Source organism: Bombina bombina, chromosome 2 (genome assembly GCF_027579735.1).
Source record: "Bombina bombina isolate aBomBom1 chromosome 2, aBomBom1.pri, whole genome shotgun sequence".
Taxonomy (NCBI): domain Eukaryota; kingdom Metazoa; phylum Chordata; class Amphibia; order Anura; family Bombinatoridae; genus Bombina; species Bombina bombina.
In genome coordinates this window covers 111966078-112980061 of record NC_069500.1, presented here as the reverse complement: position 1 = coordinate 112980061, position 1013984 = coordinate 111966078, and the positions used below count along the sequence as shown (strand labels likewise).

Below are 1013984 nucleotides of genomic sequence, written 5' to 3'. Positions count from 1 at the left end.
CCATTGTTTGTTGCAAGAGAAAGGATAGTCTGAATGGTTTCCTTCTTGAATGAAGGAGCCTTGAGAAACTTGTTTAAAGTTTTTAAATCCAGAACAGGTCTGTAAGTTCCTTCCTTCTTGGGAACAATAAAGAGGTTTGATAGAAACCTCGACCCTGTTCTAATTCCAGAACTGGAACTATAACACCCACAGACTCCAGATCTGAAATCAACTGAAAAAAGGCTCTTGCCTTTACAGAATTTCTTTGAACATGAGACAGAAGAAACCTTCCACTTTGAGACTTTGATTTGAAACTTTTTCTGTATTCTTGGGTAATAATGCTCGGAACCCAAGGATCTTGAATAGAAAGAAACCAAGCCCCCTGAAAAAAGGCATAATATGCCCCCTACCAGAAGATCTGGATTGGGGGCTGCACCTTCATGCAGACTTGGCAGTGGAAACAGTCCTTTTTTGGACTGTGTGGATCTGTTACAATTAGGGGTCGGCTTCAAGGGGAAACCAGAAGAACCCTGCTTCTATGAGGAGATGGATGGCTTCTGGTTCTTAGATTGATGAAATGAACAAAAACAGTAAGAATCCCTGGATTTACTCTTAGACTTCTTATCCTGAGTGAGAAAGGCAACTTCCCCTAGTCACCGTAGAAACAGTCATCCAAACCAGACCCAAACAATACCTTTCCCTTAAAAGGTAGAGACAGAAGTCTAGATTTAGAAACCATGTCAGCAGACTATGATTTCAACCATATGGCACAAACTATTCAAAACTGCCAGTGCCATATTCTTAGCACTGATCTTAATAACAACAACCGTATCACAAATGAAAACATTACTTAAATTGATTAGAAAACTCTTCACAATCAGAATCCTCAGAAGGTTGCTCAGATAATCATCTCTGTCCAAACAGTAGCTCTCTGAGGTGAAAACTGGGCTTCAAAACAGTCTGAGCACCCTTCTCACAAACACCCGTAGCACCCTCTTTCTTGACCCTCCTCCTGTGAAGGCAAACACATGACTTTGCCAGTAAGGTTATAGGGGTTTTAAGGGGTCTGTGAATTTTTGGATGTTTACCTCCTCCTAGTGGCCAGGAGTATAATTCCCAGGTGTAATGGTTCATGGACTCTCACCAGCTTTATAAAAGAGAAGAACTGCACTACTTATTTTTTTTTTTCATGATTCAGATAGAGCATGCAATTTAAAGCAACTTTCTGATTTACTCCTATTATCAATTTCTCCAACATAGGTGTGTCCGGTCCACGGCGTCATCCTTACTTGTGGGATATTCTCTTCCCCAACAGGAAATGGCAAAGAGCCCAGCAAAGCTGGTCACATGATCCCTCCTAGGCTCCGCCTACCCCCGTCATTCTCTTTGCCGTTGTACAGGCAACATCTCCACGGAGATGGCTTAGAGTTTTTTAGTGTTTAACTGTAGTTTTTATTATTCAATCAAGAGTTTGTTATTTTAAAATAGTGCTGGTATGTACTATTTACTCAGAAACAGAAAAGAGATGAAGATTTCTGTTTGTATGAGGAAAATGATTTTAGCAACCGTTACTAAAATCCATGGCTGTTCCACACAGGACTGTTGAGAGGAATTAACTTCAGTTGGGGGAACAGTGAGCAGTCTCTTGCTGCTTGAGGCATGACACATTCTAACAAGACGATGTAATGCTGGAAGCTGTCATTTTCCCTATGGGATCCGGTAAGCCATGTTTATTAAGATAGTAAATAAGGGCTTCACAAGGGCTTATTAAGACTGTAGACTTTTTCTGGGCTAAATCGATTCATTATTAACACATATTTAGCCTTGAGGAATCATTTAATCTGGGTATTTTGATAAGATTATATCGGCAGGCACTTTTTTAGACACCTTATTCTTTAGGGGCTTTCCCAAATCATAGGCAGAGCCTCATTTTCGCGCCGGTGTTGCGCACTTGTTTTTGAGAGGCATGGCATGCAGTCGCATGTGTGAGGAGCTCTGATACATAGAAAAGACTTTCTGAAGGCGTCATTTGGTATCGTATTCCCCTTTGGGCTTGGTTGGGTCTCAGCAAAGCAGATACCAGGGACTGTAAAGGGGTTAAAGTTAAAAACGGCTCCGGTTCCGTTATTTTAAGGGTTAAAGCTTCCAAATTTGGTGTGCAATACTTTTAAGGCTTTAAGAATACTGAAGAGCATGACGACGCTGATAATAATGGTTCTGAAGGGCCCCTAATACAGTCTGATGGGGCCAGGGAGGTTTTGTCTGAGGGAGAAATTACAGATTCAGGGAACATTTCTCAACAAGCTGAACCTGATGTGATTACGTTTAAATTTAAGTTGGAACATCTCCGCGCTCTGCTTAAGGAGGTATTATCCACTCTGGATGATTGTGACAATTTGGTCATCCCAGAGAAGCTATGTAAAATGGACAAGTTCCTAGAGGTCCCGGGGCTCCCAGAAGCTTTTCCTATACCCAAGCGGGTGGCGGACATTGTAAATAAAGAATGGGAAAGGCCCGGTATTCCTTTCGTCCCTCCCCCCATATTTAAAAAATTGTTTCCTATGGTCGACCCCAGAAAGGACTTATGGCAGACAGTCCCCAAGGTCGAGGGAGCGGTTTCCACTTTAAACAAACGCACCACTATACCCATAGAAGATAGTTGTGCTTTCAAAGATCCTATGGATAAAAAATTAGAAGGTTTACTTAAAAAAATGTTTGTTCAGCAGGGTTACCTTCTACAACCAATTTCATGCATTGTCCCTGTCGCTACAGCCGCATGTTTCTGGTTCGATGAGCTGGTAAAGGCGGTCGATAGTGTTTCTCCTCCTTATGAGGAGATTATGGACAGAATCAATGCTCTCAAATTGGCTAATTCTTTCACCCTAGACGCCACTTTGCAATTGGCTAGGTTAGCGGCTAAGAATTCTGGGTTTGCTATTGTGGCGCGCAGAGCGCTTTGGTTGAAATCTTGGTCAGCTGATGCGTCTTCCAAGAACAAGCTACTTAACATTCCTTTCAAGGGGAAAACGCTGTTTGGCCCTGACTTGAAAGAGATTATCTCTGATATCACTGGGGGTAAGGGCCATGCCCTTCCTCAGGATCGGCCTTTCAAGGCCAAAAATAAACCTAATTTTCGTCCCTTTCGTAGAAACGGACCAGCCCAAAGTGCTACGTCCTCTAAGCAAGAGGGTAATACTTCTCAAGCCAAGCAAGCTTGGAGACCAATGCAAGGCTGGAACAAGGGAAAGCAGGCCAAGAAACCTGCCACTGCTACCAAGACAGCATGAAATGTTGGCCCCCGATCCGGGACCGGATCTGGTGGGGGGCAGACTCTCTCTCTTCGCTCAGGCTTGGGCAAGAGATGTTCTGGATCCTTGGACACTAGAAATAGTCTCCCAAGGTTATCTTCTGGAATTCAAGGGGCTTCCCCCAAGGGGGAGGTTCCACAGGTCTCAGTTGTCTTCAGACCACATAAAAAGACAGGCATTCTTACATTGTATAGAAGACCTGTTAACAATGGGAGTGATTCATCCTGTTCCATTAGGAGAACAAGGGAAGGGGTTCTACTCCAATCTGTTCATAGTTCCCAAAAAAGAGGGAACGTTCAGACCAATCTTAGATCTCAAGATCTTAAACAAGTTTCTCAAGGTTCCATCGTTCAAGATGGAAACCATTCGAACAATTCTTCCTTCCATCCAGGAAGGTCAATTCATGACCACGGTGGATTTAAAGGATGCGTATCTACATATTCCTATCCACAAGGAACATCATCGGTTCCTAAGGTTCGCATTCCTGGACAAGCATTACCAGTTCGTGGCGCTTCCTTTCGGATTAGCCACTGCTCCAAGGATTTTCACAAAGGTACTAGGGTCCCTTCTAGCTGTGCTAAGACCAAGGGGCATTGCTGTAGTACCTTACTTGGACGACATTCTGATTCAAGCGTCGTCCCTTCCTCAAGCAAAGGCTCACACGGACATCGTCCTGGCCTTTCTCAGATCTCACGGATGGAAAGTGAACGTGGAAAAGAGTTCTCTATCTCCGTCGACAAGGGTTCCCTTCTTGGGAACAATAATAGACTCCTTAGAAATGAGGATATTTCTGACAGAGGCCAGAAAAACAAGACTTCTAGACTCTTGTCGGATACTTCATTCCGTTCCTCTTCCTGCCATAGCGCAGTGCATGGAAGTGATAGGTTTGATGGTAGCGGCAATGGACATAGTTCCTTTTGCGCGCATTCATCTAAGACCATTACAACTGTGCATGCTCAGTCAGTGGAATGGGGACTATACAGACTTGTCTCCGAGGATACAAGTAAATCAGAGGACCAGAGACTCACTCCGTTGGTGGCTGTCCCTGGACAACCTGTCACAAGGGATGACCTTCCGCAGACCAGAGTGGGTCATTGTCACGACCGACGCCAGTCTGATGGGCTGGGGCGCGGTCTGGGGATCCCTGAAAGCTCAGGGTCTTTGGTCTCGGGAAGAATCTCTTCTACCGATAAATATTCTGGAACTGAGAGCGATATTCAATGCTCTCGAGGCTTGGCCTCAGCTAGCGAGGGCCAAGTTCATACGGTTTCAATCAGACAACATGACAACTGTTGCGTACATCAACCATCAGGGGGGAACAAGGAGTTCCCTGGCGATGGAAGAAGTGACCAAAATCATTCAATGGGCGGAGTCTCACTCCTGCCACCTGTCTGCAATCCACATCCCAGGAGTGGAAAATTGGGAAGCGGATTTTCTGAGTCGTCAGACATTGCATCCGGGGGAGTGGGAACTCCATCCGGAAATCTTTGTCCAAATCACTCAACTGTGGGGCATTCCAGACATGGATCTGATGGCCTCTCGTCAGAACTTCAAAGTTCCTTGCTACGGGTCCAGATCCAGGAATCCCAAGGCGGCTCTAGTGGATGCACTAGTAGCACCTTGGACCTTCAAACTAGCTTATGTATTCCCGCCGTTTCCTCTCATCCCCAGGCTGGTAGCCAGGATCAATCAGGAGAGGGCGTCGGTGATCTTGATAGCTCCTGCGTGGCCACGCAGGACTTGGTATGCAGATCTGGTGAATATGTCATCGGCTCCACCATGGAAGCTACCTTTGAGACGAGACCTTCTTGTTCAAGGTCCGTTCGAACATCCGAATCTGGTCTCACTCCAGCTGACTGCTTGGAGATTGAACGCTTGATCTTATCGAAGCGAGGGTTCTCAGATTCTGTTATCGATACTCTTGTTCAGGCCAGAAAGCCTGTAACTAGAAAGATTTACCACAAAATTTGGAAAAAATATATCTGTTGGTGTGAATCTAAAGGATTCCCTTGGGACAAGGTTAAGATTCCTAAGATTCTATCCTTCCTTCAAGAAGGATTGGAAAAAGGATTATCTGCAAGTTCCCTGAAGGGACAGATTTCTGCCTTGTCTGTGTTACTTCACAAAAAGCTGGCAGCTGTGCCAGATGTTCAAGCCTTTGTTCAGGCTCTGGTTAGAATCAAGCCTGTTTACAAACCTTTGACTCCTCCTTGGAGTCTCAACTTAGTTCTTTCAGTTCTTCAGGGGGTTCCGTTTGAACCCTTACATTCCGTTGATATTAAGTTATTATCTTGGAAAGTTTTGTTTTTGGTTGCAATTTCTTCTGCTAGAAGAGTTTCAGAATTATCTGCTCTGCAGTGTTCTCCTCCTTATCTGGTGTTCCATGCAGATAAGGTGGTTTTACGTACTAAACCTGGTTTTCTTCCAAAAGTTGTTTCTAACAAAAACATTAACCAGGAGATTATCGTACCTTCTCTGTGCCCGAAACCAGTTTCAAAGAAGGAACGTTTGTTGCACAATTTGGATGTTGTTCGCGCTCTAAAATTCTATTTAGACGCTACAAAGGATTTTAGACAAACATCTTCCTTGTTTGTTGTTTATCGGTAAAAGGAGAGGTCAAAAAGCAACTTCTACCTCTCTCTCTTTTTGGATTAAAAGCATCATCAGATTGGCTTACGAGACTGCCGGACGGCAGCCTCCCGAAAGAATCACAGCTCATTCCACTAGGGCTGTGGCTTCCACATGGGCCTTCAAGAACGAGGCTTCTGTTGATCAGATATGTAGGGCAGCGACTTGGTCTTCACTGCACACTTTTACCAAATTTTACAAGTTTGATACTTTTGCTTCTTCTGAGGCTATTTTTGGGAGAAAGGTTTTGCAAGCCGTGGTGCCTTCCATCTAGGTGACCCGATTTGCTCCCTCCCATCATCCGTGTCCTAAAGCTTTGGTATTGGTTCCCACAAGTAAGGATGACGCCGTGGACCGGACACACCTATGTTGGAGAAAACAGAATTTATGTTTACCTGATAAATTACTTTCTCCAACGGTGTGTCCGGTCCACGGCCCGCCCTGGTTTTTTAATCAGGTCTGATAATTTATTTTCTTTAACTACAGTCACCACGGTATCATATGGTTTCTCCTATGCAAATATTCCTCCTTAACGTCGGTCGAATGACTGGGGTAGGCGGAGCCTAGGAGGGATCATGTGACCAGCTTTGCTGGGCTCTTTGCCATTTCCTGTTGGGGAAGAGAATATCCCACAAGTAAGGATGACGCCGTGGACCGGACACACCGTTGGAGAAAGTAATTTATCAGGTAAACATAAATTTTGTTTTTTCTTTGTTCTCATGTTATCTTGATTTGAAAAAGCAGTAATGAAAGGTTAGGAGCCGGCCCATTTTTAGTTCAGCACCTGGGTAGCACTTGCTGATTGGTTTGCTACATTTAGCCACAAATCAGCAAGTCCTACCCAGGTGCTAAACAAAAAATGGTCCGGCTCTAAAGCTTACAGTACTGCTTTTTCAAATCAAGATAGCATGAGAACAAAGAAAAATTGATAATAGGAGTAAATTAGAAAGGTGCTTAAAATCTCATGCTCCATCTGAATCATGAAAGAAAAAAATTGTGTTTAGTGTCCCTTTAAAGACATAATCTTGTGATATTTGAAACATACTGCTGTGAATAACAAATACTTCTTGAAGTAATTTTTTACTTTTACAGTGCCGTACCCACTTTAGGCTTTTTTTTTTTTTTTTACTACTAATATATCAGTCTTTTTATTCCTGATATATTTTACTTTGTTATTCATGTGTGACATGGCATCTGCTTTGCTTTTTACAAACCTAAGAGGAGATCAAGGCTGACGTTTTCTGTCTTGTGTTTGCAAAAATCTAGAATTCCATTAAATATAGAATTGATTTTATTTTCAGAACCAGAGAGGAGTTTATCTGGAACACTTAAATTAAATTCTGCTATATGGAGGAGGAAATATTTAGGCCATTTGGTTAAATGAATGTTAGGAGCCTTGTCTGTGCTTCGGAACAATTCCAACAATTTATAAATTCTGCATTTTATTCATGCTTGTAGAAAGGGTAATGCAGATGCTTAGCCACAAGATTTTTAAACTTTTTGTTATGGTGAATAAATGTGTTGCTTCTCTAGAAGAAGAAAAAATCAGTTTAATTAAACATCTAGTAAAATGATAGCACACAAATGATGCTAATATGAGGCACAACTGTATTTCTCTTGTTAAGTGTGTTCAGTCCACGGGTCATCCATTACTTATGGGATATATTCTCCTTCCCAACAGGAAGTTGCAAGAGGATCACCCAAGCAGAGCTGCTATATAGCTCCTCCCCTCACATGTCATACCCAGTCATTCTCTTGCAACCCTCAACAAAGGAGGAGGTCGCGAGAGGAGCTGGAGTTTTTACTTAATTATTCTTCAATCAAAAGTTTGTTATTTTAAATGGCACCGGAGTGTGCTGTTTTTCTATCTCAGGCAGTATTTGGAAGAAGAAACTGCCTGCGTTTTCTATGATCTTAGCAGCCGTAACTAAGATCCACTGGCTGTTCTCGACATTCTGAGGAGTGGGGTAACTTCAGAAAATGGGAATAGCATGCGGGGTCTCCCGCAAATGAGGTATGTGCAGTACAATATTTTCTGGGAATGGAATTGACTAAGAAAACACTGCTGTTACCCGGATGATGTAAGTACAGCCTTAAATGCAGTAGTAGTGACTGGTATCGGGCTGATAAATGTATGCACAGTAGAGTTATTTTCTAGGGACTAGAATTTGACTGAAAAAAATACTGTTAATACTGATATAATGTGTGAGCCTTAACTGCAGTAGAAGCGACTGGTAGCAGGCTTAGTAATAACTTTACACAGCATCTGAAATGTTGTTTTTTAAAACGTTTACTGGCATGTTAATCGTTTTGTGAGGTACTTTGGTGATAAATCTTTTTGGGCATGATTTTTTTCCACACGGCTAACGTATATTTCTGCATAGAAACCGTTATATCAGGTCTCCCACTGTTGTAATAGGAGTGGGAGGGACCTTTTTTAGCGCCTTGTTGCGCAGTTAAAATTCTAGCACAGTCTTCCTGCTTCTTCCTCTTTGATCCAGGACGTCTCCAGGGAGCTCAGGGATCTTCAAAATTCGTTTTTGAGGGAGGTAATCAGTCACAGCAGACCTGTGACAGTGTGTTTGACTGTGATAAAAGCGTTAAATCTTAATTTGATATCTGTTTTTTGGGTACTGAGGGGTTAATCATCCTTTTGCTAATGGGTGCAATCCTCTGCTAATTAATACATTTAAAGAATTGTTGACTATAACTGAACTAGTTTTTTGTTATTCAATTGTGTTTTAAAAAAAAAAAAAAAAAAAGCGCTGCAGCGTTTTTTATATTGCTTGTAAACTTATTGAAGTAATTTCCAAGCTTGCTAGCTTCATTGCTAGTCTGTTTAAACATGTCTGATACAGAGGAATCTGCTTGTTCATTATGTTTAAAAGCCGATGTGGAGCCCAATAGAAATATGTGTACTAATTGTATTGATATTACTTTGAATAAAAGTCAACCTGTACCGATAAAGAAATTATCACCAGACAACGAGGGGGAAGTTATGCCGTCTAACTCTCCTCACGTGTCAGTACCTTTGTCTCCCGCTCGGGAGGTGCGTAAGATTGAGGCGCCAAGTACATCAAGGCCCTTACAAATCACTTTACATGATATGGCTAATGTTATGAAAGAAGTATTATACAATATGCCCGAGTTAAGAGGCAAGCGCGACAGCTCTGGGTTAAGGACAGAGCGCGCCGATGACACGAGAGCCATGTCTGATACTGCGTCACAATTTGCAGAACATGAGGACGGAGAGCTTCATTCTGTGGGTGACGGTTCTGATTCGGGGAGACCGGATTCAGAAATTTCAAATTTCAAATTTAAGCTTGAGAACCTCCGCGTGTTGCTAGGGGAGGTGTTAGCGGCTCTGAATGATTGTGACACGGTGGCAATCCCAGAGAAATTATGTAGGCTGGATAAATACTATGCGGTACCGGTGTGTACTGACGTTTTTCCTATACCAAAGAGGCTTACAGAGATTATTAACAAGGAGTGGGATAGACCCGGTGTGCCTTTTTCCCCTCCTCCGATATTTAGAAAAATGTTCCCTATAGACGCCACCACACGAGACTTATGGCAGACGGTCCCTAAGGTGGAGGGAGCAGTTTCTACTTTAGCCAAGCGTACCACTATCCCGGTGGAGGATAGCTGTGCTTTCTCAGATCCAATGGATAAAAAATTAGAGGGTTACCTTAAGAAAATGTTTGTTCAACAAGGTTTTATATTACAGCCCCTTGCATGCATTGCGCCTGTCACTGCTGCTGCGGCATTCTGGTTTGAGTCTCTGGAAGAGGCGATTCGCACAGCACCATTGGATGAATCTTTGAGCAAGATTAGAACCCTTAAGCTGGCTAATGCATTTGTTTCGGATGCCGTAGTGCATTTAACCAAACTTACGGCTAAGAATTCCGGATTCGCCATACAGGCGCGCAGAGCGCTATGGCTTAAATCCTGGTCAGCAGATGTAACTTCTAAGTGTAAACTACTAAACATTCCTTTCAAAGGGCAGACCTTATTCGGGCCCGGCTTGAAGGAAATTATTGCTGACATTACTGGAGGTAAGGGCCACACCCTTCCTCAGGACAGGGCCAAATCAAAGGCCAAACAGTCTAATTTTCGTGCCTTTCGTAATTTCAAGGCAGGAGCAGCATCAACTTCCTCCGCTCCAAAACAGGAAGGAACTACTGCTAGTTACAGACAGGGTTGGAAAGGCAACCAGTCATGGAATAAGGGCAAGCAGGCCAGAAAGCCTACTTCCGCCCCTAAGACAGCATGAAGACAGGGCCCCCTTTCCGGAGACGGATCTAGTGGGGGGCAGACTTTCTCTCTTCGCCCAGGCTTGGGCAAGAGATGTACAGGATCCCTGGACGTTGGAGATTATATCTCAGGGATACCTTCTGGATTTCAAAACTTCTCCTCCACAAGGGAGTTTTCATCTGTCAAGGTTATCAACAAACCTAGTAAAGAAAGAGGCATTTCTACAATGTGTACAAGACCTCTTAGTGATGGGAGTGATCCACCCAGTTCCGCGAACGGAACAGGGACAAGGGTTTTATTCAAATCTGTTTGTGGTTCCCAAGAAAGAGGGAACTTTCAGACCAATCTTAGACTTAAAAATCTTAATCAAATTCCTAAGGGTTCGGTCGTTCAAGATGGAAACCATTCGGACCATCCTACCCATGATCCAAGAGGGTCAATATATGACCACAGTGGACTTAAAGGATGCCTACCTTCACATACCGATTCACAAAGATCATTATCGGTACCTAAGGTTTGCCTTTCTAGACAGGCATTACCAGTTTGTAGCTCTTCCCTTCGGGTTAGCTATGGCCCCGAGAATTTTTACAAAGGTTCTGGGCTCACTTCTGGCGGTACTAAGACCACGAGGCATATCGGTGGCTCCGTACCTAGACGACATTCTGATACAAGCGTCAAGTTTTCAAAATGCAAAGTCTCATACAGAGATAGTTCTAGCATTTCTGAGGTCGCATGGGTGGAAAGTGAACGTGGAAAAGAGTTCTCTGTTACCACTCACAAGGGTCCCTTTTCTAGGGACTCTTATAGATTCTGTAAAGATGAAGATTTACCTGACGGAGTCCAGGTTATCAAAGATTCTCAATGCTTGCCGTGTCCTTCACTCCATTCCAAGCCCATCAGTAGCTCAGTGCATGGAAGTAATCGGCTTAATGGTCGCGGCAATGGACATAGTGCCATTTGCGCGCCTACATCTCAGACCGTTGCAACTATGCATGCTAAGTCAATGGAACGGGGATTACTCAGATCTGTCCCCTTTGCTAAATCTGGACCAGGAGACCAGAGATTCTCTTCTCTGGTGGTTGTCACGGGTTCATCGGTCCAAAGGAATGACTTTTCGCAGACCAGATTGGACGATTGTAACAACAGATGCCAGCCTACTAGGCTGGGGAGCAGTCTGGAACTCCCTGAAGGCTCAGGGATCGTGGACTCAGGAGGAGAGACTCCTCCCGATAAACATTCTAGAATTAAGAGCAATATTCAATGCTCTTCTAGCTTGGCCTCAGTTAGCAACACTGAGGTTCATCAGATTTCAGTCGGACAACATCACGACTGTGGCTTACATCAATCATCAAGGGGGAACCAGGAGTTCCCTAGCGATGTTGGAAGTCTCGAAGATAATTCGCTGGGCAGAGTCTCACTCTTGCCACCTGTCAGCGATCTACATCCCAGGCGTGGAGAACTGGGAGGCGGATTTTCTAAGTCGCCAGACCTTTCATCCGGGGGAGTGGGAACTCCACCCGGAGGTATTTGCTCAACTGATTCGTCGTTGGGGCAAACCGGATCTGGATCTCATGGCATCTCGCCAGAACGCCAAGCTTCCTTGTTACGGATCCAGGTCCAGGGACCCGGGTGCGGTGCTGGTAGATGCACTAGCAGCCCCTTGGGTTTTCAACATAGCTTATGTGTTTCCACCTTTTCCGTTGCTACCTCGACTGATTGCCAGGATCAAACAGGAGAGAGCATCGGTGATTCTGATAGCGCCTGCGTGGCCACGCAGGACCTGGTATGCAGACCTAGTGGACATGTCGTCCTTTCCACCATGGTCTCTACCCCTGAGGCAGGACCTTCTAATTCAGGGTCCTTTCAACCATCCAAACCGAATTTCTCTGAGGCTGACTGCTTGGAAATTGAACGCTTGATTCTATCAAAGCGTGGGTTTTCGGATTCGGTTATTGATACATTAATACAGGCTAGGAAACCTGTTACCAGAAAAATTTACCACAAGATATGGCGTAAATATTTATATTGGTGTGAATCCAAGAGTTACTCATGGAGTAAGGTTAGGATTCCTAGGATATTGTCTTTTCTACAAGAGGGTTTAGAAAAGGGCTTATCCGCTAGTTCCCTAAAGGGACAGATTTCTGCTCTGTCTATTCTTTTACACAAGCGTCTGGCAGAGAATCCAGACGTCCAGGCTTTTTGTCAAGCTTTGGCTAGGATTAAGCCTGTGTTTAAAACTGTTGCTCCTCCGTGGAGCTTAAACTTGGTTCTTAAAGTTCTTCAGGGTGTTCTGTTTGAACCCCTTCATTCCATTGATATTAAGCTTTTATCTTGGAAAGTTCTGTTTTTGATGGCTATTTCCTCGGCTCGAAGAGTCTCTGAGTTATCTGCCTTACATTGTGATTCTCCTTATCTGATCTTTCATTCAGACAAGGTAGTCCTGCGTACTAAACCTGGGTTTTTACCTAAGGTTGTTTCTAACAGGAATATCAATCAAGAGATTGTTGTTCCGTCGTTATGTCCTAATCCTTCTTCAAAGAAGGAACGTCTTTTGCATAATCTAGACGTGGTCCGTGCCCTGAAGTTCTACTTACAGGCAACTAAAGATTTTCGACAAACTTCTCTGTTTGTCGTTTACTCTGGACAGAGGAGAGGTCAAAAGGCTTCGGCTTCCTCTCTCTCTTTTTGGCTTCGTAGCATAATACGCTTAGCCTATGAGACTGCTGGACAGCAGCCTCCTGAAAAAATTACAGCTCATTCCACTAGAGCTGTGGCTTCCACCTGGGCCTTTAAGAATGAGGCCTCTGTTGAACAGATTTGCAAGGCTGCAACTTGGTCTTCACTTCATACTTTTTCCAAATTTTACAAATTTGACACTTTTGCTTCTTCGGAGGCTGTTTTTGGGAGAAAGGTTCTACAGGCAGTGGTTCCTTCTGTTTAATGTTCCTGTCTTGTCCCTCCCATCATCCGTGTACTTTAGCTTTGGTATTGGTATCCCATAAGTAATGGATGACCCGTGGACTGAACACACTTAACAAGAGAAAACATAATTTATGCTTACCTGATAAATTTATTTCTCTTGTAGTGTGTTCAGTCCACGGCCCGCCCTGTCTTTTTGAGGCAGGTTCTAAATTGTAAATTATATCTCCAGTCACCACTGCACCCTATAGTTTCTCCTTTCTCGTCTTGTTTCGGTCGAATGACTGGATATGACATGTGAGGGGAGGAGCTATATAGCAGCTCTGCTTGGGTGATCCTCTTGCAACTTCCTGTTGGGAAGGAGAATATATCCCATAAGTAATGGATGACCCGTGGACTGAACACACTACAAGAGAAATACATTTATCAGGTAAGCATAAATTATGTTTTCTTTTGCAAGATGTACCGAGTCCACGGATTCATCCTAACTTGTGGGATATTGTCCTTCCTGACTGGAAGTAGCAAAGAGAGCACCACAGCAGAGCTTTCTATATAGCTCCCCCCTTAACTCCACCCCCAGTCATTCTCTTTGCTGGCTCTAAGCAGGAAGGGTAAAGAGAATAGGTGTTAAACTGTTAGTTTTATTTTATCTAGACGACATCTTAATTCAAGCGTCGACTTTCCAACTTGCCAAGTCTCACACGGACTTAGTTTTGGCCTTTCTAAGATCTCATGGGTGGAAGGTGAACGTGAAAAAGAGTTCTCTTATTCCTCTCACAAGAGTTACATTCCTGGGAACTCTGATAGATTCGGTGGACATGAAAATATTTCTGACGGAGGTCAGGAAATCAAAGATTTTAACCACCTGCCGAGCTCTTCATTCCATTCCTCGGCCGTCAGTGGCTCAGTGTATGGAGGTAATCGGACTTATGTTAGCGGCAATGGACATAGTTCCGTTTGCTCGCTTGCATCTCAGACCACTGCAACTATGCATGCTCAAACAGTGGAAGGGGGATTATGCAGATTTATCTCCTCAGATAAATCTGGATCAAGAGACCAGAGACTCTCTTCTTTGGTGGTTGTCACAGGATCACCTGTCCAGTGGAATGTGTTTCCGCAGGCCAGCATGGGTTATTGTGACGACAGACGCCAGCCTACTGGGCTGGGGTGCAGTCTGGAATTCCCTGAAAGCACAGGGTTTGTGGACTCAGGAGGAGGCTCTCCTCCCGATAAATATTCTGGAATTAAGAGCGATAATCAATGCTCTTCTGGCGTTGCCTCAGCTGGCTTCGGCCGGATTCATCAGGTTTCAGTCGGACAACATCACGACTGTAGCTTATATCAATCATCAGGGGGGAACAAGGAGTTTCCAGGATAATCCGATGGGCAGAGGCTCACTCTTGCCATCTATCAGCGATCTATATCCCAGGAGGTGGAGAACTGGGAGGCAGATTTTCTAAGTCGGCAGACTTTTCATCTGGGGGAGTGGGAGCTCCATCCGGAGGTGTTTGCTCAACTAGTTCAGCTATGGGGCACACCAGAATTGAATCTGATGGCGTCTCGTCAGAACGCCAATATTCCTCGTTACGGATCCAGGTCAAGGGATCCTCAGGCAGTACTGATAGATGCTCTAGCAGTACCCTGGTCGTTCAACATGGCTTATGTGTTTCCAGCATTCCCTCTCCTTCCGCGTCTGATTGCCAGAATCAAACAGGAGAGAGCTTCGGTGATTTTGATAGCGCCTGCGTGGCCACACAGGACTTGGTATGCAGACCTGGTGGATATGTAATCTCTGCCATCATGGACTCTGCCACTGAGACGGGACCTTTTGGTTCAAGATCCATTCAAGCATCCAAATCTAATCCGTTTGAACCCATGCATTCCATAGATATTAAGCTTCTATCTTGGAAAGTTCTGTTTCTATTTGCTATCTCTTCAGCTCGAAGAGTTTCTGAACTATCTGCATTACAATGTTATTCGCCTTATCTTGCTTTCCATGCTGATAAGGTGGTTTTGCGTACCAAACCTGGGTTCCTCCCTAAGATTGTTTCTAACAGGAACATCAATCAGGAAATCAGCCAGATTTGTAAGGCTGCGACTTGGTCTTCGCTTCATGCCTTTTCCAAATTTTACAAATGTGATACTTTTGCTTCTTCGGAGGCTATTTTTGGGAGAAAGGTTTTGCAAGCATTGGTGCCTTCCGTTTAGGTTCCTGTCTTGTCCCTCCCTTCATCCGTGTCCTCAAGCTTTGGTATTGGTATCCCACAAGTTAGGATGAATCCGTGGACTTGGTACATCTTGCAAAAGAAAACAAAATTTATGCTTACCTGATAAATATCTTTCTTTTGCGATGTACCGAGTCCACGGCCCGCCCTGTCTATTCAAGACAGATAGTATTTTTTATTGAAAACTTCAGTCACCTCTGCACCTTATAGTTTCTCCTTTTCTTCCTTGGCCTTCGGTCGAATGACTGGGGGGTGGAGTTAAGGGGGGAGCTATATAGACAGCTCTGCTGTGGTGCTCTCTTTGCTACTTCCTGTCAGGAAGGACAATATCCCACAAGTTAGGATGAATCCGTGGACTCGGTACATCGCAACAGAAAGAAATTTATCAGGCGCCTTATCTAGACGACATCTTAATTCAGGTGTCTACTTTCCAGCTAGCCAAGTCTCACACGGACATCGTTTTGGCTTTTCTGAGATCTCACGGGTGGAAGGTGAACATAGAAAAGAGTTCTCTCTCCCCTCTCACAAGAGTTTCCTTCCTAGGGACTCTGATAGACTCGGTAGAAATGAAAATATTTCTGACAGAGGTCAGAAAATCAAAGCTCTTGACCACTTGCCGAGCTCTTCATTCCATTCCTCGGCCATCAGCGGCTCAGTGTATGGAGGTATTCGGACTCATGGTAGCGGCAATGGACATAGTTCCTTTTGCCCGCCTACACCTCAGACCACTGCAACTATGCATGCTCAAACAGTGGAATGGGGATTATGCAGATTTATCTCCTCAACTGCATCTGGACCAGGAGACCAGAGATTCTCTTCTCTGGTGGTTGTCTCAGGACCACCTGTCTCAGGGAATGTGTTTCTGCAGGCCAGAGTGGCTCATAGTAACGACAGATGCCAGCCTGCTAGGCTGGGGTGCAGTCTGGAACTCCCTGAAACACAGGGCTTATGGTCTCGGGAGGAATCTCTCCTCCCAATAAACATTCTAGAACTGAGAGCGATATTCAATGTGCTTCAGGCGTGGCCTCAGCTTGCTGCGGCCAAATTCATCAGATTTCAGTCGGATTTTAGTCGGACTGTAGCTTATATCAATCATCAAGGAGGAACGCTGAGTTCTCTAGCGATGATGGAGGTAATCAAAATAATCCGATGGGCGGAGGATCACTCTGGCCATCTCTCAGGAATCCATATCCCAGGGGTAGAGAACGGGGAGGCGGATTTCCTAAGTCATCAGACTTTTCATCCGGGGGAGTGGGAACTCCATCCGGAGGTATTTGCCCAGGTCACTCTGCTATGGGGCACACCAAAATTGGATCTGATGGCGTCCCGTCAGAACACCAAACTTCCTTGTTACGGGTCCAGGTCCCGGGATCCCCAGGCTGTACTGATAGATGCTTTAGCAGTGCCCTGGTCCTTCAATCTGGCCTATGTATTTCCAACGTTTCCTCTCCTCCCACGTCTGGTGGCCAGAATCAGGCAGGAGAGAACTTCGTTGATTCTGATAGCACCTGTGTGGCCACGCAGGACTTGGTGGACATGTCATCTGTTCCACTGTGGACTCTGCCAATGAGGGCAGGACCTTCTAATCCAAGGTCCATTCAAGCATCCAAATCTAATTTCTCTGCGTTTGACTGCTTGGAGATTGAACGCCTGATTAGATCAAAGCGTGGTTTCTCTGAGTCGGTCATTGATACCCTGATTCAGGCTAGAAAGCCTGTCACCAGGAAAATCTATCATAAGATTTGGCGCAAATATCTTTATTGGTGTGATTCCAAGGGTTACTCATGGAGTAAGATTAGGATTCCTAGAATATTGTCTTTTCTCCAAGAAGGATTGGAGAAGGGATTATCAGCTAGTTCCTTAAAAGAACAGATATCTGCTTTGTCTATTCTTTTACACAAACGTCTGGCAGATGTACCTGACGTTCAAGCGTTTAGTCAGGCCTTAGTCAGGATCAAGCCTGTATTTAAACCTGTTGCTCCGCCATGGAGCCTAAACTTAGTTCTTAAAGTTCTTCAAGGGGTTCCGTTTGAACCTATGCATTCCATAGATATTAAGCTTCTATCTTGGAAAGTTTTGTTTTTAGTAGCTATCTCTTCAGCTCGAAGAGTTTCTGAGTTATCTGCTTTACAGTGTGACTTACCTTACCTTGTTTTCAATGCAGATAAGGTGGTTTTGCGTACCAAACCTGGATTCCTTCCTAAAGTTGTTTCTAATAGGAATATCAATCAGAAAATTGTTGTTCCTTCACTGTGTTCTAATCCTTCATCAAAGAAGGAACGTCTGTTGCACAATCTTGATGTGGTTCGTGCTTTAAAGTTCTACTTACAAGCAACTAAAGATTTCCGTCAAACATCTTCATTGTTTGTTGTTTACTCTGGTAAGTGGAGAGGTCAAAAGGCTACGGCTACCTCTCTTTCTTTTTGGCTGAAAAGCATCATTCGTTTGGCTTATGAGACTGCTGGTCAGCAGCCTCCTGAAAGAATTACTGCTCATTCTACTAGAGCAGTGGCTTCCACATGGGCTTTTAAAAATGAAGCGTCTGTTGAACAGATTTGTAAGGCGGCGACTTGGTCTTCGCTTCATACTTTTTCCAAATTTTCCAAATTCGATACTTTTGCTTCTTCGGAGGCTATTTTTGGGAGAAAGGTTCTACAAGCAGTGGTGCCTTCTGTTTAGGGTACCTGTCTTGTCCCTCCCTTCATCCGTGTCCTAAAGCTTTGGTATTGGTATCCCACAAGTATGGATGAATCCGTGGACTCGATACATCTTACAAGAGAAAACGGAGTTTATGCTTACCTGATAAATTTCTTTCTCTTGTGAGGTATCTAGTCCACGGCCCGCCCTGTCTAAGACAGGTAGTATATTTTTATTTTAAAAACTTCAGTCACCTCTGCACCCTATAGTTTCTCCTTTTTTTTCCTAGCCTTCGGTCGAATGACTGGGGGGGTGGAGCTAAGGGAGGAGCTATATAGACAGCTCTGCTGTGGGTGCTCTCTTTGCCACTTCCTGTTAGGAAGGAGAATATCCCACAAGTATGGATGAATCCATGGACTCGATACATCACAAGAGAGAGAAATTTATCAGGTAAGCATAAATTCTGTTTTTTTTGTGAGCTAACGGTTTGAAATGTTGATCCAATTAGTGCTCTCCCCATGTGGCACTTTTGTTGTAGCTATAACGCTGATTAGAAAACTGTTCAAACCGTTTGCTCACAGAAAAATTTACGTTGAAGTAGGCCGCGGAGCGCAGGGTATTTGATTATTTTATCTGTATTAAAAAGTAAGTTGTAGCGCATATTTGTTACAACTGATGAATTAAACTCCATCTAAAATATCACTAACATTCCAGATCTGATTTAAAAAGGGGATAGTTTAACATCACCTAAATATGTATTGTTTAGCTGTACCAGGATATACCACTTGATAAGCTTCTTGAATGATTTGTTCATCCTTTTATTGTGGCAATGTAGGGATAGATATAAACAGACTCCTGAACATATCAACCAATCACTATGCAGCATTTAGGGGGTGTCAGGTTTCTGCACTCCAGCCTCTTTGGTGGAGTGAAAGGAAACCGTATAATTTAAGAGTTTCAAATTACAAGAAAAGCAGGGGGAAAAAATAATGAAAGTGCAGTTTTCTTTCATGTAAGTGGCAAGAGTCCATGAGCTAGTGACGTATGGGATATACATTCCTACCAGGAGGGAGCAAACTTTCCCAAACCTCAAAATGCCTATAAATACACCTCCCACCACACGCACACCTCCGTTTTACAAACTTTGCCTCCTATGGAGGTGGTGAAGTAAGTTGTGCTTGATTTCTTCTGTGATAGGCCCTTCTACGCATTCTGAAGCCCGATTTCTCTCAGAGTACAGTGTTTGTCAGAGGGATGTGAAGGGAGTATTGCCTGTTGATTTAGTGGTTTCACCCATGGGAAATCCTTTCAAAGGCTCTCTGTAATCGGTCGCAGGGATTCATCATCTGCCTCTTTTTTCCGATCGATGTTATATTCCTATACCATTACCACTGCTGATATTTTTCAGTACTGGTTTAACTGTCTGCTGTATGTTGATGGGTGTCTTCCGGTAAGTATGTATTATTTTTTTAGACACTCTCAGCTATGTTCGGCGCTTTGTTAATTTTTTTTTTTTAAATATATGTGTTTGCTTTTATTTGCCAAGAGTCAGGTCTATGTATAATTCCCTTTTTTGCAGACTATCAGTTTCAGTATTAGATTTATGTGTAGGAAGATTTTAAATTTTTTCTCACCTGGGGTTCCAGTTCTTTAAATTTTGAATTTGTTTTCAAAGATGTTTGCGGGCAAACTAGGCTCTCGAGGACGCAAAATAACGTGTTTTTTATGGCGTCATTTTTGAAGCGGAAGATTTTTTGGCATGGAATTGTGTCTAGGGTGACGCAAGTTTCGTAATTTCCTGCGTCTTTGCTGGCGTGAGTTGTTATGACGCGTGTTGCGTCATTTCCTGATAGCTTTGGTGCCAAAAAATATTTTACTTCCTTTTGCCTCATGCGTCATACTTGGCGCCAAAAAGTATTTGTATATTACCCCTCTTCCTTTAATGCTTCTGGTTCTCTTCATATGTTAAGAGCTATGATGCCTATTTTTTTGCATCTTACTTTAGCATAAGCATTTTTTCCCATTCCTTTAACTGCTATATGAGGAAATTGGATATTTTGTTTAAATGTTGTTTTCTTTTTACATTTTTGCAAGATGTCTGTCTGATCCTGCCTCTGATGTTGTGGTAGAAACCATGCTGCCTGAACACAGTTCTACCAAAGCTAAGTGTGTCTGTTGTAAATTAACTGATGTTATGATTACTAAAGAATTGTCTAAGCCTGGTTCTTCTTTTAATCCTTCTTCTAGGTTTAAAAATTCGTATCCTTTACCTGTGGCCAATTTTAGTGTTTTGGGAAAAAGTCCCTAAGGTTGATGGAGCTATTTCCTCTCTTGCCAAACATACTACTATTAATAGAGCTGGAGGTTGGCCTAAGCGCCAGAAGAAAACCTCAGTGCCTGGGGGCGGGTGACTCCTAGCTGTTACCCACAAAAAGTAAGTATAAGGAAAAAGAGGGGGGCCCAGGCTCCTACCCTAAGGAGGCTAAGGTTTAAGGAAACAGAGAAAAACTAATCAAAAAAACTAATTTAATCAGAAGAGAATCCTCAAAAAAGATAGTAAAAACAATACATATAATATCAGAATAAATTAAAATAACTTCATGGATGAGTGATAAAGTACACAAATTGTACAAATGAATGGTAAAAAACAGAGGGTGATAATGATCAGTTAAAAATTGTACAAATAAATAGGTAATATAAAAACAATTAGATAATAAAAACAATGGTGGCAATGCGTATAACACCAAATACTCAGTGAATGGACATAAAAAATATATAAAATATAAATGTGCCAAAAGTGATTAAAAATCAGCAATCTTCAAATCACAGTGTCATCATACTTATAAAAGTGGTTCAAAGTAAAAATAAAAATAAAACATACGATCCACCTAAGGAAAGAAATAAAACAAATATAGTGTAGAATGTCCTATAAATTTGGCAATAATGGAATAAGGCTTACCAGTGCTGGTCTACGCGTTTCAGCCCGTGCTAGGCCTTTATCAAGTCTGGTTTGTGAGTGCTAAATGGTGGCCTTATATAGGGCAGTTTGCCGTATATTCCAAAATTGTTTACTTCCGTTTTTCTCAGTTTTTTTATTTCGTGTTTACTCATTGGTTATAGTCTAACTCTTTGAGAAAAATAATTACTGTAAATTAGATTTGAGAAGGAAAGACAAGAGAAATTCATAAACTTAATAAACTCTAAACTTCATAAATTTCGTAATAAATTTCCTTATCTCCGTTAAAATCGTGACATCAATTCCGGTCCAAGTTTAACTAGTGCGATCAAAAGTAGTGATCGTGGATGAAGGGAACTATAAACAACCTTTGAGGAAATCGAATTGTGATAATAGTAATACTGGTTATTAAACATTTGGTATTAAACATTTACCGTTGAGCATAAAAAAGATTTTAAACTGGCACTAACTGAGTCCGTGAACGGACCAATCTGATTGGTCGTGACGTCACGAAAGAGGGTATGCGCCTTTGATTGGGTCGAGGGAGAGGTGTGTCTGATATCTCTTCAATCTTATTGGCAGGTGTTGAGGGCTACGTTAATTGGCCCTTTTGGAGGTGTGTGACTTCTTCTCTTTCCAATTGGGGGGTTAAAGTGTAATGCACATTGTAGCGGAGGAAAAACAAACCTAATGTCGCTATTTGTGCAGCGGTATTTGATATGATCTGAACAAAGTTGAAACTACCCAGAGTTTGATGTGAAATAGTGAAAAAGATGATACAGTTTCAAAGTTTGGTGATAAATTGTAAAAAATAGACTAAAGTTGTGATAGGCTGAACTAACTAGGTTGAGAATGTACTATGCAAAATGGCAACTAATCAAATTTATGGGATATGTTGATTAGCTGAGTGAATTTGGACGAACATAGTATAATGTATATCATAGTGGATAATCTATAGTCACTGCTACACACTTATGCCGCAGTGATTAATGTTGATTGCGCATAGAGATATCAACTCCATTGTGAATCACTCAACTTTATTTCAGGATTAGAGGGTACAGTCTAAAAGTAGGGCAAATGGAAAATATTCAAAGAGTAATTAATATATGTAATGACAACTTCACTAAAAGAAAAATATATTAAAATATATGTCTAGACATGATAATTTAATACTGAGGTTCCATGCTTTTTTACTCCTTTTTACAAATCACTACTTGGCTATACGTTAAAACTGAGGGGTGTGTGTGGTGGGATGTGTATTTATAGGCATTTTGAGGTTTGGGAAACTTTTCCCCCTCCTGGTAGGAATGTTTATCCCATACATCACTAGCTCATGGACTCTTGCCACTATGAAAGAAATGAATTTATCAGGTAAGTTCTTACATAAATTATGTTTTTTTCCATTATACAGATATAAAGTATAAAGTTGGTAGAGAACCATGAGGAGCATACATTTGTGTTAAATTCTACTGTAATTTAAAATATCTTGTATACTTCAAAAGCTTTTATTGTTTTGCTGAATAATGAATGTGCAGTTTAACACATTTTATATTGTTGTTTCCTGTTTTTGATCTCTGGTTTACACTTTTATACCACAAGTCACAAAGAGAGTACATTTTCAGTTTTAAACTAATTAATTCAAAATATTTTTAAACCTAGTTTACAAGAAAGGCAGTCATTTCTTCAAAGTTGTTATAAAAAAGGAGTCACGCCTGCTGGCTAAATTATTTCTTTATACATCGATGACAAAACACATTAATGCCAGAGCTTAAGTTCTCAATCAAACTTTAAAATGTATTGAAACTCTAAAGTTAAAGAGAAATAAGTCTTTCATTGTAATAAATACAATAAGCAAAAGGTTATACTTTATATAAATCTTTTCAATATGCATTATTCACCATTTTACCTTTTTCTTTTTTACTTTGTGTAGTGCCAATTACTTCCTGTAACAAACCCACAAGGGGCAATTTAGGATCTTTCCCTTTGAAGCGGTTGCTAGGGGACACCTGCACTAACTCAAAGTCTTTGTAAAGTTTAATGAATTAAAGTGCCCCTGTTTTAAGATTATTGTCTTCCTAAGATAGGGAGAGTCCACAGCTTCATTCCTTATTGTTGGTAAATACAACACCTGGCCACCAGGAGGAGGCAAAGACACCCCAGCCAAAGACTTAAATATCCCTCCCACTTCCTCTCTACCCTAGTCATTCTTTGCCTTTCGTCAAGTTAGGAGGTAGTAGAGAAGTGTCAAGATTCGGAGAGTCCTGGAAAAAGGGTATCTGCCCTTCGAGATAGGACTGGAGTTTTAAGTAGTCATGTTAACCTCTCAGTGAGCGTATTGATGAAAGTTAGAGTCTGGAAATGCAGGGGAAGTTTTTCTGCAAAACTATCCAGACTACTGCTAAATGCTCCTAAGCAATCAGTTTTGACGAGTTTCAATGCTTGCTTTCTCTCACTCAAGTCCATGTTAGGAGCACTGCTATAAGACTGTCACACTTGAGAAGGCTGTGTTCTGTTCCACAGCATGGATACTGGAGGTAAGATCGTTTCAATTTTTACACATAAAAAAACTATAACAGGGTCACAGTGTGGCTCCTTTATACCTTGATAGGATCCAAGATTAATATCCTCTGAAGGGGGTTTATTGAACTGTTGGGGTTAATTAATCAGTGTATTAATTATTTACATGCTGCATTGTGTGATTTTTTTTTCTGGGCCGATAGACTGTGTGTTTTTGGCTGGAACAAACAGGTTTCACTTAAGTTTCACTTTCGTTTTTGAAAGTGTTGCACAACTCCTATTACTTGCTGTACTTGTAATAACAGGTTAAGTACTGTCTTGCACTCCATGTGACCGGGTGTGGTTTATGTTAATTTCCTCTATTCCAGCTGAGACTTGAACCTGAGGAGAGCGTTTCCTATGTTTACTGTCTGGGTCTAGGAGGTGGTGAGTGCCCCAGCCATTGGGAGTATAAAGGTGCAGTTTTCTATAATAAAAAACGTTTTTATTTGTGTTTTTCTGTGGGTATAACCTGAACTATGGAGGACTGATATGTTAGAAGGTATTGCTTCTGTACTAAATCATACGTTAGAAGGAACTGCTTCTGTACTAAATCATACCTGTTTATATTGTGAGGAGGCTGTGGTTTTCCAGCCGACTCAATTATGTTCCACATGCCTTAACACCATTATAAAGTCTAAGAAGGGAGACAAGCCTGCTAAGGCTCTTAGTCCCTCTGAGCCGTCTACCTCTCAGGACTCGGCATCCCCTGAGATTACTACCCTTGCTACATTATACACTCAACATTCAGTTCCCCATAGCACATCTAATCCTCCATTCGGAAGGGGGCCTTCTTCCTGTGGACTTTGCTGCGCAGTTACAAACGGCGGTGTCTGCGGCCCTCAGTGCATTACCTCGCTCTAACAAACGCAAGAGAAAGGTTAGACATAGCTCTCCTGACCCGGAGTCATCTAAATATTAAATCGGATTTAGCCATTATGTCCCAGTTATCCGATGATGAGTTCACCTCTGTAGTTTCAGAGGGTGAACTTTCTGGGTCGAAGTCCTTGGCGTCTAAGCCGCCTGCTGCAGAGGAACCGTCCTTTAGATTTAAAATTGAGCACTTGCGTTTTTTATTAAAGGAGGTTCTGTTTAAGTTAGAGGTACTTGAGGCCGCGCTGCTTGAAGAACCTATAATACCTAAATTAGTCAGATTACGAAGACAGGAAAGTTCCTTTGACTTTTCCTGTGCCGGTTAAGATAGCGAACATTATTAAGAACGAATGGGAAAGAATTGGTTCTTCCTTTTCCCCCTCGTCTACTTTTAAAAATTTGTTCCCGGTCCCGGACTCTCAACTGGATTTGTGGGGCTCCATTCCTTAGGTGGATGGTGCTATCTCTACGCTTGCTAAACGTACTACTATACCTCTTGAGGATAGTTCTTCGTTCAGGGCCGATGGATAAGAAAATTGAAACCTTTCTGAGAAAGATGTTTTTACATATGGGTTTTTAGTTTCAACGGGCGGCTGCAGTTGCCGGAGTGGCTACCTACTAGTACGACTCTGTCGGAATTCATTGAGGTGGAGTCTCCCTTCGAGGATATTCAAGACAGAATGAAAGCTCTGAGAATTGCTAATTCTTTTATTTGTGATGCGAACATGCAAATTATTAATCTAAATGCAAAGGCCTCTGGCTTTGCGGTCCTAGCCCACCGGGTGCTCTGGTTGAAGTCTTGGTCTGCGGATATGACTTCTAAGTCCAGACTCCTTTCATTTCCCTTAGAGGGAAATATTTTATTTGGTCCAGGCAAGGGTGCCTTCCTACTGCAAGTCTATAAGTCTAAGGGTCGACAATCTTCTAATTTCTTTCATGTAATTAACAAGAGTCCATGAGCTAGTGACGTATGGGATATACATTCCTACCAGGAGGGGCAAAGTTTCCCAAACCTTAAAATGCCTATAAATACACCCCTCACCACACCCACAAATCAGTTTTACAAACTTTGCCTCCAAGGGAGGTGGTGAAGTAAGTTTGTGCTAGATTCTACGTTGATATGCGCTCCGCAGCAAGTTGGAGCCCGGTTTTCCTCTCAGCGTGCAGTGAATGTCAGAGGGATGTGAGGAGAGTATTGCCTATTGAATGCAGTGATCTCCTTCTACGGGGTCTATTTCATAAGGTTCTCTGTTATCGGTCGTAGAGATTCATCTCTTACCTCCCTTTTTCAGATCGACGATATACTCTTATATTTACCATTTCCTCTACTGATTCTCGTTTCAGTACTGGTTTGGCTTTCTACAAACATGTAGATGAGTGTCCTGGGGTAAGTAAGTCTTATTTTCTGTGACACTCTAAGCTATGGTTGGGCACTTTATTTATAAAGTTCTAAATATATGTATTCAAACATTTATTTGCCTTGACTCAGAATGTTCAACTTTCCTTATTTCCAGACAGTCAGTTTCATATTTGGGATTATGCTTTAATTATCATATTTTTCTTACCTCAAAAATTTGACTTTTTTCCCTGTGGGCTGTTAGGCTCGCGGGGGCTGAAAATGCTTCATTTTATTGCGTCATTCTTGGCGCGGACTTTTTTGGCGCAAAAATTCATATCCGTTTCCGGCGTCATACGTGTCGCCGGAAGTTGCGTCATTTTTTGACGTTATTTTGCGCCAAAAATGTCGGCGTTCCGGATGTGGCGTCATTTTTGGCGCCAAAAGCATTTAGGCGCCAAATAATGTGGGCGTCTTATTTGGCGCCAAAAAATATGGGCGTCGCTTTTGTCTCCACATTATTTCAGTCTCATTTTTCATTTGCTTCTGGTTGCTAGAAGCTTGATGTTTGGCATTTTTTTCCCATTCCTGAAACTGTCTTATAAGGAATTTGATCTATTTTGCTTTATATGTTGTTTTTTCTCTTACATATTGCAAGATGTCTCACGTTGCGTCTGAGCCAGAAGATACTACAGGAAAACCTCTGCCTGCTGGATCTACCAAAGCTAAGTGTATCTGCTGTAAACTTTTGGTAGCTATTCCTCCAGCTGTTGTTTGTATTAAATGTCATGACAAACTTGTTAATGCAGATAATATTTCCTTTAGTGATGTACCATTGCCTGTTGCAGTTCCCTCAACATCTAAGGTGCAGAATGTTCCTGATAACATAAGAGATTTTGTTTCTGAATCCATAAAGAAGGCTTTGTCTGTTATTTCTCCTTCTAGTAAACGTAAAAAGTCTTTTAAATCTTCTCTCTCTACAGATGAATTTTTAAATGAACACCATCATTCTGATTCTTTGGACTCTTCTGGTTCAGAGGATTCTGTCTCAGAGATTGATGCTGATAAATCTTCATATTTATTTAAGATGGAATTTATTCGCTCTTTACTTAAAGAAGTACTAATTGCTTTAGAAATAGAGGATTCTAGTCCTCTTGATACTAATTCTATACGTTTGGATAAGGTTTTTAAAGCTCCTGCGGTTATTCCAGAAGTCTTTCCTGTTCCTAATGCTATTTCTGCAGTAATTGCTAAGGAATGGGATAGATTGGGTAATTCATTTACTCCTTCTAAACGTTTTAAGCAATTATATCCTGTTCCGCCTGACAGATTAGAATTTTGGGACAAAATCCCTAAAGTTGATGGGGCTATTTCTACCCTTGCTAAACGTACTACCATTCCTACATCAGATGGTACCTCGTTTAAGGATCCTTTAGATAGAAAAATTGAATCTTTTCTAAGAAAAGCTTATCTATGTTCAGGTAATCTTCTTAGACCTGCTATATCATTGGCTGATGTTGCTGCAGCTTCAACTTTTTGGTTGGAAACTCTAGCGCAACAAGTAACAAATAGTGATTCTCATGATATTATTATTCTTCTCCAGCATGCTAATAATTTCATCTGTGATGCCATTTTTGATATTATTAGAGTTGATGTTAGATTTATGTCTCTGGCTATCTTAGCCAGAAGAGCTTTATGGCTTAAGACTTGGAATGCTGATATGGCTTCTAAATCAACTCTACTTTCCATTTCTTTCCAGGGAAACAAATTATTTGGTTCTCAGTTGGATTCTATTATTTCAACTGTTACTGGTGGGAAAGGAACTTTTTTACCACAGGATAAAAAGTCTAAAGGTAAAAACAGGGCTAACAATCGTTTTCGTTCCTTTCGTTTCAACAAAGAACAAAAGCCTGATCCTTCGTCCTCAGGAGCAGTTTCAGTTTGGAAACCATCTCCAGTCTGGAATAAATCCAAGCCTGCTAGAAAGGCAAAGCCTGCTTCTAAGTTCACATGAAGGTACGGCCCTCATTCCAGTTCAGCTGGTAGGGGGCAGGTTACGTTTTTTCAAAGAAATTTGGATCAATTCTGTTCACAATCTTTGGATTCAGAACATTGTTTCAGAAGGGTACAGAATTGGTTTCAAGATGAGACCTCCTGCAAAGAGATTTTTTCTTTCCCATGTCCCAGTAAATCCAGTGAAAGCTCAAGCATTTCTGAATTGTGTTTCAGATCTAGAGTTGGCTGGAGTAATTATGCCAGTTCCAGTTCCGGAACAGGGGATGGGGTTTTATTCAAATCTCTTCATTGTACCAAAGAAGGAGAATTCCTTCAGACCAGTTCTGGATCTAAAATTATTGAATCGTTATGTAAGGATACCAACGTTCAAGATGGTAACTGTAAGGACTATATTGCCTTTTGTTCAGCAAGGGAATTATATGTCCACAATAGATTTACAGGATGCATATCTGCATATTCCGATTCATCCAGATCATTATCAGTTCCTGAGATTCTCTTTTCTAGACAAGCATTACCAATTTGTGGCTCTACCGTTTGGCCTTGCTACAGCTCCAAGAATTTTCACAAAGATTCTCGGTGCCCTTCTGTCTGTAATCAGAGAACAGGGTATTGTGGTATTTCCTTATTTGGACGATATCTTGGTACTTGCTCCGTCTTTACATTTAGCAGAGTCTCATACGAATCGACTTGTGTTTCTTCAAGATCATGGTTGGAGGATCAATTTACCAAAAAGTTCTTTGATTCCTCAAACAAGGGTAACCTTTCTGGGTTTCCAGATAGATTCAGTGTCCATGACTTTATCTTTAACAGACAAGAGACGTCTAAAATTGATTACAGCCTGTCGAAACCTTCAGTCTCAATCATTCCCTTCGGTAGCCTTATGCATGGAAATTCTAGGTCTTATGACTGCTGCATCGGACGCGATCCCCTTTGCTCGTTTTCACATGCGACCTCTTCAGCTCTGTATGCTGAACCAATGGTGCAGGGATTACACGAAGATATATCAATTAATATCTTTAAAACCGATTGTTCGGCACTCTCTAACGTGGTGGACAGATCACCATCGTTTAATTCAGGGGGCTTCTTTTGTTCTTCCGACCTGGACTGTAATTTCAACAGATGCAAGTCTCACAGGTTGGGGAGCTGTGTGGGGATCTCTGACGGCACAAGGAGTTTGGGAATCTCAGGAGGTGAGATTACCGATCAATATCTTGGAACTCCGTGCAGTTTTCAGAGCTCTTCAGTTTTGGCCTCTTCTGAAGAGAGAATCGTTCATTTGTTTTCAGACAGACAATGTCACAACTGTGGCATACATCAATCATCAAGGAGGGACTCACAGTTCTCTGGCTATGAAAGAAGTATCTCGAATTTTGGTTTGGGCGGAATCCAGCTCCTGTCTAATCTCTGCGGTTCATATCCCAGGTGTAGACAATTGGGAAGCGGATTATCTCAGTCGCCAAACGTTGCATCCGGGCGAATGGTCTCTTCACCCAGAGGTATTTCTTCAGATTGTTCAAATGTGGGGGCTCCCAGAGATAGATCTGATGGCCTCTCATCTAAACAAGAAACTTCCCAGGTATCTGTCCAGATCCCGGGATCCTCAGGCGGAGGCAGTGGATGCATTATCACTTCCTTGGAAGTATCATCCTGCCTATATCTTTCCGCCTCTAGTTCTTCTTCCAAGAGTAATCTCCAAGATTCTGAGGGAATGCTCGTTTGTTCTGCTAATAGCTCCGGCATGGCCTCACAGGTTTTGGTATGCGGATCTTGTCCGGATGGCATCTTGCCAACCATGGACTCTTCCGTTAAGACCAGACCTTCTGTCTCAAGGTCCTTTTTTCCATCCGGATCTGAAATCCTTAAATTTAAAGGTATGGAGATTGAACGCTTGATTCTTGGTCATAGAGGTTTCTCTGACTCCGTGATTAATACTATGTTACAGGCTCGTAAATCTGTATCTCGAGAGATATATTATAGAGTCTGGAAGACTTATATTTCTTGGTGTCTTTCTCATCATTTTTCTTGGCATTCTTTTAGAATACCGAGAATTTTACAGTTTCTTCAGGATGGTTTAGATAAGGGTTTGTCCGCGAGTTCTTTGAAAGGACAAATCTCCGCTCTTTCTGTTCTTTTTCACAGAAAGATTGCTATTCTTCCTGATATTCATTGTTTTGTACAAGCTTTGGTTCGTATAAAACCTGTCATTAAGTCAATTTCTCCTCCATGGAGTTTGAATTTGGTTTTGGGAGCTCTTCAAGCTCCTCCGTTTGAACCTATGCATTCATTGGACATTAAATTACTTTCTTGGAAAGTTTTGTTCCTTTTGGCCATCTCTTCTGCTAGAAGAGTTTCTGAATTATCTGCTCTTTCGTGTGAGTCTCCTTTTCTGATTTTTCATCAGGATAAGGCGGTGTTGCGAACTTCTTTTGAATTTTTACCTAAAGTTGTGAATTCCAACAACATTAGTAGAGAAATTGTGGTTCCTTCATTATGTCCTAATCCTAAGAATTCTAAGGAGAAATCATTGCATTCTTTGGATGTTGTTAGAGCTTTGAAATATTATGTTGAAGCTACGAAATCTTTCCGTAAGACTTCTAGTCTATTTGTTATCTTTTCCGGTTCTAGGAAAGGCCAGAAAGCTTCTGCCATTTCTTTGGCATCTTGGTTGAAATCTTTAATTCATCTTGCCTATGTTGAGTCGGGTAAAATTCCGCCTCAAAGAATTACAGCTCATTCTACTAGGTCAGTTTCTACTTCCTGGGCGTTTAGGAATGAAGCTTCGGTTGACCAGATCTGCAAAGCAGCAACTTGGTCCTCTTTGCATACTTTTACTAAATTCTACCATTTTGATGTATTTTCTTCTTCTGAAGCAGTTTTTGGTAGAAAAGTTCTTCAGGCAGCGGTTTCAGTTTGAATCTTCTGCTTATGTTTTTTGTTAAACTTTATTTTGGGTGTGGATTATTTTCAGCAGGAATTGGCTGTCTTTATTTTATCCCTCCCTCTCTAGTGACTCTTGTGTGGAAAGATCCACATCTTGGGTAGTCATTATCCCATACGTCACTAGCTCATGGACTCTTGTTAATTACATGAAAGAAAACATAATTTATGTAAGAACTTACCTGATAAATTCATTTCTTTCATATTAACAAGAGTCCATGAGGCCCACCCTTTTTTGTGGTGGTTATGATTTTTTTGTATAAAGCACAATTATTCCAATTCCTTATTTTATATGCTTCGCACTTTTTTTCTTATCACCCCACTTCTTGGCTATTCGTTAAACTGATTTGTGGGTGTGGTGAGGGGTGTATTTATAGGCATTTTAAGGTTTGGGAAACTTTGCCCCTCCTGGTAGGAATGTATATCCCATACGTCACTAGCTCATGGACTCTTGTTAATATGAAAGAAATGAATTTATCAGGTAAGTTCTTACATAAATTATGTTTTTCGTTGCTTTCTTTCTAACAAATCCCAACGACAACAATCCTCCTCCAAGCCCGAGCAACCCAAGAGTACTTGGAAGCTGGCTCAGTCCTGTAATAAATCAAAGCAGAATTAGAAGCCCGTTGAAAACAAACCGGCATGAAGGGGCATCCCCCGATCCGGGATCGGATTGTGTAGGGGGCAGAGACTTTTTTTTCAGATGCCTGATTCAAGGACGTACAAGATCCGTGGGTCGTGGAGGTGGTATCTCAGGGATACAAGATAGGCTTCAAATCTTATCCGCCAAGGGACAGATTCCTTCTCTCATATCTGTCTACCAGACCAGAAAAGAGGGATGCCTTTCTATGGTGCGTTCGGGATCTCTCCTCTTTAGGAGTTATTGTCCCGGTGCCTAATGAAGAAAGAGGGTTGGGGTTTTATTCAAACCTTTTTGTGGTCCCAAAGAATGAGGGAACTTTCCGCCCAATTCTTGCTTAAACAAATTTCTCAGTGTCCTTTCCTTCAAGATGGAGACGATAAGGTCCATCCTTCCTTTAATTCAGGAAGGCCAGTTTATGACCACTATAGATCTGATGGACGCTTACCTTCATGTGCCAATCCACAGGGAACACTTTCAGTTCCTGAGGTTTGCATTCCTAGACCAGCACTTCCAGTTCCTTGCCCTTTCGTTTGGCCTAGCTACTGCTCCTAGAATCTTTACGAAGGTTCTGGGGGCTCTTCTAGCTGTTGCCAGAACTCAGGGTATTGCAATAGCCGCATACTTGGACGATATTCTAGTGCAAGCACCATCCTTTTGTCTTGAGGAAGAATTCTCTGAGTCTCTTTTCAGTCTTCTTCGATCACATGGATGGAAGATCAACTTAGAAAAGAGTTCTCTTATCCCAAGTACCATGGTAGAATTCCTGGGTACTATAATAGACTCCATATCCATGAGGATATTTCTAACAAACCAGAGATGTTGCAAGCTAACTTTGGGATGTCTTGCCCTCCGAACCTCCTTGAGTCCCTCTGTGGCACAGTGTATGCAGGCAATTGATCTCAGGGTGTCCTGCATGGATAACATTCCTTTTGGCAGGTTCCATCTCAGACCTTTACAACTGTGCATGCTGAGGAAGTGGATCGTCGATCATTCAGATCTGTCTCAACCGAATTGCATTAGACAGCCAGACGAGAGAATCACTCTCTTGGTGGTTCTGTCCAGATCATCCTGGGAGATTGTGACTACGGATGCAAGCCTATACGGATGGAGAGCTGTTTGGGGTGCCAGGAAGGCACAGGGGTTGTGGACTCACGAGGAGTCCTCCCTCCCGATCAATATTTTGGAACTACGGGCAATCTTCAAGGCTTTGAAGACTTGGCCACTTCTGGGTTCGTCCCAGTTTATCAGATTCCAATCAGACAATATACCCTCGGTGGCTTACATCAACCATCAGGGGAGAAGTTCCTTGGCGATGACATAAGATTCTGGAGTGGGCAGAGGCCCACAGCTGTTTGCTTTCAGTGATCCACATTCCGGGTGTGGACAACTGGGAGGCGTATTTTCTCATCAGGCAATCCTTCCATCCAGGGAAATGGTCTCTCTATCCCGAGGTGTTTGCAGAGATATGCAGCAAGTGGGGGACGCTGGAGATAGATCTCATGGCGTCTCGTCTCAATACCAAGCTACCCAGGTACGGGTCGAGGTTGAGGGATCCCCAAGCGGATCTAATAGATGCACTAGCAGTGTCCTGGAGGATCAAACTCATATCTTTTTCCTCCATTATTGCTTCTTCCTCGAGTGGTAGCTCGCATCAAGCAGGAGTGGGTATCGGTAATCCTGATTGCTCCATCATGGCCGCGAAGGACGTGGTTTGCGTATCTAGTGGGGATGTCCTCATCTCCTCCGTGGAAGTTACCTTGTCGCAGAGACCTGCTGATACACAAGGTCCTTTTGTTCATCAAAACCTAGATTCTCTGAGCTGACTGCGTGGAGATTGAACGCTTAGTCTTAGCCAAGAGAGATTTCTCTGAGAATGTCATTGTTACTCTTATTCAAGCTTGTAAACCAATTAATCGGCGTATCTACCACATGGTGTGGAGGACCTACTTATTCTAGGTTGAAGAGCGTGGTTTTTCCTGGCACAGAGTTGAGGTTTGCCAGGATCTTATCTTTTCTCCAGGATGGGCTGGAAAAAGGGCCTTTCTGCTAGTTCCCCGAGGGGACAGATATCGGCCCTGTCTGTTTTATTGCACAAGAGACTGGCTGAGCTTCCAGACGTGCAGTCCTTTGTTAAGGCTTTGATTAGGATCAGACCTGTGTTTAGATCTGGGGCTCCTCCTTGGAGCCTAAATCTTGTTCTTCAGGTTTTGCTACAGATTCCGTTTGAGCCTCTGCATTGCGTTGACATTAAATTGTTATCTTGGAAGGTACTCCTTTTTTTTTTCTATTGGCTTCTGAGATATCTACTTTGCAATGTGTGAGCACCCTTATCTGTTTTTTCATGCAGATAAGGCAGTTTTACGTACTAAATTAAGTTTTCTTCCTAAGGTTTTGTCAGATCGCAACATCAATCAGGAGATTGCGGTTCCTTCCTTGTGTCCTAATCCTCCTCCATCGAAGGAACGCTTACTTCACAATTTGGATGTGGTTCGCGCCTTGAAGTTCTATCTTCAGGCTACTAAGGAGTTTAGACAATCTTTCTCTTTGCTTGTTGCCTATTCGGGGAAGCGTAAGGGGCAGAAGGCTACTTCGACTTCCCTATCTTTTTTGTTAAGGAGTCATCCGGCTTTTTTACGAGACAGCGGGACATTGTCTTCCTTAGAGGATAACGGCTCATTCCACTAGAGCAGTGGCTTCCTCTTGGGCCTTTAAGAACGAGACCTCTATGGATTAGATTTGTAAGGCGACTACCTGGTCCTCACATACTTTTTAACATTTTTACAAGTTTGATGTTTTTGCTTCGGCTGAAGCAGCTTTCGGGGGAAAAGTTTTGCGGACTGTTGTGCCCTCAGAATAGGGTCCACATCTTCCTTTTTGTTCCCTCCCGTTATTCATTCAGTGTCGTCTGGAGCTTGGGTATAGTTTTGCCAACGGTAAGGAACGAAGCCGTGGACTCTCCCTATCTTAGGAAGGAAAAACATAATTTATGCTTACCTGATAAATTTATTTCTCTTGTAGTGTAGTCAGTCCACGGGTCATCCATTACTTATGGAATATATCTCTTCCCCAACAGGAAGTTGCAAGAGGATCACCCAAGCAGAGCTGCTATATAGCTCCTCCCCTCACATGTCATATTCAGTCATTCGACCAAAACCAGACAAGAAAGGAGAAACCATAGGGTGCAGTGGTGACTGGAGTTTAATTAAAATTTAGATCTGCCTTAAAGACAGGGCGGGCCGTGGACTGACTACACTACAAGAGAAATAAATTTATCAGGTAAGCATAAATTATGTTTTCTCTTGTTAAGTGTAGTCAGTCCACGGGTCATCCATTACTTATGGAATACCAAAGCTAAAGTACACGGATGAAGGGAGGGACAAGGCAGGAACTTTAAACGGAAGGAACCACTGCCTGAAGCACCTTTCTCCCAAAAATAGCCTCCAAAGAAGCAAAAGTGTCAAATTTGTAAAATTTTGAAAAAGTGTGAAGTGAAGACCAAGTTGCAGCCTTGCAAATCTGTTCAACAGAGGCCTCATTTTTAAAGGCCCAGGTGGAAGCCACAGCTCTAGTAGAATGAGCTGTAATCCTTTCAGGAGGCTGCTGTCCAGCAGTCTCATAGGCTAAACGTATTATGCTATGAAGCCAAAAAGAGAGAGAGGTAGCCAAAGCCTTTTGACCTCTCCTCTCTCCAGAGTAAACGACAAACAGGGAAGAAGTTTGACGAAAATCTTTAGTTGCCTGCAAATAGAACTTCAGGGCACGGACTACGTCCAGATTATGCAAAAGTCGTTCCTTCTTTGAAGAAGGGTTAGGACACAATGATGGAACAACAATCTCTTGATTGATATTCCTGTTGGTAACTACCTTAGGTAAGAACCCAGGTTTAGTACGCAGAACTACCTTGTCTGAATGAAAAATCAGATAAGGAGGATCACAATGTAAGGCAGATAACTCAGAGACTCTTCGAGCCAAGGAAATAGCCATCAAAAACAGAACTTTCCAGGATAACAGCTTGATATCAATGGAATGAAGGGGTTCAAATGGAACGCCTTGAAGAACGTTAAGAACTAAGTTTAAGCTCCACGGCGGAGCAACAGTCTTAAACACAGGCTTAATCCTAGCTAAAGCCTGACAAAAAGCCTGAACGTCTGGAACTTCTGCCAGACGTTTGTGTAGAAGAATAGACAGAGCAGAAATCTGTCCCTTTTACAATCATTCAGAGCCGCTAATACCTCCCCAAGCAATATGCGGAGGTTCTCAAGCTTAAATTTAAAATTAGAAATCTCTGAATCCAGTCTCCCTGGATCAGATCCGTCACCCACAGAATGAGGCTCTCCGTCTTCATGTTCTGCAAACTGTGACGCAGTATCTGACATGGCTCTCACATCATCCGCGCACTCTGTCCTTAACCCAGAGCTATCGCGCTTGCCTCTTAATTCTGGCAATTTAGATAATGCTTCTGTCATAACAGTAGCCATGTCTTGCAAAGTGATTTGTAAGGGCCTCCCTGATGTACTTGGCGCCACAAAATCACGCACCTCCTGAGCGGGAGGCGAAGGTACTGACACGTGAGGAGAGTTAGTCGGCATAACTTCCCCCTCGTTGTCTGGTGATAATTTCTTTACATGTAAAGATTGACTTTTATTTAAAGTAACATCAATGCAATTAGTACACAAATTTCTATTGGGCTACACATTGGCCTTTAAACATAGTGAACAAAGAGATTCATCTGTGTCAGACATGTTTAATCAGACTAGCAATGAGACTAGCAAGCTTGGAAATACTTTTCTGAATAAATTTACAAGCAATATAAAAAACGCTACTGTGCCTTTAAGAAGCACAAAAAGCTGTCACAGTTGAAATAACAATGAACCAAATTAGTTATAGCAACCAATTTTTCATAGTAAATGTATTAAGTTAGCAAAGGATTGCACCCACTAGCAAATGGATGATTAACCCCTTAATACCCAAAAACGGATAACAATTTAATAATTAACGTTTTTATCACAGTCAAAACACACTGTCACAGGTCTGCTGTGACTGATTACCTCCCTCAAAATGAATTTTGGAGACCCCTGAGCCTTCTAGAGACGTCCTGGATCATGGAGGATGAAGTAGGCAGATTGTGACTGAATTTTTACTTCGCAAAAAAGCGCTAAAAATAGGCCCCTCCCACTCATATTACAACAGTGGGGAAGCTCAGTTAACTGTTTCTATGCAGAAAACAAAGATAGCCATGTGGTAAAAATCATGCCCCAATAAGTTTTATCACCAAGTACCTCATAAAAAACGATTAACATGCCAGTAAACGTTTTGAACATACATTTTAAAAGTAATGAAGTGTTATTAATAAGCCTGCTACCAGTCGCTTTTACTGCAGTTAAGGCTCATACATTACTTCAGTATTAACAGTATTTTCAGAGTCAATTCCATTCCTTAGAAAAATACATTTAGTGTACACACACTTATCAGCCTAATACCAGTCGCTATCACTGCATTTAAGGCTGAACTTACGTTACATTGGTATCAGCAGTATTTTCTCAGTCAATTCCATTCCTCAGAAAAATAATTTACTGCACATACCTCGTTTGCAGGGGGGCCCTGCATGCTATTCCCCTTTTCTGAAGTTACCTCACTCCTCAGATGAGAACAGCCAGTGGATCTTAGTTACGTCTGCTAAGATCATAGAAAACGCAGGCAGATTCTTCTTCTAATGCTGCCTGAGAACAAACAGCACACTCCGGTGCCATTTAAAATAACAAACTTTTGATTGAAGAAATAAACTAAGTTAAAAAACACCACAGACCTCTCACAACGACCTATCTTTAGTTAGGTTGCAAGAGAATGACTGAATATGACATGTGAGGGGAGGAGCTATATAGCAGCTCTGCTTGGGTGATCCTCTTGCAACTTCCTGTTGGGGAAGAGATATATTCCATAAGTAATGGATGACCCGTGGACTGACTACACTTAACAAGAGAAACATTATTTATGCACACCAGATAAATTCCTTTCCTTCCGGATAGGGAGAGTCCACGGCCCCCGCACGTTTTTCTTTTTTTTCCTCTGGGCAGTCCCCTATTTATTTTATTCTTCTGGCACCATTTATACCCTAATGTTTCTCCTACTTTTCCTTGTTCCCTTGGCAGAATGACTGGGGTAATGAGGAAGTGGAATGGATTTTTAAGCCTTTGGCTGTGCTGTCTTTGCCTCCTCCTGGTGACCAGGTGTTGTATTTCCCAACAGTAAGGATTGAAGCTGTGGATTCTCCCTATCCGAAAGGAATTTATCTGGTAAGCATAAATTGTTTTTTAGATACTGGGCACTAATTCCTTAAACTTTACAATTAAATAATATATATCAGTAAGTACCATAGAAAAACATTCATATAGCCTGTTTTCAAAAATAAAATTTGTGTTTACAATCTACCACTAACACACAAGCAGTTTCCCAATTCACAATTTCATGCTTTTAGCTATTTATGCAAGATTGTCCTTTTTAGCAATCTTAAAGGGATAGGAAATTCAAAATTAAAGTTGCATGATTCAGATAGAGCATGTAATTTTAAGACCATTTTAAATTCAGTTCTATTTTAAAATGTGCTTTGTTCTCTTAGTATCCCTTGTTGAAAATGTAATATGCACATATCCTACACTAGTGGTAGCTAACAGCTGATTGGTGCCTGCACACATTTGTCTCTTGGGATTGGCTAGCTAGATGTGTTCTTTCAGCAAAGTATAACAAGAGAATGAAGCAGATTTGATAATAGGAGTAAACTGGAAAATTGATTAAAATTGTATGTTCTATCCGAATCACAAAATAAAATGTTGGCGTTTCCTGTCACTTTAAGCATCAAAGTGCAAACACTTTATCATTTGGAGCTGCCATTAGAGAAGCATTTACCCGTTATAGATAGAAATTTGTGTGATTTATTCACTTTGATAAAAAGTTTGATTGCAGTAGTTTTTTTGTTTGCTTTTTAATTTGGAATTGCTAAAAAAAAAAAAGTGTGTTTTCATCTTCTATAAACATACTATAGCATAAACAGTATTATCCTTCTATATTACATATTCATTCTTCTCTCTTACAGCTTCTATAAACGTCATACTATAGCATAAACCGTATTATCCTTCTATATTACATATTCATTCTTCTCTCTTACAGCTTCTATAAACGTCATACTATAGCATAAACCGTATTATCCTTCTATATTACATATTCATTCTTCTCTCTTACAGCTTCTATAAACGTCATACTATAGCATAAACAGTATTATCCTTCTATATTACATATTCATTCTTCTCTCTTACAGCTTCTATAAACGTCATACTATAGCATAAACCGTATTATCCTTCTATATTACATATTCATTCTTCTCTCTTACAGCTTCTATAAACGTCATACTATAGCATAAACAGTATTATCCTTCTATATTACATATTCATTCTTCTCTTACAGCTTTTATAAACGTCATACTATAGCATAAACCGTATTATCCTTCTATATTACATATTCATTCTTCTCTTACAGCTTCTATAAACGTCATACTATAGCATAAACCGTATTATCCTTCTATATTACATATTCATTCTTCTCTCTTACAGCTTCTATAAATGTCATACTATAGCATAAACCGTATTATCCTTCTATATTACATATTCATTCTTCTCTCTTACAGCTTCTATAAACGTCATACTATAGCATAAACCGTATTATCCTTCTATATTACATATTCATTCTTCTCTATTACAGCTTCTATAAATGTCATACTATAGCATAAACCGTATTATCCTTCTATATTACATATTCATTCTTCTCTCTTACAGCTTCTATAAACGTCATACTATAGCATAAACCGTATTATCCTTCTATATTACATATTCATTCTTCTCTTACAGCTTCTATAAACGTCATACTATAGCATAAACCGTATTATCCTTCTATATTACATATTCATTCTTCTCTCTTACAGCTTCTATAAATGTCATACTATAGCATAAACCGTATTATCCTTCTATATTACATATTCATTCTTCTCTCTTACAGCTTCTATAAATGTCATACTATAGCATAAACCGTATTATCCTTCTATATTACATATTCATTCTTCTCTCTTACAGCTTCTATAAATGTCATACTATAGCATAAACCGTATTATCCTTCTATATTACATATTCATTCTTCTCTCTTACAGCTTCTATGCAATGTTGGCTACAATGAAGAAAGATTAGGTTTTATGTATGAAGACATAATCATATGGTAAGAGCTAAAGCCAAATAACATAACCTATATTAGCTTTGGAAACAGCAGAGTGCATTTAAGAGTGCATAAAAACCGTATGTCATAATGTCCGGAACATCAATTTTGAATTATCTAAGTAAACTAACCATTTTCATAAGTTCCTCTGTGTATTCTAAATTCTGTATTTCCCCCATTATATTTATTTACAAATCTCAGTAACATAAGTGAAGAACTCAGCAGTCCATGATTGGTCTACACTGAAGCACTGCTTGTGATTATGCATATTGAAGTCTTTTGAAAATTGTGTATATTAGGTGCTATGTATTATCTCTAACACACAGCAGCAGTGCTGTCTACTTCACATTATTATTAAAAAAGGGACATTAAACACTAAATACATGCTAGATAGAATGATGCATTCAAAGAAAAGATGATTCGAAGACTAACATGTAGATGCATTTTTTAAAGTTTCATTAGTTGTTTAAAAAGTGACAAAATAAGTGTAAAGTTTTATTGTCTATAAAACACTGGGAGCTGCCATGTTGTAACTTCTTACCTTCTCTGCTGTGGCCAATTAGGGTCAGTTATACATAGGTCACTAGAGTGTGCAGCCAATGGTTGTGCTGGATTTAACAGTGTTCTGCACTTCCGTTTCTAACAGGAACTGAAAAGCTCACAACTTCAGAATGGAATTACAGGCAAAGAGGACAAAATAAATAATGAAAGTATATTGCAGAGTTGTTTTATATATACTATTTATCATTTTATATTACCATCTCAAAGTGTTTAATGTCCCTTTAAAGCCTGCAAGATATAGTTAAACAGTTGTACATTTTAGACTCCTAACATATTTTATGTAGCTAATACAATAACATACTTGGTGTCTTTTTTTTAATTTCCTTTAGTTTACGCTTAGCTTTATTAAATGAAGCAAAAGAAGTAAGAGCAGCAGGCCTGAGGGCGCTTCGCTACCTTATCAGAGATTCCAGTGTTTTACAAAAGGTGCTAAAACTGAAAGTAGACTACTTAATTGCAAGGTAGGTGTATTTTTTATCTTTTTTTTTTAATTATTGTTTCTTTAAGGCCAATGCATGCAGGAGGACATAAGTAAATGTCATATAGTCATTAAAGGGACATAATACTCAAACGCTAATGACGTGAAACTGATGCAGTAAAACTGTAAAAAGCTGACTGGAAAATATCACCTGAGCATCTCTATGTAAAAAAGGAAGATATTTTACCTCACAATCTCCTCAGCTCACCAGAGTAAGTCCTGTGTAAAAAGTTATACTTCAGCTGCTGTCCAGCTGCAGGTAAAAAAAAAAAAAATCACCATCAGCAGTGCCGAGGTCGTGAACTCTTTTACTATAATCTCATGAGATTTGACTCAAAGGGACATTATACACTCGTTTTTATTCTTTGCATAAATGTTTTGTAGATGATCTATAGAGCATATCAAGTTTTTTTTTTTTTTTTTTTTAAATGGATAGTTTTGCTTATTTCTTTCATGTAATTGGCAAGAGTCCATGAGCTAGTGACGTATGGGATATACATTCCTACCAGGAGGGGGCAAAGTTTCCCAAATCTCAAAATGCCTATAAATACACCCCTCACCACACCCACAATTCAGTTTTACAAACTTTGGTGAAGTAAGTTTGTGCTTGAAAATTATGATGTCTTCTATGATAAGCGCTTCTAAGTATTCTGAAGCCTAATTCCTCTGAGTACAGTGTTTGTCAGAGGGATGTGAAGAGAGTATCGCCTATTGATTTTATGGTTTCTCTCACGGGAAATCTTTTCAAGGGTTCTCTGTTATCGGTCATAGGGATTCATCTCATACCTCTTTTCTGATTGACGATATACTCTTATATACCATTACCTCTGCTGTTAGTTTTCAGTACTGGTTTGGCTATCTGCTATATGTGGATGGGTGTCTTTCGGTAAGTATGTATCATTGTTTAAGACACTCTCAGCTATGGTTTGGCGCTGTATGTATTAATATAAAGTTTTAAATATATGTATTTTGCTTATATTTGCCATGAGTCAGGTCTATGTATATTTCCCTTTGCAGTCTTTCAGTATAGGAATCATGTTTGGGAAGTTTATTTAAACTTTTTTTCTTACCTGGGGTTCAGTCTTTAGTCATAGAGGTTTCTTTGACTCAGTTTTTATCACTATGTTGCAGGCTTATAAGTCTGTTTCAAGGAACATGTATTATCAGGTTTGGAAATCCTATATTTTATGGTGTTCTCATAAATTCTCTAGGATTTTTCAGCTTCTTCATGATGGTTTGGATAAGTATGTCTGAAACTTTTTTGAAGGGACAAAAATCTTTTCTTTGTTTTATTTCCTAGAAATATTATTTACACTTCCTGATATTCACTTTTTTGTTCAGGCTTTGGTTTGTATTAAGCCTTTTCATTTATTAATTCTCCTTTTTGGAGTCTTAATTTGGTTTAAGGATTTTGCAGGCTCGCTCTTTTGAGCCTATATTTTCTTTGAAGATTATCTACTTTCTTGGAATGTGTTGTTTCTTTTGGCTATCTCTTCTGCTAGAAGAGTTTCTGATTTATCAGCTCTTTCTTGGGTATCTTCTTATCTGATTTTTTTTCATCTAGATAAGTTGTTTTATGGACTTCTTTTTTTCCTAAGGTTATGAATTTGAACATTAGTAGAGAAATTGTTGTTCCTTCTTTGTGTCCTAATCCTAAAGAATTCTTTGAGAGTTCTTTACATTCTTTGGATGTAAACCTCTGCAATTTCTTTGACATCCTGGTTAAAGCTTTTGTTTCTCAAGGCTTTTTTGGAGGCAGGGCAGGCTCTGCCTCAGAGATTTACAGCTCATTCTACTAAATTCAGTTGCCATTTCTTGGACGTTTTCAGAATGAAGCTTCGGATGATCAAATTTGCGAAGCAGTAATTTGTTCTTTGCATACTTTTCTTGTTTTTACCATTTTTTAAATGTATTTGCTTCTTCTAAAGCAGTCTTTGGTAGTAGTTTGATTCTACTGCTTTTGATTTGTTTATTTAGAAAAACGTTTATTATTTTGTGGATTTAAATTCTCAGTGGAAATACCTGTTGTATTTTATCCCTCCCTCTCTAGTGACTCTTCTGTGGACTTCCACATCTTGGGTATTTCTATCCCGTACCTCACTAGCTCATGCACCCTTGCCAATTACATGAAAGAAAACGTAATTTATGTAAGAACTTACCTCATAAATTAATTTTTCATATTGGCAAGAGTCCATGAGGCCCACCCTTTTTATGGTGGTTATGTTTTTTTTGTATAAAAGCACAATTATATTTCCGGTTCCTCTTTTTGTATGGTTTTCTACTCCTTTCGTTATCGCGTCACTACTTGGTTATTCGTTAAACTGAATTGTGGGTGTGGTGGGAGGTGTATTTATAGGTATTTTGAGGTTTGGGAAACTTTGCCCCCTCCTGGTAGGAATGTATGTCCCATACGTCACTAGCTCATGGACTCTTGCCAATATGAAAGAAATTAATTTATCAGGCAAGTTCTTAAATACATTTTGTTTTTTAAATAACATTGCTCGGATTTTGTGGTTACTAACCAAGCCCCAAAGTTTTAGGAGAATACCGACATATACCTTCTCCAGCTTGCTTCTGTTTGTGTAAAGGGTCTTTTCATATGCAAAGTAAGGGGGGGGGGTTGATATTTCCCATTTGCAATGGGTGTTCCTATAACCTTTTTAAACATAGCTAAACTGGAAGCTTCTAAGTTACTTTTTAAATGGTTTTATACTGTATTTTTATCTCAGTATCTGTGCATATTATTCTTTATAGTAGTGTCTGTTACATGCAGTTATATGAAAATTGGTGTATACTGTCCTTTTAACTCATGAGATTTCATAGTAAACTTCCTTAAACTGAATAGGGAAAATAACATGTGTGCATGAGGCTCACTCCCTTGCCTTTTCTAGGACAGGCATAGTGATTTGCTGCTTAAAGTCCTTTGCAATGGGGTATGAATACTTAAGACATTGTGAGGTAAAATATCTTTCTTTTTTACATAGAAATGTTCAGGTGATACTTTCTAGCCAGCTTTTTACAGCTATGCTGCATCACTTTCAAGTGTTTCAACATTTGGGTATAATGGCCCTTTATAACTCAGGGCTTGACTCATTTGCTAAAAATCTGGTAGATAGCCCATACATTTAGGAGGCAGAAACTTGTGTGTGTGTGTGTGTGTATATATATATATATATATATATATATGTATATATATATATATATATATATATATATATACACATACACACAAACACACCCTGTTATAAAACTGGTGGCAGCTAGCGAGGGGTAAGTGGTACCTTGGTTTGTCGAGCCCTGCCTTAAAGGGACAGTATACTATTAAAATTGTTTTTCCCTTAATGTGTTTCCAATTACTTTTTTTACCAGCTGCAGAGTATAAAATATATGAGATTTGCTTTTTTAAGGCTTATTTGTGTATATTAATTAGCTGATTTTATGTTTTGAAGCCACAACCTAATAAAATGGGTTGAGCTTGTAGGTATAATCAGATCTCATTACTTTACCACATTGTGTACATATACATGCCTCTTTATCTTATATCTGTCCATAAACCAATCACCAATACTTGGAGAGAACAATGGAAAATTAACATTTTATTACCTTAGCTCTTCTATAACCCAGTGGGAGTGTAATTTCTTCTACTGGCTGTGTTAATACAGCTTGGCCTCGTGGCCAAAAACTTTCAGGATGGGTGGGGATACCGCAGGCTAAATAAAGTAATTTAAATGCCAATATAAGGTTAATGGAAATACTTGTAACAATTTAATACACTCCAGCAGGTAAAGTGGATCATTGGGAACAAATTAAAGGGGAGAACATTTTTGAGTAAACTGTCCCTTTAACTAGTTTTGTATGTAATAATGTGTGGATTGTAATATATTGCCAATACATGTTAATCAATAACAAATTAATTCATAGGGAAAAAACGAATTAATTCAAAGTCTAAAAACTGCTTTAGTTCAGGGGAAAAATCCTGACTAGGCACTAAAAATGTTAAGCATAAACTGCAAATATTTAATGCTCAGATTGGTACAGGGGATACAGTGTATGTTGTATATGAAAATTAATAAATAGATTGTACATCAGTAGTGTGTTATCTAATAAGATTACATTTTCTTCCTACAGATGCATAGATATACAGCAGAGTAATGAAGTAGAAAGGACACAAGCACTTCGACTAGTCAGAAAGGTACAGTCAAATGTACAGTATATTTTACTTAGTTATGGTGGAGATATAAAGGCATGAGATTTAAATACTAAGTTTCATAAAAGTAGGAGTAATAGAATTATTGTATAGAAATTTAGAAAACCTATGCGCTTTTCCCCAGATGTACTCTGTATACATTGTTGCCAATGCACCAGAGCACTCTGGGTAAGATATGCAAATTAGATATATAATATCTCATGCTTTTGTTTCAGCACTGTGTTCAATCACAGCAATTTCCCTTTATTGGGTAGATGCAGCATAAAACAAACTACTTCTGGGCAGCTGTTTCACGTCTTTCTCTCTTTCTCTCCTTTTTTCTTCTTCATGATCTTATGTTGACCTATACCTTGTTATAGTGGTTATTTCAGTGGTGTCTGCATGCCTGTATACATCTATCAACATTGACCTGTACAAAATATCAGTGCATACTTTATCCACTTACTGCTTTGTTCCCCACCACTGTATGGGTATTGATAAATGGTCAAAGCAGAGAAATATTAATGTCTTGGTGGTTTCAATAATTTTAATGTTGATAAATCTAATACTAAATTTATGTGTTTAGTTGCATTTGGATGTTCATTTTATATAAGCAGTTGAAATTTTAGGGTTATCTATATATGGGTACACACACCAAACCTCCATCTTCCGCCTTGTAAGAATTTTGAAACTTTTTTTTCTTTTAATTTTCAATATATTTTACTACCCCTATGTGTGTGTGTTGTATGTATTTTAGCTAATCCGTAAACATGAATTTCTAAATATAAATGGTAGTGTGTTTTGCGGTATAGTTGTACTCACTAAAAATGATTTTATTCCCCTGTATCTATGCATTAAATCAGAAGTGGTCATGGTTGCACCACTGAATTTAGATGTTGTCGGTGTTGTCGGTGTAAACAACCCTGCTCATTCTGTTCTTCATCAGAGAGATCAAACAAATTAATTAATGTGAGCAATAATGCACACAGGGTTGCACACCCTGTCCGCCAAGGGGTTAACTGTCTCCAAGTATAGTAATATATATATATATATATATATATATATATATATATATGTGTTTTTATTATAATCACCTTCCAACCTCAGGGGTTGGAAAGTAAGGGCTCACCTATTACCAAACTGGGATCCTATTGACTTCTGTTAAATGGGAATAGGGTAGTATGGACCCTGAAAGAGGCAATAGGACATAATATGACTCCTATGGAGGTGGTGAAGAAAGTTTGTGCTTGAGTTTTATGATTTCTTCTATGATAAACGCTTCTAAGCATTCTGAAACCCAATTCCTCTGAGTATAGTGTTAATTTTAGGGTTTCCCTCATGTGGGAATCTTTTCAAGGCTTCTCTGTTATCGGTCGTAGGGATTCATCTCCTACCTCCCTTTTCAGATCAGCGACATACTCTTATATACCATTACCTCTGCTGATAGTTTTCAGTACTGGTTTGGCTATCTGCTATATGTGGATGGGTGTCTTTCGGTGAGTATGTATCATTATTTCTCCAACATTGGTGTGTCCGGTCCACGGCGTCATCCATTACTTGTGGGAAATATTCTCCCCCACAGGGAAAGGCAAGTAGAGCACACAGCAAGAGCTGTCCATATAGCTCCCCCTCTGGCTCCGCCCCCCAGTCATTCTCCTTGCCGCTCGGAACAAGTAGCATCTCCACGGGGATGGCGAGGAGTTTGTGGTGTTAGTTGTAGTTTTTTATTTCTTCTATCAAGAGTTTATTTTAAAATAGTGCTGGCTTGTACTATTTACTCTACAACAGAAAAGTGATGAAGATTTCTGTTTAAGAGGGCTATGATTTTAGCACAAGTAACTAAAATCCATTGCTGTTACCACGCAGGACTGTTGAAACTAGAGAACTTCAGTTGGGGGTAACAGCTTGCAGACTCATCTGCTTCAGGTATGACTAGTCTCCTTCTAACAACACAGGCTAATGCTAGATGACAGTCATTTTTCCCCTCAGGGAAAACGGTAAGCCATTTTTCTTTCACCTCAGCAAAAAAGATAACAGGCTTCCCCTTTTTGAATTTTATGCTGGTAGACACTGTTAGGGGCCAAATCGATTGGTTTTTATTGCAATATCATGGCATATGAAATGTTTTATGAGCTCATATACACTTGGGGACGTTTTTTATTGATCTGGCTTGTTTTAGACACCTAAATCTAGTCAGGAAGGCCCCTTCACTCTAGTGTACTGAGGGAGGAGGCCTCGTTTTGGCGCTTCAGCTGCGCAGTTGATTTTCAAGGCAGTGCATGCAGTCTCATGTGAGAGGGTCCTGTGGCTAAGAAAGTGACTCCAGAAGGCTTATTTCTGTGGATGGTTGACCCCTAAGGAAGGTAAAAGCTACAGCAATGCTGTAGCAGGGATTGTGGTGTATAAAAACGGTTAAATCCAACAATTTGCTCCGGTTTGCTTGTTTTAAGAGCTAGAGTCTCCATATTTGCTGTGCAATACTTTATAAGCATTAAGACACTGGGGTCCAAATTTCATAAAAATCGGATATTGCCTTCATAGTTTTTTGAACATTCAGAAATAAAGTGTGTCATTTTATTATTTAAAGAGACAGTAACGTTTTTGTTTAAAATCGTTTTTATTGCATTGTTTGCCTGCCTAAATCTGTTTAACATGTCTGGGCCATCAGATAACCTATGTTCTGTGTGTGTAGAGACAAATGTGGTTCCCCCTTCGAGTGTTTGTGATGATTGTGCCATAGCGTCCAAACAAAATAAGGACAGCTCTGTTACATTTCATAATGTTGCCCAAGATGATTTATCTAATGAAGGTAGTGGGGATAGTTCTACATCCTCTCCTTCTGTGTCTACACCAGCTTTGCCCGCGCAGGCGACACCTAGCGCGCCAGTGCTTATTTCTATGCAACAATTGACAGCAGTAGTGGATAATTCTATAGCAAATCTTTTATCCAAACTGCCAGCATTTCAGAGAAAGCGTGATTGTTCAGTTTTAAATACAGATAAAAAGAATGAACAATCAGACGCTGACGATGCCTTATCTATTTTACCCTCACATCAATCAGAATTGGCTGTGAGGGAAGGGCTGTCTGAGGGTGAAATTTCAGACTCAGGAAAAATTTCTCAACAGGCAGAACCTGATATAGTAGCATTTAAGTTTAAGCTAGAACATCTCCGCGCTTTGCTTAAGGAGGTATTAGCTACTCTGGATGACTGTGATTCTATAGTAGTACCAGAGAAGTTGTGCAAATTGGACACATTTTTAGAGGTCCCAGTGCACGACGATGCTTTTCCTATACCCAAGAGGGTAGCGAGCATAGTGGATAAGGAGTGGGAGAAGCCAGGTGTACCCTTTGCCCCACCTCCTATATTTAAGAAAATGTTTCCCATAATAGACCCTTGAAGGGACGCATGGCAGACGGTCCCGAAGGTTGAGGGAGCTGTTTCAACACTAGCAAAGCGCACAACTATTCCTATAGAGGACAGCTGCACTTTCAAAGATCCTATGGATAAAAAATTGGAAGGATTGCTTAAAAAGATTTTTGTTCAGCAAGGGTTCATCCTTCAACCAGCTACGTGTGTTATTACTGTCACTTCAGCGGCGTCCTTTTGGTTCGAGGAACTAGAAAGGTCGCTCCAGAAAGAGACTTCCTGTGAAGAAGTCATGGACAGAATTCACGCATTAAAGTTAGTTAATTCCTTTATATTGGATGCCGCCTTTCAAATAACGAAATTGGCGGCGAAAAACTCAGGTTTTGCTATAGTAGCGCGGAGGGCGCTTTGGCTAAAATCCTGGTCGGCAGATGTGTCGTCCAAGACTAAGTTACTTAATATTCCTTTCAAGGGTAAGACCCTTTTTGGGCCGGAATTGAAGTAAATTATTTCAGACATCACTGGGGGTAAGGGCCATGCCCTCCCACAGGATAGGCCTTTTAAGGCTAAGAACAAGTCTAATTTTCGTTCCTTTCGCAATTTCAGGAACGGACCGGCTAATAACTCCACTGCCACTAGACAAGAAGGTAACGCGGCCCAGCCCAAACCCGCTTGGAAGCCCATGCTAGGCTGGAATAAGGGTAAACAGACCAAGAAACCTGCTGCTGCTACCAAGACAGCATGAAGGAGTAGCCCCCGATCCGGGACCGGATCTGGTAGGGGGCAGACTATCTCTCTTCGCTCAGGCTTGGGCAAGAGATGTTCCGGATCCCTGGGCACTAGAGATAGTCTCCAAGGGATACCTACTAGACTTCAAGGGACTTCCTCCAAAGGGAAGATTCCACCTGTCTCGCTTATCTTCAGACCAGATAAAGAAACAGGCATTCTTACATTGTGTAAGAGACCTATCAAAGATGGGAGTGATAAACCCAGTCCCCTCCGGGGAACAAGGTCTAGGTTTTTACTCAAACCTGTTTGTGGTTCCCAAAAAAGAGGGAACTTTCAGGCCAATTCTGGATTTAAAGATATTAAACAAGTTCCTCAGAGTTCCATCCTTCAAAATGGAAACCATTCGGACAATCTTGCCGACAATCCAGCAGGGTCAATATTTGACTACCGTGGATCTAAAGGATGCATATCTGCATATCCCAATACACAAAACTCATCATCAGTTCCTGAGGTTCGCTTTTCTGGACAAACATTACCAGTTCGTGGCTCTTCCATTCGGTTTAGCCACCGCTCCCAGAATTTTCACAAAGGTGCTAGGTTCCCTTCTAGCGGTCCTAAGGCCGAGGGGCATCGCTGTAGCACCTTATCTAGACGACATCCTAATCCAAGCGTCGTCTCTTTCCAAAGCAAGGGCCCACACGGACATTGTGTTGGCTTTTTCTCAGATCTCACGGGTGGAAGGTGAACATAGAAAAGAGTTCACTGTCACCGTCCACAAGGGTTCCTTTTCTGGGAACAATAATAGATTCTGTGGAAATGAAGATCTTCCTGACAGAAGTGAGAAAGTTAAAGCTTCTAAACGCTTGTCGAGTTCTTCATTCTATTCCTCAACCCTCCATAGCTCAGTGCATGGAAGTAATAGGACTAATGGTCGCAGCAATGGACGTGGTTCCTTTTGCTCGAATTCATCTAAGACCATTACAGCTGTGCATGCTCAATCAGTGGAATGGGGACTATACAGACTTGACCCCCTGGTTGACCCAGGATCACCTGTCTCAGGGAATGAGTTTCCGCAGACCGGAGTGGGTCATTGTCACGACCGACGCCAGCCTCTTGGGTTGGGGCGCGGTCTGGGACTCTGAAAGCTCAGGGTCTATGGTCTCAAGAAGAGTCTCTTCTCCCGATAAACATTTTGGAACTAAGAGCAATATTCAATGCGCTCCTGGCTTGGCCTCAACTAGCGGAAGCCAGGTTCATAAGGTTTCAGTCGGACAACATAACGACTGTTGCGTACATCAATCATCAGGGGGGAACAAAGAGTTCCTTGGCGATGAGCGAGGTGTCCAAGATCTTCAAATGGGCGGAGGATCACTCCTGCCATCTATCTGCAATTCACATCCCAGGTGTAGACAACTGGGAGGCGGACTATTTGAGTCGTCAGACTTTCCATCCGGGGGAGTGGGAACTCCACCCGGAGGTCTTTGCCCAGTTAACCCAATTATGGGGCATTCCAGACATGGATCTGATGGCGTCCCTTCAGAACTTCAAGATTCCTTGTTACGGGTCCAGATCCAGGGATCCCAAGGCGACCCTAGTGGATGCATTAGTGGCGCCTTGGTCGTTCAACCTAGCGTATGTGTTTCCACCGTTTCCTCTCCTTCCCAGGCTCATAGCCAGGATCAAACAGGAGAAGGCCTCGGTGATTCTGATAGCTCCTGCGTGGCCACGCAGGACTTGGTATGCAGACCTGGTGATTATGTCATCGGCTCCACCATGGAAGCTACCTTTGAGACAGGATCTTCTAGTACAAGGTCCATTCGAACATCCAAATCTAGTTTCTCTGCAGCTGACTGCTTGGAAATTGAACGCTTGATTTTATCCAAGCGTGGGTTTTCAAATTCTGTGATAGATACTCTGGTCCAAGCCAGAAAACCTGTGACTAGAAAGATTTACCATAAAATATGGAAAAAATATATCTGTTGGTGTGAATCCAAGGGATTCTCCTGGAGTAAGATTAAAATTCCAAAGATTCTCTCCTTTCTCCAAGAAGGTTTGGATAAAGGGTTGTCAGCGAGTTCTCTAAAGGGACAGATTTCTGCTTTATCTGTCTTGTTACACAAACGACTGGCAGCTGTGCCAGATGTACAAGCTTTTGTTCAGGCTTTGGTCAGAATCAAGCCTGTTTACAGACCCATGACTCCTCCTTGGAGTCTAAATTTAGTTCTTTCAGTTCTTCAAGGGGTTCCGTTTGAACCTTTACATTCCATAGATATTAAGTTACTATCTTGGAAAGTTCTGTTTTTGGTTGCTATTTCTTCTGCTAGAAGAGTTTCTGAATTATCTGCTTTGCAGTGTAATCCACCCTATCTGGTTTTCCATTCAGATAAGGTTGTTTTGCGTACTAAGCCTGGTTTTCTTCCAAAAGTTGTTTCCAACAAGAATATTATCCAGGAAATAGTTGTTCCTTCTCTGTGTCCGAATCCAGTTTCAAAGAAGGAACGTTTGTTACACAATTTAGATGTAGTTCGTGCTTTAAAGTTCTATTTAGAAGCAACAAAAGATTTTAGACAAACCTCATCTTTGTTTGTCGTTTACTCTGGTAAGAGGAGAGGTCAAAAAGCTACTGCTACCTCTCTTTCTTTCTGGCTGAAAAGCATTATCCGATTGGCTTATGAGACTGCCGGACGGCAGCCTCCTGAACGAATCACAGCTCACTCTACTAGGGCTGTGGCTTCCACATGGGCCTACAAGAACGAGGCTTCTGTTGATCAGATATGTAAGGCAGCGACTTGGTCTTCTCTGCACACTTTTGCCAAATTCTACAAATTTGATACTTATGCTTCTTCAGAGGCTATTTTTGGCAGAAAGGTTTTGCAATCCGTGGTGCCTTCCATTTAGGTAACCTGATTTGCTCCCTCCCTTCATCCGTGTCCTAAAGCTTTGGTATTGGTTCCCACAAGTAATGGATGACGCCGTGGACCGGACACACCAATGTTGGAGAAAACAGAATTTATGCTTACCTGATAAATTACTTTCTCCAACGGTGTGTCCGGTCCACGGCCCGCCCTGGTTTTCCTAATAAGGTTGAAATTTTTTTTCTTTATACACTACAGTCACCACGGCACCCTATAGTTTCTCCTTTTTCTCCTAACCGTCGGTCGAATGACTGGGGGGCGGAGCCAGAGGGGGAGCTATATGGACAGCTCTTGCTGTGTGCTCTCCTTGCCTTTCCCTGTGGGGGAGAATATTTCCCACAAGTTATGGATGACGCCGTGGACCGGACACACCGTTGGAGAAAGTAATTTATCAGGTAAGCATAAATTCTGTTTTTAAGACACTCAGCTATGGTTTGGCGCTTTTTGTATTAATATAAAGTTTTAAATATATGTATTTTACTTATATTTGCCATGAGTCAGGTCTATGTATATTTCCCTTTGCAGTCTGGCAGTTTCGTTATGGGAATCATGTTTTAGGAAGTTTGTCTAACCTGAGTTATAGTCTTTTTCTCTTGTTAAGTGTAGTCAGTCCACGGGTCAACCATTACTTATGGGATTATATCTCTTCCCCAACAGGAAGTTGCAAGAGGATCACCCAAGCAGAGCTGCTATATAGCTCCTCCCCTCACATGTCATATCCAGTCATTCTTTTGCAACCTAACTAAAGATAGGTCGTTGTGAGAGGTCTGTGGTGTTTTTAAACTTTTGCTTCTTCGGAGGCTATTTTTGGGAGAAAGGTACTTCAGGCAGTGGTTCCCTCCGTTTAAAGTTCCTGCCTTGTCCCTCCCTTCATCCGTGTACTTTAGCTTTGGTATTGGTATCCCATAAGTAATGGATGACCCGTGGACTGACTACACTTAACAAGAGAAAACATAATTTATGCTTACCTGATAAATTTATTTCTCTTGTAGTGTAGTCAGTCCACGGCCCGCCCTGTCTTTTAAGGCAGATCTAAATTTTAATTAAACTCCAGTCACCACTGCACCCTATAGTTTCTCCTTTCTCGTCTTGTTTCGGTCGAATGACTGGATATGACATGTGAGGGGAGGAGCTATATAGCAGCTCTGCTTGGGTGATCCTCTTGCAACTTCCTGTTGGGGAAGAGATATAATCCCATAAGTAATGGATGACCCGTGGACTGACTACACTACAAGAGAAATAAATTTATCAGGTAAGCATAAATTATGTTTTTTCATCTTGACTTGTTTTTTCTTTTGATAAACGTGCGGAAAAATTAGGCTTCCAAGGGGGCAAAATGCTGTTTTCTCCTGTTAAGTGTAGTCAGTCCACGGGTCATCCATTACTTATGGGATATTAACTCCTCCCCAACAGGAAGTGCAAGAGGATCACCCAAGCAGAGCTGCTATATAGCTCCTCCCCTCTACGTCATACCCAGTCATTCTCTTGCACCCAACTAATAGATAGGATGTGTGAGAGGACTGTGGTTATTAAACTTAGTTTTTATTTCTTCAATCAAAAGTTTGTTATTTTAAACGGCACCGGAGTGTGTTGTTTTTTCTCAGGCAGCATTTGAAGAAGAATCTACCTGAGTTTTGTGTATGATCTTAGCGGACGTAACTAAGATCCGTTTGCTGTTCTCGGCCATTCTGAGGAGTGAGGTAACTTCAGAACAGGGGACAGCGGGCAGGTTCACCTGCAAAGAGGTATGTTGCAGTATATTATTTTCTAAGGAATGGAATTGACTGAGAAAATACTGCTAATACCGATATAATGTAAGTACAGCCTTAAATGCAGTAGTAGCAACTGGTATCAGGCTGATATGTATGTATGTTTACACTTAAGTATTTCTGGGGAATGGCACTTCACTGGGAAAATACTGTATGCATATAACTTTTAGCCTAACTTGCAGTGTGAGCGACTAGCAGCAGGCTTTTTAATGACATTTCATAAATTAGATTTTAAACGTTTGCTGGCATGTTAAATCGTTTAATTATCTGAGGTACTTGGTGAAAAATTATTTTGGGCGTTATTTTCCACATGGCTGTCGTTTGTTTTGAATTAAAACAGTTTACTGAGCTTCCCTCACTGTTGTATTGTGAGTGGGAGGGGCCTATTTTGGCGCTTTTACTACGCATTAGAAATTCAGTCACAGTCTGCCTTCTTCTCCCTGCATGATCCAGGACGTCTCTACAGAGCTCAGGGGTCTTCAAAACTAGTTTTGAGGGAGGTAATCACTCACAGCAGACCTGTGAGACTGTGCTTTGACTGTGATAAAAACGCTTATATTTTCAATTGTTATCCGTTTTTCTGATATTAAGGGTTAATCATCCATTGCTAATGAGTGCAATCCTTTGCTAAATTTATGCATTTACTGTGAAAATTTGGTTTCTATAACTAATCCGGTTCATTGTTATTCAACTGTGACAGTTTTTGTGTGCTTCTTAAAGGCACAGTAACGTTTTTTATAGTGCTTGCAAATTTATTTGAAAGTATTTTCCAAGCTTGCTAGTCTAATTGCTAGTTTGTTTTAACATGTCTGACATAGAGGAATCTCTTTGTGCAATATGTTCAAAAGCCAATGTGGAGCCCAATAGAAATTTGTGTACTAATTGCATTGATGCTACTTTAAATAAAAGTCAATCTGTACATTTTAAGAAAATTTCACCAGACAACGAGGGGAAAGTTATGCCGACTAACTCTCCTCACGTGTCAGTACCTGCATCTCCCGCTCAGGAGGTGCGTGATATTGCGACGCCAAGTACATCAGGGCGGCCATTACAAATCACTTTACAAGACATGGCTAATGTTATGACTGAAGTTTTATCTAAATTACCAGAACTTAGAGGTAAACGCGACCACTCTGGGGTGAGAACAGAGTACGCTGATAATGTTAGAGCCATGTCTGATACTGCGTCACAAATGGCAGAACATGAAGACGGAGAGCTTCATTCTGTGGGTGACGGATCTGATCCAAATAGACTGGACTCACATTTCAAATTTTAAATTTAAGCTTGAGAACCTCCGTGTATTATTGGGGGAGGTATTAGCGGCTCTGAATGATTGTAACACGGTTGCAATCCCAGAGAAATTATGTAGGCTGGATAGATACTATGCGGTACCGGCGTGTACTGACGTCTTTCCTATACCTAAGAGACTTGCAGAAATTATTACTAAGGAGTGGGATAGGCCAGGTGTGCCCTTTTCCCCCCCTCCTATATTTAGAAAAATGTTTCCAATAGACGCCACCACACGGGACTTATGGCAGACGGTCCCTAAGGTGGAAGGAGCAGTTTCTACTCTGGCTAAACGTACCACTATCCCGGTGGAGGATAGCTGTGCCTTTTCAGACCCAATGGACAAAAAATTAGAGGGTTACCTTAAGAAAATGTTTACTCAACAAGGTTTTATATTACAACCTCTCGCATGCATTGCGCCTGTCACGGCTGCGGCGGCATTTTGGTTTGAGTCTCTAGAGGAGACCATTAGCTCAGTTCCATTGGTTGAAATCATAGACAAGCTTAGAGTCCTTAAGCTAGCTAATTCATTTATTTCTGATGCCGTAGTACATTTAACTAAGCTTACGGCTAAGAATTCCGGATTCGCCATCCAGGCGCGCAGAGCGCTGTGGTTAAAATCCTGGTCAGCCGATGTGACTTCTAAATCTAAATTGCTTAACATACCTTTCAAAGGGCAGACATTATTTGGGCCCGGTTTGAAAGAAATTATCGCTGACATTACTGGAGGTAAGGGACATGCCCTGCCTCAAGACAGAGCCAAACCAAGGGCTAGACAGTCTAATTTTCGTGCCTTTCGTAACTTCAAGGCAGGAGCAACATAAACTTCCTCCGCTACAAAACAGGAAGGAACTGTTGCTCGTTACAGACAGGGCTGGAAACCTAACCAGACCTGGAACAAGGGCAAGCAGGCCATAAAACCTGCTGCCGCCCCTAAGACAGCATGAATTGAGGGCCCCCGATCCGGCAACGGATCTAGTAGGGGGCAGACTTTCTCTCTTCGCCCAGGCTTGGGCAAGAGATGTCCAGGATCCCTGGGCGTTAGAGATCATATCCCAGGGATATCTTCTGGACTTCAAAGCTTCTCCTCCAAAAGGGAGATTTCATCTTTCAAGGTTGTCAACAAACCAGACAAAGAAAGAGGCGTTTCTACGCTGTGTTCAAGATCTTTTATTAATGGGAGTGATCCACCCGGTTCCGCGGTCGGAACACGGACAAGGGTTTTACTCAAATCTGTTTGTAGTTCCCAAGAAAGAGGGAACCTTCAGACCAATCTTGGATTTAAAGATCCTAAACAAATTCCTAAGAGTTCCATCGTTCAAAATGGAAACTATTCGGACAATCTTACCCATGATCCAAAAGGGTCAGTACATGACCACAGTGGATCTAAAGGATGCGTACCTTCACATACCGATTCACAGGGATCATTACCGGTACCTAAGGTTTGCCTTCCTAGACAGGCATTATCAGTTTGTAGCTCTTCCCTTCGGGTTAGCTACGGCTCCAAGAATCTTTACAAAGGTCCTGGGCTCTCTTCTGGCGGTACTAAGACCGCGAGGAATAGCGGTAGCTCCGTACCTAGACGACATTCTGATACAAGCGTCAAATTTCCAAACTGCCAAGTCTCATACAGAGTTAGTTCTGGCATTTCTAAGGTTGCATGGGTGGAAGGTGAACATAGAAAAGAGTTCTCTATTGCCACTCACAAGAGTTCCCTTCTTGGGGACTCTTATAGATTCTGTAGAAATTAAAATTTACCTGACAGAGGACAGGTTAACAAAACTTCTAAATGCTTGCCGTGTCCTTAATTCCATTCAACACCCGTCAGTGGCTCAATGCATGGAGGTAATTGGCTTAATGGTAGCGGCAATGGACATAGTACCTTTTGCACGCCTGCATCTCAGACCGCTGCAATTGTGCATGCTAAGTCAGTGGAATGGGGATTACTCAGATTTGTCCCCTATGCTGAATCTGGATCAAGAGACCAGAGATTCTCTTCTATGGTGGCTTTCTCGGCCACATCTGTCCAGGGGGATGCCCTTCAGCAGGCCAGACTGGACAATTGTAACAACAGACGCCAGCCTACTAGGTTGGGGCGCTGTCTGGAATTCCCTGAAGGCTCAGGGATCATGGACTCAGGAGGAGAGTCTCCTTCCAATAAACATTCTGGAATTGAGAGCAGTTCTCAATGCCCTTCTGGCTTGGCCTCAGTTAGCAACTCTGAGGTTCATCAGGTTTCAGTCGGACAACATCACGACTGTGGCTTACATCAACCATCAGGGAGGGACAAGGAGTTCCCTAGCGATGATGGAAGTATCAAAGATAATTCGCTGGGCAGAGTCTCACTCTTGCCACCTATCAGCGATCCACATCCCAGGTGTGGAGAACTGGGAGGCGGATTTCCTAAGTCGCCAGACTTTTCATCCGGGGGAGTGGGAACTTCATCCGGAGGTCTTTGCCCAAATACTTCGGCGTTGGGGCAAACCAGATATGGATCTCATGGCGTCTCGCCAGAACGCCAAGCTTCCTTGTTACGGGTCCAGGTCCAGGGACCCGGGAGCGGTCCTGATAGATGCTCTGACAGCACCTTGGACCTTCAAGATGGCTTATGTGTTTCCACCCTTCCCGATGCTTCCTCGATTGATTGCCAGGATCAAACAGGAGAAAGCATCGGTGATTCTAATAGCGCCTGCGTGGCCACGCAGGACCTGGTATGCAGATCTAGTGGACATGTCATCCTGTCCACCTTGGTCTCTGCCTCTGAGACAGGACCTTCTAATTCAGGGTCCTTTCAAACATCAAAATCTAGTTTCTCTGAAGCTGACTGCATGGAGATTGAACGCTTGATTTTATCAAAGCGTGGATTTTCGGAGTCAGTAATTGATACCTTAATACAGGCTAGGAAACCTGTTACCAGGAAAATTTACCATAAAATATGGCGTAAATATTTACACTGGTGCGAATCCAAGAGTTACTCATGGAGTAAGGTTAGGATTCCTAGGATATTGTCTTTTCTACAAGAAGGTTTAGAAAAGGGTTTATCTGCAAGTTCTTTAAAGGGACAGATCTCAGCTCTGTCCATCCTTTTACACAAACGTCTGTCAGAAGTTCCAGACGTTCAGGCTTTTTGTCAGGCTTTGGCCAGGATTAAGCCTGTGTTTAAGACTGTTGCTCCACCATGGAGCTTAAACTTAGTTCTTAACGTTTTACAGGGTGTTCCGTTTGAACCCCTTCATTCCATTGATATCAAGCTGTTATCTTGGAAAGTTCTGTTTCTAATGGCTATTTCCTCGGCTCGTAGAGTCTCTGAGTTATCGGCTTTACATTGTGATTCTCCTTATCTGATTTTTCATTCAGACAAGGTAGTTCTACGTACTAAACCTGGGTTCTTACCTAAGGTAGTCACTAACAAGAATATCAATCAAGAGATTGTTGTTCCATCATTGTGCCCTAACCCTTCTTCAAAGAAGGAACGACTTCTGCACAATCTAGACGTAGTCCGTGCCTTGAAATTTTATTTACAGGCAACTAAAGATTTTCGCCAAACATCTTCCCTGTTTGTAGTTTATTCTGGTCAGAGGAGAGGTCAAAAAGCATCTGCTACCTCTCTCTCTTTTTGGCTTCGTAGCATAATACGTTTAGCCTATGAGACTGCTGGACAGCAGCCTCCTGAAAGAATTACAGCTCATTCTACGAGAGCTGTGGCTTCCACGTGGGCCTTTAAGAATGAGGCCTCTGTTGAACAGATTTGCAAGGCTGCAACTTGGTCTTCTCTTCATACTTTTTCCAAATTTTACAAATTTGACACTTTTGCTTCTTCTGAGGCTGTTTTTGGGAGAAAGGTTCTTCAGGCAGTGGTTCCTCCTGCCTTTCCCTCCCGTCATCCGTGTACTTCTAGCTTTGGTATTGGTATCCCATAAGTAATGGATGACCCGTGGACTGACTACACTTAACAGGAGAAAACATAATTTATGCTTACCTGATAAATTCCTTTCTCCTGTAGTGTAGTCAGTCCACGGCCCGCCCTGTTTTTTATGGCAGGTCTAAAATTTAAATTAAATTCCAGTCACCACTGCACCCTATAGTTTCTCCTTTCTCGTTTGGTTTCGGTCGAATGACTGGGTATGACGTAGAGGGGAGGAGCTATATAGCAGCTCTGCTTGGGTGATCCTCTTGCACTTCCTGTTGGGGAGGAGTTAATATCCCATAAGTAATGGATGACCCGTGGACTGACTACACTACAGGAGAAAGGAATTTATCAGGTAAGCATAAATTATGTTATTTATTGCGTCATTCTTGGTGCGAGAATTTTTTGCCGTAAATGTGCGTCTGTAATAATGCAAGTTAGTCATTTCCTGCGTCTTAGTTGACACAAGGTTGTTTGGCACAAAATTGTGTTTGTTATGATGCGAGTTGAGTCATTTTGCGGATATTTGTTGGCGCCAATTTTTTTTTCAACTTCCTTTTCGGTCATGTGTCATTCTTGGCGCCAAGAAATGTAATTTAATTTTACCCCACTTCCTATTTGCTCCTTGCCTTCTTTATGCTCAGAGGGCTATGCTATTTGCCTTTTTGTCAATTTTAGCATTTGCATTTTTTCCCATTCCTGAAACTGCTATATGCAGAAATAAGATATTTCTGTTTAAATGTTATTTTTTTCTTTTTCATTTTACAAGATGTCTCAATCTGATCCTGTCTCAGAAGCTGCTGTAGGAACCATGCTGCCTGAACACAGTTCTACCAAAGCTAAGTGTATCGGTTGTAAGCTAGTGGAGATTATATTTCTAGCTGTAGTATGTAACAGTTGGCATGATAAGTTTTTGCATGCAGAAAAGGTTTCTATTAGTGATAGTACAGTATCTGTTCCTTCGACATCTAAAGTACATGATATCCCTGTTGATATGAAAAATTATAATGCTGAAGCGATACAGAAGTCTATGGCTGCTATTACGCCTTCAAATAAACGTAAAAGGTCTTTTAAAACTTCTCATAATACTAATGAAATTTGTAATGACCGACAACATACTGATATATCCACCTCTGATGAGGATTTCTCTGATTCGGAAGATCTTACCTCAGACATTGAAACTGATAAATCAACTTATCTTTTTAAGATTGAGTATATTCGTTCTTTGTTAAAAGAAGTGTTTATTACATTGGATATTGAGGAGTCTGGACCTCTTGATAATAAATCCAGTAAACATTTAAATTCTGTTTATAAACCTCCTGTGATTACTCCCGAGGTTTTTCCTGTTCCTGATGCTATTTCTAATGTGATTGCTAAGGAATGGTCTTAAGCCTGGTGATACTTTTGTTCCTTCTTCAAGGTTTAAAAAGTTGTATCCTTTGCCAGTAGCTAAGTTAGAGTTTTGGGAAAAAGACCCTAAGGTTGATGGGGCTATTTCTACTCTTGCTAACCGTACTACTATTCCTATGGAAGATAGTACCTCTTTTAAGGATCCTCTAGATAGGAATTTTGAATCTTATCTAAGGAAAGCTTATTTACATTCTGGCTATATTCTTAGACCTGCCATTTCTTTGGCTGATGTTGTGGCTGCATCAACTTTTCTTTCATGTAATTAGCAAGAGTCCATGAGCTAGTGACGTATGGGATATACATTCCTACCAGGAGGGGCAAAGTTTCCCAAACCTTAAAATGCCTATAAATACACCCCTCACCACACCCACAATTCAGTTTTACAAACTTTGCCTCCGATGGAGGTGGTGAAGTAAGTTTGTGCTAGATTCTACGTTGATATGCGCTCCGCAGCAAGTTGGAGCCCGGTTTCCTCTCAGCGTGCAGTGAATGTCAGAGGGATGTGAGGAGAGTATTGCCTATTTGAATGCAGTGATCTCCTTCTACGGGGTCTATTTCATAGGTTCTCTGTTATCGGTCGTAGAGATTCATCTCTTACCTCCCTTTTCAGATCGACGATATACTCTTATATATACCATTACCTCTGCTGATTCTCGTTTCAGTACTGGTTTGGCTTTCTACAAACATGTAGATGAGTGTCCTGGGGTAAGTAAATCTTATTTTCTGTGACACTCTAAGCTATGGTTGGGCACTTTTATATAAAGTTCTAAATATATGTATTCAAACATTTATTTGCCTTGACTCAGGATGTTCAACATTCCTTATTTTCAGACAGTTAGTTTCATATTTGGGATAAATGCATTTGTTTCAATCATTTTTTCTTACCTTTAAAAATTTGACTTTTTCCCTGTGGGCTGTTAGGCTCGCGGGGGCAGAAAATGCTTCATTTTATTGCGTCATTCTTGGCGCGGACTTTTTTGGCGCAAAATTTTTTTTCTGTTTCCGGCGTCATACGTGTCGCCGGAAGTTGCGTCATTTTTTGACGTTTTTTTGCGTCAAAAATGTCGGCGTTCCGGATGTGGCGTCATTTTTGGCGCCATTTTTGGCGCCAAAAGCATTTAGGCGCCAAATAATGTGGGCGTCTTTTTTGGCGCTAAAAAATATGGGCGTCATTTTTGTCTCCACATTATTTAAGTCTCATTATTTATTGCTTCTGGTTGCTAGAAGCTTGTTCACTGGCATTTTTTTCCCATTCCTGAAACTGTCATTTAAGGAATTTGATCAATTTTGCTTTATATGTTGTTTTTTTCTTTTACATATTGCAAGATGTTCCACGTTGCAACTGAGTCAGAAGATACTACAGGAAAATCACTGCACAGTGCTGGAGCTACCAAGCTAAGTGTATCTGCTATAAACTTTTGGTATCTGTTTCTCCAGCTGTTATTTGTATTGCATGTCATGTCAAACTTATTAATGCAGATAAAATTTCCTTTAGTACTGTTACATTACCTGTTGCTGTTCCGTCAACATCTAATTTCTCCAACATAGGTGTGTCCGTTCCACGGCGTCATCCTTACTTGTGGGATATTCTCTTCCCCAACAGGAAATGGCAAAGAGCCCAGCAAAGCTGGTCACATAATCCCTCCTAGGCTCCGCCTACCCCAGTCATTCTCTTTGCCGTTGTACAGGCAACATCTCCACGGAGATGGCTTAGAGTTTTTTAGTGTTTAACTGTAGTTTTTATTATTCAATCAAGAGTTTGTTATTTTGAAATAGTGCTGGTATGTACTATTTACTCAGAAACAGAAAAGAGATGAAGATTTCTGTTTGTATGAGGAAAATGATTTTAGCAACCGTCACTAAAATCCATGGCTGTTCCACACAGGACTGTTGAGAGCAATTAACTTCAGTTGGGGGAACAGTGTGCAGTCTCTTGCTGCTTGAGGTATGACACATTCTAACAAGACGATGTAATGCTGGAAGCTGTCATTTTCCCTATGGGATCCGGTAAGCCATGTTTATTTCGATCGTAAATAAGGGCTTCACAAGGGCTTATTAAAACTGTAGACTTTTTCTGGGCTAAATCGATTCATTATTAACACATATTTAGCCTTGAGGAATCATTTTATCTGGGTATTTTGATATAATAATATCGGCAGGCACTGTTTTAGACACCTTATTCTTAGGGGCTTTCCCAAAGCATAAGCAGAGCCTCATTTTCGCGCCGGTGTGGCGCACTTGTTTTTGAGAGGCATGGCATGCAGTCGCATGTGAGAGGAGCTCTGATACTTAGAAAAGACTTTCTGAAGGCGTCATTTGGTATCGTATTCCCCTTTGGGCTTGGTTGGGTCTCAGCAAAGCAGATACCAGGGACTGTAAAGGGGTTAATGTTCAAAACGGCTCCGGTTCCGTTATTTTAAGGGTTAAAGCTTCCAAATTTGGTGTGCAATACTTTTAAGGCTTTAAGACACTGTGGTGAAAATTTGGTGAATTTTGAACAATTCCTTCATGTTTTTTCGCAATTGCAGTAATAAAGTGTGTTCAGTTTAAAATTTAAAGTGACAGTAACGGTTTTATTTTAAAACGTTTTTTGTACTTTGTTATCAAGTTTATGCCTGTTTAACATGTCTGAACTACCAGATAGACTGTGTTCTGAATGTGGGGAAGCCAGAATTCCTATTCATTTAAATGAATGTGATTTATGTGATAATGATAATGATGCCCAAGATGATTCCTCAAGTGAGGGGAGTAAGCATGGTACTGCATCATTCCCTCCTTCGTCTACACGAGTCTTGCCCACTCAGGAGGCCCCTAGTACATCTAGCGCGCCAATACTCCTTACTATGCAACAATTAACGGCTGTAATGGATAATTCTGTCAAAAACATTTTAGCCAAAATGAACACTTATCAGCGTAAGCGCGGCTGCTCTGTTTTAGATACTGAAGAGCATGACGACGCTGATAATAATATTTCTGAAGGGCCCCTAACCCAGTCTGATGGGGCCAGGGAGGTTTTGTCTGAGGGAGAAATTACTGATTCAGGGAACATTTCTCAACAGGCTGAACCTGATGTGATTGCATTTAAATTTAAGTTGGAACATCTCCGCATTCTGCTTAAAGAGGTATTATCCACTCTGGATGATTGTGACAAGTTGGTCATCCCAGAGAAACTTTGTAAAATGGACAAGTTCCTAGAGGTGCCGGGGCTCCCAGAAGCTTTTCCTATACCCAAGCGGGTGGCGGACATTGTTAATAAGGAATGGGAAAGGCCCGGTATTCCTTTCGTCCCTCCCCCCATATTTTAAAAAATTGTTTCCTATGGTCGACCCCAGAAAGGACTTATGGCAGACAGTCCCCAAGGTCGAGGGAGCGGTTTCCACTTTAAACAAACGCACCACTATACCCATAGAGCATAGTTGTGCTTTCAAAGATCCTATGGATAAAAAATTAGAAGGTTTGCTTAAAAAGATGTTTGTTCAGCAAGGTTACCTTCTACAACCAATTTCATGCATTGTCCCTGTCGCTACAGCCGCATGTTTCTGGTTCGATGATCTGATAAGAGCTGTCGATAGTGATTCTCCTCCTTTGGAGGAGATTATGGACAGAATCAATGCTCTCAAATTGGCTAATTCTTTCACCCTAGACGCCACTTTGCAATTGGCTAGGTTAGCGGCTAAGAATTCTGGGTTTGCTATCGTGGCGCGCAGAGCGCTTTGGTTGAAATCTTGGTCGGCTGATGCGTCTTCCAAGAACAAGCTACTTAACATTCCTTTCAAGGGGAAAACGCTGTTTGGCCCTGACTTGAAAGAGATTATCTCTGATATCACTGGGGGTAAGGGCCACGCCCTTCCTCAGGATCGGCCTTTCAAGGCAAAAAATAAACCTAATTTTCGTCCCTTTCGTAGAAACGGACCAGCCCAAGGTGCTACGTCCTCTAAGCAAGAGGGTAATACTTCTCAAGCCAAGCCAGCTTGGAGACCAATGCAAGGCTGGAACAAGGGAAAGCAGGCCAAGAAACCTGCCACTGCTACCAAGACAGCATGAAATGTTGGCCCCCGATCCGGGACCGGATCTGGTGGGGGGCAGACTCTCTCTCTTCGCTCAGGCCTGGGCAAGAGATGTTCTGGATCCTTGGGCGCTAGAAATAGTCTCCCAAGGTTATCTTCTGGAATTCAAGGGACCTCCCCCAAGGGGGAGGTTCCACAGGTCTCAGTTGTCTTCAGACCACATAAAAAGACAGGCATTCTTACATTGTGTAGAAGACCTGTTAAAAATGGGAGTGATTCATCCTGTTCCATTAAGAGAACAAGGGATGGGGTTCTACTCCAATCTGTTCATAGTTCCCAAAAAAGAGGGAACGTTCAGACCAATCTTAGATCTCAAGATCTTAAACAAGTTTCTCAAGGTTCCATCGTTCAAGATGGAAACCATTCGAACTATTCTTCCTTCCATCCAGGAAGGTCAATTCATGACCACGGTGGATTTAAAGGATGCGTATCTACATATTCCTATCCACAAGGAACATCATCGGTTCCTAAGGTTCGCATTCCTGGACAAACATTACCAGTTCGTGGCGCTTCCTTTCGGATTAGCCACTGCTCCAAGGATTTTCACAAAGGTACTAGGGTCCCTTCTAGCTGTGCTAAGACCAAGGGGCATTGCTGTAGTACCTTACTTGGACGACATTCTGATTCAAGCGTCGTCCCTTCCTCAAGCAAAGGCTCACACGGACATTGTCCTGGCCTTTCTCAGATCTCACGGGTGGAAAGTGAACGTGGAAAAGAGTTCTCTATCCCCGTCAACAAGGGTTCCCTTCTTGGGAACAATAATAGACTCCTTAGAAATGAGGATTTTTCTGACAGAGGCCAGAAAAACAAAGCTTCTCTTGTCGGATACTTCATTCCGTTCCTCTTCCTTCCATAGCTCAGTGCATGGAAGTGATCGGGTTGATGGTAGCGGCAATGGACTTAGTTCCTTTTGCGCGCATTCATCTAAGACCATTACAACTGTGCATGCTCAGTCAGTGGAATGGGGACTATACAGACTTGTCTCCGAAGATACAAGTAAATCAGAGGACCAGAGACTCACTCCGTTGGTGGCTGTCCCTGGACAACCTGTCACAAGGGATGACATTCCGCAGACCAGAGTGGGTCATTGTCACGACCGACGCCAGTCTGATGGGCTGGGGCGCGGTCTGGGGATCCCTGAAAGCTCAGGGTCTTTGGTCTCGGGAAGAATCTCTTCTACCGATAAATATTCTGGAACTGAGAGCGATATTCAATGCTCTCAAGGCTTGGCCTCAGCTAGCGAGGGCCAAGTTCATACGGTTTCAATCAGACAACATGACAACTGTTGCGTACATCAACCATCAGGGGGGAACAAGGAGTTCCCTAGCGATGGAAGAAGTGACCAAAATCATTCTATGGGCGGAGTCTCACTCCTGCCACCTGTCTGCTATCCACATCCCAGGAGTGGAAAATTGGGAAGCGGATTTTCTGAGTCGTCAGACATTGCATCCGGGGGAGTGGGAACTCCATCCGGAAATCTTGGCCCAAGTCACTCAGCTGTGGGGCATTCCAGACATGGATCTGATGGCCTCTCGTCAGAACTTCAAAGTTCCTTGCTACGGGTCCAGATCCAGGGATCCCAAGGCGGCTCTAGTGGATGCACTAGTAGCACCTTGGACCTTCAAACTAGCTTATGTGTTCCCGCCGTTTCCTCTCATCCCCAGGCTGGTAGCCAGGATCAATCAGGAGAGGGCGTCGGTGATCTTGATAGCTCCTGCGTGGCCACGCAGGACTTGGTATGCAGATCTGGTGAATATGTCATCGGCTCCACCTTGGAAGCTACCTTTGAGACGAGACCTTCTTGTTCAGGGTCCGTTCGAACATCCGAATCTGGTTTCACTCCAGCTGACTGCTTGGAGATTGAACGCTTGATTTTATCGAAGCGAGGGTTCTCAGATTCTGTTATTGATACTCTTGTTCAGGCCAGAAAGCCTGTAACTAGAAAGATTTACCACAAAGTTTGGAAAAAATATATCTGTTGGTGTGAATCTAAAGGATTCTCTTGGGACAAGGTTAAGATTCCTAGGATTCTATCCTTCCTTCAAGAAGGATTGGAAAAAGGATTATCTGCAAGTTCCCTGAAGGGACAGATTTCTGCCTTGTCGGTGTTACTTCACAAAAGACTGGCTGCTGTGCCAGATGTTCAAGTCTTTGTTCAGGCTCTGGTTAGAATTAAGCCTGTTTACAAACCTTTGACTCCTCCTTGGAGTCTCAATTTAGTTCTTTCAGTTCTTCAGGGGGTTCCGTTTGAACCCTTGCATTCCGTTGATATTAAGTTATTATCTTGGAAAGTTTTGTTTTTAGTTGCAATTTCTTCTGCTAGAAGAGTTTCAGAATTATCTGCTCTGCAGTGTTCTCCTCCTTATCTGGTGTTTCATGCAGATAAGGTGGTTTTACGTACTAAACCTGGTTTTCTTCCAAAAGTTGTTTCTAACAAAAACATTAACCAGGAGATTATCGTACCTTCTCTGTGTCCGAAACCAGTTTCAAAGAAGGAACGTTTGTTGCACAATTTGGATGTTGTTCGCGCTCTAAAATTCTATTTAGATGCTACAAAGGATTTTAGACAAACATCTTCCTTGTTTGTTGTTTATTCTGGTAAAAGGAGAGGTCAAAAAGCAACTTCTACCTCTCTCTCTTTTTGGATTAAAAGCATCATCAGATTGGCTTACGAGACTGCCGGACGGCAGCCTCCCGAAAGAATCACAGCTCATTCCACTAGGGCTGTGGCTTCCACATGGGCCTTCAAGAACGAGGCTTCTGTTGATCAGATATGTAGGGCAGCGACTTGGTCTTCACTGCACACTTTTACCAAATTTTACAAGTTTGATACTTTTGCTTCTTCTGAGGCTATTTTTGGGAGAAAGGTTTTGCAAGCCGTGGTGCCTTCCATTTAGGTGACCTGATTTGCTCCCTCCCTTCATCCGTGTCCTAAAGCTTTGGTATTGGTTCCCACAAGTAAGGATGACGCCGTGGACCGGACACACCTATGTTGGAGAAAACAGAATTTATGTTTACCTGATAAATTACTTTCTCCAACGGTGTGTCCGGTCCACGGCCCGCCCTGGTTTTCTTAATCAGGTCTGATAATTTATTTTCTTTAACTACAGTCACCACGGTACCATATGGTTTCTCCTATGCAAATATTCCTCCTTAACGTCGGTCGAATGACTGGGGTAGGCGGAGCCTAGGAGGGATCATGTGACCAGCTTTGCTGGGCTCTTTGCCATTTCCTGTTGGGGAAGAGAATATCCCACAAGTAAGGATGACGCCGTGGACCGGACACACCGTTGGAGAAAGTAATTTATCAGGTAAACATAAATTCTGTTTTTCAGAGTGTTCCTGATAACATAAGAGATTTTATTTTTTTAAATCCATTAAGAAGGCTATGTCTGTTATTTCTCCTTCTAGTATACATAAAAGTCTTTTAAAACTTCTCTTTTTTTCAGATGAATTTTTAAATGAACATCATCATTCTGATACTGATAATGGTTCTTCTGGTTCAGAGGTTTCTGTCTCAGAGGTTGATGCTGATAAATCTTTGTATTTGTTCAAGATGGAATTTATTCGTTCTTTACTTAAAGAAGTGTTATTTGCATTAGAAATAGAGGATTCTGGTCCTCTTGATACTAAATGTAAACGTTTAAATAAGGTTTTTAAATCTCCTGTAGTTATTCCAGAAGTGTTTTATCTCCCTGATGCTATTTCTGAAGTAATTTCCAGGGAATGGAATAATTTGGGTAATTTATTTACTCCTTCTAGATGTTTAAGCAAATTATATCCTGTGCCATCTGACAGATTAGAGTTTTTTGGGACAAAAATCCCTAAGGTTATGGGGCTGTCTCTACTCCTGCTAATGTACTACTATTCCTATAGCAGATAGTACTTCATTTAAGGATCCTTTAGATAGGAAAATTGAATCCTTTCTAAGAAAAGCTTACTTATGTTCAGGTAATCTTCTTAGACCTGCTATATTTTTAGCGGATGTTGCTGCAGCTTCAACTTTTTGGTTAGAAGCTTTAGCGCAACAAGTAACAGATCATAATTTTATAGCATTATTATTATTCTATAACATGCTAATAATTTTATTGGTGATACCATCTTTTGATATCATTAGAGTTGATGTCAGGTATATGTCTCTAGCTATTTTAGCTAGAAAAGCTTTATGGATTAAACTTGGAATGCTGACATGTCTTCTAAGTCAACTTTGCTTTCCCTTTCTTTCCAGGGTAAATAATCATTTTCGTTCCTTTCCTCACAACAAGGAACAAAAGCCTGATCCTTCATCCTCAGGAGCGGTATCAGTTTGGAAACTATTTCCAGTTTGGAATATATCCAAGCCTTATAGAAACCTATAGCCAGCTCCTAAGTACCTATGAAGGTGCGGCCCTTATTCCAGCTCAGCTGGTATGGGGCAGATTACGTTTTCTTCAAAGAAATTTGGATCAATTCCGTTCTTAATCTCTGGTTTCAGAAACATTGTTTCAGAAAGGTACAGAATTGGCTTCAAGTTAAGGCCTCCTGCTAAGAGATTCTTTTCTTTCCCGTGTCCCAGTTAACACAGCAAAGGCTCAGCATTTCTGAAATGTGTTTCAGATCTAGAGTTGGCTGGAGTATTTATGCCAGTTCCAGTTCTGGAACAGGGGCTGGGGTTTTATTTTATCTCTTCATTGTACCAAAGAAGGTCAATTCCTTCAGACCAGTTCTGGATCTATCATTATTGAATCGTTATGTTTGGATACCAACATTCAAGATGGTTACTGTAGGACTATCCTGCCTTTTGTTTAGCAAGGGCATTATATGTCTACAATAGATTTACAGGATGTGTATCTGCATATTCCGATTCATCCAGATCACTTTTAGTGTCTGAGATTCTCTTTTTAGACAAGCATTACCAGTTTTGTGGCTCTACCGTTTGGCCTAGCCTCAGTTCCAAGAATTTTTTTCAAAGGTTCTCGGTGCCCTTCTTTCTGTAATCAGAGAATAGGGTTTTGGTATTTCCTTATTTGGACGATATCTTGGTACTTGCTCAGTCTTCTCATTTTCGAAGAATCTCATACAAATCGACTTGTGTTGTTTTCTTCAAGTTCATGGTTGGAGGATCAATTTACCAATCAGTTCATTGATTCCTCAGACAAGGGTAACCTTTTTAGGTTTCTAGATAAATTCAGTGTCTATGACTCTGTCCTTGTCAGACAAGAGAAGTTTAACATTGATATCAGCTTGTCAAAACCTTCAGTCACAATCATTCCCTTTGGTAGCCTTATGCATGGAAATGTTGGGTCTTAGGACTGCCGCATCAGATGCGATCTCCTTTGCTCGTTTTCACATGCGACCTCTTCAGCTCTGTATGCTGAACCAATGGTGCAGGGATTACTCAAAGATATCTCAATTATCTTTAAACCGATTTTACGACACTCTCTGACATGGTGGACAGATCACCATCGTTTAGTTCAGGGGGCTTCTTTGTTCTTCCGACCTGGACTATAATCTCAACAGATGCAAGTCTTACAGGTTGGGGAGCTGTGTGGGGGTATCTGACGGCACAAGGGGTTTGGGAATCTCAGGAGGTGAGATTTCCGATCAATATTTTGGAACTCCGTGCAATTTTCAGAGCTCTTCAGTCTTGGCCTCTTCTGAAGAGAGAGTTGTTCATTTGTTTTCAGATAGACAATGTCACAACTGTGGCATACATCAATCATCAAGGAGGGACTCACAGTCCTCTGGCTATGAAAGAAGTATCTCGAATTTTGGTTTGGGCGGAATCCAGCTCCTGTCTAATCTCTGCGGTTCATATCCCAGGTATGGACAATTGGAAAGCGGATTATCTCAGTCGCCAAACGTTGCATCCGGGCGAATGGTCTCTTCACCCAGAGGTATTTCTTCAGATTATTCAAATGTGGGAACTTCCAGAAATAGATCTGATGGCTTCTCATCTAAACAAGAAACTTCCCAGGTATCTGTCCAGATCCCGGGATCCTCAGGCGGAGGCAGTGGATGCATTATCACTTCCTTGGAAGTATCATCCTGCCTATATCTTTCCGCCTCTAGTTCTTCTTCCAAGAGTAATCTCCAAGATTCTGAAGGAATGCTCGTTTGTTCTGCTGGTAGCTCCGGCATGGCCTCACAGGTTTTGGTATGCGGATCTTGTCCGGATGGCCTCTTGCCAACCGTGGACTCTTCCGTTAAGACCAGACCTTTTGTCTCAAGGTCCTTTTTTCCATCAGGATCTGAAATCCTTAAATTGATTGAGATTGAACGCTTGATTCTTGGTCAAAGAGGTTTCTCTGACTCTGTGATTAATACTATGTTACAGGCTCGTAAATCTGTATCCAGAGAGATATATTATAGAGTCTGGAAGACTTATATTTCTTGGTGTCTTTCTCATCATTTTTCTTGGCATTCTTTTAGAATACCGAGAATATTACAGTTTCTTCAGGATGGTTTAGATAAGGGTTTGTCCGCAAGTTCCTTGAAAGGTCAAATCTCTGCTCTTTCTGTTCTTTTTCACAGAAAGATTGCTATTCTTCCTGATATTCATTGTTTTGTACAAGCTTTGGTTCGTATAAAGCCTGTCATTAAGTCAATTTCTCCTCCTTGGAGTTTGAATTTAGTTCTGGGGGCTCTTCAAGCTCCTCCATTTGAACCTATGCATTCATTGGATATTAAATTACTTTCTTGGAAAGTTTTGTTCCTTTTGGCCATCTCTTCTGCCAGAAGAGTTTCTGAATTTTCTGCTCTTTCTTGTGAGTCTCCTTTTCTGATTTTTCATCAGGATAAGGCGGTGTTGCGAACTTCTTTTGAATTTTTACCTAAGTTGTGAATTCCAACAACATTAGTAGAGACATTGTGGTTCCTTCATTATGTCCTAATCCTAAGAATTCTAAGGAGAAATCGTTGCATTCTTTGGATGTTATTAGAGCTTTGAAATATTATGTTGAAGCTACTAAGTCTTTCCGAAAGACTTCTAGTTTATTTGTTATCTTTTCCGGTTTTAGAAAGGCCAGAAAACTTCTGCCATTTCTTTGGCATCTTGGTTGAAATCTTTATTTCATCTTGCCTATGTTGAGTCGGGTAAGACTCCGCCTCATAGGATTACAGCTCATTCTACTAGGTCAGTTTCTACTTCCTGGGCGTTTAGGAATGAAGCTTCGGTTGATCAGATTTGCAAAGCGGTAACTTGGTCCTCTTTGCATACTTTTACCAAATTCTACCATTTTGTTGTATTTTCTTCTTCTGAAGCAGTTTTTGGTAGAAAAGTACTTCAGGCAGCGGTTTCAGTTTGAATCTTCTGCTTATGTTTTTCATTAAACTTTATTTTGGGTGTGGATTATTTTCAGCAGGAATTGGCTGTCTTTATTTTATCCCTCCCTCTCTAGTGACTCTTGTGTGGAAAGATCCACATCTTGGGTAGTCATTATCCCATACGTCACTAGCTCATGGACTCTTGCTAATTACATGAAAGAAAACATAATTTATGTAAGAACTTACCTGATAAATTCATTTCTTTCATATTAGCAAGAGTCCATGAGGCCCGCCCTTTTTTGTGGTGGTTATGATTTTTTTGTATAAAGCACAATTATTCCAATTCCTTATTTTATATGCTTTCGCACTTTTTTCTTATCACCCCACTTCTTGGCTATTCGTTAAACTGAATTGTGGGTGTGGTGAGGGGTGTATTTATAGGCATTTTAAGGTTTGGGAAACTTTGCCCCTCCTGGTAGGAATGTATATCCCATACGTCACTAGCTCATGGACTCTTGCTAATATGAAAGAAATGAATTTATCAGGTAAGTTCTTACATAAATTATGTTTTTTGTTGGATAGCTTAGCACATCAGGAATAAGATTCTGATTTACATAGCATTGTTCATTTGCTTCAACATGCTTATTTTATCTGTGATGCTATTTTTGATATCATCAAGATTGATGTTAAATCTATAGCTTTGGCTATTTTAGCTTTATGGCTCAAATCATGGAATGCTGACAAAATATCTTAATCTAGGTTACTATCTCTATCATTCCAGGGTAATAATTTGTTTGGTTCCCAGTTGGATTCTATTATTTCCACTATTACTGGGGGGAAGGGAGTTTTTTTGCCCCAAGATAAAGTCTAAGGGTAAATCTAAAGCTTCTAATTGGTTTTGTTCCTTTTGTCAGAATAGAGAACAGAAAACCACTCCTTCCCCTAAGGACTCTGGCTCCAATTGGAAGCCATCTTCGAGTTGGAATAAATCCAAGCCTTATAAGAAACCAAAGCCAGCCCCCAAGACTGCATGAAGGTGCGGCACTCAATCCAGTTCTGCTGGTGGGGGGCAGATTTAATTTTTTTCAAGAAGTTTGGGCAGGTTCAGTTCAGAATATTGTCTCTCAGGGGTATTGAATAGGTTTCAGAATAAGACGACCTGTGAAAAGATTTTTTTCTCTCTCACGTTCCAACAAATCCTGTGAAAGCTCAGGCCTTTCATGATTGTTTCAGATCTAGAGCTTTCAGGGTTAATTGTACCAGTTCCACTTCTGGAACAGGGTCTGGGTTTTTATTCAAATCTATTCATTGCCCCAAAGAAGGAAAATTCTTTCAGACCAGTTCTGGATCTGAAGTTTTTGAATCAATTTGTAAGGGTCCCAACTTTCAAGATGGGGACTATAAGGACTATTCTGCCTTTTGTTCAGCAAGGTCATTATATGTCCTCAATAGACTTACAGGATGTGTATCTTCACATTCCGATTCATCCAGACTACTATCGGTTTCTGAGATTCTCTTTTCCAGACGAGCATTACAAATTTATTGCTCTTCCATTTGGCCTAGCAGCAGCTCCAAGAACCTTTTGAAGGTTCTCGGTACCCTTCTATCTGTAATCAGAGAGCAGGGTATTGCAGTGTTTCCTTATTTGGACGATATCTTGTTACTGGCTCAATCTTTTCATTTAGCAGAATCTCATACGAATCAACTTGTGGTGTTTCTTCAAAAACATGGTTGGAGGATCAATTTACCAAAGAGTTTCTTGATTCCTCAGACAAGGATCACTTTTTTAGGTTTCCAGATTCAGTGTCCATGACGTTGTCTTTAACAGACAATAGACGAAAGAAATTGGTTTCAGCTGGTTGAAACCTTCAGTCTTGATCATTCCCTTCAGTGGCTATGTGCATGGAAGTTTTAGGTCTCATGACTGCAGCATCGGACACGATCCCCTTTACTCGTTTTCATAGGAGACCTCTGCAGCATTGCATGCTGAATCAATGGTGCAGGGATTATACTTGGATATCATAATTGATATACTTAAATCCCAACATTCAACTCTCTCTGGTCCTGGTGGTTGGACCATCATCGGATTATTCAAGGGGCTTCTTTTGTTCATCCTTCCTGGACTGTGATTTCAACAGATGCAAGTCTCACAGGTTGGGGAGCTGTTTGGGGGTCTCTTACAGCACAAAGAGTTTAAAATATTTAAGAGGCGAGGTTATCAATCAATATTTTAGAACTCCATACTATTTTCAGGGCTCTTCAGCCTTGGCCTCTATTAAAGAGAGAATCATTTATTCGTTTTCAGGCAGACAATATCACAACTGTGGCATATATCAATCATCAGTGTGGGACTCGCAGTTCTTTAGCGATTTAAGAAGTATTTCGGAAACTTTCTTGGGCGGAATCCAACTCCTGTCTAATTTCTGCGATACATATCCCAGGTGTAGACAATTGGGAAGCGGATTATCTCAGTCATCAGTCTTTACATCCAGATGTATTTTGTCAGATTGTACAGATGTTGGGTCTTCAGAAAATAGATCTGATGGCTTCCCATCTAAAGAAGAAGCTTCCCAGGTACCTTTCCAGGTCCAGGGATCCTAAGGCGGAGATGGTGGATACGTTAGCAGTTCCTTGGTTTTACCAACTTGCTTACATTTTTCCGCCTCTAGTTCTTCTTCCAAGGGTGATCTCCAAGATCATAATGGAGCAATCACATGTGTTTCTGATAGCTCCAGCATGGCCTCACAGGTTTGGTATGCGGATCTTGTCCGGATGTCCAGTTGCCATCCTTGGCCACTTCTTTTAAGGCTAGACCTTCTGTTTCAATGGCCGTTTTTCCATCAGGATCTCAAATCGCTAAATTTGAAGGTATGGAATTTGAACGCTTAGTGCTTAGTCATAGAGGTTTCTCTGATTTAGTGATTAATACTATGCTACAGGTTCGTAAGTCTGTTTCAAGGAAGATTTATTATCGGGTTTGGAAAACCTATATTTCATGTTTTTTTTTTTTTTTTTTTTTTTTTATAAATTCTCTTGGCATTCTTTCTCTTGTAAAGGTGTATCCAGTCCACGGGTTCATCCATTACTTGTGGGATATTCTCCTTCCCAACAGGAAGCTGCAAGAGGACACCCACAGCAGAGCTGTCTATATAGCTCCTCCCCTAACTGCCACCCCCAGTCATTCTCTTGCAGCTCTCAACAAGAAAGGAAGTATCAAGAGAGATGTGGTGACTTAGTGTAGTTTTTACCTTCAATCAAAAGTTTGTTATTTTTAAACGGTACAGGCGTTGTACTGTTTTACTCTCAGGCAGAAATTGGAAGAAGAATTCTGCCTGGAGGTTTGATGATCTTAGCGGTTTGTAACTAAGGTCTATTGCTGTTCTCACACATAACTGAAGAGTATGGAAAGAAAACTTCAGTTGGGGGGACGGTCTGCAGATTGCCTGCTTTGAGGTATGTTCAGTATATTTTTTTCTAGAGAGATAAGGTCTAGAAAATGCTGACAGTGCCTGGTATATTTGAGGTAAGCCTGATACAGTAATTTAACAGCAACTGGGATCATGCTTGCAAAAAAGGGTAATATTCATGTTAATACTCATATTACTTAGTGTAAAAACGTTTACATGTTTTATAGTAAAGGCGTTTTTTCTCTGACGGTGATGAATCTTTATTTGGGGCCTAGTTTTCCACATGGCTTGTTAGATCACTCCTAGGAGTACTTTTTTTAAGGCCCTCTGACATTCAATGCATGGTGGGAGGGGCCCATTTTCTCGCACTTTATGCGCAGTTGATATTCAGACTGAGACATCCAGCTTCCCTAAAGGAGTCCTCTGGCATCTAGGACCACTATAGAGGGTGTTTTTCCTGCAAAAATCGTGTTTAAGGGCAGGTAGGGCCACAGCAGAGCTGTGGCAGTGTGTTTGACTGTTTTTTAACGTTTTTTCCGTTTTTCTAATCCGTTTTGGGGCCTAAGGGGTTAATCATCCATTTGCAAGTGGGTGCAATGCTGCTTTAGTCTCTTATACACACTGTAAAAATTTCGAAGAGTTTACTACTTTTTATCACTGTTTTGCAGTTTATGGGGTAGTTTTTTTTTCTCTTAAAGGCACAGTACCGTTTTTGTTTAATTGCTTTTTCACATTTATTAAAGTGTTTTCCAAGCTTGCTGGTCTCATTACTAGTCTGTTAAACATGTCTGACATAGAGGAAACTCCTTGTTCATTATGTTTAGAAGCCATTGTGGAACCCCCTCTTAGAATGTGTGCCAAATGCACTGACCTTTCTATAAGTTATAAAGACCATATTATGGGTTTTAAGGATTTATCACCAGAGGTTTCTCAGACTGACAAAAGGGAGGTTAAACCACCTAGCTCTCCCAATGTGTCAGAACCTATATCTCCCGCGCAAGTGACGCCAAGTACATCTGGCGCGTCCAATGCGTTACCTTACAAGACATGGTGGCAGTTATGAATCATACCCTCACAGAGGTATTGTCCAAACTGCAAGGATTACAAGGAAAGCGAGACAGCTCTGGGGCTAGAACAAATACAGAGGTTTCTGACGCTTTAGTAGCTATGTCTGATATACCCTCACAATGTACAGAAGCCGAAGCAGGAGAGCTTCTATCTGTGGGTGACATTTCTGAGTCAGGGAAGGCGTTACTTCAGTCTGACTCTGAAATGACAGCATTTAAATTTAAGCTGGAACACCTCCGCTTGTTGCTCAGGGAGGTTTTAGCAACTCTGGATGACTGTGACACCATTGTAGTCTCAGAGAAATTGTGTAAAATGGACAAATACTTTGCAGTGCCTGTTTACACTGATGTTTTTCCAATCCCTAAGAGGTTTTCAGAAATTATTGCGAAGGAATGGGATAGACCAGGTGTGTACCGTTCTCTCCCCCTCCTGCGTTTAAAAAGAGGTTTCCCATAGATGCTGCTACACGGGACTCGTGGCAGACAGACCCTAAGGTGGAGGGAGCAGTATCTACCCATGCTAAGCGTACAACTATCCCCGTCGAGGACAGTTGTGCTTTCCTAGATCCAAAGGATAAAAAATTAGAGGGTTTCCTTAAGAAAATCTTTATACAACTAGGTTTTATTCTCCAGCCTCTTGCATGCATTGCCCCAGTCACTGCTGCAGCGGCTTTCTGGTTCGAGTCTCTTGAAGAGGCTCTACAGGTGGAGACCCCATTGGATGATATCCTAGACAGGCTTAAAGCTCTTAAGTTAGCCAATTCATTTATTTCTGACACCGTTTTTCATTTAACTAAGCTAACGGGTAAGAATTCAGGTTTTGCCATTCAGGCGCGTAGGGCGCTATGGCTTAAATCCTGGTCAGCTGACGTTACTTCAAAGTCTAAGCTTCTCAACATCCCCTTCAAAGGGCAGACCCTATTCGGGCCTGGACTGAAGGAGATCATTTCTGATATTACTGGAGGGAAAGGCCACGCCCTTCCCCAGGATAGGTCCAACAAATTAAGGACCAAACAGACAAATTTTCGTTCCTTTCAGAACTTCAAGAGTGGCGCAGCTTCAAGTTCCTCTACTGCAAAACAAGAAGGAAATTTTGCCCAGTCCAAGCCAGTCTAGAGACCTAACCAGGCTTGGAGCAAGGGAAAGCAGGCCAAAAAACCTGCTGCTGCCTCTAGCACAGCATGAAGGAGTAGCCCCCGATCCGGGACAGGATTTAGTTGGGGGCAGACTTTCTCTCTTCGCCCAGGCTTGTGCAAGAGACGTCCAGGATCCCTGGGCTCTGGAGATTGTTTCCCAGGGATATCTTCTGGATTTCAAAGCCTCATCCCCAAAAGGGAGATTTCATCTCTCACAATTATCTGCAAACCAGATAAAGAGAGAGGCATTCTTACGTTGTGTTAAAGACCTTCTGGTCATGGGAGTGATCCACCCAGTTCCAAGGGAGGAACAGGGGCAAGGATTCTATTCAAATCTGTTTATAGTTCCCAAAAAAGAGGGAAATTTCAGACCAATCTTGGATCTCGAGATCCTAAACAAATTTCTCAGGGTCCCATCCTTCAAGATGGACACTATTCGAACCATCCTACCTTTGATCCAGGAGGGTCAATATATGACTACCGTGGACTTAAAGGATGCTTATCTCCACATTCCGATACACAGAGATCATCATCGGTTTCTCAGGTTTGCCTTCCTAGACAGGCATTACCAGTTTGTGGCTCTTCCCTTTCGGGTTAGCCACGGCACCAAGAATCTTTACGAAGGTTCTAGGGTCCCTACTGGCGGTTCTAAGGCCATGGGGCATAGCGGTGGCCCCTTACCTAGACGACATTCTGATACAGGCGTCGACTTTTCAAATCGCCAAGTCCCATACGGACATTGTTCTGGCCTTTCTGAGGTCTCACGGGTGGAAGGTGAACGAAGAAAAGAGTTCTCTCTCCCCTCTCACAAGAGTTTCCTTCCTAGGAACTCTGATAGATTCAGTAGAAATGAATATTTTTCTGACAGAGGTCAGGTTGTCAAAGCTTCTAACTTCCTGCCGTGCTCTTTATTCCACTTCTCAGCCTTCAGTGGCTCAGTGTATGGAAGTAATAGGCTTAATGGTAGCGGCAATGGACATAGTTCCGTTTGCCCGCCTACATCTCAGACCACTGCAACTTTGCATGCTCAATCAGTGGAATGGGGATTACACAGATTTGTCCCCTCTGCTAAATCTGGATCAAGAGACCAGAGATTCTCTTCTCTGGTGGCTATCTCAGGTCCATCTGTCCAGGGGAATGAGCTTCCGCAGGCCAGAATGGACTATAGTGACGACAGATGCCAGCCTTCTGGGCTGGGGCGCAGTCTGGAACTCCCTGAAGGCTCAGGGTTCGTGGATTCAGGAGGAAGCCCTCCTTCCGATAAACATTCTGGAACTAAGAGCGATATTCAATGCTCTTCAGGCTTGGCCTCAGCTAGCTGCGGTCAGGTTCATCAGATTTCAGTCAGACAACATCACGACTGTAGCCTATATCAACCATCAGGGGGGTACAAAGAGCCCCCTGGCGATGTTGGAGGTTTCAAAGATAATTCTATGGGCAGAGGTTCACTCTTGCCATCTCTCAGCTATCCATATCCCAGAAGTAGAGAACTGGGAGGCGGATTTTTTAAGTCGGCAGACTTTTCATCCGGGGGAGTGGGAACTCCATCCGGAGGTATTTGCCCAGTTGATTCAACTATGGGGCAAACCAGAACTAGATCTCATGGCGTCTCGTCAGAACACCAAGATTCCTTGTTACGGGTCCAGGTCCAGGGATCCCAAGGCAGCGCTGATAGATGCTCTAGATGCTGGTCCTTCAGCCTGGTTTATGTGTTTCCACCGTTTCCGCTGCTTCCTCGTCTGATTGCCAAGATCAAGCAGGAGAGAGCTTTGGTGATTTTGATAGCTCCTGCGTGGCCACGCAGGACTTGGTATGCAGATCTGGTGGACATGTCATCCTTTCCACCATGGACTCTGCCGCTGAGACAGGACCTTCTACTTCAAGGTCCTTTCAAACATCCAAATCTAATTTCTCTGCGTCTGACTGCTTGGAGATTGAACGCTTGATTTTATCAAAGCGTGGTTTTTCCGAGTCGGTCATTGGTACCTTAATTCAGGCTCGAAACAGGACCTTCTACTTCAAGGTCCTTTCAAACATCCAAATCTAATTTCTCTGCGTCTGACTGCTTGGAGATTGAACGCTTGATTTTATCAAAGCGTGGTTTTTCCGAGTCGGTCATTGGTACCTTAATTCAGGCTCGAAAGCCTGTCGCCAGGAAAATCTATCATAAGATATGGTGTAAATATCTTCATTGGTGTGAATCCAAAGGTTACTCATGGAGTAAAGTCAGGATTCCTAGAATCTTATCCTTTCTCCAGGAGGGATTGGAGAAAGGATTGTCTGCTAGTTCCTTAAAGGGACAGATTTCTGCTCTGTCTATTCTTTTGCACAAACGTTAGGCTGAGGTTCCAGACGTTCAGGCGTTTTGTCAGGCTTTAGTTAGAATTAAGCCTGTGTTTAAACCTGTTGCTCCGCCATGGAGTTTAAATTTAGTTCTTAAGGTTCTTCAAGGGGTTCCGTTTGAACCTCTGCATTCCATAGATATTAAACTTTTATCTTGGAAAGTTCTGTTTCTAGTAGCTATCTCCTCGGCTCGAAGAGTTTCGGAGTTATCTGCTTTACAGTGTGATTCCCCTTATCTGATTTTCCATGCAGATAAGGTAGTTTTGCGTACCAAACCTGGGTTTCTTCCTAAGGTAGTATCTAATAAGAACATCAATCAGGAAATTGTTGTTCCTTCATTATGTCCTAATCCTTCCTCAAAGAAGGAACGTCTTTTACACAATCTTGATGTGGTTTGTGCTTTAAAGTTTTATTTACAAGCTACGAAGGATTTTCGTCAAACATCTGCTTTATTTGTTGTCTACTCTGGACAGAGGAGAGGCCAAAAGGCTTCGGCAACTTATCTTTCTTGTTGGCTAAGAAGTATAATACGCTTAGCTTATGAGACTGCTGGCCAGCAGCCTCCTGAAAGAATTACAGCTCATTCCACTAGAGCGGTAGCTTCCACATGGTCTTCGCTTCATACTTTTTCTAAATTCTACAAATTTGATACTTTTGCTTCTTCGGAGGCTATTTTTGGGAGAAAGGTCTTACAGACAGCGGTGAATTCCGTTTAAGGGCCTGCCTTGTCCCTCCCTTCATCCGTGTCCTAAAGCTTTGGTATTGGTATCCCACAAGTAATGGATGAACCCGTGGACTGGATACACCTTTACAAGAGAAAACAAAATTTATGCTTACCTGATAAATTTATTTCTCTTGTGGTGTATCCAGTCCACGGCCCGCCCTGTCATTTTAAGGCAGGTGTTTTTTTTATTTTTAAACTACAGTCACCACTGCACCCTACAGTTTCTCCTTTTTTCTTGCTTGTCTTTGGTCAAATGACTGGGGGTGGCAGTTAGGGGAGGAGCTATATAGACAGCTCTGCTGTGGGTGTCCTCTTGCAGCTTCCTGTTGGGAAGGAGAATATCCCACAAGTAATGGATGAACCCGTGGACTGGATACACCACAAGAGAAATAAATTTATCAGGTAAGCATAAATTTTGTTTTTAGAATTTCTAGAACTTTATAGTTTCCTTAGGATGGTTTGGATAAAGGTTTGTCTGCAAGTACTCTGAAGGGACAGATCTCTACTCTTTCTGTTTTATTTCATAGAAAGATGGCTAAACTTCCTGATATTTACTGTTTTGTTCAGACTTTGGTTCGTATTAAATCTGTTGTTAAATCAATCTCTCCTCCTTGGATCTTAATTTGGTTTTGAAGGCTTTGCAGGCTCCTCCTTTTGAGCCTATACATTCTTTGGATATTAAAGTGATGGTAAATTGAGGGCAATGTGAAGGTAAAATCGTATTACTTAAGTCTCTATCACCAAAATCGCTAGTTTTTTTTAATTTAAAATTCAATTGTTTTTTTTTTAAATAATATTTTACTTACTGAGCGTTATCGCTCCTTGCTCCGCCCCCAGTATTACTTCCTGATCTGTGTATGAGTTGTAGTAGAGAGCGGAACAACCCGCTCTCTACGTCATTATATAAGGAATATTGTTCAACTATTCACTTTGCGCATGCGTTAATTGCTTAATACATGTTTTCAGACGATCAGTCTGAGATCTAACATGTAGCGCATGCGCATAGCTAACGAGGGGCATGTTAGTGTGTTTTACAGTCCCCGACTGGCCAGGATTCTGATTGCAAGTTGAAAACACGTGATTTTTAAAATCTATGGCGGCGATTGTACAGGTGGAGGAACGGAGCTGAAATGGAAGCATCTAAAAAGTAAATATTTACAAATACTGACAGTTTTCAGCGTTTTGGTGAATGAAAGTGCATTTTTTTTTTTGTTATCTATACTATCGCATGTTGAAGTTTGCAATACTTTACCATCACTTTAAACTACTTTCTTGGAAAGTGTTTTTTCTTTTGGCTATCTATTCAGCTAGAAGAGTTTCTGAATTGTCTGTTTTCTCTTGTGAGTCTACTTTTCTGATTTTCCATCAGTATAAGGCTGTTTTGCGGACTTCGTTTAAATTTCTTCCTAAGGTTGTGAATTTTAACAACATTAGTAGGGAAATTGTTGTTCCTTCCTTGTGTCCTAATCCTAAGAATACTCTTGAAAGATCTTTACATTCTTTGGATATTGTAAGAGCTTTGAAATATTATGTTGAAGCTACTTAAGATTTCAGGAAGACTTCTAGTCTATTTGTTGTTTTTTCTGGTCCTATGAAATGTCAGAAAGCCTTTGCCATTTCTTTGGCATCTTGGTTAAAACTTTTGATTCACAAGGCTTATTTTGAGGCGGGACAGCCTCAGAGAATTACAGCTCATTCTATTAGATCAGTCGCCAATTCTTGGGCTTTTAAGAATGAAGCTTCGGTTGATCAGATTTGCAAAGCAGCAACTTGGTCTTCTTTGCATACATTTACAAAATTTTACCATTTTGATGTATTTGCTTCTTCTGAAGCAGTCTTTGGTAGAAAAGTTCTTCAGGCAGCTGTCTGTTTGATTCTTCTCCTTATGATTTAAGGTTTTTTTCTTGAAATTTATGAGAGACTTTGTTTTTGTGGATTTAATTTTTTCAGCGGAAATAGCTGTTTTTTTTTATCCCTCCCTTTCTAGTGACTCTTCTGTGGTCTTCCACATCTTGGCTATTTCTATCCCATACGTCACTAGCTCATGGACTCTTGCCAATTACATCAAAGAAAACATAATTTATGTAAGAACTTACCTGATAAATTAATTTCTTTCATATCAAGTTCTTACATAAATTATGTTTTTGCAGCATTATTCTATGCTTTATATATTAGCTACATTTTCAGTTACTAAAGTCAATAAAGATTGGATAAGTGCATCTGAAAGTAGTGTATCTATCATGCAAGATGCGCAACATATTATGCTATTTTAATGGCCAGCAGAAGGGAGGGTATAATAGTGTGATCCTGGGGGTTTAGATAGATTAAGTTTCCATGAGACTTTCTTTGACAGATCAAATAAGGTTAAAACTAGTGTCTGCTTGTCTAAACCTGCATTATCTCTCTTTTCCATCAGTGGTTTTCTGTATGGATGTGCGAGGTCTTAGGATTGCAGCTTCAAATGCCATTCCTTTTGCTAGTTTCCACATAAGGCCTCTTATGCTTCGGCAATGGTTCAGGGATCATAAACAGCTATCTAAAAAGATTCATCTAGATTTCAGAATGTCAGTGTCGTCTTGGTGGCTGGATCATCAGCTTATTATGCAGGGGGCTTCTTTTGTGCATCCTACTTGGTCTCTGATCACTACAGATGCATGTCTTTCAGGTTGTGGGGCTGTTTGTGGGTTTCAGAGTGCACAAGGGGTTTGGTCTCCTCAGGAGGCGAGGTTACCAATGAATGCGATTTTAGAGTTGGCCTATGTTGGAAAGGGAGTCTCTTCTACATTTTCAGACAGGCAATGTTACCGCAGTGGCCTATGTCAAATATTAGGGGCAAACTCAAAGTTGCCTAGCCTTGAAGGAAACATTTCAATTTGTTTTCCTGGGCAGAAGTCAATTTCTGGCTCATTTCTGCTGTTCATATTCTGGGACTGGACAATTGGGAAGTAGATTTTCTCAATTGTTAGTCTATACATCCAGATGTTTTCAATCAGATAGTGGATCTTTGGGGCCTCCCAGAGATGGATGTAAAGGCTTCTCAGTTGAACCACAAACTTCCTAGGTGTTGTGCAAGGTCCAGGTCAAGCAGTGTTTGTGGATGCTCTATTGGCTCCATGGTCGTTTGAACTAGCCTATGTTTTTTTTTTTTTTCTCCTCTGGTTCTGTTTCCCAGAGTGATTTCCAGGATCAGGCAAGAAAAGTCATCAGTAATTTGATTGCTCCGGCTTGGTCTTACAGAGTTGTGGTGTGCAGACCTAGTTCAGATGTTCAATTGTCTCAAGGTCTGTTTCTAATGACACAATGATTCCACGGATCATCATTAATTACTGTTGGAAATATCACTCCTGCCCAGCAGGAGGCAGCAAAAAGCACCACACCAAAGCTGTTAAATATCACCTCCCTTCCCTCCCACCCCAGTCATTCTCTTTGCCTACGTTAGAGCAAGGAAGTGGTAAAGTTAGGTGTTAGTAAAAGATTCTTCAATCGAGATTTTATTATTTTTTAAGTAGCGCAAGATTGTAATGCTTTGTTCTGGGGTGTAGCCGTAGTCAATATCAGTCTCTTCAGTAGAGCATCGGTGGCTCTAGAGCAATGTTGTGGGACATAATTCTCTGCGCCTCCCATATAGTTAATGCTGCCCTAATTCTGACAGTCTGAGTAAGATTACTCAGTCTTTATCTCCTTTTTCCACAGGTCCATGTGAGGGAGAGGACCTCTCATACCTAGTGAGCTGCCATGCTGCCTGGCAGGTTTATGAGGTAAGTGCTGACTTTATTTTTCTGGGATAACGATCAGGAAAAAGTGGGCACTTTATTGATTAAGGGACACACAGTTTTCCCCTCATATATTAAGGGGAACATATTTGGCAGTATGTTATAGCAGGCACTGGGGCTGAAGAAATAAGGCTCTTTTTATTTGGTTTCACTTCTCTCGGCGGCTATCTGAGGCGGCGGTTTGCTTCATAGTGCGCACCATTTCCCCTGCTGTGTCTGGGTAGTAATTCTCTAGAGAGCGCATAATAAGTTTAAACAGACTGTGCTCTGGGGACCAGACAGCTGCTCTCTAGGCTGTAGATGCTATGTGGTTAAGGCAGCATGAGGGTTATTGCGAGTTCCGGATAGTCTCTTAGAAAGATTTTATCCGTTGTCAGCAGAGCAGTTAAACACATCTGCAAATCTAAGCTGAATTGTACAAGTGTTTTATAGTAGTTGCAAACTATTCAGTTGCTTACGGCAGAGAATTCAAATAAAAAAGAAAAACGTTTTCAAATTTAAAGTTACAGTAATGTTTTTTTGCGTTTACATTTTTTTTATTAAAATGTATGTATTTTTTTGTGATAATTGTTCCATTGTGAGCCAGAATGGACCAAGATGCCTTGCAAAATGTTTTTTTTAATGTTAAATGTGGAACAATCTATCCCTTCTGTTCCTTATGTTTGAATGCAGAACTTCATATACAGGGATAGATTTTTTTCTGAGCCAACATTGTCTAAGGCGAATACTGTTTAGGTGCCTAACGACTATATTCAATATATTCCGCAGCTTTGTCCTCAAGTGTCCATAAATTTATTTGTCCACTGCAGTACCCTGCGTTTCCTCTGTAACTCCACCTGGAGTCACGTTGCAAGACATCGCCTCCCTCATGTCCTTGACAGTCTCTGTTGCATTGTCTGCTTTTTCCGTGCTGCAGGGAAAGCACAAGAGGTAAAGTAAACATTCAGTAAGTGAGGTTACTGACGCTGTTGTTGTTGTTTTTAATGCCCCCTCCTAGATGAGGAGGAGGATACTTCGATAGCATCAGAAGACAAAATTGATAGTGTAATTCCTCCTACTGATTCTGAAGTTATATCCTTCAAGTTTCAGCTAGAACACCTCCGTCTTTTACTGAAGGAGGTTTTAGCTACACTGGATGACAGCGTCACCATGGTTGCTGTCAATCCTAAGAGTTCCAGTAGGCTACATAAGTACCTTGATGTACCTTCCATAGGGGATAGTTACTTCTTTAAGGATCCTATGGATAAGAAGTTACAGGATATGTACACCAGGGTTTATAATGACAACCCGCGGTTTGTATGGCTACTGTCTCTAGTACGGTAGCATACTGTTGATGCCTTTGCTGAATCTATTTCAAACAGACTCTTCCCTTGAAGAAGTCCAGGTTAGGATAAAGGCCTTTAAGTTGGCCAACTCCTTTACCACGGATGCTTCCCTTCAAGTTCTTAAGCTGGAAGCTAAAATTTCTTTTTTTGCACTGGCCCGCAGATCTTGGTCTGCGAATGTATAATCCAAGTCTAAACTTTTGGCAATTCCTTACAAAGGTAGAATATTTTTGGGCCAGGATTGACGGAAATAATTGCTGACATCACGGGAGGAAAGGGACTTTTCCTCCTTCAGGATAAGATTAATAATCAATAGGGATTTCAATGGAAATACTTTCACTTCCTTCTCCAAGCAGGAGCAGTCTAAGCCTTCCTGGAGTCCCAATCGGTCTTGGAACATGGGAAAACAATCCAAAAAGCCTGCTATTGGCATCAAAAGCAGCATAAGGGGTTTGTCCCTGATCCGGGACCGGATCTTGTGGGGGGCCTATATTCATTTTTCGTTCAGGATTGGGTACGAGATGTTCAGGTGGGCTTTGTGTCCCAGGGATACAGTAGACCCTTCCTCCCAGGGGCAGTTTTCTGCTTTCAAGATTATCTGTAGACCAGACACAGAGAGAGGCGTTCTTACACTGTGTTCGAGACCTCTCCTATCTGGAAGTGATGGTTCCTGTTACACTGCAGGAATGAGGTCTGGGGTTCTATTCCCTTCAGTCTGATTTTAGATTTCAAGAGTCTAAGCAATTTTCTCAGAGTGCCGTCCTTCAAGATGGAAACTATTCGTTCCATTCTTCCTTTGGTCCAGGGAGTCAATTTATGACAATGGTGGATTTAAAGGATGCATACCTGCCTGTTCCCCTATACAGGGACCATCACAATTTTCTAAGGTTTGCTTTTCTAGTCTAACAATTTCAGTCTATGGTTCTTCCATTTGGTCTTACCACAGTTATCAGAATTTCCTCAAAGGTCCTGGGATCCCTGCTAGCAGTGCTCCGATTGCGGGGCATTGCAGTGGCACCTTATCTGAACTACATTCTAGTTCTGGCATCTTTCTTTCAACATACAGGATCTCACACGAAAATGTTGTTATCCTTCCTGCTGTCTCACAGATGGAGGGTGATTTTGGAATAATGTTCTTTAGTTCCAAATACAAAGGGGGTTTCTTTGGAACATATTAGATTCCGTATCAATAAAGATTTTTCTGACAGTGTCAGGAAATCAAAGATTTCAATTCTTGCCTAGCACTTCAGTCCTCTCCTCGGCCATCAGTGGCTCAGTGTATGGAGGTAATTGGGCTGATGGTAGCGGCACTGGACATCATCCCCGTCGTCCGTTTCCATCTCAGACCTCTGGAGTTAAGGCGCAGGCTTTGGAACGGAGATCATACGGATCTGTCTCCGCGATTTTTGCTGGAGCAGGAGGCAAGGGATTCTCTATTTTGGGTGGTTGTCTCTGGATCATTTTCCCCAGGGAACCTGCTTTCGCAGGATCTCTTGGGTGATTGTGACAACAGATGCCAGCCTTTTGGGAGGCTCCCTAAAGGCTCAGAGATCAGAGACTCGGTTGGAGTGTGTTCTTCCCGTAATCATTCTGGAACCGAGAGCAATCTTCAATGTTCTCCTGGCCTGGTCTGTTATCTTTGGCCCGGTTCTTCAGATTCCAGTCGGACAATTTAGCCTCTTTGGTTTTCATCAACCATCAGGGAGGAGCTAGGAGTTCCTTGGCCAAGATAGAGGTTACCAAGATCATTCAGTGGGTATAGATCCACAATTGCTATGGCGGTCTTCCTGTGCAGGCAGCCCCTTCATTTGGGGGAGTGGGAGCTCCATCCGGAACAATTTCCAGCCTGATTCTCAAATGGGGTCAGCCGGAATTGGCTCTCATGGCATCTCGGTAGAATGCCAAGCTCCCGAGGTACAGTACTGAGCGTCGCTCTAGCGCTACCTTGGATTTTCAGTCTTGCATACCTTTTGTCTGTTTGCCCTTTTCTCTTGTAAGATGTATTGAGTCCACGGATTCATCCATACTTATGGGATATTCTCCTTCCCTACAGGAAGTGGCAGAGAGTGCACCCACAGCAGAGCTGTCCATATAGCTCCTACCTTAGCTCCACCCCCCAGTCATTCTCTCTGCCTGCTTAACTGCTAGGAAGGGCAAAGTGAGTGTGGTGACAAAAATGTTAGTTTTTATTTTCTCAAGCAAAAGTTTATTTTAAATGGTACCGGTGTGTACTATTTACTCTCAGGCAGAAAAGGAATGAAGATTTCTGCAAGGAGGATGATGATCTTAGCACTTTGTAACTAAGATCCACTGCTGTTCTCACAAGGACTGCAGAGTACAGGAAGACTTCAGTTGGGGGTACAGTTTGCAGGCTAAACTGCATTAAGGTATGTTCAGTCTATTTTTTTCTAGACAGACTGTGTTATTTCTAGAAAAGGCTGGCAATATCCCCATGAGGGAAAGGTAAGCTGTATTCAGTAAAAGAGGAATCTAAGCTTGAATAAAGGGCTCATAGTTACTGGTGACACTAATAGGAAAAAACGTTTTGGTTTAATTACAAATAAAACGTTTTTTTGAGGGACTTTAAGGGGTCTTTGTTTAAGGGTTATTAACCCACATGGCTAGTTTAAGAAACACTCTGTGGTGTTTTTTAGGCCCCATAACATCGAGTGAGGTGGGAGGGGCCTATTTTCAGTTGCACAGTTTATTTACCTCAGAAGCATCCAGCTACTTCTCCTGAGATTCCTGCTGTATTTGAGGGCTGTAAAGAGGTTTTTTTTCCTCACAAATCGTTCCTAAAGGGCAGGTAGGCGCCACAGCAGAGCTGAGGCAAGGTGCTGAACGTTATTTTACCGGTTTTGAAGTTTTTTCAATCCGGTTTTTACATTAAGGGGTTAATTGTTTATTTGCATAGTGGTGCAAAGTTACTAAGGCTTTATGATGCTACTGTAAAAATGTAGTTTTGTTTACTGCTTTTTTACACTGTTTTGCAGAGTTTGTGCAGCTTTTTTTCTCTTAAAGGCACAGTACCGCTTTTGTTTAAAGTGTCATTTTCTTTGATTAAAGTGTTTTCCAAGCTTGTTTGTTTCATTACTAGCCTGTTTAACATGTCTTTGTGTTTAGAAGCCATTGTGGAACCCCCTCTTAGAATGTGTCCCACTTGCACTGATATGTCTATAAATTATAAAGAGCATATTTTAGCACTTAAAAATATTGCAATAGATGATTCTCAGTTAGAAGGAAATGAGGGTTTAGCATCTAGCTCTCCCCAAGTGTCACAACCAGTAACGCCCGCACAAGTGACGCCAAGTACCTCTAGTGCGTCTAATTCATTTACTTTACAAGACATGGCCACAGTTATGAATAAAACCCTCACAGAGGTTTACTCTAAACTGCCTGGTTTACAAGGAAAGCGTGACAGCTCTGGGTTAAGAACAAATGCTGAGCCCTCTGATGCTTTAGTAGCCGTGTCCGATATACCCTCACAAGGGATTTGTTATCTGAGGGAGAGATTTCTGATTCAGGAAAGACGCTTCCTCAGACAGATTCTGATATGACAGCCTTTAAATTTAAGCTTGAATACCTCCGCTTATTGCTCAAGGAGGTATTAGCTACTCTAGACGATTGTGACCCTATAGTGGTCCCAGAGAAATTGTGTAAAATGGACAGATACTTAGAGGTTCCTGTTTACACTGATCTTTTTCCAGTCCCTAAGAGGATTGGTGCTATTGTTACCAAGGAGTGGGATAGACCAGGTACTCGTTCGCTCCCCCTCCTGTTTTTAAGAAAATGTTTCCCATATCTGACACCATACAGGACTCGTGGCAGACTTTTCCTAAGGTGGAGGGAGCTATTTCTACTCTTGCTAAGCGTACAACTATACCTATCGAAGACAGTTGTGCTTTCAAAGATCCTTTGGATAAAAAATTAGAGGGTCTCCTAAAAGAAAATTTATGTTCATCAAGGTTTTCTTCTCCAACCTATTGCATGCATTGTTCCTGTAACTACTGCAGCTGCTTTCTGGTTTGAGGCTGTAGAAGAGGCTCTCCAGGTGGAGACTCCATTAGGAGATATTATGGATAGAATTAAGACCCTTAATTGGCTAATTCTTTCATTACAGATGCCGCTTTCCAAATCTAAATTAGCGGCAAAGAATTCAGGTTTTGCCATTTTAGCACGCAGGGCGTTATGGCTTAAGTCCTGGTCTGCTGATGTGTCATCAAAATCTAAATTGTTGAACATCCCTTTCAAAGGAAAGACCCTATTCGGGCCTGCACTGAAAGAAATTATTTCAGACATCACTGGAGGGAAAGGCTATGCCCTCCCTCAGGATAAAACAAATAAGATGAGGACCAAACAAAATAATTTTCGTTCCTTTCGGAACTTCAAGGGTGGTCTCGCTTCAGCTTCCCCTGCAGCAAAGCAAGAGAGGAATTCTGTCCAATCCAAGTCAGTCTGGAGACCTAACCAGGCTTGGAACAAAGGTAAACAGGCCAAGAAGCCTGCTGCTGCCTCTAAGACAGCATGAAGGGGTAGCCCCTGATCCGGGACAGGATCTAGTAGGGGGCAGACTCTCTCTCTTTGCTCAGGCTTGGGCAAGAGATGTTCACGATTTAGGCTTTAGAAATTGTGTCCCAAGGATATCTTCTGGACTTCAAAGACTCCCACCCCCCAAGGGGGAGATTTCACATTTCTCAATTGTCTGCAAACCAGACAAAGAGAGAGGCGTTCTTACGCTGTGTAGAAGACCTACATACCATGGGAGTGATCTGCCCAGTTCCAAGAGCGGATCAAGGGCTAGATTTTTACTCCAACCTGTTAGTGGTTCCCAAAAAAAGAGGGAACTTTCAGACCAATCTTGGATCTCAAAATTCTAAACTAATTCCTCAGAGTACCATCTTTCAAGATGGAGACTATTTGGACTTAAAGGATGAGTATCTACACATTCCTATTCACAGAGATCATCATCAATTCCTCAAATTCGCCTTTCTGGACAGGCATTACTAGTTTTTGGCCCTTCCTTTCGGGTTGGCCACGGCTCCCAGAATTTTCACAAATGTGCTAGGGTCCCTTTTGGCGGTTCTAAGACCGCGGGGTATAGCAGTGGCGCCTTATCTAGACGACATCTTAATTCAGGCGTCAACTTTCCAGCTAGCCAAGTCTCACACGGACATCGTGTTGGCTTTTCTGCGATCTCACGGGTGGAAGGTGAACATAAAAAAGAGTTCTCTCGTCCCTCTCACAATAATTTTCTTCCTAGGGACTCTGATAGACTCGGTAGAAATGAAAATTTCTTTCATGTAATTAGCAAGAGTCCATGAGCTAGTGACGTATGGGATATACATTCCTACCAGGAGGGGCAAAGTTTCCCAAACCTCAAAATGCCTATAAATACACCCCTCACCACACCCACAATTCAGTTTAACAAACTTTGCCTCCTATGGGGGTGGTGAAGTAAGTTTGTGCTAGATTCTACGTTGATATGCGCTCCGCAGCAAGTTGGAGCCCGGTTTTCCTCTCAGCGTGCAGTGAATGTCAGAGGGATGTGAGGAGAGTATTGCCTATTTGAATGCAGTGATCTCCTTCTACGGGGTCTATTTCATAGGTTCTCTGTTATCGGTCGTAGAGATTCATCTCTTACCTCCCTTTTCAGATCGACGATATACTCTTATTTATATACCATTACCTCTGCTGATTTTCGTTTCAGTACTGGTTTGGCTTTCTACAAACGTGTAGATGAGTGTCCTGGGGTAAGTAAATCTTATTTTCTGTGACACTCTAAGCTATGGTTGGGCACTTTATTTATAAAGTTCTAAATATATGTATTCAAACATTTATTTGCCTTGACTCAGAATGTTCAACATTCCTTATTTTCAGACAGTCAGTTTCATATTTGGGATAATGCGTTTGAATCAATCATTTTTTCTTACCTTAAAAATTTGACTTTTTTTCCCTGTGGGCTGTTAGGCTCGCGGGGGCTGAAAATGCTTCATTTTATTGCGTCATTCTTGGCGCGGACTTTTTTTGGCACAAAAAATCTTTTTTCCATCAGGATCTCAAATCCTTAAATTTAAAGGTATGGAGATTGAACGCTTGATTCTTAGTCAAAGAGGTTTCTCTGACTCTGTGATTAATACTATGTTACAGGCTCGTAAATCTGTATCCAGAGAGATATATTATAGAGTCTGGAAGACTTATATTTCTCCAACATAGGTGTGTCCGGTCCACGGCGTCATCCTTACTTGTGGGATATTCTCTTGGGATGGATGAAGATATATATAAAACAGCGCTTGGACTTAAAATACTTTTGCCTCTCTCTATGAACCCCCTTCCTGGTCACGAAATTAAAATGAATTGTAGTTGAGAGTGGCGCTACTAAAAGCTAAAAAGTATTAAAAACTGGGATATGAAATAAATGTTACCTACTGATTTTTTGTATATATTTTACCCAAATTAATAAAAAATCAAATTTCCTTAAAGAAATACGTATACCTCTGATAGATTATGAATTTAGAAAAAACACAAATGTTCTTTTCATATAAATTTCAAATACATTTTAGTATAATCAAAAGTCTTTATTAAATTACAATCATATGCTAAGAATAAACTAAAATTTATCAGATAAAATACACAGCTGTATATCTATATATATAAAATATTTCACTAATGACTCACAAAGTAAAAACAGATATTAATGTGATAAAATATGGATGAGAGAGCCCAGATAATTTTGAGTCTTTCCTAGTAAAGTAACGATGTCCACAAATATTACTTAGAGATGTGGTCTGTATATTGAAACAAAAGGATTTGTTGAATTTGTTGAAAAGATCCTTTTAGTACTATAATTGTTTCAAACAGTTCATATAGTGTCCAAGTTCAATTGATAAAGTATCAAAGCACAGATGATTAGGGTGGCAGAATTCCCGAATAAATGTTAAAAATCCAGTGTTTAGCAGGGCAACAGTCTTGCTTGTGTGTTATTTACAGTAGACTTAAATGACACTTTATGAGGTATATAACTTTAAGAGGTGTATCTTAGCCGCTATATGAGTGGTCTTACCTCCTCCTTCACGAGTTAACCCCGCTTCATGGGTGGTCTTACCTCTTTATGAATGGATTTAAAGTCTCTAGGCTTACCGGTCTTTTTAGTTTGGGTAAGCGTAGCGATGCAGCGATTCGGTTTTCTTCAGCTTGCGCAAGCTCTCCTATAAACCGATAGCTTCTTCACCTGCTCTTAGTACACTGGTGTACGCAGGTGTAGATCTGTGTGAGGTCCGTTAATCTTCCTGCACTTAGTACTCTTTGTACGCAGGTTCCAGACAGGTGATTGGTTTCTTTAGCTCCGACCAGTATGATAATACACCTTTTTGTAATGGGTTCCACAGTCTGGGTTGGCAAAGGGATTCCTTGTAATACAACTTTTTATCACAGTTTTCTACGCGTTTCACCCGCGTTCCGGGCTTTTTCAAGATACTGTGATTACTCGGCTTTCCAATTTAAATAATGCCGCCATCCTTCTGATTGGTCCTGCTTTAATGACGTCACTGGGCTCTCTTAGGATAACTCCTTCGGGTTTTTCTTTTACTGGAAATATAGGCTCTCTCATTTTTTAAACATTCTTTGCTAGAAACATTCCCTAAAGTAATACTTTTCTAACTCAATCTTAAATGACAAAAAATGAAAATAAAATAATAACAGGAAAATCGGGGAAAATGTATCTTTATTCTAAACCACGGTAATGGTATTTTATACTGAATATATTAGTTTTTCTTATCTTCACATATATTTTTGCGTAAGGTTTTAGCAACACCTTACTTTTAGTTTGGATTTTCTACTTATAAAATGATATCTTTTTTCTGGATATTAATATTATCTACATAGATATCTATATTTTTGATAGTGGGTGTCATTGAATTTAGTATAAATTATTTCAAAATATTAGTTTAGGTTAGATTTTAAAGGAAAATAGATGATTTCTTCTGTTATGTGTGATCAGTCCACGGGTCATCATTACTTCTGGGATATAACTCCTCCCCAACAGGAAATGCAAGAGGATTCACCCAGCAGAGCTGCATATAGCTCCTCCCCTCTACGTCAGTCCCAGTCATTCTCTTGCACCCAACGACTAGATAGGATGTGTGAGAGGACTATGGTGATTATACTTAGTTTTATGACTTCAATCAAAAGTTTGTTATTTTACAATAGCACCGGAGCGTGTTATTACTTCTCTGGCAGAGTTTGAGGAAGAATCTGCCAGAGTTTTTTACTGTGATTTTAACCGGAGTTGTTAAGATCATATTGCTGTTCTCGGCCATCTGAGGGAGGTAAAGGCTTCAGATCAGGGGACAGCGGGCAGATGAATCTGCATTGAGGTATGTAGCAGTTTTTATTTTCTGAATGGAATTGATGAGAAAATCCTGCCATACCGTTAAAATGACATGTATGTATACACTTCATGTATGTATTCTGGGGATGGTATTTCACCGGAACTACTCTGTTAAAGGTCACTAATCCTTTTAATAACTATTTATCATGTTAAACGTTTTTGCTGGAATGTAGAATCGTTTACATTGCTGAGGTACTGTGTGAATAAATATTTGGGCATTATTTTCCACTTGGCAGCCTTTTTTGCTTTTATTTGTGACAGTTTCGTTTCTCTTCACTGCTGTGTGGGAGAGGGAGGGGCCGTTTTTGGCGCTCTTTGCTACGCATCAAAAAATTCCAGTCAGTTACTTTTATATTTCCTGCATGATCCGGTTCATCTCTGACAGATCTCAGGGGTCTTCAAACTTCTTTTAAGGGAGGTAAATTCTCTCAGCAGAGCTGTGAGAATTCTTATAGTGACTGTGAATAAAAACGTTGCTTTGTATTTTTTATGTCAAATTTAATTATTGTTATTTTACTAATGGGAACAAACCTTTGCTAAAAGTTGTGTTGTTTTAAAGTTTGATGCTATAACTGTTTTTCAGTTCATTATTTCAACTGTCATTTAATCGTTTAGTACCTCTTTGAGGCACAGTACGTTTTTGCTAAAAAAGATTATAACCAAGTTGTAAGTTTTTTTGCTAGTGTGTTAAACATGTCTGACTCAGAGGAAGATATCTGTGTCATTTGTTCCAATGCCAAGGTGGAGCCCAATAGAAATTTATGTACTAACTGTATTGATGCTACTTTAAATAAAAGTCAATCTGTACAATGTGAACAAATTTCACCAAACAGCGAGGGGAGAGTTATGCCGACTAACTCGCCTCACGCGGCAGTACCTGCATCTCCCGCCCGGGAGGTGCGTGATATTATGGCGCCTAGTACATCTGGGCGGCCATTACAGATAACATTACAAGATATGGCTACTGTTATGACTGAAGTTTTGTCTAAATTACCAGAACTAAGAGGCAAGCGTGATCACTCTGGGGTGAGAACAGAGTGCGCTGACAATGCTAGGGCCATGTCTGATACTGCGTCACAGCTCGCAGAGCATGAGGACGGAGAGCTTCATTCTGTGGGTGACGGTTCTGATCCAAACAGATTGGACTCAGATATTTCAAATTTTAAATTTAAATTGGAGAACCTCCGTGTATTACTAGGGGAGGTCTTAGCAGCTCTCAACGATTGTAACACCGTTGCAATACCAGAGAAACTGTGCAGGTTGGATAAATACTTTGCGGTACCGGCGAGTACTGAAGTTTTTCCTATACCTAAGAGACTAACTGAAATTGTTACTAAGGAGTGGGATAGACCCGGTGTGCCGTTCTCACCCCCTCCAATATTTAGAAAGATGTTTCCAATAGACGCCACCACTCGGGACTTATGGCAAACGGTCCCCAAGGTGGAGGGAGCAGTTTCTACTTTAGCTAAGCGTACCACTATCCCGGTGGAGGATAGCTGTGCTTTCTCAGATCCAATGGATAAAAAATTAGAGGGTTACCTTAAGAAAATGTTTGTTCAACAAGGTTTTATATTGCAACCCCTTGCATGTATCGCGCCGATTACGGCTGCGGCAGCATTTTGGATTGAGTCGCTGGAAGAGAACCTTAGTTCATCTACGCTAGACGACATTACGGACAGGCTTAGAGTCCTTAAACTAGCTAATTCTTTCATTTCGGAGGCCGTAGTACATTTAACCAAACTTACGGCTAAGAACTCAGGATTCGCCATACAGGCACGTAGGGCGCTGTGGCTAAAATCCTGGTCAGCAGATGTTACTTCTAAGTCCAAATTACTTAATATACCTTTCAAGGGGCAGTCTTTATTTGGGCCCGGTTTGAAAGAAATTATCGCTGACATTACAGGAGGTAAGGGCCACGCCCTACCCCAAGACAAAACCAAAGCTAAGGCTAGACAGTCTAATTTTCGTCCCTTTCGGAATTTCAAAACAGGAGCAGCATCAACCTCCACTGCACCAAAACAGGAAGGAGCTGTTGCTCGTTACAGGCAAGGCTGGAAGCCTAACCAGGCCTGGAACAAGAGCAAGCAGGCCAGAAAACCTGCTGCTGCCCCAAAGACAGCATGAATCGAGAGCCCCCGATCCGGGACCGGATCTAGTGGGGGGCAGACTCTCTCTCTTCGCCCAGGCCTGGGCAAGAGATGTTCAGGATCCCTGGGCACTAGAGATCATATCTCAGGGATACCTTCTAGACTTCAAATTATCTCCCCCAAGAGGGAGATTTCATCTGTCAAGGTTGTCAACAAACCAGATAAAGAAAGAAGCGTTTCTACGCTGCGTACAAGATCTGTTATTAATGGGAGTGATCCATCCGGTTCCGCGGTCGGAACAAGGACAAGGGTTCTACTCAAACCTGTTTGTGGTTCCCAAAAAAGAGGGAACTTTCAGGCCAATCTTAGATTTAAAGATTCTAAACAAATTCCTAAGAGTTCCATCGTTCAAAATGGAAACTATTCGGACAATTTTACCCATGATCCAAGAGGGTCAGTACATGACCACTGTGGATTTAAAGGATGCTTACCTTCACATTCCGATCCACAAAGATCATCACCGGTATCTAAGGTTTGCCTTCTTAGACAGGCACTACCAGTTTGTAGCTCTTCCATTCGGATTGGCTACGGCTCCAAGAATCTTCACAAAGGTTCTGGGTGCCCTTCTGGCGGTACTAAGACCGCGAGGGATTTCGGTAGCTCCGTACCTAGACGACATTCTAATACAAGCTTCAAGCTTTCAAACTGCCAAGTCTCATACAGAGTTAGTTCTGGCATTTCTAAGGTCGCATGGATGGAAAGTGAACGAAAAGAAGAGTTCTCTCTTTCCTCTCACAAGAGTTCCATTCTTGGGGACTCTTATAGATTCTGTAGAAATGAAGATTTACCTGACAGAAGACAGGTTAACAAAGCTTCAAAATGCATGCCGTGTCCTTCATTCCATTCAACACCCGTCAGTAGCTCAATGCATGGAGGTGATCGGCTTAATGGTAGCGGCAATGGACATAGTACCTTTTGCACGCCTACATCTCAGACCGCTGCAATTATGCATGCTAAGTCAGTGGAATGGGGATTACTCAGATTTGTCCCCTACTCTGAATCTAAATCAAGAGACCAGAAATTCTCTTCTATGGTGGCTTTATCGGCCACACCTGTCCAGGGGGATGCCATTCAGCAGGCCAGACTGGACAATTGTAACAACAGACGCCAGCCTACTAGGTTGGGGCGCTGTCTGGAATTCTCTGAAGGCTCAGGGACTATGGAATCAGGAGGAGAGTCTCCTGCCAATAAACATTCTGGAATTGAGAGCGGTTCTCAATGCCCTTCTGGCTTGGCCCCAGTTAACAACTCGGGGGTTCATCAGGTTTCAGTCGGACAACATCACGACTGTAGCTTACATCAACCATCAGGGAGGGACAAGAAGCTCCCTAGCAATGATGGAAGTATCAAAGATAATTCGCTGGGCAGAGTCTCACTCTTGCCACCTGTCAGCAATCCACATCCCGGGAGTGGAGAACTGGGAGGCGGATTTCTTGAGTCGCCAGACTTTTCATCCGGGGGAGTGGGAACTTCATCCGGAGGTCTTTGCCCAAATACTTCGACGTTGGGGCAAACCAGAGATAGATCTCATGGCGTCTCGCCAGAACACCAAACTTCCTCGCTACGGGTCCAGATCCAGGGATCCGGAAGCAGTTCTGATAGATGCTTTGACAGCACCTTGGAACTTCGGGATGGCTTATGTGTTTCCACCCTTCCCGCTGCTTCCTCGATTGATTGCCAAAATCAAACAGGAGAGAGCATCAGTAATTCTAATAGCACCTGCATGGCCACGCAGGACTTGGTATGCAGATCTAGTGGACATGTCATCCTGTCCGCCTTGGTCTCTACCTCTAAGACAGGACCTTCTGATACAGGGTCCATTCAAACATCAAAATCTAACTTCTCTGAAGCTGACTGCTTGGAAATTGAACGCTTGATTTTATCAAAACGTGGTTTTTCTGAGTCGGTTATTGATACCCTGATTCAGGCTAGGAAGCCTGTTACCAGAAGGATTTACCATAAAATATGGCGGAAATACCTATACTGGTGCGAATCCAAAGGTTACTCCTGGAGTAAGGTTAGGATCGCTAGGATATTGTCTTTTCTACAAGAAGGCCTAGAAAAGGGTTTATCAGCTAGCTCATTAAAGGGACAGATTTCAGCTCTGTCCATCTTGTTACACAGGCGTCTGTCAGAAGATCCAGACGTCCAGGCCTTTTGTCAGGCTCTAGCTAGGATCAAGCCTGTGTTTAAGGCTGTTGCTCCGCCATGGAGTTTAAACTTAGTTCTTAACGTTTTACAGGGTGTTCCGTTTGAACCCCTTCATTCCATTGATATAAAATTGTTATCTTGGAAAGTTCTGTTTTTAATGGCTATTTCCTCGGCTCGAAGAGTTTCTGAGTTATCAGCCTTACATTGTGATTCCCCTTATCTGATTTTTCACTCAGACAAGGTAGTTCTGCGTACTAAACCTGGGTTCTTACCTAAGGTAGTCACTAACAGGAACATCAATCAAGAGATTGTTGTTCCATCCCTGTGTCCAAATCCTTCTTCAAAGAAGGAACGTCTTCTACACAATCTGGATGTAGTTCGTGCCCTCAAGTTCTACTTGCAGGCAACTAAAGATTTTCGCCAAACTTCTTCCCTGTTTGTCGTTTATTCTGGACAGAGGAGAGGTCAAAAAGCTTCTGCTACCTCTCTCTCTTTTTGGCTTCGTAGCATAATACGTTTAGCCTATGAGACTGCTGGACAGCAGCCTCCTGAAAGAATTACAGCCCACTCCACTAGAGCTGTGGCTTCCACTTGGGCCTTTAAGAATGAGGCCTCTGTTGAACAGATTTGCAAGGCTGCAACTTGGTCTTCGCTTCATACTTTTTCCAAATTTTACAAATTTGACACTTTTGCTTCTTCGGAGGCTATTTTTGGGAGAAAGGTTCTTCAGGCAGTGGTTCCTTCTGTATAATGAGCCTGCCTATCCCTCCCGTCATCCGTGTACTTTTGCTTTGGTATTGGTATCCCAGAAGTAATGATGACCCGTGGACTGATCACACATAACAGAAGAAAACATAATTTATGCTTACCTGATAAATTCCTTTCTTCTGTTGTGTGATCAGTCCACGGCCCGCCCTGTTTTAAGGCAGGTAAATATTTTTTAAATTATACTCCAGTCACCACTTCACCCTTGGTTACTCCTTTCTCGTTGATTCTTGGTCGAATGACTGGGACTGACGTAGAGGGGAGGAGCTATATGCAGCTCTGCTGGGTGAATCCTCTTGCATTTCCTGTTGGGGAGGAGTTATATCCCAGAAGTAATGATGACCCGTGGACTGATCACACAACAGAAGAAAGGAATTTATCAGGTAAGCATAAATTATGTTTTTTTGTGTTTTAAAGTGATATTAGAATTAATGAATTAATGAATTTATGAATTGAAACTTACTTTTTATTATAATAATAATTACGTGATAAAAGAATTATTTTCCTATTGGAGTGATTACATATTAATTTTCTCAATAAAAATGTTTTTCACTATAGTTATAAATATCTTCTTGATTTTTATTTTTTTATTTTTTATTTTTCAATTTTAAAGATAAAGTGCATAATTATTTGTTAAAGATAAAGTGCATAATTATTTGGTAAAGTGCAGAATTTTTTAATAAAGTTCAAAAAAATTTTTTTTGGAAAGTGCTTGTGAATATATAGTAATTTTTAATTTAGATGGTGTCCTAAAAATCTTATTAAATTAATCTTATTGTAAATATGAATCATCTTGTTTTAAAATGGTATATTCTATTTTATGGGTTAAGATTTGGCTAAAACTTTTTTTAAAAATTAGCTACAAAGGAATGGGGATAGGTCTAATTCTGAATTTAATCCATATGGATGTATGGTATTAAAATTGAATATGAGCTCAGCTTCTTTTTTCAAAAGACTTAATTCAAAATTGCCCCCTCTCCAATTTTGTTTTACTTTACATATTCCCCAATAGGTGAGATCAGATAACTTGTTTTTGTGGGTTTCCCTAAAATGTTTATATAATTGGGTGTCTAAATTTCCCTTTCTTATATTGCATAAATGTTCTCTTATTCTATCTCGTAACAACCTAGTAGTTTCTCCTATATAGAATAAATTACATGAACATTTTAATAGATAAACTACTCCTTTGCTATTGCATCTAATGGTATCCTTTATAATAAATTCTTCTTTTGATCCTGGGATTGGTATAGATTTTTTCTTTGAACTATATTGACAAGCCCTACAGAGATGGCAGGGAAAAAAACCTTTAAGTTGTTTACCTAGTAGATCTTTTTCTATTAATTTTTTGTGATGTCTAGGTTTAAATTCACTAGGGGAGAGTATTGTTTTGAAATTTCTTGCTCTCCTAAATATCATTCTAGGATGTGGTTGGACTTTATCTCCTATCAATGGATCATTTTTTATCAGATGCCAATGTTTTTGTAGGATTTTTCGGATCAGACTATGGTCTTGACTATATTCATTTACAAATGGTATATCATATTCGTCAAATTTTGTCCTAGTAGATTTTATTTTTGGTTTTAACAATTCATCTCTGTCTGTGTTTTTCGCTCTATTAATGGCTGCTTCTATAGTTTTTGATTTATAACCTCTTTGTTGGAATTTTGTTTCCAACAAAGAGATCTGGTTTTCAAAGTCCTCATGTTTTGAGCAATTTTTCTTTATTCTGAGGCATTGTCCTACTGGGATATTCTCCTTCCATTTGTTAAGGTGACAACTCGAGGCATGAATGAGGTTATTTGAATCAACCGGTTTAAAATGTGTACTAGTCTCGATTTTATCTGATTCTACTTTTATCTCTAAATCCAAAAAGACTATATGTTTTTGACTATAGTGATGGGTGAAGCTGATTCCTCTGTCATTGTTATTCATTGACAGAAGAAACTCTTTCAGAGATTCTTCACTCCCCTTCCATATAAACACTGTCGTCTATATATCTCTTAAAGAGCACAAGGTTCGCGCCAAGCTCCGAATTTTCAAGGAAACTTTGTTCCCAAGCGCCCATAAAAAGATTTGCATAACTTGGCGCGAACCTTGTGCCCATTGCTGTGCCTTCAATTTGTAAAAAATACCTCCCATTAAAAGAAAAATAATTATGTTCCAAAATGAATCTTATACTTTCCAAAAGAAAGTCTCTCTGTTCTTTTAAAATATCCTTATCTTTTGATACATTCAGAAAGTCATATTCTTTTTCTTTTAGAATTCCCTTCTCTTTACCATTGTCCAAAATTCTAAGAAGTTTCTTTTTAAATTTTTTAGTTGGATCTAATTCTAATTTTTTATATGTTTTTCGGTCACCAACAATGGTAAAGAGAAGGGAATTCTAAAAGAAAAAGAATATGACTTTCTGAATGTACAACACCCACGAATACCCGTCCTTTACCATTTACCCAAAATCCATAAGGATATGAATAACCCGCCGGGCAGGCCGATTATTTCCGGAATAGGATCCATGACATCAAATTTATCTTTATATGTAGATAACTTTTTACAGAAATACGTGAAAGATCTAAAAACTTATCTAAAAGATTCAAACAGTCTATTGAGATTTTTACAAGATGTAAAGTGGGAAGAACAAATGATTATGGTCACATGTGACGTTTGTTCTCTGTACACTTCAATCGATCATAATTTTGGTATTGAAGCTGTTGATCATTTTTTATCAAAAGATAAGGATATTTTAAAAGAACAGAGAGACTTTCTTTTGGAAAGTATAAGATTCATTTTGGAACATAATTATTTTTCTTTTAATGGGAGGTATTTTTTACAAATTGAAGGCACAGCAATGGGCACAAGGTTCGCGCCAAGTTATGCAAATCTTTTTATGGGCGCTTGGGAACAAAGTTTCCTTGAAAATTCGGAGCTTGGCGCGAACCTTGTGCTCTTTAAGAGATATATAGACGACATAGTGTTTATATGGAAGGGGAGTGAAGAATCTCTGAAAGAGTTTCTTCTGTCAATGAATAACAATGACAGAGGAATCAGCTTCACCCATCACTATAGTCAAAAACATATAGTCTTTTTGGATTTAGAGATAAAAGTAGAATCAGATAAAATCGAGACTAGTACACATTTTAAACCGGTTGATTCAAATAACCTCATTCATGCCTCGAGTTGTCACCTTAACAAATGGAAGGAGAATATCCCAGTAGGACAATGCCTCAGAATAAAGAAAAATTGCTCAAAACATGAGGACTTTGAAAACCAGATCTCTTTGTTGGAAACAAAATTCCAACAAAGAGGTTATAAATCAAAAACTATAGAAGCAGCCATTAATAGAGCGAAAAACACAGACAGAGATGAATTGTTAAAACCAAAAATAAAATCTACTAGGACAAAATTTGACGAATATGATATACCATTTGTAAATGAATATAGTCAAGACCATAGTCTGATCCGAAAAATCCTACAAAAACATTGGCATCTGATAAAAAATGATCCATTGATAGGAGATAAAGTCCAACCACATCCTAGAATGATATTTAGGAGAGCAAGAAATTTCAAAACAATACTCTCCCCTAGTGAATTTAAACCTAGACATCACAAAAAATTAATAGAAAAAGATCTACTAGGTAAACAACTTAAAGGTTTTTTTCCCTGCCATCTCTGTAGGGCTTGTCAATATAGTTCAAAGAAAAAATCTATACCAATCCCAGGATCAAAAGAAGAATTTATTATAAAGGATACCATTAGATGCAATAGCAAAGGAGTAGTTTATCTATTAAAATGTTCATGTAATTTATTCTATATAGGAGAAACTACTAGGTTGTTACGAGATAGAATAAGAGAACATTTATGCAATATAAGAAAGGGAAATTTAGACACCCAATTATATAAGCATTTTAGGGAAACCCACAAAAACAAGTTATCTGATCTCACCTATTGGGGAATATGTAAAGTAAAACAAAATTGGAGAGGGGGCAATTTTGAATTAAGTCTTTTGAAAAAAGAAGCTGAGCTCATATTCAATTTTAATACCATACATCCATATGGATTAAATTCAGAATTAGACCTATCCCCATTCCTTTGTAGCTAATTTTTAAAAAAAGTTTTAGCCAAATCTTAACCCATAAAATAGAATATACCATTTTAAAACAAGATGATTCATATTTACAATAAGATTAATTTAATAAGATTTTTAGGACACCATCTAAATTAAAAATTACTATATATTCACAAGCACTTTCCAAAAAAAATTTTTTTGAACTTTATTAAAAAATTCTGCACTTTACCAAATAATTATGCACTTTATCTTTAACAAATAATTATGCACTTTATCTTTAAAATTGAAAAATAAAAAATAAAAAAATAAAAATCAAGAAGATATTTATAACTATAGTGAAAAACATTTTTATTGAGAAAATTAATATGTAATCACTCCAATAGGAAAATAATTCTTTTATCACGTAATTATTATTATAATAAAAAGTAAGTTTCAATTCATAAATTCATTAATTCATTAATTCTAATATCACTTTAAAACACAAAAAATCATCTATTTTCCTTTAAAATCTAACCTAAACTAATATTTTGAAATAATTTATACTAAATTCAATGACACCCACTATCAAAAATATAGATATCTATGTAGATAATATTAATATCCAGCAAAAAGATATCATTTTATAAGTAGAAAATCCAAACTAAAAGTAAGGTGTTGCTAAAACCTTACGCAAAAATATATGTGAAGATAAGAAAAACTAATATATTCAGTATAAAATACCATTACCGTGGTTTAGAATAAAGATACATTTTCCCCGATTTTCCTTTTATTATTTTATTTTCATTTTTTGTCATTTAAGATTGAGTTAGAAAAGTATTACTTTAGGGAATGTTTCTAGCAAAGAATGTTTAAAAAATGAGAGAGCCTATATTTCCAGTAAAAGAAAAACCCGAAGGAGTTATCCTAAGAGAGCCCAGTGACGTCATTAAAGCAGGACCAATCAGAAGGATGGCGGCATTATTTAAATTGGAAAGCCGAGTAATCACAGTATCTTGAAAAAGCCCGGAACGCGGGTGAAACGCGTAGAAAACTGTGATAAAAAGTTGTATTACAAGGAATCCCTTTGCCAACCCAGACTGTGGAACCCATTACAAAAAGGTGTATTATCATACTGGTCGGAGCTAAAGAAACCAATCACCTGTCTGGAACCTGCGTACAAAGAGTACTAAGTGCAGGAAGATTAACGGACCTCACACAGATCTACACCTGCGTACACCAGTGTACTAAGAGCAGGTGAAGAAGCTATCGGTTTATAGGAGAGCTTGCGCAAGCTGAAGAAAACCGAATCGCTGCATCGCTACGCTTACCCAAACTAAAAAGACCGGTAAGCCTAGAGACTTTAAATCCATTCATAAAGAGGTAAGACCACCCATGAAGCGGGGTTAACTCGTGAAGGAGGAGGTAAGACCACTCATATAGCGGCTAAGATACACCTCTTAAAGTTATATACCTCATAAAGTGTCATTTAAGTCTACTGTAAATAACACACAAGCAAGACTGTTGCCCTGCTAAACACTGGATTTTTAACATTTATTCGGGAATTCTGCCACCCTAATCATCTGTGCTTTGATACTTTATCAATTGAACTTGGACACTATATGAACTGTTTGAAACAATTATAGTACTAAAAGGATCTTTTCAACAAATTCAACAAATCCTTTTGTTTCAATATACAGACCACATCTCTAAGTAATATTTGTGGACATCGTTACTTTACTAGGAAAGACTCAAAATTATCTGGGCTCTCTCATCCATATTTTATCACATTAATATCTGTTTTTACTTTGTGAGTCATTAGTGAAATATTTTATATATATAGATATACAGCTGTGTATTTTATCTGATAAATTTTAGTTTATTCTTAGCATATGATTGTAATTTAATAAAGACTTTTGATTATACTAAAATGTATTTGAAATTTATATGAATAGAACATTTGTGTTTTTTCTAAATTCATAATCTATCAGAGGTATACGTATTTCTTTAAGGAAATTTGATTTTTTATTAATTTGGGTAAAATATATACAAAAAATCAGTAGGTAACATTTATTTCATATCCCAGTTTTTAATACTTTTTAGCTTTTAGTAGCGCCACTCTCAACTACAATTCATATGGGATATTCTCTTCCCCAACAGGAAATGGCAAAGAGCCCAGCAAAGCTGGTCACATGATCCCTCCTAGGCTCCGCCTTCCCCAGTCATTCTCTTTGCCGTTGCACAGGCAACATCTCCACGGAGATGGTTAAGAGTTTTTTGGTGTTAAATGTACAAACCAAGCCAGCCTGGAGGCCAATGCAAGGCTGGAACAAAGGTAAGCAGGCCAAGAAACCTGCCACTGCTACCAAGACAGCATGAGATGTTGGCCCCCGATCCGGGACCGGATCTGGTGGGGGGCAGACTTTCTCTCTTCGCTCAGGCTTGGGCAAGAGATGTTCTGGATCCTTGGGCGCTAGAAATAGTCTCCCAAGGTTATCTTCTGGAATTCAAGGAGCTACCCCCAAGGGGAAGGTTCCACAGGTCTCAATTGTCTTCAGACCACATAAAAAGACAGGCATTCTTACATTGTGTAGAAGACCTGTTAAAAATGGGAGTGATTCATCCTGTTCCATTAGGAGAACAAGGGTTGGGATTCTACTCCAATCTGTTCATAGTTCCCAAAAAAGAGGGAACATTCAGACCAATCTTAGATCTCAAGATCCTAAACAAATTTCTCAAGGTTCCATCGCTCAAAATGGAAACCATTCGGACAATTCTTCCTACCATCCAGGAAGGTCAATTCATGACCACGGTGGATTTAAAGGATGCGTATCTACATTTCTTTCATGTAATTAACAAGAGTCCATGAGCTAGTGACGTATGGGATATACATTCCTACCAGGAGGGGCAAAGTTTCCCAAACCTTAAAATGCCTATAAATACACCCCTCACCACACCCACAAATCAGTTTTACAAACTTTGCCTCCAAGGGAGGTGGTGAAGTAAGTTTGTGCTAGATTCTACGTTGATATGCGCTCCGCAGCAAGTTGGAGCCCGGTTTTCCTCTCAGCGTGCAGTGAATGTCAGAGGGATGTGAAGAGAGTATTGCCTATTGAATGCAGTGATCTCCTTCTACGGGGTCTATTTCATAAGGTTCTCTGTTATCGGTCGTAGAGATTCATCTCTTACCTCCCTTTTCAGATCGACGATATACTCTTATATTTACCATTACCTCTACTGATTCTCGTTTCAGTACTGGTTTGGCTTTCTACAAACATGTAGATGAGTGTCCTGGGGTAAGTAAGTCTTATTTTCTGTGACACTCTAAGCTATGGTTGGGCACTTTATTTATAAAGTTCTAAATATATGTATTCAAACATTTATTTGCCTTGACTCAGAATGTTCAACTTTCCTTATTTTCAGACAGTCAGTTTCATATTTGGGATTATGCATTGAATTATCATATTTTTCTTACCTCAAAAATTTGACTTTTTTCCCTGTGGGCTGTTAGGCTCGCGGGGGCTGAAAATGCTTCATTTTATTGCGTCATTCTTGGCGCGGACTTTTTTGGCGCAAAAATTCTTTTCCGTTTCCGGCGTCATACGTGTCGCCGGAAGTTACGTCATTTTTTTGACGTTATTTTGCGCCAAAAATGTCGGCGTTCCGGATGTGGCGTCATTTTTGGCGCCAAAAGCATTTAGGCGCCAAATAATGTGGGCGTCTTATTTGGCGCTAAAAAATATGGGCGTCGCTTTTGTCTCCACATTATTTCAGTCTCATTTTTCATTTGCTTCTAGTTGCTAGAAGCTTGATATTTGGCATTCTTTCCCATTCCTGAAACTGTCTTATAAGGAATTTGATCTATTTTGCTTTATATGTTGTTTTTTCTCTTACATATTGCAAGATGTCTCACGTTGCATCTGAGCCAGAAGATACTACAGGAAAATCACTGCCTGCTGGATCTACCAAAGCTAAGTGTATCTGCTGTAAATTTTTGGTAGCTATTCCTCCAGCTGTTGTTTGTAATAATTGTCATGACAAACTTGTTAAAGCAGATAATATTTCCTTTAGTAATGTACCATTGCCTGTTGCAGTTCCCTCAACATCTAAGGTGCAGAATGTTCCTGATAACATAAGAGATTTTGTTTCTGAATCCATAAAGAAGGCTTTGTCTGTTATTTCTCCTTCTAGTAAACGTAAAAAGTCTTTTAAATCTTCTCTCTCTACAGATGAATTTTTAAATGAACACCATCATTCTGATTCTTTGGACTCTTCTGGTTCAGAGGATTCTATCTCAGAGATTGATGCTGATAAATCTTCATATTTATTTAAGATGGAATTTATTCGCTCTTTACTTAAAGAAGTACTAATTGCTTTAGAAATAGAGGATTCTAGTCCTCTTGATACTAATTCTATACGTTTGGATAAGGTTTTTAAAGCTCCTGCGGTTATTCCAGAAGTTTTTCCTGTTCCTAATGCTATTTCTGCAGTGATTTCCAAAGAATGGGATAAATTGGGTAATTCATTTACTCCTTCTAAACGTTTTAAGCAATTATATCCTGTTCCGCCTGACAGGTTAGAATTTTGGGACAAAATCCCTAAAGTTGATGGGGCTATTTCTACCCTTGCTTAAACGTACTACCATTCCTACGTCAGATGGTACCTCGTTTAAGGATCCTTTAGATAGAAAAATTGAATCCTTTCTAAGAAAAGCTTATCTGTGTTCAGGTAATCTTCTTAGACCTGCTATATCATTGGCTGATGTTGCTGCAGCTTCAACTTTTTGGTTGGAAACCCTAGCGCAACAAGTAGCAAATCGTGATTCTCATGATATTATTATTCTTCTTCAGCATGCTAATAATTTTATCTGTGATGCCATTTTTGATATTATTAGAGTCGATGTTAGGTTTATGTCTCTAGCTATCTTAGCCAGAAGAGCTTTATGGCTTAAGACTTGGAATGCTGATATGGCTTCTAAATCAACTCTACTTTCCATTTCTTTCCAGGGAAACAAATTATTTGGTTCTCAGTTGGATTCTATTATTTCAACTGTTACTGGTGGGAAAGGAACTTTTTTACCACAGGATAAAAAATCTAAAGGTAAAAACAGGGCTAACAATCGTTTCGTTCCTTTCGTTTCAACAAAGAACAAAAGCCTGATCCTTCGTCCTCAGGAGCAGTTTCAGTTTGGAAACCATCTCCAGTCTGGAATAAATCCAAGCCTGCTAGAAAGGCAAAGCCTGCTTCTAAGTTCACATGAAGGTACGGCCCTCATTCCAGTTCAGCTGGTAGGGGGCAGGTTACGTTTTTTCAAAGAAATTTGGATCAATTCTGTTCACAATCTTTGGATTCAGAGCATTGTTTCAGAAGGGTACAGAATTGGTTTCAAGATGAGACCTCCTGCAAAGAGATTTTTTCTTTCCCGTGTCCCAGTAAATCCAGTGAAAGCTCAAGCATTTCTGAATTGTGTTTCAGATCTAGAGTTGGCTGGAGTAATTATGCCAGTTCCAGTTCCGGAACAGGGGATGGGGTTTTATTCAAATCTCTTCATTGTACCAAAGAAGGAGAATTCCTTCAGACCAGTTCTGGATCTAAAATTTTTGAATCGTTATGTAAGGATACCAACGTTCAAGATGGTAACTGTAAGGACTATATTGCCTTTTGTTCAGCAAGGGAATTATATGTCCACAATAGATTTACAGGATGCATATCTGCATATTCCGATTCATCCAGATCATTTTCAGTTCCTGAGATTCTCTTTTCTAGACAAGCATTACCAATTTGTGGCTCTACCGTTTGGCCTTGCTACAGCTCCAAGAATTTTCACAAAGATTCTCGGTGCCCTTCTGTCTGTAATCAGAGAACAGGGTATTGTGGTATTTCCTTATTTGGACGATATCTTGGTACTTGCTCAGTCTTTACATTTAGCAGAGTCTCATACGAATCGACTTGTGTTGTTTCTTCAAGATCATGGTTGGAGGATCAATTTACCAAAAAGTTCTTTGATTCCTCAAACAAGGGTAACCTTTCTGGGTTTCCAGATAGATTCAGTGTCCATGACTCTGTCTTTAACAGACAAGAGACGTCTAAAATTGATTACAGCTTGTCGAAACCTTCAGTCACAATCATTCCCTTCGGTAGCCTTATGCATGGAAATTCTAGGTCTTATGACTGCTGCATCGGACGCGATCCCCTTTGCTCGTTTTCACATGCGACCTCTTCAGCTCTGTATGCTGATCCAATGGTGCAGGGATTACACGAAGATATCTCAATTAATATCTTTAAAACCGATTGTTCGACACTCTCTAACGTGGTGGACAGATCACCATCGTTTAATTCAGGGGGCTTCTTTTGTTCTTCCGACCTGGACTGTAATTTCAACAGATGCAAGTCTCACAGGTTGGGGAGCTGTGTGGGGATCTCTGACGGCACAGGGAGTTTGGGAATCTCAGGAGGTGAGATTACCGATCAATATTTTGGAACTCCGTGCAATTTTCAGAGCTCTTCAGTTTTGGCCTCTTCTGAAGAGAGAATCGTTCATTTGTTTTCAGACAGACAATGTCACAACTGTGGCATACATCAATCATCAAGGAGGGACTCACAGTCCTCTGGCTATGAAAGAAGTATCTCGAATTTTGGTTTGGGCGGAATCCAGCTCCTGTCTAATCTCTGCGGTTCATATCCCAGGTGTAGACAATTGGGAAGCGGATTATCTCAGTCGCCAAACGTTGCATCCGGGCGAATGGTCTCTTCACCCAGAGGTATTTCTTCAGATTGTTCAAATGTGGGGGCTTCCAGAGATAGATCTGATGGCCTCTCATCTAAACAAGAAACTTCCCAGGTATCTGTCCAGATCCCGGGATCCTCAGGCGGAGGCAGTGGATGCATTATCACTTCCTTGGAAGTATCATCCTGCTTATATCTTTCCGCCTCTAGTTCTTCTTCCAAGAGTAATCTCCAAGATTCTGAGGGAATGCTCGTTTGTTCTGCTAATAGCTCCGGCATGGCCTCACAGGTTTTGGTATGCGGATCTTGTCCGGATGGCATCTTGCCAACCATGGACTCTTCCGTTAAGACCAGACCTTCTGTCGCAAGGTCCTTTTTTCCATCCGGATCTGAAATCCTTAAACTTAAAGGTATGGAGATTGAACGCTTGATTCTTAGTCAAAGAGGTTTCTCTGACTCTGTGATTGATACTATGTTACAGGCTCGTAAATCTGTATCTAGAGAGATATATTATAGAGTCTGGAAGACTTATATTTCTTGGTGTCTTACTCATCATTTTTCTTGGTATTCTTTTAGAATTCCGAGAATATTACAATTTCTTCAGGATGGTTTAGATAAGGGTTTGTCCGCAAGTTCCTTGAAAGGACAAATCTCTGCTCTTTCTGTTCTTTTTCACAGAAAGATTGCTATTCTTCCTGATATTCATTGTTTTGTACAAGCTTTGGTTCGTATAAAACCTGTCATTAAGTCAATTTCTCCTCCATGGAGTTTGAATTTGGTTCTGGGAGCTCTTCAAGCTCCTCCGTTTGAACCTATGCATTCATTGGACATTAAATTGCTTTCTTGGAAAGTTTTGTTCCTTTTGGCCATCTCTTCTGCCAGAAGAGTTTCTGAATTATCTGCTCTTTCTTGTGAGTCTCCTTTTCTGATTTTTCATCAGGATAAGGCGGTGTTGCGAACTTCTTTTGAATTTTTACCTAAGGTTGTGAATTCCAACAACATTAGTAGAGAAATCGTGGTTCCTTCATTATGTCCTAATCCTAAGAATTCTAAGGAGAAATCGTTACATTCTTTGGATGTTGTTAGAGCTTTGAAATATTATGTTGAAGCTACTAAATCTTTCCGAAAGACTTCTAGTCTATTTGTCATCTTTTCTGGTTCTAGAAAAGGCCAGAAAGCTTCTGCCATTTCTTTGGCATCCTGGTTGAAATCTTTAATTCATCTTGCCTATGTTAATTCGGGTAAGACTCCGCCTCAGAGGATTACAGCTCATTCTACTAGGTCAGTTTCTACTTCCTGGGCGTTTAGGAATGAAGCTTCAGTTGATCAGATTTGCAAAGCAGCGACTTGGTCCTCTTTGCATACTTTTACTAAATTCTACCATTTTGATGTATTCTCTTCTTCTGAAGCAGTTTTTGGTAGAAAGGTACTTCAGGCAGTGGTTTCGGTTTGAATCTTCTGCTTATGTTTTTTATTAAACTTTATTTTGGGTGTGGATTATTTTCAGCAGGAATTGGCTGTCTTTATTTTATCCCTCCCTCTCTAGTGACTCTTGTGTGGAAAGATCCACATCTTGGGTATTCATTATCCCATACGTCATTAGCTCATGGACTCTTGTTAATTACATGAAAGAAAACATAATTTATGTAAGAACTTACCTGATAAATTCATTTCTTTCATATTAACAAGAGTCCATGAGGCCCACCCTTTTTTGTGGTGGTTATGATTTTTTTGTATAAAGCACAATTATTCCAATTCCTTATTTTATATGCTTCGCACTTTTTTCTTATCACCCCACTTCTTGGCTATTCGTTAAACTGATTTGTGGGTGTGGTGAGGGGTGTATTTATAGGCATTTTAAGGTTTGGGAAACTTTGCCCCTCCTGGTAGGAATGTATATCCCATACGTCACTAGCTCATGGACTCTTGTTAATATGAAAGAAATGAATTTATCAGGTAAGTTCTTACATAAATTATGTTATTCCTATCCACAAGGAACATCATCGGTTCCTAAGGTTCGCCTTTCTGGACAAGCATTACCAGTTTGTGGCACTTCCATTCGGATTAGCCACTGCTCCAAGAATTTTCACAAAGGTACTAGGGTCCCTTCTAGCGGTGCTAAGACCAAGGGGCATTGCAGTAGTACCTTACTTGGACGACATACTGATTCAAGCGTCGTCTCTGCCACAAGCAAAGGCTCATACGGACATTGTCCTGGCCTTTCTCAGATCTCACGGGTGGAAAGTGAACGTAGAAAAAAGTTCTCTATCCCCGTCAACAAGAGTTCCCTTCTTGGGAACAATAATAGACTCCTTAGAAATGAGGATTTTTCTGACAGAGGCCAGAAAATCAAAACTTCTAAGCTCTTGTCAAGTACTTCATTCTGTTCTTCTTCCTTCCATAGCGCAGTGCATGGAAGTAATAGGTTTGATGGTCGCGGCAATGGACATAGTTCTTTTTGCGCGAATTCATCTAAGACCATTACAACTGTGCATGCTCAGTCAGTGGAATGGGGATTATACAGACTTGTCTCCGACGATACAAGTAGATCAGAGGACCAGAGATTCACTCCGTTGGTGGCTGACCCTGGACAACCTGTCACAAGGGATGAGCTTCCGCAGACCAGAGTGAGTCATTGTCACGACCGACGCCAGTCTGGTGGGCTGGGGCGCGGTCTGGGAACCCCTGAAAGCTCAGGGTCTTTGGTCTTGGGAAGAATCTCTTCTCCCGATAAATATTCTGGAACTGAGAGCGATATTCAATGCTCTCAAGGCTTGGCCTCAGCTAGCAAAGGCCAAATTCATAAGGTTTCAATCAGACAACATGACGACTGTTGCGTATATCAACCATCAGGGGGGAACAAGGAGTTCCCTGGCGATGGAAGAAGTGACCAAAATAATTCAATGGGCGGAGACTCACTCCTGCCACTTGTCTGCAATCCACATCCCAGGAGTGGAAAATTGGGAAGCGGATTTTCTGAGTCGTCAGACATTTCATCCGGGGGAGTGGGAACTCCATCCGGAAATCTTTGCCCAAATAATTCAATTGTGGGGCATTCCAGACATGGATCTGATGGCGTCTCGTCAGAACTTCAAGGTTCCTTGCTACGGGTCCAGATCCAGGGATCCCAAGGCGACTCTAGTGGATGCACTAGTAGCACCTTGGAGCTTCAACCTAGCTTATGTGTTCCCACCGTTTCCTCTCATTCCCAGGCTGGTAGCCAGGATCAAACAGGAGAGGGTATCGGTGATCTTGATAGCTCCTGCGTGGCCACGCAGGACTTGGTATGCAGATCTGGTGAATATGTCATCGGCTCCACCATGGAAGCTACCTTTGAGACAGGACCTTCTTGTTCAAGGTCCGTTCGAACATCCGAATCTGGCCTCACTCCAACTGACTGCTTGGAGATTGAACGCTTGATTTTATCAAAGCGAGGGTTCTCAGATTCTGTCATTGATACTCTTGTTCAGGCTAGAAAGCCTGTAACTAGAAAAATCTACCATAAAATATGGAAAAAATATATCTGTTGGTGTGAATCTAAAGGATTCCCATGGAACAAGATAAAAATTCCTAAGATTCTATCCTTTCTTCAAGAAGGTTTGGAGAAAGGATTATCTGCAAGTTCTTTGAAGGGACAGATTTCTGCTTTATCTGTTTTACTTCACAAAAAGCTGGCGGCTGTGCCAGATGTTCAAGCTTTTGTTCAGGCTCTGGTTAGAATCAAGCCTGTTTACAAACCTTTGACTCCTCCTTGGAGTCTCAATTTAGTTCTTTCAGTTCTTCAGGGGGTTCCGTTTGAACCCCTACATTCCGTTGATATCAAGTTATTATCTTGGAAAGTTTTGTTTTTGGTTGCAATTTCTTCTGCTAGAAGAGTTTCAGAGTTATCTGCTCTGCAGTGTTCTCCTCCTTATCTGGTGTTCCATGCAGATAAGGTGGTTTTGCGTAATAAACCTGGTTTTCTTCTGAAAGTTGTTTCTAACAAAAATATTAACCAGGAGATAGTCGTGCCTTCTTTGTGTCCGAATCCAGTTTCAAAGAAGGAACGTTTGTTACACAATTTGGATGTAGTTCGTGCTCTAAAAATTCTATTTAGAGGCTACAAAGGATTTCAGACAAACTTCTTCCTTGTTTGTTGTTTATTCTGGTAAAAGGAGAGGTCAAAAAGCAACTTCTACCTCTCTCTCTTTTTGGCTTAAAAGCATCATCCGATTGGCTTATGAGACTGCCGGACGGCAGCCTCCTGAAAGAATCACAGCTCACTCCACTAGGGCCGTGGCTTCCACATGGGCCTTCAAGAACGAGGCTTCTGTTGAGCAGATATGTAAGGCAGCGACTTGGTCTTCACTGCACACTTTTACCAAATTTTACAAATTTGATACTTTTGCTTCTTCTGAGGCTATTTTTGGGAGAAAGGTTTTGCAAGCCGTGGTGCCTTCCATCTAGGTGACCTGATTTGCTCCCTCCCATCATCCGTGTCCTAAAGCTTTGGTATTGGTTCCCACAAGTAAGGATGACGCCGTGGACCGGACACACCTATGTTGGAGAAAACAGAATTTATGCTTACCTGATAAATTACTTTCTCCAACGGTGTGTACGGTCCACGGCCCGCCCTGGTTTTTTAATCAGGTCTGATGAATTATTTTCTCTAACTACAGTCACCACGGTATCATATGATTTCTCCTATGCATATTCCTCCTTTACGTCGGTCGAATGCCTGGGGAAGGCGGAGCCTAGGAGGGATCATGTGACCAGCTTTGCTGGGCTCTTTGCCATTTCCTGTTGGGGAAGAGAATATCCCACAAGTAAGGATGACGCCGTGGACCGGACACACCGTTGGAGAAAGTAATTTATCAGGTAAGCATAAATTCTGTTTTCTTGGTGTCTTTCTCATAATTTTTCTTGGCATTCTTTAAGAATTCCAAGAATTTTACAGTTTCTTCAGGATGGTTTAGATAAAGGTTTGTCCGCAAGTTCCTTGAAAGGACAAATCTCTGCTCTTTCTGTTCTTTTTCACAGAAAGATTGCTAATCTTCCTGATATTCATTGTTTTGTACAAGCTTTGGTTCGTATAAAACCTGTCATTAAGTCAATTTCTCCTCCTTGGAGTTTGAATTTGGTTCTAGGGGCTCTTCAAGCTCCTCCGTTTGAACCTATGCATTCATTGGACATTAAATTACTTTCTTGGAAAGTTTTGTTCCTTTTGCAATCTCTTCTGCCAGAAGAGTTTCTGAATTATCTGCTCTTTCTTGTGAGTCTCCTTTTCTGATTTTTCATCAGGATAAGGCAGTGAACTTCTTTTGAATTTTTACCTAAAGTTGTGAATTCTAACAACATTAGTAGGGAAATTGTGGTTCCTTCATTATGTCCTAATCCTAAGAATTCTAAGGAGAAATCATTGCATTCTTTGGATGTTGTTAGAGCTTTGAAATATTATGTTGAAGCTACTAAGTCTTTCCGAAAGACTTCTAGTTTATTTGTTATCTTTTCTGGTTATAGAAAAGGCCAGAAAGCTTCTGCCATTTCTTTGGCATCTTGGTTGAAATCTTTAATTCATCTTGCCTATGTTGAGTCGGGTAAATCTCCGCCTCAAAGGATTACAGCTCATTCTACTAGGTCAGTTTCTACTTCCTGGGCGTTTAGGAATGAAGCTTCGATTGATCAGATTTGCAAAGCAGCAACTTGGTCCTCTTTGCATACTTTTACTAAATTCTACCATTTTGATGTATTTTCTTCTTCTGAAGCAGTTTTTGGTAGAAAAGTACTTCAGGCAGCGGTTTCAGTTTGAATCTTCTGCTTATGTTTTTCATTAAACTTTATTTTGGGTGTGGATTATTTTCAGCAGGAATTGGCTGTCTTTATTTTATCCCTCCCTCTCTAGTGACTCTTGCGTGGAAAGATCCACATCTTGGGTAATCATTATCCCATACGTCACTAGCTCATGGACTCTTGCTAATTACATGAAAGAAAACATAATTTATGTAAGAACTTACCTGATAAATTCATTTCTTTCATATTAGCAAGAGTCCATGAGGCCCGCCCTTTTTGGGGTGGTTATGATTTTTGTATAAAGCACAATTATTCCAATTCCTTATTTTATATGCTTTCGCACTTTTTTATCACTCTACTTCTTGGCTATTCGTAAAACTGAATTGTGGGTGTGGTGAGGGGTGTATTTATAGGCATTTTGAGGTTTGGGAAACTTTGCCCCTCCTGGTAGGAATGTATATCCCATACGTCACTAGCTCATGGACTCTTGCTAATATGAAAGAAATGAATTTATCAGGTAAGTTCTTACATAAATTATGTTATTTCTGACGGAGGTCAGAAAATCAAAACTTTTAATCGTTTGCCGAGCTCTTCATTCTATTCTTTGGCCATCAGTGGCTCAGTGTATGGAGGTAATCAGACTCATGGTAGCGGCAATGGACATAGTTCCTTTTGCCCGCCTACACCTCAGACCACTGCAACTATGCATGCTCAAACAGTGGAATGGGCATTATGCAGATTTATCTCCTCAACTGCATCTGGACCAAGAGACCAGAGATTCTCTTCTCTGGTGGATGTCTCAGGACCACCTGTCTCAATGAATGTGTTTCCGCAGGCCAGAGTGGCTCATAGTAACGACAGATGCCAGCCTGCTAGGCTGGGGTGCAGTCTGGAAATCCCTGAAAGCACAGGGCTTATGGTATCGGGAGGAATCTCTCCTCCCAATAAACATTCTAGAACTGAGAGCGATATTCAAGGCGCTTCAGGCGTGGCCTCAGCTAGCTGTGGCCAAATTCATCAGATTTCAGTCGGACAACATCACAACTGTAACCTATATCAATCATCAAGGAGGAACACGGAGTTCTCTAGCAATGATGGAGGTAACCAAAATAATCCGATGGGCGGAGGATCACTCTTGCCATCTCTCAGCAATCCATATCCCAGGGGTAGAGAACTGGGAGGCGGATTTCCTAAGTTGTCAGACTTTTCATCCGGGGGAGTGGGAGCTCCATCCGGAGGTATTTGCCCAGCTGACTCGGCTATGGGGCACACCAGAATTGGATCTGATGGCGTCCCGTCAGAACGCCAAACTTCCTCGTTACGGGTCCCCAGGTGGTAGTGATAGATGCTCTAGCAGTGCCCTGGTCCTTCAATCTGGCTTATGTATTTCCACCGTTTCCTCTCCTCCTACGTCTGGTTACCAGAATCAAGCAGGAGAGAGCTTCTGTGATTCTGATAGCGCCTGCGTGGTCACGCAGGACCTGGTATGCAGACCTGGTGGACATGGTGGACATGTCATCTGTTCCACCGTGGACTCTGCCATTGAGGCAGGACCTTCTAATCCAAGGTCCGTTCAAGCATCCAAATCTAATTTCTCTGCGTCTGACTGCTTGGAGATTGAACGCCTGATTCTATCGGTCATTGATACCCTGATTCAGGCTAGCAGGAAAATCTATTATAAGATTTGGCTCAAATATCTTTGTTGGTGTGAATCCAAGGGTTACTCATGGAGTAAGATTAGGATTCCTAGAATTTTGTCCTTTCTCCAAGAAGGATTGGAGAAGGGATTATCAGCTAGTTCCTTAAAGGGACAAATATCTGCTTTATCTATTCTTTTACACAAACGTCTGGCAGATGTTCCAGTCGTTCAAGCATTTAGTCAGGCTTTGGTCAGGATCAAGCCTGTATTTAAACCTGTTGCTCCGCCATGGAGCCTAAACTTGGTTCTTAAAGTTCTTCAAGGGGTTCCGTTTAAACCTATGCATTCCATAGATATTAAGCTTCTATCTTGGAAAGTTTTGTTGTTAGTAGCTATCTCTTCGGCTCAAAGAGTTTCTGAGTTATCTGCTTTACCGTGTGACTCACCTTACCTAGTTTTCCATGCAGATAAGGTGGTTTTGCGTACCAAACCTGGGTTTCTTCCTAAGGTTGTTTCTAATAGGAATATCAATCAGGAGATTGTTGTTCCTTCTCTGTGTCCTAATCCTTCATCAAAGAAGGAACGTCTGTTGCACAATCTTGATGTGGTTCGTGCTTTAACGTTCTACTTACAAGCAACTAAAGATTTCCGTCAAACATCTTCATTGTTTGTTGTTTATTCTGGTAAAGGGAGAGGTCAGAAGGCTACGGCTACCTCTCTTTCCTTTTGGCTGAAAAGCTTTATCCGTTTGGCTTATGAGACTGCTGGCCAGCAGCCTCCGGAAAGAATTACTGCTCATTCTACTAGAGCAGTGGCTTCCACATGGGCTTTTAAAAATGAGGCTTCTGTTGAACAGATTTGTAAGGCGGCGACTTGGTCTTCGCTTCATACTTTTTCCAAATTTGATACTTTTGTTTCTTTGGAGGCTTTTTTTGGGAGACAGGTTTTACAAGCAGTGGTGCCTTCCGTTTTAGGTACCTGTCTTGTCCCTCCCTTTAGCCGTGTCCTAAAGCTTTGGTATTGGTATCCCATAAGTATGGATGAATCTGTGGACTCGATACATCTTACAAGAGAAAACAGAATTTATGCTTACCTGATAAATTTCTTTGCTCTTGTGATGTATCGAGTCCACCGCCCGCCCTGTCTATTTAAGACAGGTAGTATATTTTTATTTAAAAAACTTCAGTCACCACTGCACCCTATAGTTTCTCCTTTTTCTTCCTAGCCTTCGGTCGAATGACTGGGGTGTGGAGCTAAGGGAGGAGCTATATGGACAGCTCTGCTGTGGGTGCTCTCTCTGCCACTTCCTGTAGGGAAGGAGAATATCCCATAAGTATAGATGAATCCGTGGACTCGATACATCACAAGAGAAAGAAATTTATCAGGTAAGCATAAATTCTGTTTTTTCCTCGAGCCATTGCTCGAATCAAACAGGAGAGGGCGTCGGTGTCCCTCATTGCACCAGCGTGGCCTTGCATGATTCAGTATGCCGACCTGGTGGACATGTCATCCACCTTGAAGACTTCAGTCGGGGAAGGACCTTCTAATTCTAAGGGCCTTCTTTCATACAAATTTAGTTTTTCAGAGTCTGATTGATTGAACGCTTAAATTTATCCAAGCGTGGATTTCAGACTTGGTCATTGAAACCTTGATTCATGTAAACCTGTGACTAGAAAGATTTACCATAAGATATTTATATTGGTGTGAATCCAAAGGCTACTCGTGGAGTAGAGTTGGGATTCCTAGAATTCTGTTTTTCTTCTGTTAAGTGTGATCAGTCCACGGGTCATCATTACTTCTGGGATATTACTCCTCCCCAACAGGAAGTGCAAGAGGATTCACCCAGCAGAGCTGCATATAGCTCCTCCCCTCTACGTCACTCCCAGTCATTCTCTTGCACCCAACGACTAGATAGGATGTGTGAGAGGACTATGGTGATTATACTTAGTTTTATATCTTCAATCAAAAGTTTGTTATTTTAAAATAGCACCGGAGTGTGTTATTACCTCTCTGGCAGAGTTTGAAGAAGAATCTACCAGAGTTTTGCTATGATTTTAGCCGGAGTAGTTAAGATCATATTGCTGTTCTCGGCCATCTGAGGAGTGAGGTAAACTTCAGATCAGGGGACAGCGGGCAGATGAATCTGCATAGAGGTATGTAGCAGTTTTTATTTTCTGACAATGGAATTGATGAGAAAATCCTGCCATACCGATATAATGTCATGTATGTATACTTTACACTTCAGTATTCTGGGGAATGGTACTTCACTAGAATTACACTGTAAGAAATACATAAAGCTGTTTAATAACTAGAGATTATGTTTAACGTTTTTGCTGGAATGTAAAATCGTTTTCATTTGCTGAGGTACTGTGTGAATAAATGTTTGGGCACTATTTTTCCACTTGGCAGTTGCTTAATCTGTTTTTCTGACAGTTTCTGTTCTCCCTCACTGCTGTGTGTGAGGGGGAGGGGCCGTTTTTTGGCGCTTTTTCTATGCATCAAATATTTCAGTCAGCAACTCATTGTATTCCCTGCATGATCCGGTTCATCTCTACAGAGCTCAGGGGTCTTCAAACTTATTTTGAGGGAGGTAATTTCTCTCAGCAGAGCTGTGAGAATTATAGTTTGACTGAGATAAAAAACTTTTATTCTGTAATTTGTTTCCTGCTTTCAGAATTTGTTATCTTTGCTAATGGGATTAAACCTTTGCTAAAGTTGTGTTGTTTACAAGGATTGAGGCTATAACTGTTTCAATTTATTAATTTTCAACTGTCATAGATCTTCTGTGCTTCTTAAAGGCACAGTACATTTTAATATTATTCTAATTGAATTGTATTTCCAAGTTGAAAGTTTATTTGCTAGTGTGTTAAACATGTCTGATTCAGAGGATGATACCTGTGTCATTTGTTGCAATGCCAAAGTGGAGCCCAATAGAAATTTATGTACTAACTGTATTGATGCTACTTTAAATAAAAGTCAATCTGTACAAATTGAACAAATTTCACCAAACAACGAGGGGAGAGTTATGCCGACTAACTCGCCTCACGTGTCAGTACCTACATCTCCCGCTCAGAGGGAGGTGCGTGATATTGTAGCGCCGAGTACATCTGGGCGGCCATTACAAATCACATTACAGGATATGGCTACTGTTATGACTGAGGTTTTGGCTAAATTACCAGAACTAAGAGGTAAGCGTGATCACTCTGGGGTGAGAACAGAGTGCGCTGATAATATTAGGGCCATGTCAGACACTGCGTCACAGGTGGCAGAACATGAGGACGGAGAACTTCATTCTGTGGGTGACGGTTCTGATCCAAACAGACTGGATTCAGATATTTCAAATTTTAAATTTAAACTGGAAAACCTCCGTGTATTACTAGGGGAGGTGTTAGCGGCTCTGAATGATTGTAACACAGTTGCAATACCAGAGAAAATGTGTAGGTTGGATAAATATTTTGCGGTACCGACGAGTACTGAGGTTTTTCCTATACCTAAGAGACTTACTGAAATTGTTACTAAGGAGTGGGATAGACCCGGTGTGCCGTTCTCACCCCCTCCGATATTTAGGAAAATGTTTCCAATAGACGCCACCACAAGGGACTTATGGCAAACGGTCCCTAAGGTGGAGGGAGCAGTTTCTACCTTAGCTAAGCGTACCACTATCCCGGTGGAGGATAGCTGTGCTTTTTCAGATCCAATGGATAAAAAGTTAGAGGGTTACCTTAAGAAAATGTTTGTTCAACAAGGTTTTATATTGCAACCCCTTGCATGCATTGCGCCGATCACGGCTGCAGCGGCATTCTGGATTGAGTCTCTGGAAGAGAACATTGGTTCAGCTACTCTGGACGACATTACGGACAGGCTTAGAGTCCTTAAACTAGCTAATTCATTCATTTCGGAGGCCGTAGTACATCTTACTAAACTTACGGCGAAGAATTCAGGATTCGCCATTCAGGCACGCAGGGCGCTGTGGCTAAAATCCTGGTCAGCTGATGTTACTTCTAAGTCTAAATTGCTTAATATACCTTTCAAAGGGCAGACCTTATTCGGGCCCGGGTTGAAAGAGATTATCGCTGACATTACAGGAGGTAAAGGCCATGCCCTGCCTCAGGACAAAGCCAAAGCCAAGACTAGACAGTCTAATTTTCGTTCCTTTCGTAATTTCAAAGCAGGAGCAGCATCAACTTCCTCTGCACCAAAACAGGAAGGAGCTGTTGCTCGCTACAGACAAGGCTGGAAACCTAACCAGTCCTGGAACAAGGGCAAGCAGACTAGGAAACCTGCTGCTGCCCCTAAAACAGCATGAATTGAGGGCCCCCGATCCGGGATCGGATCTAGTGGGGGGCAGACTTTCTCTCTTCGCCCAGGCTTGGGCAAGAGATGTTCAGGATCCCTGGGCGCTAGAGATAATATCTCAGGGATACCTTCTGGACTTCAAATACTCTCCTCCAAGAGAGAGATTTCATCTGTCAAGATTGTCAACAATCCAGACAAAGAAAGAGGCGTTTCTACGCTGCGTACAAGAGCTCTTGTTAATGGGAGTAATCCATCCAGTTCCACGATCGGAACAGGGACAGGGGTTTTACTCAAATCTGTTTGTGGTTCCCAAAAAAGAGGGAACTTTCAGACCAATCCTGGACTTAAAGATCCTAAACAAATTCCTAAGAGTTCCATCGTTCAAGATGGAGACTATTCGGACAATTTTACCTATGATCCAAGAGGGTCAATACATGACCACTGTAGATTTAAAAGATGCTTACCTTCACATACCGATTCACAAAGATCATTATCGGTACCTAAGGTTTGCCTTCCTAGACAGGCATTACCAGTTTGTGGCTCTTCCATTCGGATTGGCTACAGCTCCAAGAATCTTCACAAAGGTTCTGGGTGCTCTTCTGGCGGTACTAAGACCGCGGGGAATCTCGGTAGCTCCATACCTAGACGACATTCTGATACAAGCTTCAAGCTTTCAAACTGCCAAGTCGCATACAGAGTTAGTGCTGGCATTTCTAAGGTCACATGGATGGAAGGTGAACGAAAAGAAAAGTTCACTCGTTCCACTCACAAGAGTTCCCTTCCTGGGGACTCTTATAGATTCTGTAGAAATGAAGATTTACCTGACAGAGGACAGGCTAACAAGACTTCAAAGTGCTTGCCGCACCCTTCATTCCATTCAACACCCATCAGTGGCTCAATGCATGGAGGTAATCGGCTTAATGGTAGCGGCAATGGACATAGTACCCTTTGCACGCTTACACCTCAGACCACTGCAACTGTGCATGCTAAGTCAGTGGAATGGGGATTACTCAGACTTATCCCCTTCTCTGAATCTGGATCAAGAGACCAGAAATTCTCTTCTATGGTGGCTTTCTCGGCCACATCTGTCCAGGGGGATGCCATTCAGCAGACCAGACTGGACAATTGTAACAACAGACGCCAGCCTTCTAGGTTGGGGTGCCGTCTGGAATTCTCTGAAGGCTCAGGGACAATGGAGTCAGGAGGAGAGTCTCCTGCCAATAAACATTCTGGAATTGAGAGCAGTTCTCAATGCCCTCCTGGCTTGGCCCCAGTTGACAACTCGGGGGTTCATCAGGTTTCAGTCGGACAACATCACGACTGTAGCTTACATCAACCATCAGGGATGGACAAGAAGCTCCCTAGCTATGATGGAAGTATCAAAGATAATTTGCTGGGCAGAGTCTCACTCTTGCCACCTGTCAGCAATCCACATCCCGGGAGTGGAGAACTGGGAGGCGGATTTCTTAAGTCGTCAGACTTTTCATCCGGGGGAGTGGGAACTTCATCCGGAGGTCTTTGCCCAAATACTTCGACGTTGGGGCAAACCAGAGATAGATCTCATGGCGTCTCGACAGAACGCCAAGCTTCCTCGTTACGGGTCCAGATCCAGGGATCCAGGAGCAGTCCTGATAGATGCTCTGACAGCACCTTGGGACTTCAGGATGGCTTACGTGTTTCCACCCTTCCCGTTGCTTCCTCGATTGATTGCCAGAATCAAACAAGAGAGAGCATCAGTGATTCTAATAGCACCTGCGTGGCCACGCAGGACTTGGTATGCAGACCTGGTGGACATGTCATCCTGTCCACCTTGGTCTCTACCTCTGAAACAGGACCTTCTGATACAGGGTCCCTTCAAACATCAAAATCTAACTTCTCTGAAGCTGACTGCTTGGAAATTGAACGCTTGATTTTATCAAGACGTGGATTTTCTGAGTCAGTTATTGATACCTTAATACAGGCTAGGAAACCTGTTACCAGAAAGATTTACCATAAGATATGGCGTAAATACCTATATTGGTGTGAATCCAAAGGTTACTCTTGGAGTAAGGTTAGGATTCCTAGGATATTGTCTTTTCTACAAGAAGGTTTAGAAAAGGGTTTATCTGCTAGTTCATTAAAGGGACAGATCTCAGCTCTGTCCATTCTGTTACACAAACGTCTGTCAGAAGTTCCTGACGTCCAGGCTTTTTGTCAGGCTTTGGCCAGGATTAAGCCTGTGTTTAAAACTGTTGCTCCACCATGGAATTTAAACCTTGTTCTTAATGTTTTACAGGGCGTTCCGTTTGAACCCCTTCATTCCATTGATATAAAGTTGTTATCTTGGAGAGTTCTATTTTTAATGGCTATTTCCTCGGCTCGAAGAGTCTCTGAATTATCAGCCTTACATTGTGATTCTCCTTATTTGATTTTTCATTCGGATAAGGTAGTCCTGCGTACTAAACCTGGGTTCTTACCTAAGGTAGTTACTAACAGGAATATCAATCAAGAGATTGTTGTTCCTTCTTTATGCCCAAATCCTTCTTCAAAGAAGGAACGTCTACTGCACAACCTGGATGTAGTCCGTGCTCTAAAATTTTACTTACAGGCAACTAAGGAATTTCGACAAACGTCTTCTCTGTTTGTCATTTACTCTGGGCAGAGGAGAGGTCAAAAAGCTTCCGCTACCTCTCTTTCTTTTTGGCTTCGTAGCATAATTCGTTTAGCTTATGAGACTGCTGGACAGCAGCCTCCTGAAAGAATTACAGCTCATTCTACTAGAGCTGTGGCTTCCACTTGGGCCTTCAAGAATGAGGCCTCTGTTGAACAGATTTGCAAGGCTGCAACTTGGTCTTCGCTTCATACTTTTTCCAAATTTTACAAATTTGACACTTTTGCTTCTTCGGAGGCTATTTTTGGGAGAAAGGTTCTTCAGGCAGTGGTTCCTTCTGTATAAAGAGCCTGCCTATCCCTCCCGTCATCCGTGTACTTTTGCTTTGGTATTGGTATCCCAGAAGTAATGATGACCCGTGGACTGATCACACTTAACAGAAGAAAACATAATTTATGCTTACCTGATAAATTCCTTTCTTCTGTAGTGTGATCAGTCCACGGCCCGCCCTGTTTTTAAGGCAGGTAAATATTTTTTAATTTATACTCCAGTCACCACTTCACCCTTGGCTTTTCCTTTCTCGTTGGTCCTTGGTCGAATGACTGGGAGTGACGTAGAGGGGAGGAGCTATATGCAGCTCTGCTGGGTGAATCCTCTTGCACTTCCTGTTGGGGAGGAGTAATATCCCAGAAGTAATGATGACCCGTGGACTGATCACACTACAGAAGAAAGGAATTTATCAGGTAAGCATAAATTATGTTTTTCTCCAAGAAGGTTTGGTGAATGATTTATTGGAAAGTTCCCTATAGCTTTCCTGGAATCTTACTTTATTTTTTAAAGGGACAGTCTACACCAGAATTTTTATTGTTTTTAAAGATAGATAATCCCTTTAATACCCATTTCCCAGTTTTGCATAACTAACACAGTTATAATAATATACTTTTAACCTCTGTGATTATCTTGTATCTAAGCCTCTGCAAACTGCCCCTTTCTCCTACATTGGTGTGTCCGGTCCACGGCTTCATCCTTACTTGTGGGAATATTCTCTTCCCCAACAGGAAATGGCAAAGAGAGCACAGCAAAAGCTGCCCATATAGCCCCCCTCTGGCTCCGCCCCCGTCATTCTCTTTGCCGCTCCGAACAAGTAGCATCTCCACGGGGCTGTGGCAGGGACTGTAGTGGGTTTAAACTGCTAAATTGAACAATTAGCTCCGATTTGCTCATTTAAGGGGTTAAAGACTTGAAATTTGGTGTGCAATACTTTCAAAGCATTAAGACACTATGGTGCAAATTTCATAAAATCGGATAATTCCTTCATAGTTTTTCAAACATTCAGAAATAAAGTTTACTCTGTTTATTATTTAAAGAGACAGTAACGGTTTTGTTTACAAACTTTTTTTTTGCATTAATAGCCTGACTAAGTCTGTCTAACATGTCTGTACCTTCAGATAGATTATGTTCTGTGTGTATGGAGGCCAAGGTGATTCCCCCTTTAAATGTATATGAAAATTGTGCCATGGCGTCCAAACAAAGTAAGGACAGTAATGTCACATTTAATAAGGTTGCCCAAGATGATTCTTCAAATGAAGGTAGTGGGAATAGTTCATCATCCTCGCCTTCTGTGTCAACACCAGTTATGCCCGCGCAGGCGACACCTAGTACATCTAGCCCGCCAATGCTTGTTACTATGCAACAGTTAACTGCAGTAATGGATAATTCTATAGCAAATCTTTTATCCAAACTGCCAACACTTCCCAGAAAGCGTGATTGCTCAGTTTTGAATACAGAGGATGAGCAAGTGGGCGCTGATGATAGTTTATCTGTAATACCCTCACACCAGTCTGAATTGGCAGTGAGGGAGGGGCTGTCTGAGGGAGAAATTTCTGATTCAGGAAAAGTTTCTCAGCAGGCAGAACCTGATATCGGGACGTTTAAATTTAAGTTAGAACATCTCCGCGCCCTGCTTAAGGAGGTGCTAACTACTCTTGACCATTGCGACTCTTTGGTAATTCCAGAGAAATTGTGCAAAATGGACAAATTCCTTGAGGTCCCTGTGCACGCTGATGCCTTTCCGATACCCAAGAGGGTGGCGGACATAGTGAACAAGGAGTGGGAGAAGCCAGGTATACCTTTTTGTCCCACCTCCTATATTTAAGAAAATGTTCCCCATTGTCGACCCCAGAAGGGACGCATGGCAAACAGTCCCTAAGGTTGAAGAAGCAGTTTCTACGTTGGCCAAGCGCACGACTATTCCCATTGAGGACAGTTGTGCTTTCAAAGATCCTATGGATAAAAAATTGGAAGGATTGCTTAAAAAGATATTTGTTCAGCAAGGTTTCCTTCTTCAGCCAATTTCGTGCATTATTCCTGTCACCACGGCGGCGTCTTTTTGGTTTGAGGAACTAGAAAATTCGCTCAATAAGGAGACTCCATATGAGGAAGTCATGGACAGAATTCACGCACTAAAGTTGGCTTATTCCTTTATTTTAGATGCCGCTTTGCAATTGGCGAAATTAGCGGCGAAAAATCCAGGTTTTGCAATTGTGGCGCGCAGAGCGCTTTGGCTAAAATCTTGGTCGGCGGATGTGTCATCCAAGACAAAATTGCTTAATATTCCTTTCAAAGGTAAGACCCTTTTTGGGCCAGAATTGAAGGAAATTATTTCAGACATCACTGGGGGAAAGGGCCATGCCCTCCCACAGGATAGGCCTTTCAAGGCTAAGAACAAATCTAATTTTCGTTCCTTTCGCAACTTCAGGAACAGACCGTCTCCTAACTCTGCAGCCTCTAGACAAGAGGGTAACACTTCCCAGGCTAAGCCAGCATGGAAACCAATGCAAGGCTGGAACAAGGGTAAACAGGCCAAGAAGCCTGCTGCTGCTACCAAGACAGCATGAAGGGGTAGCCCCCGATCCGGGACCGGATCTAGTAGGGGGCAGACTTTCTCTCTTTGCTCAGGCTTGGGCAAGAGATGTTCAGGATCCCTGGGCTCTAGAAATAGTCTCTCAGGGTTATCTTCTAGAATTCAAGGAACTTCCTCCAAGGGGAAGGTTCCACATGTCTCGCTTATCTTCAGACCAGATAAAGAGACAGGCATTCTTACATTGCGTAGGAGATCTATTAAAGATGGGAGTGATACACCCAGTTCCAACAGTGGAACAAGGTCAGGGGTTTTACTCAAACCTATTTGTAGTTCCCAAAAAAGAGAACTTTCAGACCAATTCTGGATTTAAAAATTCTAAACAAATTCCTCAGAGTTCCATCGTTCAAAATGGAAACCATTCGAACGATTTTACCAACAATCCAGGAGGGTCAATACATGACTACCGTGGATTTAAAGGATGCGTGCCTACATATTCCTATCCACAAAGATCATCATCAGTTCCTAAGGTTTGCCTTTCTGGACAAACATTACCAGTTCGTGGCTCTTCCGTTCGGTTTAGCCACTGCGCCCAGAATTCTCACAAAGGTGCTTGGGTCCCTTCTAGCGGTTCTAAGACCGAGGGGCATTGCAGTGGCACCTTACCTAGACGACATCCTAATCCAAGCGTCGTCCCTTTCCAGATCAAGGGCTCATACAGACATTGTATTAGCTTTTCTCAGGTCTCACGGGTGGAAGGTGAACATGGAAAAGAGTTCCCTGTCCCCGTCTACAAGAGTTCCTTTTCTTGGAACAATAATAGATTCTGTAGAAATTAAGATTTTTCTGACAGAGGTCAGAAAATTAAAGCTTCTAAAGGCTTGTCAAGCTCTTCAATCTATTCCTCAGCCTTCCATAGCTCAGTGCATGGAAGTAATAGGTTTAATGGTTGCAGCAATGGACGTGGTTCCTTTTGCTCGAATTCATCTAAGACCATTGCAACTGTGCATGCTCAGACAGTGGAATGGGGATTATGCAGACTTGTCTCCCCAGATTCAAGTAGACCAATTAACCAGAGACTCCGTTGGTGGTTGACTCAGGATCACCTGTCTCAGGGCATGAGTTTCCGCAGACCAGAGTGGGTCATTGTCACGACCGACGCCAGTCTATTAGGCTGGGGCGCGGTCTGGGACTCCCTGAAAGCTCAGGGTCTATGGTCTCGGAAAGAGTCTCTTCTCCCGATAAACATCCTGGAACTGAGAGCGATATTCAATGCGCTCCGGGCTTGGCCTCAACTAGCGAAGGCCGGATTCATAAGATTTCAGTCGGACAACATGACGACTGTAGCTTACATCAATCCTCAGGGAGGAACAAAGAGTTCCTTGGCGATGAGAGAGGTATCCAAGATCATCAAATGGGCAGAGGATCACTCCTGCCATCTATCTGCAATTTACATCCCAGGAGTAGACAACTGGGAGGCGGATTATTTGAGTCGTCAGACTTTACATCCGGGGGAGTGGGAACTCCACCCGGAGGTCTTTGCCCAGTTAACTCAATTATGGGGCATTTCAGTCATGGATCTGATGGCGTCTCGTCAGAACTTCAAGGTTCCTCGCTACGGGTCCAGTTCCAGGGATCCCAAGGCGACACTGGTGGATGCATTAGTGGCACCTTGGTCGTTCAACCTAGCTTATGTGTTTCCACCGTTTCCTCTCCTTCCCAGGCTCGTAGCCAGGATCAGACTGGAGAAGGCCTCAGTGATTCTGATAGCTCCTGCGTGGCCACGCAGGACTTGGTATGCAGACCTGGTGAATATGTCATCGGCTCCACCATGGAAGCTACCTTTGAGACAGGATCTTCTAGTACAAGGTCCATTCGAACATCCAAATCTAGTCTCTCTGCAGCTGACTGCTTGGAAATTGAACACTTGATTTTATCTAAGCGTGGGTTTTCAGATTCAGTTATAGATACTCTGGTCCAAGCCAGAAAACCTGTGACTAGGAAAATTTACCATAAAATATGGAAAAAATATATCTGTTGGTGTGAATCCAAGGGATTCTCTAGGAGTAAAATTTTAACTCCTAAGATTCTTTCCTTTCTCCAAGAGGGTTTGGATAAAGGGTTATCAGCGAGTTCTCTAAAAGGACAGATATCTGCTTTGTCTGTTTTGTTACACAAACGCCTGGCAGCTGTGCCAGATGTACAAGCTTTTGTACAGGCCTTAGTCCAAATCAAGCCTGTTTACAGACCCATGACTCCTCCATGGAGTCTAAATTTAGTTCTTTCAGTTCTTCAAGGGGTTCCGTTTGAACTTCTACATTCCATAGATATTAAGTTACTATATTGGAAAGTTCTGTTTTTGGTTGCTATTTCTTCTGCTAGAAGAGTTTCTGAATTGTCTGCTTTGCAGTGTGATCCACCCTATCTGGTATTCCATGCAGATAAGGTTGTTTTGCGTACCAAACCTGGTTTTCTTCCAAAAGTGGTTTCCAACAGGAATATTAACCAGGAAATAGTTGTTCCTTCTCTGTGTCCGAATCCAGATTCGAAGAAGAAACGTTTGTTACACAATTTAGATGTTGTCCGTGCTTTAAAATTTTATTTAGATGCAACAAAGGATTTCAGACAGACTTCATCTTTGTTTGTCGTTTATTCTGGTAAGAGGAGAGGACAGAAAGCTACTGCTACCTCTCTTTCTTTTTGGCTGAAAAGCATCATCCGATTGGCTTATGAGACTGCCGGACGGCAGCCTCCTGATCGAATTACAGCTCACTCTACTAGAGCTGTGGCTTCCACATGGGCCTTCAAGAACGAGGCTTCTGTCGATCAGATATGTAAGGCAGCGACTTGGTCTTCTCTGCACACTTTTGCCAAATTTTACAAATTCGATACGTGTGCTTCTTCGGAGGCTATTTTTGGGAGAAAGGTTTTGCAAGCCGTGGTGCCTTCCGTTTAGGTAACCTGACTTGTTCCCTCCCTTCATCCGTGTCCTAAAGCTTTGGTATTGGTTCCCACAAGTAAGGATGAAGCCGTGGACCGGACACACCAATGTAAGAGAAAACAGAATTTATGCTTACCTGATAAATTTCTTTCTCCTACGGTGTTTCTGGTCCACGGCCCGCCCTGGCTTTTAGTCAGGTTTCAAATTTTTTCTTTCTATCCACTACAGTCACCACGGCAACCTATGGTTTCTCCTTTTTCTCCTAACCGTCGGTCGAATGACTGGGGGGCAGAGCCAGAGGGGGGCTATATGGGCAGCTTTTGCTGTGCTCTCTTTGCCATTTCCTGTTGGGGAAGAGAATATTCCCACAAGTAAGGATGAAGCCGTGGACCGGACACACCGTAGGAGTAAGAAATTTATCAGGTAAGCATAAATTCTGTTTTTTTCAGTTCTTTTGACAGACTTGCTGTCTAGCCAATCCCTTTAAGGTTCTTTAAGGGGCTCCGTTGGAGCCTAGGTATTCCTTGGATATTAAGTCGTTATCTTGGAAAGTTTTGTTTCTTGTTGCTATTCTATTCTGCTTGTAGAGTGTCAGAACTCTCAGCATTACAGTATGAGTTCACTTACCTTATTTTTCATTAGATAAGGTGGCTTTATGTACTATATTAGGGTTTCTTCCTAAAGTAGTTGTAGATCGGAACATTAATCAGGTGATTGCTGTTCCTTCCTTGTGTCCTAATCCTCCTCAGGAGGAACGGCTTCTACATGGACGGAATACGTACACTACTATTCTATTTTCAGGCGACTAAGGATTTTTGTTAGTCTTCTGTTTAATATAAGGGACAGAAAGCTACAGCTGCTTCTCTTTCTTTGTGGCTGAAGAGTATCATTTGCTTTGCCTATGAATCTGCTGGACAGCAGCCTCCTGAGGGAGTAACGGCTCCTTTTTCGAGGGTTGTTTTCTCTTCCTGGGCATTCAAAGATGAAGCCTCTATGGGACAGATTTGCAAGGCTGCAACTTGGTCCTCTCTTCACACTTATTCAATCTTCTATAAATTAGATTTTTTTACCTCGGCTGAGGCCGCTTTTTGGAGAAAGGTTCTTCAAGCAGTGGTGCCTTCCGTTTAGGTTCCTGTCTTGTCCCTCCCTTATCTGTGTACTCTAGCTTGGGTATATATTCCCAACAGTAATTAATGATGATCTGTGAACTCATTGTGTCATTAGAAAGAAAACAAAATTTATGCTTACCTGATAAATGTATTTCTTTCTTGACACGATGAGTCCACAGCCCGCCCTGTTATTTAGACAGGTTGTATTTTATAAACTTCAGACACCTCTGCACCTTGTTTCTTTCTTTCTCTCCTTCGGTCGAATGACTGGAGTGGGAGGGAAGGGAGGTGATATTTAACAGCTTTGCTGTGGTGCTCTTTGCTGCCTCCTGCTGGGCAGGAGTGATATTCCCAACAGTAATTAATGATGATCCGTGGACTCATCGTGTCAAGAAATAAATACATTTATCAGGTAAGCATAAATTTATTTTTTTCCATCCGTATATTAAGTTTTTAAACTTGATGGCATTGAGATTGAACGGTTAGTTCTTAGGCAGTGAAGGTTTCTGGATTTTGGTATTGAGCCTGTGTCCAGGAAAGATTGATCATGTCTGAAGGGCCTTTATTTCTTGGTGTGTGGATTGTGTTTTCTCCTACATTGGTGTATCCGGTCCACGGCTTCATCCTTATTTGTGGGATATTCTCAATCCCTACAGGAAGTGGCAAAGAGAGCACACAGCAGAGCTGTCCATATAGCTCCCCTCAGGCTCCGCCCCCCCCCCCCCCCCCCAGTCATTCTCTTTGCCGCTCTAACTAGTAGCATCTCCACGGGGGTGGTAAAGAGTATGTGGTGTTAGTTGTAGTTTTTTATTTCTTCTATCAAGAGTTTATTTTAAAATAGTGCCGGCTTGTACTATTTACTCTGCAGCAGAAAGTGATGAAGATTTCTGCTAAGAGGAATATGATTTTAGCACCAGTAACTAAAATCCATTGCTGTTCCCATGCAGGACTGTTGAATACCAGAGAACATCAGTTGGGGGGAACAGTTTGCAGGCTTAACTGCTTCAGGTATGATCAGTCATTTTTCTAACAAGACCATGTAATGCTAGAAGACTGTCAGAAATTCCCTCTGGGATAGGTAAGCCATTTTCTCTTACATTGGTGTGTCCGGTCCATGGCTTCATCCTTACTTGTGGGATATTCTCAATCCCTACAGGAAGTGGCAAAGAGAGCACACAGCAGAGCTGTCCATATAGCTCCCCTCAGGCTCCGCCCCCCCAGTCATTCTCTTTGCCGCTCTAAACAAGTAGCATCTCCACGGGGGTGGTAAAGAGTTTGTGGTGTTAGTTTGTAGTTTTTATTTCTTCTATCAAAAGTTTGTTATTTTAAAATAGTGCCGGCTTGTACTATTTACTCTGAAGCAGAAAGTGATGAAGATTTCTGCTGAGAGGACTATAATTTTAGCATCAGTAACTAAAATCCAATGCTGTTCCCACGCAGGACTGTTGAATACAGGAGAACTTCAGTTGGGGGGAACAGTTTGCAGGCTTAACTGCTTCAGGTATGATCAGTCATTTTTCTAACAAAACCCAGTAATGCTAGAAGACTGTCAGTAATCCCCATAGGGGAAGGTAAGCCATGTTTCTTAGACTATGTATAAAATAATGGCTTAAATAAAGGGCTTAGTTGCTGGTTGACACTATTTTGGGCTTAATAGATTGCTTCTTAGCATAATTATTTATAGTTTAGGTGTTTTTGTGACTTATAAAAACGCTTATGGGGTTTTTTATTCGCCTGGCATTTGATTAGACTCCTAATCTCCTCAGAAAGGCCCCAGCACTTTGTAATGCAGAGGAGGAGGCCTCATTTTCGCGCCTCAGTTGCGCAGTTGTTTTTGACAAGACAGTTCATGCAGCCTAACGTGTGGTGTCCAGAGACTTCAGAGGGACTTCAGACAGGCTTATTTCTACTCCAAATAATCCCTAAGGACAGTAAAAGCCTCAGCAGAAGCTGTGGCATAATACTGTAGTGTGTTTAACCGGTCAAATTCATGTTTTAGCTCCGGTTTCGGCATTAAGGGGTTAATTGAGCTGAAAATGTGTGTGCAATCTTTTCAAAGCATTAGGATAATGTGGTGAAAATTTCATTAAAATCGGATGTTTCCTTGATGGTTATTTGATGTTTTGGTAATAAAGTGTGCACTTTTATTATTTAAAAAGTATTTTTTATTGCATTTTAGTGCTGTCTAAGTCTGTCAAACATGTCTGAACCTTCAGATAGCGCTTGTTCTATATGTTTAAAAGCCATGGCGGTACCCCCATTGAATTTATGTTTGAAGTGTGCTATAGCGTCCAAGCAGTTTAAGGACCATACAATGACACTTAAAAATGTAGCCCAAGATGTATCTTTAGCTGAAGGTAACGAGGAGAGTATTTTATCTTCCCCTTCTGTGTCAACACCAATTATGCCCGCGCAGGCGATATCTAGCGCATCGATCCCTGTTACTTTGCAGCAATTAGCAGCAGTCATGGATAATTCTCTCGCAGCTTTTTTATCCAAACTGCCAGCATTTCCAAGAAAGCGCGATAGCTCAGTTTTAAATACAGAAAATGAGCAATCAGACACAGCGGATAATTTATCTGTAGGGCCTGTCTGAGGTAGAAATTTCTGACTCAGGAAAAGTTGCTCAGCAGGCAGAGCCAGATACTATAGCATTTAAATTTAAGCTAGAGCACCTCCGTGCCCTGCTTAAGGAGGTTTTAGCTACGCTAGATGATTGTGACCCCTTGGTGGTCCCAGAAAAATTGTGTAAAATGGACAAATTCTTAGAGGTCCCGGTACACACTGATGCATTTCCGATACCTAAGAGGGTGGCGAATATTGTGACCAGGGAGTGGGAGAGACCAGGTGTACCTTTTGTCGTCCCCCCCCCCTATATTTAAGAAAATGTTCCCCATTGTTGACCCCAGAAGGGACGCGTGGCAGACGGTCCCTAAGGTGGAGGGGCAGTTTCAACACTAGCTAAGCGCACCACTATACCAATAGAAGACGGTTGCGCTTTCAAAGATCCTATGGATAAAAAATTTGAAGGTTTGCTTAAGAAAATATTTGTTCAACAAGGTTTTCTTCTTCAACCAATTTCTTGCATTATTCCTGTAACCACTGCAGCGGCTTTTTGGTTTGAGGAACTAGAGAACTCCCTACAGAGGGAGACCACTTATGATGAGGTTATGGACAGAATTCACGCCCTGAAGTTGGCTAATTCTTTCATTACAGATGCCGCTCTTCAGTTAGCTAAATTAGCTGCGAAAAATTCTGGTTTTGCAACCGTGGCGCGCAGGGCGCTTTGGCTAAAATCTTGGTCGGCGGATGTGTCGTCCAAAACAAAATTGCTTAATATTCCTTTCAAGGGTAAGACCCTTTTCGGGCCAGAGTTGAGATTATTTCTGATATTACTGGAGGAAAGGGCCATGCCCTTCCACAAGATAGACCTTTCAAGGCTAAAAATAAGTCTAATTTTCGTTCCTTTCGCAATTTCAGGAACGGACCCGCTTCTACTTCTACAGCCACTAAGGAAGAGGTTAACGCTTCCCAGTCCAAACCTGCATGGAAACCCATGCAAGGCTGGAACAAGGGTAAACAGGCCAAGAAGCCTGCTGCTGCTACCAAGACAGCATGAAAGGGTAGCCCCCGATCCGGGACCGGATCTAGTAGGGGGCAGACTTTCTCTCTTTGCTCAGGCCTGGGCAAAAGATGTTCTGGATCCCTGGACGTTAGAAATTGTCTCTCAGGGGTACCTTCTGGAATTCAAGGACCTTCCTCCAAGGGGAAGGTTCCACATGTCTCACTTGTCTTTAGACCAGACAAAGAGACAGGCATTCTTACTTTGCATAGAAGATCTTTTAAAGATGGGAGTAATACACCCAGTCCCAACTGCAGTACGAGGAAGGGGTTTTTACTCAAACCTTTTTGTAGTTCCCAAAAAGGAAGGAACTTTCAGGCCAATTCTGGACTTAAAAATCCTAAACAAATTTCTCAGAGTTCCATCATTCAAGATGGAAACTATCCGGACAATCTTACCGATGATCCAGGAGGGTCAATATATGACTACCGTGGATTTAAAGGATGCATACCTGCATATTCCTATCCACAAGGATCACCATCAGTTCCTAAGGTTCGCCTTCATGGACAAGCATTATCAGTTTGTGGCTCTTCCCTTCAAGGTTGGCCACCGCTCCAAGAATTTTCACGAAGGTGCTAGGGTCCCTTCTAGCGGTTCTAAGATCGCAGGGCATTGCAGTAGCACCTTACCTAGACGATATCTTAATACAAGCGTCGTGTTTTCACAGAGCAAAGGCGCATACAGGCATTGTGTTGGCCTTTCTAAGATCTCACGGGTGGAAGGTGAACGTAGAAAAAAAGTTCTCTGTCCCCGGTCAAAGCTTTGGTATTAGTTCCCACAAGTAAGGATGAAGCCGTGGACCGGATACACCAATGTAGGAGAAAACAGAATTTATGTTTACCTGATAAATTTCTTTCTCCTACGGTGTATCCGGTCCACGGCCCACCCTGGCATTTTAGTCAGGTTTAAATTTATTTTTGTAAACTACAGTCACCACTGCACCCTATGGTTCTCCTTTTTCTCCTAACCGTCGGTCGAATGACTGGGGGGGGGCGGAGCCTGAGGGAGCTATATGGACAGCCCTGCTGTGTGCTCTCTTTGCCACTTCCTGTAGGGATTGAGAATATCCAACAAGTAAGGATGAAGCCGTGGACCGGATACACCGTAGGAGAAAGAAATTTATCAGGTAAACATAAATTCTGTTTTTTCCTGGCATTCTTTTAGAATTCCTAGGATTTTGCTGTTTTTGCAGGATGGTTTGCATAAGGTTTATCTGTTAGTTTTTTGAAAGGTTAGATTTCTGCTCTTTCAGTTTTGTCCCACAAGAAGATTGTTAATCTTCCTGATATTCATGGTTTTTTTCCAGAATTAAACCTGTGATTAAACCAATTTCTCCTCCTTGGAATCTAAATTTGGTTTTGAAGATTTTGCAGGCTTCTCCATTTGAGCCTATGCATAAAGTGGATATTGAGCTTCTTTCTTTTAAAGGGACACTAAACACCTGCTGCTAATTCTGCAAACTACCTTCTGCTTTTAATTCATAAATGTACTCCAAATCTAGAAGAAAAGGGATATTTAGGCAATCTGTGCATCTTACCCCCAGTTTATTCAAGAAGAGTGTTGTCAAACAGAATGGTGATACTGAGCTCAATGCTGCTATGTATCCTGCCATGTTGTAACGCACGTTGCTCACAGGCAGTAGTCACATGATGTGAATGACAGATAATGGTATAAATAAAGTTAAGAGGATTATCAGAATGCTCCCTCACTGTGGTGCTAATCGAGTGCTGTATAAACATCATATGTGCCTCATTTATATATATATATATATATATATATATATATATATAAACATTCAGTTTGTGCATTCATTGTTTTAAAATCAAAGCACTGTGTTTTTTTTCGGTGTTACAAGAAATACGTCTCCACAGCTAGAGGAATGTTTATTTTTGCTAACAGCTAGCTACACGGGGATTAGGGAGGAGGAAGGAGGGGGAGAGGCATGCTCATAGCTGAATAACGCTGTATTTACATTCGACTACTACAAGATTTATGCACTTATTGCCATAGATTAGCAGGCTACACCGGGAGGAGAGGGGAGGAGGAAGGAGGGGCATGCTCCATGGGAAGAAGGCAGCTGTATAACACAGTACTTCAAACATTTTACGGACTAGACATTAAAAAGATACTTACACTTAGTGCATAAATCTTGTAGTAAAATGTAAATACATCGTTATTCAGCTGCCTTCTTCACACGGAGCATGCCTCTCCCCCTCCTCCCCGTGCAAAATAGTAAGGGAGTGACTGGACCCTTGTGGTAGCAAGCCCATGGAGGACTCCACATGTTAAGCAAACAGTACATGTTGGTGTGCAAGCTTCACAATGATTTTTATGTATGCAATTCTTGTAAAATCAACTTTATTTTTTTTATAATATAGATTATTTCATTAGGTCCATAAATTGTCACACCTCTATAAGATTTACTCTCCCCCTCCTTCCTCCTCCCCGTGTAGCTTGCTATTTGCAAAAATAAACATTCCTCTTTCTTCTAACACAGAAAAAAAACACAGTGCTTTGATTTTAAAACAATGAATGCACAAACTGAATGTTTATTTATATGAATGAGGCACATATGATGTTTATACAGCGCTTGATTAACACCACAATGAGGGAGCATTTTGATAATCCTCTTAACTTTATTTATACCATTATCTGCCATGCACATCACATGACTGCTGTGCCCGTGTGGCAATATGGCGGCATACATAGCATTACCAAGCGCTGGATCAGCAGTCTGATTGAAGACACTCTTCTTGAACTGTTTAGAGTAAACTGAGCATCAAGGATATGGATTAATGCTTAGTTTGTTATTATTAGTAAGTATAAGTTAGTTTAAACAATTTTTATAAGGTGTTATAGGTCCCTTTAAGGTTATGTTTCTTTTGGTCATCTCTTCTGCTTGAAGAGTCTCTGAATTGTCTGCTCTTCGTGTGAATCCTCCTTATCTCATATTTCATCAGTGTAAGTCAGTTTAAGGACCATATTTGTCTTCTTAACGAAGGTTATGTCTTAAGGCAATATAAGTCAAGAAATTGTTGTCCCTTCTTTGTGTCCTACTCCTAAGAATTCTTTAGAGAGACTTCTTCATAATTGGGCTCTTAGGGCATTGAAGTATTATGATGATGCTCCTAAGGATTTCAGAAAACCTAGTTTTTTTCACCTTCCTGGCAGAACATTTCTGCAATTTATTTGGCTTCTTGGTTGAAGCTTTTGTCCATAAGGCTTACTTGAAGGCAGGTCAGCCGCCTTCACCTTAAGATTGCTGCTCATTCTACCAGATTAGTTGCCACTTCTTGGGCTTTTAAGAATGAGGCTTTAGTTGACCAAATTTGCATTCTTTGCATACTTTCACAAAATCCTACCATTTTTGTTTTTGCTTCTTCTGGGGCAGCCTTTTAGTAGGAAAGTCCTTCAGGCAGTTGTCTCAGGTTAATTTGTTTTTGCCTTTTGGATAATTTTAAGTGCGTTTAAAAAAGAAAAAAAAAAAAGAAAAAAAAAGTTATGCCCTTTGGGTTCTTTTGGGTTTGTGAATGTAGGTTATCTGTGGAAAAATATGTTCTTTGTCTCATTACTCGTGGACTCCACAGATTGGGTATTAGTTCCCAGGAGTAATGGATCATGGACTCTCACCACCTGTATGAAAAAAAGATAATTTATGCTTGCTTGATAAAATTAATTTCTTTCATGGGGTTGAGAGTCCACAAGTCCCCGCCCTGTGTTTTTTTGGTGTTTATTTTTTAAGCACTTTTTTTTTTTCTTCCTGCTCCTATTTTTTTCTTGTTTCTTTTCTCACCTCTTTTGCTTGGCTATATGTTAAAATTAGTTGCAAGTGGGGTAGGAGGGGTTTTATATAACTCTTGGTTTGGGAATATAATCCTCCTAGTGGCAGGGAAGTGCAAGTCTTTGGAGTGATGGATCGTGGACTCTCACCGCCACAAAATAATTTAATTTATCAGGTAAGCATAAATTATGGTGTTTTGTTTTTACCCAAAGTCGTTTTGCACTTGAATAGTACAGTGTACATTGTCAAGGCATACATGCTGATAGGAATTTCAGTTCAGGAAGGGCTCAGAGATTATTTTACAAGGGTAATCTCAATATCTAGGGCAATACAAGGGACATTGCCATTTGAGCTTTGTTAGATGTTACATTGGAAGACTGCAAACACATTTCTCACTATATGTTGGTTGTTTGTCGTCATCTCATTTTGTATAAAGATAATAGATAATAATCCTCATTTGTTTTTGTTTTTTTGTGTTATCATTTCTGACACTTCCTCTTGCAGGTTCAGGGTCTCACTGATGGATATTAGGATATTAGCCATGATATAGAAAGCTCTGTATTATACAATTTAGTTGATAGATTTTAAGCCTTGAACCTTAAATATAATTAGTTCCATTCAATCTGTAAATCTTTGTACACACAATAAAAGAGCTTTAAATGGACATTATACACCAATATTCATATAAGTGCATGTAATAGACACTACTATACAGAAGAATATGCACAGATACTAGAATACAAATCCCAGTATAAAACCTTTTAATAACTTACTTAGAAACTCCCAGTTTAGCACAGTTGATGAGATAAGGTTGGGACACCCAGTGAAAGGGGCTGGGGAAACAGGGACAGCAGGCACTCCCCCCTCCCCTGCATATAAAAATACCTATTACACAACTAGGAGTAGACATCAATATACATTTAAAACGTAGGCTAGAAGTCTGAAAATCAGCACAATGTTATTTTGAAATAAGCTGATATATATTTTTTTTTTATACAAATAACACTCCCAGATGGGCAATATAAACGGATCATCTACGAAACATTTATGCAAAAAATGTCCCTTATGCAAAAAAAATGTCCCTTTAAATATGTAGCTACATAATTGTTTGTTTGTGTTTTCCAGATGATTACTGTGAATGCTTCCTTATTTCCTAGTTCTATAGCCAATTCCTTGATAGCGGTTGGAAATGACGGCCTTCAAGAAAGAGATAGGATGGTCCGTGCTTGCATTGCCATTATTTGCGAACTAGGTTAGTACAAGGTTTCGAAGGTTTGTGTGCATTAGTTTGATTGTTTGAAGGACTTTATACAAGAAATGAATCTTGGTAAGCTCTCAATCTAAAGTGCAATATTTATAAATGATTTTTAAAATCCAAATCTATTATCTCATCCCAGATTTTTTGTGATTTTATGTTTTATGGAGTGTCTAGAAGCCTAGATGACAGGAGTCAGAAGGCCTATTGAGTATGCTACTTTTCTTAAGCGTAAGTTTGATTAAAGTGATGGTAAATCCAAGCATATAACAAATGCTAGGATTTACCATCACTAAAAATAAAGATTAGTTTCTGTCATTGTTTCGTAAAAAACAATGTTAAACTCACACTATCTGTAAGGCAAGTATATTGCTAACTCAGCACCTCTGGCTGTCCACGGCACATCGCTTTCTCCAATGATGTCAGTTGACACGCACGGCTGTTGGTCTTGATGGGGAAACGTCACCTCATTGAAAAAAGCGTTGTGCCATGGGTGGACGGAGGCGCAGAGTTAGTGATCTACTTTCCTTACAGATTGGGTGATTTTAAAGAGACAGTACACTAAAATAGTTTTTAAATGAATGTATTTCTTTCATGTAATTGGCAAGAGTCCATGAGCTAGTGACGTATGGGATATACATTCCTACCAGGAGGGGCAAAGTTTCCCAAACCTCAAAATGCCTATAAATGCACCCCCCACCACACCCACAATTCAGTTTTTACAAACTTTTCCTCCTATGGAGGTGGTGAAGTAAGTTTGTGCTAGATTTCTACGTTGATATGCGCTTCGCAGCATTGTTGAAGCCCGGTTTTCCTCTCAGAGTGCAGTGAATGACAGAGGAATGTGAAGGGAGTATTGCCTATTGAATGCAATGGTCATCCTATCCGGGATCTATTTAATAGGTTCTCTGGTATCGGTCGTAGAGATTTTTCTCCTACCTCCCTTTTCAGATCGACGATATACTCTTATATACCATTACCTCTACTGATTCTCGTTTCAGTACTGGTTTGGCTATCTTCTATATGTAGATGAGTGTCTTTTGGTAAGTATGTCTTATTTTATTATGACACTCTCAGCTATAGTGTGGCACTTTATATGTAAAGTTCTAAATATATGTTTCTCCTACATTGGTGTGTCCGGTCCACGGCTTCATCCTTACTTGTGGGATATTCTCATTACCTACAGGAAATGGCAAAGAGAGCACACAGCAAAGCTGTCCATATAGCCCCCCTCTGGCTCCGCCCCCCAGTCATTCTCTTTGCCGCTCTGTACAAGTAGCATCTCCAATAGGAATATTAACCAGGAAATAGTTGTTCCTTCTCTGTGTCCGAATCCAGTTTCAAAGAAGGAACGTTTGTTACATAACTTAGATGTAGTTCGTGCTTTAAAATTCTATTTAGAAGCAACAAAGGATTTCAGACAGACATCTTCTTTGTTTGTCGTCTATTCTGGTAAGAGGAGAGGTCAGAAAGCTACTGCTACCTCTCTTTCCTTTTGGCTAAAAAGCATCATCCGTTTGGCTTATGAGACTGCCGGCCGGCAGCCTCCTGAACGAATTACAGCTCATTCTACTAGAGCTGTGGCTTCCACATGGGCCTTCAAGAACGAGGCTTCTGTTGATCAGATCTGTAAGGCAGCGACTTGGTCTTCTCTGCATACTTTTGCCAAATTTTACGAATTCGATACTTATGCTTCTTCGGAGGCTGTTTTTGGGAGAAAGGTTTTGCAAGCTGTGGTGCCTTCCGTTTAGGTTACCTGATTTGCTCCCTCCCTTCATCCGTGTCCTAAAGCTTTGGTATTGGTTCCCACAAGTAAGGATGAAGCCGTGGACCGGACACACCAATGTAGGAGAAAACAGAATTTATGTTTACCTGATAAATTTCTTTCTCCTACGGTGTGTCCGGTCCACGGCCCGCCCTGGCTTTTAGTCAGGTTTAAAATTTTTATTTCTCCAACATAGGTGTGTCCGGTCCACGGCGTCATCCTTACTTGTGGGATATTCTCTTCCCCAACAGGAAATGGCAAAGAGCCCAGCAAAGCTGGTCACATGATCCCTCCTAGGCTCCGCCTACCCCAGTCATTCTCTTTGCCGTTGTACAGGCAACATCTCCACGGAGATGGCTTAGAGTTTTTTAGTGTTTAACTGTAGTTTTTATTATTCAATCAAGAGTTTGTTATTTTGAAATAGTGCTGGTATGTACTATTTACTCAGAAACAGAAAAGAGATGAAGATTTCTGTTTGTATGAGGAAAATGATTTTAGCAACCGTCACTAAAATCCATGGCTGTTCCACACAGGACTGTTGAGAGCAATTAACTTCAGTTGGGGGAACAGTGAGCAGTCTCTTGCTGCTTGAGGTATGACACATTCTAACAAGACGATGTAATGCTGGAAGCTGTCATTTTCCCTATGGGATCCGGTAAGCCATCTTTATTAAGATCGTAAATAAGGGCTTCACAAGGGCTTATTAAGACTGTAGACTTTTTCTGGGCTAAATCGATTCATTATTAACACATATTTAGCCTTGAGGAATCATTTATTCTGGGTATTTTGATATAATAATATCGGCAGGCACTGTTTTAGACACCTTATCCTTTAGGGGCTTTCACAAATCATAGGCAGAGCCTCATTTTCGCGCCGGTGTTGCGCACTTGTTTTTGAGAGGCATGACATGCAGTCGCATGTGAGAGGAGCTCTGATACTTAGAAAAGACTTTCTGAAGGCGTCATTTGGTATCGTATTCCCCTTTGGGCTTGGTTGGGTCTCAGCAAAGCAGATACCAGGGACTGTAAAGGGGTTAAAGTTAAAAACGGCTCCGGTTCCGTTATTTTAAGGGTTAAAGCTTCCAAATTTGGTGTGCAATACTTTTAAGGCTTTAAGACACTGTGGTGAAAATTTGGTGAATTTTGAACAATTCCTTCATGTTTTTTCGCAATTGCAGTAATAAAGTGTGTTCAGTTTAAAATTTAAAGTGACAGTAACGGTTTTATTTTAAAACGTTTTTTGTACTTTGTTATCAAGTTTATGCCTGTTTAACATGTCTGAACTACCAGATAGACTGTGTTCTGAATGTGGGGAAGCCAGAATTCCCATTCATTTAAATAAATGTGATTTATGTGACAATGACAATGATGCCCAAGATGATTCCTCAAGTGAGGGGAGTAAGCATGGTACTGCATCATTCCCTCCTTCGTCTACACGAGTCTTGCCCACTCAGGAGGCCCCTAGTACATCTAGCGCGCCAATACTCCTTACTATGCAACAATTAACGGCTGTAATGGATAATTCTGTCAAAAACATTTTAGCCAAAATGAACACTTATCAGCGTAAGCGCGACTGCTCTGTTTTAGATACTGAAGAGCATGACGACGCTGATAATAATGGTTCTGAAGGGCCCCTAACCCAGTCTGATGGGGCCAGGGAGGTTTTGTCTGAGGGAGAAATTACTGATTCAGGGAACATTTCTCAACAAGCTGAACCTGATGTGATTACGTTTAAATTTAAGTTGGAACATCTCCGCATTCTGCTTAAGGAGGTATTATCCACTCTGGATGATTGTGACAAGTTGGTCATCCCAGAGAAACTATGTAAAATGGACAAGTTCCTAGAGGTCCCGGGGCTCCCAGAAGCTTTTCCTATACCCAAGCGGGTGGCGGACATTGTTAATAAAGAATGGGAAAGGCCCGGTATTCCTTTCGTCCCTCCCCCCATATTTAAAAAATTGTTTCCTATGGTCGACCCCAGAAAGGACTTATGGCAGACAGTCCCCAAGGTCGAGGGAGCGGTTTCCACTTTAAACAAACGCACCACTATACCCATAGAGGATAGTTGTGCTTTCAAAGATCCTATGGATAAAAAATTAGAAGGTTTACTTAAAAAGATGTTTGTTCAGCAGGGTTACCTTCTACAACCAATTTCATGCATTGTCCCTGTAGCTACAGCCGCATGTTTCTGGTTCGATGAGCTGATAAAGGCGGTCGATAGTGATTCTCCTCCTTATGAGGAGATTATGGACAGAATCAATGCTCTCAAATTGGCTAATTCTTTCACCCTAGACGCCACTTTGCAATTGGCTAGGTTAGCGGCTAAGAATTCTGGGTTTGCTATTGTGGCGCGCAGAGCGCTTTGGTTGAAATCTTGGTCAGCTGATGCGTCTTCCAAGAACAAGCTACTTAACATTCCTTTCAAGGGGAAAACGCTGTTTGGCCCTGACTTGAAAGAGATTATCTCTGATATCACTGGGGGTAAGGGCCACGCCCTTCCTCAGGATCGGCCTTTCAAGGCAAAAAATAAACCAAATTTTCGTCCCTTTCGTAGAAATGGACCAGCCCAAAGTGCTACGTCCTCTAAGCAAGAGGGTAATACTTCTCAAGCCAAGCCAGCTTGGAGACCAATGCAAGGCTGGAACAAGGGAAAGCAGGCCAAGAAACCTGCCACTGCTACCAAGACAGCATGAAATGTTGGCCCCCGATCCGGGACCGGATCTGGTGGGGGGCAGACTCTCTCTCTTCGCTCAGGCTTGGGCAAGAGATGTTCTGGATCCTTGGGCGCTAGAAATAGTCTCCCAAGGTTATCTTCTGGAATTCAAGGGGCTTCCCCCAAGGGGGAGGTTCCACAGGTCTCAGTTGTCTTCAGACCACATAAAAAGACAGGCATTCTTACATTGTGTAGAAGACCTGTTAAAAATGGGAGTGATTCATCCTGTTCCATTAAGAGAACAAGGGATGGGGTTCTACTCCAATCTGTTCATAGTTCCCAAAAAAGAGGGAACGTTCAGACCAATCTTGGATCTCAAGATCTTAAACAAGTTTCTCAAGGTTCCATCGTTCAAGATGGAAACCATTCGAACTATTCTTCCTTCCATCCAGGAAGGTCAATTCATGACCACAGTGGATTTAAAGGATGCGTATCTACATATTCCTATCCACAAGGAACATCATCGGTTCCTAAGGTTCGCATTCCTGGACAAGCATTACCAGTTCGTGGCGCTTCCTTTCGGATTAGCCACTGCTCCAAGGATTTTCACAAAGGTACTAGGGTCCCTTCTAGCTGTGCTAAGACCAAGGGGCATTGCTGTAGTACCTTACTTGGACGACATTCTGATTCAAGCGTCGTCCCTTCCTCAAGCAAAGGCTCACACGGACATTGTCCTGGCCTTTCTCAGATCTCACGGATGGAAAGTGAACGTGGAAAAGAGTTCTCTATCTCCGTCAACAAGGGTTCCCTTCTTGGGAACAATAATAGACTCCTTAGAAATGAGGATTTTTCTGACAGAGGCCAGAAAAACAAAACTTCTAGACTCTTGTCGGATACTTCATTCCGTTCCTCTTCCTTCCATAGCGCAGTGCATGGAAGTGATCGGTTTGATGGTAGCGGCAATGGACATAGTTCCTTTTGCGCGCATTCATCTAAGACCATTACAACTGTGCATGCTCAGTCAGTGGAATGGGGACTATACAGACTTGTCTCCGAAGATACAAGTAAATCAGAGGACCAGAGACTCACTCCGTTGGTGGCTGTCCCTGGACAACCTGTCACAAGGGATGACATTCCGCAGACCGGAGTGGGTCATCGTCACGACCGACGCCAGTCTGATGGGCTGGGGCGCGGTCTGGGGATCCCTGAAAGCTCAGGGTCTTTGGTCTCGGGAAGAATCTCTTCTACCGATAAATATTCTGGAACTGAGAGCGATATTCAATGCTCTCAAGGCTTGGCCTCAGCTAGCGAGGGCCAAGTTCATACGGTTTCAATCAGACAACATGACAACTGTTGCGTACATCAACCATCAGGGGGGAACAAGGAGTTCCCTAGCGATGGAAGAAGTGACCAAAATCATTCTATGGGCGGAGTCTCACTCCTGCCACCTGTCTGCTATCCACATCCCAGGAGTGGAAAATTGGGAAGCGGATTTTCTGAGTCGTCAGACATTGCATCCGGGGGAGTGGGAACTCCATCCGGAAATCTTTGCCCAAGTCACTCAGCTGTGGGGCATTCCAGACATGGATCTGATGGCCTCTCGTCAGAACTTCAAAGTTCCTTGCTACGGGTCCAGATCCAGGGATCCCAAGGCGGCTCTAGTGGATGCACTAGTAGCACCTTGGACCTTCAAACTAGCTTATGTGTTCCCGCCGTTTCCTCTCATCCCCAGGCTGGTAGCCAGGATCAATCAGGAGAGGGCGTCGGTGATCTTGATAGCTCCTGCGTGGCCACGCAGGACTTGGTATGCAGATCTGGTGAATATGTCATCGGCTCCACCTTGGAAGCTACCTTTGAGACGAGACCTTCTTGTTCAGGGTCCGTTCGAACATCCGAATCTGGTTTCACTCCAGCTGACTGCTTGGAGATTGAACGCTTGATCTTATCGAAGCGCGGGTTCTCAGATTCTGTTATCGATACTCTTGTTCAGGCCAGAAAGCCTGTAACTAGAAAGATTTACCACAAAATTTGGAAAAAATATATCTGTTGGTGTGAATCTAAAGGATTCCCTTGGGACAAGGTTAAGATTCCTAAGATTCTATCCTTCCTTCAAGAAGGATTGGAAAAAGGATTATCTGCTAGTTCCCTGAAGGGACAGATTTCTGCCTTGTCTGTGTTACTTCACAAAAAGCTGGCAGCTGTGCCAGATGTTCAAGCCTTTGTTCAGGCTCTGGTTAGAATTAAGCCTGTTTACAAACCTTTGACTCCTCCTTGGAGTCTCAACTTAGTTCTTTCAGTTCTTCAGGGGGTTCCGTTTGAACCCTTACATTCCGTTGATATTAAGTTATTATCTTGGAAAGTTTTGTTTTTAGTTGCAATTTCTTCTGCTAGAAGAGTTTCAGAATTATCTGCTCTGCAGTGTTCTCCTCCTTATCTGGTGTTCCATGCAGATAAGGTGGTTTTACGTACTAAACCTGGTTTTCTTCCAAAAGTTGTTTCTAACAAAAACATTAACCAGGAGATTATCGTACCTTCTCTGTGTCCGAAACCAGTTTCGAAGAAGGAACGTTTGTTGCACAATTTGGATGTTGTTCGCGCTCTAAAATTCTATTTAGATGCTACAAAGGATTTTAGACAAACATCTTCCTTGTTTGTTGTTTATTCCGGTAAAAGGAGAGGTCAAAAAGCAACTTCTGCCTCTCTCTCTTTTTGGATTAAAAGCATCATCAGATTGGCTTACGAGACTGCCGGACGGCAGCCTCCCGAAAGAATCACGGCTCATTCCACTAGGGCTGTGGCTTCCACATGGGCCTTCAAGAACGAGGCTTCTGTTGATCAGATATGTAGGGCAGCGACTTGGTCTTCACTGCACACTTTTACCAAATTTTACAAGTTTGATACTTTTGCTTCTTCTGAGGCTATTTTTGGGAGAAAGGTTTTGCAAGCCGTGGTGCCTTCCATTTAGGTGACCTGATTTGCTCCCTCCCTTCATCCGTGTCCTAAAGCTTTGGTATTGGTTCCCACAAGTAAGGATGACGCCGTGGACCGGACACACCTATGTTGGAGAAAACAGAATTTATGTTTACCTGATAAATTACTTTCTCCAACGGTGTGTCCGGTCCACGGCCCGCCCTGGTTTTTTTAATCAGGTCTGATAATTTATTTTCTTTAACTACAGTCACCACGGTACCATATGGTTTCTCCTATGCAAATATTCCTCCTTAACGTCGGTCGAATGACTGGGGTAGGCGGAGCCTAGGAGGGATCATGTGACCAGCTTTGCTGGGCTCTTTGCCATTTCCTGTTGGGGAAGAGAATATCCCACAAGTAAGGATGACGCCGTGGACCGGACACACCGTTGGAGAAAGTAATTTATCAGGTAAACATAAATTCTGTTTTTTCTGTACACTACAGTGACCACGGCACCTTATAGTTTCTCCTTTTTCTCCTAACCGTCGGTCGAATGACTGGGGGGCGGAGCCAGAGGGGGGGCTATATGGACAGCTTTGCTGTGTGCTCTCTTTGCCATTTCCTGTAGGGAATGAGAATATCCCACAAGTAAGGAGGAAGCCGTGGACCGGACACACCGTAGGAGAAAGAAATTTATCAGGTAAACATAAATTCTGTTTTTATACTTATATTTGCCATGCTTCAGGTTAATCAGTATATTTCCTTCTTACAGACTGTCAGTTTCATTTTGGGAAATGCATATGAATAAAAAAAATTCTTACCTGAAAATTTTTCAATTGACTTATCTTTCTAAATTGCAGGCTTTTAGGCTCGCGGGAGCAAAAAATGCTAGAATTTATTGCGTAATTTTTGGTGCAGGAATTAAGTTTGTTGACGTTATGATGTCATTTCTGGCGTCTTAGTTGGCGGCGAGAATTTTCATGTAGTTGCGTCATCTATGATGCTCGTGCTTGTTGCTGACGTTTTTGGCGCCAAAAAATTTGTCAATTGTGGACGTCATACTTGGCGCCAGTTTTTTAACATTATTTAAGTTTTTGTTTCTTTTTTGCTTCTGTTTTCAAGAGGCTTATTCTGTTTGCATTTTTTCCCATTCCTGAAACTGTCATATAAGGAATTTGATAACTTTTGCTTTATATGTTGTTTTTTCTATTACATATTGCAAGATGTCTCAAGCTGACCCTGTATCAGAATCTACTTCTGGAATGCTGCTTCCTGATGTCGGTTCTACCAAAGCTAAATGCATTTGTTGTAAACTTGTGGTAACTGTTCCTGTGGTTTGTGTTAGTTGTCATGATAAACTTTCAAAAGCAGACAATATTTCCATTAGTAGTAGTCCATTACCTGTTGTTGTTCCTTCAACATCTAATGTTCAGGATTTTCCTGTTAATGTGAGAGAATTTGTTTCTAATTCTATTCAGAAGGCCCTGTCTGTTATACCTCCTTCTAATAAACATAAAAGGTCTTTTAAAACCTCTCATAAATTAGATGAATTTTTAAATGACCGCCAGCATTCTGATTTATCTATCTCTGATGAGCATCTATCTGGTTCAGAAGATTCTGCCTCAGATATTGACACTGACAAATCTTCATATTTATTTAAATTGGAGTTTATTCGTTCTTTATTAAAAGAGGTGTTGATTGCATTGGATATGGAGGAGTCTAGTCCTCTTGATATTAAAACCAGTAAACGTTTAAATTCGTTTTTTAAACCTCATGTAGTTATTCCAGAGGTTTTCCCAGTTCCTGATGCTATTTCAGATGTAATTTCTAGGGAATGGAATAGTTTGGGTACTTCATTTACTCCTTCTTTATGGTTTAAGAGACTGTACCCTTTGCCGTCTGATAGATTGGAGTTTTGGGAAATAATCCCCAAAGTTGATGGGGCTATCTCTACTCTTGCTAAACGTACTACTATTCCTACGCAGATAGTACTTCTTTTAAAGATCCTTTAGATAGGAAACTTGAATCTTTTCTAAGGAAGGCTTATTTATGTTCAGGTCATCTTCTTAGGCCTGCTATTTCTTTGGCTGATGTTGCTGCGGCTTCAACTTTTTGGTTGGAGGCTTTAGCGCAACAAGTACCAGATCATAATGTGTATAGCATTGTTAAGGTACTTCAACATGCTAATAATTTCATTTGTGATGTCATCTTTGATATCATTAGAATTGATGTCAGGTATATGTCTTTAGCTATTTTAGCTAGAAGAGCTTTATGGCTTAAATCTTGGAATGCGGATATGACTTCTAAGTCAACGTTGCTATCTCTTTCTTTCCAAGGTAATAAATTGTTTGGTTCTCAGTTGGATTCTATAATTTCAACTGTCACTGGGGGGAAGGGAGCTTTTTTGCCTCAGGATAAAAAATCTAAGGGTAAATTTAGGGCTGCTAACCGTTTTCGTTCCTTTCGTCAGAATAAGGAACAGAAGCCTGACCCTTCCCCTAAAGGAATGGTTTCCAATTGGAAGCCTTCTCTAGTCTGGAATAAATCCAAGCCTTTTAGAAAATCAAAACCAGCCCCCAAGTCCGCATGAAGGTGCGGTCCTCATTCCAGCACAGCTGGTAGGGGGCAGGCTACGATTTTTCAAAGATGTTTGGATCAATTCAATTCAAAATCATTGGATTCAGAATATTGTTTCTCATGGGTACAGAATAGGTTTCAAGGTAAGACCGCCTGTGAGAAGGTTCTTTCTCTCACGCATTCCAGTGAACCCAGTAAAGGCTCAGGCTTTCCTGAAATGTGTTTCAGACCTGGAGTCATCTGGGGTAATTATGCCGGTTCCATATCTGGAACGGGGTCTGGGGTTTTATTCAAATCTGTTCATTGTACCAAAGAAAGAGAATTCTTTCAGACCAGTTCTGGATCTAAAATTTTTGAATCGTTATGTAAGAGTACCAACATTCAAAATGTTGACTATAAGGACTATTCTGCCTTTTGTTCTGCAAGGGCATTATATGTCCACAATAGACTTACAGGATGCTTATCTTCATATTCCAATTCATCCAGATCACTTTCAGTTCCTGAGATTCTCTTTTCTAGACAAGCATTGCCAATTTGTTGCTCTTCCTTTTGGCCTAGCAACAGCTCCAAGGATCTTCTCAAAGGTTCTCGGTGCCCTACTCTCTGTAATCAGAGAGCGGGGTATTGCAGTGTTTCCTTATTTGGACGATATCTTGGTACTTGCTCAGTCTTTACATTCTGCAGAATCTCACACGAATCAACTTGTGTTGTTTCTTAAAAGACATGGTTGGAGGATCAATTTACCAAAAAGTTCCTTGATTCCTCAGACAAGGGTAACCTTTTTAGGTTTCCAAATAGATTCAGTATCCATGACTTTGTCTCTAACAGACAAAAGACGTCTGAAATTGGTTTCAGCTTGTCGGAACCTTCAGTCTGTCATTCCCTTCAGTAGCTATGTGCATGGAAGTTTTAGGTCTCATGACTGCAGCATCGGACGCGATCCCCTTTGCTCGTTTTCACATGCGACCTCTTCAGCTCTGTATGCTGAACCTTTGGTGCAGGGATTATAGAAATATATCAAAATTTTCTTCGTCCAACCTGGACTGTGATTTCAACAGATGCAAGTCTTTCAGGTTGGGGAGCTGTCTGGGGATCTCTAACAGCTCAGGGGGTTTGGAAATCTCAAGAGGTGAGATTACCAATCAATATTTTGGAACTCTGTGCGATTCTCAGAGCTCTTCAGTTCTTGCCTCTTCTGAAGAGAGAACCGTTTATTTGTTTTCAGACAGACAATGTCACAACCGTGGCGTATGTCAATCATCAAGGTTGGACTCACAGTCCTCAAGCTATGAAAGAAGTATCTTGGATACTTACATGGGCGGAATCCAGCTCCTGTCTAATCTCTGCGGTCCATATCCCAGGTATAGACAATTGGGAAGCGGATTATCTCAGTCGCCAGACTTTACATCCGGGAGAATGGTCTCTTCACCCAGATGTGTTTCTTCAGATTGTTCAGATATGGGGCTTCCAGAAATAGATCTGATGGCTTCTCATCTAAACAGGAAACTTCCCAGGTATCTGTCCAGGGATCCTCAGGCGGAAGCAGTGGACGCGTTGTCACTTCCTTGGAATTATCAACCTGCTTATATCTTTCCGCCTCTAGTTCTTCTTCCAAGAGTGATTTCCAAAATCATAATGGAGCGTTCGTTTGTACTGCTGGTGGCTCCAGCATGGCCACTCAGGTTTTGGTATGCGGATCTTGTTCGGATGTCCAGTTGCCAACATTGGCCACTTCCGTTAATGCCAGACCTTCTATCTCAAGGCCTGTTTTCCCATCAGGATCTCAAATCATTAAATTTGAAGGTATGGAGATTGAACGCTTGGTGCTTAGTCATAGAGGTTTCTCTGACTCAGTGATCAATACTATGTTGCAGGCTCGTAAATCTGTGTCTAGAAAGATTTATTACCGAGTTTGGAAGACTTACATTTCATGGTGTTTTTCTCATAAGTTCTCTTGGCATTCTTTTAGAATTCCTAGAATTTTACAGTTTCTTCAGGATGGTTTGGATAAGGGTTTGTCTGAAAGTTCTTTGAAAGGACAAATCTCTGCTCTTTCTGTTCTGTTTCACAGAAAAATTGCTAATCTTCCTGATATTCATTGTTTTGTACAGGCTTTGGTTTGTTTCAAGCCTGTCATTAAGTCAATTTCGCCTCCTTGGAGTCTTAATTTGGTTTTGAGAGCTTTACAGGCTCCTCCGTTTGAGCCTATGCATTCTCTGGACATTAAATTACTTTCTTGGAAAGTATTGTTTCTTTTGGCTATCTCTTCTGCTAGAAGAGTTTCTGAGTTATCTGCTCTTTCTTGTGAGTCTCCTTTTCTGATTTTTCATCAGGATAAGGCAGTTTTGCGGACTTCATTTAAATTTTTACCTAAGGTTGTGAATTCCAACAACATTAGTAGAGAAATTGTTGTCCCTTCGTTGTGTCCTAATCCTAAGAATTCTTTGGAAAGATCTTTGCATTCTTTGGATGTGATAAGAGCTTTGAAATATTATGTTGAAGCTACTAAAGATCTCAGAAAGACTTCTAGTCTATTTGTTATCTTTTCTGGTTCTAGGAAAGGTCAGAAAGCTTCTGCCATTTCTTTGGCTTCTTGGTTAAAGCTTTTGATTCATCATGCTTATTTGGAGTCTGGTAAATCTCTGCCTTAGAGGATTACGGCTCATTCTACTAGGTCAGTTTCTTCTTCCTGGGCTTTTAAGAATGAAGCTTTTGTTGATCAGATTTGCAAAGCAGCAACTTGGTCTTTGCATACTTTTACTAAATTCTACCATTTTGATGTTTTCTCTTCTTCAGAAGCAGTTTTTGGTAGAAAAGTTCTTCAGGCAGCTGTTTCAGTTTGATTCTTCTGCTTATAATTTCAGTTTTTTTCATTATAAGATTAAAACTTTTTGATTTGGGCTGTGGATTCTTTTTCAGCGGAATTGGCTGTCTTTATTTTTTTCCCTCCCTCTCTAGTGACTCTTGCGTGGAGTTCCACATCTTGGGTATTTGCTATCCCATATGTCACTAACTCATGGACTCTTGCCAATTACATGAAAGAAAACATAATTTATGTAAAAACTTACCTGATAAATTAATTTCTTTCATATTGGCAAGAGTCCATGAGGCCCACCCTTTTTGTGGTGGTTATGATTTTTTTGTATAAAGCACAATTATTCAAATTCCTTGTTGATGCTTTCGCTCCTTTCTTATCACCCCACTTCTTGGCTATTCGTTAAATTGAATTGTGGGTGTGGTGGGGGGTGTATTTATAGGCATTTTGAGGTTTGGGAAACTTTGCCCCTCCTGGTAGGAATGTATATCCCATACGTCACTAGCTCATGGACTCTTGCCAATATGAAAGAAATGAAGTTATCAGGTAAGTTCTTACATAAATTATGTTTTTTAATGACTTGTTATACCAGCTGCAGAGTATAAAATGTATGAGAAATTGCATTTTTCGGTTTATATTTTTATAAGAAGTAGCTGGTTTTGTGCTTTTAAACCACAGCCTATTACAATGAGTTGAGCTTCAGGTAATATCAGATCTCATTATGTTATCACTTTTATGTACACAGATTTGCTTCCTTATCTTATATTTGTCTAGAAAACCAAAGCTCAATACTTAGAGAGAACAATGGAAAATTATAATTTTATTACTTAATTATCATGCCCCCCATGGAGAGTGTGATCTCTTCTACTGGCTGTGTTTACTTAGGCTATTCAATAGAACATACTCCAGTATAGAAACTTTCAGTATAGGTTGGGATACCACAGGCTAAATCAGCTATTTGATATGCCAAAATAGGGGTAAAGGAGCTAATTGTAAATAAAACAATCCAGCAGGTAAAATGAATCATTGGAGACAATTTAAAGAGGAGAACATTTTTGGGTGAACTGTCCCTTTAACTTTGTTTTTTTACGAAAAACTTTATTTCTCCAACATAGGTGTGTCCGGTCCACGGCGTCATCCTTACTTGTGGGATATTCTCTTCCCCAACAGGAAATGGCAAAGAGCCCAGCAAAGCTGGTCACATGATCCCTCCTAGGCTCCGCCTACCCCAGTCATTCTCTTTGCCGTTGTACAGGCAACATCTCCACGGAGATGGCTTAGAGTTTTTTAGTGTTTAACTGTAGTTTTTCATTATTCAATCAAGAGTTTGTTATTTTCAAATAGTGCTGGTACGTACTATTTACTCAGAAACAGAAAAGAGATGAAGAATTCTGTTTGTATGAGGAAAATGATTTTAGCAACCGTAACTAAAATCCATGGCTGTTCCACACAGGACTGTTGAGAGCAATTAACTTCAGTTGGGGGAACAGTTTGCAGTCTCTTGCTGCTTGAGGTATGACACATTCTAACAAGACGATGTAATGCTGGAAGCTGTCATTTTCCCTATGGGATCCGGTAAGCCATGTTTATTAAGATTGTAAATAAGGGCTTCACAAGGGCTTATTTAAACTGTAGACTTTTTTTGGGCTAAATCGATTGATATTAACACTTATTTAGCCTTGAGGAATCATTTATTCTGGGTATTTTGATTTAATAATATCGGCAGGCACTGTTTTAGACACCTTATTCTTTAGGGGCTTTCCCAAAGCATAGGCAGAGTCTCATTTTCGCGCCGGTGTTGCGCACTTGTTTTTGAGAGGCATGGCATGCAGTCGCATGTGAGAGGAGCTCTGATACTTATAACAGACTTCTGAAGGCGTCATTTGGTATCGTATTCCCCTTTGGGTTTGGTTGGGTCTCAGCAAAGCAGATACCAGGGACTGTAAAGGGGTTTAAAGCTTAAAACGGCTCCGGTTCCGTTATTTTAAGGGTTAAAGCTTCCAAAATTGGTGTGCAATATTTTCAAGGCTTTAAGACGCTGTGGTGAAAATTTGGTGAATTTTGAACAATTCCTTCATGTTTTTTCGCAATTGCAGTAATAAAGTGTGTTCAGTTTAAAATTTAAAGTGACAGTAACGGTTTTATTTTAAAACGTTTTTTGTACTTTCTGATCAAGTTTATGCCTGTTTAACATGTCTGAACTACCAGATAGACTGTGTTCTGAATGTGGGGAAGCCAGAATTCCTATTCATTTAAATAAATGTGATTTATGTGATAATGACAATGATGCCCAAGATGATTCCTCAAGTGAGGGGAGTAAGCATGGTACTGCATCATTCCCTCCTTCGTCTACACGAGTCTTGCCCACTCAGGAGGCCCCTAGTACATCTAGCGCGCCAATACTCCTTACTATGCAACAATTAACGGCTGTAATGGATAATTCTGTCAAAAACATTTTAGCCAAAATGAACCCTTGTCAGCGTAAGCGTGGCTGCTCTGTTTTAGTTACTGAAGAGCATGACGACGCTGATATTAATATCTCTGAAGGGCCCCTAACCCAATCTGAGGGGGCCAGGGAGGTTTTGTCTGAGGGAGAAATTACTGATTTAGGGAACATTTCTCAGCAGGCTGAATCTGATGTGATTACATTTAAATTTAAATTGGAACATCTCCGCATTTTGCTTAAGGAGGTATTATCCACTCTGGATGATTGTGAAAATTTAGTCATCCCAGAGAAACTATGTAAAATGGACAAGTTCCTAGAGGTGCCGGGGCTCCCAGAAGCTTTTCCTATACCCAAGCGGGTGGCGGACATTGTTAATAAAGAATGGGAAAGGCCCGGTATTCCTTTCGTCCCTCCCCCCATATTTAAAAAATTGTTTCCTATGGTCGACCCCAGAAAGGACTTATGGCAGTCAGTCCCCAAGGTCGAGGGAGCGGTTTCTACTTTAAACAAACGCACCACTATTCCCATAGAGGATAGTTGTGCTTTCAAAGATCCTATGGATAAAAAATTAGAAGGTTTGCTTAAAAAGATGTTTGTTCAGCAGGGTTACCTTCTACAACCCATTTCATGCATTGTCCCTGTCACTACAGCCGCATATTTCTGGTTTGATGAACTGCTTAAGGTGCTCGATAGTGACTCTCCTCCTTATGAGGAGATTATGGACAGAATCAATGCTCTCAAATTGGCTAATTCTTTCACTCTAGACGCCTCTTTGCAATTGGCTAAGTTAGCGGCTAAGAACTCTGGGTTTGCTATTGTGGCGCGCAGAGCGCTTTGGTTGAAATCTTGGTCGGCTGATGCGTCTTCCAAGAACAAGCTACTAAACATTCCTTTCAAGGGGAAAACGCTGTTTGGTCCTGACTTGAAAGAGATTATCTCTGATATCACTGGGGGTAAGGGCCACGCCCTTCCTCAGGATCGGCCCTTCAAGGCAAAAAATAGACCTAATTTTCGTCCCTTTCGTAAAAACGGACCAGCCCAAGGTGCTACGTCCTCTAAGCAAGAGGGTAATACTTCTCAGGCCAAGCCAGCTTGGAGACCAATGCAAGGCTGGAACAAGGGAAAGCAGGCCAAGAAACCTGCCACTGCTACCAAGACAGCATGAAATATTGGCCCCCGATCCGGGACCGGATCTGGTGGGGGGCAGACTCTCTCTCTTCGCTCAGGCTTGGGCAAGAGATGTTCTGGATCCTTGGGCGCTAGAAATAGTCTCCCAGGGTTATCTTCTGGAATTCAAGGGACTTCCCCCAAGGGGGAGGTTCCACAAGTCGCAGTTGTCTTCAGACCACATAAAAAGACAGGCGTTCTTACATTGTGTAGAAGACCTGTTAAAAATGGGAGTGATTCATCCTGTTCCATTAAGAGAACAAGGGATGGGGTTCTACTCCAATCTGTTCATAGTTCCCAAAAAAGAGGGAACGTTCAGACCAATCCTAGATCTCAAGATCTTAAACAAATTTCTCAAGGTTCCATCGTTCAAGATGGAAACCATTCGAACTATCCTTCCTTCCATCCAGGAAGGTCAATTTATGACCACAGTGGATTTAAAGGATGCGTATCTACATATTCCTATCCACAAGGAACATCATCGGTTCCTAAGGTTTGCATTCCTGGACAAACATTACCAGTTCGTGGCGCTTCCTTTCGGATTAGCCACTGCTCCAAGGATTTTCACAAAGGTACTAGGGTCCCTTCTAGCGGTGCTAAGACCAAAGGGCATTGCAGTAGTACCTTACCTGGACGACATTCTGATTCAAGCGTCGTCCCTTCCTCAAGCAAAGGCTCACACGGACATTGTCCTGGCCTTTCTCAGATCTCACGGCTGGAAAGTGAACGTGGAAAAGAGTTCTCTATCCCCGTCAACAAGGGTTCCCTTCTTGGGAACAATTATAGACTCCTTAGAAATGAGGATCTTTCTAACAGAGGCCAGAAAAACAAAGCTTCTGGACTCTTGTCGGATACTTCATTCCGTTCCTCTTCCTTCCATAGCTCAGTGCATGGAAGTGATCGGGTTGATGGTGGCGGCGATGGACATAGTTCCTTTTGCGCGCATTCATCTAAGACCATTACAACTGTGCATGCTCAGTCAGTGGAATGGGGACTATACAGACTTGTCTCCGAAGATACAAGTAAATCAGACTCACTCCGTTGGTGGCTGTCCCTGGACAATCTGTCTCAAGGGATGATGTTCCACAGACCAGAGTGGGTCATTGTCACGACCGACGCCAGTCTGATAGGCTGGGGCGCGGTCTGGGGATCCCTGAAAGCTCAGGGTCTTTGGTCTCGGGAAGAATCTCTTCTACCGATAAATATTCTGGAACTGAGAGCGATATTCAATGCGCTCCAGGCCTGGCCCCAGCTGGCGAGGACCAGGTTCATACGGTTTCAATCAGACAACATGACGACTGTTGCGTACATCAACCATCAGGGGGGAACAAGGAGTTCCCTAGCGATGGAAGAAGTAACCAAAATTATTCTTTGGGCGGAGTCTCACTCCTGCCACCTGTCTGCTATCCACATCCCAGGAGTGGAAAATTGGGAAGCGGATTTTCTGAGTCGTCAGACATTGCATCCGGGGGAGTGGGAACTCCATCCGGAAATCTTTGCCCAAGTCACTCACCTGTGGGGCATTCCAGACATGGATCTGATGGCCTCTCGTCAGAACTTCAAAGTTCCTTGCTACGGGGCCAGATCCAGGGATCCCAAGGCGGCTCTAGTGGATGCACTAGTAGCACCTTGGACCTTCAAACTAGCTTATGTGTTCCCGCCATTTCCTCTCATCCCCAGGCTGATAGCCAGGATCAAGCAGGAGAGGGCGTCGGTGATCTTGATAGCTCCTGCGTGGCCACGCAGGACTTGGTATGCAGATCTGGTGAATATGTCATCGGCTCCACCTTGGAAGCTACCTTTGAGACGAGACCTTCTTGTTCAGGGTCCGTTCGAACATCCGAATCTGGTTTCACTCCAGCTGACTGCTTGGAGATTGAACGCTTGATTTTATCGAAGCGAGGATTCTCAGATTCTGTGATCGATACTCTTGTTCAGGCCAGAAAGCCTGTGACTAGAAAGATTTACCACAAAATTTGGAAAAAATATATCTGTTGGTGTGAATCTAAAGGATTCCCTTGGGACAAGGTTAAGATTCCTAGGATTCTATCCTTCCTTCAAGAAGGATTGGAAAAAGGATTATCTGCAAGTTCCCTGAAGGGACAGATTTCTGCCTTGTCGGTATTACTTCACAAAAAGCTGGCAGCTGTGCCAGATGTTCAAGCCTTTGTTCAGGCTCTGGTTAGAATCAAGCCTGTTTACAAACCTTTGACTCCTCCTTGGAGTCTCAATTTAGTTCTTTCAGTTCTTCAGGGGGTTCCGTTTGAACCCTTACATTCCGTTGATATTAAGTTATTATCTTGGAAAGTTTTGTTTTTAGTTGCGATTTCTTCTGCTAGAAGAGTCTCAGAATTATCTGCTCTGCAGTGTTCTCCTCCTTATCTGGTGTTCCATGCAGATAAGGTGGTTTTACGTACTAAACCTGGTTTTCTTCCAAAAGTTGTTTCTAACAAAAACATTAACCAGGAGATTATCGTACCTTCTCTGTGTCCAAAACCAGTTTCAAAGAAGGAACGTTTGTTGCACAATTTGGATGTTGTTCGCGCTCTAAAATTCTATTTAGATGCTACAAAGGATTTTAGACAAACATCTTCCTTGTTTGTTGTTTATTCAGGTAAAAGGAGAGGTCAAAAAGCAACTTCTACCTCTCTCTCTTTTTGGATTAAAAGCATCATCAGATTGGCTTACGAGACTGCCGGACGGCAGCCTCCCGAAAGAATCACAGCTCATTCCACTAGGGCTGTGGCTTCCACATGGGCCTTCAAGAACGAGGCTTCTGTTGATCAGATATGTAGGGCAGCGACTTGGTCTTCACTGCACACTTTTACCAAATTTTACAAGTTTGAAACTTTTGCTTCTTCTGAGGCTATTTTTGGGAGAAAGGTTTTGCAAGCCGTGGTGCCTTCCATTTAGGTGACCTGATTTGCTCCCTCCCTTCATCCGTGTCCTAAAGCTTTGGTATTGGTTCCCACAAGTAAGGATGACGCCGTGGACCGGACACACCTATGTTGGAGAAAACAGAATTTATGTTTACCTTATAAATTTCTTTCTCCAACGGTGTGTCCGGTCCACGGCCCGCCCTGGTTTTTTTAATCAGGTCTGATATTTTATTTTCTTTAACTACAGTCACCACGGTACCATATGGTTTCTCCTATGCAAATATTCCTCCTTAACGTCGGTCGAATGACTGGGGTAGGCGGAGCCTAGGAGGGATCATGTGACCAGCTTTGCTGGGCTCTTTGCCATTTCCTGTTGGGGAAGAGAATATCCCACAAGTAAGGATGACGCCGTGGACCGGACACACCGTTGGAGAAAGAAATTTATCAGGTAAACATAAATTCTGTTTTTCTTCTGTTATGTGTGATCAGTCCACGGGTCATCATTACTTCTGGGATATAACTCCTCCCCAACAGGAAATGCAAGAGGATTCACCCAGCAGAGCTGCATATAGCTCCTCCCCTCTACGTCACTCCCAGTCATTCTCTTGCACCCAACGACTAGATAGGATGTGTGAGAGGACTATGGTGATTATACTTAGTTTTTATAACTTCAATCAAAAGTTTGTTATTTTACAATAGCACCGGAGCGTGTTGTTGCCTCTCTGGCAGAGTTTGAAGAAGAATCTACCAGAGTTTTTACTATGATTTTAACCGGAGTAGTTAAGATCATATTGCTGTTTCTCGGCCATCTGAGGGAGGTAAAAGCTTCAGATCAGGGGACAGCGGGCAGATGAATCTGCATTGAGGTATGTAGCAGTTTTTATTTTCTGAATGGAATTGATGAGAAAATCCTGCCATACCGTTATAATGACATGTATGTATACTCTACACTTCAGTATTCTGGGGATGGTATTTCACCGGAACTACTCTGTTAAAAGTACACTAAACCTTTTAATAGGTATTTATCATGTTAAACGTTTTTGCTGGAATGTAGAATCGTTTGCATTTTCTGAGGTACTGAGTGAATAAATATTTGGGCATTATTTTTCCACTTGGCAGTTGCTTGTTTTAATTGTGACAGTTTCGTTTCTCTCTCACTGCTGTGTGTGAGGGGGAGGGGCCGTTTTTTTGGCGCTCTTTGCTACGCATCAAAAATTTCCAGTCAGTTACTCTTGTATTTCCTGCATGATCCGGTTCATCTCTAAACAGAACTCAGGGGTCTTCAAACTTCTTTGGAGGGAGGTAGATTCTCTCAGCAGAGCTGTGAGACTTATATATTGACTGTGATTAAAAACGTTGCTCTGTAATTTTTATTTTCAAATTTAATTATTGTTACTTTACTAATGGGAACAAACCTTTACTAAAAGTTGTGTTGTTTTTAAGGATTGATACTATAACTGTTTTTCAGTTCATTATTTCAACTGTCATTTAATCGTTTAGTGCTTCTTTGAGGCACAGTACGTTTTTGTTAAATAAGATTGTAACCAAGTTGCAAGTTTATTGCTAGTGTGTTAAACATGTCTGACTCAGAGGAAGATACCTGTGTCATTTGTTCCAATGCCAAGGTGGAGCCCAATAGAAATTTATGTACTAACTGTATTGATGCTACTTTAAATAAAAGCCAATCTGTACAAATTGAACAAATTTCACCAAACAACGAGGGGAGAGTTATGCCGACTAACTCGCCTCACGTGTCAGTACCTGCATCTCCCGCCCGGGAGGTGCGTGATATTATGGCGCCTAGTACATCTGGGCGGCCATTACAGATAACATTACAAGATATGGCTACTGTTATGACTGAAGTTTTGGCTAAATTACCAGAACTAAGAGGCAAGCGTGATCACTCTGGGGTGAGAACAGAGTGCGCTGATAATACTAGGGCCATGTCTGATACTGCGTCACAGCTTGCAGAGCATGAGGACGGAGAGCTTCATTCTGTGGGTGACGGTTCTGATCCAAACAGATTGGATTCAGATATTTCAAATTTTAAATTTAAATTGGAAAACCTCCGTGTATTACTAGGGGAGGTTTTAGCGGCTCTTAATGATTGTAACACTGTTGCAATACCAGAGAAATTGTGTAGGTTGGATAAATACTTTGCGGTACCGGCGAGTACTGACGTTTTTCCTATACCTAAGAGACTAACTGAAATTGTTACTAAGGAGTGGGATAGACCCGGTGTGCCGTTCTCACCCCCTCCAATATTTAGAAAGATGTTTCCAATAGACGCCACCACACGGGACTTATGGCAAACGGTCCCTAAGGTGGAGGGAGCAGTTTCTACTTTAGCTAAGCGTACCACTATCCCGGTGGAGGATAGCTGTGCTTTTTCAGATCCAATGGATAAAAAATTAGAGGGTTACCTTAAGAAAATATTTGTTCAACAAGGTTTTATATTGCAACCCCTTGCATGCATCGCGCCGATTACGGCTGCGGCAGCATTTTGGATTGAGTCTCTGGAAGAGAACCTTAGTTCAACTACGCTGGACGACATTACGGACAGGCTTAGAGTCCTTAAACTAGCTAATTCATTCATTTCGGAGGCCGTAGTACATTTAACCAAACTTACGGCTAAGAACTCAGGATTCGCCATTCAGGCACGTAGGGCGCTGTGGCTAAAATCCTGGTCAGCTGATGTAACTTCTAAGTCCAAATTACTTAATATACCTTTCAAGGGGCAAACTTTATTTGGGCCTGGTTTGAAAGAAATTATCGCTGACATTACAGGAGGTAAGGGCCACGCCCTGCCTCAAGACAAAGCCAAAGCTAAGGCTAGACAGTCTAATTTTCGTCCCTTTCGGAATTTCAAAACAGGAGCAACATCAACTTCCACTGCACCAAAACAGGAAGGAGCTGTTGCTCGTTACAGACAAGGCTGGAAACCTAACCAGTCCTGGAACAAGGGCAAGCAGGCCAGGAAACCTGCTGCTCCCCCAAAGACAGCATGAACCGAGGGCCCCCGATCCGGGACCGGATCTAGTGGGGGGCAGACTCTCTCTCTTCGCCCAGGCTTGGGCAAGAGATGTTCAGGATCCCTGGGCGCTAGAGATCATATCTCAGGGATACCTTCTAGACTTCAAATTCTCTCCCCCAAGAGGGAGATTTCATCTGTCAAGGTTGTCAACAAACCAGATAAAGAAAGAAGCGTTTCTACGCTGTGTACAAGATCTGTTATTAATGGGAGTGATCCATCCGGTTCCGCGGTCGGAACAAGGACAAGGGTTTTACTCAAACCTGTTTGTGGTTCCCAAAAAAGAGGGAACTTTCAGGCCAATCTTGGATTTAAAGATCCTAAACAAATTCCTAAGAGTTCCATCGTTCAAAATGGAAACTATTCGGACAATCTTACCCATGATCCAAAAGGGTCAGTACATGACCACAGTGGATTTAAAGGATGCTTACCTTCACATACCGATTCACAAAGATCATTACCGGTATCTAAGGTTTGCCTTCTTAGACAGGCATTACCAGTTTGTAGCTCTTCCATTCGGATTGGCTACGGCTCCAAGAATCTTCACAAAGGTTCTGGGTGCCCTTCTGGCGGTACTAAGACCGCGAGGAATTTCGGTAGCTCCGTACCTAGACGACATTCTGATACAAGCTTCAAGCTTTCAAACTGCCAAGTCTCATACAGAGTTAGTTCTGGCATTTCTAAGGTCGCATGGATGGAAAGTGAACGAAAAGAAGAGTTCTCTTTTTCCTCTCACAAGAGTTCCATTCTTGGGGACTCTTATAGATTCTGTAGAAATGAAGATTTATCTGACAGAAGACAGATTAACAAAGCTTCTAAATGCATGCCGTGTCCTTCATTCCATTCAACTCCCGTCAGTAGCTCAATGCATGGAGGTGATCGGCTTAATGGTAGCAGCAATGGACATAGTTCCCTTTGCATGTCTACATCTCAGACCGCTGCAATTGTGCATGCTGAGTCAGTGGAATGGGGATTACTCAGACTTGTCCCCTACTCTGAATCTGGATCAAGAGACCAGAAGCTCTCTTCTATGGTGGCTTTCTCGGCCACATCTGTCCAGGGGGATGCCATTCAGCAAGCCGGACTGGACAATTGTAACAACAGACGCCAGCCTACTAGGTTGGGGCGCTGTCTGGAATTCTCTGAAGGCTCAGGGACAATGGAATCAGGAGGAAAGTCTCCTGCCAATAAACATTCTGGAATTGAGAGCAGTTCTCCATGCCCTTCTGGCTTGGCCCCAGTTAAAAACTCGGGGGTTCATCAGGTTTCAGTCGGACAACATCACGACTGTAGCTTACATCAACCATCAAGGAGGGACAAGAAGCTCCCTAGCAATGATGGAAGTATCAAAGATAATTCGCTGGGCAGAGTCTCACTCTTGCCACCTGTCAGCAATCCACATCCCGGGAGTGGAGAACTGGGAGGCGGATTTCTTGAGTCGCCAGACTTTTCATCCGGGGGAGTGGGAACTTCATCCGGAGGTCTTTGCCCAAATACTTCGACGTTGGGGCAAACCAGAGATAGATCTCATGGCGTCTCGCCAGAACGCCAAACTTCCTCACTACGGGTCCAGATCCAGGGATCCGGGAGCGCTTCTGATAGATGCTTTGACAGCACCTTGGAACTTCGGGATGGCTTATGTGTTTCCACCCTTCCCGCTGCTTCCTCGATTGATTGCCAAAATCAAACAGGAGAGAGCATCAGTGATTCTAATAGCGCCTGCATGGCCACGCAGGACTTGGTATGCAGATCTAGTGGACATGTCATCCTGTCCGCCTTGGTCTCTACCTCTAAGACAGGACCTTCTGATACAGGGTCCATTCAAACATCAAAATCTAACTTCTCTGAAGCTGACTGCTTGGAAATTGAACGCTTGATTTTATCAAAACGTGGTTTTTCTGAGTCGGTTATTGATACCCTGATACAGGCTAGGAAGCCTGTTACCAGAAGGATTTACCATAAGATATGGCGTAAATACCTATACTGGTGCGAATCCAAAGGTTACTCCTGGAGTAAGGTTAGGATTCCTAGGATATTGTCCTTTCTACAAGAAGGTTTAGAAAAGGGTTTATCGGCTAGCTCATTAAAGGGACAGATCTCAGCTCTGTCCATCTTGTTACACAGGCGTCTGTCAGAAAATCCAGACGTCCAGGCCTTTTGTCAGGCTTTAGCTAGGATCAAGCCTGTGTTTAAAGCTGTTGCTCCGCCATGGAGTTTAAACTTAGTTCTTAACGTTTTACAGGGTGTTCCGTTTGAACCCCTTCATTCCATTGATATAAAATTGTTATCTTGGAAAGTTCTGTTTTTAATGGCTATTTCCTCGGCTCGAAGAGTCTCTGAGTTATCAGCCTTACATTGTGATTCTCCTTATCTGATCTTTCACTCAGACAAGGTAGTTCTGCGTACTAAACCTGGGTTCTTACCTAAGGTAGTCACTAACAGAAATATCAATCAAGAGATTGTTGTTCCATCCTTGTGTCCAAATCCTTCTTCAAAGAAGGAACGTCTTCTACACAATCTGGATGTAGTTCGTGCCCTCAAGTTCTACTTGCAGGCAACTAAAGAATTTCGCCAAACTTCTTCCCTGTTTGTCGTTTATTCTGGACAGAGGAGAGGTCAAAAAGCTTCTGCTACCTCTCTCTCTTTTTGGCTTCGTAGCATAATACGTTTAGCCTATGAGACTGCGGGTCAGCAGCCTCCTGAAAGAATTACAGCTCATTCCACTAGAGCTGTGGCTTCCACTTGGGCCTTTAAGAATGAGGCCTCTGTTGAACAGATTTGCAAGGCTGCAACTTGGTCTTCGCTTCATACTTTTTCCAAATTTTACAAATTTGACACTTTTGCTTCTTCGGAGGCTATTTTTGGGAGAAAGGTTCTTCAGGCAGTGGTTCCTTCTGTATAATGAGCCTGCCTATCCCTCCCGTCATCCGTGTACTTTTGCTTTGGTATTGGTATCCCAGAAGTAATGATGACCCGTGGACTGATCACACATAACAGAAGAAAACATAATTTATGCTTACCTGATAAATTCCTTTCTTCTGTTGTGTGATCAGTCCACGGCCCGCCCTGTTTTAAGGCAGGTAAATATCTTTTAAATTATACTCCAGTCACCACTTCACCCTTGGTTTCTCCTTTCTCGTTGATTCTTGGTCGAATGACTGGGAGTGACGTAGAGGGGAGGAGCTATATGCAGCTCTGCTGGGTGAATCCTCTTGCATTTCCTGTTGGGGAGGAGTTATATCCCAGAAGTAATGATGACCCGTGGACTGATCACACAACAGAAGAAAGGAATTTATCAGGTAAGCATAAATTATGTTTTTAGTGATGGTAAATCTTTTGTATTTTTTTATATTCTTGGATTTACCATCACTTTAACTTTTTACATAGCTTTATGCTTATCCCAGGAAGTTTTATTTCCTGACTGTATTTGTTCCTACCACCACTATTGGAATTCATTTCCATGAATCAACCACCATTTCTGTAAAGAAGTGCTTCCACAAATTTCTTCTGAACCTACTAGCCTCCAGCTTGAGATCATATCCTCTTGTTCGGTTGTTGGTGTATGTATTGTTTGCAAAGGATGAGGAAATTTAGTATTCGGCCCTGTAGGTCTTTTTCTGAGAACTGTTCAAACAAGTTTTAATTATTATCACAATGAAAACAAGAACTTGAAAAATAAGCATAGAGAAGCCTGATATTTTTTTCCCCCTAAAGTAAGTAACCAATTCCTCAGGGCACACAAAATTAATAATAATAATAGATCACTGTATGCTGAAGTTACGTGTAGCAAACTTTGCAGTATGGACTTTACCCCTTGTTGCCTCAATACATTTTTATTTGAGTTATACCACATTTTTTATTTGATATATATGCTATATATATATATATATATATAAGTGCAAATGGAAACTTTCAGCTTTGTTTGCATGATAAAATGTTCACTTATAATAATTTATTGGGGTATAATGTAGTACTATTTGTTATCCTAGAGAGAGTGGGCAGAATGGTTGACATGTCCACTTCTAAAGACAGTTTACTAGTTTAATACTCCATTATCTGGAGGCATCTCTTTACTTTTATGCAGTGAAAACTATACCAATACTATTTAATTTATTTTGTTTGTTTCTTTTGCGTGTGTTTTTTTTTAAATGAACTTATTTTTTTTTCCAAGAAATTGTTATAGTTTAGCTCCTTTTATTCCAGCTCTTCAGAACCCAGAAGTGGTAGCGCTCAGAGGTGGACTAAGTACTATTCTAAAAAACGTGATCGACTGCCAGTTAAGTAGGATAAACGAGGCTCTCATCACCACAATATTGCACCTTCTTAATCATCCAAACACAAGACAGTACGTGCGAGCAGATGTAGAATTAGAGGTAGGAGTGGTTTCTTTTCTTAATGCAAGTATTGTTATAGCCGAAAAACTGTCATTTGTTCATATTCCTTTTATGACTGAATGTTATTAAAGCATGTCCTAAGAAAAGTCCACTTTTTGCTACCTTTAAGGTCAAAGGTAACTTAACTCCATTCCGGCAGCACGCAGTAGTAAAGGTTGTGGATTAACTCTTTTTTTGCTACAATGTATTAAGCCTTTAACATTGACACTGACCTGACATTGTCACAAGCTAAAAAAAAAAATGTCTGCAGCGGTTACATAAAAAGAGCTGGGGGATAAAATGTAAGTACATTTCTCCAACATAGGTGTGTCCAGTCCATGGCGTCATCCTTACTTGTGGGATATTCTCTTCCCCAACAGGAAATGGCAAAGAGCCCAGCAAAGCTGGTCACATGATCCCTCCTAGGCTCCGCCTTCCCCAGTCATTCTCTTTGCCGTTGTACAGGCAACATCTCCACGGAGATGGCTTAGAGTTTTTTAGTGTTTAACTGTAGTTTTTATTATTCAATCAAGAGTTTGTTATTTTAAAATAGTGCTGGTATGTACTATTTACTCTGAAACAGAAAAGAGATGAAGATTTCTGTTTGTAAGAGGAAAATGATTTTAGCAACCGTTACTAAAATCGATGGCTGTTTCCACACAGGACTGTTGAGAGGAATTAACTTCAGTTGGGGGAACAGTGAGCAGACTTTTGCTGCTTGAGGTATGACACATTCTAACAAGACGATGTAATGCTGGAAGCTGTCATTTTCCCTATGGGATCCGGTAAGCCATTTTTATTACAGAAAGAAAAAAAGGGCTTCACAAGGGCTTTTTAAGACTGTAGACATTTTCTGGGCTAAATCGATTTATATATAAATATATTTTATACTCCATAGCCTTGAGGAATTAATTTAATCTTGGGAATTATGTAAAATAACCGGCAGGCACTGTAGTGGACACCTTATTCTCTAGGGGCTTTCCCTAATCATAGGCAGAGCCTCATTTTCGCGCCTCTATTGCGCACTTGTTTTTGAGAAGCATGACATGCAGATGCATGTGTGAGGAGCTCTGATACATAGAAAAGACTTTCTGAAGGCGTCATTTGGTATCATATTCCCCTTTGGGCTTGGTTGGGTCTCAGCAAAGCAGATACCAGGGACTGTAAAGGGGTTAAATATAAAAACGGCTCCGGTTCCGTTATTTTAAGGGTTAAAGCTTCCAAATTTGGTGTGCAATACTTTTAAGGCTTTAAGACACTGTGGTGAAATTTTGGTGAATTTTGAACAATTCCTTCATACTTTTTCGCAATTGCAGTAATAAAGTGTGTTCAGTTTAAAATTTAAAGTGACAGTAACGGTTTATTTTAAAACGTTTTTTGTACTTTGTTATCAAGTTTTTGCCTGTTTAACATGTCTGAACTACCAGATAGACTGTGTTCTGAATGTGGGGAAGCCAAGGTTCCTTCTCATTTAAATAGATGTGATTTATGTGACACAAAATTTAGAGAAAATGATGCCCAAGATGATTCCTCAAGTGAGGGGAGTAAGCATGGTACTGCATCATCCCCTCCTTCGTCTACTCCAGTCTTGCCCACACAGGAGGCCCCTAGTACATCTAGCGCGCCAATACTCCTTACTATGCAACAATTAACGGCTGTAATGGATAATTCTATCAAAAACATTTTAGCCAAAATGCCCACTTATCAGCGAAAGCGCGACTGCTCTGTTTTAGAAAATACTGAAGAGCATGAGGACGCTGATGATATTGGTTCTGAAGGGCCCCTACACCAGTCTGAGGCGGCCAGGGAGGTTTTGTCTGAGGGAGAAATTTCAGATTCAGGGAAAATTTCTCAACAAGCTGAACCTGATGTGATTACATTTAAATTTAAATTGGAACATCTCCGCGCTCTGCTTAAGGAGGTGTTATCCACTCTGGATGATTGTGAGAATTTGGTCATTCCAGAGAAACTATGTAAAATGGACAAGTTCCTAGAGGTCCCGGGGCCCCCCGAAGCTTTTCCTATACCCAAGCGGGTGGCGGACATTGTAAATAAAGAATGGGAAAGGCCCGGTATACCTTTCGTCCCTCCCCCCATATTTAAAAAATTGTTTCCTATGGTCGATCCCAGAAAGGACTTATGGCAGACAGTCCCCAAGGTCGAGGGGGCGGTTTCTACTCTAAACAAACGCACCACTATACCCATAGAAGATAGTTGTGCTTTCAAAGATCCTATGGATAAAAAATTAGAAGGTTTGCTTAAAAAGATGTTTGTTCAGCAAGGTTACCTTCTACAACCAATTTCATGCATTGTTCCTGTCACTACAGCAGCGTGTTTCTGGTTCGATGAGCTAGAAAAGGCGCTCAATAATAATTCTTCTTCTTATGAGGAGATTATGGACAGAATTCATGCTCTCAAATTGGCTAATTCTTTCACCCTAGACGCCACTTTGCAATTGGCTAGGTTAGCGGCGAAAAATTCTGGTTTTGCTATTGTGGCGCGCAGAACGCTTTGGTTAAAATCTTGGTCAGCGGATGCGTCTTCCAAGAACAAATTGCTTAACATTCCTTTCAAGGGGAAAACGCTGTTTGGCCCTGACTTGAAAGAGATTATCTCTGATATCACTGGGGGCAAGGGCCACGCCCTTCCTCAGGATAGGTCTTTCAAGGCCAAAAATAAACCTAATTTTCGTCCCTTTCGCAGAAACGGACCAGCCCCAAGTGCTACGTCCTCTAAGCAAGAGGGTAATACTTCTCAAGCCAAGCCAGCCTGGAGACCAATGCAAGGCTGGAACAAAGGAAAGCAGGCCAAGAAACCTGCCACTGCTACCAAGACAGCATGAGATGTTGGCCCCCGATCCGGGACCGGATCTGGTGGGGGGCAGACTCTCTCTCTTCGCTCAGGCTTGGGCAAGAGATGTTCTGGATCCTTGGGCACTAGAAATAGTCTCCCAAGGTTATCTTCTGGAATTCAAGGGGCTTCCCCCAAGGGGGAGGTTCCACAGGTCTCAATTGTCTTCAGACCACATAAAAAGACAGGCATTCTTACATTGTGTAGAAGACCTGTTAAAAATGGGAGTGATTCATCCTGTTCCATTAGGAGAACAAGGGATGGGGTTCTACTCCAATCTGTTCGTAGTTCCCAAAAAAGAGGGAACATTCAGACCAATCTTAGATCTCAAGATCCTAAACAAGTTTCTCAAGGTTCCATCGTTCAAAATGGAAACCATTCGAACAATTCTTCCTTCCATCCAGGAAGGTCAATTCATGACCACGGTGGATTTAAAGGATGCGTATCTACATATTCCTATCCACAAGGAACATCATCGGTTCCTAAGGTTCGCATTCCTGGACAAGCATTACCAGTTTGTGGCACTTCCGTTCGGATTAGCCACTGCTCCAAGGATTTTCACAAAGGTACTAGGGTCCCTTCTAGCGGTGCTAAGACCAAGGGGCATTGCAGTAGTACCTTACTTAGACGACATTCTGATTCAAGCGTCGTCCCTTCCTCAAGCAAAGGCTCACACGGACATTGTCCTGGCCTTTCTCAGATCTCACGGGTGGAAAGTGAACGTAGAAAAAAGTTCTCTATCTCCGTCAACAAGGGTTCCCTTCTTGGGAACAATAATAGACTCCTTAGAAATGAGGATTTTTCTGACAGAGGCCAGAAAATCAAAACTTCTAAACTCTTGTCAAATACTTCATTCTGTTCCTCTTCCTTCCATAGCGCAGTGCATGGAAGTAATAGGTTTGATGGTAGCGGCAATGGACATAGTTCCTTTTGCGCGAATTCATCTAAGACCATTACAACTGTGCATGCTCAGTCAGTGGAATGGGGACTATACAGACTTGTCTCCGACGATACAAGTAGATCAGAGGACCAGAGATTCACTCCGTTGGTGGCTGTCCCTGGACAACCTGTCACAGGGGATGAGCTTCCGCAGACCAGAGTGGGTCATTGTCACGACCGACGCCAGTCTGGTGACCCCTGAAAGCTCAGGGTCTTTGGTCTCGGGAAGAATCTCTTCTCCCGATAAATATTCTGGAACTGAGAGCGATATTCAATGCTCTCAAGGCTTGGCCTCAGCTAGCAAAGGCCAAGTTCATACGGTTTCAATCAGACAACATGACGACTGTTGCATACATCAACCATCAGAGGGGAACAAGGAGTTCCCTGGCGATGGAAGAAGTGTCCAAAATCATTCAATGGGCGGAGACTCACTCCTGCCACTTGTCTGCAATCCACATCCCAGGAGTGGAAAATTGGGAAGCGGATTTTCTGAGTCGTCAGACTTTTCATCCGGGGGAGTGGGAACTCCATCCGGAAATCTTTGCCCAAATTACTCAATTGTGGGGCATTCCAGACATGGATCTGATGGCCTCTCGTCAGAACTTCAAGGTTCCTTGCTACGGGTCCAGATCCAGGGATCCCAAGGCGACTCTAGTAGATGCACTAGTAGCACCTTGGACCTTCAAACTAGCTTATGTATTCCCGCCGTTTCCTCTCATCCCCAGGCTGGTAGCCAGGATCAATCAGGAGAGGGCATTGGTGATCTTGATAGCTCCTGCGTGGCCACGCAGGACTTGGTATGCAGACCTGGTGAATATGTCATCGGCTCCACCATGGAAGCTACCTTTGAGACGAGACCTTCTTGTTCAAGGTCCGTTCGAACATCCGAATCTGGTCTCACTCCAACTGACTGCTTGGAGATTGAACGCTTGATCTTATCAAAGCGAGGGTTCTCAGATTCTGTCATTGATACTCTTGTTCAGGCCAGAAAGCCTGTAACTAGAAAAATTTACCACAAAATATGGAAAAAATATATCTGTTGGTGTGAATCTAAAGGATTCCCTTGGGACAAGGTAAAAATTCCTAAGATTCTATCCTTTCTTCAAGAAGGTTTGGAGAAAGGATTATCTGCAAGTTCCTTGAAGGGACAGATTTCTGCCTTGTCTGTGTTACTTCACAAAAAGCTGGCAGCTGTGCCAGATGTTCAAGCCTTTGTTCAGGCTCTGGTTAGAATCAAGCCTGTTTACAAACCTTTGACTCCTCCTTGGAGTCTCAATTTAGTTCTTTCAGTTCTTCAGGGGGTTCCGTTTGAACCCTTACATTCCGTTGATATCAAGTTATTATCTTGGAAAGTTTTGTTTTTGGTTGCAATTTCTTCTGCTAGAAGAGTTTCAGAATTATCTGCTCTGCAGTGTTCTCCTCCTTATCTGGTGTTCCATGCAGATAAGGTGGTTTTACGTACTAAACCTGGTTTTCTTCCGAAAGTTGTTTCTAACAAAAACATTAACCAGGAGATAGTCGTGCCTTCTTTGTGTCCGAATCCAGTTTCAAAGAAGGAACGTTTGTTGCACAATTTGGATGTAGTGCGTGCTCTAAAATTCTATTTAGATGCTACAAAGGATTTTAGACAAACATCTTCCTTGTTTGTTGTTTATTCTGGTAAAAGGAGAGGTCAAAAAGCAACTTCTACCTCTCTCTCTTTTTGGCTTAAAAGCATCATCAGATTGGCTTACGAGACTGCCGGACGGCAGCCTCCTGAAAGAATCACAGCTCATTCCACTAGGGCTGTGGCTTCCACATGGGCCTTCAAGAACGAGGCTTCTGTTGATCAGATATGTAAGGCAGCGACTTGGTCTTCACTGCACACTTTTACTAAATTTTACAAATTTGATACTTTTGCTTCTTCTGAGGCTATTTTTGGGAGAAAGGTTTTGCAAGCCGTGGTGCCTTCCATCTAGGTGACCTGATTTGCTCCCTCCCTTCATCCGTGTCCTAAAGCTTTGGTATTGGTTCCCACAAGTAAGGATGACGCCGTGGACCGGACACACCTATGTTGGAGAAAACAGAATTTATGTTTACCTGATAAATTACTTTCTCCAACGGTGTGTCCGGTCCACGGCCCGCCCTGGTTTTTTAATCAGGTCTGATAATTTATTTTCTTTAACTACAGTCACCACGGTATCATATGGTTTCTCCTATGCAAATATTCCTCCTTTACGTCGGTCGAATGACTGGGGAAGGCGGAGCCTAGGAGGGATCATGTGACCAGCTTTGCTGGGCTCTTTGCCATTTCCTGTTGGGGAAGAGAATATCCCACAAGTAAGGATGACGCCGTGGACCGGACACACCGTTGGAGAAAGTAATTTATCAGGTAAACATAAATTCTGTTTTTGTAGATATGGAATTTATTTAAAGGAAAATGAAACAATCTTATATTGGCATGCACCATGTTTAATTATATATAGTAAAACAACTTTGCAATATACTTTCATTATTTTGCCCCTTTTTCCTGTAATTTACCTCTTCAAACCCTTACTTCACTTAAAATGATTGCTAGGGTTATCTACTCGAGTAACAAATCTGGTTTGGCTCCTCCAAATTAGGCAATTGGTGAAAGTTTGGTTGCTGGACAACCCACCGGTAATTATTAGGTGTGCTATAAGACGTTAATGGACAAAATAAATTGTAAGTTGAGTTAAGCACCTCTCAAGCAAAATGTTGTACTTAGACCATTTAGACAATTTTTGAAACTATTGTCATAAATCTTAGATTAATTTCTTTATCAAGGTTTATAAATGGGTTATTACAATTGTTTTATCTAACACCATCCAAGTTGTTGTTTTTCTCCAACATAGGTGTGTCCGGTCCACGGCGTCATCCTTACTTGTGGGATATTCTCTTCCCCAACAGGAAATGGCAAAGAGCCCAGCAAAGCTGGTCACATGATCCCTCCTAGGCTCCGCCTACCCCAGTCATTCTCTTTGCCGTTGTACAGGCAACATCTCCACGGAGATGGCTTAGAGTTTTTTAGTGTTTACAAACCTTTGACTCCTCCTTGGAGTCTCAACTTAGTTCTTTCAGTTCTTCAGGGGGTTCCGTTTGAACCCTTGCATTCCGTTGATATTAAGTTATTATCTTGGAAAGTTTTGTTTTTGGTTGCAATTTCTTCTGCTAGAAGAGTTTCAGAATTATCTGCTCTGCAGTGTTCTCCTCCTTATCTGGTTTTCCATGCAGATAAGGTGGTTTTACGTACTAAACCTGGTTTTCTTCCGAAAGTTGTTTCTAACAAAAACATTAACCAGGAGATAGTCGTGCCTTCTTTGTGTCCGAATCCAGTTTCAAAGAAGGAACGTTTGTTGCACAATTTGGATGTTGTTCGCGCTCTAAAATTCTATTTAGATGCTACAAAGGATTTTAGACAAACATCTTCCTTGTTTGTTGTTTATTCTGGTAAAAGGAGAGGTCAAAAAGCAACTTCTACCTCTCTCTCTTTTTGGATTAAAAGCATCATCAGATTGGCTTATGAGACTGCCGGACGGCAGCCTCCTGAAAGAATCACAGCTCATTCCACTAGGGCTGTGGCTTCCACATGGGCCTTCAAGAACGAGGCTTCTGTTGATCAGATATGTAGGGCAGCGACTTGGTCTTCACTGCACACTTTTACCAAATTTTACAAGTTTGATACTTTTGCTTCTTCTGAGGCTATTTTTGGGAGAAAGGTTTTGCAAACCGTGGTGCCTTCCATTTAGGTGACCTGATTTGCTCCCTCCCTTCATCCGTGTCCTAAAGCTTTGGTATTGGTTCCCACAAGTAAGGATGACGCCGTGGACCGGACACACCTATGTTGGAGAAAACAGAATTTATGTTTACCTGATAAATTACTTTCTCCAACGGTGTGTCCGGTCCACGGCCCGCCCTGGTTTTTTAATCAGGTCTGATAATTTATTTTCTTTAACTACAGTCACCACGGTATCATATGGTTTCTCCTATGCAAATATTCCTCCTTTACGTCGGTCGAATGACTGGGGTAGGCGGAGCCTAGGAGGGATCATGTGACCAGCTTTGCTGGGCTCTTTGCCATTTCCTGTTGGGGAAGAGAATATCCCACAAGTAAGGATGACGCCGTGGACCGGACACACCGTTGGAGAAAGTAATTTATCAGGTAAACATAAATTCTGTTTTCTTTTTAAACGGGGAGAGTCCACAGCTGCATTCATTACTTTTGGGAAATACAGAACCTGGCCACCATGAGGAGGCAAAGACACCCCAGCCAAAAGCTTAAATACCTCCCCCACTTCCCTCATCCCCCAGTCATTCTTTGCCTTTTGTCACAGGAGGTTTGCAGAGAAGTGTCAGAAGATTCAATAGTCTCTTATGGAGGGTAGTACTCTTCGGAATGGGACTGGAGTTTTAAGTAGTCCTGTCAGCCTCTCAGTGAGAGCTTGGATGAAAGAGTCCAGAGATGCATGAAGAGTCTTTCTGCAAAACCATCCCGACTCATATTAACAGCTCCTTAGGCAATCGGCGTTGACGAGTTTCACTGCCTGCTTTACTATCTGTCACACTTGAAGGGCCGTGTTCCTGTTCCACGGCGTAGATTCCGGTAAGATCTTTTTATGTTACTTTCAATATGAAAATGTAATGTAATAGAAGAGAGGTTCTCAGTGGGACTTCTTTTATCTTTATGCAATCAAGGGTTAATATCTCCTGAGGGGGGTTATTGAACAGGGGAGACTTTAATCATTCACACACACAATCATGTTTATGTGATTCTGCCTGCTAATGTGTAGTGATGCTTTGTCTTGTGGCTATTTCGGAAAATACTGGCCTTTTTGTCAGGCCCGCACAGTCCTTGTAGACTGGCGCGCTTTTCTTTGGCCTGCACGGTACACCTTGTGACCGGACGCGGTCACGTTTTCTGTTCTCCATTTCCGTATTCCTGACCGGGTGGCGACGGAGAGAGTCTGTTTCGTCTGGGTCATAGGAGGTGGCGAGTGCCCCAGCCATTAGGGGTGTAAGGTGCCGTTTTTTTATCCATAATTTAAATAAGTTATGGAGGATTCTGATTTTGTGGAGACGGACATCTCTGATTCAGATTCTTCTTCTTGTGAAGAGTATGAAATGGCCTGGGTAATCCATGCCCATCAGTTATGTTCCGAATGTCGCTTTAGAGTGCTCTTGTCTCCAGATTTGGGGAACTTTAGAGTCCGCTGAGCCATCCGCCCCTGAGGATCCCATATCCTGAGAGGCGCACAACCTAGAACCTTCTCTTGCTACGCAACAGGTGTCTCAAATGCCGTTACCCCTTCTCCGGAAGGTGCCTTGTTTCATCCAGAGGTTACGGCACAGTTCCGCATGACCATATCAATGGTGTTGGTGCATTTGCATCTTCCAGGTGGAAGATGCGTCCGTGTTCCGTTAACCAGGGCTCGTCAGACATTGGATCGTCTGGATCATATCAGCTCTCTGGGGAAGCGTTTTCCTCTGAGGCTTCAGGGGTCCAACCCTCGGGGCCAGGGTCATCAGTTGCACCGGTGGAGGTAAGTCCTGCCTTTCGTTATAGACTGGCACGTCTTCATGTCCTGCTGGCATATTTTAGCAGGGCTGGAGGATCCCAGTCGTGATAAGTCGATGGATCCTCTGTCTTCCAGACGGCAAGCAGGGTTAGACGAAGGGGGATGAAGTCAATCTCCTTGACTCCATTTTTTCTTTTTTTGAGGTATTTTATTCCAGTTTTGAGCTTTGGAAGAATTGGGTCCCTGACCGTCTGGTCCTGTTAGTTTGTCCATTCTTCTTGGGCGTTCGCCTGCAGGGGACTGCCCTCATTTACTTTGATCCGGTTAGGATGTATTTTATTATATTTTGAAAAAGCTCATGTCTGTTATAGTTTTTCCTTTTGGAAAACATTTTTTCTAGGATTTGATACTAGCAATTTTGTGGTCGCTTTGGCACTTTCCGCGGAAGTTAAATAAATAATGTTTCAACATTATGTCTGTTTATTTTGCCTTTCCCTACTAGGGCTTTGACTTTTTTGTGGCTTTGGACAAGATCTAGGGTGCCCTATGTATCAGGCTGGTCCTGATCGGGCACTAGTTGTTCCTATTCCTTGAGTTTCGTATCTACCACGTGGTGCCGTTGTAACTGGCTGGCCCGGTTGGGGTGCTGAGTTGCTTACTCTGGAAGGAGTCCTTTCATTCTTTGGCGTCAGGCTGATCCTCGTTTATTCCTTTGGGTTGGGCATCAGAAGGGATTGTGCTCAGTCCTCAATGTCCTATTCCGGTTGGCTGGCGGGGTTACCGAGCTCGAATCCTGCTAAGGCTTACTTTGGGGGGTTCCTGACTTTGGTTCGGGAACTAGCATTTTCTCCTTCCCAACAGGGTTGGAAGTTCAGATGACTCCTTGAAAATCTGTGGTACCAGGTTTAGGTGGCGATTACTCGTCTCCTCTATTGGTATTTTTTCTTGGATTGTCCTTTTGCATCCATTGGCTACGGTACCACTTCCTTAAAGGGTCGGGGTTATTTGTGCCTCTTTTTTTCCCTTTCTTGAGGCTGGTTTTCTGGTCATCTGTTTTTGGAAGCTTGCGGCTTTTGGCCTTTCTTTCATGTAAATGGCAAGAGTCCATGAGCTAGTGACGTATGGGATATACAGTTTTACCAGGAGGGGGCAAAGTTTCCCAAACTTGCCTATAAATATGACTCCCACCACACAGATACTTCAGTTTTACAAACTTTGCCTCCTATGGAGGTGGTGAAGTAAGTTTGTGCTTGATTTTTATGATTTCTTCTATGATAAGCGCTTCCAAGCATTCTGAAGCCCAATTCCTCTGAGTTCCAATGTTTGTCCGAGGGATGTGAAGATAGTGTTGCCTGTTGATTTTTATGGTTTCACTCATGGGAAATCTTTTGAAGGGTTCTCTGTTATCGGTTGTAGGGATTCATCTCCTACCTCCCTTTTCAGATGGGTGATATACTCTTATACCATTACCTCTGCTAATATTTTTTAGTATTGGTTTGGCTGTCTGCTATATGTGGTTGGGTGTCTTTCGGTAAGTATGTATCATTGTTTAATACACTCTCAGCTATGTTTGGCGCTTTATGTATTAATATAAAGTTTTAAATATATGTATTTACCTATATTTGCCATGAGTCAGATCTACGTGTATTTCTAATAACACAGTGAGTCCACAGATCATCATAATTACTGTTGGGAATATCACACCTGACCAGCAGGAGGAGTCAAAGAGCACCACAGCAAAGCAAAAATGACTGGGGGATAATAACCCCCAGTCATTATCTTTGCTTGCATCAGTTGCAAGGAGGGTTAAAGTTAGGTGTCTGATTCTTCAATCAAGAGTTTATTTTTTTTTAGGCAGAGCAAGTTTGCTCTGGTCTTTTGGGGTTTAGCCGTGGTCCATGTCAGTCTCTTCAGTAGAGCAGTGGTGGCTTTTAATCATTTGGGAACTTGTGGGGAATAATCCCCACTGTGCCTCCCAAGTAGTTTGTGCTGCCCTTCTTTAAAAGCCTGAGTAGGTTTACTCAGTCTTTTTTGTTTCCACAGGTCCAAGTTGAGTAATGCCTTTCAAACTTTGTGAGCTGCCCTGCTGCCGGGCAGTTTGTTATGGAGGCAAGTGCTGTTTTTGTTTTCTGTTTGGGAGCAGAAAGTTGGCACTTATTGGGTTAATTTCTCTTGTTAAGTGTAGTCAGTCCACGGGTCATCCTTTACTTATGGAATATATCTCTTCCTTACAGGAAGCTGCAAGAGGATCACCCAGCAGAGCTGCTACATAGCTCCTCCCCTCACATGTCATATTCAGTCATTCTCTTGCAGCCTAACTAGATAGGTCGCTGTGAGAGGTCTGTGGTGTTTTTTATTTCTACAATCAAAAGTTTGTTATTTTAAATGGCACCGGAGTGTGCTGTTTATTCTCAGGCAGCATTAGAAGAAGAATCTGCCTGCGTTTTCTATGATCTTAGCAGATGTAACTAAGATCCACTGGCTGTTCTCATCTGAGGAGTGAGGTAACTTCAGAGAAGGGGAATAGCATGCAGGGCCCCCCTGCAAAAGAGGTATGTGCAGTAATTATTTTTCTGAGGAATGGAATTGACTGAGAAAATACTGCTGATACCAATGTAAAGTAAGTTCAGCCTTAAATGCAGTGATAGCGACTGGTATTAGGCTGATGAGTGTGTGTACACTGAATGTATTTTTCTAAGGAATGGAATTGACTCTGAAAATACTGTTAATACTGAAATAATGTATGAGCCTTAACTGCAGTAAAAGCGACTGGTAGCAGGCTTATTAATAACAATTCATAACTTTTCAAATGTATATTTAAAACGTTTACTGGCATGTTAATCGTTTTTTGTGAGGTACTTGGTGATAAAACTTATTGGGGCATGATTTTTACCACATGGCCATCTTTGTTTTCTGCATAGAAACAGTTTTCTGAGCTTCCCCACTGTTGTAATATGAGTGGGAGGGGCCTATTTTAGCGCTTTTTTTGCGCAGTAAAAATTCAGTCACAATCTGTCTACTTAATCTTCCATGATCCAGATCGTCTCTAGAGAGCTCAGGGGTCTTCAAAATTCATTTTGAGGGAGGTAATCAGTCACAGCAGACCTGTGACAGTGTGTTTTGACTGTAAAAAAAACGTTAATTATTAAATTGTTAATCCGTTTTTGGGTATTAAGGGGTTAATCATCCATTTGCTGGTGGGTGCAATCCTTTGCTAACTTAATACATTTACTGTGAAAAATTGGTTGCTATAACTATTTTGGTTCATTGTTATTTCAACTGTGACAGCTTTTTGTGCTTCTTAAAGACACAGTAGCGTTTTTTATATTGCTTGTAAATTTATTTAGAAAAGTATTTCCAAGCTTGCTAGTCTCATTGCTAGTCTGTTTAAACATGTCTGACACAGATGAATCTCTTTGTTCACTATGTTTAAAGGCCAATGTGGAGCCCAATAGAAATTTATGTACTAATTGCATTGATGCTACTTTAAATAAAAGTCAATCTTTACATGTAAAGAAATTATCACCAGACAACGAGGGGGAAGTTATGCCGACTAACTCTCCTCACGTGTCAGTACCTTCGCCTCCCGCTCAGGAGGTGCGTGATTTTGTGGCGCCAAGTACATCAGGGAGGCCCTTACAAATCACTTTGCAAGACATGGCTACTGTTATGACAGAAGTATTATCTAAATTGCCAGAATTAAGAGGCAAGCGCGATAGCTCTGGGTTAAGGACAGAGCGCGCGGATGAGGTGAGAGCCATGTCAGATACTGCGTCACAGTTTGCAGAACGTGAAGACGGAGAGCTTCATTCTGTGGGTGACGGATCTGATCCAGGGAGACTGGATTCAGAGATTTCTAATTTTAAATTTAAGCTTGAGAACCTCCGCATATTGTTAGGGGAGGTATTAGCGGCTCTGAATGATTGTAACACGGTTGCAATTCCAGAAAAATTATGTAGGTTGGATAGATACTATGCGGTACCGGTGTGTACTGACGTGTTTCCTATACCTAAAAGGCTTACAGAGATTATTAGCAAGGAGTGGGATAGACCTGGTGTGCCCTTTTCCCCTCCTCCCATATTTAGGAAAATGTTTCCTATAGACGCCACCACACGAGACTTATGGCAGACGGTCCCTAAGGTGGAGGGAGCAGTTTCTACTTTAGCTAAGCGTACCACTATCCCGGTGGAGGATAGTTGTGCCTTTTCAGATCCAATGGATAAGAAATTAGAGGGTTACCTTAAGAAAATGTTAGTTCAACAAGGTTTTATCTTACAGCCCCTTGCATGCATTGCGCCTGTCACTGCTGCGGCGGCATTCTGGTTTGAGTCTCTGGAAGAGGCCATTCGCACAGCTCCATTGGATGAAATTATGAACAAGCTTAAAGCACTTAAGCTAGCTAACGCATTTGTTTCTGATGCCGTCGTACATTTAACCAAACTTACGGCTAAGAACTCCGGATTCGCCATCCAAGCGCGCAGAGCGCTATGGCTTAAATCCTGGTCAGCTGACGTGACTTCTAAATCTAAATTGCTTAATATTCCTTTCAAAGGGCAGACCTTATTCGGGCCCGGCTTGAAAGAAATTATAGCTGCCCCCAAGACAGCATGAAGAGAGGGCCCCCTATCCGGAAACGGATCTAGTGGGGGGCAGACTTTCTCTCTTCGCCCAGGCTTGGGCAAGAGATGTCCAGGATCCCTGGGCGTTGGAGATCATATCTCAGGGATATCTCCTGGACTTCAAAACTTCTCCTCCACGAGGGAGATTTCATCTTTCAAGGTTATCCGCAAACCAAATAAAGAAAGAGGCATTTCTACGCTGTGTACAAGACCTTTTACTAATGGGGGTGATCCACCCAGTTCCGCGGACGGAACACGGGCAGGGATTCTATTCAAATCTATTTGTGGTTCCCAAGAAAGAGGGAACCTTCAGACCAATCTTGGACTTAAAAATCCTAAACAAATTTCTAAGAGTTCCATCATTCAAAATGGAAACTATTCGAACCATCCTTCCCATGATCCAAGAGGGTCAGTACATGACCACAGTGGATTTAAAGGATGCCTACCTTCACATACCGATTCACAAGGATCATTATCGGTACCTAAGATTTGCTTTCCTAGACAGGCATTACCAGTTTGTAGCTCTTCCCTTCGGATTAGCTACGGCTCCAAGAATCTTTACAAAAGTTCTGGGCTCACTTCTGGCGGTACTAAGACCGCGAGGCATAGCGGTGACTCCGTACCTAGACGACATTCTGATACAAGCGTCAAGTTTTCAAACTGCCAAGTCTCATACAGAGATAGTTCTGGCATTTCTGAGGTCGCATGGGTGGAAGGTGAACGTGGAAAAGAGTTCTCTATTACCACTTACAAGAGTTCCCTTTCTAGGGACTCTTATAGATTCTGTAGAGATGAAAATTTACCTGACGGAGGCCAGGTTATCAAACTTCTAAATGCTTGCCGTGTCCTTCATTCCATTCCACACCCGTCAGTAGCTCAGTGCATGGAAGTAATCGGCTTAATGGTAGCGGCAATGGACATAGTACCATTTGCGCGCCTGCATCTCAGACCGCTGCAATTGTGCATGCTAAGTCAGTGGAACGGGGATTACTCAGATTTGCCCCCCCTACTAAGTCTGGATCAAGAGACCAGAGATTCTCTTCTATGGTGGCTCTCTCGGCCACATCTGTCCAAGGCGATGACCTTTCGCAGGCCAGATTGGACGATTGTAACAACAGACGCCAGCCTTCTAGGCTGGGGCGCAGTCTGGAACTCCCTGAAAGCTCAGGGATTATGGACTCAGGAGGAGAAACTCCTCCCAATAAATATTCTGGAATTAAGAGCAATATTCAATGCTCTTCTAGCTTGGCCTCAGTTAGCAACTCTGAGGTTCATCAGATTTCAGTCGGACAACATCACGACTGTGGCTTACATCAACCATCAAGGGGGAACCAGAAGTTCCCTAGCGATGTTGGAAGTCTCAAAGATAATTCGCTGGGCAGAGTCTCACTCTTGCCACCTGTCAGCGATTTACATCCCAGGCGTAGAGAACTGGGAGGCGGATTTTCTAAGTCGCCAGACTTTTCATCCGGGGGAGTGGGAACTTCATCCGGAGGTCTTTGCTCAACTGATTCTTCGTTGGGGCAAACCAGATCTGGATCTCATGGCGTCTCGCCAGAACGCCAAGCTTCCTTGTTACGGATCCAGGTCCAGGGACCCGGGAGCGGTGCTGATAGATGATCTGACAGCCCCTTGGGTCTTCAACATGGCTTATGTGTTTCCACCATTCCCGATGCTTCCTCGTTTGATTGCCAAGATCAAACAGGAGAGAGCTTTGGTGATTCTGATAGCGCCTGCGTGGCCACGCAGGACCTGGTATGCAGACCTAGTGGACATGTCGTCCTGTCCACCGTGGTCTCTACCTCTGAGACAGGACCTTCTAATTCAGGGTCCTTTCAAACATCCAAATCTAATTTCTCTGAGGCTGACTGCATGGAGATTGAACGCTTGATTCTATCAAAGCTTGGCTTCTCGGAGTCGGTTATTGATACCTTAATACAGGCTAGGAAGCCTGTTACCAGAAAAATTTACCATAAGATATGGCGTAAATATTTATATTGGTGCGAATCCAAGAGTTACTCATGGAGTAAGGTTAGGATTCCTAGGATATTGTCCTTTCTACAAGAGGGTTTAGAAAAGGGCTTATCTGCTAGTTCGTTAAAGGGACAGATTTCTGCTCTGTCTATTCTTCTACACAAACGTCTGGCTGAAGTTCCAGACGTTCAGGCTTTTTGTCAGGCTTTAACTAGGATTAAGCCTGTGTTTAAGACTGTTGCTCCGCCGTGGAGCTTAAACTTAGTTCTTAATGTTCTTCAAGGCGTTCCATTTGAACCCCTTCATTCCATTGATATCAAGCTGTTATCCTGGAAGGTTTTGTTTTTGATGGCTATTTCCTCGGCTCGAAGAGTCTCTGAGTTATCTGCCTTACATTGTGATTCTCCTTATCTGATTTTTCATTCAGACAAGGTAGTTCTGCGTACTAAACCTGGGTTCTTACCTAAGGTAGTTACTAACAGGAATATCAATCAAGAGATTGTTGTTCCATCACTGTGTCCTAACCCTTCTTCAAAGAAGGAACGACTTTTGCATAATTTGGACGTAGTCCGTGCCCTGAAGTTCTATTTGCAGGCAACTAAAGATTTTCGTCAAACTTCTTCCCTGTTTGTCGTTTACTCTGGACAGAGAAGAGGTCAAAAGGCTTCGGCTACCTCTCTCTCTTTTTGGCTTCGTAGCATAATACGTTTAGCCTATGAGACTGCTGGACAGCAGCCTCCTGAAAGGATTACAGCTCATTCTACTAGAGCTGTGGCTTCCACCTGGGCCTTTAAAAATGAGGCCTCTGTTGAACAGATTTGCAAGGCTGCGACTTGGTCTTCGCTTCACACCTTTTGAAAATTTTACAAATTTGACACTTTTGCTTCTTCTGAGGCTATTTTTGGGAGAAAGGTACTTCAGGCAGTGGTTCCTTCTGTTTAATGTTCCTGCCTTGTCCCTCCCTTCATCCGTGTACTTTAGCTTTGGTATTGGTATTCCATAAGTAATGGATGACCCGTGGACTGACTACACTTAACAAGAGAAAACATAATTTATGCTTACCTGATAAATTTATTTCTCTTGTAGTGTAGTCAGTCCACGGCCCGCCCTGTCTTTAAGGCAGACCTAAATTTTAATTAAACTCCAGTCACCACTGCACCCTATGGTTTCTCCTTTCTCGTCTGCTTTGGTCGAATGACTGAATATGACATGTGAGGGGAGGAGCTATGTAGCAGCTCTGCTGGGTGATCCTCTTGCAGCTTCCTGTTAGGAAGAGATATTCCATAAGTAATGGATGACCCGTGGACTGACTACACTACAAGAGAAATAAATTTATCAGGTAAGCATAAATTATGTTTTTTGGGTTACTGTTCCTGCTTGTGTGCAGGTTTTTAACTTGTGGCAGTTTTGTGGGGCACTGTTAGAGGATTTAATTGTATGGCTCTGTCCTGTTATTTAGGAGTGTTACTTTGTACGGCTCTGTGAAGGCGTGTGTGTTACTTTTTAACGCATGTGGCTCACAGTGTCTTTTCCTCCCGGCAGCTGTTTGCTTAGGTTATTTCTGATATTACGGGAGAAAAGGGGCATTCTCTTCCTCAGGATAAGAGAAATAAACAGAAGGGTTGTCAGAGTAATTTTCGTTCCTTTCGTAACTTCTCTGGTAAGTCTTCCTCTTCCTCCTCCAAACAGGATCAGTCTAAGCCCTCTTGGAAGTCCAATGAGTCCTGGAGTAAGGGGAAGCAATCTAAGAAGCCAGTTGCTGACTCAAAGTCAGTATGAAGGGTCTGCCCCCGATCCAGGAGTGGATCTTGTGGGGGGCAGACTTTTCTTTTTCACTCAAGCTTGTGTTCCGGATGTTCCAGATCCCTGGGCGGTAGATATCGTATCCCAGGGATAGAGACTAGAGTTCATGACTTTTCCTCCCAGGGGCAGGTTTCTTCTCTCCAGGTTATCTGTAGACCAGATAAAAAAAAAGAGGAATTCTTACGTTGTGTTCAGGATCTTTCCGACATGGGAGTGATTGTTCCTGTTCCGGTTCAGGAGCAGGGTCTGGGATTCTATTCCAATCTGTTCATTGTTCCAAAAAAGGAGGGAACGTTCAGACCTATTCTGGATCTCAAGAGCGTAAACAAGTTTCTAAGAGTTCCATCTTTCAAGATGGAAACTATTCGTTCCATCGTTCCTTTGGTTCAAGAGGGTCAGTTCATGACAACAGTAGATCTGAAGGATGCGTATCTGCATATTTCCATCCACAGAGACCATCACAAGTTTCTGAGATTTGCTTTCCTAGACAAGCATTTTCAGTTTGTGGCCCTTCCATTCGGTCTTGCAACAGCTCTCAGGGTTTTCTCAAAGGTTCTGGGAGCGTTGTTGGTGGTGCTCCAACTGAAGGGGGTTGCAGTGGTGCCGTTTTCTGGACGACATTCTAGTTCAGGCGCCATTTTTTCAACTAGCAAGCTGCCACACTGAGTTGTTGTTGTCTTTTCTGCACTCACGGTTGGAAGGTGAATTTAGGAAAAAGTTCCTTGGTTCCAGCTACAAGGGTGGTATTCTTGGGAACCATTATAGATTCTCTAGAGATGAAGGTCTTTCTGACAGAAGCCAGAAGAACAAAGATCTTCAACTCTTGTCTTGTCCTGTCCTTCAGTCCTCTCCTCGGCCATCAGTGGCTCAGTGTATGGAGGTAATTGGTCTGATGGTGTCAGCTGTGGACATCATTCTGTTTGCACGGTTCCATCTCAGGCCTCTGCAGTTATGCATGCTCAGACAATGGAACGGGGATTATGCAGATCTGTCTCCGCAAATTGTTCTGGATCAGGTGACAAGAGATTCTCTTCTGTGGTAGCTGTCTCAGGATCTTCTCTTCCAGGGAACCTGCTTTCGCAGACCTTCCTGGGTGATTGTGACCACGGATGCCAGTGTGCTGGGTTGGGGAGCTGTCTGGGGCTGATTAAAGCCTCAGGGTCTAAGGACTCGGCAGGAATCGGTTCTTCCCATAAAAATCCTAGAGCTGAGGGCAATCTTCAATGCTCTTCTGGCCTGGCCTCAGCTTCATCCCAGTTTATCAGGTTTCAGTCGGACATCATAACGTCAGTGGTTTACATCAATCATCAGGGAGGAACTCAGATTTCCTTGGCCATGACAGAGGTAGTCAAGATTATTCAGTGGACAGGGATCCACAATTGCTGTCCGTCTGCGATCCACATTCCAGGGGTGGAGAATTGGGAAGCAGACATTCTGAGCAGGCAGACTTTTCATCCTGGGGTGTGGGAACTTCATCCAGAGGTGTTTTCCTCCTTGATTCTCAGATGGGGGCAGCCAGAGTTGGATCTCATGGCATCTCGTCAGAATGCCAAGCTCCCGAGGTACGGATCAAGGTCAAGGGATCCTCAGGCTGTAAAGATAGTAGGTAAAGTAGTACTAATGGTAAGTACCTATAGGTGCCAAATATTTTTGTAATCAACAAGCACTTGTTAGGGGGCAATATAGCACTAAGGAGACTCATAGATAAATTAGTTACAAAGTCTTTAATAAAAAAAGAGTACTTTACCCCTGCAATTATTTAGGAAACATTCTCACTGAATAATACAGGAACGATTTTTAACCATTCATACTTTATCTTTATTGGTTTAACTATTGAATCATACACGTTTAAAAGCACTTAAACTTTCTAGCTATCAATATATAGCATAGATGTGTGAATAATACCTCCTGAGAATCATGTATCTATATGTGAAACATTATACTTGGTTTGTATGATATCAAGCAGTCGGATACAAACATTATCTTTTGTAGCCGGCTATGAATACATTCAGAAATAATGCTGTAACAAGAGGACCTGTTAATATGTGGGATGTCAGATTATGAGATTAAAGCTATCTAGCTATTACTCTATCTGTAATTATAAAGTCTTTGCTTGCACAGTCAACTTTAGCACAGCTGTTCAGTGTAATAGATTCTGACTACTTAAAATCTCTAGCTATTAATATTTAGTATAGGTGTGTGAATAACACCTCTGAGAATAATGTATCTAGATATGAAAAATTGTACTTGGTTTGTATAATATCAAGCAGTCCGATACAAACTATCTTTTTTAGCCGGCTATTAATAAATTAAAAAATAATGCTGTAACAAGAGGTCCTGTTAATATGTGGAATGTCAGGTTATGAGATTAAAGCTATCTAGCTAATATTCTATCTGCAATTATAAAGTCATTGCTTGCACAGTTAACTTTAGCATAGCTGTTTAATGTAATAGATTCTATCTGCTTGAACTCTTGATATCAATATATAGCATATGTATGTGAATAATACCTCTGAGAGTCATGTATCTAAATATGAAACATTGTACTTGGCTTGTATAATATCAAGCAGTTAGATACAAACAATATTTTTTTGATGCTGGCTATTAATAAATTCAGAAATAATGCTGTAACAAGAGGACCTGTTAATATGTTGGATGTCAGATTGCGAGATTAAAGCTAATAAGCTAATACTCTATCTGTAATTATAAAGTCCTTGCTTGCACAGTTAGCTTTAGCATAGATATTCAGTGTAATACATTCTGTCTGCTTAAGCCCCTTCTATAAAAAATGAGTATGAACTCTCTGAAGCCAGACCCCTGACACGTGTTTCGCTCATGCTTCCTCAGAGGGGTTACCAATAGCTTGTAAATGTGCGTTATATTCTGAGATCAGATATTGTGCTATATTAGTGAAACAAGTCAATTAAACGTTAATCTAGCCCCCTGCTATAGAAGGGGCTTAAGCAGACAGAATGTATTACACTGAATAGCTATGCTAAAGTTAACTGTGCAAGCAAGGACTTAATAATTGCAGATATAGTATTAGCTATATAGCTTTAATCTCATAACTTGACATTCCACATATTAAAAGAAACAATCAGTAACACTAAGGGTGTGTTACTACTAGGGGGCGCACAGGACCTTATATGATTATTATGTAAATAGGCTAAGAGAGAAGAGAACAAGATATTACATATAATAACTATAATAAAATATACTATACGGAATAATGTAAACAAAAAAGAAACAATTCTTATAAATATGGGACTATGAGAAACATAGGATACAACACAAATAATAACAAATACAGTAATAAGAAATTCCTGAAAGGTTCTTATCTGGAAATGCTGTCGTCTTCTGCAATGTTATATAGATGGTAAATGTCCCAATTGGGGTGGGTATAGTCCCAAATGATGAATGTGATCAAATACCAGGATGATCAATGATCAGGAACACAGATGATGACTGGAGTCAGCTGCTTTGTCAGGGAAATCAGGATCTAAGAGCAAGTTTTCTCTGTGAAAAAAATCACAAAAAGACAAAGGCGCCTCCTAGTGTAATACAGTTGGTGAAAGAGATTTGATAGGTAATCAAAAAGGTACTCACAAGTGGAGCAGCACCCAATTGTGCTAAATCAAACAGACTGGGATCTCACAGTGTCCCAGCTCACTGACACTGCAAGGAAACTGGTTTCTCCAATGTCTTGCCGGACTGACAGAGCTCAGACTCTCACAAAGAGGTTTACATAAAACCAAATTTTATTAATAAAATAAAAATCTCAGTGTCTCATGACACTAGATATTAAAAGAACAAGCAACGCGTTTCTCAGACTGCTGTCTGTTTCATCAGGCTTCTATTGATACAATGAGAGTACTGGCTTAAATAAAAACATATGACCAATCCCAGTTCATTAACACCTGACACACCCAACCAGGTGTACTAAGACCTAATTGGTCTCAATATAACCACTGACATAATAAACAAAATAGAATAACAATCTCTAAACATCTAAAAACATTTTAAAAAATTAATCATGAGAATGAGTATATATACATACACACACATAAATACATATATACATATATATATATATATATATATATATACACATATACATATACATATATACACACATACACACACATATATACACATAAGGGTTAACATAATGAGTCTATCCAATCTTGTGAACAAGGTCTTATCATAGACATATATATTCCTTTAAAATAAAATTACTAAAACTTGACCCACATTACCTCTGTATTAAAACTGTAAAAACAAAAGTCAAAATAAAATGTTAAAATACAATATATTTGTCAAAACCGAACCTATGTGCATTCTATGCTTAATTACAGATATGTATATAAATAGAAAGATATTAAGCAATGTGTGCATTATAATAATCTTATTTCCATTATTGCCTCTAATTATGACTTTTGACATATGTTTTTAAAAATACCTTTTTTCATTCAGATCAGCAATGTACAATTTGCTCTAAGTTTGTCTGATCCTAAGAGTGATTTACTTCCTGACACATGGTTTACTTCCTTATACATCATAAGTCACAGGGCCACTGAGGACCTATCATCAATTGTTAAGGGATGACCACAAAGCCAATCAGGGCTAGGCTAATACAGCCCACATGCATAGCATAGTTGTTATGTTTAGAAGGGGACAGCCTAATATGGGAAGAGTCCACAACCTGAGCCTACAAAAAAAATGTTAATTAATAAAAAATTGATTATACTATGTTCTTATTTATACAAATATGCGGCTGCTAGTGAGATACTATTAGACTCTAATATACATGTTGTTCTAAAAATAAGACCAAAAAGTGAAAGAAATGTGATAATAGTACAGGGCAATAAACTATAATGTGTGCAAATAACAGAGTAGATTTGCAACTTATAGAACTGTGATTTATAATGTGTGAGATTCAGTGCTAATAAATGTAACTAGACTTACTGAAAAATAGTCTAAATGTGTAAATGTGTTTACATGTGAAAAAAAAATAAAAAAATAAAAAAAATATCCGGGTAGAGTCCACAACCTGGACCTACATTGCATTATTATTTTGAAAAACTATCCTTTTGAGTATTCTAATAGATATAAAAGTGTATTTAGAAGTATATTGACATTGAACAGTTGTGAAAATATAACTGTGAAAATATATAGTATATCATATATATGATTAAAGTGTTTAGCAGTGAAATTAATGAAACTAGTAAAATACTAGTATCTATTATAAATGTGTTATATAGGTAACAGCAGAACTAAAAAAATAAAAAAAATAATAATAAATAAAATAATAAATATGTGGTTACGTGAAAGTGGATTATTAAACAAACTAATATAAATATGATGGTTACCTAAAAGTGTGTGGTTTGTGACCCTATTTAAAAAAAAAAAAAAAAAAAATTGGCCAGTATAGCAAACCATATAATAATTTCAATTTCATAAGGGGCAAAATAAACCCTAGCAATTATATATGTACTAATGTACACACAACTTCAAAGAACCGTGCATACAGGCATTCCAACAAGCACATATAAACATATACACTGTTACTAAACATATAACCAAATACTCACATAAGAAGTATACGATACATCCATACCTAAGAGCATATACAATAACTTACATGGAACATAAACAAAACATCCATACCCAAGTATATATACACATACATACATATAAACATACACACATATATTTACACAACATGCGGATGTATATGTAGATGAAGAACCCGAATATGACATGTATATATAGTGTGAATATTATTTCTTGCAAGGTTGTGGCATGCAATAAAGAAAATAATAAGGCACATGTTCACAAGATGTACAATGTATCTCATATAGATGAATACTAAAAAGCAGACATATCTATATTCTCATTGAGACCTGCTGGAAACAGTGTGTTAAATTTATAAATCCAGTAGGTCTCTCTCTGACAGAGATTTTTGAACCTATTAATACCTTTTTTGTAATGAATCCTCTCTAGTGGTGTTATTCGAAACTGGCATTTCTTTCCTATATGGCATTTGTTGTGGTGTCTAGATACACTGTGTTTAGGGCTTTTTTTGACTATATTTCTATAGTGTTCACCCCATCTGCTTCTGATATTACGTATGGTCCTGCCTAAATATTGTGCCCCACAAATGCAGGTAAGAAGATATATTACATAGTTAGAACCACAATCTAACCTTTCTCTTAGTTGATACGTATAACCCGAGTTAGAAGAGGTGGCACTAGTGGTCCCATGGGTCACATATTTGCACATATTGCATCGTCTCTTCCCACATCTAAAGGATCCTTTACTATAGTTATTATTAACCGCAGTTCCAATTTTGGATACTCTTTTTGACATTATTATTTTGCTTGGGGCTATCTTTTGCTTAATTGTAGGGGCTCTTCTGAACGTTACACTAGGTGAGTCATCTAGTATCCCTTTAAGGATAGGATCCTTTTTAAGCAGGTACCAGTGTTTGTTGATTATCCTTTTTATAACTTTATAGTTGGAATTGTAATTGGTAATAAATGAGATGTTTTTTCTTTGGCTAGTCTTTTTACTGCAGTTAGTTTTTTGGGGGGGATTGAGAATATCTTCTCTCTCTAGTTCTCTAGCTCTCATATAGCTTTCTTCAATGAGTGATAATGGATATCCCTTTTCCAGAAATCTATTTTTCAAAACCAGTGATTGTTCATCATATGTTTCCAAAAGTGTGCAGTTGCGCTTAATGCGCCTAAACTGGCTGAAAGGTATATTCTTCTTCCAGCTGCTAAGGTGATTGCTACGGTAATCCAAAAAATTATTACTATCCACTTGTTTAAAATAAGTTTTTGATTGAACCCTATTATTGATGTCCCATGTAAGGACTATATCCAAATACTCAATTTCATCTGGATGAATTTTGTGGGTGAAGGAAAAACCAAATGAATTTGTGTTTAAATTTAAAGCAAAATTTCTCGCTGAGTCAATGGACCCTTTCCAGATGATAATAAGATCGTCTATATATCTGCCATAGAAGACCAGGTTCTGCTCCCAGTCCTCGCAATAGATATAAATATCCTCAAATCTTCCCATAACCAAATTGGCGAAGCTGGGAGCGAACCTGGTCCCCATGGCAGTACCCTTAGTTTGTATGTAATAATTGTCCAAATATTTGAAATAATTATGCTTCAAAATAAATTCTATCAAGTCCAGAAGGTATTTCTTCTGTATCCCTGGCATATATATATCATCACTGAGATAATCTGATACATAGTGTAGCCCTATTTCATGTGATATATTGGAGTACAATGCGTTGACATCGCATGTCATCCAAAGGTATTGATCCCCTTTTTTTATATTAGACAATTTGTGAAGTAAATCTGTGGTGTCCCTTATGTATGAAGGCAATTGCTTAACATATTTTTGTAGAAAATAATCTATGTAGACCGATAAGTGATCCGTAATGCTGTTCATCCCTGCTATAATTGGCCTCCCAGGAGGCGAGTGTAGGTCCTTATGGATTTTGGGAAGGTGGTAGAAATAAGGGATACTAGGATTTCTAGGAGTCATCAAATAACTCAATAGTGATACGTCAGGCAGATAAGGGAGGTGGAGTGGTTGTACAAGATTACCAAGACTATATAAAGGAAGCCGATAGGATAATAAGAGATACGGAATATTATAGACTTTTAGATCAAGACCCCACAATATCGTTTACTAGAAAGCTGAATTCACTGATCCAATTTGGATCAGAAGAGGGTATCTTATCCCTGAAAGAGAAACAATATCTGACTCCTAGAAATCCTAGTATCCCTTATTTCTACCACCTTCCCAAAATCCATAAGGACCTACACTCGCCTCCTGGGAGGCCAATTATAGCAGGGATGAACAGCATTACGGATCACTTATCGGCCTACATAGATTATTTTCTACAAAAATATGTTAAGCAATTGCCTTCATACATAAGGGACACCACAGATTTACTTCACAAATTGTCTAATATAAAAAAAGGGGATCAATACCTTTGGATGACATGCGATGTCAACGCATTGTACTCCAATATATCACATGAAATAGGGCTACACTATGTATCAGATTATCTCAGTGATGATATATATATGCCACTAGAGAGGATTCATTACAAAAAAGGTATTAATAGGTTCAAAAATCTCTGTCAGAGAGAGACCTACTGGATTTATAAATTTAACACACTGTTTCCAGCAGGTCTCAATGAGAATATAGATATGTCTGCTTTTTAGTATTCATCTATATGAGATACATTGTACATCTTGTGAACATGTGCCTTATTATTTTCTTTATTGCATGCAACAACCTTGCAAGAAATAATATTCACACTATATATACATGTCATATTCGGGTTCTTCATCTACATATACATCCGCATGTTGTGTAAATATATGTGTGTATGTTTATATGTATGTATGTGTATATATACTTGGGTATGGATGTTTTGTTTATGTTCCATGTAAGTTATTGTATATGCTCTTAGGTATGGATGTATCGTATACTTCTTATGTGAGTATTTGGTTATATGTTTAGTAACAGTGTATATGTTTATATGTGCTTGTTGGAATGCCTGTATGCACGGTTCTTTGAAGTTGTGTGTACATTAGTACATATATAATTGCTAGGGTTTATTTTGCCCCTTATGAAATTGAAATTATTATATGGTTTGCTATACTGGCCAATTTTTTTTTTATTTTTTTTTTTAAATAGGGTCACAAACCACACACTTTTAGGTAACCATCATATTTATATTAGTTTGTTTAATAATCCACTTTCACGTAACCACATATTTATTATTTTATTTATTATTATTTTTTTTATTTTTTTAGTTCTGCTGTTACCTATATAACACATTTATAATAGATACTAGTATTTTACTAGTTTCATTAATTTCACTGCTAAACACTTTAATCATATATATGATATACTATATATTTTCACAGTTATATTTTCACAACTGTTCAATGTCAATATACTTCTAAATACACTTTTATATCTATTAGAATACTCAAAAGGATAGTTTTTCAAAATAATAATGCAATGTAGGTCCAGGTTGTGGACTCTACCCGGATATTTTTTTTTTTTTTTTTTTTTTTCACATATAAACACATTTACACATTTAGACTATTTTTCAGTAAGTCTAGTTACATTTATTAGCACTGAATCTCACACATTATAAATCACAGTTCTATAAGTTGCAAATCTACTCTGTTATTTGCACACATTATAGTTTATTGCCCTGTACTATTATCACATTTCTTTCACTTTTTGGTCTTATTTTTAGAACAACATGTATATTAGAGTCTAATAGTATCTCACTAGCAGCCGCATATTTGTATAAATAAGAACATAGTATAATCAATTTTTTATTAATTAACATTTTTTTTGTAGGCTCAGGTTGTGGACTCTTCCCATATTAGGCTGTCCCCTTCTAAACATAACAACTATGCTATGCATGTGGGCTGTATTAGCCTAGCCCTGATTGGCTTTGTGGTCATCCCTTAACAATTGATGATAGGTCCTCAGTGGCCCTGTGACTTATGATGTATAAGGAAGTAAACCATGTGTCAGGAAGTAAATCACTCTTAGGATCAGACAAACTTAGAGCAAATTGTACATTGCTGATCTGAATGAAAAAAGGTATTTTTAAAAACATATGTCAAAAGTCATAATTAGAGGCAATAATGGAAATAAGATTATTATAATGCACACATTGCTTAATATCTTTCTATTTATATACATATCTGTAATTAAGCATAGAATGCACATAGGTTCGGTTTTGACAAATATATTGTATTTTAACATTTTATTTTGATTTTTGTTTTTACAGTTTTAATACAGAGGTAATGTGGGTCAAGTTTTAGTAATTTTATTTTAAAGGAATATATATGTCTATGATAAGACCTTGTTCACAAGATTGGATAGACTCATTATGTTAACCCTTATGTGTATATATGTGTATATATGTGTGTGTATGTGTGTATATATGTATATGTGTATGTGTGTATGTGTATATATATATATATATATATATGTATATATGTATTAATGTGTGTGTATGTATATATACTCATTCTCATGATTAATTTTTTAAAATGTTTTTAGATGTTTAGAGATTGTTATTCTATTTTGTTTATTATGTCAGTGGTTATATTGAGACCAATTAGGTCTTAGTACACCTGGTTGGGTGTGTCAGGTGTTAATGAACTGGGATTGGTCATATGTTTTTATTTAAGCCAGTACTCTCATTGTATCAATAGAAGCCTGATAAAACAGACAGCAGTCTGAGAAACGCGTTGCTTGTTCTTTTAATATCTAGTGTCATGAGACACTGAGATTTTTATTTTATTAATAAAATTTGGTTTTATGTAAACCTCTTTGTGAGAGTCTGAGCTCTGTCAGTCCGGCAAGACATTGGAGAAACCAGTTTCCTTGCAGTGTCAGTGAGCTGGGACACTGTGAGATCCCAGTCTGTTTGATTTAGCACAATTGGGTGCTGCTCCACTTGTGAGTACCTTTTTGATTACCTATCAAATCTCTTTCACCAACTGTATTACACTAGGAGGCGCCTTTGTCTTTTTGTGATTTTTTTTCACAGAGAAAACTTGCTCTTACATTCCACATATTAACAGGTCCTCTTGTTACAGCATTATTTTTGAATTTATTGATAGCCGGCTAAAAAAGATAGTTTGTATCTGACTGCTTGATATTATACAAACTTAGTACAATTTTTCATATCAAGATACATGATTCTCAGAGATGTTATTCACACACCTATACTAAATATTAATATCCAGAGATTTTAAGCAGTCAGAATCTATTACACTGAACAGCTGTGCTAAAGTTGACTGTGCAAGCAAGGACTTTATAATTACAGATAGAGTGAAAAGTACTATCAGCGCTAGACTAACTATCTACAGCTCCTCAGATAGGGTCCTTAGCTTAACCCTAAATGAAAATCAATGTGGAAAAATTGTTTCAAGGAGCGCCAAAATAGGCAGAGATATATAAAAGTAAATGTGACAATATTTAATTGACAATGATGAATACACAATAAAATATACAATAAAATTTACAATAAAAATTATACAATGATAAAAATCATGGATCCATGATGTACACAATAACACTGAGGTAAAAAACAGTAGTAACGATAGGAATGAAATGGAGTAAGCTGTAATCACGCTACAAGCTAAAAGGCAGTCCAAATCTTAATGGCAATGGACATACATATATTAAAATATTAATATATCAATCTATCAAATGAGCCTTTAAGGACACAAGGCGACAAATGAGAAAAATAAGTGAAAAAGTTCATGAAAAATTACTGAGTGCGAAGTGTCAAAATGGAGTGTTTAGAAAAAAGGGGGCACACAAGGTGAATCCTATGGGTGGGCAAAAAATGTGGATGGTGCACAAGACTCTCAATTAGTCTTGAGAAAGGCCCATTCCCAGGGCCGAAACGCGTTGACAAATTTATGGTGAGCTCTTTTCTAATTACTCAATTGTATCTGTTACCTGTATTGCACTATGTACTTTTTGTATCTATAGGTATACAGAATACAGTTGTCTGAGCAGCACTTTGGAAAATAACCGATTCCTCTTCACGCACTACGAACACATTTACAATTTGAAAAACATTGTTCAAATCATTTAAGGATAATTTTCAATTTATTTGACTCATAACGTTACTTGGATTTACACCAGCACCGTTGGAATTTAAATTGTTTTTTTTTTCATTTTTTCGTTTTTTTTCTCTTCATCTCTAACTTTTTATTTATCATCGGTTTGTGCACCATCCACAATTTTTGTGCACCCACAGGATTCACCGTGTGTGCCCCATTTTTTAATTTTTTCATATTTTTTCTAAACACTCCATTTTGACACTTCGCACTCAGTAATTTTTCACTTATTTCTCCAACATAGGTGTGTCCGGTCCACGGCGTCATCCTTACTTGTGGGATATTCTCCTCCCCAACAGGAAATGGCAAAGAGCCCAGCAAAGCTGGTCACATGATCCCTCCTAGGCTCCGCCTTCCCCAGTCATTCTCTTTGCCGTTGTACAGGCAACATCTCCACGGAGATGGCTTAGAGTTTTTTAGTGTTTAACTGTAGTTTTTATTATTCAATCAAGAGTTTGTTATTTTAAAATAGTGCTGGTATGTACTATTTACTCTGAAACAGAAAAGAGATGAAGATTTCTGTTTGTAAGAGGAAAATGATTTTAGCAACCGTTACTAAAATCGATGGCTGTTTCCACACAGGACTGTTGAGAGGAATTAACTTCAGTTGGGGGAAACAGGGAGCAGACTTTTGCTGCTTGAGGTATGACACATTTCTAACAAGACGATGTAATGCTGGAAGCTGTCATTTTCCCTATGGGATCCGGTAAGCCATTTTTATTACATGAAGAGAAAAAAGGGCTTCACAAGGGCTTTTAAGACTGTAGACATTTTCTGGGCTAAAACGATTTATATATAAGCATATTTTATACTCCATAGCCTTGAGGAATTATTTTAATCTTGGGAACTATGTAAAATAACCGGCAGGCACTGTATTGGACACCTTATTCTCTAGGGGCTTTCCCTAATCATAGGCAGAGTCTCATTTTCGCGCCTCTATTGCGCACTTGTTTTTGGGAAGCATGACATGCAGATGCATGTGTGAGGAGCTCTGATACATAGAAAAGACTTTCTGAAGGCGTCATTTGGTATCGTATTCCCCTTTGGGCTTGGTTGGGTCTCAGCAAAGCAGATACCAGGGACTGTAAAGGGGTTAAATATAAAAACGGCTCCGGTTCCGTTATTTTAAGGGTTAAAGCTTCCAAATTTGGTGTGCAATACTTTTAAGGCTTTAAGACACTGTGGTGAAATTTTGGTGAATTTTGAACAATTCCTTCATACTTTTTCACATATGCAGTAATAAAGTGTGTTCAGTTTAAAATTTAAAGTGACAGTAACGGTTTTATTTTAAAACGTTTTTTGTACTTTGTTATCAAGTTTATGCCTGTTTAACATGTCTGAACTACCAGATAGACTGTGTTCTGTATGTGGGGAAGCCAAGGTTCCTTCTCATTTAAATAGATGTGATTTATGTGACACAAAATTTAGAGAAAATGATGCCCAAGATGATTCCTCAAGTGAGGGGAGTAAGCATGGTACTGCATCATCCCCTCCTTCGTCTACACCAGTCTTGCCCACACAGGAGGCCCCTAGTACATCTAGTGCGCCAATACTCCTTACTATGCAACAATTAACGGCTGTAATGGATAATTCTATCAAAAACATTTTAGCCAAAATGCCCACTTATCAGCGAAAGCGCGACTGCTCTGTTTTAGAAAATACTGAAGAGCATGAGGACGCTGATGATATTGGTTCTGAAGTGCCCCTACACCAGTCTGAGGGGGCCAGGGAGGTTTTGTCTGAGGGAGAAATTTCAGATTCAGGGAAAATTTCTCAACAAGCTGAACCTGATGTGATTACATTTAAATTTAAATTGGAACATCTCCGCGCTCTGCTTAAGGAGGTGTTATCTACTCTGGATGATTGTGAGAATTTGGTCATTCCAGAGAAATTATGTAAAATGGACAAGTTCCTAGAGGTCCCGGGGCCCCCCGAAGCTTTTCCTATACCCAAGCGGGTGGCGGACATTGTAAATAAAGAATGGGAAAGGCCCGGTATACCTTTCGTCCCTCCCCCCATATTTAAGAAATTGTTTCCTATGGTCGACCCCAGAAAGGACTTATGGCAGACAGTCCCCAAGGTCGAGGGGGCGGTTTCTACTCTAAACAAACGCACCACTATACCCATAGAAGATAGTTGTGCTTTCAAAGATCCTATGGATAAAAAATTAGAAGGTTTGCTTAAAAAGATGTTTGTTCAGCAAGGTTACCTTCTACAACCAATTTCATGCATTGTTCCTGTCACTACAGCAGCGTGTTTCTGGTTCGATGAACTAGAAAAGGCGCTCAATAATAATTCTTCTTCTTATGAGGAGATTATGGAAAGAATTCATGCTCTCAGATTGGCTAATTCTTTCACCCTAGACGCCACTTTGCAATTGGCTAGGTTAGCGGCGAAAAATTCTGGTTTTGCTATTGTGGCGCGCAGAGCGCTTTGGCTAAAATCTTGGTCAGCGGATGCGTCTTCCAAGAACAAATTGCTTAACATTCCTTTCAAGGGGAAAACGCTGTTTGGCCCTGACTTGAAAGAGATTATCTCTGATATCACTGGGGGCAAGGGCCACGCCCTTCCTCAGGATAGGTCTTTCAAAGCCAAAAATAAACCTAATTTTCGTCCCTTTCGCAGAAACGGACCAGCCCCAAGTGCTACGTCCTCTAAGCAAGAGGGTAATACTTCTCAAGCCAAGCCAGCCTGGAGGCCAATGCAAGGCTGGAACAAAGGAAAGCAGGCCAAGAAACCTGCCACTGCTACCAAGACAGCATGAGATGTTGGCCCCCGATCCGGGACCGGATCTGGTGGGGGGCAGACTCTCTCTCTTCGCTCAGGCTTGGGCAAGAGATGTTCTGGATCCTTGGGCACTAGAAATAGTCTCCCAAGGTTATCTTCTGGAATTCAAGGGGCTTCCCCCAAGGGGGAGGTTCCACAGGTCTCAATTGTCTTCAGACCTCATAAAAAAACAGGCATTCTTACATTGTGTAGAAGACCTGTTAAAAATGGGAGTGATTCATCCTGTTCCATTAGGAGAACAAGGGATGGGGTTCTACTCCAATCTGTTCGTAGTTCCCAAAAAAGAGGGAACATTCAGACCAATCTTAGATCTCAAGATCCTAAACAAGTTTCTCAAGGTTCCATCGTTCAAAATGGAAACCATTCGAACAATTCTTCCTTCCATCCAGGAAGGTCAATTCATGACCACGGTGGATTTAAAGGATGCGTATCTACATATTCCTATCCACAAGGAACATCATCGGTTCCTAAGGTTCGCATTCCTGGACAAGCATTACCAGTTTGTGGCACTTCCGTTCGGATTAGCCACTGCTCCAAGAATTTTCACAAAGGTACTAGGGTCCCTTCTAGCGGTGCTAAGACCAAGGGGCATTGCAGTAGTACCTTACTTGGACGACATTCTGATTCAAGCGTCGTCCCTTCCACAAGCAAAGGCTCACACGGACATTGTCCTGGCCTTTCTCAGATCTCACGGGTGGAAAGTGAACGTAGAAAAAAGTTCGCTATCTCCGTCAACAAGGGTTCCCTTCTTGGGAACAATAATAGACTCCTTAGAAATGAGGATTTTTCTGACAGAGGCCAGAAAATCAAAACTTCTAAACTCTTGTCAAATACTTCATTCTGTTCCTCTTCCTTCCATAGCGCAGTGCATGGAAGTAATAGGTTTGATGGTAGCGGCAATGGACATAGTTCCTTTTGCGCGAATTCATCTAAGACCATTACAACTGTGCATGCTCAGTCAGTGGAATGGGGACTATACAGACTTGTCTCCGACGATACAAGTAGATCAGAGGACCAGAGATTCACTCCGTTGGTGGCTGTCCCTGGACAACCTGTCACAGGGGATGAGCTTCCGCAGACCAGAGTGGGTCATTGTCACGACCGACGCCAGTCTGGTGGGCTGGGGCGCGGTCTGGGGACCCCTGAAAGCTCAGGGTCTTTGGTCTCGGGAAGAATCTCTTCTCCCGATAAATATTCTGGAACTGAGAGCGATATTCAATGCTCTCAAGGCTTGGCCTCAGCTAGCAAAGGCCAAGTTCATACGGTTTCAATCAGACAACATGACGACTGTTGCGTACATCAACCATCAGGGGGGAACAAGGAGTTCCTTGGCGATGGAAGAAGTGACCAAAATCATTCAATGGGCGGAGACTCACTCCTGCCACTTGTCTGCAATCCACATCCCAGGAGTGGAAAATTGGGAAGCGGATTTTCTGAGTCGTCAGACATTTCATCCGGGGAGTGGGAACTCCATCCGGAAATCTTTGCCCAAATTACTCAATTGTGGGGCATTCCAGACATGGATCTGATGGCCTCTCGTCAGAACTTCAAGGTTCCTTGCTACGGGTCCAGATCCAGGGATCCCAAGGCGACTCTAGTAGATGCACTAGTAGCACCTTGGACCTTCAAACTAGCTTATGTATTCCCGCCGTTTCCTCTCATCCCCAGGCTGGTAGCCAGGATCAATCAGGAGAGGGCATCGGTGATCTTGATAGCTCCTGCGTGGCCACGCAGGACTTGGTATGCAGACCTGGTGAATATGTCATCGGCTCCACCATGGAAGCTACCTTTGAGACGAGACCTTCTTGTTCAAGGTCCGTTCGAACATCCGAATCTGGTCTCACTCCAACTGACTGCTTGGAGATTGAACGCTTGATCTTATCAAAGCGAGGGTTCTCAGATTCTGTCATTGATACTCTTGTTCAGGCCAGAAAGCCTGTAACTAGAAAAATCTACCACAAAATATGGAAAAAATATATCTGTTGGTGTGAATCTAAAGGATTCCCTTGGGACAAGGTAAAAATTCCTAAGATTCTATCCTTTCTTCAAGAAGGTTTGGAGAAAGGATTATCTGCAAGTTCTTTGAAGGGACAGATTTCTGCCTTGTCTGTGTTACTTCACAAAAAGCTGGCAGCTGTGCCAGATGTTCAAGCCTTTGTTCAGGCTCTGGTTAGAATCAAGCCTGTTTACAAACATTTGACTCCTCCTTGGAGTCTCAATTTAGTTCTTTCAGTTCTTCAGGGGGTTCCGTTTGAACCCTTACATTCCGTTGATATTAAGTTATTATCTTGGAAAGTTTTGTTTTTGGTTGCAATTTCTTCTGCTAGAAGAGTTTCAGAATTATCTGCTCTGCAGTGTTCTCCTCCTTATCTGGTGTTCCATGCAGATAAGGTGGTTTTACGTACTAAACCTGGTTTTCTTCCGAAAGTTGTTTCTAACAAAAACATTAACCAGGAGATAGTCGTGCCTTCTTTGTGTCCGAATCCAGTTTCAAAGAAGGAACGTTTGTTGCACAATTTGGATGTAGTTCGTGCTCTAAAATTCTATTTAGATGCTACAAAGGATTTTAGACAAACATCTTCTTTGTTTGTTGTTTATTCTGGTAAAAGGAGAGGTCAAAAAGCAACTTCTACCTCTCTCTCTTTTTGGATTAAAAGCATCATCAGATTGGCTTACGAGACTGCCGGACGGCAGCCTCCTGAAAGAATCACAGCTCATTCTACTAGGGCTGTGGCTTCCACATGGGCCTTCAAGAACGAGGCTTCTGTTGATCAGATATGTAAGGCAGCGACTTGGTCTTCACTGCACACTTTTACTAAATTTTACAAATTTGATACTTTTGCTTCTTCTGAGGCTATTTTTGGGAGAAAGGTTTTGCAAGCCGTGGTGCCTTCCATCTAGGTGACCTGATTTGCTCCCTCCCTTCATCCGTGTCCTAAAGCTTTGGTATTGGTTCCCACAAGTAAGGATGACGCCGTGGACCGGACACACCTATGTTGGAGAAAACAGAATTTATGTTTACCTGATAAATTACTTTCTCCAACGGTGTGTCCGGCCCACGGCCCGCCCTGGTTTTTTAATCAGGTCTGATAATTTATTTTCTTTAACTACAGTCACCACGGTATCATATGATTTCTCCTATGCAAATATTCCTCCTTTACGTCGGTCGAATGACTGGGGAAGGCGGAGCCTAGGAGGGATCATGTGACCAGCTTTGCTGGGCTCTTTGCCATTTCCTGTTGGGGAGGAGAATATCCCACAAGTAAGGATGACGCCGTGGACCGGACACACCGTTGGAGAAAGTAATTTATCAGGTAAACATAAATTCTGTTTTTTCACTTATTTTTCTCATTTGTCTCCTTGTGTCCTTAAAGGCTCATTTGATAGATTGATATATTAATATTTTAAAATATGTATGCCATTGCCATTAAGATTTGGTTTGCCTTTTAGCTTGTAGCGTGATTACAGCTTACTCCATTTCATTCCTATCGTTACTACTGTTTTTTTACCTCAGTGTTATTGTGTACATCATGGATCCATGATTTTTATCATTGTATAATTTTTATTGTAAATTTTATTGTATATTTTATTGTGTATTCATCATTGTCAATTAAATATTGTCACATTTACTTTCTCCAACATAGGTGTGTCCGGTCCACGGCGTCATCCTTACTTGTGGGATATTCTCTTCCCCAACAGGAAATGGCAAAGAGCCCAGCAAAGCTGGTCACATGATCCCTCCTAGGCTCCGCCTACCCCAGTCATTCTCTTTGCCGTTGTACAGGCAACATCTCCACGGAGATGGCTTAGAGTTTTTTAGTGTTTAACTGTAGTTTTTATTATTCAATCAAGAGTTTGTTATTTTAAAATAGTGCTGGTATGTACTATTTACTCTGAAACAGAAAAGAGATGAAGATTTCTGTTTGTAAGAGGAAAATGATTTTAGCAACCGTTACTAAAATCCATGGCTGTTCCACACAGGACTGTTGAGAGGAATTAACTTCAGTTGGGGGAAACAGGGAGCAGACTTTTGCTGCTTGAGGTATGACACATTCTAACAAGACGATGTAATGCTGGAAGCTGTCATTTTCCCTATGGGATCCGGTAAGCCATTTTTATTCAGACAGTAAATAAGGGCTTCACAAGGGCTTATTAAGACTGTAGACATTTTCTGGGCTAAATCGATTCATATATTACACATATTTAGCCTTGAGGAATCATTTAATCTGGGTATTTTTGTAAAATAATATCGGCAGGCACTGTTTTAGACACCTTATTCTCTAGGGGCTTTCCCTAATCATAGGCAGAGCCTCATTTTCGCGCCGGTATTGCGCACTTGTTTTTGAGAAGCATGACATGCAGTCGCATGTGTGAGGAGCTCTGATACATAGAAAAGACTTTCTGAAGGCGTCATTTGGTATCGTATTCCCCTTTGGGCTTGGTTGGGTCTCAGCAAAGCAGATACCAGGGACTGTAAAGGGGTTAAAGTTAAAAACGGCTCCGGTTCCGTTATTTTAAGGGTTAAAGCTTCCAAATTTGGTGTGCAATACTTTTAAGGCTTTAAGACACTGTGGTGAAATTTTGGTGAATTTTGAACAATTCCTTCATACTTTTTCGCAATTGCAGTAATAAAGTGTGTTCAGTTTAAAATTTAAAGTGACAGTAACGGTTTTATTTTAAAACGTTTTTTGTACTTTGTTATCAAGTTTATGCCTGTTTAACATGTCTGAACTACCAGATAGACTGTGTTCTGAATGTGGGGAAGCCAAGGTTCCTTCTCATTTAAATAAATATGATTTATGTGACACTGAAAATGATGCCCAAGATGATTCCTCAAGTGAGGGGAGTAAGCATGGTACTGCATCATTCCCTCCTTCGTCTACACGAGTCTTGCCCACTCAGGAGGCCCCTAGTACATCTAGCGCGCCAATACTCCTTACTATGCAACAATTAACGGCTGTAATGGATAATTCTATCAAAAACATTTTAGCCAAAATGCCCACTTATCAGCGTAAGCGCGACTGCTCTGTTTTAGATACTGAAGAGCATGAGGACGCTGATGATAATGGTTCTGAAGTGCCCCTACACCAGTCTGAGGGGGCCAGGGAGGTTTTGTCTGAGGGAGAAATTTCAGATTCAGGGAAAATTTCTCAACAAGCTGAACCCGATGTGATTACATTTAAATTTAAGTTGGAACATCTCCGCGCTCTGCTTAAGGAGGTATTATCCACTCTGGATGATTGTGAGAATTTGATCATCCCAGAGAAACTATGTAAAATGGACAAGTTCCTAGAGGTCCCGGGGCTCCCAGAAGCTTTTCCTATACCCAAGCGGGTGGCGGACATTGTAAATAAAGAATGGGAAAGGCCCGGTATACCTTTCGTCCCTCCCCCCATATTTAAAAAATTGTTTCCTATGGTCGACCCCAGAAAGGACTTATGGCAGACAGTCCCCAAGGTCGAGGGAGCGGTTTCTACTTTAAACAAACGCACCACTATACCCATAGAAGATAGTTGTGCTTTCAAAGATCCTATGGATAAAAAATTAGAAGGTTTGCTTAAAAAGATGTTTGTTCAGCAAGGTTACCTTCTACAACCAATTTCATGCATTGTCCCTGTCACTACAGCCGCGTGTTTCTGGTTCGATGAGCTAGTAAAGGCGATCGATAGTGATTCTCCTCCTTATGAGGAGATTATGGACAGAATCCGTGCTCTCAAATTGGCTAATTCTTTCACCCTAGACGCCACTTTGCAATTGGCTAGGTTAGCGGCGAAGAATTCTGGGTTTGCTATTGTGGCGCGCAGAGCGCTTTGGTTGAAATCTTGGTCAGCTGATGCGTCTTCCAAGAACAAACTCCTTAACATTCCTTTCAAGGGGAAAACGCTGTTTGGCCCTGACTTGAAAGAGATTATCTCTGATATCACTGGGGGTAAGGGCCACGCCCTTCCTCAGGATAGGTCTTTCAAGGCCAAAAATAAACCTAATTTTCGTCCCTTTCGTAGAAACGGACCAGCCCCAAGTGCTACGTCCTCTAAGCAAGAGGGTAATACTTCTCAAGCCAAGCCAGCCTGGAGACCAATGCAAGGCTGGAACAAGGGAAAGCAGGCCAAGAAACCTGCCACTGCTACCAAGACAGCATGAAATGTTGGCCCCCGATCCGGGACCGGATCTGGTGGGGGGCAGACTCTCTCTCTTCGCTCAGGCTTGGGCAAGAGATGTTCTGGATCCTTGGGCACTAGAAATAGTCTCCCAAGGTTATCTTCTGGAATTCAAGGGGCTTCCCCCAAGGGGGAGGTTCCACAGGTCTCAATTGTCTTCAGACCACATAAAAAGACAGGCATTCTTACATTGTGTAGAAGACCTGTTAAAAATGGGAGTGATTCATCCTGTTCCATTAGGAGAACAAGGGATGGGGTTCTACTCCAATCTGTTCATAGTTCCCAAAAAAGAGGGAACGTTCAGACCAATCTTAGATCTCAAGATCTTAAACAAGTTTCTCAAGGTTCCATCGTTCAAAATGGAAACCATTCGAACAATTCTTCCTTCCATCCAGGAAGGTCAATTCATGACCACGGTGGATTTAAAGGATGCGTATCTACATATTCCTATCCACAAGGAACATCATCGGTTCCTAAGGTTCGCATTCCTGGACAAGCATTACCAGTTCGTGGCGCTTCCTTTCGGATTAGCCACTGCTCCAAAGATTTTCACAAAGGTACTAGGGTCCCTTCTAGCGGTGCTAAGACCAAGGGGCATTGCAGTAGTACCTTACTTGGACGACATTCTGATTCAAGCGTCGTCCCTTCCTCAAGCAAAGGCTCACACGGACATAGTCCTGGCCTTTCTCAGATCTCACGGATGGAAAGTGAACGTGGAAAAGAGTTCTCTATCTCCGTCGACAAGGGTTCCCTTCTTGGGAACAATAATAGACTCCTTAGAAATGAGGATTTTTCTGACAGAGGCCAGAAAAACAAAACTTCTAAACTCTTGTCAAACACTTCATTCCATTCCTCTTCCTTCCATAGCGCAGTGCATGGAAGTAATAGGTTTGATGGTAGCGGCAATGGACATAGTTCCTTTTGCGCGCATTCATCTCAGACCATTACAACTGTGCATGCTCAGTCAGTGGAATGGGGACTATACAGACTTGTCTCCGAAGATACAAGTAAATCAGAGGACCAGAGACTCACTCCGTTGGTGGCTGTCCCTGGACAACCTGTCACAAGGGATGACCTTCCGCAGACCAGAGTGGGTCATTGTCACGACCGACGCCAGTCTGATGGGCTGGGGCGCGGTCTGGGGATCCCTGAAAGCTCAGGGTCTTTGGTCTCGGGAAGAATCTCTTCTACCGATAAATATTCTGGAACTGAGAGCGATATTCAATGCTCTCAAGGCTTGGCCTCAGCTAGCAAAGGCCAAGTTCATACGGTTTCAATCAGACAACATGACGACTGTTGCGTACATCAACCATCAGGGGGGAACAAGGAGTTCCCTGGCGATGGAAGAAGTGACCAAAATCATTCAATGGGCGGAGACTCACTCCTGCCACCTGTCTGCAATCCACATCCCAGGAGTGGAAAATTGGGAAGCGGATTTTCTGAGTCGTCAGACATTACATCCGGGGGAGTGGGAACTCCATCCGGAAATCTTTGCCCAAATTACTCAACTGTGGGGCATTCCAGACATGGATCTGATGGCCTCTCGTCAGAACTTCAAGGTTCCTTGCTACGGGTCCAGATCCAGGGATCCCAAGGCGACTCTAGTAGATGCACTAGTAGCACCTTGGACCTTCAAACTAGCTTATGTATTCCCGCCGTTTCCTCTCATCCCCAGGCTGGTAGCCAGGATCCATCAGGAGAGGGCGTCGGTGATCTTGATAGCTCCTGCGTGGCCACGCAGGACTTGGTATGCAGATCTGGTGAATATGTCATCGGCTCCACCATGGAAGCTGCCTTTGAGACGAGACCTTCTTGTTCAGGGTCCGTTCGAACATCCGAATCTGGTCTCACTCCAGCTGACTGCTTGGAGATTGAACGCTTGATCTTATCAAAACGAGGGTTCTCAGATTCTGTTATTGATACTCTTGTTCAGGCCAGAAAGCCTGTAACTAGAAAAATTTACCACAAAATATGGAAAAAATATATCTGTTGGTGTGAATCTAAAGGATTCCCTTGGGACAAGGTAAAGATTCCTAAGATTCTATCCTTTCTTCAAGAAGGATTGGAGAAAGGATTATCTGCAAGTTCCTTGAAGGGACAGATTTCTGCCTTGTCTGTGTTACTCCACAAAAAGCTGGCAGCTGTGCCAGATGTTCAAGCCTTTGTTCAGGCTCTGGTTAGAATCAAGCCTGTTTACAAACATTTGACTCCTCCTTGGAGTCTCAACTTAGTTCTTTCAGTTCTTCAGGGGGTTCCGTTTGAACCCTTACATTCCGTTGATATTAAGTTATTATCTTGGAAAGTTTTGTTTTTGGTTGCAATTTCTTCTGCCAGAAGAGTTTCAGAATTATCTGCTCTGCAGTGTTCTCCTCCTTATCTGGTGTTCCATGCAGATAAGGTGGTTTTACGTACTAAACCTGGTTTTCTTCCAAAAGTTGTTTCTAACAAAAACATTAACCAGGAGATAGTCGTGCCTTCTTTGTGTCCGAAACCAGTTTCGAAGAAGGAACGTTTGTTGCACAATTTGGATGTTGTTCGCGCTCTAAAATTCTATTTAGATGCTACAAAGGATTTTAGACAAACATCTTCCTTGTTTGTTGTTTATTCTGGTAAAAGGAGAGGTCAAAGAGCAACTTCTACCTCTCTCTCTTTTTGGATTAAAAGCATCATCAGATTGGCTTACGAGACTGCCGGACGGCAGCCTCCTGAAAGAATCACAGCTCATTCCACTAGGGCTGTGGCTTCCACATGGGCCTTCAAGAACGAGGCTTCTGTTGATCAGATATGTAGGGCAGCGACTTGGTCTTCACTGCACACTTTTACCAAATTTTACAAGTTTGATACTTTTGCTTCTTCTGAGGCTGTTTTTGGGAGAAAGGTTTTGCAAGCCGTGGTGCCTTCCATTTAGGTGACCTGATTTGCTCCCTCCCTTCATCCGTGTCCTAAAGCTTTGGTATTGGTTCCCACAAGTAAGGATGACGCCGTGGACCGGACACACCTATGTTGGAGAAAACAGAATTTATGTTTACCTGATAAATTACTTTCTCCAACGGTGTGTCCGGTCCACGGCCCGCCCTGGTTTTTTAATCAGGTCTGATAATTTATTTTCTTTAACTACAGTCACCACGGTATCATATGGTTTCTCCTATGCAAATATTCCTCCTTAACGTCGGTCGAATGACTGGGGTAGGCGGAGCCTAGGAGGGATCATGTGACCAGCTTTGCTGGGCTCTTTGCCATTTCCTGTTGGGGAAGAGAATATCCCACAAGTAAGGATGACGCCGTGGACCGGACACACCGTTGGAGAAAGTAATTTATCAGGTAAACATAAATTCTGTTTTTATATATCTCTGCCTATTTTGGCGCTCCTTGAAACTATTTTTCCACATTAATTACAGATAGAGTATTAGCTAGATAGCTTTCATCTCATAATCTGACATCCCACATATTAACAGGTCCTCTTATTACAGAATTATTTCTGAATGTATTAATAGCCGGCTACAAAAGATAATGTTTGTATCTGACTACTTGAGTATAATGTTTCGCATATAGATACATGATTCTCAGAGGTATTATTCACACATCTATGCTATATATTGATATCTAGAGAGTTTTAAGTGTTTTTAAACGTGTATGATTGAATAGTTAAACCAATAAAGATAAAGTATGAATGGTTAAAAATCGTTCCTGTGTTATTCAGTGAGAATTTTTCCTAAATAATTGCAGGGGTAAAGCACTTTTTTTTTTTTTTTTTTTAGACTTTGTAACTCGTTTATCTATGTAATGATAGATGCTCTAGCAGTTCCATGGAAGTTCAGTCTGGCATACGTGTTTCCTCAGTTTGCTCTTCTTCCTCGGGTCATTGCTCAGATCAGACAAGAGAGGCCGTCGGTGATTCTCATTGCACCGGCGTGGCCTCGCAGAATCTGGTATGCAGATCCGGTGGAGATGTCCTCTTCTACTTCAGGGGCCCTTCCTTCATCCAAATCTCATTTCTCTGAAGCTGACTGCTTGGAGATTGAACGCTTGAGTCGGTTATTGTGACTTTGATTCAGGCGCGTAAGCCTGTGACTAGAAAGATCTATTATAAGATATGGCGTAAATATCTGTATTGGTGTGAATCCAGGGGCTACCCTTGGAGTAGAGTTTGGATTCCTAGGATTTTGTCTTTTCTCCAGGAGGGTCTGGAGAAGGGTTTATCTGCTAGTACCCTGAAGGGTCAAATTTCTGCTTTGTCTATTTTGTTGCACTAGCATCTGGTGGATGTGCCAGATGTTCAGTCTTTTTGTCAGGCCCTGGTTAGAATTCAGCCTATGTTTTAGTTTGCGACTCCTCCTTGGAGTCTTAATTTGGTTCTTAGAGTTCTTCAACAGGCTCCTTTTGAGCCCATGCATTCTTAGGATATTAAGTTGCTATGCTGGAAGGTTTTGTTTTTGGTTGCTATCTCTTCGGCTAGAAGAGTTTCGGAGCTTTCAGCATTGTAGTGTGAATCTCCTTTCCTTATTTTTCATTCTGATAAGGTAGTACTATGTACTGCCCTAGGTTTTCTTCCCAAGGTTGTTTCAGATAAGAACATTAATCAAGAAATTGTTGTTCCTTCTTTGTGTCCTAATCCTTCTTCTCATAAGGAGCGTTTGTTGCATAACCTGGATGTGGTTCGTGCGTTGAAATATTATTTGCAGGCGACTAAGAATTTTCACCAGTCTTCTTCTTTGTTTGTTGTTTTTTTCTGGGAAGCGTAAGGGTCAGAAAGCTACGGCTACTTCTCTTTCTTGTTGGTTGAGGAGCGTTATTCGCTTGGCATATGAGACTTCTGGACAGCAGCCTCCTGAGTCAATCACGGCTCATTCTACAAGGCCGTTTCATCTTCTTGGGCCTTCAAAAATGGAGCTTCTGTAGATTAGATTTGCAAGGCTGCAACCTGGTCATCTTTGCACACTTTTTCTAAGTTTTACAAATTTGATACATTTGCTTCAGCTGAGGCTTCTTTTGCTAGAAAGGTTCTTCAAGCAGTGGTGCCTTCTGTTTAGGTTTACTGTCTTGTCCCTCCCTTATCATCTGTGTCCTCTGGCTTGGGTATTGGTTCCCAACAGTAATTATGATGATCCGTGGACTCACCGTGTTATTAGAAAGAAAACTAAATTTATGCTTATCTGATAAATTTCTTTCTTTCTTGACACGGTGAGGCCACGGCCCACCCTGTATTTTTCAGACAGTTTATTTTTCCATAAACCTCAGGCACCTCTGCACCTTTATATTACTTCCTTTCTACTTTCCCTTTAGTCGAATGACTGGGGGTTGTTGGTTAGGGAGTGGTATTTAACAGCTTTGCTGTGGTGCTCTTTGCCTCCTCCTGCTGGTCAGGAGTGATATTCCCTACAGTAATTATGATGATCCGTGGACTCGCCATGTCAAAAAATAAATAAATTTTTGAGAATCATGTTTTAGGAAGTAATTTTTTTTTATATTTTCTTACATGGGATTTAGTCTTTTTTTCCATTCTGGCTTGTTTTTCTTTAAGTTTAGTGGGCAAATCTAGGCTTGTGAGCGCGCAAAATGATGTTTATTGCGTCATTTTATTGCGACATTTTTTGGCACAAATTTGCGTCTATAGGGTCGCAAGTTTCGTTATTTCCTGCGTCTTTATTGACGTTAGGTTGTTTGGCGCGAAGTCGCGCTTGTTATGACGTGAGTTGAGTAATTTCTGGATGTTGGTTGACGCCAAATTTTTTTCACTTTGAGTCATACTTGGCGCAAAATATTTTATTGGTTATTTTACCCCACTTCCTTTATGCTCCCTGCTCTTTATATTCTAGAGAACTATGCTGTTTGCTGTTCTGCCTATTTAGCATATGCATTTTTCCCATTCTTGAAACTGCTATATAAGGAAATTGGATATTTCCATCTAAAGGGGAGGAGAGTCCACGGCTTCATTCATTACTTGTGGGAATTGAGAAGCTGGCCACCAAGAGAAGGCAAAGACACCCCAGCCAAAGGCTTAAATACCTCCCCCAGTCATTCTTGGCCTTTCGTCACAGGAGGTTGGCAGAGAAGTGTCGGAAGATTCGGAGTAGTCTCTTATGGAGGGTAGTATTCTTAAGAATGGGACTGGAGTTTTAAGTAGCCCTGTCAGCCTCTCAGTGAGAGCTTGGGTAAAAGTTAAGAGCGTAGATTCTGGTAAGATTGTTTAATTTTTTTATACACTTGATACCGCAGAAGACAGGGTCACAGTGTGATATCTTTTATCTTTATAGAATCAAGGGTTAATATGCCTGGTAGGGGGATTATTGAACAGGGTGGGTTTGTGCATAATATTGTTTGTTGTGTCATTGCTGCGATATTTGTGAGATGTGGCTCTTGCAATGGGTGGACTTTAGTTTCCTTTCTGGGAGTATTTGCGCGGCAGTTTTGGTGAGTTTTCTCCCTATTGCAGGGGTGGTCGTGCGAGGCATTCCTTCTGTCGGGTGGGCCCTATCGACTTTCTTGCTTGACCGGCGGCGCAGGAGACGTAACGGTTTCTGTGGTCCAGGTCATAGGAGGTGGTGAGTGCCCCGGCCATTAGAGGTTATAAAGGTGTCATTTTTATTACATTATAACTAGTCCGTACTAAAGCCACAAGCTATGGAGGACTCTGACGCATTAGAGGGTACTCCCTCTTTAACTAAGTCTAGTACCTGTGTTTATTGTGAGGAGGTTCTGGTAGATCCGGCTGCTCAACTATGTTCCACATGCCTTGATAAAGTCACAACATCTCGAAAGAAAAGGATGTCTAGTTACTACTGAGCCGTCTACTTCTGAGGGCTCCCCGTCCCGTGAGGTGCAGTCCCTACATACATCTCAGAGTACAGATGCAGCGCACCAGGGCATGTCTATTTCTCCTACGGGAGAGATCCGTTGGCCATCAGATTTTGCGAATAAACTGTAAACGGCGGTCTCTAAGGTGAAAAGTGCCTTACCACGTACTGCAAAGCGCAAGCCTAAGGTAAAATCTGGCGATCCGGCCCAGGGGTATTATACTCCAATGGATATCTCGGAAAGATTGTCCGCTGACGAGGAAGACTCCAAATCTTCGGAGGACGTTCCTTCTGGGTCGGAGTCCATGTCATCTAAAGCTCCCACTGCAGAGGAGCCTGACTTTAGGATGGAAAATTTGCGCTTTTTGCTGAAGCAGGTGCTTGCTACCCTCGAGTTTCCAGAACCGAAACTACCGGAGGAACCTTGGATTCCTAAGCTTAAAGTGTATGAGGACAGGGTAGTACCTCAAACCTTCCCGGTTCCTGTTAAGATCGCTAACATTATTAGGAATGAATGGGAGAGATTAGGTTCTTCCTTTTCCCCTTCTCCCTTTAAAAAGCTGTTCCCCATCCTGGACTCTCAGCTTCAGCGATGGGGGACCATCCCTAAGGTGGATGGTGCTATCTCTATGCTCACGAAGCGGACGATGGTTCCTCTTGAGGATAGTTCGTCGTTTAAGGAGCCCATGGATAAAAAGTTGGAGAACATGTTAAGAAAGATGTTCCAGCACACAGGGTTTGTTTTTCAGCCGGCAGCGGCGGTAGCTGCGGTTGCCGGAGCTGCGACATATTGGTGCGAGTCTCTGTCTGACATGGTCGAGAGGGAGACTACCCTCAACGAGATACAGGAGATAATTAAGGCCTTGAGGCTCTCTAATTCTTTTATTTGTGATGCCAATATGGAAATTATTATTAACGCAAAGGTGTCAGGTTTTTTCGTATTAGCCCGCAGGGCTCTGTGGCTAAAATCGTAGTCCAGACTTCTATCCCTTCCCTTTCAGGGAAAGATCCTGTTCAGTCCAGGATTGGACTTGATTATATCCACGGTTACAGGATGCAAGGGCGCTTTCCTACCGCATGATAAAAAGGTTAAGCCTAAGGGATCTAGTTTTCGTCCCTTTCGTGCGGACAAGGCCTAACGCCAGCAGCCCGCCCTGAAAGCGGATCAGTCTAAAGGTAAATGGAAACCAACTCAGTCTTGGAATAAGTCCAAGCAGAACAAGAAGGCAGCCGAAACAAAGTCGGCATGAAGAGGTGGCCCCTGACCGGTCTCTGGACCAAGTAGGGGGCAGATTATCTCTCTTCTCAGAGGCCTGGTTGCAGGATGTTCAGGACCCTTGGGTTCTGGAGGTTGTCGCCCAGGGTTACAGGAAAGGGTTCAGATCTCATCCACCCAGGGGCAGATTCCTCCTGTCTAATCTGTCTTCCAGACCAGAAAAGAGAGAAGCCTTTCTAGACTGTGTGAGGGATCTCTTTTCTCTCTGAGTTACCGTACCAGTACTCCTAGCAGAAAGGGCTCTAGGGTACTATTCAAACCTTTTCGTGGTCCGAAAGGAGGAGGGCACTTTCTGCCCGATTCTAGACCTAAAATCTTTAAACAAGTTTCTGGCTGTTCCATCATTCAAAATGGAAATGATCAGATCAATACTGCTCCTAGTTCAAGAGAGTCAGTTCATGACGACAATAGACTTGGATGCCTACCTTCATGTGCCGATCCACATGGATCACTTCAGTTTCCTGAGATTAGCGTTTCTGGGCCAACATTTCCAGTTTCTGGCCCTTCCCTTTGGTCTGGTGATGGCCCCAAGAGTCTTTATGAAGGTTCTGGGGGCGCTATTTGCCGTGGCCAGATACAGAGGCATTGCTGTGGTGCCCTATCTGGATGACATCCTAGTCCAGGCACCTTCGTTCAGTCTCGCAGAGGATCACTCCAGGGCCCTTCTTTCGTTACTCCAATCTCACGGTTGGAAGATAAACTCAGGAAAGAGCTCCCTGATTCCCAGCAACAGGGTGTCGTTCCTGGGAACGATAATAGATTCTATATCAATGACGATATTTCTCACAGATCAGCGATGCAGGAAGATTGCGTCCACCTGTCTTGCCCTTCAGTCCTCCTCTAGTCCCTCGGTGGCTCAGAGTATGGAGGTGATCGGGCTCATGGTGTCCAGCATCAATGTCATTCCATTTGCCAGGTTCCATCTCAGACCTCTTCAGCTGTACATGTTGAGAAAGTGGAACGGCGATCATTCAGGTCTATCTCAACAGATTTCTCTTGATGTTCGGACAAGGGATTCCCTTTCTTGGTGGATCCGTCCGCAAAGAACTGTCCCAGGGGACATGCTTCCTGACACCGTCCTTGGAGATTGTGACAAACGGACGCGAGTCTAGCTGGATGCAGTGCTGTTTGCGGCGCCAGGATGGCACAGGGAAGGTGGTCTCGAGAAGAGTCCCTTCTTCTGATCAATATTCTGGAACTTAGAGCGATCTACAATGCTCTGAAGGCATGGCCTCTTCTGGGGTCATTCAACTTCATCAGGTTCCAGACAGACATTACCTAGGTGGCTTACATCAACCATCAGGGCCGGACGGACGAGAAGCTCTCTAGCAATGAGGAAGGTTTCTCGGATATTGGAATATGCAGAGTCCCAAAGCTGCTCACTCTCAGCAATCCACATTCCGGGTGTGGACAACTGGGAAGCGGATTTTTTTAAGCAGGCAATCCTTCCATCCGGGGGACTGGTCTCTCCATCCCGAGGTGTTTGCGGAGATTATTCTCTGATGGGGGACGCCGGAGATAGATCTCATGGCGTCGAGACTCAATTACAAGCTACTCAGATACGGGTCGTGATCCGGGGATACCCAGTCAAAGCTGACAGACACCTTCGCGGTTCCATGTGGGTTCAACCTAGTTTATGTTCTTCCACCGTTACCACTTCTACCTTGAGTAGTGGCCCACATCAAGCGGGAGCAAGCCTTGGCTATTCTGATTGCTCCGTTGTGGCCACGGAGGACGTGGTTTGCGGATCTGGTGGGGATGTCGATTACCCTGTTGCAGGGATCTGTTGGTACAGGGTCCCTTTTCAACATCAAAATCTAGATTATCTGAGGCTGACTGGATATTGAACGCTTAGTCTTAGCTAAGAGAGGATTCCCTGAGAGAGTGCTTGATACTCTTGTTCAGGCCAGGAAGCCGGTAACTCGTTGCATCTATCATAAGGTGTGGAGGACCTACTTGTCCTGGTGTGAGAAGTATGGATATCCTTGGCACAAGGTTAAGGTATCCAGGATTCTGTCCTTTCTCCAGGATGGACTGGAGAAGGGGCTTGCCGCTAGTTCCTTGAAGGGACAGATTTCGTCTTTATCTGTTCTGTTGCACAAGAGGGTCGCTGAGCTTCCTGATATCCAGTCTTTTGTACAGTCTCTGTCTAGAATCAGGCCTGTTTTCAGACAGTCCGCATCTCCCTGTAGCTTGAACTTGGTTCTGAAGGTGTTGCAGAGGGTTCCGTTTGAACTCTCTTGACATTAAGTTACTGCCTTGGAAGGTTCTGTTTCTGGTGGCTATTGCATCGGAAGGCAGAGTGTCTGAGTTGGTGGCCTTGCAATATGAGCCTCCTGTTTATCTAGTTTTTCATGATAAGGCTGTTCTCACTGGTTTGGGATTTCTTCCCTAGGTTGTGTCTACCTGTAACATTAATCAGGAAATAGTTGTTCCTTCTTTGTGTCCTAACCTTTCTTCTCCTAAGGCGAGGTTACTTCATAATTTGGATGTGGTTCGTGTTTTATCTTCAGGATACAAAGGATTTCAGACAGTCTACATCTCTCTTTGTGGTGTATTCAGGGATGCGCAAGGGGCAGAAGGCCTCTTCAACTTTTGTCCTTTTGGTTGAGGAGCATGGTTCACTTGGCCTATGAGACAGCGGGACATAAGCCTCCTCAGAGGATCACGGCTCATTCAACTAGAGCTGTGGCTTCTTCTTGGGCCTTCAAGAATGAGGTTTCTATGGAGCAGATTTGTAAGGCAGCTACCTGGTCCTCCTTACATACCTTTACAAAATTTTAGAAATTTGACGTTTTTGCTTCGGTGGAAGCAGTTTTTGGGAGACAGGTTTTACAGGCCCTCAGATTAGGGTCTGCCTCTATGCCCTCCCATTTTTTTCATTCAGTGTCCTCTAGAGCTTGGGTATTTGTTCCCACAAGTAATGAATGAAGCCGTGGACTATCCTCCCCTTTAGATGGAAAATATAAATTATGCTTACCTGATAATTTCATTTCCATCGTGGGGAGGAAAGTCCAGGGCTCCCGCCCGTTGCTCCGGTGGGCAGACCTAAAATTAATATTATCCTTCTGGCACCATTTATACCCTGATATTTCTCCTACTGTTCCTTGTTCCCTCAGCAAAATGGCTGGGGGATGAGGGTAGTGGGGGAGTTATTTAAGCCTTTGGCTGGGGGTGTCTTTGCCTCCTCCTGGTGGCCAGGTTCTTATTTCCCAGAAGTAATGAATGGAAAATGAAATTATCAGGTAAGCATAATTTATATTTTTGTTTAAATGTTAATTTTTCTCTTACATTTTGCAAGATGTCTCAATCTGATCCTGTCTCAGAAGCTATTGTAGGAACCATGCTGCCTGAACACAGTTCTACCAAAGCTAAGTGTATATGTTGTAAGCAAGCTGAGATTATATCTAAGGCTATATTCTGTAACAGTTGTCATGATAACCTTTTGCATGCTGATAATGTTTCTATTAGTACTAGTACAGTGTCTGTTGTTCCCTCAACATCTAATGTACATGATATCACTGTTGATATGAAAAATTATATTGCTGATGCAATACAGAAGGCTATGTCTGCTATTCAACCTTCTAATAGACGTAAAAGGTCTTTTAAAACTTATGAAATTTGTAATGACCGACAACATACTAAAATATCCTCCTCTGAAGAGGATCGCTCTGGTTCAGAAGATCCTACTTCAGACATTGAAATTGATAAATCTTATCTTTTTAAGATTGAATATATTTGGTCTTTGTTGAAAGAAGTATTGGTTACTTTGGGTATTGAGGAGTCTGATCCTCTTGATAAGAAAACCAGTAAATGTTTAAATTCTGTTTTTAAACCTCCTGTTATTACTCCTGAGGTTTTTCCTGTTCCAGATGCGGTTTCTGATGTGATTGCTAAGAAATGGTCTAAGCCTGATGCTTCTTTTAATCCTCCTCCTAGGTTTAAGAAGTTATATCCTTTACCAGTGGCTAATTTGGAGTTTTGGGAAAAAGTCCCTAAGGTTGATGGGGCTATTTCTACTCTTGCCAAACGTACTACTATTCCTATGGAAGATGGTACTTCTTTTAAGGATCCTTTAGATAGGAAGATTGAATCTTATCTAAGGAAAGCTTATTTACATTCTGGCTATGTTCTCAGGCCTGCCATTTCTATGGCTGATGTTGCGGCTCCATCAACTTTTTGTTTGGATAGCTTAACACATCACGAAGCAGATCCTGATTTGTCTAGCATTGTTCGTTTGCTTCAACATGCTAATCATTTTATCTGTGATGCTGTTTTTGATATCAAGATTGATGTTAAATCTATGTCTTTAGATATTTTAGCTAGAAGGTTTAAATCATGGAATGCTGACATAGAGATAGTAATCTAGATTTAGATAACCATCTTTCCAGGGTAATAATTTATTTGGTTCTCAGTTGGATTCTATTATTTCCACTATCACTTGGGAGTTTTTTTGCCCCAAGATAAAAAGTCTAAGGGTAAATCTAAAGCTTCTAATCTGTTTTTTTCCTTTCGTCAGAATAGAGAACAGAAAACTAATTCCCCTAAGGACTCTGGTTCCAATTGAAAGCCATCTTCAAGTTGGAATAAATCCAAGCCTTATAAGAAGCCAAAGCCAGCCCCAAGACTGCATGAAGGTGCGTCCCTCAATCCAGTTCAACTGGTGGGGGGCAGATTGAAATTATTTCAAAACATTTGGGCAGATTCTGTTCAGAATCAGTGGATTCAGAGCATTGTCTCTCAAGGGTATCGAATAGGTTTCAGAATAAGACCTCCTGTGAGAAGATTCTCTCTCATGTTCCAACAAATCCTGCGAAAGCTCAGGCAAGTGTGTTTCAGATCTGGAGCTTTCAGGGGGTGATTATATCTGTTCCGCTTCAGGAACAGGGTCTGGGTTTTTTAATCATTTTGTAAGGGTCCCAACTTTCAAGATGGTGACTTTAAGGACTACTCGGATATCATAATTGATATTCTTAAATCCCAGCATTCTACTCTCTCTGACTTGGTGGTTAGACCATCATATTATTCAAGGGGCCTCTCTTGTTTGTCCTTCCTGGATTGTAGTCTCAACAGATGCAAGTTTCTTCTGTTATGTGTGATCAGTCCACGGGTCATCATTACTTCTGGGATATAACTCCTCCCCAACAGGAAATGCAAGAGGATTCACCCAGCAGAGCTGCATATAGCTCCTCCCCTCTACGTCACTCCCAGTCATTCTCTTGCACCCAACGACTAGATAGGATGTGTGAGAGGACTATGGTGATTATACTTAGTTTTTATAACTTCAATCAAAAGTTTGTTATTTTACAATAGCACCGGAGCGTGTTGTTGCCTCTCTGGCAGAGTTTGAAGAAGAATCTACCAGAGTTTTTACTATGATTTTAACCGGAGTAGTTAAGATCATATTGCTGTTTCTCGGCCATCTGAGGGAGGTAAAAGCTTCAGATCAGGGGACAGCGGGCAGATGAATCTGCATTGAGGTATGTAGCAGTTTTTATTTTCTGAATGGAATTGATGAGAAAATCCTGCCATACCGTTATAATGACATGTATGTATACTCTACACTTCAGTATTCTGGGGATGGTATTTCACCGGAATTACTCTGTTAAAAATACACTAAACCTTTTAATAGGTATTTATCATGTTAAACGTTTTTGCTGGAATGTAGAATCGTTTGCATTTTCTGAGGTACTGAGTGAATAATTATTTGGGCATTATTTTTCCACTTGGCAGTTGCTTGTTTTAATTGTGACAGTTTTCGTTTCTCTCTCACTGCTGTGTGTGAGGGGGAGGGGCCGTTTTTGGCGCTCTTTGCTACGCATCAAAAATTTCCAGTCAGTTACTCTTGTATTTCCTGCATGATCCGGTTCATCTCTAACAGAACTCAGGGGTCTTCAAACTTCTTTGGAGGGAGGTAGATTCTCTCAGCAGAGCTGTGAGACTTATATATTGACTGTGATTAAAAACGTTGCTCTGTAATTTTTATTTCAAATTTAATTATTGTTACTTTACTAATGGGAACAAACCTTTGCTAAAAGTTGTGTTGTTTTTAAGGATTGATGCTATAACTGTTTTTCAGTTCATTATTTCAACTGTCATTTAATCGTTTAGTGCTTCTTTGAGGCACAGTACGTTTTTGTTAAATAAGATTGTAACCAAGTTGCAAGTTTATTGCTAGTGTGTTAAACATGTCTGACTCAGAGGAAGATACCTGTGTCATTTGTTCCAATGCCAAGGTGGAGCCCAATAGAAATTTATGTACTAACTGTATTGATGCTACTTTAAATAAAAGCCAATCTGTACAAATTGAGCAAATTTCACCAAACAGCGAGGGGAGAGTTATGCCGACTAACTCGCCTCACGTGTCAGTACCTGCATCTCCCGCCCGGGAGGTGCGTGATATTATGGCGCCTAGTACATCTGGGCGGCCATTACAGATAACATTACAAGATATGGCTACTGTTATGACTGAAGTTTTGGCTAAATTACCAGAACTAAGAGGCAAGCGTGATCACTCTGGGGTGAGAACAGAGTGCGCTGATAATACTAGGGCCATGTCTGATACTGCGTCACAGCTTGCAGAGCATGAGGACGGAGAGCTTCATTCTGTGGGTGACGGTTCTGATCCAAACAGATTGGATTCAGATATTTCAAATTTTAAATTTAAATTGGAAAACCTCCGTGTATTACTAGGGGAGGTTTTAGCGGCTCTTAATGATTGTAACACTGTTGCAATACCAGAGAAATTGTGTAGGTTGGATAAATACTTTGCGGTACCGGCGAGTACTGACGTTTTTCCTATACCTAAGAGACTAACTGAAATTGTTACTAAGGAGTGGGATAGACCCGGTGTGCCGTTCTCACCCCCTCCAATATTTAGAAAGATGTTTCCAATAGATGCCACCACACGGGACTTATGGCAAACGGTCCCTAAGGTGGAGGGAGCAGTTTCTACTTTAGCTAAGCGTACCACTATCCCGGTGGAGGATAGCTGTGCTTTTTCAGATCCAATGGATAAAAAATTAGAGGGTTACCTTAAGAAAATGTTTGTTCAACAAGGTTTTATATTGCAACCCCTTGCATGCATCGCGCCGATTACGGCTGCGGCAGCATTTTGGATTGAGTCTCTGGAAGAGAACCTTAGTTCAACTACGCTGGACGACATTACGGACAGGCTTAGAGTCCTTAAACTAGCTAATTCATTCATTTCGGAGGCCGTAGTACATTTAACCAAACTTACGGCTAAGAACTCAGGATTCGCCATTCAGGCACGTAGGGCGCTGTGGCTAAAATCCTGGTCAGCTGATGTAACTTCTAAGTCCAAATTACTTAATATACCTTTCAAGGGGCAAACTTTATTTGGGCCCGGTTTGAAAGAAATTATCGCTGACATTACAGGAGGTAAGGGCCACGCCCTGCCTCAAGACAAAGCCAAAGCTAAGGCTAGACAGTCTAATTTTCGTCCCTTTCGGAATTTCAAAGCAGGAGCAGCATCAACTTCCACTGCACCAAAACAGGAAGGAGCTGTTGCTCGTTACAGACAAGGCTGGAAACCTAACCAGTCCTGGAACAAGGGCAAGCAGGCCAGGAAACCTGCGGCTGCCCCAAAGACAGCATGAACCGAGGGCCCCCGATCCGGGACCGGATCTAGTGGGGGGCAGACTCTCTCTCTTCGCCCAGGCTTGGGCAAGAGATGTTCAGGATCCCTGGGCGCTAGAGATCATATCTCAGGGATACCTTCTAGACTTCAAATTCTCTCCCCCAAGAGGGAGATTTCATCTGTCAAGGTTGTCAACAAACCAGATAAAGAAAGAAGCGTTTCTACGCTGTGTACAAGATCTGTTATTAATGGGAGTGATCCATCCGGTTCCGCGGTCGGAACAAGGACAAGGGTTTTACTCAAACCTGTTTGTGGTTCCCAAAAAAGAGGGAACTTTCAGGCCAATCTTGGATTTAAAGATCCTAAACAAATTCCTAAGAGTTCCATCGTTCAAAATGGAAACTATTCGGACAATCTTACCCATGATCCAAAAGGGTCAGTACATGACCACAGTGGATTTAAAGGATGCTTACCTTCACATACCGATCCACAAAGATCATTACCGGTATCTAAGGTTTGCCTTCTTAGACAGGCATTACCAGTTTGTAGCTCTTCCATTCGGATTGGCTACGGCTCCAAGAATCTTCACAAAGGTTCTGGGTGCCCTTCTGGCGGTACTAAGACCGCGAGGAATTTCGGTAGCTCCGTACCTAGACGACATTCTGATACAAGCTTCAAGCTTTCAAACTGCCAAGTCTCATACAGAGTTAGTTCTGGCATTTCTAAGGTCGCATGGATGGAAAGTGAACGAAAAGAAGAGTTCTCTTTTTCCTCTCACAAGAGTTCCATTCTTGGGGACTCTTATAGATTCTGTAGAAATGAAGATTTATCTGACAGAAGACAGATTAATAAAGCTTCTAAATGCATGCCGTGTCCTTCATTCCATTCAACTCCCGTCAGTAGCTCAATGCATGGAGGTGATCGGCTTAATGGTAGCAGCAATGGACATAGTTCCCTTTGCACGTCTACATCTCAGACCGCTGCAATTGTGCATGCTGAGTCAGTGGAATGGGGATTACTCAGACTTGTCCCCTACTCTGAATCTGGATCAAGAGACCAGAAACTCTCTTCTATGGTGGCTTTCTCGGCCACATCTGTCCAGGGGGATGCCATTCAGCAGGCCGGATTGGACAATTGTAACAACAGACGCCAGCCTACTAGGTTGGGGCGCTGTCTGGAATTCTCTGAAGGCTCAGGGACAATGGAATCAGGAGGAAAGTCTCCTGCCAATAAACATTCTGGAATTGAGAGCAGTTCTCCATGCCCTTCTGGCTTGGCCCCAGTTAGAAACTCGGGGGTTCATCAGGTTTCAGTCGGACAACATCACGACTGTAGCTTACATCAACCATCAAGGAGGGACAAGAAGCTCCCTAGCAATGATGGAAGTATCAAAGATAATTCGCTGGGCAGAGTCTCACTCTTGCCACCTGTCAGCAGTCCACATCCCGGGAGTGGAGAACTGGGAGGCGGATTTCTTGAGTCGCCAGACTTTTCATCCGGGGGAGTGGGAACTTCATCCGGAGGTCTTTGCCCAAATACTTCGACGTTGGGGCAAACCAGAGATAGATCTCATGGCGTCTCGCCAGAACGCCAAACTTCCTCACTACGGGTCCAGATCCAGGGATCCGGGAGCGGTTCTGATAGATGCTTTGACAGCACCTTGGAACTTCGGGATGGCTTATGTGTTTCCACCCTTCCCGCTGCTTCCTCGATTGATTGCCAAAATCAAACAGGAGAGAGCATCAGTGATTCTAATAGCGCCTGCATGGCCACGCAGGACTTGGTATGCAGATCTAGTGGACATGTCATCCTGTCCGCCTTGGTCTCTACCTCTAAGACAGGACCTTCTGATACAGGGTCCATTCAAACATCAAAATCTAACTTCTCTGAAGCTGACTGCTTGGAAATTGAACGCTTGATTTTATCAAAACGTGGTTTTTCTGAGTCGGTTATTGATACCCTGATACAGGCTAGGAAGCCTGTTACCAGAAGGATTTACCATAAGATATGGCGTAAATACCTATACTGGTGCGAATCCAAAAGTTACTCCTGGAGTAAGGTTAGGATTCCTAGGATATTGTCCTTTCTACAAGAAGGGTTAGAAAAGGGTTTATCGGCTAGCTCATTAAAGGGACAGATCTCAGCTCTGTCCATCTTGTTACACAGGCGTCTGTCAGAAAATCCAGACGTCCAGGCTTTTTGTCAGGCTTTAGCTAGGATCAAGCCTGTGTTTAAAGCTGTTGCTCCGCCATGGAGTTTAAATTTAGTTCTTAACGTTTTACAGGGTGTTCCGTTTGAACCCCTTCATTCCATTGATATAAAATTGTTATCTTGCAAAGTTCTGTTTTTAATGGCTATTTCCTCGGCTCGAAGAGTCTCTGAGTTATCAGCCTTACATTGTGATTCTCCTTATCTGATTTTTCACTCAGACAAGGTAGTTCTGCGTACTAAACCTGGGTTCTTACCTAAGGTAGTCACTAACAGGAATATCAATCAAGAGATTGTTGTTCCATCCTTGTGTCCAAATCCTTCTTCAAAGAAGGAACGTCTTCTACACAATCTGGATGTAGTTCGTGCCCTCAAGTTCTACTTGCAGGCAACTAAAGATTTTCGCCAAACTTCTTCCCTGTTTGTCGTTTATTCTGGACAGAGGAGAGGTCAAAAAGCTTCTGCTACCTCTCTCTCTTTTTGGCTTCGTAGCATAATACGTTTAGCCTATGAGACTGCTGGACAGCAGCCTCCTGAAAGAATTACAGCTCATTCCACTAGAGCTGTGGCTTCCACTTGGGCCTTTAAGAATGAGGCCTCTGTTGAACAGATTTGCAAGGCTGCAACTTGGTCTTCGCTTCATACTTTTTCCAAATTTTCCAAATTTGACACTTTTGCTTCTTCGGAGGCTATTTTTGGGAGAAAGGTCCTTCAGGCAGTGGTTCCTTCTGTATAATGAGCCTGCCTATCCCTCCCGTCATCCGTGTACTTTTGCTTTGGTATTGGTATCCCAGAAGTAATGATGACCCGTGGACTGATCACACATAACAGAAGAAAACATAATTTATGCTTACCTGATAAATTCCTTTCTTCTGTTGTGTGATCAGTCCACGGCCCGCCCTGTTTTAAGGCAGGTAAATATCTTTTAAATTATACTCCAGTCACCACTTCACCCTTGGTTTCTCCTTTCTCGTTGATTCTTGGTCGAATGACTGGGAGTGACGTAGAGGGGAGGAGCTATATGCAGCTCTGCTGGGTGAATCCTCTTGCATTTCCTGTTGGGGAGGAGTTATATCCCAGAAGTAATGATGACCCGTGGACTGATCACACAACAGAAGAAAGGAATTTATCAGGTAAGCATAAATTATGTTTTTTCAGGTTGGGGAGCTGTCTGGGGGTCTCTGACAGCACAAGGAGTTTGGAATCCTCTAGAGGCGAGGTTACCAATTTAATATTTTAGAACTCCGTGCTATTTTCAGGGCTCTTCAGGCTTGGTCTCTAATAAAGAGAGAACTTTTCATTCGCTTTCAGACAGACAATATCACAACTGTAGCATATGTCAATAATCAGGGAGGGATTCACAGTCCTTTAGCAATGAAAGAAGTATCATGGATACTTTCTTGGGCAGATTCTAACTCCTGTCTAATTTCTACGATTCATATTCCAGGTGTAGATAATTGGGAAGGGGATTATCTCAGCCGTCAGACTTTACATCCGGGGGAGTGGTCTCTCCATCCAGATGTTTTTTCAGATTGTAAAGATGTGGGGTCTTTCAGAAATAGATCTGATGGCTTCCCATCTAAACAGGAAACTTTCCATCTAAACGGGAAACTTCCAAGATACCTTTCCAGGTCCAGGGATCCTCAGACCGAGATGGTGGATGCGTTAGCAGTTCCTTGGTCTTACCAACTTGCTTATATTTTTCCGCCTCTAGTTCTTCTTCCAAGGGTGATCTCCAAAATCATAATGGATCAATTGCATGTGTTTCTGATAGCACCAGCATGGCCTCACAGGTTTTGGTATACTTTTCTTGTCTGGATGTCCAGTTGCCAACCTTGGTCACTTCCTTTAAGGCCAGACCTTCTGTCTCAAGGGCCGTTTTTCCATCAAGATCTCAAATCACTGAATTTGAAGGTATGGAAATTGAACCTTTAATGCTTATTCATAGAGGTTTCTCTGACTCAGTGATCAATACTATGCTGCAGGCTCGTAAGTCTGTTTCAAGAAAGATTTATCGGGTTTGGAAAACCTATATTTCATTGTGTTCTCATAAATTCTCTTGGCATTCTTTTAGATTTCCTAGAATTTTACAGTTTCTTCAGGACGGTTTGGATAAAGGTTTGTCTGCAAGTACTTTGAAGAGACACATCTCTGCTCTTTCTTTTTTATTTCATGGAAAGATTAAACTTCCTGATATTCACTGTTTTGTTCAGGCTTGTGTCCGTATCAAGCCTGTTAAGTCTATTTCTCCTCCATGAAGTCTTAATTTGGGTTTGAAGGTTTCACAGCCTCCTCCTTTTTAGCCTATGCATTCTTTGGATATTAAACTACTTTCTTGGAAAGTATTGTTCCTTTTGGCTATCTCTTCTACTAGAAGAGTTTCTGAATTATCTGCTCTCTTGTGAGTCTCCTTTTCTGATTTTCCATCAGGATAAAACAGTTTTCTGGACTTTGTTTAAATTTCTTCCTAAAGTTCTGAATTCTAACAACAGTAGGGAAATTGTTGTTCCTTCTTTGTGTCCGAATCCTAAAAAATTGATTGAAATTGTATTCTTTTTACTCCTTTTTTACACCTCACTACTTGACTATAAGTTAAACTAAAGTATGTGTGTGGTGGGAGGTGTATTTATAGGCATTTTGAGGTTTGGGAAACTTTGGCCCCTCCTGGTAGAAATGTATATCCCATACGCCACTAGCTCATGGACTCTTGCCATTATGAAAGAAATGAATTTATCAGGTAAGTTTTTACATAAATTATGTTTTTTCTCCCCCCCCCCCCCCTACGGTATCTCGTCTGCTACCATAATTTTCCTGCGGTTACCCCTGCTTAGGCGTTTGGTTTGATCTGTCGATCGCCAGTAGTTTGGGATGCTCGTTTATCGTACATTCCTCGAGCTGTAGGGGTTTCAGGGAGGTTGATCCCGAGGGGATCTTTGGAGACTATTTATCTTCTCAAACTAGATTTCTAGGTTTTGAACTCTGTCCTCTCGTAAGTGTACCTTAGTCTGTGGACTTAGCGGGTGTTGTCCCTTGAGCCTTTAGGGGTTAAGCTCTCCGTCTCTGGGATACTTACGTGAGCGTTCGATGTCTGAGGACCTTCGGATGTGGCTGTGATTGCATCACCTGTGGTGCAAGATCTTCTCCGGATGGGGTAACCCGTTGGTTCCTCTGGGACATTTTGGGGTTTCTGTGTCCAGATCCCTTAGGTTGGATCGGGACGTCCCAGTGTTTTCCGGTTCCAGAACGTCATTTGGTCCCTTCTGGCGGACTTTTATCTCTCTTACCGGAGAATTGGAAATTTCTACTGGGCCAACTGTATTACCCAGATTACAATCGGTATGTTTTTTTCCCCATCCGTCTACAACTTTACGCTTCATGGCTGTGGGGTGGGTGAGCTGTTATGTTTGGGTTTTCCCTCCCTTTGGGGAGTATTAGATATACCACAATATCCACCGGGTTTCCCCCGGAGGTATTTCTTTCTCTGTTCTGTGGGGGTCTTCCCTGCCTCGTGTGCAGGATATCTGCTGGATTTCTGGTATCATGCCATTTCTGCTTTCAGTATAGGATCTCGCTTTTGGAACTGTCCCTTCTCTTTGGGAAGGGAGCTGGGTCTAGGATTTGGATCCCATCCTCTTCCTTCCTGGGGGCCTGGGTGATTTATGGAATTTTTTAATTCCCTTGTCCTTTTCGGACATTGCCAGTCGCTTGGTGCTGGGTCTGTTTGCCTCGGAGTGGTTCTGATTGCTCTGTTGTGCCTTGACCGCGTATCATCAATAGGTTTTGTGGGACTCCCTTGGGTGGGAGGCTTTGCGGTGTCTCCTTGCCTCAGCAGGTAGTTTTTCTCTGTCGGCTTTTGGTTTCTGTTCTTCCCTGTTTTTTTTCCTCTGGGAAGGATTTTCTTTGCACTTCTTTAGAGTTTTTTTCTCTGTGAGAGTCCTTGTGCAGTTTACTAGCCTTTGATTAGCTAGTGTTGGCGGCTTGCGTCTGATTAGTCCTCTTGCGGGAAGCCCGTGGCTTCCTCTGCAGCATAATAAGATATTATGGTGCTGTTTTTTAGCAGCTACCGGGGGTGGTCTATCACTCCATCCTGAGTGCGGGTTTGCACTCCGTGTTAGGGAGGGGGTCTACCTTTGTCCCTCTAGCTTGCCAGGGTTGGGTGTTTTCATTGGTCCCTTGGATTCCATGCAGTTATGGATCTGGGATTTTTTTCCCTTCTCTCTGCCCGGTCGGTGGGGTGCGTTCTTTACGCAGTTTCTCCTGTTGCAACCTTGGTTTGTGCTCTTGGAGCTATTCTTTGGGTTCTTTTTTGCCCTTGTTGTTTGTCTAACCTTTCAGACTCACTTATGAGTTTACGTGTGGGCTTGGTACCTGCGGGACTTTGTTTCCTCTGAGGCCTTTGTGCTCGGTTGAGTCTAGTGATCTGAGCGGTCGTTAGCAAGGGCCTTACTGGTTTTAACTGATGGGCTGTTACCATTTTTGTTGCTTCTGGTGAATGGGCCGACCCTTGTTCCCGCCCTTTGTTTGCATTCAGTGTCCTCTATAGCTTGGGTATTGTTTTCCCAAAAGTAATGAATGTAGCTGTGGACTCTCCCCATTTAAGAAGAAAAACTTTAATTATGCTTACCTGATAATTTTCTTTTCTTATGGGGAGAGTCCACAGCTGCCCGCCCGCGTTTTTTTCTTTGGGGCGGCTGTTTATTTCGTTTTTTAATCTTCCGGCAACTTTTTCACCCTGATGTATCTCCTACTGTTCCTTGTTCCCTCGGCTGAATGACTGGGGGATGAGGGAAGTGGGGGAGGTATTTAAGCTTTTGGCTGGGGTGTCTTTGCCTCCTCCTGGTGGCCAGGTTCTGTATTTCCCAAAAAGTAATGAATGCAGCTGTCGACTCTCCCCATCAGAAGAAAAGAAAATTATCAGGTAAGCATAATTTAAGTTTTCTTTTATTGTTTCCCTGAGCATGTTAAAAATTACAAGTAAACACATAAAGGTGAGAACAGGTGATGAATTTTGGAGCAAGTGTTATGCTTTTATTTTGGACAGGGGTAGAAAAATGCATGCATAAAAATCGACACCTCTAGTCAAATTTGGTTAGGCTTAAAAATTAATATTTTTGTTCAGAATTGTATTTTTTTATGGAAGGTGATCACATGGTAAAGATGAAACCATAATATGTTTCTGAAATAATGATTCCCATGCTATTGTTTACAATGTACACTTTAAAAAATGATACACAATAAAAAAGCAAACTAAAACCGCTTTAGCAAGTGGATGTAAACTGTCTTAGAAGAGAATACAGCATTTTTTATGATTAAAAAGGTCAAATGTAACAATTTAGTAATCACCCATCATGTTGAACTATATTATCATTATTATTAACAATAATAATTAGCCATTAATAAAAATGATGACAATAGTAATACTTTGTTGTGTATATAATATACACACACCTTTTGTTCTCAGATCTGTGCCTTCAGCATTAGTCCAATGCAGATTTCTGTACCTATGGAGCAGCTAATTGCTCTGTATTGCTCTGTATGCACCATTCAAGGATCTGAGTTTCAGTTAAATGTGTACACAGTGTGTGCTCACCAGTCAGATTCTCTATGCTGTGAAGCTGGTGCCAGGGGTGAGAGAAAGTTAGAATGTGGTGCCTGGAGGTAAAATTGTTAAATGTGCTGTAATTGGGCAATGTGATTTTATTCTTCCATCTGTAAAATCATCATTCTTCTCCCCTGATATGTAATACTTCTCTATAGTTCAGATATGTGTTAAGTATTATAAGTGATTATTAAATGCATTTATTAAATTGTGTTATTTCTTATTTTTTCTTAGCAAATTCTAGCACCATACACAGATTTTCACTACAGACATAATCCAGATACTGCAGAAGGGCAGTTGAAGTAAGTGGTTGTAATTTTATATTTTTCTGTATTAGACCACTATATTTGAGTATTAGTGGCATGACATGATGCTGTGTTATAGAGGCATGTGTTATATTAGTGCCTTCCAAAATCAACTGATTAAAGTAACAATATACTGTATTGTAATTACTGTTTAGGGGCCTGATTATCAACAACTCGGTATGGAGAGAAATTATGCAAAAACGTTGGTGTTGTTTTTTTTATTTTTTTTTTTTATTATATTTTTATTGAGGTTGTGCGAGAACAATGCAACTTAAATTAAACAACACAGCAGTAAAACAAATATAAATGTTACATTTCCATTTAGCAATGTTGAGAGTTATGTTGAGAGATACAATTCTCAATATGAAGTATCCTATTAAAAAAAAAAGAAAAAAACAGAAAACTGGAACCTCATTTTCTTAATTAGCAGTGTGAGTAATCGTATTTGAACTCTAATTAGTTTAGCAATTGACATGTTAAGTATAAACACAAATGAAAATACAGCTCTACTATGTAGATAATATGGTAAGATAGATAAATATAGATAGGTAGGTTGCGGCATAGACAAGAGAAGCCGCTTGGTTAGACCTCCTGAGTTAGGAGGGTCATTATGGGGGGTGGGGGGAAGGAGGTGGGAAATTGAATGCGATGGATAGAGTATGCAATCAGGGTCTTTTCGGGCTTATTTATTAGTATAGGGGATGCTCAGGGAAGTATGATAACAAGATAAACAGCAAATATCAGTGGGTAGTTCAAGGGTTAGTGATATATCAATCAGGCACTGTGCCTAATACTGGAGAGCTTCCAGGTCCATACTCAACAAATAACATAGCTGAACGGGCTGAATCAGAATGTAGTGTAAAATAACTAAAGTTGTAGTGCAGGTCCAGCCTGCATCACAAAATGGAGCTATGCGCCACACTATATCTGTCTTTCTTAGCAGGGTATGAATTTGCACTCTTTGCCTCAGGACAGGATGATGCAGCACACAGTGAGATACCCTTTTTAAGCAGCTGCGAATATAATATGTTTAGTGTTTAGCCATTAAATGCGCTATACAAGCGCCTTAAGTAGCCCATTTAGATTAAAATATGGGAGACATCATGGGTATGCGAACTGTGGGTGTAGGCAAAGGTGGAGTGTGGGAATCAGGATGAGATCCATATAGTACAAAACGTCTCTAATTATGAAAGGCTGCTCCTAAGTTATCAGCTGAACCCCATAGCTTGAGGGACTGTGGGAACAAACAACACACTGCGGTACAAATTAGATACTAGTAACAGAGGAATAGTAGTATTATAAGAAATGGAGCAAGACAATTGAGTTTGATATGATAGCTATAATGCTGTATATAGTAAATGTTAGGGCGCCGCCTCGGCCGCTGGCTATGCCTATGCTATAGGGAAATAGGACTCAATATTCAAAGAATATAAAAGCAGAACAATATCAGCTGTATAAGATAGATAGGCAAATGTGTCATATCCTTAATGAGCTTAATCTAATTCTCACACGAGCAACACTATTTTAATACATTTCCTACAAACTAAGCTAAACTAAACTATCCCTATAATCTCATAAACTAGAATATCTCACTTTATATGGGGACAGCATACAACTCAGGGACCTCAGCATATGTTATCCTTAGGCGCAGTGAGGAAAGATGTGTAGAAGGGTTATATGGGAGCTTACATAGGTGGGTATATTAGCTTGCAGATAGATAGTCAAGCATATGTGACAATAAAGAAATACATACCTCAGTATGTCAGATACAGTGTGTAAAAGATATTATATGCAAAATGAAAAACATATGTGAACTGATAACATTTTCATCAATTTAACCTGGATTTCTCCAGTCAGGGTTTCAGGACTAACAGCAAATATAGGCAAGCTCAAACAGTCACTAGGGCTTGAAAGATTTTCAGCAAACATAAAGACATTTGAAACTATAACAACAGCACCGATAATGACCTTAGGTGTCAAAAGATATAGTGCATTAATAACATAAGGCTTATGCCACAAAGTTCGATGAAGGAAAGTCTGGAATGTTCAGAGAATTTATCTCCAGCTTACTATGGTAGACACTATTACTTTACCCAATGCCTGCTGCACAGAGACAGCTAGATGGGCGCTGCAAGTGTGGCCATGATTGTAAATCCCCTGCAGGGACACTGTCAGGATCAATTGTGCCATTCCCTTCAGATTGCTGGGTGGATGGCAGTGGAGACATCAGGGCACAATAGAGAGCATGTAAGTTCGTTGCATCTGTAGCGCGATATGCGCTGTATAACTTTAGGGTCCCGCGACTGTTGTCATACAGCCTGGGAGAAGTCGCCTGTGGCTTACCCTCCGCTTGTCTGTGTCGCCGAGTGAGATAGAGAGTGCTGTGTTCCGGATCTAAACTTTCAACTCCGGTTTCATGGGACTTGAGCTGATCGGGTGGCCAGCCTTCATAAGCAGCGGTATCTAAGGACTTAGCCATCTTCGTTACAGGTTCTGGGGTATACGGTAGATGCTGGGGCCCCAAAGCATCACCACTCTCGCTTACTCTGTCACTGTTGGTTAGACATAGGCAAACTCCTTCTAGTACTTCACCGGAATCCACCAATTCAGAGACCCCGACCGGAGCTGTGATAAAAGTATGTCTATAGGACTCCAGAAGCGTATTCAGCACGGCTAAAATCCAACGGGCGTCCACCATCTCATATGTAGAAGGTTAGGGCAATAGCAAGAAATGTCTCAGGCCGCGCTGGTAAATAAAGGCTAATCTGTATAGGGTATCTTCCTCACCATGCGGATAAGAAAATGGCCGCCACCCGATCAGTACCAAAGAAGGCCTCCGGTCTTAACTGGGATCAGCTGCAATGAAGCCATATCATGCTCTTCCACATATATTAGGCTGAGGTCTATCCTCTATTCTCCAATATTTAGAGGGTATAGGTTACCTTGGGAAGCATTTTAAATTAGTTTGAAAGGGATATAGCTGGAGCTATAGAAATGTGCGTCCTCTCACCGGTGTTGTTTCTCCAACATAGGTGTGTCCGGTCCACGGCGTCATCCTTACTTGTGGGATATTCTCTTCCCCAACAGGAAATGGCAAAGAGTCCCAGCAAAGCTGGTCACATGATCCCTCCTAGGCTCCGCCCACCCCAGTCATTCTCTTTGCCGTTGCACAGGCAACATCTCCACGGAGATGGTTAAGAGTTTTTTGGTGTTTAAATGTAGTTTTTATTCTTCAATCAAGTGTTTGTTATTTTAAAATAGTGCTGGTATGTACTATTTACTCTGAAACAGAAAAAAGATGAAGATTTCTGTTTGTAAGAGGAAGATGATTTTAGCAGAAGTTACTAAAATCGATTGCTGTTTCCACACAGGACTGTTGAGATGAAGTAACTTCAGTTGGGGGAAACAGTTGGCAGACTTTTCTGCTTAAGGTATGACTGGCCATATTTCTAACAAGACTATGTAATGCTGGAAGGCTGTCATTTCCCCTTATGGGGACCGGTAAGCCATTTTCTTAGTTAAATAAAAGAATAAAGGGCTTCATAAGGGCTTAAAAAACTGGTAGACATTTTTCTGGGCTAAAACGATTGCTTTGCTAGGCATATTTTGCAGATTCTAACTATTAATGGTTATTATAATCTTGGGGATTGTTTAGAAAAACGGCAGGCACTGTGTTGGACACCTTTTTCAGATGGGGGCCTTTTCTAGTTATAGACAGAGCCTCATTTTCGCGCCACTAATGCGCAGTTGTTTTTGGAGAGCAAGGCATGCAGATGCATGTGTGAGGAGCTAAGAATCACTGAAAAAGCTTATAGAAGGCATCATTTGGTATCGTATTCCCCTCTGGGCTTGGTTGGGTCTCAGCAAAGCATATAGCTGGGACTGTATAGGGGTTAAATGTAAAAACGGCTCCGGTTCCGTTAATTTAAGGGTTAAAGCTCTGAAATTTGGTGTGCAATACTTTTAATGCTTTAAGACACTGTGGTGAAATTTTGGTGAATTTTGAACAATTCCTTCATACTTTTTCACATATTCAGTAATAAAGTGTTTTCAGTTTGAAATTTAAAGTGACAGTAACGGTTTTATTTTAAAACGTTTTTTGTGCTTTGTTGACAAGTTTAAGCCTGTTTAACATGTCTGTACCATCAGATAAGCTATGTTCTATATGTATGAAAGCCAAGGTGTCTCCCCATTTAAATTTATGTGATAATTGTGCCATAGTGTCCAAACAAAGTAGGGACAGCAATGCCACAGATAATGATATTGCCCAAGATGATTCCTCAAATGAGGGGAGTAAACATGATACTACATCATCCCCTTCTGTGTCTACACCAGTTTTGCCCACACAAGAGGCCCCTAGTACATCTAGTGCGCCAATTCTTATTACCATGCAACAATTAACGGCTGTAATGGATAACTCTATAGCAAACATTTTATCCAAAATGCCTACTTATCAGAGAAAGCGCGATTGCTCTGTTTTAAACACTGAAGAGCAAGAGGACGCTGATAACTGTTCTGACATACCCTCACACCAATCTGAAGGGGCCATGAGGGAGGTTTTGTCTGAGGGAGAAATTTCAGATTCAGGAAAAATTTCTCAACAAGCTGAACCTGATGTTGTGACATTTAAATTTAAATTAGAACATCTCCGCGCACTGCTTAAGGAGGTATTATCTACTCTGGATGATTGTGACAATTTGGTCATTCCAGAGAAATTATGTAAGATGGACAAGTTCCTAGAGGTTCCGGTGCCCCCCGACGCTTTTCCTATACCCAAGCGGGTGGCGCACATAGTAAATAAGGAGTGGGAAAGGCCCGGCATACCTTTTGTTCCCCCCCCTATATTTAAGAAATTATTTCCTATAGTCGACCCCAGAAAGGACTTATGGCAGACAGTCCCCAAGGTCGAGGGGGCGGTTTCTACTCTAAATAAACGCACTACTATTCCTATCGAAGATAGTTGTGCTTTCAAAGATCCTATGGATAAAAAATTAGAAGGTTTGCTTAAAAAGATTTTTGTTCAGCAGGGTTACCTTCTACAACCAATTTCATGCATTGTTCCTGTCACTACGGCAGCGTGTTTCTGGTTCGAGGAACTAGAAAAGTCGCTCAATAAAGAATCTTCGTATGAGGAGGTTATGGACAGAGTTCAAGCACTTAAATTGGCTAACTCTTTTATTTTAGATGCCGCTTTGCAATTAGCTAGATTAGCGGCGAAAAATTCAGGGTTTGCTATCGTGGCGCGCAGAGCGCTTTGGCTAAAGTCTTGGTCAGCGGATGTGTCTTCCAAGACAAAATTGCTTAACATCCCTTTCAAGGGTAAAACATTATTTGGACCTGATTTGAAAGAGATTATTTCAGACATCACTGGGGGAAAGGGCCACGCCCTCCCACAGGATAGGTCTTTTAAGGCTAAAAATAGGCCTAATTTTCGTCCCTTTCGCAGAAACGGACCAGCCTCTAATTCTACATCCTCTAAGCAAGAGGGTAATACTTCACAACCCAAACCAGCCTGGAGACCAATGCAAGGCTGGAACAAGGGTAAGCAGGCCAAGAAGCCTACCACTGCTACCAAAACAGCATGAAGGGATGGCGCCCGATCCGGGACCGGATCTGGTGGGGGGCAGACTTTCTCTTTGCTCAGGCTTGGGCAAGAGATGTTCAGGATCCTTGGGCGCTAGAGATAGTTTCTCAAGGTTATCTCCTGGAATTCAAGGAACTACCCCCAAGGGGAAGGTTCCACAGGTCTCAATTATCTTCAAACCAAATAAAAAGACAGGCATTCTTACATTGTGTAGAAGACCTGTTAAAAATGGGAGTGATTCATCCAGTTCCAATAAGAGAACAAGGGATGGGTTTTTATTCCAACCTGTTCATAGTTCCCAAAAAAGAGGGAACATTCAGACCAATTTTGGATCTCAAGATCCTAAACAAATTTCTCAAGGTTCCATCGTTCAAAATGGAAACTATTCGAACGATCCTACCTACTATCCAGGAAAATCAATTTATGACTACCGTGGATTTAAAGGATGCGTACCTACATATTCCTATCCACAAGGAACATCATCAGTTCCTAAGGTTCGCTTTTCTGGACAAGCATTACCAGTTTGTGGCACTTCCATTCGGATTAGCCACTGCTCCAAGGATTTTCACAAAGGTACTAGGGTCCCTTCTAGCGGTTCTAAGACCAAGGGGCATTGCAGTAGTACCTTACTTGGACGACATCCTGATTCAAGCGTCGTCTCTGTCAAAAGCAAAGGCTCATACGGACATCGTCCTAGCCTTTCTCAGATCTCACGGATGGAAGGTGAACAAAGAAAAAAGTTCTCTGTCCCCGTCAACAAGAGTTCCCTTCTTGGGAACGATAATAGATTCCTTAGAAATGAGGATTTTTCTGACAGAGGTCAGAAAATCAAAAATTCTAAGCTCTTGTCAAGTACTTCATTCTGTTCTTCGTCCTTCCATAGCGCAGTGCATGGAAGTAATAGGATTGATGGTTGCAGCAATGGACATAGTTCCTTTTGCACAAATTCATCTAAGACCATTACAACTGTGCATGCTCAGACAGTGGAATGGGGATTATACAGACTTGTCTCCGACGATTCAAGTAGATCAAAAGACCAGAGATTCACTCCGTTGGTGGCTGACCCTGGACAATCTGTCACAGGGAATGAGCTTCCGCAGACCAGAGTGGGTCATTGTCACGACCGACGCCAGCCTGGTGGGCTGGGGCGCGGTCTGGGAACCCCTGAAAGCTCAGGGTCTATGGTCTCGGGAAGAATCTCTTCTCCCGATAAACATTCTGGAACTGAGAGCGATATTCAATGCTCTCAAAGCTTGGCCTCAACTAGCAAAGGCCAAATTCATAAGGTTTCAATCAGACAACATGACGACTGTTGCATATATCAATCATAAGGGGGGAACAAGGAGTTCCCTAGCGATGGAAGAAGTGACCAAAATAATCCAATGGGCGGAGGATCACTCCTGCCACTTGTCTGCAATCCACATCCCAGGAGTGGAAAATTGGGAAGCGGATTTTCTGAGTCGTCAGACATTCCATCCGGGGGAGTGGGAACTCCATCCGGAAATCTTTGCCCAAATAATTCAATTATGGGGCATTCCAGACATGGATCTGATGGCGTCCCGTCAGAACTTCAAGGTTCCTTGCTACGGGTCCAGATCCAGGGATCCAAGGGCGACTCTAGTAGATGCACTAGTAGCACCTTGGACCTTCAACCTAGCTTATGTATTCCCACCGTTTCCTCTCATTCCCAGGCTGGTAGCCAGGATCAATCAAGAGAGGGCCTCGGTGATCTTGATAGCTCCTGCGTGGCCACGCAGGACTTGGTATGCAGACCTGGTGAATATGTCATCGGCTCCACCATGGAAGCTACCTTTGAGACAGGACCTTCTTGTTCAGGGTCCATTCGAACATCCGAATCTGGTTTCCCTCCAACTGACGGCTTGGAGATTGAACGCTTGATTTTATCAAAGCGTGGGTTTTCAGATTCTGTAATAGATACTCTGATTCAGGCTAGAAAGCCTGTAACTAGAAAAATTTACCATAAAATATGGAAAAAAATATATCTGTTGGTGTGAATCTAAGGGATTCCCATGGAACAAGATAAAAATTCCTAAGATTCTATCCTTTCTACAAGAAGGTTTGGAGAAAGGATTATCTGCAAGTTCTCTGAAGGGACAGATCTCTGCTTTATCTGTTTTACTTCACAAAAGACTGGCAGCTGTGCCAGATGTTCAAGCATTTGTTCAGGCTCTGGTTAGAATCAAGCCTGTTTACAGACCTTTGACTCCTCCCTGGAGTCTAAATCTAGTTCTTTCAGTTCTTCAAGGGGTTCCGTTTGAACCCTTACATTCCGTAGATATTAAGTTATTATCTTGGAAAGTTTTGTTTTCGGTTGCAATTTCTTCTGCTAGAAGAGTTTCAGAGTTATCTGCTCTGCAGTGTTCTCCGCCCTATCTGGTGTTCCATGCAGATAAGGTGGTTTTGCGTACTAAGCCTGGTTTTCTTCCGAAAGTTGTTTCCAACAAAAATATTAACCAGGAGATAGTTGTACCTTCTTTGTGTCCGAATCCAGTTTCAAAGAAGGAACGTTTGTTACACAATTTGGACGTAGTCCGTGCTCTAAAATTCTATTTAGAGGCTACTAAAGATTTCAGACAAACATCTTCCTTGTTTGTTGTTTATTCTGGTAAAAGGAGAGGTCAAAAAGCGACTTCTACCTCTCTTTCCTTTTGGCTTAAAAGCATTATCCGATTGGCTTATGAGACTGCCGGACGGCAGCCTCCTGAAAGAATCACAGCTCACTCCACTAGGGCTGTGGCTTCCACATGGGCCTTCAAGAACGAGGCTTCTGTTGACCAGATATGTAAGGCAGCGACTTGGTCTTCACTGCACACTTTTGCCAAATTTTACAAATTTGATACTTTTGCTTCTTCGGAGGCTATTTTTGGGAGAAAGGTTTTGCAAGCCGTGGTGCCTTCCATTTAGGTGACCTGATTTGCTCCCTCCCTTCATCCGTGTCCTAAAGCTTTGGTATTGGTTCCCACAAGTAAGGATGACGCCGTGGACCGGACACACCTATGTTGGAGAAAACAGAATTTATGCTTACCTGATAAATTACTTTCTCCAACGGTGTGTCCGGTCCACGGCCCGCCCTGGTTTTTTAATCAGGTCTGATGAATTATTTTCTCTAACTACAGTCACCACGGTATCATATGGTTTCTCCTATATATATTTCCTCCTGTCCGTCGGTCGAATGACTGGGGTGGGCGGAGCCTAGGAGGGATCATGTGACCAGCTTTGCTGGGACTCTTTGCCATTTCCTGTTGGGGAAGAGAATATCCCACAAGTAAGGATGACGCCGTGGACCGGACACACCGTTGGAGAAAGTAATTTATCAGGTAAGCATAAATTCTGTTTTTTTTTTAACATTATATTGTAATGCAGTGATTACCAGCTTCCTTGCACTTTAGAAACCTTAAGGGCCACATTAATTTATAGTTCTTAAACAATAATTATCTAATAGATTTAGGGAAGGTTGCAGAGAAGTTTTCTGGTTGCTGTTCTTCCCTCCTTCTCTTCTGTTATATGTTCACCCCAAAGTACGAATTTTTAGTTATGCTTTTTCCTATAGTCACAAAACTATGGTACACATTGTTAGTAATGCTTTTCCTGAGGGGCAGCAATCAGGATGATTACTGTCCGCCACCTCAGAGGTGGCGGACGAGTTAATGAGCAGCGGTCTTAAGACCGCTGCTTCTTAACTTACATTTCTGGCGAGCTAGAAGGCTCGTGTGGGATAAGCAGCTTCCGCTGCTTTATTAATATACCTTTCTTTCATAAGATGGTGAGAATCCTCGAGCCATAGCATATTGGATTAAACTCCACTCTACCAGGAGACAGGCAAAAAATTCTGAAACATTAAAAGCTTTAATCCCTCCCACTTCCATTTTTCCCCATAGTCTTAATTTTTGCCTTTACAGGAAAAGATGAAAATGTGAGGTTCTTAAACTTCTTTGTGGAAAGGGGTACTCAAACTGCTGTTAGGCCCGTTATCCCCCTCAGAGAACCGGGAAGAGGGCAGAGTGGTGTAGTGGAGTACTATTATTAGTAAGAGTAATTCTCTTGAGGGAGTTTTCAACTTGCCTGCCGCAGCTGTTGCTTGGACTGCTCCTGCAGCCTCATCTTGTCTGCTCACCAGGGTACGTCCTATACCAGATCTATAGTTAGTATTACTAACTTAGATGGGCTCTTCTAATGAACGAAGGATGTATGCAGCTGGCTAAGCTTAGTTGAGTGAGTAGCAGATTGGTAAGTAGATAACCTACACTCACACAGCTAAACTATTTGTACATCAGGGCCAGGGGACAGCTTTACATGTGTTCACATTTGACATATAACAGTTTTATTGGACTTTTCAAGTGGGATAGATATTGTAGCTTTTAATTTACAGCAGCATACTTGCTGAGGTGCACAACAGCGTTAATTTAGCAGCTACATGCTAAATTTCAGCCATTCACATTCCTGGAGTCGACAATTGGGAAGCAGATTTGCACAGTCATCAGACTTTTCATTCGGGGGAATGGTCTCTCAACCAGGACATTTTTTGATCACAAACTTCCCAGTTACCTTGCCAGAGTTAGATATCCTCAGGTGGTTCTCATAGATGCTCTAGTGCTTCCTTTGTTTTTTTTTGTCTGGTGCACTTGGTTCCACCATTTTCTTTGAGTGACTGCTTGAATAAAACAAGAGAGTTCCATTAATTTTCTTTGCTCTTCTTTGTCCTGCAGGGCTTGGTATGCAGACCTAGTTAAGGTGTTCAGCTTTTAGCCCTGGACTCTTCCTTTTACGAAAGGATCTGATGTCTCAAGGTTCTCATCCAGATCTAGAGGCTCTAAAATTGGCAGCGGGAAATTAAATGTTTAGTTCTACACCAGAGAGTTTTTTCGGACTCCATTATAGACACTCTTATTCAGGAGAGGAAACAAGTCGCTAGAAAAATGTATCATAAGTTATGGATGAGCCTATATTCATTATCTGAATATTCAGATATTTTGTCTTGGAAAGTCTGGTTTCCTTTCAGCCCGAAGGATTTTAGATTTAAGTGTTGTCTTGTGAATCTGCTTATCTTGTTTTCCATCAGGACAAGGCAGTTCTAAGGAATCAGTATAACTTCTTATCAAAGTTTGTCTCTGCTCAGAATATTAATCAGGAGATTGTTGTTCCATCTTTGTGTCCTTCTCCCAAAAATATTAAGGAAAGACTACTTAATTTTAGATTGTTGTTGGAGCTTTGAAATTGTATCCAAGCCATTAAACAATTTAGCCTTCAGCTTTGTTCTATTTTTTGGTCCACTTAGAGGTCAGATGGCTATTGCGATCACTTTGATTTCTTGGCTAAATCAATGCTTGTCCTACAAGGTCTGTATATACTTCTTGGCTTTTTGTGAATGAGGTGTCAATGGAACAGATTTTCCATCCCTTTATACCTTTACCACATTTTCTTCTTAAACAGGAAGAGACTTTTGGGAATTCAGAACCTGGCCACCAGGAGGAGGCAGAGACACCCCAGCCAAAGGCTTAAATACCCCCCCCCCCACACACACACACACACTTCCCTCATCCCCTAGTCATTCTTTGCCTTTCGTCACAGGCGGTTGGCAGAGAAGTGTCAGAAGATTTTTATATAGTCTCTTATGAAGGGTCGTACTCTTCGAAATAGGACTGGAGTTTTTAGTAATTCTATCAGCCTCTCAGTGAGAGCATGGATGAATGTTAGAGTCCAGAGATGCAGGGAGATTCTTTCTGCAAAACCATCCCGACTCATGTTAACAGCTCCTTAGCAATCAGCGTTGACAAGTTTCGCTGCCTGCTTTCTTTTCTCAAGTTCATGTCAGAAGCGAGGCTACTATCTGTCGCACTTGAAGGGCCGTGTTCCTGTTCCACGGCGTTGATTCCGATAAGATCGTTTCATTTTACTTTGATGATGTGAAATAAAGTAATGTAAACATAGAAGTCAGGGTCTCAGTGGGACTCCTTCTCTTTATAAGGAATCATGGGTTAATATCTCCTGAGGGGGGTTATTGAACAGGAGGGGGATGTCTTTTGTTAATACGAGCTTATTGTTTTCTTTAGAATTCTTAGAAGGTTTGCAGTTGAATCCATCTGCAATCATTTGCACCTTGATTGCTTGAAGGTACTTTTTATTCCTATGTTTAGGGGTTGTTCCCCCTGCCTTGCGCGAAGTATGTCAGTGTGAAGGGATGCCTTTACTGTAGTTCCTGTAGAGGGTCGCCTTTTTGGAGTGTCCTTCGTCTTCAGGAAGGGGCTGTGTCTGGGTTATGGAACCCGACCTCTTTGGGCGGGGGGGGGGGGGGCGAGCTGAATTCCTCCCTTTTTACTTCCTGCAGGTCCTGATGATTCGGGGTACCTTTAATCCCTAAGTCTTTCGGACATTATCAATCACTTTAGTGCTGCGTCTGTTGTCAGAGCGAGAGTCAGGGATCTGTCTGATCTGTTGATCTTAGCCGTGTATCATAGTTATTGTGAATCTTCTTTAAGTGAGAGGCTTTGCGGTAGATCCCTCCTCGGCAGGTAGTGTCTCTACCAGGTTCTGGGTTCGGTTAATTCCTTTCCTTTCCCTTTTTGGGAAGGTCCTGTCCTGCACTGTTTCAGAGTTCTTCTGAAGAAGAAGGTCCTGTGCGGTTTCTTCGCCAGGGTGACAATGTGGTCACAAAGTTCTAATATTGTAGCAGGATGCTTATGGTTTGGAGGAGCATATCAGATATCTGATGCTGTTTTTTTCAGCGTCTCCCTGGGACGGTTTGTATTTCAGTTGCTCTATTCTGGGTGCGAGTGAGCGCTCTGTGTAGGGGAGGGATTTTTATTTCCTCCTTTTAGGGTCTCAGGACATTCTGGGTCCTTTGTTTGAGGTGGAGGGGACTTTACAAGTCCTTCCTTTGCTTTGCTGGGTCGGCAGGGTCTTTTCATAGGTGCCCTGTTTCCTCCTGGTTCTCTCTCTTGGAGTTCCTTTTCTTGGTCTTAGTCCCTTTGGGTTCTGAGGGTCCTTTCGGACTAATTTAGCCGAGTCTCTGTTCTTTCCCGCTGGGGGAATGTGGATGTTTCCCCTTTCAATTGATCAGGGGTGAGTTTAAGTTGGCGGACTGCATGCCTGCGGGACTTTGTCTCCTCAGAGGCTTTTGGCTTGGTCGAGTCTAATAATCCTGAGCGGTCTCTAGCAAGGGTCTTGCTGGTTTTAACTGTTGGGCAGTTATCTCTGCATTTTTCCTTTTTGTCCTTTGGCTTCTAGGAGTTTTGGGTTTTAGACTGTGGTGCCCTCAGAAGGGGCTGCCTTTTGTACCCACACGTTTTGCATTCAGTGTCCTCTATAGCTTGGGTATTCCCAAAAGTAATGAATGCAGCTGTGGACTCTTCCCGTTTTAAGAAAAAAAAAACTTAAATTATGCTTACCTGATAATTTTCTTTTCTGACGGGAAGAGTCCACAGCTCCCTGCGTTGTAATCATAAGGGTCGGCCGTATTTATGTTCTGGCACCTTTTTCACCCTAATATTTCTCGTACTGTTCCTTGTTACCTCGGCAGAATGAGAACTGGGGTGTCTTTGCCTCCTCTTGGTGGCCAGGTTCTGAATTCCCAAAAGTAATGAATGCAGCTGTGTACTCTTCCCATAAGCATAATTTAAGTTTTTTTTTCCAGGTAGCTGTCTGATTAATGATGTGCCTACCTCTCTTTCTCTCTATCTTTCTGTCCCACCTTTTTACACTTTTGTGGATGTCACAGCGTGGGTGTTAGCTTCCATATGTTCCCGCCTTATGAAAGAAAACAACATTTATACTTATCTGATTTTAATTTCTTTCATGGTGGTGAGACCCCTCCCTATTTTTAGAAAACTATACACTGGTGGTTCTAGCATTCGCCTCATTTACCCTGCTTATTCTTTCTGCTTTCTGTTTCTCTCTCTCTGCTTGGCATATGTTACATTGAGGGGCATCAAGAAGTGGGAGGGATTAAAGCTTTTCTCTCTCCCGCTCGATCTCTCTCCCGCTCGATCTCTCTCCCGCTCGATCTCTCTCCCGCTCGATCTCTCCCTCCCTCTCGATCTCTCCCTCCCTCTCGATCTCTCCCTCCCTCTCGATCTCTCCCTCCCTCTCGATCTCTCCCTCCCTCTCGATCTCTCCCTCCCTCTCGATCTCTCCCTCCCTCTCGATCTCTCCCTCCCTCTCGATCTCTCCCTCCCTCTCGATCTCTCCCTCCCTCTCGATCTCTCCCTCCCTCTCGATCTCTCCCTCCCTCTCGATCTCTCCCTCCCTCTCGATCTCTCCCTCCCTCTCGATCTCTCCCTCCCTCTCGATCTCTCCCTCCCTCTCGATCTCTCCCTCCCTCTCGATCTCTCCCTCCCTCTCGATCTCTCCCTCCCTCTCGATCTCTCCCTCCCTCTCGATCTCTCCCTCCCTCTCGATCTCTCCCTCCCTCTCGATCTCTCCCTCCCTCTCGATCTCTCCCTCCCTCTCGATCTCTCCCTCCCTCTCGATCTCTCCCTCCCTCTCGATCTCTCCCTCCCTCTCGATCTCTCCCTCCCTCTCGATCTCTCCCTCCCTCTCGATCTCTCCCTCCCTCTCGATCTCTCCCTCCCTCTCGATCTCTCCCTCCCTCTCGCTCTCTCCCTCCCTCTCGATCTCTCCCTCCCTCTCGATCTCTCCCTCCCTCTCGATCTCTCCCTCCCTCTCGATCTCTCCCTCCCTCTCGATCTCTCCCTCCCTCTCGTTCTCTCCCTCCCTCTCGATCTCTCCCTCCCTCTCGATCTCTCCCTCCCTCTCGATCTCTCCCTCCCTCTCGATCTCTCCCTCCCTCTCGATCTCTCCCTCCCTCTCGATCTCTCCCTCCCTCTCGATCTCTCCCTCCCTCTCGATCTCTCCCTCCCTCTCGATCTCTCCCTCCCTCTCGATCTCTCCCTCCCTCTCGATCTCTCCCTCCCTCTCGATCTCTCCCTCCCTCTCGATCTCTCCCTCCCTCTCGATCTCTCCCTCCCTCTCGATCTCTCCCTCCCTCTCGATCTCTCCCTCCCTCTCGATCTCTCCCTCCCTCTCGATCTCTCCCTCCCTCTCGATCTCTCCCTCCCTCTCGATCTCTCCCTCCCTCTCGATCTCTCCCTCCCTCTCGATCTCTCCCTCCCTCTCGATCTCTCCCTCCCTCTCGATCTCTCCCTCCCTCTCGATCTCTCCCTCCCTCTCGATCTCTCCCTCCCTCTCGATCTCTCCCTCCCTCTCGATCTCTCCCTCCCTCTCGATCTCTCCCTCCCTCTCGATCTCTCCCTCCCTCTCGATCTCTCCCTCCCTCTCGATCTCTCCCTCCCTCTCGATCTCTCCCTCCCTCTCGATCTCTCCCTCCCTCTCGATCTCTCCCTCCCTCTCGATCTCTCCCTCCCTCTCGATCTCTCCCTCCCTCTCGATCTCTCCCTCCCTCTCGATCTCTCCCTCCCTCTCGATCTCTCCCTCCCTCTCGATCTCTCCCTCCCTCTCGATCTCTCCCTCCCTCTCGATCTCTCCCTCCCTCTCGATCTCTCCCTCCCTCTCGATCTCTCCCTCCCTCTCGATCTCTCCCTCCCTCTCGATCTCTCCCTCCCTCTCGATCTCTCCCTCCCTCTCGATCTCTCCCTCCCTCTCGATCTCTCCCTCCCTCTCGATCTCTCCCTCCCTCTCGATCTCTCCCTCCCTCTCGATCTCTCCCTCCCTCTCGATCTCTCCCTCCCTCTCGATCTCTCCCTCCCTCTCGATCTCTCCCTCCCTCTCGATCTCTCCCTCCCTCTCGATCTCTCCCTCCCTCTCGATCTCTCCCTCCCTCTCGATCTCTCCCTCCCTCTCGCTCTCCCTCCCTCTCGCTCTCCCTCCCTCTCGCTCTCCCTCCCTCTCGCTCTCCCTCCCGCTCGCTCTCCCGCTCGCTCGCTCTCCCGCTCGCTCGCTCTCCCGCTCGCTCGCTCTCCCTCTCGCTCGCTCTCCCGCTCGCTCGCTCTCCCTCTCGCTCGCTCTCCCTCTCGCTCGCTCTCCCTCTCGCTCGCTCTCCCTCTCGCTCGCTCTCCCTCTCGCTCGCTCTCCCTCTCGCTCGCTCTCCCTCTCTCTCCCTCTCACTCTCTCTCCCTCTCACTCTCTCTCCCTCTCACTCTCTCTCCCTCTCACTCTCTCTCCCTCTCACTCTCTCTCCCTCTCACTCTCTCTCCCTCTCACTCTCTCTCCCTCTCACTCTCTCTCCCTCTCACTCTCTCACTCTCTCCCTCTCCCCCTCTCTCCATTTGTGTATAATGTTTTTTTGTTGTTTTTTTTTTAACAGAGAAGACAGAGAGGCTCGATTTCAAGCAAGCAAATTGGGAATAGTAGCTACATTCCGATCGTGGGCAGGTTAGTACAGTTTATCTTCAATTCCAAGTTAATGAAATAACAGAAAAAGTTTGGAAATAGCTTTAATATTATCATACCTTTTTTTTAAAATATGTTCTCAGTTTTATTTATTTGTATTCCATATTGTAGCACATACCTTGTAGTAAACCTATTGGTGATGTATACCTCCTTGTTTTTTCTAAATGATAAACAGGTTTAAGGAAACTGTTATGTTATTATTTTTTGACTATCCAAATACGGATCATTTTGAAATAATGAGGCCAGGGTTTTTGATTACTGCAGAATTTCTTGATGACACTTTTCTTTTGCCCTATTATTTTGAGGTATTTTGTTGCAAATTTTTGAAGAATGAATGGAACCTATATCCATTCTTACATGTACATACTGTATATGTAATGTGTGTTTTTGTATATGAAAGTGAAATTCAGTAGTTCAGAAAAAGAAAGCTTGCTTCTTATTACAGTAGCTTTTAAATTAAGATTTAGCCTATATGATATTTGTATCATCCATTTGTAGAAAGAGCTTGTGTTAAAGGACCAGTCAACACTGTACATTTGCATAATCAACAAATGCATGATAAGAAGACAATGCAATAGCACTTAGTCTGAACTTCAAATGAGTTGTAGATTTTTGTTAAATAAATTGCAAAGTAATGTTTATTTCCACTCCCCCCGTATCATGTGACAGCCATCAGCCAATCACAAATGCATATACGTATATGCTGTGAATTCTTGCACATGCTCAGTAGGAGTTTGTGACTCAAAAAGTGTAAATATAAAAAGACTGTGCACATTTTGTTAATGGAAGTAAATTGGAAAGTTGTTTAAAATTGCATGCTCTGTCTGAATAATGAAGTTTAATTTTGACTTGAGTGTCCCTTTAAAGGGATATTAACTGTTTCTCCAACATAGGTGTGTCCGGTCCACGGCGTCATCCTTACTTGTGGGATATTCTCTTCCCCAACAGGAAATGGCAAAGAACCCAGCAAAGCTGGTCACATGATCCCTCCTAGGCTCCGCCTTCCCCAGTCATTCTCTTTGCCGTTGTACAGGCAACATCTCCACGGAGATGGCTTAGAGTTTTTTGGTGTTTAACTGTAGTTTTTATTCTTCAATCAAGAGTTTGTTATTTTAAAATAGTGCTGGTATGTACTATTTACTCTGAAACAGAAAAGTGATGAAGATTTCTGTTTGTAAGAGGAAAATGATTTTAGCAACCGTTACTAAAATCGATGGCTGTTTCCACACAGGACTGTTGAGAGGAATTAACTTCAGTTGGGGGAAACAGTGAGCAGACTTTTGCTGCTTGAGGTATGACACATTTCTAACAAGACGATGTAATGCTGGAAGCTGTCATTTTCCCTATGGGATCCGGTAAGCCATTTTTATTACATAAGAATAAAGGGCTTCACAAGGGCTTTTAAGACTGGTAGACATTTTCTGGGCTAAAACGATTGATATATAAGCATTTTTAATACTTCATAGCTTTGAGGAATTATTTTATTCTTGGGAATTATGTAAAATAACCGGCAGGCACTGTATTGGACACCTTATTCTCTAGGGGCTTTCCCTAATCATAGGCAGAGCCTCATTTTCGCGCCTCTATTGCGCACTTGTTTTTGGGAAGCATGACATGCAGATGCATGTGTGAGGAGCTCTGATACATAGAAAAGGCTTTCTGAAGGCGTCATTTGGTATCGTATTCCCCTTTGGGCTTGGTTGGGTCTCAGCAAAGCAGATACCAGGGACTGTATAGGGGTTTAATATAAAAACGGCTCCGGTTCCGTTATTTTAAGAGTTAAAGCTTTCAAATTTGGTGTGCAATACTTTTAAGGCTTTAAGACACTGTGGTGAAATTTTGGTGAATTTTGAACAATTCCTTCATACTTTTTCACATTTGCAGTAATAAAGTGTGTTCAGTTTAAAATTTAAAGTGACAGTAACGGTTTTATTTTAAAACGTTTTTTGTACTTTGTTATCAAGTTTATGCCTGTTTAACATGTCTGAACTACCAGATAGACTGTGTTCTGTATGTGGGGAAGCCAAGGTTCCTTCTCATTTAAATAGATGTGATTTATGTGACACAAAATTTAGAGTAAATGATGCCCAAGATGATTCCTCAAGTGAGGGGAGTAAGCATGGTACTGCATCATCCCCTCCTTCGTCTACGCCAGTCTTGCCCACACAGGAGGCCCCTAGTACATCTAGTGCGCCAATACTCCTTACTATGCAACAATTAACGGCTGTAATGGATAATTCTATCAAAAACATTTTAGCCAAAATGCCCACTTATCAGCGAAAGCGCGACTGCTCTGTTTTAGAAAATACGGAAGAGCATGAGGACGCTGATGATATTGGTTCTGAAGTGCCCCTACACCAGTCTGAGGGGGCCAGGGAGGTTTTGTCTGAGGGAGAAATTTCAGATTCAGGGAAAATTTCTCAACAAGCTGAACCTGATGTGATTACATTCAAATTTAAATTGGAACATCTCCGCGCTCTGCTTAAGGAGGTGTTATCTACTCTGGATGATTGTGAGAATTTGGTCATTCCAGAGAAATTATGTAAGATGGACAAGTTCCTAGAGGTCCCGGGGCCCCCCGAAGCTTTTCCTATACCCAAGCGGGTGGCGGATATTGTAAACAAAGAATGGGAAAGGCCCGGCATACCTTTCGTCCCTCCCCCTATATTCAAGAAATTGTTTCCTATGGTCGACCCCAGAAAGGACTTATGGCAGACAGTCCCCAAGGTCGAGGGGGCGGTTTCTACTCTAAACAAACGCACCACTATACCCATAGAAGATAGTTGTGCTTTCAAAGATCCTATGGATAATAAATTAGAGGGTTTGCTTAAAAAGATGTTTGTTCAGCAAGGTTACCTTCTACAACCAATTTCATGCATTGTTCCTGTCACTACAGCAGCGTGTTTCTGGTTCGATGAACTAGAAAAGGCGCTCAATAAAGATTCTTCTTATGAGGAGATTTTGGACAGAATCCATGCTCTCAAATTGGCTAACTCTTTCACCTTAGACGCCACTTTGCAATTGGCTAGATTAGCGGCGAAAAATTCTGGGTTTGCTATTGTGGCGCGCAGAGCGCTTTGGCTAAAATCTTGGTCAGCGGATGCGTCTTCCAAGAATAAATTGCTTAACATTCCTTTCAAGGGGAAAACGCTGTTTGGCCCTGACTTGAAAGAGATTATTTCTGATATCACTGGGGGTAAGGGCCATGCCCTTCCTCAGGATAGGTCTTTCAAGGCTAAAAATAAACCAAATTTTCGTCCCTTTCGCAGAAACGGACCAGCCCCAAGTGCTACATCCTCTAAGCAAGAGGGTAATACTTCTCAAGCCAAGCCAGCCTGGAGGCCAATGCAAGGCTGGAACAAAGGTAAGCAGGCCAAGAAACCTGCCACTGCTACCAAGACAGCATGAGATGTTGGCCCCCGATCCGGGACCGGATCTGGTGGGGGGCAGACTCTCTCTCTTCGCTCAGGCTTGGGCAAGAGATGTTCTGGATCCTTGGGCGCTGGAAATAGTCTCCCAAGGTTATCTTCTGGAATTCAAGGGGCTTCCCCCAAGGGGGAGGTTCCACAGGTCTCAATTGTCTTCAGACCACATAAAAAAACAGGCATTCTTACATTGTGTAGAAGACCTGTTAAAAATGGGAGTGATTCATCCTGTTCCATTAGGAGAACAAGGGATGGGGTTCTACTCCAATCTGTTCATAGTTCCCAAAAAAGAGGGAACATTCAGACCAATCTTAGATCTCAAGATCCTAAACAAGTTTCTCAAGGTTCCATCGTTCAAAATGGAAACCATTCGAACAATTCTTCCTTCCATCCAGGTAGGTCAATTCATGACCACGGTGGATTTAAAGGATGCGTATCTACATATTCCTATCCACAAGGAACATCATCGGTTCCTAAGGTTCGCCTTTCTGGACAAGCATTACCAGTTTGTGGCACTTCCGTTCGGATTAGCCACTGCTCCAAGAATTTTCACAAAGGTACTGGGGTCCCTTCTAGCGGTGCTAAGACCAAGGGGCATTGCAGTAGTACCTTACTTGGACGACATTCTGATTCAAGCGTCGTCCCTTCCACAAGCAAAGGCTCACACGGACATCGTCCTGGCCTTTCTCAGATCTCACGGGCTGAAAGTGAACGTAGAAAAAAGTTCTCTATCTCCGTCAACAAGAGTTCCCTTCTTGGGAACAATAATAGACTCCTTAGAAATGAGGATTTTTCTGACAGAGGCCAGAAAATCAAAACTTCTAAACTCTTGTCAAGTACTTCATTCTGTTCCTCTTCCTTCCATAGCGCAGTGCATGGAAGTAATAGGTTTGATGGTCGCGGCAATGGACATAGTTCCTTTTGCGCGAATTCATCTGAGACCATTACAACTGTGCATGCTCAGTCAGTGGAATGGGGATTATACAGACTTGTCTCCGACGATACAAGTAGATCAGAGGACCAGAGATTCACTCCGTTGGTGGCTGTCCCTGGACAACCTGTCACAGGGGATGAGCTTCCGCTGACCAGAGTGGGTCATTGTCACGACCGACGCCAGTCTGGTGGGCTGGGGCGCGGTCTGGGGACTCCTGAAAGCTCAGGGTCTTTGGTCTCGGGAAGAATCTCTTCTCCCGATAAATATTCTGGAACTAAGAGCGATATTCAATGCTCTCAAGGCTTGGCCTCAGCTAGCAAAGGCCAAATTCATACGGTTTCAATCGGACAACATGACGACTTTTGCGTACATCAACCATCAGGGGGGAACAAGGAGTTCCCTGGCGATGGAAGAAGTGACCAAAATCATTCATTGGGCGGAGTCTCACTCCTGCCACTTGTCTGCAATCCACATTCCAGGAGTGGAAAATTGGGAAGCGGATTTTCTGAGTCGTCAGTCATTTCATCCGGGGGAGTGGGAACTCCATCCGGAAATCTTTGCCCAAATTACTCAGTTGTGGGGCAGTCCAGACATGGATCTGATGGCCTCTCGTCAGAACTTCAAGGTTCCTTGCTACGGGTCCAGATCCAGGGATCCCAAGGCGACTCTAGTAGATGCACTAGTAGCACCTTGGACCTTCAAACTAGCGTATGTATTCCCACCGTTTCCTCTCATCCCCAGGCTGGTAGCCAGGATCTATCAGGAGAGGGCATCAGTGATCTTGATAGCTCCTGCGTGGCCACGCAGGACTTGGTATGCAGACCTGGTGAATATGTCATCGGCTCCACCATGGAAGCTACCTTTGAGACGGGACCTTCTTGTTCAAGGTCCGTTCGAACATCCGAATCTGGTCTCACTCCAACTGACTGCTTGGAGATTGAACGCTTGATTTTATCAAAACGAGGGTTCTCAGATTCTGTCATTGATACTCTTGTTAAGGCCAGAAAGCCTGTAACTAGAAAAATTTACCATAAAATATGGAAAAAATATATCTGTTGGTGTGAATCTAAAGGATTCCCATGGAACAAGATAAAAATTCCTAAGATTCTATCCTTTCTACAAGAGGGTTTGGAGAAAGGATTATCTGCAAGTTCTTTGAAGGGACAGATTTCTGCTTTATCTGTTTTACTTCACAAAAAGCTGGCGGCTGTGCCAGATGTTCAAGCTTTTGTTCAGGCTCTGGTTAGAATCAAGCCTGTTTACAAACCTTTGACTCCTCCTTGGAGTCTCAATTTAGTTCTTTCAGTTCTTCAGGGGGTTCCGTTTGAACCCTTACATTCCGTTGATATTAAGTTATTATCTTGGAAAGTTTTGTTTTTGGTTGCAATTTCTTCTGCTAGAAGAGTTTCAGAGTTATCTGCTCTGCAGTGTTCTCCTCCTTATCTGGTGTTCCATGCAGATAAGGTGGTTTTGCGTACTAAACCTGGTTTTCTTCCGAAAGTTGTTTCTAACAAAAACATTAACCAGGAGATAGTCGTGCCTTCTTTGTGTCCGAATCCAGTTTCAAAGAAGGAACGTTTGTTGCACAATTTGGATGTAGTTCGTGCTCTAAAATTCTATTTAGATGCTACAAAGGATTTTAGACAAACATCTTCCTTGTTTGTTGTTTATTCTGGTAAAAGGAGAGGTCAAAAAGCAACTTCTACCTCTCTCTCTTTTTGGCTTAAAAGCATCATCAGATTGGCTTACGAGACTGCCGGACGGCAGCCTCCTGAAAGAATCACAGCTCATTCCACTAGGGCCGTGGCTTCCACATGGGCCTTCAAGAACGAGGCTTCTGTTGATCAGATATGTAAGGCAGCGACTTGGTCTTCACTGCACACTTTTACTAAATTTTACAAATTTGATACTTTTGCTTCTTCTGAGGCTATTTTTGGGAGAAAGGTTTTGCAAGCCGTGGTGCCTTCCATCTAGGTGACCTGATTTGCTCCCTCCCTTCATCCGTGTCCTAAAGCTTTGGTATTGGTTCCCACAAGTAAGGATGACGCCGTGGACCGGACACACCTATGTTGGAGAAAACAGAATTTATGTTTACCTGATAAATTACTTTATCCAACGGTGTGTCCGGTCCACGGCCCGCCCTGGTTTTTTTTAATCAGGTCTGATAATTTATTTTCTTTAACTACAGTCACCACGGTATCATATGATTTCTCCTATGCAAATATTCCTCCTTTACGTCGGTCGAATGACTGGGGAAGGCGGAGCCTAGGAGGGATCATGTGACCAGCTTTGCTGGGCTCTTTGCCATTTCCTGTTGGGGAAGAGAATATCCCACAAGTAAGGATGACGCCGTGGACCGGACACACCGTTGGAGAAAGTAATTTATCAGGTAAACATAAATTCTGTTATTGTTTTCTTGCATGTTTCAGATAGAGCATGCCTTTTTCCTATTTACTTCTATTAATTCTTGGTATTCTTCGTTGAAGGAGCTGCGGTTAGGTGATCTATCTGAATCATCAAAGCTTGAAAGGAAATTAAACACAATCTTTCTTCCAGAGCCTACAGCTTTAGATATCTTTATTATTTACTTCTGTTATCAGATTTGCTTTACACTCTTGGTATTCATTCTTGAAGGAGCAGCAATGCGCTACTGGAAGCTATCTGAACACATCAGTGAGACAATGACAAGAGGCATATATGTGCAGGCAACAATCAGCAGCTAGCTTCCTGTAGTGGTGCTGCTCCTGAGCCTACCTAGGTATGCTTTTTAACAAGGGTCACCAAGAGAACAAAGCCAACTAGATACTAGAAGTACATTTAAAAAGTTGTTTAAAATTGCATGTGTTATCTGAATCTCAAAACTTTAATCCTGACATGACTTTGCCTTTAATGTTAACTTTACTGTCCCTTTAAGATTACGAATTATGCTACCATGCTGCCATATTTTATTGTTAGACTAAGATAACCTTTTCCTGTTTGTGTTTGTGTGAAAATAAGAAATTGTAAATTATTTGTATGAAAAAGAAAAATTTTGTTCACCTCATGTCTAGTTCAGAGCTTGAAATCTAAGGAGTTTTGTCCTAAAATTGTAGTTCTGTCTTAAATGTGTGTATTCTTTCACACTTATTTTGTAAACTTACATTCTGTTTCCTTAGATGGGAACATCCTAAGTCTTAGATTTGTTTCACAAACCCATTTCTCCAACATTGGTGTGTCCGGTCCACGGCGCCATCCATAACTTGTGGGAATATTCTCTTCTCCAACAGGAAATGGCAAAGAGCACAGCAAAAGCTGTCCATATAGTCCCTCCCAGGCTCCGCTCCCCCAGTCATTCTCTTTGCCGCTCTGAACAAGTAGCATCTCCACGGAGATGGTGAAGAGTATGTGGTGTTTAGTTGTAGTTTTTTATTCTTCTATCAAGAGTTTGTTATTTTAAAATAGTGCTGGTATGTACTATTTACTCTGAAACAGAAAGAGATGAAGAGTTCTGTTTAAAAGAGGAGTATGATTTTAGCAGCAGTAACTAAAATCGATTGCTGTTCCCACACAGGACTGTTGAGCTGAGAGAACTTCAGTTGGGGGGAACAGTTTGCAGACTTTTCTGCTCAAGGTATGACTAGCCATTTTTCTAACAAGACTGTGTAATGCTGGAAGGCTGTCATTTTTCCCTCATGGGGATCGGTAAGCCATTTTCTTAGTCTCAAACAGATTAAAGGGCTTATTATGGGCTATAAACTGGTAGACACTTTTAGGGGCTAAATCGATTGCTTTATTTAAGGATTATATGCAGTTTGAAGTTGAATTTCACACTTTTATAACATTGGGGAACGTTTTTAGCGCCAGTCACTTGTTAAGACACCTTCCCAGTCAGGAAGGGCCTTTCTCTGTAGTAGGCTTCATTTTCGCGCCATTACTGCGCAGTTACTTTTGAGAACAGTACATGCAGCTGCATGTGTGAGGGTCTGGAATCCATTGAAAACGTTCCTAGAAGGCTTCATTTGGTATCGTATACCCCCCTGGGATTGGTGAAGTCGCAGCAAAGGCTGTGGCTGGGACTGTAAGGGGGTTAAAATTGTAAACGGCTCCAGTTTCCTCATTTTAAGGGTTAACAGCTTGAAAATTGGGGTGCAATACTTTGAATGCATTAAGACACTGTGGTGTAAAGATTGGATAATTCCTTCATAGGTTTTCACATATTCAGTAATAAAGTGTGCCCTGTTTAATATTTAAAGAGACAGTAACGGTTTTGTTTTAAAACGTTTTTTGTGCTTTATTAACCAGTTTAAGCCTGTTTAACATGTCTGTGCCTTCAGATAGATCATGTTCTGTATGTATGGAAGCCAATGTGGTTCCCCCTTCAAATATGTGTGATAATTGTGCCACAGCGTCCAAACAAAGTAAGGACAGTACTGTCACAAATAGTAAAGTTGCCCAGGATGATTCCTCAGATGAAGGAAGTAGACATAGTTCTACATCATCTCCTTCTGTGTCTATACCAGTTATGCCTGTGCAGGCGACCCCTAGTACTTCTAGCGCGCCAATGCTTGTTACTATGCAACAATTGACGGCAGTAATGGATAACTCCATAGCAAATATTTTATCCAAAATGCCAGCATTTCAGAGAAAGCGCGATTGCTCTGTTTTAAACACTGTAGAGCAGGAGGGCGCTGATGATAATTTTTCTGTCATACCCTCACACCAATCTGAAGTGGCAGTGAGGGAGGGTTTGTCAGATGGGGAAATTTCTGATACGGGAAGAATTTCTCAGCAGGCAGAACCTGATGTTGTGACATTTAAATTTAAATTAGAGCATCTCCGCGCATTACTTAAGGAGGTGCTATCTACTCTGGATGATTGTGACAATCTGGTCATCCCAGAAAAATTGTGCAAGATGGACAAGTTCCTTGAGGTCCCGGTGCACCCTGATGCTTTTCCGATACCTAAACGGGTGGCGGACATAGTGAATAAGGAGTGGGAGAAGCCAGGCATACCTTTTGTCCCTCCTCCTATATTTAAGAAATTGTTCCCTATGGTCGACCCCAGGAAGGACTTATGGCAAACAGTCCCTAAGGTCGAGGGGGCGGTTTCTACACTAGCTAAACGCACGACCATTCCTATTGAGGACAATTGTGCTTTCAAAGATCCTATGGATAAAAAATTGGAGGTTTTGCTTAAAAAGATTTTTGTACAGCAAGGTTACCTCCTTCAACCTATTTCGTGCATTATTCCTGTCACTACAGCGGCGTGGTTCTGGTTCGAGGAACTGGAAAAGTCGCTCAGTAGGGAGACTCCGTATGAGGAAGTCATGGACAGAATTCACGCACTTAAGTTAGCTAATTCCTTTATTTTAGACGCCGCTTTGCAGTTAGCGAGGTTAGCGGTGAAAAATTCAGGGATTGCAATTGTGCCGCGCAGAGGCTTGGTCGGCGGATGTATCTTCCAAGACAAAATTGCTTAATATCCCTTTCAAAGGTAAGACCCTTTTCGGGCCAGAATTGAAAGAGATTATTTCAGACATCACTGGGGGAAAGGGCCATGCCCTCCCACAAGATAAACCTTTCAAGGCTAAGAATAAGTCCAATTTTCGTTCCTTTCGCAATTTCAGGAACGGACCGGCTTCCAACTCGGCAGCCTCTAGACAAGAGTGTAACGCTTCCCAGACTAAACCAGCTTGGAAACCAATGCAAGGCTGGAACAAAGGTAAACAGGCCAAGAAGCCTGCTGCTGCTACCAAAACAGCATGAAGGGGTAGCCCCCGATCCGGGACCGGATCTAGTAGGGGGCAGACTCTCTCTCTTCGCTCAGGCTTGGGCAAGAGATGTTCAGGATCCCTGGGCACTAGAAATAGTCTCTCAGGGTTATCTTCTGGAATTCAAGGACCTACCCCCAAGGGGAAGGTTCCCCATGTCTCACTTATCTTCAAACCAAATAAGTAGACAGGCATTCTTACATTGTGTAGAAGACCTGTTAAAGATGGGAGTGATACACCCAGTTCCAACTGTGGAACAAGGTCAGGGGTTCTACTCAAATCTGTTTGTAGTTCCCAAAAAAGAGGGAACTTTCAGACCAATTCTGGATTTAAAAATTCTAAACAAATTTCTCAGAGTTCTATCGTTCAAAATGGAAACCATTCTAACAATTTTACCTACAATCCAGGAGGGTCAATTTATGACTACCGTGGATTTAAAGGATGCGTATCTACATATTCCTATCCACAAAGATCATCATCAGTTCCTACGGTTCGCCTTTCTGGACAAGCATTACCAGTTCGTGGCTCTCCCATTCGGGCTAGCCACTGCTCCAAGGATTTTCACAAAGGTGCTAGGGTCCCTTCTAGCGGTTTTAAGACCAAGGGGTATTGCAGTTGCACCTTATCTGGACGACATTCTAATCCAAGCGTCGTCTCTTTCCAAAGCAAAGGCTCATACAGACATTGTTCTAGCCTTTCTCAGATCTCACGGGTGGAAGGTGAACTTAGAAAAGAGTTCCCTGTCTCCGTCGACAAGAGTTCCCTTCTTGGGAACAATAATAGATTCTTTAGAAATGAAGATCTTCCTGACAGAAGTCAGAAAGTCAAAGCTTCTAAACGCTTGTCAAGTTCTTCACTCTATTCTGCAGCCTTCCATAGCTCAGTGCATGGAAGTAGTAGGGTTGATGGTTGCAGCAATGGACATAGTTCCTTTTGCTCGAATTCATCTAAGACCATTACAACTGTGCATGCTCAAGCAGTGGAATGGGGACTATACAGACTTGTCTCCAATGATTCAAGTAGACCAGATGACCAGAGACTCACTCCGTTGGTGGTTGACCCAGGATCACCTGTCCCAGGGAATGAGTTTCCGCAGGCCAGAGTGGCTCATTGTGACGACCGACGCCAGTCTATTAGGCTGGGGCGCGGTCTGGGATTCCCTGAAAGCTCAGGGTCTATGGTCTCGGAAAGAGTCTCTTCTCCCGATAAACGTTCTGGAACTGAGAGCGATATTCAATGCTCTCCGGGCTTGCCCTCAACTAGCGAAGGCCGGATTCATAAGATTCCAGTCAGACAACATGACGACTGTTGCTTACATCAACCATCAGGGGGGAACAAGGAGTTCCTTGGCGATGAGAGAGGTGTCCAAAATCATCAAATGGGCGGAGGATCACTCCTGCCACCTATCTGCAATCCACATCCCAGGAGTAGACAACTGGGAGGCGGATTATCTGAGTCGTCAGACTTTCCATCCGGGGGAGTGGGAACTCCATCCGGAGGTCTTTGCCCAGTTAACTCAATTATGGGGCATTCCAGACATGGATCTGATGGCGTCTCGTCAGAACTTCAAGGTTCCTTGTTATGGGTCCAGATCCAGGGATCCCAAGGCGACTCTAGTGGATGCATTAGTGGCGCCTTGGTCGTTCAACCTAGCTTATGCGTTTCCACCGTTCCCTCTCCTTCCCAGGCTTGTAGCCAGGATCAAACAGGAGAAGGCCTTGGTTTTTCTGATAGCTCCTGCGTGGCCACGCAGGACTTGGTATGCAGACCTGGTGAATATGTCATCGGCTCCACCATGGAAGCTACCTTTGAGACAGGATCTTCTAGTACAAGGTCCATTTGAACATCCAAATCTAGTTTCTCTCCAGCTGACTGCTTGGAAATTGAACGCTTGATTTTATCCAAGCGCGGGTTTTCAGATTCAGTGATAGATACTCTGGTCCAAGCCAGAAAACCTGTGACTAGAAAGATTTACCATAAAATATGGAAAAGATATATCTGTTGGTGTGAATCCAAGGGATTCTCATGGAGTAAGATTAAAATTCCCAGGATCCTCTCCTTTCTCCAAGAAGGTTTGGATAAGGGATTGTCAGCGAGTTCTCTAAAAGGACAGATTTCTGCTCTATCTGTCTTGTTACACAAACGACTGGCAGCTGTGCCAGATGTACAAGCTTTTGTACAGGCTTTGGTCAGGATCAAGCCTGTTTACAGACCCTTGACTCCTCCCTATAGTCTAAATTTAGTTCTTTCAGTTCTTCAAGGGGTTCCGTTTGAACCCTTACATTCCATAGGTATCAAGTTACTATCTTGGAAAGTTCTGTTTTTGGTTGCTATTTCTTCTGCTAGAAGAGTTTCCGAATTATCTGCTTTGCAGTGTGATCCACCCTATCTGGTGTTCCATTCAGATAAGGTTGTTTTGCGTACCAAGCCTGGTTTTCTTCCAAAAGTTGTTTCCAACAAGAATATTAACCAGGAAATAGTTGTTCCTTCTTTGTGTCCGAATCCAGTTTCAAAGAAGGAACGTTTGTTACACAATTTAGATGTAGTCCGTGCTTTAAAGTTCTATTTAGAAGCAACAAAGGATTTCAGACAAACTTCTTCTTTGTTTGTCGTTTATTCTGGTAAGAGGAGAGACAAAAAGCTACTGCTACCTCTCTTTCTTTCTGGCTGAAAAGCATCATCCGATTGGCTTATGAGACTGCCGGACGGCAGCCTCCTGAACAAATCACAGCCCACTCTACTAGGGCTGTGGCTTCCACATGGGCCTTTAAGAACGAGGCTTCTGTTGATCAGATATGTAAGGCAGCGAATTGGTTTTCTCTGCACACTTTTGCCAAATTCTACAAATTTGATACTTTTGCTTCTTCGGAGGCTATTTTTGGGAGAAAGGTTTTGCAAGCCGTGGTGCCTTCTGTTTAGGTAACCTGATTTGCTCCCTCCCTTCATCCGTGTCCTAAAGCTTTGGTATTGGTTCCCACAAGTTATGGATGACGCCGTGGACCGGACACACCAATGTTGGAGAAAACAGAATTCATGCTTACCTGATAAATTACTTTCTCCAACGGTGTGTCCGGTCCACGGCCCGCCCTGGTTTTTTAATCAGGTTTGAAAAATTTCTTTCTCTATACACTACAGTCACCACGGCACCCTATAGTTTCTCCTTTTTTTCTCCTAACCGTCGGTCGAATGACTGGGGGGGCGGAGCCTGGGAGGGACTATATGGACAGCTTTTGCTGTGCTCTTTGCCATTTCCTGTTGGGGAAGAGAATATTCCCACAAGTTATGGATGACGCCATGGACCAGACACACCGTTGGAGAAAGTAATTTATCAGGTAAGCATAAATTCTGTTTTTCTTTACAATGACATGGAGAGTCCACAAATCCATTCTAATTACTAGTGGGAATTCAACTCCTTGCCACCAGGAGGAGGCAAAGAACACCCCAGCAAAAGCTTTAAAGGGACAGTACACTGTAAAATTGTTTTTATATGAATGTATTTTCAATGACTTGTTATACCAGCTATGAGAAATTGCATTTTTCGTTTTTTTTTGTGTAAATGAAGTAGCTGGTTTTGTGCTTTTAAACCACAGCCTGTTACAATGGGTTGAGCTTCAGGTAATAACAGATCTCATTATGTTATCACTTTTATGTACACACACTTGCTTCCTTATCTTATATTTGTCTAGAAAACCAAAGCTCAATACTTAGAGAGAACAATGGAAAATGATCATTTTATTACTTAACTATCCTGCACCCCACTGAGAGTGTATTCTATTCTGCTGGCTGTGTTTGCTTAGGCTATTCAATAGAATATACTCCAGTATAGAAACTTTCAGTATAGGTTGGGATACCACAGGCTAAATCAGCTATTTCAAATGCCAAAATAGGGGTAAAGAAGCTACTTGTGAACAATTTAAAACACTCCAGCAGGTAAAATGAATCATTGGGAACAATTTAAAGGGGAGAACATTTTTGGCTGAACTGTCTCTTGAAGTATCCCTCCCACTTACTGAAGGGAGGGGTGCAAAGTTAGTGCTCTGAAGAAATAAGTCCTTAAATGGGTAGCTTCCCTTTCAAGAAAGGACTGGGGTAATGCTGTGTCCATGTAATCCTCTTTAGTAAGAGTAATGCTAGCTATTATCTGCTGGAGGTCGCAGGGTAGTCCTTGTTATCCCTCTAGCAATCAATGCTAACCCCCACCCGGTAACCAGGGTTAGTTACTCTGTTCTACCTCTGTTTCAGGTCCCTGTCAGAAGTCTGAATGAAGCCGACACACCTGGATCTGTGAGAAGAATGAAGACATCTAACCATGAGTCCCTGTATCCCTGCCCCCATGGCTTATTGTCTGTGGCATGTCTGAGGGTAAGGGACTTTTTCTTACTTTATTGCTGGGTATCCTCCAGTGGGGGTGGGCAATAAGGGAGTGATATTGTGGGCACTTACCACCGCACGCCGGTAAACCACTATATAATTTAGGTCTGCCTCACATAATCCTCTCAGGTTGTGATTTATATGCGACCTCACTACCGATACCCTATCAGGGTTATTATGCATAGATATATACCCTGTCATATAGGGTTTTTATGCTTAACAGCAGTTTGCATATGTTCTCTTATATGATTCACTGTGTGGCTAACTTTTTTTGCGGTACTTCGTTCAGTACTGGTTTTTAATTTTTTCCTCATTAAGAGGATTTCCTGGTCTCTGCTGCCATCCAGTGGCGGGTTTTGGTATTGCTCCCTGTAAACCACTTTTTAATGGAAAACTGCATATAACCAACCGTTAAGTGGCTAGATACTGCAAGGGACAAAGCTAGTCACAGGAGCTAGGCCCAGGCAAGGCAGTTAGATGACTTCCTAATTATATGATAGATATTGTTATAAGCATTATGTCTGCTCATTTTATCTTTTGTTTGCTGTACATATTAAATGTATATTTTTAGCGATTATTAACCTTTTCTTTTATTATCTCTATCTTTCTACAGTAGAAGTATATTCTGAATATTGTTATAAGCCTTACGTCTGCTTATATTATCTTTTGTCTGATGTGCATATTGAATATAGGTTTTTAGGGATTATTACAATTTTTATGATTTATCCCTATCTTTCTGCAGTAATAATATATACGAGAGATTGTTATAAGCATTATGTCTGCTTATCTTATCCTTTGTCTGCTGTGCATATAAAATGTATGTTTTTAGGAATTAACATTTACATACTTTATCCCTATTTTTGTGCAGTAATATATACTGGATATTGTTATAAGCATTATGTCTGCTTATCTTATCCTTTGTTCGCTGTGCATATAAAATGTATGTTTTTAGGAATTAACATTTACATACTTTATCCCTATTTTTGTGCAGTAATATATACTGGATATAGTTATACGCATTATGTCTGCTTATATTATCTTTTGTCTGCTGTGCATATTAAACGTATGTTTTTAGGAATTAACATTTTCTAGTTTTATCCCTAATCTTCTACTGTAGAGGTATATACATGATATTGTTATAAGCATTATGTCTGCTTATCTTATCTTTTTGCTGATATGCATAATTAATGTATGTTTTATGGATTATTAACTTTTTGTTTTGTCCCTCTCCTACATAAGAAGAAGCATTTTACTGAAATTATTATAAGCATTATGTCTGCTTATCTTAATTTGTCTTCTACGGTACTCAATGTGTGTTTTTTAGGGATTGTTAGCATTTACATGTTTTATCCCTATCTTTTATAGTAGAAATATATCTTGACTTGGTTATAAGCAGTATGTCTGCTTATCTTACCTTTCGTGTACTGTATATATTAAAAGGAAATTTAGCATTTAAATATTTTATCTATCAGTAGAGGTATATCCGTGATATCGTTATAAGTTCTATTCCTGCTTCTTATCTTTTGTTCTGTACACTTTAATATGTGTCTTTGGGGATGTTAGCATTTGCTTTCTATTCCTATCTTTTTTGCAGAAGAGGTTTATCCTGGATATTGTTATAAGCATTTATGTCCGCTTATCATGTTCTTTTTCTACTATTCATGCTAAATGTGGGTTTTCGGGATCTAAGCATTTACATGTTTTTATCCCTCCTTTTCTACCATAGAAAATGTTTATTTCAGATTCTTTATTTCCCCTGTGGGGATCTGCTGATTTCTTATTGCCGGGCAATATTACATATTTTTCTCCTATGGGGATTGTTTATATTTTAGTCAGTAGTTTACGTTTCTCTGCTGATATTCTTTACCGACAGCAACTAGTCATGGTGTTTACAGCAAAACTTCAGCCAGTTTTAGTAATTCTGATGGTTAGCTTAGCTTCCCAACAAGTGGAAGGTTTGCAGTTTGAAACCAGCTGCAGCTACTTGCACTTTGAATGGGTGCTCGCAAGCTGTTTTACTATTTTTGTTCTAGTAGCTGAGGTTTGCTTTCCTTCTTTGGGTCTACCTGGTAGCCCAGAGGTAATCTTCTGCAGCATTATCTATCAGCCCTGGGCTCAAGACCTATTCAGGCATTATCTGAGATGGATAAATCAAGAGTATGTGCTATTAAGTAACTGTAATTCTCTGTGATTTGTTGCAGGGCTATTTCCTATTTCCTTTTTCTTTTTGACTTAGGTAACAGTTTCTTGCTCAGCCCATCTATTCCAAGGCAACATGCTTCTTGAGACCTTCCTGGGAGAGTGTTACTACAGATGCCAGCCTTCTGGCTGGGGGGGCAAGTTGGTGTCCATTAGGAGCTCAGTGAATCTGGACTCAGTCGGAGTCTGTCTTTCCGATAATTATATGGAGTTGACAGGTATATTCGATGCATTGATAGCCTGGTACCACCTGAGTTTGGTCCGGTTTATCCGATTTCTATCGGACATCTCCTCTTTGGTTGCTTTTTTCCACCATTAGGGAGGAACATGGAGTTCCTTAGTGATGGAGGAGGTGACTCGCATCCTTTGGTGGGCGGAGTCTCACAACTGCCACGTTTCTGTTTTTCTCCCCCAGGTGTGGACAACTGGGAAGCAAATCCTTGAGCAGGCAATTGTTTCTCCCTAGGGTTCTGATGACTTCTTGTCTAATCTCCAAGCTTCCCAGATACAGATCTAGACCGAGACCCACAAGCAGTTCTGGTGGACGCTCTAGCGTATCCACGGGATTTTGGTCTGATTTTCCTTTTCCCTCCGTTTGTCCTTCCTCGGATGATGCCCGTATCAGTAGCTGAATTTGGTGATCCTTCACCCAAATTTAGATTCTCTGAAACTTGACTGCATGGTGATTGCCTAGTTTTGTCTATGCAGGGTTTTTCTGAAAAGGTTGACATCTTGATCCAGGCTCGCAAGCCGGTTCCATCTCAATATGAGGAGAGTCCACGGCTTCATTCATTACTTGTGGGATTACAGAACCTGGCCACCAGGAAGGAGGCAAAGACACCCCAGGCAAAGGCTTAAATACCTCCCACACTCCCCTCATCCCCCAGTCATTATCTGCCTTTAGTCACAGGAGGATGGCAGAGAAGTGTTGGAAGTTTCGGAGTAGTCTCTTATGGAGGGTAGCACTCTTCGGAATGGGACTGGGGTTTTAAGTAGTCTTGTCTGCCTCTCAGTGAGAGCATTGACGAATGTTAGGGTCTGGAGATGCAGGGAGAGTCTCTGTGAATCACTCCAGACTCATATTAACAGCTCCTTAAGCAAACAGTGTTGACGAGTTTCACTGCCTGCTTTCTACCACTCAAGTCCATGTCAGGAGCGATGCTACAACACTGTCAAACTTGAGGCCGTATTCCTGTTCCACGGCATAGCTTCTGGTAAGATCGTTTATTTTTTTATCCATGTATGATAACGCAAGAAGACAGCGTCACAGTGTGGCTCCTTTTATCTGTATAGAATCAAGGGTTAATATCTCCGGAAGGAGATTATTGAAGAGGGGGGGGGGGGATTTATACATGATTGCTTTATTGTATTTTTTTCTGCGACATGTGTGAGATGTGGCTCTGGCAATGTGTGAACAGTCAGGTTCTTATGTCATTTTGATTATCTGAGCAGCCTGTTTAGTTTGGCGCGCTTTTTCTAGGCTGCAGGGGCGGTCCTGCATGGCACTCCATGTGACCGGGTGTGGCCTCATTCTCTTTCCTGACCGGTTGCAGGAGACAAAGCGGTTTCTCTGTGGGCCTGGGTCATATGAGGTGGCGAGTGCCCCGGCCATTGGGGTATAAAGGTGCCATTTATTTTTTTTCTATAGGCGCAAGCTATGGAGGACTCTGATGCGTTAGAGGGTACACCCTCTTTGCCTAAATCTAATGCCTGTGTTTATTGTGAGGAGGCTACGGTATACCCGCCTGCTCAACTATGTTCCACATGCCTTGATAAAATAGTGATATCTAAAAAGAACAAGATGTTTAGTACCACTGAGCTGTCCACCTCCTGAGGGATCTCCGTCCTGCGAGGTGCGTTCCCTAGAATCTTCTCCGATTACACATGCAGCTCCCCAGCGCTCTATTAATCCTCCTGCAGGAGGGGCCCTGTGGCAAACGGCGGTGTCTGCGGTCTTTAGTGCTTTACCTCGCCCTATTCTTCTATTCCTAAACTTGATAAAGTTTATGAGGACAGGGTAGTGCCCCAGACTTTCCCGGTTCCCGTAAAGATGGCAAATTTTATTAAGAATGAATGTGAGAGACTTGGATCATCTTTTTCCCCTTCTTTGAAGAAATTGTTCACGGTTCCTGACTCTCAGCAAGAGTTGTGGGGATCTGTCCCTAAGGTGGATGGAGCTATCTCCACGCTCGCTAAGTGCATGACTATCCCACCCAAGGATAGTTTGTTGTTTTAGGAGCCCATGGATAAGAAATTAGAGACCCTGTTAAGAAAGAAGTTTCAGCACACAGGGTTCTTATTTCAGGCTGCGGTGGCAGGAGCCTCTACCTATTGGTGAGACTCTCTGTCAGATATGATCGAGGTGGAGACTCCCATTGATGAGATACAGGAAAGAATTAAGGCCCTGAGGGTAGCTAATTCGTTTATCTGTGATGCAAATATGCAGATTATTTGCTTGAATGTCAAGACATCAGGCTTTTCTGTTCTGGCAAGGAGGGCTCTGTGGTTGAAGTCGTGGTATGCTGACATGACGTCCAAATCTTCTATTTAAGGGAAAGGTTCTTTCTTTCATGTAATTGGCAAGAGTCCATGAGCTAGTTACATATGGGATATACAATCCTACCAGGAGGGGCAAAGTTTCCCAAACCTCAAAATGCCTATAAATACACCCCTCACCACACCCACAATTCAGTTTTACAAACTTTGCCTCCTATGGAGGTGGTGAAGTAAGTTTGTGCTAAGATTTCTACGTTGATATGCGCTTCTCAGCATTGTTGAAGCCCGATTCCTCTCAGCGTGCAGTGAATGTCAGAGGGATGTGAGGAGAGTATTGCCTATTTTGAATGCAGTGATCTCCTTCTACGGGGTCTATTTCATAGGTTCTCTGTTATCGGTCGTAGAGATTCATCTCTTACCTCCCTTTTCAGATCGACGATATACTCTTATATATATACCATTACCTCTGCTGATTTTCGTTTCAGTACTGGTTTGGCTTTTCTACAAACATGTAGATGAGTGTCCTGGGGTAAGTAAGTCTTATTTTCTGTGACACTCTAAGCTATGGTTGGGCACTTTGTTTATAAAGTTCTAAATATATGTATTCAAACATTTATTTGCCTTGACTCAGGATGTTCAACATTCCTTATTTTCAGACAGTCAGTTTCATATTTGGGATAATGCACTTGAATCAATTATTTTTCTTACCTTAAAAATTTGACTTTTTTCCCTGTGGGCTCTTAGGCTCGCGGGGGCTGAAAATGCTTCATTTTATTGCGTCATTCTTGGCGCTGACTTTTTTGGCGCAAAAAATCTTTTCTGTTTCCGGCGTCATACGTGTCGCCGGAAGTTGCGTAATTTTTTACGTTCTTTTGCGCCAAAAATGTCGGCGTTCTGGACGTGGCGTCATTTTTGGCGCCAAATAATGTGGGCGTCTTATTTGGCGCTAAAAAAAATATGGGCGTCGCTTTTGTCTCCACATTATTTGTCTCATTTTTTCTTTGCTTCTGGTTGCTAGAAGCTTGTTCATTGGCATTTTTTCCCATTCCTGAAACTGTCATTTAAGGAATTTGATCAATTTTGCTTTATATGTTGTTTTTTCTCTTACATATTGCAAGATGTCTCACGTTGCATCTGAGTCAGAAGATACTTCAGGAAAATCGCTGTCTGGTGCTGGAACTACCAAAGCTAAGTGTATCTGCTGTAAACTTTTGGTAGCTATTCCTCCAGCTGTTTGTATTAATTGTCATGACAAACTTGTTAATGCAGATAATATTTCCTTTAGTAATGTACCATTACCTGTTGCAGTTCCATCAACATCTAATGTTCAGAATGTTCCTGATAACATAAGAGATTTTGTTTCTGAATCCATCAAGAAGGCTATGTCTGTTATTCCTCCTTCTAGTAAACATAAAAAATCTTTTAAAACTTCTCTTTATACAGATGAATTTTTAAATGAACATCATCATTCTGATTCTAATGACTCTTCTGGTTCAGAGGATTCTGTCTCAGAGATTGATGCTGATAAATCTTCATATTTATTTAAAATTTAATTTATTCATTCTTTACTTAAAGAAGTACTAATTGCTTTAGAAATTGAGGATTCTGGTCCTCTTGATACTAATTCTAAACGTTTAGATAAGGTCTTTAAATCTCCTGTGGTTATTCCAGAAGTTTTTCCTGTTCCTGGTGCTATTTCTGAAGTAATTTCCAGAGAATGGGATAAATTGGGTAATTCATTTACTCCTTCTAAACGTTTTAAGCAATTATATCCTGTGCCGTCTGACAGATTAGAATTTTGGGACAAAATCCCTAAGGTTGATGGGGCTATTTCTACCCTTGCTAAACGTACTACTATTCCTAAGTCAGATGGTACTTCCTTTAAGGATCCTTTAGATAGGAAAATTGAATCCTTTCTAAGAAAAGCTTATCTGTGTTCAGGTAATCTTCTTAGACCTGCTATATCATTGGCTGATGTTGCTGCAGCTTCAACTTTTTGGTTGGAAACTTTAGCGCAACAAGTAACAGATCATGATTCTCATAATATTATTATTCTTCTTCAACATGCTAATAATTTTATCTGTGATGCCATTTTTGATATTATCAGAGTTGTCAGGTTTATGTCTCTAGCTATTTTAGCTAGAAGAGCTTTATGGCTTAAAACTTAGAATGCTGATATGTCTTCTAAATCGACTCTACTTTCCATTTCTTTCCAGGGTAACAACTTATTTGGTTCTCAGTTGGATTCTATTATCTCAACTGTTACTGGTGGGAAAGGAACTTTTTTTACCACAGGATAAAAAATCTAAGGGTAAAAACAGGGCTAATAATCGTTTTCGTTCCTTTCGTTTCAACAAAGAACAAAAGCCTGATCCTTCATCCTCAGGAGCAGTTTCAGTTTGGAAACCATCTCCAGTCTGGAATAAATCAAAGCCAGCTTCTAAGTCCACATGAAGGTGCGGCCCTCATTCCAGCTCAGCTGGTAGGGGGCAGGTTACGTTTTTTCAAAAACATTTGGATCAAATCTGTTCACAATCTTTGGATTCAGAACATTGTTTCAGAAGGGTACAGAATTGGTTTCTAGATAAGACCTCCTGCAAAGAGATTTTTTCTTTCCCGTGTCCCAGTAAATCCAGTGAAAGCTCAAGCATTTCTGAAATGTGTTTCAGATCTAGAGTTGGCTGGAGTAATTATGCCAGTTCCAGTTCTGGAACAGGGACTGGGGTTTTATTCGAATCTCTTCATTGTACCAAAGAAGGAGAATTCCTTCAGACCAGTTCTGGATCTAAAAATATTGAATCGTTATGTAAGGATACCAACGTTCAAAATGGTAACTGTAAGGACTATCTTGCCTTTTGTTCAACAAGGGCATTATATGTCCACAATAGATTTACAGGATGCATATCTGCATATTCCGATTCATCCAGATCATTATCAGTTCCTGAGATTCTCTTTTCTGGACAAGCATTACCAGTTTGTGGCTCTGCCGTTTGGCCTAGCTACAGCTCCAAGAATTTTTACAAAGGTTCTCGGTGCCCTTCTGTCTGTAATCAGAGAACAGGGTATTGTGGTATTTCCTTATTTGGACGATATCTTGGTACTTGCTCAGTCTTTACATTTAGCAGAATCTCATACGAATCGACTTGTGTTGTTTCTTCAAGATCATGGTTGGAGGATCAATTCACTAAAAAGTTCATTGACTCCTCAGACAAGGGTAACCTTTCTGGGTTTCCAGATAGATTCAGTGTCCATGACTCTGTCTTTGACAGACAAGAGACGTCTAAAATTGATTTCAGCTTGTCGAAACCTTCAGTCACAATCATTCCCTTCGGTAGCCTTATGCATGGAAATTCTAGGTCTTATGACTGCTGCATCGGACGCGATCCCCTTTGCTCGTTTTCACATGCGACCTCTTCAGCTCTGTATGCTGAATCAATAGTGCAGGGATTACACAAAGATATCTCAATTAATATCTTTAAAACCGATTGTACGACACTCTCTAACGTGGTGGACAGATCACCATCGTTTAATTCAGGGGGCTTCTTTTGTTCTTCCGACCTGGACTGTAATTTCAACAGATGCAAGTCTTACAGGTTGGGGAGCTGTGTGGGGATCTCTGACGGCACAAGGAGTTTGGGAATCTCAGGAGGTGAGATTACCGATCAATATTTTGGAACTCCGTGCAATTTTCAGAGCTCTTCAGTCTTGGCCTCTTCTGAAGAGAGAATCGTTCATTTGTTTTCAGACAGACAATGTCACAACTGTGGCATACATCAATCATCAAGGAGGGACTCACAGTCCTCTGGCTATGAAAGAAGTATCTCAAATTCTGGTTTGGGCGGAATCCAGCTCCTGTCTAATCTCTGCGGTTCATATCCCTGGTATAGACAATTGGGAAGCGGATTATCTCAGTCGCCAAACGTTGCATCCGGGCGAATGGTCTCTTCATCCGGAGGTATTTCTTCAGATTGTTCAAATGAGGGGGCTTCCAGAAATAGATCTGATGGCGTCTCATCTAAACAAGAAACTTCCCAGTTATCTGTCCAGATCCCGGGATCCTCAGGCGGAAGCAGTGGATGCATTATCACTTCCTTGGAAGTATCATCCTGCCTATATCTTTCCGCCTCTAGTTCTTCTTCCAAGAGTAATCTCCAAGATTCTGAAGGAATGCTCGTTTGTTCTGCTGGTAGCTCCGGCATGGCCTCACAGGTTTTGGTATGCGGATCTTGTCCGGATGGCCTCTTGCCATTCGTGGACTCTTCCGCTAAGACCAGACCTTCTGTTGCAAGGTCCTTTTTTCCATCAGGATCTCAAATCCTTAAATTTAAAGGTATGGAGATTGAACGCTTGATTCTTGGTCAAAGAGGTTTTTCTGACTCTGTGATTAATACTATGTTACAGGCTCGTAAATCTGTATCTAGAGAGATATATTATAGAGTCTGGAAGACTTATATTTCTTGGTGTCTTTCTCATCATTTTTCTTGGCATTCTTTTAGAATTCCGAGAATTTTACAGTTTCTTCAGGATGGTTTAGATAAAGGTTTATCCGCAAGTTCTTTGAAAGGTCAAATCTCTGCTCTTTCTGTTCTTTTTCACAGAAAGATTGCTAATCTTCCTGATATTCATTGTTTTGTACAAGCTTTGGTTCGTATAAAACCTGTCATTAAGTCAATTTCTCCTCCTTGGAGTTTGAATTTGGTTCTGGGGGCTCTTCAAGCTCCTCCTTTTGAACCCATGCATTCATTGGACATTAAATTACTTTCTTGGAAAGTTTTGTTCCTTTTGGCGATCTCTTCTGCCAGAAGAGTCTCTGAATTATCTGCTCTTTCTTGTGAGTCTCCTTTTCTGATTTTTCATCAGGATAAGGCGGTGTTGCGAACTTCTTTAGAATTTTTACCTAAGGTTGTGAATTCCAACAACATTAGTAGAGAAATTGTGGTTCCCTCTTTATGTCCTAATCCTAAGAATTCTAAGGAAAAATCGTTGCATTCTTTGGATGTTGTTAGAGCTTTGAAATATTATGTTGAAGCTACTAAGTCTTTCCGAAAGACTTATAGTCTATTTGTTATCTTTTCCGGTTCTAGAAAAGGCCAGAAAGCTTCTGCCGTTTCTTTGGCATCTTGGTTGAAATCTTTAATTCATCATGCCTATGTCGAGTCGGGTAAAACGCCGCCTCAAAGGATTACAGCTCATTCTACTAGGTCAGTTTCTACTTCCTGGGCGTTTAAGAATGAAGCTTCGGTTGATCAGATTTGCAAAGCAGCAACTTGGTCCTCTTTGCATACTTTTACTAAATTCTACCATTTTGATGTATTTTCTTCTTCTGAAGCAGTTTTTGGTAGAAAAGTACTTCAGGCAGCGTTTTCAGTTTGAATCTTCTGTTTATGTTTTTCATTAAACTTTATTTTGGGTGTGGATTATTTTCAGCAGGAATTGGCTGTTTTTATTTTATCCCTCCCTCTCTAGTGACTCTTGCGTGGAAAGATCCACATCTTGGGTAGTCATTATCCCATACGTCACTAGCTCATGGACTCTTGCTAAGTACATGAAAGAAAACATAATTTATGTAAGAACTTACCTGATAAATTCATTTCTTTCATATTAGCAAGAGTCCATGAGGCCCGCCCTTTTTTGTGGTGGTTATGATTTTTTTGTATAAAGCACAATTATTCCAATTCCTTATTTTATATGCTTTCGCACTTTTTTCTTATCACCCCACTTCTTGGCTATTCGTTAAACTGAATTGTGGGTGTGGTGAGGGGTGTATTTATAGGCATTTTAAGGTTTGGGAAACTTTTCCCCTCCTGGTAGGAATGTATATCCCATACGTCACTAGCTCATGGACTCTTGCTAATATGAAAGAAATGAATTTATCAGGTAAGTTCTTACATAAATTATGTTATTATCCAAACTGCCATCATTTCCTAGAAAGCGTGATTGCTCAGTTTTAAACACAGAGGATGAGCAAGTGGGCGCTTACGATAACTTATCTGTTGTACCCTCACATCAATCTGAATTGGCAGTGAGGGAGGGTCTGTCTGAAGGGGAAGTTTCTGATTCAGGAAAAGTTTCACAGCAGGCAGAACCTGATATCGTGGCATTTAAATTGAAGTTAGAACATCTCCGCGCCCTGCTTAAGGAGGTGCTAACTACGCTCGATGATTGTGATTCTTTGGTAATTCCAGAGAAGCTGTGCAAGATGGACAAATTCTTAGAGGTCCCAGTGCACGCTGGTGCCTTTCCGATACCCAAGAGGGTGGCAGACATAGTGACTAAGGAGTGGGAAAGGCCAGGTATACCTTTTGTTCCACCTCCTATATTCAAGAAAATGTTCCCCATTGTCGACCCCAGAAGGGACGCATGGCAAACGGTTCCTAAGGTTGAGGGGGCAGTTTCAACGCTAGCTAAGCGCACAACTATTCCTATTGAGGACAGTTGCGCTTTCAAAGATCCTATGGATAAAAAATTGGAAGGATTGCTAAAAAAGATTTGTCCAGCAAGGTTTCCTTCTTCAACCAATTTCGTGCATTATTCCTGTCACCACGGCAGCGTCTTTTTGGTTCGAGGAACTAGAAAATTCGCTCCAAAAGGAGACTCCATAGGATGAAGTCATGGACAGAATTCACGCACTGAAGTTGGCTAATTCCTTTATCTTGGATGCCGCTTTCCAATTGGCTAACTTAGCGGCGAAAAATTCAGGTTTTGCTATAGTGGCGCGCAGAGCGCTTTGGCTAAAATCTTGGTCGGCGGATCTGTCGTCCAAAACTAAATTGCTTAATATTCCTTTCAAGGGTAAGACCCTTTTTGGGCCGGAATTGAAAGAGATTATTTCTGATATTACTGGTGGTAAGGGCCACGCCCTCCCACAGGATAAGCCTTTCAAGGCTAAGAACAAATCTAATTTTCGTTCCTTTCGCAATTTCAGGAACGGACCAAATCTTAACTCTGCAGCCTCTAGACAAGAAGGCAACGCTTCCCAGCCTAAACCAGCATGGAAACCATTGCAAGGCCGGAACAAGGGTAAACAGGCCAAGAAGCCTGCTGCTGCTACCAAGACAGCATGAAAGGGTAGCCCCGATCCGGGACCGGATCTAGTAGGGGGCAGACTTTCTCTCTTTGCTCAGGCTTGGGCAAGAGATGTTCCGGATCTCTGTGCACTAGAAATAGTCTCTCAGGGGTATCTTCTAGAGTTCAAGGAACTTCCAAGGGGAAGGTTCCACATGTCTCGCTTATCTTCAGACCAGATAAAGAGACAGGCATTCTTACATTGCGTAGGAGACCTATTAAAGATGGGAGTGATACACCCAGTTCCAACAGCGGAACAAGGCCTGGGTTTTTACTCAAACCTGTTTGTAGTTCCCAAAAAAGAGGGAACCTTCAGACCAATTCTGGATTTAAAAATTCTAAACAAATTCCTCAGAGTTCCATCTTTCAAAATGGAAACCATTCGGACGATTTTACCAACAATCCAGGAGGGTCAATATAGGACTACCGTGGATTTAAAGGATGCGTACCTGCATATTCCTATCCACAAAGATCATCATCAGTTCCTAAGGTTCGCCTTTCTGGACAAACATTATCAGTTCATGGCTCTTCCATTCGGTTTAGCCACTGCTCCCAGAATTTTCACAAAGGTGCTAGGGTCCCTTCTAGCGGTGCTAAGGCCGAGGGGCATTGCTGTAGCACCTTACCTAGACGACATTCTAATCCAAGCGTCGTCTCTTTCCAAAGCAAGGGCTCATACAGAGATTGTATTAGCCTTTCTCAGGTCTCACGGGTGGAAGGTGAACATGGAAAAGAGTTCCCTGTCCCCGTCCACAAGGGTTCCTTTTCTGGGAACAATAATAGATTCTGTAAAAATGAAAAATTTTCTGACAGAGGTCAGAAAGTTAAAGCTTCTAAACGCTTGTCAAGTTCTTCATTCTATTCCTCAGCCTTCCATAGCTCAGTGCATGGAGGTAATAGGATTAATGGTTGCAGCAATGGACGTGGTTCCTTTTGCTCGAATTCATCTAAGACCATTGCAACTGTGCATGCTCAAACAGTGGAATGGGGATTATGCAGACTTGTCTCCCCAGATTCAAGTAGACCAGGTAACCAGAGACTCACTCCGCTGGTGGTTGATTCAGGATCACCTGTCTCAGGGAATGAGTTTCTGCAGACCAGAGTGGGTCATCGTCACGACCGACGCCAGTCTCTTAGGCTGGGGCGCGGTCTGGGACTCCCTGAAAGCTCAGGGTCTATGGTCTCGGGAAGAGTCTCTTCTCCCGATAAACATTTTGAAACTGAGAGCGATATTCAATGCGCTCCTGGCTTGGCCTCAACTAGCGGAGGCCGGATTCATAAGATTTCAGTCGGACAACATGACGACTGTAGCGTACATCAATCATCAGGGGGGAACAAAGAGTTCCTTGGCGATGAGAGAGGTATCCAAGATCATCAAATGGGCGGAGGATCACTCCTGCCACCTATCTGCAATTCACATCCCAGGAGTAGACAACTGGGAGGCGGATTATTTGAGTCGTCAGACTTTCCATCCGGGGGAGTGGGAACTCCACCCGGAGGTCTTTGCCCAGTTAACTCAACTATGGGGCACTCCAGATATGGATCTGATGGCGTCTCGTCAGAACTACAAGGTTCCTCGATACGGGTCCAGATCCAGGGATCCCAAGGCGATACTAGTGGATGCATTGGTGGCGCCTTGGTCGTTCAATCTAGCTTATGTGTTTCCACTGTTCCCTCTCCTTCCCAGGCTTGTAGCCAGGATCAAACAGGAGAAGACCTCGGTGATGCTGATAGCTCCTGCGTGGCCACGCAGGATTTGGTATGCAGACCTGGTGAATATGTCATCAGCTCCACCATGGAAGCTACCTTTGAGACAGGATCTTCTAGTACAAGGTACATTCGAACATCCAAATCTAGTCTCTCTGCAACTGACTGCTTGGAAATTGAACGCTTGATTCTATCTAAGCATGGGTTTTCAGATTCGGTTATAGATACTCTGATTCAGGCCAGGAAGCCTGTGACTAGGAAAATTTACCATAAGATATGGAAAAAATATATCTGTTGGTGCGACTCCAAGGGATACTCTTGGAGTAAAATTAAAATTCTGAGGATACTTTCCTTTCTCCAAGAGGGTTTGGATAAAGGTTTGTCAGCTAGTTCTCTAAAAGGACAGATATCTGCTCTGTCTGTTTTGTTGCACAAACGTCTGGCAGCAGTGCCAGATATACAGGTGTTTGTACAGGCTTTAGTCAGAATCAAGCCTTTCTACAGACCTTTGACTCCTCCATGGAGTCTAAATTTAGTTCTTTCAGTTCTTCAAGGGGTTCCGTTTGAACCTTTGCATTCCATAGATATTAAGTTACTATCTTGGAAAGTTCTGTTTTTAGTTGCTATTTCTTCTGCTAGAAGAGTTTCTGAATTATCTGCTTTACAGTGTACTCCTCCCTATCTGGTATTTCATGCAGATAAGGTAGTTTTACGTACCAAACCTGGTTTTCTTCCAAAAGTAGTTTCCAACAGGAATATTAACCAGGAAATAGTTGTTCCTTCCCTATGTCCGAATCCAGTTTCGAAGAAGGAACGTTTGTTACACAACCTAGATGTGGTCCGTGCTTTGAAATTCTATTTAGAAGCAACAAAGGATTTCAGACAAACTTCATCCTTGTTTGTCGTGTATTCTGGTAAGAGGAGAGGGCAGAAAGCTACTGCTACCTCTCTTTCTTTTTGGCTGAAAAGCATCATCCGATTGGCTTATGAGACTGCCGGACGGCAGCCTCCTGAACGAATTACAGCTCATTCTACTAGAGCTGTGGCTTCCACATGGGCCTTCAAGAACGAGGCTTCTGTTGATCAGATCTGTAAGGCAGCGACTTGGTCTTCTCTGCATACTTTTGCCAAATTTTACAAATTCGATACTTATGCTTCTTCGGAGGCTGTTTTTGGGAGAAAGGTTTTGCAAGCCGTGGTGCCTTCTGTTTAGGTAACCTGATTTGCTCCCTCCCTTCATCCGTGTCCTAAAGCTTTGGTATTGGTTCCCACAAGTAAGGATGAAGCCGTGGACCGGACACACCAATGTTGGAGAAAACAGAATTTATGTTTACCTGATAAATTTCTTTCTCCAACAGTGTGTCCGGTCCACGGCCCGCCCTGGTTTTTAATCAGGTTTGAAAAATTTCTTTCTTTATACACTACAGTCACCATGGCACCCTATAGTTTCTCCTTTTTCTCCTAACCGTCGGTCGAATGGCTGGGGGGCGAAGCCAGAGGGGGGGCTATATGGACAGGATATGTAGGGGAAGAGAATATCCCACAAGTAAGGATGAAGCCGTGGACCGGACACACCGTTGGAGAAAGAAATTTATCAGGTAAACATAAATTCTGTTTTTTATGGGTTCTCTGTTATCGGTCGTAGAGATTCATCTCCTACCTCCCTTTTCAGATCGACGATATACTCTCAAATTTACCATTACCTCTACTAAAGAACTGTTTTAGTACTGGTTTGGCTATCTGCTATATGTGGATGGGTGTCTTTTGGTAAGTATGTTTTTATTACTTAAGACACTCTCAGCTATGGTTTGGCACTTTATGCAAATTATATAAAGTTCTAAATATATGTATTGTACTTATATTTGCCATGAGTCAGGTTCATGTATTTCCTTCTGCAGACTGTCAGTTTCATATTTGGGAATATAAACACTTTAAGAAATTTGTTTCTTACCTGGGGTTTAGTCTTTTTCAATTTTGACTACTCTTGCATTTGCGGGTATTAGGCCCGCGGGTGCGTCAAATGTTAGACTTTATTGCGTCATTTTTGGCGCAAACTTTTTTTGCGCGGGAAATTACGTTTTTTGACGCAACTTCGTCATTTCCGGCGTCATACGTGACGTTGAGACCTTTCACACGGCGGCGTCATTAGTAACGCAAGTGTGTCATTTCCGGTCATTTTTGGCGCCAAAAAAGTTTACGTTACGTTTTGCGTCATACTTGACGCCAATTTTTTTTCATTATTTCAATACCCCATTCATGTTTGCCTCCTGCTTTCTTTTCTATCAAGAGGCCTATGCTTTTGCATTTTTTCCCATTCCTGAAACTGTCATTTAAGGAAATAGATAATTTTGCTTTATATGTTGTTTTTTCTTTTACATTGAGCAAGATGTCCCAATCTGATCCTGTCTCTGAAGTTTCTGCTGGAACATTGCTGCCTGACATCGGTTCTACCAAAGCTAAGTGCATTTGTTGCAAAATTGTAGAAATTATTCCACCGAATGTCATTTGTAATAGTTGTCATGATAAACTTTTACATGCAGATAGTGTTTCTATCAGTAATAGTACATTGCCAGTTGCAGTTCCTTCAACTTCTAATGTGCATGATATACCTGTAAATTTTAAAGAATTTGTTTCTGAATCTATTATGAAGGCTTTGTCTGCATTTCCACCTTCTAATAAACGTAAAAGGTCTTTTAAAACTTCTCATTTAGATGATGAAATTTCAAATGACCAACAACATAATAATTCATCCTCTTCTGCTGAGGATCTATCTGAAACAGAAGATCCTTCCTCAGATATTGACACTGACAAATCTACTTATTTATTTAAATATATGCGTTCTTTATTAAAAGAAGTGTTAATTACTTTGGATATTGAGGTAACCAGTCCTATTGACGTTTAAATGCTGTTTTTAAATGCTGTTTTTAAACCTCCTGTGGTTTCCCCAGGTGTTTTTCCCATTCCTGAGGCTATTTCTGATATGATTTCTAGGGAATGGAATAAGCCAGGTACTTCCTTTGTTCCTTCTTCAAGGTTTAAGAGATTGTATCCTTTACCAGCAAAATCTATAGAGTTTTGGGAAAAGATCCCCAAAGTTGATGGGGCTATTTCTACTCTTGCTAAACGTACCACTATTCCTATGGAAGATAGCACTTCCTTTAAGGATCCTTTAGATAGGAAGCTTGAATCTTATCCAAGGAAGGCCTATTTATATTCAGGTCATCTTCTCAGACCTGCTATTTCTTTGGGTGATGTTGCGGCTGCATCAACTTTCTGGTTGGAAAATTTAGCGCAACATGAATTGGATTCTGACATATCTAGCATTGTTCGCTTACTGCAACATGCTAATCATTTTATTTGTGATGCCATTTTTGATATTATCAAAATTGATGCTAGATCCATGTCTTTAGCTATATTAGCTAGAAGAGCTTTGTGGCTTAAAATCTTGGAATGCTGATATGACATCTAAATCTAGATTACTATCTCTTTCTTTCCAAGGTAATAATTTATTTGGTTCTCAGTTGGATTCTATTATTTCAACTATCACTGGAGGAAAAGGAGTTTTTTTGCCTCAGGATAAAAAACCTAAGGGTAAATCTAAGGCTTCTAACCGTTTTCGTTCCTTTCGTCAGAATAAGGAACAAAAACTCAATCCTCCTCCCAAGGATTCTGCTTCCAGTTGGAAGCCTTCCTCAAATTGAAATAAATCCAAGCCATTTAGGAAACCAAAGTCTGCCCCTAAGTCCGCATGAAGGTGCGGCCCTCATTCCAGCTCAGCTGGTAGGGGGCAGATTAAGGGTTTTCAAGGATTTTTGGATAAAATCTGTCCAAAATCATTGGATCCAGAGCATTGTCTCTCAAGGGTATCGAATAGGATTCAAAGTAAGACCTCCTGTGGGAAGATTTTTTCTCTCACACATTCCTGTAAATCCAGTAAAAGCTCAGGCTTTTCTGAAGTGTTTTTCAGACCTGGAGTCTTCAGGGGTAATCATGCCAGTTCCTCTTCAGGAACAAGGTTTAGGGTTTTATTCAAACCTATTCATTGTACCAAAGAAAGAAAATTTGTTCAGACCAGTTCTGGATCTGAAAATTTTGAATCGTTATGTAAGAGTACCAACTTTCAAGATGGTGACTATAAGGACTATTCTGCCTTTTGTTCAGCAAGGACATTATATGTCCACAATAGACTTGCAGGATGCATACCTTCATATTCCGATTCATCCAGAACACTATCAGTTTCTGAGATTCTCTTTTCTAGACAAGCATTACCAATTTGTTGCTCTTCCATTTGGCCTAGCAACAGCTCCAAGAATCTTTTCAAAGGTACTGGTTGCCCTACTATCTTTAATCAGAGAACAGGGTATTGCGGTGTTTCCTTATTTGGACGATATCTTGGTACTAGCTCAGTCTTTACATACTGCAGAATCTCACACGAATCAACTAGTGTTGTTTCTTCGGAAACATGGTTGGAGGATCAATTTACCAAAAAGTTTCTTGATTCCTCAGACAAGGGTCACCTTTTTAGGTTTCCAGATAGATTCAGTGTCCATGACTCTGTCTCTAACAGACAAGAGACGTTTAAAATTGGTTGCAGCCTGCCGGCGCCTTCAGTCTCAGTCATTCCCTTCAGTGGCTATGTGCATGGAAGTTTTAGGTCTCATGACTGCAGCATCGGACGCAATCCCCTTTGCTCGTTTTCACATGAGACCTCTACAGCTTTGAATGCTGAATCAATGGTGCAGGGATTATACAAAGATATCACAGTTAATATCCTTGAATCCCAATGTACGACACTCTCTGACATGGTGGATAGATCACCATCGTTTGGTTCAAGGGGCTTCTTTTTTTCGCCCAACCTGGACTGTGATCACAACAGATGCGAGTCTTTCAGGTTGGGGAGCCGTTTGGGGGTCTCTGACAGCACAAGGGGTTTGGAAATCTCAAGAGGCCAGATTACCAATAAATATTTTAGAACTCTGTGCAATTCTCAGGGCTCTTCAGTTCTGGCCTCTACTAAAGAGAGAACCGTTCATTTGTTTTCAGACAGACAATATCACAACTGTGGCTTATGTCAATCATCAGGGTGGGACTCACAGTCCCCAAGCTATGAAAGAAGTATCTCGGATACTTGCTTGGGCGGAATCCAGCTCCTCTCTAATCTCTGCGGTGCATATCCCAGGTGTAGACAATTGGGAGGCGGATTATCTCAGCCGCCAGACTTTACATCCAGGGGAGTGGTCTCTCCATCCAGATGTGTTTTCTCAGATTGTTCAGATGTGGAGACTTCCAGAGATAGATCTCATGGCCTCTCATCTAAACAAGAAACTTCCCAGATACCTGTCCAGGTCCAGGGATGTTCAGGCGGAAGCAGTGGATGCGCTGACACTTCCTTGGTGTTATCAACCTGCTTACATCTTCCCGCCTCTAGTTCTCCTTCCAAGAGTGATTTCCAAAATCATCATGGAACAGTCTTTTGTGTTGCTGGTGGCTCCAGCATGGCCACACAGGTTTTGGTATGCGGATCCGGTTCGGATGTCCAGTTGCCCGCCTTAGCCACTTCCGTTACGGCCGGACCTACTATCTCAAGGTCCATTTTTCCATCAGGATCTCAAATCATTAAATTTGAAGGTATGGAAATTGAACGCTTAGTTCTAAGTCATAGAGGTTTCTCTGATTCAGTGATTAATACTATGTTACAAGCTCGTAAATCTGTCTCTAGGAAGATTTATTATAGAGTTTGGAAGGCTTACATTTCATGGTGTTCTTCTCATAAATTCTCCTGGCATTCTTTTAGAATTCCTAGAATTTTGCAGTTTCTTCAGGATGGTCTGGATAAGGGTTTGTCTGCAAGTTCCTTGAAAGGACAAATCTCTGCTCTTTCTGTTTTATTTCACAGAAAAATTGCTATACTTCCTGATATACACTGTTTTGTACAGGCTTTAGTTCGTATTAAGCCTGTCATTAAGTCAATTTCTCCTCCTTGGAGTCTTAATTTGGTTCTGAGGGCTTTACAGGCTCCTCTATTTGAACCTATGCATTCTTTGGACATTAAACTACTTTCCTGGAAAGTGTTGTTCCTTTTGGCTATCTCTTCTGCTAGAAGAGTTTCTGAGCTATCTGCTCTTTCTTGTGAGTCTCCTTTTCTGATTTTTCATCAGGATAAGTCAGTTTTGCGGACTTCTTTTCAATTTTTACCTAAGGTTGTGAATTAGTTAGTAGAGAAATTGTTGTCCCTTCTTTATGTCCTAATCCTAAGAATTCTTTGGAGAGATCCTTACATTCTTTGGATGTGGTAAGAGCTTTGAAATATTATGTGGAAGCTACTAAAAATTTCAGGAAGACTTCTAGTCTATTTGTTTTATTTTCTGGTCCTAGGAAAGGTCAGAAAGCTTCTGCTGTTTCCTTGGCTTCTTGGTTGAAACTTTTGATTCATCAAGCTTATTTGGAGTCGGGTCAAACCCCGCCTAAGAGAATTACAGCTCATTCTACTAGATCAGTCTCTACTTCATGGGCTTTTAAGAATGAAGCTTTAGTCGATCAGATTTGCAAAGCAGCCACTTGGTCCTCTTTGCATACATTTACTAAATTCTACCATTTTTATGTATTTGCTTCTTCGGAAGCAGTTTTTGGTAGAAAAGTTCTTCAGGCAGCTGTTTCAGTTTGATTCTTCTGCTTTTTGATTTAAGTTTTTTTCTTTCAAAAGTGAAAATAAACTTATTTTTGGGTTGTGGATTATTTTCTCAGCGGAATATGGCTGTTTTTGTTTTAGTCCCTCCCTCTCTAGTGACTCTTGAGTGGAAGACTCCACATCTTGGGTATTGATATCCCATATGTCACTAGCTCATGGACTCTTGCCAATTACATGAAAGAAAACATAATTTATGTAAGAACTTACCTGATAAATTCATTTCTTTCATATTGGCAAGAGTCCATGAGGCCCACCCTTTTTTATGGTGGTTATGATTTTTTGTATAAAGCACAATTATTTCCATATTTCCTTTGTTGATGTTTTCTACTCCTTTCTTTATCACCCCACTGCTTGGCTATTCATTAAACTGAATTGTGGGTGTGGTGAGGGGTGTATTTATAGGCATTTTGAGGTTTGGGAAACTTTGCCCCTCCTGGTAGGATTGTATTTCCCATATGTCACTAGCTCATGGACTCTTGCCAATATGAAAGAAATGAATTTATCAGGTAAGTTCTTACATAAATTATGTTTTTCGGTCCAGGCCTTGACTCCATCATATCCACGGTCACAGGGGGCAAGGGTACCTTTCCGCAGGATAAGAATAAGCCTAAGGGTTCTAATTTTCGTCCCTTTCGTCTGGACAAGTCCCAACGACAGCAACCTGCCGCGAAGCCCGAGCAGTCCAAGGGATCTTGGAAACCTTCTCAGTCTTGGAATAAAACCAAGCAGAGCAAGACGCCCGCTGAGACAAAATCGGCATGAAGGGGCAGCCCCCGAGCCGTCTCTTGATCTCGTAGGGTGCAGATCTCTTTTCGGAGAGGTCATTGCCCAGGGGTACAGGATAGGTTTCAAATCTCACCCTCCCAGGGGCAGATTCTTCTTGTCAAATCTTTTGTCAAAACCAGAGAAACAAGATGGCTTTCTACAGTGCGTGAGGGATCTCTCCTGTCTAGGCGTAATTGTACCAGTAGTTCTAGCAGAAAGAGGTCTAGGGTACTATTCAAACCTTTTCGTGGTCCCAAAGAAGGAGGGCAGCTTTCGCCCGATTCTAGACTTAATGTGCTTAAACAAGTTTCTGTCGGTCCCATCGTTCAAGATGGAGACAATAAGGTCTATCCTGCCCTTAGTTCAAGAGGGACAGTTCATGACTACGATAGACTTGAAGGACGCTTACCTTCATGTGCTAATACACAAGGATCACTTCAGGTTCCTAAGATTCACTTTTCTGGACCAGCACTTCCAGTTTGTAGCTCTCCCCTTCGGTCTGGCTACTGCTCCAAGAGTCTTTACGAAGGTTCTTGGAGCTCTGCTTGCTGTGGCTAGACCCAGAGGCATTGCAGTAGCGCCTTATCTGGATGACATCCTGGTCCAGGCTCCGTCCTGCCGTCTGGCAGATGATCATTCGAGAGCTCTTCTTCTTCGATCTCATGGATGGAAGATAAACTCAGGAAAGAGTTCTCTGGTTCCCAGTACTAGAGTGGAGTTCATGGGCACGATAATAGACTGCATATACATGATATTCCTGACAAGACCAGAGACGTTGCAAAATTGACTCCAACTGTCTTGCCCTTCAGACCTCCTCAAGGCCATCTGTGACCCGGTGTATGGAGGTGATTGGGCTTATGGTATCCAGCATAGATGTCATTCTATACGCCAGGTTCCATCTCAGACCTCTTCAGTTGTGCATGCTAAGGCAATGGAACGGCGATCAGTCGGATCTATCCCAACAGATTTCTCTGGACAACCGTTCGAGGGAATCCCTCTCTTGGTGGCTCTGTCCAGATCGGCTGTCCCAGGGGACATCCTTCCTGAGACCATCCTGGGAGATTGCGAATACGGACGTGAGCCTCTCAGGATGGGGAGCTGTTTGGGGTGCCATGAAGGCACAGGGCAGGTGGAATCGTGAGGAGTCACTTCTTCCGATCAACATACTGGAACTTCGAGCGATCTTCAACGCTCTGAGGGCTTGGCCCCTCCTGGGTTTGTCCCAGTTCATCAGATTCCATTCGGACTACATTACCTCGGTGGGGGGGGGGGGGGGGTGTGAACGAGAAGCTCCCTAGCCATGAGGGAAGTATCTCGAATTCTGGAATGGACGGAGACCCACAACTGTTCGCTGTCAGTGATCCACATCCTGGGTGTGGACAACTGGGAAGCGGATTTCATCCGGGGGAATGGTCTCTTCACCCCGAAGTGTTTGCAGAGATTTTCAACAGATGGGGGACGCCGGAGATGGATCTCATGGCATCCAGACTCAACTTAAAGCTACCCAGATACGGGTCGCGGTCCAGGGATCCCCAGGCACAGCTGATGGATGGCTTAGCAGTGCCTTGGGGGTTCAACCTAGTCTACATATTTCCACCATTACCACTGCTACCTTGTGTAGTGGCCCGCATCAAGCAGGAGGAAGCATAGACTATTCTGATTGCTCCGTCGTGGCCGCGGACGATGTGGTTTGCGGATCTGGTGGGGATGTCATCGTCTCCTCTATGGAGGTTGCCCTGACGCAGAGATCTATGGGTACAGGGCCTTTTTGTTCATCAAAATCTAGATTCTCTGAGGCTGACTGCGTGGAGATTGATTGCTTAGTCTTATCCAGGAGAGGTTTTTCTGAGAGTGTGATTGATACTCTCATTCAAGCCAGGAAGCCGGTCACCCGACACATCTATCATAAGGTGTGGAGGACCTACTTACTCTGGTGTGAGGCTCATGGGTATCCAGGATCCTTTCCTTCCTCCAGGACGGTTTGGAGAAGGGACTTACCGCCAGTTCCTTAAAGGGACAGATTTCGGCTCTATCTGTGTTGTTACACAAGAAGCTCGCTGAGCTTCCTGATATACAGTCTTTTGTTCAGGGTCTATCCAGGATTAGGCCTGTATTTAGGTGTTTCAATTTGGTTCTTAAGGATGGTTTTGTAGAGGGCTCAGTTTGAGCCTATGCATTCTCTTGACATTAAATTACTGTTTTGTAAGGTTCTTTTTCTACTGGCTATTGCTTCTGCATGCAAAGTCTGAGTTGGCGGCCTTGCAATGTGAGCCTCCTTACCTGTTTTTTTATGCCGATAAGCTGTCCTACGCACTGGGTTGAGATTTCTTCCTAAGGTTGTGTCTGATCGCAACATCAATCAGGAGATTGTAGTTCCTTCCTTGTGTCCTAACCCTTCTTTGAAAGAACTTTTACTTCATAATTTGGATGTGGTTCGAGCTTTGAAATTTTATCTTCAGGCTGCGAAGGACTTCAGACAGACTTCAGCATTGTTTGTTGTCTATTCGGGGAAGCGCAAAGCACAGAAGGCTTCTTCCACTTCCCTATCTTTTTGGCTGAGGAGCATGATTCGCTTGGCTTATGAGACAGCGGGACATAAGCCTCCTTAGAGGATTGCGACTCACTCAACTAGAGCTGTGGCTTCTTCTTGGGCCTTCAAGAATAATGCCTCTATGGAGCAGATTTGTAAGGCGACTACCTGGTCCTCCTTACATACTTTTGCAAGGTTTTAGAAATTTGACGTGTGTGTTTCGGTGGAAGCAGCTTTTGGGAGAAAAGTCTTGCAGGCTGTGGTGCCCTCAGAATAGGGTCCGCCTCTCTTTTCCCTCCCGTTTTTTTCATTCAGTGACCTAGAGCTTGTGTATTTGTTTACCACAAGTAATGAATGAAGCCGTGGACTCTACTCATATTAAGATGGAAACAATAAATTATGATTACCTGATAATTTCAGTTCCATCTGTATGAGAAGAGTCCACGGCCCTGCCCGGTAATTCATTGGGCGGACCTAAACTTCTTTTGTTTTTCTTCTGGCACCATTTATGCCCATATATTTCTCCTACTGTTCCTTGTTCCCTCAGCAGAATGACTGGAGGATGAGAGGAGGTGGGGGGGGTATTTAAGCCTTTGGCTGGGGTGTCTCTGCCTCCTCCTGGTGGCCAGGTTCTGTATTCCCACAAGTAATGAATGAAGCAGTGGACTCTCCTCATACAGATAGAAATGAAATTATCAGGTAAGCATAATTTCTTTTTCGATTAGGTTTGGCGCACATTGCGAATCTCGGCGTTTACTGTGGCATAGTGAGTGTACCCCATATTTTGTCTTTTTTTTTTTTTCCCAAGACGATCTAGAGAAAGGTTTGTCTGTCAGTTTTCTCAAAGATCAGATTTCTGCCTTTTTCGGTTCTGTTGCATAAACGTTTGGTCCTTTGTTCAGATCCTGGACAGAATCAGGCCTGTGTCCCAACCTGTTGATCCTCCTTGGAGCCTTAACCTAGTTCTTCAAGTACTGCTACAGGCTCAGTTTAAGCCTATGCATTCTATTTTAATGAAATTGTTGTAGGGGATAGTTTTGTTTTTACTATCAATTTTTTTTTTCCGCTTGTAGAACCTCAGAATTTTCGGTTCTACAGTGTGATCCCCCGTTTCTTATTTTTCTTGCGGATATGGCGGTCCTTTGTACCAGATTGGGATTTCTTCCTGCAGTGGTTTTGGACTGCAATTTCATTCAAAATTGTCGTTCCTTCTCTGTGTTCTAATCAGAAAGTACGTCTGTTACTCAACCTGGACGTAGTTCTTGCTCTAAAATTCTATTTTCCAGGCTACTAAGTTTTTCCTAAATCTTCTGCCCTTTTTGTAGTCTTTGCTGGCAAACGCAAGGGTCTGACAGCCATGTCCACTACTCTTTTTTGTTTTGGTTGAGAAGTGTCATTCGGTTGGCTTATAAAACAGCCGGACAACAGCCTCCTGAGAGGATTACGGCTCTTTCTACTAGGGCTGTTTTTCTTCTTCTTCTTGGTCTTTTCACGATGAGGCTTTTGTGGAGAAAATTTGCAAGGCGGCCACTTGGTCCTCGTTACATACTTTTTCTATGTTCTACAATTTGATGTTTTTTCCTCAGCTGAGGCTTTCTTTGGGAGGAAGGGTTTTTCAAGCAGTGGTGCCCTCAGTTTAGGCTCGCCTGTCTTGTTTCTCTTTCCCTTTCTTTTGTGTCCTCCAGCTTGGGTATTGGTTCCCACTAGTAATTAGAATGGATTTGTGGACTCTCCATGCCATTGAAAAGAAATCAAAATTTATGCTTACCTGATAAATTCTTTTCTTTCCTGGCATGTAGAGTCCACGGCCGCCCTTGTTTTAATAGGACGGCTTATTGTTTTATTTTTCTAAACTTTAGGCACCTCTATACCCTTGGTATCTTCTTCTCTTTCCATATTCTTTTGGCTGAATGACTGGGGGTTATGAGAAGTGGGAGGATACTTTTGCTTGGATGTTCTTCACCTCCTTCTGGTGGCCAGGAGATAAATTTGCACTAGTAATTAGAATGGGTTTGTAGACTCTCCATGCCAGGAAAGAAAATAATTTATCAGGTAAGCATACATTTTGTTTCCCTCTGACAATGAGGCCACATAAGATAACCCTAATATCATATATATTACATTGTAATAACCATTTGTTATATTACTTGTGCTTAGCTGAAAACAACTTGTAAGTTTAGCTGGTCAGTTGTCTGATTTCAAGAGTTAAGCATTTAGCCTAAATGATGTTCTTTATATATTTTTTGTTTTTGTTTCAGTGATACAAAACATTGACATTAAATAATTTGAATTTCCTCTAAAATATTATGTGACTGAACAGTCAGAGAGAATAACACAGTCTATGTTGTTCACACACACTAAATATGAATCATTGTAATCTTAAGTAGCAAATCATGTATATTGAAAAATTTAGGGTATTTCCATCCTGTCAAAGCTTTGGTCAGAACCAACACAGGTGTCTCACAACACAGTAGATTAATATGTTTAGTGTAAAGAGGAAAACCACAGTGAAATACAAATCTGATATATGATGTAATCCATAAAATATCTCAACTACAATGTTAAAGGGATAGTAGTATACACCAATTTTCATATAACTCCATGTACTAGACACTACTATAAAGGAGAATATACACAGATACTCATATAAAAATCCAGTATAAATCCTTTTAAAAACTTCCTTAGAAGTTCCCAGTTTAGCACTGTTGATGAGGTTAGGCTGGGACACCCAGTGAAAGGGGGTGGAAAAGCAGGATGAGCAGAACCCCCCCCACCCCCCCTTCCCTGCATATGAAGAGACCCATTTGACAAACAGGAGCATGCTTGAATCTAAAACTTTGGGGCTTGCTTAGGAGTCTGAATATCAGCACAATATTATTTAAAAATAAGCAAAATTATACATATAAACACTCACAGGTGGGCTATATAAATGAATCGTCTACAAAACATTTATACAAAGAAAAATCTAGTGTACAATTTGTCCCTTTAAAAAACAAATTTTTGTAGTGTAATGAGTCAAATGCTCTAGATTTCCTCAGTATGGTAAACTCGCTAAAGTACCAGCTGCAGCCATCTCTAAAGAAAGACCCATGTTCACCTTCCACTAAACCATAAGTGATCATTCCCATATCTCTACCGTGGACAAATATCTCCTGTAAAATGTCAAATATAGGTTTCTTCTTGTATAAATACCCTAATAGATTGTGATTTCATTGTATGACTTGTCTACTATAGAGGGGGACTTTTGTGGATGGGTTCAGTGTTAAAGTTCAGCCTACCCACTATTGCTTGAGCGAATTAATGAGCAATTAGTAGCCAGCTGTCAATGAATTCGTGGCACAGTATGATATGGGCACAAAAGTAGATCCGCTACATACAAATCACTACTATAATATCATGTGTGATTATTTATAAATTGTCATTTATAATTGTATTGATATCATATTTTTGCATATTTTTAGTGTGTTTAGTTAGGAGATATACTATAAATTTCTCATGTTTATCTTTGCCGCTATCTTTGTCACAGTCTGTTTGAACAAATTGAGAAGTGTTCAAAAAGGGATAAGCACAACTTTAAAAATGTACAACCTATTTTAATGTTGCCACAAGTCCTTTCCAATTTAAATGTTTCTATGCATATTGGAATTTTGCTTATGCTTATTTGCTAAATATATTTTTCTTATGCTTTTGATTTATTTGTGTTTTTTAGGCATTATCAGCCTATGCAAACCTGGCAACTCTGGGATCCAGTCTTTAATAGGAGTACTTTGTATACGAAACATGGAAATACGGGTAGGTAAAAAAAAATTACATTTTCGTTAAAATAGACTTAGTCGCCTTTATTTTTACATGCACTTTTTATATACTGACAGAACCGTTTATTATGGGTGCACATGTAGCTAATCATAACTACTTAGAAAGGTAAAAAAAAATCCCTTAGACAACTATATAAATAATATATTTTTTATCCAAGTTTTCAAATAAGTTTATTTTTGTTTTATTAATTTGTTTTCTAAAAAAAAAAAATTGGAAGAAAAATAAAATGCCCTTAGTGTTGACCAATGCATTTTGTGGTCCATGTCCACATTCCAGCTTCTGGAATGGTGTTTATTGCAGGCTTTGGTACATTAGGAGTTATTTATGTTCCAAGTGTTTTTCAAGAACCACAGATCATGTGACAGCACATGATGATTGTCAGGGACAGTTCCATAAGCCTTGCTAGGAAGGCAGGGAAATGGGATACTTATTATGTCATAGGAAGAGTTCAGATAATCTCTGCAATACCTTTTATGGAAATAAGTTGGTTCTATTGGAAGACTGTTGACTCAACAAAGTAGTATTCCGGTTTCTAAAGGGACATGAAACACTTTAAGATTGAGAAAAAAAGTTGTAATTATGTATTGTAAAAAACAAACAAACCTTTTATTTATATATATATATATATATATATATATATATATATATATATATATATATATATTATTTATTTTGCTATCAAATGCTGTTTAGAAAATGGCGTTGCTTCACGCTTCCTTGAAAGGATAAAAAAGCAAATTCTGTAACCTAGGTTTCCTTACAAAGCATGCTGCAAATTGTCTAAGACAGCTACATACTACACTGTTATTGCTTGGAGCACTGGACAAACTAATTTAGAGCTAACAATAATTGGCCACAGTTAAAGGGACAGGAAACCCCAAATATTTTCTTCATGATTTAGATAGAGCATACAATTTTAAACAACTTTCAAATTTACTTTTATGATCAAATTTGCTTCATTATCTTGTTATCCTTTGCTGAAAGAACAGCTTTGCACTACTGGTAGCTAGCTGAACACATCTAGTTAGCCAAACACAAGACACAATTGTGTGCATGAACCAATCAGCAGCTAGCTCCCACTTGTATAGGATATGTGTGTATTCTTTTTGACAAGGTATACCAAGAAAACAAAGCACATTTGAAAATAGAAGTACATTTAAGTGTCTTAAAATTACATTCTCTATCTGAATCATGTAAGTTTAGTTTTTGACTTCCCCATCCTTTTAAGAGCAATAAAGTAAACATACTCACCTGGGCTTTCAAGTATCTTTACAGTTCATTAAAGGGACTGTATACACTAATCTTCATATAACTGCATGTAATAGACACTACTATAAAGAAGAATATGCACAGATACTGACGTAAAAATCCAGTATAAACCAGAAAAAACATCATTTTCAGGCTTACATTGCAGGAAAGGTATTTTACGATGCATAATAAACATTTTCCATTGCATTCTTTTAATGAAGTGACGTTTTTAAAATATTTATTTCTTTCCATAAGGCAGGGAGAGTCCACAACTTCATTCCTTACTGTTGGGAAATACAACACCTGGCCTCCAGGTGGAGGTAAAGACATCCTAGCCAAAGGCTTAAATAAGCAATATGAGTAAACAAGTTAAAACAATACTCCCCTAATTTAGCTGTGGATGACTCTAACAGCGTAACAGGTCCTCAACTCCAACAGTCAAGGCACAGTCCAGAAAAGGATAGTCTTTATGTTCTGAAGAGACACATCATAGGAAACAGTCATAGATTGCCAAAAGTTCAGTTCTGGGGCTGGTACTATTGTGTAATGCAAAGAATGGATCCAAAAGATAGTTCAGCAACTTTTACTGCAGTATGGTGGTTAAAACAAACTTGACAAAAGGTATTTTATCTTCTTTTTCTTTCCTTCACCTAGGCGCCAGGCATCTCTTTATTTTAAAGGTTTACTTGCATTCAATCTTTCGGAGAGTTCTCTATGGAATTTTATCTGTACAGATTTACCTAAATATGAAAAACTCAAAAATAATTTAGTTAGTGTTTTTTTTTTTTTGTTAACTTGTCTAAATATATTAGACTCATTTTCTTACTTAAAAACAATCACCCAAATCACATAAATAAAGATACTCCTCAATACTCCCCCCTTTGTTTGCGTGAAACACCCTATGTGTCATGCAAACACAATATGACAGCAAACTAAAAGAGAATCCATGGACTCCTAAAAGTAGTATCCTTAAAATCAGGCAAAATCAAATACACCTAAATATTCAATATTCCATTTATACAGCACCCTTCCACACACATTCTCTAAAAAATTAAAACATTCTCTAAGAATTCATTTAAAAACAACTATCCAATATGCAAAACAAAACATTAACAGCCCTCACAAACTTTAAACAAACACAATCAACTTGAAAGCAAGCACATATACTTACACTCACTTAAACACAGCACTTAGAAATACTACATTCTAACAAAACACTACAAATAATTAAAATCCTATAACAACCTTTAGCTATGTTTTTGTAAATTTTAACCTGCACAATACTATGAAATCATGCTAATAATGCAATCACTTTAGAAGATCAATAAACTCTAGTTGCACATTTACAAATAAAATCCCTAACCATAAATTGACAAATTGAACACACAATACTATATTATGGGAAAGATCTGAAAATAATGTCATTGCTACTGCTCTATGGTTTCTGCTTGTATGCACAGTGCAAACCCACAGTTCAAAAAATCATGTTTGTCACAAATAATTTGGGAAAAGCTTTAGAATCCAGTGTATTGGCGGCAATAACCAGCCACATAGCTGTTACATGCTATGCTATACAGGTGGCCCTCGTTTTACAACGGTTCAATTTACACAGTTTCAGAATAACAACCTTTTCTCTTGTTAAGTGTATCCAGTCCACGGATCATCCATTACTTGTGGGATATTCTCCTTCCCAACAGGAAGTTGCAAGAGGATCACCCACAGCAGAGCTGCTATATAGCTCCTCCCCTAACTGTCATATCCAGTCATTCTCTTGCAAGCCTCAACCAAGATGGAGGTCGTAAGAGGAGTGTGGAGTTTTATACTTAGTTTATTCTTCAATCAAAAGTTTATTTTTAAATGGTGCCGGAGTGTACTGTTTATCTCAGGCAGTATTTAGAAGAAGAATCTGCCTGTGTTTTCTATGATCTTAGCAGAAGTAACTAAGATCCTTTGCTGTTCTCACATATTCTGAGGAGTGAGGTAACTTCAGAGAGGGAATGGCGTGCAGGTTTTCCTGCAATAAGGTATGTGCAGTTAATATTTTTCTAGGGATGGAATTTGCTAGAAAATGCTGCTGATACCGAACTAATGTAAGTAAAGCCTTAAATGCAGTTATAGCGACTGGTATCAGGCTTAGTAATAGAGATACATACTCTTATAAAAATGTAATATAAAACGTTTGCTGGCATGTTTATTCGTTTTTATATGTATTTGGTGATAAAACTTATTGGGGCCTAGTTTTTTTCCACATGGCTGGCTTGAATTTTGCCTAGTAACAGTTTCCTTTGGCTTTCCACTGTTGTAATATGAGTGGGAGGGGCCTTTTTTAGTGCTTTTCTGTGCAGATAAAAATACTGACAGAGACATTCAGCTTCCCTCTGCATGATCCAGGACATCTCTGGAGGGCTCAAAAGGCTTCAAAGTCGTTTTTGAGGGAGGTAAAAAGCCACAGTAGAGCTGTGGCAGTTGTTGTGACTGTTTGAAAAAAGAAAAAAAAAATTGACAAGCTTAGAACACTTAAGCTAGCTAACTCATTTGTTTCTGATGCCATTGTTCATTTGACTAAACTAACGGCTAAGAATTCCGGATTCGCCATCCAAGCGCTTAGGGCGCTATGGCTTAAATCCTGGTCAGCTGACGTGACTTCGAAGTCTAAATTACTCAACATTCCTTACAAGGGGCAGACCTTATTCGGGCCTGGTTTGAAGGAAATTATTGCTGACATTACTGGAGGTAAGGGTCACACCCTTCCTCAGGACAGGGCCAAATCAAAGGCCAAACAGTCTAATTTTCGTGCCTTTCGAAATTTCAAGGCAGGTGCAGCATCAACTTCCTCCGCTTCAAAACAAGAGGGAACTTTTGCTCAATCTAAGCAGGCCTGGAAACCTAACCAGTCCTGGAACAAAGGCAAGCAGGCCAGAAAGCCTGCTGCTGCCTCTAAGACAGCATGAAGGAACGGCCCCCTATCAGGCGACGGATCTAGTAGGGGGCAGACTTTCTCTCTTCGCCCAGACGTGGGCAAGAGATGTTCAGGATCCCTGGGCGTTGGAGATCATATCTCAGGGATATCTTCTGGACTTCAAAGCTTCCCCTCCACAAGGGAGATTTCATCTTTCAAGGCTATCTGCAAATCAGATAAAGAAAGAGGCATTCCTACGCTGTGTGCAAGACCTCCTAGTTATGGGAGTGATCCATCCAGTTCCGCGGACGAAACAAGGACAGAGTTTTTATTCAAATCTGTTTGTGGTTCCCAAAAAAGAGGGAACCTTCAGACCAATTTTGGATCTAAAGATCTTAAACAAATTCCTCAGAGTTCCATCTTTCAAAATGGAAACTATTCGGACCATCCTACCCATGATCCAAGAAGGTCAGTACATGACCACAGTGGACTTAAAGGATGCCTACCTTCACATACCGATTCACAAAGATCATCATCGGTTTCTAAGGTTTGCCTTTCTAGACAGGCATTACCAATTTGTAGCTCTTCCCTTCGGGTTGGCTACAGCCCCGAGAATCTTTACAAAGGTTCTGGGCTCACTTCTGGCGGTTCTAAGACCGCGAGGCATAGCGGTGGCTCCGTATCTAGACGACATCCTGATACAGGCGTCAAGCTTTCAAGTTGCCAAGTCTCATACAGAGGTAGTTCTGGCATTTCTGAGGTCGCACGGGTGGAAAGTGAACGAGGAAAAGAGTTCTCTATCCCCACTCACAAGAGTCTCCTTCTTAGGGACTCTTATAGATTCTGTAGAAATGAAAATTTACCTGACGGAGTCTAGGTTATCAAAACTTCTAAATGCTTGCCGTGTTCTTCACTCCATTCCGCGCCCTTCGGTAGCTCAGAGTATGGAGGTAATCGGCTTAATGGTAACGGCAATGGACATAGTGCCATTTGCGCGCCTTCATCTCAGACCGCTGCAATTATGCATGCTGAGTCAGTGGAATGGGGATTACACAGATTTGTCCCCTCTGCTAAATCTGGATCAAGAGACCAGAGATTCTCTTCTCTGGTGGTTGTCTTGGGTACACCTGTCCAAGGGTATGACCTTTCGCAGGCCAGATTGGACAATTGTAACAACAGATGCCAGCCTTCTAGGTTGGGGTGCAGTCTGGAATTCCCTGAAGGCACAGGGATCGTGGACTCAGGAGGAGAAACTCCTTCCAATAAATATTCTGGAGTTAAGAGCGATATTCAATGCTCTTCTGGCTTGGCCTCAGCAACACTGAGGTTCATCAGATTTCAGTCGGACAACATCACGACTGTGGCTTACATCAACCATCAAGGGGGAACCAGGAGTTCCCTAGCGATGTTAGAAGTCTCAAAAATAATTCGCTGGGCAGAGTACCACTCTTGCCACCTGTCAGCAATCCATATCCCAGGCGTGAAGAACTGGGAGGCGGATTTTCTAAGTCATCAGACTTTCCATCCGGGGGAGTGGGAACTCCATCCGGAGGTGTTTGCTCAGTTGATTCATCGTTGGGGCAAACCAGAGTTGGATCTCATGGCGTCTCGCCAGAACGCCAAGCTTCCTTGTTACGGATCCAGGTCCAGGGACCCAGAAGCGACGCTGATAGATGCGCTAGCAGTGCCTTGGTTCTTCAACCTGGCTTATGTGTTTCCACCGTTTCTTCTGCTCCCTCGACTGATTGCCAAAATCAAACAGGAGAGAGCATTGGTGATTCTGATAGCACCTGCGTGGCCACGCAGGACTTGGTATGCAGACCTAGTGGACATGTCATCCTTTCCACCATGGACTCTGCCTCTAAGACAGGACCTTCTGATACAAGGTCCTTTCAATCATCCAAATCTAATTTCTCTGAGACTGACTGCATGGAGATTGAACGCTTGATTCTATCAAAGCGTGGCTTCTCCGAGTCAGTCATTGATACTTTAATACAGGCACGAAAGCCTGTTACCAGGAAAATCTACCACAAGATATGGAGTAAATATCTTTATTGGTGTGAATCCAAGACTTACTCATGGAGTAAAGTTAGGATTCCTAGAATATTGTCTTTTCTTCAAGAGGGCTTGGACAAAGGATTATCAGCTAGTTCCTTAAAGGGACAGATTTCTGCTCTGTCTATTCTTTTGCACAAGCGTCTGGCAGAGGTTCCAGACGTCCAGGCATTTTGCCAGGCTTTGGTTAGATTTAAGCCTGTGTTTAAACCTGTTGCTCCCCCTTGGAGCTTAAACTTGGTTCTTAAGGTTCTTCAAGGAGTTCCGTTTGAACCCCTTCATTCCATTGATATTAAACTTTTATCTTGGAAAGTTCTGTTTTTGATGGCTATTTCCTCGGCTCGGAGAGTCTCTGAGCTATCTGCCTTACATTGTGATTCTCCCTATCTGATTTTTCATGCAGATAAGGTAGTTCTGCGTACCAAACCTGGGTTTTTACCTAAGGTGGTTTCTAACAAGGATATCAATCAAGAGATTGTTGTTCCATCGTTGTGCCCTAATCCTTCTTCAAAGAAGGAACGTCTTTTACATAATCTGGACGTAGTCCGTGCCTTGAAGTTTTACTTACAAGCTACTAAGGATTTTCGTCAAACATCTTTCCTGTTTGTCGTTTACTCTGGACAGAGGAGAGGTCAAAAAGCTTCGGCAACCTCTCTTTCCTTTTGGCTTCGGAGCGTAATAAGCCTAGTCTATGAGACTGCTGGACAGCAGCCCCCTGAAAGGATTACAGCTCATTCTACTAGAGCTGTGGCTTCCACCTGGGCCTTCAAAAATGAGGCCTCTGTTGAACAGATTTGCAAGGCTGCGACTTGGTCTTTGCTTCACACTATTTCAAAATTTTACAAATTTGATACTTTTGCTTCTTCAGAGGCTGTGTTTGGGAGAAAGGTTCTTCAGGCAGTGGTTCCTTCCGCTTAATCCTGCCTTGTCGCTCCCATCATCCGTGTACTTTAGCTTTGGTATTGGTATCCCACAAGTAATGGATGATCCGTGGACTGGATACACTTAACATGAGAAAACATAATTTATGCTTACCTGATAAATTTATTTCTCTTGTAGTGTATCCAGTCCACGGCCCGCCCTGTCCTTTTAAGGCAGGTCTAAATTTTAATTAAACTACAGTCGCCACTGCACCCTATGGTTTCTCCTTTCTCTGTTTGTTTTCGGTTGAATGACTGGATATGACAGTTAGGAGTGGAGCTATATAGCAGCTCTGCTGTGGGTGATCCTCTTGCAACTTCCTGTTGGGAAGGAGAATATCCCGCAATTAATGGATGATCCGTGGACTGGATACACTACAAGAGAAATAAATTTATCAGGTAAGCATAAATTATGTTTTCTTCTAAGTCAACGTTGCTATCTCTTTGTTTCCAAGGTAATAGATTATTTGGTTCTCAGTTGGATTCTATTATTTCAACTGTCACTGGGGGAAAGGTAGCCTTTTTGCCTCAGGATAAAAAAATCTAAGGGTAAATTTAGGGCTGCTAACCGTTTTCGTTCCTTTCGTCAGAATAAGGAACAGAAACCTGACCCTTCCCCTAAAGGAACGGTTTCCAATTGGAAGCCTTCTCCAGTCTGGAATAAATCCAAGCCTTTTGAGAAAATCAAAATCAGCCCGCAAGTCCGCATGAAGGTGCGGCCCTCATTCCAGCGCAGCTGGTAGGGGGCAGACTAAGATTTTACAAAGATGTTTGGATCAATTCAATCCAAAATCATTGGATTCAGAACATTGTTTCTCAAGGGTACAGAATAGGTTTCAAGATAAGACCGCCTGTGAGAAGTTTCTTTCTCTCACGCATTCCAGTGAACCCAGTAAAGGCTCAGGCTTTCCTGAAGTGTGTTTCAGACCTGGAGTTATCTGGGGTAATTGTGCCAGTTCCCTTTCCGGAACGGGGTCTGGGGTTTTATTCAAATCTGTTCATTGTTCCAAAGAAAGAGAATTCTTTCAGACCAGTTCTGGATCTAAAAATTTTGAATCTTTATGTAAGAATACCAACATTCAAGATGGTGACTATAAGGACTATTCTGCCTTTTGTTCAGCAAGGACATTATATGTCCACAATAGACAGGATGCATATCTTCATATTCCGATTCATCCAGATCACTATCAGTTCCTGAGATTCTCTTTTCTAGACAAGCATTACCAATTTGTTGCTCTTCCTTTTGGCCTAGCAACAGCTCCAAGGATCTTTTCAAAGGTTCTCGGTGCCCTACTCTCTGTAATCAGAGAGCGGGGTATTGCGGTGTTTCCTTATTTGGACGATATCTTGGTACTGGCTCAATCTTTTCATTTAGCAGAATCTCACACAAATCAACTAGTGTTGTTTCTTCAAAGACATGGTTGGAGGATCAATTTACCAAAAAGTTCCTTGATTCCTCAGACAAGGGTAACCTTTTTAGGATTCCAAATAGATTCAGTATCCATGACTTTGTCTCTAACAGACAAAAGATGTCTGAAATTGGTTTCAGCTTGTCGGAACCTTCAGTCTTGGTCATTCCCTTCAGTAGCTATGTGCATGGAGGTTTTAGGTTTCATGACTGCAGCATCGGACGCGATCCCCTTTGCTCGTTTTCACATGAGACCTCTTCAGCTTTGTATGCTGAGCCAATGGTGCAGGGATTATACAAAGATATCACAATTAATATCCTTAAATCCCAATATTCGACTATCTCTGACCAGGTGGTTAGATCACCATCGTTTAATTCAAGGGGCCTCTTTCTCCAACATTGGTGTGTCCGGTCCACGGCGTCATCCTTACTTGTGGGATATTCTCTTCCCCAACAGGAAATGGCAAAGAGTCCCAGCAAAGCTGGTCACATGATCCCTCCTAGGCTCCGCCCACCCCAGTCATTCTCTTTGCCGTTGCACAGGCAACATCTCCACGGAGATGGTTAAGAGTTTTTTTGGTGTTTAAATGTAGTTTTTATTCTTCTATCAAGTGTTTGTTATTTTAAAATAGTGCTGGTATGTACTATTTACTCTGAAACAGAAAAAGGATGAAGATTTCTGTTTGTAAGAGGAAGATGATTTTAGCAGACAGTTACTAAAATCGATTGCTGTTTCCACACAGGACTGTTGAGATGAAGTAACTTCAGTTGGGGGAAACAGTTAGCAGACTTTTCTGCTTAAGGTATGACTAGCCATATTTCTAACAAGACCATGTAATGCTGGAAGGCTGTCATTTCCCCTCATGGGGACCGGTAAGCCATTTTCTTAGTTAAACATAAAAGAATAAAGGGCTTCAAAAAGGGCTTAAAAAACTGGTAGACATTTTTCTGGGCTAAAACGATTGCTTTACTAGGCATATTATGCAGATTCTAACTAATAATGGTTATTATAATCTTGGGGATTGTTTAGAAAAACGGCAGGCACTGTGTTGGACACCTTTTTCAGATGGGGGCCTTTTCTAGTTATAGACAGAGCCTCATTTTCGCGCCACTAATGCGCAGTTGTTTTTGGAGAGCAAGGCATGCAGATGAATGTGTGAGGAGCTAAGAATCACTGAAAAAGCTTATAGAAGGCATCATTTGGTATCGTATTCCCCTCTGGGCTTGGTTGGGTCTCAGCAAAGCATATAGCTGGGACTGTATAGGGGTTAAATGTAAAAACGGCTCCGGTTCCGTTATTTTAAGGGTTAAAGCTCTGAAATTTGGTGTGCAATACTTTTAATGCTTTAAGACACTGTGGTGAAATTTTGGTGAATTTTGAACAATTTCTTCATACTTTTTCACATATTCAGTAATAAAGTGTTTTCAGTTTGAAATTTAAAGTGACAGTAACGGTTTTATTTTAAAACGTTTTTTGTGCTTTGTTGACACGTTTAAGCCTGTTTAACATGTCTGTACCATCAAATAAGCTATGTTCTATATGTATGAAAGCCAAGGTGTCTCCCCATTTAAATTTATGTGATAATTGTGACATAGTGTCCAAACAAAGTAAGGACAGTAATGCCACAGATAATGATATTGCCCAAGATGATTCCTCAAATGAGGGGAGTAAACATGATACTACATCATCCCCTTCTGTGTCTACACCAGTTTTGCCCACACAGGAGGCCCCTAGTACATCTAGTGCGCCAATACTTATTACCATGCAACAATTAACGGCTGTAATGGATAACTATATAGCAAATCTTTTATCCAAAATGCCTACTTATCAGAGAAAGCGCGATTGCTCTGTTTTAAACACTGAAGAGCAAGAGGACGCTGATGATAATTGTTCTGTCATACCCTCACACCAATCTGAAGGGGCCATGAGGGAGGTTTTGTCTGAGGGAGAAATTTCAGATTCAGGAAAAATTTCTCATCAAGCTGAACCTGATGTTGTGACATTTAAATTTAAATTAGAACATCTCCGCGCACTGCTTAAGGAGGTATTATCTACTCTGGATGATTGTGACAATTTGGTCATTCCAGAGAAGTTATGTAAGATGGACAAGTTTCTAGAGGTTCCGGTGCCCCCCGACGCTTTTCCTATACCCAAGCGGGTGGCGGACATAGTAAATAAAGAGTGGGAAAGGCCCGGCATACCTTTTGCCCCCCCCCCTATATTTAAGAAATTATTTCCTATAGTCGACCCCAGAAAGAACTTATGGCAGACAGTCCCCAAGGTCGAGGGGGCGGTTTCTACTCTAAACAAACGCACTACTATTCCTATCGAAGATAGTTGTGCTTTCAAAGATCCTATGGATAAAAATTAGAGGGTTTGCTTAAAAAGATTTTTGTTCAGCAAGGTTACCTTCTACAACCAATTTCATGCATTGTTCCTGTCACTACGGCAGCGTGTTTCTGGTTCGAGGAACTAGAAAAGTCGCTCAATAAGGAATCTTCGTATGAGGAGGTTATGGACAGAGTTCAAGCACTTAAATTGGCTAACTCTTTTATTTTAGATGCCGCTTTGCAATTAGCTAGATTAGCGGCGAAGAATTCAGGGTTTGCTATCGTGGCGCGCAGAGCGCTTTGGCTAAAGTCTTGGTCAGCGGATGTGTCTTCCAAGACAAAATTGCTTAACATTCCTTTCAAGGGTAAAACATTATTTGGACCTGATTTGAAAGAGATTATTTCAGACATCACTGGGGGAAAGGGCCACACCCTCCCACAGGATAGGTCTTTTAAGGCTAAAAATAAGCCTAATTTTCGTCCCTTTCGCAGAAACGGACCAGCCTCTAATTCTACATCCTCTAAGCAAGAGGGTAATACTTCACAACCCAAACCAGCCTGGAGACCAATGCAAGGCTGGAACAAGGGTAAGCAGGCCAAGAAGCCTACCACTGCTACCAAAACAGCATGAAGGGATGGCCCCCGATCCGGGACCGGATCTGGTGGGGGGCAGACTTTCTCTCTTTGCTTAGGCTTGGGCAAGAGATGTTCAGGATCCTTGGGCGCTAGAAATAGTTTCTCTAGGTTATCTCCTGGAATTCAAGGAACTACCCCCAAGGGGAAGGTTCCACAGGTCTCAATTATCTTCAAACCAAATAAAAAGACAGGCATTCTTACATTGTGTAGAAGACCTGTTAAAGATGGGAGTGATTCATCCAGTTCCAATAAGAGAACAAGGGATGGGTTTTTATTCCAACCTGTTCATAGTTCCCAAAAAAGAGGGAACATTCAGACCAATTTTGGATCTCAAGATCCTAAACAAATTTCTCAAGGTTCCATCGTTCAAAATGGAAACTATTCGAACGATCCTACCTACTATCCAGGAAAATCAATTTATGACTACCGTGGATTTAAAGGATGCGTACCTACATATTCCTATCCACAAGGAACATCATCAGTTCCTAAGGTTCGCTTTTCTGGACAAGCATTACCAGTTTGTGGCACTTCCATTCGGATTAGCCACTGCTCCAAGGATTTTCACAAAGGTACTAGGGTACCTTCTAGCGGTTCTAAGACCAAGGGGCATTGCAGTAGTACCTTACTTGGACGACATCCTGATTCAAGCGTCGTCTCTGTCAAAAGCAAAGGCTCATACGGACATCGTCCTAGCCTTTCTCAGATCTCACGGATGGAAGGTGAACAAAGAAAAAAGTTCTCTGTCCCCGTCAACAAGAGTTCCCTTCTTGGGAACAATAATAGATTCCTTAGAAATGAGGATTTTTCTGACAGAGGTCAGAAAATCAAAAATTCTAAGCTCTTGTCAAGTACTTCATTCTGTTCTTCGTCCTTCCATAGCGCAGTGCATGGAAGTAATAGGATTGATGGTTGCAGCAATGGACATAGTTCCTTTTGCACGAATTCATCTAAGACCATTACAACTGTGCATGCTCAGACAGTGGAATGGGGATTATACAGACTTGTCTCCGACGATTCAAGTAGATCAAAAGACCAGAGATTCACTCCGTTTGTGGCTGACCCTGGACAATCTGTCACAGGGAATGAGCTTCCGCAGACCAGAGTGGGTCATTGTCACGACCGACGCCAGCCTGGTGGGCTGGGGCGCGGTCTGGGAACCCCTGAAAGCTCAGGGTCTATGGTCTCGGGAAGAATCTCTTCTCCCGATAAACATTCTGGAACTGAGAGCGATATTCAATGCTCTCAAAGCTTGGCCTCAACTAGCAAAGGCCAAATTCATAAGGTTTCAATCAGACAACATGACGACTGTTGCATATATCAATCATCAGGGGGGAACAAGGAGTTCCCTGGCGATGGAAGAAGTGACCAAAATAATTCAATGGGCGGAGGATCACTCCTGCCACTTGTCTGCGATCCACATCCCAGGAGTGGAAAATTGGGAAGCGGATTTTCTGAGTCGTCAGACCTTCCATCCGGGGGAGTGGGAACTCCATCCGGAAATCTTTGCCCAAATAACTCAATTATGGGGCATTCCAGACATGGATCTGATGGCGTCTCGTCAGAACTTCAAGGTTCCTTGCTACGGGTCCAGATCCAGGGATCCCAAGGCGACTCTAGTAGATGCACTAGTAGCACCTTGGACCTTCAACCTAGCTTATGTATTCCCACCGTTTCCTCTCATTCCCAGGCTGGTAGCCAGGATCAATCAGGAGAGGGCTTCGGTGATCTTGATAGCTCCTGCGTGGCCACGCAGGACTTGGTATGCAGACCTGGTGAATATGTCATCGGCTCCACCATGGAAGCTACCTTTGAGACAGGACCTTCTTGTTCAAGGTCCATTCGAACATCCGAATCTGGTTTCCCTCCAGCTGACGGCTTGGAGATTGAACGCTTGATTTTATCAAAGCGTGGGTTTTCAGATTCTGTAATAGATACTCTGATTCAGGCTAGAAAGCTTGTAACTAGAAAAATTTACCATAAAATATGGAAAAAATATATCTGTTGGTGTGAATCCAAAGGATTGCCATGGAACAAGATAAAGATTCCTAAGATTCTATCCTTTCTACAAGAAGGTTTGGAGAAAGGATTATCTGCAAGTTCTCTAAAGGGACAGATTTCTGCTTTATCTGTCTTACTACACAAACGACTGGCAGCTATGCCTTATGTTCAAGCATTTGTTCAGGCTCTGGTTAGGATCAAGCCTGTTTACAGACCTTTGACTCCTCCCTGGAGTTTAAATCTAGTTCTTTCAGTTCTTCAAGGGGTTCCGTTTGAACCCTTACATTCCGTAGATATTAAGTTACTATCTTGGAAAGTTTTGTTTTTGGTTGCAATCTCTTCTGCTAGAAGAGTTTCAGAGTTATCTACTCTGCAGTGTTCTCCTCCTTATCTGGTGTTCCATGCAGATAAGGTGGTTTTGCGTACTAAGCCTGGTTTTCTTCCTAAAGTTGTTTCTAACAAAAATATTAACCAGGAGATAGTTGTGCCTTCTTTGTGTCCGAATCCAGTTTCAAAGAAGGAGCGTTTATTACACAATTTGGACGTTGTCCGTGCTCTAAAATTCCATTTAGAGGCTACTAAAGATTTCAGACAAACATCATCCTTGTTTGTTGTTTATTCTGGTAAAAGGAGAGGTCAAAAAGCGACTTCTACCTCTCTTTCCTTTTGGCTTAAAAGCATTATCCGTTTGGCTTATGAGACTGCCGGACGGCAGCCTCCTGAACGAATCACAGCTCACTCCACTAGGGCTGTGGCTTCCACATGGACCTTCAAGAACGAGGCTTCTGTTGACCAGATATGTAAGGCAGCGACTTGGTCTTCACTGCACACTTTTGCCAAATTTTACAAATTTGATACTTTTGCTTCTTCGGAGGCTATTTTTGGGAGAAAGGTTTTGCAAGCTGTGGTGCCTTCCGTTTAGGTGACCTGATTTGCTCCCTCCCTTCATCCGTGTCCTAAAGCTTTGGTATTGGTTCCCACAAGTAAGGATGACGCCGTGGACCGGACACACCAATGTTGGAGAAAACAGAATTTATGCTTACCTGATAAATTACTTTCTCCAACGGTGTGTCCGGTCCACGGCCCGCCCTGGTTTTTTTAATCAGGTCTGATGAATTATTTTCTCTAACTACAGTCACCACGGTATCATATGATTTCTCCTATATATATTTCCTCCTGTCCGTCGGTCGAATGACTGGGGTGGGCGGAGCCTAGGAGGGATCATGTGACCAGCTTTGCTGGGACTCTTTGCCATTTCCTGTTGGGGAAGAGAATATCCCACAAGTAAGGATGACGCCGTGGACCGGACACACCGTTGGAGAAAGTAATTTATCAGGTAAGCATAAATTCTGTTTTTGTTAGTCCAACCTGGACTGTGATTTCAACAGATGCAAGTCTTTCAGGTTGGGGAGCTGCCTGGAGATCTCTAACAGTGCAGGGGGTTTGGAAATCTCAAGAGGCGAGATTACCAATCAATATTTTGGAACTCCGTGCGATTCTCAGAGCTCTTCAGTTTTGGCCTCTTCTGAAGAGAGAACCGTTTTATTTGTTTTCAGACAGACAATGTCACAACCGTGGCATATGTCAATCATCAAGGTGGGACTCACAGTCCTCAAGCTATGAAAGAAGTATCTCGTATACTTGCATGGGCGTAATCCAGCTCCTGTCTAATCTCTGCGGTCCATATCCCAGGTATAGACAATTGGGAAGCAGATTATCTCAGTCGCCAGACTTTACATCTGGGAGAATGGTCTCTTCACCCAGATATGTTTCTTCAGATTGTTCAGATGTGGGGGCTTCCAGAAATAGATCTGATGGCTTCTCATCTAAACAGGAAACTTCCCAGGTATCTGTCCAGGTACAGGGATCCTCAGTCGGAAGCAGTGGATGCGTTGTCACTTCCTTGTCTTTCCTCCTCTAGTTCTGCTTATGTCTTTCCTCCTCTAGTTCTTCTTCCAAGAGTGATTTCCAAAATCATAATGGAGCGTTCATTTGTACTGCTGGTGGCTCCAGCATGGCCACACAGGTTTTGGTATGCGGATCTTGTTCGGATGTCCAGTTGCCAACCTTGGCCACTTCCGTTAAGGCCAGACCTTCTATCTCAAGGCCCATTTTTCCATCAGGATCTCAAATCATTAAATTTGAAGTTATGGAGATTGAACGCTTAGTGCTTAGTCATAGAGGTTTCTCTGACTCAGTGATTAATACTATGTTGCAGGCTCGCAAATCTGTGTCTAGAAAGATTTATTACCGAGTTTGGAAGACTTAAATTTCATGGTGTTCTTCTCATAAATTCTCTTGGCATTCTTTTAGAATTCCTAGAATTTTACAGTTTCTTCAGGATGGTTTGGATAAGGGTTTGTCTGCAAGTTCCTTGAGAAGACAAATCTCTGCTCTTTCTGTTCTGTTTCACAGAAAAATTGCTTATCTTCCTGATATTCATTGTTTTGTACAGGCTTTGGTTTGTATCAAGCCTTTCATTAAGCCAATTTCTCCTCCTTGGAGTCTTAATTTGGTTTTGAGGGCTTTACAGGCTCCTCCGTTTTGAGCCTATGCATTCTCTGGACATTAAATTACTTTCTTGGAAAGTATTGTTCCTTTTGACCATCTCTTCTGCTAGAAGAGTTTCTGAATTATCTGCTCTTTCTTGTGAGTCTCCTTTTCTGATTTTTCGTCAGGATAAGGCGGTTTTGCGGACTTCATTTAAATTTTTACCTAAAGTTGTGAATTCCAACAACATTAGTAGAGAAATTGTTGTCCCTTTGTTGTGTCCAAATCCTAAGAATTCTTTGGAAAGATCTTTACATTCTTTGGATGTGGTAAGAGCTTTGAAATATTATGTTGAAGCTACTAAAGATTTCAGAAAGACTTCTAGTCTATTTGTTATCTTTTCTGGTTCTAGGAAAGGTCAGAAGGCTTCTGCCATTTCTTTCGCGTCTTGGTTAAAGCTTTTGATTCATCATGCTTATTTGGAGTTGGGTAAATCCCCGCCTCAGAGGATTACGGCTCATTCTACTAGGTCAGTTTCTACTTCCTGGGCTTTTAAGAATGAAGCTTCTGTTGATCAGATTTGCAAAGCAGCAACTTGGTCTTCTTTGCATACTTTTACTAAATTCTACCATTTTGATGTTTTCTCTTCTTCAGAAGCAGTTTTTGTTAGAAAAGTACTTCAGGCAGCTGTTTCAGTTTGATTCTTCTGCTTGTAATTTAATTTTTTTTCGTTATAAAGATTAAAACTTTTGATTTGGGTTGTGGATTCTTTTTTCAGTGGAATTGGCTGTCTTTATTTTTATCCCTCCCTCTCTGTGACTCTTGCGTGGAGTTCCACATCTTGGGTATTTGCTATCCCATACGTCACTAGCTCATGGACTCTTGCCAATTACATGAAAGAAAACATAATTTATGTAAGAATTTACCTGATAAATTAATTTCTTTCATATTGGCAAGAGTCCATGAGGCCCACCCTTTTTATGGTGGTTATGATTTTTTTGTATAAAGCACCATTATTCCAATTCTTTGTTGATGCTTTCGCTCCTTTCTTATCACCCCACTTCTTGGCTATTCGTTAAATTGAATTGTGGGTGTTGTGGGGGGTGTATTTATAGGCATTTTGAGGTTTGGGAAACTTTGCCCCTCCTTGTAGGAATGTATATCCCATACGTCACTAGCTCATGGACTCTTGCCAATATGAAAGAAATTAATTTATCAGGTAAATTCGTACATAAATTGTGTTTTTTGTTCATTTAACTTAGTTTAATTATATATTCTGTGTTGTGTGATTATTTTATTAGGTTTATAATGCTGTCTAGCATTTAAAGTCTTCATTTCAAAGCGTTTAAAATAATGTATTAGGTGTTACTTAGGTTCCAGGCCTCTCTCAAAATTGTCATAAGTAACACCTAATCACTTGGACATACTTAAATTAACCTATTAATCACTTGCCAGAAAAAACTTTTTTTTGTATTTACCAGACTTAAAATCACGCCCATTATCGCACTTACAAATTCCTTAGTTAGTTCACTTGCAAAAACAATATATTTATATGCCTTAGACACATGAAATCTCTCATCAATCCTTTTACTGGCACACAGAATTAAGCATTGTACAAATTTTTATTATAACATGACTTTTTAAAATCACGTTACAGCAATAACACTTCAAGCAAATCATTACAGCGTCAGATTTCGTAGCTAAGAAACACTGATAAACACACAGCTCTAGCCTGAATCATTACATAGATAAAAAAGCACCAAGGTCAGCTTCTGCAGCGATACACAAACATATCATCCTTTATAGAACCTATGGATATGAAGTTGGAAACTTTCCTAAGTAAAATGTTCCAACACGTAGGATTTTTATTTCAACTGGCGGCAGCAGTGGCCGTGGTAGCCGGGGCCGCCACATACTGGTGCGACTCCTTGTCAGTACTTATCAAGGTGGAATCTCCCTTTGAGGATATTAAGTAGAGAATTAAAGCTTTAAGAGTAGCTAATTTTTTTATCTGCAATGTGAATATGCAGATTATTAGTCTGAATGCTAAGGCTTCAGGTTTTGCAGTCCTAGCCTGCAGGGCTCTCTGTTTGAAGTCTTGGTCTGCGGGTATGACTTCTAAATCCAGACTCCTTTCTCTTCCTTTCAAGGGGAAGATTTTATTTGGACCAGGTCTGGACTGCATCAACTCTGCGGTTACTGGAGGGAAATGTGCCTTCCTACCTCAGGATAAGAAGAACAGACCTAAGCGACGGCAGTCCTTTAATTTTCGCTCCTTTCGTTAGTACAAATCCCAACAATTTCAATCTTCATCCAAATCCAAGCAGCCTAAGAGCACTTGGAAGCCTGCTCAGTCCTGGAACAAGTCCAAACGGACAAAGAAGCCTGCCGATAACAAATCGGCATGAAGTGGCGACCTCCGATTCAGGATCGGCTCGAGTAGGGAGCAGTTTTTCTCTTTTCTCAGATGTTTGGTTTCATAATGTTCAGGATCCTTGGGTTCTGGAGGTCGTATCTCGGGGATTCCGGTTAGTATTCAAATATCAGCCGCCCAGGGGCAGATTCCTACTCTCCAGACTGTCTACAAGACCAGAGAAGAGGAAAGCCTTTTTAGATTGTGTAAGGGATCTGGGGTTCTATTCAAACATCTTTGTGGTTCCCAAAAAGGAGGGAACTTTTCGTCCAATTCTGGACTTGAAGTGCCTAAACAAATTTGTTAGTGTCCCCACCTTCAAGATGGGTCTATAAGATCAGTCCTTCCCCTGGTTCAGGAAGGACAGTTTATGACTACCATCTGAACGATGCATACCTTAACGTTCCGATCCACAGGGAACATTTACAATTCCTGAGATTCGCCTTTCTGGATCAACACTTCCAGTTCATAGCACTTCCGTTTGGCTTAGCTTCTGCTCCAAGGTGATATTTAAAGGTTCTGGGGGCTCTCCTAGCGGTTGCCAGAACCCGAGTTATAGCAGTAGCTCCTTACCTGGCCGATATCTTGGTACAGGCACCATCTTTTCATCTAGCAAGGGAAGAAAGTCTGAGTGATCCAAGTCTTCTTCAGTCACATGGATGGAAGATAAACTTGTTAATTCCTGGGCACAGTTATAGACTTAGCTTGCAACGTCTCTGATCTGTAAGAAAGATCTTCATGGACACTAACAGCAGCATGGCTTGCCCTCCAGGCCTCCTTGAGACCTTTGGTGGCCCAATTTATGGAGGTAATTGGAGTCATGGTGTCTTGTATGGACATCTTTCCCTTTGCCAGATTCTATCTCAGACCTTTACAGCTATGCATGCTGAGACAATGGAACAGCGACCATTCCGATCTGTCACAACAGATATTTCTGGACAGCCTGTCGAGATACTCGCTCTCTTGGTGGCTGTGTCAAGATCACCTGTCCCAAAGCAGGTGTTTCTTGAGACTGTCCTGGGAGATTGTGACTACAGACACCATTCTATCTGGCTGGGTAGCCGTTTGGGGTGCCAGGAAGGCCACAGGGGCTGTGGACTCGAGTCCACTCTTCCGATCATTATCTTGGAACTCTGGGCAATCTTCAATTCCCTGAAGGCTTGGCCCCTCCTGAGTTCATCCTAATTTATCAGATTACAATCAGACAATATAACTTCAGTAGCCTACATTAACCATCAGGGAGGAACGAGAAGTTCCTTAGCTATGAGAGAAGTATCTCAAATCCTAGAATGGGCGGAGGGCCACAACTTTACACTGTCAGAGATCCACATTCCGGGTGTGGACAACTGGGAAGCGGACTTCCTCTGCAGGCAATCCTTTCACCCGGGGGAATGGTCTTTTCCCCCCGAAGTCTTTGTAGAAATATGCAGCAGATGGGGGGATGCTGGAGATATATACCTAATAGCCTCCCGTCTCAATGCCAAACTACCCAAGTACGGGTCGAGATTGAGGGATCCTCACACTGTTCTAATAGATGCCCTAGGGGTTCCATGGAGGTTCAGACTCTATCTCTTTCCTCCATTACCTCTTCTCCCTCGTGTGGTGGCCCGCATCAAACAGGAGCAAGCATCAGTGATTCTAATGGCTCCATCATGGTCGCGAAGGACTTGGTTCGTGGATCTGGTGGGGATGTCCTCATCTCCTCGGTGGAGATTACCTTGTCGTAGGGACCTGCTGATACAGGGTCCCTTCCTTCATCAATATCTAGATGATCTGAGGCTGACTGCGTGGAGATTGAACGCTTAGTCTTAGCCAGGAAAGGTTTCTCTGAGAGTGTCATCGACACTTTGATTCAAGCTTGTAAGCCAGTTACTCGACACATCTACCATAAGATGTGGCGGACTTACCTGCACTGGTGTGAGGAGGGTCGTTTTTCTTGGCATAAGGTTAAAGTTGCCAGAATTTTTTCTTCTCCAGGATGGACTGGAGAAGGGTTTATCTGCTAGTTCCCTGAAGGGACAGATATCGGACCTGTCGGTGTTGCTGCACAAGAGATTAGCTGAGCTTCCGAATGTGCAGTCCTTTGTTAAGGCTCTGACTAGGATCATACCTGTGCTTAGAAAGATGGCTCCGCCATGGAGTCTCAATCTTGTTCTTCGTGTGTTGCAGCATATTGAGCCTATGCATAATGTAGACATTAAACTGTTATCTTGGAAGGTTTTGTTTCTATTAGCTATTGCCTCGCAGAGTCTCTGAGATTTCTGCCTTGAAATGTGACCCCCCTTACCTTGTTTTTGAAATTGATAATGATCCCTGTGAATATGAAAATTAAAATAAGCATCCTTCAGAGGAGATGAATAATTCCTGTTAAACAAGATAAAAGATAGTCCGAATAGTTTCCATTTTGAAAGATGCAACCCTGAGAAACATATTTCAAGTTTTCAAATACAGGTCTACACATTCCTTCTTTCTTGGGGACATTAAACCCTTACCCGGTTTCAAATTCTGAAACTATTACACCCATAGTCTTCAGATCTGAAACCTTTACAGGATTTCCTGGAACATGAGACAGAAGAAGCCTTTGCCTGGGAGACCTTAATGTGAAACGTATTATGTATTTTTGGGAAATAATGTTCACCACCCAAGTATCTTAAACAGAACTAAGCCCCCTGAAAAATGCTTAATCAGACCACTACCAGAAGATCTGGATTGGGGGTAGCACCTTCATGCACACTTGGTAGTGGAAACAGGCTTTTTAGACTGTGTAGATCTGTTCCAAATAGGGTTTGGCTTCCTGGAGAAACTGGAAGAACTCCCCTTCTGTGAAAAGATGGAGGATTTCTGGTTCGTGGATTGACGAAAGGAATGAAAACTTTCATAAGCTCTAGATTTACCCCTAGGCTTATTATCCTGAGGGGGAAAGGCATTTGTCCCCTCAGTCACCGTAGAAATAATGTAATCCAGACCAGACCCAAACAACACCTTCCCTTTAAAAGGAAGAAACACAAGTCTATATTTAGGAACCATGTCAGCTGAACCACAAGGTCCTACTAGTCAAAACTGCTAGAGTCGTAGTCTTACCATTGATTTTAATAATATTAACAACCGCATCACAAATAAAAGCATTTGCAGTCTTCAAGAGTTTTCATTGCTTATATAACTCTACATTAAAAGAATCCTCCGAGAACTGCTCAGGTGAACCCTCACACCAAAGCGTAGAGGCTGCTGCAAAGAAAGAAATTCCAATTGCGGGCAGAAAAGCCTTGCTATGAACAAACTCTTAATTTCCTATCTATGGGGTCTCTAAAATCAATGTTGTCCTTTAGAGGAATAGTACTACATTTAGGCATAGTATTACATTTAGTCATTGTAGAAATAGCCCCAACTACTTTAGGAATAGTTTCCCAACACACTATACTAGAAACAGGCAAAGGAAACATCCTTTTAAATCTTTGAGCAGGCTTTGACCACTCTTTAGAAATTATCTCAGAAATAGCATTAGCAACTGGAAATACCTCAGGTGACTTAACATAGGGTTTTAAAATTAAATCCAGCTTTTTAACAGACTTATTCTCAGGTATCTTAGAATCCTGAACCTTAAAGTACATACCACTTCTCTTAAAAGGAAAACAAGTGTTCAAGTTTAAAGGGACAATGAACCCAATTTTTTTCTTTAATGATTCAGATAGGGCATACAATTTTAAGCAACTTTCTAATTTTCTCTTATTATTTTTCTTCATTCTCTTGCTATCTTTATTTGAAAAGCAAGAATGTAAGTTTAGGAGCAGGCCTACTTTTGGTTAACAACCTGGATTTTGCTTGCTGATCGGTGGCTAAATGAACCCAACAATAAACAAGTGCTGTCCAATGTACTGAACCAAAAGTGGCTGGCTGCTTAACTTAGATGCCTTCTTTTGCAAATAAAGATTGCAAGAGAACAAAGAAAAATTGATAATAGGAGTAAATTAGAAAGTTTATTAAAATGGCATGCTCTATCTGAACTACGAAAGAAGAAATTGGGTTCAGTGTGCTCTGATTCATAAAACAATTTGGGTTTAGTATCTCTTTAAACAAAAAAAAGGAAGATTCATTTTCCTGATCAAAGATTGACTCTTGGTCATCTGAATACCCTTCACTCTCAGAGGATAATTCAGAAGCACAACATTCATCTTAACAGACTTAGACTTACTAAAATTAGATAAGCTAGTAGAGGGATTATCATAAACCACCATTTTGCACTAACTTGTTGGGGGCATGCCTGCCAACATCTCAGACTAACTCCTTTAAGGTGTTCTTGTGCCCACTACCCATTACTACATGCCTCTGTCCAAACAGTAATTCTCTGAGGGGAAAACTTAGTTTGAAATCGGTCTGAGCGCCCTTCTCAGAAACACTTGGAGCACCTACTTTCACCTTCCTCTGCAAAGGCAAAGACAAGACTAGTTTCCAGTAAAGTGGGAGGGGTTTTAAGGACTCCTGAAGTTTTGGGATCTTTGCCACCTCCTTGTGGCCAGGAGTAATGGATTGTGGATTCTCACCATCTTTATGAAAAAGAGCCTTGTTTTGGTACACTAAAAGTAATGTTGCTTTGTGAGATTAGAGAAAATGCATTTGAAATTTCTAATGTGAAAGGATTTTTTTTATTTTAATTTCAATTATTAACTGATTAGTCAGTCAGGTGCACAAATTTCTAAGCCTTCCTTATTGATATTTCATCCAATTAAACAGTATAAAATCTAGGTGCTTTTTTCCTCTAACCTTCATTCTAACCAAAATCTCAACACGATTGACTTTCTCTGTACAAAGTAGATGTAGTGAGCTGTGTCATAGTATGTTATAAAACAATATTGAAAACGGTTTCCCTGTATTTTCATTTTACTAATAAATTAATGATGGTGAATATTCTTCCATCTTTATTGCTTACCAGCTTAAAATCCTGACTGTTCTAGATTATGGCCCCCATTTAACAAGGAAAACCTGCCGGCCCACTCTCGCCAACAGTGAAGCCTTTTACTTAATCCTGCCCAGTGCTCTAGCACAACTAGCTTTGCGCAAAATCCACAGTCAGTTCAGCTGATTAACTTGCAATCTCAAATGAGCAAACCTGCACCGTAAGAGCTCAAAAGCTGCATTTGCAGCTTTATAAATGGAGCTCCAATCTCATTCTTCTAGGTCATTTGCATCCCCTTTGGCAAAGAAACATGGAACAATCATCATACTGCTGTTTTACGTTTTAAAAATGTAATGTGCTAACATCAACTACTATAATTGTCCAGCTAATTTAAAATGCACTACTGGGAGCTAGCTGGTGAATAGTGGTTGCACAAATATTCCTCCTGTCATTGGCTCAACCTATGTGTTCAGCTAACCCCCAATATTGCATTGGGGGTTCAATAAAGGATACCAAGAGATTGAAGCACATTTGATTAAGTAAATTGGAAACCTTTTGGGTTTCTTGTCCCTTTTAGCATGTTTTGAGACTTAAGCGCAGACCCACATTTCATATTCATTTAGTGTAAAAAAAATACACTAAATTCTTTTTCTAACACACAAGTGAATAATTCTGTTCCTCCTCCTTCAATCTCCTAATTCCTCTAAAGAAAATAGAATAACACATGTATGGTTGCAGTGGTTTGTTATTGCATAATCATTTTTGTTTTTATAGCGAGGCCTTCTCGAGGTACTGTATGACATTTTTCGCCTCCCGCTTCCTGTTGTGACAAAGGACTTTATTGAAGCTCTTTTAAGTGTTGGTAAGTGAAAACAATCTATAAACTGCTTTGTTGCACCTAACATATAAAAAACAAAATTTATGCTTACCTGAATTTATTTCTCTTGTGGTGTATCCAGTCCACGGAGTCATCCATTACTTGTGGGATATTCTCCTTCCCAACAGGAAGCTGCAAGAGGATCACCCACAGCAGAGCTGTCTATATAGCTCCTCCCCTAACTGCCACCTCCCAGTCATTCGACCGAAGACAAGCAAGAGAAAGGAGAAACTATAGGGTGCAGTGGTGACTGTAGTTTAAACATTTTAAACACCTGCCTTAAAATGACAGGGCGGGCCGTGGACTGGTTACACCACAAGAGAAATACATTTATCAGGTAAGCATAAATTTTGTTTTCTCTTGTAAGGTGTATCCAGTCCACGGATTCATTACTTGTGGGATACCAATACCAAAGCTATAGGACACGGATGAAGGGAGGGACAAGGCAGGCGCTTAAACGGAAGGCACCACTGCCTGTAATAACTTTCTCCCAAAATTAGCCTCTGAAGAAGCAAAAGTTCAAATTTGTAGAATTTAGAAAAAGTATGAAGCGAAGACCAAGTCGCCGCCTTACAAATCTGTTCAACAGAAGCCTCATTTTTAAAAGCCCATGTGGAAGCCACCGCTCTAGTGGAATGAGCTGTAATTCTTTCAGGAGGCTGCTGGCCAGCAGTCTCATAAACTAAGCGGATTATAATTCTTAACCAAAAAGAAAGTGAAGTTGCTGAAGCCTTTTGGCTTTCCTCTGTCCAGAGTAGACAACAAACAATGCAGATGTTTGACGAAAATCTTTAGTAGCTTGTAAATAAAACTTTCTTCTGTTATGTGTGATCAGTCCACGGGTCATCATTACTTCTGGGATATAACTCCTCCCCAACAGGAAATGCAAGAGGATTCACCCAGCAGAGCTGCATATAGCTCCTCCCCTCTACGTCAGTCCCAGTCATTCTCTTGCACCCAACGACTAGATAGGATGTGTGAGAGGACTATGGTGATTATACTTAGTTTTTATGACTTCAATCAAAAGTTTGTTATTTTAAAATAGCACCGGAGCGTGTTATTACTTCTCTGGCAGAGTTTGAGGAAGAATCTGTCAGAGTTTTTTACTATGATTTTAACCGGAGTAGTTAAGATCATATTGCTGTTCTCGGCCATCTGAGGGAGGTAAAGGCTTCAGATCAGGGGACAGCGGGCAGATGAATCTGCATTGAGGTATGTAGCAGTTTTTATTTTCTGAATGGAATTGATGAGAAAATCCTGCCATACCGTTAAAATGACATGTATGTATACACTTCAGTATTCTGGGGATGGTATTTCACCGGAACTACTCTGTTAAAGGTCACTAATCCTTTTTAATAACTATTTATCATGTTAAACGTTTTTGCTGGAATGTAGAATCGTTTACATTGCTGAGGTACTGTGTGAATAAATATTTGGGCATTATTTTCCACTTGGCAGTTTTTTTTTTTTTTTTTTTTTTTTACTTTAATTGTGACAGTTTCGTTTCTCTTCACTGCTGTGTGGGAGAGGGAGGGGCCGTTTTTGGCGCTCTTTGCTACGCATCAAAAAATACCAGTCAGTTACTTTTATATTTCCTGCATGATCCGGTTCATCTCTGATAGATCTCAGGGGTCTTCAAACTTCTTTGAAGGGAGGTAAATTCTCTCAGCAGAGCTGTGAGAATTCTTATAGTGACTGTGAATAAAGACGTTGCTTTGTATTTTTTATGTCAAATTTAATTATTGTTATTTTACTAATGGGAACAAACCTTTGCTAAAAGTTTTGTTGTTTTAAAGTTTGATGCTATAACTGTTTTTCAGTTTATTATTTCAACTGTCATTTAATCGTTAGTACCTCTTTGAGGCACAGTACGTTTTTTGCTAAAAAAGATTATAACCAAGTTGTAAGTTTTTTTGCTAGTGTGTTAGACATGTCTGACTCAGAGGAAGATATCTGTGTCATTTGTTCCAATGCCAAGGTGGAGCCCAATAGAAATTTATGTACTAACTGTATTGATGCTACTTTAAATAAAAGTCAATCTGTACAATGTGAACAAGTTTCACCAAACAGCGAGGGGAGAGTTATGCCGACTAACTCGCCTCACGCGGCAGTACCTGCATCTCCCGCCCGGGAGGTGCGTGATATTTTGGCGCCTAGTACATCTGGGCGGCCATTACAGATAACATTACAAGATATGGCTACTGTTATGACTGAAGTTTTGTCTAAATTACCAGAACTAAGAGGCAAGCGTGATCACTCTGGGGCGAGAACAGAGTGCGCTGACAATGCTAGGGCCATGTCTGATACTGCGTCACAGCTCGCAGAGCATGAGGACGGAGAGCTTCATTCTGTGGGTGACGGTTCTGATCCAAACAGATTGGACTCAGATATTTCAAATTTTAAATTTAAATTGGAGAACCTCCGTGTATTACTAGGGGAGGTCTTAGCAGCTCTCAACGATTGTAACACCGTTGCAATACCAGAGAAACTGTGTAGGTTGGATAAATACTTTGCGGTACCGGCGAGTACTGACGTTTTTCCTATACCTAAGAGACTAACTGAAATTGTTACTAAGGAGTGGGATAGACCCGGTGTGCCGTTCTCACCCCCTCCAATATTTAGAAAGATGTTTCCAATAGACGCCACCACTCGGGACTTATGGCAAACGGTCCCCAAGGTGGAGGGAGCAGTTTCTACTTTAGCTAAGCGTACCACTATCCCGGTGGAGGATAGCTGTGCTTTCTCAGATCCAATGGATAAAAAATTAGAGGGTTACCTTAAGAAAATGTTTGTTCAACAAGGTTTTATATTACAACCCCTTGCATGTATCGCGCCGATTACGGCTGCGGCAGCATTTTGGATTGAGTCGCTTGAAGAGAACCTTAGTTCATCTACGCTAGACGACATTACGGACAGGCTTAGAGTCCTTAAACTAGCTAATTCCTTCATTTCGGAGGCCGTAGTACATTTAACCAAACTTACGGCTAAGAACTCAGGATTCGCCATACAGGCACGTAGGGCGCTGTGGCTAAAATCCTGGTCAGCTGATGTTACTTCTAAGTCCAAATTACTTAATATACCTTTCAAGGGGCAGTCTTTATTTGGGCCCGGTTTGAAAGAGATTATCGCTGACATTACAGGAGGTAAGGGCCACGCCCTACCTCAAGACAAAGCCAAAGCTAAGGCTAGACAGTCTAATTTTCGTCCCTTTCGGAACTTCAAAACAGGAGCAGCATCAACCTCCACTGCACCAAAACAGGAAGGAGCTGTTGCTCGTTACAGGCAAGGCTGGAAGCCTAACCAGTCCTGGAACAAGAGCAAGCAGGCCAGGAAACCTGCTGCTGCCCCAAAGACAGCATGAACCGAGAGCCCCCGATCCGGGACCGGATCTAGTGGGGGGCAGACTCTCTCTCTTCGCCCAGGCCTGGGCAAGAGATGTTCAGGATCCCTGGGCACTAGAGATCATATCTCAGGGATACCTTCTAGACTTCAAATTATCTCCCCCAAGAGGGAGATTTCATCTGTCAAGGTTGTCAACAAACCAGATAAAGAAAGAAGCGTTTCTACGCTGCGTACAAGATCTGTTAATAATGGGAGTGATCCATCCGGTTCCGCGGTCGGAACAAGGACAAGGGTTCTACTCAAACCTGTTTGTGGTTCCCAAAAAAGAGGGAACTTTCAGGCCAATCTTAGATTTAAAGATTCTAAACAAATTCCTAAGAGTTCCATCGTTCAAAATGGAAACTATTCGGACAATCTTACCCATGATCCAAGAGGGTCAGTACATGACCACAGTGGATTTAAAGGATGCTTACCTTCACATACCGATCCACAAAGATCATCACCGGTATCTAAGGTTTGCCTTCTTAGACAGGCACTACCAGTTTGTAGCTCTTCCATTCGGATTGGCTACGGCTCCAAGAATCTTCACAAAGGTTCTGGGTGCCCTTCTGGCGGTACTAAGACCGCGAGGGATTTCGGTAGCTCCATACCTAGACGACATTCTAATACAAGCTTCAAGCTTTCAAACTGCCAAGTCTCATACAGAGTTAGTTCTGGCATTTCTAAGGTCGCATGGATGGAAAGTGAACGAAAAGAAGAGTTCTCTTTTTCCTCTCACAAGAGTTCCATTCTTGGGGACTCTTATAGATTCTGTAGAAATGAAGATTTACCTGACAGAGGACAGGTTAACAAAGCTTCAAAATGCATGCCGTGTCCTTCATTCTATTCAACACCCGTCAGTAGCTCAATGCATGGAGGTGATCGGCTTAATGGTAGCGGCAATGGACATAGTACCTTTTGCACGCCTACACCTCAGACCTCTGCAATTATGCATGCTAAGTCAGTGGAATGGGGATTACTCAGATTTGTCCCCTACTCTGAATCTGAATCAAGAGACCAGAAATTCTCTTCTATGGTGGCTTCATCAGCCACACCTGTCCAGGGGGATGCCATTCAGCAGGCCAGACTGGACAATTGTAACAACAGACGCCAGCCTACTAGGTTGGGGCGCTGTCTGGAATTCTCTGAAGGCTCAGGGACTATGGAATCAGGAGGAGAGTCTCCTTCCAATAAACATTCTGGAATTGAGAGCAGTTCTCAATGCCCTTCTAGCTTGGCCCCAATTAACAACTCGGGGGTTCATCAGGTTTCAGTCGGACAACATCACGACTGTAGCTTACATCAACCATCAGGGAGGGACAAGAAGCTCCCTAGCAATGGTGGAAGTATCAAAGATAATTCGCTGGGCAGAGTCTCACTCTTGCCACCTGTCAGCAATCCACATCCCGGGAGTGGAGAACTGGGAGGCGGATTTCTTGAGTCGCCAGACTTTTCATCCGGGGGAGTGGGAACTTCATCCGGAGGTCTTTGCCCAAATACTTCGACGTTGGGGCAAACCAGAGATAGATCTCATGGCGTCTCGCCAGAACGCCAAACTTCCTCGCTACGGGTCCAGATCCAGGGATCCGGGAGCGGTTCTGATAGATGCTTTGACAGCACCTTGGAACTTCGGGATGGCTTATGTGTTTCCACCCTTTCCGCTGCTTCCTCGATTGATTGCCAAAATCAAGCAGGAGAGAGCATCAGTGATTCTAATAGCGCCTGCATGGCCACGCAGGACTTGGTATGCAGATCTAGTGGACATGTCATCCTGTCCGCCTTGGTCTCTACCTCTAAGACAGGACCTTCTGATACAGGGTCCATTCAAACATCAAAATCTAACTTCTCTGAAGCTGACTGCTTGGAAATTGAACGTTTGATTTTATCAAAACGTGGTTTTTCTGAGTCGGTTATTGATACCCTGATACAGGCTAGGAAGCCTGTTACCAGAAAGATTTACCATAAAATATGGCGTAAATACCTATACTGGTGCGAATCCAAACATTACTCCTGGAGTAAGGTTAGGATCTCTAGGATATTGTCTTTTCTACAAGAAGGTTTAGAAAAGGGTTTATCAGCTAGTTCATTAAAGGGACAGATTTCAGCTCTGTCCATCTTGTTACACAGGCGTCTGTCAGAAAATCCAGACGTCCAGGCTTTTTGTCAGGCTTTAGCTAGGATCAAGCCTGTGTTTAAAGCTGTTGCTCCGCCATGGAGTTTAAACTTAGTTCTTAACGTTTTACAGGGTGTTCCATTTGAACCCCTTCATTCCATTGATATAAAATTGTTATCTTGGAAAGTTCTGTTTTTAATGGCTATTTCCTCGGCTCGAAGAGTCTCTGAGTTATCAGCCTTACATTGTGATTCTCCTTATCTGATTTTTCACTCAGACAAGGTAGTTCTGCGTACTAAACCTGGGTTCTTACCTAAGGTGGTCACTAACAGGAATATCAATCAAGAGATTGTTGTTCCATCCTTGTGTCCAAATCCTTCTTCAAAGAAGGAACGTTTTCTACACAATCTGGATGTAGTTCGTGCCCTCAAGTTCTACTTGCAGGCAACTAAAGATTTTCGCCAAACTTCTTCCCTGTTTGTCGTTTATTCTGGACAGAGGAGAGGTCAAAAAGCTTCTGCTACCTCTCTCTCTTTTTGGCTTCGTAGCATAATACGTTTAGCCTATGAGACTGCTGGTCAGCAGCCTCCTGAAAGAATTACAGCTCACTCCACTAGAGCTGTGGCTTCCACTTGGGCCTTTAAGAATGAGGCCTCTGTTGAACAGATTTGCAAGGCTGCAACTTGGTCTTCGCTTCATACTTTTTCCAAATTTTACAAATTTGACACTTTTGCTTCTTCGGAGGCTATTTTTGGGAGAAAGGTTCTTCAGGCAGTGGTTCCTTCTATATAATGAGCCTGCCTATCCCTCCCGTCATCCGTGTACTTTTGCTTTGGTATTGGTATCCCAGAAGTAATGATGACCCGTGGACTGATCACACATAACAGAAGAAAACATAATTTATGCTTACCTGATAAATTCCTTTCTTCTGTTGTGTGATCAGTCCACGGCCCGCCCTGTTTTAAGGCAGGTAAATATCTTTTAAATTATACTCCAGTCACCACTTCACCCTTGGTTACTCCTTTCTCGTTGATTCTTGGTCGAATGACTGGGACTGACGTAGAGGGGAGGAGCTATATGCAGCTCTGCTGGGTGAATCCTCTTTCATTTCCTGTTGGGGAGGAGTTATATCCCAGAAGTAATGATGACCCGTGGACTGATCACACAACAGAAGAAAGGAATTTATCAGGTAAGCATAAATTATGTTTTAAAGCACGAATCACGTCAAGATTGTGTAATAGACGTTCCTTCTTTGAAGAAGGATTAGGACACAGTGACGGAACAACAATCTCCTGATCGATATTCTTATTAGATACCACCTTAGGAAGAAACCCAGGTTTGGTACGCAATACTACCTTATCTGCATGGAAGATCAGATAAGGGGAATCACACTGCAAGGCAGATAACTCTGAAATTCTTCGAGCCGAAGAGATAGCTACCAAAAACAGAACTTTCCAAGATAAAAGCTTGATATCTATGGAATGCAGAGGTTCAAACGGAACCCCTTGAAGAACTTTAAGAACTAAATTTAAACTCCATGGCGGAGCAACAGGTTTAAACACAGGCTTGATTCTAACTAAAGCCTGACAAAACGCCTGAACGTCTGGAACATCCGCCAGACGCTTATGCAAAAGAATAGACAGAGCAGAAATCTGTCCATTTAAGGAACTAGCTGACAATCCCTTCTCCAATCCTTCTTGGAGAAAAGATAATATCCTGGGAATCCTGACTTTACTCCATGAGTAACTCTTGGATTCACACCAATGAAGATATTTACATCATATCTTATGATAGATTTTCCTGGTGACAGGCTTTCGAGCCTGAATTAAGGTATCAATGACCGACTCAGAAAAAACGCGTTTTGATAAAATCAAGCGTTCAATCTCCAAGCAGTCAGACGCAGAGAAATTAGATTTGGATGTTTGAAGGGACCTTGAAGTAGAAGGTCCTGCCTCAGCGGCAGAAGTCCATGGTGGAAAGGATGACATGTCCACCAGATCTGCATACCAAGTCCTGCGTGGCCACGCAGGAGCTATCAAAATCACCGAAGCTCTCTCCTGCTTGATCTTGGCAATCAGACGAGGGAGCAGAGGAGGAAATGGTGGAAACACATAAGCCAGGCTGAAGGACCAGGGCACTGCTAGAGCGCTGCCTGGGGATCCCTTGACCTGGACCCGTAACAAGGAAGTTTGGCGTTCTGACGAGACGCCATGAGATCCAGTTCTGGTTTGCCCCATAGTTGAATCAGCTGGGCAAATACCTTCGGATGGAGCTCCCACTCCCCCGGATGAAAAGTCTGCCGACTTAGAAAATCCGCCTCCCAGTTCTCTACTCCTGGGATATGGATAGCTGATAGATGACAAGAGTGAACCTCTGCCCATAGAATTATCTTTGAAACCTCCAACATTGCCAGGGGGCTCCTTGTTCCCCCCTGATGGTTGATATAGGCTACAGTCGTGATGTTGTCCGACTGAAATCTGATGAACCTGACCGCAGCTAGCTGAGGCCAAGCCTGAAGAGCATTGAATATCGCTCTTAGTTCCAGAATGTTTATCGGAAGGAGTGCCTCCTCCTGAGTCCACGAGCCCTGAGCCTTCAGGGAGTTCCAGACTGCACCCCAGCCCAGAAGGCTGGCATCTGTTGTTACTATAGTCCAATATGGCCTGTGGAAGCTCATCCCCTTGGACAGATGGACCCGAGATAGCCACCAGAGAAGAGAATCCCTGGTTTCTTGATCCAGATTTAGTAGAGGGGACAAATCTGTGTAATCCCCATTCCACTGACTGAACATGCAAAGTTGCAGCGGTCTGAGATGTAGGCGGGCAAACGGTACTATGTCCATTGCTGCTACCATTAAACCGATTACTTCCATACACTGAGCCACTGAAGGACGAGAAGTGGAATAAAGAACACGGCAAGAGTCTAGAAGTTTTGATCATCTGGCCTTCGTTAGGTAAATCTTCATTTCTACTGAATCTATCAGAGTCCCTAGGAATGAAACTTTTGTTAGAGGTGATAGAGAACTCTTTTCTTTGTTCACCTTCCACCTATGGGACCTCAGAAATGCCAGAACAATGTCCGTATGGGACCTTGCGATTTGAAAAGTCGACGCCTGTATCAGAATGTCGTCTAAGTAAGGGGCTACTGCTATGCCCCGCGGCCTTAGGACCGCTAGGAGGGACCCTAGAACCTTTGTAAAGATTCTTGGTGCCGTGGCCAACCCGAAGGGAAGAGCCACAAACTGGTAGTGCCTGTCTAGAAAGGCAAACCTGAGAAAACGATGATGATCTTTGTGTATCGGGATGTGAAGATAAGCATCCTTTAAGTCTACGGTAGTCATATATTGACCCTCCTGGATCATAGGAAGGATGGTTCGAATAGTCTCCATCTTGAAGGATGGGACTCTGAGAAATTTGTTTAAGATCTTGAGATCTTAGATTGGTCTGAATGTTCCCTCATTCTTGGGAACTACAAACAGATTTGAATAGAAGCCCTGCCCCTCTTCCTCCTGCAGAACTGGGTGGATCACTAGGAGGTCTTGAACACAGTGTAAGAATGCCTCTCTCTTTATCTGGTTTGCAGATAAGTGTGAGAGATGAAATCTCCCTCTTGGGGGAGAGGTTTTGAATTCCAGAAGATAACCCTTGGACACAATTTCTAATGCCCAGGGATCCTGGACATCTCTTGCCCAAGCCTGGGCGAAGAGAGAGAGTCTGCCCCCTACTAGATCCGTTTCCGGATCGGGGGCTGCTCCTTCATGCTGTCTTAGAGGCAGCAGCAGGCTTTTTGGCCTGTTTCCCCTTGTTCCAAGCCTGGCTAGGTCTCCAGACCGGCTTAGACTGGGCAAAAGTTCCCTCTTGTTTTGTGTTAGAGGAAGTTGAAGCTGCGCCACTCTTGAAGTTTCGAAAGGGCCGAAAACTAGACTGTTTGGTCCTTAATTTGTTGGACCTATCTGAGGAAGGGCGTGACCTTTTCCTCCAGTGATGTCAGAAATGATCTCCTTCAGTCCAGGCCCGAATAGGGTCTGCCCTTTGAAGGGAATGTTGAGAAGCTTAGACTTTTAAGTCACTTCAGCTGACCAGGATTTAAGCCATAGCGCCCTACGCGCCTGAATAGCAAAACCTGAATTTTTAGCCGTTTCTGACGCAACGGCGTCAGAAACTAATGAATTGGCTAGCTTAAGAGCCTTAAGCTTGTCAATAATATCTTCCAACAAGGTTTCAACCTGTAGAGCCTCCTCTAGAGACTCAAACCAGAAAGCCGCAGCAGCAGTGACTGGGGCAATGCATGCAAGAGGCTGGAGAATAAAACCTTGTTGAAAAATTTTTTTCTTAAGGTAACCCTCTAATTTTTTATCCATTGGATCTAGAAAAGCACAACTGTCCTCGACAGGGATAGTGGTACGCTTAGCTAGAGTAGAAACTGCTCCCTCCACCTTAGGGACCGTCTGCCATAAGTCCCGTGTAGCGGCGTCTATAGGAAACATCTTTTTAAAAACAGGAGGGGGAGAGAACGGCACCTGGTCTATCCCATTCCTTAGTAATAATTTCAGAAAACCTCTTAGGGATTGGAAAAACATCAGTATAAGTAGGTACTGCATAGTATTTATCCAATCTACATAATTTCTCTGGGACTACAATAGTGTCACAGTCGTCCAGAGTTACTAAGACCTCCCTGAGCAATACGCGGAGGTGCTCAAGCTTAAATTTAAATGTAGACATATCAGAATCAGGTTGAAGTATCTTCCCTGAATCAGAAAAATCACCAACAGATTGAAGCTCCCCTGCTTCAGTACATTGTGATGGTGTATCAGACATAGCCACTAAAGCGTCAGAGAGCTCTGTATTTATTCTAGTCCCAGAACTGTCTCGCTTTCCTTGCAATCCTGGCAGTTTAGATATTACCTTTGTAAGGGTATGATTCATAACTGCCGCCATGTCTTGCAAGGTATACGCAATGGGCGCGCTAGATGTACTTGGCATCCCCTGAGCGGGATTTATAGGTTCTGACACGTGGGGAGAGTTAGACGGCATAACTTCCTCCTTGTCAATTTCTTCTGGTGATAAATTTTTTAAAGCCAGAATATGGTCTTTGTAATCTATAGTAAAATCAGTGCATTTGGTACACATTCTAAGAGGGGGTTCCACAATGGCTTCTAAACATAATGAACAATGAGTTTCCTCTATGTCAGACATGTTTAAACAGACTAGTAATGAGACCAGCAAGCTTGGAAAACACTTTAATAACTATGAACAAGCAAAAAATAAAAACGGTACTTTGCCTTTAAGAGAAAAAAACAATCACAGAAACTGCAAAACAGTGAAAAAAAGCAGTAAATTTTACGAAATTTTTACAGTGTGTATAATAGACTGAAATAGCATTGCACCCACTTGCAAATGGATGATTAACCCCTTAGTTTCAAAACCGGATAAAAAAAACGATATAAACGTTTTTAAACAGTCACAACCAACTGCCACAGCTCCACTGTGGCTCCTACCTGCCCATACAACGACTTTGGAAGGCACAAAAACCCTTTAGAGAGGTCCTATATGTTCAGGGGACTCCTTCAGGGAAGCTGGATGTCTCAAGCTGCAAAAACTACTGCGCAATTTAGGCGCGAAAATAGGCCCCTCCCAACCTGTACTCACAGTGAGAGGGCCTTAAAAAACTATCCCTAGAAAATCTAGTCAGCCATGTGGAAAAACTGGGACCCAGAATAAAGTTTTATCACCAATTTGTAATAAACGTTTATATACCTCAAGCAAACGTTATATCTATTCAGTAATGAAAGTAAAATAACTAATATATTACCCTTTACAGCAAGCATGATACCAGTCGTTATTAAATCACTGTAATCAGGCTTACCTTAAATAAATCCGGTATTGTCAGCATTTTCTAGCTTATCATCTCTCTAGAAAAATTTAAAACTGCACATACCTCAGAGCAGGAGACCCTGCACGCTATTCCCCCAGCTGAAGTTACCCATCTCTTCAGTTATGTGTGAGAACAGCAGTGGATCTTAGTTACAAACCGCTAAGATCATCAAAAAACCACAGGCAAACTCTTCTTCAACTTTCTGCCTTAGGCTAAAATAGTACAACTCCGGTACCATTTGAAAATAATAAACTTTTGATTGAAGATAAACTACATTAATGCACCACATCTCTCTAGCTACTTCCCTTGTCGAGAGCTGCAAGAGAATGACTGGGAGGTGGCAGTTAGGGGAGGAGCTATATAGACAGCTCTGCTGTGGGTGATTCTCTTGCAGCTTCCTGTTGGGAAGGAGAATATGCCACAAGTAATGGATGAATCCGTGGACTGGATACACCTTACAAGAGAAACTATTTTACTGTGAATGCACAATGCATAAATAAGGGTTAGTGCACCAATTTTCATATAACTGCATGTAAGGAGAATATACACACATTGATCTAAAAATCCAGTATAAAAAAAACTTTTAAAAACTTACTTAGAAGCTCCCAGTTTAGCACTGTTGATGAGGTAGGCTGGGACACCCACTGAAAGGGGCTTTATGAAAAGACAGTTAACAGAAACAGGAGCCAGCAGGAGTCTATAAACGCACCTATACATCTGACACTGTGGGATTTGGTTAGGAGTCTGAAAATCAGCACATTGTTCTTAAAAAACAAGCAAAATTGTATATTTCTATAAAAACACTACCAGATGGGCTATCTAAATGGATCATCTAGTGTACAATGTCCCTTTAAGCAGTGGGTATTCTAGACATTATTTAGACAAAGCTAAAGACTTGTTTGTGTTGCTCTTTTAACATTAGATCCAAGCCGATTTCAGGATACTTGGAGACTTTCGGATGGATTTGTAGCAGCAGAGGCTAAAACCATTCTTCCGCATCGAGCACGATCCAGGTATATGGCACAAATAAGAGTTTTCTGTAAAAACAATGTTTAATATAATGGCTGGTACACAAATAAACACTATAAGGTGGAATGTTTACTTAATATTTGCAAGAGATTACTTTAAAATAACCGCAAGTATCGTTTGTTGTTTGACTAATTATAGTAGGGGAAATTCTGCTTTTTCTAATGATTTAGAGCATGTCATTACTTCAGTTGCTCATGGGTAACTGTTTTCTGATCCTCAGTGTCATCACTTTATGCTTACTTCCTCTAAATATTTTCACTTTTATGGATCCATATTGCCTAATGCAAAGAAGAAAATTCTTGAATTCTTTTGAGATACGGTAAATTTAGCCCAAATAAAATGATTTAAATTAATATGAAACCTTATCAATCCTTAAATAGGCAGTGAAATCTAAATTAATCTTTCATGGTTTATAGAGAACAACATAATTTATTTAAGAACTAACCTGATTTATTCATTTCTTTCATAATGGCAAGAGTCCATGAGCTAGTGACGTATGGGATATACATTCCTACCAGGAGGGGCAAAGTTTCCCAAACCTCAAAATGCCTATAAATACACCTACCACCACACTCACACCTTTAGTTCAACGTATAGCCAAGTAGTGAGGTGTAAAAAAGCATACAAAAAAGAGGAACTGGAAAATAATATTGTGCTTTTATACAAAAAAAAATATAACCACCAAAAACAGGGTGGGCCTCATAGACTCTTGCCATTATGAAAGAAATGAATTTATCGGGTAAGTTCTTACATAAATTGTTTTCTTTCATGTAAATGGCAAGAGTCCATGAGCTAGTGACGTATGGGATAAAATACCCAAGATGTGGAAGTCCACAGAAGAGTCACTAAAGAGGGAGGGATAAAATAAAAACAGCTATTTCCGCTGAGAAATTAAATCCAAACAAAAAATGTTTTCTTTAAATTTCAAGAAAAAACTTAAAATATAAACAGAAGAATCAAACTGAGACAGCTGTCTGAAGAACTTTTCTACCAAAGACTGCTTCAGAAGAAGCAAATACATCGAAATAGTAACATTTAGTAAATGTATGCAAAGAAGACCAAGTTGCGGCTTTGCAAATCTGATCAACTGAAGCTTCATTCTTAAAAGCCCAAGAAGTAACAACTGATCTAGTAGAATGAGCCGTAATTCTCTGAGGCAGAGACTGCCCCGCCACCAAGTAAGCCTTGTGAATCAAAAGCTTTAACCAAGATGCCAAAGAAATGGCAGAGGCTTTCTGACCTTTCCTAGAACCAGAAAAGACAACAAATAGACTAGAAGTCTTCCTGAAATCTTTAGTAGCCTCAACATAGTAGCTCTTACCACATCCAAAGAGTGTAACGATTTCTCAAGAGAATTCATAGGATTTGGACACAAGGAGGGAAACAACAATTTCCCTACTAATGTTGTTAGAATTCACAACCTTAGGAAGAAATTTAAATGAAGTCCGCAAAACAGCTTTATCCTGATGGAAAATCAAAAATGGAGACTCACAAGAGAGAGCAGACAATTCAGAAACTCTTCTAGCAGAAGATAGCCAAAAGGAGCAATACTTTCCAAGAAAGTAGTTTAATATCCAAAGAATGCATAGGCTCAAAAAGGAGCCGCCTGCAAAACCGTCAAAACAAAATTTAAGACTCCAAGGCGGAGAAATAGATTTAATAACAGGCTTGATACGGACCAACACCTGAACAAAACAGTGAATATCAGGAAGTTTAGCAATCTTTCTATGAAATAAAACGGTGCAGAGATTTGTCCCTTCAAAGTACTTGCAGACCAACCTTTATCCAAACCGTCCTGAAGAAACTGTAAAAATCTAGGAATTCTAAATGAATGCCAAGAGAATTTATGAGAAGAACACCATGAAATAAAGGTTTTCCAAACCCGATTATAAATCTTCCTTAAAACAGACTTACGAGCCTGCAACATAGTATTAATCACTGAGTCAGAGAAACCTCTATGACTAAGCACTAAGTGTTCAATTTCCATGCCTTAAAATTAAGCAATTTGAGATCCTGATGGAAAAATGGCCCTTGAGACAGGTCTGGCCTTAAAGGAAGTGGCCAAGGTTGACAACTGGACATCCAGACAAGATCCGGATACCAAAACCTGTGAGGCCATGCTGGTGCTATGAGAAACACATGCGATTGTTCTATTATGATCTTGGAGATCACCCTTGGAAGAAGAACTAGAGGCAGAAAAATATAAGTTGGTAAGACCAAGAAACTGCTAATGCATCCACTATCTCCACCTGAGGATCCCTGGACCTGGAAAGGTATCTGGGAAGTTTTTTGTTTAGATGGCAAGCCATCAGATCTATTTCTGGAAGACCCCACATCTGTACAATCTGAAAAAAACACATCTGGATGGAGAGACAACTCCCCCGGATGTAAAGTCTGACGGCTGAGATAATCCGCTTCCCAATTGTCTACACCTGGGATATGAATCGCAGAAATTAGACAAGAGTTGGATTCCGCCCAAGAAAGTATCTGTGATACTTCTTTTATTGCTAAAGGACTGCGAGTCCCTCCCTGATGATTGACATATGCCACAGTTGTGATATTGTCCGTCTGAAAGTGAATGAAAAGTTCTTTTTAATAAAAGCCAAGCCTGTAGAGCCCTGAAAATAGCATGGAGTTCTAAGATATTCATTGATAACCTTGCCTCTAGCTGATTCCCCCCTTGTGCTGTCAGAGACCACCCTGACAGCTCCCCAACATGAAAGACTTGCATCTGTTGAGACTATAGTCCAGGAAGGATGAACAAAAGAGGCCCCTTGAATAATATGATGATAATCTAACCACCAAGTCAGAGAGAGTAGAATGCTGGGATTTAAGAATATCAATTGTGATATCTGAGTATAATCCCTGCACCATTGATTCAGCATGCAAAGATGCAGAGGTCTCATATGAAAACAAGGGGATCGCGTCCGATGCTGCAGTCATGAGACCCAAAACTTCCATGCACATAGCCACTGAAGAGAATCATCGAGACTGAAGGTTTCGACAGGCTGAAACCAATTTCATTTGTCTCTTGTCTGTTAAAGACAGAGTCATGGACACTGAATCTATCTGGAAACCTTAAAAGGTGACCCTTGTTTGAGGAATCAAGAATCTATTTGGTAAATTGATCCAACCATGTCTTTGATGAAACAACACTAGTTGATTTGTGTGAGATTCTGCTAAATGAAAAGATTGAGCCAGTACCAAGATATCGTCCAAATAAGGAAACACCGCAATACCCTGCTCTCTGATTACAGAGAGAAGGGCACCGAGAACCTTTTGAAAAGATCCTTGGAGCTGTTGCTAGGCCAAAAGGAAGAGCAACAAATTGGTAATGCTTGTCTAGAAAAGAGAATCTCAGGAACTGATAGTGATCCGGATGAATAGGAATATGAAGATATGCATCCTGTCTATTGTGGACATATAATGCCCTTGCTGAACAAAAGGCAGAATAGTCCTTATAGTCACCATTTTGAAAGTTGGTACTCTCACATATCGATTCAAAATCTTTAGATCCAGAACTGGTCTGAATGAATTTTCTTTCTTTGGGACAATGAATAGATTTGAATAAAACCCCAGACCTTGTTCCTGAAACGTAACTGGCATGATTACCCCTGATAACTCTAGGTCTGAAACACACTTCAGGAAAGCCTGAACCTTTATTGGGTTCGCTAAAATGCGTGAGAGAAAAAAAGTCTTACTCTGAATCCTATTAGATACCCCTGAGAGACAATACTCTGAATCCAATGATTTTGGACCGAATTGATCCAAACATCTTTGAAAATTTTTAATCTGCCCCCTACCAGCTGAGCTGGAATGAGGGCCGCACCTTCATGCGGACTTGGGGGCTGGCTTTGATCTCTTAAATGGCTTGGATTTATTCCAATTTGAGGAAGGCTTCCAATTGGAAACAGATTCCTTTGGGGAAGGATTAGATTTCTGTTCCTTATGTTGAAAGGAACGAAAACGGTTAGAAGCTTTAGATTTACCCTTAGGTTTTTTTATCCTTGGGCAAAAAGACTCCCTTCCCCTCAGTGACAGTTGAAATTATTGAATCCAACTGAGAACCAAATAATTTATTACCTTGGAAAGAAAGAGATATGAATCTGGACTTAAAAGTCATATCAGCATTCCAAGATTTAAGCCACAAAGCTCTTCTAGCTAAAGACATATCTAACATCAATTTTGATGATATAAAAAATGGCATCACAAATTTAAAAATTATTAGCATGTTGAATCAACTTAACAATGCTAGACAAATCATGATCCGACACTTGTTGCGCTAAAGTCTCCAACCAAAAAGTTGAAGCAGCTGCAACATAAGCCAAATAAATTGCAGGCCTAAGAAGATGACCTGAATATAAATAAGCCTTCCTTAGATAAGATTCAAGTTTCCTATCTAAAGGATCTTTAACGGAAGTACTTTCTTCCGTAGGAATAGTAGTACGTTTAGCAAGAGTAGAGAGAGCCCCATCAACTTTGGGGATCTTTTCCCAAAACTCCTATCTAACTGCTGGCAAAGGATACAATTTTTTAAACCTTGAAGAAGGAATAAAAGAAGTACCACGCAGAACAAACAGAAAAATATTTTTTGACGCCCAAAATGTCTGGAAACGAAACACTCACGTCATAGATGACACAACCTTGTGAAGGACTCGGCTACAACTAAGACGTCGGAAATGACAAATTTTGCGTCAACGAATGTAACTTCGCGTCCAAAAATCTTGCGCTAAGAATGACTCAATAAGCTTTGGCATTTTGCGCCCTCGCGAGCCTAATTCTTCCAGCGAATTTAAAAGACAGTCAATTTGAAAAAGAGACTATACCCCAGGTAAGAAATACATTTTCATAAAAAAGCATTTCCCAGATATGAAACGGACAGTCTGCAAAAAGGAAATATGCTGAAAACCTGAATCATTGCAAATATAAGTACAATATTTAGAACTTTATATAAATACATAAAGTGCCAAACCACAGCTGAGAGTGTCTTAAGTAATGAAAACATACTTACCAAAAGATACCCATCCACATATAGCAGATAGCCAAACCAGTACTGAAACGGTTATCAGTAGAGGTAATGGAATATGAGAGTATATCGTCGATCTGAAAAGGGAGGTAGGAGATGAATCTCTACGACCGATAACAGAGAACCTATGAATTAGATCCCATGAATTAGATCCCCGTGAGGAAAACCTTTGCATTCAATAGGTGATACTCCCTTCACATCCCTCTGACATTCACTGTACTCTGAGAGGAATCTGGCTTAAAAAATGCTGAGAAGCGCATATCAACGTAGAAATCTTAGCACAAACTTACTTCACCACCTCCATAGGAGGCAACGTTTGTAAAACTGAATTGTGGGTGTGGTGAGGGGTGTATTTATAGGCATTTTGAGGCTTGGGAAACTTTGCCCCTCCTGGTAGGATTGTATATCCCATACGTCACTAGCTCATGGACTCTTGCCAATTACATGAAAGAAAGAGTTTTTATAAATTGTACGCAGTGGGCTGAGGTGTAGGTGACAAATCCATCCCACGACTCTAGAATGCTGACAGCCACCATCTGGAAACATTATTTGTTCTATCCAGTGAGACTACTTCAGCATAACAAAAAACGTGAATATTTTGTAATTACAAACCATCTTGCAAGGATATTTCCTATATTTTGCTGTTGTAATTTCTGTTTTTACACATTGTTAGCGGTTCACATTCGATGTGTGAGAAATGTATCGGGCCCCTCATGCAACTATAGATGGTATAACAAAGCTTAAAGGGACATGAAACCCAACATTTTTCTTTCATGATTCAGATAGAGAATACAATTTTAAACAACTTTTGAATTTACTTCTATTATTTAATTTGTTTCATTCTCTTGGTATCATTTGTTGAAGGAGCAGAAATGCACTACTGGTTTCTAACTGAACACATGGGTGAGCCAATGACACTTGGTGTATATATGTATATATATATATAGCCACCAATCAGCAGCTAGAACCTCTCCTGAGCTTGCCAAGATAAACCTTTCAGCAAAGAATAACAAGAGAAGGATACAAATTAAATAATAGAAGTAAATTGGAAAGTTGTTTAAAATTGTATTCTCTATTGGAATTATGAAAGTAAAATTTTGGGTTTCATGTCCCTTTATTTCAAACATAAGCTTGCTTTTACAAGGCTCCCCGGCAACCTCACAAGGCTCTGTGAATAGATGTGAAAGTCTTTACTTTATCAGCAATTCATTTATATGGGTCCAGAAGCCTTAAGTACAGCAGTTTTTTGAGCATACAGGTAGCCCTCAGTTTACGCCGTGGTTAGGTTCCAGAAGGAATGGTTGTAAATCGAAACTGTTGTAAATTGAAATCCAGTTTATAATGTAAGTCAATGGAAAGTGAGGGAGTTAGGTTCCAGGCCCCTCTCAAAATTGTCATAAGTAACACCTAATACATTATTTTTAAGCTTTGAAATGAAGACTTTAAATGCTAAACAGCATTATAAACCTAATAAAATAATCACACAACACAGAATATATAATTAAACTAAATTAAATGAACAAAATAATTTGCTAAACCGCATTATAAACCTAATAAAATAATCACACTTCACTTGCATTTTTCTGCAAACAGTTCTTTCTATGCATTCCAATCTGGACTGATTTATAGACAGGAAGATCTTGTTCCTTTGAAATCTGCTAGATAGCTCAGGTCTGATTAAACTGATTAATTTCAGCTTGCTTGGCTTTGCTGCAACACAAGCGGACTGCTCCACCTACTGGCTATTTTAATAAATGCACTGCTTCTCAATGCTTTTCAATAGCAGTCACATGACTGGAAAAAAAGGTTGTTATTCTGAAACGGTGTCAATTGAACCGTTGTAAAACGAGGGCCACCTGTATTTTTCCTAGTTGCAAATCCTGATAAATCTCTAGGGGGCACTAATTTCTGATATTTTTTTTTATCCATTACAGAAAACATACTTTTTGAATCTCATTTTGCAGATTTTTTTTCTTTTCTGGCAGTTACCTCAGCCAGACAAGTAGCTGGACTTCAAGGTTTCTCCTGCTACTATACATATTTAGTTTTTGTTGAGATAAGGTAGTTCTTCAGTCAGTTACTAAAGTCTTAGACTCCCCTTTTATGCCAATTAAGACATGTTTTTTGCTAAGACAGTAAATAGCAAATAACTTTATACCTTGAATGTGTTTTAATGGCTACACAGTATGATTTCTGACTTGTGTGCACTGTTAGCTAATTCTTCCCTAAAACTGCTTAGAAAATCTTTGTTGCTGGTGATGGCTACAAGAGTGAGCTAAGATAAACAAAAATAAATCATGATCAATATCTTGGCTCATGTCCCTGACTCAACGAACTCCCCTCCCTTTCATTACTGCTTATTGACAGAAATAGGACGCAGCGGAAGCAGGAGGAGTTTAATACCAATTTGGTGATTTTCTGTCTTACATTCATTTAGATGGACTTTAAACACATGTTGCTTTTCCTTAAAGTGGTTTGGCACTGATTTATTGTACTAGAAATTTGTTTTCCTATTAACTTGTTTCCAATGACTTGTTATACCAGTTGCAGAGTATAAAATGTATGGGAAATTGCTCTTTTAGTTTTTTTGTTTGTTGTTCTTTTTGTGCTTTGAGAGTGATAGCTTTTACTGGATATTTTTCTCTTGTTAAGTGTATCCAGTCCACGGATCATCCATTACTTATGGAATATATTCTCCTTCCCAACAGGATGTTGCAAGAGTCCACCCACAGCAAAGCTGCTATATAGCTCCTCCCCTAACTGCCATATTCAGTCATTCTCTTGCAAGCCTCAACATAGATAGGAGGTCGTGAGAGTCTGTGGTGTTTTATACTTAGTTTATTCTTCAATCAAAAGTTTGTTATTTTTAAATGGCACCGGAGTGTGCTGTTTATCTCAGGCAGTATTTGGAAGAAGAATCTGCCTGCGTTTTTCTATGATCTTAGCAGACGTAACTGAGATCCATTTGCTGTTCTCACACATTCTGAGGAGTGAGGTACTTCAGAGGGGGAATGGCGTGCAGGTTTTCCTGCAGATAAGGTATGTGCAGTAAAATATTTTTCTAGGAATGGAATTGACTAAGAAAATACTGCTGATACCGAAGTAATGTAAGTAAAGCCTTAAATGCAGCGATAGCGACTGGTATCAGGCTTATTAATAGAGATACATACTCTTATAAAAATGTGTTTTAAAACGTTTGCTGGCATGTTTAATCATTTTTTAACGTACATTGGTGATAACACTGTAATGTTGGTATAGCCTTAAATGCAGTAAAAGCGACTGGTATCAGGCTTATTAATAGAGATACATACTCTTGTAAAAATGTGTTTTAAAACGTTTGCTGGCATGTTTATTCATTTTCTAACATATGTTTGGTGATAAAACTTATTGGGGCCTAAGTTTTTTCCACATGGCTGGCTTAAATTTTGCATAGAAACAGTTAACTGAAGCTTCCCACTGTTGTAATATGAGTGGGAGGGGCCTAATTTAGCGCTTTTTTTGCGCAGTTAAAATTACAAAATGAATTATCCAGATTCCTTCAGCAGTCCCATGAATACTACAGGACATTTCTAAAGGGCTAAAAAGACTTCTAAAATCGTTTATAGGGAAGGTAATCCACAGCTCTGCTGTGGCAGTTTTGTTGTGTCTGTTTTTAAAAACGTCTGTCGTTTTTTTTATCTGTTTTTTGCATTAAGGGGTTAATCATCCATTTGCAAGTGGGTGCAATGCTCTTACCTTTTTACATGTACTGTAAAAATTTCGTTTGTTTTACTGCCTTTTTTCACTGTTTTTCAAATTTTGACAAAATTTGTTTCTCTTAAAGGCACAGTAACGTTTTATATATTTGCTTGTTAACTTGATTTAAAGTGTTTTCCAAGCTTACTAGTCTCATTATTAGTCTGTTCTAACATGTCTGACATAGAGGAAGCTCTGTGTTCATTATGTTTTAAAGCCATGGTGGAACCCCATCTTATAATGTGTACCAGATGTACTGATTTCATGTTAAACAATAAAGATCATTTTTTTCTTTAAAAACATTATCACCAGAGGATTCTGTCGTGGGGGTAGTTATGCCGACTAACTCTCCCCACGTGTCAGACCTTTTGACTCCCGCTTCAGGGACTCACGCTTAAATGGCGCCAAGTACATCAAGGGCGTCCATAGCGTTTATTTTACAAGACATGGCAAAGGTGGTGAATAATACTCTGGCAGCAGTATTAGTCAGACTACCTGAAATTAAAGGAAAGCAGATAGCTCTGGGGGTAGATACAGAGCATACAGACGCTTTAAGAACCATGTATGATACTACCTCACAATATGCTTAGTCTGTGGGTGATTTTTTTGACTCAGGGAAGATGATTTAACCTGATTCTGATATTTCTACATTTAAAATTTATGCTTGAGAACCTCCACTTGTTGCTCAGGGAGGCTTTGGCTGCTCTGAATGAATGTGTACAATCGAAGGGACTTCCGGTGGGGGCGGAGCTGTTAGACACGCTGTTGCTGCACAGCTCGGGTGCTCTGGAGAATAGGAGCAAGAAAATCTCCCCCAGCACCTATTTGCCTGCGTGACCCAGAATCGCTGGGGTCCGGTGCAGGCTAACGGGCGGCGTCTACGCCTGTGCAGAGGAAGCCCTGGTACTGGCGGTAAAGCCCGGCGGTGGATACCGCAATTACCTCAGAGGAGCCCTGCAGAGTGGAGAAGAGGGGCGTCAAAGGCGGGAAAGCCGGATCTTTGCCCGTGAAGCGGTCGGACTCACTGCTTGGAATAGCCGCTGGTAGGAGGGGGCAGTTTGTCCGTTGAGAGATCGGCGGGCAGCGCTTCCTCCTCGCGGTGAAGAGTGTCTCACCTGGTTGATTGAAGGGTGAGGAGACGCCGACTTACCCCTTTGCGGTTCTTCGCAGGCGGACTGCCAAGTTTAATAGTAGCTGGTAAGACATACTTAGCCTATGGGTATATACTCCCCCTACACTGCTGCATCTTACGCTTTAGGGGGTCGAGATCTGCATGTAAGCTGAGACCCTGACCCGGTTTTGTCAAGGGGGTTTTGACCTGAAATGAGCCAGTGACAAGAAACCCTCACTGTCTACCTATATTGCACTTGCTACCTGAGGCTTATTTTTACCTGAGTCACTGGGTAATATCGGGGGGAAGTGCTTTACAACAATGAATATGGGATATTCTGGTACCTGATACTACGGTATAATGGAACTGGTTATACCTACCACTGCCCTTATTAATGCATGAAAGTGAATCCTGAGATATAAGGAGAATCTGCATTGTACCTGACTTTTGCTTTGGTTGTGATAATTTTAGTCTACTTGATCTCGCCTGAGGCATTTGGAGGCCTTTTTGTGCAGCGTACCTGTTGCAGGACTTTGGTATCCTCTGACTCTCCATTCCCCACTTTACTTGTTCCATCGATTGTATGTTTATTTGCAGACCAAGAGTAAGAAGAAGAAGAGAGGAGATAGGAGGGGAGAGGTTGGAGAAAAGAAGGAGAGGAGGGGAAAAAAAAAAAAGATTTAATGTTTATCAAAGGACTGCTTAATGTTGGCTAATGTAAATGGATGTTTTTTTTTTTTTTTGTCCAGTAGAGATTTTCATAGGGGTCTTCACCTCTCTCCCTGCCTAGAGCAGTGTCTAGCTTGAGAGATAATACATTACTCTGTCAAAAACATATTGGTAAAATTTCTTTAGAGAAAGGGGTTTACTCTATATTAATATATATCTGCATACTATAAGTATTTAATCACACAGGTGCTCGCTTCCCATAACCATAATTTTTAAAGCCATCAGGCCCTAATATCACTGTTAACTTATTGTCCACACATAGATTAAAGCCACAAAAAAAAAAAAAAAAAAAAATAACACCTTCACAGCTGAAATTGTACTAATAGTTTGTTCTTTTTCTCCTGTTAAGTGTGGTCAGTCCACGGGTCATCATTACTTCTGGGATATTAACTCCTCCCCAACAGGAAGTGCAAGAGGATCACCCAAGCAGAGCTGCTATATAGCTCCTCCCCTCTACGTCACACCCAGTCATTCTCTTGCACCCAACTAATAGATAGGATGTGTGAGAGGACTGTGGTGATTATACTTAGTTTTTATATCTTCAATCAAAAGTTTGTTATTTTAAAACAACACCGGAGTGTGTTGTTCCTTCTCAGGTAGAATTTGAAGAAGAATCTACCTGAGTTTTTGGATGATTTTAGCCGGCGTAGCTAAAATTCATTTTGCTTTTCTCGGCCATTCTGAGGAGTGAGGTAAACTTAAGATCAGGGGACAGCGGGCAGGTTCACCTGCAAAGAGGTATGTTGCAGTATATTATTTTCTGAGGAATGGAATTGACTAAGAAAATACTGCCAATACCAATATAATGTAAGTTCAGCCTTAAATGCAGTAGTAGCAACTGGTATCAGGCTGTTTATGTATATATGTGTACACTTCAGTATTCTGGGGAATGGCACTTCTCTGGGTAATACTATATGCATATAATCTTTAGCCTTACTTGCAGTGGGAACGTCTAGCAACAGGCTGTTTAATGACATTTCATGATATTTAATTTTAAACGTTTTTGCTGGCATGCTAAATTGTTTAAATATCTGAGGTACTGGGTGAAAAATTATTTTTGGGCACTTTTTTCCACTTGGCTGTCGTTTATTTTAATTTGAGACAGTTTACTGAGCTTCCCTCACTGCTGTGGGTGAGGGGGAGGGGCCTATTTTGGCGCTTTTGCTACGCATCAGAAATTCAGTCAAAAGTCTTTTTCTCTTCCTGCATGATCCGGATCGTCTCTACAGAGCTCAAGGGTCTTCAAAGATTATTTTGAGGGAGGTAATCACTCACAGCAGACCTGTGAGATTATGCTTTGACTGTGATAAAAAACGTTTATATTTTGTACATTTGTTTCTCTGCTATTAAGGGTTAGTTATCCATTGCTAATGGGGGCAATCCTTTGCTAAATTTATGCTTTTACTGGGAAAAATCTGATTGTTATAATTTTTCCGGTTTTTTATTATTAAACTGTCATAATTTTTTTCTGTGCTTCTTAAAGGCACAGTGCGTTTTTCATATTACTTGTAATTTGAGTGAAAAGTATTTCCAAGCTTGCTAGTTTAATTGCTAGTTTGTTAAACATGTCTGATTCAGAGGAATATCTCTGTACTATATGTGCAAAAGCCAAGGTGGAGCCCAATAGAAATTTATGTACTAATTGCATTGATGCTACTTTGAATAAAAGTCATTCTGTACAAATTGAACATCATTCACCAAACAACGAGGGGGAAGTTATGCCGACTAACTTGCCTCACGTGTCAGTACCTGCATCTCCCGCTCGGGAGGTGCGTGATATTGTAACGCCGAGTACTTCAGGGCGGCCATTACAAATCACACTACAGGACATGGCTAATGTTATGACTGAAGTTTTGTCTAAATTACCAGAACTTAGGGGTAAGCGAGATCACTCTGGGGTGAGAACAGAGTGCGCTGACAATATTAGGGCCATGTCAGATACTGCGTCACAATTTGCAGAACATGAGGACGGAGAGCTTCATTCTGCAGGTGACGGATCTGATCCAATTAAACTGGATTCAGACATTTCAAATTTTAAATTTAAGCTGGAAAACCTCCGTGTATTACTAGGGGAGGTATTAGCGGCTCTGAATGATTGTAACACAGTTGCAATACCAGAGAAAATGTGTAGGTTGGATAAATATTTTGCGGTACCGTCGAGTACTGACGTTTTTCCAATACCTAAGAGACTTACTGAAATTGTTACTAAGGAGTGGGATAGACCCGGTGTGCCTTTCTCACCCCCTCCTATATTCAGAAAGATGTTTCCAATAGACACCACCACACGGGACTTATGGCAAACGGTCCCTAAGGTGGAGGGAGCAGTTTCTACTTTAGCTAAGCGTACCACTATCCCGGTGGAGGATAGCTGCGCCTTTTCAGATCCAATGGATAAAAAATTAGAGGGTTACCTTAAGAAAATGTTTGTTCAACAAGGTTTTATATTACAACCCCTTGCATGCATTGCGCCTGTCACGGCTGCAGCAGCATTTTGGTTTGAGTCTCTGGAAGAGACCCTTGAATCAGCTCCATTGGATGAGATTACACACAAGCTTAAAACCCTTAAGCTAGCTAATTCATTTATTTCTGATGCCGTAGTACACTTAACTAAACTTACGGCTAAGAATTCCGGATTCGCCATTCAGGCACGCAGAGCGTTGTGGCTAAAATCCTGGTCAGCTGATGTTACTTCTAAATCTAAATTACTTAACATACCTTTCAAAGGGCAGACCTGATTCGGGCCCGGTTTGAAGGAAATTATCGCTGACATTACAGGAGGTAAAGGCCATGCCCTGCCTCAAGACAGAGCCAAACCTAGGGCTAGACAGTCTAATTTTCGTGCCTTTCGTAACTTCAAGGCAGGAGCAGCATCAACTTCCTCTGCACCAAAACAGGAAGTAGCTGTTGCTCGATACAGACAAGGCTGGAAACCTAACCAGTCCTGGAACAAGGGCAAGCAGGCCAGAAAACCTGCTGCTGCCCCTAAGACAGCATGAAGTGAGGGCCCCCGATCCGGGAACGGATCTAGTGGGGGGCAGACTCTCTCTCTTCGCCCAGGCTTGGGCAAGAGATGTCCAGGATCCCTGGGCGTTAGAGATCATATCTCAGGGATATCTTCTGGACTTCAAAGCCTCTCCCCCAAAAGGGAGATTTCATCTTTCAAGGTTGTCAACAAACCAGATAAAGAAAGAGGCGTTTCTACGCTGTGTACAAGATCTTTTACTAATGGGAGTGTTCAATCCGGTTCCGCGGTCGGAACACGGACAAGGGTTTTACTCAAATCTGTTTGTGGTTCCCAAGAAAGAAGGAACTTTCAGACCAATCTTGGATTTAAAGATCCTAAACAAATTCCTAAGAGTTCCATCGTTCAAAATGGAAACTATTCGGACAATCTTACCCATGATCCAAAAGGGTCAGTACATGACCACAGTGGATTTAAAGGATGCCTACCTTCATATACCGATTCACAAAGATCATTACCGGTATCTAAGGTTTGCCTTCCTAGACAGGCATTACCAGTTTGTAGCTCTTCCATTCGGGTTGGCTACGGCTCCAAGAATCTTCACAAAGGTTCTGGGCTCTCTTCTGGCGGTGCTAAGGCCGCGAGGAATTTCGGTGGCTCCGTACCTAGACGACATTCTGATACAAGCGTCAAGCTTTCAAACTGCCAGGTCTCATACAGAGCTAGTACTGGCATTTCTAAGGTCGCATGGGTGGAAGGTGAATGTAGAGAAGAGTTCTCTCTTACCGCTCACAAGGGTTCCCTTCTTGGGGACTCTTATAGACTCTGTAGAAATGAAGATTTACCTGACAGAAGGCAGGTTAACAAAGCTTCAAAATGCTTGCCGTGTCCTTCATTCCATTCAACACCCGTCAGTGGCTCAATGCATGGAGGTAATCGGCTTAATGGTAGCGGCAATGGACATAGTACCCTTTGCACGCCTCCATCTCAGACCGCTGCAATTATGCATGCTAAGTCAGTGGAATGGGGATTACTCAGATTTGTCCCCTACTCTGAATCTGGATCAAGAGACCAGAAATTCTCTTCATTGGTGGCTTTCTCGGCCACATCTGTCCAGGGGGATGCCATTCAGCAGACCAGATTGGACAATTGTTACAACAGACGCCAGCCTACTAGGTTGGGGCGCTGTCTGGAATTCCCTGAAGGCTCAGGGATCATGGACTCAGGAGGAGAGTCTCCTTCCGATAAACATTCTGGAATTGAGAGCAGTTCTCAATGCCCTTCTGGCTTGGCCTCAGTTAACAACTCGGGGGTTCATCAGGTTTCAGTCGGACAACATCACGACTGTAGCTTACATCAACCATCAAGGAGGGACAAGAAGCTCCCTAGCGATGATGGAAGTATCAAAGATAATTCGCTGGGCAGAGTCTCACTCTTGCCACCTGTCAGCGATCCACATTCCTGGAGTGGAGAACTGGGAGGCGGATTTCCTAAGTCGTCAGACTTTTCATCCGGGGGAGTGGGAACTTCATCCGGAGGTCTTTGCCCAAATACTTCGACTTTGGGGCAAACCAGAGATAGATCTCATGGCGTCTCGCCAGAACGCCAAGCTTCCTTGTTACGGGTCCAGGTCCAGAGACCCGGGAGCGGTCCTGGTAGATGCTTTGACAGCACCTTGGACCTTCAGGATGGCCTATGTGTTTCCACCCTTCCCGATGCTTCCTCGATTGATTGCCAGGATCAAACAGGAGAGAGCATCAGTGATTCTAATAGCGCCTGCGTGGCCACGCAGGACCTGGTATGCAGATCTAGTGGACATGTCATCCTGTCCACCTTGGTCTCTGCCTCTGAGACAGGACCTTCTAATTCAGGGTCCTTTCAAACATCAAAATCTAATTTCTCTGAAGCTGACTGCTTGGAAATTGAACGCTTGATTTTATCAAAGCGTGGTTTTTCGGAGTCAGTTATTGATACCTTAATACAGGCTAGGAAGCCTGTTACCAGAAGGATTTACCATAAAATATGGCGTAAATACTTACATTGGTGCGAATCCAAGAGTTACTCATGGAGTAAAGTAAGGATTCCTAGGATATTGTCTTTTCTACAAGAAGGTTTAGAAAAGGGTTTATCTGCTAGTTCCTTAAAGGGACAGATCTCAGCTCTGTCCATTCTTTTACACAAGCGTCTGTCAGAAGTTCCAGACGTTCAGGCTTTTTGCCAGGCTTTGGCCAGGATTAAGCCTGTGTTTAAAACTGTTGCTCCACCATGGAGCTTAAATTTAGTTCTTAACGTTTTACAGGGTGTTCCGTTTGAACCCCTTCATTCCATTGACATCAAGCTGTTATCTTGGAAAGTTCTGTTTTTAATGGCTATTTCCTCGGCTCGTAGAGTCTCTGAGTTATCAGCCTTACACGGTGATTCTCCGTATCTGATTTTTCATTCAGATAAGGTTGTTCTGCGTACTAAACCTGGGTTCTTACCTAAGGTTGTCACTAACAAGAATATCAATCAAGAGATTGTTGTGCCATCATTGTGTCCGAATCCTTCTTCAAAGAAGGAACGGCTTCTGCACAATCTAGATGTAGTCCGTGCCCTGAAATTTTATTTACAGGCAACTAAAGGTTTTTGCCAAACTTCTTCCCTTTTTGTCGTTTATTCTGGACAGAGGAGAGGTCAAAAAGCTTCTGCTACCTCTCTCTCTTTTTGGCTTCGTAGCATAATACGTTTAGCTTATGAGACTGCTGGACAGCAGCCTCCTGAAAGAATTACAGCTCATTCCACTAGAGCTGTGGCTTCCACTTGGGCCTTTAAGAATGAGGCCTCTGTTGAACAGATTTGCAAGGCTGCAACTTGGTCTTCTCTTCATACTTTTTCCAAATTTTACAAATTTGACACTTTTGCTTCTTCGGAGGCTGTTTTTGGGAGAAAGGTACTTCAGGCAGTGGTTCCTTCCGTATAAAGATCCTGCCTGTCCCTCCCGTCATCCGTGTACTTTAGCTTTGGTATTGGTATCCCAGAAGTAATGGTGACCCGTGGACTGACCACACTTAACAGGAGAAAACATAATTTATGCTTACCTGATAAATTCCTTTCTCCTGTAGTGTGGTCAGTCCACGGCCCGCCCTGTTTTTTATGGCAGGTCTAAATTTTTAAATTATACTCCAGTCACCACTGCACCCTATAGTTTCTCCTTTCTCGTTTGGTTCTTGGTCGAATGACTGGGTGTGACGTAGAGGGGAGGAGCTATATAGCAGCTCTGCTTGGGTGATCCTCTTGCACTTCCTGTTGGGGAGGAGTTTATATCCCAGAAGTAATGATGACCCGTGGACTGACCACACTACAGGAGAAAGGAATTTATCAGGTAAGCATAAATTATGTTTTTCCTTTATTTTTGCTCTCACTCAAAGGGACATTAGTTCTCTTTGGAATTGAATACACAGAAATCACACAGTTTAATTTTTGTTGTTTTTTTTTTAGTTTTATTGCACGTGCTATTTCTTTCTCTTTTTTTCTTCTTTTCTTCTCGCTGCATTTGCAGCTCTGCACATATTGTTTGTAATCACAGTGTATATGGAAAGATTTGTTATACATGCGAAACAGAGTTCCCCCATAATGCCGCCAAAAAGTAAGGACAGAAAGGTTAAGAGTGCAGACACCTCATTGGACCCCTCTGTGGAGGGGGTTTGGCCCATTTAGACACAGGTAATTTAATATTGCAACTAACCAACATTTTTTACTCCTCAGTTTGATATAATCAAGAAAGAGCTTAGCAGTATATCTACAGACATTATTTCATTGTCAAATGAGGTTAAGCAGTTTGCCGCAAGAATAGGGGAGGCAGAAAATAGGATTTCTGACTTGGAGGACCAGGTTAATATTCAAGATAAATTTATGCAAGACCATGAAACTAAAATTTCAATCTTACAAAGCCATCTGGAGGATCGCTCCAGGCGGAATAACATTAGAATCATTGGACTCCCCGAATCCCCCAAGTATGAGGATCTGATTAAAGTTACTTCCTTATTACTCCCTAAGGCATTAGGTTTTCCTGAACAGCAACTCCCTCTTGCAGTCGAAAGAGCCCATAGAGTTGGATATAGTAGAACAAGTACATCTGTGGGTAATAGAGGTAGAATGTCCATTTTCAAACTGCTTAGATATCAGGATAAGGTAGACTTATTAAAAGCATATAGAGAGATAGGGGAATTTGTATTTGAAGGCAACAAACTGTTAATGTTTCAAGATTTCTCAATAGAAACCTCCACTAAAAGGAAACAAATGATTCCGTTATGCACCAAGATTATTGATAAAGGGTTTAAAGCTTGGGTGGTATACCCTGCAAAGATTGTAATGGAAGAGAATGGTGTCAGGCGAGTTTTTAATAATCCCCAAGAGGCCCATGAGTTCATCAGCACCCTATAGCATCTTAGGAGAATTAATTCTTACCAGAATGAAAATTTGTTTTGAACAAGACTGATGTGTTATTTAAGTTGTTATATTGTTTTAGTTATATCCGGGTTGGATACACTGTTTATTAATATTTTTAAAAGGGGAAAAAAAAATTTTCTGGAACTGAATGTTTCTTATTCTAAGTTTAAATATCGCTTAGGTTCATTATGTCGGTACAGGATGGCAGATTTTTTACTCTTTTTGCTTTTTTTTTTTTTTTTTTTTTTTTTCTCTCTCCCCTCCTCCCGCCCATGGTTATACGCCCAGCCCAAAAGCTAGGGAATATTATCTTATGTTGAGGATTGATGGCATCCAAGATTAATATACTTTCTTGGAATGTAGGGGGCATCACGTCCCCTAGAAAACGTAAGTTAATTATCAAATATCTTGCTAAATTTAAACCTGATCTCGTGATGCTACAGGAAACACACCTTGATATGGTTGAAGCCACCAAATTGAAGTGTAAATGGGTAGGTGAATGCCTTGCAGCGTCAGGTGTTAAAAGAAAATCAGGAGTAGCAATACTGTTACATAAAAATTTAGTTTATAATATTGTAAAAATGGAGGCTTATCCACAGGGAAGATTCTTGATTCTACATATCCAGATTAATAATTGTAATTTTGTTATATGTAATCTATATGGCCCCAATTCTTTCTCACCGGTTTTTTGGGACTCTATCAGAAGCAAACTATTTTTATTCTCAGCAGCTAATTTAATCTTAGGGGGAGATTTCAATATGACATTGTGCCCTATATTGGATAGATTATCGCTAAAAAACTTACGTGAAAACGCCAAATTGGCAAAATATTTTAAACTTTTCTGTCATGAACTAAGATTAATTGATATATGGAGATTTAAAAATCCAGAACAGCGTAGTTTCACCTGTGAGTCCAAATCCCATATGACACTTTCTAGAATTGATCTTTTTTTAATTTCTAAGTCACTTGCTCTCTGCAGATCTGAAGCCAATATCTATGATATTGCTATTTCTGACCATGCAGTAATCTCTTTCACATTGATGGCTAGCTCCCCTCCTAAGATACCTAATACATCTTTTTTTTTTTCCGCGGTATTTGGCTGACAGCCCTAGGTTTGGCAATTGGTTAAAACAAAAGTGGAAGGATTATGTTACTTTTAATGTCGGGCAATTTAGTAAACCAGAGGTTTTTTGGGAAGCAGCAAAAGCTGTTTTGAGGGGGGAAATTAAACTTTATTTAGCTACATGGAGGAAGAAAACTTTGGAGCAGGAATTACAATTAGCCGCTCAAGTCAGAAATGCGCTTGGGAAATTCTATAATGACAAGACAAAGGATAATTGGGATAGATACTGTAAACTAAAAAGGGAAAGAGACATCTATTTAAAACAAAGGTCCCATGAAGAAGAATTAAAAATAAATTATCAATTTAGAGGCCATTATGGGAACTCCGCCAAATTTTTGGCTAGTACAGTAAAAGTTAGGAAAAACAAGAATTTAATCTCGGCTATTAAATTTAATAATGTGAAGTATTCTAATACAGAGGATATTAGCCAAGTTTTCTTTAAGGTATTTGAAAAGCTGTACTCTGAATCAGAGGTAAATCTGGATAATGCATCAAGTTTTTGGACCAGTGTGAAACTCCCGGGTGTTACGGAAGAGAATCTGTTAGATCTTAATAGACCTATTTCAGAGGAAGAAGTTTTGGAGGCTATACAATCAGCCAATATTAATAAATCTCCCGGACCAGACGCGATTCCGGTAGAGTTTTATAAAATTTTAAAGGAAGAAATCAAATTATCGCTAGTTAATTTGTTTAATTATTATTTTTCCTCCGGTAAGTCAATGTCTAATTATTTTTCTGCTGCACGCATATCTCTGATTCTAAAGAAAGGTAAGGATCCGGAGGGTCCTGGGTCGTATAGACCTATATCTGTACTGAATGCGGATTACAAATTGCTGACGGCTATTGTTTCGACAAGACTGGCTAAATTATTAGATGGGATCATACATCCAGATCAAACTGGATTTATGAAGGGCAGGAACTCCCTTAAGAATATCCAAAAAGTTACTACTTTTCTTGACTATGCTTGGAATCTAGATTCTAAAAATGAAGAATTTAAGAAGATCAGGGAAGCAGCTATTTTGACAGTAGACGCTGAGAAAGCCTTTGATGCAGTGAATTGGAATTATTTGTTTACGGCTCTAGAGCATTTTGGATTTAAGAATCAGTTTCTTGAATTTGTTAAAAATTTATATAAAAATCCGATTTCCTTCCTCTGCATCAATGGTCTCTCTTCGCCATATATATCACTTAAAAGAGGAACTAGGCAAGGGTGCCCCCTATCCCCCTTGCTTTTTAACTTGGCATTGGAACCATTTGCTATTCTATTACGGGATAGGTTACCAGGAATTTCACTGGGGCTCACTAGACTAAAAACACTTCTGTATGCCGATGATCTGTTAATATTTCTGGATAAGGCTCAACATTATATTCCTATAGTGTTACAATTATTTAAGGCTTTCTCCTCCTTTTCAGGATATAAAATCAATTTTGATAAGAGTGAACTCCTTTGGATACATAAGAACGGTCTCAATTGGGGAGAGCATCCTTTTAAAGTAGTTGAGTCCTTTCGGTACCTAGGTATTATTCTTCATAGAAATCCAGCAAATTGGTACAAATTAAATTTCCCACCAGTCTTGTCGAAAATTAAAAATGATTTAGAAAACTGGTCCTCTTTACCAATTTCATTATCTGCAAGAGTTAATTTGATTAAAACTATTATTTTCCCCAGAGTTTTATATCTCCTTCAGAATCTACCGTTACTAATGACTAATAAAGATATTAGGGATGTACAATCCTGGCAATCTAAATTTATATGGGGCAATAAAAAGCCTAGGATTAGTCTGAACAAGTTAATGCAGAAACGCTCCCAGGCAGGGCTTGCACTGCCAGATTTTAGGTTATATAATTGGTCCTGTCTAGTCAAATTGGCCTTTGATTGGATTACAGGGATATTCAAATTTGTTTCAGTAGATTTGGAAGCATTTTTGATTTCTCCCTTCTCTCTAAAAGCTATTCTTCACTGTCCGGTAAAAAAATTGCCTTCGAATCTCAATAAATTGATCTCTTTCAAAAACGTTATTATAGCCTGGCATAAAATTTGCCGAGTATTAAAAATTTCTCCATTATTCTTTGAATTTCTCCCGATAATAGGTAATCCAGAATTTATTTCGGGTTTAAACCAGAGGGTGTTCAGATTGTGGGCGGAGGCAGGATTGATATATGTTTACCAGTTATTTGATTCTAATCAGTTATTTTCCTCAGAACTATTATTTCATAAGTTTAATTTACCCCATTCTAATTTATTTGCGTATTTCCAGCTACGTCATTATATATTTTCGCAAAAGTGGAATACAGAGGTGTTTGTAGATTGGATGGATATTAAGAATATAATTCGTCAATTTTCCTTGGGTCGCTCCTCAATATCTTTGATTTATGATATTCTCCTGGCTAAACAGGGGGAACTCAATTTGGAGAAATTATATATTTTCTGGAAGAGATACTTCCCACAATTGGAGGAGAATAGGATAGAGTATAGCTTCCTAGAGTTAGTAAAATTACAAATCTCTATATCATGGAAAGAAACACATTTAAAACTAGTCAATAATTACTATCTTTCTCCCGGTAAGATGGCCAGATTCTTTCCCACCCAAAAGTTTGTCTGTTCACGGTGTTCTTTGGATAGGGCTGATATTTTTCATATATTTTGGATAGGGCTGATATTTTTCATATATTCTGGTCCTGTCCTAAGATTCAACAATTCTGGCAAAAGATAAGATATTGGTATAGTAAACACTATAATGATATGATTCCGTTTGCTGCTGAGGAGATATTTTTTTTAACTAATGCTGATTTACGCCCTAAAAGGGTGATAAAAATACTAAATACTATCATTTTAACTGCAAGACAGTTAATTGTTAAGGGCTGGAAAGACCATACAGCCCCCAGGGTTTCAGAGTTCCTTAAAGAAATTCAGTCTCAAATTTTATTTGAATCTTTTCATACTAAATCTCTGACGGACAGTAGAATTAGAGTTTTTCTTATGGATTGGCTTCCGCTAATTATATCTTATCCGCTCCAGGTTCAAAGGCGTATTTTACAGCCTTTTTTAAATACGATAGCTTTCCTAGAATTGGTTATATTAGGATTGTTTCTACCATTATGGGTATCGGGTTACCGGGAGATCATTACATGAGATAGGATTTAAGGAATACCTTGGAGAGAAAGGGAGGGGCAGAGAAGGGGAATGGGAAGGGGAGAAGGATAGCGAAAGAAAACAAGATTAGGGGAAACAGGAAAGGAAAGGGATGAGAAAGAGAAGAAAAGAAGTAAGGGAAGGCAGAAGGGGGTTCAGACAGTGACGAGACAATAAATATTAAGACCGATGGTTACGTGTAATGATGCCGGGTGGCGGAGGAGGGGGGATAAGAAAAGAAAGATATATTCCCTTTTTTTTGTTATTGTGGTTTTTTTTTTGTTTTTTTTTCCCTCTTTTCGATTGTTTGTTTACTATATATAAAAATTCCAGTGATGTTATGAATGTCAGATACTAGTACTTATTTTGTCTGAGTTGTTGTACTGTGAACCACTCTTTTTCTTTTTCAAATGTACTAATCCATGTATAAATGTCCGCTGGGGCTATTTGAAATGTATCCTGACATATGTTTATCTTGTTTTTCTTTTTTGCTGGAATCATTAAAAATATTTAAAAAAAAAAAAGAATGTGTACAATCGGAGGGCCAGAGAAATTGTGTAGACTGGATAAATAATATGCAGTGCCGGTGTGTACTGATGTTTTTCCAATACCTAAAGAGGTTTACTAAAAATTTTTTTAATAAGGAATGGGATAGACCAGGTGTGCCGTTCTCTTCCCCTCCTATTTTTTAGAAGAATATTTTCTAATAGTTACCACCACACGGGACTTCTGGCAGACAGTTCCTAAGGTGGAGAGAAGAGTTTCTACTCTAGCTAAGCGTACCACTACCTCTGGCGAGGACAGTTGTGCTTTTTAGATCCAATGGATAAAAAATGTTTATTCAACAGGGTTTTATCCTGCAGCCCCTTGCATACATTGCTTCTGTCACTGCTGCTGCGGCGTTCTGGGTTGAGTCTCTTGATGAGGCTTTACAGTTAGCGACTCCATTGGATGAATATATTTGACAAGCTTATGCTAGCCAATTCCTTTGTTTTCTGATGCCTTTGTTCATTTGACTAGACTAACGGCTAAGAATTCTGTTTTTTACTATACTGGCGCGCAGAGCGCTATGGCTTATATCATGGTCAGCTGTCGTGACATTAATAAATAAGCTACTTAACTTCCCTTCAAGGGGCAGACCCTATTCGGGCCTGGTTTGAAGGAGATTATTGCTTATATCAATGGAGGAAAAGGTCATGCCCTTCCTCAGGATAGGAATCAAGGGCCAAAAAAGGTCTAATTTTCGTGCCTTTTAAAACTTCAGGGCAGGTGTGGCATCCACTTCCTCTAAGGCAAAACAAGAGGGAATTTTTGCTCAGTCCAAGGCGGTCTGGAGACAATTGGACCTGGAACAAAGATAAGCAGGCCAAGGAGCCTGCTGCTGCCTCTAAGGCAGCATGAATGAACGGACCCCTATCCGGTAACGGATCCTATAGGGGGCAGACTTTCATTCTTTGCCCGGGCATGGGCAAGAGATGCCCAGGATCCCTAGGCATTGGAATTTATATCCCAGAGATATCTTCTGGATTTCAAAGATTCCCCCCCCCCCAAAAAAAAGGGGAGATTTCGCCTTTCACAATTATCTGCAAACCAGATAAAGAAGGAGGCATTCTTACATTGTGTACGAGATCCATCCAGTTCCAAGAGAGGAACAGGGACAGAGTTTTTACTCAAATCTGTTTGTGGTTCCCAAGGAGAGGGAACCTTCAGACCTATTTTGGATCTAAAGATCTTAAACAAATTCCTCAGAGTTCCGTCATTTAAGATGGAAACTATTCGTACCATCTTAACTATGATCCAGGAGAGTCAATAGAGGATTACAATGGATTTGAAGGATGCTTATCCTCACATTGTGATGCATAAAGATCAACTTCGTTTTTCAGGTTTGCCTTTCTAGACAGGCATTACCAGTTTGTAGCTCTTTCTTTTGGGATATCTACAGCCCCAAGAATCTTTATGGAGGTTCTGGGGTCGCTTTGGCGGTCCTTAGGCCGCGGGGCATAGAAGTGGCCCCTTAGTTAGACGACATCCTGATACAGGCGTCAAACGTCCAAATTGCCAAGTCTCATACGGACGTAGTACTGGCATTTCTGAGATCACATGGGTGGAAAGTGAACAAGGAAAGAGTTCTCTATCCCTAATCTCAAGGGTTTCCCTCCTAGGGACTCTGATAGATTCTGTAGAAATGAAAATTTACCTGACAGAGTCCAGGTTGTCAAAATTTCTAAATTTCTGCCGTGTTTTTCATCCCATTCGCGCCCTTCGGTGGCTCAGTACATGAATGAAATCGGCTTATTGGGAGCGGCAAGGGACATAGTACCGTTTGCACGTCTACATTTCAGACCGCTGCAACTATGCATGCTCAGTCAGAGGAACGGGGATTACACAGATTTGCCCCCCTGTTGAACCTGGACCAAGAGACCAGAGATTCTCTTCTCTGGTGACTATGTCGGGTCCATCTGTCCAAGGGTATGACCTTCCGCAGGTCAGATGGGACAATTGTTACAATAGATGTCAGCCTTTTAGGTTGGGATGCAGTCTGGAACTCCCTGAAGGCTCAGGGATAGTGGACTTAGGAGGAGACCCTCCTTCTAATAAATATTCTGGGAGTGATATTCCATGCTCTTCAGACTTGGCCTCAGTTAGCAACTTTGAGGTACATCATACTCAGTCGGACAATATACACGACTGTGGCTTACATCAGCCATCAAGGGGGAACAGAAGTTCCCTAGCGATGTTAGAAGTCTTACAATAATTCACTGGACGGAGACTCACTCTTGTCTATCAGCTATCCATATCCCAGGTGTTGAGAACTGGGAGGTGGATTTTCTAAGTCGTCAGACTTTTCTTCCGGGGGAGTGGGATTTCCTCCGGAGGTCAAGACCAAGCAGGAGAGGGCTTTGGTGTTTTTGACAGCGCCTGCGTAGCCACGCAGGACCTGGTATGCAGATCTGGTGGACATGTCATCCTTTCCATCACGGTCTCTGCTTCTGAGACAGGTCCCTCTACCTCAGGGTCCTTTCAACCATCTAAATAGAATCAATCTGAGATGGACTGCCTGGAGACTGAACGCTTGATGTTATCAAAGCATGGCTTCTCCGAGTCAGTCATTGATACCTTAATACAGACATGAAAGCCTGTCTCTAGGAAAATTGAACATAGATATGGTGTAAATATCTGATTGTTATGAATCCAAGGGTTACTCATGGAGTAAAGCCTGGATTCCCAGGATATTATCTTTTCTCCAAGATGTTTTTGAGAAAAGGGTTGTCAGCTAATTCCTTAAAAGGGACAGATTTTTACTCTGTCTATTTTTTTGCACCAGCGTCTGGCAGGTATTCTAGACGTTCAGGCATTTGGTCAGGCTTTGGTTAGATCCAAGCCTGTGTTTAAAACTGTTGCTCCACCATGGAGCTTAAACCTGGTTCTTAAGGCTCTTCAAGAAGTTCCGTTTGAACCTTTTTTGTTCCATAGATATCAATCTTTATCTTGGAAAGTTCCTTTTGGGTAGCTATTTCCTCGACTCGTAGAGTCTCCAAGTTATCTGTGTTACAATGTGATTCTCCTTATCTGGTCCTTCGTACGGATAAGGTAGTCCTGCGTACCAACCTGGGTTTTTTCCTAAGGTGGTATCTAACAAGAACATCACTCAAGAGATAGTTGTTCCATGCTTGTATCCTAATCCTTCCTCAAAGAAGGAACGTCTATTACACAATATTGGACGTGGTTTGTGCTTTAAAGTTTTACTTACAAGCTACTACAGTTTTCATCAAACGTTCACCTTGTTTGTTGTCTATTCTGGACAGAGGAGAGGTCAAAAGACTTCAGCAGCCTCTCTGTCTTTTTGGTTAAAAAGCATAATTCATTTAGCTTATGAGACTGCTGGACAGCAGCCTCCTGAAGGGATTACAGCTCATTCTACTAGAGCTGTGGTTTTCACTTGGGCCTTTTTTTTTTAAATGTGGCTTCTGTTGAACAGATTTACAAGACGGAGTCTTGGTCTGCGCTTCATACTTTTTCAAATTTAACAAATTTGATACCTTGCTTCTTCGGAGGCTATTTTTGGGAGAAAGGGTTTTTTTTTTTTTTTTACAGGCAGTGGTAACTTCCGTTTTAGTACCTGCCTTGTCCCTCCCATCATCCGTGTACTTTAGCTTTGGTATTGGTATTCCATAAGTAATGGATGATCCGTGGACTGGATACACTTAACAAGAGAAAACATAATTTATGCTTACCTGATAAATTTATTTCTCTTGTAGTGTATCCAGTCCACGGCCCGCCCTGTCACTTTAAGGCAGGTAATTTTTTCATTTGAACTACAGTCACCACTGCACCCTATGGTTTTTCCTTTCTCTGCATGTTTTCGGTCGAATGACTGAATATGGCAGTTAGGGGAGGAGCTATATAGCAGCTTTGCTGTGGGTGGACTCTTGCAACTTCCTGTTGGGAAGGAGAATATATTCCATAAGTAATGGATGATCCGTGGACTGGATACACTGCAAGAGAAATAAATTTATCAGGTAAGCATAAATTATGTTTTTGCATAGCTTTTCTGTATCCATTGCTGTATTCATTGCAGTAAAGCAGCTACAGTATTGGGAGGATCTGCTTCTTTGGTTTTTTTTTTAGATAAAGTGAAGACCATTCACAAGTGTGCAAATATCTCATGCATGCTGTCATGTATATTGCAAAGTTTACTTGCAAGCTATTGTAGGTCTATATATCCTCAGACATTTTGTCCCAAATTTAAAGGGACATTCCACCCAAAATGGACTCCACATGGATGCATTTCAATTTTGAATGGAAGCATTGTTGTTATATATATATATATATATACACACACACACACACACACACACACACACACACACATATGCATTAGCAAAAATGCTTTTAATGAAAGCTATAGCTGTTTTAAAAGCATATTTAAAGGGCCATGATACCCACATTTTTTCTTTCATGATTTAGAAAGATAATGCATGATACTTCTACTATCTAATTTGTTTTATTCTCTTGATATTCTTTGCTGAAAAGCATATCTAGATATGCTCAGTAGCTGCTGATTGGTTGCTGCACATAGAAGCCTCATGCGATTGGCTCACCCATGTGCATTGCTTTTTCTTCAAATAAGGATATCTAAAAAATGAAGCAAAATAAATAATAGAAGTAAATTGTAATGTTGTTTAAATTTGTATGTTCTATCTGAATCATGAAAGAAAGATTTTGGGTTTAGTGGCCCTTTAAGTATGCACTGTGCACCAAAATTTTAAACACAGCACTTGCTCAGAGAGTCTAACGTGCTTGTACCATCTGGTAATGACTCAATTTGTTAATGGCTGATAAGATGCAAGTCCCACTGGTCATATGAGCAGCTGCACTATTTAAATCGCTGGTGCACTGAGAATATTTAGCTGCTTCACATGCAAAGAAAATGCTAACACTAAAACAGTGATAACTTTTTGTTGCCATTTATATGAATATTGCATATATATTTCTATATGTAATTAATCTATGTGCATTTACATTTTTATCATAATGTCACTTTAAGAGGAAAATGCTTTTTATTACTTTATTTCAATAATCTCTGTTATCAAAATGTTGAATAATGAATTGAATGTTTGCATATTTTATAGACCTGATCTCATGGACAACTATTTGGCTTTGGTGCTGTCTGCGTTCATTAGAAATGGTCTATTAGAGGTGAGTTTGAGGTCAGTAGGCATTTGGCAACAAATGTTTTATTTTTCTTCTTTCTGACAAAGGTTTTTTTTTGCAGGGTCTGGTTGAAGTGATTACAAGCAGTGATGATGAAGTATCTGTTAGAGCAACTATCATCCTTGGTGAACTTTTGCACATGGTAAGCCTTTTATAAATGAAGATTGTAAACCAGATCCCTCTGGATTTAAGTGGCTATTCTGTCCTTATGAAATCCATAAGTGGTATCTTGTACGCATGCTGAGCACATTGTCAATGTTTTTTTGTTTCGTCTGAAACAGGGCATTTCATAATGTATTGCAGTTATTGGCCTTTTGAAAAAGTCATGTTCCTGTCCTCTTTTCCTGTCACATTTGCAGAAGTGTGTCCTCTCCCAGTAAAACAAAGGGAGTTGTCCTTATCAGCCCATGAAGATTGGCCATAAGTACAAAACCAATACTGCAGTATTAATTTCAACTTAAATTTAAACCGCTTTTAATTAACCCCTTAGTGACCAGACCATTTTTCAATTTTCTTACCTTTAAGGACCAGGGCAATTCTGCTGTGTTTGTGTTTAGCTGTAATTTTCCTTTTACTCATTTACTGTACCCACACATATTATATACCCTACCATTGTTCTCGCCATGAAATGGACTTTCTAAAGATACCATTATTTTCATCATTATATCTTATAATTTACTATAAAATAAAATATATAAAATTTGATGAAAAAATGGAAAAAAACACACTTTTTCTAACTTTGACTCCCAAAATCTTACACATCTACAACCACCAAAAAACACCCATGCTAAATAGTTTCTAGAAATACCCAATGTTTACATGTTCTTTGCTTTTTTTGCATGTTATAGGGCAATAAGTACAAGTAACACTTTGCTATTTCCAAACCATTTTTTTTTCTTCAAAATTAGTGATAGTTACATTGTAACACTGATACCTGTCAGGTATTCTTGAATAACCATTCACATGTGTATATATATATATATATATATATATATATATATATATATATATATATATATATATATATATATATATATATATATATATTTTTTTAGTAGACAACCCAAAGTATTGAACTAGGCCCATTTTGGTATATTTCAAAACCAAATGCAATCAAATAAAAAAACAAACTTTAGGTTTCTCACTTGAAATTATTTTCAAACAGCTTGGGCAATTATGGTACACATGGTTGTAAATGCTTCTTTGGTATCCCCTTTGTTCAGAAATAGCAGACATTTATGGCTTTGGCATTACTTTTTGGTAATTAGAAGGCCGCTAAATGCCACTGCGCACCACACTTGTATTATGAGTAGCAGTAGCCTTGTAGGGTAGATTGTAGGGTTAATTTTAGCTTTAGTTTAGAGATCAGCCCCCCAAACAGCTCTCTACCTATTTGCCACCATCTTGGGAACTGGTTCCCAGTTTGCTAAAAAAAAAAGTGCAATTTTTTTTTTTAAAAAAAAGCTTTTTTCTGTAGTTTTGCAGCCCCCCTCAATACCCTCCCTCCCCCTCTCAGATACCTTTTCCAGCGGTTATTACCCCCTCCCTCTCCCTCCTTCCAATTCATTTAATGCGCTTAAAATCGCGTGCGCGCGCGCCCCCGCCACCCTCGCGTGCGCACGCGCCCCGCCACCCTCGCGCGCGCCCCGCCACCCTCGCGCGCGCCCCCGCCACCCTCGCGCGCGCCCCGCCACCCTCGCGCGCGCCCCCCGCCACCCTCGCGCGCGCCCCCGCCACCCTCGCGCGCGCCCCCGCCACCCTCGCGCGCGCCCACGCGCCACCCTCGCGCGCGAACGCGCCACCCTCGCGCGCGATCGCTGCCACCACTCCGCGCGCGAACGCGCCACCCTTCGGCGGCGCGAAACGCGCCCCCCTCGCGCGCGATCGCGGCCCCCCGCGCGCGCGTATCCGCGCATCCCCTCGCGCGCGATCGCGCCCCCCTCGGGCGCGCGATCGCGCCCCCTCGCATGCGCGACGCGCCCCCCTCACGGCGCGCGACACAGCGCCCCCCTCGCGCGCGAACGCGCCCCCCTCGCGCGCGAACGCGCCCCCCCTCGCGCGGCGGAACGGCGCCCCCCTCGCGCGGGCGATCGCGCCCCCCTCGCGCGCCGATCGCGCCCCCTCTCGCGCGCGAAACAGCGCCCCCCTCGCGCGAGAACGCGCCCCCCTCCACGCGCGGCGATACGCGCCCCCCTCGCGCGCGAACGCGCCCCCCTCGCGCGCGAACGCGCCCCCCTCGCGCGCGAACGCGCCCCCCTGCGCGCGCGGAAACGCGCCCCCTCGCGCGCCCGATACAGCGCCCCCCTCCGCGCGCGAACTGGCCACCCCTCGCGCCGCGCGATCCGCGCCCCCCTCGCGCAGCGATCGCCGCCCCACTCGCGCGCGCCGAACGCGCCCCCTCGCGCGCTCGGCGAACGCGCCCCCCGTCGCGCGCCCGCGCCGAGAACCGCCCCCCGGCCCTCGCGTACTCTCCGCTCCCACGCCGCCCTCCAGCGTACTCTCGCGCTCCCCACCGCCGCCCTGCGCGTACTCTCGCTCCCCACCGCCGCCCTCGCGTACTCTCGCTCCCCACCGCCGCCCTCGCGTACTCTCGCTCCCCACCGCCGCCCTCGCGTACTCTCGCTCCCCACCGCCGCCCTCGCGTACTCTCGCTCCCCCACCGCCGCCCTCGCGTACTCTCGCTCCCCACCGCCGCCCTCGCGTACTCTCGCTCCCCACCGCCGCCCTCGCGTACTCTCGCTCCCCACCGCCGCCCTCGCGTACTCTCGCTCCCCACCGCCGCCCTCGCGTACTCTCGCTCCCCACCGCCGCCCTCGCGTACTCTCGCTCCCCACCGCCGCCCTCGCGTACTCTCGCTCCCCACCGCCGCCCTCGCGTACTCTCGCTCCCCACCGCCGCCCTCGCGTACTCTCGCTCCCCACCGCCGCCCTCGCGTACTCTCGCTCCCCACCGCCGCCCTCGCGTACTCTCGCTCCCCACCGCCGCCCTCGCGTACTCTCGCTCCCCCACCGCCGCCCTCGCGTACTCTCGCTCCCCACCGCCGCCCTCGCGTACTCTCGCTCCCCACCGCCGCCCTCGCGTACTCTCGCTCCCCACCGCCGCCCTCGCGTACTCTCGCTCCCCACCGCCGCCCTCGCGTACTCTCGCTCCCCACCGCCGCCCTCGCGTACTCTCGCTCCCCACCGCCGCCCTCGCGTACTCTCGCTCCCCACCGCCGCCCTCGCGTACTCTCGCTCCCCACCGCCGCCCTCGCGTACTCTCGCTCCCCACCGCCGCCCTCGCGTACTCTCGCTCCCCACCGCCGCCCTCGCGTACTCTCGCTCCCCACCGCCGCCCTCGCGTACTCTCGCTCCCCACCGCCGCCCCTCGCGTACTCTCGCTCCCCACCGCCGCCCTCGCGTACTCTCGCTCCCCACCGCCGCCCTCGCGTACTCTCGCTCCCCACCGCCGCCCTCGCGTACTCTCGCTCCCCACCGCCGCCCTCGCGTACTCTCGCTCCCCACCGCCGCCCTCGCGTACTCTCGCTCCCCACCGCCGCCCTCGCGTACTCTCGCTCCCCACCGCCGCCCTCGCGTACTCTCGCTCCCCACCGCCGCCCTCGCGTACTCTCGCTCCCCACCGCCGCCCTCGCGTACTCTCGCTCCCCACCGCCGCCCTCGCGTACTCTCGCTCCCCACCGCCGCCCTCGCGTACTCTCGCTCCCCACCGCCGCCCTCGCGTACTCTCGCTCCCCACCGCCGCCCTCGCGTACTCTCGCTCCCCACCGCCGCCCTCGCGTACTCTCGCTCCCCACCGCCGCCCTCGCGTACTCTCGCTCCCCACCGCCGCCCTCGCGTACTCTCGCTCCCCACCGCCGCCCTCGCGTACTCTCGCTCCCCACCGCCGCCCTCGCGTACTCTCGCTCCCCACCGCCGCCCTCGCGTACTCTCGCTCCCCACCGCCGCCCCTCGCGTACTCTCGCTCCCCACCGCCGCCCTCGCGTACTCTCGCTCCCCACCGCCGCCCTCGCGTACTCTCGCTCCCCACCGCCGCCCTCGCGTACTCTCGCTCCCCACCGCCGCCCTCGCGTACTCTCGCTCCCCACCGCCGCCCTCGCGTACTCTCGCTCCCCACCGCCGCCCTCGCGTACTCTCGCTCCCCACCGCCGCCCTCGCGTACTCTCGCTCCCCACCGCCGCCCTCGCGTACTCTCGCTCCCCACCGCCGCCCTCGCGTACTCTCGCTCCCCACCGCCGCCCTCGCGTACTCTCGCTCCCCACCGCCGCCCCTCGCGTACTCTCGCTCCCCACCGCCGCCCTCGCGTACTCTCGCTCCCCCACCGCCGCCCTCGCGTACTCTCGCTCCCCACCGCCGCCCTCGCGTACTCTCGCTCCCCACCGCCGCCCTCGCGTACTCTCGCTCCCCACCGCCGCCCTCGCGTACTCTCGCTCCCCACCGCCGCCCTCGCGTACTCTCGCTCCCCACCGCCGCCCTCGCGTACTCTCGCTCCCCACCGCCGCCCTCGCGTACTCTCGCTCCCCACCGCCGCCCTCGCGTACTCTCGCTCCCCACCGCCGCCCTCGCGTACTCTCGCTCCCCACCGCCGCCCTCGCGTACTCTCGCTCCCCACCGCCGCCCTCGCGTACTCTCGCTCCCCACCGCCGCCCTCGCGTACTCTCGCTCCCCACCGCCGCCCTCGCGTACTCTCGCTCCCCACCGCCGCCCTCGCGTACTCTCGCTCCCCCACCGCCGCCCTCGCGTACTCTCGCTCCCCACCGCCGCCCTCGCGTACTCTCGCTCCCCACCGCCGCCCTCGCGTACTCTCGCTCCCCACCGCCGCCCTCGCGTACTCTCGCTCCCCACCGCCGCCCTCGCGTACTCTCGCTCCCCACCGCCGCCCTCGCGTACTCTCGCTCCCCACCGCCGCCCTCGCGTACTCTCGCTCCCCACCGCCGCCCTCGCGTACTCTCGCTCCCCACCGCCGCCCTCGCGTACTCTCGCTCCCCACCGCCGCCCTCGCGTACTCTCGCTCCCCACCGCCGCCCTCGCGTACTCTCGCTCCCCACCGCCGCCCTCGCGTACTCTCGCTCCCCACCGCCGCCCTCGCGTACTCTCGCTCCCCACCGCCGCCCCTCGCGTACTCTCGCTCCCCACCGCCGCCCTCGCGTACTCTCGCTCCCCACCGCCGCCCTCGCGTACTCTCGCTCCCCACCGCCGCCCTCGCGTACTCTCGCTCCCCACCGCCGCCCTCGCGTACTCTCGCTCCCCACCGCCGCCCTCGCGTACTCTCGCTCCCCACCGCCGCCCTCGCGTACTCTCGCTCCCCACCGCCGCCCCTCGCGTACTCTCGCTCCCCACCGCCGCCCTCGCGTACTCTCGCTCCCCACCGCCGCCCTCGCGTACTCTCGCTCCCCACCGCCGCCCTCGCGTACTCTCGCTCCCCACCGCCGCCCTCGCGTACTCTCGCTCCCCACCGCCGCCCTCGCGTACTCTCGCTCCCCACCGCCGCCCTCGCGTACTCTCGCTCCCCACCGCCGCCCTCGCGTACTCTCGCTCCCCACCGCCGCCCTCGCGTACTCTCGCTCCCCACCGCCGCCCTCGCGTACTCTCGCTCCCCCACCGCCGCCCTCGCGTACTCTCGCTCCCCACCGCCGCCCTCGCGTACTCTCGCTCCCCACCGCCGCCCTCGCGTACTCTCGCTCCCCACCGCCGCCCTCGCGTACTCTCGCTCCCCACCGCCGCCCTCGCGTACTCTCGCTCCCCACCGCCGCCCTCGCGTACTCTCGCTCCCCCACCGCCGCCCTCGCGTACTCTCGCTCCCCACCGCCGCCCTCGCGTACTCTCGCTCCCCACCGCCGCCCTCGCGTACTCTCGCTCCCCACCGCCGCCCTCGCGTACTCTCGCTCCCCACCGCCGCCCTCGCGTACTCTCGCTCCCCACCGCCGCCCTCGCGTACTCTCGCTCCCCACCGCCGCCCTCGCGTACTCTCGCTCCCCCACCGCCGCCCTCGCGTACTCTCGCTCCCCACCGCCGCCCTCGCGTACTCTCGCTCCCCACCGCCGCCCTCGCGTACTCTCGCTCCCCACCGCCGCCCTCGCGTACTCTCGCTCCCCACCGCCGCCCTCGCGTACTCTCGCTCCCCACCGCCGCCCTCGCGTACTCTCGCTCCCCACCGCCGCCCTCGCGTACTCTCGCTCCCCACCGCCGCCCTCGCGTACTCTCGCTCCCCACCGCCGCCCTCGCGTACTCTCGCTCCCCACCGCCGCCCTCGCGTACTCTCGCTCCCCACCGCCGCCCTCGCGTACTCTCGCTCCCCACCGCCGCCCTCGCGTACTCTCGCTCCCCACCGCCGCCCTCGCGTACTCTCGCTCCCCACCGCCGCCCTCGCGTACTCTCGCTCCCCACCGCCGCCCTCGCGTACTCTCGCTCCCCACCGCCGCCCTCGCGTACTCTCGCTCCCCACCGCCGCCCTCGCGTACTCTCGCTCCCCACCGCCGCCCTCGCGTACTCTCGCTCCCCACCGCCGCCCTCGCGTACTCCCGATAACTTGCGCGCACTTGGACAGGATCCGGAAAGGCCTTTAGCGATGGGCCTCCTCCCTGCAATGGCTCCCACCCGCCAACGATCGACACCATCGCAGGCTGGTGCAGAGAGGGCCATAGAGTGTCTCTCTTTGCATCTATGGCTAACAAAAGGGTATTGCAGGATGCCTTAATATCAAGGCATCACTGCAATACCCTGAAAGCGAATGGAAGTGATCACGATCGCTTCCAGAGCTTTAAACCCCAGAGGATGTGTCAGGCACGTCCTTGGTCACAAACTGTCATTTTTTTGTAGGACGTGCCTGACATGTCCTTGGTCGTTAAGGGGTTAAAGACACATGAAACCCAAAATTTTTCTTTCATGATTTAGGTAGAGCATACACTTTTAAACAACTTTCCTGTTTACTTCTATCATCAAATTTGTTTAATTCTCTTGTTATCAATTGTTGAAGGGGCAGCAATGCACTACTGGTTTCTAACTGAACACATGGGTGAGCCAATGACAATTGGTATATATATGCAGCCACCAATCAGCAGTTAGAACCTAGGTTCTTTGCTGTTCCTGAGTTTACCTAGATAAATCTTTCAGCAAAGGATAACAAGAGAAGGAAGCAAATTAAATAATTAGAAGTAAATTGGAAAGTTTTTTTAAATTTTATACTCTTTCTAAATCATGAATGCTTAATTATGACTTTATTGTCCCTTTAACTTTTCAGGCAAAAAACATTTTTGTTTATATTTGTAACTGCTTCTCTTTAACATTTTTGGTAGAAATGTTTTTAAGGGAATTTGCACTTGCACGTCTTACTGAATGCTTTAATAGTCTTATGTTTAAATCATACACAAAAAGAGAGAAGCGCAGGAAACAAAGAATAGCATAATAGCTTGTTCTATGGCTAGTTACCACACCCAAACCTTCCTCTCTTTGCTCAGCATGTGCCTTTCACAGAGAAGAACTTTCCTGTAGTATATCAGTCTAATCCTGTCTTAACAGTACAATCCAGCCCTCAAATACAGGCAATCCCTATGTGAACAAGAGACCTGACAAACCCCAAATGTACATTTTGGGCTAATGTGGGCCTCTTCGGTGAGGTGCAGCCATATCCCTCTAGCCACATTAGGTAACGGGTCCATGTCTGGTTTCCCGCAATCACCCTTAGGGAGACTTCCCCAATGGTCATAATTTGCATACACAAAAAGAGAGAAGTGCTCAACCAGGGAATGAACAATAGCATAACAGCTTGTTCTATGGCTAGTTACCACTAGTTAAATCATGATATACTCATGAGAAGTGTTTTTTTTCTTATTGTCATAGCTGTAGATTAAGCTTCAGTTGTACAGATTGCACATTTTTTATTTTATTTAATAGCATGAGGCCTTATAATCACGATTATGTTGTAGGGTAAGTTAAATTTGGAATAATGGGATGAGTTGTCCTTCAGCAGAGTGTGTGTGGCCCTACACTACAGAAAATATTTAGAAGGGAGAACGAGGGAAGGGACACTACACTGCAGAAAAATGGGGAATCAGGGTGGGGTGGGCCTACATTAGTGATCGCGGGGGAGGTGGGGGGACTCCCGCTACACTACAGAAAAAAATTGAAAAATTACAAAATTAAAAAATAAATGAAATCTAAAAATAAACTAGGTACTGGCGGACACAATTGGGAGGGATCAGGGAGGTGGAAGGGTAAGGGGGTGACCTTACACTGCAGAAATTTGATAAATAAATACAATTATTTAAAAACAACTAAAGCTTCATACTGGCAGACTGTTTGCCAGTTCCGAAGATGGTAAAAACAAAGCAAGAGAGCAGCAGCGCCAGTCTCAATAGATTTATTAGGTACAAAAGAAAGGTTACAATCACATGGTTGTGCAAATGATTAAGGGCTGAGTCTCAAAACGTGATTGTAACCTTTCTCTTGCTTTGTTTGGATTGTTGGCTGAGTGTCTCCCTCCCTGCAGCGAGCACAGTTTAGCTTGGTGTGCTGGACTCTATCTTGTATTACAGTTCCTAAGATGTGTGGGGGGAGGGGAGAGCTAGTTGGGAGGGATAATAGAGGTGGGAAGTGTCAGGGTAGGAGGGTAATCCCTGCATTAAAATACTATTACTCTTGCCCGCTAATTAATTAACCCTTCCACTGCTGAAAATTTCAGAAGTGTGGTGCGCAGTTGCAATAAGTGACCAAAAACTAAAGGCAAAGCCATGTATGTCTGCTATTTATGAACAAAGGGGACCCCAGAGAACCCTTAACAACCATGTATTATGACTGCAGTATTTATGTGTAAATAATTTCAGTGAGAAACCTAAAGTTTGTGGGGTTTTTTTTTGGTTTTTTTTAATATAATTGCATTTGGCATCAAAGCAGTGGCATGATATATACCAAAATTGGCCTAGATTAACACCTTGGGTTGTATACTAAAAACATTTAGTTTTGATTGGTAAATAAAAATACAAGGTTCTATTTCTGTTTAAATGGAGTGATAGCAAAAATGCTAAAAATTCTTCGGTATTTTCGGCAAGTTTTTCTCTGAAATTCCCAGTAGCGAAGGGGTTTACTGTGCAAAAGTTTTAATGATCATCCATATTTATTTTTCGGTCTCTACAAACAGGAAATATGTACACAAAATATAAAAAAACTAAATTTTCAGGGCTTCTTCAGGCAAAAGTCAGTATTTAGTGTGACCTCCCTTGGCACTAAGCACATCTTGGACTCTTTTGGGGATGCTGTCCTGAAGTTTTCTGAAGTAATTTTCTGGTATATTATACCAGGCTTCTTTCAGCACTGCCCAGAGTTCTTCTTTAGATTTAGGTTGTCTTTTTATTTCTCTGTCTAGGTGATCTAATACTACCTCTATAATATTCAGGTCTGGACTCTGTGGAGACCAGTCCATGACAGTCAGTGGTTATATCAGTTGTTTTTCTCTCCAAATATAAATTTCACTGCATTAGCTATGTTGGGGATCGTTATGCTGAAAAATAAAACCATTCCCAATTAGGTGCTTTCCAGAAGGAATGGCATTATGAATTAAAACCTGTCTGTACTTTTCAGTATTCATGATCCCATCAATTCGGACAATATTGCCAACACCACTGGCAGAAATGCAGCTCCAAACCAGGACAGACCCTCCACCATGTTTCACTGAAGGCCACAATCACTCATTCTTCCATCTCTCTCAAATTCTTCTTCTGACATATTGTCGACCGTTGGACCCAAAAATTTCAAACTTGGATTTGTCACTCCATAATACTCTTTTCCACCGATCTTTATTCCAATCTTTGTGAGCTTTAGTATATCTTAGCCTTTTCACCCTGTTTTCCTTCCAAAAAAGTGGTTTCTTGGCTGCTACCCTTCCACAAACACCATTCCGGATCAAGCTTTCATCGGACTGTAGAAGGGTCAGCTTGGCATACTGATGTAACTGCCAGATATTGAGCCATGTCCTTGCTGGACTTCTTCCAGTCTCTCAAAGAAGAAACTTAGAAACTTCTCATCAGATTTTAAAAGTGTTCATGGCCTTCCAGTCACTTTTGTTGTCCTTGACCTCTCCTGATTCTTCAAATTTCTTTATAACAGCTTGAATATCCAGTTTGTTTGATGATTTCCCTTTAAGAGTGGCCTTTTGCAAAAGTAGGATTTAATATCTGTCAAGTTCTGTGATCTTGGCGTTTTGAATGGAATGTTCTTGAAAGTTGGTCTTATTAGCAAGCTTCCAATGAATTAAACTCATATCACATGTGTATGTAATGCTCAAGCATGTCTTGCAGACACCTGGTATAATGGGCCTTTTTCACAGCAGTCATTTTGACATAAAATAGGAGGACAAACAGGTGTTCGCAATGACATTAATTAGGGTTCTGTTCCATTTAGGTTTACGAGAGCAAGGTTCCTGCTACTGCTCAAGTGTAAGTGGAGGTCACACTAAATACTTGCCACTTAAGCCTATAGAAGCTGTTTTTTTTCTCTGTTTTTAATACTGCATACAAATATCCTGTATTTATGTATGTATTTATCGTAACTTAAAATTATGGGGAGGCGAAAAGTGAGTTTAAAGTCATCCACTATGCACAAAATTGTAGAGAGAATAACGCATTGTGTAGCCCATAAACAAATCTAGACAAGTCAGAAGGCTTGCTTTTCCCACAGAAAACCTGGATACATTGTTTCCAATGCAGCAAAAGATTCTGGGTAACACATGCAAACGAGGTTCACAATAACTGTTTTTTTTTTTTTTGCTTTAGTCTGCTTTTATGCAGACTCCCTTTATGCCATAGTTCTCTCTCTTGCTCTTTTTCATTCTCTCTCTCTTGCTCTGTCGGTCTCTCGCTCTTTTTTTATTTTTTTCTCGCTCTTTTTTTATTTTTTGTTCTCTCTCTTTTCTCACAAAATTCCAAACAGGCTTTATGCAATATACATAACTTCAATCTAAAGAGACACTAAAGTCATATAGTCAGATAGCACATAGAATAATATTAAAAAAAAAAAATCCAGTTGACTACCATTATAAAAATATTTTTATATGCACACTTTCTGAGGTGCCAACTCCTACTAAGCATGTGCAATATTTCACAGTATATGTGCATATGCATTTTATGATTGGCTGCGGTTGTCATATTGATACAGGGGGAGGGGAATTGAAATTAACTTTGAAATTTGCAAGAAAACAATCTACCACTCCCTTTAAATTCAAAGTGCTAATTTCATTGTCTTGTTATTATGCATCTGTTGCTTAAACAACTCTACTTTTATTTAAATCTCCCTTAACAGTTTTTATTCTGCTAATTGTATTCTAGGCAAACACAATCCTTCCTCATTCTCATAGTCACCATTTGCATTGTTTACCAACACTAATGAATATGGCTGCATCTTTTGACATCTCAAAGGAGAAAAGGCTGTAAGTAGTTTGACGTTTGTCATGTTGTTATGTTGTGGAGAGCATGGGAATAAATAAATAGGTTGCATTAAAATACAAAATGTTTTTAAAGACAGTAGATGTATTTCAGATGATACGGTTAATTGGTAATTTCCTTTTATATAGTTAATCTATTTTTATCTTACATGCAGGACCTCTGATAATAAAATTACATTTTATTATCAGTGTTGGAGTTCTCTCCTGGGTGCCCCTTAAGCCGGAATGCTTTTTTTAAAATATATATTTGTAGTTGCTGTGAGGTGGTACAGTAAACAGGAAGGCAACAACCAGCTCCAAGTGACTTGTTATAGCAAGCTTTATTTACATTGCTTTAGATTGTAATTTCCCACGGGAATAGGGCCCTCAATCCCTCCTGTATGTGCTTGTAAATTTTGTCCTGTCTCTCTTACAAGTTTTATTTAAATAAACTGTATCCATGGACTGTGCTGCGGAATATAATGGCGCTTCATAAATAAAGTATAATAATAATAATAATTTGTTATAGCAAGCTTTATTTACATTGCTCTGCTGCCTGTAAGATAAGTACTGTGCATGCTTGGGAAAGCAGGGAGCGCAAACTATATCAAGTCATTTGGGGAGGATGATCGCTATCTGGTTGGAGCTCTTGTAAAAGCTAAAAAGAAAAAGTCCTGCAGGCTTGACCAGTAGAGCACTCCTATACTAAGGGCTAGATTTATCAAAGCTGAGGCGGACAGGGGCGCGTATACTCGCCCCCTGTACGCCTCAGCTCACCTGTGGCGGGGTGAAATTACCCGCAGGTAATCACCATTGCACACAAGCGCAATTTTGCGCTCACGTGCAATCCCGCCCCCTGCCCGCGCACAGCCAATTACGCGCGGACAGGAGCTGTCAATCTCCTCGGTCGGACTTGACCGCGGAGATTGAATTTCGCCTCCTTAGAGGTGGCGAAGAGGTTAGGGACTGCTGCTTGTTAAATTACGGCGAGCAAGTTCTTGTGAGAACTTGCAGCCGTAGGGCTTTGATAATTCAAGCCCTAAATGTAAAAAGTAATTAAGCATTAAAAACAGTAATTTTTCTTATTGGATAATGATAAAGTTAAAAATTTCCTTTAAACGGTTAATCGGATGAAAACCTTTCACATTTAAATTCTCTTTAAAATTATACTTATACTTGAATTAAAATATAAGTGTATGTATATATATATATATATATATATATATAAAAAATTCATACTTATTTTCTTGATTTCTGAATGCCATCTCAAGACAAATAACCTGAAGATTAAGAAAAAAAGAAAATGAAAAAACTTCAAATATACAGAATCACACTTGACCAGGCAGAGGAGTTTATCCCTAACACAATAACCTTGCTCATGCTTTGATAAGTTAATGTGATTGATTTGTTGGGAGTTTAAAATGTAGTTTGTGTATTTCAGACGAGCAAGTGCAGCATTAAATTGCTTAAAACGCTTCCATGAGATGAAGAAACGAGGGCCAAAACCAAACAGCCTTTACTTAGACCACATTGTGCAGAAGGCAGTAACCACCCACCAAAAAAGGGAACAGCACATACGTGTACAGAAAGATATATTTATTCTTAAGGTAATGTGTAATTATATTTATTATAACTGTTTAACATTCCGACATTTGATAATTAACTTTGTATCTTCATGTACTTAAATTATCTTTGATAATAAAAAACAAAGGGATATATATATATATATATTTGTATTTTAACTAACCAATGTCTTTTTATGATACAGGATACAGAGGAAGCCTTGGCAATGAACCTGAGAGATAGCCAGGTTCTTAACCATAAAGAAAACCTTGAATGGAATTGGAATCTTATAGGGACCATTCTAAAGGTTAGTGAACTAAGTTTTAAGTACATCCTTAAAACAAATGTGGACATTATGCAATAAAATAAGTGTGTGTATGTATGTATGTATATATATGTATATGTGTGTGTGTGTGTATATCTCCTCCAGGTGCCCTCTACAATTGTCGGGATGTACTTTTAGATAGTATAAACTTTGTCATCACTTTAACCCTTTCATGACTGGGCTAAAGTGTCTACATCGGAACAACTTTTCCGATGTAGACAAATTGAAACCGAGATTTCAATTATTGGATCGCGTCTGGGGGGCATCCCTACAACCCTAGGAACACCCTCCAGACCGCATTCAAATCCTGGAAACACAGAAGCCTTCAGGACAGCCGTTGGCTATGACGTTCTATTCCGTCATAACGGCTCTAAAGCCCAGTGTAATTATGACAGAATAGAACGGCATTAAAAGGTTAAGGAACTTTTCTGTTTACTTCTATTATCAATTTTGTTTTTCTCTTGGTATCCTTTATGGAAGGAGCAGCAGCACAGTACTTGGAGCTAGATGCTCTATCTGAATCATGAAAGAAAAAATTGGGGTTTAATATCCCTTTTAGAGGAGCTGGTGATTGGTTGTGAAAGCAAAACAAAACCACCATATCATTTCAAAGGACTTGCAAAGATATTTAGCTGGCACTAAGTTTTAGTGCACTGGTCCACTGTGCAGAAAAATTTGCACAAACATTGTTTGCATGGAATCCTTTACTGCAATCTTAACACAACACGTAAGACAAAGGCATTTTGGAAGCAAATGATGTGGTCTTATCAAGTAAAAATTTAGCTCTGACTACAAATACTAAAGGCACAGTTTTATAAAAAAATTATTTTTTTTACAAATTTAAAGGGACAATTATTATTATTATTATTATTTGTATAGTGCAGCTAAATTTCTTATTACTGGATTGATTTTATCCAGTTAGTTCACTGCCACTGATTACTGGACGAAGTGCTGTATTGCAAATTCTACTATATATACTATTTATGATAAAATATTTATCTATTATATATATGCTGATATTTTTTTTTATTATTATTTTTTATTTAAAGTGGCCAAACGTAAGTTTGAGGAATTGCAAAGATGAACAGCTGCACAGGTATGTGAATTGTCTGAAATAATTCAAGATTTTAACTGTAATTCAGTAATCTACAGTGGCCATTATAATAACTGAAGTTGATTGTATTAATTCTTAGGTATCATTACCAGGAAGTGGTATCATACAATTTATATTCCCACTTATCAAGGCAACTGACTTATCATTTGGTATTACCACCTACACCCTTAAAAATGTTCACTTTATTATCATCATCCTTTATTGTATAGCACCAACATATTACGCAGTGCTAGAACATAGTTACATTTATGCCATTGTACATTTTTTTTTAAAATGAGTGCAGCACTCTTTACAGTAAAACCTGACTGGGTAGAATAATATTGATGGCTGAACGTCTGATAGTTTTACAGCTTATGAACTTTGATTTAGGCATGCTGTGTCGTAAGATGGTTGTCACATTTTTTACTTCTTAACAATATAATTAGTTTCAAGGTAAAAAAATAAGGGTATTGTAACTTCCTATAATAGCTGATATGAGATCAGTCATAAAACTAGTGGAAGAAGTGAGATACAGACTACAGGGAAAACATAAGAGTATGCAGCCGGCCTATTTCTTGTTTAAATTGACACCTTGAGGTGTTTATTTTAAAAGTTTAGTTATCCATAATGAACTTTGCAGTATATTTTCAATACCCCCCCCCCTTTTTCATGTAATTAAGCTCTGAAAATTGAGCAATTTCTAATTCTCTGAATTTGAAATGCACCCTCCTGACTAAGGCTACCTCTGCTACATATACCTGTTTCTAATTGGCTTTACCAGATAACAGTAAAACAATGCATTTTATAGTAATATTGCCACAGTGATTAGCCATGTTGTTAAAGCTCAGAATGGCTCCTCAAAATAAGACAAATGATGGATGGTGCTTTTAAAAGGGTGTTAATTTGTTTTCAAAACGTGGCTGATTAGTTATTCTATATTAACTCAACAGAAATGTCTTGTAATTACAAGGTGTTTACAGCCCCTTCAATCTTTGATCTTTAAGAGATCTGTCAAAACAATTTTTTTCCCCTTATCAGGAGCAGTAGGGATTTGTCTGTAGAACTAGACATTTTCAGGGCCAAGGTGATGATAAAGGTTACATATGATTTAAATCGCTAGCAAGAATGTAGCCTTTGAAAGACAGCTTTTTTTTTTTATCCAAGGTACAGTAGTCCAAGGCACAGCCACGCAAGTGATGTAGAAACCTATAAGCGTATGTCACCTATGATTTGAACACGTCCAAAAGAAGTCTGTTAAAGGGACAGTGTTGTATAATTTATTTATTTTTTACTTCTTAATGTGTTCCCAATGATCCATTCTACCTGCTGGAGTGTATTAAATTGTTTACAAATAATTCCTTTACCCGTTATTTTTTTATTTGAAAAAGCGGTTTTTGCCTGTTGTATGCCCACCTATACTGTAAATGTGATCCCATCCATTACTTGTGGGATATTCTCCTTCCCAACAGGAAGCTGCAAGAGGATCACCCACAGCAGAGCTGTCTGTATAGCTCCTCCTCTAACTGCCACTCCCAGTCATTCTCTTGCAGCTCTCGACAAGAAAGGAAGTAGCTAGAGAGATGTGGTGAATTTATTTAGTTTATCTTCAATCAAAAGTTTGTTACTTTCAAATGGTACCGGAGTTGTACTATTTTAGCCTCAGGCAGAAAGTAGAAGAAGAGTCTGCCTGTGGTCCTTGATGATCTTAGCAGGTTGTAACTAAGATCCATTGCTGTTCTCACACACAACTGAAGAGAGAGGTAACTTCAGCTGGGGGAATGGCGTGCAGGGTCTCCTGCTATGAGGTATGTGCAGTTTAAATTTCTCCAACATTGGTGTGTCCGGTCCACGGCGTCATCCATAACTTGTGGGAATATTCTCTTCCCCAACAGGAAATGGCAAAGAGCACAGCAAAAGCTGTCCATATAGTCCCTCCTAGGCTCCGCCCACCCCAGTCATTCTCTTTGCCGCTGAACAAGCAGCATCTCCACGGAGATGGTGAAGAGTATGTGGTGTTTAGTTGTAGTTTTTTATTCTACTATCAAGAGTTTGTTATTTTAAAATAGTGCTGGTATGTACTATTTACTCTGAAACAGAAAAAGATGAAGAGTTCTGTTTGTGAGAGGAATATGATTTTAGCAGCAGTAACTAAAATCGTTTGCTGTTTCCACATAGGACTGTTGATGAGATAACTTCAGTTGGGGGAAACAGTTGGCAGACTTTTCTGCTTAAGGTATGACTAGCCATATTTCTAACAAGACTGTGTAATGCTGGAAGGCTGTCATTTCCCCTCATGGGGACCGGTAAGCCATTTTCTTAGTCTCAAACAGAATAAAGGGCTTAATATGGGCTATAAAACTGGTAGACACTTTTATGGGCTAGATCGATTGCTTTGTTGGGCATTTTATACAGCTTGATGTTGAAATTCACATTTTATAAACTTTGGGGAACTTTTTTTTACGTCAGGCACTGGTTTAGACACCTTCCCAGTCAGGAAGGGCCTTCTCTGTAGTAGGCAGAGCCTCATTTTCGTGCCATTACTGCGCAGTTACTTTTGAGAGCAGGACATGCAGCTGCATGTGTGTGGGTCTGAAAGTAGTTGAAAAGGTTCCTAGAAGGCTTCATTTGGTATCGTATACCCCCCTGGGTTTGGTAAAGTCGCAGCAAGGCTGTAGCTGGGACTGTAGAGGGGTTAAAACTGTAACCGGCTCCGGTTTCCTCATTTTAAGGGTTAAAGGTCTGAAATTTGGGGTGCAATGCTTTGAATGCTTTGACACTGTGGTGAAAATTTGGTTAAATTTGAACAATTCCTTCATAGTTTTTCACATATTCAGTAATAAAGTGTGCCCTGTTTAAAATTTAAAGAGACAGTAACGGTTTTGTTTTAAAATAGTTTTTGTACTTTATTGACAAGTTTAAGCCTGTTTAACATGTCTGTGCCTTCAGATAAACTATGTTCTGTATGTATGGAAGCCAATGTGTCTCCCCCTTCAAAATTGTGTGATAATTGTGCCATAGCGTCCAAACAAAGTAAGGACAGTACTGCCACAGATAGTAAAGTTGCCCAAGATGATTCATCAGATGAAGGGAGTAGACATAGTTCTACATCATCTCCTTCTGTGTCTACACCAGTTTTGCCCACGCAGGAGACCCCTAGTACTTCTAGCGCGCCAATGCTTGTTACTATGCAACAATTGACGGCAGTAATGGATAACTCCATAGCAAATATTTTATCCAAAATGCCTGCATTTCAGAGAAAGCGTGATTGCTCTGTTTTAAACACTGTAGAGCAGGAGGGCGCTGATAATTGCTCTGTCATACCCTCACACCAATCTGAAGTGGCCATGAGGGAGGTTTTGTCAGATGGGGAAATTTCTGATTCCGGTAGAATTTCTCAGCAGGCAGAACCTGATGTTGTGACATTTAAATTTAAATTAGAGCATCTCCGCGCACTGCTTAAGGAGGTGCTATCTACTCTGGATGATTGTGAAAACCTGGTCATTCCAGAAAAATTGTGCAAGATGGACAAGTTCCTAGAGGTTCCGGTGCACCCCGACGCTTTTCCTATACCCAAGCGGGTGGCGGACATAGTGAATAAGGAGTGGGAGAAGCCCGGCATACCTTTTGTCCCCCCTCCTATATTTAAGAAATTATTTCCTATGGTCGACCCCAGAAAGGGCTTATGGCAGACAGTCCCTAAGGTCGAGGGGGCAGTTTCTACACTAGCCAAGCGCACTACTATTCCTATCGAGGATAATTGTGCTTTCAAAGATCCTATGGATAAAAAATTGGAGGGTTTGCTTAAAAAGATTTTTGTACAGCAAGGTTACCTCCTGCAACCTATTTCGTGCATTATTCCTGTCACTACAGCAGCGTGGTTCTGGTTCGAGGAACTAGAAAAGTCGCTCAGTAGAGAGACTCCGTATGAGGAGGTTATGGACAGAATTCACGCACTTAAGTTAGCTAATTCCTTTATTTTAGATGCCGCTTTGCAGTTAGCTAGATTAGCGGCGAAAAATTCAGGGTTTGCAATTGTGGCGCGCAGAGCGCTTTGGCTAAAGTCTTGGTCAGCGGATGTATCTTCCAAGACAAAATTGCTTAATATCCCTTTCAAGGGTAAAACCCTTTTTGGGCCAGAATTGAAAGAGATTATCTCAGACATCACTGGGGGTAAGGGCCACGCTCTCCCACAAGATAGGCCTTTCAAGGCCAAGAATAAGTCTAATTTTCGTTCCTTTTGCAATTTCAGGAACGGACCGGCCTCCAACTCTGCAGCCTCTAGACAAGAGGGTAATGCTTCACAAACCAAACCAGCTTGGAAACCGATGCAAGGCTGGAACAAGGGTAAGCAGGCCAAGAAGCCTGCTGCTGCTACCAAAACAGCATGAAGGAGTAGCCCCCGATCCGGGACCGGATCTAGTAGGGGACAGACTCTCTCTCTTCGCTCAGGCTTGGTCAAGAGATGTTCAGGATCCCTGGGCACTAGAAATAGTTTCTCAGGGTTATCTTCTAGAATTCAAGGAACTACCCCCAAGGGGAAGGTTCCACATGTCTCACTTATCTTCAAACCAAATAAAGAGACAGGCATTCTTACATTGTGTAGAAGACCTGTTAAAAATGGGAGTGATACACCCAGTTCCAACCGTGGAACAAGGAATGGGGTTTTACTCAAATCTGTTTGTAGTTCCCAAAAAAGAGGGAACTTTCAGACCAATTCTGGATTTAAAGATCCTAAACAAATTTCTCAGAGTGCCATCGTTCAAAATGGAAACTATTCGAACGATTTTACCTACAATCCAGGAGGGTCAATTTATGACTACCGTGGATCTAAAGGATGCGTATCTACATATTCCTATCCACAAAGATCATCATCAGTTCCTAAGGTTCGCCTTTCTGGACAAACATTACCAGTTTGTGGCTCTCCCATTCGGGCTAGCCACTGCTCCAAGGATTTTCACAAAGGTGCTCGGGTCCCTTCTAGCGGTTCTAAGACCAAGGGGCATTGCAGTGGCACCTTACTTGGACGACATTCTGATACAAGTGTCGTCTCTTTCAAAGGCAAAGGCTCACACAGACATCGTTCTGGCCTTTCTCAGATCTCACGGATGGAAAGTGAACATAGAAAAAAGTTCCCTGTCTCCGTCGACGAGAGTTCCTTTCTTGGGGACAATAATAGATTCTTTAGAAATGAAGATTTTCCTGACAGATGTCAGAAAGTCAAAACTTCTAAACGCTTGTCAAGTTCTTCACTCTGTTCCACGACCTTCCATAGCTCAGTGCATGGAAGTAGTAGGGTTGATGGTTGCAGCAATGGACATAGTTCCTTTTGCGTGAATTCATCTAAGACCATTACAACTGTGCATGCTGAAACAGTGGAATGGGGACTATACAGACTTGTCTCCAGTGATTCAAGTAGATCAGAAGACCAGAGACTCACACTGTTGGTGGCTAACCGAGGACCACCTGTCCCAGGGAATGAGCTTCCGCAGACCAGAGTGGGTCATCGTCACGTCCGACGCCAGTCTAGTGGGCTGGGGCGCGGTCTGGGACTCCCTGAAAGCTCAGGGGCTATGGTCTCGGGAAGAGTCTCTTCTCCTGATAAACATTCTGGAACTGAGAGCGATATTCAATACTCTCAGGGCTTGGCCTCAACTAGCAAAGGCCAGATTCATAAGATTCCAATCAGACAACATGACGACTGTTGCTTACATCAACCATCAGGGGGGAACAAGGAGTTCCCTGGCGATGAGAGAAGTGACCAAAATCATAAAATGGGCGGAGGATCACTCCTGCCACCTATCTGCGATCCACATCCCAGGAGTGGAAAACTGGGAGGCGGATTATCTGAGTCGTCAGACATTCCATCCGGGGGAGTGGGAACTCCACCCGGAGATATTTGCCCAGTTGACTCAATTATGGGGCATTCCAGACATGGATCTGATGGCGTCTCGTCAGAACTTCAAGGTTCCTTGCTACGGGTCCAGATCCAGGGATCCCAAGGCGACTCTAGTGGATGCATTAGTAGCGCCTTGGACCTTCAACCTAGCTTATGTGTTTCCACCGTTTCCTCTCATTCCCAGGCTGGTAGCCAGGATCAAGCAGGAGAGGGCCTCAGTGATCTTGATAGCTCCTGCGTGGCCACGCAGGACTTGGTATGCAGACCTGGTGAATATGTCATCGGCTCCACCATGGAAGCTACCTTTGAGACAGGATCTTCTAGTACAAGGTCCATTCGAACATCCAAATCTAGTTTCCCTCCAGCTAACGGCTTGGAAATTGAACGCTTGATTTTATCTAAGCGTGGGTTTTCGGATTCTGTAATAGATACTCTGGTACAAGCCAGAAAACCTGTAACTAGAAAAAATTACCATAAAATATGGAAAAGATATATCTGTTGGTGTGAATCCAAGGGATTCTCATGGAGTAAGATCAAAATTCCTAGGATCCTTTCCTTTCTTCAAGAAGGTTTGGATAAGGGATTATCAGCGAGTTCTCTAAAGGGACAGATTTCTGCTTTATCTGTCTTGTTACACAAACGACTGGCAGCTGTGCCTGATGTTCAAGCTTTTGTTCAGGTTTTGGTCAGGATCAAGCCTGTTTACAGACCTTTGACTCCTCCCTGGAGTCTGAATTTAGTTCTTTCAGTTCTTCAGGGGGTTCCGTTTGAACCTCTACATTCCATAGATATCAAGATGTTATCTTGGAAAGTTCTGTTTTTGGTTGCTATTTCTTCTGCTAGAAGAGTTTCTGAGTTATCTGCTTTGCAGTGTAATCCGCCCTATCTGGTGTTCCATTCAGATAAGGTTGTTTTGCGTACTAAACCTGGTTTCCTTCCAAAGGTTGTTTCCAACAAGAATATTAACCAGGAAATAGTTGTGCCTTCTTTGTGTCCGAATACAGTTTCAAAGAAGGAACGTTTGTTACACAATTTAGATGTAGTTCGTGCTTTAAAGTTCTATTTAGAAGCAACAAAGGATTTCAGACAAACGTCTTCTCTGTTTGTCGTCTATTCTGGCAAGAGGAGAGGTCAAAAAGCTACTGCTACCTCTCTTTCCTTTTGGCTGAAAAGCATCATCCGATTGGCTTACGAGACTGCCGGACGACAGCCTCCTGGACGCATCACAGCTCACTCTACTAGGGCTGTGGCTTCCACATGGGCCTTCAAGAACGAGGCTTCTGTTGATCAGATATGTAAGGCAGCGACTTGGTCTTCCCTGCACACTTTTGCCAAATTCTACAAATTTGATACTTTTGCTTCCTCTGAGGCTATTTTTGGGAGAAAGGTTTTGCAAGCCGTGGTGCCTTCTGTTTAGGTAACCTGATTGGCTCCCTCCCTTCATCCGTGTCCTAAAGCTTTGGTATTGGTTCCCACAAGTTATGGATGACGCCGTGGACCGGACACACCAATGTTGGAGAAAACAGAATTTATGCTTACCTGATAAATTACTTTCTCCAACTGTGTGTCCGGTCCACGGCCCGCCCTGGTTTTTTAATCAGGTTTGATGAATTTCTTACTTTAACTACAGTCATCACGGCACCTTATGGTTTCTCCTGTTTTTTCTCCTGTCCGTCGGTCGAATGACTGGGGTGGGCGGAGCCTAGGAGGGACTATATGGACAGCTTTTGCTGTGCTCTTTGCCATTTCCTGTTGGGGAAGAGAATATTCCCACAAGTTATGGATGACGCCGTGGACCGGACACACCATTGGAGAAAGTAATTTATCAGGTAAGCATAAATTCTGTTATTTCTAGAGAAATGAATATGCTAGAAAATGCTGTTAATACCGGATTTATTTAAGGTAAGCCTGATTACAGTGATTTAATAAAGACTAGTATCATGCTTGCTGTAAAAGGTAATATTCTTATTACTTTCTCACATTACTGAAAAATAAAACGTTTGCTGGAAGTGTTTAAACGTTTTTTTATTCATATTGGTGATAAAACTTTATTGGGGCCCAGTTTTTTCCACATGGCTGGCTAGATTTTGCCTAGGGATAATTTTGTTAGGCCCTCTCACTGTGAATACAGGTGGGAGAGGCCTATTTTCGCACCTAAATGCGCACTAGATTTTGCAGCTTGAGACATCCAGTTTCCCTGAAGGAGTCCCCTGAACACTTAGGACCTCTCTAAAGGGTTTTTGTGCCTTCCAAAGTCGTTGTATGGGCAGGTAGGGCCACAGCAGAGCTGTGGCAGTTTGTTGTGACTGTTGAAAAACGTTTATTTCGTTTTTTTGATCCGGTTTTGAAACTAAGGGGTTAATCATCCATTTGCAAGTGGGTGCAATGCTCTGTTAGTCTATTATACACACTGTAAAAATTTCGTAAGATTTACTGCTTTTTATCACTGTTTTTCAATTTCTGACATGTTTTGTTTCTCTTAAAGGCACAGTACCGTTTTTATTTTTTGCTTGTTTACATTTATCAAAGTGTTTTCCAAGCTTGCTGGTCTCATTGCTAGTCTGTTTAAACATGTCTGACATAGAGGAAACTCCTTGTTCATTATGTTTAGAAGCCATTGTGGAACCCCCCTCTTAGAATGTGTACCAAATGTACTGATTTTACTTTGTTATAAAGATCATATTCTGTCTTTAAAAGATTTATCACCAGAGGAAACTGACAAGGGGGAAGTTATGCCGACTAACTCGCCCCACGTGTCAGAACCTTTGACTCCCGCTCAAGAGGCGCCAAGTACATCTAGCGCGCCCATGGCGTTTACTTTACAAGACATGGCGGCAGTTATGGATCATACCCTTACAGCGGTATTGTCCAAACTACCAGGGTTACAAGGAAAGCGAGACAGCTCTGGGGCTAGAAGAAAGACAGAGCACTCTTGACACTTTAGTAGCTATGTCTGATATCCCCTCACAATATGCAGAAGCTGAGGCAGGAGAGCTTCTTTCTGTGGGTGATTTTTCTGACTCAGGGAAGATGCTTCAACCTGATTCTGATATGTCAACATTTAAAATTAAGCTTGAACACCTCCGCTTGTTGCTCAGGGAGGTTTTAGCTACTCTGGATGACTGTGACACCATTATAGTGCCAGAGAAATTGTGTAGATTGGATAAATACTATGCAGTGCCTGTTTACACTGATGTTTTTCCAATACCTAAGAGGTTTTCAGAAATTATTACTAAGGAATAGGATAGACCAGGTGTACCGTTCTCTCCCCCTCCTATTTTTAAGAAAATGTTTCCCATAGATGCCGCTACACGGGACGTATGGCAAACGGTCCCTAAGGTGGAGGGTGCAGTTTCTACCCTAGCTAAGCGTACAACTATCCCCGTCGAGGACAGTTGTGCTTTCCTAGATCCAATGGATAAAAACTTTAAGACGAGCGTGGCATCAACTTCCTCTAATACAAAACAAGAGGGAAATTTGGCCCAGTCCAAGCCAGTCTGGAGACCTAACCGGGCTTGGAACAAAGGTAAACAGGCCAAGAAGCCTGCTGCTGCCTCTAAGACAGCATGAAAGATCGGCCCCCGATCCGGTAACGGATCTAGTAAGGGGCAGACTTTCTCTCTTCGCCCAGGCTTGGGCAAGAGATGTCCAGGATCCTTGGGCGTTGGAAATTGTGTCCCAAGGATATCTTCTGGACTTCAAAGCTTCTTCCCCAAAAGGAAGATTTCACCTTTCACAATTATCTGCAGACCAGATAAAGAGAGAGGCATTCTTACATTGTGTTCAAGACCTCCTAGTTATGGGAGTGATCCACCCAGTTCCAAAGGAAGAACAGGGGCAAGGCTTCTATTCAAATCTATTTGTGGTTCCCAAGAAAGAGGGAACCTTCAGACCAATCTTAGATCTCAAGATCCTAAACAAGTTTCTCAGGGTCCCATCTTTCAAGATGGAGACTATTCGAACCATCCTACTTATGATCCAGGAGGGTCAATACATGACTACCGTGGACTTAAAGGATGCTTATCTTCACATTTTGATACACAAAGATCATCGGTTTCTCAGGTTCGCCTTCCTAGACAGGCATTACCAGTTTGTGGCTCTTCACTTTGGGTTAGCTACAGCTCCAAGATTCTTTACGAAGGTTCTGGGGTCACTTCTGGCGGTCCTAAGGCCGCGGGGCATAGCAGTAGCCCCTTACTTAGACGACATTCTGATACAGGCATCGAATTTCCAAATTGCCAAGTCCCATACGGACATTGTTCTGGCATTCCTGAGGTCTCATGGGTGGAAAGTGAACGAAAAGAAGAGTTCTCTAACCCTCTCACAAGAGTTTCCTTCCTGGGAACTCTGATAGATTCTGTAGAAATGAGGATTTACCTGACAGAGGCCAGGTTGTCAAAACTTCTAAATTCCTGCCGTGTTCTTTATTCTACTTCTCGCCCTTTGGTGGCTCAGTGTATGGAAGTAATCGGCTTAATGGTAGCGGCAATGGACATAGTTCCGTTTGCCCGCCTACTTCTCAGACCGCTGCAACTCTGCATGCTCAGTCAGTGGAATGGGGATTACACAGATTTGTCCCTTCTACTAAATCTGGATCAAGAGACCAGGGATTCTCTTCTCTGGTGGCTATCTCGGGTCCATCTGTCCAAAGGTATGACCTTCCGCAGGCCAGATTGGACAATAGTAACAACAGATGCCAGCCTTCTGGGCTGAGGGGCAGTCTGGAACTCTCTGAAGGCTCAGGGGTCGTGGACTCAGGAGGAGGCTCTCCTTCCGATAAACATTCTGGAACTAAGATCGATATTCAGTGCTCTTCAGGCTTGGCCTCAGCGGCAGTGAGGTTCATCAGATTTCAGTCGGACAACATCACAACTGTAGCTTACATCAACCATCAAGGGGGAACAAGGAGTTCCCTAGCGATGTTGGAGGTTTCAAAGATAATTCATTGGGCAGAGATTCACTCTTGCCACCTATCAGCTATCCATATCCCAGGAGTAGAGAACTGGGAGGCGGATTTTCTAAGTCGACAGACTTTTCATCCGGGGGAGTGGGAGCTCCATCCGGAGGTGTTTGCACAGTTGATTCAACGTTGGGGCAAACCAGAACTGGATCTCATGGCGTCTCGCCAGAACGCCAAGCTTCCGTGTTACGGATCCAGGTCCAGAGATCCCAAGGCGACACTGATAGATGCTCTTGCAGCGCCCTGGTCTTTCAACCTGGCTTATGTGTTTCCACCGTTTCCTCTGCTCCCTCAACTGATTGCCAAGGTCAAACAGGAGAGAGCATCAGTGATTTTGATAGCACCTGCGTGGCCACGCAGGACTTGGTATGCAGATCTGGTGGACATGTCATCCTGTCCACCATGGACTCTGCCTCTGAGACAGGACCTTCTACTTCAGGGTCCTTTCAACCATCCAAATCTAATTTCTCTGCGGCTGACTGCGTGGAGATTGAACGCTTGATTTTATCAAAGCGTGGTTTCTCTGAGTCGGTCATTGATACCTTAATACAGGTGCGAAAACCTGTCACCAGGAAAATCTATCATAAGATATGGTGTAAATATCTTCATTGGTGTGAATCCAAGGGTTACTCATGGAGTAAGGTCAGGATTCCTAGGATATTATCCTTTCTCCAAGATGGATTGGAGAAAGGTTTGTCAGCGAGTTCCTTAAAGGGACAGATTTCTGCTCTGTCTATTCTTTTGCACAAACGTCTGGCTGAGGTTCCAGACTTGCAGGCGTTTTGTCAGGCTTTAGTCAGAATCAAGCCTGTGTTTAAACCTGTTGCTCCGCCTTGGAGTTTAAATTTAGTTCTTAAGGTTCTTCAAGGGGTTCCGTTTGAACCTTTGCATTTCATAGATTTTAAGCTCTTATCTTGGAAAGTTTTGTTTTTAGTAGCTATCTCTTCGGCTCGTAGAGTTTCTGAGTTATCTGCTTTACAATGTGATTCCCCTTATCTAATTTTTCATTCAGATAAGGTAGTGTTGCGTACCAAACCTGTTTTTTTACCTAAGGTGGTATCTAATAAAAATATCAATCAGGAGATTGTTGTACCGTCACTGTGTCCCAATCCTTCTTTAAAGAAGGAACGTCTTTTACACAATCTTGACGTGGTTCGTGCTTTAAAGTTTTAATTACAAGCTACTAAAGATTTTCGTCCAACATCTGCATTGTTTGTTTTCTACTCTGGACAGAGGAGAGGCCAAAGGGCTTCGGCAACTTCTCTTTCTTTTTGGCTAAGGAGTATAATACGCTTAGCTTATGAGACTGCTGGCCAGCAGCCTCCTGAAAGGATTACAGCTCATTCTACTAGAGCGGTAGCTTCCACATGGGCTTTTAAAAATGAGGCTTCTGTTGAACGGATTTGTAAGGCGGCGACTTGGTCTTCGCTTCATACTTTTTCAAAATTTTAGAAATTTGATACTTTTGCTTCTTCGGAGGCTATTTTTGGGAGAAAGGTCTTGCAGGCAGTGGTGCCTTCCGTTTAAGCACCTGCCTTGTCCCTCCCTTCATCCGTGTCCTATAGCTTTGGTATTGGTATCCCACAAGTACTGGATGATCCGTGGACTGGATACACCTTACAAGAGAAAACTAAATTTATGCTTACCTGATAAATTTATTTCTCTTGTGGTGTATCCAGTCCACGGCCCGCCCTGTCATTTTAAGGCAGGTGTGTTTAATTTTTGAACTACAGTCACCACTGCACCCTATGGTTTCTCCTTTCTCTTGCTTGTTTTCGGTCGAATGAATGACTGGGAGTGGCAGTTAGAGGAGGAGCTATATAGACAGCTCTGCTGTGGGTGATCCTCTTGCAGCTTCCTGTTGGGAAGGAGAATATCCCACAAGTAATGGATGATCCGTGGACTGGATACACCACAAGAGAAATAAATTTATCAGGTAAGCATAAATTTTGTTTTTTTTATTATAATCTCAAACTGTTTAATATTCCTTTAAGAAGAAACAACTTGATTGATGGCAGATACCCAATTCTAGAGGAATAACTCTCGAGTGCCTTGTTTGATATTAAAAGACCATTAAATAGAGTTGAATTGCACAACAAATGTACAATAAAAAGACGGTACAAAACACACTACATTTCAATTTAGCATTATTTCTGTTTTTCTTCCAAATTTCCAAATTTGTTTCCATTTCCCCTTCCCCTCGCCTCTGTACCATATGGCAGACATCAGCGACTCATATTCATACTCTGTGAAGCTTTGCACTGTAGGGACTGGTGCCCCAGAGGTGTGTATTTAAAAAGTCTGTGACCAATTTGTTAATGGCTCTGTCTGAATCATGGAATTTACATTTTGACTTGCATGCCCTTTTAAACACAGAGTTAAATCTAATATTAAACCAGGCAAAATAGTTTTTTTATGGTTTCCAAACTGCCTTTTTGTACAGTAAAAAATGACTAGAATAATCTGCAAAATATCATATAGAAGGTCTTATTAGCCAAATAAATATGTATTCAGATAAATGGCCCATTAAAATTCTAAAACTTTTAGACATTTTGGGTCCCATTTATCATTTGTTGGGTGGACAACCTTGTCCACCCAGTTTGTGGCGAGCATGCAGCATTAATATTTGCCATTGAACAAGCCGCTGCTTGTGCAATGCTGCCCAACCCCCCCTTGCTGGCAAGTGGACAATCGTGCATGAGTTGTCAATAATCTTGTTTGGATCAGGATGATTGAAATCAGTTACACTTTAGGTGGAAAAGTTTAAAACGCCACAGTTACTTAACTAGCATTTCAAGCTCGCTTGTCGCAAGCCTGAATCCAGCTTAAAGGGACAGTTCACCCAAATTTTTTATCCCCTTTTAATTATTCCCAATGATCAATTTTACCTTCTAGAGTGTATTCATTTGTTTACAAGTAGCTCCTTTACTCCTATTTCAGCATTTGAAATAGCTGATTTAGCCTGTGTTATACCCACTTATACTGAAAGTTTCGATAGCCTAAGTAAACACAGCCAGCAAAAGTAGTTCCACTCTTAGTGGTGTGCAGGATAGTTAAGTAATAAAATGATCATTTTCCATTGTTCTCTCTATGTATTGAGCTTTGGTGTTCCAGACAAATATAAGACAAGGAAGCAAGTCTGTGTACACAAAGTTATAACATAATGAAATTTGATATTACCTTTAAGTTCAACCCATTGTAATAGACTGTGGTTTCAAAGCACAAAACCAGCTACTTCATATATACAAATAACCCTGAAAATGCAATTTCTCAAATATTTTATACTCTGCAGCTGGTATAACAAGTCATTGAAAATACATTAATGGAAAAACAATTTTACATTGTACTGTCCCTTTAATAAATGGGGCTCATACGGTCATGCTTTTACTTATTGTGATTGGTTTCAAAATATATATTTATTTCTCTTGTTAAGTGTATCCAGTCCACGGATCATCCATTACTTGTGGGATATTCTCCTTCCCAACAGGAAGTTGCAAGAGGATCACCCACAGCAGAGCTGCTATATAGCTCCTCCCCTCACTGCCATATCCAGTCATTCTCTTGCAACTCTCAACTAAGATGGAGGTCGTAAGAGGACTGTGGTGTTTTATACTTAGTTTATTTCTTCAATCAAAAGTTTGTTATTTTTAAATGGTACCGGAGTGTACTTTTTATCTCAGGCAGTATTTAGAAGAAGAATCTGCCTGCGTTTTCTATGATCTTAGCAGAAGTAACTAAGATCCTTTGCTGTTCTCACATATTCTGAGGAGTGAGGTAACTTCAGAGGGGGAATAGCGTGCAGGTTTTCCTGTAATAAGGTATGTGCAGTTAAAATATTTTTCTAGTAATGAAATTTGCTAGAAAATGCTGCTGATACCGAAGTAATGTAAGTTAAGCCTTAAATGCAGTGATAGCGACTGGTATCAGGCTTATTAAAAGAGATGCATACTCTTATAAAAGTGTATTTTAAAACGTTTGCTGGCATGTTTAATCGTTTTTTTACATATGTTTGGTGATAAAACTTATTGGGGCCTAGTTTTTTCCACATGGATGGCTTGAATTTTGCCTAGAAACAGTTCCCTGAGGCTTCCCACTGTTGTAATATGAGTGGGAGGGGCCTATTTTGTCGTTTTTTTTGCACAGCAAAAATTACAGACACAGACATCCAGCTTCTTCCTGCATGATCCAGGACTTCTCTGAAGGGCTCAAAAGGCTTCAAAAGTCGTTTTGAGGGAGGTAAAAAGCCACAGTAGAGCTGTGGCAGTTGTTGTGACTGTTTAAAAAACGTTTTTGTCATTTGTTATTCCGTTTTTGGTATTAAGGGGTTGCAATGCTCTGCTAACTTGTTACATACACTGTAAAAAATTTGTTAGTGTAACTGCATTTTTTCACTGTTATTTCAAAATTTGGGAAAATTTGTGTTTCTTAAAGGCGCAGTAACATTTTTTATATTGCTTCTAAACTTGTTTTGAAGTGTTTTCCAAGCTTGCTAGTCTCATTGCTAGTCTGTTTAAACATGTCTGACACAGAGGAACCTACTTGTTCATTATGTTTGAAAGCCATGGTGGAGCCCCATAGGAGAATGTGTACTAAATGTATTGATTTCACCTTAAACAGTAAAGATCAGTCTTTATCTATAAAAGAATTATCACCAGAGGGTTCTGTCAAGGGCGAAGTTATGCCGACTAACTCTCCCCACGTGTCAGACCCTTCGCCTCCCGCTCAGGGGACGCACGCTAATATGGCGCCAATTACATCAGGGACGCCCATAGCGATTACCTTGCAGGACATGGCTGCAATCATGAATAATACCCTGTCAGAGGTATTATCTAGATTGCCTGAATTAAGAGGCAAGCGCAATAGCTCTGGGGTTAGGAGAGATACAGAGCGCGCAAATGCTGTTAGAGCCATGTCTGATACTGCGTCACAGTATGCAGAACATGAGGACGGAGAGCTTTAGTCTGTGGGTGACATCTCTGACTCGGGGAAACCTGATTCAGAGATTTCTAATTTTAAATTTAAGCTTGAGAACCTCCGTGTATTGCTTGGGGAGGTATTAGCTGCTCTGAATGACTGTAACACAGTTGCAATTCCAGAGAAATTGTGTAGCCTGGATAGATACTATGCGGTGCCGGTGTGTACTGACGTTTTTCCAATACCTAAAAGGCTTACAGAAATTATTAGCATGAGTGGGATAGACCCGGTGTGCCCTTTTCCCCACCTCCTATATTTAGAAAAATGTTTCCAATAGACGCCACTACACGGGACTTATGGCAGACGGTCCCTAAGGTGGAGGGAGCAGTTTCTACTTTAGCAAAGCATACCACTATCCCGGTTGAGGACAGTTGTGCTTTTTCAGATCCAATGGATAAAAAATTAGAGGGTTACCTTAAGAAAATGTTTATTCAACAAGGTTTTATTTTACAGCCCCTTGCATGCATTGCGCCTGTCACTGCTGCAGCGGTATTCTGGTTTGAGGCCCTGGAAGAGGCCATCCAGACAGCTCCATTGAATGAAATTATTGACAAGCTTAGAACGCTTAAGCTAGCTAACTCATTTGTTTCTGATGCCATTGTTCATTTGACTAAACTAACGGCTAAGAATTCTGGATTCGCCATCCAGGCGCGTAGGGCGCTATGGCTTAAATCCTGGTCAGCTGACGTGACTTCAAAGTCTAAATTACTCAACATTCCTTTCAAGGGGCAGACCTTATTCGGGCCTGGCTTGAAGGAAATTATTGCTGACATTACTGGAGGCAAGGGTCATACCCTTCCTCAGGACAGGGCCAAATCAAAGGCCAAACAGTCTAATTTTCGTGCCTTTCGAAATTTCAAGGCAGGAGCAGCATCAACTTCCTCCGCTTCAAAACAAGAGGGAACTGTTGCTTATTCCAGACAGGCCTGGAAACCTAACCAGTCCTGTAACAAGGGCAAGCAGGCCAGAAAAGCCTGCTGCTGCCCCCAAGACAGCATGAAGGAACGCCCCCTATCCGGAAACGGATCTAGTGGGGGGCAGACTTTCTCTCTTCGCCCAGGCGTGGGCAAGAGATGTTCAGGATCCCTGGGCGTTGGAGATCATATCTCAGGGATATCTTCTGGACTTCAAAGCTTCTCCTCCACAAGGGAGATCTCATCTTTCAAGGTTATCAGCAAACCAGATAAAGAAAGAGGCATTCCTAAGCTCTGTGCAAGACCTCCTAGTAATGGGAGTGATCCATCCAGTTCCGCGGACGGAACAAGGACAGGGATTTTATTCAAATCTGTTTGTGGTTGCCAAGAAAGAAGGAACCTTCAGACCAATCTTGGATCTAAAGATCTTAAACAAATTCCTCAGAGTTCCATCATTCAAAATGGAAACTACTCGGACCATCCTACCCATGATCCAAGAGGGTCAGTACATGACCACAGTGGACTTAAAGGATGCCTACCTTCACATACCGATTCACAAAGATCATCATCGGTTCCTAAGGTTTGCCTTTCTAGACAAGCATTACCAATTTGTAGCTCTTCCCTTCGGGTTGGCCACTGCCCCGAGAATTTTTACAAAGGTTCTGGTCTCACTTCTGGCGGTTCTAAGACCGCGAGGCATAGCGGTGGCTCCGTATCTAGACGACATCCTGATACAGGCGTCAAGCTTTCAAATTGCCAAGTCTCATACAGAGATAGTTCTGGAATTTCTGAGGTCGCATGGGTGGAAAGTGAACGTGGAAGAGAGTTCTCCATCTCCTGACTCCTGAAAATTTACCTGACGGAGTCCAGGTTATCAAAACTTCTAAATGCTTGCCCTGTCCTTCATTCCATTCCACGCCTGTCAGTGGCTCAGTGCATGAAAGTAATCGGCTTAATGGTAGCGGCAATAGACATAGTGCCATTTGCGCGCCTGCATCTCAGACCGCTGCAATTATGCATGCTAAGTCAGTGGAATGGGGATTACTCAGATTTGTCCCATCTACTAAATCTGGATCAAGAGACCAGAGATTCTCTTCTCTGGTGGCTTTCTCGGGTCCATCTGTCCAAGGGTATGACCTTTTGCAGGCCAGATTGGACGATTGTAACAACAGATGCCAGCCTTCTAGGTTGGGGCGCAGTCTGGAACTCCCTGAAGGCTCAGGGATCGTGGACTCAGGAGGAGAAACTCCTCCCAATAAATATTCTGGAGTTAAGAGCAATATTCAATGCTCTTCTAGCTTGGCCTCAGTTAGCAACACTGAGGTTCATCAGATTTCAGTCGGACAACATCACGACACTGGCTTACATCAACCATCAAGAGGGAACCAGGAGTTCCCTATCGATGTTAGAAGTCTCAAAGATAATTCGCTGGGCAGAGTCTCACTCTTGCCACCTGTCAGCGATCCACATCCCAGGCGTAGAGAACTGGGAGGCGGATTTTCTAAGTCGTCGGACTTTTCATCCGGGGGAGTGGGAACTCCATCCGGAGGTGTTTGCTCAACTGGTCCATCGTTGGGGCAAACCAGAACTGGATCTCATGGCGTCTCGCCAGAACGCCAAGCTTCCTTGTTACGGATCCAGGTCCAGGGACCCGGAGCAACGCTGATAGATTGTCTAGCAGCTCCTTGGTTCTTCAACCTGGCCTATGTGTTTCCACCGTTTCCTCTGCTCCCTCGATTGCCAAAATCAAACAGGAGAGAGCTTTGGTGATTCTGATAGCGCCTGCGTGGCCACGCAGGACCTGGTATGCAGACCTAGTGGACATGTCATCTCTTCCACCATGGACTCTGCCTCTGAGGCAGGACCTTCTAATACAAGGTCCTTTCAATCATCCAAATCTAATTTCTCTGAGACTGACTGCATGGAGATTGAACGCTTGATTCTATCAAGGCGTGGCTTCTCCGAGTCAGTCATTGATACCTTAATACAGGCTCGGAAGCCTGTCACCAGGAAAATCTACCATAAGATATGGCGTAAATATATTTATTGGTGTGAATCCAAGAGTTACTCATGGAGTAAGGTTAGGATTCCTAGGATATTGTCTCTGCTAGGAATATATCCTAGGATATAGATCTCTGCTCTGTCTATTCTTTTGCACAAGCGTCTGGCAGAAGTTCCAGACGTCCAGGCATTTTGTCAGGCTTTGGTTAGGATTAAGCCTGCGTTTAAAACTGTTGCTCCCCCGTGGAGCTTAAACTTGGTTCTTAAAGTTCTTCAGGGAGTTCCGTTTGAACCCCTTCATTCCATTGATATTAAACTTTTATCTTGGAAAGTTCTGTTTTTGATGGCTATTTCCTCGGCTCGAAGAGTCTCTGAGTTATCTGCCTTACATTGTGATTCTCCTTATCTGATTTTTCATTCAGACAAGGTAGTTCTGCGTACCAAACCTGGGTTTTTACCTAAGGTGGTTTCTAACAGGAATATCAATGAAGAGATTGTTGTTCCATCATTGTGTCCTAATCCTTCTTCAAAGAAGGAACGTCTTTTGCATAATCTGGATTAGGCTACTAAAGATTTTCGTCAAACATCTGCCCTGTTTGTCGTTTACTCTGGACAGAGGAGAGGTCAAAAAGCTTCGACAACCTTTCTCTCCTTTTGGCTTCGACAACCTCTCTCTCCTTTTGGCTTCGACAACCTCTCTCTCCTTTTGGCTTCGGAGCATAATACGCTTAGCCTATGAGACTGCTGGACAGCAGCCCCCTGAAAGGATTACAGCTCATTCTACTAGAGCTGTGGCTTCCACCTGGGCCTTTAAAAATGAGGCCTCTGCTTCACACTTTTGCTTCTTCGGAGGCTGTTTTTGGGAGAAAGGTTCTACAGGCAGTGGTTCCTTCCGTTTAAGTTCCTGCCTTGTCCCTCCCATCATCCGTGCACTTTAGCTTTGGTATTGGTTTCCCACAAGTAATGGATGATCCGTGGACTGGATACACTTAACAAGAGAAAACATAGTTTATGCTTACCTGATAAATTTATTTCTCTTGTAGTGTATCCAGTCCACGGCCCGCCCTGTCCTTTTAAGGCAGGTCTAAATTTTAATTAAACTACAGTCACCACTGCACCCTATGGTTTCTCCTTTCTCGTCTTGTTTCGGTCGAATGACTGGATATGGCAGTGAGGGGAGGAGCTATATAGCAGCTCTGCTGTGGGTGATCCTCTTGCAACTTCCTGTTGGGAAGGAGAATATCCCACAAGTAATGGATGATCCGTGGACTGGATACACTACAAGAGAAATAAATTTATCAGGTAAGCATAAATTATGTTTTTAAACTAGTTTAGGAGAGAGATTTTTTTTTAACTAAAACCTTGGCCAAGATTATATAGTAGGCCAACATTCATTGATTGGTTTGACAAATAGGTTGCCATGGTTGCTTCGCTACAGGCACAACTCTTGTGTTGTCCAAAATTGGCAAGTCATTCAGCAAACATTAAAACTCGTTTTGAAGAATAGGTTTGAGTGCATAGAGATGGGCAAGGTGTCTGTAGTGTCTTATATCCAATACAAAAAGGAGTAAATGGTTGACAGCTGATAATAGAAAAAAGGACGGTGTTCACCTATACAGAACACTTTCTGCAATCAAATTAAGAATATGTCTGCAAGCAGATAACCTTAGGTGGGCCACAACAGTATTTGAGGTGTAGAATTTGAATATAGCAATTTCTAAAACAATATTAACTGTAGTGGAAAATTCAGTACTGAATTTAAGGTTTACAAGAGACTTGGGAAGGTTTTAATTATGAGTATTTGTTAATGACTTTCCTCACCATGAACCGAGTGTGTAAAAACAAAATGTATACTTAACTGATGATAAATTCATTTCTTTCATGATGAGAATCCATGAGTCGTCAATGTGGTAGTATTCGTCTCCTGGCCTCTAGGAGGAAGTAAAAGACACCCCCAACACACTAGAGCTATTTTAAATTATTTTCTTGATCCTTAGTCATACATATAGCCAAGTAGATGGCAGAAAAAAAAAAGCAGGAAAGAAGAAGTTGGGCAAAGAAGTGCAAAACAAGTATTGCCGGCCATTTAAACAAAAAGAGAGAGCAGAGCTCGTGGAATCTCACCATCATGAAATAAATTAATTTATCAGGTAAGCATACCTTTCTTCTGTTAAGTGTGATCAGTCCACGGGTCATCATTACTTCTGGGATATTACTCCTCCCCAACAGGAAGTGCAAGAGGATTCACCCAGCAGAGCTGCATATAGCTCCTCCCCTCTACGTCACTCCCAGTCATTCTCTTGCACCCAACGACTAGATAGGATGTGTGAGAGGACTATGGTGATTATACTTAGTTTTATATCTTCAATCAAAAGTTTGTTATTTTAAAATAGCACCGGAGTGTGTTATTACCTCTCTGGCAGAGTTTGAAGAAGAATCTACCAGAGTTTTGCTATGATTTTAGCCGGAGTAGTTAAGATCATATTGCTGTTCTCGGCCATCTGAGGAGTGAGGTAAACTTCAGATCAGGGGACAGCGGGCAGATGAATCTGCATAGAGGTATGTAGCAGTTTTTATTTTCTGACAATGGAATTGATGAGAAAATCCTGCCATACCGATATAATGTCATGTATGTATACTTTACACTTCAGTATTCTGGGGTATGGTACTTCACTAGAATTACACTGTAAGAAATACATAAAGCTGTTTAATAACTAGAGATTATGTTTAACGTTTTTGCTGGAATGTAAAATCGTTTTCATTTGCTGAGGTACTGTGTGAATAAATGTTTGGGCACTATTTTTCCACTTGGCAGTTGCTTTATCTGTTTTTCTGACAGTTTCTGTTCTCCCTCACTGCTGTGTGTGAGGGGGAGGGGCCGTTTTTTGGCGCTTTTACTATGCATCAAATATTTCAGTCAGCAACTCATTGTATTCCCTGCATGATCCGGTTCATCTCTACAGAGCTCAGGGGTCTTCAAAACTTATTTTGAGGGAGGTAATTTCTCTCAGCAGAGCTGTGAGAATTATAGTTTGACTGAGATAAAAAACGTTTATTCTGTAATTTGTTTCCTGCTTTCAGAATTTGTTATCTTTGCTAATGGGATTAAACCTTTGCTAAAGTTGTGTTGTTTACAAGGATTGAGGCTATAACTGTTTCAATTTATTAATTTTCAACTGTCATAGATCTTCTGTGCTTCTTAAAGGCACAGTACGTTTTAATATTATTCTAATTGAATTGTATTTCCAAGTTGCAAGTTTATTTGCTAGTGTGTTAAACATGTCTGATTCAGAGGATGATACCTGTGTCATTTGTTGCAATGCCAAAGTGGAGCCCAATAGAAATTTATGTACTAACTGTATTGATGCTACTTTAAATAAAAGTCAATCTGTACAAATTGAACAAATTTCACCAAACAACGAGGGGAGAGTTATGCCGACTAACTCGCCTCACGTGTCAGTACCTACATCTCCCGCTCAGAGGGAGGTGCGTGATATTGTAGCGCCGAGTACATCTGGGCGGCCATTACAAATCACATTACAGGATATGGCTACTGTTATGACTGAGGTTTTGGCTAAATTACCAGAACTAAGAGGTAAGCGTGATCACTCTGGGGTGAGAACAGAGTGCGCTGATAATATTAGGGCCATGTCAGACACTGCGTCACAGGTGGCAGAACATGAGGACGGAGAACTTCATTCTGTGGGTGACGGTTCTGATCCAAACAGACTGGATTCAGATATTTCAAATTTTAAATTTAAACTGGAAAACCTCCGTGTATTACTAGGGGAGGTGTTAGCGGCTCTGAATGATTGTAACACAGTTGCAATACCAGAGAAAATGTGTAGGTTGGATAAATATTTTGCGGTACCGACGAGTACTGAGGTTTTTCCTATACCTAAGAGACTTACTGAAATTGTTACTAAGGAGTGGGATAGACCCGGTGTGCCGTTCTCACCCCCTCCGATATTTAGAAAAATGTTTCCAATAGACGCCACCACAAGGGACTTATGGCAAACGGTCCCTAAGGTGGAGGGAGCAGTTTCTACCTTAGCTAAGCGTACCACTATCCCGGTGGAGGATAGCTGTGCTTTTTCAGATCCAATGGATAAAAAGTTAGAGGGTTACCTTAAGAAAATGTTTGTTCAACAAGGTTTTATATTGCAACCCCTTGCATGCATTGCGCCGATCACGGCTGCAGCGGCATTCTGGATTGAGTCTCTGGAAGAGAACATTGGTTCAGCTACTCTGGACGACATTACGGACAGGCTTAGAGTCCTTAAACTATCTAATTCATTCATTTCGGAGGCCGTAGTACATCTTACTAAACTTACGGCGAAGAATTCAGGATTCGCCATTCAGGCACGCAGGGCGCTGTGGCTAAAATCCTGGTCAGCTGATGTTACTTCTAAGTCTAAATTGCTTAATATACCTTTCAAAGGGCAGACCTTATTCGGGCCCGGGTTGAAAGAGATTATCGCTGACATTACAGGAGGTAAAGGCCATGCCCTGCCTCAGGACAAAGCCAAAGCCAAGACTAGACAGTCTAATTTTCGTTCCTTTCGTAATTTCAAAGCAGGAGCAGCATCAACTTCCTCTGCACCAAAACAGGAAGGAGCTGTTGCTCGCTACAGACAAGGCTGGAAACCTAACCAGTCCTGGAACAAGGGCAAGCAGACTAGGAAACCTGCTGCTGCCCCTAAAACAGCATGAATTGAGGGCCCCCGATCCGGGATCGGATCTAGTGGGGGGCAGACTTTCTCTCTTCGCCCAGGCTTGGGCAAGAGATGTTCAGGATCCCTGGGCGCTAGAGATAATATCTCAGGGATACCTTCTGGACTTCAAATACTCTCCTCCAAGAGAGAGATTTCATCTGTCAAGATTGTCAACAATCCAGACAAAGAAAGAGGCGTTTCTACGCTGCGTACAAGAGCTCTTGTTAATGGGAGTAATCCATCCAGTTCCACGATCGGAACAGGGACAGGGGTTTTACTCAAATCTGTTTGTGGTTCCCAAAAAAGAGGGAACTTTCAGACCAATCCTGGACTTAAAGATCCTAAACAAATTCCTAAGAGTTCCATCGTTCAAGATGGAGACTATTCGGACAATTTTACCTATGATCCAAGAGGGTCAATACATGACCACTGTAGATTTAAAAGATGCTTACCTTCACATACCGATTCACAAAGATCATTATCGGTACCTAAGGTTTGCCTTCCTAGACAGGCATTACCAGTTTGTGGCTCTTCCATTCGGATTGGCTACAGCTCCAAGAATCTTCACAAAGGTTCTGGGTGCTCTTCTGGCGGTACTAAGACCGCGGGGAATCTCGGTAGCTCCATACCTAGACGACATTCTGATACAAGCTTCAAGCTTTCAAACTGCCAAGTCTCATACAGAGTTAGTGCTGGCATTTCTAAGGTCACATGGATGGAAGGTGAACGAAAAGAAAAGTTCACTCGTTCCACTCAGAAGAGTTCCCTTCCTGGGGACTCTTATAGATTCTGTAGAAATGAAGATTTACCTGACAGAGGACAGGCTAACAAGACTTCAAAGTGCTTGCCGCACCCTTCATTCCATTCAACACCCGTCAGTGGCTCAATGCATGGAGGTAATCGGCTTAATGGTAGCGGCAATGGACATAGTACCCTTTGCACGCTTACACCTCAGACCACTGCAACTGTGCATGCTAAGTCAGTGGAATGGGGATTACTCAGACTTATCCCCTTCTCTGAATCTGGATCAAGAGACCAGAAATTCTCTTCTATGGTGGCTTTCTCGGCCACATCTGTCCAGGGGGATGCCATTCAGCAGACCAGACTGGACAATTGTAACAACAGACGCCAGCCTTCTAGGTTGGGGTGCCGTCTGGAATTCTCTGAAGGCTCAGGGACAATGGAGTCAGGAGGAGAGTCTCCTGCCAATAAACATTCTGGAATTGAGAGCAGTTCTCAATGCCCTCCTGGCTTGGCCCCAGTTGACAACTCGGGGGTTCATCAGGTTTCAGTCAGACAACATCACGACTGTAGCTTACATCAACCATCAGGGAGGGACAAGAAGCTCCCTAGCTATGATGGAAGTATCAAAGATAATTTGCTGGGCAGAGTCTCACTCTTGCCACCTGTCAGCAATCCACATCCCGGGAGTGGAGAACTGGGAGGCGGATTTCTTAAGTCGTCAGACTTTTCATCCGGGGGAGTGGGAACTTCATCCGGAGGTCTTTGCCCAAATACTTCGACGTTGGGGCAAACCAGAGATAGATCTCATGGCGTCTCGACAGAACGCCAAGCTTCCTCGTTACGGGTCCAGATCCAGGGATCCAGAAGCAGTCCTGATAGATGCTCTGACAGCACCTTGGGACTTCAGGATGGCTTACGTGTTTCCACCCTTCCCTTTGCTTCCTCGATTGATTGCCAGAATCAAACAAGAGAGAGCATCAGTGATTCTAATAGCATCTGCGTGGCCACGCAGGACTTGGTATGCAGACCTGGTGGACATGTCATCCTGTCCACCTTGGTCTCTACCTCTGAAACAGGACCTTCTGATACAGGGTCCCTTCAAACATCAAAATCTAACTTCTCTGAAGCTGACTGCTTGGAAATTGAACGCTTGATTTTATCAAGACGTGGATTTTCTGAGTCAGTTATTGATACCTTAATACAGGCTAGGAAACCTGTTACCAGAAAGATTTACCATAAGATATGGCGTAAATACCTATATTGGTGTGAATCCAAAGGTTACTCTTGGAGTAAGGTTAGGATTCCTAGGATATTGTCTTTTCTACAAGAAAGTTTAGAAAAGGGTTTATCTGCTAGTTCATTAAAGGGACAGATCTCAGCTCTGTCCATTCTGTTACACAAACGTCTGTCAGAAGTTCCTGACGTCCAGGCTTTTTGTCAGGCTTTGGCCAGAATTAAGCCTGTGTTTAAAACTGTTGCTCCACCATGGAGTTTAAACCTTGTTCTTAATGTTTTACAGGGCGTTCCGTTTGAACCCCTTCATTCCATTGATATAAAGTTGTTATCTTGGAAAGTTCTATTTTTAATGGCTATTTCCTCGGCTCGAAGAGTCTCTGAATTATCAGCCTTACATTGTGATTCTCCTTATTTGATTTTTCATTCGGATAAGGTAGTCCTGCGTACTAAACCTGGGTTCTTACCTAAGGTAGTTACTAACAGGAATATCAATCAAGAGATTGTTGTTCCTTCTTTATGCCCAAATCCTTCTTCAAAGAAGGAACGTCTACTGCACAACCTGGATGTAGTCCGTGCTCTAAAATTTTACTTACAGGCAACTAAGGAATTTCGACAAACGTCTTCTCTGTTTGTCATTTACTCTGGGCAGAGGAGAGGTCAAAAAGCTTCCGCTACCTCTCTTTCTTTTTGGCTTCGTAGCATAATTCGTTTAGCTTATGAGACTGCTGGACAGCAGCCTCCTGAAAGAATTACAGCTCATTCTACTAGAGCTGTGGCTTCCACTTGGGCCTTCAAGAATGAGGCCTCTGTTGAACAGATTTGCAAGGCTGCAACTTGGTCTTCGCTTCATACTTTTTCCAAATTTTACAAATTTGACACTTTTGCTTCATCGGAGGCTATTTTTGGGAGAAAGGTTCTTCAGGCAGTGGTTCCTTCTGTATAAAGAGCCTGCCTATCCCTCCCGTCATCCGTGTACTTTTGCTTTGGTATTGGTATCCCAGAAGTAATGATGACCCGTGGACTGATCACACTTAACAGAAGAAAACATAATTTATGCTTACCTGATAAATTCCTTTCTTCTGTAGTGTGATCAGTCCACGGCCCGCCCTGTTTTTAAGGCAGGTAAATATTTTTTAATTTATACTCCAGTCACCACTTCACCCTTGGCTTTTCCTTTCTCGTTGGTCCTTGGTCGAATGACTGGGAGTGACATAGAGGGGAGGAGCTATATGCAGCTCTGCTGGGTGAATCCTCTTGCACTTCCTGTTGGGGAGGAGTAATATCCCAGAAGTAATGATGACCCGTGGACTGATCACACTACAGAAGAAAGGAATTTATCAGGTAAGCATAAATTATGTTTTTTTGTTTGATCAAATAGTGAGAGTCCACAAGTCATCTGGTGTTGGAATTAATACCCAAGCCTTGGAGTCCAAAAGACCACTGTGAATACTAATTAGGCACTGTGGCACACAGAACTTTCCTGCCAAAGGCAGCCTCAGAAGAAGCACGCACATGAAAGTAATACAACTTAGAAAAAGTGTGTAAACATGACTAAGTAACTTCCCTACAAATCTGATCAATAGAAGCCTCGTTACGATAGGCCCAAAAAGTAGCAACTGTTATAGTGGATTGAACAGTAATGTGCTTATGAGGAGTCACTGCAACCAAATAAGCCAAGCTGCTAAAGTAACAACCACAGCGTTCTGATGTTTGCGAGGCCCAGAAAAATTAACAAAAAGAGGAGGTCTGAAATCTTTTTTTTGGCTTCCACAAAATATTTGAGAGCTGTAACAACATCCAAGTTGTGGAGAAAGACGCTCGTTAGAATTCCTAGGAGCAGGCAAAAAGAAGGAACTTATGAAGGGAAGGATAGTGCGAAAAACATCCTTATCCTGATGAAATGTTTTGAAAGACTATCGCACTCAACAGCAGCAGTGACACTGCTACACTGCAGATCTAAACATAAAACCTGCAGGATCCTTAAGAGGAACGGTCCTCCAAAGGAATAGTGGGACACCTGGACAAAGTGGAAATAGCTTTGTCTACATTAGGAACAGTTTCCAAGATCTCTGTATTAACAGAAGGGAGAGGAAACATAGATTTAAATATGGTAGATGGAACAAAAGGAATACCTTGTTTCTGCCGTTCCTTAGAAATAGTTTCAGAAACTGAATCAGGCACAGAAAAAGAGGAAGGCTGCTTTGGAGCTGACTTAAAAAAAAAAAAAGATCAATCCTCTTAACAGGTTACTTGACTGTAGCAGGACAATTCTCTACCTTTAAAGCAATAAGGCATGAATATGCTCAAGCCTGAAATTAAAGGACACATCCTCCACCGCAGCAGCAGGGTCCTGAGAATCAGACCATCATCGGAATGAGAGTCCTCAGAGTCAGGAACACCCCTATCGTTAATGCGTAATTTAGAGTGGCCGCTCCTATGGGAAGTCCCTGATGAGCAAAAAGCCAAAGGAGGACTACCTTCAAATCCTTGCATGTGCTTAACAGCTAGAAGCAAGCAAGCTAAAACCTCTCTAATAGAGTGAATATAATCCTTAAGTTTTTGTGAGAGTTCAAATGAAGAGTTCTCCTGGGAGCAACTCTGATAGGGTAATAACTTTTGTACACTCAGATGCACAGTAAACCCCTGTTTAGGATTGGCAATAGACTAATCATATAAGATGTAAAGCCTAGCAGGAGGACACACCTGTGAATCCTTACAAAGTAAACACAAACCAGAAGGGGTTAAAGTAACAGGGTTTCCCTTCTAGATGATCAGCAGGCGGATCAGAAGCCAGAGCTGTACCAGTAAGGAAATAGCTTAAATATCAGAGATAGACTGAAGCAAATAAGCAGTATAAAGAACAATTAGTTTACCCCAAAGGGCAGAAAAGGCCAATGTAAAACTGATTATTCCTTAAAAGGTAAACATAAACGTAAGGTACTTTTCAACTAAGCACTAAAAAAACTATGAAACCGTAAAAAGCCTTACGGAGCAAATTACACAGCATCTAAAGGGTTAAATAAAATTTGTACCCCAAATTTGAAGCCAAACTCTGATGATCAAAGTGCCCTGCCACCTCCACCGGTCATGAGAATCTTTCTGCATGCTGAGAATGTTACAGCAACACAGGAACAGGAAAGGATTATAACACAGAAAAAGCATGCTAAAACAGTTAACCCTTTGTGCGCCTGCGCTACCGGGGAGCGTTAATGCTAAAAACCTGTAGGTAATCAGCAGAATTTTAACGTAGGTAAAGAGAAACATACTGTGTGCTAAGCCGACCGTGCCAATATATTTTTTTTAAATAATATTTTTATTGAGGTTGTAAATAAATGAAACAGGCAAATAATATTTAAGTTCTGAAAGCAAATGAAAATCACAACAGAATGTACATATTAAATGTCAGAATAAAAAAAAATACAAAAAAATAGCCCAGTTATACAAATAGAAGTTAACCTCAGGTTTTCAATTAGGGATTTCCCATTAAAATATGATATAAAGTCATATCAAATTATTTCCCTCAATGATAAAAAAAGAGGCCTCTCTTGGGCCCCCTAGAAGAGAGTAGTTTAAAGTGCCATTAAACCCAAACATTTTCTTTCACAATTCAGATAGATAATACAATTTTAAACAACATTCCAATTTACTTCTATTATCTAATTTGCTGCAATCTTTGTATATACTTTGTTAAAGAAATAGCAATGCACATTGGTGAGCCAATCACATGAGGCATCTATGTGCAGCCACCAATCAGAAGCTACTGAGCCTATCTAGATATGTTTTTCAGGAAAGAATATCAAGAGAATGAAGCAAATTAGATAATAGAAGTAAATTAGAAAGTTGTTTAAAATGGTATTCTCTATCTGAATCATGAAAGAAAAAATGTGAGTTTAATGTCCCTTTAAGTCAGAATGGGGAATTTTAGGGGAAAAGATAAAATAACAAAACAGATCACTTTTGGAAAGATGTAAACTAGCTTGTGAAACATATATTTCTCTTGTAAGCTGTATCGAGTCCACGGATTCATCCATACTTATGGCATATTCTCCTTCCCTACAGGAAGTGGCAGAGAGAGCACCCACAGCAGAGCTGTCCATATAGCTCCTCCCTTAGCTCCACCCCCAGTCATTCTCTCTGCCTGCTTAACTGCTAGGAAGGGCAAAGGGAGTGTGGTGACAAAAAATGAAGATTTCTGCAAGGAGGATGATGATCTTAGCATTTTGTAACTAAGATCCACTGCTGTTCTCACAAGGGCTGAAGAGTACAGTTAAACTTCAGTTGGGGGAACAGTTTGCAGGCTAAACTGCATTAAGGTATGTTCAGTCTATTTTTTTCTAGACAGACTGTGTTATTTCTAGAAAAGGCTGGCAATATCCCCATGAGGGAAAGGTAAGCTGTATTCAGTAAAAGAGACGTCTGGTTGCCAGAATCAAGCAGGAGAGAGCTTCGGTGATTCTGATAGTGCCTGCGTGGTCACGCAGGACTTGGTATGCAGACCTGGTGGACATGTCATCTGTTACACCGTGGACTCTGCCAATGAGGCAGGACCTTCTAATTCAAGGTCCATTCAAGCATCCAAATCTAACTTCTCTGCGTCTGACTGCTTGGAGATTGAACGCCTGATTCTATCAAAGCATGGTTTCTCTGAGTCGGTCATTGATACACTGATTCAGGCTAGAAAGCCTGTCACCAGGAAAATCTATCATAAGATTTGGCGCAGATATCTTTGTTGGTGTGAATCCAAGGGTTACTCATGGAGTAAGATTAGGATTCCTAGAAGTTTGTCCTTTCTCCAAGAAGGATTGGAGAAGGGATTATCAGTTAGTTCCTTAAAAGGACAAATATCTGCTTTGTTTATTATTTTACACAAACGTCTGGCAGATGTCCCAGACGTTCAAGCATTTAGTCAGGCCTTGGTCAGGATCAAGCCTGTATTTAAACCTGTTGCTCCACCATGGAGCCTATATTTGGTTCTTAATGTTCTTCAAGGGGTTCCGTTTGAACCTATGCATTCCATAGATATTAAGCTTCTATCTTGGAAAGTTTTGTTTTTAGTAGCTATCTCTTCGGCTCGAAGAGTTTCTGAGTTATCTGCTTTACAGTGTGACTCACCTTACCTAGTTTTCCATGCACATAAGTTGGTTTTGCGTACCAAACCTGGGTTTCTTCCTAAGGTTGTTTCTAATAGGAATATCAATCAGGAGATTGTTGTTCCTTCTCTGTGTCCTAATCCTTCATCAAAGAAGGAACGTCTGTTGCACAATCTTGATGTGGTTCGTGCTTTAAAGTTCTACTTACAAGCAACTAAAGATTTCCGTCAAACATCTTCATTGTTTGTTGTTTATTCTGGTAAACGGAGCGGTCAAAAGGCTAGGGCTACCTCTCTTTCCTTTTGGCTTAAAAGCTTCATCCGTTTGGCTTATGAGACTGCTGGCCAGCAGCCTCCTGAAAGAATTACTGCTCATTCTACTAGAGTAGTGGCTTCCACATGGGCTTTTAAAAATGAACAGATTTGTAAGGTGGCGACATGGTCTTCGCTTCATACTTTTTCCAAATTTTACAAATTTGATACTTTTGCTTCTTCGGAGGCTATTTTTGGGAGACAGGTTCTACAAGCAGTGGTGCCTTCTGTTTAAGGTACCTGTCTTGTCCCTCCCTTCATCCGTGTCCTAAAGCTTTGGTATTGGTATCCCATAAGTATGGATGAATCCGTGGACTCGAAACGTCTTACAAGAGAAAACAGAATTTATACTTTTCTGATGATAAATTTCTTTCTCTTGTGATGTATCGAGTCCACGGCCCGCCCTGTCTATTTAAGACAGGTAGTATATTTTTATTTAAAAAACTTCGGTCGAATGACTGGGGGGTGGAGCTAAGGGAGGAGCTATATGGACAGCTCTGCTGTGGGTGCTCTCTCTGCCACTTCCTGTAGGGAAGGAGAATATCCCATAAGTATGGATGAATCCGTGGACTCGATACATCACAAGAGAAAGAAATTTATCAGGTAAGCATAAATTCTGTTTTTCTTGAACATTATAAATACATATGTATATATTAAGCTTATCCGGCTACGTTTAGAATACCAGCATGAGTGGGAGGATATGTGAGTTAAGGAGATATCTAAAAATAATCCAATAAACAAATGAACTGGCTGATGACATTCCAACAGAAAACTGTGATATTACAATGTGCTATATGTAAAACAAATAACTAGGCAATGGCCGTGACTGTTATACAGGCTCTTAGGGGAGAGATTCAGGGTAATAACTAAAATGCTAGACAGAAACTAAAACGGTCCATGCACTAGCTATTAGGTAGGAAAAGTATATTTAATTATCCTGGTTAGTTATGATGTAAACAGAGAGGCCATCATTGTACTATCTCTGTACGGTCACAGGGGGGGAAATGACACAACTAGGTGGCTAAGTATATTAGTGTTAATTGCACTTCATGAGCGTCCTGTGTCGGCACATAATTATACTTTTGGACCTCTATCTAAAAAATGTTAACTAAAATTATGCTATACACAGTAATATAGGAGGGCATACCTTCAATATAGCTTTATATTATGTATCGCCCTGCCTCGGCCGCTGACAGAGCGAAGCTGAGGTATTAAGGCTGGTAACCATAGAGAGATTCAAATCTTTGCGGTACTACTGCAAACTCAGTTAAAGGGCCATAATACCCAAATGTTTAAACACTTGAAAGTGATGCAGTATAGCTGTAAAAAGCTGAATAGAAAATATCACCTGAACATCTCTATGTAAAAAAAGAAATATATTTTACCTCAAAAGTTCCTCAGTAGCCACATCCCATTGTAAAGGATTTCTAAGCAGCATATTAGTATGTCTGTCCCGGGACAGCTGAAAGGATGAACCTCGTGCACTCTCATGTTATTTCCCTATTCAGTGTAACAATGAAATCTCATGAGAGTTAAGTGAAATCTCATGAGATCACAGTAAAAGTTCATGACCTCAGCACTGCTGATGCTGATTGGCTGCTGTTCATTTCTTCATTTTTATTGTTTTTTACCTGCAGCTGGGAGCAGCTGAGTATAACTTTTTACACAGAACTTACGCTGCTGAGCTGAGGAGATTGTGAGGTAAAATATCTTCCTTTTTACATAGAGATGCTCAGGTGATATTTTCCTGTCAGCTTTTTACAGTTATACTGCATCAGTTTCAAGTGATTTAGCATATAAGTATTATGTCCCTTTAAGTATAGGTATTGGTATGTAGTTAACCCCAAAAAGGGAACACATTACTTTTCAAACAATTTAGTAAAAACCTTGTGCAGGTGATGAACAAAACAGAATAGTTGAGTATATATGCTCATGTATCTATATGCGATATAGCATGTATAATAAAGTGCCAACTCAGTAAGGCTTTGTCTCACTACTCTCATGAATTCGCTATGGCTAGAAAATTAGGTGCTTACACACATCTAGTAGTATGAAAGAGGATTTAAGAGAAGCTGAATATTTAGAAGTGCACAAATATGAAATATTGCAAACACACATTGTATAATTATGCTTAGAACCAAAACAAAAATAACAAACTATATAACAAGGCAAATTGAAAATTGACTTAAAGCGCTTAGGCATATATTGTATTGAAGATGTCATGTCTTATGGTATAAGGATGTCAATATACTGTCGTTTATTTTTCATTTCAAAGAGTCATTCCATAGTGTCTTACTAATACATTCTTTTTCTAATGGTATAAGTGGAACTAAGCTCTATTAATGACTGTAAAAAAATTAAGTTAGTCCTAGTGTATATTGAGCAAACTATGTCTCCCAGCGCAGCTCAGCATTCAAATACCCAAATGCAAATAACAGGGCCACGTATTATAATGAAACTAATATAGTAGCAGGAAAATGAGCTATAAATTATGTAGGGGCTCAACCTGCTAGTTCATAAGAATGCCAATGCGTAAAGTAACCAATATCTATTTAAAAAAGCTTGGGAGCAGCTCGTAACATACTAGTCAGCGATAACTTATTCCCCTACAAGACAATGTACTAAAGGGTTAGCCATGCTAACAGGGATAAGGAGCTATTATAGAGTTCTAAACAGAAAGACCCCTTTAGCTAGTGTATAATAGTATTGTGACTGTTAGCCTTTGTCTGCTCAATAGGGAAAATACAGGACGCTATAGTAGCAAGCGACACACACAAAAAGAATTTAATAAAAAAACATCCTGGAATTGTCCAAATTGGAGCACATATATACCTCCTGGCATACACATATAGAGTTTAATCTTCCTACCCTACTTCAGACCGGAGATCACAGGGGGCAAAGTGAAGGAGATCCATAGCTCGATAAACTTTTCATCTCCGTGAGCTCAATGACGGTTTTCAGTGTTGCTGGGTTTCGTGGAAGCATATAGCGGTTGTGATAGCCTGTTATTGCGCCATGTCCTAGCGCTTTCACAGTTAGGTAGGCTTCCAGCAGTGTATCTGCTCCATCGGTATCTGTGCCCGTTAGCTCTCTGTGATGGCTCCCCATAGGTGCGCTCAGCATGCCCTTCTCTGTGTCCCACTGTAACCAAGTGGGGCCAGCTGTCCGGTTCTCTCCACTGTCATGGAGGGAAATTAGCATCAGGTACCTGCCTATATAGGGATCGCTGCAGCGATCCTTCAATTGTGACTTGGAGGTAGGGTTGTAATCGTTATTGTGGTCGTTAGGTAGGATATACTGCTCTGCTCCGGTATAGGTCTCCTTAAGAGGATTTGGTGGGTTTTTTGTCTGCGGTTGCTCTACCTGTTCCTTGCAGGCGAATTCTGTGTTCCTCTAGAATTGAGATCACCTCAGCCAAACAGATCTGATTATTCTCCATTGCTTAGTTAGTATTGAAGAGGTATGGTCAAAAGTCCTGGCAGTGACTATGCATTGTATACCTGTCTTACAAGATACCGTGGAGGGGTGTTGATGGCCTCTCACTAAGGAGACTGTCCTTGGCCTCAACGCTCCTGATAGGTTGTCAGAGGTGGTATTAACAATAATGTGGTATCAATCGAAACAACTTAATTTGCAGCCTTTGGCTATTGATTGTAGTAGCTGGATGGTCTTCTTAATCACTGATAAGAGACACATTATCTGTGATCCACACAGAGCAACCAATATTGCGACCTTTAAAGGTGCTGCCCAGAGACGCACCCCCAACCGCACCAATTTTAATGCAACAGTAACCTAAAAAAAAAACAACAAATTTTTTTATAGTGTATGTATGTATGTACCTTGATTGTGTGAAACATGTGAATATGTTCATACTAATAGCAGATAACCTCAGCTGCAGCACATCCTTGGCAGTGCAAGCACGATGCCAAGGATCTAAGTAAATAACATCATCTCAACCCAAGGAATCGGTGTATAAGTCAACATTTCACCCGGGGAGGGCTGTGGATCCACAAGGAGCAGCTCACTTGTAGACCAGGGCATTTTTATTGAGAAAAGACCTTTCACTGCTTGACTAAAAATTCCTTGTCTGCCCTTCTAAATGACAGGTTACTGCAAGGAGGATTCAGGCATCAGATAGGTTAGAGGATCCCAATTCAAATAAGATGTTGCAATCCACTTTCACCTTACTCATCATCAAGGAGGCAAAATAAAATGACTTGGGATCATGGGAAGTAGGAGGGATTTATAGCTTTTGGTGTGTTGGGGTGTCAGTAGCCTCCTCCTAGTGGTCAGGAGGGGAATATTTCCACATTTGATAACTAGCGGACTCATCATCTGATGAAGGAAAATATACTATAAGTTTAAGTAGACATTCGACCAGTTTACGAGTTTTGTGTTATGAGCTGTGCGGTGCTACCGTGCAGTTTTTTTCTCACCGCTCACCTGCAGTGCTTGTATAGCAGGTTTTTACAAACCCGGCATTAAAAGACAAAAAGTGAGCGTAGAGCAAAATTGTGCTCCACACTACACTCCAATACCAGCGCTGCTTAAGTCAGCGGTGAGCTGGTCATATGGCTTGTGCACGATTTCCCCATAGACATCAATGGGGAGAGCCGGCTGAGAAAAGTCTAACACCTGCAATAAAGCAGCGTAAAGCTCAGTAAAGCAACCCCTATTGATTCCTATGAGGAAACTAAAGTTCTGTTTACACCTAACACCCTAACATGAACCCCGAGTCTAAACACCCCTAATCTTACACTTATTAACCCCTAATCTGCCGCCCCTGACATCACCGCCACCTACATTATACTTTTTAACCCCTAATCTGCCGCTCCGGACATCACCGCCACCTACATTATATTTATTAACCCCTAATCTGATGTCCCCAACATCGCCGACACCTACATTATATTTATAAATCCCTAATCTGCCGTCCCCAATGTCGCCGCAACCTACTATCCTTACTTAAATTATTCCTATTTAAAACTAAATACTTACCTATAAAATAAACCCTAAACTAGCTACATTATAACTAATAGTTACATTGTAGCTAGCTTAGGGTTTATTTTTATTTTACAGGCAATTTTGTATTTATTTTAACTAGGTAGAATAGTTATTGAATAGTTATTAACTATTTAATAACTACCTAGATAAAATAAATACAAATTGACCTGTAAAATAAAACCTAACCTATGTTACAATAACACCTAACACTATACTACAATTAAATCAATTCCTTACATTAAATACAATTAAATAAATTAAATTAAATGAGCTAAATCACAAAAAACAAAGACTAAATTACAGAAAATAAAAAACAAATTACAAGATATTTAAACTAATTACACCTAATCTAATAGCCCTATCAAAATAAAAAAAATCCCCCCCAAAATAAAAAACCCCCCTAGCCTAAACTATCAATAGCCCTTAAAATGGCCTTTTGTGGGGCATTGCCCCAAAGAAATCAGCTCTTTTACCTGTAAAAAAAATACAAACAACCCCCCAACAGTAAAACCCACCACCCACACAACCAACCCCCCCCCCAAATAAAATACTATCTAAAAATACCTAAGCTCCCCATTGCCCTGAAAAGGGCATTTGGATGGGCATTGCCCTTAAAAGGGCATTTAGCTCTATTGCAGGCCCAATGCCCTAACCTAAAAAATAAACCCACCCAATACACCCTTAAAAAAAATCCTAACACTAACTCCCTGAAGTTCAATCCTATTTGCTGATTCTATCAGCCAATCGGAATCTAAGGGACGCCATCTTGGATGACGTCATTTAAAGGTATCTTCATTCGTCGTTAGTCCATCGGAAGAAGAGGATGCTCCGCGTCGGATGTCTTGAAGATGGACCCGCTCCGCGCCGGAAGGATGAAGATAGAAGATGCTGTCTGGATGAAGACTTTTGCCTGTCTGGAGGACCACTTCTGCCGGCTTCGTTGAGGACATCTTGCCGTTTGGATGAAGACTTCTCCCGGTAAGTGAATCTTCGGGGGTTAGTGTTAGGATTTTTTAAGGGTATATTGGGTGGGTTTATTTTTTAGGTTAGGGCTTTGGGCCTGCAATAGAGCTAAATGCCCATTTAAGGGAAATGGGGAGCATAGGTTTTTTAGTTATTGGGGGGGGGGGTTGTTTGTATTATTTTTTTACAGGTAAAAGAGCTGATTTCTTTGGGGTAATACCCCGCCATAGACCCTTTTAAGGGCTATTGATAGTTTAGTTTAGGGTTTTTTTATTTTGGGGGGGCTTTTTTTATTTTGATAGGGCTATTAGATTAGGTGTAGTTAGTTTAAATATCTTGTAATTTGTTTTTTATTTTCTGTAATTTAGTGGGGGGTTTTTTGTGATTTAGCTCATTTAATTTATTTAATTGTATTTAATGTAGGGAATTGATTTAATTGTAGTGTTAGGTGTTATTGTAACATAGGTTAGGTTTTATTTTGCAGGTCAATTTGTATTTATTTTAGCTAGGTAGTTATTAAATGGTTAATAACTATTTAATAACTTTTCCTACCTAGTTAAAATAAATGCAAACTTGCCTGTAAAATAAACCCTAAGCTAGCTATAATGTAACTATTAGTTATATTGTAGCTAGTTTAGGATTTATTTAATAGGTAAGTATTTAGTTTTAAATAGGAATAATTTAGGTAATGATAGTAATTTTATTTAGATTTATTTAAATTATATTTAAGTTAGGGGGTGTTAGGATTAGACTTAGGTTTAAAGGGTTAATACATTTAGAATAGTGGCGGCGACATTGGGGACGGCAGATTAGGGGTTAATAAATGTTGGTAGTTGGCGGCAATGTTGGGGGCATCAGATTAGGGGTTAATAAATATAATGTAGGTTGCGGCGACGTTAGGAGCGGCAGATTAGGGGTTAATAAGTATAATGTAGGTGGCGGCGATGTTGGGGCGGCAGATTAGGGGTTAATAATATTTAACTAGTGTTTGCGAGGCGGGAGTGCGGCGGTTTAGGGGTTAATATGTTTATTCTAGTGGCGGCGATGTCCGGAGCGGCAGATTTAGAAGTTAAAAATATTATTTTAGTGTTTGCGATGCGGGAGGGCCTCGGTTTAGCGGTTAATAGGTAGTTTATGGGTGTTACTTTTTAGCACTTTAGTTATGAGTTTTATGCTATGGCGTTGTAGTGTAAAACTCATAACTACTGACTTTAGAATGCGCTAGGAATCTTGGAGGTAGAGGGTGTACCGCTCACTTTTTGGCCTCCCAGGACAAGCTCGTAATACCGGCGCTATGTAAGTCCCATAGAAAAAAGGGTTTACAAACTTTACGTAAGTTGGTTTGCGGTAAGGTCAAAAAAGTGTGCTGTGCCTCTAAACCTGCAAGACTCGTAATAGCAGCGGTTACTTTGTCATCTATTTTATGTTTATTCCATAAATCAACCACTATTAATTTCATTGGAGATTTCCACAATTTATTCCCACTATCACGACCAACCCCCCCACACACACACACTTCATTCTAATTTTTAGGTAATTATGTATTTTCTTAGTCTAACATTTTTTATTTTAATTTGTATTGCTACCATCACAGTTTAGTTTTAATTTATTTCATATCTTTAGCAAATTCAAACATAATTTCTTAAAACTTGACTTCACTTTTTTCTTGGATTGTTTAGGTTTGTCCGGCGACTCCTATATTTTTACAAACCCAGCAGCAAGCTCTATGCCAATTTGGAACTAGATCATTGTAAGGCCAAACAACTGACTATAGTGGGATGCCAGTTTACAGAATTTCTTCTTGAGTCTGAAGAGGTAAGCAAGAAGCTTGTAAAATATTTTTAGGACAGTTCTAGTCAAAATTAAACTTTCAGATAGGTCATGTAATTTTAAACGACATTACAATTTACTTGTATCATCAAATTTGCTTAGTTCTCTTGGTATTATTAGTTGTAAGCTAAACCTAGGTAAGCTCATATGCTATTTTCTAAGCCCTTGAAGGCCGCCTCTTATCTGAGTTAATTTGATAGTTTTTCCACAGCTAGAGGACGTTAGTTCACGTGTGCCATATAGATAATGTGCTCATGCCCGTTTACCTATTAGAGCGAAATGATGGACTAAAATGTAAGTCTGTCAAAAAAAAAATGAAATAAGGGGACAGTCTGCAGATGATTTAGATACAAGGTAATCACAGAGGTAAAAAGTATATTAATATAACCTTGTTGACTGTGCAAAATTGGGGAATGGGTATTAAAGGGATTATCTATCTTTTTAAACAAACATTTTGAAGTTGGCTGTCTCTTTAAATTTAACTTAGACTACAGCATTGAAATTAAAATATCTGTATTTGCAAGCTGGGATTTGGGCTCACATTTTCTCACTAGTGCCTTAAATACTATGTAGGTCGCAGTACACAAAATACGCTATTGTGTGTCACTTTCTGCAGAGGGGTATATTTGCTAAATCGGCTAATCTGAGATGTCTAGGAAATTAAGAACTTAAAGGAATGGTAAACAGTAAATACATAAACATAGTGATGTATTTGAAGCAAAGTTTAGCCTTATAATAATATGTATATTTTTTTACAATTATATTAGTTGTCTAAGCATTGAAATATAAATGTAAGGTTTATTTTCTGTTATATAAAGTTATTTTCTATAAAGTAATGGGTGCAGCCATGTTTGAACTAGTTTTTAGTTTGTCTCTACAAGCAAGGCTTGTGTGGGCATAGTTTTTGGCTAACCTAGTTATGTTCTACACAGCCTTATTTTGACCATCTCTTTCTTCTGTTATGTGTGATCAGTCCACGGGTCATCATTACTTCTGGATATAACTCCTCCCCAACAGGAAATGCAAGAGGATTCACCCAGCAGAGCTGCATATAGCTCCTCCCCTCTACGTCAGTCCCAGTCATTCTCTTGCACCCAACGACTAGATAGGATGTGTGAGAGGACTATGGTGATTATACTTAGTTTTTATGACTTCAATCAAAAGTTTGTTATTTTACAATAGCACCGGAGCGTGTTATTACTTCTCTGGCAGAGTTTGAGGAAGAATCTGCCAGAGTTTTTTACTATGATTTTAACCGGAGTTGTTAAGATCATATTGCTGTTCTCGGCCATCTGAGGGAGGTAAAGGCTTCAGATCAGGGGACAGCGGGCAGATGAATCTGCATTGAGGTATGTAGCAGTTTTTATTTTCTGAATGGAATTGATGAGAAAATCCTGCCATACCGTTAAAATGACATGTATGTATACACTTCAGTATTCTGGGGATGGTATTTCACCGGAACTACTCTGTTAAAGGTCACTAATCCTTTTAATAACTATTTATCATGTTAAACGTTTTTGCTGGAATGTAGAATCGTTTACATTGCTGAGGTACTGTGTGAATAAATATTTGGGCATTATTTTCCACTTGGCAGCCTTTTTTGCTTTTATTTGTGACAGTTTCGTTTCTCTTCACTGCTGTGTGGGAGAGGGAGGGGCCGTTTTTGGCGCTCTTTGCTACGCATCAAAAAAATTCCAGTCAGTTACTTTTATATTTCCTGCATGATCCGGTTCATCTCTGACAGATCTCAGGGGTCTTCAAACTTCTTTGAAGGGAGGTAAATTCTCTCAGCAGAGCTGTGAGAATTCTTATAGTGACTGTGAATAAAAACGTTGTTTTGTATTTTTTATGTCAAATTTAATTATTGTTATTTTACTAATGGGAACAAACCTTTGCTAAAAGTTGTGTTGTTTTAAAGTTTGATGCTATAACTGTTTTTCAGTTCATTATTTCAACTGTCATTTAATCGTTTAGTACCTCTTTGAGGCACAGTACGTTTTTGCTAAAAAAGATTATAACCAAGTTGTAAGTTTTTTTGCTAGTGTGTTAAACATGTCTGACTCAGAGGAAGATATCTGTGTCATTTGTTCCAATGCCAAGGTGGAGCCCAATAGAAATTTATGTACTAACTGTATTGATGCTACTTTAAATAAAAGTCAATCTGTACAATGTGAACAAATTTCACCAAACAGCGAGGGGAGAGTTATGCCGACTAACTCGCCTCACGCGGCAGTACCTGCATCTCCCGCCCGGGAGGTGCGTGATATTATGGCGCCTAGTACATCTGGGCGGCCATTACAGATAACATTACAAGATATGGCTACTGTTATGACTGAAGTTTTGTCTAAATTACCAGAACTAAGAGGCAAGCGTGATCACTCTGGGGTGAGAACAGAGTGCGCTGACAATACTAGGGCCATGTCTGATACTGCGTCACAGCTCGCAGAGCATGAGGACGGAGAGCTTCATTCTGTGGGTGACGGTTCTGATCCAAACAGATTGGATTCAGATATTTCAAATTTTAAATTTAAATTGGAAAACCTCCATGTATTACTAGGGGAGGTCTTAGCAGCTCTTAATGATTGTAACACCGTTGCAATACCAGAGAAACTGTGTAGGTTGGATAAATACTTTGCGGTACCGGCGAGTACTGACGTTTTTCCTATACCTAAGAGACTAACTGAAATTGTTACTAAGGAGTGGGATAGACCCGGTGTGCCGTTCTCACCCCCTCCAATATTTAGAAAGATGTTTCCAATAGACGCCACCACTCGGGACTTATGGCAAACGGTCCCTAAGGTGGAGGGAGCAGTTTCTACTTTAGCTAAGCGTACCACTATCCCGGTGGAGGATAGCTGTGCTTTTTCAGATCCAATGGATAAGAAATTAGAGGGTTACCTTAAGAAAATGTTTGTTCAACAAGGTTTTATATTGCAACCCCTTGCATGTATCGCGCCGATTACGGCTGCGGCAGCATTTTGGATTGAGTCTCTGGAAGAGAACCTTAGTTCATCTACGCTAGACGACATTACGGACAGGCTTAGAGTCCTTAAACTAGCTAATTCTTTCATTTCGGAGGCCGTGGTACATTTAACCAAACTTACGGCTAAGAACTCAGGATTCGCCATACAGGCACGTAGGGCGCTGTGGCTAAAATCCTGGTCAGCCGATGTTACTTCTAAGTCCAAATTACTTAATATACCTTTCAAGGGGCAGTCTTTATTTGGGCCCGGTTTGAAAGAAATTATCGCTGACATTACAGGAGGTAAGGGCCACGCCCTACCTCAAGACAAAGCCAAAGCTAAGGCTAGACAGTCTAATTTTCGTCCCTTTCGGAATTTCAAAACAGGAGCAGCATCAACCTCCACTGCACCAAAACAGGAGGGAGCTGTTGCTCGTTACAGGCAAGGCTGGAAGCCTAACCAGTCCTGGAACAAGAGCAAGCAGGCCAGGAAACCTGCTGCTGCCCCAAAGACAGCATGAATCGAAAGCCCCCGATCCGGGACCGGATCTAGTGGGGGGCAGACTTTCTCTCTTCGCCCAGGCCTGGGCAAGAGATGTTCAGGATCCCTGGGCACTAGAGATCATATCTCAGGGATACCTTCTAGACTTCAAATTATCTCCCCCAAGAGGGAGATTTCATCTGTCAAGGTTGTCAACAAACCAGATAAAGAAAGAGGCGTTTCTACGCTGTGTACAAAATCTGTTATTAATGGGAGTGATCCATCCGGTTCTGCGGTCGGAACAAGGACAAGGGTTCTACTCAAACCTGTTTGTGGTTCCCAAAAAAGAGGGAACTTTCAGGCCAATCTTAGATTTAAAGATTCTAAACAAATTCCTAAGAGTTCCATCCTTCAAAATGGAAACTACTCGGACAATCTTACCCATGATCCAAAAGGGTCAGTACATGACCACAGTGGATTTAAAAGATGCTTACCTTCACATACCGATCCACAAAGATCATCACCGGTATCTAAGGTTTGCCTTCTTAGACAGGCACTACCAGTTTGTAGCTCTTCCATTCGGATTGGCTACGGCTCCAAGAATCTTCACAAAGGTTCTGGGTGCCCTTCTGGCGGTACTAAGACCGCGAGGGATTTCGGTAGCTCCGTACCTAGACGACATTCTAATACAAGCTTCAAGCTTTCAGACTGCCAAGTCTCATACAGAGTTAGTTCTGGCATTTCTAAGGTCGCATGGATGGAAAGTGAACGAAAAGAAGAGTTCTCTTTTTCCTCTCACAAGAGTTCCATTCTTGGGGACTCTTATAGATTCTGTAGAAATGAAGATTTACCTGACAGAAGACAGGTTAACAAAGCTTCAAAATGCATGCCGTGTCCTTCATTCCATTCAACACCCGTCAGTAGCTCAATGCATGGAGGTGATCGGCTTAATGGTAGCGGCAATGGACATAGTACCTTTTGCACGCCTACACCTCAGACCGCTGCAATTGTGCATGCTAAGTCAGTGGAATGGGGATTACTCAGATTTGTCCCCTACTCTGAATCTGAATCAAGAGACCAGAAATTCTCTTCTATGGTGGCTTTATCGGCCACACCTGTCCAGGGGGATGCCATTCAGCAGGCCAGACTGGACAATTGTAACAACAGACGCCAGCCTACTAGGTTGGGGCGCTGTCTGGAATTCTCTGAAGGCTCAGGGACTATGGAATCAGGAGGAGAGTCTCCTTCCAATAAACATTCTGGAATTGAGAGCAGTTCTCAATGCCCTTCTGGCTTGGCCCCAATTAACAACTCGGGGGTTCATCAGGTTTCAGTCGGACAACATCACGACTGTAGCTTACATCAACCATCAGGGAGGGACAAGAAGCTCCCTAGCAATGATGGAAGTATCAAAGATAATTCGCTGGGCAGAGTCTCACTCTTGCCACCTGTCAGCAATCCACATCCCGGGAGTGGAGAACTGGGAGGCGGATTTCTTGAGTCGCCAGACTTTTCATCCGGGGGAGTGGGAACTTCATCCGGAGGTCTTTGCCCAAATACTTCGACGTTGGGGCAAACCAGAGATAGATCTCATGGCGTCTCGCCAGAACGCCAAACTTCCTCACTACGGGTCCAGATCCAGGGATCCGGGAGCGGTTCTGATAGATGCTTTGACAGCACCTTGGAACTTCGGGATGGCTTATGTGTTTCCACCCTTCCCGCTGCTTCCTCGATTGATTGCCAAAATCAAACAGGAGAGAGCATCAGTGATTCTAATAGCGCCTGCATGGCCACGCAGGACTTGGTATGCAGATCTAGTGGACATGTCATCCTGTCCGCCTTGGTCTCTACCTCTAAGACAGGACCTTCTGATACAGGGTCCATTCAAACATCAAAATCTAACTTCTCTGAAGCTGACTGCTTGGAAATTGAACGCTTGATTTTATCAAAACGTGGTTTTTCTGAGTCGGTTATTGATACCCTGATACAGGCTAGGAAGCCTGTTACCAGAAGGATTTACCATAAAATATGGCGTAAATACCTATACTGGTGCGAATCCAAAGGTTACTCCTGGAGTAAGGTTAGGATCGCTAGGATATTGTCTTTTCTACAAGAAGGTTTAGAAAAGGGTTTATCAGCTAGTTCATTAAAGGGACAGATTTCAGCTCTGTCCATCTTGTTACACAGGCGTCTGTCAGAAAATCCAGACGTCCAGGCTTTTTGTCAGGCTTTAGCTAGGATCAAGCCTGTGTTTAAAGCTGTTGCTCCGCCATGGAGTTTAAACTTAGTTCTTAACGTTTTACAAGGTGTTCCGTTTGAACCCCTTCATTCCATTGATATAAAATTGTTATCTTGGAAAGTTCTGTTTTTAATGGCTATTTCCTCGGCTCGAAGAGTCTCTGAGTTATCAGCCTTACATTGTGATTCTCCTTATCTGATTTTCACTCAGACAAGGTAGTTCTGCGTACTAAACCTGGGTTCTTACCTAAGGTAGTCACTAACAGGAATATCAATCAAGAGATTGTTGTTCCATCCTTGTGTCCAAATCCTTCTTCAAAGAAGGAACGTCTTCTACACAATCTGGATGTAGTTCGTGCCCTCAAGTTCTACTTGCAGGCAACTAAAGATTTTCGCCAAACTTCTTCCCTGTTTGTCGTTTATTCTGGACAGAGGAGAGGTCAAAAAGCTTCTGCTACCTCTCTCTCTTTTTGGCTTCGTAGCATAATACGTTTAGCCTATGAGACTGCTGGACAGCAGCCTCCTGAAAGAATTACAGCCCACTCCACTAGAGCTGTGGCTTCCACTTGGGCCTTTAAGAATGAGGCCTCTGTTGAACAGATTTGCAAGGCTGCAACTTGGTCTTCGCTTCATACTTTTTCCAAATTTTACAAATTTGACACTTTTGCTTCTTCGGAGGCTATTTTTGGGAGAAAGGTTCTTCAGGCAGTGGTTCCTTCTGTATAATGAGCCTGCCTATCCCTCCCGTCATCCGTGTACTTTTGCTTTGGTATTGGTATCCCAGAAGTAATGATGACCCGTGGACTGATCACACATAACAGAAGAAAACATAATTTATGCTTACCTGATAAATTCCTTTCTTCTGTTGTGTGATCAGTCCACGGCCCGCCCTGTTTTAAGGCAGGTAAATATTTTTTAAATTATACTCCAGTCACCACTTCACCCTTGGTTACTCCTTTCTCGTTGATTCTTGGTCGAATGACTGGGACTGACGTAGAGGGGAGGAGCTATATGCAGCTCTGCTGGGTGAATCCTCTTGCATTTCCTGTTGGGGAGGAGTTATATCCAGAAGTAATGATGACCCGTGGACTGATCACACAACAGAAGAAAGGAATTTATCAGGTAAGCATAAATTATGTTTTTATATCAGTTGCTATTTGTCTTGGAAGGATAGATAAGGATATACCTAAGTTACAACATGGCGGCGCCCATTACTTTTTTTTTTAAACTGAGTGGAATTTAGAAAGCCAAAAGTTCTAAGAGTTAAATTGCAGGAAAAGGGTAGAAAAAATAATGAAACTACGGTTTATATGCTCATACTGTGTAATATCCCTTTAAATACAAGTCCTATATTACATAAATAACATAAATAATACATTTAATAAGTGTAGTGTACTAATTTAAAAATAGCAAAATAAATTAAAGGGACACTGAACCCAATTTTTTTCTTTCGTGATTCAGATAAAGCATGCAATTTAAATAACTTAATAATTTACTCCTATTATCAAATTTTCTCCATTCTCTTGGTATCTTTATTTGAAATGCAAGAATGTAAGTTTAGATGCCGGCCCATTTTTGGTAAACAACCTGGGTTATTCTTGTTGATTGGTGGATAAATTCATCCACCAATGAATAAGTGCTTTCCATGGTCTGAACCAAACAAATAGCTTAGATGCATTCTTTTTCAAATAAACATAGCAAGAGAACAAAGAAAAATTGATAATAGGAGTAAATTAGAGAGTTGATTAAAATTGTATGCTCACAGCAGGCTGCAAGGCAGGAGGAAAGTGCAATTCAATGGCACCAGCAAACTGAGGATTCACAACAACTATTACCAAAATTTTTAATTTTTAATTATTAAGAATACTGTCACAACAAATATGATTGGTGTAGAAAACCGCGATCAGAGATGGTCGCACTTCTCCTAGGCTCCTTCTGAGTTCTCAATAAGCCGTTGATTATTTGGGACATTCTACAGGACAATCTTATATTTTCTTTATTCATTACACGTAACAGCATTATATCTTCAGTAGGGCTGGTCTGTATTTTTGAAGTTGGAACCAGAACTGGACAAGAAGCTTAGAGCGGCGGCTCACATGTAAGCAACGTCCCCCCCTCGAGAGATCGAGGGTCACTTGGCTGCAGCTAGACACAGTTAAATAGCAATAAAGATCTGTGTCCCATTGCCAGCTAAACTGGAAAGATCTTACAGCCTGGACTTACCCTGACATCACCGACCCTTAAATATCTATAACTACGCCACGACTTATTGTCGTTAAAATGGCCGACGGAGAGGAAGCTGACTACCAAGACATATTTGATAATGTGCACTGGCGCCGGATTAAAGAGCTTTGTTTGCACCTCGCAGCTAGTGCACCACAGGATGCCCTGACATCAAGCCATTCCGCTAAGACCCTGTTATTCACAGGTGAGCCCAGACAACAAGAAGTTAGGCGAGACGACATCGCCATTTTGCCTGACGACCACAATCGCAATGCGGCAAGTACAGAGCCGCTGAATAACATACAAGTTGTTGCTTATGAAGGGACAGCATTTGCGCTCTTAGCACCACCGGACCTACATGCTACAGTGGGTGAGCCTCGGCAGATGGCAGATCATGGTTCTGATGTTGTGGCTCCGTGGGGCTTAGGGGGGGGCCCTCTGGAAGCTAAGACTTTAGGACGCTCACCTTTTGAGAATGCCGACTCACCCAAGAGCCCGGATAGTTGCTTATGGGGCTACCCACTGAATATCTTTATTTCCCGAGTAACATCAGTACTTTGAACTTTATTGCCCTGTTGAAACTATCACTATCCTGGGTCCTGTATACAAAAGGCGCACCACAAGACTGTCTGATTCCCTCCATAGTCCACACTTTTCGACAACTAAGGCATGGGGATAAAGGAACCTAGGACTCAAAATATTGAAGATACGCAGCAGCTAAATTTGCATCACCTTGTGAACTTGTTGCTTTTCTCTTTAGGTTTTAAATATTAGCCTGTTGGTTAAAGTTTCAGTAGTCTATATATTGTATTCTTTATTGTATATTGCTTGGTAGCAGATCATCTTCTATTTTTTGGCTATTATTTTGAGCTAGTTTACTCCAATGTAGGTATATACTAATTTAGACATAAGGTACATACTGGAGGATTCTACACCAAGTTGTGGAGTTGGGACCTACTCTCTTACTAAAAGCATATTAGATACTTTACTGTAATCAAAACTGGAGCTACATTTACTTTCCTATAAGGGTTAACACTACTGTCTGTTTATATCATGGAGTGGAGAGTATAGCACATATGTACTAGTTAAAACATCATACCAAAGAATCATAGAACATACTGTTATTACCACTGTATATTAAGATGACACTGCTTAGTTAGGATGACCAGTTTAGAATCCTCTAATTTTATATTAGATATGATTACTTGATGCATCTTTTGAGGAGTATAAGGTTATGCCTCTGGACCTAGTGGCTTGCGGCCGGAGCTGCTGGGAAAGAGACGAGCCTGTTACCACACGGGGAATGCAGCTTACCTAGATGCTTTTAGTTGCTATTTTCAGGGAATCATATATTTATAGGATATTAAGCAAGTAGTTAAGCAAAAGATTTTGCAACTTATCCCTTATGTTTTGACTTGTTTATGATGAGATGGCTCAACTATCCGAAAGTGCTATTTATTGAACTTAATTTTTGCAACCTGTTACTCCATACTGTCAAGCGTCAGAGAGCTAGGTGTTATAGCTATATTGCCAATATCCACCAATGATGTAATGCCAACTCTCCACTAGTTAATGTCCATCATGTGTGGAGAGTAAGATATAATGAGGCTGTCTGGCTGCAGCTCATGCATTGATATATTCCAATCTAGCATCTAACACACTTTTTAGAACAATGCATTTTTTTTTTCTCTTTTTCTTTAAAAGTAAAAAAGGGGTCTTTCATTTGGGGTCCAAAAGTGGCCCCTGCACATCCATGGTTACCTGCTACATTCTATGCTCCTGCAACTTAATGTGGTCCAAGAGTGGCCGCTTAGCATCTCCAGTGGGTATATAGTCTAAGTGGCACATATTGTTTATTTTGAAAGTGTAGTTTGCAATTAGTTATACAGTGCTCTTAACTGACTTGTTTTTGTATCCTATTCTGTTATAACTTGTGTCTTTATATGATGTATTATCAACTACTGTTTGTTTGCCATGCAAAGAACCTCAATAAAAATAATTAAAAAAAAAAAAAATTGTATGCTCTATCTCAATCATGAAAAAAAAATAGGGTTCAGTGTCCCTTTAAGAAAATTTGACTCCAAAAATAGCCAAATTGCACAAGCGGCCAATGACTTCTGTATTCAGAGGTATCCTAAAAACCTGAATGCAGATAACTTTTATCTATCTTGGCCCTCCCTGGGTATAATGACCAGTGAAAACCCTCCCCAAAGGGTGTGGACAGAACTGCCCACTCCCCTAGTTACCTGTATGAAAGTGACCCTCAAGCATCACCCCTTCCTCTTCCTAGTTCTGTCCAGCCACAAGGAGAACAGAACTGGGAAACTCTTAACAAGCTTTTCTTATTTATTTAGGAAATCACCATTCGCTAGCGATTCTCTCAAACTGGGGGTTACATTTGAGTTCATAAGAAACTTTTGAGCAAGATGAAATGTGTGTTTTTCAGTATCAATGTCTATCATTTCTGGAGACATTTGGGTTTTTCCCATTTGCAGACCCTTTTTTTAGTGGAACTGAAAGGGGTCTTGTTAAGTGATTGCAGAATTTGTATATATTCATGTGTCTTCCCCTTTTAGACCCAGATTCTATCCTACTTCAAACAAAAAATTAATTAGTTCACAAAATTGTTTTCCATGTAATTTTATATCTGTACCTTTTTACCACCTATATTTTTATATGATTGTTATTGCTTTACAATCTGTCTACTGGAAATTATTACCAGGGAGGGCCAACATAACTAGAAATTATCACCAAAAATACAAGCAATTTCTTTGTCATGGTGCATATCCCCAGGTAATAAATACCAGGCTCCCTACCCTTTTCTCTTGTTAAGTGTATTCAGTCCACGGGTCATCCATTACTTATGGAATATATTCTCTTCCCAACAGGAAATTGCAAGAGGATCACCCAAGCAGAGCTGCTACATAGCTCCTCCCCTCACATGTCATATTCAGTCATTCTCTTGCAACTTAATAGATAGGACGTTGTGAGAGGGCTGTGGTGTTTTTATACTTAGTTTATTCTTCAATCAAAAGTTTGTTATTTTAAAATGACACCGGAGTGTGTTGTTTATTCTCAGGCAGTATTTGGAAGAAGAATCTGCCTGCGTTTTCTATGATCTTAGCGGCAGTAACTAAGATCCACTGGCTGTTCTCGCATATTCTGAGGAGTGGGGTAACTTTCAGAAAGGGAATAGCGTGCGGGGAACCCTGCAAACAAGGTATGTGCAGTAAATTATTTTTCTAAGGAATGGAATTGACTAAGAAAAAACTGCTGATACCGATGTAATGTAAGTAAAAGCCTTTAATACAGTGAGAGCGACTGTTAGCAGGCTGGTTTAAATATATACAGTAAAGTAATTTTCTAAGGAATGGAATTTGACTGAGAAAATGCTATTAATACTGAAGTGATTTTATAAGCCTTAAATGCAGTAGGAAGACTGGTATCAGGCTTATCAATAGAGATACATGTTCCTTAAAAAAGGGATGTTTAAAACGATTTTGCTGGCATGTTTAATCGTTTTGTGAGGTACATTGGTGATAAAACTTGTTGGGGCATAAAATGTTTCCACATGGCTGACAATTTTTCTGCATAGAAACAGTTAACTGAAACTCCCAATATTGTAATATTGAGTAGGAGGGGCCTATTTTAGCGCTCTTTTGACGCAGTAAAAATTCAGGCTCTGTCTTCCTGCTTCCTTCTGCTTGACCCGGGTCGTCTCCAGACAGCTTAAGGGACTTCAAAAGTCATTTCTCTTGTTAAGTGTAGTCAGTCCACGGGTCATCCATAAGTAATGGATGACCCGTGGACTGACTACACTACATGAGAAATAAATTTATCAGGTAAGCATAAATTATGTTTTTGAGGGAGGTAATCAGTCACAGCAGACCTGTGACAGTGGTTTTTTGACTGTATTAAAAAACGTTTTTTTGCTTATAAAAACAGTTTGGATTTTAAGGGGTTAATCATCCATTTGCAAGTGGGTGCAATGATCTGCTAACTTAATACATTTACTGTGAAAATTTGTTTGCTATAACTGATTTGGTTCATTGTTGTTTCAACTGTGACAGTTTTCTGTGCTTCTTAAAGGCACAGTAGCGTTTTTCTTTATTACTTGTAAAATTATTTACAGTGTTTTCCAAGTCTGCTAGTCTTATTGCTAGTCTGTTTAAACATGTCTGACACAGATGAATCTGTTTGTTCGCTATGTTTAAAGGCCACTGTGGAGCCCCACAGAAACATGTGTACTAAATGTATTGATTTCACTTTAAATAATAAAGGTCAGTCTTTATTTATAAAGGAATTATCACCAGACAACGAGGGGGAAGTTATGCCGACTAACTCTCCTCACGTGTCAGTACCTTCGCCTCCCGCTCAGGAGGCGCGTGATATTGTGGCACCAAGTGCTTCAGGGACGGCCATACAAATCACCTTACAAGACATGGCTAATATTATGAATAATACCCTGACAGAAGTATTATCTAAATTGCCAGAATTAAGAGGCAAGCGCGATTGCTCTGGAGTAAGATTAGAGCGCGCTGGTGCTACAAGAGCCATGTCTGATACTGCATCACAGTTTGCAGAACATGAGGACGGAGAGCTTCATTCTGTAGGTGATGGATCTGATCCAGGGAAACCGGATTCAGAGATCTCCAATTTTAAATTTAAGCTTGAGAACCTCCGTGTATTGCTAGGGGAGGTTTTAGCGGCTCTGAATGACTGTAACACAGTTGCGATTCCAGAGAAATTATGTAGGCTGGATAGATACTATGCAGTACCGTTTTTCCTATACCTAAAAGGCTTACAGAAATTATCAGCAAGGAGTGGGATAGACCTGGTGTGCCATTTTCCCCACCTCCTATATTTAGAAAAATGTTTCCAATAGACGCCACTACACGGGACTTATGGCAGACGGTCCCTAAGGTGGAGGGAGCCGTTTCTACTTTAGCTAAGCGTACCACTATCCCGGTGGAAGATAGTTGTGCTTTTTCGGATCCAATGGATAAAAAATTGGAAGGTTACCTTAAGAAAATGTTTGTTCAACAAGGTTTTATCTTACAGCCCCTTGCATGCATTGCGCCTGTCACTGCTGCTGCGGCATTTTGATTTGAGTCTCTAGAAGAGGCCATTCACTCAGCTCCATTGGATGAAATTATGGACAAGCTTAAAGCACTTAAGCTAGCTAATGCATTTTTTTCTGATTACATTGTACATCTAACTAAACTAACGGCTAAGAATTCCGGTTTTGCCATTCAAGCGCGCAGAGCGTTATGGCTTAAATCCTGGTCAGCTGATGTGACTTCTAAATCTAAATTACGTAATATTCCTTTCAAGGGGCAAACCTTATTCGGGCCTGGCTTGAAAGAAATTATCGCTGACATTACGGGAGGTAAGGGTCATACCCTTCCTCAGGACAAGGCCAAATCAAAGGCCAAACAGTCTAATTTTCGTGCCTTTCGAAACTTCAAGGCAGGAGCAACGTCAACTTCCTCCGCCCCAAAACAGGAAGGAACCGTTGCTCGTTACAGACAGGCCTGGAAAACTAACCAGTCCTGGAACAAGGGCAAGCAGGCCAGAAAACCTGCTACTGCCCCTAAGACAGCATGAAGGGATGGCCCCCTATCCGGAAACGGATCTAGTGGGGGGCAGACTTTCTCTCTTCGCCCAGGCGTGGGCAAGAGATGTCCAGGATCCCTGGGCGTTGGAGATCATATCTCAGGGATATCTTCTGGACTTCAAGGCTTCTCCTCCTCTAGGGAGATTTCATCTTTCAAGGTTATCAGAAAACCAAATAAAGAAAGAGGCATTCCTATGTTGCGTACAAGACCTCCTAGTAATGGGAGTGATCCACCCAGTTCCGCGGACGGAACAAGGACAGGGATTTTATTCAAATCTGTTCGTGGTTCCCAAGAAAGAGGGTACCTTCAGGCCAATTTTGGACCTAAAGATTTTAAACAAATTCCTAAGAGTTCCATCATTCAAAATGGAAACTATTCGGACTATCCTACCCATGATCCAAGAGGGTCAGTACATGACCACGGTGGATTTAAAGGATGCCTACCTTCACATACCGATTCACAAAGATCATCATCGATTCCTAAGATTTGCCTTCCTAGACAGGCATTACCAGTTTGTAGCTCTCCCCTTCGGGTTGGCTACGGCCCCAAGAATCTTTACAAAGGTGCTGGGCTCTCTTCTGGCGGTTCTAAGACCGCGAGGCATAGCGGTGACTCCGTATCTAGACGACATCCTGATACAGGCGACAAGCTTGCAAATTGCCAAGTCTCATACAGAGATAGTTCTGGCATTTCTAAGGTCGCATGGGTGGAAGGTGAACGTGGAAAAGAGTTCTCTATCACCACTCACAAGAGTCTCTTTCCTAGGGACTCTGATAGATTCTGTAGAAATGAAAATTTACCTGACGGAGGCCAGGTTATCAAAACTCTTAAATGCTTGCCGGGTCCTTCATTCCATTCCACGCCCGTCAGTGGCTCAGTGCATGGAAGTAATCGGCTTAATGGTAGCGGCAATGGACATAGTGCCATTTGCGCGCCTGCATCTCAGACCGCTGCAATTGTGCATGCTAAGTCAGTGGAATGGGGATTACTCAGATTTGTCCCCTCTACTAAATCTGGATCAAGAGACCAGAGATTCTCTTCTCTGGTGGTTATCTCGGGTCCATCTGTCCAGGGGCATGACCTTTCGCAGGCCAGATTGGACGATTGTAACAACAGATGCCAGCCTCCTAGGCTGGGGCGCAGTTTGGAATTCCCTGAAGGCTCAGGGATCCTGGACTCAGGAGGAGAAGCTCCTCCCAATAAATATTCTGGAGCTAAGGGCAATATTCAACGCTCTTCTAGCTTGGCCTCAGCTAGCAACACTGAGGTTCATCAGATTTCAGTCGGACAACATCACGACTGTGGCTTATATCAACCATCAAGGGGGAACCAGGAGCTCCCTAGCGATGTTGGAAGTCTCAAAGATAATTCGCTGGGCAGAGTCTCATTCTTGCCACTTGCCAGCGATCCACATCCCAGGAGTGGAGAACTGGGAGGCGGACTTTCTAAGTCGTCAGACTTTTCATCCGGGGGAGTGGGAACTCCATCCGGAGGTATTTGCTCAACTGTTCCATCGTTGGGGCAAACCAGAAGTGGATCTCATGGCGTCTCGCCAGAACGCCAAACTTCCTCTTTACGGTTCCAGGTCCAGGGACCCGGGAGCGAAGCTGATAGATGCTCTAGCAGCTTCTTGGTTTTTCAACATGGCTTATGTGTTTCCACCGTTTCCTCTGCTCCCTCGACTGATTGCCAAGATCAAACAGGAGAGAGCATTGGTGATTCTGATAGCGCCCGCATTGCCACGCAGGACCTGGTATGCAGACCTAGTGGTCATGTCGTCCTGTCCTCCATGGACTCTACCTTTGAGGAAAGACCTTCTAATACAAGGTCCCTTCAATCATCCAAATCTAATTTCTCTGAGGCTGACTGCGTGGAGATTGAACGCTTGATCCTATCAAAGTGTGGCTTCTCAGAGTCAGTTATTGATACTTTGATACAGGCACGAAAGCCTGTTACCAGAAAAATTTACCATAAGATATGGCGTAAATACCTGTATTGGTGCGAATCCAAGAGTTACTCATGGAGTAAGGTTAGGATTCCGAGGATATTGTCTTTTCTCCAAGAGGGCTTGGAAAAAGGCTTATCAGCTAGTTCTTTAAAGGGACAGATTTCTGCTCTGTCTATTCTTTTGCACAAGCGTCTGGCAGAAGTTCCAGACGTCCAGGCCTTTTGTCAAGCTTTAGCTAGGATTAAGCCTGTATTTAAAGCTGTTGCTCCTCCGTGGAGCTTAAACTTGGTTCTTAAAGTTCTTCAAGGAGTTCCGTTTGAATCCCTTCATTCCGTTGATATTAAACTTTTATCTTGGAAAGTTCTATTTTTGATGGCTATTTCCTCGGCTCGAAGAGTCTCGGAGTTGTCTGCCTTACATTGTGATTCTCCTTATCTGATTTTCCATTCAGACAAGGTAGTTCTGCGTACTAAACCTGGGTTTTTACCTAAGGTAGTCTCTAACAGGAATATCAATCAGGAGATTGTTGTTCCGTCATTATGTCCTAATCCTTCTTCAAGGAAGGAACGACTTTTGCATAATCTGGACGTAGTCCGTGCCCTGAAATTCTATTTACAGGCAACTAAAGATTTTCGTCAAACTTCTTCCCTGTTTGTTGTTTACTCTGGACAGAGGAGAGGTCAAAAAGCTTCGGCAACCTCTCTCTCCTTTTGGCTTCGTAGCATAATACGTTTAGCCTATGAGACTGCTGGACAGCAGCCCCCTGAAAGAATTACAGTTCCACTAGAGCTGTGGCTTCCACCTGGGCCTTTAAGAATGAGGCCTCTGTTGAACAGATTTGCAAGGCTGCGACTTGGTCTTCGCTTCACACTTTTTCAAAATTTTACAAATTTGACACTTTGGCTTCTTCGGGGGCTGTTTTTGGGAGAAAGGTTCTGCAGGCAGTGGTTCCTTCCGTTAAAGTTCCTGCCTTGTCCCTCCCATCATCCGTGTACTTAGCTTTGGTATTCCATAAGTAATGGATGACCCGTGAACTGAATACACTTAACAAGAGAAAACATAATTTATGCTTACCTGATAAATTTATTTCTCTTGTAGTGTATTCAGTCCACGGCCCGCCCTGTCTTTTTAAGGCAGATCTAAATTTTAATTAATACTTCAGTCACCACTGCACCCTATGGTTCCTCCTTTCTCGTCTTGTTTTGGTCGAATGACTGAATATGACATGTGAGGGGAGGAGCTATGTAGCAGCTCTGCTTGGGTGATCCTCTTGCAATTTCCTGTTGGGAAGAGAATATATTCCATAAGTAATGGATGACCCGTGGACTGAATACACTACAAGAGAAATAAATTTATCAGGTAAGCATAAATTATGTTTTTCCTGGTTCACCTTTTTGGGCTGGAAATCTCTAGAAAGACGAAAGGGTGGTGCTATTAGGTTACTTTCATACAGGTAACTGAGGGAGGGGGTAATTTTGTCCATATTCCTTGAGGGAGGGTTGTTCACTGATAATTATTACCCAGGGATATGGGCCAAGATATTGATATTTTAAACCTGTGGACTGCAACAACTATGTCCACAGGGAAAGTTGCCACCACTCTAAATGGAAGGAGAACATACCTAAAGGACAGCTACTAAGATTGAAAAAGAACTGTTCGGACCATAATCTATGGGAAACGCAGGCGGAAGAACTGAAAACACGCTTCCTAGAGAGAGGATATGAAGAGGAAAAACTCGATAAGGACATAGAGGTCAAAAAAAGGGATCGTAAAGAACTTCTTAAGTACAAAGACAAGAAGATCAGGAGAGATATCAACACCAACTCTATAGATGTGGCTTTTATTACGCAGTACAGCGAAAATAGGCGTATCATAGAAAGAATAATAGAAAAGCATTGGTATTTGTTAAAGGATGATGATGTAATTGGCGAAACACTCATCAACAGACCAAATTTCATCTATAGAAAGTCAGACAACCTTAAGAGCATTATATCTCCTAGCATTCCACGCCCAACAACAACACAGGTGAAAGACATATCAGGGAAATCCATCAAAGGATTCTTTCCATGCCCGAGCTGCAAGGCGTGTAAGAGAGGCTTGAAGATAAGAAACTTCTCCCCACATAACTCCAACATTAAACATGAAATTAAGAACTTGATAAGATGTAGTAGCAAGGGGGTAATCTACATAGTACAATGCAGTTGTGGACTTCAATATATCGGACAGACCTCAAGATGTCTGAAGGATAGAATACGGGAACATCTGTTACAGATCGAACATGGCAGAACCGACACCGCTCTGTACAGACATTTTTCCATTGAACACAAAGGTAACATCAAGGATCTGAGTTTCTACGGAATCCAGATAGTAAAACCCAACTGGAGGGGAGGTAATTATGAAAAGAAGCTTCTGATTGCGGAGTCCAGATGGATCTTTGAAATGGACTGTCTTTACCCGAAGGGTCTGAACAACAAAGAGGACCTCTCACACTTACTAAGTCTGAAGCAAACATAATCCTAACCCTCAAACTCATATCCGAAACATCATCGCCCCCATATAGAGGGAATTTATCTAAGGAAAGACACTGTGATGAACATATGATACAACAAGATGTACATACCTTCAAAAATATACCCAATAGAAATGATCCATATAGATCTATATAAGGATCTATTAGGTAACTCCAGACAACTCTTGTCTCACCTAGTCCCACTGCATAGAAAAAACAGTCCTAGAAAGAACCCTACAAATAAACTGAGGGACCTCTCAGATGCTAAAATATTGATAGATACAATCCCCAAATATACCTACAATGTAATGAATATAGGAGAGATAATCAGCTAGATCAGTCTGACATATATCTCAGGAACCTGGGTATTTAGGAAATCTAACCTAGCAGGTTAAGGATAACCAAAGGCTGACCCTCTATAAAAAGATACATATTCAGATCAAAATCTAGATACCACCTGTCGTGTGGCGTTATACAAACATATTCCCATACCAATATAATAGTTACAAGAGCCTACACTGCTAAGAAAAACCAGGTAGTACTGGAGGCAATAAACAGAAGGTATAACCTATAACTGACTCTCAGTATATGTCAACTAGGCTAATAAACAACCTATCATGCATACATAAGTTAAGATATAGAGAATTCAGACTATATACCTATATATGTGGATATTGGAACTAATAGGATGCCCTGATACAAACTGTAAAACTCACGAATATAGAAAACAGATCCCTATACTTTCTCTCCAACATTCTCTATTTTCCTTAGAACCACTAATCAAAACACTCAGACATAAGATGAGTTTCCTCTCTATTTCATATTCCATCTCTATATAAACTTACTATATTGTGGACAATATAACCATTTGACAACCGAAACTAGATTCACACAATTCAACACCTCTCACCTATGTTACACACCTAATATAGATGGATGCACGCATATTCTCTATATTCTTTATACACCCATTAGAAACTCTAACCAATCAATTTGCTAATTTTCCAATTTTTATTCACAAAGTGGAATTAAACGAATATAACTTTAAAAAAAAATGGAATTAAATTCTATAGATATTGATCTAGCCCCACAAATTACCGGATATTTACTTTCTCAGCTTTATAACTATTTCCAGTTTAACAACATCCGGTGAGGCGCAACATTAGACAAAGCTTCACCGGATGTTTATGTAGTTCACAACTTCCGGTTTAACAACATCCGGTTTAGCAACATCCGGTAAAGCGTAATTGCTAACCGGAAACAAAACCAAAACATCAGACTTAGAAACGGATACTGTACCGCAAACACAAGAGGGCACCAGGAATAACTTACAAAGAACACCCAAGATAATGTTCCTATAGGAGTCTTTTATACCAACAAAGAGAAGCAAATTTAAGATATAACTGAACCATTTGTCAAAACACGGAAAAACACTTCCGGTTTACCATTTCCGGTAATACGATTTTGGCGCAAAATGTGCGGACAAATACTTCCGGTTTACCATTTCCTGTATTACGATTTTGGCGCAAAAATTTGGCGCCACTTAAGCCTAATACGATTGGTTAGAGAAGGGTATAAAGATCTCAGCTCACCCACACCATACCATAGTCTTGATAAAGGCCTCTACTGTGGGCCGAAACGCGTTGACAAAGTTATGGTGAGCTATTTTCCTTGATTTTTAAATTACAATACAGTATTATACTATGTTGTTATTTTTCATCTACAGGTATTGAGGATTTCCCAGAATTATTCTTATTTCTATTTTTGGCTATTTTTATTCCCTTTTTATTCTCAATTTTTATTTTTCATATATATATGTTTTTCATTTTTTCATCCTTTCACTTGGGACTACAACTTTAACATACCATTGTGTATATTCCCTTTTTTCACATCCAGAATCGTTTTAGATGCTAATGACTTTTTTGCGATCACTCCCACTAGTTTGTGTACACACTAGTTGATTTAACTTTTGGATTTAATTTGTGGATTTAATTTTTTGGACTCATGTGTATCACCATCTTGGTTTGAAGATTTGGACTAATTATTTTTTTGAATTTTTCGAATTTTTCGAATTTCTTGAACTTTTTTGGTTTTGTTTGAATCACCACAGTGGATCACAACAAATTGGATGGTTTAACATTTTTTGGACTTATTAAGAGAATTCTCAGTCACCAATTTTTAGTTTTCACTTTTTGTACGTGATACTTAGATATCACCACTTTTATGTTAATTGTCAGTATTATTATTTCTTCTGTTTATGTATTACTATTGTTTATGAGACATTATATATATGTGCCACAACTCTATATATAATACTGCTGGCGTTTCTGCATTAACATCATTTAGCACCACCAACTTCTAGTGCTCATCTTAGTATGAGGTTCACACTTTGACAACCCATTTTTTTGTGATATACCACTATCAATTCTAAGCAAACAAGCTATACACGTGTATTTCTGTTTTATATGGTTTTATATAACATTTCTTGCTGTTCAGGTCAATTACATCTGTTTTAATGATTTTCATGTTTTAATGTTTAATATTAAATACTTTTATATACCTTTTAGAATCTTGTGCAACATTTATGTCTCAATCTATGTATATATATTGATACAATACAATCACCATAATTGTAGCTGAATCTCAGTATTATATCGTGAGTTATATTGTCCACACTCAACCTTATCGGACCTTGCCTTTATTGGCGCTCCTTTCTGACTAACATTCTGTATATCTTTCTAATTGTGGGTATTTGGGGACCCACTCTAGACAGGAGCCATAGGTCCACATTTTTAGCGCTGATAGACAAACACTATACCTGTTACATTGTGATTCTCCTTATCTGATTTTCCATTCAGACAAGGTAGTTCTGCGTACTAAACCTGGGTTTTTACCTAAGGTAGTCTCTAACAGGAATATCAATCAGGAGATTGTTGTTCCGTCATTATGTCCTAATCCTTCTTCAAGGAAGGAACGACTTTTGCATAATCTGGACGTAGTCCGTGCCCTGAAATTCTATTTACAGGCAACTAAAGATTTTCGTCAAACTTCTTCCCTGTTTGTCATTTACTCTGGACAGAGGAGAGGTCAAAAAGCTTCGGCAACCTCTCTCTCCTTTTGGCTTCGTAGCATAATACGTTTAGCCTATGACACTGCTGGACAGCAGCCCCCTGAAAGAATTACAGCTCATTCCACTAGAGCTGTGGCTTCCACCTGGGCCTTTAAGAATGAGGCCTCTGTTGAACAGATTTGCAAGGCTGCGACTTGGTCTTCGCTTCACACTTTTTCAAAATTTTACAAATTTGACACTTTTGCTTCTTCGGAGGCTGTTTTGGGGAGAAAGGTTCTGCAGGCAGTGGTTCCTTCCGTTTAAGTTCCTGCCTTGTCCCTCCCATCATCCGTGTACTTAGCTTTGGTATTGGTATTCCATAAGTAATGGATGACCCGTGAACTGAATACACTTAACAAGAGAAAACATAATTTATGCTTACCTGATAAATTTATTTCTCTTGTAGTGTATTCAGTCCACGGCCCGCCCTGTCTTTTTAAGGCAGATCTAAATTTTAATTAATACTTCAGTCACCACTGCACCCTATGGTTCCTCCTTTCTCGTCTTGTTTTGGTCGAGTGACTGAATATGACATGTGAGGGGAGGAGCTATGTAGCAGCTCTGCTTGGGTGATCCTCTTGCAATTTCCTGTTGGGAAGAGAATATATTCCATAAGTAATGGATGACCCGTGGACTGAATACACTACAAGAGAAATAAATTTATCAGGTAAGCATAAATTATGTTTTTCCTGGTTCACCTTTTTGGGCTGGAAATCTCTAGAAAGACGAAAGGGTGGTGCTATTAGGTTACTTTCATACAGGTAACTGAGGGAGGGGGTAATTTTGTCCATATTCCTTGAGGGAGGGTTGTTCACTGATAATTATTACCCAGGGATATGGGCCAAGATATTGAAATTGCTTGTATTTTTGGTGATGATTTGTAGATATATATATATATATATATATTTATTTATTTATTTTTATTTTTTTTATTATTATTTTTTAATGGGCACACCACCCTTGATTTTTTACTGAGCACCCGGTTAAAATGAGGTAATATTAAATTTCATCAATGTTTGTTGCACAAATCATTGAACATATTTATTAGAAATCATATATATATATATATATTTTTGTGTATAATATAGAGAAACACTATAAATTATATTTCCTGTGTGGGTGACCCTTGATGGGTAAATAATAGCCATTTTAATCCTTAAACTAGTACTTTATGTAACTGAGGGTTGTTGGTGTAAAGTTTTTGTTGTGGCAATACCCAGCTTGCACCAATCCTCTTTCTTCATTTGTAAATTTTGAAATTCTTTTCAAATACATTTGTATAACACAACGTGTTAAAATATTTTATTTCCTAAAATATGGATAGTCCACAACGTCATCAATTCCTAGTGGGAATATCACTCCTGGCTAGCAGGAGGATGCAAAGGACACCACAGCAAAGCTTTTAAATGTCACTCCTCTACCCATAATCCCCAGTCAATTCCTTTATTTCGGATGCTACCATGCAAGTTATTAAACTGGGAGCCAAGATATCTGGCTTCGCTGTGCTAGCCCACAGGGCGTTGTGGCTAAAATCTTGATCAGCGGATGTTTCCTCTAAGTCCAAGCTTCTGGTGCTTCCTTAAAAATAATTTCTGATATTGCGGTTAGAAAAGGGTCTTTTCTACCACCAGACAAGGAGGATTGACCTAAAGGTTGTCAAGGTAATTTTCGTTCCTTTCGTACCTTCGAAGGAAAGTCTTCCTCTCCCAAGCAGGAACAGTCCAAGTCTTCTTGGAAACCCAATCGGTCTTGGAACAAGGGGAAGCAATCTAAGAAACCCGCAGCTGAGTCTAAATCAGCATGAAGGGTTTGCCCCCGATCCAGGATCGGATTAAGTATGGGGCAGATTCTCCCTGTTTTATCAAGCATGGATATGAGATGTTCCAGATCCTTGGGCTGTGGACATAGTGTCTCGGTTATAAAATAGAATTCATTTCTCTTCCTCCCAAGGGTTAGATTTCATCTCAAGTTTATCTGCAGATCAGGAAAATAGAAAGGCATTCCTAAACTGCGTTTGGGATCTTCTTTCTTGGGAGTGATGGTTCTATTTCCAGTAAGGGAACAGGGTCTAGGATTCTATTCAAACCTGTTTGTGGTTCTCAAAAAAGAGGGTACCTATTCTAGACCTAAAGTGTCTCAACAAGTTTCTCAGGGTACCGAAACCATTCGTTCCATTTTTCCTTTGGTCTAAGAGGGTCAGCTCATGATGACCATAGACCTGAAGGATGCGTAACTTCATTTCTTTCATGTAATTAGCAAGAGTCCATGAGCTAGTGACGTATGGGATATACATTCCTACCAGGAGGGGCAAAGTTTCCCAAACCTCAAAATGCCTATAAATACACCCCTCACCACACCCACAATTCAGTTTTACAAACTTTGCCTCCGATGGAGGTGGTGAAGTAAGTTTGTGCTAGATTCTACGTTGATATGCGCTCCGCAGCAAGTTGGAGCCCGGTTTTCCTCTCAGCGTGCAGTGAATGTCAGAGGGATGTGAGGAGAGTATTGCCTATTTGAATGCAGTGATCTCCTTCTAAGGGGTCTATTTCATAGGTTCTCTGTTATCGGTCGTAGAGATTCATCTCTTACCTCCCTTTTCAGATCGACGATATACTCTTATATATACCATTACCTCTGCTGATTCTCGTTTCAGTACTGGTTTGGCTATCTGCTATATGTAGATGAGTGTCCTGGGGTAAGTAAGTCTTATTTTCTGTGACACTCCAAGCTATGGTTGGGCACTTTGTTTATAAAGTTCTTAATATATGTATTCAAACATTTATTTGCCTTGACTCAGAATGTTCAACTTTCCTTATTTTCAGACAGTCAGTTTCATATTTGGGATAATGCATTTTGATTTGACCATTTTTTCTTACCTTAAAATTTGACTTTTTCCCTGTGGGCTGTTAGGCTCGCGGGGGCTGAAAATGCTTCATTTTATTGCGTCATTCTTGGCGCGGACCTTTTTGGCGCAAAAATTCTATTTCCGTTTCCGGCGTCATACGTGTCGCCGGAAGTTGCGTCATTCTTTGACGTTATTTCGCGCCAAAAATGTCGGCGTTCCGGATGTGGCGTCATTTTTGGCGCCAAAAAGCATTTAGGCGCTAAATAATGTGGGCGTCTTATTTGGCGCGAAAAAATATGGGCGTCACTTTTGTCTCCACATTATTTAAGTCTCATTTTTTATTGCTTCTGGTTGCTAGAAGCTTGTTCTTTGGCATTCTTTCCCATTCCTGAAACTGTCATTTAAGGAATTTGATCAATTTTGCTTTATATGTTGTTTTTTCTCTTACATATTGCAAGATGTCTCACGTTGCATCTGAGCCAGAAGATACTACAGGAAAATCGCTGTCAAGTGCTGAATCTACCAAAGCTAAGTGTATCTGCTGTAAACTTTTGGTAGCTATTTCTCCAGCTGTTGTTTGTATTGATTGTCATGACAAACTTGTTAAAGCAGATAATATTTCCTTTAGTAAAGTACCATTGCCTGTTGCAGTTCCCTCAACATCTAAGGTGCAGAATGTTCCTGATAATATAAGAGATTTTGTTTCTGAATCCATAAAGAAGGCTATGTCTGTTATTTCTCCTTCTAGTAAACGTAAAAAATCTTTTAAAACCTCTCTCCCTACAGATGAATTTTTAAATGAACATCATCATTCTGATTCTGATGACTCCTCTGGTTCAGAGGATTCTGTCTCTGAGGTTGATGCTGATAAATCTTCATATTTATTTAAAATGGAATTTATTCGTTCTTTACTTAAAGAAGTTCTAATTGCTTTAGAAATAGAGGATTCTGGTCCTCTTGATACTAATTCTAAACGTTTAGATAAGGTATTTAAAGCTCCTGTGGTTATTCCAGAAGTTTTTCCTGTTCCTAATGCTATTTCTGCAGTAATTTCCAAAGAATGGGATAATTTGGGTAATTCATTTACTCCTTCTAAACGTTTTAAGCAATTATATCCTGTGCCGTCTGACAGATTAGAATTTTGGGACAAGATCCCTAAAGTTGATGGGGCTATTTCTACCCTTGCTAAACGTACTACTATTCCTACGTCAGATGGTACTTCGTTTAAGGATCCTCTAGATAGGAAAATTGAGTCCTTTCTAAGAAAAGCTTATCTGTGTTCAGGTAATCTTCTTAGACCTGCTATATCTTTGGCTGATGTTGCTGCAGCTTCAACTTTTTGGTTGGAAACTTTAGCGCAACAAGTAACACATCGTGATTCTCATGATATTATTCTTCTTCTTCAGCATGCTAATAATTTTATCTGTGATGCCATTTTTTATATTATCAGAGTTGATGTCAGGTTTATGTCTCTAGCTATTTTAGCTAGAAGAGCTTTATGGCTTAAAACTTGGAATGCTGATATGGCTTCTAAATCAACTTTACTTTCCATTTCTTTCCAGGGTAACAAATTATTTGGTTCTCAGTTGGATTCCATTATTTCAACTGTTACTGGTGGGAAAGGAACTTTTTTACCACAGGATAAAAAATCTAAAGGTAAAAACAGGGCTAATAATCGTTTTCGTTCCTTTCGTTTCAACAAAGAACAAAAGCCTGATCCTTCATCCTCAGGAGCAGTTTCAGTTTGGAGACCATCTCCAGTCTGGAATAAATCCAAGCCAGCTAGAAAGGCAAAGCCTGCTTCTAAATCCACATGAAGGTGCGGCCCTCATTCCAGCTCAGCTGGTAGGGGGCAGGTTACGTTTTTTCAAGGAAATTTGGATCAATTCTGTTCACAATCTTTGGATTCAGAGCATTGTTTCAGAAGGGTACAGAATTGGTTTCAAGTTGAGACCTCCTGCAAAGAGATTTTTTCTTTCCCGTGTCCCAGTAAATCCAGTAAAAGCTCAAGCATTTCTGAAATGTGTTTCAGATCTAGAGTTGACTGGAGTAATTATGCCAGTTCCAGTTCCGGAACAGGGGATGGGGTTTTATTCAAATCTCTTCATTGTACCAAAGAAGGAGAATTCTTTCAGACCAGTTCTGGATCTAAAAATATTGAATCGTTATGTAAGGATACCAACGTTCAAGATGGTAACTGTAAGGACTATCTTACCTTTTGTTCAGCAAGGGAATTATATGTCCACGATAGATTTACAGGATGCATATCTGCATATTCCGATTCATCCAGATCATTATCAGTTCCTGAGATTCTCGTTTCTGGACAAGCATTACCAATTTGTGGCTCTGCCGTTTGGCCTAGCTACAGCTCCAAGAATTTTTACAAAGGTTCTCGGTGCCCTGCTGTCTGTAATCAGAGAACAGGGTATTGTGGTATTTCCTTATTTGGACGATATCTTGGTACTTGCTCAGTCTTTACATTTAGCAGAATCTCATACGAATCGACTTGTGTTGTTTCTTCAAGATCATGGTTGGAGGATCAATTTACCAAAAAGTTCTTTGATTCCTCAGACAAGGGTAACCTTTCTGGGTTTCCAGATGGATTCAGTGTCCATGACTCTGTCTTTAACAGACAAGAGACGTCTAAAGTTGATTACAGCTTGTCGAAACCTTCAGTCACAATCATTCCCTTCGGTAGCCTTATGCATGGAAATTCTAGGTCTTATGACTGCTGCATCGGACGCGATCCCCTTTGCTCGTTTTCACATGCAACCTCTTCAGCTCTGTATGCTGAAGCAATGGTGCAAGGATTACACGAAGATATCTCAATTAATATCTTTAAAACCGATTGTTCGACACTCTCTAACATGGTGGACAGATCACCATCGTTTAATTCAGGGGGCTTCTTTTGTGCTTCCGACCTGGACTGTAATTTCAACAGATGCAAGTCTCACAGGTTGGGGAGCTGTGTGGGGATCTCTGACGGCACAAGGAGTTTGGGAATCTCAGGAGGTGAGATTACCGATCAATATTTTGGAACTCCGTGCAATTTTCAGAGCTCTTCAGTTTTGGCCTCTTCTGAAGAGAGAATCGTTCATTTGTTTTCAAACAGACAATGTCACAACTGTGGCATACATCAATCATCAGGGAGGGACTCACAGTCCTCTGGCTATGAAAGAAGTATCTCGAATTTTGGTTTGGGCGGAATCCAGCTCCTGTCTAATCTCTGCGGTTCATATCCCAGGTGTAGACAATTGGGAAGCGGATTATCTCAGTCGCCAAACGTTGCATCCGGGCGAATGGTCTCTTCACCCAGAGGTATTTCTTCAGATTGTTCAAATGTGGGAACTTCCAGAAATAGATCTGATGGCGTCCCATCTAAACAAGAAACTTCCCAGGTATCTGTCCAGATCCCGGGATCCTCAGGCGGAGGCAGTGGATGCATTATCACTTCCTTGGAAGTATCATCCTGCCTATATCTTTCCGCCTCTAGTTCTTCTTCCAAGAGTAATCTCCAAGATTCTGAAGGAATGCTCGTTTGTTCTGCTGGTAGCTCCGGCATGGCCTCACAGGTTTTGGTATGCGGATCTTGTCCGGATGGCCTCTTGCCAACCGTGGACTCTTCCGTTAAGACCAGACCTTCTGTCACAAGGCCCTTTTTTCCATCAGGATCTGAAATCCTTAAATTTAAAGGTATGGAGATTGAACGCTTGATTCTTCGTCAAAGAGGTTTTTCTGACTCCGTGATTAATACTATGTTACAGGCTCGTAAATCTGTATCTCGAGAGATATATTATAGAGTCTGGAAGACTTATATTTCTTGGTGTCTTTCTCATCATCTTTCTTGGCATTCTTTTAGAATACCGAGAATTTTACAGTTTCTTCAGGATGGTTTAGATAAGGGTTTGTCCGCAAGTTCTTTGAAAGGACAAATCTCTGCTCTTTCTGTTCTTTTTCACAGAAAGATTGCTATTCTTCCTGATATTCATTGTTTTGTACAAGCTTTGGTTCGTATAAAACCTGTCATTAAGTCAATTTCTCCTCCTTGGAGTTTGAATTTGGTTCTGGGAGCTCTTCAAGCTCCTCCGTTTGAACCTATGCATTCATTGGACATTAAATTACTTTCTTGGAAAGTTTTGTTCCTTTTGGCCATCTCTTCTGCTAGAAGAGTTTCTGAATTATCTGCTCTTTCTTGTGAGTCTCCTTTTCTGATTTTTCATCAGGATAAGGCGGTGTTGCGAACTTCTTTTGAATTTTTACCTAAAGTTGTGAATTCCAACAACATTAGTAGAGAAATTGTGGTTCCTTCATTATGTCCTAATCCTAAGAATTCTAAGGAGAAATCGTTGCATTCTTTGGATGTTGTTAGAGCTTTGAAATATTATGTTGAAGCTACGAAATCTTTCCGTAAGACTTCTAGTCTATTTGTTATCTTTTCCGGTTCTAGGAAAGGCCAGAAAGCTTCTGCCATTTCTTTGGCATCTTGGTTGAAATCTTTAATTCATCTTGCCTATGTTGAGTCGGGTAAAATTCCGCCTCAGAGAATTACAGCTCATTCTACTAGGTCAGTATCTACTTCCTGGGCGTTTAGGAATGAAGCTTCGGTTGACCAGATCTGCAAAGCAGCAACTTGGTCCTCTTTGCATACTTTTACTAAATTCTACCATTTTGATGTATTTTCTTCTTCTGAAGCAGTTTTTGGTAGAAAAGTACTTCAGGCAGCGGTTTCAGTTTGAATCTTCTGCTTATGTTTTTCGTTAAACTTTATTTTGGGTGTGGATTATTTTCAGCAGGAATTGGCTGTCTTTATTTTATCCCTCCCTCTCTAGTGACTCTTGTGTGGAAAGATCCACATCTTGGGTAGTCATTATCCCATACGTCACTAGCTCATGGACTCTTGCTAATTACATGAAAGAAAACATAATTTATGTAAGAACTTACCTGATAAATTCATTTCTTTCATATTAGCAAGAGTCCATGAGGCCCGCCCTTTTTTTGTGGTGGTTATGATTTTGTATAAAGCACAATTATTCCAATTCCTTATTTTATATGCTTTCGCACTTTTTTATCACCCCACTTCTTGGCTATTCGTTAAACTGAATTGTGGGTGTGGTGAGGGGTGTATTTATAGGCATTTTGAGGTTTGGGAAACTTTGCCCCTCCTGGTAGGAATGTATATCCCATACGTCACTAGCTCATGGACTCTTGCTAATATGAAAGAAATGAATTTATCAGGTAAGTTCTTACATAAATTATGTTTTTCCCATCCACAGGGATCATCACTAGTTCCTGACATTCGCCTTTTCTTGACAATCACTTTCAGTTTGTGGCTCTGCCACAGCTCCCAGAATTTTCTCAAAGGTTATGGGGGCTCTCTTGACAGTGATCAGGTCTTGGGGAATTGCAGTACTGCCTTACCTGGAAGCTACAAGGGTAGTTTTCTTAAGAACCTTATTAGATTCCCCTTCTATAAAAAAAATTCTGACAGAAAATCAAAGATTCTCTATTCTTGCCTATCTCTGCAGTCTACTGTTCGGCCATCAGTAGCTCTATGTATGGAGGTAATTGATCTGATGGTCGCTTCCATGGACATCATTCCCTTTGCTCGATTCCATTTGAGAGCTCTGCAGTTTTGCTTGTTCAGACAATGGAACAGAGCTCATTCAGATCTGTCTCAGAGGATAAATCTAGACAGTTGACAAGAGACTTTCTCCCATGGTGGCTTTCTCAGGAGCATCTGTCTCAGGGCACATGCTTCCAGAGACCTTCCTGGGTGTTTGTGACCACGGATGCTAGCCTGCTGGGCTGGGGAGCAGTCTGGGACTCGTTAAAGGCGCAGGGACTATTGACTCGGGAGGAGTCTGCTTTTCCCATAAACATCTTGGAGTTGAGAGCGATTTACAATGCTCTGATAACTCTCTATCGCAGTGCTTTCCAAACTGTGTGTCGGGACACACTAGTGTGTCGGCAGCAGTGTGTAGGTGTGTCCCTGCTTCAGCACAAATTTTTTTAAATTTTATTTAAAAAATTTTTTTTTTTGGTTTCTGACTTTCCGCCTGCCTGCTACGCATATCACATGGTTGACATGTGATTGATACCTAGGAGGTCACAGATCATCTTAACCTATTGGCGCAGCTCAGTGGGAACTGAAACTATTCCCATTGGCGGCTTTGGCGGCACATTGGCTCCTGACTGCACGTGTAGTCTCCTTAATTGGCTCGTGACTGCATGTGTAGTCAGTGAGTGGGACAGCAGTGTGTTTGCAGCATGGGCAGTAGTCAATCGGACTCACCAAGCTCTGAGGGAGGCAACTTAAATGCTGAGCTGAAGTCAGAAGTCAGTGGGGGTTTTTTTTTGCAACTAGCTCCCAGTAGTGCATTGCTGTTCCTGCTCTTGATATATGGATAGGAAGGGGAAGCGTAAAAGTACTTGATGATGAAATGCTAGTGTCTTTAACTAATATTCCACCAAATATTTAGAAATTGTGTTCATCCCATCAACCTCATACATCCCATTAAAATAGTAAGTAGAATTTTTTTTAATTCTTGCACATACATACATACTGTTACTTGTAAATACATTTAGTTATTATACCATTTATGTATGTGTCCGTATATCTTAAAACAAGTTAGTTTAAAATCCTGTTTGCCAGTACAACTGAATTACTGTGTCGCAAAATTATGTAGGTCTAAAAAGTGTGTCGCCAACATGAAAAGTTTGGAAAGCTCTGCTCTATCGTAATGATTCTGGATCAGCTGTACATCCGTAAAATGTCAATACGATCTTCTAGTGATTTTCAACACTGCTGGCTTACTTTTTTGCAAAAAGCCGTCCTCTATATCGACTGGAGTGTACAGATATAACCCTTCATGGGTCCGAATACCACAACCCAGATGTCATATGAGTCAATATTACCATCCGTGTGCAAGATGATTATTGCAGTGTATAAAAATAAAATCGTGGACTTTATTTTAAAACACAATGTTTCTCTGTCAGGCACGACTGTTTCATCAGGTAAATACACCTGATGAAACGGTCGTGCCGACTGAGAAACGTGTTTTAAAATGAAGTCTCATATATTATATAGACTTTTATCCACAATTTTATTTTTATACACTACAATAATCATCTTGCACACGGATGGTAATATTGACTCATATGACATCTGGGTTGTGGCATTCGGACCCGTGAAGGGTTATATCTGTACACTCCAGTCGATATAGAGGACGACTTTTTGCAAGAAAGTAAGCCAGCAGTGTTGAAAATCACTAGAAGATGGTATTGACATTTTACGGATGTACAGCTGATCTGGAATCATTACGAGAGAGAGTTATCTGGACGACTTCTAAGAGTCCAGGAGGCATTTCTGACACTTCTCAAGTGTCTTTGATCCTGTAAGTATAGCAATACTTGCGCTGACGGCGTTTGTATGCTATTGATTGTGCACTATGGTGGCGCCTTCTTCTTTGTTCTTTTAAACTCCTGCAGATTATCATCTTGAGACACCAGCAAGCTGTTGGAAGAAGTTTGATAGAGAGGTGTATATCCTGAGCAAAAAACAGGTAGGGAAGGTGAAAGGGGATAATCCTCTAGCTCTCCTCAGCGGGTACCCTAGTGGACCCATCAGATATGACAATATAAAAGGGGGGTGGAGGGGAGCGCCAATAAAGGCTGAGGAGGGAACTGTGGAGAAAAATATACCAAAAATGTGGATGCGATTATAGATAAAAGTATTAAAATATGAAATTTATTACACAATGATGTTAAAAATATATCACAATGAGGTCCTCACAAACCAAATAACAATAAACGAATTCATGGATCCATGTTACAATAATCGATAATAAAAACATATACTTAAGAACAAGTAGTAAAAGATAAGAGTGGCCTGATGTGCCGAGTCCTTTGTAGAAGAGTGTATATGTAGGTTTATTCAAAGTACATAGTAAGTACTCCTGAAGTTACTAACAGTTACTGCTTGTCCAGAAAAGTGACGAGAAATGATGACAAAAAACAGTGTCCTATTCAGTGTCCAATGGATGTAAAAATTGTGATCACTTATTATAAAAAATGAAAACATGAAAAAATAAAAAATATATATATAAAAAAGAATATATAATATTGCAAAAATTCCACAACCACACAATTCCATAACCTTTTTAACTTTTTTTTTGTGGAATTTTTGCAATATTATATATTCTTTTTTATATATATATTTTTTATTTTTTTCATTTTTTATAATAAGTGATCACAATTTTTAAATCCATTGGACACCAAATAGGTGTCCAATGGATTTTACAAGATGTCTCAATCTGATCCTGTCTCAGACGCTGCTGTAGGAACCATGCTGCCTGAACACAGTTCTACCAAAGCTAAGTGTATCTGTTGTAAGCTAGTAGAGATTATATCTCCAACTGTAGTATGTAACAGTTGTCATGATAAGCTTTTGCATGCAGAAAAGGTTTCTATTAGTGCTAGTACAGTATCTGTTGTTCCCTCAACATTTAAAGTACATGATATCCCTGTTGATATGAAAAGTTATATTGTTGATGCGATACAGAAGGCTATGTCTGCTTTTCCGCCTTCAAATAAATATAAAAGGTCTTTTAAAACTTCTCATACTACTGATGAAATTTGTAATGACCAACAACATACTGATATATCCCCCTCTGATGAGGATCTCTCTGACTCAGAAGATCCTACTGCAGACATTGCCACTGATAAATCATCTTATCTTTTTAAGATTGAGTATATTCGTTTTTTGTTTAAAGAAGTGTTGATAACTTTGGATATTGAGGAGTCTGGTCCTCTTTATAATAAATCCAGTAAACTTTTAAATTCTGTCTATAAACCTCCTGTGACTACTGAGGTTTTTCCTATTCCTGATGCTATTTCTGATGTGATTGCCAAGGAATGGTCTAAGCTTTATCCTTCTTTTGTTCCTTCTTCAAGGTTTAAAAAGTTGTATCCTTTGCCATTGGCTAAATTAGAGTTTTGGGAATAAGTCCCTAAGGTTGATAGGGCTATTTCTACTCTTGCTAAACGTACTACGATTCCTATGGAAGATAGTTCTTCTTTAAGGATCCTTTAGATAGGAAAATTGAATCTTATCTAAGGAAATCTTATTTACATTCTGGCTATATTCTCAGACCTGCCATTTCTATGTCTGATGTTGCAGCTGCATCAACTTTTTGGTTGGATATCTTAGCACAACGGGAAAAAGATTCTGATTTGCATAGCATTGTTCGTTTGCTTCAACATGCTAATCATTTTATCTGTGCTGTAATTTTTTATATCATCAAGATTGATGTTAAATCTGTGTCTTTGGCTATTTTAGCTAGAAGAGCTTTATTGCTCAAATCATGGAATGCTGACATGGTATCTAAATATAGGTCACTAGCTCTATCAATCCAGGGTAGTAATTTATTTGGTTCCCAGTTGGATTCTATTATTTCCACTATTACTGGGGGGAAGGGAGTTTTTTGCCTCAAAATAAAAAGTCTAAGGGTAAATCTAAAGCTTTGAATCGGTTTTGTTCTTACGTCAGAATAGAGAACAGAAAACCACTCCTTCCCCTAAGGACTCTGGCTCCAATTGGAAGCCACCTTTGAGTTGGAATAAATGCAAGCCTTATAAGAAACCAAAGCCAGCCCCCAAGACTGCATGAAGGTGCGGCCCTCAATCCAGTTCTACTGGTGGGTGGCAGATTGAAATTATTTCAAGATGTTTGGGCAGATTCCATTCAGAATCATTGGATTCAAAATATTGTCTCTCAGGCGTATCGAATAGGTTTTTAGAATAAGACCTCCTGTGAGAAGATTTTTTCTCTCTCACATTCCAATAAATCCTGTGAAAGCTCAGGCCTTTCTGAAGTGTGTTTCAGATCTGGAGCTTTCAGGGGTAATTGTACCAGTTCCACTTCTGGAACAGGGTCTGGGTTTTTATTCAAATCTATTCATTGTCCCGAAGAAGGAAAATTCATTCAGACCAGTTCTGGATCTGAAGTTTTTCAGTCATTTTGTAAGGGTCCCAACTTTCAAGATGGTGACTATAAGGACTATTCTGCCTTTTGTTCATCAAGGTCATTACATGTCCTCAATAGACTTACAGGATGCATATCTTCATATTCCGATTCATCCAGACCACTAACTGTTTCTGAGATTCTCTTTTCTAGACCAGCATTACTAATTTGTTGCTCTTCTATTTGGCCTAGCAACAGCTCTAAGAATCTTTTCAAAGGTACTCTGTGCCCTATCTGTAATCAGAGAGCAGGGTATTGAGGGGTTTCCATATTTGGACGATATCTTGGTACTGGCTCAATATTTTCATTTAGCAGACTCTCACACGAATCAACTTGTGTTGTTTCTTCAAAGACATGGTTGGAGTATCAATTTACCAAAGAGTTTCTTGATTCCTCAGACAAGGGTCACCTTTTTAGGTTTCCAGATAGATTCAGTGTCCATGACTCTGTCTTTAACAGACAACACATTTGAAATTGGTTTCAACCTGTTAAAACCTTCAGTCTCGATCTTTTCCTTCAGTGGCTATGTGCATGGAAGTTTTAGGTCTCATGATTGCAGCATTGGACGCAATCCCCTTTGCTCGTTTTCATATGAGACCTCTGCAGCTTTGCATGCTTAATCAATGGTGTAGGGATTATACTTGGATATCACAATTGATTTTCTTAGATACCAACACTCAACTCTCTCTGACTTGGTGGTTAGACCATCATCGGATTATTCAAGGGGCCTCTTTTGTTCGTCCTTCCTGGACTGTGATTTCAACCGATGCAAGTCTCACAGGTTGGGGAACTGTTTGGGGGTCTTTGACAGCACAAGGAGTTTGGAATCCTCAAGAGGCAAGGTTACCAGTCAATATTTTAGAACTCTGTGCTATTTTCAGGGCTCTTCCGGCTTGGCATCTATTAAGGAGAGAATCATTCATTCGTTTTCAGACAGACAATATCACAACTGCGGCATATGTCAATCATTAGGGTGGGACTCGCAGTCCTTTAGCAATAAAAGAAGTATCTTGGACACTTTCTTGGGCGAAATCCAACTCATGTCTAATTTCTGCGATGCATATCCCAGGTGTAGACAATTGGGAAGCGGATTATCTCAGTCGTCAGTCTTTACATCCAGGGGAGTGGTCTCTCCATCCAGATGTATTTTGTCAGATTGTACAGATGTGGGGTCTTGCCAAAATAGATCTGATGGCTTCCCAGGTACCTTTCCAGGTCCATGGATCCTCAGGCGGAGATGGTGGATGTGTTAGCAGTTCCTTGGTTTTACCAACCTGCTTACATTTTTCCGCCTCTAGTTCTTCTTCCAAGGGTGATCTCCAAGATCATAATGGAACAATTGCATGTGTTTCTGATAGCACCAGCATGGCCTTACAGGTTTTGGTATGTGGATCTTGTCTGGATTTCCAGTTGCCAACCTTGGCCACTTCCTTTAAGGCCAGACCTTCTGTCTCAAGGGCCGTTTTTCCATCAGGATCTCAAATTGTTAAATTTGAAGGTATGGAAATTGAACGCTTAGTCATAGAGTTTTCTCTGACTCAATGATTAATACTATGCTACAGGCTTCTAAGTCTGTTTCAAGGAAGATTTATTATCGGGTTTGGAAAGCCTATATTTCATGGTGTTTTTCTCATAAATTCTCTTGGTATTCTTTTAGAATTCCTAGAATTTTACAGTTTTTTAGGATGGTTTAGATAAAAGTTTGTCTGCAAGTACTTTGAAGGGACAAATCTCTGCTCTTTCTGTTTTATTTCATAGAAAGATTGCTAAACTTCCTGATATTCACTGTTTTGTTCAGGCTTTGGTTCGTATCAAGCCTGTTCTTAAATCAATCTCTCCTCCTTGAAGTCTTAAAGGGACACTGAACCCAAATGGTTTCTTTTGTGATTTAGATAGAGCATGCACTTTTAAGCAACTTTCTAATTTACTCCTATTATCATTTTTTCTTCATTCTCTTGCTATCTTTATTTGAAAAAGAAGGCATCTAGGCTTTTTTTTTTGGTTGACATCTGTACAGCACTTTTTTTTTGGTGGATGAATTTATCCACCAATCAGCAAGAACAACCCAGGTTGTTCACCAAAAATGGGCCGGCATCTAAACTTACATTCTTGCATTTCAAATAAAGATACCAAGAGAATGAAGAACATTTGATAATAGGAGTAAATTAGAAAGTTGCCTAAAATTTCATGCTTTATTTGAATCACGATAGAAAAAATTTGGGTTCAGTGTCCCTTTAATGTGGTTTTGCAGGCTTCTCCTTTTAGGCCTATGTATTCTTTGGATATTAAACTACTTTCTTGGAAAGTGTTGTTTCTTTTGGCTATCTCTTCAGCTAGAAGAGTTTCTGCATTGTCTGCTCTCTTGTGAGTTTCCTTTTCTGATTTTCCATCAGGATAAGGCTGTTTTGCGGACTTTATTTAAATTTCTTCCTAAGGTTGTGAATTCTGACAACATTAGTGGGGAAATTGTTGTTCCTTCCTTGTGTACTAATCCTAAGAATACTCTTGAAAGATCTTTACATTCTTTGGATTTTGTAAGAGCTTTTAAATATTATGTTGAAGCTACTAAAGATTTCAGGAAGACTTCTCTGTTGTTTTTTCTGGTCCTAGGAAAGGTCAGAAAGCCTCTGCCATTTATTTGGCATCTTGGTTAAAGCTTTTGTTTCACAAGGCTTATTTGGAGGCGGGACAGTCTCCGCCTCAGAGAATTACAGCTCATTCTACTAGATCAGTCGCCACTTATTGGGCTTTTAAGAATGAAGCATCGGTTGATCAGATTTGCAAAGAAGCAACTTAGTCTTCTTTGCATTCATTTACTAAATTTTACCATTTTGATGTATTTGCTTCTTCTGAAGCAGTCTTTGGTAGAAAAGTTTTTCAGGCTGCTGTTTCAGTTTGAATCTTCTGCTTATGATTTAAGTTTTCCTGAAATTTATGTTCAATTATAAGAGACTTATTTTTTTTTTTTTTTGTGGATTTACTTTTTTTTCAGCGGCAATAGTTGTTTTTATTTTATCCCTCCCTTTCTAGTGACTCTTCTGTGGTCTTCCACATCTTGGGTATTTCTATCCCATACATCACTAGCTCATGGACTCTTGCCACTTACATGAAAGAAAACATCATTTATGTACGAACTTACCTGATAAATTAATTTCTTTCATATTGGAAAGAGTCCATGAGGCCCACCCTTTTTTTGGTGTTTAGGATTTTTGTATAAAAGCACAATTATATTTCCAGTTCCTCTTTTTGTATGCTTTTTTACTCCTTATTTTATCACCCCACTACTTGGCTATTCGTTAAACTGAATTGTGGGTGTGGTGAGGTTTGGGAAATTTTGCCCCTCCTGGTAGGATTGTATATCCCATACGTCACTAGCTCATGGACTCTTGCCAATATGAAAGAAATTAATTTATCAGGTAAGTCCTTACATAAATTATGTTTTTTCTTATGAGACTGCTGGTCAGCAGACCTCCTGAGAGAATTAGAGCTCATTCCACTAGGGCTGTCTCCTTTTCTTGGGTTTTGGAAATGTAGCTTCTGTGGAACAGATTTGCAAGGTTGCAACATGGTCCTTTCTGCATACTTTTTCCAAATTTTACAAATTTTATTTTTTTGCCTCGGCTGAGGTTTCTTTTGGGAGAAAGGTTCTTCAAGCGGTGGTGCCTTCTGTTTTAGGTCTGCCTGTATTATTACCCCTCCCTAGTTATCTGTGTCCTCTAGCTTGGTTATTGGTTTCTCACTAGTAATTGATGACGTAGTGGACTCTCCATATCTTGGGAAAGAAAACAAAATTTATGCTTACCTGATGAATTTATTTATTTCCGGATATGCAGAGTCCACGACACCACTCTTAAATTTAAGACTGTTATTTTTTTTACTAAACCTCAGGAACCTCTACACCTTTGTGTTATTCCTTTTTTCCATTTTCCTTTCTGTCTAATAACTGGGGATTATGGGTAGGGGAGTGACACTTAAAAGCTTTGCTCCGGTAAGCATAAATTGTTTTTTTCTTACAATGTAATTTGAGAGGCTGATATTTTTGTTTTTATTTTTTTAGGATGGGCAGAGTTACTTAGAGGACCTTGTTAAGGATATTGTAATGTGGTTATGCTCCTCATCTGGAATGAAGCAGGAGCGCAGTCTTCAAAATAATGGGCTCCTAACCACACTGAGTCAGCACTATTTTCTCTTTATTGGTACTCTCTCCTGCCATCCTCATGGAGTCAAGATGCTAGAAAAATGCAATGTGTTTCAATGGTAAATAATATTTTATAGACACTTGTTTTTTCACACACTTGTTCTGGCATACACTATGCTTTTTTTTCCTTTTTATAATTTTTTAAAATATATTTGAGCCCATAATCAGTTTATTTATTTTTTTTGTGTGTTTTTGTTTTCTTTTCTTTTTTTTTTCTTTTAGTCTTCTAAATCTTTGTTCATTGAAGAACCAAGACCACTTTTTAAAATTGGCAGTGTCTAGCTTGGACTACAGCAGGGATGGACTGGCTAGGGTCATTCTTTCCAAAACTTTAACAGCATCACCTGATGTAAGTATGATGAATAATTGTGTTAACTTATTAGAATACTTGATCATATGTTGTTTTTTTTTGTTTTGTTTTTAAGTAAACCTATTTTACATTTTATTTTTCTTCTTTTAGTGCTAGTTATTCTTTTTAATAACACAAAAGAATGGAGGTGGTTGACCCAAAATGTTTTGTGGGTGTCATAACCTATACAAATGTATAAATAATTATTATTTTTTTACGTAGTGTAGTGTAAACATTTCTTAGGATAAGTATAATTATGTGTTTAACATGGTCTCCAAGATTAAGATGTATTCTGAAGTGCTGAGCTATTTGTCATTGATAGGAATACTCGGACCGATATGAGACCCAATTCCCTCCTCAGAGTGCATACGAAGGACGGAGAGGAAGACAAGAGTTACAGCCATTCAGTGAAAATCTTCTCCCAGTGTGGAGGTGTCACAGGCCTCCCAGGTGAAATGCAGATGTATCTGCCAATCCCCTGATATACAGTATGCTATATCTTGTAAGATACTTGGCACTGTGCTTGCACTGCCTAGGATAGTCCCATCTACTGGAAACCGTTAATTTGCAGCTGAGTAGATGAATGTGCCAACATGTAAGTACAATACATCTTCATAGCCCAACAGCTATTGGCATTAACGTGTACATGTGATGCCTGGTGACATGTACACACCACACAACTTCTACAGCAGTTTTAGGCACTTTAAAAAAAAAAAATGAGGTTACGGTCTCCATAAATGTAGTACTACCTTGTTTAGGTATCTCTGGTGTTACTGGATCCCTTAATGCAGCTTACTGTTTTCCACCTGCGCTATTAAACAGCAGTTTTAATGCTCACAAGTAATGCCGGTACACTAGGGGATTAACGTTTTTGTGCACTTCTCTTGAGTTGCAGTCGCCATCTTAGATATGTCTGGAAAGTCTCTATAGGGTGGTGAGACATATCAGAGTTGACCATAACTATATTTCTGATAATTTAACTTTTTAATTGCTGCTTTTAACATTTCATTACTGGTACTGTTCAGCCATTAAGTGGCGTTTCTTCTTAATTGTACAAGGGTTAACCAGTGTCTTATCTGTCATCTGACTTAACTGTTTCCCTGCTGGGTTCAACGTTATGTGTGTTTCCTATATACTGCATCTGTACCTTTCCTTACGCTACTGTAATGGAGCAAATAAGTGCAACTCAGATGTCTGGAACTTCAACTGACCTGCTGGAGGGCAGATCAGATAATTTAACCCTCTCCTGTTCTTGTCTACTGTGTAAGGATATTTCTAGGTTGTGCATATCATGTGTTGAGTCTGTGTCTAATCCTAGATAGGATCTTACAGTACTGCCCTTAATTTAGAGTTTTCATGGGTCTCCAGCTCACCACAACTGTAACTCAGGAGCTTCTATGGAACTATCTCCAACATTTAAAGGCTCTGTTGATGGCTGCCATGCATTCAGCAGTTAGACACATACATGTGGCAAAAGTTGATATTTTGCAGGCCTTGAACTCCTCATGGACATCCCTTAGGAGCGACCCAAAACAATAGCCTACAGAAAAAAACGGGTACTTTTTTAGAATCTGACAATTCCTCTTGCCTGATTAAGTCGCTGAGCTAGTGAGTAAGGATTAGAACAAACAATGTATACCATTTAATCCTTTTGCCGAATTCAATGCAATGTTCCCTCTTCTTTCTGAGATTTGCAGGTTGTGACTCTGACATTTGGTCTTGTCACAGCCCCTAGGGTATAGGCATAGGCTCTAGGGGCCTTATTGAGAGTAGTGTCAGCTCAGGGCTGTCAGTAGCATTCTATCTAGACGACAAGCACCCAATCTTCAGGTCGCTGTAAGACACACTGATACTGTTCAACTGCTTTGCAGTCATGCCAATCGTAAAAACAACATACTCTAGCTGAAAGGTTTCAGAGCAGTTTTGGGGTTCTTTGAGAGCACAAAAAGTTTGGTCTCCTCAATAGACGAGGTTACCAATATATATTCTGGAACGCCATGCAGTATTCAGGGCCCAACAGAGTTGGCCCAAACTCTGCAACAGTCTGTTGCACAGTGTTGCAGCAGTGGCTTATAAAAATCCCCAAAGGGGAACTCGCAGTCCCCCTGGCAATGAAATGTGTCCCACAAAATCAGATGGGAGGAATGCCACAATTCTCTGATCTCAGCTATTCACATCCTGGGTGTGAACAGTTGAGACGTGGACTTATTTGCCAGCATTTTAATGGCAGAGAGTGGCCTTTGAACTAGAAGGTATTCTACCAGGTAAAGAGTCATTGAAGCTTGCGAGAGATAGATATCGTGGCCCCTTGCTTGAATTGCAAGCTTCCTTGCTTTTATACCAGGACCTAATAGATGCACTAGTGGTTTCCCTGGTCTTTCATCCATTTGTGGTGTTAACAAGAACAATCTTCAGGGATTCTGATTGATCCAGTTTTTTTCTTGCAGGACCTGGTATGCAGACTTGATTCAGATTTCATCTTGCATGTCTTAGTGGCTTCCACTCAAAAAGAACCTTGTTTCCCAAAGTCCATTCTGCCATCTGGATCTTAGAACTTTGAATTTGTTGGCTTTTCTAACAGGGATTTTTCCAATAAGGTTATTGATACCTTAAATGGACATTCAACACCAAAATAGCTATTGTTTGAAAAGATAGATAACGCCTTTACTACCCATTCCCAAACTTTGCATAGTCAACATTGTTATATTAATATACTTTATAAGATTTAAAACTCTAAATTTGTGCATGTTTCTAAGTCACTACAGACAGGATTTCTGCACTTTCAGCTTTGTCATGTAAACCTCCTTTCCTGATTTTTTTTTTTTTTATTTAAAAATCGGTATAAAGCTTGTTCCATTCTTCCTACATGATTTTTAAGGGAATTGGGCTTTTTTCATTATGTCTACTCCTAAAATTCTAAGAAGTGCCTTTTTTGCTCTATCGAGATCTTTAAAATTTTCCTCTTTGCAGGGCTTAAACACACAGTAGTATAGTGTCGATAGTCTAATCTGCTAGAGCATTCTTTCTCTAAATGTTTCCACTGTGCATTCCTCACTGTGCAAAATTTGATAATGGAAGTAAATTTGAAAGTGTTTTTATATTCACACTTTCTGGGGAACAAGATCCTACAGAGCATGTGCACAGGGTATATGTATACTAGTCTCTGATTGGCTGATGTCTGTCACATGATACAGGGGGCTGGACAATGGGAAAAAAATGTACAGAAAAAAATCTTTTCTTCCTAATTGGAAAGAGTCCACAGCTGCATTCATTACTTTTGGGAAATAAGAACCTGGCAACCAAGAGGAGGCAAAGACACCCCAGCCAAAGGCTTAAATACTCCTCCCACTTCCCTCATCCCACAGTCATTCATTGCCTTTCGTCCCAGGAGGTTAGCAGAGAAGTGTCAGAATTAGTTTTGTCTCTTATGGAGGGTACTACTCTTCGCAATGGGACAGGAGTTTTAAGTATCCCTATAAGCTTCTCAGTGAGGGCCTGGGTGAAAGTTAGAGTCCGGAGATGCAGGGAGAGTTCTCTTTTGCGACACTATCCCGACTCATATTAATACCTCCTACAGCAATCGGCCTTGACGAGTTTCACAGACTGCTTTTTCTCTCAAGTCCATGTCAAGAGCGATGCTACGACCTGTCACACTTAAAGGGCCGGGTTCCTGTTTCACGGCGTAGATTCTGGTAAGATTGTTTCATTTTTTAATTACATAATGTTAACACAGAAGACATGGTCACAGTGTGGCACCTTTTATCTTTATAGAATCAAGGGTTAATATCTCCTTAGGGGGATTATTGAACAGCGGGGAATAATAATCTTATATGTTTATTTGATTTTATGCTGCTTTGTGTGAGATGTTAGGCTCAGAGGCTGTTATGGAATAAATGGTTATAAGAACTAGTGGGTACAGCGCCAAAAGAGGCCAAGGGGTAAATATAAACACCGAAAAGTGGTCTAAAAATAGTCTAAACAATGACTTTAATACCAGGGAATAGGATGCTTAATCCTTAGATACATGTGAGCATAAAACGTCTGCAGTGAAATTAAACAAATAAAAACTAGAAAATCAAAATAAAAAGCTGGCAAGGCAGCTCGCAATGAGGATCAAATAAAATCAATAAAAGTAGCTAACATTAGATCCAAGGATCCAGAAGGGCTAAGTATAACCTTGACAATGAGAGTGTATGTAACGTGAGTTGGTGCAAAGTGCAAACTAACATACACAGATTATAAACAATAATGAAATTACAAACAATAATGAAATGAACGTTTGCAGAAAAATGTGCCCGTGGCACTGCAGTGCAAAAAGAAAAACAAAAAGACAAAAAGGTGAAAAAATGTGTTAGATTGAGAGGAAAGTCACAATGAAAAAAACAAATGTCACAGTGAAAAAATCAATCCACAAAATGCTGTTCAGCAAATGTCAGTGAAGAACCAAAAAATTGAAGTGAATTGTGCTTATTAATCCAAATGAAAGTCACTAAACACAAATGGTACTAAAAACCTTGAAGGGGAGTACCCAGGTGAATCCTGACAGCTGTCAGCTGCTCCTATGGTGTCCTTGTTGCGTACCTGCATCAAAAGTTAGCAACATAGCGTAACAAATTTAAAAACAGTAGAGGCTATAAAATAATGCTTACCAATGGGTCTACGCGTTTCGGTCCTCAGTGGACCTTTCTCAAGACTCTTGAGAAAGGTCCACTGAGGACCGAAATGCGTAGACCCATTGGTAAGCATTATTTTATAGCCTCTACTGTTTTTAAATTTGTTACGCTATGTTGTGAACTTTGGCTGCAGGTACGCAACAAGGACACCATAGGAGCAGCTGACAGCTATCAGGATTCACCTGGGTACTCCCCTTCAAGGTTTTTAGTACCATTTGTGTTTAGTGACTTTCATTTGGATTAATAAGCACAATTCACTTAAATTTTTCTTCACTGACATTTGCTGAACAGCATTTTGTGGATTGATTTTTTCACTGTGACATTTGTTTTTTTCATTGTGACTTTCCTCTCAATCTAACACATTTTTTTCACACATTTTTTCACCTTTTTTGTCTTTTTGCACTGCAGTGCCACGGGCACATTTTTTTGCATTTTATTATTGTTTGTAATTTAATTATTGTTTATAATCTGTGTATGTTAGTTTGCACTTTGCACCAGCTCACGTTACATACACTCTCATTGTCAAGGTTATACTTAGCCCTTCTGGATCCTTGGATCTAATGTTAGCTACTTTTATTGATTTTATTTGATCCTCATTGCGAGCTTTTTATTTTGATTTTCTAGTTTTTATTTGTTTATTTTCACTGCAGAAGTTTTATGCTCACATGTATCTAAGGATTAAGCATCCTATTCCCTGGTATTAAAGTCATTGATTAGACTATTTTTAGACCACTTTTCGGTGTTTATATTTACCCCTTGGCCTCTTTTGGCGCTGTACCCACTAGTTCTTATAACCATTTAATCTCTCTGGGGGTTGGCTAGGCCCTCTGTCTGTGTACAGCTTAGGGGTTTTCTTAGCGCTTGGCCACTACTCCCTATTAGCTGTTATGGAATATACAGGTTTCACTTTCACTTTGAGAGCCATGCAGCGTACAAGCTTGGCCCGCTTTCTCTCATGCAGGGACAGTCCTGCATTGTGCACTATGTGATTCATTCCCTCTTTCCTGACCGGACTTTCAGAGATGAGTCATAAATCTCTGTACTGTCTGGGTCATAGGCAGTGGTGAGTGCCCCAGCCATTGGGATATAAGGGTGCTGTTATTTGAATAAAGTAAGATTTTATTTCTCTAGTTCTCAGGTTATTGCACTAGCAATGGAGGATTATGTTACTTTAGAAGACACAAAGGTTCTGGGTGTAACCTCTCTATCTCTTTGGGGTGCAGTGGCTCTCGTTGAGGTTATGTGCTTCCCCTTTTGGAGCCCTGTGTGTAGGTCTAGCGGTTTCGATTGCCTGGAACTGTTCCCTCTGTCTGGGAGTTCTCCTTTTGCAATCTGTTCTCTTGCTGGCCGCTTTTTACTTCTCAGCAAGTATTCTTCTGTGTCATCCTAGTGATGGCTGTGTGTTCTTGACTCAGGGTTTTTTGTCTGGGTCTGTTGCACATTCCTTTTTTGTCTGAATACTATAGTATTCTTAGTTCTGACGATGTGAGGACTCTGTCTTCAGTTGTGTTTCGGTGCTTTTGCACGATGTTGAGAGAAAGTTTTCTCTGTTTCGAGGCCCGTTCCTAAACCTCTGGTTTCTGCTTGGTCTGGGTGTAGCCTCCCCTCGTCTGTCAGGACCCATTTGGGTCTTTGTGAGCTGGGCTCGCTATTGGGGGTTTTCCTTTTATGGATTTTGTGGTGACCTTTCGGTTCCCCTTTGGTTCTTCTTGCCTTATCCCTTGGTGAGGGACCGCCTGTTGGGCGACGGTGTCTCCTGGAGGACTGTTGGCTCAGTTGAGTCCGATTTTGCGGTCTCTATCTAGGTTTCTGGACTATCTGCGGGTCAGTGCCCTTGGGGCCCTTTCCTTTTCAAAGTTTTCTTGGCTTCGGACGAACAGGGTTTTTTGTTGGGTAGTGGTTTCTGGCTTGGTGCCCTCAGAATGGGCCGCCTATTGTACCCTCCCATTTTGGCATTCAGTGTCTCTTTAGCTTCGGTATTGTTTTCCCAAAAGTAATGAATGCAGCTGTGGACTCTTTCCAATTAGGAAGAAAAACATAAATTATGCTTACCTGATAATTTCCTTTTCTTCCGTTGGAAAGAGTCCACAGCTCCCCACCCTTTTTCTGCGTGGGGCGTCTTTTTATTCTTCTGGCACCTTTTTTCACCCTGATATTTCTTCTTCTGTTCCTTGTTCCTCTGCAGAATGACTGGGGGATGAGGGAAGTGGGAGGAGTATTTAAGCCTTTGGCTAGGATGTCTTTGCCTCCTCCTGGTGGCCAGGTTCTTATTTCCCAAAAGTAATGAATGCAGCTGTGGACTCTTCCCAACAGAAGAAAAGGAAATTATCAGGTAAGCATAATTTATGTTATTGCTTATTTGATATTCAGAGTAAGTGCTATTGCATTGTCTTTTTATTATGTACTTGTTAATTATGTAATTCTACTGCATTGAGTGGTCCTTTTAGTTCATATACATTCTTCTTGTGTGCTTAATCCCCATTGTTGTTGAATGCCTTAGACCAGGGCTCTACAAACCCAAGAGCCTGGGAGCCCCCTGGCTCCTAACCTTTTGGGTTATTTTCCATGGGTTTATATACAAATATGACTGTCTGGCTCCTAAATATTCTTACTGGCTCCTAAATTTTAAATAGATTTGTCAACCCCTGCCTTTAGACAAAAAGAAACACCATTGTTTAAAATACAGTTACACCACTTTATTGGGGTATTCTGTTCATAGTAAGAAGTAGCAACATTTTGGGCAGCAACACGTCCTTAATCATGTGTTTGCAATTGATTTGTCCAAATTTGTCCTTTTCTGATTTCCTCCTGCAGTTGGCCATAGGAGTGTCTGAGGGTTTCTGGGAGAGTGGATGTAATTAAAGCTCTGGTATGTAGGAGTGCTTTTGCCTTCTCTGAGTGGACTTAAAAATGGATTGGAAAGTCAAAATTAAACTTACATGATTCAGATAGAGCATGTCATTTTAAGACACTTTTAAATTAACTTCTATTTTCAAATGTGCTTCGTTCTCTTAGTATCCCTTGTTAAAAATTGAATATGCACAGCCACTAGTGGGGGCTGCTGCTAATTGGTGCCTGCACACATTTGTCTCTTGTGATTGGCTAAATTAGATATTTTCAGCTTCCTGTCAGTAGTGCAATGCTGTCCCTTCAGCAATGGATAACAAGAGAATGAAGAAAATTTTATAATAGAGTTAAATTGGAAAGTTGTTTAAAATTGTATGTTCTATCTGAATTTTGGGGTTTACTAATCCTTTAAGTAAAATCCCACATGTGATGACCTTGTGAAGAAATTAATTTATCAGTTCAGCATACATTTTGATATTCTTCAGGCTCATGCAGGCAGTATCTATCTACCATGGAAATGAGAGATAGACGCACAATCCGATAGACTAAAATAGCATGAGTGATTCAGCCTGTGGCTGTATTGCTCTTGCCTCTAGAAGTTTGGAATCAAGGGTCAGAAGGAAGTTAAAGGGATAGTAAATATTTTATATTTTATGCCTTTCGTAAGTAGCGTGTGACTTACATATAGCCTATATCTATGAAATTAATTTGTAGCTACCATAAAAAAGAGTAGCATACCTTTTTAAATTCCCTTGGTTTAGTCTATATCTGCCTGGTAAGGCTGTCCCCAGGCAGATATATATCTGTAAGCTACACACTACTTACACAACACATAAAAATATATATATATGTATATTGTCCCACTAATACACTGGTTTTCAAACCTGTCCTCAGGCCTCCCTAAAAGGGCAGATTTTTAGTATTACCCTATGTGAGAGCAGGTAAAAAAACCATGTCAGCTGATTGTTTCACCTGTGCGCTAGTTCCAATATCCTCTAAATCTGGCCTGTTAGGGAGGCCTGAGGGCAGGTGTTAGAACCAGTGCTCTAATAAGAATAAAAAATGCAAAACTGGTAAAAAAATATCAATAGCTTTATTACACTGTACTGGTAGCGACTTCTTTGTTTACTTAACCCTTTGCAGTGCTTGTTTTTTTTTCTTTTTAGCAAACCACAAAAGCTTTCAGTTTCCATGGTTAACTACATTTTATGTTTAATATTTTTTTCTGCTGTACAGTAATATTTAAAACTTGAAGATAATTTCAAAACAAAATATAGATTCTCTTCTATAAAGTACGACAAGTCCACAGATTCATCCTTTACTTGTGGGATATTATCCTCCTGCTAACAGGAAGTGGCAAATAGCACCACAGCAGAGCTGTCTATATAGCTCCTCCCTTAGCTCCACCCCCCAGTCATTCTCTTTGCCTACTCTAAGTACTAGGAAGGCTAAAGTGAAAGAGGTGATAAAATATTAGTTTTTAATTTCTTCAAGCAAGAGTTTTTTATTTTAAATGGTACCGGTGTGTACTATTTACTCTCAGGCAGCAGATGGATGAAGACTTCTGCCTGGAGGATGATGATCTTAGCATTTGTAACTAAGATCCAGTACAGTTCGCACAGAGGCTGAGGGGTGCAGGAAACTTCAATGTGAGGAACGTTTTCATGCTATATAGCAGTGAGGTATGTTCAGTCATTTTTTCTGGAGAGACTGTGTATTTCAGAAAGGCTGACAGTATCCCTATAAGGGTAAGCAGTAATCCTAAGAGCTATAGAAAGGCATTACTAAGCTTGCATAAGGGGCTAATTACAAAAATGGTTGACACTGAGTTTTGAATGTTTGTGGGCAAACGTTTTATGAACTGGGAGTGCTGTTAACGTTTTGTGGGCAATAACGTTTTTTGGGCAACTTTATTGAGGGTACACTTATTTTCTGGGTCTCAGAACCCACATGGCTAGTTTAAAACCTCTCTGGTGCGGTTCTTTGAGGCTGTAGAGACATCGAGTGAGATGGGCGGGGCTTATTTTCGCGCCTCAGATGCGCAGTTGTTTTCACGCAGCAAGCTCCAACTCCTGAGGGCCCTTGTGGATGTTTTGGGCCAAATCGAAGCTTTAACCCCATATTTACTATCCCTGAGGGCAGGTAGGCGCCACAGCAGGGCTGTGGCAAGGTGCTGGGGGTGTTTTTTTCCGGATTTAGGTCTAATTTCAATCCGGTTTGCACATTAAGGGGTTAAATGTTAAATTTCCTTGTGGGGCAAACTTAACTACACATATTGAGTCTGCTTGCAAAAATTAGAAAAATTTGGTGCATTTTAAAGCAGTATTGCAGAACGTGTATGCTTTTTTTTCTCTTAAAGGCGCAATACTGTTTTTTAAGATTGTTATTTTTTCACTAAATAAAGTGTTTTCATGCTTGTTTGTAGTCATTACTAGCCTGTTCAACATGTCTGACATTGAAGAAAGTCATTGTTCAATATGTTTAGGAGCCATTGTGGAACCCCCACTTAGAATGTGCCCCTCATGCACTGAAAGGTCAATAAATTGCAAAGAACATATTTTAGCTACTAAAAGTATGTTGCAGGATGATTCTCAGTCAGAAGGGAATCAGGTTATGCCATCTAATTCTCCCCAAGTGTCACAACCGTTAACGCCCGCACAAGCGACGCCTAGCACTTCTAGTCCGTCTAATTCTTTCACCCTGCAAGATATTGCCGCAGTTATGAATACTATCCTCACAGAGGTTTTATCTAAGCTGCCTGGGTTGCAGGGGAAGCGCAGTAGGTCTGGTGTGAGAACAAATGCTGAGCCCTCTGACGCTTTATTAGCCATATCCGATGTACCCTCACAATGTTCTGAGTTGGGGGTGAGGGATTTGCTGTCTGAGGGAGAGATTTCTGATTCAGGAAAGATGTTCCCTCAGACAGATTCGGATATGACGGCTAATAAATTTAAACTAGAACACCTCCGCTTGTTGCTGAGGGAGGTTTTAGCAACTCTGGATGATTGTGACCCTATTGTAGAGAAATTGTGTAAAATGGACAGATTTCTAGAGGTTCCATAGAGGGTCTCCTAAAGAAAATATTTGTTCATCAGGGTTTTCTTCTCCAACCTATAGCGTGCATTGTTCCTGTAACTACTGCAACTGCTTTTTGGTTTGAGGCTCTGGAGGAGGGCTCTTCAGGTTGAGACCACATTAGATGATATTCTGGATAGAATTAGGGCTCTCAAGCTAGCTAATTCTTTCATTACAGATGCCGCTTTTCAACTGGCTAAATTAGCGGCAAAGAATTCAGGTTTTGCCATTTTAGCGCGTAGAGTGTTATGGCTTAAGTCCTGGTCTGCTGATGTGTCATCAAAATCTAAGCTTTTAGCCATCCCTTTCAAGGGTAAGACCCTATTCGGGCCTGAACTGAAAGAGATAATTTCAGACATCACTGGAGGGAAAGGCCATGTCCTTCCTCAGGATAAGACAGGACCAAACAAAATAATTTTCGTTCCTTTCGAAACTTCAAAGGGGGTCCCTCTACCTCTTCCCCTGCTGCAAAGCAAGAGGGGAATTTTGCTCAATCCACGTCAGTCTGGAGACCTAACCATACTTGGAACAAGGATAAAACAGGCCAAGAAGCCCGCTGCTGCCACCAAGACAGCATGAAGGGGTAGCCCCCGATCCGGGACCAGATCTAGTAGGTGGCAGACTTTCTCTCTTTGCTCAGGCTTGGGCAAGAGACGTTCAGGACTCCTGGGCTTTAGAAATTGTAACCCAGGGGTATCTTATAGATTTCAAAGATTCTCCTCCAAGGGGGAGATTCCATCTTTCTCAATTGTCTGTAAACCAGACAAAGAGTGGCGTTCTTACGCTGTGTAGAAGACCTATATACCATGGGAGTGATCTGCCCAGTTTAGAAAACAGAACAGGGACAGGGGTTCTACTCCAATCTGTTTGTGGTTCCCAAAAAAGAGGGAACCTTCAGACCAATTTTAGATCTCAAGATCCTAAACAAATTCCTCAGAGTCCCATCCTTCAAGATGGAGACCATTCGGGCTATTTTACCAATGATCCAGGAGGGTCAATATATGACCACCGTGGACTTAAAGGATGCGTATCTACACCAGTTTGTGGCTCTTCCCTTCGGGTTGGCCACGGCTCCCAGAATTTTCACAAAGATGCTAGGGTCCCTTCTGGCGGTTCTAAGGCCACGGGGCATAGCTGTGGCGCCTTATCTGGACGATATCTTAATTCAGGCGTCGACTTGCCAACTAGCCAAGTCTCACACGGACATCGTGTTGGCTTTTCTAAGTTCTCACGGGTGGAATGTGAACGTAAAAAAGTTCACTTACCCCTCCTTTCCTGGGAACTCTGATAGATTCGGTGGACATGAAAATATTTCTGACGGAGGTCAGAAATTCAAAGATTTTAACCATCTGCCGAGCTCTTCATTCTATTCCTCGGCCGTCAGTGACTCAGTGTATGGAGGTAATCGGACTAATGGTAGCAGCAATGGACATAGTTCCGTTTGCTCGCTTGCATCTCAGACCACTGCAACTATGCATGCTCAAACAGTGGAATGGGGATTATGCAGATTTATCTCCTCAGATATACTGGATCAAGAGACCAGAGACTCTCTTCTTTGGTGGTTGTCACAGGATCATCTGTCCAAGGGAATGTGTTTCCGCAGGCCAGCATGGGTCATAGTGACTACGGACGCCAGCCTATTGGGCTGGGGTGCAGTCTGGAATTCCCTGAGCACAGGTTTTGTGGACTCAGGAGGAGGCTCTCCTCCCGATAAATATTCTAGAACTGAGAGCGATATTCAACGCACTTCTGGCGTGGCCTCAGCTGGCTTTGGCCAGTCGGACAATATCACGACTGTAGCATATATCAATCATCAGGGGGGAACAAAGAGTTCTCTAGCGATGATAGAGGTTACCAAAATAATTTGATGGGCAGAGACTCACTCTTGCCATCTATCAGCAATCTATATCCCAGGAGTGGAGAACTGGGAAGCGGATTTTCTAAGTCGTCAGACTTTTCATCCAGGGAAGTGGGAACTCCATCCGGAGGTGTTTGCACAATTGATTCAGCAATGGGGTACACCAGAATTGGATCTGATGGCATCTCGTCAGAACGCCAAACTTCCTTGTTACGGGTCCAGGTCAAGGGATCATCAGGCAGTACTGACAGATGCTCTAGCAGTACCCTGGTCAATCAACCTGGCTTATGTGTTTCCACCATTTCCTCTCCTTCCTCGTTTGATTGCCAGAATCAAACAGGAGAGAGCTTCAGTGATTTTGATAGCACCTGCGTGGCCACACAGGACTTGGTATGCAGACCTGGTGGACATGTCATCTCTTCCACCATGGACTCTGCCACTGAGACAGGACCTTCTGATTCAAGGTCCGTTCCAGCATCCAAATCTAGTTTCTCTGCGGCTGACTGCTTGGAGATTGAACGCTTGATTTTTCCAAGCGGGGTTTCTCTGAGTCGGTCATAGATACCTTGATTCAGGCTCGAAAGCCTGTCAGTAGGAAAATTTATCATAAGATATGGCGTAAATATCTTAATTGGTGCGAATCCAAAGGCTACTCATGGAGTAAGATCAGGATTCCTAGGATTTTGTCCTTTCTCCAAGAAGGATTGGAGAAGGGGCTATCAGCTAGTTCCTTAAAGGGACAGATATCTGCCTTATCAATTCTACTGCACAAGCGTCTGGCAGATGTTCCAGACGTTCAGTCGTTCTGTCAGGCTTTAGTTAGAATCAAGCCTGTGATTAAACCTGTTGCTCCGCCATGGAGTTTGAATTTAGTTCTTAAAGTTCTTTAAGGGGTTCCGTTTGAACCTATGCATTCCATAGATATTAAGCTTCTATCTTGGAATGTTCTGTTTTTAGTTGCTATCTCTTCGGCTCAAAGAGTTTCTGAATTATCTGCATTGCAATGCGACTCACCTTATCTTGTTTTCCATGCTGATAAGGTGGTTTTGCGTACCAAACCTGGATTCCTTCCTAAGGTTGTTACTAATAGGAATATCAATCAGGAAATTGTTGTTCCTTCTCTGTGTCCTAATCCTTCCTCTATGAAGGAGCGTCTGTTGCACAACTTGGACGTGGTTCATGCTTTGAAGATTTACTTGCAAGCAACCAAAGATTTGTAAGGCTGCGACTTGGTCTTCGCTTCATACCTTTTCCAAATTTTCCAAATTTGATACTTTTGCTTCTTCGAAGGCTATTTTTGGGAGAAACATTCTTCAAGCAGTGGTGCCTTCTGTTTAACCATCTGTCTTGTCCTTCCCGTTCATCCGTGTCCTGTAGCTTTGGTATTGTATCCCACAAGTAAATGATGAATCCGTCGACTCGTCGTACCTTATAGAAGAAAAGTAAATTTATGCTTACCTGATAAATTAATTTCTTCTATGGTACGACGAGTCCACGGCCCGCCCTGTCATTTTAAGTCAGATTATATTTTTTGATTTTAAGCTTCAGTCACCTCTGCACCTTATAGTTTCTCCTTTTTCTTCCTGTACCTTCGGTCGAATAACTGGGGGGTGGAGCTAAGGGAGGAGCTATAGAGACAGCTCTGCTGTGGTGCTCTTTGCCACTTCCTGTTAGCAGGAGGATAATATCCCACAAGTAAAGGATGAATCCGTGGACTCGTCGTACCATAGAAGAAATTAATTTATCAGGTAAGCATAAATTTACTTTTTCTTTTTTTTTTTAAATATAGAGTTGTCGACTGTATGCCACAAAACATTTGCGAGTCCTACTAAGAGCTAACGTTGAGTTCTTCAGCAACTGGGGAATTGAGTTACTTGTAACACAGCTGCACGATAAAAACAAAAGTATTTCCACTGAAGCTCTTGATATCTTGGATGAAGCTTGCGAAGACAAGGTGATTTCAGATTACTGCAGAGCTGTGTGAGAGTCAATTTATAGCTAGAGGCAAAAATGTTGCTAGGATATAATATAATCATTCCATACATATAAGAAATATGTAATTCACCATTATATTTCTTTTTTTTTTTTCTTTAAGGCTAATCTTCATGCTCTTATCCAAATGAAACCTGCTCTTTCTCATCTTGGTGACAAAGGGTTACTCCTCTTGCTTAGGTAATTCAGAGATTTTTAAAATTGTTTCAATTTAGCATATAGAGTGTAAACTGTCATTATTGTAAAATATATATATGTATATGTATGTATGTGTATATATATATATATATATATATACGGTATATATGTATGTATGTGTGTGTATATATATATATATATATATATATATATATATATATATATATATATATATGTTTGTGTGTATATATATATATATATATATGTATATATGTGTGTGTTCTTCCCGGAATTTGATTAATTGCTACACCACCGAGTGCATGATTTTTCTGAGCACCTGGCTAAGACTAGCTAATATTATATTTCTACAATCATGAAACTTATTTATATGAAATTATGCAAATAATTTGTGCTTTGCCTAGCTTAAAATATTGGAGTATTATACAGCCTCCGCTCTCCAACATCATCATGCCATGCTATTTGCAAAATTTTCTGTGGAGAACGCTGCGTGTGTCGGTGTATGTTTTTTTGGGGGTTTTTTTTGCAGCGATCAACTTAGATATTTGACTTTTTCCTATTTTAAACATTGAGTGGACTCGTATCTTTTTTTTTCCACCCGTGTGTGTGTGTGTAGATATATATGTGTGTATAAACATTTAGCCAGCCGAGTGGCATTATAAAGTAACCGGGTGGGGGCCACTGAAATATATTTATAATATTTATATTATTTTTTGCTATTCAAAGCACATATTAATTGCATAATTTAACATACATTTTTATTGCACATATTTTCATTAAATACATTTTACATTTTCAATATTAGCTCATTTTAGCTTAATATTCGCTGTGTGTTTGTATGTGTGTATGTAAGTGTGTTTGTGTGTGTATATATGTGTGTATATATATATATATATATATATGTGTATATATATGTATGTATATATATATATATATATATATATATATATATATATATATATATATATATACAGGGAGTGCAGAATTATTAGGCAAGTTGTATTTTTGAGGATTAATTTTATTATTGAACAACCATGTTCTCAATGAACCCAAAAAACTCATTAATATCAAAGCTGAATAGTTTTGGAAGTAGTTTTTAGTTATAGCTATTTTAGGGGGATATCTGTGTGTGCATGTGACTATTACTGTGCATAATTATTAGGCAACTTAACAAAAAACAAATATATACCCATTTCAATTATTTATTTTTACCAGTGAAACCAATATAACATCTCAACATTCACAAATATACATTTCTGACATTCAAAAACAAAACAAAAACAAATCAGTGACCAATATAGCCACCTTTCTTTGCAAGGACACTCAAAAGCCTGCCATCCATGGATTCTGTCAGTGTTTTGATCTGTTCACCATCAACATTGCGTGCAGCAGCAACCACAGCCTCCCAGACACTGTTCAGAGAGGTGTACTGTTTTCCCTCCTTGTAAATCTCACATTTGATGATGGACCGCAGGTTCTCAATGGGGTTCAGATCAGGTGAACAAGGAGGCCATGTCATTAGATTTTCTTCTTTTATACCCTTTCTTGCCAGCCACGCTGTGGAGTACTTGGACGCGTGTGATGGAGCATTGTCCTGCATGAAAATCATGTTTTTCTTGAAGGATGCAGACTTCTTCCTGTACCACTGCTTGAAGAAGGTGTCTTCCAGAAACTGGCAGTAGGACTGGGAGTTGAGCTTGACTCCATCCTCAACCCGAAAAGGCCCCACAAGCTCATCTTTGATGATACCAGCCCAAACCAGTACTCCACCTCCACCTTGCTGGCGTCTGAGTCGGACTGGAGCTCTCTGCCCTTTACCAATCCAGCCACGGGCCCATCCATCTGGCCCATCAAGACTCACTCTCATTTCATCAGTCCATAAAACCTTAGAAAAATCAGTCTTGAGATATTTCTTGGCCCAGTCTTGACGTTTCAGCTTGTGTGTCTTGTTCAGTGGTGGTCGTCTTTTAGCCTTTCTTACCTTGGCCATGTCTCTGAGTATTGCACACCTTGTGCTTTTGGGCACTCCAGTGATGTTGCAGCTCTGAAATATGGCCAAACTGGTGGCAAGTGGCATCTTGGCAGCTGCACGCTTGACTTTTCTCAGTTCATGGGCAGTTATTTTGCGCCTTGGTTTTTCCACACGCTTCTTGCGACCCTGTTGACTATTTTGAATGAAACGCTTGATTGTTCGATGATCACGCTTCAGAAGCTTTGCAATTTTAAGAGTGCTGCATCCCTCTGCAAGATATCTCACTATTTTTGACTTTTCTGAGCCTGTCAAGTCCTTCTTTTGACCCATTTTGCCAAAGGAAAGGAAGTTGCCTAATAATTATGCACACCTGATATAGGGTGTTGATGTCATTAGACCACACGCCTTCTCATTACAGAGATGCACATCACCTAATATGCTTAATTGGTAGTAGGCTTTCGAGCCTATACAGCTTGGAGTAAGACAACATGCATAAAGAGGATGATGTGGTCAAAATACTCATTTGCCTAATAATTCTGCACTCCCTGTGTATGTATATATATATATATATATATATATATATATATAAATTTATTTTATTTTTTTCCTTCTAAATACAGAGAGTCCACAGCTGCATTCATTACTTTTGGGAATACAGAACCTAGCCACCAGGAGGAGGCAAAGACACCTCAGCCAAAGGTTAAATACCTCCCTCATCCCCCAGTCATTCACTGCATTTCGTCACAGGAGTTTGGCAGAGAAGTGTCGGAAGATTACAGAAGTTCCTTATGGAGGGTAGTACTCTTCGAGATGGGACTGGAGTTTTAAGTAGTCTTGTCAGCCTCTCAGTGAGAGCATTGATGAAAGTTAGAGTATGGAGATGCAGGGAGAGTCTGCGAAACCATCCCGACTCATATTAACAGCTCCTTATGCAATCGGCGTTGACTAGTTTCGCTGCCGGCTTTTCTGCACTCAAGTCCATGTCAGAAGCGCTGCTACAGTCTGTCAAACTTGAAGGACCGTGTTGCTGTTTCATGGCATAGATTCCAGTAAGATTGTTTCAATTTGTACACACTTGTAACGTTAGAAGACAGGGTATCAGTGGGACTCATTTATCTTTATAGAATCAAGGGTTAATATCTCTGGAGGGGGATTATTGAACAGTGGGGGCTTTAATTATTTTTGTTATGTGATTTTGACTGCTTATGTGTAGGTGATATTTGGGGCTCATAGGCTTTTACTGAACGTACAGGTTTTTTTTCGTGCTGCGCAGTTTTATGGACTGACGCTCTTTTCTTAGCGGGAGTAAATTCTGCACAATGCACCACGTAACCGGGTGCGGTCACATTTTTTTCCCCCATTTCTGTATTCCTGACTGTGCGACAGCAGAGAGGATCTGTTTTCTCTACCTGTCTGGGTCTTAGGAGGTGGTGAGTGCCCCAGCCATTGGGGGTGTAAAGTGCTAGTTGTTTTTTAACCATAATCTACTTAGTCGAGTTATGGAAGATTCTTATATGTTAGAGGGGTTTTCCTCTGATTCAGATTTTGATACCTGCGTATATTGTGAGGAGGCCCGTGTAACCCAGCCCTCTCAATTATGTTCCGTATGCCGCAATAGAGTGTTCTCATCTCCTCATATCGGTACGTTAGAGACCACTGAGCCATCCGCCTCTGAGGATTCGTCATCCTGTGAGGTGCGTTGCCTATCATCTTCGTTTCCTACACAGGCGGTTGCCCCGCATGCCGGTACCCCTTCTCCTTAAGGAAGCATTTTTCCACCAGAAGTTACTGCACGGTTTCACATGGCCATATCTCTGGCCTTAGCTCATTTACATCCTCCTGCCACGTGCAAGCGAAGGCTTAATCTGTGTACTCCTGCCCAAGGTCTGGCATGTAAGAGGACTTTGGTGTCCGATCAGTCTTCTGTGGAAGAGGTGTCCTCTGAGGCTTCAGAGGTACCACCTTTAGGGTCGGAGACCCCGGATACTCCAACGTATGTGAAATTTGCTTTTAAATTTAGAATGACTCGCCTGCATCTACTTCTGAGAGAAGTATTGGCGACGTTGGAAGATCCTAATTCTGATACGTCCGCTGAATCTCAGTCTGCTGATTCAGATAGCGAGCTTGTTTAGATGACTGGGAGGGATGGTGATCCTATTCCTTATCGTCTCTATATTGTTATCCTTTGTTTTTGTTTCGGATTCCCAGTTCAGTGCTCTTGAGGAATTGTCGGGCGGGACCTGTTGGTTTCACTTTCCCTTGGGCTATCTCATGTGTGCACTTTCCTATTTTCATTTCTGATCCGGTTAGGATAAGTTTTTATTTTTCCTTTATATTTGAGCTTGTGATTATGTTGAAACCCTTCTTAGGAAGACTTTTCACTCTGGGATTCTGGTATTAGCGATTTTCATGTCGTGATGGATGGAATTTTCCGGTGGAAGTTCTATAAAAAAAAAAGAATAACAAAAACAAGAAGGTTGTCTCTGGTCGGGGAGACGTTTCCTCGATATGTCCGAGACTATGTTTAAGCTTCGGAGCTTATATGTTTTTTTCTGTTTTCTACTCTGTGTTCTGGCCCTGCTTGAAATTTAGAAAGTAGGCTGGTCCTGGTTGGTTATAGTTATCTCTGTTCTTTTGAGGTTTGTACAGAAATGTTGTATCCTGACTAACAAGCTGGTCCTGTTTGGGTACTAGTTACATATCTTCTTTCTTCTTTTCAAGAGGTTGTTTTTTGGTCCAGAGGAAGCCCTTCTATCCTGGATGTCAGGCTGGTCCTCGTCTTGGTTAGGTGTCTGGTATCGTATGCGGTCCAAGTGGCCTACGAGTTAATACTCTTCTTTGCAAAGCTGTTGACTTGGAGTTTGCATTCTGCTGTGGCAGATTTCTTTAGGAACTAGATTTTGCCTCTCTCGATGAAGGGAGGACATGTGACTTGTTTGGAGTCTTTTTCCTGGTTCCTTTTTTCGGGGGTGTATTTTCCTCTCTCTTGATGCTCCATAGGGGTTCTCTTGTTCTATTTGGTTTTCTATGCTCTCTATGTAGAGCTTATTTCTCTTGTAAGATGTATTGAGTTCACGGATTCATCCTTACTTGTGGGATATTCTCCTCCCCTACAGGAAGTGGCAGAGAGAGCACCCACAGTAGAGCTGCCTATATAGCTCCCCCCTTAGCTCCACCCCCCAGTCATTCTCTCTGCCTGCTTAACTGCTAGGAAGGGCAAAGAGGAGTGTGGTGACTAAAATGTTAGGTTTTTAGTTTCTCAAGCAAAAGTTTATTTTTAAATGGTACCGGTGTGTACTATTTACTCTCTGGCAGAAAAGGGATGAAGATTTCTGCAAGGAGGATGATCTTAGCATTTTGGTAACTAAGATCCACTGCTGAAGAGTACAGGAAAACTTCAGTTGGGGGAACAGTTTGCAGGCTAAACTGCATTAAGGTATGTTCAGTCTATTTTTTTCTAGACAGACTGTGTTATTTCTAGAAAAGGCTGTCAATATCCCCATGAGGGAAGGGTAAGCTGTATTCAGACACTTGGATTTCAGCTTGCATGAAGGGCTCATTAGTTACTGGTGACACTGTTTGGTAAAAACGTTTTTGTTCAGTAAATGATGCAATTATAACGTTTTTTTTGAAGGGACTAAAGGGGTCATTGTGGCTTGTTTTTGATAGGCCTCAAAACATCGAGTGAGGTGGGAGGGGCCTATTTTCGCAGAGGTTCCTGCCGTGTTTGAGGGCTGTAAAAGAAGTTTTTTCCCCCACAAATTGTTCTGAAGGGCAGGTAGGAGCCACAGCAGAGCTGTGGCAAGGTGCTAAAAGTCTTTTACCGGTTTTGATGTTTTTTTCAATCCGGTTTTGCCATTAAGGGGTTAATTGTTTATTTGCATAGCTGTGCAAAGTTACTAAGGCTATATGATACTACTGTAAAAATTTTGTTATGTTTACTGCTTTTTTACATCTTAATTCAGGCGTCAACTTTCCAGTTATCCAAGTCTCACACGGACATTGTGTTGGCTTTTCTGAGATCTCACGGGTGGACGGTGAACATAAAAAAGAGTTCTCTCTTCCCTCTTATAAGAGTTTCCTTCCTAGGGACTCTGATAGACTCGGTAGAAATGAAAATATTTCTGACGGAGGTCAGAAAATCAAAGCTCTTAACCACTTGCCGAGCTCTTCATTCCATTCCTCGGCCATCAGTGGCTCAGTATATGGAGGTAATCGGACTCATGGTAGCGGCAATGGACATAGTTCCTTTTGCCCGCCTACACCTCAGACCACTACAACTATGCATGCTCAAACGGTGGAATGGGGATTATGCAGATTTGTCTCCTCAACTGCATCTGGACAAGGAGACCAGAGATTCTCTTCTCTGGTGGTTGTCTCAGGACCACCAGAGAAGAGACTCTAGCAGTGCCTTGGTCCTTCAATCTGGCCTATGTATTTCCTCTCCTTCTACGTCTGGTTGCCAGAATAAAGCAGGATAGAGCTTCGGTGATTCTGATAGCACCTGCGTGGCCACGCAGGACTTGGTATGCAGACTTAGTGGACATGTCCTCGGTTCTACCATGGACTCTGCCAATGAGGCAGGACCTTCTAAACCAAGGTCTGTTCACGCAGAAATTAGATTTTCTCTGCGTCTGACTGCTTGGAGATTGAACGCCTGATTCTATCAAAGCGTGGTTTCTCTGAGTCGGTCATTGATACCCTGATTCAGGCTAGAAAGCCTGTCACCAGGAAGATCTATCATAAGATTTGGCGCAAGTATCTTTATTGGTGTGAATCCAAAGGTTACTCGTGGAGTAAGATTAGGATTCCTAGAATATTGTCTTTTCTCCAAGAAGGTTTGGAGAAGGGATTATCAGCTAGTTCCTTATAAAGATAAATATCTGCTTTGTCTATTCTTCTACACAAACGTCTGGCAGATGTCCCAGACGTTCGAGCATTTAGTCAGGCTTTGGTCAGAATCAAGCCTGTATTTATACCTGTTGCTCCGCCATGGAGCCTAAATTTAGTTCTTAAAGTTCTTCAAGGGGTTCCGTTTGAACCTATGCATTCCATGGATTTTAAGCTTCTGTCTTGGAAAGTTTTGTTTTTAGTAGCTATCTCTTCGGCTCAAAGAGTTTTTGAGCTATATGCTTTACAGTGTGATTCCTCTTATCTTATTTTCCATGCAGATAAGGTGGTTTTGCGTACCAAACCTGGGTTTCTTCCTAAGGTTGTTTCTTATAAGAATAACAATCAAGAGATTGTTGTTCCTTCACTGTGTCCTAATCCTTCTTCAAAGAAGGAACGTCTGTTGCACAATCTTGATGTGGTTCGTGCTTTAAAGTTCTTCTTACAAGCAACTAAAGGTTTCCGTCAAACATTTTCATTGTTTGTTGTTTATTCTGGTAAGCGGAGAGGTCAGAAGGCTACGGCTACCTCTCTTTCCTTTTGGCTGAAAAGCATCATCCGTTGGCCAACAGCCTCCTGAAAGAATTACTGCTCATTCTTCTAGAGCTGTGGCTTCCACATGGCTTTTAAAAATGAGGCTTCTGTTGAACAGATTTGTAATGCGGCGACTTTGTCTTCGCTTCATTCTTTTTCAAAATTTTACAAATTTGATACTTTTGCTTCTTCGGAGGCTATTTTCTACAAGCAGTGGTGCATTCCGTTTAAGGTCCCTGTCTTGTCCCTCCCTTCATCCGTGTCCTAAAGCTTTGGTATTGGTATCCCACAAGTAAGGATGAATCCGTGGACTCGATACATCTTACAAGAGAAAACATAATTTATGCTTACCTGATAAATTTATTTCTCTTGTGATGTATCGAGTCCACGGCCCGCCCTGTTTATTAAGACAAGCATATATATTTTTATTTTTAAACTTTCAATCACCTCTGCACCCTATAGTTTCTCCTTTTTCTTCCTAGCCTTCGGTTGAATGACTGGGGGGTGGAGCTAAGGGGGGAGCTATATAGGCAGCTCTGCTGTGGGTGCTCTCTCTGCCACTTCCTGTAGGGGAGGAGAATATCCCACAAGTAAGGATGAATCCTTGGACTCGATACATCACAAGAGAAATAAATTTATCAGGTAAGCATAAATTATGTTTTCTTCTTCCTCTTGTGGATTGATACACGGTTCTCTCTTCCCTTATCTGGGGGATGGATAATTTCCTTTCATGATATTGAGGAAATCCGTTTTTTCGGGACCGTATTGTTTTCAGTATCCTGGTTCTAATTCTAGATTTCTTTTGCAAGATGTACCGAGTCCACGGTTTCATCCTTACTTGTGGGATATTATCCTTCCTAGCAGGAAGTGGCAAAGAGAGCACCCACAGCAGAGCTGTCTATATAGCTCCCCCCTTAACTCCACCCCCCAGTCATTCTCTTTGCCGGCTCTAAGCAGGAAGGGTCAAGTGAAAGAGGTGATAAGCTGCTACCACCAAGACAGCATGAAGGGATAGCCCCCGATCCGGGAGCGGATCTAGTAGGTCGCAGACTTTCTTTCTTTGCTCAGGCTTGGGCAAGAGACGTTAAGGACTCCTTGGCTGTAGAAATCATAACCCAGGGGTATCTTCTAGATTTCAAAGATTCTCCTACAAGGGGGAGATTCCATCTTTCTCAATTGTCTGTAAACCAGACAAAAAGAGAGGCAATCTTACGCTGTGTAGAAGATCTATTTACCATGGGAGTGATCTGCCCAGTTCCAAAAACAGAACAGGGGCAGGGGTTCTACTCCAATCTGTTTGTGGTTCCCAAAAAAGAGGGAACCTTCAGACCAATCCTAGATCTCAAGATCCTAAACCAATTCCTCAGAGTCCCATCCTTCAAGATGGAGACCATTCTGACTATTTTACCAATGATCCAGGAGGGTCAATATATGACCACCGTGGACTTAAAGGATGTGTATCTACACATTCCTATCCACAAAGATCATCACCAATTCCTTAGGTTTGCCTTTCTGGACAAGCATTACCAGTTTGTGGCTCTTCCCTTCGGGTTGGCCACGGCTCCCAGAATTTTCACAAAGGTGCTAGGGTCCCTTCTGGCGGTCCTAAGGCTGCGGGGCATAGCAGTGGCGCCTTATCTAGACGACATTCTAATTCAAGCGTCGACTTTCCAACTAGCCAAGTCTCACACGGACTTCGTGTTGGCCTTTCTAAGATCTCATGGGTGGAAGGTCAACGTTAAAAAGAGTTCTCTTTCCCCTCTCACAAGAGTTTCATTCCTAGGGACTCTGATAGACTCGGTGGACATGGAAATATTTCTGACGGAGGTCAGGAAATCAAAGATTCTAGCCACCTGCCGAGCTCTTCATTCCATTCCTCGGCCATCAGTAGCTCAGTGTATGGAGGTAATCGGACTAATGGTAGCGGCAATGGACATAGTTCCGTTTGCTCGCTTACATCTCAGACCACTGCAACTATGCATGCTCAGGCAGTGGAATGGGGATTATGCAGATTTAATCTCCTCAGGTAAATCTGGATCAGGAGACCAGAGATTCTCTTCTTTGGTGGTTGTCACAGGATCACCTGTCCCAGGGAATGTGTTTCCGCAGGCCAGTGTGGGTTATAGTGACGACGGACGCCAGCCTACTGGGCTGGGTTGCAGTCTGGAATTCCATGAAAACACAGGGTTTGTGAACTCAGGAGGAGGCCCTCCTACCGTTAAATATTCTGGAATTAAGAGCGATATTCAATGCTCTTCAGGCGTGGCCTCAGCTGGCTTCGGCAGATTCATCAGATTTCAGTCGGACAACATCACGACTGTGGCTCATATCAATCATCAGGGGGGAACAAGGAGTTCCTTAGCGATGATAGAAGTTTCCAGGATAATCCGATGGGCAGAGACTCACTCTTGCCATCTATCAGCAATCTATATCCCAGGGGTAGAGAATTGGGAGGCGGATTTTCTAAGTCGTCAGACTTTTCATCCGGGGGAGTGGGAACTACATCCGGAAGTGTTTGCTCAACTGGTTCAGTTATGGGGCACACCAGAATTGGATCTGATGGCGTCTTCCCTCTTCTTCCGCGTCTGATTGCCAGAATCAAACAGGAGAGAGCTTCGGTGATTTTGATAGCACCTGCGTGGCCACGCAGGACTTGTTATGCAGACCTGGTGGACATGTCATCTTTTGATTCAAGGTCCGTTCAAGCATCCAAATCTAATTTCTCTGCAACTGACTGCTTGGAGATTGAACGCTTGATTTTATCAAAGCGGGGTTTCTCTGAGTCGGTCATAGATACCTTTATTCAGGCTCGAAAGCCTGTCACCAGGAAAATCTATCATAGGATATGGCGTAAATATCTTTTTTGGTGCGAATCCAAAGGTTACTCATGGAGTAAGATTAGGATTTTGTCCTTTCTCCAAGAGGGATTGGAGAAAGGATTGTCAGCTAGTTCCTTAAAAAGACAGATATCTGCTTTGTCTATTCTATTGCACATGCGTCTGGTAGATGTCCCAGACGTTCTGGCTTTCTGTCAGGCTTTAGTTAGAATCAAGCCTGTGTTTAAACCTGTTGCTCCGCCATGGAGTCTAAATTCAGTTCTTCAAGGGGTTCCGTTTGAACCCATGCATTCCATAGATATTAAGCTTCTATCTTGGAAAGTTCTGTTTCTAGTTGCTATCTCTTCAGCTCGAAGAGTTTCTGAACTATCTGCATTACAATGTAACTCGCCATATCTTGTTTTCCATGCTGATGTGGTTTTGAGTAAGGTTGTTACTAACAGGAATATCAATCAGAAAATTGTTGTTCCTACTCTGTGTCCTAATCCTTCTTCTAAGAAGGAACATCTGTTGCACAACTTGGACGTGGTTCGTGCTTTGAAGTTTTATTTGCAGGCAACCAAAGATTTTCGTCAAACATCTTCTTTGTTGTCTATTCTGGAAAGCGTAGAGGTGAAAAGGCTACGGCTACCTCTCTTTCCTTTTGGCTGAAAGGAATCATCCGTTTGGCTTATGAGAATGCTGGACAGCAGCCTCCTGAAAGAATTACAGCTCACTCCACTAAAGCGGTGGCTTCCACATGGGCTTTTAAAAATGATGCTTCTGTTGAACACATTTGTAAGGCTGCGACTTGGTCTTCGCTTCATACCTTTTCCAAATTTTACAAATTTGATACTTTTGCTTCTTCGGAGGCTATTTTTGGGAGAAAGGTTTTGCAAGCAGAGGTGCCTTCCGTTTAGGTTCCTGTCTTGTCCCTCCCTTCATCCGTGTCCTAAAGCTTTGGTATTGGTATCCCACAAGTAAGGATGAAACCGTGGACTCTTGGAGTCTTAATTTGGTTTTGAAGACTTTGCAGACTTTGCAGGCTCCTCCTTTTGAGCCTATGCATTCTTTGGATATTAAACTACTTTCTTGGAAAGTGTTGTTTCTTTTGGCTATCTCTTCAGCTGGAAGAGTTTCCGAATTGTCTGCTCTCTCTTGTGAGTCTCCATTTCTGATTTTCCATCAGTACAACATTAGTAGGGAAATTGTTGTTCCTTCCTTGTGTCCGAATCCCAAGAATGCTCTTTAAAGATATTTGCATTCTTTGGATGTTGTAAGAGCTTTGAAATATTATGTTGAAGCTACTAAAGATTTCAGGAAGACTTTTAGTCTATTTGTTGTCTTCTCTGGTTCTAGGAAAGGTCAGAAAGCTTCTGCCATTTCTTTGGCATCTTGGTTAAAGATTTTGATTCATAAAGCTTATTTGGAGGTGGGACAGTCCCCACCTCAGAGGATCACAGCTCATTCTACTAGATCAGTCTCCCCTTCTTGATCTTTTAAAGGGACAGTATACACTCATTTTCAGATAACTGCATGTAATAGACACTACTATAAAGAATAAGATGCACAGATATTGATATAAAAATCCAGTTTAAAACTGTTTAAAAACTTACTTAGAAGCTCTCAGTTTAGCTCTGTTGAAAAGGTAGCTGGAAAGCACACTGCAAGTGGGAAATACGACAACCCCCCTTCTCTTCTTTTGCATATGAAAAGACCCTTTACACAAACAGGGTAGCTGGAGAAGGTAGCTGACGGTATCTCATAAAACTTTGGGGCTTGGTTAGGAGTCTGAAAATCAGAGCAATGTTATTTAAAAATAAGCAAAACTATAAAAAAAATTAAAAACAAAACTTTATGGGCTATATAGTTTGTCTACAAAACATTTATCAAAAAAAAATGTGTATAATGTCCCTTTAAGAATGAAGCTTCAGTTGATCAGATTTGCAAAGCAGCAACTTGGTGGTCTTTGCATACATTTACTAAATTTTACCATTTTGATGTTGTCTCTTCTTCTGAAGCAGTCTTTGATAGAAAAGTTCTTCAGACAGCTGTTTCAGTTTGATTCTTCTGCTAATGTTTTAAGTATTTTTTCTTTCAATTTATGAGAAAAACTTATTTTTTTTGTGGATTTTTTTCAGCGGAAAATGGCTCTTTTTATTTTATCCCTTCCTTTCTAGTGACTCTTCTGTGGACATCCACATCTTGGGTATTTCTATCCCATACTTCACTAGCTCATGGACTCTTGCCAATTTCATGAAAGAATACATAATTTATGTAAGAACTTACCTGATAAATTCATTTACTTCATATTGGCAAGAGTCCATGAGACCCATCCTTTTTCTAGTGGTTATGATTTTTTTTTATTAAAGCACAATTATATTTCCAGTTCCTCTTTTTTTGTATGCTTTTTTTACTCCTTTTTCTATCACCCCACTAGTTGGCTATTCGTTAAACTGAATTGTGGGTGTGGTGAGGGGTGTATTTATAGGCATTTTGATGTTTGGGAAACTTTGCCCCCTCCTGGTAGGATTGTATATCCCATACATCACTAGCTCATGGACTCTTGCTATTATGAAAGAAATTAATTTATCAGGTAAGTTCTTGCATAAATTGTTTGTTTTTTTATCCGGGAGCCAAGTTATCTGGCTTCGCTGTGCTACCCCCGGGCTGTTGTGGCTATATTCATGGTCAGTGGATTTTTCCTCTGTGTCCTAGTTTTTGGCACTACCTTACAAGGGTAAGGCCTTGTTTGGTCCGGATCTGACAGGAATATTTCTAATATTTCAGGAGTAGTTTGCCCCTATCCGGCATCGATTCAGGTGGGGGGCTGAATCTCTTTGTCTTCAAACATGGATACAAGATGTTCCAGATAGGCTGAGGACATAGTATCTCAGGGTTTCTACATAGAATTTATACATTCCTCCCAGAGGCGGGTTCCTCCTCTTATTGTATCTGCTGGTTAGATTTCAGTAAGGCAATTTTGAAATGCGTTTGGGACCTCTCTTCACTGGGAGTGATAGTGCAAATTCTTGTAAGGGAACAGGGTCTAGAATTCTAATCATTCCTTCCTGTTCATGGTTGCTGAAAAGGAAATAATTTTTGATCCTTTGATAGATCTAAAGTGTTTTATCAAGTCTTCTCAGGGTACTGTCCTTGAAATTGGAAATCAGTGGTTCCATTCTTTCTTTAGTCTAGGAAGGTCAGTTCATGTTGACCATAGACCTGGAGGACGCCTATTCTCAAGTTCCTGAGTTTTGCCTTTCTGTCAAACAAGTTCAGTTTGTGGCTCTTCCCTTTGGCCTTGCCATGGTTCTCAGATGGGGCTATAATTGGCGGTGATCAGGTTTCAGGGAATTACTGAGGTGCTCTTCCTGGATATCATAATGGTTCAGGCGCCGTCTTTTCAACAAGCTAACTCTCATACAGAGATCTTGTTGTCTTTCTTAATTCCCATGTATAGAAGTGAATGAGTTCCCTTGTTCCAACTACATGGGTAAATAATTTTGACAGAGGTCAGAAAATAGAGTATTCCTTCCTCTTGCCTCTTTTGACACTCTACTGTTTGGTTTCAGTAGATCTATGTATGGAGGTAATTGGTCTGATGGTTGCTTCATTGGACATCATCCCTTTGCTTGATTCCATCTGGAAGACTGCTGATAGGCATGTTCAGATAGTGGACCGGGGATCTTGTGGCTCTGTCTCAGAGGATAGATCTATTAACTTGAGTATTCCCTTTAGAGTGGGGAATTAGTGGTAGAGCGCTCGCTTTACTTACAAGAGGTAGCGGGACGGTTTTCCGCATTTTCCAGTATCTTGGTTTTCTCAGGAGCATCTGTCTCGGGGCACATGTTTCCGGAGACCTTCCTGAGTAATAGTGACCACGGTCGCTAGTCTGTTAGGTTGGTAACTATGGACTTGGGAGGAGTCTGCTCTCCCCATAACCATCTTAGAGTGGAGAGCGATCTACAATGCTTAGCTTGGCCTTGGTTGTTTTTACCTGTTTTTTTTCAGGTTCTTGTTAAACAATTTCATCTCAGTGGTTTACATTAACCACCTGGGAGAAACCTGTAGTTCTTTTACCATGAGGCGGACGTTCACATTCGTTGTTTCTCCACTATTCACATTTCAAGAGTGGATGCTGGGAGTAGTCTCTTTGAGCAGTCAGATTTTTCATTCCTGGGAATGGGCGCTTCTCCCTGAGGTGTCGTCTTTGTTAACCCTCAAATGGGGGGTGCTGGAGTTGGAGATGGCAGTTCACCAAGCTTCCAAGTTATGTTTTAGGTCAAGAGATCAGCAGGCTGCTCTAAGTACCCTGGCGGTTCCTTGGATTTCAGTCTAACATCCGCAATTTGCTCTCCTTCCACGAGTCCTTGCTGGTGTCAAATGGGAGAGAGCATCGGTATTTTAATAGTTCCGGGATAGTCTCGCAGGATCTGGTATACAGACTTAGCTGAGATGTAATTTCTTCCACCTTGGTGGTTGTTCCTGAAGGAAGAACCTTCTAATTTAGGGTCTTTTCTTTCATCCAACTTTCTTTTCTTTCATCCAACTTTCTTTTCTTTGAAGCTTTCTGCTTGGAGATTGAATGCTTAGTTCTGTCTAAGCGTGGTTTTTCTGAATCGGTCATTGAGACCATGATTCAGGCTCACAAGACTGTTACTGGTAATTTATATCATAAGGTATGGCGTCAATTCCCTGATTGGTGTGAATCCCTGGACTACTCTTGCAAGTAGGGTCAGGGTTCCTAGGGGTTTTGTCTTTCTCCGGGACGGTCTGGAGGATGGTTTGTCAGTCAGTTCCCTAAAGGGTAAGATTTCTGCGCTATTCTTTTTTTTACTCTAGTGTCTGGTGGATGTGCCAGACGTGTACTCTTTTTAAACCAAAAAACAAGACGAATTCCCTGTTGTAACTGTCACTCACAATAAAAGTAAGCAAACCCTGGTAGCACAGGAGCTTGAGACAGCTGTGATTAACACACACACACCCCCCGCTTGAAACGTAGCCACAGAACTCACTTAAACAAATCCCAGAGTAGGTGCCAGTAAGGACATTCAAACGTAATGAGTGAACCACAGCTCCGGTTATTCACTGACCGAACCTTATTCCATTGCGAGTACTGCTTGCACCAATGTCTCTCCTTGAGTGTGGCGTGTGACGTCACTTAGGGGGTGTGCGAGTATCTATCGAATCTGCTCCAATCAGCTCTCCCGGTTTTACCAGCTTTGCCAGCTCTTCAACTCTCTTAGGTACTGTGTAGAGTGGCGGCTTCTCGCACCAGGTGGAGGCTGCTGAGACTCTTGTAGGAAACTGACTCCTTGTAGTCCGGAATCAATATAAAGCAAAGACGGATAAAGAGTCTCTATTCAAGTTAAAAACATCCAAAGACTTTATTTGTAATTTAAGGATAAAAATCCAATAACACCAGCACAGAACAGGAGACAACTGGTCCTACTAGTTTCGGCGTGGTTCCGTAATCATAGATCTGCTGGATACTTGAAAAGAGGCGTTTTTAAAAGTATAACTCCGGGGGGCGGAGCTAGCTAGCACAGCGATCGGACGCACATCTCTGGAGCTCCTCATCTATAATCACATACAGTGGTATTTTTAATATACAGAATAGCTCCTTTCATATATTACATCTGATCCTTATCGAACCTACATTGTTAATCTATGTACAGAGTGACATAACTGTGAACTCTATAGGAGAACAGTCCCTAAAATCAGCGCCAAGCTCTTCACTATAAGGGCGCGTGTCGCCATTTTGACTCAGCATGGAGGCTTTAGATAGATGGGAGGACACAACGGAGCAAGCACTTCAAACATACTATAAGAAGCTAAAGAATGATTTCACCGACATGATAGCCAAGCTGGCAGTTATGCTACCCCATCGGTCACTAGATCAAGAGGCATTGGAGATTACAGCCCATCCTCCTCTACAAAGTATTGCCGAAGACACTCCAAACTTCGCTAGCGAACTTACTTCTAGCCACGACCTGAAGGGACTATTTAGCGACTCGCAGACAGACATACCAACCTTCAGTAACCGGAAGAAAGTTGCAACAGCCACATCTAGTCGGATCGTTACTGGGATTCAGCTTCGGTACATGGAACAGCAGTTTTACAGCACCACAAAGCTACTGAGTAATCCACCGTACACTGAGAGCTTCTACGGCCCCTATCTACCCTACGGATGGCTATCTAACTACAGGATTGATGAGAGCTCGATTCTTGAACCTTGTCTTACACTTTTTCAGAGCGCTTTCAGCGCTATCTGTGCTGCCCTAGGAGCTCCGTATGGATTACCGAGGCTGTCATGGGATCCAGGTCAGTCGGACTGTGTCCATCTTTTAGACTGTGATGCCGCTTTGAGGTGGATTAACCCACAGAAATTCCTCATGGCAGACTAAACTTGCTGACAATGTCGAACAGCTGCTCTGAGGCAGAAGTTCTTTCAATTGCCACAAACTTTACTCTTGTGTCTGGGACTTATCGTTTGAAATAACCATGCTAAGCCCCTTTCTTTTTGTACCAGCCAGCTTAAATTTATCTAATATACTACCCAGCTGATAACTCTATAGGATTTATTAGGTCAGCCTATATACGGTATTCATGCCTGGTGAGTGGTTCCCAAGTTCCTGGCCTGGTACCTAGCTTTAAAAAAAAAAAAAATAAATAAATAAATAAATAAAAAAAAAGAAACAGAAAAAAGAAAAAGAGAATGTATGCACCTGTTGTAACCTGTCTATAAATGTATAAATACTACTCTCTTCTGCATATATAGTTGGAACCCCCCACTTATTCATCTATGGCTCTATAGAAATTATATTTTCCCTGTCGCAGTAAGTTGAGGTTTTTTTTTTTTTGTCCCTCCTTTGTATGTATTAAGTCAGGCTATATTTTACTATGAATTAGATACTTATTACTAAATTAATATTTCTATTATATATCACATATCTAAAACCCTATAGGTATTCTTAGTTAAATTTCCTATTCGAATACCAATCAATGTGGCGTCACAGGGAGTGTGCAGAGACCTATTATAACATGAGTGCACGTGCGACATGGGAGATTTTTCAGGACATAGACATGCCTATAATGCACCCTAGCTCATGTAACTTAAATTTAACCCCACCAGTTTAGGTTCCCTATAGCCTATTATTTGCATCTCTGGCTTTATATCTGACACACCTGAGGTCTTGTCAACAAGAAGAGGTTAAAAATTACCACAGATCAGTTTCCCTTACACCATATAACTCTGGTAGACCATGTTTTATTGGGCTCAAGTTATACACTAATGCTGGTCTACAGAGACATCAATCTCTCCCACTTACACACAACTCATTGTGTGATAAAAACCCCTATAGATGGGTAGCGATAACATGGGTACACTTGTGGCATGGGAGCTTTTTTAGGACATAGACATGCCTATAATACACCCTGGTTTATGTAACTTAAATTTAACCCCACTAGTTTAGGTTTCCTATAGCCTTCTATTTGCGTCTCTGGCCTTCTATTTGATACACCTGAGGTTTGGTTAATAAGAAGAGGTTTTGTGCTCTTCTTATCTGTTAAAGCATTTTTGTTATTTACAACTTATCTACCTACCTTGCAAGTTACTACTGTTTTGTTGTGGCCTCTAATGCAATGTAATGTAAGGCTTGTCTTATTCTATATATATACCATTTCATTATGCCTTGCAACATTGGATACTACCCTCAGTATGAGTATTTGTGTTGAACCTTTCTAAGTTCTCCCCTCACCATTCTAATATATTAAGAAATTGTATAGTTACATGTTACTAGATCCTGAAAATACAGTGTAAAGCTCACAATATTGTATATTTGGTTATCCCCACTCCACTTAGATATTTTTCTTTTTTTGTTAAGAGTCCACTTTTGAAACCGTTGAAACAACGTTCTTTTAGAAACTCAGCAGCGATCAATAAACTGACATGCTGGCTGGCTCCGCCCTCTACCCCCCCCCCCTCACTCTATTGAGCGGCTTTTGCCCGCTGTTATCCCCTCCCCCCTTTATATACGTTGGCCCAAAAGTGGCCAATCCATCTGCCAACTCTCCACAAGCTGTCTCTACTGTCTTACATAGTACAAAGTGCCCCATCCATTGCTTGATGGAGATCATATACCACATAACATAAAATGAAGTTCTATTCTATTTCGCCCTATTTCTTATCTATTATTGTATTAAGCCTTGAAATGCAAATTTACTCATATGTTCATCCTGATCTGTTATTTGTATCAAGGTACACCTGATGTCTTTACCACCTCGATGTAACACTTGTTCAAGGGCGATCCTTGTTTGTTAATCTCTACTTTAACGTCAATAAAAAATTATTTTCAAAAAAAACAAAAAAAAAGTATAACTCCACACAGTCATTGGCCAAAGGGGAGCCAAAGTACTCCCAAATTGTACAAATTTCAAAAGGTGGAGCTGAGAGTTAAAGGAATACATACAGGTTACATAGTATAAATAGCGGAAATAGGTATCAAACAACATATAGTTAAAAATACATGATTTTCATAGTACCATTTTACTGTAAACAGGTGATACCGAACATTGTATGTAAAAATGGTGCATACAGTGAACAATACAAAATAAATAATGGTGAATTTGTAGCAAATTATTGAATAGTTTAAGTAGTATGCCGGTAGCAACCAATAACAAAAGAGGTTACTAAGTTCAAATAGTAGATACCTAGAAAGAGTTTGCTCTTAATCTGTAAGAGTAAATACATAGGCAAATGCAGCTTAACACACAAAGGTACTGAATAGCAATTACCTATCACCATTCTTGTATTATTACTATTATATTTGTATCATAGTTATGTTTAAGGATTATAACCCAAATGTATCAAAAAACCTAATACATTACTCTTTATGTCAGACCCTGTTTAGTATCGGGCCTGTGTTTAAAGGGATATTCCAGCCAAAATTGGAAACCACATGGATGCATTTCAGTATTGAAAAGAAGCATTTTTTGTAATATACATGTATTAGCAAAAATGCTTCTAATAAAATCTATAACTGTTTTAAATGTGTATGTATGCACCGTGCACCAGCATTTTAACCACAGCACTTGTTCAGAGAGCCTTAGGTGCTTGTACCATCTGGTAATGATTCAATTTAATTGCTGACATGATACAAGCCCCAGTGATGATCTGAGCAGCTGCAGTATTTAAAATGTGGGTGCAGTGACAATATCTAGCTATACTTCACATGCACGTGCAAAGAAAAATGTTAACACTAAAACAGTGATAAGACTTACTAAAAGCATTTTTGCTAATACATGTATATTGCAAATATGTTTCTTTCTTTCATGTAATTAGCAAGAGTCCATGAGCTAGTGACGTATGGGATATACATTCCTACCAGGAGGGGCAAAGTTTCCCAAACCTCAAAATGCCTATAAATGCACCCCTCACCACACCCACAAATCAGTTTTACAAACTTTGCCTCCTATGGAGGTGGTGAATTAAGTTTGTGCTTGATTCTACGTTGATATGCGCTCCGCAGCAGGTTGGAGCCCGGTTTTCCTCTCAGCGTGCAGTGAATGTCAGAGGGATGTGAGGAGAGTATTGCCTATTTGAATTCAATGATCTCCTTCTACGGGGTCTATTTCATAGGTTCTCTGTTATCGGTCGTAGAGATTCATCTCTTACCTCCCTTTTCAGATCGACGATATACTCTTATATATATATACCATTACCTCTGCTGATTTTCGTTTCAGTACTGGTTTGGCTTTCTACAAACATGTAGATGAGTGTCCTGGGGTAAGTAAGTCTTATTTTCTGTGACACTCTAAAGCTATGGTTGGGCACTTTTTTATAAAGTTCTAAATATATGTATTCAAACATTTATTTGCCTTGACTCAGAATGTTCAACTTTCCTTTTTTTCAGACAGTCAGTTTCATATTTGGGATAAATGCATTTGAATCAATCATTTTTTCTTACCTTAAAAAATTTGACTTTTTCCCTGTGGGCTGTTAGGCTCGCGGGGGCTGAAAATGCTTCATTTTATTGCGTCATTCTTGGCGCTGACTTTTTTGGCGCAAAAAATCTTTTCTGTTTCCAGCGTTGTACGTGTCGCCGGAAGTTGCGTCATTTTTTTGACGTTCTTTTGCGCCAAAGATGTCGGCGTTCCGGATGTGGCGTCATTTTTGGCGCCAAAAGCATTTAGGCGCCAAAAAATATGGGCGTCGCTTTTGTCTCCACATTATTTAAGTCTCATTTTTCATTGCTTCTGGTTGCTAGAAGCTTGTTCTTTGGCATTTTTTCCCATTCCTGAAACTGTCATTTAAGGAATTTGATCAATTTTGCTTTATATTTTGTTTTTTCTCTTACATATTGCAAGATGTCTCACGTTGCTTCTGAGTCAGAAGATACTTCAGGAAAATCGCTGCCTGGTGCTGGAACTACCAAAGCTAAGTATCTGCTGTAAACTTTTGGTAGCTGTTCCTCCAGCTGTTGTTTGTATTAAATGTCATGACAAACTTGTTAATGCAGAAAATATTTCCTTTAGTAAAGTACCATTACCTGTTGCAGTTCCATCAACATCTAATGTTCAGAATGTTCCTGATAACATAAGAGATTTTGTTTCTGAATCCATTAAGAAGGCTATGTCTGTTATTCCTCCTTCTAGTAAACATAAAAAGTCTTTTAAAACTTCTCTTTATCCAGATGAATTTTTAAATGAACATCATCATTCTGATTCTAATGATTCTTCTGGTTCAGAGGATTCTGCCTCAGAGGTTGATGCTGATAAATCTTCATATTTATTTAAAATTGAATTTATTCGTTCTTTACTTAAAGAAGTCCTAATTGCTTTAGAAATTGAGGATTCTGGTCCTCTTGATACTAAATCTAAACGTTTAGACAAGGTCTTTAAATCTCCTGTAGTTATTCCAGAAATTTCCTGTTCCTGGTGCTATTTCTGAAGTAATTTCCAAGGAATGGAATAATTTGGGTAATTCATTTACTCCTTCTAAACGTTTTAAGCAATTATATCCTGTGCCGTCCGACAGATTAGAGTTTTGGCATGATTCTCATAACATTATTATTCTTCTTCAACATGCTAATAATTTTATCTGTGATGCCATTTTTGATATTATCAGAGTTGATGTCAGGTTTATGTCTCTAGCTATTTTAGCTAGAAGAGCTTTATGGCTTAAAACTTGGAATGCTGATATGTCTTCTAAATCGACTCTACTTTCCCTTTCTTTCCAGGGTAATAAATTATTTGGTTCTCAGTTGGATTCTATTATCTCAACTGTTACTGGTGGGAAAGGAACTTTTTTACCACAGGATAAAAAATCTAAGGGTAAAAACAGGGCTAATAATCGTTTTCGTTCCTTTCGTTTCAACAAAGAACAAAAGCCTGATCCTTCATCCTCAGGAGCAGTTTCAGTTTGGAAACCATCTCCAGTCTGGAATAAATCCAAGCCTTCTAGAAAAACAAAGCCAGCTTCTAAGTCCACATGAAGGTGCGGCCCTCATTCCAGCTCAGCTGGTAGGGGGCAGATTACGTTTTTTCAAAGAAATTTGGATCAATTCTGTTCACAATCTTTGGATTCAGAACATTGTTTCCGAAGGGTACAGAATTGGTTTCAAGATAAGACGACCTGCAAAGAGATTTTTTCTTTCCCGTGTCCCAGTAAACCCAGCGAAAGCTCAAGCATTTCTGAAATGTGTTTCAGATCTAGAGTTGGCTGGAGTAATTATGCCAGTTCCAGTTCTGGAACAGGGGCTGGGGTTTTATTCGAATCTCTTCATTGTACCAAAGAAGGAGAATTCCTTCAGACCAGTTCTGGATCTAAAAATATTGAATCGTTATGTAAGGATACCAACATTCAAAATGGTAACTATAAGGACTATCCTGCCTTTTGTTCAGCAAGGGCATTATATGTCTACAATAGATTTACAGGATGCATATCTGCATATTCCGATTCATCCAGCTCACTATCAGTTTCTGAGATTTTCTTTCCTGGACAAGCATTACCAGTTTGTGGCTCTGCCGTTTGGCCTAGCAACAGCTCCAAGAATTTTTACAAAGGTTCTCGGTGCCCTTCTGTCTGTAATCAGAGAACAGGGTATTGTGGTATTTCCTTATTTGGACGATATCTTGGTACTTGCTCAGTCTTCACATTTAGCAGAATCTCATACGAATCGACTTGTGTTGTTTCTTCAAGATCATGGTTGGAGGATCAATTCACTAAAAAGTTCATTGATTCCTCAGACAAGGGTAACCTTTTTGGGTTTCCAGATAGATTCAGTGTCCATGACTCTGTCTTTGACAGACAAGAGACGTCTAAAATTGATTTCAGCTTGTCGAAACCTTCAGTCACAATCATTCCCTTCGGTAGCCTTATGCATGGAAATTCTAGGTCTTATGACTGCTGCATCGGACGCGATCCCCTTTGCTCGTTTTCACATGCGACCTCTTCAGCTCTGTATGCTGAACCAATGGTGCAGGGATTACACAAAGATATCTCAATTAATATCTTTAAAACCGATTGTACGACACTCTCTGACGTGGTGGACAGATCACCATCGTTTAGTTCAGGGGGCTTCTTTTGTTCTTCCGACCTGGACTGTAATTTCAACAGATGCAAGTCTTACAGGTTGGGGAGCTGTGTGGGGGTCTCTGACGGCACAAGGGGTTTGGGAATCTCAGGAGGTAAGATTACCGATCAATATTTTGGAACTCCGTGCAATTTTCAGAGCTCTTCAGTCCTGGCCTCTTCTGAAGAGAGAGTCGTTCATTTGTTTTCAGACAGACAATGTCACAACTGTGGCATACATCAATCATCAAGGAGGGACTCACAGTCCTCTGGCTATGAAGGAAGTATCTCGAATTCTGGTTTGGGCGGAATCCAGCTCCTGTCTAATCTCTGCGGTTCATATCCCAGGTATAGACAATTGGGAAGCGGATTATCTCAGTCGCCAAACGTTGCTTCCGGGCGAATGGTCTCTTCACCCAGAGGTATTTCTTCAGATTGTTCAAATGTGGGAACTTCCAGAAATAGATCTGATGGCTTCTCATCTAAACAAGAAACTTCCCAGGTATCTGTCCAGATCCCGGGATCCTCAGGCAGAGGCAGTGGATGCATTATCACTTCCTTGGAAGTATCATCCTGTGAGGTTGTGAATTCCAACAACATTAGTAGAGAAATTGTGGTTCCTTCATTATGTCCTAATCCTAAGAATTCTAAGGAGAAATCATTGCATTCTTTGGATGTTGTTAGAGCTTTGAAATATTATGTTGAAGCTACTAAGTCTTTCCGAAAGACTTCTAATCTATTTGTCATCTTTTCCGGTTCTAGAAAAGGCCAGAAAGCTTCTGCCATTTCTTTGGCATCTTAGTTGAAATCTTTAATTCATCATTCTTATGTCGAGTCGGGTAAAACTCCGCCTCAAGAGATTACAGCTCATTCTACTAGGTCAGTTTCTACTTCCTGGGCGTTTAGGAATGAAGCTTCGGTTGATCAGATTTGCAAAGCAGCAACTTGGTCTTTTTTGCATACTTTTACTAAATTCTACCATTTTGATGTGTTTTCTTCTTCTGAAGCAGTTTTTGGTAGAAAAGTACTTCAGGCAGCTGTTTCAGTTTGAATCTTCTGCTTATATTTTTCATATTAAACTTTATTTTGGGTGTGGATTATTTTTCAGCGGAATTGGCTGTCTTTATTTTATCCCTCCCTCTCTAGTGACTCTTGCGTGGAAAGATCCACATCTTGGGTAGTCATTATCCCATACGTCACTAGCTCATGGACTCTTGCTAATTACATGAAAGAAAACATAATTTATGTAAGAACTTACCTGATAAATTCATTTCTTTCATATTAGCAAGAGTCCATGAGACCCGCCCTTTTTTGTGGTGGTATGATTTTTTTGTATAAAGCACAATTATTCCAATTCCTTATTTTTTATGCTTTCACACTTTTTTATCACCCCACTTCTTGGCTATTCGTTAAACTGATTTGTGGGTGTGGTGAGGGGTGTATTTATAGGCATTTTGAGGTTTGGGAAACTTTGCCCCTCCTGGTAGGAATGTATATCCCATACGTCACTAGCTCATGGACTCTTGCTAATTTGAAAGAAATGAATTTATCAGGTAAGTTCTTACATAAATTATGTTTTTCAAAGATGTAATTAATCTATGTGCATTAAATTTTGACTGGAATGTCCCTTTAAGTCTGTTGCTCCTCTTGGAGCATTAACCCTGTTTTAAGGTTTTGCAGCAGGCTCAGCTTGGGCCTTAGCATTCCATAGATTTGAATTTTTTATCTGGAATTTTTTATTTTTTTTTGCTATATCTTCTGCTCGGAGAGTTTAGGTACTCTCGACTTATAGTGTGTTTTGCTTTATCTTATTTTGGATAAGGCGGTTATTTATCCTAAGTGGAAATATTGCTTGGGAATTTGTTGTTCCCTCTTTGTGTCCTCATTTTTATCTCTTGAGGAACGTTGTGCACAATTTAGATGTTGTGCGTGCTTAATATTTTTTCTTCTGTTTTTGTTTGTTTTCTCTGTAACAGAAAGCTACTGCTACTTCTCTTTTCTCTGGTTGAGGAGTTGAATTCATTTATTTTTCAGACTCTGGGGCTGCAGTCACTTGAGAGAGTTATGGCTCATTACACAAGGGCTGTCTCTTCTTCTTGGGGCTTTCAAAAATGAAGCTTCTGTGGAGCAGATTTGCAAGGCTGCAAATTAGTCTTCCTTACTTTTTCCAAATTTTGTAAATTTGATACTTTTGCTTTGGCTGAGTTTTTTTTTGTGGGAGAAGGGTTTTTCAAGCTGTGGTGCCTTCTGTCTGCCTGTCTTGTCCTTCCCTAATTATCTTTGTCCTCTAGCTTGGGTTTTGGTTCCCAACAGTAATTGATGAAGCTGTGGACTCACCATATCTTAGGAAAGAAAAGAAAATGTATCCTTACCTGATAAATGTATTTCTTTCCGGATATGGTGAGTCCACGGTCCCGCCTTTTATTTTAAGACTGTTGTTTTTTACTAAACCTCAGGCACCTCTACACCTTGTGTTACTCCTTTTTTCTCCATTTCCCTTCGCTTGAATGACTGGGGATTGTGGGAAGGGAAGTGATACTTAACAGTTTGACTGTGGTACACTTTGCCGCCTCCTGCTGGCCAGGAGTCATATTCCCAACAGTAATTGATGAAGCCTTGGACTCGCCATATCCGGAAAGAAATACATTTATCAGGTAAGCATAAATTTTCTTTTTATTTATTTCTTGCGGGTGGTTGTGTTTTTTTTTTTATTTATTTTGTGCGAGCGTTTGCATGGTTTTTTTTTTGGTTTTTTTTTTAAGGCTTCGGGTTTGCCTACGCTGCATCCAGGTAAATTCCGAAAATGGCAGGGTGTTGAAAGAATCCACCGGGAATCCACCTAGATGCAGCGATTCTTTTGGCTGCGTGTGGAGCCAACATTCCTTTGAGGATGCGTGCGCAATTGGCGATGTATATATATTTACTTATATTCTTCCTAGCTATTATGACATTTCTTAATTTTTTTACTTCTTTTTTTTTTACAGGTTTCTGTCGATTCCAAAGGGGTTTTCTTATTTAAATGAACGTGGTTATGTAACCAAACAACTAGAAAAATGGCAAAAGGTAATTGGTCTTAATGAGTGGTTTACCTCAGTTGGAGCATTACATGCTATTATTGTGCGAATATTCACTCATTACTTATTTTCTATGATTTTAACTAACTCTGCTTTATGCCGTTATGTTTTTAATGTATTTATAGACTTTATATACACTTTGATAATTACAATTTATTTTTGTGGGAGAGAAAGTGCCTAATACACTACCAACACTTTCTATTTGGAAGATATATACAGATAATCTTCAATAAATGCAGTTTATGGATTTTCTATTTTATTTAATTTAGGAATATAATTTAAAGTATGTTGATTTAATGGAAGAACAACTTAATGAAGCTCTAACAACTTACCGAAAACCTGTTGACGGTGACAACTATGTAAGACGTAGCAACCAAAGGTAACTTAATTTCCCAAACATTGCTTTATCATAAATTGTGCTTTGTTCCCCCATCAGCCAGTGAGCAATTGATTCTTAAGAATATATTTCTTGCTATTTTAAATTTGTTTTTCGAGTAAAAATATATTAACTTGTTTGATTGTTATTCTTTCTTTTGGTTTATAGAACCGTTTTGGGTTTAATATAATTTTAAAGATCTCTTTAAAGGGATATGATACAGTGCTCCTTTCTTTAAAAAAAAAAAAAGTTAAATCACAGAAAACATAAAAAGAAACAGATTGTTTTCTTGCAAAATGATTGCTTATAAATTCTCAGTATAGCCCCCTGCCTACAGCTAGATATTGGAGTAAACATGCTGAGAACTTTTGGTTCCATTCTGCTTATTCTGAGCATGGGCAGAACCTGTGTGTCTAGCTTTTACTGACTAGTAAACCAGCTCATGTTACGCTTAAAGTTTTATGATATCAAGCTAGATATCCCTTCCTGTAGAGACCTCAGCCCAATTGTAGTAATTGACACTGCACAAATGAAGTTGTTAAAGAAATAAAAGGTAAAATCTGTTTAAAATTATGAATACATTTCTCCAACATAGGTGTGTCCGGTCCACGGCGTCATCCTTACTTGTGGGATATTCTCTTCCCCAACAGGAAATGGCAAAGAGCCCAGCAAAGCTGGTCACATGATCCCTCCTAGGCTCCGCCTACCCCAGTCATTCTCTTTGCCGTTGCACAGGCAACATCTCCACGGAGATGGCTAAGAGTTTTTTGGTGTTTAAATATTAACCAGGAGATAGTTGTACCTTCTTTGTTTCCGAATCCAGTTTCAAAGAAGGAACGTTTGTTACACAATTTGGACGTAGTCCGTGCTCTAAAATTCTATTTAGAGGCCACTAAAGATTTCAGACAAACATCTTCTTTGTTTGTTGTTTATTCTGGTAAAAGGAGAGGTCAAAAAGCAACTTCTACCTCTCTTTCCTTTTGGCTTAAAAGCATTATCCGATTGGCTTATGAGACTGCCGGACGGCAGCCTCCTGAAAGAATCACAGCTCATTCCACTAGGGCTGTGGCTTCCACATGGGCCTTCAAGAACGAGGCTTCTGTTGATCAGATATGTAAGGCAGCGACTTGGTCTTCACTGCACACTTTTGCCAAATTTTACAAATTTGATACTTTTGCTTCTTCGGAGGCTATTTTTGGTAGAAAGGTTTTGCAAGCCGTGGTGCCTTCCATTTAGGTGACCTGATTTGCTCCCTCCCTTCATCCGTGTCCTAAAGCTTTGGTATTGGTTCCCACAAGTAAGGATGACGCCGTGGACCGGACACACCTATGTTGGAGAAAACAGAATTTATGCTTACCTGATAAATTACTTTCTCCAACGGTGTGTCCGGTCCACGGCCCGCCCTGGTTTTTTAATCAGGTCTGATGAATTATTTTCTCTAACTACAGTCACCACGGTATCATATGGTTTCTCCTATGCATATATTCCTCCTGTACGTCGGTCGAATGACTGGGGTAGGCGGAGCCTAGGAGGGATCATGTGACCAGCTTTGCTGCGCTCTTTGCCATTTCCTGTTGGGGAAGAGAATATCCCACAAGTAAGGATGACGCCGTGGACCGGACACACCGTTGGAGAAAGTAATTTATCAGGTAAGCATAAATTCTGTTTTTGCAATTATTTATAAGTATAAGCCACTGCTTAGTGCTTTTTAATTACAAAAATTAAAGATGCTGTTTTATATCATTTAAATCATCATTTAAACAAGCACATGTATAAATAATCAGATTTAGCCTCAGGTTTTCATTTTGCTTTGTCCACTTCTCAAAGGCTTGAATTTAAGGGACATAATCATTCAACAATTATTATTGTACTATTAGTTACACAGACGTGTTTCAGGTCCTTTTAAGGGGTTAATCATATATTTTAAGGAGGTGATTGATGGCTACGTAGATTTGCCGTCCCTTGTTAGCTTAGCAGCCATTTTCAGCTCAGTAGTTTATGCTGGCTTTAACTGTGTGCTTAAAGGGCCATAACATTGTCTAATTTGTTCAGGTAATTTTAACACTACCGCAAAGGGGTTAAACACAGAGTAGAAGTACCTCTTTGGACCAGCAGTGCTCTGCACAACCTTAACATGTCAAGATGGGCACCAATTTATAGATGATTTAAACTAAAAGTCTGTAACTGTTTTTGTACTCCATTTAAGCAAGTTTCCTTTTAACACAGATTGCAACGCCCCCATGTGTACTTACCAGTGCACTTGTATGGGCAGCTGGTTCATCATAAAACAGGATGCCATCTGTTAGAGGCTCAGGTGAGACAACGTTTAATTGAATATGAATACAATCTATCTTTTTAATTCATAATGGATTTAATTAAGAACCAGAATGAAACATTTTATTGCAATACAGGTGACAGAAGTTTTTTTTTTTTTAACATTGGGTGGTGTGAAGAGCCCCCCTAAATACCGGGATTAACCTGTCAGGCTTTTCCTTTAACGACAAATATGTTTATAAGGGTAATAAATTTCACTTACACATAATATTTGAATGTGGTAAATGTAATAAACAATAGGCAATTACAATAAGAGAAGTGTCTAACATACAAGGCTCTATTCCTCTAACCTATCTACACTATAGACTAATGCCTGTGGGTGGGTGCATGCGAAGAAAGCTGAAGTCTGTCTCTATTACTTTTGGTGTTATTTTGTCCTTCCTATTTCTTCTTTCCAAGCTGCTTCTCAAAACATATTTATAGCCAAACAGCCACACCATGAAGACAGTCCCAGCCAATCATATCCATTCATCATCTGTTTTATAACAATTCCTCTGTTGAGTTAACTGCCTGTAGATGTTGCTGTTGTCCAAGAAATGAGTTTTCATAATGCCATCTGATCTTTGTGACCCATCTCAGGACTGACCTTATCTGAGTCCTTTTAAAGATTTATGACATTTGATTTTCTGTCCTCAGGAAGGAGAGCAGGTCTCACCTGTCTTATCTGCATTGGATGGTAGCCTTTGATCCTTCTGTACAGGCCTTGGGGTTGAGTTGCTTGATATTATCTCTTGGAAACTAGTTTATTCAAAAGGGTTAAGCTTTCCTTACTATAGCAAAATTTGATTTTACAGTTATTACATATCCCCTCTTTGATCTAAGTCTTTGTGTCCTCTTTAGATCTGTTGCTTCATCGGTGTAGTGTATGGCAATTTCTGGTTATAGAGCTCAGTTTTGAGGAAAAACGTATTCTATCTAAAGTGTATATCTAAATTATGTCTTGCCTTGGATGTCATACACTTAGCATGCTATAAAGAATGTGTATAGCAAAATATAAAAATTAATATACAATAACAGAGATCAAGAACATACACATCACATAATAAGACAGATCATTTTTTTGTTTGTTACTGAACCAAAGTCATTTAAATTCAATTTATGTAGGATGAGTATAGATAAATATTCAGCAGCAATATAAAGCAAATCCAACCTAGAACTCCTTTTTCTTCTGTTATGTGATCAGTCCACGGGTCATCATTACTTCTGGGATATAACTCCTCCCCAACAGGAAATGCAAGAGGATTCACCCAGCAGAGCTGCATATAGCTCCTCCCCTCTACGTCAGTCCCAGTCATTCTCTTGCACCCAACGACTAGATAGGATGTGTGAGAGGACTATGGTGATTATACTTAGTTTTTATGACTTCAATCAAAAGTTTGTTATTTTACAATAGCACCGGAGCGTGTTATTACTTCTCTGGCAGAGTTTGAGGAAGAATCTACCAGAGTTATTTACTATGATTTTAACCGGAGTAGTTAAGATCATATTGCTGTTCTCGGCCATCTGAGGGAGGTAAAAGCTTCAGATCAGGGGACAGCGGGCAGATGAATCTGCATTGAGGTATGTAGCAGTTTTTATTTTCTGAATGGAATTGATGAGAAAATCCTGCCATACCGTTATAATGACATGTATGTATACACTTCAGTATTCTGGGGATGGTATTTCACCGGAACTACTCTGTTAAAAGTCACTAATCCTTTTAATAAGTATTTATCATGTTAAACGTTTTTGCTGGAATGTAGAATCGTTTACATTTCTGAGGTACTGAGTGAATAAATATTTGGGCATTATTTTCCACTTGGCAGTTGTTTGGTTTTAATTGTGACAGTTTCGTTTCTCTTCACTGCTGTGTATGAGGGAGGGGCCGTTTTTGGCGCTCTTTGCTACGCATCAAAAAATTCCAGTCAGTTACTCTTATATTTCCTGCATGATCCGGTTCATCTCTGACAGATCTCAGGGGTCTTCAAACTTCTTTGGAGGGAGGTAGATTCTCTCAGCAGAGCTGTGAGAATTTTATATTGACTGTGAATAAAAACGTTGCTCTATAATTTTTATGTCAAATTTAATTATTGTTATTTTACTAATGGGAACAAACCTTTGCTAAAAGTTGTGTTGTTTTAAAGTTTGATACTATAACTGTTTTTTCAGTTCATTGTTTCAACTGTCATTTAATCGTTTAGTACCTCTTTGAGGCACAGTACGTTTTTGCTAAAAAAGATTATAACCAAGTTGCAAGTTTACTGCTAGTGTGTTAAACATGTCTGACTCAGAGGAAGATATCTGTGTCATTTGTTCCAATGCCAAGGTGGAGCCCAATAGAAATTTATGTACTAACTGTATTGATGCTACCTTAAATAAAAGTCAATCTGTACAATTTGAACAAATTTCACCAAACAGCGAGGGGAGAGTTATGCCGACTAACTCGCCTCACGCGGCAGTACCTGCATCTCCCGCCCGGGAGGTGCGTGATATTATGGCGCCTAATACATCTGGGCGGCCATTACAGATAACATTACAAGATATGGCTACTGTTATGACTGAAGTTTTGTCTAAATTACCAGAACTAAGAGGCAAGCGTGATCACTCTGGGGTGAGAACAGAGTGCGCTGACAATACTAGGGCCATGTCTGATACTGCGTCACAGCTTGCAGAGCATGAGGACGGAGAGCTTCATTCTGTTGGTGACGGTTCTGATCCAAACAGATTGGATTCAGATATTTCAAATTTTAAATTTAAATTGGAGAACCTCCGTGTATTACTAGGGGAGGTCTTAGCAGCTCTCAATGATTGTAACACCGTTGCAATACCAGAGAAATTGTGTAGGTTGGATAAATACTTTGCGGTACCGGCGAGTACTGACGTTTTTCCTATACCTAAGAGACTAACTGAAATTGTTACTAAGGAGTGGGATAGACCCGGTGTGCCGTTCTCACCCCCTCCAATATTTAGAAAGATGTTTCCAATAGACGCCACCACACGGGACTTATGGCAAACGGTCCCTAAGGTGGAGGGAGCAGTTTCTACTTTAGCTAAGCGTACCACTATCCCGGTGGAGGATAGCTGTGCCTTTTCAGATCCAATGGATAAAAAATTAGAGGGTTACCTTAAGAAAATGTTTGTTCAACAAGGTTTTATATTGCAACCCCTTGCATGTATCGCGCCGATTACGGCTGCGGCAGCATTTTGGATTGAGTCTCTGGAAGAGAACCTTAGTTCATCTACGCTAGACGACATTACGGACAGGCTTAGAGTCCTTAAACTAGCTAATTCATTCATTTCGGAGGCCGTAGTACATTTAACCAAACTTACGGCTAAGAACTCAGGATTCGCCATACAGGCACGTAGGGCGCTGTGGCTGAAATCCTGGTCAGCTGATGTTACTTCTAAGTCCAAATTACTTAATATACCTTTCAAGGGGCAGTCTTTATTTGGGCCCGGTTTGAAAGAAATTATCGCTGACATTACAGGAGGTAAGGGCCACGCCCTACCTCAAGACAAAGCCAAAGCTAAGGCTAGACAGTCTAATTTTCGTCCCTTTCGGAATTTCAAAACAGGAGCAGCATCAACCTCCACTGCACCAAAACAGGAGGGAGCTGTTGCTCGTTACAGGCAAGGCTGGAAGCCTAACCAGTCCTGGAACAAGAGCAAGCAGGCCAGGAAACCTGCTGCTGCCCCAAAGACAGCATGAACCGAGAGCCCCCGATCCGGGACCGGATCTAGTGGGGGGCAGACTTTCTCTCTTCGCCCAGGCCTGGGCAAGAGATGTTCAGGATCCCTGGGCGCTAGAGATCATATCTCAGGGATACCTTCTAGACTTCAAATTATCTCCCCCAAGAGGGAGATTTCATCTGTCAAGATTGTCAACAAACCAGATAAAGAAAGAAGCGTTTCTACGCTGCGTACAAGATCTGTTATTAATGGGAGTGATCCATCCGGTTCCGCGGTCGGAACAAGGACAAGGGTTCTACTCAAACCTGTTTGTGGTTCCCAAAAAAGAGGGAACTTTCAGGCCAATCTTAGATTTAAAGATTCTAAACAAATTCCTAAGAGTTCCATCGTTCAAAATGGAAACTATTCGGACAATCTTACCCATGATCCAAAAGGGTCAGTACATGACCACAGTGGATTTAAAAGATGCTTACCTTCACATACCGATTCACAAAGATCATCACCGGTATCTAAGGTTTGCCTTCTTAGACAGGCACTACCAGTTTGTAGCTCTCCCATTCGGATTGGCTACGGCTCCAAGAATCTTCACAAAGGTTCTGGGTGCCCTTCTGGCGGTACTAAGACCGCGAGGGATTTCGGTAGCTCCGTACCTAGACGACATTCTAATACAAGCTTCAAGCTTTCAGACTGCCAAGTCTCATACAGAGTTAGTTCTGGCATTTCTAAGGTCGCATGGATGGAAAGTGAACGAAAAGAAGAGTTCTCTTTTTCCTCTCACAAGGGTTCCATTCTTGGGGACTCTTATAGATTCTGTAGAAATGAAGATTTACCTGACAGAAGACAGGTTAACAAAGCTTCAAAATGCATGCCGTGTCCTTCATTCCATTCAACACCCGTCAGTAGCTCAATGCATGGAGGTGATCGGCTTAATGGTAGCGGCAATGGACATAGTACCTTTTGCACGCCTACACCTCAGACCGCTGCAATTGTGCATGCTAAGTCAGTGGAATGGGGATTACTCAGATTTGTCCCCTACTCTGAATCTGAATCAAGAGACCAGAAATTCTCTTCTATGGTGGCTTTATCGGCCACACCTGTCCAGGGGGATGCCATTCAGCAGGCCAGACTGGACAATTGTAACAACAGACGCCAGCCTACTAGGTTGGGGCGCTGTCTGGAATTCTCTGAAGGCTCAGGGACTATGGAATCAGGAGGAGAGTCTCCTTCCAATAAACATCCTGGAATTGAGAGCAGTTCTCAATGCCCTTCTGGCTTGGCCCCAATTAACAACTCGGGGGTTCATCAGGTTTCAGTCGGACAACATCACGACTGTAGCTTACATCAACCATCAGGGAGGGACAAGAAGCTCCCTAGCAATGATGGAAGTATCAAAGATAATTCGCTGGGCAGAGTCTCACTCTTGCCACCTGTCAGCAATCCACATCCCGGGAGTGGAGAACTGGGAGGCGGATTTCTTGAGTCGCCAGACTTTTCATCCGGGGGAGTGGGAACTTCATCCGGAGGTCTTTGCCCAAATACTTCGACGTTGGGACAAACCAGAGATAGATCTCATGGCGTCTCGCCAGAACGCCAAACTTCCTCGCTACGGGTCCAGATCCAGGGATCCGGGAGCGGTTCTGATAGATGCTTTGACAGCACCTTGGAACTTCGGGATGGCTTATGTGTTTCCACCCTTCCCGCTGCTTCCTCGATTGATTGCCAAAATCAAACAGGAGAGAGCATCAGTGATTCTAATAGCGCCTGCATGGCCACGCAGGACTTGGTATGCAGATCTAGTGGACATGTCATCCTGTCCGCCTTGGTCTCTACCTCTAAGACAGGACCTTCTGATACAGGGTCCATTCAAACATCAAAATCTAACTTCTCTGAAGCTGACTGCTTGGAAATTGAACGCTTGATTTTATCAAAACGTGGTTTTTCTGAGTCGGTTATTGATACCCTGATACAGGCTAGGAAGCCTGTTACCAGAAGGATTTACCATAAAATATGGCGTAAATACCTATACTGGTGCGAATCCAAAGGTTACTCCTGGAGTAAGGTTAGGATCGCTAGGATATTGTCCTTTCTACAAGAAGGTTTAGAAAAGGGTTTATCAGCTAGTTCATTAAAGGGACAGATTTCAGCTCTGTCCATCTTGTTACACAGGCGTCTGTCAGAAAATCCAGACGTCCAGGCCTTTTGTCAGGCTTTAGTTAGAATCAAGCCTGTGTTTAAAGCTGTTGCTCCGCCATGGAGTTTAAACTTAGTTCTTAACGTTTTACAGGGTGTTCCGTTTGAACCCCTTCATTCCATTGATATAAAATTGTTATCTTGGAAAGTTCTGTTTTTAATGGCTATTTCCTCGGCTCGAAGAGTCTCTGAGTTATCAGCCTTACATTGTGATTCTCCTTATCTGATTTTTCACTCAGACAAGGTAGTTCTGCGTACTAAACCTGGGTTCTTACCTAAGGTAGTCACTAACAGGAATATCAATCAAGAGATTGTTGTTCCATCCTTGTGTCCAAATCCTTCTTCAAAGAAGGAACGTCTTCTACACAATCTGGATGTAGTTCGTGCCCTCAAGTTCTACTTGCAGGCAACTAAAGATTTTCGCCAAACTTCTTCCCTGTTTGTCGTTTATTCTGGACAGAGGAGAGGTCAAAAAGCTTCTGCTACCTCTCTCTCCTTTTGGCTTCGTAGCATAATACGTTTAGCCTATGAGACTGCTGGACAGCAGCCTCCTGAAAGAATTACAGCTCACTCCACTAGAGCTGTGGCTTCCACTTGGGCCTTTAAGAATGAGGCCTCTGTTGAACAGATTTGCAAGGCTGCAACTTGGTCTTCGCTTCATACTTTTTCCAAATTTTACAAATTTGACACTTTTGCTTCTTCGGAGGCTATTTTTGGGAGAAAGGTTCTTCAGGCAGTGGTTCCTTCTGTATAATGAGCCTGCCTATCCCTCCCGTCATCCGTGTACTTTTGCTTTGGTATTGGTATCCCAGAAGTAATGATGACCCGTGGACTGATCACACATAACAGAAGAAAACATAATTTATGCTTACCTGATAAATTCCTTTCTTCTGTTGTGTGATCAGTCCACGGCCCGCCCTGTTTTAAGGCAGGTAAATATCTTTTAAATTATACTTCAGTCACCACTTCACCCTTGGTTACTCCTTTCTCGTTGATTCTTGGTCGAATGACTGGGACTGACGTAGAGGGGAGGAGCTATATGCAGCTCTGCTGGGTGAATCCTCTTGCATTTCCTGTTGGGGAGGAGTTATATCCCAGAAGTAATGATGACCCGTGGACTGATCACACAACAGAAGAAAGGAATTTATCAGGTAAGCATAAATTATGTTTTCTCTTGTAAGGTGTATCCAGTCCACGGATCATCCATTACTTGTGGGATATTCTCATTCCCACCAGGAAGCTGCAAGAGGATCACCCACAGCAGAGCTGTCTATATAGCTCCTCCCCTAACTGCCACCTCCAGTCATTCTCTTGCAACTCTCGACAAGCATGGAAGCAGTAAGAGAGATGTGGTGAAATGTAGTTGTTTTTTCTTCAATTCAAAAGTTGAGCTCTGCAATGACGGCATTCTGGTGGTGGCAACAGCATGTGTTGATTGGCGTGCTGTCTGGCTGACCCCGGGTGCCGATGCATGCTGTCTGACTGTGCCACTAGCTCCTTGCGACGACCTCCCCCTGCTTCCAACTCGTCTCCTCCTCCTCTCTGTCTCCCCATCTGAACTTTCCCCCTCTTCTTCTTCTCTTCTAGCGGGCACCCACGTGACATCCACGGACGCATCGTCATCATCAACCGCTTCACTTGTATCTGACAACTCAGCAAAGGAAGCAGCAGCGGGTAGAACATCATCATCATCACACCGTACGTCCATGTCTGTAATGCTGCCTGACTGAGACATATCCCTGTTATCTACATCCTCTGGCAATAATGGTTGCGCATCACTATCACTCATTTCTTCCAACTGATGTGTAAATAACTCCTCTGACAGATCAAGTGAAGCGGCTGTGGTGCTAGTGTTGGTGGTGGCGGCAGGCAGGCGAGTGGTAACTTGAGAGGTGCCCGAAGCTAAGCTGGAGGAGGATGGTGCGTCAAGGTTCCGAGCGGAAGCTGTAGAAGATTGGGTGCCCTGTGTTAGCCAGTCAACTATGTCCTCAGAACTGTTTGAGTTCGGGGTACGTGGCCTCTGAACACTGAGCATTATTCTAGGGCCAAAGGGAATCGCAGCACCACGACCACGGCGGCCCCTACGTGGTTGCCTGCCTCTGCCTGTCATTTTTTTTCCAATTAGTGGTACTATGCGTGCAAGCTACTGTGACAACAGATATGAGTGGCACTGTGCACTGGCAGAAGTTGGCAGAGTAGATGCTGTAGGCCTGACACACACGCTTGCAGACAACTAACTGCTATTCAATCTATTACATTCAAAATTGTATTATTTTTTTTTAAATGTACACTACTGTTACACCAGATATGAGTTGCACTGGGGTGACACTGTGCCCTGGCAGGCACTGAAATGCACACGTGTGAAGGAAACTGACTGCTATTATATTACAGTCAAAAAAGTAGTTTTTTTTTAAATGCTATCTATTGTGACACCAGATATGAGTGGTGGCACTGGGCAAGTGGGCACAGTATACGGTGTGAGCCTGACGCACGCTGGCAGGCAGGCAGGCAACTGCAATTAGAATTTACACAGGAAAAAAAAAAAAAAAAAAAGCAGACTGATGTTCTAGCCCTAAAAAAGGCTTTTTGGGGTGCTGTCCTTACAGCAGAGATCAGATGAGTCCTTCAGGACTGTAGTGGACACTGAATACACTAGCCTAGCTATCGATTTCCCTATTAAATCAGCAGCAGCTACACTGTCCCTCCTCTCACTAAGAATGCAGCTTCCAAATGAATCTATAATGAATGCTGTCCAGGAGGTGGGAGGGTCTGGGAGGGGGGGTCTGCTGCTGATTGGCTGGAATGTGTCTGCTGACTGTGAGGTTCAGGGACAAAGTTTACTCAATGATGACGAATAGGGGGCGGACCGAACATCGCATATGTTCGCCCTCCGCGGCGAACTGAACATGCTATGTTCGCCGGGAACTATTCACCGGCGAACTATTCGCTACATCACTAGTGATAAACATTAGGTCTTTTCTTTCTTAAAAACATGTTTCTGTTTTAACAAAAAATATATATATATATATATATAAATTATAGAAACATTTGCATTGTAGAAAAAATTATATATATATATATATATATACAAGCAAAAAAAAATCTAAAACAAGCTATAGGGAAAAAAAATAATAAAAAAAAATGCAGATAAAATGTCAAACTGGAAAATGAGAAAAAGAAAGTTTTGATAAAAAATGTCATTAGAAATTATCTCTTGTCATTCCCCTCTTTGTGAGAAAAAGAGAGAGGAAAAAAAATAAAAAACAATAGTAAACCTAAAGTGAAGACAACATCACATTGAAACCACTGGCCTACACACATTAATTTGTTTATCTTCTGCATTTTCAAATCCTTAAACTTTTTAATCTTTATTTTTCTATTTATAATTTAAAATTACTATAAATGCAAATGTGTTTGCCTCATTTAACTGTGTGGACTAACTAAAGAAATTACCTGAGGAAACATAAAAGAATTAAAATTACATCTAAAGTTAGGTTCATCATAGCCAGCAAAAATAAACCAAGTGAGTTATCCACAAAAGTTAGAAGTGAAAACAGTTCATATGCAAAAACAAAAAATATTTTCTTTTTTATGACACGATGAGTCCACGGATCATCTAAATTACTAATGGGATATTCACCTCCTGGTCAGCAGGAGGAGGCAAAGAGCACCACAGCAGAGCTGATAAATAGCTCCTCCCTTCCCTCCCACTCCAGTCATTCTCTTTGCCTACGTTAGTAATAGGAAGAGGTAAAGTGAGGTGTTGGATTAGATTCTTCAATCATGAGTTTATTATTTTTAAAGCAGTGCCAGAGTGTGCTGCTTTGTTCTAGGGTGTAGCCGTAGTCCATATAAGTCTCTACAGTAGAGCTTTTGGTGGCTTTAGAGCAATGGGAACTTGTGGGACATAATTCTCACTGCGTCTCCCATATATTTATGCTGCCCTGTTTGTAAAAGTCTGAGGGGAAAATACTCAGTACCTTTTTTGTTCCACAGGCCAATGTGAGGGAGAGGACCTCGCAAGCCGGGTGGGCTGCCTTACTGCCGGGCAGACATCTAAGGTAAGTGCTAACTTGTATTTTGTGGGACAAACACAGAAATATTTGGCACTTTACTATATACAATGATGGACACAAAATTACATTTTCCCTAAGAAGGGTAAGTCAAAGGGCAGTGTCTGCAGGCACTGGGGATGTGGAGACGTGGCTCTTAGGTTTATGTTTAGTGCGACATGATAGCAACTTCCTACAGCTTAATTTTAACTCCGCAGCTGATCGGGAGGTTTAGTTTGGATGCACAGCTAGCCTGTTTATGTTTGACAGTCTCCTTCTCCCAACGGCTTATTTTGTATTAATAGCCGACCGGGAGGTTTATCTCTGTTGCGCATCTAGCATTGTTATCTTATACTCCCAACGGCTCTTTTTACAATTGTCTAGCCGACTGTTAGGTTTGATTATTGCATATACTTATGTTCGCCATGCGGTTCTTTCTCCCGACGGTCTCTTTCTGATCAGTGCTTTGCCGCCCAGAAAGTTTGCTTTGTCACGCCCACGATGGGCAGAGCTATGCTGCGCGACATTGCGCGCTTCTTTCTCATAGCCTTCAGCCTGATATATCGGACAGTGACGGTGGGTCTTCTCTGCTGCGTTTTTGTTACGCAGCAGAGAGGCTTCACTTTCCATGTGTAAAGTATCATTACGGAGTCTGGATGCTTCTTATTTGTGCTTCCCATCCGTTGGCAAACACGCCTCAGCAAAGCTGAGCTGCGCTCTGGGGTTTTCTCTTAGTGGTTAAGGAGTTATTGCCCAAAACGATAAAACATACAATTTTTTATTAAAGGAGGTCTTGGGATTGTCTGAATGTCTGGCTACAGACCTTTTTGCAGTAAAAATAAAGCAGTTATTTTAGCTCTTAAAGATACAGTAACATCCAATTTTTTTACTGATCTTTTGGGAGTTCAAACGGTCCTGGAGACCCTTCATCATGTTATTTACCATATCCAATTTTAATGGTATATATGTAAAGCTGAATTAAGAAATTTCTCTTGACATTTAAAGACACAGTAACTCTATTAATTTCTTTCATGTAATTAGCAAGAGTCCATGAGCTAGTGACGTATGGGATATACATTCCTACCAGGAGGGGCAAAGTTTCCCAAACCTCAAAATGCCTATAAATACACCCCGAACCACACCCACAATTCAGTTTTACAAACTTTGCCTCCCATGGAGGTGGTGAAGTAAGTTTGTGCTAGATTCTACGTTGATATGCGCTTTGCAGCAGGCTGAAGCCCGGTTTTCCTCTCAGAGTGCAGTGAATGTCAGAGGGATGTGAAGAGAGTATTGCCTATTTGAAATCCATGGTCTTTTCATAGGTTCTCTGTTATCGGTCGTAGTGATTTCTTCTCCTACCTCCCTTTTCAGATCGACAATATACTCTTATATACCATTACCTCTACTGATTCTCGTTTCAGTACTGGTTTGGCTATCTACTATGTGTAGATGAGTGTCTTAGGGTAAGTAAGTCTTATTTCTATTTATGACACTCAAAGCTATGGTTGGGCACTTTATATGTAAAGTTCTAAATATATGTGTTTAAACTTATATTTGCCATGATTCAGGATAATCAGTATTCCTTCATTCAGACTGTCAGTTTCATTTTTTTGGGAAAATGCATATAAATTTTTATTTTTCTTACCTTAAAATTTTCAATTGACTTTTTTTCAAAAATTGCGGGCTGTTAGGCTCGTGGGTGCAGAAAATGCTTCTATTTATTGCGTAATTTTTGCCGCGAGACTTTTTTGGCGCAAAAATTTCATCATGTAATTGCCTCATTTTTTGACGTTTGTGTATTGCGGACGTTTTTTTGGCGCCAAAAAAGGTGGGCATCATTCTGGCGCCAAAATATGTGGGCGTTATACTTGGCGCCAAAAATGTGGGCGTCATACTTGGCGCCAGTTTATTTCAGTCTCACATTTTAGTTGCTTCTGGTTTTCTAGAGGCTTATTTCATTTTGCATTTTTTCCCATTCCTGAAACTGCCATTTAAGTAATTTGATAATTTTGCTTTATATGTTGTTTTTTCTTTTACATATTGCAAGATTTTGGTAACTGTTCCTCCGGCTGTAGTTTGTGTTAGTTGTCATGATAAGCTATCAAACGCAGATAGCATTTCCAATAGTAATAATCCATTACCTGTTGTTGTTCCTTCAACATCTAATGTTCAGGATGTTCCTGTTAATGTTAAAGAATTTGTTTCTAATTCTATTCGGAAGGCTCTGTCTGTTGTTCCTCCTTCTAGTAAACGTAAGAGGTCTTTTAAAACTTCACATATTTCAGATGAATTTTTAAATGACCGCCATCATTCTGACTTATCTATTTCTGATGAGGATCTATCTGGTTCAGAAGACTCTACCTCAGATATTGACACTGATAAATCTTCATATTTGTTTAAGATGGAGTTTATTCGTTCTTTACTTAAAGAAGTGTTGATTACATTAGATATGGAGGAGTCTAGTCCTCTTGATATTAAAACTAATAAGCGTTTAAATTCAGTTTTTAAACCTCATGTAGTTATTCCAGAAGTTTTTCCAGTTCCTGATGCTAATTTCTAGGGAATGGAATAGTCTGAGTACTTCATTTACTCCTTCTCCAAGGTTTAAGAAATTGTACCCTTTGCCATCTGATAGATTAGAGTTTTGGGAGAAAATCCCCAAAGTTGATGGGGCTATCTCTACTCTTGCTAAACGTACTACTATTCCTACGGCAGATAGTACTTCGTTTAAAGATCCTTTAGATAGGAAGCTTGAATCCTTTCTAAGGAAAGCTTATTTATGTTCAGTTAATCTTCTTAGACCTTCTATTTCTTTGGCTGATGTTGCTGCAGCTTCAACTTTCTGGTTGGAGGCTTTAGCGCAACAAGTGTCAGACCATAATGCTTATAGCATTGTTAAACTCCTTCAACATGCTAATAACTTTATTTGTGATGCCATTTTCAATATCATTAGAATTGATGTCAGGTATATGTATTTAGCTATTTTAGCCAGAAGAGCTTTATGGCTTAAGTCTTGGAATGCAGATATGACTTCTAAGTCAACTTTGCTTTCTCTTTCTTTCCAAGGTAATAAATTATTTGGTTCTCAGTTAGACTCAATAATTTCAACTGTTACTGGGGGGAAGGGAGCCTTTTTACCTCAGGATAAAAAATCTAAAGGCAAATATAGGGCTGCTAATCGTTTTCGTTCCTTTTGTCAGAATAAGGAACAAAAGCCTGACCCTTCCTCTAAAGGAACAGTTTCCGTTTGGAAACCTTCTCCAGTCTGGAATAAATCCAAGCCTTTTATAAAGTCAAAACCAGCTCCCAAATCCGCATGAAGGTGCGACCCTCATTCCAGCACAGCTGATAGGGGGCAAGTTACGATTTTTCAAAGATGTTTGGATCAATTCGATTCAAAGTCTTTGTATTCAGAACATTGTTTCACAAGGGTACAGAATAGGTTTCAAGGTAAGACCGCCTGTGAGAAGATTCTTTCTTTCACGCATTCCAGTAAATCCAGTAAAGGCTCAAGCGTTTCTGAAATGTGTTTTAGATCTGGAGTCAGCTGGGGTAATTGTGCTAGTTCCAGTTCTGGAACAGGGCCTGGGGTTTTATTCAAATCTGTTCATTGTTCCAAAGAAAGAGAATTCTTTCAGACCAGTTCTGGATCTAAACATATTGAATCGTTATGTAAGGATACCAACATTCAAGATGGTGACTATAAGGACTATTCTGCCTTTTGTTCAGCAAGGGCATTATATGTCCACAATAGACTTACAGGATGCATATCTTCATATTCCAATTCATCCGGACGATTATCAGTTCCTGAGATTCTCTTTTCTAGACAAGCATTACCAGTTTGTTGCTCTTCCTTTTGGCCTAGCAACAGCTCCAAGGATCTTTTCGAAGGTTCTCGGTGCCCTTTTTTCTGTAATCAGGGAGCAGGGTATTGCGGTATTTCCTTATTTGGACGATATCTTGGTACTTGCTCAGTCTTTACATTCTGCAGAATCTCACACGAATCAACTTGTGTTGTTTCTTCAAAGACATGGTTGGATGATCAATTTACCAAAGAGTTCCTTGATTCCTCAGACAAGGGTAACCTTTTTGGGTTTCCAAATAGATTCAGTGTTCATGACTTTGTCTCTAACCGAAAAGAGACGTCTGAAATTGGTTTCAGCTTGTCGAAACCTTCAGTCTCAATCTTTCCCTTCCGTAGCTTTGTGCATGGAAATTTTAGGTCTCATGACTGCTGCATCGGACGCGATCCATTTTGCTCGTTTTCACATGAGACCTCTCCAGCTTTGTATGCTGAACCACTGGTGCAGGGATTATACAAAGATATCACAATTGATATCCTTAAATCCCAATGTTCGATCTTCTCTGACTTGGTGGTTGGATCACCATCGTTTAGTTCAAGGGGCCTCTTTTGTTCGTCCAACCTGGACTGTGATCTCAACAGATGCGAGTCTTTCAGGTTGGGGAGCTGTATGGGGATCTCTGACAGCGCAGGGGGTTTGGGAATCTCAGGAGGCGAGATTACCAATCAACATTTTGGAACTCCGTGCGATTTTCAGAGCTCTTCAGTTCTGGCCTCTTCTGAAGAGAGAATCGTTTGTTTTCAGACGGACAATGTCACAACCGTGGCATATGTCAATCATCAAGGGGGTACTCACAGTCCTCTGGCTAGGAAAGAAGTATCTCGGATACTTGTATGGGCGGAATCCAGCTCCTGTCTAATTTCTGCGGTTCACATCCCAGGTATAGACAATTGGGAAGCGGATTATCTCAGTCACCAGACGTTACATCCGGGCGAATGGTCTCTTCACCCAGAGGTATTTCTTCAGATTGTTCAAATCTGGGGGCTTCCAGAAATAGATCTGATGGCCTCTCATCTAAACAAGAAACTTCCCAGGTATCTGTCCAGATCCAGGGATCCTCAGGCGGAAGCGGTGGACGCATTGTCACTTCCTTGAAATTATCAACCTGCTTATATCTTTCCGCCTCTAGTTCTTCTTCCAAGAGTGATTTCCAAAATCCTAATGGAGCGTTCGTTTGTACTGCTGGTGGCTCCAGCATGGCCACACAGGTTTTGGTATGCGGATCTCGTTCGGATGGAAAGTTGCCAACCTTGGACACTTCCGTTAAGGCCAGACCTTCTGTCTCAAGGCCCATTTTTCCATCAGGATCTCAAATCATTAAATTTGAAGGTATGGAGATTGAACGCTTAATACTTGGTCATAGAGGTTTCTCTGACTCAGTGATTAATACTATGTTACAGGCTCGTAAATCTGTGTCTAGAAAGATCTATTACCGAGTCTGGAAGACTTTCATTTCTTGGTGTTCTTCACATAAATTCTCTTGGCATTCTTTTAGAATTCCTAGAATTTTGCAATTTCTTCAAGATGGTTTGGATAAGGGTTTGTCTGCAAGTTCCTTGAAAGGACAGATCTCTGCTCTTTCGGTTCTTTTTCACAGAAAGATTGCTAATCATCCTGATATTCATTGTTTTGTACAGGCTTTGGTTCGTATCAAGCCTGTCATTAAGTCAATCTCTCCTCCTTGGAGTCTCAATTTGGTTCTGAGGGCTTTACAGGCTCCTCCGTTTGAACCTATGCATTCTCTGGATATTAAATTACTTTCCTGGAAAGTTTTGTTCCTTTTGGCCATCTCTTCTGCTAGAATAGTTTCTGAGTTATCTGCTCTTTCTTGTGAATATCCTTTTCTGATTTTTCATCAGGATAAGGCGGTGTTGCGGACTTCATTTGATTTTTTACCTAAAGTTGTGAATTCTAACAACATTAGTAGAGAAATTGTCCCTTCATTGTGTCCTAATCCTAAGAATTCTCTGGAGAGATCTTTACATTCTTTGAATGTAGTAAGAGCTTTGAAATATTATGTTGAAGCTACTAAAGATTTCAGAAAGACTTCTAGTCTATTTGTTATCTTTTCTGGTTCTAGGAGAGGTCAGACGGCTTCTGCCATTTCTTTGGCGTCTTGGTTAAAGTCGTTGATTCATCATGCTTATGTAGAGTCTGGTAAATCCCCGCCTCAAAGGATTACGGCTCATTCTACTAGGTCAGTTTCTACTTCCTGGGCTTTTAGGAATGAAGCTTCTGTTGATCAGATTTGCAAAGCAGCAACTTGGTCTTCTTTGCATACTTTTACTAAATTCTACTATTTTGATGTTTTCTCTTCTTCAGAAGCAGTTTTTGGTAGAAAAGTACTTCAGGCAGCTGTTTCAGTTTGATTCTTCTGCTTATAATTTCAGTTTTTTTCATTATAAGATTAAAACTTTTTGATTTGGGTTGTGGATTATTTTTTCAGCGGAATTGGCTGTCTTTATTTTATCCCTCCCTCTCTAGTGACTCTTGCGTGGAAGTTCCACATCTTGGGTATCTGCTATCCCATACGTCACTAGCTCATGGACTCTTGCTAATTACATGAAAGAAAACATAATTTATGTAAGAACTTACCTGATAAATTAATTTCTTTCATATTAGCAAGAGTCCATGAGGCCCACCCTTTTTGTGGTGGTTATGATTTTTTTGTATAAAGCACAATTATTCCAATTCCTTATTTTTGATGCTTTCGCTCCTTTCTTATCACCCCACTTCTTGGCTATTCGTTAAACTGAATTGTGGGTGTGGTGAGGGGTGTATTTATAGGCATTTTGAGAAATGAATTTATCAGGTAAGTTCTTACATAAATTATGTTTTTTTATTAATCAAAATATGAATGTTGTTACATATACTTGGTGCTATGATAATAGTTTTTTGCTGTTTTTCATGTATGGAGGATTTTACAGTTCAGATATAAACCTCTTGTTCAGATAAGACAAGATGCATCATGACAATGTCCTATATATTCTGCAGCTCTCTCCTCATGTGTCCTAAAAACTTTGCGTCCATTCAACCAGTGCCTTGTACTTCCTCCACGACTCCTCCTGGAGTTACCTTGCAGGACATCGCTTTTTGTAGTAGATGGTCTCAGGTGCATTGTCGGCTTTTCCCATGCTGCAGGGAGAGCGCAAATGGAAGTTAAACATTCAGTGAGCTGGGTTTCTGTCACGGTTATTGCTATCGCAGAGGTCCCCTCCCAGGCCTGAGGAAGAGGATACTTCGGTAGCATCTGAGGATAAAATCTCAGTTTTTGACAGTATAATTCCTCCTACTGATACTGAAATAGTATTTTTCAGGTTTAAGCTAGTGCACCTCCGTCTGTTTCTTAGGAGGTTTTAACTACTCAAGACGACAACGATAATGGTTGCTGTTATCCTTATGAAGTTACAGTTAAGGAATGGGAGATATCGAGTACCTCCTTTTTTTCCCCCATTTCCTATATTTGGAGAGTTGTTTACCCTTAGCGGACTCTTTCAAGGAGTCTTGTCAGGCGGTAACCAAGGTGGTAGTGACAATTTCCACGCTAACCGGGAGACCTACTATTCCCATAGAGGATAGTTGTTCCTTTAAGGATCCTAGGGGGGTTGTTTTAAAAAATAAAATAAAAAAATAAATAAAAAAAATGGCAACCTATGGTTTGTAGTACTACTGTCACTTATGCAGTGGCATACTGGTTCATACATTGTCTGTTTTCTTTCAGACAGAGACTTCCCTCAAAGAAGCCTAGGGTAAGATACAGGACTTTCAGTCACTCATCTCCTATCTTACAGTGTTTCCCTTCAAGTTTTTAGCGGGGAGCAAGGATTTCTGTCTTACCATATGGTTCTCATTATGGTTAAGTTTATCTTTTCCGTTCCTTTTGAGATTTCAAGGCCTTCTACTTTTGCCTCTCAGCTGGTGGAGCCAGATAAAAGGTAAGGGTGTCCTTCCTCTGGGTCAGAGACCGCTCCAACCTGAGAGTGATAGTTCCTGTCCCATTTAAGGAACAGGGTCTGGGACTTTATTCTAATCTGGTCGTGGTTCCCAAAAGAGGAGGGAACCTTCTGTCCTAGTTTAAATCTCAAGAGTTTGATCAAATTCCTAAGAGTACTGTCCTTCTAGATGGAAACTATTCTTTCCATTCTCCTTTGGGTCCAAAAGGGTTAATTTATGACAACGGTGGAGTTGAAGGATGCGTTCTTGCATGTTCACATTCATAGGGACAGTTACAGGTTTCTAAGGTTTACCTGTCTAGACAGACTCTTCCATTTTGTGGTTTTGTCCTTTGGTCTTGTCACAGCTCCCAGAATTTTCTCAGATTCTGGGTTTGTTAGCGGTGCTTCGGTTACAGGGCATTGCTGGGGCACCCTAGCTGGATGACAGTCTAGTCTATGTGCCATCTTTAAAAAAAAAAAAAAAGATCCCTCTCGGACATTTTTTACGGGTGGAAGGTAAAATTGGGAAAATAATTCCTTAGTCCCAAATACAAGGGTATTTTTCTTGAGATCTATAATAGATTCTCTATCAAAGATTTCGAAGTTTACTGGTCTAGATCTTCAGTACTTTCCTCGGCCATCAGGGCATGGAGGTAATCGGGCTGATGTTACAAGCATTGGATATCATTCCGTTTGCTCGGTCCCATCTCAGACCTCCAGTTAAATATGATCAGTCAATGGAACGAAGATTATGACGATTTGTCTCCTCAAATTCTTCTAGAGCGGGAGACAAGAGATTCTCTTTAATGGTGGTTATCTCTGGATTATCTCTTCCAGGGAACCTGTTTTTCGTAGACCATTTTGAGGCTGGACAGATAGGTCAGCATGCTAAGGCACTGTGGCTGAGCTCTGTAGCAACCCAAGGATTGCAGGTTCGATCCCCGGCGAGGTCCACTCAGCTTTTCATCCTTCCGAGGTTGATAAAAATGAGCAGCGCCTTGAGACCCTTACGGGTGATTAGCCGTCCTTCACAAGTACCCAATACAATACATATATTAATGATTGTGATGATAGACTCCAGCCTTCTAGGATGGGGAGCAGTCTGGGGTTCCCTAAGGACTCAGGGAGTTTGGACTCAGTCTTCTCTTCCTGTAAACGTTCTAGAACTAGGGACGACTTTTAGGCTCTTCTGGCCTGGCCCAGTTAGCTTTGGTCCAGTTTATCAGGTTCCTGTCGGACAACATAACTTCAGTGGCTTACATCACTCATCAGAAAAGAGGAGTTCCTTAGTGATGTCAGAAGTAACCACATTGATCCAGTGGGCGGACACCCACTCTTGCTGTCTGTTGGTGATCCATATCCCGGGGGTGGACAACTGGGAGGCGGATTTCCTGAGCGGGCAGACTTTTCATCCGGGGGGAGTAGGTACTCCATCCGGAGGTATTTTCCAGTCTGATTCTCAAGTGGGGTCAGCCGGGAATTAGATTTCTTGGCATCTTGATGGAATGCCAAGCTCCCGAGATAACGGTCGAGGTCCAGGGACCCCCAAGCGGAACTGATAGATGCTCTGGCAGTGTCTTGGACCTTTAGTCTAACATACCTATTTCCACCGTTTGCGCTTCTTTCTCGGGTCATTGCTCGAATCAAGCAGGAGAGGGCGTTGGTGATCCTCATTGCACCGACTTGGCCTCGCAGGATTTGGTATGCAGATCTGGTTCACATGTCATCTCTTCCACCTTGGAGACTTCCGTTGAGGATGGACCTTCTAATCAAAGGCCCTTCCTTCACCCAAATCTAGTTTCTCTGAAGCTGACTGCTTGGAGATTGAACGCTTAATTCTATCCAAGCGAGGTTTTTCTGACTCGATCATAGAGACCATGATTCAGGCTCCTAAGCCTGTAACTAGGAAGATATGGTGTAAATATCTCTTGGTGTGAATCCAAGGGCTACTCATGGAGTAGAGTTAGGTTTCCTAGAATTTTGTCCTTTCTCCACGAGGGTTTGGAGAAGGGTTTATCGACAAGTTCTCTAAAGGGTCAAATCTCTGCTTTATCTTTTTTGTTGCACAAACGTCTGGTAGATGTCCCAGATGTTTAATCATTTTGCCAGGCCTTGGTCAGGATCAGGCCTGTGTTCAAACCAGTTACTCCTCCATAGAGTGTGAATTTAGTTCTTAAAGTTCTTCAAGGGGCTCCTTAGATATTAAGTTGTTATCTTGGTAAGTTTTGTTTCTTGTTGCTATTTCTTTTGCTCGAAGAGTGTCAGAGCTCTCTGAATTGCAGTATGAGTCTCCTTACCTTATTTTCCATTCAGATAAGGTAGTTTTACGTACTATAATAGGGTTTCTTCCTAAGGTTGTTTCTGATCGGAACATTAATCAGGAGATTGTTGTTCCGTCCTTGTGTCCTAATCCTTCTTTTCAGAAGGAACGTCTCCTTCACAATTTAGACATGGTCCGTGCTTTAAAGTTTTACCTGCAGGCGACTAAGGACTTTAGTCAGTCTCCTTCTTTGTTTGTGTTTTTTCCAGGAAAACGTAAATGACTGAAAGCTACGGCTACTTTTCTTTCTTTTTGGCTGAAGTGTATCGTATGGTTTGCATATGAGACTGCTGGACAGCAGCCGCCAGAGGGAATTACGGCTCATTCCACAAGGGCTGTTGCTTCCTCATGGGCGTTCAAAAAGGCTGCAACTTGGTCCTCTCTTCACACTTTTTCAAAGTTCTACAAATTTGACACTTTTGTCTCGGCTGAGGCTGCTTTTGGGAGAAAGGTTTTTCAAGCAATGATGCCTTCCATTTAGGTTTCCTGTCTTGTCCCTCCGGTATCATCTGTGTACTCTAGCTTGTGTATTGAATCCCATTAGTAATTTAGATCAGGGGTCGCCAACCTTTCGAACCTCATGGACCATTAAACTCTTTTGAATCCCGTGGACCACTAACATGATTTTTTTTGTATGTATGTAGACAGAATGAGGCAAGTGCACTCTCTCAAACAGATCTCCAAGGGCCAGGGTGCTAGAGTAGGTTAAATATAGAGAACAGGAAACAGCACTCTCTGGACTTAAATACAAATAGTTAATTTATTTGGTCATGTATATATATATATATATATATATATATGTGTGTGTGTGTATATGTATGTATATATATATATGTGTGTATATATATATATATATATATATGTGTGTGTATATATATATATATATATATATATATATATATATATATATATATATATTAGTGTGTGTGTATATATATATATATATATATATATATATATATACTGTACAAAACTAGTATAACCATAACCATAGCTAAGTTCACATTATGTATATTTCTCCAACATAGGTGTGTCCGGTCCACGGCGTCATCCTTACTTGTGGGATATTCTCTTCCCCAACAGGAAATGGCAAAGAGCCCAGCAAAGCTGGTCACATGATCCCTCCTAGGCTCCGCCTACCCCAGTCATTCTCTTTGCCGTTGTACAGGCAACATCTCCACGGAGATGGCTTAGAGTTTTTTAGTGTTTAATTGTAGAAGACCTGTTAAAAATGGGAGTGATTCATCCTGTTCCAATAAGAGAACAAGGGATGGGGTTCTACTCCAATCTGTTCATAGTTCCCAAAAAAGAGGGAACGTTCAGACCAATCTTAGATCTCAAGATCTTAAACAAGTTTCTCAAGGTTCCATCTTTCAAGATGGAAACCATTCGAACTATTCTTCCTTCCATCCAGGAGGGTCAATTCATGACCACGGTGGATTTAAAGGATGCATATCTACATATTCCTATCCACAAGGAACATCATCGGTTCCTAAGGTTTGCATTCCTGGACAAACATTACCAGTTCGTGGCGCTTCCTTTCGGATTAGCCACTGCTCCAAGGATTTTCACAAAGGTACTAGGGTCCCTTCTAGCGGTGCTAAGACCAAGGGGCATTGCAGTAGTACCTTACCTGGACGACATTCTGATTCAAGCGTCGTCCCTTCCTCAAGCAAAGGCTCACACGGACATTGTCCTGGCCTTTCTCAGATCTCACGGCTGGAAAGTGAACGTGGAAAAGAGTTCTCTATCCCCGTCAACAAGGGTTCCCTTCTTGGGAACAATTATAGACTCCTTAGAAATGAGGATCTTTCTAACAGAGGCCAGAAAAACAAAACTTCTAGACTCTTGTCGGATACTTCATTCCGTTCCTCTTCCTTCCATAGCTCAGTGCATGGAAGTGATCGGGTTGATGGTAGCGGCGATGGACATAGTTCCTTTTGCGCGCATTCATCTAAGACCATTACAACTGTGCATGCTCAGTCAGTGGAATGGGGACTATACAGACTTGTCTCCGAAGATACAAGTAAATCAGAGGACCAGAGACTCACTCCGTTGGTGGCTGTCCCTGGACAATCTGTCTCAAGGGATGACGTTCCGCAGACCAGAGTGGGTCATTGTCACGACCGACGCCAGTCTGATGGGCTGGGGCGCGGTCTGGGGATCCCTGAAAGCTCAGGGTCTTTGGTCTCGGGAAGAATCTCTTCTACCGATAAATATTCTGGAACTGAGAGCGATATTCAATGCTCTCAAGGCCTGGCCTCGGCTAGCGAGGACCAAGTTCATACGGTTTCAATCAGACAACATGACAACTGTTGCGTACATCAACCATCAGGGGGGAACAAGGAGTTCCCTAGCGATGGAAGAAGTGACCAAAATCATTCTATGGGCGGAGTCTCACTCCTGCCACCTGTCTGCTATCCACATCCCAGGAGTGGAAAATTGGGAAGCGGATTTTCTGAGTCGTCAGACATTGCATCCGGGGGAGTGGGAACTCCATCCGGAAATCTTTGCCCAAGTCACTCACCTGTGGGGCATTCCAGACATGGATCTGATGGCCTCTCGTCAGAACTTCAAAGTTCCTTGCTACGGGGCCAGATCCAGGGATCCCAAGGCGGCTCTAGTGGATGCACTAGTAGCACCTTGGACCTTCAAACTAGCTTATGTGTTCCCGCCATTTCCTCTCATCCCCAGGCTGGTAGCCAGGATCAATCAGGAGAGGGCGTCGGTGATCTTGATAGCTCCTGCGTGGCCACGCAGGACTTGGTATGCAGATCTGGTGAATATGTCATCGGCTCCACCTTGGAAGCTACCTTTGAGACGAGACCTTCTTGTTCAGGGTCCGTTCGAACATCCGAATCTGGTTTCACTCCAGCTGACTGCTTGGAGATTGAACGCTTGATTTTATCGAAGCGAGGATTCTCAGATTCTGTTATCGATACTCTTGTTCAGGCCAGAAAGCCTGTAACTAGAAAGATTTACCACAAAATTTGGAAAAAATATATCTGTTGGTGTGAATCTAAAGGATTCCCTTGGGACAAGGTTAAGATTCCTAGGATTCTATCCTTCCTTCAAGAAGGATTGGAAAAAGGATTATCTGCAAGTTCCCTGAAGGGACAGATTTCTGCCTTGTCGGTATTACTTCACAAAAAGCTGGCAGCTGTGCCAGATGTTCAAGCCTTTGTTCAGGCTCTGGTTAGAATCAAGCCTGTTTACAAACCTTTGACTCCTCCTTGGAGTCTCAATTTAGTTCTTTCAGTTCTTCAGGGGGTTCCGTTTGAACCCTTACATTCCGTTGATATTAAGTTATTATCTTGGAAAGTTTTGTTTTTAGTTGCGATTTCTTCTGCTAGAAGAGTCTCAGAATTATCTGCTCTGCAGTGTTCTCCTCCTTATCTGGTGTTCCATGCAGATAAGGTGGTTTTACGTACTAAACCTGGTTTTCTTCCAAAAGTTGTTTCTAACAAAAACATTAACCAGGAGATTATCGTACCTTCTCTGTGTCCGAAACCAGTTTCAAAGAAGGAACGTTTGTTGCACAATTTGGATGTTGTTCGCGCTCTAAAATTCTATTTAGATGCTACAAAGGATTTTAGACAAACATCTTCCTTGTTTGTTGTTTATTCAGGTAAAAGGAGAGGTCAAAAAGCAACTTCTACCTCTCTCTCTTTTTGGATTAAAAGCATCATCAGATTGGCTTACGAGACTGCCGGACGGCAGCCTCCCGAAAGAATCACAGCTCATTCCACTAGGGCTGTGGCTTCCACATGGGCCTTCAAGAACGAGGCTTCTGTTGATCAGATATGTAGGGCAGCGACTTGGTCTTCACTGCACACTTTTACCAAATTTTACAAGTTTGATACTTTTGCTTCTTCTGAGGCTATTTTTGGGAGAAAGGTTTTGCAAGCCGTGGTGCCTTCCATTTAGGTGACCTGATTTGCTCCCTCCCTTCATCCGTGTCCTAAAGCTTTGGTATTGGTTCCCACAAGTAAGGATGACGCCGTGGACCGGACACACCTATGTTGGAGAAAACAGAATTTATGTTTACCTGATAAATTTCTTTCTCCAACGGTGTGTCCGGTCCACGGCCCGCCCTGGTTTTTTAATCAGGTCTGATAATTTATTTTCTTTAACTACAGTCACCACGGTACCATATGGTTTCTCCTATGCAAATATTCCTCCTTAACGTCGGTCGAATGACTGGGGTAGGCGGAGCCTAGGAGGGATCATGTGACCAGCTTTGCTGGGCTCTTTGCCATTTCCTGTTGGGGAAGAGAATATCCCACAAGTAAGGATGACGCCGTGGACCGGACACACCGTTGGAGAAAGAAATTTATCAGGTAAACATAAATTCTGTTATTTTCACATTTTTAAGAATTATTTTTTGGAATTAACTAACTGAATGACAGAACTGAAAGAATACTTCCAAATAACAGATGAAGGATGAGAGCCAACTTTTGAGCTGGAAACAGAAAGGCAGAAAGTGGAGAAAAAAAGAATTATGTTTAAAATGACCACAAGACTTCCAAGTTACCTCCCCAGTTAGGAATTATTTAAAACTACTTATGATCATGGGCAAACATTGGAGTCATAAATTAAGATTATATCAGGTGGAATTCAGGTGGAATGGCTTTGTGCGCTGGAACATTTTTAGAATGAAAAATAATTAATATTTAATAAAAAAAAAAAAAAAAAATGAAAATGGAGGGGAGGAAGACAAACAGTAATGCAAGTCCATCTGAAGGAATTAGGAAAACTACTACAAAGATACAGGTACAGGGAAGAAAATAAAGGAAATATAAGAGACATTTTCTTTTTTAAGATTTTTTTTTTCATATACTTTAATTCCACTATTTCAAGCCAAGACTATACCAACCTCTGCTGGCTTTAGAATGGAAGCATCTTTCTCTGAGCAGCACGCCAGGGCGGGAGGAGTAAAAAAATCAATCTAGCTATGCAAGTTGCACAGTACTACGCAACATGCATTGGGAGATCATAATTTAACTTCTCCTCCGGCGGTTTTCACTGATGTCCAACCAGGCGCTGTAGAGAGTTGCAGTGCGCGGGGGTTGACACCATCAGAGGAGATTAATTCCTGCTTGATGGCGTCAAGGACCACCAACATCTTCTCGTGGACCACCAGTGGTCCATGGACCACTGGTTGGCGACCGCTGATTTAGATGATACGTGGACTCATTATGTCTTAAGAAAGAAAAGAAAATGTATGCTTACCTGATAAATTTATTTCTTTTTTGACACGATGAGTCCACGGTCTGCCCTGTTCTTTTTGACAGGTTGTGGGTTATTTGTAAACTTCAGACACCTCTCGCTTTTCCTTTCCCTTCCTAACTTCGGTCGAATGACTGGAGTGGGAGGAAAGGGAGGAGCTATTTAACAGCTCTGCTGTGGTGTGTGGTGCTCTTTGCCTCCTCCTGCTGACCAGGAGGTGAATATCCCATTAGTAATTTAGATGATCCGTGGACTCATCGTGTCAAAAATTAAATACATTTATCAGGTAAGCATAAATTTTCTTTTTCTTACACAGTGGCCACATTAATTAAAAAAAAAGAATAGAATTGTTTTCAAACAATTTCATTTTGAGCTCAGATTTCTACCACGTGGTTTTGATTTAATTTTTACAAAAATGTTTTATCATTTTACCCTGTATTTGCACATGAAGTAACCAAATGCTATGTCAGCCAATATGAATAAAAACACAATCCTTTTCTTGACAAATCCTGCAAAACAAATGTGAAAACATAAAACAAATAGCTACATTCAAAGAAAACAACGCTGTTTTTTCTTTTTTACTTTCTTACTTTACGTAATTCTAAACAATCTTTAAAAGTGGAGAAAACATACGGCTAGATTTAGAGTTTGGCGTTAGCCGTCAAAACCAGCGTTAGAGGCTCCTAACGCTGGTTTTGGGCTACCGCTGGTATTTAGAGTCAGTCAGGAAAGGGTCTAACGCTCACTTTTCAGCCGCAACTTTTCCATACCGCAGATCCCCCTACGCCATTTGCGTATCCTATCTTTTCAATGGGATCTTTCTAACGCCGGTATTTAGAGTCGTGGCTGAAGTGAGCGTTAGAAATCTAACGACAAAACTCCTGCCGCAGAAAAAAGTCAAGAGTTAAGAGCTTTCTGGGCTAACGCCGGTTCATAAAGCTCTTAACTACTGTGCTCTAAAGTACACTAACACCCATAAACTACCTATGTACCCCTAAACCGAGGCCCCCCCACATCGCCGCCACTCTAATAATTTTTTTTAACCCCTAATCTGCCGACCGCACACCGCCACAACCTAAGTTATCCCTATGTACCCGTAATCTGCTGCCACTAACACCGCCGACCCCTATATTATTAACCCCTAATCTGCCGCCCCCAACGTAGCCGCCACCTACCTACAATTATTAACCCCTAATCTGCCAACCGGACCTCACCGCTACTATAATAAAGTTATTAACCCCTAATCCGCCTCACTAACCCTATAATAAATAGTATTAACCCCTAATCTGCCGACCGAACCTCACCGCTACTATAATAAATGTATTAACCCCTAAAGCTAAGTCTAACCCTAAGACTAACACCCCCCTAAGTTAAATATAATTTTATTCTAACGAAATAAATTAACTCTTATTAAATAAATTATTCCTATTTAAAGCTAAATACTTACCTGTAAAATAAACCCTAATATAGCTACAATATAAATTATAATTATATTGTAGCTATTTTAGGATTAATATTTATTTTACAGGTAACTTTGTATTTATTTTAACCAGGTACAATAGCTATTAAATAGTTAATAACTATTTAATAGCCACCTAGTTAAAATAAGTACAAAATTACCTGTAAAATAAATCCTAACCTAAGTTACAATTAAACCTAACACTACACTATCAATAAATTAATTAAATACAATACCTACAAATAAATACAATTAAATAAACTAACTAAAGTACAAAAAATAAAAAAATTAATTACAAACATAATAAAAATATTACAACAATTTTAAGCTAATTACACCTACTCTAAGCCCCCTAATAAAATAACAAAGCCTCCCAAAATAAAAAAATGCCCTACCCTATTCTAAAATTAAAATAGAAAAGCTCTTTTACCTTACCAGCCCTTAAAAGGGCCTTTTGCGGGGCATGCCCCAAAGAATTCTGCTCTTTTGCCTGTAAAAAAAAACATACAATACCCCCCCCCCAACATTACAACCCACCACCCACATACCCCTAATCTAACCCAAACCCCCCTTAAATAAACCTAACACTAAGCCCCTGAAGATCTTCCTACCTTGTCTTCACCATGCCAGGTATCACTGATCGCTCCAGGCTCCGAAGTCTTCATCCAAGCCCAAGCGGGGGCTGGAGATCCATCATCCGGCTGAAGTCTTCTATCAAGCGGCGGCTGAAGAGGTCCAGAAGAGGCTCCAAAGTCTTCATCCTATCCGGGCAGAAGAGTAGATCCGGACCGGCAACCATCTTCTTCCAAGCGGCATCTTCTATCTTCATCTGATGACAAGCGGCTCCATCTTGAAGACCTCCGGCGCGGATCCATCCTCTTCTTCCGACGTCCTAAGTGCGAATGAAGATGGCGTCCCTCGAATTCCGATTGGCTGATAGGATTCTATCAGCCAATCGGAATTAAGGTAGGGAAAATCTGATTGGCTGATTGAATCAGCCAATCAAATTGAGCTTGCATTCTATTGGCTGTTTCGATCAGCCAATAGAATGCGAGCTCAATCTGATTGGCTGATTGAATCAGCCAATCGGATTGAACTTGAACTTCGGATTGAACTTGAATCTGATTGGCTGATGGAATCCTATCAGCCAATCGGAATTCGAGGGACGCCATCTTGGATGACGTCATTTAAAGGAACTTTCATTCGGACTTAGGACGTCGGAAGAAGAGGATGGATCCGCGCCAGAGGTCTTCAAGATGGAGCCACTTGTCATCGGATGAAGATAGAAGATGCCGCTTGGAAGAAGATGGTTGCCGGTCCGGATCTACTCTTCTGCCCGGATAGGATGAAGACTTTGGAGCCTCTTCTGGACCTCTTCAGCCGCTGCTTGATAGAAGACTTCAGCCGGATGATGGATCTCCAGCCCCCGCTTGGGCTTGGATGAAGACTTCGGAGCCTGGAGCGATCGGTGATATCTGGCATGGTGAAGACAAGGTAGGAAGATCTTCAGGGGCTTAGTGTTAGGTTTATTTAAGGGGGATTTGGTTAGATCAGGGGTATGTGGGTGGTGGGTTGTAATGTTGGGGGGGGGGTATTGTATGTTTTTTTTTACAGGCAAAAGAGCTGAATTCTTTGGGGCATGCCCCGCAAAAGGCCCTTTTAAGGGCTGGTAAGGTAAAAGAGCTTTTCTATTTTAATTTTAGAAAAGGGTAGGGCATTTTTTTATTTTGGGGGGCTTTATTTTTTTAGGGGGCTTAGAGTAGGTGTAATTAGCTTAAAATTGTTGTAATATTTTTATTATGTTTGTAATTAATTTTTTTATTTTTTGTAACTTAGCTTTTTTTATTTTTTGTACTTTAGTTAATTTATTTAATTGTATTTATTTGTAGGTATTGTATTTAATTAATTTATTGATAGTGTTAGGTTTAATTGTAACTTAGGTTAGGATTTATTTTACAGGTAATTTTGTAATTATTTTAACTAGGTAGCTATTAAATAGTTCTTAACTATTTAATAGCTATTGTACCTGGTTAAAATAAATACAAAGTTGCCTGTAAAATAAATATAAATCCTAAAATAGCTACAATATAATTATAATTTATATTGTAGCTATATTAGGGTTTATTTTACAGGTAAGTATTTAGCTTTAAATAGGAATAATTTATTTAATAAAAGTTAATTTATTTCGTTAGATTTAAATTATATTTAATTTAGGGGAGTGTTAGGGTTAGACTTAGCTTTAGGGGTTAATAAATTTATTAGAGTAGCGGCGAGGTCCGGTCGGCAGATTAGGGGTTAATACTTGAAGTTAGGTGTCAGCGATGTTAGGGAGGGCAGATTAGGGGTTCATACTATTTATTATAGGGTTAGTGAGGCGGATTAGGGGTTAATACATTTATTATAGTAGCGGTGAGGTCCGGTCGGCAGATTAGGGGTTAATTATTGTAGGTAGCTGGCGGCAACGTTTTGGGGGGCAGATTAGGGGTTAATAAATATAATATAGGGGTTGACAGTGTTATGGGCAGCAGATTAGGGGTACATAGGAATAACGTAGGTTGCGGCGGTGTACGGAGCGGCAGATTAGGGGTTAAAAAAAATATGCAGGTGTCAGCGATAGCGGGGGCGGCAGATTAGGGGTTAATAAGTGTAAGGTTAGGGGTGTTTAGACTCGGGGTACATGTTAGAGTGTTAGGTGCAGACATAGGAAGTGTTTCCCCATAGGAAACAATGGGGCTGCGTTAGGAGCTGAACGCTGCTTTTTTGCAGGTGTTAGGTTTTTTTACAGCTCAAACAGCCCCATTGTTTTTAATGGGGGAATCGTGCACGAACAAGTTTTTGAAGCTGGCCGCGTCCATAAGCACCTCTGGTATTGAGAGTTGCAGTGGCGGTAAATATGCCTGTACGCTCCCTTTTTGGAGCCTAACGCAGCCATTCTGTGAACTCTAAATACCAGCGGTATTTAAAAGGTGCGGGGGGGGAAAAAGCCAGCGTTAGCTACGCGGGTCGTTACCGACAAAACTCTAAATCTAGCCGTTAGTTTCCCATGTTTTCATAATTTTTTGTTTTATTTCTGGGAGTTTAACATTTGTTGGTTTGCACTTCCAATTTCTATAATTAACACCAGCATATTCCTGGCCTGTTCTTTCCTGGAAACTTTTATTGTACCAGCAGTATCTTCTTTTGTGTCCTATCTTCCCACAAACAAAGCAAAAAGTGGTTTGCGGCATGTATATGTTGTTGTTGTTACAATTATTTCTGTGTGTTATCTCTGGCTGTGCACTTTTAAATGTTGACTCCTTTTGCCAGTCTGCAAGAATACAAAGAAATTCCTAGAAATTACGTGCTCTAGCCAGTAAATTTCTATTAACAAAATCAAGTCCTTTAAATTTACTTGCCAATATTCATAACATCCTTGTATCTCCTATCTCTAAATCTGGCTTGTTTGTAGCCCTACAGTATGTTTCATTAAATTTAGAACAGAAAGCTAAAGGCTTTTCCATTGGTTGGGGAACAACTGTTTCTAAGAATGAATGATCAGTCATATCTAGGGTGGTTAGATCTATTAACATATCACTACGCTTTTCCTTGTCTGCCCATATCCCATTCTGCTGTATGAGTGGTAAATACTTGCTGTAGTATGCTGGTAACCAGATCTTCAGAAGATGACAAGCAGTCTGGTCATCTAAGGTGTACTGAATAACAAACTGCTCAAAATTAATATTATCAAACATATGCAAGCCTAGATTATAAGGCTGAATAAGAGCTTTAAAGGGACAGTCAACACCAGAATTTTTGTTGTTTAAAAAGATAGATAATCCCTTTATTACCCATTTCCCAGTTTTGCAAAACCAACACTGTTATATTAATACACTTTTTACTTCTGTGACTAACTTGTATCTAAGCATATTCTGACCACCCCTAATCACATGACTTTTAGTTGTTATCTATTGATTTGCATTTTAGCCAATTAGTGCAGTGTCTGCCACTAGCCACGAGCGTGATCACAATGCTATCTATATGGCCTACATGAGCTTGCTCTCCCCTGCTGTGAAAAGTAAATAAAATAGAGGCGGCATTCAAGGGCTTAGAAATTATCATATGGGCCTTCTAAGGTTTGCTTTCTACTAGAATACCAAGAGAACAAAGCAAAATTGTTGATAAAAGTACATTGGAAAGTTGTTTAAAATTACATGCCCTATTTGAAAAATAAAAAAAAAATTTGGACTTGACTGTCCCTTTAAGCTTTCTTGCATACTTTTTATATGGGTCCTCTGGTGCACTAGTCAACACAGAGGGCCTCTGTACACTCTCTCCAATAATCTGAGACCCTGTTGTTTCTGGACTTTCTAATCTATCCTGGCACATGGAAGAAATAGGTTTTTTACACTTTGTATTGTCTAGCTCTGTTGTGGTATTTACAGGAAACAATGGCAGTGGCTTGGATTTACCTTCTTCTAATGTATTTGTTGTTACTATTGTAGCTTTTCTTTCTCGTTTTGGATGTTCAACTACATTCTCTGTCTGGCTAGATTCACTTTTGTGACACAATGCTTTTCTTCCTTAGCATAATTACTGTTTAGATATCTATCTTTCTCTGATAAAAACGGGACAATTCTAACCTTTCCAATGCACCTTTATACTGTACAATAAGTTTTGCTAAATTACCATTATACTTAAAGGGACATGAAACCCAAAAAAATTCTTTCATGATTCAGATAGAGAATACAATTTTAAACAACTTTCTAATTTACTTCTGTTATCTAATCTGTTTTATTCTCTTGGCATCATTTGTTGAAGGAGCAGCCATGCACTACTGGTTTCTTACTGAACACATAGGTGCGCCAATCACAATCAGTTTATATATGCAGCCACTAATCAACAGCTAGGACCTTGGTTATCTGCTGCACATGAACTTTCCTAGATAAACATGTCTGCAAAGGATAGGAAGATAAAGAAGCAATTTAAATAATAGAAGTAAATTGGAAAGTTGTTTGAAATTGTATTCTCTATCTGAATCATGAAAGAAAAATGTTGGGTTTCATGTCCCTTTAACTTTCTTATTCAATACAGACTTCTTTATTCTACAAACGGCATCCTCAAACTGTTGCAACAAATCATTTAATAACTCTAATGCATTGAAATTATTTTTACACACATATTCAGTTGTACTATTATCTGCACATCTGTTAATAACTTCCTGTACGGAATTCTTGTTCCGAGATAGCCTTCCAGTGCGCTCATGTCTCAGTCCAGCCACAACTGTAGCTTGTACTGGGTTCCCCAATAGTTTGTCTTCTCAAAAAAAAAAAAACTGGAACGCTAACCTGCCTGGCTTCGCCAATGTGAAAAAGCCCCCCTAAATACCAGGATTGTGACTGAAACCGGTCAGGCTTTTCCTTTAACAACAAACTATGTTTATTAGGTTAATAAATTTCACTTACACATAATATTTAAAGGTGGTAAATTTAATTAACTATAGGCAATTACACTAAAGTAAGAGTAGTGTCTAACATACAAGGCTCTATTCCTATAACCTATCTATACTATAGACTAATGCCTGTGGGTGTTCTCATGCAAAGAAAGCTGAAGTCTGTCTCTATTACTTTAGGTGTTATGTGTCCTAACTATTTCCTCTTTCCAAGCTAGCCAAACAGCCACACCATGAAGACAGTCCCAGCCAATCAAATCCATTCATCATCTGTTTTATAACAATTAATCTGTTGAGTTAAAGGGACATTATACACTACAAAAATATAGGCTATTTAAATTAAGCACCAAAAGAAGATAACGTTTGTAATTGACATGTATTAGCAATTTTGCTGCTAACTTTCCTAAAAATGATTATAAAGTTTCTAATCCTCTCAGTGCATGAAAATACGTACGTAATATCCACTAGCTTCAGAGCAAAGCTTTTCCTACATTCCCTATCTAGTGTCCTTTACAGCCAGCCCCCATGCTGGTGCTGTCAGTGGAATATATAAGGCATGTCACTTACAAATCCCCTCACCTGCACTCAGCCGTTTCTCCCTGACTGTTTACACTGGGCACGATCTCACTCCCCCCTCTGTCCTCCCGGTAAGCATTCTGTAGACACGAGCTGAATATTCTACTCACAGCTCTGTGAAATATGATCCTGAGATGTTTTACAGAGCTGTGTGTGAAAAGATTCAGAGTGCCTTAGTGAGGACAAAGAGGGAGTCAGATATATGCACAGTTGCGCTCCACTCATAATCTGGGATTTATATTTCTACCCAGTGATCTTCAATTAGCAAAACATAAACTGGTGTACAGTTTATAAAAGGAAAGTCTAGCTAGGCATACAATACCTGCATCACTCTATAAATGTGTTTCTTTCATGTAATTAGCAAGAGTCCATGAGCTAGTGACGTATGGGATATACATTCCTACCAGGAGGGGCAAAGTTTCCCAAACCTCAAAATGCCTATAAATACACCCCTCACCACACCCACAATTCAGTTCAATCTTTAATTCATCTTGCCTATGTTGAGTCGGGTAAAACTCCGCCTCAGAGAATTACAGCTCATTCTACTAGGTCAGTTTCTACTTCCTGGGCGTTTAGGAATGAAGCTTCGGTTGACCAGATCTGCAAAGCAGCGACTTGGTCCTCTTTGCATACTTTTACTAAATTCTACCATTTTGATGTATTTTCTTCTTCTGAAGCAGTTTTTGGTAGAAAAGTACTTCAGGCAGCGGTTTCAGTTTGAATCTTCTGCTTATGTTTTTCGTTAAACTTTATTTTGGGTGTGGATTATTTTCAGCAGGAATTGGCTGTCTTTATTTTATCCCTCCCTCTCTAGTGACTCTTGTGTGGAAAGATCCACTTCTTGGGTAGTCATTATCCCATACGTCACTAGCTCATGGACTCTTGCTAATTACATGAAAGAAAACATAATTTATGTAAGAACTTACCTGATAAATTCATTTCTTTCATATTAGCAAGAGTCCATGAGGCCCGCCCTTTTTTTGTGGTGGTTATGATTTTGTATAAAGCACAATTATTCCAATTCCTTATTTTATATGCTTTCGCACTTTTTTATCACCCCACTTCTTGGCTATTCGTTAAACTGAATTGTGGGTGTGGTGAGGGGTGTATTTATAGGCATTTTGAGGTTTGGGAAACTTTGCCCCTCCTGGTAGGAATGTATATCCCATACGTCACTAGCTCATGGACTCTTGCTAATATGAAAGAAATGAATTTATCAGGTAAGTTCTTACATAAATTATGTTTTTTGTATGGACTGATGTATTTTATATTTATATCAGCTGAGCACCGTCTGAGAGATGTAGACAGAGCAATTTATATTTACCTGTAACAAACTGCACATAAATAATAGGGATTTTACCCCAGCACATTCTTCGTTTCATCTGCACCTCGGCAACACCCAGAGCTCTGCCCCCAGCTACTCCCACTCTCCTGCCTCATAAATATTCATATTGTAGCTGTAAAGCAGTCGCAAACAAAGTGTACAGCTCCCTGGTAAAGTCAGATGCAAGTAGTGAGAGGGGACTGTCTAACCTCTATAAATGCAGGAAACAAGAAATTCCACAGCACCTTCCTTTTCAACAAAATTTATTAGACTTCTTCTCCCATGGAGGTACAAACAGGTTATGGCAACGTTTCGGGAGATTAAGCATGATTAAGGGATAATCTCCCGAAACATTGCCACAACCTGTTTGTACCTCCTTGGGAGAAGAAGTCTAATAAATTGTGTTGAAAAGGTAGCTGTAAAGCAGGGGGTGGAGCTCTGGATTATTCAAAAGGGTTCAGCTTTCCTTACTATAGCAAAATGTTATTTTCCAGTTGTACAGTTATTACAGATGGTGATGTGATATTAAAGTGGGAGGTACAGAAATTAAATAACCTGTAAAAAAAAAAGTGGCATAATTTATTTTACTTTCATGATACATAATGCTTGATGTAGAAAGGCTATACTGGAGCAAGCCAGACTATTGGTTTAAGCTGTTTTACTACATTGTTTTCATTCATCCTTTAAGATGAGAATAATGAGATCTTCTTTTCATATTTCAGTTGTCATCTTTGCATAAAGGGACATGAAACCAAAAACATTTCCTTCATGATTCAGATAGAGCATACAATTTTAAACAACTTTCCAATTTACTTCTATTATCTAATTTGCTTTGCTCTCTGTATCCTTTTTTTAAAAGGATACCTAGGTAGACTCGGGAGCTAGCTTCTGATTGGTGGCTGCACATATATGCCTCTTGTCATTGGTTTACCAATGTGTTCAGCTAGTTCCCAATAGTGCATTGCTGCAACTTAAACAAAAGATACCAAGAGAATGAAGCAAAATTGAGAATAGAGGTAAATTGGAAAGTCGCTTAAAACGCATGCTCTGTCTGAATCAGGAAAAAAAAATTTGGGTTTCATGTCCTTTTAAAAACTACCCTCAGTTACTGTTTCCTCTTTTTACGGTTTATTTGGCTTATGTTTAAAGGCTAACAGTGTCTGCCGAAATTATACATTTAAAGAGAATTGTATTTTTTTTATTGATTTTTTTTTTATTTTATTATTTATTAATAAAACTAGTGCTGTGCACAAAAGAAAAAAAAAACATTAAAAAGGAAATTTGTTCATTTTCAGCTGCACTGCAAATTCTTGGCATTTTTCCCTGTATCTAAAGCTGTAATCTGCTAGTTATAGCTTTTTTACATTTTATTAATTTTTTTATTTCATACATCTAGTTTTTTTGCTTTGTTATTTGGTTTATGTTTAAAGGCTAACAGTGTCTGCCGAAATTATAAATTTAAAGAGAATTGTATTTTTTTATTGATTTATTTTTTATTTTTTTATTAATAAAACTAGTGCTGTGCACGAAAAAAAAAACATTTAAATGAAATTTGTTCATTTTCAGCTGCACTGCTAATTCTTGGCATTTTCCCTGTATCTAAAGCTGTAATCTGCTAGTTATAGCTTTTTTACATTTTATAAAAAATTTTATTTCATACATCTAGTTTTTTTGCTTTGTCTGTTTTTTTTTTAAAAATGTTTTCTTAAAGGCATAGAACAGTGTGACTGTATGTCTGTATCCTACATTTTTCTCCCCTTTAATTTGTTCATTTTGATTCTGCAGTTTACATACTTGAGTGTAAAAAAGTGTTTATAGCTGCTTTACCTTTTATATAGGCATTTGAAATAGATGATTTATGATTTTCCCCTTGGTATCGCTATACTGAAAGTCTCTTCACTTAAAGGGATATACTGAAATCCTGATGAAATTAGAACACTTATTGCACACAGATCTGAGGCTGAAAACGTTTGGCAATAACTTAAAAATCACCCTTTCACTTCCCTCCCTCCACCTTGTATCTAAGCATCTTCTGACAGCCCCCGATCACATGACTGTGACTATTTATTATCTATTGAGTTGCATTTAGTATTGTTGTGCTAAATCTTAAATAACTCCTCGGGCGTGAACACTTTATCTATATGGTCCACATGAACTATCAGTCCCCTGTTGTGAAAAGCAAATACAAAAGCATGTGATTAAGAGGCTGTCAATAGAGCGTTTGAAACAGGCAGAAATGTAGAGGTTTAAATGTTATAAAATATATTAATCTAACAATGTTGGTTGTGCAAATCTGGGGAATGGGTAGTAAAGGCATTATCTATCTTTTTAAACAAAAACAATTTTAGTGTACGCTGTCCCTTTAAGTGAAACTGTCAATCCATTTGCTTCTCTTCCTGGTTTAGTATTATTGGATAACAAAGTTGCATCATAACAGCAGTCTGCTATAGAATTGAAAATTCAATTTTTTTTTCTATGACATGGAGAGTCCACAACGTCATTCCAATTACTAGTGGGATATTCAACTCCTGGCCAGCAGGAGGAGGCAAAGAGCACCCCAGCAAAGCTGTTAAGTGTAACTTCCCTTACCCATAATCCCCAGTCTTTCTCTTTGCCTCTGTCAATAGAGGATGTGCAAAGTTGGTGTTTGAAGATATTTAATCCTTTTATGGGTACTTTTCCCTGCAAGCAAGGATTGGGATCTAGCTGTGTCCATGTCAATCTCTTTAGTAAGAGTAGTGGTGGCTTTTAGCAGTTAAAAGTCGGCAAGGTTGTCTTTGCTTTTCTTTTAACACTTTGCTACCATTTTTTGTAGAAAGCCAGAGTTGGTTACACTGCTCTTTCTTTTCCAACAGGTCCATGACAGGAAGTGAAGTACCTGCCACACCCAAGGAGCAGCATCTGTCCTGCAGCTGGATCTAAGGTAAGTGCCTTTGCCTTTTAGGTATTGAAGGACAGCAGCACTTAACAGGTTAATCCTCATATGGATCTTTGCTGGGTCATAGTAATCCTTCTTAGTTAAGGATTCTTATTGTGGACAGATTTTTTACATTTTATGTGTTTGAAATAAAATAGAGATTTTTATCACAGTGTGAGATTTACTGATCTCTAAGATACATTGCGACTGAGCAGTTATATAATCAGGGATTTGCCGCTTCTATGACCGGGTATTTCTATACGGACCCAGGTTTTATAGCATGTGGGGACTGGCTCTAAAAGGAGTGAAATGTTCCACTTTATTTGCCTGCACGGTCTGTTTGCTACAAATATGGCTTTATATAGAGCCCAGTATGTATTGGTATTTGTATTACTTTCCCTCATTTTTGCTAACTGCTGAGGGCCCGGACCGTTTATGGCGCAGTTAGAGTCTTAATACTTAGAAGTATTTCCCTGCACCTTGCCTTTTTGTTGGGTTAAATGCCTTGGGCTTATTTTGTCTTGGAGCCTGTCGTTTTATTTCCTCCCCCTAGCAGTTTGCGATCATGCAAGTTGTGCCGTTTTCGCATACTTGGCTGTACTTGGACTTGCTTTAAGGGTCCTGTTTGTTGCTGGGTGCGCAGTTTTGTTCCGCCATTGTGGGCGGGTACATTTTAACCGTAATGATATTTTAGAGAGATGCGCTCAGCATCCATTATCAAGGGATCTCTTTCATAGAGATTGTGAGGGAGGATCTGCAGGCTGCCGATACTTGTCACCACCCTTTTTTTTTTTTTTAGCAAAGGGTATCTAAAAGCTGGCTGGGACTCAACATTTTTTCTTTTATGTAACACATAAGACAGTAACTCAGTGTAATGAGTTATGTACCCATTGTATTAAGTGTTATGTTCTCTTTATGTACTCACTGTGTAATGATTACCATGTACACGCAGTGTAATGAGTGTTATATACACACAGTGTAATGAGTATTATGTACACACAGTGTATTATGTTATATACACACAATGTATTAGTTTATGTACACAGTATATTAAGTGTTATGTTCTCATTATGTACACAGTGTAATGAGTATTATGTACACACAGTGTAATGAGTATTATGTACACACAGTGTAATGAGTATTATATACACACAGTGTAATGAGTATTATATACACACAGTGTAATGAGTATTATATACACACCGTGTAATGCGTAGTATGTGCACAGCGTGTAATGAGTAGTATGTACACACTGTGTAATGAGTAGTATGTACACACTGTGTAATGAGTAGTATGTACACACCGTGTAATGAGTAGTATGTACACACCGTGTAATGAGTAGTATGTACACACTGTAATGAGTAGTATGTACACACTGTGTAATGAGTAGTATGTACACACTGTGTAATGAGTAGTATGTACACACCGTGTAATGAGTAGTATGTACACACCGTGTAATGAGTAGTATGTACACACCGTGTAATGAGTAGTATGTACACACCGTGTAATGAGTAGTATGTACACATCGTGTAATGAGTAGTATGTACACATCGTGTAATGAGTAGTATGTACACACCGTGTAATGAGTAGTATGTACACACCGTGTAATGAGTAGTATGTACACACCGTGTAATGAGTAGTATGTACACACCGTGTAATGAGTAGTATGTACACACCGTGTAATGAGTAGTATGTACACACCGTGTAATGAGTAGTATGTACACACCGTGTAATGAGTAGTATGTACACACCGTGTAATGAGTAGTATGTACACACCGTGTAATGAGTAGTATGTACACACCGTGTAATGAGTAGTATGTACACACCGTGTAATGAGTAGTATGTACACACCGTGTAATGAGTAGTATGTACACACCGTGTAATGAGTAGTATGTACACACTGTGTAATGAGTAGTATGCAAACACTGTGTAATGAGTAGTATGCAAACACTGTGTAATGAGTAGTATGCAAACACCGTGTAATGAGTAGTATGTACACACACAGTATATTAAAGTGAAGGTAAACTTTGATGAATGAAAGCCCGTTTTTTAAAAATACTATTAAAAACAGGGGCACTTTCATTCATCAAAGTTTAGAAAGCAGCCGTTTTGATTAAAAACTTACCTTTATTTTTTTCACAGCCAGAGCAGCTCCCCCCACCCGGAGATCCTCTCTTCACACGTCCTCAATGACTAATGCAACTTCCTCCAGTCACGGCATGGCTTCAGGCAATGACTTCCCTGGGGGGAAAGCCGTGATTGGAGGAAGCCTTATACAGACATCATCTTTGTTCAGGCATCATCTTTTCAACTTGCAAAATCTCATACGGAGTTCTCTAGTTCCATCTTCAAAGTGTGTTTCCTAGGGACAATCATAGATTCCTTGTCCATGAAGATTTTTCTGACGGAAATCAGAAAATCCAAACTTCTTGCTTTCCTGCCTTTCCCTCCATTCTGCTTTTCATCCATCAGTGACTCAAGGCATGGAGGTGATTGGTCTGATGGTGGCTTCCATGGACATCATTCCTTTTGCTTGGTTCCATCTGCGACCGCTGCAGCTTTGAATGCTCCATCATTGGAACAGAGACCATTCAGATTTATCACAGGGGATAAATCTGGACCCCCCTAACAAGAGACACTCTCTCATGGTGGATTTCATAGGAACATCGGTCTCGGGGCACTTGCTTCCTGAGACCTCCTCGGTGATTGTGACTATGGACTCCAGTCTGTCAGACTGAGGAGCTGTTTGGGGTTCTCTGAAGGCTCAGGGCCTGTGGTCTCGGGAAGAGTCTTTTCTGTTCCCATAAACATCTTGGAATCTTCAATGCCCTGTCAGCGTGGCCTCACTTATTGTTAGTCTGGTTTATCAGATTCCAGTCAGACATCATAACCTCAGTGGTTTACATCAACACCAGGAAGGAAGTTCCTTGGCCATGAAGGAGGTGACTCGCATTCTACAGTGGGCAGAAGCTCACTATTGTCTCCGGTCTGCCATCCACATTCCAGGAGTGGACAATTGGGAAGCGGATTTTGTGAGCAGACAGACTTTTCTTCCCGGGGAATGGACTCTCCATCCGGAAGTGTTCTCCAGGATATCCCTCAGGTGGGGGGTTCCGGAGTTTGTTCTGATGGCGTCTCGTCAAAACGCCAAGCTTTCAAAGTACGGTTCTAGGTCTAGAGATCCTGATAGATGCTCTGGCGGTCCCTTGGGATTTCGGGCTAGCATACCTTTTTCCTTTGTTTGCTCTCTTTCCTTGAGTCATTGCTCGTATCAAGCAGGAGAGGACGTCTGTGATTCTAATAGCTACTGCCTGGCTTGCAGGATCTGGTTTTCGGATCGGGTGGAGATGTAATCTTTTCCACCTTGGAGGTTACCTCTGAGGAAGGACCTTCTATTTCTCGGTCCATTCCTTCTTCCAAAACATAGATTCTCTGAGGCTGACTGCCGTGCCTAGAGATTGATTTTTTTTGGAGGCAGTCGTTGATTCTATGCTTCAGGCTCGTAATCCTGTTACTCGTAAGATTTTCCATAAGAGATAGTGTAACTACCTTTTTTTTGGTGTGAAGCTATAGGTTTTTCTTGGAGTTAGGTGAGGATTCCCCAATTTTTTTATTTTCTTCAGGATGGCCTGGAGAAAGGTTTCAGTCAGTACTCTGAAGGGTCAGATTTCTGCTTTGTCTATCTTTTTGCCCAAGTGTCTGGCAGAATACCAGATGTTCTAGATTTTGTTGAGGCCCTTGTCAGAATCAGGCCTGTGTTTAAGCCTGTTGCTCCTCCTTGGAGCCTTATCCTAGTTCTTAAAGTTTTGCAGCAGACTCAGAGTTGATGCATGTTGTTGCTATAACATTATCTTGGAAGGTTTCTCCTTGCTATTTCTTTCACTCACAGAGTTTCTGAGCTTTCAGCTCTGCAGTGTGATTCCCCGTATCTTATTTTTCATGCAGATAAGGAGGTCCTTCGTACTAAATTGGGGTTTCTCCCTAAGGTCGGATAGAAACTTTAATTAGGATATTGTTGTTTGTTCTTTTTGTCCTAATCCTTTTCCTAAGGAACGTCTTTTGCATAACTTGGATGTTGTGCATACTCTAAAAAATTTCTTTCTAGCTACTAAAGATTTTCGGCAATCTTCTGCCCTGTTTGTTGTTTTCTCTGGAAAGCGTAAGGGTCAGAAGGCCACTTCTACTTCTCTTTTTCTCTTTTCCTCTTGTTAAGAAGTATGATTCGTTTTGCTTATGAGACTGCTGGACAGCAGCTTCCTGATGGAATTACGGCTCATTTCTCTAGGGCTGTTTCTTCATCTTGGATTTTCAAAAATGAAGCTTCTGTGGAACAGATCTGCAAGGCGGCAACATGGTTCTCTTTGTATTTCTTTCCAAAATATACAAATTTGTTACTTTTGCCTCAGCTGAGGCCTCTTTTGGGAGAAAGGTTCTTCAAGCGGTGGTGCCTTCTGTTTAGGTCCTCCTGCCTTGTTCTCCCTCCCTGTTCATTTCGTGTACCCTGGCTTGGGTATTGGTTCCCACTAGTAATTGGAATGACTTTGTGGACTGGATTATGGGTAAGGGAAGTTACACTTAACAGCTTTGCTGTAGTGCTCTTTGCCGCCTCCTGCTGGCCAGGAGTTAAATATCCCACTAGTAATTAGAATGACGTTGTGGACTCTCCATGTCCAGAAAGAAAGAAATTTATCAGGTAAGCATACATTTCTTTCATGTAATTAGCAAGAGTCCATGAGCTAGTGACGTATGGGATATACATTCCTACCAGGAGGGGCAAAGTTTCCCAAACCTCAAAATGCCTATAAATACACCCCTCACCACACCCACAAATCAGTTTTACAAACTTTGCCTCCTATGGAGGTGGTGAAGTAAGTTTGTGCTTTGCAAAGCAGCAACTTGGTCCTCTTTGCATACTTTTACTAAATTCTACCATTTTGATGTGTTTTCTTCTTCTGAAGCAGTTTTTGGTAGAAAAGTACTTCAGGCAGCGGTTTCAGTTTGAATCTTCTGCTTATGTTTTCATTAAACTTTATTTTGGGTGTGGATTATTTTCAGCAGGAATTGGCTGTCTTTATTTTATCCCTCCCTCTCTAGTGACTCTTGTGTGGAAAGATCCACATCTTGGGTAGTCATTATCCCATACGTCACTAGCTCATGGACTCTTGCTAATTACATGAAAGAAAACATAATTTATGTAAGAACTTACCTGATAAATTCATTTCTTTCATATTAGCAAGAGTCCATGAGGCCCACCCTTTTTGTGGTGGTTATGATTTTTTTGTATAAAGCACAACTATTCCAATTCCTTATTTTATATGCTTTCGCACTTTTTTTATCACCCTACTTCTTGGCTATTCGTTAAACTGATTTGTGGGTGTGGTGAGGGGTGTATTTATAGGCATTTTGAGGTTTGGGAAACTTTGCCCCTCCTGGTAGGAATGTATATCCCATACGTCACTAGCTCATGGACTCTTGCTAATATGAAAGAAATGAATTTATCAGGTAAGCTCTTACATAAATTATGTTTTTGTTTTTTTTAAGTAATATTCGTAAAAACATTTTTGTTTTTTCCAATGATAGCCATATTAGTTATTACGATGTTAACGAAAATGAAGAAAACGCTATTTGATTTTTGACATTCATACGAAAATGATTGCACATCCCTAAATAAAACCCCTGTAAAAGTTGCATCTACAGAACCTTGCATTAGAGATTTCTGATCAGGGCTCACCTGTTCTATAAAACTTTAAAAATATTTCATTATATTTATGTTTTAGCTCAGTCTTTCTTTATTTTTTTATGCTATGTAATTATACCACAGTAAATAAACTTAGGAAATAAATTATTTTTGGATTGTTCATATTTTGATTGTCATAAAACCAGCAATATAAATCATTACTAAATGGTGTGTTGTTTTTTTGAAGTATTCGATTTATAAACTTCATGTGGCTTATTACATTTTAAACTTTTTTTTTTCCTACAGAATATTGTCCCAGACTTAAGTTACACTGTCAGATCTCCGTCTTTAGATGGGTGGGAGGGAGTAAAACAACTGAAAGCGGCTCTTTGGTCATTGGTAAGAACAAATAATATTTTAGGTATCAGTGGTCTGTGTTAAATATTTTAATTTTGTGATAAATACACATTAAGTAAATTGTCTATTCTAGTAGCTTATATATTCTGTCCTCTGGACAGGATAGTCAGTGACATTCCACACCAAGCTTTTTTGCATTCCCCTTAAGTTATAATTCAGGCACATCTATAAGTATACACATTAGAAAAGCATATTAGTCTTTATTTAACTTGTTACTTGTATTATCTGCTTTCTATGTTTCTTTCATGTAAATGGCAAGTGTCCATGAGCTAGTGAAGTATGGGATATACATCCCTACCAGGAGGGGCAAAGTTTCCCAAACCTCACGATGCCTATAAATACACATCCCACCACACACATACTTCAGTTTTTACAAACTTTGCCTCCTATGGAGGTGGTGAAGTAAGTTTGTGCTTGATTTTTATGTTTTGTTCTATGATGAGCGTTCTGAAGCAAAATTCCTCTGAGTACAGTGTTTGTCAGAGGGACGTGAAGAGAGTATTGCGTGTTGATTTTTATGGTTTCACTCATGGGAAATCTTTTCAAGGGTTCTCTGTCGTAGGGATTCATCTCCTACCTCCCTTTTCAGATCGACAATATACTTTATACTATTACCTCTGCTGATAGTTTTCAGTACTGGTTTGGCTGTCTGCTATATGTGGATGTCTGTTATCGGTAAGTATGTATCATTATTTAAGACACTCTCAGCTATGTTTGGCGCTTTATGTATTAATAATATAAAGTTTACTTATATTTGCCATGAGTCGGGTCTATGTGTATTTCCCTTTGCAGTCTAACAGTTTCAGTATGAGAATCATGTTTTAGGAAGTTATTTTTTAAAAATCTTCTTACCTGGGGTTTAGTCTTTTTATGCTGTTATTTATTGCGTCATTTTATTTTGGCGCGAACATCTTTTGGCGCAAATTTGTGTCTATAGTTTCGCAAGTTTTGTCATTTCCTGCGTCTTTATTGACGTTAGTTTGTTTTGTTATGACGCGAATTGCGTCATTTCCAGATGTTGGTTGGTGCCAAAAAAATTTCACTTTGTGTTGTGCGTCATACTTTGCGCCAAATATTTTTTTGGTTATATTACCCCACTTCCTTTATGCTCTCTGCTCTCTTTATATTCTAGAGGGCTATGCTGTTTGCTTTTTTGCTTATTTAGCAAATACATTTTTCTTTTTAATGACACAATGAGTCCACGGATCATCTTAATTACTATTGGGAATACCACTCCTGCCCTGCAGGAGGTGGCAAAGACCACCGCAGCAATACTGTTAAATATCACCTCCCTTCCCTCCCAACCCAGTCATTCTCTTTGCCTACGTTAAGTGCAAGGAGGTGGTAAATTAGGTGTTAGAAAAGATTCTTCAATCAAGAGTTTGTTTTTAAAGTAGTGCAAGATTGTGCTGCTTTGTCCTACGGTGTAGCCATAGTCTATATCAGTCTCTTCAGTAGAGCAGTGGTGGCTTTAGAGCAATGGGAGCTTGTGGGACATAATTCTCACTGCGCCTCCCATATATTGATGCTGCCCTTATGCTGAAAACCTGAGGGTTATTTACTCAGGAATTTTTTATTTCACAGGTCCATGTGAGGGAGAGGACCTCTCAAACCTGGGAACTGCCTTGCTGTCAGGCAGAAGATGAGTTAAGTGCTGGCTTTATTTCTGGGGGTATAAAGAAAACTCACAAAAAGTTTGGGCACTTTATTTTTTATACAAACCTCATTGTAATTGGGCTCTTTGAAAGGGTTACAGAGAGAGATTCTCCTAGTGTATTAGGGGACACTATGGCAGTTTGGACGCAGGCACTGGGGCTAAATGACTCATCTCCCGGCGGTTTCATGACTAATAATAACCAACCGGGAGATTACATATTGACAACGATGAGCTGTTTCTACAGAGAGACAGTGTGAGGGTGTTTCACTGTAAAATTTTAGCAATCGGACTAAGCAGCTACCTAAACGAAAGAAGCTGATCAGTCTGCTAATTTGCTCCCTGTGGCTTATTTTTTAAAATAATAATGGCGACCGGGAGATGACTATTGAAACGCGGAGCTTGTGTGGCGCCAATTTCGTTGCGCACCACTTTCCTAACACTTCCGGTTATTGGAAGGAACGGATAATTTTAGTCAGAGTATTTGTGCTTGGGAGACAACACCTCTTTTCTAGCACTTCCGGTTATCGGAAGGAAAGGAGATTTTTAGGTCAGAGTTGTTGCGCTTACAGACAGCGTTAAAGCTGAGTCAGGAATTTGTGCAGTAGGGCTGACAGGCACCTCAGCTGGGTTAAGTTGAGGTGTAGAGGGGGTTTGCAATACTCACATACCTCATGTACCTATTCAGCCTTTTCTGCCCACTTAAATAAAAAAGTTTCTCTTTAAAATTTAAAGAGACAGTAACGGTTTTCATGTGTTAATTTTTATTAAAAAAAAGTTAAGACTTTTATTGATTAATCATTCATATGCAATGTGAGTCAGATTGGTCCAAGAGACCCCACAAAGTGTCTCCTTATGTTTTTGAAATAAATGTGAAACTACCAATCCTTTTCTCTGTCCCTTATGTTGTGAGAACTTTACTATAGGGATAAAGATTTTTTTCCTCAAGTCTCCACAAAATTTTATAGCCCACACATGCAGTGCCCTGCGCTTCCTTGCAAACTCCATCTGGAGTTACTATGGAAGACATCGCTCCTCTAATGTCATTGGCGATATCTGTTGCATTTTCTGTTTTTCCCATACTACAGGGAAGACGCTTGATGAAATGTATTTAATCAGATAAACAGTAGTAACTATTCTGAATGTTTCTTCCCTGAAGCCTGAAAGAGGAAAATACTTCGGTAGTATATATGGGGAAAATCTCAGACTCCATCTGGGTAAGACCTTTGTCTGATACTGAAGTTGTTTGTTTCAGTTTAAGCTTGAACATCTCCGTTTGCTACCCAAGGAGGTTCTAACTATTCTGAATGACACTGACATGATTGGCGTAGTCAGTCCTAATCAGTACAGTAAAACTAAACAAGTAATTTTGGTACCAGAAAGGGCTACAGAGAGACCGGGTACCCACTTTTTCTCCATCTCATAACTTTAATGGATGCTTCCTATGTCAGAGTCTATTGAGGAGTCTTGGCGGACGGTTCCCTAGGAGATAAAATAATGTATGTACACTAGGGTTTATAATGACTTCCTGCAGTGGTAACATCACTAGTGTGGCAGCATAATGGATTAATGTGTTGTCTATTTCTATTGGACAGACACTTCCCTCATAAAAATCCAGGACTGGATAGGGGCCTTGAAGTTATCCAACTTCTTTTCTACAGATGCTTACCTTCAAGGAGTTAAGATTTCTGGCTTCCTACAATGACCCGCAGTGTGTTAGGGTTAAGATCCAGAAATTGTCTCATTTAAGTCTATATTTTTTGGGGATTCCTTACAAGGGAAATACCTTGTTTGGACCTGGTTTGACGGAGATAACTCTGATATTACGGAGATATAAAGCGGACATCAGAGTATTTTTATTTCCTTTCGAATTTCAAGGAAAATCCATCTATTCCTTCTTCCAAGCGGGAGCAGTCCAAACCTTCCTGGAGACCCAATCAGTCTTGGAATAGGGGAATGCAATTCAAAAGACAGCAAGAAGAGCCTGCCTCCGATCCGGGACCGGATCTTGTGGGCGGCAGGCTTTCCTTCTTCGTTCATTCTTGGTTTTGAGATACAAACTGGAGTTTAAGTTTCTTTCTCCCAGAGGCAGGTTCTGCCTTCAAGATCTGCAGACCAGACAGAAGGAGAGGCGTTTTTACACTTATATGGAACTTCTCTGATCTGGGAGTTATAGTTTCTATTCCGTTATGTTTGTGGTTCCTAAGAGGGAATGGTCAGACTAATATTACTCATAAGTCTAATCAAGATGGCAACTATCGTTTCATTCTTCCTTGGGTCCAAGAGGGTCAATTCATGACAACAGTGGCATTAAAGGATGCATACCTCCATATTCCTATTCACAAGGATCATCACAAGTGTAAAAGGATTTGCCTTTCTAGTCAAACACTTACAATTTGTGGCTCTTCCCTAGGGTCTTGCTTCAGCTCCCAGAATTTTCTCAAAGGTTCTGGGATCGCTGTTAGCGGTGCTTCGGTTTTGGGGCATTGCAGTGGCGCCCTATCCGGACGACATCTTAGTCCAGGCGCCATCTTTACAACAAGCAAGATCCCACACGAACATGGTGTTATCCTTCCTACGATCTCACGGGTGAAAGGTAAATTTGGAAAAGAGTTCCTTAGTCCCAAATACAAGGGTATCTTTCTTGGGAACCATAATAGATTCCCTATCAATGAAGATTTTTTCTGACAGAAGTTAGGAAATCAAAGATTTTCAATACTTTTTCTAGCCCTTCAGTCCACTCCTCAGCCATCAGTGGCTCAGTGCATGGAGGTGATCGGACTGATGGTAGCGGCAATGGACATCATCCCGTTTGCTCAGTTCCATCTCAGACCTCTGCAGTTAAACATGCTCAGGCAATGGAATGGAGATTATGCCGATTTGTCTCCGCGAATACTTCTGGAGCAGGAGACAAAGGATTCTCTTCAATGGTGGTTGTCGCTGGATCTTTTGCAGACCATCTTGGGTGATTGTGACTACAGACGCCTGCCTTCTAGGATGGGGAGCAGTCTGGGGCTCCCTAAAGACTCAGGGGGTTTGGACTCAGTTAGAGTCTCTTCTTCCTATAAACATTCTGGAGCTGAGAGCAATTTTCAATGCTCGCCTGGCCTCAGTTAGCCTCGGTCCAGTTTATCAGGTTCCAATCGGACAACATAACTTCAGTGGCTTACATCATCAGGGAGGAACCAGGAGTTCCTTAGCGATGACAGAGGTAAACTAAATAATTCAGTGGGCGGAGGCCCATTCTTGCTATCTGTCTGCGATCCACATCCCAGGGGTGGACAACGGGGTGGCGGACTTCCTGAGCAGGCAGACCTTTCATCCGGGGGAGTGGAGAACTCCATCCGGAAGTGTCCCCCGGCCTGATTCTCAAGTGGGGTCAGCCGGAATTGGATCTCATGGCATCTCGACAGAATACCGAGCTCCCAAGATACGAGTCGAGGTCCAGGGACCCCCAGGCGGAGCTGATAGATGCTGTGGCGGACCCTTGGACCTTCAGTCTAGCATACCTATTTCCTCCGTTTGCTCCTCTTCCTCGGGTAATTGCTCGAATCAAGCAGGAGAGGGCATCGGTGATCCTCATTGCACCAGCTTGGCCTCGCAGGATCTGGTATGCAGATCTGGTGGACCTTTTAATCAAGGGCCCTTCCTTCACCCAAATCTTGTTTCTCTGAAGCTGACTGCTTGGAGATTGAAAGCTTAATTAATTATCCAAGTGGGGCTTTTCTGACTCGGTCATAGAGACCATGATTCAGGCTTGTAAGCCTGTAACTAGATAGATTTACCATAGATATGGCGTAAATATCTCTATGGTGTGAATCCAAGGGCTACTCATGGAGTAGAGTTAGGTTTCCTAGAATTTTGTCTTTTCTCCAAGAGGGTTTGGAGAAAGGATTATTGACAAGTTCCCTAAAGGGTCAAATCTCTGCCTCACCTATTTTGTTTCACATCCGTCTGGCAGATGTTCCAGATGTACAATCTTTTTGTCAGGCATTTGTCAGGATCAGGCCTGTGTTCAATCCAGTTACTCCTCCATGGCGCCTGAATTTAGTTCTTAAAGCTCTTCAAGGGGCTCCGTTTGAACCTATGCATTCCTTAGATATTAAGTTGTTATCTTGGAAAGTTTTATTTCTTGTTGCTATTTTTTTTTTTGACACGATGAGTCCACGGCCCGCCCTTTTTTTGAAGACAGGTTGTTGGTTACTATAAACTTCAGACACCTCTGCACCTTGTTACTTCCTTTCTCTCCTTTACTTCGGTCAAATGACTGGGTTGGGAGGGAAGGGAGGTAATATTTAACAGCTTTTGCTGTGGTGCTCTTTGTCGCCTCCTGCAGGGCATGAGTGGTATTCCCAATAGTAATTAAGATGATCCATGGACTCGTCGTGTCAAAAAAGAAATACATTTATCAGGTAAGCATAATTTTTCTTTTTCCCATTCCTGAAACTGCTATATGAGGAAATTGGATATTTTGTTTAAATGTTATTTTTTTTTCTTTTACATTTTGCAAGATGTCTGTCTGATCCTGTCTCATAAGCCACTGTAGGAACCATGCTGCCTGAACACAGTTCTACCAAAGCTAAGTGTATCTGTGATTACTCCTGAGGTTTTTCCTGTTCCAGATGCGGTTTCTAATGTGATTGCTTAGGCATGGTCTAAGCCTGGTACTTCTTTTAATCCTTCTAGGTTTAAGAAGTTATATCCTTTGCCAGTGGCTAATTTTGGAGTTTTGGGGAAAAGTCTCTAAGGTTGATGGGGCTATTTCTACTCGTACTACTATTCCTATGGAAGATAGTACTTCTTTTAAGGATCCTTTAGATAGGAAGATTGAATCTTATCTAAGGAAAGCTTATTTACATTCTGGCTATATTCTCAGGCCTGACATTTCTATGGCTGATGTTGCGGCTGCATTAACTTTTTGGTTGGATAGCTTAGCACATCAGGAAACAGATCCTGATTTGTCTAGCATAGTTCGTTTGCTTAAACATGCTAATCATTTTATCTGTGATGCTATTTTTGATATCAAGATTAATGTTAAATCTATGTATTTAGCTATTCTGGCTAGAAGAGCATTATGGCTTAAATCATGGAATGCTGACATGGTATCTAAATCTAGATTACTATCTCTATCTTTCCAGGGTAATAATTAATTTGGTTCTCAGTTGGACTCTATTATTTCCACTATCACTGGGGGAAGGGAGTTTTTTTGCCCCAAGATAAAAAGTCTAAGGGTAAATATAAAGTTTGTTTCTTTCATCAGAATAGAGAACAGAAAACCACTCCTTCCCCTAAGGACTCTGGCTCCAATTGGAAGCCATCTTCAAGTTGGAATAAACCCAAGCTTTATAAGAAGTCAAAGCCAGCCCCCAAGACTGCATGAAGGTACGGCCCTCAATCCAGTTAAATTGGTGAGGGGCAGATTGAAATTATTTCAAAACATTTGGGCAGATTCTGTTCAGAATCAGTGTATTCAGAGCATTGTTTCTCAAGGGTATCGAATAGGTTTCAGAATAAGACGACCTGTGAGAAGATTCTTTCTTTCTCATGTTCCAACAAATCCAATGAAAGCTCAGGCTTTTCTGAAGTGTGTTTCAGATCTGGAGCTTTTGGGGTGATTACACCAGTTCCGCTTCAGGGACAGGGTCTGGGTTTTTATTGAAATCTATTCATTGTCCCAAAGAAAAAAAAATCATTCAGATCAGTTCTGGATCTGAAGTTTTTTAGTCATTTTGTAAGGGTCCCAACTTTCAAGGTGGTGACTATAAGGACTATTCTGCCTTTTGTTCAGCAAGGTCATTACATGTCCGCAATAGACTTACAGGACGCTTAGCTTTACATTCCGATTCATCCAGATCATTATCGGTTTCTGAGATTCTCTTTTCTAGACAAGCATTACCAATTTGTCGCTCTTCCATTTGGCCTAGCGACAGCTCCAATAATCTTTTTGAAGGTTCTCGGTGCCCTTCTATCTGTAATCAGAAAGCAGGGTATTGCGGTGTTTCCTTATTTAGATGATATCTTGGTACTGGCTCAATCTTTTCATTTAGCAGAATCTCACACAAATCAACTAGTGTTGTTTCTTCAAAGACATGGTTGGAGGATCAATTTACCAAAGAGTTTCTTGATTCCTCAGACAAGTGTCACCTTTTTAGGTTTCCAGATAGATTCAGTGTCCATGACCCTGTCTTTAACAGACAAGAAACAAATGAAATTGGTTTCAGCCTGTCTAAACCGTCAGTCTTGATCATTCCCTTCAGTGGCTATGTGCATGGAAGTTTTAGGTGTCATGACTGCAGCATCGGACGCGATCCCCTTAGCTTGTTTTCATATGAGACCTCGGCAGCTTTGCATGCTGAATCAATGGTGCAGGGATTATACTCAGATATCACAATTGATATTCTTATATCCCAGCATTCTACTCTCTCTGACTTGGTGGTTAGACCATCATCGTATTATTCAAGGGGCCTCTTTTGTTTGTCCTTCCTGGACTGTAGTCTCAACAGATGCAAGTCTTTCAGGTTGGGGAGCTGTCTGGGGGTCTCTGACAGCACAAGGGGTTTGGAATCCTCAAGAGGCAAGGTTACCAATCAATATCTTAGAACTCTGTGCTATTTTCAGGGCTCTTCAGGCTTGGCCTCTATTAAAGAGAGAACTTTTCATTCGCTTTCAGACAGACAATATCACAACTGTGGCATATGTCAATCATCGGGGAGGTACTCGCAGTCCTTTATCAATGAAAGAAGTATCAAGAAGGATACTTTCTTGGGCGTAATCCAACTCGTCTAATTTCTGCGATTCATATCCCTGGTGTAGACAATTGGGAGGCGGATTATCTCAGCCGTCAGACTTTGCACCCGGGAGGAGTGGGGTCTCCATCCAGATGTTTTTTGTTTGTTTTTTCAGATTGTACAGATGTGGGGTCTCCCAGAAATAGATCTGATGGCTTCTCATCTAAACAGGAAACTTACCAGATACGTTTCCATGTCCATGGATTCTCAGGCGGAGATGGTGAATGCTTTAGCAGTTCTTTGGTCTTACCAACTTGCTTATATTTTTCTGTCTCTAGTTCTTTTCCGTCTCTAGTTCTCAAGGGTGATCTCCAAGATCATAATGAAACATTCGCATGTGTTTCTGATAGCACCAGCATGGCCTCACAGATTTTGGTATGCAGATCTTGTCCGGATGTCCAGTTGCCAACCTTGGTCACTTCCTTTAAGGGCAGCAAAAAGAAGTTGATCCACTCCAAATGTAAGATTAAAACATCCAAACTTTTATTCATAGCATTTAAAAACGATGCTGGGGAAGCACCTTACAGAGCAGTGTCAGAGCAGGCGCAGCACTAAGCTTACGTGTTTCGGTTTAGAGAGACGTAATCATAGCCTCTCTAAGCCGAAACCCGTAAGCCTAGTGCTGCGCCTGCTCTGACACTGCTCTGTAAGGTGCTTCCCAGCATCGTTTTTAAACGCTATGAATAAAAGTTTTGATGTTTTAATCTTACATTTGGAGTGGATAAACTTCTTCTTTTTGCTGCATTTGAATTTCCCAGTAGATTCGGATACTCTGTTTAAGCAACAGACCGGTAATTGCCAGTACCACCGGCTTCCCCTCACATGCTTCAGGCACTAACAGTGATGTCATCGGAGTGCCCAGGAAGGAAACGGAAGCAACCCCATACAGAGACACAGAGACACGCTGCAGGTGAAGGATATAGGGAGTAAGTCTATCTTTGCACCGCAGGAGTAGTGGAGGTCCTCCTACCACATCAAAAAGCGTGAGTCTACTAAAGGGGACATTATATACATACTGTTAATTTGCTCTGATGTTTGCATTGCCGGAGGGGTATTTTGCTGGATGAGGAACTTTTGGTCTATATTGACTGCGTATATTTATTATTGGATAAAAATTGCACACAAACCCCCATTTCTCTTGTTAAGTGTATCCAGTCCACGGATCATCCATTACTTATGGGATATTCTCCTTCCCAACAGGAAGTTGCATAAGGATCACCCACAGCAGAGCTGCTATATAGCTCCTCCCCTAACTGTCATATCCAGTTATTCTCTTGCAAGCCTCAACCAAGATGGAGGTCGTAAGAGGAGTGTGGTGTTTTATACTTAGTTTATTCTTCAATCAAAAGTTTATTTTTAAATGGTGCCGGAGTGTACTGTTTATCTCAGGCAGTATTTAGAAGAAGAATCTGCCTGCGTTTTCTATGATCTTAGCAGAAGTAACTAAGATCCATGGCTGTTCTCACATATTCTGAGGAGTGAGGTAACTTCAGAGAGGGAATGGCGTGCAGGTTTTCCTGCAATAAGGTATGTGCAGTTAATATTTTTCTACGGATGGAATGTGCTAGAAAATGCTGCTGATACCGAACTAATGTAAGTAAAGCCTTAAATGCAGTTATAGCGACTGGTATCAGGCTTATTAATAGAGATGCATACTCTTATAAAAATGTAATATAAAACGTTTGCTGGCATGTTTAATCGTTTTTATATGTATTTGGTGATAAAACTTATTGGGGCCTAGTTTTTTTCCACATGGCTGGCTTGAATTTGGCCTAGAAACAGTTTCCTTAGGCTTTCCACTGTTGTAATATGAGTGGGAGGGGCCTATTTTGCCATTTTTTTGCACAGCAAAAATTACAGACACAGACATCCAGCTTCTTCCTGCATGATCCAGGACATCTCTGGAGGGCTCAAAAGGCTTCAAAGTCGTTTTTGAGGGAGGTAAAAAGCCACAGTAGAGCTGTGGCAGTTGTTGTGACTGTTTGGGGTCTTTTATTATTTTTTGGGTATTAAGGGGTTAATCATCCATTTGCAAGTGGTTGCAATGCTCTGCTAACTTGTTACATACACTGTAAAAATTTTGTTAGTGTAACTGCCTTTTTTCACTGTTATTTGAAATTTTGACAAAATTTGTGTTTCTTAAAGGTGCAGTAACGTTTTTTATATTGCTTGTAAACTTGTTTAAAGTGTTTTCAAAGCTTGCTAGTCTCATTGCTAGTCTGTTTAAACATGTCTGACACAGAGGAAACTACTTGTTCATTATGTTTGAAAGCCATGGTGGAGCCCCATAGGAGAATGTGTACTAAATGTATTGATTTCACCTTAAACAGTAAAGATCAGTCTTTAAATATAAAAGAAATATCACCAGAAGATTCTGACGAGGGGGAAGTTATGCCGACTAACTCTCCCCACGTGTCAGACCCTTCGCCTCCCGCTCAGGGGATGCACGCTAATATGGCGCCAATTACATCAGGGACGCCCATAGCGATTACCTTGCAGGACATGGCTGCAATCATGAATAATACCCTGTCAGAGGTATTATCCAGGTTGCCTGAATTAAGAGGCAAGCGCGATTGCTCTGGGGTTAGGAGAAATACAGAGCGCGCAGATGCTGTTAGGGCCATGTCTGATACTGCGTCACAATATGCATATCATGAGGATGGAGAGCTTCAGTCTGTGGGTGACATCTCTGATTCGGGGAATCCTGATTCAGAGATTTCTAATTTTAAATTTAAGCTTGAGAACCTCCGTGTGTTGCTTGGGGAGGTATTAGCTGCTCTGAATGACTGTAACACAGTTGCAGTACCAGAGAAATTGTGTAGGCTGGATAAATACTATGCGGTACCGGTGTGTACTGATGTTTTTACTATACCTAAAAGGCTTACAGAAATTATTAGCAAGGAGTGGGATAGACCGGGTGTGCCTTTTTCCCCACCTCTTATATTTAGAAAAATGTTTCCAATAGACGCCACTACACGGGACTTATGGCAGACGGTCCCTAAGGTGGAGGGAGCAGTTTCTACTTTAGCAAAGCGTACTACTATCCCGGTTGAGGACAGCTGTGCTTTTTCAGATCCAATGGATAAAAAATTGGAGGGTTACCTTAAGAAAATGTTTTATTTTACAGCCCCTTGCATGCATTGCGCCTGTCACGGCCGCGGCGGCATTCTGGTTTGAGGCCCTGGAAGAGGCCATCCATACAGCTCCATTGACTGAAATTATTGACAAGCTTAGAACACTTAAGCTAGCTAACTCATTTGTTTCTGATGCCATTGTTCATTTGACTAAACATAGTAACATAGTAGATAAGGTTGAAAAAAGACTAAAGTCCATCAAGTTCAACCTATACAAATCTAAAATACTTACAAAAAGCTCCAGTTAAGCTTAAATAACCCCATTAAAATGTGACCCATTTAATACTAGCAATCATATCCATGAATTTTGTTTATATACAGAAATTTATCCAGACTATTTTTAAATGTATCTATGGTATTGGCATTTACTACCTCCTTTGGTAATGAGTTCCACAATTTTATTGCTCTTACAGTGAAAAAACGTTTCCGTTGCAGGAGATTAAATCTCCTTTCCTCCAACCTTAAATTATGACCTCTTGTCAGAAACAATTTTCTTGGAATAAACAGAGCTTCTGCCATCTCTATATATGGGCCTTGAATATATTTATATAAAGTAATTATGTCACCTCTCAAGCGCCTTTTTTCTAAAGAAAACAGACCCAGTTTGGCTAGCCTCTCCTCATAGGTTAATTTCTCCAATCCCCTTATTAGCTTTGTGGCCCTTCTCTGAACTTTTTCTAGTTCTGCAATATCTTTTTTAGCAATTGGTCCCCAGAACTGCACTCCAAACTCAAGGTGAGGTCTTACCAGGGCTTTATATAATGACAGAATTATGCTTTCCTCCCTTGAATCAATGCCTCTTTTAATACATGCTAGTATCTTATTAGCCTTTGAAGCCGCTGCCCTGCATTGTGCACCCATCTTTAGCTTGTTATCTATTACTACTCCCAAATCCCTTTCCTCCTGTGTTTGGCTAAGTCTTGTCCCATTTAAAAAATACGTAGCCTGCTTATTTTTACTTCCAAAATGTAGAACCTTGCATTTTTCCGTATTAAATCTCATTTCTCCAACATAGGTGTGTCCGGTCCACGGCGTCATCCTTACTTGTGGGATATTCTCTTCCCCAACAGGAAATGGCAAAGAGCCCAGCAAAGCTGGTCACATGATCCCTCCTAGGCTCCGCCTTCCCCAGTCATTCTCTTTGCCGTTGCACAGGCAACATCTCCACGGAGATGGCTCAGAGTTTTTTGGTGTTTAAATGTAGTTTTTATTCTTCTATCAAGAGTTTGTTATTTTAAAATAGTGCTGGTATGTACTATTTACTCTGAAACAGAAAAGAGATGAAGATTTCTGTTTGTAAGAGGAAAATGATTTTAGCAACCGTTACTAAAATCGATGGCTGTTTCCACACAGGACTGTTGAGAGGAATTATCTTCAGTTGGGGGAAACAGTGAGCAGACTTTGGCTGCTTGAGGTATGACACATTTCTAACAAGACTTGGTAATGCTGGAAGCTGTCATTTTCCCTATGGGATCCGGTAAGCCATTTTCTTAATTTTCAATATAAGAATAAAAGGGCTTCACAAGGGCTTTAAAGACTGGTAGACATTTTTCTGGGCCAAAACGATTACTTTATAAGCATATTTAATGGTTTATAACTTTGGAGAGTTATTTTAATCTTGGGAATTTTATTAAAAAAACGGCAGGCACTGTATTGGACACCTTTTTCACTGGGGGCCTTTTCTAGTCATAGGCAGAGCCTCATTTTCGCGCCACTAATGCGCAGTTGTTTTTGAGAAGCAAGGCATGCAGATGCATGTGTGAGGAGCTCAGATCCACTGAAAAAGCTTATTGAAGGCGTCATTTGGTATCGTATTCCCCTCTGGGCTTGGTTGGGTCTCAGCAAAGCAGATACCAGGGACTGTATAGGGGTTAAATGTAAAAACGGCTCCGGTTCCGTTATTTTAAGAGCTAAAGCTTTCAAATTTGGTGTGCAATACTTTTAAGGCTTTATGACACTGTGGTGAAATTTTGGTGAATTTTGAACATTTCCTTCATACTTTTGCGTATATTCAGTAAAAAAGTGTGTTCAGTTTAAAATTTAAAGAGACAGTAACGGTTTTATTTTAAAACGTTTTTTGTGCTTTGTTATCAAGTTTATGCCTATTAACATGTCTGAACTATCAGATAGACGATGTTCTGTATGTTCGGAAGCCAAGGTTCCTCTCCATTTAAATATATGTGATGAATGTGACAAACAAAGTAGGGACAATGATGCCACTGATAATAATGTTGCCCAAAATGATTCCTTCTATGTCTACACCAGTCTTGCCCACTCAGGAGGTCCCTAGTGAATCTAGTGCGCCAATCCTCCTTACTATGCAACAATTAACGGCTGTAATGGATAATTCTATTAAAAACATTTTAGCCAAAATGCCCACTTATCAGCGAAAGCGCGACTGCTCTGTTTTAGATACTGAAGAGCATGAGGACGCTGATGATAATGGTTCTGACATGCCCTTACACCAGTCTGAAGGGGCTAGGGAGGTTTTGTCTGAGGGAGAAATTTCAGATTCAGGAAAAATTTCTCAACAAGCTGAACTTGACGTTATTACATTTAAATTTAAATTGGAACATCTCCGCGCTCTGCTTAAGGAGGTGTTATCTACTCTGGATGATTGTGACAATTTGGTCATTCCAGAGAAATTATGTAAGATGGACAGGTTCCTAGAGGTCCCGGTGCCCCCCGAAGCTTTTCCTATACCCAAGCGGGTGGCGGACATTGTAAATAAAGAATGGGAAAGGCCCGGCATACATTTAGTCCCTCCCCCTATATTTAAGAAATTATTTCCTATGGTCGACCCCAGGAAGGACTTATGGCAGACAGTCCCCAAGGTCGAGGGGGCGGTTTCTACTCTAAACAAACGCACCACTATCCCTATAGAAGATAGTTGTGCTTTCAAAGATACTATGGATAAAAAATTAGAGGGTTTGCTTAAAAAGATGTTTGTTTAGCAAGGTTACCTTCTACAACCAATTTCATGCATTGTTCCTGTCACTACAGCAGCGTGTTTCTGGTTCGAGGAACTAGAAAAGTCGCTCAATCAAGCATCCTCTTATGAGGAGGTTATGGACAGAGTTCAAGCACTTAAGTTGGCTAACTCTTTTACCTTAGACGCCACTTTGCAATTAGCTAGATTAGCGGCGAAAAATTCAGGTTTTGCTATTGTGGCGCGCAGAGCGCTTTGGCTGAAGTCTTGGTCAGCGGATGTGTCCTCCAAGAACAGATTGCTTAACATCCCTTTCAAGGGGAAAACGCTGTTTGGCCCTGACTTGAAAGAGATTATTTCAGACATCACTGGGGGAAAGGGCCACGCCCTTCCTCAGGATAGGTCTTTTAAGGCTAAAAATAAAACAAATTTTCGTCCCTTTCGCAGAAACGGACCAGCCTCGAATTCTACATCCTCTAAGCAAGAGGGTAATTCTTCTCAAACCAAGCCAGCCTGGAGACCGATGCAAGGCTGGAACAAAGGTAAGCAGGCCAAGAAGCCCGCTACCGCTACCAAGACAGCATGAGATGCTGGCCCCCGATCCGGGACCGGATCTGATGGGGGCAGACTCTCTCTCTTCCTATCCACAAGGAACATCATCGGTTCCTAAGATTCGCCTTTCTGGACAAGCATTACCAGTTTGTGGCACTTCCATTCGGACTAGCCACTGCTCCAAGAATTTTCACAAAGGTACTAGGGTCCCTTCTAGCGGTGCTAAGGCCAAGGGGCATTGCAGTAGTACCCTACTTGGACGACATACTGATTCAAGCCTCGTCTCTACCACAAGCAAAGGCTCATACGGACATTGTCCTAGCCTTTCTCAGATCTCATGGGTGGAAAGTGAACGTAGAAAAAAGTTCTCTATTCCCGTCAACAAGAGTTCCCTTCTTGGGAACAATAATAGACTCCTTGGAAATTAAGATTTTTCTGACAGAAGCCAGAAAATCAAAACTTCTAAGCTCTTGTCAAGTACTTCATTCTGTTCTTCTTCCTTCCATAGCGCAGTGCATGGAAGTAATAGGTTTGATGGTTGCGGCAATGGACATAGTTTCTTTTGCGCGAATTCATCTAAGACCATTACAACTGTGCATGCTCAGACAGTGGAATGGGGATTATACAGATTTGTCCCCGACGATCCAAGTAGATCAGAGGACCAGAGATTCACTCCGTTGGTGGCTGACCCTGGACAACCTGTCCCAAGGGATGAGCTTCAGAAGACCAGAGTGGGTCATTGTAACGACCGACGCCAGCCTGGTGGGCTGGGGCGCGGTCTGGAAACACCTGAAGGCTCAGGGTCTATGGTCTCGGGAAGAATCTCTTCTCCCGATAAACATTCTGGAACTGAGAGCGATATTCAATGCTCTCAAGGCTTGGCCTCAACTAGCAAAGGCCAAATTCATAAGGTTTCAATCAGACAACATGACGACTGTTGCATATATCAACCATCAGGGGGGAACATACCATAACTCAATTATGGGGCATTCCAGACATGGATCTGATGGCGTCTCGTCAGAACTTCAAGGTTCCTTGCTACGGGTCCAGATCCAGGGATCCCAAGGCGACTCTAGTAGATGCACTAGTAGCGCCCTGGACCTTCAACCTAGCTTATGTGTTCCCACCGTTTCCTCTCATTCCCAGGCTGGTAGCCAGGATCAATCAAGAGAGGGCTTCGGTGATCTTGATAGCTCCTGCGTGGCCACGCAGAACTTGGTATGCAGACCTGGTGAATATGTCATCGGCTCCACCATGGAAGCTACCTTTGAGACGGGACCTTCTTGTTCAAGGTCCGTTCGAACATCCGAATCTGGCATCACTCCAACTGACTGCTTGGAGATTGAACGCTTGATTTTATCAAAGCGTGGGTTCTCAGATTCTGTCATTGATACTCTTATTCAGGCTAGAAAGCCTGTAACTAGGAAAATTTACCATAAAGTATGGAAGAAATATATCTGTTGGTGCGAATCGAAAGGATTCCCATGGAACAGGGTAAAAATTCCTAAGATTCTATCCTTTCTACAAGAGGGTTTGGAGAAAGGATTATCTGCAAGTTCTTTGAAGGGACAGATTTCTGCTTTATCTGTTTTACTTCACAAGAAGCTGGCAGCTGTGCCAGATGTTCAGGCTTTTGTTCAGGCTCTGGTTAGAATCAAGCCTGTTTACAAACCTTTGGCTCCTCCTTGGAGTCTCAATTTAGTTCTTTCAGTTCTTCAAGGGGTTCCGTTTGAACCCTTACATTCCGTAGATATTAAGTTATTATCTTGGAAAGTTTTATTTTTGGTTGCAATTTCTTCTGCTAGAAGAGTTTCAGAGTTATCTGCTCTGCAGTGTTCTCCTCCTTATCTGGTGTTCCATGCAGATAAGGTGGTTTTGCGTACTAAACCTGGTTTTCTTCCGAAAGTTGTTTCTAATACAAATATTAACCAGGAGATAGTTGTGCCTTCTTTGTGTCCGAATCCAGTTTCAAAGAAGGAACGTTTGTTGCACAATTTGGATGTAGTTCGTGCTCTAAAATTCTATTTAGAGGCTACAAAGGATTTCAGACAAACATCTTCCTTGTTTGTTGTTTATTCTGGTAAAAGGAGAGGTCAAAAAGCAACTTCTACCTCTCTCTCTTTTTGGCTTAAAAGCATCATCAGATTGGCTTATGAGACTGCCGGACGGCAGCCTCCTGAAAGAATCACAGCTCATTCCACTAGGGATGTGGCTTCCACATGGGCCTTCAAGAACGAGGCTTCTGTTGATCAGATATGTAAGGCAGCGACTTTGTCTTCACTGCACACTTTTACCAAATTTTACAAATTTGATACTTTTGCTTCTTCTGAGGCTATTTTTGGGAGAAAGGTTTTGCAAGCCGTGGTGCCTTCCATCTAGGTGACCTGATTTGCTCCCTCCCATCATCCGTGTCCTAAAGCTTTGGTATTGGTTCCCACAAGTAAGGATGACGCCGTGGACCGGACACACCTATGTTGGAGAAAACAGAATTTATGTTTACCTGATAAATTACTTTCTCCAACGGTGTGTCCGGTCCACGGCCCGCCCTGGTTTTTTAATCAGGTCTGATGATTTAATTTCTCTAACTACAGTCACCACGGTATCATATGATTTCTCCTATGCAAATATTCCTCCTTTACGTCGGTCGATTGACTGGGGAAGGCGGAGCCTAGGAGGGATCATGTGACCAGCTTTGCTGGGCTCTTTGCCATTTCCTGTTGGGGAAGAGAATATCCCACAAGTAAGGATGACGCCGTGGACCGGACACACCGTTGGAGAAAGTAATTTATCAGGTAAACATAAATTCTGTTTTTCCATTCACTTGCCCATAGTTCTAATTTTAACAAATCCCTTTGTAAAGAGAGTTCGTCCTGCTCTGACCTTATGACCTTACTTAACTTAGTATCATCTGCAAAAATAGAGATGTCGCTATTTAATCCTTGCTCCAAGTCATTTATAAAAATATTAAAAAGAACAGGGCCCAGTACTGATCCCTGGGGGACGCCACTGATTACCTTTGTCCAATCTGAGTATGATCCATTTACTACTATTCGTTGCTCCCTATCTTTTATCCAGTTATTTATCCATGAGCTAACATTTTCAGATATTCCCAGTCCCTTAATTTTGTGCATTAATCTCTCATGTGGCACTGTATCAAATGCCTTTGCAAAATCTAAGTATATCACATCAACTGATTCCCCTTTATCTATATTTTTACTTACTTCCTCGTAGAATCTAATTAGATTAGTTTGACATGATCTATTTCTCCTAAAGCCATGCTGATTAGAACTCATAATCTTGTTTACACGAATATGCTCATCAATATAATCCCTTATAATCCCTTCAAATATCTTCCCCACTATTGATGTCAGACTAACTGGTCTATAGCTTCCTGGATCATCCCTGCTTCCCTTTTTGAAGAGTGGCACCACATCAGCTTTACGCCAATCATGGGGTACCATGCCTGAGGATAATGAGTCTTGAAAAATTAAGAGTAAAGGTTTGTCTATAACAGTGCTAAGTTCCCTTAACACCCTTGGGTGTATTCCATCTGGGCCTGGAGTTTTATTTACCTTAATATTTTCCAGTTTTTTCCTGATATCCTCTAAACAAAACCCAGTTAGTGGTATGGACTGGCATGTTCTATTCTGTTCCAAAGTAGCATTCAATGGTTCCTCTCTTGTGTATACTGAAGAAAAAAACTGGTTTAGTACCTCAGCCTTCTCCCTGTCATTATTTATCATGCTACCCTCCACGCATTTTAATGTACCTATATTATCCTTCTTAGATTTTTTGCTATTTATCTACTTAAAGAACCTTTTAGGGTTAGACTTAGAATCCTTGGCAATTAATTTTTCATTTTCAATTTTGGCTAATTTGATTGCTTTTTTGCATGCTTTGTTACATTCCTTATAAATATTGTATGCTGAGTCTGTACTATTTTCTTTTAATAATTTAAATGCCCTACGTTTTTTCCTAATTTCTCTTAACACATTTTTATTTAGCCATAACGGCTTTGTTTTTTTATTTTTATAACCATATGGTATGTGTTGATATGTATATTTATTTAACACATTTTTAAATATTATCCATTTATTCTCTGTATTTTTATTAGAAAATGCATTGTCCCAATTTATATTATTTAATGATTTCCTTAAATCGTTGAATTTTGCTTTCTTGAAATTAAAAGTCTTAGTTAAGCCTTTAAAACACTGCATTTGAAAATAGATTTCAAATGTGACCATGTTATGATCACTGTTACCCAAATGTTCTTTAACTTCTATGTTTGATATTATATCTGTATTGTTTGATAGCACTAAATCCAATATAGCTTTACTCCCAGTTGGCTCCTCTATTAATTGTGACAAGAAGTTATCCCTGAGAACATTTAAAAATCTATCCCCCTTAGCTGAATTACTAGTTTCATTGGCCCAGTTTATATCAGGGTAGTTAAAATCTCCCATAATTACAGCACTGTTATTAGCAGCCTTACCTATTTGGATAAGTAGTTGAGTTTCCTCCGGGTCACTAATGTTGGGAGGCTTGTAGCATGTTCCTAGTAATATTTTTTTAGGATTTTCTCCCCACTCTTTATTTCAACCCACAGGGTCTCTACATTGTCACTTGTATCATAAATATCTTCCCTTATTGTAGGTTTAAGGAAACTAACGGCTAAGAATTCCGGATTCGCCATCCAAGCGCGTAGGGCGCTATGGCTTAAATCCTGGTCAGCTGACGTGACTTCGAAGTCTAAATTACTCAACATTCCTTTCAAGGGGCAGACCTTATTCGGGCCTGGTTTGAAGGAAATTATTGCTGACATTACTGGAGGTAAGGGTCACACCCTTCCTCAGGACAGGGCCAAAGCAAAGGCCAAACAGTCTAATTTTCGTGCCTTTCGAAATTTCAAGGCAGGTGCAGCATCAACTTCCTCTGCTTTAAAACGAGAGGGAACTTTTGCTCAATCTAAGCAGGCCTGGAAACCTAACCAGTCCTGGAACAAAGGCAAGCAGGCCAGAAAGCCTGCTGCTGCCTCTAAGACAGCATGAAGGAACGGCCCCCTATCCGGCGACGGATCTAGTAGGGGGCAGACTTTCTCTCTTCGCCCAGGCGTGGGCAAGAGATGTTCAGGATCCCTGGGCGTTGGAGATCATATCTCAGGGATATCTTCTGGACTTCAAAGCTTCCCCTCCACAAGGGAGATTTCATCTTTCAAGGCTATCTGCAAATCAGATAAAGAAAGAGGCATTCCTACGCTGTGTGCAAGACCTCCTAGTTATGGGAGTGATCCATCCAGTTCCGCGGACGGAACAAGGACAGGGTTTTTATTCGAATCTGTTTGTGGTTCCCAAAAAAGAGGGAACCTTCAGACCAATTTTGGATCTAAAGATCTTAAACAAATTCCTCAGAGTTCCATCTTTCAAAGAAGGTCAGTACATGACCACAGTGGACTTAAAGGATGCCTATCTTCACATACCGATTCACAAAGATCATCATCGGTTTCTAAGGTTTGCCTTTCTAGACAGGCATTACCAATTTGTAGCTCTTCCCTTCCGGTTGGCTACAGCCCCGAGAATCTTTACAAAGGTTCTGGGCTCACTTCTGGCGGTTCTAAGACCGCGAGGCATAGCGGTGGCTCCGTGTCTAGACGACATCCTGATACAGGCATCAAGCTTTCAAGTTGCCAAGTCTCATACAGAGATAGTTCTGGCATTTCTGAGGTCGCACGGGTGGAAAATGAACGAGGAAAAGAGTTCTCTATCCCCACTCACAAGAGTCTCCTTCTTAGGGATTCTTATAGATTCTGTAGAAATGAAAATTTACCTGACGGAGTCCAGGTTATCAAAACTTCTAAATGCTTGCCGTGTTCTTCACTCCATTCCGCGCCCTTCGGTAGCTCAGTGTATGGAGGTAATCGGCTTAATGGTAGCGGCAATGGACATAGTGCCATTTGCGCGCCTTCATCTCAGACCGCTGCAATTATGCATGCTGTGTCAGTGGAATGGGGATTACACAGATTTGTCCCCTCTGCTAAATCTGGATCAAGAGACCAGAGATTCTCTTCTCTGGTGGTTGTCTCGGGTACACCTGTCCAAGGGTATGACCTTTCGCAGGCCAGATTGGACAATTGTAACAACAGATGCCTGCCTTCTAGGTTGGGGTGCAGTCTGGAATTCCCTGAAGGCACAGAGATCGTGGACTCAGGAGGAGAAACTCCTTCCAATAAATATTCTGGAGTTAAGAGCGATATTCAATGCTCTTCTGGCTTGGCCTCAGTTAGCAACACTGAGGTTCATCAGATTTCAGTCGGACAACATCACGACTGTGGCTTACATCAACCATCAAGGGGGAACCAGGAGTTCCCTAGCGATGTTAGAAGTCTCAAATATAATTCGCTGGGCAGAGTACCACTCTTGCCACCTGTCGGCAATCCATATCCCAGGCGTGGAGAACTGGGAGGCGGATTTTCTAAGTCGTCAGACTTTCCATCCGGGGGAGTGGGAACTCCATCCGGAGGTGTTTGCTCAGTTGATTCATCATTGGGGCAAACCAGAGTTGGATCTCATGACGTCTCGCCAGAACGCCAAGCTTCCTTGTTACGGATCCAGGTCCAGGGACCCAGAAGCGACGCTGATAGATGCTCTAGCAGTGCCTTGGTTCTTCAACCTGGCTTATGTGTTTCCACCGTTTCCTCTGCTCCCTCGACTGATTGCCAAAATCAAACAGGAGAGAGCATCAGTGATTCTGATAGCACCTGCGTGGCCACGCAGGACTTGGTATGCTGACCTAGTGGACATGTCATCCTTTCCACCATGGACTCTGCCTCTAAGACAGGACCTTCTGATACAAGGTCCTTTCAATCATCCAAATCTAATTTCTCTGAGACTGACTGCATGGAGATTGAACGCTTGATTCTATCAAAGCGTGGCTTCTCCGAGTCAGACATTGATACTTTAATACAGGCACGAAAGCCTGTTACCAGGAAAATCGACCACAAGATATGGAGTAAATATCTTTATTGGTGTGAATCCAAGAATTACTCATGGAGTAAGGTTAGGATTCCTAGAATATTGTCTTTTCTCCAAGAGGGCTTGGACAAAGGATTATCAGCTAGTTCCTTAAAGGGACAGATTTCTGCTCTGTCTATTCTTTTGCACAAGCGTCTGGCAGAGGTTCCAGACGTCCAGGCATTTTGCCAGGCTTTGGTTAGAATTAAGCCTGTGTTTAAACCTGTTGCTCCCCCGTGGAGCTTAAACTTGGTTCTTAAAGTTCTTCAAGGAGTTCCATTGGAACCCCTTCATTCCATTGATATTAAACTTTTATCTTGGAAAGTTCTGTTTTTGATGGCCATTTCCTCGGCTCGGAGAGTCTCTGAGCTATCTGCCTTACAATGTGATTCTCCTTATCTGATTTTTCATTCAGATAAGGTAGTCCTGCGTACCAAACCTGGGTTTTTACCTCAGGTGGTTTCTAACAAGAATATCAATCAAGAGATTGTTGTTCCATCATTGTGTCCTAATCCTTCTTCAAAGAAGGAACGTCTTTTACATAATCTGGACGTAGTCCGTCCCTTGAAGTTTTACTTACAAGCTACTAAAGATTTTCGTCAAACATCTACCCTGTTTGTCGTTTACTCTGGACAGAGGAGAGGTCAAAAAGCTTTGGCAACCTCTTTCCTTTTGGCTTCGGAGCATAATACGCCTAGCCTATGAGACTGCTGGATAGCAGCCCCCTGAAAGGATTACAGCTCATTCTACTAGAGCTGTGGCTTCCACCTGGGCCTTTAAAAATGAGGCCTCTTTTAAACAGATTTGCAAGGCCGCGACTTGGTCTTCGCTTCACACTTTTTCCAAATTTGATACTTTTGCTTCTTCGGAGGCTGTTTTTGGGAGAAAGGTTCTTCAGGCAGTGGTTCCTTCCGCTTAATCCTGCCTTGTCCCTCCCATCATCCGTGTACTTTAGCTTTGGTATTGGTATCCCATAAGTAATGGATGATCCGTGGACTGGATACACTTAACAAGAGAAAACATAATTTATGCTTACCTGATAAATTTATTTCTCTTGTAGTGTATCCAGTCCACGGCCCACCCTGTCCTTTTAAGGCAGGTCTAAATTTTAATTAAACTACAGTCACCACTGCACCCTATGGTTTCTCCTTTCTCTGTTTGTTTTCGGTCGAATGACTGGATATGACAGTTAGGGGAGGAGCTATATAGCAGCTCTGCTGTGGGTGATCCTTGTGCAACTTCCTGTTGGGAAGGAGAATATCCCATAAGTAATGGATGATCCGTGGACTGGATACACTACAAGAGAAATAAATTTATCAGGTAAGCATAAATTATGTTTTTTTGCACTTTCTTTAAGGCCAGACCTTCTGTCTTAAGGGCCATTTTTCCATCAGGATCTCTAATCTCTAAATTTGAAGGTATGGAAATTGAACGTTTAGTGCTTAGTCATAGAGGTTTCTCTGACTCAGTGATCAATACTATGTTGCAGGCTCGTAAGTCTGTTTCAAGGAAGATTATTGGGTTTGGAAAACCTATATTTCATGGTGTTCTCCTAAATTCTCTTGGCATTCTTTTAGAATTCCTAGAATTTTACAGTTTCTTCAGGACTATTTGGATAAAGGTTTGTCTGCAAGTACTTTGAAGGGACAAATCTCTGTTTTATTTCATAGAACGATTGCTAAACTTCCTGATATTCACTGTTTTGTTCAGGCTTTGGTCCGTATCAAGCCTGTTATTGAGTCTATTTCTCCTCCATGGAGTCTTAATTTGGTTTTGAAGGTTTTGCAGGCTCCTCCTTTTGAGCCTATGCATTCTTTGGAAATTAAATTACTTTTTTGGAAAGTATTGTTTCTTTTGGCTATCTCTTCTACTAGAAGAGTTTCTGAATTGTCTGCTCTCTTGTGAGTCTCCTTTTCTGATTTTCCATCAGGATAAAGCTGTTTTGCAGACTTCGTTTAAATTTCTTCCTAAGGTTGTGAATTCTAACAACATTAGTAGGGAAATTGTTGTTCCCTCCTTGTGTCCGAATACTAAGAATTCGCTTGAAAAATCGTTGCACTCTTTGGATGTGGTAAGGGCTTTAAAATACTATGTTGAGGCTGCTAAGGATTTCAGGAAGACTTCTAGTCTATTTGTAGTCTTTTCTGGTTCTAGGAAAGGCCAGAAAGCCTCTGCCATTTCTTTGGCATCTTGGTTAAAGCTTTTGATTCACAAGGCTTATTTGGAGGTGGGACTGTCAAAGAATTACAGCTCATTCTACTAGATCAGTTGCCACTTCTTGGGCTTTTAAGAATGAAGCTTCAGTTGATCAGATTTGCAAAGCAGCAACTTAGTCTTCTTTGCATACATTTACTGATGTTTACCATTTCGATGTACAGTTGTATGCAAAAGTTTAGGCACCCTTTACAATTTCCATGATTTTCATTTATAAATAATTGGGTGTTTAGATGAGCAATTTCATTTTGATCTATCAAATAACTGAAGGACACAGTAATATTTCAGTAGTGAAATTAGGTTTATTGGATTAACAGAAAATTTGCAATATGCAGGAAAATAAAATTAGACAGGTTCATAAATTTGGGCACCTTAACAGAAATATTGCATCAATATTTAGTAGAGCCTCCTTTAGCAGAAGTAAAAGCCTCTAGACGCTTCCTATAGCCTGTAATGAGTGTCTGTCTGGATTCTGGATGAAGGTATTTTGGACCATTCCTCCTTGCAAAACATCTCTAGTTCAGTTAGGTTTGATGGTTGCCGAGCATGGACAGCCCGCTTCAAATCACCCAACAGATTTTCAATGATATTTAGGTCTGGGGTCTGGGATGGCCATTTCAGAACATTGTTCTTGTTCCTCTGCATAAATGCCAGAGTAGATTTTGAGCAGTGTTTTGGTCGTCTTGTTGAAATATCCAGCCCCGGCGTAACATTAACTTTGTGACTGATTCCCCAATATTATTCTCAAGTATCTGCTGATATTGAGTGGAATCCATGCAACCCTCAACTTTAACTAGATATCCAGTACTGGCACTGGCCACACAGCCCCACAGCATGATGGAACATCCACCAAATTTCACTGTGGGTAGCATGTGTTTGTCTTGGAATACTGTGTTCTTTTGCTGCCATGCATAACGCCCCTTGTTATGACCAAATAACTCTTTATTTCATCAGTCCACAGCACCTTCTTCCAAAATGAAGCTGGCTTGTCCAAATGTGTGTTTGCATACCTCAAGCGACTCTGTTTGTGGCGTGTGTGCAGAAAAGGCTTGTTCCGCATGACTCTCCCATACAGTTTCTCCTTGTGTAAAGTGCGCTGAATTGTTGAACGATGCATAGTGACACCATCTGCAGCAAGATGATGTTGTAGGTATTTGGAGGTTGTGTGTTGGCTGTTTTTGACCTTTCTCACCATCCTTTGATATTTTACTTGGCCTGCCACTTCTGGCCTTAAGAAGAACTGTGCCTGTGGTCTTCCATTTCCTCACTATGTTCCTCACAGTGGACACTGACAGCTTAAATCTCTTCGATAGCTTTTTGTATCCTTCCCCTAAACCATAATGTTGAACAATCTTTGTTTTCAGGTCATTTGAGAGTTGTTTAAGGCCCCCATGTCGCCACTCTTCAGAGGAGAGTCAAAGAGAACAACAACTTGCCATTCGCCACCTTAAATACCTTTTCTCATGATTGGATGCACCTGTCTATGAAGTTCAAGGCTTAATGGGCTCAACAAACCAATTGTGTGTTCCAATTAATCAGTGCTAGTTAGTTACAGGTATTCAAAGCAACAAAATGACAAGGGTTCCTACATTTATTCACCTGTCTTATTTTGTTTTGATGCATATTGCACATTTCTTCTGTTATGTGTGATCAGTCCACGGGTCATCATTACTTCTGGGATATAACTCCTCCCCAACAGGAAATGCAAGAGGATTCACCCAGCAGAGCTGCATATAGCTCCTCCCCTCTACGTCACTCCCAGTCATTCTCTTGCACCCAACGACTAGATAGGATGTGTGAGAGGACTATGGTGATTATACTTAGTTTTTATAACTTCAATCAAAAGTTTGTTATTTTACAATAGCACCGGAGCGTGTTATTGCCTCTCTGGCAGAGTTTGAAGAAGAATCTACCAGAGTTTTTACTATGATTTTAACCGGAGTAGTTAAGATCATATTGCTGTTTCTCGGCCATCTGAGGGAGGTAAAAGCTTCAGATCAGGGGACAGCGGGCAGATGAATCTGCATTGAGGTATGTAGCAGTTTTTATTTTCTGAATGGAATTGATGAGAAAATCCTGCCATACCGTTATAATGACATGTATGTATACTCTACACTTCAGTATTCTGGGGATGGTATTTCACCGGAATTACTCTGTTAAAAGTACACTAAACCTTTTAATAGGTATTTATCATGTTAAACGTTTTTGCTGGAATGTAGAATCGTTTGCACTTTCTGAGGTACTGAGTGAATAAATATTTGGGCATTATTTTTCCACTTGGCAGTTGCTTGTTTTAACTGTGACAGTTTCGTTTCTCTCTCACTGCTGTGTGTGAGGGGGAGGGGCCGTTTTTGGCGCTCTTTGCTACGCATCAAAAATTTCCAGTCAGTTACTCTTGTATTTCCTGCATGATCCGGTTCATCTCTAACAGAACTCAGGGGTCTTCAAACTTCTTTGGAGGGAGGTAGATTCTCTCAGCAGAGCTGTGAGACTTATATATTGACTGTGATTAAAAACGTTGCAAGTTTATTGCTAGTGTGTTAAACATGTCTGATTCAGAGGAAGATACCTGTGTCATTTGTTCCAATGCCAAGGTGGAGCCCAATAGAAATTTATGTACTAACTGTATTGATGCTACTTTAAATAAAAGCCAATCTGTACAATTTGAACAAATTTCACCAAACAGCGAGGGGAGAGTTATGCCGACTAACTCGCCTCACGTGTCAGTACCTGCATCTCCCGCCCGGGAGGTGCGTGATATTATGGCGCCTAGTACATCTGGGCGGCCATTACAGATAACATTACAAGATATGGCTACTGTTATGACTGAAGTTTTGGCTAAATTACCAGAACTAAGAGGCAAGCGTGATCACTCTGGGGTGAGAACAGAGTGCGCTGATAATACTAGGGCCATGTCTGATACTGCGTCACAGCTTGCAGAGCATGAGGACGGAGAGCTTCATTCTGTGGGTGACGGTTCTGATCCAAACAGATTGGATTCAGATATTTCAAATTTTAAATTTAAATTGGAAAACCTCCGTGTATTACTAGGGGAGGTTTTAGCGGCTCTTAATGATTGTAACACTGTTGCAATACCAGAGAAATTGTGTAGGTTGGATAAATACTTTGCGGTACCGGCGAGTACTGAAGTTTTTCCTATACCTAAGAGACTAACTGAAATTGTTACTAAGGAGTGGGATAGACCCGGTGTGCCGTTCTCACCCCCTCCAATATTTAGAAAGATGTTTCCAATAGACGCCACCACACGGGACTTATGGCAAACGGTCCCTAAGGTGGAGGGAGCAGTTTCTACTTTAGCTAAGCGTACCACTATCCCGGTGGAGGATAGCTGTGCTTTTTCAGATCCAATGGATAAAAAATTAGAGGGTTACCTTAAGAAAATGTTTGTTCAACAAGGTTTTATATTGCAACCCCTTGCATGCATCGCGCCGATTACGGCTGCGGCAGCATTTTGGATTGAGTCTCTGGAAGAGAACCTTAGTTCAACTACGCTGGACGACATTACGGACAGGCTTAGAGTCCTTAAACTAGCTAATTCATTCATTTCGGAGGCCGTAGTACATTTAACCAAACTTACGGCTAAGAACTCAGGATTCGCCATTCAGGCACGTAGGGCGCTGTGGCTAAAATCCTGGTCAGCTGATGTAACTTCTAAGTCCAAATTACTTAATATACCTTTCAAGGGGCAAACTTTATTTGGGCCCGGTTTGAAAGAAATTATCGCTGACATTACAGGAGGTAAGGGCCACGCCCTGCCTCAAGACAAAGCCAAAGCTAAGGCTAGACAGTCTAATTTTCGTCCCTTTCGGAATTTCAAAGCAGGAGCAGCATCAACTTCCACTGCACCAAAACAGGAAGGAGCTGTTGCTCGTTACAGACAAGGCTGGAAACCTAACCAGTCCTGGAACAAGGGCAAGCAGGCCAGGAAACCTGCTGCTGCCCCAAAGACAGCATGAACCGAGGGCCCCCGATCCGGGACCGGATCTAGTGGGGGGCAGACTCTCTCTCTTCGCCCAGGCTTGGGCAAGAGATGTTCAGGATCCCTGGGCGCTAGAGATCATATCTCAGGGATACCTTCTAGACTTCAAATTCTCTCCCCCAAGAGGGAGATTTCATCTGTCAAGGTTGTCAACAAACCAGATAAAGAAAGAAGCGTTTCTACGCTGTGTACAAGATCTGTTATTAATGGGAGTGATCCATCCGGTTCCGCGGTCGGAACAAGGACAAGGGTTTTACTCAAACCTGTTTGTGGTTCCCAAAAAAGAGGGAACTTTCAGGCCAATCTTGGATTTAAAGATCCTAAACAAATTCCTAAGAGTTCCATCGTTCAAAATGGAAACTATTCGGACAATCTTACCCATGATCCAAAAGGGTCAGTACATGACCACAGTGGATTTAAAGGATGCTTACCTTCACATACCGATTCACAAAGATCATTACCGGTATCTAAGGTTTGCCTTCTTAGACAGGCATTACCAGTTTGTAGCTCTTCCATTCGGATTGGCTACGGCTCCAAGAATCTTCACAAAGGTTCTGGGTGCCCTTCTGGCGGTACTAAGACCGCGAGGAATTTCGGTAGCTCCGTACCTAGACGACATTCTGATACAAGCTTCAAGCTTTCAAACTGCCAAGTCTCATACAGAGTTAGTTCTGGCATTTCTAAGGTCGCATGGATGGAAAGTGAACGAAAAGAAGAGTTCTCTTTTTCCTCTCACAAGAGTTCCATTCTTGGGGACTCTTATAGATTCTGTAGAAATGAAGATTTATCTGACAGAAGACAGATTAACAAAGCTTCTAAATGCATGCCGTGTCCTTCATTCCATTCAACTCCCGTCAGTAGCTCAATGCATGGAGGTGATCGGCTTAATGGTAGCAGCAATGGACATAGTTCCCTTTGCACGTCTACATCTCAGACCGCTGCAATTGTGCATGCTGAGTCAGTGGAATGGGGATTACTCAGACTTGTCCCCTACTCTGAATCTGGATCAAGAGACCAGAAACTCTCTTCTATGGTGGCTTTCTCGGCCACATCTGTCCAGGGGGATGCCATTCAGCAGGCCGGACTGGACAATTGTAACAACAGACGCCAGCCTACTAGGTTGGGGCGCTGTCTGGAATTCTCTGAAGGCTCAGGGACAATGGAATCAGGAGGAAAGTCTCCTGCCAATAAACATTCTGGAATTGAGAGCAGTTCTCCATGCCCTTCTGGCTTGGCCCCAGTTAAAAACTCGGGGGTTCATCAGGTTTCAGTCGGACAACATCACGACTGTAGCTTACATCAACCATCAAGGAGGGACAAGAAGCTCCCTAGCAATGATGGAAGTATCAAAGATAATTCGCTGGGCAGAGTCTCACTCTTGCCACCTGTCAGCAATCCACATCCCGGGAGTGGAGAACTGGGAGGCGGATTTCTTGAGTCGCCAGACTTTTCATCCGGGGGAGTGGGAACTTCATCCGGAGGTCTTTGCCCAAATACTTCGACGTTGGGGCAAACCAGAGATAGATCTCATGGCGTCTCGCCAGAACGCCAAACTTCCTCACTACGGGTCCAGATCCAGGGATCCGGGAGCGGTTCTGATAGATGCTTTGACAGCACCTTGGAACTTCGGGATGGCTTATGTGTTTCCACCCTTCCCGCTGCTTCCTCGATTGATTGCCAAAATCAAACAGGAGAGAGCATCAGTGATTCTAATAGCGCCTGCATGGCCACGCAGGACTTGGTATGCAGATCTAGTGGACATGTCATCCTGTCCGCCTTGGTCTCTACCTCTAAGACAGGACCTTCTGATACAGGGTCCATTCAAACATCAAAATCTAACTTCTCTGAAGCTGACTGCTTGGAAATTGAACGCTTGATTTTATCAAAACGTGGTTTTTCTGAGTCGGTTATTGATACCCTGATACAGGCTAGGAAGCCTGTTACCAGAAGGATTTACCATAAGATATGGCGTAAATACCTATACTGGTGCGAATCCAAAGGTTACTCCTGGAGTAAGGTTAGGATTCCTAGGATATTGTCCTTTCTACAAGAAGGTTTAGAAAAGGGTTTATCGGCTAGCTCATTAAAGGGACAGATCTCAGCTCTGTCCATCTTGTTACACAGGCGTCTGTCAGAAAATCCAGACGTCCAGGCCTTTTGTCAGGCTTTAGCTAGGATCAAGCCTGTGTTTAAAGCTGTTGCTCCGCCATGGAGTTTAAACTTAGTTCTTAACGTTTTACAGGGTGTTCCGTTTGAACCCCTTCATTCCATTGATATAAAATTGTTATCTTGGAAAGTTCTGTTTTTAATGGCTATTTCCTCGGCTCGAAGAGTCTCTGAGTTATCAGCCTTACATTGTGATTCTCCTTATCTGATTTTTCACTCAGACAAGGTAGTTCTGCGTACTAAACCTGGGTTCTTACCTAAGGTAGTCACTAACAGGAATATCAATCAAGAGATTGTTGTTCCATCCTTGTGTCCAAATCCTTCTTCAAAGAAGGAACGTCTTCTACACAATCTGGATGTAGTTCGTGCCCTCAAGTTCTACTTGCAGGCAACTAAGGATTTTCGACAAACGTCTTCCCTGTTTGTCGTGTACTCTGGTCAGAGGAGAGGTCATAAGGCTTCGGCTACCTCTCTCTCCTTCTGGCTTCGTAGCATAATTCGTTTAGCCTATGAGACTGCTGGACAGCAGCCTCCTGAAAGAATTACAGCTCATTCTACTAGAGCTGTGGCTTCCACTTGGGCCTTTAAGAATGAGGCCTCTGTTGAACAGATTTGCAAGGCTGCAACTTGGTCTTCGCTTCATACTTTTTCCAAATTTTACAAATTTGACACTTTTGCTTCTTCGGAGGCTATTTTTGGGAGAAAGGTTCTTCAGGCAGTGGTTCCTTCTGTGTAATGAGCCTGCCTATCCCTCCCGTCATCCGTGTACTTTTGCTTTGGTATTGGTATCCCAGAAGTAATGATGACCCGTGGACTGATCACACATAACAGAAGAAAACATAATTTATGCTTACCTGATAAATTCCTTTCTTCTGTTGTGTGATCAGTCCACGGCCCGCCCTGTTTTAAGGCAGGTAAATATCTTTTAAATTATACTCCAGTCACCACTTCACCCTTGGTTTCTCCTTTCTCGTTGATTCTTGGTCGAATGACTGGGAGTGACGTAGAGGGGAGGAGCTATATGCAGCTCTGCTGGGTGAATCCTCTTGCATTTCCTGTTGGGGAGGAGTTATATCCCAGAAGTAATGATGACCCGTGGACTGATCACACAACAGAAGAAAGGAATTTATCAGGTAAGCATAAATTATGTTTTTCTGTTAATCCAATAAACCTCATTTCACTACTGTGTAAATAACTGTGTTCTTCAGTTATTTGATAGGTCAAAATGAAATTGCTGATCCAAACACCCAATTATTTGTAAATGGAAAATCATGGAAATTGTCAGGGGTGCCTAAACATTTTTTTTTTTTTTTTTTTTTTAAATGTAAGAACTTACCTGATAAATTAATTTCTTTCATAATGGCAAGAGTCCATGAGGCCCAACTTGTTTTTGGTGGTTATTTTTTTGTATAAAAGCACAATATTTTTTTTCCAGTTCCTCCTTTTTGTATGCTTTTTTACTCCTTTTTACACTTCACTACTTGGCTATACGTTAAACTGAAGTATGTGTGTGGTGGAAGGTGTATTTATAGGCATTTTGAGGTTTGGGAATCTTTGCCCCTCCTGGTAGGAATGTATATCCCATACGTCACTAGCTCATGGACTCTAGCCATTATGAAAGAAATTAATTCATCAGGTAAGTTCTTACATAAATTATGTTTTTATATAGATACCACATATACACACACACACACACTATGCATCATATGAACGAGGGGATTATCCTTTTCCAGTTTAGGGATTCTTGTCCCTGTAGCAAGCAGGTCATTACTAAATTTATCACCTGTCTACTAGGTGACTTCTAGGGTGCTTTCAGCTATAAAAAGGGACCTTAGCAACTGCATTTCAACAACAAAACCAGGTAGGTGACATCTCTTTTGAAAACGGATAGGTCCCTCTTTCAAATGATCACCATAACACAGTGGTTACCTGCTAAAACCATGGAACAAAATTATGAAGAGGGAGGCAACCTCGCAAAAATAATTTCTAACTTTGTTTTAATAGTGCTTTTTCCTATGTCTTTTAGGCTGTATTTTATCTATACTTTCTTCCTTAGGGCAACATTGGTTCTTCAAATTGGGGTCTTAATTTACTTCAGGAGGAGAATGTGATACCAGACATTGTAGCCCTTGCTCATCATTGTGAAGTTCTCTCTATTAGAGGGTATGTATTTTTGTTCTTTGTGCGGTATCTTTTCATATGCACAGAAATATTTCAAATTCGTATAGGATTTTTTTTTCTTTTTCAACATACATCCATTCTTCTACTGTCTCAATTTGTAGTGTAACCAACTCCCACAGAGTTGATTATGAATACAGAAGCATGATACCATCAATAATGATATTAAAGGGACAGTCAAGTCCAAAAAAAAACTTTCTTGAATTAAATAGGGCATGTAATTTTAAACAACTTCCAAATTTACTTTTATCACCGATTTTGCTTTGTTCTCTTGGTATTCTTAGTTGAAAGCTAAACCTAAGAGGTGCATATGCTAATTTCTAAGACCTTGAATACTGCATCTAATCTGAATGCATTTTGACCACTAGAGGTCATGTGTTTCATATAGATAACGAGCTCATTCACGTGAAGTGACCTAGGAGTGAGCACTGATTGGCTAAAATGCAAGTCTGTCAAAATAACTAAGATAAGGGGGCAGTCAGCAGAAGCTTAGATACAAGGTAATTACAGAGGTAAAACATGTATTATTATAACTGTGTTGGTTATGCAAAACTGGGGAATGGGTAAGAAAGGGATTATCTTTCTTTTTAAACAGCAAAAATTCTGGTGTTGACTGTCCCTTTAAATATATTTCCATCATGTGTTTGATAGAATAGGCATCTACATGTCTCCATTACCAATATAGTTTTCATTATTGAACCTTAGCAAGCATTAATTTTGAATTACAGATCTATGATTTTAAAGGGACAGGAGAATGAAACAAATTAGAAGTAAATTTAAAAGTTGTTTAAAATTGCATGCTTTTTCTAAATCATAAAACAAAAAAAATTGGGTTTCATGTCCGTTTAAATGTTGTGTGTAGTCATTAATTTTAAGTTAGCTCTTATTTTATCTTAGTTTTATTTGATGTCTTTTATATTGAGTTATGTTCAGTTTATGAAGTTGTTTCTTTGTATATTTCTAGAACATGTGCTTATGTCCTTGGCCTGCTTTCAAAAACCAAACAGGGCTGTGACATCCTAAAGCAACACAACTGGGATGCAGTGAGGCACAGTCGCAAACACCCGTGGCCTGTGATCCCAGATGACATGGAGCAGCTGTGTACTGAATTGTCTTCTATACCAAGCACACTTAGCTTAAACTCGGAATCTACCAGCTCTCGACATAACAGTGAAAGTGAATCTGCCCCTCCTAGTAAGATCTACTAAAAATACATTTGTCAATGTTTTTTTCTTACTGATGCCACTCTGGTATGTTCAGTCTGTTTCTCTTAGTAATTAAATACTGGACCTAATAATACTTCTGATGGCGTGATGTATTGCCATTTGTTAGGTTGCTTTACTTTTTTCTGTAAAGTGTTATTTTTGATAAAGGGATATAAAAGTGCAAAAATAAAAAGCTCTAATATTTTAGTGCATTTTAATAGTGCACTTTCTTTCTAATGACACGGTGAGTCTACGGATCATCTAATTACTATTGGGAATATCACTCCTGGCCAGCAGGAGGAGGCAAAGAGCACCACTGCAAAGCTGTTAAATATCACATCCCTTCCCTCCAACCCCAGGCAGTCTCTTTGTCTATGTTGAGAGCAAGGAGGTGGTAAAGTTTAGGTGTCTGGAAGAAGATTCTTCAATCAAGATTTTATTATTTCTTTTTCCACAGGTCCATGTGAGGAAGGATGCCTCTCATACCTAGTGAGCTGCCATGCTGCCAGGCAGATTACATAGAGGTAAGTGCTAAGTTTATTTTTCTAGGAAGCAGTACAGAAAAAATATTGGCACTTTAACAGTTTATCTGTTGGGACATTAGACTCAATTTTCCTAATGTTGGTCATAGGACATTGTGAAAAAAGAGAAAGAGAACAGCACTCCTGAGATAGAACAAAAGCTAGAATAACTTCCATGCCTGTTCATTTATATTGCAACTCAGGGTGCGCGTTCTTTTTGCACACTATGCCCCTTCACAGAGAAAAAATATCCTGTAGCATATCAGTCTGATCCTGCCCAATGACAGTCCAGCACCGAAATACCAGGCAATTCCTCTCTGAACAAGGGAAGCAACAACCCCAGACGATCGTTTCGGCCTTCTTTTGGCCTCGTCAGTGAGGTGCAGTTGTATCTCTCTAAGGGCATGTGTGCACGTGCTCCACGTCTGGCTTACCAATTTCTCCTAGGGTGACCCAAGAATAATTTACATAAATGTGAAAAAAGAGAAAGAGAACAGCACTCCTGAGATAGAACAAAAGCTATAATAACTTCCATTCCCGTTCATTTATATTGCAACTCAGGGTGCGCGTTCTTTTAGCACACTATGCCCCTTCACAGAGAAAAAATATCCTGTAGCATATCAGTCTGATCCTGCCCAATGACAGTCCAGCGCCGAAATACCAGGCAATTCTTCTCTGAACAAGGGAAGCAACAACCCCAGACGATCGTTTCGGCCTTCTTTGGGCCTCGTCAGTGAGGTGCAGTTGTATCTCTCTAAGGGCATGTGTGCACGGGCTCCACGTCTGGCTTACCCATTACTCCTAGGGTGTGAAGAACGCGCATCCTGAGTTGCAATTTAAATGAACAGGCATGGAAGTTATTCTAGCTGTTGTTCTATCTCAGGAGTGCTGTTCTCTTTATCTTTTTTCACATTTATGTAAATTACTCTTGGTTCTCCCTAAGAGTAATGGGTAAGCCAGACGTGGAGCCCGTGCACACATGCCCTTAGAGAGATACAACTGCATCTCACTGACAAGGCCCACAGAAGGCCGAAACGATCGTCTGGGGTTGTTGCTTCGCTTGTTCAGAGAAGAATTGCCTGGTATTTCGGCGCTGGACTGTCATTGGGCAGGATCAGACTGATATGCTATAGGATATTTTTTCTCTGTGAAGGGGCATAGTGTGCATAAAGAACGCGCACCCTGAGTTGCAATTTAAATGAACAGGCATGGAAGTTATTCTAGCTTTTGTTCTATCTCAGGAGTGCTGTTCTCTTTCTCTTTTTTCACGGTCATAGGACAATGAGAGGCAGTTGGGCAGGCACTGGGGACGTGAGGAGAAAGTATTATAGGACTAGTTCTTTTTATTTAGAAGTTACGGTGGTTTTTTACATTCTGCAGATTTTATTTTACATTAAATGATGGCCGGGAGGTTCTGGTGGTGACGCCCACGATGGGCTGGTCTATGCTAGAAGCGCTAAAGTATTTGCACACTTTTCCTCATAGTCCGGAGGTCTCCATTCTATTTGCGGTTCCGTTTTTTGAGCTATTAGCGGTTCCAGATACAGTGCGGAGCAGTTCTGTTTGAGTCCGGATATTCTGTTACTGAAAAGGGAACTGTTCTTTACTCCGGTGGTCTGCAGGACAGGTAGGCACCTCAGCAGGCTGGCTGAGATGTAGGGGCTGCCAGGGTTGTTCTTAGAGGTTTTTTTGTGACACGATAAAAAAAGTTACAGTTTAAAATTTAAAGGGCCAGTTCCGTTTTTGTGTGACATATGTTTAGTTTCCTTACAAGGGTAAGGCCTTGTTTGGGCCGGGCTTGGCTGACAAGGATAAGAGGACAGTTAAGAGGAATAAACAGAAGGGACGTCAGAGTAATTTTTGTTCCTTTTCGAAACTTCAAGGGTAAGCCTGTCTCTCCCTCTACAAAGCAGGAAAAGTCTAAGCCTTCCTGGAGGTCCAACCAGTCATGGAACAAGGGAAAGCAATCTAAGAAGCCCGCTACTGACTCAAAGTCAGCATGAAGGGTCTGCCCCCGATCCGGAACCGGGGGCAGACTTTCCTTCTTTGCTCAGGCTTGGGTTCGGGATGTTCAGGATCCCTGGGCGTTGGACATTGTGTGCCAGGGATACAAACTAGAGTTCAAGACCTTTCCTCCCAGGGGCAGGTTTCTGCTCTCAAGATTATTTGTAGACCAGATTAAAAAAAAAGTTCTTACACTGTTTTCGAGATCTTTCCGACCTGGGAGTGATAGTTCCTGTTCCAATGCAGGAACAGGGTCTGGGATTTTACTCCAATCTGTTTGTGGTTCCCAAAAAAGAGGGAACTTTCAGACCGATTCTGGAATTTAAAAGTTTAAACAAGTTCCTCTGAGTACCGTCCTTCAAGATGGAAACTATTCGTTCCATTCTTCCCTTGGTTCAAGAGGGTCAATTCATGACAACAGTAGATTTAAAGGATGCGTACCTGCATGTTCCCATCCACAGGGATCATCACAAGTTTCTGAAGTTCGCATTTCTAGACAAACACTTCTAGTTTGTGGCTCTTCCATTCGGCTTTGCCACAGCTCCCAGAATTTTTTCAAAAGTCCTGGGATCTCTGTTGGCGGTGCTCCAGTTGCGGGGCATTGCAGTGGCGCCTTATCTGGACAACATTCTGGTTCAGACGCCATCCTTTCAACAAGCGAACTCCCACACGGAGATGTTATCCTTTCTGCGCTCTCACGGATGGAGGATGAATTTGGGAAAGAGTTCCTTAATTCCAGCTACAAGGGTAGTATTCTTGGGAACCATAATAGATTCCCTATCGATAAAAATATTTCTGACAGAGGTCAGAAAATCAAAGATCTTCGATTCTTGTTGGGCGCTTCAGTCTTCTCGGCCGTCAGTGGCTCAATGTATGGAGGTAATCGGTCTGATGGTAGCTCCCATGGACATCATTCCGTTTGCCCGTTTCCACCTCAGGCCTCTGCAGTTATGCATGCTCAAACAATGGAACAGGGATTGTGCAGATCTGTCTCCGCGATTACATCTGGCTAAGGCGACACAAGATTCTCTTCTGTGGTGGTTGTCTCAGGAACATCTCTCCCAGGGAACTTGCTTCCACAGACCCACCTGGGTGATTGTGACAACGGATGCCAGCCTGTTGGGATGGAGAGCAGTCTGGGACTCTCTAAAGGCTCAGGGGACATGGCCTCTTCCTGGGCATTAAAAAATTAAGCTTCTGTGGAACAGATTTGCAAGGCTGCTACTTGGTCCTCTCTACACACTTTTTTCCAAATTCTATAAATTTGATACTTATGCCTCGGCTGAGGCTTCTTTTGGGAGAAAGGTTCTTGAAGCAGTGGTGCCTTCCGTTTAGGTTCCCTCCCTTGTCCCTCCCTTATCATCTGTGTCCTCTAGCTTGGGTATTGATTCCCAATAGTAATTAGATGATCCGTGGACTCACCGTGTCATTAGAAAGAAAACAAAATTTATGCTTGTCAGATAAATTTTATTTTTTTCTTGACACGGTGAGTCCACGGCCCGCCCTGTTTTTTTAACACAGGTTTTTGTCGTATTATAAAGCTCAGGCACCTCTGCACCTCTGCACCTTGTTGCTTCCTTTTTCTCTTTTTACTACGGTCGAATGACTGGGGTTGTAGGGAAGGGAGGTGATATTTAACAGCTTTGCTGTGGTGCTCTTTGCCTCCTCCTGCTGACCAGGAGTGATATTCCTAATAGTAATTAGATGATCCGTGGACTCACCGTGTCAAGAAAGAAAGAAATTTATCAGGTAAGCATAAATTTTGTTTTTACTTTTATAGATGTGTGTGTGTTTTACCCCTGCAAAGGGATTAAACACACTGTTAAATTCAGCTTGAGACCAGCAGTGCACTACTTGGAGCTAGCTGAAAACATCTGGCCAATGACGGCAGCAAATGTGTGTAGCCACCAATCACTAGCTAGCTGCCAGTAGGGTAAGATATGTATATATTATTTTTCAACAAAGGATACAAAAAGAATAAAGTAAAATTACTCTTAGAAGTGAATTTAAGTGTTAAAATGACATGCTCTATCTATCTGAATCATGCATGTTTAGTTTTTTCTTTCCTAACCATTAATAATTGTATAAAAGCCATAGTTTTTCTTTTATGATTCAGAGCATGCAATTTTAAAACAACTTTCCAATTTACTTCTTTTAAATTCTCTTGTTATCCTTTGTTAAAGAGCATATCTAGGTATGTTCAGGAGCATCACTGCACAACTGGAAGCTAGCTGCTAATTTGTGGCTGCACTCATATCCCTCTTGCCATTGGCTCACCTGATGTGTTCAGCTAGCTGCCAGTAGTGCATTTATTTTCTTTCAAGAAAGGATACCAAGAGAATGAAGCAAAATTGACAAAGTACATTGGAAAGTTGTTTTAACTTGTATGCTCTGTCTGAATAATGAAAGACATTTTGTCTATGTATTTCTAAGTTGTTTATTCCTTTTAAATTCCTTTTAAATCTTTGCTAAATTTTTAGGTATGTTCATTATTGAGGACGACAGAAGTCCATTTTTTTTCAATGAAGAGTCAGAGCATATTTTTTATGATAAACCATTGAAGGACAAGGATCGTAGTCCACTCACTCTTTTTGCACAAAGTAAGTTTGTCAAAAACCGTTTTTTAAATTCACTAACTCTGCCAAGTAAGAAGTTTCGGAGCACTAGTAGTAGCGATCCCAAAGGAAATAAGTTATTAATGGATCATAAACTTATGTTGCGACGAAATCGAACAATTACAGAACCCTGCACAAATGCAGACTATGATTCCATGGATAGTTTGAGCTCTGATTTTAAAGTTCCAAAAGTTCCAAGTACAATTCGCTTAGAGACGTCTTTTGTCAGCAAACATATTGATGAGACTGGCAGTACCCCAAGTATTACAGAAAATGATCTGAAGCTTCCAAAATGTCTAGGAAATGAAAATCACAGAGACCATGCAAGCAGAGAAAAATTAATAGGTGATGGTACAACAAACACTCACTTCAAGAGCCGTAGTTTAAGTTTCAATACAGACACCACAACTAGTGGTATCAGCTCAATGAGTTCAAGTCCTTCACGAGAGACTGTGGGAATAGACACTACGAACATTGATACTGAATGTGGGAGTTTAAGTACTGTAGTCAGCACCAAAACGGTCAGACCAAGCCACTCAGCCATACTGCATCCTAATCACCTGCCTCTTTCAAAGTCCAACTCTGTGTCCCTGGTTCCACCAGGATCTTCTCATACACTTCCACGGAGAGCTCAGTCACTGAAGGCGCCTTCCATTGCTACTATAAAAAGTTTAGCTGACTATAGTTTTTGTTACACAAGTTCTCGAGATGCATTTGGCTATGCTACATTGAAGCGATTGCAACAACAGAGGATGCATCCTTCCCTTTCTCATTCTGAAGCTCTTGCATCTCCAGCCAAGGATGTTCTATTTACTGATACAATAACTATGAAGACTGGAAGCTTGGATTCCAGGCTAACATCAAGCAGGTATGGAGTATTCTAAGTTTAAGCTGCAATGTGGTGGGCATGCTTTGTATTGCATTACTCTTCACTTTTATTGTTTTTTGCATTTTTCCTGTTACTCTCTCTGGGGTATGTATCTGCATTTTGATAAAATTCAGAAGGTGAAACATTGAAGTCTTTCTACCCATTATAAACTTAAAGAAAAAAAGTAGTAAAAAAAAAATATATATATATATATATAAATATTCAATTTAGCAGATGTTTTTTAAAACATTTGCAGTGCCCTCCACTAATATTGGCACCTTTGGTAAATATGAGCAAAGAAGGCTGTGAAAAATTGTCTTTGTTTAACCTTTTGATCTAGGGCTGCAACTAACGATTATTTTCATAATCGATTAATCGGCTGATTATTTTTTCGATTAATCAACTAATCGGATAAAAAGAGAATCAATAATAGTTTTCTATGTTTTAAATAAAATCCACATAATGAGTGTTACAAATATAAACTTAAGACTAAAACTTTAAATTAACACAAATGTTTCTTCAATTTTTAGGCAGCAGAGCACAGTTTTATAATTAAACAAAACCACAAACTGTTTGAAAAGAGGTAGAACTAGAAAGAGTTAGGCTATCACTGTTTATAACATTCTGTTATTCACTCTTTCAGAAACTTTGCATTGAAATGCAAAAATCTCAACATGTCCACATGCTTCTGGCTAAGGCTGGTTCTCTGTTTGCAGCATATTTCCTGCAGCAGAGAAAAGGCTGTTGAGGTGTATAAGTAGGGTTTTGCTAATGTCACCAAAGTGGGATATTTATTTGTGTTAGCTCTTCACCAATGCTAAGCGTTTTCTACCTTGGCAAGGGGCCTCTCAATAAAGTAACCCTTGACTTCATTCTAACATAAAAATATCTTGAATATCTATAAGCAACGGTAAATAACCAGCTATAAGGTTAGGGGAAATATCTAGTCCGCTCTAAAAATAATGAATATATACTTATAAAGGTTGAATCTGGTACATATTATCACAATTTATTAAAAATATAAAAAAACAATAAAAAACGAAATCAAAAGCGCTAAGGACTGTATATCAATAACAGGACAAAGCCTTACACATTTATTTATACAGTACATATAATCAGCAATAGCAAGCAATACGCTAATAAATGTGCAAACAGATAATAGTGCACATCAATTTAAATAACTCCCATCAATCTAGGGGCAAGGTGTAAACAACAAGCTTGGCACTATATCATGAAAAGCATAGTTCCAAATCACCTGATTTAATATAAACAATCCAAATGATGACTATTATAGCTGGGTTGCACATAAGCCAGGGGTAGTTGTAAACGTATACTGTTCTGAAAAAGTGAAGAGTAAAATGTCTGTAGACGTCCTTTAGGCTAAGGACATAACCATAAAACACAATACCATATGCAGGAGTTCATTGGAGTGAAGCAGCTGGTGTTGTGTACAGACCAACTAATTGCAAACCAACTAATCGATTATGAGATTCGTTGACAACTATTTTCATAATCGATTATGACGATTAGTTTTTGCAGCTCTATTTTGATCTTTTGTTTAAACAATACACAAAAATACTCTGCTCTTATGGATATCAAACAATTGCAAATACAACACAGGTATATCCAAAAAAATAAAAATAATCTTTGTTAAATATATGTAACACAATTATTGACACCCCTATGAATTCATATGAGAAAAATATTTGTAAGTATATTTCCATTGATATTTTAAATTTTTAGTACACCTGGGGGGGACTAGGAACAGGAAATTGTTCAACCATGACTTCCTGTTTCACATAAATATGAGGTAAAACATAGGCCAAATTTCCTTTAGTCATTCATCACAATGGGTAAGTCCAAGGAATATAGCTGTAATGTGCGTAAAGGGTTGTTGAGCTTCACCAAATGGGAAGTGGCTATAAGAAAATAGCAAAAGCATTACAATTGCCCATTTCCACCATCGGGGCAATAATTAAGAAGTTCCAGTCAACTGGAAATGTTATGAATTTATCTGGAAGAGGACGTATGTCTATTTTGTCTCAACGCACTGTAAAAAGGATGGTTGGAGTGGCGAAAATATCTCCAAGGTTCACATCTGGAGAACTGCATAAGTTAGTTGCATCTCGGGGTCAGAAAATCTCCAAAACTACAATCTGACGTCACCTGCATCACCACAAGTTGTTTGGAAGGGTTTCAAGAAGAAAGCATCTACTCCAAAAACAAACTCAAGCATCTTCAGTTTGCCAGACACTACTAGAACTTCAAATGGGATTGGGTTCTATGGTCAGGTGAAAACAAAATAGAGGTGGGTTTGGCACACACAGAGGTAGCTACAGGGAAAAGTACCCCATACCTACGGTTAAACATGGTGGTGGCTCTTTAATGTTTTGGGGCTGTTTTTCTGCCAGATGACCTGGACATTTTGATAGGATACATGGCATTAAATATCAACAGATATTAAATGTACATCTGACTGCCTTTGCCAGAAAGCTTAAAATGGGCCATGGTTGAATCTTCCAGCAACACAATGATCCAAAACATACATCAAAATCAACACAAAAGTGGTTTACTGACCACAAAATCAAGGTCATGCCATGGCCATCCCAGTCCACTGACTTTAACCCCATAGAAAACCTGTGGGTGAACTGAAGAGGAGAGTCCACCTCAAAGTTTGAAGGATCTGGAGAGATCTGTATGGAGGAATGGTCTAAGATCCCTTACGTTGTATTCTCCAACCTCCATCAGGCACTATAGGAGAAGACTCAGAGCTTTTATCTTGGCAAAGGGAGGTAGCACAAAGTATTGACTAAAAGGGTGCCAATAATTGTGCCTCACATATATTTAACAAAAATGTTGTGTTATTTGGATAAACCTTTGTTGTGTTTGTATTTGTTTTTAAAATCCATGAGAGTAGAGTATTTTTGTGTATTTTTTTATTAAAAGTTTAAACAATAAAGACAAATTTTCACAGCCTTCTTTGCTCACATTTACCAAGGGTGCCAATATTTAGTGGAGGGCACTGTATTTGTAACACATTTAGACAGATGGTGTGATATAAATAAATAAATAAATTGTATTAACATGCAAGAAAGCACTGATTTTTGCAATTTTGGCTTGGTTTGTGTACTATGTAGTCAAGTGTCTGCACTTTACAGGGACATACATTAAACACTAAATATATGTTAGATGTGATGAATTCAAAGCTTAGCCTGAGAATATAATGCAGATGTTTTTTGTTTTTAAATTAAGTGTAAAATTGTAATCTCCATACATGTGTTGCCATGTTGTAACCCATGTTTCTTTCATGTAATTGGCAAGAGTCCATGAGCTAGTGACGTATGGGATATACATTCCTACCAGGAGGGGCAAAGTTTCCCAAACCTCAAAATGCCTATAAATACACCCCCCACCACACCCACAATTCAGTTTTTACGAACTTTGCCTCCTATGGAGGTGGTGAAGTAAGTTTGTGCTAGATTTCTACGTTGATATGTGCTTCTCAGCATGCTGAAGCCCGGTTCCTCTGAGTGCAGTGAATGACAGAGGGATGTGAAGGGAGTATTACCTATTGAATGCAATGATCATCCTAACGGGGATCTATTTCATATGTTCTCTGTTATCGGTCGTAGAGATTAATCTCCTACCTCCCTTTTCAGATCGACGATATACTCTTATATACCATTACCTCTACTGATTCTCGTTTCAGTACTGGTTTGGCTATCTACTTTATGTAGATGAGTGTCTTTTGGTAAGTATGTTTTCCTTTATTAAGACACTCTCAGCTATAGTTTGGCACTTTAAATGTAAAGTTCTTTTTTTTTTTTGTTTTTTTTGGTTTTCAAAGCTTTATTAAGATTCAATGAAAAGAACAGTACATACATCAAAAAGGAAATAAGTTACATAATGTTAGGCTCATCCTCCTACAACAGAGCCATAAAGTCATCAAAGTCCTTGAGTGGAATGGAAGAGGCGGATAGGGCGGATACAGCTCCACTCTCTTGCTCATGCATGCGTTGATGTATAACCAAGGAAAGAAATGTCACAACTGTTCTACAATTTGTAACCTGATTATGTACAGATAATGCAAGTAAGAGAGATAAGAATTCCCGCAACAAGGCAACTCTTAAAGAGAAAAGAAAGTAAGAGGGGGGGGGGGAGAAAAAAAGGGGAGGGAAGATGGGGATTATGTCCCAACCAGCCACAGTAAGGCAAATAAGTACTCGGTATCAGGTAATCAGGGACGTCTCTATGCACTTGCACCTGAGACAGAATACGCCTGTTTCCAGCGGTCGAGCATATATTTGTGAATTTCTGCCCTATCATCTCTCAAGAATCTGTATCTCTCAAGTGATAGGTATCTTTCGACTTGAGTGGTCCACTCCCGGACTGTGGGGGTTTCGACACACTTCCATTTCCTCTGGATGAGGGATTTAGCGCTATTAATGATTATGAGAAACAGCTGCTTTGTTGGTTTATCTCTAAATTTGGGGAGTTCATGATACAATAATAGGTTGGGTGTTCTAGGGATGGGGGATCCGATTATTGTCTCCATTTTATCCAAGACTGAGTGCCAATATCGTTCAATGTACCTACATCCCCACCAGATGTGTATGAGGGTGCCCCTCTCCCCGCAACCGCGCCAGCACTTCCCATCTGTCTGTTTATATATTTTCTGTAACCTGTCAGGCGTAAGGTACCACCTGGACAGGTATTTGTAACTTGATTCCAGCACTCTGGCCGAGACAGAAGCTTTCGCATGGGCCCTGAATATCTTATTCCACTCCTTAGTGGAAGGAGGTGGAACGAGTTCTTTGTTCCACTGCTGCGTGTACCCGGGGAGCGGTGCGTCCCCATGTGAGAGGAGCAGACGGTAAGTTATTGAGCTCATATGCCTAGGTGTGTGTGGTAGTAAGCATAAGGATTCAAGTGTTGTTGGTTGTCTAGTTATCTGACTTGTGCTTTTACTGGTCGATAGAAAGTGTTGGAGCTGTGTATGGAAATACCATGAGAGCCAGTCAGTTCTACTCCTGAGTTTCCTATCTGCGAGAAGTCGTTGGAAGGTCACTTGTGATATCAGTGTTTTGTCAGTCCGTGTCTTTTGTGTGCAAGTGAAGAGCAAGTCTGGATTGTCTAAGAATGGAGTGAGTGGGGATGGATTCGAGGTTATATGAGGGTACTCAATTATAGTACGGTCCCAACTTGCAAAGAATTCCCGAAGGAATGGGTAGCTGTTTATCAGTTTTGGCCTAAATTTATGAGGGACCCATCCCAAGGTTCCCATATTTTGTGTTCCCAGGATTGTTTTACATATTTGGACCCAGGTCTTATCTTTTGAGTCATGACACCACTCCACCTGGTGTTGGAGGGTGATTGCTTTTTTGTATGCAACCAGGTTGGGAACTCCAAGACCTCCTCTGTCCTTGGGTAGATAGAGTTTTTCGTGCAATGCGCGGTCTCACTCCCTTCCATATAAACTCCTCCAACACGCCCTGCAGTTTATTCAGGTAGTGAGTGGGTAGGGGTATCGGGAGGGTCTGGAGAAAATATAATATTCTAGGCAGGATGTTCATTTTAACGATACCTATTCTACCAAGCCAAGAAATCGGCTTGTTTCTCCAAGAAGAGAGATCTCCTGTGACTGTGGTTAGTAGATTTATATAAGTTACTTTGTAAAGTGCGTCAGCAGACGGAGTGAGGTATATCCCCAGATATTTTAGGGAGTGGGTCTGGATACGCAGAGGGCTCAGTAAAGAGAGCTGGCCTAGTTCTTGCTGCGGAAGGTTAATGTTTAAAAGTTCAGATTTAGATTTGTTTAGAAGAAAGTTTGAGAACCCACCATACACCTCAAATTCTCTCACTCTGGAAGTGACGTCAGGGGGTTAGACAGGGAGAGCAAAACGTCATCCGCCTACATGGATAACTTGTGTTCCCGGTCTCCTATACGGATACCGGAGATGTTTTCATTATCTCTAATTCTCTGGGCTAAGACTTCCATGACCAGGGCAAACAGCAGTGGCGACAGGGGGCACCCCTGTCTGGTGCCGTTTGAAATACTAAATGGGTCAGAGAGGATGTTATTTACCCTAACCTGTGCTGAAGGGGCTGCATAAAGGGAGAAAACTCTGAACGAAGGCCAAACCAAACCCCATCTTAGACAGGACCGCCTTCAGAAAATTCCAGCTGATCCTGTCGAAGGCTTTCTCCGCTTCCGTAGACACAAGAACCGCCGGAATTCCCTGGGTTTGCGCGAAATTACTGAGAAGGGTGGCCTTTATGGTATTGTCCCTGGCCTCACGGCCAGGCACAAAACCCACCTGGTCAGGTGAAATCAGTTGAGGTAAAAATTTGTTTAGTCTGTTGGAGAGAATTTTGGCAAATATCTTTATGTCCACGTTGAGAAGAGAAATTGGTCTGAAGTTCTCAGGTTTATTAGGTAGCTTGCCTGGCTTTGGAATGGTAGTAATATGGGCCAGAAGCATGGAAGGGGGAAATCCCTGGGAGGTGTCTATTGAGTTGAACATGCAGGCAAGATGGGGTGACAGTATTGGTTTATAAAGTTTATAATATTTGGCACTAAAGCCGTCAGGGCCAGGGCTCTTTCCTACCGGTAGGTCATCAATTACATTTGATACTTCCTCTGTAGTGATCAGGGCATCAAGCGTCTCCCTATCCGTTTGTGAAAGGGATGGTAAAGTAATGGAGTCCAAGCAGGAACCTAGGTCTGGAGGAGACAGGTCTCCATCTCCCTTCAGGGGGGGATGAGAAGGATTCTGTATATTGTAAAGATCGTGGTAGGGTCTCAGCAATATCTGGACTATTTGTGTGTACGGTGTTAAGCCTGTCTCCTATGGAGTGAATGTGGGTTTTCAGTGATTTTCTCTTGATGGCTCTTGCCAATAATTTCCCAGGTTTGTCCCGGCTGCAACAAGGGGAGATGGGAAAGGACAGCAAAGTATGCGTGGGGTTAGTATCCACACGCCCGGTCAAAAAGAGAAAAAATGAAGATTGTCTGAGCTTTAGGGAACAGATAACATAATCTTAAGTGTAAAGTTCTAAATATAATGTTTGTACTTATATTTGCCATGATTCAGGTTTATCAGTATATTTCCTTTTTGCAGACTGTCAGTTTCATTTTGGGAAATGCGCATATAAATAAAAAAAAATAATAAAAAAAAAATGTCTTACCTGACATTTTTCAAATTGACTTTTTTCTAAATTGCGGGCTGTTAGGCTCGCGGGTGCGCAAAATGCTTTAATTTATTGCGTCATTCTTGGCGCGAGACTTTTGGCGCGAGAATTAAGTTTGTTGATGTATTTTCGTCATTTCCGGCGTCTTCGTTGGCGCAGAGAATTTTCACGTAGTTGCGTCATCTATGACGCTCGTGTTTGTTGCAGACGTTTTTGGCGCCAAAAATTATTTTGTCAGTTGTGGGCGTCATACTTGGCGCCAGACTTTTTGACATTATTTAAGTCTTCATGTATGTTTGCTTCTGGTTTCCAGAGGCTTATTCTGTTTACCTTTTTTCCCATTCCTGAAACTGTCATATAAGGAAATTGATAATTTTGCTTTATATGTTATTTTTTCTCTTACATATTGCAAGATGTCTCAATCTGATCCTGTTTCAGAATCCACTATTAGAATCCTGCTGCCTGATGTCGGTTCTACGAAAGCTAAGTGCATTTGTTGTAAAATTGTGGTAACTGTTCCTCCGGCTGTAGTTTGTGATAATTGTCATGACAAACTTTTACATGCAGAAAATATTTCCTTTAGTAGTAATCCATTACCTGTTGTTATTCTTTCAACATCTAATGCTCAGGATATTACTGTTAATGTGAGAGAATTTGTTTCTAATTCTATTCAGAAGGCTTTGTCTATCATACCACCTTCTAATAAACGTAAAAGGTCTTTTAAAACTTCTCATAAAATTGATGAATTTTTAAGTGACCGACAACATTCTGATTTATCTATCTCTGATGAGGATCTATCTGGTTCAGAAGATTCTGCCTCAGATATTGACACTGACAAAACTTCATATTTATTTAAAATGGAGTATATTCGTTCCTTATTAAAAAAGGTGTTGATTGCATTAGATATGGAGGAGACTAGTCCTCTTGATATTAAAACCAGTAAACGTTTAAATTCGTTTTTTAAACCTCATGTAGTTATTCCAGAGGTTTTTCCAGTTCCTGATGCTATTTCAGATGTAATTTCTAGGGAATGGAATAGATTGGGTACTTCATTTACTCCTTCAAGGTTTAAGAAACTGTATCCTTTGCCGACTGATAGATTGGAGTTTTGGGAAAAGATCCCCAAAGTTGATGGGGCCATCTCTACTCTTGCAAAGCGTACTACTATTCCTACAGCAGATAGTACTTCTTTTAAAGATCCTTTAGATAGGAAGCTTGAATCTTATCTAAGGAAGGCTTATTTATGTTCAGGTCATCTTCTTAGGCCTGCTATTTCTTTGGCTGATGTTGCTGCTGCTTCAACTTTTTGGTTGGAAACTTTAGCGCAACAAGTACCAGATCATAATGTGTATAGCATTGTTAAGCTAATTCAACATGCTAATAATTTCATTTGTGATGCCATTTTTTATATTATTAGAATTGATGTCAGATATATGTCTTTAGCAATTTTAGCTAGAAGAGCTTTATGGCTTAAATCTTGGAATGCTGATATGACTTCTAAATCAACGTTGCTATCTCTTTCCAAGGTAATAAATTATTTGGTTCTCAGTTGGATTCTATTATTTCAACTGTCACTGGGGGGAAGGGAGCTTCCCTAGTCCTATAAGGACTATTCTGCCTTTTGTTCAGCAAGGGCATTATATGTCCACAATAGACTTACAGGATGCATATCTTCATATTCCGATTCATCCAGATTACTATCAGTTCCTGAGATTCTCTTTTCTAGACAAGCATTACCAATTTGTTGCTCTTCCTTTTGGCTTAGCAACAGCTCCAAGGATCTTTTCAAAGGTTCTCGGTGCCCTACTCTCTGTAATCAGAGAGCGGGGTATTGCGGTGTTTCCTTATTTGGACGATATCTTGGTACTTGCTCAGTCTTTATATTCTGCAGAATCTCACACGAATCAACTAGTGTTGTTTCTTCAAAGAAATGGTTGGAGGATCAATTTACCAAAAAGTTCCTTGATTCCTCAGACAAAGGTAACCTTTTTAGGATTCCAAATAGATTCAGTATCCATGACTTTGTCTGTAACAGACAAAAGACGTCTGAAATTGGTTTCAGCTTGTCAGAACCTTCAGTTTCAATCATTCCCTTCAGTAGCTATGTGTATGGAGATTTTAGGTCTCATGACTGCAGCATCGGACGCGATCCCCTTTGCTCGTTTTCACATGAGACCTCTTCAGCTTTGTATGCTGAGCCAATGGTGCAGGGATTATACAAAGATATCACAATTAATATCCTTAAATCCCAATATTCGAGTCGACTATCTCTGACTTGGTGGTTAGATCACCATTGTTTAGTTCAAGGGGCCTCTTTTGTTCGTCCAACCTGTACTGTGATCACAACAGATGCGAGTCTTTCAGGTTGGGGAGCTGTTTGGGGATCTCTGACAGCACAAGGGGTTTGGAAATGTCAAGAGGCGAGATTACCAATCAATATTTTGGAACTCCGTGCGATTCTCAGAGCTCTTCAGTTTTGGCCTCTTCTGAAGAGAGAACCGTTTATCTGTTTTCAGACAGACAATGTCACAACCGTGGCATATGTCAATCATCAAGGTGGGACTCACAGTCCTCAAGCTATGAAAGAAGTATCCCTTATACTTGCATGGGCGGAATCCAGCTCCTGTCTAATTTCTGCGGTCCATATCCAAGGTATAGACAATTGGGAAGCAGATTATCTCAGTCGCCAGACTTTACATCCGGGGGAGTGGTCTCTTCACCCAGATGTATTTTTTCAGATTGTTCAGATGTGGGGGCTTCCAGAAATAGATCTGATGGCTTCTCATCTAAACAGGAAACTTCCCAGGTATCGGTCCAGGGATCCTCAGACGGAAGCAGTGGATGCGTTGACACTTCCTTGGCGTTATCAACCTGCTTATATCTTTCCGCCTCTAGTTCTTCTTCCAAGAGTGAGTCCAGCTAGCTGATTTGTGTCCAACAGACAACTCCAGAATGCAGGGGGTCATCAGGCCCGGTGTACACACCATAAAGGTGTATAGGCAGGATACCAGGATCAGTGATTCGTGCCCTGAGTGTAGCGTAGCTCCAAGATATACTAAACACTCAGAGTTGGTAAAAAATAAAAACAAATTTATTTAAAATTGTAAAATACACAGCTCATATTTGTGCCAGTAAAAACTTGGACAGCATTGTTTCTCTGCTTGTCCAAGTTTTTACTGGCACAAATATGAGTTGTGTATTTTACAATTTTAAATAAATTTGTTTTTATTTTTTACCAACTCTGAGTGTTTAGTATATCTTGGAGCTACGCTACACTCAGGGCACGAATCCCTGATCCTGGTATCCTGCCTATACACCTTTATGGTGTGTACACCGGGCCTGATGACCCCCTACATTCTGGAGCTGTCTGTTGGACACTAATCAGCTAGCTGGACTGCTGTAGAAATCCAGCCTGTCTCTATGGGCATGATTGATTGCCTTTTCTACAAGTGAGTACCCTGTGTTTACCTCTTGTTTGAAGTTATCAAGATTCACCATTGATCTGCACCATTGGCGCCTCTATCTATTGTTTTTCTAACAGATTGCCTTCTCCTGAATGTTGTTAGAAATCTGCCTACCGAACACTTTTTCATCACGTCCATATTCATTTCCTCTGGCGAACTTCTACCAAGCTGAGTATCTGGACTTTCACCTGCATGTTTGTTCTGGTGGTTATACCCCACTCGTGGTAATTAATTTGAGACAGATTGTTCTCACATTTTGCATTGCTCATTTTGCATTTTTTATTTTTATTTTTTTTATTGATATATATCTAATTCTCTTAGGATTTATTCCTTTGTATACATATTAATACTTTGCTGTGTATAATATATAGCGCCTCCTAGAGGATTTCAGGGAACATATGATTAATTGTTTTCGCTGACTTCTTCATTTTTTGTTTTAGAATTCCTAGAATTTTACAGTTTCTTCAGGATGGTTTGGATAAGGGTTTGTCTGCAAGTTCCTTGAAAGGACACATTTCTGCTCGTTCTGTTCCACAGAAAAATTGCTAATCTTCCTGATATTCATTGTTTTGTACAGGCTTTGGTTTGTCCTACTTGGAGTCTTAATTTGGTTTTGAGGGCTTTTACAGGCTCCTCCGTTTGAGCCTATGCATTCTCTGGACATTAAATTACTTTCTTGGAAAGTATTGTTCCTTTTGGTCATCTCTTCTGCTAGAAGAGTTTCTGAATTATCTCCTCTTTCTTGTGAGTCTCCTTTTCTGATTTTTCATCAGGATAAGGCGGTTTTGCGGACTTCATTTAAATTTTTACCTAAAGTTGTGAATTCCAACAACATTAGTAGAGAAATTGTTGTCCCTTCGTTGTGTCCTAATCCTAAAAATTCTCTGGAGAGATCTTTACATTCCTTGGATGTGGTAAGAGCTTTGAAATATTATGTTGAAGCTACTAAAGATTTCAGAAAGACTTCTAGTCAATTTGTTATCTTTTCTGGTTCTAGGAAAGGTCAGAAGGCTTCTGCCATTTGTTTGGCATGTTGGTTAAAGCTTTTGATTCATCATGCTTATTTGGAGTCGGGTAAATCCCTGCCTCAGAGGATTACGGCTCATTCTACTAGGTCAGTTTCTACTTCCTGGGCTTTTAAGAATGAAGCTTCTGTTGATCAGATTTGCAAAGCAGCAACTTGGTCTTCTTTGCATACTTTTACTAAATTCTACCATTTTGATGTTTCCTCTTCTTCAGAAGCAGTTTTTGGTAGAAAAGTACTTCAGGCAGCTGTTTCAGTTTGATTCTTCTGCTTATAATTTCAGTTTTTTTCATTATAAAGATTAAAACTTTTGATTTGGGTTGTGGATTCATTTTTTCAGCGGAATTGGCTGTCTTTATTTTTATCCCTCCCTCTCTAGTGACTCTTGCGTGGAGTTCCACATCTTGGGTATTTGCTATCCCATACATCACTAGCTCATGGACTCTTGCCAATTACATGAAAGAAAACATAATTTATGTAAGAATTTACCTGATAAATTCATTTCTTTCATATTGGCAAGAGTCCATGAGGCCCACCCTTTTTATGGTGGTTATGATTTTTTTGTATAAAGCACAATTATTCCAATTCCTTGTTGATGCTTTTGCTCCTTTCTTATCACCCCACGTCTTGGCTATTCGTTAAACTGAATTGTGGGTGTGGGGTGGGCGGTGTATTTATAGGCATTTTGAGGTTTGGGAAACTTTGCCCCTCCTGGTAGGAATGTATATCCCATACGTCACTAGCTCATGGACTCTTGCCAATATGAAAGAAATTAATTTATCAGGTAAAATTTTTTTTTTTTTTTCTCTCTGCTGAGACCATTCAGGGACAGAGTGTGCAGCCAATGATAACATGGAATATTGCAGTGTTAAATCTGGAGTCTGCACATCCGCTTTCAATAGGTGTTGGAAAGCCCAAAATTTAAATTTCAGGAAATATTTTTCAGGTTTTTTCTGTAATTGATATATATATATATATATATATATATATACACACACATATATATTGAGGGCAAAATTACTGGTTTGTTTGAGTTACTGGCATGTAAAACTGAGGGAAAATTACAGCTCTGTGTGTGTTACTGGCAGGCAAAAAGAGCTAAAGATGCTTGTGTGTTGTACATTGTTGCGATATTAAAGTTGACCAAACATTTACCTACACCTTTGCTCTACTTAGATTTTGTGAACTTAATCATAAATATTTAATTTTTCATGTGAATTATATGGGTATAACAAACCCTGCAACAGTCATCAGTTTGTCATCTTAACAAGATTCTCACAGTCTAGCCTCTCCAGGCTAGTCTGTGACTTAGTTCAGTGAGTGCAAGGGTTAACAAACACTCTTTTGTCTGCACTAGACACAGAAAAATGCTCAAACTCCCCTTTAATGCCACCCACACTAAACTATCTCTGCTGCCCCCTTAGGTAAATCCCAAGGAAAAACACAGACTAACAGATTTAAAATCCCAAAACACAATTTGGCAAAAATCAATCTAAAAAACACTATCTGTGAATATTAAACAAAAATGGGGGTGCCACATATCCTAGTATCGCCAGTAAAAAGTTGAAATAGATAAGAGTATCAGGATGCACTCATGCGGTGTTGCACCTATAGAATATGGTGCAGTTATAGCAGGCTTGAATCTTTGTCACTCAGCAGACTGGCCTCCCATAGTTTACCGACAATGCAGATAGCAGTCCTCTGATAATCCCTCTCCAAGCAAGGGTAAATGGTGAGGTAAAAATATATAGCAGGTTGTAAGATTAAAATTTACATTTATTAAAATGTTAAAATAAGCAACGCGTTTCTCAGCTTAAAAGGCTGTTTCATGATGAATGTTAAAGGGACATTGTACACCTAGATTTTTCTTTGCATACATGTTTTGTAGATGATCCATTTATATAGCCCATCAGGAAGTGTTTTTGTAACAATGTAAAGTTTTGCTGATTTTTAAATAACATTGTGCTGATTTTCAGACTCCTAACCAAGCCCCAAAGTTTTATATGTATACTGATGTTTACAGACTCCTGGTTGTCTAATGGGCCTTTTCAAATGGAAGGGAGGGGTGTCTGCCCTTCCTGCTATCCCAGACACTTTCAGTTTCTGTCCCAACCTAACCTCATCAACCGTGCTAAATTGGGAGCTTATAAGTACGTTTTTTAAAAGGTTTTATACTGGATTTTTAGATCAGTATCTGTGCATATTTTTTTTTTTTAAAGTATTATCTATTACATGCACTTATATCAAAATTGGTGCATACTGTCCCTTTAAAGGGGCAATATAGTGATTAAAATGAGATGCTCTAATTCATTAGATCATGTAATTTTATCGCTAGCTACACTGCAACTCTGTGAGTGATACTTTAAACGTGTATATCCCCCTTTACAAAGATTAAACACAGTTGCAACTCTGCTAGTGATAAAATTACATGCTTTAATTACACCATGGAATTGTATCACTATTATGGCCTTTCAAAATAATGATACTTGATCAAATTTCCAGAGAGATCTTCCTCATAGAAGTTTCCTGTGAGAAATAATTATTATACATTATTTTAAATAATAGAACTTACACATATGGTCACTGGTGTCACTGGCTACTGGTGGAAAAATGTCCCATATTGGCCCCTTATTTGAAATGGTTGGTCTCCGTTGCCATGTTGAAATAGAAAATATTGCCAAGTATGGTATAATAAAAGTAGAAGTCTTCATATGCTGATATATGGACTTGTATTTACAGAAAAGTAAAATAAACAAATTGATGAACATGCCAAAAACGAATATCTTTACATTAGTTTGTCTGTTTTATATCTTTACGTTATTACTTAATCATTGGCTGTTTTACATCTTTACGCTAGAGCTATGGCTGTTTTCTGTAGGTTCATGAAAGCATTAAGTTATGCATCTCTAGACAAAGAAGATTTATTAAGTCCAATAAATCAGACTACACTTCAGCGCTCTTCTTCTGTACGATCCATGGTATCGAATGCAACATACGGCAGTTCTGATGATTACATTGGCCTAGCGCTACCATTGGATATCAATGATATGTTTCATGTAAGTGTATGCAGTAATATCCTTATCCTGTATGCTATTTAAATGTTTTATTATTTAACAGTAAAGGTAATAATCTATTATATAAACTTCCTAAGCATTTCTCCCTGACTGCTTTTTCTTTCCTATGGCATGCAGAGTCCACGACTTCATTCCAATTACTAGTGGGATATTCAACTTCTGGCCAAGGCAAAGAGCACCACAGCAAAGCTGCTAAGCGTAACTTCCCCTACCCATAATCCCCAGTCATTCTCTTTGCCTTTGTCAATGGAGGATGTGCGAAGATGGTGTCTGAAGATATTTAATCCTTTTATGGGTACTTTTCCCTGCAAGCAAGGATTAACGGCTATGCTTTGTCCATGTCAATCTCTTTAGTAAGAGTAATGGTGGCTATTAGCAGTTAGAAAGCGGCAAGGTTAGAGGTGTGAGGGAGTTTTTTCTAAAATAAAAACTTTTTTCCTTTTTTGTATGTTGAGGTGTGTGCTTTATTTTTACCGTACTGGTGTTAAATAATTATCATATTTTATATATTTGATATATTTTAAAATGGATTCAGACCATAGTTCATCCATTACTTTTGACAAATGTTTGCTTTGCCTGGAGGCTCAGTTTGTACCTCCTGTGCAATTTTGTTCCACTTGCTTATCTAAGACCTTAAAATTTAAAGATAAATTACTCCCTTCTGAGCCTTATGTCTCTCAGGATTATGCTGTTCAGGATATGCCTCAGCTTTCTCCTCAAACGTCTCAAGCTATGGTTGTTTCACATGCAGTGCACTGCGGTTCCTCTCAACCTCCTGGGGGGTTTATTTGCCAGGAGATTTTGCTGCGCAGATTACTTCTGCGGTGTCTGCAGCTTTATCTGCTTTTCCTACTTCGGGTAAGCGTAAGAGGAAATCTAAACATTTTTCTACTAGTAAGGTTTCAGACCCTTCTAAGTCTGCTCTGGTCAACCTTTCCCAAATGTCTGATGAGGAGGATACTTCAGTAGCTTCTGAAGGTGAAATCTCAGACATGATGGAGGAAAATTCTTCAGAATCTGAAGAAGTTAATTTCAGATTTAAGCTTGAACATCTCCATTTGCTTCTGAAGGAGGTTCTAGCTACAAATAGAAAAAAGGAGCACCGAGTCCAACAGGGGAATAAAAGTCATTACTTTATTAGAACAGACATGTGTGCAGGGTCCAATGACCCCCGGGGTTAAAACTGAATCAGTAGGTAGGTAGGAAAATGAAAGACTGGCTGACATGTTTCGGCCTCCACGCCGTACTCCAAGTTACGTGGCTTGGAGTATGGCGTGGGAGTACGGTCATTGGACCCTGCACACATGTCTGTTCTAATAAAGTAATGATTTTTATTCCCCTGTTGGACTCGGTGCTCCTTTTTTCTATTTGTAACTATTTTTTGGCCGCAGTGTGAGCACGAGTTGTCACAGGGGTTGCTACATATCTACATCAGTATTCTGCATAAGGGGGATAAGTAGTGGACGAACAGGATCAGTCCGCATACCCGGCAGTGCGAACACACCAGGGAGAGTAGAGCAACTGGAGCGGTGCCTTGTCTTAAAGGGACAGTACTCATGACTGCAGGACAGAGTACATTCTTGCCGTTTCTACAGCAGATTGGAACCAGATGGATGTGAGTACAGCCATAGAGCTGATTTATTTTTGCTGGTTTCATTTTTGAGTACTGTACTTCTGTTTACTTGAGAGACTGTTGTTATTTGAGAGACTGTTTCAAGGAAAGATATTGCTACCCCCTGGCAGAAGGAGGAGCACTGATTATATATATATATATATATATATATATATATATATATATATATATATATATATAGGGCATTGTGCTGTACACGGAGTGAATACAGAATGCAATGGGACACTCCAGAGACACTAACTCATTATTATGAATGTGTACTAAAGCACACTAGATACCCCATATTTTTTGCCGTGGACCCTGGGATTCATTTATAGTTAGTTACATAACACTTTTTCACGAGGTTCTAGCTACTTTAGACGACTCCGAACCTTCGGTTGCTGTCAACCCTAAAAAGTCCACTAAACTTAAAGGGATAGTAAAGTCCAAAGTAAACTTTCATGATTCAGATAGGACATGTAATTTTAAACAACTTTCTAATTTACTTTTATCATCAAATTTGCTTTGTTCTTTTGTTATTCTTAGTTGAAAGCTAAACATAGGTAGGCTCATATGCTAATTTCTAAGCCGTTGAAGGCCGCCTCTGCATTTGACAGTTATTCACCACTAAAGGGCGTTAGTTCATGTGTTTCATATAGATAACACTGTGCTCATGCTTGTGAAGTTATTTAAGAGTCAGCACTACTTGCCTGAAATGCAAGTCTGTCATCTGAGATAAGGAGGCAGTCAGCAGAAGCTCAGATACAAGGTAATTACAGAGGTAAAAAGTATATTTATATTACAGTGTTGGTTATGCAAAACTGGGGAATGGTAAATAAAGGAATTATCTATCTTTTTAAACAATAACATTTTTGGTGTTTACTATCCCTTTAATAGAGTTTATGATTCTCCCTCATCTGTGGATGTTTCTCTTGTTAAGTGTATCCAGTCCACGGATCATCCATTACTTGTGGGATATTCTCCTTCCCAACAGGAAGTTGCAAGAGGATCACCCACAGCAGAGCTGCTATATAGCTCCTCCCCTCACTGCCATATCCAGTCATTCTCTTGCAACTCTCAACAAAGATGGACATAGTAAGAGGAGAGTGGTGTATTATAGTTAGTTTTTTAACTTCAATCAAAAGTTTATTTTTAAATGGTACCGGAGTGTACTGTTTCATCTCAGGCAGCATTAGAAGAAGAATCTGCCTGTGATTTCTATGATCTTAGCAGAAGTAACTAAGATCCTTTGCTGTTCTCACATATTCTGAGGAGTGAGGTAACTTCAGAGGGGGAATAGCGTGCAGGTTTTCCTGTAATAAGGTATGTGCAGTTAACATATTTCTAGGGATGGAATTTGCTAGAAAAATGCTGCTGATACCGGATTAATGTAAGTTAAGCCTTAAATGCAGTGATAGCGACTGGTATCAGGCTTATTAACAGAGATACATACTCTTATAAAAGTGTAATATAAAACGTTTGCTGGCATGTTAATCGTTTTTATATATGTTTGGTGACAAAACTTATTGGGGCCTAGTTTTTTTCCACATGGCTGGCTTGATTTTTGCCTAGTAACAGGCTTTCCACTGTTGCAATATGAGTGGGAAGGGCCTATTTTAGTGCTTTTCTGTGCAGATAAAAATACTGACAGAGACATTCAGCTTCTCTCTGAAGGGCTCAAAAGGCTTCAAAGTCGTGTTTGAGGAGGGTAACAATCACAGTAGACTGTGGCAGTTGTTGTGAATGTGTTTAAAAAACGTTTTTGTCATTTATTATTCTGTTTTTGTTATTAAGGGGTTAATCATCCATTTGCAAGTGGGTGCAATGCTCTGCTGACTTGTTACATACACTGTAAAAATTTTGTTAGTGTAACTGCCTTTTTTCACTGTTATTTCAAATTTTGTCAAAATTTGTTTCTCTTAAAGGCACAGTAACATTTTTTTATATTGCTTGTTAACTTGCTTTAAAGTGTTTTCCAAGCTTGCTAGTCTCATTGCTAGTCTGTACAAACATGTCTGAAACAGAGGATACTTGTTCATTATGTTTAAAAGCCATGGTGGAGCCCCATAGGAGAATGTGTACTAAATGTATTGATTACACCTTAAACAGTAAAGATCAGTCTTTATCTATAAAAGAATTGTCACCAGAGGGGTCTGTCGAGGGGGAAGTTATGCCGACTAACTCTCCCCACGTGTCGGACCCTTCGCCTCCCGCTCAAGGGACGCACGCTAATATGGCGCCAAGTACATCAGGGACGCCCATAGCGATTACTTTGCAGGACATGGCTGCAATCATGAATAATACCCTTTCAGAGGTATTATCCAGATTGCCTGAATTGAGGGGCAAGCGCGATAGCTCTGGGGTTAGACGAGATACAGAGCGCGTAGATGCTGTAAGAGCCATGTCTGATACTGCGTCACAATATGCAGAACCTGAGGACGTAGAGCTTCAGTCTGTGGGTGACGTCTCTGAATCGGGGAGACCTGATTCAGAGATTTCTAATTTTAAATTTAAGCTTGAGAACCTCCGTGTATTGCTTGGGGAGGTATTAGCTGCTCTGAATGACTGTGACACAATTGCAGTGCCAGAGAAATTGTGTAGGCTGGATAAATACTATGCAGTGCCGGTGAGTACTGATGTTTTTCCAATACCTAAAAGGCTTACAGAAATTATTAGTAAGGAGTGGGATAGGCCCGGTGTGCCCTTTTCCCCACCTCCTATATTTAGAAAAATGTTTCCAATAGATGCCACTACACAGGACTTATGGCAGACTGTCCCTAAGGTGGAGGGAGCAGTTTCTACTTTAGCAAAGCGTACCACTATCCCGGTTGAGTACAGTTGTGCTTTTTCAGATCCAATGGATAAAAAATTAGAGGGTTACCTTAAGAAAATGTTTATTCAACAAGGTTTTATTTTACAGCCCCTTGCATGCATTGTGCCTGTCACTGCTGCGGCGGCATTCTGGTTTGAGGCCCTGGAAGAGGCCATCCATACAGCTCCATTGACTGAAATTGTTGACAAGCTTAGAACTATTAAGCTAGCTAACTCATTTGTTTCTGATGCCATTGTTCATTTGACTAAACTAACGGCTAAGAATTCTGAATTCGCCATCCAGGCGCGTAGGGCGCTATGGCTCAAATCCTGGTCAGCTGATGTGACTTCAAAGTCTAAATTACTCAACATTCCTTTCAAGGGGCAGACCTTATTCGGGCCTGGTTTGAAAGAAATTATTGCTGACATTACTGGAGGTAAGGGTCATACCCTTCCTCAGGACAGGGCCAAATCAAAGGCCAAACAGTCTAATTTTCGTGCCTTTCGAAATTTCAAGGCAGGTGCAGCATCAACTTCCTCTGCTTCAAAACAAGAGAGACCTCTTGCTCAATCCAAACAGGCCTGGAAACCTAACCAGTCCTGGAACAAGGGCAAGCAGGCCAGAAAGCCTGCTGCTGCCTCTAAGACAGCATGAAGGAGCGGCCCCCTATCCGACAACGGATCTAGTAGGGGGCAGACTCTCTCTCTTCGCCCAGGTGTGGGCAAGAGATGTTCAGGATCCCTGGGCGTTGGAGATCATATCTCAGGGATATCTTCTGGACTTCAAAGCTTCTCCTCCACAAGGGAGATTTCACCTTTCAAGATTATCTGCAAACCAGATAAAGAAAGAGGCATTCCTAAGCTGCGTACAAGATCTCCTTGTAATGGGAGTGATCCATCCAGTTCCGCGGACGGAACAAGGACAGGGGTTTTATTCAAATCTGTTTGTGGTTCCCAAAAAAGAGGGAACCTTCAGACCAATTTTGGATTTAAAGATCCTAAACAAATTCCTCAGAGTTCCGTCATTCAAGATGGAAACTATTCGAACCATTTTACCCATGATCCAAGAGGGTCAGTACATGACCACAGTGGACTTAAAGGATGCCTACCTTCACATTCCGATTCACAAGAATCATCATCAGTTCTTGAGGTTTGCCTTTCTAGACAGGCATTACCAATTTGTAGCTCTTCCATTCGGGTTGGCTACAGCCCCAAGAATTTTTACAAAGGTTCTGGGCTCACTTCTGGCGGTCCTGAGACCGCGAGGCATAGCGGGGGCTCCTTACCTGGACGATATCCTGATACAGGCGTCAAGCTTTCAAATTGCCAAATCTCATACAGAGATAGTTCTGGCATTCCTGAGGTCGCATGGGTGGAAAGTGAACGAAGAAAAGAGTTCTCTATCTCCTCTCACGAGGGTTTCCTTCCTAGGGACTCTAATAGATTCTGTAGAAATGAAAATTTACCTGACGGAGTCCAGGTTATCAAAACTTCTAAATGCTTGCCGTGTTCTTCACTCCATTCCGCGCCCCACGGTGGCTCAGTGCATGGAAGTAATCGGCTTAATGGTAGCGGCGATGGACATAGTGCCATTCGCGCGCCTGCATCTCAGACCGCTGCAATTATGCATGCTCAGTCAGTGCAAAGGGGATTACACAGATTTTTCCCCTCTACTAAATCTGGATCAGGAAACCAGAGATTCTCTTCTCTGGTGGTTATCTCGGGCCCATCTGTCCAAGGGTATGACCTTTCGCCGACCAGATTGGACAATTGTAACAACAGATGCCAGCCTTCTAGGTTGGGGTGCAGTCTGGAACTCCCTGAAGGCTCAGGGTTCATGGACTCAGGAGGAGAAACTCCTCCCAATAAATATTCTGGAGTTAAGAGCAATATTCAATGCTCTTCTGGCTTGGCCTCAGCTAGCAACACTGAGGTTCATCAGATTTCAGTTGGACAACATCACGACTGTGGCTTATATCAACCATCAAGGGGGAACCAGGAGTTCCCTAGCGATGTCAGAAGTCTCCAAGATAATTAGCTGGACAGAGACTCACTCTTGCCACCTGTCAGCGATCCATATCCCAGGTGTAGAGAACTGGGAGGCATCCGGGGGAATGGGAACTCCATCCGGAGGTGTTTGCTCAATTGGTTCTCCGTTGGGGCAAACCAGAATTGGATCTCATGGCGTTTCGCCAGAACGCCAAGCTTCCTTGTTACGGATCCAGGTCCAGGGACCCAGAAGCGGCACTGATAGATGCTCTAGCAGCGCCTTGGTTCTTCAACCTGGCTTATGTGTTTCCACTGTTTCCTCTGCTCCCTCGTCTGATTGCCAAAATCAAACAGGAAAGAGCATCGGTGATATTGATAGCGCCTGCGTGGCCACGCAGGACCTGGTATGCAGACCTAGTGGACATGTCATCCTTTCCACCATGGACTCTGCCTCTGAGACAAGACCTTCTAATACAAGGTCCTTTCAGTCATCCGAATCTACTTTCTCTGAGACTGACTGCATGGAGAGTGAACGCTTGATCCTATCAAAGCGTGGCTTCTCCGAGTCAGTAATTGATACCTTAATACAGGCACGAAAGCCTGTCACCAGGAAAATTTACCACAAGATATGGCGTAAATATCTTCATTGGTGTGAATCCAAGAATTACTCATGGAGTAGGGTTAGGATTCCTAGGATATTGTCCTTCCTCCAAGAGGGTTTGGACAAAGGATTATCAGCTAGTTCTTTAAAGGGACAGTTTCTGCTCTGTCTATTCTTTTACACAAGCGTCTGGCAGAAGTTCCAGACGTTCAGGCATTTTGTCAGGCTTTAGTTAGAATTAAGCCTGTGTTTAAACCTGTTGCTCCTCCATGGAGCTTAAACTTGGTTCTTAAAGTTCTTCAAGGGGTTCCGTTTGAACCCCTTCATTCTATTGATATCAAACTTCTTTCATGGAAAGTTCTTTTTCTGATGGCTATTTCCTCGGCTCGAAGAGTCTCGGAGTTATCTGCCTTACATTGTGATTCTCCTTATCTGATCTTTCATTCAGATAAAGTTGTTCTGCGTACAAAACCTGGGTTTTTACCTAAGGTGGTTTCTAACAAGAATATCAATCAAGAGATTGTTGTTCCATCATTATGTCCTAATCCTTCTTCAAAGAAGGATCGTCTTTTGCATAATCTAGACGTAGTCCGTGCCTTGAAGTTTTACTTACAGGCTACTAAAGATTTTCACCAAACATCTAACCTGTTTGTTGTTTACTCTGGACAGAGGAGAGGTCAGAAGGCCTCGGCAACCTCTCTTTCTTTTTGGCTTCGGAGTATAATCCATTTAGCTTATGAGACTGCTGGACAGCAGCCTCCTGAAAGGATTACAGCTCGTTCTACTAGAGCTGTGGCTTCCACCTGGGCCTTTAAAAATGAGGCCTCTGTTGAACAGATTTGCAAGGCTGCAACTTGGTCTTCCCTTCATACTTTTTCCAAATTTTACAAATTTGATACTTTTGCTTCTTCTGAGGCTGTTTTTGGGAGAAACGTTCTACAGGCAGTGGTTCCTTCCGTTTAAGTTCCTGCCTTGTCCCTCCCATCATCCGTGTACTTTAGCTTTGGTATTGGTATCCCACAAGTAATGGATGATCCGTGAACTGGATACATAATTTATGCTTACCTGATAAATGTATTTCTCTTGTAGGGTATCCAGTCCACGGCCCGCCCTGTCCTTTTCAGGCAGGTCTAAATTTTAATTAAACTACAGTCACCTCTCGGCTTGTTTCGGTCGAATGACTGGATATGGCAGTGAGGGGAGGAGCTATATAGCAGTGCTGTGGGGGATCCTCTTGCAACTTCCTGTTGGGAAGGAGAATATCCCACAAGTAATGGATGATCCGTGGACTGGATACACTACAAGAGAAATAAATTTATCAGGTAAGCATAAATTATGTTTTTTCCTGTTCCAGACAAGATGTCTTAAATTATAGCTCAGGAATGGGATAAGCCCAGGGGTTCCTTTTTCTTCTTCCCCTGTTTTAAAAAGATGTTTCCTGTTGCGGATTCCATTCGTGACTCTTTGCGCACTGTGCCTAAAGTAGAAGGAGCTATCTCTACTCTAGCCAAAAGAACTACCATTCCTATAGAGTATAGTTGTGCTTTTAAGTATCCTATGGATAAGAAGCTTACTTAAAGAAGATGTACATATTTTTTTCAGGATGGTCTGGAGAAAGGGTTGTCAGTCAGTACTCTGAAGGGTCAGATATCTGCACTGTCTATTCTTTTGCAAAAACGCCTGGCTGATGTGCCAGGTGTTCATGCTTTTGATCAGGCCCTGGTCAGAATCAGGCCTGTGTTTTAACCTGTTGCTCCTCCTTGGAGTTTTAACTTTGTTCTTAAAGTTTTGCAGCAGGCTCTGTTTGAGCCGAGGCATTCTGTTGATATTAAATTGTTTTCTTGGAAGGTTTGGTTTCTTCTTGCTATTTCTTCTGCTCGCAGAGTGTCTGAGCTTTCAGCTCTGCAGTGTGATTCCCTGTACCTTATTTTTTATGCAGATAAGGCGGTCCTTCGCACTAAGTTGGGTTTTCTCCCTACAGTTGTGTCCGATCGAAACATTAATCAGGAAATTGTTGTCCATTCTTTTTGTCCGAATCCTCCTCAGAAAGAACGTTTGCTGCATAACCTGGATGTTGTGCTTGCTCTAAAATTTTACCTCCAAGCAACTAAAGATTTTCGGCAATGTTCTGCCCTCTTTGTGGTTTTCTCTGGCAAGCGTAAAGGTCAGAACGCCACTTCTACTTCCCTTTCCTTCTGGCTAAGAAGAATTATTAGTTTAGCTTATGAGACAGCTGGACAGCAACCTTCTGAGAGAATAACGGCTCATTTCACTAGGGCTGTGTCCTCATCCTGGACTTTCAAAAATTAAGCTTCTGTGGAACAGATTTGCAAGGCGGCAACATGGTCCTCTTTGTATACTTTTTCCAAATTCTACAAATTTGATACTTTTACCTCGGCTGAGGCCTCTTTTGGGAGAAAGGTTCTTCAAGCGGTGGTGCCTTCTGTTTAGGTCTGCCTGTCTTGTTCTCCCTCCCTTTTCATTCTGTGTCCTCTAGCTTGGGTATTGGTTTCCACTAGTAATTGGAATGAAGTCGTGGACTCTCCATGCCATAGGAAAGAAAACAAAATGTATGCTTACATGATAAATTTCTTTCTTTCCAGGCATGGAGAGTCCACGACCCCACCCTCTTTTTCATATAATTCGGCAGTTTTTTTGAGTAAACCTCAGTCACCTCTATACCTTTGTGTTTCTTCTTTTTCCATTTTCCTTCGGCTGAATGACTAGAGATTATGGGTAGGGGAAGTTACGCTTAGCGGCTTTGCTGGGGTGCTCTTTGCCACCTCCTGCTGGCCAGGAGTTGAATATCCCACCAATAATTGGAATGAAGTCGTGGACTCTCCATGCCTTGAAAAATAGTTTATGTAATGCGACTCCTTTTTTTTCTTTATTTGTTTCAGGATAGTTTGGCTATAGCTAAATCTCTTAAAGGGCCAACATAGTAAAAAAAAAATGACATGCTCTAATTTGTTAAAACATGTAATTGTAAGACTATCAACACTACACTACCTTTTAACCCCCACAAAGGGATTAAAAACATAGTAGAAGTTTCACTGGTACAGTGCTGGTTTAGAGCGAAAAACGCTGGACCAGCAGTTCTCTACGGGTCCCAAGAGCCACTTATATGTGTTTAACTCATTTGCGGGGGGGTTAGTAGTGTAGAGTTAATAGTCTTAAAATTACATGCTAGGATTTTTTTTTAGCCTATTATGGCCCTTTAAGGTTCAGGATTCTACTTTCTCTTAGTTTACTTGTACATACAGTTACACCCACATTTTGCTTACTTTTTCATTTACTAGAAAAGCTGAGGCTGGCTTTTCTTCAGTCTGTGCGACTCATGGTTTGATCTTGCTTAGTAAGTTCTTATACATTTTTTGTTTTTGACTCATGCAAATGATTTCCTGTTTTACTTTATTCCTGGATACCTTTCCTTTGCTCCTTATTACATGTTAGGATGTCCACACAAAAAAAGTTTACTCTAGTAATCCTTCCAGACGCTTATTGTGTGATGTTACCTCGGCCATGCCTCACTCTCAGCATCCTGATTGTCTTGCTGCCTCCTCTGTGGTCTTTCTGCAATTTCAGCAGAGTCTTCAAAGCCAACACTATCTACTGTGCATGAGAGCAAAGGCGAAAATAATAATATAAATTAAATTTGCCATTTGCAGTTGCCACGGTGACCTGGAGCCCTGTGTTTGTTGTGAGCTGCTTTAGTGTATGGATAAAATACCTCACATTTACAATATTATTATTCAAAAAAATATAAATCTTAAACTGTTCTAAGCTAAAAATAAATTATGCATATATTGTCAACAGTTTACTATATAGGGATGTGATACATTTCAGCAAAAAATATTAGTGACGTGCCCTTTTATACAACTTTAAAATATAGTGCAGTAAAAAAGCATTAACTTTCTGTTAAATATATTTTAATATGCTGTTGAGTTCATAAGTATTAACTAGCTTCTTTGAATAACATTTTCCAGGTGAAGGATACTCCATATTTCCAGGTGACTATGCCTCCAAGTGAAGAGCGGGCCTCGAAAATTGTTGCTTCTGAACTAGGAGGTAGAGTAATAATGCATTTTGCCAAAAGAAATTAAAATCCTCAATATTTATTCAGCCTATCAAATTTATTTTTATTCTGTTCTATCAAATTATATTGCTTTTGGAGAGTTAAAGGGCCATTATAGTGACACACAATTAAAATACTGCTCGAGAGCTGCAGAGAACTGCTGGACCTGAGTGCAAACTGTTGCTGAGCCAATTGGCTGCAGTAGTCGCACAACACAGCTGTAAAACTAAGACTTGCCAACTGGGTCATCTGCAATTTCCACTCTAGACCTGCAGTTCTCTGTGGCTTCCAAGCAGTACTTTACCTATGCGTTTAACCTCTTTGCTAGATTAAGCACACAGATTTGCAAGGTAGATATTGATATAATTACATGCTCTGATGAATGAGCAGGTAATTTTTTCACTAAAATGGCTTTTCAGGAAGGATTTCAAATGGTTCTTTTTACTATTTGTTAAAAAGACATTAAAAAATGTTGTGCCTAATGTTGTCATACTCTACTACTCTCAAGGATCCTGATTAGCCAGATTTATCATCATTACTTTTATTTTAGTAAGCTGATAAGAGGATTTTGAATTTATAACAGATAATCAATTTGATTTTCTCACTAAGGTACTATAGGATCTGGAGTTAAAAGCCCCTTCCAGACATTACGGCAGCAGTTCAGCATCACAGAAATAATGAACTCAAGCCGTTCAGATGCCTCACAATTTCTGGAAAACACAGAAGACACCGGTCTGCAGGAGCACACAGATACTAACTGCCTTTATTGTGTTGGTATCCAGTTAATGGACTACAACCATAGTAATCAGTTTAATGAGTATGGTCGTTTAGGTAAGTTTTTTTAGAAACACTTTGAAAGAGTTAATTTTTTTTTCTTGCTGTTATGTACAGTTTACTTGCATGTAACAAAATAACTGATTCTATTCAAATGTTAGATTTCTTCCATCTGACTAAATATAAGGTCTCTTCTGTTTATGAAAAGGTTAATAGATTTAAAGCTATGTACTAATGTAAACTATTAAAAAATCAAACAGAAAATAGTTTGATGGCATACTTGAAATTTCTAGCTTAACAAGTGTATGCTTGTCCCCGTTCTTAACACTACTGTTCAAGTCCAGACGACATTTTTCACTCCATTTAGGTATTGTTCTTAAGACATAAGAGTGAAATACTTATTTTTTTTTTTCTTTCATCATTTCTGTATACTAGTTGTAATAATGATGTGCTTTTAATTATTTTTTTTTATCTAGCTGTGCCCTACCCAATGCTCCGGCCGCCCACTTCAAAAATATTTTTTTGGGTGGGCTAATGGTTTGTCTCTAATCGGTGCTCTAGCCATATGGCACTTTTGTTGTAGCCAGAGCACTGATTGGCAAAAAGTTCAAACCGTTAGCTCATGTTTTTTTTTATTATTTTTTAAATTGGCGCCATAGCACAGGGTATTAGAATGCTATGGCTAGATTAAAAAGCACGTTACAGTGCATCTTTATTACAACTGATTATTAAATGCCATCTAAAATATTGTTTCCATTCCGAATCTAAATTATAAAAGGCAGAAAGTTTACCATCATTTCAAATAAACAACAACATTAAAAATTCAAATAAACAACATGTCTGGTATGGGGGTGGTTCCTTGCTTTTTGAACATTTGTTAATTATGTTTGCATTTTCCCATTTATTATATCACATGGAGAGGCAGACTATGTGTGTCTCATAGTGTTAACAAACACGCGTGTCATGTGTTCACAAACAAGTTCTCTATACAAAGTATATTCAGTAGAGATTTGTGTTTAATCTATAGATTTCACATTATTTGTTAATAAGCTCTCCATATTCTTAAACGTCTTAGCCCCTATTTCTCTTGTTAAGTGTGTTCAGTCCACGGGTCATCCATTACTTATGGGATATATTCTCCTTCCCAACAGGAAGTTGCAAGAGGATCACCCAAGCAGAGCTGCTATATAGCTCCTCCCCTCACATGTCATACCCAGTCATTCTCTTGCAACCCTCAACAAAGAAGGAGGTCGCGAGAGGAGCTGGAGTTTTTACTTAACTATTCTTCAATCAAAAGTTTGTTATTTTAAATGGCACCGGAGTGTGCTGTTTTTCTATTTCAGGCAGTATTTGGAAGAAGAAACTGCCTGCGTTTTTTATCTATGATCTTAGCAGGCGTAACTAAGATCCACTGGCTGTTCTCGACATTCTGAGGAGTGGGGTAACTTCAGAAACTGGGAATAGCATGCGGGGTCCTCCGCAAATGAGGTATGTGCAGTACTTTATTTTCTGGGAATGGAATTGACTAAGAAAATACTGCTGTTACCATATGATATAAGTACAGCCTTAAATGCAGTAGTAGCAACTGGTATCGGGCTGATAAATGTATGCGCAGTCGAGTTATATTCTAGGGACTAGAATTTGACTGAGAAAATACTGTTAACACTGAAATAATACTTAAGCCTTCTCTGCAGTGGTAGCGACTGGTAGCAGGCTTAGTGATAGCTTTGCATGACATTGAAAAATGTTGTTTTTTAATAAAACGTTTACTGGCATGTTATTCGTTTTTGTGAGGTACTTTGGTGATAAATCGCTTTGGGCATGATTTTTTTCCACATGGCTGACATACTTTTCTGCATGGAAACCGTTATATCAGAGCTCCCACTGTTGTGATTGGAGTGGGAGGGCCCTTGTTTTAGCACCTTGTTGTGCAGTTAAAGTTATTGCACAGTCTTTCTGCTTCTTCCTCCTTGATCCAGGACGTCTCTAGAGAGCTCAGGGGTCTGCAAATTTCATTTGTGAGGGAGGTAATCAGTCACAGCAGATCTGTGACAGTGTGCTGACTGTGATTAATAACGTTAAATCTTAATTGATATCTGTTTTATCCGTTTTGGGTATTGAGGGGTTAATCATCCTTTTGCTAATGGGTGCAATCCTCTGCTAATAATACACTTCTTGTTAAGAATTGTTTAATTATATCTGTATTTGTGAAGCGCTGCAGCGTTTTTTTTATATTGCTTGTAAACTTATTGAAAGTGTTTTCCAAGCTTGTTAGTTTCATTGCTGAGTCTGTTTTAAACATGTCTGATTCAGAGGAAACTGTTTGTTAATCATGTTCAAAAGCCAATGTGGAGCCCAATAGAACGATGTGTACCAATTGTATTGATATTGCTTTGAATAAAAGTCAATCTGTACCGATAAAGAAGCTATCTCCAGACAACGAGGGGGAAGTTATGCCGCCTAACTCTCCTCACGTGTCAGTACCTGCGTCTCCCGCTCGGGAGATGCGTAGGATTGAGACACCTAGTACATCTAGGCCCTTACAAATCACTTTACATGATATGGCTAATGTTATGAAAGAAGTATTATATAATATGCCCGAATTAAGGGGCAAACGCGATAGCTCTGGGTTAAGGACAGAGCGCGCTGATGACACGAGAGCCATGTCTGATACTGCGTCACAAGTTGCAGAACATGAGGACGGTGAACTTCATTCTGTCGGTGACGGTTCTGATCCGGGGAGACCGGATTCAGAAATTTCAAATTTTAAATTTAAGCTTGAGAACCTCTGTGTGTTACTAGGGGAGGTATTAGCGGCTCTGAATGATTGCGACACGGTGGCAATTCCAGAGAAATTGTGTAGGTTGGATAGATACTATGCGGTACCGGTGTGTACTGACGTTTTTCCTATACCAAAAAGACTTACAGAAATTATAAGTAAGGAGTGGGATAGACCCGGTGTGCCTTTTTCCCCTCCCCCGATATTTAGAAAAATGTTCCCTATAGACGCCACCACACGAGACTTATGGCAGACGGTCCCTAAGGTGGAGGGAGCAGTTTCTACGTTAGCCAAGCGTACCACTATCCCGGTGGAGGATAGCTGTGCTTTCTCAGATCCAATGGATAAAAAATTAGAGGGTTATCTTAAGAAAATGTTTGTTCAACAGGGTTTTATATTGCAGCCTCTTGCATGCATTGCGCCTGTCACGGCTGCAGCGGCATTCTGGTTTGAGTCTCTGGAAGAGGCGATTCGCACAGAGCCGTTAGATGAGGCCTTGAGCAAAGTTAGAACCCTTAAGCAAGCTAATGCGTTTGTTTCAGATGCCGTAGTACATCTAACCAAACTTACGTCTAAAAATTCCGGATTCGCCATACAGGCGCGCAGAGCGCTTTGGCTTAAATCCTGGTCAGCGGATGTAACCTCCAAGTCTAAACTACTTAACATTCCTTTCAAAGGGCAGACCTTATTCGGGCCCGGCTTGAAGGAAATTATTGCTGACATTACGGGAGGTAAGGGCCACGCCCTTCCTCAGGACAGGGCCAAACCAAAGGCCAAACAGTCTAATTTTCGTGCCTTTCGTAACTTCAAGGCAGGAGCAGCATCGACTTCCTCCGCTCCAAAACAGGAAGGAACTACTGCTCGTTACAGACAAGGTTGGAAAGGCAACCAGTCATGGAACAAGGGCAAGCAGGCCAGAAAGCCTACTCCCGCCCCTAAGACAGCATGAAGTCAGGGCCCCCTATCCAGAGACGGATTTAGTGGGGGGCAGACTTTCTCTCTTTGCCCAGGCTTGGGCAAGAGATGTGCAGGATCCCTGGACGTTAAAGATTATATCTCAGGGATACCTTCTGGACTTCAAAACCTCTCCTCCACAAGGGAGGTTCCATCTTTCGAGGTTATCGACAAACCTAGTAAAGAGAGAGGCATTTCTACAATGTGTACAAGACCTCTTAATCATGGGGGTGATCCACTCAGTTCCGCAATCGGAACAGGGACAAGGATTTTACTCAAATCTATTTGTGGTTCCCAAAAAAGAGGGAACCTTCAGACCAATCTTGGACTTAAAGATCTTAAACAAATTCCTAAGGGTACCATCGTTCAAGATGGAAACCATTCGAACCATCCTACCCATGATCCAAGAGGGTCAATATATGACCACGGTGGACTTAAAGGATGCTTACCTTCATATACCGATTCACAAAGATCATTATCGGTACCTGAGGTTTGCCTTTCTAGACAGGCATTACCAGTTTGTGGCTCTTCCCTTCGGGTTAGCCACGGCCCCGAGAATTTTTACGAAGGTTCTGGGCTCACTTCTGGCGGTACTAAGACCACGAGGCATAGCGGTGGCTCCGTACCTAGACGACATTCTGATACAAGCGTCAAGTTTTCAGAATGCAAAGTCTCATACAGAGATAGTTCTAGCATTTCTGAGGTCGCATGGGTGGAAAGTGAACGTGGAAAAGAGTTCTCTGTTACCACTCACAAGGGTTCCATTTCTAGGGACTCTTATAGATTCTGTAGAGATGAAGATTTACCTGACGGAGTCCAGGTTATCAAAGATTCTCAATGCTTGCCGTGTCCTTCATTCCGTTCCAAGCCCATCAGTAGCTCAGTGCATGGAGGTAATCTGCTTAATGGTCGTGGCAATAGACATAGTGCCATTTGCGCGCCTGAATCTCAGACCGCTGCAACTATGCATGCTCAGTCAATGGAACGGGGATTACTCAGATCTGTCCCCTTTGCTAAATCTGGACCAGGAGACCAGAGATTCGCTTCTCTGGTGGTTGTCACCGATTCATCTGTCCAAAGGAATGACCTTTCGCAGGCCAGATTGGACGATTGTAACAACGGATGCCAGCCTTCTAGGCTGGGGAGCAGTCTGGAATTCCCTGAAGGCTCAGGGATCGTGGACTCAGGAGGAGAAACTCCTCCCAATAAACATTCTAGAATTAAGAGCAATATTCAATGCTCTTCTAGCTTGGCCTCAGTTAGCAAAGCTGAGGTTCATCAGATTTCAGTCGGACAATATCACGACTGTGGCTTACATCAATCATCAAGGGGGAACTAGGAGTTCCCTAGCGATGTTGGAAGTCTCGAAGATAATTCGCTGGGCAGAGTCTCACTCTTGCCACCTGTCAGCGATTCACATCCCAGGCGTAGAGAACTGGGAGGCGGATTTCCTAAGTCGCCAGACTTTTCATCCGGGAGAGTGGGAACTTCACCCGGAGGTATTTGCTCAACTGATTCGTCGTTGGGGCCAACCGGATCTGGATCTCATGGCATCTCGCCAGAACGCGAAGCTTCCTTGTTACGGATCCAGGTCCAGGGACCCGGGAGCGGTGCTGGTAGATGCATTAGCAGCCCCTTGGGTTTTCAACATAGCTTATGTGTTTCCACCATTTCCGTTGCTACCTCGGCTGTGTGGTAAAATGTGGTTATCTATTAATTTAAAATATCTCTACTTTCTACTAAATATAATATACTAAATCTATATGGTGGTACCACTAAAACCAACACGGATAAATTGTGAAATAAACTCTATGAGGGTCCTCCATTATTTGTCAAACAGTTTATTTAGGAATCAATATATGTTAATAATAAGATAAATATTTACAGGTATATATATATATATATCAATCTATTGTACAGATACAGTCCACATTTTAAGATACAGGGCAACTTTTCTAAACTAACCCCAATTGTGCTACACAGAATATTATCCCAGAAATACTTAGCCAGATTCTCTGTGTCCAACATCATCCATCTTTACAGCATGCCCAGGATACAAAAGAGAGGGAGAGGCTCTGGTGTTACAGTATTTTATAACCCAATTCAAAAGGGAGTGGCTTATCAAATGCCACTCAAAAAGACCAATGGGAGTGTCTATAGTTCAGAGAGAAAGGTGTACCTGGGGGAAGGGATCCCAATAACAGCTAAGTGAATATTCCAGTGATAAAATGTCACCACATTCCCTCACTTTTTCTTCTCCTATGTTGCCCCGTTTTCTAGTTATACCCACTAGTACAGAAGAACACAGTGGGAGCGAAAGCCTTACAGGAGAAATTCTCCCACCATCCCTTCGGAATCATTCCCTCGGCGATATGAGCTCTTCTGTACTTTCCTAGGACTGTCAATTCCTAATCTAACTTTATACAATTCATTAGAAAAATTAATTTAAAATTATATATAGAAACACAAAATCCTATGCTAAACCCCATTAGCAACATTTATACAATGGTCTTAAATATTGGGAAAAGTTCATGTATGCGTGTGTGAGTGTGGGTACACTAGATGGGTATGTGTGTAGTAAAATCTTTATTAAGAAAGTGTGAATTGTGCCTGTAAAACAAAAGTTATAATGGTTCACTGAAGTTCTTTGTTGTCATCTTTTGGCATCTGGTCCTTGCTTTTGGCATCTGGTCCTTGCTTTTGCTTTACCAAATCTCCCTCTTTGAACCATTTTGTTTTTTCCAAGACCCTCAAAGGAATGAAAAAAAATATTAAAACCAGGCATATATTTACTTCACACTACAACACTCCATCTGCAGTAGAAACCACATTCACAGTTATTAACTTCAAGTTGGAAAGTGCCTCTGTTATTGCATCATCCCACTCGCACCCTTACTTAACTTATGTTGCTTGATTTATATGATTATTTACCCCTTTATGCTATATATATATATATATATATATAATTATTTTGGCCTAATGCACCATTTTACATCTCCATTGTGATACATTATACTTATTTAATTTGTCCAACGCCACCATCATAGCTTCATGGTAAGATCAGTCCTGAAGACACCTGAAAAACAACAATCTATAATATGTGTTATTGGGGAAAAACTGGAAGGAAAGGTGAGAAGCCTTCTATCTTCATTGGTTTTCTTCCTGCAAGATAAGACTTCAGACAGTTTACATGGAAATGGTATTGCATGTGGCCTCCCAAAACTAATCGCAATAGAGGTATCTGTTATTGTTTTTTAGAAAGAGAATGCATCAATTAACTATACATTCTTAATATTGGCATTTAAAACTTAATAATGAAAAACACTTAAAATTATTAATTGAACTTAAAACTAAAGTACACATTACACGATACAAATGTACTGCAAACAAATATGCTTATAAAAAAAAATGATTTAATTTGAGCCCTCCAGCTCTGTCAGTTGCTTCTTTAGAAACCCAATTTGATCTCTCATTCTCCTGTTTTTTTGTTTGAGTTCCCAATAACTTAAGTTGGCCTTATTGTTTCTCATTTGACCTCAGCCTCCAATTTTCTCCTCTGTTAATATCGTCATTTAAATTCCTGTCTCTCCAGTTTTCTGTATTTGATGCTCTACTATTCTGATATCCACAAACATTCCTTCTATTACCCCTCTCTGATTCCTGCCTGTGAATATTCAGATTATTCTCCATTGACTGCTTCACTGCAGAATTTGCCTTAATGGTGTATGGGTGATAATTCCACCACTTCTCAGCTCTAGTGAGCACCATATGTAGGTTTGTGGAGTTTGGATCATACAGCGTTACAAACTCCTGACATTTTCTGGGGAGAGCTTCAAGTACCCTCTGTATGTGAGCTGGTGACCCCCAGACCATTTGGGTCTGTGGCTGGCGCAACACACACCAAAATAAAACTCTTTTTGCTACTTCAAATGGCCCATCTAGTGGTCTCATGGTAATTTCACTAATCTCTTTCTCTAGACTAGTAAAATTGAAAAAGGTTTTAGCTATCCTGCCAGCCTGATCACATATACTTGAATTAAATCCTAATAACCTGTTGGCATAGGGGCCCATGGCATCTTGAAGCAATTCGGTCCATTCCGGCATGCTCATACCTAATTTTATGGCTTTTTCAGTTCCCTTGTGAAACCAATGTGAAAAGTTATTAAAGCTGTTTGTGGGGGTTGTGCCCCACCATTTCTTAAAAATGTCTTTATCTGCTACAGTCATTGGCCTAGTCTGATTTGAAAAACCTGTAGGAACTTTCAGGTTGCTAAAATTCTCAGAAATTATGACAGGGGCAATTGGAACAGAACTTGGGTTTTTAGTGGGGCCCATTTGCATTTTATCTTGTTTTACTAATTGTTTTGGCTCTTTCCTTTGTGGCAGTAAGTTATCACTATCTGCATTGTTCCCAGAAATATCACTAATTATTTTTTCTTTTTGTTCAATTTTCATCTGTAACTCAGTAATTTTGTTTGAGTATTCGTTACTGATGTGTTCTGTTAATTTTAATTTACGTTGTAATTTACTGATCTGTATGGTGTTAGTTAAAGCAGAAAGCTTAATACAATCTCTGTCAGTCTGTGTGTTATCTAACTTTAATTTAAGGTCTTTATTTTGCTCTGTAAGTTCTCCAATAATGCCTGTTAATCTCTTTATAGTTGAAATCACTGCCTGCGCTATCATACATTTTCTTTTATTATTATTCATCTTTTTAAGACTTAATACCTGTGTTAGTATATCTAAAACACTTTCACACTTATTGTTTTTAGCTTCTGGGATGAGGAATGGACCATTATATTTATGAATGTAATTGTTAAAGTAATCACAGATTTCCTGTGAAATATAGTTTTTTCCAGACATTTTTAACAGATAGCCGTTAGAACTAAAATAATAATAATTTTTTTTTATATATATATATATATATATATATATATATATATATATATATATATATATATATACTAGAATAGTGTGTCTCTCACAGCATAGTAGTTTTTTTTTTGTTTGTTTTTTTAAATGTTAACACAGGATGTACAAGATACCATTGAGATGCTAATTTTACACAACAAAGGACATAGCAGTTAAGCCATGTAGAAATGGTAGTAATTAGATCTGTTTATAAGCAGGTCAGCATTCCAGCAGAGGTGGTAATATAGTTAAATTTAGTTTTTCTAACCACTGCTGATTATTCTTTATTTTAAATCTGGGGAACAGACTATTGTGTGTCTCTCACAGCATAGTTTGCCAGACTATTTTAACTGCCCCAAATGCAAGGAATTATAATCTCTATAGGGCAATGAAACTAAACAGAAATTAAGCAGAACAAAATTAAAAAATTAAATATTGTTCTCTTTTAAAAGGTGTGAACCATCAATAATACTAACCTAAATAACCCCTTAATGACCACAATGTACCCTGTATGTCACTGGTCGTTAAGGTTTTTTTCAGGACATAATAGCACAAGTTTAGCAGGAACACGCTATTAATGCCCTCCCTCCAGCAGGCTTTGTGCAATAGAGCAGTCTCAATGCTGGTGGCAAGACCACGCTATAAAACAATCAAGTCCCAATAAAAGGCCAGCGACATACAGGGTACGTCGCTGGTCCTTAAGGGGTTAAAATAAATGAACAAAGCAAAGCAAGGAATCCTTTTTACTGATATTTTCCCAAATTGAGGAAAAATTATAAAAATATTTTAAGTACAGGAAGATTCTATAGAACTTCTAAATGCTAATTTCAACTGTAGTTTTGGTTCCAGGATCTGCTCCAAACACAGGAAATGCAAATTTTTAACTTTGTTACCCAAAACAAAGCTTAATTAAACTGTAATTTCTTAACTTTAAATTCTACACAATTTCCCATACAATTCAAAATTAAATTTATGTATAGGGCAAGCTACAGCTCTGGGTGTAACACATTCACAGAAATGAATCCTTTGTAAAAAGAAATAAATAAAAAAACCTTACTGTTGGCAGCTATTACATAGTACTGTAAAGCTTTTGTTTGTAAAAACATTTAGATGGGACCAACACAACACATGTCTCTAAAATTCATTAGAAAACTGATAGAAAACTGGCTCAACAATAAAAGTATCCAGTTTCCAAAAACAAGAAAAATACAAGAGTTAAAGGGACAGTCTAGTATAATCAACTTCACAATTTACTTCCATCATCAAACTTGCTTTTTTTCTCTTGGTATTCTAAGTTGAAGCCAAACATAGATAGGCTCATATGCTGATTTCTAAGCCTTTTAGGGTTGCCTCTTATCACATGCTTTTTTTAAAAAAAAATCTCTTTTCAACACAAAGTGACACTGTGGGGGTTATTTAAAATTTAGCAGGCTACAAAACAGGCCTTCCCCTATGCAAATGCAAATTTATACAGACCAGAAATACAGGTTTTTTTAAAGCCATGCTTTTCTTGAGAAACATACAACAGGCCTTTGAAACCAACCACTATTTGCGCTTTTTTAAATAAAGTACTACATACAAAACTTTGCTATAAAACACCAAATCTACATTTACTGCAGTTAAATTTAAAATAAATCAACATTCATTTGATTCCTGCAAAACTAAATGGCATATGGATTTGTCTACAACTTCATGGCCGCCAAAATGTGGTTATCTATTAATTTAAAATATCTCTACTTTCTACTAAATATAATATACTAAATCTCTATGGTGGTACCACTAAAACCAACACAGATAAATTGTGAAATAAACTCTATGAGGGTCCTCCATTATTTGTCAAACAGTTTATTTAGGAATCAATATATGTTAATAATAAGATAAATATTTACAGGTGTATATATATATATCAATCTATTTTACAGATACAGTCCACATTTTAAGATACAGGGCAACTTTTCTAAACTAACCCCAATTGTGCTACACAGAATATTATCCCAGAAATACTTAGCCAGTTAATCTGTGTCCAACATCATCCATCTTTACAGCATGCCCAGGATACAAAAGAGAGGGAGAGGCTCTGGTGTTACAGTATTTTATAACCCAATTCAAAAGGGAGTGGCTTATCAAATGCCACTCAAAAAGACCAATGGGAGTGTCTATAGTTCAGAGAGAAAGGTGTACCTGGGGGAAGGGATCCCAATAACAGCTAAGTGAATATTCCAGTGATAAAATGTCACCACAGGCTGATTGCGAGGATCAAACAGGAGAGGGCATCGGTAATTCTGATAGCGCCTGCGTGGCCACGCAGGACCTGGTATGCAGACCTAGTGGACATGTCGTCCTGTCCACCATGGTCTCTTCCTCTGAGGCAGGATCTTCTAATTCAGGGTCCTTTCAACCATCCAAACCTCATTTCTCTGAGGCTGACTGCCTGGAAATTGAACGCTTGATTCTATCAAAGCGTGGGTTTTCGGATTCGGTTATTGATACCTTAATACAGGCTCGGAAACCTGTGACAAGAAAAATTTACCATAAGATATGGCGTAAATATTTATATTGGTGCGAATCCAAGAGTTACTCATGGAGTAAGGTTAGGATTCCTAGGATATTAGCTTTTCTACAAGAGGGTTTAGAAAAGGGTTTATCCGCTAGTTCGCTAAAGGGACAGATTTCAGCTCTGTCTATTCTTTTACACAAACGTCTGGCAGAGCATCCAGACGTCCAGGCCTTTTGTCAGGCTTTGGCTAGAATTAAGCCTGTGTTTAAAGCTGTTGCTCCTCCATGGAGCTTAAACTTGGTTCTTAAAGTTCTTCAGGGTGTTCCGTTTGAACCCCTTCATTCCATTGATATTAAGCTTTTATCTTGGAAAATTTTGTTTTTTATGCCTATTTCCTCGTTTCGAAGAGTCTCAGAGTTATCTGCCTTACATTGTGATTCTCCTTATCTGATCTTTCATTCAGACAAGGTAGTTCTGCGTACTAAACCTGGGTTTTTACCTAAGGTTGTTTCTAACAGGAATATCAATCAAGAGATTGTTGTTCCATCATTATGTCCTAATCCTTCTTCAAAGAAGGAACGTCTTTTGCATAATCTAGACGTGGTCCGTGCTCTGAAGTTCTACTTACAGGCAACTAAAGATTTTAGACAAACTTCTTCTCTGTTTGTCGTTTACTCTGGACAGAGGAGAGGTCAAAAGGCTTCGGCTACCTCTCTCTCTTTTTGGCTTCGTAGCATAATACGTTTAGCCTATGAGACTGCTGGACAGCAGCCTCCTGAAAGAATTACAGCTCATTCCACCAGAGCTGTGGCTTCCACCTGGGCCTTTAAGAATGAGGCCTCTGTTGAACAGATTTGCAAGGCTGCAACTTGGTCTTCACTTCATACTTTTTCCAAATTTTACAAATTTGACACTTTCGCTTCTTCGGAGGCTGGTTTTGGGAGAAAGGTTCTACAGGCAGTGGTTCCTTCTGTTTAATGTTCCTGCCTTGTCCCTCCCATCATCCGTGTACTTAGCTTTGGTATTGGTATCCCATAAGTAATGGATGACCCGTGGACTGAACACACTTAACAAGAGAAAACATAATTTATGCTTACCTGATAAATTTATTTCTCTTGTAGTGTGTTCAGTCCACGGCCCGCCCTGTCTTTTTCAGGCAGGTTCTAAATTTTAAAATTATAACTCCAGTCACCACTGCACCTTATAGTTTCTCCTTTCTCGTCTTGTTTCGGTCGAATGACTGGATATGACATGTGAGGGGAGGAGCTATATAGCAGCTCTGCTTGGGTGATCCTCTTGCAACTTCCTGTTGGGAAGGAGAATATATCCCATAAGTAATGGATAACCCGTGGACTGAACACACTACAAGAGAAATAAATTTATCAGGTAAGCATAAATTATGTTTTTCAAACATTACAAGCATTTACTAAATCAAAGTTCATGATAGGAGGTTTCAGTAGGCAAAAACAACTATTTCAAATGACAAAATAAAGTTAAATGAGCTATTTGTAAACTATTTTATATATGTGTGTGTATGTATTTAAGGTTAGGTAAACACTTTTAAATGGATACTAAAAGATGACAATTACATGTTTACTAGCTGGGTGAAAAGAATAGATACATTTCTGTTCTAGGCTGAATTTAGTTAGACTTGCACACCATTTATCTACAATAGTCACTTAAAGGGACATAAAACAACTTGGGATAGAGACAAACTAATATAATATGTACTTTAATTACTTTACCTGCAAATTAATACTGCAGTGCTTCGCCATTAACCCTTTCTTTTTAGTTTCTGAATTGTAAAGCTCTAGCTCCCCCCACCCAATTCCTTGTATGGCTGTATCTATCTTTATTGTTCTTTTGGTAAAATGCAAAAGTGTTTAGGTATTATCTGCTGGAACATGCTTAGAAGCTGTGAACTCAGTTGAAATACAATGCCTGTGTCTAAACACTGATGAGAGGGGTGGAGTTAGCTGCTCCAAGCAGCTTAGCTATGTAATTCATTTTGATTATTTTTGAAAATTATTTTAAAATACTTGCCAGCAATTTTTAAACATTTTTTTATGCATACTATTTTAAATTAATTGGCCCTTTTAGGATATGCACAGATCTCAACCTGTTTTATGGCACTTTAATAAAAAAAAAATCTGAGTTAAATGTCTTGTAATAGGCGATACCGAATATGGGTCCTGACACCTACAAAGATGAGATAACCCAGGTATTTTACCAATTGTAGATCTACAGGTACTCTTGTATCCTCCTTTATAATACTTTATTTTAGGTTTAATACACACCCAGCAGTCATTTTTCAATTGTGATCACCAGAAACATCTCAAGACTTGAAATTTACTGCCTTTTTTATTTGCTTTGACCATATCTCTTCTCTGTTCATTATTCTCACTCCCATTTCAGCTACATATAAAACTAAAGCCTGCTAGATGGTAGAGGGTTATTTAATAAGGAAAGCCTACAAGAAGGTAGAGGGTTATTTAATAAGGAAAGGAGGAGCCTGTAAGAAGGTAAAGGGTTTTTTTAATAAGGAGGAGCCTGTAAGAAGGTAGAGGGTTATTTAATAAGGAAAGGAGGAGCCTACAAGAAGGTAGAGGGTTATTTAATAAGGAAAAGAACGCCTACAAGAAGGTAGAGGGTTATTTAATAAGGAAATGAGGAGCCTCCAAGAAGGTAAAGGGTTATTTAATAAGGAAAAGAGGAGCCTACAAGAAGATAGTGTTATTTATTAAGGAAAGGAGGAGCCTGTAAGAAGGTAGAGGGTTATTTAATAAGGAAAGGAGGAGCCTGTAAGAAGGTAGAGGGTTATTTAATAAGGAAAGGAGGAGCCAGTAAGAAGGTAGAATGTTATTTAATAAGGAAAGGAGGAGCCTACAAGAAGGTAGATGATTATTTAATAAGGAAAGGAGGAGCCTACAAGAAGGTAGAGGGTTATTTAATAAGTAAAGAAGGAGCCTGTAAGAAGGTAGAGGGTTATTTAATAAGGAAAGGAGGATCCTACAAGAAGGTAGAGGGTATTAAGGAAAGGAGAAGCCTGTAAGAAGGTAGAGGGTTATTTAATAAGGAAAGGATGATCCTACAAGAAGGTAGAGGGTTATTTAATAAGGAAAGGAGGAGCCTACAAGAAGGTAGAGGGTTATTTAATAAGGAAAGGAGGAGCCTACAGGAGAAGGTAGAGGGTATTTAATAAGGAAAGGAGGAGCCTGTAAGAAGGGAGAGGATTATGTAATAAGGAAAGGAGGAGCCTACAAGAAGGTAGAGAGTTATTTAATAAGGAAAGGAAAGCCTGTAAGAAGGTAGAGGGTTATTTAATAAGGAGGAGCCTACAAGAAAGGTAGAGGGTTATTTAATAAGGAAAGGAGGAGCCTACAAGAAGGTAGAGGGTTATTTAATAAGGAAAGGAACGCCTACAAGACGGTAGAGGGTATTTAATAAGGAAAGGAGGAGCCTACAAGAATGTAGAGGGCTATTTAATAAGGAAAGGAGAAGCCTACAAGAAGGTAGAGGGTTATTTAATAAGGAAAGGAGAAGCCTACAAGAAGGTAGAGGGTTATTTAATAAGGAAAGGACAAGCCTACAAGAAGGTAGAGGGTTATTTAATAAGGAAAGGAGGAGCCTACAAGAAGGTAGAGGGTTATTTAATAAGGAAAGGAGGAGCCTGTAAGAAGGTAGAGGGTTATTTAATAAGGAAAGGAGGAGCCTGTAAGAAGGTAGAGGGTTATTTAATAAGGAAAGGAGGAGCCTACAAGAAGGTAGAGGGTATTTAATAAGGAAAGGAGGAGCCTACAAGAAGTTAGAGGGTTATTTAATAAGGAAAGAAACGCCTACAAGAAGGTAGAGGGTTATTTAATAAGGAAAAGAGGAGCCTCTAAGAAGGTAGAGGGTTATTTAATAAGGAAAGGAGGAGCCTGCAAGATGGTAGAGGTTTATTTAATAAGGAAAGGAGAAGTCTTCAAGAAGGTAGAGGGTATTTAATAAGGAAAGGAGGAGCCTACAAGATGATAGAGGGTTATTTAATAAGGAAAGGAGGAGCCTACAAGAAGGCAGAGGGTTATTTAATAAGGAAAGGAGGAGCCTACAAGAAGGTAGAGGGTTATTTAATAAGGAAATGAAGAGCCTGCAGGAAGATAAAGGGTTATTTAATAAGGAAATGAGGAGCCTGGCGTTTTCTATTAAATTGCTATCCGGCTTGGCCCAAGCAAAGTTGTGTTCTGCCGTGGGCTGCCTGAGGAGCTCAGTGCGGCAAACACTTCAAATAAATAAAGGAACTTTCAGCATGAAGTATTTTATACTTCATTAACCCTTTCGTGTCAGGGCTAAAGTGCCTACTTCGGAACAACTGTTCCGATGTAGACAAATTGAAACCACGCGACCGTGCACGTGATCGCAAGATTTAAATTATTGGATCGCATCTGGGGGGCGTCCCTACAACCCTAGGAACGCTCTCCAGACCGCGATCAAATCCTGACAGCACAGAAGGCTTCAGGACAGCCGTTAGCTATGACGTTCTATTCCGTCATAACGGCTTTAAAGCCCAGTTTAGTTATGACGGAATAGAATGGCATAACGGCTTTAAAAGGTTAATGAAAGTCTCCTTTATTTGTTCCTTTGATAAATCCTAGCATTTCACAAACGCTAGGATTTACCATCACTTAAAAGAAAGATCTCATGTTTTGATTCCTTGAATGGACATTAAACTCAGAATGTAATTCTCCATAAAAGGTCAGTTTGAAAACTTTGTGACACACTTTAATTTTTTTTTGCCTCCTTTTTCCAGTAATTAAATTGGAAAATTTCAGGTTTTCCTCCGAGAGGCTAAAGTGCATTCTCTAGAAATCCGAAACCTGACCGTCTGACATGCTGCACAGTGATTGTTTGATATGTAGAGAAGCTCATTTATATCTTTCCCTAATTGGGCACAGCAAAGGAGATAAAATAACCAACACTCAAGAGATGTGTCCCTGCACTGTGGAAAAATGCAAATTTTTTCAAAAAAAAATCACATATTTGAAGGGACAGTACACTGTACAATTTTTTTATATAAATGTATTTTCATTGACTTGTTATACCAGCTGCAGAGTATAACATTTATGAGAAATTGCATTTTTCGGTTTATTTGTGTATATGAAGTAGCTGGTTTTGTGCTTTTAAACCACAGCCTATTACAATGGGTTGAGCTTCAGGTAATATCAGATCTCATTATGTTATCACTTTGTGTACACAGACTTGCTTCCTTATCTTTGTCTAGAAAACCAAAGCTCAATACTTAGAGAGAACAATGGAAAAATATAATTTTATTACTTAACTATCATGCCCCCCACTGAACGTGTAATCTCTTCTGATGGCTGTGTTTACTTAGGCTATTCAATAGAATATACTCCAGTATAGAAACGTTCAGTATAGGTTGGGATACCACAGGCTAAATCGGCTATTTCAAATGCCAAAATAGGGGTAAAGGAGCTACTTGTAAACAATTTAAAACACTCCAGCAGGTAAAATGAATCATTGGGAACAATTTAAAGGGGAGAAAAATTTTGGGTGAACTGTCCCTTTAAATTGTTTTAACACATCTATTGGATGCAGATCTTCTGCAATGCAAAGATTCTGTATGTGTGTATGTATATATATATATATATATATAAATAAAATAAGTAGAGCACACTCCCACCTTATATATATATATATATATATATATATATATATATATATATATGTCAATTAGCCGGTCGCGCCCAGTGCAGTCCTCAGAGTAGTGGTTGATATTTGGTATAAAGGAGGGCACTCACAGGATTTCTTGTTGCAATCATTGATAGTAATTATTCTGAATACATCAGTAATTTCACATCAAAGATCATAGTCAACGTTTCAACTCCTAATAGAGCCTTCTTCAAGACGAGTTTTAATCTTAATGCGGCTAGTCTGCCGTACTCCCAGAAGAAAAATAAGCATGACTATGATCTTTGATGTGAAATTACTGATGTATTCAGAATAAATACTTTCAACTATTGCAACAAGAAATCCTGTGAGTGCCCTCCTTTATAATATATATATATATATATATATATATATATATATATATATATATATATATATATATATATATAATCATTGTACAAATATATTACCTAAATCTTTAGTATTTTGTTTCTGTTTAAATTAAGTTACCGGAGGTAAGGTAGCTAAATTATTTTTAGAGACAATAGAATTTTAATTTTGTGTTTGATACATCTATGTTAAAGTGGAACTGCAGTTCTGATGAAAACAAAGCAACTTAGTGTCAGCAGTCTAGTGTGGCCCAGAGCTTTGCGTTTTTGGTTCTCCCTAATACATTAACCAAATTATATGAATAGAACACCAAAATAAGTGAATCATATATGGCCACATTAGCCTGAGCTGAACAAAATTTCATCCAGTTTTCAAAGTATATGCATGTGATAACGTATTCAAAAACTGTTAAATTGACATTACAGTCTTGTGCCTTATTGGAGTATACAACATTTATTTCCTATTAATTTCCTTTCTGTTCCATCTCAATTTTTTTTTTCTTCTCTCCAATGAGATAATATTGTAAATCCTCCTGTAGCTGCCATTTTTGCTACAAGATATCATCCACCAACAAATGGGAATATTTTCTGGCTTTGAGTCACGAAGTCTGTGGCCTTACTCTCTGGAATCTCCATCTGCTGCTGACCCTGTAGGACAACTTGCTCAGCATCTTACACTTTGTAATGCTAGATCTTTTCGCCTCTGCTTTTTTTCTTATGCTACCCAGTGCATTCAAGAGTATAACTCCTCTGTCTTCTCTTTGCGTTCACCTTTCTTTATGGACATCTTTAGATGATATATGGTCCAATTTACTGATTCCATATTCCTGGTTAGTTTTACTGGGGGTTATATACTTTATGGGTGGGGGTTGCATCTGCAGCACAATCTCTTGTTGGATATTTTTAGTATGTGAATTATTTCAATCATTTATTTTTGTACATTCTCTGTTTTTTGCTTACACATTTTTCATTTCATCACTGTTTTCCTTTGCTTAGAGTTTCCCTAGGTAAGGGAAAAAGCCCAGGCGCCAACTATACGAAGGCAGGTAAATACAAATTCTGAAGAAATGTTATATATACAGTTGAAAAATTGAATAAAAACAATTTATTACATCAAAATATGTATACACAATACAATAATAAACAGTTGAACCAGAATTCATGGATCCATGTTGGTTTTACAATAAAAACAAATATGTAAGTGGTCGCAAAGAATAATATCAATGGTAAAATAAGGTGATGATAAAAACAAGTAGAGCTTTCTATAAATAACAATATGACCTTCAATAAAAATGTTCCACCAGATAATATAGATTAAAAAAGGCAATTCGTTAACTGCTGGTATAGGAGGATGGTGAAATAAATAATTTAATCAGCTGAAACAGTGGGTCTTGAGAAAGGCCTGACACGGGCCGAAACGCGTAGACACTGGTAAGCCTTATTCTTTATGTGACATTGTTTTGTACAATCTACACTATAGTTGTTATTTTTTCTAGGGAGGAACATACCTACAATCGTGCTTTTACAGACATTTCTTCTAACATCTATAAGGAAAAATTCTTCTACTATCAACTTTTTTTGGTGGGACTTTCATCTATCAAGGGGATTAGGAATCCAACTACACATTTGATTGCAAAAAATTTTTCTTTGCATATTTCACGGTTCTCCACTTTTCTACCCAGGGGTGTCTGATTAGACATAGACTTTGAATTTTAGAGCACATTTTTTCAGTGGGATTTGACATTTAATTATATATTTTTTTCATATATCCTTTCACATTTTTTTATATTTTTTCTGATTTGGATTTGCTCTTCACATGTGATTTTTCATTTATCACTGGTTGACATTTGATCTTAGCACATTTTTGATTGGGATCATTAGCTTTTATATAATTTTTTCACAAGCATATTTTTTCACAAGCCCCAATTGCATTTTTAGTGGCATTTTTTAGTGACATTTTTAACACATCTACTCGGACATTTTTAACAAATCAACTCGGATTTACAAAGTAAACACACCTTTAGGATCACCACAGATCTTACACACCTTGGAGACCACTTGTTTCAGCTGATTAAATTATTTATTTCACCATCCTCCTATACCAGCAGTTAACGAATTGCCTTTTTTAATCTATATTATCTGGTGGAACATTTTTATTGAAGGTCATACTGTTATTTATAGAAGGCTCTACTTGTTTTTATCATCACCTTATTTTACCATTGATATTATTCTTTGCGACCACTTACATATTTGTTTTTATTGTAAAACCAACATGGATCCATGAATTCTGGTTCAACTGTTTATTATTGTATTGTGTATACATATTTTGATGTAATAAATTGTTTTTATTCAATTTTTCAACTGTATATATAACATTTCTTCAGAATTTGTATTTACCTGCCTTCGTATAGTTGGCGCCTGGGCTTTTTCCCTTACCCATTGTACTTTTAGGTGCTTGTTGGACGCATCTCGTCTGGGCTATAGGTACAGAGTAGGCGCTTATACATCCCACATCCTTGTCTTAGAGTTTCCCTATACTGATTTTCTTAGGAACCATTACATTATTTTTTCTTGCATTTCTGGAAATGGCTCTGCAGGTGTTATGGAACAGGACTTGAACAAATGCATCATTATATGTGGAAGTTGGGTTTTACCCCAAAGTTTCAGTTGTATTTTAATGAGGATTTCTTAAAGGGCCAATAAACCCTAAATCAATGCTAGATAGAATGGTGCATTCAAAGAAAAGATTCAAAAGATTAGAATAAAATGTAGATGTATTTTTTAAATATTGGCAAAATAAGTGTAAAGTGTTAGTGTCTATAAAACAATTGGAGCTGCCATGTTGTAACTTAGGTTAACTTCTCTGCTGTTGCCTATTTGAGACAGTTATAAATAGGTCACTAGAGTGTGGAATATAACAGTGTTCTTCGCTTTTGTTTCTAACAGGAACTGAAAAGCTCAAAGTTCACAATGGACAGAATGGGTTTCTACTTTTGAAGACCTCTCCTTCTGGCTGTATATGTAAATCACTAAGGGCTGACAGATGTACAAGCTTAGTAATCGTTTAGCAATGATCGTCTCTGCATTGGATCAGATCACACTGCTATATAATGCAGATGATCATTGCTAAAGGATCGCTAAGCTTGTACATCTGTCAGCCCTTAGTGATTTACATATACAGCCAGAAGGAGAAGTTTTCAAAAGCAGAAATCTTCTGCACCGAGAGTATATGCAGCGTCACAGCCTCCCTCTCCCACTCATGGAGGTACAAATGATTTATTTACACTGATAATGGTGCCGGTGTAATGTAATATTTCCCTACCTTGTTACGTTGTCCTACCTATATTAACGCGTATTTGTTTCAAAAGGAGGCTGTTAAAATAGTGATCGGATTCTGTATAATTTTCCGACCACATTATATTCAGTGCAGATCTCGCTGAAACATAAATAATTAAAACATAAACACAAAATATTATGTATGGTATTAACTTGTGATGATAGCGTTAATTTTATAAATGTATTTTACATATCTGTACCCTGAAAAAATACATTTATAAAAGTAATGCTATCATCACAAGTTAATACCATACATAATATTTTTTTATTATGTTTGAGAGACATCTGCACTCCAAACAGCCAAATATAAACACCTGATCAATATTTTCACATCAGCCTCCATTTGAAACAAAAATGGTGGATATGAAAGTGTTCTATCTGGCCGTACGCGTTACGTAGGTAGGAAAACGTAGCACAGTAGGCAGATTTTACAGAACACCAGCAGCCCAGCACTATAAAAGGCTTTTCTTACAACATAAAACTTGTGGGCAGTTTCAAGTATAAAACTGTGGGGGGAGTTAGAAACATAAAAGCAGTACTTAATAAGCATTTTATTTAAAGGGACATTAAACCCAAAAAATTTCTTTCATGTTTTAGATAGAGAATACAATTTTTAAAAAGTCTCCAATTTACTTCTATTATCAATTTTTTTTCCTTATGTTATTCTTTGTTGAAGAGATAGGTAGGTAGCGTGCACATGCCTGAAGCACTACACGACAGGAAATAGTGCTGCCATCTAGTGCCCCTGCTAATGTATAACATTGTTGCAAAACTGCTGCTATATAGTGCTGCAGACACCTGCACACTCTTGAGCTTACATTTCTGCTTTTCCACAAAGGATAACAAGCAAACTAAGACAATGTGATAATAGAAGTAAAATAGAAAGTTGTTTAAAATGTTATGTTCTATCTAAATCATGAAAGAAAAAAATTGGGTTTTATGTCTCTTTAACCCTTTTAGTGCTAAGCACTTTCCCACCTGGGTGCTAAGCACATTTTAAGGGTTTTTAATTTTAAATTTTTTTAAATATTTTTTTTTAAACTTTTTTTCTTTTCAGATCCTCAAGACTTATACCATTGGAAAGGTTAGGCGATTACTTTTCCAACGGTGGGTCTTGGGGGTCTGTAGCTGCTTAGGTGCCTGAGATACAGGCTTCTAAGCAGCATGCCCTTTTCCCTATATTGTCCATTGTCATTTTTAAATAAAGTTGCGCGGTGACGTCATTACGCGTGACGTCACCATGCAAAACAGAAATCCCTGGGGATGCCTGTCACTCTACAGGCACGATCGCCGAGGTAGGAGCGGGTGGGAGCCCCCAGATCTCCCTCAAGGTGGGAGAGTGCTAGTGACGGCTCTGAGCCGTCGTTAGCACCTGAGTGAGAAACTCTGCTGAGGCTCAGAGACGTCGTTAGCACTCAAGGGGTTAAGTTCTGCTGCATAATGTATATATACATAAATGGGGAAATACATTTATACTCTAATAAATCTGTATCTTCAGTCACTGCAGCTCACACTCTGCAAACAGATGTGATCCTCTAAGTATAAGTAATGTAGCTGTGTGTCACGTGACTGCATCATAAGCATGTGTCTACTGTGCTACTGAAATGTACGTTACAATATGGCAGCTTACATAGGAGAATCAAGCACTGGATCAATGCTGTACTTCAAAATAATCTCCTTTAACACTTTTGGGTAAGAGGAACAAATAAAATAGACAGCAGTGATTATTTTATTAATAAGAAAAAGTAGGTTTTAGCATTTTTCATCAGGTGTTAAATGTCCCTTTAATGGTCCTTTAACATGTTCTTTGTTACAAAGGAGGAGGATTAGTTTCTCCTAATTTTGGACATGAAACAGCTGAAAAATTTGTGAATGTTCCTTGCTCTGTATCCTGGTTAATTCATGATATATATTTTTGAAGGATGTCATCTTCAAAGTCTAGTTACTGGGTCTGCACTTTGACCTATCTACTGTACAGGAATAATCAAGGTCCTTAATACCTGGCAGTGATTTAACTCTGTTCACGTAGTCTGAGATGTCTTATCAATGAGTTATCCATATTCAGAGGATTACATGGATGCCTATTGATTGTTTGGCTACAGTTCTGTGGGCCATTTTCTAATAGCATCTGCAGTTCTCACCTTTCTGGTTCAGTCAGTTCCTAAGTTAATGTAGTCATTGTTCTCAGGTGCAAGCTTCTTAGACTTAAAGGGACATTAAACCCAAAAGTTTTCTTTCATAATTCAGACAGATAATACAATTTTAAACAACATTCCAATTTACTTCTATTATCTAATTTGCTTCATTCTTTAGATATCCTTTGTTAAAGAAATAACAATGCACATTGGCGAGCCAATCACAGGAGGCATCTATGTGCAGCCACCAATCAGAAGCTACTGAACCTATCTAGATATGCTTTTCAGGAAAGAATATCAAGAGAATGAAGAAAATTAGATAATAGAAGTAAATTAGAAAGTTGCTTAAAATGGTATTCTCTATCTGAATCATGAAAGAAAAAAATTGGGTTTAATGTCCCTTTAAGAAGGAACATCCCTACTAGATCTTGGTTTTCTTTTCCTCTGAACACCTGGTTTTCCCTGCATTATGTTAGGATGTGTTAGGACCATCATGTTCCATCAAGGGGAGCTTTGTAAAATAAAGGAGTTTACTAAAATGAGATCTTCACATTCCTGGTCTCCAGAGTACAACATGTTTGAGTTTTCAGATATTTGTCCCAGAGTATGATCTCTTTACACTGAAGGTTTTGCTGGAATATTCATTGAGTTAAGAGAAAATTGGCATTAGAAAAGATTTCCAAGCTTTGTTGCTTGGCTTTCTGGCTCAACGCTTACCAACAAGATTTGCGTTCTAGCACAGTGCAACCACTAGTTAATTTCCAATTTCACCATTTGTTTGCAAGGTGTTAATGTGCTTGCATTGCCATTATTTGGAAGCTACAAAGGATATCAGAAAATCGTATTATATTTGTTCCATTCTGGAACCATAATAGAGAACAAAGTTTCTAAGGAATCTTGCACCTCTTAAATTAGTTTTGCTGTTCCCATAGCTTCTGAGTTCAGAAAGAAAGTTACTATTCATAAGGTTCTACTTGGTCTTACTCTTTTTAAGTATTTTCTTCTTCACAAGCATTGTTTAACAGACTCCACTTCTGTTTTGATATGTCTAACGTTGTCCCTAACTTACCAAGTTCCTCGAGAGAGTATTAGAGTATGAAGTAAGTTCTGAATTTTAAAGGCTCATCTAGATACTCCCAATTGTGTTTTTGTTTGTTTGTTTGTTTTTTTGCTTGGTCTGTTATGTTTTAGACAGTCTTCTCTTACCAGTTATATTCTAGCCTGATTTTATAAATTAAGGGGTCAAGAAGGGTAGTTGTGTGTGTGTGTGTGTGTGTGTGTGTATATATATATATATATATATATATATATATATATATATATATATAGTACAGTGATTCACTTTTGAGATTTTCCATCTACTCCAAGAAAGTACGAGACTATGAGCTTATCAGTTTTTGCTTATGCTATAACTTTAAGTATAAAGCATAAATCATGGGAATGAATATAAACCTTGTTTGAAAAGAACTGCACAAATTACACTTTAACATTTCCATTTAATTTGCTTTGGTTTAAACCACCAGATGTGGTTCATGATCACTCATCATTCATATTTTTGCCATTTTTTCTCCAGACTTTCCAGACATTCCATTTTCTGACTGGTGTGCACATACCATCCCTAATCATTTAGAAGTGGTATCAAATTCTTCAAAGTTTTCTGGAATTTCAGGGTGTAGTGATGCCGTTTCCCAGGGTTCGGCAAGTAGCACCAAAAGTACAGAATTAGTTTTAGGTAAGTGCAAAAAATAAAAAAAATTTACATAGAGATCTTTAACAAACATTGATAAAATAACAGTTGATGGTTATTTTATTGATCATTAAAACATTTAGACAGTTATTTTCAGTTTATCCATTACATTTCTGTATTGTCATTTATTTGCAAACTATATTATTAATGCAATTTTATCAAGAATGAGATCCATTTCAAAAGACTTTTTTAAATAAATACAAAAAATCTGGAGGAAGAACTTCAAAAAGAAAACATTTTGATAAATTTTTAGGATTTTCTTTACAGTTTTAATTACGTGACATTGGTTTTAAAGGGACACTAAATACATTTCATGTAGCTCCTTCTAATCATGGGTATACATTTCAACATGGCGGCACCCATTACTAGAGGGAGACGGGGAAAAACTTTAGTACTAAGCTTATAAAATTATTATGTATTAATGTCCATTTAAGCTTCCCATTAAAAATTAAAATAAGTTGCATATCTTCAACTTGCCTGTTTAGAAAATGTGTGTGCTTTTTATTTTACATGACTATTCTCACTTATTATGGTATGTTCTACTAAGTACAATTTTGAACCAATTGTTTTATTCAATAAAGATTTATCAAAAGGAACCATACCTTACCCTCAAAAGCTAACCATTCATATAAATTTGACATAGAAATAAAAGTACTTTACAATTAGTGATTTACAGGTGTAAACTATGACAAAGTCTTTTTAGTTATAGGGAGGATTAAAATAGTTAGCGTTTTTGTTTTTTTGGAATTCATCATTTGTTTGCTAAATGGATTCCAATATGGCCACCAGGCATCATCATTACATTTCTCTTGTTAAGTGTAGTCAGTCCACGGGTCATCCATTACTTATGGGATTATATCTCTTCCCCAACAGGAAGTTGCAAGAGGATCACCCAAGCAGAGCTGCTATATAGCTCCTCCCCTCACATGTCATATCCAGTCATTCTCTTGCAAGCTAACTAAAGATAGGTCGTTGTGAGAGGAATGTGGTGTTTTTAAACTTAGTTTATTTCTTCAATCAAAAGTTTGTTATTTTAAATGGCACCGGAGTGTGCTGTTTGTTTCTCAGGCAGCATTAGAAGAAGAATCTGCCTGCGTTTTCTATGATCTTAGCAGACGTAACTAAGATCCACTGGCTGTTCTCGCACATTCTGAGGAGTGAGGTAACTTCAGAAAAGGGGAATAGCATGCAGGGCCCCCTGCAAACGAGGTATGTGCAGTAAATTATTTTTCTAAGCAATGGAATTGACTGAGAAATTACTGCTGATACCAATGTAATGTAAGTTCAGCCTTAAATGCAGTGGTAGCGACTGGTATTAGGCTGAGGAGTGTGTGTACACTGAAGTATTTTTCTAGGGAATGGAATTTGACTCAGAAAATACTGTTAATACTGAAGTAATGTGTGAGCCTTAACTGCAGTAAAAGCGACTGGTAGCAGGCTTATTAATAACACTTCATAACTTTTAAAATGTATGTTCAAAACGTTTACTGGCATGTTAATCGTTTTTTGTGAGGTACTTGGTGATAAAACTTATTGGGGCATGATTTTTCCAAATGGCTAACGTTTGTTTCTGCATAGAAACAGTTAACTGAGCTTCCCCACTGTTGTAATATGAGTGGGAGGGGCCTATTTTAGCGCTTTTTTTGCGCAGTAAAAATTCAGTCACAATCTTCCTACTTCATCCTCCATGATCCAGGACGTCTCTAGAGAGCTCAGGGGTCTTCAAAATTCATTTTGAGGGAGGTAATCAGTCACAGCAGACCTGTGACAGTGTGTTTGACTGTGATAAAAACGTTAATTATTAAATTATCCGTTTTTGGGTATTAAGGGGTTAATCATCCATTTGCTGGTGGGTGCAATCCTTTGCTAACTTAATACATTTACTGTGAAAATTTGGTTGCTATAACTAATTTGGTTCATTGTTATTTCAACTGTGACAGCTTTTTGTGCTTCTTAAAGGCACAGTAGCGTTATTTATATTGCTTGTAAATTTATTTGAAAAGTATTTTCCAAGCTTGCTAGTCTCATTGCTAGTCTGTTTAAACATGTCTGACACAGATGAATCTGTTTGTTCACTATGTATGAAGGCCAATGTGGAGCCCCATAGAAGGTTGTGTTCTAAATGCATTGATGTAACTTTAAATAAAAGTCAGTCTTTACATGCAAAGAAATTATCACCAGACAACGAGGGGGAAGTTATGCCGACTAACTCTCCTCACGTGTCAGTACCTTCGCCTCCCGCTCAGGAGGTGCGTGATTTTGTGGCGCCAAGTACATCAGGGAGGCCCTTACAAATCACTTTGCAAGACATGGCTACTGTTATGACAGAAGTATTATCTAAATTGCCAGAATTAAGAGGCAAGCGTGATAGCTCTGGGTTAAGGACAGAGCGCGCTGATGATGTGAGAGCCATGTCCGATACTGCGTCACAATTTGCAGAACATGAGGACGGAGAGCTTCATTCTGTGGGTGACGGATCTGATCCAGGGAGACTGGATTCAGAGATTTCTAATTTTAAATTTAAGCTTGAGAACCTCCGCATATTGCTAGGGGAGGTATTAGCGGCTCTGAATGATTGTAACACGGTTGCAATTCCAGAAAAATTATGTAGGTTGGATAGATACTATGCGGTACCGGTGTGTACTGACGTGTTTCCTATACCTAAAAGGCTTACAGAGATTATTAGCAAGGAGTGGGATAGGCCCGGTGTGCCCTTTTCCCCTCCTCCGATATTTAGGAAAATGTTTCCAATAGACGCCACCACACAAGACTTATGGCAGACGGTCCCTAAGGTGGAGGGAGCAGTTTCTACTTTAGCTAAACGTACCACTATCCCGGTGGAGGATTGTTGTGCTTTTTCGGATCCAATGGATAAAAAATTAGAAGGTTACCTTAAGAAAATGTTTGTTCAACAAGGTTTTATCTTACAGCCCCTTGCATGCATTGCGCCTGTCACTGCTGCTGCGGCATTCTGGTTTGAGCCTCTGGAAGAGGCCATTCGCACAGCTCCATTGGATGAGATTATGGACAAGCTTAAAGCACTTAAGCTAGCTAATGCATTTGTTCCTGATGCCGTTGTACATTTAACCAAACTAACGTCTAAGAACTCCGGATTCGCCATCCAGGCGCGCAGAGCGCTATGGCTTAAATCCTGGTCAGCTGACGTGACTTCTAAATCTAAATTGCTTAATATTCCTTTCAAGGGGCAAACCTTATTCGGGCCCGGCTTGAAAGAAATTATTGCTGACATTACTGGAGGTAAGGGTCATACTCTTCCTCAGGACAGGGCCAAATCAAAGGCCAAACAGTCTAATTTTCGTGCCTTTCGTAACTTCAAGGCAGGAGCAGCATCAACTTCCTCCGCTCCAAAACAGGAAGGAACTGTTGCTCGTTACAGACAGGGCTGGAAAGCTAACCAGCCCTGTAACAAGGGCAAGCAGGCCAGAAAGCCTACTTCTGCCCCTAAGACAGCATGAAGAGAGGGCCCCTTATCCGGAAACGGATCTAGTGAGGGGCAGACTTTCTCTCTTCGCCCAGGCTTGGGCAAGAGATGTCCAGGATCCCTGGGCGTTGGAGATCATATCTCAGGGATATCTTCTGGACTTCAAAGCTTCTCCTCCACAAGGGAGATTTCATCTTTCAAGGTTATCAGCAAACCAAATAAAGAAAGAGGCATTTCTACGCTGTGTACAAGACCTCTTAGTAATGGGGGTGATCCACCCAGTTCCGCGGACGGAACAAGGGCAAGGGTTTTACTCAAATCTGTTTGTGGTTCCCAAGAAAGAGGGAACCTTCAGACCAATCTTGGACCTAAAAATCTTAAACAAATTCCTAAGAGTTCCATCATTCAAAATGGAAACTATTCGAACCATCCTACCCATGATCCAAGAGGGTCAATACATGACCACAGTAGACTTAAAGGATGCCTACCTTCATATACCGATTCACAAAGATCATTATCGGTACCTAAGATTTGCCTTTCTAGACAGGCATTACCAGTTTGTAGCTCTTCCCTTCGGGTTAGCTACGGCCCCGAGAATTTTTACAAAGGTTCTGGGCTCACTTCTAGCGGTGCTAAGACCGCGAGGCATAGCGGTGGCTCCGTACCTAGACGACATTCTGATACAAGCGTCAAGTTTTCAAATTGCCAAGTCTCATACAGAGACAGTTCTGGCATTTCTGAGGTCGCATGGGTGGAAGGTGAACGTGGAAAAGAGTTCTCTATTACCACTCACAAGAGTTCCCTTTCTGGGGAATCTTATAGATTCTATAGAGATGAAGATTTACCTGACGGAGTCCAGGTTATCAAAGCTTCTGAATGCTTGCCGTGTCCTTCATTCCATTCCACGCCCGTCAGTAGCTCAGTGCATGGAAGTAATCGGCTTAATGGTAGCGGCAATGGACATAGTACCATTTGCGCGCCTGCATCTCAGACCTCTGCAATTATGCATGCTAAGTCAGTGGAATGGGGATTACTCAGATTTGTCCCCTCTACTAAATCTGGATCAAGAGACCAGAGATTCTCTTCTCTGGTGGCTTTCTCGGGTCCATCTGTCCAAGGGGATGACCTTTCGCAGGCCAGATTGGACAATTGTAACAACAGATGCCAGCCTTCTAGGTTGGGGCGCAGTCTGGAACTCCCTGAAGGCTCAGGGATTATGGACTCAGGAGGAGAAACTCCTCCCAATAAATATTCTGGAGTTGAGAGCAATATTCAATGCTCTTCTAGCTTGGCCTCAGTTAGCAACACTGAGGTTCATCAGATTTCAGTCGGACAACATCACGACTGTGGCTTACATCATCCATCAAGGGGGAACCAGGAGTTCCCTAGCGATGTTGGAAGTCTCAAAGATAATTCGCTGGGCAGAGTCTCACTCTTGCCACCTGTCAGCGATCTACATCCCAGGCGTTGAGAACTGGGAGGCGGACTTTCTAAGTCGCCAGACTTTTCATCCGGGGGAGTGGGAACTTCATCAACTGATTCATTGTTAGGGCAAACCAGAACTGGATCTCATGGCGTCTCGCCAGAACGCCAAGCTTCCTTGTTACGGATCCAGGTCCAGGGACCCGGGAGCGGCGCTGATAGATGCTCTGGCAGCCCGTTGGGTCTTCAACATGGCTTATGTGTTTCCACCATTTCCGATGCTACCTCGACTGATTGCCAAGATCAAACAGGAGAGAACATCGGTGATTCTGATAGCGCCTGCGTGGCCACGCAGGACCTGGTATGCAGACATAGTGGACATGTCGTCCTGTCCACCACGGTCTATACCTCTGAGGCAGGACCTTCTAATACAAGGTCCTTTCAACCATCCAAATCTAATTTCTCTGAGGCTGACTGCATGGAGATTGAACGCTTGATCCTATCAAAGCGTGGCTTCTCGGAGTCGGTGATTGATACCTTAATACAGGCACGGAAGCCTGTTACCAGAAAAATTTACCATAAGATATGGCGTAAATATTTATATTGGTTACTCATGGAGTAAGGTTAGGATTCCTAGGATATTGTCTTTTCTACAAGAGGGTTTAGAAAAGGGCTTATCTGCTAGTTCGTTAAAGGGATAGATTTCTGCTCTGTCTATTCTCTTACACAAACGTCTGGCAGAAGTTTCAGACGTCCATGTTTTTTGTCAGGCTTTGGCTAGGATTAAGCCTGTGTTTAAGACTGTTGCTCCTCCGTGGAGCTTAAACTTGGTTCTTAAAGTTCTTCAAGGGGTTCCGTTTGAACCCCTTCATTCCATTGATATTAAGCTTTTATCTTAGAAAGTTCTGTTTTTGATGGCTATTTCCTCGGCTCGAAGAGTCTCTGAGTTATCGGCCTTACATTGTGATTCTCCTTATCTGATTTTCCATTCAGACAAGGTAGTTCTGCGTACTAAACCTGGGTTTTTACCTAAGGTAGTTTCTAACAGGAATATCAATCAGGAGATTGTTGTTCCATCATTATGTCCTAATCCTTCTTCAAAGAAGGAACGACTTTTGCATAATCTGGACGTAGTCCGTGCCCTGAAGTTCTATTTACAGGCAACTAAAGATTTTCGTCAAACTTCTTCCCTGTTTGTCGTGTACTCTGGACAGAGGAGAGGTCAAAAAGCTTCGGCAACCTCTCTCTCCTTTTGGCTTCGTAGCATAATACGTCTACCCTATGAGACTGCTGGACAGCAGCCCCCTGAAAGAATTACAGCTCATTCCACTAGTGCTGTGGCTTCCACCTGGGCCTTTAAGAATGAGGCCTCTGTTGAACAGATTTGCAAGGCTGCAACTTGGTCTTCGCTTCACACTTTTTCAAAATTTTACAAATTTGATACTTTTGCTTCTTCGGAGGCTGTTTTTGGGAGAAAGGTTCTACAGGCAGTGGTTCCTTCCGTTTAAGTTCCTGCCTTGTCTCTCCCATCATCCGTGTACTTTAGCTTTGGTATTGGTATCCCATAAGTAATGGATGACCCGTGGACTGAATACACTTAACAAGAGAAAACATAATTTATGCTTACCTGATAAATTTATTTCTCTTGTAGTGTATTCAGTCCACGGCCCGCCCTGTCTTTTTAAGGCAGATCTAAATTTTAATTAAAACTCCGGTCACCACTGCACCCTATGGTTTCTCCTTTCTTGTCTTGTTTCGGTCGAATGACTGGATATGACATGTGAGGGGAGGAGCTATATAGCAGCTCTGCTTGGGTGATCCTCTTGCAACTTCCTGTTGGGAAGGTAATATATCCCATAAGTAATGAATGACCCGTGGACTGAATACACTACAAGAGAAATAAATTTATCAGGTAAGCATAAATTATGTTTTTGTTTAAACTTTTAAATCGTTTTGTAAGAGTCCCAACTTTCAAGATGGTGACTGACTACTCTGCCTTTTGTTCAGCAAGGGTAATTTATGTCCACAATAGACTTACAGGATGCATATCTTCATATTCCGATTCATCCAGACCACTATCGGTTTCTGAGATTCTCTTTTCTAGACAAGCATTACCAATTTGTCACTCTTCCATTTGGCCTAGCGACAGCTCCAAGAATCTTTTCGAAGGTTCTTGGTACCCTACTCTCTGTAATCGGAGAACGGCGTATTGCGGTGTTTCCTTATTTGGACGATATCTTGGTACTAGCTTAGTCTTTACATTCTGCAGAATCTCACACAATTCAACTAGTGTTGTTTCTTCAAAGACATGGTTGGAGGATCAATTTACCAAAAAGTTCTTTAATTCCTCAGACAAGGGTCACCTTTTTAGGTTTCCAGATAGATTCAGTGTCCATGTCTCTGTCTCTAACAGACAACAGACAGACACAGCTTGTCGGAACCTTCAGTCTCAATCATTCCCTTCAGTAGCTATGTGCATGGAAGTTTTAGGTCTCATAACAGCAGCATCGGATGCGATCCCCTTTGCTCGTTTTCACATGAGACCTCTCCAGCTTTGTATGCTGAACCAAGGGTGCAGGGATTGTACAAAGATATCACAATTAACATCCTTAAATCCCAATGTTCGGCTATCTCTGACTTGGTGGTTAGATCACCATCGTATAGTTCTAGTGGCCTCTTTTGTTCGTCCAACCTGGACTGTAATCACAACAGATGCAAGTCTTCCAGGTTGGGGCTGTCTGGGGATCTCTGACAGCACAAGGGGTTTGGAAATTTCAAGAGGCGAAATTACCCATCAATATTTTGGAACTCCGTGCTATTTTCAGGGCTCTTCAGGTTTGGCCTCTGTTGAAGAGAGAACCGTTCATTTGTTTTCAGACAGACAATATCACAACTGTGGCATATGTCAATCATCAGGGTGGGACTCAGTCCCCAAGTTATGAAAGAAGTATCTTGGATACTTGCTTGGGCGGAATCCAGCTTCTGTCTAATTTCTGCGGTTCATATCCCAGGTATAGACAATTGGGAAGAGGATTATCTCAGCCGTCAGACTTTATATCCAGGGGAGTGGTCCCTCCATCTGGATGTGTTTTCTCAGATTATTCAGATGTGGGGTCTTCCAGAAATAGATCTGATGGCTTCTCATCTAAATAAGAAACTTCCCAGGTACCTGTCCAGGTCCAGTGATCCTCAGGCGGGAGCAGTGGATGCATTGAAAGTTCCTCGGTGTTACCGACCTGCTTATATTTTCCCGCCTCTAGTTCTTCTTCCAAGAGTGATCTCCAAAATCATCATGGAACAATTGTTTGTGTTGCTGGTAGCTCCAGCATGGCCTCACAGGTTTTGGTATGCGGATCTTGTTTGAATGTCCAGTTGCCAACCTTGGCCACTTCCATTAAGTCAAGACCTTCTTTCTCAAGGTCCGTTTTTCCATTAGGATCTCAAATCATTAAATTTGAAGGTATGGAAATTGAACGCCTAGTGCTTAGTCATAGAGGTTTCTCTGACCCAGTGATTAATACTGTTACAGGCTCGTAAATCTGTTCCTAGGAAGATTTATTATCGAGTTTGGAAGACTTCTATTTCATGGTGTTCTTCTCATAAATTCTCTTTTAGAATTCCTAGAATTTTACAGTTTCTTCAGGATGGTTTGGATAAGGGTTTGTCTGCAAGTTCCTTGAAAAGACAAATCTCCTCTCTTTCTGTTTTATTTCACAGAAAGATTGCTATACTTCCTGATATTCATTGTTTTGTACAGGCTTTAGTTTGTATCAAGCCTGTCATTAAATCAATTTCTCCTCCTTGGAGTCTTAATTTGGTTTTGAAGGCTTTACAGGCTCCTCCGTTTGAGCCTATGCATTCTTTGGACATTAAATTACTTTCTTGGAAAGTGTTTCTTTTCGCCATCTCTTCTGCTAGAAGAGTTTCTGAATTATCTGCTCTTTCTTGTGAATCTTCTTTTCTGATTTTTTTATCAGGATAAGGCGTTTTTGCGCACTTCATTTAAATTCTTACCTAAGGTTGTGAATTCTAACTTTCAATATGGAAACGATCAGAACTATCCTTCGTTTTGTTTATCAAGTCCATTTCATGCCCACTATAGATTTGAAGGATGCTTTCCTTTATATCCCCATTTTACGAGAGCATTTTCAGGTCTCAGATTTTCGTTTAAGGACAAATTGTTTCCGTTTGTGTTAACACTATTTGGTCTGGCTACTGATCCAAGAGTTTTCACAAAAGTTCTGGTAGCCTGATTGTCTATCATCAAGACTCACTGGCTCCATACCTGGCCAATACATTTTTACTTTTAGCAATTTTTTTTCCAACAATATTTTGTTTTTTTGTTTGACAACATGGATGGAAAAACAATGTTTCAAAGAGCTCTGTTTTTACAGACCAGGGTTTCCTTTTTGGGAATGATCATAGATTTAATTTTACATAAAGGGACACTCAATCAAAATTAAAGTTTCCTTATTCAGATAGAGCATGCCAACAACTTTCCAATTTACTTCCATTAACAAAATTTGCACAGTCTTTTTATATTTAAACTTTTTGAGTCACCAGCTCCTACTGAGCATGTACAAGAATAAGTGTGTATGCATTTGTGAATGGCTAATGGCTGTCACATGATATGTGTATGCATTTGTGATTGGCTGATGGCTGTCACATGGTACACGGAGAGTGAAAAAAGACATAACTTAAAATTGTCAGAAAAAAAAAATCTACTACTCATTTGAAGTTCAGACTAAGTGCTATTGCATTGTCTTGTTATCTTGCATTTGTTGCAAATCTACTGTGTTGACTGGTCCTTTAATCGATGATAGAAATCTAGAGTTAGTCTTATGCAAAATTTCAATCAACTTCCTTCCATACGGTGGTGCTCCGTATGGAAGTACTAAGTCTGATGTTTGCGGCATCAGATGCCATTCCATTTGATCCGTTTTTTCTGTGACTTTTTTGCATGTTGATCCAATGTTGCAAGGATTACAAACCAATGTTTCCAAAGGATTCTATTGGAGCCCATATCAGGGAAATCTTTTGTGGTGGATATTCCACCAGTCCATTTCTGTTTTTTTTTTGTTTTTTTTTCACCCAATCTGAATAATAATCACGTCAGGCACAAGTCTCTGTCTGGGGAGCAGTATGGAGGTCCGGGAGAGCGCAGGGAGTTTGGTTTCCTATGGAGACGAGGCTACCAATAAATGAGAATGAGGAAGATTCATCACAAGGTTTGAAAATGTTTCTTTCTTAGTGTGAAAAGCAAAATTTTACAGGGCATTCTTTCAGAATTACCAGAATTTTTCAATATTTGCATGAAAGTTTAGTCGAGGGCTTAACTGCTAGCTCTTTGAAGGGTTAAAGTTTCTGCTATTTTGGTTCTATTCCACATGATGTTGCTAATCTTCCTGACTTTCAGAATTTTGTTCACGCTTTAGTCAGCTTGAATACAGTTATTGAGCCAAATTCTCCCCTTGGAACCTTAACCCCTTCACTCCCGGGAATTTCAGAGAAAAACTTGCCCAAAGTACCAGCATTTTTGCTATCACTCCGTTAAAAATATATAGTTTTGATAGGTAAATAAAAAAAATGTTTAAAGTAGACAATCCAAGGTATTGCTCTAGGAACATTTTGGTATATCATGATATCTTTTTGCTGCCAAATGCAATCATATAAAAAAAAATTACCAAACTTTGGGTTTCTCACTGAAATTATTTACAATACTGCTTGTAGAGTCATAACACAAATGGTTGTAAAAGCTTTGTGAGGATCCCCTTTGTTCAGAAATAGCAGACATGCAGGGCTTTGCCATTGTTTTCTGGTACTTGGGAGGTAGGGTTGCCACCTTTTCCTAAAAAAAATACCGACCATAGGTGGGTGGAGCCACAAAAGGGTGTGGTCACAAAAAAGGCAGGGCCAAAAAAGAGGCAGATTCAATCAATGTAACATACCCCTACATGTTACATTGAGGGATAATACATGCTGCTTACTGACTGTGTGTATATGAGAGGTGCCCAGGGAATCACACAATTTATTTATTATACAATATATATATATATATATATATATATATATATATATTTACATTTACAGTGGATATAAAAAGTCTACACACCCCTGTTAAAATGTCAGGTTTCTGTGATGAAAAAAAAATGAGAAAGATAAATCTCTTCAGAATTTTTTCCACCTTTGATATGACTATAAACTCTACAACTCAATTAAAAAACAAACTAAAATCTTTTAGGTAGAGGGAAGAAAAAATATAAAAATAAAATATGGTTGCATAAGTGTGCACACCCTTAAACTAATACTTTGTTGAAGCACCTTTTGATTTTATTACAGCACTCAGTCTTTTTGGGTATGATTCTATCAGCATGGCACATTTTGACTTGGCAAGATTTGCCCACTCTTCTTTGCAAAAACACTCCAAATCTGTCAGATTGCGAGGGCATCTCCTGTGCACAGCTTCAGATCACCTCACAGATTTTCAATCGGATTCAGGTCTGGGCTCTGGCTGGGCCATTCCAAAACTTTAATCTTCTTCTTGTGAAGCCATTCCTTTGTTGATTTGAATGTATGCTTTGGGTCATTGTCATACTGAAAGATGAAGTTCCTCTCCATGTTCAGCTTTCTAGCAGAAGTCTGAAGGTTTTGTGCCAATATTGACTGGTATTTGGAACTGTTCATAATTCCCTCTAGCTTAACTAAGGCCCCAGTTCCAGCTGAAGAAAAACAGCCCCAAAGCATGATGCTGCCACCACCATGCTTCACTGTGGGTATGGTGTTCTTTTGGTGATGTGCAGTGTTGTTTTTGCGCCAAACATATCTTTTGGAATTATGGCCAACAAGTTCAACCTTGATTTCATCAGACCATAACTCCTTTTCCCACATGCTTTTGGGAGACTTCAAATGTGTTTTTGCAAAATGGATGTTTTTCTTCATAAGAAAAGGCTTTCGTCTTGCCACTCTACCCCATAGCCCAGACATATAAAGAATACGTGAGATTGTTGTCACATGTACCACTCAGCCAGTACTTGCCAGATATTCCTGCAGCTCCTTTAATGTTGCTGTAGGCCTCTTGGTAGCCTCCCAGACCAGTTTTCTTCTCGTCTTTTCATCAATTTTGGAGGGACGTCCAGTTCTTGGTAATGTCACTGTTGTGCCATATTTTCTCCACTTGATGATAACTGTCTTCACTGTGTTCCATGTTATATCTAATGCCTTGGAAATTCTTTTGTACCCTTCTCCTGACTGATACCTTTTAACAATGAGATCCCTCTGATGCTTTGAAAGCTCTCTGTGGACCATGGCTTTTGCTGTGGGATGCGACTAAGAAAATTTCAGGAAAGACCAACTAGAGCAGCTGAACTTTATTTGGGGTTAATCAGAGGCACTTTAAATGATGCCAGGTGTATGCTGACTCCTATTTAACATGATTTTGAATGTGATTGCTTAATTCCGAACACAGCTACACCCCCAGTTATAAGAGGGTGCAACCACATTATTTTAGTTTTTTTTCTTTTCTTCCCTCCACCTAAAAGATTTCAGTTTGTTTTTCAATTGAGTTGTACAGTATATAGGCCATATTAAAGGTGGAAAAAGTTCTGAAATGATTTATCTTTGACTCATTCTTTTACATCACAGAAACCTGACATTTTTACAGGGGTGTGTATACTTTTTATATCCACTGTATGTATGTATATATATATATGTATATGTGTGTGTATGTATATATATATATATATATATATATATATATATATATACACACACACATATATGCATACACACACACATATTATATTCTTTTAAAGTGAATGTTAAAGAAAACTATTAACAAGAAATCAATAAAAATTAACATTTTCACTGTACATTTTACACTAAGTTAGGCACTAACACACTGCTTTAAGCCCCTGAACTGCCAGAGAGGGCTGCACTGTGCATTTCTCATCTAGCAGGCATGGGGTTAAACAGTTAGTTGAGACTTGTATTAGGCTAAAGAAATGCTACATCGCAAAGTATATCAGCTTACATCTCACTCTCAGCAGGACTTGTAGGGAAGAGGACAGTTCCTTTCTGTCCGGGAGAAACTGAAAGTAAACACACTTCACTTCGTTGAGTCCGTTTTTCTCTCTTTGCAGACCCCGCCCCCTGCAGCAACCAAAAACCTGTCAAATGTGAGAGGTTACAGGGGAGGGGGAACTGTCTGCCCGCATGTGAAGTGTGTGTGTTAGGAAAGCATTGGGATTTGTATTTCCCAAGTGCCCTGCTGCTCTGCTTAATAGAATGGGTAGCCAGACCCACTTGTTAGCAATAAAAAGCTGCAACAACAAAAAAAAACGGCTTTTACATTGCCGGTATTTTACTTATGCTGCCACCGGCTGCTAATCACTGATTACCGGCTGTGCCGGTAAAACACCGGCTGGGTGGCAACCCTATATGTTAAATTTAATGCATGGCATCAAAGTTATAAAATTGCTAGAAGAGTGTGTATGAATTTAAAAAAATAAAGATCCTGTTTTTTAATTCACTCGCCAAACCCAAGCTACCTGGATGTAGACGTTTGTACAATGTGATCTCTGCTTTCTCTCTCCCCCACTCGTTCATTGCTTCTGTTCTCCCACAGAGAATTGTCTTTCCCAGTACTGCTCCCTGGTTTCTGCTGCCCTTATCACATATCTTTTGACAGACTTGCATTTCAGACAAGTAGTGCTGACTCTTAAGTAACTCCACGTGCATGAGCACAATGTTATTTCTCCAACATAGGTGTGTCCGGTCCACGGCGTCATCCTTACTTGTGGGATATTCTCTTCCCCAATAGGAAATGGCAAAGAGCCCAGCAAAGCTGGTCACATGATCCCTCCTAGGCTCCGCCTACCCCAGTCATTCTCTTTGCCGTTGTAAAACGGAGATGGCTAAGAGTTTTTTGGTGTTTAAATGTAGTTTTTATTCTTCAATCAAGTGTTTGTTATTTTAAAATAGTGCTGGTATGTACTATTTACTCTGAAACAGAAAAGAGAAGAAGATTTCTGTTTGTAAGAGGATGATGATTTTAGCAAACGTTACTAAAATCGATTGCTGTTTCCACACAGGACTGTTGAGATGAAGTAACTTCAGTTGGGGGAAGCAGTTGGCAGACTTTTCTGCCTGAGGTATGACTAGCCACATTTCTAACAAGACTTTGTAATGCTGGAAGGCTGTCATTTTCCCTATGGGGACCGGTAAGCCATTTTCTTAGATTAAGTAAAAGAATAAAGGGCTTTATAAGGGCTTAAAAAACTGGTAGACATTTTTCTGGGCTAAAACGATTACTTTGCTAAGCATATTTGGCAGATTATAACTCTTTATAGTTATTATAATCTTGGGGATTGTTGTTAAAAAACGGCAGGCACTGTATGGACACCTTTTTCAGATGGGGGCCTTCTCTAGTCATAGGCAGAGCCTCATTTTCGCGCCACTAATGCGCAGTTGTTTTTGGAAAGCAAGGCATGCAGATGCATGTGTGAGGAGCTAAGAACCACTGAAAAAGCTTATAGAAGGCGTCATTTGGTATCGTATTCCCCTCTGGGCTTGGTTGGGTCTCAGCAAAGCAGATACCTGGAACTGTATAGGGGTTAAATGTAAAAACGGCTCCGGTTCCGTTATTTTAAGGGTTAAAGCTTTCAAATTTGGTGTGCAATACTTTTAAGGCTTTAAGACACTGTGGTGAAATTTTGGTGAACTTTGAACAATTGCTTCATGCTTTTTCGCATATTCAGTAATAAAGTGTGTTCTGTTTAAAATTTAAAGTGACAGTAACGGTTTTATTTTAAAACGTTTTTTGTGCTTTGTTGACAAGTTTAAGCCTGTTTAACATGTCTGAACCATCAGATAAGCGATGTTCTATATGTATGAAAGCCAATGTGTCTCCCCATTTAAATATATGTGATAATTGTGACATAGTGTCCAAACAAAGTAGGGACAATGATGCCACAGATAATAATAGTGCCCAAGATGATAATTCAGATGAGGGGAGTAAGCATGGTACTGCATCACCCCCTTCTGTGTCTACACCAGTTTTGCCCACACAAGAGGCCCCTAGTACATCTAGTGCGCCAATACTTATTACTATGCAACAATTAACGGCTGTTATGGATAATTCTATTGCAAATATTTTATCTAAAATGCCTACTTATCAGAGAAAGCGCGATTGCTCTGTTTTAAACACTGAAGAGCAAGAGGACGCTGATGATAACGTTTCTGACATACCCTCACACCAATCTGAAGGGGCCAGGAGGGAGGTTTTGTCTGAGGGAGAAATTTCAGATTCAGGAAAAATTTCTCAACAAGCTGAACCTGATGTTGTAACATTTAAATTTAAATTAGAACATCTCCGCGCACTGCTTAAGGAGGTATTATCTACTCTGGATGATTGTGACAATTTGGTCATTCCAGAGAAATTATGTAAGATGGACAAGTTCCTAGAGGTTCCGGTGCCCCCCGATGTTTTTCCTATACCCAAGCGGGTGGCGGACATAGTAAATAAAGAATGGGAAAGGCCCGGCATACCTTTTGTTCCTCCCCCTATATTTAAGAAATTATTTCCTATAGTCGACCCCAGAAAGGACTTATGGCAGACAGTCCCTAAGGTCGAGGGGGCGGTCTCTACTCTAAACAAACGCACTACTATTCCCATAGAAGATAGTTGTGCTTTCAAAGATCCTATGGATAAAAAATTAGAGGGTTTGCTTAAAAAGATGTTTGTTCAGCAAGGTTACCTTCTACAACCAATTTCATGCATTGTTCCTGTCACTACGGCAGCGTCTTTCTGGTTCGAAGAACTAGAAAAGTCGCTCAATAAAGAATCTTCGTATGAGGAGGTTATGGACAGAGTTCAAGCACTTAAATTGGCTAACACTTTTATTCTAGATGCCGCTTTGCAATTAGCTAGATTAGCGGCGAAAAATTCAGGGTTTGCTATCGTGGCGCGCAGAGCGCTTTGGCTAAAGTCTTGGTCAGCGGATGTGTCTTCCAAGACAAAATTGCTTAACATCCCTTTCAAGGGCAAAACACTGTTTGGTCCTGATTTGAAAGAGATTATTTCAGACATCACCGGGGGAAAGGGCCACGCCCTTCCTCAGGATAGGTCTTTTAAGGCTAGAAATAAGCCTAATTTTCGTCCCTTTCGCAGAAACGGACCAGCCTCTACTTCTACATCCTCTAAGCAAGAGGGTAATACTTCTCAACCCAAACCAGCCTGGAGACCGATGCAAGGCTGGAACAAGGGTAAGCAGGCCAAGAAGCCTGCCACTGCTACCAAAACAGCATGAAGGGATGGCCCCCGATCCGGGACCGGATCTGGTGGGGGGCAGACTTTCTCTCTTTGCTCAGGCCTGGGCAAGAGATGTTCAGGATCCTTGGGCACTAGAAATAGTTTCTCAAGGTTATCTCCTGGAATTCAAGGAACTACCCCCAAGGGAAGGTTCCACAGGTCTCAATTATCTTCAAACCAAATAAAAAGACAGGCATTCTTACATTGTGTAGAAGACCTGTTAAAGATGGGAGTAATTCATCCAGTTCCAATAGGAGAACAAGGGATGGGGTTTTACTCCAACCTGTTCATAGTTCCCAAAAAAGAGGGAACATTCAGACCAATTTTAGATCTCAAGATCCTAAACAAATTTCTCAGGGTTCCATCTTTCAAAATGGAAACCATTCGAACGATCCTTCCTACCATCCAGGAAGGTCAATTTATGACCACGGTGGATTTAAAGGATGCGTACCTACATATTCCTATCCACAAGGAACATCATCAGTTCCTAAGGTTCGCTTTTCTGGACAAGCATTACCAGTTTGTGGCACTTCCATTCGGATTAGCCACTGCTCCGAGAATTTTCACAAAGGTACTAGGGTCCCTTCTAGCGGTTCTAAGACCAAGGGGCATTGCAGTAGTACCGTACTTGGACGACATCCTGATTCAAGCGTCGTCTCTGTCAAAAGCAAAGGCTCATACGGACATCGTCCTAGCCTTTCTCAGATCTCACGGATGGAAAGTGAACATAGAAAAAAGTTCTCTTTCCCCGTCAACAAGAGTTCCCTTCTTGGGAACAATAATAGATTCCTTAGAAATGAGGATTTTTCTGACAGAGGTCAGAAAATCAAAACTTCTAAGCTCTTGTCAAGTACTTCATTCTGTTCTTCGTCCTTCCATAGCGCAGTGCATGGAAGTAATAGGATTGATGGTTGCAGCAATGGACATAGTTCCTTTTGCACGAATTCATCTAAGACCATTACAACTGTGCATGCTCAGACAGTGGAATGGGGATTATACAGACTTGTCTCCGACGATTCAAGTAGATCAAAGGACCAGAGATTCACTCCGTTGGTGGCTGATCCTGGACAACCTGTCACAGGGAATGAGCTTCTGCAGACCAGAGTGGGTCATTGTCACGACCGACGCCAGTCTGGTGGGCTGGGGCGCGGTCTGGGAACCCCTGAAAGCTCAGGGTCTATGGTCTCGGGAAGAATCTCTTCTCCCGATAAACATTCTGGAACTGAGAGCGATATTCAATGCTCTCAAAGCTTGGCCTCATCTAGCAAAGGCCAATCAGACAACATGACGACAGTTGCATATATCAACCATCAGGGGGGAACAAGGAGTTCCCTGGCGATGGAGGAAGTGACCAAGATAATTCAATGGGCGGAGGATCACTCCTGCCACTTGTCTGCAATCCACATCCCAGGAGTGGAAAATTGGGAAGCGGATTTTCTGAGTCGTCAGACATTCCATCCGGGGGAGTGGGAACTCCACCCGGAAATCTTTGCCCAAATAACTCAATTATGGGGCATTCCAGACATGGATCTGATGGCCTCTCGTCAGAACTTCAAGGTTCCTTGTTACGGGTCCAGATCCAGGGATCCCAAGGCGACTCTAGTAGATGCACTAGTAGCACCTTGGACCTTCAACCTAGCTTATGTATTCCCACCGTTTCCTCTCATTCCCAGGCTGGTAGCCAGGATCAAACAGGAGAGGGTCTCGGTGATCTTGATAGCTCCTGCGTGGCCACGCAGGACTTGGTATGCAGACCTGGTGAATATGTCATCGGCTCCACCATGGAAGCTACCTTTGAGACAGGACCTTCTTGTTCAAGGTCCATTCGAACATCCGAATCTGGTCTCCCTCCAACTGACTGCTTGGAGATTGAACGCTTGATTTTATCAAAGCGTGGGTTTTCAGATGATTCTGTAATAGATACTCTGATTCAGGCTAGAAAGCCTGTAACTAGAAAAATTTACCATAAGATATGGAAAAAATATATCTGTTGGTGTGAATCTAAAGGATTCCCATGGAACAAGATAAAAATTCCTAAGATTCTATCCTTTCTACAAGAAGGTTTGGAGAAAGGATTATCTGCAAGTTCTCTGAAGGGACAGATCTCTGCGTTATCTGTTTTACTTCACAAAAGGCTGGCAGCTGTGCCAGACGTTCAAGCGTTTGTTCAGGCTCTGGTTAGAATCAAGCCTGTTTACAGACCTTTGACTCCTCCCTGGAGTCTTAATCTAGTTCTTTCAGTTCTTCAAGGGGTTCCGTTTGAACCCTTACATTCCGTAGATATTAAGTTATTATCTTGGAAAGTTTTGTTTTTGGTTGCAATTTCTTCTGCTAGAAGAGTTTCTGAGTTATCTGCTCTGCAGTGTTCTCCGCCCTATCTGGTGTTCCATGCAGATAAGGTGGTTTTGCGTACTAAGCCTGGTTTTCTTCCGAAAGTTGTTTCCAACAAGAATATTAACCAGGAGATAGTTGTACCTTCTTTGTGTCCGAATCCAGTTTCAAAGAAGGAACTCTATTTAGAGGCCACTAAAGATTTCAGACAAACATCGTCTTTGTTTGTTGTTTATTCTGGTAAAAGGAGAGGTCAAAAAGCAACTTCTACCTCTCTTTCTTTTTGGCTTAAAAGCATTATCCGATTGGCTTATGAGACGGCAGCCTCCTGAAAGAATCACAGCTCATTCCACTAGGGCTGTGGCTTCCACATGGGCCTTCAAGAACGAGGCTTCTGTTGACCAGATATGTAAGGCAGCGACTTGGTCTTCACTGCACACTTTTGCCAAATTTTACAAATTTGATACTTTTGCTTCTTCAGAGGCTATTTTTGGGAGAAAGGTTTTGCAAGCCGTGGTGCCTTCCATTTAGGTGACCTGATTTGCTCCCTCCCTTCATCCGTGTCCTAAAGCTTTGGTATTGGTTCCCACAAGTAAGGATGACGCCGTGGACCGGACACACCTATGTTGGAGAAAACAGAATTTATGCTTACCTGATAAATTACTTTCTCCAACGGTGTGTCCGGTCCACGGCCCGCCCTGGTTTTTTTAATCAGGTCTGATGAATTATTTTCTCTAACTACAGTCACCACGGTATCATATGGTTTCTCCTATGCATATTTCCTCCTGTACGTCGGTCGAATGACTGGGGTAGGCGGAGCCTAGGAGGGATCATGTGACCAGCTTTGCTGGGCTCTTTGCCATTTCCTGTTGGGGAAGAGAATATCCCACAAGTAAGGATGACGCCGTGGACCGGACACACCGTTTCAGAAAGTAATTTATCAGGTAAGCATAAATTCTGTTTTATATGAAACACATGAACTAACGCCCTCTAGCTGTGAAAACGGTCAAAAGCATTCAGATAAGAGGCGGTCATCAAGGGCTTAGACAGCATATGAGCCTACCTAGGTTTTGCTTTCAACTCAGAACACCAAGAGACTAAAGGAAATTTGATGATAAAAGTAAATTAAAAAGTTGTTTAAAATGACATGCCCTATCTGAATCATGAAAGTTTAATTTGAACTTTACTATCTCTTCAGTTATAGGAGTTACTAAATTGTCTGCTCTTTCTTGTGAACCTCCCTATATAGTCCTTCAAGATGAGACTCTTTTTAAGAACTAAATTAGATTTCTTGCCTAAGACATCATCAATAGAGAAATCGTAGTTCCTTATCTTTGTCATAATCCTCAGATTTCTAAGCAAAGGCTTTTAGATAGTTTGGAGTTAGAGCCTTAAAATTTTTTCTTCAGGCTACAAAGGTTTTTTGGCCATTCTCTAGTTTCTTTCATTCCTTGGGTCCACTCAACGGCCAAAAGGCCACAGCTGTTACTTTGGCTTCCTGCTTAACGCTTTTTAAATTTACAAGGCTTTCTTGGAGGCAGGACAGTCTTTCACAAAGCATATCTCTGCTCATTCTAAAAGATCAGTTACCATTAACTGGGTTTTTTAAAATGAAGTTTTCTGTAGAACAGATTTGCAAGTCGGCAACAGGGTCATTCCTACATTTCTTTTCTAAATTTTACCACTTTGATGTTTTGGCTTCTTCAGAAGTAGTCTTTGGTATGAAAATTCTACAGACAGCAGTGTCTGGAAATTAGTTGCTTTTTCAAAAATGTCTTAATCCCACCCTCATTACTGGTGGACGTACAGCTTAGGTATTATGTAATGGACTTGTGGACTTGCCACCTTACAAAAGAAAACTAAATGTATGCTTACAAAAAAGTTCATTTTTTTTAAGGTGTTAAGAGTCCACGATGCCTGCCCTATTTACTTTAACTGTTAAAAAAAAAATTGGCGGCAGTTCTAGTTTTGCACCTCATTTCAGTGTTCTTTTCTTTGCTACCTTTCTACTTTTCACGTGGCTATGCGTAAGACTGGCTTATCCATGAAGTGGGAGGGATATAATACTCTTGGTGTTTTTGGGAATCTTTGCTTCCTCCTAGTGAACAGGAGTTGAATCCCAGACATAATGGACTTGTATAGACTCACCACCTCAAAATAACTGAATTTATCAGGTAAGCATACATTTTGTTTTTACGTCACTGGATAATAAGTACTTTCACACTCGTATATCTGTTGCTGAAAATTGCCAAATTCAGAAAAAAACACCCGTGCCCAATAAATAGCCTTGCCTAATGGTCTGATGTTTACAGTAACGTGCATGTCAGACCGTGCCTTCAGGGATTGGAAGTGGATTTTGATTTCTACTTCATAAATATTTTGAATAATTTGAAAGATACAAAAATATATATATTCATTTTAACTCATGATCTTATCCTAGCTTTATTCCACCATGAATGTGGTTTGCTTTTTGGCACACTCATCAGAAATAGCTAAGGTCACTGTAGAATGTAAGATAAAATAAGGATTGAATTTAACGAAAAATCTCTTCAGAACAAAACCAACAGCATTTAGTCCTTAAATACTTTACTTTGTCTATGCTTGTGTGTATGTGTGTGAATTGCTCTCTCCTACATGTACTTCCATTCTCTCATTTCTTAGTGATGGTAAACTCAAAATTTAATTCCCTATAAAATGTTTAATTATGCATAATAAAAAAAAATCTTTGCAATGCACTTTTATGATTTATTTTATCTGTTTTTCCAGGATTTTAAACTGGATAGCGCATCACATGTAATGCAGAACCCTAGTACTCTTACATGCTACAAAGCTATTGGTTGATTTGTGCAGTAGCTTGTTTATATCTGTCCATCATTGGCCACAGCAAACAGAATAAAATAACAAAGCAATGCATATTTTTCTAACAAAAGGAAGTGTAAATGATTTTAAAACATTTACTTTTGCATCGTTGTGAATGTCTGATGCGTAAAGGAAATACTTGACCTAAACATTGCTTTAAACAATAGGTTATGGTTTGAGCTGAGCTGCATGGAAAGCAAATCAACAAATACTTTTAGTTGAGGCAAAATCAATCGGTTTAGTAATTTAACACCTTGATTGCCAATAAGAGACTGAAAGGGTATTTTACCCTTTATTTGCTAATAACGCATGCAGTAATGTAATATCTTGATTGTCCGGACCAGACAGGCAACCCGAAGGCTTAAATCCATTGTAAGACATGTTTAAGCAATTTAACCATTTGATTACCCCCTTTATCTTTGTTTGGCCTAGCCCTTGTGAATGCGGAAAGACGGAGATATGACACATCTCATGGCCAGTACATGACATGCTTAGGAATGGAGAGGCTGTGACCCCTGCACCTCTTTTCAAGTCTTAAAGGGACAGTCAATACAAAAATTGTTATTGTTTAAAAAGATAGATAATGCCTCTACTACCCATTTCCCAGCTTCGCACAACCACCGGTCATATTAATATACTTTATAACCTTTAAACCTCTAAATTTCTGTCTGTTCTAAGTCACTAAAGACAGCCCCATGATAACATTCTATTTTATTAGCTTTTCACAACATGGGGAGTGCTAGTTCATGTGAGCCATATAGATAACATTCTGCTCATGGCCGTGGGTTGTGCACAACACAGCACTAATTGGCTTAAATGCAAGTCAATAGATGATAAATAAAAAGTCATGTGATCAGGGGGCTGTCAAAAGATGCTTAGATACAAGGTAATCAGAGGTAAAAAAAGTGTATTAATATAACTGTTTTCTGTGTATAACTGGGGAATGGGTAATAAAGGGATTATCTGTCCCTTTAATGGCATTTTAACAGCGACTAGAACACATTTTATTAGCCCCATGGATCCTTACATCTGGTGTTTGTCTAGCCCAGTCTTTTTTTGTGCCTGGCCAAGTAGTTTCAAGACAAATATTTCTCAGTAATACATTTCTTTCAAAATGGGGAACTGTGAATGGGAAAACTTAGCTGTTTAATAAATTAGAAGTGTAAAACTGACCATGAGATATTATTTCTGATTTATTTTTAAGGTGGAAAATCAATTCCTGAAGATACACCAGTCTGTCGCATATTGCTGCGAAAAGAGGTCTTAAGGCTAGTCATTAATTTGAGCAGCTCAGTGGGAACAAAAGGACATGAAACTGGACTTTTGACGTAAGCCAATTTTTGATGTGCTTAGTAGTAGTATTTGTTTTAATATTCTAAACATTTTGCCATCATTCAACTGGCTATGTAAAAATTTCATGGATGTAGTATTCAAGAATTTACCATAATGTATTAGACTATTTTTATTTTAGACGTAGCAAAGTAGATGAATCCACAATCCGGGTGCCTTCTCACCTCTTAAGGGACATAAAACTGAAAATTAAATCCTTTATAAAATGTTTAAATATACATATTGAAAATATATAAAAATGTTCTTACATTAATCATTTTGTCACCCCTTTTCCTGTAATTAAATTAAACCGGAGTGCTACTCAAAAGCCTGAGTCTCCAACATTACAAGAGACTAGATAAACACTACTTGAGACATTTTAAAGGGAATGTTTCTTAGCTGCATAACTATTCAAAATTTGCTAAGAAAATGTTTGTTTTGAATGTCTTTAAGACATTATGATCTTTTGCAATGTAGTAACTAAATATTGATCCATAGACTACGTCTATAAAAATTTGCTTGATTAGCTTAAATCGTATTTAAGCCATTGAAGAGACCGTAAAGTCAAAATTAAACTTTTGTGGTTTAGATAGAACATGCAATTTTAAACAACTTTCCAGTTGACATATCAGATTTTCTTTGTGTCCTTTGTTAAAGAGTAAATCTATGTAGTCTCATATGAGTTCAGGAGTGTGCACATGTCTTTAGTACAGATAGCCCTCAGTTTACGCTGGGGTTAGGTTCCAGAAGGAATGGTTGTAAATCAAAACCGTGTTTATAATGTAAGTCAATGGGAAGTGAGGGAGTTAGGTTCCAGGCCCCTCTCAAAATTGTCATAAGTAACACCTAATACATTATTTTTAAAGCTTTGAAATTATGACTAACTGCTAAACAGCATTATAAACAGTATCAAATAATCACACAAAACAGATTATATAATTAAACTAAGTTAAATGAACAAAAACATTTGCTAAAACGGTATTATAACCTAATAAAATAATCACACAACACAGAAAATATAATCAAACTAAGTTTAATGAACAAAAACGTTTTTTTTTACTTGGATTTTACTGCAAACAGTTCTCTGCATTGTTAGCATGTTAGATAATATTGGGTCTGCACCTATTTTATGCATTTCAATTTGGACTGATTAAGCAGTTAGGCACCCTCACCTCAAGCTGCTGGACAAGAAGATAATTTGGAAGTGCCTGCTAGATCTTGTTTGCTCGATAGCTCTGGTCTGCTCTGTGTACATGGATTAATTTCAGGCTGTAAAGCTTGCTTAACTTTGCTGCAACACAAGCGGACAGCTACTGGCTATTTTAATTAGTGCACTGCTTTTCAATGCATTTCAATAGCAGTCACATGACTGAAAAAAAAGGTTGTTATTCTGAAACGGCGCAAATTGAACCGGCGTAAACAGAGGGCCACCTGTACTTTATGGCAGCATTATTTGCAACAATGTATAGCATTGCTTCAATGTTGCAAAACATTGCTGCCATAAAGTGCTAAAACAAATTTAATAATATAAGTAAATGGGAAAGTTATTTACAATTGCAGTTGTAATTTGTGTAGCCTTTATTTAAAATCATCGCAGTTAATTAAAACACATTTGAATCATCTCTACAATAAAATTAAAGCAATATGAGAGTGCCGAATCAACAGAAATTCTAGAGACCATGCACAGTAAATTCTCCTTCATTAAAATATTCTAAAAATTCTGCAGGTCTTGTTTACTCAACTGTAGGATTTTAAAAGTTTGAAAGTTATCAATTGAAATCTGTTGTTCATGCAAATATTGTCTTTTGTACATGTTAGGGCTAATCTATGAGATATTTATTTTAACTACCAACCTGTTAACTACATGTGGCTTTGGTGTATTTTCTATTCTAGGATTAAGGAGAAGTTTCCACAAGCTTTTGATGATATTTGCCTTTACTCAGAGGTTTCATATTTACTAGCACATTGCACATTTAGACTTCCGTCTAGGAGATTCATTCAGGAGCTTTTTCAAGATGTGCAGTTTCAACTTGTGAGTATACTTAATCTGCTACAAACAATTTCAGTAACCCCTGCAGTGCCAAATGCTGATTAAAGAATTAGAGCGAAAATAACTTTGTAAGTTATCTATAACCTGCCAATATTGTTATCCCTAAAGTTTTACTTCTTGTTGTTAGCAAATGACTTTATCATCATGCAATTTCCAATACAGCTTGGTTTATTGGCATATTTTCCTCATTTTATGAAAATATTGTGGACTGCTCTAATCGAGTCATTATAGACTATTCAGAACTCATGTTAAAAGGAATTATTTATCTGTAAATTTCCTTTTTTTTTTTTTCTCTCTCACATTATTCATTGCACTAATATTATACACATTCATCACCCGGCTTCATGTGACTGTTTATATACTGTTTGTTAAAAAGGCATAACACATTATTCTTAGTAAATGTCACCAAACCACATTATAAATGTTTTTGACCCCTGTGGATCCTCTTTACTAACTCAAAACTGATGGAAATAAGGTAGTTTGGTGACTTTTAGCAACATCGACACATGTAGTGCAGTCTTTACAAACCATTGCATTTAACCTTTTAGATCTTGCCAAAATGGTAAAAAGAAAAGTGGAAGAGTATATAAAACTTAAAGTGTTATTGACATCTCTCTTTACGGTTAAAATAACATTAGTGTGGGGTTTGCCGTCTTTAAACAACCTTTGGTTTTCTTTACTAACAGATGCATGAAGAAGCAGAAGCTCTTTTAGCCGTACCCCCAAAGCAACCAATAATTGACATTGATGCAGAATCCTGACCTTCAGTTTAAATTGTGGACAGAAAATGAACAGACGTTGTCAGATTGGACTGGATGGCAAAGAGACATTTTCTGCCGTTCTGTCCCAGTGCACACTGGTACATACACACAGAAGATCCCGCCGTGTTTTGTAACCTTAAAAATGAATCCTCACTCAACTATGGATATCTTCATTTTCTTTTTTGGACATATATGTATGGATAATCTTCGTAAATAACTATGTATGCAAGAGCCAAGCACTGAAATACCTGCACAGTTCATAAGAAAATACTAGATCAATTTCTAGGACAGTTTAAGAAACAGGTTAATTTTATGTTACTGATGAGCAGTTTAATGCTTTGTTCATGAACTCTGCTACAAATTGGTATTTTCCTGCATGTCCCTTCCTGTCAGTAGAGATCTGGAAAGCTATAGGGGCACGTCAGGAAGTCACGTCCTTGTGTAGAATTTTGAAAACACTACATGGAGAATGATGAATTGGATTTTTATAGTACTGACTAGAAGGCTACCCTCAGACTGCTTTCCATGTTAAATATTTTTTCTCCACTTCCACTCTATATATTACTGAAACACTTTTGTATTGCTACATGGTTCTTCATGTGCTATTAATGGAAACCCATATTTATTCTTTACAAGAGGTTAGTAAGTGTCCTATTGTCCTTCTGGTTAGTTCCTTCATCGTCAAAATGTTGTGCATCTAATAAATAGAATCCTACTGGAGAAAAGCAACAACAGCCATAACTATTTTCAGTGCTACTTTAATACGTCTAGTGGGAAACCAACTAGAAAGAAATTTTGCACATTCCATGAAAAAAAGACAATCTCTCCCTGTCAATTCTAAAGTCATACTATTTTTTCGTATGGCCCTAAGTGATGATTGCTGGATATGTACCTTTGCTGAAACTGTTCAAGCAGCAAAATGCATTTTTTGTAACCCCAGTATTCTTTGATAGTTTGCACATGACAGATTTGCATGATAATTTGCCAGAGGATGGATACGGCTTCAGTACAGGCACCTTGTAATTATTACATATCTATCTGATATTATATGAAAAACTTTGAGAATTTAAGATATGCAAATATGTATATAAATCGCATGGACACCTTCACTACATTTTACTTATGTAATTAACATAATGCTCTTTTGAAAGGCCTGCGTGTATGTATGTGTGTGTGTATATATATATATATAAATATATATATATATTAACCAGCTGGACTGTTAGTACCTGTGCAAAGTTTCCAATTAGTGGTGAGGTGAACAATCATACAACTGGTCTGATAACTTCACCACAAAATGTGTCTTATTTGTTTACTAAAGATCAGTTACTGGCATCCTTTTTCATTTGTGTTTAAGATTTCCAAGACAACAACCTATATCAAAAGATTATTTCTGAATCCATTCTCTTTACGATGGCAACGTTTTGAAATTAATTTTATTTTCAATTTATGAATAGGGATTATAAGTACAAGGTACACTGTGTTTTGTTTTCCTACAGTTTTCATAATTATGAAGATTTTTCCTTTTAGATTTACTTTGTTTATAATATTTTGAGTTAAAAAATAACCCTAATGATATTTTTTAAGGCTTTTTAATGTTTTGGCACAATGGCAAATATATTGTCTTTCACTGATAGTATTTTTTTTTCTTTCCTAAGATATGGTGAGTCCACGGCATCCTTAATTACTGTTGGGAATATGACTCCTGGCCAGCAGGAGGCGGCAAAGAGCACCACAGCAAAGCTGTTAAGTATCACTCCCCTTCCCACAATCCCCAGTCATTCTCTTTGCCTTCAGTGCAAGGAGGAGGTGAAGTTTGGTGTTTGTAAAAGATTTTTCTTTAATCAAGATTTTATTATTTTGAAAGCCAGAGTAGGTTTGCTCTGATCTTTCCTGTTCAGAATGGGTATAGCTGTACTCCACATTAGTCTCTTCGGTAGGGCTGTGGTAGCTTTCAAGCAGTTAGGAACTTGTGGGGTGGGCCTCACTGCGTTTTCCTAACAGGTTGCTGCCCTTGCATAGAAAGCCAGAGTAGGTTTACTCTGTCCTTTCTTGTTTTCACAGGTCTCTGTGAGGAGCGGCTTTTTCTAAAAACCAGGTGAGCTGTCCTCCTGCCGGACAGCCAGAGGTACCATTTTTGTGTTTTTTTTATGAGAGAAACAGATTACTGGCACTAAAGTAAGTGGTTGCTATTTGGGACTAAATTCCTGTGTTACATAACAGGATTCATTGGGCAGGAAGCATGCACTGGGGCTTGGAGAGTGTTTCACTTAAAGGTGGCTCAGTATATTCCCTGGATCCGGTGTTGAAATGGATGGGTCTGGACATGTCTCAGTTTAAAATACTAACGCCTGAGACATGCCAAGGAGCGGTATTAAGTTTAATTGTTTAATTATTGTTTTATTGGAGCTGTTAGAAATACACTGCAGGCTCAGTTTTTTCAGCGTATTACGAGTCCGGAGAGCAGAGGGGGCAGGTAGGCAGCTCAGTGACATCGCTGAGGTGTAGAGTAGCCTGTTTTTTTTTTTAATTCTTAAGCCTCAATTACATATTGGAGGTTTGGGCACTAATTAGCTCTCAACTTTTGGTAAATTTAAGAGGTTTAAGCCCTGTTTAGCTGTCGTTTTTACTATTGGGAACGAATGCTCTTAAAGGGACAGTGTTAAAAGAAACTATTTTTTTTATATATATATATATATTTATTTATTTTTTTCATTGTTAATTGCAGGATGGACCAAGAGTCTGTGCCTCCTGCTGAATGCAAGCTTTGTCTAGATAACCAAGTTGAACCCCCTTTGCCTTTTTGTTCTGATTGTATTGAGAGAACATTAAAGTACAAATATAGACTTTTTGTTGCTGAGCCACCACTCTCTCAGGTTGATGCTGCTTAGGCAATGCCGCAGCTTTCTCCTCAAATGTCCCAAGCCTTAACACATTCGGTGCCCTGCGGTTCCTCACAATCTCCTGGAGGAGTATATTTGCATGCAGAAATTGCGTCCCCAGGTATCCTCAGCGGTATCTGAGGCATTAGCTGCCTTTCCCATGCTTCAGGGAAGACGCAAGAGGAAAATGAGAGAATCGGATAGTAAGGTTTCTGATCCAGTCCAGGTTAACCAAGTTGCTCTTTCTCACAAATCTGAAAGATACTTCGGTACTAGCCTCTGGGGGTGAGATCTCATATTCGAATAGTATAATTCCTTCATCTGATGCTGAAGTGGTTTCCTTCAGATTTAAGCTTGAACACCTTGGTGTTTTGTTAAAGGAGGTTTTGGCTACCTTGGATGACTGATACCCCTGTCGTTGTCAACCCTAAAAAAATCTAGCAAATTAAATAGATATTTTGATGTTCCCTCCTCTGTGGAGGTGTTTCCTGTGCCAGGCCATGCTACGGAGATAATTGCCTGGGAATGGGAGAGACCTGGATTTCCTTTTTCCCCGTCTCTGGTTTTTAGAAATATGTTCCTGGTGGCTGACTCCATTAGAGTCATGGCAGATGGTACACAAGGTGGAAGGGGCGATTTTTACCCTGGCTAAGAGAACTACTATTCCTATTGATGATAGTTGCTCTTTCAAGGACCCTATGGACAAGAAGCTGGAGGCTTACTTTAAAAAGATTTTTCATCAGGATCTCCAATGGCAACCTGCGGTGTGTATTGCTACCGTGACAAATGCGGCCAAAAGAGAGGGAACTTTCAGGCCTATTCTAGATCTAAAGTGTCTAAACAAGTTTCTCAGAGTGCCGTCCTTCAAAATGGAGACTATCCGTTCCATTCTTCCTTTAATGCAAGAGGGTCAGTTCATGACGACCATAGACCTGAAGGACGCTTACCTCCATGTTCCCATTCACAGGGATCATCACAAATTTCTAAGATTTGCCTTTCTGGACAGGCACTTTCAGTTTGTGGCTCTTCCTTTTGGTCTTGCCACAGCTACCAGAATTTTCTCAAAGGTCCTGGGGGCTCTTTTGGCAGTGATTCAGTCTCGGGAAATTGCAGTGGCGCCTTATCTGGATGATATTCTGGCACAGGCACCTTTTCAACTTGCAAAATCTCACACAGAGATCTTGTTGTCTTTTCTTCGCGCTCACGGATGGATGGTGAATTTGTTCTGGTCTTTCTAGGAACAGTTATAGATTCCCTTTCAATGAAGATATTTCTGACGGAAGTCAGAAAAGCAAACATTCTTTCCTCTTTCCTATCTCTACAGTCTGCTGTACAGCCATCAGTGGCCCAATGTATGGAGGTAATTGGTCTGGTGGTGGCTTATATGGACATAGTTCCTTTTGCCCGATTCCATCTGAGAGCTCTGCAGTTATGCATGCTCAGTCAATGGAACGGGTATTATGCAGATCTGTCTCAGAAGATAGTTCTAGATCAGACGACAAGAGACTCTCTTCCGTGGTGGCAGTTTCAAGAACATCTGTCTCAAGGGACATGTTTTCGGAGCCCCTCATGGGTGATTGGGACCACAGACGCCAGCCTGGTGGGCTGGGGAGCAGTCTGGGACTCATTGAAAGCGCAAGGACTTTGGTCTCAGGAGGAATCTGCTCTCCCCATAAACATTTTGGAGTTGAGAGCGATCTTCAATGCCTTGATTGTTTGGCCTCAACTGGCCTTATCCCAATTTATCAGGTTCCAGACAGACAACATAACCTCAGTGGCTTACCTCAACCACCAGGGGGGAACTCGGAGTTCCTTAGCCATGAAGGAGGTGGCTTGGATTATTCAATGGGCAGAAGCTCACCATTGCTGTCTATCTGCCATCCACCTCCTGGGAGTGGACAACTGAGAAGCGGATTTCCTGAGCAGACAGACTTTTCATCCCGGGGAGTGTGACCTCCATTCCGAGGTGTTTTCCAGGTTAACCATCAAATGGGGGGTACCGGAGTTGGATCTGATGGCGTCTCGACAGAACGCCAAGCTTCCAAAGTACGATTTGAGGTCAAAGGATCCTCAGGCCTTCCTGATAGATGCTCTGGCAGAACTTCAGAATGGCATACCTATTTTCTCTGTTTGCTCTCCTTCCACGAGTCATTGCTTGTATCGAGCAGTAGCGAGCATCTGTGATTCTAATAGCTCCGGCGTGGCTTCGCAGGATCTGGTATGCGCACCTAGTGGAAATGTCATCTCTGCCACCGTGGAGACTACCCTTGAGGACTGAAGCTGACTGCTTGGAGATTGAACGCTTAATTCATGTCTAAGCATGAGTCGGTCATTGAGACCATGATTCAGACTCGTAAGCCTGTTTGTAGAAAGATTTAACATAAGATATGGCGTAAATATCTTTATTGGTGTGAATCCAAGGGCTACTCTTGGAGTAGGGTCAGGATTCCAACAATTTTGTCTTTTCTCCAGGAAGGTCTGTCGGTCAGTACTCTGAAGGGTCAGATTTCTGCTCCATCTATTTTGCTGCACAAGCGTCTGGCGGATGTGCAATCTTTTTTGTCAGGCCTTGGTCAGAATCAGGCCTGTGTTTAAGTCTGTTGCTCCGCCTTGGAGCCTTAACCTTTGCAACAGGCTCCGTTGCAGTTGTACTTAAAGCTTGGGTTTCTTCCTAAGGTTGTTTCATATAGAAATATTAATCAGGAAATTGTTGTTCCTTCCCTCTGTCCTAATCCTTCTCATAAGGAACGTCTGTTACACAACCTAGATGTGGTGCGTGCTCTTAAATTCTATTTGCAGGCGATTAAGGAGTTTCGCCAGTCTTCTGCATTGTTTGTTTGCGTTTCTGGGAAGTGTAAAGGTCAGAAAGCTACCGCTACTTCTCTTTCTCTGTGGTTGAGAAGTATTATTCGTTTGGCATATGAGACTGCTGGATAGCAGCCTCCTGGGAGAATCGCGAGCTCATTCCACTAGGGCTGTCTCTTCTTCTTGGGCTTTTAAAAATTAAGCTTCTGTGGAACAGATTTGCAAGGCTGCAACTTGGTCTTCTTTGCATACTTTTTCTAAATTTTATAAATTTGATACGTTTGCCTCGGCTGAGGCTTCTTTTTGGAGAAAGGTTCTTCAAGCAGTGGTGCCTTACGTTTAGGTATACCTGTCTTGTCCCTCCCTAGTCCTCCGTGTTCTTTAGCTTGGGTATTGGTTCCCAACAGTATTTGAGGATGCTGTAGACTCACCATATCTTAGGAAAGAAAACATTTATGCTTACCGGATAAATTTCTTTTCTCCAACATAGGTGTGTCCGGTCCACGGCGTCATCCTTACTTGTGGGATATTCTCTTCCCCAACAGGAAATGGCAAAGAGCCCAGCAAAGCTGGTCACATGATCCCTCCTAGGCTCCGCCTACCCCAGTCATTCTCTTTGCCGTTGTACAGGCAACATCTCCACGGAGATGGCTTAGAGTTTTTTAGTGTTTAACTGTAGTTTTTATTATTCAATCAAGAGTTTGTTATTTTGAAATAGTGCTGGTATGTACTATTTACTCAGAAACAGAAAAGAGATGAAGATTTCTGTTTGTATGAGGAAAATGATTTTAGCAACCGTCACTAAAATCCATGGCTGTTCCACACAGGACTGTTGAGAGCAATTAACTTCAGTTGGGGGAACAGTGTGCAGTCTCTTGCTGCTTGAGGTATGACACATTCTAACAAGACGATGTAATGCTGGAAGCTGTCATTTTCCCTATGGGATCCGGTAAGCCATGTTTATTACGATCGTAAATAAGGGCTTCACAAGGGCTTATTAAAACTGTAGACTTTTTCTGGGCTAAATCGATTCATTATTAACACATATTTAGCCTTGAGGAATCATTTTATCTGGGTATTTGGATATAATAATATCGGCAGGCACTGTTTTAGACACCTTATTCTTAGGGGCTTTCCCAAAGCATAAGCAGAGCCTCATTTTCGCGCCGGTGTGGCGCACTTGTTTTTGAGAGGCATGGCATGCAGTCGCATGTGAGAGGAGCTCTGATACTTAGAAAAGACTTTCTGAAGGCGTCATTTGGTATCGTATTCCCCTTTGGGCTTGGTTGGGTCTCAGCAAAGCAGATACCAGGGACTGTAAAGGGGTTAAAGTTCAAAACGGCTCCGGTTCCGTTATTTTAAGAGTTAAAGCTTCCAAATTTGGTGTGCAATACTTTTAAGGCTTTAAGACACTGTGGTGAAAATTTGGTGAATTTTGAACAATTCCTTCATGTTTTTTCGCAATTGCAGTAATAAAGTGTGTTCAGTTTAAAATTTAAAGTGACAGTAACGGGTTTATTTTAAAACGTTTTTTGTACTTTGTTATCAAGTTTATGCCTGTTTAACATGTCTGAACTACCAGATAGACTGTGTTCTGAATGTGGGGAAGCCAGAATTCCTATTCATTTAAATAAATGTGATTTATGTGATAATGATAATGATGCCCAAGATGATTCCTCAAGTGAGGGGAGTAAGCATGGTACTGCATCATTCCCTCCTTCGTCTACACGAGTCTTGCCCACTCAGGAGGCCCCTAGTACATCTAGCGCGCCAATACTCCTTACTATGCAACAATTAACGGCTGTAATGGATAATTCTGTCAAAAACATTTTAGCCAAAATGAACACTTATCAGCGTAAGCGCGGCTGCTCTGTTTTAGATACTGAAGAGCATGACGACGCTGATAATAATATTTCTGAAGGGCCCCTAACCCAGTCTGATGGGGCCAGGGAGGTTTTGTCTGAGGGAGAAATTACTGATTCAGGGAACATTTCTCAACAGGCTGAACCTGATGTGATTGCATTTAAATTTAAGTTGGAACATCTCCGCATTCTGCTTAAGGAGGTATTATCCACTCTGGATGATTGTGACAAGTTGGTCATCCCAGAGAAACTTTGTAAAATGGACAAGTTCCTAGAGGTGCCGGGGCTCCCAGAAGCTTTTCCTATACCCAAGCGGGTGGCGGACATTGTTGATAAAGAATGGGAAAGGCCCGGTATTCCTTTCGTCCCTCCCCCCATATTTAAAAAATTGTTTCCTATGGTCGACCCCAGAAAGGACTTATGGCAGACAGTCCCCAAGGTCGAGGGAGCGGTTTCCACTTTAAACAAACGCACCACTATACCCATAGAGGATAGTTGTGCTTTCAAAGATCCTATGGATAAAAAATTAGAGGGTTTGCTTAAAAAGATGTTTGTTCAGCAAGGTTACCTTCTACAACCAATTTCATGCATTGTCCCTGTCGCTACAGCCGCATGTTTCTGGTTCGATGATCTGATAAGAGCGGTCGATAGTGATTCTCCTCCTTTGGAGGAGATTATGGACAGAATCAATGCTCTCAAATTGGCTAATTCTTTCACCCTAGACGCCACCTTGCAATTGGCTAGGTTAGCGGCTAAGAATTCTGGGTTTGCTATTGTGGCGCGCAGAGCGCTTTGGTTGAAATCTTGGTCGGCTGATGCGTCTTCCAAGAACAAGCTACTTAACATTCCTTTCAAGGGGAAAACGCTGTTTGGCCCTGACTTGAAAGAGATTATCTCTGATATCACTGGGGGTAAGGGCCACGCCCTTCCTCAGGATCGGCCTTTCAAGGCAAAAAATAAACCTAATTTTCGTCCCTTTCGTAGAAACGGACCAGCCCAAGGTGCTACGTCCTCTAAGCAAGAGGGTAATACTTCTCAAGCCAAGCCAGCTTGGAGACCAATGCAAGGCTGGAACAAGGGAAAGCAGGCCAAGAAACCTGCCACTGCTACCAAGACAGCATGAAATGTTGGCCCCCGATCCGGGACCGGATCTGGTGGGGGGCAGACTCTCTCTCTTCGCTCAGGCTTGGGCAAGAGATGTTCTGGATCCTTGGGCGCTAGAAATAGTCTCCCAAGGTTATCTTCTGGAGTTCAAGGGACTTCCCCCAAGGGGGAGGTTCCACAGGTCTCAGTTGTCTTCAGACCACATAAAAAGACAGGCATTCTTACATTGTGTAGAAGACCTGTTAAAAATGGGAGTGATTCATCCTGTTCCATTAAGAGAACAAGGGATGGGGTTCTACTCCAATCTGTTCATAGTTCCCAAAAAAGAGGGAACGTTCAGACCAATCTTAGATCTCAAGATCTTAAACAAGTTTCTCAAGGTTCCATCGTTCAAGATGGAAACCATTCGAACTATTCTTCCTTCCATCCAGGAAGGTCAATTCATGACCACGGTGGATTTAAAGGATGCGTATCTACATATTCCTATCCACAAGGAACATCTTCGGTTCCTAAGGTTCGCATTCCTGGACAAACATTACCAGTTCGTGGCGCTTCCTTTCGGATTAGCCACTGCTCCAAGGATTTTCACAAAGGTACTAGGGTCCCTTCTAGCTGTGCTAAGACCAAGGGGCATTGCTGTAGTACCTTACTTGGACGACATTCTGATTCAAGCGTCGTCCCTTCCTCAAGCAAAGGCTCACACGGACATTGTCCTGGCCTTTCTCAGATCTCACGGGTGGAAAGTGAACGTGGAAAAGAGTTCTCTATCCCCGTCAACAAGGGTTCCCTTCTTGGGAACAATAATAGACTCCTTAGAAATGAGGATTTTTCTGACAGAGGCCAGAAAAACAAAGCTTCTAGACTCTTGTCGGATTCTTCATTCCGTTCCTCTTCCTTCCATAGCTCAGTGCATGGAAGTGATCGGGTTGATGGTAGCGGCAATGGACATAGTTCCTTTTGCGCGCATTCATCTAAGACCATTACAACTGTGCATGCTCAGTCAGTGGAATGGGGACTATACAGACTTGTCTCCGAAGATACAAGTAAATCAGAGGACCAGAGACTCACTCCGTTGGTGGCTGTCCCTGGACAACCTGTCACAAGGGATGACATTCCGCAGACCAGAGTGGGTCATTGTCACGACCGACGCCAGTCTGATGGGCTGGGGCGCGGTCTGGGGATCCCTGAAAGCTCAGGGTCTTTGGTCTCGGGAAGAATCTCTTCTACCGATAAATATTCTGGAACTGAGAGCGATATTCAATGCTCTCAAGGCTTGGCCTCAGCTAGCGAGGGCCAAGTTCATACGGTTTCAATCAGACAACATGACAACTGTTGCGTACATCAACCATCAGGGGGGAACAAGGAGTTCCCTGGCGATGGAAGAAGTGACCAAAATCATTCTATGGGCGGAGTCTCACTCCTGCCACCTGTCTGCTATCCACATCCCAGGAGTGGAAAATTGGGAAGCGGATTTTCTGAGTCGTCAGACATTGCATCCGGGGGAGTGGGAACTCCATCCGGAAATCTTTGCCCAAGTCACTCAGCTGTGGGGCATTCCAGACATGGATCTGATGGCCTCTCGTCAGAACTTCAAAGTTCCTTGCTACGGGTCCAGATCCAGGGATCCCAAGGCGGCTCTAGTGGATGCACTAGTAGCACCTTGGACCTTCAAACTAGCTTATGTGTTCCCGCCGTTTCCTCTCATCCCCAGGCTGGTAGCCAGGATCAATCAGGAGAGGGCGTCGGTGATCTTGATAGCTCCTGCGTGGCCACGCAGGACTTGGTATGCAGATCTGGTGAATATGTCATCGGCTCCACCTTGGAAGCTACCTTTGAGACGAGACCTTCTTGTTCAGGGTCCGTTCGAACATCCGAATCTGGTTTCACTCCAGCTGACTGCTTGGAGATTGAACGCTTGATTTTATCGAAGCGAGGGTTCTCAGATTCTGTTATTGATACTCTTGTTCAGGCCAGAAAGCCTGTAACTAGAAAGATTTACCACAAAATTTGGAAAAAATATATCTGTTGGTGTGAATCTAAAGGATTCTCTTGGGACAAGGTTAAGATTCCTAGGATTCTATCCTTCCTTCAAGAAGGATTGGAAAAAGGATTATCTGCAAGTTCCCTGAAGGGACAGATTTCTGCCTTGTCGGTGTTACTTCACAAAAAACTGGCTGCTGTGCCAGATGTTCAAGCCTTTGTTCAGGCTCTGGTTAGAATTAAGCCTGTTTACAAACCTTTGACTCCTCCTTGGAGTCTCAATTTAGTTCTTTCAGTTCTTCAGGGGGTTCCGTTTGAACCCTTGCATTCCGTTGATATTAAGTTATTATCTTGGAAAGTTTTGTTTTTAGTTGCAATTTCTTCTGCTAGAAGAGTTTCAGAATTATCTGCTCTGCAGTGTTCTCCTCCTTATCTGGTGTTCCATGCAGATAAGGTGGTTTTACGTACTAAACCTGGTTTTCTTCCAAAAGTTGTTTCTAACAAAAACATTAACCAGGAGATTATCGTACCTTCTCTGTGTCCGAAACCAGTTTCAAAGAAGGAACGTTTGTTGCACAATTTGGATGTTGTTCGCGCTCTAAAATTCTATTTAGATGCTACAAAGGATTTTAGACAAACATCTTCCTTGTTTGTTGTTTATTCTGGTAAAAGGAGAGGTCAAAAAGCAACTTCTACCTCTCTCTCTTTTTGGATTAAAAGCATCATCAGATTGGCTTACGAGACTGCCGGACGGCAGCCTCCCGAAAGAATCACAGCTCATTCCACTAGGGCTGTGGCTTCCACATGGGCCTTCAAGAACGAGGCTTCTGTTGATCAGATATGTAGGGCAGCGACTTGGTCTTCACTGCACACTTTTACCAAATTTTACAAGTTTGATACTTTTGCTTCTTCTGAGGCTATTTTTGGGAGAAAGGTTCTGCAAGCCGTGGTGCCTTCCATTTAGGTGACCTGATTTGCTCCCTCCCTTCATCCGTGTCCTAAAGCTTTGGTATTGGTTCCCACAAGTAAGGATGACGCCGTGGACCGGACACACCTATGTTGGAGAAAACAGAATTTATGTTTACCTGATAAATTACTTTCTCCAACGGTGTGTCCGGTCCACGGCCCGCCCTGGTTTTTTTTTTTAATCAGGTCTGATAATTTATTTTCTTTAACTACAGTCACCACGGTACCATATGGTTTCTCCTATGCAAATATTCCTCCTTAACGTCGGTCGAATGACTGGGGTAGGCGGAGCCTAGGAGGGATCATGTGACCAGCTTTGCTGGGCTCTTTGCCATTTCCTGTTGGGGAAGAGAATATCCCACAAGTAAGGATGACGCCGTGGACCGGACACACTGTTGGAGAAAGTAATTTATCAGGTAAACATAAATTCTGTTTTTTTCCAGATATGGTGAGTCCACCACCCCACCCTGTATTTTAAAGACAGTTGTTTTTTTTTTACTAAACCTCAGGCACCTCTACACCTTGTGTTTCTCCATTTTCCTTTGGTCGAATGACTGGGGATTGTGGAAAGGGGAGGGATTCTTAATAGCTTTGCTGTGGTGCTCTTTGCCTCCTCCTGCTGGCCAGGAATGATATTCCCAACAGTAATTGAGGACGCTGTGGACATTTCTGGAAAGAAAGAAATTTATCAGGTAAGCATAAATTCTGTTTGTTTTTTTTCTACTTAAGTGATGAGCTTGGAATAATCACTTCCTTTGCTTGTTCTTTAGCTAAAACTATTAAACAATGTGCTAATTGCTACAATGGATAGATGACATACTATTTGAAAATAGGAATAATCATTTAACAAGAGGAACGTGATTTGAAATGTAGCATGATCAAAAGTTTATTAAGGCTGGCTTGAGTTGTCTGTATTCTGCATATATGCACTCTGTAATTTGGCATTTTATATAAATCAGACAATCTCTTTTTCAGGACAAAACATAACAGCTGTTGGCATTGCATATTTAAAAATAATTATTAAAGTGAAAGTTCAAAATTGAAATGTGCATGGGTCCACTTCAATTTTAAATAGAAGCATTTTTGGAATATACATCCTTTAGCTTGAATTCTTCTAATATGTTTTTTCAACAGCATACGCACATATGCTTTCAAGGCCTGCTGTATTCAAACATTACATCATCTCAAAGTCGGCAGTTGGTGTCTGAATACTAGTACACGGCCCTCACAGCATATGTGTGTATGCCGATATACAAAAAATGTTTGTAACAGAAGCATTTTTGCTAATGGAAGTGTATTGCAAAAATGCTCCTATTTTAAATTGAAATGAACCCATGCACATTTCACTTTTGCACTCTCATATCCCTTTAGTTTGCTGGTATTAAATATTGTAGGTGGTACATCATTTGTTTAATAATTCCTGGTTTGTGTAGGAAAATTAACTTATTTGTATAGGAACTGAAAACCTCAAACTTTTTTTTTAAGTTTAGTTAGCTTTCCACAAATTATGGAATAAGGAACATGCCATATTATTATTCTAGAATATAAAATTGAAATATTTATTCAGTGATCCAGTTTCTCTTTAGTTGGTTCATATTGGGGAAAATGTACATTCCATTTTTTTTATCTCTAACATATAAACAGTAGCACGGTTGTTTTAGAGGCATAAATGAGTACTTGATTTTGCAAATTTTATTAGAGAGCATGAACAGTGTTAGGCAATCAGTTACTCAGTGATCAGTCTGCCTATTGCTGATTACAGCTATATGCAGCAGTTTTTGCATAGTTTTGGTTTCAGCAATTGTACCTCAATTCCACAAATCCCCAGCCCTGGTCATCCCTTTTCTTTAGGCATGCCGGAAACGCTGTGCAAGTGCTTTCCTCACACCAGATTTGTATTTTTACCAGCACTTGTGTGGTTAGTGACAGTGTTTAGCTGAAGACCAACTTTACATTGTAATGTGTTTTAAAGGGACACTGAACCTAAATTTTTTCTTTCGTGATTCAGATAGAGCATGCAGTTTTAAGCAACTTTCGAATTTACTCCTATTATCTATTTTTCTTCGTTCTCTTGCTATCTTTATTTGAAAAAGGCATCTAAGCTTTTTTTGGTTCAGATCTCTGGATAGCACTTTTTTTATTGGTGTATGAATTTATCCACCAATCGGCAAGAACAACCCAGATTGTTCACCAAAAATGGGCCGGCATATAAACTTACATTCTTGCATTTCAAATAAAGATACCAAGAGAATGAAGAAAATTTGATAATAGGAGTAAATTAGAAAGTTGTTTAAAATGTCATGCTCTATCTGAATCATGAAAGAAAAAATTTGGGTTCAGTGTCCCTTTAACTATTTAAAAGTTCTGAAAGTTAGAGGGACCGGGTAATATAAAATTGGTTTCTCCTTTGTGTTTCTAATAACCAGCCGTAGTGTGTAAAATGTATGAGAAATTACTCCTTTTTTTTACATGAAATAGTTGGTTTGCTCTTTTAAACCACAACCCATTGATAAGGGCTGAGGTTGGAGAGAGAGCAGACATCCTTATCTTATCACTCTCTATTCTCAGAGTTCCTTATCTTATTTATGTTTGCATATACAATGCCCAATCTCTTCCACCCCCACCTGGGAGTGGCCATTACTTCATTATTGAAATTTTCATTATAGGTGCTGGATTTATCAGGTAAAAACATACTTTTCAAATGATAAAATAAAGGTAAAGGGGTTATTTGTAAATCATTTAATACACACCAGCAGCTAAAGTGAAACATTAGGAACACATTGAAGGGGAGATATTTTGACAGTACAATGTCTCTTTAATTGTTCATTTTCTTTTCCCATTGTGCCACTGGTGCCTAATTAAAAGTGTCATCATGTTCTCATAATTTTAGTATGTTTTTACAAAGGAACTTTCTTTTTCTGGTAATCCGTGTGTGCATTGTAGGCATGTTTTATTTTTGTTAAATGGTACAAATAATTTTTTGTTTAGACATTTTCTTTAGTTCATTATTAAATGGAAAACGTAGTGCAAAAACTTTGATCCTCTATTGTGTGACAACTTTGAAATAATATATATAGGGGAAGTATTTAATGTTTTAAATATTGTATGAATTTTCATTTTTCAAAGTTATCTGTTTGCAAATCTATTTCTAATTAAGTTATTTATAGTAGCACGTTATTTTATTATGCCAAACCAAAAAAAAATCTGTAATTTTGCCAAAATTGATCTGTTAAGAAAAAGGACACATTTTGTGAATGGAGTGGAATATATTATAACACTTTAAAATTCCCTTTTTTTCTGAAATGGTGTAAAGTAATACTAAAGAAAATGTGATGAAATTGCAATCATCTCATATTTGTTTGTTTTTTTATATATTTTATTTTACATATTTTGTTTGTTTTCTTTAGTAATACGCTGCTACACTTGGAGGATCTAATATTTGTAGGTCACTGAACAGACCTTAAATTTTCATTTATATTGTATACCTGTAATATAGAAAGGAAAAAAAAAACTATTTATATATTTTCCGTAAGAATATTTCATTGAGCTGTGTATAATTTAAAGAGGCTTGTTCCAAAATGGTTTTGCCCATCTTTTTTTTCTGTTATGTTCTGTTTTATTTGTACAGTGTACAGTTTGTCTGAGGGCATTGAACGCCTCATCGAGTATAATCTAATGAAAGGGATATATTGTTAATAAAATATGATGAAATTTGTCCATTTGTTTCTGATTTTAATTAAAGTTTTAAAAAATTGTATTTGAAAGAAACCTATACATCTTACACTGGTTAACAATATAAATGGCATAAACCTGCATATACACTTTTATACAGTGTTGGTATATACTAGGTTTACAATATAATTTATAATTATATCAACAGTAATCTCCAGTAAAATTTTGGAGACCTTATCTTAGCAGTTGCCAACCAATAAAATGTATATACATAACAATATATTAAAATCAATATTTATTCCTTAGTTCTTGATTAGTTAGCCTTATAGACACCTTGAATTATATTTATATAGAAACTAGATTATGAATCAATTATACACGCTTATTCTGTTACAATGCCACAAATGGTTCTATATAATTCCAATTATACCACCAGAAATTGTGTATTGTTAATACAATAGCCAATTTATATGCCAATTAATCTGAGCTGAAATAACCTCATATTTAGCCACAATAAAACAAATTTTAAAATGTATCACAATAGCTACAAATACTTAATAAACACCAGAGAGATTTAACTACAATAACCAATTTATAAGAAATGTCACAATAGTAAAACTGACATAAAAATGGGATGTAAAATCCTTACTAGCATATAAAATTACTTAGAAATACAAAGAAAACAGCGCATACCACTCTAAGAGTAACACCGTTTTATTTGTATAAAACTAAAAGCGCGTTAAAATAACACGTACAATGTGTCAAAGTATAATAAGCACAGTCACCACTTCACAGTGTTTTCCACGGTTTACTGTGGATATGTTATTCGTCACCCCGTCCTTGCTCTCATCTGCAGTGTTTCCGGAACGCCACAGGAAACCGCACTGGACAAAGGGATACTCCGACGTAGAACCCGGTATCACAGGAACGTGGTGAGAAGGAGAGGAAAGTCTCTACGCGTTTCGTCAGGTTGCGACCTGAATTTCTCAAGAGATATTTGTAAGTTGACACCCATGTTTCTTTTTAAAGATCCCGGGCTTGACACACCTCCAATCCGTGGCATCATCCTATTGGTTTGAGCATAGTCCGAGTCCCAATACCAACTGATAAGTCTTATGCCAAAAAGTCCAAATCAACAATATCGCTGCATAAAATTTTTTATATAAAATCAACATGGAAATTAGAATGGATCCAATATACCATATATGTTTAAAATTCATTATTATACAATACGATCGAGATTAAAGTGGCATCAATCTACCACTATATAAATAAAAGTACAAATACAAAATTGTTACCATTGTTCTCAGTCTTGGACTATAAATTGATGTACTACGGTCCCCTAGTATACCTTAAAATATTACCATAAAATTGTCTATACAGTAATGAAATATTACTATACTTTCCCTACGTCCTAAAGACGGCCTCTTAAAGTAGCACCAGATCATAGAACTGTAATTCATGAATGTATACTTTAATAAAAACAAAAACATTTGGCAGACAAAAAAATGGAAAGGAAGGTAATCTCCTCATAATTAATAAGATCAGGTGGGATATTTGTAAACCAAGCTGACAATAAAAAGAACTTACTACATTAGATGAATATGATATAGATATAATGGTCTAAAAAGCTAAAAGAATGTAAGCTCCCCAGAAACTAATGGGAGAAGCAAACAGAACAAATCAAGAACCCCTTTTACATAAAAGCTTGAAGGTCTAGATCAATATTTAGACCTTTCTCACTAATAGTATTTAGAGTTTGAAGTTCGTGAACCAATATGTTTCACGTTGTCATAAGCTCTTAAGTCTATTTTTAGAGCTATTCTGAAGAATCTATTTGCTGTATGCATATATCTGTGAACAAGAGCACTTTTTATTTATCCATAATTTTTGTTATAAGGATACCTTTTCTATTTATGTTGCAAGAGCAGAGAAGGGCAGCTTAATTTTATGTATATAAAATTGCTTAACATCAATATGATTATTTTTAAATTACACCCGCCTGTGGAACATAGATTTAAAATGCAAAGTACCTCTTTAAATCACTAACTTCAATTAAACTGTAGCAACAATTAATGTATTTGCTTTAAAATATTAAATTATCACCATATAAATTACCACTTAAGCCAGTATGAGAATTTTCAGATCAATCCGTTCACCTCATAAATAAGAAAGGTATTTGCAATTATGGAAAAAGAAAGTTAGGCCCAGTTTCACTTTATAACGACTGTGTTCCAAAGGCAGCATTTGTGAGCTTTTATCAAGTGATAAGCCCGCCTCTATTTTATAATCATTGGTGAATATTCGGATACGCCCTTATCGAAGCTTGCCCCTTCATTGGCTTCCTGGGAATGTGTGGTTATTTGATACTACAATCTCCTTTGGTTGCAATTCTCGCTTAAACCACCAGAGAGCAGCAGACAACCAGAAATGCAGTCTCACCATCAATACTGCTACAGCTTAATTTATATATTTCAATATGTTCATGAAATATACCTGTAATCTCCAGCATTAATAAATATGTTCAATATGTATGGATTATTTTATACTATTTACCCTGAGTATTTTCATACTAAACATGAGTATATTCCACTTCATTATGACACTTCATTATGACACTTAAGAGGATTTTAATATTTTAATACTTATATATTATTTAATATCAGTTCATTCAATATACTGGTATATGTATATTGCATTTCCTAGTCACCATTTTATATCATAGACATACCCCGTGAGTAGCAGTCAGTTGTAATTTCATATAGCTATATTAACATTGGATTATTAACCCATATTAATATAAATATTGCATATATGTATATCTCTTGCTGAGTGTATAAAAACATATGGTATAATTTACAGCACCGATTACATATGCACTTATTAGATGCCTCAACAATATAAGAATGTTATTCATTTTGAAACAATTTAGATAAGTATTTTACATATGTGGCTATTTAACATAGCAGACATTATCTGATATAGTATATTTAGGTATTTTTCTCAGATCCCTTTATACATATTAATCCGATAGTCTGAGGTACATGTTAAATATTTGGAAATTACACAATTTTATATGAAATTCTAACTTCTCCTTTTAAAACCAAGATTTACATTCTTATATGCTTTCAACACTCACAGGGTGTCTCCTGCAATTTTTCATTGAGACGTACGTCTGGGCTTCGTGTATTTGAACTCAGCATAGGGTAATTGACTCTTGCATATACTTGGGCTTTAAAAGATTAGCTCTAGACCGGCCGACACTTGTCTACAGATGGGAAAACTCCTTAAACTGTCTTTCTTTGAAGTGAATAATTGAGACATCCTGGCCTGTAATGTGTATCTGGTCACAGTAGGGGGGTGGATTTCACCCATTCCAGTGTCAGTCACAGTGCAGCTAAATCAATTCATAGTAGATATTTTCTTTCATGTAATTGGCAAGAGTCCATGAGCTAGTGACATATGGGATATACAATCCTACCAGGAGGGGCAAAGTTTCCCAAACCTCAAAATGCCTATAAATACACCCCTCACCACACCCACAATTCAGTTTTTACAAACTTTGCCTCCTATGGAGGTGGTGAAGTAAGTTGGTGCTAAGATTTCTACATTGATATGCGCTTCTCAGCATTGTTGAAGCCCGATTCCTCTGAGTACAGCGAATGTCAGAGGGACGTGAAGGGAGTATCACCTATTGAATACGATGATTTCTCTAACGGGGGTCTATTTCTCCAACATTGGTGTGTCCGGTCCACGGCGTCATCCAGGAAATGGCAAAGAGCACAGCAAAAGCTGTCCATATAGTCCCTCCTAGGCTCCGCCCACCCCAGTCATTCTCTTTGCCGCTGAACAAGCAGCATCTCCACGGAGATGGTGAAGAGTATGTGGTGTTTAGTTGTAGTTTTTTATTCTACTATCAAGAGTTTGTTATTTTAAAATAGTGCTGGTATGTACTATTTGCTCTGAAACAGAAAAAGATGAAGAGTTCTGTTTGTGAGAGGAGTATGATTTTAGCAGCAGTAACTAAAATCGTTTGCTGTTTCCACATAGGACTGTTGAGATGAGATAACTTCAGTTGGGGGAAACAGTTGGCAGACTTTTCTGCTTAAGGTATGACTAGCCATATTTCTAACAAGACTGTGTAATGCTGGAAGGCTGTCATTTTTCCCCTCATGGGGACCGGTAAGCCATTTTCTTAGTCTCAAACAGAATAAAGGGCTTAATATGGGCTATAAAACTGGTAGACACCTTTTATGGGCTAGATCGATTGCTTTATTTGGGCATTTTATACAGCTTGATGTTGAAATTCACACTTTATAAACTTTGGGGAACGTTTTTTTTACGTCAGGCACTGGTTTAGACACCTTCCCAGTCAGGAAGGGCCTTCTCTGTAGTAGGCAGAGCCTCATTTTCGCGCCATTACTGCGCAGTTACTTTTGAGAGCAGGACATGCAGCTGCATGTGTGTGGGTCTGAAAGTAGTTGAAAAGGTTCCTAGAAGGCTTCATTTGGTATTGTATACCCCCCTGGGTTTGGTAACGTCGCAGCAAAGGCTGTAGCTGGGACTGTAGAGGGGTTAAAACTGTAAATGGCTCCGGTTTCGTCATTTTAAGGGTTAAAGGTCTGAAATTTGGGGTGCAATGCTTTGAATGCTTTAAGACACTGTGGTGAAAATTTAGTTAAATTTGAACAATTCCTTCATAGTTTTTCACATATTCAGTAATAAAGTGTGCCCTGTTTAAAATTTAAAGAGACAGTAACGGTTTTGTTTTAAAACGGTTTTTGTACTTTATTGACAAGTTTAAGCCTGTTTAACATGACTGTGCCTTCAGATAAACTATGTTCTGTATGTATGGAAGCCAATGTGTCTCCCCCTTCAAAATTGTGTGATAATTGTGTCATAGCGTCCAAACAAAGTAAGGACAGTACTGCCCCAAGATGATTCATCAGATGAAGGGAGTAGACATAGTTCTACATCATCTCCTTCTGTGTCTACACCAGTTTTGCCCACGCAGGAGACCCCTAGTACTTTTAGCGCGCCAATGCTTGTTACTATGCAACAATTGACGGCAGTAATGGATAACTCCATAGCAAATATTTTATCCAAAATGCCTGCATTTCAGAGAAAGCGCGATTGCTCTGTTTTAAACACTGTAGAGCAGGAGGGCGCTGATGATAATTGCTCTGTCATACCCTCACACCAATCTGAAGTGGCCTAGAGGGAGGTTTTGTCAGATGGGGAAATTTCTGATTCAGGTAGAATTTCTCAACAGGCAGAACCTGATGTTGTGACATTTAAATTTAAATTAGAGCATCTCCGCGCACTGCTTAAGGAGGTGCTATCTACTCTGGATGATTGTGACAACCTGGTCATTCCAGAAAAATTGTGCAAGATGGACAAGTTCCTAGAGGTTCCGTTGCACCCCGACACTTTTCCTATACCCAAGCAGGTGGCGGACATAGTGAATAAGGAGTGGGAGAAGCCCGGCATACCTTTTGTCCCCCCTCCTATATTTAAGAAATTATTTCCTATGGTCGACCCCAGAAAGGACTTATGGCAGACAGTCCCTAAGGTCGAGGGGGCAGTTTCTACACTAGCCAAGCGCACTACTATTCCTATTGAGGATAATTGTGCTTTCAAAGATCCTATGGATAAAAAATTGGAGGGTTTGCTTAAAAAGATATTTGTACAGCAAGGTTACCTCCTGCAACCTATTTCGTGCATTATTCCTGTCACTACAGCAGCGTGGTTCTGGTTCGAGGAACTAGAAAAGTCGCTTAGTAGAGAGACTCAGTATGAGGAGGTTATGGACAGAATTCACGCACTTAAGTTAGCTAATTCCTTTATTTTAGATGCCGCTTTGCAGTTAGCTAGATTAGCGCCGAAAAATTCAGGGTTTGCAATTGTGGCGTGCAGAGCGCTCTGGCTAAAGTCTTGGTCAGCGGATGTATCTTCCAAGACAAAATTGCTTAATATCCCTTTCAAGGGTAAAACCCTTTTTGGGACAGAATTGAAAGAGATTATCTCAGACATCACTGGGGGTAAGGGCCACGCTCTCCCACAAGATAGGCCTTTCAAGGCCAAGAATAAGTCTAATTTTCGTTCCTTTCGCAATTTTAGGAACGGACCGGCCTCCAACTCTGCAGCCTCTAGACAAGAGGGTAATGCTTCACAAACCAAACCAGCTTGGAAACCGATGCAAGGCTGGAACAAGGGTAAGCAGACCAAGAAGCCTGCTGCTGCTACCAAAACAGCATGAAGGAGTAGCCCCCGATCCGGGACCGGATCTAGTAGGGGGCAGACTCTCTTCGCTCAGGCTTGGGCAAGAGATGTTCAGGATCCCTGGGCACTAGAAATAGTTTCTCAGGGTTATCTTCTGGAATTCAAGGAACTACCCCCAAGGGGAAGGTTCCACATGTCTCACTTATCTTCAAACCAAATAAAGAGACAGGCATTCTTACATTGTGTAGAAGACCTGTTAAAAATTGGAGTGATACACCCAGTTCCAACCGTGGAACAAGGAATGGGGTTTTACTCAAATCTGTTTGTAGTTCCCAAAAAAAGAGGGAACTTTCAGACCAATTCTGGATTTAAAGATCCTATCGTTCAAAATGGAAACTATTCAAACGATTTTACCTACAATCCAGGAGGGTCAATTTATGACTACCGTGGATCTAAAGGATGCGTATCTACATATTCCTATCCACAAAGATCGTCATCAGTTCCTAAGGTTCGCCTTTCTGGACAAACATTACCAGTTTGTGGCTCTCCCATTCGGGCTAGCCACTGCTCCAAGGATTTTCACAAAGGTACTCGGGTCCCTTCTAGCGGTTCTAAGACCAAGGGGCATTGCAGTGGCACCTTACTTGGACGACATTCTGATACAAGCGTTGTCTCTTTCAAAGGCAAAGGCTCACACAGACATCGTTCTGGCCTTTCTCAGATCTCACGGATGGAAAGTGAACATAGAAAAAAGTTCCCTGTCTCCGTCGACAAGAGTTCCTTTCTTGGGGACAATAATAGATTCTTTAGAAATTAAGATTTTCCTGACAGATGTCAGAAAGTCGAAGCTTCTAAACGCTTGTCAAGATCTTCACTCTGTTCCAAGACCTTCCATAGCTCAGTGCATGGAAGTAGTAGGGTTGATGGTTGCAGCAATGGACATAGTTCCTTTTGCGCAAATTCATCTAAGACCATTACAACTGTGCATGCTGAAACAGTGGAATGGGGACTATACAGACTTGTCTCCAGTGATTCAAGTAGATCAGAAGACCAGAGACTCACTCCGTTGGTGGCTAACCCAGGATCACCTGTCCCAGGGAATGAGCTTCCGCAGACCAGAGTGGGTCATCGTCACGACCGACGCCAGTCTAGTGGGCTGGGGCGCGGTCTGGGACTCCCTGAAAGCTCAGGGGCTATGGTCTCGGGAAGAGTCTCTTATCCCGATAAACATTCTGGAACTGAGAGCGATATTCAATACTCTCAGGGCTTGGCCTCAACTAGCAAAGGCCAGATTCATAAGATTCCAATCAGACAACATGACGACTGTTGCTTACATCAACCATCAGGGGGAACAAGGAGTTCCCTGGCGATGAGAGAGGTGACCAAAATCATAAAATGGGCGGAGGATCACTCCTGCCACCTATCTGCGATCCACATCCCAGGAGTGGAAAACTGGGAGGCGGATTATCTGAGTCGTCAGACATTCCATCCGGGGGAGTGGGAACTCCACCCGGAGATATTTGCCCAGTTGACTCAATTATGGGGCATTCCAGACATGGATCTGATGGCGTCTCGTCAGAACTTCAAGGTTCCTTGCTACGGGTCCAGATCCAGGGATCCCAAGGCGACTCTAGTGGATGCATTAGTAGCGCCTTGGACCTTCAACCTAGCTTATGTGTTTCCACCGTTTCCTCTCATTCCCAGGCTGGTAGCCAGGATCAAGCAGGAGAGGGCCTTGGTGGCCACGCAGGACTTGGTATGCAGACCTGGTGAATATGTCATCGGCTCCACCATGGAAGCTACCTTTGAGACAGGATCTTCTAGTACAAGGTCCATTCGAACATCCAAATCTAGTTTCCCTCCAGCTGACGGCTTGGAAATTGAACGCTTTATTTTATCTAAGCGTGGGTTTTCGGATTCTGTAATAGATACTCTGGTACAAGCCAGAAAACCTGTAACTAGAAAAATTTACCATAAAATATGGAAAAGATATATCTGTTGGTGTGAATCCAAGGGATTCTCATGGAGTAAGATCAAAATTCCTAGGATCCTTTCCTTTCTCCAAGAAGGTTTGGATAAGGGATTATCAGCGAGTTCTCTAAAGGGACAGATTTCTGCTTTATCTGTCTTGTTACACAAACAACTGGCAGCTGTGCCTGATGTTCAAGCTTTTGTTCAGGCTTTGGTCAGGATCAAGCCTGTTTACAGACCTTTGACTCCTCCCTGGAGTCTGAATTTAGTTCTTTCAGTTCTTCAAGGGGTTCCGTTTGAACCTCTACATTCCATAGATATCAAGATGTTATCTTGGAAAGTTCTGTTTTTGGTTGCTATTTCTTCTGCTAGAAGAGTTTCTGAGTTATCTGCTTTGCAGTGTAATCCGCCCTATCTGGTGTTCCATTCAGATAAGGTTGTTTTGCGTACTAAACCTGGTTTCCTTCCAAAGGTTGTTTCCAACAAGAATATTAACCAGGAAATAGTTGTGCCTTCTTTGTGTCCGAATCCAGTTTCAAAGAAGGAACGTTTGTTACACAATTTAGATGTAGTTCGTGCTTTAAAGTTCTATTTAGAAGCAACAAAGGATTTCAGACAAACGTCTTCTCTGTTTGTCGTTTATTCTGGCAAGAGGAGAGGTCAAAAAGCTACTGCTACCTCTCTTTCCTTTTGGCTGAAAAGCATCATCCGATTGGCTTACGAGACTGCCGGACGGCAGCCTCCTGAACGCATCACAGCTCACTCTACTAGGGCTGTGGCTTCCACATGGGCCTTCAAGAACGAGGCTTCTGTTGATCAGATATGTAAGGCAGCGACTTGGTCTTCCCTGCACACACTTGCCAAATTCTACAAATTTGATACTTTTGCTTCTTCGGAGGCTATTTTTGGGAGAAAGGTTTTGCAAGCTGTGGTGCCTTCTGTTTAGGTAACCTGATTGGCTCCCTCCCTTCATCCGTGTCCTAAAGCTTTGGTATTGGTTCCCACAAGTTATGGATGACGCCGTGGACCGGACACACCAATGTTGGAGAAAACAGAATTTATGCTTACCTGATAAATTACTTTCTCCAACGGTGTGTCCGGTCCACGGCCCGCCCTGGTTTTTTAATCAGGTTTGATGAATTTCTTTCTTTAACTACAGTCACCACGGCACCTTATGGTTTCTCCTGTTTTTTCTCCTGTCCGTCGGTCCAATGACTAGGGTGGGCGGAGCCTAGGAGGGACTATATGGACAGCTTTTGCTGTGCATTTGCCAAGTTATGGATGACGCCGTGAACCGGACACACCGTTGGAGAAAGTAATTTATCAGGTAAGCATAAATTCTGTTTTCATGGGTTCTCTGTTATCGGTCGTAGAGATTCATCTCCTACCTCCCTTTTCAGATCGACAATATACTCTCAATTTACCATTACCTCTACTAATAACTGTTTTAGTACTGGTTTGGCTATCTGCTATATGTGGATGGGTGTCTTTTGGTAAGTATGTATTCATTACTTAAGACACTCTCAGCTATGGTTTGGCAATTTATGCATTTATATAAAGTTCTAAATATATGTATTGTACTTATATTTGCCATGAGTCAGGTTCATGTATTTCCTTCTGCAGACTGTCAGTTTCATATTTGGGAATATAAACACTTTAAGAGATTTATTTCTTACCTGGGGTTTAGTCTTTTTTCAATTTGACTACTTTTTGCAAATGCGGGTGTGTCAAATGTTAGACTTTATTGCGTCATTTTTGGCGCAAACTTTTTTGGCGCGGAAAAATACGTTTTTGATGCAACTTCGTCATTTCCGGCGTCATACGTGACGCCAAGACCTTTCACACGGCGGCATCATTAGTGACGCAAGTGTGTCATTTCCGGACATTTTTGGCGCCGAAAAGTTTTTTGGGCGCCAAATTTTCTTCATTATTTCAATCAAATTTTCTTCATTATTTCAATACCCCATTGTGTTTGCCTCCTGCTTCTTTTCTATCAAGAGGCCTATGCTTTTGCATTTTTTCCCATTCCTGAAACTGTCATTTAAGGAAATAGATCATTTTGCTTTATATGTTGTTTTTTCTCTTACATTGAGCAAGATGTCCCAATCTGATCCTGCCTCTGAAGTTTCTGCTGGAACATTGCTGCCTGACATCGGTTCTACCAAAGCTAAGTGCATTTGTTGTAAAATTGTAGAAATTATTCCACCGAATGTCATTTGTAATAGTTGTCATGATAAAATTTTACATGCAGATAGTGTTTCTATCAGTAATAGTACATTGCCAGTTGCAGTTCCTTCAACTTCTAATGTGCATGATATACCTGTAAATTTTACAGGTATAAAAAACATATAGGTGTTTTTCCCATTCCTGAGGCTATTTCTGATATGATTTCTAGGGAATGGAATAAGCCAGGAACTTCCTTTATTCCTTCTGCAAGGTTTAAGAGATTGTATCCTTCACCAGCAAAATCTATAGAGTTTTGGGAAAAAATCCCCAAAGTTGATGGGGCTATTTCTACTCTTGCTAAACGTACCACTATTCCTATGGAAGATAGCACTTCCTTTAAGGATCCTTTAGATAGGAAGCTTGAATCTTATCTAAGGAAGGCCTATTTATATTCAGGTCATCTTCTCAGACCTGCTATTTCTTTGGGTGATGTTGCGGCTGCATCAACTTTTTGGTTGGAAAATTTAGCGCAACATGAATTGGATTTTGACATATCTAGCATTGTTCGCTTACTGCAACATTCTAATCATTTTATTTGTGATGCCATTTTTGATATTATCAAAATTGATGTTAGATCCATGTCTTTAGCTGTATTAGCTAGAAGAGCTTTGTGGCTTAAATCTTGGAATGCTGATATGACATCTAAATCTAGATTACTATCTCTTTCTTTCCAAGGTAATAATTTATTTGGTTCTCAGTTGGATTCTATTATTTCAACTATCACTGGAGGAAAAGGAGTTTTTTTTGCCTCAGGATAAAAAAACCTAAGGGTAAATCTAAGGCTTCTAACCGTTTTCGTTCATTTCGTCAGAATAAGGAACAAAAACTCAATCCTCCTCCCAAGGAATCTGCTTCCACTTGGAAGCCTTCCTCAAATTGGAATAAATCCAAGCCATTTAGGAAACCAAAATCTGCCCCTAAGTCTGTATGAAGGTGCGGCCCTCATTCCAGCTCAGCTGGTAGGGGACAGATTAAGGTTTTTCAAGGAATTTTGGATAAAGTCTGTCCAAATCATTGGATTCAGAGCATTGTCTCTCAAGGGTATCGAATAGGATTCAAAGTAAGACCTCCTGTGAGAAGATTTTTTTCTCTCGCGCATCCCTGTAAATCCAGTAAAAGCTCAGGCTTTTCTGAAGTGTGTTTCAGACCTGGAGTCTTCAGGGGTAATCATGCCAGTTCCTCCTCAGGAACAAGGTTTGGGGTTTTATTCAAACCTATTCATTGTACCAAAGAAAGAAAATTTGTTCAGACCAGTTCTGGATCTGAAAATTTTGAATCGTTATGTAAGAGTACCAACTTTCAAGATGGTGACTATAAGGACTATTCTGCCTTTTGTTCAGCAAGGACATTATATGTCCACAATAGACTTGCAGGATGCATACCTTCATATTCCGATTCATCCAGAACACTTTCAGTTTCTGAGATTCTCTTTTCTAGACAAGCACTACCAATTTGTTGCTCTTCCATTTGGCCTAGCAACAGCTCCAAGAATCTTTTCAAAGGTTCTGGGTGCCCTACTCTCTGTAATCAGAGAACAGGGTATTGCGGTGTTTCCTTATTTGGACGATATCTTGGTACTAGCTCAGTCTTTACATACTGCAGAATCTCACACAAATCAACTAGTGTTGTTTCTTCGGAAACATGGTTGGAGGATCAATTTACCAAAAAGTTTCTTGATTCCTCAGACAAGGGTCACCTTTTTAGGCTTCCAGATCAGTGTCCATGACTCTGTCTCTAACAGACAAGAGACGTTTAAAATTGGTCGCAGCATGACGGCTCCTTCAGTCTCAGTCATTCCCTTCAGTGGCTATGTGCATGGAAGTTTTAGGTCTCATGACTGCAGCATCGGACGCAATCTCCTTTGCTCGTTTTTACATGAGACCTCTACAGCTTTGTATGCTGAATCAATGGTGCAGGGATTATACAAAGATATCACAATTAATATCCTTGAATCCCAATGTACGACTCTCTCTGACATGGTGGATAGATCAGCATCGTTTGGTTCAAGGGGCTTCTTTTGTTTGCCCAACCTGGACTGTGATCACAACAGATGCGAGTCTTTCAGGTTGGGGAGCTGTTTGGGGATCTCTGACAGCACAAGGGGTTTGGAAATCTCAAGAGGCGAGATTACCAATAAATATTTTAGAACTCCGTGCAATTCTCAGGGCTCTTCAGTTCTGGCCTCTGCTAAAGAGAGAACCGTTCATTTGTTTTCAGACAGACAATATCACAACTGTGGCTTATGTCAATCATCAGGGTGGGACTCACAGTCCCCAAGCTATGAAAGAAGTATCTCGGATACTTGCCTGGGCGGAATCCAGTTCCTGTCTAATCTCTGTGGTGCATATCCCAGGCGTAGACAATTGGGAGGCGGATTATCTCAGCCGCCAGACTTTACATCCAGGGGAGTGGTCTCTCCATCCAGATGTGTTTTCTCAGATTGTTCAGATGTGGGGGCTTCCAGAGATAGATCTCATGGCCTCGCATCTAAACAAGAAACTTCTAAGATACCTGTCCAGGTCCAGGGATGTTCAGGCGGAAGCAGTGGATGCGCTGACACTTCCTTGGTGTTATCAATCTGCTTACATCTTCCCGCCTCTAGTTCTCCTTCCAAGAGTGATCTCCAAAATCATCATGGAACAGTCTTTTGTGTTGCTGGTGGCTCCAGCATGGCCACACAGGTTTTGGTATGCGGATCTGGTTTCGGATGTCCAGTTGCCCGCCTTGGCCACTTCCATTACAGCCGGACCTACTATCTCAAGGTCCGTTTTTCCATCAGGATCTCAAATCATTAAATTTGAAGGTATGGAAATTGAACGCTTAGTTCTAAGTCATAGAGGTTTCTCTGACTCAGTGATTAATACTATGTTACAAGCTCGTAAATCTGTCTCTAGAAAGATTTATTATAGAGTTTGGAAGACTTACATTTCATGGTGTTCTTCTCATAAATTCTCCTGGCATTCTTTTAGAATTCCTAGAATTTTACAGTTCCTTCAGGATGGTTTGGATAAGGGTTTGTCTGCAAGTTCCTTGAAAAGACAAATCTCCTCTCTTTCTGTTTTATTTCACAGAAAGATTGCTATACTTCCTGATATTCATTGTTTTGTACAGGCTTTAGTTCGTATCAAGCCTGTCATTAAATCAATTTCTCCTCCTTGGAGTCTTAATTTGGTTCTGAAGGCTTTACAGGCTCCTCCATTTGAGCCTATGCATTCTTTGGACATTAAACTACTTTCTTGGAAAGTGTTGTTCCTTTTGGCTATCTCTTCTGCTAGAAGAGTTTCTGAGCTATCTTCTCTTTCTTGTGAGTCTCCTTTTCTGATTTTTCATCAGGATAAGGCAGTTTTGCGGACTTCTTTTCAATTTTTACCTAAGGTTGTGAATGCTAACAACATTAGTAGAGAAATTGTTGTCCCTTCCTTGTGTCCTAACCCTAAGAATTCTTTGGAGAGATCCTTACATTCTTTGGATGTGGTAAGAGCTTTGAAATATTATGTGGAAGCTACTAAAAATTTCAGGAAGACTTCCAGTTTATTTGTTTTATTTTCTGGTCCTAGGAAAGGTCAGAAAGCTTCTGCTATTTCCTTGGCTTCTTGGTTGAAACTTTTGATTCATCAAGCTTATTTGGAGTCGGGTCAAACCCCGCCTCAGAGAATTACAGCTCATTCTACTAGATCAGTCTCCACTTCGTGGGCTTTTAAGAATGAAGCTTCAGTTGATCAGATTTGCAAAGCAGCAACTTGGTTCCCTTTGCATACTTTTACTAAATTCTACCATTTTGATGTATTTGCTTCTTCGGAAGCAGTTTTTGGTAGAAAAGTTCTTCAGGCAGCTGTTTCAGTTTGATTCTTCTGCTTTTTGATTTAAGTTTTTTTCTTTCAAAAGTGAAAATAACTTATTTTTTGGGTTGTGGATTATTTTTTCAGCGGAATATGGCTGTTTTTATTTTATTCCCTCCCTCTCTAGTGACTCTTGAGTGGAAGACTCCACATCTTGGGTATTGATATCCCATATGTCACTAGCTCATGGACTCTTGCCAATTACATGAAAGAAAACATAATTTATGTAAGAATTTACCTGATAAATTCATTTCTGTCATATTGGCAAGAGTCCATGAGGCCCACCCTTTTTATGGTGGTTATGATTTTTTGTATAAAGCACAATTATTTCCAAATTTCCTAGTTTGTTGATGCTTTCTACTCCTTTCTTTATCACCCCACTACTTGGCTATTCGTTAAACTGAATTGTGGGTGTGGTGAGGGGTGTATTTATAGGCATTTTGAGGTTTGGGAAACTTTGCCCCTCCTGGTAGGATTGTATATCCCATATGTCACTAGCTCATGGACTCTTGCCAATATGAAAAAAAATAATTTATCAGGTAAATTCTTACATAAATTATGTTTTTTAAATGAGATATTAAATTATGTGATATCCAATGCCACTCAGCCATACCCTGACATAAAATTCCCCTTCCAATTGTAATATATGTAGGACACATGTTTTTGAATTAGCTTGAAGTCCGTTGTACTTGGTGAGTGTACTGACAGTATGCGTCATAGACAGTCTTATGAAGAGTCCTTTTTCTTTCATGTAATTAGCAAGAGTCCATGAGCTAGTGACGTATGGGATATACATTCCTACCAGGAGGGGCAAAGTTTCCCAAACCTCAAAATGCCTATAAATACACCCCTCACCACACCCACAAATCAGTTTTACAAACTTTTCCTCCTATGGAGGTAGTGAAGTAAGTTTGTGCTAGATTCTACGTTGATATGCGCTCCGCAGCAGGTTGGAGCCCGGTTTTCCTCTCAGCATGCAGTGAATGTCAGAGGGATGTGAGGAGAGTATTGCCTATTTGAATTCAATGATCTCCTTCTACGGGGTCTATTTCATAGGTTCTCTATTATCGGTCGTAGAGATTCATCTCTTACCTCCCTTTTCAGATCGACGATATACTCTTATATATACCATTACCTCTACTGATTCTCGTTTCAGTACTGGTTTGGCTTTCTACTACTTGTAGATGAGTGTCCTGGGGTAAGTAAGTCTTATTTTCTGTGACACTCTAAGCTATGCTTGGGCACTTTTATATAAAGTTCTAAATATATGTGTTCAAACATTTATTTGCCTTGACTCAGGATGTTCAACATTCCTTATTTCAGACAGTCAGTTTCATATTTGGGATAATGCATATGAATTAATCAATTTTTTTCTTACCTTAAAATTTGACTTTTTCCCTGTGGGCTATTAGGCTCGCGGGGGCTGAAAATGCTTCATTTTATTGCGTCATTCTTGGCGCAGACTTTTTTGGCGCAAAATTTTTTTTCTGTTTCCGGCGTCATACGTGTCGCCGGAAGTTGCGTCATTTTTTTGACGTTTTTTTGCGCCAAAAGTGTCGGCGTTCCGGATGTGGTGTCATTTTTGCCGCCAAAAGCATTTAGGCGCCAAATAATGTGGGCGTCTTTTTTGGCGCTAAAAAATATGGGCGTCTCTATTGTCTCCACATTATTTAAGTCTCATTATTTATTGCTTCTGGTTGCTAGAAGCTTGTTCACTGGCATTTTTTCCCATTCCTGAAACTGTCATTTAAGGAATTTGATCAATTTTGTTTTATATGTTGTTTTTTCTATTACATATTGCAAGATGTCTCCGTTTGTCCCTGAGTCAGAAGCCACTTCTGGAAAAATGCTTAACTGAGTTTCAGTTCTACCAAAGCTAAGTTCATTTATTTTAAATGTTTATCTTAGCTATGGTTTGTAATAAGTTATTATGATATACTTTTACATACAGATTCCATTAGTATTTATGCTTTATACATTTCCATTCTTAAGTGCAAGAAATGTTTAGAAGATTTATAAGAAATATTTTTTCTGATTAAGGCTATGTCTGACTTCGTGCCTTCTAATACGATTTTTAGGTCTTTTTCACTTCTTTTTTAATTATTGAAGTTTCAAATGACCAACAACATACTGATTTATCCTTCTCTGATGATGTTTTTTTCTCTTTCAGAAATTCTCTTCATCAGATATTGACACTAACAAATCTACTTTTTTATATAATTTTTTTATTATTAAAGTACATTTGTTCTTTGTTGAAGAGGTGTTGATTATTTTGGATATTAAGGTAACTAGTTCTTTAAGACTAGCTGACACTATTTCTGCCTTTTTATTTCTTCTGTGATTTCAGAGGTTTTCTTTCCAATTCCCCATACTAGGGAATGGAATAGGCTGAGAATTTTCTTTTATTTTTAAACTATATTCTTTGTCAGCAGTTAAATTCAATTTGGAGGGTTCTCCAATTTATTGGAGCTATCTCTACTCCTACTAATTATGCTATTGTTTTTATAGCAAAATAGTATTTATTTTCCTTTATATAGTTGTATCTTATTTTTGGAAAATTATTTAGTATCAGGTACTTTTCTTGGTCCTGTGATATTGCAATTGCTTCATTTTTTCTGTTTACTTTAAGATCAAGTATCAGATCATGATTAATTTTAGCATTGTTAAGGGACAACATTTACTAGACTAGGTGCCGTTGCATTTGTCTTGTTGTTTTGCATTTTGCAAGTCCTCTGTTTTGACTGGTCCTTTAAACTGCACTATCATGCTAATGATTTCATTTGTGTCTTCATTTTATTGAATATATTCGCAAATGAGGGTTAATCTATGTCTTTAGCTATTTTAGCTAGAAGAATTCTGTGATTTAAAAAAAAAAAAAAAAATCCATATTTCTTTTGTTCTAAGATAATCAATTATAATTGGATTAAATTCTTAACTGTTACTATGGGCTTCAAGATTGAGTTCTAAGACTAAAACTTTAAGCTTATACTAGTTTGGTTGTTCTTATTAAGGAACGAATCCTGAGTTCTTTCCCAAGTAACATGTTTTTAATTGGGGTTCGAAATTAGCTCCCTAATGTTGCGATGCACGTGCCGTATTCCAGCTTGGCTGGTAAGGGGCAGGTTAAGACTTCTTTGAAATTTATTTGGTTCTATTTTGTCCAAATTTCTTTGATTTTATTCCAGTAAGGCTAACACTTTCTTTCAGTGTGTTTCTGTCCTATATATTTTGGATACTGTTGAGGCATGGCTGGGTACCCATGGGGTTCAAGCGCTGCTCAGACCTGGAATCTTCTGGGGTTTTTATTCCAGTTCCTTTTCTAGGAACTGGGTTTTTGAGTTTTATTCAAACTATTTTGCCTTTTTGTGGTCATTGATAGCATTATTTGTTTTCTTTAGATACAATAAATGCGTATTCTTCATTTTTCTTTTTTCATTCAGATTATTTCCTGAGGATGCAGATTCTCATATGTTTCACTTGCTCTTCAGGACATAGAGGATCTTTTTTCAAAAGCTCTTGATTCATCACACAAGGGTCACCTTTTTTTTTTTTTTAGGTTTCCAGATGGTTTATGTCACTATCTTTGTCTCTATCAGACAAGGGACAATTTGTATTGGGTTCCGTCTGTCGGTACCTTTAGTCTCTATTATTTCCTTCAGTTGCTATATATGCATAGAAGTTTTAACAGCATTGGATTCAATTCCCTTTGCTCATTTTCAATGGAAAGATCCTTTCCAGCTTTTTATGAGTGTTGTTTCTTCAAGAACATGGTTGGAGGATCAATTAACCAAAAAGTTTGTTGATTCCTCAGACAAGAGTAACCTTTTTTAGATTTCCGGATAGATTCAGTGTCCATGACTCTGTCTCTGTTGGACAGGAGACGTCTGAAATTGGTTTCAGCTTATCAAAACCTTCAGTCTCAATCATTCCCTTCGGTAGCCTTATGCATGGAAATTCTAGGTTCTTATGACTGCTGCATTGGACGTGTTCCCCTTTGCTCATTTTCACATGCGACCTCTTCAGCTCTGTATGCTGAACCAGTGGTGCCGGGATTATACAAATATATCTCATTTAATATCTTTAAAACTGATTGTTCTACACCCTCTGACGTGGTACAGACCACCATCGTTTAGTTCAGGGGGCTTCTTTTTTTTCTTCCAACCTGGACTGTGATCTCAACAGATGCAAGTCTGACAGGTTGGGGAGCTGTATGGGGGTTTCTGACAGCACAAGGGGTTTGAGAAATCTCAGGAGGTGAGATTACCAATCAATATTTTGGAACTCCGTGCAATTTTCAGAGCTCTTCAGTCATGGCCTCTTCTAAAGAGAGAATCGTTCATTTGTTTTCAGACAGACAATGTCACAACTGTGGCATATATCAATCATCAAGGAGGGACTCACAGTCCTCTGGCTATGAAAGAAGTATCTCGAATACTGGTATGGGCGGAATCCAGCTCCTGTCTAATCTCTGCGGTTCATATCCCAGGTATTGACAATTGGAAAGCGGATTATCTCTGTCGCCAAACGTTACATCCGGGCGAGTGGTCTCTTCACCCAGAGGTGTTTCTTCAGATTGTTCAAATGTGGGGACTTCCAGAAATAGATCTGATGGCTTCTCATATAAAAATCTAAACAAGAAACTTCCCAGGTATCTGTCCAGATCCAGGGATCCTCAGGCGGAAGCAGTGGATGCATTGTCACTTCCTTGGAAGTATCATCCTGCCTATATCTTTCCGCCTCTAGTTCTTCTTCCAAGAGTAATCTCCAAGATTCTGAAGGAATGCTCGTTTTTTCTGCTGGTGGCTCCAGCATGGTCTCACAGGTTTTGGTATACGGATCTTGTCCGCATGGCTTCTTGCCAACCGTGGACTCTTCCGTTAAGACCAGACCTTCTGTCACAAGGTCCTTTTTTACCATCAGGATCTCAAATCCTTAAATTTAAAGGTATGGAGATTGAACGCTTGATTCTTAGTCAAAGAGGTTTCTCTGACTCTGTGATTAATACTATGTTACAGGCTCGTAGATCTGTATCTAGGAAGATATATTATCGAGTCTGGAAGACTTACATTTCTTGGTGTCTTTGTCATCATTTTTCCTGGCATTCTTTTAGAATTCCGAGAATTTTTCAGTTTCTTCAGGATGGTTTGGATAAAGGTTTGTCTGCAAGTTCCTTGAAAGGACAAATCTCTGCTCTTTCTGTTCTTTTTCACAGAAGGATTGCTATTCTTCCTGATATTCATTGTTTTGTACAAGCTTTGGTTCGTATAAAACCTGTTATTAAGTCAATTTCTCCTCCTTGGAGTTTGAATTTGGTTCTGGGGGCTCTTCAAGCTCTTCCGTTTGAACCTATGCATTCACTGGGCATTAAATTACTTTCTTGGAAAGTTTTGTTTTCTTTTGGCCATCTCTTCTGCTAGAAGAGTTTCTGAATTATCTGCTCTTTCTTATGAATCTCCTTTTCTGATTTTCCATCAGGATAAGGCGGTGTTGCGAACTTCTTTTAAATTTTTACCTAAGGTTGTGAATTCTAACAACATTAGTAGAGAAATTGTGGTTCCTTCATTGTGTCCTAATCCTAAGAATTCTAAGAAGAGGTCATTGCATTCTTTGGATGTAGTTAGAGTTTTGAAATATTATGTTGAAGCTACTAAGAATTTCCGAAAGACTTCTAGTCTATTTGTTATCTTTTCCGGTTCTAGGAAAGGTCAGAAGGCCTCTGCCATTTCTTTGGCATCTTGGTTGAAATCTTTAATTCATCATGCTTATGTCGAGTCGGGTAAATCTCTGCCTCAAAGGATTACAGCTCATTCTACTAGGTCAGTTTCTACTTCCTGGGCGTTTAGGAATGAAGCTTCGATTGATCAGATTTGCAAAGCAGCAACTTGGTCTTCTTTGCATACTTTTACTAAATTCTACCATTTTGATGTGTATTCTTCTTCTGAAGCAGTTTTTGGTAGAAAAATACTTCAGGCAGCTGTTTCAGTTTGATTCTTCTGCTTATAATTTCAGTTTTCTTCATTATAAGATTTAAACTTTATTTTGGGTGTGGATTATTTTTCAGCGGAATTGGCTGTCTTTATTTTATCCCTCCCTCTCTAGTGACTCTTGCGTGGAAGATCCACATCTTGGGTAGTCATTATCCCATACGTCACTAGCTCATGGACTCTTGCTAATTACATGAAAGAAAACATAATTTATGTAAGAACTTACCTGATAAATTCATTTCTTTCATATTAGCAAGAGCCCGTGAGGCCCACCCTTTTTTGTGGTGGTTATGATTTTTTTGTATAAAGCACAATTATTCCAATTCCTTGTTTTTTATGCTTTCGCACTTTTTTCTTATCACCCCACTTCTTGGCTATTCGTTAAACTGATTTGTGGGTGTGGTGAGGGGTGTATTTATAGGCATTTTGAGGTTTGGGAAACTTTGCCCCTCCTGGTAGGAATGTATATCCCATACGTCACTAGCTCATGGACTCTTGCTAATATGAAAGAAATGAATTTATCAGGTAAGTTCTTACAAAAATTATGTTTGTTTTTTTCCACACATTTATGCTCGTTATCTAGGCATCTTTAAACTACAATATTTCTTTAGTGCATTTGGGGATATGACACTTCATTCTCCCTCTATGACTTGCAGTTGGGATTTAGGATGGCACGCTCGCAACTGATTAATATGGAACCATTTATCCATAAAAGTATCTTTCTTTCATGTAATTGGCAAGAGTCTATGAGCTAGTGACGTATGGGATATACAATCCTACCAGAAGGGGCAAAGTTTCCCAAACCTCAAAATGCTTATAAATACACCCATCACCACACCCACAATTCAGTTTTACAAACTTTGCCTCCTATGGAGGTGGTGAAGTAAGTTTGTGCTTGATTTTTATGATTTCTTCTATGATAAGCACTTCTAAGCATTTTTAAGCCCAATTCCTCTGAGTACAGTGTTTGTCAGAGGGATGAGAAGAGAGTATCGCCTATTTGATTTTATGGTTTCTCTCACGGGAAATCTTTTCAAGGGTTCTCTGTTATCGGTTTTAGGGATTCATCTCCTACCTCCAGTTTCAGATTGACAATATACTCATATACCATTACCTCTGCTGATAGTTTTCAGTACTGGTTTGGCTATCTGCTATATGTTTGTGTATGTATCATTATTAGTAGACACACTCTCAGCTATGGTTTGGCGCTTTATGTATTATTATAAAGTTTTAAATATATGTATTTTACTTATATTTGCCATGAGTCAGGTTTATGTGTATTTCCCTTTGCAGTCTAGCAGTTTTGTTATGGGAATCATGTTTTAGGAAGTTTGTCTTACCTGGGGTATAGTCTTCTTTTTTTTTCAATTTGACTTGTTTTTTTCTTTGAAATACTTGCAGGGCTTGCAAGGGCGCAAAATGCTGTTGTTTATTGCATCATTCTTGGCTCAAGAATTTTTTTTTGCATGAATGTGCGTCTGTAATGACGCAAGGTCGTCATTTCCTGCGTCTTAGTTGACGCTAGGTTGTTTGGCGTGAAATTGTGTTTGTTATGACGCGAGTTGCGTCATTTCCGGATGTTTGCTGGCGGCAAAAAATTTCTCAACTTCCTTTTGTGTTGTGAGTTTTTTGTTTGTTTTATTTTACCTTACTTCCTATATGCTCCTTGCCTTCTTTATGCTCAGGGGGCTATGGTATTTGCTTTTTTTGCCAATTTTAGCATTTGCATTTTTTCCCATTCCTGAAATTGCTATATGTGGAAATAAGATATTTCTGTTTAAAAGTTATTTTTTTACATTTTACAAGATGTCTCAATCTGATCCTGTCTCAGAATCGGCTGTAGGAACCATGCTGTCTGAACACAGTTCTACCAAAGCTAAGTGTATCTCCAGCTGTAGTATGTAACAGTTGTCATGATAAGCTTTTGCATGCAGAAAAGGTTTCTATTAGTGCTAGTACAGTATATGTTGTTCCTTCAACATCTAAAGTACATGATATCCCTGTTGATATGAAAAATTATATTGCTGATGCGATACAGAAGGCTATGGCTGCTATAACGCCTTCAAATAAACGTAAAAGGTCTTTTAAAACTTCTCATAATACTGATGAGATTTGTAATGACCGGCAACATACTGATATATCCTCCTCCTGATTAGGATCTCTCTGACTCAGATGTTCCTACTTCAGACATTGACATTGATAAATCATCTTATCTTTTTAAGATGGAGTATATTCGTTCTTTGTTAAAAGAAGTGTTGATTACTTTGTATATTGAGGAGTATATATATATCTTGATATCTGAATTATTCTGGATTTAGGGATTTGTACTTGTATTTGTATACACCTGATAGGAATCTTAAATTTGTTTTATATATATTTTAATGTTTTTCATAAAACAAACTTTGACACTAAACTGAAAAATTGTATGCTAATTTACTCATGCACAGTGTTAAGTTTATTTTGACAGTCATATTTTTTTTATATTTAAAATACCAGAATATGCAATATATTTCTATTGATATCAGTAATCTTTCTCTATCTATCTATATATATATGTATATATATATACAGCTTAAATGGATAGTAAACTTGAAATCATAATATTTTTCTACTATCTTAAAATAATTTAACAGACACAGTGCCATTTAAAATGCATTAATACTTAGATGAAGTGGTGTTTCTGAAACATAGATTTGTTTAAGGGGTGTGGCTAATAGAGGGATTGTGGTGGGAAAACAATTTCCAAATTTGCCCTTGTACCAAACAGAGCGCAAGGGTCGTAACAACAGCAAAAAAAAAAAACTGAAGAACCACCACTGCACAATGGAATTATTACAGGATCATATTTACTTAAGAGCAAGCAGCCATAATTTATATACATTATTTACATTGTAAAACCATGTAGTTAACGTTTTAGAATAATCTAGATTTTCAAATGTACACAGTTCCATTAAACTGTCTGTAATAGATTATATTCTTACCAGGAGTAATGCCTTTGCTGATCACTATAAAGTGCTTTGAGCTTATTGTTGGTTTCTTTATATCAAACTATTTTATTGTCTCAGAGTTACCAGCTTTGTAACAACAATTTGTACATATTCCTAAAATTGTCACCTGCTACACCCATATTACAAAGTAATATGTCTGGCTTTATAAGTCCCACAAAAATACTTGTAATGCTGCTTTAGTCTTTAAGTAAGAGGGTGGAAGATGTTGTAGATGTTGGACTCTGATCACTGGTGAAGCTGTGGAGATCTTCAGATGATGTTATCATCAAACTCAAATTTGTCATGGAACTTAAAGACTGCAACTGGTTGGTATGGGCATATGTTGGTTGTGAAGGTTCCAATTGAGGTTTATAACCATTTGGTAAAATGTCCAGCCCATCATCTGGAGAGATACAATAGTTATTATTGAAGAACTCAATGTAAGTTTGTAACGGTGGCTGTGAGAATGTTTTGTAGACATCTCCCACTCCAGAGCTCTCATGCTCTGTATCATCGGTATAAGCATTTGAATCTGTGCTTTCTTCCAAATGACAGCAGTTTTTATAATTAACATCCACATGATTAAGTATTAAACCAGGTAGAAGGTCTGTTGAATTTTTGTTTACTTCAGAGTTCTCCACTTTTATTGCTTCTTGCACATTTACGATCTGGACACTTTGAGTTATGCATGCAGTAGGTATCATCACTTTTTTATCTGAATTTGCCTAAAGAATGGAAAAAATATACTGGTGTTAACATCTAAAGGATCATAATCACCTAATAGAACTTCAAAACATTTTTCTTTAAACATAACAAATTTGAGTTTAAATATCAGTGAGATGCCGTCTTTAACCCCTTACATAATTAATCCCTCAATGTTTTTCGATTAACTGTTGTAACATGCTGACTAACCACTAAATTCCTTGTCTATTACAGCTGCCTCCCTAATTCATTTTCTACTCCATGGGTTTCACAACACTTAAAGAGACACGAAAGTCAAAATGGAAGTTTCATTAATCAAAGAGAGCATGCAATTTAAAAAAACTTTCTAATATAATTCCATTATAAAAATGTGCACACTCTTTTTTTATATGTGCACTTTCTGAGGCTCTAGATCCTACTGAGCATGTGCAAAAGCACATGAATTTTGTGATTGGCTGATGGCTGTCACATGATATATGGGGAGAAAACACTATTTATAATATCCTACCTTTAATCCATCCAATGAGAGCAGTTGGCCTTTTCTCGGATCAGGAATAACTGGATAACAATATTCTTGTATCCTAGAAAAAAAAATATATAATCACTTTTAACATTGTCTTGCATAGATTAAAATCATACCCAATCTTTTAACTGGATTCTCCTGGGCTACATCTAGGTCACCACTTGCTAAAGGGTATTTGTCTGACACATGCTCTGATTACATCTACTGAAGACTATATGGGTTTCTACACAGCCACAGGAAATAATTTTAATTGAAGAAAACAAGTAGAAGGTGGCACTCAAATAAGAAGCAAACCTTTATTCAGAGAGCAACGTTTCGGGCCTCCTGCCCCTTTCTCAATCATTTTAAGCCATTTTTCTGAATAAAGGTAAATGCATTGATAGGTTTTAGATGGAGGGATACTATTGTAGAAGTAACTTAGCAAGAAATTGGCTTCAATATGTAATCTTGCAAAGACACTACATAAAAAGGAGTATTTCTGGAGTTAGATGGGCTGAATTGAATACAATGGTTATTGTCTAGCAATGTGTTTTTTTTGGAGCAGATACATCTGAAGGGATAATGCTAATGTGTGGTTGATGCATGAGTGGAAGATATTATAAGTTTGTTGTTCAGTGCTATGGACCATTGTGCAGGTTTATGTCACTTGCAGAAGACAAAATGAGGTTAAGGGTAATGGATAATGGATATTAATAGTTGTATGGTTTACTTCAGTCATTGGTGGCAAGGAAAGTATGTAAGGACTTTAATAATGGAAATCTTAAATGATTAAACATTACAAGATTAGGAAGTATTTAAAAGGATGATGTATTACACTGGGCGCAGGGTAATAGATAACATTAGAATTAGCATAGACAACGTTTATTTAACAGATACAATACAATTTATTCAAACCAAAGTTACTAACTGGCGCAACCTATAATTATCCGTGTAGATGTACCAGGGATGGCGAACTCTAACAGAAATACATGGTATTGTTATCTTTAGTAATGCTACAAATTCATGGTCTGAGGATGAGGAAGCAAAAGAGAGAAATAAATCTGCACATGTTAAATAATACAAATGTTCTCAAATGGAAAATGACTTTTTCATTTAAATAATATCATCCCTTGTATTACACAGACAAGTATACACTGTCCTTAGCAGTTACATTAGCAGCTATACACATTATTATTACAGAAGAAACTTTTTATTTATTTATTTTTGCTAAAAAACAAAACAAACACATCCTGATAAGGGAATGCAACAGGTTTCAGTTACATTTGAATAATAAAAAAAAAATCCTCTTATGTATCCAGCAAAAAAAAAAAAATGTTTGTTACTTTCCAATTCCTTCTTATAGGTGGGAATATAAGGGAATACTATTATTGATCAATTTTATATTCACATTATATTTATCACTATAATAATAAAACAATTATAAAGTAAAATGTCTTACCATCTTCTCTTCCAGTATGTCATAATTGATAAAATTAGTACAATTATGGAAAAGATGATCACAGGAAGGATAATTGCCAAAAAGACCCCTTGAGCTGCAAAACAAACCAGTGATTTCATAAGTATTATATATATTATTTGGTTTACAGCTAGAGATGTATTAAAGGAAAGTATGCTTAAAGGGACAGTCAAGTCAAAATTAAAGGGATAGTATAGTCAAAATTCAACTTTCATTATTCAGATAGAGCATGCAATTTTAAGCAACTCTATAATATACTCATATCATTTTTTTCTTCGTTCTCTTGGTATCTTTACTTTAAAAAGCTGGAATGTAAGCTTAGAGCTGGCCCATTTTTGGTTTAGTACCTGAGTAGCACTTGCTGATTGGTGTCTAAATGTAGTCATCCAATCAGCAAGCACTACCCAGGTGCTTAACCAAAAATGGGCAGGATCCTATGCTTACTTTCCAGCTTTTTCAAATAAAGATACCCAGAGAACAAATAAAAAATTGATAATAGGAGTAAATTAGAGTGTTGCTTAAAATTGCATGCTCTATCTGAATCATGAAGGTTTATTTTTGACTAGACTATCCCTTTAAACGTTCATGATTTGGATAGGGCATGCAATTTTAAACAACTTTCAAATTTACTTTTATCATTAAAGTTGCTTTTTCTCTTGGTATTCTTTGTTGAAAGTTTAACCTAAGTAAGCTCAAACTGATTTCTAAGCTGTTAAAGGCCGTCTCTTATCTCAGTGCATTTCGACAGTTTTTCACAGTTAGAAAGTGCTAGTTGATGTGTGTCATATAGCTAACATTGTGCTCATCCCCCTAGGGGTTATTTATGAGTTAGCGATGATTGGCTAAAATGCAAGTCTGTCAGAAGAACTGAGATAAGGGGCAGTCTGTAGAGGCTAAGATACAAGGTAATCACAGAGGTAAAAAGTGTATGAATATAAACGTGTTGGTTATGCAGAACTGGGGAATAGGTAATAAATTATTATCTATCTTTTTAAACAATAAAAATTGTGAAGAAGGCTGTCCCTTTAAACAATTAAATGTTATAATGAAAAGCAAAAAGTGATAAAAAAGAAAAAGGATGGACACAATTTTATGTAACTTTTATGTGTACAAATGACAGTTAAAGTGCCCTGAAAAACACTTATATTTTTTCTGTTTTTCTTGTTTAGCATTATAGTGCACCAAACTAAATCTGTATTTGAAAAGCAAGACTAAAAGCCTAATTTTGATATCATATCTGTAAATGTTAAATGTAATGGCTAAGCTGTTTTAACCTCTAAAATGCAGACGAGCCTGCCCTTTGGCAGGACGAGAGGGGCACCACTCTGCGCCCCACCATCTGGGGGTGGGGGGGCAACAATTTTAACAGGGGTGAGGGTAAGAGAAGGTGCAATAAACAGTCTGTATTTAGTTTATGAAGAAGCATTTATGGTATCAGGAGGTGGAGTATATAGTGGGTTTTTTTATATATAGGACATACTGAATGTTGGGACAGGGATGACCATACAGAGAGAGGGGAATATAGGTGCTAAGCCGAGGCCACATATCTTTTGGTTAAATGAAAGTTTGGGAAATCCCAGCAAAACCATCTTTGAAAAGCATGATAATTATTTCTGCTAGTTTTTGCATCTTGTACTTGTGATACTGTATATGTGACAGGCAGTTTTTTCTCAAAATAATCACAATCGTTCTAAATCAGTTAAATCCTGGTCACGAAGAAGTGATTGCCAATAGAAATCTCATTTTAAGAAGATGGAAGTACTGTAACTTAAAAATACAAACAAATGTGGTCTAAGATAAGAATGGGATTGCTAAACAAGGTTTCTAGATGTTGCGGTAGCGATTTTTATTACATTTCTATTCTGCCCACTAGTGATGAATCACATAATATTGATCAATATTGTTTAATGAATCTAGACCATATATTCATATTTATATCCCAGAGTATATTGCACATGCTCAAGATAATTATTACAAATGTTCTTGGAACTTTGCTTCATTCCTTTTGTATTCTTTGTTGAAGGAGCAGCAATGTACTAGTGGGAGCTAGCTGAACACAGATGAACCAATGACAGTAGGCATATATGTGCAGCCACCAATCAGCAACTAGCTACCTGTAGTGTATTGCTGCTCCTGAGCATACCTAAGTATTCTTTCCAACAAAAGGATACCAAGAGAACAAAGCAAATTAAATAATAGAAGTAAATTGGAAAGTTGTTTAAAATGATGTGCTCTATCTGAATCATGAAATAAAATGTGTGGGTTTTATGTCCCTTTAAATCTTAAACAATCATAACAAGCTAGCTAATACTGAATAAAGAGAACTTTGGTAAAACCATTTGGTGTATAACAATGGCTAAGAAAAGTCTGCAGGAACCATTTATGCGGTAAAAACTGTCAATTACTAATGCCAACAAATAATAAAGCATTCACCAACAGAATAGTTTAATTTGTTTGAAAATTAGATTTAATGTATATGCAAAATGAACACTGATTTTAAATTTGTGTTAGAAAACAATTAACTTATTTTTATTTTTTTCTAAATAGCGCATTTTAAAAACATTAGAAAAGTTGGGATGATGTTTACTCACAGTTTGAAGGAGTTTGCATATTCTTGATTTCATATGGGCTTTCTCCGCCACCAGTCAATGCAGTTACTCTAATTTCATATTTTGTGTTGGCATATAGTCCTCTGATCATAAAGTTTTTCTTTTCAGGGTCATTAATAACAAATTTGCACACATGTGAGCCATCTTCAAAAGAAAAACATAAATTTAGATGAAAAAGATATATAGACAGACAGAGATAGATGACAGATAGATAGATATATAGATAGACTGACAGAGAGATATGTGATAAATAGATAGACTGACAGAGAGAGATGATAGATAGATAGACAGACAAAGAGAGATAGGTGATAGATAGACAGATAGATAAAAAGACAGATTATATAGATCTTTTCATGTGACAACACTGAAGAAATTACACTTTGCTACAATGTAAAGTAGTGAGTGTACAGCCTGTATAACAGTGTAAATTTGCTGTCCCCTCAAAATAACTCAACACAGCCATTAATGTCTAAACTGTTGGCAACAAAAGTGAGTACACCCCTCAGTGGAAATGTCTAAATTGGGCCCAATTAGCCATTTTCCCGAGAGAGAGAGAGAGAGAGAGAGAGAGACTGAGAGAGAGAGACTGAGAGAGAGAGACTGAGAGAGAGAGACTGAGACTTAGAGACTGACTTTGGGTCATTGATATTAGCCCAAAGATCTGAGTGCAAGATGAGCACCCATAGCTGTGGGTATTGTCAGTCAGATGGGATGTGCACCCACTCCTATGGGAGTTCAGTCCATTTCTGTGTTTTGTGTATGTCCAAGGAAAATTACTAAGGGCTAAAATACCCTTGTTTGCAGCTCAGTGTGTTTGTTTACAAGTTAGCATGTGTGACTGTAGGTTAGGGACGCAGGTAAGAAGAGGCATTGACATAACACCAGGCTCTGTGTGTTTGTTTACAAGTTAGCGTGTGTGGCTGTAGGTTAGGGACGCAGGTAAGAAGAGGCATTGACATAAAACCAGGCTCAGTGTGTTTGGTTAGAAGTTAGCGTGTGTGGCTGTAGGTTAGGCATGCAGGTAAGAAGAGGCATTGACATAACACCAGGCTCAGTGTGTTGGGTTAGAAGTTAGCGTGTGTGGCTGTAGGTTAGGGACGCAGGTAAGAAGAGGCATTGACATAACACCAGGCTCAGTGTGTTTGGTTAGAAGTTAGCATGTGTGGCTGTAGGTTAGGGGCGCAGGTAAGAAGAGGCATTGACATAACACCAGGCTCAGTGTGTTTGGTTAGAAGTTAGCATGTGTGACTGTAGGTTAGGGGCGCAGGTAAGAAGAGGCATTGACATAACACCAGGCTCAGTGTGTTTGGTTAGAAGTTAGCATGTGTGGCTGTAACACCAGGCTCAGTGTGTTTGGTTAGAAGTTAGCGCGTGTGTGGCTGTAGGTTTGGCATGCAGGTAAGAAGAGGCATTTACATAACACTAGGCTCAGCATGTTTGGTTAGAAGTTAGCGTGTGTGGCTGTAGGTTAGGCATGCAGGTAAGAAGAGGCATTGACATAACACTAGGCTCAGTGTGTTTGTTTACAAGTTAGCATGTGAGGCTGTAGGTTAGGGACGCAGGTAAGTGTGGTGACATTTTATCACAGGGATATTGGAAATAGCTGGTTTATTCAAGTAGTTCTTTTGTCTAGTGTCTGTCTAGGTGTACACTCCCAATGGCCTGTGAGTGGCATTTGATAAGCCACTCCCTTTTGAATTGGGGTATAAAATACTGTAACACCAGAACCTCTGTCTCTTTTTTATCCTGCTCCTGCTAAAAGATGGATGATGTTGGACACAGAGAATCTGGCTAAGTATTTCTGGGATAATATTCTGTGTAGCAGTATTGCACAAATTGGGGTTAGTGTAGTAAAGTTGCCCTGTATCTTAAATTGTGCACTGTATCTGTAAAATAGATTTATATATATACCTGTAAATATTTATCTTCTTATTAACATATATTGATTCCTAAATAAACTGTTTGGCAAATATTGGAGACCCTCTCATAGAGTTTATTTCACAATTTATTTGTGTTGGTTTTAGTGGTTTCACCATAGAGATTTAGTATATTATATTTAGTAGAAAGTAAAGATATTTTAAATTAATAGATAACCACAGTAAGAAGAGGCATTGAAATAACACCAGGCTCAGTGTGTTTGGTTAGAAGTTAGCGTGTGTGGCTGTAGGTTAGGGACGCAGGTAAGAAGAGGCATTGACATAACACCAGGCTCAGTGTGTTTGGTTAGAAGTTAGCGTGTGTGGCTGTAACGCCAGGCTCAGTGTGTTTGGTTAGAAGTTAGCGTGTGTGGCTGTAGGTTAGGGACGCAGGTAAGAAGAGGCATTGACATAACACCAGGCTCAGTGTGTTTGGTTAGAAGTTAGCGTGTGTGGCTGTAACGCCAGGCTCAGTGTGTTTGGTTAGAAGTTAGCGTGTGTGGCTGTAGGTTAGCCATGCAGGTAAGAAGAGGCATTGACATAACACCAGGCTCAGTGTGTTTGGTTAGAAGTTAGCGTGTGTGGCTGTAGGTTAGGCATGCAGGTAAGAAGAGGCATTGACATAACACCAGGCTCAGTGTGTTTGGTTAGAAGTTAGCGTGTGTGGCTGTAACGCCATGCTCATTGTGTTTGGTTAGAAGTTAGCGTGTGTGGCTGTAGGTTAGCCATGCAGGTAAGAAGAGGCATTGACATAACACTAGGCTCAGTGTGTTTGTTTACAAGTTAGCATGTGTGACTGTAGGTTAGGGGCCCAGGTAAGAAGAGGCATTGACATAACACCAGGCTCAGTGTGTTTGGTTAGAAGTTAGCGTGTGTGGCTGTAGGTTAGGGGCGCAGGTAAGAAGAGGCATTGACATAACACTAGGCTCATTGTGTTTGGTTAGAAGTTAGCATGTGTGGCTGTAACACCAGGCTCAGTGTGTTTGGTTAGAGGTTAGCGTGTGTGACTGTAGGTTAGGGGCGCAGGTAAGAAGAGGCATTGACATAACACCAGGCTCAGTGTGTTTGGTTAGAAGTTAGTGTGTGTGGCTGTAGGTTAGGCATGCAGGTAAGAAGAGGCATTGACATAACACTAGGCTCAGTGTGTTGGGTTAGAAGTTAGTGTGTGTGACTTTAGGTTAGGCATGCAGGTAAGAAGAGGCATTGACATAACACTAGGCTCAGTGTGTTTGGTTAGAAGTTAGCATGTGTGGCTGTAGGTTAGGGGTGCAGGTAAGAAGAGGCATTGACATAACACCAGGCTCAGTGTGTTTGGTTAGAAGTTAGCATGTGTGGCTGTAGGTTAGGGGTGCAGGTAAGAAGAGGCATTGACATAACATCAGGCTCAGTTTGTTTGGTTAGAAGTTAGCGTGTGTGGCTGTAACACCAGGCTCAGTGTGTTTGGTTAGAAGTTAGCGTGTGTGACTGTAGGTTAGGGGCACAGGTAAGAAGAGGCATTGACATAACATCAGGCTCAGTGTGTTTGGTTAGAAGTTAGCATGTGTGGCTGTAACACCAGGCTCAGTGTGTTTGGTTAGAAGTTAGCGTGTGTGACTGTAGGTTAGGGGCGCAGGTAAGAAGAGGCATTGACATAACACCAGGCTCAGTGTGTTTGGTTAGAAGTTAGCGCGTGTGGCTGTAGGTTAGGCATGCAGGTAAGAAGAGGCATTTACATAACACTAGGCTCAGCATGTTTGGTTAGAAGTTAGCGTGTGTGGCTGTAGGTTAGGCATGCAGGTAAGAAGAGGCATTGACATAACACTAGGCTCAGTGTGTTTGTTTACAAGTTAGCATGTGAGGCTGTAGGTTAGGGACGCAGGTAAGTGTGGTGACATTTTATCACAGGGATATTGGAAATAGCTGGTTTATTCAAGTAGTTCTTTTGTCTAGTGTCTGTCTAGGTGTACACTCCCAATGGCCTATGAGTGGCATTTGATAAGCCACTCCCTTTTGAATTGGGGTATAAAATACTGTAACACCAGAACCTCTGCCTCTTTTTTATCCTGCTCCTGCTAAAAGATGGATGATGTTGGACACAGAGAATCTGGCTAAGTATTTCTGGGATAATATTCTGTGTAGCAGTATTGCACAAATTGGGGTTAGTGTAGTAAAGTTGCCCTGTATCTTAAATTGTGCACTGTATCTGTAAAATAGATTTATATATATACCTGTAAATATTTATCTTCTTATTAACATATATTGATTCCTAAATAAACTGTTTGGCAAATATTGGAGACCCTCTCATAGAGTTTATTTCACAATTTATTTGTGTTGGTTTTAGTGGTTTCACCATAGAGATTTAGTATATTATATTTAGTAGAAAGTAAAGATATTTTAAATTAATAGATAACCACAGTAAGAAGAGGCATTGAAATAACACCAGGCTCAGTGTGTTTGGTTAGAAGTTAGCGTGTGTGGCTGTAGGTTAGGGACGCAGGTAAGAAGAGGCATTGACATAACACCAGGCTCAGTGTGTTTGGTTAGAAGTTAGCATGTGTGGCTGTAGGTTAGGGACGCAGGTAAGAAGAGGCATTGACATAACACCAGGCTCAGTGTGTTTGGTTAGAAGTTAGCGTGTGTGGCTGTAGGTTAGGGACGCAGGTAAGAAGAGGCATTGACATAACACCAGGCTCAGTGTGTTTGGTTAGAAGTTAGCATGTGTGGCTGTAGGTTAGGGACGCAGGTAAGAAGAGGCATTGACATAACACCAGGCTCAGTGTGTTTGGTTAGAAGTTAGCGTGTGTGGCTGTAGGTTAGGGGCGCAGGTAAGAAGAGGCATTGACATAACACCAGGCTCAGTGTGTTTGGTTAGAAGTTAGCGTGTGTAGCTGTAGGTTAGGGACGCAGGTAAGAAGAGGCATTGACATAACACCAGGCTCAGTGTGTTTTGTTAGAAGTTAGCGTGTGTGGCTGTAGGTTAGGCATGCAGGTAAGAAGAGGCATTGACATAACACTAGGCTCAGTGTGTTTGTTTTCAAGTTAGCATGTGCGGCTGTAGATTAGGGACGCAGGTAAGAAGAGGCATTGACAACACCAGGCTCAGTGTGTTTGGTTAGAAGTTCGCGTGTGGCTGTAGGTTAGGGACGCAGGTAAGAAGAGGCATTGACATAACACCAGGCTCAGCGTGTTTGGTTAGAAGTTAGCGTGTGTGGCTGTAGGTTAGGGATGCAGGTAAGGAGAGGCATTTACATAACACCAGACTCAGCGTGTTTGGTTAGAAGTTAGCGTGTGTGACTGTAGGTTAGGGGCACAGGTAAGAAGAGGCATTGACATAACACCAGGCTCAGTGTGTTTGGTTAGAAGTAAGCGTGTGTGGCTGTAACACCAGGCTCAGTGTGTTTGGTTAGAATTTAGCGTGTGTGGCTGTAGGTTAGGGATGCAGGGATGCAGGTATGAAGAGGCATTGACATAACACTAGGCTCAGTGTGTTTGTTTACAAATTAGCATGTGTGACTGTAGGTCAGGGGCACAGGCAAGAAGGTTAGGGATGCAGGTAAGGAGAGGCATTGACATAACACCAGGCTCAGCGTGTTTGGTTAGAAGTTAGTGTGTGTCACTGTAGGTTAGGGATGCAGGTAAGAAGAGGCATTGACATAACACCAGGCTCAGTGTGTTTGGTTAGAAGTTGGTGTGTGTGACTGTAGGTTAGGGATTCAGGTAAGAAGAGACAGGCTCAGTGTGTTTGGTTAGAAGTTAGCGTGTGTGGCTGTAGATTGGGGATGCAGGTAAGAAGAGGCATTGACATAACACCAGGCTCATTGTGTTTGGTTAGAAGTTAGCGTGTGTAGCTGTAACAGCAGGCTCAGTGTGTTTGGTTAGAAGTTAGCGTGTGTGGCTGTAACACCAGGCTCAGTGTGTTTGGTTAGAAGTTAGCATGTGTGGCTGTAGGTTAGGCATGCAGGTAAGAAGAGGCATTGACATAACACCAGGCTCAGTGTGTTTGGTTAGAAGTTAGCATGTGTGGCTGTAGGTTAGGCATGCAGGTAAGAAGAGGCATTGACATAACACCAGGCTCAGTGTGTTTGGTTAGAAGTTAGCGTGTGTGGCTGTAACGCCATGCTCATTGTGTTTGGTTAGAAGTTAGCGTGTGTGGCTGTAGGTTAGCCATGCAGGTAAGAAGAGGCATTGACATAACACTAGGCTCAGTGTGTTTGTTTACAAGTTAGCATGTGTGACTGTAGGTTAGGGGCCCAGGTAAGAAGAGGCATTGACATAACACCAGGCTCAGTGTGTTTGGTTAGAAGTTAGCGTGTGTGGCTGTAGGTTAGGGGCGCAGGTAAGAAGAGGCATTGACATAACACTAGGCTCATTGTGTTTGGTTAGAAGTTAGCATGTGTGGCTGTAACACCAGGCTCAGTGTGTTTGGTTAGAGGTTAGCGTGTGTGACTGTAGGTTAGGGGCGCAGGTAAGAAGAGGCATTGACATAACACCAGGCTCAGTGTGTTTGGTTAGAAGTTAGCGTGTGTGGCTGTAGGTTAGGGACGCAGGTAAGAAGAGGCATTGACATAACACCAGGCTCAGTGTGTTTGGTTAGAAGTTAGCATGTGTGGCTGTAGGTTAGGGACGCAGGTAAGAAGAGGCATTGACATAACACCAGGCTCAGTGTGTTTGGTTAGAAGTTAGCGTGTGTGGCTGTAGGTTAGGGGCGCAGGTAAGAAGAGGCATTGACCTAACACCAGGCTCAGTGTGTTTGGTTAGAAGTTAGCGTGTGTAGCTGTAGGTTAGGGACGCAGGTAAGAAGAGGCATTGACATAACACCAGGCTCAGTGTGTTTTGTTAGAAGTTAGCGTGTGTGGCTGTAGGTTAGGCATGCAGGTAAGAAGAGGCATTGACATAACACTAGGCTCAGTGTGTTTGTTTTCAAGTTAGCATGTGCGGCTGTAGATTAGGGACGCAGGTAAGAAGAGGCATTGACAACACCAGGCTCAGTGTGTTTGGTTAGAAGTTCGCGTGTGGCTGTAGGTTAGGGACGCAGGTAAGAAGAGGCATTGACATAACACCAGGCTCAGCGTGTTTGGTTAGAAGTTAGCGTGTGTGGCTGTAGGTTAGGGATGCAGGTAAGGAGAGGCATTTACATAACACCAGACTCAGCGTGTTTGGTTAGAAGTTAGCGTGTGTGACTGTAGGTTAGGGGCACAGGTAAGAAGAGGCATTGACATAACACCAGGCTCAGTGTGTTTGGTTAGAAGTAAGCGTGTGTGGCTGTAACACCAGGCTCAGTGTGTTTGGTTAGAATTTAGCGTGTGTGGCTGTAGGTTAGGGATGCAGGGATGCAGGTATGAAGAGGCATTGACATAACACTAGGCTCAGTGTGTTTGTTTACAAATTAGCATGTGTGACTGTAGGTCAGGGGCACAGGCAAGAAGGTTAGGGATGCAGGTAAGGAGAGGCATTGACATAACACCAGGCTCAGCGTGTTTGGTTAGAAGTTAGTGTGTGTCACTGTAGGTTAGGGATGCAGGTAAGAAGAGGCATTGACATAACACCAGGCTCAGTGTGTTTGGTTAGAAGTTGGTGTGTGTGACTGTAGGTTAGGGATTCAGGTAAGAAGAGACAGGCTCAGTGTGTTTGGTTAGAAGTTAGCGTGTGTGGCTGTAGATTGGGGATGCAGGTAAGAAGAGGCATTGACATAACACCAGGCTCATTGTGTTTGGTTAGAAGTTAGCGTGTGTAGCTGTAACAGCAGGCTCAGTGTGTTTGGTTAGAAGTTAGCGTGTGTGGCTGTAACACCAGGCTCAGTGTGTTTGGTTAGAAGTTAGCATGTGTGGCTGTAGGTTAGGCATGCAGGTAAGAAGAGGCATTGACATAACACCAGGCTCAGTGTGTTTGGTTAGAAGTTAGCATGTGTGGCTGTAGGTTAGGCATGCAGGTAAGAAGAGGCATTGACATAACACCAGGCTCAGTGTGTTTGGTTAGAAGTTAGCGTGTGTGGCTGTAACGCCATGCTCATTGTGTTTGGTTAGAAGTTAGCGTGTGTGGCTGTAGGTTAGCCATGCAGGTAAGAAGAGGCATTGACATAACACTAGGCTCAGTGTGTTTGTTTACAAGTTAGCATGTGTGACTGTAGGTTAGGGGCCCAGGTAAGAAGAGGCATTGACATAACACCAGGCTCAGTGTGTTTGGTTAGAAGTTAGCGTGTGTGGCTGTAGGTTAGGGGCGCAGGTAAGAAGAGGCATTGACATAACACTAGGCTCATTGTGTTTGGTTAGAAGTTAGCATGTGTGGCTGTAACACCAGGCTCAGTGTGTTTGGTTAGAGGTTAGCGTGTGTGACTGTAGGTTAGGGGCGCAGGTAAGAAGAGGCATTGACATAACACCAGGCTCAGTGTGTTTGGTTAGAAGTTAGTGTGTGTGGCTGTAGGTTAGGCATGCAGGTAAGAAGAGGCATTGACATAACACTAGGCTCAGTGTGTTGGGTTAGAAGTTAGCGTGTGTGACTTTAGGTTAGGCATGCAGGTAAGAAGAGGCATTGACATAACACTAGGCTCAGTGTGTTTGGTTAGAAGTTAGCATGTGTGGCTGTAGGTTAGGGGTGCAGGTAAGAAGAGGCATTGACATAACACCAGGCTCAGTGTGTTTGGTTAGAAGTTAGCATGTGTGGCTGTAGGTTAGGGGTGCAGGTAAGAAGAGGCATTGACATAACATCAGGCTCAGTTTGTTTGGTTAGAAGTTAGCGTGTGTGGCTGTAACACCAGGCTCAGTGTGTTTGGTTAGAAGTTAGCGTGTGTGACTGTAGGTTAGGGGCACAGGTAAGAAGAGGCATTGACATAACATCAGGCTCAGTGTGTTTGGTTAGAAGTTAGCATGTGTGGCTGTAACACCAGGCTCAGTGTGTTTGGTTAGAAGTTAGCGTGTGTGACTGTAGGTTAGGGGCGCAGGTAAGAAGAGGCATTGACATAACACCAGGCTCAGTGTGTTTGGTTAGAAGTTAGCGCGTGTGGCTGTAGGTTAGGCATGCAGGTAAGAAGAGGCATTTACATAACACTAGGCTCAGCATGTTTGGTTAGAAGTTAGCGTGTGTGGCTGTAGGTTAGGCATGCAGGTAAGAAGAGGCATTGACATAACACTAGGCTCAGTGTGTTTGTTTACAAGTTAGCATGTGAGGCTGTAGGTTAGGGACGCAGGTAAGTGTGGTGACATTTTATCACAGGGATATTGGAAATAGCTGGTTTATTCAAGTAGTTCTTTTGTCTAGTGTCTGTCTAGGTGTACACTCCCAATGGCCTATGAGTGGCATTTGATAAGCCACTCCCTTTTGAATTGGGGTATAAAATACTGTAACACCAGAACCTCTGCCTCTTTTTTATCCTGCTCCTGCTAAAAGATGGATGATGTTGGACACAGAGAATCTGGCTAAGTATTTCTGGGATAATATTCTGTGTAGCAGTATTGCACAAATTGGGGTTAGTGTAGTAAAGTTGCCCTGTATCTTAAATTGTGCACTGTATCTGTAAAATAGATTTATATATATACCTGTAAATATTTATCTTCTTATTAACATATATTGATTCCTAAATAAACTGTTTGGCAAATATTGGAGACCCTCTCATAGAGTTTATTTCACAATTTATTTGTGTTGGTTTTAGTGGTTTCACCATAGAGATTTAGTATATTATATTTAGTAGAAAGTAAAGATATTTTAAATTAATAGATAACCACAGTAAGAAGAGGCATTGAAATAACACCAGGCTCAGTGTGTTTGGTTAGAAGTTAGCGTGTGTGGCTGTAGGTTAGGGACGCAGGTAAGAAGAGGCATTGACATAACACCAGGCTCAGTGTGTTTGGTTAGAAGTTAGCATGTGTGGCTGTAGGTTAGGGACGCAGGTAAGAAGAGGCATTGACATAACACCAGGCTCAGTGTGTTTGGTTAGAAGTTAGCGTGTGTGGCTGTAGGTTAGGGACGCAGGTAAGAAGAGGCATTGACATAACACCAGGCTCAGAGTGTTTGGTTAGAAGTTAGCATGTGTGGCTGTAGGTTAGGGACGCAGGTAAGAAGAGGCATTGACATAACACCAGGCTCAGTGTGTTTGGTTAGAAGTTAGCGTGTGTGGCTGTAGGTTAGGGGCGCAGGTAAGAAGAGGCATTGACCTAACACCAGGCTCAGTGTGTTTGGTTAGAAGTTAGCGTGTGTAGCTGTAGGTTAGGGACGCAGGTAAGAAGAGGCATTGACATAACACCAGGCTCAGTGTGTTTTGTTAGAAGTTAGCGTGTGTGGCTGTAGGTTAGGCATGCAGGTAAGAAGAGGCATTGACATAACACTAGGCTCAGTGTGTTTGTTTTCAAGTTAGCATGTGCGGCTGTAGGTTAGGGACGCAGGTAAGAAGAGGCATTGACAACACCAGGCTCAGTGTGTTTGGTTAGAAGTTAGCGTGTGTGGCTGTAGGTTAGGGACGCAGGTAAGAAGAGGCATTAACATAACACCAGGCTCAGCGTGCTTGGTTAGAAGTTAGCGTGTGTGGCTGTAGCTTAGGGATGCAGGTAAGAAGAGGCATTGACATAACACCAGGCTCAGCGTGTTTTGTTAGAAGTTCGCGTGTGGCTGTAGGTTAGGGACGCAGGTAAGAAGAGGCATTGACATAACACCAGGCTCAGCGTGTTTGGTTAGAAGTTAGCGTGTGTGGCTGTAGGTTAGGGATGCAGGTAAGGAGAGGCATTTACATAACACCAGACTCAGCGTGTTTGGTTAGAAGTTAGCGTGTGTGACTGTAGGTTAGGGGCACAGGTAAGAAGAGGCATTGACATAACACCAGGCTCAGTGTGTTTGGTTAGAAGTAAGCGTGTGTGGCTGTAACACCAGGCTCAGTGTGTTTGGTTAGAATTTAGCGTGTGTGGCTGTAGGTTAGGGATGCAGGGATGCAGGTATGAAGAGGCATTGACATAACACTAGGCTCAGTGTGTTTGTTTACAAATTAGCATGTGTGACTGTAGGTCAGGGGCACAGGTAAGAAGGTTAGGGATGCAGGTAAGGAGAGGCATTGACATAACACCAGGCTCAGCGTGTTTGGTTAGAAGTTAGTGTGTGTCACTGTAGGTTAGGGATGCAGGTAAGAAGAGGCATTGACATAACACCAGGCTCAGTGTGTTTGGTTAGAAGTTGGTGTGTGTGACTGTAGGTTAGGGATTCAGGTAAGAAGAGGCATTGACATAACACCAGGCTCAGTGTGTTTGGTTAGAAGTTAGCGTGTGTGGCTGTAGATTGGGGATGCAGGTAAGAAGAGGCATTGACATAACACCAGGCTCATTGTGTTTGGTTAGAAGTTAGTGTGTGTAGCTGTAACAGCAGGCTCAGTGTGTTTGGTTAGAAGTTAGCGTGTGTGGCTGTAGGTTAGGGATGCAGGTAAGGAGAGGCATTTACATAACACCAGACTCAGCGTGTTTGGTTAGAAGTTAGCGTGTGTGACTGTAGGTTAGGGGCACAGGTAAGAAGAGGCATTGACATAACACCAGGCTCAGTGTGTTTGGTTAGAAGTAAGCGTGTGTGGCTGTAACACCAGGCTCAGTGTGTTTGGTTAGAATTTAGCGTGTGTGGCTGTAGGTTAGGGATGCAGGGATGCAGGTATGAAGAGGCATTGACATAACACTAGGCTCAGTGTGTTTGTTTACAAATTAGCATGTGTGACTGTAGGTCAGGGGCACAGGTAAGAAGGTTAGGGATGCAGGTAAGGAGAGGCATTGACATAACACCAGGCTCAGCGTGTTTGGTTAGAAGTTAGTGTGTGTCACTGTAGGTTAGGGATGCAGGTAAGAAGAGGCATTGACATAACACCAGGCTCAGTGTGTTTGGTTAGAAGTTGGTGTGTGTGACTGTAGGTTAGGGATTCAGGTAAGAAGAGGCATTGACATAACACCAGGCTCAGTGTGTTTGGTTAGAAGTTAGCGTGTGTGGCTGTAGATTGGGGATGCAGGTAAGAAGAGGCATTGACATAACACCAGGCTCATTGTGTTTGGTTAGAAGTTAGTGTGTGTAGCTGTAACAGCAGGCTCAGTGTGTTTGGTTAGAAGTTAGCGTGTGTGGCTGTAACACCAGGCTCAGTGTGTTTGGTTAGAAGTTAGCATGTGTGGTTGTAGGTTAGGCATGCAGGTAAGAAGAGGCATTGACATAACACCAGGCTCAGTGTGTTTGGTTAGAAGTTAGCATGTGTGGCTGTAGGTTAGGCATGCAGGTAAGAAGAGGCATTGACATAACACCAGGCTCAGTGTGTTTGGTTAGAAGTTAGCGTGTGTGGCTGTAACGCCAGGCTCAGTGTGTTTGGTTAGAAGTTAGCGTGTGTGGCTGTAGGTTAGCCATGCAGGTAAGAAGAGGCATTGACATAACACTAGGCTCAGTGTGTTTGTTTACAAGTTAGCATGTGTGACTGTAGGTTAGGGGCCCAGGTAAGAAGAGGCATTGACATAACACCAGGCTCAGTGTGTTTGGTTAGAAGTTAGCGTGTGTGGCTGTAGGTTAGGGGCGCAGGTAAGAAGAGGCATTGACATAACACTAGGCTCATTGTGTTTGGTTAGAAGTTAGCATGTGTGGCTGTAACACCAGGCTCAGTGTGTTTGGTTAGAGGTTAGCGTGTGTGACTGTAGGTTAGGGGCGCAGGTAAGAAGAGGCATTGACATAACACCAGGCTCAGTGTGTTTGGTTAGAAGTTAGTGTGTGTGGCTGTAGGTTAGGCATGCAGGTAAGAAGAGGCATTGACATAACACTAGGCTCAGTGTGTTGGGTTAGAAGTTAGCGTGTGTGACTTTAGGTTAGGCATGCAGGTAAGAAGAGGCATTGACATAACACTAGGCTCAGTGTGTTTGGTTAGAAGTTAGCATGTGTGGCTGTAGGTTAGGGGTGCAGGTAAGAAGAGGCATTGACATAACACCAGGCTCAGTGTGTTTGGTTAGAAGTTAGCATGTGTGGCTGTAGGTTAGGGGTGCAGGTAAGAAGAGGCATTGACATAACACTAGGCTCAGTGTGTTGGGTTAGAAGTTAGCGTGTGTGACTTTAGGTTAGGCATGCAGGTAAGAAGAGGCATTGACATAACACTAGGCTCAGTGTGTTTGGTTAGAAGTTAGCATGTGTGGCTGTAGGTTAGGGGTGCAGGTAAGAAGAGGCATTGACATAACACCAGGCTCAGTTTGTTTGGTTAGAAGTTAGCGTGTGTGGCTGTAACACCAGGCTCAGTGTGTTTGGTTAGAAGTTAGCGTGTGTGACTGTAGGTTAGGGGCACAGGTAAGAAGAGGCATTGACATAACATCAGGCTCAGTGTGTTTGGTTAGAAGTTAGCATGTGTGGCTGTAACACCAGGCTCAGTGTGTTTGGTTAGAAGTTAGCGTGTGTGACTGTAGGTTAGGGGCGCAGGTAAGAAGAGGCATTGACATAACACCAGGCTCAGTGTGTTTGGTTAGAAGTTAGCGCGTGTGGCTGTAGGTTAGGCATGCAGGTAAGAAGAGGCATTTACATAACACTAGGCTCAGCATGTTTGGTTAGAAGTTAGCGTGTGTGGCTGTAGGTTAGGCATGCAGGTAAGAAGAGGCATTGACATAACACTAGGCTCAGTGTGTTTGTTTACAAGTTAGCATGTGAGGCTGTAGGTTAGGGACGCAGGTAAGTGTGGTGACATTTTATCACAGGGATATTGGAAATAGCTGGTTTATTCAAGTAGTTCTTTTGTCTAGTGTCTGTCTAGGTGTACACTCCCAATGGCCTATGAGTGGCATTTGATAAGCCACTCCCTTTTGAATTGGGGTATAAAATACTGTAACACCAGAACCTCTGCCTCTTTTTTATCCTGCTCCTGCTAAAAGATGGATGATGTTGGACACAGAGAATCTGGCTAAGTATTTCTGGGATAATATTCTGTGTAGCAGTATTGCACAAATTGGGGTTAGTGTAGTAAAGTTGCCCTGTATCTTAAATTGTGCACTGTATCTGTAAAATAGATTTATATATATACCTGTAAATATTTATCTTCTTATTAACATATATTGATTCCTAAATAAACTGTTTGGCAAATATTGGAGACCCTCTCATAGAGTTTATTTCACAATTTATTTGTGTTGGTTTTAGTGGTTTCACCATAGAGATTTAGTATATTATATTTAGTAGAAAGTAAAGATATTTTAAATTAATAGATAACCACAGTAAGAAGAGGCATTGAAATAACACCAGGCTCAGTGTGTTTGGTTAGAAGTTAGCGTGTGTGGCTGTAGGTTAGGGACGCAGGTAAGAAGAGGCATTGACATAACACCAGGCTCAGTGTGTTTGGTTAGAAGTTAGCGTGTGTGGCTGTAGGTTAGGGACGCAGGTAAGAAGAGGCATTGACATAACACCAGGCTCAGTGTGTTTGGTTAGAAGTTAGCGTGTGTGGCTGTAGGTTAGGGACGCAGGTAAGAAGAGGCATTGACATAACACCAGGCTCAGTGTGTTTGGTTAGAAGTTAGCGTGTGTGGCTGTAGGTTAGGGACGCAGGTAAGAAGAGGCATTGACATAACACCAGGCTCAGTGTGTTTGGTTAGAAGTTAGCGTGTGTGGCTGTAGGTTAGGGGCGCAGGTAAGAAGAGGCATTGACCTAACACCAGGCTCAGTGTGTTTGGTTAGAAGTTAGCGTGTGTAGCTGTAGGTTAGGGACGCAGGTAAGAAGAGGCATTGACATAACACCAGGCTCAGTGTGTTTTGTTAGAAGTTAGCGTGTGTGGCTGTAGGTTAGGCATGCAGGTAAGAAGAGGCATTGACATAACACTAGGCTCAGTGTGTTTGTTTTCAAGTTAGCATGTGCGGCTGTAGGTTAGGGACGCAGGTAAGAAGAGGCATTGACAACACCAGGCTCAGTGTGTTTGGTTAGAAGTTAGCGTGTGTGGCTGTAGGTTAGGGACGCAGGTAAGAAGAGGCATTAACATAACACCAGGCTCAGCGTGCTTGGTTAGAAGTTAGCGTGTGTGGCTGTAGCTTAGGGATGCAGGTAAGAAGAGGCATTGACATAACACCAGGCTCAGCGTGTTTTGTTAGAAGTTCGCGTGTGGCTGTAGGTTAGGGACGCAGGTAAGAAGAGGCATTGACATAACACCAGGCTCAGCGTGTTTGGTTAGAAGTTAGCGTGTGTGGCTGTAGGTTAGGGATGCAGGTAAGGAGAGGCATTTACATAACACCAGACTCAGCGTGTTTGGTTAGAAGTTAGCGTGTGTGACTGTAGGTTAGGGGCACAGGTAAGAAGAGGCATTGACATAACACCAGGCTCAGTGTGTTTGTTTACAAATTAGCATGTGTGACTGTAGGTCAGGGGCACAGGTAAGAAGGTTAGGGATGCAGGTAAGGAGAGGCATTGACATAACACCAGGCTCAGCGTGTTTGGTTAGAAGTTAGTGTGTGTCACTGTAGGTTAGGGATGCAGGTAAGAAGAGGCATTGACATAACACCAGGCTCAGTGTGTTTGGTTAGAAGTTGGTGTGTGTGGCTGTAGGTTAGGGATGCAGGTATGAAGAGGCATTGACATAACACTAGGCTCAGTGTGTTTGTTTACAAATTAGCATGTGTGACTGTAGGTCAGGGGCACAGGTAAGAAGGTTAGGGATGCAGGTAAGGAGAGGCATTGACATAACACCAGGCTCAGCGTGTTTGGTTAGAAGTTAGTGTGTGTCACTGTAGGTTAGGGATGCAGGTAAGAAGAGGCATTGACATAACACCAGGCTCAGTGTGTTTGGTTAGAAGTTGGTGTGTGTGACTGTAGGTTAGGGATTCAGGTAAGAAGAGGCATTGACATAACACCAGGCTCAGTGTGTTTGGTTAGAAGTTAGCGTGTGTGGCTGTAGATTGGGGATGCAGGTAAGAAGAGGCATTGACATAACACCAGGCTCATTGTGTTTGGTTAGAAGTTAGCGTGTGTAGCTGTAACAGCAGGCTCAGTGTGTTTGGTTAGAAGTTAGCGTGTGTGGCTGTAACACCAGGCTCAGTGTGTTTGGTTAGAAGTTAGCATGTGTGGCTGTAGGTTAGGGATGCAGGTATGAAGAGGCATTGACATAACACTAGGCTCAATGTGTTTGTTTACAAATTAGCATGTGTGACTGTAGGTAAGGGGCATAGGTAAGAAGAGGCATTGACATAACACCAGGCTCAGCGTGTTTGGTTAGAAGTTAGCATGTGTGGCTGTAGGTTAGGGACGCAGGTAAGAAGAGGCATTGGCATAACACCAGGCTCAGTGTGTTTGGTTAGAAGTTAGCGTGTGTGGCTGTAGGTTAGGGACGCAGGTAAGAAGAGGCATTAACATAACACCAGGCTCAGTGTGTTTGGTTAGAAGTTAGCGTGTGTGACTGTAGGTTAGGGGCACAGGTAAGAAGGTTAGGGATGCAGGTAAGGAGAGGCATTGACATAACACCAGGCTCAGCGTGTTTGGTTAGAAGTTAGTGTGTGTCACTGTAGGTTAGGGATGCAGGTAAGAAGAGGCATTGACATAACACCAGGCTCAGTGTGTTTGGTTAGAAGTTGGTGTGTGTGACTGTAGGTTAGGGATTCAGGTAAGAAGAGGCATTGACATAACACCAGGCTCAGTGTGTTTGGTTAGAAGTTAGCGTGTGTGGCTGTAGATTGGGGATGCAGGTAAGAAGAGGCATTGACATAACACCAGGCTCATTGTGTTTGGTTAGAAGTTAGCGTGTGTAGCTGTAACAGCAGGCTCAGTGTGTTTGGTTAGAAGTTAGCGTGTGTGGCTGTAACACCAGGCTCAGTGTGTTTGGTTAGAAGTTAGCATGTGTGGCTGTAACACCAGGCTCAGTGTGTTTGGTTAGAATTTAGCGTGTGTGGCTGTAGGTTAGGGATGCAGGTATGAAGAGGCATTGACATAACACTAGGCTCAGTGTGTTTGTTTACAAATTAGCATGTGTGACTGTAGGTCAGGGGCACAGGTAAGAAGGTTAGGGATGCAGGTAAGGAGAGGCATTGACATAACACCAGGCTCAGCGTGTTTGGTTAGAAGTTAGTGTGTGTCACTGTAGGTTAGGGATGCAGGTAAGAAGAGGCATTGACATAACACCAGGCTCAGTGTGTTTGGTTAGAAGTTGGTGTGTGTGACTGTAGGTTAGGGATTCAGGTAAGAAGAGGCATTGACATAACACCAGGCTCAGTGTGTTTGGTTAGAAGTTAGCGTGTGTGGCTGTAGATTGGGGATGCAGGTAAGAAGAGGCATTGACATAACACCAGGCTCATTGTGTTTGGTTAGAAGTTAGCGTGTGTAGCTGTAACAGCAGGCTCAGTGTGTTTGGTTAGAAGTTAGCGTGTGTGGCTGTAACACCAGGCTCAGTGTGTTTGGTTAGAAGTTAGCATGTGTGGCTGTAGGTTAGGGATGCAGGTATGAAGAGGCATTGACATAACACTAGGCTCAATGTGTTTGTTTACAAATTAGCATGTGTGACTGTAGGTAAGGGGCACAGGTAAGAAGAGGCATTGACATAACACCAGGCTCAGCGTGTTTGGTTAGAAGTTAGCATGTGTGGCTGTAGGTTAGGGACGCAGGTAAGAAGAGGCATTGGCATAACACCAGGCTCAGTGTGTTTGGTTAGAAGTTAGCGTGTGTGGCTGTAGGTTAGGGACGCAGGTAAGAAGAGGCATTAACATAACACCAGGCTCAGTGTGTTTGGTTAGAAGTTAGCGTGTGTGACTGTAGGTTAGGGACGCAGGTAAGAAGAGGCATTAACATAACACCAGGCTCAGTTTGTTTGGTTAGAAGTTAGCATGTGTGGCTGTAACACCAGGCTCAGTGTGTTTGGTTAGAAGTTAGCATGTGTGACTGTAGGTTAGGGACGCAGGTAAGAAGAGGCATTGACATAACACCAGGCTCAGTGTGTTTGGTTAGAAGTTAGCGTGTGTGGCTGTAGGTTAGGGACGCAGGTAAGAAGAGGCATTGACATAACACCAGGCTCAGTGTGTTTGGTTAGAAGTTAGCGTGTGTGGCTGTAGGTTAGGGACGCAGGTAAGAAGAGGCATTGACATAACACCAGGCTCAGCGTGTTTGGTTAGAAGTTAGCGTGTGTGGCTGTAGGTTAGGGATGCAGGTAAGAAGAGGCATTGACATAACACCAGGCTCAGCGTGTTTGGTTAGAAGTTAGCGTGTGTGGCTGTAGGTTAGGGATGCAGGTAAGAAGAGGCATTGACATAACACCAGGCTCAGCGTGTTTGGTTAGAAGTTAGCGTGTGTGGCTGTAGGTTAGGGGCGCAGGTAAGAAGAGGCATTGACATAACACCAGGCTCAGTGTGTTTGGTTAGAAGTAAGCGTGTGTGGCTGTAACACCAGTCTCTGTGTTTGGTTAGAAGTTAGCGTGTGTGGCTGTAGGTTACGGGCGCAGGTAAGAAGAGGCTTTGACATAACAGTAGGCTCAGTGTGTTTGGTTAGAAGTTAGCGTGTGTGGCTGTAGGTTAGGGGCGCAGGTAAGAAGAGGCATTGACATAACACCAGGCTCAGTGTGTTTGGTTAGAAGTAAGCGTGTGTGGCTGTAACACCAGTCTCTGTGTTTGGTTAGAAGTTAGCGTGTGTGGCTGTAGGTTACGGGCGCAGGTAAGAAGAGGCTTTGACATAACACCAGGCTCAGTGTGTTTGGTTAGAAGTTAGCGTGTGTGGCTGTAGGTTAGGCATGCAGGTAAGAAGAGGCATTGACATAACACTAGGCTCAGTGTGTTTGTTTACAAGTTAGCATGTGTGGCTGTAGGTTAGCGGCGCAGGTAAGAAGAGGTATTGACATAACACCAGGCTCAGCGTGTTTGGTTAGAAGTTAGCGTGTGTCACTGTAGGTTAGGGATGCAGGTAAGAAGAGGCATTGACATAACACCAGGCTCAGTGTGTTTGGTTAAAAGTTAGCGTGTGTGACTGTAGGTTAGGGATGCAGGTAAGAAGAGGCATTGACATAACACCAGGCTCATTGTGTCTGGTTAGAAGTTAGCGTGTGTGGCTGTAGGTTAGGGATGAAGGTAAGAAGAGGCATTGACATAACACCAGGCTCAGTGTGTTTGGTTAGAAGTTAGTGTGTTTGGCTTTAGATTGGGGATGCAGGTAAGAAGAGGCATTGACATAACACCAGGCTCATTGTGTTTGGTTAGAAGTTAGTGTGTTTGGCTTTAGATTGGGGATGCAGGTAAGAAGAGGCATTGACATAACACCAGGCTCAGTGTGTTTGGTTAGAAGTTAGCGTGTGTGGCTGTAGGTTAGGCATGCAGGTAAGAAGAGGCATTGACATAACACCAGGCTCAGTGTGTTTGGTTAGAAGTTAGCGTGTGTGGCTGTAGGTTAGGGACGCAGGTAAGAAGAGGCATTGACATAACACCAGGCTCAGTGTGTTTGGTTAGAAGTTAGCGTGTGTGGCTGTAGGTTAGGCATGCAGGTAAGAAGAGGCATTGACATAACACCAGGCTCAGTGTGTTTGGTTAGAAGTTAGCGTGTGTGGCTGTAGGTTAGGCATGCAGGTAAGAAGAGGCATTGACATAACACCTGGACCAGTCACTATTTATACAAATGCTTAAACTAGCTCTTCATATAATGCCTGTAATCTGAGTTATGGAAATCCTGTGTATTGTGCGTATTTATATATTAATGCAAAACAATCTACCAGCACAAATTTAGATTTACAATAATTTAATCTAATTATTGTTTGCTAATTTTACAAACTCACAGTTCCCATATTGTCTATAGTTCTGTTTTATCTGCATATATAAAAGAGTAATACAAAATATTGAAACAGTTGAAAAATATCAGACATTTTTTATAACAAACATTTTTAAATATTTTTCTGTGTCTACAGACACAAAACATACTGGCCTAGATTTGGAGTTCGGCAGTAAAAGGGCTGTTAACGCTCCGCGGGCTTTTTTCTGGCCGCACCATAAATTTAACTCTGGTATCGAGAGTTTAATCAAATGCTGCGTTAGGCTCCAAAAAAGGAGCGTAGAGCATTTTTACCGCAAATGCAACTCTCGATACCAGAGTTGCTTACGGACGCGGCCGGCCTCAAAAACGTGCTCGTGCACGATTCTCCCATAGAAAACAATGGGGCTGTTTGAGCTGAAAAAAAACCTAACACTTCCAAAAAAGCAGCGTTCAGCTCCTAACGCAGCCCCATTGTTTCCTATGGGGAAACACTTCCTACGTCTGCACCTAACACCCTAACATGTACCCCGAGTCTAAACACCCCTAACCTTACACTTATTAACCCCTAATCTGCCGCCCCCGCTATCGCTGACCCCTGCATATTTTTTTTAACCCCTAATCTGCCGCTCCGTAAACCGCCGCAACCTACGTTATCCCTATGTACCCCTAATCTGCTGCCCTAACATCGCCGACCCCTATATTATATTTATTAACCCCTAATCTGCCCCCCTCAACGTCGCCGACACCTGCCTACACTTATTAACCCCTAATCTGCCGAGCGGACCTGAGCGCTACTATAATAAAGTTATTAACCCCTAATCCGCCTCACTAACCCTATCATAAATAGTATTAACCCCTAATCTGCCCTCCCTAACATCGCCGACACCTACCTTCAATTATTAACCCCTAATCTGCCGAGCGGACCTCACCGCTACTATAATAAATGTATTAACCCCTAAAGCTAAGTCTAACCCTAATACTAACACCCCCCTAATTTAAATATAATTTAAATCTAACGAAATTAATTAACTCTTATTAAATAACTTATTCCTATTTAAAGCTAAATACTTACCTGTAAAATAAATCCTAATATAGCTACAATATAAATTATAATTATATTATAGCTATTTTAGGATTAATATTTATTTTACAGGCAACTTTGTAATTATTTTAACCAGGTACAATAGCTATTAAATAGTTAAGAACTATTTAATAGTTACCTAGTTAAAATAATAACAAATTTACCTGTGCAATAAATCCTAACCTAAGCGGGGGTTGGCGATCCATCATCCGGTGCTGAAGAGGTCCAGCCAATAGAATGCGAGCTCAATCTGATTGGCTGATTGGATCAGCCAATCGGATTGAACTTGATTCTGATTGGCTGATTCCATCAGCCAATCAGAAAATTCCTACCTTAATTCCGATTGGCTGATAGAATCCTATCAGCCAATCGGAATTCGAGGGACGCCATCTTGGATGACGTCCCTTAAAGGAACCGTCATTCGTCGGGAGACAACGGAAGAAGAGGATGGATCCGCGTCGCCTGCTTCAAGATGGACCCGCTCCGCACCGGATGGAAGAAGATTGAAGATGCCGCTTGGAGAAGATGTTTGCCGGTCCGGATGTCCTCTTCTTGCCGGATAGGAGGAAGACTTTGGAGCCTCTTCTGGACCTCTTCAGCACCGGATGATGGATCGCCAACCCCCGCTTGGGTTGGATGAAGATGTTGGAGCCAGGACGGATCGGTGAACCTGGTATGGTGAAGACAAGGTAGGAAGATCTTCAGGGGCTTAGTGTTAGGTTTATTTAAGGGGGGTTTGGGTTAGATTAGGGGTATGTGGGTGGTGGGTTGTAATGTTAGGGGGGGGTATGGTATGTTTTTTTTTACAGGCAAAAGAGCTGAAATCCTTGGGGCATGCCCCGCAAAGGGCCCTGTTCAGGGCTGGTAAGGTAAAAGAGCTTGTAACTTTTTTAATTTAGAATAGGGTAGGGCATTTTTTATTTTGGGGGGCTTTGTTATTTTATTAGGGGTCTTAGAGTAGGTGTAATTAGTTTAAAATTGTTGTAAGATTTTTCTTATGTTTGTAAATATTTTATTATTTTTTGTAACTTAGTTCTTTTTTATTTTTTGTACTTTAGCTAGTTTATTTAATTGTATTTATTTGTAGCAATTGTGTTTAATTAATTTATTGATAGTGTAGTGTTAGGTTAATTGTAGGTAATTGTAGGTAGTTTATTTAATTATTTTATTGATAGGGTAGTGTTAGGTTTAATTATATCTTAGGTTAGGATTTATTTTACAGGTAAATTTGTTATTATTTTAACTAGGTAACTATTAAATAGTTCTTAACTATTTAATAGCTATTGTACCTGGTTAAAATAATTACAAAGTTGCCTGTAAAATAAATATTAATCCTAAAATAGCTATAATATAATTATAATTTATATTGTAGCTATATTAGGATTTATTTTACAGGTAAGTATTTAGCTTTAAATAGGAATCATTTATTTAATAAGAGTTAATTAATTTCGTTAGATTTAAATTATATTTAACTTAGGGGGGTGTTAGTGTTAGGGTTAGACTTAGCTTTAGGGGTTAATCAATTTATTAGAATAGCGGTGAGCTCCGGTCGTCAGATTAGGGGTTAATAATTGAAGTTAGGTGTTGGCGATGTTAGGGAGGGCAGATTAGGGGTTAATACTATTTATGATAGGGTTAGTGAGGCGGGTTAGGGGTTAATAACTTTATTATAGTAGCGCTCAGGTCCGCTCGGCAGATTAGGGGTTAATAAGTGTAGGCAGGTGTCGGCGACGTTGAGGGGGGCAGATTAGGGGTTAATAAATATAATATAGGGGTCGGCGGTGTTAGGGGTAGCAGATTAGGGGTACATAGGGATAACGTAGGTGGCGGCGCTTTGCGGTCGGAAGATTAGGGGTTAATTATTTTAAGTAGCTGGCGGCGACGTTGTGGGGGGCAGGTTAGGGGTTAATAAATGTAATACAGGGGTCGGCGGGGTTAGGGGCAGCAGATTAGGGGTACATAAGTATAACGTAGGTGGCGGTCGGCAGATTAGGGGTTAAAAATTTTAATCGAGTGACGGCGGTGTGGGGGGACCTCGGTTTAGGGGTACATAGGTAGTTTATGGGTGTTAGTGTACTTTAGGGTACAGTAGTTAAGAGCTTTATGAACCGGCGTTAGCCAGAAAGCTCTTAACTCCTGCTATTTTCAGGCGGCTGGAATCTTGTCGTTAGAGCTCTAACGCTCACTTCAGAAACGACTCTAAATACCAGCGTTAGAAAGATCCCATTGAAAAGATAGGCTACGCAAATGGCGTAGGGGGATCTGCGGTATGGAAAAGTCGCGGCTGAAAAGTGAGCGTTAGACCCTTTAATCACTGACTCCAAATACCAGCGGGCGGCCAAAACCAGCGTTAGGAGCCTCTAACGCTGGTTTTGACGGCTACCGCCGAACTCCAAATCTAGGCCACTGTGTTCAAACTCAGTGATATATTTTATTTGATATGTTACATTATTACTGGAACAAATTTATTGAACATGATAGTTACCTGAAAGCACAAGGTCTTTTGCTTCCTTGATTTCACATCCTCCTCCAGTGCTTTTTAAATAGACGTTGTACCCAACTATAAATCCTTCTTGTGATTTGCCAGTTGGATATGACTCCCATGTTATAGATATTGCTTGTGATTCCATGTTGCTGATTTTCACCTGAGGCGCCACTGAGGGAGCTAAGGAAATAAATGTTTATTCCATGTTTTAAAGGGCACATAATGAAATAAAGCAGCATCCTTTTAGGAACAAAAACATCACAACATTTCTCTAATTTCTATGTCAGGGCTCTGCTTAAACCCCTTGCTACAGGGAATTTCAGAGAAAAACTTGCTCAAAATACTGAAGAATTTTTAGCATTTTTGCTTTCACTCCATTTAAATAGAAATAGACCCATGTTTTTTTTATTTACCTATCAAAACTATATATTTGTTTTAGTAGACAACCCAAGATATTGATCTAGGCCCATTTTGGTATATTTCATGCCACTGTTTCCCTGCCAAATGCAATCATATTAAAAAATTGTTAACTTTTACACAAACTTTGGGCTTCTTACTGAAATTACTTACACACAACTACTGCAGTCATAAGACAAATGGTTGTAAAAGGTCCTCTGGGGTCCCATTTGTTCTGAAATAGCAGACATGCATGACTTTGGAATCAGTTTTTGGCAATTAGAAGGCCACTAATTGCAACTGCGCAACACACATCTGAAATTCCCAGCAGTGAAGGGGTTAATTAGTTAGCTGGCAAGGGTAATAGTATTTTAATGCAGGATTACCATCCCTGATCCCTCCCAAACAGCTCTTTCCTCCCACAATTACACTCCTGACCATCATCTTAGGTACTAGCAGACAGTTTTAAAGTGTAGGATCCCCCTTACCCTTCCACCTCCCTGATCCCTCCCAAACCACTTTTTAACCCTCCCAATTGTGTCCACCATCTTAGGTTCCCTACAGCTCTCGCCAATACCCAGTTAATAGATAGAAGAGTTTTTTTTTCTGTACTTTAGTGGTCCTTCCCCCTCCCTGCAATTGCTACTGTAGGGCCCCCCATCCTGATTCCTCATTTTCTAACTTTATCAGAGCATCTATTCCCTCCCTCTTTCATCCACACTTACTTTTCTATAGGTAGGGACCCTCCCACTCCTTCCACCGCTGTGCTGCCCACCCACCTCCCTCCATCCCTCCTGAACCTTTCACCGGCACAAACAGAGATCATTGCAGGCAATGACACAGACAAGCAGTCTGCATTCATATGGTAACGAAGAACTGATCAAGCTCTGTTACCATATGAAGGCAAATGCATGCAGCCCAGACTGCTGGAGTTCCTGAAGATCAGATGTAGATATACATTATGTAGTACAATGGGCAATGTACAGCATGATGTATATCTATGTCTGATTGGCGCAAGGGGTTAAACATATTTCTTTGCATGGAAACGTTTAACCCCTTAATGACCACAGCACTTTTACATTTTCTGTCCGTTTGGGACCAAGGCTATTTTTACATTTTTGTGGTGTTTGTGTTTAGCTGTAATTTTCTTCTTACTCATTTACTGTACCCACACATATTATATACCGTTTTTCTCGCCACTAAATGGACTTTCTAAAGATACCATTATTTTCATCATATCTTATAATTTACTATAAAAAAAAATATAAAATATGAGGAAAAATTGAAAAAAACACACTTTTTCTAACTTTGACCCCCAAAATCTGTTACATATCTACAACCACCAAAAAACACCCATGCTAAATAGTTTCAAAATTTTGTCCTGAGTTTAGAAATACCCAATGTTTACATGTTCTTTGCTTTTTTTGCAAGTTATAGGGCCATAAATACAAGTAGCACTTTGCTATTTCCAAACCACTTTTTTCCAAAATTAGCGCTATTTACATTAGAACACTAATATCTTTCAGGAATCCCTGAATATCCCTTGACATGTATATATTTTTTTTTAGTAGACATCCCAAAGTATTGATCTAGGACAATTTTGGTATATTTCATACCACCATTTCACCGCCAAATGCGATCAAATACAAAAAATCGTTCACTTTTTCACAAATTTTTTCACAAACTTTTGGTTTCTCACTGAAATTATTTACAAACAACTTGTGCAATTATGGCATAAATGGTTGTAAATTCTTCTCTGGGATCCCCTTTGTTCAGAAATAGCAGACATATATGGCTTTGGCGTTGCTTTTTGGTAATTAGAAGGCCGCTAAATGCCACTGCGCACCACAAGTGTATTATGCCCAGCAGTTAAGGGGTTAATTAGGGAGCTTTTAGGGAGCTTGTAGGGTTAATTTTAGCTTTAGTGTAGTATAATAGACAACCCCAAGTATTGATCTAGGCACATTTTGGTATATTTCATGCCACCATTTCACCGCCAAATGCGATCAAATTGAAAAAAAAGTTAAATTTTTCACAATTTTAGGTTTCTCACTGAAATAATTTACAAACAGCTTGTGCAATTATGGCACAAATGGTTGTAAATACTTGTCTGGGACCCCTTTGTTCAGAAATAGCAGACATATATGACTTTGGCATTGCTTTCTGGTAATTAGAAGGCCGCTAAATCCTGCTGCGCCTCACACGTGTATTATGGCTAGCAGTGAAGGGGTTAATTAGGGAGTTTGTAGGGAGCTTGCAGGGTTAATTTTAGCTTTAGTGTAGAGATCAGCCTCCCACCTGACACATCCCACCCCCTGATCCCTCCCAAACAGCTCCCTTCCCTCCCCCACCCCACAATTGTCCCCGCCATCTTAAGTACTGGCAGAAAGTCTGCCAGTACTAAAATAAAAGGTTTTTTTTTAAAAAAAAATACATTTTTTTAGCATATTTACAACCTCCCTGATCCCCCCCAAAACCGCTCTCTGACCATCCCCTCTGCCTCATTGGGGGCCATCTTGGGTACTGGCAGCTGTCTGCCAGTACCCAGTTTGCAAAAAAAAAGTGGTTTTTTTATATTTATTTGGATTTTTTCTGTAGTGTAGCTTCCCCCCCCACACAGACAAACACCCACCACCTTGCTGATCTTTTTTTTTTTTTTTTTTAATAAAAAGGCATTTACAAACTTTTTTTTAAGATATTTTCTGTAGTGTAGCGGTTCCCACCCGCTCCCTCCCCGTGCACGCGCCCGCCCCCGCCCTCCCGTGCACGCGCGCGTCCGTGCGCGCCCCCGCTCATCCCCGCCCACAATCCCGCCCCCCCTGCAGATAACCAGGGCCATCGATGGCCGCCACCCGCCTCCCGGTCCGGCTCCCACCCACCAACGCAGGGAGCCACCGATCTCCGGTGCAGAGAGGGCCACAGAGTGGCTCTCTCTGCACCGGATGGCTTAAAAAAGTTATTGCAGGATGCCTCCATATCGAGGCATCACTGCAATAACCGGAAAGCAGCTGGAAGCGAGCAGGATCGCTTCCAGCTGCTTTCCAAACTGAGGACGTGCAGGGTACGTTCTCAGGCATTAACTGCCTTTTTTTTGAGGACGTACCCTGCACGTCCTCGGTCGTTAAGGGGTTAATATACCAATGTCAACTTTTCACTGGCTGAGAACGACACCTCCCACAGTTGTGGCTCATCCCTTAGATATTGTGTTGTTCTCGTTGTCTCTTGTTTTTACACTTTTCTCATTTCTGTTCCCCTAGTTGAACTGTTTTTATTTTTTAACACCTACATCTTATTTTAATATGTATTTTCTTTTTCAAAAAATGTTTCTCTCTAAAAACATATGAAATAATTTAATATATGTGAATAATTCTATTACTAGTAACCGTCCCAGAGGCAGAACATTTCTTCACTTTCTGCGGATATTTTTTTTAGTGAAAATTTTTCTGCAGGTCTTTTTCAAATAAAATAAAATTTTAAATTAGACAGTTACAATAAGGCACCAGTTCAACTGTGTTGGTTAACTGAAGAATAAAGCAATTTTTAATGCTTTATAATATAATTGCATTGCAAATTAGTTGCATACAAAAAAAAAAAAAAATTAAAATGTCCCTTGAATAAATCTGTTTCCTTTTCTCTTGGTCTAACATAGAAATGTAGTAATAAAAAAGATGCAATGCTCATACTAACGTCTTACATTCAGAATAAACAGCTTTGCAGACTGAGAAAGCCTAGGGGGTGGGTTTGAAAAAATCTCTGAGAGCCAGTCAACAAGCAATGTGCTGCTGCTTTGCAGCACTACTGTATATTTGACTGCTTACTTCAAACAGCATTTTGCTCTGGATGCACTGTGTTAAGGAAAACTTACACATTGCAACCAGAGCACAGCTCTGTTTGAAGAGAGCTGTCTAATGTGGAACAGCACTACAAAGTTCAAGCGCTAACAGTTCCTGCATGTGTCCTGATTTTTCTGCAGACATGCTGCATTTTATGATATGACATCTCAGATCACTGCATGTTCTGCCTTGGGGGTAACCGTAAACTCAAATACCAACATCTCAGTGGGTAAATGAATAAATTAATTAGTGCATAATCATATCAGTAAAAGCTGCCAAATCACCTTAAAGGACCAGTCAACACAGTAGATTTGCATAATCAACACATGCAAGATAACAAGACAATGCAATAGCACTTAGTCTGAACTTCAAATGAGTAGTAGATTTTTTTTCTGACAATTTTAAAAGTTATGTCTTTTTCCACTCCCCCTGTACCATGTGACAGCCATCAGCCAATCAAAAATGCATACATGTACCATGTGACAGCCATCAGCCATTCACAAAAGCATACACACTTATTCTTGCACATGCTCAGTAGGAGCTGGTGACTCAAAAAGTTTAAATATAAAAAGACTGTGCACATTTTGTTAATGGAAGTAAATTGTAAAGTTGTTTAAAATAGCATGCTCTATCTGAATAATGAAAGTTTAATTTTGATTGAGTGTCCCTTTAATTTTAATTTTTTTTTACCTCCTTAGGGCTAGATTACAAGTGGAGCGCTTATTTATCTTGTGCCCATTTAAGGAGCGTGCGATAAATAACCAGCCATTACAAGTGGCTAGTTATTGCTACCGCAAACTCATAGTAGCAATGTAATGCTGCTGAGCTAGATGGTTATGGATCACAACTGCAGAGTAAAATCAAATAATATATTTGTATCACTATGGCAATGGACTATTGTACAGCATAGACCAGGCTGCTTACAGTGAAGAAATTTAATCTCAAATAATTAAATTGCAGAATAAGGTTTAACTTCTTATAATGAAAAGAAAGTCTGAGTTGCTTTTCTAGGTCACAACAAAACAATAACCTTTGGTTAGGGTATGGAGGAGAAACAAATAGCAAACCAATACTTATTTGTTGGAGGTTGAAGTTCATTCAGCTCATTTAAAGTAAGAAACAAGTTGATAAGCCACAGTGCGAGTGAGTTGTCACAAATGCAGTTAGCATAAACTGAATGGAGACCGCAATAGTTAACTCAGTCCACAAGGTTGCTTTTCAGGATTGCGGTGAGTAAAACGATAATGTATAGTACTAGACAGCGTTAACTTGTACACAGCAGTTGTATGTTGTTTAAGGCTTACCCCCAGCCAGCCGTAGATGTCAAACTGAAGTGGAGCGGCTTATCTAGCTTCCTGCTGTATGTTCCGTAGCAAGCTGTGTGAGCTGTGGTTGCGCTCAGTTGCGGCAGTTGGGGGGAGGAGACCGGGAAGACTGGAGCACTTCAGAGCCTTAGTGATTGCGAGACTTGCACAGGAAAAGTGAAACAAGCATACAGCAACTGCAGGTAGGAGAGTTATAGCATAAACGCTGAATAATAAAAAGTCTCTTGATTGTTGAAAAGGTGCGGTTGTAACCGTGATGGCAGAGCTTGGTTTGTAATCACTCCCAGGGAGCAGACACGCTCCGGTTTAGATAGAAAGTTGGAGTAGCTTGATATGAGAAGCACAACAATTAGGTATGTCAGGCCTCAGATGCAGCCTAAAGTTTTAATAATTAAGCACCTGTCTGCAGTCAGGTGATGCCTTAAGTACAGGTAAGCCTGAGTCAGGTGTCAGGGAAAAGGTGAAAACAAAAACACGGAGTGGAATCCTTACATACGTCCCCCTTCAAGCAAGCCGATCCTCGGCTTGATGTCTGGGTCTAAGAGGATAACGTCTGTGGAATCGGGAGATCAGTCTAGGAGCATCAATATGAGTATAGGGCTCCCAAGTATCATCTTCAGGTGAGTAGCCCTTCCATCTCACCAGATATTGCAAAACCCCTCTATGTCGTCTAGAATCCAGGAGGTCGTGGATCTCATAAACATCTGAATCCAAGGGTATCGAAACAGGAGGTAAAATGGGTTTCACTGCAGGGTCATTTGAAGCTGGTTTAAGGAGGGACACATGAAAGGTGGGATGGATTGGAATCGAACTAGGTAAATCAAGAGTTACTGCGTTTGGGTTAACCACCTTAGTGATAGTGAATGGCCCAATGTACAATCCTGCTAATTTTTTGCTGGGAACTGGCATTTTGATGTTTTTTGTCGAAAGCCAAACTTTATTGCCAATAGCATAAGGAGGTGATGGTCGTCTGCGTAAATCGTAGTATTTCTTTTGTGAAGTTTGAGCCTGTTGAATATTGCTTCTAAGGAAGTGGAAGTTCTCAGCGAGCTTTTGGAGTAGATCATCTACAGAAGGAGAATTTGGGTTATCCGGATTTTCCAAGCAGAATTGAGGATGATATGCGTAGTTGGCGAAGAAGGGAGAGACTTTGGTGGATGAGTTAACCGAGTTATTGTATGCAAATTCTGCAAGATATAAGTATTGTGACCAGTCGGTTTGATGGTATGAGCAGTAACAGCGTAAGTACTGCTCTAACCATTGGTTTAATTTCTCCGTTTGGCCATTTGTTTGCGGATGGAAGGCAGTACTTAAACGATGGTCAAATTTTAGTTGTTCGGAGAGATTCTTCCAAAACTTAGAGGTAAACTGTGTACCCCTATCGGTTGTTATGATAGATGGAATACCATGGTAACGGACGATAGAATTTAAGAAGAGCTGTGCAGTTTCACTGGAAGTGGGGAGTTTGTTAAATGGAATGAAATGGGCCATTTTGGTCAGAATGTCTGTAACAACTAGGATGGTGTTGAAACCAGAACTTACGGGCAGCTCGACTATAAAGTCCATGCCTAGATGTAGCCAAGGTCTGGTGGGTATTTGTATTGGAAGAAGTTGTCCATATGGTTTAGCCCTTTCCTTTTTGGATGTGATGCAGATGGTGCAGTTGGATATATAGTTCTTAACAGAAGTTTCCAAATTTGGCCACCAATAGGAACGACTGAGAAGTTCTTTAGTTTTGCTGATACCGGGATGTCCCAGAAGAGGTGGATCATGATGTTGTTTAATCAGAGCTAACCTGAGGTTCTCGGGGATGTATAAACGATTGTCATGATAGTAGAGATTGTTTCTACGTGAGAGTTGAAGGTGGGGTAGCTGTGGATCAGTCCGTAAAGCTGTCCGTACCTGTGTCTTGAAAGTAGAAAGAAGTCCCAGGAATCTATCCGGAGGAATGATAGAAGTGGATTCCTGAGTATTTGGAGGTCTATGGTCTTTTCTGGACAGTGCATCGGCCTTTCCATTTTTAGAACCGGGCCTATAGACTATTTGATAGTTGAACCTACTGAAGTATAGGCTCCATCTAACCTGACGACTAGAGAGAGTTTTATTCTTCTGGAGAAACTCGAGATTACGATGGTCGGTGAAGATGGTGATTGGTAAGAGGGTGCCCTCCAAGAGATGCCTCCAATGCTCGAAAGCACGTTTTATGGCCAAGAGTTCTTTTTCACCAACAGCATAATTCATCTCAGGAGGTGATAATATTTTTGAATAGAAGGCCACTGGATGAAGAGGGTCATTCATGCTTCGTCTTTGGGAAAGGACAGCTCCGAGGGCATAATCCGAGGAATACACCTCTAGAACAAATTGGAGAGAAGGGTCAGGAAATTGAAGAATTGGAGCAGAGCAGAAGGAGTTTTTTAGAGAGGTAAACGCTTCAGTTGCCTTGCTGTTCCAAATAAATGGTATGCTGGAGCTGGTAAGAGCAGTAAGAGGTTTAGCTATTTGAGAAAAATTTTTAATAAATTTCCTATAATAGTTGCTAAAACCGAGGAATCGTTGTAGCTCTTTCCTGTTTTTTGGTTGTGGCCAATTTTTTACGGAATCAACTTTATTAGCCTGCATTTGGATACCATTTGGACCGATGGAGTAACTTAAGAAATCTATTTCTTTTGTGTGGAAAACACACTTCTCGAGTTTTGCATATAGCCTATGCACTTGGAGTCTGGAGAGTATCCAACTTACGTGTTTAATATGGTCTTCTAAGGTGTTTGAGTACACTAGAATGTCGTCCAAGTACACGACCACACAAGTATCCAGTAGATCGTGAAATATATCATTGATAAAGTACTGGAACGTGGCCGGGACATTTTTTTAACCCGAACGGCATTACTAGGTACTCAAAAAGACCGTATCTGGTCCTGAAAGCAGTTAACCACTCATCCCCTTCTCTAATGCGGACTAAGTTGTAGGCCCCTCTTAAGTCCAACTTAGTGAATATTTTGGCATGTTGGAGACGTTCAATGAGTTCGGGGATGAGTGGTAGGGGATACCTATTTTTTACAGTGATTTTGTTAAGTTCCCTGAAATCGATAATTGGACGGAGGGAGTTGTCTTTGTTTCTTACAAAGAAGAAACCTGCAGCAGCTGGAGAGACTGATGGACGAATAAAGCCTTTTTTTAAATTTTCATCTAAATATGTCTTTAGATGGTCAAGTTCAGGTTGACAAAGAGGGTAAAGATGACCATAGGGAGGAGTGGTACCAGGTTTGAGCTCGATAGGACAGTCATATGACCGATGTGGAGGCAGTGTCTCCGCTTCTTTCTTACTAAATACCTCTGCAAATTTTTTATATACTTCCGGAATCTGTGGTGTTTCTATTATCTGAAGCAGGGTGGAATGATTCAGACAAGTTTGGTGGCAGTAAGCTGAATCAAAAGTTAAACCTAAATTACTCCAGTTGATCACGGGTTTGTGTAACCTGAGCCATTGTAAGCCTAACACAATGGGAAAGAGAGGTGAGGAAATAACATCAAACGATATGTATTCTTGATGAGATCCTATAGTGGATACGAGAATAGGAATTGTGTGCTGGGTAATGGGGCCAGAGGAAATTTCAGAGCCATCTACAACCCTAATAGAGACAGGAGACAATTTAGTGATGAGTGGAATTTTATTCTTTAATACAATAGATAGATCAATGTAATTTCCTTGGGCTCCGGTATCAATTATAGCTTCTTTCGTCATGCGATTGTTGTCCCACTGTAACGAGAGAGTTAAAGTACAGTGAATTGGTTTATCATGTACAATCAACGAGGTCAGTTGTAAGAGGGACTTACTATTTTTGTTTTTACGTAGAGAAGGACAATCACGAATAGCATGGTTAGGACTACCACAGTACATGCAGAGACCCTTTGATTTTCTTCTAAATCTTTCTTCTGAAGTCAGTGGTCCTCGCATAAAGCCTATATCCATAGGTTCGGGAACACTTGAAGAAGAACTAGTTGATGGAGGATGGAGGGCTCTCTTGTAAGCAGAGTCCCCAGGTTGGCGTTCAGACTTCCTTTCGCGGAGTCTTCTATCAATTTGCATGGAGAGCTTCATGAGGCCATCTAAGGTGTCAGGGAGATCTGTACGGGCAAGCTCGTCTTTAACTGCCTCTGAGAGCCCAAGACGAAATTGGTTCCATAAGGCAATCACGTTCCATTGAGAATCAATGGCATGTTGTTTGAACTCCGTTATGTAGACTTCAACGGCACGGTTGCCTTGTTTTAGTTTACGCATCTTACTTTCTGCAGTCAGTTGTAAGTTAGAGTCTGAGTAAAGTTCATCCATGACAGCTAAGAAGGACTGTAAGGAAGATAGAATAGGATCGTTGTTTTCAAAAAGGGTGTCAGCCCAGATACGGGGTTCACCCCTTAGGTAGGAGATCATAGAAAGGACTTTAACCTTATCATTAGGATAGGTGTGAGGTTTTAAATTGAAGGTGAGGAGGCATGCATTCCTATATTGGCGATATAGACTCCTATCTCCATTGAACAAATCAGGTGCTGCAATCTGTGGTTCAACTATAGATTCAGCACTTTTTCCTTTAAGGGGAGTGGTGTCTTTTATAATCTTTCTTAAAGTCTCATTTTCGACCTTTAGATCCCTAAGGCCTTGAGTGAGTTCATCCACTCTCTTGGAGAGATTGTAAATGAATTGGGGCAACTCTGCTGGATCCATTTTTTATGGGCTTAATTATTCTGTAATGCTGCTGAGCTAGATGGTTATGGATCACAACTGCAGAGTAAAATCAAATAATATATTTGTATCACTATGGCAATGGACTATTGTACAGCAAAGACCAGGCTGCTTACAGTGAAGAAATTTAATCTCAAATAATTAAATTGCAGAATAAGGTTTAACTTCTTATAATGAAAAGAAAGTCTGAGTTGCTGTTATAGGTCACAACAAAACAATAACCTTTGGTTAGGGTATGGAGGAGAAACAAATAGCAAACCAATACTTATTTGTTGGAGGTTAAAGTTCATTCAGCTCATTTAAAGTAAGAAACAAGTTGATAAGCCACAGTGCGAGTGAGTTGTCACAAATGCAGTTAGCATAAACTGAATGGAGACCGCAATAGTTAACTCAGTCCACAAGGTTGCTTTTCAGGATTGCGGTGAGTAAAACGATAATGTATAGTACTAGACAGCCTTAACTTGTACACAGCAGTTGTATGTTGTTTAAGGCTTACCCCCAGCCAGCCGTAGATGTCAAACTGAAGTGGAGCGGCTTATCTAGCTTCCTGCTGTATGTTCCGTAGCAAGCTGTGTGAGCTGCGGTTGCGCTCAGTTGCGGCAGTTGGGGGGAGGAGACCGGGAAGACTGGAGCACTTCAGAGCCTTAGTGATTGCGAGACTTGCACAGGAAAAGTGAAACAAGCATACAGCAGCTGCAGGTAGGAGAGTTATAGCATAAACGCTGAATAATAAAAAGTCTCTTGATTGTTGAAAAGGTGCGGTTGTAACCGTGATGGCAGAGCTTGGTTTGTAATCACTCCCAGGGAGCAGACACGCTCCGGTTTAGATAGAAAGTTGGAGTAGCTTGATATGAGAAGCACAACAATTAGGTATGTCAGGCCTCAGATGCAGCCTAAAGTTTTAATAATTAAGCACCTGTCTGCAGTCAGGTGATGCCTTAAGTACAGGTAAGCCTGAGTCAGGTGTCAGGGAAAAGGTGAAAACAAAAACACGGAGTGGAATCCTTACAAGCAATCATCATTCAGAAAGTTAACCAGAGATCAGATCTCTAGTTAATTTTTTAAAAGTGGCCCAATTGCCCCCAACATAAAGTATATTTTAGTTTTTTGCTACAAAAAAAAGTATATATATTTTTTTAATAAAAAACAACTGAATTTTGGAGGACTTCCGGTGGGCGGCATTCCAAGATGGCTGCAAGAATCTTTTGCTCTGAAGATACCCTCTTTTAAAAAGCCAATTTGCAGCCTGTATATCTTGCCATCTACCTCTCCATTGACAAATAAGTGTCCGGGAAATCCTAGTAGATAAAAGGAATCTGATCACTTCTACCCCGGAAGGCATTTTGAGTATTGAAATAGTGGAACGGACTGTATCTATCTCTGCCATCCACGAGGCAATGGATACAGAAAGAGATATCGTTCTAAAGCTACTAGCAACTTTTGCACCCAAAATGGACCATCTACTTAGTAGTTGTGAGACGCTAATAAAAATGGTGCAAGACAGCAGACGTTCCTGTTTTCTTGGAGTGACTCCAACTAATTTGCAACACAGCTACACTACTCTAAAATCGCAACTCCTGGATAGCTATCACAACATGTGCAGTATCGGATAACAGATCTGCAGCGTACCCTTTGGAAGATCGCCACTTGTCTGCAGATGGGATCGATGGACCGACGCCTCTCTGTGATGCACAGGAGAACTTGGAACATCTGCTCACAGTACAGACACATTGCTCCAACTCGAAGATCCTTCTGAAGGCCTTTTCTTTGCTCCCTCCGGTTACGGAGGCCTATCCTAGATGTTGCGCAGGGGAGATAAACTGCGGCAGCTTAGAACCACAACAGATTATACACCTGCTGATGGTTGACATGTCGGGGCTTGAGTCGATCCCTACGGGGTTGGGGTGTGCAATGCCTGAAATATTGCCAACAATAGATCCTAGACGACGGATGGAAAACACCATGAGGCAAATTGAGGACAATGCTCTTAATATTGTGCCATATGAAAGAAAATGGGACTATAAAAGTTTCTTGTGTCTGTGCTTTCTGTGGATTCTTAGACACAGGAGAGGTGTCGGTTAAGAGGATGATTTCTGGTCCTGTCCGCCTGATTTACATAGTCACAACCATATAATGGAAAGTTTCTGCTGCATGACCGGCTTGTAAATATAATGTGCACTAACCATCCAGTTGACGGGTAATTGCTGCCATGTTGCTGACTCTTTAAGTGTGTTTCAAGACATTTAATAACACTCTGAATTGCAGAGTATAAATTTCAAATAGATATTTTGTTTGAATATCTTTAATACAATTCAACTCACGATTACTTATGAGAAAGTTAATCCTGCCTGGAAATTGCTGAGGACTATAATCCTCATTATATAGGACCCTTTACAATCATCCTGTTACAACACTACAAATCTATTACATGGAAAACACCATTTATCTATATATATATATATATATATATATATATATATATTTATAAAAATATATATCTTTTTAAATTTATTTATAGTATTTAAATTAGAAACTCCACTTGGAAGTGAAAAAGAAAGACATAGCTTATACTCATAAATATAATAATAAGAGAACTATTAGTACTGAAAATTGGGAAGATGGCCAGTGCAATAATTGTTATATTAGAGTGTCTGCTTAGCCGACATGTTAATATTGTTGCAAACATATAATGGAGTCTATGAAATATGTTATAATTAAAGCAAATATGCACAAGGATATATTTCTACCTAAGTCTTAGGTAAATAACTTCAAATTTGAATGAGCTAAACTTACCAATGTTGAATTTGGCTTCTATAGGAAGGCTATATTATGGCCACCAACAGCACATCATTAATAAAAAAAAACCCCATAAATATAGTTTCTACCTCTAATATACAGTAAACAGATCTCAAGTGAGTATGAAAATATTGTGCATAACATAAATATACCCAAGACTTGAACGAATACATTCGTAAGGGGGATCATTGAAGCACTGGGGAGGTTCTGTACCTCAAGGCATTATAGTGACAGAGAGGGTAAGAACTATTAACTCCCAGCTCCTTACTTTACTCGTGCTAACCTTACTGTTAGTACTACAATTTCCCAGCACTAGCTATCCACTAAGTTCCAAAGATTAGAGGAGTGTACTCTGTAATACAGAAAAGGAATAAACCCAGTATCGCAAACAGGAAAAAACATGCTATGAAAAAACTCTATAGGAACCACAGTTCACCATAAATATGTAGGGGTATATAATTCTCCTTAATTGAATGGAACATAAAATGCTGAAGATACAACTATAGTGAATTAACGTTCTAAACCTAATGATCACCATAAATAGAACTTTTTCTAACCAAGTAGACGTGGCTTATGCAAAAAAGGATAACGAAAGCACAGATGTTTAGTGCCAAATAACAATAACTAACATGTTATTTAACACCTAACAGTTTACAGTAGGATCTAAAGGAGAAGATATAAAATGTAACCAACCCCAATAGACTAGGGAGCTTAGGATATTTTAATTCCGGAACATTGAATATAACCTTAAAACACAGAACTTTTAGTCTAGACATAGAAAAATGGCACCAAAGAACCTGACCATATACAATTTGTACTGTTCATGGCAGGGACGTGCAGTCATAGGAGGCAGGGGAGGCACTGCCTCCCCTGCCATATGGGGCCAGAATTTTAATTTAATTTTAATTAAAACAAAAAAAAAATCACCGTTTTTTTTTTCCAGCCATGTAACGCTATGGAGAGGCATCATACAGGAGTGCATCTCTCCATAGCAAAACATGGACACATTTTCCTGGATAGCAGCAGCGCCACCCACTGGTTGTAAAACAACCTTTAAATTACCCGAAGCAAAATATAGACCAATAAGAGGCATCCCTTATGCTGCCTCGAGCCAATCAGAGATGGTCATGTACTCCTGGTGATTGACAGCACCAGGAGAACGTGACCGGCGTTGATTGGCTCCCTGCGCATGCACAAGGGAGCAGCATAGAGAGCTGTACTGGCGGGAAGGAGAGACGGATCATCTACATCAAGTTAGTCAAGCGATAGGATCAGCTGCCTGGCCCCTGACCTACTGTACCGGAACGTTAAGGTAAGTAACTGAGACCAACTGAGACCATTACAAGATTACAGTCAGCCCTGGATTAAACATTAAAAGATCACTGCCAGGGGACATCTGCAACTTCTGTTGAATCGCAGTGAATCTATGCAGCAGCCGCTTCTGTTAGTGAATTACTTTATTACTATTATTTGTGCACATTATTTTTATTATAATATACCTTGATGACATCAAGGTATATTATAATAAAAATAATGTGCACAAACCCTTAATCCCACTGAACCGGCTTTCCTGATTAATGCCTGTAAAACAACAGAAGTCTTTAGTGACTGAGATCTTCCCACAGTCAATACCATGGGGCTGAACGGACACCTACAAATTATTTCTCTTAATAAGGTTTCTCATATCGTTAATATGTTATTTAGTTATATCCTGTTTAGTTTAGTTCAGTGTTTCAGTGTTGTTCAGTGTCTCATAACCATATGCAGTATGCACCCAAGAGTGGTTCGACTACTTGTTAAGGGGGCTAAGAAAGAATCTTGTTTTGTTTTCACATATTTAAAATTAAACGAGGCTGCCTTCAGCAGCTAAGATCTAAACCACATAAGTATGATTCTTCTTGCTTTTAAGAGCTGGGTTGATTTAATATAATTTGCATAATAATAGAGCACAGACTGTCAATGTACAGTTTTATCCAGAGACCTTGCGGGGCAGTCATATGGGTTGCTGCTAACCTATACTTATTGAAAAAACATCCCTCCCTTCTGCTGTCACACACTCACTGTCTGTCTCCCCTCCCTCCGTGTCTCTCCAGCAATCAGTAAGAGGCTGAGAGCAGGCGCTGCTACTACTAGGGATAGGAAGGGGGGGGGGACTCAGGGCTGCAGCCTTTAATGTGTCTTGTAGTAGGTGACTTGCTCTTCATCTCACTGCACTAATCATAAGGCTGTTGTAACGTTTATAGAATTGTCACGTATTGTATTTATTTTCTCCTTCATTCATTTTTTTTTCTCTGAGGACCTCTAGTGGTCATTTGTAGTATTACTTCTCTGACAGCAAATCTAGTTACATTTTTCATTGTTAGTGATACTGTCTGCTCTCAACATTTAAAAAAAAAAAAAAAAATGAACACTCTTTTTCATAAATTTTAACCTGTCTATTTTGGTCAACCTGGTGTCAAAAAATATTGGAGGAGAAGAGGCAAAAAAAAAAAGTCTTAATGCTGTTTATTGACTACTGTCATTGTTAAAGAAATATTTCTTACTGCCCCATTATGCCTATTCAGTCAAGATTTTATCTTAAAATTCTACACTTGTTTGAAATATTTTTTTTAATTATTATTTATGCAAATGATAATTTGCATATTATTGTACAAATCTGTACTGCTTCTTAGCTTGCTGTCAGCCTGGATTGGGAAACCGTACAGGTTTGTACAAAATATGCAAATGATCATTTGCATAAATAATAAAAAAAAACATTTCAAACAAGTGTAGAATTTTTAGATAAAATCTTGACTGAAGAGTTAATCTTATACAATCTAAGTGCTGCAGATGTGGCAGTATGTATTTCTCATAATTTCATTTCAAACATATCTCAAGTTAACAATAGGATAACCGCCCTTTTGTTATCCAAAATAATATATTGTATTCCTATGTAATTGTAATTTCAGAATTTGACTGTTGGAGCAGAGTGTTTGTGCGCATGTAGTGTGTGTGCGCGTGCTTTATTCTCCAGGTAATCAGCACAATCAATACAGATGTGCTGGTGCTTAAAGGGACATTAAACCCAATTTTTTCTTTTGTGATTCTGATAGAGAATACCATTTTAAACAACTTTCTAAATTATTTCTGTTATCTAATTTGCTTCATTCTCTTGATATTCCTTCCTGAAAAGCATATCTAGATAGGCTCAGTAGCTTTTGATTGGTGACTGCACATATTTTCCTCATGTGATTGGCTCACCCATGTGTATTGCTATTTCTTTAAAACTTAATTTCATTTCAATCTCAATCTCATCCCAGAAAGTGAAAAAAGTTCTGCCTCTGGTGAGGTAAGAACATGCACTATATTTTTTCTTTTGTGTTGAATGAGTATAAATTGTGTAACTGCATTTGCCTATGTAACAAGAATTGTGTGTATATGCTTGTTGTAAAGAATGTTAATTGTCATTGTGCAACCTGCAATTTTAATCGTAAATGTAATCTACTCTATTGGGTTCATATATGTGTTTCTTATATCATACCCAGTGTATCATACCCAATGCCTCACTAACCTCTGACCTCACCGCACGTCACTGGTTCATGTCCAAGTTGGGCATAAAGAAGAATTGTCTGGTATTTTAGGGGTGGACTGACCTTGTTAGTCAGACTAAGACTTCAGGATAGTTCTTCTCTGTGAAAAAGCAGTATTGGGCTAATAATGGCTGCTGTCATATGGTAAATCGCCATAGAACAGGCTATTAAACTGTTTGTTCCTGAGAGAGCACTTATCTTTCTGTATGTATTATTTTAAACTATATATCTAGTGTTAGAGGCCTAGGACAATTTTGTCATGAACTATACACAAAATGAAAGATTTGAGTTTCTTTGCAAAAGACTTAACAACTTTTAGTTTTACAGGATTTTCACTTTTTTTAAACTGTAAATCATGACCTCGCTTCCTTGCTGCTTAGCATCTCAGAGACCCTTTAACAAGAGGGGATGAGCCTCTATGCACACTAAATCCAAACTCACAACAGTTCAATAGTTGAGAGGTTCATACTCACTGGAGTTGTAGAAAGTATCACTGTTTTCTCATTTAGCTAGTTTGGTTCCCTATCATCTACTTAAAGGGATGGGAAAGTCAACATTAAAGTGCCATAAAACATGTTAAGATCTGTGCATATCCCAAAAGGGCTAAAAATAGTTTGCATAAACAAAATTGTTTAAAAATTGCTGACAAGTATTTTAAAATTATTTTTAAAAATAAGCAAAATAACTTAAATAGCTATACTGTTTGCAGTAGTCTGATCACCCCCCCCCCCCGCCTTTATCAGTGTTTAGCTTCAGAAACACAGGCATTGCATTACACAGCAGATCATTTGCTTCTAGGCATGCTCCAGCAGATAATCACTGTGTACTTCTGCATTCTACCAAAGCAATGGTAGATATATACTCACCAGCCACTTTATTAGTTTCACCTGTTCAATTGCTTGGTTACACAAATTGCTAATCAGCCAATCACATGGCAGCAACTCATTTAGGCATCTAGACATGGTGAAGACAACTTGCTAAAGTTCATCAGAATAGGGGAAGAAAGGGGATTTAAGTGACTTTGAACGTGGCATGGTTGTTGGTGCCAGACAGCTGGTCTGTATATTTCAAAAACTGCTGATATACTGGGATTTTCACACACAACCATCTCTAGTGTTTACAGCGAATTGTCCGAAAAAGATAAAATATCCAGTTGTGTGGACGAAAATGCCTTGTTGATGTCAGAGAAGAATGGGCAGACTTGTTTGAGATGATAGAAAGGCAACAATAACTCAAATAACCACTCCTTACAACCAAGGTATGCAGAATACCATCTCTGAATGCACAACATGTCGAACCTTGAAGCAGATGGGCTACAGCACCAGAAGACCACACTGGGTGCCACTCCTGTCAGCTAAGAACAAGAAACTGAGACTACAATTCGCAAAGCCTCACCAAAATTGGACAATAGAAGATTGGAAAAACGTTGTCTCAATTTCAGCTGCAAAATTCATATGGTAGGGTCAGAATTTGGTGTAAATAACATGAAAGCATGTATCCATCCTGCCTTATCTCAACGGTTCAGGCTGGTGGTGGTGGTGGTGGTGGTGTAATGATGTGGGGGATGTTTTCTTAGCACACTTTGGGCCCCTTAGTACCAATTGAGCATTGTTTAAATGCCATGGCCTTCCTGAGTATTGTTGCTGACCATGTCCATCCCTTTATGACTAAAGTGTACCCATCTTCTGATGGCTACTTCCAGCAGGATAATGCACCATGTCACAAAGCGCAAATCATCTCAAACTGGTTTCTTCAACATAAGAATGAGTTCACTGTACTTCAATGGCCTCCACAGTCACCAGATCTTAATCCAATAGAGCACCTTTATTGTTTCACTATTGCTTGCACAAAGCTATGTGTTTAACCCCTGAAAAGAGATTAAACACATAGCTAAATTCAGCTGCAGACCAGCAATGCACTACTGAGAGCTAGCTGAACACATCTTGTAAGCCAATGACAAGAGGCATGCTTGTATAACCACAATTCACCAGCTAGCTGCCAGTAGTGCATTGCTGCTGAGGATATGTAAATATACTTTTCAACAAAAGATACCTAACAGAAGTAAATTGAAATGTCTCTTAAAATGACATGCTCTCTCTGAATCATGAAAGATTGCTTTTGCCTTTCCTGTCCCTTTAACCTTTACACATATCGGGGCATACTGATCAATATATTTTTTTTACTTACCCAGTTCTTGTTTAAATCCGGTACTGTAGGCCAATAAATATCCTCCATCAACATTAAGCCCATGAATCCTAAAGTCATATCTCACTCCTGCTTTAAAAGCATCTAGAAAGGATTGAAAAAACTGGTTAGCAAGTTTGAAAGCGGTCCTGAGAATTCATAGAAAGATAATATTTATTTGCAGTAAAAGAGTAATTATTAACTAAATCTGATTTGAATAGCCAATAGAATTTCAGTAGCTCTCATCCTATTGGCTGATTTGAACAGCCAATAGGATTTCAGTAGCTCTCATCCTATTGGCTGATTTGAATTTCCAAAATCAAATCAACCAATAGGAATGCAAGGGACGCCATTTTGAATCGCATACCTTGCATTAAAGATTCAGTGTATGGCGGCGACCGTATGAAGAGGATGCTCTGCGCCGGATGTCTTCAGGATGGATCCGCTCCGCGGGGATGAAAATAGAAGACGCCGCCGGGATGAAGATAGAAAATGCCGCATGGATGAAGATGGAGCCGCCGGGATGAAGATCCTTCAAACGGGACTTCAGCAACTGTAAGTGGATCTTCGGGGGTTAGTGTTAGGATTTGTAAGTTTTTTTGGGTGTTTTTTTTTTTTAGTTTAGGGTTTGGGCTTTTCGTAAACAAGCTAAATGCCCTTTTCAGGGCAATGCAAAAGAGCTAAATGCTCTTTTAAGGGTAATGCCCATACAAATGCCCTTTTCAGGGAAATGGGTAGCTTAGGTTTTTGTTAGAGTTAGGTTTTTTTATTTTGGGGGGTTGGTTGGGTGGTGGGTTTTACTGTTGGGGGGGGTCTTTGTATTTTTTTTTAAAGGTAAAATAGCTGTTTAATATAGGGCAATGCCCTACAAAAGGCCCTTTTAAGGGCTATTGGTAGTTTAGTGTAGGCTAGGGTTTTTTTTTATTTTGGGTGGCCTTTTTTATTTTTATAGGGTTATTAGATTAGGTGTAATTCTTTTTTATTTTTGATAATTTCGTTTGTTATTTTTCATAATTTAGTGTTTTTTATTTTTTGCAATTAAGTATTTTTTTTAATTAGTTTGTAATTTTTATAGTAGTGTTAGGATTTTTTTAATGTGGAATATAGTTTATTTAATTTAATTTATGGTAGCTAGTTTAATTTTAGTTTAATATTTATATTAGTTTAATTGTTAGTTTAAACTTAGTTTTTTTAATTTGACAGGTAAGTTTTAATTTAATTTAAGATAGGGAAATTGTAATTTTAATATAAAGTTAGGGGGGCATTAGGTTTAGGGGTTACTAGTTTAAATTAGTTTATTGCGATGTGGGGGGCTTTTGGTTTAGGGGTTAATATTTGTTAATAGGTTTATTATAGTGGTGGCGGAATTAGGGGTTAATAACTTTAGTATAGCGGGGGCGATGTGGGCGGACGGCAGATTAGGGGTTAATAATATTTAAATAGTTTTTGCGATGTGGGAGGGTGGTGGTTTAGGGGTTAATAACTTTAGTATAGTGGCGGCGATATCAGGGAGCGGCGGAGTAGGGGTTAATAAATGTTATTACTGGCAGCGATGTTAGGAGCGGCAGACTAGGGGTTAATAACTTTAATATAATGTTTATGATGCGGGAGGGTGGCGTTTTAGGGGTTAATAGGTAGTTTATGGTTGTTTAGTGTACTTTGTAACACTTTAGTTATGAGTTTTATGTAAGAGTTTTGTAGCGTAAAACTAATAACTACTGCTTTTAGATTGCGAAACGGATCTTGTCGGTATAGGCTGTAATGCAAGCTTTTTAGCCTCACCTCAAAACTCATAATGGCAGCGCTATGAAAGTCCCATGAAAAAAACGTAATTTTTACGAGTGCGGGACTGACATTGCGTTACAGGCTAAAAGGCTTGCGGTACAGCTATATTGATAAGACTTGTAATGGCTGCGGTGCTGTTTTAACGATGAAATTACAATTTTTTCAGCGTTAAAACACGAACGCACAACTTGTAATCTAGGTGATAAATTGGGACAAAGTATTCTCTAATAAAAATACTGAAGATAAATGGATATCATTTAAAACTTTGTTAAATAAATATACATATCAACAAATACCATATGGTTATAAAAATAAAAATAAAAAATCCAAGCCAATGTGGCTGAATAAAAATGTGTTAAGAGAAATTAGGAAAAAAACGTAGGGCATTTCAATTATTCAAAGAAAATAGTACAGACTCAACATTCCATATTTATAAGGAATATATATTAATATCACATTGATCATTTGTATAACACTATCACACTTTTCCAGTTCTTTATATATTTATTTTATACAAGTGACTGCTGTCTAATACTGATTTGCACCATGCACCTTTCTATACAAAATCGATAACTTGCATCACATTCACATCCTTTTATTGGTATGTCTCATATATTCTTCTTGTACAACTGACTTGCTGTTTGATACTGATTTGCACTATGCACTTTTAAAATCACATTGATAATTTGTATTATATTGTTACATTTTCTTCTGTGCCTTACATATTCTTTTTCATACAACTGACTGCTGCTTGATACCGATTTGCACTATGCACTCTTACTATATATTCTTGGAATTTTGCACGTTATATTATTTATAGCTACTATTGTATTTTGCACCTTATACTATATATTTGCAATGTCTGGGTTAGATATTTTAATACATTTCGTTGCCCTGTTTTTCTACCTGTGCAATGACAATAAAAGGAATCTAATCTAATATAACAAAGCATGCAAAAAAGCAATCAAATTAGACAAAATTGAAAATGAAAAGTTAATTGCAAAGGATTCTAAGTCTAACCCTAAAAGGTTCTTTAAGCACACAAATAGCAAAAAATCTAAGAAGGACAATATAGGTACATTAAAATGCGTGGAGGGTAGCATGGTTAACAGTGACAGGGAGAAGGCTGAGGTACTAAACCAGTTCTTTTCTTCAGTATACACAACAGAGGAACCAATGGACGATACTTTGGAACAAACTAAAACATGCCAGCCCATACCATTAACTGGGTTATGTATAGAGGATATCAGGAAAAAAATGGATAATATTAAGGTAAATAAAACTCCAGGCCCAGATGGAATACACCCAAGGGTGTTAAGGGAACTTAGCACTGTTATAGACAAACCTGTACTCTTTAATCAGTTGATGTGATATACTTAGATTTTGCAAAGGCATTTGATACAGTGCCACATGAGAGATTAATGCACAAAATTAAGGGACTGGGAATAGCTGAAAATGTTAGCTCATGAATAAATAACTGGATAAAACATAGGGAGCAACGAGTAGTAGTGAATGGATCATACTCAGATTGGATAAAGGTAATCAGGGGAGTTCCCCAGGGATCAGTACTGAGCCCTGTTTTTCTAATATTTTTTATAAATGACTTGGAGAAAGGATTAAATAGCGACATCTAAATTTTTGCAGATGATACTAAGTTAAGTAAGGTCATTAGGTCAAAGCAAGATGAACTTTCTTTACAAAGGGATCTGTAAACATTAGAAGTATTGGCAGGTAAATGGAAAATAAGATTTAATACGGGAAAATGCAAAGTTCTACATTTTGATAAAAAACTGAAATTAAAATCCTCCATGTCTCAAAATTAAATCAATGTAAATATTTGCATAGGAAATTAGCACATCTAGGCAAGAATCACCGCTTGCTTTTCCCCAGAAATACCTCATATACAATGTTACCAATGCACAAGAGAATTCTGGGTAAGTTAAGATGTGCTAATTTCCTATGCAAATATTTACATTGATTTAATTTTGAGACATGGAGGATTTTAATTTCAGTTTTTTATCTCCCCCCATAATTTTAATGAATTTTGGTTTAACCTTGAAAATAGCTTTATCAATGCAGCAACCAGACATCTATCTCCTACTGATGAGTTCCAAATAGAACAAAACAGGCTGTCTAGTGAGTGATTTCTGATTTGCTGCAATAATCCTGTTAAAAGGATAGCTGTGTTAAAACAGTATTTTTGAAGCAAAAAAACTGAGAATTTGCATATCTAATTTGCATAACTTACCCAGAATTCTCTTGTGCATTGGTAACATTGCATATGAGGTATTTCTGGGGAAAAGCAAGCAGGGATTCTTGCCTAGATGTGCTAATTTCCTATGCAAATATTTATATATATATATATATATATATATATATACATACAGTATATATACATACATATCCTACATATCCATCTTTAGACATGGATATGTATGTCTGTGTCAAAGCCTTTAGCCTGCCTTTTTTTTCTAACATCTGAGACTTCCTATTTTTGATCCCTTATAACTTTTGTGTGCAATATTTTTTTAAATTATTTTTATTAGATGGTGTTATTATGAGTGTAACTGTACTTTGTAATGTATTTTTGATGTATTTTGTCCAACATTTTAGTTTTGTGAAACAGCCAGAGTTCTGTAGTTGCGGTAATCATTCTAGCGTAAATCGAAATTGAGCTCAAGCAATCGCGTTTACTTTCAACTCACAATACCAGCGGTAAGCCTGACTAGCACAAACTCCCAAGATAAACCCCTTATCGCTCTCGCAAATGTATTATATCCAATCGTAATCTAGTCCAATATTTCCTAAAAATATCACATAGCCCAGGGCCAGATTTAAGTAACGCTGTAGGGCACACTCTATTTTCTGTTTTTCTCCTAAAAAGAGTTATTTGAGTTGTGGCCACCTTACCAGGTGCTCCAAAGCACACCTTTTTAGCTCCTCTTTTTCCTGTAAGCACAAAACTTTGGCACAAATGGTTCCTACTGTTCAATCAACCCAGTTTTGAGTTAAAAATGTATTGTCCTACCTGGGTACAGCTAAAACAAGAAGTCTGTTAGACAACAATATCATTTATAATAAACCTGCTAAAATAGCTTCTACTCCATAAGACTGATGATAACATAAACCAGTATTCCAATCTATATACTGTTTAATTCAATGATGGCGCTAGAATGATAAATATAGGTATTGATGGATATCATAGTATCTGGATTTCATAATTTATCCAAGGAGCAAGGGATGTGGAATAAGATTGTTTGCACTGGTAATTAGCAAGGTACATCAGTGATAGGCAACTTTCATACACATGTGGGTTGCATATCAATATTTAGAAGGATTAAGGGCCTCATATAAGTTTAGGTCCATTAAATACACAACTAATATTTCCTTAAAATATCACGTAGCCAAGGCAGGGCACAGTCTATCTCCCCTCCAAAGAGTTCTTTGAGTTGTGGCCACCTTATTTTCCCACCCACCAGGTGCTCCAAAGCACACCTTTTTAGCTCCTCTTTTTCCTGTAAGCACAAAACTTTGGCACAAATTATTATTTTTCCTTTTTTCCGGGGCCACAAAACCTGTAGGCCACAAGCTGACCATCCCTGATGACATGTACAGAGAAGCAATTTTCACAAAAATCATGCCAGTGAAGTGGATGCATCTTTACACCTGTGTAAAAAACAATTGTACCGTCTAATTTTCAGCTGAACTATTTATGTATACAGTATAAGTGCAAAACAGGTGTTAATGTTAAACTCATTAATTAGCAAAACAATCATTAAATGAATTAATGGGACATGAAAATCAAAATTAAAATGTCTTGATTCATGCCAAGTACTGTGAATAAGCTGCCATATAGTGACACGGGAACTATCCCGAGTCTTACTCCCTATGACCTTATGAAAAGGAGATACGTTTTAACAAAGGATATCAAGAGGAAGATTTAAATTTGATAATATAAGTAAATTGGATAGATTTTTTTTTTTAATTGTACGCTCAATCTGAAACATGAGAGTTTACAGTACCATTAAAGGGATATTAAACAGTATAAGATTGTAGTATAACATTTTTAATTATGTGTAGTTAAAAAAGATTTGCAATATATTTGCATGGTTTATTTTCCCCTTTTACTGTAATTTAACAATTGTTGGTTTTCTAAATTTCACTGAGTTTCTTAAAAGTAATGGGCACCACCATGTTTTAACGTGTTTCCCCTTATCTATCCTTCCTGCTGTGGACAATTAGAGACAGATATAAAACAGGCAATAAAAGTGAATGTCCAAACAAGGCTTTGTGGAACATAGGATTATCCAAAAGGATTTCCACACAGCTTTCTTTTCACAAGCAGAGATAAATACTATACTAGACTGCAGTGCCCATTCCTTTATAAAAAACATGAGTACTTTATAGAAACTAAACCTTTACACATATTTTCAGTATTTAACCAGATTTATACTTATGACATGGCACCCTGGTCATGAACATTGCAGCCTGTGTGTGCATGACGAGACATAATTATTATACAGGTGGATCATCGATCAAAAGTTGTTTTCAGCGACCCCCTACACTACAGGTTGGGGATTATTGAAGGCCTAGTGGGTGACACTCCCAAGCCATCAATGGGACTGCTGGTGACATTGCCACTGTGTGCTTCACAGAGGGAAAGATGTCCAAAAACATTTTGGCGGCAAAAATTGTTATTGTTTTCTCCAATTGTTTTCTCCAATCTACAGGAAAAGCCAACAACTAAAGCTGAGGACACTGCTCCTTTGATACATTGGCTGTAGAATGATTTTCAATGAATGGCTAAGGATTGAATCAGAAATTAAAGTAGAAAAATGTAATCCACATTGATTTTCTTACCTGATACAATGACATCATTATGGAAATTAGAACTGATTTTTTTCCATTGAAAATCACAGTGTTCAGACCTTGGATAGTTGCACCAATCAATGACAAATCCATGAAAAACATTAGGAAGACAACTCCATGATATTAAAACTCCATTTTTTGTCCCATTTGCCTTTTCTTCTTTAATGTTCCTAGAGTCTATGGAATCATGATATTGAGTTATCATACTAAGAAGCAAAATTCATATAAATTGTCAGTTTGGGGGTTCAATATCCTCAACAATAAAACATCTGTTAATAATACAAGTTTATTCTAAACAAAAGCATTTTAAGAAATTAAATGTACCCTTTTCATCTGAAAGACAGAATCTAATAATTAATTTCACACAGTTAGCTCTTCTACACCGCATTAGCATATTTTTACACCTATAGAAAAAAAAAAATTTCAGAAGGTTTTAAATAAACACAATCTCTCAAACGTGATCATATCATATTAATTATTAAGGCCTAGATTACAAGTGGAGCTCTATCAGTTAGCCGGTAGCCCAGCACTCCAACCTTTGAGGTGTATTCAATACCTGGGTGCTATCCTCAATAATGTATATACGTAAACTTTTTGTTCAGAAGGGCACTCACAGGCATTTTTTACATCATTCCAACAAGTACTTTTTATTTTCAATACATCAGGTTTTTAATTTGATAGTCGACGTTTTGGCTATAAGTACTGGATTGATGTAAAAAACGCCTGTGAGTGCCCTTCTGAACAAAAAGTTTTTTTTATATATATATATATATATGTATATATGTGTGTGTGTGTGTGTGTGTGTGTGTGTGTGTGTGTAAATGGCTCATTTGGGTATATGAAATAGCAGTCTCTGCTAATTGAAACCACAACCTAATGAAATTGGCGGAGCTTGTAAGGAGAGCATATCTCTAAATTTACTCCAGATCCTCCTTATCTTTTCTATCACTGTATACACAGTAAGACCAATACATAGAGAGAACAATGGGGAAATTAACATTATATTATCTCTCTTTCCCTCCCCAATGGGAGCTTGATTTCTACTAAACTTTCTATACTAGTACTTAAGTATTGAAATATACAGTATAGGTGCAGATCAAGGCAGAGGCAGCTGTTTTAAATAATAAGTAAATTAAAACAATTTAACACACTCCAGCAGCTAAAATTGATCATTTGGAGTACATTAAAGACAAAATTACAGCACACTGTCCTTTTAATATACGATCTAGACTCAGCTATTTTGGAAACTAAAGTATTTTGTGTTGTGAATGATGTGATGACAATAACATAAATTTAGAGGTTGACAAATAAATGGTATTTATTTTTTAAAGTAAAAAAAACCCATTATTGTTTATCCTTTTGAGCTGGGGTATTATGGGTATACAGTACATATGTGTGAGGTGTAATCTATATTTTTGGAACAAAAATGTGTTTTGTATTTTGGCATGTATAGTACAGCATATTACTATCCTGCATAAATAATGGATGTGGCTTTTCCTGATCACGATAGTGTGCTTTGAAACATTTCTCACACTTTAAAACACGTTTTTATAAAAAGCGCTATTTTTAACATTGAAAATAAATTAGCACTGTACTGTGTAACAGATATTGTTTATGAAAATTTGTATTGCGCTCTACAAACTGTGTTTATGTAACCTCACTATAACAACTAGTATTGTATGAACCCGATCGGTATAGCGCAATACAGATTTTCATAAACGCTATCGGTACAGTGAGAAAGAAGCAGGTAATGGTATTAAGTTTCAATGAAACTTTTTGCAAAACATGTTTTACAATGTGAAAAATGTTTAAAAATGCACTATTGTGGCCTGTAAAAGCCAAAATATAAAACACTTTTTTTTTTATTTAAAAAAAATAAATAAATAATATATATATATATTGAAAAATATGTATAAGGAACATTTTTTTTTACCATATGCACACATGTATCAATAATGCCACAAGCTTAAATGTATGACTTATTCATTTAAATGTTTTGCTACTCTTTTGGAAGTGAAAAGGTTAATTTTACACATAAAAATTGCTATTGTCCTTACTCACTGTACAAAGTTATTGATGTAAACACTTGGGGGGATATTTATCAAAGGTATGTCGGACCTCGCTGAATGCGGAGAGCACTACGCTCTCCATATTCAGCATTGCACGAGCAGCTCTTGTGAGCTGCTGGTGCAACGCCGCCTCCTGCAGACTCGCGGCCAATCCAGCAGGGGGGTGTCAATCAACCCGATAGTACTCGATCGGGTTGAATTCCGGTGATCTCTGTCCGCATGCTCAGAGCAGGGGGACAGGTTTATGGAGCAGCGGTCTTTAGACTCGCCAGAAACATGGGCCCTAAAACTCCATCCGGAGCTTAATAAATGGGCCTCTTGTACTGTATTAGTGATTTGCATTTGTATAATGTGTAACTGGTATGTTTCTGGTAACTTAACAATAGGCATCACGGTTTACTTTCAACACTGGTAAGTTGAGCTTGCACAATACACTTGATATAATTGCGGTACCAGGTTCACACTAGTGCTATCTGCTCTAGCAATCTTGTACAAAACACCGCTCCACTTGTAATCTAGGCCTTAAAGTATCAATCAACTTTTTTAGAGTTAATACAATAGGACACAGGAATTTTGTAAAATGATCTAAAGCTCTCCACTAAGATGAGACGAGCTAAAATTATCCTCCAGCACTGTGAGAATCCTTACAAGATTCTTGAAAAGCGGATTTTGCTGTACTTTTCTAATGGGTTTTCACTACATTTCTGACTATGAAGGAGACAAGCCCAGTGCAATATAGCACTGCCTCACATGAGAGTTTTGTTTCACTTATACTTTGTACTTTGTATTTTATTTTACTTTAGGCTTCAGATTCTGTCCTTTATGTTTTATGACATTTAAGCTTTGCACTTTCCAATTTGTATTTTAATGCATTTGTATTCTGGATACTGCAGTGTATTTAGGATTGTAATTTGCTTTGATAGTTTCTGTGTAACTTTTAAAAATCACATTGCACTTTGTATTTGCTCTATGTAAAACAAAACTGACAGTTTCAGAAAGGGGGGGGGCAGGGGAGTTTCTTGGGCAGAACAGAGACGTTCACAGGGTGTGTCTGGATCTCTCTCACAATTCTCATGATAAACTCTAAACATTTTACACTAAGAGGTCTCACTAACTTATCTCGCTAGCTGTATGAATGTTAACTGATAGAAAAGTAATGTATAATAAACTAGAGGCAGATGCACGTTAAACTGAAAACAATTCTGCTTCATTTTTATTTGCTGCAAACTGAGACTTTATATCAGTGTCAGGTTCTCTCCTATTAACTTTACTATCGCCTGTGAGAAATGTACCCCAAAGAGCTTCATTACATTCTATGCAAGGAATCTCTCATCTCTCTTGGTTCTGCCTTTTTCTTTCATGTAATTGGCAAGAGTCCATGAGCTAGTGACGTATGGGATATACATTCCTACCAGGAGGGGCAAAGTTTCCCAAACCTCAAAATGCCTATAAATACACCCCTCACCACACTCACAATTCAGTTTTACAAACTTTGCCTCCCATGGAGTTGGCGAGATTACCAATCAACATTTTGGAACTCCATGCGATTTTCAGAGCTCTTCAGTTCTGGCCTCTTCTGAAGAGAGAATCGTTTATTTGTTTTCAGACAGACAATGTCACAACCTTGGCGTATGTCAATCATCAAGGTGGGACTCACAGTCCTCAATTTATGAAAGAAGTATCTCGGATACTTGTATGGGTGGAATCCAGCTCCTGTCTAATCTCTGCGGGTCACATCCCAGGTATAGACAATTGGGAAGCGGATTATCTCAGTTGCCAGACGTTACATCCGGGCGAATGGTCTCTTCACCCAGAGGTATTTCTTCAGATTGTTCAAATCTGGGGACTTCCAGAAATAGATCTGATGGCTTCTCATCTAAACAAGAAACTTCCCAGGCATCTGTCCAGATCCAGGGATCCTCAGGCGGAAGCGGTGGACGCGTTGTCACTTCCTTGGAATTATCAACCTGCTTATATCTTTCCGCCTCTAGTTCTTCTTCCAAAAGTGATTTTAAAAATCCTAATGGAGCGTTTGTTTGTACTGCTGGTGGCTCCAGCATGGCCACACAGGTTTTGGTATGCGGATCTCGTTCGGATGGCCAGTTGCCAACCTTGGACACTTCTGTTAAGGCCAGACCTTCTATCTCAAGGCCCATTTTTCCATCAGGATCTCAAATCATTAAATTTGAAGGTATGGAGATTGAACGCTTAATACTTAGTCATAGAGGTTTCTCTGATTCAGTGATTAATACTATGTTACAGGCTTGTAAATCTGTGTCTAGAAAGATTTATTACCGAGTTTGGAAGTCTTACATTTCTTGGTGTTCTTCTCATAAATTCTCTTGGCATTCTTTTAGAATTCCTAGAATTTTACAGTTTCTTCAGGATGGTTTGGAAAAAGGTTTGTCTGCAAGTTCCTTGAAAGGACAAATCTTTGCTCTTTCTGTTCTTTTTCACAGAAAGATTGCTAATCATCCTGATATTCATTGTTTTGTACAGGCTTTGGTTCATATTAAGCCTGTCATTAAGTCAATCTCTCCTCCTTGGAGTCTTAATTTGGTTCTGAGGGCTTTACAGGCTCCTCCGTTTGAATCTATGCATTCTCTGGATATTAAATTACTTTCTTGGAAAGTTTTGTTCCTTTTGGCCATCTCTTCTGTTAGAAGAGTTTCTGAGTTATCTGCTCTTTCTTGTGAATCTCCTTTTCTGATTTTTCATCAGGATAAGGCGGTGTTGCGGACTTCATTTAATTTTTTACCTAAAGTTGTGAATTCTAACAACATTAGTAGAGAAATTGTTGTCCCTTCATTGTGTCCTAATCCTAAGAATTCTCTGGAGAGATCTTTACATTCTTTGGATGTAATAAGAGCTTTGAAATATTATGTTGAAGCTACTAAAGATTTCAGAAAGACTTCTAGTCTATTTGTTATCTTTTCTGGTTCTAGGAAAATCTTGCAACAATGTATCATGAACCACAGCACTCACTGCACAGCCAGGAACAGGTTTACCAAACCCAGTATTGATACATAGAAACAGAGATCGTTCCAGCTGGTGCAACAAAAGACTTTTATTATGCACACAGGGATAAAGAAGCGACGTCTCAGGCCCACACTTGGCCTTTTCTCAAGCTTAACCAAACATTAGTGAACAAACATTTAAATAGCCCTAATGGCGCCAAATATTGTGATTGAAAAGTGATAAAATGTTGCCCTCTAGTGGAGAACCATCATTTAGCATACAAATATATATCAAAGTGCACATTAATGGCCTCAATCCTGCCACCTAGTGAATCAACATCATATTATTAAACAGTTATATCTCTCATATCATATGTGAAAAAATTCTTATTCTATATTAAAAATTGATCAGCATTACAAAATTGCATATTAATAAAAAATATAATAAAATACATTGAGAATTTCATTAATGTTTTAGTAACCACAATATATTGAATTAAAAAATATATATCAAGTGTATCCTAGATGCATCAATCATATTTGATATAGTTGTTTCAATCAGTTAACTTCATCTTTATTTTGATTTTCAATTCATCACTATATGGATGCACTCATATAATTGGTCAATATTAGCTATTCAACATAGTGTATCTATTTAAATTTATAGAGACATTTAATCTCATACTAATTAATATTTACATTAGAATGCACATTCATTTATATAGTATAATATTACAAAAAAAAGTCCTATACTTATTCCATTTTATTAAATTTTATTGGATTCTATTTAAAATGAATTTTATTCAGTCACCAAAAGGCAGTCCAATTACATTCTCTATTTAAACCTCTGGGCCATAAAGTACCTAATTCATTGATCCAGAATGTTTCTCTCCTAGTTAATATATTCTCCTTATCACCCCCTCTTCTAGGTGTATTAACTCTTTCAATGATTTGGAAACGCAATTGACTTATTCTATGGCCCGCCTTTATAAAGTGTCCAGCCACTGGAGCATCCTTTTTACCACAACGAATATTTGACTTGTGTTCAGAAATTCTTTCTCGTGCTTCCCTGGTCGATTGACCAATATACATCAAGGAACACGGACATTTAATTGCATAAATAATATATTCTGACCTACAAGTCAAATATTCATTTATGGAATATTTTCTGCCTGTATATGGGTGACAAAAGGTATCACCCTTAATCATAGAGTTGCAATTAATGCAAGATAGACACGGGAAACATCCTTTTCGTTTTTGACCAGTTATTGTACCCTAAGTTTGTTTTTTCTTAGCCCCAATGTCTGCTTTCACCAATTTATCTTTAGTATTAGGGCCACGTTTATAGGCTAACATAGGTGGTATTGAAAAGGCCCCTATATCTGGGTGACACTTAGATAGAATGTACCAATATTTACGAATGATTTTATTAATTTGGTGACTTCTTGTATTATACTGAGATATAAATTTAATCCTCTCTGAATTTTTAGAACAATTCATGTTCTTTACTTTCCCTACTGTTTTGGATCTGTTACTATTTAGGCTCACATCTTGTTTTATGTCTTCAATCAATGCCTTTGGATAACCTCTTGAGATAAATTTATCTGACATTTCCTTTAGGCGAACCTCCTTAATGGTAGGATCTGACACGATCCTATCAACCCTAAGGAGTTGACTTTTCGGGACAGCCTTAAAGGTGGTGGGTGGGTGGAAACTCTCAAACCATAATGTGTTATTTTTATCAGTAGGTTTGGAATAAATATCAATTTTCAAACCATCCACACCTTTATATACTCTAGTATCCAAAAATTGGATCGAGCATTCATCGTATGTTAAAGTAAATTTTATACCATTAACTGAACAATTCAAATCGTCAACAAATGCCAATAGGGATCCAATGTCGCCATACCATATGCCAAACACATCATCTATGAAACACCACCAGGTGGCGCCATATTGTTTAAATAAATGATGTTCATAGACAAACAATTCTTCAAAATTAATCATGAATATGTTGGCATATGTAAAAAAAAAATACAGTTTAGCTCAAATACAATTTTTTGTGAATTTATTAGAAGTTATCTTGTATGCTAATTATTTTTTATTTAAGGACACTTTCTATTTCCAGAAGAAGGGGACAGCCATGGGGTCCAATGTCGCCCCTACATATGCCAACATATTTATGATTAATTTTGAAGAATTGTTTGTCTATGAACATCATTTATTTAAACAATATGGCGCCACCTGGTGGCGTTTCATAGATGATGTGTTTGGCATATGGTATGGCGACATTGGATCCCTATTGGCATTTGTTGACGATTTGAATTGTTCAGTTAATGGTATAAAATTTACTTTAACATACGATGAATGCTCGATCCAATTTTTGGATACTAGAGTATATAAAGGTGTGGATGGTTTGAAAATTGATATTTATTCCAAACCTACTGATAAAAATAACACATTATGGTTTGAGAGTTTCCACCCACCCACCACCTTTAAGGCTGTCCCGAAAAGTCAACTCCTTAGGGTTGATAGGATCGTGTCAGATCCTACCATTAAGGAGGTTCGCCTAAAGGAAATGTCAGATAAATTTATCTCAAGAGGTTATCCAAAGGCATTGATTGAAGACATAAAACAAGATGTGAGCCTAAATAGTAACAGATCCAAAACAGTAGGGAAAGTAAAGAACATGAATTGTTCTAAAAATTCAGAGAGGATTAAATTTATATCTCAGTATAATACAAGAAGTCACCAAATAATAAAATCATTCGTAAATATTGGTACATTCTATCTAAGTGTCACCCAGATATAGGGGCCTTTTCAATACCACCTATGTTAGCCTATAAATGTGGCCCTAATACTAAAGATAAATTGGTGAAAGCAGACATTGGGGCTAAGAAAAAGCAAACTCAGGGTACAATAACTGGTCAAAAACGAAAAGGATGTTTCCCGTGTCTATCTTGCATTAATTGCAACTCTATGATTAAGGGTGATACCTTTTGTCACCCATATACAGGCAGAAAATATTCCATAAATTAATATTTGACTTGTAGGTCAGAATATATTATTTATGCAATTAAATGTCCGTGTTCCTTGATGTATATTGGTCAATCGACCAGGGAAGCACGAGAAAGAATTTCTGAACACAAGTCAAATATTTGTTGTGGTAAAAAGGATGCTCCAGTGGCTGGACACTTTATAAAGGCGGGCCATAGAATAAGTCAATTGCATTTCCAAATCATTGAAAGAGTTAATACACCTAGAAGAGGGGGTGATAAGGAGAATATATTAACTAGAAGAGAAACATTCTGGATCAATGAATTAGGTACTTTATGGCCCAGAGGTTTAAATAGAGAATGTAATTGGACTGCCTTTTGGTGACTGAATAAAATTCATTTTAAATAGAATCCAATAAAATTTAATAAAATGGAATAAGTATAGGACTTTTTTTGTAATATTATACTATATAAATGAATGTGCATTCTAATGTAAATATTAATTAGTATGAGATTAAATGTCTCTATAAATTTAAATAGATACACTATGTTGAATAGCTAATATTGACCAATTATATGAGTGCATCCATATAGTGATGAATTGAAAATCAAAATAAAGATGAAGTTAACTGATTGAAACAACTATATCAAATATGATTGATGCATCTAGGATACACTTGATATATATTTTTTAATTCAATATATTGTGGTTACTAAAACATTAATGAAATTCTCAATGTATTTTATTATATTTTTTATTAATATGCAATTTTGTAATGCTGATCAATTTTTAATATAGAATAAGAATTTTTTCACATATGATATGAGAGATATAACTGTTTAATAATATGATGTTGATTCACTAGGTGGCAGGATTGAGGCCATTAATGTGCACTTTGATATATATTTGTATGCTAAATGATGGTTCTCCACTAGAGGGCAACATTTTATCACTTTTCAATCACAATATTTGGCGCCATTAGGGCTATTTAAATGTTTGTTCACTAATGTTTGGTTAAGCTTGAGAAAATGCCAGGTGTGGGCCTGAAACGTCGCTTCTTTATCCCTGTTTGCATAATAAAAGTCTTTTGTTGCACCAGCTGGAACGATCTCTGTTTCTATGGTTCTAGGAAAAGTCAGAAGGCTTCTGCCATTTCTTTGGTGTCTTGGTTAAAGTCTTTGATTCATCATGCTTATGTGGAGTCAGGTAAATCCCCGCCTCAAAGGATTACGGCTCATTCTACTAGGTCAGTTTCTATTTCCTGGGCTTTTAGGAATGAAGCTTCTGTTGATCAGATTTGCAAAGCAGCAACTTGGTCTTCTTTGCATACTTTTACTAAATTCTACCATTTTGATGTTTTTTCTTCTTCTGAAGCAGTTTTTGGTAGAAAAGTACTTCAGCTGTTTCAGTTTGATTCTTCTGCTTAAAATTTCAGTTTTTTTCATTATAAGATTAAAACTTTTTGATTTGGGTTGTGGATTATTTTTTCAGCGGAATTGGCTGTCTTTATTTTATCAATCCCTCTCTAGTGACTCTTGCGTGGAAGTTCCACATCTTGGGTATCTGCTATCCCATACGTCACTAGCTCATGGACTCTTGCCAATTACATGAAAGAAAGCATAATTTATGTAAGAACTTACCTGATAAATTAATTTCTTTCATATTGGCAAGAGTCCATGAGGCCCACCCTTTTTGTGGTGGTTATGATTTTTTTGTATAAAGCACAATTATTCCAATTCCTTGTTTGATGCTTTTGCTCCTTTCTTATCACCCCACTTCTTGGCTATTCGTTAAACTGAATTGTGGGTGTGGTGAGGGGTGCATTTATAGGCATTTTGAGGTTTGGGAAACTTTGCCCCTCCTGGTAGGAATGTATATCCCATACGTCACTAGCTCATGGACTCTTGCCAATATGAAAGAAATTAATTTATCAGATAAGTTCTTACATAAATTATGTTTTTTGTTAGAGAATTCAGTAAATTCAGCCCCTGTGAAGTCTGTGCTATAATTTCTCTCCAAGTTGTAGAATCTTTGATTATCAGGCCCTTAGTGCTATTTTGAATTTTTAGAAAATAAATGACGGTGTTTGTGACATCATATCACAATTAAGAAAAATCAGGACTGGATAGGTTTATGGCAATTTGTCTTATCTAACTGCTTGCAAGACCCATCTTATCTGCGCTATGGCTGCTTATTCATACTGTTATAGAAACTGCATGAAAAATCATCTGCACCTATAAAACTACCTGATTTTTGTGGCAACGTACAAGAACATGAAAATCACATGTTGGCTATGTCACTTGTATGCCAGCAGTTCACTGCAGGAGAAAAGCATAGGTGATGTGTACTGCTGGATATGAGCGGGCTAGGAGTGTAGGAAAGGGAGACAATATGAGGAGAAAAGGAATGTAAGAGTTATGAAGAGAAAACAGTAGAAATAGGAGCAGATTGGCAAGGGGAAGTGTGTAGAGCTGTACAAGTTTTTAGGAAAGCAGAAAGTCTTGAGGGAGTTGGAAAACTGGATTAAATAATACAAGAAGAAAGTGTCACCAGCAATAATGATATGAGAAGTGGAGCTATGTTTTAGGTAGACCGCAGGTTAAGATCTGACCTCTGGAGACTACACACACCTGGATACTTTCAAACTTCTGTAAAGTATACCGCAGTAATTCCCTAAATCTTCTGATCTCTACAGTACTCAGCCAACAACAACAGTTTCACAAATTTCCTTCAGCAGGACCTCACCCTAACACATTGTCCAAGGTATGTCCCCTATACAGCAACAAAGTAACACACACACACTTTCAAAATAGACATAGAAGAACACATGCACATTTCAATACAAACTCTTTTTTATAAATGGTAGTGGGGTATTTCATTTTTTTTTGTTTGACATAGACAGCTTACCATTTTCTGTTGCATCAGGAATTCTTAACTCTGAAGGAGGAGAAATCCCAGCTCCATTTTGTACTGTCATTCTTATTACATAAGCCCTACTGTCAATATTAATTTGTGTGCGGTTGTGTAGAGGAGAAATAGTTTTGCTTTTTGTCTCAGAGGTATCATCTAGTGGCTGCCAAAAGACATTATAACTAATAACATTTCCCCTGGCATAAGATTCAGGAAGGTGCTGAAATATAGAAATAAAAAAAAAGAGGGAAAGCATGAATGTACAATACAGATAATATATGTTTAGTCAATCTTTGCTTTTGTAAAAGGTTTCTGACTTTAAAAAATAATGTTTTGTTTTTTAATATATAGCTGTCTAGAATTTAGCATTGGAAGAAACATTATAGGGTAGATGGACTTTATTATAGCATTATTCTTAAAAAAGAGCATGTAAGTTTGTTTAACATTTTTTAAATATATGGTTAAATATAACAAAATAGCACTATGCATACAAATAAATTTAAAGGGACAATCTACTCTAGAATTGTTATTGTATAAAAAGATAGAGAATCCCTTTATTACCCATTCCCAAGTTTTGCATAACCAACACAGTTATACTAATATACTTTTTACATATGTGCATATCTTTTTTCTAAACCTCTGCAGACTTTCCCCTTATCTCAGTTCTTTTGACAGACTTGCATTTTAGCCAATCAGTGCTGACTCCATGGGAGTGAGCACAATGGTATCTATATGACACACATAAACTAGTGCTGTCTAGCTGTGAAAAACTGTCAAAATGCACTGAGATAAGAGGCGGCCTTCAAGGACTTAGAAATTAGCATATGAGTCTACCTAGGATTAGTTTTCAACAAAGAATACCAACAACAACAAAGCAAATTTAATGTTAAAAGTAAATTGGAAAGTTGTTTCAAATTGCATGCCCTATCATGAAAGTTCAATATTGTCTGACTAGACTGTTCCTTTAATGTGATTTTTTATCATTGACTTTAATATTGGATAAATTGCATACCCTCCAGTAGAGAATCACAGATCTTCCAGTACCATTCTCCTTCACATCTCTCCAAATGTCAGGTGCTGCTGCAGGAGCTGTTATCAACCATAATAAATGTTAGAATTGTTCAAGAAGCTACACTAAAACACCTATGTAAAGAATATAAAGATGTATACTTAGTATTACAGTTAAAAGACTAAAAAAAAAATATTATAATAGAAATATAGAAACAAAGATTTTGCCGGCAGATAAGAGCCATAGGCCCAGCCTGATATTTCTTAAAAGTATAAATGTATCTGGTTTGTAGGATAGCCTTATGCTTATCCCAGGCATTCTTAAAGTCCCCCGCAGTGTTTGTCTTTACCACCTCTTGTGGAAGTTTGTTCCATGCAACCTTTCTGTAAAGAAGTGCTTCCTCAAATGAATCCTGAATACACTAGCCTTCAGCTTGAGATCATGATCCCTTGTTCTTTAATTTTTCTTTTTATGTAAAAAAATCACAGTCTCAGCTTTACTAAGCCCTTTAATATACTTGAAAGTTGCTATCATATCACCTCTTTCCCTTCTCTCCTCCAATCTATACATATTTAGGTCATTGAGCCACTTTTAGACCATGTAAGATTTTAGTAGCCCTCCTTTGCACAGATTCTGGAGATATGGCCTCCAGAACTGCACACAATACTCAAGATGAGGCCTAACTAATTATCTGTAAAGGGGCATAAGAACCTTACTATTTCTGTTGCAAATACCTCTACCAATACATTCAAGATTCTACTGGCCTTACTCACTGCAATACTATATTGTTTACTAAATTGTAAATCATCTGAAATAATAGTTCCTCATTTGTAACAGTCAGTAAAGAGTCATTGGCCCCTATTTATTAAAGGTGTTGAGGACCTGATCCGACAGTGCGGATCAGGTCCGCAACACCTCGCTGAATGCGGAGAGCAATACGCTCTCTGCATTTAACATTGCACTAGCAGCTCACAAGAGCTGCTGGTGCAACGCCGCCCCCTGCTGACTCGCGGCCAATTGGCCGCCAGCAGGGGGGTTTCAATCAACCCGATCGTACTCGATCGGGTTGATTTCCGGCGATTCCTGTCCGCCTGCTCAGAGCAGGCGGACAGGGTTATGGAGCAGCGGTCTTTAGACCACTGCTTCATAACTGCTGTTTCTGGCGAGTCTGAAGACTCGCCAGAAACAGGGGCCCACAAGCTCCGTTCGGAGCTTGATAAATGGGCCCCATAGAGTCTATAATTAACATTTGGATCACATGACTATTTATTTATTTATTATCTATTGACTTGATTTTTAGCCAATTAGTGCAGTCATCCACAACCCACAGGCGTGAGCATAATGTTATCTATATGGCCCATATGAACTAGTAGTCTCCTGTTGTGAAAAGCTCATTTAAAAACATGTGATAAGAGGCTGTCTGTAGTGGATTACAAACAGGCAGAAATGTATAGGTTACAATGTTATAAAGTATACTAATACAATAATTTTGGTTGTTCAAAACTGGGGAATGGGAAGTAAAGGCATTATCTATCTTTTTAAACCATTACCAATTTTGGTATTGACTGTCCCTTTAACCAGAGGTCAGACCTCTGGTTAATTTAAAGATGTCCCCCAATTGCCCCCAAAATAAAGTGTAAGGTTCCTTTATTAAAATAAACCATTGTAGCATCTTTATTTTATTTTTTTAAATAACCGCACAAAGGATTTATAAGTGGTTATAGTAAGGGGATGTTTGGTGTTAGAGAATATATATATATATATGCTTATATACAGATACCAAAATGACAGCACTCACTGGGCTTTTAAAAATAAAAATTAACTTTTAATGGTCAAAGGCCTTTCCCCTTTTTTTTAACCCTTTGACCATTAAAAGTTAATTTTTATTTTTAAAAGCCCAGTGAGTGGTCTTTTTTGGATTTGTGGATATTTTTCTTGACATATGCACCCTGGCTGATGCAAAACAGTTAACAGGCAGTGCATTTAATAGTGGGACTTTATATGCTTATATAAATATATATTTATCTTTATATAAACACATAAATATATACAGTATATGTATTTATTCATACACATAAATATTTTATATTTGCTGCACAACACTGCTTGACTTACCCCTGTGCTTAGCTAGATTCTGTACCGTTCTATCGTCATCAATACGAGGCTCCCATTGAAGCCTCTGGATGTGCGCTCTCATGAGTGTTAAAGGGACACTGTACCCAAATGTTTTCTTTTGTAATTCAGAAAGAGCATGCAATTTTAAGCAACTTTCTAATTTACTCCTATTATCAATTTTTCTTCGTTCTCTTGCTATCATTATTTGAAAAAGAAGGCATCTAAGCTTTTTTTTGGTTTTAGTACTCTGGACAGCACTTTTTTATTGGTGGATGAATTTATCCACCAATCAGCAAGGACAACCCAGGTTGTTCACCAAAAATGGGCCGGCATCTAAACTTACATTCTTGCATTTCAAATAAAGATACCAAGAGAATGAAGAAAACTTGATAATAGGAGTAAATTAGAAAGTTGCTTAAAATTTCATGCTCAATCTGAATCAAGAAAGAAATTTTTTTTAAGCTTCCATACAATGCAAATGTGAGATTGCGCTCAACTTCAAATACCAGCGCACTTTTGCGTGCGCTGATATTACGAGTGGAGCACAAATATTGCATTTGCAAAAGCACAATTTTGTACTCCACTCGTAATCTATCTCTACATCTGATAATAAAAGTAAATTGAACTTTTATTTTGTATAATCATGAAAGAAAGTTTCCGGTTTCATATCCCTTTAACATATGACCTATTATTTTATGCTGTATTCTGCACATTTATATATTCTACACTCAGTGATGTGTCAAATATTTTTTTCTATATCTCAGCATAATTTACTTACAATAAATATTTAATTTTATGGTTTAATTCCTGCCAGTATAAAATAACATTAATGCATAGGAAATAACAGCAAATGATTTGTTGGTGCAAAGCTTTTAAAAATATATTTATTCATATCTTCAATTTTACTGGATTATTTGTACATATGTTAACATCCATTTAAAGTACAGCCCTTGTGTTTATAAAACAAAGCTTACCACATTCTTGTGTCTTGAATGTATATGTCTCAGACCAATTGCCCCATTTTGACACAGGTGTATCTGTAATGTAACGTACTCTGAATTTATAATTGGTATTTGGTTGCAGCCTTTCAAGATTGACACTGTACGGTGATTTGGCTTCTCCGTTCATAGTTATATTCCTCTATAAATAGCCAACATAAAAATGTATTAAAAAAATATTCTGCCATAAGCAACTGGTGCTACAAACGATGTAATATAATCCAAAATTGTTGTATATGCAAATAAGAGTTTTCATGTATGAAATAAATACAAATTCAGATTAAACATTACAGCATCATTTCCACAAAGGATTTCAGAATATCTTTAACTGAGCAGTGATTGCTATAATATTATAGATGAGCCACTTATGAAACAATTGTACTTGAACAGAGATACTATGGGCTAGATTACAAGTGCGGCGCAAACTGTTTTGCGCTAGCATAATCACGATATTGAAAGCCATTTTCATTCCACTGATATTACAAGTTCATCGAAATCGTGATTGCGCTAGTGCAATAGCCTCTTTCGCTTCCATCCTGTTTGCGATCTAAGAGCTGGGGTAAACTGTTTTCCAAAAATAATAAGTTGCACAAAACACAAGAAAAATACATTACCAAGTACACTGACACCCATAAATAAACTATTTACCCCTAAACCACCATCCCCCCACATTTGCAAAGTACCTAAATAAACTATTAACCCCTAAACCGCCACCCCCCACATGTCAAAGTACCTAAATAAACTATTAATCCCTAAACCGCCATCCCCCTACATTGCAAAGTACCTAAATAAATTATCAACCCCTAAACCGCCATCCCCGCACATCTCAAAGTACCAAAATAAAATATTAACCCCTAAAACGCCATCCCCCACATCGCAAAGTACCTAAATAAACTATTAACCCCTAAACTGTTATCCCTTCACAATGCAAAGTTATAAACTAACATCTAAACCCCCTAACATAACACCCCCTAAACACCCCCTTACTTAACCCAAATTAAAATACCCCTAAATTAACTAAATCCCAACTACCTTGAAAAAAAAAAAACACCTGTAAAATTAAATAAAAACCTAATCTTACCGTTTAAAATAAAACCCTAACATTACAAAAACGAAAAAATCCTAACATTATCAAAAATAAAAAACCTAACATTACAGAAAATAATAAAGTCTACATTTACAGAAAATAAAAAACTAATTATCCAAAAAAATAAAATATTTAATCCTATGCTAATACCCCTTAAAAAAAAACAACAACCCCGAAATGAAAAAAACCTCTATTCTAAAAATAAACTACCAATAGCCCTTAAAACGGCCTTTTTGTAGGGCATTGCTGGCCAAAAAAATAAAATCCCTAATCTATATAAAATATTGAAGGGCTGAAGAGGACCACTGACGTCGCCGCCGGGATGAAGATGGAGCGCCGCCCATCATCATCGGTGAGTATCAACTTTGGGGGTTATTGTTAGTTTGTTTTTTAGGGGAGTGTTTTTTTTTTTATAGATTAGGGCTTTTATTTTTTTTGTAATGTTAGGATTTTTTATTTCTTGTAATGTTAGGATTTTTTTTATTTTTTGTAATGTTAGGATTTTTTATTTCTTGTAATGTTAGGATTTTTTTATTTTTTGTAATGTTAGGATTTTTTTGTTTTGGTAATATTAGGACTTTATTTTTAAAGGTAAGATTAGGGTTTTATTTAATTTCCAGAGGGTACAGAGGAACTGTTGCTAAAGAATCTGAGATTTTAAAAACTAAATTCCAATCTAAGGGATATTCAGACAGAATAATAAAAGAAGGATATGAAAAAGCAAAAAATTTGAGTAGAACAACTTTACTAAATAATAAACGGGACACTAATAATAAGGAGATGAAAAATAATATATTCCTAGCTAAATACAATAATGAGTCGTGGAAAATAAAAAGGACAATTAATTTTATTATTCTTATTATTATTATTATCAAGTATTTGTAGAGCGCCAACAGATTCCACAGCACATTTGTCATGTCCTTCTACAGTGCTAGGTAAGACCTTGGATAGGAATCCATCTGTAGTATTTAGCAAAAACAAACATCTAAAGGATATTCTAGCACCTAGTAACCTAGGGTGCAACAGAGACACTAATTGGTTGAATAAGTCCACTTATGTTTTTTTTTAGATGCAATAGAAAGGGTTGTAATACCTGTCCTATTATTGACAAAGACAATAAACAAATTGTTTATAGAGTGAATGGTTTCAAGAAACTACTAAAATCATCTATGAATTGCCACTCCAAATATGTGGTATATGTTTTGGAATGTTCCTGCAAACATCAATAAGTAGGTAGAACAAAGTGGACTATCAAAAGAAGGATATTGGAGCACATTAAAAATTATCCCTCCCGTTTATGCTTCAAGGCAATAGAGCAGACATCTGTTATATCTGTTCGTATAGGTCATTTTTACTAATGCTTGATTATTTTTAGTGTATTTCTTATTAACTATTAATTATTAATTGTATTTTAAGAAATTGTGGAATATCAGAATTTTAGTGTTTATAAGATAGGTTTGATACTTCGTATTATGAATGTATTATTAATTCATTTGGAATATGTGTGTTTTTAAATTATTGTTATATTTGAGTTTTAGAAAAATATTAACTTTTTGTTCACTCTCAGATAGTTAAATCATTTGGAATATAAGTAAGATCTGTTTGCATTCACTAAAACATAAAAGTAACTGTTGCCATTACTTTTAACTGCTATTTCCCATTTTTGCTATGCCGTATTGAGTCAATGTATCCATTTTTAGGCAAGCAGGTGGATTTGAGTGACGTAGGGAGGCGTGACCAAACCCGTTGTCCTTAATAGACAGCTAGTAAGGTGGGTGTCTATCAAGCCTCTGACGAAGAGGACGAGTTCCATGAAATGCGTTAGGCCATGCCCACCTTACATCACATTGCAACACACGCTGGTTTGTTTTACCACGCTTGGTTGTGGATTTCCAGCGTGTTACTATTGTTGCCAATTGAGCCTTTGAATATCGGTCTTTGTGGTCCTCCCGGACCAAAGGACAGGGCCTTGGTAACACAGACGCGAGTATCCTGTATCTATCAGATTGCTGTTCTAGTTTGCACGGTCTGGACATCTTTAAACTTACTACACAGGACGCATACCTTACCTCATATGATTGAGGTCCTATCTTGTGAGTAGGCATTACTCAGGGGGATTGTGTTATCTGTTTTTTATATGTTTAATTGGATTAAAACTTTGTACACTATGTGGAGTGCTTCTGTGCGATTATCATTTGATGTATTAATACCCTCTACCAGATCCTTGAGAGTTCGTTTCAACAAGCAGTGGTTAGCCTCCCAGTGAGAAGGAATCCACAGAGAATCTTCCAAAGGATAAGACTTTTTTATTATTTTTTTTGGACTTACTCTTTGGTTTGCAGTTTTTAACCCTCATAGGGTAATTATAACAGCATATTCATTACGTCATAGCATATTTGTTGCATATTCACGATTTTTTCATAATATTTATTATTGATTCCTATACTTATTGCTTTCCCATTGAGTGCACAGCTATCAATACTAATATATTATTATTATTATAGCTTTAGATTGTTTTATTTAATTTTACTGCTAATTTTTTTAAGGATTTTTTTTTAGTAAATTTAGGGGTATCTGAATTTGTTTTAAGTTAGGGGGTGTTAGGTTAGGGGTTTTAGATGTTTGTTCATAAGTTTGCGTTGTGGGGGGATGGCGGTTTTGGGGTTAACAATTCATTTAGGTACTTTGCGATGTGGGGGGTGGCGGTTTTGGGGTTAACAATTAATTTAGGTACCTTGCGATGCGGGGGATGGCATTTTAGGGGTTAACAGTTAATGTAGGTACTTTGCGATGTGGGTGGTAGCGGATTTGGGGTTAACAATTCATTTAGGTACTTAGCGATGTGGGGATGGCATTTTCGGGATTAACAGTTAATGTAGGTACTTTGCAATGTGGGGGGATGGCGGTTTAGGGGTTATTAGGCTAGTGGCTTATGGTAGGGTGTTCTATGCGGAATGCATAAATGCAAGGTCGTTTGCACGAGTAGGGTGCTTTTTTTTCCACTTTTTTTGTTTAAATGGATTTCTATGGGAGAACACATGCACGCACACTAGAAAAGTCATTTTAGGATTTTTGCGCTTTTCGGGTTATCGCTAGCGCAAAATAATTTTTTTTCCACTTGTAATACCAGTGGAACCCGCCAAGTGAAAAAAGCCTAACGCTAGCGATGTTTTCGCTAACTAAATAAAAAATATTTACCTCTTGTAATCTAGCCCTATATCTTTAAAGTCTTATCTGCTTGAGATGTTGCCCATCAAAGCTATACCTCATCTTCTCTGCAGAACTATTAATAAACACATATATTTCTCCTTCTTGTTTGCACTGATACATAACACCTGTCTGCTGTTCACACAAAGGTTTATTCCTGAGGATGTTATATCTGTAAACTTCCCTTCTCTACAGTAGCTGATCTACTCAACAGAGGGCCCTGGTGCAAAATTGGTTTTGGGCCCCCAAAGGTAAAGTAATAGTAACAATATGCATGCTGCTCTGTATAATGATTTTGAGGGTGGATAGATAGATAGATAGATAGATAGATAGAGATAGATGATAGATAGAGATAGATGATATGTAGATAAATAGATAGATAGATAGATAGATAGATGATAGATAAACAGATAGATAGAGATAGATGATAGATAGATCAATAAATAGATGATAGATAGATAGATAGATGATAGATAAACAGATAGATAGAGATATATGATAGATAGATAGATAGATAGATAGATAGATAGAGATAGATGATTATATGCTTGAGTCCTGGTGCCACTGCAGCTGTTGCACCAATTGTAGTTCTGCCCCTGCTTCTCTACATCTCTTCGGCTAATGTTATCCCCTCTGTGGGTGTCATCTGCTTAACTTTGAGTTACATTACAACTGAGCTGGAAATACTACAGGGTGTATTGGTAATTACTAGCACCCCTGCAGATAACAGGCTCACATTTAACTAAAATATTGTTTTTGAAACAAAACAAAAAACCTACAGCCCCTTGCCAGTGCTGGACAATTAATAAGTGTTTAGAAATACTTTATTTGTTAGCCACAAAACACATTAACAAACCAATCATTATTAAAGGGACACTAAACTCATTTTTTTTCTTTCATGATTCAGAAAGAGCATGCAATTTTTTAATTTACTCCTAATATGAAATGTTCTTCGTTCTATTGCTATCTTTTTTTAAAAAAAAAACAGGAATCTATGCTAAGGAGCCAGATCATTTTTGGTGAAGCACCATGGATAATACTTGCTAATTGGTGGCTATAGTTAGCCACCAATCAGCAAGTGCTACCCAGGTGCTGAACCAAAAATGGGCCAGCTCCTTAGCTTAGATTCCTGCTTTTTCAAATAAATATAGCAAGAGAATACATATATACATACACACATATATACATTCATATACATATTTAGAAGTGTATGTACGTATATCTATGTTAAAGCCCTTTTTTATAAATAATTTTTATCAGTGTTATTATAAGTGTAAGTGTAGTTAAATATATTTTTGTTTTTGTGCACTTTTTTTTGTATCGCTCTGAAGTTTAACTAACCTGAAGTGTGTTAAATTCAATTATGCTCAAACAAAAGCGTTTACATTCAACTCGTAATAAGCTCGCTACCTCCGAAACACGGAAAGAGACATTAAATAATCTTTATCGCTTGCACTCAACAGTTAGCGCTCCACTTGTATTCTAGCCCATAATATCACCACCAGCATTCTGCATTTCATTTTAAAATACAATGGCCTTTAAGATAGCGTTTCTTAACTCCAGTCCTCAGGACCCTTACATACCCAGTGAGTAGGTCAATCACAAAGACGGAACTAAAATCATTCATATCTTTTCAGTAAATGGTACTGAAGTTAAGAAACACAAACTCAAAGGCCTTAACAAAAAAATAACATACAAGAGAACAATTTTCAAGTCATATATGAAACCCCGCACTGCTATTTCCTGATTCTATACCTATTTTTTTTAATTCAAATTGTTATATTATTTTGAAATTAATATTTTTTAATTTGGACCATATTGGTCATGATGTTGCCTATGGGTACCATTAAGCACACACTTTAATCAAAATGTAACTTTTGTGATTCAGATAGACCATTGAAAAAACAAAACAACTTCATATTTTTTGTTGAAGAGTAAATCTAGGTATCCTCAACTGCATGTGTCTTAGCTTTCTATGGCATCACTGTTTGCAGCAATGTATAACATTGCTTCAAACATTGTTGCAGACCCAGCTGCCATAGAGAGCTAAAGACATGTGTATGCTGTTGAACTCCTACGAGCCTACCCAATAATACCAAGAGAACAAAGCAATTTAATAACAGAAGTAAACAGCAAAGGTGTTTAAAATTGCATTCTCTGGAAGTTTAATTTTGGCATTAGTATCCCTTTAAGGGTAGATGATAAAATTAATTTCAGTTCACAAGTAAGTATTTTCTTTCAGAACATATAATATTTTACAATGATTTTCAACAAGACAAGGTGTTTATTGAGAACAAATAAGCATGCTAGGGAAGTAGAGGATTTGGTGATTTGATAAATGAGTGTTTCTCTGCAGGGTAAACATTTACAACATGATTATAACTCTGGGCAAGAGGCTGTGCGCCATCTCATTTTAGCAGCTTAGGCATTAGCTTCAAAGACTGCTGTAGGACAGGTATTCCTTGTTCATTTTAATTTAATTGAGAGACTACATGCTCTAATGTGTTAGATCATGTAATTTTAAAGCTAGTGACACTGTAATGTTATATAATGTACTGAATAATTCACAAGGTGAAACGTACGTCGGACTGACAACAGAAGTCATCAGAAGGGGTTCATTTCATCCAGTATTACTGCCCAAACACACACACAGGAATGAGGTGCAATACCAGCACTGCAACTGATGCCTATAGCAGTGTTTCTCAAACTTGGTCCTCAAATACCCCCAACAGGCCATGTTTTCATTATAGCTGAACCAATCCACAGGTGAAGTATTCAGCTGATCAGTAGTAACATGGCTACTAACCTGCTCTCACCCATAAGCTGATGATTTCACCTGTGCACTGGTTCTGCTATAATGAAAACCTGGCCTGTTGGGGGTACTTGAGGACCAAGGTTGAGAAACAATGACCTATACCATGGTGCAGTTACTGGACAGTGAAATTCTGATTCACCCCTCAGTGACTGTAGTTAAAACACTTGCCTAAATGTTATTGCTATTTTTTTAAAATTGTAACATTTATGTTTATGTAAATCTTGTGTGTGAAGAATAAAGTGGAATCGCCTGACTGCTAAGAGGATTGGTCATTATTATTGATTGCCTATTTTAGAGCTATGGAAGCTCTTGTCTGTGTGAGTACGAGGAATTACAATATTATACTATGAAGTTTCTCCTTTTTCTCTTTGATGCTTACTGAAGAGCTAAGGACTTTCAAATGACGTTCTACCATAAAGTGTTTAGTGCACAGTCTTGTATTTTAATTAATTTTTCTTTTTATATTTGCACTTTTGCTTTTACTTTAAGAGCAACACTAGTAATTTATACTGATCATTTTATTTCTTTTGATAATATTTTAATATTTTACAATCCATAAAAATTGAGACACTGTATGCTTTAATATTCTACAAACAATCATGATAGAGTTAAAGTGAATGTAAATTTTGATGCTAAAGTGCCCGGTTTTTAAAAATTTGATTAAAAACAGGGGCACTTTAAATCATCAAAATTTATATTTCACTCGTGTTGTGAAAAAATACTTACCTTTAAATCTTGACAGCCGCTCCAGCTTCCTCTGCCCGTCGCAAAGCCTCTTCCTGGGTCTAAAATGAGGAATCCAGCTTCCTCCAATCAAGGTGTTGAATCAGACACTGATTGCCCTGGGGGGGAAGCTGTGATTGGAGGATGAGCCATCCATCATTTCTGATGTCAGAAATGGCTTGCGGCGACTGGGGGAAGCTGGAGCGGCTGTCAAGTTTAAAAGGTAAGTATTTTTTCACAACGATTGAAATGTAAATTTTGATGAATTAAAGTGTTTAATCGAATTTATAAAAACCGGGCACTTTTGCATAAATTCCATTGTAATCCTTTAATGGATACTATACTAAGTGAAAAACAAAATCCTTCTCAATTGTAAATGTTGTCAGAAATTACAAATAACTAATACATCCACAAAATAGTTAATTGATAGAAATGATACAATACAAATTCTAAGGATTCCAATAGAAAGCTAAATTACAAAAATATCAGTGTTGTAAGCCATTTTATTACCAGTTCCACAGTTCCATTTTTCTGAAGCTCCGTTTGACATATTAACTTGAATCCGGTATAGTTTGCATTCAACATCCAATTTAAAGAGATGTGCGAAGAGTTTAAATATATTTCTTCTAGATTTGTTGGTGTCAAGGGACGGACTATTAATTAGAAAAAGTGAAGAATTAGTTTTTTTTTAAAAAGAGAAGCATATAGCATACAATGGCAGTGTACCACTAAGTTACTTAAAGGGACATAAAACCCCCAAAAAATTATTTCATGATTTAGGTAGAACATACAATTTTAAACAACTTTCCAGTTTACTTCTATTATCAAATGTGCTTAATTTTCTTGGTATCATTTGTTGAAGGAGCAGCAATGCACTACTGGTTTCTAACTGAACACATGGGCGAGCCAATGACAATCGGTATATATATATATGCACCCACCAATCATCAGCTAGAACCTAGGTTCTTTGCTGCTACTGAACTTACCTAGATAAACCTTTCAGCAAAGGATAACAAGAGAATGAAGCTAATTAAATAATAGAAGTAAATTGGAAAGTTGCTTAAAATTGTATTCACTATCACAATCATGAAAGAAAACAAATTGGGTTTCATGTCTCTTTAACGTACAATTTCTAAGCAAGGAATTAATTGGCTTAGCTTAGAGTCTCACCACCTCCCTAACAAACTACCAACCCCAATCTTGAAGCAGTTTTGTTTATTATGTATCCAAAACTGTAGCACAATCTTTCTTAAAGGGACATAAATGTAGCCACCAATCAGCAAGCACTACCCAGGTGCTGAAACCAAAATGGGCTGGCTCCTAAGCTTACATTCAAATAAAGATACCAAGAGAACGAAGAAAAATTTATATTAGGAGTAAATTAGAAAGTTGCTTAAAATTGCCTGCTCTATCTGAATCATGAAAGTTTAATTTTGACTAGACTGTTCCTTTAAGTATAATATGAATCAGGCTATATTGGAGTATATTGCTTAACACTCAAACTAAAAGCATCAAACATTGAGGTAACTTCTGTATACTAAAGATCATGAACAGATGAGTGCATTTCTCAATGACAGACTAGTGGGTAGATAAGTAACTGACATCTCTTACGGAAGTTAATACATTTACTGAATATAAGCAATTGGGATTATCATATAGTAGTGCAGTCTAAAGACCCCCAGTAAAGGATACTGACTATATTAATCAGTGGCAAACGTAGTAACTGTAGGGAATGTATAACTTGGGGACTTTACTAATCCTATAATAAAAAAGTGGTTACTGGTTATTGGAACAGATACATACAAGGTCAAATAATAAAATAATACAACATATAGTATATATATATTTTTTTTTTTTTCAAAAACATGGATATAACATGAATGTAATTTCTTACTAAAATATCATTGTTGAAACAGAACTGGTGAAAAATGGTTACTGCTAGAAGCAGGATTAGTGAAAGGGTCAGCTATAGTTTTGTGTAGATATTGTGCTTTGTCTTATGCTTCTTAAAGAGGTCAAAAAGCAAAATCTGTAACTTAAAGGGACATTGTACAATAGATTTTTCTTTGCATAAATGTTTTGTAGATGATCCATTTATATAGCCTATACAGCTTTTTTTAAAAACATGTATGATTTTGCTTATTTTTAAATAACATTGCTGATTTTCAGGCTCATAACCAAGCCCCAAAGTTTTAGGAGAATACTGAAGTATACCTACTCCAGCTTGCTCCTGTTTGTGTAAAGGGTCTTTTCATATGCAGAGGAAGGGGGAGTGTCTGCTTTTTTTTTGCTATAGAAGCACTTGCAGAGGGTGTTCCAGCTAACCTTTCATCAGAGCTAAACTGGGAGCTTCTAAGTAAGTTTTTAAATGGTTTTATACTGGATTTTTAGATCAGTATCTGTGCACATCATTCTTTATAGTAGTGTCTATTGCATGCAGTTAAATGGAAATTGGTGTATACTCTCCTTTTAAGTTAAAATGCTACAAATTGGCTAAAGCAGCTATTTGATTTGCAGAATTTGCTGGTTGCTTTTCAACCTTTCTAAAAAAGCGTGCAACAAAACACAATTTTTACACAAAAGCAAGTGGTGTTTAATATCTTTTTGGCTCCTTCACTGTCCACTGTAGTGGCTAAGGGGTTAACAAAGCTTTGCTATTGCAACATTTCAATAGTAGAACCTCTTAAACTTGATACCGTACAGCAGCGAATACATTAGAATAATAAGGTTGTAATTAACAGTTCTATTTGTATTTAGATTATGCAGTTTATAGATTTATTACATCATACATTTGGTTAGTATTATAAAATGATAGTATTATTGCTTTGTACTGTACCTCTCTCTGTTATATTTATAATACTGTTAATGCTTCTTTTTCCCAGAGCATTTACAGCAGTCAAGGTAAAGTTATAGATCATTTGACCTCTCTCAATAGGCCAAGCACAGCTGTCTCTGGAACAAGAAGAGGAGTTTTTCCCGGAAAGCCTACAACAAACACAAGTTTTGAATAATTAAAAGCTCATTCTCTGAAAAATAATATGTTTCCTAAAGAAAGTTTTAAAGCTGCCAACCATGTAATTCTCAGTAAACACAACACACATATAAATCATGTCATAAAGGGATGTGGGAGACAAAATTAAACTTTCATAATTCCGATAGAATGTACAGTTAAAGAAAATTACAATATTATTACCCTTACCAGCTAACTAATTGACACCTTTACTGCCAGGAATTTCAGAAATGTGGTGCGCAGCTGCAATAAGCGGCCTTCTAATTACCAAAAAACAATGGCAAAGCTATATATGTCTGATATTGCTGAACAAATGAGATCCAGAGAAGCTTTTACAACCATTTGTTGTATGACTGTACAAGCGGTATGTAAATCATTTCAGTGAGATACCTAAAGTTTGTGAAAAAGTGAAAAATTATCATATTTGGCGTTGAAATGGTGGCATGAAATATACCAAAATGGGCCTAGATCAATACCTTGGATTGTGTGGCAGTGTCTAAAAACAGAATTAAAGGAGCAAAATCTGTTTTTAGAATTGTTCATAAAAATGAATTTCCTGTTTCAGTATCAGTATAAACTAAACATATGCATTTGTATTTGGAGGAACTTGTATGCAGATGCAATCCAATGTTGCCTAATTCATTCAGCACAAAACCGATTGAATAAACGGCAGTATGCACGAATGAAAAGAATAACAAATTAACATATTAACAAAATTAGTTAATATTTGTACATTCATTAGACTTTTAATAAACCCCTTTGTATGCTATTAACCCCTAAACAGCCACAACCACTGTTGCAAAAACCTGCTACACTAAACCGCCACAACCCCCATCGCAACCCCCCCCACTACACTAGTTAACCCCTAAACCGCTGCAACCCCATTGCAAAAACCTTCTACTCTAAACGGCTACAACCTCCATCACAAAACCCCTCACTACACTAAACCACCACAAGCCATCCCAATAACCCCTACACTACTTAACCCCCTTAAACTGCCAAAACCCCAATTTAGTGTAGCACATGTTTGTGACGGGGGGTTGCAGTGGTTTAGGGGTTATTAATATAGGGTCTTTTGTGATAGGGGGTTAGAGGAGGTTTTGGGGGTAAAATAGTGTAATTAGTTTTGTATTATTATTTTAGGCATTCCCTTTGTTTTTAGCTCATCCAAATCTAAAATTGTGCCTATGCACATGCCTAGTATAAATAGTATTAATTTACCTTTCTTTTTATGCATATCTGCTTTCATCATCTTGATGTGATATGATTACATGCAAATGTTTGAGAGTTTTTTTTTATTTAAAATTCCAGTTAATTTTTTGACATTTAATATGCTGTATATTCTGAATACAAACCCAAAATGATTTCATGTATTTTAAATGTGTTTAAATCATTGTAAATACAAATACTTTTTCCAACTCTTAAAATACATAACTGTTCACTTACATTTTATTTATATAGATAGATTACAAATTTGTCATTGAAACATTACATTTGTCATTATAATTTGTTTTCTGAATTAAATTCATTGCAGTTGAATACAAATAATTTGGAATCTTTATTTAAAAAACTTCAGAACATTCTCATTTTATAACCCCCCCCCCCAAAATCTACTGGAGACTTTTAGCATCTATCTTTCTCTTTACTTTTTGTATGACATTTCACTTTGAAGGGACCGTGAAGTCAAAATTAAACTTTCATGATTCAGATAGAGTTATCGAATTTGCTTTGTTCGCTTGATATCCTTTGATGAAGAGTAAAGATAGGTAGACTGATAGGAGCACATGTCTTTAGCAGTCTATGTCCGCAGTGTATGTATCTATTTATAAAATTGCTATAAACAATGTTGTAAACACTGCAGTTAGATAGCTTTAAACATATGTCAGTTCCCGAGCTCCCCTAAGAAAAGTTTTAATCAGAAGTAAATTGGAAAGTTGTTTAAGGGGTCATGCTTTGTCCTATCCATTGGTTTAAGTTTGACTTTACTGTACTTTAAAGGACCAGTAAATACAGTAGATTTGCATAGTCAACAAATGCATGATAAAAAGACAATGCAATAGCACTTAGTTAGTCTGAACCTTAAATGAGTAGTAGATTTTTTTCTGACAAATTTCAAAGTTATGTCTTTTTACACTCCCCCTGTATCATGTGACAGCTATCAGCCAATCACAAATGCATATACGTATAGTCTGTGAATTCTTGCACATGCTCAGTAGAAGCTGGTGACTCAAAAAGTGTAAATATAAAAAGACTGTGCACATTTTGTTAATGGAAGTAAATAGGAAAGTTGTTTAAAATTGCTGCTCTATTGTGAACCTGATAATTCTAGCAACCAGAAACCTAATATTTAAGAATTGGAAAAGCACAATAGTGCCTTCAATTACAGAAATTAAAAACTATCTCAGAAAACAATACTTAATCGAACAGAAAGCCACAGTAGTACATTCAGAAAGAGAATTGAGAGCTCTCCTTGATAAATGGGCAAAATTTATCAAGATCTTTTCACCTGCCGAAGTCCAATACTTAATATTCCCTTTCAGAAACACTGAGTTGGTTTTATCAGAAAACTGGTAAGGGAGGTAGAGAGAGGAGATAGTTCTTCCTCTTTTTTTTAGGTTTACCCATTTCCCCTACCCTATTCCTTCCCTCGGATCCTCCCCTTTCCTCTCCCCCCCCCCCCCCCTCTTTCTTCTTCTTTTTTTTTTTTTTTTCTTCTCGTTTTTCCCTTCCCCCCTGTCTGGTTATCTTCCCTGTCTGGTCATATTGCGAGATATATATGACCAACTTGAACTAATTTGTATAATATTTTAAATTAAATTTTCTTTTTCCATGCATACAGACATATTAAGATTTAGATCTTTTGATTGTCATGTTCAATCTCTGTAGTGTGATTATTGTTAATTTGATAAAAGGAGGTTAGCAAAGTTATTTCCATTGTATTAGAACAGAATGCATGTGTTTAATGTCTTTTTCTTGTGAAACTGATGCAATATTGCTTTTTCTTTTGTCTTTATTCTTGATTTTTTCTTTATTATGCTAAAATAACCTCAATAAAAAGTTATTGAAAAAAAAAAAAATTGCTGTCCTATCTTCTGAATCATTAAAGTTTAATTTTGACTTGAGTGTCCCTTTAAGGCAATGCTAGCAATTTTTTTTGGTCATATTTCTTAAAGTATAGGCTTTCCAGAGGTCACAGTTTGACTGGGATTGTCCCTGTTTTGAGGCGCTGTCCCAGTGTCCCACCCGATGGTTCATTCTGTCCCAGCCGGTGCCGGCATTGCAAATACCGGCAATGCAAAAGCAGTTTTTTTTTACATTCTGATTTTAAGCAATTGGCTAGCATAGCTGACATGGGCAGTATTATCACAAAATGCTATAGTGTGTAGGTCCCCGAATGCCCCCTCTAAACTCAAAATTAATTGCAAGTACCACACAATCCTCCGATTGGAAGCCCCACTTAGTGACACTACCAAATAGCTTTATTCAGCGAATCCAAAAACGCACTGCGTTGAGTGGAATTTAAGTTGTCAACTGACAAAACACTGACAGCAGCAGTGACAATGCAGGGCAGAACCAGGGCTATAAGGAACTGGTAATAATCATGGAAGAAAAAACTAAACCAGGACGCGAAGAGAATCCGTAATGGAAGCAAAGAAGGACCAGGAAAGAGTTAATCATAACTGTGGCACCAGGGCACACAGTGCAGAAGAGGAGCGAACAAGACCAGGAATATCCAAGCTACCTCCCTTACACACTACCATGCCTCCACTCAGAGTAAGCATAATCGGTTCAGGAAATCGGACGGTGAGTCAGAATCAGCAGTCATCACGGTGCCACAAGCAGTATCACTCATTTGGGTCATAGTGTCATAAGGACTGACCCATTGAAACTAGGAGGTAAATAATAAATGCAACCAACTGGGATCTTGGTGTAGTATTATCCAGTACTGGTATTTATTTACGGGAGCAACAATTACGTCACTTCATTTCCTATAACTAGACTCTCTTATTTTACTGGTACAGTCTCCAACTCCCATCAATAAATGGTGAAATCCTAATCTTTTCACTGTTTGGGTCAGTGCTTACCATGAATACTACGTGAATAGTTATAATTCCCTACCGACTGCTTCTACTCTAACCTCCCATCACTTGACTAGCGCTGACCTCTCAACCACAACCATTAACCACTAATGACTTCTGGTTACTATAGGTTTATCGATTAGGATGTGAGAAATGTAGTTGTTATCCCTTCCAAAGCTCTAGGGAGCAGCATTAGACATCTTTTTCTGTCTCCTCTCTCTATTATACAGCAGACGCAGAGAGGTTTAATAGAGATTTAAAAATTAGCCTTTGTTGTCCCCCCAAATGAACCATTTAAGTGCAACAGATCAAATGATTACTATATATATATTTATATGGGTGAGAAATAAAAGGGAATGGTGTAAAGGAGGAGCTCAGGTTTTTACATTTTGCTATGGGGCCTAGGGTTTCTTTAGTTATGCCCCAGACTGGTCAAGCAGTAGCCTCCCATCAATGAGCATTCTGCCCCTGCTCTTCAACTACTGACTGTTCATTCAGTTTTATTACTAAAATCTGGTCATGAACACAGACCAGCAGTTTAATGCTTCCATAGTACAGTACCTACCTCCATCCCTGTACAATTGCAGGGCCTGTATGTGTCTCCTTATGTGCACCATGCTGTTGCATTTGTCATATTAATGATAATTAAAGGGACAGTCTAGGCCAAAATAAACTTTCATGATTCAGATAGACCATGTAATTTTAAACAATTTTCCAATTTACTTTTATCACCAATTTATATATATGTAGAAATATGAATTTGCATAGCCATATCCTCACCATCTCTGAGTAGTTTCTGCTCTAACTTCTGACTTTTCCAACCCTAACTACTTTCATATAACTGAATGATCTGGTGTCACTTATTGATACCTTCTATTCCAATCAGAGCCTAGTTTTAAAGAGATTAAATTATGCATTTGTGAGATTTTTGGAAAATTAATTTCGGTCAGCAATCGCCAAGCTCCCTTGACCATGCCCCTTGGACACGCCCCTGATAACACCCCCACTGGCACAGTGCCAGTTTCACCTCTAAAAATTATGGCAAGCCTATTAAAGTATGCAATCAAAACTACTGAACCAATTATTTATTTATTTATTTATTTATTTATTTATTTATAAAATATTTTACCAGGAAGGATATATTGAGATTTATCTCGTTTTCAAGTATATCCTGGGTCCACAAAACATTGCATTGATACAATAGGGTACAATAAAATTCAAAATCAATAATAATACACAATAGATGCAAAAATGTAACATAGAACAGGTAGAAAATATATAATCAACCATGACAGGTGCATTCTGTTTTGAGATATGTAGAGAGGGCTCTCTTAAAGGATATTAGGCTTGGGGAAGGTTTGAAAGTGTGCGGGAGGTCATTCCATAATTGTGGCGCTCGGTAGGAAAAAGAGGGTCGAGCTGCTTTCTTTTTGTATTGAGGCACTCTAAATAATGTGCTGGTACTGGATCGGAGGTTATAGGAGGTGGGAATAGCCGGGGAGAGCATTCTGCTCAGGTAGGGTGGGAGCTTCCCAGAAAGGCTCTTAAACACAAGGCAAGAAAGATATAGGTTTGTAAATTTTAGCAATCAAATCTAGAAATAAAAAAAATCAGTTTTTTGAATTGCTGCTTGCATATGTTATGAGTGTTTAACCACATAAAACACGTGCACACATTATTTTAGTTAATTCATCAAAGTGCAATTGTAAAACTTTATCAATATCTATTTAACAACACTAGATGGTGCTAGTTGGTCAGAGTTTCTCAAACAGTGATAAACTTGCTAAAAGTAAAACGGTAATTTTAGTGATAAAATTACATAACCTAATTTGTTAGAGCATGACATTTTATCACCAGAGATACTGCAATTCTATGCATTTAATACCTGCAATTGGGTTAAACACATAGTTAAAGTACTGATGGGGAGTGGCACAGCCCTGCTGGTGCTGAGTGGAAATGGAGCGCTAGTCGCACAGCTGCTTTAACCAATTAGAGAGTGTAATTGCCTTTAACATGATTTTTCTTTCTTTATAGCAGCAAGATTGTGCCCTTAAAAAACGAGAATCTTAACTTACATTCGAAAATGTTAGAACTCTTTGTTCTTTTGTTATTATATTAAATTATTATTATTATATTATATTATATGTACAAAAAATGTCCTCAGTTATGTTGGAAAAATAACTGATTAAAATATTTTTTTAAAATCAGATTATTCATGTAGTTAAAAGTTTATTGCAGCACTAATGACATCTTGTGACACTGCTTGTTGCCTGGAAACCATGTGACATTTGTGACTTGTCTTGTACTTACTGTTCATGCAGGGTGTATTTTATAGCACGGATACCATACAGATTGGACTCTTTTCCTGGGTCCCAGCTACATTTTAAAATGACAATATCTTGAGTTTCGCAGCTTAAATGTTTTGGTTTGTCCGGAGGTTCTGCAACAGGAATACAATTAATTATACACAATTATTTCACAGGTGAACAATATAACGGAAAGTATTATTAAAACTTATATTTTGATGGTAGATAAGAACCTAAAGGCAGATGACAACTCATGAGTCCCCCTGACAAAAATGGTTAAGGACAGTGGTGGGAGTCTACCCAGGTTACTGAACCAAAAATGGGCTGGCTTGTAAGCGTACATTACTGCTTTTTCAAATAAAGATACCAAGAGAATGAAGAAAATGTGATAATAAGAGTAAATTAGAAAGTTGCTTAAAATTGCATGTTCTATCCGAATCACGAAAAAAAAAAAAAAATGGGTTCAGTATTCCTTTAAGAACCTGTTTCTAAAATTTGCAAAATGTATAGGTTCTGTATTATAGAGAAGCAATTCTCCTCTAAACAGGAACGTGTCAACCCCAGACGATCATTTCGGCCCTCTGTGTATTCATTTTTACATTCATTGTAACATTTGCCAGCTTGGGCAGTTTTAAGGGAATTTAGGGGAAGTGGTCACTTCACTGTGTATACAATGTATACATTAAAGCAGAGCTTTCCAAACTTTTCATGTTGGTGACACACTTTTTAGACCTACATAATTTCGCGACACAGTAATTAAGTTGTACTGGCAAACAGGAGGTTAAACTAACTTGTTTTAAGAGATACGGACACATACATAAATGATATAATAACGAAATGTATTTACAAGTAACAGTATGTATGTGCAAGAATTAAAAAAAGTTTAATAACCAATAGCTACTTACTATTTTAATGGGCTGCATGAGGTTGATGGGATGAACACAATTTCTGAATATTTGGTGGAATATTAGATAAAGACACTCGCATTTCATCATCAAGCATTTTTAAGCTTCCACTTTCTATCCATATATCAAGAGCAGCAATGCATTACTGGGAGCTAGCTGCAAAAAAAACCCCAATGACTTCAGACTTTAGCTTAGCATTTAAGCTGCCGCCCTCAGAGCTCGGTGAGTCTGATTGACTACTGCCCGTGCTGCAAACACACTGCTGTCACACTCACTGACTACACGTGCAGTCAGGAGCCAATTAAGGAGACTACACGTGCAGTCAGGAGCCAATGTGCCGCCAAAGCCGCCAATGGGAATAGTTTCAGTTCCCACTGAACTGCACCAATAGGTTAAGATGATCTGTGACCCATAGGTATCAATCACGAGTCAACCATGTGATATGCGTAACAGGCAGGCGGAAAGTCAGAAACAAAAAAATAAATTAAATTTAAAAAAAATTTGTGCTGAAGCAGGGACACACCTACACACTGCTGCCGACACACTAGTGTGTCCCGACACACAGTTTGGAAAGCACTGCATTAAAGGGACACAAACATGAAAAATAAACTTTCAGGATTCAGACGCACGCTTCTTCTAAACCTTATTATTTACATAGCATTTAAAAAAAAAATCGCTTAAAGGGACATTAAAGTCACAATTAGACATTCATGATTTATACATTGGGGTAGATTTAACAAGGTCCGAATGGCCCTTGTTCCCCTTGTTTCCGCGCAAGCCTTCAAGCTCACCGGAAACAGCAGTTATAAAGAAGCGGTCTAAAGACCGTTACTCCATAACTTGTCCGCTGCCTCTGAGGCTGCGGTCTTCAATCTGCCCGATCCTATACGATCAGGCTGTTGACACCCCCTGCTAGCGGGCGATTGGGCGCGAAACTGCAGGGGGCGGGATTGCACAAGCACCCATGTGTTCAGTTAGAAACCAGTGGTGCATTGCTGCTCCTTCAACAAATGATACCAAGAGAATGAAGCAAATATGATAATAGAAGTAAACTGGAAAGTGGTTTAAAATTGTATGTTCTACCTAAATCATGAAAGAACATTTTTTGATTTTCATGTCTTTTAAGTAAATGTAAAGAGCTATTTATAATCAATTTAATACACTTCATAAAAATCAAACATCACCACTGTTCTTTTGTGAGCTTAACAAAACTGATCATAATTGATTAAGACTTACTGGTTACAAACAGAACCGTTCCACTGCGGGCGCTTGGACTTAAGTTGCATATGACGTTTGCTCCGAATGGTTTTGTCAAAGACACGTTTTTTACATTGATGATAAAGGTCTCATTATTAGTAAAGGTTGACTGGGAAATTATTTGTGCACCATTATAGTAACTTAATGAGACAACATTTTTTTTCTTCTCTGGTATACAACAGAAGCTGATACTGGATCCTTCATGAACTATTTTGTTATATGGAAAGATGAGAGTCTTCGATAGATCTGCAGTATCTGCACCTAGAAAATTAAAATAGTCATTAGTAAGTCAGTGTTGCAGAACGTTGTATCAAACATAGAAGCCAGTGGAGAATTTTAGAACTAGAGCCGTATAGTAATATTTATTGGGGTGTATAGATAGATAGATATATAGTTAGATAGATAGATAGAATGATAGATAGTTAGAAAGATAGATAGATAGATAGTCTCCACACATGCAATTGCAGGATTTTGAAATGTAAAGACAGAAATAACAACAATGTAAATGTCAGACATTTTCCATCTGTAATGTGATCTTCCAACCAAAGAAATCCAGAGAAAGAACAAATAGTTCATTATTAGGAATAGTTTAAATTAAAGGGGCAGTCTACTCCAAAATTGTTATTGTTTAAAAAGATAATCCATTTATTACTTTATTTTGCATAACCAACACGGTTATATTAATATACTTTTTACCCCTGTGATTACCTTTTATCTAAGCCTCTGCAGACTGCCTCTTTATCTAAGTGCTATTTACAGATTTACATTTTAGCCAATTAGTGCTGGTTTCTGCATAACTACATGGGAGTGAGCACAATGTTATCTATATGACACACATGAATTAGCAGTGTCTGGCAGTGAAAAGAAAGATAAGAGGTGGTCTGTAGAGGCTTAGAAACAGGCAGAAATTTAGAGGTTTAAACGTATAACTTATAAAGTATATTATTATAACTCTTGGTTGCACAAAGCTGGGGAATGGGTGTTATCTATCTTTTTAAACAATAACAATTTTGGAGTAGACTGTACCTTTAAAGAAGAAAACTAAAACACAAGTCTGTAAATGTATTTATGAAACTATATACTATATGAGTATGTGGACTGGATACCCCTATTAATTATTGCGTTCAGGTGTTTCAGCCATGCACTTTGCATAACATTTACAGTTAATTACTGTGGGCTAGATTACGAGCACTATAAGTGAAGCACTATCATTAGCGTGAGAAGCGTAAACGCGATCTCAAAATTGCAGTGTTCTCGCTTAAATCTATACACAAGTGGAGTGCTGTTAAAATGGGTAGCGTTGATCGGTAGTGTGCACTTGTATTACACGTTGAAAGTAAATGTAATCGCTCAGACGCAATCACATTTACAGCTCAAAAGAGTTTGCCGGAGGAAACGTGCACTAAACTACACTATTAACCCCTAAACAGCCACCCTCACATAGCAAATTACCACTCCACACTATTAACCCCTAAAATGCCATACACCCCACCACAAAATAACCTTCTACACTATTAACCCCTAAACCACCACACCCCCACCTCAACGTAACCTTCTATACTATTAACCCCTAAACAGCCACTCCCCCCACCACAAAGTAAGCTTCTACACTATGAACCCCTAAACCACCACATCCCCCACCGCAAAGCAACTCACTAACCACTAAACACCCAGCACCCCCTAACTTAGTTACTCAAAAACAGACTAACCTTACCTTTAAAAAAAACTACCTTTAAAAAAATAAAAACTTAACTGAAAAAAATAAAAAAACTAGCCTTACTTTAAAAAAAAAAAAAAACCTTATTATTTATCAAGACTTGATAAATAATAAGACTTGATAAAGGCCTACTGACAGACCGAAACGCGTAGACGGAGTACTGGTAAGCCTTATTTCATCATTTTTATCCTATGAGAGACAATCTGCACTATATGTATTCTCTTTCCCTCTAGGAGGATATCAATATATATCACCAACGCATCTGCTTTGGACACACCTCAGCTTACTTTATTATTGTTGTTTTTATTGTCGTTGTTTTCACCACATAGAATTGAAGGGATATGCTGCTTCTCAATTGACACTAACGTTGCTCTTTTTTCACACTTTTTTCACACGTTTGTTCTACACTCCCTCGTATTGACCCACGCATTTATTTTTGTATTTCTGGATTTTGCTTTTGGACAGTTTGACTTTGACCACTCTCTACTATTCTATTTTGGTTATTCACTATTGGATATACACCTTTTGCTTTTGCATTCACAAGTAACGAGTACTGTCGGGAGTTAAGTGATTGCAGGACTATTTTTGGATCACTTATAATTTGAGACCTTTTTTGGATTACCTACATTTTTTCACACATTTTTATTCTTTTTATTGTTTCACATTTATTTTACATTGTTGGCATAGGTTAGACACCTCTTTTTGATTTTTATTGGCCACCTTTTGATCACCCAGGATCACACTCCAATTACTGTATCTGAGGAGTCCCCATTGGACCATCTATTTTCTTGTTCTTGTATTTATACAGATTGATCATTGTTTTTAACTTGTATTTTATCCATTTTAGTTGTATATGTTAAACATGGATCCATGTCATTAAATGTATGTAAATTTATGATTGTGCTATTTTAGGTATTAAACTAAGCTATTGTATTCACTTGGTACCTCGTTGACATTTCCTTTGCCTCCTGCTGGTAGACGCCTGAGTCTTTTATAACTAACATTGGCTTTATCTTGTGGTAACTAGGTACCATGCATCCCGGGCTATAAGGCATTTTTAATTGGCGCTTAGTCCATTCTATATCAAAAATTATAGGTTCCACAAGAACTGCTCAAACCCAGGTCAGTTTTTAAAAAAGGCAAAAGCTGTCTTTTAGCGGATGCATATTGTGAAGGTTTTATTGTTATTATTTTATTTTTACCCAGTACTCTAGAATGTCTATTGCGGTACTTTTACAAAGGGAAATGTAAAATGGTGCTATTTCACTTCATTCTTGCATAGTAACATGTTTTAAGTCTCATGCAGAACAGACACGAACCTATACAACACTACATGTACATATTTTGACACAGGAATATGACATTATCCTTGTCACAATTGTGTAGTACCTCAGTTTGCTTTATTAATTTAAAAAAGTCGATCATCGGGGTCCTTGGGAGAATTTCTGTCCTGAGACCCTCTGATCTGCCTCTGAAAATGGGTAGTCCTCAATCTCACCACTGAAGCCCAATGGGAAATCTCCTGGTGTCCCTGTAGGCCAGTTTGGCCCTGTTCCCAAACTGTTGCCACAAAGTTGAAATCACCCTATTGTCTAAAATGTTTTTGTATCCTCTAGAATTAATATGACCCCTTCACTGGAACTTAGGGGCATTAATGATGGAAATATTAAAAAAGTCATAAGCTCTGGTAATAGTAATTACTCATACAGAACTTGAGAAACCACAAAACTGGGCTCTTAGGTTTTATTTTGCCCCAGACTATTATTCCTTACTCCACCACATTTTACAATCGGCACTATGCATCCTATTAGGTAATATTCTCCTGGCATCTACCACACCCAGATTCTACCATCAGATTGCGTCATTAATTACTGCCAGGAAAACCTTTCTACTGCTCACTGCCTACTCTACCTAATACCTAACATCCCCTATAAACTAAACTAAACCCCCTAACTTACTGAAAAAAAAAATAAAAAATCTAAGTTACAGAAAATAAAAAAGACAGAATAATAAAAAAAAACAATATACCTAACACTAATCAACGTGCCCCATAAAAACTGAAACCTACCCGACAAACTAAAACTTAAGTTAAATTACAATAGCCCTTAAAAGGGCCATTTGTAGGGCATAGCCCTAAAGCTATTACAGCTCTTTTTCTCTATTTCATTTTAAATTCCTATCATAAAATAGAATAATGAAATAATTTTCTGTTGGTGGATTAGAATTTAAAATAAAATAGTTTCTTGCTATTGGCTAAAACTATTTTATTTTGCTGGGGGCCGTGGACCCTATTTGAAGGGGGCCCACTTCAAATAGGGCCCCCAGCCACAGTAAAATGCAGGCGGGCAGTGATGTCGGTGGTGTGAAAACTTTACAGGTTTCTCTTTTTGAACATGTATGCTTTGGACATTTATCTTATGTCTTGGAAGTGTTTTTGCTTTTAGCAATATCTTCTGATTTTTTTGTTTTTTATTGTTAGCTTCCTTATTTTCATCAAGATAAGATAGTTTTAATGACTCAATACGATTTCTTACCTAAAGTGATTTTTTGTGTAACATCAATCAGGAGATTATAGCCCATCTCCTTGGCCTAATTCAAAGAATTAATTTGATCATCTTTCTCTAAATTATACCACTTTAATGTGTTTGGGATGAAAGCACTTCAAGCAGGAGTGTTTGGTAATTAGGTGCCTGCCTTAAAAAATGTTTGCCCAATCATTTGTGGTCTCCACAGCTTGAGTATTAGTTTCCAGGAGTAATAGCTTGTTAATTCTTACCACCACCTTATGAAAGAAAACAAAATTTATGCTTAGATGATAAATTAGTTTCTTTGATGGTGGTGAGAGTCCACGAGACCAGCCCATTTTCATTTTATACTTAATTTATTTCTGGTGGCACTTCTAGTTTGCACCTCCTAGTGGCAAGGAGTTGAATTCCTGGAGTAATAGCGCACGGACTGTCACCAACATGAAAGAGAAAAAGGTATCAGATAAGAATAAATTTTGTTTTTAAATGTCAGAAATGAAATATAAATATAGGGAGGGAAGTTGAAGCAGCCTTCTATTTAGAAAAGCTAGTTTTCTTCTAGGATAACCTTGTACGTGGCTTGTTTCATGCGTCCTTCACAAAGAAAAATCTGCCTGATTCCAGCTTTGCTAAAGCACCCCCAGATCATCACTGATCCTTAACCAAAGTTCACAGTGGCTGTGAGACACTGTGACTTGTCGGCCTCTTCAGATCTCCATCTAACCATTAGATGACCAAGTGTTGGGCAAAGCTGAAAATTAGACTCATCAGAAAAGATAACCTGGAATCAGGAAGATTTATCTTTGTGAAGGACGCATGAATCAAGCCACGTACAAGGTTATCCTGGAAGAAAACTTGTTGCTCTGACAACTCTGAGGATTATTTTTTCCAGCAGGACAATGTTCCATGCCACACAGCCAGCTCAATCAAGGTGTGGACCAAGGACCACCAGATCAAGAACAATCTGCAGATCTGAACACCATTGAAAACCTCTGGAATGTGAACAACAGGAAGATGGATGGTCACAAGACATCAAACTAAGCTGAGCTGCTTGATTGTTTGAGCCAGGAGTGGTATAATGTCACCCAAAAGCAATGTGAAAGACTGGAGGAGAGCATGCCAAGACGCATGAAAGCTGTGATTGAAAATCAGGTTTATTCCACCAAATACTGATTTCTGAACTCTGCTAAGTTAAAACATTAGAGAAACTGATCATTTTCCAGATATATATATAATCGATCAGCAGCTTTCAAAATATTTTCCCCATCAAACAAGATAAAACATATAGTACTCAGAGGCCTTTCCAACAAAGGGGAGATTTACAGACCTGTTTTAAAATAGCGCAGTATGTTTATAGTGTTTAATTTATGATATTAGTACAAATGTAACTAATAGTTCTGTCCTTTCCCACATCAGCAACTGCTTATCTGGCATTTCTTCCTGGATGGCCTCTCACCACCTAAAAATCAACATGTCCAAGACTGAGCTCCTTCTAATCCCCCCATCTAATTCTACACCAGTTTCTAACTTTACTATCACTGTTGGCGACACCACTATCTCCCCATCACCCCAAGTCCGCTGCCTAGAAGTTACACTTGACTCCAATTTGTCCTTCCTACCCCACATCCAATTGCTCTCTTCATCCTGTCACAACCATCTATGCAATATCTCAAAAATTCTAACTAAACAGTTAATCCATTCCCTAGTAATCTCCCGGCTTGACTATTGTAATAACCTACTAACTGGCCTTCCTCTCTCCCACCTCTCCCCTCTTCAATCCATCCTAAATGCCTCTGCTAGGCTAATCCACCTCTCCCGACGCTCTGTATCTGCTGCACCCCTAAGATCCAACAACAATCTACTCCTTGCATCTTCTACCATCCCCTCCTCCCATGCTAGACTACAGGACTTCCCTGTGCGGAACCAACCCTCTGGAACGCACTTCCTCAAGCTGTCAGACTTTCCCCCAACCTCTCCTCCTTTGAACACTCCCTAAAGACCTTCTTGTTCAGGGAAGCCTATCACCAATTCAGTAACTAATGAATTTCACTTGCCAAATAGTTGCCCTCATCTAACTCCACACTAACATCATTCTCACCTTTGCAGTCCCCACCTCCTGTTTCTCACCCTCCTACCCATCTAGATTGTAAATTCCCACAGGAACAGGGCTACCAATTCCCCCTGTATTTGGTTGTTACATTTTGTCTGGTGTCTCATATTTCTTTCATGTAATTAGCAAGAGTCCATGAGCTAGTGACGTATGGGATATACATTCCTACCAGGAGGGGCAAAGTTTCCCAAACCTCAAAATGCCTATAAATACACCCCTCACCACACCCACAATTCAGTTTTACAAACTTTACCTCCTATGGAGGTGGTGAAGTAAGTTTGTGCTAGATTCTACGTTGATATGCGCTCCGCAGCAAGTTGGAGCCCGGTTTTCCTCTCAGCGTGCAGTGAATGTCAGAGGGATGTGAGGAGAGTATTGCCTATTTGAATGCAGTGATCTCCTTCTACGGGGTCTATTTCATAGGTTCTCTGTTATCGGTCGTAGAGATTCATCTCTTACCTCCCTTTTCAGATCGACGATATACTCTTATTTATATACCATTACCTCTGCTGATTTTCGTTTCAGTACTGGTTTGGCTTTCTACAATCATGTAGATGAGTGTCCTGGGGTAAGTAAATCTTATTTTCTGTGACACTCTAAGCTATGGTTGGGCACTTTATTTATAAAGTTCTAAATATATGTATTCAAACATTTATTTGCCTTGACTCAGGATGTTCAACATTCCTTATTTTCAGGCAGTCAGTTTCATATTTGGGATAATGCATTTGAATCAATTTTTTTCTTACCTTAAAATTTGACTCTTTTTTCCCTGTGGGCTGTTAGGCTCGCGGGGGCTGAAAATGCTTCATTTTATTGCGTCATTCTTGGCGCGGACTTTTTTGGCGCAAAAAATCTTTTCTGTTTCCGGCGTCATACGTGTCGCCGGAAGTTGCGTCATTTTTTGACGTCCTTTTGCGCCAAAAATGTCGGCGTTCCGGATGTGGCGTCATTTTTGGCGCCAAAAAAGCATTTAGGCGCCAAATAATGTGGGCGTCTTATTTGGCGCCAAAAAATATGGGCGTCGCTTTTGTCTCCACATTATTTCAGTCTCAATTTTTCTTTGCTTCTGGTTACTAGAAGCTTGTTTATTGGCATTTTTTCCCATTCCTGAAACTGTCATTTAAGGAATTTGATCAATTTTGCTTTATATGTTGTTTTTTCTCTTACATATTGCAAGATGTCTCACGTTGCATCTGAGTCAGAAGATACTTCAGGAAAATCGCTGTCTAGTGCTGGAACTACCAAAGCTAAGTGTATCTGCTGTAAACTTTTGGTAGCTATTCCTCCGGCTGTTGTTTGTATTAATTGTCATGACAAACTTGTTAAAGCAGATATTTCCTTTAGTAATGTACCATTTACTGTTGCAGTTCCTTCAACATCTAAGGTGCAGAATGTTCCTGATAACATAAGAGATTTTGTTTCTGAATCCATCAAGAAGGCTATGTCTGTTATTTCTCCTTCTAGTAAACATAAAAAATCTTTTAAAACTTCTCTCTCTACAGATGAATTTTTAAATGAACATCATCATTCTGATTCTGATGACTCTTCTGGTTCATCTTCATATTTATTTAAAATGGAATTTATTCGTTCTTTACTTAAAGAAGTACTAATTGCTTTAGAAATAGAGGATTCTGGTCCTCTTGATACTAATTCTAAACGTTTAGATAAGGTATTTAAATCTCCTGTGTTTATTCCAGAAGTTTTTCCTGTTCCTAATGCTATTTCTGAAGTAATTTCCAGAGAATGGGATAAATTGGGTAATTCATTTACTCCTTCTAAACGTTTTAAGCAATTATATCCTGTGCCGTCTGACAGATTAGAATTTTGGGACAAAATCCCTAAAGTCGATGGGGCTATTTCTACCCTTGCTAAACGTACTACTATTCCTACGTCGGATGGTACTTCGTTTAAAGATCCTTTAGATAGGAAAATTGAATCCTTTCTAAGAAAAGCTTATCTGTGTTCAGGTAATCTTCTTAGACCTGCTATATCATTGGCTGATGTTGCTGCAGCTTCAACTTTTTGGTTGGAGACTTTAGCGCAACAAGTAACAGATCATGATTCTCATAATATTATTATTCTTCTTCAGCATGCTAATAATTTTATCTGTGATGCCATCTTTGATATTATCAGAGTTGATGTCAGGTTTATGTCTCTAGCTATTCTAGCTAGAAGAGCTTTATGGCTTAAAACTTGGAATGCTGATATGGCTTCTAAATCAACTTTACTTTCCATTTCTTTCCAGGGTAACAAATTATTTGGTTCTCAGTTGGATTCTATTATCTCAACTGTTACTGGTGGGAAAGGAACTTTTTTACAACAGGATAAAAAAATCTAAGGGTAAAAACAGGGCTAATAATCGTTTTCGTTCCTTTCGTTTCAACAAAGAACAAAAGCCTGATCCTTCATCCTCAGGAGCAGTTTCAGTTTGGAAACCATCTCCAGTCTGGAATAAATCCAAGCCTTCTAGAAAGGCAAAGCCTGCTTCTAAGTCCACATGAAGGTGCGGCCCTCATTCCAGCTCAGCTGGTAGGGGGCAGGTTACGTTTTTTCAAAGAAATTTGGATAAATTCTGTTCACAATCTTTGGATTCAGAACATTGTTTCAGAAGGGTACAGAATTGGTTTCAAGATGAGACCTCCTGCAAAGAGATTTTTTCTTTCCCGTGTCCCAGTAAATCCAGTGAAAGCTCAAGCATTTCTGAATTGTGTTTCAGATCTAGAGTTGGCTGGAGTAATTATGCCAGTTCCAGTTCTGGAACAGGGGATGGGGTTTTATTCAAATCTCTTCATTGTACCAAAGAAGGAGAATTCCTTCAGACCAGTTCTGGATCTAAAAATATTGAATCGTTATGTAAGGATACCAACATTCAAAATGGTAACTGTAAGGACTATCTTTCCTTTTGTTCAGCAAGGGCATTATATGTTCACAATAGATTTACAGGATGCATATCTGCATATTCCGATTCATCCAGATCCTTATCAGTTCCTGAGATTCTCTTTTCTGGACAAGCATTACCAGTTTGTGGCTCTGCCGTTTGGCCTAGCTACAGCTCCAAGAATTTTTACAAAGGTTCTCGGTGCCCTTCTGTCTGTAATCAGAGAACAGGGTATTGTGGTATTTCCTTATTTGGACGATATCTTGGTACTTGCTCAGTCTTTACATTTAGCAGAATCTCATACGAATCGACTTGTGTTGTTTCTTCAAGATCATGGTTGGAGGATCAATTCACCAAAAAGTTCATTGATTCCTCAGACAAGGGTAACCTTTCTGGGTTTCCAGATAGATTCAGTGTCCATGACTCTGTCTTTAACAGACAAGAGACGTCTAAAATTGATTTGGGCTTGTCGAAACCTTCAGTCACAATCATTCCCTTCGGTAGCCTTATGCATGGAAATTCTAGGTCTTATGACTGCTGCATCGGACGCGATCCCCTTTGCTCGTTTTCACATGTGACCTCTTCAGCTCTGTATGCTGAATCAATGGTGCAAGGATTACACAAAGATATCTCAATTAATATCTTTAAAACCGATTGTACGACACTCTCTAACGTGGTGGACAGATCACCATCGTTTAATTCAGGGGGCTTCTTTTGTGCTTCCGACCTGGACTGTAATTTCAACAGATGCAAGTCTCACAGGTTGGGGAGCTGTGTGGGGATCTCTGACAGCACAAGGAGTTTGGGAATCTCAGGAGGTGAGATTACCGATCAATATTTTGGAACTCCGTGCAATTTTCAGAGCTCTTCAGTTTTGGCCTCTTCTGAAGAGAGAATCGTTCATTTGTTTTCAGACAGACAATGTCACTACTGTGGCATACATCAATCATCAAGGAGGGACTCACAGTCCTCTGGCTATGAAAGAAGTATCTCGAATTCTGGTCTGGGCGGAATCCAGCTCCTGTCTAATATCTGCGGTTCATATCCCAGGTATAGACAATTGGGAAGCGGATTATCTCAGTCGCCAAACGTTGCATCCGGGCGAATGGTCTCTTCACCCAGAGGTGTTTCTTCAGATTGTTCAAATGTGGGAGCTTCCAGAAATAGATCTGATGGCGTCTCATCTAAACAAGAAACTTCCCAGGTATCTGTCCAGATCCCGGGATCCTCAGGCGGAAGCAGTGGATGCATTATCACTTCCTTGGAAGTATCATCCTGCTTATATCTTTCCGCCTCTAGTTCTTCTTCCAAGAGTAATCTCCAAGATTCTGAAGGAATGCTCGTTTGTTCTGCTGGTAGCTCCGGCATGGCCTCACAGGTTTTGGTATGCGGATCTTGTCCGGATGGCCTCTTGCCATCCGTGGACTCTTCCGCTACGACCAGACCTTCTGTCGCAAGGTCCTTTTTTCCATCAGGATCTCAAATCCTTAAATTTAAAGGTATGGAGATTGAACGCTTGATTCTTGGTCAAAGAGGTTTCTCTGACTCTGTGATTAATACTATGTTACAGGCTCGTAAATCTGTATCCAGAGAGATATATTATAGAGTCTGGAAGACTTATATTTCTTGGTGTCTTTCTCATCATTTTTCTTGGCATTCTTTTAGAATTCCGAGAATTTTACAGTTTCTTCAGGATGGTTTAGATAAAGGTTTATCCGCAAGTTCTTTGAAAGGACAAATCTCTGCTCTTTCTGTTCTTTTTCACAGAAAGATTGCTAATCTTCCTGATATTCATTGTTTTGTACAAGCTTTGGTTCATATAAAACCTGTCATTAAGTCAATTTCTCCTCCTTGGAGTTTGAATTTGGTTCTGGGGGCTCTTCAAGCTCCTCCGTTTGAACCTATGCATTCATTGGACATTAAATTACTTTCTTGGAAAGTTTTGTTCCTTTTGGCAATCTCTTCTGCCAGAAGAGTTTCTGAATTATCTGCTCTTTCTTGTGAGTCTCCTTTTCTGATTTTTCATCAGGATAAGGCAGTGTTGCGAACTTCTCTTGAATTTTTACCTAAAGTTGTGAATTCTAACAACATTAGTAGAGAAATTGTGGTTCCTTCATTATGTCCTAATCCTAAGAATTCTAAGGAGAAATCATTGCATTCTTTGGATGTTGTTAGAGCTTTGAAATATTATGTTGAAGCTACTAAGTCTTTCCGAAAGACTTCTAGTTTATTTGTTATCTTTTCCGGTTCTAGAAAAGGCCAGAAAGCTTCTGCCATTTCTTTGGCATCTTGGTTGAAATCTTTAATTCATCTTGCCTATGTTGAGTCGGGTAAAACTCCGCCTCAAAGGATTACAGCTCATTCTACTAGGTCAGTTTCTACTTCCTGGGCGTTTAGGAATGAAGCTTCGATTGATCAGATTTGCAAAGCAGCAACTTGGTCCTCTTTGCATACTTTTACTAAATTCTACCATTTTGATGTATTTTCTTCTTCTGAAGCAGTTTTTGGTAGAAAAGTACTTCAGGCAGCGGTTTCAGTTTGAATCTTCTGCTTATGTTTTTCATTAAACTTTATTTTGGGTGTGGATTATTTTCAGCAGGAATTGGCTGTCTTTATTTTATCCCTCCCTCTCTAGTGACTCTTGCGTGGAAAGATCCACATCTTGGGTAATCATTATCCCATACGTCACTAGCTCATGGACTCTTGCTAATTACATGAAAGAAAACATAATTTATGTAAGAACTTACCTGATAAATTCATTTCTTTCATATTAGCAAGAGTCCATGAGGCCCGCCCTTTTTTTGGGGTGGTTATGATTTTTGTATAAAGCACAATTATTCCAATTCCTAATTTTATATGCTTTCGCACTTTTTTATCACCCCACTTCTTGGCTATTCGTTAAACTGAATTGTGGGTGTGGTGAGGGGTGTATTTATAGGCATTTTGAGGTTTGGAAAACTTTGCCCCTCCTGGTAGGAATGTATATCCCATACGTCACTAGCTCATGGACTCTTGCTAATATGAAAGAAATGAATTTATCAGGTAAGTTCTTACATAAATTATGTTTTTACTGTAATTTTATCTTTGTTACCCATTGACAGCGCTGCGGAATCTGTTGGCGCTTTATAAATAAAGAATAATAATAATAATAGTTTACTTTTACAATTGCCAAACAAAAATCCCCATCCAAAAGTGTCTACTTTATGATTTCACCTTTTCTTGAATTTAAAGTATCACTCACCATAAAAGGTCTTCCATGGACTCCATATGCTCCATTCCTTGTCTTCAGTAATATATTTTCCATCTACTGAGCTTCTAATTCGTACAGAGTGAGAAGCACATTCTAAAGGTAAGTCAGATTTCCAAGACCAAGTAAATGGCTGCAGTTGTTCATTTAATGTTGTATTAAAATATTCCTAAGAAGTAAAAAGAATCATCAGCAATTGTATTGTATGGCTAGATTATATGAACATGAAAGGTATACATGTCTCCTGTCCTCATAGTGAGGATATTAACCCCTTAGTGACCAACGACGTATGGGGTACGTCCTGCAAAAAAATGCAGTTAATGACCAAGGACGTACCCCGTACGTCGTTGGTCTTTGAAAGCAGTGGAAGCGATCCTGATCACTTCCAACTGCTTTCATGTTATAGCAGTGATGCCTCGATATTGAGGCATCCTGCTATAACATTTTTTAGCCCACCGATGAAGAGAGAGCCACCCTGTGGCCCTCTCTGCATCGGCCATCAATGGCCATGTTCGTTGGTGGGTGGGAGCTGATCCAGGGAGGCGGGTGGGCGGCCATCGGTGGGGAAGGGGGCGAGATCGAGTGCGCGTGCACGTGCGCGAGTGCGCGCGCGTGCACGTGAGTGGGTGCGCGCGCGTGCACGGGAGCGGGTGCGCGCGCGCGGGTGGGAACCCTACACTATGGAACAAAAGTTAAGTGTTACACGGTGGGAGAGAGGGTGGGAACAGAAATTAAGTAGTTATTTAACGATCTGGGAGGGTGGGAGGTTGGGGGTTGAGGGGGGGCAGCTACACTACAGAAAATATATTTTTTTAAATAATAAAATATAATAAAAAATATATTTGATTTCAAACTGGGTACTGGCAGACAGCTGCCAGTACCCAATATGGCGCATAATAAGGCAGAGAGGGGGGTTAGAGAGCTGTTTGGGGGGGATCAGGGAGGTTGGGGGCTAAGGGGGGATCCTACAGAGCAGAATTATCATTTTTATTTTTTTTTAAATCCCCAAAAAAATCTTATTTTAGTACTGGCAGACTTACTGCCAGTACTTAAGATGGCGGGGACAATTGTGGGGTGGGGGAGGGAAGAGAGCTGTTTGGGAGGGATCAGGGGGTGTGATGTGTCATGTGGGAGGTTGATACCTACACTAAAGCTAAAATTAACCCTGCAAGCTCCCTACAAGCTCCCTAATTAACCCCTTCAATGCTGGGCATTATACACGTGTGGTGCGCAACGGCATTTAGCTGCCTTCTAATTACCAAAAAGCAAAGCCAAAGCCATATATGTCTGCTATTTCTGAACAAAGGGGATCCCAGAGAAGCTTTTACAACCATTTATGCCATAATTGCACAAGCTGTTTGTAAATAATTTCAGTGAGAAACCTAAAATTGTGAAAAATTTAACGCTTTATTTTTATTTGTTAGCATTTGGCGGTGAAATGGTGGCATGAAATATACCAAAATGGGCCTAGATCAATACTTTGGGTTGTCTACTACATTATACTAAAGCTAAAATTAACCCTAAAAGCTCCCTACAAGCTTCCTAATTAACCCCTTCAATGCTGGGCATAATACATGTGTGGTGCGCAGTGGCATTTTGCGGCCTTCTAAATACCAAAAAGCAATGCCAAAGCCATATATGTCTGGAATTTCTGAACAAAGGGGATCCCAGAGAAGCATTTACAACCATTTGTGCCATAATTGCACAAGTTGTTTGTAAATAATTTCAGTGAGAAACCTAAAGTTTGTGAAACAATTTGTGAAAAAGTGAACAATTTTTTTTATTTGATCGCATTTGGTAGTGAAATGGTGGCATGAAATATACCAAAATTGGCCTAGATCAATACTTTGGGATGTCTTCTAAAAAAAAATATATGCATGTCAAGGGATATTCAGGGATTCCTGAAAGATATCAGTGTCCCAATGTAACTAGCGCTAATTTTGAAAAAAAGGGGTTTGGAAATAGCAAAGTGCTACTTGTATTTATGGCCCTATAACTTGCAAAAAAAGCAAAGCACATGTAAATATTGGGTATTTCTAAACTCAGGACAAAATTTAGAAACTATTTAGCATAGGTGTTTTTTGGTGGTTGTAGATATGTAACAGATTTTGGGGGTCAAAGTTAGAAAAAGTGTGTTTTTTTCCATTTTTTCCTCATATTTTATAATTTTTTTTTTATAGTAAATTATAAGATATGATGAAAATAATGGTATCTTTAGAAAGTCCATTTAGTGGCGAGAAAAACGGTATATAATATGTGTGGGTACAGTAAATGAGTAAGAGGAAAATTACAGCTAAACACAAACACTGCAGAAATGTAAAAATAGCCTTGGTCCCAAACGGACAGAAAATGGAAAAGTGCTGTGGTCCTTAAGGGGTTAAAGGAACACTGAACCCAAAAAAAATATTTTGTTATTCAGACAGAGCATGCAATTTTAAGCAACTTTCTAATTTACTCCTATTATACATTTTTTGTCGTTCTCTTGCTATCTTTAGTTGAAAAAGAAAGCTTCTAAGCTATTTTTTGGTTTAGTACACTGGACAGCACTTGTTTATTGGTCGGTTAAATTAATCCACCAATCAGCAAGAACAACCCAGGTTGTTCATCAAAAATGGGCCGACATCTAAACTTAAATTCTTGCTTTTCAAATAAAGATACCAAGAGAATGAAGAAAATGTGGTAATAGGAGTAAATTTGAAAGCTGCTATGCTCTATCTGAATCACAAAGAAAGCCTCTACATACTGGAATAGATTACAAACACTGGAAAATATATATATATATACACAGTTCAGTATATATACAGGGGAGGGAAAAAATCACTATGGCTTACTAACCAGAGGTTAAAAACTACTAGCCCAGATTGAAAAAGTTAGTAGTCCACTCAATGTTAAAGATAGGAAAAAGTCAAATTATCAAGTCATCCTTTGCAATTTCGTCTGGGACCACTGGACCACTAGAAAATTCAAGTCCTGTATATATATATTTATTTTATATAAAAATAAGCTTTATAACTTCCATGAGATCTCATTCCTTATTTTCCCTATTACAACACTGATCACTAAAAACCAAATCGATACCCAAAACAATACAACTGTTCTTCCTGCTGCCCCAGACACTCTCCCCAGCTGAAAACATCCTGCTGGTTCATCACAAGTAATATATTCCCCCTATCAGTGAGAGCTTCTTGTATTGAGGGTTAATGGAGTCCATGTGCATGTGCTGCTTTTGGATAGAGTGGTGTTTTTTTGTAATAAAAAATGTAAATTCCTAACATTTCATAGAAGTGCAGATAACATGGGAGAACTATATCAAGTCTATTGAGCCCCCACACGATCCACTTGTTATTACCTGAAAGTCATTAGGCCAACTAAAATCATCTGTTCCTAATTAAGCACAACCATGATTTCTAGGAAATCTATATAGGTAGACGCTATTACATGAAGAGACAAGCACTGAGGTATCTCTAATTTTATATTTATTAGTTTATTTTGTTAAAAATGTTAAAACAAGAATCTTGGATGCAAGATAATTATTTGGTTATTTTCAATGTAAGATTGATCCTTTGACTGGTATTATGGCATTCTTTTTTGTTCATATTGTCAATCTTGTTGTATCATTGATTCTTAATAAAAATACTTTGGAAAAAAAAAAAATGTAAATTCCTGACAGGTGTACATTGGTATTGATATTGATTTTGCAAGTGTCTGATTTTTGTAAATATGTTTTTCTTTCTGTTTTTACATTAAATTGATAATAATGACAACATTCCTATTGTTTTATTTGATATCCCATCAAATATTTTTTCAGAAATGTTATCAATTACATTGTGATTGGTGCAATGTTGAAAAATGTGTATTCGAAGCTGAAAAACAGCTGATCAATATAATTGCCAAGATTTGAATGAGTTAGACAAAGAAGTGAACAACACAGAAACAAGTGCATTTAAATCTCCCTAAATTAACTGCAAACATGCTACACTTTCTAATGTCTGCATTAACCTTTTCCTCCCTTCTCCTTAAAGTCACAGCTCTTCCTTTCACAAACAGCACACAGACAATTCATATTCTCCATCTCTTCTACCTTCCCCCCTCTCAGGGGCGTATTTAGGTTTTGTGCTGCCCTAGGCACTCAAAATTCTGCTGCCCCCCCCCACCCCACCCCAGGTTTAAGGCCTTTTTTTAGACATAATATTTTTGGGGCAGGGTGTAAAAATTTAAAAAAATAATATAATAATAAAATAATATAATAATTTTAAGTAGATGTTCACCGGGGCTTGCATTCACTCTGGTTACACACACACATATATATATATATAGTTATATATAAGTGTTTATATCAGAAAAAAAATATCCTTCACTGTATGATAGTTTGTCAGTAGGTAGTTGTTTAACCTTAAACATCTTCTTTGGTGATTGACAGTTATTTAAGCAAAATATCTGCTTGGATAAATATGTAATGAATATACAAACTGGCCTTTAAAAGTACTTAAAAAAAAACAACAGTAGTTTAAGTATTTTAATGCCTAATGAAGATGTATTGAAGGAAGAAAGGCATATGCTGTTTCACAGTGGTCACGGTGTAGTGCACACTGCACTGTGTAGTCTGTGTGAGTCTCAATCACGCGGTGGAGCCATGAAGAATACTTTTCCCTCTCAGTCCAGGCCAGGCTGCACAAGTGAGCTCTGCCTCCACTGTCACCACGTCATGCGCACCCACATACAATCCCATAGGATAGCAATAGCCGGGCCCTGGTTGATTTAGCCACCCAGCCTTGAGTTCAGTAGAGTGGCCCTAGGGACTCAAAATTCTGCTGCCCCTTAAAAATCTGCTGCCCTAGGCACCGGCCTTGTTGGCCTATGCCTTAATACGCCCCTGCCCCCTCTACAACACACATGAAATCTATTCCTATCTCACATCCCTCAGCCAGCCATGCTTCACTGATTCTAAACTTAAACACTCGCATAAGACACATACTCATCTCCTTTCGCTCACCATATTTCTTCTTCTTGCAGCTGGGGATGTCTCACCTAACCCAGGTCCACCCTCTGCTTCCCTCAATTCACTACCCCAAATGATACCTCATACACCTTTGCCATGTAACCCTCTAAACCTCATTAACTGCACCTCTGTCAGTACACCCCAATTCTCTTGTGCCCTATGGAATTCACGCTCTGTATGCAATAAGCTTACATCTATTCACAACCTATTTATTTCACGTTCACTGAACCTGTTAGCCCTCACTGAAACTTGGCTTTCCTCCTCTAACACAACTGCTGTAGCCTCTCTGTCCTATGGCGGCCTGCACTTCAGTCACACTCCCAGACCAGGAGACAAACAAGGAGGGGGAGTAGGAATTCTCCTGTCTCCACACAGTACCTTTCACTGCATTCCTTCACCCCCCCTTTTTTTCCTTCTCATTTTTTGAAGTTCATGCTATCCACCTCTTCAACCCTGTAGCTCTTCGTGTTGCAGTTATCTATCGGCCCCCTGGCCCAGCATCACAATTTCTGGACCACTTTAAAGCCTGGTTTCCACATTTTCTCTCTTGTAATGTCCCTTCTCTCATCTTAGGGGACTTCAACATACCCGTTGATAATCCTGCCTGCTGCCTCTAAACTTCTATCCCTTACCACCTCATTTTGCCTGTCCCAGTGGACAACATCTCCAACCCACTGTGAAGGCAACTCCATAGACCTAGTCTTCACTAATCTCTGTGCCGTTTCCAACTTCCTTAACTTCCCCTTTCCTCTCTCTGACCACCATCTACTAACTTTCTTTCTTACTCTAGCTACTACATCTTTGCAAGCCCCCAAAAAACTGCTACCTTGCAGGAATTTCCCACTCAACTGAATCCTCTGCTCTCCGACATTTCATCCCTTTCTTGCCCAAACCTCGTGGCTTTACAGTATAATTCGGCACAAAAATCAACACTTGACAAAGTTGCACCCTCCACTCTTCAACATACATCAATCACTCAATGGCAACCGTGGCACACCAAACAGACCAGATATCTTCAGCGATGTTTACGGACTGCTGAATGGTAGTAGAGGAAATCACGCACCTGTGCTGATTTCCGGCATTACAAATTCATCCTTAAGTCCTACAACTCTGTGCTCAGCCTGGCCAAACAAGTCTATTTCTCCTCCCTTGTATCATCTCATGCATCCAACCCCAGAAAGCTGTTCTCAACCTTTAACTCCCTTCTACATCCGCCTGCACGTCCACCCACTACCAACCTCACTGCTCAGATTATTGCTTATCACTTCAAAAATAAAATTGACACCATAAGAAGAGATATCTGCTCCTCACACCCCTCAAACCCAGCAATCCTACCCACCCCTTCTATTAACAAAACTCTATGCTACTTCCCTCCTGTAACAGAGGAAGAAGTCTCTGTACTCCTATCCTTGGCTCATCTCACAATCTGCCCACTTGACCCTATTCCTTCACAACTTCTTCGCTCTCTCTCTGCTTCACTAACCCCTAACCTAACTCATCTCTTTAACCAATCTCTCAGCGCTGGCACATTTCCTGATACCTTCAAGCATGCGTCAATCCTACCAATCCTAAAAAAAAATCCCTCGCTTGACCCCTCCACCCCTTCTAAGTACTTCCCTTTGCTTCAAAATTATTGGAACGACTGGTCTATAATCGGCTAACTCAATTTCTCACAACTAACTCCTTACTTGATCCACTACAATCTGGTTTTCGCCCTAAACACTCAACAGAAACCGCTCTTACTAAAGATTACCTTTTATCAGCTAAAGCAAAAGGCCACTACTCCTTACTAATTCTTCTTGACTTGTCCGCTGCCTTTGACACAGTTGACCATCCTCTCCTCCTAAAAATACTACATTCATTTGTCATCCAAGACACAACCCTCTCCTAGTTTGCCTCATATCTCTCAAAAGGCTTGTTTTCAGTTTCCTTTAACAACATATCTAGTGATCCTATCCCTCTCTCAGTTGGAGTACCGCAGGGCTCTGTCTTGGGTCCCTTGCTTTTCTCTCTCTATACATCCTCCCTTGGAAAACTTATAGCCTCCTTTGGATTCCAGTACCACCTATATACTGATGATACTCAAATCTATCTTTCCTCTCCTGAAATCTCTCATTCTTTATTTAACCAGATTTCCAACAGCCTCTCTGCAATTTCCTCTTGAATGTCTTCACACTACCTCCAACTCAATCTGTCCAAAACTGAGCTGCTTCTTATTCCCCCCTCTTCGAGACATCCAACATTTCTCTGATGATTGGAGACTCTATTCTCAACACCTCACCACAGGTCCGCTGTCTTGGGGTTACACTTGACTGAGAACTCACATTAAACCCACATATACAATCGGTTACCAAATCCTGCCGTTCATACCTACGCAACATTTCCAGAATTCGTCCCTTCCTTACTCAAAAAACTACAAAAATACTTATTCATTCCCTCATTTTGTCACGCATTGATTATTGCAATCTACTTCTAAATGGCCTTCCAAAACACTGCCTCTCCTCCCTTCAATCTGCTATGAATGCTTCTGCTAGACTCATCCCCCTAAGTCGCCGATCTACATCACTGTACCCAGCGCTACGGAATATGGCGGCGCTATACAAATAAATGATAATAATAATAATAATTTGAATTTACTCCAAAAAGCTAAAACACATTAAAACAGTTTCTTTTTGAACTGATTTCCCTTTAATGTCCAAAAAGCTAAAACACATTAAAACATTTTCTTTTTGCACTGATTTCCCTTTAATGTCCTTTTAAATGGGCCACATCTGTTACTATATATGAAAGTTCATTTACTTAGAATTCTTTCAGTTATCATAGAAAAAAATAGATGCTATTTATTATACTTACATTGAAAATGATTTTCATTTCTTTATGTCGGCTTACTTGAAAATGAAAAATAATTTCTGAGCTAGAAGTATTAGACAGGTTACTGACATTCCACTTGACATACAAACGTTGCTCATATGAGTCATTGCGTAGTTCCAAAATTAGTGGCACATTTATCTTATATTCTAGAAAAACAAAATATTAAAGTATTAAATATTACAAATAAAGTTTGTGACACTTTAGTTCAAAATCATAAAACAGATCCCTTGTGTTTGTTTGACCTAAAGTGTTTTGTATATGAATACAAATAATACATAATAACTCTGTTTTACATTTTAAGATCCTTTTTATTAGACAATGAACAACATAAATATGTTTTAATAGGTGGTTTGTACACTATGGGGCATATGTATCAAGCTCCACCAGTTATGAAGCAGCGGTCCTGTTTTAGATGCAACAGAAAATTTGAATGGCCCTTTAACGGCTAGATTACGAGTCTGTTGCACGTAAGCGAAAAGGGGTTTATCACAACTGTTAGAGAGAATCAAAAGTAGCAAAAGTTTTACGAGTTGAAAGTAAATGTGTTCGTTAAGCGCAATTGAATTTAACACACACTGGGATGTTGTGACTTCAGAGCTCTGGTTAACTGTTACGCTCAACTAAAAAGTGGGAAAAAAACATAAAAAATACATTTAAACTTATAGTTACAATCTTAATAACACTGTCTGTGCCAATTCACTTCATGGTGATATGCAAATTGCTTTGGAACCGATAAAACACGTTAAGTTGGGTGAATGTATGCACGTTATTGTAGCGGAAGTGACGCACGTCCGTGTACACCAGAAACGGAAGTGACGTCACTTCCGGCCAATAGTCATATACACGTAGTGGTTACATGCCACAAATATATCAAGATCAGATTGAGGTAGTTATACCCTGTTTATGATATGCACAGAAGGATGTATTGTGTAGTTTAGACACATCTTAGAATCAAGTATGTTTGAGTGATTTTTCGCTATTTTGTTAAAAGAGTAGATACCAGAAGTGATTGTGGATTAGAACTTCCTGGGTCATTGGGTTGCACAGAGGATATGATGTAATTTTGGCGCCTTTTTGGGACAGGAAATGGGAGGTTACTGTGTGGTTGTTCACTTATTTAAGTACATGTGTTTGTATGCACCATATGTTCTGAGGAAGGGGAGGTTTACTCCCTGAAATGTCAATAAATTTTGACTCCACGTTTGAAAAAATCCTGGTTTGTTTCTGTCTTTTGGTGAAGCTATATTTTCTACACAGAACATCCGGGTGGTTGACCTAAGGAGGGTGGATTCACTTATAGTGGATTTATATATATATATATATATATATATATATATATATATATATATATATATAAAAAAATATCTATATATATATATATATGTACTGTATGTCTGTTTGTGTGTGCACATATGCATTTATGTATTTATGTGTGTATATATGTATTTACAGACATATATACACATATAAACACATAAATACATATGTATACATATATTGGCATATATATAAGTGCAAACGAGCCCTATGCAGTGAAGTAGATGAAAACATGAAAAAAATAGACATATTTCATGTCAGATTAGCACACTTGCACGTTTGCACGCGTGTAAGGGTGTTAGGTCCCCCCCACCTTTTCGCACTTCATTGAAGTCTATGGGGAGAATACGTTAATGCGGTTATGATTTTTGAAGTTCAGCTTTTTGCGATCGTCGGGTTAACGCTCCTGCAAAATCTTTTTACTTTCAACTTGTAATACGCACCCAAAAGTCTTACTTCTAGTGCAGTTAACGCACAAGTGAGAGCAATAAATGCAATAAATAGTGCTCCACTTTTGAAGATGGAGCCGCTCCTCGTCGGATGGATGAAGATAGAAGATGCCGCTTGGATGAAGATGTCTGCCGGTCCGGATGTCCTCTTCTGACCGGATAGGATGAAGACTTCTGCCGCTCCGGATGTCCTCTTTTGGTCCATCGGTGCCCGGCTGGGTGAACACGACTCAAGGTAGGGAGATCTTCAGGGGGGTAGTGTTAGGTTTATTTAAGGGGGGTTTGGGTTAGAGTAGGGGTATGTGGGTGGTGGGTTTTAATGTTGAGGGGGTTGTATTTTTTTTTACAGGCAAAAGAGCTGATTACTTAGGGGCATGCCCCGCAAAAAGCACTTTTAAGGGCTGGTAAAAGAGCTGGTTACTTTTTAATTTAGAATAGGGTAGGGACCTTTATTATTTTGGGGGGCTTTTTTATTTTATTAGGGGACTTAGAGTAGGTGTAACTAGCCTAATATTCTTGTAATCTTTTTTTATTTTTTGTAATTTAGGCCTAGATTTGGAGTTCGGCGGTAAAAGGGCTGTTAACGCTCCGCAGGCTTTTTTCTGTCCGCACCATAAAATTAACTCTGGTATCGAGAGTTCAAACAAATGCTGCGTTAGGCTCCAAAAAAGGAGCGTAGAGCATTTTTACCGCAAATGCAACTCTCGATACCAGAGTTGCTTACGGACGCGGCCGGCCTCAAAAACGTGCTCGTGCACGATTCTCCCATAGGAAACAATGGGGCTGTTTGAGCTGAAAAAAAACCTAACACCTGCAAAAAAGCAGCGTTCAGCTCCTAACGCAGCCCCATTGTTTCCTATGGGGAAACACTTCCTACGTCTGCACCTAACACTCTAACATGTACCCCGAGTCTAAACACCCCTAACCTTACACTTATTAACCCCTATTCTGCCGCCCCCGCTATTGCTGACCCCTGCATATTTTTTTTAACCCCTAATCTGCCGCTCCGTAAACCGCCGCAACCTACGTTCTCCCTATGTACCCCTAATCTGCTGCCCTAACATCGCCGACCCCTATATTATATTTATTAACCCCTAATCTGCCCCCCACAACGTCGCCTCCACCTGCCTACACTTATTAACCCCTAATCTGCCGAGCGGACCTGAGCGCTACTATAATAAAGTTATTAACCCCTAATCCGCCTCACTAACCCTATCATAAATAGTATTAACCCCTAATCTGCCCTCCCTAACATCGCCGACACCTACCTTCAATTATTAACCCCTAATCTTCCGAGCGGAGCTCACCGCTATTCTAATAAATTGATTAACCCCTAAAGCTAAGTCTAACCCTAACACTAACACCCCCCTAACTTAAATATAATTTACATCTAACGAAATAAATTAACTCTTATTAAATAAATTATTCCTATTTAAAGCTAAATACTTACCTGTAAAATAAACCCTAATATAGCTACAATATAAATTATAATTATATTATAGCTATTTTAGGATTAATATTTATTTTACAGGCAACTTTGTAATTATTTTAACCAGGTACAATAACTATTAAATAGTTAAGAACTATTTAATAGTTACCTAGTTAAAATAATAACAAATTTACCTGTAAAATAAATCCTAACCTAAGATATAATTAAACTTAACACTACCCTATCAATAAAATAATTAAATAAACTACCAACAATTACCTACAATTAACCTAACACTACACTATCAATAAATAAATTAAACACAATTGCTACAAATAAATACAATTAAATAAACTATCTAAAGTACAAAAAATAAAAAAGAACTAAGTTACAAAAAATAAAAAAATATTTACAAACATAAGAAAAATATTACAACAATTTTAAACTAATTACACCTACTCTAAGCCCCCTAATAAAATAACAAAGCCCCCCAAAATAAAAAATTCCCTACCCTATTCTAAATTAAAAAAGTTACAAGCTCTTTTACCTTACCAGCCCTGAACAGGGCCCTTTGCGGGGCATGCCCCAAGAATTTCAGCTCTTTTGCCTGTAAAAGAATAAATACAATACCCCCCCCCCCAACATTACAACCCACCACCCACATACCCCTAATCTAACCCAAACCCCCCTTAAATAAACCTAACACTAAGCCCCTGAAGATCTTCCTACCTTGTCTTCACCATCCAGGTATCACCGATCCGTCCTGGCTCCAACATCTTCATCCAACCCAAGCGGGGGTTGGCGATCCATAATCCGGTGCTCCAAAGTCTTCCTCCTATCCGGCAAGAAGAGGACATCCGGACCGGCAAACATCTTCTCCAAGCGGCATCTTCGATCTTCTTCCATCCGGAGCGAAGCGGCAGGATCCTGAAGACCTCCAGCGCGGAACATCCATCCGGACCGACGACTGAACGACGAATGACTGTTCCTTTAAGGGACGTCATCCAAGATGGCGTCCCTCGAATTCCGATTGGCTGATAGGATTCTATCAACCAATCGGAATTAAGGTAGGAATTTTCTGATTGGCTGATGGAATCAGCCAATCAGAATCTAGTTCAATCCGATTGGCCGATCCAATCAGCCAATCAGATTGAGCTCGCATTCTATTGGCTGATCGGAACAGCCAATAGAATGCGAGCTCAATCTGATTGGCTGATTGGATCGGCCAATCGGATTGAACTAGATTCTGATTGGCTGATTCCATCAGCCAATCAGAAAATTCCTACCTTAATTCCGATTGGCTGATAGAATCCTATCAGCCAATCGGAATTCGAGGGACGCCATCTTGGATGACGTCCCTTAAAGGAACAGTCATTCGTCGTTCAGTCGTCGGTCCGGATGGATGTTCCGCGCTGGAGGTCTTCAGGATCCTGCCGCTTCGCTCCGGATGGAAGAAGATCGAAGATGCCGCTTGGAGAAGATGTTTGCCGGTCCGGATGTCCTCTTCTTGCCGGATAGGAGGAAGACTTTGGAGCACCGGATTATGGATCGCCAACCCCCGCTTGGGTTGGTTGAAGATGTTGGAGCCAGGACGGATCAGTGATACCTGGATGGTGAAGACAAGGTAGGAAGATCTTCAGGGGCTTAGTGTTAGGTTTATTTAAGGGGGGTTTGGGTTAGATTAGGGGTATGTGGGTGATGGGTTGTAATGTTGGGGGGGGGGTATTGTATTTATTCTTTTACAGGCAAAAGAGCTGAAATTCTTGGGGCATGCCCCGCAAAGGGCCCTGTTCAGGGCTGGTAAGGTAAAAGAGCTTGTAACTTTTTTAATTTAGAATAGGGTAGGGAATTTTTTATTTTGGGGGGCTTTGTTATTTTATTAGGGGGCTTAGAGTAGGTGTAATTAGTTTAAAATTGTTGTAATATTTTTCTTATGTTTGTAAATATTTTTTTATTTTTTGTAACTTAGTTCTTTTTTATTTTTTGTACTTTAGATAGTTTATTTAATTGTATTTATTTGTAGCAATTGTGTTTAATTTATTTATTGATAGTGTAGTGTTAGGTTAATTGTAGGTAATTGTAGGTAGTTTATTTAATTATTTTATTGATAGGGTAGTGTTAGGTTTAATTATATCTTAGGTTAGGATTTATTTTACAGGTAAATTTGTTATTATTTTAACTAGGTAACTATTAAATAGTTCTTAACTATTTAATAGTTATTGTACCTGGTTAAAATAATTACAAAGTTGCCTGTAAAATAAATATTAATCCTAAAATAGCTATAATATAATTATAATTTATATTGTAGCTATATTAGGGTTTATTTTACAGGTAAGTATTTAGCTTTAAATAGGAATCATTTATTTAATAAGAGTTAATTTATTTCGTTAGATGTAAATTATATTTAATTTAGGGGGGTGTTAGTGTTAGGGTTAGACTTAGCTTTAGGGGTTAATACATTTATTAGAATAGCGGTGAGGTCCGCTCGGCAGATTAGGGGTTAATAATTGAAGGTAGCTGTCGGCGATGTTAGGGAGGGCAGATTAGGGGTTAATACTATTTATGATAGGGTTAGTGATGCGGATTAGGGGTTAATAACTTTATTATAGTAGCGCTCAGGTCCGCTCGGCAGATTAGGGGTTAATAAGTGTAGGCAGGTGTCGGCGACGTTGAGGGGGGCAGATTAGGGGTTAATAAATATAATATAGGGGTCGGCGGTGTTAGGGGTAGCAGATTAGGGGTACATAGGGATAACGTAGGTGGCGGCGCTTTGCGGTCGGAAGATTAGGGGTTAATTATTTTAAGTAGCTGGCGGCGACGTTGTGGGGGGCAGGTTAGGGGTTAATAAATGTAATACAGGGGTCGGCGGGGTTAGGGGCAGCAGATTAGGGGTACATAAGTATAACGTAGGTGGCGGTCGGCAGATTAGGGGTTAAAAATTTTAATCGAGTGGCGGCGATGTGGGGGGAGCTCGGTTTAGGGGTACATAGGTAGTTTATGGGTGTTAGTGTACTTTAGGGTACAGTAGTTAAGAGATTTATAAACCGGCGTTAGCCAGAAAGCTCTTAACTCCTGCTATTTTCAGGCGGCTGGAATCTTGTCGTTAGAGCTCTAACGCTCACTTCAGAAACGACTCTAAATACCAGCGTTAGAAAGATCCCATTGAAAATATAGGCTACGCAAATGGCGTAGGGGGATCTGCGGTATGGAAAAGTCGCGGCTGAAAAGTGAGCGTTAGACCCTTTAATCACTGACTCCAAATACCGGCGGTAGCCTAAAACCAGCGTTAGGAGCCTCTAACGCTGGTTTTGACGGCTACCGCCGAACTCCAAATCTAGGCCTTAGTGTTTGTTTGTTTTTTGTAATTTAGTTTAGTTTATTTAATTGTATGTAATTGTAGGTAATTTATTTTATTAATTTATTGATAGTGTAGTGTTAGGTTTAATTGTAACTTAGGTTAGGATTTATTTTACAGGTAGTTTTGTAATTATTTTAACTAGGTAGCTATTAAATAGTTAATAACTATTTAATAGCTATTGTACCTAGTTAAAATAAATACAAAGTTGCCTGTAAAATAAATATAAATCCTAAAATAGCTACAATATAATTATTCGTTATATTGTAGCTATATTAGGGTTTATTTTACAGGTAAGTATTTAGTTTTAAATAGGAATATAAGAGTTAATTTATTTCATTAGATTAAAATTATATTTAACTTAGGGGGGTGTTAGGGTTAGACTTAGCTTTAGGGGTTAATACATTTATTAGAGTAGCGGCGAGGTCCGGTCGGCAGATTAGGGGTTAATAAGTGTAGTTAGGTGGTGGCAACGTTGGGGGGGGCAGATTAGGGGTTAATAAATATTATGTAGGTGTCAGCGATGTTAGGGGCAGCAGATTAGGGGTACATAGGGATAATGTAGGTTGCGGCGGTGTACGGAGCGGCAAATTAGGTTAAGGGTTAGGGTTAATTGTATAATGCAGGTGTCAGTGATAGCGGGGGCGGCAGATTAGGGGTTAATAAGTGTAAGGTTAGGGGTGTTTAGACACGGGGTTCATGTTAGGGTGTTAGGTGCAGACTTAGAGAGTGTTTCCCCTTAGGAAACAATGGGGCTGCGTTGGGAGCTTAACGCTGCTTTTTTGCAGGTGTTAGGTTTTTTTTCATCCCAAACTGCCCCATTGTTACCTATGGGGGAATCGTGCACGAGCACGTTTTGCCAGCTTACCGCTACCGTAAGCAACGCTGGTATTGAGAGTTGAAGTGGCGGTAAATTAGGCTCAACGCACCCTTTTTGGAGCCTAACGCAGCCCTTCAGACAACCCTAAATACCAGCGTTGTCTTAAGGGTGCGTTGGGAAAAAAAGCTGCATTAGCTACGCGGGTCTTTACCGACAAAACTCTAAATCTAGGCGACTGTAAATGTACCTGAGTCTGTGACTGGCTGATGGATGATACAGGGGGAAGAAAAATTTAAGTACATTTTGAAATTTGCCAGAAAAAATATACTGCAAGTCAGAGGGCCCTTCGCTGCATATGGACAGCAGATCTATTCATTCGCTGGCCCCTATGCAACATTACACACTGATGAGTGCGTAATGCCGCCCCTTCTCTCACACGATTGGTCTGTCAATCACCCTGAGTGAGCGAGTTTGGGTTGATTTCTCTTTGGCACCTCAGAGGTGGCAAAACGTGTGCGAACCTGCCCCACAAGGGTTCTGCTTAGTACAAAAAGCCCAGAGTGTTATTCAAATATATTTTTATTATCCACTTGTTAATTAAGTAATATACTATGCTTAATAGACCTTCTTTGGACAACCCACTCACTAGAGGGAAAGATGTGAATTAGGAAAAAACACGGATCTCACATCATTTCTTTATATTTATTCAATTTTACTTACAAGATGCATAATAAGCTCAAGGTTTACTCCTTTTGTTAGCAATTTTTTTGTCAGTATTTGATTTATAGATTTTCTATTATTCTTAGGTGATTCACACAAACCACATGGAATTAATTTATATTGCGTTGTGCAAAATCCTTGAGTTCAAAATGTTACATAAAGAATCACTTTGGGATATACAATCTGAACATCTGAAATGTAGTAGATTTATGTAATGTTTGCTTGAACCTTTTAAACAATTATTGTACATGTTATGATAAATAAGCTAAAAAATCTGTAAAAAAACATGTAATTGAATCTACAAACATTTACATCTCAGCTTGCTTATAAAGTTGCATAAATATTTATAAACATTGGGAAAATATTTTGGATTGAGTAGTATGAGTGGTACAATGTAGTTTTGGATTGAGTAGTATGAGTGGTACAATGTAGTTTTGGATTGAGTAGTATGAGTGGTACAATGTAGTTTTGGATTGAGTAGTATGAGTGGTACACTGTAGTTTTGGATTGAGTAGTATGAGTGGTACAATGTAGTTTTGGATTGAGTAGTATGAGTGGTACAATGTAGTTTTGGATTGAGTAGTATGAGTGGTACAATGTAGTTTTGGATTGAGTAGTATGAGTGGTACAATGTAGTTTTGGATTGAGTAGTATGAGTGGTACAATGTAGTTTTGGATTGAGTAGTATGAGTGGTACAATGTAGTTGGGACAATCTTGGAATTGCATGTGGTCTGATTTTAGGTTGAACGAAGGAACATTATAATATAATTCAACAGAAAATGCATATTGATTTGGCAAGTGAACTATTCTTTACAAAGATCAAGGTATTTATTTTGCTTTTGCAATCTGTACCTTGACAATGGTATATTTTGATGTTCAGAACCAGAAGAACTATGAGTTCAGTAAAGAGGTCCATTGGATTGTATCCAGAGTTAAATCTAAAATAAAAAATAAAAACATGAATTAAAATTGTATCCAACTCAAAAGAAAAAAAAACTAAAATAAATTACCAATAGCAATATTTGTATTTATTCAAGTGAAAGAAGAAGAGGAAAAAAAATAAATAAAAACAATTAATTACTTTATTACCAGTGGTGCAAACCCTTAAATATATATATAAAAAAAATTATATAGAAAGAATATGACAACAGTTCAATAAATTGTGTAAAAAAAATGACAGGGAATCAAGCACTCTTTATAAAATTACAATAAAATTATAATTTATATAATGGAAGAAAAAAAATGTAGTTCTTTTTTTAAAATAGCAATCTAGAGTTTCTTTCAACAGTGTATGAAACATTAAAATCTTATACCAAAAATAAAGATAAGAACATATCAGTGACGTCACTCTGTAACTAATTTTATGAGTCTTAGGAGACCTGCAACACCCAACTAGAGTACAGCCCCAATTGATGGAAAACGGGTCAAAACTGTCATAGTATACTCCAGGATCTATGCAATCTCCCAATATCATATAAAGAGCCAGATTACAAGTGGAGTGCTAAATATCACTTTTAAGAAAGCGATACTTGCGCTCCACTGTGTATTACCAGCGCACGTTAATCTGTGCTGGTATTACAAGTTAACCTCCCATTCGCATTGCTGGGAAGCATAGAGCTCACAAAAGCGTGCTTCCAAAGGTTACTACGGGAGCCTCGTTTTAATGCCTTTAGAGACGCATCAGAACCTCGCACAACAAAGAGGGTAAGTAGCGCAGTGATGGGCAACAGTAAATATATAGGTATATGCTGATAGATATACATATATATTTATGTGTTAATATGTGTCTATACGCATATTAAAGAGCAAGTCAACTCAAAATGTATAACAACTTATTTCGATTTTGTTATAAATTACAAATTAAATTAAACTGTAGCCCATTTTTGCCGCAAATACAGTTTTCTTGTAAAAAGACTAACTTGTTCTCCTCCGGCCATTTTGAAATGGCCGCCTGTCCCCCCCCCCCCTTTCCCTGACATCATCCATAGTGAATATTTTGCTGAAAAGAACATCAATGCGTGCTTTACGGCAAGGGGGTCATTTTAGATCCGTTCTTAAGATGACCCCCTTGCTGAAAAGCATGCATTGCGCATGCACAAAATATGAGAGATGTTCATTTCCGCTGAATATTCACTAAGGATGACGTCAGGGAAAGGAGGAGACAGGCGGCCATTTCAAAAACGGCTGGAGGAGAACAAGTTAGTCTTTGTACAAGAAAACTGTATTAGCAGCAAAAATGGGCTATAGTTTAACTTAAAGGGACAGTCTAGGCCAAAATAAACTTTAATGATTCAGATAGGGCATGTAATTTTAAACAATTTTCCAATTTACTTTTATCACCAATTTTGCTTTGTCCTCTTGGTATTCTTAGTTGAAAGCTTAACCTAGGAGGTTCATATGCTAATTTCTTAGACCTTGAAGCCCACCTCTTTCAGATTGCATTTTAACAGTTTTTCACCACTAGAGGGTGTTAGTTCACGTATTTCATATAGATAACACTGTGCTCGTGCACGAGAAGTTATCTGGGAGCAGGCACTGATTGGCTAGACTGCAAGTCTGTCAAAAGAACTGAAAAAAGGGGCAGTTTGCAGAGGCTTAGATACAAGATAATCACAGAGGTTAAAAGTATATTAATATAACTGTGTTGGTTATGCAAAACTGGGGAATGGGTAATAAAGGGATTATCTATCTTTTAAAAACAATAAAAAATCTGGTGTAGACTGTCCCTTTAATATGCATTTAAAAACAAAATCAAAATAAGTTATTATAAATTTTGGGTTGACTTACCCTTTAACACATAAATATAAATGTATATAATCATATACATTATATATTTACTGGTAACACACATTTCTCATAGACCGCAATGTAAAGGCACTTTTCACTCCCACCAACTTTAACCCCAAAATACTGCCTAGTGCAGTTATTTTATTAAAAAATAAAGATGCTGCTATTTTTATGTTTCAATGAAATACACTAGACAGTATTTTGGAGGCATTTGGGCCAGATTTATAAAATTAAATATAGATCTGGCCTCTATTTAATTTAACAAGCGCTAATTGCTACCGCAAGCTCACGGAAGCAATAACCTGCAAATTGTAATGACAATTACAATTAATTAATTACCACGCGCCTGCAAATGGGCAAATTTGCACATTTACGGGCACATAATAATTTAGCGCTCCACTTGTAATCTAGCCCAAAATGTATAAAGTTGCTAAGGCTTTCACAATAAATCCAATTCATAATAAAATGCACAATAGCTACAAATAGTTTAAACATTTATAAAAGCAATGTATTTATTGTAGGCTAGGGTTTTTTTTATTTTGGGGGGGGCTTTTTTTTATTTTGATAGGGCTTTTAGATTAGGTGTAATTCGTTTTTTTTTTATACTGTGTTTATGTTGTAATTTAGTGTTCGTTTTTTTGTAACAGTGTTTTTTTTAGTAATTTAGTAATTTTTAATAGTAGATTTAAATAATTTGAGTAGGGTTAGGTTTTTTTTAATATGTAATATAGTTAATTTAATTGCTAGTTTAATTTAATTTTAGTATAATAGTTAGGGGTAGGTTAACTAATAATTTAATATAGTTTATTTTAATTCTAAAGGTAAGTTTTCATTTATTATAAGATAGGGATGTTGTAATTTTAATTTTCACAACCACAAAGGCCTTGTCCATGATGTCATACCTGGAAGGAATAACAGTAATATCCAAACATTGTGATTGTAATAATGTAGCGTGAATACTATTCACAGGACGCATTCACAGCCAGCCAAAGTACTAAGTGGAAAAAGCCACATCTACTGTGCACAGATATGGAAGGCAAAACGCTCATGTATGCTGCATTAAATTAGCAGGCTAGGAATAAAGTTAGTATTACCATTACCAATATTTATATTGTTGTTCTACCTGTTAACATAGACAAGGGCACAGGGCATCATGTTAGCTAATACAAGCTAATGTGCACTTCTCTCTTAGCCTGTGGCTTACACCTCTGACCTCTACAGCTAGTTACCCAGCTTGTGGTTGGCTGGCCACTGCCCCAACCCTGATTTGTGAGCCACTCCCACAACTTCTAATTTGATACTTTATCCCTTGTTTTCCTCAGCAGGAGAAATTAGATAAGGAAAATCTTAGTTTCAACATGGCAGCACCCGTTACTTTATACAAACTCCAGAAAACTGGAGAGCAGGGCTTGGAATAAAAAGCAGCTCTGGAAAAATATGACCAGCCCTATTTATCGTTGAATCGGTAGAATGCACATGCCCCATTTTTCAAAAATTATATTACTTTGTATTAAATAAAAATGCCAGATTGATGTTATTTAGGCACCCTACAACCCATTTGCATCCATTAATCACCCCTTTAAATTGTAGCTTTGCAGCCCCAGCTGGTGTAGACCACCGAGAAATCTCCTGGTACCCTGGTAGGCCAATCCGGCCCTGCTGGAGAGCCCACAATCTTTAATGTTAGCTTACAGGATAAAGGACAGAATAAATAATAAAGTATATAGTAAAGTTTTAATTTACTACACATAATTAAACATTTTTTATTACAAAAGTAAAGGGTGATGAAAGGGTACAACTACAATAGAATGGTTACTGTTTACCATGATATTGTTTTTCTCCTGTACATGCAGCTGTTTTCAAAGTCCTAATTTTTTAAACCTTTACAATTATCATTTAATGAAGCTCTGGATCTTCACAGTGCCGCCATCTTACAGCTTAAATTTGTTATATAACTTTTAAACTATACAAAAAACTGAAAAATGTAAAGATTCTGCTCTCTATTATGTGAGCTAAACTGAAGTGCAAGGTAGAGCTGTCAAAAAGCCGGTATTAAAAGATCTGTGAAAATGCACTGCTTATGTCACATGATGCAACAATATGGGCAAGATTACAAGTTGCACGCTACATCAGTTGCGAAAACACAGAGCGAGTTATGACTTTTTCGCAATCCAAACAGCCCAATCGCGTGTGATTTCACATATTACCCATAGATGTCAATGGAGAAGACAAATAGAAAAAAAAAACTTAATCTGTTGCGCAAAGCCCGTAACGTATTCTCCTTGAAAGGTATATATGAAAATGCAAATATTTCATTTTGTGAAAATGTTTTCGGAACTAAATATATTCTATTTATTTTTAAATACATATTTCTCTATATATTTTGGGCTAATATATCTATTTATAGTGAGATATGTATATGACTATATATATATATGTTGAGATCTATATGCGAATATCTCTGAGATATTATTTAATATGCATAAGATTGTAATGTAAAATATTTTCCTTATCTCCATAGTTAAACATATCTGTATACATATAAATCCATGTTTCTCTATGTATGTCAATGTAAAATCCCTGCGTCTGCTTTTTTTTTCTAACACTTGAGATCTTCTATCTTTGAGCCCTTATAACTTTTGTGTGCAATATTTTTTTAAATAATTTTTATTAGACAATGTTAATATTAGTGTAACTGTACTTTGTAATGTATTTTTGAAAAGTTTTGTGAAACCTTTATGCGGAAAACTGTAAACTTTCTGGTAGTTATATATGCTCTGCTCTGTTTGGTATAAGCTCTTAGATCTAAGGAAGCTTCCGCTATGCTTCCAAAGTGGTTATCAGAAAAGTAAAGCAAAGAAATAAGAGAGCTATAAAGCTTATACCAAATGGAGGGAAATAAATATCTATTAGACACAAGTATTGTTTTAAAATAATTTTGTAAATTTATTAGAGAACAAAATATCATAAATTGTATACAATGAAAATTGTCTATGATTTATTTGTATTCGCTGAGACTAAAAATAATGCCAGCAGTCTTTTCCACACCTTCTTTGTGCTCAGTAGTAAAGCTAGTAAGAAAATGTGGTGCTAAAGTTAAATGTCAATGCTTAAGAAAGACTGATTATTCCAGCCGAAACGCGGATGAAAATTTCCTGCCGGCTGGATCCTTCAAGCAGAACTTCAAAAACTGTAAGTGGATCGTCGGGGGTTAGTGTTAGGTTTATTTAAGGGATTTTTGGGTGGGTTTTATTTTTAGAGTAGGGTCTGGGCATGTAAAAGAGCCAAATGCCCTTTTAAGGGCAATGCCCATACAAATGCCCTTTTCAGGGCAATGGGGAGCTTAGGTTTTTTAGATAGGCTTTTTATTTGGGAGGGGGTTGGTTGGGGGGGTGGTGGGTTTTACTGTTGGGGGTGTTTGTATTTTATTTTACAGGTAAAAGAGCTGATTTCTTTGGGGCAATGCCCTGCAAAAGGCCCTTTTAAGGGCCATTGGTAGTTTATTGTAGGCTAGGGTTTTTTATTTTGGGGGGGCTTTTTTTTATTTTGATAGGGCTTTTAGATTAGGTGTAATTCGTTTTTATTTTTGATACTGTGTTTATGTTGTAATTTAGTGTTTGTTTTTTTTGTAACAGTGTTTTTTTTTTTAGTAATTTAGTAATTTTTAATAGTAGATTTAAATAATTTGAGTAGGGTTAGGTTTTTTTAATATGTAATATAGTTAATTTAATTGCTAGTTTAATTTAATTTTAGTATAATAGTTAGGGGTAGGTTAACTAATAATTTAATATAGTTTATTTTAATTCTAAAGGTAAGTTTTCATTTATTATAAGATAGGGATGTTGTAATTTTAATGTAAAGTTAGCGGGTTGTTAGGTTTAGGGGTTAATAGCTTAATTTAGTTTATGGCGATGTGGGGGGCTGGCGGTTTAGGGGTTAATAAGTTTAGTTATTGGTAGTGATGTGGGAAGCCAGAGGTTTTGGGGTTAATACATGTATTTAGTGACAGCGGGGTCCGGGAGCAGCGGGATAGTGGTTAATAACTTTATTACAGTTGCGTCGGGGTCCGGGAGCGGCGGGATAGGGGTTAATAATTTTATTACAGTTGTGGTCTGATCCGGGAGTGGTGGGATAGGGGTTAATAACTTTATTACAGTTGCGGCGGGGTCCGGGAGCAGCAGGATAGTGGTTAATAACTTTATTACAGTTGCGTCGGGGTCCGGGAGCGGCGGGATAGGGGTTAATAATTTTATTACAGTTGCGGCCGGATCCGGGAGTGGTGGGATAGGGGTTAATAACTTTATTACAGTTGCGGCGGGGTCCAGGAGCGGCGAGATATGGGGTTAAACATTTTAGTATAGTGGCGGCGTTTAGTGACAGGATATAAATAAAGTTGGGAAAAAGCCGAATAACAGCGAGATTGATGACTGTTAGTTAACAAAAGTCCGATACTCATCGCCCCGTACTTGGTGTGCGGCTTTTTGCTGGCTTTTTTGATAAATATGGAGAGCGTATTCAGGTCCGCGGCCGCGATGTTAGGCGAGCGTATTGGTACCGGCGAATGCAGCATAGTTGAGGCTTTGATAAATATCCCCCCTAGTCTCTTAAAGCGCTTAAATTGTATAATTTTTAGAATTTTTATGATACCAAAATTTTTTTCTATGAATACAAGTTTTTTATGTTCACTTATGTCCATATGAGCATATTATCAAAGGTTGGCCAAACTACAATTGCATGCTATTATAATTTCTAAGAATAATCCTTTATAAAACCCAAGCAAGACACATAACCGTTTAGGAATTACCATATAGGAACTATAGTTCACACATTTGTACATTTGTATATATTTAGACAGATATTGGTCTTACATAAAGACTTATATCCCGATATTACCTCTTTGTATTTTACTTCTTCGACATCGCACATATCAAGGGAATACCAATAATTCATCCCTACAGACCCATCACACAGCTAACACTGGTGTATCACATTGTTAACACAAATTTACAAACGTAGTACCATGACACATTCAAGTATCAGCATTTAACTTTAGCACCACATATTCTCACTAGCTTTACTACTGAGCACAAAGAAGGTGTGGGAAAGACTGCTGGCATTATTTTTAGTCTCAGCGAATACAAATAAATCATAGACAATTTTCATTGTATATAATTTATGATATTTTGTTCTCTAATAAATTTACAAAATTATTTTAAAACAATACTTGTGTCTAATAGATATTTATTTCCCTCCATTTGGTATTAGCTTTATAGCGCTCTTATTTCTTTGCTTTGCTTTTCGGAAAACTGTAAACTACAGCTCTTCGAGCGTGGAAAGGATTGTTGCATAAAAGGTGAATGCTTTTTCAAGACTTGTAATAGCTGCGCCATGGAAATTGATTGTGCGTGGAAAACCCATACTGCGCGACTTGTAATCTTGCCCTATTTAAGCCATAAGATGGTGACGCCCGGTATAAAATGCAGAACTTTACTAACTGAATCCTGTAATGAGATAAAATAAGAGAACAGTTTTAAAGAGAGCTGTAGGTACATAAGGGAAAACAATTGTATGGTGCATAGTAGTATACCCAGCTGGGACAGTGCATATAACTGCATGTAATAGACACTACTATAAAGAAGAATATGCACAGATGCTGATCTAAAAACCAGTATAAAATGTTTTAAAATCTTACTTAGAAGCTTCAAGTTTAGCACTGTTGGATGAGGCTAGGCTGGGACACCCAGTGAAAGCAGCTGGGAAAATATGAAGAGCAGATATTTCCCCCTCCCATGCCTATAAAAAGACCCATTACAGAAACAAGAGCAGCAGGAATCTGTAGACTTCAGTATACATCTAATACATTGGGGCTTGGTTAGGAGTCTGATAATCAGCACAATGTTATAAAAAAAGCAAAATTATACATTATTACAAAAACACTCCCAGATGGGCTATATCAATGAATAATCTTCAAAACATTTATGCAAATAAAAATCTAGTGTACAGTGTCCCTTTAACGCCCGTTTAAATTGTTTACTGCCCTTTTAAAGCTCTGTCGTATTTATATTGCAATACATACAGAAATAATACTTAGAAGCTTCAAGTTTAGCACTGTTGATGAGGCTAGGCTGGGACACCCAGTGAAAGCAGCTGGGAAAATATGAAGAGCAGATATTTCCCCCTCCCATGCCTATAAAAAGACCCATTACAGAAACAAGAGCAGCAGGAATCTGTAGACTTCAGTATACATCTAATACATTGGGGCTTGGTTAGGAGTCTGATAATCAGCACAATGTTATAAAAAAAGCAAAATTATACATTATTACAAAAACACTCCCAGATGGGCTATATCAATGAATAATCTTCAAAAAATGTATGCAAATAAAAATCTAGTGTACAGTGTCCCTTTAACGCCCCTTTAAATTGTTTACTGCCCTTTTAAAGCTCTGTCGTATTTATATTGCAATAAATACAGAAATAATACTAAACAAATAACTCTGCAACTAAAACTGCAAAGGGGGTTAGAATCTATGCGTGCAGGGTAACAAAAATGTTGCAATAAATGTGCTAAATCATTTGGCAATTAAGTCCAGAAATGACATTTAGGAAAGTTATCCCTAGTTATTATCCTAAGGAGCTGTAACTAATATACTATGACACATTTAGAAACAATATCCTGTTTAGTATATTTCTGCTATGCACTTTCACTTTTTAGCCTAGTGATTCGTGCTACTGAGTGGAAAGAGTTATTAAATCATATAACTGTTCTACCCCACACATCCTCTAAAGCGACATACAACTAACACCATTTATAGGCATTGCTTTTTTACTTATAAAAATGTCATTTCAGGCTTTGCTTGTTTGTTTCATATAAAAATGACACCTCGCACTTTTCACTCTTCTCCATTGTTCACTCCTCTGATTTGCTCCCATATCTGCTGTGGATTTGTTGAAAACCAACCACTAAGGTCACCTTTCACCATTCACTTTCTCACCATATTCAGTCTTTGGCCAATTCCTGCTATTTATACCTTAAAGTATTTTTACAGTTTAAATTGTAGCTTTTCAGCCCCAGCTGGTGTGGACCACCGGGAAATCTTCTGGTACCCTGGTAGGCCAATCCGGCCCTGCTGGAGAGCCCACAATCTTTTATGTTATCTTACAGGAAAAAGGACAGAATAAATAATAAAGTATATAGTGAAGTTTTAATTTACTACACATAATTAAACATTTTTTATTACAAAAGTAAAGGAAGATGAAAGAGTACAACTACAATAGAATGGTTACTGTTTACCATGATATTGTTTTTCTCCTGTACATGCAGCTGTTTTCAAAGTCCTATTTTTTTAAACCTTTACAATTATCAGTTAATGAAGCTCTGTATCTTCACAGTGCCGCCATCTTACAGCTTAAATTTGCTATATAACTTTTAAACTATGCAAAAAACTGAAAAATGTAAAGATTCTGCTCTCTATTATGTGAGCTAAACTGAAGTGCAAGGTAGAGCTGTCAAAAAGCCGGTAGCAAAAGATCTGTGAAAGTGCACTGCTTCTGTCACATGATGCAACAATATAGGCAAGATTACAAGTCGCGCCCTAAATCAGTTGCGAAAACACAGCGCGTTATGGCTTTTTCGCATTTGGGGTTACGCAGGTATTACAAGTTGCAAAATAACTTATTTTGCATGCGTGTTAAGCCGCGTAATTTAAACAGCCCAATCGCGTGCGCTTTCACATATTACCCATAGATGTCAATGGAGAAGACAAATAGAAAACAACACAAAACTAAAACCTTAATCTGTTGCGCAAAGCCCATGACTTATTCTCCTCGAAAAGTATATATGAAAATGCAAATATTTTATATTGTGAAAATGTTTTCGTAACGGAATATGTGCACTTGTAAAAGAACGATCAAAGAGAAACTGAGACGTTTAAACAAGGCTATGGCCTCATTAATACATAGTCTCTTAAAGCGCTTAAATTGTATCATTTTTAGAAAATTTATGACACCAAATTTTTTTGTTTACTTATGTCCATATGAGCATATTATCAAAGGCTGGCCAACCGACCGACAATTGCATGCTATTATAATTTCTAAGAATAATCATTAATAAATCCCAAGCAAGACACATAACCGTTTAGGAATGACCATATAGGAACTATAGTTCACACATTTGTACATCTGTATATATTTAGACAGATATTGGTCTTACATAAAGACTTATATCCCAATTTCACCTCTTTGTATTTTACATCTTTGACATCGCACATATCAAGGGAATACCAATAATTCATCCCTACAGACCCATCACGCAGCTAACACTAGTGTATCACATTGTTAACACAAATTTACAAACTTAGTACCATGACACATTCAAGTATCGGCATTTAACGTTAGCACCACATATTCTCACTAGCTTTACTACTGAGCACAAAGAAGGTGTGGGAAAGACTGCTGGCATTATTTTTAGTCTCAGTGAATACAAATAAATCATATACAATTTTCATTGTATACAATTTATGATATTTTGTTCTCTAATAAATTTACAAAATTATTTTTAAACAATACTTGTGTCTAATAGATATTTATTTCCCTCCATTTGGTATTAGCTTTATAGCGCTCTTATTTCTTTGCTTTGCTTTTCGGAAAACTGTAAACTACAGCTCTTCGAGCTTGGAAAGGATTGTTGCATAACAGGTGAATGCTTTTTCAAGACTTGTAATAGCTGCACCATGGAAATTGATTGTACGTGGAAAACCCATACTGCGCGACTTGTAATCTTGCCCTATTTAAGCCATAAAATGGCTACGCCCGGTATAAAATGCTGAACTTTACTAACTGAATCCTGTAATGAGATAAAATAAGAGAACAGTTTTAAAGAGAGCTGTAGGTACATAAGGAAAACAATTGTATGGTGCATAGTAGTATACCCAGCTGGGACAGTGCACACCAATTGTCATATAACTGCATGTAATAGACACTACTATAAAGAAGAATATGCACAGATGCTGATCTAAAAACCAGTATAAAATGTTTTAAAAACTTACTTATAAGCTTCAAGTTTAGCACTGTTGATGAGGTTAGACTGGGACACCCAGTGAAAACAGCTGGGAAAATATGAAGAGCAGATATTTCCCCCCCCCCCCCCCGTGCCTATGAAAAGACCCATTAATGAAAAAAGAGCAGCAGGAATCTGTAGACTTCAGTATACATCTAATACAATGGGGCTTGGATAGGAGTCTGATAATCAGCACAATGTCATAAAAAAGCAAAATTATACATTATTACAAAAACACTCCCAGATGGGCTATCTCAATGAATAATCTTCAAAACATTTATGCAAATAAAAATCTAGTGTACAGTGTCCCTTTAACGTCCCTTTAAATGGTTTACTGCCCTTTTTAAAGCTCTGTCATTGTATTTATATTGCAATAAATACAGAAATAATAGTAAACAAATAACTCTGCAACTAAAACTGCAAAGGGGGTTAGAAATGTTGCAATAAATGTGCTAAATCCAGAAATGACATTTAGGAAAGTTATCCCTAGTTATTATGCTAAGGAGCTGTAACTAATATACTATGACACATCTAGAAACAATATCCTGTTTAATATATTTCTGCTATGCACTTTCACTTTTTAACCTAGTGATTCGTGCTACTGAGTGGAAAGAGTTATTAAATCATATAACTGTTCTGCCCCTCACATCCTGTAAAGGGACATACAACTACCATCATTTATAGGCATTGCTTTTTTACTTATAAAAATGACATTTCAGGCTTTGCTTGTTTGTTTTATATAAAAATGACACCTCACACTTTCCACTCTTCTCCAGTAATCACTTCTGCTGTGATTTGCTCCCATATCTGCTGTGGATTTGTTGCAAACCAACCACTAAGGTCACCTTTCACCATTTACTCGCTCATCATATTCAGTCTTTGGCCAATTCCGGCTCTTTACACCTTAAAGTATTTTTTTCAGTTTGGCACAACAATCTAGTTCTGTCTCTTGTCCCATCTCACTTTAACTACTCTATCTACTTTGGTCTCCTAGGCTACCATCTGTCCCCTCTTTAACCCATCATAAATGACTCTGCCAGACTGATCTCCCTCACACATAACTCCTCATATGCTGCCGCTCGCTGCCAATCCGCCCACTGACTGAAGAATATAAAATCCTTTCTCCAACAAACATTGCGCCCTCCTATATCTATTGCCCTTATATTCAAATATCCTCCTACCAACTGGATTTGCTGTGGCCAGGACTTACCTCTTTCCTCCTCTACCGTCACCTCCTCACATCCCCACCTAAAGGGCTTGAAGGGACATGAAACCCAACATTTTTCTTAGCTGATTTAGATAGAGCATGCAATTTTAAACAACTTTTCAATGTACTTCTAATTCTCTAATTGGGTGCTAGCTGCTGATTGGTGGCTGCACATATATGTCTCTTCTTATTTGTTCAGCCAAAGTATTCAGCTAGCTTCAAGTAGTGCAGTGCTGCTCCTTCAACAAAGGATACAAAGAGAACAAACCAAATGTGATAATACAAGTAATTAGAAAGCTTAAAATTATATGCTCTATCTGAATTATGAACTAAAAATTGGGGGTTTCATATCCCTTTAACTAAAATTGCACCTGTTTTGTACAATTCTCTGCCTTGCTCCAAACCTTCAGATCTCTATGCCTACAATTGAGATTGACCTTCAGTTTTCTCACTTCAGATCACTCTCCTTTTCTCATCAGTTCCATGTGCACTCCATTTTTCAGGTAAGCTAACCAGCCATCCTGTCCTGACTGACACCTTGTTACAAGGTGACTTATGTCAGATGGCAACTCAAGAACAGGACTCTATCATTTATGTAAAGGTATTTTGGTACATTTTCAGGATGATGTAATGCAGTGTTTCTCAACCGCGTTCCTTAAATATCCCTTACAGGCCAGATTTGCATTATAACTGAACTAGAGCACAGGTGAAATTATCAGCTGATAACACGGTTAGAAACCATGGTTACTGATCAGCTGCTTATTTTACCTGTGCTCTAGTTCAGTTATAATGCAAATCTCCCTAACTACTAACATTCGAAATACACTCACCCATGCAGCTGATTAATTAATTATTTGCTCCTCCAATGTGTGGACCCTATTCCCACAATGTTGTGCAACAATGTACAGGTAAAGCTGATAATATGAAAGAAACATAAAAACAACAAAAACTGTCAGAGAAACTGAGAAATGTCTGGTTTAAATATTACTTACTGTAAATGTTTAACATCTAAAATACCATCTAAAGTACAATCTCAACTCTGGTATTAAGAATGATGTATATTCAACTCACAAGTGGATAGCACCTTTATGGTGCAAGTCAGGCGTACTGGAACTTTGTAGTTGCCCAGCTAACTACCTAAGGTCGAAGTGGAGTCTTTCAGAGGGGATAGAGTGGATCTTCCTGTTTCCTTGCTCTAGTTCAGCTATAATTAAAACCTGGCCTGTGATCAATTAAAGTCCCTGTAAAATATTGGTTAGACTCTGGACCTGATTTTAAAACATGTAAATTAGGCCATCACTTTAACTTGTACATAGTTGTATGTCCCTTTAAGAACTGCAAAAAAAAATGTAATTTCTATTTAGGTTCCCAAATCTTGGGAATTATTGTGTGAGATTAAAAGGACACAAAAGTCAATATTGTTTTTTCATGATTTCTGAGGAAGCAGCTCCTACTGAGCACGTGCAAGAGTTCACAGTAAATGTATAAGTCTGTGATTTGCTGTTGGCTGTCACATGATACAGGGTGCTGGCAAATGAAATAAAAGTTTCAAATTTATCTGAACACTTGAAATTAACAGTTTCTCTGCAAAGGGGTGTTCCCTGCAGAGATGAATAGATTACAATAGGAATCACACAAAAATCATAATTTAAAAATTGTATGAAATAAATCAATGAAGCATTGACATAAAATTATGCAGTAAAAAACTGTATTGTTAGATCATATTAAAAAATTACCAGTGAAATAGTTCTGCAAATATATTTTATGTTCAAATTAAAAGTCATACTGAAATTGCACAGGAGAAAAAAACTAATGCGCACAGTAAAATTTATAATTATAATGCAAAGCTCTGTGTTATATTTTCCTCATTGTAAAATGAATTTCCTCATCTGATAGCGAGCTGAATAGGAGAGCTTTATGGGTGTAGCTGTTCTCTGCTGCCAGATCTGGCGTATTCTCTATACATTTCCCCTGCAGATCTCCCTCTTTTTTACCTTACAAACTGAAAGGTGGAATGATTGGTTCAAAATGAAAAAACGTATTGCCCTAGTATAAAACATGTGCATATGAAATCAGACGCAATCTAAAGATATATATTTAAATGTATACACTGAAAACAGGGTAATCTGATTTGTATTGTCTGCAATATAAAAGTGCGTCCCTACTCTCCTGCTAATTTCTCTCCAGCAAAGTTTCACTTTACATTAAACTCTATTATTTTCTTTGTGAAGCATTTCACAAGGACAGACCCCTTTTTTTAGATAATTCACTTTAAGGGACCTTGCGCAGGGACGGGACTACATGGGGTGCAGCGTACGCAACTGCGACTGGACCCCTGAGGGTGGGGGCCCAGCTTCTTAGATTCTTGCATCTGGGCCCTATGGTTTCTACTCTGACCTTGTGGTAACAATCTTGCTGGACCAGTGAACTTTAGATCATCTGACCCTCTGGTCTGAATTTCCAGTTAGCGAACACTTAACCAGGAGTTCCTTGGCTTAAATACATTCAGGTGAGAAATAAATATGGTTTTACCTATGAATATCCAGGCTTTTATTTTAAAGATATGTAAAAAAAGAAAAGTGATTTAACCCTTTGTCAATTTATAAATGATATAGTACATTAAGACCATTTTTACCACCACAGTCTGCCCAGAAACTACTGGACACTAAAATATATTAAAATATTTAAAATAATTAAATAAATAAATAAAATCCTTGATCACAAAACACTGCAATAATAAGCGAAAACATTCATATAAAACACAGGAAAAATATCAAATTAATCAATTTCCAAAAATGTTATAAACAACTTAAAACAGATCAATTAAATGCTTCCTTATAATGCAACAGTAACATCTTACCATAAAATGTAAACACCTCAACCAAATTATAAAAAAAAAAAATCATTTAATAAATATATATCCCTCTTTCTTGTACACTTAATTTTCCTTTCCTGATTGGAATTTTAAACAATTTTCTAATTTACTTCTATTATACATTTTTCTTCATTCTCTTGGTATCTTTTGTTAAAAAGCAAGGAGTTTAACCCCAGGAAAGTGCACATGTATTGAGCACTATATGGTAGCTGTTCTGCAAAAATTTTATTAATTTGCACTGATTGGCTAAAATGCATGTCTGTCAAAAGAACTGATATAAGGGGAGCAATTTGCAGAGGCTTAGATACAAGGTAATTACAGAGGTAAAACTTGTATTATTATAACTGTGGGTAAAGGGTAATAAAGGGATTATCTATCTTTTTAAAAAAACAAAAATTCTGGTGTTGACTGCCCTTTAACCTTTTAAGGTACTAATTAACCCCTTCACTGCCAGTAATAACATAAGTGTGGTGCACAGCTGCGATTAGTAGTCTTCTAATTACCAAAAAGCAATGGCAAAGCCATATATGTCTGCATTTTCTGAACAAAGGGGAGCCCAGAGAAACGTTTACAACCATTTGCATCATGATTGCACAAGCAGTATGTAAATAATTTCAGTGAGAAACCCAAAGTTTGTGAAAAAATTAACATTTTTTTTTATTTGATAGCATTTGGTGGTGAAATGGTGGCATGAAATATACCAAAATGGGCCTAGATCAATACCTTGGGTTGTCAACTTATAATAAAAAAAAAATAAGGCTCTATTTCTGTTTAAATGCTAAAAATTCTCTGTTATTTTGGGAAGTTTTTCTCTGAAATTCCTGGTAGTGAAGGGGTTAAGTATGTTAAAAAATCTACTGATGGGGTCACTTTTTTCAGTTTTCTAGTTATCTATACCAACTTTCAGACAAATACATTTTTAAAAACCAGTTTTGACTCTGCAGCCAAAATTGTACTTTTAAGCAGTGAATCTGGATTGCTCCCTTTGTCCACTTGACATATAAGAGTCCAGAAAAAGGGAAGGTTATATAGTTAGGGGTATATTTATCATAGTGCGAGCAGACATGATACGATGTAGCGTATCATGTCCGCTGACCGCTGCACATCGATAAATGCTGACAGCATACGCTGTCAGGATTTATCATAGCACAAGCAGTTCACCAGAAACCAATCGGCCGCTAGCAGGGGGTTTCTATCAACCCGATCGTATTTGATTGGGTTGATTTCTGTCCGCGGCCTCAGAGCAGGTGGACAAGTTATGGAGAAGCTGTATCAATATGTAAGCAGCAATCATTGCAAGCTGCTCAATATAACAAGGGAGCCAAAGACCTGCGGCCTCTAAATGTTGGTGAACAGGTGTGGGTACAACCGCAAACAAACCAAGGAAAAGAGTGGCGGAAGGCTTGCCTAAGAGCTCCTGTAGGAATTAGGTCATATGAAGTGGTGACAGAGTCAGGACAGGTCCTGAGGAGAAATAGGAGGCATCTGAGAGGCACTGGACGCTACAGGCCTCCAGCAAGGACCCAAACTAGCACCCAAGAGGAATCTCACATTGAGAATACAAACCAGCCATTAATGACAAATAACTCTGAAGAAGGACAAGAAGAAACAAACAGTGAAATATCAGACACGGAAAGACTGCAGGATGACAACAGAGTCCTGTCAGAACAACCACAGGGATCCAGAAACACCCAGACTAGAAGTGGGAGATGTATCCGAAAACCAGAATATCTAAATGACTATGTGGACTAATATTTAGCACAATAAAAGACTGCATTTCAGGATCCATATTCCTACAATAATTAAAAGAGATAGCTTTTGCCATTTCCCCAAAAAGGGAAAAGATGTATCAATATTTATGGAGCCAAAAAAGATAGTGTTTGGTTCCAGGGGGGAAGTTTAATATATGTTACACTGCAATTCAGCAGGAAATAGTTAGTTGATGAGTAAGGCAGTTACACAGACATTAAAGGGACAGTTTACTCAAATATTTTCTCCCCTTTAATTTGTTCCCAATGATCCACTTTACCTGCTGGAGTGTATTAAATTGTTTACAAGTAGCTCCTTTACCCTTATATTGGCATTTGAAATTGTTAATTTAGCATGTGGTATCCCCACCTATTCTGAAAGTTTGTGGCCGCGCGTACCAGCTATAGATAAGCTTTGTAAACACAGCCAGCAGAAGAAATTACACTCCCAGTGCAATATAGCAGAGATAAGGTAATAAAATGTTGATTTTCCATTGTTCTCTCAAAGTATTGGTGATTGTTTTAAGGGCAGATATAAGATAAAGAAGCAGGTATATGTGCACAATGTGATACAGTAATGAGATCTGATTATACCTACAAGCTCAACCTATTTTATTAGGCTTTGGCTTCAAAACACAAAATCAGAGCTTTAATATACACAAATAAACCTTAAAAAGCTAATTTTCATAAATTTTTTACTCTGCAGTTGGTAAAAAAAGCAATTGTAAACACATTGAGGGAAAAACTATTTTACAGTATACTGTCCCTTTAACTGTAACAAGAGCTGAGATTTATGCATTCTGTTATAAGATGTTCTTTTAATAAATGTGTTAAAATTACAACAGGAGTCTGAGAGCCTCTCTTATAAACAGCAACTTTATACAGAAGCGGTCTTTAGGCTCGCCGGAAACAAGGGGCATCAAGCTCCATACGGAACTTTATAAATAGGCCCCTTAGTGTTTTTTAATCTTATATTTCCAGTTATTAAAAAATGATGTTGCAATTCAGAGCAACAGATGTGTTACAGGAAAATTAGTGATGAGTCATGAATCTGGTTTCAATTACTACGGATCTAGAGTTTTGTTTTTTTTTTCATTGAAAAAAGCAGTGATATGCCACAATACATACAATCCTTTTAATACAGTAGACAGTAAACACCTTGACATTGTAATATAAAATGCTTATTTACATGCTTAGTACGTCTTTGCATTACACTTTCATTATTTATTTTGCACCCTTTTCCTGTTATTTAAAGGAACAGTGACGTCAGAATTAAACTTTTCTGATTCAGATACAGCATGCTGTTTAGTAAACAACTTTTTGATTTACTTTTATAATTTTTTGCTTCAATATCTTGGTATTTTTTGTTGACAAGCATAGACTCAACAGCAATGTACTACTGGGAACTAGCTGCTTTTTGGTGGCTGCACATACAGTATATACCTCTTGTCATTGCTGCTCCTTCAATAAAGGATACCAAGGGAATAAAGCAAATAAAGTACATTTTAAAGTTGTTTAAAATGTTTTGCTCTATCTGAATCATAAAAAACATTTTGGGACTTCCGGTGGGTGGTGAACCAAGATGGCCACAAATCTGTGAGGCTCTAAATGAAGACTCTCCTTTATGTCCATTCTATTTGGTCTAATTCACAGCCATCTATATATTCCTTAACAGTGCGGCTGTTCAGAAACTGAGAGGATCAAGAATTACATCACTTGGCTCCCGTGAAGTCGGTAAAAACCGAAACCTGTGTGAGGTGCTCTGAGGTGGATTAACACGCTATACACGAATCCTACAATACTGCACCAATGAATGTCATTACTCTAATGGATGATTGCCAAACACTGTCTTAATATGTGCCTTAAATCCAAGCCCTTAACAAATATGATCAATTATCCCTGCAGTTCATAATTTAGTTTTCCCTATACCACAGTGCTCTACAACAGTATCAGGCTACTAAGTCTCTATTTATGCCAACACTTCTATAAACATAATTCTCTAACTTATACAATAGTCTGACGATTGAGTTCCTTGGGTACTGAGAGCTCACAAATTTTACAAAATATATCTCTATTATTTCTGGCTCTCTCTTCTTCCTGATACAGAGGATGCATACCCATTTCACTCAGTTTACGAGTTTTGCGGTATGAGGGGTGCGGTATTAACTTGCACGTTATTCTCACCGCTCACTTACCTACAACGCTGGTATTACAGGTTTTCAGAAACCCGGCGTTAAAAGGCAAGAAGTGAGCGTAGAGCAAAATTGTGCTCCATACCGCACTCCAATACCAGCGCTGCTTAAGTCAGCGGTGAGCTGGTTGTATGTGCTCGTGCACGATTTCCCCATAGACATCAATGGGGAGAGCCGGCTGAAAAAAAGTCTAACACCTGCCAAAAAGCAGCGTAAAGCTCCGTAACGCAGCCCCATTGATTCCTGTGGGTAAACAAAATTTATGTTTATACCTAACACCCTAACATGAACCCCGAGTATAAACACCCCTAATTAACCCCTAATCTGCCGACCCCGACATTGCTGACATCTGCATTATACTTATTAACCCCTAATCTGCCGCTCCGCACATTGCCACCACCTACATTATACTTATGAACCCATAATCTGCTGCCCCAAACATCGCCGACACCTACATAATGTTATTAACCCCTAATCAGCTGCCCCCAACGTCGCCGCCACTATAATAAACATATTAACCCCTAAACTGCCGTACTCCCGCATTGCAAACACTAGTTAAATATTATTAACCCCTAATCTGCTGTCCTTAACATCGCCGCCACCTACCTACATTTATTAACCCCTAATCTGCCGTCCCTAACATCGCCGCCACTATATTAAATTTATAAACCCCTAAATCTAAGTCTAACCCTAACCCTAACACCCCTTAACTTAAATATAATTAAAATAAATCTAAATAAAACTTAATATTAATAACTAAATAATTCCTATTAAAAACTAAATACTTACCTATAAAATAAACCCTAAGCTAACTAATAGTTACATTGTAGCTATCTTAGGGTTTATTTTTATTTTACAGGCAAGTTTGTATTTATTTTAACTTGGTAGAATAGTTACTAAATAGTTATTAACTATTTAATAACTAATTAATTACAGAAAATATTATTTTCTGTAATTTAGTGTTTGTTTTTGTAATTTAGCTAATTTTATCTAATTTAGTTCATTGTATTTAATTTAGGTAATTTATTTAATTGTAGTGTAGTGTTAGGTGTTAGTGTAACTTAGGTTAGGTTTTATTTTACAGGTCAATTTGTATTTATTTTAGCTAGGTAGTTATTAAATAGTTAATAACTATTTAGTAACTATTCTACCTAGTTGAAATAAATAAAAATGTAAAATAAAAATAAACCCTAAGATAGCTACAATGTAACTATTAGTTTTATTGTAGCTAGCTTAGGGTTTATTTTACAGGTAAGTATTTAGTTTTAAATAGGAATTATTTAGTTATTAATAGTAAGTTTTATTTAGATTTATTTTAATTATATTTAAGTTAGGGGGTGTTATGGTTAGGGTTAGACTTAGATTTAGAGGTTAATAAATTTAATATAATGGCGGCGACGTTGGTGGCGGCAGATTAGGGGTTAATAAATGTAGGTAGGTGGCGGCGATGTTAGGGACAGCAGATTAGGGGTTAATAATATTTAAATAATGTTTGCGAGGCGGGAGTGCGGCGGTTTAGGGGTTAATATGTTTATTCTAGTGGCGGCGATGTCCGGAGCGTCAGATTAGGGGTTAATAATTTAATTTTAGTGTTTGCGATGTGGGAGGGCCTCGGTTTAGGGGTTAATATGTAGTTTATGGGTGTTAGTGTACTTTTTAACACTTTAGTTATGAGTTTTATGCTACAGCATTGTAGCATAAAACTCATAACTACTGACTTTAAAATGTGGTATGAATCTTGACGGGGTAGGCTGTACCGCTCACTTTTTGGCCTCCCAGGACAAGCTTGTAATACCTATGGAAGTCCCATAGAAAAAAGACTATACGCAATTTGCGTAAGTTGATTTGCGGTAAGGCCAAAAAAGTGTGCGGTGCCCCTAAATCTTCAAGACTCGTAATACCAGCGGGAGTAAAAAAGCAGCGTTATAAGGCTTAACGCTGCTTTTTTACTCATAACGCAAGACTCGTAATCTAGCCATTAGATTGCAGGGATTATTCTCTACACACCGCAATTCACTTAATTGTGTGTTTGCTGTCTTAGTAGTTTGTAGATTTTGTTTTACAGGTACTTATTCTCCTGAAGTGGGAGTAACTCTTCTTAAGTATCTACTGTAAGCAATACTGAGACTTGACAGGTGTTCTGCCACCTACCGTAATAGAGGGGGGGTGTTTGCTCACTACACGTACGATTTCACCTAAAAGGCGACATCCAATTCACCACCAAAGATAGAATCTGCAAGTTATACCCCCACTGCCTCACTGCAATCTAATGGTACCTCCACTCTTACAGAGGCATTGGAAATGCATATTGCTAGCTCTTAAACTAATCCAACCCTATTCATTATAAGACTGATGTGGCACTATGGTCCCCTTTAACTTACCTTTCCCATAATTTGATTTAAGCCCTAACATAATACCCTTTGATCTGTCACAGAGCACCTGGTCAAGGAAAAACCCTTGCTGCTTCACCCCTAAAACCAATGCTATACACACCGCATTACAATCTGCAATACATGTACACGCCCAGTATCTCTATAGACCTCACCCCACCTCCTTTAAGTCGTGCTTATTTCTACTAGTCTTAATTCATAAATATTCATATTGTGTTAGGCCCTACCCCACAAAAACGGGTCCTCAGCCAATAGATTTGCACAATGTTTATATATGAGACCTACAAGCACTATTAGGATTGTTTTATCAGTCCGTGTATCTGTCTGTCTTAGCTTCCACCTTACAGTTCATATTGTATCTCAAGTTGACTAAAACCCACACAGTATTGTCACTCTTTACGACCCTGAAACTCTAAATAAGAGGATATTTTACCCAATCATCTTGCAGGGTGACATACATATATATATATATATATATATATATATATATACCCTTAATAGGAGAAGGTGCCAGTTTTGTTTTATTTTATTTTAGTTTATTGTTGTTTAGTTTTGTTATGTTTAAAAAAATATAAAAACCCTAACGTTGTGTACAAATACTCCACAAAAGGTAACCACTGAACCTGTAATAGAAAGTTGAAGATTCTGCAGCAGCATAACTTTCCTATTGTTAACACTGATCTATTTGGATTTTACCTACCCTTTAGCACATTATACAATGTTCTGCCCTGCATGGCGCAAAGATGTGGAATATGTATGACTGTATACATTGTTGGATATAAATAAAAGTTTAAAAAACAAAACATTTTTGGTTTAATTTCCTGAAAATGGAAAAAAGAGCACATGTCAGGTTTCACAAGTCTAACATACAGTATCTCTCAGTAATTTGCAGTTTGTTGTCTTATTATTATCAGGTATTTGTAGAGCGCCAACAGATATTCCTTGAAGCCAAATAATGGATACAATTTGTTAACCCAATAACAGTGAAAAACCCTGTCTTCTCCAAACTTAAAGAGACATTAAACTCAGTGGAGGCTCCTCCATTGCCCCACCATTTTTTTTTGGGGGGGGGGAATAGAATAAAATGCCATTGTAGGTGGCACAGTTAGGTTGCTATTTGTTGGTTTTAGTAATAATAATATAAAAAAGCTTAATAATAAACAAAAAAATGTGGGTGGGGGTGAAACTAAGAAGTGTTCACATGACTAAGGGGTTGTTCCTGAAACATTGTGGATGTTACCTTTCTCTGCACTAATACAATAATCTTTTGACAAGTGCTGCTGCCTTTGCATGTTTTTATTATTTGTACTAGATATTTATTTTAAATTAGAGAGGCAATGTATTGTAAAATTTCCTCCACTTCAATCTGTTCCCAGTGATCTGTTTTAAGAGGCAGCAAGCAGCAATCAAGTAGTAAGTGGCGAATGAAAAAGAGAGGTCATAAAGCCTCCTTTTCAATTGCTCTCTGTCTTAGCAGCGGAGGGGGGGGGGGGGGGGGGTTAGTTGTGTTTAAAGTGTTCCTACACAGCCCAGACAGTGCATTCACTGAAACAAAAATAGGTTTTGTGTAGGAACACTTCAAATACCTAACTTAACATCTGCTGAACCTACAAAACCTGGCTTACACTGAAAAGTCTCACCATTGAAAAGGTGGTGAGACAAATATGGATAAAAACCCTGCAGGGCTGCCCTCGGAATATATTGCACTACTGGCAAAGTTTCCCCGATAGGGGTCGATTTATCAAGCTGCGGCGGACAGGGGCGCACATACGTGCCCCTTTCTGCTGCAGCTCAGCTCTGGAAGACTGAATACCGCTGCCGGAATTCAGCATTGCACAAGAATGCAATTTTGCGCTCTTGTGCAACGCCGTCTGTGCACAGCCAATCACGCGGGGGCAGGGGATGTCAATTTCCCCAGTTGGACGAGACCTGGGAGATTGAAATTTGCCACCTAAGAGGTGGCAAAAGGTTAAGAAAGCAGCGGTCCGATGACCACTGCTTCATAAATATGGACTATAGGTTCTCTTGTTGGAACCTGCAGTTGTAGGGGGTTGAAGGCTGGTGAAAGCCTTTGATAAATCGACCCCATAAAATGCAGGTTACTCCCTTGGAACACACAGCAAGCCCCCTACATCTATGTCATGTCTGAGATCTACCTTACTTATTATTGTTTTGATTTTAAACAGCTGTTTCATTGCGTTTTTTTTTTTTTAAACAATAATATTTATTTTTCATTTTATAAATATGTTATAAAAGACAGTAGCCGAAAGAACCATTAAACACAGTAGATTTGCATAACCAATGGAGGAGACCGGAAGGGGCGGAGACATGCGTGGTTTTGGTGTGTTGTCACTCAGATGGGATAGAGTAAAGCCTCATATTATTGTCACGCTAGCAAGCAAATCCTTGGAACCGTGCCTTATTACGGCTCATGGATATCAGAGCTCTTGTCAAGAGCAGCTTGTACCCCGGTCACCCGCATAGGAGATTGCAGGCCCTTTCACCCAGGCCTATTTGACCAATATTGGTCTTGACACCAGAGCAATAGTGGAGCAGCAGGGGTAAGCGATGTAGCGCAACAGTACAGCAGAGGGCGTGCCCCGCCCTGCAATTGTGATAGTTGTGGATCCCTGGCTCAGCTGACGCAAGCAGCAGATATACAAACACCCCGAGTGGCTGCACCACGGTGAATCACTTGTTGACAACCCCAAAGACCTCAAAGAAGGAAGACACCCCACCTGCGATTTTGTGGTCTCTGGAGTGAAAAGAGAAAGCCAGAGAGGGGGAGTAGGCTTACCGAGAGCTGAGGTGGTCGTAGTTCTGTCTGGAGCACACAGTCTGTGGGACACTACCATATTTTCAAGACCCGCCAGTTGGGCGCTGTATTAGGCATCAGTCACAGCTATAAGAAGATTGATGCTATAAAGAGAATAAAAGCTTTGAAAACAGAAGACGCACATAGGAGATACAAGCTTATTTGTCTTTTTGTTTTTTTTTGCAGCATTAATCTCTTGCTTTAAGGAACCTGCTTATAAGCTGTCTCGGTGGATACCTGGTATTCACAGTTCATCAACCCTCCAGAAAATCATTGAACTGATTTAGCAGCTACATAAAGCATGTAAAGGTACTCAAAGAAATTTCTTCATTTAGAGGCAATTAACAGCGAACGTAACATGTGGCAATCTGCCCTGACTGGTAACTTATTTTCTCTGTATCAGGCATATGCATGCTTTTTCCTCCTAGAAGACAGCTTGATGAACCTTCTGGGCTGGACATATAACGTTACTACCATGTTTACTGTAATAGGCTAGTGCCCCCTTTTAGAGCTACTTATTTTTTAACTTATGATATAATTGTATATTGTGACTGTTAAAAGGGAAAGAGAGGGCAAAATTTAAAGGAAAAGGAGCTAGTAATATTTGTATAAAGCCCAGTGCTTTATCTTGTTTAGTTATTTCTGTTGTATAAAAGGCCTTGAAAAGTGATATTGATATACACCTTTTGAATTTGATAGATAGCGCCTAGGCTATTACAGGTGGCACATTTGTGCCGGTACCTAGCAATAGAATTTTGTATAACATTGCTAACAAAAATATGCTACCTACAAAAATCTGTATGTTTTTTTCCTACCTCTAACATACTAAAGTTTATCTAAGATAGATACTAATTACGGCTATATTATTGTTGTTACATGACTTAAGAGTTAATTAAGGTATCCTTGCACAGGGAACTATCTTCACGCACTTTTCACGTAGGATTAATTGACCTTTAGATAATATATATATAAATCTAGGTATACACCATATATTTTTCTTTCTTTTATCTAATAGCCCTTCCTAAGGACTAATAATGCACTCATCCCAACATCACATTTGAACACTATCACTTTTTTTCACTGTGTTTTCTTTTCAGTCCTTTTTATTTTCATCTTACATGGAGAAAATTATCACTAATTATAAATCACAATCACCAAATATGCCAGCAAAAGTTAGAGACAGGAAAAACAGGACTAGCCCCGATAAACCAGGGAATATCCCTTTAATAGTTACTACTACAGATACTGCTACTTCAGAATTACAAGATATAGTAAAGCAGATAGCCAAGGTTATGTTACCTCAATTTGATCAAATTAAAATGGATATAACTATTCTGACCACTGAAATCATACAGTTCACATTGAGATTAAATGAGGCAGAACAATGTATTTCTGATTTGGAGGATGCCAAGGTAATACAGGACCAAATAACTCAGGATCAAAGTGTACAGATAGCAAGTTTACAATATAAATTAAATGAATTGGAAGACCGAGCACAACGTAACAACTTCAGATTCCTGGGTATCCCTGAGTCAAATGAGTATCAAGATCTATTCAACCTTATCTCTTTAGTAATCCCTCAGAGTCTAGGAATAGCATCCAATATATTACCATTAGCAGTTGAAAGGGTACACCGGTTGGGACCACTAAAAAACATTACCAGATGGATCAATCAAGGCTAGGCCGATCATAGCTACTTTTCTACATTTTCAGGATAAGGTAAAAATTATGCAGTATTATAGAAAGAAGGCCCCATGCATAATTGAAGGTAAATCTATTTTAATGTTTCAGGACTTTTCAGTTGAGACGTCTCAGAAACGTAGAGCAATAACTCCTTTATGTACAACATTAATTCAGACTGGTATAAAAGCTACAGTTATTTACCCTGCAAAGGTTAAGATATTAACAGATGGTGAAAACAATATTTTAATTAATCCATAGGAAGTCAGGGAATTTACAAAACTGAAAGCCATCTCTTTTTGAAATGACACCACATAAAACTGCTATTATAATCATAATTTTTAGTATATACAGGTATATATGGATTACTAGGACATGCTACCTTTGGAATAGGCTCTGGTCAAAGAGGTTGATGTTGTTCAAATGTTTTTTTTTTTTAAATATTTTATATATATATATATATATATTTTTTTTTTTTCTTCTCTCTCTCTCTCTCTCGCCTCTGCTCCCACCTCTCTCTCATCTTCACCGGACAACCCTATTTATAATTAGAAAATGAGTTGGTCTTATACATTTATTAATGTTGTTTGAGATTTTTTAATGTATAATATAGTTAATTTTGCTTCTTGGAATGTTGGGGGGATATCCTCACCGCAGAAGTGCAAAAAGATTTTAGCACAACTAAAGACACATAAAACTGACATTGCCTTTCTCCAAGAAACGCATTTAAATGATTCTGAACTAAGTAAACTTGTCAGGTCTCTTTTCCCTTTCCCTACCTTCACTGTCCCTTTAAACATATAAGTGGTTCACTACGCTATTTAAGTTCATTAGTCCCAGCACTCCTTGCTGGATTAATGTGTTACCCTGCATACAGTAGGTGTGTACTCACTAAGCCAATCCGGCTCCCAAGTCAAAGTAGCAAGTCTCTTGCTCCTTCCAAGCATACGGAGGCCACTCTCTCCTCCTGCAGATTTTCTAGCACAGCCTCCGCTCCCAACGCAGTGAGACACAGCTAGATCTACTACGTCATCAGCTGCAGCTGGACTCTCAGCACTTGCCGCCTCTCAAGGAAAACTCCCTAAGGTCATTCAGGGCTCCCTTTTACCCCAGGATATCAGGTTGTATTGTGAACTGTTCATTGAAATATTTTAACTGTTAATCAGATTACAGCAGTGTATTCAAAGGTATCCACCAAAGTGTTAAACATATGTTTTGCCCTGTTCTGCAGTTACGCTGTTTCCTCCTACCCTTGCCTGAAAGTGTTTCGTGCAGTTACCCTGTGTAAACTTGGCACTAACTTTAAGGCTATATTAAAACAGTAGGGATAACGTTTGGCTTCAGCTTGAAGCTGTTATCCCCTCTGTCACAAACTACTACTTATTAATACACCATATGCGACACATATCCATGCAGACACTCACACTGCCACTCTCTAACTAAACAGAAGTAACCTTACATATATATATAATCTCAGTATAGTCATTATATGTACTGATAAAACTCAAAAACAGTTGGGTTGGGGAAGTAATGGGTACCACTTGTGTAAATAGGAAAAAGGGACTTGCTTTTCTCTGTCACAAAAAACTTCAATATAAAATTATAAGAATGGAGTTAGATCCAGAAGAAAGGTATCTTATTTTACAGCTTGAATCAGCAGGAGTGATTTTTACATTGTGCAATGTCTATGGACCCAATAAAATAGATAAATCTTTTTGGGCAAATCTACAGCATAAGTTGCTATCTAGTTTTGCAGAGAATCGGATTATTGCAGGGGATTTTAATCTTGCTAAATACCCTACATTAGATAGATTAAAGCCCTCTTTAAATAAAAACAGTAAGCAGGAAGTCAAAGTGTTTAAGAATTTTTGTAACTTATTACATCTTAAAGACATCTGGCGGATTCAAAATCCAGACTTTAGAAAGTTTTCATGTCCAGAATAGACTATTTCCTAGTAAGCAATAAGATGCTCAGACTAGAGATGAAGTCTGATATACAAGAAATAGTCATATCAGACCATGTTATTCTCACTCTGAATTTTAGACTACGCAGTTCACAGGAAGTCAATCTCAATAGATTTTCCCCCCCAGCTATCTTATAGCAAATACCCAATTCAAGGCGTGGTTAAGAGTAAAATGGATAGATTTTATCCAGATTAATTCCACACCAGGAGTGAAAACAGAAACCTTATGGGAACATTTTAAGGCAGTGATAAGGGGTGAAATTAAAGCCTATTTGGTAATTCAAAAGCGCAAAAGTGCGGCTAGGGACATTGAACTTTCCTGTCAATTGCATAATCTATATAATTCCTATATCAGTGATCCATCTTGGGTACTATGGGAGTCATACCAGAGAGTTAAAAAGGAAAGAGAACTATTTCTAGCACTAAAGGTTGCACAAGAGGACCTTAGGAAGAGTTTTTTTGTTCTTTAGACATGGGGGTAAAGCAGGGAAATTCCTAGCAAATCTAACTAAATCCAAATAAAAGAGGGATATAATTGAATCTCTAAAGAACTCAAAAATTATATATCCTCTTACTTTCAGGAAGTATATTCTGAGACTCCAATAAATTCGCAAATTAAAAATGAATTTTGGGGGAGGATTCAGGTTCCAAGGTTAGACAGGGCTAGATTAGACTAATTGAACCTCCCTATAACACTTTTAGAGGTAACAAATGCTAATAAGAAATTGTCAGCCAACAAGGCTGCAGGCCCAGATCAGATTCCAGCTGAGTTATATATATATTCTTTCTGAGGACATTGCACCTTTGTTAGTATCTTTATTTAATCAATATTTCATTATTAACACCACATGTTCAAAGTATTTTGCTGCATCACTTATAGCCTTGATTCATAAAAAAAATAAAAATCCAGAAGAGATCGGTTCGTATAGACCGATCTTGCTCTTAAATAGTGACTACAAAATTATCATGTCAATCATAGCACATAGATTTAAACTTCTTATTGGTTCATTTATTCATAAGGACCAAGTAGGCTTTATGCCGGGCATAAATTCCACACGTAATTTACGCAAGCTCCAGTTATTATTAATTTTTTTTCAAACCCAAGCAGACAAGAAATATTCTATAGCAAGGCCAGATGCAGCAATAGTATCAATTGATGCAGAGAAGGCCTTCAACTCCATTACGTGGGACCAGTTGTTCACAACACTAAGAAAGTATGGGGTCGAAGGTCCTTTTCTACAACTTATTCGCTTAACGTATAATTCATCTATAGGAAGGTTACGACATTATTATATGCTGATGATATATTAGTTTTATTGTCTAATACAAAAAAATATACCAGTGCTAACTCAAATTCTACAAGAATTTGGGGCATTCTCAGGTTACAAAGTTAATTCTTCAAAAACAGAAATTTATTGGCTAAGTAAAAAAAAGGCTTCTTTGCAATCTCCTCCTTTTAAGGAAGCAAAAGAATTCTTTATATACTTAGGTATTAAATTATAGATCAATTTTAAAGAATGGTATGACTTTAACTATCCCCCAATCTTTCTTAAAATTAAACATGATATGGAAAAATGGGCAAAATTTAAGCTTACTTTAACTGGCAAAATCAATTTAATAAAAATTTTATTATTCCCTAAATTGCTTTATTTAATGCAAAACCTTCCAATTCTGATAAAAAACAGAACCTTAATGCATTTAAACAAGCATGTTTACATTTTCTATGGGGAAAGAAAAGAAGGGCAATATCATATAAAAAAACTCTCCCTCTTTAGAACAGAAGAAGGACTTGCATTACCAGACATAGAAGCATATAATTTAGCCTACATTGGAAAGATTGTGCTAAATTGGCTGACGGGAGTTATTATGCAGTACTTCCTCTACAGGAAATTTTAATAAACCCATTTTCTCTTTGTGCCCTTCTTCATAACCCCATTGATAAATGTCCTCATAAAATTAGACATTTTCCTACGATACAGAAGGTGATTGTGGTATGGCAGAAAATACTCAGAACCCTAGATATTACTTTATCATTTTCTAAATATCAGCATTAAAGTCTAAAATATTTAAAAACTGGGCTCTGAGAGGAATTAAAATGGTCCATCAATTGATAGACAAAGAACTAGGGGTCTGTAAAACCTTCACTAAAATTAAACAAGAATTTGATATAACAAATAGAGAATTCTATGTCTTTTTACAGATAAGGCATTATGTCCAGGAGATTTTTTCAGAATAAGACAGGGGTAGAGTAATGGGATAACCTAGAACCTGTTATAATCCTTTTTAAGGCAGGCAAGTACAATATTTCATCTATATACAAAACAGTTATTGCTTCCTATGGCCATAATAATCTACAAAGACAGATACGTGGCGGGTCTCACCAGAAAGAATACAGGAATGCTTTAATCTTATAGATAGAGCAACAATTTCATCCTCCTGGAGAGAAACACACACTAAAATTATAAATTGAGCATATACTACACCCCAGGTGAAGGCTAGATGGGATAAAACACTGGCACGCTGTCAGAAATGTAAGACTATAAATGCAGATTTAGATCATTGTTTCTGGAATTGTACTAAAATTAAAAAATTCTGGTAAAGAATAATTAATTGGGTCAATAAAATCAACCAAAGCAATATTGAGTTAATTAACAAACATGTTTTCTTCTTTGTTAGCCAAGAAGAAACCCCGTTTAAAAATATTCGTCAGTTTAATATGATAATTATAACAGGAAGACTTCTGATCTTGAAATATTGGAAATCGAGCAAAACCCCAAGTCTGAAGGAATTTATTCAGAAACCTAAAAACCAATTAATACTGGAACAAATTGATACCTCAGTAAATTCAGAGTCCCAAATTAAACAATTTTTTTACAAATGGAAAAGTATAATTGTGAGCTTCCCTCAAGAAATACAGCAGCAATTCATTTCACCTTTTAGGGGTACTACTTATCTTGAGTTGGCCATTGAATGAAGAATACCCTGCCTAATAGAAGGTTAAATGGGAGAGAGGGGGTGAGCAGAAATTGAGAGTTGAGAAGGTCTGTGTATTTCTTCACTTTTTTTTTTTTTCTCCCTCCCCCATTAAGTTTAAGTTTATGTCTATTTTTGTATATTTTAGTTTATTAAGAAAACACCATACAGTATGCAACTTAGTTTATAATGCCAAACAAATGTTGGAAATTATAAATATCGTTACTGGTAACTTTCTTGGAAGATAAGGGACATATGTTCTTCAACTTTAATTAAAAGTATTTAATGTTTAATATTTATTTTATGGCTATATTGTTAATGATTGGTATAATCTGTTTTATAATGTTAAACATGTTAATTCTACTTATGTTAATGTTGCCATTATTGTCTCCCCTATATAAGGGGTTAATGTTTGTTACGACAAAGAAATATATTCCATATATGTATATTGAGGTATTGTTAGTAATGGCGATGTCTGAAAAATAACTATGGGGTATTATTTGTTTGTGCTCGTCTTCTTCTTTTTCTCTTTTTTCTGGAATTGTATACTGAATTGGTTCATAAATAAATTAAAAAAAGCAGTTATGTAAATCGTCAAAGTTGCGGCTACTGTCTTTTATAACAAATATTTATAACAAAAATGATATATATATTTTTTTTAAAAGAACATGCAAAAAACAAACAAAAAGCTGTTTAAAAAAATTCAATAATTAAACCTAAGCTCCCCATTGCCCTGAAAAGGGCATTTGGATGGGCATTGCCCTTAAAAGGGCAGTTAGCTCTTTTGCAAGCCCAAACCCCTAATCTAAAAAATAAACCCACCCAATACACCCTTAAAAAAACCTAACACTAACCCCCTGAAGATCGACTTACCGGGAGACGTCTTCATCCAAGCCGTGTTATACAGCAACACAACAGAAATATCTTGTCATTACAAGATGCTTACTGTCCTTTTAATGTACAGAGAGACAGATAAGATTAGGAGGATTGTTTTCTGCAGCCTCAGTCTATTTATATGGGCTTGTACTTGAGAACAATAGACTGAGGCTTCAGTCAGCAAAACAGTTCATTAATATGCAAAAATAAACCTAAAGGAGCAATTTCCTATAACTTTTATACTTTGCAGCTTTAACATAACAAATTAAGGGGAAACAATTTAATTAATAACTGAGTGCCAATGTTAGCTTTTATCCTGCACAATATGTTCATCTGTTGTGGGTAATATTAGCAAAGAAATAGACTTGCCATATGACAATACAAGAAAAGAATACTTGTGTCTGTATCTAAAAAGAATGCTATCTTAGGGCGTGATAAATAAGCGGAGCGCTAATTCATCACAAGCCCGTAAAGGGGCACATTCGCCTGTTTATGGGTTCGCAATAAAGAACATTGGAATGTGAAACATTAATATTTCATGTCGGGTTATGGCACTTAGTTAAACGCAATCGGTTTGTGCGCAAAAAAAACGTACTTCTAGCAAAGTTAACATACGTGCCGGAGCGTGAAATAGCACGCTACTTGTAATCTAGCTCAGTATGTGTTAATAATGAAATAATAAAGCAGGATACTGGATACTTCACTTTTATTATTTGTTACTAATGTTGATACCATTGACGCTATTTTAATTATGTATGTTCAGCTTTAAACAAACGAATATGGTAAATATGGTAATTAAGAATTAATATTGCGAACATTCTTTGTGGATACCATACTTCTTCACAAGTCCACTATATCAAATCCATAAAAAATATCTGCAATTAAACCAAAATTCAAAAATTCAAATATACAGATATGTTTGTATAATACACTAAGTAACAGGGATTGGAAAACATATTATATCATTTTATTCACACTGTATGGTTGGCCAACCAGTTAGATTTGTTTTAAGAATCAATTTCTATTGTTTTAAATTTTATTGTATGTATTTATAATTCTAAAAATAAATAGATCTCATTGAATCCAACTACATAGTAAGATTATCTTTCCTTATTGGGTAATTAAGCACAAGCGCTTAAGAGTCTCATCCAATCCAGAGGATACTGCAAGCCCCTTGTTAAATAAAGAATCATCCGGCATGACTAAACAAGTACTTAAACACACTGCAGAACCCTAACACTGTAAAAAACAATTAGTCAAAGATTAAAGTACGCAAGGCCCATGCCCTGTCTTATGTTATCACAAAACCTCAAAAAAGTCCACAAGGCTTGTAAATGTCCCGTCAGTGCTTAGTTGTGGCATGCTGCTACCACAGGTGCTTATAGCTCCCAGCTTACAACCTGGTTTGCCTCTTTCTGCCTGCAACAGACAATTGTCATACCTGCCCATATCTGTCAGTCAGCTATATCAGACCACTGCCATACCAGCCTGTATATGACAACCAGCTATACTTAACCACTGCCATACTAGCCTGTATATGACAACCGGCTATACTTAACCACTGCCATACTAGCCTGTATATGACAACCGGCTATACTTAACCACTGCCATACCAGCCTGTATATGACAACCAGCTATACTTAACCACTGCCATACTAGCCTGTATATGACAACCGGCTATACTTAACCACTGCCATACTAGCCTGTATATGACAACCGGCTATACTTAACCACTGCCAAACCTGTCTGTAACTGACAGTCAGCTAAACCGGACCACTTCCATACTAGCCTGTATATGACAACCGGCTATACTTAACCACTGCCATACTAGCCTGTAACTGACAGTCAGCTAAACCGGACCACTGCCATACTAGCCTGTATATGACAACCAGCTATACTTAACCACTGCCATACTAGCCTGTATATGACAACTGGCTATACTTAACCACTGCCATACTAGCCTGTATATGACAACCAGCTATACTTAACCACTGCCAAACCTGTCTGTAACTGACAGTCAGCTAAATCGGACCACTGCCATACCAGCCTGTATATGACAACCGGCTATACCTAACCACTGCCATACCTGTCTGTAACTGACAGTCAGCTAAACCGGACCACTGCCATACTAGCCTGTATATGACAACCAGCTATACTTAAAGGGACATGAAAGCCAATTTTTTTATTTCGTGATTTAGAAAGAGCATGTCATTTTAAACAACTTTCTAATTTACTTCTATTATCTAATTTGCTTCATTCTCTTGATATCACTTGCTGAAAAGCATATCTAGATATGCTCAGTAGCTGCTGATTGGTTGCTGCACTTAGAGGCCTTGTGTGATTGGCTCACACATGTGCATTGCTATTTCTTCAACAAAGGATATCTAAAGAATTGAGCAAATTAGATAATAGAAGTAAATTGGAAAGTTGTTTAAAATTGCATGCCCTATCTGAATCATGGAAGTTTAATTTTGACTAGACTGTCCTTTTAACCACTGCCATACTAGCCTGTATATGACAACCAGCTATACTTAACCACTGCCATACTAGCCTATATATGACAACCAGCTATACTTAACTACTGCCATACCTGTCTGTAACTGACAGTCAGCTAAACCGGACCACTGCCATACCTGCTTTTATATGATAATTAGCTATACCGGACCACTGCCATACCTGCTTTTATATGATAATTAGCTATACCGGACCACTGCCATACCTGCTTTTATATGATAATTAGCTATACCGGACCACTGCCATATCTGCTTATATCTGATAATTAGCTATACCAGACCACTGCCATATCTGCCTATATCTGATAATTATATATACCGGACCACTGCCATACCTGCTTATATCTGATAATTAGCTATACCGGACCACTGCCATATCTGCTTATATCTGATAATTAGCTATACCGGACCACTGCCATATCTGCTTATATCTGATAATTAGCTATACCGGACCACTGCCATATCTGCTTATATCTGATAATTAGCTATACCGGACCACTGCCATACCTGCCTATATTTGTTAATTAACTATACCGGACCACTGCTAAACCTGCTTATATCTGATAATTAGTTCATTTGCACTCCATTCGTAATCTGTCCCTATATTTGCAGCCACGGTGTGACATATCATTATACCACCATCTACACAAAATCTACTTATACTTGGAACACAATTACATCAATTAATATTTATTTTGATATTATATTACAACAAATTTTATATAACTATCTATTTAATTTGACCACTTTTTATACCTCACAATACTTCATACATAGATGTATTCCTCGAGATTGAAAGGTGCCTTAATCTTTAATTAAAAAATCCAGGATGTGTCACATTTACTCATTACTTTAAAACTATGCAATATGTTCAGTAGCCAACCAATTAAAGGGCCACTAAACCCAAAATATTTATTTCATGATTCAGATAGAGAATAGAAATTTAAACAACATTACAATTTACTTCCATTATTTATTTTGCTTCATTTTTTAAATATCCTTAGTTGAAGAAAAAGCAATGCACATGGTGAGCCAATCACACAAGGCTTCTATGTGCAGCAACCAATCAGCAGCTAGTGAGCATATCTAGATATGCTTTTCATCAAAGAATATCAAGAGAATAAAACAAATTAGATAATATAAGTAAATTAGAAAGATGTTTAAAATTGCATTCTTTTTCTAAATCATAAAAGAAAAAATGTGGGTGGCATGTCCCTTTAAGTGCATCTACATTATTCTTATGAAAAATGTATAAAATATTTAGCAAATGCAGAACACTCACAATCTCAGCTTATATTGCTCAAATGTTCCCTAACTCTTGTTCTAACGCTCCTTGTGGTGTTGAACTTTTCAAGAGATAACATACACATCAAAAGACCTACAATGCATTATACCAAAACACTCTCCAGTGACATTAAATTAGAAAGTTTTGGAGCCCATAATAAAGTCACATGCTCTGCAAAACTATTACATTTATGGGTGACTTTACATTCCAACCTCACTGGGAAGTTTAATGGGAGATAGCATGTTCATCTTTAATAGAAGCACACATCCCTCTAATGCCACTTAACACAAATTATCTTTGGCTATATATTGATTACTGAATTTTGTTAAAATTAACCATATTGTCTCTATTTCTCTTATTGTCAGCTGCTACTTCTGAATTTAGTAAACCCATTGGCATAGCCTATAACTGATCCATTGCTTTGTGTAACTATAACTATGTTATAGCATATTCTATATATATTGTCTTCTGAACAATTTCATCTTAATTGCAAGTAAAAAGCAATTTGCTATAGCATAGGGCACACATGGTGGATGCAAAATATTGTCCTTACTAATGCCGTTCCTATACTCTGTACACCTTATATTAACACTCCGGGGCCGATTTATCAAGCACCGTATGGAGCTTGATGCCCCTTGCTTCCGGTGACCCTTCAGGCCCCTCCTTCTCAATGTCACATGCAGATAATTCATGTTAAAGTTGTTAAACTCCTGTGTAAAATGTATGCCAACAAGATTATCATTGAAATATTCCTAAAATGACAATACAAACCACAATTTTCATGCCAGATAAAAATTAGATATTATAATTGATAAGTTCCTTTGCACTGCAACATCTGCCTGTATATGACCAACAGGCTATACCTGACAACTCTGCCTTACCTACTTGTAAATGGACATAGCTATACCTGCTTGTATCTGAACATTGGGTATAATTGCCTGTATCTAAAAACTGTCTATACCAGACAACTACCTTACCTGCCTGTAAATGGACATACCTGCTTTTATCTATTCATTGGGTATACCTGCCTGTATCTAATAAGAGGCTATACTTGAAAACTGCCTTTATCAGGTAACTAACTATACCTGACCACTGACTTACCTGCCTCAATCTAACTGCTGACTATACCTTACCACTATCACACCTGTCTGTATCTAATAAGAGGCTATACCTGAAAACTGCCTTTATAATGTAATTAATTGTACCTGACCACTGCCCTATCTGCCTGAATCAAACCACTGACTAAACCTAACCGCTGCCACACCTGCCTGTATCTAATAACAGGCTATACATGGTAAATGCCTTTATCAGGTAACTAACTATACCTGACCACTGTCCTACCTGCCTGAATCTAACCACTGAATATACCTAACCACTACCACACCTGCCTGTATATGATCAAAGCCATACCTGCCTGTATCTGACAACTGGCAATACCAGACCACTGCCTACCCATAAGCACAATAACTGTCATGAGATGCAGGACACAGCATAGAAGGTACAACGCTATTTTATTGCAGAGCATAGAAGTATACAGCTAGCACAGCACATCAGTAACTGCGACATAGACAATAATGGCTATAAGCAACGCCCCCATCCGGTGACGTCACCTCCCACTCTCATCACATCTTCCCCTTTTTCAAAGGACAAAGCATATATATATATATATATATATATATATAATTCCAAAAAGAAGCAGGCACTCTCCGTTTGAACTTCAAAATAATTTTACTTAGTGACGTTTCGGGGTTTCACCCCCGTCCTCAGACTTACCTAAGTAAGTCTGAGGACGGGGGTGAAACCCCGAAACGTCACTAAGTAAAATTATTTTGAAGTTCAAACGGAGAGTGCCTGCTTCTTTTTGGAATTGTGTACTATTTTGCTGTGCACCCCGGACTATAATTGCGATTGCTTTTACCTCTGGATTTGTTTTATATATATATATATATATATATATATATATATATATATTTTAAGAGTACATCAAATAACAAGGTATACAAGAAGCATACAAAAATAGTTTTGTTTAGTGTATAATAAATAACAAGTTAAAGAGAATATATATGAACACCAAAAAATACAATCCTGACTTGAACATCGGGCTAGACTACCCTAGTCCACAGTGACCGTGGGATTATTCTGCCCATTGTTCCGGTCACTGCTCTAACTAGTGCTAATCCCGATATCGGGCTGGAAGTTTCACCATCCTTTCACTTGCCTTCATTTTACATGAACTGTCCTCTGATACAGAAGAAGGTGATCGAGAGTCTGCTGGAAGCAAAGAAGTATCCCCGCTGTGATCTTGCTGAGGGGAAGGCACCCCTCTTAAAACAGGGGAACCCACCGGTGGTGGCTCTGAGGTAACCAATCCCAAACTCCCAGGTACTGGCTAAAGATGTCTTCTATTTCGACATGTGACTGTCCCTCCATCAGTAAGGACTACATAAGACCTTGGTTCTGGAGAGCATCCAATTACCGTAGCAGGCGTATACCATTTCTTCTCATCATCCAGTTTAACTCTGACACTTTGCCCCACATTCAGCTCCTGCAAGGGCCTCACAGAGGGTTTTCTGTTGTAGAAGAATCGATAACCCCTTTTAGCCTCTTCATCCCTTCTAAGAACCTCATCCTGAGGAATAGAGCTGGTTGGTTGGAAGACACCCACAGAGGGTAAAGTGGTGTGAATCTGACATCCTAGCATCAGCTGAGCCAGGCTAAAACCCGTGACTTGGATGGGAGTTGCCCAATAGGCCAAGAGAGCTAGGTACGGCTCAGATTGCTTCAAAATGAACTTTGTTGTTTGAACTGCCCTTTCAGCCATTCCATTGACCTGCAGGTAATGTGGAGAATGGTGATCTCATTCAAGGGTGCAATCTCCAAATACCTGGAATAGTAGTCAATCACGACTAGGTACTTTTCCCTGTGCAGTCCACACAAATCAGCAGCTATTTTCTGCCATGGGCCTGCAGGCAGCGGAGTAGAAATCAATGGCTCCCTGCTTTGAGTTGGCCAGCGTTCCCGGAATAGGCACATTTTGACACGTGGCTTGCAATGTCAGAACTGATTCCAGGCCACCATACTGCCGTAGCAGCCCTTTCTCTGCACTTTGTAATGCCCAAGTGGACATCATGAATCCTGTTTAACATCTCCTGCTGCATGCTAACAGGAATAACAATGCGGATCTGGAAAAGCACCAACCCATCCAGCTCCGTGAGCTGTGACCTCTCTGATTGCCCTTGTGGTCCCTTAGGAGGGAACTCATCTCTCTTTAAAAGATTTCAGGAGCAGAGGATATCCTGAAGGGGAGTCTGCATAAGCAAAACCGACCTACCGGTGTAATGAAGGTAGTCAGTTTGTGGCGGTGTGGATCTAGAGGTATCTGCCAGAACCGCTGGAAGCATCCAGTGTAGAGAAGAACTTTGCCCCAGCCAGTTTCGGAGCTATGTCTTCAAGCGTCGGCAGCACATATCTCTCTCTTCACCACCTCATTTAGCCTTTTCAAGTCTACGCAGATGCATACTTTCCTGTTTTTCTTCGCAACAGGCACAATGGGGGCACACCAGTCAGTTGCTTCAACAACCTCTTCAATAACTCCCATATTCTTCATACGCAGAAGTTCCTTCTCCACTTGAGGCATGAACGGGAACAGAATTCTACGAGGAGAGGTAATGCTGTATGGAACTGCATCACTTTTAAGTGATATACTGACTGGGTAGCAATTCAGTAGGCCCAATTCACCAAACATGTCTTCCGAAATCTCATTCACTCTGGCGACAAGGCCCAAACCACAGGCTGCTTTCCTGCTCAATAGGTTGTTAACACAATGACCTCTAATTACATGTACTCACATGGTGAATTTCCTCTGCTTGTACTCACAGCTGGCAAGAAATTTCCCTGCATAATCGATGCGGCAACCAGGACTATGAACTTTCATTGTAACTTTTGCCAGCTGAGGCTGTCGAGGCAGTTTTATAAATGCTGCAAGGGACATAACAGTGATGTCTGCTCCCGTGTCAATCTCTAAGGCAACCTTTTCTCCCATTACAGTAAGGGTAACCCCCCAATCTTCGTCTGAACCAGACCGTTCAACCACAGACCCTACAAAGCACACCTCTTGACCCTCCTGGTCACTATCCACCTGCATCTCCTTAATGTATTCAGTTTTATACACCACATTAAAAATGACCCATTCAGTTACACTTTCTACATCTTTTATCTTTAGCAGGGCATACGACATTCTGATCATGGGTACGGTTACACAGAGTGCAGCGAGCCTGCTGTGCCCATCTGCTTCTGGGCCTATCTGTTGCCCTTGGTCTACCGCTCACACTGTGCTTTTCACCTGCAGCTCCCCTGAACTGCTGCACTTCATCCACAATACTCTCAGACCTCAGATCAGCACTTTGCTTTTTCACCAGTTCACTCTGGCGGGCCATCCTAATAGCCCCATCCAATGTTAATTCAGCCTCCAACTGTAGCTTCAGTGAGACTTCAGCATCTGCAATTCCAATAACTATTCTGTCTCTGATTTGCTCTTCTTTAGCAACACCAAACTAACAGAATTCAGCTAGTTCATACAGGCTGCGCACAAATGACTCCACAGATTCTCCCACACTTTGAGCACGTTTGTGAAAACAAGCCCTCTCATGAATCACAGTTCTTCTGAGCACAAAGTGAGCAATGAGTTTGTTCATAACTAATTCAAAGTCAAATTCTTCCCCTTCTTGGAAAGTAAAGGCATTGAACACTGGCTCCACATCTTTCCCCATAGAGTATAAAAGAGAATTCACTTGTACTTCACCACTCTCCTTGTCCAGCTTGGAAGCAATCCTGAAGCGTTGAAACTGCTGACGCCATGTGGGCCAAGTTGCAGGCTGAGAGAAATCAAAAGGCTCAGGTGGGGTAAACTTCGACATCGACATTACTCAGGAAACAGAAGCGCAAGCAAGTGCTTCTGACACCATGTAATGAGATGCAGGACACAGCATAGAAGGTACAATGCTATTTTATTGCAGAGCATAGAAGTATACAGCTTGCACAACACATCTAACTTAGTAACTGCGACATAGACAATAACGGCTATAAGCCACGCCCCCATCCAGTGACGTTACCTCCCACTCTCATCCCAATAACCTTCCTAGGATCCTCTAGCCTAATAGCTTTCATGCACTTGAGAATCCAGTCCGAGTGGTTTTTGGCCATGACCTAGTCTACAATAATTTGCTACACAGTAATGTCTCCAATCTCCAACAAACCTAGTCCTGACACTTTTCTGTAATGAAAACTACTAGTGACATTTATTACTTGCTTTTCTTTTTTATGGAAGTACTACATGTCAATAAAAAGAGAGTTCATTGAAATGTTACACTCTAAATAGCACAAAATTAAAACCAGATGTCCAGCAAAATTTTGTTCATAAATCTCTGTGGAAAAAAGCAGGTTTACCAAGTATAAATGTTAGTCATAGGTCCTCAAATGGCATAAAAAATATTTATAGGGCATCATATATGAAAACATTGTTAAGCCAGAATATTACTTAAAGGAATAGTCTAGTCAAAATGAATCTTTCATGATTCGGAGAGAACATTTCTAATTTACTCCTATTATCAATTTTTCTTCAAACTCTTGGTAGCTTTATTTGAATGTAAGCTTAGGAGCCTGCACATTTTTGGTTCAGAACCTGGGTAGCGCTTGCTGATTGGTGGCTACATTTAGACACCAATCAGAAAGTGCTACCCAGGTGCTGAAACAAAAATGGGCCGGCTCCTATGCTTATATTCTTGCTTTTTAAAATAAAGATACCAACAGAACGAAGAAAAATTGATAATAGGAGTAAAGTAGAGAGATGCTTAAAATTAGTACTGTAAATGGTACCAAGGATTTTTTTTTCCAGTTTTTTATTTTATTTGTTTTAAAAAGAAATGCATCAAAATGCTAAGCATGTTTGAATATTTTATTTTTTATTATTATTTTGTTTTTAACTTGACTAGTGCTTCTGATTTTGATGATTTTCAAATTCTCTATTATATATATTTTTGCCACCTGTTATTTAACATGTTGAGATATAGGGGTCTATTGATCAAGGTCCGGACGGAGCTTGATGCCTCTTGCTTCAGAAACACAAGTTATGAAGCAGCGTTCTAAAGACAGCTGCTCCATAACCTGTCCGCGGTTATGTGCGGCGGACATGGTTCACTATAGCGGATTGTGTCCGTCTGCACAATGATAAATGGACCCCATATACTACTTAAACAATAATATTTTATACTGTATAACATGTTACACATATAGGGATAGATTACGAGTGGCGTCCTAAGTGTTGTGCACAAGTGCAAAAGGGGCTTATCATGGTTCTGTGCGCATGTTGAATGTAGCGTGCATATTACAGGTTAAAAGAAAATGCGTTTGAGCACAATTATATATAACATGTGTTGGGATTGCACGACTCACTTCAGAGCTCTGGTTAACTGTTACACTCGACAAAAATGTTGCACAAAACACATTAAAATTACATTTAAAAGTACATGTACACTCATAATAGCACAAGATATGAGGTCTCAAAAAAAGAGATATAAAAAAAATAGAGATACCTACATATACGTGTCTAAATATGTATATGTTTTTATATATATATATATATATATATACTTATATGTGTGCACATGTGTATTTATGTTTTTATTTGTGTATACTGTATATCTATTTACAGGCATATATATATATAAGTGCATTGGAGCTCTTTGCAATATTCTTATTTAATAAAGTTTTTAACTTTGTATTTAATGTGAATATTTCACACTCAAATGTTTTTCACATAGGGGAGTATGTTCTAAGTATTTTTAAATAAATATTCATATATATATGTATATATATATATATATATATATATATATATATCTGTATTATATCTATACTTAGATGTAATCATATAGATATAAAGGTATAGATATATATTTTACCAAAAAACATCAGATGTATATAGAAATATGTAAATATTTATGAATAAATTAAACTTATTCTATTATGTGAAGAGCATTGGATTGTAAAATATTAATATTTCATGTCGGATTGGAGCACTTGAAAAAAACGCATTCTGGTGTACAAGTTTTTCTCTATACTTTTCACACTCCATTGAAGTCTATAGGGGAATAAGTTAACATGGTCACGATATTTGTAGATCGGCTTTTTGCGCATATCGTGTTAACACTCGTGCAAAAACATTTTACCTTCAACTTGCAATACGTGCACTATCTAACGTGCTCAAAAAAGCCTCTAGTGGAGTTAACGCATGAGTGAGAGGAATAAATAGCGCTACACTTGTATTCCACCCTTAGCAATAAACAATAAAATATGGAATAACATAATAGAGTGTCAACCAAGTAAATAGATGGTACCGTACACTGCAATTATCATACATTTTTGTTTCCTGCTTGGGGATTTGCATATGTACACAGTTTAGTAGTGTGTTATTTCAGATAAGTGCTTCAGTAGTTTCATTTAAGATGGAAGAAAAGAGGGACGGGAGAGAGGGGGCAAGAAAGGGAAAGAATATATATATATATATATATATATATATATATATATATATATATATATATATATATACAGAGAGAGAGAGAGAGAGAGAGAGAGAGAGAGAGAGAGAGAAAAGAAAGAAATTAAGTTAATTGTAAAGACAAAAACATCAGTAAATCCGTGTTATAATGTGCTTTACATTCAACTTATATAAACAATAGTAAAACATTGTACTTACTGTTCCTATATGATGAGTTGATTTATTTTTCAAACTTCCATGAGTTCCATATATCTTTCAGGATCTGGTAACATCTTAAGACTTAGCTCTTCAGTTATTTACGTAGAAATGTAGGCACTTTGTTCAGTAACTTTCTTCCCAAACACGTCTCCGTTTACTCTGAGTTATGCCAGAAATCCCAGCAGTCAGTGGGTGGGGGAATCCAGGAATTAAAGGGGCCAGTTCACATTTATTCCATCTGAGCTTAGAGATATATTTTCTTTGAACATTATTATTTTTTTGTTCACTTTCACATTCATGTGCAAGCTTGTACAAACAAGAATAGCTGTGACTAACATTTCAGAACTGTTCTCATAGCTCCAAAGATATTTCACTTCACATTTATTTTTACAGGGTTGTTTGTCTAAATCCTGACACAATTAAAGTTGTGCTAATTTAATTTAGTGGATTATTTCTAAATAAAAATTAAGTTAAGCAAATAAAAACTTATTTCGGGAAAGATGTTATCAACTTTTTAAGTGGAAAAAAAACGTTGTTGTGAAACATTTGTACTAAATTCTTTTAATTTCATGAACTGTTGTGAAATGTGTGATCTGAGCTAAGGGTAGCACTATTGGTTACCTATGTGTGATACAGTTGGTTCTGGGGAGATAAAGGGCCAGATTACAAATTGAGCGCAAAAAATATCGCTTCCGCGAAAACGATATTTGCGCTCAACAAATGTGTGCTGGTATAAAAAGTGTGGTGCAATGCAAACTTGACCTGGCGTTTGCTTGCATGGAAGCATTACGCTCACGCGAGCACGCTTTTATAGGCACAGACACGGCATGAGAACTAGCGCAGCGAAGGGGGTAAGTCGCAAAGTGATGGGCAGCAAATCTAAATATATATCTATGAATATATACATATATATATATATTTATGTGTTAATATGTGTATATAAACATATTAACACATAAATATATATGTATATAAGCGAATACATATTTATTTACAGGGAACACACAGTTTCCATAGATCGCAAGGTAAAGGCACTTTTCAGTGCGTTTTTTTTTCTAACACCCTGAAGCCACCAACTTTAGCAGTTGGTGCACTTTAAAAAAAAATAACCAGATGTCTGACCTCTGGTTAATTTTTTGAGCACTACTTGCTACCGGGAGCTTGCTGTAGCAATAACTAGCCACTTGTAATCTAGCTTTAAATGTCCAGGTACTGAAGAAGTAGCAGGCATGCAAGGCTCCTCGGCAGCAGATTAAAGGGACATGAAATTCAAAATGTTTATTTCATGAATCAGATAGAGCATACAACTTGAAATAACTTTCTAATTTAGTACTTTTATCTGATCTGTTTAGTTCTCTTGGTATCCTTTGTTGACAGAACACGCATACCTAGGTAGGCTCAGGAGCTGGGAGCTAGCTGCTGATTGGTGGCTGCACATATATGCCTCTTGTGATTAGCTTACTGATGTGTTTAGCTAGCTAAAAGTAAAAGGAATGCCTGCCCAGCACTTACTGCAACCAGGTGCACGCTACAGGGTTCCTGCACATACCCCTCAGATCCAAAAGTTCAAGAAGTAGCAGCACCACTTGGTTCAATATTCAACAATGTTTATTGGGACATCATATAAACATTTAGCACGATGTTTCGGTCCAACTGACCTTAACCCCTTAACGACCAAGGACGTGTCAAGCAAGTCCTACAAAAAAATACAGTTAGTGACCAAGGACGGGCCTGACAAGTCCTCTGGGGTTTGAAGCGCTGATCGCTTCCAGATGCTTTCTGGGTATTGCAGTGATGCCTCAATATCTCTGCATCGGCCATCGATGGTGCCAATCGCTGGTGGATGGGAGCCATAGAAGGGAGGTGGATGAGCAGCCCATTGTTTGTTAATATTCAGATCCGGTTTAGGTAGAGTGCTCTCAGAGGCGGGGGGGGGGGGTGTGGGAGAGCAAGGGGGGGGTCGCGTATGTGCGTGCGCCACATCATTTGCCTAGTTCTTATGAACAATTGTATGAGAAGGAGGGAGTGGAAGGGGGGAATCAATATTTGGCAAGGATCTGGGAGGGGGGAGGGTATTGAGGGGGGCAGCTTCAATACAGAAAATTTGGAAATTATTTAATTATTCACAAAAATAAATTTTTTAACAAACTGGGTACTGGCAGACAGCTGCCAGTACCCAAGATGGTGGCAACTAGGTAGAGGGGGAAGGGTTAGAGAGCTGTTTGGAGGGATCAGGGAGGTTGGGGGCTAAGGGGGGATCCAACACTGCAGAATAACTGTAAAAAAATAATGCCATGATTGCACTAACTGTTTGTAAATAACTTCAGTTGTGAAACCTAAAAGTGTGAAAAAAATTACGATTTTTTTAATTTGATTGCATTAGGTGGTAAAATGGTGGCATGAAATATACCAAAATTGCCCTAGATCAATACTTTGGGTTGTCTACTACACTACACTAAAGCTAAAATTAACCCTAGAAGCTCCCTAAAAGCTCCCTAATTAACCACTTCACTGCTGGGCATAATACACGTGTGGTGCGCAGAGGCATTTAGCGGCCTTCTAATTACCATAGAAAGTCCATTTAATGGCGAGAAAAACGGTATATAATATGTGTGGGTACAGTAAATGAGTAATAAGAAAATTACAGCTAAACACAAACACCACATAAATATAAAAATAGCCCTGGTCCCAAACGGTCAGAAAACTGAAAAGTGCCGTGGTCACTAAGGGGTTAATCATGTAGCATAAACATATGCCCTAAACCACTCTATTTAAAGTCTCAATGGGAGGAGACTGGTACCTGTTCACGTGTTTCACATTTATTACACAAACATGCAGTGACAGAAGATTTCAGGACTCCATCTAGTGGCAGAAGGGATATTCATCTATACATAGGAAACCTAAAAAACAGTACAAAATCTATTTTCTATATGTTCATACATTGTATCAATACAAATATTGACTGATTAAAAAACAGCAAAGTTTCACATAAGCATAATTGAAATATACATTTTGCAAAGTGTTTCAATTTCTAACACATATCTATTCATGTGTAGAAGTTTCTAAAGTGACGTTCCAATCAATTTCTCTATTCATACCTAGAGGAATCCATACATTGAGGCTTTAAATAAAGTGGTTTAAGGCATATGTTTATGCAACATGATTAAGGTCAGTTGGACCGAAACGTCGTGCTAAATGTTTATATGATGTCCTAATAAACATTGTTGAATATTGAATCAAGTGGTGTTGCTACTTCTTGAATTTCTTTCATGTAATTAGCAAGAGTCCATGAGCTAGTGACGTATGGGATATACATTCCTACCAGGAGGGGCAAAGTTTCCCAAACCTTAAAATGCCTATAAATACACCCCTCACCACACCCACAATTCAGTTTTACAAACTTTGCCTCCGATGGAGGTGGTGAAGTAAGTTTGTGCTAGATTCTACGTTGATATGCGCTCCGCAGCAAGTTGGAGCCCGGTTTTCCTCTCAGCGTGCAGTGAATGTCAGAGGGATGTGAGGAGAGTATTGCCTATTTGAATGCAGTGATCTCCTTCTACGGGGTCTATTTCATAGGTTCTCTGTTATCGGTCGTAGAGATTCATCTCTTACCTCCCTTTTCAGATCGACGATATACTCTTATATATACCATTACCTCTGCTGATTCTCGTTTCAGTACTGGTTTGGCTTTCTACAAACATGTAGATGAGTGTCCTGGGGTAAGTAAATCTTATTTTCTGTGACACTCTAAGCTATGGTTGGGCACTTTTATATAAAGTTCTAAATATATGTATTCAAACATTTATTTGCCTTGACTCAGGATGTTCAACATTCCTTATTTTCAGACAGTCAGTTTCATATTTGGGATAAATGCATTTGTTTCAATCATTTTTTTCTTACCTTTAAAAATTTGACTTTTTCCCTGTGGGCTGTTAGGCTCGCGGGGGCAGAAAATGCTTCATTTTATTGCGTCATTCTTGGCGCGGACTTTTTTGGCGCAAAAATTTTTTTCTGTTTCCGGCGTCATACGTGTCGCCGGAAGTTGCGTCATTTTTTGACGTTTTTTTTGCGTCAAAAATGTCGGCGTTCCGGATGTGGCGTCATTTTTGGCGCCAAAAGCATTTAGGCGCCAAATAATGTGGGCGTCTTTTTTGGCGCTAAAAAATATGGGCGTCATTTTTGTCTCCACATTATTTAAGTCTCATTATTTATTGCTTCTGGTTGCTAGAAGCTTGTTCACTGGCATTTTTTTCCCATTCCTGAAACTGTCATTTAAGGAATTTGATCAATTTTGCTTTATATGTTGTTTTTTTCTTTTACATATTGCAAGATGTTCCACGTTGCAACTGAGTCAGAAGATACTACAGGAAAATCACTGCACAGTGCTGGAGCTACCAAGCTAAGTGTATCTGCTATAAACTTTTGGTATCTGTTTCTCCAGCTGTTATTTGTATTGCATGTCATGTCAAACTTATTAATGCAGATAAAATTTCCTTTAGTACTGTTACATTACCTGTTGCTGTTCCGTCAACATCTAATTTTCAGAGTGTTCCTGATAACATAAGAGATTTTATTTTTTAAATCCATTAAGAAGGCTATGTCTGTTATTTCTCCTTCTAGTATACATAAAAGACTTTTAAAACTTCTCTTTTTTTCAGATGAATTTTTAAATGAACATCATCATTCTGATACTGATAATGGTTCTTCTGGTTCAGAGGTTTCTGTCTCAGAGGTTGATGCTGATAAATCTTTGTATTTGTTCAAGATGGAATTTATTCGTTCTTTACTTAAAGAAGTGTTATTTGCATTAGAAATAGAGGATTCTGGTCCTCTTGATACTAAATGTAAACGTTTAAATAAGGTTTTTAAATCTCCTGTTGTTATTCCAGAAGTGTTTTATCTCCCTGATGCTATTTCTGAAGTAATTTCCAGGGAATGGAATAATTTGGGTAATTTATTTACTCCTTCTAGACGTTTAAGCAAATTATATCCTGTGCCATCTGACAGATTAGAGTTTTTTGGGACAAAAATCCCTAAGGTTATGGGGCTGTCTCTACTCCTGCTAATGTACTACTATTCCTATGGCAGATAGTACTTCATTTAAGGATCCTTTAGATAGGAAAATTGAATCCTTTCTAAGAAAAGCTTACTTATGTTCAGGTAATCTTCTTAGACCTGCTATATTTTTAGCGGATGTTGCTGCAGCTTCAACTTTTTGGTTAGAAGCTTTAGCGCAACAAGTAACAAATCATAATTTTATAGCATTATTATTATTCTATAACATGCTAATAATTTTATTGGTGATACCATCTTTTGATATCATTAGAGTTGATGTCAGGTATATGTCTCTAGCTATTTTAGCTAGAAAAGCTTTATGGATTAAACTTGGAATGCTGACATGTCTTCTAAGTCAACTTTGCTTTCCCTTTCTTTCCAGGGTAAATAATCATTTTCGTTCCTTTCCTCACAACAAGGAACAAAAGCCTGATCCTTCATCCTCAGGAGCGGTATCAGTTTGGAAACTATTTCCAGTTTGGAATATATCCAAGCCTTATAGAAACCTATAGCCAGCTCCTAAGTACCTATGAAGGTGCGGCCCTTATTCCAGCTCAGCTGGTATGGGGCAGATTACGTTTTCTTCAAAGAAATTTGGATCAATTCCGTTCTTAATCTCTGGTTTCAGAAACATTGTTTCAGAAAGGTACAGAATTGGCTTCAAGTTAAGGCCTCCTGCTAAGAGATTCTTTTCTTTCCCGTGTCCCAGTTAACACAGCAAAGGCTCGTCATTTCTGAAATGTGTTTCAGATATAGAGTTGGCTGGAGTATTTATGCCAGTTCCAGTTCTGGAACAGGGGCTGGGGTTTTATTTTATCTCTTCATTGTACCAAAGAAGGTCAATTCCTTCAGACCAGTTCTGGATCTATCATTATTGAATCGTTATGTTTGGATACCAACATTCAAGATGGTTACTGTAGGACTATCCTGCCTTTTGTTTAGCAAGGGCATTATATGTCTACAATAGATTTACAGGATGTGTATCTGCATATTCCGATTCATCCAGATCACTTTTAGTGTCTGAGATTCTCTTTTTAGACAAGCATTACCAGTTTTGTGGCTTTACCGTTTGGCCTAGCCTCAGTTCCAAGAATTTTTTTCAAAGGTTCTCGGTGCCCTTCTTTCTGTAATCAGAGAATAGGGTTTTGGTATTTCCTTATTTGGACGATATCTTGGTACTTGCTCAGTCTTCTCATTTTCGAAGAATCTCATACGAATCGACTTGTGTTGTTTTCTTCAAGTTCATGGTTGGAGGATCAATTTACCAATCAGTTCATTGTTTCCTCAGACAAGGGTAACCTTTTTAGGTTTCTAGATAAATTCAGTATCTATGACTCTGTCCTTGTCAGACAAGAGAAGTTTAACATTGATATCAGCTTGTCAAAACCTTCAGTCACAATCATTCCCTTTGGTAGCCTTATGCATGGAAATGTTGGGTCTTAGGACTGCCGCATCAGATGCGATCTCCTTTGCTCGTTTTCACATGCGATCTCTTCAGCTCTGTATGCTGAACCAATGGTGCAGGGATTACTCAAAGATATCTCAATTAATATCTTTAAACCGATTTTACGACACTCTCTGACATGGTGGACAGATCACCATCGTTTAGTTCAGGGGGCTTCTTTGTTCTTCCGACCTGGACTATAATCTCAACAGATGCAAGTCTTACAGGTTGGGGAGCTGTGTGGGGGTATCTGACGGCACAAGGGGTTTGGGAATCTCAGGAGGTGAGATTTCCGATCAATATTTTGGAACTCCGTGCAATTTTCAGAGCTCTTCAGTCTTGGCCTCTTCTGAAGAGAGAGTTGTTCATTTGTTTTCAGATAGACAATGTCACAACTGTGGCATACATCAATCATCAAGGAGGGACTCACAGTCCTCTGGCTATGAAAGAAGTATCTCGAATTTTGGTTTGGGCGGAATCCAGCTCCTGTCTAATCTCTGCGGTTCATATCCCAGGTATGGACAATTGGAAAGCGGATTATCTAAGTCGCCAAACGTTGCATCCGGGCAAATGGTCTCTTCACCCAGAGGTATTTCTTCAGATTATTCAAATGTGGGAACTTCCAGAAATAGATCTGATGGCTTCTCATCTAAACAAGAAACTTCCCAGGTATCTGTCCAGATCCCGGGATCCTCAGGCGGAGGCAGTGGATGCATTATCACTTCCTTGGAAGTATCATCCTGCCTATATCTTTCCGCCTCTAGTTCTTCTTCCAAGAGTAATCTCCAAGATTCTGAAGGAATGCTCGTTTGTTCTGCTGGTAGCTCCGGCATGGCCTCACAGGTTTTGGTATGCGGATCTTGTCCGGATGGCCTCTTGCCAACCGTGGACTCTTCCGTTAAGACCAGACCTTTTGTCTCAAGGTCCTTTTTTCCATCAGGATCTGAAATCCTTAAATTTAAAGGTATGGAGATTGAACGCTTGATTCTTGGTCAAAGAGGTTTCTCTGACTCTGTGATTAATACTATGTTACAGGCTCGTAAATCTGTATCCAGAGAGATATATTATAGAGTCTGGAAGACTTATATTTCTTGGTGTCTTTCTCATCATTTTTCTTGGCATTCTTTTAGAATACCGAGAATATTACAGTTTCTTCAGGATGGTTTAGATAAGGGTTTGTCCGCAAGTTCCTTGAAAGGTCAAATCTCTGCTCTTTCTGTTCTTTTTCACAGGAAGATTGCTATTCTTCCTGATATTCATTGTTTTGTACAAGCTTTGGTTCGTATAAAGCCTGTCATTAAGTCAATTTCTCCTCCTTGGAGTTTGAATTTGGTTCTGGGGGCTCTTCAAGCTCCTCCATTTGAACCTATGCATTCATTGGATATTAAATTACTTTCTTGGAAAGTTTTGTTCCTTTTGGCCATCTCTTCTGCCAGAAGAGTTTCTGAATTATCTGCTCTTTCTTGTGAGTCTCCTTTTCTGATTTTTCATCAGGATAAGGCGGTGTTGCGAACTTCTTTTGAATTGTTACCTAAGTTGTGAATTCCAACAACATTAGTAGAGACATTGTGGTTCCTTCATTATGTCCTAATCCTAAGAATTCTAAGGAGAAATCGTTGCATTCTTTGGATGTTATTAGAGCTTTGAAATATTATGTTGAAGCTACTAAGTCTTTCCGAAAGACTTCTAGTTTATTTGTCATCTTTTCCGGTTTTAGAAAGGCCAGAAAACTTCTGCCATTTCTTTGGCATCTTGGTTGAAATCTTTATTTCATCTTGCCTATGTTGAGTCGGGTAAGACTCCGCCTCATAGGATTACAGCTCATTCTACTAGGTCAGTTTCTACTTCCTGGGCGTTTAGGAATGAAGCTTCGGTTGATCAGATTTGCAAAGCGGCAACTTGGTCCTCTTTGCATACTTTTACCAAATTCTACCATTTTGTTGTATTTTCTTCTTCTGAAGCAGTTTTTGGTAGAAAAGTACTTCAGGCAGCGGTTTCAGTTTGAATCTTCTGCTTATGTTTTTCATTAAACTTTATTTTGGGTGTGGATTATTTTCAGCAGGAATTGGCTGTCTTTATTTTATCCCTCCCTCTCTAGTGACTCTTGTGTGGAAAGATCCACATCTTGGGTAGTCATTATCCCATACGTCACTAGCTCATGGACTCTTGCTAATTACATGAAAGAAAACATAATTTATGTAAGAACTTACCTGATAAATTCATTTCTTTCATATTAGCAAGAGTCCATGAGGCCCGCCCTTTTTTGTGGTGGTTATGATTTTTTTGTATAAAGCACAATTATTCCAATTCCTTATTTTATATGCTTTCGCACTTTTTTCTTATCACCCCACTTCTTGGCTATTCGTTAAACTGAATTGTGGGTGTGGTGAGGGGTGTATTTATAGGCATTTTAAGGTTTGGGAAACTTTGCCCCTCCTGGTAGGAATGTATATCCCATACGTCACTAGCTCATGGACTCTTGCTAATATGAAAGAAATGAATTTATCAGGTAAGTTCTTACATAAATTATGTTTTTTGTGTTCAGCTAAGTCCCAGCAGTGCACTTTTATCAAAACATATTAAAATATATAAAAAAAAAACATTGATGCGGGAGCTGTGATAAATTTGTGCGCGCGCAAGATCATATGGCACTTAGAAAAACAGTTTTCCTAATGGATTATAATGGCTTTGAATTAAAAATGCCTTACTGATCTGGTTAAACCCATCTGAACAGCTCTTTTAACAGACTTGAAAAGAGCCAATGATTGGGAAACACTGTTGTATTCTGTACATCATGTGAACAACACTCAAATCTGCTGAATAAAATTATTTCTAAGAAGCAGTTAAAAAAAACTTGGCATAAATGGCACAAAAGGGAGGGGAATGTTTACCAGAGGAATGCCTGTGGATTGCGGAAACCAGTACTGCTATTATAAGATACAGTTTAAATGACTTATTTCTGCTCACCCAGAAAGAATACTTTTCAATATATATATTTTAAATTGTAAGTAGTTATCATTACACAAACAGTGTAAAAACCTTGGGTGTTGGCTATGGTTTAATTCAAAATGTATACATAGTAAGTAAAATGATATAGATTAAAAGGACAATCAACACTTTGAGACTTTAATACAAAATGTTTGTTAAGGTAAGTAAAAAAAAAAACTCTGCAATATGCATTTGCTATTTATTTTGTTACTTTTTGCTATAATTTCACTCTGAAAATTGTGAGGCTTTCCGATTCCTGTAGGAAGTAGATGTGTAGACTCATATATTCCACATTCTCATTGGTTGTAAATGTTAGTGACTCATTTATTTAATTATTCAGTGCAGATGTAAACCTTCTTTAAAACAGGATGGTGCACATTGCTTCCATATATAATATAAATAAAAAATAATCAACATATTATTCAAATGTTAAACTTTACATACTTCATTTTATCTAGGATTGATTTAGTTTTTAATGTTCCTTAATTTGAAATATCAATAAATATATTACATCTTTAAAGCTACAGAGTATCTTTGGATGACCCAATGTTTTTATCTGTGCTAGTATTGGGCAATTTAGTAGGTTTGTTGAAGCATCATTTGGTTATGTTCCTACCGTACTCTGTACATTTTTCTCCATTTTAACGGGACAGTAAACACCTTAAGATTTTAATATAAAAAGTTTAGTTATGTGTTATGAAATAACTTATATTTTTTATTAACAATATATTTTCATTATTTATTTTGTCCCCTTTTTCATGTTATTTAGTTCTGAAAATTGAGCAATGTCCAATTCTCAGAATTTGAAATGCACCCTGCTGACTTTCTGAGGCTAACTCTGCTACATATATCTCTAATTGGCGCTGTCAGATAGCAACAGCAAAATAATTAATTTTATACTATCTCCATGACAGTCGCTAGCCTTGCTGTCTGTCGAATAAAGCCCAGATTGGCTTCTCCAAATAAGGCAAACGATGGGTCAAATTTTTGCTATTGAAAAATAACTGTAGTAGAATTTGTCCCTTTAAATTTCTTGTTCACAACTGAATTATTCTTGTTTTCTGTGGAACAATTAAATTTATTTGCATCTAGGAAAGGGTGTCAATGTAACATTTCTGCAATTTTCTAACCCAGTGACAAATATATACAGTATGTATATATATATATATATATAGATAGATAGATAGATAGATAGATAGATAGATAGGATATCTTTTTATCTATCTATCTATTTATCATATCTCTCTCTCTCTTTCTCTCTGTATGTATATATATATATATATATATATATATATACATACACAGTATGTATATACATACACATTCATGCACCATGGTTGTGTTTTGTATATTGTATAACCATCTGCTCTCTGAATGCAGAGTTGGATCACAAGTGATATGACACAAACTGAGTCATTGCTAAAGCCTCCACAAGCTATATGAATAGAAACAGCTGAACCTGTGAACAGTAAAGGTGTTTTGCAAAAACAAATTCTATCCAAAGCTGAAATGAATTTATGTGAATTTTAATGTTGACTGTTATGTTTCTTTAACCCTTGTGCTGAGGGTGTTTTTAGTTGTTTGTCCCTCATTGAATTTACACATAATTTTTAACTTTAGTTATTGTGAGGTACCCACACAAATTATACCTTGTTTTTCAGCAGACCAATCATTTTTACAAAGTAACTTTAGTATTGCTGGTATAGGGGTTAAATAGTGTAGGGTTGTTTGCGGTGGGCTATATAAGTATTGTATGGGGTGTTTGTGGTGGACTATTGCAGGTATAGGGGTTCTGTAGTGTAGGGGGTGTTTGTGGTGGGCTATGGGTGGTATAGGGTTTAAGTAGTGTAGGGGTGTTTGGGGTGGGCTATCGGTGGTATAGGGGTTAAGTAGTGTAGGGGATGTGTGCGGTGGGCTATAGGTTTTAATAGGTTAGGAAGTTTATTGCGGCAGGCTATTTGGCAGTTACTAGGTTAGGAAGTTTATTGTGGTGTGCTATTGGCAGTATAGGGGTTAATGGGTTAGGAAATTTATTGTAGTGGGCTATTGGTGGTATAGAGGTTAGTTGGTGCAGGGTTAGTTTGCGGTGGAGAGTTATATAGTAGATACAAACTTTTACTAGCCAGCAGAAGTTATTATAATTCCATAACTAAATTAGGAATATAATTATGAAAAAACAACAACATTTAGACAAAATACAAAACAATCCAGACCTCTTAATTGTTACTATCAACAAATTTCAGTGCTTCTTTAATGTGACCCATTTATTGAATACATTTATAATTTTCTAGCTTTTTCATAAGGTGTCAGATTATAAAAGGGATAATACAAATGAATGAACTTGGCCGTTTGTAAATCAATCTATGATGAAATCTTGGTCAAATACTTTGTGACTGAAATTGTCAATGAAAATTATGTACAAATGGTCTCCAAAAAGGGATATGAGATATAACAGCTATTGGAAATGAACCTATTTTTAATTACCGATCCTGATCATTCAAACAATCATTTACCCAAATATTTTCATCTTGATCTTCTGTAAACAAAATAAGTCCGTTTTATCAGTTCAGGACCCTAAACTTATTGAAAAGTTTTAAAAGGTTCATACGGTTCTATGGTTTTTCTCCTGGTTTTCAAACTCTAAATCATTCCCATTCATTTAAAAAAAGTGAGATAACACATGATATTTAAAATATTCATGCAATGAAAACCTCAGAAAAAATTAAAGGGACATGAAACCCAATTTTTTTCATGATTCAGATAGAGAATACAATTTTATTAAAGTTTCCAATTTACTTCTATTAACATATTTGCTTTGTTTTCTGTTATCCTTTGTTGAAGAGATATCTAAATAGGTAGCATGCTCATGCCAGAAGCACTACATGACATTGCTCTTGCTAATGCATAACATTATTGCAAAACTGCTGCCATATAGTGTATCAGACATTAGCACTCTCCGGAATTTACCTTCCTGCTTTACAACAAAGGATAACAAGAAAATGAAGAAAATGTCATGATCAGAATAAATTGGAAAGTTATTTAAAATTGTATGATCTATCTGAATAATGACACTTATTGCTATAACACAAATCAGTAATCAGCTTGTATATGTATTAAAACGTAATGGTTAAACTAAACAGTGATACATATAGTCTATAAATGTGTACATATGTATTTATGTGTATATACAGTATATAAATATATATATATATATGTGTGTGTGTATTTATGTATTTACCGACATATATACACATATAAGCACATAAATACATATATATATCCATATAGTATATATAAGTGCATTGAAACCCTTTGCAGTGAAGTAGATGAAAACATGAAAAACCATATTTATGTAATATTCATATTTAATAAAGTGTTAAACTGTAGATGTACTGTAAAAATTTCACATCCCAATGTTTTGCACATGAGGGAATATGTTATATGTATTTTTAAATAAATGTTCCTATTTATATATATATATATATATATATATATATATATATATTGTACCAAAATACCATCAGATATACTGTATGTAGAAATCTGTATTAATGAATAAATAGAACATATTCTGCTATGTGAAGAACATTGGAATGGGAAATAATCATATTTTCATGTTGGGTTAGCGCACTTGTAGGTTTTATTTTTTGCTCCAATAACTTCTATAGGGGAATTGGTTATTGCGCAAGTGAAAACTGTTTACTTTCAACTTGTAATATGAGCGCAACCCGATACTTGCAAAAAGCTTACTTCTAGCCCAGTAACGCTCGAGCAGGAGCATTAAATAATGCTCCACTTGTAATCTGGCCCATAATGTACATACCCAAATATATACACTTTTGAGCCCTTCCCAGTCAAATACCTTGAAATGAATATAATTTTTATTTAATTTTAATGTGTTTTTATCTGTTTTAAATAGAAATACGTGTAATTCCTATTTTCTTCACTTACAAAAAGTTTTCTTTATAAATATATATAGTATATATATATATATATATATATATATATATATATATATATATATATATATATATATAAAAGTGTATATGTATATGCAATATCTATCTATTTATGTATCTGTAAATATATATGTCTATGCAATATCTATCTATATATCTATATATCTGCAAATATTCATAAAGATATATAAGTATTAATATATATTTAAAAAAAAATCATGTATATATATATAAATACAGTATATGTTTAAAAATTAAAAGAACATTTTCTTCTGATGAACATAAGAATGTAAAGTATTAGTAAAACTAATAGTTTTTTTTGTAGCGCACTCCAAATCTAGGGATAATGTATTACTTTGAGCGCAGTTAAGAGCACAAGGGAAAAAATTTAGCGCCCCACTTATAATCTGTCCCTGAATGTATACTGTGACAATGTTATACCTTCAATAATAAAACATTTTGTGCGTTGTTAAAATGTTAAAGGGACACTGAACCCAATTTTTTTCTTTTGTGATTCAGATAGAGCATGCAATTTTAAGCAACTTTCTAATTTACTCCTATTATCAATTTTTCTTCGTTCTCTTGCTATCTTTATATGAAAAAGAAGGCATCTAAGCTTTTATTTTGGTTCAGTACTCTGGACAGCACTTTTTTTATTGGTGGATGAATTTATCCACCAATCAGCAAGAACAACCCAGGTTGTTCACCAAAAAAGAGCCGTCATCTAAACTTACATTCTTGCATTTCAAAGATACCAAAGGAATGAAGAAAATTTGATAATAGGAGTAAATTAGAAAGTTGCTTAAAATTTAATACTCTATCTGAATAACGAAAGAAACATTTTGGGATCAGTGTCCCTTTAAGTTTAAGGGGCCGATTTACTAATGTGTGGGCGGACATGATCCGCTGTAGTCGATCATGTCCGCCGCACACCGATTAATGCCGACAGCATATGCTGTCGGAATTTATCATTGCACAAGTATTCCTAGTGAAATGTTTGTGCAATGCCGCCCCCTGCGCATTTGCGGCCAATCAGCGGCTAGCAGGGAATGTCAATCAACCCGAACGTATCCGATCGAGCTGATTTCTGTCCGCTGCCTCAGAGATGGTGGACGAGTTAAGGAGCAGCGGTCTTATGACCGCAGCTTCTTAACTTCCACTTCAGACGGACCTGAAGCGAAGTGGGTCTGATGTAGCATCCGCTGCTTAATAAATCGACCCCTAAGGATCTTTGACTGTTGTTCAAGGGTGTTTCAGAAGTTATATTAATTGTTAACAATAGGTATCTCATGTGTAAGTAATATTGGGCACCTCATACAGCTATAGATATTGGAATGCTCACTACTAAATATGTTGAAAATATAGGTGAAAATATACTCTGAATTTGGAATGTGATCTCTCCTTCCTGACAAGGCAAAAGGGCAATCTCACGATTATCTACTTTTTTTTTTTTTAAACTGTTGTTTTCTTTTTCCCCCCACAAAAGTAGCAGTAACCATTTGCTGACACTTTATAATCCTCTTTGAATTTTAGATGGACAACCTATTGTAATGTAATGTGGTGCACATTAGATTATAACTGTAAAACACACAGGTTTTGCACTTGTCCTTTTGTTACCCCCTTTTGTTGAATCATAGTAAGCGAGAAAGTGTACTTGCAAAACTGTATAAACCCCCCCTCCCAACCTCTCAATCTGATCTCACTGATTCCAGCTACATAACCCTCTTGGGATCTGTCTACTCACTTTCAATAACACAACATTTTGCTGGAAGAATGGACAGGATACATATTGATATAATTGTAGTAACTTCATGACAGTTCAGTAACCAGACCTAATCAGGATTTGCTTGTTGGTTATAATATAAAACAACTGTTAATTTTCCTTATATCTTCCAGTTGCACAATATCTTTTCCTAAATAGTAAACGTGGGGAGGAAGAGGAGGGTATTACTGGCTAAAAGTTATGATTTATAGTTAGCTGCCATAATATGCAACCAAATAATCAATCTGAGTAAAACATTAAAAGTATTTCAGAAAACAATTCTGGTAAATGTTATTAAAAAATATAATTAATACCAGACTCATACAAAGCAGCTCATAAGAATAAGCACAAAATAGAAAAAAAAAACATAAATTGTGCTTACCAGATATTTCCTTTCCTTCTATATGAGGAGAGTCCATGGCTTCATTCCTTACTTGTGGGAAATACTAAAGACACCCCCAGCCAAAGGCTTAAATACTTCCCGAACTTCATATCCCAGTCATTCTGCCAAGGGAACAAGGAAAAGTATAAGAAATATCAGGGTATAAATGGTGCCAGAAGAACAAAACAAAATTTTGGTCCGCCCAATGGAGAATATGGGCGGGGGGCCGTGGACTCTCCTCATACAGAAGGAAAGGAAATTATCTGGTAAGCATAATTTATGTTTTCCTTCTTAATATGAGGAGAGTCCACGGCTTCATTCATTACTTGTGGAAAACATATACCCAAGCTCTGGAGAACACTGAATGAAACGGGAGGGTAAAAAGAGAGGCAGACCCTATTCTGAGGGCACCACAGCCTGTAAAACCTTTCTCCCAAAATCTGCTTCAGTCTAAGCAAAAACATCAAACTTGTAAAATTTTGAAAAGGTATGTAAGGAGGACCAGGTAGCTGCCCTACAAATCTGATCCATAGAGGCCTCATTCTTGAAGGCCCAAGAGGATGCCATTGCTCTATTAGAATTAGCCTCAATCCTCTGAGGAGGCTTATGTCCCGCTGTCTCATAAGCTAAGCGAATGATGCTCCTTCTGCCCCCTACACTTCCCAGAATAGACAACAAACAAAGAAGAAGTCTGTCTAAACTTCTTTGTAGCCTAAGATAGAACTTCAGGGCTCGAACCACATCCAAATTATGAAGTAACCGTTCCTTCGAAGAAGAAGGATTAGGACACAAGGAAAGAACCACAATCTCCTGATTGATGTTGCAATCTGAAACTACCTTAGGAAGAAAACCTAACCCAGTACGAAGAACAGCCTTATCAGCATGAAATACTAGGTAAGGAGGCTCACTCTGCGTGCCGAAGCAATAGCCAATTAAAAAAGAACCTTCCAAGACAGTAATTTGATTTCAAATGGAGCCTTCAGCAGAACCTTAAGAACGAGATTTAAACTCCAAGGAGGAGCGCTAGATCTATACACAGGCCTGAGCCTAGCCAAAGCCTGAATGAAAGACTGGACATCCGGAAGCTCAGCGAGCCTCTTGTGCAGTAAAACAGATAGGGCCGAAATCTGTCTCTTAAGGGAACTAGCAGAAAGGCCCTTATCCAGACCATCCTGGAGAAAAGAAAGAATCCTGGAGACCCTGACCTTATGCCAGGGAAATCCACGTTCCTCACACCAGAATAAGTAGGTGTCAGGAACCACCTAATTGACATACTGTCACTTTAACTTTCTACATCATGTGATCAGCACATCCTATTTAAGCTTACCTGTGTCCATCAATCATTGCTAGGTAATTTGATACTACTGAGAATCTTCACTCTAGCCTCACTTTGGATCAGCACAGACTGAACTCTGAATCCTCATTAATTGTTCCTGGGATCTCAGCTCTCTAATCCCCTCAGCGGTTCACCATTCTGCCAGCACTAATTGGTAACGTGTTATTTTTGATTTTCTCTCACCACCAACTGCAAGTTCTTTTCTCACACAGTACTGCATCTGTACACATTGGAGTGTGTTACGTCACTCTGCAGAGCGACACAGTGATCTCAAACTCAGACTCAGGACTTCCTGTAGCCACGCAGCCTGTCAGCACTAGCAGCACCAGAGGACAGAATCTATGTACGGTACAGAGTTCATTCAAATAACACATCCTTACATTTTACTGGCATATATAAGACTTTTACTACTTGCTGATGTATTGCTACTTTTGCCTGATATTCAGTTATTTTAAATTGGAGATTGTTTCTCTTTTACTGATTCATACCTATGCTGCACACTTACTCACCACTGCCATCTACTGCTGCTAACTTACAGGAATCTTATTGCTTGCTATTCCATTTAACAAATTGTGTTATACATATATGTACCAGCTTACTCACTGCTACATTTTGCTCAATATTAGGAATTCCATTCTGGGCCTTTGAATTACTTATTTCCCCTTTTGTATTCCATAGCTATAGTTTAGATTTAGTTAGTGTAGGTATGTCCCCTGTGTATAGGTACTAATAAGTACTGTTCCACTACCTTTGACCTATGTTGGTCACCCTCATGTCTATGAGCAAACCAGGGTTTATTCTTGTAATAAAACCCGAAGTGGGGTGTGAGACTGAGCGGTTATTCATATATATATGTATGCATATAAGGGTGTTGTACTGATTCCTCACAGTAGGTCCTCCAAACCTTATAAAAGATGCAACGAGTAACCAGCTTACGCGCTTGAATGAGAGTTTCAATAACCCTCTCAGAAAAACCTCTCTTGGCGAGGTCTAAGCGTTCAATCCCTACGCAGTCAGCCTCAGAGAATCTAGATTTTTATGAACAAAAGGACCTTGCTCCAGCAGATCCCTGCATCAAGGTTACCTCCATGGAGGAGATGAGGACATCCCCACCAGATCCGCGCACCACATCCTTCGCGGCCACGGTGGAGCAATTAGGATCACTGATACCTGCTCCTGCTTGATGCAGGCCACTACACGAGGTAGAAGTGGTAGTGACAGAAAAATGTAAATCAGATTGAACCTCCAAGGCACTGCATCTATTAGCTCCGCCTGAGGATCCCTGTACCGCGACCCATATATGGGTAGCTTGGAATTGAGCCGGGATGCCATGAGATCTATCTCCGGTGTCCCCCATCTGCTGCAAATCTCCGCAAACACCTTGGGATGGAGAGACCATTCCACCGATAAAAGGATTGCCTGCTGAGGAAATCCGCCTTCCAGTTGTCCACACCCGGAATGTGGATCGCTGACAAAGAGCAATTGTGGGCTTCCGCCCATTCTACAATCCAAGATACTTCCCTCATTGCTAGGGAGCTCCTCGTTCCCCCCTGATGGTTGATGTAAGCCACAGAGGTAATGTTGTCTGATTGGAATCTCATAAACTGGGATGAACCCAGAAGAGGCCAAGCCTTCAGAGCATTGAAGATTGCTCGAAGTTCCAACATGTTGATCGGGAGGAGGGATTCCTCTTGAGTCCACAGGCCCTGTGCCTTCTTGGCACCCCAAACAGCTCCCCATCCTGTTAGACTTGCGTTCATAGTGACAATCTTCCAGGATGGTCTCAAGAAGGATGTCTCTTGGGACAGGTGATCTGGACAGAGCCACCAAGAGAGCGATTCTCTTGACCAGTTGTCCAGAGAAATCTTTTGAGACAGATCTGAATGATCGCTGTTCCACTGTCTCCGCATGCACAGCTGAAGTGGTCTGAGATGGAATCTGGCAAAAGGAATGATATTGATGCAGGACACCATGAGACCAACAACCTCCATACATTGAGCCACAGAGGGCCTTAAGAAGGTCTGGGGGGCAAGACAATCGGAAGCTAGTTTGCAATGTCTCTGGTCTGTAAGAAAATTTACTCATGGATCTGGAGTCTATTATAGTACCCAGGAATTCCACCCTGGTATTGAGAATAAGAGAACTATTTCCTAAGTTTATCTTCCATCCATGAGACCAAAGAAGAAATATAAGAGCTTTTGAATGGCCTGCCAGATGACAGGATGGTGCTTGAACCAGAATATCGTCCAAATATGGCTCTACTGCTATACATCTGGTTCTGGCCACTGAAAGCAGAGCCCCTAGAACCTTTGTAAAAACTCTAGAACAGAAAAACCTGAAGCCTTGGCATTCAGGCGAATAATCTGCAGAGTCCTCCATAGCTTGCACTTATAATCGGACTTTAGAAAAAAGATAAATGGCACCTTTATACCCCCAATGGCTGGGGCACTCACCACCTCCTATGTCCCAGGCCCAACAGAGAAAACAAATTAGTCTCCGGTAAACCGCATGGTCAGGAAGAAGAGGAAATCAGTGTGACCACACCCGGTTACAGGGTGCCCCATGCAGGACCGCCCCTGCTATAGTAAAAAGCGTGCCAAACCTAACAGACTGCGCAGCTATCCAAAACAAAAGAAAACCTGTACGTTCCAACATCTGCCTGATCCTCATCTCACACATGTCACAGCATAAACATAATTAAAAACAAATTATGTGATTAATCCCCCCTGTTCAATAATCCCCTTCTGGAGATATTAACCCTTGATTCCATACAGATGAAAGGAGCCACACTGTGGCCCTGTCTTCATGCGTTATCATCTGTGTATAAAAAAATGAAACAATATTACCGGAATATGCCGTGGCAGTCTTGCAGCATCGCTCCTGACAGAGACTTAAGTGATGGAAGCAGGCAGTGAAACTCGTCAACACTGATTGCTTAGGAGCTGTTAATACGGGTCTGGATGGGTTCGCAGGAAGACTCTCCCTGCATCTCCAGACCCTAACTTTCATCAATGCTCTCACTGAGAGGCTGACAAGACTACTTAAAACTCCAGTCCCATTTTAAAAGGTTGATACCCTTCATAAGGAACTACTCCATATCTTCTGACACTTCTCTGCCAACCTCCTGTGACGAAATGCAAAGAATGACTGGGATATGAGGGAAGTGGGGGAGGTATTTAAGCCTTTGGCTGGGGTGTCTTTGACTCCTCCTGGTGGCCAGGTTCATTATTTCCCACAAATAAGGAATGAAGCTGTGGACTCTCCTCATATTAAGAAGGAAAATGTTTATTTGCACAAATAGATAAACATACTAAAAATGTTATATAAGACAATTTCTAATGCTAAAGTGTCAGAAAGCTACGGCACAGTAACTGCAGTTATTTTTATGTTACTTATGTTTTATACATTTGCACAGACAAAAACTGATTTCATTACAGAAAAAAAAAATCCTGCCATTTGCTCATGAGGTTGTTTGGAATTTATTTGTTAATGTAACTCCATTAACCCATATTTCCGTCAAAGCAGTAGAGGAACAGCTGAACAGAAAAAAATTAAGGGCTAGATTACAAGTGGAGTGCAAATTTATTGTGTGTCTGTAAACGGCACACAATAAATAACCAGCTATTACAAGTGGCTGGTTAATACTACTGCGAGCTTGCGATAGCAATTAGCACTTCGAAAATTAACCAGTGATCAGAACCTCATGAAGCAGTTTTAGGGGTTAAAGTGAGCATGGGGTGTTATAAAAAAAATGGCAATGAAAAGTGACTTTACATTGCGTTCTATGAGGACTGTGTTATTCCTATAAATTAGGGATGCACCAAAATGAAATTTCTGGACCGAAACTGAAACCGAAAATTCAGGAAACGAAATAATAAATTTTAGATTTAAAAGTCTACTGTAAACGTTTTCTTAGGCAACTATTTTAAAATATTTATTTTTTGTTTTTTTGTGTGCATATACTATTTAATGAATGAATCTGAATTGAAAAACTGCAAGCCAATAAAATAAAATAACCACACTTTATTGGAAGTAACACACTAAAATTAAACAAAAAAATGTCTTATTATATGCTACACAATAATTTTACCAAGAAATAAAACAGGCAAAAAAAAAACAAAACCGAAAAAAACAATAATGCCATGTTGCCCCAAATATTTCTGTGATCAAAATTTCAGTGCATCCCTACACAATATTAAATATCAATATACTGTATTATTCTTTATTTAGTTCTGTGTAACAGAATCAGATTTACGTTTTTTTACCAATTATCCAAATAAAGTGTAGTCCTAGAAAAATATTATTATATGCAAAACAGTTAGTCAAGTGATAAACTCAAATAGTAGCTCTAGGCTAGCATCACATTTGAAATATACTACACAATAATTTTACCGAAAATAACAGGCAGAAAAAGCGAAATAACCGAAAAAGCTATTTTCAGCCGAAACGTTTCTGCGGCCAAAAGAAGGGGATGGGAGAAAAGGGAGGGAAAAGAAAGAAGGGAGAGAGAGAGAAGAGAAAAGTGGGGAGTGAGAGGAGAAAATGGGGGAGGGAAAGAAAGGAGTGAAATAAGGGAGCAAGGGAGGGAATTGAGAGATAGAAGGGAGGGAAAGAAATAAGGGTGGGAGTTGAGGGAGGGAGTTGAGGGAGCGAGGGAGAAAGGGAAAGAAGGGAGAGAGGAAGGGAGGGAAAGAAGAATACACTTTGAAACAACCACTGCCCTTTACATGCAACAACATACAGTAAGTGTCCGTTTCCTATTTACTCCATGGGTTCATGAATGCAGAGAAAGCTAGCTATTAGTATCTAACATACATTAGTGCTGAGAGTTTATGATTAGACATCACATAAATGCAGAGAAAGCTAGCTATTAGTAGCTAACATACATTAGTGCTGAGAGTTTATCATTAGATACATCACATAAATGCAGAGAAAGCTAGCTATTAGTAGCTAACATACATTAGTGCTGAGAGTTTATCATTAGAGACATCACATAAATGCAGCGAAAGCTAGCTATTAGTAGCTAACATACATTAGTGCTGAGAGTTTATCATTAGAGACATCACATGAATGCAGAGAAAGCTAGCTATTAGTAGCTAACATACATTAGTGCTGAGAGTTTATCATTAGAGACATCACATGAATGCAGAGAAAGCTAGCTATTAGTAGCTAACATACATTAGTGCTGAGAGTTTATCATTAGAGACATCACATGAATGCAGAGAAAGCTAGCTATTAGTAGCTAACATACATTAGTGCTGAGAGTTTATCATTAGAGACATCACATAAATGCAGAGAAAGCTAGCTATTAGTAGCTAACATACATTAGTGCTGAGAGTTTATCATTAGAGACATCACATGAATGCAGAGAAAGCTAGCTATTAGTAGCTAACATACATTAGCACTGAGAGTTTATCATTAGAGACATCACATGAATGTAGAGAAAGCTAGCTATTAGTAGCTAACATACATTAGTGCTGAGAGTTTATCATTAGAGACATCACATGAATACAGAGAAAGCTAGCTATTAGTAGCTAACATACATTAGCACTGAGAGTTTATGATTAGAGACATCACATGAATGCAGAGAAAGCTAGCTATTAGTAGCTAACATACATTAGTGCTGAGAGTTTATCATTAGAGACATCACATGAATGCAGAGAAAGCTAGCTATTAGTAGCTAACATACATTAGCGCTGAGAGTTTATGATTAGAGACATCACATGAATGCAGAGAAAGCCAGCTATTAGTAGCTAATATACATTAGCGCTGAGAGTTTATGATTAGAGACATCACATGAATGCAGAGAAAGCCAGCTATTAGTAGCTAACATACATTAGCACTGAGAGTTTATGATTAGACATCACATAAATGCAGAGAAAGCTAGCTATTAGTAGCTAACATACATTAGCGCTGAGAGTTTATGATTAGACATCACATGAATGCAGAGAAAGCTAGCTATTAGTAGCTAACATACATTAGCACTGAGAGTTTATCATTAGAGACATCACATGAATACAGAGACAGCTAGCTATTATTAGCTAACATACATTAGTGCTGAGAGTTTATCATTAGAGACATCACATGAATGCAGAGAAAGCTAGCTATTAGTAGCTAACATACATTAGCGCTGAAAGTTTATGATTAAAGACATCACATGAATGCAGAGAAAGCTAGCTATTAGTAGCTAACATACATTAGCACTGAGAGTTTATGATTAGACATCACATGAATGCAGAGAAAGCTAGCTATTAGTAGCTAATATACATTAGCGCTGAGAGTTTATGATTAGAGACATCACATGAATGCAGAGAAAGCTAGCTATTAGTAGCTAACAGACATTAGCGCTGAGAATTTATGATTAGAGACATCACATGAATGCAGAGAAAGCCAGCTATTAGTAGCTAACATACATTAGCACTGAGAGTTTATCATTAGAGACATCACATGAATGCAGAGAAAGCTAGCTATTAGTAGCTAACATACATTAGTGCTGAGAGTTTATCATTAGAGACATCACATGAATGCAGAGACAGCTAGCTATTATTAGCTAACATACATTAGCACTGAGAGTTTATGATTAGACATCACATGAATGCAGAGAAAGCTAGCTATTAGTAGCTAACATACATTAGCACTGAGAGTTTATGATTAGAGACATCACATGAATACAGAGACAGCTAGCTATTATTAGCTAACATACATTAGCACTGAGAGTTTATGATTAGACATCACATGAATGCAGAGAAAGCTAGCTATTAGTAGCTAACATACATTAGCACTGAGAGTTTATCATTAGAGACATCACATGAATGCAGAGAAAGCTAGCTATTAGTAGCTAACATACATTAGTGCTGAGAGTTTATGATTAGACATCACATGAATGCAGAGAGAGCTAGCTATTAGTAGCTAACATACATTAGTGCTGAGAGTTTATCATTAGAGACATCACATGAATGCAGAGACAGCTAGCTATTATTAGCTAACATACATTAGCACTGAGAGTTTATGATTAGACATCACATGAATGCAGAGAAAGCTAGCTATTAGTAGCTAACATACATTAGCACTGAGAGTTTATGATTAGAGACATCACATGAATACAGAGACAGCTAGCTATTATTAGCTAACATACATTAGCACTGAGAGTTTATGATTAGACATCACATGAATGCAGAGAAAGCTAGCTATTAGTAGCTAACATACATTAGCACTGAGAGTTTATCATTAGAGACATCACATGAATGCAGAGACAGCTAGCTATTATTAGCTAACATATATTAGCACTGAGAGTTTATCATTAGAGACATCACATGAATGCAGAGAAAGCTAGCTATTAGTAGCTAACATACATTAGCACTGAGAGTTTATCATTAGAGACATCACATGAATGCAGAGAAAGCTAGCTATTAGTAGCTAACATACATTAGCACTGAGAGTTTAGGAGTAGACATCACAAGCTGATCTAAGCAGAGCACAGACGCATCCAGTCTGTTAGTCACTAAGACCTGCCATAAGCACTGCACTCGCAGACCCACCACAGCTGACAAGGGGAGGCAGCATATCAGCACAAGGTCTTCTCCTTCATCCTTACCTTGTAAGCATATCCCCAGTAAAATTTCTCACCAAGAACGCATCCACTGCAAAAGTGCCGGTGGCTATAAATGAAGCAATGTTTTAAAGGAGCACTGCTTGTGAACAGTGACCTTAATCAGTGCACGTACCTTGTCTTCTCTGTAAACGCCTGCACTTTATCGCTCACTGTACTGTGTGCTGGCTTTTAGAGACAGGATAGGGCAGTTGTGCTGCCCCTCCCAAATCTGCTGCCCTAGGCACCGGCCTTGTTGGCCTAGGCAATAATACACCCCTGATATGCTTATATACTAGTGATACACCAAAATGGACTTTCTGGACACGAAACCGAACCGAAAATCCAGGATGCACTTGGCCCGAAAAAAAACAACAACAAAAACGAAACCGAAAATGTATTTTCTTCAAATTATTTTCAAATTATTTTTTGGGGGTTTTTCTTTTGCATAATTAGACTATTTATGCAAACCAATAAAATAAAATAACCACACTTTTATTAAAAGTAACACAATAATTTTACCAAGAAAAAAAAAACGAATCCGAAAAAAACAAAACCAAATAAAAACGAAAATGCCATTTTTGGCCAAAATGTTTCTGCATCCCTACTTAAAACAATATTAAATATCAATATAATGTATTGTTCTGTATTTAGTTCTGTGTAACATAATCAGATTTTTTACCAATTATCCAAATAAAGTATAGTCCTAGAAAACTATTATTATATGCAAAACAGAAAGTCAAGTAATGAACTCAAACAGTTCTAGGCTTGCATCAAATTTGAAATATGCTACACAATAAATTTACTGAAAATAACAGGCAAAAAAACCCTGAAAACCTGAAAATACCATTTTCAGTCAAAACATTTCTACAGCCAAAATTTCGGTGCATCCCTATTATATACATATATATATTTATGTGTTAATATGTGTATATACACATATAAACACAGAAATATATATGTATATATTCATATAAAAAAATTGCACATTGCTGCGTGACTTACCCCCTTTGCTGCGCTAGGTTCTCTGCTGTATCTCACAGAATGAGAACAAGGCTCCCGTTGGAGCCTATGAAAATGCCCTCTTGTGAGCGCATAGGGAGACTATAATAATAACAACAACAACTAGTATTTATATAGCACCTTTCTCCCAGGGGGACTCAAAGCGCTTTTTCAGCACTCGCTCTGAAAATTAACCAAATCGGCAGCTGAGTAGTAATAGTTGTTATTATTACCCAATTTTATGATACTCATTTTATCGCCCTTGGAAGGATGAAGGGCTGAGTTGGCTCTGCCGGGATTTGAACCTGTGACCTTGGATCTTTTAAACAGGCTTTTTGTAGTCAGGGCATTTGCCAACTGAGCTACCTCACTGACTAAATACACAAAGAGAGAAGCACACTCACAGGAATGAACAACCAGCTCAATAACATTGTTAGCCTGTTCTATGGCGATTTACCACCTGGGTGCAGCTTCTTTTTAGCCCAGTAGTGCTTTTCACAGAGTAGAACTTTCCTGTGGTATATCAGTCTGATCCTGCCTATTACAGTCAGTCCAGCAACAAAATACCAAGCAATTCATATTTGAACAATGAACACAGGAACCCCAGACGATCGTTTCGGCCTTCATTGGGCCTCGTCAGTGAGGTGTAGCCATATTCCTCTGAGCACACTGAGCAAGGAGTCCACATCTGGTTGCCCATTTTTTTCTCTTGTGAGCACAAAGCTTCCCTGCAATGTGAACGTGAGCTCGTGTTCGCATTGCGCTAAACCTGTGATACCAGCACAAATTTGTGTGCACCGGTATTACTGAGTGAAGCACAAATATCACGCTTCTGATACCAGTGCACAATTGTTTGCGCTGCTATAATGAGTGGAGCGCAATTATATATAAACACATATATATATATATATATATATATATATATATATATATATATATATATGAATATCTATTTATAAATACATAGAGCATATTCGGCTATGTGCAGAACATTAAAATGACAAATATTTACAGTAAATACATTGAGGCCAATTTAACAAATGTCTTGCAGACCTGATCCGACAGTGCGGATAAGGTCCGCAAGACATCGCTGAATGCGGAGAGCAACACGCTCTCTGTATTCAGGATTGCACCAGCAGCTCACAAGAGTTGCTGGTGCAATGCCGCCCCCTGCAGACTCACGGCCAATGGGCCGCCAGCAGGGGGTGTCAATCAACCTGATCGTACTCGATCGGGTTGAATTCTGGCGATTCCTGTCCGCCTGCTCAGACGGACAGGGTTATGGAGCAGCGGTCTTTGTGACCGCTGCTCCATAACTTGTGTTTCTGGGGAGTCTGAAGATTCGCCAGAAACACGGGCCCTCAAGCTCCGTTTGGAGCTTGATAGATAGGCCCCATAGTTAAAACCTTTATTAAAAATGAATATTTTATCTACTTATATACACATATAAAAATACATATATACACATATAAATATATATATATATATATATATATATATATATATATATATATATATATATACTGTGTATATAAATATATAGTTTGGAATGCACTCTTCAAATCAATTTTACCGACTCCATATATCATGTATTTCCAATAAAGATTCAGCCCTCCATGTTATTTGCTTCAAATTATTGTATATTGTTCACAAAATAGTGTAGTTCCAACGTTTTGGCCCTGTACTGGGGCCTTTTTCAAGGTAATACAACTATGCACAAAACAGCCTTTAAATACCACTGTGATTAAACACAGCTGCTTACTCTGACTCATCATAACTAGTTACTAGTAAACATCCAATTCCACAACTAATGGTCAACCTTCATATAGCAACCTTTGCTTTTCTTTTTTTCCCCCCAAGTATATTACATTTACCTTGGAAAATTACCGTACATGACGAGTTTTTTAAAGAAAAGACACAAGAGAGAAAAAAAAAAGTGGAAAAACAAATTAACAGTTCTGCTTGATTATCTTCATCTTATACCATTCATGATAATAAAAATAATATGCTACAAACATGTCCACTGGGTCATGGAGGAAAAAAAAAAAAAAAGACAAACAACCCCTAGACCCCTCCTCGCTGATTTGTTTGTGTCCAAATAATTAGGGCATCAGCTTATCTTCCCTGTTGTCAGGGTTTTTTCCCTGCCTTGTTTGCCATGTGCTGCAGGCAGCCATTTTACTCACCTCTCTTGCTGACTCTGGTGCATACTGTGTGATGCTGCTCATTTCCTGCACTTCCTTTTATGGCCAGACTGGTGTACATCATCCGTGTGAGACAGGATGCAGTCTCAGAATTGTGATGTCATCACTTATTATTTAAAGGGCCTCTGTTCAGTAAGTTTTGCCCTTGCGTTGTCTCAGACCTGTTTGTGAGAGCTCCTGTGTATTACCTGGCTGTCTGACGTCCCTCCTGGTTCCTGATCCCTGGCTTGTTCCTGACTCTGCTGTTCTTCTTGTTCCTGATTCCGGCTCGTCTGACTACTCGCTTTGGCTCCTGACTCGGCTCGTCTGACTACCAGCTCTGGTTTTGATTCCTGGCTTGTTATGTGGACTTTTTATTATTTTTTGCTATTAATAAAGGTGTGATTATTTTTGCACTACTCGTCTCAGTCTGATTCCTGGCACCCTGACACCTGTTCAGGCCTCCAATCACGCTCTAGCCAATACTGGGGCATCTCTCCCTCAAGTACAATAATTGATTATGAGCCACCAGAATAGTAAAGTTTATCAGAAGCCGTTCCCCGGCAACACAGTGGACAGAGACTAAAAAAAAACTTGGCACAATGTGATATGTGTTTTATTTTGTAGGTGTTTAATTAACCAGCAATTTCCTTTTTTCCAGTATTGCATAACATGCAATGTATAACATCTGCCATTTCTAGCTTACATTTATGGCATCAACTGGATTGTATTAATACAATTACAAAATTTGGTTTAGCACACCTTACAAAAAGTTTATTTACACATCTTTGGGAGTGCTGCCAATATGACCTAGTCAATACACTAACAAAAAGGTATTAGCGCACATCCATTTTCAAAAGCACAACATATTTTTTGAACTGCTGCAAAAAATTGCCTGCAAACAAACATCAAGAGACAACTATTCTTTTTAAATAAAATTGGGATGTTAGTCACACAATATAGCCATATTTTGCTTAGCCAGTCACCAATTTACAAGGTGCCCCAATATAGACTGGTCCTAACACTACAGTCCTTTTGCCACAGAGAGCTGAATCATTCCTGCTTTTACTCTTCAGAATAGAATGAGACTCCCTGGTGTATCAACTGGATTGTATATTTTTAGAACATTTATAAATTCTATAACGAGTAAAATAATAATTATTCAACAGCTTTATTTGAGATTCCCTCCAGCTTATGTTAGCCGTTGCAGTCTCTGATAATCTAATGCTCTTTGTAATATCCTGTTCGGTTTGGAAAATATTTTAGTAAGTTATCTTTAAGTTTCCTTAGGTTTTTTTGACCGAACTTGATCATCAGGAATCCATACCAGTAGGATATTGTTCGGCGACCTGACATATATAGTTTAGTCCCATTAGGGATCTCAGGAGCACCCCAATCCAGACTATGAAATCTAATCATTTGAGCTGTATAACTCCTAATCTGTAAGAATGCATAGAAATCTTTTGTCGAGAGATTATATTTTGCTGAAAGTTCAGCAAAATATTGAAACGTCTTGTTATTTTCTTTCAGGATATGGAATAAAAACAAAACTCCTTTCTCTTTCCATGCTTGAAACACCGAATCATATAACCCAGATGCAAAATCTGGGTTTCCTGTAATGGGTAAAATTAAGGAGGCAAGCAACCTTTGCTTTTCTATGGTGGACTCAGCTTGCTAAAAAAATTGAGGAACAATGATGTTAAAAGTATGTTACACTATAACATGACAAATAACATAATTACAGAAAGCAAAAATAAGAAACATAGGTATTCAATCCCTTGGGGGACAATGTATCTAACTCCACTATCCAAAATGTTTCCTTTTGTAAGAATAATTTCTTATGGTTACCCCCTCTTTTTAACTGAGGAATCGGATAAATGGGACAACATTTTAAAGAAGCTAATGGATGTTTGTGGTCCAATAAAATTGTGCCACTGGCTGATCCATTTTGCCTGTATCCAGTGCCTGTCTTTTAGAAGACCTGCGCACTGCCATTCTTTCCTTAAAGGTGCCTTCTGTCTTACCAATATAGGACCACCCACACAAACATTTGATTAGATAGACTACAAATTTTGACTCACAATTAAGGACATATTTAATATTGTATTTCCTTCCTGTACTACTGTGAGAAAATGTGTTACCTAATATTAAGCTGTTACAAGTCACACAGCCATGACATTTATAATCATCTGGCTTTTTTTTTTTTTACCAAAAAATTAGTTTCTCGTTATGATAAGCTTGCACCAAATAATCTCTTAAATGCCTTTCCCTCCTATATGAAAAGATTGGTGACTCTCGTACATATGTGGTTAATTTATCCTCTGCTTGTAATATTTTTAATTGTCAAGCATTGCCTTACATAACTGCCACATGTCTGTAGTGTAGTCTGTTACAAAGAATAATCTATTATGTGTTACTTGAAGCCCTTTTGGTTTAATTACCTTAATTTCCTTTTCATCTTTATCTAAAACCTCATCTGAGTCCTAACAGAGTCCAAGAAAATTGCAGGCACTACTACACGTGTGGTATAAATATAAAAATTCCACTTTATAGTCTATGTAGTCAATGAGGAAGCGCCACTAGGGGGCGTGAAACCTGTCAAACATATCTGCCTCCGTATTCTGTACTGTGCCTATGTATTTGGCCTTCGTTTTTTAACTTTTGGATTCAATAAAGTGAAATTTTTATATTTATGCCACACGTGTAGTAGTGCCTGCTTTTTTCTTGGACTAAACGGTTTGATCCGCCACAAGCTACGGCACTCCGGGCTGCACTGAGGAATCAGGTGACTAGAATTCACTTCTGGTATTTGACTGAATGCACCATGGCCGACAGGGGTGTGGATGTTGGCTCCTCATCTGGATAACCTCTCTCTCTTGAAATCTCTTTTTCATATCATTAATGGCTCGTTGTCCTCTTCAATTAAAGTTAATTTTTATGTGAAAAATTTAACTGGGAAAAGATAAACATATTTTAAACACCATCCTGATTTTAATTAGTATAAATTATATACAGTTTTTAATACTCCAACACTATATTATAAAAAGAGTACTAATGATTTGTTGAACACTTGAAGCTTAAAGCTGAGGACTTGACCTAGACTTGCCTTTGTTGACTCGAGACTTGACTTGGACTTGCCTGTCTTTACTTAGGACTTAAATACAAAGATTTGAGACCTGTAACTTGTAAACCAATGACTTGGTCCCACCTCTGATATATATATATATATATATATATATATATATATATATATTTATACAAAGAATAAAGAGAAAGGCACTCAAACCCACTAGATTAAAAAACTAGACTTGTGCACAGCAGAAAAATTTGTTTTGGTTAGTTTCAGACCAATTCAGATTTTTTTTGAATTTCATTTTCGGATAGATTCGAATACAGATACATTTGAATGTATTCGTTTCGGATTCATTGGGATTTGAATAAATTCGGATGTATTCAGTTCGGATTCGATTCGTAAATTTGGAAGTTCAGTATGTGTTGATGTGCTGTGTATTAGACTAGTATTATGTACTGCATATTAGGTGTAACCCATTTGAATCAACATGAGTACAAACCTCACAGGTACCAGCTACACAATATGTACTGAGCTAGCAGAGGTATATAACCTAATATACAGTACATAATACTAGTGTAATACACAGCACATCCCACCTAGGTACCAACCTCACAGGTAGCAGCTACATAATGTGCCCTGCACAGAGCTAGCAGAGTGATATAACCTAATATACTGTACAATACTAGTGTAATTGTGATTAGTCCATGGCCATTCGAATGTAACGAATAAATCTTAACTAATTCTGATTTATTTGTTACAAATGCATTCAGATTAGTTTAGTTTTGTTGGTAGGGTAATTCAGAAATTCAAATCGATCTCTATGCTCCGAATTTGACAAATTCATCCGAATTTTGATTCGAAATGAAACGAAACGCACATGTCTAGAAAGAACCTGAACTCAAACAGAAGCTATATAAAACAAACACCGAGTACAAAACCAACCCCGGTGTAAAAAGGCCAGTAAAACTACAACACAAAAGAAGGAAAGTAAAGCGCACAAAAGGTTTCAGGCGAATCACCTGCAATATAAAAGAGCTAAAATAATCAATACACAATTACCAAATGTACCTCTGGGCTACCTCAACAATCTGTAATCTCCCAATATCAGATTAAAACAATAATATAATACTAAACAAAGTGGAGCGCTAAAAACAAGCTAGGTACGGAGATAAATTAAATAAAATAATATAAAATACTCTGTAGATTTAAAATGTTTAATACAAGAGAGATAACATACAAAATTCACTAGACTAACAGTGAAAAGATAATGCTGAGATTTGCCGTGTTCAGCTATAAATATAGGATGAATAAGATCCAATTGGATACAGTACTAAGTGTGCAATGAGTTCCTTACATTAAGTAGGTACGTGCAAAGTTAAAGTGCATCTAGTTAGTGCATCAAGTGTAAATGATTGTGCAAATGCAATAAAAACAATTAGAACAGGTATAATATATATATACGTATATATGTGTGGCCACACAAAGAAAAAATATATTAAAAGTTAGAACACACAGATAGAATGTCCAAAAAAATTAATTACCTTCCAAAATAGTTCACTAAAACTGGTAGACAATGTTCACCGGTTTCAATTCAGATGATGTTTATAATACTGGAAATGTCCCAAAATAATGTTTATAGGAATATCCCCCACTGCTCCTCTTACCGGACCTCCGTTTGTTGTTTGTTTTCCGTCTGCTGTGCAGCTGCAGACCTGTGTATCTCTGCTCCTGGTAGATTCTCAATACCGGGCTCCAGCGTCTGCACGTACAATCCCCGAATCACCTGCAATAAAATAGCAACATCAATGTAACAAAATCAATATACTAGTGCTTCAAAAAACAGCCAATTGGAACTAATATTAAAGGGGCACTGAACCCAATTTTTTTTCTTTCATGATTCAGATAGAGCATGCAATTTTAAGCAATTTTCTAATTTACTCCTATTATCAATTTTTCTTCGATCTCTTGCTATCTTTATTTGAAAAAGAAGGCATCTAAGCTAAGGAGCCAGCAATTTTTGGTTCATAACCATGGACAGCACTTTTTATTGGTGCTGTCCAATCAGCAAGGACAACCCAGATTGTTCATCAAAAATGGGCCGGCATCTAAACTTACATTTTTGATTTTCAAATAAACATACCAAGAGAATGAGGAAAATTTGATAATAGTAATAAATTAGAAAGTTGCTTAAAAATGCATGCTCTATCTGAAACATGAAAGACAATTTGGGTTCAGTGTCCCTTTAATGACAACGACACTCACACAAAAGAAATTATAAATAAATGAGTAAAAAAGTAAAAAATAATGAATAATAACAAATAATAATGATAATAAAGATAATAAAATGGAATTAATCAGAAAGTGATCAGTTGGGTAAACATTCAGAAACAAAAAAACAACGATATGCAGAGTGAGGAGGGGGAATGAAAAGCACCCGATCCCTCAAAAGAGGTGATAGAATTTCCTACTTACATTACAAAACCCCAATCATATGAGGTAAGGAGAGGGTCCGGGGGGTGGAGACGACATCCACACTGGAAAGATGGGAGATCTGGGAAGATATCTTAAATGTTCAATTTGTACTCCAATCCAGCGTTTAGTGAGTGCCGTCACTCTGGATCATTCAGCAGCAGAGCGTAAAAACACAATTGAGTCTGTAATTTTCACTGGCAAATATCCCTTATCGGGATATTTGCCATAGTTCAATAATTGCCAACCGAACCCATGGACGTGGGGTAAATGTTTCATCAAGAGAGTTTGTACATACGAGTGTCACTCATCCCAAAATACTGAGCTTTTTATACATGTATGACAATATAATAAAAACACTTGTAAAGAAAATAGGCTTTTCATTCCAGTTTTTTTTCTCCTTGGCTTTTTTCCAGAGAAAGATCATTGACTGATTTCCAGTAAGCAAAATCTAGCTCATTCCAGCTTGACAATTCAGAAAATACAATTTTATTATCTTCAGTTTCTGGAAAATGTAAGGGGAAGTTCAAAATGAAATAGTGGATCCCATAAAAATATAATGAAGATTAATGTGTTTAAGGCTCTTGTTTCAACGTGGTGAGCTGAAGGGCATAGGTGGTCTGTAATTAAAGTATAACTTCTAATTAAAGGCTAAAAAGCTTGGTTTTCTTAGAGCTATTTGTTGCAGGGGAGCTAATCCCATATTTAAAGGGACAGTGTACACCAATTTTCATATAAATGCATGTAATAGACACTAGTATAAAGGCAAATATGCACAGATAGTGATCTAAAAATTCAGTATAAAACCTTTTAAAAACGTAGAAGCTCCCAGTTTAGCACTGTTGATGAGGTTAGGCTGGAACACCCAGTGAAAGGGGATGTGAAAGCAGAAAGAGCAGACATTCCTTTTTTCCCCCGCATATGAAAAGACAGATTACACAAACTGGAATCTGTAGACCTGATAATTTGGGGCTTGGTAAGGAGTCTGAATCAGCGCAATGTTATTAAAAAAATAAGAAAAACTATACATAGTTACAAAAACACTCCCAGAGGAGCTAAATAAATGGATCATCTACAAAACATTTATGCAAAGAAAAATCTAGCGTACAATATCCCATTAACCCCTGCTATGTGAGAAAAAAGTACCAAAAATCGACTTTTCTAATAATATAGTTTACTAGTCAGAATAAAAAAAGGAATTCAGGGATAAAAAGATTAAAACAATTAGAGGCCCTGGGCAAAACTAAAATAATACAAATGTGGAAAAAAAATGCACAAATTAGCAGGAGGTATTTTTTTTTTTTAAATTCTTTATTTATTCCGTGAAAAGGACATGACACAAACTTCACCCCCACATTCTGGGGTCAACATTATACATCTGTGATAAGTACCATTAATCATAATGCATTAAAAGAGTAAGGAAAAAAAAGAAAGAAAAGGGGTATGAGGTCAATTAAAGCAAATAAACACAGTGCATGTCCCTCACATTTTTCAACATTTACTGTGACCAATCGGTCTTCTCCTCCCCCGGGGTGCCAGTTCCTATCCTCTCTCAAACTCTCCTCCTATAAATTATTTATTTATTTTTATTTATTTTACTTCTGGCTCATAACTTTAATCATTATTCTACATATATCTTTGCAAACACTGTTATCTGGGTCCTAAGAAGTGTGTGGCTAGTTCAATATTTTTACTGGCTCCTAAATGTGAAATAAGTCTGTCCCCTTTAAAAATGACACACTTTTGTGGGCCCCACACTATCATCAGGGGTATGAATCGGTGCAATGTACATACTTTATTTAGTTTATAAAGAAGTGTTTATGATATCAGGAGGTATAATGTTATTCCTTATAAAGGGCACACTGAATGTTGGGGCAGTGGTAGGTCATACTGAGGCCATGCCATACCAAGAGGGGGATAAGGGGATTTGGCTGAGGGGCTCCACAAATTTGTCTTGCCCAGAGCCATGCAAATGATAAGGTTGGCCCTGCTGAAGGGGTAGAGAGCAGCTGAGCCTGTCACACTGCCTCTGGTTCTGTGCTCCTGCGCTGTAATGGAGCAAAGTATGGCAAAAAGTACTGAGCTTTCATACCAAACATAACAGCCAGGCAGATTGAGCAAAGTGTCTGAATTTGCATGCAGCTGAAGAAACCATATTGCTTCTCTGCTGACTGCAGTTTATTCATCACATACTTCAGCTAAACTGAGGTGACGTGCTAAGCAGATTAGGCATTCATTGAACACGGGCTTAATGCAGCAGGATTCCCTACATTATGACATGCCGAGACACTATGCCTCCAACAACTGTTTGTTCCAAGAAAAAAAGGCAGATTTATTTCTCTGTGTGAGGCCCCATCATGGGAGGCCTATTTGGCCTAATGGTAGAGCTGCCTCTGAAAACAATTTCTTAATAGTCTGAGACTAATGCACATTTCCAGCCCTGTGCATGTTCTGCCTTCTTGTCTGTATATATGACAATGATATATAGCTGTATTTTATGGATTAAACCATATTGTTTTCTAGATAGAAAAAAAAAAGAAATTTAATTTCTTGTGTTAGTACATATATGACGTGACTCACTAGGAATGTCTAATTTAAAATACTACGGCCTCCATTACATATAGAGCGTCGCCCGCAAAAGCCAGTGACGCCAGATTTTACATGATTTTGGTATTACATATACGGCGTAGCATACAAGTTACGGCCGTATATTTCACCCGTCACTCGCAATTTTTACTCCCATAGGCTAACATGGGACCGCGTCGTAAATCGGTATCCAATATCCAGCGCAAGGCCTTACGTGGCGAAAATGGAGAAATCTTACTCCATTTTCACCTCGCCATAAAAGGCAGCCGTAGCAAGCCTTGTGCTGAGTATGGGTGCACCGTAAATCCCGAAAATGCCTGCAAAAATAAACTAACACCTAACGCATGCACAATGTCTATCTACCTGTCAACCTCAATCCCCCACCGCAATAACTAATAAACTCTATTAACCCCTAAACCGCTATAGCCCACACCGCAAGTAATAACTAAATTATTAACCCCTAAACTGCCATAGCCCACACCGCAATTAACCTATTCTAGTATTAACGCCTAAACCGCCATAGCCCACACCGCAATTAACCTATTCTAGTATTAACCCCTAAACCGCCATAGCCCACATAGGCTATTAAATGTATTAACCCCTAATCTGCCGTCGCCAATGTCGCCGCCACTATAATAAAGTTATTAACCCCTAAACCTAAGTCTAACCCTAACCCTAACACCCCCCTAACTTAAATATTATTTAAATAAATCTAAATAATATTACTATTATTAACTAAATTATTCCTATTTAAAACTAAATACTTACCTATAAAATACAGGCAACTTTGTATTTATTTTAACTAGGTACAATAGCTATTACATAATTAATAACTATTTAATAGCTACCTAGTTAAAATAATTACAAATTTACCTGTAAAATAAAACCTAACCTAAGTTACAATTACACCTAACACTACACTATCATTAAATTAATTAAATTAATTAACTACAATTAGCTAAAATTAAATACAATTAAATAAAATAAACTATAGTACAAAAACCCCCACTAAATTACAGAAAAAAAAAAAAATTACATTGCATTGCCCCAAAGTAATCAGCTATTTTACCTGTAAAAAAAAGAAATACAAACCCCCCAAAAATTAAAACCCACCACCCACACACCCAACCTTACTCTAAAACCCACCCAATCCCCCCTTAAAAAAACCTAACACTACCCCATTGAAGATCACCCTACCTTGAGCCGTCTTCACCCAGCCGGGCAGAAGTCTTCATCCGATCCGGGCACAAGTGGTCCTCCAGCCGGGCAGAAGTCTTCATCCGATCCGGGCACAAGTGGTCCTCCAGCCGGGCAGAAGTCTTCATCCGATCCGGGCAGAAGAGGTTCTCCATCCGGGTTAGGTTTTATTTTACAGGTAAATTTGTAATTATTTTAACTAGGTAGCTATTAAATAGTTATTAACTATGTAATAGCTATTGTACCTAGTTAAAATAAATACAAAGTTGCCTGTAAAATAAAAAATAAAAATAAATCCTAAAATAGCTACAATGTAATTATTAATTATATTGTAGCTATCTTAGGGTTTATTTTATAGGTATTTAGTTTTAAATAGGAATAATTTAGTTAATAATAGTAATATTATTTCGATTTATTTAAATAATATTTAAGTTAGGGGGGTGTTAGGGTAAGACTTAGGTTTAGGGGTTAATAACTTTATTATAGTGGCGGCGACGTTGGCGGCGACGTTGGCGGCGGCAGATTAGGGGTTAATAAATTTAATAGCCTATGTGGGCTATGGCGGTTTAGGGGTTAATAATTAGGCTTATTGCATTGTGGGGGGTTGTCGGTCTAGGGGTTAATACATTTATTATTAGTAGTGAGAGGGGGGATTGCAGATATAGGGGTTTTACGTGGGCTATTTTTGGGAGGCAGGTTAGACTGTTATGGGAGATTTAAAATTATCTTTACTTTTCTTAGGCGCCGGCAGTTTCTAAAGTGCCCTAAGTCACTAGCGACTCCAGAAATTTGTAGTTACGCTCATTTCTGGACATCGCTAGTTTATCAGACTTACGGCACTTTAGGAACTGCCGGCGGGGTATATGTAATACCCCGATGTGCGAGGTGAAATTACGGGTGGCGCAGGTTCCCACGCTTGCGCCGAAACATGCGCCGTATATGGGATTGCGCCCTACAATGGATGTTTAATAAAATGTTATATTTATAACCTTGTTTTTAATTCCTGAGGTACGTGTCATTGGAGTACACATGGATGCCAATGAGCAGACAGAATTATGCTACATAAAAGGTAACTTAGTTTTGCTTTTGCTCATTTTGCCTGTAGGGCAATTAAAATAAAAATAAAGAATGCAAACAATTGTCCTTTGCATAGTGATGGTAAAGCAAGTGACAACTCAAGGGACAATGACGGCATTTAAAGGGACAGTATACTGTAAAACAATTCCCTTAATGTATTTTCAGTGACTTGTTATACCAGTTGCAGAGTATATAATGTATGAGAAAATGCTGGCTTTGTGCTTTTTAACCACAACCTATTAAAATGGGCTGAGCTTGCAGTTAATATCATATCTCATTATGTTATCACTTTTATGTACATAAACTTGCTTCCTTATCTTATATATGTCTATTAACCAAAGCTCAATACTTAGAGAGAACACCGGAAAATTAAAATGTTATTACCTAACTAACCTGCACCCAACTGGGAGTGTAATTTCTTCTGCTGGTTGTGTTTACATAGGCTTATCAAGTATAGAAACTTTTAGTGTAGGTTGGGAAACCACAGACTAAACCAAAATAAGGGTAAAGGATAGTGATGTCGCAAACCTAAAATTTTGCGTTCGCGAACGGCGGACGGAAACTTCCACAACTGTTCGCGAACGGGCGAACCGGGCGAACCGCCATAGACTTCAATAGGCAGGCGAATTTTAAAACACACAGGGACTCTTTCTGGCCACAATAGTGATGGAAAAGTTGTTTCAAGGGTACTAACACCTGGACTGTGGCATGCCGGAGGGGGATCCATGGCAAAACTCCCATGGAAAATTACATAGTTGATGCAGAGTCTGGTTTTAAGCCATAAAGGGCATAAATCACCCAACATTGCTAAATTGTTTGGAACAACGTGCTTTAAAACATCAGGTATGATGTTGTATCGATCAGGTAGTGTAAGGGTTATGCCCCCTTCACAGTGACAGACCAAACTCCCCGTTTAAAGGGACAGTCTACACCAGAATTTTTATTGTTTTAAAAGATAGATAATCCCTTTATTACCCATTTCCCAGTTTTGCATAACTAACACATTTATAATAATATACTTTTAACCTCTGTGATTATCTTGTATCTAAGCCTCTGCAAACTGCCCCTTTTTTCAGATCTTTTGACAGACTTGCAGTCTAGCCAATCAGTGCCTGCTCCCAGATAACTTCTCGTGCACGAGCACAGTGTTATCTATATGAAATACGTGAACTAACACCCTCTAGTGGTGAAAAACTGTTAAAATGCAATCTGAAAGGGGTGGGCTTCAAGGTCTAAGAAATTAGCATATGAACCTCCTAGGTTAAGCTTTCAACTAAGAATACCAAGAGAACAAAGCAAAATTGGTGATAAAAGTAAATTGGAAAATTGTTTAAAATTGCATGCTCCATCTGAATCATGAAAGTTTATTTTGGCCTAGACTGTCCCTTTAACACACCGCAAACAACCGCAAACAGTCCATTTGCACAACCGCAAACTCCCCATTTGCACAAGGTTGGATACCAAGCTAGCCATGTCCCGTTCCTTGTCCTCACTGATGTCATTGAAGGTCTCTTCCTCCACCCAGCCACGTACAACACCAAGGGTCCCCGAAAGGTGACAACAAGCCCCCTGGGATGCCTGCTGTGTTTGGTCTTCCACCTCCTCAAAGCCACCTTCCTCCTCTGACTCCTCTTCTTCAGACTCCTCTCTCTGCGTTGCCTCTCTCTGCGTTATTATAAGGTGTGTTAAGTAGTACTATTCCTATCAGTTTAATCCCTGTTACGTCCCCTATCAGGGGACGTGTATATGGCATCGATTTTAGGAACCGGGAGATGGAAAAAGATGCTTGGTCGGTACTCCTACTTCAAATTTGGGGTACTGCGCATGCAATCTAATGTGCCACCATATAGGAGTGGTGTGTTAAGCAGTACTATTCTTATCAGTTTAATCCCTGTTACGTCCCTTATCAGGGGACGTGTATATGGCATCGATTTTAGGAACCGGGAGATGGAAAAAGATGCTTGGTCGGTCCTCCTACTTCAAATTTGGGGCACTGCGCGTGCAATCTAATGTGCCACCAGATAGGAGTGGTGTGATAAGTAGTACTATTCTTATCAGTTTAATCCCTGTTACGTCCCCTATCAGGGGACGTGTATATGGCATCGATTTTAGGAACCGGGAGATGGAAAAAGATGCTTGGTCGGACCTCCTACTTCAAATTTGGGGCACTGTGCGTGCAATCTAATGTGCCACCAGATAGGAGTGGTGTGTTAAGTAGTACTATTCCTATCAGTTTAATCCCTGTTATGTGCCTTTTTTTTTAGTTTGGTTTTTGAAGCCACAGTGCAGCACCAGAGGCCAGAAAAATTAGGCAAGTTCACATGCCTGAAAAATTAGGTATTGTTGCAGCCGCTTCTGTAGCAGCGGCCAGAAAAATTGATGTTTTTTTCCCAGGCAGAAAGTGCCCTAAAACATTGTGGCTTGAACCCTAGTTGGTGGCGGATAAGTCACGCAAGTCATCCGGCATTCAGAGATAAAATACAGCAGCGTGTGGACCATTTTTAGCCCAAGGCAGCTCATCTCATCAGGCCTTTTTAGTCGAATGTATCGCCCACTGTCAGTCCCTTCGGGATCCATCCCTCATTCATCTTAATAAAGGTGAGGTAATCTAGACTTTTTTGACCTAGGCAACTTCTCTTCTCAGTGACAATACCTCCTGCTGCACTGAAGGTCCTTTCTGACAGGACACTTGAAGCGGGGCAGGCCAGAAGTTCTATCGCAAATTGGGATAGCTCAGGCCACAGGTCAAGCCTGCACACCCAGTAGTCAAGGGGTTCATCGCTCCTCAGAGTGTCGATATCTGCAGGTAAGGTGAGGTAGTCTGCTACCTGTCGGTCGAGTCATTCTCTGAGGGTGGACCCCGAAGGGCTGTGGCGATTAGTAGGACTTAAAAAGCTCTGCATGTCCTCCATCAACAACACGTCTGTAAAGCGTCCTGTCCTTGCCGGCGTGGTCGTGGGAGGAGGGAGGATTACTTTCACCTCTTCCCCTGTTAAATTCCTGTTGTGCTGTGACATCACCCTTATACGCTGTGTAAAGCATACTTTTTAATTTATTTTGGAACTGCTGCATCCTTTCCAACTTGCAGGAATTCGGTAACATTTCAGGCACTTTATGCTTATACCGGTGGTCTAGTAGCGTGGACACCCAGTACAGGTCATTCTCCTTCAGCCTTTTTATACGAGGGTCCCTCAACAGGCACGACAGCATGAAAGACCCCATTTGCACAAGGTTGGATGCCGAGCTACTCATGTCCCGTTCCTCATCCTCAGTGATCTCACTGAAGGTATCTTCTTCCCCCCAGCCACGTACAACACCACGGGTACCAGATAGGTGACAACGAGCACCCTGGGATGCCTGTTGTGGTTGGTCTTCCTCCTCCTCCTCAAAGCCACATTCCTCCTCTGACTCCTCTTCCTCACAATCCTCTTCCAGCGTTGCCACAGGTCCAGCAAGCGATGCTGATAAGGCTGTTTCTGGTGGTGATGGTGACCACAACTCTTCCTCTTCATGCTCATCTACGGCCTGATCCAGCACTTTTCGCAGGGCACGCTCCAGGAAGAAAACAAATGGTATGATGTCGCTGATGGTGCCTTCGGTGCGACTGACTAGGTTTGTCACCTCCTCAAAAGGACGCATGAGCCTACAGGCATTGCGCATGAGCATCCCGTAACGTGGCAAAAAAATTCCCAGCTCAGCAGAGGCTGTCCTAGCACCCCAGTCATACAAATAGTCATTAATGGCTTTTTCTTGTTGGATCAGGCGGTCAAACATTAGGAGTGTTGAATTCCAACGTGTCGGGCTGTCGCAAATCAAGCGCCTCACTGGCATGTTGTTTCGCCGCTGGATATCTGAAAAGTGCGCCATGGCCGTGTAGGTATGCCTGAAATGGCCACACACCTTCCTGGCCTGCTTCAGGACATCCTGTAAGCCTGGGTACTTATGCACAAAGCGTTGTACGATCAGATTACACACATGTGCCATGCACGGCACATGTGTCAACTTGCCCAATTTCAATGCCGCCAGCAAATTTCTTCCGTTGTCACTAACCACTTTGCCGATCTCCAGTTGGTGCGGAGTCAGTCACTGATCCACCTGTGCGTTCAGGGTGGACAGGAGTGCTGGTCCGATGTGACTCTCTGCTTTCAGGCAAGTCAACCCCAAGACGGCGTGACACTGCCGTATCCAGGATGTGGAATAGTATCTGGGGAGCTGGGGGGGTGCCGTTGATGTGGAGCAAGACGCAGCAGCAGAAGAGGACTCAGCCGAGGAGGTTATGGAAGAGGATGGAGTAGGAGGAGTAGAGGAGGTGGCAGCAGGCCTGCCTGCAAGTCGTGGCGGTGTCACCAACTCCTCTGCAGAGCCACGCATTCCATGCTTGTCAGCAGGTTTACCCAATGCGCAGTGCAGGTGATATACCTGCCCTGACCATGCTTTGCAGACCAGGTATCAGTGGTCAGATGGACCCTTGCCCCAACACTGTGTGCCAGACATGCCATTACTTCCTTTTGCACAATCGAGTACAGGTTGGGGATTGCCTTTTGTGCAAAGAAATTTCGGCCGGGTACCTTCCACTGCGGTGTCCCAATAGCTACAAATTTTTGGAACGCCTCAGACTCCACCAGCTTGTATGGTAAAAGCTGGCGGGCTAAGAGTTCAGACAAGCCAGCTGTCAGATGCCGGGGAAGGGGGTGACATTGGCTTCTTACGCTCAAACATGTCCTTGACTGACACCTGACTGTGGGCAGATGAGCAGGAACTGCTCAAGGTGAGACACGGAGTGGCGGATGGTTGAGAGGGGGCAAGGAGGACAGCAGTGGTTGACGTGGCTGAAGATGCTGCACCAGGAGGAGGATGGCGGCTTTGAGTTTGTGTGCTGCTTGTACTCATGTGTTGATCCCATAGGCGTTTGTGATGTGCGATCATGTGCCTTCGCAAAGCAGTTGTACCTAGGTGGGTGTTGGACTTCCCACGACTCACTTTCTTTTGGCACAGGTTGCAAATGGCATCGCTGTTGTCAGAGGCAGACACACAAAAAAAATGCCACACTGCTGAGCTCTGCAATGATGGCATTCTGGTGGTGGCAACAGCATGCGTTGATTGGCGTGCTGTCTGGCTGACCCCGGGTGCCGATGCATGCTGTCTGACTGTGCCACTAGCTCCTTGCGACGACCTCCCCCTCCTTCCAACTCGTCTCCTCCTCCTCTCTGTCTCCCCATCTGAACTTTCCCCCTCTTCTTCTTCTCTTCTAGCGGGCACCCACGTGACATCCACGGACGCATCGTCATCATCAACCGCTTCACTTGTATCTGACAAGTAAACAAAGGAAGCAGCAGCGGGTACAACATCATTATCATCACACCGTACGTCCATGTGTGTAATGCTGCCTGACTGAGACATATACCTGTTATCTACATCCTCTGGCAATAATGATTGCGCATCACTATCACTCATTTCTTCCAACTGATGTGTAAATAACTCCTCTGACAGATCAAGTGAAGCGGCTGTGGTGCTAGTGTTGGTGGTGGCGGCAGGCGGGAGAGTGGTAACTTGAGAGGTGCCCGAAGCTAAGCTGGAGGAGGATGGTGCGTCAAGGTTCCGAGCGGAAGCTGTAGAAGATTGGGTGTCCTGTGCTAGCCAGTCAACTATGTCCTCAGAGTCAGAAATGTTTGAGTTCGGGGTACTTGACCTCTGAACACTGGGCATTATTCTAGGGCCAAAAGGGAATCACAGCACCATAAACACGACGGCCCCTGCGGGGTGGCCTGCCTCTGTCTGTCATTTTTCTTTTGATTAGTGGTACTATGCGTGCAAGCTACTGTGACAACAGATATGAGTGGCACTGTGCACTGGCAGAAGTTGGCAGAGTAGACGCTGTAGACCTGACACACACGCTTGCAGACAACTAACTGCTATTCAATCTATTACAGTCAAAATTGTATTTTCTTTTTAAATGTACACTACTGTTACACCAGATATGAGTTGCACTGGGGTGACACTGTGCCCTGGCAGGCACTGAAACGCACACGTGTGAAGGAAACTGACTGCTATTTTTTAACACAGTCAAAAAAGTGTTGTTTTTTTTTAAATGTACACTACTGTTACACCAGATATGAGTTGCACTGGGGTGACACTGAGCCCTGGCAGGCAGGCACTGAAACGCACACGTGTGAAGGAAACTGACTGCTATTATTAAACACAGTCAAAAAAGTGTTGTTTTTTTTAAATCTACACTACTGTTACACCAGATATGAGTTGCACTGGGGTGACACTGTGCCCTGGCAGGCAGGCACTTAAACGCACACGTGTGAAGGAAACTGACTGCTATTATTTAACACAGTCAAAAAAGTGTTTTTTTTTTTTAAATCTACACTACTGCAGACTACTACCAGATATGAGTGGTTGCACTGGGCAAGTGGGCACAGTATACGCTGTGAGCCTGACACACACGCTGGCAGGCAGGCAACTGCAATTAGATTACACAGAAAAAAAAAAAGCAGCCCTAAAATGGGCTTTTTGGGGTGCTGTCCTTACAGCAGAGATCAGATGAGTCCTTTAGGACTGTAGTGGACACTGAATACACTAGCCTAGCTATAGATTTCCCTACTAAATCAGCAGCAGCTACACTGTCCCTCCTCTCACTAACAATGCAGCTTCCGAATTAATCTAAAATGGATGCTGTCCAGGAGGTAGGAGGGTCTGGGAGGGAGGGTCAGCTGCTGAAATGTGGAATGTGCCTGCTGACTGTGAGGTACAGGGTCAAAGTATTACTCAATGATGACGAATAGGGGGCGGATCGAACATTGCATATGTTCGCCCGCCGCTGCGAACGCGAACATGCTATGTTCGCCGGGAACTATTCGCCGGTGAACAATTCGTGACATCACTAGTAAAGGAGCTATTTGTAAACATTTTAATAAACTCCAGCAGGTAAAATGGATCATTAGGAACAATTCAAAGAAAAATGGGAGAAAATTATTTGGATAAACTGTCCCTTTAAATACTTTAATTAATTTGTTTTTTAAATCTTTATTTATACATATATACAAACATAATCTGCTTCTTATTCTTCATATAAGAGAATAACAAAATAAAAAAACGACAATAATATATGTATGTATTACATTCATACCTTTAATATCTAACAGATCATAAACTCAACCATTTTAAAATATATATATTTTATATTTCATTAAGCTTTACAACAAGGTTACAATTTCTGTATTTCTAAAAGGGTATATCAATTAATTTTGGACATTTTAAGGAAAGGATTTAATAAATGAATTAATAAATGTTTTGTAATAAAATTAATCCATTCCCCATATTGTAGCTCTTGCTCTTTATAACTAGAACTGATGTGTCTATAATTTTCCAATCAGATAAAATGTTGTTTTTTTTTTTAAAGATCTTACTTAAATTCATTTTAACAGGCATTTTCGCATTTTATTTGCTTGCCAGCTGTACAAACACCATAGGTGAGTCCCTGGAATAAGCGTGCATGCTGTTGGTGTTGTTGCACAAACTCCAGTATCTAATACAGCACACACATACTATGGCCTAGATTACAAGTGGAGCGCTATAGGGTGTGCTATCAATATTGCAGGCTGCACTACGAATAACGTACAATCTGGTATTACAAATCTGTGGTAAAACAGAATTACCAGAGAATGTTTAGTGAGGCCTTCCAATGGATAGCATGGCCGAGCTTAATAATATATATTGCTCATATAACAGCTTGTGAGTTATGTGTTGTGCTTATTTGAGATCTGAAGTAAAGTGTTAAAGGGACAGTAAACACCAACATTTTTATTGTTTTACCCCCTTCTCGCCGTTATGACTTTCCATACCAACCTAGCTGCGCTGGGCTTTAGTGCCCTTAGGATGTGGAACGTCCTAGACATTTGACTGTCCTGAAGCCATAGCCGCTTTTTAAATGGGATCATGGGCTGGAGGGCGTACCTAGCGTCAAAGGCACCCCCCGACCTGATCCAATTATTGAAATCACGGGATCGAACGACTGCATGATTTTAATTTTTACTTATTGAAAAAAATAGTTTCTATTGAGAAAAGGGTTAAAAAGATAGATAATCCCTACAGGGAGTGCAGAATTATTAGGCAAATTAACATTTTGACCACATCATCCTCTTTATGCATGTTGTCTTACTCCAAGCTGTATAGGCTCGAAAGCCTACTACCAATTAAGCATATTAGGTGATGTGCATCTCTGTAATGAGAAGGGGTGTGGTCTAATGACATCAACACCCTATATCAGGTGTGCATAATTATTAGGCAACTTCCTTTCCTTTGGCAAAATGGGTCAAAAGAAGGACTTGACAGGCTCAGAAAAGTCAAAAATAGTGAGATATCTTGCAGAGGGATGCAGCACTCTTAAAATTGCAAAGCTTCTGAAGCGTGATCATCGAACAATCAAGTGTTTCATTCAAAATAGTCAACAGGGTCGCAAGAAGCGTGTGGAAAAACCAATGCGCAAAATAACTGCCCATGAACTGAGAAAAGTCAAGCGTGCAGCTGCCAAGATGCCACTTGCCACCAGTTTGGCCATATTTCAGAGCTGCAACATCACTGGAGTGCCCAAAAGCACAAGGTGTGCAATACTCAGAGACATGGCCAAGGTAAGAAAGGCTGAAAGACGACCACCACTGAACAAGACACACAAGCTGAAACGTCAAGACTGGGCCAAGAAATATCTCAAAACTGATTTTTCTAAGGTTTTATGGACTGATGAAATGAGAGTGAGTCTTGATGGGCCAGATGGATGGGCCCGTGGCTGGATTGGTAAAGGGCAGAGAGCTCCAGTCCGACTCAGACGCCAGCAAGGTGGAGGTGGAGTACTGGTTTGGGCTGGTATCATCAAAGATGAGCTTGTGGGGCCTTTTCGGGTTGAGGATGGAGTCAAGCTCAACTCCCAGTCCTACTGCCAGTTTCTGGAAGACACCTTCTTCAAGCAGTGGTACAGGAAGAAGTCTGCATCCTTCAAGAAAAACATGATTTTCATGCAGGACAATGCTCCATCACACGCATCCAAGTACTCCACAGCGTGGCTGGCAAGAAAGGGTATAAAAGAAGAAAATCTAATGACATGGCCTCCTTGTTCACCTGATCTGAACCCCATTGAGAACCTGTGGTCCATCATCAAATGTGAGATTTACAAGGAGGGAAAACAGTACACCTCTCTGAACAGTGTCTGGGAGGCTGTGGTTGCTGCTGCACGCAATGTTGATGGTGAACTGATCAAAACACTGACAGAATCCATGGATGGCAGGCTTTTGAGTGTCCTTGCAAAGAAAGGTGGCTATATTGGTCACTGATTTGTTTTTGTTTTGTTTTTGAATGTCAGAAATGCATATTTGTGAATGTTGAGATGTTATATTGGTTTCACTGGTAAAAATAAATAATTGAAATGGTTATATATTTGTTTTTTGTTAAGTTGCCTAATAATTATGCACAGTAATAGTCACCTGCACACACATATATCCCCCTAAAATAGCTATAACTAAAAACTACTTCCAAAACTATTCAGCTTTGATATTAATGAGTTTTTTGGGTTCATTGAGAACATGGTTGTTGTTCAATAATAAAATTAATCCTCAAAAATACAACTTGCCTAATAATTCTGCACTCCCTGTATATATATCATTCCCCAGTTTTGCATAACCAACACTGTTATATTAATATACTTTTTACTTCTGGTAATTCCTTGTATTTAAGCTTCTGCCGCTGGCCTCCTTATCTCAGATCTTTTGACAGACTTGCATTTCAGGCGATTAGTGCGGACTCCATGGGAGTGAGCACAATGTTATCTATATTGCAGACATATACATATATACATAACGTCCTCTAACTGTGAAAAACTGTCAAATGCATTCAGATAAGAGCCGTCCTTCAAGGGCTTAGAAATTAGCATATGAGCCTACCTAGGTTACCTAAGAAAACCAAGAGAAGAAAGCAAATATGATGATTAAGAGTAATTTGGAAAGTTATTTAAAATAACATGCCCTATTTGAATTATGAAAGTTTAATTTGGACTATAATGTCCCTCTATGGCTAGAAGAAAGTTCAATAAAAACATATTAAGGTAAAATATTACACTCATATTTATGAAATAAAAGTATAAAAGGATTTGGTATATGACAAGGTGTTTGACTGGGAAGGGTTCAAAGGTATATATATATATATATATTTATATATATATATATATATATATATATATATATATATATATATATATATATATGTGTGTGTGTGTGTGTGTGTGTGTGTATAAATGTGTATCTTTATATAAATGGTATATATATATATATATATATATATATATATGTGTGTGTATAAATGTGGATCTTTATATAAATGGTATCTTTATTTGAAAATCAGGAATGTAAGCTTAGGAGCATGGCCCATTTTTGGTTCAGCGCCATGGTAGCACTTGCTGATTGGTGGCTTTACATTTTTTAAATTATAATAACTGTATAACCTCTGTATTGCAACTGACTTATGTATCAGATACCTTAAACAAACGCTAATATGTTTAGGTAACATCTCAATACCTTAGTACAGCCTCTCCAGTTCCAATGTTATTGATGTTGACATTTGTGTATCAGAGAATATTTTCATCAGTGTTAAATAATAACACTTCACACTTTTTAAAAACGATTTCATACTTGTACATTTTCATGAATGAATAGTATGAGATTATTGTCATATGCAGAGCAAGGAAACTTGGATGGGTCATAAGATATCACAAATTTACATTCTCCCTGAAGTGAAATCCTTTTTTGCATTATTCAAGCTGATCTGGACCTTATAGGCCTACAGCCAACTGCTTGTTTAATCTATTTACACTCACAGCCTTCCCCATATCTCACTACTGCACAGTGACCCAACTGGTCACATTCTCTACCCCTCCTCTGCAATGAAGTTACATACTGGTCTTCACCTACTTTTCTTATTTGTCAGTACTTAGGCTTTACCACTCTTCTTTGTTTAACTAGTCCTACGTCTGTGGAGATACTACTGGGCACAGCCAATGGCAAAGATATGGCTGGGCACTTCCTGCAGAGACACCCATGTTTGTGGGCAGGACTACGATGGGAGAAGAGGATTGGATATTCCATGTGTGGGATCAGGGCCTTTTTAAGGGGACAATATGATATGATAGGCTCTTGGTGGTACTGGAGAGAGCATGGGAATAGTGGTGGTTGGAAAACCAGGGGTGATAACAAAGGGGCAAATTGGGGAAGAGATGATGCTGGGAGGCTAGTGCCCCCCTGGTAACCATGGTAAATCCACTGACTTTGATAAGTCACTGACATGGTAAAGTTACTTTTACTTGTTTTTTAACTGGCCATCCAGAGGTTTTTACAGTCCTTTTTAATTCGTATCCCATGTGATTATGTATATATGCACATACCACTAGTATATACTGTATACACATACCACTAGTCCACAAGCCTCACACTGGTAAGTAATTACAGCAGTTAGTCAGCCAGAAAAACTTTCTCCTGTGTTTACCACTGACTGAATCAGTAACCTTTTCTCTCCAAAATTTACTTTTTCCCTGTGTGATAAACTTTAGTGATACTTATCCACCCCCAAAGAAAATCATGTTTGTACACTCCTACATCTATAAAAAGTAAGAAAAAAAAAATCTGGCTCTTATATTGTTGAAAATGCAACAGACCCCATATTTCTTAACAGTAAATTCAGTGTCATGTATGAGATTATTTAGATAGGATTTAAAGTTACATTGTACAGTAGATTTGTCTTTGAATAAATGTTTTGTAGATGATCCATTTATATAGTCTGTGATGAGAGCAGGATGTGATGTCACTAGTATGTGGGCAGGGCTTAGGTCCGGTGTCTGTGTCGCAGTTAGTTTAGTACAATCAACCTGTCTGGATGTGTATTGCTATGCTCTGTAATAAAATAGAGTTGTACCATCATTGCTGTGTCCTGCATATGTCCTGAATCTCATGACATGGTGTCAGAAGTTCTGGACTGCGCTTCTGTTCCTGATCGATTGCAATGTCAAAGTTTGCCCCACCTGAGCCTTTTGACTTTTCTCAGCCTGCAGCTTGGCCCACATGGCGTCAGCAGTTTCAGCGCTTCAGGATTGCATCCAAACTGAACAAGGAGAGTGGTGAAGTACAAGTTAATTCTCTTTTATACTCTATGGGGAAAGATGTGGAGCCAGTGTTCAATGCTTTTACTTTCCAAGAAGGGGAAGAAGTTAACTTTGATATAGTTATGGATAAACTCAGTGCCCACTTTGTGCCCAAAAGAAATGTGATTCATGAGAGAGCTTGTTTTCACAAACGTAATCAGCGTGTGGGAGAATCTGTGGAGTCATTTGTGCGCAGCCTGTATGAATTAGCTGAATTCTGTGAGTTTGGTGTTGCTAAAGAAGAGCAAATCAGAGACAGAATAGTTATTGGAATTGCAGATGCTGAAGTCTCCCTGAAGCTGCAGTTAGAGCCTGATTTAACGTTAGAAGGGGCTATTAGGATGGCCCGCCAGTGTGAACTGGTGAAAAAGCAAAGTGCTGATCTGAGGTCTGAGAGTATTGTGGATGAAGTGCAACAGTCTAGGAAAACTACTAGTGAAAGGCACAGTGTGAGCGGTAGATCTAAAGTACTGGAAAGGCCTAGAAGTGGATGGGCGCAACATGGCCGATGCACACGGTGCTACCGGGCTCATGATCAGAGTACTATATGCTCGGCCAGAGATAAAAGATGCAGAAAATGTAACAGAATAGGCCATTTTGAAGTGGTGTGTAAAACTGAATACATTAAGGAGATGCAGGTGGACAGTGACCAGGAGGGTCAGGAAGTGTCTTTTGTGGGGTCTGTGGTGGAACGGACAAGCTCAGAGGAAGATTGGAAAGTCACTTTTACTGTAATGGGAGCCAAAGTTGATTTTAAGATTGACACAGGAGCAGATATCACTGTAATGTCTTTTGCTGAATTTATGAAACTGCCTCGACAGCCCCAGCTGGCGAAGGTTACTACAAATGTCCATAGTCCTGGTGGCCGCATTGATTGTGGGGGGAAATTTCTTGCCAGCTGTGAGTACAAGCAAAGGAAGTTTACCATGTGGGTGCATGTGATCCGAGGTCAGTGTGTTAACAGTTTATTGAGCAGAAAAGCAGCCTGTGACTTGGGCCTCGTGGCCAGAGTGAATGAGATTTCCGAAAATATGTTTGGCGAGTTGGGCCTACTGAACTGCAAACCTGTCCGTATAGCACTTAAAAGTGACGCAGTCCCATACAGTATTTCTACCCCTCGTAGAATCCTGTTCCCGCTCATGCCTCAAGTGGAGAAAGAGCTTATGCGCATGAAATCTATGGGGGTTATTGAAGAGGTTGTTGAAGCGACTGATTGGTGTGCCCCCATTGTTCCAGTTGCAAAGAAAAACGGAAAGGTGCGCATCTGTGTGGACCTGAAAAGGTTGAATGAAGCAGTGAAGAGAGAGAGATTTTTGCTGCCGACATTAGAAGATATTGCTCCAAAGTTGGCTGGAGCGAAGTTCTTTTCCACATTAGACGCTTCTAGCGGCTTTTGGCAGATCCCCCTGGATCCAAAGTGCCGCAAACTGACTACCTTTATCACACCGGTAGGTCGGTTCTGCTTCTGCAGACTCCCCTTTGGGATATCCTCCGCTCCTGAAATCTTTCAAAGGGAAATGAGTTCTCTCCTGAGTGACCACGTGGGCACAGCGGTCGTCATGGACGACATTCTAGTGTATGGATCTACAGCGGAGAAGCATGATCAGCGTTTAAGTTGTGTGCTACAGGCTTTCAAAGAGTCTGGGCTGAAGCTGAATAAAGAAAAATGTAATTTTAGGAAAACTGAATTATGCTACTTTGGGCATATCATCAACGGGGATGGCATCAAGCCAGACCCCGAGAAAATTCGTGCTATTGAACAGATGAAAAGCCCTTCGGATGTACATGAGCTGAGACAGATATTGGGCCTTGCAAACTACGTGGGCAAGTTTCTTCCAGATTTATCAACAGTTTTACACCCTGTCACAGAGTTGCTTAAGAAAGACAATGCCTGGGTCTGGGGACCTTCACAAGAAAAAGCTTTTCAGCATGCCAAGTCCCTGCTGGGGTCTGCCCCAGTGCTGGGGTTCTACGACCCTTCAAAAAAGACTGTGGTTAGTGCTGATGCAAGCAGTTATGGGTTGGGGGCTGCACTCCTGCAGCTGAATGACAACAAACTACAGCCCATCGCCTACTGTTCCCGCACACTGACGGCTGCGGAGTCAAAATACGCTCAAATTGAGAAAGAGTCCCTGGCTGCAGTTTGGGCCTGTGAGCGCTTTCAGTGTTATCTAGTGGGTTTGGAGAAATTTAGTCTGGAAACTGACCACAAACCGCTAGTCCCTCTAATCAATTCTTATGATATTGACAAAACACCCTTGAGATGCCAGAGACTTTTAATGAGACTGCTCAGGTTCAATGTTCAGGCAGTGCATGTGCCGGGGAAACAACTGGTTGTGGCAGATACACTATCCAGGCTCCCGCTGGCTGCTGCTGAAGAATCCTCCACAGAATCGGATGTGAAAGTGTATGTAGATTCAGTTCTGGCCTCTAAGTCCATTTCTTCAAGGAAACTGGAAGAGATAAAGAAAGAGACATATCTGGACACAGATCTGCAAGAAGTTATAAGGTACATAAAAGAAGGCTGGCCCGAGAGCCGGGCAGCCTGGATGTCTTTAAATGCTTACCAGCCAGAGAGGTCGCAGCTCACGGAGCTGGAGGGGTTGGTGCTGTTCCAAGACCGCATTGTAATTCCTGTCAGCATGAGGAAAGAGATGTTAAACAGGATTCACGATGGCCACTTAGGCATTACAAAGTGCAGAGAAAGGGCAGCTACAGCTGTGTGGTGGCCTGGGATCAGCTCCGACATTGCAAATCACGTGTCTAAATGTGCCTTTTGCCGGGAACGCCGGCCTACTCAGAGAAGGGAGCCCTTGATGTCTACTCCGCTGCCTGCGGGGCCGTGGCAGAAAATAGCTGCTGATTTGTGTGAACTGCACGGGAGAAAGTTTCTTGTTGTGATCGACTACTATTCCAGGTATTTGGAAATTGCACCCCTGAATGATATCACAAGTCAGGCCGTTATCATTTGCCTGAAGAGCTTGTTCGCCCGCTGGGGCATTCCAATGGAGCTGGTGAGTGATAATGGTATGCAGTTCGCTTCTACAGAGTTCAGTGCTTTCAGCAGGGAATATGATTTTGTACATTCCACGTCAAGTCCACATTATCCGCAGGCCAACGGAATGGCTGAAAGGGCAGTTCAAACTACAAAATTCATTCTAAAGCAATCTGAGCCGTACCTAGCCCTCTTGTCATACAGGGCGACGCCCATTCAAGCCACCGGGTTTAGCCCGGCACAGCTGATGCTAGGACGCCAGATTCGCACCACTTTACCCTCAGTGGGTGTCTTCAAGCCGCCTGGCCCTGTTCCTCGGGACGAAGTCCTTAGGAGGGATGAAGAGGCCAAAAAGGGTTATCGTTTCTTCTACGACAGGAGACATTCTGTCAGGCCTTTACAGGAACTGAAAGCGGGCCAAAGTGTCAGAATTAAACTGGATGATGAGAAGAAATGGAAGACGCCTGCTACGGTAGTGGGCCGCTCTCCAGAACCAAGGTCTTACACAGTCCTTACAGAGGGAGGGACGGTTACACGCTGTAACCGAAGACATCTTCAGCCTGTACCTGAGAGTCTGGAACCGGATACCTCAGTACCACCGCCGGTGGGATCCCCTGTTCTAAGAGAGGTGCCTTCCCCTCAGCAAGATCACAGCGGGGATATATCTTTGCCTCCAGAAGACTCTTGTTCACCATCTTCTGTATCAGAGGACAGTTCATGCAAAGTTACATCAAGCGGAAGAGTGGTGAAACTTCCGGCCCGATACAGGGACTGACTTTAGCTAGAACAGTGACCGGAAGTATGGGCAGAATAATCCCATGGTCACTGTGGACTAGGGTAGTCTACCCCGATGTCCAAGTCAGGATGTAATTTATTTGTTCATGTTTTCTAATCTATCTGTTTTTATAATGTTCAAAAACAAAAATGTTGTTGTATACCCTGTTGGTGTACCTTGTTATTTATTATATGCAAATGTATGCTTTGCCTTTGAAAAAGGGGAAGATGTGATGAGAGCAGGATGTGATGTCACTAGTATGTGGGCGGGGCTTAGGTCCGGTGTCTGTGTCGCAGTTAGTTTAGTACAATCAACCTGTCTGGATGTGTATTGCTATGCTCTGTAATAAAATAGAGTTGTACCATCATTGCTGTGTCCTGCATATGTCCTGCATCTCATGACATAGTCCATCTGGGGTGTTTTTAAAAATAATTTTTTTTTTATAGTTTTGATTATTTTTAAATAACATTGTGCTGATTTTTAGACTCCTAACCAAACCCTGAAGTTTTAGATGTATACTGATGTATACAGACGTCAGACTGCTTCTGTTTGTATAAAGGGTCTTTTCATATGCAGGGGGGGTCTGCTTTCAGCCCCTTTCAGTGGGTGTCCCAGCCTAACATCATCAACAGTGCTAAATTGAGAGCTTCTAAGCAAGTTTTTCAAAGTTTTTATAGTGATTTTCTTATATGAGTATCAGTGATTATTATTCTTTATAGTAGTGCCTATTACATGCAGTTAAATGTAAAATTGTTGTATACTGTCCCTTTAAGCATGTTTTGTGCTTCAGATAGGACATAACACAGTGCTAGCCATGTAATCTTGTGAAATTATGATATGGTGTTCAGAAGAATGTGGATGATGCAGTTTCCAGCTATTTATACAATGCCAACTTCTAGTGTAGGAGGGGGAAAGAGAGTTTTACTTCAGGCATCACAGCACTGTCTGTTTTGTGCCAATGCAGCGCTGCTCTAGGCAAGATTGATTAAACTGCTGGGCACAATTACAATAGCACGGTTACTACTCAGCATGGTATTGTTTTTACCCTGGTTTTCCTATTTTAACCCCTTACAGGTGCTGGTTAAGCACAGCCATCTTGGAGCTTGGACATTCTCACACACTTTAACAAAAAGCAGTGCACATGCACAGATAAAGGGCATTGAATGCTTTTTGACAAATGTAGTGAGCAGGATACAGAGTGGGAGCTTTATATTCTTGCAGTTTAGAATTTACATAAAATATACAGCAAAAAAAAAAAAAAGAATTCTCTGCTCTGTATCTTGCACGCTAAGCTGAAATGCACAATATGACTGCTGAAAAGCCTTCAAGGTCACTGATCTTTGAATAGGCTCATGAGTGTACACATGTCATAAGTGCTATGCGGCAGCTGTTTTGCAAAAATGATTAAAAGAATGCAATAATAGTTTTTCCACATTGTTAATGTTTTAGGGCTAGATTACAAGTGAGGCGCAGACTGTTTTGCGCAAGCAATATTGGGCGCGATCACATATGTGGCGACGGGCGCAAAACCCAGCATTGCCAAGTTTTAGTCTAACCGAGCGATCACATATACAGCGCAGCAGACAAGTTGCACGAGTATATTTTACCTGTCGCCCGCAGTTTTTACTCCCAGAAACTAACATAGAACTGGCGTCTCCAGTTGGTATCACATATGCAGAGCAAGGATTTACGCGCGCAGAATGGAGATATTTTATTCCAATTCCCCCTTGCCACACATAGGCAGACGCAGCAAGCCTTGCGCTGACTAAAAAAGTACCATAACGCCCTGGAAGCCTTAACAAACACCTAACACATGCACAATATCAACCCCTAATCCGCCATCCCCCCACATCGCAATAACTAATAAACGTTAACCCCTAAACCTCTATCCCCCCATATCACAATGTCTAATAAATGTATAAACCCCTAATCTGCCAACCCCCCACAGCGCAAACACCTAATTAACCTATTAACACCTCAGCCGCCAACCCCTCACAAGGCAAACACCTTAATAAAACTATTAACCCCTAAACCGCCATCCCCTCACAACGCAAACTACCTAATAAAACTATTAACTCCTAAACTGCAAACGCCCCACAACGCATAGTATTTAACCTAATTTACATAAAACCCTCACATTACATAAAAAAACTTCCATTTCAGAAAATAAAAAACTAAACTACTAAAAGAAACCTACTATTACACAAAATAAAAAAGCTAAAATTACAAAAAATAAAAAACCTAACATTACAGAAATTAACAAACCAAATTATCCAAAATAAAAAAGTTATTCCTAATCTAATACCCCCGCTAAAAAAAAACACCCCAAAATACCCCCCAATCTATAAACTTTCAATAGCCCTTAAAAGGGCCTTTAGTAGGGCATTGCCCTAAAGTTAACAGCTCTTTTGAAAAAAAAATAAACATAGTACCCCTTTACATTACAACCCCCACCCCCCAAAATAAAAAAACCCTAATCTACCCATTGCCCCGAAAAGGTCATTTGTATGGGCATTGTCCTTAAAAGGGCATTCAGCTCTTTCTCAGCCCATAAAAAAATCCCTGTGCACAAAAATACATTACAAAGTACAGTTACACTCATTTCTAACACTGTCTAATAAATAATATAAAAAAAAATATTGCACAAAAAAGTTATAACGGCTCAAAGATATGAGATCTCGGATGTTGGGGAAAAAAAAAGACAGGCAAAGGGCTTTAACATAACAATACATACCTACACATACATTGCTAAAGATGTTTTTGTATGTATATTGATATGTCTATAATGTATTTATATGTGTACTTATTGTTACATACCAGACACGCTTCTTTCAATAGGTTCCACGGCTATAAGATTGTATGAAGTACATGAAACTTTTAAATAATCATCATTTATTACCACCAAGCTCCACCCACAGCTTTCTTCTTGTCCAGTTAGCTGTTTTCTTGTAGGACAGTTTAACAGTGCACGTTTATTATTTTTCAGTTAGCTATTTCAATTTGCACATGCACACGTAATAGGTGGGTGGAGCTTGGCGACCATTTTCGGCTCCTAACAAACGATGACTATTTAAATGTTTCATGTACTTCTTACAAGTTTATAGATGTGGGACCAGTTGCAGGATGTTTCTCTGGTATGTAACAATAAGTAAACAAATTATGTATTGGGTCTTGACTGTCCCTTTAAATACATTTAAAAATATCCTACTGGTTTAAAAAAAAATAATTAAATAGACAAAATTGTTAGGAACGTGCTGTTGGTGCTTTTGGCATATATTAACAGTCTGATTTCCTAATATAGCTTATAATGGAGTAAATTTTTCATCTGTCATGTAACAGTGAATTATTAACCCCTTAACGACCAGCGTCGTACCCTGTACGATAATGGTCGTTAAGCCCTTAAGGACCCTCTATGTCGCTGCAGTCCTGGGCAGTCCTGGTCTGATGCAATTATGCTAAAAATAGCGAGATCATAATATTTCTGCATACCCCATGAGTGGGGCACTGCAGAAATAGATCTGCAGAGTTACCAATGCAGAGAGGGCAACTCTGTGGCCCTCTCTGCATCGCTGATCATTGGTGGGTGGGAGCCATAGCAGGGAGGCGGGTGGGCGGCCCATCGCCGGTGCGAGTTCCGGATCCTGTGAGCAAGTGTCCGCGAGCGTGCAAGGAGGTGAGGGGCGGGGCTGTGGAGCGCGAACGTGCACGGTCATCAATGTACAATGTTCAGCCGAAGGAGGGAGAGGGGAAAGGGAGAGAGAGGGGAAAACATTTTTGGAAAGGGATCTGGGAGGGGGAGGGGGGGTAGGGTATTGAGGGGGGGAAGCTACACTACAGAAAATAGGGGGTTTATATTTTTTTAGGAAAAAAAAGGGCAAATTTGTTAGTAAACTGGGTACTGGCAGGCAGCTGCCAGTACCTAAGATAGCGACCAATAGGTCGAGGGGGGAAGGCTTAGAGAGCTGTTTGGGGGGGATCAGGGAGGTTGGCGGTAATGGGGGATCCTGCACTTCATATAAAATATAGAAAACAAATTTAAACAAACAAAAAAAAAAACCTTTATTTTTATACTGGCAGACTTTCTGCCAGTACTTAAGATGGCGGTGACAATTGTGAAGTGGGGGAGGGAAGAGAACTGTTTGAGAGAGGTTAGGGAGGGCTCAGGGGGTGGGATGTGACAGGTGGGAGGCTGATCTCTACACTAAAGCTAAAATTAACCCTACAAGCTACCTAATTAACCCCTTCACTGCTGGGCATAATACAAGTGTGGTACGCAGCGGCAATTAGCGGCCTTCTAATTACCAAAAATCAATGCCAAAGCCATATATGTCTTCTATTTCTGAACAAAGGGGATCCAAGAGAAGCATTTACAACCATTTGTGCCATAATTGCACAAGCTGTTTGTAAATTATTTCAGTGAGAAACCTAAAGTTTGTGAAAAAGTTAATGATTTCTTTTATTTGATCGCATTTGGCGGTAAAATGGTGGCATGAAATATACCAAAATGGGCCTAGATCAATACTTTGGGTTGTCTACTAAATAAAATATAAACATGTCAAGGGATATTCAGGGATTCCTAACAGATATCAGTGTTACAATTTAACTATCGGTAATTTTGGAGAAACAAAAATGGTTTGGAAATAGCAAAGTGCTACTTGTACTTATTGTCCTATAACTTGCAAAAAAGCAAAGAACATGTAAACATTGGGTATTTCTAAACTCAGGACAAAATTTTGAAACTATTTAGCATGGGTGTTTTTTGGTGGTTGTAGATGTGTAACAGATTTTGGGGGGTCAAAGTTAGAAAAAGTGTTTTTTTTTTATTTTTTCATCATATTTTATAATTTTTTTTATAGTAAATTATAAGATATGATTAAAATAATGGTATCTTTAGAAAGTCCATTTAATTGCGAGAAAAACAGCATATAATATGTGTGGGTACAGTAAATGAGTAAGAGGAAAATTACAGCTAAACACAAACACCGCAGAAATGTAAAGATAGCCCTGGTCCTTAAGGGTAAGAAATTGAAAAATGGTCTGGTCCTTAAGGACTTAAGTGAGCTAGTTAAAACCATGGGCGAGATTACATATACGGTGCAGGCTTCCGCGCAAGCGTTGAAACCCGCGCCACCCGTAATTTCACCTCGCACATCAGGCTATTACATATAGGGCGCCGGCAGTTCATAAAGTGCCGTAAGTCAGATAAACTAGCTATGTCCAGAAATGAGCGTAAATACAAATTTCTGGAGTCGCTAGTGACTTACGGCACTTTAGAAACTGCCGGCGCCGAAGAAAAATAAAAATTTTTTAAAATCTCCCATAACAGTCTAACATGCCTCCCAAAATTAAACCTGACACGTAAAACCCCTATATCCGCCATCAAACCCACATCAGAACTAATAAAAGTATTAACCCCAAAACCGACAACCCCCCTACAACACAATATGCCTAATTAAACTATTAACCCCATATCCGCCATCAAACCCACACCACAAGTAATAACTAAAGTATTAACCCCTAAATCCGCTATTAAACCCACACCGCAAGCAATAATTAAACTATTAACCCCTATATTCGCCATCAAACCCACACCGCAATAAAACTATTAAAGTATTAACCCCTAAATCCGCCAACCCTAGCATCGCAAACTACCTAAAAAAACTATTAACCCCTAATCCGCCATTATCCCACAACGCAAACTACCTATTAAAGTATTAACCCCTAAACCGCCAAAGACCACAATGCAAACTACCTATTAAAGTATTAACCCCTAAACCATGATAGCCCACAATGAAAATAAATAGTTAAATTACTAAGCCCCCTAACCTAACACTCCCTAAATGAACCCAAATTACCTAAATTACAAAATACTAAAGTTACTAACTAGTAAAATAAAAAATTCAAGTCCGCCAATAGGATGAGAGCTACTCAAATCCTATTAGCTGTTCAAATCAGCCAATAGGATAAGAGCTACTGAAATTCTATTGGCTGATTTGAATAGCCAATAGAATTTCAGTAGCTCTCCTCCTATTGGCTGATTCGAACAGCCAATAGGATTTGAGTAGCTCTCATCCTATTGGCTGATTTGGATTTGAAGAATGAAATAAGCCAATAGGAATTCAAGGGACGCCATTTTTAATCGCGTAATTTGAGTTCACTATTCAGTGTACGGCGGAGATCGTACGAAGAGGATCCTCCATGCTCCATTGCTCCGCGGTCGCCGGTCTTCAGTTCCTGGGTCGCCGGTCTTCAAATCTAGGGTCGCCAGTCATCTGTTCCAGGGTCACCGGTCTTCAGTTCCAGGGTCGCCAGTCTTCAGCTCCGCGGTCGCCAGTCTTCAGCTCCGCGGTCATCTGTCTTCAGCTCCGCCCTCTGCTCCGCGCCGGATTGTTCCTGGAAGAAGGAAGAAGAGGTCACCGCTTGGAAGAAGACTTCACCGCATGGGACAGGACCTTCTCTGCCAGACTTCAGGAACGGTGAGTACCAAGCTGGGGGTTAGACTTAGGTATTTTTTTTATTATTATTTAGATTAGAGTGGGCACTTTGTAAAAGAGCTAAATGTCCTTTTAAGGGCAATGCCAAAACATATGCCCTTTTCAGGGCAATGGGTAGTTTAGGTTTTTTAGTGTTAGGTTCTTTTATTTTGGGGGGTTTGATGGGTGGGGGGTTACTGTTAGGGGGGACTTTGTGTATTTTGAATGTAAAAGAGCTGTTTATCTTGGGGCAATGCCCTGCAAAAAGCCCTTTTAAGGGCTACTGGTAATTTAGCATTAGATTAGGGGGTGTTTTTATTTTGGGGGGGGGGCTTTTTTATTTTCATAGGGATTAGGTATAATTTTTAAAAATGTGATATATTATTTTTTTCTGTAATCTAACGGCTAGATTTGGAGTTTTGTCGGTAATGACCCGAAAAACTAACGCCGGCTTTTTTCTGGCCGCACCATAAAAATAACTCTGGTATTGAGAGTCCACATAAAGGCTGCGTTAGGCTCAAAAAAAGGAGCGTAGAGCATATTTAATGCAGCTTCAACTCTCGATACCAGAGTTGCTTACGCAAGTGGCCAGCCTCAAAAACGTGCTCGTGCACGATTCTCCCATAGGAAACAATGGAGCTGTTTGAGCTGAAAAAAACCCTAACACCTGCAAAAAAGCCGCGTTCAGCTCCTAACGCAGCCCCATTGTTTGCTATGCGGAAACACTTCCTACGTCTGCACCTAACACTCTAACATGTACCCCGAGTCTAAAGACCCCTAACATTACACTTATTAACCCCTAATCTGCCGCCCCCGCTATTGCTGACCCCTGCATATTATTATTAACCCCTAATCTGCCGCTCCGTAAACCGCCGCTACTTACATTATCCCTATGTACCCCTAATCTGCTGCCCTAACATCGCCGACCCCTATATTATATTTATTAACCCCTAATCTGCCCCCCACAACGTCGCCTCCACCTGCCTACACTTATTAACCCCTAATCTGCCGACTGGAGCTCACCTCTATTCTAATAAATGTATTAACCCCTAAAGCTAAGTCTAACCCTAACACTAACACCCCCCTAAGTTAAATATAATTTAAATCTAACGAAATTATTTAACTCTTATTAAATACATTATTCCTATTTAAAGCTTAATACTTACCTGTAAAATAAATCCTAATATAGCTACAATATAAATTATAATTATATTATAGCTATTTTAGGATTAATATTTATTTTACAGGTAACTTTGTATTTATTTTAACCAGGTACAATAGCTATTAAATAGTTAAGAACTATTTAATAGCTAAAATAGTTAAAATAATTACAAATTTACCTGTAAAATAAATCCTAACCTAAGTTACAATTAAACCTAACACTACACTATCAATAAATTAATTAAATAAACTACCTACAATTACCTACAATTAACCTAACACTACACTATCAATATTACAATTAAATAAATACAATTCCTACAAATAAATACAATTAAATAAACTTGCTAAAGTACAAAAAATAAAAAAGAACTAAGTTACAAAAAATAAAAAAATATAAAAAATATTTACAAACATAAGAAAAATATTACAACAATTTTAAACTAATTACACCTACTCTAAGCCCCCTAATAAAATAACAAAGCCCCCCAAAATAAAAAAATGCCCTACCCTATTCTAAATTACTAAAGTTCAAAGCTCTTTTACCTTACCAGCCCTGAACAGGGCCCTTTGCGGGGCATGCCCCAAGAAGTTCAGCTCTTTTGCCTGTAAAAAAAAAAATACAATACCCAAGCGCCCCAACATTACAACCCACCACCCACATACCCCTAATCTAACCCAAACCCCCCTTAAATAAACCTAACACTAAGCCCCTGAAGATCTTCCTACCTTGTCTTCACCTCACCGGGTTCAACGATCTGTCCAGAAGAGCTCCTCCGATGTCCTGATCCAAGCCCAAGCGGGGGGCTGAAGAGGTCCATGATCCGGCTGAAGTCTTCATCCAAGCGGGGCAGAAGAGGTCTTCCATCCGATTGAAGTCTTCATCCAAGCGGGATCTTCTATGGTCATCCATCCGGAGCGGAGCGGCAGGATCCTGAAGACCTCCAACGCGGAACATCCATCCTGGCCGACGACTGAACGACGAATGACGGTTCCTTTAAATGACATCATCCAAGATGGCGTCCCTCGAATTCCGATTGGCTGATAGGATTCTATCAGCCAATCGGAATTAAGGTAGGAATATTCTGATTGGCTGATGGAATCAGCCAATCAGAATCAAGTTCAATCCGATTGGCTGATCCAATCAGCCAATCAGATTGAGCTTGCATTCTATTGGCTGTTCCGATCAGCCAATAGAATGCAAGCTCAATCTGATTGGCTGATTGGATCAGCCAATCGGATTGAACTTGATTCTGATTGGCTGATTCCATCAGCCAATCAGAATATTCCTACCTTAATTCCGATTGGCTGATAGAATCCTATCAGCCAATCGGAATTCGAGGGACGCCATCTTGGATGACGTCCCTTAAAGGAACCGTCATTCGGCTAGTAGGCGTCAGGAGAAGAGGATGTTCCGCGTCGGAGGTCTGCAAGATGGATCCGGAAGAAAGAAGATTGAAGATGCCGTTGATAGAAGACTTCATCCGGATCATGGACCTCTTCAGCTCCCGCTTGGATGAAGACTTCATCCGGATCATGGACCTCTTCAGCTCCCGCTTGGATGAAGACTTCAGCCGGATCATGGACCTCTTCAGCCCCCGCTTGGGCTTGGATCAGGACATCGGAGGAGCTCTTCAGGACGGATCGGTGAACCTGGTATGGTGAAGATAAGGTAGGAAGATCTTCAGGGGCTTAGTGTTAGGTTTATTTAAGGGGGGTTTGGGTTAGATTAGGGGTATGTGGGTGGTGGGTTGTAATGTTGGGGGGGGTATTGTATGTTTTTTTTTTTACAGACAAAAGAGCTGAATTCTTTGGGGCATGCCCCGCAAAGGGCCCTGTTCAGGGCTGGTAAGGTAAAAGAGCTTTGAACTGTAGTAATTTAGTAGTAAGTAATAGGGTAGGGCATTTTTTATTTTGGGGATCTTTGTTATTTTATTAGGGGGCTTAGAGTAGGTGTAATTAGTTTAAAATTGTTGTAATATTTTTCTTATGTTTGTAAATATTTTTTTATTTTTTGTAACTTAGTTCTTTTTTATTTTTTGTACTTTAGTTAGTTTATTTCATTGTAGTTATTTGTAGGAATTGTATTTAATTTATTTATTGATAGTGTAGTGTTAGGTTTAATTGTAGGTAATTGTAGGTATTTTATTTAATTAATTTAATGATAGTATAGTGTTAGGTTTAATTGTAATTTAGGTTAGGCTTTATTTTACAGGTAATTTTGTAATTATTTTAACTAGGTAACTATTAAATAGTTCTTAACTATTTAATAGCTATTGTACCAGGTTAAAATAAATACAAAGTTACCTGTAAAATAAATATTAATCCTAAAATAGCTACAATATAATTATAATTTACATTGTAGCTATATTAGGATTTATTTTACAGGTAAGTATTTAGCTTTAAATAGGAATAATTTATTTAATAAGAGATAATTAATTTCGTTAGATGTAAATTATATTTAACTTAGGGGGGTGTTAGTGTTAGGGTTAGACTTAGCTTTAGGGGTTAATACATTTATTAGAATAGCGGTGAGCTCCAGTCGGCAGATTAGGGGTTAATAAGTGTAGGCAGGTGGAGGCGACGTTGAGGGGGGCAGATTAGGGGTTAATAAATATAATATAGGGGTCGGCGGTGTTAGGGGCAGCAGATTAGGGGTACATAAGGATAACGTAGGTGGCGGCGCTTTGCGGTCGGCAGATTAGGGGTTAATAAGTGTAGGTAGGTGGAGGCGACGTTGTGGGGGGCAGGTTAGGGGTTAATAAATATAATACAGGGGTCGGCGGTGTTAGGGGCAGCAGATTAGGGGTACATAAGGATAACGTAGGTGGCGGTCGGCAGATTAGGGGTTAAAAAAATGTATTCGAGTGTCGGCGATGTGGGGGGACCTCGGTTTAGGGGTACATAGGTAGTTTATGGGTTTTAGTGTACTTTAGAGTACAGTAGTTAAGAGCTTTATAAACCGGCGTTAGCCCAGAAAGCTCTTAACTACTGACTTTTTTCCTGCGGCTGGAGTTTTGTCGTTAGATGTCTAACGCTCACTTCAGAAACGACTCTAAATACCGGAGTTAGAAAGATCCCATTGAAAAGATAGGATATGCAATTTACTTAAGGGGATCTGCGGTATGGAAAAGTCGCGGCTGAAAAGTGAGCGTTAGACCCTATTTTGAGTGACTCCAAATACCGGTGGTAGCCTAAAACCAGCATTAGGAGCCTCTAACGCTGGTTTTCACGGCTAACGCCAAACTCCAAATCTAGGCCTTAGATTTTTTTTATTTTCGGTAATTGTAGCTTAAAAGGGCAGTCTACACCAGAATTTTAATTTTGACTAGACTGTCCCTTTAATTTATACTTTAGTTTTTTTGTTTTATTTTAATTTATACTTTAGTTTTTTTAATTTTTAAAATAAATGTTAGTTTTTTTTATTTTAATAGTTAGTAACTTTAGTATTTTGTAATTTAGGTAATTTGGGTACATTTAGTTGGTGTTAGTTAGGGGGTGTTAGGTTAGGGGGCTTAGTAATTTAATTATTTATTTGCGTTTTGGGCTTTGGCGGTTTAGGGGTTAATACTTTAATAGGTAGTTTGCGTTGTGGGCTTTGACAATTTAGGGGTTAATACTTTAATAGGTAGTTTGCATTGTGGGTTCATGGCAGATTAGGAGTTAATAGTTTTATTAGGTAGTTTGCGATTTTGGGTTGGCGGATTTAGGGGTTAATACTTTATTTTTAGTTGTGGTGTGGGTTTGATGGCAGATATAGGGGTTAATGAACTTTTAGTTATTGCAGTTGGGGTTGGCGGTTGACAGGTAGATAGATATTGCGCATGCGTTAGGTGTTAGTTTATTTTTGCAGGCAGTTTCGGGGTGCTCCCATACTCAGCGCAAGGCCTGCTGCGGCTGCCTTTGTGTGGCGAGGTGAAAATGGAGTAAGATTTCTCCATTTTCGCCACATAAGTCCTTGCGCTGAATATTGGATATCGATTTGCGACGCGTTCACATGTTAGCTTATAGAAGTAAAAATTGCGGGCGACAGGTGAAATATATGTGCCGCATTTATATGTGGCGCTGTATATTGGATACCAAAACCACATAAAACCCGGCACTGCTGGCATTTGCGGGCGACGCTGCATGTGTAATGGGGCCCCATATGTGAAGTGTGGGTTTAGTTTAGCAGCTGTAGCACTGTAACAGATATGAGGCTTAAAGGGATACTAAACCCAACTTTCCAATTTACTCCTATTATCAATTTTTCTTTGTTCTCTTGCTATCTTTATTTAAAAAGCAGGAATTTAAAGCTTAGAAGCCGGCCCATTTTTAAATCAGGGGGCTGAACCTAAAATGGGACAGCTCCTAAACTTTAAATTCCTGCTTTTTAAATAAAGATAGCAAAAGAACAAAGAATAATTGAAAATAGGAGTAGATTGGAAAGTTGCCTAAAATCGCATGCTCTATCTGAATCATGAAAGAAAAAATTTGGGGTTTAGTGTCCCTTTAAATTATATCATGCTTGACCAACAGAATGAGCGGGGATAGAGTCTTCTCCCTAACTACCTTAAAAATCAATTACCATCACTGCCCAAATTATGGTGTGAAGCCTCTTAAGCCTTTTTAACTTTTTTTAGATGATAACAGCAGATAAAGGCTGAGGAGGAGAAATGGAAACGTACTTAAAGGGATATGAAACTTATTTTCTCCTGCTATTTTCCATTTGAGACGTACATCTGAGCTTCATGTATTTGAAACTCAGTAGGGGACACTTAACACTTAGAGGAGGGCTATCTCCTCTGAGTATGTTTGTATATTCTACTATTCTTACAGATGGACCGTCTGTTCCTTACAGGGGACCTGTAAGTTTTATTACTCATCTTGGGCAGGAAACCCATATATGGGCATATATATCTGAGGGCTCCATAATGCTAATATTTACTTTGAAGTGGCCCATCGGTCTTATCTATACAAAGGTCTAAATCCTTTCTTCGACCCTGTGTATCCAAGAAGAAGGGGAGAATTGAATTTTGATGTATAGTCAGCAAGGCATCTCATGTCTGACCTCAGAATTGCAATACACAGAATGTATTCAGTGATAAAATGAGCATGCTCAAATTTAATATTTGATAGGTTGCATACTTATTTTATCTTATTATATATATATATATATATATATATGTATTGTCTACTGACATTCACAGATACCCTGACATAATTCCCCCTTCCAATTTTAAATATATGTATGACACATGTATTTGAATTGGCTTAAAGTCAGTGGTACTTGGTAAGTGTATTGACAGTACGCATCATAGACAGTCTTCTATGAAGCGAGTCCGTTGTTTTTCAATCCTTATATTTATGCTCGTTAGCTAGGCATCTTTAAACTACAATATTTATTTAGTGCATTTGGGGATATGACACTTCATTCTCCCTCTATGACTTGTAGTTGGGATCTAGGGATCTAGGATGGCACTCTCCCAACTGATTAATATGGACCCATTTATCCATAAAAGTATAATTTTTAGGTATCCTAATTTTATAGGTAACTGGAGATATTTTGTCAGCAATGACTAAAGGACCTTTCCATGATGGAAGAAATTTCTTCTCCTTAGAGTGAAAGAAAATCCTAGCGTTTTACAAACGCTAGGATTTACTATTGAAACAAATAAAGGGCACTTTCATTCATGAAGTATAAGATACTTTATGTAAAAAGCTCCTTTATTTGTTTCAATCGATCGCCGCTCTTAGCTCCTACAGCAGAGCACGGCTAAAAAATTTTTTGGCTAAGAGGTGACATTTTCACCTCTTAGCCAATAGCAGTGTGGTAAATCCGGCTCCCATGGGCGCCAAGCCAGATTTACCGCACAACTATTGGCTGAGAGGTGAAAACGTCACCTCTTAGCCAAAATTTATTTTAGCCGTGGGATGCTGTAGCAGCTAAAAATAGGGATTAATTGAATCAAATAAAGGAGATTTCTACATGAAGTATCTTATACTTCATGAATGAAAGTGCCCTTTATTTGTATCAATAGTAAATTCTAGCGTTTGTAAAACGCTAGGATTTACTTTCACTTTAACCTGATCTCTTCCAAAGTTATAAAGATAAACTTTATCATTTATTTCATGCTCCTTTTTGGAAGTTTTGAGATCATAATAGGTTTTAGCGGCAGTTGTGGACTTTTTTATTTGGCGCCTCTGTGTTCCCTCTTTTTTCATGTTGAAGCATGAGACCTCTGAACTTTGTAGGTACCACCCATTGCTGGATACCAGTTTTGGAGGTTCTAATTAAGAAACCATCCTGTAACTTGAATTGTGATTTGGATTTCATTAAGATTCTAAGATCTTTCTTGCCAATACTGTCCTCTTTTGAGATGAGGTTGCTTTCAGGATCTTCTATGTGTTTATATAAGATGCCTATAATGGGGTCTTCTTTTTGACTAGTGATCAGGTCCTCCCTAGGAGAATCCTGACTCCATTGTACCAGGTTAGGCTCCCTTTGTTGCTTAGTCTGGTTTCTGGTAATGGCTTCTACCTGGACTGCACCCATTAAGTGGTAGATATTAAGGAGTTCTCCAGTTATGGCTCCTTGTTTGGCTAATTAATCCGCAAGATCATTGCCTTCCTTATCAGGACCTAGAACCCTGGAATGACACTTGGTCTTTTTCCAGTGTATGGTTAACCCATTGGACACCACTAGATTATCAATCTCGCAGAACAACTTGCCATGTTTGACTGGTTTGTTGTTAGTTTTCTGCATGCCATTTCTTTTCCAAGTTGGCAGGTATTTAACAAAACTGTCACACACATAATTTGAGTCAGTAATGATCACAAATTAATGAATACCATGTTCAATAGCCATCTCAATGTTTTTTTAGAACAGCAGTTAGTTCTGCAACTTGAATGGATCTTGGTCCAATGTTGAAACCTACAGAAATGTTTAGGAATCCATTGGCCCAAGTTATACCGATGCCGGTGACTAATCTGCGCTCATTATCAATAGTGACATGGTAAGAACAACCATCAACATATACCCATGTTAAAGTTTGACAATGGTCCTCATTGTATATTTTATATGGGGAAAGCAATTGTTCCTCCAGGAAATCAACTTCTAATAACTCTTTGCCATGATCCTTAGCAGTACAGTCATTAAGCTAAGCAAGCCCCTGTGCGACTGGATTCTTTTTGTTTTGCTTATAACGAATTTCTAAAGGACAGCCTTGTAAGAAAGAGTCCAAGCTGTTATGCGGCTGTTAGACAAATTTCCATCTCTTATTCTCTCACTTTGCAGATATAGCAAAGGCTGGTGGGCAGTTTCTGCAATAGTTTTCTCGCCCTGTATATAGCTGTGGAAATTTTGTAGAGCCCATACAGTAGATAAGGGGGCTTTTTCGCAATCACTAAATTTTATTTCTATTGGGGATAGAGTTTTGCTCGCATAAGCAATGACTTTGCTTAAATTACCATGCTTTTGGTATAAAACAGCACTCATACTTATATCTGTGTAACCTGTTTCTAAGTAGAAAGGTTTACCACCTTCAGGGTACACTAAGCAAGGTGCTTGAGTGAGTTTTCTCTTCAGCTCCTTGATGGCTGTCTCTTGAGTCTCACTCCAGTGCCATTTCACATCCTTCTTTAGAAGAAGTAGCAGTGGTTTAGCTAATTCTGCATATTAATCAATAAATTTGCGAGAATAATTTGTCATACCCAGGAATGATCTCAATTCCTTTTAGTTAGTTGGGTTTTCAGAATTTATTATAGCTTCCACCTTTTTCTTCTGGGGATTTAACCCTTCGGAAGTAACTTCATGTCCCAAGAAGTTTACACAAGTGCAGCACCATTGAGCTTTTTTGTAGGGATAATTTGACACCTGCCCTTTTAAGATGGCTGAGGACATGTTTAAGCTCTGTGATGTGTTTTTCAAAGTCTGTGCTTTTGATTAAAACATCATCAACATAAGAGAAATGTCCCCCTTTCCAGTGCATCAGGCATAGCCTAATGCATGAATACAGCAAATTCATGTCCTGAATTTATGTTTCCATATGGGAGCCTTTGGAATTCATACTGGAACTTTTGGAACGAGATCCTCCTCATGTACCTTTATGGTCCAATATCTCTGTGCACAATTAATGTCAGTGAATATTTTAGATCCCTGCATCTGCTCTAGGCACTGGTCAATATTTGGCACAGGCCAGCCAGACATGTACACTCGTTTGTTTAGCTGTCTTAAGTCAGCACACAAACGCCATTGTCCATTTGGTTTAAGGACACCTAGAATAGGATAGTTATAAGAGCTATGCACCTCTCGGATAATACCCCTTTCTTCCAGATTCCTTATGATCTCTGTAAGAGAATCATATGAGGCTAAATGAAGTATGTATTGTTTAACAAAGACAGGTGGTGCATTGGGATCTGTTTAGATTCTTGCAATATGCAAGTCTGTAGTTCCGCAGTCATAAGAATCCCTAGCAAAAATATCCTTGTACTCCATCAGGAGTTCTCGTAGCTGTTGGCGTTCGTCATCACTGGAACAGCCATTAGCTAAGGAGATTTGCTCTTCGACTATTTGCTGAAATCCTGGAAAGATTTCAGGCTGTCCTATCTCATAGGCTTCTTCCAATATAGAGGTGAGATCCCCTTTATTATAATTTACATTGCCCCCATGATTCTGAATATTGGGGTATTCTTGCTCTTTGATCGGCTGATCAAATACCAGGGAGATGCTTTCCTCTGAGCTGAAGGGATAAATAGACTGAATTGTAAACAATCCTTCTGGTATAGATGCAAAGGATTGTTCTATTAATTGTTCTTCAGTTAAGTATCCTTCAAGTATTAGCCAAATTACATTATTCTGGAATCCAAAAGTATAATAATATAGGGATGAATAGATCATCTTTAACTTTCTCAATTTCTGCGAGGAATTGTGAATGATCTCCCCCTTTAGGGGACATAGCGCCCCCTTGTGGAGAGATATGGTTAATGCATCTCCGTCTAAGGAAATATTTGCTATCTTTCCAAGCAAAATTTTAAAAGTATTACCATCAGAGCCACTTAAAGGAGTCTGATCATCTATTTGTAGGATAGTGATTTCAGGTAGAGAGTAACATAGTAACATAGTAACATAGTAACATAGTAGATGAGGTTGAATAAAGACCGAAGTCCATCGAGTTCAACCTATACAAATCTAAAATATATACAAAAAGCTCCAGTTAAGCTTAAATAATCCCACTAAAAGGTGACCCATTTAAAACTAGCAATCATATCCATGAATTTTGTTTATAGACAGAAATGTATCCAAATAATTTTTAAATGTATCTAGGGTATTGGCATTCACTACCTCCTTTGGTAATGAGTTCCACACTTTTATTGCTCTTACAGTGAAAAAACATTTCCGTTGCAGGAGATTAAATCTCCTTTCCTCCAACCTTAAATTGTGACCTCTGGTCACAAACAATTTTCTTGGAATAAACAGAGCTTCTGCCATCTCTGTATATGGGCCTTGAATATATTTATATAAAGTAATCATGTCACCTCTTAAGCGCCTTTTTTCTAAAGAAAACAGACTCAGTTTGGCTAGCCTCTCCTCATAGGTTAAATTCTCCAATCCCCTTTAGCTTTGTGGCCCTTCTCTGGACTTTCTCTAGTTCTGCAATATCTTTTTTTGCGATTGGTCCCCAGAACTGCACTCCATACTTAAGGTGAGGTCTTACCAGGGCTTTATATAGTGACAGAATTATGCTTTCCTCCCTTGAGTCAATACCTCTTTTAATACATGCTAGACAGTATCTTATTAGCCTTTGAAGCTGCTAACCTGCATTGTGCACCCATCTTTACCTTGTTATCTATTACTACCCCCAAATCCCTTTCCTCCTGTGTTTGGCTAAGTCTTGTCCCATTTAAATAATACGTTGCCCTGCATTTTCCCCTATTAAATCTCATTTTCCATTTACCTGCCCATACTTCTCATTTTTGCAGGTCCCTTTGTAACGAAAGTTCATCCTGCTCTGACCTAATAACCTTACTTAACTTAGTATCATCTGCAAAAATAGAGATGTCGCTATTTAATCCTAGCTCCAAGTCATTTATAAAAATATTAAAAAGAATAGGGCCTAGCACTGATCCCTGGGGTACTCCACTGATTACCTTTGTCCAATCTGAGTATGATCCATTTACTACTGCTCGTTGCTCCCTATCTTTTATCCAGTTATTTATCCACAAACTAACATTTTCAGCTATTCCCAGTCTCCTAATTTTGTGCATTAATCTCTCATGTGGCACTGTATCAAACGCCTTTGCAAAATCTAAGTATATCACATCAACTGATTCCCCTTTATCTATATTTTTACTCACTTCCTCATAGAATCTAATTAGATTAGTTTGACATGATCTATTTCTCCTAAAACCATGTTGATTAGAACTCATAATCTTGTTTACACGAATATGATCATCAATATAATCCCTTATAATCCCTTCAAATATTTTCCCCACTATTGATGTCAGACTAACTGGTCTATAGCTTCCTGGATCATCCCTACTTCCCTTTTTGAAGAGTGGCACCACATCAGCTTTACGCCAATCCTTGGGTACCATGCCTGAGGATAATGAGTCTTGAAAAATTAAGAGTAGAGGTTTGTCTATAACAGTGCTAAGTTCCCTTAACACCCTTGGGTGAATTCCATCTGGGCCTGGAGTTTTATTTACCTTAATATTATCCAATTTGTTCCTGATATCCTCTATACATAAACAAATTAATGGTATGGGCTGGCATGTTCTATTTTGTTCCAAAGTATCATCCAATAGTTCCTCTCTTGTGTATACTGAAGAAAAAAAACTGGTTTAGTATCTCAGCCTTCTCCCTGTCACTGTTAATCATGCTACCCTCCCCGCATTTTAATGTACCTATATTGTCTTTCTTAGATTTTTTGCTATTTATGTACTTAAAGAACCTTTTAGGGTTGGATTTAGAATCCTTTGCAATTAATTTTTCATTTTCAATTTTGGCTAATTTGATTGCTTTTTTGCATGCTTTGTTACATTCCTTATAAATATGGAATTTTAAGTCTGTACTATTTTCTTTGAATAATTTAAATGCCCTACGTTTTTTCCTAATTTCTCTTAACACATTTATATTCAGCCACATTGGCTTGGATTTTTTATTTTTATAACCATATGGTATTTGTTGATATATATATTTATTTAACAAAGTTTTAAATGTTATCCATTTATCCTCTGTATTTTTATTAGAGAATACTTTGTCCCAATTAATATTATTTAATGATTTCCTTAAATCGTTGAATTTTGCTTTCTTAAAATTAAAAGTATTAGTTAAACCTTTAAGACACTGCTTATGAAAAGAAATTTCAAATGTGACCATGTTATGATCACTGTTACCCAAATGTTCTTTGACTTCTCTGTTTGATATTATATCTGTATTATTTAATAGCACTAAATCCAATATAGCGTTACTCCTAGTTGGCTCCACTATTAATTGTGACAAGAAGTTATCCCTGAGAACATTTATAAACCTATCCACCTTAGCTGAATTACTAGTTTCATTGGCCCAGTTTATATCAGGGTAGTTAAAATCTCCCATAATTACAGCACTGTTATTAGCAGCCTTACCTATTTGTATTAGTAGTTGAGTTTCATCCAAGTCACTAATGTTGGGGGGCTTGTAGCATGTTCCTAGTAATATTTTTTTAGGATTTTTCCCCCCACTCTTTATTTCCACCCACAGGGTCTCTACATTGTCGCCTGTATCAGAAATATCTTCCCTTATTGTAGGTTTAAGGTTAGGTTTAATATACATGCAGATTCCTCCATCCCTTTTCTTATTTCTGTCCCTCCTAAATAAAGTATACCCCTCTAAGTTAACTGCCCAGTCATGTGAATCATCCCACCAAGTTTCAGTTATACTGATAATATCATAGTCCTCTTCTGCAACTAAGAGCGTTAGCTCCCCCCTATTTTACCTGTCATGCTTCTTGCATTTGTTGTCATACATTTAATTTTTATGTGCTTTCTGCTGATACTTGGTGTGCTTTCCTCCATAATTTCTAATGTGACATTTCTTAAGTCATCTCTTCCTTGATATATTAAAGGACTGACAGATTCACAGACTGATCTCTCTATTCTTTTGTGTTCTAACTGACCCTCCCCCCCCTTTGCCTAGTTTAAAAGGTTCTCTAAACGTGCTACCATCCTTTTCCCCAACACTGCACCCATGTCATTCAATCCATCCTTACTGTACAAATTGTACCCAAGTGAAAAGTCAGCCCAGTGCTTTAAAAATTCAAACCCCTCATTTTTACACCATGTTTTTAACCATGAATTAACAGACCTTAGCTCCTTCTGCCTTGCTGAATTAGCACACTGCACTGGTAATATCTCAGAAAATATTTATAAAATTAAGACTCTCCATCTCCCGCTGATTCCTTCATTAGTACCAATATGTACCATGACTGCAGGATCAGACCCACATCCCTCTAACAATCTATCAATACACTCCACATTATGCCTAACACGAGCCCCTGGAAGACAGCAAACTGTTTTATTTAAAGGGTCTGGATGACAAATTACCCTATCAACCTTCCTAATAATAGAGTCTCCTACCACCAACATCTGTCTCAGGCCCTGACTTGTATGCGCCTCTTCCATGACTGAAGGACTGTTAACTATAGTATGCCCCTCTACCATGTCTGAAGGACTGCCCACCATAGTATGCTGCTCTTCCACAACTAAAGGACTGTTCACTATACTAGGCAAAACAGCCCTCTCTGACACTGCCACCCCTGAACTGATATCCCCAACATCTTCACTTAATCTGGCAAATCTGTTGGGGTGTCCCAGCTCATAACTGGCCTGTGTCTTCCGCTTACCTTTACCACGCCCTCTAACTGTGACCCAGCTACATCCTGGAGTCTCCTCATCTGAATCCTCCCCATTCCCACTGCTAGAACCATTAACAATTAGCTCAGTCCTATCCATTTCCCTTTCAAGTGTCTGAATTTCATGCAGTGTTGCAATTCGTTCCTCCAGAACTCCAATATGAGTTTCTAAAGAGACAATATGCTCACATTTACCACAAACATATCATCCCTGAAGTGGCTGCTCCAGTGATGCAAACATATGGCAAGCTGTACACTGAATAAGATTCTTACACATTCTTGCTAAAATATTTGACTTAAAAGTAAAAAATAATTATATTTCCCCTTGGTTACTCCAAATCCTTGTTTGCCTAACTACCTTGGTAAGCTAACTATTATACTTAAACAGATAATCTTACTTTAACAGAGAATCAATAGAGCAGACCCACTTAGAGAAAGCTCAACAGAGTTAATGTGCTAAATTTATAGGCTTGCAGCAAGGCCCACACAGGTGAAAATAACCCCTCCCCTAATTACCCACACAGGAAACAAAAAAAAAAAAAAATGGAATGGAAGAAATAAAATGTTTTTCTTTTTTAAAAATGCAACCCTTGAAAAACAAAATATTTATAAATTAGATTGGTTAGCTAACTATTATACCTAAACAGATAATCTTACTTTAACAGAGAATCAATACAGCAGACCCAATTAGAGTCATTCCTGAAATGAATTTCCACAGCATCTGGCTTCTCTTCCACCACGTGACGATTATGTTGGGTGCGAGATATACCGGACCGCTCATAATTAATAGTACTTTTTACTTGTGACCAAATGACATTATTTATGCAATCAATTTTGGTGCTTAATCGCTTCAGGAGATCACTACCAATAATTAAATGATCAGTTGGCAGATCCACTATAATGACAGAGTGTCTTATTACCCTGTTCCCCAGCCTTAGTTTAACCATGCCGTACCGTAGACTTTGAGAGAGTCACCCCCAACACCTATTAGTGAACCATCAAATTCTTTTATCCTAGGTTTGTGGGGCGTTAGCTGATTTAGCTGTGTGTAGTACCTGTGGGATAAAATAGTTGCCTGAGTACCAGTATCAATTAATCCCATGATAGGGTTAGCAACTGAATCCTGGAGTTCAGCACATACATAATATCTTCCTGCAGTTTCTACCATTTCACACATAAAATTAGCATGATTACATATCTGTGGGCTTCGCCACGTTTTAACTGTATTCGGCACGTTACCTGATGCAGAAGAAACTTTATTTTTACCAGTCCTTCCCTCTGTAATAGGGTCGACAGGGTTCCTGTGTACTGCATCTGTGGGAATAAGGTTAGGAGAACACTGCAAAGGAAGAGGTTTAATAGAGCTTCCAAGCTGAGGTTGCTCATCATCATAGCTAAATCGTCCGTTCCTGATCTGTAGGGAGAGAACATGATTAGTATCATTATTGACATTTATCATTTTATTTGGTATATCTCTCCCCTCTCTCTCAGGTAATACCGCAGTATTTATGACTGTGCCTGTGGCCCACTGCTAGCCACTGGCTGTACCCCTAAAAAAGGATTATTAGGGTTCTGAGCCATCAAAGCTTGACTCATATTAGTAAATAGTGTACATAATTGACTTACTTGCGAACTGAGTTGACCCACTTGAATTAACAAGCTACTTTTACCCATGGACCGATTTTTTGATATCCCAGAGTATTGATTCCTGGATCCTTGGGATCCCACAGCTATTGTTCCTATTTTGACATGGTTGTCTTTGGGGTTCCACTTGTTCAGCATTAATGTCTTGGGGACCACTATTTACTTGGGTTATCTGGTTACCCTGAGAGTATTTTCGCCACTTCTGGTATTTATTTTTACGGGGGTACCGATTTCCTTGTGGGTATTCATCTCTTTGGGGATAATTATTTATCTGGGTATACCCCCTTATTTTGAGTATATTCTCTCTGCCCCTTGGCCCGTGATAGGGGAGGGGCAGAGTTAAAACTTTGTTGGGAAGGCCTGTTTTCTCTGGCCACTTCCGCACAAGTTTTCTTGTTAGACTCCAAATTGAGGGGGATAGGTGACACACTAGTTTCTGCCACAATTTAGGGGCTGGGCCTTGGTTCCTTTTTAACCCCCTGTTCACCGAACTGCTGAATAGAGTATAACTTTGTACTTCCTTCGATCAGCCAGTCCAATGAGCAGTTCTCATCAAAATCTCTAGCTAAGTTAAGTTTGATGTATGCGGGCAATGCTTAGTAAAAACCGTATACAGCTATTTTCACAGCGGTTTTAGTGCGATATTGCCCAAACTCCTTTTTGCACTGATTTTTCGTTTCACTCCAGGAATGAAAATTCATATCCTTTAGTGAAGCAAATAATTTGTGATGTTTACCTTCAAATACCCAGGGCAAAAATTTAATTTTTGACTGCTCACTAGTAACATTCATTATGGATAAAGCATTTTCACTAAGTGGTCAATTATAGAATTGGTTCCCCTTTTGGAAATCTTAGGTACTGCACCACTTAAAAAATTAATTATTTTAGGGGTGTCATATATCTTATTAGATGTATCTTGGGCTTTCCCATAGACCTTATTTTTGGGGCTGAAGCGTTCCCTATCTGCCCTTTTACTATGGGGAGACCCCTTATGTACATTAGTACTACGTGGTCTATTTGGGTAGCTGGCTCTGCCCTCTAACTCACTATAATCACTGTCCTCCCCCTCTGAGGTGTAGCAGTTCCCTGAATTTAAAACATGAAGTGACTGTCTATGTGGGAAGTTTAATTCTGACCAGATAGGGGTTCTTTGTTTAAACTCTTCCCTAATATTCTGCAGTTCATTTCTTATCAATTCTTTAAGGGATTTAAAATTATCTGCATTATCCTCATTGCTAATACAGGGGTTTTCATTATGATGATATGGACCTTTTAAACTACTTAACTCTCTTTGGCTTTGTGCGAGTTGTTTATGCAAATCTTCTATTTGAGCTATTAAACTCTGGTTATATTTTAAGGTGGCCACATTTTGGGCAAACTCATCAATTTTATCCTGGACTCATTCTGCCTCTTCCTCATCTAACCTTAAGAAATAATGTTCACCCCTCAGTTACTCCAATTGTGAGTTTTGTACTTCAATCTTATTGTACATTTCATCGTTCACATAGAGGAGCAGACCCCAAGTTTTGAAAAGTATTTCATCTCGTTTCCTCGGCTTTTGAACTTGGCCAAATTTTTACAGCCCTTGAAATATTTTGCTTTCGCCACACCATATATTATTTGCAATATTTTTGGCCTTAGTCTTCAGAATCTTAATGTAAGCGCCTACTTCTCCCTTAATACTTCATCTATTTGTATGGTGAGTAATGGCTTCTGTTTTAATCATTTCTGCCTGACTAAAGGGCGATTTTGGGGAACATATTTATATATATGTATAGATTCATTGGATTCGCTTCTAGTAACAGACATTATTATTTTGGCTTAGTATTTGGTTAAATTAAAATGCTAATAAAATTTTGACCAACAAGAGATTTTTTTTTTTTTTAATATGAATATTAATTTTGAAATATTAATAAAAAAAAATTAAAAAATTATCAATTTTTCCAAAAAAATAAATGTGTTTTTTTTATAATCTCTATTTACTACAAATATATTATATCAATGTGATAAATATAATAATCTCTCAGCGGTGCCTCCAGATAATATGTCAGTATATAGCAGGGTTATAATACAATTTATTTATTATTATTTTTAAAAATAAACCCCCAATAAAAATGTATATACGAAACAATTTAAATTAATCGTAATTCCTAAATTCTTTAGATTAGTTAAGATTTATCTACACATTGCAATATATTTATAGAAACCAGACTATGAATCAAATTATACACGCTTATGCTGTTATAATATTCTTTACAAAGATCATAAAAGATATACCCTTAAAATTAACTTTACTCACAATAATCGCATTAAAATACCACAATAAAATACCAGAGTATCGACCGTTAATTTAACAATGCTTAGTTAGACAATATAACAAAATACTTTAACATCCAATTGATATGCCAATTTATCTAAACTGAAATAACCTCTTATTTAGCTACAATAAGGTAAATTCTAAAATATATATATAGCAATAACTGTATTAATTTATGATATTAAAATACAAAATTCTTTCTAAACATTAATATTGAATAACATTATACTTACTACAATCTAACTAAAGCTTTAGAATACCTTTGTTTAAAATATTAAATACACAGTTGCTTATACTTTACTAGATCACCAGTTTGAGAATTCAGTTAATATCCAAATATGTCTATCATTATATGTTTTAGGAGAATTATGCACCTTTGTAAGATAATTTATCTTGATAGTATCTTATCCACAAAGAGTGTCCCAATGTATTTGTCTTACAGAAGACTGTGTTCGCACACTGGTCTCTCTATAAGCAAAAATGGCAGCAAGCAGGATTGCAACAGTTACAAAGAAAGATTTTCAGCCAAGATCCCTTTCTCTGTGTGCAGGGAGTTTTTGTCTGAGACAAAACTCCTCCCCATTTCTTAATCATTCGATAGATTTGGATACGCTCTCTTCTCTAATTAGCTACTGGTAAATGCCATTTTTAACAGCCAAATGCCTTTTGGTTGTAATTCTGTATTTAGGCCATCGGGGGGAGCAGACAAAGAAAAACAGTTTCATTTTCAACACTGCTATACAGTTCTTATATATATTTTTATCAAATGCCTATTTTTATATACTTTTAATCTCCTAGTTTTTGGTTTTTTTTTTTTACTTTTTTTTATTATTGGGGTTTAAATCAGGCATACATATTGCATATGTCAGAAAAACATACAAAGAAAATTAGTCTTAATATACAACCAATATAAAGAAACAAAAGGTAAATGAACAATGTAGATTCATATGCTAAAAGTCAGGATTATAATATTGTATACTGCCTGCAGTCTATATACCCTCTAGAGCAGAGCTTTCCAAACTTTTCATGTTGATGACACACTTTTTAGACCTTCATAATTTCGCGACACAGTAATTCAGTTGTACTAGCAAACAGGAGGTTAAACTAACTTGTTTTAAGAGATACGGACACATACATAAATGATATAATAACTAAATGTATTTACAAGTAACAGTATGTATGTGCAAGAATTAAAAAAAAGTTTAATATCACCAATAGCCACTTACTATTTTATTGGGATGTATGAGGTTGATGGGATGAACACAATTTCTGAATATTTGGTGGAATATTAGATAAAGACACTCGCATTTCATCATCAAGCATTTTTAAGCTTTCACTTCCTATCCATATATCAAGAGCAGGAGCAGCAATGCACTACTGGGAGCTAACGCAAAAGAAAACGCCACTGACTTCAGCTCAGCATTTAAGCTGCCGCCGTCAGACCTCGGTGAGTCCGATTGACAACTACCTGCACTACAAACACACTGCTGTCCCACTCACTGACTACATGTGCAGTCACGAGCCGATTAAGGAGACTGCACATGCAGTCAGGAGCCAATGTGCTACCAATGGGAATAGTTTCAGTTCCCACTGAGCTGCGCCAATAGGTTAAGATGATCTGTGACCCCCTAGGTATCAATCACGTGTCACGTAGCAGGCAGGCGGAAAGTCAGAAAAAAAAAAATTAAAAAAATTTGTGCTGAAGCAGGGACACACCTACACACTGCTGCCGACACACTAGTGTGTCCCGACACACAGTTTGGAAAGCACTGCTCTAGAGAGTGTCTAAGGCCACTCTTGGACCTTTTAGTACTATTAATTAACCAAAGCAATAGAGGGTAATCATATACAATGAGAGACCACTTGTGGATCTCAAATAAGGAACCTCAAATTAATTTTCTTATATATGTCGATATTCCACAAAAAAACCCCAATATCAATAGGTATCATATAGTAAGTACGAATACATAACTTATTGCAACTTCCTATTTACAGTAAAATTGTCAGATAGAAGTGACTACTGGATTGTTCACCCATGAACCTCTAATTTGTGTATAGTAAAGCTCAATTGGTATTCCCTATTATCGCCACTTTTGGGCTATATGTCACTCATGAGAAACCTAAAAATGCCAATCAGTTACAATATTTTAACAACTGAGTATACAACTAGAATGGTACAATATAAAAAATTGGGAAATATGGGCAATTACAAAACAGTATGAAAGGGGACCTGAGCTTCTATAAAATGTAAAGCGATATAGTGGTTTACTGATGGAATATGGGAGATGTAGTGAGTTTATTCAAAAAGTAATTAAATGGCATGAGTGGGATTAGGGAAAACATGCGGTATGGTAACAAAGTTAGAATACACTGCATAAAGTATATTTGAGAGAAGTAAATATGTTTTGACCTGAATGGTGAGAACGTTATAATATTACTAACCCTTTATTACCCACAAAGATACACTATGAGGCGGTGGGAATACAAAGAGCTAGTGGACATTAAAATTAGACAGCCGTCCAAATAGGTGTTAATTATACTGAGCCTTTGTTAGCTACCTTAAAACTCAGTTCACATAAGCATAAATGGATATACTTTGAAGTCCCGGCTGCAGACCCAGAGACATATAAGTAGTAGCACAAATAAAGTCACATTATTACCATCAGGTCTACTCAACATTATAATTTACACCTATACAACTAATATACAGTGAGCCTGCACAATATACGGTAGACAATATAAGTTACCTGACTCTGCACTGGAAGATATATTGGTATATATTTTATACCTATGTTATGTGTACTTTACAAAGGTTCTTTCATGCAGATACTGGATTTTGGTCATAAATAACATAAATTATGCTTACCTGATAATTTTCTTTTCTTCTGATGGAAAAAGTCCACAGCTGCATTCATTACTTTTGGGAAATAGGAACCTGGCCACCAGGAGGAGGCAAAGACACCCCAGTCAAAGGCTTAAATACTCCTCCCACTTCCCTCATCCCCCAGTCATTCAGCCGAGGAACAAGGAACAGTAGAAGAAATATCAGAGTTAAAGGTGCCAGAAGAATAAAAAAGGATGACCCCCAATAAAAATTACGGGTGGGGAGCTGTGGACTCTTTTCATCAGAAGAAAAGAAAAATTATCAGGTAAGCATTAAAGCTTAAATGGAAAGAGTCCACAGCTGCATTCATTACTTTTGGGAAAACAATACCCAAGCTATAGAGGACACTGAATGCCAAGACGGAAGGTACAATAGGTGGCCCATTCTGAGGACACCAAGCCTGAAACCACTGCCCAACAACCCGTCCCCCCACTTCATCTGAGGCCGAGAGAACATAAAAGAAAAAGCCTCAAGGACACTGACCTGCAGATAGTCCAGCAGCCTAGCTAGAGACCACAAATCGGACTGAGCCAACAGTCTTCCGGGAGACACTGACGCCCAACAGTCAATCCCCCACCACTCAAACCACACTAATGAAGGGAACACCAGCCTGAACTCCCAAGGATCAAGGCAAGGGAGAACAGAAGGAAAACCAGGAGTACACCACATCCAAAAAGGAAAACCCCCTAATAGCGAGCCCAGCTCGCAAGACCCAAATAGGTCCTGACAGATAAGGAAGGCTGCGCCTATACCCAGCGAAAACCAGAGGTATAAGACCGGTGCAGGAACAGAGAAACTGTAGTCTCAAACCTCATGCAAGCACTGAAAGACAACTGAAGATGGAGTCCTCACATTGTCCAAACTTAAAATACAAAGTATTCTATCACAAAAAAAGTGTAACAACCCAGACGAAACCCTGAGTCAAGAACACGCAGAAAGCATCAGGATGACACAGAAGAATACTGCTGAGAGGCTGAAGTGGCCAGCAAGAAGGCTGCAAAAAAGAAACCCCCAGACAGAGGGCACATTCTAGGCAATCCAGCCGCCAGACCTACACACAGGTCTCCAAAAGGGGATACACAGAACCTCAAACGAGGCCCCCCAAGAAGAGAGATTACACCCAGAACCCGAAGGTAGTGTAAACCTGGATCTCCTGCTTGTAAGCCTAGGAAGCTAACGCTATGCACACCTAGGTCCTGAAAAAGACAATGTCTCTTAGAACCCTCTCCCCGCTGGGCCAGCCCAAGCATCGGCAGGTCTAAAACAGGGAAACAGACCCCAAAACCAGCTCAAAAACGAGCCGAAGAATGGCCCCCACCATCCAACCAAGCACAGGTACAACCCCGACTCCAAGAACAGACGACAAGGCCATAGACCCAAGGATCTAACAAAAAGGCCTAACATAGTCTCGACACAGAGCCAGCAAGACTCCAGATGGAACGTAACAACCCAGAGAGAACACCTCTCTCTGAAGGTTAACCCATAATTCCAACCTTCTGAAACCAGGAGAAGCCCTAAGAAAGGAACCATATCTCCAGAAGAAGGAGCATAAGCCCTCATGCTAAGAAAAGGGATGGGGCCAAAAGACAGCACCTGTCCACAGCCACGAAGCCCCAGGCTAAAGGAGAAATCAATCCCCAACACAGAGGCACCTTGGAAGGGATCTCCCTAAGACTAGCTCACTAACACAGATCTCATGCGCAATAGCCGCAGGAGAGACACTGCAAACCCATTCGTCTGCAGAGCAGTGAATCCAGGGTTACTACAGCAAGCTGACCCAGGGAATCTGACCATAAGGTGAAGAACAGCCCAATGAGCAACAGTCACTCAGAAAACCTGGCCAACCATGACCAGGTCAAGTAGCCTGAGTAAGGACATAGTCCAAGTTCCCAGGAACTGGGGAACCCCAAACCAGCCCTTAAGCCTAAAAGTCCGGTAACAACCAACAACGGGATCCACAAGGGAAAACGCTGAGTGAAGCCTCAGCAACCGGAAGTTCTAGGGAGAAAACTGGTATGGGCCCCCAATTGTTTAAACAAACAATACTCGAGAACATAACACCCCGTCTGATATGAAAAACCAGACCACAGGTGATATCAATAAATGTCCAGATCAACCCGGATTATGAGAAGAACTCGCAAGTACCGACCTAAGGAAGGGACCACCCCTTAACGGAGTCCAACGCCCCAAAGGAGCCAAGGTGGGAAAAAGTCGTACAATGACCGTAGGGCCCCTAGAATCAAGCAAGGCTGGACTCCACATCACGTCCCTACAAACAGGATCACAGGGAGAAAAAGGTGCAAAGCATCCCCAGCTCCGTGAAGAACCCAAGCAAAGCCCAAAGGAGACCACGCCCAGAGTCCCTAACAGGGACAACCATCTCACAGAGGGGAACCCAGGTCCCTAAAAGGAGACCTAACCCACACGGAGACAACAGAGGAAGACCCAAAAGGTCTCCTAAAACAGCTAGACAGTACACAGTCAATGTGCAATAGCTGCAGTTGGCTACATACTGCAAACCATGCCATGCGCTGTAGGGCAGCTGTCAAACTACTAGCTGCTGAGGACCAAGTTCACAAAGGACAAGTCCCTATCCTTAAAAACGGCCAACCGCTCAAGACGGTGAAAAAAAGGGTGCTAAGCCCCCCAAACCCTCCACTATATGGGGAAGGGAACTCTAGGGTCCAATAACACCAGACCAAGAGAAGAGACGCAGCAGAAACACCATTGACCCAGTCATCCAGATTGAAGGCTATAAGGACTGAGACAATCCTTCCCACCTCATGGACCCACAGGTCCTCTAGAATGCTTAGTTGAAAACTGTAAAATAATGATAACATAAGCAATCAGCGCCTCGACCGGACCAGCCAAGCAGAACAGCTCCATGTGTCTGAACAGCCCCAAGACAGAATCGATCCCAACAGGACCAGCCTGAAACCAGGGTCCTAACTATCAAGCTGCATAAATCCTCCCTCAGAGAGGAAGAATGGAAAACAGACAACCATGGGACTAACATGTCCCCAAAAACACTTCCGCAGAACTAACAGAGAGTATCCATCCCAGTTTAAGATTCCCAAAGGAAACAAATAAACAAAATAAAAGACATCCTAATTGGAGAAAAAGAAAATATAAGGCAACCCGTAGGTTAACGCCCAATAAGAAAACAGGCCCACCCGCAGGACCAGCCAAACGGAGCCCTACTCCTCCAAAAAAACTGGGAAGGATCTCAATAAGAACAGTCAGGAGATTACATCATCCCCACATGTCTAATGAGGTGCTCCATTCGAAGAAGCAGACTGAAAATTCCCATATCCATTAAGGATAGGGTCATTTAATAACTGAAAACATGTCTGAGTAAGACGTGAAGGTGCCCAACTCTGTAACGAAATGCACAACACTCAGGGACAGCTACACTCGCAGTGAACTGTACAGGCCCTTCCCAAGGCAGTAGACCCAGGACAATAGGGCACAAGCACAATCACGCATAAACGTCTGGACTCTGCAGACGAATAATCGCCAAAAATATGTGGAAGCGAAAACATGCTGCAACCTCCGGGGGGAACAAGCCACCCTGCATGGAGGAATAATCATAATCTGGGTTACCCGCATGTGTAGAAGTATGAAGCAGTAGGGAACTCGCCTCTTGGAGGACAGGACCCCCAGAGGCGGATGGCTCAGCTGTCCCTTGAGTCCCCGAGCCCGAGGAACAAGGCACTCTAATACAGCACACCGAAAATAACTGATTGATATGTGTCAACAAGGCCAAAATGGATTCTTCCCCGGACGAAGAATCTGAATCTGAAATTAGAACAGTCTCAGTATCAGAATCCTCCATAACTGAGTATGAAATTTGAACAGTCTCAGCATCAGAATCCTCCATAACTGGATAGAGAATTATGCCAATATGGTTTATAAGACAAAACAAAACGGCACCTGACACCCTCAATGGCTGGGGTGCTCACCACCTCCTATGAACCAGACCACTGCAAACTAGAATTTCTCCGTCGCCACACAGTCAGGAATGCAGAAATGGAAGACGGAGCGTAATCACGCCCGGCCAGAAGGTGAACCATATAGTCCAAAAAAAGCGCGCCCAACCATACGGTTGCGTCACTTCCAAAGGCCCTTATGTTCCAAGTCATGAGCCCATTTAACACTACACATATGAAGGTTGAATAGCATAACAAACATGATTAAAAAACCCCTGTTCAATAACCCCCCTTATGTTAGTCCCGCAAGGTGGTAGCCTCTCGGGAAAACATCTGTATTACAGTACATTCACGAGAAATAAAATGAAACGATCTTACTGGAATCTACGCCGTGGAACAGGAACACGGCCCTTCAATTGTGACGGATAGTAGCATCGCCTCTGCCATGTACTTGAGAGAAGAAAGCAGACAGCATAGCAAAGTTCGACAAAGCTGATTGCTTGAGGAGCTGTTAATAGTTGGGATGGTTTCGCAGAAAGATTCTCCTTGCATCTCCGGATTCTAACTTTCATCCAACCCCTCACTGAGAGACTGACAGGATTACTTAAAACTCCTGTTCCATGTCGAAGAGTACTACCCTCCATAAGAGACAATTAAATTCTGACACTTCTCTGCCAACCTCCTAGGATGAAAAGCAAAGAATGACTGGGGGATGAGGGAAGTGGGAGGAGTATTTAAGCCTTTGGCTGGGATGTCTTTGCCTCCGCCTGGTGGCTAGGTTCTTATTTCCCAAAAGTAATGAATGCAGCTGTGGACTCTTTCCATTTAAGAAGAAAATGTTCGCTAAATGTAGAGATCCTTTAGAGATAAGATCTATTGGTATCTCTTTATACCTATGTTATGTGTAATTTATATGCAATAAGGTTCTTTCATGCAGATACTGGATATTGGTCATGAATATTTTCACTATTTGTAGAGATCCTTTAGAGATAAGATCCATTGGTATCTCTTTTATTCCATTGTATGTATGCACATATATTTATCATGGAGACACAGAGCATTAATTATGAATATTTCCATTTACTATGCACTTTGTATATTTACATGCCAAGAGTAGCCACCTTGGGCTTTGTGGTGGCTAAGGGGCAATTAATGAGGCTGAAGCGCAATTGATCAGAGGAAAAAGATTTCCTAATTGAAAGGGATATTTTTAAGTCTCAATTGCCTCAGCTTGGATATTCAAGGAAAGTAGTCAATAGAGCCTTTTTTGGAGGTCAGTCGAATAGACAGACAGTTATTATTAGGGAATGTCAAGCCTCGTACTGATAATATGATATAGGATAATACCAAACAAGTTTTGGTTACTACCTATAGCCCCCAGTTCAGTTCATGGACAACAAGAATATTGTCAATAAACACTTGCCCATTTTGACAGCAGAGGATAGCCTCAGGGATTATGTTTCCTAGGGGTGCAATTTTGTTTCACGTAGGGGGGTGCAAGATAGGTAACATTGTAGCTCCCAGTATGCTCAGGAAACCAACTAAAGAGACAAACAGCTGGCTTACTATGAAAAGACATTATAAGTCCCATTTTGCAAAATGCATAGCATGTAAGCATTTTAAAATAGTAATGCATTTCCTATCAAAAGTTACCCAAAGAGTCTATGATGTGGCTAATTGCACAAACTGTAGGACTATGTTTGTGGTGTATTTAATTGAGTGTTCCCAGTGTCATCAATAGTATGTGGGTTGTACTACAAGAGAGGCTCATGTGAGAATTAGGGAACACTTAAATAATATCAACTCTGGTTATGATTGTTCAGATTTAGTGAGGCACTTTATTTTTTAGCACAATCAGGATTTATCCACTTTTAAGTGGCAAATAATAGAATGGGTTCGAAGCTCACCTAGGGGTGGGGATAGGATTGCTCATTTACTATATAGAGAGGTTTTTTTGGATATTCTTATTAAAAACAAGAACATCCCAGGGTTTTAATATTGATGGGGATATTATCAATTTGTGGCAATAGATTTTCAATGAATCATCTGAGAAATATGTGTTACATAATGCATTTGTTGTTTCTTTTCTTTCTTCTCTTTTACTTAGCATGTGTGCTATATATGCTTATGATGTTAACTTGAGATTTTATCATGATGGCATGTGTTATTATGTTTCCATTGTGACATTTCTTAATTAAATGTGTTTCTCACATTTGATGAGATGAAAACAGTATTGCTATTTTATTTAGACTGATTCTCACATGCCATCATTAGTTTATGGTAACATATACATAGTAATGCACACACAATGCTTTGAATTAGTTATGTATAACTTTGTCTCGTGTGCCAAACCGTATCCAGTCCATATCTTATTTGAAGAGTCATTAGCACTAACCAATCATGTATTTTCAACTAATTATTTAAAGGGACAGTCTAGGCCAAAATAAACTTTCATGATTCAGATAGGGCATGTAATTTTAAACAATTTTCCAATTTACTTTTATCACCAATTTTGCTTTGTTCTCTTGGTATTCTTAGTTGAAAGCTTAACCTAGGAGGTTCATATGCTAATTTCTTAGACCTTGAAGACCACCACTTTTCAGAATGCATTTTAACAGTTTTTCACCACTAGAGGATGTTAGTTCATGTGTTTAATATAGATAATACTGTGCTCGTGCACATGAAGTTATCTGGGAGCAGGCGCTGATTGGCTAAACTGCAAGTCTGTCAAAAGAACTGAAATAAAGGAGCAGTTTGCAGAGGCTTAGATACAAGATAATCACAGAGGTTAAAGGTATATTAATATAACTGTGTTGGTTATGCAAAACTGGGGAATGGGTAATAAAGAGATTATCTATCTTTTAAAACAATAAAAATTCTGGTGTAGACTGTCCCTTTAAGAAAGGGGTATGGATAGATTAACTATGTCTATGACTAAGGCACTACTAGCCGAAACACTTAAGACAAATTGTGCTAACGTCTGTCGCTTCTATTAAGTTTTTCATTCATTATCCAGTGTTTTGACTTTTTTGACTGAATATAAGGAGTGCTTTTCTTAAGAAGTTCGCTGGTTTCTCTGTTACTAAATGACCCAGCTGGAGCATTGGCATTCTTACAAATCCACTCTCCTGATTGCTCAAAGGGAGGAGTCGGCAGCGTCAGGAGTGCGCTCTTGGCCTTCAGACGCCGAGCAAAGAGCCAACTGATGAGGTCTACACTGTCCTTACTCTAAGAATGTCGGATTGCTGCAGCAGGGCCCCAGACTGTGGATGAAGAAGAGACAGGAGTATCCCACCCATGGACAGAATTATTTTGTGAGAGATCTGCTGCATTTATCCACTTTGATCGTTTATCAAACTGTGAGCCTAAGTTGTGGCATATGGTTCTTTTTGTGTACACATTCTTTGAGACTTTGAACAGGATGGACTATGTGAATATATCGGATATTTCATAATCTGATTATAGTAAACACTTTGAAGTTCTATCTCCAAGTAACTATATATTTTAGTCAAACTTCTAGTTTGTTTTTTCACTACTAAATCTATTAAGGGGCAGAAAGCTAAGGTAGCGTTTGGCTCTTAACTCATAAGAAGGGATTCAAGACTTTCTTGACGGTTGGAAGATCACTTTCTAAGAGCATTGCAGCTCTTTCTTCAAGAGCAATTGCAACATTGTGGGTTTTTGAAAGATTATACATCTTTAGAGAAGATTTGCAAAGCTGCAATTTGTCTTCTCTGCATACTTTTTCAGAGATGATCACTTTGAGGTTTTGCTTTTTAGCAAGCAGCTTTTGGCAGGAAAGTCCTTCAGGTCGCAGTGTTGGCTAAATAAGAACAGTCAAAAACATTGTCCCACGCTTTCTGTAACATAGACAATCGGCTTGGGTATTAATCCTATATGTTATGAAGGACTGTAGACTACGGATGGGCGAATGTGTTTATATTCAAATTCGAATGTTAGAATGAATGTTATTGTAGAAATTTGATTTACATAATAGAATGTTAATAAGAATGAATATTCTTAAAAATTCTATTATCGAATGTTATTTACAGTTTCCAAATGTCACTTTCGAATTCGAATGTGATATTCGAATTCGAATGTGATATTCGAATTCGAATGTCACATTCAAATTTGAATATTACATTTATAAAACAGTATTAGACTAGAAATACTATTTCGATTTGAATGTAGCATTTGAATTTGAATATTACATTTATTAAAGAGTTGTAGACTAGAAATACTATTTCGAATTTAAATGTTACATTCGAATTCGAATGTAGCATTCAAATTCGAATATTACATTTATTAAACACAGTTGTAAACTAGAAATACTATTTCGAATTTGAATGTCACATTCAAATTAGAATATTACATTTTAAAAACACAGTATTAGACTAGAAATACTATTTCGAATTTGAATGTAACAATTGAATTTGAATGTTGCATTTGAATTCGAATATAACATTTATTAAACAGTTGTAAACTAGAAATACTATATCGAATTTGAATGTTACATTCGAATTCGAATGTCACATTCGAATTCGAATATTACATTTAAAAAACACAGTATTAGACTAGAAATACTATTTCGAATTCGAATGTGACATTCAAATTCGAATGTAGCATTCATATTCGAATATTACATTTATTAAACACAGTTGTAGACTAGAAATACTATTTCTTTCATGTAATTAGCAAGAGTCCATGAGCTAGTGACGTATGGGATATACATTCCTACCAGGAGGGGCAAAGTTTCCCAAACCTCAAAATGCCTATAAATACACCCCTCACCACACCCACAAATCAGTTTTACAAACTTTGCCTCCTATGGAGGTGGTGAAGTAAGTTTGTGCTAGATTCTACGTTGATATGCGCTCCGCAGCAGGTTGGAGCCCGGTTTTCCTCTCAGCGTGCAGTGAATGTCAGAGGGATGTGAGGAGAGTATTGCCTATTTGAATTCAATGATCTCCTTCTACGGGGTCTATTTCATAGGTTCTCTGTTATCGGTCGTAGAGATTCATCTCTTACCTCCCTTTTCAGATCGACGATATACTCTTATATATATACCATTACCTCTGCTGATTTTCGTTTCAGTACTGGTTTGGCTTTCTACAACATGTAGATGAGTGTCCTGGGGTAAGTAAGTCTTATTTTCTGTGACACTCTAAGCTATGGTTGGGCACTTTTTTATAAAGTTCTAAATATATGTATTCAAACATTTATTTGCCTTGACTCAGGATGTTCAACATTCCTTATTTCAGACAGTCAGTTTCATATTTGGGATAATGCATATGAATAAATCAATTTTTTCTTACCTTAAAATTTCACTTTTTCCCTGTGGGCTGTTAGGCTCGCGGGGGCTGAAAATGCTTCATTTTATTGCGTCATTCTTGGCGCGGACTTTTTTGGCGCAAACATTTTTTTTCTGTTTCCGGCGTCATACGTGTCGCCGGAAGTTGCGTCATTTTTGATGTTCTTTTGCGACAAAAGTGTCGGCGTTCCGGATGTGGCGTCATTTTTGGCGCCAAAAGCATTTAGGCGTCAAATAATGTGGGCGTCATTTTTGGCGCTAAAAAAATATGGGCGTCACTATTGTCTCCACATTATTTAAGTCTCATTATTTATTGCTTCTGGTTGCTAGAAGTTTGTTCACTGGCATTTTTTCCCATTCCTGAAACTGTCATTTAAGGAATTTGATCAATTTTGCTTTATATGTTGTTTTTTCTATTACATATTGCAAGATGTCCCACGTTGAAACTGAGTCAGAAGATACTTCTGGAAAATCGCTGCCTAGTGCTGGAGCTACCAAAGCTAAGTGTATCTGCTGTAAACTTATGGTATCTGTTCCTCCAGCTGTTGTTTGTACTGTTTGTCATGACAAACTTGTTAATGCAGATAATATTTCCTTTAGTACTGTTACATTTCCTGTTGCTGTTCCGTCAACATCTAATACTCAGAGTGTTACTGATAACATAAGAGATTTTGTTTCTAATTCCATTAAGAAGGCTATGTCTGTTATTCCTCCTTCTAGTAAACGTAAAAAGTCTTTTAAAACTTCTCATTTTTCAGATGAATTTTTAAATGAACATCATTATTCTGATTCTGATAATGGTTCTTCTGGTTCAGAGGATTCTGTCTCAGAGGTTGATGCTGATAAATCTTCATATTTATTTAAAATGGAATTTATTCGTTCTTTACTTAAAGAAGTCCTAATTGCATTAGAAATTGAGGATTCTGGTCCTCTTGATACTAAATCTAAACGTTTAGATAAGGTTTTTAAATCTCCTGTAGTAATTCCAGAAGTTTTTCCTGTCCCTGGTGCTATTTCTGAAGTAATTTCCAGGGAATGGAATAATTTGGGTAATTCATTTACTCCTTCTAAACGTTTTAAGCAATTATATCCTGTGCCATCTGACAGATTAGAATTCTGGGACAAAATCCCTAAGGTTGATGGGGCTGTCTCTACTCTTGCTAAGCGTACTACTATTCCTACGGCAGATGGTACTTCCTTTAAGGATCCTTTAGATAGGAAAATTGAATCCTTTCTAAGAAAAGCTTAATTGTGTTCAGGTAATCTTCTTAGACCTGCTATATCTTTAGCGGATGTTGCTGCAGCTTCAACTTTTTGGTTAGAAGCTTTAGCGCAACAAGTAACAGATCATAATTCTCATAGCATTATTATTCTTCTTCAACATGCTAATAATTTTATTTGTGATGCCATCTTTGATATCATTAGAGTTGATGTCAGGTATATGTCTCTAGCTATTTTAGCTAGAAGAGCTTTATGGCTTAAAACTTGGAATGCTGATATGTCTTCTAAGTCTACTCTGCTTTCCCTTTCTTTCCAGGGTAATAAATTGTTTGGTTCTCAGTTGGATTCTATTATCTCAACTGTTACTGGAGGGAAAGGAACTTTTTTACCACAGGATAAAAAATCGAAAGGTAAATTTAGGTCTAATAATCGTTTTCGTTCCTTTCGTCACAACAAGGAACAAAAGCCTGATCCTTCATCCTCAGGAGCGGTATCAGTTTGGAAACCATCTCCAGTCTGGAATAAATCCAAGCCTTTTAGAAAATCAAAGCCAGCTCCTAAGTCCACATGAAGGTGCGGCCCTCATTCCAGCTCAGCTGGTAGGGGGCAGATTACGTTTTTTCAAAGAAATTTGGATCAATTCCGTTCACAATCTTTGGATTCAGAACATTGTTTCAGAAGGGTACAGAATTGGCTTCAAGATAAGGCCTCCTGCAAAGAGATTTTTTCTTTCCCGTGTCCCAGTAAACCCAGCGAAGGCTCAAGCATTTCTGAAATGTGTTTCAGATCTAGAGTTGGCTGGAGTAATTATGCCAGTTCCAGTTCTGGAACAGGGACTGGGGTTTTATTCAAATCTCTTCATTGTACCAAAGAAGGAGAATTCCTTCAGACCAGTTCTGGATCTAAAAATATTGAATCGTTATGTAAGGATACCAACATTCAAAATGGTAACTGTAAGGACTATCCTGCCTTTTGTTCAGCAAGGGCATTATATGTCTACAATAGATTTACAGGATGCATATCTGCATATTCCGATTCATCCAGATCACTATCAGTTTCTGAGATTCTCTTTTCTGGACAAGCATTACCAGTTTGTGGCTCTGCCGTTTGGCCTAGCTACAGCTCCAAGAATTTTTACAAAGGTTCTCGGGTGCCCTTCTGTCTGTAATCAGAGAACAGGGTATTGTGGTATTTCCTTATTTGGATGATATCTTGGTACTTGCTCAGTCTTCACATTTAGCAGAATCTCATACGAATCGACTTGTGTTGTTTCTTCAAGATCATGGTTGGAGGATCAATTTACCAAAAAGTTCATTGATTCCTCAGACACGGGTAACCTTTTTAGGTTTCCAGATAGATTCAGTGTCCATGACTCTATCTTTGACAGACAAGAGACGTCTAAAATTGATATCAGCTTGTCGAAACCTTCAGTCACAATCATTCCCTTCGGTAGCCTTATGCATGGAAATTCTAGGTCTTATGACTGCTGCATGGGACGCGATCCCCTTTGCTCGTTTTCACATGCGACCTCTTCAGCTCTGTATGCTGAACCAGTGGTGCAGGGATTACACAAAGATATCTCAATTAATATCTTTAAAACCGATTGTACGACACTCTCTGACATGGTGGACAGATCACCATCGTTTAGTTCAGGGGGCTTCTTTTGTTCTTCCGACCTGGACTGTAATTTCAACAGATGCAAGTCTTACAGGTTGGGGAGCTGTGTGGGGGTCTCTGACAGCACAAGGGGTTTGGGAATCTCAGGAGGTGAGATTACCGATCAATATTTTGGAACTGCAATTTTCAGAGCTCTTCAGTCTTGGCCTCTTCTAAAGAGAGAATCATTCATTTGTTTTCAGACAGACAATGTCACAACTGTGGCATACATCAATCATCAAGGAGGGACTCACAGTCCTCTGGCTATGAAAGAAGTATCTCGAATTCTGGTATGGGCAGAATCCAGCTCCTGTCTAGTTTCTGCGGTTCATATCCCAGGTATAGACAATTGGGAAGCGGATTATCTCAGTCGCCTAACGTTACATCCGGGCGAATGGTCTCTTCACCCAGAGGTATTTCTTCAGATTGTTCAAATGTGGGGACTTCCAGAAATAGATCTGATGGCTTCTCATCTAAACAAGAAACTTCCCAGGTATCTGTCCAGATCCAGGGATCCTCAAGCGGAAGCAGTGGATGCATTGTCACTTCCTTGGAAGTATCATCCTGCCTATATCTTTCCGCCTCTAGTTCTTCTTCCAAGAGTAATCTCCAAGATTCTGAAGGAATGCTCGTTTGTTCTGCTGGTAGCTCCAGCATGGCCTCACAGGTTTTGGTATGCGGATCTTGTCCGGATGGCCTCTTACCAACCGTGGACTCTTCCGTTAAGGCCAGATCTTCTGTCGCAAGGTCCTTTTTTCCATCAGGATCTCAAATCCTTAAATTTAAAGGTATGGAGATTGAACGCTTGATTCTTAGTCAAAGAGGTTTCTCTGACTCTGTGATTAATACTATGTTACAGGCTCGTAAATCTGTATCTAGGGAGATATATTATAGAGTCTGGAAGACTTATATTTCTTGGTGTCTTTCTCATCATTTTTCCTGGCATTCTTTTAGAATTCCGAGAATTTTACAGTTTCTTCAGGATGGTTTGGATAAAAAGGTTTGTCTGCAAGTTCCTTGAAAGGACAAATCTCTGCTCTTTCTGTTCTTTTTCACAGAAAGATTGCTAATCTTCCTGATATTCATTGTTTTGTACAAGCTTTGGTTCATATAAAACCTGTCATTAAGTCAATTTCTCCTCCTTGGGGTTTGAATTTGGTTCTGGGGGCTCTTCAAGCTCCTCCGTTTGAACCTATGCATTAATTGGACATTAAATTACTTTCTTGGAAAGTTTTGTTCCTTTTGACCATCTCTTCTGCCAGAAGAGTTTCTGAATTATCTGCTCTTTCTTGTGAGTCTCCTTTTCTGATTTTTCACCAGGATAAGGCGGTGTTGCGACCTTCTTTTAAATTTTTACCTAAGGTTGTGAATTCCAACAACATTAGTAGAGAAATTGTGGTTCCTTCATTATGTCCTAATCCTAAGAATTCTAAGGAGAAATCATTGCATTCTTTGGATGTAGTTAGAGCTTTAAAATATTATGTTGAAGCTACTAAGAATTTCCGAAAGACTTCTAGTTTATTTGTTATCTTTTCCGGTTCTAGGAAAGGTCAGAAGGCCTCTGCCATTTCTTTGGCATCTTGGTTGAAATCTTTAATTCATCATGCTTATGTCGAGTCGGGTAAAACTCCGCCTCAAAGGATTACAGCTCATTCTACTAGGTCAGTTTCTACTTCCTGGGCGTTTAGGAATGAAGCTTCGGTTGATCAGATTTGCAAAGCAGCAACTTGGTCTTCTTTGCATACTTTTACTAAATTCTACCATTTTGATGTGTTTTCTTCTTCTGAAGCTGTCTTTGGTAGAAAAGTACTTCAGGCAGCTGTTTCAGTTTGAATCTTCTGCTTATATTTTCAGTTTTTTTCTTTATAAGATTTAAACTTTATTTTTGGGTGTGGATTTTTTTCAGCGGAATTGGCTGTCTTTATTTTATCCCTCCCTCTCTAGTGACTCTTGCGTGGAAGATCCACATCTTGGGTAGTCATTATCCCATACGTCACTAGCTCATGGACTCTTGCTAATTACATGAAAGAAAACATAATTTATGTAAGAACTTACCTGATAAATTAATTTCTTTCATATTAGCAAGAGTCCATGAGGCCCACCCTTTTTTGTGGTGGTTATGATTTTTTTGTATAAAGCACAATTATTCCAATTCCTTATTTTTTATGCTTCGCACTTTTTTCTTATCACCCCACTTCTTGGCTATTCGTTAAACTGATTTGTGGGTGTGGTGAGGGGTGTATTTATAGGCATTTTGAGGTTTGGGAAACTTTGCCCCTCCTGGTAGGAATGTATATCCCATACGTCACTAGCTCATGGACTCTTGCTAATATGAAAGAAATGAATTTATCAGGTAAGTTCTTACATAAATTATGTTTTCGAATTTGAATCTTAAATTTTGAAATGGAATGAATACATAGCTAAACATTCTATTATTTGACCCCTGTTTTTTTAAGAAATCCTGTCTGGTTGCTGTTATTGCTGAATATATATATATATATATATATATATATATATATATATATATATATATATATATACTGTATGTATAAATATATATTTTTGCAAAAAACATCAGATATATATTCATGACTTTTCAAAGTCTCTTTGTTACCGCGAGTGTGCAAACATGAGCTATAATTGCTACTGCGAGCTCACAGTAGCAATAACCAGCCATAACAATGGCTGGTTAATTTTCAGGGTATTATCTCTAGTTAATTATATAAATATGCCCCAAATGTGCCCAAAATATGTGATAATTAACCAGCCATTACAAGTGGCTGGTTATTGCTAGCATGAGCTCGCAGTAGCAATTAGTGCTTAAAAAAATTAACCAGAGATCAGAACTCAGGTTCATTTTATAAATGTGCCCCAAATGCCCCCAAAATACAGTGTAGTGTACTTTATTAAAAAATAAAGATAGTAGCATCTTTATTTTTTTGATAAAATATTTGCACTAGGCAGTATTTTGGGGGTAAAGCTGTCGGGAGTGCCTTTACATTGTGGTCTATGGTAACTGTGTGTTCCCTGTAAATATGTATGTATATGCTTAAATACATATAGATTTATGTGTTAATATGTGTTAGCGTTTCACTTGTAATATAGACAAAAATTTGTATGTAAATTACCCAGAAATAAATCATAAATAAATAAGTACAGCACAAATCGTAATTTAAGTACACGGATGTGTAAAAAAAGCATAGACATTTGTACTTATAAGTACAAAATACAAAGCGTAATTGTTTTTATTATAAAATTGGTGTTCAATAGAAGTGTATCAGATTGTCTCTATAATCTAAGTGCAATTCTCTACATTTCCTCTCTACAGTACTCACTGTTTTTTCTTGCAAATAGTGTAATTTGATTTGTATTTGGCGTAAAATTAAAGTGTAAACATACGCTGGGTTTTCCCTGTGCCTACCATTGCAAACTTTTACATTGCAGAGAGCTCTCATTATTTTTATAGGAGACATCTCACCACTGACAGGAACAGCCCCTTTTCTTTGATGATTGCACCAAGACGGTCCCTGCAAGGCTAAACTTGTTTTTTCATGTTTTTGGTGGCAAACTTTTGGTCATTGGGCCTGGATTCTGTAAAACAGGGAACTTTCAGGTAAGTTTTTTAAAGTTAAAGGGATATGAAACCCACATTTTTTCTTTAATGATTCAGATAGATCATGGAATTTTAAGCAACTTTCTAATTTACTCCTATTATCACATTTTCTTCGTTCTCTTGGTATCTTCCTATATACCCAGGTGCGGAACCAAAAAGGGCCAGCTCCTAAGCTTGCGTTCCTGATTTTCAAATAAAAGATAACAAGGGAACGAAGAAAAATTGATAATAGGAGTAAATTAGTAAATTGCTTAAATTTGAATGCTCTATCTGAATCATGAAAGAAAAAATTGGGTTTCATATCCCTTTAAAATTGATATTTCTAAATAATTTGTGATGCGTTTTATTATTTGTTTCATTATGTAGTGGTTGTTGTGCATTATCACATTACAAGGTCCCTTTAATTATCCAAGATATAAATATTTTAAAAGATTTATTCAGTTAGGATAATTGAAGGATTGGAAACCAAGCTTAACATGGTTGAATGCTTTATAAGAATGTTAGAATATGATGGCCCATTAAATCTACAGAAATTTGTTCTGAGAAAGAATATTCTGAATGCAAGTATCTGAAATCGTATGTGAATATATAGTGGTCAATCAGTTAAAAAGTAATGATTTTTCTACAAAATTCACCATTAGATAAACTTGTCTAGAAGATTGTGATTGTCCCCATAATGAGCATATATTTATGTCTGATTCAGTTTCTCAGGAAATGTTTCCAGGGCTTTGATAAACTTGTTACAAACCTGCAATCCATATATCTATTAATCTGGGAACCAACAGCACCCCACACTGGACAGTTGCAGTTTAACATCCATGATAGTTACAATTTAAAGGAGAGATAGATAGATAGATAGACAGACAGACAGAAGACAGATAGATAGATGGATAGATAGATGATAGATAGATCCACTAGCCCCAGAAGAGTACACATACACACATAAAAATGTTTGAGTGATGTAAAGGTTTTGTTTAAAGTCATATATAAGGACTAAGAGAAAAGGGGTTTTACTGCAAAGGTAGAGTTTGCTTAATTTAATTTAACTTTTGTAAATATGATTTAAGGATATAGAAAACATCTTGGGATTGTTATATAAATGTTTAGTTATGGGTAATAAAACAAATTTGCATTATACTTTACTTATCTTGCCTTTTTACATGTAATTTAGCTCTGAAAATGGTGGATTTTCTAAGGATGGGGATATACAGTCTACAGACTCATCAAGGCTAACACTGCTACATATATGTCTATAATTGGATTTAACAATTAATAACTGCAAAGCAATGCATTTTATACTAACATAATGACTAGCCTTATCAGCTGCAGATTCAAGCCCAGATTGGCTCATTCACATAAGGTAAGAAGTTGGTTAAGTTAAGGTTGCCAGCTGTCCTTCAGAAAAATACTGGACAATCTGTAGGTGACTGGTGTGTTTTCCTGGCACTGGGGATGTGCAACTAGGTCTCATAGTACTGAAAAAGAGAAACTGACACATGAGAATGCAGTAGAATAATAACAGTGTTTATTAATGAACTTATTACAATAACACACAGTAAGCTTATAGTACAGTAAAACAAAGCAGTGATTAAACTATAAACATATTACTTATTTTCGGGTTTCAGATAAAGTATTAATAGCATACAACAGTGCTGAGAGTTATGATTTAGTAGAACACAGGCAGATACTGTATCAGACTCCTCTCCAAGATGTTACCCAGCAGACTCCCCTGCCCCTCTTAGCAATTCTAATAATTAAACCGTTAGTGTAGAAGGCGTGTCTAACGTTATAGAAAAATAAGAGTTTTTGTCATAACAAGCAAAAATTCTCACACTAGCCTAGCACTATCTGTCTCTTGGAATACCTACTACACTTACTATAAATTGCATTTTTTTAAAATATTATTTTTTATGTAATATATAATTGCGATTTAAATGCAAATTCACAAACATTATAAAGCATAATTATGCAAAATACCAAGTATATATCAAGATTACCATATTCCACAATAAGTATAAATTATTACACATCCAGTCACTATTAGGTGAATGAGAACAGTGAAACACAGAACCCTTTATTTATATATATATATATATATATATACTAAATATAGGGGGTGTGAGAGAGTAGGTAATATTGCTAATTTGCTTTAAATGGTGCCACCCTTATAGTAAATATAAAATATAAAAGAAAGATAGAAAAAAATACCAGGGTATATAAGATTACCCTAGAACAGCAAGGGAATAAACGGCACACATAGAAGACTTTCAAAAATTTATTTATAATAATTTCCCAAAAATACACTTAAGTATATAGCGATATCTTATCTGTCAATATCAGTTACCACTAAAGACAGCAAAATCTAAAACATTTTAAGTGCACTTAGACCTAATACTTTCCCTATGCTATAAATTACAAAAAGACATCATAAACAATAAGGGGTTAACCAGAAAACTCATGTTTATAACGAATGTTACATAGAATCTAATGTTTATAGGACATTTATAGTAAGTAGGCAAAATACATGTTAAACATATGGCTGCAGTCCAAACAGAGGTGAACTATATTATGTATCAAAAAGCGCTTGTTTTTCCTCTTTATATATACCAGGGAATCTTCTCTTAAGGCAAATAAATGTGCCGCAAGTAGTACTGCTGGATAAAGAGTCTCTAGCAAGTGTAATAATTCAGTTGGAAAACACAGCATATACTTAGCTTAAGTCCTCCGGTTTTTGTTGTTTCCACTTGTCTTCTGCTTGCAAGCACCTGTGATGATTACTTGGCGTGTGACATCAGCAATAGTGGGAGTGGTCTCTCGTCACCAGGGACTATGAGTGGCTATAGACAGAAGGATCCATTTGAATCAATTTTGCATTGTAAGTTTTGCCAAGAACTTTGACAAATGACTGTATCGCAAAGTTATGTATATGTTCACCTATCGTATAGGCACATCTTCCATTGCACTCCAATAGCACACTCCTCAAAACCACTTACTCCACTGTCGGAGTCACACCTGAAAGATTCGTAGCTCACTTTAAAGGTACAGCTGCATGTATAGAGCCAAAAATGTCTCTGAAGAAACAAAAGATTCAGGGAATAGGCCTGGACAGGTGCACTAGAAATCCTGGCCCACGGTACATTCGACAGGTACCTGGGTTCTCATAAACACATAGTGCCAACGCACGTTTCTCCCCCACCTCCAGTATGTGTTACAGGGGATCATCAGGGCATGTAGAGTCCTCAGTGGACTTCCTCTTTTATGCAGATACCTAATTGCTTACAGGTGTTTTTTCCCAAGTATCCTTGCAACACCTTAAAGCTGTATCACTTTTAACCCTGTATTTCAAAAAAGCCTCTCAAAACTCAAAATTGTGTTAGAAAGTAATAGGTAAATATGTTTTGGTTCAACCTAATTCCTGGTTACCCCCAATACTTTCAAATACACAACAGAAGAGATAGAAATTACCCTCTTAAACTGGCGCACACTTCAAACAGATGTTTATTATATTTAAAAAAAATGAAAATTTATAAAAAGTGGACAAATTCAAGCTTATCGTTTAAACCTTTTGGGAATCTAGTTCCCAGTCTGTAGATCCATTTCGCCTCTTTTTGCAGGAGGACCCTATCATTATTTCCACCACGTCCATTTGTGATGCCTTTATCTATTATGATAAATTTCAATGAATCTACATTTTTATTGTGTACATTACAAAAATGCCTGGCAACATTAGTTTCTCTGGAGTGGAGAATATCGTCCCTGTGCTCCTGTACTCGGTCCTTCACCAATCTTTTCGTTTTTCCAACATAGAAAGCCGGACAGGAGCACCGCAGAAGATATATCACCCCCTCCGATTTGCAGTTAAAGAAGAATCTTATATCAAAGATCTTTCCATCCTGGACAGAGAATTGTTTAGTGCTATCCATGTGGGCACAGTATACACAGTGCCCACATGGAAAGCTACCCTTAATACCTCTGTCCTTTCTCAGCCAATCAGAGGCCGAAGGGCCCCTTGAGAATTGGCTCCTCACCAGTTTGTCCTTTAAACTTTGTGCTTTTCTAGCTGTTAGCAAAGGTGTATCCCCCATCACACTGTTCACTTTTTCATCAAGGGATAGGATGTGCCAATTTTTCTTGAAAACTGACCTTAGACTCTCCCATTGATTATTAAAATTAGAGATAAATCTAATTTTATTAGTTTCATTTTTAGAATTATTGCGATATAGTAAGTCATCCCTGGACATATTTCTTGCTTTCCAGAGAGATTTCTTGAGGCACTTGTTAGAATAACCTCTTTTTAGGAATCTCTCTTTCATTAGGGCTGCATGAGTGTCAAACTTGGAGAGAGAAGAGCAATTTCTCCTCAGACGGAGGAATTGGCCATACGGGATCCCTTTTTTAAGGTGGTTCGGATGGCTACTATCTGCATGTAATATATTGTTAGTTGCGGTCTTTTTCCTGTAATTTTCCGTCACTATTCTTACTCCCTCTTTTTTCAAAGTCACATCTAGAAAATTTAGTTCTACTGTATTGGTTTCTGACGTCAGGATGATGTTCTTGTCGTTGTGGTTAAGGACCGCAACGAATTAATTGAATTCTTCTGCCGTCCCATCCCACAGGACAAGAACATCATCCACATATCTAATCCATAGTAGCACTTTGTCCTCAAAGATCCTTGAATAGTACTCAAAGATCTCTGATTCCCAAAGGCCCAGATGTAGACATGCATATGTGGGGGCACAAACTGCCCCCATCGCTGTCCCACACAGTTGGCGAAATATCTGTCCGTCAAATGAAAAAATATTATTTTTCAAGACAAACTCTAACAGGGAGTAGACAAATTCAGTATGTTCAGCATATGTTGGTCCTCTGGTCTCTAAGAACCTCCTTATTGCTGTTAAGCCTATTTTATGTGGTATGGAGGAGTAAAGACCCTCTACATCAAGAGATGCCAGAATGGTCTTTTCATTTACTACTACTCCATCCAACTTTCTCAAAAGATCGGCTGTGTCTTTAACATATGATGTTAAGGTTAGTAAAAAGGGTCGCAGGTATTTATCAACATACTCCCCAATTTTTTCAGTTGCACTCCCTATTCCCGAGACTATAGGCCTTCCCGGGGGGCACTGCATGTTTTTATGCAGCTTTGGCAATACATAAAAGACAGGCATAACTGGATGCTCAGGATATAGGAATTTGAACTCATTTTGGGTAATTACCCCTTTGCTTCTTGCATAATTCAAAAGTTTAAAAAGGGAATTTTGGACATGGACCAGAGGGTCGCCACCAATTTTTTCATATTGCTTTTTGTTATTTAGCTGCCGTTTGACTTCATTCACATAAAAATGCTCATCAAGTAAAACCAAATTACCGCCCTTGTCGGCAGGCTTTATCACCAAACCTTTGGCCATACTTAGTTCTTTTAGTGCTATTCTTTCCCTAGGTTTTAGGTTATCAAAAGTTTGTTGGCTCGATATATCTTCTATATCTTTCTCCATTTGTCATTTGTCTAAGTGCACTTAAAATGTTTTAGATTTTGCTGTCTTTAGTGGTAACTGATATTGACAGATAAGATATCGCTATATACTTAAGTGTATTTTTGGGAAATTATTATAAATAAATTTTTGAAAGTCTTCTATGTGTGCCGTTTATTCCCTTGCTGTTCTAGGGTAATCTTATATACCCTGGTATTTTTTTCTATCTTTCTTTTATATTTTATATATATATATATATATATATATATATATATATCGTACTACTAGTCTACCTTCTGAAAACTGTTTGAGGCCACTCTTTGACCCCCTGGAAAGCTTGAAGTTACCTTATCAGAGAGTATATTGAAAAAAAGAGATCACTTATGGATCTAATACAAAGAAATACCAGCATAGCAAATATATATATAAAAAAACATAATAGATGATCATCTCATGTTGCTGGGACACCTATGGACCCTAATAGAGAAAACATATGTTAAATAAAAAATTCTTTATAGGCAAGATTGTAACACATAAAGTGGGACCAAACAAGACCTTTATCACATATATGTCATGAAAGCTATATCTAATGTACTCTCTTAAAGGGACAGTCTATTAAAACATAAACTTTCATGATTCAGATAGGGCACGTCATTTTGAACAACTTTCCTATTTACTTTTATCATCAATTTTGCTTTGTTTGCTCTTAGGCTCATATGCTAATTTCTAACCCCTTGAAGGCCTCCTCTTATCTGAATGCATTTTGACAATTTTTAACCACTAGAGGGCATTAGTTCATGTATGCCATATAGATAACATTGTGCTCATGCTTGTGGCATTACCTAGGAGTCAGTACTGATTGGCTAAAATGCAAGTCTGTCAAAAGAACTGAGATAAGGGAGCAGTCAGCAGAAGCTTAGATACAAGGTAATTACAGAGGTAAAAAGTGTATTAATATAATTGTGTTGGTTATGCAAAACTGGGAAATGGGTAATAAAAGGATTATCTATCTTTTTAAACAATACAAATTCTGGTGTAGACTGTCCCTTTAAGGGGTGACAATAGGCTTTGGATATTAAAACCGAGAAGAGAGTTAGCATATAATTATGCTCAATCAGTAAAAATGTACCTCTGCAGTTATATATACTAAATAGTTTGAATTTGGTTTGCTATACCCTTAATTCTTATAAGTATACAGAACTAAACGTATAGCGAACACACCGTTACAGGTAATTGGAGCCCAATAAAATATTCATTGTATGACATTATAAAGATACGATGTGCTCAGGAACAGTAACTAAAGAATTAAACCTGCATTAAAAATATGATGTTGTCAGTACTAACATCTAAATAAAGCCATAAGAAGCAGAGACCTCAAATAAACTCTAGTCCCACCTTTTCATCTCTATTAAAAAAATAAAAATAAATTTTATATATAAAACTATGCTGCACCATTTTGGCCGCAGACAAAATATCTATAAAAGTGACATAAAACCCCACATTTTTTTTTCATGAATACAATTTTAAAGAAGTTTCTATTTTAATTATATTATCAAATATGCATTGTTCTCATGTTATCCTTTGTTGAAGAGATATCAAAATAGGTAGCATGCACATGTCTGGAAAACTACATGACAGAAAATAGTGCTGCCATCTAGTGCTCATTCTAATGTATAACACTGTTGTAAAACTGCGGCCATATAGCGCTGCCGACACGTGCACACTCCTGAATTTACCTTCCTGCTTTTCAACAAAGGATCACAACAAAACAAAGAACAGTGTATAATAGAAGTAAATTGGAAAGTTGTTTAAATTTGTATGTTCTATCTGAACTACAAAATAAACATTTTGGGTTTTATGTCCCTTTGAGTAAGGACATGCAAACTTATAACAGGGGTTATTATATGTGGATCATTTTTAGACTTTAATTAACCAAAATGTTTACAGTTTTACTTAGCAACTATTATCATACTAAAACAACATTAAAGGGATAGAAGAGCTGAAATGAGTGCATTGAAATGTGCATGAGTGCATTTCAATTTCAAATAGAAGCATTTTTGCATTCTACTTTTTGCGGCATAAGCACATATGCTGTGAGGGCCGTGTACCAGAGAGGTGGCTGTGCTGTGTATTTATTCTGTGAAGACATAATTTGTGTCATGTAATAGCCATCGCTGACTTGCTGCATAGGTGTGGTGTTTAATTACTGGTGCACAGGCCCTCACAGGATATGTGCTTATGCCGCACACAAACAGTAATCCTTTTTATTAGAAGCATTTTTGCTAATTGAAGTATATTGCAAACATTTTTCTAATTCAAATTGAAATGCACTCATATATATTTCAATTTTGACCTTTCTATCCCTTTAAGAATTTATAGGGTAGAACAGGTAGAGTTCAAAATGACATGGTCACACATGAAGACCACTTTTGTGTGACATACACCAATGCTGATAACTACTAAAATAATACATTGTTCAAGGGAACAATTATTTACTATTGTAAGTGGAAGTAAAAGTGTTGCTTAGATAGGGTAAAATGACTTAAAGGGACACTAAACCCAATTTTTTTTTCTTCGTGATTCAGATAGAGCATGCAATTTTAAGCAACTTTCTAATTTACTCCTATTATCAATTTGTCTTCATTTCATGCTATCTTTATTTGAATAGAAAGAATCTAAGCTTAGGAGCTGGCCCATTTTTTGGTTCAGCACCTGGGTAGCGCTTGCTGATTAGTGGCTAAATGTCAGCAAGCGCTATCCAGGGTGCTGAACCAAAAATGAGCTGGCTTATAAGCTTAGATTCCTGCTTTTTCAAATAAAGATAGCAAGAGAACAGAGACAAATTGTTAATAGGAGTAAATTAGAAAGTTGCTTAAAGTTGCCTGCTCTATCTGAATCATGAAAGAAAAAATGTGGGTTTAGTATCTCTTTAAATATGCCAAAAAATATACGGCTAGATTACGAGTCTTGCGTTATGAGTGGTGGGGTGCTAATGTGCAGTTTTTCTCACCGCTCACTTACCTGCAGCGCTGGTATTACGGGTTTTTGCAAACCCGGCATTAAAAGGCAAGAAGTGAGCGTAGAGCAAAATTGAGCTCCATACCGCACTCCAATACCAGCGCTGCTTAAGTCAGCGGTGAGCTGGTTGTATGTGCTCGTGCACGATTTCCCCATAGACATCAATGGGGAGAGCCGGCTGAGAAAAATTCTAACACCTGCAAAAAAGCAGCGTAAATCTCAGTAACGCAGCCCCATTGTATCCTATGGGGAAACACATTTTCTGTTTGCACCTAACACCATAACATGAACCCCGAGTCTAAACACCCCTAATCTTACACTTATTAACCCCTAATCTGCCGCCCCGACATCGCCAACACCTACATTATATTTATTAACCCCTAATCTGCCGCTCCGGACATCGCCGCCACCTACATTATATTTATTAACCCCTAATCTGCTTCCCGCAACATCGCCGACCCCTACATTATATTTATTAACCCCTAATCTGCTGCCCCTAACATCGCCGCAACCTACCTACATTTATTTACCCCTAATCTGCCGCCCCAACATTACTGCCACTATTCTAAATTTATTAACCCCTAAACCTAAGTCTAACCCTAACACCCCCAAATTAAAATATAATTTAAATAAATCTAAATAAAATTCCTATCATTAACTAAATTATTCCTATTTAAAACTAAATACTTACCTATAAAATAAACCCTAAGCTAGCTACAATATAACTAATAGTATCATTATAGCTAGCTTAGGGTTTATTTTTATTTTACAGGCAAGTTTGTATTTATTTTAACTAGGTAGAATAGGTACTAAATAGTTATTAACTATTTACTAACTACCTAGCTAAAATAAATACAAATTTACCTGTAAAATAAAATCTAACCTAAGTTACACTAACACCTAACACTACACTACAATTAAATAACTTACCTAAATTAAATACAATTAAATAAATTAAATACAATTAACTAAATTACAAACAAAACAAAACACTAAATTACAGAAAATAAAAAACAAATTACAAGATATTTAAACTAATTACACCTAATCTAAGAGCCCTATCAAAATAAAAAAGCCCCCCCAAAATAATAAAAATCCCTAGCCTAAACTAAACTATCAATAGCCCTTTAAAAGGGCCTTTTGCGGGGCATTGCCCCAAAGAAATCAGCTCTTTTACCTGTAAATAAAAAATACAAATACCCCCCAACAGTAAAACCCACCACCCACACAACCAACCCCACAAATAAAAGCCTAACTAAAAAAACTAAGCTCCCCATTGCCCTGAAAAGGGCATTTGGATGGGCATTGCCCTTAATAGGGCATTTAGCTCTATTGCTGCCCAAAGCCCTAACCTAAAAATAAAACCCACCCAATACACCCTTAAAAAAATCCTAACACTAACCCCCGAAGATTGACTTACCGGGAGAAGTTTTCATACAAGCGGCAAGATGTTCTCAACGAAGTCGGCAGAAGTGGTGCTCCAGACGGGCAGAAGTCTTCATCCAAGCGGCAAGAAGTGGTCCTCTAGACAGGCACAAGTTTTCATCCAGACGGCATCTTCTATCTTCATCCATCCGGCGCGGAGCGGCTCCATCTTCAAGACATCCGGCGCGGAGCATCCTCTTCAATCGACGGCTTCTTCAGAATGAATGTACCTTTAAGTGACGTCATCCAAGATGGCATACCTTAGATTACGATTGGCTGATAGAATTCTATCAGCCAATCGGAATTAAAGTAGAAAAAATCCTATTGGCTGATGCAATCAGCTAATAGGATTGAACTTCAATCCTATTGGCTGATCCAATCAGCCAATAGGATTGAGCTCGCATTCTATTGGCTAATTGGAACAGCCAATAGAATGCCAGCTCAATCCTATTGGCTGATTGCTTCAGCCAATATGATTTTTTCTACCTTAATTCCGATAGGCTGATAGAATTCTATCAGCCAATCAGAATCTAATCGACGCCATCTTGGATGACGTCACTTAAAGAAACATTAATTCCGAAGAAACCGTCGATTGAAGAGGATGCTCCGGATGTCTTGAAGATGGAGCCGCTCCGTGCCGGATGGATGAAGATAGAAGATGCCATCTGGATGAACGACTTCTTGCGGCTTGGATGAAGACTTCTGTCCATCTGGAGCACCACTTCTGCCCGTCTGGAGGACCACTTCTGCCGGCTTCGTTGAGGACATCTTGCCGCTTGGATGAAGACTTCTGCCTGTCTGGAGCACCACTTCTACCCGTCTGGAGGACCATTTCTGCCGGCTTCGTTGAGGACATCTTGCCACTTGGATGAAGAGTGAAGACTTCTCCCGGTAAGTGAATCTTCGGGGGTTAGTGTTAGGATTTTTTTTAAGGGTGTATTGGGTGGGTTTTATTTTTAGGTTAGGGCTTCGGGCAGCAGTAGAGCTAAATGTCCTTTGAAGAGCTTAGTTTTTTTTAGTTAGGCTTTAATTTGGGGGGTTGGTTTTTATTTACAGGTAAAAGAGCTGATTTCTTTGGGGCAATGCCCTGCAAAAGGCCCTTTTAAGGGCTATTGATAGTTTAGTTTAGGGTAGGGGGTTTTATTATTTTGGGGGGGCTTTTTTATTTTTATAGGGCTCTTAGATTAGGTGTAATTAGTTTAAATATCTTGTAATTTGTTTTCTATTTTCTGTAATTTAGTGTTTGTTTTTTTGGCAATTTAGCTAATTTTATTGAATTTAGTTAATTGTATTTAATGTAGGGAATTTATTTAATTGTAGGGTAGTGTTAAGTGTTATTGTAACTTAGGTTAGGTTTTATTTTACAGGTAAATTTGTATTTATTTTAGCTAGGTAGTTAGTAAATAGTTAATAACTATTTAGTAACTATTCTACCTAGTTAAAATAATTACAAATTTGCCTGTAAAATAAAAATAAACCCTAAGATAGATACAATGTAACTATTAGTTATATTGTAGCTAGCTTAGGGTTTATTTTATAGGTAAGTATATAGTTTTAAATAGGAATAATTGGGGGGCGGAGCCAACTGCAGAGCCGATAGGACGTGTTCTGGTGCAGCTCCCAGGCCCAGGATCCTAATTTAGAGGTCTTTCCACACTTTATTGTGATCTTTTTTAAACCCTGAATCTACGTGGATAGACCTAAGAACTGATAGTGCATTCCTGTGAACTTTTTGGGGTCCGGAGAGCCTGCACCAGCCTGCCATCACTGCTATACAATACAGAGCTGAGGAGGAGAGCCGCCATCTTGCAGATCTCTAACCATATACTCCCTTCACAGGCAGCTGCAAACCTTCTATTTCTCAAGAGTTCCGATCTATCCTACACTATGAAGATTTCATCTTATTTTTTAGAGGAGCTGAGTTATCTACTTGAAAGCCACCATGCTAGTTTGGCTGACAAGCTGTACGCTGCTCCTCAGAGAAATGGCGGCTGTCCGCCTCGGCAGCCCGACTTAGCTGAGCCCATCTTAAATAACCGAGATGGGAGTGGCGCTGGAGGGTCCTGGCGCTTTCCCCCTGACTGCAACTCAGCAATTGAGGAACGGATGGGCGACACATTACAAGTACCAGGCCATCTTGATTTACCGGCGACTAGTGGGGCAGTAAGTACCACCGCAGCTGCGGACACCCTCCCTCCCGCCAGTGCAGTCCCACCTGCAGCTCTCACTCTAGACTTGGCTCCCGGTCATAGTAGCGGGTCCCTGAGACTGCACAGCACACCTATAGCTACGAAGTCACTAGAGGTGCAAATCCCCCTTCAATGCATACTGCTCTACTATTTGACCCAGGCACCGTCCGTTCTATCACTCCACAAGCTGACTTTCTTCTTGGTGCTGATTGACTGTGGGGTAATTTTGTCTTTGAAACTAGCGCTACAGGGAAATTCACGACATTCTCACAGGGACGGAATCGGCTAAAACATACTCTCCCAGCTGGACACCTGTAGCGGTAAAATACCCTGGAACAGCTATAACTTCAGTTATCCCACATCCTGAGAGTCATGGACAGATTTTGCGATGTGTTTGATTTGTGCAGACTCTGATATTTGATCTATTATAGGTTATTGGTATTACGTATGTACAATAACTTTCAAATGTTATCCAAATTAATACTCTTTTGTTTTTGAATGTCGGATTCTATACATGTTTCCTTTCCTCTGAGTTATATGTTTTGTTCATATGTCTCTTGTCACCTCCTGTTATCATCCATATAGAAGCTCAATAGCTACTCACATATTAGTTATATTCTGCCCTTTGCTCTATTCTCCCACAAGTCTGTTTACAACATTATTAACTGCATATTTAAAGTTGTAGCTCTTTCATGGTTATTATCTTAAAGGCCAAGTTTACTGTGTTATTTGGTGTATGGTTAAGCGATTTTTCTACTGTACCTCCTCCTTATACTATAGCAAGGCTGTCTGTTCTGCACATTCACATGATTGTAAGACGAGAGTTCCTACTAAAGTTGAAACTTGTTACTGTATTGTAACCCTCAAATATATTACAGGTTTGTACATCTTAAAAATGATGGCAGGTACTATCTATATAATTATATATTGCCGTGGGGTATAGGGCCCGTGCCCACACGGTAAGATTTTCTAATGTATACCTGCTGTTTGGGTTAATTATTGCATTTAATCGCACGACGGTGTATAGAAATAGTCTGATATTGTTTAATTCCATAATTGACAACAAGGTAACATACCCATAATACAGTATATCATATGTATTTCGCCATCACTTTCTCTCGCTCACATGTTTACTATATGCTCGCAGGTTCTGGAGAGGTTTTGTTTAAATATACAGTAATTTCATACCCCCTAGTCGTATAATCTACCTTAATAGATTTTTGCTTCTTAAAATTATGGTCATGTAGGTCTAGGTAGGGGCTGGAATAGCCCTTATTTCAGACTAATTCCTTTTTTTTATATACATTGCACCTCCTATGATTTGGTATTAGTTAAGTATATACAGGGAGTGCAGAATTATTAGGCAAGTTGTATTTTTGAGGATTAATTTTATTATTGAACAACAACCATGTTCTCAATGAACCCAAAAACTCATTAATATCAAAGCTGAATAGTTTTGGAAGTAGTTTTTAGTTTGTTTTTAGTTATAGCTATTTTAGGGGGATATCTGTGTGTGCAGGTGACTATTACTGTGCATAATTATTAGGCAACTTAACAAAAAACAAATATATACCCATTTCAATTATTTATTTTTACCAGTGAAACCAATATAACATCTCAACATTCACAAATATACATTTCTGACATTCAAAAACAAAACAAAAACAAATCAGTGACCAATATAGCCACCTTTCTTTGCAAGGACACTCAAAAGCCTGCCATCCATGGATTCTGTCAGTGTTTTGATCTGTTCACCATCAACATTGCATGCAGCAGCAACCACAGCCTCCCAGACACTGTTCAGAGAGGTGTACTGTTTTCCCTCCTTGTAAATCTCACATTTGATGATGGACCACAGGTTCTCAATGGGGTTCAGATCAGGTGAACAAGGAGGCCATGTCATTAGATTTTCTTCTTTTATACCCTTTCTTGCCAGCCACGCTGTGGAGTACTTGGACGCGTGTGATGGAGCATTGTCCTGCATGAAAATCATGTTTTTCTTGAAGGATGCAGACTTCTTCCTGTACCACTGCTTGAAGAAGGTGTCTTCCAGAAACTGGCAGTAGGACTGGGAGTTGAGCTTGACTCCATCCTCAACCCGAAAAGGCCCCACAAGCTCATCTTTGATGATACCAGCCCAAACCAGTACTCCACCTCCACCTTGCTGGCGTCTGAGTCGGACTGGAGCTCTCTTCCCTTTACCAATCCAGCCACGGGCCCATCCATCTGGCCCATCAAGACTCACTCTCATTTCATCAGTCCATAAAACCTTAGAAAAATCAGTCTTGAGATATTTCTTGGCCCAGTCTTGACGTTTCAGCTTGTGTGTCTTGTTCAGTGGTGGTCGTCTTTCAGCCTTTCTTACCTTGGTCATGTCTCTGAGTATTGCACACCTTGTGCTTTTGGGCACTCCAGTGATGTTGCAGCTCTGAAATATGGCCAAACTGGTGGCAAGTGACATCTTGGCAGCTGCACGCTTGACTTTTCTCAGTTCATGGGCAGTTATTTTGCGCCTTGGTTTTTCCACACGCTTCTTGCGACCCTGTTTACTATTTTGAATGAAACGCTTGATTGTTCAATGATCACGCTTCAGAAGCTTTGCAATTTTAAGAGTGCTGCATCCCTCTGCAAGATATCTCACTATTTTTTACTTTTCTGAGCTTGTCAAGTCCTTCTTTTGACCCATTTTGCCAAAGGAAAGGAAGTTGCCTAATAATTATGCACACCTGATATAGGGTGTTGATGTCATTAGACCACACCCCTTCTCATTACAGAGATGCACATCACCTAATATTCTTAATTGGTAGTAGTCTTTTGAGCCTATACAGCTTGGAGTAAGACAACATGCATAAAGAGGATGATGTGGTCAAAATACTCATTTGCCTAATAATTCTGCACTCCCTGTATATCCCTCCAAGTTTGTTCTCCTCGCGGACCCAATAATGGGTTGATGAGCTGAGTAGCCTTACTCCAAAGATACTTAATACAGCCATTCCACTACCCTCTCTCTCATTCATAATCAGCTTCTAAGCTACTTATTTTATATATCTTATTTACACCATCACCTCTCCCCCCCACCTCTATCATAATTGACCGCCTTTTATAGGAGGGTTGACTACGTGGCATGTCTCTCCTATGCTGCACTCCAACCACAATTCCTTCCTAAAGTTTTGCACACGTTTTCAGTATTCTATCTATAATTGTTGCATATAATTGACAAATATTTGTGATCTCAATGTTAATCTTGTTTGAAGGCATATACAGGAGTGCTGCGACCGTCTCACCTACTAATATCTTTCTTACAGGCGGGTCTCCAGTATCCCAGGACGACCTGTTTTCTAACGCAGGCTGGACCTGCGACTATAACTAGCTGCCCAATTTCTCATCCCTATATTCAGCTCTAGTTATGCACTCTCCTTGTTATCTATGCCATATTAGGCTCCTAGGTTTAAACGAACTGAGTATAGCCTTCACTCATACCCAATTAGTCCCCCACATTGATGTAATGCTTAGCTTTATTGCAACCTGGTTACTCTAAGTCAGGACTCAGTGGCTTATCTCACCCATCTTAACATTGTGCGACTATCTGATATGTCTCATTTAATACTTAACTTCCCACCTCCTCCCCCCCATGCAAATATACCCCCCCTTTTTTCGAGGAGGGATAACTACTCGGTTTCTCTTACCTATACCGCAACCTAGATATCATACCACACTCAGGCCTAGATTTAGAGTTCGGCGGTAGCCGTCAAAACCAGCGTTAGAGGCTCCTAACGCTGGTTTTGGGCGCCCGCTGGTATTTGGAGTCAGTGATTAAAGGGTCTAACGCTCACTTTACAGCCGCGACTTTTCCATACCGCAGATCCCCCTACGCCATTTGTGTAGCCTATCTTTTCAATGGGATCTTCCTAACGCCGGTATTTAGAGTCGTTTCTGCAGTGAGCGTTAGAGCTCTAACGACAAGATTCCAGCCGCCTGAAAATAGCAGGAGTTAAGAGCTTTCTGGCTAACGCCGGTTTATAAAGCTCTTAACTACTGTACCCTAAAGTACACTAACACCCATAAACTACCTATGTACCCCTAAACCGAGGTCCCCCCACATCGCCGCCACTCGATTAAAATTTTTAACCCCTAATCTGCCGACCGCCACCTACGTTATACTTATGTACCCCTAATCTGCTGCCCCTAACACCGCCGACCCCTGTATTATATCTATTAACCCCTAACTTGCCCCCCACAACGTCGCCGCAAGCTACTTAAAATAATTAACCCCTAATCTTCCGACCGCAAATCGCCGCCACCTACGTTATCCCTATGTACCCCTAATCTGCTACCCCTAACATCGCCGACCCCTATGTTATATTTATTAACCCCTAATCTGCCCCCCACAACGTCGCCGACACCTACCTACACTTATTAACCCCTAATCTGCCGAGCGGACCTGAGCGCTACTATAATAAAGTTATTAACCCCTAATCCGCCTCACTAACCCTATCATAAATAGTATTAACCCCTAATCTGCCCTCCCTAACATCGCCGACACCTAACTTCAATTATTAACCCCTAATCTGCCGACCGGAGCTCACCGCTATTCTAATAAATGTATTAACCCCTAAAGCTAAGTCTAACCCTAACACTAACACCCCCCTAAGTTAAATATAATTTTTATCTAACGAAATAAATTAACTCTTATTAAATAAATAATTCCTATTTAAAGCTAAATACTTACCTGTAAAATACATCCTAATATAGCTACAATATAAATTATAATTATATTATAGCTATTTTAGGATTAATATTTATTTTACAGGCAACTTTGTAATTATTTTAACCAGGTACAATAGCTATTAAATAGTTAAGAACTATTTAATAGTTACCTAGTTAAAATAATAACAAATTTACCTGTAAAATAAATCCTAACCTAAGATATAATTAAACCTAACACTACCCTATCAATAAAATAATTAAATAAACTACCTACAATTACCTACAATTAACCTAACACTACACTATCAATAAATTAATTAAACACAATTCCTACAAATAAATAAAATTAAATAAACTATCTAAAGTACAAAAAATAAAAAAGAACTAAGTTACAGAAAATAATAAAATATTTACAAACATAAGAAAAATATTACAACAATTTTAAACTAATTACACCTACTCTAAGCCCCCTAATAAAATAACAAAGCCCCCCAAAATAAAAAATTCCCTACCCTATTCTAAAATACAAATATTACAAGCTCTTTTACCTTACCAGCCCTGAACAGGGCCCTTTGCGGGGCATGCCCCAAGAATTTCAGCTCTTTTGCCTGTAAAAAAAAACATACAATACCCCCCCCCCCAACATTACAACCCACCACCCACATACCCCTAATCTAACCCAAACCCCCCTTAAATAAACCTAACACTACCCCCCTGATGATCTTCCTACCTTGTCTTCACCATGCCAGGTTCACCGATCCGTCCTGGCTCCAAGATCTTCATCCAACCCAAGCGGGGGCTAGACATCCACTGAAGAAGTCCAGAAGAGGGTCCAAAGTCTTCCTCCTATCCGGCAAGAAGAGGACATCCGGACCGGCAAACATCTTCTCCAAGCGGCATCTTCTATCTTCTTCCATCCGATGACGACCGGCTCCATCTTGAAGACCTCCAGCGCGGATCCATCCTCTTCTTCCGACGACTAGACGACGAATGACGGTTCCTTTAAGGGACGTCATCCAAGATGGCGTCCCTCGAATTCCGATTGGCTGATAGGATTCTATCAGCCAATCGGAATTAAGGTAGGAATTTTCTGATTGGCTGATGGAATCAGCCAATCAGAATATAGTTCAATCCGATTGGCTGATCCAATCAGCCAATCAGATTGAGCTCGCATTCTATTGGCTGATCGGAACAGCCAATAGAATGCGAGCTCAATCTGATTGGCTGATTGGATCAGCCAATCGGATTGAACTATATTCTGATTGGCTGATTCCATCAGCCAATCAGAAAATTCCTACCTTAATTCCGATTGGCTGATAGAATCCTATCAGCCAATCGGAATTCGAGGGACGCCATCTTGGATGACGTCCCTTAAAGGAACCGTCATTCGTCGTCTAGTCGTCGGAAGAAGAGGATGGATCCGCGCTGGAGGTCTTCAAGATGGAGCCGGTCGTCATCGGATGGAAGAAGATAGAAGATGCCGCTTGGAGAAGATGTTTGCCGGTCCGGATGTCCTCTTCTTGCCGGATAGGAGGAAGACTTTGGACCCTCTTCTGGACTTCTTCAGTGGATGTCTAGCCCCCGCTTGGGTTGGATGAAGATCTTGGAGCCAGGACGGATCGGTGAACCTGGCATGGTGAAGACAAGGTAGGAAGATCATCAGGGGGGTAGTGTTAGGTTTATTTAAGGGGGGTTTGGGTTAGATTAGGGGTATGTGGGTGGTGGGTTGTAATGTTGGGGGGGGGGGTATTGTATGTTTTTTTTTACAGGCAAAAGAGCTGAAATTCTTGGGGCATGCCCCGCAAAGGGCCCTGTTCAGGGCTGGTAAGGTAAAAGAGCTTGTAATATTTGTATTTTAGAATAGGGTAGGGAATTTTTTATTTTGGGGGGCTTTGTTATTTTATTAGGGGGCTTAGAGTAGGTGTAATTAGTTTAAAATTGTTGTAATATTTTTCTTATGTTTGTAAATATTTTATTATTTTCTGTAACTTAGTTCTTTTTTATTTTTTGTACTTTAGATAGTTTATTTAATTTTATTTATTTGTAGGAATTGTGTTTAATTAATTTATTGATAGTGTAGTGTTAGGTTAATTGTAGGTAATTGTAGGTAGTTTATTTAATTATTTTATTGATAGGGTAGTGTTAGGTTTAATTATATCTTAGGTTAGGATTTATTTTACAGGTAAATTTGTTATTATTTTAACTAGGTAACTATTAAATAGTTCTTAACTATTTAATAGCTATTGTACCTGGTTAAAATAATTACAAAGTTGCCTGTAAAATAAATATTAATCCTAAAATAGCTATAATATAATTATAATTTATATTGTAGCTATATTAGGATTTATTTTACAGGTAAGTATTTAGCTTTAAATAGGAATCATTTATTTAATAAGAGTTAATTTATTTCGTTAGATAAAAATTATATTTAACTTAGGGGGGTGTTAGTGTTAGGGTTAGACTTAGCTTTAGGGGTTAATACATTTATTAGAATAGCGGTGAGCTCCGGTCGGCAGATTAGGGGTTAATAATTGAAGGTAGGTGTCGGCGATGTTAGGGAGGGCAGATTAGGGGTTAATACTATTTATGATAGGGTTAGTGAGGCGGATTAGGGGTTAATAACTTTATTATAGTAGCGCTCAGGTCCGCTCGGCAGATTAGGGGTTAATAAGTGTAGGCAGGTGTCGGCGACGTTGTGGGGGGCAGATTAGGGGTTAATAAATATAACATAGGGGTCGGCGATGTTAGGGCAGCAGATTAGGGGTACATAGGGATAACGTAGGTGGCGGCGGTTTACGGAGCGGCAGATTAGGGGTTAAAAGTGTAATGCAGGGGTCAGCGATAGCGGGGGCGGCAGATTAGGGGTTAATAAGTGTAAGGTTAGGGGTGTTTAGACTCGGGGTACATGTTAAAGTGTTAGGTGCAGACGTAGGAAGTGTTTCCCCATAGCAAACAATGGGGCTGCGTTAGGAGCTGAACGCTGCTTTTTTGCAGGTGTTAGGTTTTTTTTCAGCTCAAACAGCCCCATTGTTTCCTATGGGAGAATCGTGCACGAGCACGTTTTTGATGCCGGCCGCGTCCGTAAGCAACTCTGGTATCGAGAGTTGCATTTGCGGTAAAAATGCTCTACGCTCCTTTTTTGGAGCCTAACGCAGCATTTGTTTGAACTCTCGATACCAGAGTTAAATTTATGGTGCGGCCAGAAAAAAACCCGCGGAGCGTTAACAGCCCTTTTACCGCCGAACTCTAAATCTAGGCCTCAGTCACCATACTATATCAAACCTCCTATTTTAGAAGTATTACCTATGCGGTTTTTCTCACTTGTTCCGCACCCTAGCTACTATTCTTACTTCCATAACATTTTTCTTTTCCATTATTACCAGTCTTATTACAGTCTTCGAGCCTACATAAACATTTGCATACTTTCATATCTCATTTATATGCTGGAAAAGAATCCCTTCTGTACAGTATTTTACACCCTGTAGGGTCCATTACACCTTGGTTACTGCCGTGTTATTACTAATTATAGTTTGGAAAAAATGTTAGAAAGAGGTTCTTCATTTGGGGTCCATGAGTGGCCCCCTCGCATCAGTATCTGCCTATCTTACATTATGTAGATAATGCATTTAATGTGTACTTTGTCATTTTTATTTTGTACTGTATTTCTGTGCGATTTCTTTAGGCAATTTACACTGTAATTATTTGTTTTCCTTGTTAATACGTGTTAACATTTACCAGTTGTATTCATGAAAAAGAACCTCAATAAAAATTAATTTAAAAAAAAAAAAAAATAGGAATAATTTAGGGAATGATAGTAATTTGTATTTAGATTTATTTAAATTACATTTAAGTTAGGGGGTGTTAGGGTTAGACTTCGGTTTAAAAGGTTAATAAATTTAGAATAGTGGCGGCGACGTTGGGGACGGCAGATTAGGGGTTAATAAATGTAGGTAGGTGGCAGCGATGTTGGGGCAGCAGATTAGGGGTTAATAAAAATAATGTAGGTGGCGGCGATGTCCGGAGCGGAAGATTAGGGGTTAATAAGTATAATGTAGGTGGCGGCGATGTTGGGGGCAGCAGATTAGGGGTTAATAATATTTAACTAGTGTTTGCAAGGCGGGAGTGCGGCGGTTTAGGGGTTAATATGTTTATTATAGTGGAGGCGATGTCCGGAGCGGCAGATTAGGGGTAAAAAAATGTATTATAGTGTTTGCGATGCGGGAGGGCCTCGGTTTAGGGGTTAATAGGTAGTTTATGGGTGTTAGTGTACTTTTTAGCACTTTAGTTATGAGTTTTATGCTACAGCTTTGTAGTGTAAAACTCATAACTACTGACTTTAGAATGCGTTAGGAATCATGGAGATAGAGGGTGTACCGCTCACTTTTTGGCCTCCCAGGACAAACTCGTAATACCGGCGCTATGCAAGTCCCATTGAAAAAAGACTTTACAAAATTTACATTAGTTGATTTGCGTTAAGGCCAAAGAAGTGTGAGGTGCCCCTAAACCTGCAAGACTCGTAATACCAGCGGGCATTAAAAAGCAGCGTTAGGACCTGTTAACGATGATTTTTAAGCTTACCGCACAACTCGTAATCTAGCCGATAGACTGCTAAACACAGTCTGGCAGAATATTATGTATTCTTCATACAGCCAGGTATGGCAGCTAAATGCACATGGAGTATAGGAAATATGGAAAACTACAAGGTGTGTATATTAGGTAATCTGGCACAAGAGGGATTTACAAATTTCAGGATCTGAGGTGACTTAAAAAGCTTGTCCTCTAATATTAACATTAACACTGATAATGAAAACTCAATCCTTAAGCTTATAAGGCGTCATTTTATGTTCTGAGAACCTAACATGTCACAGTAAGAAGAGAGTAAAACATAAGTTCAACTACAAAACAGCGGAATATATATATACAGTATACAGGGAGTGCAGAATTATTAGGCAAATGAGTATTTTGACCACATCATCCTCTTTATGCATGTTGTCTTACTCCAAGCTGTATAGGCTCGAAAGCCTACTACCAATTAAGCATATTAGGTGATGTGCATCTCTGTAATGAGAAGGGGTGTGGTCTAATGACATCAACACCCTATATCAGGTGTGCATAATTATTAGGCAACTTCCTTTCCTTTGGCAAAATGGGTCAAAAGAAGGACTTGACAGGCTCAGAAAAGTCAAAAATAGTGAGATATCTTGCAGAGGGATGCAGCACTCTTAAAATGGCAAAGCTTCTGAAGCGTGATCATCGAACAATCAAGCGTTTCATTCAAAATAGTCAACAGGGTCGCAAGAAGCGTGTGGAAAAACCAAGGCGCAAGATAACTGCCCATGAACTGAGAAAAGTCAAGCGTGCAGCTGCCAAGATGCCACTTGCCACCAGTTTGGCCATATTTCAGAGCTGCAACATCACTGGAGTGCCCAAAAGCACAAGGTGTGCAATACTCAGAGACATGGCCAAGGTAAGAAAGGCTGAAAGACGACCACCACTGAACAAGACACACAAGCTGAAACGTCAAGACTGGGCCAAGAAATATCTCAAGACTGATTTTTCTAAGGTTTTATGGACTGATGAAATGAGAGTGAGTCTTGATGGGCCAGATGGATGGGCCCGTGGCTGGATTGGTAAAGGGCAGAGAGCTCCAGTCCGACTCAGACGCCAGCAAGGTGGAGGTGGAGTACTGGTTTGGGCTGGTATCATCAAAGATGAGCTTGTGGGGCCTTTTCGGGTTGAGGATGGAGTCAAGCTCAACTCCCAGTCCTACTGCCAGTTTCTGGAAGACACCTTCTTCAAGCAGTGGTACAGGAAGAAGTCTGCATCCTTCAAGAAAAACATGATTTTCATGCAGGACAATGCTCCATCACACGCGTCCAAGTACTCCACAGCGTGGCTGGCAAGAAAGGGTATAAAAGAAGATAATCTAATGACATGGCCTCCTTGTTCACCTGATCTGAACCCCATTGAGAACCTGTGGTCCATCATCAAATGTGAGATTTACAAGGAGGGAAAACAGTACACCTCTCTGAACAGTGTCTGGGAGGCTGTGGTTGCTGCTGCACGCAATGTTGATGGTGAACAGATCAAAACACTGACAGAATCCATGGATGGCAGGCTTTTGAGTGTCCTTGCAAAGAAAGGTGGCTATATTGGTCACTGATTTGTTTTTGTTTTGTTTTTGAATGTCAGAAATGTATATTTGTGAATGTTGAGATGTTATATTGGTTTCACTGGTAAAAATAAATAATTGAAATGGGTATATATTTGTTTTTTGTTAAGTTGCCTAATAATTATGCACAGTAATAGTCACCTGCACACACAGATATCCCCCTAAAATAGCTAAAACTAAAAACAAACTAAAAACTACTTCCAAAAATATTCAGCTTTGATATTAATGAGTTTTTTGGGTTCATTGAGAACATGGTTGTTGTTCAATAATAAAATTAATCCTCAAAAATACAACTTGCCTAATAATTCTGCACTCCCTGTATATATAGATTATCCAATAGTTAGCAGAGTGTTTGAAAAGCGCAAGGAACGAAACATGTCTGCATGAGGTCCTGATCTTTGCTATAATGTGTCTGATTTTATTCTTAGTGCTTTGTTAGTCAGCCTTTTGTGGCTGTTATGTTTTTACCCTGTATATCTAAATAAACAGAATTTTTACTCTAATAAGGAGTTCCTTGCGCTTTTCAAACACTCTGCTAACTATTGGATAATCTATTATCATGTGACCCGGCTCACAGACCGGGTTTTGAGTGCATTCAGCTGCAGGTCTCCAAGAAGAAAACAATCATACCTCTCTCTTCACGAGTGTGCCGTTCTACAGCTGCTTCACAGGTAACAATTTCTTTTTTACAGTTACATTAATGCGGTCCCGTTGTGCGCTTTTGCATTGCTCTATGTGCCTATATATATATATATATATATATACAGTATCTCACAAAAGTGAGTACACCCCTCACATTTTTGTAAATATTTTATTATATCTTTTCATGTGTCAACACTAAAGAAATAACACTTTGCTACAATGTAAAGTAGTGAGTGCACAGCCTGTATAACAGTATAAATGTGCTGTCCCCTCAAAATAACTTAACACACAGCCATTAATGTCTAAATCTTTGGCAACAAAAGTGAGTACACCCCTAAGTGGAAATGTCCAAATTGGGCCCAATTAACCATTTTTTCTCCCCGGTGTCATGTGACTCGTTAGTGTTACAAGGTCTCAGGTGTGAATAGGGAGCAAGTGTGTTAAATTTGGTGTTATTCCTCTCACACTGGTCACTGGAAGTTTAACATGGCACCTCATGGCAAAGAACCCTCTGAGGATCTGAAAAAAAAGAATTGTTGCTCTACATAAAGATGGCCTAGGCTATAAGAAGATTGCCAAGACCCTGAAACTGAGCTGCAGCACGGCGGGCAAGACCATACAGCGGTTTCACAGGACAGGTTCCACTCTGAACAGGCCTCACCATGGTCAACCAAAGAAGTTGAGTGCACATGCTCAGCGTCATATCCAGAGGTTGTCTTTGGGAAATAGACGTGTGAGTGCTGCCAGCATTGCTGCAGAGGTTGAAGGGGTGGGGGGGTCAGCCTGTCAGTGCCCAGACGATATGCCACACACTGCATCAAATTGGTCTGCATGGCTGTCGTCCCAGAAGGAAGCCTCTTCTAAAGATTATGCACAAGAAAGCCTGCAAACAGTTTGCTGAAGACAAGCAGACTAAGGACATGGATTACTGGAACCACGTCCTGTGGTCCGATGAGACTAAGATAAACTTATTTGGTTCAGATGGTGTCAAGCGTATGTGGCGGCATCCAGGTGAGGAATACAAAGACAAGTGTGTCTTGCCTACAGTCAAGCATGGTGGTGGGAGTGTCATGGTCTGGGCCTGCATGAGTGCTGCCGGCACTGGGGATCTACAGTTCATTTAGGGAACCATGAATTCCAAGATGTACTATGACATACTGAAGCAGAGCATGATCCCCTCCCTTCGGGGACTGGGCCGCAGGGCAGTATTCCAACATAATAACGACCCCAAACACACCTCCAAGATGACCACTGCCTTGCTAAATAAGCTGAGGGTAAAGGTGATGGATTGGCCAAGCATGTCTCCAGACCTAAACCCTATTGAGCATCTGTTGGGCATCCTCAAACGGAAGGTGGGGGAGCGCAAGGTCATCACCAGCTCCGTAATGTTGTCATGGAGGAGTGGAAGAGGACTCCAGTGGCAACCTTTGAAGCTCTGGTGAACTCCATGCCCAAGAGGGTTAAGGCAGTGCTGGAAAATAATGGTGGACACACAAAATATTGACATTTTGTGCCCAATTTGGATATTTCCACTTAGGCGTGTACTCAATTTTGTTGCCAACGGTTTAGACATTAATGGCTGTGTGTTGAGTTATTTTGAGGGGACAGCAATTTTACACTGTTATACAGGCTGTACACTCACTACTTTACATTGTAGCAAAGTGTCATTTCTCAAGTGCTGTCACATGAAAAGATAATACAATATTTACAAAAATGTGAGGGGTGTACTCACTTTTGTGAGATACTGTGTATATGTATGTATATATATATATATATATATATATATATATATATTTATATATATATATATATATGTGTACAGTAAATAAAAACAGAGAAGCGCTCAACCTGGGAACAAACATTAACATAATAGCTTGTTCTATGGCTAGTTACCACCCAAGAAGCAGCCTCTTATTGCTCAACATGTGCCTTTCACAGAGAAGAACTTTCCTGTAGTATATCAGTCTGATCCTGACTTAACACGAACTTAGTGTAGTCCAGTTCCGAAATACCAGGCAATCATCCCTCTCTAAGCGACAACAGTAGGATCTGTACAACAACAGTAATCTAACTATGGATCACTATCAACGTAAACTGCAATCAGGCATACATTAGAAGATAGCATTTAGCAGTGACCACTGCAAAACCCAGTCATTCAGTGCCTTCTCTTGGGCATATCAAAATTTGGATTTAAAAAGGACCGGCAAAATATCTCCTTATGAACTTGCTGCTCACATGTTTCAATACTTATCGTGAGTGACAGACAGAATCTGACAATCAGTGTAACTATTATGATCCAATCATCCAAAACAGAGAAGTCGCCTTGTAAAATAGCTCCTAGTATAGAATTTCCCACCCGTCTTCACAAGGTGACTTAGAGGGACAGTCTACTCCAGAATTGTTATTGTTTAAAAAGATAGATAATTCCTTTATTACCCATTTCCCAGTTGTGCATAACCACCACTTATATATTAATACACTTTTAACCTCTGTAATTACCTTGTATCTAAGCTTCTGCAGACTGCCGCCTTATTTCAGTTCTTTTGACAGACTTGCATTTTAGCCAATCAGTGCTGACTCCTAGGTAATTCCATGGTCGTGAGCACACTGTTATCTATATGGCACACATGAACTATGCCCTCTAGCTGTGAAAAACAGTAAAAATGCATTCAGATAAGAGGCAGCCTTCAAGGGGTTAGAAATTAGCATATGAGTCTACCTAGGTTTAGCTTTCAACTAAGAATACCAAAAGAACAAAGCAAATTTGTTGATAAAAGTAAATTGGAAAGTTGTTTAAAATTGCATGCCCTATCTGAATCATAAAAGTTTAATTTTGACTAGACTGTCCCTTTAAACTGTGGTATATGACTTCTCCCATTCAGTTATATGTGCACACTGGGTTGAAGCAGGAGACAGCTCACAATCTCTGCTTTGCTTAGTGTTTATGCTCATAGTGAAACACTTGTCTTCTAACAAGCTGAATTTTCTAAAGTGATCCTCTAAAAAGGTCTGGAGAATGCTATTTTCTGTGCACCGTTATTTCAAGCCACACTGAGGTTTTAAAACTGTGCCTCAAAATTAATGTATATATGGAACAGATTGAACATAGATTTTTCTGAGAGTCTTACTCAGTATAATCTTAGACAAGGGTGGGTGTTGTTGGCCAATCTACCAGGGTAGTGCCACAGGCCCCAACGGTCCAAAGTCCACAAAAGAAAAGTATCTGTCCGTGCCGGAGAATAAGCTGAATAGATCTACGTAGAAATCATATGATATTTCCTCAAGATGTGGCCAATAAGTGGCAGATTTAGCAGCCACTTTTAACAGCACTCAAAATTGCTGCCTGCCATGACAGCTGCCCAGAACCCCCTAAAACAAATTATTTTAATCAATACATAATAAATATTATTTATTAGACCAGAAAGTGTTACTTTATTTTGTGTTCTCTTCATTCAATCAGAAAGTATTATTTTATCCACCTCTTTTTTTATAGCATAAATATTTTTCCAAACATTTCCTCTTAGACCATTTCTTATAAATGAATAAAGGGCCAATGCACTCAAGCAGGCAGCTAATAAGAAGTCATTGTATTCTAAGCTGTATTCTTGGACTGGGAGATTGATTTCTGCTGCTTCCTCTTGTTTGAATAAAGTTTCTATAGTCAGTACTGAAGTAATGGCATTTTCAGAATATTTTTATCAGGAAAAATAAACTATTTCAAAGGACAAAATAAAAGTAACGTAGCTATTTTAAAACAATTTATACACTCCAGCAGGTAACATGGATCATTGAGAACACTAAGAATTAGGTTACAAGTGGAGCAAAAAATATCACTTACACAAGCGCAAATGTGCGCTGGTAATACAAGTTGAGCACAATGCAAATGCAACCTTGCGTTTGCATTGCAGGGAAGCTTTGCGCTCACGAGAGTGCGCTTCCATAGGCTCCAATGGGAGCCTCATTCTCATGGTGTGAGACACGGCAGAGAACCTAGCGCATTAAAGATGCTCATATTTTCCTTTTTATTAAAGGCACCATACATTTTATTTTAGGAGCAATTGTGGAAGATTTTTAAAATTAACCAGAGATCTGATCTCTGGTTAATTTTCGGAGCGCTCATTGCTACCGTTATCATGCACCCGTAAAAGGGTGAATTTTCCTGTTTACAAGTACGTGATAAATTAGCGCTCCACTTGTAATCTAGCCCTAAGAACGGGTTCAGTCTGACTTTATTCTCAGGCGGAGATATTGCTATCATTAGTAAGCACAATGTTCCTCTAGATTATTTTCCTTAGTGTGTCTACAACACAAGTACAATACATTTATTACGCAATCACATATTTCACTTGATCTGATACACACGTATTACGGTTAATAGAAACTTTTTACCCTGAAGTCAAGTAAAGTGCTGTTTTTTACATCACTGCAAGTTTTCACTTGTAGTTTTATTTCCAGTAGTTTGTAATTTACCCAAGAAAAGATCAATATCTTTCCAGTAACCACAAGACACATATTGGCTCAGCATTTATATCTGACAGCATTTTTTTTAATCCATTGGCAACATTTACTTTTCTTTAAATTCAAAACATAGAAAATGATTTCATTACAGAAACCAAACAGCCTATCTAACGTCTTAATTATTTTCAGTCAAATCATTCAATATCTGTTTTAAAACCTCAGTTTTCTGCTAGAGTGTCTATATTGGAAGCTATGATTCCCTATTCTTTTTTTTTCCATTAAAACTAATTGAGTTTAAAATGTTCATATTGAAAGACTTAATTCCTGTTACACATGTAAATATATGATATAATGGTAAATGATATTGTGTAGAATATTTATTTCATTTTTTACATACAAGACACATTCCATAAAATTGATCTTTCATTAAACATCTTGGCTTGGACATACAAGAATCCCAGATTCCCTATATGTTTACATTTGCCTCACATTACTCAGTGGTAGTAACTAATAATAATGCAAGTTGAAATATTTATACTGTACATAAATACATTTTATTTACTTAATATTGTGAAAACATTTATCAAGGGAAACAAGCAATGATATCTTAGTTCATATATGTGCCCCTACGAAACACTTTAATGAGAGTAGAGCTCTTAAATCATACTTTAGAGTTTATGACACACAAATTTAGGAGTGTCCTGCAAATTCCTTCCTTTGTAATCACTCAAGCTCAGAAGTTTATATTTATCAAACTAAACACCAAACATGGTTCTGTGATTTTAAAATGACTATAAAGATTACATCATTGTTTAACTTTATAAAAACTAGATTTGATTAAAATGTATCTAGGGGTCAAGTCCAGTGGGAACGCATGGAAATGGAGTTCCTGCACTATTTTTGCAGGTGGAACTAAGTTCCCCTGGGCAGAGAACAGAAACACTTTAGTAAACACTGCTGCTGCTGGTGGGAGGATCTGGAGCACAGTCTGGTTAGAGGGATAATTTGATCCTCTAGTAATGGGCATTAACACTACCTACATAACATTAAATGCAAGCCTGTCAATGATTCTGCTGTATGATCACCCCGCACTGTGTGGAACACATGGTGCTTACATTTCTGTGTGGCTTGCTCTGGGCTTATTTAGTTCCCCTCAGCAGAAATAGGACAATTGCGCCTTAAAGGTAAATAGGTAAAATAGTTAATTCCTATAAACTTTCTAATGATTATTCATTTGAACTATAGCCCAATTTATATGCCTAAAGCGTTTCTAAGTTTTAGTACATACTTTTGTTTTGTCTGGCTGTTTAAAATGTCCGTCTGCCCCCTCCCATATTTTGTCACCAGTATCTTCATGGTTGTGCAGCTCTAACAGGTAATTTTAATTAATAAATTAAATTAATAAATAATAATAATAAGTGTAAGGTTAGGGGTGTTTAGACTCGGGGTACATGTTAGAGTGTTAGGTGCAGACATAGGAAGTGTTTCCCCATAGTAAACAATGGGGCTGCGTTAGGAGCTGAACGCTGCTTTTTTGCAGGTGTTAGGTTTTTTTTCAGCTCAAAGAGCCCCATTGTTTCCTATGGGGGAATCGTGCACGAGCACATTTTTGAAGCTGGCTGCGTCCGTAAGCACCGCTGGTATTGAGAGTTGCAGTGGCGGTAAATATGCTATACGCTCCCTTTTTGGAGCCTAACGCAGCCCTTCTGTGAACTCTAAATACCAGCGGTATTTAAAAGCTGCGGGAGAAAAAAAGCACTCGTAGCTAACGCACCCCTTTGGCCGCAGAACTCTAAATCTAGCCGATAGATTGCTTTTTGACATTTTTAGAGCAAAGCAAGAAGCCTTTAATTGATGTAATATTCACTGTTTTGTATCTTTGATCTCAGCCACTAGATGGCGCTGATCTGTCATAGCATTTTATTTAAAGCATATTTTTTTCAATCTATGTTCAAATCATCTAATATTTACAATATAATAATATTCAATAATAGAAACGGGAACTGTAATTGCTGCACAAAGAAAAAGTTTTCAAAGTGTTTTTTTTTTTAAATATCTTCTTTGTTTGGTCTTTAACTCATTAATGACCAATGACATCATTATTCCATCATAGAACTATTGCGTAAGCTGAAGTTGACTCCTTAAAGGTACATGAATCCCAAAAAATTGCAACTTTACAATTTATTTTTATTACCAAATTTGCTTAATTCTCTTTGTATCATTTGTTGAAGGAACAGCAATGCACTACTGGTTTCTACCTGAACACATGGGTGAGCAAATGACAATTTGTATATATATGCAGCCACCAATCAGCAGCTAGAACCTAGGTTCTTTGCTGCTGCTAAGCTTTCCTAGATAAACCTTTCAGCAAAGGATAACAAGAGAAGGAAGCAAATTTGGTAATAGAAGTAAATTGGAAAGTTGTTTAAAATTATATGTTCTACCTAAATCGTGAAAGAAAAAAATTGGGTTTCATTCCCCTTTAATGTCACTTTCAAGATAAATAAGTGCTGCAATTTCTAGAATTATTTTTGTAAGCGGGCCAATGAGCAGAGAAGGCTTATTATGAAAGTTCAATGCAATACTGAAATTAAAAGTAATGTATGATCCCAAAATAATATTGCTACCTACCAACATTTCCCAAAGGCCTTTTGAGACTGGGAGTTCTAGGCTGTGTGAGTTTAAGGTAAATAGGATTTTTTTGTGGGCTGGATGTCACTATTATCAAGACAAGGAAACAATCCTGATGGCGGCTAGGAAAAAGTCCCCGGTTCAAATAGAAGGCTCCACTCTGCAGATTTATGCAGACCTCAGTACCCTTATGCTGCAAAAACGCAAAGAAGTGGGTTTTCTCACAGCTCACTTGAGAAGACTTGGAATCCCTTACCGCTGTGGTTTCCCTTTCTAGCTCAAAGTAATCAAAGACAATAAAGAAGTCATATACAAAGATCCAGAAGACCTTGAGAGATTTTGCTCCAGACTAAACATCACATGCCCAACTTTACCTCAACCGGACGATGAGATCCCCGAATCACTGACACACAATACTACCTAACCTAAACCTCGGCATCAAAGCTGGACCATGGTTTCCAAAAAAAGGAAAACTTCAGTCCCTACCCAGAAACCCCTGGACTCTTGCAGCAAGAATCCACCTTGAAACACTTCTCTCTTTACCTTACTGGATATAGAACAAGTGCAACAGATTGTACCCTGGAATTAACTCTGGCAAAACTCTATGACATGATCCTAACTCAGCCCATCTAACAGCATAGTCTGCTTTCTCCCTTCCCCCCCCCCTCCCCCCTTATACCCCTTAAGAGGTGCTACAATCCATCCCCAAAAGACCGACTTTCTCCTCCTATTCCCATGGAGCCCCTCCCTTAAGAGGATGATTAATCAAGAATCTCCCTACCTAATGTCTGTTCTTCTTAATTTTATCATTCACAGAATGTCCCTAAGCCCAAGAAGCAGTAATGGTTTTAACTACTACATGCCCCCCCTATACCAATATTCTATGACCTCTAGAAGGTATAGATGTTTGTTTTATTTCCCCTGTTGGGAATTTGTTTGTGATTTAATTATATTGTTTATTGTTTGCTCACTTCTCACTGTTTTTTTGCTCACCTCAGTTACCTCGTCTATGCAGATTAAATATATGTGCAGTAATGTCTTGGACACCCTGTGTCTCTTTCCCCGTTCTTTGGCTGCTGAGGCGGAGAACCCTCTCTCTAAGACTCTAGACCTATATCAAGGTAAGACACCATACTCATACATATACATAATCTACCCTAGACATAAACATTCCACATGGCGAATAGACCATTGCACATAATTTCTCAAAACACGAAGGGCCTTAACTCACCTACCAAGCAGTCCATTACCCTAATATAAATACGGATACCTCAAACGTAATAGGTTAGCTTTTATTTTAGATGCTAAATTTTATTGGGAGGAACCACTTCAGTCATCGAGTGGCAGTGTGCAACCTTAACCCAACCCCCAGTCTTAACACATAGCCCCCTCCTTAATGACACAAACTCACTAGATACATTTGGGGTCTCCGCCTCGAGCTCTTAGCTAAATTCCCCCCCCATATTTCTCTCTCCCAAACTCCACGCCCCTACACCCTCTTATCTACTCCTGCTGTATTCCCTCTTTATACAAAGCAAGCCTACTAAGATCCAGATGGTATTGTCCCTTCTTTACTGACATCATTAAGGTATATAACCTGGCATGCCAAGAGACTTCCACCTAAGGTAAAATTATTTGAACTTATGAAAGCTTGAAACCTCTCTTTCAGCAGAATTTTTTCTTTTTTTTCTCCACATCTGGAAATATTTAACGAGGACATTAATAAGCGATACAAACTATTGTGAGCAATAGTTTTATTTTATTTGTTACGTTTTTGGTTTATTTCTCATCCATACAATGTGACGAAGTGTATTAATAGTGTTATCAACTCTACAAGTACATGTCTATTGTATATTTTATTTTATAAAAATAATAAATAAAAAATAAATTTAAAAAATTACCCTTAATTACCAAAGTTACACAGAAACTGTGAAAGCATAATCATAATTTGTTAAATAACTGCTCTATACTGCATCTATATGCATTAAAATACCAAATAGTGCAAATTTTAAATGTAATAAAACTTAATATGAAGTAAAGTAATATAAAATACAAAGAACAAAGTGTAAAAACAGCAGAACTCGGATATCATGCAGTGCTATACTGCTCTGGGCTTGTCTCTCCTTCACATACAGAAATGCAGGGAATGCCCCTTGGAGAAGTATAATGAAATCTGCCTTTTTAGAGGGATCTCGCAGTGCTGGGGGATCGTTTTATATTATCTCATCTGAGTGGAGAGCTTTATTTCATCAGGCCCTAAGATAGGTTATTGAAAAAGAAAGAGCCCACTAGGTACATTCATCTAGCTCCTAGATTTCAAGCTTTAGAGCTGCGAAATCTGTTGGTGCTCTACAAATAAATTATAATAACAATACTTCTAATCATAATAATAATAAGAGAACACAGTCACTCCTGTGGCTGAGGAGCCAATGGATCTGGGATCCTTAAAGCAGAAAAATTACTAAGAAGTAACCTGACTCTTTATCTGTATCGTGGGACACAGATCTCCCCACAGATCTCCCTGACTAAGGCCTTGATGAACAAAAATGTTTATTTATGAAGAGAAATCACACAAAATCTTTGGCTTTTTCAGCATTATATTGTAAGGTGTCTCCCCTTCACTTCCAGAACCCTTTATAATCAGTTAAGCAGCTCTCAATCTAAACTTTGCCTTTCTAAAATTCTTTGAGTGACCTCACAGTACTGACAAGACGTTTATTATTATTATTATTATTATTATTATTATTTATTATGTTGAGCACCAACAGAAGGCTTCTTAGATAATCTCACCATACCAGAGATGTTTAGATCACCAAGCCAGAAAACACCAGCCTCCTTGCCTTTGTATGGAATAATCTAGATTTTTTAATAAAAAGTAGCAATACCTTTTATTGGACTCATAAAGAATTTTAAAAGACAAGCTTTAGAGACGTCCCTCTATTTTTCAGGTCTGGAGCAAAACTAATATATTGGAATTTGAAAATGATATTTTGAAACAAAAAAAGCAACATAAAATAATAAAGTGTTCTGAGTACAGGGAGATGAAAATGTCTGAAATCAGAGGGGTCTGAGGTGAAAGGTGAAGGGAGGCTGACAATAACCAGTATAAGAACACACAAACAAGAGGGGAGGCCGCAAGGCACAGGATTAAATAAAGATAAACATCTATATACTAGCAATAGGTACAAATCTGAGCCAATGTATAAATATAGATAACAAAACAGGTGCTAACATTAAATCAAAGCTTAGCCTAAGTTCTGCTGCCAAACTGTATGTGTTTGCTTGGAAAGGTTACATATATGTATTTCTCTAAATTTACAGGAATAAAATGTTCTTGCTTGATCAGAAGCCCTTTCCCAGCAATCGCTGCCACATTTACTATAAATATTACATATATTACACTCTCTTTGCTTCAGACACATATAAGAGTTTTACAGTGATGGATGTTATTGAGTTCAAAGTATTAAAACAATTCTTCAATATATTTTGCATTTCCAGTATATTGAATATAATATATTATTCAAGCTCTCTATCGTATGGAATTACTAATGGGTGAAAAGGTGCAAAATTATGCAACATTCATTTTATATCTAATCTAATAAAACAAATGGTAATGGAAGTTTCTAAACGTTGATCAATGTTATTAAAATCATTCATGTTCGTAGCTTCCTATGATACCATAATAATAGCAGATACATTATAGATGGAGACATACTGAATGTATTGTGCTATTGTAAAATATTGTTTCATTAACTACTATACAAAATGACAATTACTTTCCTGGGTGAGTTTATATTGTAAAGTAGAATGGAATCAAATGTTGCCTTTTATTCTTTTACTATAGAGGAAAATGATGGTTAACAGTACAAAGAAGAGAGTTTTAAAAACATATAGAAGATTATGAACTAGTATATGTGAAGGTTTTTAATGCATTGGGCTAGATTACAAGACATGTACAAAAGTATTCTTGCAAGTTAATTCAATATTTTTATTTTTTGTTTTTTTCAGTGAAAGTCTAGGGCTAACAAACATTTAGATGTTGGGTAGCTCGGGTACGCTAAATCTTTCATATAATAGAATTCTATGGGGCGTGCTGAACAACTCAATGTCACCTATCACTCAAGTGCTAAGACGAAGGTGCGCTAAACCTCTACTCAAGTAGTAGAGTTATTTAATTAGATTCAAACAGTGCACATACATACATATGTATACACACATACACATACATAAATACATATACACATACACATACATACATATGTATACACACATACATACATATGCATACACACATACACATACTAACATATGTATAAACACATACACATACATACATATGTATACACACATACACACATATGTATACACACATACATATGCATACACATACATACATATGTATACACACATACACATACATATGTATACACACATACACATACATACATATGCATACAAACATACATACATATGTATATACACATACACATACATACATATGTATACACACATACACATACATACATATTCATACACACATACACATACATACATATGTATACACACATACATACCTATGTATACACACATACACATACATACATACATACATATGTATACACACATACACATACATACATATGCATACACACATACACATACATACATATGCATACACACATACACATACATACATATGTATACACAAATACACATACATACATATATATACACACATACATACATATGTATACACACATACATACATATGCATACACATACACATACATACATATGTATAAACACATACATACATATGTATACACACATACACATACATACATATGTATACACACATACACACATATGTATACACAAATACATATGCATACACACATACACATACATATGTATACACACATACACATACATACATATGCATACAAACATACATACATATGTATACACACATACACATACATACATATTCATACACACATACACATACATTCATATGTTTACACACATACACATAAATACCTATGTATACACACATACACATACATACATACATACATATGTATACACACATACACATACATACATATGCATACACACATACACATACATACATATGCATACACACATACACATACATACATATGTATACACACCCAAATACATACATATGCATATACACATACACATACATACATATGTATACACACATACACATACATACATATGTATACACACACATACACATACATACACACACATACATATATATGTATACACACATACACATACATACATATGCATACACATACGTACATATGTATACACACATACATACATATGTATACACACATACATATGTATACACACATACATACATATGTATACACAAAATACATATACATACATATGTATAAACACATACACATACATACATATGTATACACACATACACATACATACATATGTATACACACATACACATACATACATATGCATACACATACACATAAATACATATGTATACACACATACATACATATGTATACACACATACACATACATATGTATACACACATACACACATATGTATACACACATACATATGCATACACACATACACATACATATGTATACACACATACACATACATACATATGCATACAAACATACATACATATGTATACACACATACACATACATACATATTCATACATACATACCTATGTATACACACATACACATACATACATACATACATATGTATACACACATACACATACATACATATGCATACACATACATACATATGCATTCACACATACACATACATACATATGCATACACATACATACATATGTATACACACATACATACATATGTATACACACATACATATGTATACACACATACATATACATACATATGTATAAACACATACACATACATACACACACATACATATGTATACACACATACACATACATACATATGCATACACATACGTACATATGTATACACACATACATACATATGTATACACACATACATACATATGTATACACACATACATATGTATAAACACACCCACATACATACATATGCATATACACATACACATACATACATATGTATACACACATACACATACATACATATGTATACACACACATACACATACATACACACATACATATGTATACACACATACACAAACATACATATGCATACACATACGTAAATATGTATACACACATACATACATAGGTATACACACATACATATGTATACACACATACATTCATATGTATACACACATACATACATATACATATGTATAAACACATACACATACATACATATGTATACACACATACACATGCATATGTATACACACATACACATACATACATATGCATACACACATACACATACATACATATGTATATACACATACATACATATGTATACACACATACATACATATTCATACACACATACACATACATACATATGTATACACACATACACACATATGTATACACACATACACATACATACATATGCATACACACATACATACATATGCATACACACATACACATACATACATATGTATACACACACACACATAAATACATATGCATACACACATACACATACATACATATGCATACACACATACACATACATACATATATATACACACATACACATACATACATATGTATACACACATACACATACATACATATGCATACACATACACATACATACATATGCATACACATACACATACATACATACATACATATGTATACATACATACATATGTATACACACATAAACATACATACATATGTATACACACATACATACATATGTATACACACATACACATACATACATATGTATATACACATACACATACATACATATGTATACACACATACATATGTATACACACATATGCATACATACATATGTATACACACATACACATATGTACATATGTATACAGACACATACACATACATACATATGTATACACACATACACATATGTATACACACATACACATACATACATATGTATACACACATACACATACATATGTATACACACATACATATGTATACACACATACACATACATACATAAGCATACACACACACATACACATACACAGCACTTATGTGCTAACTGTATTTTTGACAAGGAACATAATTTAATACTTAACAACAATATATGTTTTTTATTCTGCCAAAATATTTATGTAACCTTATGCTCCTTTAAAAATATTTTGTATAGCACTCATGAGTAATAAGTGATTTCTGTATTTTTGATATAACAATACAAATACAAAATGAGCATCATATTCTAAGGTTTTAAAATGGTAAATAGTACCTGTTTTGTAATGGTTATTGTGTGAACTCTATTTTTTAATGGTTATAGTGTGAATACCGTCATGTTTTTATTCAAATATCTATGTATCTATAGAAACATTTTTTGTATAGAACTTATAGCAAATCGATATAAGGTGAAATCGAGTTACAAATATGATCAGGGTGGACAGTTTTTTACAGAAACGTATTTTTTAAATGTATTTTTAAGAACAAATGCTGTTCACATGATCGGAATACTCCTTATCGGACTTGAAAAGGAACTTTAACATCTATTCAATAGAACGAGAATCCGGGCATCTGATTGGATAACGGACTAACACGTGACTATCTTCACTCGGATTTGGACAGCAGACGCATCATTGGCTAAAAAGATCAGATGACTGCAACGGACCTGAAATGGAACTACAACCAAACAGACTACTCGAATGAGAACTTTTCTTTCTTGATTGTGATTGGTCAATATCGGCATTTGAATGTTTATAAAAAAATTTGACCGGACGGTTCGCTATTAATTGTCAAATTATAAATTTTTAAGGTAATATTTGAGTTTACTATTGATTGGGAACCTTCAGGCCAAAAAAAGATTTATTTTTATGTGTTAATTTTGTAAATCCAACCTCCGGCGAAACCGGAAGTTGGATCATGAGTACCTGTATTTAAACCAGCTTTGTAAGTCATACAGCAACACATCTCCATTGATTTTAAATTTGCTCTTGATAAAGATGTTCCAAACGTTGAAACGCGTTGAGCTGAGCTTAACAATAAAGTTAATTTTTTATCCTGACACACAGTGTCTTTTCTATTGTTGTTGCTGCAACATCGCTGGATTCTGGTATCTACTGGAGTAAGTTACTACAAAATATATCTGCAAGTGAATAATTTTACACTGATTGGAGCCTCTATATATCTCTTCCCAGTTTTGGTTGAAAATTAAAGCACACAAGTGGGTCCAATTCTGCACGTATCGGCTGATCATCCATATTATATGGAGTGAGTATACTGCACACATAAAAGTTGATCTTAATACACAGGTTAAGTCATCTTTTCTTTCATCTAGTGGAAATTTCCACCGTGATTGCTATAATATTATCCAGACCTGCGCCATCTATGCATTCCATTATCTACATTGTTCAGTCTTTTGGGAGAGGCTGTAAGGAGGCAGCGGTCTACACTTTTAGGAGAGTATTGTTTCTCTTTGCCATCTGTGCATGATTACTGTATATAATACCTTACTATAATCTGCATTTGTATTGTACATACATACATATGTATACACACATACACATACATACATATGCATACACACATGCACATACATACATATGCATACACACATGCACATACATACATATGCATACACACATGCACATACATTCATATGCATACACACACATACATACATATGTATACACACATACATACATATGCATACACACATACACATATGTACATATGTATACACACACATACACATACATATGTATACACACATACACATACATACATATGCATACACACATGCATGTATACATACATACATTCATATGCATACACACACATACATACATATGTATACACACATACATACATATGTATACACACATACACATATGTACATATGTATACACACATACACATACATATGTATACACACATAAACATATGTATACACACATACACATACATACATATGTATACACACATACACATACATATGTATACACACATACACATACATACATATGCATACACACATACACATACATACATATGCATACACACATACACATACATACATATGTATACTGTGAAAAACTGTCAAAATGCCCTGAGATAAGAGGCAGCCTTCAAGAATTTAGAAATAAACACATGAGCCTACATAGGTTTAGCCTTTAACAAAGAATACCAAGAGAACAAAGCAAATTTGATGATAAAAGTACATTGGAAAGTTGTTTAAAATCGCTTGCCCTATCTGAATCATGAAAGTTTATTTTTGACTAGACTGTCCCTTTAAGTCACTTAGCTCTCTGCACTATCCACTAAAAGTATAGTGCTTTCTAAAAAAAATATTGGCCATGTTAATATTGTCTTGTTAATAATTTTTACCATACCAAATTGGCACTATTCTTAGTGTGGGCCCTGTGTTATCAAATGTGCTCCACTGGTAATCTAATGTAATCTAATGTAATTATACAGATTCTATTCCAACTGACAGTCATCTAAAATCTCCCAGTCAAAATACATAAGTGATTAAAGCAAATCACCTGTTGCAAAAGGTGTTAAGGCAGTTTCCATTGTGATACAATAAGCTCATCTCTTTCTAGATGCACTTTATAAAGGTAATGCTAATGCTGAAGGGGGAGAGTTTGTGTTGTTTACATCAAAACATCATCCCCATCTAATGCCAGTTTACATTCTTGTGAGCCAATCTTTACACCCTGTATGGAGTCATTTGATCGTAACCAGGATGCAAGGGAAATATTGGTGGTGACAGGGTGATGATTACTCTGACTTTGGCACTAGGCTCTGTGTATAGTGAGAAGATTCTGATGTTTTAGAAGATTTAAGAAACCAACATTTTCTAGATATTTCAAGAGCAATACCAAATTGTGTCAGTCAAATGCCTTTTTTGACGTTTGTTGAAGGAAAGCTGATTGGTCAGAATTGGGCAGGACATCTGGGGACTTCCCTTCTGTAAAATATTTACACTTCCAACCTAGAAGGCCCAGAAGATAGACCCTCATCTATTTGAGTGAAAATGGAAAGCAGTGAAGGGATTAAGCACTATTGTTTTAGTATTTACTACTGATCCAATCTGTACCTGAGTTCTATGTTTTTAACAATTTAATCTCACCTTTAGCTCATCTTCTGTAATAAAGCTATCTAGATTGGTTGATTATTATAGCAGGATTAGCAGCTGTTAGTTTGGGGGTGGCAACAGATTTTATATACTGTACAAACTTCCATATGGGCTTGTCCAGATGAATTTGTTAATTATATAAGCACTCATAAAACTGCCAAAAAGTGCAATACATGGGGTATCTTCAACAGAGCTTTGTGAATATGTACATGGGTCTGAGATTGTTTAGTATGGCTTTAGCTAACATAATTTGACACCTGATTCTGTAAAGTATAGTATCTCTGCTGGGTAAGTATTAGAGATGTGCAGCTGCAAAATATTTGGTTTGCCCGAATCTTTTGTAAGAATATTCATAATCTTCTCTATTCGTTATTCATTTTGTTTAAAACTAAACAGATACAGACTATTTGTAGCTTTATATGTACCTTTTGCACACTGGAGAGTGCGCTAACCCGCTCCTCTACTTCTCAGAACCCCGGCCACACTAAAAGGAGGCTTAGTGCGGTCGGCTCCCAGGGCCTACACTTAACGGCTTTCTCCTTTAGTACAGGCACTTGGAGCCACCTGTTAGTGCAGCTGGGGCTCTGTAGAGAAGAGGACTGGGTTATCACAGCTCTCCAGCACACAAAAGTTAGGTATTAACCCCTGAAAAGTAGTTTAAAGAAAACGAAATGCAGTATTTTTTCGTTCTCTTTTTTGGTGCATTCATTCAGATATTTGTTATAACGAAACGAATATCCAATTTTCACAAAAGAATTGCATTTGTAACAAAACTAATGCACATCTCTGGTACTTATTAAAGCTATATCTTATTAATAACAGATGGTGTATAATGCACCCTCTCCTGTTGCTTGTGTGCCTTTGATTTAATTATTTCCCCTTGGATGTAACATTTATGTGCTTCCTACACTGTCCGGGGGTTTGGCACAGACTGTGGGCCCCATTTATTAAGATGTGAAAGCTGCTTAGGGGCGCTATGCTACTTAAATAGCAGCGGCATTAAGACTACAGTAGCGAATCATGTCCCCCTGACCTTTGGTAAATGGAGTCCGGTGTAAATTAGAAAATATTCCGCTAACAGTTTTTCCATCTGGTGTACGATTAGGGGATCTGTTAACAAACTGTGATCAAATTTTCAGAGAAATGGTCTAGAAGGTGCAACAGGTATTCTACAGAGATAAAGGGCAAGATTACATATGCGGCGAAGGCTTCAGCGCAACTGCTGAAACCCGTGTCACCCGTAAATTCCCCTTGCACATCAGGGAATCACATATACGGTGCCGGCAGTTCATAACCTCTCCTCCCTCCAATCTATTATGAATGCTTCTGCTAGACTCATCCACCTAAGTCGACAATCTACATCAGCTGCTCCACTCTGCCAGTCTCTACACTGGCTCCCCATACACTCCAGAATACAATTTAAAGTATTAGCCCTAACCTACAAAGCACTCAACAGTCTAACTCCCAACTATATTTCCTCTCTCATCCCGTCCTCTTCGATCAACCTCTGACCTACGTCTCTCCACTCCTGTTATCTCTACGTCCCATTCCCGCCTCCAAGACTTCACACGTGCTGCTCCTGTCCTCTGGAACTCTCTACCCCGCTCCATCAGACTGTCTCCAACCTTGTATAGCTTCAGAAGATCCTTGAAAACCCACCTATTCAGAGAGGCTTACCATCTCTCCTCCACCCCGCATCCGAACCAAGCTAATATGTGTACATGAACTGCCTGACTCACTGCTGCAAATACAACCGATGTAACAATCTACCCCAACCTTATGTCTCTGCACCCTAAACCTATAGACTGTGAGCTCTCCGGAGCAGGGCCCTTTTCCTCCTGTACTAGATTTGTTTTATTTTGTTATGTTTTGTATTTTATCACAAATGTTTGTCATTGTATACCCCTATCACTGTACCCAGCGCTACGGAATTTTGCGGCGCTATACAAATAAATGATAATAATAATAATAATAATAACCTGCCTTAAGTCAGATAAACTGGTGATGTCCAGAAATGTGCGCAAATACACATTTCTGGATTCGCCAGTGACTTACGGCAGTTTAGAAACTGCCGGCGCCCAAGAAACTAATTTTTTTTACATTGCCCGTAAAATCCTAACCCGCCTCCTATCCCCCCATATCGCAACTAATCATAAAACTATTAACCCCTAAACCGCCATTCACCCACATCACAATCTCCCTAATACATGTATTAACCCCTAATCCGCCACCCCCACATCACAGTGTATCTAATCACACTATTAACCCCTAAACCGCCATCCCTCCACAACGCAATAAACCTAATTGCACTATTAACCCCTAAACCGCTACCCTCCCACATCCCAATAAACCTAATTAACCTATTAACCCCTAAACCGCCATCCCCCCACAACGCAATAAACCTAATTAATCTATTAACTCCTAAACCGCCATCCCCCCACAACGCAAATAACTAATTTAATCACTAAGCTCCCTAACCTAACACCCCCTAAATTAACACCAATTACATAAAAGAAAAAAATACTTAGTTAAAATAAATATAAAAAAACTAACATTACTTAAAAAAAAACAACCTAAGATTATATTAAAATAAATACATCTAAAATTATCAAAAATAAAAAAATGTAAACCTAATCTAATACCCCTATAGAAATAAAAAGCCCCCCTAAAATAAAAACACCCCCTAATCTAACACTAAACTACCAAAAGCCCTTAAAAGGGCCTTTTGTAGGGCATTGCCCTAAAGCGATCAGGGGCGCGATCCGATATGCAGTGTAGTTTGCGGCGCAAGCGAGGGAACCCCTGCCGCCCGCAGTTTCAGCTCGCAACTCGAGCTATCCTATATACGGCGCCGTCAGATGCTAAAGTGCCGTAAGTCTCACAAACCAGCGATGTCCAGAAATCTGCGTAAGTACAAATTTCTGGAGTCGCCAGTGACTTACGGCACTTTAGAAACTGCCGGCGCCTACAAAACCTGACTAAAGTATTAAATCTCCCGTACTGTCTAACACGCCTCCCAAACATAGCCCGACACGTCTAACCCTCTATCCGCTACCCCCCCTCACTATCCTAACAATAAAAAAAAATGTATTAACCACTAAACCGCCGCTCCCGGACCCCGCCGCCACCTAATAAAGTTATTAACCCCTAAACCGCTGCTCCCCGACCCCGCCGCCAGCTATATTAAATATATAACCCCCTAATGTGAGCCCCTACCCTGCCGCCATCTACCTTACCTACCCCCTAAAGTGAGCCCCTACCCCGCCGCCATCTATTTTAAAATTATTAACCCCTAATTTAATCCCCCTACCCCGCCGCCAGCTATATTAAATTATTTAACCCCTAATCTAATCCCCCTACTCCGCCACCACCTATATTAAATTATTTAACCCCTAATCTAATCCCCCTACCCCGCTGCCACCTATATTAAATTATTTAACCCCTAATCTAATCCCCCTACCCCGCCGCCACCTATATTAAATTAATTAACCCCTAATCTAATCCCCCTACCCCGCCGCCAGCTATATTAAACTATTTAACCCCTAAAATACTAAACTATCCCTACCACTAAACCTAAGTCTAACCCTACAAATAGTCCTGAAAAGGGCTTTTTGCGTGGCATTACCCCAAAGTAAACAGCTCTATTGCCAGCCCTTAAAAGGGCTTTTTGCGGGGCATGCCCCAAAGTAAACTGCTCTTTTACCAGCCCTTAAAAGGGCTTTTGGTGGGGCTTTGTCACAAAGTAAACAGCTCTTTTGCATCTAATCTAAATCCCCCTACACCGCCGCCACCTATAATAAGTGTATTAACCCCTAATCTAATCCCCCTACACCGCCGCCAGCTGTATTAAACACATTAACCCCTAATCTAATCCCCCTACACCGCCGCCAGCTATATTAACTATATTAGGGTTAGTATAGTTAATATAGTTATTATATTATATATATTAACTATATTAACCCTAATTATATTAGGGTTAATATAGTTAATATCGTTATTATATTATATATATATTAAGTATAATAACCCTATCTAACTCTAACATCCCTAACTAAACTCTTATTAAAATAAATCTAATATTAATATTATTAATTAAAATATTCCTATTTAAATCTAAATATTACCTATAAAATAAGCCCTAAGATAGCTACAATGTAATTAATAATTACATTGTAGCTATTTTAGGGTTTATATTTATTTTACAGGTAACTTGGTATTTATTTTAACTAGGTACACTAGCTATTAAATAGTTAATAACTATTTAATAGCTACCTAGTTAAAATAATTACCAATTTACCTGTAAAATAAATCCTAACCTAAGTTACAAATACACCTACACTATCAATACATTAAATAAACTACAAATATCTAAACTAAAATACAATTAAACTAAACTAAATTACAGAAAAAAACAAAAAATAAATTACAAAAAATAAAAAAAAGATTACAAGATTTTTAAGCTAATTACACCTATTCTAAGCCCCCTAATAAAATAATAAAGCCCCCCAAAATAAAAAAAATTCCCTACCCTATTCTAAATTAAAAAAGTTAGCTCTTTTACCTTACCAGCCCTTAAAAGGGCCTTTTGCGGGGCATGCCCCAAAGAAAACTGCTCTTTTGCCTGAAAAAAAAACACAATACCACCCCCCAACATTACAACCCACCACCCACATACCCCTACTCTAACCCAAACCCCCCTTAAATAAAGCTAACACTACCCCCCTGAAGATCTCCCTACCTTGTATTCACCCAGCCGGGCAGAACTCTTCATCCGATCCGGGCGATGTCTTCAATCAAGCGGCAGTGAAGTCTTCTTCCATCCGGGCGATGTCTTCAAGCAAGCGGCAGAGAGTCTTCTTCCATCCGGCGATGTCTTCAAGCAAGCGGCAGAGAGTCTTCTTCCATCCGGTGATGTCTTCAAGCAAAGCGGCATCTTCAATCTTCTTTCTTCGCTCCTCCGCCGCGGAGCATCCATCCGGCACGACGACTTCCCGACGAATGATGTTCCTTTAAATGACGTCATCCAAGATGGCGTCCGTCGAATTCCAATTGGCTGATAGGATTCTATCAGCCAATCGGAATTAAGGTAGAAAAATCTGATTGGCTGATTGAGTCAGCCAATCAGATTCAAGTTCAATCCGATTGGCTGAACCAATCAGGGACCTCTTTTATCTTTATCCGGAGTGAAGGCGGCGCAGAGGAGGCCGCGGAGCAAGAACACCCACCGCGTAGACATCCAGCTGTTCAAATCAACCAATAGGTTTATTTTGTAGCTAGTTTAGGGAGTTACGGGGCTCCAATAGAGAGCGTAAGGCTTACTACGGCTGCTTTTTGTGGCGAGGTGAAAATGGAGTATAATTTCTCCATTTTCGCCACGTAAGTCCTTACGCTGTATATTGGATACCAAACTGCGCTGGTTTGGTATACCTGCCTATGGCCCAAAAAACTATGGGCGACGGCAGAAATATACGAGCGTAACTTCTAGGTTACGCCGTATATAGGATATCAAACCAGCACAAAATTCAGCGTCGCCGGCATTTGCGGGCGACGCTGCATATCGGATCGGGCCCCAGCTCTTTTACCTTAGAAAATACTAAATCCCCCTAACAGTAAAATAGTATGAGAGCTGCTGAAATCCCATTGGTTGATTTGAACAGCTGGATGTCTACGCGGTGGGTGTTCTTGCTCCGCGGCCTCCTCTGCGCCGCCTTCACTCCGGATAAAGATAAAAGAGGTCCCTGCGCTGGATGAAGATTTCGCCGTCTGGAAGAAGACCTTCACCAACAGACTTCAGGAACTGTGAGCACGTAATTGGAGGTTAGATTTAGGTTGTTTTTTTTTATCTTTTGGGGTGTTTTTTTTTTTTTGATTAGGGATTTTTTTATTTTAATGGGCTGCAAAAGAGCTGATTTCCCTTTTAAGGGCAATGCCCATACAATGCCCATACACATGCCCCTTTAAGGGCAATGGAGTAGCTTAGGTTTATTTTTTTTTATTTTGGAGGGTTTGGTGAGTGGGTTTTACTGTTAGAGGGGACTTAGTATTTTTTTAGGCAAAAGAGCTGATCACTTTAGGGCAATGCCCTACAAAAGGCCCTTTTAAGGGCTATTGGTAGTTGATAGATTAGGCGGTGTTTTTATTTTATGAGGGCTTTTTTTAATTTTATAGGGCAATAGATTATGTTTAAATTATTTATTTTTGTAATTTTAGACTTTTTTTATTTTTTGTAATTTTAGATGTATTTATTTTAATTTAATCTTTGTTGTTTGTTGATTTTTTAAGGTAATGTTAGTTTTTTTATTTTAATTGTAACTTAATTTTTTTATTTTATGTAATTGGGGTTAATTTAGGGGGTGTTAAGTTAGGAGGCATACTGATTAAATTAGTTTTTTGCGTTGTGGGAGGATGGCAGTTTAGAAGTTAGAAGGTTATTTAGGTTTATTGCGATGTGGGGGATGGCGGTTTAGGGGTTAACAGTGTAATTAGGTTTATTGCGTTGTGGGGGTTGGCAGTTTAGGGGTTAATAGTGTAATTAGGTTTATTGCGTTGTGTGGAGATAGCGGATTAGAGGTTAATACGTTTATTAAGTAGTTTGCGTTGTGAGGGATGGCGGTTTAGGGGTTAATCACTTTATTAGGTATATTGTGTTGTGGGGAGTTGGCGGTTTAGGTTTTAATAGGTTAATTAGATATTTTGCAATGTTGGGGTTTGCGGATTAGGGGTTAATAGATTTTATTTAGTTATTGCGGTGGGGGGATGAAGGTTGACAGGTAGATATTGTGCATGCGTTAGGTGTTAGTTAGAACTTCCAGGGAGTTACGTTGCTCATATATTCAGAGCAAGGCTTGCTGCACCTTCCTATGTGTGGCAAGGTGAAAATGAAGTAAAATTTCTCCATTTTCGCCATGTAAGTCCTTGCACTGAATATATCATACCGACTTGCGACGCGGTTCTATGTTAGTTTATGGAGTAAAATTAGCGGGCACGACTGAAAACATTATTTATGTAAGAACTTACCTGATAAATTAATTTCTTTCATAGAGGCAAGAGTCCATGAGCTAGTGACGTATGGGATATACATTCCTACCAAGAGGGTTCAAAATTTCCCAAACATCAAAATGCCTATAAATACACCTCCCACCTCACTCATATCTTAGTTTAACGTATAGCCAAGAAGTGAGGTGTATAAAAAGGAGTAAAAAGCATATAAAAAGAGGAAATGGAAAAAATAACCACAATAAATAGGGTGGGTCTCATGAGCTAGTGACGTATGGGATATAATACCCAAGATGTGGAAGTCCATGAGTCACTAGAGAGGGAGGGATAAAATAAAAACAGCTTTTTCCGCTGAGAAATTAAATTCCAAAAAATAATTACGTTTTCTTAAAAATTTCAAGAAAACTCAAATCAAAGGGATTAGAATCAAACTGAGAACACTGCCAGAAGAACCTTTCTACCAAAAGCTGCTTTTGAAGAAGCAAACACAGAAAAATGGTAAAATTTAGTAAAAGTATGCAAAGAAGACCAAGTTGCTGCTTTGCAAATTGATCAACTGAAGCTTCATTCTAGAGAGCCCAAGAAGTGGCAACTGATCTAGTAGAATGAAATGTAATTATCTGAGGCGAAGACTGCCCCACCTCCAAATAAGCTTTGTGAATCAAAAGTCTCAACCAAGAAGCCAGAGAAATAGCAGAGGCTTTCTGACTTTTCCTGGAGCCAGAAAAAATAACAAATAGACTAGAAGTCTTTCTGAATTCTATAGTAGCCTCAACATAATATTTCAAAGCTCTTACCACATTCAAAGAATGTAAAGACCTTTCAAGAGTATTCTTAGGATTAGGACACAAAGAAGGAACAACAATTTCCTAATTGATGTTGTTAGAATCCACAACTTTAGCCAAAAATTTAAATGAAGTCCGCAAAACAGCTTTATCTTGATGGAAAATCAGATAAGGAGACTCACAAGAGAGAGCAGACATTTCAGAAACTCTTCTAGCAGAAGAGATAGCCAAAAGAAAAAACACTTCCAATCTTTAAAACCAAAATTGAGACTCCAAGGAGGAGAAATAGATTTAATAACAGGATTAATATGAATAAAAGCCTGAACAAGACAGTACATATCAGGAAGTTTAACAATCTTTCTATCAAATAAGACAGAAAGAGCAGAAATGTGTCCTTTCAAAATATTTGAAGACAAAACCTTTATCCAAACCATCCTGAAGAAACTGTAAAATCCTAGGAATTCTAAAAGAATGCCAAGAATAATCATGAATTGAACACCATGAAATATAGGTTTTCCAAACCAAATAATAAATTCTCCTTGAAACAGACTTACAAGCCTGTATCATAGTTCTAATAACTGAGTCAGAGAAAACTCTATGACTAAGCACTAAGCGTTCAATTTCCATTACTTAAAATTTAGAGATTTGAGATCCTGATGGAAAAACGGCCCCTGACACAGAAGGTCTGGCCTTAAAGGAAGTGGCCAAGGCTGGCAGCTGGACATTCTGACAAGGTCTGCATACCAAAACCTGAGAGACCAAGCTGGTGCTATCAGAAACATATAAGATCGTTCCATTATGATCTTGAAGATCACCCTTGGAAGAAGAACCAGACGCGGAAAAAAGTAAGCAGGTTGGTAAAAACCAAGGCACTGCTAGATCATCCACCATCTCCGTCAGAGGATCCTTGGACCTGAAAAGGCATCTGAAAAGCTTCTTGTCTAGACAAGAGACCATCAGATCTATTTCTGGAAGACCCCACATCTGTACAAGATGACAAAAACACATTTGGAAGGAGAGACCACTACCCCCGATATAAAGTCTGATGGCTGAGATAATCCCCTTCCCAATTGTCTACACCTGGGATATGAATCGCAGAAATTAGACAAGAGTTAGATTCCGTCCAAGAAAGTATCTGAGATACTTCCTCCATAACTGAAGGACTGCAAGACCCTCCTTGATGATTGACATATGCCTTGGTTGTGATATTGTCTGTTTAAAAACAAATGTAAAAGTTCTCTCTTCAAAATAGAGGCCACACCTGAAGAGCCCTGAAAAGAGTTCTAAAATATTGATTGGTAACCTCGCCTCCTGAGGTTTCCAAACCCCTAGTGCTGTCAGAGACTCTCAGACAGCTCCCCCACCTGAAAAACTTGCATCTGTTGAGAATACAGTCCAGGTAGGACGAACAAATGAGGCCCCCCTGAACAATAAGGTGATAGTCAAACCACCAAATCAGAGAGAATAGAGCGTTGGGATTTAAGTATATCAGTTGTGATATCTGAAAATAATCCCTGCACCTTTGGTGCAACATGCAAAGCTATAGAGACCTCAAAAGAAAACGAGCAAAGAGGATTGCACCTGAAGCTGCAGTCATGAGACCTAAAACTTCCATGCACATAACCACTGAAGGAAACAATAGAGACTGAAGGTTTAGACAAACGAAAATTAACTTCATTCGTCTCTAGTCTGTCAGAGAAAGAATCATAGACACTAAATCTAATCTGGAAACCTTAAAAGGTGACCCTTGTCTAAGGAATCAAGAAACTATATTGTAAATTGATCCTCCAACCATGTCTTGAAGAAACCACACCAGTTGTTTCAAGTGAGATTCTGCTAAATGAAAAGATTAGAGCTAGTACCAAGATATCGTCCAAATAAGGAAACACTACAATACTTGAAAAAACAGAAAAAGAAAGAAGATTCCACAAATAAGTGCAACCTCAAAGTCTAGGATACAAAGCACATATAGGCACAGGACCAGTAAATTCAATGAAAAAACCCGGAAGAAGCTCCTGGCGACAACAAGGGCGGAGCGAAATGCGCATGGGGACGCGTTGGTGGGTCGCTATTTCTCACACTCTAAGCCCGCTATTAAGAAGAGCTACCCCGCTGAAAGAAAAGTTTAAGGATTGGACGTTTTAGCCACCGCTACTCTGTTGTGTATATACTCAGACGGATGAGGATCACGCTGCTTCAGAAACCAAGCATGCCGCTCGATGCGGCTGGTATGTGATTACCTGTCTGTGATTACTCTTGATGTGATTATTAAGCATTTATTTGCGGACTGCAAGTGACTTTCTATTTTGCTGTGGCTATCGCCCTTTGAAAGAGGAATATGCACCAATGAGACATATATATATCTTTAAACCTGTCTGTTGCATAGCAGTGTTTCTGGCAGAAATGTGCTTTACTAATATTGCTACACTAAATGGAGCCTTATGGAACTTTGCTCTACCTGCATGTTACTAACGCTACTGCTTGCACAGGATATGTGGATAGGTGGATGTGATGGTGAATTATGAGTTAATGCATTAACCAACTTGCATGAAGGAACTTTGCAAAACGTTTATATCTTTGCCTTGAATCCCTGCTCTATTACATCTTGCTCACGCATCTGATTGCATGTTTTAAGTGCTTTGCTTTCACATTCAGTGCCATCCTGCTGTATAGTTTATGGACTTATGTGGTGCACCACCATAACATAATATGCTAATCTTTTGCTGCTAATTGCTGCTAATTGCTGCTAATTGGGGTACCCCTTCTGTATGGGAGTATGTATGTATGTGTGTGAATGGATAGTTGAATGCATTTATTTAATTGATTGAATTTTTTATTTTTTGTTCACTATATATAATTAAACACTTTTTTTCATTGAATTTACTGGTCCTGTTTTCTAGGTTGCACTATAGTTTATTATTAATTTATTTAGGTGAGCTTTACTAAATATTTTTTGTGTAGTTTATAAACACTACAATACCCTGCTCTCTGATTACAGATTTGAGGGCACCGATAATCTTTGAAAAGAATCTCTGAGCTGTTGCTAGCCCAAAAGGAAGAGCGACAAAATGGTAATGCTTATCTAGAAAAGAGAATCTCAGAAAACAATAGTGGTCTGAATGAATTGGAATGTGAAAATAAGTGTCCTGTAAGTCTATTGTGGACATGAAGTGACCTTGCTGAATAAAAAGGCAGAATAGTCCCTATAGTCACCATCTTGAAAGTTGGGACTCTTACAAAACAATTAAAAAATTTCAGATCCAGAATTGGTCTGAACGAATCTTCTTTTTTTGTACAATGAATAGATTTGAATAGAAACCCAAACTCCATTCCTGCAGAGGAACTGGAACCATCACCCCTGAAAGCTCTAGATCTGAAACACATTTCTGAAAAACCTGAGCTTTCACAGGGATTGTTGCAACATGGGAAAGAATCTCTTTCTGAGAAAACAATATTCTGAATCCACTGATTTTGAACAGAAACTGTCCAAATGTGTTGAAATAAATTCAATCTGCCCCCCACCAGTTGAACTGGTTTAAGAGCCGCACCTTCATGCAGTCTTAGGGTCTGAAATTAATTTTATTTAAAAGGCTTGGATTTATTCAAATTCTGAGTAAATCTTCAAATTAGAGCTAGAGGCCTTAGGGGAATGAAAAAACAACTGGGAGCTTAAAAATTACCCTTAGATTTCTTATCTTGGGGCAGAAAAAAAAACTCCCTTTCCCCCAGTAATAGAGATAACAAAATCCAATAGAAAACCTAAAAAAATACTATCCTAAAATAATAAGATAGTAATCTAAATTTAGACACCATATCAGAGATTTAAGCCATAAAACTTTTCTAGTAAAAATGGCTAAAAACAAAGATTAAACATCAATTAAAATGACATCAAATATAGCATCACAAATGAAATGATTAGCATGTTGAAGTAAAAGAACAATGCTTAGACAAAGCAAGATCTGATAACTAAATTGTCCAACCAAAAATTTGAAACAGTAGCAACATCAGCTATAGAAATGGTAGGTTTAAAAATATAGCCAATATGTAAATATGCTTCTCTAAGTTAGGAAACAAACTTCCTATCTAAAGGATCCTTAAAAGAAGAAATATATTCCATAGGATAGAAGTACGTTTGGCAAGAGTAGAAATAGCCCCACCTTAGGGACTTTTACCCAAAAACTAATTAGCCATAGGTAAAGGTTATAGCTTTTTAAACCTAGAAGAAAGGTAAAAAGAAGCACTAAGTTTAGATTCCTTACTAAATATATGATAGATAGCATCTGGAATAAGAAAAAACTTCAAGAGTAACCTCAGAAGCTTAAAAAACAGAATTCAAAGATTTGCTATTCTTGTTATCAAGAAGACTAGATTCCTCAATGCCCAAAGTAAACAATACTTCCTTAATAAAGAATGAATACATTCAATATAAAGGTTGATATATCAATATCGGTCTCTGAAGTAGGATCCTCTGAGTCAGAGAAAACCTCATCAGCAGAAATACTTCAATATGCTGTCGATCAATACAAACATCATCAGATTTATGAGTTAGGAGAGATCTTTTACATAAATTTGAAGGCGGAATTGCAGACATTGCCTTCTCTATGTCTGTAGCAATATAATGCTATATATCTACAGGAATATCATGTACATTAGACTGTGAAGGTTTAACAGTAGATGTTATTGTACTATAGAAACATTATCAGTATGAAATAATTTAACATAACAAGTGCCATATATTTGAGTTGAAGAAATAAAATCAGCTAGCTAACAATATACACACTTAGCTTTGATAGAAATTGTGTACAGGCAGCTTATTTCCTACAGTAACATCAGAGGCAGGATCAGTTTGAGACATCATGCAAAATGTAACAAAAAATAAAAAATAATATTTAAACAAAATATCCAATTTCCTCAAAAAAAACTGTTTCAGGAATAGGAAAAAATGCTTATGCTAAAATACTTAAATGAACATAAAATCAAAAGCAAACATTAAAGCCCTTTGTAAACAAAGAGCAGAGAGCAAAAGAGGGAGAAACGTAATATAACAAATTTTTGGCGCCAACAATGACGCAATCAAAGATTACGCAAATGCAGAGAAAAAAACTTTGTGCGCCAAATTTAACAAGAAATGACACGACTCGCGTCATAACAGGTGCGACCTCCGTGCCCATATTCGCGCCAAGAATTATGCAATAAATAGAAGCATTTTGCGTCATCGCGAGCCTAATTTACCCGCAAAAATTTGAAAAATGAGTCAGGAGTTACAACTAGTTGGAACCCCACGTAAGAAAAAAATTACTGAATTACTCCCCAAAACCTAAATTCCATACTGAAACTGTTAGACTGCAAAGGGAAATAAACATAGACCTGACTCATGGCAATTATATGCAATATATATTAAAACTTTAAAATATAAAGTGCCAAACATAGCTGAGAGTGTCTTAAAAAAATTATATATACTTACCTGAAGACACCCATCCACATATAGCAGACAGCCAAACCAGTACTGAAACATATCAGCAGAGGTAATGGTAGAGGAGTATAATGTCGATCGGTAAAGGGAGGTGGCAGATGAATCCCCACGACCGAATTTACAGAGAGCCTTAGAATAGATTTCCCATAGGTGAAAAACATGGCATCATCAGGCAATACTCCCTTCACATCCCTAAGACAAACACTGTACTTTGAGAGGAATTGGGCTTCAAAATGCTTAGAAGCGCCTTTCACAGAAGAAATCAAGCACAACATGCTTTACCATCCTCCAAGGAAGGCAAAGTTTGTAAAACTAAGGTATGAGTGAGGTGGGAGGTGTGGTTATAGGCATTTTGAGGTTTGGGAAACTTTGCCCCCTCCTGGTAGGAATGTATATCCCATACGTCACTAGCTCATAGACTCTTGCCACTTACATGAAGAAATATACGTGCCGCATTTATATGCGGCGCCGTATATGTAATAGCAATACCGGACTAAAAACTGGCGTCCCCAGCTTTTGTGGGCGACGCCGCATATGTAATCTCGCCCAAAGAAGTGTCTGATAAAGTTTGAATGGATGAGAGTAAGGTTTTCAGTCAAGCATTAACATTACCCTTGAGTGGGACATTTCTGGTGTAGAGGAAAAAAGTACAATCTCTGAACTTGGGTTGGCAAATCAAGAAGAGAATGTTTCACTGAATTTTTCTCTGGTTGTCTAAGAAAAAGAAAAATGCCCTTTAATTTATATTATTAAATACATTAGTACATATTTTTGCCATTGCAATTTTCCTTTAAATTACACAAAGAGGATGCAAACTAAGTAATGTTTTGCACTGCAGAGTTTTTAGATACAGTAAACAAATCATTTTTTAGATTCAGACTTTACAGTGTCACTAAATATATTTGTTTAATGGGTAACTCAAGTATTCTTACAATCTGCAGGTCAAATAGAAATATAAAAATGTAAACACTTATAAATAGGAACCTGGAAAGAAAATTAATTCAATATGTATTTATTCAGGTTTTAGTTGGTAACCGCAATTGTGCATTGTACCTTATAATGTATTCCTGAACTTTATTAGAGAGTAAGCACAAATATATGATTTGCTTAAAATAACAAATTAAATCTAAAATATCTAACAGCAATTCATCAGTTTATAGAGCATATGATATGAGTAATATATTTAAAGGGACAGTAAACACCTTCTAATTACAGACATTTCTGTGTAATTCTGTAAATTAAAGGGACATAATACTCATATGCTAAATCACTTGAAACTGATGCAGTATAACTGTAAAAAGCTGACAGGAAAATATCACCTGAGCATCTCTATGTAAAAAAGGAAGATATTTTATCTCACAATCTCCTCAGCTCAGTAGAGTAAGTTCTGTGTAAAAAGTTATAATTCAGCTGCTGCCCAGCTGTAGGTAAAAAAAAAAAAAAGGAAGAAATGAACAGCAGCCAATCAGCATTAAAAGTGCTGAGGTCATGAACTCTTTTACTGTGATCTCATGAGATTTGACTTAACTCTCATGAGATTTCATAGTAAACTTCCTTAATAGTGAAATAACATGCACGAGGCTCACTCCCTTAGCTGTCCCGGGACAGACATACTGAGCTGCTGCTTAGAAGTCCTTTACAATGGGATGTGGCTACTGAGGAACTTTTGAGGTAAAATATCTTCCTTTTTTACATAGAGATGTTCAGGTGATATTTTTTAGTCAGCTTTTTACATCTATGCTGCATCACTTTCAAGTGTTTCAACATTTGGGTATCATGGCCCTTTAACATATGAATCATGTCTAAATATTTTTAAAACAAATTAACATTCTTTTACTACAATTTTACTTATTTAGAGGAGTCGATCTTGGCTTTAGTCTCCAGCAGTTATTATATTTTATGGATTTGCAGAAACACGTACCAATACCTTCGAGTGAGAAGAATAAGGGCGGACACGTTCACTAAGAAGGATATGCATGTGCACAGGGGTGTATACGGTGTGCCCAGGCATACCCAGCATACCCTGTGTGCCTGTCCATAGTGACAGATGGTCTTTGTGCCTCCCTGCCTGGTTACTGCTGCATATCCTCAATCCTCATGACCAGGGGAGGACTGGCAGCTTTTAGCCCAGGTGTTAATTATAATCCAGTGGCCCAGCCCCCAGGTACAGCAGTTTTACTCTAGTAGAACTAGTAGTAGTAGGAATGTTTTTCTAGCTATAAGTGCAAGTAAAAGCTTAGATCATCTACATGCTATTGCATCCATGTTCATGCCCCTATAGCCAAAATGACTCAGCAGCCCCCTTTATTGCTGTTAAATGCCAAAATAAGACATCAAGATCAGATACATAGGCCTCTAGTTATCAAGCCGTCAACCTCAAATACGCTGGAATTCCGCAGCGTATTTTTGTTGCGAGGATGATTCGCCTAAGTTATCAAGCCCTACACACCGGCAAAAGTAGAATTTAGTGACGTAAGCTGCGATCCGCCGGACTCAGTCCGACACAGATCGATTCTTACGTAACTCCAGATGGAGGCGGCGGATCCCATAGGAATCAATGGGAGTCTGACCATAGCGAAAGTTCATGTTCGCTGCTGCCCGACATCCCATTGATTCCTATGGGAAACGTCTGCACCTAACACCCTAACATGTACCCCGAGTCTAAACACCCCAAATCTGCCCCCCCTACACCGCCGCAACTAAATAAATGTATTACCCTCTAAACCGCCGCTCCCGGACCCCGCCGCAACTATAATAAACTGATTAACCCCTAAACCGCCGCTCCCGGACCCCGCCACAACTATAATAAACTGATTAACCCCTATCCTGCCCCCCCTATACCGCCGCCACCTATAATAAAGTTATTAACCCCTATCCTGCCCCCCCTACACCGCCGCCACCTATAATAAAGTTATTAACCCCTATCCTGCGGATCCCGTACCCCGCCGCAACTAAATAAATTGTTTAACCCCTAAACCGCCAATCAGATTGAGCTCGCATTCTATTGGCTGTTCCAATCAGCCAATAGAATGCGAGATCAATCTGATTGGCTGATTGGATCAGCCAATCCGATTGAACTTGAATCTGATTGGCTGATTCAATCAGCCAATCAGATTTTTCCTACCTTAATTCCGATTGGCTGATAGAATCCTATCAGCCAATCAGAATTCGAGGGACGCCATCTTGGATGACGTCCCTTAAAGGAACCTTCATTCGTCGTTAGTCGTCGGTCTGGAAGGATGCTCCGTGCCGGAGGTCTTGAAGATGAAGCCTCTCCTTGTCGGATGGATGAAGATAGAAGATGCCGCTTGGATGAAAATGTCTGCCGGTCCGGATGTCCTCTTCTGCCCGGATAGGATGAAGACTTCTGCTGGTCTGGATGTCCTCTTCTGGCCCATCGGATGAAGACTACTGGACGGATCGGATGACCACTGGTGCCCGGGTGAAGACGTCTCAAGGTAGGGAGATCTTCAGGGGGGTAGTGTTAGGTTTATTTAAGGGGGGTTTGGGTTAGAGTAGGGGTATTTGGGTGGTGGGTTTTAATGTTGGGGGGGGGTGTATTTTTCTTTACATGCAAAAGAGCTGTTTACTTTGGGGCATGCCCAGCAAAAGGCCCTTTTAAGGGCTGGTAAAAGAGCTGTTAACTTTTGTAATTTATAAATAGGGTAGGGCATTTTTTTATTTTGGGGGCTTTGTTATTTTATTAGGGGGCTTAGATTAGGTGTAATTAGCTTAAAAATCTTGTAATCTTTTTTTATTTTTTGTAACTTAGTTTTTTTATTTTTTGTACTTTAGTTAGTTTAATTGTATTTAATTGTAGTTAATTAATTTAATTTATTTAATGATATTGTAGTGTTAGGTTTAATTGTAACTTAGGTTAGGATTTATTTCACAGCTAATTTTGTATTTCTTTTAGCTAGGTCGTTATTAAATAGTTAATAACTATTTAATAGCTATTGTACCTAGTTAAAATAAATACAAAGTTACCTGTAAAATAAATATAAATCCTAAAATAGCTACAATGTAATTATTAATTACATTGTAGCTATCTTAGGGTTTATTTTACAGGTAAGTATTTAGTTTTAAATAGGAATAATTAATTTAATAAGAGTAATATTTATTTAGATTTATTTAATTAATATTTAAGTTAGGGGGGGTGTTAGGGTTAGTGTTAGACTTAGGTTTAGGGGTTGATAATGTTAATATAGGTTGCGGCGGTGTAGGGGGGCAGGATAGGGGTTAATATATTTATTATAGGTGGCGACGGTGTAGGGGGGGCAGATTAGGGGTTAATAAGTTTAATATAGGTGGCGGCGGGGTCCGGGATCGGCAGGATAGGGGTTAATAAATTTATTATAGGTGGCGGCGGTATAGGGGGGCAGGATAGGGGTTAATAGGTATTATGTAGGTGACGGAGGGGTCCGTGAGCGGCGGTTTAGGGGTTAATATATTTATTATAGTTGCGGCGGGGTCTAGGAGCGGCGGTTCAGGGGTTAATAACTTTATTTAGTTGCGGGGGGGCGGCGGTATAGGGGGTAGAACAGTATAGTATAGTGTGGGTGCTTAGTGACAGCTTATCAATAAAGCTGGGAAAAAGCCGAAGAGCAGCGAGATCGGATGAGTGATAACTATCACAGTCTGCTGCTCATCGCCCCGTACTTGGTGCATGGCTTTTTGACAGATTTTTTGATAACTTTGGCAAGCGTATTCAGGTCCGCGGCGGCGATGTGAGGCGAGCTTAGGCGGGCGTATTGGGGCCGGTGAAGGCAGGTAAGTAGACACGTTGATAACTAGAGGCCATAGTCATTTTGAGTACGCATCATGCCAGCTATATATTCAAATTAGAGCCCAGATCACAGGCATAACCCCTAAATATTCTTCATAACCAATATATGCCCAAACCTTTTAGATCATGTACACAGCCCATTTAGCCCTATCATAATAAACCAAACCTTCTCTTACTCTACTCTATCAGCCAAGCCTCAGAAGGCTTAGGCACAAAGGTAAACGGAATGGCACCTTTAAAAAATAAATAAATCAAAATCAAAATCAAAATCCTGCAACGCATTTCTGCAATATATTTTTCTTACAGCACCCACAACACACACAATTGATCACACATAAAAGAAACACACACAATTGCACACAGTGACAGACACAGGAACAAACTCACACTCTTGCTCACAATGATAGACAGACACACACAGGAACAAACTCACACTCTTGCTCACAATGACAGACACACACACAGGAACAAACACGCAATCTTGCTCACACACACACAGGAACAAACACACTCTTGCTCACACACATACACACACAACACACGCTTGCTCACACATACACACACACACACACACACACAGGAACATATTCATACTCTTGCTCACACACAAATACACACAGAAATAAACTCACACTCTCGCTCACACACAAACACACAAGAACATACTCACACTTTTGCTCACACACACACGAACAGAAATAAACTCACACTTTTGCTCACACACAAACACACAGTAAATAACTCACACTCTTGCTCACAATGACACACACATACAGGAACAAACTCACGCCCTTGCTCACAAACACAGGAACAAACTACAAACTCACACTCCTGCTCCAACACACACACACAGGAACAACTCTTGCTCACACACAGAAACACAGGAAAAACAAACTCTTGCTGACAATTACAGACATACACTCAGGAACAAACTCACACTCTTGCTCACACACACAGGAACAAACACACTTTTGCTCATACACACAAGAAGAAATGTACATTATTTCTAAAACACACACAGAGGAACAAACTCACACTCTTGCTCACACACACAGGAATAAACTCAAACTCTTACTCTCTCTCTCTCTCTCACACGGATAAACAAACTCACACTCTTGCCCTCTCTCTCTCTTTCACACACACACACACACACACACAAACACACACACACAGAGGAACAAACACACTCTCGCTCTCATACAAACACACACACAGGAACAAACTTACACACTTATTCACAGACACACACATACATACAAGCCCACTTTAACAAAAATAGAGAGACACTATTCACATACTAGTAGCTATGCTGATCATTACCTCCTTTTGCACAACTCCAGTGTTTGAACTTCATTTTGTGCATCAGCTGGCTCTCACACTGGTTCTGCATCTGATCACTAGCTATATCCCAAACCAATTCTGCACCTAAATACTAGCTAGCACCCACATCCATTCTGCACCTAAGCACCAGCTGACACCCACACCCATTCTGCACCTGAGCACTAGCTAGCTCCCACACCCATTCTGCACCTATAGCACTAGCTAGCTCCCACACCCATTCTGCACCTGAACACTAGCTAGCTTCTGCACCCATTCTGCACCTGAGCACTAGCTAACTCCCACATCCATTCTGCACCTCCCCTCCCTCTGCAGCATTTAGCATCACAATCTGGGAGAGGAGAATTTTAGCCTTGGAAATTATAACTCACACCGACAGTCACTCCCAATTTTGTGAGTTATGGGCTGTGCAGTAACTTTGGAATGAGGGAATGAGCAAAATATGCTGAAAGACCACTCGAAATGACAGTAAAACAGCTGTGCCGGCAAAAGCTGGAGAACAGCAGCAATGTTAGGTAAAAATAAATATGAACAATTTGCCAGTCACTGAACATACTCATACTCTTGCTCACTCGCACAGAAATAAGCTCACACTCTCGCTCACACACACACAGGAACATTCTCCAACTCTTGCTCACACACACACATGCACAGAAATAAACTCACACTCTCTCTCACACAAAAACACACAGGAACATACTCACACTCTTGCTCACTCACACAACCACAGAAATAAACTCACACTCTCGCTCACACACAAACAAACAGGAACAAACTCACACAACTGCTTGCTCACACACACAAACAGGAATAAACCCACACTCTTGTTTACGCATACATACAGGATCAAACTCACACTCTTGCTCTTACACACACACACACACAAGAATAAACTCATTCCTGCTCACAATAACAGACAGACACAAAGAAACAAACACACTCTTGCTCTTACACACACACATACAAACCCGGGGAGCAATCACATACTTGGCGACGTGCACAAAAATGAGCGTTATCAACTTTAAGTCTAATCAAGCAATCACATACCCAGCACAGCAGACAAGTTACGCACATATATTTTACACGTTGTGAGCATTTTTTACTCCCATAAACTAACATAGAACTGGCGTCACCAGTCGGTATCACATATGCAGCGCAAGGACTTACGCACGCAAAATGGAGATATTTTACTCCATTTTCATCTTGCCACACATAGACAGGCGCTGCAACCCTTGTGCACAGTAAAAAAGCACTGTAACTCCCTGGGAGCCTTATCAAACACCTAATGCATTTGCAATATCAACCCCTAAACCACCATCTCCCCACATCTCAATGACTAATAAAATGTATTAACCCCTAAACCGCCATCCCCCCACATTGCAATGTCTAATTAAATGTATTAACACCAAAACCGCCATTGCCCCCACATCCCAAACACCTAATTAATCTATTAACCCCTAATCAGCCAACCCCCAACAACGCAAACACCTAATTTATTAACACCTAAACCACGAACCTCACAGAGGCAGAACTTTTTTCATTTTCTGCAATGAGATTTTTTTTTGTCAATTTTTCTGCAGTGTCTCTGAGGAGACAGTGTTGCTGGGCTATTTGCCCTTATTTAGTGTGCATGAAGACAGGTTCATGTACAGCCTCGTTGATGTCTGCTGTACATTCCCACAGTGTCAATCTGCCTGGGAACTTGCTCTACTGTACTGCTGGGGTCTATATGCTTATTTTGGAGGGGCTGCTGCTCCATGCTTATACTGCTGATGTATACTATATTCTTCCTAAAGGATGGCACTTAGAAATGAGTCTCAAATTTTATATATATATATATATATATATATATATATATATATATATATATATATATATATATACACACACACACACGTTAACACATATATACACACACACATATATACACACACACACACACATATATATATATATATATATATATATATATATATATATACACACACATATACACACACACACATACACACAGATATATACATACACACAAATAGTAACACATACACACATATACACATACAAACACACGTAAATATACAAACACACATAAACACACACTAACACACACATTCACACACACACTAACACACACATACACAGACATAACACACACACACACACATTAACACACACACACACATACATACACACATATTAACATACACACACATATTAACAACACATATTAACACACATAAACATATTAATACACACACACACACATATAAACACACACACATATACACATATAAACACACACACAGACATATACATATTAACACACATTTATTAAAAAACTAAATCTGGCTCCTAAGTATATTAGTTGGCTCCTAGACTCCTAGAATAAATTTGTTAAGCCCTGACTTACCTTTTCTGCAATGTGCTGTTACCCTGTACCACACTGGAGTTCAGGAAGGGAGAGGAAATTAAAAAGAGAGGAACAGTAAATATTTACACTGAGAACGGAACAGTGACACCTGCAGGTAGAAATTAAACATGCAGGCAAAACACCTAATTAACCTATTAACACCTAAACACTCACAACCCAAAGTATCTAATTAAACTATTAACCCCTAAACCACCATCCCCCTTCAATGCAAAGTGCCTTAATAAACCTATTAACCCCTAATCTGCCATCCCCCACAATAAAAAGTATTAAACTAAAAACTAAGCCCCCTAACCTATCATCCCCTAAGTTAACACCAATAAAATACACTTAAATACAATTAAAAAGATACTAACTACGTTAAAAATAAAAAATAAATTATAAAAAATAATAAAAATCTAAATTACAAATACACTTTAACATTACACAAAATAAAAAAACTAACATTACTAAAAATAATAAATCCTAACATTACAAATAAAATAAAAAATCTACCATTACAAAAAAAACAAAATACTACAATTACAAAAAATTAAAAAAAGCTAACATTACAAAAAATAACAAACGAAATTATCCAAAATAAAAAAATTATTCCTTTTCTTATACCCCCATTTTTTTTTTTAAAAACACCCCAAAATAAGAAAAACCTAATCTATAAATAATCTACCATTGGCCCTTAAAAGGGCCTTTTGTAGCGCATTGCCCTAAAGTTAACAGCTCTTTTGCCAAAAAATTTACAATTTACCCCGTAACATTACAACCCCCAGCCCCCAAAAATAAAATACACCTAACTGAAAAAAATCTAATCTACCCATTGCCCCAAAAAGGGCATTTGAATGGGCATTGCCCTTAAAAGGGCATTCAGCTTTTTTTCAGCCCATTAAAACTAAATCTAATTTTTTTAAAAACCACCTTAAAAAAAAAAAAAAACTAACACTACCCCCAAAATTGGTACTCACCATTACTATAGGCAGGCGAAACATCTTCATCCCAGCAGCGAAATATCTTCATCCAGGTGGCTCCATCTTCATCCATTATGGGACCATCTTCTTCAATCTTCATCAAAGCCGCAGGTCCTTCTTCTATCTTCATCCCGGTGGTGGCTGAAAAGTCCTCGGCGATCCTTCATCCGCGCGACACGGATGGTCCTCTTCATGTGATCTCCCACTGCACACTGAAGATTGAATGCAAGGTACCTCTTTTATATGAAGAATCAAAGTCAAATCAGCCAATAGGATTTAAGCAACTTTCATCCTATTTGCTGATTTGAATTTGTCAGCCAATAGGAATGCAATGGTACCTCCATATATCAGCTGCAGGCCATACATAAGGAATTTATGCATGAAGCAATGGTTCCCACAACAGCACCAAGAACATGTCAAAACTGATTCCTCATCCACAACATCATTTAACAATGCTGTATACATTATCTCTGTGCAGATTTGCAGATCTGTATTTGGCTTAACGTATTGAAGCAAGTCGTCATCATATAGTGATCTCTCCAACATTGAAAAAAACAGGTTTTCCACTTGTGCAAACTGCCCCCTTATATCAGTTATTTTGACAGACTTGTATTTTAGCTAATCAGTGCTGACTCATAAATAACTCCACGGGAGTGAGCACAATGTTGTTTATATGGCACACATGAACTAGCGCTGTCTAGATGTGAAAAACTGTCAAAATGCACTGAGATAAGAGGCTGCCTTCAAGGGCTTAGACAATAGCATATGAGCCTACTTAGGTTTAGCTTCCAACAAAGAATACCAAGATAACAAAGCTGATTTGATGATAAAAGTAAATTGGAAAGTTGCATGCCCTATCTGAATCATGAAAGTTTAATTTTGAGTAGACTGTCCCTGTAAGTAGGATGTCCATTTAAACTATGGCTGTACCACTACATCCATAATAATAAGTGACCTGATCTATTTACTTTTCTGAAGATTATGTTTTCAATTGTTTTAATTGTCAAGTAGTTTCTTATGTTACTATACTTTTATTTTATTGACTTACCTAACAAAAAGTTTACCTTTTCCCATTCAGCCATTTTTTTCTCATTCCATAGGAATTTTAAGTGTTTTCAAGTGTTTATGTTCTTTTTTTAATTTAGTCTATTAACTAAACATACAAACCAGACTTTAGTGCAGACAACAGCAAATAAATTAATATGTCTCAAGTATTAATATAATTCACGTTTTTACTTAAGTTTTAATAATGCTCTGGGTATTTTTATATTATTTATTTTTGTACTTTGTTTTTGAACATCTATTCTTGCTCTTTGCTATCTGTAATTTTATAATTGTAATATCAGAGAAATGTAAGTTAACACTATCCAAGCAAAGTACCTCCGGCACTATTTAAAAGGGCATCAAAACAATTTAAATATTCATGTTTAACTCTAAAAACTACCCTTTTTCTTTAAAGAGACAGTCTAGTCAAACATTAACTTTCATGATTCAGATAGGGCATGCAATTTTAAACAACTTTCCAATTTACTTTTATCATCAAATTTGCTTGGTTCTCTTTGTATTTGTGTTGAAAGCTAAACCTAGGTAGGCTCATATGCTAATTTATTTACCCTTGAAAGTCCACCTCTTATCTCAGTACATTTTGACAGTTTTTATAGCTAGACAGTGCTAGTTCATGTGTGCCATATAGATAACGTTGTGTTCACTTCCATGGAGTTATTTATGATTCAGCACTGATTGGCTAAAATGCAAGTCTGTCAAAAGAACTGGAATAAGGGGGTAGTCTGCTGAGGTTTAGATAAAAGGTAAACGTAAAGGTAAAGAGTAAATAAATATAACCGCGTTGGTTATGCAAAACTAGGGAATGGTTGTTAAAGGGATTATCTATCTTTTTAAACAATAACAATTCTGGAATAGACTGTCCCTTAAAAGTTTGATCCTATAATCAAAAAGATTAGTGAGTTCCTCCATTAATCATATTAGATACATACTGTAGCTCACTTTCCAAATACAGCATATCTGTAACAGTAGTGTTTCCATTATGAATATCAGTGAGGAACTATAGAAGGACTAATTCTCTTTTTAGAAAAAGAATAAATAGGAGCGCCAAAGGCTTAAGTTTGCTGTCAGGGATGGGATATAAATGGAAAGAAATAACTATAACAGCTATGTGTTACAAGTGGCCTCTTATGGCTAAATACAGACCATACATGCTATACAGTCTAAAAATAAATTAAATTAAACACAGCTTTAAAAATAAATAAAAAAAACAAGTTATTTAATACAGATGAGATATACAATTAGTTAAAGTAAAGCGTAAAATATATATTAACATAAGCAGATATGATAAATCATAAACATAAACATATGTGTGAGTGTACTAGGTGATCACCGCCTGCAAGTACAATATAACACAATTGATCATTGGAAAACTAATGTTCTGTTGATCCTAATTAGTGTCCTACCCCACCTGGGGCCAAAAAACAAATTGCGGGGAAGATGAAAAAATGTGTACACGTGTACAAAAATTATGCTATGTGTCTCCAGAGTGACAGTGTACAATGTGGTCCTGCAAGGATAATCCTGGTGATGAGATCCTGAAAGTCAAGTCCTTAGAGGTGCCGCAACAACCAGGTGGTTTGAAATAGTGGGATAGTGTAAGAACGGGATGGTGTATGAAAGTGAATGAACCTGGAATCACTCTGCCTACTAAAATAAAACAAGGCCACAAATGCAAAAAAATATGAAAAAATTAGTAATATTGAAAATCAACTCACCAGGGAAGAATACAAGCCTCCTTATGTGGTCAACGCGTTTCAGCCCATAAAGGGCCTTTCTCAAGACATTTATCATATCTGCTTATGATTATATATTTTTTAAGCTTTATTTTTGCTAATTGTTTAACTGTATTAAATAACTTGTTTTTATGTTTGTTTTTAAAGCTGTGTTTAATTAAATTTATTTTTAGACTGTATAGCACTTATCTTAGTATGGTCTGTATTTAGCCATAAGTGGCCACTTGTAAGTCAACTCACCAGGGAAGAATACAAGCCTCCTTATGCGGTCAACGCGTTTCAGCCCATAAAGGGCCTTTCTCAAGACATTTATCCTATCTGCTTATGTTTATATATTTTTTAAGCTTTATTTTTGCTAATTGTTTAACTGTATTAAATAACTTGTTTTTATATTTGTTTTTAAAGCTGTGTTTAATTAAATTTATTTTTAGACTGTATAGCACTTATCTTAGTATGGTCTGTATTTAGCCATAAGTGGCCACTTGTAAGTCAACTCACCAGGGAAGAATACAAGCCTCCTTATGTGGTCAACGCGTTTCAGCCCATAAAGGGCCTTTCTCAAGACATTTATCATATCTGCTTATGTTTATATATTTTTTAAGCTTTACTTTTGCTAATTGTTTAACTGTATTAAATAACTTGTTTTTATATTTGGTTTTAAAGCTGTGTTTAATTCAATTTATTTTTAGACTGTATAGAACTTATCTTAGTATGGTCTGTATTTAGCCATAAGTGGCCACTTGTAACACACAGCTGTTATAGTTATTTCTTTCCTTTTATATCCCATCCCTTACAGCAAACTTTAGCCTTTGGCGCTCCTATTTATTCTTTTCCTTAGTTTGTATCTAGCTGGGATCTTGTGTTAGGAGATCCTTGAATAGTGAGTCTGTTTGCTAATCCGGGCGCAGTCAATTGCCATTGTCTCTATTAATTCTCTTTTTAGAACATGGCTACACAAATGCCAGGAGCCATAGAGTTTATAGGTTTCTTTCTGACTATTTTTTAGATTATTTTACTTGTTACATAAAAGGCTTTGATGCCTCCTAAAAAATGCATGGCTGGCTCTTCAATATTCCGGTCCCTAGGTTTCATATGCATTTGTCAACCCAAGATTTAAAAAGTGGAAAAAAAATGTTTGCTCAACTAGAAGGTAGCTTTGATTTTATTTTCCTTAAAATTTAGTTAGTATGTTAATTATTCTTTGATTTAGATCAAGCATCCATACTCATTTATCAAATACATAAATAAATAAAGTAAAATGTAGAGTGTTGTTAAAGGGACAGTCTAGTCAAAATTAAAGTTTCATGATTCCAATACGGCATGCAATTTTAAACAACTTTCCAATTTACTTTACTCATTAAATTTGCTTTTCTCTCTTAGTATTCTTTGTAGGAAGCTAAACCTTGTAGGTTCATATGCTAATTTTTAAGCCATTGAATTGCCTCTTATCTTAGTCGATTATGACAGTTAGACACTGCTAGTTCATGTGTGTCATATAGACACAATTGTGCTCACTCCTGTGTAGTTAGGAGTTAGCACTGATTGGCTAAAATGCATATCTGTCAAATGATCTGAGATAAGGGTGCAGTCTGCAGAGACTTAGAAACAAGGTAATCACAGAGATAGAAATTGTATTAATAAAACAGTGTTGGTTATGCTTGGGAATGGGTAATAAAGGGATTATCTATCTTTTTAAACAAAACAAAAAATCTGGAGTAAACTGTCCCTTTAATGGAACATATATTCATTTTGGCGTACAGTATAATAATAATACTAATAATAAATATTTAGAAATACATTTAATTTTAACCAATATTTCTTAAAAAGATAAATACCTTTAGATTTCACCCAGTTCATTTTTATCTACAGTATTTTGTCTTTTGAAGTGCTTTTCCAATAGGGGATCAGACACCCTGTGGTGTAATGCAAGCTTTCACCAATGACACTCCAAATCTGCATACACTGCTTGATAAATGGAGCCCAATGCCTTGCTTGACATCACAAGTGTATCTAACTATAATTCACTAAATTACCAAGCCTATCTTTTGTTCACATTGACATGACACTGATTTATTAATGAAAAAAAAATGTTTAAAGAGAATGTAGCAAATTAAATAATATAATTAAATTGGAAAGTAGTTCAAAATTGAATGCTCTATCTGAATCATGAAAGATTAATTTTGAATTTACTGTCCCTTTAATGATGACAATGTGAACAATTGTTTGAGCCGGTGACTGTTCATAATTTGATTAGTTGTTAAAAGCTTTTAAAATATTTACTTCTGTAAGTGTGCAATTAGCTTTAATTCTAATACATTGTTGTGATCTGTGGGTTTAGTGTTTCTCCTGACATTTTTGCTTATAGGCCGCAATGTGGCAATACATTCAAAAGAGATTCATTGCAGGAACGAGATTGATGGTGAAATATTCAAAACCTCTGAAATCAGTATTCATAGGCAGTCTCGCCGAGAGGAGTTTAATAAAGGGATCAACTCAGTGGGTGGCGAGGCTGGCGATATATTGAAAGTAGCATCACCACCTAAACGAACAGCCGCCTACAAGAATTAAAAAAATAAAGAAACAATATATTAATGTAAAGCAATAATAGATTGCTATTAACCCCTTTAAAGGGACAGTCTACACCAGAAATTTTATTGTTTTAAAAGATAGATAATCCCTTTATTACCCATTCCCTAGTTTTGCATAACTAGCACAGTTATATTAAGATACTTTTAACCTCTGTGATTATCTTGTATCTAAGCCTCTGCAAACTGCCTCTTTATTTCAGTTCTTTTGACAAACTTGCAGTTTAGCCAATCAGTGCCTGCTCCCAGATAACTTCACGTGCACGAGCATAGTGTTATCTACATGAAATACATGAACTAACACCCTCTAGTGGTGAAAAACTGTTAAAATGCATTCTGAAAAGAGGTGGCCTTTAAGGTCTAAGGAATTAGCATATGAACCTCCTAGGTTAAGCTTTCAAATAAGAATACCAAGAGAACAAAGCAAATTGGTGATAAAAGTAAATTGGAAAATTGTTTAAAATTACATGCTCTATCTGAATCATGAAAGTTTATTTTGGCCTAGACTGTCCCTTTAAGCAACCTAACCCCAATGCAACTTAACAACACTACAGTAAACAAATAATAAAAAAGTAAATAAATTATTAACCAAAAGTACACAAAAAAATTAACCTACACAATAATAATCATCCAACAAATTAACCTAACTACACAATAATAATTACAGAACAAATGTATCCAACTACACAACAAACATCATAAAACAAATTAACCTAACTACACAATAAAAATCACACAAAAAATCATAACTACACAATAATAATCACACAACAAATTAACCTTTCTACACAATAATAATCGCACAGCAACGTAACCCAACTACACAACAAAAATTACACAAAAAATTAACCTATATTCAAAAAATATTCACAGCACAACTAATGGCTGTAGTTGTTAAATAAAGGGCTAAAAAAATGGTGTGGATCTTGAGAATAAAATAATAATATAATATTAATCCCCACCTTCAACATGCATAAAGAGACAATATGATATGATAAACAAGCACAAGCAATACAGTAACGGTTCAAATACTTATATACCAATAATAATCAATAGGTTCTTTGTTAAAATGCGTCTTGTGCATACAAACAGTATGTTACCGGCTCCTTATGAGGACAAATGTTACAAATCAGTTCCAAGAATAATTCTGTTGGTATGAGACAATAAATCAAAGCCGTCCTCCAAATTTCACTCTCTGTCAGGTGCTGCCAAACTCAGAGGTGTGTCACATACACTCTCTTCTTAGGGAATCTACGGCAAAACAAGAGAACAAGGCGCAACCCCACATCAAGGTAGAATTACACTGTATTGGAGCTAAAATACGGTTAAAAACACTCACAAGAGGTCAGGTACAAATCTGCAGTAGCGTAGAAGAGAACTCAGTCTGTGTCTGTGACAGCTACTTCCACTGGCTCCAACACTGGAATGCTCCTCTTGAGAAAGTTTGCTAAGGAGCAGACGAAACGCGTTGAGGACGGAGCTGTGGTGGATTGTTGCAGAACAGAACCATACAAATCGACCTTGGCTGTGGTGAACCCTGGCAGTCTGGTGTTGGAGCCAGTGGAAGTAGCTGTCACAGACACAGACTGAGTTCTCTTCTATGTTACTGCAGATTTTAACCTAACCTCTTGTGAGTGTTTTTAACCGTATTTTAGCTCCAATAAAGTGTCATTCTACCTTGATGTGGGGTTGCGCCTTGTTCTCTTGTTTTGCTGCAAAAAAATTAACCTATCTACACGATAATAATTACAGAACAAATTAATCCAGCTACACAACAATAATCAAATAACAAATTAACCTAACTACTACACAACAAAAAACATACAAAAAACTTAACTACACAATAATAATCACACAACAAATTAACCCCACTACACAACAAAAAACACACAACATATGCATAATGGTTAATGGTAGCATCAGAATCGAAGTATATAACACAAAGGAATTCTTCACATTAGAACATTCAGACGGAATTGAATCTGTCAATCAGTCAGAGTTTTTTATTCCTAACCTATCACGGATGAGACAGGGCAGGACTTCCGGTAAGAAAGTTTTATATCCCCCAAGAAATGGCGGTTTGCTGCCATTGATAAAGCCCGGACGGCGAAACTAGTAAGGGGACTATCGTGAGTGTTTGGGCGCTCAAATTTTAACTTGCCAGACACAGACTAGTTTGTGATACAGCCTAATATTTTTCGCTCAAAACAGTTAATTTGTTGTAATGCCTGGGTTATGCCAGACTTAGCTAGAGTCACAGAGCAATATAGATCTCTCTAAGAACTAACTGCTAGACTTTTCAATATATGCTACATTGTAACTAAGCGACTTGAAATGATTCATTTGACCTAAATTGAACCTGTTGATACAATAATAATATATCACTAACCAAGTTAGGGTAGCGCAGAAGAAATTTGATTCAACTCTGTACAGTATAAGTGAATATATTACACATCACATAGAGAAGATACTCACAACTACCTAAGTTATGGTGTTTTCACTTTAAATTCAAAATCCAATACGTGGCCAATTGATCCTGCACCTATAAATACAGCTTTTAGCTGGTATATATCGCTGATCACACAGGTAGATTAGCAGCCTTATTTTTGGCAATTGTTATGCTTAATACTTTATCTCTTGCTTATCTTCACATGGAATGTATAAATAATGGATTATAACTCATATAGGAATTCAAACAATATACAAGTGAATAATTAAATATTAACGTTATGAGCAAGGAATAGACAAATAAATGCTATTAATATCTGAGTACTATTCAGCATCAGCATTTTATTGTTTATTACTGTATTTAGATCAAATAACGAGTACCACCTAATTATAAAGGCCACAATGGTTGTTTTAGGTTATGCAGTAGCCGTATATGTAGCTATATAATATGATGCAGGAGAGGATCTATATGACTCAATAATAAGACGTAACCTCACAATACTAGTGTGGGCAATATAACAAATAGTACATACTATGACTCAGCACCCATGAGGATTTATTTAAACCCAGACCAGAGCGAATCAAACTGTATATTTGGATCCAGATGATAATAAAATAATATTGTGACAAGCAATTTGCTGACAAAATTAATAAATAATCTACAATATACAGAACGACATGTCAGTCAAAGTGATTTTGGGGAATCATATATAAATTCACCGAGAGGCGTAGATACATAATTAATCCCCCAGCAACACATATATTGCAACATCACATGAGTCAGTGGCCTCTAGTTATCAAGCCGTCAACCTCTAATATTCCGCAGCGTATTTGTGGCGAGGCTGATTCGCCTTAGTTATCAAGCCCTAGATCCCGGCAAAAGTAGAATATAGTGACGTAAGCTTTGATCCGCCGGACTCAGTCCGACACAGATCGATTCTTACGTCATTCCAGATGTTCCGCACACAAGTGCGGCACAATCTGACTACTTTTGCTAGTTATCAAAAACTAGCAGGTACGCTCGGCACTTTTCCGGCCCAGCGTACCTGGTTTTCAAACCGCCGCATTGGAGGCAGCGGATCCCATAGGAATTAATGGGAGTCTGACCATAGCGAAAGTTCATGTTCGCTGCTGCCCGACATCCCATTGATTCCTATGGGAATTGTCTGCACCTAACACCCAACCATGTACCCCGAGTCTAAACACCCCTAATCTGCCCCCCCCTACACCGCCGCAACTAAATAAATGTATTACCCCCTATACCGGCGCCCCCGGAGCCCCCCGCAACTAAATAAAGTTATTAACCCCTAAACCGCCGCTCCTAGACCTAGCCGCAACTATAATAAAGTTATTAACCCCTAAACCGCCGCTCCTAGACCCCGCCGCAACTATAATAAAGTTATTAACCCCTAAACCGCCGCTCCCGGACACCGCCGCAACCTACATTATACCTAGTAACCCCTATCCTG

The 1013984-nt window shown here is 40.1% G+C and overlaps 2 protein-coding genes across 5 annotated transcripts; one reads left to right on the top strand and one right to left on the bottom strand.

The window, feature by feature from the left end:
- The first annotated feature begins 39440 nt into the window (after window positions 1-39440).
- On the top strand, window positions 39441-650604 carry RICTOR (RPTOR independent companion of MTOR complex 2). 3 transcript variants are annotated; one of them, XM_053701222.1, is made up of 35 exons: window positions 39441-39526; window positions 40414-40545; window positions 44691-44754; window positions 139167-139293; window positions 165742-165911; window positions 227971-228038; window positions 243905-243972; window positions 285629-285711; window positions 309799-309886; window positions 322192-322282; window positions 350179-350245; window positions 350322-350402; window positions 361575-361675; window positions 363111-363276; window positions 363438-363539; window positions 364607-364653; window positions 403138-403273; window positions 441300-441499; window positions 441663-441789; window positions 456032-456196; window positions 456338-456414; window positions 482164-482242; window positions 482523-482632; window positions 484856-484943; window positions 527909-528001; window positions 560520-560626; window positions 561606-561835; window positions 566852-567854; window positions 582412-582589; window positions 593607-593688; window positions 594305-594526; window positions 618711-618869; window positions 641451-641574; window positions 643469-643607; window positions 644312-650604. In XM_053701222.1, exons 1-35 carry the CDS (start codon window positions 39504-39506, stop codon window positions 644384-644386), a joined length of 4872 nt encoding a protein of 1623 aa, XP_053557197.1. In that variant the 5' UTR covers window positions 39441-39503; the 3' UTR covers window positions 644387-650604. The 3 variants fall into 3 exon arrangements, with proteins under 3 accessions (XP_053557197.1, XP_053557196.1, XP_053557195.1); XM_053701221.1 differs by having other exon boundaries at window positions 582391-582589; window positions 594314-594526; XM_053701220.1 differs by having other exon boundaries at window positions 582391-582589.
- Window positions 650605-682728: 32124 nt separating this feature from the next.
- On the bottom strand, window positions 682729-843995 carry LOC128648507 (oncostatin-M-specific receptor subunit beta). 2 transcript variants are annotated; one of them, XM_053701219.1, is made up of 19 exons: window positions 843787-843995; window positions 824725-824846; window positions 800526-800611; window positions 791565-791728; window positions 783707-783881; window positions 771215-771496; window positions 769078-769207; window positions 762515-762663; window positions 760189-760331; window positions 751823-751988; window positions 748737-748813; window positions 747722-747944; window positions 736783-736968; window positions 730141-730242; window positions 711297-711476; window positions 688159-688320; window positions 685550-685643; window positions 684097-684169; window positions 682729-683611 (listed from the first exon to the last, which is right to left on the bottom strand). In XM_053701219.1, the coding sequence occupies exons 3-19, from the start codon at window positions 800587-800589 to the stop codon at window positions 683084-683086; spliced, it is 2898 nt and encodes a 965-aa protein (XP_053557194.1). In that variant the 5' UTR covers window positions 800590-800611; window positions 824725-824846; window positions 843787-843995; the 3' UTR covers window positions 682729-683083. The 2 variants fall into 2 exon arrangements, with proteins under 2 accessions (XP_053557194.1, XP_053557193.1); XM_053701218.1 differs by lacking the exon at window positions 824725-824846.
- Between the last annotated feature and the right edge of the window lie 169989 nt (window positions 843996-1013984).

Bases quoted from the DNA above. Each gene is read 5' to 3' on its own strand.
- RICTOR (XM_053701220.1), top strand. From the start codon at position 39,504: ATGTATGAAGACATAATCATATG. The intron at 456,197-456,337 runs GTGATTTCAGAT...TTTTTCTTTAAG, and splicing joins ATGAAGCTTGCGAAGACAAG to GCTAATCTTCATGCTCTTAT. The intron at 528,002-560,519 runs GTAAGAACAAAT...TTTCTTCCTTAG, and splicing joins AAGCGGCTCTTTGGTCATTG to GGCAACATTGGTTCTTCAAA.
- LOC128648507 (XM_053701219.1), bottom strand. From the start codon at position 800,589: ATGGACCTCTTTACTGAACTCATAGTTCTTCTGGTTCTGAACATCAAA. The intron at 688,321-711,296 runs GTAACTATCATG...TTTCTTTTGAAG, and splicing joins AAAAGACCTTGTGCTTTCAG to ATGGCTCACATGTGTGCAAA. The intron at 684,170-685,549 runs GTAAGACATTTT...TTTTTTTTCTAG, and splicing joins ACATACTGGAAGAGAAGATG to GATACAAGAATATTGTTATC.